General features: G+C 43.5%; 8 protein-coding genes, 6 long non-coding RNA genes, 3 other non-coding genes and 2 pseudogenes across 35 annotated transcripts; 12 read left to right on the forward strand and 7 right to left on the reverse strand.

The window, feature by feature from the left end:
- Positions 1-15017: 15017 nt before the first annotated feature.
- SERTAD4 (SERTA domain containing 4) lies at positions 15018-26035 on the forward strand. 2 transcript variants are annotated; one of them, XM_072948487.1, is made up of 4 exons: positions 15018-15156; positions 20142-20333; positions 21553-21668; positions 23553-26035. In XM_072948487.1, exons 2-4 carry the CDS (start codon positions 20159-20161, stop codon positions 24327-24329), a joined length of 1068 nt encoding a protein of 355 aa, XP_072804588.1. In that variant the 5' UTR covers positions 15018-15156; positions 20142-20158; the 3' UTR covers positions 24330-26035. The 2 variants fall into 2 exon arrangements, with proteins under 2 accessions (XP_072804588.1, XP_015090224.1); XM_015234738.3 differs by lacking the exon at positions 15018-15156 and adding an exon at positions 15539-19671.
- A 12610-nt stretch (positions 26036-38645) lies between these two features.
- Positions 38646-40482, forward strand: LOC140688655 (uncharacterized). Its single transcript, XR_012063366.1, has 4 exons — positions 38646-38749; positions 39388-39429; positions 39735-39800; positions 40440-40482. It is a non-coding gene; the product is annotated as an uncharacterized lncRNA (long non-coding RNA).
- Positions 40483-43684: 3202 nt separating this feature from the next.
- On the forward strand, positions 43685-66984 carry LOC140688608 (uncharacterized). Of its 2 annotated transcripts, none has more exons than XR_012063306.1 (3): positions 43685-43777; positions 52752-52953; positions 66217-66984. It is a non-coding gene; the product is annotated as an uncharacterized lncRNA (long non-coding RNA). The 2 variants fall into 2 exon arrangements; XR_012063307.1 differs by lacking the exon at positions 66217-66984 and adding an exon at positions 53974-55584.
- Positions 66985-92630: 25646 nt separating this feature from the next.
- On the forward strand, positions 92631-370812 carry HHAT (hedgehog acyltransferase). Of its 4 annotated transcripts, none has more exons than XM_072948488.1 (12): positions 92631-93595; positions 107279-107412; positions 121057-121124; positions 143519-143632; positions 157220-157414; positions 159975-160190; positions 167988-168159; positions 207998-208148; positions 246113-246148; positions 300379-300580; positions 323316-323460; positions 370370-370812. In XM_072948488.1, the coding sequence occupies exons 2-12, from the start codon at positions 107322-107324 to the stop codon at positions 370453-370455; spliced, it is 1476 nt and encodes a 491-aa protein (XP_072804589.1). In that variant the 5' UTR covers positions 92631-93595; positions 107279-107321; the 3' UTR covers positions 370456-370812. The 4 variants fall into 4 exon arrangements, with proteins under 4 accessions (XP_072804589.1, XP_006198798.1, XP_072804590.1 ...); XM_006198736.4 differs by having other exon boundaries at positions 92631-93304; XM_072948489.1 differs by lacking the exon at positions 370370-370812 and adding an exon at positions 345469-345824 and having other exon boundaries at positions 92631-93674.
- Positions 130971-131087, reverse strand: LOC116285270 (U5 spliceosomal RNA). Its single transcript, XR_004194938.1, has one exon. It is a non-coding gene; the product is annotated as a U5 spliceosomal RNA (small nuclear RNA).
- TRNAA-UGC (transfer RNA alanine (anticodon UGC)) lies at positions 234815-234887 on the forward strand. Its single transcript has one exon. It is a non-coding gene; the product is annotated as a tRNA-Ala (tRNA).
- Positions 238096-241540, reverse strand: LOC140688729 (uncharacterized). 2 transcript variants are annotated; one of them, XR_012063485.1, is made up of 3 exons: positions 241206-241540; positions 238286-238398; positions 238096-238202 (listed from the first exon to the last, which is right to left on the reverse strand). It is a non-coding gene; the product is annotated as an uncharacterized lncRNA (long non-coding RNA). The 2 variants fall into 2 exon arrangements; XR_012063484.1 differs by having other exon boundaries at positions 238096-238398.
- An 8206-nt stretch (positions 370813-379018) lies between the features above and the next one.
- On the reverse strand, positions 379019-708168 carry KCNH1 (potassium voltage-gated channel subfamily H member 1). Its single transcript, XM_072948224.1, has 13 exons — positions 708080-708168; positions 685051-685174; positions 680989-681095; positions 671639-671767; positions 663403-663521; positions 633988-634380; positions 633642-633742; positions 584762-584918; positions 572955-573384; positions 479798-479997; positions 471244-471496; positions 453229-453425; positions 379019-379864 (listed from the first exon to the last, which is right to left on the reverse strand). Exons 1-13 carry the CDS (start codon positions 708093-708095, stop codon positions 379019-379021), a joined length of 3072 nt encoding a protein of 1023 aa, XP_072804325.1. The 5' UTR covers positions 708096-708168.
- On the forward strand, positions 404950-405713 carry LOC140688609 (uncharacterized). Its single transcript, XR_012063308.1, has 2 exons — positions 404950-405124; positions 405296-405713. It is a non-coding gene; the product is annotated as an uncharacterized lncRNA (long non-coding RNA).
- LOC107033059 (small nuclear ribonucleoprotein G pseudogene) lies at positions 526915-527144 on the forward strand (annotated as a pseudogene).
- TRNAV-AAC (transfer RNA valine (anticodon AAC)) lies at positions 544064-544135 on the reverse strand. Its single transcript has one exon. It is a non-coding gene; the product is annotated as a tRNA-Val (tRNA).
- A 1403-nt stretch (positions 708169-709571) lies between the features above and the next one.
- Positions 709572-727723, forward strand: LOC102538958 (centrosomal protein of 170 kDa protein B-like; annotated as a pseudogene).
- A 35633-nt stretch (positions 727724-763356) lies between these two features.
- Positions 763357-811609, forward strand: RCOR3 (REST corepressor 3). Of its 6 annotated transcripts, none has more exons than XM_072948491.1 (12): positions 763362-763764; positions 764153-764209; positions 771931-772008; positions 774629-774681; positions 776443-776604; positions 778026-778150; positions 778889-778967; positions 787388-787606; positions 792020-792097; positions 799821-799878; positions 808288-808529; positions 808997-811609. In XM_072948491.1, exons 1-12 carry the CDS (start codon positions 763596-763598, stop codon positions 809339-809341), a joined length of 1665 nt encoding a protein of 554 aa, XP_072804592.1. In that variant the 5' UTR covers positions 763362-763595; the 3' UTR covers positions 809342-811609. The 6 variants fall into 6 exon arrangements, with proteins under 6 accessions (XP_072804595.1, XP_072804596.1, XP_072804592.1 ...); XM_072948492.1 differs by having other exon boundaries at positions 763363-763761; XM_072948494.1 differs by lacking the exon at positions 808288-808529 and having other exon boundaries at positions 763357-763764.
- A 6834-nt stretch (positions 811610-818443) lies between these two features.
- TRAF5 (TNF receptor associated factor 5) lies at positions 818444-856027 on the forward strand. Its single transcript, XM_006198740.4, has 11 exons — positions 818444-818551; positions 840989-841207; positions 842143-842200; positions 844102-844203; positions 846519-846683; positions 847315-847392; positions 847741-847815; positions 850301-850393; positions 852576-852716; positions 854103-854271; positions 854923-856027. Exons 2-11 carry the CDS (start codon positions 840990-840992, stop codon positions 855498-855500), a joined length of 1677 nt encoding a protein of 558 aa, XP_006198802.1. The 5' UTR covers positions 818444-818551; position 840989; the 3' UTR covers positions 855501-856027.
- A 5725-nt stretch (positions 856028-861752) lies between these two features.
- Positions 861753-889167, forward strand: LOC107033061 (uncharacterized). Of its 4 annotated transcripts, none has more exons than XR_012063486.1 (10): positions 861753-861905; positions 864839-864920; positions 865046-865192; positions 870214-870281; positions 873428-873527; positions 876862-876936; positions 881090-881508; positions 884889-885028; positions 886984-887647; positions 888937-889167. It is a non-coding gene; the product is annotated as an uncharacterized lncRNA (long non-coding RNA). The 4 variants fall into 4 exon arrangements; XR_012063487.1 differs by lacking the exon at positions 888937-889167 and adding an exon at positions 888015-888029; XR_012063488.1 differs by lacking the exon at positions 888937-889167 and having other exon boundaries at positions 861757-861905; positions 887453-887886.
- A 2646-nt stretch (positions 889168-891813) lies between these two features.
- RD3 (RD3 regulator of GUCY2D) lies at positions 891814-894151 on the reverse strand. The gene is made up of 2 exons (XM_006198876.3): positions 893856-894151; positions 891814-892096 (listed from the first exon to the last, which is right to left on the reverse strand). Exons 1-2 carry the CDS (start codon positions 894149-894151, stop codon positions 891814-891816), a joined length of 579 nt encoding a protein of 192 aa, XP_006198938.3.
- A 72583-nt stretch (positions 894152-966734) lies between these two features.
- SLC30A1 (solute carrier family 30 member 1) lies at positions 966735-974625 on the reverse strand. Its single transcript, XM_006198742.4, has 2 exons — positions 973244-974625; positions 966735-971540 (listed from the first exon to the last, which is right to left on the reverse strand). Exons 1-2 carry the CDS (start codon positions 973854-973856, stop codon positions 970636-970638), a joined length of 1518 nt encoding a protein of 505 aa, XP_006198804.1. The 5' UTR covers positions 973857-974625; the 3' UTR covers positions 966735-970635.
- A 597-nt stretch (positions 974626-975222) lies between these two features.
- LOC140688730 (uncharacterized) lies at positions 975223-1017400 on the forward strand. 5 transcript variants are annotated; one of them, XR_012063492.1, is made up of 6 exons: positions 975223-975504; positions 981989-982209; positions 1005453-1005540; positions 1005974-1006345; positions 1015809-1015917; positions 1016320-1017400. It is a non-coding gene; the product is annotated as an uncharacterized lncRNA (long non-coding RNA). The 5 variants fall into 5 exon arrangements; XR_012063493.1 differs by lacking the exons at positions 975223-975504; positions 981989-982209; positions 1005974-1006345 and adding exons at positions 994398-994473; positions 998045-998168; positions 998297-998453; XR_012063489.1 differs by lacking the exon at positions 1005974-1006345.
- A 27312-nt stretch (positions 1017401-1044712) lies between these two features.
- On the reverse strand, positions 1044713-1055208 carry NEK2 (NIMA related kinase 2). The gene is made up of 8 exons (XM_006198743.4): positions 1054988-1055208; positions 1054002-1054219; positions 1053485-1053725; positions 1051597-1051679; positions 1050721-1050847; positions 1049471-1049690; positions 1047925-1048050; positions 1044713-1045203 (listed from the first exon to the last, which is right to left on the reverse strand). The coding sequence occupies exons 1-8, from the start codon at positions 1055081-1055083 to the stop codon at positions 1044980-1044982; spliced, it is 1335 nt and encodes a 444-aa protein (XP_006198805.1). The 5' UTR covers positions 1055084-1055208; the 3' UTR covers positions 1044713-1044979.
- Between the last annotated feature and the right edge of the window lie 5019 nt (positions 1055209-1060227).

Raw genomic sequence — 1060227 nt, forward strand, 5'->3', positions numbered from 1 at the left:
GGAATATTACATTATTTTAGGTCATTGGTAAGAGTGAGTTGTTTCCCCACATTTCTGGTGGCTGATGAGTATCAGTTTACGATGAATGGACCGAAAGGTCCAAGTGGCTGCCTCCTACAGCTTGTAACCTGCTCCCCTCCATTCATCCCTGCCTAACCCCTTCTCTCTTCCTCTGAAATTTTAGAGAGGTGACAGTAGATAGAAAATGTCTAAAGAGGGAGAATATTGAGAAAGAAATTAATTAGCCAATTTTCTCTTTTATAAATAATGTAGATTGCAAATGTAGATTTACATCCATTAAGGACATAATTTTCTGTTTCCAACTATCTTCCGGGATCTGGGATAGAGTACCCAGTTCCTCCATATCAGGAAGCACGTTACTGTGGAAGCGTAGATTCCTTTTCAGTTTGGCCGTCTCGATTGTGTTTTTTAAAGCTATTAATTTAGTAAATTTCTAATTTGCTGGAAATGTAGATGCTTGAGGTCTTAAAGGTCTATATTCATTTGGGATACCTTGATTCAAATTTTCTGCTCTCCAGTAAGCTTTGCATTTAGAAAAGGTAACATTTCCATCTAGATCAACCCTACAGGCCTAATAAGAGAGTCTTTTTCCTATCCCATATCTCTTAGAGTGAAACTTTAAGAAGTAAAAGAAACTTCTGGTCAAACATGACAGGTTAAGCATATATGTCTACCTCCACTTCTTGCAGAACCCCTCAACATGAAATAAAGAGATTTCCTAAAAGCTTGATCCCAGGGTCTGTCTCCCTGCTTTGGACATATTCTCAGAAGCACAAAGTCCTTAGGCAGTAAGGACACCCTTCTCAAACTGTGTGATGGTCAAAACCAGTATGTTCCAGGGGGTTGCGAAACTGCAGGGTAAGCGTGACTCTTCTTTACAGTAGAGAGTCGAGATCACCCAAGGGTAACTCATGTAACGCTTCCTCGTAGGTGTTAGGAAACATACCTATGTTATGGAGGATGGTGGGACAGTCAAATACTTTGCTAGACAAACCCCCATGAGGTGAGATCATTCTTCACTATCAGAGATACTTCAGAGGATAAAGATGAAGAACTGCTGCTAGAAGTTACTTTAAGGAAGGACAGAGATTTGGATTACGCCAGCTGCTCAGATACATACCTGGTTACACTGTCATCAGAGCTTTGGGGGCGTGTCTCCTCCCAAGAAGCACATGCCCCTGCGCTCTTCCCAAGTATATAACCTTTCAATTCAGCGTGACCGATGTGTATTGAGTGTGTCATGAGTGTGTTATGGGCTGAATTGTGTCCCCTCTCCCCAGCATTCGGTATGTTGAAGTCCTAAGCTCCTGTATCTCAGAATGTGGCCTTATTTGAAAATAAGGTCATTGAAGATATAAATAGTTATGATGAGGTCATTAGAGTGGGCCCTAATCCAACATATCTGGTGTCCTTATTAAAGGGAAATTGGGACATAGACCCGCACACAGGGAGAATGCCTTGTGGAGATGAAAGCAGAGGTCTGGATGATGCTTCTACAAGCCAAGGAATGCCAACTGCCAACCAGCCACCAGAAGCTAAGGGCTTGGTACGGAACAGATTGTCTCTCACAGCCTTCAGAAGGAGCCAACCCTGCTGATGCCTTGATCTAGCCTTCAAGCCTCCAGAACCGTGAGAAAATTAATTTATGTTGCTTAAACCACCCAACTGGTGGCATTTTGTTATGGTAGTGACACAGAGTGTAATATGATTTCTGTATTAAGTGAAGGTCTAATTCCCTGATGATTTGTTCTTGTTGTTGCAAGTTCTTCTAGAGAATCAAAATAGTAATAGTATATCTTCTCAACATAAATGCATCATGGACTGAATTAAATTCCTCTTCAGAGTTACATGTGTATAGTTATGTATGAAAAGTTGGATGGGGGAGATAGCAGAGAAGGAAAATGTAATTACTCATTTCTTTAGACTGAATGAACCCATTTATCATAGGGTGGAAGGGATCAGACTCATTAAGACTTTCCAGTTGCATTCTTTATTTGATTTTCTACCTAATCCAGGTCCTTTCAGTTTACATTTTTAAAGGTGAATGCATATAGTTGTGTATCAACTGCCTACGATCCATGCCCTGCAAGGCAAGAGTAAGCATGCCTTTCCATTTAAAATAGTATCTGATGGCAAAATACTGAAGAGTTTGTCCTAAGACATATGTATCACACAAAAGTTCAAGTGGTTTAGGGATCTGTGAAAACAAGTGGAATTGAAAATATTTGCTTAACACAGAAGAAATTTCTTTTCTTTCTTTTTTGTTTTGTTTTGGGGGGTGGAGGAGATAATTAAGTTTTTATTTATTTTTTTAGTGGAGATGCTGGGGATTGAACCGAGGACCTTGTGCATGCTGGGCAGGCACTCTACCACTAGGCTATACCCTCCCCCTAGAAATTTCTAATCAATGATATGTGTTTTGGTGCGCAGTCAGCCATGGATGTCCTTAGAACACGTGAGCTATCTCAGTGTGCACATTTGGAGTATCTCTAGAATAAAGGCCCGAAAAAATTCTGTTTCTCTTACTATTGAGAACTTCAGTTCTGGCACTTGAATCTGTACCTTCAAAGTAGAGTTGAGAACTGTGATATAGCTATGCTGATAATTCAAGTGAAACACACGTTTTCTGATTATCTGATGTTGCAGGCAAATGTGGGAGCCTATTAGCATGAATTATTATCCAGAGAGTTGATTCCATTTTCCATTTCTCTTTACTTATGTAAGCATGGTCTAAATCACTGGGTGAGAAATATTCCTAACAATGAACCACATTTAAAACCTTGGTAAGAAGGCATTTTTATCTAATGGCCAAACATAACAAATAATAACAGTGATTCCTTACATGTACATTGTTTTGCAATTTACAAGCATCTCCCTATGTGTTACGCAATTTGATCTGCTCAGTTTACCCCCCTTCACCAAGGTGGGTACTGGTCAGAAAAATGAGGAGCCTAGAGGTCAAGGGATTTGATGGAGACTACATAGTTTAGGACTCATAAGTGTGTAGTCCACTACATCAGGTGTCCTTAATCTTTTTTGTGCCATGAGCCTCTTTGGGAATTTGCAGAAGCCTTTGGACCCTTTCTCAGAAAAACGTCTTTAATTGTGTTTTAGAAGCACCGTCTGATTACGAAAGAAACCAACTAGATTAAAATACAATTATCAAAATATTTTAAATGTTTGATATAGTGATACATGTGCTTCTTTATTACTGCATTAAATATCAGGATATAATAGCAACTCTAACAAATACCACAATTTTGAAAATATTGAAATTGAGAGATCTACAACTGTACTGTGATGTGCAAAAATCTGTGATAGCTGTTGGAGACATCATAATTAACTGGTCCTGCTACGTACGAGGCCTTGGGAGTGCCCACTAAATAGTAAGCCAAACAGGATGCGGTTTTAGAGTTCTGCATGGAAATAATTATTTGATCGGTTTCTGGAGTGATTCAAGAACACTTGCTGGGTTCTGAAGAACAAGACAAAGACCCTGGCGTGGCTCAGAGTTGGACCAGGGTGCAGGGTACCATCATTGGAAGGTCTGGAACCTAAGCTGGGATACATGCATCCTAGAGCCAGAAAAGCTCCTAAAGTGTATGTGGCAATGGCATTTATCCATTCAACAAGGATTATCTACTGGGAACCAGGAACTGAGTGGACCCTTCCTCAGTAGCTCCTAGCTCCATCCTATCTTGAGTTATTCAAAAGCCAGTCATAAAAATCCAGAGATCAACAGGAAACATTCACCTTGACTACTGGATTAGGCTTTTAAGGCAGGGACATACATTCTACTTCTAGTCATGCCATTAGTTCTCCCAATAATCTTGGGGAATTCAAAAGTGTGTGCTGTGCGTGTGTGTGTGTGAGATTATTTTTTATAGATTTTATTTTTTAGAACAGTTATAGATTTACCAAAAAAAAATTAGAAGACGGTACAAAGAGTTCCCTATACCCTGCACTTAGTTTCCCCTATTATTAACATCTTACATTAGTGTGGTACATTATTACAACTAATGAACCCATATTGATACATTACAATTAACAAAAGTCCATCATTTAATGAGACTTCCTTAGTTTCCACTTAATGTCCTTTTCTGTTCCAGGATACCACATTATATTTAGTCATCCTGTCTCTTTTAGGACCCTCTATGATAATTTCTCAGACTTTCCTTGTTTTTGATAACCCTGACAGTTTCAAGGAATACTGGTGAGGCATTTTTAGAATGCCCCTCAGTTGGAATTTCTCTGATGTTTTTCTCGTAATTAGACTGAAGTTACGAGTTTTGGGGAGGAAGACCACAGAGTCCTTGCTATCAACACTACATCACTGCTGGTGACCTTGATCTGACAGGTTACATCATGAGTTACTCTTTTTCCCTCGTGACAATTCACTTTTTACATTTCTGTAGTTAATTACTAAAGAAAAAAAATTCCCATATAGCATGTTAATCTAGTCCTTTATAGAAGCATAGATGTAGAGATATGGGGAGATTAGTTAGTTCTGTCTCTGGGCCCAAGCCATCCTGCACAGATGGGTTTCTGGCTGGCCTACTTTTAAAGATAAAAAAGGAAGGGAACTCCACCGGGAAAGAATTCTGAACTCTTGACAGTTGATGTTCTACAGCTCAATCAACAAATGAGTAGAATGTCCTAACCATGTACAAGCTGCTCAGATATGTGTAGAGATCCAGGGCCCTTACAGCATCTTAAATCTTTTCCGGGACCAAGTTAGTGTATATGTAAATAGATATATGAGTGGAGAGATGGCTGACTAAAATACAAGGCAATGCAGCACAGTGGGAGTCGGGACAGAAAAAACTGTGGTGGCTAGGAGCAGTTTTAGACTCATAAAAATCTAAATTTGTTCCAGGTCCACCAGATTGAGACATACAACTTTAGACAAGTCACTTAACATTTCTAAACCTCAGTTTCCCTAACTGTAAGATGGGGATAATCACACCTGCTATTAGAAGTTGTACAAATCAAATAACACGTAGAAAGCCTCTGGCGTGTTGCAGGCCCTCAGTCCACTGAGGCTATTGTCACTCCGCAGGGAGTAAGTGAGCCATTCCACTTCTAAGTCACTTCAAATTAAACGGGATCTTTTGTAGGTGGGTTTTCCTGTACTGAAACCAGGGATGCACGCTGTGTATTCGCCTCAGTTTTCTTCCCACTCCACACGTTCCTCCACTTCTTTCTTTCTCCACCACCCCTCCTTTTTTCCCCCATGTTTCATTACCTCCTTCCTTCCCCTTAGAGTGCAGGAGTCTTCATCTCATTTCCCACTGCCTCACTGCCGTCACACTGGTCTTTCTGAAGCACGAGAGCTTCTTAGTGCCGAGTGAGAACTTCTCCCCCAGGTAGTCAGAGAGAGGCGCGGAGCTGGGGTGGGGGGTGGAAATGTTTCTGTGACTTGGATTCCTGCGTTTGTTTGTTTAGTTTTAAGTGGTTGCTCTGCTGGTCTTATTACAGTAAAGGATAATGATATTTGGGAATAAAAGTCTATGAATAAGTAATGATAATAGAAGTAAGAACCAGAACTGTGGGATATAAAGCGGGTGTTAAAAATAGTCTGTCATTTTCAACTCTGCCTACTAAGCCTTTTCCTAGACTGAAAGACCCAGAGCTTCAGGGAGAGGCGCAGACAGCCTGGGAGCCGGTCCACGACCGAGGGGTGACCGCGCTCCACCGCAAACCAGTTTCTGTGTTGTGGTCAAACTCTCCACCACCACCACGGGGTTTCTCTGATGCAGGCAATGGAACTTTTCTTTTTCAAAGCCAAGGAACCTGAGTAATAAATATAAAATGTATTGATTTAAGAGTGGAAACTACAAAATGAGAACATTTTAGTGTCTGAGAACTTTCCCTTTCTTGAGACACAGTTATTCTTCCGCAGAGCATCCATTGTTGTGCGCACTGCCGGAACAGGAAGGCCACCCAGGGATCCAATTAAAGTGCAGAAATGAGCCAAGCTGAACCATAAGGAAATATGAGGAGAGGAGACTGGGCCCGGGATGAGAATTCAAACCCTAGCAGCTGAGACATCGTGCATTTCATTATCTAGAAGACTGGTCAAACTGGAGTCCTGAAGCTTAGCACAAATGGTTGTCGAATCCTGCTTCTAGTGAACTAAGAGAAAGCAGACAACTGTACAAGAAAGGACTGTGCTCAAAACAGCCGGTCTTCCATCCACAGAGACCAGATCCTCAGACTGCAAGCCAAGACGTTACAACCGATGTGAGCAATTGGTCTGGTGCCGATCGTGGGCTCGGATTTATAGCTTTCATGGCTAAGGTCACAGGCTAAGGCATTCTCCAGATTCTGCTGTTGAGCACAGGCACCACCGCCCCTCCCGCCTCCCCCATCAAACACCAGGAGTCTGTTAGAGCAGAACTGCACAAATGGGAAACACCCATCAAATGCAGCAGGAATATTAACTTCACTAGGAAGCCTTTATATGCCATTACTTTAGAAAGGATTCCTTGTTAGTCCTACCATTAAACAATTAAATTGTCAGAGATGAATTCTGTGCATGTGTGTGCAGAGCGTGCGTGTGTGTGCAGGATGTGTAATTTCCCACTCAGGTGATGTCTGCTGCAGGTCTCTCGCTGTCTCTCTCTGTCTCTCGCTCGCTCTCTCTCCATTTCAATTGTATGCTTTTCCATTTACATTGTTGAAAATAAATACATCTTCCTGGTGGCATAAGCAATTTTGATATGCCTACACATTTTATACCACTCAGAAGCTAAGAATACAAAACGAAATGCTCACAGACGAATTTGTCTCCAGCTATCCCCCGCCAGAACACGATTGATCTAATGCCTACAGATGGGAAGAATGATGACCTCATGCTGTATTTCCCTTACATGTTTATCCTAATTAGAGCTTTATGCCTTCATAATACTGATTTCCTTCTCCTTGTGTCTGTGATAAAATGTTTGACCTGTGAAAACCAACCATGCTTGTGAAAAGCACACATATTGCACGTCAACCCAGTATGGACCAGTTCAGTAAAGAGAGCGCATCCTACTTCAAACGAATTGGGTCATATTTAATAGAAGTAAGCAGGATCACACTTAAATCTGTGTAATTTTTATATCGCTTAAATTTTTACTTCTTCTGATTATATCCTTGACTTTGTCAGCTCCCAAAACTCTTCTTTGAGGCTTGAATCTTTTAAAAACTACAAAAACCAAAAATAGAATATGCACTAAGATGAAAAGACCTCTAGAAGTTACACATACATACGGCAGAGGGCAAACCCAGGGAAATATTGTGGATAGCTAGAGACCCTCCCGCTCCTGAAAGAATCACTTTGGATTAATTCTCTATGAGCCAGTGCAACGATTAGTCACTTAATAAATGCTTCCTGGCAGGATGACATAGTCAATATCATAAATATATCCTGTTTTTCTAATCTTAGGTCTCATAAAATGTTTAGCTTTTCTGTTTTATACCGATATATAGATAAGGCAAATAAGGAAGGAAAGAGATTTTGAAATCAAATTACAAGGGGGGAGGGTATAGCTCAGGGGTAGAGCATGTGCTTGCCTGAGGTACTGGGTTCAACCCCCAGTAGTACCTCCATTAAAATAAATAAATAAATACATACATACATACATACATACATACCTAATTACCCCCCAAAATTAAAAAAAAAATCAAATTACAAGTAGCTACAGTTTCTCGCCAGACTGGAGTCTCATTCCCTTTGGCTTATGTCTTTTTTTAAAAGGATGACAAAATTATGAATTGTGGATCCTACCCTTGTTTATATGGTGAGATTTATATTTAGGCTGAAGATTAGCAGGGGTACACTGTGCTGGCTAGCCCGGCATCCTCCCACACACCCCTGCATAGCCTCTCCCTGGCCCTGCCAAAATCTGGTCTGGATGACACATCGCACCTCTCTGTTCAGTCATTCATACTTCTGAACTAGTGCTCTGGTCCAGGGAGACCTATGTGTTTAGGTTTTTGGTTAAAGCAAAAACTTCCCAAAGGAAGTTAAAGAAAATGGGGGAAATCTCCTAGGAAGAAGAAAAGGAAAATAAAACAGCAAAAGGTGATCTTTCCAGAAATTATCCCATATCATCATTTCTCATGTATTTATTTATTATCTCAGTTCATACTGTAAAAAGTTTAAAGCCACCTAATACATACACACACACACACACACACACTTTGAGCATTTTTTGCTCAAATCATTCTTCCTTCTGACAATAGCATTGCCATCTTTCCAAATAAGAAGATTTAAAGCTTAGAGTCAGCTGTGATCCATCCCATCCCTCACCCCTTGACCACTCTGTGTGAGTTCTTGCCCTTAACCATCATGGAGGGTTCCCCCTCCTCCTCTCTGGTTATCCAGGTCCCACCCAACTTTCCTGCCTCACATATAACCCATCTTCTCCCTGAAGACTTGGGGTGAATGCACTCCTGATTACCACACTCCTGTAGCTAATACAAGATTAACAGCATTAAAAGTATTTCACTAGACATGTTGTAATTGCAAAAAAATTTACCAAATATGTTAGAAGAATATCTCTTTACAAATAATTGGTATGTTTACTGTAAGCCATTCCTACTTATTCACTAATATAGGTGTCCCCAGAGGGTACCCTGAACAAGGGACCATATACGTTGTGTGATTTCCATTCAGAAATAATAATTGTTGACTTGTATTCCATCTAAAATCATGTCATTAATTATTAATTACTTTGATTAAAGTTTTTGTGGTATTTAGTAGACTCCTATTAAAATACAAATATCCCTGAGAGAGATAACACTCTAAGCTCATTATCAGCAATTTACATCTTTTCAGGGATTTTCTCAGGATTCTCTGATGAAATATCAAATCCCTTTCCACCTGTAATGGCACATCAGTGGGTTCAGTCACATGAAGATATAACCACAGGATATAACCACTTCTGAATTGTGATGTCAGGATAGTCAGGAAAGAGTGCCTGCTACCCCAAATCCACCTTTTAAATTTAAAGCCAAAAGGGCCTTAGTACACCAGTAAATACACATACCCCTGAAAGAGATCACACATTAAGCCAAAACATTATTTTCACCTCTGACTAAATGCCTTTATCAGATTCTTGAAAGTGCTACCCATTCTCTTCACTCTTAAATTCTCTGTAATGTCTTCAATTACTTCACTAAGTCCTAAGACTCCAGCCTAAGTAGTTATTGAAATCATCCTAAATGTTTACAATATGTTTTTTTAATTGAAGTACCATCAGTTACAATGTGTCAATTTCTGATGTACAGCACAAGGTCCCAGTCATGCAGACACATACATATATTCGTTTTCATATTCTTTTTCATTAAAGGCTATTACAGGATTACAATATGTTCTTAAATTCTATCCTCAGCTAGACCAGAATAGTCAGATATCTGTCCCTTGGCCGTCTCCATCTGTCCTGTGAACATCTCATACTCAACAGAAGCAAGGCCAACACATTCTATTCCCGTCAAACTTGCCTCTTCTCATTTGTTGTGGCTTCACTTAACCAACCTGGTAACTCAAGTAGAAACCTCAGAGTCATCTTTCACGTTTCCCTTCCCCACAACAATCAATGATTCTGTCCTTAAGATTCCAACACTGTAATACCTTGTATCTGTCTTGCTTCCGTGCAGGAGCCACCACTCTTAACACACCCGCATTTCCCCTCCCCTGGGCTGCTGAAACACGGCTCTGCACTGCCCGTTACTCTTCCTAAAGCTGAACTTTGATCGTGTCACCCTCCAATTCAAATCAGCATTGCTTACTAAATCAAAATCGAACTCATCTTGTTTTTCAGTGTTTATTGTCATATGGCCTCATCTACCTTCTACTTTCACAGGCTTTTTTTACCCCTCTAGTAAAACTGAAATACTCCTCTAAAGATGCCGCTTGCTTTCCAACCTGTGTGCCTCAAATGGTTTCTTCCACTTGAAATACTTTCCTCCATTTTTCATTTCCACCCATTGAGAAACTATCCTTCAAGGTCAACTTCAGATTTTGCTTTCTTAAATAAGCCTTTCTGGCACTCCCCACAACTGGGTGTGATCGATCCTACCACTGAACTCCCATAGCATCTACTGTGCCCTGAATTACTAAATAGTGCCATTATGTCTATGGTTGTCTTATGCCAGTCACTATTTTGACAACTCCATAAGTCTAGGAACAGCATCTTACTCATCTCGACCCACCTGCAGTGGTGCCCAGCTCAGTGATCGTAAATGCACATCATTATTGAAGTGTTTCTGAGCAAGTTTTGAAGGAGGATGAGAAAGACAGTAGGGGAGTTCCTTCTGAAAGGGTGGCTTTGCCAAGAAGTCCTGGAGAGCAACTTTACACCCTTTGTAATCTGAAGACAACAGCTTAAGACAAGCACCTTGGCAATGAATGGAAAGCATCACTGGTGGAAAGGAGGGCTGGCCCAAAGCACCAGCACCCACTTGGATGAAAACATGGTACTGGGGAATCTCAGGCAGGTAGGGCAGCATGAAATGATTTGGACGCTTGGGGATCTTGGGAGTGTTCAGGTCCTGGAATGCTGCAGGGCAGATAAGAGTACTGGGGCAGAGAATTCTAGAACAGATAAATGAGTTGGCGATAAGCAAACTGCCTGTGTCACCATTCTACACAAAGTAGCTCCATTGTAGCCTTGATTGGATTTTGTACCTATGTGAAACTGTCGGTCAATTCCTTGATCAGTCAACACATATTTATTGAGTGCTTTCAGTGTGCCAGGCACTGTACTAGGTCCTGGAGATACAGGGGTGAATAAAAAAGACAGAAATTCCTATTCTCATGGATCTTACTTCTTAGTGAGAAGAAATGTGATAAACAGAATAAATACATTTTAATAAAAATATATTTAAATATAAAATAAAAGTATATTTCATAGAGCTTATTAGAAGGTCATTAATTCTCTGGATAAAAACAAAATAAGATATAGAGATGAAGTGTTAGAATTTTAAGCAGAGTGGCCAGGCTTTGTTAAGAAGGTGATATTTGAGCAAAGACTTGGAAGAGGTGGAGCACTGATCTGTGCATCTATCTGGGGAAAGCACATTCCAGACAGAGGGGAAAGGCAGTGCAAATGTCCTGAGGTGAGCACAGGCCCGACATACTGGGGGAATGGAAAGAATTGGAGGCAAGCACAGGCCTGACACACTGGAGCCAAAGTAGCTGGAAACAGAGTGAGGTCAGAGAAGTAAAGGGTGACTTCCAGCCTGTGTAAGCCACTGTAAGGAACTGGCTTTTATACTGAGTGAAATGGAGAGCCTTAGGAAGAGTCTTAGCAAAAACTGACATCATTGGCTGTTGAGTTGCGATTGAATGTAGAAAAGACAAAAGACTCGAGCAGGGAGACCAGTTAGGAGCTACTGCAGTATCCCAGGCAAGAGTGGCGATGGTGCCTTGGACCAGGGTGGTGGCAGTAGAGATGATGAGAAGTGATCAGAGTCCAGAAAAATGTTAAAAGGTAGAGACTTAAGGATTTGAGGATGTATTAGATATAGGATGTAAAAGAAAAAAAAGTCAAGGATGACTCAAAGCTATAGTGTGATTTATTAACTGGAATAGTGATTATTAAGGGCAGTATAGTTAGGGGAGCAGAGACAATCGGGGGTTCAGTTTGGATCTGTAAATCTTGTGATGTCTATTAAGCATCTAAGTGGAGTCTGGAGATCAAGAGAAAGATCTTGACTGGAGATGTGAATTTTGGAGTCATCAGAATATAGACAGTATCTGAAGTCATGAGACTGAGTGATTTCCACAAGACAGTAGTTAAAAGGAAGAGATAAGGTTCAATGGCTGAACTTGAGGCACTGTAACTTTCAGAGGTCGTAGAGAGTCAGTAAAGGAAACTGAGAAGGAAGAACCAGTAAGGTGGGAGGCAAACCAGGTGTGTGTGTTGTCCTGGAAGCAAGATAAAAGATTTCAAGGAAGTAAGAGTGATCAACTTGGTCAAATACTGCTTACAGGTCAAGAAAGATGAAACCCAAGAAAAGCCCTTTGGAGTTAGCAATGCAAAAGGTCATTGGAGTCATTGACAATAACAGTTTCAATGGAGTGATGGGATAAGAAGGGACTGAGAATGGGAGAAGAGGAATTGGAGAGATTTAATATTAGATATCTCTTTTGTTAAAAAAAAGATTGCTCTTTTAAAAAGTGTCAGTAATTCAAACTTTTTATAACCCAATGGTTATAAAATGGGCACTGTGTCCACAGTAATCTAGACACGTCAGAGTTTTACTTGGGAAATTCCCCTTTCAAATAACAAGTTTTTGTGAAATGGGTTTCAGCAGTTTTAAGTCTGGCACTCTCTTTGTTCACTAAAGAAAAACAATCACTGTCTTCAGTGAATTTGCAGCTCGAGATATTTTAAGTTTTATAATCAAACTTCTGTCTTGGAACTTCACACACACACATACACACATCCAAAAATGATGACATCATACCTCTCAGGTTGAATATTGTGACTCATAAATTATATTCACTCATTCCAAATATTTCATTATTGATTTATAGTTAGTTCTTTTCCTGTGCCATAGCCACCACTTACTCACTTCAAATTTTTAAATGATGTTTCTCATTCCACGGACATTTGACTGCCTTCTCTACTTGTAGGCATTAGTTCATGTTGTCAAGAGTTAGGCACTGAATCTCAGCAAACGTTAAACTCGAGATTAAAAGGAGGGCAGGGAAGGCTTTTGGTAAAACTTGCTAACCTAACATAGCTGAACAGGATAGGGTCAAGTTCATACTCAGAACCACAAGGGTGCTGTGAAGTAGAATGATTTCATACTTGGGTTATGATGTCATTTTGTTGTAGCACTAAAGCCAAGAGTCCTCCCCACCCAAGGGCAATGCCAGTTTCCCAGAAGGCTCATTTCTCAGCACCAAGGCTCCAAAGATGCCAATGCAACCCATGCTGATACTTAGTCTCATGTTATTTCTCAATTTTATGCTTAATTTGCTCCTTTTGGCTTTATGTATTTTGACACAGCCAAGGGTATATGGGGATTTCCCCATAGTCCTTTAAATGCTATAAAACTTTAATATAGGGAGATAAAAACAATAATAAGCCATGCCTCCAAGCCCTCACATTTAGCTCTTTATGTGAGTTAGACACTAACCAGTTTTAGACACTGATTTAGATTTTCAAGTACTTGCACTGCTTTTAAATGCCCTTGTGCCTTTCCTTACCCTTGGCCCCTACCCAAATAAAAACTGTATTCTACCCATAACCTGGCCATGCAGCCCCCACTGATTGCACGAAATGGCATCTTTACAATTCTTAAATTATCATCATAATGGCCTGTATCATGCATGAGCCAATGCAATTTAATCTGGTTCCAAAGAAAGCCAAGATGGATGCCCAATTCCCAGTTTTAGGCATGCAACCCTGAAATGTCTTTTGGAAAAAATGAAATAGTGCTCCTGGAAGTCTGTTGAGTTAGTCTGTTTTCAGCATAATTGCCTCCTCTCAGCTTCCTAATACCCTTAAAACCTCTGAGAGTCTTTAATGTACAAAGTTCAACAAAAATACCTTCAAAGCAGATTAGTTCTAATTATGTTTAATATTTGTTTGCTGCTTTAGTGAATAAACTGCATTTGCTTAAAAAAAAAAAAAAGAAATACACTTAACTGCACGTCAGTCACCCAAATTCTAAACGTACCAATGAAATGGAAAACATTTATTACACAAATTTAATTACAATTCTAAGAAATTAACATGCAAATTAGATAGGGTTCAATTTGCAGATGCTAATCCTCATCCTTGATCTTGTTCCTTCCCTCCTTGATTTTCAGTCTGTGCCTCTTCTTGATTCCTAGGGAGCCAGGCAGCCAGAGGTTTGGTTTTTCACAGTCGGAGGATCACTGTTTTAAAGAAGTGTTATATTTAGCACATCTGGCATAGTAGCAGTAAACAAACATTATAGTCTTTGTAACACTTATGTGCAGGTGCCTTCCCCCCATTTTATTAGGTCTATGCCTTCCAAGCCTCTGCGTTCATTACACCTGAAATGACCCATCTCGACTATGGAGGGGGTCCCTAGACAGAAGTTATGAATTAATGTTTCAAAAAACAAACTCCACTTGAGCCCAATATAGAGGAAAATTACTATTTGCAAAATAATGTGATTCCGGGGCTTAAATTACATTCTCTTGACCAAGGACAGCCTCCTTTATTACTTTTTTATTTCCTGGAGGTTTTCCCTGGAGGCTCCCCACCCAGAAAGAGTTGCCAATTCAAGTTGCAGTCGGACCAAGGTTGCTTTTTTATACGAATACAGCTCCGGAGGGGAACGGGCGGGGGCGGGCGGCGAGGGGAGAATAACTGCTTGGTCCTGCAAAGACATCTGTTTCTCATCTCCGTTTGCTGTGGCAAAGGAGAAGAAAGTCTTTCTGCAAAGGGTGGAAAAGGCACAGATTTTTTTTTTGTTTTTAATCACACGCACATACTACAACAACAACAGAAGTAAACCCAATTTAAAAAAAAAGAGAGAGAGAGAAGGCATCTCAGAAGGCTGCAGAGTGAATACGTTATTCGGCTGAAGCCGAGCCCCCGGGGCTAGGGCGGGAGCCTGGGAGCGCGTGGGGTCTGGGCTGCGGGCTGGAGCTCGGCCCGCGTGTCCCCGGGCACCGGGAGGGGAGGGGAGGAGGGGAGGGCGGGAAGGAGGGAAGGAGGCAGGGGGCGGGCTGGGGTGGGGGTGAGGGGAAGGCGCCCCGTGTGCTGCCTGAGGAGCGGCGGCGGCGGCGGCGGGAGCGGAGGGAGGGAGGGAGAGCGGGCGCGCTTGTCATGTTCCCTCTCTCACCCTGGGGGCATCCTGCAGAACCTCTCCTCGGAAATCCACGGGGAAATGGCAAACAGGATTGACGGGTTTCACACGCTCCTCGCTAGACAGAGCCGCTCATTACCATAACCGTCTGCAGCGACGGCGGCGCAGCGCCCCAGTCGCGGCGGCGGGACCTGCCGGGACCCTCGCCCGCCGCGCACCAGCGGCCACTGCCGACCGGGCCGCCGGGCCGGGACCCGCGCGAGTGTGCACCGGCGGCCGGGCTGGCGCCGAGCCTGGAGGGGCCAGCAGCAGCTCGAGCGCCGCGGCCGCCGCCTCCCGGCTGACCCCGCGGTAAGAGCCGGGTTGGGCGCGGGCGGCGGGGGCGGAGAGGCCGGGCCGAGTGGAGGGCGACGGCCGGTCCCCTCCGGCGTCTGCTGGAGCGGACTGGCTCCCGCGCGCCCCCCGGGCCCCGGGGCGGCGTTGGGGTCACCAGGTGCACGCGTACCGACCGGAGCGGGACCGGGGGCGGCGTGGGGGCCGGGGCTCAGCTGGGCTCGGAGGCGGCGCGGGCTCTTCCTGGGGCGGGCGTGCTCCGCGGAGCCTTTCTCCGGGCGGGAACCGCCACCACTGCCGCCTCTAGGGCTGCTCCGGCTGCCGCCCGCGCGCACCGAGCCGAGTCTAGGGGCGGGTGGTGACCGCAGCTCGGTTGAGACCTCGGGGTCCTCAGTGGCCGCTTATACCCTCATCCTAGAGGACGAGGGTCAGTAGGAGGGATGACCCCAGGTCTGGACGTCGTGGCGCTTGGCAGGTGGGGAGGGAGGGATGGTGGATGTCAGGAGCGCGCGTTTGTCAGAAAAAGGAATAGCTGCAGGAGCTGACACCTTCTGTCCCCCCGCCACCTCCGCCCCCGCACCCTCCTCCCAGCCAGCCGAGCCGCGCTGCGGGCGGCGGCGGCTCCTCTGTCCTCAGCTCACCTCCCCGGCGGGCTCGGCTGCTGCCCGCCTGGTCCACGCCTCCGCCTCTCTCCTCCCTTCCTCCCCTCCCGCCTCCTCGGCCCTAGCAACTTTCCGGAGTGCCCGGCCGGGGCCGCAGAGGCGTGGGGAAAGGCGGCTCCGCGGCCGAGGGGGGCGCGGACAAGGCGGGCGCCTGCGGGAGGCACCGGCCGAGTCCTCATCGCCCGGGTCCAAGGGATGCGCAGGACGCTCCCGCAGCCGCGGGCTCTGAGTGGGTCTGGCTGGCGAGGGAGGGCGGGCCGGGCAGGCATCTGCTGCGGGCTGGAGCGCGGGCCGGGGCCAGCCTCGCCAGAGCCCTGCCAACCGCCGTGAGTCATTTCCTTGGAATCCTACCTTTGGTGTTTATTTCCCTTAGAAGGAAACTTGGTTAAAAAAAAAAAAAGAAAAGAAAGAATAATCATAGCTCTTATTCTTCAGGAGAGGCGCACGGCTCCGGCACCGTGGAAAGACAACTTGCCTTTGTTCCCAGACACTTGGGGTGTTGTTTACTTTATCCTGCGGCTGCGGGCCGGCAGGGCTCTGCCCGTTTCCCCCTAGAGGGACTCAGCACCGACCCCCCGGGGTGGGGTCTGGGTGGGAACCCGGACACGGTGGCTGCTGCCCGCCTGCAAGGGGTCGGTCTCCAAACCTGGGACCCCAGTCTTGGGCCTGGGATGAGGACACCTGGCGCTCGGGCTCGGACGCCCGAACACCTCCCCCACCCCCTCTCCGGTTCAGCATCCGCATTCCCAGCCCCAGTACCCGACCTAAAGCTCTTGGCCTTTTGGAGCTGCAGCCGAGAAACGTATTTCCCAGGGCAGACAGGTGTACTGCAGGGACTGGTAGAAAAGCAGCATCTGTCTATTTAGAAAGGTTGAGGAATTTTATTCCTCCCACCCAGCTGCTTCCACCACCACCATGAGCTGTTGAGACCTTATTAGGGACAGTGTCAGGTCAAGGGCTTGATTCCACCTGGGCAGGACATCCAAGACCAGTAGCATCAAAGGTGTATTGAAAATATCAGCCCTTTACTTCCCTGCTTTTCGGTATTAGAATCAGACCTCTAATTGCTATAATGCTCTTAATAAAATGTTTTCCAATGGTAGATGAGGGGAGGGGTGAGCAGAGAATGACCAGGACCCCCTGTTAGATAAGAAGTACCACTGAATCTGCAGCTACCCTGTTCTGTGTGCCAGCCACTCCTATTAGCATCATAATGGCTCAAAAGGAAAGAAGCAGCCCAAATCATCTAGAAAAACCAAATTGTATAGAAATGCCTAGTGACTCTACTGTGAACATTGGCTGGAAAGGTTGACATTTTAGCCCTTGGCCTCCCAGGAATGGTTGAGGTGTCATCCTACTACATTCCCTTGGCTTACAAAACAGTCCTGCAGGAGCCTGAGGATAAAAGGATAGGGCCTTTTTATTTTTTAGATTTTAAACCCTTGTGTAGACAGAACATACTTTAACACCCTTCTTTTGAATCCACTCACCTCTGACATGAAAAAAAAAATTTGCCATACATATATACCTTTGTGACTCTATCTAGTACTAACAGCACATAAATTTGTGGACTTCAACTTCTGAACTCAGTAGCAGAATTATAATATAAATCTCATCCTACTGAGAAAAAAATGATAGTTTGTATGTGTATGCATAATACAAATAAAGAATCATGTGAAACATTGGTGCTTAGCGCCGCATAGTCAATTCTTCATGAACATTAAACTTCCCTTCTTAATTTGTTAACGTCCCAGTATACGTTCTAAATAGACTAGGAAGACTCAAATTGCAAAATCTCCTCCCCGGTCCCAAATAATCCCAACTCGTTTATATTTTATTCAGACTTACATGAATCACTTGTGGAACTCAGCCTTACAAAACTCAACCTCTCCAGTTTTGGATTTTGTGTGTAAAGGTTCCCAGTTCAAAAAAAGAAAAACTTACTGAAACTACATATCATAAAGGAAAGAAATAGCCAAGATAAAAACTATGATGCCATGCTTCAAGTTCAAATGCATAATAGTAGAATTTCATGTTCCGGAAACAATACTAGCAAATGAAAACACTGAAATCCTTAACAACCCAGAAACTACAACGATACGTCATTAAAATATAAACAAACTCTTAACATAAAACAGTGCAAGGCCCATATAATGTCCTGTTAAATGAAGGTAATTGCTGCTTGGGGCCTGCAAATGCTTCAGTGTCTTAAGGAGTATGGATTTGTCAACCTGCTTTGGTTTATTTGTAATGCAAGTTCCATGTAGGCAAAAAACTTGGATCTTATGCCCAGCATCCAGCACAAAAGGGAGTGTAAATTTCAAGCAAGAAAACGCTGTTGCAGTCAGTAAGACAGGGCTACTGGCTCTGAGAAAAAGAGGGTATCATTCGTACGCTCCAGGCAGTAGCACCTCCTGATAAAGTTGTCTGTTAGAATAGGTTAAGAAATTGGACCATTTCATGAGAGTCTCCCAGTGAATAAATTATCATGAGGTTTGACACCTTGTTCGGATGCTGAGTTGGAGGGGTGAAAGAATGGCTTAGTTTGTGAAATCAGTGTAGTCTAAATTTCTTGATTGATGACCCAAAGAGCAAAGTAAATGGCCTGTTCCACCATTTCTTGTTAGAGAATTAATCGAACCTTTTTTTCTCTTGTAATAAGGTTTTCTAATAAGTCCTTGCTGCTGCCTCTTTGGGGGGCATTTTTTTTGAAAGAAAGGGAGTATGTGGTTTAACAGTCCAAATCAGCTGGGTCCTAATTCCAACCACTGACCTAGACTTGTCCCCTGTCTGTCAGAAGGCCTGGCTCCCTTCTTCAGTGAGGCTGGGACAGAATTTTGGGTCTCGGAGAGAAGCCTGGTTGACGGATGGAGTCATTGCTGCCATGAGCTGCTCTGTTAGCCAGAAGGACGTTGCCACTTAATGAAGCTATTTCCCCTTCCCCTGGTGTCTTTCCTCCTTTTACCCAGAAGTGGACCCTTGTTATAACATGTAGGTGATAACAGTCTCCCACGAGACAATAGTCAATGCACCCTTTCCCCAAAACATTACAAGCTGTATAATTTGGATCAGAAAGCAAGAACTAGACCCTTAGTGTCTGTTTGAAAGACAATCAATCTTCAAGAAAGCAGGCCTGACATCACTCTTTGTGACAGTTCTTGAAACAGCAAAGTGAGACAGCAGAGGTCTGGGTCTCGTAAAAGAACTGGCGGTTAATAAGGCACCAAGGCAGCTTGGCTGTCACCACTGATCTATGGCCCCAGGAGATCTTTTTGCTGTAGACCCTCTTCTTCCTGGCACTCACTCCTGAGCCTACCTTGAGCCCTACTTAGGACCAGGTGAAGACCCTGAGCCCCCACGGAAATGGCCCCCACCACCGGAGGTGTGGAAGAGCCCAGGGTGCATCTCTGAGCAGAAAGGCCCCCAGTCTCCCCGCAGGCTCCAGGAAAGGGCAGGAACTGGACAGAAGGGCCGTGGTGTGTTGCCTCCTGGAAAGTTTCTGCCTTGTGTCTGGGCTTTGCAGTGTACAGTTGTCGGCTGCCTCTGGCCCTGGAGCCCTGGCTCCTGTTTAATATTCTGCCTGCTCCGTGGATGTTGTGCTTGGCTCCTGTGGGACTGCAACTCACGGCTTGAAACTGGAGCCAATTTTCTGTCTTCATCTCTCAGTGTTTTGACTGGAGGCAGATCCAGTTCAGGCCGATCAGGGCTGGTGGAAACAACTACCAAGTGTGTCTCTGTCTGCTCCGCTTTGGGGGAAGAAAGTGGCGGGAGCCCCAGAATGTTGTAGAGGAGCCGGCCCTGCGGAAAGAGAGGAAGAGGGGGCAGCGGGCAGCGGAACAGACTGAACCTGAGAGCATCAGTAGGGATTACGGTGAAGATTTCTGCCTCCCCCATCCTTTTCTTTTGATTGATTAGCGGATTTCATCAAAGGAGACTCTCGGGGGATTGACTAGAAAATTGATTTTGCCTTATTAATAGAAAGGAAGCAGCAAGGGTTTTGGCCTTGCCTCTTAGCGGTACATTTTCTGCGGGGAAGGTCAGAAGGAAAATGTGTTTAGGAGGCAAAGCAGCTGTCTGGAAGAGGGCTGAGGGGAATCTGAGAACAATAAGAAATGGAGTTTTAAAGATCCGCCCATGTTCAGATTGCTGAACACAGAGGCTGAGCTAATAGCAGCAAGAGAGTTGGCTGAGGTTTTCTTTGAAAAAATAATAAAATGTTTCAGGGTGAAGGGGAGGACCGAGAAGTGTAAGTTTCCCAAAGCAAAGCAAGGAAGATGCCAAGGCCATCCCCTGGCTGGCCCTTGATTAGGGCTGTTTTCTTTTTTTTTTTTTTTTTTCCAGATCTGAGGCTGTCAGAGATGACTCTGGTTCTGTCCATGAATAGATTCTGCGAGCCCATTGTCTCGGAAGGAGCTGCAGAAATTGCCGGGTACCAGACACTATGGGAGGCTGACAGCTATGGAGGCCCGAGCCCCCCAGGGCCAGCACAGGCTCCTCTGCAGGGAGACCGGGGAGCTGGTCCCCCACTGCCAGGTACTCCCCTTAACCTTCCCTTGCTGCCCTCTGCGGCCTGACTGGTGGGCAGGGGTGGTGTCTGGGGATGCCTTTCTGAGCTGAGAGAACTCGTGTTCCAGGGACTTCCCAGGCTGCCTGTGCACCTCTCCTAAGAGCCCAACGCTCCAGGGAGAGGACCAGGGGTGATGGTTAATTGCATTCAAACTGGAGTTTCCATGTGCTACTGCTTTAGGTAAAAGTCACACATCTGTATTTTTAAGAGAACCAAACGAGGTTTTGAAACTCTTAAGTCTGGGTTTCAGTTGTCTACACTCTGGAACCGTGTGGTTCTCTCAGAGTAGCCCTGGTGGCCTTGACAATGAAATCTTTATCCCATGGGACATAAAGGAATGTGCACTTTGGGCCCGGCAGCTACGTGAATCTTCTTTTCATTAAACACACAATTGGCTTTGGTATTACAGAAAAAAAAATGTTTTGAGCCCAGAAAATAGAAATATTTTCTTCCTGATTCTTTATTCTTATACTTTAAGGTGAGTTTCTTTGGATTTTTGTGTAGTCCTAGTGACTGGGAAAAAAAAAAAAAAACCTAAAATGTAAAACAAATACTTACTGAAATCTGATTTGCTGAAAAGGATTAAAAGCTTGATCTTTAAAAATTAGACCCTACTTTTACTCATGGCTGGTACATTTTTGAGAGCAGAAAGGACTTTTGCTACTTCAAGTTTTAATTTTCAATTTAAAAATTTTTGAATTTCATATTTTGAAAGAAGGAATATGGTAACTCCAATGTGCAGATAATCATTTGTTTACTCATCTCAAGCCAGTAACATTTAAAAGTTGTTTGGTTATTAGTGCTTACTGTTAAAGATGTATACATTTGAACAGTGGTGTTATATTATCATGGATTTAAACAATTTGAAAAAATATTAATGTTATTCTGTAGTTATTACACTATTCCCCTTTATGAATTTTGCTGTTTGCCTGTGCATAGAATTAAGAGTGTGAATAATCAGCAAATGCTGAAATATGTCATTTTCCTCTGTAATTGTCTAGAAATCTTTGCCTGGCCTGGGTCACAGGGTTCCTTGTGATAGCAACTATTAAGACAAATGTTTAATCATCACATGTACAGACAAATACGTAGCCAAGTTATCTTCTAGAGGGAAAGGAAAGTATTTTGTTTGGAGAACCTCTGGCAAACCGCATGTCATTTGTCATATCTGATTTATTACCACAGGAGCACATTACAGGGGAATTTCAAATCCTATAACAACATCCAAGATCACATACTTTAAGAGGAAGTATGTGGAAGAAGAGGATTTTCACCCACCACTCAGCAGCTGTAGCCATAAAGTATGTTTTTTTAATAGTCATTATTTTTATTAAGAGTTTAAGATACTTAGTAACAGTTCCTTGATCCATTTCCAGAAATTAAATTGTTCCACCCAAGCAATGAAAATGAGCCACTTCTCAGCAGAGCCATATTAATCGTCACTTTTTTGGGTCCTGTGTTATTTTTCACAAGTATTTGAAGACAGAGTCAGCAAGAGCGCCTCTGCCCAGAAATAACAAAATTATATAATCCAAGGAACACGTTTTTACGAATGATTTCATTTTTCCCAAGTTGCATTAAGGGTCACGGTGATGCGTGCTTTCATGTGGTGCGGTAACACACTTGTTCTTTCCTGACCTGCTCCCGGTCCCTGAGCTTGAGCGTCCATGGCCAACGCCACTTCTGTGCATGCCCACGCTGGGTGGTTACCAAGGGCTTTTCCTGACCTCTCAGGGGTAGACTCACCATCCCTTGAATGTGTGCATGAAATAGAAACATGCATTTTATGGTGCATTCATTACATATGTTTAGTTTGTTAAAATATATAATTCATTCCCAAGAAAAAACCAAAGCTACCTTTTTGGCACGTATAAGAAGGAAATAACAGGATCAGGAAAGTGCAGAGAACTGTGAAACTGGCTATCCTAAGCTTTTGAAATACCAGTTCCTTTTCCTTAGGATAACCTTCTTTCAAAAACTATCTGCTAATTTAATCAAGGAGAGGATGACCCAGACCGTAGTTGTTTGAAATGCAGAGGAGAGTTTTAATTTTTTTAATTTGCCTTTCTCTCTGTCTCCTCTTACTCCCTCCCCCCCACCCCCATCCTTTAGATGTTGCTTTGACCCTGCTCATAAAAAGACATCAGCATGCATTGGCAGGTGCTGGGGCTTTTCCCTGTGTGTGTAGCTCCTGCCTTTGGTCAGCTGGGGCTGGTTTAGTTTACAGCTCCTCCGGTTTGGCTTTTTTTTTTTTTTTTTTAATAACCTGGAAGATCTGGCCCCCATGCCCCAAGCATTTTATTTCCTTTTCAGTTTCTGTGCTGTGGTTACAGCAGTTTTCCAAATTGCCGCTTTGGATTTGTACCAGGCATCACACAGTGATGGTAGCACATGGCTCGGGAGCGAGCCCTCTGGTCCCCTCCCTGTGTCTCTTCTCCTGTCCAGCCCCAGAAGAAAGCCTCCTTTGGCCCTTCAACTGACAGATTCTTTTAGGGTTTGAGCCTTGTTAATTATTCGTGTCCCCCAGTCAAGCAAAGATAACTGCAAGAGGGAAACCCAGAGGGACAGGACTGAAAGCTAAATCTCATGCTCCTTGATGGCTAGGCCAGGGTTTGAAGATACTTAATGACCTGCATCTTTTTAAAAACATTGATTGGCATATAACATATGAGTGTATGTGTCTATGAGTGTGTATTTGCATATGCACCCATTCAAGTGTCAAAAGAGTCCAGCTTGACGAATTTCACAAAGTGTGAAATAACCATGTAACTAGCATCCAGATAAAGACACAACATAACCAGCAATCCAGAACCTCTTTTTGTGTCCCCTTTTAGTCACTACCCCTCTGCCTTCCAAAGAACCCACTCTTCCTGACTTCTAACAGCATAGATTAGTTTTGTGTGTTTCCACATCCCCTTCTCTGCGCTGTGAAAAAGGGAACACCCTGACCTGTCCCTGCTGGGGTCTGCATTGTGGCTGGATTCCCAGGTGCTTGACATCAACAGTGAGTCTGCTGGGAAGGAGGGACATTAGCCCCACCAGGGACAGCATCTCTAAATGAACCTGGGGGAAACAAGACCACAACATTCCCAGACCCAGAAACTGCCGAGAGAAAATATGTGCTGTGATGATATTTGAATATAGTCCATTTCCTAAGCTCTCTCTTCCTTTTTTGATTTTTTTAGACCATCTCAATTTTTGAGGAACGAGCCCACATCCTTTATATGTCCTTAGAAAAGCTAAAGTTTATCGATGATCCTGAAGTGTACCTCCGAAGATCTGTCCTTATAAACAATTTGATGAAAAGGATCCATGGAGAAATTATCATGCAGAATAACTGGTGCTTTCCCGCCTGCTCTTTCAATGGCCCCTCGGCCCAGGAGTGGTTCATGGCTCAAGACTGTCCTTACCGAAAACGACCTCGGATGGCCAAAGAGGAGTGTGAAAAGTTTCACGCCTGCTGCTTTTACCAAGAATGTGGTGGTCACTACCTAAATTTACCCCTTTCTGTCAATGCTAATGTCGGAAGTGCCTCCACCACGGCCTCCTCCTCCTCCTCCTCCTCTGCCTCCTCGTCCTCCTCTTCCTCTCCCCCTCTGCCTTTACCGAGTTGTTCCCACCAGGTGGATTTCGATGTAGGGAGTGCACCTATTTACAAGGGTGATGGCCAGATACCTGCCAGTGAAATCTTTGTCACTAATGTCAGGTCACTTGGTGTTCAGGAAAAGGCCAAATTAAATGATGAGAAAGCAAGTAATGACAACAACAGGGATGGTGGCCCCCTACGCCATGAACCTGTGGGAAATGACCTTGATTTTGAGTGCAAAGGCCAATTTTATGATTATTTTGAGACTGAATATAATGAAAAAAACAATGTAAGTGAGTCTTGGAAAAAGTCCTTAAGGAAAAAGGAGCCTTCACCAAGTAACAAACTGTGCTGCAACAAAGGAAGTAAAATATGAGCCATCTTCTCACCGAAACTTTGAAGCATGCACAGCATGATCAATTAGCTCCCATAAATTTTATTTTGAATGGATTTTATAGTTTTGTACAACTGATAAAATTATGCCATGAACATGCCGTGTCGTTTTAATGCCTGGAGAGCAGATTGCATAAAACATCTGTATAGTAGGCATCAGCGAGCTACTTATAAATGTGGTGATGTTACCAAGAAAACAGTTGACTTCATGCTTAAAAGTATATGTTAGTTTTCTTACAGAAAAGATCCGTAGATTAGACTGGGGGCTGATGTGCCCTTGTGATATTTCCACTACCCCCAAGGAGCCTGTCACTAGCGAAGAAACTTCCACATGTTTGCCAATTAATTAGGTAGTTATTTGGTAAGCAAATCAATATAACCAGCAAAGGAGGTCTTGCTTCTTCTATCTGATACAGTATTTTTTTCTGAATAAAAGACTGAAGACAGGGAACTAGATGAAATGGCTTCATGGTGCTGTTAAGTATTTGGATTTATCAGTCATGTGCGACAGATGAAAGTAGGATAGGACGGAATGAAACACACCTATCCAGGGGCAGCGACCAACAATACGAGGGTAATCCCTGCAAGTCCCTGGCTTGCCCGTGATGGGTGATGAGGCTTTTAGAGAGGTATGATACAGGGCGATTTTTGGTGCCTTACTTTATCTTAATTTTTGCCAATGTGAAAATTAAGGATAAATCAGAGTACAGCAGGGATTTAACAAACAGGAAAAAAAAACACATATACACACAGGGTGGACCTTCGAACAATTGCGTTCAACTTTTGATTCGACATCTCTATTCTTCCTTTATTTTTGATGCCCAGTTGCTTTTGGATTTGGCATTTTTGGAAAGGGATGGAGGAAACGATGGAGCTGTTAGAAACCAGCACTAGCTGCTCGAGCTTTTCTGTGGCAACGGTCTGTTGCTGGGGTTTGGGTTTTTTGGGTTTTGGGTTGTTTTGCTTTGTTTTCTTGTCCAATGAAGTTCATGAACCAGTGGCATGCGTTATACTTTAATCTGTTTTGCATTATTCCACTCGTTTAGATTATAAAAGCATGTGGTTTTTTATATATGACTTTTGCTGTTGATTAAGAAGCACAATGTTAATAAATGATGTGGTGATCAATAAGGTTTTATCTTAAAGAATGTAAAGATTTTAGTTGGGGAAAGTTATTTTGGAGAAATGGGACTCGGTCGGCAAAAGCTACTGTGTATTTGGTCAACATTTTTCTCAATCATGTCTTTAATTTGTACATTTGAAAGAGTGTTCAGAGTGCCCCCTCTGACCATCCTTCCTTCCACGCCAACCAGTTCCTCCTGCTAAACTGTATTCCCATTTCCAAGGTTACTCACTGACTCGGGCCTCCTTACACAATTCTTCATGGGAACCAAATGCCAAACTGAGGAAATAAGTAAGTCCTCCCAGTTTCTCCAAGATAAAGCTTTTTTTTATTATTGCTATTAATATTAAATATAGGTCTCATTCATACAGTGTATGAGTAGGATCATCATTTGGACAATGTCCACAAGGACCAATTTTTAAAACATGTTCTTGTGTTATGGCTAAATAGTCTAGTAATGTTTTGTCCTTTATTTTCAATATTTGATAAACATTTGATGTTGAAAACTTAGATGATAGATGCCTGTATATGATTGTGTTGTTGTAATAAAGTGAGGTTTTTCTTGATATATATTTATTAAAATGATGAAAATTCATTGAGATTTCCTATTGTAATGATTATCGGCTATGTTTCTCATTTCCATTGCTCTTTCTCCTTTAAAAAACTCAAAATGTGTAGAAACTGTGGTGGGCTGTGGCTACACAGGAGTTTAAAAAAAATTTTAAGAGAGTACTTTGAGAGGCCCACCTAACAGGTGTTTTAGAATGGTCCTAGTTTGTCAGTTTACATTTCTGTTGATTAAGAGTACAGTGTTAATAAATGATGTGGTTGGTGATTGATAAGGTTTTATCTTAAAGGATCTGAAGATTTTCGTTTTTGTAAAGTTTCTGAGAAAAACAGCGTAACACGAAGCCATAAATACCAAATCCTAGCTGATTCCTTTAATGAGATGTCAAATTATCAAGAAGATGACCCACATGTAAATGGTTAGAGCAGCCAGAGGTTACTGCTAGTAGTGCTCGGTGCAATTCTGTATTATTGTCATTCTTAGAGGCTAATATTTCATTGGATAAAAAGGGAAAGCTAGTAGGAAGCTAATTCATTTGTCAAAGTAGCATTCTTATACTGAGCATAATATATCATGGAGATTTAAATATGAAAGAAAGGACTTGGGCTTTTAAGCCCCCAGCATTACCAGATGATGGTGGACAAAGCTGTGAAGTGACATGGTTTTCCGCAGGGCTCACCTGAGCCGCGGGCTCACACATCTGCTTAGCAGAACCCACTAGCACTTCTTTGCAGGATGAAGGGTGACTTTGAGTCTAGCAGCATTAAAATTTCTAATATTTAGTAATCAAATTTTTTGTTTTTAGGACATTTCCAGCATAGTTAAAGGAATACTTTTTCTTTCATGAAAAAGTAATCCCTAAACACCCATCCAGGTAACAAAAATGTTCCTGTTATTGGTATGATAATGTCAGGGCCTCCTAGGTGCCTACTTTGTGATTTCTACTCAGGAGATATTAAATCAGATTTTCCAGCGTAGTCAAGGCTCCCCTTCATAGTAACTTAAATCTGTTGATTGGGTTCTATAGTTACACCTGCAGAGATGGGAACAGCTAAGACCCTCCCCACTCCACACCACACTGCTGCCTCTCCGCCTGGAAGTGGTGGCTGCACTTTGCTTTAAGGAAAACCTCATATGGCAGAATCCAGCTTTTTAAAAGTTAAATGAGGGGAAATCTTCACTTAGGAAAATGGCCCAGCTCCCCAAGAGTGCCTTTAATTGCCACTCCCCTAGGCATCTAGGTGCCTGTCTTTAGCCCAATTGCCTCTAGTCCTTCCTCTCTAAAAGTGGGCGATTTGTAGAAGATAGCCAGGCAAAGGCGCTTTGAAAGGCCAAAGGAATGTATCATCATCATATACTTCCACTCTTAAAATCCTATTATTCTAAAGTTCACCTTGAAGGGGTCCTGGGGACAGGACTGTAGGGACAGGGACCTGGGAGGAAGGCAGGAAAAACTTAAAACTGGTGGAAGTGACTATATGACAACAATTAGAGGGGGAGGGTGTAGTTCAACTGGTAGAGCACATGCTTAGCATGCATGAGGTCCTGGGTTCAATCCCCGGTACTTCGTCCAAGAATAAACAAACAAACAAACAAACCTAATTACCTCCCCCCACCAAAAACATTAATAAAAATTAAAGAGTTCAAATATTTTTTAAAAAATTAATAATTAGGGTAAAGCATCTTCATCCTGATCTTCAAAGACAATAGAAATTTGGGGCATTACACGTGCTACTTTTTTAAATGCAGAAGCAAGTGAATGAAGGTATTTGCTTTATGAGCTCATAGATAACTCCAGGAAAGCCTGGTTCTCCATCCCTCCAAACATGGACTTGTATTACAGCTTCACTTGAGTCCTTCCTTTCTGTGTATCGAGAGGAGAGCCGAGAACTTGCAGAAGGCACGGGTGTTAAGAGGTGTCAGCCTCACAATGAGTATCAGACAGGGATATGAAGGTTGGTTTGTGATGCAGCTAAGCTTTTATATCCTTCAGACGAATCGTGAGCCAGAAACAATTTTTAAAAATAATTAGTTGTTCAAATCCATTTTTATGACAGTCCCTGAAGTTTGCAGTCATTGCATTTGTAGTGAAATCACATCCCTGCCAGTTTTACTAGGCCTTTTCAAAAACAAGGATTCAGCATGACATTAATAATGATGGTTTAAACTAGATGCAGAACTGTCCCGTGAAGAGAAAAATGAAATCAATATTTAAATACTAAAAGAGACAATGTACGTTTTTCTAGTCATTCATTTTAAGATTGTTGTGTTTTGATTCTGTGATTTAATAAATGCATGAAGGATCTTTTAAGTTAACTACGCGATGCCTCCGTTGCTGCCTTAGAGTTACAGTATAGTGAATAAGCAAGGTATGATTCCCTTACATGGCTCAGACGTCTCCATTTAATGTGATGTAGCTACATGACCTAGGGTGAAACAGTGACTAGTTTGGAGATTGTTTCCAGCCCTGTGTGCATGCCATAGTGTAGCTGGGAGAATTCGCTTTAGGAAAAAGACTTGCAAAGATGTAAGTTATGAACACTTGAATCTCGCATCCTGCCGTAAAGTGCATCAGCAAGTGAGTTTAATAAAACATGCTGTTTAAAATAGTCTGTAATTTCCTGTTTCTGCATTTCCTTTCAGTATCTGTGACAGGCTGAAGAATGATGACTAAACGAAGGGAATTTACACAAGCTAGTCTGGTGGTGTTTGCAAACCATCGCCATGAGCTTCGTCTTCTCTGGTAAACAATTCCCTGGTGGGCTGTCTAAGGCTGATTTTTTTTTTCCCTTGGTGTTGGTCCAATTTGTTAATTTTGAAAGTGCAAACTACTCATTCACAGCCTGGAAACACCTGCTTTTGACCACAGTGAAACTGATGGCATGGATGGAGATGAATTAGTCATTTCTCATGAAATTTCCCTTGTTACTCAACCCCATTTGAGGGAACTGTTCCCTTGATTGAAAATTGTGAAATTTTCTAAAATGCCCTATCTTGGGAGGAGAACACACACAGAAAAGAACTTGCAGAGACAGAAGTTGTGATCTTGCTTCCTGCTGAGATCCCGAGACAGTGGGCAAATGGCAGAACTTTGGGGAGAGGAGGATGACCTTCAGCAGACATTGTCTCCATCCAGGACCTTCCACAGGAGAGGCTGAGTCCAGGCCTTAGTATGTGATCCTCCACTACTCCCTCTGATTGGTCAGCTCACACATGAACCCAACCAGGATACTTCTAGACGTGATGCTTTTCTGCAGATGTCTTCTGAGGGCCTTGCAATGAGCTAAGCTCAGATGTGATGTAACCCTTGTATCCTGGCAGTCAGGGAGTGAACAGATCGCTCAGAAATGCACCTGGCATAGCACTCAGGCATCTATACCATCCTCAAAACTCCCACAAGCCCTGTGTGTGTGATAAGGAAAAGATGGAGCATGACAGGCTGCAAGGCAAGGGATTTCAGCAAAAGATTGGGGAGTTGTTCTCTGATTGAATGGAGAGGAAAAAGTCTGACATCCAGCACTCCACGTTGAATGGGGAGTGCATTCACTTTCTTTAAGGAGAAGTCTAAAGAGTAAAAAGGAAAGCAGGCAGATTTGTTGTTGTTGTTGTTCAAACCTCTTTATGAAGACAGGAAAAACCATTTCAGGGGCTAAAGGATTTCCTTTATGTGTGGTGGTTTTTTTTTTTTTTTTCCAGAAAGAGAGAAATGGCTTATCTGTCCTTTCTGGGAGCTGGGAGGGTTTCTCATTGTTGTTCTCCAACTCCTTAGATGCTGTGCTTTTCAATAAACACACCAAATTGTCTTTGTGACTAGGTATCGGCATTGGCTTATCTCTCCTGTTCAGTTGAGGCGCGGTGGTTGTGGGTTTCTTGTGAGACTGGAATATAGCAGAGGGTTAAGAGTGTTGGATTGGGAGTCAGACTCCCTGAATACAAATTCCAGCTCTGCCACTATGGCTGTGCAACCTTGGCCTTGGCCAGCAAGGCCCTTTACTTCCTAGTGCCTCAGTTTCCTTGTCTGTAAACTGCCATGGGGTGGCATGCTGTACCCACCTTGTGAGGTTGTCAGGATTAAAGACTCTAATATCGAGGAAGTGGCTCGATGTTGCCTGGGTGCACATTATGGGTGTGAAATAACAGTGAGCCTCCAGGACTTCTCCACTAATGTCCCTGGACGCCCTGAAGGCTGGAGCTGATGGTACCAGATCCTCTTTGTGGAAAGTGTTCAGCCTCCTGGGTTCTGTACAGCAAGTTTGAAATTAAATAGGGAGATGGTGTCAAACCTGGGGTCCCAGGACCCTTAGACAGCTATGAACGTAGTCATTGGAGTTCTTGAGATGTTTTTAATATTTCAAAAGCTTATTGGAGATCATAAAGTTTCCTGAAAGCAGTTACCGAGACTAACCCCTGTCAGATTTCTTTACCTTTGGCTGGAATTAAATCAGCTCTGGGTTAACACAGTTAGCTCAAACTGAGATGAAACTCTGACTGGGAAAATGAAGGCATTACCCTTAATAAACACAATTTATTTTGTGGATAGACTCTTTCAGAACATTGGCTAGGTGAAAGGAATAAGAAGTGTCCTTTACAAGTGAAAAGATTAAAAACCTCTGACTAAACTCTGACTCACCCCCGACTCACCCCCAGGATTTGCCAAAGTTCAAGTTTATTCAATGACTGTATTGAATGATTCCCTTAGACCTAGTTTTCACTCAGAAAAAAAAAAAAATTGAGTAAATAAATTCAGACCAAACCATAGTCCTCATGTTCCTATATCTGGTCATTGAGGCCAAAACAAAACTTTCTGTATAATCATAACTTTGAGGACATGGCCTCAAAGTAGTTATAAAATAATTATGATACAGTTTCCACTTACAGGCTCTAAGTTTAAAAAGCAGCTCCGCTAGGAAGTGGTTGTCCTTACTTCAAAATCTTTATTTTTTTATTGCCTTTGAATTCAGAACCCAATAGATGACTTCAAAACAGGATTTCATTTAAAAAATTACATTTCCATCCCTCTCAGTGTTCCAAGGGTATGTTTTCCCATAAGGTGGCATGACGTACAGCTGAAGTGATGCTTGCTTATTGGTAGGACTGAATTGAGAACAGAACTGAACCATATGATTTGAGAAGGAGAAACAGGTGCCAAAAGGCAGTGTTGTGTTGTGATGATTTCACCGACGTCTCTGGGACAGGTTCTTCTCCTACCCAGCCGGGCTCTAGGGTCTCATGGGTGACACCAGTAGCTGCCATTCGAGCCGCCGAGCAGCTGAGAGAGGCACGGGTGCGTGGGAGAGGGCAGGACACCTCAACATGCCCAGGGAGATCCAGACTGGCCGTCTCCAGACTTGGTTCTCCTGGTGTTTGTAAGCTCAGCAGCAGAAGTAGATTTTTTATTTTCCAGTGGGTAGGATTCTAACCAGTAAGGATGATCAATTAGAATTCTTAACCAGTCCAGCCTGAACCTAGCTGGTTTTAGCCAAGATGACTTAATGTACAGGGACATGGGGGATGAGGGTGCATCTCTCTGTCTGGAAACAGTATTGGTCTGGCACCAAAAGGACCCATAAAGAAATGCTGGGGCTGTCTGTCCATCTGGGTGTTGTAATGGATGAATGAGCAAGTACATGCTAGCAAGAACCTTGGGATGGACTTTGCAAGAATTGATTGATTTCCAATTCTTATTATAGAGCAGACAAGGTTTAAGTCCATCATTCTAAAATTTTCTAACTTTTTACTTATTTCCTTACAGTCTGTTGCATTGGTTTCTGATCCAATGACTGCTGTTTCTTAGCCATAAAATGATACCCAAGTTAATGTTGAGAGCACCAGATTAGGAGTTCGGAGACAGGTTCTTGCCAGCTCTACCACTCACTAGCTCTGCCACCCACTAGCTGTCTAACCATCAACAAGCCCTTAACTTCTCAGGGTCTTAATTTCCCATCTGTCAAATGAGGCTGTGCTCATAGAGCCTCTAAGATTGTTCTCCTCTGGTCCCAACATTTGTGATTCAAACAACCAGAACTCTTTCTGAAGATTTTCACTTCAATTTTCTACACACATCAACTCCTTACTTTCCTTCTCCGGGAGGCCTTTAGTTCCCCCACCCAGTGAAACCGAGACACTGCTTCTGCTCGTTTCTTAAAGAACAAATCCCCGAGTTTTCCTGTCCAGATGACTGCTTTCTGCACAGGGCTGCTCACCAACCAATTGCCTGAAATACATTCCTCCAGATAGGCCGCGCTCCCCCGCGGTGTCTCAGCACAGTTACCCACCCCCTCCCCGGAGAGCACCCCCTCCCCTTAGCCCATTAGCTCCACACACTCGGAGCCAGCCAGGCACAGCGCCGCCCCTCCTGACACAAGACTGTCCTCCCCTCCAGGCAACCAGCCTGCCCGCACTGCGCAGGAAGGAGATCCGAGAACCGTCTTCTCCCTCATGTTTATGAGTAATAAAATAGCGGACTTGCCCCCTTCTTTTTATGAAGACAGCCCTTGCAGCTGTGACTGTAACTGTTGTTGGTTTTTGTTTTTGTTTTTTGTTTTTTCATGCAAGCCAAGATTATGGTCCCATAACCCAATTAGTGTCATTTGGTGGTGGTCCAAGTGCTTCCTCTGCACGAGTTTTAATTTGGGGATCCCCGGAGGCTGCACTCCACATCTGTAGCCGGCCTGTTCTTCCTCTCCTTATTTGCTCGAGGTTTATGGGAGGATTAGCTGTGTGGTCTGGGAGGCGGCTGCTTCTCTTTCATCCGCACAGTTCTCGAGCCGCCGAGGAGCCTTTTACTTTTCATCAAGCCCTGGCACCTGGAGGGCGGGCAGCCGGGGCGACTGGAATGAATCAGTGGATGCCCTGCAGGCCCCGAGAGGCGCGGCCCCGCGAGCATGGGGGAGGGGAGGACCGAGGGGGAAGCTGCTTCGTGGGGGGGGGGGGAGGCAGGCTGGGCCACGCTGGGATCCTGGGCACGGGTCGCGGAGCACCCCCCGCCCCGCCCCGCCCCCACTCCCTGGCTGGCGAGGACTGGCGAGGGCTCGGGGCGCTCATTGTGCAGGCAGCTGGCACCAGCTGGGAAGGGGAATTAGCATAACAAAGAGCCGGAGCGAGCGCCGCGCGGCCCGGCGGGGGCTCTGAGGAGCGCCCCGGGCTCGGAGGAGCCGCGCTGTCACCAGCAGCGGCTCGCCCCGGGCCGCCCGGCCGGAGCCCCTCGGAGCTGCTGGGCAGCACCCACCCCACCGCCAGCGTCCCAGCCAGCGCGAGGTCTGCCAGGGTCCGGGCTGCGGGATTCTTCCAGAGAAAATAGTGCGTGTGGGTGTGCGCGTCCGTGACTGCGTGAGTGGGCGCGTGTGTGCGCGCGTGTGTATGGCTGTGTGGGTCCCTCCGAGTGTGCGTGAGCTTGCGCGTGGGCGTGCATGTGCCTGTGTCCGTGGGCACATGAAGAGGCTACTTGCAGACTGGAGGGGACCCAACAGCTCCCTTCGCGCCCTCCCCACCTAGGCCTCTTTGTTTAGTCCTTCCCGGGGGAGGAAAGGAATCACGGGTTCTCAACTCTGGCAGCCCGGCGGAACCCCCTGGGGAGCTTTTACAAAGCACCCAGGCTCCAGCCCCACTCCCCAGAGACAGGCTAGTATGGACCCTGCCGGGGGTCTCCGGCGTGGGTGTCTCCTGATGCGCCGTCGTAGCTTTGGACCCGCCGCAGGGGTGAGAACAGGGGACACGCGAGCGGACCCCGACGCCAGCCAGCGCCCGAAGAGGGAAAGGCTGCCGGGACTTGGGTTTAGGGCCTTACAGCTTTGCCTTCGCCTTCACTGACTGAGGTCAAGTGCACATTCCGGCGACACTAGAGCTTCGGTCTCAAGCTTCCGACTGGGCAACTTCATCTCCGTGTTTGCATATCATCCTTAGAGCCGCCGTGGGAAGAAAGCTGTCGGGAAACTAAGGCTCCGTTAAGTGTCACAAAAGGTCACAAAGCAGTAATTCGACCAACCGAGTTGGAGCTCAGGGCTGTGGGACTCGATGCTCACGTTCTTTCCACTGACATTTAACAAAAACAAATACCGCTTTGTAAGGCGCAGCCAGACCTCGAGCTGACCAGGTACCTGGAAGGACACTGGGGAGGACTTTGGGGAAGAAAGTCAGGGCGCAGCTGGACCCACGGCCCCAGAAGGCAGACACAATCCAGATGACGTCCTTAGAAAATGCCCAGGGCCTCTCCTCCAGCCTCGACTTCTGCGCCACCTTTGACCTGATCGCCCCTCCCCTCCTCTGCCCGGGTCCTGGTCCAGCCCCCTGCAGACTCCGGCTCCCAGCCCCCTCCTTGCAGGAAGGGAAAATGACAGCTCTCGCCGTTAGCAGCCACCCAGGAGCAGTCGGCAGCTGCGCAGCCGGGGGCGGGGTCGGGGCGGGAGGGAGGGAGCTCAGCGGCGGGGGACCTGGGGACCCGGGGACCCGGGGGCCGGGAAGCTACACCTCCGCGCCTCAGGCCCAGCTCCTGGGTCTTGCCGCGCTGCACCGCATCCGCATCTTCCTTGCGGGAGCCTGGCGTCTTTGAGGCTCCTCACGCTTTCGGTGGCAGGCGTCCCTAGCCTCAGCTGCCTGCACAGGCCTCCTGGAGAAGGAGGAAAGAACTAATAAGAGCTGCGGGGCTCTGAAGGTCCCAAGCTTCCCTGTTACCCCGAGGTGTGCGTTTCCACGAGTGCAACATCCATCAGGCGTCTTGGCATCACCAAACTCCAGAGGGGAAGCGGCCTCTCAGGCCACCAGGGCCCATCCACCCTTCTCAGTCTGGAAGACTGAGGCCCAGGGAGATGAAGTGACTCTCCTGGTTGCCCAGCCTTGTTGAGCTGGACCAGTCTGGATAGGCAAACCCAGGTGCTCGCTTACCAGGGCCACAGTCTACAGTAAGAGCCCCAATGCCGGAGAAAGGAGCAGCCCTAGGAATGCAGGCCGCGTCTGGTCTTGGAAGTGCCCTGGAGAGGAACAGGGTTGAAACCCTGGGCCCCCGGCTTGAGTACCACCCCACCTGGGTTCTGGAGTGGGGCAGGTAAACTAGTGGTCCAAAGGGGCTGGTGGTGGCTGCTGTTATTAAGAGTTCAGAATTCTCCTAGGTTCTACCAACTGTGTTCATTCTCAATAAATGGTTTCTTAATAATCATTTTAATTAGCAAAAAAAGGCTGTCTTATTAAAGCTAATTAAAGGCAATTTGGGAACCTTATTTTCATACAATCATAAAATTAGAGAAACAAGAGGCTGGAGAAATGGGGAATGTCTCAGCCTTTCTGCAGAGGGGGCAGGGAGGAGCTGGGAAGGGAGACCCTAGCCCCAGGCCAGGCCTGCAGAACAGGAGTGCCCAGTGGGTGGGCAGGAGTCTCCAGACTTGAGTAGCCTCATACTGTGCTGGGGGACAGCTGCAGGGAGGGGTCCTCTGTCTACATTCTCTGACTGTAGTCTGAGTCACCTGAACGTCTTCCCCCATCCCATAATGGCCAGTTTTCTCCCTCTTTAAATTGAGTCTTTAAATTGAAAATGCACTACTGTTACAGCCCTGGTTTACCCCAGATCTCACTCCTTCTCAAAAACTCCCCATCTGTCCCCAGGCATTCTTTCCCCATCCATTCTGTGACTGATTGTCCAAAATTACCAGGCTAACAGACATTTTTTCACCTCTTAGGCCTTTCGATGCCCTCCAGACGTCAGCCCAGGCTATTTGCCCAACCTCACCCTCTGCTCCCTGCAGGGAAGCTTCTGCTCCAGCCACTTTTGTCCTCTAAGTATCCTTTCCCACTGACCCCCTCCTTCCCATCTCCCAGCCTTCACCCCTGCTTCTCCCTTAGCCTGGAATAACCTTCCCCTGTCCTTGCTTATGCAAAGAGTAACTTCCCCTCAAGGCCAATTCAAGGTCCACATTTTGTAGGAAACCTTCCCAGGCAAAATTATAGGCTGTTCCCTGAATTGTAAAATGTAAAATCTGCTCCCCGCTCCCCCATCTATAATGACTTTTCAACTAGAATATTTTTTTTAAGGAAAGGCATTAAAAAATAGGAATTAACATGGGTTTTAGAATCAGAGACCTTAGCCAAAATCCTGGCTTTACATGACTTTGTGAAGTGGTTTATGGGCACATCCTTGCTATAAATGTCTCATGTCTAGCAAATGACTTCCCTGAACTCTGGTTTCCTCATGAGTAAAATGAGGCTAATGATAATACCTCCATCACTAGGTTATTAGATGTGTAAACAGATGATGGATGTAAGTCATTTTGTACAGTGTAGGCATATAACACTAATAGCTCTGTGATCACCGTCCTTGTTGATGGGGGGCGCAATTCAGGGGGTCTGAGCAAGTACACCAGGGAGAGAGAGCCCACAGTCAGGGATCCCCTGGCAGCCTGAACTTCTGCCAGTCTCATCTTGAGGGGCGTCAGTGCCTCAGTGCCTCCCTTTCATCCCTTCTCTGCAGGGTCCCTTCCAAGCCCTGGGACAAGACTCTTCTCTGGGGTCCACAGGGCAGTGGTTTTCAGTCTCCTTCCTCCTCAGCGCTTCCTGTAAATGGACCCATTCTGGAAAAAAATCTAACAGTTTAAAAGGGCTCTCCAGTGAATCTTACCATAACACCAAGAATTCTTGCCCGTGCTTAAAAACCTGGCCTGGGGTGTGTGTAGATTAGCATAGCAGACCTTGCTCCTCTCCTTATCTGTTGCTTAGACCATGGGACACTAAGTGGCCATGAATCAGCAGGAGCCTCCTCTGCAGTCCACCCCTGAGCATCCTCCAGATGAATTTTAATGAGCGAACAACTGACCGCAGAGAAAGGACAATGAGCAGATGCATGACATACTAGTGTTTAGTTGCCTATCCTCAAAGTAATTGTTTAAGTAGGGGCCTCTGCCTTGATAATAGCTATTATCACAAAGACCTTATGTTTATTAGTGTCTTCTCACCAGAAGGAAAGGCAAACCTGTGGCATTCTGCTTCTGGTACGCAGCACACTTCCACCTACCAGGGGCTGTAATCAAAGCAGAAGTAGCACCCAAATTAGCCAGCGTCCCCTGCATATCAGACACAGTGTATATTTTCTTTATCTCAGCCAAGAAAGGGACTCATTTCTCATCCCTAAGCATCAGTGGCTGTGTTAGCCTCACCACAGCTTCCGACAGGGCTGGGACGACCCTGACATGTATGATTAAAGCTCCACGTTATACAGCAGTGGCTGTGTTTTCAAGGAGATGGAGGAAAACTCACAGGACCCCTGGGGCAGGACACAACACTGCTCCTCAGAAAATTCCCTTTTAAAAAGTTGTCATGAAATCCAATTAACCAGCTGGAAGGCCGGCGTGGGCAGCCCTCCTCGGGGTTAATAAATAATAGAACATGCCCTGCGTTGGAAGGGGTAGCTCTCTTCTCTGAGCTCGGAGGCTGTGACAAGCCCTCCTGGCAGGAAGAAACGTGTCCCATCCCCACGACCGTCTCCTCCCCAGGTCCCTGAAACCTCAGTGGGTCCAGCAGGGATGCTCCCCTAGACAGATGCCCCAGTGTCCCTGGGGTGCCTCTCCCTCCCTTCCACTGCAAGCGAAGTCCATCAACCCAGCCCCGAGAGGGAGGGAATGAGGGGGACCCGCCTTGAGGGACTCCAACATAGGCATGGGCGCCAGTAGCTCTGCTCCTGTTTCCAGGTCTATACCTTTCTCAGATGAGCTTTGCAGAGGCTCCTGACTCCAACTGAACTTCATGGCCAAGGTTGGCCCTTCCGTGATGGTCCTCCCTCTGAAGCTGAATGCTCTGGCTGGGCTCTTTGCTTCATGTTTGCAGGACCAGCACGGTTCAGTAGAAATATAATGTGAACCACATAGGTGATTTTAAATTTTCTAGTCGCCATGTTAAAAAAAAAATCAAAGAAATGAGTGACGTTAATTTTAATAATACAATTTATTTAACCCAATATGTACCAAACATTATCACTTCAACAAATAATCCATGTAAAAATAATGAATGAGATGTGTCATATTCTTTTGTGCTTTGTATTAAGTCTTTGAAATCTGGTGTGTGTTTTACACAACATATACCACTCAGGACAAAACACATTTCAAGGGCTCAGAAGCTACATGTGTCTAGCGGCCACCGTATTGGACAGATCTGGATCCTTTGGCTCAGGCCAGGGCCTGGCTGTAGGTCTAAGCCTGGATCCCATGATCCTTCATACAGGTAGACATGCAGCTCCCACCTGGCTCACAATCACATGTCTTCTCTTCCCTGTGGTCTGGGTACCACCTTCATTCTTCTTAGGGACCCTGAGGCCCTGCCTTCTAGTTCAAGGCCATGGGACCACAGAGAGGCAGTGCCACTGCCAGTGATTGTCCAGTGGAAACTCCCAGGACCAGAGGGTTGGCATCTTGGAGCGGCCTGGCTCTGGTCCAGTCCCTCCTCACACCATCCACACTCCCCAGGAGGGGATGTGTGGGGCCATCCTAGAGTGGGTAGAGCCAGGACTGGGCAGGCAGGTGGTGGGAAGTACCTTGTTAGGAACAGAAAGGTCTTTAATCCTCTGTACTACCAGGCAGGGAGGATATGGGTGGCAAGTAAAGTCTTGTCGGGGAAAATACTGGCAGGAAGGTGAGCCACATGCCCTGGGAACCGCCAACTCCACCACTCCCCTGCTTTGATGTCGTTGGTGCCATGCAGGTCAGGTCAGGCCTGTGACAGACACGGCTCTCCTCAGGTGAGTATAATCAGATGTGTGCATTTATGAGTGTGTCCTAGCCTCTAATTAGGCTGCACGTTCCTGTCTCTGCATCCCCCCAATCTGAGAGTATCCCAGGAGGAATGAGCCCTGGGTTCATATGTTTGGAGCCCCATTTAAACATGAGGTCTGAGAAATAGGAGTGTGATGGAGAGGATCACGGGGCTAGGACAGATGGCACTGTCCTCACCAAGTCCATCCTTCCTCCGGGACTGCTCTCTGCTATCTTGGGGAACAGAAGTGTGTGGGTGACCACATGACTGTCCCCCGGGCAGTATGTTGAGTGGAGGGAGGTGGGGGTTACAAGGAACAGACAGTGTTGATGGAAATGATGTCCACAGGCTTTGACGCTGGAGCACGATGCTGCCTCAGTGAGGCCCCAGGAATGGGGAGAGGGCCACCTGTTGGTAAAGGAGCACTGGTGGGGCTCAGTTCTCCTACCAGGAATTCTGTGAGCTCTGGCTGGATGTCACCACCAGTCCCCAGATGTTAGAAGGAAAAAGTAAGCTGGCTATTTGATCTCGCACATTTATACAATACTTCATGGTTTACAAAACCTTTTCTCCTAACAATCCTATAAGGTTGCCAGGGCTGGTATTATTATCCTTCGTTTACAGATGAGAAAACTGTGGCTCAGTGAAGTGAAAGACTCCTTCAAGGTAAGGAGGCAGACAGGCCTTTCCAGCATAGAGTTCTCCAAAATCATTGCCCACAGAGACCTTAGAGCAGGGTCCTTAAAATCTGGGGGGTTTAGATGGCTTTGGGAGTCTGATTAAAACTTTGAATCCCCTCACTAACTTTAAATGGTCCACAACCCCCTTGAAATTTTACAGAATGTATTATGTGTCCATTTTTAGGGGGTGGGGAGTAGGGACAAGAAGAAAGAGGATCAGATTTTTAACTGAGTCTGTGATGTCTAAAAGGTTGAGAATTAACGAGCTGTTCCAACTCCTTCATTTAACAGATAAGGAAACTGAAGCCCAAAGATGGCCAGTGATTTACCCCAGAATTACTCGGCCTCGGGGCAGAGGTGAGACATCTGAGTCAGGCTACTCTTTTCACTGGTCACCGAACTATTGAAACCTGCAGGTGTCTGAGCCAGGGAGGCCAGAGAGTCCAGGGAGTCCTGGCTTGGGAAACATGATAAAGACAAAGAACAGATATGTCATCCCAGCTCTACCCTTAGCTACTGCACAGCCATGGTCAGGACTCTGGACCTCATTTTTCCTTCCTGGACAGTAGAGAGAAGTATCCCCTGACTCCTTACTTCTGAAGGTCAGTGTGAGGACAGGAGGGCAGGAGAAGTGATGGTGCTCAGAGATGCGAGAGAGTGGAGGGGAGGACAGAGGGAAGCTGGTGGATGTAGACCCAGTGGAGGAGGCCAGGGCTGGGCACTGGAGCGTTGGGGTGGTTTTGTTTTAGAGTCCCACTTAATTCTCTGGGGCTAACTTTCCCCTGGAGTGAGCCCCATCCCTCTCTGTGTGTAGCAAAAATCTCCTCAAACTTTGCCCCTGAATCATCTGAATTATTAGAGTCCTTCTTTGTAAAACAAAACAAAACCAAAATGTGAGAATCTTCTCCATCTGGTTTAAGTATACAGAGATTTGTTAAGGATATTGGGAGGACTGAAAAAAATAGACTTCTGCTGAGTTTCTAGGACAACTCCCAGAGCCACACTGCAGATCTGGCCGCCACAGGAGCTGCTGCCTCCGACCCACACTGTGCCTGCTGCAATCGGGTGCCAGCAAAAAGGATGACCCATTCTACATCCCTGTCCCCAGGTAACTGTGTTCTGAGCCCAAAGTGCATCTAGCTGCTAGAACTTACAGCCTTTCCCTGCTCCCTCACAGCAGGGGAAACTAGAAACCGTGGGCAGCTTCATTCTATTTGACTTTTCTTGGGAAGGTGGGATGTATCCTCTGAAGAACTATTAAAATATTGAGAGGGTATCTAAAAGGTTTGGGCAACCATAAATAACATAGATCTATGATAGTGCCTCTTGGCGTGCTGGGGACATCCTCCCAAGAGGTTTGCTATAAGAACTAAGTTTTTTGAGGTCTCTCATTTTAATTTAAATATTTTTTGATAATATGTATATATATCTCAAACTATCTACCGATATAGACATAGGTGTATACAGCTACACAGCACACACGTTTACTGTTCATAAGTACACACACACACACACACTCCATATACACATGTTCTATTCAGCATAGTAACATAGTTCCCCAAAAATCTTCAAATAGAATTGAGGTGTTGAGGAGGGTATTTGAAGCAAATCCTCCGGTTTCTTAAAACCTCAGCTGCACACACACCTAGGCCCTTCAAGATTTTAGGAAGGGAGGGTATCAGAAGTCCTGGTTTATCTGGAACAGGCCTGGTTTCGCTTGTGGGCCCAGCATAATTATGAATAACATCCCTTTCCCTTTCCAAAGGGTCCCCATGTAGATGACAAATGATATGGTCATCTTATTTGTGGGTGGTGGGGACATCTGACAGTTCTCTGGCCTCCAGAATGTGCTCTAGGATGTCACTGCAGCCTGACCCAGCAATCCCAGTGGCTGGATTTGAATCCCTTGGGGAGAACTTGGCAGTCAGTTGACTTGTCTTTCTTCTCCTTCCTCACCACTCCCGACCAGTCAAACTGAGACCTCTGGGGATGGGGGCTTCTAACTCCTGCTGCCTAAGGTTTAAGAATGTGCAGCTCGCAGACTCACACTGTTGTCCCGTTGCCCTTGCCAAGCCATGGCCATCCAGCTGCTCATAACTGCCCTTCTGTCGGAACCATTTCCAACCCCATCCCACTGTAAATATAACTCCTTTCAAGCGCCTTGTCATGTGAATTTCACGTGAAATTCACTGGAGTCTGTTTTCATGCTGATTTTGTGTGAGTTTCGTATCTGTTTCATTTCCTACAATTTTGCCTCCCCTGTCCGACTGGAGACCTCAGAGTCAGGAGCTGTCTACTGGGAAATCTCCTAATACAGGGATTGGATTTCCTCCATGAAACTGGGGTTCCCTAAGGGCAGCAAACTAGCTCTCCTATCAGGTGGGGGCTCCAAAGACAGGAATCCTGTAATCTGGGAGACAGAGATTTTATCTCCTCCTTGTACTGCCTTTGCCTCCAGCACCGGCACCCGGAGTTAGCTGCCAAAGTTCAAGGGAAGTTATAGACACCAGTCCCCTTGTCCTGACTCCTCACTCCTCACTTGGGCTGGGTGAGGGGTGAGATTTGTCCCTGCTACTCCCCCTCAAAGCAGTTCTGATTTTTCCAGTCTGCCTGGGCCTCCGGGCTGCAGAGCGGACTCCTTGCTTAATGAAGCGCATTCTCCATCTGTGGTCTGGCCCTCCTGGCAGCTCCAGCTGCCTGGGGCCTGGCTCTGGGGAAAGCAGTAAAGAAGTTCCCTCATCCCTGGCCCCCACCCCCCAAGTACACACCAGGGGATCCACTCCCCCATGGCCAGCCCCACCCCACCCATTTTAGGCTAATGAGATCCAGACCCCACACCAGAGCAGTTCTGATGGGCTTGACCTATTTAATTAGAACTTCAGCTTCCAAAAACCGAGGTTCTGCTCCAAGGCTCTGCCTCTGGCCACAGAGACAGACTCAGCCGTCTCCGTCCAGCCAGCTCGGACTTTGGCATTCCTTCTCCTTCCCTGACTCTCCTCTCTCCCTCCCTCCTTCCCTCTCCTCCGTTTTCCAACATCTGTGTCCAGAAAGGAAGAAAAACCCTGTTTGGACTGGCCTCCTTCCATCTGTCATTTTTTTTCCCTTTCAAACGTCTTGTCTAAAGCAGAGTCAGTTACATAAACATTCCACCTCTTTCCATAAATTGGCCGCAGTTTCTGAACAATAGCGTTACTGTGAAGGGGAAGAGGGAGCCCAAGGCCACACCCCGCAAGAGCGGGCCTCCCAGCCAAAGAGAACCAGAGACTTATTCTTTGAAAGAACCAAAGAGGAAATCCAGAATCTTCAGGCGAGACCTTTTCTGTTGTGCTTGGAACTGTTTCTTCGCCAAACCCCCTCTCTCCCTGCCCCTCCCACGGCCACCCTTCCATCTCTTTAGCGTCAGGCTGTTTGAGCTGAAGCCCAATTTCTGTTTTTCCCCTCAACTGCCTGACAGTGTGTCAGTGTGCGTCCCTGTCCCTAGGGCAGAGCGTGTGGATGATGGAGTTGGTGGCAGTGGTAGTGGGGTGGGTGTGTGTGTGTGTGTGTGTGTGTGTGTGTGTCTTCTGGCCTGATTTTTGGAGGCACACCCTGAAGATTTTGTTGCCTTTTTCTTTAAATAGAAACAGCTGGACCTCACTAATTCAGACCAGTTGGAGAAAAGTCCAGAGGGGAAGAAAAAAAAAGTCTGACTTAACAGAATACATTGAAACTTAGGCCTTCTTATTTCTCCCAAGTTCATCGAGTTACTGGAACTAGACTAACCACATGGGCAGATATGATCCTGTTCGGCCTGCTTCAGGTACAGGTGAAGACTTTATTAGCATCATCTTGAATACTTAATTATATGTGAGGGTAAGGCAGGGTGTGAAAGTACATTGTTCCATAGTAGGTCAGATGTCATCTATATTAGTAGCACTTCTCATTGGCTTAGCAGACTGTCTTCTTCCTAGCCATGCTGTATGCTCTTTAAGAACTAGTTCCGTATCTTATCAATTTTTCCATCTAGTGCCTACTGTAACTCCTCCTAGTAAGTGTGCCAAATATGTGTCGAATGGTGGACGGATGGATGGATAGAAGGACAGATTGATAAAACAAATGAGGCAGGAATGGGGGCGTGGAGAAAGAGCCTTGGTAGGGGAGGCTTGAAGGAAACATTTAGTGGCCTCACCTGATGTGTGGGAGGAATAGCGTCACCTGTGTCCGAGCACGAGCATATAAGCGCGAGCACTCCCATCAGCTCCCGCGGCAAGGGGCGGGAGACGGCGAAGGTGGAGGCGGTCGGGGGTTGCGGCTGCAGCGGTGAGGTTTCAAGACTTCGAAACTTCATGTAAGAGGTGAGGCAGGCCAGGATTGAAGGCGCTTGGTGGGAAGGTGTAATCATGCGAATGGCTGTCTGTGAACAGGTCTGGGGCTGGAGGAAGGTGTGGGTATTCGAAGATGGAAAGAGATGAGCCTGTTTTGAGGAAACAAAGTTCAGGGGATGCTGTTTCACTTAAGATGCCTTTGGCTGCAAATAACAGATGGTCTGGTTCAGGTGGCTTTCACCAGGGGGTGATTTTGTCCCCTAGGGGACACCTTGCAATGTTTGGAGACATTTTTGGTTTTCACAACCCGTATGGGGGCGACAGCGCTCCTAGTATCTAGCGCGTAGAGGCCAGGGGTGCTGGTCAATATCCTATCATGCGTCGGACAGCCCCTCACAATGAAGAACTGTGTGGTCTGAAATGTCAGTAGTGATGTTGTTGAGAAACTCTGGCTTAAACCAATAAGAAACCATTTATCATCCCCCATCACAGGCAGTTACGTGGTTGGTTATTTGCAGAGCTGGATTCTCTCTACTGGTAGGATTTTCCTCTGCCATTTATGGGGCCTGTGTTCCCGCAGGGCCTCGAGAGACTGCAGAGGCTCCAAGACTCTCTTCACCCAAGAGCATCCTCCTGCTCCTTTGTAAAGCCCAGCTTCCCTTCCCGTCTCACTCGCCTTGTATCCTGGCCTACTCCTAAATCAGTCCCGGGCAAGGGGATTACCAGGACTGATTTAAACTAATTGGCATTCTCAACCTTCACTCCCACGCTGGTGCTGGGGTCTGAAACCTGAAGGAAATTTATATTTTGTTAGGAAAAAACGTGTCTTCCAGAGAGGATAAAGTGCTGGGGAGTTCCTGACAAAATCTCCCTGGCTTGCTGGGCTCATAAAACTGGGAAATGTTCTCTTGGCTTTCCAAGGCTGGACTTGCTGCTCACTTCTCCACTTTAGATCCTCTGCTCCCTAAGTCATTCATTCCATACGCGCGGATATCACAGAAGGCCTTCTCCCTGCTCTCTGGGTGAAGCAAATGTGACTGCTGCCGGCTGGAGCTTTTACTATTGTAAGGGGGATATTAATCAAGCAATCTCATGGATGATATGCAATTACAGAGATATGCTGTGGTTAAAAGTACCTGGAGCTGTGACATCATATAACAGAAGATCTTACATGGGGGTTGGAGAGTCAGACTGAAGAACGGGTAAAAATTAATTAGGTAAAAGATGGGGAATGGAGGAGAGTTTCCTGGGAGGATGACCACTTGTGTGCATCCCTCTGCTGGGAGGAGCACAGCCCAGTCGAGGAACTGACAAACAGCAATGGAGTGCAGAGCAGAGATCCAGGGGAGAACGGCACAGTTTGTGCCAGAGAGGCTGGGCAAGGGCTAGGTCTCCTACTGCCTTGCAACATATGCTAAGGATTCTAGTCTTGAATGTAAGAGCATGGAAGAGATTCCAGCGCTCTCCGCAGGATCGCTGTGACAGCAGCGTGAAGAACGAATTGGAGAGAATCAAGGAAGGTTTGGGAACTTGGGAAACCGCAGGGGTGGAGGCAGGTGAGAAGTGATGGTGCTTTGAAGCAGGCTGGTAGTGAGGATGAAGAGAGGTAGTTAGATTAGTGAGAGACTTAAGAGACGAACTTGACAGAATTTGTTGCAGATCAAGAAAGGAAAGAAAGGATTATGGATGAGGGCTAAGTTTTTGGACTGTGAAAATGGTAGGAAGGTGGAGCCATTTACAGAGAAAACACTGGAAAAGGAGCAGGCTTGTGGGAAAATTAGAGTTTAGCTTTGGCCATGGTGAGACTCCAGTTCCTTTGAGACCGCCAAGTGGCCATGATGAGTAGACATTTGGAATATGGATCTAGAGATCAAAGGAGAAGACTGAGGTGGAAATATAAATGGAGATATCAGCGTACAGATGGTGTAGTGGTTGTCTATTGCCGAGTAACAAATTACCTCAACGCAGAGAGACTTAGAACAACAACAGTCATTTATTATCTCTTATGGTTTTGGTCTGTTGGGACTTTGGACAGGGTACAGAGGGGATGACTTAACTCCACTCCTACAATGTCTGAGGTCTCAGCTGGAAGACTCAATGGCTGGGAGCTGGAAGTATCTGATGTTGATGTTGGCTGAGACCTTAGCTTAGCTGCTTAGCTGTTGGCTGTAGCACCCACATGTGTCCTCTCCATGTGGCCCAGGCTTCCTCAACAACAGGATGGGTTTGTTCCAAAAATAAAAATCCCAAGAGAGAGCCTGGTGGAAACCGTATCCTTTACATGACCTAACCTCAGAAGTCATACAGTGTCATTTCTGCCATACTTTGTTGGCCAAAGAAGGCGTAAGCTGCCACCCAGATTTTAGGGAAGGGAACTCAGATCCTACTTTTTGGTGGAAAAGTGTCAGTTATATTGTAAGAAGACTATGTGGGATGGGGTAAGTATATAGATGTGACTCTTCTCTGGCAATACAGTCTGTCACAGGTGGTAATTGAAGGTAGTGGATCAGATCTCCCAAGGAAAGAGAATACAGATGAGAAAAGAGCCTAGAATGGAGTCTTGGTGTGGTCCTACACAGCAGGATGAAGGACGTGAGTCTACAAGGGAGACAGAGAAGGAGCAGACAAACAGGTAACAGGAAAACTGGAGGCTGTGGCATCGCAGAAGCCATTGGAAGTCAGTTCACTCATTCATTCATCAAAATTTATCAACCGCCTTCTATACCAGCCTGTTCTAGGTGCTGGGACTATCGCAAAATTCCCCGACTTCCTGATGACTGCATTCCAGGAGAGAAGTAGCCACTAAGTTGAGCACAGGAAAAAAATGTGCCTGAAAGTAGTGATATGAAGGTCAATGGTGACTGTTGTGGAAATGGCTTTATTTAGAGTGATGGGGCAGAAGCCAGATTGGGGTGGGTTGAGGAAGGAATGTAATAAAGGGGTTGGGGAGGTGAAGACAGCTCCGGGTTTCTGGAGGAAGATGGCATACCCAGAACCCCTTCAGCTTCTCTGTAGTATGTCCTCTTGTCAGTCTGGGTGTCTGCGTTGGCTCTTCATGCCCTGGGACTCCGAGTTTGGGAGGGGCTGAGGCCCCATTGTACCTAGAAGGAACCTGGATGAATTTTTCCTGGGCTCCACACAGTGTTGTTGGGGAGGGAACTGAGGGTGTGCTGCCTTCTGCAGCCCCAGCCTCTAAACTTCAACCAGCAGCTCCGTTGTCTCCCTTACTGTCATGGACTCTTCCCCAGATGGCTTTCCGTTACTGCCCAACCCCATCCCGAACCTGCAGCCCAGACTCTAGCCACACTGGTGTCCTCACAGGCTATGCCTGTTCCCACCTCCTAGATGCCTGGACTTCCTTTCTTCCTTCCTTCTCTCTCATTCACCATTTGACGCCCACTTCAAGACTCCTTCTCCATGAAGAAGCACCCACTCCAGCCTCATAGATCCCCTTATCCACTAAAGTCCTGCTCCAAGCTTGGCCTTGCACCTGGGTGGTCGTGACCAGCCCATGACCTATGTGTCCTGTTCAGTCTCTCCATACCACATGCGACCTCCTTGTAGGAGGCTCAGGACTGAGATGTTTCCTATGTCTTCACAGTGACCCTCAGCAGAGCTCAGCACTGAGCTAAGCAAACAGCAGGGGACCAATACTTGTTGGATCCACTGAATAAATCAGTGCAGAGCCTTCCCCTGGCCTCCCACACTTGCCCCAGACTGCGTGTCCTTTGAGCTTGTAGCACTGGCTGGATCCAGGCAAGGGATGGGGATGATTTTTCAAGAATCTGCTTGTGGAACTCCTGGAGAATAAACGGTGCGAGAGACCCTTTCTATACTCAGGGAGCTTCAGTTTGGGGTTGGGGGAGGGAGGATATGGTTCCCCAACCTGAGAAGTGTTCCTGAATCAGGCAGGCAGAATACATGAACTCACAGCAGCAGCTGAGCAAGCCCATTTAGGTAGAGTGAATAAATACAGAATAAAGGACTGACTGAGGCAGGGTGGTCCTCTCTGGTAGTGTTTTTTCCCAAGTGAAGTGTCTTAAATTTGATGTCGGAGAAATACAAAGTATCACTTGTTAGCTGAATCACATTGTGCAAATGGCATAACCTCTCTGAGCCTCAGTTTTCTAATCTTTAAAGTGGGAACAATAATTCCCACCACATGGGATTGTTAGAAAAACTGAATGGGATATGTAGTCAATCCCCATTATTTGCAGGGTTCTGTATTTGCAAATTCACTTACTAAAATTTATTTGTAAGCCTAAAATAAATATTTGCGTTTTCACAATCATTCCTGGACATGCACAAAGGTGCAAAAGTTTGAGTCACCTGATACGCATGATTCCAGCTGAGCTCAAACAAGGCTTGCTCTGCCTTCTTTTTCTGGCTCTCACTGTAAACAGGTGTCTGCTTTGTGGTTCATTTAGTGCCATGTTTTTGGCATTTTTGTGCTTTTTGTTGACAATGTCACTGTTTAAAATGGCCCACAAATGCAGTGCTGAAGCGCTGTCTACTATTCCTAAGCACAAGAAGGCAGTGATGCAACTTATGGAGAAAATACGGGTGTTAGATAAGCTTCACTCAGGCGTGAGTTACAGTTATTGGCTGTGAGTTCAATGTTAATGAATCAAAAATATATATTAAATAAACACATAAAACAAGGTTACGTGTTGATTGGTTGAGGAACATGTTGTAACCAGAGACTCACAGGAACCTAAATCTGTATTTCCCCCAGGAGCAATGGTTCAGTGTTTGCTAATTCACGGTTCACAGCGACTTTACAAATAAAATTACCGTGAATAATGAGAAGGGACGCCGTGGAAGACCTACGCCGTGCCTGGTGTAGACAAGCATCCAGGATGTGTTGACTCCGAACCTCAGTGAGAAGCAGGCAGGAAGCACTCCAGCCTTAGCTACCTTAGCTGTTGATGCTTTGCCAGGAATTTGGTTCCTAAAAGAGTCCAAAAAATTCTTTTTGCATGTCCCCACACCATTCTCTTCTCAGAGCCAGTATTACAACAATGGGGTGTAACCATCCCTGATAGCTCTGCCCGGCTGCTGCACATGATCTTGTTCATACGTTTCTGTCTTATTCCTCTTCTCTCTGTTGGCTGTCTCACATTTCTGTCACCAGAGGAGGAGCCCTAGGCACCGGCTGTCTCCTCACAGCCAGGGAGGGGTCTATGTGTTTTCTGCCCTCCTTCCCTCTCTGGCCCAACTATCTGTTTTTTTGTTTGTTTGTTTGTTTGTTTACTTCCACTTTTGTTTATCCTGGAGGAAGGGAAAAGGAACAAAAGCCTTGTCTCCATTTAGATTCCCCTGCAGGGTGACAGGGAGGATATCTTCAAGCTCCAGCCCCAGGCAGAATGGGTGGAGAGGGCTTGAGGGACCCCCCTGTCCACTAGGTCGCCCCCCTGGGAAGGCCCTCCAGGGTGGGGCCACGCCTGTCCCCTCCCAGCTCGGGGTAGGGTGGTGGGGGGAAGGAGCGAGAGCAAGGGGAAGGGGCGAGAGGTTTTCTCTACACCTGGATCTGATTAGACTCCCATTCCTGAGACTCTGGGCTTGAACACTTTCTCCCCAGGCAGCCAATTGGAGAAAATCCGCAAACCTGTGCTGAGGCCAGGCTTCAGGAGGCGGCCGGGTGAAAGGGGAGGGCTGTGGGTACTTGATCTTTATCAGAGCCCTCTCTGCCTCCCGGCCTCCTGCCAGCTCCTGGCGCCCCCAGCCAGGATCCTCTAGGAATTCAGAGCCCGGGGATTGTATTACCTTCTGAATTCTATTAGCACAGGCTGGGGTGGGGATGGGGGCCAAGGGGGGTAAAGTGGGGGCATCCAGCAGCCTTTGGTGCCAAGTAGGCGCCTTTGGTTACTTGCCTCTGCTTTTCCAGCTTCCACTGCCCCTCTGCCCCCACCTCTCTTGCTCTCTGCAGGGAAGGATGTAGATTGTGTTCATAGAAACTGAAAAAGATAGGGGTTTTCGGTGTTCACAGGGAACAGAAATTAACAATGGTATTAAGAACAGCAAAACTACGTGCCAGGCATTAGTTTAATTGCTTTATATATATTAGCACACTTGATTCTCAGAACATCCCCATTTTACAGGTAAGGAAACAGGCAGAACTCTGACTTTTTGGGATGTCGACACTTCCCCGTTTTTTAATTGAAGTATAGTTGATTTACAGTGTTGTATTAGTTTCTGGTATACATCATAATGATTCAGTTATACACATATATATATATTCCTTTTCATATTCTTTTTCATTATAGGCTATTATAAGCTATTGGATATAGTTCCCTGCACTGTACAGTAGGACCTTGTTGTTTATCTGTTCTTGTACATTGTAGTTTGTATCAGCCAGTCCCAAACTCCTAGTTTATCCTCCTTCCCCCTTTCCCCTTTGGTAACCATAAATGTCTGTGAGTCTTTGTTTTGTAAATAAGTTCATTTGTGTCATTTTTTTTTTTAAGATTCCACATATAAGTGATATCATATTATTATTTATCTTTCTCTGTCTGACTTACTCCACTTAGTGCGATAATCTGTAGGGCCATTCATGTTGCTGCAGATGGCATTATTTCATTCTTTTTTATGTCTGAGTAGAGGCATATGAAAAGATGCTCAATATCACTAATTATCAGAGAAATGCAAAGCAAAACGACAATGAGGTATCACCTCACACCAGTCAGAATGGCCATCATTCAAAAGTCCACAGACGATAAATGCTGGAGAGGGTGTGGAGAAAAGGGAACCCTCCTGCATTGTTGGTGGAAATGTAGTTTGGTGCAGCCACTATGGAAAGCAGTAAGGGGGAAAAAATAAAAAATGCTAAAGATAGACTTACCATATGATCCAGCAATCCCACTCCTGGGCATATATCTGGAGAAAACTCTAATTCGAAAAGATATATTCACCCCAATGTTCATAGCAACACTATTTACAACAGCCAAGAAATGAAAACAACCTAAATGTCCATTGACAGGTGATTGGACACTTTGCCATTTTGAATTGAGGGTATAGCTCAGTGGTAGAGTGAATTCTCAGCATGCACAAGGTCCTGGGTTCATTCCTCAGTACTTCCATTAAAAAAAAACAACAAATACAAATAAACCAAATTACTCCCCACCCCTACAAAAACAACAACAAAACAAAAGGACAAAGCAAATCTTGAACTTGTTGCTGTGATAAGCCGAACTCTGAATGCAAAGTCCATGCCGTCACTCGTCTCTGTAATCCCTGCAACAGGTGCAGTAGCTGTAACACCCCGTAGATTCTCAAAACCAGTTGTGGGAGTTCATGAACAATCATTTCTCCAGTGAAATGGCTTCCTCATAGATAGAAGGGTGAGGCGAGATAAAGCTAAGTTACCTTCCATCTCCATTTTTATCCTTTTTGCTGGTCTCTCTTAATAACAAGAAGGAAGAAAAGGGGAAAGAAAAAATTGAGTCCTTACTACACCGGGTTCTATAACAGAGTTGGTAAACACTTCTGCAAAGAGCCAGAAAATTAATATTTTAGGATTTGAGGTCCACGCAGTCTTTGTCCTCTGTTGTCCCAACTACTCAACTCTACTTTTTTTAAGCATGAAAGCATCCAGAGACAATATGTAAGCCAATGAGCACTTCAATAAAACTTGATTTAACCAAAAAGGAAGAGGGCTGGATTTGGCCCCCCCGGCCAGGTTTCTCTAAAAGAAGTCTGGTGACCCGTTCTGGGGCCCTGCCCTCGGAAAGCTTACACTCTGTTCCAGGCTTCCTCATGGGATGCATTCAGGTGACTGACATATTCCATTTGCTAACATGCAAACTGCATACTTGTGTGCACACACACATACACAATGTTCCCCAGCTTCATGTCCATTGACACAGGCTAAGCTCTCTCTTACACTTTGTTTACATTTCCAGAGGGAAAAACAGTTGACCCTTGAACAACACAGGTTTGAGCTGCCTGAGTCCACTTGTGCACGGATTTTTTTCACTAAATACACATTACAGTACTACATGGCCCACTGCTTGGCTGACTCTGAGGATGCAGAGCTGTGGATATGGAGGGCCGGCTGCAAAGTTACAGGTGGAGTTTTCCACTGCCTGGAGGGTGTTTGCTCCTAACTCCTGCTCAAGGGTCAACTGTAGACTTAAGCTGCCGTTTACTGGGCGTTCGCCATGTGCCAGGCACTCTGCTCAGTGTCTCATATATTATCGCAGTTAATCATCCCAGCAATTCCATCCGTAGGAATTACAGTCCCTTTATTAGTTCGCTAGGGCTACCATTACAAAGTACTGCAGACTGGGTGACTTCAACAATGGAAATTAATTTTTTGTTCTTAGTTCTGAAGGCTAGAAGTCCAAGACCAGGGGATTGACAGGGTTGGTTTCTTCTAAGACCTCTCTCCTGGGCTTGTAGATGGCCACTTTCTCCCTGTGTCTTCCCACGGTTGTCTCTCTGTGTTGTCTCCTCTTCTTAGAAGGACACGATTAGGACCCACCCACATGACCTCATTTTACCTTAATCACCTCTTTAAAGATCCTCTCTCCAAATACCCACATTTTGATGTACTAGGGACTCTGATGTCAGGACTCCAGCACATGAATTCCAGAGGTGGGGGTTACAACTCAGCCCACAATACCCAGATAACAGAGACTCCGAGGCGCCAGGTAATCTGCCCAAGGTCACACAGCAATTTGAATGCCTTACTCCAAAGTCCGTGCTCTTAATCTCCTGAAGGTAGTTTTCTCCTCATGGGAAAATCACAGCGCTTTTGAAAATCAGAGATTATAATTTCAGAGAGCTCTATGACTGAAGGTTTCTCTATGAAGAATCCTTAAAATAATGATGAAACACCAGCCTGGCCCTTTCCAGCATAGAAATAGGATCACTTTCAGAAGAAGGCATTTTTCCTCACCACTGACTCCCCCACCCGTTAGGAGGTGCCCCCTAACCCACTGCATACTACCCCATCCTCCCCCTCTTCCTCTCTCATCCCCTCCTTGTTCTTTCCCCTCCACAGCATCCTTCCAGGAGTACAGATTTCATCCTCTGGACCCGAGGAAAGGCACTAGGTCCCAAGAGAAAAACCCCTGAGACAGATGAGGGCCTTCCCAGGACCACAGCCCCACAGGGACATACCCTGCCCACGAAGCCCAAGAGACCCCAGACCTGTAGGTCTGCAGTGGCCACAGGGCAAATTCAGGGCAGTTGTAGTCACTGAGGTGAGTAAAAAGGGGGTTTTTGGGCTGAACATATTTTGATGTCCAATATGTTTTTCCAGAAGATTCTTTGGAGTTCTCTATGCTCCATTTAATCTTCAGATACCCTGATCCAATTCCCCTCTCCTCAAAAAGTAATATCCTTCCTCCTGCCTTGGTCCTTTTTTTTTCTTCCAAGTCCATGTCGTTTCTTTACCTATGCTGTTTGTATGTACTGATCCCACTGACACTGGTGTCTGTCCTGGTCTCTTCCTTGAAAAGAATCCAGGCTGTCTCTCTCCTGCCAGTCTCCATGTCTGACTCCAGATCCCTTGCATTATGTATTTTGTTTGATTTTTTTCCTTTATTTTTTCAATATTGGTATAATTTATATTCAGTGAAATGTGCAAATCTTAAAAATCAATGTTCTATGAATTTTGGCATATACAGGCATATCTTTTTTCAAGACACAGAACAACTCTTTCACCCTGGGAAGTTCTCTCAGGCCCCTTCCTAGACAATCCCTCTTTTCGCCCCCGCCCCTCATCCCCAGGCAACCACTGCTGATCTCGTTCACTGTTGATTAGTTTTGCCTGTTCTAGAACGTCACATGCAAGAAATGTACGTTGTATATTCATGTTTATCTGGTTTCTCGGGCTCAGCATAATGTTTTGGGAATCTATCCATGTTGCCACCTGTCTCAGCAGTTTATTCCTTTCTATTGCACTGAACGCGTGTATCTCTGTTTTCTTATCTTTTTCACCGATGGACCTTTGTGGTGCTTCCAGGCTGTTAGGAATAAAGCCACTATGAGCACTCTTACACAAGTCTTTTTGTGGACGGAAGCTCTAATTATTCTTTGCTAAATATGAAGGAGTGGGATTGCTGGGTAACAGGGTAGGTGGAATGTTTCACTTTATAAGAAACTGCCAAACTGTTTCCAAAGGGTTTGTGCAATTTTACACTCCCACCAGCAATGGATGAGAGTTCTAGTTGTTTGGTATCCTCATCAGTCCTGGGTTGTTTTTTTCCTCTTTGTTACAGGGTTGTAGGAGTTTAGTTCGGGAGATTGACTTCTGGCGTGACAGAATGGAGAGCTCTGCAGGACCACTCCTCAGGGAAACTGGTAGCAATTATTTAAAAACAACAACATTTAAAGTCTCTGGAAATGAGCATAAAGTCATATAGCAAATAAAGAAATATTTACTGAAGAAAAATCAACAAATTTTTGGTTAGAACAGTGACAGTCTGTGGTATTTGAACTACTACTTTTTTGTAGAAAGTTTCTTTCACAAGTTGATTCTAAAATTCTTACGGATTTGCAAGGGACTCAGAATAACCAAGACCATCTTGAAGACAAAAAGGGAAGAAAGTAGGATTCATATGTCCCAATTTAAAAACTTACTCTAAAGCAACAGTATACAAACATTGTGGTGCTGGCATAGGAAAGACATATAATCACATTTCAAATAGTTAAAATGTGAATACCCACATGCACAAGAATGAAGAAGGATCCTTACCTCATACCACATACAAAAATTAACTCAAAATGGACCAAAGTTCTTTACCTAAGACCTAAAACTATAAAACTCTTTAAAAATAGAAGTCAATATTTATAACCTTGGATTTGGCAAAGGATTCTTAAATATGACACCAAAAGCACCAGAACAAAGAAAAATTAGATAATTTGGACTTCATCAAGATGAAAAACTTGTCTGCTTCAAATGACACCATCAAGAAAGTAAAGGACAATCCACAGAATGGGAAAAAAATATTTGCAAATCATATATCTCAAAAGGAATTATATCCAGACTATATAAAGAATTCTTACCACTAATAATAGTACAACAAGTAACCCAAGTTAAAAATGGGAAAAGGATCTGAATAGACATTTCTCCAAGGAAGATAAACAATTGGTCAATAAGCTCACGGAAAGTTGCTTGTCATCGTTAGTCATTAGGGAAATACAAAATCAAAATCACCCACCAGGATGGCAAGAATCAAAAGGTCATATAATAACAAGGGTTGGTGGAGATGTGGAGAAACTGGAATCCTCATACATTGCTGGTAGGAATGTAAAATGGTGCAACTTTTTGGAAAACAGTCTGACGGTTCCCTGAATGATTAAACATAGAGTTACCATAAATAATCCAGGAATTCCACTCCTAAGTATATATGTCTTTGCAAAAATTTGAAGATGTTTACAGATGTTTACAGCAGCATTATTCATAACACCCAGAAGTTTAAAACAACCCAAAAGTCTATCAACTGACAAATGGAAAAACGAAAAGTGGTATGTCCATACAATGGAATATTATTCAGTCATAAAAATGAATATAGAACTCAAATATGGTGTAACAGGAATAAAACTTGAAAATATACTAAGGGAAAGAAGCCAGGCACAAAAAAATCATATATAATTCCATTCATATGAAATTATCCAGAATAGGGAATCTTGTTTACTTAGGGCTGAGAGACTTGGGAGAATGGGAGGTGATAAACTAAAGAATACAAGTTCCTTTTTGAGGTGATAAAAATGTCATGAGTAGAGCACTCTCTCAATACAATTGGTTTCCCAGCTAATTCTATGTATTTATTTTATGTATTTGAAAACATCATTTGGAGAAGGGGTCCAGAGGCTTCAGTAATCTGTCAAAGTGGTGTACGGTCCCAAAAAAGATAAAAAGTTAAGAACTCAGTGTCTTTTATTTTCTCTCTATCTCCTATTTTCCTATCAGGGCAACTGCAAGACAGAAAAAGCCATCTGAGGCTAGCACTGATCCCTTCTCATAGCATACATATTGTTTAAAAATTAAACATCCCTGTCAGGAGAGAATGGGGAAAAACAAAGGTGCTGACCCCACTCTCACTTTCTAGTGATGAAGGTTTATTTGTATCCCAGTTCCCTCGAGAAAGGGCTTGGGGCAAATAAAAATATTTCAATATATGCAAACCTATGTCTTAGGTATCTAACAGCAGGATGGAGAACACAGGAGCGATCCCCGAGCACTGGCAGAGACCTCGCCCAGCTGTTGAAATCAGCATTCGCATTTGGCTCTGTTCCAAAAAGCTCCTTCCTCACCTTCAGAGCATATCTCAGAATCTAATAATAATCTAAGAGAGTATTTTTGTCAAACTTAAAAGGCTTGGTATGTTCTGCCCTTTTATAATCCTTTCTCAGGAAAGGTTAGCTTCTTAATAATCTCAGTGGTAATAGATGGAATCAGTCAAGAAGAAGAAAGTTTATTTAACAGTCATTTGACTTAATTAGTCTTCAAAATATTTTCCTGGAGAGGACTCGGACAACTCAAGACTTCTTCTGTCAGCAACAATAAGAGAAGCGGCTTTGGTACTTACGTAGTAGTGAGGTCTCTACAGGAAGCTTCCAGCTTCTGACTCCGTGCACAGTTTGGCCTCTTGAATATTAGTCACAAACAATGTGGTACAACTTTGCCAGCTATTTTCAGAAATCATTAGGAATGAAAATTTTACTTAGTTCCCCAAATATGCAGTAGTTTTGTAGCATATTGGTTTGCCTCCAATATCCATTTCCCTTCTTTTTTTTAGTATAGAATCACCAAGATTTAGCTGAGTACATTATTACTCAGCTGAGGACCACGTTTCCAGCCTCTTTTGCAGACCAGTGCGGATGTAAGACAGAGTCTTGGCCAATGAGATGCAAGCAGAAGAGATGCATGCATCTTCTGTATCATTCCTTTAAGGAAGAAGATATGCTCATCATTACCTCTTCTCGCCTTCCTGCTAGCTGGAGGGTAGAAGTTATGGCAGGAGCTGAAGCAGCCATCTTAGACCAGGAGGTAGAGTCACAAGCTGAAGGGATTCCCCAGGCAGACCTTCCTAAACATATAATTCCATATATTCTTCCCCTCCCCCCTGCCGTATCACCATCTCCATAGCAACTCTGGCTAGACCTCATTTGGTCATTGACCAAATCAATCTTATTCCCCATGGACCATTCAGCCAGTGTTCTTGAGTGGGTCGTAGCTTAACAGTCCTGCCATTGATTCACCTGCCCTATGGTGAGGTGGGCCATTCACAGCCTAGCTTGTTCTGGTGCCAGGGGTGGTTCTGGTTAGAACACTGATGGGGGAGTAGAGACAAGCTGAGAAACTTTGGGGTCTCCTCCTGCACTTCTGGTTCTCAAGAAGCTATTCAGCTGTTCTTAGGTTCTGGTGTTGTTTATACACTGCTCTGCCCTAGCTTCTCCTAGCTTCTAACACATGTAGTTCCACGGTGGTTTTAAATGATGCTCTCCCCACGGGCCTCCTTCAAATCCTCCAATTCCTACCCTCAGGCCATCTCCATTTTTATTTAATTATTTTTTCTTTGTCAAGCTTTGTGTTTAATTAGAACCACATTCTAGCAGAGAGCAGCTCACCAAGTCACACCCCCTGAGGGCCCTAGGAGGAAGAACGGGGCCTCTCCGCTCAGCCTGGGGACAGCTGTGTCCATTCCCCACCCTGCACACTGACCAGCTGAAAAACATCCAGTACAGTCACAGAGAAATCAATCCAAAGTAAAAGATGCCTACTCGAAACGGAAAATTCTCCCTAGCTCACCCTTCCTCTTACCGCCCGAAACATCTCTGTTTCTTGCTCCCTACTTTCAGCTTCAGCAAGGACGTTGTGTGCCCTCAAGTCAATAGAGTGTAGTTCCTCCTCCCATCCATTAAAGTGGGGAGTTGTTTGTCGGTGGGGGAGTGTAATGCTCTCCTAGTAAAGATGCCATGGATAGGTCCTTCCTCTTTAAACTACCATCAAGTAAATGCAATATGTTAGCTGTATTATTGTTATTCTGCCAAAATGGGTGAAAGGACTGTGGTGATTACATTTGATTGGCACTCAGTATTTATTCCACCTTCCCAAGCATGACTTCCTGGATTCCAGAGGCTGCTAAACTCAGCTCTGTTTCTCAGACTCCCTTGCAGTTAGGGTTTTGCTCCATGTTTTTCTGCAGCAGCCTTCCAGCGTTCTGTCACCAGTCTTGTAGGTGTCAGGAGGCAGTGGGTATAGTGGTGGTGGTGATGACAGGTTGCTGACCCCTGAATTCCGTGACAGCCATGGCCAGGTGGGTTTTTTAATCCATCAGCTTCAGATTCCCCCATCTAGGTGTCAGCTCCCCTGTTGGGGCAGCTCTGGGGTGCCATTCTGGGTGTCATTCCAGAATGAGGCACAGTCTACAGCCTGCTGATTCAGCCCTTCCAACAATTTTACAGGCACCTAATTCTTGATAGTAAATAGTATTTCTGTTTAACGTAGGTAAATGGTTTCTATTTCCTACAGCTGGACTCTTGAAATACGAAGTTTTGGAAGAAAAGAGCTGAGAACCATGGAAACAAAGTTTTAGTATTTGCCTGTGGAAAGGGGAAGTCATAACACTTTTCTTGCTGAAATGCCCATAAAAAACTAGAAAGGTCTTTCTTTATGCCAGTATTTATTCCAATTTGGAAAGAGGACTTAGATTTAAAGTCTGCCCTAGGAAAGTTTAATTCATTCATTCAACAAACATTTATTTTGTGTCACAGACTATTCCAGGCATTGGGGTCAAATGAAGAAGAAACCATGATCTTTGCCCTCCAAATACTTGGGGCAAACATCCAAAGTATAAATAAATAAATTAAATAAATAAATAAATAAATAAATAAATAAATAAATAAATAAAAAAAACTCGGAAGAAACATTTTAATCAAAGATTGGGATCAGACAAAACTTAAATTGTGATTGATGACAGTTAAAATTAACCAATTCTGTACAGCTGTTCCCCAGAAATCCTTTTTTGGAACTGACAAGAGTTATTAGACAGATATCCTTGCCTCTGTGTTTTATTGAAAAGCTTGCTTCCTGAGCACCTTCTCCAAATGGTTCATATGCTTTAGCAAAGAATTATAATTTGCATTTTTAAAATGTCTGAAAATTTTATCATTCCAGACTAGATCTTAGGTACAACACACACACACTGTAGTTCAGAATGTGATATCAAAGCATCTATCACCAGCCGGGTGCAGAGCATTCTAATTCTGGGAAAAACAGAGCATCCTGAGTGCAGTATTTGTACAACTAACGTTTTAAAGGGACAACAATAAAGGGCCGCTAGCTAAAGCTGCATCTCCGTACCCATTGATAATATCGACTGATTCAACCGACTGCTTATTTTGATATGTACAAAAGCAAACCCTTCATTTTCTTTCCCAAACCTTTCCTTCCTGCAGGGCAGGGACCTTACCTATTTTGTTCAGTGCTGAATCTCTAGCAACTAAAATAGACATAGCTGTGCTCAGTAAATATTTTTTGGATGTTGAATCAATGTTTTAAAGGGATCCTTCTGGCTACTGGGTGAAGAAGGATAGACCATGATGGGCAAGATGGAAAGCAAGGTGGCCATTTAGGGAGCTGCTATGGTAATCCAGGTGGTGGATGATGGTGGCTCGGATTACGTTGTTGATGGAGATGATAATAAGTAGTCTGATTTGGGATCTCTTTAGAATGTAAACCTGTCTGGACTCGCTAATGGACTGGCTGTGGAGTGTGGGAAAAGAAAGGAGTCAAGAATGGCTCTTAAATCCATGGCTGGAGCAATTGGATGAATCATGGGTCCATTTATGGGAACTGCAGGCCCAGGCAGATGTGCACTTGGCCTGTTCAAGGAAGAGCAAGGAGGCCGCACGAGTGAGCTCAGGGAAAGGTGGTGAGCTGAGGTCAGAGAGGTGGCTAAAACAAGAACCAGGGGAGCTTGCAGCCAAGGGGGAGTCTGAGTGTTGTTCTGAAGGATGGGAAAGTCTTAGAGGGTTCTGCACATTGTTGAAACATGATCTGATTTGCATTTTAAAAGGATCACTCAGGATGCAAGTATGGAAAATCGACCATAGAAAATAAGAAACAGAAACAGAGACCAGCTCGAGGGTAGAGCAGCAGACCAGGTGGGAGACCGTGGTGGACAGACCAGATTGTGATGAAAACTTGCTCCTCCTCAAACCCACCAAACTCGCTCCCTCATCCTGGTCCAGCCTCTGCTTTACTCTTTGTCTCACTTTACTCAGGTCTCTGCCCAAATACCACCACCTTGGGGCTCTTCTTTCAGTACCTCTGAAGAGTAACTTATTTAGGTTTTTGGGGGTGGGTAGGTAGGTAATTAGATTTATTTATTTATTTCTAGGGTAGACGCTGGGAATTGAACCTAGGACCTCCTGCATGCTAAGTATGCGCTCTACTACTTGAGCCACACCCTCCCCCCAATACTTTCTTGAATTTGGTGCCAGATGCAGATAACTCTCTTCTCTCTTACTCTCTTCCCTGCTTCATTTTTATTCCCAGTCTGTATCACTCCCTGTTCTATACCTGATTTTCTTGTTTTCATCATCTGTCTTCCCCGCTAGAAGGTAAGTGATCTCCGCAGGGGCAAGGGCTTGGTTTTGCCTCTGGGCTACTTTCTGCAAACAGGTCTCTGTTGAACACAGCAAAGTGCTGGCGTAGGAGCTGGGAAGGTTTTCTTTGTAAGAGAACAGGGTTTCATAGGCAAGTGTGCAGTGTAAACATGATTTAAGGGCAGGGGGAATATTCAGACTACCTTAGGGAACTTTCTGTTTTAAATACCTGTTGACACACAGCCAATTTGTGATGGGAGCACCATTTGGTTGGTACCTAGATGGATGTAAGTGAGCTCTTGCCTCAACGCAGGTTTCAGTGGAAATTTTTGTTTATTTTAAATAACTTTTGACTGATTAACCTTAAAAATAGCACATATTCACACATACGTATTTTTAAACAAATGCATGTGTGGAGTGTAGACATGCTTTTCTATTATTTTTTAATGCAGTCTTTTCATTTCCTTTTTTAATGATCAGCCCCGGCCACATTTTCTACCTACCTTAATGCCTTTAATATAGAGTATATTTTTCCATATTTTCTCTAGGTTCATATATTCTACACAGAATACATACTATACACATAGTGAGGGGAGTGCTGTTCATTGTTTTGCAAATATAGGATCAATCATACACCTTCTAGCCCCACATCTTACTTTTCTCCCTTAATGACGTCTCATACAAATTCCTCTGTGTTATCTGGCATAGCTCTGATTTTTCCTGTCCGTTGGTTACACGCTAGTCCATAGTGTTGATGTACAGTGAGTTATTCAGCTATTCCTTCTTGAAAGGCATTCTCTCTCTGCTTCCTGGCTTTTGCTCCTTTGAACTATGCCACATCACCCATCCTTGAAATGTACAGTTAATTTCAGAGCCAGAGTTGAAGTTACATGTTCTTTCCTTCAGTGCCATGGTTTTACAGTTGAGACAACGAAGATCAGAAAGGTAAAGGAATGTGTCAAGTTCACACAGCTATTTAACTCATATTTGACAAAAATTCATAGAGCCATTATTTCACATAGCCTTCACAAGCAGGGCAAGTATTATCACGTCAACCCTAAAGGTACAGAAATTGAAGCCAAAGAGACAGCTTTGATTTTGTGGCCAGCAAGGGTGAAAGCCAGGGCTCATAGCCAGGACTTTTGACTTCAGACTCCCAGTAGCTTCTTCTCATTGTATCGGTGCCATTAACACAAAATGTCTATAGGGCAGCCTTTGTTCACTTATTCTGGACTTTGTGCACCCTGCGTGCAAAAATGTTTTGCTAAAAGAATGACACCATTCAGATTTGCCCGTAATTCAGGATATACTTTCCTTACCCATCAGGTTGAAATCATGGTTGTGGTTGTTAAAAAAGTCTTTGTAATCAAACAGATTTAATTTCGAGTGCTGGCTCTGCCACTGGCTCTGACTTTCAGGGGATGACTCAGCACCGCTAAAGCTCAGTTTCCTCATCTATAAACCAGAGATACAATTGTTCTGCACCTCTCTTCTCAGACATGGGTAGGATTAGATGACACAAGATGTGTGAGCAGATAGGACAGTGCCTGGCCACGATAAACTCTAGACGAATATTAGCTATTATTTTGGATGGCCCCACCCCAACTGAACTGGTAGATACCTTTCCTTCGTAACTGTTTTCTATCTATAGGAAAAACCTTTCTCATCGCAGACCCAGGGCAGTTAGGATGTCCTTGCTGGCTGCCTTGTTTCTTTGCAGGCAGAAGGTGAGAGAGGCAAATATCAGGAAGAAGTTTTCTCTTTTTGCATTGTACAGTGGCAAAAAATGGAGGGGAATCTGTCCCTTAAAGAGGAAAGTAGGAACATTCTGACCCTCCCGAGTGTGCCTGCCTGTGTGAGACACAGTGAATGCAGACATTTTTCAGCAACAGAGCATAACTGTCAATGGATGTGTTACAGCTATTTTAGTGCCTTCTCCTCTCCAGGAGAAAAGCCATTTTCAAGCCAGTTGCTTGCAATGCATCAAGTGATGAAATACAGATAACAAATTGTGCATTTGTTTGGCTTCATGCTTATTACACCCCCGGTTCTGGAAAGCATTGCACTTAGCCCCTTAATAATCCCTCTCCTGAGATCAATTACTGGAATTTATCTGGTTCCTCGAGCATAAAAGTGTTTTATTGTTTTTACTTTTGCTCCAAGTGAAGTGTGAGGGGGTAGGACAGGTTTACAGGGACTGTCCCAGGCAATAGTGTGAAGCTGGGATGATTGGCCGTGCTTTCCTGTCTACTAAGTCCTCATGAACAGGAAAGCAGGGAACACTTGGAGGCGTGTCCCCTGAGGAGTGACCAGGCCCAGATGTTCCCATCTCTGGTTTTTTGCACATAGGATGGAGGTTTGCAGGTGCCTGGGAAGGTGGGTGCTGCTTGAGAGGGGAGAGGCTGGAAAGCAGGGCTAAGTTACCGTTTCAGACCAAATCATTTTTCCTCTAAAGTTTCGCTGTAATCCAAACCAGTTGAGCATTTGAGAAGAAGTAGGTACCATGAAAAGGGGTAATGGAATTAGCTTTCATGTTTTTCCAGGACTCTAAACCATATTTCCTGTCACAACTGTACATTATTAATACAAGGCATCTGTTAGCACAGAACTGCCCGAAAATGTGCACCAAAACCTTACATCTGGTTTCGATAATTTATTTCTGACATTTGTAGTTGGCGGGATGGGGAGGGAGGGGGAGAAGGAAGGGAAAAAAGAGGGAATTAAACCAAGATGTTGCCTTTAACCCATCAGAAGCTCCTAGTTGGAGCCAAACGCCGGAGTTCTTAACGTGGTTTTTGCATTAGGTAATATAATTATATTAATTTAGCAGCAAATAGCATGACTCCAGGCCTGGTGGGTGTGGGTCCTCGCTGGCTTTTATCCTGCCATCTCTGGCTGCAGCAATTAGCTTCCTCTCGCGAAGGGGATTAGCAGGACCACCCCCCAGCAGCAGGGGTGGGGAATGGGGGAGCTGTCAGGTGTCACTCGTCTTACTCGGGCCCCCTCCCCCGCCCCGCCCCTGCAATTAATTCCCTCTCCTGCTTCGCGCGGAGACAAAGCGGCGGTTCCCGAGGTGTCCGACCTCCCGCCCCGACGGCGGGCCCAGCCCGGGTCCCTCCAGCAGGAATCGCCCCAGGCGCTGGGAGCCCGAGCCGCCGGGTCTGAGACCCGCCCCAGACTTTCCACGATCAGATTTCAGCTCGACTAACGAGGAGAAAAGAAAGAAAGAACGCGCGACTTCCGCGGGCCGGAGCCGCTGGGGCCCTGGGGAAACACGGCCCAGGCGGGAGGCGACGCCGGGAGGCTCCGGGCCCTGCCTGTGTCTGCCCCGGGCCCTGGAGGATGGGTCGGGCACAGGTGTCCGAGTGGGCCGCCCTTGACCGGACTGGGCCGCCAGCTCTCCAACCGTCTCCCCAGAAACGCCCCTGCTTCAGCCGGGGCGTCAGGGTCGCAGATACTGTGTGCGAGGAATGTCCGCTTAAACCCGCGGTTCGCCGTTACCCCGCCGGAACTAGGGGGCAGCGCCAGGTTGTCCTCAATAAAACACTCCCAAAAAGGGGCGTTAGTGGCCTTTGGGACCAAAGTTGGGGCTGTTTTTTTTAAGGCAAGACGCACACCTTTCTAGACTCTTCAGCTTAGACACACAGATTTTCTATTTGTTTAATTATTAGAACCTCAGAGATCATCGAGGCCCACAGCCTTCTCCTTTCCCAGATGAGGAAACTGGAAACCAGAGAGGTTTTGCGTTTTGCTCAAGGTCACACAGGTCAAGTTTGTGGTTGAGATGGGAGAAGAACCAAACCTGTTGAGCACAACTCAGTGCTTTCTGCAGCTATGAAATCAAAAAAAAACAAGCCTAGCTCTGGGGTGAGATGTGGGGGAGACATCCAGGCCTGGCCAGGACAGCCGGGAGTGAGGCTTAGTCCCCGGTTCAGATTTTCCTGGAGCCAGTCCACCGGCGGTCAGGCCACATGTGAGTAATAAAGGATTGAGTGTTGTATATTTTAGACTGGACCCCCTCTTCTTGGCCCCCTTCCCCAGCCTTAACTTCCTTTTGGAGTCCCTACTGACTTCTGGGTGTCCACCATGGGCCCTGTTGGAAGAATTTCAGCTCCATCTCAGAATAAAAGGAATGAAAACTTGGGGAAAGAAGCCAAGGAGGAAAGCCACAAATACGCATCTGGCTGCAGCAGACGGAGCAGCTCCAAGAGTCTGCAGAGATGCACCGTGAAGGCTGTTTGCAGATGTCGAGCTGCCAGAGGCTCGGGTGCCGTCCCAGGTCCCTTCCTGAGAAATGAGAGCAGCCAAGGGAGCAGGCACATCTTCCCTCCCACACTTTTCTTCCTGCCGCCCACCCAAACCCTGCAAATTTCTGCAGAGTGAGGGGAAGAGCGAGAGCCACGCGAGTCAGACCCCCATAGGCTGGAATCCTCACTTCACAGCCCGTTAGCCAGGGTCTTGAGCAAGCGACTTAACCTCTCTGAGCCTCAGTTTCTTTACTGGTTCCATGGGTGACAATAGGACTGTACTCAGGGCCACATGGTGACTTTCATTGGTCCTCAGCAGTTTTGTCTTCGTGGCCATGGGCCCCTTCCTGAAAAAAACCTTTTTTAAAATAAAAGTCTGTTTTATGATTGCATTGGCATAAGGATGAATATACTAATATTATGTATTCAAACCTTTTTCATTGGTAATTTTATTTTTTCTTCTGTGTCTACAAAAAAAAACATTTTTCAGGGCCCCCAAAATGTACTGTGGGCCCTCTGCTTGGAGAATCCTAATGGATCCGTGGCCCCTGTTTGTGCCTCTCAGCTCAGAATCTGCTTTGGGGGTGGCCCAAACTAAAACATACAGCAAGCTTATTATGTTTGAGGAACCCCAGCAAAGAGGCTATTGAGAGGAGAGTGGGATGAGTGAGGGTCAGGGTGGAAGGAGAGAAACAGCGTTCACAAACTCATCACGCACTGCTTCCTCCCATCCAGTCAGTCTCTACCCCATGGGGGTCACGGTGCTAGACTTCCCTGCTTCCTTCATAGGAGGTACGCCCCCCTACACCACCACCCTTTTATTTCCATTCCCTCTGCTCCCGCCCAGGCAAGCAGAGTGAAGCTCACCCACCGCTCGAGGCCCATCTCCTCAGTCCCTTTTCAGGGATGGGCATCTGTTCTTCCCCAACATTGTTCCCTCCTGCCAGAGAAGATCCCAGGCCGTAGGGCTCTCAGCCAGGCTCCCCCATGGCCGGCCTCCTGAGGCCCACATCTGGGATATCTGGCTGTGCCCTCCCCACCACCTTGCCTTCCCAGAACAGCCCCCCGCCTTGGGCACCCTTCAGCTTCCAAGAGCCTCAGAAATAGAGGCTGACTTGAGGAAAAAAAGCGCCACTCTCGCATGACATTAGCTTTTCGCCTGTCTGAAGTCACGAGGCTGGATCCTGCAGTCCCTGGGGGCTCAAAGCTCTTACGATTCTCTTCAAACTACCAGGCAACTGGCAGGGACTGCAAAGCTTATGTTTCTAAAGTGGGAGTGGCTGTTGTTTATCAAAGACTGATGTGTGGGCTCCAGTGGCCCCTCCAGACGGTGGCTGAGGCCTGTCCTGAGCTCTGTGGAAGCAGGAAGTTCCCGGCTGGGCTGGGGCTCCCTGGCTTTGCTGGAGCACTGGCAGGATCTGAGGAAAACATTCCTCACAAATGTCTCCTTAGGAGGCTGCCGGATTCCTTTAACTGCTAATTAGTGAGAAGCTGCTACCGTGAGTGGGGGGGACTGACCTAGGCCTTCCTCCGCCCCCTCCTAGGGGTCAAGGCCCCCGGGGAGGCCAGCAGTGCTTTACTGCGGCCATATTTCCTCCCGACGTCAGCTGTTTCTTCAGGAATCATCTCGCCAGCTTACGCCTTTTTTTTTTTTTCCAGAAACAAGCTTTTCCCTGACAAGTTTGCAGCTCAAAGGGAGCCGGCTCCTCTTAACTGTTGAAATCAGGCGCATCTGGAAGCAGTAAACTTTTCAACAGGCTGAGAGGAAGAAAAGACATATTGTAGGGGATGGAGTCACCTCTGGGACTAATTATTCTTTATATTTCACCCGTCACATTTACAGTCTTCGTCAGAGCAAAGAGACAATAAATGATCTCATTAAAACCCAGAAAGACGCTTCTCCCCATCCCGCAGAACCTCCTCTCAACGCCCTGCTCGCTGATGAGAGGCCGGTGTTGGTGAGGCTGGCGCTGGGGCCCAGGGCCCAGAGGGGTGAGGCTCTGCCACATGTTTTTCCTTGTTTGAATATACTGTCTATTTTTTCCATCATTGGAAAGATCCTCGTGCATCTGACATCAAAGTCTTCTCTGGCCACATTTTCCCCAGGGGCAGGATCTTGTAGGGGAGACTGTAATCAGGAGGCAGTGTTACATTGTGAGGTTTAAAAAAAAACTATCGAAATCAGCTCTTCTCTCTTCCTCCCCTATCAAAACTCATCCGGCTGAAAAGATTCCAGAGAAGACAATCAGGTTCTTCCAGGGCTGGGGTGACCCCCACCGAGCTATCTCTGTGCTATCGGGACCTCAAGGGGTTGTTATCTCCCTTTTCCAACCACATAAATAGCTACCCCAGGTAGGGCCATGGCATCCTACTGTCCTCCCAATCCACACATCCTCATCCTCCACCAGGCACAATGACCTTAGGGCAACTTAGAAGACCCCCTCCCCATACTCCTCCCCGGCCCCACCCCGCAGTCATGGGGGTTGTGCAGAAAAAGAAATTCTGTCTCTACATTCTTGTCAGGTGTTGGCCTGAGGTGGCCCTGTAGGGTGAGAACTCCTTCTGCTAGGGGACTGGTGTTTTCCAGGTCCTTGCTACCTTAAGTGTGATCGGAAGCATTAGCATCACTTGGGAGCCCCTTTAAAAACAGAATCACTTCACCTCTTCCACCCCAACCTCCTAGGTGTTTTAACAAGACCTCCAGGTAATCGGTATGAACGCTAAAGCTTGAGAAGTAATATCCTAGACCAGGTGGTTCTCGGTTTTTTGACTTGGCTCGGGGAATCACCTGGAGGGCTCTTTAAAACCCTGGTTGCAGGACCTTAACCTCAGAGTTTCTGATTCAGGAGGTTGGAGTGGCTGAGAATTTACATTTTGACTACTTCCCAGGTGGTGCAGTTGCTGCTGATTCCCAAGCCTAATGGCACACACTTACGGAATCGTATTTGAAAATACAGATTCCTGGGCTCCACTTGAGGAAATCCAGATTCAGAGTTCTTGAAATCTAATAACAGGGTTGTTCAAACAAAGGACATCTATCTAGCACTATTTACAAAGCACTTTGACAGTCAGTATTCCATTTACTCTTTGGTAGTGAGAAACTTCGTATAAAAGGTGAGGCAGCTCAGGCTTTGAGGGGTTCTGTGATTTACCTAATGTTGCTTAGGCAGTGAGTGAGTAAGCCAGGATTTGAACCCAGAAATTCTGCAGTCACAACCTATGCTTTCCCACCTCATTGCAACCTGCATTACAAAACCATTTGAAAACAATTTTTTTTTTAAATGGAGGTACTGGGAATTGAACCCAGGACCTTGAGCATGCTAAGCATGCGCTCTATCACTGAGCTATACACCACCTCCCAAAAATCATTTTAAAGATGGTCCATTCAATTATTTGGGTCCATTTCAATTATTTTTGTTTCATGATCATACTTGAGTCAACTGTTCATAGGGTTTCCCAGAGGTTTTACGGTTCTCTGGAGCCTGGTTAATGAACAGATAAGACTATTTTGTGCTGAACACCATTCATTTTCATCCTAGTAATATTCTACAATACTTAGAAGCAAGCCAGATAGACTGAGCGTGTCTTCTCTGATCTTGCCTATCCTTTCAGTTTACCTTTATAAACAGGTTAAAAAGAAAAAAACCAAAGTAGTAAAAAGACCCAACCCGTTCTTCAAAGGTCAAAATGATCACATTCTGATTAAGCTGTGTCTAAATCAATGAGTCCACTGTGTATACACCCTCAGTCCCCATCACTGCTGTAATGCCCAGTGAAGCTTTTTCAAAGACAAGGCATTTGCTTGCATTTTAAGTACTAGCTGTTGATGGGGGAACAAAAAAACAAAAAAAACCCCACACAACATTGTACGCCTCAGGCCACATCTATGAAAAAAATCTTTCCCTGAATCTGTCCTCAGATCCTTTTAAAAGTGCAAGTTGAGACGAGGTTTCCAAGCCGGCAGGAACGGGGAACAATGCCCTGTGGCTGTGGGTGTGGGAGTGGGTGCGGCTTGTCATCCGGCAGCTCTTGAACAGGTGTCAAAAAAAGGCCATTTTGAAATAAACGCTCCTGTTGCCTGAAAGAGAGCAGTTTCTGGGTCAGAAATGTCCCAAGTTCTCTTTGAAGGGAAAAGGGGGAGAAAACCAACTTTCGTGCTTCTTCGAGTCTGGAGAGCAGAGCCAGTGTTCTCCCGTTGACTGAGCACTTTCTCCCAGAGGTTGTTTCTGGAAGCACTGAGATCAAATTACTAAGCCATTTTCTGCCTCGCAATTACTTAGCTGGGTTTTTTAACTTGTAAAACTTTCTTCTTTCAAAGTCTAGTACTACAATTATTTTCCTCTTTCCCCCACTCCGACAAGGGTAGGAATCAAGGTGTCATTAGCCATTGCAGAAAGTAAGCCAAGGGTGTCTCTGCGTTAGATCACATGTTGTAACCAGGAAATATTTTTAGAAATTCAAAAAAAAAAATCTCTTGGGCAAATAGTGTCGATCTTGTGCTGTTTGGGGAAAGTGGCTCATCAGAGTAAATGCCTCTTTCTCTGATGCCTTAAGTGTGCTCCCTGCCTCAGATGAGCGGGTTATTAAGGTAATGTTACCCTTTATTGCTGAAAAGCAGTGTAAATAGACACCCAGACTACAGAGATTACCTGCTTTCAAACTGCAGAAATGAGACACTTTCTCTTACAGTTTCCTTTTCCACCAAATAGCATTCCCTGTTTACTTGGAATAGTCACCTTCTTCTTTCATAGACCACACCCATTGGCTCAGACAGAAAAAGCTAGCAAAGTAAGCGTAGCTATTATGTGGGCAAATCTTTGAGTGTCTTCCTCCTCTTGTGTGCTCTGCTGTGTGCTGACTGCCCTCTGTCCAATCAGTCACATGCACCTTTTCTCCTGAGCCCTCCTTGACAAAGGTTGGGGTGGGGTGGGTGGTTCCCAGTCGTAGGACAGAGGATGCCTCTTGACTGATGAGGGAGGCAGTGCATCATCCCAAGAAACTCTGAGTCAGAGAGGAGACACAGCCATCTGTGGTTGGAGAGTTCCTAGTTGATGGAGGAGGCACGGTTCTGACAATGAGGAAACTTACATATATACATCTATACACATACATGCACATACATATATACACACATGCATATATATATACATACGTGCATAAATACATGTGTACAATAAATATATTATTAATGTTTTTTTTCTTAGAATGCATATAGAAAAGTGGCATTGATGAATAACACTAAGAGTTGGAAACAAGGACTTAATTAGTATTAGTTGACCTAAACTCCAGAGTTAGTGCTGCGGGAAGAGGTCTTAAAGGGAGAGAGTGTGGCCTGGGTATAGCCTGAGTGCTTAACATTAGGCTAGGAAGAATGGCAGAAACTCCGCCTGCTCCTTTCCAACAGAGATTCCTTCATAACCAAAGCACAATAGCTTCACCCAGCCCACTGTAACAGGATAAACAAGTTTGATGTAACTTCCAAATCTATTTTCTATTGTAAGTTCCGTTTATTGAATAAAATAGCAATTCAACATGTTTGCAAATCATGGTGCTGTTAGATGCCAGTGCTGGCAGAGATTCATGTGTTTACTGTACGGCTCCCCCAGCTAGGCTCTGCGACTCAGCAGAGCATCATTGTGGAATTCCAAACAGCTGCAAGGAGTGAGTTGAAAGCAATTTTGGCTCATCTTCCAGGGGGCTGTGTGGCATGGTGGAGGCTGATTCCAGACAGCAGAAGATACTCACTTTTAGACTCAGGACTCAGAACAGCTTCTGGATACCTGCTTTTTGGACTGGCAAAAATCAAGAGCGAGGCTGTGACATAGTTTTGCACATTCACATTTAGGATTATTTAATGTGAGCCTGAATTCGTTTCATGTTAGAGAACCCCTTCTTTTCAACATTTTAGGCCTGGTTCCCAGCCTCTGGGAAAATACACAAAAGAAAAGATGTGGTTCACTTAGAGAGGAAAATGGGAACTCCAACACTACCTCCTCAAGCTTCTCCAAAGAATTCAAAATCTTCAGGGGATTTGTTGTTGAGCTCTGCTGAATGCAGAATTCACCTGCATGCGTTCAGCCAGAGAAAAGCTGATCTTGATTTCCTGACAAGAGAACATATTCAGGCTGGACATGCAGAATTTGGTGGTGGCCTACCAGGAAGTACACCTAATTTGTGAATGGTGCTGCCCAAGTTTGGCTACTCTCAGAGCGGGACTTCCGATGGATGGGTATAGCTCAGTGATAGAGCGTGTGCTTACTCGGGGGTTGGGTATCGCTCAATGGTAGAGTGCCTGCTTAGCATGCACAAGGTCCTAGGTTCAATCCCTAGTACCTCCATTAAAAAAAAATTAGGACTTTCTTTCAGCCCAGTGCTGGTGTTTTGCAGTGATTCCCAGCCCCACCCCACAACTGCCTCCCGCCCGTGGAAGCCCAGCCTAGAAGCTGTGTTTTGCTCCCATCAGAACAGGGATGGAAAGACCCTCTACAGCTACCTTTTACCAGTAGCTAGGGCGCTGTGAGCATGGCCTTGAAGCTGGCTGTAAAACAGAAAAAACAGAAGCACAGGAGTAGCCAGGCTGTCTGCTTGGTCCCTACTGCCCTGGTCTTTGGCATCGAGGTAGACCTAGCCTGTGTTCCAGCCGCCACGCTGGTTGCTGCCAGTTCAGTTTCCCAGGACTTGGGCCTCATCCCAGTCTCACGCCTCACATGGAGCTGGCTGGTTTCTGTTAGCGTTTCAGTCTACCCCTAACAGTGAGCATTACTACTGCCAAGAACTCATGAAACTGGATTCCCACTTGGCCCCTTCTGATCAGGCCCCGCTGGATCACCGTGCCTGCTGGAAGCAGACGGTGGCGATGCCACGTCTCTGGGATTGGCTTCCTGCGGCACAGGGAAGGCGGCGTCTGGTCCATATATTCTGATCTGCGTTCCCCTCCGTCTCCCCAGCTTGTGGTACCATGGGCTCTAATCTGGAATCCTGGGTAATACTAACCCGCTTTCAGAATATTTCCCTATAGCTGTAACCTATGTTACACAAAATTAAGAGCTCTTATCCAGTGAGGAGACTTTCAGAGAACTTTCTCTACCTTTCAGTCTTCTAAGGCAAGTTCCCAAGAACATTCTAGAAGATAACATGGGTTTATTTACTCAGAAGTTTAGCTCAAGTCAAAGATGATTTGACAGATTTATGGCAGGGCCTTTGTTACATGTGTGGACCTGAGGATCTGGCTAGCTTTGACCTGCCCTCAAAAGAATGTTCTGCCCTGAAGCAGGGCCATCTGGTCAGACATAGTTACACAAATGGGTAGGTTCTTGCAAATGGTCCATCAACTTACTGGAGAGAAAAATAACCAGCTGAGTCTTTAGTTGGGCCTCAACGTACTGCTATTTTCAAAGCTATTTTCATTGAGACCTTCTGCCCGGAGGAAAACACTTCTTAAATCTGTGTGTTATGAAATGTCAGGCTAGTGACATTCGAAACACTTAACTTTCAGACAGTTTTAAATTTATGAATAGTCTTTTAATCTTTTCAAACTGGCTTTTAAAAATCAATAATAATCTCTGTTAATCAAAATGCATACAGAAACACAATTTATGGGTTGGTCATTATTCTTTTCTGCTATGGAAAATTAGCCAGCAACTGTTCAACAGACCCACACAACCAGCAATAACTTTGAAATATAGTTAATAACAAACGTATTCATGATTTTTCACTATCTTGCTTGTTCCCAATGATAAGAATCAATATAAATGTCTCACATTAAGATTTGTGTCTGTTCATTTCTGGTGTGTGCGAAAGAAATAAAACAGTATTCCCAACAGTTACTATTTTAATTGCTTTGTTCTTTTCAGTGTATTTTAGAAATAAATCACTGACTCTGGTCTCATCCATTAATAAAAAGTTAGTGTGACTTCAGATCCTCTTTTGGCTGGATTGTGTAAACAAATACATGCAGAATCCATTGAAAATCTACTACATACAAGTCACCGAAAGCAGGGCTATTTTTCAAGACCTTTCTATTAAGGTGTGGAGACCTTTTTGTTAATTTATGAAAACTTTCCTACTATAGGGGAAGCAGGTGAAATAGTGACTGTCGGGGTTGAGCTGATGGTGAAAGGCCCAGAACCTGCCTGGAGCTACTCCCCCAATCTCCATGTCTCATGTCTCTCCCAAGGGTCACCTCAGAGCACTAGGCTACTGTCAGGAATGGTCAGAAAGCCACAGCCTCACAGGTAAGGTGTAACTGGTTCTTCTTGGCTACAAACAGGGGCGGGGGTGTCACCCTAACAGTAGTAACCCAAGTTTTACTCACACTTCTTGCCACATGTTCAATGAGGACCTTCTATCTATTTCAACAAAGTCCCACCCAGACCCAACAGAGATGTCTCATGTGTCCTTATGAATGGTGACCATGTTATTACAGTCAAAACAGACTCTTACAGGTGTGTCCCCCTTTTCCCTGGCCCCAGCTCTATCCAATGTCCTCTTTCCACAAAGCCTCTTGAGGGTGACTCCCCACTCCCCCCAGTTTTGGCCACCACAGTCCGGTGCAGCATAGGCAACCAATCCCAAGCTGCCTTTCATTTTCACGCCACCAGTAGTCCCTAAACTTCCTCCTGTCTCTTTCAGCCCCAGATAACAAAACTACAGATGGACAGCTTTTACCCACTCAGTAGTTTAGGTACATTCTCCGACATGTGTGGACCTCAGTTTGGGCTCAAGGTGGAATTCATCAGACTATTTTGCTTCGAGCCAAGTTTGATACCAACTATCCTGCTTTTTTTTTTTTTTTAATTTAATGACACCATTGACTTGTTCAAGCCACGGCTCTGAGCCCAGCCCTGGAGGTGCCATGAGCTCAAACAGAGAGATGTGTTCAGGATATGAGACAGTTTGAACAAACACATCAATCGCTTTGGCCCTTGGCATGAACGTGCTACCCAAAGGGCAGCTACTGTCTTGATTATATTTCCCTGGAAAACTACGAAGAAACACGAACAAACCAACCAACCACAAAAGCTATTTCCTGGCTCTTCCAGCAACTCTGACTAGTTTTGAGTGGTTGTTTTTTCTTAACATCCCTTCCTTTGGGGAACAGATTCAAGTTGTGTGTTTATTTCTGCAACACTAAGAAACACAAAGAGAAAGGATGATCCCATTTCCCATTCCAGAGATTTGCCAACAACCACACGAAAAGGAAAAATAAACTTGAGGGCGCTGCATTATGTAGTAGATTTGCCCTTTAACATTACTTATAATTCCATTTTGATTTTAAATTCACTTGAAGTTATGACCCTCCCCAACCCCCGAAAAAATCACCCTCCCCAAAAAAGACATAAGTGGTCACTATTTACCTACTACTTCTGTTATGTAGAAGTTCCCATTCTCAGGTTTCTCAAAATGGGGCATAAATATATTTTTCTCTGATGTCTACTTGATTCAATTCAAACCTTAGGGATTTTTTTTTTATAACAACTTGTACTCCAACAATGTCATGGTCTCCCTCATGTTTCTGAGAGTAGGCGTGATACAGATCAAACTGAGATACCATCACACACAGCAGGTTCTTAGAGACAGATACCCTGGCCCATAATCAGGCCTTCTTGCCTGGTCTGGCCTAAACCTAAACCTAAACCTGGGCTTCATGCCGCAATACCCAGATACACAGTCTTTTTTCAGTCAGTGCGGGTCTCCTACTTGGTCTCTTGCTCCTGAGGGCTGGAGGCTGGATTGTGTGAGCGGATAAGAAGCAGCAAGGCTGGGCTATCCATACCGCAGGTCTTTGAGCCTTTCCTGTGCCACCCAGTTGCAGGTTCCCGCCTGTTTTTCCTGGTGGGTGGCCCCCGGGATTTCCAGGGGACTGACCGTAGCCCCGGACGGTAACAGAAACCACTTAGCCCACGTTTCCCCAGAAGGAGAAGCTGCCCCCAGTGAGGGTGCGCGGGCCAGTCCCAGAGCTCAGTACCAGCTCTCCTTGGGATGAAAGGATGTTCTAAAGAGAGCAGCAAGACAGCGCTGGAGCTGAAGGCAGCGAGCCCCAGTGGGCTGGAAAATGCGTCTGTTTCCAAGGATGGGAGAGGATTTGGAAGGACTCTGAACGTTCTCTTCGGTTCTGTGGCTTTTGGTTTTAAGTGAACACATCTGCCTTGGGAGCAGACCTCAGAGAGCTGGGGAAGAAATGCCGCTGCTCCTGGTCCCCAGTGAGAAAATCAGGGACAGAATAGGGAGTGACACTGAGCACTTGGCCACACATCTGTCAGTGTCTCTGCGGAGTGTGAGGCTTGACTAGGGCTCCTGCCCGACCGCATCCCTGCCTCCTCAAGCCCTCAGGGTCACCCCCACTGACTGTTGTCTCTCTCTAAGTATTTTCATGCTCATGCTAGACCTGAAACATTTTCTCAAAGGATCAAAGTTCATCCCTTTCTTTATTCTGCTCACCAGACTGGTTAGGCTGTTCTGCTCTTCTTCCAGCCACCTAACTGCCAAGACTAACTTCTCTCCCCAGATTTTTAAAAATTGAAGTATAGTCAGTTTACAATGTTCTGTCAATTTCTGGTGTACAGCGTAACGTTTCAGTTGTATGTATACATACATATATTCGTTTTCATATTCTTTTTCATTATAGGCTATCGCAAGGTACCGAGTATAGTTCCCTGTGCTATATAGTAGAAACTTGTTTATCTATTTTATATCTAGTAGTTAGTATCTGCAAATCTTGAACTCCCAATTTATCCCTTCCCTCCCCTTTCCCTGCTGGTAATCGTAAGTTTGTTTCCTGTAAGACTGACTTTAAAATTTTTGGCCCGTGTGTGGCTCTGTGGATCTGTAGAAAAGTTCTGAGACAACTGCACATCTATCTCTGGTCCATCTTAGTCAGCTCGGGCTGCTCTAACAAAGTACTGCAACAGAGGCTTGTGTCTCACACTTCTGGAGTTAACCTCCAGAAATCAGGGTGCCAGTGTGGTCGGGTTTTTGTGAGGGCTCCTCCTCTGGTGTGCAGATGGCTGCCTTCTTGCTGTGTCCTTGCATGACACAGTGTGCACTCTGGTCTCTTCCTCTCCTTGTAAGGATGCTAATCCAGTCATTGGGGCTCTACCCTCATGACCTCATCTAAACCTAGTTACCTCCCAAAGGCTCCAGTTCCTGGTGCCATCACATTGGGGGCTAGGCGTTCAACACATGAATACAGGGAGCACAAACTTTCAGTCCATAACACTGGTCCATAAGCCAACATCCACCACAGCTGGAGAGGGACATTCAGACAGCATATCACCAGAGAGAATACTATTCTATGAAAAGCCAGTCATGACCACATTTAGTGTCTAGGGTGGGGAAACCTACTGTCTCTTTCCCCATTGGCTCTCCTTTTGGGTCCTATTGGAGACCTTTCCCAGGAAACAAGGACCTTCTTGGTGACTTCTCTGGGCTGGTTTCAGTCAGTGGTTCCTTAGAGCCCAACATTCTCAGATTCTTCCAAGGGCACCATCCTGCAGCAATCTTTCTGCTACCCACAGTGATGGCTTCTCATAACTGTGATGTGTTGTTGTTGTGCTAAAAGAACCCCTTTCCAAGGTGAGGAAGGGAGGGAACGAAGGCAGTGAAGGGAACTGAGAGATGCAGGCGTCCTCGTTGCCTACAGCTGCTGTAACAAATGACCCCAAACTTGATGGCTTAAAACATTAGACGTTTATTCCCTCACAGGTCTGGTGGTCAGAAGTCCAAGGTCAAGGTGTTGGCAGAGTTGGTCCTTTCTGGAAACTGAGGGAAAATCTGCTCATGCCTCTCTTGTAGGCCCGTGGCTGCTGGCCATTCTTGACCTTCCTTGGCTTGCTTATGCACCCAGCCAGTCTCTGCCTCCGTCTTCACAGAACCATCTTCACTGAGTGTCTTCTCTCCTAAAATGACTCGCCATTGGATTCAGGGTGCATCCTAATTAAGGATAGTCTCGTCTCAAGATACTTAATTACATCTGCAAAGACCCTTTTTCCAAATAGGTCACATTCACAGGATCTAGTTGGATGTATCTTTTGGAGAGGTAATTTCACCCATACAGCATGTAAAGGTAAATCAAGTAAATCAAATAGGAAAGGCAGCCGACATCTCTGTAACAACTGCAGAACAGATGACGTAGACTGGAGTTGTGAACTGGGAGGAAGGATACTGGGTGATGGTCTTAGTTCTGTCAATAATAATGATTCTGTGATCCTGGGCAAGATCCTCCCTTTTGTGGGCTCGATTTCTGCATCACTAAAATAAGAAAATGGATTAAATGAGCTCTTCTAGCTCTGCTGTTTATGGTTCCATCTGAACAGTCCTTCCTCTGACTAGCTCTCATATGTGTTCATGTGTGTGCAAGCACACCCCTCCCTACTGCAGATCAAGCCAAACACTTCTCAAACCCAGCCGAGTCTCGAATTTACACTTTCTCATGTGGAGAGTCTGGAATCTCACTTCCATTGTGTCATGTTTGACTTGGCTGGAGGAATAAATTTGGTAGAGCTGAAAAATGCCGCACCTTTATGTCCTGAGTTTTTCCACGATCTTCTTGGTGTCCTGGATTTTGGAACACTTTCTTTCCTCTTTTCCATTTGAGTATTCAGTCTCTGGTCTTTGGCGTGTCCACGTGTCCTTTGTGCCCCAGGAGTGGTCCATGTCTCAGATAGTGTGTCATGGCTCTGGCAGATCACTCAAAATAGAGGGTGGTGGATAGAGAAGAGAGGCTTGGAAATTCCACAGCTTCATTTTTTCATGGAACTCCTGATGGTATAATGACCAAGGACTGGAATTTATATCACAACCCTACTCCAGAAAACATGTGTGCATCTAATGGTGGCAGATTAACTGTGTCTTATTATCCCATAATTCTATATGTGGGGGCTGGAAACGGAAGGGTATAGTCATGGAACATAGAATGAAAGAGCTGGAGAAATTGTACGCAATCATTTCTATATATGAATTTTTCTGAAAATGTAAGTTCCGTGAGAGAACAGAGGTCTTGTAGCCTTGTTCACACCGGTATCCTCAACACCCAGCTCAAGGTGTGGCATGCCGTAGGCACTCCGAATTTCTGATAATGACTGGAAATGAATGTATGAATCAGATTCTTAGAGAAGTGCAGATCTCATGCAGTTTCCTCCTTTCTGGTTCATTTTCATAGGCAAAAAAGGCTAACACTTTCTCTGCTAAATAACTGATGATCTCAAAATGATTCAAGGTATTAAGGGAATTCTGCTCCTTATTAGCTCTTGAGGTCCTTCCATTAATAGATGTTAGGAAAAATAACCCTCTACTTACCTGTTTTATAAATTTAGGTATTTTTTGATGTTGATTTTTCTTAAACGTCTATTTTTGCCACTGGGCACTCCCCTAAAGACACACACATACACACACATGCACGCACGCACACACTCACAGGAATGGCTGGGGAGGATCTGGTCCCTGCCATGAGCTTGTTGCCTGCAGAAACAAACAGGTGGTCTGTGCGGCCACCTAGTGGAGCCGCCTCATCCTTGCAGTTCCTAAGAGCTTCTGAAGGAGCTGAGGAATCCTCCGAAGATTCCCCACTTCCTCCAGACGCCTGAGACCCGCCCTGGGATGTGAGGCTGAGGAGAAAGGAGGTGATCTTGAAGGTGTGCCCGGCTCAGGTCACTGCCCTACTTCCGCAGGGATAGGTGGCCAAAGGCTGCCGCGTGCGAGGCTGGGTGGCCCTGACCCCGCTGCAGGGAGTAACCCCAGGGCCTCCTCCTCAGAGATGCCTTGGAAACGGAGGGTGGAGATGGGGAGAGTGGCGTGGGTGTCCGGGTGAGACAGAAAGTCCTTGTTTCCTGGGAAAGGTCAGGCTTGGAGAGACTTTTTAGCAAAGATCACTCGCCTCGATTTTGAACTCTCATTCGAGTTCTTTTAGAGAATTGTCCCTTGGGACTGAGAAACTGGAATGATTGTGGAGGACCCAGAAAAAGAACAGCCAAGGGCGTGATCAGAAAACAGAGCCTGAAAAATTCAGCAGCCACTGGGAAATGGCGTTTAAGTGAGGAGGAGTTGGGGCCATGGCATCCAATGAGGCTCCTAGCAGGAGACATTCTAGAACCGTCCTAAAGGGTCCTCAACCTACCTTGCGTCCCAGGCCCCAGGGAGGAGGTGGTATTGGAGATGAAAGTACAGGATCAGTGCTGATGAGACACACTCCACAACCAACACCTTCCCCCAATTTCATACACATCCTGCAGGTGCCACAGGCATGGGGCGATTGTGTGACGTCACCTTTCCTTTGCTAATTTTATCAGGTTTTGCCTGAATAAAAATATATCCATTGTGGACCCCAGTGGAAATTACCTCTAGCTCTGGCTCCTACCTTTACCCAGATAGCTCTGTGTAAGCCCTTCTCATGTGCCTGCGAATTCCCCTATAAATCTTAGGTTTCTCCATTTAGGATAAACAGAGCTTGTCCTCAGGCCTGCTAGCCGCACTCCTCCGTGCCCACTCCCCATGCCAGGGTCTCCAAGGGCAGTGTATTCTGACCACCTGTCCTTCTGTTACCAAGCCCAAGCTCGTACTGCTCGCTGAACAACAGGTCAATAAATCGAGAGATGAGTAGTTGGGGCAAGGAATAGTAACTTTATTCAGAAAGCCAGCAGATTGAGAAGATGATGGACTGGTGTCCCAGAGAACTGTCTTGCCTGAGTTAGAATTCAGGCTTCTTTTATACTAAAAGGGGAGGAAGCAAAGTCAAACATTTCCTGGTCCTGGTCAGCTGGGAAGGGATGTGTTAATTTCTTCCTTCTTGCCGTCATTCACAGGTGGGCCTGGTCCGGATGTTTCCTGTGAGCCAAGAAGAGGTAGTTTAGCTTAACACTCACTACCTGGGAAGCAGGGTTCCCAGAGATGGGCCATTATGTTTAAGTTAAGCTGATAGGCAACATCCCTTGACTGATTAACTGGTAGCAAAATCAGCAGAATACAAAGGTTAAAGTAAAAGAAGCAGATCCAATATGGAGTCGGATTTGTTCTTCCCTATTACATTTTCCTCGTTCCCATCTGGTTTCTGTCCTAACCATTCCATGGAAATCCCCCTTTCAAGGACTGCTCATAACCTTCTTGTTGTCAAATCCAAAGGCCTCATTACTAATAACATGTCAGGTTTGATATTTTATGCAGTCACAGCCCCTGGGTGTTCCAGGATATAACTTTATTTTCTTAGGGCTGACCTCAGACCAGCCACCCAACCTCCAATGTCTACTTGGCAGCAGAAAACATAGCCTACCCTAATTCAATATAAACTCAGCCAATTCTGTTTTATCTTATCTATCCATTTACAGGCACTAACTTGCAGGATTATGATTCAAAAATTAGCTTTGTTTTCTGGTACTTTGGGCAGTTCTGTTGTCTACATAATTGTATTATATATCACTTTGTCCTTTATATTATGCTAAGAATAACATAACATAATAAAAGTATGTGTTTTTTTATTGAGGTGTAATTGACACGTAACATTATGTTAGTTTCAGATGTACAACAAAATGATTCAGTATTTGAATATATTGTGAAATGATCACTACAATGAGTCTAGTTAACATCACCATACAATGTTTTTTCTTGTGATGGGAACTTTTAATATTTACTCTCTTAGCAACTTTCAAATATGCAATATAGTATTATTAACTATAATTATCATGCTGTACATTATATCCCCATGACTTACTTATTTTATAACTGGAAGTTTGTACCTTTTGACTCCGTTTACCAAATCTACCCACTCCCTCACCCCTGCACACACCTCTGGCAAGCACAGTGCTATTCTGTGTATCTATGAGCTTGGTTTTTGGCTTTGTTTTGTTTTTTAGATTCCACATATAAGTGAGATCTTACAGTATTTGTCTTTCTCTATCTGACTTATTTAGCGTAATGGCTTCAAGGTCCATCTATGTTGTGGCAAATGGCAAGATTTTATTTTTTGAAATTGGAGTATTGTTGAATTACAATGGTAGTTTCAGGTGTACAACATAGTGATTCAATTCTTTTTATAGATTAGACTCCATTTAAAGTTATTATAAAATATTGGTTATATTCCCTTTGCTGTGCATTGTATCCTTGTATCTTACTTCTTTTATATCTAATTGTTTATACTTCTTAATTCCCTTCCCCTATCTTGCCTCTCCCCCTACTCTCTCCCCACTGGTAACCACTCGTTCATTCTCTATATCTGTGAGTCTGTTTCTGTTTCATTTTATTCATTTATTTGTTTTATTTTTTAGATTCCACATATAAGTGAAAACATACAGTATTTGTCTTTCTCTGTCTGACTTACTTCACTAAGCATAATACCATCCAGGTCCATCCATATGGTTGCAAATGGAAAAATTTCTTTTTTATGGTTGAGTAATATTCCATTATATATATAATTTATATATGTATATGTATATATACATATATAATCACATCTTCTTTATCCAGTCATCTATTGATGGACACTAAGATTGCTTCCATATCTTGGCTATTGTAAATAATGTTGCTATGAACTTTGGGGTGCATCTATCTTTTTGAATTAGTGTTTTTGTTTTCTTCTGATATATATCCAGGAGTGGAATTGCTGGATCATATGGTAGTTCTATTTTTAGTTTTTTGAGGAAATGCAATATTGTTTTCCATAGTGGCTGCACCAATTTACGTTCCCACCAACAGTGTACTAGGATTCCCTTTTCTTCACATCCTCACCAACATTTATTATTTGTTGTTGTGTTTTCGATAATAGCCATTCTGACAAGTGTAAGGTGATATCTCATTGTGGTTTTGATTTGCATTTCCCTGATGATTAGTGATGTTGAGCAACTTTTCATGTGTCTGTTGGCCATCTGTATATCTTCTTCAGAAAAATGTCTATTCAAGTCTTCTGCCCAGTTTGTAATTTGTTTGTTTGATTGATATTGACTTGTATGAGCTCTTTATATATTTTGGATATTAACCTCTTATCAGACATATCATTTGCAAATATCTTCTCTCATTCAATAGGCTGTCTTTTTGTTTTGTTGATGGCTTCCTTACCTGTGCAAAAGCTTTTAAGTTTAATTAAGTCCCCTTTGTTTATTTCTACTTTTGTTTCCCTTGCCTGAGGAGACAGATCCAAGAAAAATATTGCTAAGTCTCATGTCAAGGAGTGTCCTGCCTGTTTTCTTCTAGGAGTTTTATGGTTTCTGTTCTTACAATTAGGTCTGTGATCCATTTTGAGTACATTTTTGTATATGGTGTGAGAAAATGTTCTGATTTCATTCCTTTACATGTAGCTGTCCAGTTTTCCAAGCACCATTTATTGAAGACTGTCTTTTCCCCATTGTATATTTTTGCCTCTTTGTCATAGATTAATTGACCATATGTGCATGGATTTATTTCTGGGCTCTCTATTCTGTTCTTTTGATTTGTGTGTCTGTTTTTGTGCCAGTACCATTTTGTTTTGATTATTGTAGCTTTGTAGTATAGTCTGAAGTCAGGGCGCATGATAACTCAAGCTTTGCTCTTTTTTCTCAAGATTGCTGTGGTTCTTCAGGTGTCTCTTTCTGTTCCAAATAAACTTTAGGATTATTTGTTCTAGTTCTGTGAAAAATATCATGAGTATTTTGATAGAGATTGCATTAAATCTGTAGATTGCTTTGGGTAGTATGGACATTTTAACAATAGTAATTCTTCCAATTCATGAACACAGGATATCTTTCCATTTATTTGTATCCCCTTTAATTTCCTTTATCAATGTCTTAATAGTTTTCAGTGTGTTTTTTCACCTCCTTGGTTAAGCTTATTCACAGGTATTTTATTCTTTTTGATGCAGTTTTAAATGAGATTGTTTTCTTTCTCTCTCTTTCTGATGATTCATTATTAGTGTACAGAAAATCAACAGATTTGTATAATTAATCTTGTGCAAATTTACTGAATTCATTAATTAGTTCTAATAGTTTTTGGTGGAGATTTTAGGGATTTCTATATATAGTATCATGTCATCTGCAAATAGTGATAGTTTTACCTCTTCTCTTCCAATTTGGATGCCTTCTATTTCTTTTTCTTATTGGATTGTTGTGACTAGGCCTTCCAGTACTATGTTAAATAGAAATGGCAAGAGTGGGCATCCTTGTCTTGATCCTGATTTTAGAGGAAAATCTTTCAGTTTTTCACCATTGAGTATGGTATTAGCTGTGGGTTTGTCATAAACGGCCTTTATTGAGATAGGTTCCCTCTTAATCAACTTTGTTGAGAGTTTTTTTTTTTAAATCATGAATGGGTGTTGAATTTTGTCAAGTACTTTTTCTGCATCTCTTGAAATGATTAAATTATTTTTATTCTTCATTTTGATAATGTAGTATATCACACTGATTGATTTGCAGATACTGAACTATTTTTTTGCACCCTGGAATAAATCCACTTGATTATGATTTATGATCATTTTTATATATTGTTGAATTCAGCTTGTTAATATTGTGTTGAGGATTCTTGCATAGATTTCATTCTTTTTCATGGCTTAATCATATACCTATAATCTCTATCTATCTATATCACGTTTTGATCCATTCATCCATTGATAGACACTTAAGTTGTTTCCATATCTTGGCTATTATAAATAATGCTACAATGAACATGGTGGTTCATATATCTTTTTGAGTTAGAATTTTCATTTTCTAAGGATAAATACCTTGATGTAGAATTGCTGGATCATACAGTAGTTCTATTTTTAATTTTTTGAGGTACTTACATACTGCTTTCTAATTCTATTTTAAAACAGGATTAAAACATGGTCTCTTTTGGGTAGCTCTTTAGGAGTTTCTTTCTCTTTATTCTTTCTACTTCTTTCAGTCTTTGCATCTGCAGAGGACATCTGCCTGGGGCGTGGAACTTATGCATACCCTGATTCGGGAAGGAAAGCAATGTCTGGCCCAACATGATGCTCTGTCCACTGATGGAAGCTCTTCCCACATGGCCCTATTGTCCTGAGCCAGCATCAGTTCCTGAAGTCCAAGTTTCCACCATTACCTCCCCTTGTCTATGTAGTCATAGTCTAGACTCCTGTTCCTTCAAGTCTATGTGTCTGGCTCAAGACCTCTTATGCCTCCCTCTCAGTGGCCTCAGAAAGTTTTCCGATCTTTTCCCACCTTGCCAAGGTGCTTAGGGCTCTGGGCAGCCCCTCTAGGCTTGACTTTTGTGTTCTTCCAGCACCATTCTGGGTGCAGCTTTTCTCCCAGGAGCTTTTCTTCCTGGGACATCCTGAGAGAAGAGACACACGCGCCCTCCGCTATGGCATTCTGGTATGTGCAAATTTCACTGACTGTGACTGCAGGAGGAAACACATTTTACGTCGTGACTGAGTACATGCACCATGAAACAATATTTACCATTACTCCTTGCAACGTACTCTGGTATTTTCTGTTCCATTCCATTTCACTTCCTTTAGTGCTAGTTTTAACCCAAAAAATCAATTTTACTATCCAAGAATAGGTCTCAACCCACAGTTTGAAAAACACTGCCCTAATAATGGGTTTCTACTATGCACTTTTCCTGGGATTTCATACTTGGGGTGGGCACTGAGCCCCATACCAAAAATCAGGAAACAGTTCCACATTTGTTTGGTTCTTTCTCAGAATGCACAGCTTTTGGACTAAAAGAAAGTCTTGCCTTTCAAGATGTTGTCTCTACTGTGAGTTTAAAATACATTCATTCAGACATTCAACAGACTTTATTTTCAGCTTTCTCTACTCTCTGACTGAGAACAATGTGCATAGACCATGACATAATGGTAGAGAAAAGAGTAGCAGAAAGAAAAAGGAAATAAAACCTCAGTTAATATTTCCAAGCATTTTATGTTCTATTGCTCATGGTAATAATAATAGCTAATAATGACTGAGTGCATATTATGGGTCGGGCACTGTGCTTAGCATTTCACATTTATCATTTCAGTTAATCCTTACAACATCTCAATGATACAGTACAAACATTATCACCATTTTATAAAAAGGAAATAAAGGCTAACCTAGATTTGACCCTGTCCCTTCCTTCCACATCTAAAGACGATTCTCATGTCTACTTCCTACTTTGTGTTTATTCAACCTCTATAAAATGAGGGATGGGGACTAGGCTATCTCTTCCAGCTCCAAAAGAGCTTAACGCCCTTACAGAAAGCACAGCAGCTTTCTACTGAGTGTGAGAAGTAATGGTCTGTTGTAAGCCTGCAGTTTGACCTGCGCGTGATCCCTCCTGCTGCTCTTAGTCACTTCCCATCCAGGGCTTCCTGCAGTCTCGGACTCAAGGTCATCTACAGTCTTCTCCCACACTCGAAGGGGCTGGGAGTCCTTCCTGGTTCCCTGGTTCTTAGCAACCTGCAGGCCCTCATAGAAAATGACTCTAGCAACTTCTTTCTATCTTTTCTAAAACCCACATCTATAAAAGGGAGAAAGATGCCTGGATAATGCAAACAGAAGATAAATAATCAACTATTGATATTTCCCTTCTAGTTTGGTTAGTTCAGGTATCCAGCAACTATTCACTGACTCTGTACCAGGCCCCGTGCTAGGTACGACTGGAGATCTGGTGGTGAACAAGACAGATCAAACTCTTGCCTTTCGGGAGTTTCATTCTATAGGGGCTGGTTTTGGGGGAGGATAGATGCTGACAGGTTCTTTTCAACCTTCTCCCAAATCATACCTCCCAGTAAGAAATACATCTTCCATAGCGATGAAGTTCATTCATCCTCCTCTTCTCCCTCCAACCCAACAGAATTCAAGGTTTTGTAGAATAATACTTACTCTTAGATATAAAAACACCAAAAACATAAGATTCATACTATCTTCTTAATACTTGAATGCAGCACAGGAAAAATTCCCAAGTAAGCAATGCAAAATCAAAAATTAGGTAAGATTTTATTTCGTGCACTAGGTGCTTATATACTTCTCATTCTAGTCCAGAACGCACAAGGACGATACTTGATGTATCAATGTGTGAGCCTGTTTCTCTCCTTGGTTTTAATCAGTTTTAAAGTTTGAAAATCCTGGTTCAAATAGTAACAGTAATAACAGTGATGCATTCTTTTTACCTGGCAATGGAGATTCCTCTTTAATCTCATCCCCAAATGGTGATGGATTGCGTGTCTTGTGATCATCCTTTTGTGCCAATGAAGAACTAAGCTGTAATAATTCATCTGGGGCACCATGTTTAGGTCCACTGTTGATTCAGAATTTCAAAAATAAAATGGTTTTCTCATCTGAAAGAATTTTCCTAGTATTTATAATTTCTCTTCTGGAAAACAACAACTACATGTTTGAAGCTGAGAAGTGGATTGTAACAATATCCCTAATTTTATCTCAGTGCCTGTCTTTACTAATAGTGTCCTTTTCGACATATTGCAACAATACTGAGAAAAAGTAGGAGCTCGGGGGATTGCTTGTAAGTCTTACTGGCTATAACAAAATGTCGTTTGGAATCCTGGATATGTTTAGCTTGCTGAAATATAATGTTGTTTTCTCCCTACAGTTATAAATTGAAGTTCATTAAAAATATCAATATCATCAGTTGAATATACTAATTTTAAACCCCAAACATCATCTTCAAAAAATGAGAGTGCTTGCCAGATGAGATGGCTTTTCAACTAGAAAAATGCGAGTTTACTCACCACGCTTAATGCTTTGTCTTGGGTTTCCTCAGGACCATCAATAACGTTCATTCAGTATGTGTCAGCATGAGGGTCTGGCTAGCTCCAGTCTGAACAAAAGATGTCAATATTTTGGCTATTCAGTGAGCTCTCTTAAATACCCTTCACCATGTTTTTTTTTTTTAACACTTCCATGAAATACAGCAGAATCATTTCTAGAAATCTCAAGTAGTGTTCCTATTGATGCTAATTTCTAAGCACAAGTGGTATTAGTCGCTTTTAACAATATTGAAATAACTCTGTTAGGTTTTCTAGCTGCATCTGTTGGTTCCATCACTCATACTTCCTTTATTTTTCCAGTTTAATAGATGCTGACCAATGCGGCACTTTTTCCAGTTTTGTAAATATATCTGATCCAGTGTGTATGAGGTTAAACTTAGACACACACACACACACACACACACACACACACACACCCTGCCATCTTGCATAAACTAGCAGAGTTGAGAAACTTACAGCACTTGTACCCTTTTTGGGATGAACCTCAAACTCAAGACTGGATTTTAACCACATGAGGAGCATGGCTGGAAGTTTCTGCAGCAGTGCGGATTCGACTAGAAAAAGTATTATCCCAATTACACGCACACACTGCTGTATGTAAAATAGATAAACAACAAGGACCTACTGTATAGCACAGGGAACTATGTTCAATTTCTTATAATAAGCTATAATGGGAAAGAGTATAAAAATATATGTATATATGTGGGTGTATGTGTATAACTGAATTGCTTTGCTGTACACCTGAAACTAACATTATAAATCAACTACACCTCAACAGAAAAAAAAATGAAAAAAAAAAGAGGGAGAAATAGTAGTATCCCAAAGAGTTGTAAATTTTAGCTTATCAGCTGGTGTAGCATTAAAAATCACATGCATCATTTAGATTCATGTTGGAAGAGTAATTTTTTAACATCTGTATGAGCCATTTTCTCTTTTGCCAAAACATATGCAACTAAATCTCATTAACAGTCTGTAGAACAACTAAGAAACTGTGCCAATAATCCTTTGTCTTTTGTTTGCGTTTAAAAGTGTTTGAGGCTTGTTGACAAGGCCAGTATGCTATGATTCTAAGTGTCCTACTAGTTCTGAAGGTGTCGTTACAAATAATATATTGACGTTTGTCACTTTTTTTTGGTTTTCCTCACTGAAAAAACTATTTTAAATAATCTGCCTCTGTCTCATAAAGTCTTCCGTTCTTTTTTTTTTTTTCTGTTTAGAATGCACCTTAAGTGAAATTGAAGCTTACTATTAGAGCCAGTATTTTTCTCAACATTGTCTATAGTTCTAGATATTTGGAGGTTGCACTGGGGCATTCCTCTAATTTTCTCTCCATCCTTTTATAATGGCAAAGAGAAATCCCTTTAATGGGAGATTCATGCTAATTTAATTTAATGTACATTTGATACAAACCTGAAGCATATCCTATTTGATAATGTCCTTTCAGAAAAATGCATTACAATGAAGTCTACATAACGTTAATGTAAAGTATAGAATCTGGTTATTGTCTTGTCATGATGATCATCATATTCACATCGTATACCCAAAAAATCAAATGAGATGTTTATTAGCAGAAGACAGAATGACGTGTATTAATCAATTGAAATTCATCATAGTCTTCTATTTTCCCTCTGTTCTTAGTTCTCTTCTTCTGCCCATAGCAACTGGATGCAGTATTTCTGACAAGTTCACAATTATTAATAAAAATTAAGTGATATGTTCTCATATTCTCTATTCTATCCTCTTCTTCTCTACTCTATTCTACTGCACTTTGTTAAAAAAGTTAAGTCTGGTTATAAGCCATTAACTTTATTTACCATCTGTGAATGTATTATGTCTTGCAAGTAGCCTGAATAATACCGACATAGATAATAAATGCATTAAAAACAAAAACAAAAACAAGAGATGTTCAGTGGTAGTGCTATAGGAAAATATAAAAGAGAATGACTGGGCAGGAGATAATTTTGCCGGGGTGGTCAGGGAAGTCTTCTTGGAGGAGGTGACATTGAATTGTGCTCTGTATAGTTTAGGCTACTGATATGAATTCATTCTTTAGCATTTATGGGTAATTTGAATTATGTTATTTAAAATATACTTATTATTTGTTAGCTGTTTTGTGTATATTTGATGAATCCCCAGCTAGATTGCAACTTCCTGCAGGACAACGAAGTTTTTTTCACTTAAAAAAGAAATCTTCCCCAGCATTCAATTTGTGCTGTGTGTAAAGTAGATGCGGGACAAATGCTCTGTCAACGGTGATGCTTGCGAATCATCACAAAGCAGGGCCAACATGCTCGAAGATGGGGCAGATGAGAGCCTGTGCCAGGTGGTAAGGGCTGGGAAGGCCCTTGAATTCTTCCAAATAGCTCCTCATTATTGCCTGTGCCTGAAATTTCATAATTAGAAATTCACTCCTTTATCTTTAAGCCTTTATCAATTAAGTCTTAACAACCATTTGTGTTTCTGTTGAATCTGTGTAATTTCTATGAGTCATAGCTGAATTTATAAAGAAGAGTTGGCTTGGTTAATCCCTCCTAAGCACCAGTCCTACAGTCTGAAGAGTGGCTCCCAGGTTCTCAGGGCTGCCTGTCTGGACAGGAGGCCCCGCCAGACTACTAAGGCCCCACTAATTGGGAGGGCCGGAAAGAAAACCTCTCAGTTAGTGGGGCCCAGTGAAGGTGCCTGATTAATGACTTTAGGATTAAAATAATGGTGTAAAGAGTGACTGACCATTAATTACCCACATTTACATGCTAATTTTGATATTTTTGCTTTTAAAGAAACATAGTACTAAGGCACAAATTAGTTTCCTCTTTTAAATCTCAAGTAGCATTAATTTTGGTCCATTTACTCAAGCCTCAGTTGCTTCTCAACTTGAGGGATGATTCTCTCTGGCTTTATTTGAATGGTCAGAACAGAAGCCTCCAAGTCAAGGCAGCTGTGGCAATGTCTGGGCCCTGGACTGGCCGCTTCAGCTCCAAATTAGGGAGTTCCAGAACCCTGACACTTATGCTCTAAGGCAGGCACAGACCTTCGAAGGCTAGATACTTCTGCCTATGTGTAAAGCACTGAAGAGAGGACAGAAACCCTCTCCTCTCTCCTGTCCCCCAAAACTCAGCGTTTCTCCTGCTGTTCAGATGCCGACATTTACTCCAATTATCTTACCTCTTATTTCTAGAAGGAACCTAATCTTCAATCATCTATTACCTTCCACTCTAAAACCTGGCCTTTGAAAGACATCTATGCTTTTCAACAAATGATGTTGGGAAAACTAGATATCCATGTGCAAAAGAATGAATTTGGACCCTTATACCATATACAAAAATTAACTCAAAATGGATGAAACACCTACTCTAAAGGACTGAAAGTACAGAACTATTAGAAGAAAACAGGGTAACATTAAGGGGAAAGCTTCATAACGTTGGATTTGGCAGTGATTTCCTGGATGTGACACCAAAGGTGCTGGCAACAAAGGAAAAAAATAGATAAATTGCACTACATCAAAATTAAAAATTTCTGTGCATCAAAGAACACAACCAACAGAATGAAAGCACTACCCACAGAAGGGGCGAAAATACTTGCAAATCATGTATCTGATAAGGGGTTCGTATCCAGAATATGTCATAACTCCTACAACAAAAACACAACCTGATTAAAAAATGGGCAAATAACTCAACTAGATATTTCTCCAAGGAAGATACTTGTAAATGGTCAAACAAGCACGTGAAAAATGGTCAGCATCACTAATTAGGGAAATACAAATAAAAATCACATGATTTATCACCTAATAGCTATTAGGATGGCTGCTATCAAAAACAACAACAAAAACAAAGCCCTAAATAACAGTATTGGTGAGGATGTGGAGAAACTGGAATCCTTGTGCATGTTGCTGGGAATGTAAAATGGTACAGCGGCTATGGAAAACAATATGGTGTTTCCTCAAAAAATTTAAAAATAGAATTACTATATGATCCAGCAATCCCATTTCTGGGTATATACCCAGAAGAACTGGAAGCAGAGTCTGGAAGAGGTATTTGTGTACCCATGTTAATAGCAGCATTACTTACAACAGCCGAAAGGTAGAAGCAGCCCAAGTGTCCAATGATGGGTGAATGGATAAAAATTGTATTTACATACAATGGAATATTACTCAGCCTTAAAAGGAAGGAAATTCTGACACATGCTACAAGGCTAAGCCTTAAGGGCATTATGCTAAGTTAAATAAGCCACTCACCAAAGAATGATTCTACTTACATGAGTCACCTAGGGCAATCAAATTCATAGAAACAGAAAATAGAATGCTGGTTGCCAGGGACTAGGGTAGTGGGGAGTTATTGTTTAATGCATAGTTTCAGTGTTGCAAGATGGAAAGAGTCTGGAACTGCACAATGATGAGAATATACTTAAACATTACTGAACTGTACACCTAACAATGGTTTTGATGGTAAATGTTATGGTATGTGCTATTCTACTAAAAAATTTTAAAAAAGTCTATACTATTAATCTTGTCCTCTTAAAAAAATTTTTTTTATTGAAGTACAGTCAATTATAATGTGTCAATTTCTGGTGTACAGAACAAGTCATGCATATACATACATATATTCGTTCTCATATTTTTTCATTAAAGAGTATTATAAGATATTGAACATAGTTCCCTGTGCTATACAGAAGAAACTTCTATGTCCCCTTTTAGAATGCAATCTGAAGCGAGAAAAACCTAAGGCTTTGTATAATTTGCTTAATTTAAAAACTATTCAAGTTACTTTACTTAGTATATAGTTATGTGAATGACTAAACTGATAAATTCAACGTAGAACAATTTGCTAAGATAGATGCTAGGTTAACAGATAACATGCAGAGATGGTTAAGGTGTTTATATTTAGGGAAAATGTTTTAAGGAGCTTTTACTATTTAGATAGTTTCAGCATTCAGTAAATGACTGTGCAAAATGAGATTCTAGAGTTTGTAAATCTGACATTATAAAAAAAATTCTTCTGTTTGTTTTTTAGGGGTATCACATTAAGATTTTACTATTAAAAATTAATTTATGCTTAATAAAAATGTAGAAAAATTAAGAATAAAGTTCCACTACCAAATTTAACCGTATTTCCTTTCCAGTTATTTTTCCATGGATAGGTTTTAAAAAAAATTTAGTTCTGATCATATTACATTTGAAATCTAAACATTATTTTAAAAAGTTGTAATATATAATAGAACACAGAGTGTATAAATTTTAGTTTAATTTCCACTTCTTTATTTTTGGAAAATTAGGGAATTTCCAGGATATTCCTACCCTTCCCAGTTATGGTGGATTTTGGTACATTATGGTATATTTTCCTTAATATGGTATAAATTAAAATTGAAATCTTTATAAGGAGCATTTTCTACATTATAGATGATTTCTTTCAGACTTATTCTCATAACCAAAATTCAAATTCAAAAGGTTTAAGCATTAAGGGTTCTCATAATTGTGGGGGTTTGGTACTGCCAAATTGCTTACCTACCTAAAAAGTGTGAGTGCCATCACACAGCACCCTTGCCAGCCTTTAATGCCATTTATTCATTTTTGCCCACTTTATATGTGAAGTTATTTTACTTTACACTTCTTTGAGCTTTTTGCAGTGTATTTGTTTCCTAATTGTATGTCCCAGCTCTTTTTTTAAGTGGGTTGTTTATTTATGTGTTTTGCTCATCTACAATTGGCTTCTAATGTTTTCTTATTAATTGTATTTAATCTATGTATAAGAAATAACTCTTTGTATCCTAGTTCCCAGGCTCGCTTACTTTTAAATTTTGACCGTTTTAATTGATGTTTCTACTTTACCTACGACGAAATCTGCCCTTTTTTCATTTGTGTTTTCCAGTGAAGATGTTGTGTGTGTAGAAAGGGATTAAATGTAAATGACAGTGAACCCACATTATTGTCCAATAGTGTCATTTAGAAATAACATAGGAGCTGTTATCCCATTCGCGTCCCTGAGGCTGACACTACCTGAGTTGAGTCCTTATTCTGTCAGTCCCTCTGCCAAAACCTTTGGGTGAGGGGTGCCAGATCAAATACAGGATGCATGACCAATTAAATTTGAATTTCAAATAAACAACAAATACTTTTTAAAAAAATTCCCAGATACTGCATGGGCCATACTGATACTAATAAAAATGACTTGTTCACCTGAAATTCAGTTTTAATTGGGCAGCCTATATTTTTATTTGCTACACCTGGTACTCCTATTTGGGCTAGTTTATCAACACCTGTTTACTTAACACCATCCTGAACTATGCGGGGTGGGGGTGGTTAGGGATAGTGGGAGCTGAAAGATTAGATAATTTCTGTTTTCAGAGAGTTTGTACTATGGTTTCCCAGAGAACTTTGCAATCAGAAAAAAATAATCTCCTGGACTATTTTAATGACTGCTAGGATAAACTTAGGGCACAGCCTGTGTGTTTTCCTGCAGCCTAACGCAGTTATCCACATTTATTTGGTCATAGAACCACCGGAGACACCTTGCCCCTGCGAGAGTCTGATTCTTTTGGTTTGAAGACGGATCCAGATGCAAGTGGTTTTAACAAGAGCCCAGGTGATTCTCCAGCTCAAATGAGCCCGTGGAATTCTGGCAGGCTTGGCGTTGGAGGCCTCTGTGTAACACTTGGCATTAAGTCACTGACCAAGTTACATCCGTTGAAGCAGCTTCAGATCTTCCACTCTTTGACAACCCGTTCAAAAGCATCGATCATCTTTGTAAGTTGCTTTCCAGTTCATAAACTTCGACCCCTTTGGTCTTCACTTTAATTCTCCAGGAAAGCAGGGAAGTTTATTTCCGCTTTACAAAGGGGATAGGGAGGCTCCCGGGGCTAAGTTCACACCGCCAGCTCCTGAAGCCGCCCGAGCGGCAAAGCCCGCCCTTCCCCCGCCCCCCAAGCTACCTTCTTTCGCCTACAAAACGTACGTGGGGACCACTGAGGTTGGATTTCAGGTGACTTCCGCTCCCAAACCGGCCGGCAGCCCGAGGCCTGCAATTCACAAACGGGTGTTGTCCCCGCGCTGTTGGGCGCAGGCACCGGAGCCCACGGGTGAGCGGGGGCTGGGGCCCCGCGGGCCGGCGCCGGGCACTCCGGGTGCGGAGAGGCGGGCGGCCCTCCCGCCGGCCCCCTCCAGCCGCGCGGCCTGCTCGCCTCCACTCCCGGGGCGCCGCCTGTCCGCGAGCCCGGCGGCCTGGAGCGGCGCGCGCGCGGGCACGGCGGCGGGGGCGTGCTCTGAAGACCCCGCCGGGCTGGTCCTCCAACCGCTGCTCCAGGGGAAGGAGGGCGGCTTCCCGGGGAACCCGGCGCCTCCGCTGCTGCCGCCGCCGCCGGGACTCGGAGGTGCGGAGAGGGTTGTTGGGAACTCGGGGCGTGCGTGAACATCGCCGCCGCCGCCGCTGCCACCCGGGACAGCCCAGAGGTTGGTAGCTTGGTGACCGTCGCGGGTCCTCGGGAAGTTAGGTGTTGACTTTTTGCTTCCGTTTACTCGGTGGAAAAAAAAGAAACGCAAAAGAGTCTTCCTGTTTCCCATCCCAGTTGCCTGCGTGCGCGCCCCAGGGCGGAGCGAGGAAGCGCCCGGCCCCGCGGTGGAGATAGAGGCGGCGGGGCCCAGCGCCCGCGCCCCGGGTCCTGGGCCAAGGCTGGGCTCCCGCCGGCCGGCCGAGTCCACGCCCCCTCCGTCCGCGTCCCCTCTCCCCGGCTTCGTCCCCAGTTTCTGGCCCTGTTGCGGGGAATTGAGGACGCTGGTCGCCTTGGCAGTCTTAGAAGTGCGCGTGCCTGACTGTTGGGGCTCCAGTGACCCCCGCCGTCAGAGACTTATATTGCTTTCTACTCTCCAGACTCAGTTTCCTTTTTTTTTTTCTTCTACATCTAGCCTTTTGGCGGCATCTTTCTATGGATGGGCCCTCCTCCCCGCAATCCCTGCCAGAGTGGGCGGGAGAGGTATCAGGGTGGCACTGGTGTTAAGAAATGTGCTGCTGTATGGTTTTGTGGCTCTTGGATCAGGGCAGCCAGGCTAGCGAGTTGGCATCCTCGGTGCTTTGCATTGTATGGGGATGAGGCTCATTGTTTCTGACCCTTTCTGACTTACATTTCTCATTCACTCATTTGCAAAGCTAGGCGTTTACCAAGTGGTAAGTTCTCTGGGAACGCACGGAGAGGCGAGGGCAGGCTTTCCTGAGGAGGAGGTAGGTGGGTTTTATACTGGTATTTGCAGAATAAATATGATTTTTTTCCCCTTCCATTCTTCATGTTCCATCTTTCCTGTAATTTTTCTCCCCCCCTTAGTGGCGGCACCTGACTGTGATTAAGCATTGGGTAAGAACAGTCAGTTCTGACCTGGAAGATGCACCTCATAGTAATGAGGAGGATGTGCTTGTCAGGTGTTTTAAATCCACTATTTCTGAACCTTACAGTAACAGGGAAGGACAGGTAGTGGAAGCCCTTTTCACAGCTGAGGAAAGAAAGGCTTAAGGAGATGCCAGAGCCACAAAGGAGTAAATGTTGGGGTTGAATCAAAGCTAATGCTTTTTCTGCTGTTTACTTTGCTCCCTCTTTGGGAAGTAGGTTATATAGATTAACTTAGGGTGAAGGCCAAGTCTGTAGAGACAGCAGGCATTTTCATGCGTGGCTAAATGTTGGTGGGAATTCTGTAGGTAAGATTGGAGCTAATCAGGGTGGGCCTTACTCATCTGTGTGGCTCCTGCTTCCAGTGCAGGGCCTGACCAAGGGACATGCTTCTTAATTGTTGCATGGAGTTCCCTGGCTTGAGTAAGATCCCTGATTCCTTGTAAGGGTTCTTTGCCCTTTTTTTTTTTTGTGCCACGGACTTCTTTGGAGTCTGGGGAAGCCAATTTTTAAAAGGTACTTAAAAATGCACAGGGTTACAAATTATATTGAAATAAAGGTATCAAAATAGTGCACCCCCTACAAATTTGTAATAGTACTTTATGTTTCTTTATTAATGCATTAAATTACAAAATTCAGTGCTGTATCAAATAAGTCTCAAATTTCAAAGTAGTGATGCCCATGTAAATGCTATTTTGCAGTATTGACAACAGCTGCACTGTGTTATGAGAGAATCTGTGACTCTGGTTGGTGACAGAGTCACCAGAAATGCTCTAACCAGTATGGTTTGTTGTCCACATTTATAATTAAATGAAATCCCTAATTTCATTTAGAGTTTCATGAAAATAAAGATGTATGAGGAAAAAGTTAAGTTCATGGCCTCTGAATTCTACCTTGTGGGTGAAGGGCGCGGTTTTCTAGGTTACAAATGCTGCTTACTGGTGGTTTTTTCCTTCCAAGTTCTTGCTGGCCATTCTTCAGCATCACTAGTACCTGTTTCTTTCTTTGGTTAGTGTCTACCTTTCCTCAGGTTTACAGTTGTTTCTGGTGGTAAAAGCCGTTGGGAGAGAGTTGCTGGATTGCTTCCATACTGTACTCTACTTGGGCTGCTCCTGTGGGTGATTCTGCTGGAGAATATTCCTATGATAGTGGGTTTGGGTCATATAGTGCATAAGCTTCTTCCCTTCCATCCCCCCCTTTTTTTAAAGTGGAAATGAACATAATGGTATATAGTATTACCAGTGTCAGGGAAGAAAAAGAAGCTATCAGTACATATCCTACAGACATTTTGAAAATCTTAAGATGTAATTATTGGCAATTTTATGATAATACACTAAAAAATTCAGATGAAATGGACAAGTTTTTTGAATAAAATTCCTCATAAAACAAAAGAACTAGAAAATCTGAATAATTCCATGACTGTGAAAGAAATTAAATTTGTAGTTAAAAACCTTTCTGTAGCAAAATTTCCAGGCCAGATGGCTTCACTAGTGCAATATTACAAACATTTAAAAAAATGAAAAGGAGGAACACTCCATGGCTACTTTTATGAGGCCCTCACAACCTTGTAACTATAAGATTATGATAAGGACATCACAAGAAAATACAGGGTAAACTCTCACAGAAAGCTGCAAAAGTCTTAAAATGATGTATTGGTAAATTAACTATATCTATATTATGGGATACTAAACCATGACCAAGTTGAATTTATTTCAGGAATAAAAACTGTCTAATGTTAGAAAATCAATAAATGTAATTTAACCACATACAGAGAATAAAGGAGAAAAATTATTTGATAAAATTCAACACCCATTCATGATAAAAATGCTTTGCAAGCCAAAATATTATTGAAGGAATTTAAAGATTTTAAGTAATGGAGGGTGAGCCATTGCTCCACAGATAAATCTGTAGATTCAGTATAATTGCAATAAAAATCCCAGCAGACTTTTTAAAAAAAAAAAAGTTGATAAGCCAATTTTAAAATTTATTTGAGGGGAAAGAGGAAGGGATAAATTAGGAATTTGGGGTTTGTAGATACAAACTATTGTATATAAGATAGATAAACAACAAGGTCCTACTGTATAGCACAGGGAACTATATTCAATATCTTGTAATAACCTATAATGAAAAATAATATGAAAGAGTATTATAAATGTACAACTGAATCACTATGCTGAATACCAGAAAGTAACACAACATTGTAAATTAACAGTAACAGTAGTTCAATAAAAAATTATTTGAAAATTCTAGACAATCTAAGAGTAAAATTGGACGACTTAAGATACTAGATCAGTGTGTAGTATGTCAGCGTGAGATTGGCAACAGTGGAGGATGGAACTGAGTAGAGAATCCATAAACAGACTCACACCTCTGTGGTCTCTTGATTTATGACAGAAATGACACCTCTGTGCTCTGGAGAAAGGAGAGCTTTTTCAGTAAATGACGCTGGGCCAATTGGATATCCATATGAACAAAATGAAGTTTGATCATCCACCTTACTTCTTATGCAAAAATTAATCAAGATACATCATACGTCTAAATGTAAAATCTGAAACAAGAAAGCTTCTGGAAGAAAGCAAAGTAAAACACCTTTACGACCTAAGTGCAGTCAAAGGTTTATTGAATAGGACACAAAAAGCACTAATTATAAAGGAGAATATTGTTACGAACTTCTCTTCATCTAAAGATTCCATAAAGAGTGAAAAGGCGCGCTACAGATTGGGCGAAGGTATTTGTACTACTTATATCCAGTAAAGGACTCATACTCAGAATGTAGAAACAGCTTTTACAAATCATTAAGAGAACGATAGACAGCCAGTAGAAAAATGGGCAGGTCACTTCACAAAAGAGTGTTCCCAGTTCCCAATAAATGTATGAAAAAGTAGTCAACCTCATTAATAATTAGGGAAATGCAAATTATAACTACAATGGGCTATCGCTCTGTACTCACCAGTGCGCCTAAAAAAACTAGACCAAAACAAAAACTGTTATTACTAAGTACTGGTTAGGGTATGGACAAACTGGGAACTCTCATAAATTGCTTACAGGTGTGAAAATTAGTATAACTGTTCTGGAAATTGTTTTGCAGTCTCATTTACAAAAGCTAGACACACACATCCCCTATGATCCAGCTACTCCATTCATAAACACTAAACAGTAAGGTGTGTATATGTTTGTACCAAAAGACATATAAAAGAATATGCAGTGTTATTCCTAATAACTCCAAGTGGGAAACAGCCTTCGTGTTCATCAGTAGTAAAATGGACAGAGGCACAAATAAATTGTTTACACAGTGGAATGCAATACTCCACAGTAATGGGAATCAATCAATGATGCTTCTCACGCAACAGGGGTGAGCCTCACACACACAAAGCTGAGCAAAAAGAAGGTCGACACAGCGGAGTAAGTGCTATGTGACTCTTTTTTTTTTTTTAAGTTCAAAAATGGGCAAAACTAAACTGGGGTGCTAGAAATTAGGTTAGTGGTCACCTTTAGTGGAGTTATAAGGGAAGGACAGAAGGGGCATTCATTTTTCATCCGAGTAGTAATTCTGGGGTGAGTCTGCTTTTGGAAAACCTCAATTTTTTTTTCTTCATTGAAGCATACTTTAATACGCAGTTTACTTAAAATATTATTTAAAAAATGGATGCATTCAGATGTCCCTGATCTGAGGAGTGTGCGATGTGGCCATGATTCTTGGTGATTGAAAAAAGGCTTAAAATAGGTTGAGAATTTTCAGAGGGAGGAATACACTATCACGTCAGTAGCTGTTTTGAATTAGGGGCTTGTAGATCTGACTTCTTTTTTTGGCCAGTCTTCAACAGCAGAGATGTGGCTTAAGGGCAGTTCATTTGAAAAGACTTGGAGTTACGTTTGATATTAAGATTGATATCAAGTGTGAGTTGGAAGCCAAAAAATGCTCAGTCGAGAACCAAATACAAAATTTTGTTTTCAGATTTAATTTTCTTGCCGTTTAAGTCTTTAAACTTTAATTAGATTGAAATATTCTGAGGTTTTATATAAATCCATTTAGTTAGGTACTTGCCTCCCACTAGGCCATGAGCTAACTGAGGGCAGGAGTGGCATATTAGTTTCCCATTGCTTCTGAAAAAAATTACTGCAAACTTAGTGGCTTAAATGGCACAAATTTATTATCTTACAGTTCTGGAGGTCAGATATCTGAAAGGGACCGGCAGGGCTGCATTCCGTCTGGAGGCTTGGAGTGGCGGGGGCAGGGGCTCTTTTTTTGTTGTTGCTGTTCTCTGCCTCCTGCACTCCTTTGTTCTTGGCCCCTTCCTCCGTCTTCAAAGCATATCACTCTGACCTCTGCTTCCATCATCATACCTCCTCTCTGTCTCTGACCTTCCTTCTTCTCTCTTAGAAAGACCCTTGTGATGACATCAGGTCTGCATGGATAATCAGGGATAATGTCCCCATCTCAAAGATCTTTAACTCAATCACCTCTGCAAAGTTCCTGTGTCATATAAGGTGACTTATTTACATGTTCAAGGATTAGGCCGTGGACGTTTTTTGGGGGAGCCATCTTTGGGGGAATCCTACAGATGGAATCTTCGAAAAAATTTTTTTTGTTATTTTATGGGGGAGGTAATTAAGTTTATTTATTTTTATTTATTTTTTTTGATGGAGGTACTGGGGATTGAACCTAAGACCTTGTACATGCTAAGCAGGCACTCTACCACTGAGCCATAGCCTCCCCCAACAGATGGAGTCTTTGTATTTTGTATTCCCAAATAGCACAGTTCCTGATTCTCAGGAGAAGCTCATTGATTTTTGTTGAATAAAGGAATGAGTAAGATTTCATTATTTGAAATATAGTTTTGGAAGAAGAGAAATGATGGTCTTGCCCTCCTCCTCCTCTGCCACATCTGGAATTCTGGGTTCAGCTCTAGGTACCTATACTGTAAAGAGACAGCTGGCAGAATGGTAAAGGGTTTGGGAACCAAGCCATTGAAGAAGTGATTGAGGTAATCTTGGGGGTTTGTCCTGGAAGAGGGCTTGGGATGGAGCAAGTGGGGTTAATTGTGTTTAAATATTTGAAAGAGTATGACTGGCAGGAATAATGAAGCCTTTCAGTATACTTAATGATAATAGCAGTAATATCAGACACAACAAGAAAAAGCAAGCATTTTAGAGTTTACTATGCCACGATACTCTTTTATCTCTTTGTAAACTCATTTAATCCTCACAGCAACTCCCTGAGGGTTGTCATGATCCCTATTTTATAGATAAAGTGATTGAGGCACAGAGAGGTTATGCACCTTGTCCTAGACCACACAGCTAGAATGTAGCAAAGCTGGGATTCAAACTTTGGCATTCTGACTCCAGAGCCATCCTCTAAACTATCATACTATCCTGCCTCTGTGCTTTTGGTTCCAGCAAGTGCAGTAGGACTAACAGCAGAGTTTTTTTTTTTTTTAAGAAATAGAAGGACAGATTTTGACTTAAAAAAAGATAACAATCAGAGCTTCTTAGAAACAGTTTCCTTGCCTTGCAGTACCATTGGAAATGGCCAGGTAGGTTATTGTAAAAGGAGTTCCCAAACTGGTTGGAGATTAGACCAGATGACAATACTGATTTTGAAATTTTGACTTGGGAATCTAATTCTTTAAAATATATATCTCTCTCAACCTTAGTGACATTTTATGTAATAAACATCTACTGTGAAGTGTAGTTTTTCCACTAACTTTCCAGGTTTTATCAGGAACTCTAACATACTGGCGTGGTAAGTCATGTCCTCGCCCCTTTTTAAGGTGCCATTGTTTCTCTTCCCATAAAGAGATGGAAGCTGTTTTCCCCTCCTTGAATCTGGGCTGGGCCCCTGACCAATAAAGTGTTCTGTGAGTTCTGAAACCTCGTCCTTAAGAGACCTTGTACCTCTTGCCCCTATTCTTTTAAGATCCTGAGGCCACCATGCTATGAAGGGTCCAGCCTACTAGGGGACGAAAGTCCACATGGAGAAGTAAGGCACCAGGCTGATAGCTGGCACCAAATGCCAGACATGTGAGTGAGGTCACGTCCCCTCCAGCTTCCATGAGCCATGCGGTGACTTAGTTATATGAGTGATGCCAGGTGAGATCAGCAGAAGAACTGCCCAGATTGCCATCCCACAGAATCATGAGGAAGAGTAGATCTTTGTTGTTTTAAGTCATCCCATGTGCTGGGATGGCTTATTACACAGTGGTACATAACTGATACATAATATTTTGGTGCATATTTAAAAATAGTGATACGTATTTTAAAATACTCTGTAATTAGACTTTTGCCCAGTCCAGTGGACCTTTCCAATCTAGCTGGTCATTCCAATGCACTGGGAAGCCTTTCTGGGTTTGGAAAGGTGTTTCTCCTTGGTATCACATGGGTGGAAGAATAAGACTCTGTAAGACTCTTAAGCAGGGTTTGGAGAATACTGTACTGTGAGAGGACACGATGAATCTGGACCCAGTTTTCCTGGTGAAAGTCTTGTAATTTCTGCAAAATTGGTTTCTGTTTCAGCAGACTGGACCTGGAAAAGAGCAAAAGCCTCCTAACATTTTTTCCAAATGTGCTAGAATATGGCTCTACTTTGTTTTCTTTTCTTCAAAGCCATTGTCATTGCAGTGGGCACGTGGTCCTTTTACTTTCATTACTTTGGGGTTTCCTAAATTTACAACTATTTCAATTTTACTCAGACCTTATCTTTATAACTTCTGGCTTTCCCCTCTTATATCGAGGTAAACTGGTTTGGTTTGTCTTCTTCAGTAAATCTTTTAAGGAATATACAAGTTAGATGTTTAATGTATACTTTAATTACATCGAATTGATTTCCTTCTTAGGGAATATCTACATTATACATAACTTTAAAAAATTCTTTTTTTTGTGGGAGGGGTAATTAGTTTTGTATTAATTAATTAATTAAATTTAATGGAGGTACTGGGGATTGAATCTAGGATCTCATGCATGCTAAGCATGCGCTCTACCACTGAGCTATACCCTCCCCGCTAAAAAATTCTTTTGCGTGTATATAGCTTGTATATCACACACTTACTAGCTGTGTGATTTTGGGCAGGTTTCTTGATCTTTCTGAGCTTTGGTTGTGTTTTGTGTTCAATGAGGATAACAAATACCAGCCTCAAAAAGTTGTTATGAAGATTAAATGATATAATACTTGTTAAGTGCTTTCTCAGCACCTGTAACTACTGCTTTACTATAGTACAGCTGTGACAAAACTTTGGGGAAGCTCGGTAGAGAAAAATTTCAGTTTAGTTAGTAGGCGGGAGTGATGATGGTGATGGTACTGGAGGATAATTAGCTCAATGCCGAGAGTGCTGTGTTAAAAAGTCCTCTGGTGCATGGGAGTATTTGCTTATAGCCTATTTAGTGCTAAATATCAGCAGTGAGGAGCAGAAAAGAATTTAAAGGGAAAGTGTTGGAATTCATTGTTGTACTCATCAAAGAGGAAGATAAAGTACTTTTGAAAAGATACTGGAAATTGCTGAGAAGAAGCATCTTACAGAAGTTATGTGTACGCACACTTCAGGCTTTGGAATAATGAGCTGTACCCTTCTGCCAAGATTAAGGAACAGGATTGCTGCCTAAAAGAGTGGGAGTTGAGAACTTGTGTTCTGTTTTTTTTTTTTTTTTTTTTTTGCTCCATCACTGGCTTCTCTGGGTCCTTGGGCAGATCGCTTCTTTTCACTGAACAGAATTCAGATTGCTGAAAAAAGAGCTAACAGTTAGCCCTCCTGGTGAGAATGAGAGTGGATGGCATCTTTGAAAGCAGGTGGGGTGTTAAATTACAACGTGACTGCGAATACTCATGCTTCAGTATGGAAAAGTCCCTCTTAGCTGTGGAATTCTTGCCATTTTACAGCTAAGATTTTATTATGTGGGCCTTTTGAGTTCTCTGGTTCCCAGATAAATACTTTTTGGAAACACCCAGCCTCGGGGCTTTTATACCCCAATATGGGAGTAGAGAAACCTTGTTCCTTCAGTTTGACTTCTTTCCCTTGATCTCAGGGAAACTTCTGCCACTAATCTTAAATGCGTTTTCTCTCTGTCTTCACTTGGCACAAATTTCTCATATTTATCAATAATATTTAGCTTTTAGATACTGTGGTCTTAACAGCTTCAGAGTTGCTATTTTATGTTGTTTATTTTCCTCTTTTTCTCCTCCCCGCTCCCCCACCTCCTGGACTAGTTTGGTGCCAGGTACAACTTAATGTTTCCTCATCTCTGTTGCTTGATGCTAACACTTTCTCTCCACTTTCCACTGAGGGTGTGACTCACCGACCTCCCTGCCTCTAGACTCTACCATCGTGTTAAGGGGCTTCTTCCTGAAGCTTCACACAAAAAATTAAATGTACAGGAGATTATCATACTAGGTGAAGTATGTCAGAGAAAGACAAATATCATATGGTATCACTTATATGTGAATTTAAAAAAAGGTACAAATGAACTTATTTACAAAACAGACACAGACTCATAGACATAGAAAACAAACTTAAGGTTACCAAAGGGTAAGGGGGGGAGGGGTAAATGAAGAGTTTGGGATTAACAGATACTACTGTATATAAAACAGATAAACAACAAGGAGCCATTATATAGCACAGGGAACTATATTCGATAGCTTGTAATAACCTATAATGGAAAAGAATCTGAAAAAAACATATATAACTGAATCACTTTGCTGTACACCTGAAACTAACACAACATTTTAAATCAACTATACTTCAGTTCAAAAAAAAAAAAGGATTAAAATGTACGGGCTCACAATCCTGAGGTTTCTTTAGGACATCAAGTCCAAACTTGTCATCATATATGTTTAAGACCCTCTGCCACTTGGCTCCTAAATTATTCACATATTTTCCTCCTTGTGATCCTGACCAATATTCTCACTGAAGTGGAGATGTACTCGGACACATTTTTACCATCGGACATCCCAGCAACCCTCCTTAGTGCCCACATATCAGTAGTGCAACCTCCTTTATGTAGATTGATCAGGTAGACGTCTACTTAAAAACAGGCTGTTACTGTAGATTGGCTGTTTCCTATAGAAATAATGTTATAAATAATATAAACATAGTGTTTAGTGTCTGGGCTGTCTCATGGATGCCCACTTAGCTGATAGGACCGAATTGATGCAGGACTGAACTGATGCATGAAAAACAGAAAAGAGGCATTACTTAAACATTTGAGTAATTGATTTCATCATGGCAACTTGTACTTAAGGAAGAGCATGAGCATGTTTAGGAAATGAGACATTGAAGGGGGAAGGGGTATAGCTCAGTGGTAGAGCTCATGCTTAGCATGCCTGAGGTCCTGGGTTCAATCCCCAGTACTTCCATGAAAAAAAAAAAAAAGATATCGAAACGAGAATCTCTGTGAGTTTTTAGGAACCTTTATGGGTTTGGGCACTTTTAAAAAGCTCTGGTCATATTCCCAAATGCACAGCTTTCTTTGATACCATTGTGTCATTAAATCCTTTCAAAATATCCTACTTGGATTGGCTCTCTGAGTGAACAGCTGAAGTGAACAGGGGGAAAAAACATTAGAGGAATTTTCTTGAGGTAAGTGGACAAGCGTTGACAAGAGAAGTGAAGGAAGGAGGATGTGTGGGTGTCTGCGTGGCGGTGGTGTTTTGAGGTGGCGTTCCTGGAGTCGTGAATAATGAGGTGAGAGAAGTGAGTACTGAAGGTAATTCCTGTGGGGCTAAGAAAAGAGGTGGGAAGGGAGAGACACTGAGCGGAAGGCTCTTTAGCTGGTCCCCAGGGACAGTCTGTTTGCTGTCTGGGGTGGCCGTGGGTTGGGTGTGGGGAGAGGAAGAGGATGAGACATGAGAGCGAGCCCTGGGGATGCTGACCAGCTGATGGGGGCCTAGCAGCAGGTAGGATCCCCCCACCCCCACCCCGAGAAGGTCAGTTACCTGTCACCAGTTTGGGAGGAAGACCAGCGCTCTATCCAGGTAAGCTCCTGATGAATTAAGTTCACTCACTGGTCCTCCTGGACAGATCTTAGCTAATCTTATTGAGTGCTTACTCTATGCCAGGCCCTGGTTAAACATTTTACATTTAATCCATTCAGTAACTCTGTGAGGGTATGTTTGTGGGGAGATTCTGACCCACTCAAGTTCCTCAACCAGTCAGCGTGAGAGCCAGGTCTCCCCCAGGTATGCTTGATGCAGAATTCACCACTGTGCTGTCGGCAGGAGGCTATTTGGACCAATCCCTAGGTTTTATTTATTTTTTTTAAATTGAAGTACAGTTGATTTACAATGTTGTGTTAGTTTCTGGTGTACAGCATAGTGATTCAGTCATATGTGTATATATATACACACATAGTATTTTTCATTATAGGTTATTCCAAGGTATTGAATATAGTTTCCTGTGCTGTACTGTAGGACCTTGTCGTTTATCTATTTTATGTGTAGTAATTTGTATCTAATCCCAAACTCCTAATTTATTCCTCACCCCATCCCCAAATTTTACATCCGAGAACACAGCCCTGCTGCTTCTTTGGTTTTCACTATGTATCTTTGTGTATGCGTCGGCAAAACACATACAGTGTAGCTAAGAGCAGCAGCAGAAAGGGAAATGTTAATAGTACTGAGTTTTCTAGTTTTCTAGTTCCCTGACAGTTAAATCTCTAATGCAGGGGAATTGTCCTAGAAGAATTCATGAAACGCTTTTAAAGAACAGGGATCCTGGAACTTTTTATTTCATTTCCAGGATTATTTATGTTCAAATTCCAGTAGCGTTTGAAGAGGGTTTCAGCTCTTTGCTAATCGCAGAAGTCATCCAATATAGTAATACCAACATCCTTTGAAGGAAGAGACAGTATAAAACCCAGAGGTTGAGACTAAACTTCCCACTAAAGGGAAGATTACCATATTCCTACAGAGTTCCAGAAAGAAATCTTAAGATATTCTGCGAGATGCCAGGCATTTAAAAATAAAGCGTGACTAATAGTGTATGAAGCTAGAAATGGAACCACTGAAAAATAATAGGGGAACCTGAGAAGGCGTTGTTGAAGTACCAGGGCTTAGAGAGCTCATGGCTGAAAGCATGAGTGGCTGCTTTTGGATCTTTTAGGAGATTCGTGGGAGAAACTGAGATCAGACAGCTTTGGTAACTTTTGGGTAACTTCCAGGAGCCACTCTGGTTGGAGGACCTCTGATTTCTGACCTCATATTTTATGAAAGCTAAACTGTATATCCTTTCCTGCTCTGTCTCCCTGTAGCCTGAAGAAAGGGGTTTGTGTGTGGCCGAATGTGAGCCAGGCCCTAAGGACAAGCAGCGCTTAACTGGCCCTGGTGGGGCTGGCTGTGCCAAGGGGCGCGGTGGGTGCCCAGCGGTCCCACGATCTGGATGCGAGCCCTGACCTCCCCATGCTTCACATTCGTCATCTAAAAATGCCTACCTCCCTTGCTTCACCTCCTTGCCCCGGCTGTGGTGAAAATAAAACAAGATCGTGTGTGAATTCTGGTTTTGAGCATCTCTATCACACATTAGAAGTGCTTGCTTGGGGCTTAAATTTTTGCTCTCATTTTGATGTGACATCCATAATGAGACATATTTGAGAGGTTCAAGGAAAGGGCTTACGTTTAGCTAACTCTTTGTTATTTGGGAAACAATCATTTAATTTGTAGAATTCCAGGACTTAACTCTGTTATTTGCTTTGTTACTTACACTATAGACATGGCTTTTATATCAGAGACAGTGAGAGTGGCAGAGGCCTGAACAACCTGGAAATGCATTTCTCTTTCATGTAATAGTCCAGATATAAGTGGTCCAGGGCAGTTTTGTGGGGTGGGTTTGGGTGGCACATGGAGTCAGGGACTGAGGCGCCTCTGTCGTATTTTACTCTGTGGCTGTCACCTCTTGGTCCAAAGCTGGCTGTTCCAACTCCACCTAGCAGGAAGGGATGACCACAACCTCAGAGCCAGGACTGTCTGTTCACATGCCCGCACTTGGAGACACTGTGGCGTTGAGCGCAGCAACCACATGTTCAGATAAAAATTCAGTGGCTGTGACTGCATATTGCGGGGGCAACCAGCAGTGTGTGCCATTGGGGCTATGCTGTTAGCCTCCCTTTAAGAAATGCCCAGAAGATGGAAGACAGACTGGTTTTATTAATACGTTCTTATAAACAACTATGGGATGACATTTGAAGGGGAGAACAAGGATGTTGAGGCTATTGGCTTAGAAGAGATTTGAAGAGGATTTATGCTTTTCTTTTATTCAGGCTTTTGAAGAATAATTTATTATTCATAGAGTGCTTAGTAGTCCCTTCTTGGCTACATTCCATGTCCTGTGCTCAGTGCTGGGGACTCAGAGATCATGGTCCCTGCTCTCTGAAGGTCCACTCCACAGGGGCAAACAGGTGTGCCAGGCAATGAGGACAGAAGTGTCCAGTGCACCTGTGATGGGAGGCAGAGGGAGGGCTGTGGGAGCTCACAGGGAAGGACCTGCCCGCCCTGGGCAGGTAGGGTGTGTGCGGTGCGATGCAATGCAGGTGGGGCGAAGTCACTGGCCAAGAGGTGTGACTAGGAGGAGGTTTACGTCTGTATCACCTTGAACAGTGATGGGTCCCCGGGAGAGCAAGTGAACTGACTGGTGAGGAAATGCTGTTCTCCAGTGTCATGTCCATGGCTTCATGTTTTTATTTCTGTTTCTCTTCTAGAAACTCTCCGCGTGGGCGTTGGGACCCTTTGTCACAGGGAGCAATGCTGCCCCGGTGGGAACTGTTCCTTTACCTGCTAACTTCCCTGGGCTTCCACTTCTATTCTTTCTATGAAGTTTACAAAACCTCCAGAGGTAAGGTCCCAACTTCTGTGAACTTGTATCAAGAAAGAAAAGAGGGAGGGAGTGCTCAGAGGTGGAAGATTCAGGAAGGTGGCCTCATGGGCTTGGGGTGACTTGAGCCCCACTTGACTTCCCCCTTGTTTTGGAGCGTTTGAATCAATGACCTGAGTGGGTGGCATCTTCCCCCCTGATTCTGGATCTTTTAGGCGAGCCTGTGGCTGGTCTTCTGTAATAGGAGGGTTTAATTCAATGGCTGTTGAAGGCCATGGAAGTGATTTGCATTTGTAATTTGCAGTAACCTCTTAAAGTTCTCTCTCGCCTTCACTCCTCTTGAGACATGTGGAGGCAGCCAGAGGCAGCCAGAGGCAGCCATGGCGTGGGAGCCCTCCTTTCCTTTAAGGGCAGCTTGGAACATTGACCTGGTCACTTCTGCTCACACCAGTTGGACAGCACCCAGTTCCATGGCCACAGCTAGGAGGCTGGGAAATATTGTTAGCTTGGTGGCCACGTGCTACATAAAACTTCCCATTACTGGGGAAGAATGGAAGAAAGAATTTCAGAGGGTCCATGAGTGGACTGTTCCATAGTCAGAGACAGTTTCCTAGAGCTGATGGTGAGCCTTGTCTTAAGGAGGAACAGAAGTCAGCCAAGTGGAGGGAGGGGGCAGAGGTGAGTTTGCAGGCAAACGGACAAGTGTGTGCGGTGCCACTGGGGTGTGGGAAAACACGGCATGACCTGGGAACTCCAAAGCACTGGGTAGGACTGGAGTGTAGAGTGTGACGGGAGGGAGAGGGGCAAGAGTCGAGCTTTGCTCAAAGAGCACGGATAGATTGTGAGCAACATTCGTGTGTTATTTTGACTGAGGAGCTTGGACTTAAAGGCAGGGGGGTATGCTGAAGGTCACTGTGGGCACGTAAAACGGCAAAGGTAGGTAGGTTTTGGGAAGCAGCTGACAGTGCTTAGTGTTTGGTGTCTGCCTCCCTAAGGGTCACTGGGATTGCTTTGCTTCCATTCTACCTATGTCCCACTCAACGCTGTGGGCGTGGCTGCAGAGCCTGACCATCTAAAGTAGATGGAGATTGTCTGGTCAAAGCTGTCCAAGGAGCTGAATTCCCCTGCTGGAGCCTCTGAGCTCTCAGGGCCTATGGGCAAGGAGCTCACCTGCTCTGGGTCAGGTACGATGTTAGGTACTTTGTGTACCTTGTCTCACTGTATCTTTAGAACAGCCCCACGAGATGGTGTATTACTTAGAAGACAGGCTTGGCTGCAGCAACACAGCCTCCAGAAGAGCTGTGGTCAGGGCCAGTGTGGTAGTAGACAGCACTGATAACCCTGGCTCCTACCATGCGCCTCTGCCACCCTCGACATGTGGTTCCACCTCATGATGGAACCTCCAGCTCCAGCTGCCGTGCTCACTTTTTCCCCAGCAGGAAGGATGGACGGGGAGGGGAGGACAGGCCCTCTCTCTTTCAGAGCATGACCCTGAAAGTTGCTTATAGCGTGTTCATTCACATACTGTTCTCTAGAACCTAGTCCTGTGGCCGTATCAACTATGAGGGACGCTAGTAAATGTCATCTTTGGTCGGGAAGTCATTTTTCCAGCGAAACTGAAGGGTTCTGTTACAGAGGAAGATAGAAAGAATGGATGTTAGTTTAGTCAGCAGTCTTTTCCATAAATGGGCGCCATAGTTACCCGTTGCTACCTAACAAGCCATCCTGAAGCTTTGTGATTTAAAACAGCCACCACCATTTATTATCATTCACTGTTCTGTGAAGTTTTTTTCCTTTTAAATAGGCTATTTTTTTAGAGCCGTTTTAGGTTCACAGCAAAACTGAGCAGGAAATACAGAGAGCTTCCATATACTTGGTGCCCCCACAGAAGCACAGCCTCCCCGAGTATCAGCATCCGGCACCAGAGTTGTACGTTTGTTACAGCTGAGGAACCAGTATTGATACCTCATTATCGCCCAAAGTCCGTAGTTGGCAGTAGGGTTGGTTCTTGGTGGTGTTCATTCTGGGGGCTTTCAGAAATGTATATGTGTATCCATCATACATGGATAGTATCCTAAGTGTAGTTTCACTGCCCTAAAGATCCTCTGTGCTCTGTCTGTTCATCCCTCCCTCCCCTTTAATCCCTGGCAACCACTTCATCTTTTTACCATCTCCACAGTTCTACCTTTTTCAAAGTGTCACGTGGTTGGAATCATATAGTATGTAGCCTCTTCAGATTGGCTTCTTTCACTTAATAGGCATTTAAGTTTCCTCCATGACTCTTCAGGGCTTGATAGTTTATTTCTTTTTCGTGATAAACAATATTCCATTGTCTGAATGTACCACAGTTTATTCATTCACTTACTTAAAGGCGTCTTGGTTGGCAATTATGAATAAAACTCCTGTAAACATCCATGTGAAGGTTTTCGTATGGACATAAGTTCTCAGCTCCTTTGGGTAAATATCAAGGAGCAGTGACTGGGTTGCATGGTAAAAGTATGTTTATTTTTGTAAGAAACGCCAATTTTCTTCCAAAGTGGCTATATCGTTTTGCATTCCCACCAGCAATGGGTTCCTGTTGCTCCACATTCTTGTAAACATTTAGGGTTGTCAGTGTTTTGGATTTTGGCCATTCCGAGAGGTATCTCGTTATTTAAATTTGCATTCCCCTGATGACGTATGTTGTGGAGAGTATGTTCACACGCTTATCTGCCATCTGTATACTTCTTTGGTGAGCTGTCAGTTCAGGTCTTTTGCTCTGGTTTGTCTTCTCATTCTGTTGACAGTGTTTTTCATGGAGCAGATGTTTTTAATTTTATATGTCCAGCTTATCAATTCTTTCTTTCATGGATTATGCCTTTAGTGTTGTATCTAAAAAGTGATTTCCACATCCAAGGTCATCTCGGTTTTCTCCAGTGTTATCTTCTAGGAGTTTTATAGTTTTGCATTTAGGTCTGTGATACCCATTTGTGAGCCATTTGTTCGGGTGTGGATTCTTTTTTATTTTTTTGTAAGCGGATGTCCATTTGTTCCAGCACCATTTGTTGAAGAGACTGTCTTTACCCCATTGTATTACCTTTGCTCGTTTGTTCAAGATTGGTCGAGTATATTTATGTGGGTCTATTTCTGGGCTGTCTGTTCTGTTGTGTGGATCTCTTTGTTCTTTTACCAATGTCACACTCTCTTGCACACCATAGGTTTATAGCAAGTCTTCAACTTGGATTGGATAGAATCGGTTGTCTGACCTTTTTCTCCTTCAATCTTGTGTTGTCCATTCTGGGTCTTTTGCCTCTTCCTACAGACTTTACAATCAGTTTGTTGAAATCTACAAAATAACTTGCTAGGATTTTGATTTGGGTTGCACTGAACATGTACATTAAGTATGGAAGGACTGATATCTTGACGATATTGAGTCTTCCTACCCATGAGCATGGACTAGATCTCCACTTATTTAGTTCTTCTTTGATTTCTTTCTTCAGAGATTTGTTACTTTCCTCATATATCTAATATATACATATCTTATTAGATTTGTACCTACATATTTCATTTTGGGGGGTGCTATTGTTTTTAACTTCAAATTCTACTTGTTCATTGCTGAGATATAGTAAAGCAATTGGCTTTGTATCCTGCAACCTTGCTGTAATTGCTTATGAGTTCCAGGAGCTTTTTGGTTGATTGTTTTGTTTCTCATGTTATCTGCATACAAAGACAGTTCGATTTCTTCTTTCCCATTCTATACACCTTTTATTTTATTTTCTTGTCTTGTTATATTAGCTAGGATTTCCAGTAGAGTGTCGAAAGGGAGTAGTGAGAGGGAACATCCTTGCCTTTTTCCTGATCTAATTGGGAAAGGCTCTAGTTACTCACCAAGAGAACGAGAAGACAAGTATGTCAGCTGCAGGTTTTTGTAGATGTTCTTTACCCAGTTGAGGAAGTTCTAGTTTGCTGGGAGTTTTAAGTCATAAATGGGTGTTGGATTTTTTTCAAATGCTTTTTGTGTATCTACTGATATGATCATGTGATTTTTCTTTACCCTGTTGATGTGTTGGATTAGACTGATTGGTTTTCATGTTCTGTGAGACTTTGTTTTTAACAAATCTGGATTGGGCTCAGTGGGACAGTTCTGCTTTCTGTGTTGTTAGCTGGGCTGCAGTCATCTGGTGGCACCGCTGGGCTGAAACATCCAAGATGGTGCACTCAGATGATGATCAGCCAAGAGCTCAGCTAGGGGCTGTCAACTGGGATGCCGTGGTTTTCTGTATGTGCCTCTCCACATGGCTTTCGAGAAGGAGTGTTGTATGTGTGCAAAAACATAAACTACAGATCTCTTGAAGCTTAACCTGGGAGATTGTATGGGTCACTTCTGCCTCATTTATTGGTCAAAACAAGTCACAGGGCCAGTCCACATTCAACAGAAGGAAAGACTATGGCTTTTTATGGCTAGAACAGCATACACAGACAGGCAGAGAATGAATTGATGGTGGCCATTTTCGGAGTCTCTACCAACAATGGGTGTTATACGTCTCTACCCAGATGAGGATACTGAAGTTGAAAAATATAGCTTGTCCAAGGCCACACATCTAATACATAATAGAGTGGGTTCGTCCAACTCTAGACCCAATATTTTTGTTCTATTCTGCCACTCGTATTTATTGATAATTTGGTTTCCTAAAGCAGCTTGTTTAAAGGGGAAGCCCTTTTATCTAATCTACTATAAAACTTCAAACCTGAAAATTTTATCCCACTGGAATAGAATTTTTCCTTTCTGTGTGGTGAAAGCTGCTGGATAGAGGTGGGAGGGGGTCCTTCTGTGGAGACTACAAAACTTGTCTCTCCCTCAGTGGATCCAGAGGCTGTCATCCTGTTTGACTTATTACTGACCACGCTGGTCGGTTATTACTCACAAGCCTGGAACTTCTGTCCTTCCTGCTTTTCCTTTTAGCGTCAGTGCCAGAGTGTTTGGCCACTCCCAAGAAAGGTCTTCTTTCTCTAACGCTTTTGCCTGTTCAGCTGGTGGAAGCCAGATCCCCCTTGCCTTGCCAAAGTATGTTCCATGGTGCACAGTTGAGGCTCCTTGGCTCCGTGTCTCACTGTCTATTTCAGGAAAAAGTGCTACTAAACCCACATTATGGAATTAGGTCTACTGGGAACAACTGTCTCTTCTGTGAACTTTTCTGGAGTGTTTGTTTCTGAAGCAAATATAGGGCCTAAAATACCAGAGGCTCAAAACTTATTTGTTAAGTGAAATGCCACCGGTGGGCATTTACATGGCTGCTTTCTATGTGTGTGTGTGTGGGTGGTGCTAGGTAATTAGGTTTATTTATTTATTTATTCTTGAAGGAGGTTCTGGGGATTGAACCCAGGACCTTGTGCATGCTAAGCATGTGCTCTACCACTTGAGCTATGCTCTCCCTCCCCTCAGCAGAGTGATTTTTAACAGCCTTAGTCAAATGGGATCTGGTGGTAAATCCACAGCAAGAACTGAACAGAACACCCCTTCTTCTTCCCAACTCTGCCAAGAGTCTACGTGGAGCATCTCAAGGTCATATAGAAATGCTTGGGGGGAGGGTGGTGGTGGTGATGGTGATCTACGTTTGGTGACCCCTTCCCTGGTATTCTGCAGTACTGTGGCTAATCCAGATCTACAGCATTAAGTTTGTGCCTTATGGTTTAGAAGATGTACAGACACTTTCACGTGTCTCTGATTGCGCTTAACCTGAGGAACGATACAACGTGCCATGCAGTAACCTTGAAAGAATGAATGCTTCTGCCTGAAAGAGGGCCGTGTATTTTTGTCGTTCATATCAGCTTAATGCAATTCTGGGGATGCGGACATTGAATTCTCATCAGTGAAAACCACTGGTGACAGGAGGTCACCTGGAAAAGCTTCTGGAAGGGGAAGTCCTAGACTGATGTTTCAGTTTACCACCTGCTGGTTTATATTCAAATTTTCTATTTCTTCTTATATCTGTTTTGACGTTTTCTAGCTTTCGAGGGCTCTATGCATTTTATGGAGGTTTGCAACTTGTTTAGTATATTGTGGTTCATAATACTCATTAAAAAGTTATTGTTTCTCTAGTTGTCTTTTTGTTCATTGTGTACTTTATTTGCACCTCTCCTTCACTCCCTCCCTCACTTCCTCTCTTAATCTGCTCCTTTCCTCCTGTATTCTTTTCTTTGATCAATTGTGCTACAGATCGAATTAATCTTTTCGGCTTTGGCTTTGTTAGATTTTTCAATTGTTTCTTTTTGTTCTCCAATTCATGGCTTTCCGCCCTTATCTTATTATTCCCTTCCTTATTGTTTCGGTCTACTCTGTTCCTTCTCATTCCAACTTTGGGAGCTGAATGCTGAGCTCATTTATTTTGTGAGGAATCTATTTGTACTGTCGTGTTGTATCTGATTGTTTTTCTCAGATTGAATTTCCAGAAGAGGAATTATAGAGTCAAACCACATGAATGTTTTTAAGGTCCTTGATAGATATACCCAGACCTTGCTCCAAGAAGGCTGTGCCAAGTCACACTTCTTTTGGAGGATGTACATTGTACTGTAGTCTCAGGAAGTTGAGCCTTCATTCTTCAGTCCATCTCCTATGTATTTGGTATATGATATGAAGGGAAGAGTTAAATTTTTTTTCCCGAATAGATAACCAAACACTGTTTAATAAGTTTTTCTTTCCTTATTGCATTATGATGCAATCTTGACCATATGCTAAATTCTCACGTCTCCTCAATATTTATGTACATACACATCCACATCCACACACTGAGGGAGCTGTCTTTTCTGTTTCATTGATTTTGATTTCTCAATCCCTGTATCAGTACTGTGCTGTTTTAATTATTTTTGCTTTTTAAATGTCTTAATATCGTGGAGTAAATTACCACTCCTTGTCTTTATTTTTGTTCTATTCTTAGCTATTCTTACTGCTTTATTCTTCCAGATACGTGTTGGAAATCGGCAAGTTCTGAAAAGCTCCATTAGAGTTTTAATTAAAATTACAGTAAACCTAAAACTTAATTTGTAAATAATTAACACTCTTATAACATTGTATCTTTCTATCCAAGAGTGTGGTATTTTTTTTCTCAAGGCTTCTGTTACTTCCCTTCCTAAAGGTTCATGGTTGTCTTCATAGTAGCCCTGTTAAAATTCCTATTAAGATGATTTCTAAGCCTTTTTTTTTCCGTTTTATAATTGGGATACTTTCCAGGTATATTTCCTATAATTTCTAGCTGATTATTTCTGGTCTATAGTAAAGGTGTTTATTTCGGTTTATATATTTTATGTTGCAACAATTATTGAATTCTCCTAGTGTTCCATTGACTTTTATCGTCTGATTCCCTTTTTGTATTTAGATAATATCATCCACACATAATGATAATAGTTTTGCTTCATCTATTATTACTTAGCCGGGATGTCTAGTAGTTGGAGAAGAATGCTATCCTTACTTTAATTCTAATTTTAATGGAAATTGTTTTTGCCATTAGTGAAAAGCTGAATAAGCTTTGCTTTAAAAAAAAAATCATGTTAAAGGAATACTTTTGGCTCCCTTTTCCTAAAATGTTAAAATCAGAAATACATGTTGAATTTTACCCATTTTTAAAGTACCTATTCAAATGGTTACACGGTTTTCCTTTCTCAACATATTGATACCTTTTAAAGTTATCATTTTCCCAGTAAGGTTTACGTGGATTCCTACAACAAACCTACTGTGACTATGGTATTTTTAAATCCACTGCTTGTTTCCATGTTAAAAAAAAGTGATTATTTCTAAGTGACATTGGTTGGCCTGTAGTTCTATTGTTTCATCCACAGATTTCAACATCAGCATTCTGTTAACTTTGTGAAATTCCTTTCTTTTTCTCCCTTGTATTATGGAACTGTGTGAATGGTATACGAAATGTCAGCATTAAAGTTTGACATCATTGATTTGTAAGTTTAGCCAGTCTCTTTGGATGTAGATTCATTGGAAACTTTTCAGAATATTTCAGGATTATTGATATATTTAGGTTTCCTTCTCAAGTCAGTGTAAGTAATTTACATTTTTCGATCTCACTGAAATTTTCAAATGTATTAATGTCCAGTTATATATCATGTTCTTAAAATGTGTTGAATTCCATGTATGTCTCATTACTCTTCTTAGGAAATTTACCAAAGGTTTTGTCTATTTGGTGGGTTTGTTCTTTTTTTTTGAAGAACAAGCTCTTGGATTTATTTATAAATTCCACCATTTTTCTCTTCTCTGTGCAGATTACTTTCTAATGAGCAGCAACTAGCCTAGATCCCTTTGTCTTTATGGAACCCAGGCTCACCTTTCATGGAGTAGCTATCTTCCTGAAAAGTTGCATGTTAGTAATATTTTTATAAAGGAATGGGGCTTTCCATTGATTTTTTTAATTTCACAGGCATTTTATTTTCATTTCTTTAATCTTCAGTGACCAGTAGTTAATATTTCTCTAAATAAACTCTGTGACACCAGGGAGACCTGACATTTAAGCAAATATGGAGCAAATTATTTGAATTGCTGCCTCCAATTTCTTTGTTGTTGTTTTTAATACAATACATGTTCTTAAAGTGGATGCGGATACAGTTGAACATATTCACCTTTTGCCTTTTGTTTTTTCCTCTCCAGGACTGTTCTTACCACTTTTCACTAATCCCCGCTTATGAGAAAAGGCTGTGGCCGCTCATTTATAGATTCATTCTTTTATGTTGTTCATGCAACATGCTAATCGCTCGTGAGGGATGGGCTTTGTCAGCCTGGGGGTAATTTTTCCCCCTTGCTTTTGTGATGAGAGGAATTTGGTTGCAAGATGGCTGGTAACTTATCTGGGGGGCCCGGTCCAGGGTGAGAAATAAAGGCTGCCGGTCCTATGTTTGAACAGGTGACCTTGCCCTTGGAACCAGGTGAGCTTGCTGCCCGCGGACAGGGCTGCTAGGAACCCATCAGTTAGTACAGCCTTGTGAAAGGACCCACATGTGAAAGAGTAGGAAACAGACCAACAAACTGGCTTCCCTGATGCTGAAACTGCTGATTCATTCTAAGACCTCCTGCAATGTGCTTCTCCCTTACTGCTGTTGTGTGAAACAACCCCAAACATTACACTATGCTCTCCCCTCCCCATGCATTCCTTACTGAGAACAGCTTTAACCCAGAGGCTCTGCTCCAGGAAGGTGGTAACCGGCTGATAATCTCAGAAGAATGGACAGACCCTCCAGAGTTCCTCTGTGAGGCCAGGAGGATCCATCGAGGTTAGGAGCAACGTAGGACGCTGTAGAACACCCTGATTGTTAATCCTCTTTTCTGTTCCATCCAGTTTTTCTATTAAACCTTAAGACCCCAACACCAAGATGGATTCAGAGTCCCTACGACATGAGTCTGCTGTGACTCCCCTTTGCCTGGCAAAGCCATAAAGCTGTTCTTTTCTGATTCTCCCCAAACTCGGCCTCCAACTCTCCACCTGGCTATCGGGGTGCAGAGGCTGGTTTTGCAGCAGCAGACGCCTAGGTCCTGCAAGAGGCGAGGTCTAGACAGCCCGCCTTGCTGGCCAGCATTGACAGTGGGTGTGGTGTTATAGCTGAGGCTTGAGTGTGCTGTTTGGCAGGGCTTCATGTTACATTTGAACCTTGTTTCCCTTGGTACCTTTGGCCAGTGTCATGGGAAACCATTGAGTTGCTGCCTTCCTACTGGGATTCCAAGTCCCCTGGCCCACCCCTTCCTTCCTCTCAGGCTTGCCCTGGGATTTTCTTCTGTGTTGACATTCCTCAAGGGAGAAGAGTGTTGGCTTCCAGAGAGAGTCTGCTTTCTTAATGCCTGGAGTACCCCCGCCCCAGTGACTTGGAAAGGGCCTGGGCCAGAGGGCATCTGAAGGCAGCCGTCAGTGTCAGACTCCATCGCTGCTGCTCCTCGTGCCGCTCACTCCCCCAGCCAGTGCTCCGTGTTGAATCAAACACAAGAACCCTCACAGAATTTATGTGATGGCTTTCTCTTTGGTGGAGAGTTTCCATCTCAGTCTGGGGCTTCTACTTCTTTTGGAAGCCCTACCAGGATTCCCGTGCAAACCCCGTGCCTGGTAGCCTGCCTTGATAGACCCCAGATTCCTAAGGAGTCAGACGAGCAGCTCTCTTAGGGAGATCTGAAGGTCATTTATATCATACATCGCTTTGCATCGTGTTTACGTATGTGATTTGCTTTTGCTTGGGCTATTTCTAAACTTCTTTTCCATTCCCTGGGTGGGAACTGGGAGAGGGGAGAGAAGGAGCCCACACACTTCAAGAACCTCATGGGAAAGTCGGCACCTGATCATCCCTCTTGTATACAGTCATCTACACGTGCATCAGGGAGAGTTGCTTGCTATTAAATTCTCTTATCTTTAGGAGCCCATCTTTTCTGCTTTCTTCCCCTGCTCATTTACTACCAGTCTGCTGTACCCACTGGCTTCCCAGAGAAATGAAGAATCAGTGGGAGCTGATTGGAATTTTTTAGATGCATAGAAGCAGCAGGATAGTTAAGCCACGATTGGGTGTGCTAGTCCCCAGCAATGGCTTGTATCAAACAAGGGTGTGTGTGTGTGTGTGTGTGTGTCCCTCCCCTTCCTGATTATGGCCCTGTAATTACCCTTACCCTACCCCAGAACTGATTTCCCGTCATAATGTTCCGATGGAAGGGGTAGGTTAGTTAGAGGCTTTAAGGAAATGGTTTACCACCGCAGCTCATTGGCGGCGATTAAAATGCAAATCCTCTCACTCAGTAGGTAGAATGGTGCTTTGATGTGTCCTTTTGTTGGGTGGTGGTTGGTGGGGCAGGCGGGGGAGAGGCGTCAGCTGACTTGTAATGAGGGCTCATCAGCAGAAATTGCTTCCTTTCTCTGCTCTCAGGCAGTCTGGGGGAGCGCTGAATTTTGGGAAATGGAACCAGGGCACAGAGAAGAAAGGGCTGGCTCTGCCCACAGCCAGGCCTGTGTGGTGCAGAAAAATTTTTCAGGCAGAGAAACCTTCTCTCTGTTTGTAGTGTCCTCTTGCTTGAGGGTGTGTGTTATGATGAAAACTTGTCCCAAGGGTGAGGATGTGGGGTTCTCACTTAAGAAAGTATAACCAGAGAAGTTCTGAGAATCATCTCTCTTCACAGAGAGATCTGCCGTAGGCTCTCAGCGTCCATTCCCCTGGGTCAGCCAAGTTCTCCAGCAGTGCATTTCAGCTGACTTAAGACAGTCTGAAGACAGTGATTACCAAAGTGTCACGAATGGATTTAAGTTGTCATTTAAATGTATGTCATATAGCATTTGTTTTTGTCAAGTAGTCAAGCAAGGGTGATCAGTAGGACTTCTCCAAAAGGTGAGGGAAAATTTTGGTCTAGAGCAAGACTGTCCATTGCTGTAGCCATATGTGGCTAATGAGCTCTTGAAATGTGGCCACTTCAATGAAATACTACTCAGCCATAAAAAGAATAAAATAATGCCATTTGCAGCAACATGGATGGACCTGGAGATTGTCCTACTAAGTGAAGTAAGCCAGAAAGAGAAAGAAAAGTAACATATGGTATCACTTACATGTGGAATCTAAAGAAATGACACACATGAACTTATTTACAAAACAAACAGACTCATAGACATAGAAAACAAACTTATGATTGGTTACCTGGGGGGAAAGAGGAGGGTGGAGGGATAAATTGGGAGTTTGGGATTGGCAGATACTAATAGATAAACAACAGGGTCCTACTGTATAGCACAGGGAACTGTATTCAATTCCTTGTAATAGCCTATAATGAAAAAGAATATGTATATATATGTTTAACTGAATCATTATGTTATACACTAGAAATTAATACAGCGTTATGAACTGGCTATACTTCAGTTAAAAAGAAAAAGAAACTTGGCCACTTCAGTTCAAGATGTGCTGTAAGGATAATGTGTCCTTGAAATTTTGAAGAATTAGTAAGAAAAAGAAATGTAAAATAACTCATTAATAGTTGTTTAATATTGTTTCCATGTTGAAATAATGTTCGGATATATTGGGATGAACGACACACACCAAAATTAATTTTACCTTAAATTAAAATTTTTTTTAAAGTGTGGCTACTCGGACTTGATAATTATCAACGTGTCTCAGATGGTAGTTCAATTGGGCAGCACCAGGCAGGATTTCATCTTAATTCTCCTTTTTCCCCACTAGAGGGAGCTGTGTCCTAACTTCGGGCTGTCTTCGTGCTTAGGCGGTAAACTTCACTGCTTTGGAATGTGCCCTTTTACAAAAGACGGAAAGAACTCAAGTTTTTGCTTTGTTTCAGTTCTGCATAATTCTAATGTTTCTGGAGCTTGCACTTTGTAGGAAAGTGAAGCCAAAATGGTAGAGGCAAGAAGCAGAGAGATTTTCTACCCTCTTTTTGTTAAGAGTTCAGACAGACCTGTTACTTGGTTGGATTGTAGTAGCTTGCTGTTCGAGGGCTGTTCCCTTGGGACTTGAGTCTGTGTACAGTGCGCGCGCACACACACACACACACAATGTGGCAGGTGTGCACCTGTAGCAGAAGGGACCAGGGCATTCACACACGGCCACAGCACCTCCTGGACCGTATGGAATTCAGTGTAAGTGTGTTCCTGAGTTGTGCCCTGGGCCCCAGGACTCTGTGCCCTTCCCTTTCTTTTTCTCCTGGGGGCAGTGTTGCCTGTGGTTGGAGGCTGTGGCTGCTGTTTGCATCTGGTGTGTGTCAGTCTGCCCCTTGATCCTAGTCTGAATCCAGCATCGTTTCATGATTATGTTTCACTGATGCACTCTCTCCTGGTTTTCCTTTGAGCTTTCTGGGTAGCTCCTTTGTGATCTTCTGTGTTTCTTGTGGATTTGTTGGTCCGATAAGCAATGGATTTTTCTTTTCTTGTCTGTGCCTTTTGGGGTGGTCTCAGCCATTCTGGACTTCATCATTAACCCTTTATTGGGGGCTCTTAAGCCTTTACCTCCAACTTTAGCACTCTTTTGAGCTCTGTCCATGCCCACCCAGCTTCCTGTTAGACCTCACATAGACACTCCAAACTCCTTACTCGCCACAGCGCTCCTTACCTCACCCAGCATGCAGTAAGTCCCAGGAGGGCGAGAGCCATGCCAGCTACTCCGTTCCTAGTATTTCATGTCATGCCTGGTTATTGTTCACCCTTCAGAAGTATTTGCAGTCAAATGCTCTACCATTTAAGAAGTACTTGAATGAAGACTTTTAATATGTTTCTTGTTTTAAACTACTTGTATTGTTTACTTATAAACACACGTATGACCATTATACAGTTCCATACATCATCTTAGTAGCATGTACCATCTCTTGGGGTTATGACCATCATCATTTGGTGGCATGGTTTGTTTAAAAACTTTTTTCACTATCTGTACAAAAGTGGGGCATTTGCCCGATTCCTCCTGTGATTCGTGTGTTGGAAGCTTTCTCTCTTGATCCCTCTCCTTTTGTGACCCTTATTACAGTGTAAAGGGACATTTCCATCAGCCCCACCATGTATTTCCAGGAACTTAGGTCACACAAATCAAAGAATGTGACATGTTTCTATGCATGTAGCTCAGTCCACAAGCGGCTTTCCCAGGACGTATTCCAGCTTCTTTTAGTGTCTTTCCTATCAAACCAACTCAGTTTTATTTAGATTTGTGACTAATGGACACTGTTTTTCTTGTCAGAACATGAAGAGGAACTGGACCAAGAATTTGACCTGGAGACGGACACTTTATTTGGAGGATTAAAGAAGGTACAAAGTGGATAAATGATAAACCTTTTCAGTTTTCAAACCTGGTTTCCATACTTTGCATCATTTTTGTGTTTGGCGTTGACTCAGGCTTAGTATTCAGCAACGGCTGGACATTCAGTACCTTTCTTGTTGTAAAAGCCCGCCGTGTGGAGTAAGGTGTTCCCCCTGTTCTTTCTTGATCTTGTCCTGTGTCCTCTGCAGACACCAGAGGTCTGGATCAGTAACCTTATCAGTTCACACACATTTCCCCTTTGTAAAGTTTTAGAAGCTCCTTCCTGACGTAGCCGTATCTGTTGGAGTCCAGTGTGACTCCGGAACACTCCCTATCCCCACTGCTGGCAACCAGAGGAGCTGCTTCCTTCCCGCCTCGGGTGCGCTGCCATCCACACCCTGCAGAGCAGGAATCTCCTCCATTCGGCTCCCTGAGCCTGGGGTGGCAGCCGGCTGGTCATTTAGGTCATTTACCTTCCATGGCAGCTCCCTGTGCCTGCTTAGATGGCAGGCAGGTGGCCACTGTGGCTCTCCTACACGTGATGGTTAGCACTTGTGTTCTTCAGGGTATGTTGTGCGTAGGTACCAGACCCTCCTCTTCTAGTCTGAGAGATGCTGGACTGCTTTCCTTGTTCCACCAGGACCCCTTGCCCCATGAGGCTGGGATTGCTCTCTTTCAGTTAGCCAGGACCCCATTCCAGCAACTACTTGGATGGCAGGAGGTCTGGCTTCAGTTCAGGATGCAGGGTTCAGGTCAACTCTAGTGATAGGCTGTGTATTCCTTTGTAGGCATTTTGCTATGTTTTAAAAATGATATCAAAACATTGTTTCTTTCTCTCTTGGCTCTCAGTGTGTAGTGTGCCAGATATATTATAAGTTCAATCAGCTTTTGGAGGCTGGCTTGGGACATAAAATAGTGCCTGTACCCCAAGCACTGAACACCCAACCTATAAATGAACTTTGGAAGACAATTCATTTCCAAACTGGGTACTGCCTGTACTGATATGTTCCTACTTTGAGAGCTGCAGATCTTGCTTAGAATTGAAGAAAACTGACTTCACTTTCCATTTTGATTTTCTAGGGTAACATGTCCCTTCTTTCCAGCTCTGACTCAGTACAGAGTCCTTCCCTGTGGGATGCTCTTCTTGGTGGCTCTGCCCATTAGACATTCCCATGAAAAATTGAATGTAAATTGAATTTTCCTTTGTTGCATCTGTTTGTAAATGTTTCTGATTTAAATAAGCCCTTTATAGGATTATTACTAAGACACGTAAGGTGGGTGGTATTGTGGCCACTGCCGCAGTGAGGAAATTTGGGAAGCTTTATGTCACAGTGGAATTTGAGTTGTAACAGGAGATAGCCCTTGGGAGTGTCTGGGATCTGATTTTTAGAAACATAGTGCTGTTTGCTGTCTTACAATGGAAGAAAATGGTGCTTTTTTTTTTTTCTTTTAGAGTCACAGTTCAGGCATTTCAGATAATACTGGATTGTTTGCCAGGGGCAAAAATGAGCAAACTCATTTTAGACTAAGAGACTTTTTGCTAAAGAGAAGCAATTGTGAGGCAGTCTGAGAAGCTGAACGAAGATCAGGCCCCAGCAAGTTTCGGAGCAGGCACAGATTTCACTGTGGAGGGGCAGGCTCAGCCCTGCTGGGTGTTGCTACTTCTAGACAAAGGGGCTTTGTCTTTGCTGACTTCCCAGCTCCCTCCACTCCATCCCGTTCAGCGGTTTGACTCCCTGCCAAGACTCTAGAGTCCTGGGGACATGACCTCTTCTACTCATTCTCCGTGACAACCCCCATCCCCCACCCCCTGTGATGGGTCAGTGGGTGCCAACATTCAGGCCAGCCCTGCCTTCGTGGAAAAGTGCCCAAGGTGCAGATATGTGCCCTTGGAGCTCCGAGGACTTTTTCCAGTCTGAAAAATCTGTCCCTCTGTCCATCAGACCATCCATCCATCCACCTGCTGCTACTGAGCACCCCTTGTCCTCATCTTTCTGCATCTCATTACCTTGCATGGTGTGTGGGTAGTTCGGAGTCCTAGAACGTAGAGGGAAAATGATGAGTCAATACATGAAGGAAATTGATACTGCGTCCTTGGCGAAGATCATAGAACAGCCCCAGGGGCCATACGTAGCCACAGGAGGTTCATTGATGTCTGCTGAAAGTCTTATTTCAGCTAAAATAGAGGCCTGGTAGGTTCTGAGCATTTCCTTTGGAGGTTCTGGGAGGTGACATCAAATGCTTTTCTGATCCAGATTCTAATCAGAAGAAAGCTATTAGGCATGAGGAGAAGTCATGCACTTTAGAAGGAAGCTTTTATATTCTCTGTCCAGTCCACCCTTTAAATGTTGCCAAACCTCAGTACTACTGACATTTCAGACCTGATAATCCTCTGCTGTGGGGGAGCTGTCCTGCTCATCGTAAGGCGCTCAGCTGCATCCCTGGACTCCACCTAGTGGACGCCGGTAGCACCTGCTGCTCCAAGTCGTGATAATCACAAAGGTCTGCAGGCGTTGCCGCACGCCCCCTAGCGGCAAAACCGCCCTTTTTGAGAACAGCCTGCCGTGATATTGAACGGCTTTGTCATGCTGACTTGCCATCTCTGCTTCTTTGCTCCTTCCATTGCGTCTTCCAGACTGTGCCTCACCTCTTCCCTCTCTGGTCCTCACTCACGCTTGCCCCAGTGTCTCCTGTCACGGAAGCGTTGCCTGGACCCCTAAATTGGGCTTAGTGCCCGTAGTTCCTGCCACTTACCTGCCTCTCTTTCTCTTTTTTAAAAAAATCGTGTTTATTTACTTTTTTAATTAAAGGATAGTCAGTTTAGAATGTTGTGTTAGTTTCTGGTGTGCAGCATAGTGATCCCCTTATACATACATGTATGTTCCTTTTCATTATAGGCTATTACAAGGTACTGAATATAGTTCCTGGTGTTAAGCAGTAGGATCTTGTTGAGTCCACATCTTTTTTTTTTCTTTTTGACTTCCTTCCACAGATACAGCTTTTAATGGATGTATTTCTGTGCCCAAGTCCATACCGAGTGCTGGGACACAGTACTGAACCAGACAGACAAGGTTCCTGTCCCAGTGTCTCCTAGTGGGGACAGACCGACAGCAAGTAAAATGAATAAACATAGTGGCCACAGATGGAGCTAAATGACATGAAGGAAATGAACAGGGTGATGTGACAGTAATGCTTTGGATCGTATCTTGTGCCCTATTATGATAAGTATATATGTGCAGTTTTACCTTGTATTATCCATCCTCCAGCAGACTGTGAGTCCCACAAGGGCAGGGCTGGGGTTTGGTCAGTCCTGTGTCTTCAGTGTAGAGTAGGTGATGATTTTATGGAATTTAACTGCAGGAGGGAGTGAATTACATGATGCCAGGTTGCAACACTGGAGTAAAAGGCATCAGTCCTGGCTCCACCTAGACAGATGTGTAGCTGACTGCTCAGTGGGGCCGTGTTTATGGCCAGAGCAGGGAGAGCCCCCATGTGGGCAAAAGCAATCACAGACTGCTAGGGGGAGGGAAGGACGGGGGAGGCTGACCTTCAGCCGAGCTCCACAGAATGGGTAGGGTTTGGCAAGATCATCAGTAGAGGAGATGCTGTTCCAGAGGGGCTCCCTGTCATTGGAAAGGGAGTGGACGTACCAGGGAGATGGGGACTTAGGGGGTAGCTTCACTTAGGACAGCAAAAGGGCCCTGACCACAGCCCTCCAGTTGTTGACAATGGTAGAGTTTGGAGGATTGCAGCCCTAATCAGGAATCCTGCTGGGTCTTGTAATTCCTTTGGTGTAAATCCGCTTGCTTTTGCCAAGACGCCAGATGGGGGGAGCTTGGGTAGGCTCAGCTCTCAAGGACTGCTCAGATTCCATATGCTATGACATTTGCATCCTGTTTTGTGATCTCTGCTCTTTCAGGCTCAGAAGCGCCTCCCTCCTCGGGCTCCAGGGGCCTCCCAGAGCAGTTGTGTGCTGGGAGCCTGTGTGTGGCCAGGGGTGAGTCGACCCCAATGCCTTTCTGGCTCTGGCCATCTGTCCTGGTGTTTGTGGTTCCCCTCTTTCCTCTCTCTCTTTTTTTTTTTTTGGCCAATGTTCTTGCCCATTGTCCCAAGGAGATATAGGAAACTTTCCAGTGGCCACGTTCTTGCTTGATGTTGTAAGCTTGTTCCTAGACAGCAGGATCTGAATCACGTGATTCAGATTCAGATTCAATGACGTGAATGAAGCTCTGTGTTGGGCTGTATTGTCATGAGTTTTTTTCCCTTTTATTTCTGACTCAAGGTAGTTGACATGATGGAAAGGATACAGGTTTGGAGTTAGAGGGACTTGAGTTCAAAATGTGCTTTGTTCCACTTCAGAAAATTACTTACCTCGTTGGAGCTTTAGTTTTAGTTTTTGGAATATGGGAACAGGAAGTCCGAGTGTAGAGAAAGAGATGGATGTAAAACACCCAACATGTACGTGCTCAGTACAGAATGGATCCCCAGTCTATGTAGTTGAGGTCATTATTTTGTCCTTTCAGGGACACTGACATCCTTGGTTTAGAGTTAAGGTTCGTGGACTCCTCGTCTCCGGCAAGGAGATAATGTTCTGCAGAGAAGCATTTAAATCTAGAAGGGGACTGATTGCTGCTGAAAGGAGCTTTCAAAAGCCTAATGTGTTTTGGAGAGTTTTCCGTGTAATCAATTTTTCAGTTCTTTCCTGAGGCCACCTCCTCCTGTGACAGCTGGGAAATGGAGGCCTACCTGTGAATGAGATGTTCTTTCAGAAGTAGAATCAGAGGAGGGGATCTTGATCACTTGTGTCTTTGAACGAGGAGAGAGGAGGTCATTGTCTAAAGTAAAGACACAGCCTTCAGCCCAAGTGTTGCCTATAAAGATACTTCCTTGTAAATTCCTCTGTATTTCGATACTTCAAAAAAAAAAAAAAACCCAGCCAGCTCCTTTTTGAATCATTTACAAATATTCATTGAGTGGCTGCTGAGTGAGAGGCGTCCAGGCAGTGTGCTGGGTGCTGGGAGGCTCTGGCCTGCTGGGCTCATCTCTGTCCTCCGGGGGACCCATTGTGGTGGGAGGGTGGTGATGATGAGACGGTGAGGTCAGTGAGGCAGCCGTCCCTGGGTAACCCAGGCCCACAGGAACGGGAGCCGAGGAACCGGAGAAGGATGGGTGAAGGGAGGAGCATGCTGAGGACTGGATTTGAGAGAGGGGTCGTTCAGCTGGGCCGGGAGGTTGAGGGAGAGGATGGGATGACACAGATAGACAGAGGCTGGACCATGACGGCCACTGGGTGCCATATGTGGGATCTGGACCTTATTCAGAAGGTTCCTGAAGGCACTCAGGCCCTTGCCGTTTCTTCTGAGGACTGTCTCAGGAGCCTTGTGATCTCCCTGCCTTGCCCGCTGCTCCCCGTGCCCCTCACTCAAGATTCGTGCCTCCCTGGAGTCAACATCCTGGAATGTATAGCTCATAATGTTGCTCAGAAGCCATTCGTGGCTCCCATTTCTTACAGTGTCAAGTCCAGACTCCGAGGCTGAAACTCAGCCCCATTTGGCCACTGGCCCTGCCTTGTTTTGGCCGTCTCATCTCCTGGGCCCCCTGTGCTTCTGAGGAACAGGATGGCCTGCCACTCCCTAAGGATGACGAGGCCTCGACGTTTCCCACCCGTGATGCTCACGCAGACTGGGGTGTGCTTCCCTCCTGCTCGAGGACCAGCCCCCGTGGAACCTTCCTGGATGCCCCCCTTTGTTCCTCCCCCTGTTAGCATGGTTAGCATGGATTTCTCCCTCCTGTGAGCTCCATTCCCAGCAGTGTTATCCAGCAGTTCCCTGTTCTAGATGTAAGAGGACCTTTCATCTCTGCTTCCCCCAGCCTGACGCACAGCGGGTATCCAGGAGCAACTGTTGGGTTCAGGTGGACGTGCCTGTCTGGCTGGGGACTCACCGTGAAGGACCGTTGGTCCCTAGGCAATGCTTGCTATGTTGCATGTGTCTAAACTCTGGCAAGTTATGGAAGCTTAGGCCTCCCCTCATTTTCGTTAAGCTGTTGTTTCTCCTTCTCAAAGATGATTCCAGCGATCCTGTCCTATCTGCCTCCCTCCATCTGATGGGAGCAGACTAATAGGCAGTTTGGCTGTGCGTGTGAATTTTCAGCCTGTCCTTATTAACAGCAATTCGGATTTTATGCAGCCTTGTCCCTTCACGGAGGGGCTGCTCCGCAGAGGCAGATTTTGGTGTCCTGTGCCAGCCCCTGCGGGCAGAGGGAGAGCGGGCTGACTAGTGTCCCAATGGTAGGGGCGAGAAACCCACAGAGCAGTGGTGGAAGGAAGGTTCCCGAGCACACATTGGGCTTGATTCCCTCTTGGCAACACGAAGCGCTCCTGCTCTTAACCTGTCAGTACGTTGTCCCTTGTCTAGTCTCATCCCTGCTGGATTTCCTTCCTGATAATGTAGCAGATTTGCAGTGAGGCAGGAAAAAAGCAAGGTGCTAGTGATTTTCTGGGGAGGACAGGCAAGCGAAGCGCTCTGCCATGTGTAAAAATAGGCGCCGCGATGAAATGGATACACATCACGTTTGCTTATTAACTCAGCCACCAAGTCCCTGGCTCTGTTTTACATCTACCAGTTCATGGACGATATTATTTAGTTCATTATAAAGGTCTGTGGGGGTGATAAGGCGAAGTTAGAACCAAGGGTTTGGCCCTGCACAACTGAAAGATCAGATAAGTGTGTGTGTGGAGGGAGAGGAGAGAAATAGAGACTGAGAGAGACAGGCTCCCCGTGAATACTTACTAAAATCTTGAGGTGTTGTTTCTGAATGGGCTTGGCTGCTCACTGCTCACAAGCCAGTAATTCGAGAGGCAAGTATCAGTAGAAAGGAAAGATGCTTTAATCAGAAAAGCTGGCAATCTGGGGAGAAGGTGGACTTGTGTCCCGAGACCAACTGCAAAGGTTCTGCTCGGCCATGATGGATTTTAAAGAGAAAAGGGAGGGAAGAGTCTCAGTGAATCGTCCATCAAGGCAGGAGGCTGGGTTCCGCATCCTTCTCCACTGCGTGAAAACTGGCTGACTCTCTTCAGATGTTATTCTTTTGCCTGCGCGATCTGCCTGCAGGATTGTTGGGGGGCTGTTGAGGGTAGAGAGCTAGTCATTCTTTAACTTCTTTTTTTTTTTTTTTGACACTTTATTGTGGTATGGTTCCTGTACAGTAAACTAGACATATATCAGATGTACACTTTGATAAATTTTGAAACCACCACCACAATCAAGATAGCTAACATTTCCATCATCCCCAAGAGGTGCAATTTTCGAATTCCCAATTTTTCCCTTCCCACCCCCTTTATTCTTTAACTTCTTAATTCTTCATTGTTACTTCTTTTGATCTAGGAAGAGAATCATCAGGTTAGGAAAGGCATGGTGTGCTTTCGGGAGACCACAGGTCAGGAGTTAGGTTAAACTGCCTAGTGACCTCATTCCTGTAATTTAGGCTCTTTTGAGGTTAGAGGGGAACAGAGATGGGCACACCGGAAAGGGGCAAAAGAGCTGCTTTCAGTGGGGATACAGGTTTGGAGTGGTGAGAAATTTCTCAGTCACAAACCAGTCAGTTTACAAGTAATTCTGTGCTTACCGACTGCTTTGTGGCCCAGCCTGCAATGGGTGTTGAGGGCTAAGGGAAGGAGGAAGCATGATTTCTCTGCTCAGGAAGCTACCCCTCCATCTGAGAATGCCAGGCCGATACATGGCTTTGAAAGGGATGATGCTCAAGTTAATTAACTAAGGGCAGCAGCATCAGTCAAGCTGAAGAGTTAGCAGGTGTGCACAGCTGGGGCAGCTGCCCTATTTGTGTGTCCTGCCTGAAAATCGGCCCTGGCATTAGATTTAGCAAAGCATTTCCATTTGTATAATTGTCCCTTGTTGGAGAGTTTCTAACCCTGGAATGGCCAGGCTCCCTGGAGGAAATGGATCTGAGCTGAGCCTTGAACAGAAGGACTGTGTTTTGGACCGACCCAAGTCTGGTCGTTTAACAAAATTTAAATTCTTTGGCTTTCCTCTTGGTAGCTTCTGGTGATCGGAGGTAGGGAAGAGTTAAATGCCTTCCTCTCCCACAACCCCACTGCCAGGTGGTACGTTACAGGGAAACAGTCCAGATCTGAATTCTGCCATGTGTGCAAACTTTTATTAATGGGCGGATACCAGATCTGCCATTGAAGCTGTTCTCTGTCCTTAGATTCTCCAACAAGCACTTGCAGGAGGGATTCGCCGGAGGCTGAGGCACTTCTGCCCTGTGGGCTGGAGCAGACACCCTGCGAGTCTGATGGGGGGACAGAATCTTATGAAGTAAAGGGATGTAGATGCAAAGGAGAACTGGAACAAGAGCTTTTCTCTCTCTGAAGCTCTAGGTGCCTACTCAGGGGATTCTGAAGCCTCATCCTTATGAGGGTCTTAGAGGCTGAGAAAGTTTCTAACCCACCACATGTGTTGAACAGTCTTCATTTATAAATGACTTATTTCTAACATCCTTTGTGCTAATAAACTCTCAGGAGCAGCTTTAGATACCTACACTGACATCTTTTGAATTTTAGCCGTGTCTGGAACTGGATTTCTTTCTTTCTTTTTTAAAATTGAAGTGTAATCAGTTATAATGTGTCAGTTTCTGGTGTACGGCATAATGTCTAGTCATACATATGTATATATATTTTTCATATTCTTTTTCACTAAAGGTTATTACAAGATATTTAATATAGTTCAGTTCAGCAGAACTGGATTTCTGATTGGGAGACCTCAGATGCTAACTCATTCCTGCTGGAATGTGGATTCTGCTTCTGGGCACTTTTATTAAGACCCTCGGGATCGATGAGTTCACACAACATATCCTATGGAAGTGCTCCAATGGACAGGATTCAGACAGTAGAAGGAGCAGAGATGATTTCAGCCTAGAGCAGGTTCAACAGTGGCTTGGAGCTGAAACTTGGGGAGAGATGTGGGGGAGTGGGGAGGAGGGGAAACACTTCCTTGTCTCAGTACATTCCCTAAAAGTGGTGCCTGTCACCCTTCTTTAAAAGGTTATTACCTTTTAAAATCGTGACATGACAGTTGATAAGTCTCTGTTAAAAAGAAATTAGAAGCAGCTGCAGGGTAAGAGTGAGATCATAAGCCCGTGGGAGACAATGTGAAGGGTGGTGTCTTTGTGTGGGAAACTGACTGAAGCCACTTTCTTGATAACAGTAGCTGCTGAAAAGTTCAAGGTGGGTGAGGGTTAGTTATTCCATAATTGTGCTTTTGGGTTTGATGAAGGCAATTCTTTGACTAAATTTAATCACACATGTAGACATTTATTAGACAAGCAGTACAAACCAGTTCATACCAGCCCCTCTCATGGCCCATTGAAGTGCCTGTAGGAGCTGGTACCACTGCTGTGCATGGCAGATACGACATTATGCACAGGGGAATTCTGAGCAATCTGTTTGCATCAGGCAACCAGAAATCCTCTAACCCTGTAGCTGAATACAGGACTAGGTGGGGCCACAGGCCCACCCCCAAGGGTATTTGATTTATATTTCTAGACTCTTGACCCCTCATCATACAGGGTAGGGAAGGGGAATGGCTCTTACCTTGTTTCAGCCAAAATTCCTGATATGGATCATAACAACTAACAGACAAATTAATAGGTTTTACCAGTGGGAACTCATTTAGCTTTATGATTATAGAGCAAATAGAAAACAAACAAAAACTAGCCTACAAGGTTCATATCATGAACCTTATATATACAAGGTAATATGAACAATGAGTTAATAGAAACCACATGAAAACATCATATAGTTAAGAAGTAATGTCTTTTATTAAAACAACAAGACTAGCCCTGCCAAAAGCAAGGCCTCAAAAAATTAGTTAGAGACTCAGAGTTGTTTCTCTCCACGGAAATCTTTAGTAAAAGGCGAAAGATTTATTCGATCTGAAGAGAAACCAGAGCATACCCTAAGCTTCCGAAGCTCACCTCTCCAATAACCACAACTCCTACTTCACTGATGGTGGCTCTTTATCCCCAACAGCTATTTCCTGCCTAAAATTTGTGCAAGGAATTTTGTAAGCACACTTCTTATAGTTAGAAATGTTAATTTTAAAGAAATACTCTTTTAAACTTGAAAGAATGGTACTCCGTGCAAGGAGCTATGGGTATGCAAATGAGAAGTCTGAGTTATCCACTTTGAGATTTCCCCAAATACCTTGGTATTCACAGCGTGCCTCTGGAGCCACCATTAGGGGGCGAAGTGGAGGTCCACATGGCTGGGCTCTAAACCCCATCCTGGTTCAACCACAGAAGCTGCAGTTTTTGTATATTGTATTTTGGGACTTTGAGTAGGGTTCCATTTCTTTCCTTTCTCTAACCACCAACACAGTTCAAATACAAAACCGCAAAGAACTCCCCTGCTGCCTCTTTCTGCTCACACCCATCCTGCTCTCAGGATCCCTAACCCACGGAAGCCACCGTTTCATTTTCCATCTCATGATTTTGTCATTTTGAGAATGTTATAGAAATAGAATCATACAGTATGTTACCTTTTTGAGACCCGACCCCCGCCCGCTGCGTAAAGTCCTTGAGATCCATCCAAGTTGTGTGTTGTCAGTAGCCCATTCCTTTTCTTTGCAGGGTATTGGTTCATGCTATAGATAAACCGCAGTTTGTTTAACCATTTGACATTGAAGCCAAAACCATTTTTGGCTATTATCAATAAATCTGATATGAATACGGGTGTCCAAATTTTTGTGTGAACTTAAGTTTAATTTCTCAGGAATAAATTCCCAGGATTTGGATAGCTGGATTGTATGATAAGTATATGTTTGGTTTTATAAAAAAAAAAAACCGACAAAAAAAAAAAACCCAAAAAACTGTACAAACTGTTTTCCAAAATGGCTGTACCATTTTACAGTCCCGCCAGCAAGGTATGAGATACTCAGTTTCTCTGCACGCTTGCCGGCATCTGGCATTAGTAACATTTTACATGTCAGCTGTCCTGATAGGTGTCTAGTGGCATCTCATCACGGTTTTAATTTGCATTTCCCTAACGGTTAAGAATGTTGAACTTGGTTTCATGTGCTTCTTTGACATCTCTGTATCCTCTTTGGTGAAATTCTGTTTATATCTTTTGCCCATTTTCTACCTGGGTTTTATTTTTTTATTGTTGAGTTCAGAGAGTTTTTTGTATAGTCTAGATACTAGTCCTTTGTCACAGATGGTTTGAGAATATTACGTCTCAGTCAGTAGCTTGACTTTTCATCTTCTTAGTAGGGTCTTTCACAGCGTGCAGTTCATTAATTTTGTTTTCTCGTAAGGACTGTGCTTTTTGGTGTCATATCTGAGTGCTCTTGGTCTAGTTGTGTGGCCCCAAAGACTTTCTGCTGTATTTTTTCCAAAACTGTTGAAGTTTTGCATTTTACAATTACATCGATGATCCCCTTTGAGTTAATTTTTATATTAACTTAGGTAGAGGTTTATTATTGTTTTGCTTATGGGTGGCCAGTAGCTACAGCACCTTTAGTTGAGAAGACTATTCTTCCTCTGTTGAATTGTTTTGCACCTTTGTCATAAATCCGTTGGCCGAACTTGTGTGGCTCTGTTCCTGTTCCACTGAGCTATGTATCTTTCCACTAATACTGCATTTTCTTGACTACTGGTAAGTCTTAAAAAGTCAAGTATTCTAATCTAACGTTCTTTTTTTCAAAACTGTTTTAGCTCACTTAATTCCTTTGCTTTTCCAAATGTTTTCAAATGAACTTTTCTATATCTATGAAACATTCTGCTGAGATTGGGATAGGTTTAGTGTTATATATTTTTCTTCATCACTGCTTTAGGTACCCATTTTTGAGAAATTATATTTTTATTTTAATTCAGTTTTATTTATTTATTTATTTTATTTCTCTCAAGATTTCCTCTTTGATTCAAGTGTTACTTGGAAAAGTGTTTGGAGATTTTTTGTTATCTTTCTGATACTGATTTCTAGTTTGATTCCATTGTTGTCAGAGAATACATTCTGTACAATGAAATTCTTTTAAATTTGTTGGAATTTGTTTTATGGCCCAGGATATAGTCTGTCTAAGTGACTATTCCATGAATACTTGAGAAGTATGTGTATTCTGATGTTGTTGAATGGCATGTTCTGTGAATGTTTAGATCCTGTTGGTTGATTGTGGTAAGTTTTTTTTTTTGTATCCTCAATTATTTTCTGTCTAGTAGTTTTATCAATTGCTGAGAGAGAGGTGTTAAAGTCTCCAACTGTAGTTGTGGATTTGTTTATTTGTACCAGTTCTATCAGTTTTTGCTTTACATATTTTACAGCTGTGTTTGGTGCATACACATTTAGGATTGTTATGTCTTCTTGATGGATTGACCTTTTTATCATTATTAATGATCCTTTTTGATTCTGTTGATTTTCTTTCACAGAAGTCTACTTTATTTGATATTAATATAGCCACTACTACTTTCTTTTTCTTTTTAAACATGAGGTTTTTTGTTTTTATTTTTGTTTTTGCTTCAGGGGGTGGGGAAGTAATGGGGTTAACTTACTTATTTATTTTTGAAGTGGATGTATTTGGGATTGAACCCAGGACTTCCTGAATGTTAAGCATGCACTCTACCGCTGAGCTATACCCTCCCTGCTATTGCTTTCTTTTGATTAATGTTTATAAAGCAAACATTTTCTAGCCTTTTATTTTTGACCTACCTATATTGTTATATTTGAAGTGAATTTCTTGTAGACAGCATAGAGTTGAACTGTTTCTTAAAAATCCATTCTGCCTGTCTCTGCCTGTTAATTGGTATATTTAATTTGATTGGGGTCAGCTTCTCAAATCTATAGGTTTATTCCTTCTGCCGAATTTGGGAAATTTTTAGTTATTATTTCTTTGGATATTTTTTATCCCCATATGTTTCTCCTTTCTTTCTAGGATTCCAGTGACACGAACGTCAGGCCTTTTATAACTGTACTACAAGTCCCTGAGGCTCTGGTTGTGTTTTTCAGCCTAATTTTTTCTTTGTTATTCAGATTGTGTACTTTCCATTGACATATCTTTAAGTTCAGTGATTCTTTCCTGTGTTATCTACCTCTGCTATTAATAATAGCTTATCCAGTGAGTTATTTAATTTTATTTGGTTTACTTTCATTCCTCTAGTCCTGAGGTCCCTAGTCAGTCTGCCTTATTCTTTCCATCTTTCAGAATCTTCTTATGTTTGTTTTATAATCACGTCCGGCGTTTTTAGCAGTCCTTAGTGGGAGGGTTAGGGAGAAATATATTTATTGTATCTTGCCTGAAACTAGAAATCTCTGTGTTGAAGCATTTAAAATAAGTTCAGACATCATAAAGAAAAGAGAAGTCATTTTAATAACAAACAAATAAGTTTCTGCAGAGAGACAGCTGAAGCAATACACCGTGGGGGAATGGTTGGTGGAGATGTGCCTGAAAGATGTGGTAAGCTTTGGATCTTGTTCTTGTTTGTCTCTGTTCCCAGCCATGGAGGCACCTCAGCTATTGTGATGGCTGACCGTTCTATGGGATGCCTTGAAAGGGGAAGGTATAGAAAACCTCACTTCTGTGTGTTTCTCCTTTACTCTCATACTGCTGCTATACTTGTGATACTTCTGACACCAGATGTCCGTGGACTTTCCTTACACCAAGCAACTCTGCAGTACCGACTGGATACCAACAATGTAACTCATCTCTGACACTATCTACCTGGAGACAGCATCAGACCCACCGGTTAAGGGCTTGTCCTACAAGACTGCTCCCCCTACCTCCCTTAAGATGTTAATTGCAAGTCCAGTTTGTTACCTGTGTTTCTGACCGATCAGCTTTAAACTGGAGGTTCCCACCACTCCTTCCTCAGGTTCAATTAATTTGCTAGAACAGCAAATGTGGAAACAGTACGTGGGAAGGGGCATGGGGTTTTATGCTCCTTCCAAGGGTACCACTCTCCCAGCACCTCCACGTGTTCACCAACCTGGAAGCTCTCTGAACCCTGTACTTGTGACCTTTCTGTGGAGGCGTCCTCACAGAGGCAGGATCAGTCATTAACTTCATTTCTAGGCCCTCTCCCTTCTCTGGACAATGGGAAGTGGGGCTAAAAATTCTGAACTTGTAATCCTGGCTTGGCCTTCTGGTGATCTGCCCTCATCCAGGAGCCCACCAGGAGCCACCTCATTAGAACAAAAAACACTGCTATCACCTGGGAAATTCCAAGGGATTTAGGAGCTCTGTGTCAGGAACCAGGGTTAAAGATCAAATATCCAAACAAAAGGTGCTCCTAGTGCTGTTACCACAGGAAATTACAAGGGTTTTAGGAGTTCTGTGCCAGGCACCACGGGCAGTCAACAGTAGATATGTTTTCTATTACTTCACAGAGAGGTCTCTCTTTGAGAGCTTGGACAGCTAGCTAAATGGGCAAAGGGGACAGACTGAAGAGATACACTGGAAAACCCTTCCATATCCTCCGATTGCCCACTTTCCTGGTCTTTCATGGTGGGTAAAATTCAAGGAGAAACATGGTCTGCGGGGTTATGGAGAGCTCCTCTCCTCTCCTCTCCCCCAGCTGGATGTCAAAAATGTCAGTTTTTCCTCTTTCTCTCTTTCATCACTCTTATCTTTCTTAATTGGCCTTCTGCCCTGGGGACCTTCAACATTTTGGTATTCCATCTAGAGTTCCAGTTTACTAGTATTTGCCCACCTCAGAGATGTTATGTGTTAATCAGTTTTCTTGAACGTGTGAAGACTTCCTAAGCAGAAAGCAAATTCTCTGAACATGAGGGCCATTTAAGGGGCCACAGGGACCATTTTTTTCCCCCTCCATGTTACTGTGACTTTGTCTTCTTGGTATTCTGGAGAAGCGACATTAATGAGATGCGTCATCTATTAGCATAGTTTGTAGCTGGGGAATCTCACGAGCTTGTATAATTTGCTGTCTAGCCATCCTGTTCTATTACATTTTTTGGGTCATGATCCTTAACTTATTTATCAGCTTTATTAATTGTTTACAATTCATCTCTGTACATATCTTGTAGAAAATATGGTTAGTGTTTTTCAAGTTTGAGAGGTATGGGGAATATAATATAGTTTTTGTGCCTTTGACTTCATACTAGAATTTAATATTTCTTTTAAAAAATTGATTCTTAATTTGTCAGCTTTAGGACGAAAGGGAGAAATACGGACTAGAGAAAGTAGGGAGACAGAGTCTCTACATGTTTGATCATGTGTGTGCATACGTCTTAAATAATCTGAAGCAACTGCTAGAAAGTAGGTAGGTAGAGGTGTAGCCAGAGGATGTTACTGGGTTTAGGTTGGCATTTAGGTTGAAGAGATTCAGAGAATCCACTCACATCAATTAGGTCCCCGTGATGAATTAAGTCATCTCAAAGATGACTTCTGCAGAACATCATCATCATCTTTTGTGGAACACCTCCGCCCCCATTATACCCTGGACCAATTTGCCAGGCTTACATCCTGATGGCTAGTTAAGAGGCTGGATAGTACATGGTAAACAGTATAGTTCGTGCTGGTCCTTTTGACGGCACCCCCACCCTTGTGAGCATCTTCTTCACCTGGGCTGGATGGTGAAGACATTTGTTACTTACAGGGAAAAAAAAAAGTTTTGTTAGTGAAAACATTTTATCTTTGAAGAAGTGTTGATTGGGGAAAGAGTGTTGTCTCTGGAAATTGTAAGCAGTAAAATAATCTAGTTCAAATTATTTTAGAAACAGTAAAGCATCTGTTGAAAGATAAAACTCTTTCAATAATTGCCAAATGAATCATTAGCCTGAGTTCATTCAGAGAGCAGTACTTTGTGTAGAATTCCTACAGATTAGTCCTTTTTTTCTTTCTCTTTTGGAGATTTATAGGCCATTAAGGTGAGTCTGCTGCCTTCAAACGTACAGGGAAACATTTCTGTGTTCACATGTCTTATAAAGGTTTTCTCTGTTCACAGATAACTTTTGCTCAGTGTCATAGGGAATTAGGTATGATCTCAAAGTCATATGCACATAATGCTGTTGAGGAAAAATACATAGGCAAAAATGTCTGGTTTCTGTTGTATTTCTGTTTTGCAAAATGCTGGATATGAGGGTAGGGAAAACAGTAAACATATTTAGCTCTGCATTGTTTTCTCTGAGAAGAGTTACAGTGAAGAAAAATATAGACTGGTGGGTAAAATAGCTCATTTTCTATTTGGTTTCTAAATACATAAATAGATGCACTTGTGACTGGGAAACACTGCTGTCATTATCTTATTCTAGAACACTCCTTGGACTGACTTACCTGGTGTTTTGTTTTTTTTTCTTTGTTTCATTTTTCTCTGCTAAATAGTCTTAATTCAGAATAATGTTCTTCAAAGTGAATTATTTTCTTAATGCTTCTATTATAAAGCTGGAGCTGGCTGCAGCCAGAAGGAAAATATGTTGATCAAGGTTTCACTGCAGACAACAGAATCCACACCGGCAGTTTAAGCAGAAAGGACTTTACTGCAGGGATTTAAGTAGAGTTCAGAATAGTTGAGTGGGCTGTAGGGACAGGCACTACGTAAGCTTCCAGCAGCAATGCCCAGAGCCACTCACAGAACTGTGGCCACTGCACAGCTCCTGGCTTGAGAACGTAGTACTGGGGTGCGCTAGCAAAAGCCACTTCAACAGGAAGCTGCAGCGCCTCTGGCCCGACTGGATCCTGGAGTCTCTGTCGCGGCTGCTGCAGAAGAACAAAGGCCTCCGCCACCATTCTTCCAGAAGTCTCACGGCCGTTACATCCTTGTGTTCTTTCACCTTCAAAGTCTTCGTGTGTGTATTAGCCCATAAGAAGCTAGGTCGTAAGGAGACATGCTAGCTACAGGGAATTCTGGGAAATGCAGTTTTTTACTTTCCAGCCTTTAACGTAGAGCAAGTCCTGCTGGAAAGGGGTTGGAGGAGCGTTGACGGACAACTGGCAGTGTCAGTCATACAGAGCAGGTATTTTATTTTGAGAAGGTTACCGTGGTCACTTTCTCATAGCATTTTAGATGTTGCATCTTTCCTGAATACAAGCGTTCCCCTTTTGTTAACCATGGATTCAGTCTTTTTCAGTCCAGTTTCTGGAATCTTCTTTCCTTTATTTTCTGACTGGGTTTGGGCGATCTTGGGCAGGTCAGCTCTCTCAGATTTTACCTAGTGGTGAACTTGAGGTAACCGATTGTAACTGCAGGATGGGCTTCTCAGCTTCCCTTGGCGTGTCCTCGCAGGTGCCTTGGGGTTTTACTTGGCATTGGGTGCTTTAATAACATTTCAGTCTAGGGCCCTGGCCTCGTTAGCCATGGGATGGTTATGTTTTTAGCCAATGTTAATTTGACATTGTTTGAGGAATGTAAGAAAAAGCACAAAAGGAGAGTTTTGGCCCTCTGCCTGTGATAACAGTGCAGGACTCTGGCCAAGAGGCCAGGGGTGAGAGTGCTGTGATCTGGTGAGATTTAGGGCTGATGAGAATTCATGGCTAGAATAAGGAAAAATTTACTCAGTTCTGGGTTGGCAATAGAAGGTCTTCATTGACCAGGAGTTTTTTTCTTTTAACTCTCTGTCCTTGAACTACCAGATGATTTTGAAAGAGATTTGAACCTCTTCATATAAGTACATATGTTAAAAAAAGAAGAGGTTATTTGGCAACATTAGGAAATCATTTAAAATTCAAAACATTCAAAAGTAAACATTTAGTACTCCCATGTTCATAACAGCATTATTAACAACAGCCAAGAGGTGGAAGCAACCCAGATGTTCACTGACAGGTGAATGGATAAACACAGTGCGGCTGGTATAGCCATACAATGGTGAAATATTATTCAGCCTTAAAAAGGGAAATTCTGCCACGTGCTACAATATGGATGAACCTTGAGGATGTTCTGCTAAGTGGAACAGGCCAGTCACAAAAGGCAAATGCTGTATGATTCCACTTCTCTGAGGTTCCTAGAGCAGTCACATCCATAGAGACAGAAAGTGGAAAAGTGGTCGTCAGGGCCTGGGGTAAGGGGGGAGTGGAAAGTTACTGTCTAATGGGTAAAGAGTTGCAGTTTTACAAGATGAAAAGAGTTCTGGAGATGTGTGGTGGTGATGGTTGTGTAACAGTGTGAATGTACTTAATGTCACTAAGCTGTACACTTAAAAAGTGGTTAAGATGGTAAATTTTCTGTTATATATATTTTACCACATGAAACACAGACTTTGCAGTCCTCAGGACCTGGGGCTTTAAAATCAGGCTCTGTCATATATTGGCTTTGGGACCTTAGACGTGATATTTAAACTCTAAAAAAGAGTTTTCTTTTTAATATCTTGCTATAGGCAGAATCATACCACATATTAAATCTGTATGCTGTAGTCTGGGAAGAGGGCAGGCTGGATGAATGGGGGAAGTTTCTGGAATAGGCTGACAGGGTGCATGTGGAACCTGGAAGCCTGGCTGGGTCATGTAGGAGTGTGAGCAGGGAATCACCTCTGCTGAATAGTGAGCAGGATGATGGTTGCCCTGTATGTGAATTATCAGGTATGAGCTTTAGTGTGTCCCTGCCTGGGAATGGCGTGGGGGTGGGGTGAACTGTTCGGGAGTCTCTGGGCTTGTGAGCATTCAGCCGTAGGGAAGTGTAACTGGTGATGTAGGTCTCTCTGCTGCTCCAAATGCGGTCCCCAGGCCAGCAGCATCATGCCGCCCGAGAGCTTGTACGAAATACAGAATCCCAGAGCCCACCCCAGACTTCCTGGATCAGAATCTGCGTATTAACAAAACCTACAGGTGATCTGTGTGCAGCTGAAGTTTGAGAAGCACTGATGTTGAAGGTTGGATGTGGATCTTGGAGTTCACTCTCCCCTTTCTCCACGAAAAAGCCTTCCTGGTTCTGTCCGGCTAGAATTTATCCCCAGTTTATATGTGACTCCCTTACAGAACTGAAAAAGAGGTTTCTAACTGAGGACTGTAGGATTGAGAAAGGAAATGGGGGAAAAACAGCATATGAAAAAGTTGTTCTTGACTTGAGACTTTATAGAGTTTACCTTGACGTGAGTGATGGAGTTCAGAGTCTACAACACTTTTGCTTATAGCAGCAGGCAAGTCAGTGTTTTTCTCACCCAAATCATTAACCACTAGTTATTGGCCATCCTGTTCTATTCATTAACTCAGCCTTTCTGTCTGGTTATTTCCTTTAGGTAAATATTTTAAATGGAGAAGAAAGGACATAAGAAAAATGTTTTTATTTCCCTTAAATAGATATTTTCTGAAATAATTAGTGATGAAAGATTCTGTAATTTTGTTGTTGGAATTTGACTAGCAGAGTTTTCAACCATCCTGGGCCTTGGGATGAAAGATAAAAATTTGTTTTGGTTTTTTGTATATTATGTCATTTCTCGCCCCCCCCCAAATTAAACGTGGAAAACTTTTGAAGCATAGGTAAGCCTGAGGTCATGAATTCTACATGAAATTCTGAATGTTCAGAAACGTTACCTATATTTAAAAAGTTAAAATGTTGAGTTTTTTTCTTTGAGGGGGATAAAAAATTCAGTCTTGGTTTTTGGGTCTTTTTACCTGTATCCCTGTTACAAAGTGGCATTTTACTAGTGTAGCCTCATCGCATGACCTTTGAACTTCCTGGCCTTTAACAGTTAATTGGCTCTGCACTAATTTGACATTTTTTAAGATGGGGAAATGAGGGCTGGATCAGAGATGAAGCCAGATTAAAGTGGCATGGCCACGTCCTGGGCCCTGATGTGGTCAGCCTTTAAATGGAAGGAATTGGAGCAGACCCACGATTATCCTGGGAGGAAGGCCCTATGAGCAGGTTGTGTGTTTCAGGATCTTGGATGTGGGGAACACGTGTTGTTTGGGTATGCCCAGTACTGCTGTATTTCTTGATTTGGAAAATAGGAAAACTCTCTTTTTTTAGCAAGAGGCAAAATTTAACACATGATACAACGTTAGCTGGCTAATGAAGGCTGGGAAGCACATGGGACTAGCAGTTAACGGCAAGTAACAATTTTTAGTGAGTACCGTGTGCCAGGTACCGTTTTAAATTTCTGATTTACATAGACTTTCATTTAAACCTCACACATCCCTAGAAGATCAGTACTGTGATCACATGAGTAGGCAGAGCAGAAAGGTGAAGTGTCTCATTCAAGGTCATCGCAGCCAGTAGCCGGGTAGCTCTGTGATCCAAACCCAAGCTGAATCTGCAGCCTTAGCTGCTACATTTGTGACCTCTGCATCCATAGTCTGAGATGAGTCACAATCACTTTAATCTATATTTTACCTTCTGGAAAAAAAGAGTTCTATAGTATGTGTAATGTGTATGAAATTGCCCCCTCAGTCCTCAGGTGCAAGAAAGAGAAAAATCCTCTGAATCCAATTAAATTTGACTCAGAGTTCCACTTGTAGAGACTGTGAGGTGTTCGGTATCAATAGATCAATAGTCAGTGGGGAGTCCTTCCCCATCCACACCATTTGGCTAGAAAATTCTGAGGACCGCACATCCCTCCTCTGTCGCGGTGGTGCTGAGATGCGTGTTGGCCAAGCCTGCATCGCCCGTTTGAGAGTGGCCGGTCACTGTGTTTATCCCCTCCATGCTCAGCTTGGCTGCCCTGATCTTCCTGGGGCTCCTGAGGCCAAGGCTTTTAGGTGTGAGTCCCCAGTGCCCATGTGTGCCATTTTGCCAGAGGCTTCACCTGCCTCTGCTGGGGAGCCACATAGACACAGCGCCTGGGACAGGTACAGACACAGGATGCTGACGGACACAGAGCTTCCTGAAGGGAAGGGAAGGGAAGTGTTGTCTTTCATTCTTCCCTCATAATCTTATAGGAGAAATTAACTAATTTCTCCATCAAATTATCCTCCTGCCTGTAAATGACAGCAAGATTTAACATGACTGACCTTGACCTTACACCATATTATTAGTGTCGAGTTTACGTTTCTCTTGTTGGTCAGGTGTCCAGGTGACCACCCTGAGATAACTGCAGCTGTTACCTGTACTGTCTCTGTGATGCGCAGTGATTGGACTGAATCCTTTAAGTCTCTGTTTTACCGTACTTTTTTTTTTAACATTTTTTATTGATGTATAATCATTTTACAATGTGTCAAATTCCAGTGTAGAGCACAATTTTTCAATTATACATGAACACATATATATATTCATTGTCACATTTTTTTCTCTGTGAGCTACCAGAAGATCTTGTATATATTTCCCTGTGCTATACAGTATAATCTTGTTTATCTATTCTACATTTTTGAAATCCTAGTCTATCTCTTCCCACCCCCTACCACCTTGGCAACCACAAGTTTATATTCTATGTCTATGAGTCTATTTCTGTTTTGTATTTATGCTTTGTTTGTTTGTTTTTTTAAATTCCACATATGAGCAATCTCATATGGTATTTTCCTTTCTCTTTCTGGCTTACTTCACTTAGAATGACATTCTCCAGGAGCATCCATGTTGCTGCAAATGGCGTTATGTTGTTGGTTTTTATGGCTGAGTAGTATTCCATTGTATAAATATTACCACTTCTTTATCCAGTCATCTGTTGATGGAGATTGAGGCTGTTTCCATGTCTTGGCTATTGTAAATAATGCTGCTATGAACATTGGGGTGCACATGTCATCCTGAAGTAGGGTTCCTTCTGGATATAAGCCCAGGAGTAGGATTCCTGGATCATATGGTAAGTCTGTTCCTAGTCTTTTGAGGACTCTCCATACTGTTTTCCACAGTGACTGCACCAAACTGCATTCCCACCAGCAGTGAAGGAGGGTTCCCCTTTCTTCACAGCCTCTCCAGCATTTGTCATTTTTGGATTTTTGAATGATGGCCATTCTAACTGGTGTGAGGTAATACCTCATTGTAGTTTTGATTTGCATCTCTCTGATAATTAGTGATATTGAGCATTTTTTCATGTGTCTATTTATCACTTGTATGCCTTCCTTGGAGAATTGCTTGTTTAGGTCTTCTGCCCATTTTTGGATTGGGTTGTTTATTTTTTTCTTATTGAGTCATATGAGCTGCTTATATATTCTGGAGATCAAGCCTTTGTTGGTTTCATTTGCAAAAATTTTTTCCCATTCCCTAGGTTGTCTTCTGTTTTATCTTATAATGTGGGAATAATAGTTTTGGTTCCACAAAGGGTCCCGGGTTGGGAGCTAGGGGTCCGCTTTCACAAAGGCACTCACTTAGGGCAGTGGCAGTGAGACCACCCACGCCGTGGGGTACAGGTCGGTGGGGGTTATTATGGGGTAAAGGCGAGGAGAGTTGTGTCAATGCCATTTTGTAGAGTTTGGACTCATGTTGGCCTTCTTCTCATAATCGTTTTAGTAACTGGTGTTTTGCCTCAAACACGTACTGAGATCCCTCTGATAAACTGCTGTTTTGGCCTATTTAGGACCCAACCGACTTCGAGTGGAACTTCTGGATGGAATGGGGGAAACAGCGGCTGGCGTGGCTTCTCCTTGGCCACGTGGGTGTGTCTCAAGTGGCCAACCTGCTCAGCAGGAAGGTATGATTATATGTGCTGTTTCCTTTTAAGCCTTTCTCCTTTGCATTTTGGGAAGAAAGAGTCCTGAGCTAGGAAATCAGGAGACATGGATATTAGCCTTGGAAGCCTGGAAAAGATAAGAAAGAATTGTTAATGATCAACAGGATAAAAATAAATTATACCCTAAAAAAATACAAAGATAAAAATTAAAGATACATTGTTAATGATGAAAGAGATGGATTTCATACATGCTTATCCTATGATTGCTTCCTCCAAGTCACCTTTCAAACCAATGGATATGAAGGTTTTAGAGTAGAGCTAACTTCAGATGGTCTTCATTAAGCTCATTCTTCATCAAATGATCTTATACAAACTGCCTGTTGTTGAAAATCTATGTGATTTTACTTACAAGTTCAGAAGAAAGTAAAGTGAATGATTTTATTAAGAAGTGGGGATGATTTTAATGTCAAGTAATTTATGCTACAGCAGCTGTTGCAGGTCTGGATTCTCATAGTGTTTTGCTCTTGCCTTGGCCTGGCTTAGAGAACAAGAGATTCTTCCAAGTGGATGCTTTTTGAAAAGTGCTTTCTCAAGAGGCAGAACTGAGAGGCTCTTTATACTGGAGTTAACAGGGGGCTGGAGATACTGCCAAGAGGACCTTTCCCTGGCACAGGGGCTTTGGCCGATGTCGCCTCATGTATGCTTCTTGCCTCTGTAGTTTCCTAATCTGAAAAAAATGAGTCTGTGCTTGGAAAATCTACCCAGTAAAAACAAAGCACAGCCAAAAACTGACTTGGAAGTCAACTCAGGAGAGACATCTGATTCTTAGAGGTTCACGGAGGTGAAGAAACTGAAGGGACAGAAGAAGTGGGAGCCTCTGGGCTGGAGGGACCAGGGCGTGAGGCTGAGAAAACAGGGTGCCACGTGCTTAGAGATGTGCACCGGACCTGGGCTGTTGTTTAGGTTTTTCCTAAAAATTGGTACCTTCTGGGCTTGCTTCTCATCCTGGAATCTAGGAAATCCCAAGAGCACACTAACTGTTTTAACTATGATGTTGATTACCGTTTTGTCCTCAAGGGGTTTCCATCTTCTTAAGTGGCAAAAACTAAAACCTTAGATTCAGCCAGATCTGAATATATTAAAAAATTCCATGTAACTTCCTTTTTTTCAGTTTCACTGGGATATAATTGATACGTGGCACTGTGTAAGGAAGGTATCCCACATGATGACTTAACTTACATGTATTGTGAAATGATTACCACGGGGAGTTTAGTTAACATCCAGCATCTCAGAGAGAGAGAAGGGAAAAAAAAGGGAAAAGAATTTGTTCTCCTTGTGATGAGAACTTTTAGGATCTACTCTCTTAGCAACTTCCAAGTATACCACACAGCAGTCTTAACTGTAGTCCTCATTTTGTCCATGACATCCCTAGTGCTTATTTCTCGTATAACTGGAAGTTTGTACCTTTTGACTATCTTCATCCAATTTTGTAATGCCTTCTGAGCAAAGCTGATAATAAAAATAATACCTTTTTTTGTATTCCTAAATTAGAAGCGAATAGGTCAACCTCAGCCTTCATTAATAAATTTTTCTTCCAGAGATTTGTTTGGTGTTTCGTTAAGACATCAAAATTTCTAGAAATTTAACATTTTATTTCTAACACACATTTTATTTCTCTGCCCATGGGTAAGTGACTTACTACCACTAGATCTCAGGTTTCCCGCCGGTAAGATCAATAGCTTCATACCTGTGTTTTCTTCCTCTGTGAGGGGAAGATGGACTGTTTTGAGGAGGATCCGTGAAATGCAGCCACTCTCTCTGCTGCTGCTGCTGTGGGGAGGGGCCGGCTGCAGTGCAGTGGAAGAAAGTAGAGGGTGTACTAAGTCCTGGGCGTTCTCACTCATTGGCTTTCTGACCTTAGGAAGGCTTTTCAGCACTGATCTTAATTCATCATTTTCTGTAAAGTAGGGTTGATGAGACAGTGTTAGTCTCCCCCTCCCCTTAAAAAGTGGGCTTCATTTGTTAGAAATTTCATTAAAAAGCAAGGATGAAACATGGAAAAGGTAGAACAAAGAGAAAGCACCGAAGAAATGGAAGAAATAAATGCAAACATACCAGTAATCATCAGTGTGAATGGACTCCGCCCACCTCCCAACCCCAGAAAAGGGTTGTCAGACTGCATAGAAGAAAAACAGAAATAAAGGAAAATGAAGAAAGAAATAAAGCAGGGTCCAGAGGAGTGTTCTTAGCAAGATATACTTAGAACAGAAGGGCACAGAGTTTGAAACGAAAAGATGGAAAAAGGTGTTCCAAGCAAATAGAAGGCTCATCTTTGCCCCATCCACCCGGATACTGGTGTGCTTTCATTAACAGCTGGCAAAGAGCATTGTTAGTGACGAAGAGGGTTCCTGTTTAATGATAAAGAGTTCGTTTCATTAGGGAGATATTATAATTCTAAGTTTCTTTGCTTCAAAATATAGACAGCAAAAGCTGATCAGTACCATAAAAATAAATATTTTTCTATGATTGTAGGGAGAGATTTTAACATAATTTCATCACTAATTGATATATTAGAAAAAATAATAAAATATACAGTTAATAAACTTGATATAAGAAACATGTAAATTATTGCATCTAACAACTGGAGAATTCACATTCTTTTAAAGAACACTTTGAATCTTTATAAAAATTAATGACATACTTGACTATTAGGTAATTTTCAGTGAATTTCAAAGGCTGTGTTTTATGTAGGTTACCTTCTCTGATCCCAGTGTAGTTAAGTTGGAAACCAGTAGCAGCAAGATGACCTGAAAATTCTAATTCATTTAGAAATTAAAAAAGAAAATAAACTTTTAAATAAATAATAGCTCAAAAAAGAGGTCATACTGGACGTTAGGAAATAATTAGAAATGAATGAAAATGTATTACATATCAAAACTCATAGGGTGCTACTTGGATAACTTCAAGTTTATGTAAGTGCATAACTTTATGTGCTCATATTAAAACAGAAGAAAGCTGAAAATTAATGAGCTGAGCACACAATGTAAGATGTTAGGAAAGAAGAGCAGGAAAAAGGAAAAGGAAAGAAATAATAAAAATAAGAGTAGACATTAATGAAATAATCAGTGGCATGATTGGTCAAGGAAAAGAAAAAATGCACAAATAACCAATATTATGTTTGGAAAAGCAGATGAAAAATATATTAAGATATTTTGCACAACTTTATGCCAATAATTTTGAAGACTTTGGCAAAGCCAGACATATTTCTAGAAAATATAACTTAACCAAAACTAACTCATGAAGAAATAGAAAGACTTGCTATTTATAGTACTATAACCATCAAAAGAAGTTAAATCAATGTTTAAAAATCTATTTGTAAAGAACACAGTAGTCTAATACACCACTTCTGCCGGACATCCAAGGCATAAATTATTTAAATCTTTTCCAGTCTTTTTCAGGAAAGGGAAAATGAGGGAACCTTCGTTATATGAAAAAGATAGAATAAAATTGATACCCAAATCAGAGCGTGTGCCCTACCAGATGCTATAACTCATAAAGACATAATAATTAGGACACCAAGGTGGACAAATAGACCAATGCAACAGAGTAGAGTTGAGAAAATACATGTACAGAGACGAAAACTTGATTTATGACAACTGGCACTTCAGATCTGTGTGGAAAAGATAAACTATTCAATAAATAATGCTGACACTGTTTAGTCATGTTAAAAAGAAATGAATTGCTTACTTATCTCATACCATATATAATCATTTTCAAGGTGAATTAAGGACTTAAAATGAAAAACAAAGCATAAAACTTTTAGAAAGCATGATGTAGAGAAGAATACCTATTAATGGTAAAGTAGAGAAAGATTTCTTAAATAACACAGAAAAAGTATAAATTGTAGAGGAAAAAACTGGTAAGTTTACATTAAAACTAAGCACTTATCAATGTATAATAGTGCACCATAATCAATGTCCATCTTTGGATCTATCCAGAGACACAATGAAGAAAGTGAAAAGACAAGTCACTTGGGACGTTATTTGCAACCAGTAGAGGATTAGTATTTGGAATATATGAAGAAATTTTAAAAAGAAAAAACAAACCACCCAGTAGAAAAGGGGCTCAAATGGGAAAAAGGAATTTGCATAAGAGGAAACACAAATGACCGATGAACTTATGGAACCGTGTTCAACTCCATTAGTAGTCAAGCAGATCTATCTTAAAACTACAAGACATCATTTCACACTTTCCAGTTCGGCAAAGACCAAACAAAACTAAAATCTCATGACGATATCAAGTACTGGCCACCTGAACTCATTCAGAGAGGCTGTAAATCTGTATCGGTCCGGCTTCCCTGTAGTGCATTAGCTAGTAAAGTCAAAAAAGTGCGTAGCCCCCAGCCGGCAGTGCTAACTCTGCCGTGTTCCCTGGAGAAGCTCTTCTCTACCAAGGGGACAGACAGGAGCCAGGACATTTGTTGCAGTGACATCTGTAATAACAAAGAGCCAGAAGCAACCCAGATATCCATTGTGGGGGAATGGATGAATGGTAGTGAATTTCTTCCATGGAAAGGAATGAATTATAACTAATTGTCAATGTGGAATGAATTTCTAGATCACGACATTGAGCTAATGAGGCAAGCTGCAGAGGCAGCAGATGTGATCCTGTGTATACAAAGCTGTGCAGACTAAATGATACATTCGTGTGTGATCACAAAGATGAGGTAGACATTAAAATAAATTCAAGATAGTGGTTTACATGTGATTGAGGAGGGAAGCTGATAGAATCATGGGGGAGATATCCAGGGCCCTCTTTTGTTTGTTGGTTTTTGCTTTGACAATTTGTTTACTTATTTTTTAAATTGAGGTATAATTGATATATTTTTAATTGATCTATATCTAACATATGCCCAAGGCTTTTTAAAGTACTGATAACTTTGTCTTTCTGAAGCTGGTGGTGGGTATGCAGGTGTTGTTATTTCATTATTCTTTATACCTTATACACTGTATTTATAAATATTCCTTTCTCTGTGTTTGAGATTTGACACATTTTTAACTGAGCATGTGAAAGAATGGAGTGGAGGGCAGAGGAAAGGAGAGGCGTCCCTGAGCACACTGAGTTTTTCATCTCCTGCCCTCCCCACCACTGCCATGTGGCATCCCGCCCCACGTGGCATCCCGCCTTACATGGCATCACCCCAACGTGGCCCCATCTGATTGGTCTCCTTTGCCTCCCAGTCTAGTTCTTGCTCCCTCTTATTTGCTTCCTATAGATCAGTGTGTCTCTAGCTATTTTTTTATTCATAATTTCTCCCTCAGGAACCTTTTTAGCTATTTTTCCTAAAACTGCCTCATCCTCCCTCTGAAATTTTAATACCACAGATGTACCGTCTGTTTATGCGCTGTACGCGTGCCTGGGCTTTATGCATAGAGCAGGGTGTTCTTGTCTCCCAGAACTGGTTCCGCCCTCCCCTGGAGTAGAGGTAGCCCCTCTGCAGGGAATGCGAGATGTAGATTCACTGTCTCTTCTGGGCTGGATGCTCCTCCCTCTTCCCAGATTTCCTCTGTTTTTTCAGTTCCTGTTTTGCATTTATGCCTAGGTTAGAACATAGATGTGCCTCTGTTTATTTTGCTTGTAACTCTTAAGTTAACTCTTTCTGTCTTAGACAGTTGCATTCAGGGTGGTTAAAAGCTCTTGACTCAGTCCTAGCTGCGTTTCTTTCAAGCTGTGCCATCTTAAGCAAGTTAGTACCTTGAAGCCTGCTCCTCATTGGTGCAGTAGGGAGGCACTGCTTGCTGCCTGGGGTAGTGGTGAGGGTCTGATGTTTTTCAAGGTTATCCTGGCATAAGATGACAGCTGAGTAAGGGGTGTCTGCTGCTGCGGTCTGCTGACGTTTGCTGTGTGCCACCACTGTGGTCCACATGTGCTTCTGGGGGCACTTCCATCTTCGGGGTTCAAGAAAAGAGTGACTGTAGAGGGTGGGAAGGGATAGACTGGGATTTCAAAATTGTAGAACAGATAAACAAGATTATACTGTATAGCACAGGGAAATATACACAAAATGTTATGGTAGCTCACAGAGAAAAAAATGTGAGAATGAGTGTGTATATGTCCATGAATGACTGAAAAATTGTGCTGAACACTGGAATTTGACACAACATTGTAAAATGATTATAAGTCAATAAAAAATGTTAAAAAAAATAAAAAAATTAAAAGAAAAGAGTGACTGTCTGAGATGCTGGAATTCCTGAGGGTGGAGACTGTGTTCAGCTATACCAGCTTCCTCTCATGCACGTCTTTCTCTGACCCCGTTTCAAGATTGTGCTGGGCTGTGGGAGAAAGAAAGGGGTGGTGAGGGTGGAGGGGCACAGCCTCCTTTTCTCTGTGAGCTGAGTGAGAAGTGACAGAGGAAGCCAGATCCTGAGGTCAATCCTGGGCTGATGGTGGTGGGTTGGATGCCTGGGAGGAGTGGGGCACACCTGCCCTGAGGTGTCAGGGGAGGCCCCCCTGGGAGGTGGCTTCTGAGCTGTGGCTTGAAAGGAAGGGGGTCTGCTTATTTCCGCTCCCTGCATCTCATTACCAGGCGTGGGTGGACAGGTGATCTTGTCTTATCTGGAGACCACATCTTACCCAAAGTCAGTAGGAGGTTTTGTTTGCATTTTTCTTGGAACAAGGCAGAGTTTGCACTGTGAGTCATTTGTGTGTGTGTGTCTGTGTGTCTGTCTGTTTCCCATCCCTTTGTAACCACAGGCTTAATCTGTGGGACAGCTGGTGGGCAGGGCTCTGGTTGGGCTGGGGCACAGTGCTTTCTTTGTCTGAGTCTGCCTGGTCCTTATGTAAGTATGAACCACAACTTTGGCCCCATTAGCTCCAAGCTTTCACCACCTGGACTGGGTGTTCCAGATGGCCTCAATATGGGTGGATGTTTTTGGTACTTACTCAGGGTGGAAGATTTGGGCTGCAGTTGTCTTTTGTCTCCCCATTCTCAGGGGCATCATGAACTGTGGACCCTGCTGTGCAGGAACAGACGTTAGCAATGCTTGTGGTTCCAAACCTTAAACCCTGCAGGATGCCTCCCACCTCCAGCTAATACCTAATCCTGTCCCCACCTTTGCTGGCCCCACCTCCTCACAGAGAGAGGCGAAGACACAGGTTACTTTCAAGAGCGTGATTTTTTTCCCTCTTTTTTTTTTTTTTTTTGCCATGACAAGAAATAAAACTTTCCACTGAGCTCTGTGGCCAGGGTTAAATGCCTTTTCTCTGGGCGGGGCTCTCTCTTTGGGTTTTGGCAAGACAGCATGGGGGCGGCACCCTGGGAGGAGAGGCCGAGTAAGGGCGCTGGGCTTCGGCTGTGGGTTTGTTAGGACTGGAGCGCTTGCTGGGTGGGTCAGACAGTGGCCTCCTTTCTTGAACACCCTCATCACCTGAGACATTGTGTTCTCTGCCCTCAGAACTAAAAATACCCCTGTGGGAACTTTTTGAGAAGGCTGGCCACGTCTGGGGGCTGAGGCTGGGCGCTGTCGCTGACCGCAGGGTGCGTTTTCACTGGACCTCTGACTGCCAGCACCCACGTCGTCAGCCCTGGGCCCCGACCGGCTGAGCTCATCGGCCGCAGGGCTGAGAAGTGTGGTCCCTTGGTGCTGGCCGAGATGAGTAATCTAACCCCTGGGAGGCCGTGGTGAGCAGGCGCCCCCTTCCAGCGTGCTGGTGGGAACACGCACCTAATAGGAGCCTCAGGCACTAATGGGTTTCCTGGAACCAGACCCTTCCACCTCCATCAGTGCCTGTCTAAGGAGGGGGGAGATTTGTTGGGTATGGGCCCACTGGCCTTTGCTTTCAGGGAAAGGAGGTGAGAATGCAGTTGTCTGAACTCTGGAATGGTTTTCTTTCTTTCCCTGTTTGTGTGTGGAGAGGTGTCTGTCTATCTATCTATCTATATTTTTTTTTCCAGTAACAGCTGCAGTTGATTATGTGGTTTGTAAGAAATGATGCCACGTGTAAGGATTATTGATTGACTCCTTTTACTTATTTCTTGAGCAATGCCCTGACTGAGTGGTTTCTGGGCAGATGTACAAGTAGAATTCGTGCACAGTGAAGTCTGGTAATGTTGCCAACAGGAGTCGTCACCAAGGCTTTGCACTTTCGTTCCTCCCTCGAGAGGGAAGTGAGTGAGAGAAACCACTCAGGCATGGCTGTTGCCACTCAGTGCCCACGGCACAAACCAGCTAAAGTAGAAGAGAGGTGGAGGTGGCGGGGGAGGGGGCCTTGCCAGCCAGCTCTTCCTGCAGCCGGTGCCCTGGCCCCCTGTGAGGAAGGTTTGAAGCGTATAGATTTGCAAAAGAAAGGAGGACAAGTCTGGTCTTTTCTCAGGGGTGCTGGTTTCCACCCTGGAAATAGTCAGCTCAAATGGCTGGTCTCCTGATGGCTTCACTGAGGTGACAGGAATCAAGTTCTGTCAGAGTCTGCTTTCACAGGGTGGTGCCTGCTCCGTGCTAGCAGTGCACCGTGCGAGACTTCCCCCAACACAAGATTGTAAGAGATGTGAAATAACCCCCTTCTGTCCTTTCTGTGTTGGCCAAGCAGCCTTTGTTAATGAGGGGTTAAGTGGCACAAAGGCAGAGGCTTTGGAAAACAGCAGGTTTTCACCTTAGTGACTAAAAGCCCAACATTTTGGTTTTTTGCTAATTTCTTGTTATTCGTCATAACTGCTAGGTGAAACCTCAGTACCTGGGGAGCCGTATGCACCCGTCCATCCAGCTGCGCATCCATCCCTCACTCATCTATCCGTCCAACTATGCTGACCATTCATTTATCCAGTATTTATGACACACTGGGTGTTAGCTAGGTACCATGCTAGATTCCAGGCTTGCATTTTTGTATTAGGAGCAGGATAGAATATTAGCCTGCTAGGGTTGCCTATCAAAGGGAGTCCATTATGCCCTGTTTTGGGAACTAGTTCAGTGAAAACGCAAGGAGCAGTGGGAGCGGATGGCAGGTTTGCCCACCCAGGTCAGTCTGGCCCAATCCCATCAGCAAGGCCAGAGCATTCAGTCTGGCTTCACCTCAGCTGCTGCGAAAGTAGGGTACGGTTTCTTTCCTAACTATTTGTAAGACTTTGAAAAGGTTCCCCTGCCTTCCTTTTTGTCTCCTATTAGTGACTGAAGAGCCTGGAATAAAGAGAGCTAAGGGGGTCAGGGTGTTTCCGATGGGCTGGCAGCCTGTGATGCAACCAACAAAATTCACTCAGCCCAGCTAGCTGACTGATGCAAGTTGCAGGTGGTTCACACTTTGATAGCCTTTAAAAGAGCATTGTGAATGCAAATCAACGCCACAGCAGGATGTCACTGTACAACTACCAGAATGGTTCAGATGAAAGATAGTAACACCGCCAAATGCTGGTGAGGATGTGGATAAACTGGGTCACTTACGTGCAGCAGGTGGGCATGTAAAATGGCCACTCTAGGAAACAGTTGGGCAGTTTTTAGAGAACTAAACATGCAACTGCCACGCAACCCAGCAAGCTCACTCTTGGGCATTTATCCTAGGGAAATAAAAGCATATTTTTTTGCATAAAAACCTGTACATATACGTTTGTTTTATTTTTAATAGTTTTATTCTTAATAGCCCAAACCTGGAAAACAGCCCAGAAGTCCTTCAGTCGGTGAATGGTTAAACAGACTGTGGTCCAGCCACACCATGGAAACCACACAGCAATAAAAAGGAGCGAGTCTTTGATACCCGCCCCAGTGTGGGTGGATCTCAGGGAATCATGCTGAGTGAGAAAAGCCAGTCCCAAAGGTGACATACTGTGTGATTTTTGAAATGACAAAATTTTAGAAATGGAGAAGATAACTAGTGGATTCCAGGCATTAAGGATGTGGGTTAAAGGGAGTAGGGAAGAGGTGGGTGTGGTTATGAAAGGGCAACACCAGAGAGCCTTGGGGTCACGGAGCTGTTCAGTGTCTTTATTGTGGCGAATACAGAACCCGTATGTGATAAAATTGTATAGAACTAAACACACACACACACACACACACACAGACACACACACACACGAGTACAAGTAAAACTGGGGAAACCTGAAAACGATTGTGGATTGTAGCAACGTCAACATTCTGGCTGTGTTACACTCTGGTTTTGCACAATGTTGTCACAGGGGAAAACGGGGTAAAGTGTCTGTGGTACCTTGCTGTATTATTACTTATAACTGCTGGTGAGTCTACAACTATCTCAATAAAAATCTCAGTTAAAAAGAAGCATCGTATAAAAGTAATACTTGATTAGAATTTGAATCTGAGTTCAAAATGTCACAGCCCAACATTAAATTGAGTGTGTTTTATTTGCACGCTTTATTTGATCAACATGAGTCTTTGTGCCTCATTTCAAGTGAGCAGTAGTTCCTAGTCATAGTCATCATGTGAACCTCTCAACTTACATGAATTGGGCTAAAAGTTTTAGGTAGATTTTTAACTCTTGAGTTTGACCTAGATTGTATGTGTGACCAGAACTGTGTATCTGCCCAGATTGCCCTGAGAACTTGGGAAGAAAATCTTTAAAGCCTTTCTGGTGATGAATCAGAAGTACTGTTTTGGAATAAAACATAACACCTTTTATTTTTTTAAAAACTTATTTATTTTTAATTCTTTTTTTTTTTGGAGATTTATTTTTTTTTATTTTTTTTACATTTTTTTTGATTCATAATCATTTTACAGTGTTGTGTCAAATTCCAGTGTTCAGCACAATTTTTCAGTCATTCATGGACATATACACACTCATTGTCACATTTTTTTCTCTGTGATTTATCATAACATTTTGTGTATATTTCCCTGTGCTATACAGTGTAATCTTGTTTATCTATTCTACAATTTTGAAATCCCAGTCTATCCCTTCCCACCCTCTACCCCCCCCCCCCGGTAACCACAAGTCTGATTCTTATTTTTTATTGAAGTGGAGTCAATTTACAATGTTCGTTTCAGGAACACACTTAATTTTTTACTTTTAAAAAATTAAAAGGTTCTTGGCATATTTGATGTCAGATATTTAAACATTTTCACTTAAGAGACAAAAGCTTGATGCATGAAATACACAAGCGCTTTTGGAGTAGAAATGGGTGGGGCGCAGCTGTCTTTAGGCCTTTGCGTATGAAAATGGTCTTTGAAACATCTGGGAAAAGCCCTCCCCAGAGGCGCAGACCTTCCTGGCACTGCCTGCACTGCCTGGCAACACCATGTTTCCGTTTCTCGCCCTCTGTCCTGCCTTGCAGGTCTAGGTGTGTGAGTGGGAGGCATAGCGGCTGGAGGAGGTGCGCCCTAAGGGCAGCATTGACCGTGGGGACTGTCCTGCTCATGTGCCAGTCAGAGGACGAGGCATGGAAGGCTACATTTGCTGTATCAGGAATTTAGTGGTGTTTTGCGGGGAAGGGATTCCAGTTGCATTCATTTTTATAGTATGAAACTCAGTATTTTAGTGGGGTTCTAATTTATATGAGTTTTCAAATGGGTGGTTCTTTTTGCATTTTTCACATCTTTCCCTTTTCATCACCTGTCCACTGTGAATGCATATAGTGGAGTCGCCTTTGCCCACTGGAGAGAACGAGTGGGTAACATGACCGGTAATAGAAAAGGTGAAGTTAACGTGAGAGCATTTTCTGTGATGTCTTAGCGAGAACGGTGTGGAATGTGGTCTGCCTGTACTCTCTGGCAGGAAGAAGACGGTGTGGGATGAGAATATAGGACAACGCGGTGGGTCCCCAGGGTAGCGTTTGTGAGCACGGGTAAACTCATCAGAGAATCTCTCGAGCAGATGGGCTGTGTACAGCACTGTTAAGTAGTTCCTGAGGGTTCCTCCAGCTTTTCCAAGTTGAAGCGGCTTAAGGCTGTGGTTAAGTTCCAAATGAATCCCAACAAACAGGCTTTTTCCAAATGGATCCAGTAACACTTAATAAAAATGTAGCTGTGTGTATGTGTCTGTGCATAGCCACGCACACATGGAAAAGGATTCCAAGTGGTAAATGCTGTAATTCATGTTGAAAAAGACCCCTACCCCTTTTTTTCATTTGTTAAAACCACTTCTTAAAATAGTCTTTGGCGACATTGTTCCTTATAACTGAACTCTGTCCAGAGGTGAGTGTTTGGGGGAAAGTTTGAAGCAAATTTATGTGGCTGTTTTCTGTGGGCAGTAGGATGGAAAAATAATAAAAATGAACTGCACATTTTCCTGACTTTCTTGGAACTTAAAAGTGGCTGACCTCGTCCCCCATTTAAAATATTCTCTCTTGGGCTGGAGTGTAGATTTGGGAAAGAAATGTACTCAGGCAGTGTTTGGAAGAGTAAGTATCTAAGGATGGGGTGTACACTGTGCAGTCCACACCTGCCTTTCCCTTAAAAAAGACTTTGTGTTTTCACAAGAAGACTGAGTTTCAAGCAAGTCCCCACTTTTCAACCCAGTGTATTCCTGGAAATCCTATTTTAAATGCTCACCAAAAAGACACATCATATTCCCTGGAGAAATAATAACTAGTTCTTGCAGTGTCCTTTCTACATATGCAGACCCTGTTGTAAGCATTTCATATGTGTTAATTTACTTAATCTTCATGATAACCTCTTGAAGTAGATATTGTTATTATCCTAATTTTACATATGAAAAAACTGAGGCACAGAGACATTAAGTAGCTTGCTGAGGGTCACACAGCTAGTTAATGGGGAAACCAGGATTTATTTAGGCAGTTGGACTTCAAAGGTTGAGTAATTAAACTGCTATGATATGTTGTGTCTCAAACAACGTTAAAATATTATTGTGGTTTTTAAGTAAGGATTTACCAGCCAGATATGACCAAGAGTATATCATAAAAGCAAAGACATGTTAATTTATCTATTTAGTTGTTCAATGTCAATAACTAAAACATAAAATGAAAGAGAAAAATATTCTTATTCTAAAATGGGGATAAATGTGTTAATCAGATTGACTATGCAAAGGGTTCTATATCACTGAAAGCAGGTAAGATATGCTTTTTCTGTGACATAAATTTGACTGTGAACAATATGCTAGTAAAATAAAAATCTAATTAGATATTTACTTTTAAATCTCTGGTTTAGATTTTGGAAAGCTCTTTGTGGTTTGCATGGTCCAGTTTTCTCAGTAAGACTCCCGAGAAACGTGCACCAAGATATTCTTTTCTCTCACCATCACTTTTGCAGAATAGTGTGCACAGTGCCTAAGTGTGCCAGGTTGGCAGGTTTTCCAGCTGTCTTCTGGTTTCCATAATGTCTGTTGAAAAGTCAGCTATGTATCTTATTGTCAGGGGATCCACTGGGCTGGGTAGCTTTGGCTGAAGGCAGGAAAGTGTCTCCTTGCTTCTGGGTGGATCTGGTGGAGTTCTGGGGACCTGGCGGGTAGGCAGCTGTCACTCTGGGGTTAATGTGGCAGGTCCCCCTGAATCCTCTTTGTGTTGCACAAATCCCCAGGGTAGTGAAAACCGTTTGGTTAAGGGTCACCAAGCATTATCCTTTTTTATGTAGAACCTTCAGTAGCAATGCCTGTTGGCTCACTCTTCTCTCTCTTCCTCCCTCCTCAACACCATGTCTCTCTCTCTCTCTCTGTCTCCAGCACAGGCCCTGGATCCTCGCAGCCTATGGGATGTGGGCCTGCCAGTGTGTGCTGGGGGCCCAAGGCACCGCCGTGGTCCTTCTCCACACTGCCATCTCCTACTGCGTAGCCCAGTTCCGGTCACCGTTCCTCTCATGGCTCTGTTCCCTCCTCCTGCTCTCTACACTGAGGCTGCAAGATGTGGAGGAAGTTAAGGTAAGAGTCTCTGTTTTACCTCTGGGAAGGAGAAGACTCCTTGGGCGCTGCCCTCATCCAGGTAGATGCCTTTGTTTTCAGACGAGTCAATGGAAGAACTATGGTGGGGCTCCCCCTAGTGGCCGTAGGGAGTTAATGCATGTGAACCCCCGTGTTGCATTCTGCAGTCTTCTCTTTTGTATTTGACTGTGTTTTAGCCCTTGGAGTTTGCCCGGGGCTGACCTTGTACCTTTTCTCCTAGGTTGGGTAGGCATAGGTGGTGCCGGTTGTCACAGGAACAAAGAGGAGAGAAAGCAGTAATCCCCTATGCATTTAACAAAAAACTCACCTGCAGTGTGCTGTATAATATAAAGGGGAATCTAACATTCCTTAATCTCATCAGAAGCCCACGATAGCCCTGAAACACATAAGACAGGTCTTTTCCTTGCACAGAACATCTTGGGAAGCTTTGGATACTCTTTATTTAATCACTGTGGAACTAGAATGTCTGTGGTGTCTTTATTTTTGTTCATTTGTACATTCACTCATTCATTGATTCAAGTGATGGCACTTAGCGTCAGTCGGTGCATCTGGGATTGGCACCGTCATGGCAAAGAACACGACGGCAAAGATGGCTAGTGGTTTTCTAGTCTCTTCTATTCACTGTATCTCCTTTTGAAACTGGAGGCAGTCATTTACTGTCTGAGTCTTAATTTCATCATTTAGCAAATGGAAGTAACAGCTACTCTGCCTTCCTCGTGGAGTTGTTCTGAGGATCTATTGAGACAAAATGGGTTAAGCAGTTTTGTAAACATTGTAGCATTTTAAATATTCGAGTTTTTTTGCTCTTGTTAGGCTGTCTTAATTTTTCTTCCCTCTTGCTGATGGGCTGGGGCTAATACTTCAAGCACACACCTCAAAATCTGGACTTCTGGAGTAGATAGGGAGTAAGGAGCGTAAATAGCTCTCTCCTAACAAAAGGGACTTAATTGCCCAGAGTGATTAAACATGGCAGTCATTTAAATAAGTGTGCTTAAAAATAGATTTGCAATAAAAATAAAAGCACATTCACACCCAACTTTTGGGGGCCCTGGTAAATGTACAGAACTGTCCCCAATTGTAATTATCACTTGCTTGGGGACCACTAGGCATTAGTTGTGGATGTTGGTGGTGAACAAGTATTCCATTTATCATGCAGGCTGATGGTTTGACAGATGTTGCTCAAGTCCCAGGAGCAAATGACTGGAAATTAGTTGCGCTGGGTTTCCTTGCTTTCACATGTGCAGTCTCTTGGTTTTCCTTGGTGGTCACCAAAGTCCTGGGCAGGGAGTAGAAACTCTGCTCTGTGCTGCTTTTTTTTTTTTTTCCTGTGTAAAGCCTTAAAAGATCCTCACGGATCAGTGAACTACCCTTTCCTTTGTCCCAATTCTATTTCTCGTATCTATTTCCATATATTGTTTTTATCATGAAAAAAGCAATACCTATGTCTTATAGAAAATACGGAAAATATAAAGATTATAAAATGAGCCATGATTTTACTCCTCCAGTGTTGTTAGGATTTTACCACATTTGCCTCTAGTCTTTTGTTCCATATGTGGTTTTGTTCAAGCTCGTTATTTCTTATTTCATGCTGTGCTGTAGTTACACTTTCACATACCTGTCTCCTGAGTGAGAATTTAGACACGTTGAGGGCAGGGAACGGTTTCTTTTGACTCTGTGCCACTAAAGTTTATTTGGCAAATAGTCCTCACCTATGTATGGAGCCAAATTAATTACAGAAGAGCAAAAAGGAAAAGTATGTTGAAAGCATAAATCCCCTGTGACATTTACAGACACATCTCATTTTAGGGTGCTTCATGAATACTGCATTTAAAAAGTTTTTTTTTAAACAAATTGAAGGTTTGTGAAAACCCTGTGTTGTCAGATGATCATTCGCATTTTTTTTTAGTAAAATGCTTAAGTATTTTTTTAAATGAAGGTATGTACGTTGTTTTTTAAGACATGATGTTACTGTACACCTACTAGACTCAAGTATAGTGTACATGTAACTTTTTTTTTTAATTGAAGTAGAGTTGATCTACAGATGTGTTAGTTTCTGGTCTACAGCACAGTGATTCAAACCTGCATTTTAAATGCACTAGGAAACCCAAGAAACTTGTGTGATTCACTTTGTCGTGATACTCCCTTTGTTGCGGTGTTCTGGAGCTGAGCCCACGATCTCTCTGAGCTCTTCCTGTGTAAGCCTGTCTTTGTCATCTGAATTGTTGAAGGAGCTGTCAAAGTACCCACTGGATGGAGCTCACCTCCATGCTGTCCACTGGTGCGTCTGACGGATGCACATCCCGGAGAACCTTCACTAAGCGTTGCATCAGGCTTAATGCGAAGCTGATGCTTGATGGCGGAGACGCTCTCCTGCCCACTGCTCATCAGCTGCTTGTTTGGATCAGCTGTGATGTGTACCTGTGGTTCAGTGGCTCTTGACTCCCTGTAGGCGCTGCGCATGGAGGAGATGTCCCTCCCCAGACACTGGATGATGTCCCTCCTTGACACTCAGGGTCGTTCTCTCCTTGTGACTCTGCAGAGAGGGTGGTACCAGACGGAAAACGAGTACTACCTGTTGCAGTTCACGCTGACCGTTCGCTGCCTGTACTACACCAGCTTCAGCCTCGAGTTCTGCTGGCAGCCGCGCCCCGCCGGCCACACCTTCTACTCCTTTCCCTGGATGGTGGCCTATGTCTTCTATTACCCTGTCTTCCACAACGGGCCCGTCCTCAGCTTCCCGGAGTTCATCGGACAGGTAGAGCTTTTTGGGGACTGAATGGGTATTTCTGTAGATGAAATGTCTGCCCTTGCTGTGCTGATCATCTCGAGCCTTTTCATCCAGGGGTGCCCGCACATTTATTAAAGCACACATCCTTGTCATGATTTCTGATGATAAATGAAATCCTCTGGGGAAATGAGCCTTCAAAATGAAAGTCAGTGTGTCTCTTGGGCACGTTGGTGGTAGGAGCCCCTGCCCGGGTTCACAGTGGTCTGTGGCGACCAGGATTGATAGCCAGGACCTGGCGGTGAGCACCCACTGCAGGGCAGTCCCAGACAGGTGTTACCTGGAAGGCAGCTGTTGGTTGGCAAGTAGTAGGTGCCTTCTTACTTTCACAAACTGGTTTTGAAACAGCTCTGCCGTGGCCTGGGGATTGTTCAGGGCGACCTGGATGGCATAACCGAGTGGAGTTGAGGAGGGTTTGAAGGCAAGAGTGTGTTTTCGGGTCTGGGTGCTTGTTTCTGCCCAGGAACTCGCCTGCCATCTTCCGGACAGCAGCCTTGTCTGAAGCTCACGGCCAGCTACCTTCGTCATTCCCACCTCACTTTTCCTCCTGCTTTGGGTTTTTTCCGCCTCATTCCAGAGCTAGCCTCATGGAACATGTGTACTGAGTTGATTCACCTACAGTGTTAGTGATCAGTGACCCCTAAAACAATGTTTTTCAAAGAATACTCCTGCCTGCCCCTGCCCCCCAACAAAAATCCTGATGGAGGTAAGCATAATAACACATATGCACACACAGTGCACACGTGCAAGCACACACATGTACACACAGGTGCACACACTTGGAGGCCTGGACACATCGTTCAAAGAGCAGGGGCAGCAGCCGTGTTCCACATATCCCAAGGGCAGTCTGAAAGGTGGCCCCTGCAGAAACAGGAGAGTTCTTAGAAATCCCTTGTTTTGTCTTAAAGAAGATCACCAGCTACACGTTGTACTCAGAAGTATATTACCGCATTTTAACAATAACTTAATGTTTTTAAGTTGCCAGTTACATCATTTAATTTTTTCCTCTCTGCAGATCTTTAGGTGAAACTGACATTCTGGGCAGAGGGAGGTTTAGCATATGGTTTCTCGTACCTCAGCCTGGGTTCCCTAGGGTCATTCTTTTGCCATGAAGTAATTTAAAATCTGTGTTTGAAAATTATGTTTCAAATTGTATAAAAGACAGAGGTGGTTTATTGATGGCAGCTCAATGTCTAACTCAGTGGTTCTCAAAGTGGGTCCTCGGACCGGGAACGTGAGCATCACCTGGGAACTGGTCAGACATGCAGATCCTCAGGCTTCATCCCAGATCTACTGAATCAGAAACCCGGGGGTGGAGCCCAGCTGGATGCATGTGACAGGGTCGAGGACCACTACCCTAAGTTCCTTAGGAGAGTAGGGGAAGTGCGTGGTGGGAGGGTAGGCCCAGTGCAGGGTGAGTTCAGGTCCTCCAGGTTTTGTCTCTGTTACAGTCTCCTTGCCGTTGTGACTTTTTAGTTCCTTCTAACGTTCTAGCCAATGACGTTTGGACTAAACATCCACACATACACTTCTGCCCTCTCTTGAAGACACAGTGATTTTCAGAGAAGCCCGACCTAACCCATCAGGAGGAAAGACATTATTTTCCTAACTGCCTCTTTCCCAGGAAGGAGCTTAGCCCTATGGGATCTGTGCTTTTTGAGGCAAATCACCATTCTTTGTTGTTCGCATCTCCTCCCTTCTGGTTGTATCCTGTAGGGTCTCGAGGGAGCATGAGAGGCTGGCCACAGGGTCCTGCATCTGTCATTGAGGTGAGCTTTGAGCCGATTGCTCCCCTAAATCCTGAGCCAAAGGCTCTGGTTCTCTTGAGTGTCAGTCTGGGAAAAGGAAGGGGTTTCTCCCTGTAGGGACTCAGATGTGGAGATGCTGGGTTGCAGCTATGTTTTCTTCTCTCTCTCTCCCTCTCTCTTTTTTTAAAACCGCTTTCAAAATGGTAGCAATTGCTGAGTGTAGGGAACTCAAAAAGGCAAATTGAAACCTTTCTTATGGTCTGGGAAGATTCATAGGAAAGTTGATCTAGAAAAGGCAAAATGTTTGATAAGCTACAGGGCAATAAAAATAAGTCAGGTGGTTATCTCTGTAGTTGCTGACGGTGTCTATGGGGCACCCACCCCCAGTCTGACACATGGGTCTCAGAGGGGAGCAGTCAAACTGGGAAGCCAACGTAGTGGTAAGAGGACTCCTTCCGTGAGGCCAGGAAGGGAAAGGCTGGAGGGGGCGGAGGAGCATCAGCTGGTAGGGCTTGTGAGCAAGGTTTGCTCTGAACGAGTGCTTGTGTGAATGAATAAACGTAATATGAAATGGTAACATAGAGATTCATGGCTCTTAGATGCTCTGAGATCAATGCTCTCAAACTGCAGAGAGCAGGACAGTGACTGTGCCACCAGGGGGCAGCAGAGCCTCGTTGTGGAAACCAACCCAGGCTGGCGAACCGTGGTTGAGAAAATGACACTTGGGCACACCCCTGGGAGTATGTTACCTTTCACCCAGTTTTTTTTTTTTCAGTGTGTACCTTTACAGACACAAGATGAGGGACATATAGAAGAGGTGCCTCTGTAATGTATGTCGCATGAGATTTGTATGCATCCAACGTGAGCAGGGAAACATTTGTTATAAGGCCTTAACTCGAAGGCCATCTCTGAGCGGATCTGGTGTTCAGGAATATGGGCCGTGTTTATTTTTCCCCAGGGTCCTGTGGAACTCAGATCCCGAGCCAGGGTGAGGGAGGGGGACAGGGTGAGGGAGGTCTAGGGAAAGGCGGGACATGCTGTTTATTTGCTGAGCTTGGAGCCCGGGGCCACCACCCTGTCTCCTCTGAGCAGGTGGATGTATGCAGTGAGGAGCTAGTGTGGGGAGGCCGTGAGCCGGGGCTGGTGGGACCAGGGGCTCCTCCTTGCTGAGGGCCGTGCTCCAATAGGGCACAAGCCTATTGTTACAGGGTCTGAATCCCTGCTCTGCTGTGGCCTGAGAGCCTTTGGTGAGTTCCTTACCTTATTTGTGACTCAGTTTCCTTATCAGTGAAATAGAAAAAATAATAATCCGTCCCTCACAGGATTGTTGTGAGGATTGAGTGATTTCGCACAGGTAATATGGCTTGACAAATAAATACTCTGAAGTACCAAGGATTACTGTTTTTGTTACTGGTAGCCGAAAGCTGGTGGTGTGTCTGGGGTCAGTTGTTGGAGGAGGTCATTGAAAGGCCTTTTGACCCCTGGTTGACCCACCAGCTGGCCCTGGGGAATTGGAGGCTCCTCACCCCTTCCCTGCCCTTGGAATGTACGCTCTGCTCACCAGTCCCACACTAGGAGCCATTTCAACGATGTAGCCTTGACCTTGGAAGAGTAAGGTGTGGTTGAGACCATCTGGACTGAACCTGTGACTGGATCCAGTTAGGGCCCCAGTATCAATGTGAAGGTTCTGGCGGGCGGGTGTGGAGGCCTTCTTGTCTTGCAGGGCCCAAGACAAGGCTCATGGCTAAGGTCCTTTGCTCATGAAACCGGCCACCACTCAGCCTGGAGTGGCCTGCCTGTTTTTTCTGTCTCCCTTGCTCTCTGTGTACTGGGGCTAGTTTCAGGTATCACCTGGGAAGCTCCCGAGGGTGAAAACCAACAGAAGTTTATGCCAGAACTGAGGCCCTGGGTGTGCAGGCTGGTAGGTGAGGGTGGCAGCAGGGGATTCTGGGGAGCACCCATCCTTGGTCTCAGCCCAGCATGCTGGTTCCGTCTCTTTGGAAGAGAGATACCCACTGGTGCCACAGGACCAGGGGCCGGCCAGCGCCTGAGTGACCAGGGCTGGAGTCCATGTCCCAGACAAATCACTGAGGGTAGGGGTGGGCTCTGGTTCTAGAGAGCACCTGGAATGATACAAATTGTAGTAAGTGGCATTAATCAGGCACTTACCCTGAACCAGGCTTTACACGTTTTAACTTACTTCATCCTCGCAACAACCATAGGAGAGAGACTGTCATCTCTCTCACTTCACAGACACGCAGGCAGAGAGGCTTACGGAGTGCTCACTGGGATGGAAGGAATAAAGACTGGAGCCTTGTCACCAGCTTGGGGAGCTTCACAGGAGTTAGAGAAAAGATGCAGTGTGGCCTGGTGGACATGCAGGTCTGGAGGCTCAAGCTGGCCAGACCGGGTCACAGTCCTGTGGCAACAACTCCTGCTGTAGACACCACTTGCTGTCCCAGCAGAGACCGCTGGGTACCACCGGCCTTGGGCTGGATGCCTGGGGAGGGGCAGTGAGGGTCTGATCAGGGAATGATTGGGAGTAGGAGTGTGGGCCGTGACCACGGAGTGGAGAGACGCTCCCCTGTAACAAAGGAACGAGACTCAGGCTGCAGTGCCCTTGACCCAGTGCAGAGGTGGATGGCTGAACAGCTACCTCCTGGGAAGGCCTTTGCTTGGTGTTCTCCATCGTGTGCATTATTAGTGTGTGAAGGGAAAGAACCTTTCATCTTTGAGAACTGTCATCTTGAATCATTAGAATATCTTTGAAAGACTTCAATATTCCTTTTTATGCAATTTGCATGAAATGAGGTTTTAAAATATAATGTGTTTGAAAATACACTTTGCAGATGAGTTAATTTTTTTTTTTTAAGCAGCATCTTAACTTAAAATTCCCATTGATGGCGGTTTCCCATAGTCTCAAGGTTGGCACTCCCCTAGGTTTGAAATGCCTCAAATGAAATGCCTAAGACGCAGGGATTGCATAATGAGCAGCCCAGCTCGTTAGGTGAGCCGTGTACGGCGTGCCTTTTCCTCCTGCTGGAGTGATAAGACACAAAGGCTGAGTTTTTCAAATAAAAGGGAGTCAACTAGATGGAAGGTATAAATGGACTGTAATAATGACACAATTCTAAAAAAAGATTCATAACCATTTTTTTAAAAGTAAAAGCAAATAGAGTGAAAAATTGGATTGTTTTCTTTTTGCTGTGTTTACTTGTGCAGTTAAGGAATAGATGTTTCTCTTTCTCTGGATGGGGAGGCTCTGGCACTGTAAAGGGAGTGTTGCAGAGAAAAGTCCAGCCCTCTGGTCCAGTGGTGACACATAATGATGCTTTAGTAAACCTGGTCAGGAAGTTTGGCCCTGGGGAGTGTAGGTAACTCATCATTGGGAAGCCAGTCAGCCACAAAATGCCCCTCATAGTTCCCCCCCTTTTTTTTCACTTAGTGGGTTTTAAAAAAATTTTATGTTTTATTGAAGTGTAATTGATTTATAATGTTAGTTTCAGGTGTACGTGCAGCAAAGCAATTCAGTTATATACATACATACATGTATATATTCCACATTGTTCCTTAATTACAGATAGTCGTGTCATTTTAGACTGCATTGTTTGGGGAAAGGAAGGAGGGCCTCTGGACTAACCTTGAAATGTGATTGCCTGGAGCTGGAGGTGATTGGACAGATGTGTTTTCCTGACTGCCTGGCTTGGCTGTTTGTTCTGCTCTCGCAGTGGCTCCCCTTCTGTCTCACTGGGTCTCCGCTCCCTGGGATGGGGCTTCATACTCAGTGATGCTCCAAGGAAGCCTGGTCCTCAGGGGACCTGAGCTTGGGGTTAGGCGTCTGCTCAGGGGCCTGTAGGCCGTGTGCACAATTGCTTCTTTAGAAACTGGAGACAGTTGTGCAGAGGTTGTCTTTTGTCCGTGATACTTCTGAGGTCATGATTACATTCAGCCAGGGAATTTGCTTCCCTCCAAAAGTCTGGCGCCAAGAAAGGCCTGTCCATTGGTCTGGAATGGTTTTAGGTGTCTCTTTGTGTCTTAGCCTTGACAGTTGCCGTGGTGGGACTGTTCTAACCTCCACAGGCTGATGGATACTGTGTTCCTATTTAATTCCTCAGTTGCTGGTGATCATTAGGTCAAAAGGACTTTGCTTTAGAGAGCTGGAATAGGATTGAGAATTAACAAAGGAGAACTCAGAATGTAGCTAAGGAAATTTATGAGTGAGTCAGGAAGGTAAGGAGAAATAAAGGTGGGGCCAGCTCAAAAGAGAGTAAAGATGACTTGTTCATAGAGGATGGTGGGCTTCCCAGGGGAGGTTCTGAAGCTAGGCATTTTTTTAGAAGAAGGGTACAGAAACAGAGGACTTGCTTCACCAGCAGAGAGGACCAAAGTCTTCACAATATTGTAAAGCTACGTTACTTGTTTCCCTGATTGCAGAAAAAAAATCATTGTTAAAAATAACTTAAGACTCTTACCGTCCAAACCTATAATGAAAAAAAATATGAAAAAGAATCTATGTACATATAACTGAATCACTGTGCTGTACACCAGAAACGAACACAACATTGTAAATCAACTAGACTTCAGTGAAAAGAAAAAGAAGAATCTTATCATCTGAAGATGACAATCACCGCTGCCATTTTGGTGTCAGTGTCTCCAGACTTTCATCAGTTACGCACATTTATATCGAAAAAATAGTTTTCATGGATACATAAAATTGAGATGCACTTATGCATTTAACCAAGCCCCCAGCCCCTGCTGTTGGATGTTTGGATTCTTTCCTTTTTCTTCTCAGTTAAATAACATAGACATGCAGAAGGATGGGCAGGTAGGGGTCTCTCACTGAGGATTTAGCCCTCTGCTGGCTTGTCGATGCTCTGCTGTAGACTTTATAGGGTCTCACATAGCACACAGGCGTTAGGTCAGGATTCAGGTGAAACCCACCCTCAGTCTATGCCTGGAAAGGGAAAGGGTCTGCATTGGGTCACGGTCATGTGGCTGTCACTGCACTTCACTTTGAGCTGCCCGCCCCCTGCCCCCCTTCCTGGATAACCTTCCCAGCCAGCACTTGCCCCGTCAAGCCTGCAGACCTGGCTTGGTGAGTCGTTTAAAGCACTTACTTTTGTTTCTTAACAAATATCTTTCTGAAGTGAACTGAAGGAAACTAAAGGGCAAAGGAAATTCCCATTAGTTTGATCAGTTTATGTTAAAAAGAAGTAAAACCGACAGCTTTCCTTGGCATAGCTAACCAAGCAGATGGCCTGAGCGGGAAAGCCATTTATGCAGATGACTGTGCTTCCGCTGCACCTGCCAGAACTTCTTGGTCTGGCTTCTTGCTGTCAGAGGACAATTTGAGAAATCGGTAGAATACATGCTCAAGAATGGAATGAAAATATATTCCTCAGGAGTGGAGATCTCCCGTCACCTTGAAGGGCAGTGCCTGCCACCCCTTCTGGCTGCAAGGGGGACCCACCGTCACCCCTCGTGGCTGCAGGGGGACACACTGTGCCACTTTTACTTAGTGTCTTGAGCCCTGATTGTCAAATGCTGAATCAGGTCCGTGCCCTCTGCCAGCTAAAGTGTGCAGATCCAACTTCATGATTTATGCATTCACCTCTTGCATTTCAAGGCAGCCTTCAGTACAGTAAAACTGTATCAGTGTAAGAGCCAGAAAACTTAGGTGCTCTCTTGCTTTTCCATGTTTGTCGAGGATGCACCAGGGATTGCCTTGCACCCTGGGTTTTTGCAGGGTTGCCATTGGGGTGCAGAGAGCAGAACCCATCTTGGTGCTCAGCACTGGGTTATCTTGTTGCCCCCACCCTATTCTTACTCTGGGACAGAATTTTCTAGCTTGGATGTGACTTTTTTCACCCAAGAACACTGAGTGTTCCTGAGGCAAAAAACCAACCCTCTGTGAGAAGATACGGCAGTGATGAAAGTTTATGAAAATGTTGTCTAGGGGAGTAAGAAAGGTGTTAAAAATGGAGGCACAATCTGATGGTCTCTTTTGTTCCCACTTCAGATGCAGCAGCAAGAGCACGGCTCGCTGAAGGCCAGCTTTTCCATCCTTGTCCTGGGGCTGGGCCGCCTCCTCTTCTGTTGGTGGTTGGCGGAGCTGATGGTTCACCTCATGTACATGCACGCCATCTACAGCAGCACCTCCCTCCTGAGGGCTGTCTCTTGCTGGACCTTAGGTAACTGTGGAAATCACTGGCAGTAGAACAGGCATCAAGAGGTAGCTTCAGAGTGAAGCTGGACTGGGTGCAGACAGGGGTGGAGTTGGCTTGAGCAAACCTTTTTTTTTGTTAACCTTGCTCCTTTTGTGGCCAAGATGACGCACGTGTGAGGTGGCTGACAGGTGAGGGCCAGGCTTTGTGGTCTGGGAACCAAGGATGGTAGCCATCCCTCTTCATAGTGGAATCGTCCTAAGCTTATCTGGGTCTGCATCTTCCTGGCATGGCCAACAGTGCACTTGACAGGAGAAGTCAAGAGATGCTGGGTACACCTAGGAGTTCCTGATCAGAGGTAATACTGTGAGGCTGAGTTCTGCAGGAGTCCTTGTTGTTTTTGTGTACGATATAAAGCAGAGTGTGAGCTTTAGAGTCAGGCAGATAGATTTGAACCTCGGCTCCTCCAGCCGCTAGTGGGCAACCTTTGGCAGCTTGCCACAACTCTGCATCTTCACCTGTCAAATAAGCAGACTCTGCAGAGTTGTTTTGAGGATTAAATGAAACCAGTCAGTTGAAGGGCTTATTTTACTAAGTATTTGATAGATAGAGTTCATGGTGTGTGTTTATGCAGGTCTCTCTATTGGCCTCTTTCTTGTCTACCCATTTCTTTAGATTTGCCAGTAAGTAGGTGGGCTACGAGTCTTACTTCCTCAGCAGGACACAGTCTCCAGTATGGGATTTTCTGAGGAGAAGCCATTGTTCTTCATTTACTTTCTTTCTTTCTTTTTTATTGAAGTATAGTCAGTTTACAATGTTGTGTCAATTTCTGGTGTACAGCGTAATGTTTCAGTCATACATATACATACATATATTCCTTTTCATATTCTTTGTCATTATAAGTTGCTACAAGATACTGAATATAGTTCCCTGTGCTCTACAGTAGAAAATTGTTTATCTATTTTATATGTATTAGTTAGTATCTGCAAATCTTAAACTTCCAGTTTATCCCTTCCCACCCCCTTCCTTCCCTGGTAACCATAAGTTTGTTTTCTATGTCTGTGAGTCTATTTCTGTTTTGTAGATGAGTTTGTAGTGTCCTTTTTAAAAAGTTTTTTTATTTTTTAGATTCTACGTTATGAGTTGTATCATACGGTGTTTTTCTTTCTCTTTCTGGCTTACTTCACTTAGAATGATGATCTCCAGTTCCATCTATATTGTATATAGTGCTGCTATGAACATTTGGGTGCATGTATCTTTTTCAATTGGAGTTCCCTCCAGATATAAGCCCAGGAGTGGGATTGCTGGATCATAGGGTAACTCTTTTTAGTTTTAAAAGGGATCTCCATACTGTTTCCATAATGGCTGCACAAACTGCGTTCCCACCAATAGTGTAGGAGGGTTCCCTTTTCTCCACAGCCTCTCCAGCGTTTATAGTTTGTGGACTTTTTAATGATGACTGTTCTAACTGGTGTGAGGTGATATCTCATTGTAGCTTTGATTTGCATGTCTCTGATAATTAGCAATACTGAGCATTTTTTCACATGCCTATTGGCCATTTATATGTCTTCACTGGAGAATTGCTTGTTTAGGTGAGAAGTCATTGTTCTTTTTACCTCTGGCCAAATAGCAGAGAACATGCCCATTTCTGAATGAAATCTCCTCATTTCCTTGTTTGCTCCCTGTTCAAGAACTCTCGTGGTCACTGAATTCAACCCTGTGGTCTGACCTCCAGCCTGCAGCTCCAATGGGAAATGTGTGATCTTCCGGCCAGATTAAGCTGTTCCCTGCCGAGGGCAAGAGTAATAGCCTGGCTCCTTATCTGTTTGGTGATTTATAGATTAAAAAAATCCTGATTGCCCTTGTTATCACACAGGCTTAATCAGGATGTTTTCAAGGAAGATGCCTTTTAGGATTGGAAAGACGCTGAGCTGTTTTATTTTATTTTATTTATTTATTTTTTTTTTACATTTTTATTGATTCATAATCATTTTACAGTGTTGTGTCAAATTCCAGTGTTCAGTACAATTTTTCAGTCATACATGGACATATACACACTCATTGTCACATTTTTTTCTCTGTGATTTATCATAACATTTTGTGTATATTTCCCTGTGCTATACAGTGTAATCTTGTTTATCTGTTCTACAGTTTTGAAATCCCAGTCTATCCCTTCCCACCCTCTACCCCGCCCCCCACCCCGGTAACCACAAGTCTGTATTCTCTGTCCATGAGTCCATTTCTGTCCTGTATTTATGCTTTGTTTTTGTTTGGACGCTGAGCTGTTTTAATGGTCTCTTCTTCCCAAACAAATCTTTTTTGTAGTTAGGGGTAGCTAATAGTCTAAGTCTTTAATGATTCACTTAGGCAAACAAAATAGGATTAAATGATGGCTTATTCTAAATCGGATCCTAGTCATACTGCATCCAAATTAAGAGATTGTATTGGTTTGGGTGATTTTAACTCCGAAACTGGAAAGCAAAACTCAAAATGGGGCCTAAACAGTAAGGAAAAGCTGTTATCTCAGAGAGCTATGCCTCCTAAGGTCAGCGTTAAGGGTGCTAAATCCAGGGACTCAGAACAGTCACCAGTGGTCCATTTGGGTGCCTGCTACTCAGATTAAGAACTAACCAGCATCCTAGGAGTCCTTTGTTTGCACGCACAATCCCATTACTTTCTTTCACCCCCTCCACAGAGATAACCTGATTTTGGGTTGTATCATTTCCTTTTTATAAAATAGACTTTATTTTTTAGAACAATTTTAGATTATGGCAAAATCAAGAGCAAAGTACAGGGATTTCCCATATATTCACCTGACCCACACCGTGCACAGCCTCCCTCACTATCATCATCTCCACGTAGGTGGCCCATTTGTTACAACTGATGAACCTACATTGACACATCGTTATCTCCCCAAGTCCATCATTTACATTAGAATTTACTTAGTGTTGTATAGTCTGTGGGTTTTGACAGATGTATAATGACACGTATCTGCCACTAAAATAAACAGAGTAGTTTCATAGCCCTAAAAATCCTCTGTGCTCTATTAATCCCTCCGTCCCCTTTCCTCCCTGTGGGCTATTGATCTTTTTACCATCTCCGTGGTTTTAGCTTTTCCAGAATCTTTTATAGTTGGAATCATACAGTATGTAGCTTTTTCAGGTTACCTTTCACTTAGTGATTTGCTTTGAAGGTTCCTCCCTGTCTTTTTTAAAAAAAAATTTGGGGGGGCGGTGGGAGGGGGAGCTAACTAGGTTTATTTGTTTGTTTGTGTATTTAATGGAGGTACTGGGGATCAAACCCAGGACCTTGTGCATGCTAAGCACGCACTCTACCACTGAACTATGCCTTCTCCCTCTCCATGTCTTTTTATGCTTTGATAGCTCATTTGTTTTTACTGCTGAGTAATAGTGCATTGTCTGGATATACCACAGTTTATCTATTTGCCTATTGAAGCACGTATCAGTTGCTCTGAGTTTTGCAGTTATGAATAAATTTGCTACGAACATCCATGTGCGGGTTTTTATGTAGACATAAGTTTTCAACTCCTTTGAATAAATACCAAGGAGTGCAATTGCTTGATTACATGGTAAGGGTATGTTTATTTTTGTAAGAAACTGCCAAACTGGCTTTTCCAAAATGGCTTTTTTTTGGGGTTTTGTTTTCCAAAGCGGTTGTCTATTTTGCATTTTCATTAGCAATGAATGAGTGCCTGTTGCTCCACATACTTGCCAGTATTTGGTGTTGTCAGTGTTTTGGAATTTGACCATTCTGTTAGCTGCGCAGTAGTATCTTGTTGATGTAATTTACAATTCCCCAGGAAATAGGATGTGGAGCATCTTTTCATATGCTTACTTGCTATCTGTATCTTTGATGAGCGGTTTCAGGTCTTTGCCCACTTTTTAATTGGATTGTTCATTTTTTTATTGTTGAGTTTTAATGGTTCTCTGTATATTTGGATAACAGTGCCTTATCAGATGAGTCCTTTGCAAATATTTTCTCCCAGTCTGTGGCTTATCTTCTCATTCTCTTGACAGTTTGTAACAGAGAAGAAATTCTTCATTTGAATGAAGTCCACCTTATCAATTTTTTTTTTCCCAAGGATTGTGCCTTTGGTGTTGCATCTAAAAAGTTGCCACTGCACCCAAGGTCACCTAGGTTTTCTCCTGTGTTATCGTCTAGTTGTGAGTTTTATGTTTAGGTCTGTGATATATTTTGAGTTGATTTTTGTGATGGGTATAAGGTCTGTGGCCATATTCATAGACATGTATTTCTTCCAGCACCGTTTGTTAAAAAGACTATCCTTGCTCCATTATGTTGCCTTTGCTCCTTTGTCAAAGATTGGTTGACTATGTATGTCTGTGGGTCTATTTCTGGGCTCTCTGTTCTGTTCTGTTGATCTTTTTGTTTATTTTTTTCACCAGTATCACACTGTCCTGATTAACGTAGCTTTACAGTAAGTCTTGAAGTCAGATAGTGGCCATCCTCTAACGTTCTTCTTTTCCAATGTTGTGTTGGTTCTTCTGGGACTTTTGCTTTTCCATAGAAACTTTGGAATCAGTTTGTCGATATTCACAAAATAACTTGCTAGGATTTTGATTTGGATTGTATTGAATCTATAGATCAAATATGGAAGAACTGATATTTGATATCTTGAGTCTTTCTATCCATGAGTGTGGGTATTTTTCTATTTATTTAGTTCTTCTTTGGTTTCTTTCATCAGACTTTTATAGTTTTTCTCATGTATAACTTGTACATATTTTGTTATATTTATACCTAAATTTTTTTTTTTTGGTGCTAATGTAAGTGGTATTGTGTTTTTACTTTCAAATTCCACTTATTTATTGCCGGTAAATAGGAAAGCGATTGACTTTAATACATTAGCCTTGTTTTGTGCAGCGTTACTACAATCTCTTATTAGTTCTAGGAGGTTTTTTTTTTGTTTTGTTTTGTTTTTTTTGCTGTTGTTGTTGTTGACTCTGGGATTTTCTACATAACAATCATGTCATCTGCTAACAACAAAAGATGATTTTTTTCTTTCCTAAAGTGTTTTTGTTTTATTTTGTTTCATTTTCTTCTCTTACTGCGTTAGCTAAGACTTCTAGTATGAAAGTGAAAAGGAGTGGTGAGAAGGGACATCCTTGCCTTTTTCCCAGTTCTCACCATTAACGATGATGTTTTTGATTCACCCTGAAAAATATCTGTTTTTCTCACCATTAAGTATGATGTTACCTGTAGGTTTTTGGTAGATGCTTCTTAACTAGTTGAGGAGGTTCCTCTCTCTTCCTAGTTTGCTGAGAGTTTTCATCATGAGTGGGTGTTAGATTTTGTCAAAGACTTCTTTCTTGCATATTGTTGATATTATGCATTCTTTTCCTCTTTAGCTTGTTGATGTGGTAGATTACATGAGTAGATTTTCATATGTTGCACTAACCTTGCATACTTGGATAAAGCTCATTTTTCATGGTGCATAATTGTTTTTATACATTGATGGGTTTGATTTGCCAATATTTGGTGAGGATTTCTGCATCTATGTTTATGAGAGAGTGGTCTGTAGTTTGCTTGTAAGTTTTGTCTGGGTTTGGGGTTAGGGTAATGCTGGCCTCATAGGACGAGTCAGGAGGTATTTCTATTTCTTTCTTTTGGAAAAGATTATGGAGTATTGGTATATTTACTTCCTTAAATGTTTTCTGTTTGGGAAGTTTATTAATTATTGATTCAATTTCTTTAATAGGTATAGGCCTATTCATATTGTCTGTTTCATGTGTGAGCTGACCAATTACATCTTTCAAGGAATCGGTCCATTTCATCTAAGTTATTTAATATGTGAGCATAGAGTTGTCCGTGAGCTCTGCAATGATGTCTCTGCTTTCATTCTGATATTAGTAATATGTGTCTTCTTTCTGTTTTGCTTAATCTGGCTTATTTATTTTACTTATCTTAAAAAAAAACACCCAGCTTTTGGTTTTGCTGATTTTTTTTTGTATTGGTTTCCTATTTTTAATTTTATTGATCTCTGCTCTAATTTTTTTTATTTCTTCTGCTTACTTTGGATTTAATTTGCTCTTCTCTTTCTAATTTCCTAAGGTGGAAGCTTAGATACTTCTTCTTTTCTAACATGTGCACTCAGTGTTATAAATTTCTCTCTAAGCATTGCCTTTGCTGCATCCCATACATTTTAAGAAGTTGTATTTTAATTTTTATTAATACAAAATATGTTTTAATTTTCTTGAGATTTCTTCTTTAAACAATGTGTTATTTAGAAGTATGTTGTTTAAATTCCAAGCATTTTGAGATTTCCTGGCTCTCTATCTATTGTTGATTTCTAATTTAATTCCATTATTGTTTGAGATAGACATTGTATGATTTCTGTTCTCGTAAATTTATTTAGGTATATTTTAATGGCCCAGAATGTGGTCTGTCTTGGTGAGTGTTCCATGTGAGCTTGAGAATATATTCTGGTGTTAGATGGACTAGTCTATAGATGTCAATTATACCAGTTGACTGATGGTGCTGTTGAGTTCAAATATGTCCTTACTGATTTTCTACATGATAGATGTGTCCATTTCTGATAGAGAGATGTTGTTTTGTTTGGGGGAGGTTATTATTTTATTCATAAGTTTATTTTTTTTAATAGAGGTGCTGGGAACTGAACCCAGGGCCTTGTGCATGCTAAATTCATGCTCTACCACTGAGCCATACCCTCCCCGCTGGAGACAGATATTTGATAGCCGTCACAAATAGGTGATAGTTGAGTCCATGGGAGCCAAAGGGGTTTCCTAGAAGAATGTGTAGAGTGAGATTAAAGGAGGGCCAAGTATAGAACTTGAGGAAATGCCAACATTTAAGAAACAGGCAGGAAAGGAAGAGCCAGCAACAAATGAGAAGGAATATTAATAAACGAAGAAGAAAGCAAATGGTTTTATGAAGGTTTCAAAAAGAAAGGAGGGTTCAATTCATCAGAAGTTGGAGAGGCCAAGTACGAAGGGGGTGAAGAGAGTCTGTTTCATTCTGGAAGTCATTCTTGGCTTTGGCCATGGTGGACTTTTTTCCTTGTTGACTCGATCATTTTTAAGGTATAAAGCAGGGCTATAGAATAATCAGAAATGAGGAAATAGAGGCTGTAGCTAATATGCTGCTTTAATTGTGTTAAGTGATAATGCCTGGTGTGTTGTGTCTCCCTGTCAAGGGAGCTCAGATGGCCCTACTGTGCACAGCCCGCTTCTCCCTTCCTTGTGGCAAACCTGCCGTCCCTGTATCTCTCCCCGGGGTTTCCCTTCCTCCAGGCTGCCATGGGATTGGGGTAGAGCCTGATAAACATCCCCTTTCCCTCTGGTGCACAGGATTTCCTCAGCTTTAGGGTTTGGTGGCTTATGCCTCTTGGGATGTTCAGAGAGAGAAAGAAAATAACTATCAGGGAATATAAAGCTTACACAGGCCTTTGGGCCCTGATCTGCAGTTTCTGATTTCCTTCTAAAGGAAATTCATTCTGTCACTTTTATTCTCCTAATGGAAGTGTTCTCTCTTCTTTTGTGATGGCCTTTCTTCCCATCCTAAAGTTGCAGCTGAATGTGAGGCAGCAGCACAGACAGACTAAAAATGCCTCTTTGTCTCATATGCAAGGAGATAGACAACTGGGTTTTCATCTCGAAGAATCTCCAAACTGAGAAATGTTCTACCCTGCCCGGAGATGACTCCTTCTGAGCACTGCTAAGTAGAGTGAAAGCTGCTTTAGAGAAGGAATTACACCACTGCCTTTGGGGTCTGTCTCTCTCAGTGCTCACTAAAGAACAGTGCACTGCAGAGATGCTTAATGAATACACATTCAGGTGGAGAAAGTAAATTTTATAGGAAGTCTGCCTAGTGAATGCATTAGACTGGTGTTAATGCGAGTGACCAGACATCCAAGCCAGTGATCAATCCAAGATTTTGCATAAGGTGCCAAAGGGAAATCATCCAAAAAGTGGTGACTGTAGATTCAGATCAAGTTAGTGGAGTCAAAGGACATGGAGCTCACCTTCCCCTACGAACACATCAAAAAGACATCGCTCACTGAAAGTGAACTGGAGACTGGCAGGAAGACTCTTGTACAGCTAAGGCTGTAAGAAAGATCCACGTGGAATGGAGTAGGAAGGGAAGAGAAGCGATTAGTTTGGGACCTGTGCTCCTGGGAGGGGACTCAGAAGAGGACCAGGATCTCACAGGTAGAAATCCTCCCTGGGGAGTGAGCATTTTGAGCCACATATTGGGCACCCAGCCCTGGGGTCCATCACCAGGAAGATGAGTCTCTTTAGTTGGTTAGAAAACCAGTGGGTCTAAAAGAAGGGCTGTGAGAAACCTCAACTGCACTCATGAAGAGTGCACACACACTTGCTCACCCCGGAGAACAAGGTGGAGAAAACAGATTGAAACTGCATGGTACTTGGCTGGTTTCTTGTGATCAGCCTGACATGCACCCCAGCCTGAGCTGAGCATCTGCTCTGCCCCCACTCACTGCATGCTACAGCTCCACACTAGGGTGAGGGCTACCGTGGCCAAGAGGAGTGCTTAGCTGTGAGGGATGGAGCCAGCATGGACCTAGAACGGCATCTGAATGGGGTGGGGGCAGCTACTGGTGCTTATGGAGGCAGCGCATCAGAAGTCATCTTGGACTTTGCCTGGGGCCAGAGCTGCCACAGCCTGAACCACGTGCCTGCTCCAGCCCCTGCTCCAGCCCCTCTTGCTCCCGCACTGCTCCCTGCTGGGGCAAGGGTTCTGGTGCTGGGAGAGAGGGAAGAGAGTCAGCTCAGACCTGAACCTCAGGACTTTTGCTTCAGCAACTCAGGACCCTCCTCTCCCCTCCCCAGTCAGGTGTTGGCCACTGAGCAGAGAAGCCCTAGCTCACACCTGGCTCCATCCCTATTTGCTCTGTCTCCATCCCCACCTCCTACCAAGGTAATGGCTGCCAGCACACCCTAGGAAAAGATTTGACTTGTGCTCATTTCAGATCCAGCTCTCCCACCAAAGCCACCGGGCACATGCAGACCATATAGGGATGCCCCCACACAGGGACACCCCTTCAAGACTGGAATAGATAACTGTTCCACCTAATTTCATAGAGATAGAGAAAATTAAGTGAAATGAGAAGACGGAAGATTTTGTTTCAATTGAATAAGAGAAAAACCTTGAAAAACAACAAATGGAAATAAATAATTTACCAGATAAAGAGTTCAAAGCATTAATAATAGGAATGCTAACTGATAACTCATTTTCCCTCCTTCATCAGATCCTCATGGAGCCTTAGGTGTGGAAGGAGAGAAAGATGTTAGTTAGCAGGAGTGAGCATACTGGGAAGGTGAGGTCCCTTTTCCTGCGAAGTATTTGTGAACTTCAGGATCCACTCTCTTTGTGTCTGTGCGTACGTGAATGTGTGTATATATGAATATGTATTTATGTGTATGTACGTGTATGTATCCATTGACAATTGAGTGCTACCAGGCATACCTGATTTTATGGCTATGTGGATGAGATAACTCTTGGTGGATAAAGGACAGCTCAGGTAGCATGGTCTTCTGGTATCCTACAGTTTGGCATAGCTCATCTAGTAAATGAGTCGTCAAAGCAGCATGCTCAGCTACGTATATATTGCTTCCAAATTCCAAAGAGGCTCCCCAACAATTGTGTCTCTTTCTTAGGACTCAGTAGCACAAAGTGGATCTACTTGTGCTTTACTTAGATCTTGACCCCACAGAAATTTCTCTCAGGTGACAGCCCTATATTCCCTTTCACTTCTGGTAATGCTTGTATCTTACTAAGACCTGTGGTGCACCTGGCACTTGTAGATTCACAGGGCTTAATATCATGCTTCTATTAAGGTACCAAACCAACTTCCGGTCTTCTGCGAGGGGGTGAGTCAAACTTATTTCCTGCAGATGAATTAGGGACACACAACTGGAGAGGTAATGTTACCCTTGGGGCAACACTGTAGAGGTGTCCTTCTGTCACAACCAAGTTAAAGTATTCTGCTTTTGAGTCTGTTTATTTATTAGGAAAGAAAAAAAATATAGATTAAGAGCTGAGAATCAGATGCCAGGGGCTGTGTGAATTTGCCCCAATATATTACATTTAGAAGAGCATCTGTAATTGGAGTCCCTAACTGTATTCAATATACAGTAATGCATAGTCATTTTCCAAGGTCCATCTATTGTGTATGTGCCAGATTGTCAAGTTAAATGAGGATGTTTTAGAATCATTTTACTTGCATCTTTTGGGTGTTTTGACATTAGTCTTTTATCTCTGTCATTTCACCAGAGACGCCATGTTGCTGTTGGGTTACTGCTTTGATAGGGAGAATATATCTGTATCTTCACTTCCTAATAATAGGCTCTAGTTCACAGATCTGGGACCAAGGGTAGAGATTCTTCCAGTTCCCTTCCTCAAGAACTCAGAAGATAACCACAGATAGATTTGGGGTCCCAGTGGGCCTGCTGTGAAATAAATTGAGGTCCAAAGTCCATTTGCCACTTGTCGCCATTTGCTCCCACTCTGATTCATGGACCGAAATAGCATTTGGGATTCCTATATGTTAGTGTCAGTCTAGAGATGGTGTTCAGTGACCCCTCCCCCAAGATTCTGGGTATTTTCCTCTCTCTGGGAACACAGTTATCCCAGTAAACGATCTGGTCTCTTTAGGGAATGCGAGGAAGGAGATACGAGTCAGATTGTGTTCTTGTGATATTGCTGTAGAATTTTTCCCTCCTAGTAACGTGGCCTCCCCTCTCTTCAGGGGACTCTAGATCTATGAATTGACTCAAGCCTTGGATTATGTTGAAGGGCTATAACTATCATGATGGCTTAGGTCAGGACTCTGTTCACTAAGGCTGATTCTTTCCCGCAGCGATACACATAATAACAACAGTAGAGGTGATAGTAGTAATAATGATAGCTAATGTTTATTGAGCACTTACTCTGTACCAGACATTTCCTTAAGACCTTTGCATATGTGATACATATGTATGATACAACGTATATAATGGTAACATATAAAAAGAGACACAGGAAAGTTTTAGTACGTGGAGAAGTTTGTCCAGGGTAAGTGCTGAGAATCCCAATCTCTTCAAGGCCCAGGGACCTCATGGTCAGTTACTCTTCGCCGAAGGTGCCTGTGGATCCGAGCGCTGTGACTGGCACGCTGACCAGTTGCCTTACTGTTGTAATCACGCCCACTTTGCCTGGGGAGTTAGCTCTGCTAGTAAGTCTTTATTACATAACATTTTCTTTACATTGAAATGTAGAGTCTCATTGTCCCCAAACAGCACCTCCAGCCCCTGGAGAAAGGCCTGGGCCACACATTTCAGAGATGGCTTGTGCTCCCCTCATTAATGTATATCTTCAAGTCTTGCTGAAGGGAGTATCTTCTGGGCTCTCTAGGGGACATAACTGGGGGCTGCTGGGTTAGCAGGTCACATATGATAAGTCTACCCAGACATTCTTATCTCCTGAAATGATTCTATTACTTCCTTTATGGTTTCCTGAAGAATTTCTGGCATCTCAGTCCCATAAGTATGGGCAGTTGTGGTGGCTGGGTTTCTAAACTCTCAATCAGCAGCATTCCCAGCTGCTGCAGCCTGCATGTGGGGTCCTGGATTGCTGGTAAGTGCGCTCATAACGATAATTCCACCCAGTGTTCTCTTCTCCTCCGTTTAAAATCCTCAGAACCCACTTCCACACATGTTGGCCAGATTTTTGTCAATATAAAGTAACAAAATCTTGCAGTTCTTTTGGGGCAAAAGCCTTGTTATAGGCCCCTTGGGGCATGCTGGGGTCCATCTCAACTTGGAAAGAGTGGTAGGCAGAAGGAATGAGGAAAATTGAATTCTCTTGCACAGTATTTCTCTCAAGTGACTTCATTAAAGGAATTTTCAGGCAAAACCGGATCAGCCTTATCTCACAGGGAAAGAGGGGGTGCTTCTGCCAGCGAGAGATGCTCGCTAAGGTTGGGAGTTCAGGATATTCTGAGCAATCTCCACTGTGGTTCTTAGGAATCCCACCCTTTGAAGATCGGTACCTAGCTTTTGCATTAGATACCTTGCAAGGATGAGAATTCAGTTAACATGGTAGTTTGATAAATCTAAGGATCAGAACTTTGAGTTGTTTTTTGGCTTTTTCAGCCCTGTGGCTGCAGGAGATAAGATATTTTTTGTTTTTTTAAAGCAGAGTATTAGAAGGTCCCTGGGTTTCAATCCACTGCTTGAGCTGAGAATTTAGGAACCTGAGCATGTAGTTCTCTGCTTACTCCTGTTAAAGTTCTCCATGGCAGCTGGAAGCAAGCAGCCCACACCGTATTTTGTGGAGTTAAAGGACAGGACACTCTCGTTAGTTGTAGTCTTGGTTCCCCAGGGAGGCTAGTCTGCAGGTGTGTATTAGCGGTTCTCTTGGGATTAACACCCATGGAAGGAGAGGGAAGAAAGCATGATGGGGCAGGAGGAGAACTGAGCTGCACCAGTCTTCAGGAAGCCTCCGTTGATCCTGTGGAGAGTGTATCCTTCAGAGTTGTCCTCAGTGAGGTCTTTCTACCCACATGTCACTTAGTCATTGGAGGTGGGCTGCCTCAGAAAGAGCATGATGTTGGACAAGGCAGCTTTCTTGAGGAGAGGCAGTTCCCAAAGAGGCTGACAGCTGAGAGTTTCACTGATCACACTTCCATTGGCTGGGATAATAAGCCCTTCTTTCCTGGAGGAAGATCTGAGCAGTGTATCGTGGTAAGTAGTGTTCTGTGGAAGTGTCCACCTGGCCACTCAGAGCCCCACCTTTAGTGGCTGCTGCTTGCCAGGTGCCCACACGCAATCATGGTTTGATGAATGGTTTCAACACTGTGCCTGGAGCTTCCAGATTCTCACCGTTTATTGCTAGCTAGATTTTCACTGCCTTAAGCCCCAAAGAACCCAGATAAGTAAATCAAGATTTCCTGGCTTTCCCCAGCGGTGTGATGCCTGTAACTCTAGTGTCAGTTTCTTAATCAGTCAGTTTCATCCTTGGAAGTAGCAAAAACCAACTTTGGATGACTCATGCAGAAAATCACACCCATTAAAAGGAAAATGGGCAGTTCACAGAATCACGGGTAGGGACGCTGGAGAACTGAATTCAGGGCACGTGCAGCAACCCCCAAGTATGCCGCGGAGCTGACTCTGGGAGGACGCCGTTCCCTCAGCACAGCCGCTGCTGGCACCAGTCTCTGTAGCCCACACTGTCCACACCAGTACTGGCCCCTGGGTGCCACCGTGAATGGCACTGCCGCCAGTGTCCCTGTCGGATTGGCAGAGCTTAGGTGAAGTGCAAGGGAGTCTGGGGAAGCAAGTGTCTGGTATCTCCCACTCGTATAGTAGGAGGAGGGCTGTGCAAAGACGCAGAAGATGGGAAGTGCCCTGAACACAGGCAGGTGGGTTAAGTGCTAGGCTGCCAAAAGTAATGATAAATGTTTGTTGTACCACTGAAAACAAATACACTTGACCACTCGCTCCTTACCTAGTCCCCATTCTCTTTTCCCCTCACACAACAGCACTAAGCTCTTGCTCACATTTTCAATCTAGAAGATGATTTTTATACCCCACCCCCACCATACAAATGCATACTTATCCTCCAATCCTTCCCGTATTGTTCCTTTCAATTCTAGTTAGAGCAGTGTGCAGTGGTGTCATTACGGGACGGTCTATGTATTTTTCTTTCGCTGCACAATGTTTTTTGTTTTCCTGGAGTTAACAATTGGTTTGGTTTGTTTACGTTTCTATATAGTCACCATTTATTCCCACAGTTTCCCCCAGCTGTATGCATCTCCTTTGAATGTGTTCACAGAGATTGGGTATCATATCAGTTTTATCTTTAAATCTTTTCTGGAGCCTTCTGTCCTGTCTCCATCTGTGGTTGCTGATCTCCAGGCCTGCTCCTTAACTGTTGTCCAGGGAAATTCCTTTCTCCATTATCCTGCGAATTCCCTTTGCTTCTTTCTTGTCTTGGAGCCTTGTTTCCTGGAATACATGTGTTCCTTGAGTTATTCCACTATTTTGGCAAAGTATATCCTCCAGTAACTGTCTGAGAAAGGATGTATAGGAGGTCAGTTTTTGATGTTCCACATGTCTGAGATATTTTTATTCTGCCCTCTTGGTGTTCTGTAAGGTGGCTAGGTGTAGAATTCAGAGTTGGAAATTGTTTTCCCTCACCTGGTTTTTGAGAACATTGCTCCGTGACCTTCTAGCTTGTGGTGCCGCAGTTGAGTCTGGCATCATTCATTTTCTTGATCTCATGTATGAAATCTGACTTTTGATCCTCCTTTCTGGGAGTTCTGAATGTCTTTTTGTTCAGAATGTTCTCAAATTTTGTAATAATATGTCCTGGTCTGGGATTTTGTTCATCTATTGAACTGGCTACTCAGAGGCCCTTTCAAAAAAGAAGAGTTAATTTTAATTCTGGGTAATATTCTTGAATTATTTTGCTAATGATTTCCTTGCCTCCATATTTTATTATTTTTAGTTTTTAGTTCTCTCTCTCTGATGCCTTTCACTCAGTTGTTGGGCTTCCTGGACAGGGCTTCTAAATTTCTAATACTTGTTCTTTTATTTTTTATCTTTTTGGTTCTTTTTTTGCTCTGTTTTCTGGGCTATCTGTTTTTTCAGCTCTCCTTTAATCTATTTGACATATATAAACATTCAAATTTTGACGAGCTCTTTTTTGTTCTTCGAATGTTGGCCTTTCATAGCCTTTTGTTTTCGTGGATCACAGTATCTTTTCTTATTTCGCTGATGCTGTTCCGTAGGTGGTTGGAGGGGGTGGGGCAGTCCTTCTCTTTGTGTTGCTCCTCTCTCCAGGCTCCAGTTTGCTCCTTTGTTTCATTGGTCTCTGTCTTTCATGTTAATAAATGACTGGTGACCCTTGGCCCTTGATTTTTGAGAGTGAGGCTCTTAAAGGAGGAACAGAGTTTCTTTTTCGCTGACTGTCGTGTCCCCAGTTAGTCTGCACGTGATGGAAGCTTGACTGCAGTAGCACAACCACAGGGGCATGTATGTTTCTCACAGAACAAGAGGTGAAGGAGAGCAGGTCAGTGCTGGTGTAGCTGCTCTAGGAAGTTACCAGTGACCCAGGCTCCTTCCAGCTCTTTGTAGCTTATGGTCTCAAGATGGCTTCACTTAGGCATTAGAGGAAGGAAAAAAGTAGGAAGACAGAAAAGTTAAAGCTGAGTTTCAAATTCATTCTTTACCTTTTATTAGAAAAACAATAGTTTTCCCAGAAGCCCAACGGAGTAGAAAATTGCTTAGTACATTCTTATGGGACAGATACGGGTCGTGGCCACTTCTGGATGCAAAGCATTCTGGGAAGGTGATTTTTTTAAGAGGGCACATTGCTTCTTGAGCAAAGTCAAGATTCTGTTAGGAAGAAAGGCCTAATGGATTTTGGATAGGTGAGCAGCATTGTCTGCCACGCCAAATATCTGCTGAGTGGACAGATGAAGAATGAGACAAATCTACGGGGCAGGGATACACATATGCCAAGAAACTAGCACAGTTAAAAATACACATATAGGTTGGGTTAATTGTGAGCTATCACTGTGAGAAGTTAAGAATTCTGTGTGTTTTTGCAACTGTGCATGTAAGTAAGAGTGGATTCCTTGGGAAAATGCCATAACCGAAGGAAAACAGGGCCAGTTTTATCCCTTAGGTCAGAAATCCCAAACCTTTAGTCAAGTAATCTGGCATTGCTAGGGTACGTAGTTCTGTCCAGTAACTAAAATGAGAGAACTGTTGGGTTTTCTCTGAACTAAGAGCCTGTCTTTATTTATTTATTTTAAACTATTTATTTTTATTAATGGAGGTACTGGGGATTGAGCCCAGGTCCTTGTGCATACTAAACATGCATTCTACTACTGAGCTATTTCTCTCCCTGTTAAAAGCCTGTCTTTATATGACTTTCTCATTCTTATTTTTCCACGTCTTCATTCCCAATTATATGCTTTCTTGCCCATTCTCCACTCCTAGACCTAACTTATCCATGATGTTATGGCCCATTGCTTTCTCATAAATTGGAGGGAGGGTGTGTGTGTGTTTGTACGAATATGTACATATGAACTATTTGAATATCTCATACCTGTATGCTTGTCCCAGTGTATTAATTTTGAGCAGACCTGTGGGAAGCTGAAAACATCTTCTCTATGTCCTGAACATGGTGCCATGTGACTTGGGTGTCTATGCGAGGCTTTCTTTTGGGGACAGGAGAGATGATGGTAAAGTTACTGGTGTTAGGAAAAAATTACCTCTCATTTTCTGAGGCAGTTTTTTTTTTTTTTTTGGTGGCATCCCCCTTTACTTTGGGCTGCACTTTCTTTTAGGTCACAGACTTTTGAGAAAAGGAAACACGAGTGCCTATTGAAAAATGGAGGCCTGATGTTCATTGTCAGGTTTTGACTTGGCAGAGTGTGTGTGTGGGGTCTTATTCTTCTGATAGACACCACCTCAGAATTCGCCTCCAGCAGCAAAGACTTCTGCACACATGTTTGTCAAATGTTGATGCCTCTGAAGCCAGAGCAAGATACAAAGATTAGAGTACCTGGCTTTGCAGAAATGTATTATGCAGCCTGGAGGGTAGGCAGATCAAACCCCTCAGATCAAGAGGTTCTGAGAATAAATCATCTGAGGCCACTGTCACTTCTAGCCCTTGTGGTTATACTGGCCTCTCATTGTCCCATCTCCTGTGGCATCCTCTTCAGATTCTCACTCATTCTCCCTAGCCAAGAGTCATGTGTGGTTAAAGCCTGAACTTGGGCTGATATCCATAAAGGAAAAATGATTAGATAAGATGTGTTAACATTTCTTTCCCACTGCACCATTTGATTTGTGGGAAGTCAGGCCTCACTTCTGGATATGTTTGGATAGTTAGAATTCACTGAGATAATGGATTTGACCTTCAAGAAGCGTGTATGATGAGTTCTTTCCTTCTAGCATTTCTTAGTAGGATCTCAGGCTCACTCAGTGTCATAATGAATAACCTGAAAAAAATCAAGACACAAGATCCTACCATGCTAACAAATCTCTTTCCTTTTCTATAGACCTGTGACCCAGAACGTAAATGCCACCAGCTCCTGTGCTCATTAGCCTTGGTTCTGTCTCCAGCCACGTTAGTGTAAGTTCTGTTGCACAAACGGTGAACGTTGGAGTCTTAGGGGTGGAAGCTAGAGTTCAAGACCTGACGGCACCCATGGATAAAGGTGTCGTTCCAGGGCTGTTTGCCAGGAGTGTGGGTGAGAGAGGTGGGTTGGACTCATAAAGCCAGTCCCAAATTACTCTCAAAGACAGAAAATAGAGACTAGAGGTGGAAAGTCCAGTTAAGACTTGAGGTGGGTAACCGGGGCCATGAGAGCTAGATGGCCATCCTGAATTCCTGGAATGGAAGTCTGTCTGCAGGGGAAGATTAGGCTTTAGAAGCAATACTGACTAAACCAGATGATGAATTTAAAGTGAGGGTTACAAGACAGATTAGAAGTGATCAAACTGGGGCTACAGAGAAATTAGAAACATACAGAATTCCTCAGATTTCTGCCTGTAGGGGATTCAAGGGCTTCCATGGTTGATCAAGGAAAAAGACATGGGCCCGAGGCAGCCGTGGCACACACGAGCTTGATCTGGGCGAAGACAGGTGGTGTGTTCGGGGGAAGTCTGTCCTAGTGTGAGTCCCTCCAGAGGCCCCATGGTGGGGGGTGTCCCCACTCAGAAGGGGAGGAGGGCAGGGGAACTCCCTGGGGAGAGTGGATCAGAGAGGAGGGGAGTCTAAGTGTTACCATTCAACAGCACTGCCGGGAGTCAGTCAGAGAGCTCTGAAGGGCGGCAGTGGCGTGTGGTCCTTATAGCACTGAGGTTTGTCTTATTTATGGCCAGTAATGTTGGACACAGCTTCGTATGGTATGCAGAGCAGACAGGCTCTAAGTGGCAAAAAAAAAAAAATCTGCTTACTTGGGCTGTGTTTAAAATAATTGGATGTGTAACAGTTTGAGTTTGGCACTAGTGGGGTTTTGAACCAGTGGGTCTCAGCCTGATGTGAAGAAATAAACAACCTAGGAGCCAAAACACAGAGGCCAGTTTTGGCTCAGTTATGTAGCACTGCGTCCTCTCAAGGCTGTCCCTGCCCATGCACTGGTCTTCTGGATAGGGCTAGCTTAGGGGACAGAAAGCAGGTCACAACCCACCTTGGGTCAGAGAATTTGGCCAGGAGGTGGCGCCTTGTGGCAAAGACACTGACAGTTAAGGAACCGGACTCTACTCCTTCCCAAATGAACTAGTTGATTCAAACCTTCTCTAGTTAGGTGACCAGGATGTAGATGTAAACAAGGCAAGTCCAGCCTCTGTCCTCACATAATGCATGGTCTAAAGAGCTGTTAAAAAAAAATAAAAGGAAAACAAAAAACAATAACAGTGCAGGGCAGTAGGTCCTGGGATCATGGGAGTCCGAGGAGCTACAGAAGCATAGAGAAATGTGTAGCTCAGTGTGGGGGAGTCTGGAGGGCTTCTCCGAGGGAGTGATATCTAAGAGGGGCCTGAAGGGTGATTAGGAGTTAAACAGGTAATAGGTAGATGAGGGAATGAGGACCAGGGGAAGGATGTTCTAGGCAGAGGGACCAGCACATCTGAAAGTCCAAAGATGAGACATCTAAGGGCATATTTGGGGAAAGGGAAGAAGTTCTGTGTGGTTAGAGGCTTCTTTGTGACACACGTGTTTGTTTTGATGGAAAGCAAGATTGAAGTGAAGGCAGGCAGGCAAGAGGTGATGGAATGTTTCAAGATCTCTGATAATGAACAGAAAAGCAGATCTGGGACATTCATGACGTAGAATTGACTGATGTTACTAAAGGGTTGGCTGTGGGGAGTGAGGGAGAGAGGGTGGAACCAGGGATGAAGGCTGGAATTCTGCCTTGGGCACCTGCTGGGTGAGGTACCATTAGCCTTTTAAAAAAATATATATTTTTTTTATATTTTACTTATTTATTTATTATTATATTATTTAATTATTGTATTCTGGGGGGGGTAATTAGGTTTATGTAGTTTTAGAGGAGGTACTAGGTATTGAACCCAGGATCTCATGCATGCTAAGCATGCACTCTGCCACTTGAGCTATACCCTCCCCCGTCATTAGCCTTTTACTCCACCCTTATTGAGGCTCTCTACCCAGACTTTCTTGCAACTAAACATGTCTTCCCATGTTAGCTTCTCTGGAGCTCCTGCACCGCATGAATGTGTGTGTTGGTTTTGAAAAACTAAAGCCTGAGATTAAACTAACCATTGCCCGTGTCATCTTGAGTGTATAGAGAATTTCTGAAAATTGAATGCAGGACACGTTTTTTTTTGCTCCTTTTGTGGAGACTTCTCTGCATTTGAGGTTGCTGTGAGCTCTCAGCCACTCCAGTACTTCTGAATTCTGACCAATTTGAAGGGGTGACTGGGTACAGATGATTAATCACAAGCGTAGAACAGGTTCCTTTCTGCCTTCTAGCTTCAGACATTCTTATCCTTTGTTCTTGGACTCTGAAAATTTCTGGTCAGTTTCGTACACTTTGTTAGGTGCTCTGAAGGGTTATAAAAAAAGACAACGTCTATCATGCATGAATAGGCATGTTTTGGAAGAGACAAACAGGTGGATATTCTGGTAATACTCCTACTTTCCTGTGATCTTAAGGGTGAAATGTTTTACCTTTTATTACAGGTAACCAGAATGGAGTCAGCTTGGGAAATGGGTTTGTTAAATGCTTTGATTAATATCCATTAGTGATCAGCTGATGTGGATTGTGACCTCCATGTGACTATGTCTCTCTTTCATCATTGTTTGCTTGGCATAGAATAAAAGCTCCGAACATATTTGTCAAAAGGATCCACAAGTGAACAGATGAATTCTTTTGTTGAATCTTCTGTTGTCAGCCATTTGTTTTCTTTGTTTCTTAGTTGCAGTCTTCTTTAAGGCACTAATGTTGCAGTGAAATAATGTATGGTAATGATTCAATGTAGAGTAAGGGATTTTTCTTATTCATATGGGTTTTTTAAAAAGTCTTTTTTAAAGCTTTCTTGGAGGGAGAGGTAATTAGATTTATTTATTTATTTATTATTGTTACTATTATTTAATGGAGATGCTGGGGATTGAACCCAGGACCTCTTGCATGCTAAACACACAATCTACCACTGAGCTATACCCTTCCCCTCATATGGTTTTTGTTGAATACTTACAGAAATTCCTGCGTGTGTGTGTGTGTGTGTGTGTTTCATTGATTACAAAAAATCCTGCCAAACTAAGAGCACCTAATGGGACAAAGTGAATGAATGTACTTAGTTGTAACTAAGGACTGAAGTGTCCTTGAGGCAACCCAAGGGATCCATTGTTGGTGATCTGAAGATGGCGCTGATTTGAGCAGCAGGGTGTGTACAGGTCAAAAAAAGTGTTATATTTTGTTTTGATGTAGAATGTAGAGTGTGTTTTGGGGGAAGCAAACTGAACAGAAAGTATGTTGAGAGACAGAGTGACTGACTGACTTGGTTTGCCAGACACTGTCTTGGGTTTGGCACTGAAAGTCTCATTCTGGGAGACTTAATTGTTCTGGACAAAGTGCAATGTTTTGTTCCCCTGTGTGAGTTGGATAGAGTATCTGGAGGTGGCGCTTTTACATCATCACATAAACTCATGTTTATAAAAGTGGAGGTATGAAGAATGGCTTCCCCAGGAGGCCCGTGGAGGAGGCACCTAAACAGGTTTTGCAGGGTCCAGATTTGTACAGTGCGGGTTACTGTAAAATGGAATAGTTTTGAAAAGATCCCCTGGGCTCTTGTTGAGCGATCTTCTCCCTGTGGTCCTGGGATTTCTCTGGAGGTGAGATATTTGGGAGATTTTGAACTCTGAAATTTTAGAGCCAAATTAGACCTCATTGTCTGTCTAGCATTTATTCTAGGGATCAGGAAAGCACAGAGAGGCTCAGTGGCCTTTCCAGGGTCACTGCTGGTTGGTGGCCAAGCATCGGTGGGAGCCAAGTGTGTCGATTTCCAGGCCCTTGTGCCTTCTGTTGCCTTCACTCCCTCCCGCTGGGCTCTGCTGCATCTCTAGGTGCAGGAGAGATGCCAGTCGGGGATGATGGGGGCTTCCTCCTGTGCAAGGGGTAAGAATGCAAATCATGGCTATCTCTGCCTGTGTGATGCGGATGGACTGTAAGGAATGAGGAATAGGAGGGAGACTGTAGTCACGTTTTGCAAGTGCAGTGTGAATTTTAAAACACAGCGGCTCCTTGTTGAATGGCCTGAGAATCTGAGAGTTGCCAGCATAACCCTGGGGGTGACATAGGAAATCTGATGCCTGCTGTGCCCTGCGCACGCATGCAGGGAGCTCACCAGTGGTTTTCACAGAGCGGCAGGCCCAAAAGTCTTTGCCAAAAGAGACCTTGCTCACTTTTGTGGCTGATCGTTCTCTGTACCCTCCCCATGCCAGATTGTTACCGAAATGAGTTTTTAATAGTCACATGCTCACTGTGAGCATACTAGCGGTGCAGAGAATTACAATAAAACTGCCGAAGTCCCCCCAGCTGCCCCCCACCTTCCCCATTTCCCTTTTGTTTCTTGTCCAGGTGATTTACAAAGATTTGCTCATTGCCCTGTTTTCCTTCCAGCTTAGTTTTTAAGGAATATATTCTGATAATTTCCCTGTGGGAAAAAATATTCTTTTAGATTTTATTCTCTTAGGGTGTGATTTTTTTACTAGTTTTATTGTGTTCCTTCCTACGGCTTTACTGTAATGTAGTTGACTGATTCTCTGTTGTTGATCATTGTTTAAAATTGTGCCCTGTTGTAAATAAAGCTTCAGGGAATGTATTTGCAGAAGCCTTTCTAAGCTCATCCCTACTGGTGTCCTGAGGGTGATTTCCTAGGCTTTAGCTATGATTGCCAAACTGGTCCTTAGAAAGATAGGGCCATTTTTCTTCTCCAGAGTCAGTGTGTCTAAGAATGGGTGTGGAGGGCAGTGATTTTTTTGTGATGAGTTTCTATTTAGAAGGCATATATCCTCCCTACCTTACTCCCTTGCCCACTCCTCCCTCCTCCCCGCACCCCCCCCCCCCCCCGTCCTGACTCTCCATCCCTGCTCCCCTCTTGAAGTGTCTTTGAACAACTCTTGCCTCTAGAACAGTTTCGGGTTTTATCTGTGAGTTCCGGAGAAAGCAGCTGTCACGCTGCCATCTGAGCAGTGAACTGTGGGAAAGCAGGATGGCCTGGGCCTGAGGGAGAGCCGCTGTCAGGGTGGGTGAGGCCAGGAGTCTGACAGTCTCTCCCAGACGACAGCCGGTGCCTCACGGGAGCCTCGCTGGGCTTCCTGGAGTTCAACTTACCTGAAAGTTGAGGTTGTGAAGCCACCGCTTGTAATTATGGGTTTTCATAGATGGGACAGACCTTTCCTCTTCTCACCAACTAAACTGTGCTCTGAGTTTTTCAAATGCCTCTTACCCATTCATGGAAAGCATTGTAAATGCATCAGAGGCTTGAATTGTTGTGCGCTAGTGTTGTGCGCAAGAGGTTCTTGTCTTGTTGCAGAAAGAATTCAGAGACAAGAAGCAGAGGTTAAGAAAGCAAAGCTAGGATTTATTAAGGAAGAGGTGGTATGCTCCCAAAGAAAGAGCAGGCAGACCCAGGTGGGAAACTGCCAGGAGTTTCCTTGGCAAGCTCGCTATGTGGGTGTGAAAACAAATGGGCGGAATATTCATTGGTGGGGAGGGGTTTTGGGTCATCTTTCCTGATCCACCTTCCTAGGTGGGGAGGAGGGGTTTTTGTCCTTACTTAGTCTGGATCGGGAAGTTGGATGAGGTCATCATGAACAAATGTTACATTCGGATGGGGATTTCATTCAGACGGAGGTCATAATGTTCGAAAGGTTACGTTGGGATGGTGGGGATTCCTGTCTTGTCCCACCCTTCTGCCTCCAGGACACTTACCAACCCAGAAGGTATGGTTTTTATCAGTCCAGAGGATCCTGTTTTTCTTGGTCTGTCCAAGGACCCCCATTGTTCACAAGATGGTTTTTCTGCCATTTGCCCATGACCCCTTTTCTCTGCTCATATCTAGCTACCTGCCTGCTCTAACACTAGGAACAGTGAGCTGATTTCGACTTTGGAATTCTGGGGTGTAAACCTGTCCTAGTGTAAACACTGTGACTTCTTTGAAAAGGGGCACATTTCCGTAGAAGTGTGATGACGTTCCATTGTGCTTTGAATACAGTCAGACTGATCCTCCTTAATAAAATGTCATGTGGTTTGGCTCCTACTCAACCTCCACAACTAGTCTCTTCCCATCCTGTTTGCCCTCTGCACCCCACCACCCTGGACTCCTTGTTCTTTTCCAGACATAGCAAGCATGGTCCTGTTGCCAAATTGATCAGGTCCTAGCTGGGCTGAGACCCCCTCCCCTGTCCCGGCCCAGAGGTTCTTTTTCCCATTGGATTCACGCAGCCAGTAATGAAACCGGTGCTGAGATTGGAACAGCACGGGCTTTATTCAATGGCCAAAGAATGGAGAAGCAGGAACCTAGTTTGCAAATCAACTTCTCAACCCAATTTGGGTGGAGACACCAAATGTATATGAGCGTCAAGGTTCAAGGGAGGGAATTGGGAAGAATGGGAGGAATACTGATGACTTATCTGAGAACAGAGGTGTAGTTTGGACCCAGAGCTGATGCAGCTGCCCTTTTTAATCCTTGTGTGGGCTTTTCCGGTTGTTGTCATGGCAGCTGTCAACTGTCATGGAGCTGGTGGGTGTGTCATTTAGCATGCTGATACATTACGATGAACAAATAATGAGCCCGAAGGTCTGCTGGAAGTCCGATCCTCCGCCATCTTGAGTCTAGTTGGTTCTAACCAACTTGTTTTTTGTTTCTTGTTTTTTTCTCTTTATAGCTTCCTTCTGAAACTTAGATAAGAGTAATTGGTTTCTATTTGAGGGACGGGCAGGGGTTTGATTCTGGGACAACAGCCCGGGTAACAGTCCCATCTCAGGGCTGTTTTCTTTGCTGTCCCTTCAGGTTACAGTGCTCTTCCCCTTCATCATTGTATGTCTTCTTTTTGTCATTCCCATCTCAGTTTACACGTCATCTCCTGAGAGACACTCTCCCTCGTGACCCAAACAGACACAGCCAAACAGCATTTTACATCACCCGATTTTTTGTTCTCTGCCCAGGGCTTTCGCCATCTGAATTTTCCCTTGTTTGTCTCTCAGCCACTGAATATATGTTTCATGGAAGCAGAAATCTTATTTAAATTCATCATCTGGTATTCCCAGTGCTTGAACAATAGATAGCTAATAAGTGGCAGTCCATAACTATTTGTTATATAGGAATAGGGTAGTGGATCAGGCCAGTTCCTTTATGTTTATCTTAAGAGTTGGTTGCCTCAGTAGACTTACTTGGGGTCCAAAGATCTGAGTTTTAGTCTTAACCCTACATTCACTAATTCTGTGACCTGGGAAAAGCCATTTATCATTTCTGAGTCTCGGTGTCTTTTTCAATCTGTAAAATAAGAATCATAGTATTTACCCAAAGGACCCCAAAGGGTGCTTGAGAGGAGTAGCTGTGATAATGGATGTAGAGTTTTTTTGTAAACTTCTAATCATTTAGCAATTGGAAATTACCATTACCTGTTTAATGGAAGTCCATGGAACCACCACGATGCCTCCAAAAGCTTGGAAATAGACGGTACAGCCCATTACAGACAGCAGACTATGGAATCAGCATTGGAGCAAAGATGTGGGTCTTGGTCAGCAGTTGACTGATGGAAGCTTCATTGCAGTGTTTATTGTCCTCATGAAAACATTGTGCCAACCGGAAAGGGAGGTGGTTTGGCTGGAACTGGACAGGGAAGTATCCAAAAGGCAAGTCCTGATAACTCCCATTCAAACATTGACCGAGGAGGGGTAGATACCCTGTTTCAGAGATTTGCTTTGTTATGTCCAGTGGCAGAGTTTCCCAGGTGTGGGGCAGGTGCCTCCATCTCTCAGAGCTGGATGCCATGGAAGGCTCATGTTCCCTGGACAGTGCCTTGGCCCTGATTTCTTCCTCTTGGAGTGCATGGTTTGATTTCCTACATGGAGGACCTAGAGAGAGAAATATGAGGCCTGAGGTGATAATTCTCTGTCTAAACCGGTCCATTGGCATTCAGGTATTAGAGATCTGTCTCGAGGAGCTTGGTGGATATGCGTCTGCCCCTAGACATAGCTCTGCCCTGTGCTGGGGGTGCTGACAGATTGGCCTGGGGGAGATCAGCCTGGCTGGGTTGACAGCTGCCTTGTCCAAGGGCTCCCACTTAGCATCACAGCTTTACCTTTGCAGTGTGACCATGGTTTAATTGATGCTCTGTCTAGCTGCAGATTCTTGAATGTGATCATTGATTTTGTGTATGTATGTGTGTGTATGGTTATCAGCATCAGCAGCCCGGGGTGGACATACTAGAAAGGGCCAGGAGGTGGCAGTAAAAGCCAGGTAGTCATTTGAGCAATTCAAATTAGACAGAATTTGATTAGCCTAGTTTCCGCCTCTCCAGGGCAGTTCACACAGCACTGAAGTGGGGGTGGGCTGGTGGTATTGCTGCTTGACCAGAGAGAGGCGGTCTGCCTAAGTGGCCGTTCTCATCCCAGTTTCCACAATGTCCCTGAGTTTTACCATTTTGAGTTCTTTTCATGAAATTCTGTAAAATTTAAAAATTTCTTAATATACTCTAGTTTTCAGATTTTTAAAAAAAGAACATATTTTTACATATAGGCTGTGGATTAGATTTTCACTGGATTTTGGCAGTGAGCCTCTCCCATCCCCTTAATTTCTGGATGATGTGAACTTGACTTCTTGTTCTCTGGACTGAGCAGAGCCCAGCTCCCTTGAGACTTCCAGCTCATGGCTTCCTCTGCCTCTCATCTCTTGCTTTTGTGGAATCTGTTCTGTTTAGGGAACCTGTTGCTGTCCCCACTGTGCTTAGCCCTCATTATGACATGGTACTTGGTTCTTTTTCTTGATTGGTGCGTGCATGCGCGTGCGCGCGCACACACATCCCCCAAACAGAAATTTGCTCCGATAAAGCCTTTGTGTGTGTTAGAGGACTTTAGTAAAGGTTTGGAAGACAGCCACACTAACAACCTAAAATTGACAGTTGGAGCTCCCTGGTTGCTTGGCCATGTCTAGAACTCAGGCTCTGATCTCCAGCCCTGTTGCTCAGTCCTCTGTCCTCCTTTCCCTCTTGGGAACAAAATCATCCCCTGTTTTTTCTAAAATGATTTGCTTTCTAAAATAAAGCATATCATTTCACTCTCTTGCTTGGTTTTTCAGTCTTTTACTATACGGTTGTCCAGGTGACCCTTTCTGATCATGCCTCTTCTGTCCCTGAAGCCACGGCACTACTCCTGCAGATGCTTTTTCCTCCCAGCTCATTGGGCTGTTATGTATCCTCATGCTTTGTGCACATCATAGCCTGAGGTTTTCTTTATCTAACTAACTCCTTCTTCAAAACGGCTCACTTCTGGGCTACTTCCCCCATCCCTCAGATTCAGATGATGTCTCCCTCCACCCTCCATGACTGTGATGAATTACTTTTGATTAGGAGAGAGAAGTTGAGTGTTCTAGTCCGGAATTGTCACCAACTTTGTATCATTGGGAACATTAAGGGAGTTGAGTTTGGCTCAAAGACTGTAGTGTTATTTAAGTACAAACCTCCCTCAGATCTAGTTGTGATCAGTGGAAAAGTGATGGTCGTTTAATTCAAAACAATTCAACAAAGTTTCTTCAAGCCTCCATAAGGAAATCACTATCTGCTCATTCATTCTGCAGACCTTCATTAGGCACATGTTGGATGCCAGATACCATTTGGGGGCCAGCGGTATGGAGATGAAGTGGGGATGTCCAGGGTGATTGCAGCTACAGTTTTGGAATTCAGGAGAAATATCAGTGTGAGTGATGTGCGTTTGGGTTTCGTAGTGGATGGGTGGCCATTAAAAGCTATGGGAGCAGATGATATCAGGTGGGGAAAATGCAATCCCCATGGATCGCTGGGGTGTCGGGCACAGCCTGCTCTTCAGACGTTTCTCTTCCTGTGAAAGGAAAGGTGCTCAGAGTGCAACTTTTGTTTTCTGAAAGATTAAAAGAAATCATTTTGTATCTTTTGTAATTGGCACATTTTAAATCATTTTCACATACCTTAAGGACTGTCACAATAGCAGAGGGAACATATTGTCATGAATCTATAGATTAAATAAATATATAGATAAAAATCTATTAACATAGCCTAGTTATGGGACCTTTTCTTTTTCGTGAAATGCTAGAAGATTTGAGAATTACCTGAGAATTTACCCTTTGAGGGGGCTTTGATAACTGGCAGTGACTCCATAACACTATGGAATAGAATGGTATTAAGTTTTGGTAAAAAATCATTTGTAACATATCTTAAAAATTTATTTTCTTTTGAAATATAGTTGATTTACAATGTGTTAATTTCAGATGTACAGCAAAGTGATTCAGTTATACATGTATATGTACATATATGTATTCTTTTTCAGATTCTTTTTCATTATAGGTTATTACAAGATATTGAATATAGTTCCCTGTGCTATACAGTAGATCCTTGTTGTTTTTCTGTTTTATATGCAATAGTGTGTAAATGTTAATTGCAAACTCCTAATTTATCTATCCCTCCCCCACTTTTCCCTTTGGTAACCGTAAGTTTGTTTTCTGTGTCTGTGAGTCTGTTTCTGTTTTGTAAATAAGTTAATTTGTATCATTTAAAAAAAATTCCACATATAAGTGATGCCATATGACATTTGTCTTTCTCTCTGACTTACTTCACTTAGAATGATGATCTCCAGGTCCATCTATGTTGCTGTAAATGGCATTATTTTATTCTTTTTTATGGGTGAGTGGTATTCCGTCATATAAATATACCACAGCTTCTTTATCCAGCTGATGCATGTTTTTAAACACGGTGACAGGGAGTAGGGTATGGATCTTCTAACTCAGAATTTCTCCAACTGGACTGAACAGAACTTCCCAGGACTTGTTCTGCATTTAGATTTCAGGGCTTTGACCCAAATCTACTGAACTGGAGTCTATCAAGGGGAGGCCTGAGAGTCTCTGTGACTGTTATCCCAGGTGATTCTTAGGACCAAATAAACCTGAGACACACAGTTGTAAGTGATGAAGATGATGGTGGGGCATCTTATACGGAGACCTGCTTCCTCGTAGTCAGCCGGTTCCCAGTGATTCAGGCACTGATGAGCAAGTTCATTATCCTGCCTCCTGGCATTCTCTCCCTCCTTCCTCTCATTGGCCTCTTCAATTTACTCTTTTTGGACTTCCTGTGCTCCCAGGGTGATGAAGAGGTAGAATTTTGCTGGTATAAGTTCCTTTTTCTCACTGTACCCTGCAAATGGATTCAGTTGGTGTGTGAGGAGAAAGTTCCTGGCTAAAAGTTGGGGTTCTGGTTCAGGCTCTTAATTCCTCCCCTTTTAAAACTTCTTATTTTGGAAAATTAAAAGCCAAAACATGTATCTAACGCCTAGTATTCATCAACCAGGTTTACTGATGACCAGTTATCTTTCATCTGTCTTCTCTCCCATACTGCTTTGAAGCAAATCTCAAATGATAACCTCTTAGCCCTGTACGTAAACATTTCGGTAGCATCTCTAAAGGATAACTCTCATTTTCTTGTCTTTCTTTCTTTTTTTAAAAAAAGATTATTTTTTAATAGCCGTTTCAGGTTCACAGCAAAGTTGAGAGGAAGGTACAGAGATTTCCTATATAAGCCCCTGCTCCCCCAGTGCGCCCCACACTGTAAACATCCCCCATCAGAGAGGGTACATTAGTTACAATTGATGAACCTACAGTGAGACATCGTCATCACCCCAGATCCAGAGTTTACAATAGGGTTGGCTCTTGGTGTTGTACATTCTAGGGGTTTGGACAAATGTATGGTGATGCCATGTACCCTCATTTTCTTTTGAACTTCAGAATCTTATAAGAAGACAAAATATGGCAGTCTGGAACTATACCCCAGTTCGAAAGAGCTTAGAATAGAGCTTAGAATTAAGGAGGCAGCAACTATGGCTTTTCTTCAAAAGAGCTCCCCAAGACCCCATTTCTTGAGTTCATTATTGAGTAGTGTTTCACCATGGTAAATCCACAGTAAATCCAGGTATATGAGATTATGGGGAGAGAGCTTTGGTAAAGCATCTGAGAGTGAAGAGGTGGGGTGGTAAAAATGATTGCAAATTAGCTGTTCTTACTTGATAAAGATATAATGAATCTCAGGGGAATGTACAGTAAAGTCTTTTTAGAAATCTTAGCTGTTCACTGACTGGTTGGAGTTTGGAGACCCATCTCCTAAGTGCACATAGTCAGAGGGTTTTACAGCAAAGTGTTTAAGCACCAGCTGTTGTTGAAATAACGTCTGTGCACCTATCTAAATAGTAATGAAATACTAACCAAGTCATCCATTTACTTCTTCTCATTCTATCACATCACAGTGAGGGAGTTGGATAAGCATTTGACATCTGACGTTTGTCTTGAGAACTGGGGACACAAACATGTCAGTGTAAAGAGTCTCTTCTTTTTTCACCCTTGGACACATTAAATATTGCAAGGTTTAAGATACAGCAGAAAGAAATTAATTTTTATAAATTCTCTCCTTGGATTAGAATCCTGAGGTTGTTTAAAATTAATGCAGTGTGAACCCAGAGCTACTCTGGGATTTACTACTGTGGGACTTGACTGTTCAATTACAGATTCTCCGTATGGTGTGAGGATAATTTCATGGTGCTTGCTTGCAGAATGGGAGAGATGCCTGCTTGATGTGGTGTTATAAAGGATAGCAAGTTACCACCACAGTTTTCTTTTAGAAACACTAACTGTTCCTTGCCCTCCCTCCCTATCCCCAGTATCCCTCAGAATACTGTGGTCTCTGTGGATCCCCACCTAACCCAGTTTGTGCCCAGGGTAGCTTAGGGTACAGATAACTTCTTAGACAACCTAAAATAGGCAGATATTTCTTTTAAGCAAGATTGATGTTTGGAAATCTGAATTTGTTGGATACTTTAGGGAGGCAATTATTTGCTTCCTAAAGGGATTTATTTTTGCTCCTTTAGGATTTGCAATAGAAGACTTTAATTAGTAGTTAATATCCAATTCTTGTTGCACATAGATTTTACAGAGCACTTCGACTGGGCAAAGAGCATCACACCGAGGCATCAGGATTCAAACAGTAATCCTCACCTGGTCTCTGTGTGCAAATTTGCTTTTCAGAATTTTCATGTTGCTCATCCCTTTGTAAATCTCCCTCATTTTCCCACATGACTTCATTAAGTCTTGTATAGCTGTGTGTATTGTATTACTTTGCTTCTGCTGTGTGGAATCTTTTTCCTTCACAGTATTTGAATGGGGAAGGGCCTTTGTAGACTTACATAAACTCTTAATGCAGCATATTTATTCTGTTATACTACAATAGCTTTTTGCAAAAGACTTAAAATTCATTTTACCATTAAAAAATTCTTCTGGAACACCATAGTTTAAGATATATTTTGTGATATATTCAATATTTTTATCGGACATTTTATAACTTGGTGTTGTGTGATCTGTTATGGCTTATAGCCTTTTCCCTAAAGATACTAACAATTTATAATTAAGGAGGATTTAATATTCTATCCAGATAGCTTTTTCCCCCCAGCAACATACCTTTTCTTTATGAAGAGAGGCATTTTGGCAATTTAAACTCTTAAAAAGAAGAAAGTTTTTAAAACTAGGTTTTTTAGTAACTAGTGTGTCTAAAGGTTAAACATTTTGGAAGGCAAACTCTCCTTGGAGTTTCTTCTGTAACTACTTATTTTGATGCTAAGAGGATCCGAATTCTCAAATCTGTAAATCTTGAGTTGCTCACCACTGTTCATCACAGTGCACCACCGTTCTTGCGTTATCTTTGCTTACAATGTGTTCCTTGAGGCTTGCTTTCCTGAGCATCTTTAGAGCTTTGTCTCTGCCTGTGCTTTTTTGCTCAGAACACTTCCTTCAGCTCATTTACTGGCTCCCTAGTTGTCCTGTGATCTGGTCTACCTCACATGGACTCCGTTCTAGATCTGCTTTCAGAGTTGTATGTGAATCTAGTAAACAGGGTGACTTTGAGGCAGCAGGCCCTGATTTCAAGTCCCAACTCTGCTGCTTATCAGTGTGTGATCTTAGGCAAGTTTTGTAACCTTTTCGTGCCTAGGTTCCTCCCTGTAAGATGTGGGTGGTAATAATACCTATGCCCACAGAGAGGTGTGTTATGAGAATTAAATATGGTGGTGCATGTGGCTCGGCATATGGAGACAGCAACTGCTTAATCGGTGGTAGCTGCTATTGTTCTGCCGTAGTGTGCTCTCAGAAACTGGTTTGTTGGTGAACTTGCCCTGGCAGTGAGACTGTATTTTACATACATATTTATGCACATACATTTGTGATATCTAAAAAGTCATAAACATATAGTGAACATGTGTTTATCCATCACTTAGTTTAAAAACTGAAATATTACCCACACAGTCAAAGCCCCTGTGGGTACCCCTCTTGATCGCATTTCCTGCCCCCCTCCCAAATGTCAACCCCATCCCAAGTTTGGTGATTTTTGCTCTCATGTGTTTCTTTACATCTTTGCTATGTGTGTGAGTGTTGTTTTGAATGGCTGCTGGTAATTAATGAGGCACCTTGAAGATGAGTTAAAACTTAGAGGAGCCACGTGTGAAGGACACGGTAGGTCCCAGCCTCCCAGTCATAAGGTGAGAAGAAAGGGCTGAGCTCTGATGTTCCCCCCTCAGGAGAGCCCAAGCCTTCGTGCCCTTGTTTGGCTGCTGCCCCTCCTGGAATGGAGACCCACCTGAGGACTGCACCCTGGCCTCTCTATCTTCTCCTGTATGTCATTCAGAAAGAAATTATGTGGCCAGAATTTTTCATCCCCAAGATCACTCTCCAGCAACCTGGGAGTGTTCTTGTTTCATTTATCGTCCACCACCTTGGCTCATCTCCACTTTGGGTATTTGGGCACTTTGATTACTGTTCCTCCAGCCTCTTTGATTCATTGCCTTTTTTTTTTTTCCCTCTTGCTTCCTCCCAGCTCCTTGATGTGGCATTAATTGCAACAGTATTTGCCTTTCTAAGAAGCAGCCTTCTGCTGTTAACTGCTCCTAGGGGAGGAGCAGCCAAGGTCCTGGGACCACCCTCCTTTTTGAGCCCTGGAGGGTCAACCGCTGGCTGTGGGTGGCCTTGTCATCAATGTGTACAACCAGTTGTTAACAGCGTATTATTACTGTAGTGTGAGTAGGGAATCTTTGCTACAAACCTTGCCCAGGTAGGTAAATTACAGGTGTTCACATGAGTTAGAGATTTGGCTCGTGATGGCTTACTGGATGAGTCTGAACTCCATACTGGGTTCTAGCTGGTTTCTCCTTCAGCAGGTCAGTTATCCTGTTGAGCCCAGTAGGTGAGGACACTGGCTTCTACCCAATGGGACTTCTGAATCCAACTTCTAAATCCTTAGGTTTAAGTTTACAAAATTTGCTGTAGTCATTGATTCCCAGAACTCAGTGACCAGAAATAATTGAATTTCCTTTACCTCCTTGGCCTCAGCAGGCTGGGCCGGGCTCCTGATGCCGTTGGCTGCATCTCACACCAGCACGCCTGTTCTTGCCTTCCTGACTTGAGCGCTTGCTCCCCTGGAGCTCCTGGTAGCAGTTCCTCAGTGCTGACCGTCACCTCACACCCTTCCCCCATCAATCACACGTTCTGACTTGGTTTTCTTGGCACCAATGCATGTCTTCCCCTTGACAAAGGACGTTATATAACCACTGCACAGCCAATAACCATCTTTTCTCCAGTGTCTCTGTGGGAACCTGGGAGCATCATGATAACTCTGACTACTGGTGTCGACCTTCTCAGCACGTGAGCTTCCTTTCCTCCCGATACCTGCCGCTGCAGGGGAAAATCTCCGATTCTATTTCCGTTGTGCTTCCTGGTTTCTATTCTTCTTTATACTTATAATACTTACCCAGATCTTGTATATGAAAGGTTCTTTTTTATTATGGTGGTGAGAACACTTAACATGAAATCTGCACTGTTAACAAATCTTTCAGTGTAAAATGCAGTATTGTTAGCTCTAGGCAAGAAACGTTTTTATAAAGAACTTGATGTGAGAAGAAGCTTCTATAACATATCTGGGCTTCTTAAACTGGACAGTCACAGAACAGTTCACAGAGTCTGGGATAGGCTGGATGTAGACAAGATGAAAGTGCCTGGAGTCGTTCGCCTTGGAGCAGAAAACGTCCAGGGGCAAGGTCAGCGCGTGGACTGCGGCAAGAGCCTGGGCAGGCTGGTGATGAGGGTGTGGCAGTGAGTCAGGGCCACCCCTCATCCCCGATATGAGCTCTTCAGCCACTTGTGTGAGGACCAGAGCTGAGAGGAGGGTGAAAGCTAGATGGGAGCCAATCACCAGCTGCTGTCTATCCATTCAAATTATGGTGAGGTAATGTCAGATGCAGAGAGAGCAGCCAGGGCTGGGCGAGTAGGGGTGTCAATGGAGGAAGGGCTAAACCCCCACATCTGGGGCCTTTGCTCAGTCCCCTTCATCCTAGAGCTCTTTGTAAAGTTAATCTCCTGTGTTGAAAGTCTGCTCCGTTTCTAGTTTTTTTTAAATTTATTTTTAAAATCCATCATATTCTATTTTTTAAAATTTTCTAGTTTTTAATTTTATTTTAAAAAAATTTTGGGGGGTAGGTAATTAGGTTTGTTTCTTTGTTTATTTATTTATTTAATGGAGGTGCTAGGGATTGAACCCAGGACCTCATGCATGCTAAGCACGCACCCTGCCACTGAGCTATCCCATCCCCTCTGTTTCTGGTTTTGAGGGAGGGAAAGCCTCATTCTCTTTTGAATAAGTTGAGTTTGAAGCCCTTCCAGTTGGAGATGGGCCACAGGTGGTGGAATTCACCACATACAGGCACTTCAAGGCAGTGGCAAGCATAGGGCTCAGACTTCTCTTTCTCTTCCCTCCGCAGTTTTGTTCCACGCTGGGAATGTGAGGTCCCAGACCCACAGAGAATTCTTTTATCTGGTGTCAGGTCTGAACTTTCAGGAGTGACTTAGTCCTCAGAATAGAGATCTAAGATTATGGACTATTGGTATACTTCCCAGAAAAATCCGTTCGCAAGTGGTTTTTATACTACAAGGTGAATGGTTAATTTAGGTACTTTTCAAGGAAACATTTATTAAGCATTAATTAGAGGCCAGATATTAGGTGTTGGGAATACAAGAGGCATAAGATACAATTCCTAGTCTTGAAAAGCCCGTGGTCTCGCAGGAGAGGAACAGCTGTGCTCTGGTGTGATAACCATGGCACGAACTGTAAAACCAAAGTGTGACGGGAGCAGGGTGGCTGCTGAGCTCACTCCCTCACCTTCTTCAAGGTTTTGCTCAAATGTCCTCTTTTCAATGAGGACCACTCTGGCTCCCCCTTTAAAAATAGCAGCACCTGCCACTTCTGCATTTCTGGGTTCTCTTACCCTGCTCAGTAATTTTTCCTTTTTCCATTGTATTTATCACCCTCTGTCCCAGTTGGTGTTGCTAAATAACAAACCATTGCAAAACTCAGTTGAAAATGATGATTTCCTCTCTCTCATTGTTCCGTTGGTTGACTGGACTTTGTTGGGTAGTTCTTGCTTGGGGTCTGTCCTGTGGTTGTAGCCAGACGTCAGCTGGCGCTGCAGTCATCTGGAGTTTCCACTGGGGAGGACATCCAGGGCGGCTCCTCACCCTGCTGGCAGTTGAGGCTGACTTGGCTGGGAGCTCAGCTGGTGCTTCTTCTTGTGGCCTCTCTACATGGCTCAGGCATCTTGTAGCTTGGCAACCAGTTCCAAGAGTGAGTGCTCCAAGGGGCAGGAAGCAGAAGCTGCCGGCCAGTGACAGGCTATACTTGGAACTGGAACAGCATCACTCCGTCTGTATCTCTTGATCCTAGGATCTGTCCAGATTTACTTCTGATGAGGGAATGGCAAGATTACATTACAGAGGAACATGTGGGATGGAAGATGTCATTACCACCACTCTTGGGGAATACGGTCTGCCATAGTTTGTTGGTATCCATATAGAATTTATTTATCTTTATGTCTGTTTTTGGTTGACTCCTGTTAAGATGTAAGCCCCATGAAGGCAGGAGTTCCACTGATGTGATGCTTGGTCCATAATATGTATACAATAAATAGTTGTAAAGTTTTCTAACAAATGTGTTTAAGCCACTGTGTTCAGATTGTTGCCAGTCCTAGAGGTGTGGGTTTTCATCCCACTCCTGATTTACATTCTTTTCTGTCACTTTGAGCAGAGCATTATAAAGCAAGGATCTTACCTCTTTGTTCAACACTGTATTGCTCAGTATCTGGTAAGTGATTGGGGCTTAACAACTATATATTACATTAATGCAAAATAAGTTATTGATTCTGCTTGAAGCATAGAGAAATTTGGAAGAAGAGACCATATTTGAACTGGGATCTGAGGCATAAATGGGATTTTGCCAGGAGAAGGAGGGATAGGACATAAAGGCAAAAGAAGACAAGTGCCAAAGGGAAAGATAAATGGGACTGTAATGAAACTGACCTGTGAGCTCCCAAAGCCTGGGTCCCCACTTGATCTGACCTCTAGTCTACTTCTCCTAGCACGTAACTGGTGATGCAGCAGTCAGGCCCTGGGACGTGCTTGTTCAATGAATGAACGTGACGTGTGAACTCATGTATGACTTTTTTGGGAGGAAGGGGTTAGGTTAGGTAGAAACCAATCAATAACTCCTGCTATTGAGAGCATCTTTTAAATGTAAACCTGGCAAAAATATTTGGAAATATTAAAAAAATAACTAAATTTTGTATTTTTGAATATAATGAAAATTCAGTTTATGTGTGTCAATAAATTTCAGAGTAGAGTCCCTTGTTTTTCGTTTTGTTTTGTTTTGTTTTTTTGAGTCACTTGTGTTCTTGTGTTGCCTTCTAACATGTCATCAGCCTAGTGAGAGATTGTAGTAAAATCCTGAGGATTAACCCTGAAACCTTAGACCAGATCTTACCAAGGAAAGACTAATCTTTAGGTCAAGGGGAAAGAAGAGTGAGCCATGCAGATATTTCCTAGGGCTGATGAAAACCAACAGCAAGACAGCAGAATTGTTAAACTCATGGGTACAAACACATTGTTTTCTGAAAAATTAAACAGTACAGAAATTACAGTTATAATGCTCAAACAACTAATGTGCATCATTTTTTTTTCTGTAAGCTTGTGAATCAGTTACTAAAAGGTCAAGGAAAAAATGATTTAAAGCCTTTTGTGTCTTAATTCATCAAAAATACTTAATATCAGGTAAAAAGGGCACTTGTTGCATATTGATAAAAATGTATGAGTACTTGTGCTTTCCATCATTTTGGGCTAAAAATCCCCAATTACCTTATCTTCAGTTAGATGTAGCTATAGCGTTCTGATTAAATACCGGTACATAATCAGCCCTTTCCTTAGCCTGGTTCCATGTGAAAGGACTAACAAATGGTGACTCATAAAAGTGTAGATTCAGTTATGGATTTTTAATTCATATGCCTCCTATATGACAACTGTACAAAAATAGTGTCAAATGAAAGGCGGCATTTGGGACAAGAAGCAACCCGTTCTCCCTGATCTTGCATCCTGTTAACAAGGAGAAGTCTCTGACGCTTCACATATAAAAGAGCTCTGGGTGGCGTTAACCATTCATGCACAGTCTTCCTTGGGTCTTTTGATGCCTTTAGTTCTTCAGGCTGATCATTGTCAACTCTGGAAGCTTCATGCCTTTTAATTAGTCATTCTTACTTACGTCCTGCCTTTTTGTAGCTCTGGGATATTTCTGACTAGAGCCTGATGGTTCATTTTGAAATATTTCAGAGCTCCCCTCACTGCCATCTCAGACAGTGGAACTGATTTCTTCACCATTCAGGGTAGTCATGTGCTCCCCAACAAATGCTTTTAGGGTGGTATTGTTGGCACATATATCCCACTTCTTGATGAGTATTTATACACACACATACACATAAACATATTACATACACACACGTACGTATCTGCTTTTTTCTTGTCTCTTATCAGATACATCCAAGAATGCTACAATTTTTTTAATTTTAAATTTATCTTTTTACTTTTTAAAAATTAAAAAAATTTTATTTTTTATTAATATATAGTTGGTTTACAGTGTATTAGTTTCTGGTGTACAGCATAATGATTCAGTTTTATATATATATATATATATATATATATATATATATATATATATATATATACATATACATATTCTTTTTCATTACAATTTACTATAAACCATTGAATATATTTCCCTGTGCTGTACAGTAGGACCTTGTTTACATAGTAGTTTTTAATCTGCCAATCCCAAACTCCCAATTTATTCCTCCTTCCTCTCTTCCCTCCCTGGTAACCATAAGTTTGTTTTCTATGTCTGTGAGTCTCTTCCTGTTTTGTAAATAAGTTCATTTGTGTCTTTTTTTTTTAGATTCCACATATACATGATATTATGATATTTGTCCTTCTCTGACTTACTTCACTTTGTATGATAATCTCTAGGTCCATCCATGTTGCTGCCAATGACATTATTTCATTCCTTTTTTAGGACTGAGTACTATTCCATTGTGTGTGTGTGTGTGTGTGTGTGTGTGTGTGTGTGTGTGTGTGTGTAAGAGATACATACACACACATACGCACCACATCTTCTTTATCCAGTCATCTGTTGATGGACATTTAGGTTGCTTCCATTTCTTGGCTATTGTTAACAGTGCTTCTGTGTACATTGGGGTGCATGTATCTTTTCGAATTAGAGTTTTCTCTGAATATATAGGATTGCTACGATTTTATGTCAGCCCTTCCAGCAGATATGATTGTAGTCTGGTTTCCAAAAGTCTGAAGAAACTGTTTGACTGCTCCTGAATGGGACTGAGACACAGTGACTCTCCTTGTAGGACATGTGGCTTTCCAATTTGAACTGCCATTTGCCTTTCCCCAAATGGTATGTTCAGAAAATGGCTTATGTGATTCTTCCAGCACAGAGTTACTGTTTATAGCCACACACTCCATGGTAATCATGTTCTTTTGAAGATCCTCGTGTAATATCAAGAGGGCCAGGCAGTAAAATCTTCTGCTAGAGCTTCTTTAAGTCTTGCTTATTTCCTTCAGAATATCCCATAGATGACCCGATCAGCTTCGTCAGCCTGCTCTGCATTACTGCCCTGCGTGCTGGGGAAGGTGGGTCTGGAGGGTGGATAGCATGTGGCTACTGGTCATCTTCTCCAGTATTTCCTCATACACTTAACCCTTGACCTTCTCCTGATGGACACTGCTCTGGCGGACTCGCCTCACTGCCTCACTCTGCTGCTGAGACCAGTGCAAATAGGACCAGTAGCTCGCCCAGGTTTGTGGTGCCCTATAGACCTGTGGCTCAGGTCTCCCACCCTCTTCCCAAGGTGAAGAGGTCAAAGCCACCAGCCTGGAAGCCCACAAAGAGGTGTCAATCAGTCAAACATCTTGAGCTCCGTCTGGAGGCATGGGTTGCTCTCAGAGGGGACAGGCAGAGGCCTGAGGGGCCATAGCGTATGTCTTCAGCCTCAGATCTCACCCAGTGTCTGCACCCTGCATTGCGTTTGTTTCAGAAAGACACAATTCTGGCCAAGAAATTACAGGTTCTTGCAGCTTGGAGCCCTTACTTGTGGAAAAAAAAAAGCTTTATTGTGATATAGTTCACATATCATACAAGTCACCCATTTAAAGTGTACGACTCAATGGCTATTAGTTTATCACAGATCTGTGCAGCTATCACCACCACCAATTTTGGAACATTTTTATTACCTCAAAAAAAAAAAAAAACTGCTCTTTCGCTACCACCCCGCATAATCTCATCCCCCGGCCCCTCAGTGCTAAAGAAACAGTGATCAACTTTCTGTCTCCATTTCTCTCTTCCGGACTTTCATATGAATGGAATCATATAATATGTCTTTGGTGGCTCGTTTCACTTCGCATGGTGTTTTCAAGATTCACTCATGTTGCAGCGTGTAGCAGTACTTCATTCCTTTTTCTGGCTGAGTAATATTCTGCTGTATGGCTATGCTGTGTTTTGTTTATTCATTCATCTGTCAGCGGGCATTTGGGTTGTTTTCATCTTTTGGCTGTTGTGAGTAATGCTGCTATGAACATTTGGGTGTAAGTTTCTATGGGGACATCTGTTTTCATTTCTTTTGGGTATACACCAAAGAGTGGAATTGCTGGGTCATGTGATAACTATGTGTTTAATCATCTGAAAAACTGCCAAACTGTTTTCTAAAGTGGCTACTTCATTTTGCATTCCTGCCAGCAGTGTATGACGGTTCCAGTTTCTCTACATATCTGCCACCCTTGTTGATCTGAGTTTTTGCTTCTAGCCATCCTAGTGGGTGTGAACTCATGAGGTTTTGAGAAGATTTGGGAAGGATTTTTCTTTTCTAATAGTTTTTAAAAATTACACACCTATATATATATGTTTTTAAAGTGTGCCCTTTTCTAGTATCTGTAAAATCATGATTGCTAAGAGGTCCTGTTGCCTGTCACAGTAATAAAGGAGATTTCAATATTTGGAAATCCAAAAATCTCACTGCTCAAAACCAACATGGGAGAGTTTTTTAATGTGTGAGTTGAGGGGATGGAGGGGAGGGGTTGGAGAAGTGGGAGCAGGTGGTGTGTGACGTTGCATCTTTCCTGGAAGATTGTTCCACGTCTTGGCGCTGTGTCTAACAGGTCCCTCTGTCTTTCAGGAGGACTGGCGTTGGCCCAGGTGCTCTTCTTCTATGTGAAGTACTTGGTGCTCTTTGGTGTCCCGGCTCTGCTCATGCGCCTGGATGGACTCACGCCGCCGCCCCTCCCTCGCTGTGTGAGCACCATGTTCAGTTTCACAGGGATGTGGAGGTCAGTGGCTTGGTTTATGAAGGCCCTTCAGGGATGTCTAATGGGAGGAGCCTTGGCTTGGCCAACTTCAAAGCACTTGGGCCACCATCCTTTCTCTGCCCCTACTCAAGCCGCATTTGGTACTTTAGGTTTTTTTTCCCCCTCATCTAACAGGATGCCAATCCTTGCTTTCTGAACCTCTCAAAAAATATTCTCAGGCTATGAAGGTATATGAGATAAGAGAGTTTCTCACCATGTCTGTGTACAGATGCACAAAGGGTTATGTCTAAAGTGGTTTCTTACTAACTTAGAACATGCTGTGTGTTGTGATGATTTTATTGCTCTGTTTGTATTGAAAATGACATCTTTACATGTGGGACAGTAGGTTAAAGAAATAAACTTAGGTTAATAGCACGGGCCAGGGCATTTCCTAGCTCTGAGATCTGGGGCAGCTAACTGAATCTAAGCTTCAGTTTTCTTATTTCTTACATGATAATAATAATAATAATTATTATTATCATCATCTGGAAGAGTTGTTTTGGATTAAGCTAACACATACATTTAAAATATCTGGCACATAGTAGGTGTTTATAAATGTTAGCTTTACCCTTATATTATTTCTATACTTGGTACACATGGATAGATACTTTTTCTGATTTTTCTTAGTCTTCTTTTTTTGGCTGATTTAAAAAAAATTGAAGTACAGTCAGTTACAATGTGTCAGTTTCTGATGTGCAGTACAATGTCCCAGTCATGCGTATACATCCATGTATTCATTTTCATATTTTTTTCATTTAAGGTTATTATAAGATACTGAACATAGTTCCCTGTGCTATAGAGAAGAAACTTTTTTAAAATCTATTTTTATATATAGTGGCTAATATTTGTAAATCTCAAACTCCCAGATTTATCCCTTCCCACCCCCTTTCCCTGGTAACCATAAGATTGTTTACTGTGTCTGTGAGTCTGTTTCTGTTTTGTAGATGGGTTCCTATTTTTCTCTTTCTTTTTAAGATTCCACATACGAGTGATATCATACGGTCTTTTTCTTTCCCTTTCTGGCTAATTCTTAGTCTTCTTGATCTTGCCCCATAAATTTATGGTTGGCCTGGAAGTCTTTGTTCCAAAAGATCCTTCAGCCCCCCCCTGCCGTTTGTGATTGTTGTTCTCCAGATAAGGTTGTTTGCCTGCTGTGTTTCTTGTCATTTCCAGTGTGTAACAGGTGATGGGCTGGCTTTGGCAATTGCAAACCTAACGTAGGAACCTCAGGGTGAGGACTGGCACATCTGTGGGAGGCAGTGTCTACTTAAATTGTGCTCCTTGGGAGCCTAGGTTTGCCTCACCCTGGTCCTGGCCCTGCTCAGAAAACTCATTCTGGCTCATCCAGTCTTATGTTTCATCCTTGTAGGCAGAAGAGCCGAGGGGGAGACCTCAGTGAATATTACCATGTCTAAGGTTGCTCTTGGAGTGGATGGCATGCAACTTCCTGGTTTTTCATAGTAATTATGGATGCTGAATTTATCTAAGCCTCTGTGAACACATTTTATTTTGGGTCCAGTTTGCTGCTTGGGATTAGAAATGCCACCTGATTGTTGCAAGGAATGTCACGTAATTGCTTTGATTTGTCCTTAATTGCTTCACTGAATATCATAGGTTGCCCGGTTCTGATGGCGAGGTTAGAAATGGGGCTCTCTCCAGCTCAGGGGCCGGGAAGTGGTTCTTGTTTGAAACGTGAGCCTGGTTGGAAGGCTCTGTTAACTTTTGACCTGCTCATAAAAGTAATTTACTGAATGAATGGGTTGGAACTCAGCGTGGTTTGGGGAACATGTCATGAGTGCCTTGTGGGCACCTTGCACAATTCCTCTGACTCCTTGGGGTGAATTTTGCACTCATGTTTTTCTTGGGAGGCACATTCTTTTAAAGGGCTCCTCCAGTGTTGGTTGGCATAATAAAAAAACCTTGACTCTTGGCAGGCATGCCAGCTCTAGGCTAATTAATTAGATATTTTATTTTTTATCCAAGATCCTTCGTTATATACAAACCACCAAGATGGAGTGAGCCTGTCTGCCGAGAACTTTTGTCATTCTTGTTTGGACCTAGCCTCAAATAGTGTAGCCCCCAGGTTGCTGAAACACTCTCTCCTCCCTCTCAGTTGCTACGGGGGCAGGAAAATGATAATGAAAAGTTACTCTGGCATGCCTCCTCCCAGGGTTGTGTTTCTAAAGGGAGGTACTTACAAGGGCAAGTGATGAAACAGCAAACCTGGTCCTTCCCGGGAGCGTGACCTAGACTGTATCCGGCTTCCTTTAGCTGGCATGAGTGTAGATTTTCCCCTTCACGTTTGTCTGAGTTTCTTGAAGCGTCTTCTGGTTTGCCAGTTATACTTAGAAACACCTGGGCCTTCATTCTCTGCACACAACAGCCATTCCACAGTACATAGCTAAATTGAAGAAAGGAGGTTAACTCTCTTGTGAGCTGTAGTGCACAGTTTAAGGCTCAGAAGAAGTTGTTTTTTAACTGTTAAAAAGGATACAAAGTATAGATTCCCCTTGGCACTATTCATGATGTTCCTCCACCTTTATGAGGAAGTTTACCATGTTCATAGTCAGGATCTGGTCACATAACCCTACAGCGGTCCTGGTCCCCATTCTCTAACTTTTCTCCATAAGAATGCATGTCAAGGGAAAAGAAAACTTAAAATATGTACATCTAACTTTACGTTAATATTTCTGGGCCATCACTGAGACATGGCTGCAGACAGGGGATTGCTCCTGAGTTTTGGTTTGAGAAGAATTGAGTCATGAGCAGATGTGATAGCTGGTGTTGTGAGTCAGTCTGCTGGGCGGGGACAGCCACTCATACGGTGACACAAACAAAGGGCAGGGGGTAGATGGGGAGTGGAGGGAAGAGATTTGAAAACAATCTTCTGGAGATCGCTTAATGGTCACCTAAGCTGTCTAGAAAATCCACACTTAATTAGATTTAGAACTGATGATGAGAGCTGGATTTTAGCCTCCCATTTTAAAGGACCCTTATGTACCTGAACACCGTGCTGACTGATTGCATTGTCTTTCAGTCCACTTAGCAGTAAGCAAAGACTTAAAGCTGGCAGCCTACCGTACCAGAGGAATCTGAGCGCTCCATCACAGAACAGATGAAATCGGCCATCAGCAGAGAGATAATGTTCCCTGACGTGATAGTTCAAATTGATCATGAAAAATTGCTATTCCCCCAGATGGCCCAAACCTGAAAGTTAGGACCTGGCAGGTTTGTTTATTATTATTATTTTTTCCTACTAGCTCTTCTGTTTCATGTAATTCCCGCTCGAATATCTACAGGCAGAACAAAACCCTGAGGAGTTTGTGTATTCCCTCTTGCATGATTTTTCTGTGGCATGAGAAATTGAGAATTTCCTGCTTAATTTTGGGGTTTCATGTTTTAATTTAGGTGTGCTGAGATCTGTAATGAGCATCTTTTGCCGGGAGTCATTAAAGATGACATTGCGTGTCCAAGGCTCCAAATTAGAAATCTGATCATGTTCCTCTGACTTGATTTCTAGCTATGGAAGCAAAGTGTGCAAAGTGATAGAACTTCTCATGGCGGCTGGTGAGTTATGGGTCAGTTTCAATTATCTCAGGAATCTCGCACAGCTTACCCTCTGCATTTCTTGGATTATGATGCTCTCAGGTCTTCGCAGGCAAACTCATGTTTCACTGCTTATCGCAGGGGGATCTGAGTGCCGTTGGTGGCTGCTAGACCTTAATATATGGGGACAGCTTTGGGCTGGAGCTGGGAGGAACCTGAGCCCTCTTTTCCAGTGGGGCCTTGATTGCATGAACTGTTAGGCCCATAGGAGAATTTAGGTCCCTACGTGGAGAGTTGATCCAAGCCTGTGATAGATGCTAAAGACTAGCTGCACAAATTGCTGGCTTTGCATGGATCCTGCCTTTGAGTCATGTTTAACCTCAGGTTGCAGGGCAGGATGGCAGCATGGAGTTTTGAAACATACAGCATGTCTACCAGCATTGCCAGGTGGAAAGCAGGGGAAGTGGGAATGTAAGTGAGAAAAGATGCTTATTAACAGGTGCTATTAATGGGTTCACTTTTTTTTTTTGGAGGCAGCTTAGTAACTAACAATTTGGTATGTACTAGCTGTGTGATTTGGGAAAATAATGAAAATACTCTGGGTCAATCTTTTTGTTTCTAAAATGGAGGTAATAATAACACTTGCCTCATAGTGGTCATGTGAGGGTTGATTGAGCCCAGGGTACAGTCGGTTGGTCCTCAGGAAGTGGTAGCTTCTTACTTTCTTGTACTTGGAAATCTAAGGCAGCCAGAAGTGACAGCGAGATTGGCCGCGTTAGGGAAGCAGCGGGCAGTGATGGCACTGGCTGAGTGGAGGCTCCAGTCCAGCCTTGAGCCTGAGACGTGACAATCCAGAGGGACAGACCGTGGTGGAAAAGTGACAGGCTCCGCCCTCAGGAAGGAGCTGGATCAAGCCACTTTCGCCTCAGTTTCCTCTGTTAAATGAAAGACAAACTCTTGTTGCTAGATAATATCTGTGCTCCCTTCCGGTTCTGTCGTTGCATTAGTCCCAGCAAAAGTTGTCCCGCCTACCCGCGCCTCCTCCACCTGGGTAATTGGGTGCATTATTTAACCTCCTTTTGCCTCCATTCTCTGAGGTATTAAAATAGGGCTAATTAGAGCACCTGCCTCACTGGGAAGATGCTGAGTGGGCTCACGTACTGAAGCAGTGAACACAGAGCAGGCACAGGTAGACACCAAGTATTAGCTGATAATCATAATGACAGATGTGAGAATAAATGTGACACTATTTGTTTTTTAGTTTCCTGGAAAAGACAGGCCTGAGAGGATGGGTGGTGGTGGAGGTGGACGGTGGTAGGGGAGGGTGATAATATGGGCAAGGCATGGATTTCACAGTGGAAGCACGGGGGTCCCTATAATCTCGACCACTGCGACCTCCCTCTCACCCCTGCGAGAGTTCTTTTTGCAAATAGTTCCCAGCGACAGGACACTTGCATCCCCTCCCAGTTTGGGGTACCTCTCTTAGCCCACCCTTCTCCCTTAGGATTCCCATCTCAGCAGGCTCAGCAGACATTTTCCTGCTTCTTATATTTATATTTCAAAATCCCCTTACCGTCTCCTGCAAACATAGACGTCCATAAATCAGAGCAGAAGCAAAGAAGAAGCTGAGGCAAATTTTATGAACCATCATTATGTTTTGCTTCCTGGATTTATTTTTACTTCCAAGACAGTTACTCTGCTCTTCTCTTATTTTCTCCCCACATGGAGGATTCTTTCAGTTCACGTATTAATGAGTGGACCCGCAGACTGAAGGCTTTTAGAGGAAGAGGTGCTCTGATGCAGGTAACACTAGGGCATCTTTCAACGGAGGGCTTCTGTTGGTCACCAGTCACCCGAGCCCAGATACGGAGCCCGACTGCCCGGGTTTGCTTCCTGGCTCCACTAATTACCCAGTCACCCCTCTGTGCCATAGTTTCCTTCCTTGGACAATGGAGACATCGTATATATAAAATAGATAAACAGCAAATTTCTTCTGTATAGCATGGGAGCTATATTCAATATCTTGTAGTAACCTATAATGAAAAAACTGAAAAGGAATGTATGTATGACTGAAACATGCTGTATGCCAGAAATTGACACAACATTGTAAACTAACTATACTTCAATTAAAAAAAAATACTCACCGATTGGAACTAATGCCCTGTTCTTGTCATGGCAACAGCCATGCTCCACAGTAACTGGCTCTTTACTTGCTCACATCCCACCAGCTCTTTGAGGGCGATGATCAGATCTTGTGTCCCCAGCACCCTTTCCAGTGCCCAGCACGTAGTGGGTACTCAGGAAATATGTGCTGAACGGATGAGTGGTCACTCTTTTCTGAAAACTTGATTACTAGGTTGCAAGAGCCAGATTTTCAAGTGTTGTGATCTGGCGGCTGAGCCGTTGCTCTGTGTCACCTGCACTGATACATCCTTGCTGTAAGTGCACGTGCCGTGACCACTGTCAACCCTCCAGCCTCCTTAGCTCCCTGTTTTTCTCATTAAGTATTGGTGCCAAAATCTTGTGTCTGCTCGCAGTTCTCCTGAGAATGAATCTGTCTGGAGAAGAATGAGTTCTGTATGCCTTTCTTCCTTCATTACTATCATTATTTTATCAGACATTGTGCTACATCCTTGATACCGGATGAGGGAGAATGTTGTAAACCTACAGGAGGAAAAGAGATTCCATTCAGATTTTGATGTGAGAGAGGAGTTTGACAGCTGTTTGTCTTTGGGGATAAGATTTTTCTGAGGAAGGGGCTGCCAGAAGATATCCTGATCTCTTATGATGGATGATGAGGAGTAAGGAAGCGGGACACAGAAGGAAGCCCTTTGAAGACACATCCCCAGGGCTAATACTGAGAGCCCTGAACAACACAAGGGTTGGGTCGCTGACCGCCGCTCGCAGTCAAAAGTCTGAAGATAATTTATCATCGGTCCTCTGAATCTGTGTTTCCTCCCTATCTGTGGTTCCACATCCTTGGATTCAATCAACCTTGGACCCATAGTATTTACTGTAGAAAGAAATCTGCATGTAAGTGGACCCACACAGCTCAGATCCACGTTGTTGGAGGGTCAGCTGTCACGGTGGGGATGATAATAGTAGTAGCAGCAGTGGCAGCTGCAGCAGCAAACACGTAATGCTTGTGTCATGCCAGGCACATTTCTATGTGTGTTTACATTTTTATTTCATCCTCGCAGAACCCCTATGATGTAGGTACTGTCACCCCCACTTTACAAATAATGAAACTGTTGAGATCCCGCACTAAATCCTTAACTCACAGGGCTACCAAGTGGTGGAGCTGGGGTTTGCACCCAGGCACGTGGCTCTGGAGTCTGTGCGCGTGATCACTGCCTTTCAGTGTGTCTAGTGGAATCAAATGGAGGTGAATTCCTCCTCCGGGGTACGGAATGTAAGACTTGTGTGACAGCATCTGGAACTTAGGGGTGCCGAGAATGGTGATGGCTTTAAAACTGACTCCCTAGAAAGGGAGGTAGTGTAGGGGGTGATAGGGGAGGGGGCACTTGGGCAGTGGGTTGGCCTCTATGCGCCAAAGGACGAGGAGGCAGAGTGGCCATTTAACCCTGAGTAACTGACTGAGGGAAGGGTACGGGGTCCGTGGGGCTTCTGGTCTTACGTTACCTCCCGTATGTTGCAAGCAGTGATCTAGAAATGGCTGCCTCGATGGAGGTAGGATGGGGTGGGACGGCCCCTGGTGCCCATGTAGAAACTTGACTTTGTTTCTCCTGCCAGTGTCTCCTCCTCCTGTGTCCCCTGGCCCACGACCACCTTGACGGCTGTCCTCTTTCTCCTTCCCTGGTTCTTTATCTTACTTTCACCTAGATCAGGTCTTCTTTGCCAATGAGGACGGAGAATTGCCCCTCATCTACCAATATTTAACCTTCTGGGCCCTCAGCACTTTTCTTTCTTTTTTTTCTTTTCTTTTTTTTTTTTTTTTTTTGCTGAGGGGAGGTAATTAGGTTTGTTTGTTTGTTTATTTATTTATTTTAATGGAGGTACTGGGAATTGAACCCAGGACCTCATGCATGCTAGGCATGCATGCTAACGCTGAACTACATCCTCCCCCCAGCACTTTCTTATTTCTAATTCCCACCCTCCTTTCAGCAAACCAGTGTTGCTTTTTGCCCCACCTCAGTTCTGAGGATGGCATTCAAAGTGCAACCTGCTGTTTCTCTGAAATATTTATCAGTATTTTGATGTATAATTTTTATATTTGTATGCACGCAGGTCTCTTATTCTTTCCCTGTATAGTTTCAGCCTTTGGTGATAACCTGAGGGAGTCCTTTTGAAATTTATTATTGTATAAGGCAAGAATCCTGCACTGGGGGATCCACAAGCTACAGAAACAGTTTTCCTGTAGATTCTCAGAAACCTGCTCTCCATAGTCTGTGCACTGTGTAGCCTGGGACCTGGCACATATTAGGCCCTCAACAAACAGATATTTCCCGAGTGGAAGATGGTCTCCCACGTCCTCCACTCCTGTAAAGAGATAAAAGAGAAACTGGCTGACATGTGAAGTGTGAGTCCAACTTAATTTATTCCCAGTGGCTAACGTGCCGTCCCGACTGCATTGATAAAATGCCATCTGTTTGCATATAATCTGCCGCCTCTGTTGTCCCTGAGGCTCCTTCTGGGCCCCCCTCTGACGGCGTGCGTCCTAGGTGCTGTGTTTCTTTAGAAATGTGAATGTTTCAGCCTTTCCTGTATTGAACAACTTACCATTAGAATCCAAGGGGGAATTTGCGTCTCTTTATTGGGTCTCAGGAAAAAAAGAGAAGGGAGTGAGTAAAGAAAACAGTTCTTTTATTTCTTCTCATTAGAGGCTAAAAACCAACCAACCAGCCACCATCACCGCCACCCCAACCACAGCAACCACAAAAGAGAAAAATGTAAAGGGCCTTTGTTATTTTAGGGACAGGAGACTAGGGAGAGGCTGTTCTCTGTTCCGAAGGAGGTGGGAAGGAGTGAAGCCCTGATCACGGACAATCAGTGGTTTTTGTGCAAAAGGGAACGATAAGGCTAAACTCTGTAGCCTCCTGAAGGAAGAAGGGGGCTGAGTAGGCGTCACCTACAATGTGAAAATTATGCCTCAGATTCTCATCCTTGGACCCTGGGGAGCTTTCCATCTGTTGCTTCTCCTCTCTGTCCTCTCTCGCTGTTTTACATATTATAATCCCCAGCCCTGGCCATGGGGGTCATTTTGGCCTGGATCTGAGAGGCGCAGGACTGTTTTCGTTACTCATCCATTGAGGGCAAGGCAGGCCCTTGCTTCTGTTGCCTCGAGTGGAGATTGCTCCTGGTTTCCCCAGATTGTAGGAAAGCTGGTCTAAACTGTAGTCAGATTCCATGTCACTGCTACTGGTGGACTGAGGAATAGGTCTCAAATGATAGTGGGTAACAGACTCATCTGCAAGCTTGTTAAATGGTAAAATAGGAGCCTGTGTCTCGATTCGGATTGAGTGGTTTGGGATAGTGCCCACTGATCTGAATGTTATCAAGCGGCTTTAAGGTGATTCAGTGTCCACAGACCGTACTTTGAGAAGCATTTGTGATCATCACCCTTGGCCTTAGAAGGAGTCCCCATTCCTACCAAGCCCTTCCTGATCTGGCCCCTCTGCTATCTTGCATTCTCTGTATTTGGAGCACTAGCCATGTGACAGTCTAAAGGGGAAGAGGGACACTGATTTAAAGGCCAGTTACAGGCTGAGGTAGAATTGCTCTGTGACAGATGCCATGAGAGAGGGATCCATGGTGCTGTTGCAGCTGCGCAGAGGGATTTGTTCTAGTCGTAGAAAGTGCCTCTGCTGAGACGTGGATCGACCTGAGGTCTGAAGGTTAAGTAGGAGGGGAAGGAGTCTTCCAGGAGGAGGGAACGGCATGTACAAAGGCTTTGTGATAGGAGAATGTGGCAGTTTTCTGGCCTGAAGAAGACCATTGTGGCTGGGGTGCAGAGAGCGCATGGGTAGGGGTCATTTGAGATGAGGCTGGGCACAGGTGGGGTGTCTGACTAAGGATGACCCTATTAGCCAGGGAGGAGTTTAGGCCCCCTGCAAGGCCTAATATTTTTAGGACTTCAACATTTTCAGCCTGCATAGAGAGGTTTGAGCCTGTAAAGGAGATGAAAAAAGATTGGCTAGAGAAGGCCAACTTCTCTTGGAACATAAAAAAGAAAAACTAGAGAGTGTATTTGGCAAAGAAGAGCAAAGAGAGTATTTCAAGAAAAGAGGAAGGGGTCACCAGAGTCTGATGCTTCTGAGAAGTCAAGGGGTTTGTCAGCTGGAGGTTATTACTAATTTTATCAAGAGAGCTTGCTTCATTCAGTAGAGTAAAGGGGCTGGGTTTGTAGTCTAGTCTAGTCTAGTCAAGGGGCTAGATGGGAGGGGTTTCAGCGGGAGGGGAGGAAACCTTTATCTCCTGACAGTCCCTCCCTCAGTGCGCCGTTCTGGCTCTGTTGGACTATGTGCTGTCCTCCAATGCCGTCAGCCCATTCCATTCCCATTGTCTGTTTATTCCTACTTGTGCATCTTCTGCTCTCAATTCGCCCTGCATCTTTTCTGGGATACCTGTCCTGGCTCTCTAAGGTTGAGTTAGGTGCCCCTTTACGATGCTTCCACGGTGCCCTCTGTACTTTAACTCTTCATCATGCTTACGTGCAAATTGGCATTGTAATCACTGGTCATCTTGCTTGTTTCTTTCCGCTGGACCGTGAGTTCCTTGATGGCAGTGGTCCTCTCATATCATGTGTGCCTTTGGCATTGCCAAGCAGTTAGTAGGCATTTGTGTGGAATGAACAGTAAATGAGTGAGCATATAATTCAGTGATGGCTATAGTGATGTCTATGGTAGGATCATTGTCATATATACCTTTATCACATATAACATACATTGTTATTGGCTATATGGCGATATACCATTGTTATAGCTGGTACCACCCAGTCCTGCTACGTATGCTCTTAGCCATGTGGGATTCTTCTTTGTAGAGGTAAAACACACCATGGTTCCTGTCTTTCCTATGCTACCATTCACTTAACATATACCTATTGAGTACATCCCACGTGCTAAGAACAGAGGGAAATACAGAAGTGTTAGTTTTGTTTGCCCTTAGGGGACATGTGCTTCAATATCAAATACATGGCAGAATATGACAAGGCTTCAGTGACTCATTTAGGCAGTAAGTGTATGCCGAGTTCAGAGGCAGCAGAGACCACTTGCAGCTGGGCTTATCAAGCAAGATGCTCAGAATGAGTTGGCATTGAGAGGAAGGCTCATTTCTTCATTTATCATCATGTCTCCCAGAAACCAGGCTCTGTTAGATTTTGGCTATACAAAAGCATGTGTGAACTCTTGGTTGGATGGGAAAGGAGCAAGAGGACTAAGCCAGTGACCACATCTGCCAGGTACTGGGCAAGTCATTTTCATATACCTTATGTCATGGTGTAGAGTTTATACATCACTCTACTGTACAAAATAAATGTAATTTCTCTGTTTCAAAAGGCTGATCCTAATTAGGACATCTGGGAATGGGGTTGGAAAGGGGCAATTCAATTTTAAGAGCCAATCAATAATCAAAAAAATAATAAAAAAAAATACCTATGTGACAGGTGCTGTTTTAGGCTCTAGATAGAGAATAGTAAGAAAAAGAGCAGAAAAACATCCTGCCCTCATAGAACTTCCATAATAATAAGAGGAAGACAATAAGCAAAATAGGTAAACTATATAGGATGTTAGAAATTCATAACTATTAGAGAAAAAATAAATCAGCTGAAAGGGGACAGGGAGTGGCAGGAGTTGCAGTGTTAATGGGGTGGACAAAGAAGGACTGCTGAGAAGGGGCCATTTGATCAGAGACTTGCGTGAGATGAGGGAGTGGCTGTGTTGGTGGCTGAGGGGAGTGTTTCCAGCAAAAAGTACACCAAGTATGGAAAGTGAACCTGGGTGTTTAAGGAACGGCAGTGCTACCAGAGTGGTGGGGCAGAATGAGCAAGGGGAAGTGTAGTGGCAAATGAGTGTCCAAGAGAACAGGGGACCATTACAAGGCCTTTGGATTTTATTTTTGCTTTATGATTTTTTAAGCTCTGTTATAGAGTGCATACTCATTTGGGACTGTTATACCTTCTTGATGAAGTAACCACTTTATCATTTTATAATGACCCTCTTTGTTGTTGTTTATGTTTCTCATTCTGAGGTTTATTTTGTCTGATGTTAATATAGTGACTCCAACTTTCTTTTGATGTGTTTCCAGGGCATATCGTATTCCATCCTTTTACTTTTTTCCTGTATGTGTTTTTATAATTAAGATAAGTTTTGAATAGATAGCATAGAGCTGAGTTTTACTTTTTTAACCAAAATGACAGTCTCTACCATTGGCCATTTAGACCATTTAGAGTTAACAAAATTATTGGTGTGGTTGCATTTAAAGCTACCATCTTGATAATTGTTTTCTATGTGTCGCATCTGTTACTCTTTTTTTTTAATGCCCTCATATTTATCTAACTGTTTGTCTATCTACCTGTCTATCATGGTAGCGTACACAATTTTACAGAAAATTTACTTTTTTTTTTGAATATGAGAAGCTCACATTTATTGAAGGTTTACTTCATGTCAGTGTATAGAGCTAAGTATTTTACAAAGGTTATATCAATCCCTACAATATCTCTCGTAAGAAAAGTTTATTTCCCTAATGTACAAGTTAGCAATTTGGAGCTTACAAAGGTTATTACCTGAGATCACTCTCCTAATGTGAACTTACATCCAGATCAATTCAGTGGCATCATCTGAGTTTTTATCAGTACTTTCCTTTTCTGTGATATTATAATGCTTTTCAGTTACTGAAGTACATCTATGCCTTTTCCCTTAACTCGATGAGAAATTTTACCATTTTAACCACTTTTAAGTGTACAGTTTGGTGGCATTAAGTCCATTCACCTTATTCCGCGATCATTACCACCATCCATCTCTAGAACTTTTTCATCTTCCCAAACACAAACTTCATACCCACCAAACAGTGGCCCCTCATTCCCTCCTCTCCTAGCTCATTTCTGGTCCTGTTAACTTCTTTGTGTAGGTCCACATATTCCATTTGATATACTCCTTTCTGCCGGAAGACCTTCCCCAGCCTTCTAGTCTGCTGACAGTGAATTATTTAAACTTGTCTTTTTTGTGTGTGAAAATGTTTTTATTTTGCTTTCAATTTTGAAAGTATTTTTTATTGGATATGGGATTTTTTGTTGACAGTTATCTGCAGATTTTTGACTATGTGGAGGGTTGGTGTCCCAACCCCCACGATGTTTAATCATTGACTTTGTATATATGTACGTGTATATAGGTACATGTATGTGTATGTATACACACATATATATAATTGTATACACACATATAGATGTGTGTGTGTGTATGTGTGTGTACAGTTGACCCTTGAACAACATGGGCTTGGATTGTGCGGGTCTGCTTATACAAGGGTGGTTTTCAGTGGTAAATACTGCAGTTCTGCACTATCCATGGTTGGTTGAATCCACGGATATAGAGGGTTGACTGTAAGTTATATGAGGATTTTCAACTGCACAGAGGGTTGGAGGCCCCTAACCCCCACACTGTCCCAGGTCAACTGTATATTTGAGGAGCTTTTTTAATAGGAATTGGCTCATGCGACCGTGGAGGCCAAGAGGTCCTGCTATCTGCTATCTGCAAGCTGGAGACCTAGGGAAGTGGTGGTGTAATTTAGTCTGAGTCCAAAGGCCTGGTGACCAAGGGAGCTGACGGTGTAAGTCCCAGTCCCTGTCCAAAGGCCTGAGAATCCAGGGCTGATGGTGTACGTCCTGGTCTGAGAACCAGGAGGGTCGATGTCTGAGGGCTGGAGAGGATGGGTGTCCCAGCTCCAGCAGAGAGCAGATCCTGCCTTCCTGTTGCGTTCAGGCCCTCCATGGGTTGGGTGATGCCACGCACACTGGTGAGGGTGGATCTTCTTTACTCAGCTTATCTATTCAAGTGCTAATCTCTTCTCAAAACACCCTTATGGACACACCCCAAAATGCTGTTTACCAGCTCTCTGGGCATCCCTGAGCCCAGTCAAGTTGATACATAGAGTGAACCATCACAGCTGGGCGGACGTGGAAAGGATTTGAGCTGAGAAGGGGCATTGCACAGTGTTAGGAGACCAGTCCTTAGGGGTGAGGGCAGGAGCAGTGAGCAGCTAAGAGGGTGTTGTAGTAACTCAGAGCCAGGCCTTGATGCTGTGATGCTCACCACTCAGGAGGGCTTTCCAGCCCCTCCCCTGCCCCTCAACCACTCCTGCGTTACAGACGGGGCACAGCCTCCGGAGGACCTCGGCTGCTTTGCTGCAGCTTCTAAAAGAGCTGGACCGCAGGATCGCGGTACCTGGTACGGGTGCCGGATGAGCGCCAGCTTGAAACTGAACTGATTGAAGCTTTAGTTTCTGTAAAGCAGTTTGGCATTCCACATTGTTAGTCTTGCACATTCAAATTACTTTAAATATCGGGTGCCAAGTATTGGACAGCAAAACACTCCTTGTTTTTCTGAGTAAAAGATACGTATGTATCCTTACTAAGTGTTGACTTTCCTTTTCGCAGCTATAATCACAGCCCTTGAGAACCACATCTCATCTCATTCACCTTGACAGGGCAAGGGAATGTGACCAGATTGCCTGCGTGAAGGTATTTGCATCCAGAGAGTGTGTAGAAATAATTCGTGTCATGTTGCTCCAGCGAATACAGAAAATCCTGGAGGTAATGCATTATTAACTGCACGCATAGCAGGGCTGCCTTGTATACAATTTAAGTGTGAACTCATTAGCATTTCAGGTTGATGCCTCTTTTTAGATTTAATTAGATTTCAGGCCGCAGTCAATTTATTAAATGAATTTCTCACGGCTTAAAAGGTGTAATATGTTCATGGCAGTAGCTTTTCATCACTCTCTTCTCATTTCCTCACATGCTCAAGCAGATCTTGGCTTCCGTCTTGGAGTCAAAGCCAGGCGTTCTTTTCCAAAGATACCGTGTTGTGTTACGTAGCCTCTTCTGTGCTTAGAGACACTGGGGCTATGGGAGGGCTATCTTTTAATCCACATTATCTGACATAAATGCACTTCTTGTAGATTTACCAATTTAACTAATGCACAATAAATTGCACTATTTTCTGTTTTGATGGCCCTTTGTCACTGTGAATCTTTCTATTGTTATTTTGGCCCCAAATCCACAAGACCTTTATTTCTACTGCTATGAGGAGAGCATTGGGACTATTCAAACGATGCAAAATTAAATGTAATGAATCAAACCACATTAGTGTTTCTCAGGATGAGCTGGAAAACTAGACCATAAAATGCAGTAATTTATACTGATGTTCCACATTTGTCTAGAAGAGCATAGTGAATGCTCTTCTGAGCGGCTGGAGGGTCCTAACCCCATCGTTACCATTGCCTTCCTGCATGAACTTGCGTCAGCTGCTGGACCACTGGGCTGTGGGTGGGGCTCCTGATGTCTTATCCCAAGACAGGGAGAGGTCTGCTTGATTTCTGGTGGTTCCTTCCAGCTTTAGGATATGTCTGTGTGTGTGTGTGTGTCAGTGTGTTTGTGAGGCAAGGGGAAGTGGTGTGAAAAATAGATAAGTTTCTGATTGTGTTTAACAACAATGATCTAGATAAATAATGTCGATAATACAAAGTGGGGCACAGGGTATTTCCTGATGTACTTTAGATTTCTAACTGAACTAGGGTCTCAGATTAAAGTCAGCTGTGGCCAGCTCCAAGAAGGAAGTTGCTTGTATGACATGCACTGTCTATCTTCAAGTGTATTGCATTTTGAAAGTTCATTTGGAAAGGAGATTAAAGACACAGCCACCAAAGTAGGATAATGTAAGTATAAATCCGTTTCTGTAAAATGAATCTATTTCTATAGCATAAGGATAAGCCTGTTTTTGCCACAGAGCAAAAGCTGTGTTCGGAATGCTGTGAATTCACAATTCAGGAAAAGAAAAATTAGTTCAGAAGCAAAGCCCAGAGGCAAAATGGGATTGTGGCAGATCGACAGGCTCTTCTCTGAGGAGAGGGCTAATTGTATTTATTTTTGCAAGACTCTGAATGAGCTAGGTTATGTAAGAGGTCTGTGAATTAAAAAAAAGTCTTCTGATTTTCTACCTGTTCATTATTCATATAGGAATGATGACCCCTACTATTATTATTTTTTATTGTATAATTAAAAATTTTTTATTGAAATGTAGTTGATTTACAATGTTAGTTTCAGGTATATAGCAAAGCGATTCAGTTATACATGTACATGCATATATATTTTCTTTGCAGATTCTTTTCCATTACATGTTATTACAAGAAATTGAAGCTAGTTCCCTGTGCTCTACAGTAGGTCCTTGTTGTTTATCTATTTTATATCTAGTAATGTGTGTCTGTTAGGATAAACCTGTTATTAACTCCCTGCCTAATGCCTTCCAGAGGAGAGGGTGGAAAGTGCTGATTGCCGTGGAGTTGTAGTTGTAGAGTTTCTTGTAACCTGAAAGATTTCCACAGCCCTTCTGTCTTTTATGACATTGAAGAGTGTAGTTCTTCTTTGTTTAATGGAACATGCCCCATTTTGAGTTTGTCTGATGTTTCCTCTTGGTCAATTTAGATTGTCCATTCCCAGTGGGAATACTGCATCAGAACTGTTGTGTCTTTTTTGGGGCGTCACCACGTCTGGAGGCATACCATATGCAACAATCTCATTGGCACTGTTAACTTTCATCATCCTGGTAGACTGTCCTGAACACCCTTTAGTAAATAAGGATTTTACTGCTGTGTAGTTACTACTTTTTTTTTTGTCTTGCAATTAATAGGCTTTCTGTGGGATACACTTTAAGACCATACAAATATCCTGTTCTTCTTTGAAATTTCACCCTACATTTAGCATTGTGGATGATCTTTGCCTGAGCTAACCTTTGCCAGGATGATTACAAAATGATGATTTCCCAACTTTGGCACCTACCAGTTGGCACTTGGGGCTCTATTGTAAACAAAAGCCTCTCCCCCATTTGTTTGTCTGTCTCTTTGTTATCTCTATGATTGCATCACTTCCTGGTTTTCAGAGGTTTATAATTTATTACTGGATTCAATGTTCAGTGCTCACATTGTCCCAGTCGTAGCTGGTGGGGGCCCCATCAACCTGACTTGGAGATGCTCAAAGGGTATTTGGGAAGGATACCTCATTTGTACAAACCTGTCCCTGCCAGTCACCATTCTCTCCACCGTGGTCCTAGAAGTGTCTGCCAGTAAGTTCAGGGTCATGCTGATGATGTGCAGAGTATCAATAAGATGAGGTTTCAAGGGTTTCTTTGCTCCTCATTGGACCCAAACTTGAACGTCAGTGTGTAGTCTCTTGTCAGGTGAGTGGGGAAGGAAGGAACAAGGCCAGACCTCCTCCCATGCAAGGAGAGAGCCCAGGACTGAGACGGGAGTGAGAAGGAGGAACACACCCATGTGCTTGACTTCTAACACAGGGACTCCTCCCTCTAGAACAGGTGGCTCAGTCTGAGTTCTGGGATCTGACCACACCGAGGCTGGTCCTCCTCTGTGGGCTCAAGGTCAGGCTCCCTCATCCTTGTCTTCACAGATGCTTGAGAACTGGGCCTATTACATCTTCTTCTTGGGCGCTCCCAGCAGAACTGACGTGTGGACCTCTTCCACCAGCAACTCTTCGTGTCCCAGGGCCACTTGAACCCCGGGATCTCAGACCGCATGCCCTGTGTTTTCTTGTGTTTCCATAGGGCATCTAATCAGCTGTAATATTGGGCCTCAGGTTCCTTTCATGCTAAAAGAGGGAATAGAATTAAGATCTTTAAAATCCTCTTGAGCTTTAAAATTCTCTAGTGCTGAAAATTGAGGTAGGAATTTTATGTGCTTGAATAATATTCTCAACACATTTGTCTTTCACCAACCCTACATATTCTGCTCTTGTGTCAAGCAAAATAGGCATTTTGCATAAGTTAGCTTCTTTAATAATTTCTTACCCTCCAAATGATCCCTAATGATAGAAGTATAATCAGGATGTTAATTAATATATTTGCTAGCTGTAACGTAGAGATGGATAGACACAAAGTATTCTCATAATAAGGGAAAGGAATTTCTGCACGTTTCTGATCTCCTCCTAAGACTACATTAAGTTAACGCTTACCCATAATGAAGCCACTCTAATCAGCTTCTCATTTCTTCTGCACTCATTAAAAAAAATTTTTTTTTAATGGAGATACTGGGGATCAAACCCAGGACCTCGTGCATGCAAACATCTGCTCTACCACTGAGCTGTACCCACCCACCTCTTCTTCACTTATTTTGAAGCATTGTTCTGGAGATGCTGGAAGTTCTGTTCACATTATTAACAATTAGAGCTTTTATCTAGAGACTGGGTGCTCTTCTAGGTACTCTAATTGTCAGCAGCCCCACGTCCTCATCTGCTAGACAGTGGTGGGACTGGCTGAGTGTGTGTACGTTGGAGTGGACTGGCAGGGTTCACACACAGACCTTCTGTGTAGGGGAGGAGCAGTGTTTCCCATGCATCACGTCAGCTTCTGAGGTTGTTAATTACAGAAGATTTGTCCCAGTACTTTTTCTGTAGTTTGTGTGCTTAGAAAGTTAGGGGTTCGAGATTTGTAGATAACTAACTACTGTATATAAAATAGATAAACAAGTTTCTTCTGTATAACACAGGCAACTATATTCAATATCTTGTAACCTATAATGAAAAAAGAATATGAAAATGAATATATGTATATATATGTATGACTTAAACATTGTGCTGTGCACTGGAAACTGACACAACATTGTAAACTGACTACAATTAGGAAAAAAAAAAAAGAAAGTTAGGGGCTTCTGCAAACTCAAGAGTCAAGAGCACCCAGCTCAGGAGTCAGTGTCTAAGATCGAGCCTCTTGGTTCTTTTCTCATTGGCACTGGTGACAGGCAGGCAAGTGTTCCCTCCTCCATGTCATTAAATCCTGCACAGGCTGCTGGCCTAAAGGAAATCTTGATTTGCTGATTATACTGTGGCTTTGAAAGCCTCATCAGCTCTTTTAAGAAAGCAGGGAAAGATCTGCCTCTGAAGAAGGTCAAAAGAAGGGGTGATGAATTCTCTAGTCCCTCTCAACCTAAAGCCGTGTAATCATTTTAAGTTGTTTTTGTTGGTTGGTCTTCATATGTATGATGTAATTTTTCAGGTTTTACTCATAAGAAATCCAGATCTCAGTGCAGGGGGCAGAGGGTGGGAGAAGGCAGAGGAGAATGGGTCTGCCATGCATCAGTGTGGCTGTGGGATAGCTTGAGAGTCAGCGGGATGGTGCAGCAGGCCTGTGGACGGAGGGAGGGACTCAGGACCGAGGATGAGAGCAAAGTGGGTTACAGAACCGTGAGGACGTGGTAACACCCAAGGATGCCTCCAGTTAGTTAAGACTCTAATGAAAGCAACTGAGGGTTTTGTAGCAATGGAGGAGGATAAACATGGCTCCCTGCAGAGCCACACAACACCTGCTTGACTTCCTTCCTCGACTTCAAAGAGAATGATCTTCAGAGTATCCAGCTAAAAGACAAGGATCAAGAGTGTTCTGAAAGGAGGTTCATAGTGGTCACCACAGTGCACTGTCCTCCACATTCGTTCTGACAACCAGGAAGGACGTGTGTGTTTCATTGTGTTGAGACACGAAGGATGAATAGTAAGGTTGGAAAAGAGGTCCAGAGTTGCTGGAGAGCTTGACAGATCAGCACAGTGGTTCCTAATACAGAGGGACACCTGTAAAAGTTAGCTGGCTCTTCCTTTCTTCTGGCCTGCCCCCAAACTTCGGTGTCATACATTCCCTCATCTTCTTCAGGTGTTGACTCAGAGGTCACCCTTAAAATGAGACTCACCCTGACCATCCCCCCCATCTCCCTCCCCCTGCTCTACACTTTCTTCTTGCTCTGGTGCTTACCATCCCTAATACACCCTATGGTCTACTTACCATATTGTAGGTACCAGATTGTAATTGTGTATTGATTATTGTTTCTCTCTCTGTCGGAACAGAAGCTCCACGTGTGTCTGTTTTGTTCACAGATGTATTCCAAGAGCCAAAACAATGCCTGGCTTCTAGTAGGTGTTCAATTATTATTTGCTCAATGAGTGAATGAAATGACTAAGAAACCATTCACAGATAGGAAAGATGCCAAAATAGGGTCCTGGAGGAATCCCATGATCAAGGTTGGTGTAAGAGAAAAAGGACATTTCCATCCTGAAAGGTAGACAACTGAAACTGCTTTCCTGAGTGGTTTCCAAATGTATTCTGTCAACTGAAAAAATAAAGTAATGGGTCTTCCCCAGTGCTTGTTCATTCAAGACTCAATCTCTTTGATTAAAAAGGCATTATTTTGACCTTATTCATTTCTGGTACAACTGAACTTGAAGGCAGTATAAGTTCTTTCTTTCAGATATGACAGTTCTGGGAAATGCTGTCTTACGGTGGGTAATAGTTTTCTGCTGGCCCTGAAGAGCTAAGTGTGGGGAGTGGGGAGCTTAGGCAAGTTGGAGAGAAGGGGGTGGAAAAGCAGAAGAAAGTAGCCCAGGGCCAGGGCTACACTAGGGTTCTTTTTGCTGTTGTTTTTCGGAGGGAGACGTATTTAGGTTTATTTATTATTTATTTTTAAAGGAGGTGCTGGGGATTGAAGCCAGCATGCTAAGCACGTGCTCTACCACTGAGCTGTACCCTCCCTCCTACACTGGGATTCTTTAGGCAGAACGAGTGAGGAGGTTCTCAGAGGCCCTGTCAATTTAACTGCATAATAGCTCTACATAATTAAATACAGAAGTGTTGAGTAAACACTGATTCAAGGCTTCATGAGAGAGAAGCAGGTCTAATTTAAGGATCTTATTTTGTGGTCCCTGACTGGTGTTTGTAATTGTCCCCGTAGCATGATTTTGTTTCTTCTCAGCCTCCCCGGGGTTTTTTGGCTGTTCCTCTTGAGCAGGGTCTCCTTTTGTCATGTCTGTATGCTCCGCAGGAGCGGGTGTTCAGTGCTGTCTTGGTAACTGTCAGCTGCTGTGTGTTAATTTCTTCTTTGGCGCTTGTAAAGCTGAGGCTGCAGGTCAGGCTTCCTACATGCTGACTCATCTGGAGAATCCAGGAAGACCGCACCTCACCATGTTAGTCGGAGCACACACTTCTCAGGTATATGCCTTTAGATCGAGGAGTGCAGGGGAAGGTTCTGGAAGCTTACCCCATGGCACTTCCGGGTATTTGCCCCAGGGTCTAGAGTGCTACTTCTTAGGGAAGGTGGTTATATCACTGACTGTTATTTCAGATCAGCTGAGTGGACTTTCTCTAGGAGGCATGGTCCTCGAACACTTTTCCACGTCCTAACATAGAACCTTTACTAACCACTGAGATACAGAGAAGCAAAGAATCTCATGAGCCCATTTTTAGAAAGAACAGTGACTTGACAAAAATCCACGGTATGTCCGAAACGCACCGTTTTGAGATCTGTTAACCAGTCCTCAGACCCCCAGGTTTGGCATCTGAGCTTGGCTCCCAGATGTGTGATGAAGGCAGCTGGACTCTGGCCTCCTAGGCTGCAAGGCCTTCAAGTGACATTGGGCCTGAATGAACTGATGGACCAAGTAATGTTTTAGAACAAGGGAGACAAAGAGACTCGTTAAATTAGGGGAAAACTGCCTTTTGACATACTCTCTGAGCGTCTCAGAGAAATTGAGCCACCAGCAGGTACTCCGCCCAAAGTAAAGACCACAAATTTAAATGAGTGGAGACGTGTCACTACTGATTTTCTTGAACCGTCTTCACTTGACATTGACATGCCCTTACTTAGACTTGGCTCCCAGGAGAACTCTCTAGAGGCTAGCCCCTCTGGACATGCAAACTGAGGCTCAAATACCAAATCCAAGAACATTCCTGTTTCCCAAGAGGAGGTCCTCTGGCTGAATCAGATGCCTCGGAAGAGTTCCCAGGTTTGACATCCCTGCATGTCCTCAGGCAGAAACCTTTAATGAGATTATTAGTCAAAGCTAATGTTCTCACGAAGGGAATGAAACTGAACCCACTGACCTGGCAGTGGCATTAGACTAAGAATTTAAATTGAGGTCTGTAGCATTGAACTTGGGTGTCATGTCTTAATTTTTGTCAAGTTTAAGCTCAGTTACAGGGAAGATTGTGGAGACTTTCACCTACTAAGAAAAACATTTCACAGTAGAGATTTTTATTTTAGATCTAGAAGAACACTTATAATATGAAATCACAAAACCAGTTTTTTTTTCACATCAGGGATGAAAATAACACATTGCAAGGAGCACCAGGCAAAACCTCAAAGTTTCATAGAGAAAAAGTTGAAACCAGCCAGTGTGTGTTTCAGCTTCTTCATTATGTAACTGCCTCATAGAATGTGCCCCAAGACATCATTTTTTTTTTATGAAGTTGAATAAAGTCCTTGATTGAAAATGGGAAGAAATGCGGAGGGTTAGAGCTCAGTGGTAGAGCTCATGCTTAGCATGCACGAGGTCCTGGGTTCAATCCCCAGTCCCTCCAGAAAGTGGGAAGAGAAGGGAGGGGGTCAGAGATTTCTTCATGTGCTGCTAAATCCACTGTAACCTTATTCTGCGCTGGTGCATCCTGGTTTGGGTCCCTTGTGCCGATCTCAGCAGAACCACCGCCATCTCTCAGAACTGACCTCCCCACCTCCTCCGTTCCTTCACTGCAGCCAGGGTGGTATCTTTGTAGAAGGTGAATCTGTGTCTATTAATTCCTTTGCTTAAAACTGTTTAATGGCTGTTCTTAGGAGAAATTGCAAACTCCTCTGATGTGCCAGCCTGCTCAGAGAGGCAGGATGGAGGTTGTGCTTAAGGTTGTGGGCTACGGAGGCACACCTCCTGGTTTAGGAGTTGCCTCTGCCCCTTCCTGGCTGAGAACCCTTAGGCAAGTCCCTCTCTGGGCTTCTATGGCCTCAACTGTGAAACCGAGATGATAGTAATAATAGAACCCTGACAGGGTTGTTGTGAGGATTAAGTGAGTTCTAGCACATCCTAAACACCCAATAAACATTCACTATTATGATGATTGTTTATATTCTGCTCTCAGTTTGCCTCTGCCCCTCAGTCATTCCAAAATATTTACTTATACCTTCCCCACTTTGATTCACCTATGGGTCATATTTGGTCTCTTATTTCTGTAAGTTGCTTCCTTTGTCTGGAATGTCATCACACACACACACACACAAACACACACACACACACACACACACACACACACACACACACACACACACACACCCTATCTACATCCTCTATACTCACCTGCTACATCTTCTGGCTAAGTCTTCAACCTCCAAAGCTCAGCCCAGGTCAGGGCTCCTTTACTCTGCATCTTCTAGCCTCCCACTGCTCCAGTTCTTCCTTGTACCCTGCCATTCATCACACAGTACAGTAATGGCCTGTTCACTTGTAGCTCTTTGCTCACTGCCCTTACCCTTGTGAAAGAGGGATTACATCGCCATCATTTCTGCATATTCACTATCTACCTACTGTTCACTCATGAATGCTGGATGTGCCCATGGATGGATGGATGGAGGTTACCAAGAGAGTCTGATCTAGTGCCAGGAAACTTCCCAAGGCAGCCCTTTTGGTTAGAGTCAAAACTGCACTAAATCTGCCTGAAGATACAATCACTCCATCAAGTTTTCTAACCCATTACTCATCCACAGTAAACTTAACTGGTTCTCCGTGTCATCCACCCCCTCATCCTGGCTGTTACCCTCTAAGTATGCTTCTCTTGTATCAATCTCTCTTGAAAGTAAGCACTTGAAATTGAGAATGACCCTCTTGGTGTGGTCTAATGAGCACAGAGATACACTATCAGTTCTTTTGTTCTTCTAGTCAAGTGGACAAATGCTAGCCTTTTTTTTTTTTTTTTTTTTGCCTCACAACATTGCTGATTAGTTGAGCTCGCTGTTGACTAACTCCCCCAAATCTTAACATGCTTCTGTGGTACCACCTTGTCTCCATCCTGTACCTGCAGGGCTTTGTGGGCCATAGCAAAGACTTAGGCGGCTCCTTTGAGTGAGATGGGGAGTCATTGTTGGGTTTAAGTAGAGGAGTGATGTATCTTGAATTTTTAAATATCTCTTTGTTCTATTGATAAAGACCTTTAGGAGAGCAAGGGGAGCCCATTAGGAGGCTATTGAGGGAGAGGTGATGAGAAGTCATCAGATTCTGGATATACTTTTGAAAGTAGAGCTAACAGGGTTTGCTGACAGGTTGAATGCGGAGATTAGAGAGTCAAGGATGATGACAAGGATTGTGGCCGTAGCAGCTGGAGCAATGGAGTTGCCATCATTTGAGGAGGAGAGGACTCTGGGAGGAGCAGGTGCAAGGGGAAGATCAAGAGTTTAGTTTTGGATATGCTAAGTTGGAAACCTCCTTTAGACATCTGAGTAGAGTTGTTTAAAAAAAAAAGCAGGGAAATATAGGGTCTGGAGTATAGGAGTATAGGGAAATATATAGGTCTGGGTTGGAAATACCAATTTGGGAGTTTGGGGCGTACAGATAGCATTTAAAATTTAGAGACAGGATGGTGAGACTGCCAAGAGAATGAATATATAGGGAAGAGAAGAGGACCAAGGACCAGTGAGCCCTGGCTCTCTGACCTGAGAGGTTGGAGTCAGCAAAGCCATCTGAAAAGCAGCAACCAGTGAGTCAGGAGGAGAACCAGGAGAGTGTGGTGTCCCAGATGACTAAATGAAAGTTGGGGAGGATATTTATATAACAGAGTACAAACTTAATACAAATACACATCATATATAACATTTAAGATAAATATATAATAAGTACTTAGTGGAAATATGTTTTTAAATAAATACATAATAGATTAGAAAGTGTGTGTAATGGATTATATCTGGGAAAATAGCCAGGAATCAGTAGGGGCTCAGTTCTGCTGTTCTCAGTACTTTGATTTTAGGCAAGTTAAATAGCTTTTGTCCAGCACCTTTTTTTCCCCAGCAACATTTTTAACTCATCTGTAAAGTGGGGATTTTAATCCTGGTCTTACTATCGGAGTTATTGTGAAAAGGAATGGAAATACTAGATATAGATGTGGTTTGTTGGCACGCATGCTCCCTCTCTTGCATCTGTATCTGCATCTATATCCATGTACACACGTATATGCATGTATACTTATATGTGTATGTGTGTATTTATGGGGTTCCAGAGATTGGTATATTGTTAATATCTATTAAATCACAGCTTTTCCGGTAGGTGGCCTGAGATGACCTCTAAAAATGGCTCACTATTTAAACCCCACAAAATTATGCAAATCAAGAGGTTCAAATCTTCGTGTTCACTTTAAGAACATTCGAGAAATTGCCCAGGCTGTTAAGGGTGTGCATATCCAAAAGCCACCAAGTATCTGAAAGATATCACTTTACAGAAGCAATGTGTGCCATTCTTTCATTACAGTGGTGGAGTTGGTAGGTGTGCCCACAAAACAATGTGGCTGGGTGCAGGGTTGATGGCCCAAAAAGAGTGCTGAATTTTACTGCACATGCTCAAAAATGCAGACAGGAATGATGAGCTTAAGGGCTTAGATGTAGATTCTCTGGTAATTAAGCACATCCAGGTAAACAAAGCTCCCAGGATGTGGTGCAGGGTGTACAGAGCTCATGGTCAGATCAACCCTTACATGAGCTCTCCCTGTCACATTGAGATGATCCTTACTGAAAAGGAGCAAGTTGTTCCTAAACCAGAAGAAAAAGATATCCCAGAAGAAAGTGAAGAAATAAAAACTTATGGCCCAGAAATAAATTGAGCAAAAAAAAAATTGCAAATAAAAGTAAAAGCAGAAAAAAAAATCACTCAGGTTACGACCTATTATGGTCGTAATTATTTTAGTAGGTTGCAGACAGCATTTTGAAAAATAAGGAATAGAAAGCATCACTGAATTGCTCAGAGTAAAAGTAAGTCAGATTTCTTGAAACTGATGCCTGTAGTAGTTATCTATTCCTGTATAACAAATTACCCCAAAACTTAGCAGTTTAAAACAACCAACATTTTATTATCTCTCGGGGCCAGCGGCTGCCTTGCTGAACAGTTTGGCTTGGTTTGAAGATGAGCTGTCGTCCTGGGCTGCAGTCATCGGGAGGCTTAACTAAGCTGGAAGGTCCACTTCCAAGCTCGCTCTTGTGCCTACTGGCTGGAGACTCAGTTCCCAGTCCTGTGGGTCTTTCCTTAGGGCTACCCAGGACATCGTAGCTAGCTTCCACCAGAGCGCATGATCTGAGAGCGAGAACAAAAGAGCATCCCCAGGTCAGAAGCCACAGTCTTGTTTACCATCACCTACTCTCATCACATCTGCCATGTTTCTCTTCTGTTCCATTAGTCACACAGACCAGTCCTGGCACAGTGGGGGCTGCACAAGAGTGTGATTGCCAGGTGGCGAGAACCATTGAGGACCATCTTGAAACCTGGCTACCATAGCCTCCCTCCATATTGGTGAATACTGGGTTGAGATACAAAGTACATTTCTTTTTTTTTTTTTAATATTTTTTTATTGAGTTATAGTCATTTTACAATGTTGTTAATTTCCAGTGTAGAGCACAATTTTTCAGTTATACATGAACATACATATATTCATTGTCACATTCTTTTTCGTTGTGAGCTACCACAAGATCTTGTATGTATTTCCCTGTGCTATACGGTCTAACCTTGCTTATCTATTCTACATATGCCTGTCAGTATCTACAAATTTCGAATTCCCAGTCTGTCCCTTCCCATTCCCCTCCCTCTTGGCAACCACAAGTTTGTATTCTATGTCTGTGAGTCTGTTTCTCTTTTGTATTTATGTACTTTTTTTCTTTTTAGATTCCACATGTGAGCGATCTCATAGGGTATTTTTCTTTCTCTTTCTAGCTTACTTCACTTAAAATGACATCAAAATGCTTCTTAATGTGGGTCATGTGAAAAAGGGTTTAAGAAACACTGCTCTGCAGTGGCTAGTACTCTGTGCCATTGGGCGGAGTGGTCCGTTAGCTGGCAGAAGCCCATTTAAGAAGCTCTGCTATTGGGAGGTGGGTATAGCTCAGGGGTAGAGCACATGCTTTGCATGCACGAGACCCTGGGTTCAATCCCCAGTACCTCCATTAAAATAAATAAGTAAATAAATAAACCTAATTACCTCTCCCAAAACAAAAATAAGCAAACAAACAAAAAAAACCCAGAAGCCCTGCAATTGGTGCTCTTTTACACCCATGGTTAATTACCAGTGACTTTCAGACCGTGAATGTGAACACCAGTGATTTTTACAATGAAACAGTACAACTGAAGTCGAGACGGGCTATGCAGGTCTGTTTATCCATAAATAAAATGAGCCTGCACTGTGTCCTTTCATCGCCCCCCTGTCTGACTTCTGCAGTGCTGCATCATTCACCCCTCTGGTCAGCTGCCAGCACATCCGCTGTCGGTGGGCTCTCACTTCAGATCTGTGGCCATATTTTACGCACAACTGTGTGGCTTGTTTCACGTATCTTGTGCAATATACTGTCTGGGTTTGTGAGAGTAATTATACTTTCTGCCTTTTTTTTCCTGCTTGCTTATTGGCCTGTGGGTGTGGGCTGAGTAATGCGCTTGTAAGAAATTTTACCAGTAGATGAAGGGGGTTTACCTTTAGGTAGGCAAAGATGTAAGTTTATAATTGAACTTTCATGTTTTGTGTAGAGGGCCTATTACATACATAACGATGTCCCCTATGTAAAGGGATCTTATAGAATAAATATAGATATGACTTTTAATATACCTTGCTGTGAAAAACAAATCCATTTTAGCTTTTCGGGTGGATTTTTAAAAAATTAGCGTTAAGTGACTGAAAAAGAAGAAATTTTCCTTGAAGCACTAGTAGACTCTAAGCAGGCTAGGAAGTCTCCAGTTAAGGGACCAGTGGAAAACACCAGTAAGTAAAAACATATGGCCACCGGCTTTTCACTTAAAACTGCGGGGAAGCCTCCTGGTTTGCTGTTCACTGTCTGTGCTTCAGAGTGGTCCCACTGCTTGTCAGCCTGCAGCCACAGGTCTTTTCTGACTTGCTGGGATCTTCTTCATCTTCCAGTCACAGAGGAGGGTCAGAGGACTGTTACTCTCAGCAGCCTTCCAGGGACAGGGGTCCTTTAGTTCTCCAAGAAGTACTCCCCCAGCATGCTGGGCTCACTGTCATTTATTATTTGTGTGTCAGTTGCCTCCCTAGTCTGTAAACTCCTGTAAGCAGGGACTGTTCCCAGCACCTGGCAGTCACTGGCCCAGCGTGGGGGCTAGATACATATTTGTTGAAGAGAGGAGGAAATTAGATTCTTTATTTTCTTGAATGTGCTTATGTTCAGAAGATGAAGGTTTGTGCTATAATATACACAAGATGCTACTTTTTCTCAGTGTTTCTATTAAATGTTGTAAATTTTAATTGTCCTTGAAATTTGTGAACTTTAGAATGTTACAGACTATTTATAATATAATTTCTATTTCTTGAAGTAAGTTTTTTCCCCGTTGAAGCCCATCTCATTTTTGCTAACCTCCAGGGGGAGATGGACTTAATTTTCATAACACGGATGTGGCCCCCTGACGGCTTGAGTGAGCAGGTTGAGGACTGCAGAGACGTTTGAAGGTCTCTTGAGATTCAAACCTGTATGTATATTCCTGAAGGCCAGAGTCCTTATAGACCAGGCAGCATCGCTGGTCAGCCATATGAAATGCCTTTCTCTTCGTCCAGAACACACTCTGAACAAAGGACCGCCAGCAGAGTTGCTCCAGGCTTGGCCCACTGACCTGGCTTTGGCATTTTAACTATGAAAAACAAAAGCAAAGGTTTGCGTGATGGTTTATGAAAAGCCACGAGCTTTTTGTGTGTATTAGCTCTCTGCCTTGCTGTCCCTTGATTTTCCCTTTCTGGCTGTACTGTGCTCACCAGCCCCGTGCAGAATGTCCTATCTGGTTCAGGTGAGACGGTCTGTATCACGCTGCTCCCAGCCTCAGACCTGGCACGTGACACAGCCCGGCAGAGTTCCATCCTCACCTGTGCCCCCCGGGTCCCCGCTCCCCTCTCCCTTCACCTGTCTCTGCTGGATTGCAGTGTGGGTTCTTCTCTCATTGACAGATTGTTGCTGTATAACCACTTTTACTTTTTTTTCTTCTGAATTTCAGTGAGGGAGAAATTTGCTAGAAAGTTACAGAAGGAAAAATGATCATATTCATTTTGATTAGCTGGAACCCTCTGGGTGAAAGAGATGCCTCAGGAGAGATTAAGAAATTTTGCTAGAATTAGCATAGGAGAGGGTACAAAGATGTGGGGACCCATTGTTTTAAAACCCTAGAACTCTGCTTATGTCTTAGTAGTGAACAAATACCAATAGGACATTCTTATCAAGGCTCCCATATATAATTAGTATGAAAATAAAACTGAAGAGGGAAAGGAATCTAAAAGAAAACAGAACATAAATACAAAATAAACAGACTCATAGACATAGAATAAAAACTTGTGGTTGCCAAGGGGACAGGGGGGTGGGAAGGGACAGACTGGGATTTCAAAATTTGTAGATACCAACAGGCATATGAAGAATAGATAAAACAAGATTATACTGCATAGCACAGGGAAATATATACAAGATCTTGTGGTAGCTTACAGCGAAAAAAATGTGACAATGAATATATGTATGTTCATGTATGACTGAACTATTACGCTGTACACCAGAAATTGACACATTGTAAAATGACTATAATTCAACAAAAATGTTAAATAAATAAATCAGTTGTATTTATGGAAAAAAGAAACTGGTGAGAATGACACTAATATCAAATTTATTTTAAAAATTGATTATCAAGTATCATTTTTAGATGTAATGACCATTTTTTTGAATTCTAATTATGCTAATGGATCTTTCAGTATAAAAAAATAGACGAACTAGTGCCCCTCACCCCAGTTGGGCACACTTGAGTCTCATTTGTCTTTTCAAACCTGTTGGCCTTAGGTTACTAATGGTGGCAGAACCAAATGTTCCGACTATTCTGAGGGGTGAAACCAGATCATTGAAACGATCATGTGGTGCAGTTTTTCAAGCCATAATGAACAGCTTCATCAAGCACATATCATGAGTAATCACTCACTGTAATGTGGTGCCCACAAGAGACATGCTGTACAGTGGAATGAGATTTTAATCAGATGACTGATTGTAAATATACATGGACTGAGAAAACTTTTTTCAGCTTTTAAGATTGTGTTAACATTTGCTCTGTGTTAAATTCTTGTAACATGGTGGCATTTTGGGGCTAAGTATTGACTTGTTTAATTACCCAGTTCTCAGTCCCAGCCTTTTGAGACCTGACCTACTTTATTGCGGTTCCTGAAGTGCTGAGTATCTTGGGCCCAGTCTACTTTATAAACAGAAGCCAAGGCTCATATCGCTATATAATTTTTCCTGAGGGGGGAATAAAAGGCGAAAGTCAGATGTTCTCATTCTCTGCTTGGAGATAATTCAGTAGTCGGGTTGTCAAAGGCAACCTGGGCAGAAGGATCAGCGAGACCGTATCAGCAGTTCCATCAGAGATATGATTTCTCTCCCTCTATCTTGCTGTATTTGGTTGCCTTCTGGGCATCATCACTGCAAGTGCTGCCTGGAAGAAAGAAGGGTACATCTATCACTATCTCCCATGGCTCTGGGGCCAGTTCCCCTCCCAGTCAGTAACAATTTAGATTCCAACCCAGTGTGCTGTTCTTTGGGGTCCTAGTAAGCTGGCTTCCAGGGAGAAGCCTAAGTCCCATGGAATTGACATGCCGCCTGGCAAGTACTTCCCTCCCCAGGCTGGCCAGCTTCTACCTTTCCTACAAAACCCAGCAAGAGCATCACCTCCTCTGGGAAGCCCTTGCTGCATGCCTCCCCTGCTGTTGTAATGTCAATACTCTTTTCATGAGCTGCTGGACACTGTGTTTGTTTTGGGGGGGTGAGGTTTGGTTTGATTTTTTTTTTTTTACAAGACCCTGTCCATCCCATCAGTAGGTGCTTTAATTTTATTGATGTGAGGGGACCCCTCTTCCATAGTGCCACCTTAGCAATTAATATCCGCTATTACTACATTTCAGGCTCCCAAAGCCAGTGTATTATTCTTAAGAACAACAAAAACAAAAATCTGTCCTAGTCCAGAAATTACAAACACAATTTTCGATAAGCATCTCATTTGACTTATAATATTTGTTACTTAAATTTTTTTATTTTTTAAATTTTTAAATGTTTTTATTGAAGTATAGTCAGTTTACAATGTTGTGTCAATTTCTGGTGTACAGTGTAATAGTTCAGTCATACATATATACACATATATTCATTTTCATGTTACTTTTTCATTATAGATATTGAATATAGTTCCCTATGCTCTACAGTATAAACTTGTTGTTTATCTATTTTATATATAGTCGTTAGTATCTGCAAATCTCGAACTCCCAATTTATCCCTTGTCACCCCTTCCCCCATCCTGATAACCGTAAGTTTCTTTTCTATGCCTGTGAGCCTGTTTCTGTTTTGTAAATAAGTTCATTTGTGTCTTTTTTTTAAGATTCCACACATAAGTGATATCATATGGTATTTTTCTTTCTCTTTCTGGCTGACTTCACTTAGAATGACAATCTCCAGGTCCTTCCATGTTGCTGCAAATGGCATTATTTTAATATATGTTACTTGAATAGCTCTGAGTTTTTAATGAGGAAATCTGAGTTCAAGTTGAAATTGGGTCAGTTATTAACTATGTAACTGCTGGCTAACCATTTAACCTTCATTCATGCATTTATTCATTCATTCACATATTTACTGAGCCTGTGGACCAGGCCCTGTTAGGCACCCTGCGTTGGCTTCTCTAGCTGGCAAATGGCAAAATATACAAGCCCTACTTTCCTTACAGTTTGTTAAGAAATGTTATGACAGTGCTTTGTACATGTAGAGCTCTACAGAGACATTTGTCATTATTTTAATGGAGGAGGGCTTGTGCATCAAGAACAGAACAGAACAAAGAAGCAGAGAATCGCTTCTTTAACAGAATTTGTTGTGGCCACATGAGAAAAGTGTTATGGATATATCCAGGTGTGGCATCTGGGGTGAGTTGGCCTCAGTTTTTTTTTGTTTTTTTTTTTGTCTTCTTGGCTATCTCTATCCTGAAATATAATCCTGAGAACAAGAATCTCATTGCAGCCTGGGTGTCTTTCCTATGCTCCTGGGGGAGGCAGGAGCAGGGACTGATTGTCTCGCTAGAACTGGACACGGTGGGTGAGATGTTAGTCCCCAGAAGGATGTCAGGCCTCCTCTCCAAACAAACAGGTGAGCGGAGAAAAGCAGCGAATGTCTAGCGCATCACTCTTAACCATTTTTCCCTCAACTGATGGCTTTGACTCATACTCTGTTAAAAGTCCTCCCTCTGCTATATCTCCTGGCTTCTGCACTCATCACCTGTCACAGTGGAAACTTTCCCCCTAGATAAACAAAAAACCACCTCATTTGTCTTATCCTGCTGAAGCTGCTACCCTCTCCCCTCCAACTTCAGAATCATATATGTGTATAAACAACACAAAGGAGTTATTTACACCCACTGTCCCTGCTTCCTCTCCATCACATTCACTCTTCACTTGGCTCTGGTCTGGCACCTGGAGTCATACTGGCCTAAGTTCACTTTCACTCTTCCCCTTTACCCCAGCATCACTTTTTATCCTCGACTGTGCATGCTCTGAATCTCAAATCTCTATGCAGGTAAGATTTAGACAGAACCAGGTGTTAGAAAAACATAAGAAAGTGACGGAATGGTATCCTGCAGACTCTGTTTATGTGACTTTTCCAGGTGGAGATAAAGATGGCATGACTTGATGCCAGTTGTTATGTGATGTCATCAGGAAGCCCTTCCAAGTATTGTGTCCTGTACGTTCTCAGAAAATAAAGACTCTGATTGAGACCGACAGGAGGGCAGCATTGTGACATTTTGAATAAAGAACTGGGGTCTAGGGGACCTGGACCATTAGCCTCAGCTCTGCCCCTAGTTGTGCTTCAAACTGTTTCATCTTCCTTAGTATCTATGTCTTTACTCTGTCAAGTGAGTAGGTTACAGCAGGTAAACTTAAAAGTCTCTCCTCCTCTTTGAAATTGATAGGTAGCCCAGTCAGAACTAATCAGGGCTTCTCGAGTCTAGGTATGAACTTTATTCTTGTAGTGATTTGATTTGGTTTTTACCTCCAATCCTCCAAGTCAGTCTTCAGACTTCCAGGTAGGAGTGTGAGCTAGACCTTGGCAGCCCACTCATGGGATGAACAAGTCTGGAGATGAAAAACTGTGAGGGTTGTAAACTGAAGAAGCTGAGGCAAAGACTGAGTGTGAATATGGTACTTCACAGAGACACTGCCCTGCGTGTGTCAGGCTAGGTGGCCATACCACGGTGGTTCTAAAACATACCTCACTGGTTAGGTGGCATTTGTAGCTTCTGGTGCACCGTTCCTTTCTTCTTTAGTCCCTAAGTCCCGAACAGCCAAGATCAACCTGGAAGGAAGGACCAGGACCCTGAAAGGCAGGCAGCCTGGCAGAGCAGAGCAAATCCCGGAACCAGCTATGGGTTCTGGAACGAATTCTGCCACGGACATACTGTGTGCGTGTCAGCCACAGGAGGCCAAAGAGGGATTCAAGGAGGTGCGCTGCCCGACTGGAAGAAGGCGCGAGGAGCCCGCCCACATGGAGCATAACAGCACCTTACTACGTACAAGCGGGTGGCGCGTGCAGGTGTGCGCACTTCTCCTTTTATAATGCCCGGGCATGCGTGTTGTTCATAATGCTGACTCATGCTGTTTGCGCATGCGTTTTGTTCATAATGCTGACGCATGCTACTAGCGCATACGTACATTTACTTCTTACCTCATATACACGCAAGTTATTGTGAACTTTGACCTGGGTCCCCCGGCCTACCCACTTAAGACTGCCAACGGTGGGCCTGACCCCTTCTCTGGCCGAAGCGGATGCTGTGTGCTCCACGAGTAAACCTAAGTGCAGGACCCCTCTGGCAGGTGCTGGGAGCCTAATTGGGATGCACTCTGAAGCTGCAACAGGAACAGCAGTCAGAATCATAATGGATAAACCATCAGGGCTGCCACGGAAGCATTAGCCCAGGCACAGTCTACTAATTTGCTGATTGTTATCAGACCAGAGCTGCTGCCCGGGGAAGTGAGCATTCATACTTAGAGACGCTTCCTGAAAGTGACTGACGCAGGGAGTCGGAAGCCTGAGGCCACGTGGAGCCTTAAGTTCATCCATTCCGGTTTTCTGGCTGACGCTCCAGTCTCCTCTAAACACCCTCTTAACCCATGCTTGAACTCGGGATGGGAAATTCACTGCCTTATTAGGATATTGCAGCTTGTTCAAAAGTTCCTTTTTTTTCTTCAAAGTTCCCCAGGATTTTTTTCTGATTCATTGATTGATTAATGACTTTTTTTTGGAGGGGAGGGAGGTAATAAGAGTTCAAAAGTTCCTTTTTGTATATCAAGCTGTTGCATATCAGTTGATGCTTGGACAACAAAAATGTTCATATCACATACGCACACAGAAGATTTCCTACTTTTAAAATATTTTGTCTTTTATTGAAATGTAGTTGATTTATAGTGTTAGTTTCAGGTGTACAGCAAAGCAATTTAGTTATGCATATATATTTTTTCCAGATTCTTTTCCATTATGTGTTATTACAAGAAATTGAGTATAGTTCCCTGTGCTATACAGTAGGTCCTTGTTGTTTATCTTTTTTATATAAAATAATGTGTAGAAGATTTCCTGTTTTTATCTTCTGGAAGGAAGCAAGAATAGTATGCACAGGACCACTGCTTCTTATGTCTTCTCAGAAGGAAACCTTGGCCTATTGTGAGCTGGTAGCCATGAGAGGTTACTTTCTTCAACGGTGATAAGAATAATTGTGCTGTAGTTTGATAGCTATCTTATTTCAGAAGAGAAGCCCCATTTCTCTTTGTGGGTGTTTATTTAATGTATTTACACATAAGAGTGATATATTAAATAATTACTTTTGAGCATCTTTTGCCTGCAGTCTACTGTGCCGAGTGCCCAGGCAGGCACTCATGACAGCCTGTGATCCACATGTTAATTTACTCAAAAGATAATGATTGAGAATCTGCTTGGTGGCAGGCTCTGGTTTCTTCATTCTTAATCAGCTTACCTGTCACAAGGATCCTTAAGGTCCTCAACTTGTCCCAGCCCCTAATTCCATTCTCAGCCAATCACACAGGCATGAGAAGAAACAGTCTGAAACACAGCATGTTTTCACAATCCTTCACTTCTGTACATTTAGATGCTTCATTTCATAGGAGAACATAGTTACTGGTGAAACTGGACATGCTCTGGTATGTACTGGTGTGTGCCAGTATATCCAAATAAGGTGCGAGTCCCGGGTGGGGGCGGTGGGAGGAGGCTCCCTGCCCCGCCCCACCCAGCCCACTCTCACTCAGCCCCAAGGCTCTTGGTGAGGACCCCACGGAACAAATGCTCTTCCTGCTTTTCTGCCCATTTCTTGAGCTCTGTGCTCGTGCCTCAGATTTTCCATCCGTGCTGACCTTTTCTCCAGTGCTCTGACTCTGCCAGGGCCCTGGATTGAGTGGCCTCTCTTTCTGGGCTGCATTGGAAGACAACTTCTGTCCTTCTTTTAAGGTGGCTTGCTGCTCCCACTGAGTTACTGGGAATGGGGCTCCCATTAAAACAACTCTTAAAAATTGGAGGGAAGGAGGTTACTATTTACTGAGTCCTCATGGTGTATCAAGCGCTGTGCTAAGCCCTGTATCTATATTTTATCACTTAATTCTCACAACCTCTCCATTTTCCCAGCCAGGAGGCTAGAGCCTAGAGGATTCACAGAACTTTCCAGAGCCGGGCTGACTCTAAGACCCGAGGCGGGAAATGTTGCCTGCAGAGCAGGTGTGCTTAAAGGGAGCGCAGCACGTGGGCTCGCCTGGAGCCGGGCAGCCAGGTCGGGAGAAACAGAAATCAGGTGGGGGCGGAAAGGGCTCATTTATTGAAAATCAGCAGCCACTTTCAATGAGTAATAATGAGGGGCGGGGAGAGCCGTGCTTTTAGGGGGAAGAGCAGGTATTTCACAGCTTCAGGGCTCAGTTTGACTCCCAGCTTTGTCCTCTGCTGGTTGTGAGCTCTGTGCCAGTTACTTAGCCTCTGGATAAATAGGGATGCCGACACCTACGGTAACTGCGCGTGTAGGTGAGTACCGAACATAGTAGTTGCCACCTTCTAAATACTCAATAAATAATAATTTCTGTAATTAGGATTTTCATGACTCCTTCGGGGGTGGTGGGGGCTTCTTCCCCTCCCCCACCTCTATACCTAGGGCCTCTGTGGCTCCTTCCACATCCATTCAGCCTCTGATTCCTGCAACAGAGTCTGATGCTTTCTGTAGCTGGTATATAACTGAAAAGACTGAACAGGTTTGGTTGAGTGAAGGAAGCAGAAATCTTTGTTTTACTTCATGCATACTTCTGCCTCCCATACTGCAGTTCTGGCAGACTTACAATTGCTATCTGTTGTTTGAAGATTTACTTTTGTGGCCGAGCAATGTACCCTTGGTTTTGGTTGACAGGAGGGATCATTTCTGTTTTTTTTTTTTTTTGATCTATGTTAAATACGATAGCAATTGACCTCATCTGGATCCATGTAAAACCGGCTGAAACAAATTAGCTATCCCTGCAAGTGTATCTCCTCCAGAGCTCTGTTCAGAAGGCTTAGGAGTAAATGGAATTTATGTATCCTGAATTTGATTTTCCCTGAATTTTATCATTATTTCAAGTAAGTGATACAGTAGATGAGGTCCCTCATATTTTGGCTCCGTGTCTCTATTCTCACCTACCCCGTGTCTGTAATCTGTAAACAGATGCCTGAGTACGTAAAAGAATCTTGTCATTTAAAGGTACGCCACAAGGAATCCTTGAAATGTCAGTAATCACCTGCTGTATGTCGGGGTGTGGGTGGTGAGGTGCTGGATGTCCTGAGATGTTCCAGAGACAGGTGGTAGGGTGGACCTGAAAGCTAGGGACAGTCAGGGCCTGGGCAGTCAAACCCCACTCGGGTGCATTTCTGTGTGCATTGCTCACTGCCTGTAGCGCAGGATGAATCCAGGCTTTCTCTGGGCAGATAGCTGGCTGGGATACCAGGTACGTAACCACCGCCATCGGGGTGTTAGCAGTGGCGATTATACCTGGTGGGCAGCAGCATGATGCCTCAGGCCTCTCACAGCTAGACCCAAAGGTGGGAGATGGACACGGGCTGAGTGGTTGGAGGTTTAGGGGGAACGAGCTTGCTCATTAGGGAAACCAGGGCAGTGCCATTCCTATGGACTAAGCCAGTCTGGTGGCGTTGGGAGAGGTGTGCCTGAAAGGGTCCACCGCTGCCCAGGGCTTATTGGATGCCTGGTGTGAGGCCCAGGCACCATGACAGGCTCACCAGTGAGCACACGGAACGGCTTTCTCCCTTCCGTGCTAGAGCCGTCTCAGATGGGGCGGGTGGTTCTCTCCGCGGGAAAGCTCAGGGCTGTGTCCTGGAGGAGAGGGAGGAACAGAACTGACCCTTCCCCACCCCTGTTCTTCCCTTTGGCCAGTGTGATTTTGTGTTTTTAAAACATATTTCAGGGGGTAGGATGTAGCTCAAGTGGTATATGCTTAGCATACACAAGGTCCTGGGTTCAATCCCCAGTTACTTCCTTAAAAATATATACATAAATCTAATTACCTCCCACCCCCCCACCCCCGCCAAATGTTTCACTTAGTGGGGAGGGTGTAGTTCAGTGGTAGAGTGTGTACTTAGCAAGCACAGGGGCCTGGGTTCAGTCTCTAGTACCTGCATTAAAGAGTAAAAAAAACCTAATGATCTCTCCCCAAAGGAAAACCATATTTCATTTATTTTTGAGTAAATGAACATTTACTCAAATGCATGTTATAAAAAGACTCCTCTTTTTGGAAAAATGGTGAAATTCACTCTTGTGGCCTCTATTTCTAGAGAGAGAGAGAGACATGTGTACTATCAGAGAGCAGTAGTTCTGCATCGGAATCACCTGGCGGGCGTGTTAAATTAATTGCTGGGCCTCATCCCCAGATTTTCTGAGTTTGCATGTCTGCGGTGGAGCCTGAGAATTTGCATTTCCAGCAAGTTCCCGGGTAACGCTGCTGTGGCATACTTTGAGAACCACTGGTCATGGAGTAATCCGTGTATCCACCATGCTCTGAATATAAATTGTCGATTTTTTTTGTCAAGTCCACCACTGCTGTAAATGTCTTCCTTTGATAACGCCTGTCTTTGTCTCCCTTAAACAGGTATTTTGACGTTGGCCTGCATGACTTCTTAATCAGGTAAGCCAACAACTTTTCTTTGAACTATCATTGAATAGCAGGTCTATTACGGAACACTGAGATGAAAATAAAATCCTTGTTTAAGTATCTTGATAAATAATGGCAATTGTAAACAACTTGTCAAGAAAACACGACCAGCACTGTTTTTTGTGCCTCCCAGAGTTGCACATGTGTATCCTTTTAAACAATCAAGGGAATTTATGTTTAAGGGGATTTATATCTGAAACGATAGCTGTCCAACGATTGGGAAAGGCAAATAGAAAAGCAGAGTGCCAGCTTGCATTCCTACATTAAACAACTCTCTGAACCAATTTTCTCTCCATTGAATTTAAGCTTTTTAAACTAAACTGGTTGTTTAATAGTCATTGAAGATATAACTTTGTTCCTAATTGAAAGAGATTACAGATGGCAGTTTATATCCTAGTATATTGGTGATTTTTTACCAGAGTTGGCTTATGGGGCATATTAATTCCAAATAGCTATTAAATCAAACACAGTTTAAGTGGAAATATACCAGAATATTAACAGTGTTGGTAAGAATATGCATGATGTTTTTCCTGCTATAAACTTTGCTGAATTTTCTAGATTTTTTTATTATACTGAACGTGTATTTATTATTCTAATTATGGTGGAAAATGGTCATTAAAAATAACCATCAGAAATATGTGTGGGAAGCAATAATGGTTGCTGAAGGATTGTGAGCTAAAGATTATAAGGAAACCAGAAGTCATGCAGAGTGATTTGATTTCTGCAAATACATGGCTCTAAATGGTAGGTAATTCTAGGAGTCTGCTAATCAGCAATGCTTTAAATCACATGTGATTTCTGGGCAGCTGTTACGGTGGTTCAATTCTCCACGATGCGTGACCATCTCCTCGTGGGTAAGATGCTCTCTGAGGGGAAATGTACGTCACTGGCTTCCCCTTGGTCCTAAACCAGCAGCATTTCCTCTATGCCAGATTGCATATGGCAGTGTTCCAAGAAGGGCCATCCATACCTTGTCCTCTCTCTAAGTCTCCGTCCAAGGCTGTGCATTGAAATCTGCTTGTCTCCCCCAGACCCAGGGAATATGGATTATCCTGGCTTTCTCCAGGATATCACACACAGATGGTGGTATGTAAACTGCTACCCTTAACACATCAAGTGGTAAATGTATTTTAGCAGGAGGGATAAAGGGCCAGTGGTCATGGGAAGGGCAGGCATGAGAATTCTGTATCTAAACCGATCTGGGCAGACTTCACGAAGTAGTTTGGATTTTTTGAGGTAGTGTCTTTGGTTCTTGGTATCACTCCCATGCTGCTGTTCACAGAATTTCTGTGGTGGATGCAAGTTTGTACTTATTTTCTCTAGTAACTTTGCTGAGGGCAGGGAACATGTCTTAATCATCTTTCCATAATTAAATTATATATAATTAACCTTCAACAAACATTTGTGTAGGAGTGACTGGATGAGGAAATGAGGCAGGAAAGACAAGGAGTTACAATTAAGAAGGTGCTTTTCCTTTTTTCAACAAATAATCGTTAAGCCTACCACGTCCCCCTTGCTTGGGCATGTCTGGGAATACCACCATGAGAAAAAGAGACATTGGATTTAAAGCTTTTCCTGAGCTTATCACTTGCCAGCCTTGTCCTTTGAGCAACGGGAAGTAAGGAGGAGGGGAGGGCTGCCTCTGGGACCCCTCCTCCCTGTCCTTCTCCTGGACTCTGTGTCTTCCATAGGCAGAGGGAGGGGTTAAATGTCTCTCATGTAACTGGTGTTGGGATCCTCTGGCCCTGGTAGGGGGCCCTTTTGGGTGAGTACTAGTAAGGTGATCTAACTAGGCATCTCAATCAGTCGTTCTGTGAACCAAGCAGACCTGGGGCTTCTTCTGCCCTGCCGGCTTCCTGTAGTTTTCCTTTCCTTTGCTCTGGGAGGGGCAGAGCAAATCAGCACGCCCACTGCTTATCCACTTGGGGAATGAGAGTTCAGTCTCCTCTTCTTGCAGACATGTCCGGTCTCTGTGATGACATCTCTTCATCCCCTGTCCCCCATCCCACCCACTGCCCTCCAAAGACATGACAGCACTCTTCACTAAGCCAAGAATGTAAGGACCCAAGTCTCCTCCTCTGCCCCCTTCCCAGCTTGTGTATAGGGTGGGGTGTGGCATGGGGTGGAGGAGGTGGCTAGTGGGGGCAGTCAGTTCTCCATCTCTTAGTCATCCGAGGACGGGGTGGGGATATCACCCCTTTTTTGCAGCTCTCTTTAGAAAATGGATCTTTCCTGCTCCTGGTCTGGGAGGTCACACCTGGTGGGGACTGAGCACTGTTTATCACTGGGCACGTTAGTGAGAACTGTTTTTTTCTGCACTTGGACCTGGAAGTTGGGTTGAAGATGGTGTGGGTATGATGAAAGTGGAGGTGAGGGAATGGCAGCCAACAACTTTTTTAAGAAGGTAAGCTGTGAAGGGGAGGTAAGAAAGACTGGGCAGCTGGTGGACGGGTGTTTTGAGTGGGGATTTTTTTTTCTTTTTAATTGGAAGAACTCTTGTATTTAGCCAACAGAAATTCTTAAGTGCCCTTTAGACTTAGAGTAAGTGGTTTCATTTGGGTGGAAAGAAGCAGCGCATGCAGGGGAATGAGGAGACAAAGGCAATGACTTAGTGACCCCAAAGGGCAGTGGTATTTTCCTAGAAGTGTGTCACTGGAGAGAACCTTAGAGGGTTGGAAGAAGGAGGGGGTTGTGTTTGAGGAATCCTTCTCACTCTGTGATGGCCAAGAGAAGAAAATATATTTCCCTTGGTAAAAGAGGAGATGTTGGAGAAATTGGCATAGATTTTTAAATTATTTTTTTATTGAAGTATAATCAGTTTACAATGTGTCAATTTCTGGTGTACAGCACAGTGTTTCAGTCATACATATACATACATGTATTTCTTCTCGTATTCTTTTCCATTAAAGGTTACTGCAAAATACTGAATACAGTTGCCTGTGCTATACACAAGAAACTTGTTTACATTATATACAGTAGTTAGTATCTATAAATCTCGAACTCCCAATTTATCCTTTCCCACCCTCTTCCCTCCACCCCCCCCAGTAAAAAACCATAAGTTTGTTTTCTATGTCTGTGAGTCTGTTTCTGTTTTGTAAATACGTTCAGTTTTGTCATTTTTTTAAGATTCCACGTGTAAGTGATATCATATGGTATTTTTCTCTTTCTGGCTTACTTCACTTAGAATGATGATCTTCGGGTCTATCCATGTTGTTACAAATGGCTTTATTTTATTATTTTTATGGCTGAGTAGTATTCCATTGTATAAATATACCACAGCTTCTTTATCCAGTCATCTGTCGATGGACAAATATTTAGGTTGTTTCCATGTCTTGGCTGTTGTAAATAGTGCTGCTATGAACATTCGGGTGCATGCATCTTTTTGAATTAGAGTCCCCTCTGGATATATGCCCAGGAGTGGGTTTGTTGGATCATATGGTGAGTCTGGCATAGATTTTTTTCCCCTAATTAACTGCATGTATTGGCTCCAGCAGACTCTTAACATATACTCTGGGTTGTTGGGCTATATTGAATGCTTAGCATTTGGCATGAAAGAAACAGCAGCGTGCCTGAAATTAATCAGCTGCATCTTTTATGCTGATGGAAGTAATGTCAGCTTCTCTGGAATGGCATAAATTTCCACAAAGCCAAGAGCCCTATCTGTGATCTTAGCCCAGGCAACTGCGTGGAGGGACATGTTTCCTTTTAAGTTGTAGGAGGGTCTCGCTGGGCTGTGCGGCAGGAAGGAGCTGTCACATTTAATGAAGTGTGAGCATTTTCGGTATTGGCGTTTTATGATGACTGTGGGAAAATTCAGTGAGCTCAATCCTTCCGCATCTTATACAAACCAAAGGGAAGACTTTCAGAAACCAGTAATCACAACGCACTTCAGCATAGCCTCGGCAGAAGAGTATTGGCTAGAGTTCTTAATGTGATGCTACAAAGGAGAAAGGAAAAAAGGGATCAGTCTACGAAAAAAGATTACAAGAGAAAACAGCTCTTTCATTTTAGATAATAGGGTGGCTTCTTTAAATTTAGCTTTGATAAGTTTTGGCAAGAAGTGATTAGTGATATTTCATTTGATTCTTGCTGATTGAAGCATTTTTCATTTTGCCTGGAGTTGTAGCCAGCCCCACCCCTTTGATGAAAGGTATAATTGCTTTGTATCTGCCCACCTGCCCACTTCTAAGTCCCTCGGGTTGGGCAATCACTGTATGCAAGACAGGATGCCATCATGACTTTCAAAAGAAAACCTGGAGACGTCCTCTTCCGTGTTGTCTGAAGCGTGAAATTTGTCAGTTTTCCTTTTATGATTGCTCTTACGCTTATGCTTGTGAAAAAAAATTCACCTGTGTTTTCTTATTTTCTATAATTTATTTTCTATAATTTCTTATTTATATTTAGTTATCCATTTCAAATACCTATTTCAAATAAGAATCTAACTTTTAAAAAACAGCAGAATAAATTTTCTTTACTATCACTTTCCCTTTTTATTCTAAAGTTCATATATGAGTGCATCGGAGCCACCACTTTTGTCTTGAGGAGAGTGTTTTGATACCCTGTCCCGACTAGCAGAAATGCGAAGTGGAAGGATCATGCCATGGATACTGCTGAGGCAAATAGAAAAAGACAGTGAGCCTCGGGCATGGCCCTAAAGCTATTTGAGAAGATCTCTGGAGTTAATATCCTTTACATCAGCAAACAGATCCTGCTTAGGGAATGGCATTTCTATACAGTGCAGATGCAATCCTATACCAACACCAATGTTTGTATGAAACAGCATGTGCCCTTTTGAAGAATGATTTTGTTCTGGTGAAAGAGAGGGTAGAATGGGACAGCTGCTCATTTCTCATAGTGTCTTTTTTAAAAAAAATACTTTTTTATTGATGTATAGTCAGTTTACAATGTTCTGTCAATTTCTGGTGTACAGCATCACATTTCTGTCATACATATACATACGTGTATTCCTTTTCATATTCTTTTGCATCATAGGTTACTACAAGATACCTGCTGTGTCGCACAGGAAACTGTATTCATTATCTCGTGTCTTTTGTTGTTCTGAAGGTTGACTTGGTTGGTTTGGAGAGTCTTTGAATTGTCGCAGGGCAGCAAACTTCAGTGATGTGTGAATCCAGGGTTTGCTGAATTCTGAAATGAGCAGAACTGTTTTGAAATGGCTTTCCCTCTGGGCTAAAAAACATTTGACTTTGGAGCTTCATGAATCACAGGGTAGTTCTTAACCTCCTCTGAGTCCCACAGAGTCCACCACCACGTTCGCTATAGTTAGTGATAGCATTCACAGCGTCTTCCTTTGGAGAATTTTAGGATGGAAGGGGATTATGCCCCACGTAGTTCTCAGAAGATGTCTCAGATCCACTCTTCCATCTTGCTGCTTTTGCGGAAAAACTGCAGAATCACTCATCTTCATGGCTGCGCTGTTACGGAGTTTATTAGAAAATCCAGATTAAAAAAGAATAAAAACGAAGAGATTTCTTCACGCTCCGAGAGTTGAAATGCATAATTCCTTTCCCACCACGTATAGAGGATCTATCAATACAGATGTTCCGCTGAATGAATGTATCCTTTAAAAACATTGCAGAGCCGCTGGTGAAATAATTGAGAGAATTTGCAGTGTAGGGACATAATGTACAGAGCTCTGAGTCAGGGTTGCTGCTGAGTGGGACTGGTGGTAAGATCCATGGTCTAAACCAGTGCAGGTGGGCTGTTTCCTCCACAGGACATTTAAGTTGTGCTGGTGCCTTTTAAAAAATTCTCTTCCTCATGCCTGGGGACTGTTTTGGTTTGTGGCACTCTGCACCAGGTAGAAGCCGGAAACTTGCTTCCCTTCCTTGCAGCGAGGGTCTCAGGTTCCTCCTTCTGTCTGTTTCGATTCCAATGAGAATGGCCTGTGGAGGGAGGGGGCTGTGGAGCCAGGCAGCAGTGGCCTCCGGCTTTGAGGGGAAGATGTCTTGGGGGAGCCCCTGCCCCAGCTCTGGTGATGGGAGCCGTTTCCCTGAGCCTGGGGGCAGGCACAGCCGGTCCCCGGCAGAGCGGTGCTCGTTTAATTTGTCAACAGTTCCTGACTGCAGAGCCTCCACACCTGGCTTTGAGACCCTCTCTCAGAGATCGTACAAGCTGCTGACTCTTCTTTAATCAGTTCCTTTCCTATTAAAACTAACCAGTGAGTTCTGTTATTTGCAGCTATGGCATCGTATGCGGTTGCTTCCCCAGTGCTGTTTGGGGTGACTCGCTCAGCAGGGGGAGTGCATGGTCTTCCCTGGGCTTTGCCCACGAGCTGCGTCGATTCCACACACCAGAATTAAACAAAACTGCAGCTATTTTTGCATCAGGAACAGAAGCAGCCTGTGAAAGAGGAAGGGCGTTGGATCCGGCACAGAAGGCCATGGCTCTCGTCTGCCTTACTGCTCTCGTGCTGTAATGATTTTGTGCAAGTCACTTCTCCCATTTGGGCCTTGGTTTTCTTATTTGTCAAACGAGAGAATTATACTCGATAAACTCTAAGGTCCTTCCCAATCTCAGCAGCCTCTGATGAGCCACTTTGGTGTTTTTATTATTTGAGAGTGACTTCTGTTGTCCAGATCTGCGCTCTCCGATACAGGAGCTACTAGCCACATGTGGCTATTTATTTAAATTGATTAAAATCCAACAAAATGACGAATTCAGTTCCTTAGTTGTACTAGCCACATTTTAAGTGCTCACTGGCCACATGTAGCTATTGGCTGTCATACCGGACAATGAACATTTCCATCACTGAACATTGTCTCGGCTAACACTGGTCTAGATGATAATGCCACTTGCCTACTTCCTTCAGAGAGATGCTGGGTGCTCTATTTTATTTCTGCCTGTGTACTTGAAAGATCACTATCCGTCATATTAGCCCTTCAGCTGGCCCCAGTGGAGCTCCTTATCTACTCTTCCCCCTCCCAACACCTGCTTTGTCCCAGCGCTGCTCTCCCCCCCATCTTAGAGAGTGATACTCCACCCACATTAACCAAGGTGGAAACCAGGGATTGGTCTGGAAATGACCTTCTTCATCTCCCCCCACAACCCCCATTTTGGTCCCTGAAATTCTGTCATTTCCTCCTGTTAAATATTAACTGAACATACCCTGTTTTCCTCCTTCCTATTGTGCCCACCATCATGAGTCCCCACCCTGCTGTCTTCCACTTCCCTTTTATCGTGAACCTCACCTTAACTTTCTTCCTCATTCCAGTCTGTCCCCTCAATCCACCCCCAGGGATATTGAATCAAAACACAGTTTTCAGACAAACCAACAAAAGGCAGTTTTAATTTGCCTCTCTCCTCCTTCCACAGCCATATATTCAACTACCTTTTCCAGACTTAACCCTCAGCCCGTGAGCGATTGTAGTAAGCTTTTTTTCATTCCCCAAACAAGACTGGATCATTCATTTTCTTTATTCTTTGTGTATGTGCTTGCTTCCCTCTTCCCATATAGGCCTTCTCAAAAGCCGGTTCAGAGGCCACCTCCTTTGTAAAGCCCTTGCTGACTCCCCTGCAAGACTTAGGTGCCCGCTTCCCGCTGTGGGGCGCTCTGCCGTCTCACCGGTCATGGTCAGTGGCCTGGGGCTCAGGCTTTTGTGTCTGGCTGCCTGGGTTTGGATGCTGCTTGCATCACTGTTGACTCCTTGACCAACCTGACAGCTGTGTGCTTGGCTTTCCTCATCTGTCACAGGAGTATTAGTAATAATACTTTCTATGTGGGCCTTTTTTTTTTTTTGAGGATTACATGATACACTATATTTAAAGTGCTTAAAATAGCACTCAGCATGGAGTAAGCACTTCATAATTGTTCATTGTTGTTGTCGTCAACATTATACTCTCTGTTGCTGCCTTGTTTATCTGGATGTTAGCAGAATGAATGGTAAACACCGATTTTTTTTTAAAAAAGGAGATACCTGGGATTCTGCTTTGATGAGTTGTATATAAGCTCCTTGAGGGCCAGAACCTTGAGCTTGCTTTCTCCTATATTTTCCTTTGATCACCTGGTAATGGATGGTATGTCCACAGGATGGGCATGAAAAGGTGGAGCTGACTGTAGCCCCTGCCAAGTGCCAAGCCAGCTCTGGCCCTTACTAGCTATGTGACTTGACTAGCGGGTTTTTTCATATCACTGCTGCAGTTTCCCCATTTGTGAAATGCTGCTTTTAGGAGCAAGGTCAGGCCCTGCGAAAGTCTGAGTTAAACCAAGCAAGTAAATACCACGTGGGTAAGATCAGTCATTCTCAGTGCAGGAATCCCCTCGTTTATCCATCAGATCTTTTTAGTATCTGCTCTGAGCTAGAAAGCCTGCCCAGTCCTTGGAACACGGTAATAAGCAAAAAGAGATGCAGTTCCCACTCTCCCAGAGCTTTGAATTTGGGAGCAGAGAGCTGTTTGTGGAAGATCATACACGTATCTAGACAAGTATAGCAGCCAGGAAGGAGCCGCATAGGGTCCTTCCAGTGTGTGTCACAGGGCACTTGACCCAGGAGTGGAGCAAGAGCTGCCCTGGTGGGCGGGCCGGCGGGTAGGCTCCCCAGGAGGCAGTGCCAAGGCAGAGGGTGTAGGGAAAAGCATCTTCAAAGAGCAGGGCGTACTCCCAGGAGGGAGAACACACAGGAGGTCCTTGTGGTTCGAGCCCAGAGCAGGGGTTGGGGTGTTGTGGGGAGGGGGTAGGGAGGCTGGAAGGTGGTCCAGACCATACAAGGTCTTAAGTGCTGTTTTAAAGATCAAAGTCTGGCTTAGATTCTAAGCAGTCACTTGGAAATAGGTGACTAAAGAGTTTGCTGGGAAACTGTAGCTGTATCTAGAAATTACTTATACATATGTGTCCTATTGTGTCTGAAGTCCTCACTTGGACAATGGAATTGATACATTGAAGGGGAAAATCTTTCAATAGAAAATGCATAATGTAGCCTATTAATTCACATACTAGAGTGGGAGGAGGGGCGGTTGTGAAGATTATTATCACTAATATGTCAACAATAATAATACCAACATTTAAAACGATGAGCACTTTTGGATTAATTAGAGAAGATTCATTTGCCTCCAGATGGCTTTTCCCTGAATAAGAAAAATGTGTGAGACCATCAGTGAGCTGGGAGCTGGGCATCATACCCTGCAGTCTGTAGGAATAAGGAGTTGCTGATGTACCAGGGAGTAAGTATGATGCTGTTAAGTCAGTGTTGTGGTTTTCTTCTCCATCATTTGTTTTGGAGGATTGTGAAAATTCTGGTGTCCTCATGTGAATATGTTGCTCCTTGGAACATCACCTGTTACTAAGTGCAGCCTTGGTACCTTGGGGGTGGTCCCAAAAGTTACTTGATGTATAAGATGAAGTTCTGTTGCCGTGAGGATGATACTAAGCTGGTGTGCACCAGACAACACTGAAACAAGCACGCTGTCAGAATGGGGTTGCCTTGCTGTGGGGGAGGAGCTTGGTAGGGCACCAGCCTTGTACCAGGAGAGCAGTCTTTGCCAAGAATTGTGTAAAATTTGCTTCCTGAGTATAGTGGATATTTACTCCATACTCTAGCTATTCAGTACGTTTTGAACATCCTTCTGGCTTTGGGACATTTCTGGCCTTACGAACGCTACCTCCTCAAAGTACAAGTCAAAAAGTCACTTGCTGGGTCCCTCTGGTGGCTAGTGCCAGAATATATCCCGGGTTCTGCCATTCAGAGGCGTCAGAGAGGTAACTTGGATTCAGAAGGGAGTCAGGAGAGGCATCTGACAGAAGTGTTTCTGGGTGGGGTGTGGATTATGGCATCTGCAGTAGGGTCTGCCAGAGCAGTCCACTGGGCTAATCATCCCCCAGCCTGACTCACTGGTCCACCCAGAGACTCTGTGACCCAGTGCCCTGTAAGAAATTTCTCTTCTTTTTTTAGTTTTATTTGTTATTGAAGTGGAGTTGATTTACAATGTTAGTTTCAGGTATATGGCAAAGTGATTCAGTTATATATATACATACATATATATGTTTTCTTTTCAGATTCTTTTCTATTATGTTACTGCAAGAAATTGAATATATTTCCCTGTGCTCAACAGTAGGTCCTTGTTTATCTGTTTCACATGTAGTAGTGTGTATCTGTTAATCCCAGACTCCTAAGTTATCCTTCCCCTGCCCTTTCCTCTTTGGTAACCATAGTTTGTTTCTATGTCAGTGATTCTGTTTTTGGTTTGTAAATAGAATTTGTATCATTTTTTAGATTCCACATGTAAGTGATATTATATATTTGTCTTTCTCTGTCTGACTTACTTCACTTAATATGATAATCTCTAGGTCCATCCATGTTGCTGCAAATGGCATTATTTCATTCTTTTCTATGACTGAGTAATATTCCATGATATATAGACACCACATCTTCTTTATCTATTCATTCGTCAAAGGAAAGAAATTTCTCTTCTGCTTAACTTAGGAGTGGATTCTGCTGTCTACAACTAAGAACTCTGAATGGTGTATCAGACTATATAAATAAGCATGACCAAGGTAGTGACTAGCTCTGTTCTCACTGCAGCTCCAGGCTGATGGGAACCACGAGAATCCTGAGGTAATTGGGTCAACTTTTAGCCTTTCAGTTGTGCTGCCAATTCAGGGTGTTTCTGCTGTAATGCATGATGTACAAACTTGAAAACCCTTAGGTTATCTAAAATTGCACACACAGAAATAACATATGTATGGAAAAACAGAGGTGGATAGATCACCCCAAATCTATTCAGTTCCATCCGGAACACTGAGAAAAACAATAATGATCCTAATAAGGATATCAGCTCAACCGGAATGTCACACTGAATTCCTAGGAAATAAATATTCTAGTAAGTATCAGCCTTTGCTTTGAAAGGTGATGGTACCTTGCTGGAAGGGGCTCTCAGGAGGGGTCGAGGCTGCTGAGTGCCGGAGACAAGGGTGGAGGGAGGTGGGGGAAAGTACTTGCAGACTTTACACATATTTGAGTGATGACTGAGATGGAGGGTTCTGGATGCTCCTTTTGTGTTGTTTTTTTGCGCTGGACTTTTGAGAGCTGTGTACTGCGCGCTTCTGTGGCAGAGCGTGGGGCTCAGCTAGGCCAAAAGGAAAAAGGGGCCGGATGAACGGGGACCTGGGACAGTGATGCAGTCAGCTCTGTTCGCCAGCTTTGGGTTCAGATGCTTTTACTAGGGGCTACGTAGTCACATGCTAAGAAGAAATATGTATAAACTGACACAACTGATGTTTGGCACGGACATTGTTCTCCTGTTTACCAATTGCATGTGCACTGTGGTATTTAAAAAAAGATGTGTTAGAGTAGACTAGTGCACATCTGAAAGTGTTCTGTAAACCTGCAAGGGTGGAGAGCCCTTGGCCTGTGATAAAGGATCCCCAGTGTTACTCAAGAGGAGGAACCCCGGGAGAGGAGCGGACTGCCTTATTGCCGAAGGGGAGAGATGCGGACTAGACGGCATTTAGAAGCCCAGGCCGTGGAGTGGATCATCTGGGTTTGAATCCCTTCTCTACCACGTGCCAGGTCAGAGCCCTGGTTTTATCATTCGTAAAATGGGGATAATAAAGATACTGCCTTAAGTTTGCTAATGCATGTAAAGTACTCGGGGCAGGGTCCTAAATGGTGGCCGTTGCTGTTGACCTCACATCCATCTGTCTGCAGCACGATCTGCTTCAAGGGTCAGGAGAGAAAACACACATGAAGTACTTCTCACAGGATCTAACACGTAATAGGCATTCAGTGCCCATTTGTTGAATATGATTCCAGCGAGAAATACTCACTTAGACTGCACCCAACACTGTTTCCTTTCCTCCTACTGAGCCAGTGCGGAAGCTGCTTATTGGCAAGGATGGAGCGATCTTTCTGGAGAGGACAGTTTCAGGAGCACAGTCTGGACTGGCAGGCTGTGAAGCCCTGGTGCTCTGGAGTAACATGAAATCCAAAGGGAAGGGCAGACCTTCAAAACAGCCTGAGTAGACCCAGCAATTCGCCTCCAGCCTGGTTTCAGTTGTGACCAGGCCATTTAAATTAAAAACACTGTAGACGCTGGGAGCCCACAGCATCTGTTTCTAATTGAAAGGTTATTTGCAGACAATATGTTTTTCATAGAGTGACATTTATATGTGTTGATTAATACGGGTCTGTAACAGTAAAATCCATTTTGGAAATGGAAAGAGATAATTATTGTTGAACCTTTTAATCATTTTTAAGCAGAATAATGAACTGGAAAGCATTTAGCTGAGGAAGTGCATCTGATTACACTAGCAAATTATTCCTTTGGGATGAGATGTAAATGTGTAGTGTCTCCTTCTGCTCTGCCAGGACAGGGATGGGGGAGAGGTTCCTCGTTTTACCTCTGGGTTCTGTGACATGTTTCATTCATATCTGACGCTTCAGGCCCATGATTCTAGTCCTGGCTTTTCCATTCATTTCATGGCCTTGGGAAAGTCACTATACGTTTCTCGGCATCCGTTACTCATCTGTAAAACCCCTGATGATTTCAAAGGTCTCTTCCAGCTCCGACTTGATGTCATTGTAGGATTCTGTGACTCGGTGAAAATGGGCAGACTCCTTTAAGCACTTGAGCCCTCCAGGAACTCTGGTCTTCTTGAGACCCCAGACTGGAGTTGAAGATACTCGATTTTCAGTTTCATTCAGCACCACGCACGGAGCCCCTGCTGTATGCAGAATACACTGAGGCCGATGAGGGGACAGGAGAGTAGGCAACTGCTTACATTTTCTGTCGTCTAGTTGGAGATGGAAGGCAGACATTTGTGACATGATCAGAAAGATTAAGCCAGTTAGAAATGCCAGAAGTCAGGCTTTCTCTAATTGTGGATTAGAGTTGAAGGAAGAGAGCCCTAGGCGGGAGTCTGGGGAATGGGACAATTTCCTAAGGACAGTATTTATAACTGAAGAATGGGACTTGGTTTTGTACTTTCTTTGCTGAGCCAAATCTAGTCTATTTTTCTTTCTATCCTTTTTATTGTTTATTTAATATAGTTGGGTGGGTCTTCCTTCCTTCCTCTCTTTTTATTGAGTGTTTGAAAAACTCATGGCATCTAGTATAGCCCTTTAATGTACGTGTCTTGACTAGTGGACCCCCACCTCCACCCCTACCCTTACATTTTGGCCCCACCGTTGTTCAGTGGCACCTGAACTTGAGCACAGCCTGGAGTGGTGGTTGGATGAAATGGAGGTACATGGCACAGAGGGTCCGGATGCTCTCATGGTGGCTTGGCTGTCTCAGCAGTACAGGTGCTGGCAGCTGCTTCAGAAGATACAGAAGCACCTCTGGTATCCGTCAGCTCCAGGGAAGTGAGTGGTTGGAACAACTGCATCCCTGGGGGCTGCCCTTTGGCTTATGTCTGGAGGTATCTTTGCGATAGTTAAATATGTTTGTGATCACATCTGAGAGTGATGGACAACCTAAAGCTTTCACCTGCTAAGAGCTTCCCTGTCCTGCTTCTGATGCATCTTGCTGAGGCAAGTGCGTGAGCAGCAGCTCTCCTAACTGCGTATGCATAGTGGACCCACAAGAATGTTTTCGAGCCCAAAGAAACCCAGCTATGACATCATGGCTTTAAATCGGGGATTTTTAAATGGGTTTTGTAGTCCTGCCAGTGAAACTCCTGGATAAAATGAGGTTTAGGGATTTTCTGTGATTTTAATATCCCTGACTTTCTCTACTTAAAAAAATTAAGTTTGATAATTTGGTTTTACTAAATTTTGTTCAATTTCTGAGAAATCAACCCTGACTTTAAGAGCGAAAAGTGGCCTGGTTTCAATGAGTCTGAGTTGGCACCTGGCAGCTCGGCACGGTGTCACAATGAAGACGTGCCGCCGGGCCCTAACTTCCCTGTGGGAGGCGGGTTTGGGGGAGAGGCTGGGAGAGAAGGGAGATGGGAAAACTGTTGCTGCCTGTCCACCCCATAGAGCCAGTGGGGACTTGGGACTGTCAGGCTGTGATAGAAAGTGGAGGAGCGTCTTTCCTCACCTGCTGGCTGCCCCGTGCTGGCCTAAATACGCCTTTACCTGCTTTGAATACTCTCCTGGGTGCTTCTCTTGGTCCTGCTGAGCACACATGGAGGCATCCGACTCCTTCCTGGCCCTGATGGCCCACGTAGAGCCTGGTGAATGTTCTTTTTAAACTCTGTGCTGTGTCACTGCACGGGTGCCCTGGAGGATTCGTACACTCCCATCTTCACTTGGTTACCTGAGGACATGGGGTGCTGACTATTCACACCATGTGGGGTAGAGATATGTACATCTTTTTCATAGGGCTTTGTTGTAGTTCACTAATTTTTTTTGTTTCATTGTATGCTCTTTTTTACAAAAACAATCTCCCACCCCACGCCACCCCGCCAGTCTACTTCCTGTGCATACAAGCAATAACAGAACTCCTAGAGAAAGCGCAGATGTACGGGGTCTGGGTTTGCTGACCACATCCGTGCTAAGATGCAGAACTGTACCTCCTATGTCTGACTTCGTGGCTATCCACAGGGTTTCTCTAGGTTGGGGTCGTCCCTCTTTGCTTTCTGTGGACGTACTACCAGTAGGATGCGCTGTTGGAAGTCACTTTAGTAGAGGGTTGGCTTTGCATCCAAGTTTCCATAACTGGTCATCCTGACCAGCGTCCTGCATTTTGTAGGATTGCCCAGCCCTGTTGGGATGCCAGCGAGTGGTAGAACCAATGGAGAGACGGCATCCTAGCCCTGAAGAGGGCACAGAGCTCTGGGTCACAGGACTTGGTCTCAGACGTCAGCACCTCTACTACATGGCCATGTGGACGTGCTGTGTCAGTCTCTGTTCCTCATCTGCCAAGGGAAGACAGTGCCTAAATCACAGGGTTCTGTGAGGATTGGGTTAGATGATCTGTGCAGAAGATCTAAGTACCATTGTACGGAATGGGAAGGCTAGCTACCAGCCTGTTGTTCTAACTCATTCTCTTGTAATTCTGTGGGAGCAGGAGACGGGGTGACATGGCCATCCCTTCTGGCTGTTTTCTGTGATGGAAAAAAATGTGCCCTGTTTTCAAGGATGTAAAGAGAAACGTAATAGTTACATAAAATAATCTATCTTTTGTAGTTGATGATCCTCTAGACATTGACTGGACTCCCAGTGGACTGAGAGTCATAGGAGAGAGGAGGCCAGTCAGCTCAGTGTACAGACCACTCTGTCCGCACGGCAGATGTCAGACGTGCACTGGCCTTTTATAACACAAGAGGGACGCTCTTGCTGGTGTGTGTGTGTGTGTGTGTGTGTGTGTATCTTCTTATGCTGCATCTGCATGGGAAATACAGCAAGGGTTTCACTGAAAAAAAATTTTTTTTAGAGTGGAAGAGAATCCCTGTGTATAGCATACCCCTGGGTGTATGTCCAAGAGCCAAAAAACAGACAAAATAAACAGTGTTCCAGACCAAACCAAAATAACAACAGAAAACATGTGTATGTGCTCAGAGCATCATAACCAATAGCAAGACCCCCCATTGGTTCTGAGTTACAGAGCCTGGAAGGGCATCTCGGGGGAGGGGATCTCAAGGGTAATTCCAACAATTACTCAGCCAGCAGCAGCTCCCTAACTCAGAGCCCCTCCAGAGGGGCTCGGAGCACATGCATGTCAGGTCCAGCATTGCCTGGCCTTGACCATCAGAGTGCTGGTGAGTTAGTGGCCTGGCTGTCTTAAAGTGGCAGATTTTTTTTTTAATGTTCCCTTTTTTTTTGATTGGAGGAAATACTTTGATAGCTTTAGTAAAGTAATCACTGAAGCCACTGCTATGAGATATATAAATAACTATCTGAATGCTCTGAGGCATTTGTATAAATTTAGCTCCTTCCAGCACATCCCCCACTCATCCAATCCAAGTCTCTCGACTTCCGTTGTTCCTGGGTGGTTCACAGCTGCTGCTAGTAGTTTGAGGATGAGTTTCAGAGCATCTTTCTGGTGCTCTTTCAACACCGTTTGTCTGATCAGACAGAATGTGTCCGGAACCCAGCCATCTGCTCTTTCCGTGTGTGGCCACCTCAGTCATGATGGGTTCAGCACCACGTTACGGCTTGGGGACAGAGGGCTGTTTGGCGTCTCCCCGCCAGTCTCTGTGTAGCTCTCTTGCCCTGCATCATCTGGTGGGAAAACTGAAAAGGGCAAACGCTGTCCTTTCCCATTTGCAGGGGAGAAGGATTTGTGTATCTTCATCCACAGGAAGGTAATGTAACTGTGACATTCATATAACAAATGTGGTGCTAATACAGGTGATGAGGCAGTAATGGAGGCATCCGTCACATAGTTCGCCGGGGGCTACTGTCTGAGCTGGACCCTCCCTATAAAGCAGGATTTTTCAACCTTGGTACTACTGACATTTTGGATCATGTCTTTGTCATGAAAGGATGCCCTGTCTGCTGTATATGTTCAGGAACTTCTCTGGCTCCGTTCACTAAATGCCAGCAGCAGCCTCGGTTGTGACAACCAAAAATGTCTCCAGACAGAGCGGTCTATCCCAGGCAGTGGGGTGGGGAGAGGAGAGTTGCTCTTGATTGAGAAAATTCTATAAATAAAATCCCATGTCTGGTTTTGAACTATACCTAAAAGGGGATGTAGAAAAGATGGGTACAGGGCTTCATGTTTAAAATAACATCTGCCTGCGGCCACTGATGTAGCCTCACCCCTTTGCCCACAGTCATGTCTAGAAAACACTGGAAAAGATGAAAATGAACTCTGGGGAGTTGGGCTAGGATTCGGCTTGTCAGAATCAATGAGAAATTTCTGTTAATGTGGCACGCACAGAACTGGTTTGGAAAAGGAACTCGGTGGCCGGTGCATACTGTGCTTTGCAGCCCCCTCACCCCTCTCCTGGTGTCTGTCCCCCCTGTTTGGAAACACATGGTCTGTCCCCACCAGAAAAGTGACCTGCCCTCCCCCAGTACATAGCTGTTGTGTTTTGTCCTAGTACGACTGTTGTATTCCTCTTCCCTTCATAAGCACCTCTTCCTGCATCAGTGTGGAGGCTCCAGGGGCCATAAACTAAATAGGCAGGAAGTAGGGGACGTGGGGTTGGACTGTTGCTGGTACGTCTCTGCACACCGTTCTCTGAAAGTGGAGACAGAAGGGGCCCTGCCAGTGCCATCAGAAGTTGTAATTGAAAAAATTAAAAAAAAATTGGAATTGGACTGGGTGCTGGCACCTCGTTTTGTTCTTCATGGGCATTGTCTGAGAAGGCACTTGGACTGTTGCTTAAGAAGGCAGAGAACAAAGTGCAGAGCAACAGATTTTTCCCTTTACTTTTTTTCAATTGAACAATTTTGAGAAACTGTAGTTATTTGATGTCCTCCTTCATTATTAATTTTTTAAATTTTGGTTTTCTTTATTGGAGTATAATTGATTTACAATGTTGTGTGAGTTTCTGGTGTCCAGCATGGTGATTCAGTTATACATGAATGCTTTTCATACTCTTTTTTGTTATAGGCTATTACAAGATACTGGATGTTGTTCCCTGTGCTACACAATAGGACCTTGTTGTTTATTTTACATCATTATCAATTTTTTTAAACATTTTTTATTGATTTATAATCATTTTACAATGTTGTGTCAAATTCCAGTGTAGAGCACAACTTTTCAGTTATACATGAACATATATATATATTCATTGTCACATTTTTTTCTCTGTGAGCTACCATAAGGTCTTGTGTATATTTCCCTGTGCTATACAGTATAATCTTGTTTTATCTGTTCTACAATTTTGAAATCCCATTTATCCCTTCCCACTCTCCGCCCCCTTGGCAACCACAAGTTTGTATTCTATGTCTATGAGTCTTTTTCTGTTTTGTATTTATGCTTTGTTTGTTTGTTTTTGTTTTTGTTTTGTTTTTAGATTCCACATATGAGTGATCTCATATGGTATTTTTCTTTCTCTTTCTGGCTTACTTCACTTAGAATGACTTTCTCCAGGGACATCCATGGTGCTGCAAATGGCGTTATGTTGTCAGTTTTTATGGCTGAGTAGTATTCCATTGTATAAATATACCACATCTTCTTTATCCAGTCATCTGTTGATGGATATTTAGGCTGTTTACATGTCTTGGCTGTTGTAAATAGTGCTGCTATGAATATTGGGGTGCAGGTGTCATCCTGAAGTAGGGTTCCTTCTGGATATAAGCCCAGGAGCGGGATTCCTGGGTCATATGGTAAGTCTATTCCTAGTCTTATGAGGAATCTCCACACTGTTTTCCATAGTGGCTGCACCAAACTGCATTCCCACTAGCAGCGTAGGAGGGTTCCCCTTTCTTCACGGCCTCTCCAGCATTTGTCATTTGTGGATTTTTGAATGATGGCCATCCTAACTGGTGTGAGGTGATACCTCATTGTTGTTTTGATTTGCATTTCTCTGATAATTACTGATACTGAGCATTTTTTCATGTACCTATTGATCATTTGTATGTCTTCCTTGGGGAATTGCTTGTTTAGGTCTTTTGCCCATTTTTGGATTGGGTTGCTTGTTTTTTCTTATTAAGTCATGTGAGCTGCTTATATATTCTGGAGATGAAGCATTTGTCGGTTTCATTTGCAAAAAATTTTCCCATTCCATAGGTTGTCTTTTTGTTTTACTTATGGTTTCCTTTGCTGTGCAGAAGCTTGTAAGTTTCATTAGGTCCCATTTGTTTATTCTTGCTTTTATTTCTATTGCTTGGGTAGACTGTTCTAGGAGAATATTTCTGAGATGTATGTCATATAATGTTTTGCCTATATTTTCTTTTAGGAGGTTTATTGTATCTTGTCTTATGTTTAAGTCTTTGATCCATTTTGAGTTGATTTTTGTGTATGGTGTAAGGGAGTGTTCTAGCTTCATTGCTTTACATGCTGCTGTCCAGTTTTCCCAACACCATTTGCTGAAGAGACTGTCTTTATTCCATTGTATATTCTTGCCTCCTTTGTCGAAGGTTAGTTGACCAAAAGTTTGTGGGTTCATTTCTGGGCTCTCTATTCTGTTCCATTGGTCTATATGTCTGTTTTTGTACCAATACCATGCTGTCTTGATGACTGTAGCTCTATAGTATTGTCTGAAGTCTGGGAGAGTTATTCCTCTGGCCTCTTTCTTTCTCTTCAGTAATGCTTTGGGAGTTCTAGGTCTTTGATGGTTCCATATAAATTTTATTATGATTTGTTCTAGTTCTGTGAAATATGTTCTGGGTAATTTGATAGGTATTGCATTAAATCTGTAGATTGCCTTGGAAGTGTGACCATTTTAACAATATTGATTCTTTCAATTCAAGAGCATGGGATATCTTTCCATTTTTGAAAGTCTTCTTTAATTTTCCTCATCAATAATTTATAGTTTTCTGTGTGTAATTCTTTCACCTCCTTGGTTAGATTTATTTCTAGGTATTTTATTACTATGGGTGCTATTTTAAAGGGGATTGTTTCTTTACTTTCTTTTTCTATTGATTCATCGTTAGTGTAAAGAAATGCAACTGATTTTTGAACATTAATCTTGTAACCTGCTACCTTGCTGAATTCTTCGATCAGCTCTAGTAGTTTTTGTGTGGACCTTTTAGGGTTTTCTATGTATAGTAACATGTCATCGGCATATAGTGACACTTTTACCTCTTCTTTTCCAATTTGGATCCCTTTTATTTCTCTCTCTTGCCTGATTGCTGTGGCTAGGACTTCCAAGACTATGTTGAATAGGAGTGGTGATAGTGGGTATTATCAATTTTTATAAAAAGTAATTTACTGGATCTTTTTTGAATAATTGCTGTAAAACCTTTTAGTGATTTTCTTTTCTTCATAATTAGAAATAATGTTAGAATATCTTTTATATTACATGGCATTTTTACTTTCAGCAACTGTATATATTTTGTATTCTTTGCTTTTCTCCGTATAGACTTTAATCAGAATGGATTCATTGCATGCTGTAATCTGCTATTATAGGACCTCATGAAAACGTGTAATTTCTGTCTCCGAAGCATGATGCTAAATGTGATAGATGATAAAGTAAAAGGCAGTATAATTTTTGTTGATAGATGTCAAGTTGTTGTTAGATGCCAAATCTGAATACATTTTACTTCATCTAGGGATTTGTACGTAGAAAAAAAAATGTAGCCACTGAGAAACAATTGCATTATAAAATAAAGGGTATATCCCCCGTGTCAGAAGAAGAGCAGACCTATACGGTGATTTATTCTAAGAAACAGGAGAAATGTTTTAAAAATTCTTGACTCAGTATGAAATAAGAAGATGTGGCATATGGGAAATGGGAGTGGTGAGATCATAGGATAGGAAGGGAAGAAAATGGAGTTAAGTGAAATAAGAAAGAGTTACAGGAAAAGTAAGGATGTAATCACATAACTGAAATTCCCTTGGAGAATGTAGAGATCAGAACTGACACTTTAGAATATTAATGAATATGTGGAAGGCAGTCTTGAGATGTGCTTCCACATTGTAGAAAAAATAAAGAGATGGATATGAAGGAGAGAAAATGACAACCATGAAGAATAAACAAAGAATTATTGAGATTCCTGAAGGTGAAATCAGCACAATCAGAAAAGAAGTAAGTTTTTTTTTTTTAAAAGATAACTTTTTTCGGCTTAAAAGGACTAACCATATCACAGACAAAATACACAGGAAGGGAGCCATATGGAGGCACAGTCTGCTGCAATTTAAAAATTTCTGAACCAGGGAAGAAACTGCATACGGATCCAGGCAGAAAGCAGGGTTGGTTAGAAGGAGTGAAAAGATGTGAGACGTCTGCTTGGTGGCGCTTCTTGCCAGACACAGTGAAATGATATAAATGAGTCTTGAGAGGAAAAGATGGTAACACGAGAGCTTCATTTCCGGTGAAATTGTCTTAACTTGTGAAGTCAGCAGACGGACTGCTCTGAAAATGCTTTGGGGCGTCTGCTGTGGTCAAGAATCATCTTCCACTGTAAGGATGTGGGTGGGCACTGGAGCCGTGTGCCTTATCATCCCCAGCTCACCTGACTGGACCAGGAGTGGGCATCTCTTAGAAGTAACCTGTGAGTTAAGAGCTGGCCAGTGGAGATGAGCTGAGCCAATTAGATTCTTCCTGAAGGATTTCGGAGCTGAAAAAAGGTTGTGGTTGGGATTGAAGCCTGGAGCTGGAAGGTCACAGGGCTGAGAGTATTGTTAACACATGGCAAACCAGACAGTGTGCAGACTCACCTTCTGGGAGAAGCAGAAGCTATGAAGAGGCAGAGAAGCTGTTGGGAGAGAGAAAGGAGGAGAGAGCAGGGTCAGGGGGAAGCAGAGAAGCCATGAGAGGAGACAGAGTTGCCGCCTCTTTCGTGCTTTGAGTTTTGTCCTGTGTCCTTACAATAAATCTTGGACGTGAGCAAGTATCTGTTCTTCCAGTCAAGAAAAGTTCTCACTACAGGGGCATTTTCAGGCAATCAAGGATGTATGAAGTACATCACCTTGCAACCTTGAACTGAAAAAAACTGCTTGAAATAGAATCAAAATTATAAATCAAATAATAAAGAAGTATGAAAGGATTGGATTATTCTGTGGGTCCCTCATTAGGCTTAATACTCAATTTATCACCAAAGCCTTGGGGAGACTCATCACGCAGCAAACTACCTGATGCCCCAGCCCCTCGTGACGTGAGCATTTGCACTTCTCTTCTCAGTGGCTCCAGGATGAAACTTTAAAGAACGTCGTTAGGGATCATTATTCCTAATTCAAGCAATAATCCTGTGATCTGACATAAAGGATGTTCCAGAAAGCCTCTCTCCTAGGTAGCATTTATCATCAGGCTTATAGTTATATTTAAATGCAATTATAACAGTGTAGCAAACAGCTACAATGTTGCTCGAAAGAAAATTGGGGAAAAAATACCAAAATATTGATGTGATTTTCTTTGATGGTGGGACAAAAGGTGATTTTTCTTCTCTGTCTTCCTCTTTCTCTGTCTCTCACACACACACACAGACATACACACAGTATGTGTGTGTGTGTTTGATTCAGTGAATAAGTATTGCTTTTTTTAATTGAAATATAGCTGATTTACAATATTGTGTTAGTTTCTGGTCCCTGACACAGAGTGTGGCCCGCGTCTTACCAGAGTGTGGTATGACTGAGCGCTGTCCGCAGTGATAACGCAAAGTGATAGGGAAATACAGAAAGGGGGCATCAACCCAGCCTGGGGAAGCCAGGGAGCGTTTCAGAGATCGTGACACAGGGGCTGGACATGGAGGTTTGCGTGTGATTTTGCCAAGCGTGGTGGACCGGGGAAGAGGGCATTGTTGGGGAGGAAGCTGTGGGAACAATACGTGTGTGTTGAGAGAGGACGAGGTCCGGTGCGGCTGGAGCAGAGGTATCAGGTCCCTCTGGGGGACGGTGGGGAGAGCGGAGCCCTGAGGGACAGGCCAGGAGCTGGGGGCTTAATCCTCCCCAGGCAATGAGGATGCATGGCTTTAAACATAGGATAAACAGGGTCAGATTTGTGTTTTTATTTTTATTCTCCTTGTCTTATATGGTTATGTGTTAAAATGGTCCATTTTCCCCCATTTTTTAAATTGAAATATAGTTGATTTACAGTGCTGTGTTAGTTTCAGGTACAGCAAAGTGATTCAGTTATATATACATATATATACTCTTTTTCAGGTTATTTTCCATTATAGGTTATTATAAGATATTGAATATAGTTCCCTGTGCTATACAGTAGGTCCTTATTGTTTATTTTATATATGGTAGTGTGTATCTGTTAATCCCAAACTCCTAATTTATCCCTCCCCACTAATCCCTTTCCGCTTTAGTAACCATAGTTTATTTTCTATGTCTGTGAGTCTTAAAAAAAATGATGCAATTGAACTAATTTATAAACCAGAAATAGACTCACAGATCTGTGTTTTTAAAACGGTAACCCAGTATCAGTATGGAGAGTGTGTGGCAGCTGGCAGTGGCCAGGATGGAGGCGTAGAGACAGGTGAGGGCGATGCTGCAGTGATCTGGTCAATGAGAAGGGCTGGGGCTTCACCAGGGCAGTGGCCGTGGGGAGGACGGGATGATTTGAGAGACATCACGAAAGTGGAAGAAACAGGACTTGACAGTGAATGAGTCTTGATGGGTAAGAATGAGGGGAGAGCGGAGTCAAGAAAGGCTTGCTGACTTTAGTTAGAGCGAAGTGGTAGGTAACAGTGCTGTGAACCGAGGTAGTCAGGCTTCTCTGGACCCTTTGCAGAGGGGGCTTTAGTGATCTGCCGATAGCAGGGTGGGTTGAAATGCAATGCAGAGAATTAAGTTCAATAGATTGTAAGAAAAAAACTTGTTATTTAAGTATGGGGGGAGGGTACAGCTCAAGTGGCAGAGCACAGGCCTAGCATGCATGAGGCCCTGGGTTCAACCCCCAGTACCTCCTCTAAAAATAAATAAACAGATAAGCCTAATTACCACCCCCCCCCCAAAGAAAGAAAAATCTCGAGGTTAGCCTGAGCTGAAATTTCAACTGGTTCTCTATGAAAAAGTCAACTACCCGACTCATTGTTAGTGTTGACAGCAGGGGCGGGTGTGATCCCATTGAGGAACCAGATCCCGGCCCCTAAGCAGCCCTCCTGCCAGCTGTGCTGGGGCCAGGCCGGTTTTATCCACTCATTAAGGCAGGTCCAGAAGGGCCTCTGTCTGGCAGTACCCCAATAACCTAGTTACCATTTCCATTTTCTGAACGTATCAAACACCCACTGTGTACACAACAGTGAGTTGGGAGTGAGTTGTAAACATCTTGTTTCTTCTAAAGCCTCTGGTAACCCAGACTCCCGAGTTTCCCCCCAGATCGCTTTGTTTTGTGAATCTGACCAAGTGCCCCAGTGACTCCAGAACCTCCCTCTGCCTGTGCTGAACCGGGGCTGTTTGAGCAGGTGTCACACCACGCAGGTGCTGGCTCCCGGGTGTGTGTCAAGGGCGCCTCAGATGGCCTTTGAAGTGCCGATGGCTTTAAAAGTCACAATATGAAGCCAGTCACTAAAGGGGGTGTCTACATGGAGCAGAGTCCAGGAAGGTTTGGGGGAGACTCCAGTGAGACAGCTGCGTTTGCTCTCTCGTTTCATGTCCTGCTTACTCACTGTCACCAGAAGTGACAGGCCCTCAGCAGGAATTGCTACTGTCTTATTTGAACATTTCCATCTGCTCAAGGCTCGCTCATGGAACTCAGGGAAAGCCCCCACAGACACCCCGGAGAGGGGCCTGACCAGCTACCAAGGCCAAGTGAGCCGTGTGACCTCAGGCCTGATCGTGGCTTGTGTTGGTGTCCTAGAGTGGGTGCTGTGGCAGATGGGAGGGGGGGCCCAGGGCTTCTGGGGGTTCTGTTGAAGGTGATGTGATACAGGGGTTAACAGACAGTGGCTGCTGTGAAAGGCTGAATCCCCAGAGCCTACAACAAGGCCTAGAAAATAGAAAACCTTTAATAATTATTTGTAAATTAAATGCATGAATGAATGAATGAACAAACGAACAAACAAATGGATGAATCGGGGTTTAAGCTAAGGACCCAGAGTAGGAAGCAGGGGACTTGGTGGAACCAGGGAGGCAGGTGGGTAGAGAAGTCTGGGGACAGGGTACTCATGCCCTACCCAGGGCTCGGGTTCTTCTTGGTGCCCTCGGGAGCCGGCGACGGACTGCTCTAGACCCCACTCACCAATAGGAAGGTCTTCTGTCCTGCACCACCAGCCTCCCACTGGGCAGGGCTTCCCGGGTGGTCGACAGCAATGCCGTGCAGGGGTTAAGAACACAGACTCTGGAGCCCAGCTCCCAGGTTTTGGTCATGGCTCTGCCACTTACTGCCCCGGGGCAAGTTGTCGAATGCCTCAGTTTGCTCATCTGTGAAATAGGGATAACCACAGTACCTACCTCACGGAGTCGTTTTGAGGATCAGATGGCGGCATGATGCAGTTCAGGTGCTCAGTTCAGTACTGTTTTTGTTGTCACTGTTATCTTCATCATTGGACATAAGTGGAGGAGGAAGGATCAGATGTCACCTCTGCTTCACCCTAGGCTTAGGTTCTGAGAATGAAGGGTCCGTGTTGAGCCACAGGTAGTGAGGCATTTCAGTGATGTATTTGCTGTTTTTATATGGAGGATGGACTGGCAGAGTGTGGTCTTGGGAGGGGTTTGTATTCAGAGTCCCTAGTCCCCTAGGACGTCCATGGTGAGCTGGCTCCTGAACTTGTGAAACTGTGAGGAGGGCAAGATCTCACAGGTCTAGTCAGTTCTCTGTGGCCATTTCACGGGAAGCCGTCCATCGCTGTCCATCGCCCCGAGGGGAACCTAAGACCTACACCTTAGGTTCTCTGTTCACTTGGGGGCAGTTGTAGGCAAGTTAGGCTTCACTTTTCCTCTCTTTAAAGTAAGCAGCGTCCTATATGCCTGGTAGCCCTGTGGCATAAAAAATGAAGCATAAAAAAATGAAGTAGAGATTGGTTTGAGAAGATGAAGATATCTGTAAATGCAACACATTATTATTATTAAATTGGATCCCACCACTCGCATTCTGCCTTTTGAAATAGCATAATGAGTCATCATCTGTCCTGGGACACATGTGCCAAAGGCTCATGAGGGCCAATGATGAGGAAGTTTATCGTCAGTGCCCACCCGCCATCTGCTGCCCTTCCCCTGCGCCCACCATGCTCATTCCTAGCGGCTGGCCTTTGTGCTGGTTCCTGAAGCATGTATCTGTCCTACCTCCCATTATCTCCGTGTGACTCTCCCTTCAACCCCAGCTTAGGTCTCATACTCTTCTCCAAAGCTGTTTGACCCTTCCAGCCATGAGGCGATCTCTCATTTCTGAAATTGACCAATCAACCTTGACTTAGGCTTCAGCCTTGCGTTTCTAACTACCTAGTAGGCAACTTGAGTTCGTTAGGGTTAACGTGTCCATTGGGGGGGTACTCTGGAAGAAAGAGATCCATCTGTACAGCAGAAAAAGCGCTTTCATTCTTGAGATTGGAATCTGCCTTTTACAGTCTGTGTGTCGCTGGGTGAGTGATTCAGCTCTCTGAACCTCAGTTTTCTTGACTGTGAAATGGTAATATGAACATCGACTTCAAGCTTAAATGATAGCTCTGAGCACATGGTAGGCATTCAGTAACTGCTGCTTCAGTGCCCTCCTCCCCTGCAGGGAAAGGCTTGGGGGTAGGGGAGGAGAGGTGAAAAAGAGATAGGTTTAACTCCACCGAAACCCAGCATTTACTCCTCATTGGTTTCTCCCACCTTCAGAAGTGATGATTTCTTACCAGGGACGAGGACGTCTTCTGAAGACCAACGCAGCTCTGATGCACTTGGGAGGAGGTGTCCAGAATCTTGACAGTAGCCCGGGTTTGGGTTTCAGGAGTTATGTCCTGACTCTTCTCAGAAGTCTTGGGTTCCTTGTGTGACATGATGCACATGCCAGTGAACAAATGTAAGTGCCTGCAGGGATCCTTAAGGCTGCCCCACCCCGGCGCCCTGCAGAAGTGCCCGCAGTGAAACGGGGGCCAGAACCCTTCCCCCATCCCACTCCACCAGCCGCTGGAAGGAGGGCACCCAGCCCTCACCTGTCCCCATTCTGACAGTTCTGCACCATTTTAGAGACCACTCAGATTCAGTAATTATTCTGAACATTCTAACCCGGCTAGAACATTGGTAGTTTGTTTTTTTAAATTGTGTATTTCTGAGTAATCCCCGAGGAGAGGCAGCTGGGCTGTCGGCTCCCAAGACCAGCCACCAGTGACTTGAACATGATTAATGCTTTTCCCCTTCATTATTCAAGATAAAACTTTATCATTGCAAGGAACTACTTCATCAAAATGCCAGGAATCCTCTCGGTTATAAGAAATTTATTGGAACAATTCTTTTTTAATCTCAAGTCATAAAACCATTTGAAACTTTAAATGTCATAGCCACGTTAATGAACAATTTATGGAGGGGAAAACAAATTGGTTTATCAGCTCCCAGGCTGCTTTGGTAACCAAGGTGCTTTGGAGAAGCTTTTAGCCTTTGTAAATAGACACACAAGCCTTGCAGGAAGACTGAGCTCCCAGCAGTTTGTAGTGTTGAAGTTTTGGGAAGGGAACCTAATTTTTAAATTCACTCTCAAGGCCATTTCAGTTATGCCTGAGCTGTGTGCAGAGCGGCTCAACCAGACTCTGATAGGGAAACAGGCCATCCTTACTGACAGTCAGTGACAGCGTGATGAGGTGAGTTTCCTTTCTTCCTGCTTCATAATCCACGACCAGTTAAAAAAATAACAAGTTTGCAGTCGCATGGTTCCGGCAGCATTATCGATTGCCTTGAGAGCTGCTTTCTCCCCACTTGTGTTCCCGAGGACAGCGCTCACATTTTGTTTCCCTGGAGAAGCAGAGTTGTGAAGGATGGTGATGGTGTTAGAACAGGACTCGGGTGGCAGGAACAAAGTTTTGAGAGAAGTCCTCAGGGCGTTGAAATTTTCCATATCGATGCTTCCAAACCACTCATAACGTTCAAAGTGCTTTGGGAGAGAGCTAGCATCTCTGACAAATAGTTAGTGCTTCACTTGCTTGAAATGTAAGTCCTTCAAGGCATCAGATTTGTGTCCCTTGGAGATGACTTTTCCCAAAACCTCGGCCCTGTAGCCGGCTGAGACAGAGGTCATCTGGGAAGCAGACTGAGGTGGAGATTTGAGGACAGACTCTTTGCTGGGAGGTGCTCTTGGGACAAACACCTTTGAGGGGTTGAGGGAAGCAGGACTGAGCAAATGGGGGATTAAACTACTGTCATTTGCAAAGAGGCTTCCCTTAGTGGGCCCCATGGATGGCTCTGGAGCTGGGGGCCTTCACAGTGGAGCCAAGGAGGCTGGACCTTTATTACCTTCTCCCCTTCCTCTTGACCGGTTATTGGATGCAGCAGCCTCCAGGGAGCAGCTGGGGCCTTGGGTGAGGCAGCTCTCTCTGAGGGCAGTCCCTGGAGAGGGACTCAGCTACCTGCTGCCAACCAGGAAAGCAAGTGGATGTGGTGGTCATGTACTGTCGCCCTCAGCATTCCTTTGAGAAGCCTTCCTCGGCTTTCTCTCCTCCAGGGTAATTCTTGCCCTCCTCTTGTGCTTGTCTGTCCCCCTCCTGCTTCCCTTCCGTTCCTCTCCCCCTTCCTCCCCCTCCCCTTTCTCTCCTCTCTTTCTCGCTCCTCCCTCCCCTTGCCCCCTCCCCAGTTCTGTTGGAAGATGAGTTCCCTGAGGGCAGGAGCGGGTCTCCTGCATCTCTCCCACCATCATTTACTGCGGTACCTGGGCTCGGTCTGCACGGCTTGTGTCAGGGACTAAATGCAGTTCCTCTCTCGTTCCAGCACCTGTAAACCGTCTTTGCTCGCTCGTTCTACAGCATCTTCCTGTTGCCACGCAGACTGAGGGGCTGGAGAGGGGAGAGGAAGATAGGTTTCCAGAGGCAGCTGTGGAGGTCTCTGGCCCCCAGGGGCTCCAGGGCTGCCCAGAAGGAGGGGCCTGCGGCTGGCTCCTGGGCCCACAGCCAAGTCCTGTGACTTTTCAGAGCGTGGCAGCCCCTGCTGCCTCTTCTCTGCTCTCAGCTGGGGCCCCTCTCTGTGCTCTGCCTTCAGAGGCTTCCCTTTCCTCAGGAACCTTCCAGGCAGAGGGGAGGGACATTATTTCTTCTGTTGAGGCAGTTCCAGGATCTCAGAGAAGACAGACACACACCCACGAAGGCAGAAGAGAGCAACTTTAGAAGCAAGAGCCTTGCAAGACAGTGAGGCCCCACCCCAACCGCACCTTGGAGTCGCAGCTCGCTTTCCTATGGGGTTTCGCAGTCTCCTCTGGGTTCCATCCCTACGCCTGCTGAATGCTCACAGAGCATCCTCAGTGCTCCTTTCCGCGGCCAGAGCTCAGCATCCCGGGTGCAGGGCTGGCTCAGTCCCCCGAGGTTGTGAGCTTCCCAAATGACCTCTCTGTGGGCCTCGGTTCCTTCCCCTGCAAACCAGGCTGGGCTCAGAGCTGTCAGGTCCCCCCTCTGCCGCCTTCTCTCGCTTCCTCCCTCTCTCCCGCTGGTTCCCCTGGGGCCCCGGCTTCTCCCAGAGCTGGTGCTTATCCGCCTCCTTACTCTCAGTACCCCCAACTCCTGTCTGGGGTGGACGTGTTTTTAGAAATGGCCCTGAAACTTTTCTCCCCTGGATAAAATGTTCGTTGCTGAGATCTGTATTTTTTTTGAAAATTTCAAGAGGTCCAGGCTCCATCTGTGTTGTCCTATGTATAGGCACGCGGTGCCTTGCAGGGAGTGAGGGAGCTAAACCGAGGGCTGACGGGGTTTATGAACAGCGTGTGCGGAGGGGCGGGGAGGCGGGCAGTGAGTGCCTGTGATTTTTGTAGCAGGCATTTTCAGAGAATGTAATAGTAATAGTAGTAGTAACACATAGGTTAATCATTTTAGGATGAGGATACCCGTGGTTATAATTGTGTAATTTAGACTTTTGTTTACTGCTGTATCCTCAGTACCTTCTAGAGTGTCTGTGATAATATAGAGGTTCAAAAATACTGTTGAATGAATGAATTACTTCCAGGAAGACCATAGCTCTCTACTCTGATTCTGCTAAGGGCATAGCCTCAGGTTACTGTTTTGTCGTCCTGGCTTGGAAGACCAGCTTTGGTTACCTATTGTGCTTGGGTGATGCTCTGAGGGCCAGGGGAGTGGTTTCACTGATCAGTGAGGTCTTGGTCAGAAGTGAGTGTAGGCTTTCGGCCTTGAAGGTTGAGATGTGGGTTTGAGGACAAAGGCACTATTCTCTACCCAGAAACCAGGCCTCCCTCCCTGTGGGTGAGTCGTGGGTCTGTGTGTGGGAGTCTGTGGAGGTGCCGTCAGCGTGTGTGTCAGGGCACTGCTGGTGTGTGTGGGGGAGATGCTGGGGAGGAAGGGGGTAGGTTTCAGCTTAAGCCTGTAAAGGTGCTGTGGTCCTTTAAGTGGGAAGATGCCATCCCTACACCACGGCCAGCAGCGTGGGTTTTCCTGGATTTCCCGTCTTTGTGGATGGACTTTGTCGGAGCCGTCCCGTCTTCCTCAAGGCGTCCCGGGTGATCCGTGGAGATCTGAGCTAAGGCTGGGTGACTGTTGGAACGTGATGCCAGGAGGTATTTTTTGTTTTACCCTGGGAAGCTGGCGAAGACCCAAAGCTGGGACAAGGGGCAGTCAGCCCCACACCTGAAGTTCAGAGAGCGCTGCCAGGGCTTGGTGGAAGTCCCGAGTCAGAGGGGGCTGCCCCCTGCCACCACCTACCTGCCAATATTAAGGGGCTGGAAGAGAGGAGGGAGTGGAGAGGTGTTTATAAATAAGGGCTCTTGCTTCCTCCATCCCCCACCCCTGGGGAGGGGAAGGAGTAGTTCTGCTCTCTGAACCTGCGAGAGGAAGACCCCAAGAAAATGACTTCTAAAGTTTGGGGGTGCCCCAAACTCTTCTTCAGTTCAATCGGGACTGGTGATTCCCTCACCTCTGGAAGTTGTCAAGCCACCAGGTTTGCAAAAATCCCAAAGCTGCCGTGGTTTGGAGTCAGGATCAGGAGAGAAATGGAGGGTCTGAAAAGGGGGTGCCATCAGGCAGTCTGTGTCCTGGCCATCTCGCAAGTCTGGAGTGCCTGAGGTTCATGTCTGTTGAGTGGGCTCCTTGGAAGGTGGCTGGGCTTCGCCATCTTGCTGGCATGTTCTCTCTTGTCAGGAAGGCTGCCCACCAGATGAGGCATCCCAGAAGCAAGAGGATGGGGTTGGGCCTCCTCTGAGAGAGACCAGAGGGTGGATGGGAGGTCTTTGGTGAACTTGGGGTGGAGCTCTCACAGCCAGACATTGGAGGAGGGGGTGTGGGTCCCTCCAAGGAACCAGTAAAAACCACAACAGACTGGCATTCAGGTACGTTGCCACAGTGGAAAACTAAGTAAGCACCAGCCAGCTTGAAGAAGCAGGGACGGCCCGCAGAGAGAGCACCGCCTCTTTGCCATGAGCACTCCCCTGAGAAGAGCTCCCTCCTGTTCCTCCCATGCCCCTACCCTGACACCAGGGGTGCAGCACATACTGGAGGAGGAGAAATGTATGCCTACAGAACCCACTGCCCCTTCCCTCCTGCCTTTCTGGGGGTACCCAGGAAAAAGATTAGCTTTCATCCATGTGTGAGGCTGGAGTTGTGGGACACGTGGCCTGAGAAGTCCTGGAATTGGGCTGAGATCCTGTTCTGGGAAGGACACTGGTTCGTGGGCATTCACAGGAGGGTAGGGACGACATCGAGTAGCTGGGGCTGTTAGGGAAATGTCAGAAGAGACCATCCCTAAATCACTGTCAGAAGCAGCTCTCTGGTTTTGTGTTTTCCGGGGAGGGTCTGTGCTGTTTCAAGCCAGCCAGTCTTTAACGTTCCATCCCTAACAACCACAAGGTAACAGGATTCACCCGACGTGGTCAAACACGTCGGTTGAAACCTTGAGGTAGGCTACCCAGCAAACCAAGTGAACTCATGGCCCGAGCCCTATCTGTGGTTGACAGACCCTCAGGGACGGAAATGGTGCCTGAAGCCTGGCGGTACTGTCCATGCTGGTGGCCTCATTAGTATGCGCGTGTGTGGACTCCAATCAGATAAGGGCCGGGAAGGGTCATTAAACCCCACAAGGAAGAGTGGGCCAGCTGAGCCTGATTAGTATTGATTGGACTTTCTTCCCACCAATGAATCTGCTTATTAATGTCGATGTTTGGAGTCCCTGTTGTCATAAGGGTGGCCATTTTTGTTCTTTTCTCTTTCACTCTCTCACCTGATTTTTTTGTTGTTGTTGTTGCGATGACTGTTAATTTGAAAATGCATTTTGTGAAGAAGCGGCTCTGTAGTCTGTGGAGGGTTTGGTTCACTCTGCTCTCTTGCTGCTCTCCCTCCTCCCCCACCCATGTCTGTTCTCAGCTAGTCCCTGACCCTCAGGAGGGGTGGGGGGGTGAGGTGGGGGGCAGAGGCTGCAGGTCTCAGTCCCACTGCCTCATGTCACCTAGCCTTCGGAGAGAGTTTCCTCTGAAGCGGCATCTATCCCCTGGTTTTCTTAAAACAAAGAAGCAAAAGAACCCAAAACCTTCTTTAACTTGACTCTGTCCTTGCTAAAATGGCTATTCTATTAGGGCGGTGCTGTGTCCCTTTTGCTTGTCACTGCATGGTCTGGTCACGGTCAGCAGTCAGCCCCAGACATTGCTCAGGGTGTGAATACATAGAAAAGCCTGCACACCCATCCGTATGGCGCTTCTCACTGCTGCTCACTGGGGCGCCGGGGGCTGCCTCCATGCTGTCTTGCCAAACACATAGTGCTGCCTTCCTGTCATCATCTTCCTACCCTCCCCGCCACCCCTGAACATCCTTTCCTTCCACTGATGCACACATGGACCCTCCAGCAGGTCTAGAAGCTGTCCGGCACCTCTGCTTTCATGCCACGTTTGGTTGATTGCAGTTTGGCAGGTGTTGTTGATAAGCTGTTTTGAGTTGGAGACTGGTACTGTTGAGACCAAGACCATGGACTTTAACTTCAAATGATTTTGAATAACAATTTTTTGACCACAGATTTTACCCCTAACCTGGCCACTCACTCACAAATGGGTATAGTTTGTTCTGAGAGGGTAAGTTTATGAGACTCATTAAAATTCGTAATACCACTGGATAAACAGCTCAAAGCCCATGACCCCCTGAGGACCAGATGGGCATTTCATCCTTTTACATGAAGGAGGGTGCAGCATTGTGGCTGGAGGGACTCAAGTCCGTGTGAGGCTTCCTACAGGCTATGCTGGTTGTCACCCACAGTCAGTCTTACCCCCCTGGAGAAGGTCTAGTGGGACCACAACCTCATGGGTGAGAAAAGGACCTCAGGAAGATAGACTACGTTTGTGGGACCAACTTTGAGTATACGGTTCATTTAAGGAGTGAAATGTGTTTTATTATTAACTGACACTTCACAAATTGCTAGATAAATAATATGGAAGGGAAGGTCTTTATTATGCATCAGGCACTGATTTATTACAATCAATACCCACCCCCACCAATGTCAGTGTTTCCTTGGATGACAGGTGAATCCTGGATAAGCCAACCTCCCCTCCCTACCTTTCCAACTCCACTATCCCTGGTTCAAACTGTTGGAAAGTTAAAATCTTCCCAGTGTTAAGATCGTAACCCAAGTCACATCTCTGAATAAATGTGTCCTGCCTGGGTAGTAGGTAAAGTAGGTAACCCAGGGCCAGTTATTGGCTGACTGCTGTCAGGCAAGAAGTGGGCAAGGTGCTGGCTGATTATCCAGGTGAACAGGAGAATGTAGGCAGAGCAGGCTGGATGACACTATGAGTGTTCAGACGCATGTCCCAGAGGGCCAGACGAGCAGTCTTCCTCCTTGGCCTTCAGCTGTGTCTTGGGCAAGTGACTACACTTTACATGGACCTGAATCCCTAAGGATCTTTTATCAGCTTGGGCGATGACAGTGGTTGATTCCACTTTGTATCTGGGGGTAATACCGTGTTGCAAGTGGCAGAGGCTTTCTTCTTACTCAGGGTTGAATATCCTACAGCACCTAGCATTGGGCCTTCTACTGGAAAGTATCCAAAAAATGGTGGTTGGATGGGAGCTAAATAAACATGAAATGTGCTTCACAAAGCACAAATCTTAGGTGGTCCTTAATATTACAGAAGGGATCAGGGTAGCAGAAGCTTTAGATGAAGACTGGCGACTTTGTTTTATGGAGCGCCGCAGCTGACGTCTCCTACCTGGCTAATCCTGTGTTTCTTTCTCCTGTTACTTTTCTTGGAGACAAAGAATACATTTGTCCCAAAGGTCAAAGTTCAGACACTTGCCATCTGCCAAGACTTGCCTTTGGGTCCTATATACCTGATTTTGTTGGCTTGAGTGGTTTGTAGTGTTTAGTGATTCTAGTGGGAGAATTGCTCAGGTGAAGGGATAGGGAAGGAAAAAAAAAGCTTTCCAGCATTAGGAAATGGATTCGGTAACTTTTTTTTTTCCCCTTGATTCTTTCGGGTCAGTTTTATGGTATTCCTGACTGAAGGGGCTTAAAGTTTTGGCAAAGTGATGAAAGAAAATACTTTCCTTTCTGCATGGATGCACAATCTCTGCTCTTTCTTCATAGCTCCAGAACAGCTCTTGAAGGAAGAAGTTCTCAGGGCCAGGCATCCATAGGTTGGGGTCAGATGGTTGGTATGTGGTTTGATGGGGAGCATCCTCGGGAAAGGTGCACAAAGAAGTTGAAACAGGCTAATTCCTGTCTTGGCATCAGATTAGTTACAAGGATGAAGAGTATATAAGATACTTCCTTGTCTGGAAGAGGTGAGGGAACTTTCTGTTTGTTTCATAATGGTGTCAAGTAGTAGCTCATGGAATTGGATAACATCTAAGTTGGTGAAATCCTCTTCAGCCAGTTCATGTGATAGGAGTTTGCTGAGCATTTGCGGTGTGTACTTGACACGCTAATAGATGTCACAGGGGATAAAGACTTGCAGGCCCAAGAAGTTTACCTCCGTAGTTCAGGACATGGATTAACGTGGGGGAAAGAGCAGTGAATGACGCGGTGTCATCTCTAGTAAGATTCTAAATTGTGTTGTCAGACTCTAGCCCCTTATCTTGCTCTATTTTTTCACAGAAAGTACTGTTAATCAATTACTGTTAGTAAAAGTATAACCAAAATTACTATGAATCAAAGTGTGTCACCTATTCATTTGTTTACTTGTTTAAGTCTTCTCTACTAGAATCCTTTATGAGAGCAGGGACTTTGTCTCTTCTGTTCACAATTTTAAATAAACAATTTAATCTGTCTGCCTGGCCTATATTGGGCTCTCTGTAAGTATGTGTTGAATCAGTGGAGTAGATTCTAAATACTAGAGGAGAGGTTTGTCAGAAAAGGTTAATGTGAAGCAGGGTTTCATAATAGGTCTAACTTTTAGTTCCATTCAGCGTCTATTATTCAGCACCTGTAATGCATAGATTTTAGCTCACTTTGCAGAGTTACGCTGATGCTTTAAGTAGTGGAGCTGGGATTTGGACCCAGGCCTGTCTGGCTCCTAAATCCACATCTTTGCTCTACACGATGCTGCCATCTGCAAAAATGGCCAGATCTGCCCACCGAGGGTCTGGGGGCCGCAGGTCAGAGACAGAGCTCCAGGTCTGGTCTGCCTGTGCTGGGCCAGGGTTTAAGTTGGCTGTGATGCTCTGCTGGCAGCTCTGCTGTGACTTACATCAATGTTGTCTAGTCACTGTGCTACCCAGGAAGATGAAGGTATTTTTTTTATGATACCCAGTTTCTCTCTGGCATCTTTCTAAAGACCAGGCACTGCCCCCACCCCTTCAAATTGGTATTCAGTTGTTGAAGATTAAATTTAGTTTGTGTTTACTCTCTTTTAGAATTGTGAACAGAGAAAGTAAAATAACAGGATGAGAGTGTACCTGACTTCCTCAGAGTCAAGCTTTTTGATGAGTTTTTAAAATGGAAACGCATCTCTCTTGCCTCTCTCGTACTTGGTTGGTTTTTCCCCAAATTGGATTATTCTGAGACGTGTTTGTGGTGCAGAGCGCTTAACTACAGGCTAGAAGGAGCCAGTGGGAAGAGGACAGCAGTGACGTCATCAGACCGCATGAGCAGAGGACAGCATGATGGGTCCACTTTTTCTGTCTTCTTTTTGACTTTGAATGCTTTTCAGATTAAGCAATGCCAAACCCTGAGCTCCACTGACCGTGGAGGCAGAGGAAGCTGTTTTAGTCCATGTGGGCTCCTGCAACAGAGTATCGTAGACTGGGTGGATTGTAAGTGACAGAAACTTATTTTTCACAGTTCTGGAGGCTGGAAATCCAGCATGGTCAGGTTCTGGTGAGGGATCTTCCAGCTGCAGATGGTTGGCTTTTCATTGTGTCCTCACATGGTGGGAGGGGTCAGAGAGCTCTCTGCATTTCCTTTTAAGAGGGCACTAATCCCATGCACAAGGGCTCCACCCTCATGGCCTAATTACCCCACTTCCTAATATCATCCCGCTGGGGTTAGGAGCCAACATATGACTTTGGAAAAGAGACAAATCAGTCCATTGCAGAAGTTAATGATTCCTGAAGTCCTGGCTCTCTAGAAGGTACTTTGATGTATCTTTTCTTAAAGAAAGAACTGAGAGATATGGTGACAGTGGCCATCCCCTTTCCGGGTTTAAATACAGACTCCTTTGCCATATCCAGTCCCTAGCTGAGGTTTGGGGTGAGCCCTGTAGGAGCAGGTAATTTTTTCCTGGTTTATGCTCTTGATTTTTGTTACGGCCTCCAGGTGATCACGGGCTGCTTTTTGGGCAGAGAGAAGCGCTATTGGTTTAATCATAAAGAATTTATAGGATTGAGGGGAGGACATAGCTCAGTGGTAAAGTGTGTGCTTAGCATGCATGAGGTCCTGGGTTCAGTCCCCACTACCTCCATTAAAAATAATAAATAAATAAAATAAAATAAAAAATAAAACTTTCCCCAACTCACCCCCCAATATCTTTAAACAATTTATAGGATTGAAAGACTAAGAACTCTTAAGAATAAATCTGTATTTTTAAACTATGAGCAAGGCACTTAACCATTCTTTACCTCACTTTGCATAAATTTTGGATAAATAAATATAAATGAGTTTAAATGAAGAGTTGACACTAAGAGTTGGCATAGTATGATGACAGGATGCCAGTTTTGGACAGGGATCCGAGTCCAAGTCTAAACTCACGGAATAGTTTTTCTCACCTAGAAAAGGGAGAGTTTTTAACTCACCTCATTTGTTTAAGTGTGGCAAATGCCCAGCCAAGCGGCTGACCCATAGAAGGTACTGGATGAAGGTTAATTCTATTCCTCTTTCAGAACTATTCACACTGCCTTACCCTGCTATCTTTCTCAACGTTGGTTTTGTCTTTCTCCCAGATTATAAATTCTGTGGAGGTGAGGATTGTGTCCCTAGCATTTTTGTATTCCTCATTGTGCCCAGCACAATGCCTGAAACTGAAAAGCCATTTAGTAACTCCTTAATGTGGGTTCACTTGGAGATGACGAAACAGGAACTTAGCTGGTGCCATGAAGTTCTCATGGAGACATCATTGAAGTGTGTGTGTCCCCAGCACTCAGCCCGGTGCCTGGTTCATAGGGGGAGCCCAGAGTAGGTACTGAATGAATGAATGACTATGACAGAGGTTAAGGGAATGTGACGTAAACGTCGTCATATTATGTCCACCGCTACAGAGCACTGGCATTGCAAGGACTAATGAAGCCTTAAGTACAGGATTATAATTCCCCAAATATCATGCAGTAAGCCAGTTTAATTTAAGGTAGCTATTGAACACGTAGGAAATTGGGAATTTACTGCTATTTCTAGAACACCCTTTAGTATAAAATATATTAGTCATACAAGTCATATAAACACTAATTAGAGTGGGCACTTGGGAAAATACATTTTTCTAATCTGAATTGTTGACATTTGGGACTCCCACTTATCCAATTTATTAAGGGACGTAACACTCATCAAGAAAACAGCGCTTTGTAGAAGTTCTTTTTAATCCCATCACCGAGGGTGAAGAGGTGGGGGCGGATGAGGAATTCTGAAGTTACTACTGATGTGAGCAGAGTCACGCTTTGAAGAGAGGGGCCGGTTCCCAGGCTTTCTCTCCACTTGACTTCTTCTCGGGTGTGTTTCCCTTGTCACAGTTGACATCTGACATCTATTGGGTACTTGCTGTATGCCTGGCACTGTTCTAAGCTCTTCAGTGTCCCAGTTAATCTTTATGACTTCTCTGTGAGGTGGGTTTTATTACCTCCACTCTACCAGTCAGAACCCTGAGGCGCAGAGCCTGACAACTGGTAAGTGAAGGTGGGATTAGAACCCAGCGGAGGAATTATGCTCTCAGGCACCGTACTTTAAGCCTTTCCTTGTTTGGATGGCCCTGGGTCAGGTGAAATCTGCCTGTGGCAGGCCCCTAGAGGGAGTAAGGAAGTGTACTGGGCATTTGGGGATGCAGAATCAAGGAACAGACTAAGTCTCAACCCTTTGACAGTAAAGAAGATGAAGCCACTGAAGACTTGTATAGTTTTACAAATCGAATAGCAAAAATGATTGTGTTGGAGGTCAGGGGTGGTCATTTGGGTGTGGCAGTTGAGTGATGTTAATCTGGGAAGGAGTTGGGAGGTGAAGTTGGGGTGGGTGGGGGAGTGGAAGGCAGTTGATGAGGTGGGTGGGAAGAAACCTGGTGGGGAGGGTTTTTCAACTCTGCAGAGAGAGCTTCTTCAGGGTCACCTCCCAAGGGTACCTGTGCACAGTGATTCCGGGAGGCTGAGGGCCCAAGGGGGCAGGTGGGAGCTTCTGGCCCACTCAGTAGTGCTTTTCAGCTACAACATGCAGATCCAGTTCTCAGCAAAGGTGTGAAGGAGAGGGTTTGGTTTTGGTGCTTCCCTTTCATTTTTACTTCAATCCTTCCTTTCCTTGCCCGCAGATCAGTCTTCACCTGTGCCAAGTCATTTCCCCAGCATACCCCTCATCAGAGCTCTCCTTCCCCTTCCTCTTGCCTTCCAACGAGTGTAGCAGATATTCCTTGAACACCTTCTGTAGATCGGCACTTCTGTTTGCCTGTTCTGTGTGTGGCTGACTAGCTTGCTAATGGGATAGATGAACCCACGCTCCAGTGACAGCTTTGTCAATGTGCCAGTGCCATCCCCCAACGTGAGCACATAGAGGTCCAGGGAGGGAGCCCTGAGAAGTTGCTGAGATTTTTAGTAAGTAAGCAGAGTATGAGAAGCCTGTCATGGAGCCTGAGGAATGATGGCTCTGGAGGTAAAAGGGAAACAAAGAGGGTGGTTTTACTGGAGCCAAGGGAGGAAAGAGTGTGAATAAGGAAGGTGGAGAGACAGAAGGATGCTCATGATAGGCTAGGTGAACAGAGCAGTTTCCTAAAGTGGTACATATGTGTATTTATAGAAAGATGTCAGGGAGGACATGCACGAAAAGGTTACTGGTGGTTTTCTCTGGATTTTTTATGTAACGAAGTTTTCTATAATGAGGGTAAATAGTGGTATAATGGTAAAACATAGAGCAGAAATCACCAAAAGAGGAAAATGGAAAGAATTGGCAATGCCAAATGTAAAAGACAAGATAAGTAAGGGAAAGATGTAAATGTGTCCATTGGCTTTGGAGGCCATTAATGACCTTGAGAAAAGTTGTTCAGATGGGATGGGGAGGAACAGAAGTCAGATTGCAGCAGGTTAAGGAGTGATTGGGAGGGGAAGACTTAGAGACCGGATGGAGACTGCTCTTTAAAGGATTGGGAAATACTTGAATGTGAAGATAAGTAGCTGGGATTAAGCTGAAGAGGTAGAAGTTGTGGGGTAAAAAGAGAGGTGTTTATAAACTAGAGAGGACTGGAATATGCCTTTGTGCTCAGGAGAGAACCAGTTCAGTTAAGCTGGATAAGGACACGGGGTGAGAGGGAGGTCATTGATGGAGCAGAGTCCCTCAAGAGGCAGAAGTGGGTAGAGCCAGAGAGCAGAGTTAGCCTTAGTCATGGAAAGGACGTCTCTTCCACTTTGGAAACATAAATGAATGAGTAGATAGGAGCCCACAGAGGTAAAAGTCTATGTGGTTAGGAGAGAAGGTGAGGGCACTGTGATAAGATAGTCCTGACTTTCTCAGAAACATGGTAGGTGCAAACTTTGCTATGAGATAAGACTGCCTTGGAATAATTGTTACAGGAGGCTTCATCATTATAATGGGTTGGATGTAAACTCTGTGAGGTCCATCTTCCGTGGTATATTCCTGAATGTCTCCACTGCTAAGCATAGTACCTGGCACATAGGAGATACTTAGAAAATATTTGTTGATGATATGAATATATGGTTATCAAGAGGAGGTGATATTCCTAGTCTGTTTGTCACTATTTATGGCATTCCATAAACGTGTAGTCTACTTGGGGTATCACCATCCCAGAGAAACACAGATAAATGAGGAAATATTGAGGAAAAGGGAACTGTAATAGGAGATGTGGAACCAGGTGTGAAAGAATGGATGAAGAAACTAAGGAATGTTGCATCCAAAGCCAAGCCTTTGGAGAGAGATGAGAATCTTCATCGATTGTTTGACAGGCTGCTAGTGAAGATGTGGTACCCTGGTTCCGTGTTGCTTCAGGGAGGAGAACCAGGATCAACAGTGAAAATTACACAGAAGCACATTCTCTCCAATATAAATTGTCTTAAAAAGGTAGAGAAGATTGTTTCAAAAAGCCGAGAATCCTTGGTCACTGAGAGTGTTGAGATGGAGGCTGGATGATTTCCGGTCGTGCATGTTGTACTAGGGATCGGGATACAAGGTGCCTCTCAGCTCCCTCCCGTCTCTGCAGTCCTTTGTCCAACCATAGGAGATTGTTCTTGACCTCTAGACTTTGAGGTATTATAATAAGTTGCTACCAGATTTATTTGAGTGGAAATGCATTGGAATTTTTGTCATCTCATAGTGACTTGGACACTCTGTTATTTAGAACTGTCTTGCCTTGCTGCTACAAAGATAATTTAGGTTCACAAAAATGATTCTGAGCTACTAAAAATGCTAAAGTACCACCTAAATCAAATGAAATACCGTATAAAGCACTGAACATGATGATCAGCACTTACTAGGGACTCAATAGATAGTTTTAAAAGCCAAGAAATATGAGATTATTTAAATATTAACTGTCTTTTTACTGTTAAGCATATAGGTTATTTATACATGCTTATATGACTGATATCCGTAATTATCCTGGGAAACCACTCGGCCTGGTGAAAAGAGCATGCACTTTGGAAGCAGACCCAAATCTCCTTCCCTGCTCCACCATCAGCTGGGTTGCTTTTTCTCCTTTTAGATCAGGTTGAAGAGAACAGGCTTCCCTGTGCTGCTCACCGGTTGGTCCGGGTCCTGCTCTCCGGTGCAGCATAGAACAAGCCTGCCAGCTCTTTGTTGGGGGATGTAAATAACCTCTCTGAGCTTTATTTCTCTCATCTGTAGATGGGGGCGGGGGCATGGATTCCCAGGGTAGTTTGGACATTGAATAACACCTATAACATGTTTAGCACAGTGCCTGGCTTCCAGCGAGCAGTGTTTTCTCTCTCTTCCTTATTAAGAAAAATATTTAATTCAGTGGAAATTCCTTCCTTGATTACTATAGATAATAATAATAATCCTAATATATTATTATCCATATATTATTAGTATAATAATCATTTTTTGCATTAAATTTCAGCTCTTTCCATCCTTTTTGCCTTATTTGATCATCATATTTGATCCTATGAGATGAGCTGGATGCGGATTATAAATGTATCTCCTAGATGGACACTCTGTGTTCCTGCCTGGGTCACAGTGGTTCAGGGTTGTGGAGGTGGAGACAGAGCCTGGCATGTACCCCGGGTGCATGGATGTCCAACTCTACATCTAGACTGTCCACCCTCGGCAGCAGGACAATTCTATTCATGTTTTTATTTTCTCAGTGTCTGTCGCAGTGCTTACACCATCGTAGGAACTCAGCATATTTTTTTAGACACATTCCTTTCAGAAACAGATACACACATGCATGATTTGGGAGCAGAGAGTCATGTGGTTTGATTCTTGTGGGCAGACACTATACAGCTAAGTGATGTCAGGTTGTACAGGTGCAGCTCCGAGTCATTGTTAGAGATCCGTGTGCTTTGTTTCTGGGAACCTGGTATCCTTAAAGGGTGGCAGTTCCTTTGCAGAGTCCGTGCTCTGCTCAAAGTGTGATGCCTTGAGATGTCTTATTCCCCAGGGGACTCTGGACTAGGGTCCTCCAAAGAGCTGTGCAGCCCTGCGGGGCTCAGCAGAGACCCTGATGTGAGCTCCCTTCCAGAGTGGTGCTGGGCATGTGACCAGGGGCTCCCTGAGAGGGCGGGAGGGGCAGGGGAGAACCTGCAGATTCCGCAGCTGTGTAGTACGCTCCAGCCCAGAAATCTTTGTTCTTCTTGACCCTGCTTGAGGGGGAGCCTGGGGAGTAAAACCCCATTCCTGTGGTTTACGTCTTCCTCCAGCCCTTGGGGAGTGTCCGTTTGCCAACGTGGATTACCATGTTAATAACCAGTTCCACGGCTGAACTCTTTGGATTTCTTAGGATTTTATTGCACGAGAAGTGGCATTTTTAATCTCCTGAAGATTCTGCCTTCTGTGACACACGTTGAATGTCATCCTCAGACTGTCTCTGTAAAATGCCAGCTCTTAAAATATTAATCTCTAAATGTGCACTCGAGGGTTCATTCCATTACCGTGGCATCTTTCGAATAAGCAGCGTCTTCCGGGCGGCTCTGACTGCTTTAAAGGGAAAATGCTTACCGGGGCATTGTTTCCCGGGCACGGGATGCTGCTCTTGCTTTGTTTCTGTAAATGTTGCAGTGGCATGGTTTTGTTGGACGCTGCTGCAGATTTATTGTAATTCATGTCCCAACCCAGTGTGATCAGTTTTCCCTTCCATGCCCAGCCTTAAAAGGTATCATGTCTGGTAGGGACTGTGGCTCATAATGATGATAAATGAGAGGCAGCTGAAACAGTTCTGTCAAAGCTGATTTGTCAGAGTGCTGATTTCAGTCTGGAGAGGGAGCAGCCTCCTTGTTACCACCAGCAACCATCTCTCTTTGATGATTGTTTTGAAAATCACTTCGGTGCCTGAGACCTTTATTTTTCTTCCTCCTGAAAACAGTCTTAAATGGCAGTGTTTCAAAGGTGCTTGTGTGATACCTATTTTCTCCCATATTCCTCCCTTTCTAGATATTGCATCCCGTCTGTGGCCACCTCAGCTGAACACTTTTGTTACCAGTGGCTGTTGCTCTTTAAGAAAGTCCAGAATACCTATGTCTGAATTGACAAAGCAGATAAATCGAGGGAGGAGGGTGGAAATTTGCTATTAGGAGAGGATTTGTCACCTTGAATCCAGATTCATGGCAGGCTTCCTTCAGATAACCCTCCCCTTGGACATTTTACGTTAATTCATAAGTGAGCTTCGTGGCAGCAGAAGCGGGGGAAGTGGAACTCAGGAGCATGAGCTGCCGTTGTAGGAACTCCTTGCCCTGAAGATCCGTTAGAGAAGACAGATCTTTCTGTTTTAGCTGAGACTAGTAGCAAAACAGCACACCGATGTGATCGATCTTGACTCTTCAAGAACATTCACACTGGGGAGGGGAAGGGGTATAGCTCAGTGGTAGAGCGCATGCTTAGCATGCACAAGGTCTTGGGTTCAATCCCTGGCACCTCCATTAAGAAGAAAAAATATGTATATTTTAAAAAGGAACATTCATGCTTATGTCCCAAATGTTCTAAACTATGTAGACATCACCCCCTAGTTGTCTCGTAGCCTTTAAACTTTTACTGGTTGTAAACCAAGTCCTGGAAAAGAGACCATCACTGAAATCTGTGACCCTGGCTTACCCATCCACCTTGCAGTGTGTCTAAGACACTGTGTGTGTGTGTGTGTTCATTCGTTCATATCCAGCAATGATCCTGGCTCCTCACTACTTCTCCTGTGGCCAAAATATACAATGGACTTGTAAGTGACATTCATGGCAGAGGAAGAGATTTTGTCAGAAAAGTGAAGCCAGGAGATCTAGCCGAGGGTCAAAGCCACATTCCCCTTGGCCTGATGAACACCCTCCACTCACGCAAATCTAATACTGAGGGTCACATTCGTGGTTTTACTTGAGGCTTTTAAAGTTAACATCACAAATTTTAGGTAATCCCACTCCTGGGCATATATCCAGAAGGAACTGTACTTCAAAAAGACACCTGCACCCCAATGTTCATAGCAGCAGTATTTACAATAGCCAAGACATGGAAACAGCCTAAATCTCCATCAACAGATGATTGGATAAAGAAGATGTGGTATATTTATTACAATGGAATACTATTCAGCCATAAAAATGACAACATAACGCCATTTGCAGCAACATGGATGTTCCTGGAGAATATCATTCTAAGTGAAGTAAGCCAGAAACAGAAAGAAAAATATCATAAAAAGATCACTCATATGTGGAATCTAAAAAACAAAAACAAAATGTAAATAAAAACATCACAAATCTTAAACCTCCCAATTTGGGTGCTTTAATTTTAAAAACATTTAGCACTGTAGTTCAGCTTTTTGGTTAAGTCTCCCTTTTCTTTTTTTATTCTAATCTATTTATTTTTATTTTTTAAAATTTTTTATTGAGTTATAGTCATTTTACAATGTTGTGTCAAATTCCAGTGTAGAGCACAATTTTTCAGTTATATGTGAACATACATATATTCATTGTCACATTTTTTTCACTGTGAGCTACCACAAGATCTTGTATGTGTTTCCCTGTGCTGTACAGTATAATCTTGTTTATCTGTTCTGCATATGCCTGTCAGTATCTACAAATTTTGAAATTCCAGTCTGTCCCTTCTCACCCCTCTGCCTCCTTGGCAACCACAGGTTTGTATTCTATGTCTGTGAGTCTGTTTCTGTTTTGTATTTATGTTTTTTTTTTTTTTTAGATTCCACATAAGAGTGATCTCACATGGTATTTTTCTTTCTATTTCTGGCTTAAATCTCCCATTTCTTTTGGATCATTCTGGCAGCTTCCTGAGGAAGTTGGAGTTGGTACGTGTACCCACCTGTCGGTCCCTGACAGCTGTCTCCTTGCTTTGGGGCACTCCTGTTGGCATCTGTGATTTAGTCTGACTTTGTAAATATTACCCTCCAAACCCTACAACACTTCAGAGAAGAATGTGGCGGCGGCAGATGTGAACAATGGCATTTATTCACGAGGCCACACTTTCTGGCTGGAAAATCATCTTTTGTTTACAGAGAGTGACAGTCACAGAAAAGAGGATGGGAGTGAGTGAATGAGGCAGAGAAATGAGGAGGATGAGGAAAAGAATGGGAAAAGACAGCAATCCATCAGCGTTTATTAAACATCCCTGATCTCAGAGTATAACTTGTACTCTGGGGGAAATAAAAAGAGAAATGTTACAGTTCTCTCACCTGTGTCTTGACTGTGAGGTGGGGCTAGGCCTACGTACCCTCAGGCGTGAGGAGGTACTTAGAATTGCTAGTGATAAGCACATCGACAAAGCTGAGACTGGGCACGTGAATTCTGCAGAGATGAGAAATCAGTGGGCCACCAGCCTTCAGTGGGATCAGCGGGGGAAATGTTCCTTGAACCCATTTTGAAAGATGGAACCCATTTTGAAAGATGGAAAGGTAGAAAGGACATCCCGGGGTCCTGCATGACTGGGGGATGGGCTGGCGTGATCGTAAGGCACAGACTCATGCAAGAAATGAAGTTCGTTTGTTGGAGTGGAGAATCTGTTTTGGAGATTCATTAGATGGAGTTGGTGGCATAGGAGAGAGCCAGTTGGATGATGACTTTAAAAAAAGCCAGGCTGTTTTTTCTTTTTTTTAAATTGAAGTACTGTCAGTTATAATGTGTCAATTTCTGGTGTACAGCACAGTGTCCCAGTCATGCATGTACATACATATATTCGTTTTCATATTCTTTTTCATTAGAGGTTATTACAAGATATTGAATATAGCTCCCTGTGCTATACAGAAGAAAAATTTTTAAAATCTGTTTTTATATATAGTGGCTAACATTTGCAGGTCTCAAACTCCCAAATTTTCCCTTCCCACCCTCTTTCCCCTGGTAACCATAAGATTGTTTACTATGTCTGTTTCTGTTATGTAGGTGAGTTCATTAGTGTTTTAATTTAGGACATAATGCAACAAAAATCCACCGCAGGCAGGACCCCTGAGGGTGAGGACTACCATTGTCAGACTGGATGATTCCTGAGGATAAAGAATTTGCCTCTCCTTTTCCTCAGCTGTTTGTTTTTGGTTTTGCCTGAATGACCAACCTACTGGGCTTTATGACATGAAGTACTGTATCACATGGGAGTGTAGAGCAGACACCCGTTAGGGCCCTGGCCTGCCTCTGGGGGGCCCCGTCTCACAGGGCTGTCTCCAGGTCCTCACGCCACAAGCCCCTGCGGAGGGTGAGATGCTTCGGCTTTCAGGCAGGTGTGTCCTTATTGCACGTGTCTTCAGAGCACATTCTTCTAGAGACCCCGAAGGCGTTGTACCAGCATGGTCATTTTGGAGTTGTACACGTTCATTTTACAGTGAACATTTCCTAAGAGCCATGATAAATGAGTGAGAAGATTAGGACCAGCAGGGGTGGCGCTGAATACGATGCGGGTGAGAGGCAGAGATCGGAGGGAGCATACAGGAGAAACTGTACAATTGCTTGTAAGAGGTGGTGTGTGCCCAGGACGGTGGTGATTTTGACCCTGAGTTTAGGTGCTGCTGCTGAAGCAGAGGTTAGGAAGTGTGTTAGAAGCAGGGAAGGATGGGAATCTCTCCCCTCAACCCTCTCCCTCTGATTGTAAGGCAGAATCACACTAACCTACATCCTACGAACAGCTGGGTTTGCCCCCTTTTTTGTCTGGCTTTTTATACCCTCCCCCTTTTGGTCTGGCCTAGGGCAGCTTATAGATGCTTTCAGCATGCTCTTGGGAGGAAGGTGGGAAGGCAGGCAGGCAGCCAGGAAATCTTGGTGGTTATTAAACCGAGGCTTTGAGGACCTTTTTATTAGCGCTGAGGTGCAGCTCCACAGCGCTAAGGAGTCGTCTTCCGCTCTGTCTCCTCTGCTCAAATCTCCAAAGAATCTGTTTTATATGGTGTTTATTTATAACCCAGAGTAGATGTGGGCCCGAGAACCCTGGGGATTGCGGAAGCTTCAGTGTGCTGCCGAGCAGAAGAGGGTTAGCAGCCCTGGGGAGAGAGATAGCACGTGCCTCTCTCTCTGCTCACCCTACCCCCTGCCTTCCCGTCCCTCATGCGTGACCGGAAGCTCGGTCTGAGGTATAGCATCTTACAGAGTGGTTTGCTTTTTCAGTCTCTGTGAAGAGTGTAAGACTGCAAAGACTCCTGCATCACCAAAGCCTTCTAGAACGTTCTAGAACATGATTGGGCTGCTTTACATGCATTAAATGAGTAAACCCATATAAGCACTTTCTGGCCCTGCCCACCCAGCAGTCCCCCATTATAAGGAAAGGACTTCAGTGACTCCTGTACTATGTAGATAAGAGGGGACCTGAGTGGAAGGGCTACGGCGGTTTGAAGGTAAAATGTGGATAATGGGTCAAGTTGTGGTAGAGGCTGCCTTGCCCTGAGCCACCCGCATAGCCCCTTCAGACCCCTCAATAGCTGGTGTCGGGTGTTTGGAGTTCAGCTGGCTGCCATCTGGGTCAAGCTTAATCAACAGGTCCACGTGGGTGTTGAATCCACAGCTTTGAAGTGGAGTGGAATGAGCCACCCCAGAGGATGCCACTGTGGCACGTGGATTACTTTGCACTGAAGACGGTCAAGATCTAGCAGACAAAACTTTCTCCTCTAACTTAACCATCTGAAAGAATTTAGACTGGGGGTCTGTGCAGGAAAAGGAACTAGTACCAGAGAGAATTTATTTATCTGAAGAGCTATCTGCACGGCAGGGCAGAATTCTAATAGCCAGACATCTGCTCTTATCATCCTGTGAAATCCCCTCCTGCACTTTAAAGCCCCAGGCCCCATCCCGTTCCTTACCTCGGGAGTGCATATAGGCCTCAGTTGCCCTTGAGTCTTGCTGTCTTTGTAGACTCCTGTATGTATATAATTAAATTTGCTTTTCTCCTATTAATCTGCCTGGTCATTTTTTATTGTTAGACCATCTAAAGAACGTAGAAGAAAACATTTTTCCTCCCTTATAGCTTCAACCCCTTAGCCCTTAGCGCTACGAGACCTGATTCTGATGGCGGCATATTGAAGGCTAACGGTTTTAAGTGAAGAACATCCCTGAACAAGCAGGCTGGAAGTCTTGGCATCTTCAAATGCTTCTAAGAGATATAGGGATGCTGATTATGATGATAATGACACTTGTTTTTTTTCCCTCCCTGAATGCCAGCATGCTGCTGCTGGCCCTTTGTTAGTAAGTATGCATCCTTCCGTTTAGATGGGGTGTTAAAATCTCCAGATTCCTTACACATGTACTGTATCATCTGATTTTTACTACAACTTATACCCAAAGAAGGTTTTAGCCCTCCTGGTATATGCTCAGTGTATGTACCTAAGCTGAGCAGGCTTAATTGACAGGGTCAAAGTTACAGAGGTTGGTAAGTGGCCACGCAGGACCAAGGCCATGTCTCGGGCTCCCAAGTGCTGCCCTCCTTGTCCCACGCTCTGCTGCTGTTGGTACTTAGGCATGTTCTAGTGGTGAGAAGAGCTGGGCAGAGCCATTCATGATCTTTCAGCCTCTTCTGTAGTGAAGAAGGTAGAGCTTTGGGGGAGTCAGAGTTTGGGTTTTGGTCTGGGAAGGCAGAGTTGAATCTTTCTCTAGAATGGAAGTTATAGGCTTGGGTTCGTCAGCACAGTACTTCAATCCATTGAGCTACTACTGGCTTTGTTGAATGAAAGGATTAATTTTTTAAAAAATTGTTGGCATCTAATTACATGAGCCTAGAAGTTTAAATGTTGGCTAAAATAGCTAGAGTTTAATATCTATTTTGTGAATTCCACAATGTTCTGTTGCCCAATAGGACATAGCACTTTTAATAGATCATCTTGCAGAATTGTATGTTAAACTTACAGCCAACAGCTCTCAGTAAAGGAACTGAGAATTAGCCCAGCTCAAATATGCCCTCGGCTTTTGTTACTGGAAAATAGGTTCTTGTCTCGCTCAGGAAAGAATTCAAGAGTGAACCACAGTAAAGAGAAAATGAGTTCATTTAGAGAGATCAACGTTCCATAGACAGAATGCCATCTCAGAAGGGAGCGCGGCCCGAGGTGTGGGGGTGGTTAGTTTTTATGGGCTGGGTAATATCATATGCTAACAGGTGGGAGGAATATTCCAACTGTTTGGGGAAGGGACAGGGATTTCCAGGAATTGGTCTCCCACTCACTTTTTTACCTTTTGTGGTCGGCCTGAGAACTGTTGTGGTGCCTGGGAGTGTGTCATTTAGCATGCTAATATATTACAGTGGGCCTCTCATGGGGCTCAAGGTGTACTGAAGGGTGAATCTTCTGCCATTTTGGGCTTATTTGGTTCTAACCAGTTTAGACATAAACTATCCTCAATGGCTATGTCATTCTATTAATGGTTGTGCCCTGCCCCCTTCTCTCCTGTCTCACTTGGAAAGTGAACTTCGCCTAGCCTGCAGTTGCCCATTAACCAACTGCTGGTTTTTACTTATTAAAATTCCATTATGGTCTGTACTTGGCAGAAAGATATTAAAAGTAAATTTTATTTTCTTTGTGCATCTTCCTTTGAAAACTTTTACTAAGTAGTTATATAGCTTCCTTTATGAGAAATAAACACCAGGCCTTTGTCCATTGGCTAGAGGATAAGGATTTGACTGGTGGGTTATCACTGGGCTGTAAGAAAGAAAACTAAAATATGGGCAAAGGCCAAAACCAGAGCCAGGGTTGGGTTATAGGAGTCACTGCCCATGAGAGCTGGGTTTAGGAGAACATGGCCACCTCTGTAAAATCCTCTAAGCAGGAACTCATCTCAGAGCCCAGGTGAAGGAAAGGTGAGGAGGTCACCTTACCACTGATGAAATGCAGCCAGAAGTCTTGCCCTTTCCAGCTACTGAAAGCTCTAGTCTTTAAAAGGCTGGTACTTATCATTTTTGAAATCTCTTGAGGTTGAGACAGATCTAGAGCTTTGGAGCTACATGCTTTTGACTTGAAAAGGGGAAGGAGAATGACAGAATATGGAGAGACTTCAGGGCGCTCTGGTATCTGTATTCTTTGGGAAATAGGTGTCTTCTGAAGTCTCTCCGAATAACGGTGGCAGGTCCTTATAATCCTTCCTTGGTTCCTAGTTGCTCATAACGGGTCTGTGACAGTGGCAACAAATTTAAAAGCTATTGGAGACTATGAGACGTAAATGAAAATTATGTTAGGGATATAAATACTGTTGACTAGTAACTGTGTAATAACGTGTGTGCGCATGTGCACACACATACATACACACAGATGTATCACATATCTAGAACTGCCTGAAAGAATTTTTACAATTTAGTTGAAATGACATTCATAATGGAAAAGACATCTTTTGATGAATAACTGTTCAGTTCAGTGATACAAACAGTAAGTTCTCCGGGTTAACTAGAGAGTGGGAATGTTTAAGAGGCTTCCTGGAGGAGGTGGGAAATCCACTGGATTTTATTGACTGGATAGGAGTTGGGAAATCAGAGAGGATGGAGGATGTGGAAATGGGATGGCCAAAGGTATGAAAGTGTCAAAGCCCCATTTATTCAGGATTTCAGGATTTTTCAAGAGGACTAGTGGGAAATGGGGTAGAAAGATAAGGCAGAGCTGGAATAGGATGTCAGCCACTGCCTGCCCCGTCCCTGCCAAGCAATAGGTACTTTAAGACTGGGAACCTGCAAGCGTACCTCGACTCGATCCACAGGACAGCAAAAACTGATTCAGTATCTCAGGCACTTCATCCTCTTACCTCATTGAGGTCTGGGATGAGTTCATGATAAAGGGTTTGAAAATAACGTGGCAAGCCAGGAAGGTATTGGGTAGGTCCCGGAAAAAAAGAGCATTGTGATTAAAAGAGTAATGTCTTTACCACGTGGGTTCTCACCACTTCTGTCCCAACTGTCGGACACATTCTTGAGTGATTTTTTCATAGTGGGTTTGAGGGAAACAGATATTTTCTTCAGCAACAGTCCGCAACCGTAAGCCTCTTAGGCCCAACTTCTTACGCAGTCAGACATCTGCAGGACCTGCCTGGACAAGACAGCAGGTCTCATCTCTGCTCATGGGACAGAAGGAAGCTCTTTAGTCTGTTTAAAAATTGAACTTACAACTCTGGCCTTTTGGCACAGAGCGCTTTGGCCCAAACTCCTTTGTAAATAATGAACATCTTTCCCCCTAGCTAGAGTCCTTTCCTACAGAGGATAATCCTTCAGTTAATGAAATACTGCTGGATGTTTCTGTGGAGACTGTTTTGAAGATTTAGTTAAATAAGAGGAACATATCACCAAGTAGTGCTCCCATTACAGGAAATGGCTTAATAGAACACAGGCCTGGGGGTTCTCAAACCAGAACATTCTAGATTTGGATTTCACCTGTCCTGTGTAAAATAGGCCTGCTCATTATTTCTTTGCAAAGCTGTCTTAAAGGTTAGAAACAGTGTGCATATAGCACCTGGCACTCGGATATTCAGCAGAGGGTAGATGTTGTCAGAAACAGCTACCTTTTATATAGGTTCCTTCTCCCGAGCTGGAGGTTTGCTATGTTGCATTGATTCTGTGAGACGGTTTTAAATTAGGAAGGTGGCTCAGATGGATGGTAACTACCTCAAGCAACATTCTCTGCAAGCAGTGTCCACACGAAGCCAGCCTGGCCGGGGCAGGCTTCCTGCAGACTCAAGCTCACACCGTCACCAACAGGAAGAAATCTTCTTATTTTTGCTTTCCTGAGAAGGTGGTGCTGACTGCTTCCTTCCACTGGGAAATCAACCTCTCTGAGCAGCGATCTCAGGAAGCGGGGTCATAGTACTGCTTTTCTAAGAGAGAGACACATTTCTGTTTTTATTAATCACTGAATTGACACATGACTGGGAGAATTTGTAAAAGAGAAAATGTTGACTCTCCTTCTTTCTGTACCCACTGCCTTCTAGAAATTAAGAGCCATGAAGGGATTTTTGTTTGCCAGTCTGGAGACCATACCTTCTTCTGGTTTGAAACAAGCAGCTCATGTCCTTGAAGACCTGCCATAGATGAGTTTCTGGAATAAAAGGAATTCTCAGATTTCTGTTGGCCGTCATTTTTGAAGGCAAAGCAACAAAACCGTAATGCCAAGAGATGCCTAAAATAGCCATGAATGTAATTACGGGGCTAGATGCTTCCTCATCACCAGCTTGAAAACATGTTCTTTTTGGAGATGAATCCAGTATGAAGGACCATTGATGTGGACAGTGAGAGTTTTTTATTCCATTACTGGGTTTTCTGACATACATGGTGCAGCTCACTTTAACACAGTGAACAACAATAAAAAAAAATCTCAACACGAAACACACTTCTGTTGAATGAGAAGAGTATTAGGATTGGAATTCACTTGTTTTATAAAATGATTGTCTGCAGTTTCTGTAAACAGTAGTCGTTTCTTATTCTCTTGAAAATGGTTTGACCACCTTTTCTTTTTTCATATGCGATCTTGTTACACACAAAACTGACTGTACAAACTGAAGTACATGGAGCCTCATGGAGCGCCGTGATGGGGCAGCGATGACTCGGTGCAAGTAGGAGGCTGCAGAGAATTGTCCAGTTTTTGCCTCTGCTGAGTGTTCTACACCAATAACCAAGCAGCCTCCAGGGGGCAGCAGAACGCCAAGTAAAACCCCTGCGCTGGGGCAGTCAGGCTTTTCTGCCTCATTGCCCAGCCCTCACCCCAGTGCCTGTAAAAGTCATCCTCGAGGCCTTGCCAAGGTGGGGACCTTTGCTGTTAAGTCTCCCACCCCGCACCCGTCTCCACTCACCCCTTAAACCCTCCTGATTTACTTTGTACTATGTCATGTAGCTTAATGATAGGACTTGTTTGCTACTGTTTCACAACCAGCTATACCTGTCCTCTGTGTTTCTCGTAACGCCAGGAGTGTCGTGGAGGCCTAAATAAATGCTCGCCAGCAGATGGAGGATCCCTTAATCTGCACTGAGTGCTTGATACATAGTTCCTCACTTGAATGTCAAGATGGTCTTGGTTTTTTATCTTTTTTGCACATGAGAAAGTATTTCCCTTGCATTATTTGTTTCCGAAATGCCTACATTCTCGCCTGTCCTCTGATCTGTTTCAGTGTGGGGTGGAAGGTAGGAGGGCATTCAAAATAAACCCAGAGGTGTGATGGAAAACGTTCACTTTGATGTCAGGGTTGCAGGTTGGCATCTAGGCTCTTCCCCTTCCCAGCTGTGTGCCTTCGTCTAGTCCACTTCTCAGCCTCTGTTTTCTCACCCAGAAAGGGGGGCTCTCCAAGCCAATCATATAATTTACAGTCTAAACTGGAGCACATCTGAGAGTAAAGGAGGGCATTTAAAAATACTCACAGCCGCACAATCTTTAGAAATATTTATTGACTGAGTGCTTTTTATTTTTTCGAGTTTTTGGCTTTCCTATAAAATTGTTCTGTTCAAAAATCATTTGCAAAATAACATTTCCTATAAAATAAAAAAATAAAATGTATAAACAGGACAACTTGTCGATGGGGTGGCATGCTAGAACGGCAGGTGTAAACCGTGTGTTGTTTCAAAGAGTCCAGCCAAGTAATACGTGTAAAGCTTCTAGTACTGTGCCTGGGACACACTGTGGATTCAGGAAATGATGATTTCCTTTTGTTTCCTGGGAGAAAGTTGGACAGAGAATCCCTGACTAGCAATAGACAGAGGTGTGTGGGCTTTTTCTACTCCGCCATCTTCCGGAAGTCTCGTGTGTGGGCTTTTTTAAGCACGTAGATGTGAGTTTTGTCCAACCTCCAGCAGGAAAGTACTGAATAACGTGGTTCTGCCTTTATGGAGTCAGGCAGCTGTCTCAGCAGAAGAGAACATACCTAAGGGATGGCAGTACCTTCCGGGTGACAGCTTGGCTGCCCTGTGAGCACACAGCTCTTCTCTTCACTTGCAAATTCACTACTGCTTCTGGGCAACTTGCCTGGAAAGCTGGAGAAACTGGCCCTGGCACCCGCCTTCTGCCCCCAGCTCTTGCCATTTAGAGGCCTGAATTCAGCAATTGTGTTAAAATACTGGGTTGACCGTAAACTTAATAGTTTGAATTGTAAAATACATACCTGCCTTAAAGATGGCTGTCCCCATGTAACCGGAAGCCTGATTGCCATTCTGTGATTGGGCGTCCAGGGTTGGGCACATCCATTTTAGAAACTTTGAACTCATGACTCCTCACCCTGCCTCTAATAAGTGCTGTTTTGCTCTAGGAATGAGAGCTCTTAAGCCTGTGTGTTCACTTAACCGAAAGCCTCTCAGAGCTGAGGCTTATGGATTTGCCAATTCCTTGGGTGATGGAGGATTCAGGGGGAGCTCTGTGGCCTCCTGGAAGTAGGGAAGGGTCTGCACACGGTGAATAGCAATGAGTGACGGGAGAATCAAGTCCCGGAGCAGGTGGCACTGCAGGGCTGGCCATCTGCATGGCTCCTAACAGCCTTTTCTTTCTCTAGGTATGTGTACATTCCCATGGGCGGGTCCCAGCACGGTCTGCTGGGGACACTGTTTTCCACCGCAATGACATTTGCGTTTGTGAGTTTCTGGCACGGTGGGAATGACTACCTCTGGTGCTGGGCAGCCCTCAACTGGCTGGGAGTCACCGTGGAGAATGGAGTCCAGAGGCTCGTGCAGACGCCGCGCATCCAGGACAGCTTGGTGAGCAGGGCCCTTGCTCGGGTGGTCAGGGACAGCCCAGCTCAGTGGGCTGAGTTTGGGAAGGAAGGCCGTCACCAGATTGTCCCCATCACAGGCTGTTCCTGCTAGATTGACTCAAAGCCCATGTGCCCAGAGGTAGGGCAGCTAAAAAGGAGGCTTCTGTAGCCACTTAAAAAAAAAAAGTTTTAACTATAAAAGTAATACATATTTATTATATAAGAATTAGAAAATTCAGACTAGAGTAAAAGAAAAAAGTCTCCTCCAGAGAAACCATTGTTTATACCCATTCTTCTAAATGTTTTACACACACACACACACACACACACACACACACACACACAAACGTACATATAACATTTAAGACAGATATTCTTATAATAGAGACACTGTTGTATCAGGACCACCTTTCAATGTCACCAAATCCATTTCTAACAACCCCTTTTAATGGCTACATAGAATTCCATTCTGTGGATATGCCGTGATTTACTTAGTCTCCTATTCTGAACAATCATATCATTACAGTTTTTTTCAGTTATGAATTTCGTTGGGATGAATATCATAGCCAGGGTGAATCCTTGTATGCAAAATGACTAAGTTAAAGGTTTTTCCTCACTTTTAAGGTTTGCCATGCATACTGCTTAACTCTTTCTTAACTGCCCTGTAGACAAATATGCCAAGTTATGTGCCGATCAACAGTGCATGAGAATACCCTTGTCGATACTGAGTGGTGCTGGTATTTTTAATCTTTGCTATTTTGATAGGTCCTGTTGTAGTGTAAAAGTCAGCGAAGGGTTTAAGACATTCCAGCTCTATAGGAGAATGATTTGGAAAATTAAGCACATATTTTTAGGGATTTTAAACTATGAGCAGATGTTTTCTTGTGTAAATGTGGCATATGATATATTAGAATCTTTAGAAAATCATCAGTTCTGAATATGCAGCAATATTCTGACAACTCTGAAAAAAGTACCTAAAGAGAAATAGGCTGGCCTCGGTGTTCATGACAGGCAATAAAACACAAGAAATTTTCTGGGGAATGATTAATGTGGGTAAATTCCCCCAGTATATTCAGCTAAAGCAAATATAATTTGAAAAAGCCAACATCACCAAAATAGAATACATTTGAGTGTTTTTTTCTATAAAGACAGCCATAGTACAAGTGGACAGTTATTTCAATAAAAACTGATATAAAGCCCAAAGCAGAAATAACACTCCTGAAGGAATTAAAATATGTTCATGTATGTTTAAGATAAATATTTTATTCAGTACTCCTACCCAGCAATCAGCAGGCGAGAAATGTCAGTGAATTCTAGTAGAAGGTGGAATTTTAGTGAAAGTCATGGTTGTAACATAGAGGAAAAAAAAACCATGAAAGGTGGTATAAAGGTTACCCACTTCACCCTCAAATCTGAGTAGTCTTGCCCCACATCAGAAACCCAGGCATCACCTACAAAAGCCAGAGGACTCTTTTCAGCCCAGGCTGAAGCCCTGTAACACATTTCTGTGTTCTGTCATGAAGGGTCTAACATGAACCTTGAATTTTATCATAACAGAGCTCTGTAGACTTTGAGCCATGGCTTACATCACTAGGAAATCTAAAGAATCTAAAACATTCAAGGAGCAACCCAAACCGTGCGAAGTAGGCAATGGCTTATTAATTTTGATTAAAAATGAGGGAAGACAGTGAGAAGACATGCTCCCGGATGAAGCCCTTGAGTGTCTGCCGTGCCCCATCACAGGATCCTCACGTGCTCACCTCATTTGAGCTTCCATCCACAATTCAAGCACCTAGATGTACAGGAATTTTTGAACATGCATTTTTTTTTCTTTTTGGCAAGATAGATGTCTTGTTAATTGCATACACAGTGTTTACATATTTATTGCGCAAGAACATATTCCATAAAACCTATTTTTATCACCCGTCTTTTATCCTGACAGCCTGGTGATTGGTTATGGTTGTGGAGACCAGGGGCTTCTTGAGTATAAGGTCACGACCCCGTTACTGTTTATTTCCCTGGTGGTTAGCTGAGTCTCTGAGTTAGCCTCAGGAAGTCAATGCACAAGTACTGCTTCCCCACTGGCTTGGTTCTTGAGTTCTTCCTCCACTGGTCCAACTAAGGACTCTTCCTCCCTTACTGTTTCTTAGTTCAGCATGGACTTTGTTTTCCTTCAGAAAAACGTGGCTAACATTCCAAAGGTACACAGCCTTCTGAATAAACTATTTTCCCACGTGGGTTACCTCTTTCCTTCTCTTTTCGTGAATCCATTTCCCATTTTTTAAATTGAGATATAGTTGATGTGCAATATTGTATAAGTCTCAGCTGTACACATTCACAGATTTTAAAGGTTATACTCTTATACCATCTATAGTTATTATGAACTATTGACTATAAATTTACCATTCGTTTCATCAAAATCCAAATAAAGACTTAATGCCTCTTTGGCACTTAATTTCATCTGATTTTAGTCTCCCCAGTTAATCTGATAGTAATTTTTTAATGTGAGTTCACTCCCTGTGCCCCTTATGTACTCTCCCCATGGCATTCAGCCTTTATCAGCCTTCATCTGTTTTTTTTCTTATGATAGATTTTTATGATGGAAAGATACCTGATAGCAAGGATAATCATTCCTTCTTTTCTCATCATCTTTTTTTGTATATATATATATTTTTAATTGAAGTATAGTCAATTTACAATGTTGTGTCAATTTCTGGTGTGCCACACACTGCTTCAGTCATACATGGAAATACATATGTTCATTTTCATATTCTTTTTCACCATAAGTTACTACAAGATTATTGAATATAGTTCCCTGTGCTATACAGCATGAACTTGTTGTTTATCTATTCTGTATAGATCAGTTAGTATCTGCAAATCTCTTAACTCTCAGTTTATCCCCTCCCACCTTCCTCCCCTTTGGTAACCACAAGTTTGTTATCTGTATGAGAGTCTATTTCTGTTTTGCAAATAAGTTTGTTTCTCTCTTTTTTAAGATTCCACATATAAGTGATATCATTCTCGCATCTTCTTTACCTTCAACCTCAAAGCTTTGCCTGGGCCGCAAACCACAGTAGGATTCTGTTTCTTGAAATTGATAGAATGGCCATTGAACACTCACTGAAAGACTAGGCAGAACTGCATGTTGTATATAGGAAGCCCTCTGATGTTCTAGGCGGGGCTGTCCGATCAGACTTCCTGCAGTAATGGAAATGTCCATTGTGTTGTCCACTACAAGTAGTCACTGGCCACACTGAGCACTTGAAATGTGGCTAGCATCAAGGAACAACTAATTTTAAAATTTATTTAACTTTAGTTTGAATCTAAGTAGTCCCCATGTGTCTAGTGGCATACAGTTCTAGAATGTACCCCTTTTCTAGAAAAAAATTAGAAGAAAATAGAGTGACTCTGCTGTAATTTAGAGTGATTTTCATTAGTGATGTGGTACCTCCTATATCCAACTGGCTACTGAACCTCTCCACTTGAATATCTCACAGATAGCTCAGACTGAACATGTTTACACATCCACTGAACTCATGGACTCCCATCCCCCAATAATTCCAACTAGCTCCTTTCCCTTGAGCATTTTCTGTTTCTGCAAAAGGCACCATCATCTGTCTAAGTCCCCAGTATCACTCAAGGCCAAAACCATCAAGTTACCCTTTGTGCCTCCCTCTCACCCAGTTCTGCTTGTACGTACTGTACATTGTACCGCCCAGGTGGATCTTAATTTTTTTAAAAAATTATTTCCATGTCCACTGACTCATCCTAATCCTCTGTTCTCATTTCTTGCCCGGTCTACCAAATAGCTTTGAACTGGTCTCCCTGCTTCCACTTTTGCCTTCTTCAACTCATTGTCCTCATAGTACTGAGTGATGCTTCTCAGTAAAAACCTAGCCATGTTGTTGTCATCCATCACTTTCTTAGGACTCAGTCCACAATATTTAAGATGACCTATGAGACCTTGGCGGGTCTTGCTCTTGCTCCCTCTCTCCCTCCTCTCTGCCTCTCTCCCTGCTCTTCCTTCTGTTCATTTACATCCCTGGCCCCTCCAGCCCCAGCTCCCCTGTGCAGGCTCTTCCATCTCTAGGATGCACCTTCTCCTTTCCCTCCTATTCCATCCTTCAGATTTCAGCTTGAATGAAAGCCTGCTTGGGCACCCTTCACTGATCCGCCTAAGTCAATCAGTTCCGATTAATCATTCATTTTGGGCACCTTGTAGGTGGTCTCTTCTGCTGTACTTATGACAGTTGCCATGAAATCTTTTTATACAATGACTTGTTTAATCCTTATCTCCTCACTGAGCTATAAGCCTCGTGAGGTCAGAGATCTGTATCCTTGGCACATAGCACGATGCCTGGCACAGAGTAAGCATGCAGTAGATACTTGTTGAATGAATGAATGAATGAGTGATATCTATTGAGGGGAGTATAAGGAAATAAGCTTATGCAGCAGCATGAAGAAGATAGATTGAATACTGGAAGAACTTAATAAGGCTGAGGCTTGTTGAACATTATACAGGGCGGTTATTTTATTTTATTTATTTAGTTTTTTAATTGAAGTGTAGCCAACTTGCAGTACTGTGTTAATTGCTGGTGTATAGCATAGTAATTCAGTTATACATGTGTGTATATATATATAATATGAATATCCTTTTTTATATTCCTTTTCATTATAGGCTATTACAAGGTATTGTATATAGTTCCCTGTGCTGTACAGTAGGACCTTGTTGTTTATCTGTTTTATATATAGTCATGTGTACCTGCAAATCCTGAACTCCCAATTTATTCCTATAGCAGGGTGGATACTAGTTGGTCTAGTGGTGGCAAAATGCTATTAATGCTCAGTGCGTGAAATGTGTATATAAGAAAGAAAGGAGTGGGGAGGAATTAGCCTTCCTGCTACCCTGCTGCTTTATGAGAAAGGGGATTATTGGCTGTGACTCACTGAGGCCCAGAGCTGTAGGAAGCTGACAAAAGGCATTTTCACAAAGCACCAAGCAGGGTAGACAAAGAGGAGCCTCTGCTGAAGCAACATGCTTTTTCTCTGTACAAGTACTCTCCCGGGGAGCTAGAATTTGTGTTTGGCATGGAAATCTTTTAATAAGTGGAGACATTTTGAAGCATCAGTAGAGAGACACTCCTCCTTGCCAGTTCTCGGTTTGATCTCTGCTTTGAAGGAAGACACCTTCGGGCTGCTTGTTAGTTATTCCTGCACAAAGAGGAATCTGTATCTTAAGCTGCTCACCCACCCCACCCCTGATTTCCACGTCTTTGAATAATTTAAATGTGTCCTCCTCCCCCAGCCCTTGTCCCTTCTTCTTTGCCCCAAGGGTGAAGAGCTCAGCTGATTTATGTCCTTTCTGAAGTAGTAAGATTTCTCTACATAGACTTAATTGGGAAAACATGAAAATCACCGAAGGCCAGTCTAATGGTTCTCGGGCGGATCTGATGCTCTGGTGTGTCAGAAAGAACCCAGAGTGGCTCTGTGGTGCTGCCCATCCAGTTCATCAGCTATATTGATCGGTTTGATTTGGGAGCTGTAGATACAGAAATCCCATGAGTTTGAGAGATCAGTCAACTTGAAAGGGTAACTGTAAAATTATCAACATGATCCACCCAATGGTTACCTAGTTCTGTGGAATCGTAACTCACCAATTGGCAAGATGTACATGTCTGTTGGCCTGATGAGAAAACGTTTTCACTGGAGGTCCGTGATCACAGCCCCAACACACTCATGGAAGGAATAGAAAGCAAACTGGCCTGAGAAGAGTTGTCCTTTTGGACAGTGGCTCGTGATTGTCTATTCTTTCCACCACTTGGATTCATTTCAGCAAATAGCAACCAAGTGTTTACTGTAAATAATCCCTTTTCTTCAGATCGGAACCCTTCCTAAACTGAGCCCATGTAGGCAGAGTAAACTTGGTCCTTCATTTCTGAGTTTGCTCATCTAGAAAAAAAAAATTTCAGCGTCCTCTGTGGGAGACATTGCAGTGCACTGGAGAACTCTGAGTGAAAAACATGGTCCCTTGCTCCCAATTCCTTTTTCTGCGTCCTCCTTCAGTGCTTCAATGCAATACAGTGAACTAGTCTATCCGTGTATAATAGAAGATTCTATTATTAGTCAGTTTCCTCCATAAATAAGGTATCTTGCCTGGCCTCCTATCAGGATGCTCATCTTTGCAGTGGTTGCTTTGGATTAAAGAGGCAATAAAACCATGGAATGAGAGCTTTTCTCTATGAGGAGCTAAGTGATTTTTATTAAAAAAAATGGACTTGTCTTCAGAAACATCATAAAAATACCAATTGGCCTAGTCTTCCCAGGCGTTGCTCAGAAAAAAGGGCCAGGCTAGAGACAGGAGTTGGGGGCATGAAGATGATATTTTGGAGCCATATAAATGTTTGAGACTTTCTAAAGAGAGAGAGAGAGAGAGAGGGCAGAAAGAGAAGGAAAGGCAGCTGACTGCCCAGGAATGAACCTGCAGACACCAAGATTGAGAAGTTAGATGGGGAAGGAGGGGCCAAGAAGTGGGAGGACAATCTAGAGGGTGATTTCACAGAAACCAAGAGAAAGAGGGTGTTTCATGGAGGGAGTGGTGATTGCTGTCGATGCTCTTAGGGGGCCAAGTAAGGTGAGGTTGAAGGATGGTTCTGTCTCCATGTCAGAGTGCTCACAGTGGGAGAAAGGAGCTCTGAGTTACCATCCCTGTCTCCAGGAGTGTGTGATTTGGTTGGAGAGGCAAGATGTGTGCCAGCCAGTTGAGGACCAGTGTAAGGCATGATGTGCAGGGAGACCAGGATGTGTCCGAGAGGCAGCTGATTGCATGAGAGGTGGTGGTCAGTGCGAGCTAAGCTTTTAGGAATGATTTATTTAAGAACTGGCACTTGAGTAGGACTCTGCAGAATTAAAAGGGGGATTTGGATAGATCTGAGAGAGTAGACAGGCTCGAGGCTAGGTGACCAGCACACACACAGCCTGAAGTCAGGAGTGGGCATGGCATGTTCAGGTGAGGAGGCGGACTTGACAGTCAAGGGGCCATCACTGGGAAGAATGGAGGAAGGAGAGGTTGGAGAGGCCAAACGTTCCCCTACATAAAGAGATTTGAATGCCGGGCTTAGAAATAGAGACATGTAAGCCACTTAACCAAATGGGAGAGTGTTAAATTAACATATTAATCCCACACATCAAATTAGCCTGTTATGCCAGCTTTGTAGCCCTCACCAGGGCCTCTCAGTCTGGGAAAAGCAATGCCCATAGTTACGAACAGTGTGTTCCTTGGTGGATGGCAACCTGTTGGCGCCCCCTCCGTTGTCTCCCGCTCCGAGGCATCATTAACGGTGCAGGAAACACTGGGCAATTCACTGGTTATACATTTTCTTCTCTGTGGGAATCTGAACCCGTGCCTTAACCCCCCTTGCTCTGAGAGGTAGACTTCTGCAAATAATTCTACCTTTTTAGTTCAAATATGTTCAGAATGGCAAAAACATTTTCAAAGCTTCTTTTTAACTTTCCATTACTGAGTCTGCTCTCTGACAGAGAGAAGGCTTTGAAATAGAGTCAATTTTCAGTTAATCAGACCCCTGGGTCTGGCCAGCTCTGGGCTTCTGCTGCCTTTCCAGTCCCCCTCAGTTTCGGCTTGAGCGAGGCAGAGGTGCTCTCTCATCATCACTGTTGCCACGGCACCCTTGTCTGCTCTGCTGTCTCAAGTGCACAGCACGAACCCTCTCGCGGGGAGCTGTAACCTTGGGAAGGAGTACTGAGCCAGAGAGGAGATCAGGGCTTGAATGTGAATGGTTGAAATGGGCTTTTCCAGGTGACCTGTGGGGTTGGATTCTTTACCTGGGAGACCCTGACTTCTGCTTCTCTGGCACAGAGAAGTGGTGGTTACTCTAATCACAGTCTAGCGCCCAGCAGTTCTCTATAGATGAACTTAGGGTGAAGCAGAATCTTATGTACATGCTGAAGCTTTGGATGTGTGTTTCCAAATCTAGGTCTCTTTTCCTCCCAGAAAAATCCAAATTACCCACTGGAGGTAGTGGAGCCGAGAGTTTTCCTATTATCTATGGAAGGGTCAAATCACCCCTTCTTCCCAATATAATTTGCACATACTTAGTGCAGTGTATTTTTACAACATGTGTTTGTTTGCAATGTGTATTTATCACATATAACTTGTATTGTGTGTGTATGCTGTGACTGTGTAGCATGTATATGTAGTGCATTTATATACATGTGTATGCATGTGTGTGTGTGTGTGTATTCATTTTTCACAGCTCTGGGAAGTCAGAAATGTGCAGGACCTCTAAAACATCTCACATTCCTCCCAAGGCCTAGAAATAAATGCTGCTTAAAAAAGCATATTGAGCAGCTGCTGGCCTTGTTTGAGATGAGCTGGGTTGGAATCAAAGTACTTGTGTTTACCAGCGTGTATTGAAACATACAATTGAAGGTGGTTGGTTCTTGCTTTTTCCTCTGGTGTCAACCCTGTAATCCACCCAGTAGGCCAGAGTAGGTGTTGGATTGGCCACTGTGTATCCCCTGAAGGGTGACAGGACAGAGTATGATATAAAAGGTGCAGGACATCTGTCACGCCAGCTATGCAGCCATTGAAAGTGATGCTTTCGATATAATTTCACTGTGAGGAAAGATGCAAATGAAGAATAAAGAATGACAAGTATAATGCATTTTTCTTTAAAAAATACACAGAAAGAGGGGAGAGTATAGCTCGAAGTGGTAGAGTGCATGCTTAGCATGTAGGAGGTCCTGGGTTCAATCCCCAGTACCTCCTCTAAAAAAAATTAAATAAATAAATAAACCTAATTACTTCCCTCCCCCTACCAAAAAAAAAATGCAAGAAGAGCGTATGGAAGGTTATATACTGAAATGTTAAAATGTTTCTGTGACTTCACACAACCTGTCTGTGGAATAACTTCTGAAAAATGGATCCAAGAGAAGTGGAAATATTCACAAAAGCATTTTTTTTTACCACATTATCTCATGTGATTTTAATAGTAGCTTGGTAGGTGGTTATCATGACACCCGCTTTATAATGGGAGAAACTCAAACCCAGAAAGTTTAAGAAAATATATGTTCATGGTTCAAAAGTCAGATGCTACTCCAAGATTTTACCTAGATACATAAACGGAAGCACAGCCTCCATCCCTCCTGCTCCGATGTTCTTATCCCGATCAGCAGCAACTTTCAATTCTTAGTTGTTTCTGTCTTTCTAAAGTATATACTATTATTTCTTCATTTATGAATTCTAAATGTGAGCTGCTTTCTACATGAGGTTTTAGCATCTTAGACCTACCCCTCACTTCTCCTCCTAATGTAATGATACCTCTATTTTTTGTTAAATCAGAACTCAGTGTTTACGTTATTGTCGCAGTGTTAAGTGTGGTTCCCTGCCAAACCAGTTAAGGTATTATAATTGCATTTCCTTTCTTAGTCAGCTGTTTCCCCCACTCAGATAAAAAATTGCCTTGCTTTTTTTGTTTGATTAATAGTTTACTATCACCACTCTTTTTCCAACACCCCTGCCCCCGTAAAATTGGAAAATCAGTCAGAGTAGTATTTTATTTTCCACGTGGTCAGATGTATCTGGTAATCTGTCAGCTCTCTTCTTTACCTGGAGAATCGCTCTTGAAGTCCTTGCATCCTCCCTTCCATCTGGATCATTTCTCTTCAGATCTGCTGTAGGCCTGTTGTCCTGATACATCCCCTCTCCTCTCTCTTATGCTGAATCCCTGTGTCTTGAACCCTAGATCTCCTTGTTTTTTCTCCTTCCCTTGATATGCTGGAGCACATCCTTTAGAGCTTCCTTAGAAAAGGACCATGGGTATTACATTGTTTTGAGACCTAGTAGTTCCAAAATACTATCTTTATTCTACCCTCACATTTCATTGATTATCTGAGCATTGAATGTTAGATTGAAAAGTAATCTCTCCCCCAAATTTTAAAGATGTTATTTGTCTTCTAGTTTTTAGCTTTACTGTTGAGAAATGCCATTTATTTCTTGATTCTTTGTAATCTGTTGAACTTAATGCTGATATTGTTGGTATTCTGAAATGTCAGTGTACCTGTTGTCCCTGAGTTTAGAATCTCCCTGATGCCATTTATTCATGAAAAAAAAAACCATCATGGGAGTGGAGAAAGGGATCTTTATGTTCATGGTCTATACAGTTATTACCTGGGGTTTTAACCAGTCTCTTTGCTTTTTTTCCTTGTGGTTTACCATTTCCATCTGTATATGTGGTGTCTCTAACGCCTGGACCTTCTGGGGATCTGGTGCATGAATGACTTTATTTTTGGCATCTTAATTCGGGTATCTCAGCTCTACCGATTCCTCCATCTGCTTTCTGTCTTAGAAAAATGCTTTGACTTTACTCCCTTGCTATCCACTTCTCTTTCACTCGCTTTGACTTTACTCCCTTGCTATCCACTTCTCTTTCACTCCTTGTCTGTGGATTTATACGTTTCCAAATGTTTACTTTTCATTTTAATGGGGTTTGTGAAGGGAGCAGCAATGTCTCATCTACTATGTTTAACTGGATGTCACTAGCAGAGTTTTCTGTGCTATCATGTGGTGAGTCATTTCAGAATGCTTTACCTATTTGTCCGTTTGAGATTTTTAAATATCAAGTTCACTTTAAAAGCAGGCCCTGCCCTAGGCTGTTGCCTTGTGTTGGAACAGGATATAGCTGAGGCCATAGCTGTCACGTCTGGGGCTTATTTAATAGTCCCAAGGGACCTCAGTGCTGCCTGGAGGGGGGCCCCCAGTACCGTGAGTAAACATGACTTGGGTGATGGTCATCTGGATTCCATCATCCCACCTCTGTGCCTTGACTCTTTAGACTCAGGGGAGGTGGCCAGGGTCTAAGGTCATTCAGTGGAAAGATTCCTAGATTTCCTTTTTAAAATTCTTTTTAATTTAGAAAGCCAGTCATGATCATATGATCTTGGGGGGAAAAATACAGATAGGGCTGAAGTCCCCTAAGATACCATCACCCCAAGCAGACACACCCTGTCCGCTTTCCTCCCATGAAAGGTGGCCATTGCCACCATCTTGCTGTGCAGCGTGCCATACCTTTCCTACTTCGTGTGTGTGTGATTTAGAAACATATAAATATTCTACAATTTCCACTTTTTTCCTCCTCATGGTATGTTTTGAAGATTCTATATGGCTGTTATGCAGGTCTGCATAATTGGACAAAATATGAATATATCATAATTTATTTAGCCATTATTCTGTTGTTGAAAATTTGGGTTCCTCTGATTTGTTGCTTTTGCAAACGCAGCGGCAGTGACAATGCCTGTTTGTGCCTGCTTGTACACGTATGTGTTTCTTTAGGGCAGACACCAAGAATAGAATGGAGCAGGAGTTGGCAAACTGCGTTTTATTGTCTGATTGTGCTGACTGAGTCCTTTGGTGCAGTTTTGAGTGATAGAGAAAAAAATATTTTTTTCTTGAAGCTGGTAGGAATATTCTCTTTGGGTTTTTGACGTATCTTCTTCATCAACTCAAAGAAGCTTCCTTTATTGGTATCTATTGAATGATCATATGATTATTCTCCTTTAATGATTTAATCTCACAAGTTACATGGATTTCTAGTGTTTTTAGTGTTAAACCATCCTTCCATTCCGGGGATAAATCTTACTCGACTGAGAGCATTCTTTCCATTACTCCTGTGTTTGATTTGCAGCTGTTTAATTTAGATTTTTTTAAGGCAATATGTAGAACAAAAATTGGCTTCTGGTTTCCTTTTCTTGCTCTGACTTTTTAGGACTTTGGTATTAGAGTTATGCTGGTATCATCAAATGAGTGAAAGCTTCCCCTGGTTTTGTTACTCGCTGAATCAGTTCCTGTGAGACAGGAATTATCTGTTCCTTGACTATTTGGTAGAACTTGCTCATTAAGAACATCTGGGAAGTTTTTCTTTGAGCATAGAGCTTTGACTGCTATTTCAGTTCTGTGATTATGCCTTTTTCAGGCTTCCTCCTCTTTCTATGAGAACTTTAGGTAATGTATATTTTCTAGATAATTTATCTTTTTAAATCTAGTTTTCCCAATATATTGCTATATAATCAATCTCCAAAGATTCTAAAATCTCCTGTACATTATTTCCTCTTGTCTGTCGCATTTCTTAATTGATCATACCTGCCGAAGTTTATCCATTTTTATTGTTCCTGCAGTTAAAACTTTTAGTTTAAATGAATGAAATTTAAAATAACCTAATGCTGTGTTAATTTTTGCTAATTACTTTTGTTACTGTTTTCTTATTTTATTGCATTGTTGGTGAGCATAGCCTTTGTGGTAAATTTTTAGAATGTATTTATATTCCTTCCCTGGCTTAGTGTATGTTCCATTTGATTACGGCCAACGTATATATGAAAATTGCACATATTTTCTGTTTGGCATATCTGTCTGTTGAACAAGACCAAATAATTCTTTCATTGTGATAAAACATAGTAACAGAAAATTTACCAGTTTCACCATTTTTAGGTGTAAAATTCAGAGGCATTAAATACATTCACATTGTCGTACAGCCATCAATCTCTAGAATGTTTGTATCATCCCAAATTGAAACTTTATACCTATTAAGCAATAACTAATAATCATCTCTTCCCCTAATCCCTGGCAACCACTATTTTACCTTCTTTTTCTATGAGTTTGACTCTTCCAGGTACCACATATAAGTGGAATCATGCCGTATTTGTATTTTTGTGTCTGACTTACAACAGCATAGTGTCTTCATGATTCATCCGTGTTATAGCATCTGTCAGAATTTCCTTCCTTTTTAAGGCTGAGTAATATTCTACATATAGACCACAATTTGTTTATACATTTATCCATCGAGGGGCATTTCAGTGGTTTCTATCTTTTGTTTATTGTGAATCATGCTGCTATGGACATTGGTTTACAAATATCTGTTCTGTCCCTGTTTTCATTTACTTTGAACATATACCTAGAAGTGGATTGCTAGATCATATGATAATTTAAAAAATATTTTTTAAGGAGCTGCCATACTGTTTACCACAACGGCTACACCTTTGTGCTTTCTCACTAGCAATGCCTAAGTGTTCAGTTTCTCCATATCCTTGTCAACACTTACTTAATTTTTTTATTTTAGCCATCTTAGTAGGTGTGAAGGTGTGGTTCTTGTGACTCATTGTGGTTGTGATTTGCATTTCCTTAATGAATAGTGATACTGAGCATCTTTTCATGTGCTTGCTGCCCATTGGTATATATCCTTTGGATAAATATCTATTCAAGTCCTTTGCCCATTTTTGAATTGGTTTTTGTTGTTGTTGAGTTATAGGAGTTCCTTATATATTGTGGATATTAATCCCTTATTGATATGTGATTGTAAATATTTTTTATTTACACCTCATTCTGTGGGTTGCCTTTTCACTCTGTTGATTGTGTCCTTTGAGGCACAAAAGTTTTTAATTTTGGTGAAGTGCAGTTGACCTATTTTTACTTTCATTGCCTGTGCTTTTGGTGCCTATCCAGGAGGACTGATAGAACAAGTTGCTTTCTCCTGCTGCCCTTAAGAGTCTCTCCTTTAATTTTTCACAGTGTATTTATAATGTGTCTTTGTGTGGGTCTCTTTAGATTTATCTTGTTTGGGACTGTCTGCACTGTCTAGATCTACATGTCTGTTTCTTTTCCCAGGTTGGGGAAGTTTTTAGCCATTATTTCTTTGCATCAGCGCTCTTTACCTTTCTCTCTTTTCCTGCTGGGGCCCCATGATACATATATTGGTCTGCTTGATGGTGTCTGTAAGTCCCTTAAGCTACCTTCACTCATTTTTATTCTTTTTTTTTCCCCCTCCTCTGACTGGATGAATTCCACTGTCCTGTCTTTGAGTTAGCTGATCTTTTCTCCCACTTGATCTGGTCTGTTGTTGAAATGTTGAATCCCTCCATTGAATTTTTTAGTTCAGTTTTTCTTCAGCTCTGTGATTTGTTTGACCCTTTAAAAATATTTTTTAATCTCTTTGTTGAAGTTCTTACTTTGTTCATCCATCGCCCTCCCAACCTTGGCAAGCGTCTCTATGGGCATCATGTTGAACCCTCTGCCAGGTACATCACTCATTTCATTAAGATCTGTTTCTGGAGGTTTTTCTCGTTCTTTTGTTTGGAATATATTCCTCTGTTTCTTCATTTTCCTTAATTCTCTGTGTTGGTTTCTGTGCATGAGACAAGACTGTCTCTTCCAGTCCTGACAGTGTGGTTTTGTGTAGAAGATGAACCTCATCAGTCAGCCTGACCTGACCTCCTACTTGTCTCTCGAAACTTTGTGACTGTCCAAGCCAACTTCTTCATTCTCAATGGCTCCCAGTATTTGAGGGTGTGCCAAGACCTATCAGTGTTTAATAGGGTAGGACTGCAGACAGCACCTTGATGCAGGCTGATTAGAATCGGACCCTCAGGCAGCAGCTGGGATAGTGTGCAGCTAAGCTCCTTCCAGGGAGAAACTGGAAAATAGATGCTTTTGCCCATTCTCTCTGTGCTGGACCTCACTGTATGGACAGGGATGTGCTCCTATGCCCATTAAGGATTGCTTCTTTGTTTTCTGTAGTCCTGTGACTAGTCCTGTGGGACTCATGATTTGAAGCCCCATTAGTTATCAGAGCCAGGCCATTCAGAGACTATCCCTCAGCCACAAAAGCTGAAATGCAGGTGTGTATACAAACTTCCTCCAGAAAGATACTAATGACTTGGAGTGGACTGGAAAGAAGAGGTGTGGGAAACATCCACCAGCTTCGCTGGTGTTCTGGGAGGATCAGAGCCGGCCACTAGATGCATACTAAGTTGGAAGCCTGACCTTCAGGCTGCAGTTTTACAATTATGTTAATAGACTTCTTTCAGGCAAAAGCTGGAGGTAGGCAATTTTCCTGCTTTCTCTGCCCTGAGCCCTTGTGGAGACAGCTGTGGCCAGAGCTCAGGTGCCAGTTAGGAACTGCTTCTTTGTTTGCTTTAGTCTTGTGGGTCTTATGGAAGCAAGTACCACTATTTTTCAGAACTAAGTGTTTGCGGTGGAGGGTGGGGGCTGTCTACCCTGCAGTGGGAGTCTTGAAAATTGGAATTTTCGATATTGAGTTTACACCCTTTGATCCTCAGAAAGAAGCTGGGAGTTGGGGATTCCTTCTTCCTGGTGTGGCGCTTATGCTGGGGTGGGATTTATGGTGTGTTTCTCAGCCTTGCCTACTCGTTTTTATGTAGCTCTTTTCTCAGCCAGTCACTCAGCCGGTTTCTGGATTTCCTTCACAGGGAATTGCTCCTTGTGTTGCTATACATTCAGTACCTGCATAGGAGGAGAGGAGTTCACCTCTTATGTCACCATCTTGATTGATTTTCCTCTTCTTTTCCAAGATTGTTTTGGCCATTCAGGGGTTCCTTGAGATACCATATTAACTTTAGGATGAATTTTTTTATCTTTGCAAAAAAACATCTTTGGGATTTTGATAGGGATTTCATTGACTCTATAGATAGCTTTGGGTGGTAATGTCATCTTAGCAATATTAAGTATTCCAGTCCATGAATATGGATGTCATATCTACAGCGTTTTGTAGTTTTCAGTGTACAAGTATTTTGCTTCCTTTGTTAAGTTTATTCCTAAGTATTTTATTCTTTTTGATAACGATTGTTAATGGAATTGTTAATTCCCTTTCGTATTATTCACTGTTAACGCACAGAAACGCGACTGATTTTTGCATGTTAATTCAGCACAGTTGCAGTATATAAAATTAGTTGTAACTTTTTTGTAGAATCTTCAGTGCTTTCTACATACGAGATCATGTCATTTGTGAACAGAGATAATTTTTCATCCTTTTCAGTTTGGATGCTAGGCCTGTTAATTTTCATTCAGCAATTTTGTATTCTTACTTATGGTCTGTCAGATGTCATTTTCTAAGGAGATTTACTAAACCTCCTACTGTAATTGTGAATTCCAGTTACTTTTTAAAATCCCAGTGTCATTCTGAGTCATGTTATTCTTGAAAATACTGAACTCCTGAAATTGACACTTGGTGATTATCTATTGACTATTGCTAAAAGAACACATGCATGAAATATTTGTTGAAAAAAACGCTTCTTGGAAACTCTACTTGTATCTGACATTGAAGAGACAAATTTCTTGAAGATTCCAGTCTCAAGGAGCGGGCACTCACTGTTACACAGGCATAAAGTTGTATACTGTTGCAGGGAGTATGGGGATGTTGAGTTAGGTAAAACTGTGTGCATCCCTGCTCTGTACCTACAGTGTATATGACCCAGGCCAGTTACTTAATGTCTGCTCTTCCACTTCTTCCTTTGTAAAATGGGAATAATTTACAGTATAGGTACAGTTCCTCACGTAGTGAATTTTTTTACATTAAAAATGGTAGTTATTTAAGATATATAGATTGATGCTATCTGTCTCATAGATCATAGAAACAGAAAATAGGTGACCATGTCTGCCAGGTGTAGGGTGGCCTACATTTTTGAAGTACCATCTGTGAGCGAGGTACATGGGGAGCCTGCGCCTGCTCTGGGCAGCATAGTTCAAAGATGGAAAGCCAGAACAGGGGCCCCATTTGGGCTGGTCCAAAGCCGTTGCTCTCCTGAGCTGACACTGAACTGAAAGCTTGAAGAAAGAATAAGGAGGGCACATTCTAAGCAGAGAAAACAGCTTGTACAAAGGCACAGAGATGTAAAAGTGCGTCCTGTGTTAGGAGAGTAGTGAACAGAGCTGTGTCATTGATAAAGAGTGGTACTGTTACCGAGTCCAAACTCGTTCTGCTTGCTGCACGACAGGCCATTAAATCGGGAGACGAGAGGATGGCAGGCTAATGTCTTGGAGAACCATCCTACTCCAGTCAGAATATAGGCTCTTTTTATACAAAAAACAGGGGAGGGGGGTGTGGTTGGCTGTTGCAAACTTCTTGCTGAAGAAATTCTTTCTTCTTGTAGCCGTCCATGTGGACCAGGTCATGGTGTCCCTGTAAACCTCCAAAAACAAAGGTTATTCTCAACTTTGCAACTTGCCATCTCTATGTAAGTGCAGAATAGCTAACATCCTTAAAGATCAGAGCCCGGAGAATAGGCTCTCCTGTATATTTGAGGCTGAAGGCAATGTTGTTTTACAAAAGGTGCAGAGCCAACAAGACTAAGCCTAGAAAACAGGGCACAGTGGTCAAAATTAAAGGAACAGATCCAATATGGAGTCAGATTTGTTCTCCTCTATTACAGTAGGAGTTAAAGCTGAAAAACTGAAATAGGCTCTGATTGCAGAATGCCTTCCCAGTTTAGATTTTAGTCTGTAATCAATCATGCTTTGCATGATGGAGGGACATAATCAGTGTGCTTGATGAACTCAAAGGAGAGAGGCCAGAGTACAGCATGTCAGTTAAGAGGCTTCTGGAAAATCTAGAGCAGAGATGTGCAGCCTGGAGGTGGGTCCATGGTAGTGGAACAGTGAGAACATGGGGTGAGACAGTTGCGTCGGTCATTCTGGAACTTTTAGCTGGACCCCAGGCACTTAAAATAATGGCGTAAGTATTCTGATTATACCAAGAGCCAGTTGTTTGCTTGGTTACTTGCAAGTCCTCTGGAGTTCTTTACTATGCTGCATGGATTTGGATGCTAAGTTATGGCCTATGATGTTTTTAAACTAAGCTGGACACCTGAACAGTGGAGCAGGTAACTGTTCCGTTTAAGCAAGACCAGCTTTGCCTTCATCACTATGGGTATCTGATTCTCTCTCAGGAGAATGCATTGCTTCGATCCCAGTAGCAACGACTGGAAAAATTTAACTTCATTGACCAAGATACTTTTTGAAGCTCCATACACATACAAGAAGGAAAAGAGTGTTGCTTTCTCGAGTGCCTGCGTGTATTTATTTGGCTTGGATATAGGATGGGGATGGAAGAGTGAGGAAGTCAGGAGAGTCCCTAACTTATTTAGGACAGAGGGACAGATGTGAGATGTTTATCAAGCGCAACCAGAGTCTGCTGGGCCTTTGGGTGATACAGATTGAGGAATAGGCCGCCCCATCCTTCTGGCACTGACCATGCTGGTAGGAACAGGGGAGAGAGAGGGTAACTGGTAAAACACGGACTCCTAAATGCAAATGATCCAAGTGCCTTGAGGAGGGAAGCAAGGGGAGCAGTGTCCTGGCAGGTTGGCGCAGGGATGGGACAGGGGCCGTGGAATGACCTTGGAGTTTGGGTCCTTCTGATCCTGAGTTTCACTCTGACCACCCTTCTCCGTCACAGGAGCTGTAACTGATTCTCTTGTTGTCTTTGGTCTTGTCTTTCTGGCCTGTGGGGTGTGCACCCCTCGTTTGCTGTCCCTGGTCTGCCCGAGTCTCCCCATTAGTATTTCCTTCTTCGTCCTCTCTTACCCTCTGGTTAGCATTTTTATTAGAAAATGAAACACTTCAGTGATTATACGGAAAAACTGTGTCCAGCTGCTCAAACCTACCCAGTTTCTTTTTTTAGCTTCTCCCCTACTTAAAAATAAACAGCATCAGGTCCCACTTGCCAAGCCTTTGTCACCATCTCCAGCAGCCATTCCTCCGGCCCATCTGTTCCCCCAGATGCTCCGCCCGTCTCCTCCTCCTGTCTCGGCCCCATGTGCCGTCCCTCTGGACGAGTATGAGGCCCACGGAGCACAGCAGCCTGCTGCCCCACTGCACCATCTGCCTCTGCCCCCACGGACATTCTGAGCATCCCTTCTGACCCAGATTCCAAGGGCCACACCCCCCTCCCAGGCCCCAGCTTGTGTGCCCAGCCGGTCCTTTGATTTCCAGGGACAGGATGTGGATGGGGAAAGATAGAGGCGTCGCCATGGAGATGTGAATAAACACACAGGCAGACACCTGGCAGCAGGAACTGCAGCCTTTTGATGGAAGTTTAGTTCAGCTGACTTTGTTTACGTGCCTTACCTTTGGAGGCAGTGCCTTAGAGGAAAGTTTAGAGCCGCCGCTAAACTGTCGTTGTAACATTTCCGCCAGCCAGCTCTCGCTTCTTCCGTCAGAGACACAGAGGAATTAGAGGTTGGCCGGGCCTGCCCTTCTGGGTGTTCTGAGGGGCCTGAAGTGTGGGCTGTATTGACGTGAACATGAAGGGAGTCTGCCCCAACCTGTCACAGAAGTCAGAGTCTGTGCGGGAGAACTGGTCACCCAGTAGGGGCCAAAGGGATACCTTCTAAGCCTCTCTACCCCCCCCCCATTCTTCCTCTCTCCTCCGGGTTTCAGGCCGTAGGGGTGCGGAGGTTGGAACTGATGGTACGTATTACCTAAACATGGCTGGCGGCACAGGAGGCTCGTCCTCATTCAAATTTGATGCCAGATGGCGGCAGGGGAGAATGTGAGAGGGGTCTGGCACTGGGGTGCTGTAAGGGAGCCCTTTCCCTACCCTGGGATGCATTTTTCTGGGCCCCAGGGGTAAGGGAGCACATTTTTGGCATTGCTCCTAATGAGAGAGGAAGGGAGGTTCTGTGCCCCTTAGGCTGAGAGAGGTTAGCTCTGCAGTGAATGCAGAAAACATTTCTCCCTTTCTCAAGAGGGCGTTATTGACATTCAGGGCAGGACAGTTGTGTCTCACACATTGCAGTGTGTTTCTAATCATTGGCCCCTGCCCATCAAATGCCACAGTTCCCTCTTGGCAATTATGTTGTCTCTGGGACAACCAAAAATGTCCAGCAAATTCCCAAACCTCCCCTGGGGGACAGTGCCACTCCCAGGTTTTTGCTGCCAGAATATTGGATTGCCACAGACTCGTCTGTCCTCTGGGAAGAGAGCATGACCAGACCAGAGCTCTCTTCTATCCTGGTACATTCACGTTAGTGGAAGTGAGCATCTTTGCCTTATCTGATCATGTTGGCCATTCTTATTTTCATACCTGATAATTCTTTCCCCCCCCTGCTTAGTTTATAATTCCTCAACCCAAATTTTCTTACCAAGAGGGTTTTCAAGCACCTAAGTCAAGAGGACAGGTGACTGAGACGTGAGACTTGACCCTACACATGGGCCACCTGGATCCCCGACGTGAAGGCCTGTGGGAGGAATGCCAGTGATTGCAACAGGGCTTCAGAGGAGACAGTGCAGGAGAAACATAGGGTTTAAAGTGGGGACTTTGGCACTGTGGTCCTAGGGACTGTGAAAGTTGTATTTATTGATGGAGCTGCCTGGGCCAAGGGTATGTACCCTTCCAGCCTTGCCCATATGGCCTTTTCCCTCCTGGGAACCCTGAGTATGGTACTTACCTCTATAACTTCTGTAAGCCAATGACTCAGGCGAGATGGTTCCCAAGATAGAAGGAAATCCCTGACCTTGAATCTGCCATCTTCTGCAGTGTGTCCAGGGACTCTGAAGAGGAAAGACGAGTTGTAGCCAAGACTTACAGCCCCTTTGCTGTTAATTATTACCCTCCTGTGGACTCTCCAGACAGGTCCTCTTTTTCCTTCCTCCTGAGCTGTCATTCTGCCCTCCTACTGATTCACAGTGAAGAGATGCAATGCTCTGTCAAGTTTGCTGCTTGTTGGCAAGGCGAATTTTGTCAGTTCAGAGGGTGGGTCTATTAGGTTTTTGGATTTTCTTTATCATCTATTTTGTCTTCCACCCACTCGCCCTGGGGGATAATCCAGAACTGCCTATGAGCGTCTTGATTTCTCATTGATTCCAACAGTCTGCGGCTTTAAACTTCTTGCTTATTTTTTAAAAAATAAATTAACTATTTCTAAAGATCGAATTGTAGTCAGTCATTTCAGGTTTTAGACGTCTTCCCTCCTGTCTCTGAGATCGGAGGCTCTTTCGTAATTACTATTATTTTGACTTTTTCCCCCTAAGCAGAAATAGGAATTTATTGAATCACGTAGTTGGGAAAGATACTGGGTTAACCAGAGAATCAGAGGAAGAGCCGTAGGAACCAGGGCCTCGGTGCTAGAAGGCAGATCCCCGTGCCTCCAGCACTCACTCTCCCCTGCACCTCCTCCCTTGCTCTGCCCTTGCCCCCCAGCTCTGCCTCCCACCGGAGCCTGACCCTCGGCCCTGTTCCAGGTAACCCAGCACCACAGCCCTGCTTAGCAGCCCAATGCAAGGAGTGTTTTCCTTTCTCATTATCTGTTGATTATTTAATCATTGTAAACATTTCCCATAAAAGGAGAACCACTTAGAGCTTTGACCAAGCAATGTGTGCTTTTTGTAATTGACATTAAAAAGGGAGAGATCCGTGGGGCCTTTGAATTCCCCTAAGAAGATACAAGGTTGGGGAGAAGTGGTGGGGTTAGAACCGGAGTGGCGGAATGTCTGACTCCTCAGGCCCCTTAGAAATCAAATGTATTGTCTCCTGTCCCTGGAGAGAATTTTTTGGGCACATTTATACCAATTAGAACATTTCGTATTTTCTTGATTTATTATTCTGGGTCCCACCGTCCCTTCCCTGCTTCCTCTCACCCCCACCTTTTCAGTCACTGCTAAAGCCATGCTCCAAAGTGATGCTGGAGGAGAGAGCCTTGGATGGGAAGTTCTATGGTAGCAGGTATATCTGAGCATAGAGAACACACCTGGGACTGGCAGGCGAGAAGAGGAGAGGGGATCAGGAAATCACTTCTCTGGACTTTCAGAGGACACTGACCAAGGTGTACAGAGTAGCCACAGATGATCCACAGTGGGGTCGCCAGAAATGAGTACATCTCCTGCTGGATACTCACCCTCTAGCTTAGTCCTTTTTAGCCCATTACGAATTTGGGTAACTCAGAATTCTATCTGTAACTGGAGCACAGCTGAAATCAAGATGCAGGTGACCCTGGAAACACGGAGGTTTCAGGAAGATAATCAGGAAGGATCTCTAGACCCTCAGCTCCCTCTCTCTTCTGTGTCTCTGGATTTGGCTGAGGTGTTTGTCAGAAACCCTGGGCCCCTGTGTCTGGCTCACATTCTGAATATGCAGTCCCCAAGGACAATCCCTGTGCCTGTGCTTCTGGAACTCACTCCAGGCCCAGCTCTGTGATCTCACTCGGCAGGGTAGCAGAATGATCAATGGTGAGAAATAAGGGCTCGATTTCCTTTGCGAAATCCCAGAGAAAATATTAAAAGGGCGGGAAGAAGTGTAATGAAAACCTGGGATGCATGAGCAGAATTTTTTGTCATCACTGCTGGAAAACATCCCTCCTGTTCCCGGTATTTCAGGTGCTGTGATGAGCCACCACTCTCTGATGCTGTCAGTGGGGCAGGTACCCTGAGCTCTCATTCCAGGAGTGGAGTCGGCTTGTCTGGATTCTCCTGCACTCTTTTAATGGGATTGCTCCTGACACTGGGTCAGATTTATGCGATGGCTTCCCACGGTCGAGCTCACTGGCCCAGAACATCGCCCCGATCTTGACCTCATTACATGGAGCTGTGTTTGTCATCATGCAGAGCAGTTTCAACAGTTCTTGTACCTGTAGATTTATGAGCGGAAAGTGTGCGGAGACATTTCAGCTAAATCCTCACTAGGTTCAGGGCTTGTGTTGCACTCGTCAGAGGGGAAGCCCATTTTGGCAGTCGAAGTAACACGTTGGGAGTGTATCACTTCTTTCCTTAGAACAGAAGGAGCATCTTGCAGGAATAGAAGTTCTGAGAGCTGTTTAAATAGCAGCTGACCTCAGGCTCCGGGGGGAGGCATCCTGAGCTGGCAACAGAGACAGGCTGTGTGACGTCTCCGCCCTCTCTTTTCCACCCGTGTGATGAGGTTCCTCCTTGCCTTTTCCCACAGGCCCAGCTCCTCTCCCCGCCAGCTCGCCGCCGATTCCATGCTGCCCTGGCGTCTTGTTCCACCTCCATGCTGATCCTGTCCAACCTGGTATTTCTTGGGGGCAACCATGTTGGGAAAATCTACTGGACTAGGATCTTCATCCAAGGTAAGTTGCTGTCTTCAGCCAGTTTCTTGTTTTCCACATAACGCAGTTGGTGCCACGTATGGGACTGGGGGAGGCATTCATTACTCTGTGCATGGTGTGTGACCTATAAAAGTACCAGCCAGGAACCAGTTCCTGTGTTTAGCTGTGGCTTTAAGTGTTCCTTATTTGATGTATCTTTTACCTACCATATGTGACACCGAACACAAGGTGCACTATTGCAAACCTCCCAGATTCTACCGCTCCCTTCTACTAAGTTACCGCTCCAATTTTTTTATTTTTCCTAATCTTCCCTACTGTCTGTAGATGAGGCTTCATTACACTGCAGTGTCTAATCTTGTGCCCTTTGTGACTCTGAAAGTCCTACCAGGAGAATGTCCTGGGAGCCCCGCTGTGCCCTCCTGCTGCTGTGGGCACAGCGCCTGGTTTGCCACACCTCTTTGTTGTGGATTTTTCTGTCTGAACAGTTTTGCTAGCACTGGCAGCCAACCTGATGTTTAACGTACATATGTTTAATGTCGCGTATGTCTCCATCTCCATAGCAGAGTCATGCCTGCGGCAGGTAAAATGCTAGTTGGTGGGAATTATTGTGAAAACCTTGCATTATTAATTGATCATCACTTATTTATGGCCAATACTTCCTTTGGGCTGGAACTCAGAGTTACATCTCATCCTTTAAATTCAACATCTTGTAACCTATAATGAAAAAAATTTATGAAAATGAATATATGTATGTATATGCATGACTGGGGCATTATGCTGTACCCCAGAAATTGACACATTGTAACTGACTATACTTTAATTAAAAAAAAAAAGTCTTGGGAGGATGGGAACTACTCACAGGACACATTACTCAGCCAATTCACTGTGTGCTCACAGCCAAGGTCCCCTGTTCTGTTGCCCTGGCCAGTGATGCGGTTTTGTGCTTTTTGGTTTGGGAAGTTTGACCACCTGGTGACGACATGACTTGGTGTGGTTGGGCTATTGTCTCCACATCTGGGTCCCCGACCAGCCAGCGATGCTTTTGCTGCTGTTCTTTTTACACCAGAAATAACCTCAACACAGCTGCATGATCCCAGGGGGCCAGGTCACTAATCTAAACTGTGGCAGGCTTGAGTGAGCCAGGCTCAAAGGGACCATGAGACAGCCCTGTTCTGCTTTCTGCTCGTCACTCCACTACCCCTTTGATCTTGCTCTCTGAGAAATGTTTTAGCTGATGATTCCTGAAAAGACCTGGTACTTTTTAAGTGGAAGCTGTCCTTTAATAAAGATGGATGGTAGTGGGGTGCAGAGGAGTTAGAGATAAAAAACCCCTCCTTGAGGTGAGCGACAGCATTATGTACTTTTCTTGCCGCCTCCCACGGTGCCTTGCATAGCGCAGAGAACACGGTGACTCAGGAAAATGCTGACTAGGGGTTTGGCTGGTCACCTGAGCAAGGAGGCTCTAATCTTGGCTTCAGCAAATAAACATACAAGGCGTTTGCTGCTTGCAAGGCACTGAGCACAAGAATGGAAGCAGAAGCAGACACAAATGTGGGCACCAAACATGCAAACAGAAAGCGGTCAATAATTTCAGATAAGTTCTATGCCAAGTGCATGAGGAATTGCTTGAGGTCAGAGGATGGAGGGCTGACCTTCCCGTGGAAGCTGGACTTCACAGAGGAGGTGACGTTTGAATTGGAGTTCTGAGCAATAGGTAGGAACTTGCCAGGTAAAGGAGGCTGGTGTATGGGCATAATGAACACTAGCTGCTATGTCAGGTGATCCCCAGCTCTCAGTAAGTTTTCCCCGTAGAAGTTTATTCCTCTCACATTTCAGTGAGGGTCCAGTGGCTTTTTCTAAGCAGTGACTCCAGGACCTAGAATGTTTCTGTTTTGAGCCTTCACTGTCTTGTCCTGGCCTTAAGGAGAAGAGATTAAGAGGGGAGGCACACCAGGTACTAAATACCCCCACCAGAAGCGACACTTGGCATCCCATTGGCCAGAACTAGTCATGAGATCACCCCAAGTGCAGTGCAGGGAAACGTGGGGAAGTGCCCAGGTATATGGTGCAGCAGAAGAGGGCGTGTGAGGCAGCCAGCTGGAGGTGCCCGAGAGGCAGGTAAAGATGTGAGTCAGTATGGTTACCAAAGAGGAAAGGGCCGGGGGAGGGATAAATTAGGAGTTTGGGATGAAGAGATACACACTATTACATATAAAATAGATAAACAACAAGGACCTACTGTACAGTACAGAGACCTGTACTCAATATCTTACAATAACCTATAATGGAAAAGAATCAGATTATATATATATATATATAATTAACAATTAATAATATATGGCCTTATTAATTCTCAGGGATTCTTTTCCCAGCATCACTGATATCTCTAGAGGTCATGAGTAGCCTGGAGGGTTTGCCTTCAGGTCGGTATCTCCCTGTCTCCAGTTCACTGAATTTAGACATGTGTATATACCTGGGTCACTTTGCTGTACACTTGAAACTAACACAATGTTGTAAACCAGCTATACTTCAATACAAATGTGAGTTGGTGGTGGGAAGGAGGGGGGCACTAAATGATGGTAATGTGGTCGACATAGCATGAAGGTGGTGGGTGAGGCCATGGGAGTGAAGGCAGTTAGCCCAGAAGCATGCACAGGGTGAGAAGGGAACAGGGTGGGAGGTGGAACTAGGGATGCAGGCATTTAAAGGGCCAGAGAAAAGGCAGCAGCTATAAGATGTTCTTTCTGCTTCTCAAAGGCCTCAGATGAAGATCAAAGCAGGATTTGTCTTGCACGCTGTGGAGCTAATAACGTCAGGCACACAGGGGAGGGGGAGTAAGCATGGGGGCTCTGAAAAGTCTGGTCCGTTTCTGCCATGTGGGTCCTACTATGGTCTACGATTGGACACAGACTGTGTCCTGCCTGGAACCAGGTGCTGGAGTCCCGGGGGAGTGATTGAATGTGGAGGGCTCTGGAATTGGTCTCCCTGGGTTCTGAGGCCAGGGAAGCTCAGCTTAGAGGGCATTTTCTATGTCAGAGATTCTTCACATCAGCCTGGTCCCATCTCAGCTGGTCTGTCTCATGGATCCCCCGAGTCAGGGAAGGTCTCCTGAGGTTTTGGCAGTCACCCTGTTTGTTCCCTGCTGTGGGTGTTTTGTCCGAGTGATTGAATTTAGAAATCTCTTGGAGGAAAGTGAACCAGGTGGTGCCAAATCCCCCCTCCTTGAGAACTCTGGGTTCCTTTTCATAACTAATTTGATTGACCTGATAAAAGATCAGTATGAATATTCATGTTTTGGTACAAAAACGTATTAATGAGTTTATAGGATGCTTCCTCATACTCTGCTGGGGAGTGTGTTATATTAGCTTTCCAAAATTTGAAAAAAAAAATCTGAATTCTGCAACTTCTCTGGCCCCAAAAGTTTCAGATATGGGATTGCTGAGCTATGCCTCGGGCTGCTGATGGGTGAGCCAGGACTTCGACATCCTGGTCGTCTGTGGCCTCCTCCTTTCACCACGTGATCAGGACCTGTTGTTCCAAGACCCATTGCTATACACAGAGGAAAATGCGACGGAGTGAGGGAGGAGGCCTGTCTGTAGAGGATGAAGAGCATTTAAGCTCAGTCTCTAAATTTCCAGGTTTAATGGGAAGGTAACTCTTCCCTGGGGGTAATGACTTTTGTCCGCCTGTGCCATGATGGGCTGGGACAGCAGCCGGTGGCACCATATCCTTTGAACAGATCTCACTTCAGTGAGTCCTGAAAGAGCAAGGTGGGGGCAGACAGGTGTCTGGAGGACAGGGATTATGGGGGAGATTACAGATGCTCCACAGTGAATGAGATGTGGAGAAACACATCTTAAAAGACAGCCTTATTAATTCTCAGGGGGCCTTTTCCCAGCATCACTGGTATCTCTAGAGGTCATGATTAGTCTGGAGGATTTGCATTCAGGTCAGTATCTCCCTGTCTCCAGTTCACTGAATTTAGGCATGGCTTTGTTTCCTTTAAGCTGCAAAGCTTGTTTTAGTAGCTTGTGTAAAAACCTCTATCCTGGTCTCTACAGGGTTGGTGATCTGAGGCTGTAAAACCAGTCCCTTCCCCTTCTGCTCTGCACATTGCCCTGATGTCCAGAAAAATTCATAATGCCATTTAAGGGATGGAAATGCTGCCTGACCCTTTAGGGCTCCAGTACATGTCACACACAAACCATCTTTATCAAATGTTATGTCTGCCGCAGAGGTTTTAGAAGTAATGTTCAGTTAATTCAGTGGAGAATAAAGAATCTATTTTTTATTTTGCCTTCAAAAAAGTCCCCCAATTTTTACTATTGAAGTTTGCTTCAAGTGGCTTGAGGAATGTGAATGTTTGAGCCTGTGTAATTATATATTTAAAGGAACTTACTTGGGTCTAGGGATCTGAGAAGGCTGTGGCTGGGGATTTGGTCCCCATGCCCGCTCTAGGAAGGACCCTACTGTGTCATGCTTGGGAGAGGCAAACGCAGGTTGCTTCTTATATAACTCAGTGCTCTGAAAAGCATCTGTGGAAAGAAGCTGTCTCATGTCTGCCTTGAATCCTTGACATTGACACGTAAGTTAATTTCTGTAACAAGCAGTTAATGACTGCTCTGTAACTCAGAAATATCAATGCGTTATAACTCCAGATCTGCGAGGCAATACACCAGCTGTGTCTTAAGCATCCTTGCAGTCTGTAGTCCTGAGACAGTGGGGAGAAAGGGCAGTCAGTGTGGATGAATATGCATTGGGAATCTATCTGGCCTGGGGGATGCTGAGAGCTGTATAGTGTTGTATGGGAGCAGGTAGTGTTCCTTCTGAAAAATCCATCTATTTCTGTTAACAGAAAGCATGGACTTCATTTAAAAAAAAAAAAAGAGAGGGCATGGGACCTAATCATTTCCCAAGTAGTGGAGCCCTGGATCTTGCATTTAGGGTTTTGCAGTGATTGGAGCTTTGTAGAGACGTGGCGTCCATTGACCAGACTCCTGCCTGACTTCTCTCTCTCTCTCTCTCTCTCTGTCTCTTTCTCTGTCTCTCTCTCTCACATACACACACACATTTTTCCTCCTTCTTATTGCCTGATCTAGGTTGGCAAACTCCATCTCAACACTTAGCTCCTGAGTGGCCCTCTGCCAAGGCGAGGAGAATTTGGTTTTTCCCCTCCAGATTTTAATGAGAGGACCTAGTAATTTTCTTACGCGGGTCAGAACCTTAACACTCCTCATCTTTGCCTGCTGCTTTCAGCCGAGAAAGAAGAAGGCATATTTCCTCCCTGATTACTAGCTTGTCTAGGCAGTTTATCCATCTCCTGACTCAAATGGCTCCAGACAGGCATTTTATTTAAAGCTGAAGTGTATGGGGTATGGCACTGGAAATTCTGGAAGGCTGAGGTTAAATAGAAACACGTTCTCCTCACATCTTGTTAAAGTCTTAGGACCAAAATTTCATATTTGATGCGGGAAGACAGAGGGCAGATGTTAGTGACTCAGGGGCCTTTTCTATGATGACTCTGTTTACCATCTTCGCTAGCCCTTACCTTGAAATGGAGTTTTCATTGCTCTGATTGATCCTGCTTCTGCCCCACGGGATGTCCGCTCTGCAAGTTCTAGAAGACTGTGAGGAGCAAGAGTGTCCCACCCATTGCACTGGTGCAGAAGACCGCCCGTGGGTACAGGTTAGGTGATTGATCCATAGTTGCACATTGGTCCGTTTCTGGCCATTCTTGGAAACTGAATTTCACGACTTTCAGATGCCTTGGTTTCATCTTTACTCTATGCCACGTGGTCACCCAGGTGCCCTGGGCGTCAGTTGTCCTAAGAGTATTTCAGCCCAAGTCACTAGGGACAGGGCGGGAGAAATAGTGAGTGGGAATTCTTATCCAGCAGGGCACCTGGGGTTGTGTTAAAGCTGAGAGAATTTCTAAAATATCTAGAAAGGAATTTGAATCATTGTGCCTTTAAATCCTACTTTCTGTGAGGTTATATGAAACTTTTGCCTGTTAACTAGGAGTTTTTGTGAGTTCATTTGAAAAGAGTTTTATGGAATCTGGGAACATTTTAAAGTGTCTTTAAATAGAATATTAAGCAAAGACTAGTATAGCTGAGACATAGTTCATCGACTAAAAATAATTTAGGTTTTTACTAATTCAAAGTCTCTCCCTCTCATTGGCACCCAGTCATATATATACAGTGTGATATTCAAAAGCATTCTACAATCAAATCATTATGTTGTACACGTTAAACAAATACAATATTACATGTCAATTATATCTCAATAAAACTAGGGAAAAAGCAATCATGAATAATTTAAATAAGTTCCTATCCCCTAACTATACCGGATATGTATTTGGCATATACAATGATGTCTATAGTAGGATTCCAAAGGTCCAAACCAGGAAATCCCTTGGAATTGCAGTGCATGTGTGGTTCTGGAATGAACACATGTCCTGGAATTCGTATCATTAATTCATTTGCAGTTATTACTGTACTACCAGTGGGTGCAGACATAACACAGCGCCAGCCCTGCCTGTGCGTGCCTCTGAGTGTTAAAGGGGAGCTCTCTGGAATCCGTGATGGTTACCACATGTGCTAGAGACCCTTTTCACCAGACTGTCTCCTCAAGTCACTACTGAGCATTTTTTAAAGTGTTATAAAATTAAGAATATTTAATTTGGAATTCAGTAACACTTTTGTCACAAAGGGCAAATCTTGCAAGAGTCATCAGTATCAGGTGTCAGCTTTGGGAGCAGACCTTTTGTGCCACAGAACCGGTCATTGAGTTTGTTTCCGTTAACTAGTGCGCTGAGCACTGAGCGCTTGCTAGATGTTGCCACGAGTCTTCGCTTACCATGTCTGCTGTAACAAATTACTGTGAACTTGATGGCTTAAAAGAGCACACTTTTATCTCTTAACTGTTCTGGAGACTGAAGTCTGAAATCAGTCTGGTTGGGCTGAAGTCAAGGTGTTGGCAAGACTGATTTTTTTCTGGAAGTTTGGGGGGAAGGGGTATTTGTTTCCTTGCCTTTTCCAGCTTCCCGAGGCCGGCTACATCCCTCATGGCTTACCTTCTTCCCCTTCAAAGCCAGCAGCGTAGCATCTTCAAATCTCTTTCTGTCTGTCCTTTGTCTCTGTTCCTGTCATCACATTGCCTGCTGTTTGACCCCCACCACCACCATGTCCCTCCTATAAGAACTTGTGTGATCGTTGAACTCACCTGGATAATCTCCCCATCTCAAAATCCTTACCTTGATCACACCTACAGAGTCCCTTTTGCCAGCTAAGCTAACCTGCATGAGTTCTAGGGATTAGGACGTGGTCAGCTTTGGAGGAGCCATCATGTCGTCTTCGGGTAACAACTGTTACGTAGAACATCCCATCTGTGGCACCACTGCAATCACTTCTTTCTCAAGAGATTTGATTATAAAACAGCAATTTGGATATGCCACTGGTCTTACTAAAATAAGAATCTGCCTGTAAAAAGAAATGACGCTTGAATTTTGCAGAAGTACACATGTGAGAGTTGTTGTGTTGAGGGTGTTTAGAGAGTAGGGTAGGGAAAGCTGCAGTTTTGCTTGTTCAGCATTTGTTCCCCATTCTTTGGCCCAAACCTCTCTCACGCCGCTGTCAGTCTGTGTCATTCCAGTGGGGCACACTCCTCATCTAAGATCTAGGGGTTAACATGCGACTGGGACTGGCTGCGCCAATATGGTCTGTCTCCCAGTGTGGTCCAGTTCCAGAGTTTTTGTTGGAACTTTCAGGAAGGAGAAGCTCTCTTTTATTATTGGGGCAGAGGTGTCAGAATTTTGGGCTGGAGCTGCTGGCAGCCCCATTGGTGTCCCCGGTGGAGAGCCAAGTAGGGAGGGTTGCCCACTCTGAGGAAAGCAGAATTGCACACTGGAAACTGTAGTTTTGAAGATAATGTTTTGAGACAACCCACTGCAACATACTCTTAAGTGTCTAGAACCAAGAGTTCTTGAAGCCAACATGTATGTGTGCTTTTCAATTGCAGAAACTTTTTCCCCACTCCTTTCATGTTGGTAGACAATTTTCCAGGGCTCTCATGTGTTTCTGCATATCTTTTGAGCAGATACACTGACTGCTTTTGTTCCAGGCTGTCTTTCTGAGAATATTTGTATAGCAGGCATCTTTGGGAGGTGGACATAGTGTCTTCCTCCAAAGTATAGGGTATTTGATGACTGTCCAGTATAATAAAGATAATCTCTCTTTCTAGAGTGAAGGTCAGGCAGTCTTACTGCCCATTTAAAGATATTTAGATGATTATGTCTTAGGTTTCTCTCCTATGACATAACCCGTTGCATGTGCTGGCATCACCTGGCCTTGTCTGCATTGCATCGTGGGGTCTGGGGCTCAGGGAAATGGCACAAATGCTCTGGCTACTTTTATTGCTACGAGTAATGAAGTCCTTTGTCTCTGACCTGAGAGTCTCGTGTCTTCTGCCAGCATCCGTGAAACTGTGACAGGCTAATTTGTTGTTTGGAAGTAGAGTCAAATCTCAGATCTTTCACTTACTAATAGTCCAGTTTGGCTAGGTTTCTGTAACTTGTAGCCAAAAGCATCCTGACTACTATAGATTAATGAGATAATGTAGGTGGAATCTACCACTATTGTAGGTTCTTAAGGAAAGGATATTTGGGGAGATTCTTCTATACTGAATCTTTTTTTTTTATATATAACTTTTTTTTGGCTTATCTGTATCCTAATAAATAAATTTGAGAAATTATATACCCTGTTATGTTTTTTAAAGTAGGCATCTAACTTCTATTGTAAATTTTAATAATTATAAAAGATCTGATTTTTGCCATATTATAAATATTGACATTTAAAAGTAAGACTGACGCCTTTAAATGCTATAAATTATAAATAACATGGTAATTTGATATCCATCATCATCCTTTTAAAAATATAAATCAGCAAGATCTTTCATAGTAATATTTCCCTGATTTTACATTTCTGCTTCATTTCTCCCACAGAATTTTGTCTTGCCTATAAGTCATTTCCTGTATCAGCTATCATACTTCTCTATGGCATTAGGGTTTTTTTGTTCATTTTTCTATTACTGTACGACTAGAAGTGTGAACATTTTTCTCCTGGGTTGAGCTATCATTATAGTTACTAAGTACACAACTCAACTCAAAAATGATCCTGTTCGATAAATAATTATTAAACATAGAAAGTGAAATTTCTCCTGAAATGGATGGAATAGGAATTTATGGTTATTTGATTATAAGAATTATCTAATTGCTCTTTTATTTTGTTCCCCTGTTGTAAAGCTTTTTATTGAAATACAGTATAGCCTATAAAAGTGTATGCATCATGAGAATTTTCTCTAAGCAAACAGACATGTATAACCAGCATCTAAAATCTCCTTATGACCACTACCAGTTACTACCTGCCCTTAAGAGTAATTTCTAGTCTGACATCTAAATGCATGCCTTTCTGTGGGGAGCTTGTGTACACACACACACACACACACACACACACACACACACTATGTGATTCCCTATCTCTCTCTCTCTCTCTCTCTATATATATATATATATATTTATATATATTTATATATGTATATCTATATTTGCATCTAGCTTCTTTTGCTCAATATCACATTGAGAGATTCATCCATATTTTTCAGGTTGTTTATAGATTTTTCCTGCTTATTACTATAAAGTATTTCGTTGTGTGAACATGCCACAGTTTATCTATCCATTCTACTGTTGTTGAACGTAATAGCTGTGAGCTCCTATGCGCTGTCATATACGTGATCCGTGGTGAAGCTGTGTATGCATTTTGTTGGGTTTATACCTGGGAAGGGATTTCTGTGTCACTAGGTGTGCATATATTCAGCTTTTGTAGACACTGTCAAGCAGTTTCTCAAAGTGTACTGATTCCTTTCAGCGTTTTACATTCTGTAGCAATATCCTGAGGTAAGAAGGATGGGGGAAAGGCTTACTTTTTTTTTTTTTTTTTTTTGGTAAAGTGAGATAAAGCATATTTTATGAGAGGAGAAGGGAAAAGGAGAAACTTAGCCTTAGAATAATTTTTAGGATCTGGAAATCAATTCTTCTAAAGTTTTCTATGTTGTTTATACTTTGGAGGGTCCTGCTCTACCCCCAGTGGTATGCATGACCCAGTACGAAGACTACTGCTCTTTAGGGGAGAGAAGGTCACTCTGTCCTTGGAGTCCCACTTCCTTATCTTTGTTCTAGCCCGAAGGAAAAGAAGTGTTAATTTGGACTGGACATTGGTTGAGGTTAGCATGTATCAGTTAGCCACTGCTACGTAACAAAACTACCCCACAACTTAATGGCTTAAAAGAACAAGCATTTATATAACTCACAGGGCTCTGTGTCAACAGAGGTCTGGCTGATCTAGGATGGCCGCATGCACTTATCTACGGGTCAACTGTGGTTGGGTTGGATTTGCTGATCTTAGCTGGGCTCTGGCATTTCTGGGGCCTCGGCTGGGATAAATTGGCTAAGTCATGTCCGCTCCCTGTTGATTTCAGCAGACTCGTCCAGGCTTGTTCACATGGCAGTCGTAGTGGTTCAAGAGAGAGAGGGCAGAAAGTATGCGAGGCTTTCAGGCTTTGGCTCAGAACTGGCACATTATCAGCCTTACTGCATCCTTTTGGCCACAGCATGTCACAGAGTGAGCCCAGATTCAAAGGGAGGGAAAGCAGACCCATCTCCTGATAGGAAGAGTTTCAGAGCCTGTATTGCAAAGGGTGTGGATACAGTGGGAGCAAAGGAGTGTGACTTTTTTTTTTTGCAGTCTACCTCAGCTACTTCTTCAGAGGGGACAGAGGAGCTAAGAGAAGAGCATGGCCGTTTAGACAGTGCCATGAATCTGGTCCAAATTTGCCGTCTTCCCCCCTTGATCTCTTCTGTTCTCATGGCCATCCCTCCCTCTTCTCCCTGCAGAGGCTTCTCTGCCTCCTGTGTTGTCACTCATGCCCTTTGGTGGTTTGGGTTGGGGAAGGCCAGCAGGCCTGGGGGTTAGGGCCTACGCCAGCTGTGAAATAATCACAGGCACTTGTGTATGTGTCTGTCTGTGTGTGTGAGAGAGAGAGAGAGAATGTTAAAATCTGGGGCATTGGGACACTCAGACTGTCTAACTTAAAGGAGCATCCTGTGGTCCAACCTGGCCACTTGGCGTCTGCAGAGGGTGTGGGGCCAGAGCCCCAGCTACTAACCAAGTAGCCTTTCCTTTCCTTTGCACGGATCCCGGGGCAACCCAGTGTTCAGATTTTCCTAAATTCTCTAAATATAATTTAATGCCACTTAGTAGCATCCGTTGTTACTATTTTCACTCTACTGTTGAAGTCATTTCCGTTCACTTGTTCAGTTGATCTTCTCAACAGCCCCGCATGAGATAGTCCGGGCGGACGGCACCACAGTATTACTGATAATGCTCAGGGTCACAGAGGTGAGGAAACTTGGTCGTGGTTACAGAGGCAGGAAGCAGAGGAGCCAGGTGAGGTACAAGCCTTTGACTCCAAAGCTCGCATCTTTACACGATACTACTCAGGTCTCTCTGCTCTGTGAGGCCTAAACCATGACCCGCAACCACAGTTTTCACCACAGAACATTCCTGTGTGTCATCGTTATAGACAAGGTCCGGAGTGCCTGGTTTGCTGTTTTAGTTCTGGTAGTTCTCAGTAGGTGACTGCGGGAAGATGACAGAGATCAGGCCTCCAGTTTCTGGGGCTGACGGGCCAGGCCGTGGCCATTAGCTGGTCTGCACCTCTGAACTGTAGTAGCCCCCTGTATCTTTGGTTTCACTTTCCTCAGTTTCAGTTACCTGCAGTCAACTGCAGTCTGAAGATATTAAATGGAAAATTCCAGAAATGAACAATTCTTAAGTTTTAAATTGTGCACCATTTTGAGTAGCGTAATGAAATCTCACGCCATCCTCACACATCCCGCCCAGGATGTGACTCTTCCCTGTGTCCAGCGTATGCCGGCCATTTACTCATTCAGTAGCCTTCTCGATTATCAGATCCAGTGTCGTGATATCACACTGCTTTGTGTTCAGGTTACCCTTAGTGTACTTAAGACTGGCCCCAAAGCACAAGAGTAGTGGCGCTGGCAATTTAGATGATGTGCCAAAGAGAAGCCTTAAAGTGCCTCCTTTAAGTGAAAAGGTGAAAGTTCTTAAGAGGGAAAGAAAAAAAATTGTATGCTGAGGTGCTAAGATCTACAGTAGGACGAGTCTTTGACACTTGGAATTATGAAGGAGGAAAAGAGAGATCCATCCTGGTTTCACTGTTGCTCCTCAGACTGCAAAAGTTATGGCCACAGTGCATTATAGGTGCTTAGTTAAGATGGAAAAAGCATGAAAGTTGTTCAGTAAGATATTTTGAGAGAGAGAGAACACACTCATGTAACTGTTATTAGAGTATATTGTTATAATTGTTCTAATGTTATTACTAGTTATTGTTAAGAATCTCTTACTGTGCCTACTTTGTCAATTAAACTTTATCATAAGTATGTATGTGAGGGAAAAAGCAGTGTGTATAGGACTGGGTACCATCCACAGTTTGAAGCACCCGCTGGGGTCTTGGGGATAAGGAGGGGCTACTGCAGTTTTACCCTGAGCCTGCTCAGTTGGTGAAGGGCTCTTGGTCATCTGACAAACCAGCCCTCGGGGTGTTGGTTTTTGCCTCTTTTGGGCAGACTCAGGCATTGTACTGGCTTGCTCACAAGCTCTGTTTCTAATATAATCACCCTTACTCAGACCAAGACAGCAGTGGAGGAAGGTGGTTTTGTTTGGGCATGCTGTCTTGCTGTCTGAATTACCAAAGACAGGAAGTGGTCTCAGGAATGGCTCTAGTAAGAGCTGAAGGCCCATGATCACAATATATCACATGGCAAGAAATGCAGCAGAAGGCAGCAGTGCGGGCTGGTTGTGGTGCAGATCAGAAAGTGGAACCCGGGGGAACTTTCCCTTGCCTCAGGAATTCTGCTGGGCACCGCCGTCACCTTTCTGGAGTGTAATTAGGCAGTCAAGTATTTTAGCGAATATTCAATAAATGAGAGTGAAAAGGATGGAGAAAAACTTCTCCATGTCTTGAAATAAAGATAGAAAAAAAAGACTCCTGTTTTGGGAGCACCTGTTTGGCTCCATACAGGACTGTTGAGGGGGCTGGAGCTTCATGGCACAGGCCTTTGAACCTTGTTGGGACCACTTTTCTCGGCACTGACCCTGTGATTGATTCTTCCAGCCTGCCAGCTGCCACCTGGTCTCGCTCCCTGCTGCTGTGGAGTCTTCTTGGCAAAGGGAACCTACTGAGAGAGGAAAGCGTGGCAAAGGAGGGGCTATGGACTAAATCGTGCCTCCAAAAAGATATGTGGAAGTCCTAACCCCAGTGTCTCAAAATGTAACCCTATTTGGAAATAGGGCCTTTACAGGGGGACTCAAGTTAAAATGAGACCATCAGGGTCGGCCCTAATGCATATGAGTGGTGTCCCTATTGGAAGGGGAAATTCGGATGCAGAGACAAACATGCACAGAGGGAGGATGATGTGATGTCACAGGGAAAAGATGACCATGTGAAGACAGAGATTGGAGTCGCGGTGACCCATGCCGTGGAAGGCCTGGGACCACCCGAAGCTGCAAGAGGCAAGGGAGGGCCTTCTCCTAGACTAGGCTTCAGGGGGACCACGGCGCTGCCGACACCTTGACTTCAGACTTCTAGCCTCCAGGGCTATGAGACGACCCATTTCTGTTGTTTTAAGTCATTCCGTTTGGGGCACTTTGTTTCGGGAGCCCCAGGAATCTCGTCCAGGTTGTACGGTGTAGGAAGTGGGGGGAACGGGTGGGATGAGATGTGGAGACGGGCTGGCGGTGACTCCTTTGCCACTCTGAGGAACACCCCTCAGAGCACGCCTCTAGAGCTAGAAGGTCAGAGATCTCCTCTTTAAAGTGTTGAGGTCTGTACCTTAGTTGGATTTTGCTCACGGCATGGGCCTGTGGACAGGCACCCCAAAGGTCTGAGATGAGGGTGGGAACAGTCGCGTGCCACCCACGGCAAGAGAAGGTGAGAAGCAAGGGAAGCTGCCCTTCCAGGTCCTGCCTGTCTTTCCTGGGCGATCCATGTTAGGTTGAAGAGTGGTGCTGGTTGGTGAAGATGGGCGAGCATAGCAGGGACCCCCCAGGCACCATCCAGGGACGCACACATCAGCTGTTTTGGAAACAAGGGAAACTTGTCACTACCACCTTCCTTAATATTCGTCTCCTCCTTGTGTGTCCTTCTCTGACCCTTGACATCGTTTATATAGGAAGCAGCAGATAGGAGTAGCTGATCTGGAAGTATTTGACACCTCACATCAGGCCGGCAGATCAAGGCTTCCAGGGAGGGCAGGCAGGGCTGATGCTCCACTCGGGAGTCGCTCAGCATCCGGACCGGCCGAGGCCCAGAGCCTTTGTGCCCTGGTGCCAGCTGAGCAGCATGCCCACAGTGCCTCTCTGCTCCACTCTGTTCTCCTCCGGGCATTGTCACGCTCCAGCTGCTGCCAGCTCTTCCCCAGGGAAGGAGGCAGCTGCTAATTTTAGCCCTATTTAGGTCTCTAGGCAGCACATCTCAGGCGTTTTCTTTCTTTTTCTGGTGGCATTTTCATGTGACCTTGGAAGAAAAAGCTGAGAAGATTCACCTGCTATCAGTAAAATAAAAGAGGAAATCGAGTATTTTGTTTTAAAAGGTGATTGCATTCCTTTACTGTGAGAAGACTTCCAAGGGCCAGGGGTACGTGCCAACGGGAGTTATCTATAACCTTAGGCTTTTAGGAAGAGAAGAAAACAGGTAACTGAGAGTTAAGCCAGGGGATAGATACAAGACTCTGCCCAGAGAGCATTAGGAAGATTTCTGTGGCCTGCTCGGAGGAGGCCAAGCCACCCAGTTTATGACATAGAAACATGGGATTTGCTTGATAAACCTGATTTCCCTTTTCCCAATTGTTTGGTTACACGGTGAGTGAATGGGACCACTGTCATTTGTCTTGGTTCCAAATTGAGCCTCCTGTGTGAGAAGGTCTTTGGGCACTTTTGTTGTAATGTACAAGAGGGGACCATTTGCATTCTGAGAGCTGTCAATCACAGGAGATCTAAAAGATGTCAGGCAACATCATGAGTGCTGTTATATGCTGACTTTGAAATGACAACTGATGGTCACACAGACCTGTCCTGGGAGCCATGCCTTTTCTTGGCAAGTCATTGTTTTTCACAAAGCCAGAAGAAACCAGGTAACTTTTAATATAGTAAAATTGTTCCTGGTCCTGTTTTAACATTCTGTTGTGTCCACAGTTACCTATCACTTACTTTTATCAGTTTTGAAGCTTGCCTCTTGATTAATTTCTCACTTCATGGCTGCCCCAACAAGATTGCTGGAAGGTTGGGTCATACCTTTTTCATTGCTGTAAAAACCTGCTACCACTAGTGAGGATTTTACCAAAAGAAGCAAAAGTACACAGTTGGAAAATGAGAAATATTGGAAACATCTCAGCCTATTTGATTCAGGAAAAAGGCACTGTGGTCAGATGAGTCTGGATGAAGCTGAGATCTTTTCTACAGAGAAAATTGCTTTAAGGAGAGGGCCTCTGTTCCTGCCAGTCAGGTGCTTGGGATAAAGTGTACTGGGTGCTTGGGATAAAGTGATAATCAAGCGTGGGAAAGTGTGCCACAATGCTTTGAGACATAGTGCTTTGGGGACAAAAAGGTGAATGGTGAGCTTTATCTTCTGGGTGAGAAATTCGTCACGGAGGCGGTGACATCAGAAGTAGGCTTAAAGGATGAGTAAGTGTCAGACTTCGGGGAGGGGCACAGCTTGCACAAAAGCATGGAGGCAGAAAATTGTACATTCAGGAAACTGCCGTCATTTCAGGATCATAGCAGGAGAGGATGCGAGGTATGGTGTCAGTGAATAGACTGGTTACGCCAGAGGACACCAAAAAGGTAACTTGAAGACAAGACAATGAAGGCCATGTGTGCTGTGCAACGGAGCATGGGCTTCACCCTTAATGGACTAGGGTGGGGGTGGGTCACAAAAGGACTTTTGCAAGAGAGTGGCACAATTCTCATTTTTGAAAGATCCATGTGGATGTAATGTAGGGGCTGACTTGACGGAGACCAGTACCAGGAGCAGGAAGGCTATGTGAGGAATGACAAGGGCTGCTGGGTGTCAAAGAACCAGAAAGATGGAAGAGGGGATCTTCAGATCTAAGAACCTTCAGATCTAAGAACCTTCAGATCTAAGCTATGATAACAAACAAGTAAAAAATGGAAAATAAGTGTTGGAAAGGATGTAGAGAAATTTGAACCCACATATACTGCCTGTGGGAGTGTAAAGAAGAAAACAGATACTTTGGAATGATAGTCTGGCAGTTCTTCAAAAAGTTTATAAACATAGAGTTACCATATGACTCAGCAATTCCACTGCTAGGTATATATCTGCACAACAACTTTGTACACGAATGTTCATAGCAATATTCGTAACAGCCAAAAGGTGGAAATAGCCCATGTGTCCATCAGTTGATGAATAGATAAATAAGATGTCGTTTATCCATTCAATGGAATATTATTCATCAATAGAAAGGAAGGAAATACTGATACATCCTGCAACAGTGATAAATCTTGAAAAGTTTATTGTAAGTGAAAGAAGCCAGTCACTAAGGACCATATATCGTATGATTCAATTTATATGAAATGTCCTGAATAAGTAAAACTATGGAGACAAAAAGCATACAGTGATTGCCTAGGGGTAGGAGGGACGTGGTTTGGAGGGTGATGGCTAATGAACTTGGGGTTCCTTTTCTGGAGTGATAAAATGTTCTATAATTGATTTTGGTGGAGGGTGCACAACTCTGAGTATATGAAAAGCCATTGAATTAATACACTTCATGTGAGTTAATTGTATGGTGTTTAATTATATCTCAATAAACCTGTTAGAAATTATTTTAGGGACAAAAGATAATTGGCCTGACATGATTCTCCTGTGTCTTCTTCCATTCATCCATTTGTCTATCCGTCCACCCATCCATCCATAATCTATCCATCTACCCTTTATCAGTCCATGCATTTATCCATTTACCTTGTCTTCCATCCTCTTATCCCATCCTATCTCATTTTTTCCTTTCTCACTCACTTTGTAAATCCAAGAAAGACCATTTATTGGTCATCTGCTAAAATCCAGGAACCTAGAATTATAGTCCCTGACTTTCATCATGTTATTTTGGCATTTCTGGTGTCCTTATGCAACTGCCTGGCATAAGGTGACTTTTCCAAGCTCTCCAGAGGAAATGCTCTCTCTCAATCCATCTGGTAAACAGATGGATGCATAGAAGTGGGGAGAGTGGGGAGTCTGATGCACAGCCAGGGGCATACTGAAATGGCAGGAACACCTGGGTCACATCCCACCTCTGATGAGTCCCCAGAATGGCGCGTAGGAAATTTTCTGGGTTTGTTTATTTGCTGTGACAACTCAGTGTTAAATATGTGTGACAAATTTCTCCTGCCTCCTGTCTGTGGCTCAGTGCAGGTTGGATGCCTGGTTGCTGCATTTCTCATTATTAACACAATGTGGAGTGATTTCAAGGTTGACCTGGTCTCACACAGCTTTCTTAATGAGATTGCTCCATTTTGTGTCATCGTTAATCAGTATGATGTCAGCGGTTCTCTTGCCCAACCTCCAAGACAGTTGTTTCATAACTTTATTGCCCATCAGATCCACCTGACAAGGTTATTTCAAATGCAGGATCCTGAGATTCTCTGAGATACCCTGATTTAGCAGGTCAGGGGTAGCACCCCAAATCTGTATTTTGATGAGCACTCCTGGTGATTCTGATTGAAATGCTTCTTGCGTCGCCTTTGAGATACTCGGCCGTAATTTGGCCTGTTAATGCCAGCATCGGCTAACAGTACGGGAAACGTCTAGCTGCCCTCCTAGTGCCCTTCTAGCGTCCATCTTTTCCAGCCTGGAAGAATTGCTCCATGGCTAAGAAGGAGTAACTATTATTCTATGTGGGAACCTCTCCCACTGAGTTTAGTGGGTAGAATTTATAACGAGCTTTGAGATTCTGGCAGGAGACAAGAAGCCAACAGCTCTAGGCAACTTTCATGCATCCAGTGATGTGAATAATCCAAACTAGCTTATCCAAATAATCAGCATCTGGGTTTAGAGGCATAATATTAGGTATTAGATTTTTGTGCTCTCTTCAGTTTGCTTGATTTGGTTGGAAAGCCTGCTCAACATTTAGGAGACAGGATGCAGGGGCCTTAGGAAGAGAACTAACTGGGCCGGGGGTGTGGAATGGGGACAGTGTTAGCTGTAGTGAAAACTCTCCTCTGAGCACAGATCACTGAGCACTGACTCCAGCATGGTGGGCAGGAAGCTTTACAGCACCTCTGCATGTGCACATACCTCAGAAGGCTGCGTGGACACTCGTCTCCCTGATGAAGACATAAATCCACCAGAGCACCAAACCCTCACCACCATCACCGTCAAAATGCCTTTGTGGAACCCCTAGTTACACACGGGGCTGTATAAATAAAATTAGGCTAATGCCAGCCATCCTTGTTATTTCGGATTTTGATGTCCACGACGTGGTGGATGTACACCAACAAAGAAAGAGGAGGCTGAAACTAAATTTCAGTTAAACGTGAGAAAGGAAACACTGCGTTAACATCTTATGCATGTATATATGCATGTGTATATCTCTTTATTCTTTGCAAGCACTTTGATTTGCATTACAGTCCTATAATACAGATTGAACAGAATTATTATATTCTTAGTGGGTGAGGAAATTAGAACTTAGGTTAAATGACTTGCCAAACCCATTTAGCCACAAAATGGCAGAGTTGAGACGCGAGCCCGTGTCGTCCAGTTCCTTCTTCAACACTATTTTCTCTGCATCACACTCACTGCTAAGAAAACGCTGGGGTTTCTTCTAAGTATCTGTCTGGAATTGATAATTTAGAAATCCTGCTTTGTTACTCATTAGGGCATGAATGAGGAAGTACTGAACACTGCATGAAAAGAGGGGTGTTGATGTCTGTGATATGAGGATCAGTGATGAGTGTCCATGTTTTGCAAGAAACTGAATGTCCATACAGTGGGGCCGGAAAATCTCAGTGCTTATCCTAAAAAAGCCCAGGAAGTCTTCCTAAAAGAGGTGGAATTTTTTTTCAATTTTAAAAGTTTTTTTGAACTTTTATTTAAAAATGTAACATACATACATTAAAGTGCACAAATCTTAAGTGTACGGTGTGAATTTTCATAAACTGAACATAACTCATTTAACCAGGACCTAGCACCCTGAAAGTTTCTCCTTGTGAGCCCTTCTAGTCACAACCTGCTCTAGGGTGAACAGCATTCTGATATCTAATGTCGCAGATTAGTTTTGCCTGTGTTTAAACATTTTGTAAACAGAATAATAAGGCACTGTCAGTTCTGCTCTAATGCTTGTTTTGAAATGCAGATTTCCACCGTGATTGATACATTAGGGAACAATTTGAGCATAATGCAGTTTAGTATTTGCTTATAGGCAATTTTGTCCTCAAGAAACTAGGTGAATGCAGAAAACTCTACCCAGCTGAACTGAGCCCAGCAGGAATACCCAACACACACACACACGGACACGCACACCTCAAAGGTCTACCAGCCAGCTCAGTTCAGCTAGCATGTTATGGGCCACACGCAGCCATGTCTAGCGTTACCACAATCCATCCAATTTCAGACAACCCTCCCTCCATCTCTTCATAATAACTCGCAGGTTGCAACCCTCCTGACACCACTTCCACAAGTAAACTTCAAATCTTTGTAAACCTGCATTTATTTTAGTATCTAATTCATTTCTTAATCATTTTACCTGTGTAAAACCATGCTACCACTTTGATTAGATTGCTGTCTTTTTTTCTTTCATGTGTTACTGGCAAAGTTTTGAGTATTACACCCTTAACTCTTTTTTTTTCCTTAAGCCCTAGGGTTTTAATTGCATGAGTTTGCATAGTGTGGTAATTTTTAGAAACACATACATCACATTCTAGTAGATCTGATGGTATTTCCTTTTGGTGTCTTGCTTCTTCCAATGCTGTTTGAGAGATTCATCAATATCATTATGTTAGCAGTAGTTTTTTTCACTTTTGTTGATAGTGTTTTGTTGTATGAATATACCACAACTCATGTATCTATTCACTGTTGATGACTTTTTACATTGTTTATAGATGGAGGCTATTACAGATAGCACTCTTCTGAAAAATCTTGTACTGCACATATGTACATATTTCTATTAGGTACAACCTTAGGAGTGGAATTGCTGGGTCTTAGGATATGTGTATGATCAGTTTCAGTAGAAGTCACCAGTTTTCTAATGTTGCACCAATTTATTCCCTACCTAGTGTGCATGAGCATTCCAGTGGCTCTGTCTCCTCTCCAAAACTTGGAATTGTCCATCTTAATTTTAGCCTTTGTGTGTGTATGTATGGTATTTCATCATGATTTTAACTTGTATTTCCCTAATAACTGAAGTTTACATATCTTTGCATATGGACTACTTGTATATTCTCTTTTGTGAAATGCTCTTAGAAGTCTTTCGGCCATTTTTAAAAAATTGAGTCAATTACCCTTTTCTTTCCTTGGTTTATAAGCATTCTTTATACATTCCAGGTAAGAGTCTTTTGTTGGTTTTATATATTGTGGATATGTTGTCCCCCTTTACGGCTTTCATATTTTACTCTTTTAATGATGTTTTCTGATAAACAGAAGTTTTTAATTTTCAGTAAGTCCTGCTTATCAATCATCTTCTTCATTGTTAATGGTTTCTGTGTCCTCATTAAGAGATGTTTATTTAGCCCAAGGTTATGAAGATGTCACTCTGTATTGTCTTCTAGAAATTTTACTTTCCCTGTTTAGATCTACAGTCCATTTAGAATTAGCTTTTATGTATTATATAGGATAAGGATCAAGATTTGTTTTTCCTGTGTGAATATCTAATTGACCCAGCAACGCTGATTGAAAACACCATCATTTTCCCTCCAATGTGCAGTGCGATCTTTGTCATGAATCAGACGTCCAGTGGTTTATTTGTCTCTTGGGCCAACATTGTCATGTCTTAATTAGTGAAGTTTGGTAACTCTTGTTGCTGGTAATGTAATTTTAGTTGTCAGTAGCAGGAGACAGAGGCTGTGTTAAGTTTCTGTGGTCATTGCAGAACCTGAACTCTCTATTTACTTTTAAACATGATTGATTTTTGCTGCAAAGAGACTTTCAAGCAGCTGCTCTTTGAGGCTCATTTGTGAGAATAAGAGGACTATCCGTATGATGGTACTAAATCAGAAAAAATTACCCACACACTCCCTGGCCTGAGCCTCTTGCACTGGCAGAATAAGTTCATTTTTTTCCAATTTCTAAAGGAGCAAATGGATGCTCCTGCCACTGCATCTCCTATTCTAATTCTTTTAGGCCTAATCAGCGGGCTGTGAACACATCCCCGAGCCCCAGGATTAAAAGTCAAGACAAAAGCCCACAAGACAAGGCGTTGAATCCTATTTTTTGCTTTTATGAAAATACTAGTGTCTCTGAAAAGTAGAAATGTGTTTCTTTTGAAAATATTTTTTATTACAGTGAGGAAGAATTGAAAGTTACCAAGAAAAATGACCTGTAATCCCATAGCCCAGAAATAATCATTGTTAACATTTTGTCTTTGCTTACAGACCTTGCAGAAATACGTCTTTTATCTTCTGCTTGGCAATTTGTTATATTAACAAGAGAATATAAAAACTATTATAAGCCAGAATTCTAGACATTTTATATAGAACATCTTGTTTACACTTAAAATAATTTTGAGAATTAAAGGGTAATTGGCAATAGATAAAGGTCTGCGGTTGAGTCTTCATTCTGAACCAAAAAACTTAAGCTCTTCCAATTTTGAAAAAAATTACACACTCAAATCTTCAAAGAAGAAAAAAAAATGAAAGCAATGGGTAATTTTTTTTTTCTATGCTATCTTAGGTCCCTAGAGCTGGTGTCACAGAGTACCACAAGCAGGGTGGCTTGAACAACAGAACGTATCCTCTCACAGTTCTGGAGGTCGGAAGTCTGAAATCAAGGCGTCAGTGGGGCCACGCTCCTCTGAGACCCTGGGGAGAAGCCTTCCTTGTCTCTCTGAGCTTCTGGTGGTGGCCAGCAGTCCTTGGTGTACCCTGGCCTGAAGCTGCAGCCCAGTAACCTCTGCCTCTGTCATCACGTGGCTTGCTCCCCGACTGTCTGTCCCTGTGTCTCTCCTGCTTTTTATGAGGACATCAGTCATATTGGATTTCGGACCCACTCCAACTGACTGTGACCTCATCTTAGCTTGACTGCATCTGCAAAGACTGACTTTCCAAATAAGGCCACGTTCTGAGGTAGTGGGGGATTAAGACTTAAGCTTGTCTTTTGAGGGGACACAGTTTAACCTTTAAAACCATTTCTTGTCCTTACCTACCACACTGGGTAAGGTGGACTTTAAGCATATCTTTTGAGTGGGGGACACAATTCAGCCTGTAATGCCAAGTCCTTACCCACTGCACTGAGAAAGTTGTCCTTTAACTAGTCGGGACACCTACCTGCCACTGTGACCAGCAGAGATGCTTCAGATAGACATGGTCTGTGGCACATTTGGGGAGAGTCACCCTCTGCAGCGCCCTGACCACCACCTTCCCAGCTACTCCCACCACCACCAGCCTTATAACCCCTTCCACCCTCCTTTTCTCACTCCTTATCCCAATATCACTAGTAAGTAGTTTCAGGAATCTTAGGAGAGGGTATAGCTCAGTGGTAGACTGTGTGGCTTAGCATGCATAAGATCCTGGGTTCAATCCCCAGTACCTCCATTAAAATAAACAAACAAACAAACCTAATTACACTCTTCACCCCCTAGCCCTGCAAAGAGTAGAGATAAAACTGTATGAAGGAAGCAAAAATTTTTTTCCCTTCAATTTCCAGATTGAGGTTCAGAAACAATTACTGAGCATCACTTATATGCAGGCACTGGGCCAGTTTCCTTTGATATGTGTGACATCAGTTATTTTAAGTGATACAACTTTTACTGATGAGAGATTTTTAAGTAGATTGAATCAAGCAGTAGATAAATTTCAGAGTAGGGTTTTAAATTCCTCAATGACAGCTCAAAAGTAGGAAGATTATAATAAATACTCTGCCTCTCTTTTCTTCTTTTTTCTTTAAATTGAAGTATAGTTGACTCACATTATTATATTGTTTTTAGGCATATATACAACATAGTGATTTGATGTCTTTATAGATTATGCAGCATACAAAATTGTTATATTATTGACTATATTCTCTGTGTTATACATTATATCCCTGTGACTTTTTTTTAAATTGAAGTTTAGTCAGTTACAATGTTTCAATTTCTGGCATACAGCACAATGTCCCAGTCATGCACATACATACATGTATTTGTTTTCATACTCTTTTTCACTAAAGATTGTTACAAGATATTGAATATAGTTCCCTGTGCTATACAGAAGGAATTTTTTTTTAAATCTGTTTTTATATATAGTGGCTAACATTTGTAAGTCTCAAACTCCCAAATTTATCCCTTCCCACCCCCTTTTTCCCGGTAACCATAAGATTGTTTCCACATATTAGTGATATCATATGGTATTTTTCTTTCTCTTTCTGACTTACTTCACTTAGAATGACGATCTGTAGGTCCATCCATGTTGCTGCAAGTGGCATTATTTTATTTTTTATGGCTGAGTAGTATTCCATTGTATAAATATACCACAACTTCTTTATCTAGTCATCTGTTGATGGACATCTAGGTTGTTTCCATGTCTTGGCTATTGTATATAGTGCTGCTGTGAACCTTGGGGTGTGTGTATCTTTTCGAATTGGAGTTCCCTCCAGATATATGCCCAGGAGTGGGATTGCTGGATCATATGGTAAGTCTATTTTTAGTTTTTTGAGGAATCTCCTACTGTTTTCCATAATGGTTTCACCAAACTACATTCCCACCAACTGTGCAGGCAGGCTCTTTTTTCTCCATACCTTCTCCAGCATTTATCGTTTGTGGACTTTTGAATGATGGCCGTTCTGACTGGTGTGAGGTGATACCTCATTGTAGTTTTGATTTGCATTTCTCTGATAGTTAGTGATATTGAACATTTTTTTTTTCATGTTCCTATTGGCCGTTTGTATGTCTTCATTGGAGAATTGCTTGTTTAGGTCGTCTGCTCACTTTTGGGTGTTTGTTTTTGTTAAGTTGTGTGAGCTGTTTATATATTCTGGAAATTAAACCTTTTATCAGTCACATTACTTGCAAATATTTTCTCCCATTCCATAGGTTGTAGTTTTATTTTACTTATAGTTTCCTTTGCTATGCAAAAGCTTATAAATTTAATTAGGTCCCATTTGTTTATTTTTGCTTTTATTTCTATTACCTGGGTAGACTGCCCTAGGAGAACATTGTTAAGATTTATGTCAGACTGTTTGCCTATCTTTTCTTCTAGGAGGTTTGTCATGTCTTGTCTTACGTTTAAGTCTTTAAGCCATTTTGAGTTTATTTTTGTGTATGATGTGTGGAAGTGTTCTAACTTCATTGGTTTAAATGCTGTTGCCTGTGACTTTTTTTTTTTATTGAGGTATGGTTGATGTATAATATCATGTAAGTTACAGGTGTACAATATAGTGGTTCACAATTTTAAAAAGTTACATATTTATAGTTTTTATAACTGTATAAGAGAAAACTATAGTTATTATAAATTATTGGCTATATCCTCCATGTTGTATAATATATCCTTGTAGCTTATTTTATACATAATAGGCTGGCTCCTTTTTTAATGTTTGACTGCTGATGGCATTCAGGCCCCACACTCCTTCATCCCCTTGGGTCTCATCTCTGGTCAAGCCAACAAGAAAATGGACTCTCTCCTTCCCTGGGTGAGAGTGGCAAGTTCGAACCATGCAAACCCAGCTACTGCTCACCCTGGGTCTGCCTCCAACCCCCACCCCAAAAACCAAAGCCATCTGCCCCTCCTTTTGGCCAAGCCAGTTCAGAATGGCTTGAGTGCCAGCTCTCCCCGGAAGTCTTCATTATGTGAGTAATAAAACTTTTTATCCCCTCTTGGTGCATGTGTGGCATCAACCATCTGAACCACTGCTGCAGGGTTGGTGGGCAGTCTGCAGGGCAAATGAAGATAAAAACATTCAAGCAAACTGAGCGCTGCTCTGCTGATCCTCAGAGGACTGCAGTGAGCATAGTCAGTGCATGTTTGGCTGAGGAGACTTGAAGCCATGCATTTATTATGCAGGCCCTTCCTCCCCGGACCGTGTACTTGGTGGGGCTGGTGGTGGGGAAATGGTTCCCCCCATCTTGGCAGTGTGTGTTTTTTTCTGCTGTCATTGCACTGCTCTGTGTTCATTACTCCTTGGTAGAGATCTTCAGTCTTACCCTCAATATCCAGTTTGTTTATCCAGTGCTATTTACTTATTCTCCCAAGACCCTAAGTCCGTACACACTTAGTGTTAAAACGCCACAGACTAATTGATTATGCACACCACCGTATGCATTCGCCAGCAGGTTTTTTTTTCCTCCAAGTGCGGATTTATTCTATAGAGAAATTAATGGCTGTACGAATTGCATGTGTGTTAATACAAAATGCAGGATTAATTGTCAGATTTCACGGAGGTCTGAAGGTGCATTATGCAAAATGCAAAAACTGGTTGTATTACAGACATTTGAATTAACATGCCTGCATGCAGAAATGCTCAGGGAATTTGTGGTTCAGTTAAAGAGACACCAGAATTGAGCCTTGTTAAAACAGACCATTCCCAGCATAGTGATTCTATAATTTATTCAGACTCAGACATCTACCACCGTGGAATTTTGTGTTAAATAACCCAATTGGGGAATATAAAAAGAGCTTGCAGTAATTTAAGTCCTTGGAATAAGCCCAACTGTATAATCTTGGCCTTAGCCATTTAAATACTTGAGGAGGGTAGAAGGGAGATTTTGCATATATTTGGCTATATGTTCAACTCTAGTATGTAGTACATGGGGATTATCCTCAGACACATGTCTGTCTTCAGTGGTGTTTAGAATCCCACTCGGGGTGTCCTCTGACCACCAGCATACACAGGGGTCCCCTTTCCCCATGTCTAAGTGGGCTTGGGAATATAGACTCATTTCCAGGAGTCTAAGCATGGCATAATTGCAAAGGAATTCACAAAACAAGCCATGGATTCACACTGGCTCCCAAAGAGTACCCTAGGTAGTCCTGAGTGGGTCAGATGCAGCCAGCAGTGCTGGCCGCACTGAGTACAGCGATGATGGGTAGTGCTGGAGGCAAACTCACCGTGGCCATGCTAGACCTTTGTGTACAAATATGACCTTCAGAGACTGGGATGCAGGTAGTGCATTTGTTTTCCAGTTATGAGGATGGGCCTCTTGATGCCATCCACACAGCCCATGTGTCTGAAAGGTGGCTGCCTCAGGTTCCTTGTCTCTGACAGTGGCCACATGGGGGTCAGAGTCACAGATGACCTTGACCTGTCATATGTGCTGTCAACCTGCTTGTCTGGCTTATGGGAAATGGAAAAGCAGAATGTTGGAATATTGGGCATAGGGATCCAAGTTGGTGTTACAGAAATCATGCTGTTGACACCCAGCAGTGCTAAAAAGGTGGTAGGTTTAAATAGCAGCAATGTGTTTGGGGTTTCAAACAACAAAATAGCAAAATATGCAGGCAGAGTACATTCAGGGTTTGTGCCTTCAATCCCTCTACAAGTCAGAAACGTACTTGTTCTATGGCATTGTTTAGACATAAGGAAACCCTTTTGGACTTAGGGTTGTGAGATGTCTGAGTACACTCTTGGCAGACTTTTGCTCTCTTCAGGCATCCTACTGAATGAATGGAGAATCAGGTGGATCACTTCTTATACATTTTGTGAATAGGGATTTGATTCTGGTTTTAAAGAAGACAAGAGGTTCAGAGAAGTTACCATATGTAGCAAACATGTGGTGGAACTCAGAACTCCTGAGCCCAAGGGCAGGGCTCTTTTCTGGGGCTGAGAGTTCTGGCTCCTGAAATTGGCAGATAATATTATTCCTTTCTGCTTTGTGCTTCCTCATCCAAGAGAGAGTTCAGAGGTAGAGAGGATTTTTTTTAATTTATTTTTAAAGATTCCATAAAAGAGTTGGACTACAGGTGCCTTCTTGGGCTTAACAAAGGAGAGAGCATAGTCTGATTATTTTTTCTTTTTATTCAAAGGGCAAATATAATACAAAGGCCTTTTATTCACAGCTTTGAAATTTAGCCAACTATAAATATATTTAAGGGGATTCAGCTACAACTCAGACTTGTTAGAATGTTTACAAGCTCTTGAACAAAAGGTATTTTTTTTTAATTGGAGTATAGTTGATTTACAAACATTGTGTTAGTTTCAGTTGTACAACAAAGTGATTCATTTATATATATATATATTTTTTTTTTAATTATTTTCCATTATAGGCTATTATAAGATATTGAATATAGTTCCATGTGTAAATCCTTGTTGCTTATCTATTTTATGTGTAGTAGTTTGTATCTGTTAATCCCATACTCCTAATTTATCCCTGCCTCCCATCACTTTCCCCTTTGGTAACCATAAGTTTGTTTTCTATGTCTGTGAGTCTATTTCTGTTTTGTATATAGATTCATTTGTATTATTTTTATTATTTTTTAGATTCCACGTATAAATGATATATTTACCTTTGTCTGACTTACTTCACTTAGTATGATAATCTCTAGGTCTAACCGTGTTGCTGCAAATGGCAATATTTCATTCTTTGTTTTATAGATGAGTAACATTCCACTGTATCCGTAAATATACCACATCTTCTTAAACCAATTGTCAGTTGATGGGCACTTGTGTTGTTTCCATGTCTTGGCCATTGTAAATAGTGCTGCTGTGAACATTGGGGTGCATGTATTTTTTTGAATTAGAATTTTCATCTTTTCCAGATATATGGCCAGGAGTGGGAATTCTGGATCATATGGTAGCTCTATTTTTCATTTTTTAAGGAATCACTATGTTGTTTTCCATAGTGGCTGCACTAATTTACATTCCTACCAACAGCATAGGAGGATACCCTTTTCTCCACACTCTCTCCAGCATTTATTATTTATAGACTTTTTGATAGTAGGCATTCTGACCGGTATGAGGTGATATCTCATTATGGTTTTCATTTGCATTTCTCTAATAATTAGTGATGTTGAGCATATTTTCATGTGCCTGCTGGCCATCTGGATGTCTTTTTTGGAGAGATGTCTATTTAGGCCTTCTGCTCATTTTTTGGTTGGGTTGATTGTTTTTTTTTTTGATATTGAGTTGTATGAGCTGTTTGTGTATTTTGGAAATTAACTCCTTGTCGGTTACATCATTTACAAATATTTTCTCCCAGTTCCTACGTTGTCTTTTCATTTTGTTGATGGTTTCCTTTGCTGTGCAAGAGCTTTTAAGTTTGATTAGGTCCCATGTGTTTGTTTTTGCTTTTGTTTCTGGACAAAAGGCACTTTTGATCTCTTTCTAGATCAGCTGGATATTCCTGTAAAGCTTCTAATTTAAACAAGATAAGCCATTGAACCTCTCACTCCTTATAAGTGGAGAAGGTAGGGAATGAGCCGGAGATATGTGAGCACTGGGCAAGCCTACTTATTATTATTAACTTATTTGCTTCACGGCACACTCCTTCTCTAGTTTGTCCAGGGGGACCAAATATAGTTTCTTTAACTTATTCTCATAAATTCAGAAAGAGAAAGAAGATAATTACTATATGAATTTTTTACTAATTAAATGTTATGTTGGGAAGCCTTGGATAACTGTGTCCTGAGAGCTATACAATTTTATCTCTGGGGAGAGAGAGGAACCAGCTCACAATGGAGCCTGGAATAATTAAAAGGAAAAATAAATCATGATTCTGGCTACGGGAGAAAGAGCACTGTGATGAGAACCCCTCCAGCTGATCCTCTGTAAAGGGTGAATGAAACCCCAGAGTCCTGGGTCCCTCCTTTGTGCATGGCAGTCTCCTCCATTCAACTCTCCAGACTCCACATGATTATCGCCTCTCCTTCCCTAAGCCTTGCGCTACCACTGAGGACACTCATCAGGCTCTGGGCTAAAATTGGGAGTTAAGTGACACACAAGGTCAAGGTCTACAGGAAAACAGAGATCATGCTAGGTATTTCAAACAGAGGGATTTAATAGAGGGAATTACACAAATATTAGAAGATTGAAAGAGCAGAAGGGGACACTGAAGTAACCCAGATACTAGCACCTGTAAGAAGCAGTTACCAGGTCTGGGGCTGGGGAAATACAAAGGAAGAGGTGGCATCACTAGAATCTGGGAGCTCAGAGAAGAGGCCCCTGTTAGCTGGTGCTCAGATCTCTGAGGGGTGCCCTCTGGCTTATGCTTGAATCTCAGACCAGGGGGTGCTCTGTGGCTGGTTCTTAGATCTGCAGGGAGGCAGGTGCTGCCGAGGTTGAAAAGTGTTAGTAGAAGCTGGAATTTGGAACCATTGCTGCCTTCTTGTGCTGGAGAGATACTGACAAGAACTGGAAGCAGGAAGGAGCCTGTTCTTCCCCTCCTTCTCCTCCTCCCCCATTCCAGTAAGAATTGCTCAGAATTGAGGAAGGAAAGAAGCTTAGTGATCAGCCCTGGATCATTCTGAGAGGAGCATAGGAAACTCGGGCTTCACAGTAATAAAGCAGGCATCTGGACTTGCCTCTGGTGGCCTCTTGGCTAGGGTTTGGTTGGGAAACTGAGAAGGGGCTAATAGAGCAGGAGATGGGATGCTCACAAGCAGCCCAGAGCCCTGGCCCAAGGCCTGTTGCATGGTGTGGCTGAGGCTAATTAGCATAATCCTTGCTTCCATCCATCGTGATTGGTTCAGAGCTGAAGGAAGACCTAATTGTCAAGGATGGGGGTGGGATTAGTAACTGAAATAAATGCTATCTAGATACACATCAGTCATCCAGCTACACCTGGGAGATTTGCATGAGAGAAAGCTTAGGGAGTAAAGCCTTGTCTGCCCCACAATTCAGTATTAAGTGGGCAGTGGACAGGATGGATAGAAGGAAAAGGGGAGGGGAGGGAGATGAATGAAAGGAAGGGAGCAGAGAGAGGGAAGGAAGGAAGAAAAGGAGGGAGGGAGGGCAGGCAGGCAGGCAGGCAAATCAAATCTTGCCCAGCTCTCTGGCTGCAGGGCCAAACAGAGTGAGAACGCAAGTGTGCAGCCTTTCCTGCCTGGCTCACTGAGAACTCCTGCAGAGATTACAACGCCAGTAGTAAGGAAGTTTGTCTTGATTTCTTCACTTAATAAAGATTCAGAAACTGTGGAACACCCAGCTGCCACAGGGGGCGGAACCCAGTGCCTGCTGTGTTCTTGGGATGTGGATCCCAGCATGGGGACCTCTGGGGTGCTCATGGTGACTGCTCCCGACCCAGCACCTTGTCCCCAGACCTGTCCCTGCCTGTGGCCGGCTCCCCACTGACTCAGCACCCTTGGCCCATGTTAAATATATATGTGTGTGTACATATGTGTATATGTGTGTGTATGGATATATATATGTATTTATGCATCTGTGTGCATAGAATATCTCTGGGAATATAAACAAGGAACTGAAAACAGATGCTTGTGTGAACTGGACATGGGGGTCAGGAGATGGAGATTTACTTTTCCGTGCTTACTCTTTGGTACATTTGAATTTTACATTGTGCATTACCTGGTCAAGATACAAACAGCTTAAAATCGGGGGCGGGGGTGTTGAACAATCCATCCTAAGTCTTGTTGGAGGGCACATGAGTCTCACTGGAGGGCAGGCCTTCTTCCCCTGAGGGAGGGTTTGTCCAGAGGATGGAGGTTACTGGAACGTATGCACTTACAAGGGTGGAATAGCTGGCCGTAACCGGCCCCCCGGCTCATGCACTGGTGTGATGGTCGAGTCAGGCCCCGTCTGCTCCTGCGTCCTCCCCGGCCAGGCTCCCGGTGCCCTGGGTCCTCCTTCTCTGGAATGAGCTCTTGGAGCCCCGGGGCTCATTCTTCCTCTACCATTTTACCCAGTCCTTGAAATTATGTGTAGTGCACAGCAAAAGCTCTTTGCACATCAGGAAACACCCTGAGATCGTGACTTTTTATGTGTAATTCCTGTATCGGTAACTGCACGTCAGCCTTCTCATCTCTCCGGTATCCCCAGCACTTATCCCAGTGCCCTGTGTGTGGTCGGAAGTCAGTAAGTGTTGAATGATGGGTCGCAAGGACAATTAATTTGTCTTCAGATCAGATCTTTCCCAGCCCTTACAGCAAGAATGGCGCCAAATCTTCCCAAACAGAGCACATGGCAGCCTCCCTCAGAGAGGGCGGTGGAGCCTCTGCAGTGAAAGGGGCCAGCAGCCTAGGGGTGTCACTGGGATTGGGAGGGGGGACCGCCACAATTCCTTCTTCCGCCATCACTTCAGGCTCCATTGCTGGAACACAAGTTAGGAAGAACTGGATAGACTGACTGGTCGGATGCAGGGGAAGTCCAGATCCACGCTGTAGAGCTGATTCTCGTAGACACTGCCCTGTCACTTGAGAAGAACCCGAGAAAGCAGTCCGAGGGCTGGTTCCACACTGGGTTGACCCACACTGAGGGAGCATCTGGGAACTCTACAAGGAGTCCTGAGTGTAATAGTGCGCTCTGAGCTCACAGACAACCACGCCATGAGCTGCAGCAGCTGAGATCCCTTTCCTGGAGGCCACCAGTTAATCCCATGTAGAGACTACCAGGAAGAGAGTAAATGGTGGGAGGAGTTTCCCTGAAGGACCCCAGCCTCCCGCCACTGCTGCTGAGCAGGAAGCCCAGAGGAGGCAGGGAAGGGTGCTAGTCTGGTCGCCACAGCTAATGTCAGTTAGTTCCTAACATCCCTGAGAGGTTCAGGCTGCCTTTGACTTGCTCTTCAACAGCGCCCTGTTCTGTCTTCTCTGCCCCGTAGAAAACTGGTTCAAGGTGTTTGATTCTGAGCAGATTGGCAGGTGAGGAAGTGAGCTCCCTGTGAGATTGCTGAATGTTTGCTCCTTGCAAAGGCTTGCACGGGGTCAGGACATCCAGGCTGCCCAAGTGAGCGGTGTTGCCAGAAGGGACCCTTGGCAGCAGGCGCCAAATCCCAGCCTGGGCGCAGAGCATCTGGCAGTACTGCCTGTTGTCCTGGGCGGACCCACCCTCAGGGCCATTGGCCAGAATCAGTAGCCTGAGGGGAACACAGTGTTCCTTCAGAAACGGGACCTTCACAAAAATGTCTTTCTCCATAACCTGAGTCCAAAAAAGTGTCTGAGTCACTTTATATGTCAGGTAAATACTTTCATAAGCACCTCACTAAAAAATCTGCCGTATTTTGTGACATTTCCACAGTTTGCTGGAACACTGCCTTCTGTCCCCAGTCCAGACGAGATGCCCCCCTCTTCCCTGCTTCTAGCCATCGTGGTCTTTGAGCCTAACATCTGTCTTTGTACCTTTCCTGGGCAGGGGGCGGAGAAGATGATTTGAGGACTTGAATTTTACGGGACTGTAATCTCGAAGAGCTGGAAGGGGCCTTGCAGGGGTCCCACCGCCCCTCAGAGGCAGCCATCCTCAATGGGAATGCTGACAGGGATGGGAATCCAGGTGCCCCTTCCTGGGGAGTCTGTGTATTTACAGGATCCTTTTGGTAGTTGTGCAAAAATCTGCCTCTAACTTCCATCTCTTGGCCCCAGTTCTGTCTCCTGGCGTGATGGAGAATAAGTCTAATTAATTCTCTTTCCACGTGGCCTCATGGCTTTTTTCCAGGCTAAACGTTGACTTATCAGCATGCCCACCCTGAGAAGCCCTTCTCGACCCTCGTCAAAGTGGCTTCTGTGTGACAATGTCTCTTGTAAAACATGGTGCCTGGAATTGGTCAGCCTTGCCCACGTCCACACTCATCTATGTGTGCTTTCTCTTCCTCTCAGGCTAAATGCACATTCCCCTCACTAGCCCCTGCTTGCCATGTGGCCTGAGGATGACAGCAGCAGTAACCATGGCTACTGAACACATCCAGGTGACTGTGCTTACCCCGTGCTCCCACGTGGCCTGAAACCTTAGCTCCCTCAGAGGAAGAGCAGGTGTGGTGCAGGGCTGCTCTGAGCCCCTGCTCACCCTCAGCAGAGCCCTGGGCCTCCAGGGTGTGTGGGTTTGATGGGAGAGCCCTATGGGGTCTTCTGTGTTTCTTTTCCCTCCCCAGAACAGTGACCCAAGAGCCCTTGCCCCATCCCACGGAAGTGCTGATGCTGCTTTAGCAGGGAAGGGCCCCAGGCTCCCTGGCACTGCAGTTGGCCACTCCCTGTGCTGCCTTCGCCTGGTGCCCAGGGCCACCTAGGTGTCCTGTGCTACTGTGGTTTGAATAGGCTGCTTCCCCCTTCAAGCCTGAGCCCATGCCAGTGATGGAGGGCTCCAGCTGCCGGAGCGCTCCTCTGTCTCCAGAGTGTGCTCCATGTGCCCGGCTTCCTCTCTGGGGTGCACCTATGTCTTCTCACCCCTCTTCCAAAGGGTAGTCTGTTCTATGTTTGTGGGTAGTTATTCTTTCTTCTCCAGAGTCTCTGCCCTTCCGGATAAACGTTGCCAAGTATGTCAGCCACTCCTCCCGAGACGGGGTTCCCTGACCTCCGCCATCCCATATTTGCGTAGTTGGATTAGAAAACAAAACAAAATCCATTAAGCTCAGCCGTTTTTATCATAGTGAAATGACGCTGATAGAGTCAGCCCACCATCCCAGCTGACCCAGATGTTTAAGAACCTCGCCTCTGTCGTCTTTGTTTTCCCCAAGCCTTCCGTTATCTGTGTGTTTGGTTGTGGACTTGGAACCGAATCTCAACATGAGAGAGAGTCGGGGGGCCCCAAGCGTGCTCTTGGCCTTCCGGGACACCTTCCCACAGGCCTCTCGATGAAGGCTCGGACTGCTCGAGTGACACATATCAAGGCTACCTGTCTAAATGCTGGGCACCTAGTAGGTGCTTCATTAATGCCCAGGCGGGTGAGTGGTTGTCAGGGCTGTGTGACAGGGAGCCTGCCCCGCACCGCTCCCATCCTTTGTTTGCGGGAAGCAGTTTCCGCATTAAAAACACAGATTAAGAAAGAGAAACAGCTGGGAAGCGTGTTCCAGCTGCACAGTCTCTGGCCCCAGTGGCTGGGTTTGGGCTGTGGCACCAACTGCAGGGACAGTTTTCTGGGAGGCAGGCCCCCCTCATCCCTACCCATTTGTATTTCTCAGCACCGCCTTCTACTCACGCTGTCAGGGTAAGAAGTGGCTCCGGCTTGTTCTCCCCGCTCCCTCAATTTCACATGAAGTGACTGCTTCATGGAGCGTGTGCTTCAGTAAGCGCCTGCAGGCAGGGCTTGTGCTGCGAGGTGGGGAATGGTGACAAATACAGCACAGGTGGGCTTCATCAGGATGCGAAATTGACTGTGAACAACGTGCTTTATTAGAGACTGCTGTCGGTGCCAGCTGCAGTGTGCACACAGTGCCCAGCAAATGACTCTTGCTCGGGATGGCAGGAAGCCCCCTGAGGGCGGGCAGAGCCACCTCGTCCTCTGTGTCTCTGCTGGATGCCCTGCGGAGGCTCAGCCCATGGCTGGAGCCAAATAAGTACGGCTCTTGACAATTTTAATAAAGGACCATCCGGGCACTGGGAACAGATCCTCAGTGGCCCTCGTCTAAATCAGGCAGTTGCCATAACTCAGAGTATAAACATGTTCATCTGGGCTTTCTTGTCCCCCATTACAAAGACGGAAAAAATGAGGACCCTGGAGATGAGGTGACTGGGTGACTTAGTGACTGATGATGCCTGAAAATACGACGTGCTGCTTCCCCCTTCCTGTTTCCTTAGCGCCGTAGGTAGAGGGATGAAAGGAGATTTGGAGGCAGAGGATTTAAAAGAAAGGCGCCTGGCTAGGAGGCAGGACCCTGGTGTGAGGCCATCTCCCACATGCCCCCAGGCCAGATGCTGCTTCTGGAGCTTGGGTGGCCAAGTGCACTTGGAGCCACACAGCCCTGAGTTCCAAGTGTGGCCTGATGACCAGCTAGCTGTCAGGCCTGGAGAGAGTTGCTCTAACTTCTTTGAGCCTTAGTTTCCTTTTCCACATAGTAGGGCTAATAATACCTCTCTGATGAGGTGGTTGGGAGGATGTGGGGTGCATGCAGCAAAGTGCCTGGTGGCCTGTAATGCTCAGCACTTATCCGTTGTCCCCTCTGCTCCGAGAGAGTCCAGTCAGTGTATGAACAACTGGCAGCAGGAAGCTCTTCCCTCAGCTTCCTACAGAGTCCCCCAGATCAGTGGTCCCAAAGTCCCCAAAAGGATGCTCTTGGACCAGCAGCATCCACATCCCTGGCGATCGCGTTAGAAATGCGAATCTTTTTTTTTTAACATTTTTTATTGATTTATAATCATTTTACAATGTTGTGTCAAATTCCAGTGTAGAGCACAATTTTTCAGTTATACATGAACATATATATATATTCATTGTCACATTTTTTTCTCTGTGAGCTACCATAAGATCTTGTATTATATTTCCCTGTGCTATACAGTATAATCTTGTTTATCTATTCTACAGTTTTGAAGTCCCAAGTCTATCCCTTCCCACCCCCTGTACCCTTGGCAACCACAAGTTTGTATTCTATGTCTATGAGTCTGTTTCTGTTTTGTATTTATGCTTTTTTTTTTGATTCCACATATGAGTGATCTCATATGGTATTTTTCTTTCTCTTTCTGGCTTACTTCACTTAGAATGACATTCTCTAGGAGCATCCATGTTGCTGCAAATGGCGTTATGTTGTCGGTTTTTATGGCTGAGTAGTATTCCATTGTATAAATATACCATATCTTCTTTATCCAGTCATCTGTTGATGGACATTTAGGCTGTTTCCATGTCTTGGCTATTGTAAATAGTGCTGCTATGAGCATTGGGGTGCAGGTGTCATCCTGAAGTAGGGTTCCTTCTAGATATATGCCCAGGAGCAGGATTCCTGGGTCATATGGTAAGTCTGTTCCTAGTCTTTTGAGGAATCTCCATCCTGTTTTCCACAGTGACTGCACCAAACTGCATTCCCACCAGCAGTGTAGGAGGGTTTCCTTTTGTCCACAGCCTCTCCAGCATTTGTCATTTGTGGATTTTTGAATGATGGTCATTCCGACTGGTATGAGGTGATACCTCATTGTAGTTTTGATTTGCAAGAAATGCAAATCTTAAGCCCACCCGGACCTCCTGCATCAGAGGCTCTGCGGGATTTTTTTTTTTTTTGAAAAAAACTGAGGCCTCAAAACCTGGGTTTGAGGCCCGGGATTATAAACTGTATGAAGGTAAGCAATTGTTATTTTAACCCTAAAGTTGCAAAAATCTGTTCTTGAGACATTCTGTCTGTATTCCCATGGGTTTGAACATCGACACAGCAGTTTACAGGCTTCGAAGCCTGGACAGCTTTGCTCTTACTGTGTATCCTTTGATAAGATAGCTCTTGGATGGGAAAAGGCTCCTGCCCTATAGCTTTATTAAGATTAAAGCTCTAAGTTTAGTTCTGAAGGCAGGTCTGCAGGCTCAGGACCATTTGATGAATGGCTCCACCATACCGCCAGGCTGGGGCTACGAGGGAACATAGACTTAAATAATGCTACCAAGCCACCTTCTCACTCCCCCCATCAGATCTGAGGATTGCTAAAGTTCTGTCAGGAGAGGGCTATTTTAACGGAGGCAGCAGTGCATGCAGTCATTCTGAATAATTAATGAAATGACAGTAGTGGAGCTGGTGGAGTGGTGCAGAGCGCTCCAGGGCCGGGGAGTCGTGCTTCTCAGATCCTGAGCCAACGCCCTAGGGCTGGAGCCTGATGCACGAGCTGGCTCTCTAAGGGAAAAAACACTCCACCTCCACTGGCCTCCGAGTAGAAAATGCCACCAAAGCAATATATACATAGGATGTGGGGCTGGTATTCAAAATATCTAACAAATGGGAAGCCGTGGGCGCAGACTAGTCAGTTCAGAGAGATGGTGGCTGAGTGCCACAACAGTCTGTGTCACCCCTTTCTATGTTGTGTCAGAGAACAGGTCTGGAGGGGAGGCTGGGACCGTGGCTTTTACTAATTAGTAGGGTAACATATTAGTCTGTTAATATAAGGTATAGTCTCTGTGATGTGCCAGCTGATGTCAGCTCTGCAGGTGCTGTCTGAGGCAGTGCTCTGGGTCAGTGAGAGGGAATATATTCTTTGGCCCCCCAAATCCATGTCACCATGTCCTCTGACTCTCTCTTCTTCAGCACTCCTAGATGTTCTTCATTCCGTTTCCCCATTGGATGTCCTCCATGCCTGCCCACTCACAAAAGCTCTCTGTGGAGGTTTGAAATTCATCAGTCTCACATTGGTCTTCACCAGAATGGTGATCTGGGCTGTTTTATATATGTGTATGTATATATATATGTCTATATATATATATATATAGAGAGAGAGAGAGAGAGAGAGAGAGACATGCATCTGCATCCCCAGGGATATGGATGGATATGTTGGTGGCACTTAACGATCGTGATACATCCTTTACATTTGCAGACTAGGCTCCAGCCAAGGCGAGTTTATCTGGGGAGGTGAGACTTGCTTCCTTTGTAGCCAGATGGCTCTTGGGATGGGAATCTCCTCTTATCCCTTCTTAGAGTGGCTGTGAGTCGCTGGGTGACATGGCTGCTTCATGGGACCAGAAAGTGAGGGTCCATCTGTCCAGCTGTAGGGACCTAGGAGCCAAGCTGAGAGAGTCACGGTGTTCTTCAACCCTCAGGAAAACGGTGACCCAGCAAGGTGACGACTGAGCAGTGAATGAGCAGGAGGCACAGCAAGCAACAGGGTGTCAGAGCCTCTGGCTGGAAAACTTGCCTGGGTGGATGGAGGGAGGAAGCCAGGGCATTGTTAGTGGTAGATAAACAATAGATGATTGTAGATAAAACTGAAGAGCAGGCGGAAGTCCTTCAGACTGTTCTCCGAGTAGGATTCAACCTGACACCGTGAGCTTGGGATGTGGACTCTGGGCCCATTTGAGGCAGAACAGCTTCAAGCAAGAATATCGGTACAGGTTAGCAATTTCTGCCTCAGAGTGCTGTGAGGATTCACTAGGATTGTGTGTTCTCTGTAAACTGTATAACAGATTGCATATTCTTCATAAACTACTCGCCTGTGAACAGACGACGGTGCTGGGTGACTGGAAGGAAGGGTAAGAATAAGAAGAGGGCTTCACTGCACAGTTTGTTCATAGGCTGATCACCAGCCATTTTCTTCTAAAAAATGGTTACCAGTGGGATGTGGGCTTTGAAAAAGCCCGTGTAGAACCAGGATGGCAGTCGCAGGCTCAGCAGTGTCACCCAGCCTGACGGCAGGGCGGGCCTTTGATGGGGTAACTGATAGCTCATGCACGAGTCAGCCGCTCAGTTAACTCTGCTCCCATTAGGAAGGATTGATCTCTTCCCCGGATAGGGTTTTGTGCTGATTCGGCTGCTGAACGTGTCTGCATGGTTAAGAGCATTCCTCTGGTCGCTGTCCTCCTCAGAGGCCCCAGTGGGAGAAAGCAGGGTCAGGAGCCCAGTGCTCTGCCCCACACATGGCAAGTCCTCCTGTCCCGAGGAAGATGAGGGACGGAAGACCTGCCATCATACGAAAAATGAGTTGGACCTTCCTGCTTCCTTTGTTTGAATACTTTGGGGCATATATAGCCAAGGACAGTGCGGTGGAGTGCTGCACCTCTGTGCTTTGCTAATGTTCCGGTATTACCTTAAAATATTTTTTATGACAACTTTGAGAAAAAAGTTATGCACAGAAAATATATCCATTTAATGCATTTTCCAGTTGTATATACCCTGAAATGCATTCCTGTAATCAAGATGCAAAACATTTCCATCAACCCCAAAGATTCCTAGTGCCTCTTTGTAATCTTATTTCTCCCTCTGCTCCAGCCCCAGGCAACCACTGACCTGCTTTTTGTTACCATAAATCAGTCTGCAGTTTATATAAATGGAATAACACTCCATGTATGAGTTTGTTGATGGCTTCTTTCACTCAGCATGATTTTTTATTGTGGTAAATTATATATGACATAGACTTTACCATCTTAACCATTTTAAATGTACAGTTCCGTGGTGCTAAGTACATTCACATCACTGGGCAACCACCACCACCATCCATGTCCAGAACTTTTTTCACCTTGCAAAACTGAAACTCTGTACCCATATAAGAATGCTAACTCTGCACTCCTCCCAGCCCCTGGCAACCACCACTCTCCTGTGTGTCTCTGAAGCTGACTACTCTAGGTTCCTTATGTAAGTGGAAATCATACAGTATTTGCCCTTTGGTGACTGGCTCATCTTATTTAGCATAATATCTTCAAGGTTCATCATATAGCATTTGTCAGAATTTCCTTTTTAAGGCTGATGAGTGCATTTTATGTAAATACCACACTTTGTGTGTCCATTCATTTCTCAGTGGACACCTGAGTTGCTTCTACCTTTTGGCTGTTGTCAGTAGTGCTGCTGTGAACATGGGTGTACAAATCTCTCTTCTGATTCTTGCTTTTAATTCTCTGGGCTATACGTGTGATAATTTTGTTTGATTTTTTTGAGGAACCTCCATAGAATTTTCCACAGTGGTTGCATCACTTTACATGTTATTTTTTTTTAAGTGTTAGTATTATTTTACTGTCTTTTTTTGTGTGCAGTTTTTTTCTTATTGAATAGTCAGTTTACAGTGTTTCATCAGTTACTGGGGTAGGGGGAAGGAGATGGGAAGGGATAAATTGGGAGTTTGAGATTTGCAGATACTAACTGCTATGTATAACATAGAGAAACAACAAGTTTCTACTGTATAGCACAGGGAACTGTATGCAGGATCTTGTAGTAACCTGTAATGAAAAAGAATCTGAAAAGGAATATATGTATGTATGTATATGGATGACTGAAACATTATGCTGTACAATGTTGCTTTTCTCTTAATGTATATATATATTTATTGAAGTATAGACAAGTTACAGTGTTGTATCAGTTTCTGGTGGACAGCATAATGCTTCAGTCATACATAAATATACATATATTCATTTTCATATTTTTCACCATAAGTGCTGCCTTGCCAAATTCTTGTATCAGCTCTAGTAGTTTTTGTGTGGAGCCTTTAGGGTTTTCTATATATAGTATCATGTCATCTGCATGTAATGGCAATTTTACCGTTTTTCTTCCAATTTGGATCCCTTTTATTTCTTTGTCTTGTTTAATTGCTATGGCTAGGACTTCCAATACGGTATTGAATAGAAGTGGGTAAGAGTGGGCATCCTTGCCCTTGTTCCAGATTTTAGCAGGAAGGCTTTCAACTTTGCACCATGGAGCATTATGCTGGCTGCAGGTTTGTCATAAATAACTTTTATTATGTTGAGATATGTTCCCTCTATACCCACTTGGGTTAGAGTTTCTATCATAAATGGGTGTTGAATTTTATCAAATGCTTTTTCTGCATCCATGGAGGTGATCATGTGATTTTTGTTCTTTCTCTCATTCATGTGGTATATCACGTTGATTGATTTCTGTTTGTTGAACCATCCTTGTGACCCTGGGATGAATCTGACTTGATTGTGGTGTATGATCTTTTTTATGTGCTGTTGGATTCTGTTTGCTAATATTTTGTTGAGGATTTTTGCGTCTATATTCATCAGTGAAATTAGCCTGTAATTTTCTTTTTTGGTGGTGTCTTTGTCTGGTTTTGGTATCAGGGTGATGGTGGCTTCATAGAATGAGTTTGGGAGTGTTTCCTCCTCTTCAATCTTTTGGAAGATTTTGAGAAGGACTGGTATGAGCTCTTCTTAGTATGTTTGATAGAATTCCCCAGTGAAGCCATCTGGTCCTGGACTTCTGTTTGCAGGGAAGTTTTTTTATTGCTGCTTCTATTTCACTTCCAGTGATCGGTCTGTTAAAGTGATCTATTTTTTCTTGATTCAGTTTTGGTGGACTGTATGTTTCTAGAAACTTGTCCATTTATTCTAAGTTGTCTAGAAACTGTTTTGGTAGTGATGTGAGCAAAAAGCTGACTGAAGTGGACTGAGAAGTGAGTGGAGGAAGCAAGAAGGGACTACTTGTACTAACTCCCTCCATGATGAAGATGTCAAAGAGGTAACCAGTAACACTATGGAATCAAGGGAGTTTTCTTGGTTTGATTTTCAGAAGATGATAAACTTGACTAAGTTTATCCTTTCCATAAATTTATCCAAATGAGAAGTAGTGATATACAGAAAAGAAGGAAGAGGATTTAATAAACTACCTATACTGATCTATTGTTATTATTGGACAGTTGTTTTTTTTCAAATCAGTTAAGAAAGGTGAAGAAATATACATTTATACTCTATTTTATAATCACATAATTACCTTCACCTGTGCACTGAGGTTTTTTTTCACATGGGTTGCAGTTACCACCTGAGGTCACTTGCTTCCAGCCTAAGAACTGCCTTCAGAATTTTTTATAAGGGATGTCTGCTAGCAGTGTATTCTCTCAGTTTTCTTTATATGGAAATGTCTTTATTTTGTCTTTACTTTTTGAATGATAGCTTTGATGGATTTAGGATTCTTAGTTGACAGTTGTTTTCTCTGAACACTTTAATATGTTTTTCAACTGCTTTCTAGACTGTTTGGTGTTTGAGAAGTCAGTTGAAATTAAATACCTTAAACCTTATTAAAAGACTCCGTACATATTCTCATGTTAATTTTAAAATTGATGCTGAAAATACAAAATGCTGTTTTTCTTTTTAAATTTTATACAGACTGGAAGGCAGGATATATAATGAGCCAAAGAGTATTAATTATTTAAAAACTATTTACTAAAACTTCTCCCACCAGTCAGAAGATACAAATCCCTCTTTCTCTACGCTTCACAAGTCATGATTTTTCTTGAGAAACAAAACATCTTCATAAAACAATAAAAAAATTTTGTATGAAATTGCTGAAGACAGTTTGGTAATATGGACCTGTGGATTTAGGAGTGTCAGTTATCTACTGTGGTCTTGAAGGGCTGTTTTATTTTTGTTTGTTTTTATTTAAAGTGGGAGCACTCCTGTGTAGACTGCGTGCGTCTAATATTTTGCTGCGAGGGCTGTTCTCAGTATGGACGGCTGCCACGTCCGTCTTGTGTGTGTGTTGGCTGTCATCCCTTGGATTAGCGGTGTGATTGGTGCTGTGGTGATCGGAGCCTGTCTTGATTCTTGGTGAGCGGGGCCTCCTTTTTCGTTCTGCGGTTGTCACAGCCTTGACAGGGGCTGGGTCTGCTCCCCTGTTGCTGGAAGAGAGGCTTCTAGACCCGTTTCTGAGCTGTGGTGTGATAGGCAGGGTTGGAGCACTTCAGCTGAGAAGAGTCACTGAGTATACTTCTGTAGATGTCCCCTGGGGCGTGCCCTCTGTGGTGTTGTTGGTCACTTGTTATGCGGGCTTACAAAGTACTCTTTGTTGACGCTGCCTTTGTCCCTGCCTTAGCTGCAGGAATGTCAGGCATCCACTCTGGTGTCCCCCAGGTTCTGCTACTTTCTCCTCAAGCCTCAGAAGCTCCGCTTCTGTCCCTGCTGACCTTCTGGCTGGCGGGGGATGTCCCAGCGTAAGGGTGTCTTTTTGCCGCTCCCTCCCAATGGGACTGGTCACTCATTAATTTTCTGTTTTCCTTTTACCGAATTTTGTGAGACTCCTGTATTTTGAAGCGAGAGACACTCTGCCAGAGTTCAGTAGGTGTTCTGTGCGATTCAGTGGGTTTGTACATGTAATTCTTGGTGTGTTTGTGGGAGAGGTGAGCTGTGAGTCTCTCTATGCTGCCACCTTGGTGCCTCCCCTCTACAGCGTTACTTTTTAAACGAAGTTTTTCATTAGACCTGCTTCTTGTTCTGATTATCCCTTCACTTTCCAGAAAGCCAATTTGACATATCCTTTGACTTCTCATGGCCCTGCCTGCTAATGGTCTCTTCCTTCAGTATCCTGAGCCTCTGCCTTTCCAGTCCTTTCATATTAGTGTAATTGCTCAGAGAGTTGCTCAGCCATAATAACCTCAAGTAAAATTACATGGCTCACTATTTGCTATAGCCAGTGCCCTCTGTGTCCTACGTGCTTCTCATTAGCTCTAGTTATTATACAACTCACCAATATCCTGTTAACAATATCATGATACAACCACCCACAGTATATTAACGCCATCTATTATGTACCTACAGTGGTCCTCCTAACTGAATCCATTTTGCTATACATCCTACTTATATGCATTTAGCTCTGTCTGTCAGATAATCTGTCCTATTAATGATGTCCCCTGATCTTTTGCAACTGTTGTCTGACTCACTAGCATCCTCTTCATAATATCGTCGATGCTGCTTAGCTGTCATCCGTTAAAACTGTTCACCTGTTTGCATCTTGTTAGGTCCAGGTTTCAAAAGCCTACCACCAGGAGGATACATACATCATTGACTTTGGAGACCTAACTATGGATGTGCAGAGTGTGCAGGGGGCTTCAGCCTAAAGTACCCTCTTAAGAAAGATCTTTTCCTTTGACCAATACAACACAGCCCACCAGGCTTTATGAGCCACATTAATGGAGTGTGTGTGCGTGCGTGTGCACAGGTGTGTGTGTATGCATGCATGGGGTTGAGGATGTGGGGAAATGGGAGTTTACTGGACACTTAGGACTGGAAAGCTTGGTGAGAAGGGACAGCATGGAAGGAGAAGACTTCATGGGGAAAGGCCAGGGGGAGAGAGGACCGCAGGATGAGGTCAGTGCTCATTTGGCAGGACAGAACCCTTTTGACACCATCTTTTTTGTTAATGGCTGACCAGTCTGGATGACTGTGCATCACAGCAACCGTTGAAATGTTGCCAGAATGACAGACCATCCCAATTTCTTTTCAATTTTATAATCCTGTGCTTAACTGAGCCCTGATGGAGAGGGTGCACTGCCCCAAGCATCCCCTCACACTGGGGCCACGTCAGCACTTGGAGCTGCCACAGTTGAAGACCTTGTATCTACAGGCAACCACAGAGGAAGATGTCCAGGGCAGGGCCAGGCACCCAGCAAGTGCTCACAGTTGAAGGCAGTGGAAGGGTGACTTGTGGCATCTGTCTTTTCCTTGTCATCATATATCTTACTCTTGAGGTCAGGAAAGAAGGGGTCCTTAGCAGCCACTTGAGGTTGCCATCTGTAGAAACAGCTTGTGTGTTAAAAAGACCAATGAGCTATGTGTGCATGAGAGAATTCTCAGGTAATCCTTTGCATTGAACACTTCTTAAAAGCGCCACAAAATCTGTGATCTTAATTTTTTTTTCACATGCTTTTGTTTATTTTTGATCTTCCATTGTGTATATGGAGAAACTGAGGCCCTCCTAGGGTCTCCTAGAAGAGCCAGGATCACTGCTGTCTAGGTGCCTCCCTGCATGGCATGCAGCCAGGCAGGGACAATTGCCAGGACCCAGCTGTGGTCCAGGCTGAACATGTACGTGCCTCCCTCTGGGCAGCGTTGGGGTTGCTGGTCCTTGCAGTTCTGCGTGCTGGGCAGAAGCCTTCACAGGGCTGTCCCACCCACAGGGTCAAGCCCGGCTCTGTGACGCCCCAGGCCCGGATTTCTGTAAATGAAACACCCCCATTTTCCCACCCCCGCAGCCAGTCTGTGTTTACCAAACATCTGCTAATGCCTCACCCTCAACACAGCTGACATCTGGGTCTGCTTCCTGTACCTAAAACCCCGTCCTCTCTTGCTGCTCCCTGAGCTGACCAAGGAACAGGTGTTGACAGGTCCCCTGGCATCTAGGTCTGAGCCACAGAGATGAGGGTCTCTAGGCAGGATGGGTCCATCTTGAAGCTTGAAAAAGTACCCGGCTGTACTGGGCTGAATAGTGCCCCTCCCCAATTCATGTGTACCTGGAACTTCAGAACTGACTTGGTTTGGAAATAGGGTTTTTGCAGGTGGAATTAGTTAAGGAACTTGAGAAAAAGTTCTTCTGGCCTCCAAAATGTGAGAGAATACATTTCTGTTCTTTGAAGCCACTAAGTCTGTGGTAATTTGCTCCAGCAGCCATAGGAAGCTCCTGTGCTGGCTGCCTGGCAGGTGGGAGGTGGGGCTGCAGGGTCCTCTGCTCCCCTCACTTCTCTTGCCTTCAGGGCCTGGAACAGTTCTGCGCCAAGCCAGTCCAAGGAGCAAGTTGAAAACAAGAGTTAAGAGGAAGACCAGGGCTTGCTTTCCCCGTTGTCACTCTCATGTTGGTGCAGAGAGACTTCTGTACCCTCTTCACACCATCACTACCGCTTTTGTTTAGTGCCCCACCACAGGCCAGGCACCGTGCAGGTTGTTACATCGTTTCACACAATCCGTATGTCTTAGCTTGGGCCACCGTAACAAAATACCACAGACATTTCTCTCTCACAGTTCTGGAGGCTGGGAATTGTAAGATCAAAGTTCCAGCGGATTTTGTTCCTGGTGAGGATCCTTTTCCTGACTCACAGATGGCAGCCTTCTCACTGTGTCCTCATAGAGCAGACAGAGAGAGAGGAAGATAGCTGCCTGGTGTCTCTGCTTGTAAGGGCACTAATCCCATCCTGAGAGCCCCACCCTCATGACCTCATCTCAGCCTGTTTACCTTCCAAAGGCCCCAGCTCCAAGTACCATCACACTGCAGGTTAGGGCTTCAACGTATGAATGGAGGAGTGGGTACCCAGTTCAGTCCATGGCACCTTATAAGGACACTGTTAAATAAGTTGCTCTGTCCCTCCTGTTTTACATTTGAGATTCATTATGTTGCTCAAGGTCACACAGCTGGCAAATGGCAGAGCCAGGATTTGAACCTGTGTCTAACTCCATTTCAAGGACTGCATACTTAACCACTATGCTATTATGCTGATCGAACCCAAGTCATAATAATAATGGCAGCTTATGGTCGACATAGAAAAGAGCCTGCTAGAGTTATGCCAACCCACAGTGGCTCCCAACTGCCTCCTCCCTACTTCTGTCCCTACCCTGCCCGCCCCTCCCTGTGCAGGAGTCACATCACATGATCCCTGTTTCTTGGATGACCTGTGATGTTCACATGTCAGGTGGTCTCTCTGGTAGCTTGTCCCTGTCCCTTTCCATGTGGCAAGGGACACCCCACACAGCCCAGTCTAAGTGTGCTCTGTACACATCATTACCGAGCACATGTTACATGGCTCGTAAATCCCACAGGAGTGTTTGTCTTTTCCAAGCTGGTGTTGGGAGCACCTTTGACACAGGACTAAGCCTTTCTTTTTTGGCATCTGGTACCTTCCACAGCACCTCTGGGTCTCCAGGCCCCTAGTAAGCATTTGAATAAGTGAAACACATAGAAAGCAGAAAGGGTTGTTAATTTTTTAAAAAAGAAGAAAGAAAAGAACATCAGATATTCTAAGACAAGTGCTTGTTGAAGGCACCACTAAAAGCCTTGACTTTCGAATGCAAATGTTTAATTTAGGCTCGTTCTTCTGCGTGCTTACAGATGGCACTTAATTCGAAACAACGGTCCGTGTGTATTTTGAGATTTACGGTGGGTCTCGTGCACTTTTTGTCTTTTTGATGATTAACTGCTTTAGTTTCTAAATATGTGTTCTTTGAAAGCTTGTCCTATTTCTAAACATAATTTGCATGTGCGATAGTGCACCCCTCGATTTTATGCTGACCCCAGTGGGGACGTAGGGGTCAACTTGCTGGCCTTCCAGTTAGAGCAGACTTTCTAGGAGGCATGTGTCTTAATGCATTAACCAAGGCCCATGCTGTTTCTGCAAAGTTTGCACTCGTGGGCGGTCCTGCCCCATGCATTTCTAACTGCTCTTCCATCTCTGACCTCCCCCTGCAGGTTGGCCGTGGGTGACCCTCTCTGTCCTGGGATTCCTGTACTGCTACTCCCACGTGGGCATTGCCTGGGCCCAGACATACTCATAAACTAATGCCGCCGGCCCCAGGCCGGCCCCTGTTGCTGGCTTCCAGGGCAGATGGTGCTTCACTCTGACCTCGCACACCAAGGTAACCTCCAGGGGACCAGTGCTTGATCTGCTCATCTTTTCTTGAAGTCACCTCTTTCCAAGACTGGATGCTTGAGCTCACGTAACTTTGGGAACTTAGAGATTGTCTTCCCCAGCTCCATCATTTTCTTGTTGAGGAAGCTGGGGTCCAGAGCTGTAAAGTGTCTTGCTTAGCTACACTTGGTGACACTGTGATCCAGGACCCAGTTCCAAGGGGCCCGTCTTTGTCCTTTACCAAGAATTAAATGGAAGACATTTCTTGACTGAGGCAGAGAAATCCTGATTAGTGATGGACTTGTCCTCCACTGGGCAGTATTTCTGAAACACGTTGGTGGTGTTGAAGTGACCCCGCCCCCCGTTCTCCCCGGTCCTGCAGTCACGTCTCTAGAACCAGCACTGGGGTTTAGCCTCACACTTTAGCTCCTCAGCAGGTATGTAACAGAGCCACAGCTGTGTGTCTAATTCCCCGGGCAGAGAGGACAGTACGTGTTCTGTGGCATCGCAAGGAGTCCGTACCCAAGGAGAGCTGTTCTTTGAGCTTCACCAGGGTGATCTACACTTGGCTGCTTGCTTCCTAGATTTTCAGAGAAATATAAACATGGCAGTTCCCTACTTGACAGCTAATTGTTCAAGATATTTAAAAAAAAAAAAGCAGAATTAAAAAAAAACCCAGGGAATAAGGTATCCATAGACAGGCGCTATCAGGCAAGTCACAGAGGGTAAGGATGGCTTCCTGTGGCCTCTCCGTGCTTTACACACGTCCCAACAGCCGTCTTCCCACCGACTGGCTTATACTCAGTGGTTTATGTTTTGTTGTGTTTTGTTTCAAATACAGTGGAGCCTTTTCCATCACAAAGATAACCCACATTTTTGTAGAATTGCTTTGAATATTTTAAGGCAAATGTTTACAATCTAAACACACTGACATAATTCTGAATTATTCACTGGAAAGATGCCGGCAGGCCACTAATGCCTCAAGTGGTAGATAATTCAGAATACTTCTATTTGGTTTTGGCTTTTTTGTTTGTTTGCTTTGAAGGGGCAGGGGATAAGTGAAGCAGCTTTAAAATTTGAATCCATAGTGTACCCGATTATGGGAGAACCGGAACATCTCAGGCCCAGGAATTAATTGTCACTGAGGGGAAGGTGCACTTGGACCTGCTCTGTGCCCCACTGTCTCACATTGCTCATTTGGTGTTGTCCTTGTGTCCTGGCTGTGGTTATTAGCTCAGTGAGGTCTAAACTCCTAGAGTGCAGGACCATTTTGCTGGTGTCCTTTCTTCCTAGCCACTCTGCTTGGAAGAAGTGGGGAGGGGACCAGAGGTGGATGACAAGGAGTGGGCACACACCATGTTAGCTGCAGAAGACAGAGGCTGGAGGGAGACAGGCAGGACCAGGGCAGCAGGCTTAGTAAAGGAGAAAGAGACACAGTCTGGTGAATCCAAGGTACAAGGAGGCAATAAGGTTGAGTTAGTGAGCAGGCAAATGAATACAGTACAACTTCATGGGCTTTTAACACTAATTCAAGATCTGTAGTCAGCCAGAGGGCATTTGGTTGAAGTTGACCTGCAAGGGAAGAGCTTGCTAAGGAAAAAAGGTAGTATGAAGATGATTGTAGGGATGTGTCCAATATATGTGCATATAGATATATAAAATGCAAAATACTTTCAACTCTTCAGACACCATTTATATAAAAACAAATAGGCTCATTCACTCATTAAACTGTACTGGAAGAGTCAGTGAATATACTTGAAAGCAATAATCCTGAATTTCTTTTAAGCTATTATATGATTAAGAGTGGTTCTTAGGAATTACTAAATGATTACTGTGTTTAGCTGTATGTATACTGAAGCCTGATTAACCAACAGGTGGATTACCCAGAACCACTGTTCTCTTAACTTGAACCTCTTGCTGTCCTCCAGCTGTAACGTGGAAATGATAGTATGTCTCTTTTCATGCCTGTGACCTCAGCTCTTGGAGTTGCTTGAAGTGAAAGACCCTTGAGGTGTCTGGGCAGACAGAGCAGTTCCAGCTGAGGAACATCTGACGTGTCACTTTCCATAGTTAGCAGCCCTGACCACAGGGCTGGGGAACAATTAGACAGATCCTAAGGTTGCTTCTAGCCCCAGGATCTTCTGACTCCCACCTGGCTCTGTGGGCACCTCGGACAGCTCCAAGCGAGATCGCCATGCTGATCCCCAAGGAGGCACATAAAACATCTGAAGGACAGACAGATGCTGGTCATTTTGACTAATTCTTGGAACCATGCAAGAAGACTGAGAGGTATTTCATTATTTCTTCAGATCAATTTGTTCGAAGTGACAGCAGAAAGCCTTTTGTTCTATCAGACTGCAGACCTAGGAAGAAAATATATCAATCATATAATAATTGTATAATGATCTATATATTGGGAGAATAGTAATTTAGTGGCAGTGGTTTTCTCCTTAGAGAAATTGAGGCTGCTCATTGCTTATTTAAAATAATAATCATTGACTTTAAGAAATTAACTGTACTATAATGAGTTTCTTCTCTATCAAATGTATTCCTACAATAGGGCCAACTCATGAGAAACCAGATTATCTTGACAGCACTGGCCTTTCTCAGTGCATGTTGCGATGGCTCTGTGAGGCCTTTCTTCAGGGAAACTGTTATTATACAACAAACCAACAAAATCCCTCTTTTTTATGGTTGAAACCCATTTGGCACCCAAAATGTAATATCTGTTCCTTGGCTCTGTATCACTGGTCCTTTTGACTAATTATAAAAATCATATTCACAAAGAAAGATTTTTTTTCACTGTTGAGGATATCTAAAGAATGCAATATTTGGTGCTTAGGTGAGACTTTTTAAAATGAACATCAATCATTTAGAATTTTTAAAAATGACCCTTAAATTAGTTTTATTATGCTTTTCTGCACTGTAAATAATAGTGTATGAGAAAGTGATTAAAAGTACTGGATTTATATTGCGGCCATGTGAAATCAAGGAGGGGCCTGAATAAGGCTTGCAAATCACAGATTCCTCATCCCTGAATTACGTTCTGCTGTCTATAAAAAGAATGCCATTTTTGAAATGTCCATTGGTATTAAATAAGAACTATTGGTGGTATCATGGAGAATCTTGCCATGAGCAGGAAGCAATGCCCATTAGACCACAGCAGACTCTGAAACAGTGCTGGTGGATAGGACTAGTTTAGGGGCAAGCGGTCCTCCACCTTAATAGCTTCTGAGACCATCAATGAATTAAAGCACAGATCAGCACTCCTATTGTTACCACTGAGTCATTCTGAAAAGATTCAGTTAAATTTTTGTAGTATATTTTAAAGGCAGAAAAGCATTAATACACAAATTTCAATCCAAATTGTTCAAGGTTAAAAAGCTCAGCCCTAGGTGGGAGGTCACCTTCAGTTATGTGTTAAATCAAAATGCTGTACCACAATTTTCCAGTGATGCCAGGGTTTGAAGGCATCTCTGTACGTTTGTGTAGCAGATAACTATTTCAAGATCATACGGCAGGGCATCTTCACCCCCATTCTCTCACTGTGCAGTACTTTGACACACAATCTTGGTGTCTCTAGAATTTTAAGTTCTCAAAGACCCCACAATTACAGGTGCTGTCCAAATTAGAGCTCCCCAGGCTCCTGACAAGGAGAAAGTACCACCTACCTGGTTCTGTCATCTCAGGTCAGACCACCCAGTTCAATGCCTTGAACTTACATAAGGAAAGGCAACAGCACTCATGTATAAAATAGTTTATTACCATAATAAATAAACTTTTTTTTATTTTACAAATGTCATTTGTGCTTGTTTAAAAATGTTGAGAAGGGGGTAACAATGGAGGGCCCCATGTTTCTCTTAACATTCCCCAAGCTGCAGTCATACCGTGGAGTCCTGGCAGCATCCTCAGCTGACCACAAAAACAGTGTCAGCTCATTTGCACTTCTGTTGATGCATGCTCATTTGGACAAGGTGACAGATGCAAAGGAAGAAGAAAAACCCAATGAAGGATTTGTCCGGACGCAACGGGAAGAGTGTTAATATCAGGAGGGCCAAATGACGAACTGCTCGTGAGTAGAAGTGTCCTTGCGGTGGCGGAGAAATGTCAGGTCTGGGCAGTCTCCATCGGATGCACGAATACCGCGTCTGAATAGTAAGAGAATACATTCATGGGGGGCGGGGGGGGTTACATCTTTCTTAACATAAAAGCAGTTCGTATCCTGATACAAGATCTGTGAGCTTCTCATTGAACAACTAACCGATCTGTTGGCTGACTCAGAAGTCACAGATAAAGAGGCAATGGCTCTAGGGAAACTTTGAGGGCGGGCGGGTGGGCGGGGGGCACCTCCCAGGTCCGGCACCTGTCGGGTATTCAAGTCCAGTTCTAGAGGTTCCAGAGGGAGTCTGATATGCTCACATGAGAGTGAAGTTTCATTCGAAACTCATTTAAGCCGGAGACAAATTCACATTGATTCTTTTGAACCATAGGTGGCGGCAATTAAAACGTCTCAACATGAACACACTGGGTGAGAAAACGGTGCTTTCTCTGATGGCTGCAGTTGGTGCCCAGAGGACAGTGAAATCTCCGGTTGGAGGGCACAAGAGCTGGTGAAGGTAGTTTTTACTGAAGCGAGCAAGAAGGCAGTGCAATGATGGAGAGACAGAAGAGAGGCCATCCGGGCGCCGGAGTGTTCCCTCTGTGGGCCTCCTCTTTAAGCAACATTATGTAAGGAGGGAGGTGAGGGGAAAGAGTGTTGGCAGCTCCATCCCAGTTGGAGTTCCATTCAAGGGTCTTAAGGCTAAACATCTTTATTGCAAAAAAAACACTGTACAAATCTATTCATCAAATGCACAAATGCACATGGACTTGTATCACCACCAGGAGGGTACATGTGTCATAGGGTGGTCCGAGCAGCAAGGGGAGAGGAGGCTCTTCCTCCTCCACCTACCTGGCTTTCATTTTACTCCCCACACAGGCTTGGACAGTTGCAGAGCTGGTTTTGTACTTTCCACCTAAGGATTCGGGAGAAGGTGATTGCTGGATAGGGCGGTGTGATGGAATGTGTTTTTATTCTGAGCTGTGCTAACTCCACTTCTGAAAGAGGATTCCAGCAGACAGCACAGAGGATGCTCTAGAAGGTGGAAGGTAAAACAAGCCCGGGAATTAAATGACAAGAGATGGGAACAGCTTTGAAATGCTCGTTGTATGTAGCATCAGAGTTTTTGAAAAGCCCTGGGTTGCCTACTGCTAAGCTACAAACTCTTTGCACAGATTTCATCTGACGTCTAGAATATAAAGAATGGCCTTAGAGGGAGAATCAAGCCAGAGAGCGGGAGTGTGAGGGAAGGGGATGGATGAAGGTGGAGATATCAGAATTGTGCATGAGACCAGGGCTCCTCAACTAGACGGCTGCCTCGCTGTCCTTCCTCCAGGAATCTCGTCATACCTGGTGGAGGAGCTCTCCACCAAGAACCAGTGCACTGTCTTGTTGACCGTCTTATTTCATAGGCTCAAGCCCCGCTCCCACGCTGCCAACAGCAGGGGGAGGGCATGTTCAGCAAACAACCAAGTGGTAGGGGCAGGACCTCCTGCTCCCAACAGCTGTCAGGAGACTCTGGGAAATGGAGCCTCCCTATGCATAACGTGCAAAGTAAGGAGTTTATGGAAGAGATCAAGTACCCAGCAATGACTGGGCAATGGTCCCCCTTCCCTCAAAAAGGAAAAATAGCTCAGGTAAACCTAAATCTCATAGCAAAACTTTTTCTAAAGTCTAAGTCTAAAGGTTGGGTCCAATACGCAAATGCTTTTGGTTCCCCTGATCTCTCTTCAGCCACCAGGTAACTGTATAGGGGAAGGCTGAGTCAGTGGTATCTGAAGCTCGTGGTCCTTGCTTGGGAGGCCAGCGCAGCATCTGGGCAAGGGTAGGTAGGTAGGTAGCACAAAGCAGCCCGTGGCCAAGTGCATGTCATAAAAATGCAAGGGAAGAAGGTTTGGCTCATTAAAAAATGTTTTTTCTTTCCCCAGAGAAAAACCATTATAGCAAAAATTCCCCAAATCCTTGACTGGAGAAGAATAAAAGCACAGACAGCCACCCCGGTGGTGCTCCCACCGTCACCCCCAGGAGGGTGTGCTGCAGGCCCTGGGACCCCGAGAGGAGTCGATCAGGCTGCTCGTCACTAGCCCAGTTTGACTTCGAGGAGTCGATCCAGCAATACATTCACGAAGCGTGATTTTTTCCCCTCTAAACAGGTCTGGACTTCAAGGCCTCACACATCAGCATCTTTGCCCCTCAGCCTGACAGCCCTGTACTCCCCAGGCAGAGCTGGAGGGCAGGGCCTGCAGGGAGCTGCACAGGAGCCTGCCATCGAGTCCCGGAGAGCGGGGCAGCCGGATGCGGGAGGTATCAGGGCCCTCGCCCCACCTTAAAGCGGTGAGTTCTCAACTTTGGAAGCAGGCTGACGAGCAAGTTTAAGGAACGGCACACTAGAACAAACTAGAACGTTTCAGGGCCAGCTGGCAGATGGGATTCCAGCTATTTTACAGCCTCAGCCCCAAGGACTGGTTGGCAGCTTGTCAAGTGAAAGAGGCTGAAAGCCCCCTCGCTTAGCCAGAGTCATAAACGGTCAGGGCTCGGCCTTGGGAAATGTCACTTCCTCCTCTTTGCAGGCTGCCATCTAGGGCTGAGACCTTACTGGGCCCAATAAGGTCTCAGCCTCGGGAAGCCAGGGGCCACCCCATAAGCCTCCTGGGAGGAGCTGCAAAAGTGTGCGGGGCCTCTGGGAAAGAATCCTGCTCCCCAGGGCTGCCTGTGCCAACCCTGGGGACAGCCCCTCTCTGCACAGACAACTGAGGTCCAAGTCCCGGGTCATGCCATGGCCACTGAGTGGGACCGAAGGGGTGCTGGGGCTTTCAGAAACACTAGCTAGCTTTGGTAGGGCAGGTCCTGACCTGTCAGGCTCCCTTCCGTCCTGAGGATGGGATGACCGTGGTGCAACACGTGCAGAAGGTCAGTGCCCTGGATAGTTCCATGCTGGCACTAACGGTCCAGATCACTTGCATGCCTAACTTCACTCTTTTGAAGCTGAATTTAGAGTCCTGACTCCTCTCTGCACTTTCCCTGGGAGAGACCTCTTCTCTTGCCTTTCTCAGATGCCACTGAAAGGAGCCCAAGGATTACCTGACCCCAGGTGAAGGCGAGGCAGTGGAGGGTCCCGAGCATTTCGGCATAGGGACTTGGATGACCCGTAGGTGGCTCCATGATCGTCATTCTGAGCTCAGACCTTCCCTGTGGACCACAGCTCCATGGCCACCTCTCTCCATCACTTTACAGAGGCAGCCTGGAAACCCTTCCTGAAGTAAGTTCAGTCGTGGCCCTGCAGTCTTCGGTTTCTCTTGAAGTCTTGACTTTAGTATGAGATAAAGAGACTAGCTTTAAAATAAGGCCAAGCATGGCTCCCGAGTGTCCTATGTGAACCCATGCAGTGGACAAAATACAAACTTCTGTAGGGCAATCCCAGTGAGAATCATGATACAAACAGTGCTTACTACAATCATTTTTCTGAGGTTACGTGTGTGTCTGCTTTGCTAATAAAGCAAATCTGGGCTCATCACCCTTCCTGCCGATGCTCCATACCCTGAGGAATGCCACAGGAACACTTGGGAAGAGGTTGAGACGGAAAGAAGCAAAGGAGCCTGTGTGGTGAGGCTCGTGGCGTCAGGCCAGAGATTCACCTGGGGCCTCGGGGGCCCTCCCCTGCGGCTCTCCCATAGGAGTGGGCTGCAGACCACAGCCCAGAGAATCTCTGGGTCCCCACGGCCCCTCTCCAGCTCTTACACTCGGCTCATCTCTTTTGGGAAAGGGGACCTGAAGATTCCCGGCTCTGGCTCTAAGTGCCTAGAGGAGGCACCACAAGCACTTCAGCTGGTTCTCGGCCTGAACCATTAGAGACAGAGTCCCCTTGTCCCGAGCTTGTTACAAATACTGTAGGCAAATATCCGGTGACGTCCAAGGACAGGGAATGCTGCGCACTCCCTGTGCCCACCGCAGTCTTTGGGGGTCTTGGCGGAGGAGCCCAGCCTGGTACAGACACGAGGGGTTCTCGGGGCTCTCCCACCACTCCCCAAGGGGCTGCTGCTCTTTTCTGGTAGTTTCTATCTTTTACAAATATCATGGCAGTAAAAAATTAAAAATGAAGGAAAATACCCTTTAGATGGCATGCCCCCTCTTCCAAAAGTGTGCAGAGACAGTTCAGATGCAGCTGCCATCTTGCGGGGTGGCACACACTCCTCTTTCCGGATCTTTCCCTAGAGAGAGAGGAGCGAGCGGGCTTCAGCGACGGGTCCCCCTGGGCTTTTCTGTCGGGAAGAGCCTACTTGCAAAGTTGTTGGTCATGTAGCTGTGTGTGGTGGGGGCGGTGTCCAGGGCAGGATGGTAGGTTTTCTCCTCTTTTTTACTTTTTTTTTTTTTCCCTCCCCCAGCAGACCTCTCAGCTGGCTCCAAAAATGTCTCTCTCTGATTCTGGGGACTGAGGCCTGGAGATTTCAAACAGCTCCTGAGGAGACTGGGAGGCTCGGCGGGAAGTTAGTATCCTGAGTATCTCGGAGAGCTGTTTCTCAATGTTCGTCATTTTGCTGTTCAGGGCCTTGATGTCCTCCTTGAGCTCGTGCTTCACCTCCAGGACAGTGGCCTGCAGCGTCTGCTCGGGGATGGGGTAGAAGGAATGCTTGACCTCCGCCAAGATGGGGCTGCGGTCCTGGGGGCTGCGGGCCTCGCCCGCGTTGTCCAGACGCAGGTCGCTCTTGGTGATGCCGCTGTCACACGAGTCTGTCTTCTTGAGCGTGGCCTCGCCGGCCGCCTTCGTCCTCTCGGGGAGCGTCTCCATGGACTCGGCCTTGGACACCTTGCTCCAGTCCTCCGCCTTCCCACAGGCGTCCTTGAAGCGGGCCCAGCCCTTGCGCTTGGCGCAGTCGCCCCCGCCGGCCTTGGGGCCCTCGGCCTCGGGCGCCTGCAGCCGGGCCTGGTCCAGCCCCGCGGAGGCGGCGGCCGCCGGGAAGGCCACGGGCGTGGCGGGGCTCTCGCGGACGGTGACGACGCTGGCCTTCACCAGGCCGTGGTTGCTGTGCTCGGTGAGGATGCTGCCCTTCTCCACATCCAGGTCGTCCGGGTCCCGGCCTCCCCTCTCCGCGGCCAGCCTGGCCTCCTTCTGCTGTCGGAACCTCTGGAAAAGCCGCCGGACGGGGTGGTCGGGCGGCAAGATCAGGGGGGCCTCGTTCTTCCGTTTCATGCGCTCTTCCTCCTCCCGTTTCACGTCGCTGATCTTCCGGAACACGATCTGGAGGGAGACAGAATGACATGCCCTATTAACTCGGTGGTGGCTCTGAGCACAGCCTAAGCCACATATTACAGGCTACCCCGAGGAAAGCCTGCCCCAAGGACTTGCCACAGGACCCCCAGGTTTTGGGGAGGCACACGTGGTGTCATGCCAGGAGCCTGGGCTTTGGGGTCAGACAGAATGAAGTCCCAGCTCTGCCACTTAGCCGTGTGACCTCAACAGGTATCTTAACTTCTAAAAGGGGGGAAAATCCTACCTTTCTGACCTGTAAAGCCAACAGATGATGACTTACGTGCAAGCACTAGCCCGCTGTGAGTGCTTAAAATGAATCCTGTGCCCCCACCATTTCAAAACCTGTGCTTTTTTTTTTTCTTGTGTTTTTGTTTTTTACCTCTAGGTACAGATGGTCTGTAAGTCACTCTACTGCCTCGAGGAAGCCCCCACTGTCCCTCCACCTGACCCAGAGCTCTCTGATGCCACCAGTCAGATACGATCGAAAAGATGATCATTTTATACAAAGTGCCAATAAATACAGAGGAATCCAACAAACACTGAATTGCTTGACACCAGGACTCAGTCAGCACACCGTTGGCAGACTGGAGGCTCACACCTGTCACTTGACTTCATCAAAGCTCCTGGCACTGGACGACTTGACACTAACAGGTGGGTGGGAGGGACCACCTGGTTAAATCCTCAAGCCACATGCGTGGCTTTCTGACCTCCACAGGCAGCATTTCTCCATGCCCAGCTATGGTTTTTATAACCTTGCCTCTCCTGGTCCCCTTCAGCCATACCCTGTGTGCTCCTATAGATACAAGCCACGGGACTCAGGAGAATCTCGTCCACTCTGAAGAGGAACCCAACTAAAAGCATCACAAGGATGGAGGGACGATAAGTAGAAGGATCAGGACCCTTTTTGCCTGTTCCCCCAGTACCCTGAGTTGGTAGCCTTACCCTTTCGTTCTGGGAGTGGCCCCTCATCTCCACCAGGCATCCCAGTCCTCCTCACACCAAGGCGAAGCTCAAACAGCACCTCCTCCCAAAGCCTTCCCTGATTTCACTCCCATCTCCCAATCCTAACAGCCTTTGCTGTGCTCATACCACTCTTCCGCCCTAATGACTGTCTTGTGTCCATCTGTAGTTTGATGTGTGCTATTTCATGCGGTCCTTGCGGCAACTCCGGCAGGTGGGTACAGTCATTATCCTTAGTTTTCAAATGAAGAAACCAAGCTTAGAAAGGGTAGGTGGCCACCTGAGAGCACTCACTGGGGAGCTAAGACCCAGCCCTCTGGGTCCCCGTCCATGTCCATGTTCTAAGCCATTCTGCTAGGGGAAATGCCCTGGTTTTAGGGGAGAGGATGATCTTCTCTTGTATCTGTCGATAACCTCTAACCCTGCCCCACCACCCCTCCTCCACTAGTTTCTCTGACTCCCTGTCCATAACCAGCTTCTCTAAAGAATTCAGGAACAGAACCATGAAGTAGAGAGATCTGGCCAAGGGTGGGAGAGAGGCCCAGAAGTTGAGGCGTTCAGAGCATTTAAGGACAGAAGGGCTTACTAGGTACATTATAGGTACATTAGGACCTATTCAGTGTGGTCCTGTAATTCAGCAGCATGGAGGCATGACAGCATGAGATCCAGGCTTTGAGACACATGAGCCCAGTGTTTTGGTTATTGGAAAAAATCTTGCCTCCCTGGAGAGTGGTGAGGTCACCAGTTATCCTCAGGGCACAGCACGGGGTAGGAAGAGTAGGAACACAGAGGTCCTAGTGGATTCATCCACAAAGAATCTAGAGGCTAGAGGTTCTCTGCTGTCAGGTGGCCTGGTCCAGTGGCACTCAAAGTGCAGCCCCCAGGCTGGCCTTCCCACCACCGTGCAACATCTGCACTTGCTCCTGGCATTAATCAAGAATGAGCTTGCCAGTCCCCATAGTGACATCCCATGAGGACTGGCATCATCTTGCAAGGGCCCCCACGGAGAGTGGGCAGATCAGCAAGGTCTTCTTTTGACAGAGTAGCCTGGGCCTAAAAGACTCCTACAGAGGCACCTGTTCCTTTGTCTTAAGGAGGATTCAAACCCCAGAGAAATGAGGAGCCTGCCTTCTCAGTGCCACCAAGTGCAGAAGATACATCTTTTGTTTGCTGCTCAGGGAAGAGATGGCACTGTTGTGTGGGAGTCACTGACCTCTGGCATTTCACTAGGGCCAGATTTGTCACTCTCTTCCTTCTGCTCCCTCAGTGTGGTGGATTGCATTACAGACACCAAGAGACATGTCCACCTGCACTTTAAAATGTGACAGTATTTGGAATAAAGGTTTTTGCAGATGTAATAAGGTCAAGACCTTGAGATGAGATTGTACTGCATCAGAGTCGACCCTAAATCCACAAATGAGCGTCCTTATAAGAGACAGAAAAGAGAAGACACAAAACCCAGAGCAAAGGGTCATGTGAAGATGAAGGTAGACATTGGAATTATGCAGCTACAGGCCAAGAAATGCCAAGGACTGCCGACAGCAACCAGAAACAAGGAGAGTCATGGAATGAATCTTTCTCTGAGCCTCCAGAAGGAGCTGATCCTACAGACACCTTGGTTTCAGACTTCTGTCCTCCACAACTGAGAGAGAGTACACTTCTGTTGTTGTAAGGCACCCAGTTTACCATCATGTGGAATGGCAGCCTGGGGAGAGCAGGACTTGGTTTCCTTTACTGCTTCTCTCCCATCCCCTGAGCGTAGTAGCCTCCCCTTTACTCTCCGTCCTCCATGAGGTCTGCCTGCTTCAGTGCTCAGCTCACCTTCGTGCAGCTAAGAGCCAGCAGAGGAGCTGATAAGACCAGTACAAATGCCCACCCTGCTGTGACCCTGAGGAACTGTCTTGATCTGTCTAAGCCTCAGCGCCTTATCTACAAAAATTCCCCCTTCCAGCCTAGCTGCGGCGATGCAACGCAATGACATTCGTGAGCTACCTCTCCCTCCCGTCACATTCACAAAGCAATGCCGCTCTCTTCTCCAGCCCCAGCTTGCAACCTATCTTCCCACACAGAGCACGGCTATACTGATGTCTCACAGACCCCTCAGCCTGCACCCTCCCAGCCAGAAGTTTCTCTTCATACACTTCTTTCCCCAGTGTGAGCCAAGTCACCAGTCAGGCAGGAAGAAATGGCACAAAATGTGGAGCTGGGGACACCCATCTCCATCAGAGATGCTCCAGGGCTGAGACAAGTAGACCAGTGTTCAGCCTCTGACACCCCCTCAACACCACTTCCCTCCTGTCTAGGGAAGCTCTAATCATCACATTTGAAATCAAGTTAACACTGTACTGTCTCATTATTCCATAGGAGAAAGTGGAATATGCACAGAACTAGAATAAGTAGTGCTAAAATTTATATGACTGAGAATTGCCAAAGCAAGCCTGAGGAAAAAGAACAAAGCTGAAGGCTTCCAGACTTCAGACAATACTACAAAGCACGGTAATCAAAACAGCATGGTATTGGCACAAAAACAGACGTATTGATCAAAGAAACAGAATAGAGAGCCCAGAAATAAACCCACACACCTATGGTCAATTAATCTTCGACAAAGGAGGCAAGAATATACAATGGAGAAAAAAGCAGTCTCTTCAGCAAGTGGTGCTGGGAAAGCTGGACAGCCGCATGTAAATCAGTGAAATTAGAACATTCTCTTATACCACATACAAAAATAGACTCAAAATGCTTTAAAGACTTCACCATAAAATATCTAGAAGAGAACATAGGCTAAATGTTTTCTGACATAAATCCTACCAATAAAATCTCCCAAGGCAAAAGAAATAAAAGCAAAAAATACCAAGTGAGACCTAATCAAACTTAAAAGCTTTTGCACAAGCAAAGGAAACCATCAATAAAAAGAAAAGAAAACCAATGGGCTGGGAGAATATTTGCAAACAGTGTGACCGACATGGGACTTGATAACCAAAATATACAAACAGCTCATACAATATCAAACAACTGAATCAAAAAATGGGTAGAAGACCTAAATTGGTATTCTCCAAAGACGACAGACACACAGATGGCGAACAGGCACACGGAAAGGTGTTCAGCATCAATAATTATTAGAGAAATGCAAATCAAAACCACAATGAGCTTTCACCTCACACTGGTCAGAATGGCTAGCATCAAAAAGTCTACAAATAATAAACGCTGAAGAGCGTGGGGAAAAAGGGAACTCTCCTACATTGTTGGGAGAATGTAAGCTGGTGCAGCGTCTATAGAAAACAGTATGGAGGCTCCTCAAAAAATTAATTAAAGCAGCTAGGAACCCACTCCCGGGTATATGTGTAGAAGAGACGAAAACTAATTCAAAAAGATACACGCACCCCAGTGTTCGTAGCAGCACTATTTACAATAGCCAAGATGTGGAAACAACCTAAGTGCCCATCAATAGATGATTGGTTTAAGAAGCTGTGTGTATATGTATATATACATATACACACACAATAGACTCCGCCATAAAGAATGAAATATTCCCATTTGCAGCAATATGGATGGACTGGAGATTACCATACTAAGTGAAGTAAGTCAGTCAGAGAAAGACAAATATATATCACTTATATGTGAAATCTAAAAAAAACTACATATGAATCTATATACAAAACAGAAACAGACTCAGGGACATAAAAAACAAACTGATGGTTACCAAAGGGGAAAGGAAGGCGGGGGAGGGATAAATTGGAGTATGGGATTAACAGATATACATATATAAAATGGATAAACAATAAGGATCCACTGCATAGCATAGGGGAGTATATTCAGTACCTTGTAATAACCTACAATGGAAAATAATCTGAAAAATATATATGTATAACAATCACGTTGCTGTATACCTATTGTGAAACACAATGTTGCAAATCAACTATATTTTAATTTTTTAAACAGTGGAAGATGACCTTTGACTTGCAGAAATCAAACCCACCAAGTACTTCTCAGACTGAGTGTTCAGCTCACTCCGCTCTAACCCTTAAACTCTTGCACAATCCTGCTCACATGGCTCTGGAAAGTTCAGACCACGTTTTTCTGCACCCTAGGCATAGATTTCTGAACACTCCTTTTGCCTTCCAGCCTGAGACAGAGGGAAATGGAAGATAGAGGAGAGGGTCTGTCCTGGATACAGCACCAAGGGGAGCCCAGGAGGGGAGGGAGAGCTTGGCGGGCCCTGAAGGTTGACATTTCACCCCCACCACCTTACAGCTGAGTCACTCTCCAGTGCTGCTCCTCCCTTCCTCAGCTCGGGCTTCCAAACAGGTAGTGGCTAATACCAACCAAGCACTCAGTGAAGGACCAGCTACTGGGCCAAGCACTTGGACAGATCCGTAACTCACTCCTCACAGCCGCCCCGTGAGGCGGACCAGGCAGTATTCGCCCAGGCCCGTCTGCACCTACTGTGCTGCGGGCTACCTCTGCAGTTTGTGCTCCTCACACCAAGACAGTAATTAAGGACAGAGTCATCCGTCCCCAACCTCTTCTGGTTGGATGCCTTCTCCCTCTCTTTTTACACTTAAAGTATAATCAGCTACAATGTGTCAGTTTCTGGTGTACAGGATAATGTTTCAGTCATAAATACATATACATATATTCCTTTTCATTATAGGTTACTACAAGATATTGAATATAGTTCCCTGTGCTATACAGAAGGAATTTGGGTTTTTTAAAACTATTTTAAACTAATAGTTAATATTTGCAAATCTCAAACTCCCAATTTATCCCTTCCCACCTCCTTGCCCCCTGGTAACAGAAAGATTGTTTACTATGTCTGTGAGTCTGTTTCTGTTTCATAGGGGAGTTCATTAGTGTCTTTTTTTTTCTTTTTTTAAATTCCACTTGTGAGTGATATCATATGGTATTTTTCTTTCTCTTTCTGGCTGGCTTCACTTAAAATGACAATCTCCAGGTCCACTATATTGCTGCAAATGGCATTATTTTATTCTTCTTTATGGCTTCTCCTAATTCTTTTCCAGATTAAAGAATCTGATACAAAGCACATATTTGCATAGGTGTAACTCCACTCTTACAAATAGTTGCTTTCTACCAAAACAGGCAAACAACAGAATTCTGACAACTTGTATGTTACTGAAGAGTGGACTCTGACATCACTGTCATTGTCCTTTGTGGTCTGTGCCACCCTGTGGCATGTGATGGGGCTGCTGGGACACTCATTATTTCAGCCAGCAGCTCATACCAGCCCACACACAAAGCACTAGAGCAAATAATTTGATTCAAGCAATTGTCTAGTTTTGAAACATGATGGTTCTAACAATCTCACTGTTTGGATTATTCTAGGATTTTACTCTCCCAATAAATCATGTTCTGTTGTACTGTTAAAATTCCCATTTTTCATACTAGAATGCTGACTCTCAGAGCCATCAAATACGTGAGCCCAAATCAGGTGCCTTCCCACTGCTTCATCAGCGCGCAGTCGCTCAGCTGCCAAGGTAACTTGCTGGTTCTGCACTCCTTGAGAAAGGATCCACCACCGTCCCACTCACATCTGAACTAAACACTCTTCAGAAGTGGTCTATACAGTGAAGTCTCCTGCACCCAGGACGGGGCTGACGTGAGAGGTGGTCCGGGAGAACCACAGAGTAAGGACCAGTTCCCTCCCTGAACCCTCTCATGAGCTCAGCAGAGCAAGCCCCGAGTGAAGTGAGTGGGCTCATCTGGAGAGCTAGCCCGGCTTGTCCCTGTCGCTGCGGGGGTGTTTCAGTAATGGGGACAGGGTGGGGAGGAACTGGGAGCCCGGCTGGGAGGAACCCTGCTTCCCCCACCGGGCAGTGGAGAATCAGGAGTGCCTGGGTGGGTGTGGGGAGGAGGAGGACTGGTCCTAAGGGCTCCTCAGAGGTGAGGGACTCTTACTGGTAAGTGAGAGTTACTGGCTCCCTGAGCCTTTTCTTTCGAGGCTTTAGTCCCCTTCCCTGTGGAATACGGGGGGCATGTGTGAGAAGGGTGCACAAGAGGAGGCCGCTTCCATTTTCACACTTCCATCCTCTGCCTGTGCTGTGCTGCTTTACAGAGGGTCCCTGACCTAGTAAGCTACAAATGCCTTCCTGGGCCAGGACGGAGGTCTCCCTGTCCCTGCTAAAGGGTGGCCACCATACCCCAGCTCCAGAGTCAAGCCTGGCTCCATACTGACCACTGAGAGTCAGGGCTGCCTGCAGGAGGGGTGCACAGGAGGGACCTGGGCCATGTAGCAAGGTGTGGCCAGGAGGAGGGGAGAGGCTGACACCCAGGTCAAGCATCCTTCTCTGCAAACACCACCAGAAGTAGAGAAGGCCAGAGCTTAAGTCTGCCTTCTGTTTTCGCATAGCATGCTCTTCCAGCTTGGTACCTAGGGCCAGCCAACCATGTTTGAGTCATACCCTAGCCACAACCAACCAGCTGAGACGAGCCAATTACCTTTCCTCACTTGCAAGCTGAAGACCCCAATGCTTGCTTTGGCTCTCAGGCAGTGCCAGGGCCAGGGATACCGCTGTCCACATGAGCTACATCCCAAGCTACACTGCAGTTACTCCCCTGTAACCTCCCAGCAGGGGCGGCATCACGGAGTTTTGTCCCAGGGGCTGGAAGAACCTTTATTTACACAAAGCGCAAAGGGCAGCAAGGTCTAAGGAATGACGTGGTGGGTTGTGGGGGAGATTGGGCAGCTGGAGGGAGGGAGGCCAGGTAGAAAGCTGTGCCTCTAGTTAATAACAGATATGGAGGGAATGACCCAGGGAAGCAGAGGAGAGGACAGATGAAATGCAACATAGCCTGCTTCTTGACACACGCCAGGTTAAGGTATAAGAGAAATGGACTTGATCTGAAAACTCTGAACCTCAACATGTGGCCTCACCTGCACCAGGTTCCTGATGGGCATGTACAGCACTGTGGGCATCTCAGGGAAACACACGCTGCCGATTTCTCTGTGGCTTCCCACCCTAGGAAGCTGGATGGACCCATCTGTAAGCCATGAGGCTACCCTTAGCCCTGCCGGAGGCAGTTTAGTAGCCTGCCTGTCCATGCCTCCACTCCCAGAGGCCCCCATTCCGGTCCCCCTGGCCTTCAGTGGCCCCATTCTCAGAAGTAGATTTCATTAGAGTAGAAGAAATCTCTGGGAGACCAATTCTAAATGGCACCTCTTAGAGATTGGACAGTTTTTAACCGTTTCCCACTTCTCATCAAAAGCTCAATCCTGAAGCTCTTGGCCCCAACTGTGAAACTCAGGGCTCCTTCACGTTGGCAGTGCATTGTGGGAGGAAGCCTAGAGTCACGCTCCTCCCCTCTCGTAGCAGTGGTTATCAACTGGGAAGAGGGACAGAATCATCTGAGGATCTTTTAAAAAATACATGTCTATGAGAAATGGATGAATTCTTAGTAACATGTAATCTTCCAAGACTGAATCATGACAAAATATAATCTTAATAGACTGATTATTAGTAAGGAGACAGAATCAGTAATCAAAAAACTCCCAACAAACCAGGACCAGATGGCTTCACAGGTGAATTCTACAAATGTTCAAAGAAGATTAGATACTTATCTCTCTCAAACTTTTCTGAAGTTTTACTAGGTTAGCACTACACTGGTATCAAAACCAGAGAAGGACACCACACAAAAGGAAAATCACAGGTCAGTATCCCTAATGAACATAGATGCAACAATCCTCAATAAAATATTAGCAAACTGAATTCAACAATACATTAAAAGGATCATACACCATGGTCAAGTGGATTTATACCAGGGATGCAAGGATGGCTCCACATCCACAAGTCAATCAGTGTGACACACCACATTAACAGAATGAAGAATTAAAAAATCATACGATTGTCTCAACAGATGCAGAAAAGGCACTTGGAAAACTTCAATATCCATTTATGATAAAACAAAGTAGTTATATATGGAATGTACCTCAACATAATAAAGGCCATATATGACAAGCCCAGAGCCAACAGCATACTCAAAAATTAAAAGCTAGAAGTTTTTCCTTTAAGATCAGAAAGAAGATAAGGATGCCCAATTTTGCCGTTGTATTGAAAGTCCTAGCCAGAGCAGTTAGGCAGTAAAAAGAAATAAAAGGCATACAAATTGGAAAAGAAGAGGTAAAACTGTCACTATTTGTGGATAACATGGTTTTAAATATAGAAAACCCTGAAGACTCCACCAAAGAACTGGTAGAACTGATAAATGAATTCAGTAAAGTAGCAGGGTACAAAATCAACATATAAAAATCTGTTGCATTTTTATACACTAACAGTGAACTATCACAAAGAGAAATTAAGAAAACAATCTCATTTACAATTGCAAAAAAAGAATAAAACACCTTAATATATTAATAAATAATAAAAAATTAATAAATAATAAAATAACCATTAAGTTGAAAGACCTATACACTGAAGACTAAGATACTGATAAAAGAAATTTAAAAAGATACAAAGAAATAGGAAGACATATCATGCCCATGAATTGGAAGAATATTGTAAAAATGCCCATAATATTACTCAAAAGAAGCTACAGAATCAGTGCAATCCCTATCAAAATTCCAATGGCATTTTTTCCACAAATAGAACAAAAAATCCTAAAAATTAATGTGAACTTCCAGATTTCAAACTATGTTACAAAGCTACAGTAATCAAAGTAGTATGATATTAGCATAAAAAAGAGACACATAGATCAATGGAGCAGGATAGAGAGCCCAGAAAAAAACCCGCACATATATGGCTAACTGATGACAAAAGAGGCAAGAATGTACAATGGGGAAAGGACAGCCTCTTCAATAAGTTGTGTTGAAAAAGCTGGACAGCCACATGGAAAAGAATGAAACTGGACCAGTATCTCGCACCATACACAAAAATTAACTCAAAGATTTGAATGTAGGACCAGAAACCATAAAACTCCTAGAAGAAAACATAGGTGGTAAGTTCCTTGACATCACACTCGCTGATACTTTTTTGGATCTGACTCCAAGGTCAATGGCCACAAAAGCAAAAATAAACAAATGGGACTTCATCAAACTCAAAGGCTTCTGCACAGCAAAGGAAACAGTCAACAAAATAAAAAAGCAACCTACTGAATGGAAGAAGGTATTTGCAAATCATATATCCAATAAGAGATTAATATCCAAAATATGTAAAGAACTCATGCAGCTCAATAACAATAAAACATACAACCCAATTAAAAAATAAGCAGAGGACATGAATAGATATTTTTCCAAAGGAGACATACAGATGGCCAACAGGTACATGAAAAGATACTCAACATCACTAATCATCAGAGAAATGCCAATCAGAACCACAATGAGATGTCACCTCACACCTGTCGGAATGGCTATTATCAAAAGGTCAGGAAATAATAACCGTTAGGCAGGATATGGAGAAAAGCAGACTCTTGTCCTCTGTTGGTGGGAATGTAAATTGATTGAATGTAAATGTAATCTGGAAGAGTACATGGAGGTTCCTCAAAAAAATTAAAAATATTAACTACCATATGATCTAGCAATTCCACTTCTGGGTATTTAAAGAAAATGAAAATACAAATTTGAAAAACTACACACTCCAGTGTTCACAGCAGCATTATTTACAATATGGAAGCAGCCTAAGTGTCCATTGATGGATGAATGGATAAAGAAGATGTGGGAGATGATATGCGCGCACGCGCGCGCGCGCACACACACACACACACACACACACGAATACCATCCAGCCATAAAATAAAATCTTGCCATTTTTGACAACATGGATAGAACTTTCTGACAACATGGAGGAACTTGCTGAGTGAAATAAATCAGACAGAGGAAAAATACTGTATGACTCAACTTACATGTGGAATCTAAAATCTAAAATGAATCTAAAATCTAAAATGAATTGAAAAATGAAAACAACTGAACAAACAACAGAGAACAAACTGGTAGTTAACAAGGGGAAAGTATCCAGGGGTGGGTGAAATAGGTGAAGGAGATCAAGAGGTGCAAATTTTTAGTTATAAAATAAATCAGTCATGGAAATAGAATGCACAGCATGGTGACTTTGGTCAGTAATATTGTGCTGCAAATTTGAAAGTTGCTCTCATAACACACCAAAAAAAATACCGTAACTATGTATGGTGACATATGGTAACCAGACTTACTTTGGTGATAATTTCACAGTGTATACAAATATTAAATCATTATGTTGTACAGATTAAACTAATGGAATGTTGTATGTTAATTACGCTTCAATGAAAAAAAGAGGACAGTACTGCTCAATGAGATTTACACAGTCAGTGCAATCTCTATCAAAATCCCAGTGGCATTTTTATACAAAATAATACATTTTAAAATTCATATGTATTCTCAAGGGATTCTAACTAGCCAAAACTATCTTGAGAAAAGAGAACAAAGTTAGAGGTCTCATACTTCCTGATATAAAATTTGACAACAGTGCTACAGCAATCAAAACAGTGTGGTACTGGCAGAAGGAGAGACAGAAAGAACGACGCACAGAAAAGAGAATCCAGAAGTAAACCCCCACCTACGAAGTTAATTATTTTGACACAGATTCCAAGGAAGGACAGTCTTTTCGTCAAGTGATACTGGGAGAACCAGACAGCCGTATGCAAAAGAATGAAGTTGGACCCTTTCTTTACTTTGCGTACAAAAATTAACTCGCCAGGGGATCAGAGATCTAAATTTAAGAGGCAAAACTATAAAATTATTTCAACTTTATGTTAGAAGGAAACATAGTTAGAAGGAAAAACTGTTCGTAATATTGATTTGGCCATGACTTCTTAGGTACGAAACTGAAAGCATACGGAGTAGCAGAAAAAGGTAAATTAGGCTTTATCAAAATTATATACTTTTTGTGCATCAAAGGATACAATCAAGAGAGTGAAAATACAGCCCACAAAGTGGGGGAAAAATATTCACAAGCCACATATCTGAGAAGGATTTAATGTCTAGAACATATAAAGAACTCCTACTACTCAACCACAAAATACAAGCCACCCAATTCAAAAGAGGGCAAAATGACTTAATGCTTCTCAAAGAAACAAAAGGAAACATACAAATGGCCAAGAAGCACATGAAAAGATAACCAGCCACACATGCCATGGGGAATGCAAATCAAAACCATCATGAGATACTACTTTACACCCTTTAGGATGGTTATTAATTAAGAAAATAAAAAAATAACTAGTTTTGGCAAGGCTGTGGATAAATTCAAACTCTCGTACATTGCTGATGGCAATGTAAAATGCTTCAGCCTTTATGGAAAACTGTTCCACAGTTCCTCAAAAAGCTCACCGAGAACTACCATGTAACCCAGCAATTCCACTCCTAGATACATACCCAGAGGGACTGAAAGCAGGTACTTGAACAGATACTTGTACACCAGTTTTCAAATGCAGTATTATCCACTGTAGCCAGAAAGTGGGAACAACCCAAATGTCAATCAACAATGAATAAACAAAATGTAGTATATACATACAGTGGAATATTATTCAATCATCAAAAGGAATGAAGTTCTGACTCCTAAAACACAGCTGAACTGTGAAGACATCATGCTAAGTGAAATAAGCCAGACACAAAAAGACAGATACTGTATGATTCCACTTAAGTGAAATACCTAGCATATGTAAATTTATAGAGACAAGTAGATTAGAGGCTACCAGGGCTGTGGGGTGTGGGGAATGGGAGTTACTGCTTAATGGTTACTGTTTCTGTTCATAATAATGAAAAAATTTTGGAAATGGATAATGGTGATGGTTGCCAGTCTTGTACATGTAATAAATGGCACTGAATTATACCCTTAAAAAAAGGAAAGAAAAAGGGTCTGTGCACCCTACCTCCTACCCTGAACTCCACCTCTATTTGAGAACCGGTGCCCTAGCCTAGAAATAAAGACACACACTGGGAAATAGAACAAGACTGCCATGTAGGTGTACATTTCACACCCTTGTTTAGAGGTTATGCACATGTACACACAACACACACACACACGCTCAGGAGACCAGATGCCCCTGCTCAGGGCCTATGGACCAGCTACACACAATAGCCCCGCACCCTCAATGGCCACACCAGCCCTCTCCTTCTGTGTTTCCCTCCTGGGTACCAGGCATCACTGTCCCCACTTCCCAGTCCCGAGTGGCATCCTGGGCAGAGGCCTGAGATGCTGGATCTGATGACAAAGGTAGCTCTGCCTGGGTGATTCATGTCTGTACTGTCCGAGCCCTCTGCCTGCAGGGCGTGTGCAGGTGGGGAGCAGAGCCACACCCTGTCCCCCAGGTGGGGGGAACTCTCAGACAGGGGTCTGCAGCTGTAGGCACCCTGGGATTCTAGGGATGGAATGAGGCCTGGGTCACAGAACCCATTCCTCTGATACCAGACAGGCCCCAGGGACTCATCCCTGAGCTGAGCAGCCCCACCCCACGCCCAATCAGGAGAGCAGCCTGGGGCTATCCGTGCTCAGTGCTTCCTTTCTTAGATCCCTCTTGAATTCCTCACCCTGGTTTTAAACCTCATGTTCTGTCTTACGGAGAGATGACATCTTCCCAAATCCTCATTACAGAAGGGAACAGCTCTGATCGGCCATTCAGAAGTCTTCATGCAGCGCCCACTGAATACAAGATGTGTGAGATGAGCGGTCCACATTTAATGAAAGTAAAAGAGCCGATGGTCCAACGGCTCTCCTGGCCTGGGCGGATCTGAAGCAGCCGCATTTTACAGAAGGGCCCATGGAGAATGAGAAAGAGTGTGCGGAGGCCTGGGCTTCTCCCTGGCATCTTGGAGGTGGTTTAGACCCTGTGTGCCACCACTCGGAGCAGCCCAACCTTGTTAGGATGCTAACACTTTTTACAGGTCGACACTGCTCTTCACTTGGGTTCTTGGTAAGGTCTTATCTGTCCCCTGAAGCCTGGACCTCCTCTGACCTCCCATAGCACCTAACACGTTTCCATTGTGTTCAGCACTTGCCTTCTGTACCCGAGATGATCAGTGCATTTACCTGTCTGTATGTGTGCTTTGATTATGTCCTCATCCCATTGTCGCCACTCCCCCAGTTATAGTACAAGCACTCTTGCCGGGACAAACTGTTTTGTTCACTGTTGCGGCTCCAAGGCTAGAACAATGCCTGGCACACAGTAGGCATTCAATGACTACCTGGTAACTGACTTGGGCAAATTACTGAACAACTCTGGTCTTCAGATTTGTCTTTATAACTTGGGAATAACTCTTTACTATGATCTCTGTGCTAACACCAGGAGGATGAAATGAGACAGTGCGCCCCAGTGTGTGTGTATCACTTATTTACTTACTGCCCCATCAGCACCAAATCCACCCTCCATACTCTGCTTGGGGATGCTGGCCTTCAGAGCCGGCTAACCGTGTTTCCCAGACTCCGGGGCCGGCTGGTTTCCGGTTAGGTGCTGCCAGTGGCAGGCCCTGGCAGGAGGGAAAGGCAGGAGGAGGAGAGAAGAGGCTTCCTCCTTGTTTTCAGCTCCTATACGTATGGCTGCAGTGGCAGTGGCCAGCTCCAGCCCTGCTCTCTAGCCGCGTCCTCTCTAGCGTTGGTGCGCTCCCTCTGAGGCCTCGCAGCAGCCCAGCTGTGCACACTGCAGTCAGAGTCCAGCTCCCTGACTCCTCACCCACTGAACACCCCCAAGTCAAGCTCTACCCCCAAAGCGCTGGGGACAAGCCCGGGGTGTCTCCTTCTCAGACGTCAGCACCCTTCCTTGGGGAGGTCTGAACACTAGCAGCACCCCTTCCAGAAGCTGGGGCCCCTCCTCTGACCTCCTGGGATTTGATAATGCCACTTTTTTCTGCCCCCATCCCTGGGAGAGGGAGGTGCTTCTTGCAGTTATTAATCTCTGGGCATCCTCAACATTTCCTTTTTGCTCTTTTCAGCCTTCCAACATCAACCTTCTGATTTAAATCCCCTCTTTAAAAATTAGTGTAGTTTTGAATATATGTATGTATATGCATGACTGGGACACTGTGCTGTACACCAGAAATCGACACATTATAATCGACTGTACTTCAATAAAAAAAAGAATTTAAAAAATTAGTGTAGTTTCAAAAATATGGAGAATGAGAAAGTCTTATACCCACCTAACTATATGCTGCTTTCAAGAGATACATTTAAATATATGTCACATAAAAAGGGATGGAAAGAGATTTACTGGGGAAGCAATAAAGAAAGCCGGTGTGACAATACTAATATCGGACAAAAGATGTTAAAGCAAATAGTATGATTAAGGTAAATTCTGTATCCTCAGCAAAGAAAGAAAAAGACAAATGTTGGTCTAGTTTCTATTTCAGTTTTCCTGACTGCACCATCACTGATGGGAGGAGCCTTGAGGGGAGGACACTGCAGGAGAAACCCAGCCACACATAAGAGAGAGGGGAACTTGAACCCCCACCTGGCGACCCACAGCCCCTGTTTTATTCATCACAGGCTGCCAACGGGGGCTGGGGCAGGGGCCCTCGCTAATGTCACCTTTGCTGGTGTCATTAGCACCTTAGTTTCTCTCTCTGGAGCCTATGAGGGCTACAGTCAAGGGCTTGACTTTCTCATGGTTCTCTTGGCTCCAAGGACTGAGGGTCCCATTCCTCCCTCCTCTCTGCTCAGTCTAATTCCCATCACTCAGAAGCTCTGTGGTTCCTAAAGCTTCCAGAGAATGGTGTGCACGGAGGCCTGTGCAGCGAAGGCGGAGGTGGATTTTCACCCAAGTCTGTCTTTGAACTACTCCGTCTTTGGAGGAATCATCCCCCAGCTAGCTGTGACTTCAGGTGAAACGGTGTAATTCACAGACATTTACTGAGCCAGTCCCAGTGCTAAGCATTTACCTGCCTGATCTTAACTCTCAACCACAGGCCCATGATGTGAGGACTATTTTCACCCCTCTTGCAAAGGGGAGGGGTTCAGGCTCAGAGAGGGTAAGTCCTCTACTGACGGTTTACTCAGTTTAACTGTGGAATCTGACCAGAGCCCAAGTGGGCTGATAGCTAAGCCTCTCATTTGACCTGGAATCCTTGCAGATTCCAGAATGAAGTGGCCTTGGGAGCAGGGCAGGGAGAGGTTCATGCTTCTCTGCTCCAGAAGATGTGCTGGGAAGGTCTCCAAGGATCTGGAGAGAGCCGAGGACCTGGGGGTTAGTAGGACTTTCCTGGTAGACTGAGCACAGGAACGTGGCAGGATACCTGCTTGCACTGGGCTTTGAGCGTGTCCTGGGCTAAGCACTGCACATCCCTGAGGATTAATGAGATCATGATAAAGCATGACCAGTGTCAATTACCCAGACCCAGTGCTGCCTCCTGCGCTGGGACCAGGCTCCAGGCCTGGGGGCTGAGAAGTCACTTCAGCCCTCAGGAGTGTTCATCTGCCTCTCCTGCAGCCCTGAAAGCCCCTTTTGCCAAATGTAGACATAGGCTATGTTTATTTCAATCCCAGATGACTCCTTACTTCTAGGAAGCAAATGCAATAATTTGTCTCCCAAACTGCACATTCACACAAAATTACAGACTGTACGCTGGTACTGCAACCACTCACCGCCACAGAGGGAGGCAGTGTGCCCTCCCTCTAGTCCACGCATCTGTGCTGAGATCAGGGACCAGCTCCTCGCTCAAGGGGCCCAGCCATCCCATCTGCCAAAGGCCATCTTTCCTAAGAACCTTCATCTTTCTCCCATCAGCCACACCCCCGCACCAAGCAAGCCTGTTCCCGGTAGAGTAATGCACATCAATGCATCTGGGAAAGTGACGTTTTAATTTTCAGGAAGCAGCTAATGCAAAATTAGGGGGCTTGTGGTGCATATCAAGTGACTACTGCATCACTTCTACCGCCTTGCCTCTGTATTTCTATCACACGATATCATTATAAGCACATGGTGCCTGGAGAGACGGTTCAGATTGTGTTTCTCTCCTTCTTTTGATATCCAGATGCTAGAAGTTGGTCCTGAATCCAACACAGCATAGAAAGGCTGCTTTGTTGGGTTGCAGAATCCAGCCTTCACTGAGAACAACTTTTGGCATTTGTGCTGACCCAGAAGCCGAACATCTGGACAATTTGTTGTTCCCATCCCATACCTATATCAACCCACAGACTTGAAGCAGGGATGTGGGCCGTATTCTCAGCTTTCTTGGGGGAGAGGGGGCAGGGGGAGCGTAAGTGCTACAAACTGGCCCCACTGGTCTGTTCTAACCACCGAAGGCTGGTGCCTCACACAGCTTAGACTGGGAAATCCCCCATGAACAAGAAAGGAACCACCGGGTCCAGAGGATGCCTGTTCCTGCTCCAGCGGAACTGGGCATCCGAGAGGGACAGAGGCCCTGAGAGAGGGATAGACAGAACAGAACATGAGAGAGAGAGAAAGTAGGAGAGAAAGAGAAGCCTTTGCAGAAGAGCCTCACAGGGAGGGTAAAATAAGGACCAGCATGAGAAATGGTAGAGAAGAGAGGGCCCAGAGACATCAAAATGGCAGAGAAATGAGCCTTCACGTACCCAAACCATGGAAGGGAAGAAGCGGGGGCTGCACCCCCAGAGGGGGCCCAGCATCTGACGCTGGCAGAGGTCACCAGCGCATCAGGCACTGTTCTAGCACTTTGTGTACATTATTTCAATGAATCTGAACAGTCCTTTGAGGGTAGTGCTATTGTCATCCCATTACACAGATGAGAAAGTTGAGGCTGAGAGTGCCTACCTACTTTGTAGAATTATTATAAGGAAGAAGTATTCAATGTGTTAGCACAGTGCCTAACACACATACAGTACACACCTAATATTACCTATTGATATTGACATATGTTGATCATGTCATTACGTTTTTCTTCACTGATGCCCCTACAAAAGACAAGATTAAATGCTGCCTTCCTAACTCTCCCATGAGAGCTCTCAGGACAGAGACCATGTCTCATATTTCTGTGTCCCTCTCAGTTCCAGGCATAGTGCAGGGCACAGCATCTGATTTTGATACATAACCGTCCATTCTTAGGCTAAACCTGTCATCTTGAGCTTGTGCTCTTAGTTTCTCATTTTGCTGGGAAATGGCCCAGCCGTAAAGCAGGAGGGCATAGACCAGCAGCTAAGACGAACCACAGGAACTCAGAAGCCTGGCAGGGGGGTCGTGTTCAGAGACGGTGCTCCAGGGCTGACATGCATGAGGCTCGCCACTCGGATTTGCCAGGACCACCAATCAATGACGCCCAGCTGTCAGCTTCAGGATGCAACGCCCAGGCAGCGAGGAAGAGGTGCCCTGGGCCATGGCAGACACCACAATGCAATCTCCCTGGGTCAAGGGTGAGGGAAGCTTCTGGTGCCACCTGAGAACATGCCTCAATGGCCGGAGCCCTCCCTGTCCCCTTGCTGGGAAGTCTAAGGGAAGGGAGGGGTGAAGAGCAGCACAATCGGAGGATTCTTGACTTCCTGGCCATTTCAATGTTTAGATTATCACCCTCATTTCTAATAACAATCTCTAAGCCTCAAAGATTAGAGACCTCAGACCCCGACACAGCCTTTCCGCCAGACTCACTCCCATTTCTCCTCTTTTGTTTCCTGGTAGCCAGGGTTCCTCCAATAACAAAGGCAGAGGAGCTCGGAGAGCGATGCTAGAATCAGAGGGACCTCAGGAGGTCACTTGGTCCAGTCCTCCGTCTTCAGGCCAGTGACCTTCTAAACCATTCAATGCAGGCGGCCGCCACACCTGGTATTATTAACAATAGGACAACTGACATTTGTTCCCTGTTAATGGCTGACAGAAAGCTGGCACACACAGTGTCTCCTTGGGGATCACACTGGCCCTGAGGCGTATGTGGGGCAAGTATTCTTGCTTCATACAGATGAGGACACAGCCTGGGAGAGGCAAGGTCCTTGGCTCTCCCAACCCTAAATGCTACTCTCGTTCTTAAAGGGCCATAGAGTCAATTCTATATTTCACCATCCAGTGGTCAATTTCATATACACACACAGTTTTGTCTGCTTTTATTTAAATCCAATTCCACTTGCTCATTCCTTCATAGACACGGAGAGCAACTCATCAGGGTCCTTTCTTCCTACATACGTGATGCAAAGTCAAGAACAGCAAATGATTCATTCAGAAGCCTTCTCCTTGCCAGGCTGTGAACTCAAGCCCCCTTTCCCTCCCCAACAGCAGAGATCTTCAGGGTTGCAAGCAGACCTGGGAGGGGCTTGTCTAGGTTTTTCCAGATGGGAGTGAGGAGAGGGGGAAAGTGGGGAGGCAGACCATCACCTGCTCTGGAGATGAGAATTTATCTCATCTGCACTGAGAATTTCGGAGAAAGCCACAGACTTCATCATCCCTCCCCACAGCCTCACTGCCAGTCCAGGGTGGAGGGAAACACAGAGGGAGCCTGCTGAGAAGTACCTGAAATAGGCAAGACCTGCCAGCATCTCGGGGAAAGGAATTGTCAGCTCAGGCCCTTGGTGGAAAAACCTTTCTTCAGATATGAACTCTCCAGCAGCTGGCAGACTCCCCGTCCACTTCGCTCCAGCACCTGAGGAGTTGACAAAGCTGGCAGAGAAGAATTACAGGCCTCTTAAATCTCTCTTCTCTGGGGGTTTAACCTTCACCTCAATAAATGCACAAAGGTCTCAGACCAGAAAGAGAAAACGAACTTCCTGGGGTGCGTGACTTGGGGCTAACCAGGCAGCATCCATCAGAACGACAGTGACAGGGTCTTGGGGCTGGCGTTTGGGAGCTGGAAAGCCGTGTTCTAGCCCCACTTCAGTCAGGGGTGTTCCTGGGGGACCCTACCCCAGACACAGAGCCCACCTGGGTGAAATTTTTATAACTTCCTCCCTCCAAAAAAAAAAAAGGCTAAAACCACCTGATTTGATTGCTCTGAAGACAGACTAGGAAAGTGATCAGAAGACAGATCTCAGGACTCTCGACTCAGGTCTTGTCGCCTCTCCTCTCCTCAGTCGTCCTTCCCCGGGGGATCCCCTTGCCCTGCGGTTCTGAGCCAGGGTCCTTTTCTCTGCCCATACTTACCCTCTTATGATCAGCCATCCCTCCTTACATCCTCTGTCCCAGGTTACACTGCATCTCTCCCCCTATGTCCAGGCCTCCTAATTCCAATTCCAGCCTATTTCTACATCATGCCACCCCGTGACAATGCCCCCCGACACACACATAATAATCATAATCAGTAGCTGCATGACTGAATGCTTACTGAGAGCCCGGTGATATGCCATCTACTCTTTGCATATTGTATTCTATTTAAACCCTAAGGTAGGTACCATCACTAGCCTCACTTTACAGATGGAGAAACTGAGACTTGGAGAGGTTCAGTGGTATAACTGACATTCAAATCCGGAGAACTGGGCTCCAGATCTTGTCCTTTTGCCAATTAATCCTACTCCTTACTTCACTATTTTCATTCATCCTGAAATCTCCCCTCTTCCATGAAGCTTTCTGTAGAAACAGGAGGAGGGGAAGCCCCATCTAGACTCACCTCTGCTGCCATCAGTTTCACAAAATTCAGACACTGGCATTCACAGCCAGGACTGTGGCAGGTGGGCAACATTCCCTGGAGGGTATGATGTCGCCTTCCTTACCCACAGTCATTGATGTGCTCCAGAGATGCAGACAACCTTTAGTATCTGCCCGAGCAAACTGGAGTGTGGAAAGTAACATCTACCACCAAATAAGCAAAATATTTGAAAGTCAAATAAAAATGACTTTTGCTTTAGCCATTACTTGGGATTATGTGAGCCCTGGCTGGTGACTCAGAACGTGGGTGGTGGATGCCCAGTGATCTCATTAGAACCACAGTCAGGGCCAGAAAGGACCTCACATATCACTTTGTTCAACCTCTCTGTGTCACAGGTGAGGAAACTGAAGCCCAGAGAGGGGTAGGGGTGTCCTCCAGGGCCCACAGCCAGGAAATGGTAGTCTGAACTGGGAACCAGCAGCTCTCCTAAGTCTCAGACCGCCCCTCTTATCAAGTAGGTGGAAGGCAGTAAGAGCGCTTACGAGCAGTGCATACTAAGCACAGGGGCTAATTCTCACCACACCACCCAGGCAGATGCTATTATTCTCATTTCACAGATGAGAAGACTGAGGCTCAAGGACACGTCAGTGCTGATGGAAGAGCTTGAGCATGGGGCGGGGGAGGTCCCTGATGGGCTAACCCTCTCTTATGTCCCATCTGACCAACAGTACTGAACCCAAGTTATGTCAGGACCACACCGAAGGTTGGATGTGAGGCAGAAAGCATAGTCCCTCCTCTCTGGGAATTCAAGGTCCTGGAGAAGAGCAGGTGTTGGTGGAGGAGGGAGGGAACATATGCAGGGACAGGTAGTACAAGAGGGCGCCGAGGTCCGCTGTCCAGATACACTGTTGCTGGACCAATACCCCAGGGGAGTCTGGTAGGCATGGACAAGGGCAGTCAAGCCCAGGAGGGGCGGGAGGGGGAGCAGGTAATCAGCTGCCAAGCAGGGCTCCCAGCCCCCTACTCTGATGTGTCTGTCCCCAGGCTCCCAGGACTGAGACGCGTAAGGTCTTAGCCTCCGCCAGGCACATGGAGAGTCCGCCCATAACGAGGTGGCAGGCACTCACCCTGACTGGACCCAGACTCTGCTCCCCGAGAGAGCTATTTACATCAAGAACTGTTCAAGGACAGGGACAGCACAAGCAATTACTGGCAGTAAAACCCAAGCCCAGCTCTGCTCCACCCCCCACGCTGTGTTTCATACGGTCCGTGAAGTGGCTGCCCGATCCGAGTTCTTGGCAGACCTTAGGTGTGAGTGATCAGCCAGGAAGCCGCCAGCCACACAGGGGGAGATTGAGCGCCTGTCTTCCCCATGATGCTGGGTTAATGCCCAGGGCCTGGGCGGACTGTGGCTCCAGGTGTGGCTGGTCTGCAGAAGCATTTTCTAAAAAGCCTCTCCGTGCAAAAAAAAAAAAAAATGAAAACTCCTACAGCCTGGTCATTCTTTCCCCTTTGTAGCCTATGAAAGGGCAATCAATGCATCTGGTCCTGGGGACAGAATAAATACGAGGGGCCTTCCCGATGCTCCCTCGAAATGTCAGATGAATCTATTCAAGCAGACACCATTTTCACAGAACTGCCAAGGAGGCCTTCTTTTTGGCCCCACTCCGAAGGATGCTCAGGCTGTGGTCCAGGCGTGTGATTCAGGTACATGATGAGACTGGACACAATGCAAACAAGGCCACAGTAGCATGTAGCACAGACATGTAAACACAGCACAATGCACGGGGCAGCATCATGTGTGTATGTGAAGCCCTTAGTCTCCAGGCAAAGGACTCCAATGCCGTGTGCCCACCATCCGCCCCACTCCAGAGCTGTTCATGCTGCCTTCCGACTGGGTTGCTCTCCCCTTCCCCGACGCCCATTTCCACTGGTTCAAATCCTACCCCCGCAGCAAAGGCCTGAGGAAGGCCACTTCTTCCAGGAAGCCTTCCTTGAGCCTCCCTGCCAGAGGTGCTCAACTCTTCCCTGAACATAGCTTCATCTCCAGTCTGCTCTAATTAGAAACAACACTTTCTACCCTGAATTAGCCTTTTGTGTAAATATTTGAGTTCCCCCACTAATCATCAGTCCCTCAGGGCAGGGCTCCTGGCTGATTCACCTCAGCATCCCCCACCGGGCCAAGCACAGTGCCCGGCACAGAGCAGGAGCTCAGGAGCTGCCTCTTCAATGGGCGAGCACCCCTTGCTTGCACAAACACACATGAAGTGCACGTGAGGGTGGCAGGAGGCTTTTTCGGTGACCCTCACCTATTACATGCCTTTTCCTGTTCACGCTGGTAGAAGAATTTTGTCTTTGTTTTGTTTTGTTTTCCAATGAATCATTGGATTTCATTTCAAATTTGTGCCAAGAGTGGTAGCTGGCACAAAAAGAAAGATCCAGGAGTCAAGTAGATGCTCCCTACTCAAGACTTGAAAAGTCCACCATCTGCTTGCTTGAAGAACTAAAAGGTCCCCTGTGGTTCTCTGGGGAAAGAGCCAGGCTTCTTGAGAAGAGGGTTGGGTGGGAAAAGGCCAGGGGAATTGGGGGCTGAGAGAACGAACTCTCCAACTGGTGGAGCTCTCCTGAGGCAGGCTCCGTGCGATCCCAGTGATGGGGAGAGAGGCAGGAAGGTGTTGGACCCCCTGTGTGCTCCAGAGAGTTGGACACTAGGACCCTGAAGCCAGTGGGAGCTGCAGAGCTCTGTCCTGCCTGCAGGGAGGCCGCAGCACCCAGAGCACACATCACACTTGAGGATCTCAGAGGTTTCCTCCACTCACGGACACTGTCACCATCTAGGACTTCTGAGCCTCTAAAGCAGAACATATCCTTTCTCTGCTTGGATGTTTCATGTAACAGTAAACATTGCTAGATCTTCCATTTACACAGTTACAGTTCATTAACAGCTGTCATATTTATAGTCTCCACGAACTGACCCTTTAAACTTGCTGATCTTACTTGGAATCTACTGAGTTCCTTTACTCTGGCAGGGCTTCTGGAATTCAAGGGGAAGGATGACTCCACTCATTCTCACGTGCACTCACCCATTCAGGCACAAGCACGGAGGCTGTAGGCTGAAACAAGGAGTGATTTGAACAGGATCAGGTTAATTTCAAAGAAGGTTTGCTGCAAGGCTAGAACATTTGGTCTTGTGGCAGTGTTCAGATTCCCAGTTCCACAGTGAAGAGTCTCTCTTTGGTTACATTAACAGTCTGCAAACTCCTCCCATGAAGGGAGAACGAGTCTTGTTTCCCTGGGAGGCAGGACAAGGGTAAGGGAGGTATCTGTGTTTGGGGCCCAAGATCAAGGGTTGGAGCACTGCCTGGGAGGGGTACCAAGGGTACCCTGGTACTAGTCTTTCTTTTACACATGGAGGGGACAGGTATAAATAAATGATGAGATCCTATAGATAACACTAACTACCCCACTTTTTAAGTCCTAGCAAGTCAAGGTTGTGGATTCAAGTTCTAGGTTCTCATTTGAGTCAAATCTCCCAAGCCCCATCTCACTCTGTGGCCGTGACCCTACACAGCCACGTCATAAATGCATGGGCAGTTGGATAAAAGAGTGGGAGATTATGGGTTGCTGTCCCCAGAAATTCATCTGTTGAAATCCTAACCCCTAGAACCTCCGAATGTGGCCTTATTTGGAAATAGGGTCAGTGCAGAGGTGACTAGTTAAGATGAGGTCATAGAGTGGGCCTCTAGTCCAATAGGATAGGTGTCTTTATGGAAGGGAAGGTTTGGACACAGAGACAGACACGCTCACAGCACACAGGGAGACCGTCTCGTGAAGATGAAGGCAGAGATCGGGGTGATGCAGCAGAAGCCAAGGTCCACCGAGGAGTCCACAAACCGCCAGAAGCCAGGGGAGAGGCCTGGAGCAGACTCTCCCTGACAGCGCTCAGAAGGCACCAACCATGCAGGCGCCTTAGTCTTGGACTTCAAGCCTCCCCACCTGGGAGACAATAAACAACGGCTGTTTTAGCCACCCTGTCCACGGTACTTTGTTACGGCAGCTTTTGCAAATTAACACAGAGTCTTAAGACAGACCACTTGTGCTGATGGTGGCGCCATGAAGCTAAGGTAACTAAGGGTCAGACCCACAGTCCTATTAGTTTAAAATATAGAGATAGAGATATGTACATTCAGGAAATTAGAGATGGGTGTATAGATAGATGGATGGGTGGATGGGTGGATGGGTGGGTGGATGGGTGGATGGGTGGGTGGGTGGACAGATGATTGCTTGATAGAGAAATAGATATATAGATAGACAGACAGACAGATGGATCCAACCACTGTGCAGGCGCTGTGTCTGTGCCTCTGCCCAGTAGCTCTCCCACATGGAGCTGGAGAGAGACTGCCTGTCTGAGTGTCTGGGCCTTGGGGAAGCATCACACAAGGAGACAATGAGCTCTATGCTGCACAGTCACTATGTCAACCAGCCCTCCTGAATACCCTGTGGTATAGCTGTTTTTATCCCCATTTTACAGAATAGGAAGATGAAGCCCAGAGAGGTTAGGCCTTCGGCTTAACACCACAGGGCGAGTAAGTGGCTGGGCTGGGATTCATACTCAGGACCACCTGGCCTCAAACACAGGTTCTTTCCTGAAGGGTTTGCTCCTAATGCCTGTGGCACTTGTGCTTCTGTCTTAAGTTCACTAAAGGGTCTGAGAACTGCATTTCCACATGAACAGGAATCTGGGAGTCTTGGAATTCTAGCCCATGAGTGCCAGCCCAGTGCCATGGCCTTGGGGAAGAAGTGGCTCCTTCTGCCTGGCTCCCCCCGCGCTGGTTCAGGTAGCTCTTGTGCATCCTTCTCGCCCTGGCCCTCGGCCAGACAGGCGCTATTATGCTGGCAATATTCCTTTACTTAGGTCTGCCCCTGTGCTTGCCAATGTATTTCATTCACCTTTAAAAACTTTTTTCAACTTGGTTCAAAAACCAATAGATTCATAGGTGCTTTTTTAGGTGCAGAAAACACAGCAAGATAAAGGATAACATTCGCAAGAAAGTGAGGATAGAAGGAAAACAAAGGCAGCCAAAGAGATCTAGCCAACAGCTGACCACAAGGTTCTAACAGATGCCACCCACCTAGTTCTGAGTCTCCTGAGCCAAAGCAAAGATGGCAACATGACCAGACACAAGACGGGAAGTGCCCAGGCCTTAACGCACAAAGGGATCATTAAGGTCCCAAATCACGCTTTCAGCACTGAAGACGCAGTTCTGTTCTGGCTTTGGGGAATACAGTCCATTCTCTCCTTTCTCCATAAATATTAAATGAGCATCTCCTAATTGCCAGGCTTGGAGGATCAGGGGGTAAAATACATATCAAGATGTGATCCCTTCTCCAGATCTCCTTAAAGAATTAAATTTGCTTGCCCAATCATCCTTGTCTTTGGGTGGTGAGTTTTTTGCCCAGGATTGTGGGGATTAGGGAAGTGGTTGTGGAGAATAGAACTTCTGTTTTAGCTTTTCTCTTTTCTCAGCCTGCAATGCCTGGCCTTTCATTCTCTGCCCAGAGAACTTCTTTTTAATAGTTCAGCTCAAATGCCACCTCCTCCAGGAAGCCTTCCTATATATTTCCAGGCTAAATTAATTATTCCCACAGCTCATGACAATTGCTTCAATTTAGCACTTACTCATTTTTCCTTTGGTCATAGATTTTTCCGCCTCCTTCTCTGGTCTGTCTTATTCCTGTTTGCATTTTCAGGACACAGCCCAGGGCCAGGCTCATAAGCAGTGATCAATATCCACTTGCCTGCATTGCATTAAAGATAATTTATTTCCATGACATGGGAAGTTCAGAGGTCAAACACACAGAAGTTAACTTCGTTCAGGACCAAGGTGGCTCAGAGTGGAACTACCAGGAATTCAGCACCAACAAAGCAGGCCTGAGTTCTGGGAGCCTCGGTGACTTAGAAGGGCTCACCCATCCTCCAGCCACTCAGAGGGGTGACTTCTCATGACTGTGCTAAACAAAAGGGTGTGGATATTGATAATTTTCTCCAATCTACAGACCAATATGCTGCCTGCACTGCTCCTGCTGTGAGAAGTGAAGAGGCTTTGTCTTGTGTTGGGTGCAGTCTGAAGGCATGGAGGTCACGGAAGGAGCTCTGGGCTGTGGAACTGCACGTGGACTGTGATACAGGGTCTGTGTGATGGCTGACAGCTGTGTGTTCCTAGGGCACATCACTTAACCTCTCTGAACCTCAGTTTCTACATCGGCTCATAAGAAGAGTAAAATATACCTTGTGGAATTTTACAACATAAATGTCATCAAGTAGTTGGAAGGGTTTTAAATGAAACCTGGTTTGGGATAGAAAGGAAGAAAATATTTAATGATCCCTTTTTTTTTGCCTTTACCTAGGATTGGGGGCCCCTGCTTACTCACCACATGACTTAAGGCAAACTGCTCGACCCAAACTTCATCAGCAAAACGGGCTGTTGAGGACCAAATGATATGATACATGCAATGAGCTCACTGTATCCACCCAGGGGTCAGAGTTACATGTTTATTACAGGGGTCAACATACATACACAGTGTAATTCATGAACTAAGGTCTTCATTCATCCATTCACTCACTTATTCATGCAAATATTGTGGCTCCAGTGTGTTAGGCATTGTGCTGTGTGCTGGAGACACAAAGAGGATCAGGATACCATCCCTGACCTCAAAGTGGGGCACGATCTGTACCCTTTTTGTGTTTATCTTTTGTGCATTTCAGCCCCTCTCGATGCCCTTTGTCTCTACAGGGAACAACCCAGAAGTAAGAAACGAGCTTGGGTACTTCATTTAGGTTGTGCCTGTGTGGGGCTGATATATGACTCCACATGCCCCTGGCAGGGCGCTATGAGGAGGCCCCTGGGATGTCCTGGGGCGCACGTCTCCTCAGAGGGCTGCTTCCCCAGGGGGCGCTCCATGGCGATGTCTGACCAGCAGACTCTCCATCCATCGGAGGCCTGTGCTGGTCCTGGAGGGAGGTCACGGAGCAGCCAGCCCTCAGAGCAGGAAGGCTTCAGATCAAGTCCATGAGAAAGACCTGCCTTCAAGGGCAAGCCCAGCAGCAGCAAAGACTGGTAATGACTCAGGGAAGCTTCTGGAGTAGAAATCCCCAGCTCTTAGGGGCAAGGACAGGCCTCCTCCCACTCTGACAGGCTTGGGACCTTTTCTGGAAGACCCACTGTGCTGCCTGCACCAGCTGACTCATGCCTGGGCGGGCTCTGAGTACACCTGTGGCCACTCCCTGCCCAAGGACCAGGAGGGATGAGGAGCCCAATCCTCTTTTGCTGAGCCTGACTGTCAACAAGCAGATTTACACAACATACAATATAAATCTTAATGGGATTAGTTTGGCCTGGTTCAACTCTGCATCACTAATCTCTTATAACAACCTCCCCAGGATTTTGCACTGTAATCACTAGGGCATAATTTTTCTATCAAGAGCTAATTGTTATTATAGACGATCATGAGTCACTGTGATTTCTCAGGGTTGAGAAAGAGGGGCTCAAGATGCTAACCCCATGTCAGCAACAATAATCATAAAAAAACAGCCCATGTGTGAGCCTCTGTGGGGCCTGGGGAGATACACTCCCTGAGGTATGCAGCCAAAGAGCGCAGCTTTTGGAGGGGGCCTGGGATGGGACGAGTCCTCAGCGGGGCCTTTCTAGCCTCAGCACAGGCTTTGAGGCCAGGGCTGCAAGACAGCGCTTCGGACGCAACTGTAGAAGATGCTCCGGGAGCCCTGCTCTCAGGGCTCCGAAGGGAAGCAGGTCCCGGGACAATGGAATAATCCCTCAGAGTAGTCTATGCATCTCATTGCCTGGTTTCTAAGCACCCTCACCCCTGCTCAAAGATGTTCCATTTACAGTGCTCAGGTGGGCCTTGCTTTAAGAAAGTATGTGACATGATATCACTTACATGTGGAATCTTAAAAAAAAAAAGACAAACAAACTTATTTACAAAATAGAAACAGACTCAGAAAACAGTGGGAGAAGGGAGTGGGAAGGGATAAATTAGGAGTTCAAGATTTGCAGATACTAACTAATAAATATAAAGTAGATAAACAAGTTTACACTGTATAGCTCAGGGAACCATATTCAATATCTTGTAGTAACTTATGGTGAAAAGGAATATGAAGATGAATATATGTATGTTCCTATATGACTGAAGTACTGTGCTGTACACCAGAAATTGACACATTGTAAACTGACTCTACTTCAATAAAAATATATTTAAAAAAAAAAGAAAGTATGTGACACAAAAAATCCAGACTTTTCTGAAAACTCTCAACACCTGCATGCTATTATTGAAGGATTTACCTGCAGAATGACTTACTGCAGGGTTCTTCAAACAGTGGGGTCTCCCTTCCAGGCATTTAGAAAGAAATTTGTTTTAGGATTCTAATTTGCATGGAACTTTACCTTCCCCAACAAGTCTACGACATTCACTGAGGTCTCCTTTGCTCATCTTTGGGTGTTCAGGTGCCCCACTGGCACAGCGACCCAGTCTCTTGGTTTCATGTCCTGCCTCTCCCACCAGGCTCCCTGAGGACCCCTGTTCTCTCCATTCCTGCATCAGGGCTCTGGAAAGGGTAGGTGCTGGGCACACGGTTGATCAACTTAGAGCAACAAAAGGGATGTGTCTACATCTTCTGTTTGAGTTATGCCTTCTATTTGACCACACACTGATTCATTTCTAAATTGCTTTACAAGTGGCTCTTCTTTGCCTCTCAGGGAGCCTCCGGGATTAGGTGAGACCTAGTCCTCATCTGCCCAACTTTAATTCAACAAGCATCTCCCCAAAGGATTTTGAAGGGCCAGGCCCTCAGCTAGGTGAGAAAGGGAAGATTCAATTGCAGATGCGGGGACTGACTGTATTGACTGGTGGTCACTCCCAGAGCTGGGACACATCAGGGCCATGTTGGGATTCATCCGTCAAGCCCGATGGATCAGGCTATGAATGCACTTTAGTTCCCAGACTGCACCTGAGCAGGCCCCTACTGCTCACTGCTCCCTACCCTCAGGGATTCAGCTTTTGACCAGTGAGGCAGGTCCAGCACTGGGGCTGAGGCTGACTACTCTCTCCTTCCCTCCCTGAGCAGACCCTCTGCCTATAAGGAGGCCCAGCCCCCAGTTCATAGATCCAAAGGGCTGGGGAACCCTCTTCCCTTCTGGAACTGGAGAACCCTGTTGCTGGGGTGGTGAAGTAACATTTTGAAATATGCATTTCCAGTTCCGCCTTGACAATGCCCCATGCTGGAGGCCAGGCCCTCAGGAAGTGGACTGACATCTCCCTCAGAAGACTCGGGAACAGCACAGTGACTCCCCCGAGCAGCGATCTCCAACAGAAATTTAACACAAGCCACAAATGTAAGTCACATGTGTGAATTTTCTAGAGCTACATTAAAAAAAGTAAGAAGACACAGATAAAATGAACTGCATATATATATATTATAAACACACAAAATATATAGAAATGGGAAGACAGAGGTACAAACTACTGGGTACAAGATAGGCTCAAGGAAGTACTGTACAGCACAGAGAATACAGCCAATATTTTATAATATCTGTAAATGGAAAGCAGCCTTTAAGAACTGTATAAAAATAAAACATTTTTAAAAAAGAATAAAGGAAAATAAAAACAATGGAAACTCAAAAGATCATCTTAATATGGTATTTAACCCTACATGAACAAAATAGGATCTCAACATGTAATCAACATAAAAAACTATTAATGAGATGTTATTTTATAGTAACATAAATATTCATATAAATATATGCATATAATTTATTTTATAAAAATATATTTTAATTTATGTATATATTTTTCATATTAAGTCATCAAGCTCCATTGTATTTTTCACACTTACAGCACATCTCAGTCCTCACTATCTGCATTTCAAGGGCTCAAGAGGAGCACATGGCTAGTGTCCAATGTGGGATCCCAGAGCCAATGAAGTGTGAAGAGGGAGTGAAGAGGGAGCCAGTCCTAAGGAGGCCTGAGGTCAGGAATAGAAGGAACTCAGAAGGGACCAACACCTTGGACATTCCAATGGAAACAGAATTATTTTCAGGGTTTTCAATGTGGTAAATGGTGATTCCCAGGATGAGCTGTCAGCCAAGACCCACCAAATAAATACCTGTGCCCCATGTAATTTTGCCCACAACTGCATTGTCCAATATGATAGCCATAATGACTCTTTAAATTTAAATTAATTTATATAAAATTAAGAAATCACTAGCTCAGTTACATTAGCCACATTTCAGATGCTCAACAGTCACCTCTGGCCGGGAGCTAGGTGCATGGAGCAGTGCAAATATACTTCCATCATCCCAGAGAGCTCTATTGGGCAATGCTGGCCAGAATTTGGAACAATCCCTGAGAAGTGTGGTGAGTGGCCCCAAATTTCCTAAGATGAAGGTTCTACCACTAACAGTTATGGGGGCTGGAAAGAAACCTACATTGATTTATAGAAAAGATGAAGTCATTTTTCTTGCATAACTGAATTATTTTAACTTTCCACAGACTTTCTTTTAAACTCCTGGAGCATGTTGCTTCATTTATAAATTCAGGAAGCAATCTATAACACCTCACAAGATAATACGAGGATCAAATGGGACAAAGAAAGTTAACTCCTCAACCCACAGCCTGGCACATCGGGCTCCCTTTCCTCCCTCTCCCAGGGCCGTGTGTTTAACCAAATAGAATTTCATGAAGGCTGACCCTGCACTGGCTTGTCTATGTGCCTGAAACCCCTATCTTGCGGGCATGATATCAAAGTGAGAATCACCACCTGCAATTAAAGTAAACAGTAAAGGAGGCGGGTGTCACTCAAGGTCAGGTTAGCTGGGGGACAGTCTGGGGAATAACGTGGAACAATCTGTGCTAAAGACAAAGGGTAAAACCATAAGGGATAGAATTGTAATTATATCTAAATGGGTTAAACTTGAACCTGCTTGCTCAAAAGAAGAGGGAACAACACAGATCTATTGTTTTTCTCACAAACTCTGGCCAAAAATAGCATGTGTAATAAATCACGTAGTGGCAGCGCCATACTGTTTGATTCATTTCTTGGCTGAATCCCTGCCTAGAGGGACCCTGGCTGGGGAAAAGGTGGCAGATCTCTCTCCCGACCAGGGAGAGGAGCGATTATAGCTGCTGAGATGTTCTCCCTGCTCCTCACTGTTGTCCAGAAAGTCGGGCCTCCTTGGGAGAACAGGGTCAACAGCGACTGTCCTAACATGAGGATCAGCTCTGACACAGGTGTCGCCTTGCTTTTCTGCTGCTCCATTCTTTTCTTGTAACCCTCTCACTCCTCTCAGAGCTTCAGAGCTAGGAGGACCCTAAGGGACCCAAGTTCAGCCTCCCCCTTTATATAGCTAGGACTCAGCAACCCACAGAGCAGGAGGGAAGTGCCTGCCACGCACAGGAGCCCTGAGCTCGGGTGGGGAACCCAGGCCAGGCCTCCTGCCTCAGCTCAGAGCTCTCTCCATGGGATCCCATGGCTTCTTCACCTAACACGGCATTCGCACACACAATACGTACTTGATGCTCTGGCTGACTAAAAGCACCTAAATTGAACCTGCATGACCCAGGTCCCGCTGCCCTGGCTCTTAGCCAACCCCAGGGACTGAACATCAGAGTGGTTTTTAATTCTAACAAAAATTCTTAAAGGCAAGAGCCTGGGCTCACCAAGGCTGCCGCCAGCTGTGTAAGCACTTGGTGGCTTGGGTTAATAAAATGTTTAGATCTTATAAAATGTCTTTTCTCTTGAGGTATTTTCTGTTGTCTTTAGAATAATGAGATCCCTGACATGACTCCGAGACTTAACGAAAGACTGCATAAATGTGGATGGCTGGAATAAAATTTAGACTCCCTCCATGAATGCACATAATGCCCCCAGGCAACAATGCAGAGGAGTCTGTCTCAGCACCTCCCTGCTCTTTAAGACATGTCAGAAGCTGCAGAAAGAAGCCTGCAGAAGCCAATTGCCACGTCTGAGCTGTCCTTTTCCCTGTGGCCCCAGGAGGGACCACAAACCTGGCCCAGCTTTTTGTCCTTATGTTTCTAAACTGACTCATAATCTGCTGAAGACTGCCTCTCCCCCATTTACCCTCCCCCTTCCCTCTATACCCATCACCCCATGACCAAGCGCTAAGCAAGTACCAATGGGTTCCAGCCCCAGACTCTAAGGAGGCCAATGCCCTGAGCTGGAGTCTCTCAAGAGACATGAGCTTTACAAAGACATAAAAATGGAAAATTTGCTCTAAGGCCAAGAGATTGCACTTTAAACCCAAGTAAGTCTGCACCCCCAACCTCCACCCCCCAGCACACTTCCTATGTGAATAAGGATAAAGATCTAGGCTGTGCTGCTTCTCGGGACTGGAGTGAAGCGCAATGGTGAGGATGGAAAGACACTTGCAAAGGACAAAGCTCTACGGATAGAAGGGACTACTGATTCATCCCTCAAAGGGTTCCTGGGCTCCAAGGGCTGTTTCAGCTTTAGTGTTTGTTGTTATGTGTGCTTATACATAGTCACCATATTCGTATTTTACTCTCCCATTTTGCAAGGCGGGGACCACCTCCCCCCATTATTCTGGCCATCAAAGATAGACTGCAGCTGTCTTGTCAACTGCTATATCCTTAGGGCTGAGAGCAATGCCTGGCATTTAGCAGGCGGCCACTTAATAGCCAGGGAATGAAAGAAAGCCAGAGCTCCTTGAGAAGGAATGAGTTTTCTCGTGCCCAAGGGAGCGGGTAGCAGAGGACTGCCTGGTGGTGTTGATACCGCGGATGGATTCTGCACTCCACTACCCCTGCCTCTATGTGCCGCTGCCCTGTGTTCATCACCTTTACTCCTTGGAATTATAATAGATAACTGACGTGTCTGTCTCGTCTCTTGGCCACTTGAGTTCCTTGGGGTCTAATTCATCTTCCATTCCTTGGTTTGGCACAGTGTATGGACTCAATAAAAGTTGATGAAATGTATGATTGTCCTTCTCTACGAATCTCTGAAATACCCTAGAATTGGGTCCAGGAAAATATAGTAATCTAAAGCCCAATGGATGGAAGAAGAGATTCAGTTTACATGAATGAACAGAGGACAGCTTCCCGAGATTGTACTATTTGTTTTAACCCCATATGTGTAGGGGAACCAAGGCATTCCTGGAAAAATCCCGCACCAGCCTTGCTGGGGTTAATGTGCCTCTCTTTTCCTGACAGGTCTCCAAGGAGATAACTGATCCTGATAAAATCAACACTGATTTATGGAAATGCAAACAGATTTCTGAAGGGCACTCAACTAACTGTAAGGGTAAAATTAATCAGTAAAGATGTTTGACCAAAGTACTTAAATAAGCAGGGCAGATCAGACAGAAAACAGACAGGAAACCCATCTGGCCCCACCCACACTGGGTGTTTCTGAAAATTTCTCAAATCCCTTTCTTTCCTGGGAAAAAAAGACACCTTATATTTTTAAACTTAAAAATTTAAATTGGAGTAAAATCATCCTTTAGTTAGGAAAATGTTCTTTTGTTACAAGGGTCATGGGGGACATGGTCAGAGATGGTGGTCAATGCTGAGCATCTCTGCCCTGGGAGTGACTGTGGCCCCCGGGCAGAGGAGCCCTGCTTTGTGTGTCTAGTCACTCCTTGGAAGTGGAGGAGAGGAAGGGAGGAAGGGCCCACCCTGCCCCTCAGGAAGCTCTTTCCAGAGAAACACTGAGAAAAAACTCTTTCCTAGCGCACCCTTCCTTTAAAGCTAATTAGTAACTTGGTGACCTCACCCAAACAGTGAAGGGCCTTCTGATGAGAGTCTGGGGACCATCAGCCAGGGCACCGAGCCACAGAGACCAATAAAAGCCAGGTGTTTTTGCTCCCATGGCTCTTCTGGCTTCAGGTCCTGATTTCTTGAAGATTAAAAAGAAAAAACAAACAAGGAATCAATAAGTCTAGAACAAAGAAGACAAACAAGTTAACCACCGGAGTGGAAAAGCCCAGCCCTCAGGAGGTTATTAACACGGGGCACTTGTGAGTCACAGCACAGCTGGCTGGGCAGCACCGGACGTCCTCATGTGGAAAGAAGGCCCGTGACCTGTCCCGACAGTGAACTAAGCACTTCTCGTCACCCACCAGGCACAGACTTCACTAAGTCATCCCCGGCCTCTCGCGTGGTCCCCACCATGGCTGGGAAAGAGTGTGCCTGGGTGGTTCACATGAGAGACTCAAGGTCACCACAAGGTCCCCGGGGCCACCCGTGATCGCATCTTCAGCAATGTGATCACAGCTGTCAGCAGCCATCACTCACAGATCAGACCTTATCCCATTTCATCCTAGCAGTTCTGTGAGGTTCATAATATAATCCCCAGTTTACAGGCAAGAAAAAATAAGATCCGGAGAGGCTGGGCAACTGTCCCAAGGTGATTCTTTTCACACAGTAGTTTTCAACCACGGCTGCCCCTTGGAACCCCAAATCGCAGTGCCCAGGCTGCACAGTCAGCCAATTAAATCCGAATCTCTGGGGGAGACTATTTATAAAGCTCTCTGGATGATTCCAATGTGCAGCCAAGGCTGAATAACCACTGATCTAGTAAATAGTAGCATTAGGGTCTGAATCTGATTTCAGGCCTCTGCTCAGTTTTTTTGGCAATACTGCTAATCATAAAGGAACAAACCAGAAATTAGAAAAAAAAATCCATCGAATAGCTTTCCTACACGTACTGGGAGACCTGGAATTCAGAAAAAGGACATAAGGTTTACTTTCCTTATAAATAGGATTTAAAAAAAACAACAGTCTGAGGGCTAAGAGTCTTTCCCATACAGCAGAGTGCACGGGCTTTGTGAATAGGATTTTTAGACATTCAGAATATTTTTATTTTACACTCCAGCTCCAGCCATGTACTTCTGGGAAGGCTGAGCTGGAGTTTGACTTCCAGGCCTCATGCTACCTTCTGGGGCCCCCAGCAAGTGTGTGGACTCACCAAGGGCGCCCATGGCCAACGTCACACTCATATCTCATCTGTTCAGACAGATGGGTCCTGCCTGCCAATTCCAATGAATGCTTCAGTTAATAGTTTTCATTTTCTAGGGCAAAATCATCAGGATTTAAGCATCCTCTGCTGACTCCCATGGGGAAGAGAAGATCCTATCCTCCCTGACTTTTCCTGTCATAAGGAAATGATGGAAAATAATTTTCCATATTAAAATGTCTGCTTTTTTTGAGGATGAGAGACACCGTGGCCACTTTAGCTGAGACAGCTAGTTTGGGCTGTACAGCAAAGGCTTGGATAATCAGAGCCTTCAGCCTGTCCCTGCCATCCAATTCACCCTTTCCTCCAGGCAGATTATAGCTTATAACTGCCTTAAGACCTCCCTGACTAACAGTCTAGCTCATGAAACTCCCACTGCCCACAGCCAATAGCTGCACAACACAGATCTGTCTCAGCGTCTGGATTACTTATGAAAGTATTTTTGACCCCTTCAGTGTGACGTACTACACCACATCTTACGGGGGATTCTAGGGCTCTCATTCAGCTTTTATACGTTTATCCAAGAGACATTTACTGAGCATCCTTCCTATGCCAGACACGACCCAAGGTACTGGGTAGAAAACACCAAGTAAGGTCCAGCCTCTGACCTGAGCAAGTGTCCAGTCTGCTGGGGAAGCTTGATGCATCAAAGGCACAGAGAACCCAGTGTGGTAGCTAACTAATGGACCTGCCCATGGATCACTTAATTCAGCCTGGGAGAGGGTGGTGGAGGGAGACAGGGAAGGCTTCCTGAACAAAAGGAAATCCAAATAGAGGAAATCTGCACAGAGGCATCGAGGACGACCAGGAGCTGAATGACTGACTCGATGCAGAAGCTCACTTTTGCAGGGCAGCCAAGACTGCATTTGCCTGATTCAAATGTTTTAAGTTGCCCTGAAGGCTCTTAACGGCTATCCATCCCCTTTCCCTTTCCAGTCCCCTGTGCTGGGCCTTACATCACTACTCATTGTTCCCCAACCAGGCCATGCACGCCCACATATTTTGGTTCTTGCTGAGCCTGCATTCTTCATCAGGAATGCTGCTTATCACCCCTCTCAGTCCCCTGAGCTCCTATGAACCCTTCAAGATCCAGTACAAATGTCACCCTCCCTGGGAAGATTCCCCTACCTCTGAGCAATCACAGCACTTGTGACGTGACATTACAGTTCTCTGTTTGCTTCTCTAGGCCATATGCTTCTAGAGCCCCAGAACTGCCTCTTAACCATTCTCATATGCCTGACGTATGGTAGACGGGAGACACATCATGCACCTTCTTTTTGACAACGGAATGAAGAAACAAAGCAATACATCAAAAATTCACACAAACTAAAGCAATTCAAATGCACAAGGCAGAGTCTCCCTAGTGCAGGCTACAAATAGGGGTAAACAAACAGGAGAATCCTGGTGTCAGCTCCTGACAACAGCACTACCTTCTAAAAGGAAGGCTCATTTGGTGATTTGCACATGCACTATTACATCATAAGTGAGCCAAAAAGAATGGGGAGACTTGGAAGCAAGTTGCTTATTCATGAATCCAACTACAAGTTAACAGTTCAAGAAAGGCCCCTCTCAGATGCCTGTAATAATTCATGCAGAAGACGGAGGGAACCCTGCCAGTTTGGCATCTGGATCTTCAAGTGTCAGGGGGCTCAGGCAGGCCAGCTCAACTCCTTAGATCCAGTGCTGACAGGGCAAGGTCAGGTTTGAGTCTTCTTGAGCCACTTTGTAGCACAATGAGGCATACTTCTCTGTGGCCGGAGCCTGTACGCCCTTATCCAAGCCAGTCGCTCCAGCATTTATCTCATTTACCTCATTTGGAGGACAGCACCTTCAGATGCAGGATGAGGTGATTAAGGAGATGGATGTGACAAAAATTTCTCTTGCTCATGCACTGCAGTGAAACTTCAAACAAAGTGAGCCAAACACAGTCATAAACATGCCTCATGGTTTGGGACCATGGACAGCGCCTGGGAGAGAGGGCCAGGCTTCTCTCTACTCGTTCAAAACAAAATTACCGTTACCAAACAGGAGAGGTGGGGGAGGGATAAATTAGGAGTTTGGGATTAACAGGTACACACTACTATATATAAAATACACAAAGGCCTACTGTACAGCACAGGGAACTATAATCAGTATCTTGTAATAAGATACAATGGAAAAGAATCTGAAGAATATATATACATACACACATACACACACACACACACATATATACAAACACATATATACATACACTTGAATTACTTTGCTGTATACCTGAAACATTACAAATCAACTATACTTCAATTAAAAAAATGTAGGTTCCAACACAGAAGCCCCTACCTGACTGTTGGTGGAGAGGGATGGATATAGAAAGCCTTCCCATGTTTTTCACCATAAATACAGTGAGAAACTAGAATGAGCTCAGGGGGTCTGAGGTCATGCCTTTGTCACTACACTCAGTCTGGCCCAGCCACTACTAGGTCTGTGTTATAGGGGCAACAATTGTTAATGTTGATGAATTATTATTTATGAATTGATGCTGTGTGGGCTTAGGAAGAGCACAAAGTCTTTTCATGCTCTATTGTGGGTTCCTTGTACTGCAGAAGAAACTATTCTGGCCACCAGAACAGAGAGAGATGTGTATTTCAAAGAGAGGGAAAGAAGTACATATTTCAATACTGAAGCCCTATTTTTGATCGGCAAAACCAAGGTAGATTCCCACAAGGTCTCCTTCATGTTAAGTATGTGACAGTTCCAACATGCACACAGAGGCTTCCCTTACTCAAGAAGCCCACAGGACACAGGAGCAAAGCCTCTGGTTAATTTTTCATTGTCCAGGAGGAAATGGTACAAGGGGTGTGTACCACTATATGCAGAGGAGCAACTGACATATTGATAATCTTTAAAAAAATGTGTCTAGATGTTCTGCCATCAGATACACAAGAAATTATTCTGACTTCAAACAAAACAAGCTCCTTTCAATCAAGGCATGAGAGACTCTGGTTCTTTGGAAGTGATGTGGCGAGCCTTCTCTGGAGTCTAGCTTCTGCCGACGTGCAAGAGTCAGGTGCATTTTCATCCTCCTTCCAATATTCAAAATAGTCCCAAAGACTGTCATGGGTTAGGAAGCAGCAAAACATTTAAAAACAAACCCTTCTGAATCCTATCTCCTGTCTCTAAAGATTTGTACTGCTAAACTCACAGGGCTTTTGATGACCCCCCAAACAAGAGATTGATCTGAATCACAAGGCAAAGTGAAGCAACTCTGGATGGACCTCTAAAGGATGACAAATGAGACCTGGAGGTTCTAAACTCGTGTTCTCTATGGTCAGAGACCACTTGCATCAGCATCACCTTCTTGGGGAACACCCAATATCTACTGAATCTTAATCTCTGGGGGTTGGCACCAGAGCCCACATTTTAAAATAAGACATTCAACCAAAGTTGGCAGACAACTTCTCTAAACCATAATGAACTTAGGCCTAGGGGTCTGAAGACTCTTGGCACCTGTGTCTTAGTTCTGATGAGCTCTGTGTTTCTAGACAGAATTTGTACCCTCTTTATTGATAATCTCATAGCATGTGTCCATGTGAAAGAGGCTGTGTCTGTCCTTTCCAGTGTCTGGCACGTAATGAATTCTTAACAAATGGTGGAATTGGTGAATAGACTATAAGGAGAGGTCACACAGAAGGACAGGTGATTGGAACAAATGAAATAGTGAATGATGGAAGCTACTGGAGAAACACTAGGTTTCAATACAGCAATTACCAAACATGAACTTGGAGTGAATTTTTTGCCTTGATGACATGGAAATCATAAATAAATTTCTCTCTGGTCACTCCATGTCATGTACTTGAAACAGAGAAAGAAACAGTGTGCACCACGGGTTGGAAGTATGTGCGCAGGCATGTGCCACGTGCATGTGCATACATACATATGTACATACGCGCACACACACACATATACACACACACAGATCTAGCTACCATATTCAATATTAACCAGCTCAGCAGGAAGAGCCAGCTTCAAATGTATTTACAATAGAAAGACTCAGCCTTGGATAGACAGCCCCTTAGGTAGAAAGTGAAGCCCTGTATCTTGATGGCTTTGCCACAGAACCTGGGGGGCATAAACAGAGCCAGCAGATGTCTTGCTGGAAACCTGCTAGGCTGGGCTGCTGCTCCTCTCCAGTCCCTAGCCATCTGCATCCTAATCTGCCCAAGGGCCTGCACTGAGCATTTTCTTGTTCCAGGCACTGCCTAGAGCAGTTCAGATGTGGTCCCTGACCCCTGGAGACTCACAAGCCAAAGCAAATACTGTCAGCTAAGAACACAAAGGCTACCAAATTAAAAAGAGAGCTTAAAGTAGAATGTAATATGGCTGAGGCTCGGTTATAGAGAGGCTGTGAAGCTAGGCTTCAATCTGGGCAAAAAAGCGTTAAGAGAAGTAATCTGTTCCGTTTAATCCAGTCTGTATTTTTAAATTCCTCAGCATGCAGGTAGAGAGGGGAATGACATTTACAGCATGAGGTACATTTTTAAATCAAGAAATCAAATCAATCACAGTAAGCTGCTTTTTCTTTAGGTTTCCTTTCATTTTGTAGTTCCTTATTCCTCTGCTGCTGGCCTGAACTTTGGCTAAGAGAGGATCAAGAAATTTGTCATACTAAGCGAAGTAAGTCAGAAAGAGGAAAAAATATGATATTATATATGGAATCCTAAAAAAAAACACAAATGAACTTATTTATAAAACAGAAACAGACTCACAGACATAGAAAACAAACATGGTTGCTGGGGAAGGGTAGGGGTAGGGAGGGACAAATTGGGAGTTCGGGATTTGTGGATTCTAACTACTATACATGAAACAGATAAACTGCAAGGTCCTAATGTACAGCACAGGAAACTATATTCAATACCTTGTAATAGGCTACAACGAAAAAGAATATGAAAAGGAACATATATATGTATACGTATAATTGAATCACTTTGCTATACACCTGAAACTAACACAACATTGTAAACTGACTATACTTCAATTGTTAAAAAAAAAAAAAAAGAGTATCAAGAAAAAATTCACCTGTCTTTCCTCAACATTTCAAAATCAAAGGAAAACTTCAGGTAGAAATAGTCCAAATCTAGGATTTAATACTTTGGGTAATTGTGTCACCCTGACACACGGCAAGGGATGTTCAAACACACTGAACATTGCCCTGTGGCCCTCCCAGCTTGAGAGCTATAATTCCCCACTTCTCTCCACTCAAGAAAGCACAATGAAAGTGAGTGAAAATGCCATTATGATAGGGACAATCTTGAATGCAGTATAATGTTTCTTAAGTAAATCACCTGAAAACATTTGTAGTTGATTGTCATTAGTAATAAGTTACTCACAAAACATCTCATAACTTACTGGGGAAAAAGAAATCAATCTATCTTACTCAGTAGTAGATGGAGTACTTACTTTCTTTTGAGTGTGGAACAAAATGAAAATTCCTAGCAAATGATAAGGCCCTCCCCCCACCCATGAAGATGGTGACTCCTTTCAAAAACATGTTATCAGTCCTCTACAAACAGCTCTCAAAGTTTGCAGATGCAGAGGTAAGTCAACACCAGAGCTAGGTAATGCTGTAGCTTTGCCATATCCCCTTGCTTGAGATTTACTGCAGCTAAAGAATATCCATTGTCTTTTTGCCCCACTCTCTTTTATGGATATAAACCACCCAAGCCTGGTGAGGTCAGTGAAGGAATGGAGACAGGAGTCCCTCAGCGTCCAGCTAGTTCCTCCCTGTTCACTCCTGCAGGCAGCTCTCAGCAAAGACAAATGTATTCCTCTAAAATAAGGGCCAGTTGTCCTGTTTTCCAGAGCAATTGTGATGTGGGGCTAAGATTAACATAGTTACATCTGCAAAGTGCTAAGGACAGTAACTGGCCCACAGTAAGTGCTGTATAAATGTTATTAAGATGATGACAACATCTCAGAGTTACAGCTGAGAATCATCACTGCCTAAGGCTAGACAGGAAAACTAGACTCAATGTCCAAATTCCTTTCTTTCTAAAAGGCAGGTGGTACCAGTTCCCAAAGGGACAAGGTCAGGGCTAAACCCCTGGGTGTCAAAGCATGGCTCATCTAACTCAGAAAGAGCTCTTAATAGGAAAATGGAAAAAAGGAGTGAAATGGCCTAAGCTATTCACCAGGTGACCTTGGGTACCATAGTGGCTTCTTCGCAAGGCACCCCTTTAAGGGCAGCAAATGGCTTTGAGCTGAGAAGCAGTTGAGCGATAACCTTGTCTCATTCCCTACCTCTGACCCCCTTCAATTTTGAGGGTAGCCAGTAATCAGTAATAAAACTTGCCAATTTCCCATGCGTTTCTTTCTTTCTTTTTTTTAAAGAAAATAAAGTGAGAAGAAAAAAAAGAAAGAAAGAAAATAAAGTGAGGATTTATTAAGGGATAGACAGTACACTCTCAAGGGGAGAGCCAGCAGGCTCGGGGAGCAGCTGCACTGTTTCTCTAGCCAGTTGGTTACACAGCCCCACGGTTTTCTAATTTGTCCCTGCACATTTCTTCTGGTGTCTTATGACTTTGGAGGAGAGTCAGGGGTGGGTGGGGGTGGGATGACCTTCTGAGAGGGTAGGAAGTCCCATGTAGCATCAAGCAAAAGTGAATTCAAACAGTCTAGACTTCTGACCTGCCTTCAAGGGCTGCCTGGCCCTGCAGATACCTCTTACCCAGGAAAGCCTAGCAAGCTCTCGTGTTTTAGCTTCAACCTTTTCCAATGACACTTAAACCAATTTGGAATACTTGAGTTGCCTACTCATGCCCAATGGTAATCAAACCAAGTGGCTTTTCTATTTTCAACTGTAATCTGCAATCTACTCAATGACCATTATAACCTTCTCCTCTGGACACCATACAGGCAGGCACCTGTATTTATCTTACTTGTCCTGTATTTTTAACTCACCTCTTCCTTATGAACGAGGAGGATTCTGATGTTTACAAGAAAGCTGAATCTATGACACAGAAGGGGCCAACTGATTAGAGAAAAGGGAGAGAAAATTTGAGAGTTGTCTCTGCCCTGTTATTTTACCATGTTTTCTCTCTCCAGCCAGACTGCACGCTATTTAAGAGCAGAAATGCTGAAATATTTCTAGCTCCTCCAGCACTTTCTTTAGCTTCCTATGCAATGTTATTTGTAGTCACAGTAATAAAGGGTATACACCTCTTTGCATTTTATAAAATGCTCTTACACTTGGAGTAAAAATCTTCTCTGTCACTTATCCTAGAGACATTGAGACTTTCTATGTCAATACTATCCAAAGCAGTCTACTGGTGACTGACTACGTTATCACACTACCAGGTCAGAGAGGCGGAGGCAGGATCTGGACCCAGGTGGTGTGGCTTCAGAGCCTGCACACTTAACCAGCACTGCACAGTTCCTCACAATGGTGGGCCCACTTCTCTTTTCACTCTATCACAAGACCTTCTCTCTCCACAGATGATTTATTTACAGAGCCTTTAAAAAGTGAGTTTATTTATAGAGCCTTAAAAAAGTGAGTTTAGGCATGTTACAGGAAGGCGAGGAACTCAAGATCTTATTTCCAGTTACTGAGGGAAATTTTATCAAAGAGGTGGGATTTCAAGAAGTGCCACCAGACCTTTGAAAAACAATGAGTGATCTTGTAATAACTTTTAATGAAAAAAAATATGAAAACAAATATATGTATGTATATGCATGACTGGGATATTGCACTGCACACCAGAAATTGACATATTGTAATTGACTGCACTTCAATTAAAAAAAAAAGAGAAATGAGTCATGTAAATTCAGATTAAATTACCTCTTTCAAAACATATACGTGGCTGTTCAAATACACAGCCATTTTAGGGAGGCTCTGATGGAGCTCTCAGGTGAAAATACAGAGCTCTAGGAACATTTCTTAAACCCACAAATCATTACCTGAGCAAACACTGAGCAAGTGAGAGAACCAATATAAGAAAAGTCGGCCCTGCTGGATTCTTGCTCTGGGTTCAGCAGGTGTTTCACGCCGAGGAGGCGAGATCATGTATCTTATCTCAACCACTTCTGATTTTCTGTGCAGCGCTGACTTGCGTCAGGTTGGAGCAAATGAAGCAAATGAGTGCTTTCCTGTAGCCTGAGGCCCCGGGTGGCAAAGAGGCATCTCAGAAGTCACTTAGGAGCTCATCAGATCAGAGGGAGCTCAGGCAGCTGTGGCCAGATGCCGCCAGCATCAGACACAGCCCTGAGAGGGGCCAGCCAGCTGAGGATAATTTCCCCTCCAGGAACTGCCTTCCAAGCCCCACTCCTAACAGGCAGAACCAGGTAACCCTGTTACCTGGTGTGTCCTCTGGGACGCACAACCAGCTCAGGTCTCAACTCAGTAGCTTCACATTCAGAGATCAAGTGGCCCATAGAGAGACCATGAATACAGCAGAAGCACCCAGGGAGACAGCGGGTCATACAAGAAAGGGGCACCTTTTGTGCACAAGCTCTGGAGCTCCTCTCTACCACTGGAGCCTACACTGACCTCTGCCCTTACAGGTCTCCTGCAGCAGAGCATCCTTGTTTTGTTCTGTGCCGTAAGCTCGGCCAAATCATCTATTTGTGGGTTCATGGCTCAAGGGCAGAGTTCTTCACTCTCTCTGCCTTCTAGGACAGAACCTCCTTCAGTCTTCAGCACACAGATGCCCCCAGCAGGTTCTGGATGAGGTGATGGGTTATTCAGAGCCTGGGATGCAGCAGCTCTCTGAGTGGAACCTTTCAGAAGCCCAGGGCCCCTCATTCTGTCAGCATTGAAAGGACAAGCTCCTTTCTACTTGCCTTTGGTGACAGAAGAACCAGGAGATCAAATTATTAATTAAATGACACAAGCTTAAGTGGAAAAGTATCATTTGACAGGGCCAAAGTTTTTCTTTCTTTCTTGCCTTAAGTTTTTGAGAGAATGTACTTCTCTCCCTTCTCAGAAAGCTGTGGAAGTTGGGTAAAGATTTTCTGGGTAGAACTCGAGGCAAATGAGCTTAAGTTTGGAAAATGTTCTGACTTGAGGAAGACGCAGCAAAACTCATAGGAATTTGGGTAAGGGTTGGCGTTTACTTGAAGGTTAATCCAGACTATGACAGCACAGTGCTCGTCTGCTTATGTGCAGATAAGAAGGGAATCTGAGAGCCCCCAAGTGGCCCCCTTCACCCTCAGTGACTTTCCATAGCAGCCAGTCACAAAGCCTAAAATTACACTATTAACAATTCATTGATAAGGTTCTGCATTAATACCCATGTTTTCATTTGAGCAAATTCAAGATATCGTTACAGTCAGTAAAATGGCATTGTCCCCAGGGATGGGTGAGCCACACCAGCAGTGGGCAGGTACCAGGGCCCTCCTGGAATTTTAAACTTTGTTGCCTAAGAGGAAGACCTCATACGACTCACAGTCGGGGGAGGTGACACAGATGCTTCTGAAGAGAGCAGATTTGGGCAGGGCTGTGAAGGGAGAGCCTGGGGTGGGGGATACAAATTCATTACAAGGTGCACTAAAAAGGGGGAGGAGAGGGCAGGAGAACAAGTCTTAGCTGCTTCATCGTTCTGACCTGTGCAGGGTCTGGCCATAAATACTTTTACCTTTTATTTCCAACAGGTTAGTGCCTGGAGCACCTTCAACTAATCATTCTATTTCTCCCATTTCAGAAGTCACACTCAGCTCCTTAGAGTAGATAAATTGGTCCTGGCCCAGGTGGCTCTGTCCATGGTACTACAAGGCAAGGTTCTGAAATCTTGCAACAAGAAATCATAGACTTAAAAAAAAAAAACCTTCAAATTTACATGTCTGTCATTATTTTTGGAAGGGGGAGGTAATTAGGTTTATTTATTTATTTGTTTTTTAAGGGAGGTACTGGGGATTGAACCCAGGACCTCTACATGTCTGTCATTACTTATCCTGCATTCAGTTCCAAAGGATAATGAACATAATACAAAGCTGATGAACTGGGGGAGTCGTGGCAACTGTCCCACTCCTCAGCCATCCCAACTACTCTCAGGCAGCCCTTGTCTACAGAGACCTGCCTAGAAGTTGTTTCTTATCTGGAGGTCAGAACAATGGTTTATTGAGCTTCTTAAACCTTACCACCAAAATGTCTCAGAGGGGGCAGGGGACAAGTGGCAGGAGGGAAAATAGAGACCCAGCTCAAGGCCAATCAAAAGTACATTTCTTTCTTTTATCTTACATTTATCTTACAGTTTAAGTTTGCATTCTACTCCACAGAGCATCTGCTTTTATTCTTACATAATTCTCCCCCCACCCTCCACCACATGGTTCCTGGGTGCAATGGATGCTCCAGGAGGCAGCTTTTTGGAGCAGAGGCAGAGACCTCCCGAGGTGGCTCAGCCTTCTCTTTTGCCATCTGAGCCACATGTGGGCAGATGCCAAGCCCTGTGGCAGCAGGACAACAGGCCCTGACTCTCACTGCTCATGGGGCCTCTTGGGACCCAGAGAGTGTGCCCATTTAAACACAAAGCCTTAGTAGTACCTACCCTATAAGGATGTTTGAAGAGTTAAAGGAAATAATAAATATAAAATGCTCCATGCCACGTGCTCAAGAAATAATAGCTATTAATGTTTCTCCTCCTCCTTTCTAGTTAAAAAAAGAAAAGATCCTATCCTTCCCCTATTTACAGCCCTTTGGAGGCCCCTCAGGCTATGAGGCCCTCCACAATGGGCCACCACGAAACTCTCTAGCCTCATTTTCTGCTCTTTTCCCCTGGTCACTCATGCTGGGACTCCACCATTTAGTCTGGGATGATGTAGTCCCCACATTTCCATGCTCTTTCACAGCTCGGGGTCTCCCTGGAATGCCTACCACACAGCCTCTCATTCCACCTGTGAACCCCCCTCACCTGATGGCACCCAGAGGAGGCAGCATCCTGTCTGTGAGGCTTCTCCTGCCTCCATGGACCTAGTGTGTGCCACGAGGCAGCACCAATCACACACTATTTCCATTATTTATTATTTATCCAGCTCATCTTTCAGATGTCCCTCTTGTTGGGAAGTGAGACTTCATTTCTGTATGTCTTGTCCATACATAGAAGACACTCAACAAATGTTTAATGAGTAAGTGTGTGTACGTGAGCATGTGGGTGAGAGTATGAATAATTCTGGGGCAGGGGGAATTATGGGTGCCATGAAAGATGGAGGATAAACTTGCCCAGAACTAGAGCCTGTAAAAAAGGACTGTCATGCCCCAGAGGGTAGGAATCCCACCTACAAAAGTCCTCTGGTTACTCAACCCAGTGCTGCATGACAAGAGGGCTGCCAGAAAGGTTTCTATATCTCAACTGCAGTGGGTACAGGGTTTTTACTTGCCTGAGTCTAGTTATACCATCCTCTCCCCACCAGCTGGGTACACTGGTCCAGGATACACACACACACACACACGCTTTCTGCCAGTTTAGTTTTGCCAAAACTGTTTCTTTACTCCATCATGAGTGTTTTGTTCAAAACTTTGTATTTTTTTCACTATCTTATCCATTTTGCTTTCTGCAGGCTGCATTTTAACTTATGGTCTTTTTGCATTATTTTATCTTTTTTTTCTAACCTTTAAATTAAAAAAATTTAGATTCTCCTGGGGAAGGGGAGCAGTAAGACTGTTTAGGACCAGGACAAAGAGGTTCCATATAGTCTGTGCCTTTGGGAATTCCCAGATTAATGGTAAATACAGGAAATAAACCCTGAAAAAGCAGACATATCAATTCTTAAAAGGCACACAAAGTTGGGCCCCAATAATCTCAGCACCTCAACACCCAGGTTAAGGGGGATGGGTGAAGGAAGGAGTTAGACAGGCCAGGGAGAGTCAGGGGAGTAGCTTCTCAAGGGGTCATGACTACCTCTCAGATTGTCTAGGCTGCAATTCTCAAAATACCTGCACCTCTTTCCTGGGTCTTCCATGCAGCATGGATAATCACTAGGCATGATTACAAGCCTGGGCTGCTTGCTCACCCAAGAGCCTTCACCAGCCTCCCTCATCCCCTCCCTTAGCAACGTCACCATTTATGCCAAATGACATAACTCAGCTCTTCCTAAAGAATGCGGCAGCCACTTGCAATGTAAGGTCAAAGCAAAGAAAGACATCCCGGGAGCGGACAAAGCCCAGAGGTGATCAAATCATTTATTTTCAGTCTCTCCATGACCTACTACCTGGGTTTCCACCAGAGAATTTCCAGTGGGAGGGAGGGAAGAGAGGAAGGGTCATTCCTGGGCAGCCACAGCAACAAGAATCTGTGCTCAAGATGCTGGTGAGAAGTGGTCTCAGCTAAGTGCTTCAGTCCCAGAGAAAGCAGTGATGAGGGGAGACCTCCAAAGGGAACTGACTGAGGGAAAGGAAGACAGTCATATAGTGCATAATAAGAAAGTGGGCTTTTGTATGCTTGATGATATTTTTACTGTTTTTCTTCAAGAACAAAAGATTATATGCTTGTCTGCTATTTTACCTGTTGGCATTTAGAGTTAATGGACGTTATTCCTTCGTTCAAGTAATATTAGGTCAGTTAACATTTATACTCCTTTACTCAGGGTCCAGACCTCTGACCTTTTCCTTTTTGTATAGGTATTTACTCTCCAAGTCATCTCATACTCATATCTCACCCACTCTTGTGGCTTTAAATTAGCTAGCTAGCTAGCTTGCTCGCTTGCTCACTCTCAAATTTATATGGCTTCCAGAATTTCCCATTGATCTGATTTTGAATTCCTGATTCCCACCTGCTGCCCACCCCCATCCCTCAAACTTGATCCTCTAAAAGTCTTTGTCAACTTAGAAAAAAAACTCCATCCTTCCATTTAATCAGCCAAAGGCCTTGCAACTGTCCTCCACTCTTTCTCATACTCCCACAGGAAATTCTGATGTAGCATCCACCACGTTCCCCCACATCTCCACTGCTACCATCCTGGGCCAAGTTGCCATTATTTCTTATCTGGATTATTACAGTGTTTTCCTAACTGATCTCCCTGCTTCCACTCTTCCCACGTGTTCTACTCTGTTCTCAAGACAGCTACCAGGCTGATGTTTTCAAAATCTAAGTCAGAGCATGTGACTCTCCTGCTCAAAATCCTCCAACAGTTCCATTTGCTGTAGAGTAAGAGTCAATATCCACATACTGTCCTACAGGGATGAGTCTCCCACCTGCACTTCTCTGACTTCATCTCCACTCTCTTCACTCATTCCACCCCAACCATACTGGCCTCTTTGCTTTCTCTTGGACACCTCAGGGCCTCTGCACTTGCTGTTTCTTCTCTGTGAACCCTCTTCCCCAGATTTCTACATAGCCTGCTTCCTCATATAATTTGAGTCTTTCCTATGTTTCCTAATCTGTGTGAAGACTTCTTGGACCACCCCACAGTGAGGGGTCCACAAAGGCACAGGCTGATATATCTGTTGTATATCAGAGATATACACACATCAGAGATACTCACTACACAGTTTAACAACAATGTGAAAATCCAGCTAAAGTTGGACATATGACTCAATCTAGGACAAATGGGCTTTCTCTCTTGGATCTGTGAATCCTAAGGGATGGGAAGAGGGAAAAGTTGGAGTGTATCCATCCCAGCAGTGGTGCCCAGACAGTCTTGTGCCTGGACACTTGGCCTTAGCCTGGATCCTATCTTTTCTCAGCCTGATTTTTCATCTATACCTTCAATACTGTGAGCTACTCTATATCCTCACAATAAGTTCTTTCTTTTCTCAAATTAGTCAGTGTCATTTTCCATTGAATGAAAGTTCACAACTCTAATTGATGGGCCATCTCATTTCCCAATTCTTGTCCTCCCCTGTTCTCAGTTCCCCAGACCCTCAGCAAAAGTGTAACATGCTCCATGAGAGTTCGAGTCAGACTAGTTTAGTTGTCTTGCTATTGACATGCTAAGAACTCCCCTCACTCTACAATGCTATTACCCACTATGAATAATACTGACAGGCTCCCATATTTGTTTATAGCTCTAAAATATAGGTTAACTCCTCATTTTACTGAAAAGGGAATGGAAGCCTAAGAAGTCAAAGTGGCAGACTGCAAGAAAAGAGTTCAGAATTTAGTGCTTCACTGCCAAAGAAAGAACACAGAATTCAGAGGGACAGCAGCCAACTGTGTGTTCAAAAATACTCATTCTCTGAACTGGCAAGGTCTGGAACAGTAGGGTCAGTCATCTCCCTGCATAGTGTCTAGGACTGAACCCTTCCCTCTGAGTTACAGCTGCTGAAATAAGACAGCCTCCCAAGCCACAGCTGGGGGCCCCCACCAGACTGCATGGTTTGCCTTCTTGCCTTTGCAAGGCCACGTCTGGCCATGGAAAATCCTCAGAGATGATGCCCACCTGGCAGGACCCAAGCCATCATGAGCCTTGCCTATTGGGCTGATCCTACACTATTTCTTGGACATCACCAGGCTTGTTTTCACTGAAAGGAGAGCAGCAGGGGTTAGGGAGAAAGAAACGCTGATAAAAGATCCTTAATCTGGCATGGGTGCCTACTGACAGCATTTCTCAACTCTAACTAAAAATGCTTGTAGTGTTGTTTGAAAATTGGCCAAAGGGCTTTAGCCAAAATGAATTTTTTGGTCTAAGATATATCTGGAAGTTCAGAGGTCACCTTAACGGAATGACAAACAGTTGCTCAGCACCCTGGACAGTGTCCTCCATGAGTCCAAAGAGGATAGTCCCCTGAGTGTCCCGTGAAACGGGCTCCAGGACACCAGGTCCTACCCTCTGCAGGCAGAAGAGCCCAGCCATTCCATCTTAGTGCCTGTCTTCACATTCACCCCAGGATACCAGGGGGAAAAACAAACATTTGAACAGAAACAACAAACAAAAAATCTGCAGCAACTCTGTAGGGTAAGTATCAGGGTACCGGAGGGATAAGAGCTAAATAAAGATAGTAAAGGTTTCTGGGGAAAGTGAGACCTATCAGGGCTTTGAAGGAAGGGAGGGACTTGATGTGACAGAGAGAAGGGCACACAAGGCAGGAGGGCACAGACAGATAAAGACGAACAAGACAATCAAGTCTGACACACTTACTTCCGTCAATACGTTGGAAGTATTCCCACCACACCAGGAAATACCATCTCTGAGAAGGCTCCACCCCGTCTCCAAATCATATTCAAATATACTCCTCAACTAGAGTCTGAAAATCAACTCTCTGATAAAGCTCTTTTCATTCCCTCCTATCTTTTTCTAAAAATGGACTTTTACCTTCTAACAATGGTGACTATATTTAGACCTGATGAAATGTTAGCCACGCTTTGAGACTTCCCACGTTCAGTGCTGCTGCTCCTCTCCTGATTACCCAGGTCTATTGTTTCTGGGTGCATTTTTTCTTCCTTTATTCCTAGATCCTCAGTCCTACACTCTGCCAGAAGATGTTCTCTTCTGGAAAGCGTGCAGAATTTTACGTACCGGCTGCCACTGCCTTCTTTTCTTTGCCCTTTGTTATTTTCCTGTTGGGATTTAATTAGGTGAATTGGAAACGGTCATCTCCTTGGGCCACCTGCCTTCTCTTTTGCCTTCTCCCTTGCCTTCTCCCTACTTTGAGAAGTCTCTGATTAAATTTTATGATTAAAAAGTATTTTTCTTACTTCCCAGCCCATAATCTGAAAAATTCCACTTCACAGAAGAGGATTCTTCTGTACTTTACACACCAATTGTATCTATATTATGAGGCAACTGAATACAACTGAAATAAAAAATCAGAATTTTGAACACTTAATAGAAAGTATTTTTCTTTATCAAAGAGCCTTTTGAGAAACCAGACTCGGGCTAATGAGAGCCCAAACACACTCAGCATGTTTCCTTCATATGGTAATGACAGGGAGTGAGGAGGAAGGGAAGGAGGGATAAACAGCATTTCTGCAACAAAGGACAAGACAGCTCCGGAGGTTAAGATATGAGAAACCTTGTTTTGAAACCAAAATTGAAGCTGTCTTGAAACTAAAATTAAAGCAATGCCTTCAGTCATTCCTAATCAGAGTGATCAAGGTGTCTGCTTTCTCCCCATAAAATCAAATCTCTAAAGAGACTAAATAATAACTTCCACCTGAGGGGACACATGCTTATTTAGATTGGCACCCTGCAGGCTTTATTCACCTGTCGCCGGGGGGCCCTTCAAATGGCCGGGGTATGTGTTTCTGAGTGTGAGAAGGCGGGCTTTCTGAATCACATCACCGCACGACCCACGATAATGAAGACGTACAAAATAATACAATCTTGCCAAACTTGCTCTCCTTTTGGCCTTCTGTGAACATAGAGCTTACCAGCAATGGGATGAATGAATTCCTCTTACTAAACCAAAACACGCTGGCGTGAACGAAAATTACTGCAAGCCGTGCTGTGGCCATCAAATCATCAGCTGCTACCACCAGCCCCGACAGTGAGTGGGGGGACTCAGGATGCACACAAGCAGGCAGCCCAGCCTCTGCAGCCACCCCTAAGGGTGGACCCTGAGGGATGTGAAAGAACAAGATACTGGCCCTAGACAGCCAGGCTTGTCAAAGGAATGATTTCAGTGAGCCCAGACTTTTGCTTCTTCCCATACACAGAGAAGTGCTAAATTCTTTAACTCGAGATGTCTGGTTTTCTTTAATTGACAGTAGTCTTTTGATGTTCCGACTACCTGGTCTTTGTTGTAAAACCCCTATATACCCTGGCTCCTCCCCTACTTCTCTGGAGCAGCCCCTAAAAGGGATCTGAGAGGCTATCATCCCAGGCTCGAGGGGTTCGAGTCCTCAGAAATGTCCATTGAATAAAACATTAACTCTCAGCTTCAAGGTTGTGCATTTTATTTCAGTAGACACTGGTCAGTATGACATGCTCCACATAAATGGTGCAAGAAAATCCCAGAAGGCGAGAGGAGTGCAGAGGGACCAGGCCAAACAGATTCCTCCTTAGTGGTCCTGCCCCCCAGTCCTTCTGCTTGTACATACAGGTGAGGGAGGCCGAAGGAGGAAGGAGGAAGGATGGGGAAAGCACACAGCTGTAAAAGATGGGACCAGGCAGAAGTGAAGACTCAGGTCATCTTCCTTCCTGGGGCTTCGGACCCTGGGCCCCGAAACTAAGCTGCACCCATGTGATTGTTCTACCCAAGTCCCGCTGCCAGGAAGCAGGCACGAAGAGGGTGGAGGCACAGGTGCTGAATGGAAAGTGCTCACACACAGAGAGCCCCACGCCACACAGCGTGCATCCCAAACTGGGTGCACAGCCCTTGTTCTGTGCGCCAGGGACCAGCCTTAGGTAGCAAGTGGAAAAAGTCAACACCCCACCATCCCGAAAGGACAGCCTGGGGCACTTGAAGACCCATGCAGTGACGGTCTGCATTCGGGAGTGCTCTGAAGAACTACATAAAAAAACAAAAACAAAAGAACAAATTGTTGGGGGTGGGCAAACAAGCACAGCTAGATTAAATGGAGTAGAGAGGCTTCCCGGCAGGCAAGATTTTGCTTAATTAGCCTGAAGTAAATTGATTAGAGACGATGCTCTCATAACTGGAAGGCAGACAAGTGGTGAACTGCCAGGGCTGAGTCAGGAGGTCACCTGCTGAAGCCGAGGGCAGGAGGGGATGGCTCTGCACGAGCGAATGCAGGCCTTCTCAGAAGCACCCGTTACGCGGCGGAAGCCGAGCAAACAAAAACAAGGAGGAAGAGGACAATGGAGCAAACCCAGTCACTGTGAATTCTGAAGGAATTATCTATTTCTGAGAATTTAGCTGGAACAAATCTCATTTTATTTCTGAGAATCTGGCTGGAGTAAATCGTAGCAAAAGGGGACCACTGGTTCCAGGTAACCTTTGGGCAAAGAGCACTGTCATAAAAAAAATCGCCTTCATTCAACCTGAAGTCCTGTTGCACTAGTACCCACAGCTTTCATCTCTAAGCCCCTGAGCGAACCATCTGGGGCCCCGCAGATGAGAAGCAGGATTCCTGATGGGAGAGTTCCATTCCCTCCGTTTCCTGTGGGCTTGAGGAGGCAACACCCAGAGCCCTGCATCACTTGTGGTTTTTCCTAGCTCCGTGCTGGGCCCACAGCAGCGCTTGTGGGATGGGACTGAGTTAGAGGGAGAGCAATGTGGTTCAGGTCTTAATCTGCTGCCTTGGGCACTTTCCCAGTAAAGGACAGTAAATAAAGATCTTCACTAAGTCCCTAATGCCCCACTCTCCCAGCTCTCATCTCTGGATGGGGTCACAGAGAAGCTGTCTGGGGTAATCATACCTGGGAGCAGGTTTAATGAGCTCTGGGAGCCTAATGCCGAGCGAGAGGAGGAATGATGTAGCTGAGAGATTCAAGTTATGGAAACAGATCGATGAGGCTCAGTTTGTGGCGCGCGCGCGCGCGCGCGCGTGTGTGTGTGTGTGTGAAAGAGACTGTGTTTTCAGAGGTGGAAAATACTACAAAAATACTTCAAAGCATTGTCAGTGGCATTATTTATAGGTCTAGAAAATGTACTGCAGCGGGAAGGAAACAGAGATTAAAGCACTGAGAAGAAATTAAGAGTCAAGGAGGGGAGCCACTTGTAAACGTCTCACGTGATGAAGAGCCTACTGCACAGAAGATCTGGGAGAAGGCGAACTTCCGGCCAAAGAAGGGGCACAGGGCGTAAAGAGATGAGAGCCTGGGGTTGGGGACCTGCCGTTTCCTGCAGGTGGCAGGGAAGGCACTGTGTGATTGGGTTCCCTCCAGTGGTTGAGAGGCTGTTAATTAGGCAATGAAAGTCAATCAGAGCGCCGTGGGAGTGGCTCCAGGCTGAGATGGCAGGAGCAGGCAAGATCTGCGTTCCCAGGAGGGCCAGGCTGTCTCATGGAAAGCCTTTGGGGTCAGGTCTTTAGACAGCTCTTCCACTGGGGCAGAAAGAAATGCTCCCAGTCACTGTCTCTACTTGGGGGGTCCTGGGGCAGAAAGACTGGGACTGTCTCCTGGCCTGAGTAGGCCTGGCAGCCTGGGGGTGCTAGTTACGACAGAGCAGTGGAACCGAGGAACCTCCAAGGGCCCCCAGGAAAGCAGGCTGATGGCGTGGGAGTGAGGAATCTGGCAGTCCAGCCCAAGCACCTGTTTTCAGGCGTGAGGACAGAACTGGGGCTAATAGAGCCTTGGACCTGCCCATTAAGAGGGATCACTATGCTTAAATAATTGAGGTCGGCTGGTGACCAACTCAAACCTCAAAAGGGCAGAATCAGCCTCAGACTTGGAAGTGACCCTACTCACTCACCCTCCCACCCAAAGCTTGAGTGTCTGCTCTGTGCCAGGGCTGGGAGCAGAGCTGTCCCACGACGACCCTGGGATCTCACTCTGCATTGTCTGGGCAGTAAGCCAGCTGGGACTGAGCGCTTCCCCTGCTCCCTGTGGGTGGGACTGCACCCCAAGCTCTGCTTTCCAGGGGCTGGGGGCCTCCACTCTGTTGGGGTGGTGGGGTTGACAGCTTTTCCTGGGCCCTAGGGGTCTCCAGGTGCCAGACAACTGGCTTTTCCAGACTCCACCTGTCATCTAATGGCTCCCCAGATCCAGCCTGCCTGTGCCAAGGCCCTTCTAGGTCCCTTCACTACCAGCTTGCTCTCTCACTTACTGTATAAGACGGAAGATGGGAAGAACGCGAAGGGACAGGGTCCCTCCACTGGAAGGATGCTTTTGCCCATGTAAGGCTGTTCCTCCGCCCATGTGTGTGACACCGTAGAATTTGTCCCAAACCCTAATGCAATGGTTCTCAACATTTAGGAGGCATTAGAATCACTGCAGAGATTGACAAAATACAAGATCCTGGGTCTAGCTCCAGGGATTCTAAGTCAATAGATCTAGGGTGGGGCCAAGAATTAGCCTTTCTGACCAGGGACCACTCCTTGGGAACCACTGCCTAGTGCCTGAGAGGTAAAGATCAGAGAGACCCACCCGCAGCACTCAGGTACCATTCATTGCTGGGGGTGCAGCAGGGACAAAACAGCTCTGAGAAGCAAATATCAAACAAAGATTGTATATTTAAAATTACAAATTGTTTAAGGCTACAAACGGCAAAAACAGTGCTCTGAATAAAAACCGATGGGAGAACTTGCATTGAGAGCATGAGGGTCAGGGCATGTCTGGGAGGAAATGCTTTATGGGCGTGCCGCATCCCTTCAATTTTGGGGGGGACAGCCCGGATTTAAATATTTTTCTCCATTTGTTAAATATGAAAATTCTGGCATTTTTGTATATCCAAAATTCTATTTCTAGATGCCCATTTGCTCCTGAAAGTAGTTGAAAAGACCATAGTTGAGAAACTATCTATCCTGGATAGATGGGATAATGCAAGGCAAGGCAGAACTCATGCCAGGGCGTGCCGTGGCTCTGCTCCAGGGCAGAGCTGGTTTCAGGGGCCCACCACTGCCAGGGCATGAAGGCTGGGTCCCAGGGCGATGCATCATGTGTAAGACACAGGAAGCCAACAGGACGCAACACACTGTGCTCCCGAGTACAGGTGGATTCTGTGTGGATGGGGGAGGGGGGAGGGTACTTGGGTTCTCTTATCCTGTGATCTCTACTCCTTCATGCCCAACCTTGACCATTAAAAACAAAACAAAACAAACACCTCACACTCAGTGTGCCTCACTGACAGCCACTTTTAAAAGATCAGCAGGAGAAAGAAATCCTCGGTTCACGGAGCACTTATTAAGCAACTACTATATATAGAAGTAGGCATATAATCCCCCAAATGTAATCCCTGCCCTGAAATCCTCAGATTTGTTTTAGAGACAGCACAGTGCCTAGTACAGGGCCGCCCATTAGGGAGAGACTCATTACTGAGGAACGGTAATAAAATGAACCAAGCTGGAGATCATCACACTAAGTGAAGTAAGCCAGAAAGGGAAAGAAAGACACCTTATGACATCACTCATATGAGGAATCTTAAAAAACGACACAAATGAACTTACTTACAGAACAGAAACAGACTCACAGACAGAAAACCAACTTACGGCTACCAGGGGGAAAGGGAGCAATAAAGGGACATACTAGGAGTTTAAAATTTGCAGATACTAACTACTATATATAAAACAGACAAACAAGGTCCTGCTGTACAGCACAGGGAATTATGTTCAATATTTCATAATAGCCTATAATGAAAAAGAATATGGAAAGGAATATATACATATAAATGAATCACTACGCTGTACACCAGAAAGTAACACACTGTAAATCAATTATACGTCAATAAAAAAAATTTTTAAAAACCTGAATCTATGATTGGATTTTTTAAAAGTATCCAGTACCCAGTTAAAAAAAGGAAAAAAAAAGAACAAAGATAAAATGTTATGGTACTTACAAATTCCATAATCATAATTCTATCAAAACATATTTCCCCCGGGGGGGGGGACTCCTGAGGCCAAGATCAGCAAGCCCAAGGCCTTCCGGGGCAGATCCAAGCCCTTGTACCAAAGACCCTCCTGATACACCTGGTATTCTGAGGCACTTTATGGGGACCTGTCCCCCATCCCTGGCTGGGCTTCCACATGGAGCTTGTCACCCCAAGGCCTCCCCACACTAAAGCCCTCCACAGCTTTCTGTAAAGCCTCAGGACCGAAGCCCTGGCCCTGTTCTATCTGCTGGCACTGCCCCTGGCTTCAGCCTCCCGGCGTTTCCCCTTCACAGCCTCTGCTCAGCCTGTGCTTGCTCTGTTTGGCCTCCTCGCTCTGCCCCAGACTGAATTCTCCCTCTGGTTCTACTGCTTTCAGCCGTCAGGTCTTGCCTGGCCCTGGAGCCTCAGCCCTTGACACCCTCCAGTCTCCCGTCCCACTCAAATGCCACCAGGGTTCCCGCCAGGTTCACTCAGCCCCTCGAGAAGAACCCAAATAGGACAGGCCTCCAGCTCAGCTGGCTGAGCGGGACAGTTGCCCACAGCAACCTCAGAGCACAGGCAGGTGCACCGCCTGCCCACAGAGAGGCAGACGGGATGCAGGGCACCAGGAGCATTTTCAGGTGGGCTTTTAAGTAAGCAGGGATAATAATGGATGGGCAGATTTTTACTAGGGGAGAAGGTACCTGGCATGCGGAAACCCCGACAGCAGAGAAAAGACAGCATGGGCGGTACTGAGAGCAACCTCACAAAGTTATGGCAAGGATCAAATGAGATAAAATACGTGAAAGTAAAGTGGGGCGCAGATGTCACAAGTGCGTGTGCACGCACACACAGACGTGCACTCTTGATAGAGTTCGAAGCAGCAGGTCACCCCATCCATCGCTTCAACAGACTCAGCCCCAGGGAAGACATCCCAGGGCAGCAGCAAGCAGCTTCCGAAGGGCTCGTCTGGGCACAGAGGGAAAACCAGACACAGCTCTGGGTCTGGTGGAAACTGAGCCAGGAATGAGGCTCGGGAATTTAACCTCTCCTCCAAAATCTTCAGTTTTGCAAGCCAAGTCATGGGAAAGGCATCATGGTCTTCTAATTGTACTGAAAAATCTCTTAAGCTGTAGGTGGTGCCTTTTTTATCCTATTCACAGCCAGGCCAGGATGGGATTATGTGGAATCAAAGGATAAAGATGGGAATTATAAGTCAAGTAGGGACAGGTGGTAGGGGATGTGCCAAGACTTCAGAGACCTCCTCCCAGCATTGCCTGGCTTAGGACATTTGTATCTGTGCTTTCCAGAGCAGTCAGGGTGGGCAGATACCCTTAGCATCCAAATTTGGTAAGATTGGTAAAAATATTAAAGTTTACCTAACTTTCTCATTTTATAATTAGTGAAACTGAGGTTAAAGACTTGCCATAATGATAAACTTGGGGCAGAGCACAAGTCCTGACAACTAGTCCAGGACACCAGGTACCCTCCCCAAGAGGTCGTGCTCCATGCAGTCACTAGGCGCCCCCAGAGGAAGAATGAGGGAGGCAGTGAGAGCTGGCAGGAAAGCGTTTCCTGGGCAGAGTTTTATGGAGGCGGCATCTTTGTGGTGGCTCTAGAGGGGGGAGGGTTCTGTCTGGGATCCAGTCCTCCTGGGCCCTCTTTGGTGTGATAAAGGCAGGGAACTGGGAGGAGGAAGGAGAAGGGGAAGGTTGCCTGGGAAGGTCAGCTACACGGATCAGGTTAGGGTTTGGGCTGAGGTGGAGCAGAAGAGAGCCGGTGAGGAGGCTGTTGATCTTCTGGCAAATTCAGAAGTCACACTGATGAGATGCATTTGGGGGAAGCCTTGGGAGGGCTGTGCAGGGCCAGGGCCGGGGCCAGACACCCACCTGCAGGTGAGGAAAGCCGTTTCAGTGCCCACATGACAAATGACTAGAGAAAGATGGAGGCTGATAACCAATTCAATTCAAAGAGACGTTCAGCAACAGTCAGGAAGGATGAGTGTGGAGCAGGGCGACCAGTCGGCTGGGGACTGAGGAGTTTCTCAAGATGTGGAGTTTTCAGTGCTGAAACCAGAATTGTCCCAGGCAAATTGAGATAGTTTGTCCCCCTGGGGGAGGGGCCTGGCCTGGCCTGAGGGTGCCCGTTGGAGACAGGTCAAAGAGAAGGCTGGCTAGGAACATGGGGCAAGCGTTAAACTTGAACCACAAAGGGTGCGTGGTAATTTAGTTGTGATTCTAGTTGCTTAAATTATTGTCTACTAAGCGCCAAGCACTGGATGAAGGAATGCAAGGAATAAAAATAGAAGGCCCCAAATCCAGAGGAAAAAATTGTGCTTAATCATACATGAAACCAAGAGTGACATCTCCCCCAAAGGACAAACAAAACAGGGTAAAAAGACAAATTAGAGAAGAGACAGGTCCTAGCTGGATGCAGACTGAGGGAGGAAATAGGAAGAATGTGAGCTGGGTTTTGAAAGCTGGTTAGGGTTTTGCAGGGAGGAGGTGAGGTAGGACGGGGGACATCCCAAGGTGGAAGAAGCAGGTTCTGTGACCGTCGTGCGGTGCGGCGGGGCGTCAGACCACAGCATGGAGACTGAATCTGCGTGGCAGCCGGAGCACAAGTCCACATGAGACCCTGGGTCTGGACTTTACCCCAAGGAACCATCAAAGGGTTTAGAACAAGAAAATGACAGAGATCAGAGCTAGACAATCAGCAATGGACTGTTCTGCGCCATCTGCAGGGAACAGGAGTCCATACCCTCTTGGGTGTTACGTACCCCGTCTCACAACCTTTACCAGCAGGCAGGTCTCTCTGATGTCTAACATCGAGCTCTTCTCTGCGATCGCGATGCTATCTGTGCTTTGTAACTCTCTCTGTCAAACAGAGTTCCACGGGGTTCAAAGCAGATATTACTCAAGAGGAAGCAAAGGAAAATGACATTTTACTCTGAGACTCAAAGGATTAACCAAATACTTGGACTTCATTCCAAAAAACATCCAGGGGAAGAAACACCACTTACAGAAGAATATTCTTTAGAAGAAAAACAATTCCTGTGCTAGAAAGGTACTCAAGGGGAAGCTGGGAGAGGAGGAAAGGGGAGCAGAGGAAGGGGAAGGGTTAGAGAAGGAAGGACGAGGAGACAAAAGCGTAGGAAGAGGAAGAAGAAAGGGAAGAGGAGAAAGAGGAAAGGGAGGTGTCCTGAGTTAAACTGCACCCCGCCAGATACATCCAAGTCCTTGATCCCAGCACCTGGGAATATGATCTTATTTGGAAATAGTGTCTTGGTAGATGTAATCAATCTCAGGATCTCCAGATGTGATCATCCTGGATTTCAGGTGGGCCCTGAATCCAATGACTGGTGTCTTTATAAGAAAAAGGAGAGGGAGCTTTGACATCCAGAGGCAAGGGACAAAGGCCATGTGCATTCAGAGGCAGAGATGGAAGTTAAGCTCCCACAAGCCAAGGAACGCCAGGGGCCACCACAAGCTGGAAGAGGGCAGGACGGATTCTCCCCCGGAGCCTTCAGAGGGAGTGTGGCCCTGCCGACTTGATTTTGGACCTCTGGGCTCCAGAAGTGTGAGAGAATACGTTTCTATTGTTTTAAGCCACCCGGTGTGCAACAGCCTGTTCCAGCAGCCACCACAGGAAACACACACACCTAGAGATGCCCCGTGTGAGGTGGTAGGGAGACACCAGGGTACCATCCTCAAGAAGCTTCTGGTCTGATGGTTTTCCTTCCCCCTAGGAAGCTCCAACTGATGAGGGAAACCTGACACTGCTGGGCCATACAGCACGTGTGTGAAGAATAGAAAAGACATGCAAGTAAAGTGGAAACTGAGTTGGAGTCCAGATGCCACTGATAGCCCAAGACAGCCGGAGGCCAAGCTCCATGAGGGCGGAAGGCAGCATGTTCCCAGGACATCTGTTCTCTGGCTCAGGCCAGGGCCTCGGATGCAGGCTTCCCACTGTTTCAATGGAGGAGCGTCTTTTGCCTCCTGAACCAAAGCCTCAAGATCATAAATACCCCACAGTAAAGCCACAGGGGGGTTGCAGGCATGAATTATTTGTAAATGCTATGAAGGGCCCTGCACCCAGAGCACATTCCATACATGATTCCTCTTCTCCCCAGGCCCTCCCCAACCCCTGTTCTCAGCCCATTTTTTTTAGGGGGGAAGTTATTAGATTTATTTATTTTTAACGGAGGTACTGGGGATTGAACCCAGGACCCTGTGCATGCTAAGTAAAAGCTCTGCCACTGAGCTGTACCCTCCCCCTTCTCAGCCCATTGTAATTATGCAGGATTTGGGGCTCAAGCCAAGTGGCCCCAAATGGGAACATTTACCCTCCACAAACTGTACACATGGACAAATATCAACTGACTACCATGTGGCACATGACAGGGTTTTGGGGCTTACAGATGTCAAGCTAATCTTTACCTCTGAGGCAAAGGAAGAAAAAAAGACTTCCCTCAGCCAGCAAAGCAGACCCCACAACACCAGCTGGTGGAGGAACAAGATGCTTGGGGTGACTGGATGCAGGGAATGGCTGGCGGATTATCCTCTTCTCTCTGGCTGCCTCCTTCAGGACGAGTTATTGACAGGAAGAAGTGTGTGCATGCATGCACACACATGAATACACACACACACACACACACACACACGGCAGCCGCAACACCGCTGGCAGACAGACCAGTCCATGGGGAAGCCTGCAAACCCCCAGCCGTGGCTGTGAGAAGGGCATGTGTGCACACGTGCAAACGGTGCCCAGCTCTGCAGGAGACAGTAGCCAAAGCACACGCAGGGACAAAGGGGCAGCTGCTTAGGCTCTGGCCCCCTGTGTGGCCCCTGAGCACACGGAGCCATCACCAGCAGCAGCAGAGGGGGGAGGAGGAAGTACAGAGCACACGGCACAGGGCGCAGCTGTGAGTTGGGGCTGGTGGACATGGACGGGCTCCTGGGAGTGACTGATTACAGATTCCAAGGAGCTTTGTCACTGGGACCACAGATAATTAGGAGCTGCCTCCAGCATCAGTCAACAAGCCTTGAGCTAAAAGCAACCCTGTTCAGGTTCTAACCTGAGGGAAACGTCAGGATGGACTTAGGAGGCGTTTAAACACAAAGCCCAGGCTGGAAACCTGGGCAGCTTCCCAGTCCCCTCAGCACGCAGCACAACAGTGAAACAAAGCCACTCTGCTGCTGGATCCATCTGGCCGTGAGGCAGAAGGACGGGGAAGACTGAATTTGGCATGCTAGCTCTGCCCTGGGTTTTTCTTCCAGCCCAGCGCACAGTTTGGGGTTAGCAAAGGCATCTGCCTCCCTGTGCGAGGGTTCAGCTGTGCAGAGCAGGGACCAGGTTCCTCTCTTCAGTAAATAGTATTTGCAAAATCTGCTCATCCTCCTGAAATGCTCCAGATACAGGTTTATTTCTCAGTCTCCTTTCTTTGGCTTAGCCCAAGTCTTTCCCTTGACCCTCACCATCCTAGGGCCAAAGAAAAGATTCCACTCCAAGCAAATTTTCTGAGTCCTCCCCCGGAGCCAAGTGAAAACCGAATAGACAAGATGTCAGAGAAAACGGCACCTTCACACCACCTGAGACTTAATCATTTTATCATCTTTTTTCATGAAATCAAATTAAATCACATTTCTGTGGCAAGATTTCTCCAAGAGCCTAAGAGCAGGACTTTAGGGAAGGAAAGGTGTCCAGTTTACTGTGCGGTCTGCTGCTAGTGACGGAGCCCTCGGTAGTGTACTTTGTCAGGATTCAGCATTTTAAAAATTGAGATATAACTGACACGTACTACTCTACTACTTTTGAGTGGACAGCATAATGATTCAGTATTTGTACATACTGTGAAATGATCACCACTTAAGTCCAGTTAATATCGGTCACCCAGGATTGTTAGTATTTATGCCATTTCCTAACTCTCTCTGCAGGTGTTCTCCTCTTTTTCCATGTCATCCTCCCCACTCCCCGTCATCTGCCATAGGATTTGTCCCAGGCCCAGGGAAGCCCCTCTCCCTGCTTCAGGCCCTGGGACCAGCTTCACTTCTCTGTTCATCCAGCTGGTTTCAGACATCCAACGTGGCTACGGTGCACTACCAAACATCACCAACAGGAGGCGCCAAATGTACGACGTACTCCAGCCTGAGGAGCGCAGGATTTTCAGTGTGATAATACACACAAGCGTCCTTTTAAAAATTCATACTCTGTGAACCAGAAGCTGTTTTCATGTCTGGTGTAAGCATTTGCGAGGAGTGTGCTGGGAAATACAGGAGAACCCAGGAGCCGTCTGCAAACAGATCTCGGAGGACAAAGGCACCACCCTCGGCATGCTGCCCACATCAAGGGGCTTTCTGAAAAATAAATCTATCATGGAAAATACGCGGCTCTTGCTACTATAGGCAGGTCCAGGGAGAGTTAGGTGGACGTAAAATCCTAGAAAGTAAGAGGTGTGAGGACCTCCTGGGTCCCTCCAACGTTGCCAAGTACAGAAGAGACAGCAAGCTCGCTCTGGCCCCGAGGGCATCACATCCTGGTCCAGGCTGAGCCAGTTCTCCTTGCAGCCTCTACACACCTCCAGAAAAGGCGACTCCTGAAGCCTCCCTAGCCTCTAAGTCTGGAATAAATTCCCTTTCCAAGTCTTCAGGCGACCTCCTTTCAGGTAAACCTAGGTGGGTAAGGAGCAAGAAAAAAACTGGGAGGGTGAGGAGAGTGACTAGTGGTTCCTGCAGTAGGCCTTCTCTTCTCAGATTCTTATCAATGCGTGACGCAGATTCCCTGTTTTCCCATCAACCACGCAAAGACACCTTCCTGATTAAGCACCAGCCATTTAACTGGCCATCTCTGTGCCCTGTCCACCACGACGCAGAGGGGTACGAGTGCCCTCCACAGGGAGTACAGCTGCCTTCCACGAGACACAGGGGTGCCCACAAAGGACTGGGTTTCTCTCCCAGCCAGGTACCTTCCCTGCCCACCTCCATCAAGAAATATACACATGTACAGTGGAATCACTATGCTATACTCAACTATAAATCAACTATACTCCAATTAAAAAAAGAAAAGTAACTGGCAGGAGGATCAGCCCTATGTAAGCTTATGATCTAGGCAGGGAAAAAAAAAGCCATCAGCCATCCAGTCCTGCGGGGCCTCCACGAGGCCCAGATGCCCTGAGGTGACAGCTCTCTAATGAAATGACACAGGAGACCCGGAGGGTGTGCCGCTGTTTCCAAAGCCATCATGTGGCTGATAGGCTCCTCCAGGGAACTGAGGGTGCAGGAGCTGGGGCTGCTATCCCTGGATCTGGGACGTGAGGTCCATGTTTGGGTTTGGGGGGAGCACAAAAGCAAGAATGTGGTCTTGGCAACTGCCAGACTTGGGCTCCAATTCTAGCTCCAATTAGCTTATTGGATCTGGGACAAATTATGTAACCTAACTGGGCCTCAGTTTACTCAGCACATGAGAGAATAATGCATGCAAAGGCTTTGGCATGTACTTGGCTGGAAGACATTCAATAAATGGAGAGTGATTATTATCACTATTGTATGCTGGCATCAGTGGTACCTACAGAGGTTGAGAGACCTCTATATCTAGGACCTGGGGAAGAAAAAAGGGGAAAGGTGTAGGGTATAGGGGCAAAGCTTCAGAGGGAGAAAGAAGGAATGGTGTCTCCACAGATATTACCTTCCAGTCAAGGCTTCAAAAATCTTTAGCAGTAACAAGAGAAAGGCACACGCTCAGTGAGGTGGTGGACTTACATGTTCATTGGTTGGTTGGCTGGTCCATTTGTTCATTTACTCATTCATTCATTCACTTATTCATTCGTTTACTCATTCATTCATTCAATTATTGAATGCTTATTTTGTACCAAGCTCTATGAAAATTGATCAGGACAGAGCTGAGTTAGGCAGACAAAGCTCAGCCCTTAAGGAGCTTCTACTTAGCAATAAGACACACAGTTGAGAGTTAACTGGAAACATAATTGGAAGTATAGTGAGGTGACCAGTGCGTATTGAATCACCTACACCTGAGAGACTGAAGAGCCGCTATACGGAGTCAGGGCCCCATTGTGGATTCGCTCTAGAAGATTAAGTTCACTAAGGGCAGAACAAGACCATTAAGTGACACCAGGAACAAGTAAATGACAAACAACAAAGTTTGCAGTGAGAAGCACCAAAACTGGGTGGCCCCATGACACACATTATACTAGAAAACCATCTGCATGAACATCTGGGCTGGGACAGACTATGCATGTGAGCTCCTGATGTAGGCATTCCACGTTCCCCTGGAGGGACTGAATTAACATTTGCCTCCATTAATCTAACGTCTCAGAAGGGAAGTTACCTGATAACAGGCAGCCTAGGTTCAAATCCTGATGCTCCACTTACTAAAAGCTAGGGGCTAGGACAAAAACCGCCATGACTCACTGGCAAAATTTGTAAGGACATGCTCATAGCCTAAGAGTAAAGTTTTAAGAGTAGGAGGAGCATTTCAATGGGAACAAGGAAGCACAGACACATGGCAGGTGAGGTAGGGACATGAAATTGGACACAGCCAATTAAATAACCATAGAGTGACTTGCAAGGAGGGGCTCTGAGGCTAGGGAGAAAGCATGTCTCAGCAGCCTTCTGTTAACACAGGTGCTGCCAAGTGCTCTATGGTAACACAAGGCTGGCTGTTCACTAGAAAATGAGTGGGCCCCTGGGGGGAGGTGAGGGGGAGCTGAGGATGTTCAGCAGGCAGGGAGATTCTGCTAGCAATCTTGGTTTGGGATTTTACTGAGGACTCAGTGATGAGACTCCCTCTGCTGAGTCTCCTTGGTATCTCAATGTTTCACAGACAAGACCTGTCCATTCTGCAGGTCACTGACCATCTGAGCCAGAAGAGAGATTAAAGATCATCCAGTCCCATGGAAGCAACCTAAATATCCATCAACAGATGACTGGATAAAGAAGTTGTGGTATATTTATATAATGGAATACTACTCAGCCATAAAAAAGAATAAAATAATGCCATTGGATATTGTCATACTAAGTGAAATAAGCCAGAATGAGAAAGAAAAATACCACATGATATGTATGTGGAATCTAAAAAAAAAGACATGAATTTATTTACAAAACAGAAACAGACTCACAGACATAAGAGAACAAACTTGTGGTTACCAGGGGGCAAAGGGAACTTTGAAATTCGCAGAAATTAACTACTATATATAAAATAGATGAACATGGTCCTACAGAATAGCATGGGGAACTATATTCAATAACTTGTAGTAATCTATAATGAAAAAAATATGAAAAGGAATATATGTATACGTATGACTGAAACATTATGCTGTACACCAGAAATTGACACAACCTCATAAACCGACTACATTTCAATAAAAAAAAGATCATGCAGTCCCTATTTCCTAAAAATGTTCTGCAAAACACCAGCTCTGACAGATACATTATCTATTATCTATTAAAGTAGATAATAGATACTCATTGGCATAATTTGAAAAAGTGTTCAGGGCCAAATAAAAGTGAGAGATGCTGGACTCAACACCTGAGACATCAGGAAGCCAACCTGCTCAGCTGGGGACTGAGCCTGAGTCTGGGACTCATCAGCCCCTGACTATTTACCAGTCAACCACAACACTTCTAAGAAAAGATTAGGAAAGTACATTACTGTCCAAAGGACTGTATTGGCCTCACACTCCTCTGAAGTAGGCCAGAGCCTTTCCAACTTGAGGTAAACACATGGTGTGACCGGACAACAAGGTTGATAAGGGTTAAGGTAAATTACAACTCCCCCCACCCAACCTCTTTCAGCTTGGGCTCTTCCATTCCCTCCATCCTTCTGTCCCAGAGGAAATCAGATCCATGAGGAGTCCAGCAGCACCATTCCTGACCAAACCTCACTGATAAATCACTGGTTCTCTGGTACTTGAGAGGTCTAGGCACAGATCTTGGAATCATCTGTCTGGGAAACTTCTAGGGGTTAAAAAATTCAGCCCTGACTCCCCTTTTAAAACTTTGAGCACCTGAGGGGTTCTCTGCATTTTCAGAATAGCTCAACTCAGCAGTAAGAATAATGATAAGAACACATACACTAAGAACTTGCTGCCTCAAAGTACCCTTCTAAGGTACTACTACTGCTCCTGTATTATCAATGAATGAATTAGGGCCCAGAGAGGTTGGGTAACTGGCCCAAGATCACTAAGGAGAGCCAGGGTTGGAACCCAAGGACCCTTGACGTGAGTCTACATTTTTAACCACCACAACCTACTGCCTCTATATGATCGTTCTGTGAGCCAAAGGATTACAGCCCCTGCTCTCCTTCTTTGCTCTGCCCCCTCCATTCCTACAGATAATGGAAGGGAACTGTCTCGACTGTGCACCTGCTACACGTAAGGCACTGCGCCTGGCACTCGAGCATCCTTCCCACAGCATAGCCTTTGTAGTATGAATCCACAGAAGAGGAATAGTTGTACTTGTTCAAACTCCCCTCTAGCCACATCCACCTCCCCAGGTAACAAGTGGCTGAGGTCTAGCTTTACAGCCCACACTTACTGCAGCTCGTCACTGCTTCCTTGGAAACGGCCAGATATTGCCTGACCACCTGCAGTTTAAGCTCATTTATACATAACAAAGCATGAAGCACTTTCATCATCTCCCACCCACAGGATCACGTGGGGTTCTGCTATGTTTTGGGGGGTACTAGGGAGGATCCTTGAAAATTCATGGAAGTCCACACAGGTCCCTAACATCACTCCTGATCCTCTTGAAGAAAAAAAAAAAAGGACTTGGCTTTGATTTATATTCTGTTGTCCTGAAAGAATTATGGTCTTATCACTCACAGCATCTGGCCCCTTCCCCACCCCTAATTCCAACACCCTGATTTTAAACTTATCTTTATAGTTTGACAGTCTAATAGATGATTTTAATTCCACCGAAGCCCTCACTGTGGAGGAATGACAAGGAAAATATGGGCTATGTAGAGATCGTTTTAAAAACTCAGTGATTCAGTGAGGGAGGGGATGCATTTCTAAACACCCAGCTTTGCTGTCTTCCCATCTTACCAACCCTCCACAAGAATTTGTTCAGGGAGAAAACTTAAAGGCTTCCCAATGCCACTTATAAGCAGAGCTCTCTCCAAGCCCCCAGGGCTTTGATCTCTTCTCCAGAATAAAATGCCCTTTGGTGAAAGTGGGCCGGAAATGTACGTGTAGTATTCAAGACAGTTCACTATGGCAACCTTAGTTTTAGAAAACAGGCTTCAGGAGGCTCCTGCTTTGAAACCACCAGTAACTACAGTCCCAGCTCCCTCCCAGACTCACTGGGTTGGGACCTTACTGAGCTAAGAAAAATCCATCCTGGAACAAATTACTATATGCAAACACGATGCAAAACATACTCCAAAACACAACAATATTGTCTTTAGAAATAAAGCCTCACACACACAGAATGAGAACCACGCTGCTAATTACCTACATGCCAATTATCCCATGTACTGACTGCTGTTAATTACCTAATTGCTTGTCTGCGGTACATCATTTAATTGCAAGCATTTCCTCTACTGTCCTAACGGTGAGTCGGAGGACTGATCGCCAAGCCAGCATCCAGCAAGTAAGACCTCACCTCTGGCTGTAAGGAGACTAGAGCCCAAGTGAAACACTGATTCAAGAAAGGGTCTGGTTATCAATGGAGGGGAGCAAAGCATGAACTCAGAACCTCTTAGATTGAAGGTGGAAGGAGAGGACAGGTGGTGGGGAAAAGAAGAGAACAAATATTTAGTGAGTGGTTCCCACAGGCACTATGTCATTTTTTTTTAACATATGTGATCTTCTCAAGAAACTTAGTTAGGAGGGACTTTAATTAGACCCTTTTCACAGATGAGGAAACTGAGGCTTAGAATAGTTCAGTACTTTACACAAGGGCAGAAAGCCACACCAGGGTTCAAATCCAGGTCCTTAACTCCAAAGCGGGTACTCTTCTTAACAGCACTAACATCATGGCCAGGCTGACCTGCTGCCCCTGGCACGCCTCCCCAGCATACCCAGCAACGGTGCAGCTGTCACTCAGAAGGGAAAACACTTCTCAAAGTGTTTGGGACAGGACTGTGATGTACTGTACAGTTTTCTGAGTGTTCTGCAGGAGACCAGAGGCTGTTGGAGATTTTTGGAGACAATCTATGCCACCCCTGTGGCATCAGGGAGAAAGCAGAAGCCAAAGAATACCATTATGGGGAAAAGCTGAGAACCATACTTAAAGGAGACCCACCAAAGGGTGCCGTGCTGCTTACTAGGGTCAGGGACACATGCGGCATTAGGAATCTACCAGTTATTAGCTGGGTGACCTTGGAAAAGTGATTCTCTTTTCCATGGGGAAGTTTATGCCCTTGAGAAATGGAGTTGATCCTATAATGTCATGAGGCTGTTCTGAGGATTTAATAAGCTGACATAAAACACACGCTGACACTGACGTATCTGGAGTTCATAATAATATTACTATTCACTGTGTGCAAAGCTCTGATTGCCTATAGGAAAATTTCCAGAGAATCTGGCACCCTAAAAAGCCGAGGGTCTGGGATGAAGAAGGTGCCCCTTCATCTTCTTTTCATGGACAACTACACGCCATCTCCCCCAGAAGAAAGAAGGAGGCTGAACTTTCCTCTTGGCAAAATACTCACGCCCTGGTGACTAAGATGTCAGACCAACCTAATTTTCCCCTCTAAGAATGGAACTGGCCAAAAAAATGAGTGAGTACTGGCCTCTCCATGGACAGGAGCTAAACGGACAGTGAGGTCAGAGCAGTTGGCCCCTCCTTTGCTGCAGAGAACCCTGGGGTAACACCCCCCAACAGAGCATCCTGCAGGGCGAGTATCCTGTATTTGCAAAGGCAGAGGCACAAGAGAAGAAAGAATAGGGTGTCAAGCGGACAAAACAAAATAATAATACGATTTAATACCCTGTGTGTAGGAGTTTTGCAAGTTTCATCTTATTTAATGCTCACAATTATCCTACAAGGTGGACCATTTTCCACATCCCCATTTTCTGCATGAGAAAGCACTGAGAGCTTGCAGAAGCACCAAGTGACAGAGCAGGATGCAGACTGAGGGCTCGTCTGCCTCAGAGCCCGCAGGCAAGGAAAACCAAAGGTCCAAGTACTGGATTGACCTTCAGGTTCCACCTCCTTCATCCTTGCCCTTGACCTCAGGTGTCATTGGAGGAAACAGAGGAAGGTAACAGATCCTTCCTGAGTTGGGTCCCAGGAGCAGTCCTGGGGGCTGGACGGTGCTCATATGCATGGGTTTAGGGATAATGGGGTGAAGCTTGGAGTACAGAGGCCAGGGTCAGTCGTGAAGCTGTGAGAAGCAGGAAGAGGTTGGTCAGTGAGTTGTTTCTGGCTCCAATTCTTTCTTTATCAATCCAACTCTATGACCTCTCTATAACATGTCACATTTATGAAATGAGGGTGGTGGGGAAATGGAAGAGAGACTGGATGGTCATTGGGGCCCCTTCCAGCGCAGAATCCTTGCTGTGCACTGGAGGAGAGCTCCAAGACCAAACAACTCCCCAAACAGATGTCAAAGGCACTGTGTTCTCAGGAATCTTTACAAATAACGTGCTCGATTCTGCCAAGATAGAAACAGCCACAAGAATACACTTCACTTTGCCAGAAAAAAATAGCTACAAGAATGATTCATGCATGTAATGTTCTCATCTTCTATGCCCTGTGTGACGAGGAATTAATTCTCAGAAGGACACAATGAGAGACGACAATGAACATCCCAAAATGACAAGCCTCTTTTTTTTTTTCCAAGAAAAAGAATGGCTATCTCTTCATATAAAGGATCTCACTAAAATTCTCTTGGATCCATGCCAGACTCACAGCATTTGAGACTGGAAAGACATATGAAGGTCAACTGATTTGACTCTCCACTGGTGTCGAAGTCCCCTCCACAATGTCTCTGCAGGCTTTCCGGGGGGAACGCCTAAGTGTCTTCAGCGCAAGAAACCAGATGCCACTCAGAGCTGCCTACTGCATTCACTGGGCAGCGCTGATCTTTTCCAAGGTCTTTCTTACACTTTGGTTCTTCCTCTGCACCTTTGGCCACACAGACCATGCCTAATGCTCCTTCACAACAGCCCTTCAAATATGTGGCCCCTGAGGCTTCTCTTCTGCAGAGCTGTCAATCATTCTGCACTCAGAAAAGCAATCTGACCGCTGGCCCGCTGTTGTTCTTGTTTTTTTAAGACAGGTTTACTCGACCCCCAGTTATTCCAAGATGATCACTCCACCAAATAACCCAAACTGCACTTTTTTTCAACCTACATGATTGGCAACACTGAAAGCTGACTGTAATCAACATGCTTTGATGAAAAGGAATAAGTCAAAAAATAGACTTTGAGAGAATCCACTTGGCTAAAAGCATCACCAGCAGGCATTCCATGTTCCCAGATAAACCAGGAAGAACTGCGAATGTGTTTCTCCCCCACAGCACCTTCCCCACTGGCATTTAAATGGCCAGCTTTCAAATGACAGAACCATACAAGTCATCCAGCCACAACCTCCCATTTTAGGATGTGGAAACCGAGGCACAGAGATCCCATCTCTCGCTCCCTGCCATCGCCAGATGTTTTTAATTCCCTGTACTGCATTAGGCATGGGGGACACCAGGGCACCAAGCCCTTGCCTTCCCGGGTCTCTGAGCAGGGACTCACATGGCCAGAAAATTCAAGGAACTTTAAACAGGCAGAAGCCTACTGCTGGGATAACCCGATGACAGGCGTTCGGAACTTTGTACAAAAAACTTGGAAGGCAAGAGGCTGTTTTGTTTCTCTGTGCCTTTACCTAAACTGCCCGTCCAACTGGAACACCTGCTCTGTCTCTTTGCTTGGCAAACTCACCCTTGAAGACTCAGCTCAGGTATCACCCCCTCAACATCTTCTCCCTGGCCCCCCTCTAGCCGCCTCCTCCTTCATGATCCCCGTGCCATCTTGTACAAATCACACTCATTGCACTTAGCACCACGCGCTGCACTTACTCTTCCCTGGCGGGTCTTCCTTCTCAGCCTTTAGGTTCCTGGAGTTGGGGAACTGAGAGCTATGCGGTTTTAAATGCCTAGTCTAGTTCCGCTGGCATGGACTGGGTCTGAGGAGCGACCGAATAAACATTTCAGCAGAGTCTTAAGGGTTAACGGGAACCCTTCACACCCAGAAGGAGAGAGAGGAACCCCAGGCTGAGAAAGCCCACGCAGAGGCACAGCTCCGGAAGGGTGGGGGCCGTCTTCATGATGGGTCAGGGTGGCAGAGCAGGGCGTGGGAAGAGCGGCTGGCGTTGGGGTGCAGGGGTTACGCTCGGGCTGCAGATGTGAAAAACCACATAAGCCAACCCGCAGTGTGTAGACACTGCTCTGCAGTTCGGGTGGCAGCACAAAGTCCTCACAGAGGGGAGCGACACGGTCCAATTTGGTTTTAAGGCCACGCACATGGCCAAAGTGGGAAGCGCTGCGCTGAGGAGCGACAGAAGACGGGAGGGTACGTTTGCAGACGACAGCTTGGTCCAGACACGGGCAGGCTTGGGATCAGGGGCGTGTGGTCCCAGAGCTCAGGGAGAGCCCTGAGTGGGGAAGCAAAGTGCGGACTCAGGTTTGAGAGCTCAGGTGGAACCAATAGGATCTGATGGGTAAACTGAGGCATGGGAGACGGGGAAGAAGTATCAGTGATGATGGCAGGGTGGAACCCCGGGGCTATACTGACAATGTTAACAGAGACAGGGACCATGAGAAAAGGAACATTTTTGGGGAGGGGTGAGAGCATGAGGCCATTTCTAGAAAGATTCCTATGACAGCTCCCTGGATGGTTTCTATAGGTCAAGAGCCACCTCCTTAACTAGAGGAGATAAATGAAATGCAAGAAAGCCGGTCATGAAAACCTGGAGTACAAGACACATATTTCATTCCTCCCAGAGACAGATGGAGCAATTCTGATGAAGGTAAAAGAAACAAGTTCAGATGAGAAATCTTCTGGTTCTTAAAAACTACTACTCATTTCTCAGCCAGTTAAATTGGCAGTTGTATACAAAAGATTCTCTAGGCAATCGGATTCCATATCTTTCTTATTTTCTGGACCCCACTGAATCCTTTTCATACCTTTAAAAAAAATTAATACCAGCTGGCTAACAGCCTCACACCATTTAGTGGGTCCTAGTTGCCAGGGAGAATTCAGTTTCCATCAACTAAGTCTTCCTATTCAGCCATTTTGCTGACTAACAACCTCATTTTTAACTCACCTGTTCAAAATACTAGACAGTCTAGATTTTACTGGAGAAAAGCCCACAGACACACTCGTGAACAAATCCCTTCTGCACCAGAATCAATCCACCTTTTCATCTAGCAACACCCCCTCTCCCGTCTTACAGCAAAAGCTCTGAAGGGCAGGCAATGAACAGAACCTCTACAGAACCAACTGCTCCACTTAAATCAACAGCGAAAGGATTTTCCCTGCCCACATGTTTATCCTAAGTGCACAGACACTGCTCTGGGTAGAAGGCAAAAGGAAGCCGCTAGCTTACCCTCTTCCTCAAGTTGTAGGTGAGAATGAGGTTCCGGGAGAAGGAATGGGAGAAGGCAGTGTAGAATTCCAGCACTTTCTGCAGGGCGTCCCGTTTGATCACATGCAGGTCGCAGTAGGTCAAGGCCCGCACGTTGGCACAGGACTGGGCAAGGGTGGCTTCCTTCCAGAACACGTCTCCAAACACGTCTCCTTTCCCTGAGGAGGGAAAGTGGTGATGAGTCAGGTGCCAGCCAGGAAGGACCTGGCCACTACCGTCTACCAGAATGCTGCCCATTTGGCAGGCTACGGCTTGGGCTCAGAAAAGGCAAATGTGATTTTAATTTGCACCTTAACGACATGCAATTTAAGAAACTTTAAGTAGGGGGAGGGTATAGCTCAGTGGTAGAGGCGTGCTTAGCGTGCATGAGGTCCTGGGTTCAATACTCAGTACCCTCATTAAAGTACATAAATAAATAAATAAAAACCTAATCACCTACCTGCCCCCACCACCAAAAAAAAAAAAACCCACAAAAAACAAAAAACAAAAGTAAAGTTAAAAAAAGAAATTTTAAAAGACCATATGACACACGTCAAAGTATAACCAATGACTCTGGGATCATTCGTGTTACCTCCTGAACCTCCTCTCCAAAAGGGGGACCCTGTGTTATTCTTTGTCACCCCCAGTTTTCCAAAACACCAGCTATAACCTGTAACTGTACTGTTTACTTGATTTTTGTCTGTCTCCCAACATGAGAGTCCCCACGTCTCAACCCTCCACTAACACAGTGTCTGGCACATAGTAGGAGTTTTCACAATATTTTCAGGCAAAGGAGAAGTGACGGAGGAAGGCAGGCTGTGGATCTGCATTAGTGTGGCTGAGAGGTGAGCCTGAGGCTGCTACGGGGAGCTGTGGGCTCTTCATCGGGAGCTGAAGAACTGAAGGTGTGTCCCCTGTTTAGAATGAGCTCCATGGAAGTTCATCCTCGCCACTCTTTGTCCACTGCCCTGAGGTTTGTCTGCGGTGCCTCATTCCTCAGCCTCTCTCCCATACCCCCTTCCATGCCCACCGCCTTGCCAAATGCCCTCCTGGTGGTATAAAAACACAAGCCCAATGTAAATGGCATCTCAGGGTCCTCTATGCAGCATTCCACGAGACTATATTTAACAAGTCAATAGAGCACTAATCCCACGTCGCTATATTCTGGGTCAAATTTCTATCAATCTCCTCTAAATATCTGCTTTTCACGCCTAGGATATTCTTCCTACCCTTTCCAGAGACAAATATTTTAACATACATCTAATGCAAAGCTTAATTCATTCCTGGCACAGCCTCTGGTTATAAACAGCTTGAAATGCTGTTTATCTCACCTCTAAATTTTCAGTCCAGATAAACACACATTTGAATCCCCAAGGAGCCAGAGAGGAGTATTTGGGTGGAAGGAAACAACGCTACAAGGGTGAAAAATCAAGCTGACAATCCTCAAGAGAGCCGTCAGCCTGTGCACCCAGCTCAGCCACACGCCACAGCCAGGACCCAGGTACCCGTGACGCCGTGTGACTGACAGGGCAGCTGTTTTCCTAACACAGGCTAAGGAGGCAATTAGACTTTTAAGCACCTGGACAGGACTTGACCTTTTCTCAAACACCAAAAAGTGTCCTCTCTAAATATATATGGTGCTCCACGGTACAGCCTTCTCTAAGCATCTCCATGACATAAACTGAAAAGCAAGTGTGTTGGACACGTTATTTCACAGTTCCCTACGTGTTTGTGAAATAAGGTGCAGTGCGAATTTATGAAGATGGTTTACTGACTCAATATGAGTAGGCAACATGCTTGGGGTAGCTTTTAGGTAAATATGCCTTTAAAAATGTTAGTTAAATTCCCTTGCCAGATGTTTTTCAAAATCTGTAATAGAAGCAGGCTAACTTCGGGCAGGGCCCAGGAGATGGGAACGTTTCTCTCTATGGGATACCACCTGGCTCCCATGGAGACAGGCTCATTCAGTGTGTGCTCCAGAGCATGGAGTCCTCACCAGTTCGTTCCAGCATCCTATAATCTCTCTACACTGTACTGCACTGCCTCTCACACCTCTCATATTTATGTGATCTGATTCTCCTGGAGGACACTCTTCTTCTGACATGGAGTATGGTACACAGTCAAAAAGTGGACCCTATCCATACACTGCAACTTACATCAAGAGGCAAAGCCGAATTCCCCTTCCTTGAATCTGAACTTACTTTGGTCCCCTTGCCTTCACCAATAGAATGTGGCAGAAGTGACGGGCTTGAATTTCCAGACAAGGTCCTAAGAAGCCTGGCAGCTTCCGTCTGGGTCTCTTGGAGCACTTACTCTGAGGATGCTCCCTCTTGGAACCCAGCCACCACGTTCTGAAAAGACCACACAAGAGGTCGCATGTAAGTGCCCCGGGGGACAGCCCACCTGACTTCTCAGCTGCCAGGCAGCCTCTGCCAGTCGTGTAAGCAAGCCGTCTTGGTCACTCAGCCCGGCTGAGCCTTCAGATGACTGCAGCCCCAGCCCACGCTGGCCTGCAACCACATGTGGGAAGTTCAGGGGAGAACCAACCAGCTGAGCCAAACAATCCACAAAATGATGAGAAAGAACACATTTCTCAAGCCACTACATTTAGGAGTGTTTGGTTAAGCAGAAGTAGATAACAGAATACAGAGAATCATGAAATGCTGAGCTGAGAAACCCACGAGAAATTACTTAACACTTTACCTAATATTCCAGCTGAATGTCACAAATCATGGCAGCTCTGAACTGGCACTTCAGTTCCTTTTACAAGTTCCCCAGTCTCCTATTGGAATGAAACGTGGTACAGCTAAGCCAGAACTATTGAGAGCAGACCACTGGTAATCTTGTCTGATTCTTACTAAGATGGCTTCATTTAAACAAAACCCAATACATGAACGTTGTATTTCTCAAATGAACTGCGAGTAGTCTTTCTAATTATGAAAGAATCTATAAAGTAAAAGAATAGCTCCTCGTGTGTATTTTATGTATGAGTTTATCTGTAAAAATTCGGTTTATAAATAACTCTTCAGGGGCATACCTATTTCATACAACAAAGGGCAACCATATTCTGGTTGAAATCTACCAGGAAATAAATCAGTGCATCCTCAGAAATGACAGATACCCACTGTGAGAAGTTTTCCAATCAGAGGTTTTGACAGAAACAATAAATGGAGACAGGTTCCTACTACAAAAAGTATTTCACGGTAAGATAATCATGATTAATCTGTAGGGTCTAGGAAGCCTCAGTGTTGTCATAACTTGGATCTGATTTTTCAACCCAAACTGAAAATCACACAATCTTTCTTCCTGTCAAGGCAACATTTTTGCTATAAATGATGTTTAGTGAGATTTAAGAATCTGATGTCAGAGGACCTGTCAGATTCAAAACAAACCCAAGAGTACTCGGGCAAACGAGAAATGTATTTATGACGCACCTAACTTGGGAAAACCGTCAAGGACGCAGAGCATTTGGCAGGAGGCTTGTAAGTTACACACATTGCTGGAATAATGACTCTCCAGGTCAGGGTTACGAATCAGAGGCCAGGACAAGCCCTGCACCCACATTCATTTCTTGCTCCCTAGTCTGAAATGACTGTTCACTGGAGAACAAAAGGTACCCCAATGCACTCAGCCATCAAGCTTCTTGAGGCAATTAACTTATTGATTTATTTATTACACTGAGGCGCTGGGGGCAGAATGCTCAAACCTAACATTCTAAGTTTCTAAAATACATTCTAAGTGGATGTTCTGAGTTGGGGGAAAAGAAAAAGGAAAAAAGGGGGAGGGGAGCAAAAGCAAGGCAGTCTGATTAAAACTCCAAGCAAACATCCTTGTGATAATTAATCATCCTCCTCCTCCCACCCCAACTATATGCCGCTGTCTTTACTGCACCTCCACTTTCGCAGTAGACAGAACTAACCCTCAGGGTACAACCACGGGGCTGAAGGACATTCACGAAACAGAGGTGGAAGTTGGGACACAGCGTTAAGGTGGCCCAGGGAGAAGGAAGAAACTTCCGCACAGGACGAAACCAAGACCCTGCAGACAAGTTGGTGTAGCGAGGGCAGAGGCTGGAACAGACACTCGAGGCGGCTGAAGCAGGGAGGAGGATGAGGGCGAGGAGGGTTAAGAGGGTGATGAAGGACAAGTCAAGAGGTGCTGGGACTGGGAACCCTGACAAGATCCACAGCCTAACCGAATGCTCGAGTGCCAGGGAGCAATCTAGCTCTGAAACAGACAACTGCGTGTGGAACACTCCAGAAAAAGTCCTGTTTATTCAAAGAGAGGCTCTGACTGAGCTTGGGGGTCCAGAGCAAAAATGAAATTTCCAGCTATTTCTCTCCGCCATTCCCTATGGTGTCATCTTACAAGGACCACTCATGGTGGTATCCCGGACTAAGCAAAACATAATCTTGCAGTTAAAGTCATCACATGCTGCTAAAATCCTCAGCCATGTCTAGGCCCACCCCAATCAGAAGCCATTCACTCGTTCAGTCATTCATGCAACTCTTGGTAGGCACTGCTCTGGGGCTGAGGTGGAGCAGGGGGATAAAGCGCAAACTAGAGACTCGGGATTATAATGTGTCAGGGGCTGTGACGGGGGGAGTGCAGGAGGGGTACCTAGCTCAAGCTCAGGCTTTCAGAAGGTGTGGGGTCTGAGCTGAGATCTAAAGGTTGAGTCCCAGAGAACCAGCATAAAGATGTAACAGACATGATTCCAAGGGGCGGGAATTGCATGTGCCAAGGCTCTGGGGCACAGAATACAGCTCTTTAGCGGGAATGAAAGCCATTCAGAAGCCTCTGGGTTACCCTGTGTTTGGGATTATCTGCTCCTTCACTTGCCTATAGAGATGAGTGTGTGGACAGTATGCTTTGCAGTCCTTCAAGGGAAAGTGCCTCGTCTCCTCATTCAGCCACAAACTCACCTAAGACCTGGGTTCACTACACTGTTGGGGACTCCATCCAGGGTGCAGAAACTGGTGCCAGAAACCCAGGATTTGATGAGGGCCAGACCCCTCAGCCCACCTGAGTGACTTAATTCCTCCTCTCTGGGGCATCAGGAAGTCTCTTGCCCTCAAGCCATTTCAGGACTAGAGAGGACTTGTCATTCAGTGCACAGGATGGTGAGAGGTGACAGAGACTCTGGCGTAATCTAGTGAGGCCCTGGGGGAGCGCCGTCCTCTCTCTTGGCCTTTGGGATAAGTCTGCTTATGGGACACAGGAAAGGAGCTGGATTAATCTCTCCAGGCAAGCCCTGAGCCAACTGCGCACACCCACTGAGCTGGCTAGTGCAGAAGGGCCGTGGTGGGATGAGGAGAAGGACATGATGGTTCTCAGACCTCCTAGATTCACAATACACGCTGGGCATGTGAAATTCAGGTCCTCAGCATCCTGTCTGAGACACAAAGAGAATTTGCCCAAATCCCTGCCCCTGGCACTCCCCCCAGCACATTTAAGTACTCTATCAGCCACTCTCAGCACAGGCTTCAAGGTCAGACAAGCTGGCTTCAAGCTCAGGTGCACCCTGCTGGGGGCTTGAGCGGGCCCTGGCCGGCCTCTCCTCCGCTCTCTCTGCCTCCAGTCATGTTGGGGTTCTTAGACGCGCTCCAAGGCCAGCTCCCCTTTCATCTCAGGGCCTTCCCAGCCCTGCCTCGGACACTCCAGCCTGCTCCTTGGTCTTGGTAACTCCTGTCACACATCCAAACCTTCTCCCTGACCCCTTGGCGAGAGCAGCCCCCCACTGTGTGTGCCCTCGGCACTCTGGAAACACTCCTCATTTGCGTCATTGCTGCACACAGCAGGTGCTCAATGGTTGTTGGATGTGTAAATAAACCAAGGGCACTGGGCATCTTACTAAACCTCTCCCGGTGCCAAGTTACTCGGCTGGAAAACGTGGGTAATAATGCCCACTCCGTAGGGCTGTTGTACAGTTCACAGGAAATAACATGACCAAAGCACCTAGCACTGTGCTTGGCATCCAGTAGGTGCTCAATAAATAGTAGCCACAATGAAAGAAGAAATCCCTGTGATGGCCTTGTGAAGCCCACTCCACAGGGGTCATCAGCCCCATTTTAAAGAGAGAGTGACAGTGAAAGAGAATGTGACAATGAATGTACATTCATGTATAACTGAAAACTTGTGCTCTACACTGGGATTTGACACAACATCGTAAAATGACTATAACTCAATAAAAAAGATGTTAAAAAAATTAATAAATAGAGAGAGAGAGTGAGCTCCAGAGCGGTTCAAAACATGGCCCATGGCCGCCTGGGTTTCCCCACACCACCGTGTGGCCTCCACCCTGGGAGAGGCTCCACGCTGCCCACTTTGGGCTGTCCTCTGCGTCCCCTCCCTCTAACAGCTTCCTCTTCAAGGGTCAACATTTAGGGAGCTCAATCTTGGGCAGGCATCATGCTCGGTGATGGGAAAAGGGTAAATCTGGACAGCTTTGAACTTCAGGAACCATGGCCTTGGGATCCACATGTTCCCCAGAACTGGTTCTCTCCTCTTGGGGAAATAGAATCCATGACCTCTAGCTGGGTGCAAAGATGACCAGAATAAAGACTTCACCACGGTGAAGTGTGGCCACTTGTCCGAGCTCTGGTTAAGGGGAGGGGTGCAGAGAAATGTCTGTCACCTCTCAGGTCATGCTCCACCCTTCCTCTCTCCCCCAACCCCCCTGGCTGGAACAAGACGTGAGCTCTCTTAGACCATGAGGCCAAGGTGACAACCCAGTTAGGATGAAGCAACAGGCTAGAAGGAAGCTGAATGCCTAATGCCATGAAGTTGCCACCCCAGCCGTCTTAGACCTGGACAGCTAGCTACAATGAGACAAAAACAAGTTTCTGTTTTGTCTAAGCCTCTATTATTTTGGGTTTTTGTTGGAGAGGCTGAACCTGTATCCTAGCCAATCCAGAGTCCACAGTCCAGTGGGGCAGCACAGTGTGTTGGGCTATATGGGGGAGGAATAGACACACCTGCTCCAGGAAAACACCTGGTTTCCATGTGTGAAGGACTGGGTAGTACGTAACATGATGATGGAGGTTCCGGCAGCATATTCAGAGCAAAAGCTCCAGTGACGTGAGCTTAACAACTTGGTGGTACCCACCTGCCTTCCAGATCAGCCCTGACTGCAGAGCAGAGGGCCAGGATCTGCTGAGGAGTCACGATGCATCAGGCCAAGTGCCAGCCAGCGATGCGCTTCAGGCACCTGCTATGTACTTCACTGCGAAAGTGCTAAAGCCCAGCTTTCAAACTTATCTTGGAACGCTCAACTCTCCCCCATGCATCAGTGGCTCTTTCCCTTGCATCGTCTGAGCCCACGGCAGGGGAGACTGGCAAGCAGAGTCCTGACACCTTGTAAATTTTGCCTCATCTTCTCTGTAGTGAAGCCACAAAGCTCCTTTTGTTCTTACTGAAAAGAAAAAATGCTGCTGGCAGTCTGGGACTTCTGCTTCACCTGCTGCAGCTTAGAGACGTGAGGATGTACATCAAAGACAGACAGACAGACAGAGTGGAAATCTCATCAACTTGCCTTCCCTTGCCTTCTCTTCCTAGGAGAAAGATCGACTCCTAGGAATAAAGCTTTAGCTTTAAGTGCCAGGTCGTATCGGGTTGTGTTGTGGTGTCAAAAGCTGAGCCAACATGTTTTATTGGATTTCTTTTGCCAACAAAGAAAGTGGGGACTGGAGATGCTCAGGAGCTGTGGCTCCAGGGACAGGAGCACAGCTCACCCCATTTCTCAGAGGGGTGTCTCCTTCTAGAAAAGTTTGGTCTCATGTTAGGTTTTGCAGGAAAGCTCAGAGTTGTTCAAGAACCATTTGTTTTCTTTTCAAGTTGGTACCAAGGAGAGCAATTGCTCTGCTCATCTGCAAACCATCTCTGTGTGAGGGACGGGACACTGATGTGGGTCGAATCCGGTCAATGAAACTCACACAAGAACCTGTAACGCCATACGTCAGGTCCGATGTGAACTGCCTCTCACGCTCCCAGGCAGCTATTAGATCCAGAGGTGGGGTTACACTTCACTTCTGCCCACATTTCAATCCAGTTCAGCAATTCGGCCCAACCTATTACAGATCAGGCAGTGATGCAATGATTAAGGGAGATCTAACAAGAGGTTTGACAACATCGCTACATACAAGGGCCTTACACTGTAAGATGTGTAACAATGAAGTTAAAACAAACAAAAATGTAATCCAAGGTATGTAGGAGGCTGACCTAGACAGGACTATGGAGATTACATAGAGGAAAAGGGAATGGAGCTGGCATTTTACAGTGAGGCAAGAGAATTTAGACATAGGAAAGAGCTGGACAATCCTTCCAAACAGCAAGGGGGAAAGCTGGATGGCTGGGAATGAAGAGAGCTGGTTTGGAATATGTTCTCCAAAGCCCCCACCACTGCTGCACCTGGTGAAATTCAATACATCATGGTAGTCTCAGCTCAGATGTCACCTCTGTCAGGAAGCCTTTTTTGATTTCTCCTGGCTGGATTAGATGCCTGTCTTACGATACGTCTTGGCACTACATTATATAAGTGGAACTGCATCTTCACTTGTCTGTCCCCCTGGTGAGACAGGTAGCTCTAGGCCAGGTGTGTTTATTGGGTTTACTGTTGTATCTCCAGTTCCCAGCACTATACCTGGCATGTTCATGGAATGTACAAATCAAGGCACTAACGAAAAGATGGGTCTGAGTGGAACAACATAAGATGGGCCAGGATTTGAAAGACTTAGAATGCCTTAGGATGGATGACTCTGAGGACAGGACTGGTTCCCGGTCTGAGGGCAAGAAGCTGAGCATCCTCAGGAAGCCACATTGCCAGCCTGTCTCCAGAAGGAATTTACTGACCTGCTTAGAAACATTCCCGTAATTCACTCTGATCCAGCCTCAGGCTAAGCTGAAAATTTATGGATGAATTTAAAAAGAAAAATAAAGATGATGGATGTTAGAAATTACTCTATGATACAAATGTTCTCCTTAAAATTAAACCTGAAATTAAAATTTAACCAGAATATAGGCCACCAGCCTTCCTTGTGGAGACTATACCAAGCATGAGCAAGCAATGCTGGCCCTGCTGTCTGAATGGGGGCCCACACATAAGTGGTCACATTAAAGCAATGGCTTGGAAACATCGTGACAATTCTTCTGTTCTTCACAACGGCAATGAGATAAAATTAAATTAGCCGAATATCTCTCCACTAAGTAAACAGATCACACATCTTCCACTGAAAGCGGGTGATAATTTTCTAAGATTGCTACAGATAAGAATGAAAAATTGACTTGATTTTCTCCCTTCTTTTGTTTATAAAAGAATGTATGTACATTATCAAAAATAAGTGAAAGATATTGGAAAACAGAAAAATACCAGCTCTTAAAACCACTACCCAGAAAACTTCAGTTAACATTTTGTTACATTCTTCATCTTTCTTCCACCCATACACGCATTTGTATGTAGTTGAGGTTACTGCTTATATAGTTATATATTCTGCTTTTTTCCCCACTTAACATTATATTTGAAACATTTTGCCTGCCAATAAAACTTCACATAGCATCATCATAACAACTGCCTTGACGTGCCATAATTTTTGATTTAACCAGTCCCCTCTGTCTGGGCTCTCAAGCTATGAGAATTTCCTTTAGAAAGCTCTGTCAACTCCCCTAACTCCCTGTGTCTTCAGGAACTGCAAATCAACTTTTTTAAAACTGGTCAAGCAAAAAGAGAACTAGGAAAGAAAACCTAGTCCATACCCTTACTCTCTATCAGGTGATGCACATATTACCTAAAATAAATGCTTTTGCATTTCTGAAGCTCTAGATGATTCATACTATGGCTCCTCACTAGGATTGTGGATTTAATACCATCGCTTCAGTTGATGGAACAGCTATATGAATATTAATGCTGGACTGGAGTGTTTAGAGAGACACTTAAACGTAGATTTCTCCCCTTGTGCTGAGCATGAGTAAGTGACATTATCATCTGGTGCGTGGCAGTAATGTTCACGCAGCAACTTCAGCAAGTCCCTGGGGCAACGAGGAGCAAAGCATCACAGGAAGTGGGGCCGCCCCCCTCACCCCCCATCATAATCCTGGGAAACATCTCTGTCAAGGATTTAGCTTCTCCATCTCTAACATTATGAAGATTTACACAAAGCTGCTGCATTGCTAAAGAAGCCCTTCTCTTTCCATTGTTTAACCACCCTTCTTATCAACAACAGTTTGAAGGAGGGGTTCGGGAGTGCCCACTGAAATAAACGGCATTTTTGATTGGATCAGGAAGTAACAAAAGAAATGCTGTCCAGACTTCTTTTTGAAAAATAAAATGTTATTCTTTCAAACTGTATCCTAATAATCAGAAAGATATGTGAAACTTGGAATGAGGCTGACTTTCTCAAGATTTACTTTAAAATGAAACAAACAAAAAAAATCCTGATTTTGAAAGTAGCATAGTGTTCTTTTCAAGAAGACTTGAAAGACAGATGAATATAAAAAAAGAAAATGAAAATCTCCTGGGGTCTCAAAAACCAAAGTTATCGAATATAACATGGTGTGGTGAAGATGTGGGCTTTTATCTACGAATGTTTCTCCCCGCATGGTTGAGATCATATTGCATTAAAACATTGTAATTTACTTACTTTACTTATCACAAGAGTTTCTAATATCATTTAAAATTCCTTGTGAGCATTCTGAATGACTACACTCTCATTTCTTTTAAAACGCTCTGAAATACTCGGTCATTTAGAAAGACATTCCTGTGTTCTCTTTGCACCTGTCACTCCCTACCTCCCCTACTTTTGATTCCTTCCCCTGAATCCTAAATCTCTGTCTTGAGCACTGACTTTTCCCCCAGTTCCAGACCCGCCTTTCTGAGTAGCTGTTGAGCACTCCCCTAGGAAGCCCCACTGGCCCTTAAATGCAACAAGCCAAAACCAAGTTCATCCCCTTTCTGTCTCACTGTCTCTTCCTCCTGACTTAGCTTTCTTCTGTCGCTGATGCCTCCATCTCCCCACCCACCTGGATGTCAGAATCACCTCTCTTATCTATTATCCACATCCTATTATTGACAGCCTTTCAGACTCTTCTCCCAGAATGTCTCAGCCACCTGCCCCATCCATGCCAGATTCAGCAAATAAAAACAAAGGACACCCAGTTAAATCTGAATTTCAGATAAATGGGTACATCTTCGTATATATATGCTCCATTCAATATTTTGGAAATACTTAAGCTAAAAATTATTCTTTGTTTATATGAAATTCAAATTTAAATGGACGTCCCGTGTTTTATTTATTTCTCCCTACGTCTGTCCTGATTTATTCTGCCCACACCTTAACACCTCTTATCTCTACTATAAGCCGTTGTCTCCTAATGTCTTCCCTGTCTCTATGTCAAATTCATTAATTTTTGCAAATCACATCTCTAACAGTGTCACACTTTGCTCACCACTTTGGTGGTTGTCCACCGCCTAGTTCCTTGTGCTGACATTTAGAAATGTCAACAGACCAGCCCTGACCTGCCTCTCCAGCCCAGGTCCACTGCTGCCCCTCAGGGCTCTCAGCTCCAGTACCAGTGCAGCTCCATGGTTACGCAACAGCCCCCATACTTGCCGTCTGAAACACCCTACCTCATATGGCTAAATCCTAACTCCATCTTCAAGGAACCACCATCCTGGGCTGGACCTTATCTCCTTGTATGTAGATGACTAATAAATTTATCCTACCATTTTAGCAGGTCAGAAACAGTGGAAGACTGGCAATTTCAGGTGGTTTAGGATAACGTAATAAAAGGCCCCCTTCCTCATGCTTTGCTGCCTTGCTATCCCCCATGTTTATTACCTTACCCCATTCCACACAAAAGAACATCAAGTAGTGACTGCCTAAAGCAATGGTTCTCAAAGTACAGTCCTTTAACCACATGCAATGGAATCACCCCACAGAAGGGAGGGCATGTTAACAGCGCAGATGCCAAGACTCCATCCTAGAGCCACAGAATCAGAATCTGTAGGGGCGGACCTGGGAACCTGCATTGTGAACTGGCTTTCCAACCGAGTCACTGAAGGATAGTTGATTTACAAAGTTGTGTTAATTTCTTACGCTCACTGACATTGAGAACCACTGGCCCACATGGAAAGCCGTCTCAGTCCACTCTACTGACACTGGACCTTGAACGTGCCACGTGTATGCCTACCTCTAACGACTCTAGAGGCTCACAATGGTCCTTCTAAGCCCAGCTCAACTTCCACCTCCTCCATGAACATTTCCCTGTTTACCCTAGGACATCTACAGAAAGAGGTACCTATGTACTTATTGTCACTAATCATGCATTTGTCTCCCCAAATGGGGTAGAACATTCATCTAAGATAAGGATTTTCTCGACACTCCACCCAATCCCAAACAGACTAAAACCAAGTCATGTTGTGATAATTGCTAAAGAAATAGATGCTACATTAATGACTAACCAAGGTCAATGGACCCAAAGAAGCTATCTGAGTAAAGATGACAGTGCCTTCCAATTTAGGAACTAAGAGAAGTGAGTGTTCTATTAAAGAAAGAGAGAAAGGAAAGAAGGAAGGAAAAGAAAGAAAAAAAGAAAGAAAGAAAGAAAGAAAGAAAGAAAGAAAGAAAGAAAGAAAGAAAGAAAGAAAGAAAGAAAGAAAGAAAGAAAGAGAGAAAGAGAGAAAGAGAAAGGAGGAGAGGAAGGAAGGAAGAAAGAAAGAGAGAAAGAGAAAGGAGGAGAGGGAGGAAGGAAGGAAGGAAGGAAGGAAGGAAGGAAGGAAGGAAAGAAAGAAAGAAAGAAAGAAAGAAAGAAAGAAAGAAAGAAAGAAAGAAAGAAAAGAAAGAAAGAATTTCATTTATGAACAAGCATTTACAGCTTCACATGTACATTTAAGGACAATGTACATGTAAATTCTAGTTCAATAATGACAGACCTGCAAGTAGAAAGTTAACTCAGACTATCTGTGCTGCATGGGTCAGGGCCTGTCCATCAACCTTCCCCTTGGCCAGACTCTGGCCCATCCACAAGTTGAGAAGCGTTTCCTCTAGTCAAGAGCCATGGCTAGATGTGTTCCAAAAAGACATGGCAAACTCAGCAAAATGAACCTATCATCTTCCTCCCCTCTCCCTCTCCTCCCCTCCTCCCACCTCCTCCCACCTCCTCCAACTCTAATGCCGTTCCGGTTGCTGCTGGAAACCATTCCCTCTCCTCACCTCCCAGGTCCTGGAGGTTCCCCCATCCTGGTATCTCTGGCTCTTCCTCCCCATCTTCCTTCCACCACCTTACTCAGGCCCTTGTGATTCCTCACCTGAGCCTCCATGCCTCTGTATCTGCGGAGCCCAAATCTTCATGTCACCCCCGTGTTTAAAACGTCTCTGGGCCCCTCATCCCCCCAAGACAGAGTCCAGACCCTTATTCTGCACCAGGGAGCCCTTCAGAGCCTAGTCTCTGCCTGCCCCTCAATTCAATTCAATTCAGTGCGATTCATTTCAGCAAACAGCCCTGCTGCCTTCCATGTGCGGGGCCATGCCAGAGACGTGAAACCAAAGGATCTCAGCTCACAAAGCCAGGTGAGTAAATGTGCAACTGATGTAGTGTGACGGACTTAGCAGAACCACAGGCCTTGGAGGCCTAACCAGTTAGTGGTAACTCCTCCAGGGAGTTAGTGCAGAACCAGGGCTATGGTTAACTCTCCAGGTCTGGGTCCAGGGTTCTTTCTACTACTCAGCATAGCCTGGCAACAGAGGCTTCTGCTTTGCCCAATACAATGAAACAGAATAAAACATGAAGAAAAGACACAAGGTAGTCATTGATTAAAATATAAATTAAGTATTAAAAAGCAAAGCCCACAGAAGTTACTACAGGGACACGAAGTCAAAGTGAAACAAGAGCATTTAAATAGTGCACTTACAAGATGGAAGCACAGAGAGATGGATTATGCTTAAGCTCAGCCCTGACGAAAGTTCATCACTCACTGATGTTGGTCAAGCAGCACAGAACTGAGATAACAACCTGCTCGCAGGTGCCCGGAGGACCACTTGGGCAGGGGCAAAATGGGTACCTGTGCCTGTTTATTCTGAAATCTATGAGAAATTAGAATAAAATTACTTTAAAAAATCTAGTGAATAAAACACACAGGCTAAAGGACTGAATTTATTTCAAAGAGTCAAGAAACTAAATTTAAGAAGCCATGAAGTGATTTCTAAGAAAATTCCAAGAGGAGATTGGGAGAGTGTCATCTCAAAAATCAGAGACCATCAGAGGGAAAGGAGATCACAAGAGATTATCGAGTACATTATCCTCCGGGGACAGCATGGCTTTCAATCTGAGAGAGATGATGTCTACATTTGCGCGACCATGTCTTTAAACTGCAGGCTGAGAGCAGGTCAAGAAAGCAATTTAAAGTGGGTCATGACAATTAACTTCTTTTTAACTGAAAGAGAATAGAATTTAGCAGAAAACATGAGGTTGCATTTCATGTAGCAAGAGTAAGTTCTGAGTTTTCTGTAAAACTATGTGCACAAACATGTGTTCAGCAGTTCACAATATAACACATATTGAGTTGCAGTCAAGAAAGTTTGAAAACCACTCTTCTAGAAAACTTATATTAGAGAGGGTTTTATTTCTAACACATAGTAAACACACTCAGTTATGAGTACTGACCCTCTGCCTCATTCTTGGAGTTGGTGCTAAAATAAACAGAGAATGATGGTGAAATATTAGAATTGGAAGGAGGAAACAAATTTGCAGAATGTAAATGAGTGAACGGGTAACAAGAGGCTAGAGATCAAAGGAACAAGATGTATGGGCTCTGGGCGTTTCCAAAAGCCTCCTGCTTCATGATGACTAAGGACCCCCTGGCTGGTCTCCTCGGAACACTAGGTATATAGTAGTTGCTCAATAGTTACTTGTCCAATCACTTTCTCCTGGAAGCACCTGTATTCTTTCTAAGGTAACAGTTATCAAGCAGTGTGACTTTGCCTTTTTAATGTCAGTCTCCTCCACTTGCAGAAGCTCCTTGAAGGCTGGGCTAATGTTTGGCCCACTGCTGCATCTTCACCTGTATGACAGTGCCTCAGTAAATTTTGGTTGGACTGAACTGAAAGGCATCAAAGGGCAATGAAGATCTAGCTCTAATATCTATTTGATACTTGAACCCCATTCACAAGGACAAACTGATTTCAGTTTATGGAGCAAAGGATATTCTCATTTAAAACTCTCTCTACGCCTCTCATCCCCACAAGATGAAGTCCAGACCCTTGTTCTGGATCATGAGGCTCTTCCCAGCCCAGTCTATGCCTGCCATTCAATTTAGTTCAGTTCAGTTCAGTTCAATTCAATTCAACTCAGCAAACAGCCCCTGAGAAAAATAATAATAACAACAAAACTCTGAACTTTGCTCCAGGAAGCAAATAGCTTGGACTCTCTTATGCCTCTTGGCCCAGAGATCAGGTTCACTCAACGAACTTGTCCTATTCCAGGACAAGAGCCTCCTGAAATGTCAGAGGTTCTCTAGGACATCAAGCCTGGACCTACTTTTTGGAACCAGTTTGGCTCCTGGAGACACACACTTTTTCTAGTCTGGACAGCCTGAGGGCAACCACCACTTTGCAGGTGAAGCTGCTGGGCTGCTCAGCGGCCCCACCTGTGTTGCTAATAGGAGCCGGCAGGATGCCCCGGAGGGCCCGAGGCACAGGGCTGGATTGGGAGAAGCAGTCAGCTGACGCTCTGGGAATCAATAGTGAACCAAGCCTTAGTTGCTTCCCCACAAGAAGCCGAGGCTGGAGGGAAAAGAGACAGATCTGGGAAGTAATCATTTGCCTTCCCCACCCTCTGCAGCTCTTCCTACCTCCACGCCTAGGTGTCCAAACCCAACCCCCAGTAGTGCAGCTGTTTAGAGGGGGTCGAGAGGGAAGCCCTGAGCATGGGTGTGTAAGGAGGGTGGGCTGGTCCGAGGCTCTAGGCTTTGGAAAGGCAGACGGGGAGCTATCAGCGAGGGGAATGGATGAAAGATGCCCTACACCAGAAGTCAACTCAAATTCAAAGGGGAACCCACTAATCTCCTTCTCAGCCAGACAAATGCCCAGATAGCTGTTACCAAAGGGAAGTCCTCTGTCAGGGACACGGATTAGCACTGAAGGTAGAGATAAATGTCCTTTCCCTGCAGTGATACTATAGCACCGGCTTCACCCTTCACGCGAGCTGCTCCTTATACACGGCCGAATCTCACGTCTCTGTGGATGAGGAAGGCAACAACAGAATAACCCTGTCCGCAGAGTTCAGTGGATGCTAGGAATCCGAAACTTACTTCACCAGTTTCAGGTTCCACCCCCCACTGAATCTCTATCCCAGTCTCCCTCCTACCATCTGCCAGCCCACGCTGAGGAATATACATCATCCTTGGGTTAACCTGAGTAGCATATAATCAAGAGGAGAAGTTGGCTTAGGGCCGGAGGAGAGAAAAGGGTTGCAGATCATATACTCCCAAGTTAAGCAGAAACAAAGTTTAGGCTTTTTTTTTTTTGGACACTATTTATACTTATCTCAATACTTAGTTTGAATCCCAATCCTAACTTCAGTCTAACAATCTCTCCCTGCCTCAGTTTCCTAAGAAAACACATGCAAAAGATTAAAATATATACATATGCCCACAATGTCTAGCAGTGTCTGGCAACTGAACGCACCAGCAAACTACATCAGTCCTCACTGGGACTGCAGTACTGCAAAATGGATCAGAGCAGAGGGACTCCAGGATCCTGGTTCCACGGACCTCACTGGCTTTGAGGCCTTGGAAAGGTCCCTACCTCTCTGGGCTTTCATTGTCTCCTCTACAAAATGGGAATAATAAAACCACTTCATAGGGTTACTGTAAAGATGAACTGAGAACCTGTATGTAAAACGCCCGGTGCAGGCATGATCATAAATGATGGGCATTGTCACATTGGCTTCTCCAGCAGAGGTAAACATGCACCCCATAAAGAGCTGTTCTCAGGTGATCACATGACTCTGTCAAAGGCCACTGATGCTTGAACATCAAATTCCATCACGTTCCAGCATGTTCCCCTATGCCCCTGCTCCTCCTGCCATATTCCCTGTTCCAGTGTATGGCCCACTGGCTTCCCAAGTTTCCAGCTGAGAGATCTTGCATCCCTCCTTGACTTCCCTCTCCCCTCACAGCAAATCCATCATCAGGTTCTGTTCATTTTACTTCTTGACTATGTCAACTCCATTTGCTTCTCTCTGTCTGCTTGCTGCAAATATGAGTTCAGGGCACCACCAACTTACCCCTAGATAACATGTCTCCAGCCTTATCTCCCTGCCCCTGCCCCCCACCTTCAATCCACTCCCCAAGCTGCGCCTACAGTCATCTTTCTAAAGTGCAAATCTGACCGTGCCTCTCCTGTGGTTTAAACCCTCATGGGCGCCTCAAAATAAAACCCAAGCCCCTAAACGTGGCTGCCAGAGCCTGCCATAATCTGTCCAGTGCTCAGCCCGCATCCTGGCCTCATCCCTCACCATGTGCCTCCTTGTTCTATGTGTTTTAGCCACACCAAGAACTTACAGGAGTACAGCCAAATCACGCTCTCTCTCTGCAGTGATTTCACACACGCCTTCCCCTCTGCTGAGAATACTCCTTTGTCCCTTCTCTTCACCATGCTCACTCACGCTATATTTTTAGATTTTAACTTAAGTGTCATTTCTTCCAGGAAGCCTTCCCCAGGACTTGAATACTGGCTTCAGTGCCCCTTCCACTGTGGAGAAATGTCTGTTTAATTGTTCACCTCCCCCAAAAGGGCCTCTTGAGCACAAAACCCATTTTGTTCTTGAAACGCCCCACGTGCTTCAAACAGTGCCTGGCACAAAACAGACGCTCAGATGTTCGCTGGACAGATGTATGGGTGCGAACCGTTGGGCTCTTCCAGCTGGAGCCATTTCCAGTCGAAGGCAGTAGTTAAGCCAACCCCAGGCACCGGAAGGTTTCCACGCAGCGAAGACAACACCTACCTAGAATGGCCACCACCTCGTCATCCTGGATCACCTCCAGGGAGCCGGAGACCACAAAGCAGAGGCTGTCGACGCTCTCCCCTGCGTGGTAGATGAGGTCCCCTGGGGCGCAGTGCACCGTCTGGAACTCCATGGCCAGGGCCCGCAGGCAGCCGTCGCTGGCCAGCCGGAAGGCCGGGTGCTCCTTGAAGACCTTGCGGTTCAGGTGCACGCAGATGTCAGCTCTCATGTCCTTGGGGCAGATCTGCAGGACCTGACAGAGCATGGGAAGAAAAGGGTCAGGGTCCTCGCTGTGGCCTCCAGCTCGCTGCTCCCTCAGCTTCCCACGGGCAGCAGCAACACCCACTAGGCTAGACTCACTCTTCAAGGCACTAGTGGCCAAGACAGCCACACTCCCTGTCCTCGTGGCGCCTACCTTCTCAAAGGAGAGACAGGCAGGGGCCCCCCAAGTCTATGCTAAATGCTCGGGACGGGGGCTGGGAATACATGGGACGCTTTAAATAGGAGATCTGGGAAGGCCTCTCTGAGGAGGTGACAATTAAGCTGACATCTGCCTCATGTGTCAGAGGGAGGCATGTGAAAGGACATTCCAGGAGAAGAGCCGAGGCTGCGACGGGACCTGAGAAATAGCCAGTGCGAACGAGGGGAAGGCGGGCGCAGGCGGCGAGGTTTCGGGAGAACGCCAAGCCTGAGCACATGGAGAGGCTTCTACATTATGAGAAGACCTTGATTTTGATTCTGAGTGTGATGGGAACACATTGGAGGACTTTAAGCAAGGGGGTGACAGGAGATCCTCCATGTTTTAAGAGGATCCTTGCAGCTACAGAGGGAGTTAGGGGGCCCTGACTGCAGGTTGGCAGCACTGGAGCCAAGGAGTCGAGCTGGGTCACTCCTGCCGGCATCAAGGTGAGCGGTGAGGGGACTTGGACCAGGATGCTGGCAGTGAGAAGTGAACAAATTGTGAATATATTCTGAAGATGGAGCTGATACGGTCTGCTGATGGACTGAAGGTGGGTGTGATTTGAAGAGCAACATTAAGTACTACTTGCTGAGTTCTTACTATGTGCCAGACGTTGCTAAGACTTTGGAGTCATCCATTCATTTCATATTTAGCTATTGCGACATAAAATTCACACTGTGTGACATGACAAGAAAAACTGAAACATAAAAAATAAAAAATTCTTCGCTGCCCTTTGACCTCCTCTCTCCCCACTGTGCACTGTGTATCTGCGTTCTGCACCGACCAGACCTCCCCCATCGGCAGGAACACTTGCTCAGCCATCAAGAGCAGCATTCTCCCAGCATCAACAAGACAGCTCCTTAAAAGATAACATTCCTTCTTGATCTGGAAAGGGGTCACATGCCCCACCAGCATGACACTTAGATCTGGATTACATAAACTGCCAGCAATACATCATTGGAGGCATAGCCCTCTGCCTCAAAAAACATATATAACTGTGCCTTAACTTCTAACAGGCAGAAGAGTTCTCAAAACTTCTGAGATGCTCTTCCTGGATTATAAATCCTCAAATTTGGCTCGAATAAAATTCTCCATTTCTTCCTTAGATCGACTGATTAAGTTTTTGTCAACACTATTGAACACCTTATAGTAGGGCGGGAATCATTCCAGGCCGTGAGGATGCAGCAGTGAAAAAAATAGACAAAAACCCCTGCCCTTGTGTGACTTACTATCTAGGGGGTGGAGACAAATGAAAACCAAAATAAGTAAAATTTAGCGGTAAGTGTTAAGGACAGTAAAGAAGGAAAGGAGAAGGGAAGTCAGGAGGGTAGTGATTTTACATTTTCAAGTGTTACCTGCCTCAGCTAAAGGAATCCTCACACAAACCCATGATAGAAGTGCTCTCATGGTACCATTTTACAGATGAGGAAACTGAGACACAGGGAAGATCAATAATTTGCCCGCAGTTGCACAGCCAGGAAACGGCAGAGCTGGGCTCTCCAACTGGGTAGTCTGACTCCACAGCCTCGTTTAGACACAACCTGCCTCCTATGTTATACAGCTGGGCTCAGAACAAACAGCTGGTAATTTGACTCTCAGCATGTAGAAACTCAAGGCGAAATGGGAAATGTATGAGGCCATGCAGGTCTTATCTTCCAAAGAAATAAAAATTTCTCAGCCTTTTCTAGGGAGAGAGATATTTCTCTGAACTAAATCTTTGCAAGAAACCATCCATGGCCCCATACATAGCAAGCACAAGGTAACACAACAGGACACCTTCAAGGGGGCTAGTAATCCTTTCCCCCGTTGTAGACTGTGAACAAAGCTGGGGACACAGTAAAGACATTGCCTTGGGGTGCTGGTTACTCCCCACCCCTGCTTCTCTGCCTCAGTGCAGGCTATTTGCCTCTGGATCCTGTGCTCATCTCTGAATCCAGAAGTCCCTCAGCCTCCTTCAATACCCAGCTTAAATCTTGCCTTGCCCAGGGCAGCTCTGCTCCTATCCCACCTCTCTGCATGCTCTGCTCTGCATGGAGCCTGGCAGCAGAAAGAGGAAGTCACAGAGTTGAAATCCCAATTCCTTCCTCTCCAAGTGACAGCTGCTCTACACCTCAGTTTCTCCTGTAAAATGCACGCTGCTAACATCTGTTTATGAGCCTTAAATGAAATTACATCTATCAGTTTACATCCTTGGGACCACGCCTGGCCCCAGGAAGGGACTCAGTAAACGCAGGTCCCTCCCTCTGTACGCCTCTGCATCCTGGCTCTGGGGCTGCAGGATGCCAAGGGCATGAACGTGTTCCCTGGAGCACAGGAAAGCTCAGAGTGCCAATGCTTGGGCAGCGCGCTCACTAAGTACTTCCCTCCTTAAGGCTCTTTCTGAAAACAAGACTCCTGGAGAAATGCAGATTTAATCTGAATGCTCTCCTCTCCAAGCAGAACACCAGGAAGTGGGGAACACGTGCTTGTCATGTCAAAGCTGTGCCTAGTGGTTTGAAACCAAGAGTTGTTCTCCAGGTGAGTTCACCTTTAAATAGTTGGTTTCCCTCAAGCTGGGCTTTGCTGGCAGAGGCTGCTGGTGAGAGGCCTTGGCGTGGAGACAGTGTTTTATTCATAGGCACTGTTCCCAGAGCCACTGGAAAGCACATGTGAGGAGGAGACAGGACCCAGAGTGGAGAAATTAACAGACTCTCATGGCCATCAGCATCTCCATCATTATTCTGTTGGGCCCACACTGAGCGGGGTGGGGGGCTCCTGAACTCATCTCTCCCACAGCCTTCCCTTCTGCATGGTTTGAGGAGGGACCATCCTTGCTGGTCTCTGAGGCCTCGAAGGCCCCACGGAGACATCACCAAGGAGGCTCATGGAGCCTCCCAGGGTGGCATTGGTGGTGTCCCGATGGTTGAGAGAACAGGCTTTAGGGTCAGAGATCTGGATTCAATTTCTGGCTTCAACATGTACTAGTTGTACATGAAGCTCTACGTAGCATCTTTCCCCAAGTCTTCATTTTCTAACTCGAGTACAGAATTCTTCGAAGGATTCCGTGAGCTCCTGCGTGAAAGTCCAGGTCTGATGCCCAGCACATGAAAGTGCTCAGTGCACGTGAGCCCTCGTTTCTGACGTTGCATCACAGCAGAGCAGCAGGTCAGCCTGAGGGAGGTTTGAAGTCCAGAAAATCAGGGCTGAAAGGGCCTTAGAGGTCAGCCTTAGTCCTCAAAGTCACCTAGTTTCCATGTACTACAGACAATGAAACTGAGGCTCAGAGAAGCCAATGGTGAGCTCACGGGCATCAGTGAATCACTAGTAACACTGTAGCTGCCCAGTGCTACCTCCCCTCTACCTCACACACGCACCCCAGGCTCCCCTGGTCCCCGCTGACCGTTCTGTCCTGGGTGGGGAGGGACATGGGACCCTGGGACTGGCTCTCTCCCCAGCAGCCTGACAAGGAAACCCCAAGGAGGAGTGGCCACCCCCGGCCAGGCTGGGCTCTGTAGTGAGTTGCCACATATTCTCTCTTCCATCTGGATCAGAGCCTGGGATAAATGCCAAAGCCCTCTCACACGTGAGGCAGCAGGGAGAGGAAAGGAGGACCAGTGCTGACATGGGCGCTGTCTCCCTTGGGCAGCTGCCCAGCCCAGCCCTGCAGTGAGGGTGGGGAAGGGCTTCCTTCCTGACAACCGGATTTACAAAGGCATCCTGACTCCTGGAAAAAGGGGCCCCAGGGCTGAGAGATCAAAGTTCCTTTCTGCTCCGTCAGCTGCCAGGCACCCACAGAACCTACAGGGGCCTTGGTGAGAGAGCAGAGCAGAAACAACAGGCGCCTTGGTTGGCAAAGCCTGGGATTAAGCCCCACCCAACCAACACCCTGCCCGTCTGAGAAACGAGGGCGACTCCATCTGGACTCTCCCTTCTTCCCTCCAGTACATGTTTTATCTTTTTTAAATTTAAAAAAATTTTATTTTTAAATAGCTTTATGTTTTATTTATTATTGCATTATTTAATTATTTTATTTTGGTGGGGGGAGGTAACTAGATTTATTTATTCTTAGAGGAGGTACTGGGGACTGAACCCAGGACCTCGTGCATGCTAAGCAAGCACTCTACCACTTGAACTATACCCTCCCCCCAGCAGTACATGTTTTAAACTAAAAAAAAAAAAGTAGTAGGAGGAGCACAAGATTTGAAGTCAGACAAAACTGGATTCAGGACCTACTGTGTAGCACCAGGGAATGGTATTCAATTCCTTGTAATAAGCTCTAATGGAAAAGAATCTGAAAATATATGCATGTATACATGTATGTACATGTATAACTGAATCACTTTCCTGTACACCTGAAACTAACACCGTAAGTCAACTACACTTCAATAAAAAGTAAAATTGAAAAAAAACTGGGTCAAATCCTAGCTTTGCCATTCTTAACTCTGTGATCAAGGGCAATAAATAAAATTAATTGAGCTGCTGTGTCCTTATCCCTTCAGTAGAAATAGGAGCAGATCCCTCCTAGGGTTGTTGTGAAGCCTAAGTGAGGCATGGACGCAGGGCCGGGCATGTGCTGAAGTGCAGTAAATATCTGCTCTTAACGCACCTTCAAGACATGGTAGCTGATGCTATGGTGTCATTACGTTATTGCTGTGATCGTGGCAGATACTCAACAAAATCAAAGTATCGTTCATTTTAAGTTGGGATCATTTAAAGTTAGTGAAATTTTCCCACTTACTATGTTAACTGACTCTTCTCATGGAGAAGGATCAGGAGCATGGAGAGCTGAGCCCAAAGCCAGGTGAATTTCACTTTGAAGGTGCATAAGGTATTTTTCAATAGCGATATGGTTCTGTTCCCCTTATTCTAACAATGAAAGAAACTGGTATCCCCTAAGTCCTTATGGAATGGTGATTAAAGGGGGAAGTGCTGTTTAAAAGGATGTAAAAGGACTCTAGAAGCAGAGAAAAACTAACCTAACATGTTTGCTTGTAGAATATATTACAAAGATTAATTCACCAATGATTAACAGAAAACCCACTCTATCTTTTCTCTGCTCTTTCCAGTACCATCGAATTTTCCTCCTTTTATTGAAATGCATCCAGAATAATGCAAGTCTTGGAGAATGACAGGGATTTATTGCCATTTCCCTTTTACAGGTGGGAAAACTTATGCCTAGAGAAGAGCCTAAGGGATGCTCTGGTCAAGTCAGATGCTCACTAAGGCACAGCCCTTGATGGGTGTCTCCCAGGTTGTCTAACAAATAGGACACTTGTTAAAAATGCAGATTTCCAATCCTTACCCCACTCTATTTCTCCCCAAAAAGTTCTGATTCCAAAAATCTGAAATGGTAGCTGGAAATCTGTTGAGTTTTTTTTCCCATTTAAGTATAGTTGATTTACAATATTGTGTTAAATTTAGGTGTACAGCTTCAGATTTTTTTCCATTATAGGTTATTATAAGATACTGGATATAGCTCCCTGTGCTGTACAGTAAATCCCTGTTGTTTCATCTATTTTATATACAATGGTGTGTATCTGTTAATCCCATTTTCCTAATATATCTCTCTCCCTCCCTTTCCCCTTTGGTAACTGTAAGTTTGTTTTCCATGTCTGTGAGTCCATTTCTGTTTTGTAAATAAATTGACTGGTATAATTTTTTTTGATTCCACATACAAGTGTTATAATATTTGTCTTTGTCTGACTTACTTCACTTAGTGTGATAACCTGTAGGTCCATGCATGTTGCTGCAGATAGCAACATTTCATCCTTTTTTATGGCTGAGTAATATTCCATTGTGTATGTGTGTGTGTGTGTGTGTGTGTGTGAGTGTGTTTGCACATCTTCTTTACCCAGTCATCTGTCAATGGACATTTAGGTTGCTTGCATGTCTTGGCTACTGTAAATAGTGCTGAAATGAACATTGGGTGCATGTATCTTTTTGAACTGGAGTTTTCTCCAGATATATGCCAGGAGTGGGAATGCTGGAGCGTATGTAACTTTATTCTTAGTTTTTTAAGGGACCTCCATACTCTCCTTCATAGTGGCTGCACCAATTTACATTCCTACCAATAGTGTAGGAGGTTTCCTTTTTCTCCCCACACTCTCCAGCACTTATTATTTGTAGACTTTTTGATGATGGCCATTCTGACTGGTGTGACTTGCTACCTCACTGTAATTTTAATTTGCATTCCTCTAATACTTAGTGATATTGAACATCTTTTCATGTGCCTGTTGGCTATCTGTGTGTCTTCATTGGCGAAATGTCTATTTAAGTCTTCTGCCCATGTTTTGATTGTTTTTTTTTAATATTAAGTTGTACGAATTGTCTGTGTATTTTGAAAATTAAAACTTCATTGGTCACATCGTTTTCAAGTATTTTCTCCCATTCTGTAGGTTGTCTTTTCATTTTGTTTATGGTTTCCTTTGCTGTGCAAAAGCTTCTACATTTGAGGAAAAGACTTACCATATGACCCAGGAATCCTGCTTCTGGGCATATATCCAGAAGGAACCCTACTTCAAAAAGACACCTGCTCCCCAATGTTCATAGCAGCAGTATTTACAATAGCCAAGACATGGAAACAGTCTAAATGTCCATCGACAGATGACTGGATAAAGAAGATATGGTATATTTATACAATGGAATACTACTCAGCCATAAAAACCAACAACATAACACCATTTGCAGCAACATGGATGCTCCTGGAGAATGTCATTCTAAGTGAAGTAAGCCAGAAAGAGAAAGAAAAATACCATATGAGATCACTCATATGTGGAATCAAAAAAAAAAGCATAAATACAAAACAGAAACAGACTCATAGACATAGAATACAAACTTGTGGTTGCCAAGAGTACGGGGGGTGGGAAGGGATAGACTTGGGACTTCAAAATTGTAGAATAGATAAACAAGATTATACTGTATAGCACAGGGAAATATAATACAAGATCTTATGGTAGCTCACAGAGAAAAAAATGTGACAATGAATATATATATGTTCATGTATAACTGAAAAACTGTGCTCTACACTGGAATTTGACACAACATTGTAAAATGACTATAACTCAATAAAAAATGTTAAAAAAAAAAGCTTCTACATTTGATTAGGACCAATTTGTTTAGTTTTGCTTTCATTTCTTTTGCCTTGGGAGACTGTTACAAGAAAATATTGCTATGATTTATGTCAGAGAATGTGTTGCCTATATCCTCTTCCAGGAGTTTTATGGTGTCATGTCTTATATTTAAGTCTTTAAGCCATTTTAAGTTTAGTCTTGTGTATAGTGTGAGGGAGTATTCTAACTTCATTGGTTTACATGCGGCTGTCCAGCCTTCCCAACACCACTTGCTGAAGAGACTGTCTGTTCTCCATTTATATTCCTGCCTCCTTTGTCAAAGTTTAATTGACTGTAGGTGTATGGGTTTATTTCTGGACTCTCTATTCTGTTCCATTGATGTATATGTCCGTTTTTGGGCCAATACCACACTATTTTCATTACTATAGTTTTGAGTATTGTCTTAAGTCTGGGAGCATTATGCTGGGAATGTGTTTTTAATGACCACATCATGGGACTCTTACCAGGGCCAAGACTACAGTAAGGCAATGACTTTGGACACAAAATTTAAGGGATGTTAAAAACTCAGCAATCAAGATCAAAATATTGCACAATTTAATGCAATATTTTGAAAAATCAAAATTCATGCAAAAAATCTATGATGAACAAAATATCAAAAGTTTGACTATGGAGAGGACCAGCAACTGGTCTGGAGCCTGAGGTGAAAGAAGAATCAGGAACAATGACCACCTCACCCTGGGTGGCCCTGATTCTTATCACACCAGCTTGGGAAATTCTGCCCTGGGCAATTAGACTTCTAGTCTCTGTTCTCCAGGAGACACATCCTGCCTTTCCAATCTCTTAAATAATGGCTCTTAATTGCAGGTCCTTGAGAAACGCTGATCTGGAAGCAGTCAAAACCTCTGGAGGCAGGGCCTGGGAATCCAAAACTACACCCAGGTGAACTCTGATGCACAGCCAGGTGTGAGATGCACCCGAGGTGAGCCTCAGGTCTCCCTGGGAAAGCCGAGAGACAGTGGTTTACCTGAGCTCATCGCCTCCTTACCTTCTCTGTGTCGATGCCTCTGGACATGGACCAGGTGGACACGATGTAATCCATGACTCGCTCGCTCAATCCCTTGGGCACCTGGTAGAGCTTCAGGAAGTCCCGAACGCTGTTGAGCATCTCATGGTACCTGTTGGTGTTGGCGTACATCTGTTGGAAAATGGTCGTCACATTCCCGAAGATGGTGGCATAGAGAAGTGCTAGAGGCAGGAGGGGAGGAAAAACACATGAGTGGTCCCTGAGCCAGGGCCCGAGAACGCCCAGCTTGCCCAGAGCCGGCCAATGGCCAGCGCTGCTGGTCCCAGGGCAGACAGTCCTCACTTTCTCAGGAGAACCTCACCCCAGGAGCCTCTGGGAGTGGACCCAAAGAAAGAGTCTCCAAATACCAGGCCACTAGGAAAAACCCGTGGGAGGCAGGGCTAGGGTAGAGGGAGCTGGCAATATTGGGGCCAAAATGAGGAGACAGACAGTACTGGGGATGGGTACAGGACAATCAGACTGCTTCACTGAATACTTCTTGTCACTAGAAGTGTGACCCATGACTAAAGCCACCAGTCAAATGTGTTCCTATGTGCTCTGTATCAGCCCAAATCTGACCCTATCAGCAAGTGATCTTCTTAAAGCCCTGCTCTGTGCCAAGCACTACACTACCCGCAGGGGACAGAATGGTAAATGAGACGCTCGGTCCTGGTTCTCATACAGCCAACAACATAGTGAAAGGACGGATCTTAAAAACGTGATCTCAGATAAATAACAGCAAGTCTGCCGAGAGCACTGAAGGTTGTTTGTTTTATCTTTGCTCTGCACTTATTGTTAAGGTGCATGTTAACACAATAACCCACTTCACTGTGATGTGGCTCCTGGGGAAAAAAGCATGGCTTTGATATGAGGAAGATAAAATCAGGTCTCCTCTGAGATATAACAGGCACTACCATGAGCTGCTACTACTCCGTTACATTAGTGTTGTGAAGGAGGACCATCACATCATCACAAAACCCCACATTCTACATGTAACTCCCATTTGCCCCTGAATGCTAAGCTCAACGGCTACCTCTTCCAGGAAGCCTCCCCGGTACTCCTCCCCTCCATCTGTCCCCGGGAGGGTGTCCATGACTCCCCAGGCATACAGATCTTCCTCAAGAAGAGTGACATCCCAAAGAGACAGGAAGAGGGCAGGGCACAGCCATTCAAGAAATGCTACAGCAATTAACATCAAAATGGTGAAAGATTCAATCCCCAGTAGACCTTGAGGCTCAAGATGGTGGGAGATTTGACTTCTAGCAGATCTTGAGCCTCATTATACTCTCCCTGTAATATATTAACATGGTGAATAATATGTCCACAGGCACCATGGCAGTCCCAAGGCCAACCACAAAAGGTCAAAGAGTGGGAAATGGCCATCTTCTTGGGAATTCCAGCCCCTTTCCCAGGCTAGTTAGACTGGTCCTTACACTTATTAGCAGATGAAGCCACCAAGCCCATAAAAACTGGCAACACGGTGCCTCAGCTGCCTCTCTCTCTCTCCATTCTAAGACGGCCCACGCTCAGTCTATGGAGTGTGTACTTACTTTTAATCTGAGCACCCAACCCCCACCTCGTGGCCTTTCTCTTGTCTTTCAATGTATCTCTCTAAATAAATCTACCTTTACTCAACTGTGGCTCACTCTTGAATTCTTTCCTGTGCGAAGCCAAGAACCCACACTTGGTGGGGCATGTCCCAGGGGCTCAGCCGAAGCCTGGGGCATGGCCCTCCTCATGTCCCGTATCCGTTTTTCCTGCATCACCGTTAAGCCCATCCTAAGGTGGAACTATCATAAGTCAAAAATGCATTTAATACACCTAACCCACCAAGCATCACAGCTTAGCCTAGCTACCTTAAATGCGCTCAGAATACTTACATTAGCCCACAGTTGGGCAAAGTCATGTAATACAAAGCCTATTTTATAATAAAGTGTTGAGTATCCTACCTAACTTATTGAATACCGGACTAAAAGTGAAAAAGAGAATGGCTGTTTACTCTAGCGATCGTGCGGCTGACTAGGATCTGAGGCTCACCTCTGCTGCCCAGCACCATGAGAGAGTATCACACTGCATATTAATCACCCAGGAAAAGATCAAAATCCAAAACTCGAAGTACAGTTTCTGCCGAAGGCATATCGTTTTTCCACCACTGTAAAGTTGAAAAATCCTAAGTCAGGGACTATCTGTATTTCCGTAGAGCTCATGTTTTTTTGCAACCATTTTGCAGTCTGAAGCTTTCTTCTTTGCCTGGACTCTTACAGGGTGTGCTTAAAGACTGGACTTGGCTCTTCCTCGCCACTGTAACCCTGGGAGCTAACGATTTACCAGTACCCAAAAGATACTTGTAGTATTAGTGAATTTCACACATTTCTGCTATGGCCCATTTAAAAAATGCATCATTATCAATATACAATAAACTGTACCTGTTAAAGCATACAACTTGTTAAGTTTTGACATATGTATAGGTCAATTACCACAAGTTAGTAAGCATATCCATCACCCCTAAAAGTTTTGTCATATGCCTTTATAATCCCTACCTCCCTATCCTTCCATCCCCAAGCAACTGCTATTCTCTGTCTCCATAGATTAGCATGCATTTTCAAAAATCTTACATAGATGGAATCAGAGTATATACCTTTTAAAATATCTTTTTAAAGATAAAATCCATACACCATAAAAGGCATCCATTTAAAGTGTACAATTTAATAACTTTCAGCACACTTACAGAGTTGTGCAACCATTATTAGCACAATCTAAGTTTAGAATATTTCCATGCCCCAAAAAGAAACTATGTACTCACTATCAGTCATGCCCATAATCCCCTAGGCAACTGCCAATCTACTTTCTGTCCCTATCGATTTGCCTATTCCGGACAACCAATTTTACATAAATTAAACAACATGATATGTGGCCTTCAGTGGCGAGCCTCCTTCATTTAGCATAAGGTTTTCAAGGTTCATCCATGTTGTAGCATGTATCGGTACTCCATTCGGCTTTACTGTTGACTAATATCCCATTGTATGGATAGTCCGTATTTCACTCCTCCATTCATCAGTTCATGGGCATTTGAGTCACTCTGATGAATATTGCTGCTATGAACATTCGTGTGCAAGTATTTGTACGGACATGTTTTCAGTTCTCTTGGAGTGAAATTACTGTATCATATGGTAACTATGGTCAACATTTTGAAGAACTGCCAAACTCTTTTCCAAAGTAGCTGCACCATTTTACATTCCCACCAGTGGTGAATGAGGGTTCCAAATGTCTCCACATCCTATCAACACTCGCTATTACCTGTCTTCTTGATTATCACCATCCTAGTAAGTGAGAACTGCTATCTTACGTAGCTTTGATTTGCGTTTCTCACGTGACTGATGATGTTGAACATCTTTTCACGTGCTTGATGACCATCTGCATACCTTCTTTGGAGAAATTTCCACTCAAATCCTTTGCCCATTTTTCAATTGGGTCTGTCTTTTTATTATTGAGTTACAAGAGTGCTTTATATATTTTGGGTATGAATCCTTTATCAGATATATGATTTGCAATGACTTTCTCACATCTTGTGGGTTATTTTTTCACTTCCTTCTAAAAAAATTTCTTAATGTTGAACTATAGTTGAATTACAATGTTATGTTAATTTCTGGTGTACAGCATACTGATTCAGTTATACATATATATATATTCTTTTTCATTACAGGTTATTACAAGCTATTGAATATAGTTCTCTGTGCTATACACACTTTCTTTATGGTACGGTTTGCATTACAGTTTTTAGTTTTGATGTAGTCTAATTATTTCTATTTTTCTTTTGTTTCCTTTTTTGACTGGCTTATTTCATTCCATGTAATTATTTTGCGATTCATCCATATTGTTACATGTATAATAGTTTGTTATTTTAAGAAAAAGTTTTATTTTATAATACTTATAAATTCACAGAAAGCTGTAAAGATAATGCACAGAGATTCCATGTGTGTACCCTTCACCCAGATTCCTGACTGGTTACATCTTATATAAATGAAACACAGTATCAACACCAGAAGATTTACATTGCTATAAAGTGTATGTATAATTCTGCATAACACATTTTATCCCATGTGTAGATTCATGTACTGAGTATCACATTCAAAACACAGAACTGTTCCATCACCACAGTGATCTCCCTTATGCTACACTTTTACACTCACACTCCCTCCAGCAACCACTAATCTCTTCTCCTTTTTTTATAATGATGTCATTTCAAGAACATTATATAAATAGGATCATATAGCATATGATCTTTGGAGACTGGCTTTTCCCACTTAGCAAAATGCCCTTGAGATCCATCCACAGTGTCGTGTGTATCAACAGTTCACTCCTTTACATTGATGAATATAACCCATTGTCTGGATATACCCCAGTCATTCCTTCCCAATAATCTTACTCAGGTTTAGCTGACAGACTAAGAGAGGGAGAAGATAAGAAAGGAACAGATCCAGGGGAAAGGGAAAGAAATCTTAGGTTAAATCTGTCCAGCAGCACTGGACACGGCTGCCTGAAAAACTGAAGGTACTGGATGAGAATTGTAAATCAGGATGGAAAAGAGGGCTGCTAGCTCTGGAAAGGTACCAGGAGTGGTGCCAATCTGAACAAAAGGAGCCAGATGAAAAGCAGAAGTCATCAAGCCTGAATAACGCAGACACCCTATCTCACACAGGACGGGGTCGAAGCCCCTCCTCCTCCAGCCCAGTAACGCCACCGAATGTGTTCAGGACCAGCCTCCAGGGCCTGGGAAACTGCCTTGCTCTCAGTGAGTCTGACCCTCATCCAACAAGCCTGCATGGCAGTCCTGCTTCAGCTGTGTTTTCTGGTCCACAGTGAGCCAGAGGTCCTGCATGAAGAGCAGAGGTGCCTTCCTCAGTATGGCTGCCAAAGATTAATCTAATCTTGAGCTTAAAAAATAGTTACAACAAATCAATACAGTAAGAATAGCTCTCTTGTCCGTGATCTGAGAGCCTGGCACAGATCTGAGACACTGGTGTGCTGGTCAGTTAAGGTGGTGATGCCACATCCATCAACAGCCCAGGGCTGCTCCCACCCCAGAGCAGGGCTGCTCTGCTCCTAAGGCATTCTAGAAGGTCAAGGGCCCACAGGAGGGCCTCATTCAATTATTACTACAATTATGAAGTATTATGATTGTTAAAATGCATAATTCTTTCAATGTCCCTTCTCTAATTTTATGTGAAGTAGGGTTATATGTTTTTCATGTATATTTTTATTGATATCTACATATGAGACATTATGGCCTTAAATACTCAAAATCTAACTAGGAGGGAAGATATAAAGTCCAGCTACCACTTGAACAGATATTCGGGTGAGATGCGGGGTGGGAGAGAGGGAGGTTGTAGCTACACTGTCTTGACTGAACCCACAGTGCAAGGATGCCCTGGACGGCTCTCAGTGTGGACTTGCTGGGTCCTTGCAAACGGGGAAGGACTAAGAAGGCCTTCCCCATCCCCAAGCAAAATGCTGATTTGGATTAAGAGGAGTTTTCCTTCTTCATTTGAGGAGTTGAGTACTGTATCATACCAAGAGCTCTGGGGCCCTCCCAGAAAAAAATAAGATAGTACTAATCTGGCCCTTAATTAGAAATTACTGTCTGGAATTTAGGGGGAAGGGTGGCAAAAGTCTTTGTTTCTCTTCAGAAAATTCAGTGTTTCTTTGTGTATACACTATACACACACATAGTTTAAAGAATAAAATGGCCAAGAAAATTATTAAAATCCTTAGACCCCTAGGCCTTCTTCCTTTTCACCCAATTTCCTGTTCTGCAATTGGCTGACTGCACTGCTGTCAATCTCCATGTGTGAGTGTGATGTTCAAATCACTATGTCCTGATACCTCAGTTTCGGGCATTATCCATGGATCTCTGAGATTTTAGCATCCTCCCACTCCCCCATCCTTTACTCCCAATCTCACACTCACAAAACTCCATGCCTTTTCCCACTGCCCCATCTTCCCCATATATTTGTGTCATCACTTTGGTTAGATAAGTCTCTGTTTATATTATTACAACTAGATGAATGCTATTCACAGCTAAGTCATGTAGTATATTGTGATTACTCTTCCTTTTCTGCAATGTTTCCTCATAATAGACTTGGTCTTTTCACTTGCTTAGTTTACTTATCATTAATTTGACTCCAAACTCTCCCACAAATTAGCCTCTTCTTAATATATTAAAACACATTAGTCTATCCATCTCATTTCCATAAAGAAGTCCTTCCTGGAGGCTCCTGAACTGTTCCATTGCCAGCTCTGTGAATGTCTCTGCCCCAGCCTCCTGAGAAGTCATGCCACTTATTTGGGTTAGATCCCCTGATTCCTGCACCCCATGTCTTCTGCTGTCTTGGTTTGCTCCTTTTTGCTGGTAGAAGACATCTTCTAGCAGCTTTCTCAACCTTTGAGACCTAACAAGTTCACGCTTATACTCAGTTAATAGCTTGCCTGGGTGCAGAATTCTGGATTAGAAATCATTTCTCTCAGAATTTTGGAAGCATTTCTCCATTGTCCTGCTGTTGAGAAGTCAAAAGCATTCAGATCCTTCATTCTTCATATTGAACCCGACTTTTTTCTCCTAGAAACTCCTTTATAACAATGTTCTGAGAACTCAAAAGGATGTATCTTTTGCTGTGGTTCCGTTTTCATCCATTGTGCTAGGCTTTCAATAAGCGCTTTCAACCCAAGAATTTATGTCCTTCGTTTCAAGAAAATTTTCTTGGGTAATTTCTTGTTCTCTTCTTCCATTCTTTCTTTTTTAAAACTTACCTCCAGCAGATCAAAGTGACAAGAAAAAGAGAAGAGAGGAGAGGGGATGACAAGGGTTGTCAGTGGTCACGAGATGGAGTGAGAGAAGGATACAAACTAACAAGGACAATTTTTATTTCTCGTCAATTTTCTTTCATCACTTGGAATGAAATTCTTCACAGTGTCTCAAAAGGCAAGGGAGAAGGGAAATTGACAGACTGTTCTGTTCTGTGGATCCAAGACAGAAGGAAGCCCTAGTCAGAAGCAGCCCACTAAGGGCAATGGAAAAGGGAAGCAGGCAGTGCAACCCCCAGGATACTTGGTGGGACAGAAAGGAGATGTTTGAGGAGTGAGTCTGGAACTAAGAAGTGTATTGAGCAAGCCACAGGTCCTAAGGTCCTAAGCCCCTGGCTATTCTCTGCTATGTTTAACAGGCTCTCTAGCTCCCCATTCTCCTGAGCACCCTGGTCTTGAGAGCCATCAGTCACACTCCTCTCTGCTCTCCCATCTCTGTGTCTTTGGGACATCTACTCCAGGCACACCTAATCTGCCTGCTACCAAAGGGAAGTGAAGAAGGGAAGAATCCTCTTTTGTTAGAAGGCATCTCTGGCATGCCGAGCTGTTAGACTGTCACCAGCACATTTTTAATAATCGGTGGTTAAACAGACTTGTGGGCATCTCTAGGAAGTTGGTCATTATTCTGTTGGGAAATGTACCCCAACTTCTAATAAACAAACTTGCAGAGCACAACTGACCCCTAAACTTAAGAAGAAAAATAAGTTGTCACTTCTGCTGGTGTATCAAAGCTTAGAAATAAAGAAAGAATTAGCATGAATCCTTTCCATTTTTATAATTAAAAAGTCATTGCCCTCTATTGGTAGTTTATAGGTCTACCCAAACTGACTTTGTTCTATGCAGAATTCTGGATGATATATTAAAATAGAATTTTAAAAAGACTCTACCCTCAAAACTATGTTTGTTTCTGTACTCTTAATTTCCAGCAAAAGATCATTAGGGCTTTTAAAATAGTTTTTGAGCCTTACTTCCAGTTTCTGATCCAGTAGGTCTTGGGAGGGCCCAAGAGAATTTTCATTTCTAACAAGTTCCCAGGGGATACTGCTACTGCTGGGAACTTTGAGAAGCATTTTCTCAAATGTAATTATTATAATTCATGTTTTATCTTACAATATGTCGTGAAATTCTATGGACATAAACATTGGTTTTAGATTTCATCTTCAGTTGGCTGGCTGGATTATTCACTAATTTCTGTATTTTTTTTTTTAAGAGGAGGGATAGATCAAAAGGAAAGAGTTGCTTATCTATAAAAACCCCATTTCCTGAATATAAACTATAACATTTTCTCTCCCTCTTTCCTCTCCCCCGTCTTTAATCTACACCCCCAGCTACCCTGCACCCCTACATTTCATAAATACCAACAGGAAAAATTGAGGACGTAGAAGTCCTTTCCAATCCCTGCTTTTACAGCAGATCGTGCCTGAAATTCAGTATCCATTAAGATTACGCGTTACCACTGCTTATTTTAACGAGATTTGATTTCTTCTTTTTTTTGGAAGGTAAAAAGAGAAACTCTTATATGAATTTCCCTTAAAACAAAATCACCAGTCTAATGATCCTTACTGCCCATTAGCCAGCCATCTGATGAGGATGAACTGCTCCTTAAGTCAGGTAGCTGTGCGGGTAGGTTTAGGGGGAAGGTTATTAGCACACGTGACACTGGCATTGGGACCTCAAAGCAGCCCAGAGACACTCTCACTTCCAAGGCATTAATGAGATACAGCAAGTAGAGTCTAAAAAGGCAGAGAAGGAGCTCAGAAGTTGAATCCTCTGCTTTTTATGTTAAGCGCAGCCCCAGCAAATTCTGATACGTGAACCCAGTGACTTGCACACTCACATTATCCAATAAGGAAAAAAAGAAGCCGTCTTCAGAGTTATACCCTCCTGGGTTCAGATCCCAGCTCAGCCACTTAGAGCTGTGTAGCTGGAGGCAAATTACTTCTTTCCCCCCATTTCTGTCAGTCTGACAAAAGGAAAAAAGCCCACTCACCTCCCGGGGTTGTTAGGGGAACAAGATACTGTGTGGAAGTGCCTGGAGTGTGGAGCTGAAACACAGGGTCTCCCTCAATGCACCTCTGCTTCCAGTTCATTGTCTTGTGGCCAGCTGTCAAGAACACACATCCCAGAGAGCTGCATTTCAACAACCTAGAACACTAGCCTGAATAGGGGCTCTTGTCTTTCAACTGCATCGTTACAGAAAAATATTGGAGTCCAAAAGTGAGATGTCTGAAACCAACTTATCATGTACAGAGGCCTTCAAAGGAATCTCTAACATCCATAAATGCCAAGAACTTTGACAGATCAGCTGAAACGGTGACTATGTAGTGATTCGGAATGAAGCTGTTCGTGGATCAGGAGGAACTGAAGGGTAAGGGTAAGATGGGGAAGAGAGAGTGGAGGGCATAAGGCAGGGAACTACATCTAGTCCTTATTGCAAGTCACCGGCCCACATGACTGCAGCACAAATTTTGTTAATACAGTATTTTTGGTCTTTGCTGCTGTAATTGCTTTTGCTTATTCTAATGTGATCATGATGGAGTGGGTGTGAGGCTGTTTCTATTGGCATGGTAACAGGCAAGTAGCTTTTAAAATCTCATTTCCTGTGACTTGAAATCCATAGCTGTTTATCTCCGCACCTGGGAAGAAATGGGCAGTGACAACGGAAGAAAAAGAAGTAACTGCTCATTGATGTGCTACCGGAACAAGTTCGCACAAGAGAATGCAGAAAGTCTGTGCTTCGGAGACAAAAAGCCACAATCTGGAATCCTGGTTCCACTCCCAACCTCACGACGATTGTTCAGCCTCTAAATGTCATCGTATATAATGGAGTTAATAGCTACCTTTTAGTTGATTTTCTAATAAGAGGTATAATGTATATAAAATCCTTATCACAGTATCTGGTATGTAATAAGTGCTCAATAAATACTAATGAGAATTAATTGCAGGATGGTTAAGAACCATTTCTAGGTTATCCTTTCCTGGAAACATTCTCTCACTAACTTAATCATCAGATGTTTTAATTCAACAAACATTAACTCAATACTCAGGTGAGTCATGTATTGTGCTGAGAGGCAATACAGTATAGTGAAAAGAGCTTGGGCTCTGAAGACAAGGAACCCTGGGTTTGAATTAGTGGCAGGGCCAATAACTCAAATCTAAGAGCCTCAGTTTTCTCACTTATGAAAGAGAGGGTAATCTCCACCTCTCAGGGTTTCAAGTCAATGAATTAACATGACGAATGCCACAATCCTGGCATGGGATAGAATCTTAGTTTTCTTGCTTGAACCACCCAGTATTAACATGCCCCCATCAATCACCCCTGGACTCTAGTCCCTTCAGCCCTTGGCTTTGAAAGGGTGCCTCCTCCTGTAATATACAGTCCTGTGCTTTTCCTTAAACAGAAGACTTTCTGGAATGCAGGAATCATGGTGGTGTCATTTCAGGGACATCTTCCTTTGCATTAAGTAGGTGCTCAGTAAATCCACTTGACTAACAATTGAAGAGACTGTTCCAAAGAGCTGAGTTTGCCCAGGTTCAATTCTACTAAGCGAGGGTTCCTGATTCAAATCCTATGTGGGTGGGCTTTTCCCACACACCATCACCAATTCTCCGACACCACACTAATGTCCTAAAAATCAGCTCAATTCTGATAGCACTGATTCCAACAAGCTGAGGGCTCAGTCCCACAGACTGCCCTCCCCTCCGGATGCCAACTGCAAGTCTAGGTGGTCACTTGCGCTCCTGACTGTGTGGCTGTAAATCAGAGGTCACCACAACCCCTTCTTCAGGTGTGATTAACTTACTAGAGTGGCTCAGAGAACTCAGGAAACCCATTTACTCACTGGATTACTGGTTTATTACAAAGGATATTAAGGGATAGGAATCCACAACCAGATGAGGAGATACACTGGGTGAGGCTCCAAACAAAGAAGCTTCTGTCCTTATGGAGTGTGGGGTCTAGCATGACGGCACATGGAAATGTTCTGGTTCGCCAACCGGAAAGCTCTCCAAACCCATCCTTCTGGGTCTTCATGGAGGCTGCATTACATAGATGTGATAGATCAAGTCAGTGGCCACCGGTGGCTGAACTCAATCTCTCGTCTCTCTCCCCTCCCAGGAGGTCAGGGCTGGGACGAAAATTTCCGATCTTCTAATCACATAGTTGGCTTCACTGGCAACCAGCCCCCATCCTTTGGTGGATCTGCAAGTCACTTCACTGACATAACGAGAGACCATTATTGCTTTCATTGCATGAAGTTCCAAGGATTTTTGAGCTCTGTGCCAGAAATATGGGTGAAGACTAAATATATATTTCTTACTATTAATCATACTATCACAGGAGAGCCTCTCCATGTTTGGTCTTGGGCATTTGGCAGAAAGGCAAATGTTCAGCCCACCCCAGACCTACTGGATCAGAATCTCAGGGAGTGAGGCCCAGGAATTCGTATTTTTTCAAGCTCTTCAGGTGATTTTGAGGCATCTTGACATTTGAGAAGTACTGCTTTACATCACACTCATCCTCAGTGTTTCCCTAATAAGTTCTGAGTATAATACTCTACCCCAAGGGAGAAGGATGTTCACAGGGAAAAAGAAAAGACACTGGGCCATACTGAGGAAGCACAAAGGGGTTACAAAGGCAGCTAACCTTACTCCACCAGACAGAACAACGGGCATAAACCCAGGAGAGAATGAAAGAGCGATCCCACAGGTCTGTAATGCTGGAATGTGTGGGACACTGATGGAAAAGGTTACCCTCAGCTCTGAATTTCCTGCCAGCACTATGTCCTCACTCCTCCTCAAGTTGGACAGCTATTGCCCTGGGCACAGAAAGTGCCCCCCAAGTCAGAGAATATAAACCACTCTTACATTCCCTATTTTATAACAAGAGAAGCCTGCAAAGTTTCATTTAATATCTTGCTAAAAATAGCACAAATTCCTATACCACGCTGAAAGTCTGCCATGTTGGTGACTGTCACTTAACAAGCAAAATTCTTACAGGGGGGACAGAAGGTTATTTTCAGCTATTTCTCATCTGTCGAATAAAACAACAGCTCCCACTCCACGGTAACCCATTAACCATGCAGCCTGTGCCTCCTCACTTCAACCCATGTTTTAATAGCACCACACAGATAAAGGCACAGCAATTTCCACAGGCAATTACTTCTGCAAATGAATCAAGAAGGTCAGACGCAGGTTGGAAAGGTCTCTAACGTGCTGCTTTTACTTATTTTGTGCCTGCTGAGTCCTTGATTGCAAAGAGACGACCACTTAGTTACAGCCACACCTGGTCAAAGGAAGACGGGCTTGCAGGTTTGCAAACCCAGGTCTTGCTCTACTTCATAATAAGCGTCCTAAGTTTATATTTTTCCAGTATGAGTCATTGAAGAGAATCTAATTCAGAAAGCCATCTAAAATAACACGTACTTTTTAAAGCCATTTAAACAAGCGTGTTAACCTTAACTGGGCTCATTTTCCAATGGTAGTACGTCTACTCCTAAAGTTATAACCTCACATGAAGCTCAAACTTAATTTTTTCTTTTTTACATCTCAAAATGGAAAAATAAAACTTTTCAGAAGGCACTACTATCACCACGGTAAACTAAATTGGACCAGCACAATGATCGCAGACAGTGCCTTTTAAAGAAATACCTCCTCTAATCGTAATAATAGAAACTAAAATCACTTGACAACTCTGATCTCAGCGCCTCCAGCATCTGTTGATTTTCCGCACTGAGCAGCCATCAGTCTCTTAGTTTTTCAAAAGCACAATTGGAGGTATTTAGTTGCTAAGTGACACTGCAGGTCAGAGTGCCTCTCTTCACATTCCCTCCAAAGTATGAATTACCCAGAATGACAGCTCCCTCAGCTTTCTACCTCACGATGCCAAGAAGCAGAGCGTTGTAAACCATCATACTGGACAGAGCCAGCCTCCTCTCACGAGTCAGTGGTCCTCATCCTGACTCTGCCATCTAAGAGCTGTAAGGCAAGTGACTCCAACCCTTTGGGCACAGGAGGCCCAAATATTTGTTTGATGAATGGATAAATGAATAGCAATAATAATGACAGCTGGTGCTTATTTAGTATTTATGATGTAAGAGCTACTGTTGTAATCACTTTGCATAATACATGATCTATCTTAATAGATACTATTATTATCTTCATTTTACTGATAAAGAATCTCAGTCAACAAAGTTTGACTTGCCCAAAGTCGCGCAGCTGCTAAGTGGCAGATGGAGGATTCATACCCTGGTAGGCTGGCTCGGGAACTGACTCCACCACTGTACCAGACGCCTCTCTAAACACATGTCTGCTGGGTGCCAGCTACTGTTCGAATGCTTCATATATACTGACTATTTAAATATTGTAACAGCCCTATGGGCTACGGACTATGAAATAGGGACTAGATTTATTTGCATATAGGCACTGAGAGGTTAAGTAACTCGGTCAAGGTCACACAGCCAGCAAGTACGAAACTGGATTCAAACCCAGGCAGTGCGAATACAAAGTCCATGCCCTGAAACTTTATACCAGAGTTTTTCAGCCTCAGCATCATTGATACGTTGGGCTAGCTAATTCTTTGCTGTGGGAAGCTGTCTTACTTGTTATAGAATGTTTAGCAGAATCTCTAGCCTCTACCTGCTGGTGCCAGTAGCACCTCCCAGTTGTGGCAATGAAAAAATGTTTCCAGACATCGCCACATGTCCCTTGGCAGACAAATTCACCCCTTGTTGAGAACCACTGCTCTACACTCTGCTGCCTTTCCTTAAATAAATCTGCCAAATGAGGGAGTTGGAGAAGAAACAGGACTGCATGGGACCCAAAGTCCTTCTGATCTGCAAAAAATGACTATGTTTTATGAATTATGAATATGGAATTAGAAAGAAACACTGAAGTGGGTGATGATACACGAGGCCTATTCCTGATGATAAAAATTTGGCCTTTCTCATCTTCTTAGAGACATAAAGACAATTTCCGGTCTAACGGTGATGTCTATAATTGCTTTTGAGGACTTCTTATGAGCCCAGATATTTGTCTTCCACGCAGATTTTGCTCAGGTAGGAAAGAATTCTCTTGCCATTACCCACACCTTGAGTCTCTGCTGCTTTCCTCCCACTAAGTCTGCCACATCACAGCAGTCAGAGCTTTGGAGTCACAAAATGGAAGGGTTCAATACCAGCTCTGCTACTTCCTTGCTGTGTGACTCTGGGCAAAGTACTTCATCTCTCTGAGCTCCACTTTCCCCATCCATAAAAAGGGGATAATACCATTTGCCTTACAGTAGAATCTTGGTGAGGATTAAATGTGATGACATGCGTGACGTGCTGCATGCAGTACATGCTGAATACATGTCAGTTATTGCTATGTTATTATCATTCAAGATCCAACTTGAAACATAACTCCTCCAGAAGCCTCCTGGAGCCAACACACCTGACTCCCCCTCTCTGCTCCCCAGTACCACTCATATGTGAAACTGACAACTCTCAGATGGGCCCTGCTCACCTAGGACCACTATCACCATGATTCTCAACCAGGGGCAATGAAAAATGTCTCCAGACATCGCCATAATAGCATCACCAAAAAAGCTTTTAAAAAGTACAGTTTCCTAGGTTCAGTTATACTCAGGGGTGATGTGGGGTGAGGAGACGGTGAGTAAGTAGATCTTTTTAAACTTCTCGTGATTCTTCTAAGCACCATTATCTCATCCCCATCTGGAAACCTCTAAATTCATCTGTGAGTAACCACTAGATGTCTTGTCTTGAAAAAGTCTGATTATGTTCAACTATTTTTAAAATGTTTAAGCAAAAGAGTGTGATGTCTTTATGAAATGGATTATAAAACAACAGGCTTTAGCCAAGAAATACTTAGTGCTAACTGGGGACTCAAGATCAAAAAAATACAAGAGAAGGAGTAGTTAATTGAAGAAATTAGTAACGAAGTTGATAAATGAACTTTTTCCCAGTCGAGAAGAAAATAACTCTAGGCTGGATTTAGATTTTACAGAGACTAAGAAAATATCGCAGACTCTCTCTTTTTTTTCCTCTTTTCTCACTTGAAAGAGGAAAATTTAAGAAATAACGTGTAGAGAAGAAGGTACCCTTAAGCCTTGAAATTAGCAAGGCCATTAAGTTTCATGAACAGAGATGGTTAAAGGAGATTCCCCAAGGGTCGGGCGGAGCTAACGGAGACCTCACCAGGGCCTGGAACAGCCAAGCTTTGGGTGTCTACCGTGACACTCTGGACAGGCCAGAGGCCCTGGCTTCCTGCCCTGACTCACTGGGGCTGCAAGACAGCCAAGGTTACCCTGAAGGTAGAGAGAAAACTTACAGTGGTGGACAGGTTGAGGTTAGGGAGGGAAAAAAAACAACATTCAATTTGTATTTAGCTTATTTAATAACATATTACATACCTTGATAAACTTGTCCCAAAAATAGCAATCAGAAGTGACTGGATTCTACTGCTTTGTTGATCGTGTTGTTGTTAATAGCAAAGGCCTGAATGGTGAATTCCTCTGGATTTCTGACTGAGTTTCACCACAGTAAGACCACGGAACAGTTGACTTGGCGGAAGCTATCAGAGACTGTGAGAATAGTGCTTCCAGGAACATAGTCAGCCTTGGGATAAGCAGAAGAAAGAACCCCCAGAGAATTCTGCTGGAGGGTCAGGGCCAAGGTTAGAAGGAAGCACTTGAGAAGGTGTTCCAGACAAGAGAAACAATGTCTGCAGAGGTGCTGAAGGTGGGGACAGGGCAACGTGGGCTCGAGGACAGACGAGGTTCTGTAGCTACAACTTAAGTACATGGAAACCGAGCCTGCATCCAACTGCTCCACTTGGGAACTGCACAAAGACAGACCTCCTGCCTGAGAAGATGCCAGCCCTCCATCCTGAATTATTCTGATAAATGAGAGACCAGGGATAAACGGAAAATTCCAGGCAAAGAAAATAGTGTGGCCAAGGTGGGAAGGTTGAGAGAACAAATCTTGACTGAAGAACTGTCAGCCTCAGTCTCTCAGCACAGCCAATCATTGGCCAGTCAGCCAAAGAGCACGGGTTGAATGCCTGACTGCCTTACCCAGTGACTCTCCTTTGACTTTTCTGATCAGTCCTATCATGGAGGCTAAACCTTTTGGTCTCATTTCTGCAGACTCCTTTTCTCACCCTTCTCAATTCCGTTACCTGAAATCTCTACTTCTGTTCTGTCTCTGGTGTCCACTTCCTCCATTCCGTCCTGCTGCTACTTCTGATGTCCAGAACCTCTCCTTCTCAAAGGTCCACATTCCAATTGCTTCACAAGCCCTCTTCCTTTCTCCAGTCCCTCCCAAACCACCTCAAGTCCTGCCTCTACACTGCAGGAGCCAAGTTTCCAAAACATTCTTTTGGTCACATCAACCCCCAGCTCCAAACTTCAGGTGTTTCCCCACTGGACCCAGCATCCAGCCCATCCTCCTAAGCATGGTGCCCAAGCCTGTGGTCCACCCTGCCTTTGCACACCTGTCTTCCTCCATTCACTTGCACACAGCTGTGCTTCAGGCAACCGTGAGTCCTCCCTCTTCCTTGTGTGCACCCTGCACTGAGGATTAGCTCCACAGACCTACATCTTGCACAGTCACATGGCTTCTGCCCCTAGAAGGTCCCACACTTGGTTAAATGCTCTGCTGTCGCTGACTTGAAATTCTTAGTGATTAGTGAGTAAGGAGCCTAGCATTTTTCACTTTGCACCGGGCCGCATGAATGATGCTATGGATGCTGCCTGCTTTACAGCCTATCTTTACTCACATTGTTCTCCCCATAGGAAGACCTTTATGTGCCCTTTCCCACCCGCTAGAACCTGACCCCGCTTTCAAGGCCGAGCTCCGATGCCATCACGTCTTAGCCAGCATGAAACCGGCTCTCCTCCAGGCTGCCAAAGCACTTTGCTTTTACTTCTGTTTTAGCACTTGTCATGCATGTAGTTGTTTGCAAACGTGCCTCATCCTCCCTACCAGACGGACAGGCAAGCTTCTTGAAGGTGGGGTGGAAGGCATATCCTGTTACCTCTGTTGCTTCTCAGTACCTGGCACAGAGTAAACTCGCAATACATTATTGATAAACTGACTGTCACTCTCCGTAATAACCCAGTGATTTCTTGGCCACCGCTGCCTCTTCTCTCCGTGGGCTGCTCCCAGCCCAGCTGAGTTCTGCTGACTGTGCCCATGGCAACGTTTGGCCATCTCAGAAACTATGATAAGGTTAAGAATGAGTGCCAGGCAGCCAATTACTTGGGGAGAGTGAAGTGATTTTGTAACTAGGAACACCCATAAAGATCTGTTTGAAAAGCAGGAAAAAAAAAATCAACCCAAATTTGCAAGTTAACAGACCAGCAAAATTTTCCACAGAAGAGAACTGATTCCCAGTTGTATTTAAAATTGCTCCTAAAGTAAGTGGGGCACTGGGCTGCCCAGAGGCTTCCTGGGGCTGAAGACACCCACCCACCCACACGTGGGTGGGACTCTGAAGTTTTCTTCTGAAGACAGTGCTGCATCATGAGAGCACTGACAGGCACTTAGTGGAAATACGTTTTAAAGGTACTACTTTTTCATTCTCCCAAGTCACTAATCTCACAGAAAATAATTAACCCAGGAAAGCTATATTCAAAAAGAGAAAAAAATCTGCATGTGCCAATGTATTTACAGGCATGTTATTCATAAACTTGAACTGCTACAAACTATGATATGATTATGGGAGAAAGATTTAGGTAAACTGCATCAATATATTGTTATACTGTGTAGCCAAGAAATGAACAAACGCCATGCCTGTGTAGAAACATGAGTATGTTTTATAATGAAAAGTGAATAAAGCCAAAAATAAAATTATAACTGATGAGGTTATAGTATATATTCAAACTATATTTATGAGATTAGAAATGGGCAAAGAATAGGAAGAAATGAAAATGGGTTTTGCTGAAGTGATAGCTTCTGAATTTAAGTTTTCTTTTACACTGTTTTAAAGTACATTCAATAATATTTACTTTTAACTCAACGAGTTTCCCAGATTGCACCTTAAAGATTCAAAAACATGTGTTAAATGCCCCTAGCCCTGGAAACATGTAAAAATCTATTTATAGACATAATATAGTAACAAACATCTTTACATAAATAAAACGTGATTTATTCTTAAGAAAAAAAAGGGAAAGTCAAAACTACATGCACTTTCTCTGAATTACAGCACATCTCAATCCAGTCATGTCTTTTTCTGGCTTAAAACTCTCTCAATACTCTCCTCACTGGAGAACAGAGTCCTAACACCTTAGTGAAAAAACAGCCAACATACTGAGAGCTTTCTTTGTGCCAAATACCACGTAAGTCTTTTACAGAGATTATTTCATTAAATCCTCAGACTTAGACAAATAGGTGCTGTGATTGCCCCTATTTGAAATATTTGAAAATTGAGATACAGAGAAGTTAAGTAATTTGCCCCAAATCACACAGGAACCAAGTGGTAGAACAAGATCTGAACCCGGCAGTCTGAGGCCTGAGCAGTTCATCGCTGCCTGGGCCCTGGTCCACCCAGCCAGCCTCCTCTCTCCCACCTGCCCTCTGTCTCCAGCCCCGCACCGGCGCCCGTGTGCGCCTGCACAGCAGTCTAAACGTGCCCGTTCTCTCCCGGGCTCCTGAGCCCTGTTTCCAGCATGTTCGTCATTCTGGCGAATGTGACCGCCTTCCAAAGAGTTTCAAATTTGGGCCTGAGGCTTCCTTTCCACTCTTAAAAGATGGTGGACAACAAAGAGCTTTTGTTGATGTGGATTACATCTACCACTATTCACCATCCTAGAAATTAAAAATATTTACTCATCCATTTAAAAAATAATCAACTTGTTATATGTTAACATAGATAATGTACTTTATGAAAATATCAATACTACCCAAAAGGTAAAAAAAAGTTAGTAAGAAGAGTGTTATTGCTTTACATTTTTCCAAATCTTTTTACTGTCTGGCTTCAGAGATGACAGCTAGGTTGGTTTGTATACCTGGTTCTGCACGCAGTCTGAAGTGGTATGTTATTTAGAAGTATATAAAGAAAATCCAGTTTCACACAGATATGCAGTTGGAAAAGGGAGGACTTTTCAGGTAACTGAGGACATTCTGCTTCTTTTTTTTAAATGGAAGTGCTGGGGATTGAACCCAGGACCTCGTGCAAGCTAAGCATGTGCTCTACCACTGAGCGTTACCCCCCACCCATGAAGACATTCTTTGATATTATCTAAAATCCAGTAAGTTGTAGCTTCTTACACTTTAATATGGAATCTGAAACCACATCAATGAAATTTTCCTACTCTGTTACATTAATCAGCTGGTCTTCCTCACACTTTAAATGTATCTTTTAACTCAGGCGTGATTTTGTAACATCATGCATTGGTCATTTGGAAAACATGGGTTATAAAGCTCTTCTAAAAATCACATTTCTTTGTGCCAGACTGACACATTTCATTAAAAAGTATCTAAAATATCGTATTTGCTAATTGCATCAGTCTTTGGAAACTGTCAAATTCATGGTGGCAGATACCAGCTTTTCATAATTCTAATTTCTGCTTGAAAGCTTTAATTTTATAATTGGCAACAAATACTGTCAGTTGTTTTCCTTGAAATGACTGGTTCACCTCACTGATTTTCAAGAAAATGTCCGCCAAAGACCCAAGTCTGAATAACCGTCGTTTGTCAGTGTTCTCTCAAGTAAAAACAGCACTGAGGGCAGCAGCTAGGAATCTGACTGCACCAAATCTTTTCCTTGAAACCACCACAGTATTTCAGTATGCAGAAGTGCTTTCTGTATAGCTCTGATTCTGTTACAACAGGATATTAAAATATGTACTCAAGGGTCGAAATTTAATAAATTTAATCATTTTTTATTTCATCCTAGGCATTCTCAAGTGAAATCAATTTTTTTCTTTTTTTTAATGAGTGCATGGCAATGAAGATTATGATGACTACAAATACAGTTTGGAAATGCTTCTATTCATGCTAAGGTACCAGCTGTTTCACATATCATTGCTGTTGTACTGTTAATGCACACATCAACACACTCAGATAAAAATGTCTTCGTATTATGATGTAAATAGTTTGACCTCACAAACTCCCTGAAAAGGTCCTGTGGATCCCCATAGACACAAAGATCACCCTTTGAGAACTATTGCCCTGCACACCTTTTTAGAACCAACATAAAATTACTTCTCTGAGATATTTTACCACCTCTCCCTCTTCTGTGCCACCACTGTAATTTGCATAAACTTTCGGCACAGAACTTATATTACATATAGTTAGTTAGATCATCTTTCTCTCCTACAACTGTCAGTTCCTTTAGGGAAGAAACCATGTCTTATTTATCTTTGAATACTCAGCTCTTAACAGTACCAGGCACATAGAAGGTGCTTGATAAATTCATTGAATGAATGAATGAATGACCTGTATGGTAGACTGTATTTTCCCAAGATGGTTACAACAATATGCCCCATCACATACACTCTTCTATAATCTTGCCATATATCCATCAATAGGTCCGTTCCCTTCTAACCTGGGAGGTCTTCGTGACTGCAAAAACCTATAGAGCATGGGAGAAGAGATGCTGCGGGACTTCTGAGGCTAAGTCTTAAAAGCACCATGCATTTCTACCTTGATCTCTTGGGACACTCACATTTGGAACCCAGTCATCCTACTGTGAGCAAGTTCAAGCAGCCTGTGCAGAGGCCTACATGGAAAGGAATCTGAGTCCCTGGCTCACAGCCCCAGCTAAGTTCCTAGCCTGCATCCAAGCACCAATTTTCTGCTCATGTGAGTGAGCCATCTTGAAAGAGGATCACCCAGTCCCCAGTTGAGCCGAGCCTACTGACAACCTATGAAGCAGAAATGAGACACCTTGATGAACCACTGCCCAGCTGCAGATTGATGAGCTAAATAAAAAAGTGTTATTGTTTTAAATCACTAAGCTTTGAGTAATCTGTTATGCAGTGACAGATAATCAATATTCCTTATATGTGCCAGGTCATAGAAGACAGAAGCTGTAATTCACTTACTCCAGTTTTCCCTACTACATCATTCACAGGGCCTTACAAATCATAGGTGCTCAAAATGTATTTATTGACCTGAAGCCAGCACTTTTTTTTTTGATGCCACATATCTAGTTAAACATAATCAGTATAATCATGGATCTTACCCGTGGAATGGGGGAAATATTTCATTCCTCCAGGACAGAATTGGATACTGCCACACTCCTTAGGAGATGACATGAAATGTAAAACACAAGCCATAAAACCCTGGTCTCCCTATTTTTTTCCATGAATTAGGCTACAGGGGGATTTTAAACAGCAATTACTAGAGAAATGTCTTCCCTCCCCATCTCCTCACCAACTCAGGTGAGAAATGCCAGATAGTCAACCAGGAAGTCAGATGAGAAAGGCCACAGAAGACAAGGTAGATAGAGAATGTGTTGTTGGCAAAGATGTTTCAACTAATGATACCTTCAAAACTTTTTGGGGCAGCAATTTACTTAAAAAATGCTCAAACAAAAAACACCTCAAAACCAAAAGAATTTGGGGGGAAAAAGTATTGCATTAGAAAGCCACAGAAACAAATATGTTCAATATTTTACATATTAACACTTTGTGAGCATCTATTAAAATAGTACTTTGGGTTGCTAAGACAAAAAAAATCTATGCAACTGGTGAGACATTAGTGAAAATCTGAAACAGAGGTGTTTGTTTGGAAACACTGGGTGAATCTGGTAGCTCCACTACCACTTCCAAAGGACACCACAGATTAACATATCAGACTAAAGATAAGGAAGACCAGCTCATAGACCAAATAAAGCAAGCAAAGCATTTTTCATTGCAATTTGACAAATGCACTGATACTGCTGGTTTGGCCCTCTTTCAGTACATACATGATTTGAACATGATGGTGATATGAAGGAAGTATCCTGCTTTTATTTTTTTTTCATGCTCATTGCCAAAAGACACAAGTAGCTTTCAAATATATCAAGCTAAAAAGAATTACACTGTCAACGGATGTGGTTTGGAGTTCAAGATTTGTGTACAAAGCATGTTCTGATAGCACAGCTGCAATGATAGGAAAACATTCTGGAGCGATTACCCAGATTAATAAACTTATACCAGAATGTAAATTAATGCACTGCTGCCTTTGCTGGGAAAGCTTTGCTTCAAGAAGAAGTCAGCTAAACTAAACATTGCACTTAGTGACGTAGTAAAAATTGTGAATTACGGAAAGGTAAATGAGTTAAATTCATGATGACTCTGAAAGAATAACTGAGAAGGAAGCTAATCATAAACAACAGAATTGCATGTTGATGTTCGATGGTTATCAAGAGGAAAAGCTCTGTCAAGAATGTCGGTGGTATGGGATAAACTCTTAATGTTTTACAAGATAAGAAGTCAGCTTGGTCCCAACTTCATGAAGATATGAAACTGGAGCTGGACGTTTATTTGTCTACCCTTGCTATTTTAATGATCTTAATAATTGCATGGAAGGGAGGAACACATTTTCTTCAACAGTAGATAAGACTGAAGACCAAAACCAAAAGCTGGAGCATAAAAGAACAGTTTCCATGTTTACAGCACATTCCAGAATTTAACAATTATCAGTGAAAGAGGTGATAATACTGATATAGCACATCTGCCAAAAGGTATCATCAAGTATTTTCTGAATTTGATAGAATATTTTGAATCTGTTTTTCCTAGATTTAGGCATGAAAAAGTCTATCAATTCATTTTTTATCAAAAGAGAATTTAGATTTAACTAATATTTTTCAACTGGCTACTGATGAAGAACTGAAGGTGAATTTTGAAAACTCAGCACCACTTGCTTCATTTAGATAAAAACTGAAATTGAATAAAATAAATAATAAAATAAAATAAAGGAGTCAATTCTCCAAGAAGTCATAACAGTTCTTACTGTGTGTGCACCTAATAACAGAGTGTCAAACTACAAGAGGCAAGAGCTGAGAGAGCTTCAAGGAGTAACAGGCGAATCCACTATCACAACTGGTAACATTAACACCGGTCTATCAGAAATGGACAGATCCAGCAAGGAGGAAATCAGCAAGGACCTAGGTGAACTCAGCACCACCATCAATCACCCAGATATAATGGACATCTGCAGACTACTTCATCCAACAACAGCACAACACACATTCATCTCAAGCTCACATGGGACATTCACCAAGACAGACCAAATTCTCAGCCATGAAACACACTTTAACAAATTTAAAGGAATAAAAACCATACAGTGTCTGCTCTCAGACCACAATGGAATTACACCAGAAATCAATACAAGAAAGACAAACTGGAAAAATCCTAGAAAGAACAATCTAACCATCAACCACCTTCTTTTACTCAGCATGCCTTTGTTGAGCGCCAGCTACACGGCAGGTCCCCAAGGGTGAGAATCATGGCTGTGTCCTTAGTGCACTCATTCCTGGACTCTGTGATCTCCGTCAGTCCTTATGCAGCAAATAAGTAAGGTTTCAGCAGAAGAGTAAAACTTGCCCAGAATTCACAATCTACTGACGAGGGGTGGGCAAGGGATGACCAGAGACCCTGACAATGACAGCATATTCCACACGTGCTCTGCGATCCAGACGTTACTATGGGAACACTGAGGAGGGGTTCCTCATCAGTGCCTGAGTTGTCGCATTTGTTGTAGTACGTTACATCCTTTGTCTGTTTCTTCTTGTGTTATATCGTGAGTTCCTGTGTCTATGTTATCTTTCACACAGTGCAGTGCATACAAGTGGGAGCTTAATAAAGGATTCTTGATGAAGTAATGATATCTACCATCGCTGAGTTCCTCCCATCTTTGCATTTCCTCAATTAACCTACAATAGCCTATGAGGCAGATGTTATTTTATAGACAACAGAAGCACAAATGGGCTATGTCCAGAATAACCAGCTAAGGTGATGACTAAAGGGACTGGTTTGTGAGCCCAGATCCACCTGACCCCAAAGATGTGCTCTTAGCCACCACTGCGTTCTGGATCTGCCCTTTGTGGTGTGCATGTAAGAAGATGCTTTAATACATCCTATTCCCCAGTTCCTCTCCGGGAAAACAGCTCTAATTCATCCCTGCCTATTTCCCTGGGATGAGGGCAGTTGTGATGTCCAAATGTCAACTGTGATGTACAAATACAAGATACTAAAATAATTACTTGTTTACTGTATTACAAATGCTCCTTTAGCTTAGAAATTGTCTAATTCATCTTTGGCCTTCCCAATTTTCTACCTAGATCCCTGAGATATAGTAGTACCTGTTAATGTTTGTCACATGATAAAATTACGAGTTAAGGAGAGAATATATATTCATGAAGGGTTTGCCAGTTGTTAGTTTTCAAAGGTTAGAATTGTATTTATGAATCTGAAAAAAGTGAATTTACATTCCGTCCTGATTTGAGAAACTGGCTTTTTGATGGTGAATGTGTTTCCACCAGACTGCGAGGCAGGCCCGGGGCAGACTTGGTTCTGTGCCGGGCCAGCTTGGTCAGGAGGGCTAGTTCTTTGCCTCACTGGGCTCTGCACACAAAGGCACATTCTGCAAAGCTGTTTCTTCGTGCATCGTCAGTTAGAAATGAAACCCTCAGAAGTATCAGTCATTGTAGTTGGTATGGATTCAGAGTGACTGCAGGCTTGCTTTTGCAGAGAATCTCATGGTGAGAAGAAAAAGACTTCTTAGATATTCTCAACTGCAATCCTGAAAGCTGAACTGGAGGTTGTCAGCTTTCTTCTTTTGATGCCTGTGTTCTTTTTAGAAAGAAGGAAAAGAAAAATAAACTTCGAGCTCTCCTTCCCGTGAGGGGTAAGATGCCGTGCCCCCTACATTGTTTGACCTTTTCAGTCGACTCTTTTATAGTCGGTTTTGTTGTCTAAGACGAGCTGGGCTGGTATGAGGCTCTGTCTTTATTATTTTCACTTTATTCTTTGTGGGCAGCATTACTAACTCCATAGGGAACTGCGCTGTAAAGTCATGGGTGTACAGACAGGAGCGGACCAGGAGAATGGGTGCAAATGGCGCCCCATAAACTCCTTGTTGCAAGTAGGAAACAGTTCTGAGCACACCTTCTGACGATGGGTCTGGAGAGTCTCCACAAATAAGAAATAAAAATAGTAGCATATGCCCTCTTAGTTTTCTAGGTGAGTGCTTCTTAAGCTATCTCTGGTAAAGAACTGGTTTTTAATTTTTTAAACTATTCAATCTATCTCACATTAATACTTTTGTCAAATGTAATGTTAAATTTAGAAAAATTACATTTTATAACAATGAATAAAATACAAGCCACAATTTTTAAATTAGATTCAATAGACATATATATATATATCAGTAAATGTATTCAGAGCAAACACAGAGAAAAAGGAAGAATTACAGACATTGTGTACACTTTTTATTTGGCATGTACACACAGGTGATTAATGTAGAAAATTCCTACGACCCTTGTACTTTGTCATTTCACAATCATAATTCAACAGTTACAAGTGAAATAGCAATTCTTCACATTAAACGTCTAGATGCACGCTCTGAATGAACGCCACGCACACAGGAGCTTGCTTCTTGTTTGCTCATTGATCTGATCTAGGTGGGACTGACAACAATGCTATTCTCAGGGGACAGATGATGGAGCCAGGACTGAGTCCATCCAGGACACAAGCAGGCAGTCAACAAAAGGGTGTTGAATTAAAGCAGGTTGCTGGTGACTGGACAGCCCTTTCTGAACTGTGGTTCTGGGAACGCCTCATCCGTGTCAATGATCCCCAGGGCTCTGCTCCCAGGTAGGGTCCACATCTTCAGGACAGCAGCAGCTCATCCGCTGAGCTATCCTCAGCTAAACCCCACTGTTCAAGAGCAGACGCTTTCAGAAATGATTTGCAATGTCTTTTGAGTAACAGGGAATCATCATTACTGAAGAGTGGAATAAAACTGCTCCCAGGATGAAGGAACAGAACATTCTCCTATGGGGTCAGGAGGTGGGAAAAGAAGGCCATCATGGAAGTGTGCATAGCTTATGTAACTAGTATTTCATGAAGGGCACTCAAGGTCATTTCAGATCTGGCCCTGGGTCTCCCCTTCGGGCAGTGGGACTGAAGCACGGCTCTCTGGGTGGGCTCATTCAGCAAGAACCCTAGCCTAGGGAGGCCTCTCTTCTCTGATTTTGACAATTCAGCTCTGGCCCCAAACTGCAGTTCCCACTCAGCAAAACAAAAACCCTACAGTTAACGAGACCCACAGTCCTCAGAAGGCGTTGAATGAGTATCTTTGCTACCCAATCATGCCCTTAAGTTTCACTGACATGTACTGTACTTTCCCTGAAGTGAGTTCTGGTTGGAACAATCTCTCTTTTCTAAAAGTGCTATTTCAGTGCCTTTTACAGGTTGGTACCCTGTGTGGCTGTCCAGCTGGCTGCTGTCTCATGTGGCCATTAGTGTTACCCCCTTAAATTCTATTCTCAATAGAGCAGCCAGACTGGCTTCTTAAAATCTAAGTCAGATTTTACAGCTCTTCATTTTACTCAGAATGAAAGCAAAGCCCTTAGGATGACCTTCTGTCTGTCCCCTCCCATCTCCCCAAAGTCAGTCTTCCACCCTGGCATCCTTACTATTTCCTGGAGACACTCCCCTGCCTCGTGGTCTTTGCACTGGCTGTTGCCTGCACAGGATTTCTTTACCAAAATAACTGTATTGTTAACTCGGTGTCCTTTTTAAGTCTTTGCTCAATGGTGCTTTTTCAAAAAGGCTTCTCGATGAGGTTGTAACATTACAACCCTCCCTTTGGTACTTCCAGTTTCCTTTACCAAACTCTGTGATCCAGTCCCCAACCCCTGACACAGCACTTACTGCCTTCTGACACACACATAAAATTATTCAGTTTATCAAACACTCGTATGGCCCTTTTAAGGGTCCAAGAATTGTTCTAAGCAATTTAGAAATAACTAATTTAATACTTTGATTGTACGTATTGATTATTTTCTGGCATATCTGTTCCATCAGGGCAGGAATTTTTAAATAATAATAATAATGTAATTTTATTGTTGTTGTTGTTGTTGTTATTATTATTATTATTTATTATTATTACTACTACTACTACTGTATTTCTGGTGCTAAGAACAGTGCCCAGCACATCATGGGTGCGCAATGAACATTTGTTAATAAATGAATGATTCTCCCACTCATTCTCTTCACAGAACCATCTTTGAGTTTCCTTTGAATATCTCAAGCTCTGGTGAATTGGCATGAGTCACCCCCCCCCGTTCCCTGGAATTCTTTCCCCCCTCATCCATGCCACAAACTGCTGCTCATCCTTTAATTTCATATAAGCATCACTGCCCATGAAAACTTTGTCTTGTCTGTGTCCGACATGGTCAGGAGCTCCTTTCTCAGTGTAGCCAGATCAAACCAAGGGTGCCTTCCCAAAGAAACCTACTTTTGGCAAACAAATCATCTGTGTTGGCCTGGAGGAGACATGTTCTCAGAGGGTCAGAGCACAGAATACCTAAATTTCAAGCACAGGGTGGGTTGGAAAACATCAATGATCAAACATTTGCCTAGAGTATTTTGTATCCCCATCCACTGGATAGGAGTAAACCAGATTCTGTGTTGAATAGGAGAGGTGAGAAGAGGAAGAAGAGAGACTGGCTGTTTATACCGTCCACCATCCAAAGGATCAAATTAAGACACTGAAATGTAAACAACTAAGGTTAAAAAAAAAAGTAGACAATGACTTCCCACAGAGAGTCTGGAAAATGGCAAGGTCAATCCAGGATAGCCAAGGTATTCAGACCACAATCCACCTCCAGTGGCCCTGTAGAACTGAAAGTCTTTTTCTCTCTCCACTTCTTAGAGACACGACCCGAATGTATTTAATGAGTGTCATTTTCTTCCTCTGGTGCTCTCAGGCGGTTTGAGAGTGTCGTTTCAGAACTCTAAAAGACCAATAAAACTGCCCAGGCTTGACCAGAATTGAGATTCTTATGCAAGGCCACACCATCAAGCTTCAATTAAGGAATATGCTCAGGTAACCAGCCCTGGTTTCAGATTTCCAGAAATCATTCTCTGAGTACTCAGGCCCAGTCTCTTCAAAAAGTACTAAAGAGCTTTATAAATACCTACTAATTATGTCCCTCAATCCTCTGTAAATTCAACCAAGTATTTGAGAAAGCATGACTTTGCCATAAAGACACCCTGCAAACACAGATTTCTCCAAACACAGGCCAACTATTTGCTTTTTGGCTTATCCAAGGAAAAACTGTTGCCAACTGTTCATTGATATTTTATTCTGAAGTCTAAGTGTCTGACTATATAGGATGTTGGATAACTCAAGCCTACATAGGGTTAGAAAACAAGGTCTTCCCATCACCCATCATCCACCAAGATTTATATTCAGAAAATATATCCCCATGTTCAGATTTCCAGAAACAAATTTTTTCTAGGCATAATTTCATTGAAAGATTTTCATGAGCTTTGTAAATTACCAACCTCCCAAGGAGGGGTCAAATCAGATTAAGACCCAACCAGGGGAGAGAGCTGAGTTTGATCTCAGCCAAGCCACTATCACAAATAATGGGGGAAGCTGCAGAGAGGTCTGAAGAGACACCTGAGTGGGCTGGCTGGGCTGTGGCTCAGGGCCTGACAAGGTCAAGCAGACAAAGTTGGACAGCTGGGACGCTGCGGGAGTTATCTGTTCATACTTCCTCTCCAGCATCCTTAACAAGGGTCACCAAGAGGCAATATTCCCCCTCTCAGAGAGCTTCCTACTCTGCTTCTTCTGTTACTCAAGTACGTGTCAGTGAAACTTAATCACAGACATATCTGGTTGGGTAACAAAGATATCCACTGAAGGCCTTCTGAGGACCGTGGGTCTCGTTAGCCGTAGGCTTTCTGTTTTGCTGAGTGGGAGCTGCGGTTTGGGGCCAGAACTGAATTGTCAAAACCAGAGAAGAGGCCTCCTCAGACTAGGGTTCTTACTGGGAAACACTAAGAGAGGGCTATTTTCAGGAATTTGGGTAAATACACTTACTTGCGAAGACCTTTTTCCAATAATTACCCTTAACAGAGCTGAGAATTACTGAATACATGGTGTTTATAAATCAGATTTCCTAAGTGGGGCACAACATCAGCATTACTTTATTGGGCAGAAAGAATTCATTTCATAGCCACCTAACATGGGCGACAGACAGACCCTCATCCCAACCCTTGGTGCGCTTCTGTACATGCGCAGTAGAGTCTTCCAAAAAACAGAAGGGGAGGACTGGACCAAGACAGAAGAAAGGACTGAGCTGATCATCCTCAACCAAGCGCCTAAAAACTCACACCCATAGAATGCCTTTTGTTTCTTTTAATAAGTAATCCTTTACCACACTTCATGTACGCAAATCCTTTCTCTGTATGCTCAAGAAAAATAAATGACTACATTTTCACACGTAGGCACAGACAAGCTGAGGTTTCTTTGATCTCTCGAAGCCTCTTATTAATCCTGAAAAATCTTTAGGCACAGAGTTCAGCCTCTTATTCCGTAAGGCCAAGTATTAATTTTAATACATTTGGTAAAAGTACGAAGGCCATTAAATATACTCATGTGTCACAGCTCCATGAAGTATAACTACATTTTAACAAGAACAATAAACTGCATGAATTCAAGGGGAATGTCACCTTCTTAACATTTATCCTTTCAAGGAAATCTTTTATCTAAATGATGATTATCTCTGACTTAAGGTCTTGGTAGGCACCTACTGCTAGGTGCAAGAATGTCTTCCAGTCAGTCCAGGGTATATAAGAACCTGAGAGGAAGGCAGAAGAGAAGCCAAATCTCCCTCTTGTTGGAAGACACTAGGGTCCCAAAGTGGTGGAACATTTTAGCCTGCAAAAACAAAACCACTGAGTGCCTATGAAAAGCTACATGCAATAACAGTTTGAAACTTAAGAGAAACTGGATCAACATGAACAGTTAAAGGGAAACTGTGGATGGTCTTAATTAGTGCTTTTCACAATCCCTTTATTTAGAGGTGGGGAGGGGTGAAGAAGAAGACAATTGGACAAGGCTTCAGGCCCCCCAAATTGGCTCTGGCTTCCGCAAGAACAGCTCTTTGTAAAATTTTGATTTCTAGGTCCAAAGTCCATGGAAACTTTTGTGTTTAATAAGATAAAGAAATTTTGCAAGCTTCTTAGCTAAGTGGTCATCCCCCACACAACTCACAGGGAGCAGAGCAGGATGTCACAGGGTAGAGGGCAGGTTCGTACTCGGGGACGCAGGTAATAGAACCAGCAGATGCCAGTCCCATCTTTAATTATTTGTGTTGATGTCCAATTTGTTTCTAAGAGATGGCACAGAAGTTGTGTGATATTACTGAGAGTAAATATTAAGCCTGCCAGGAAATTTCCTTAAGTCTCAGAAGAATGCTGATGCACTTTGGCTGAGTCCAAGTAAAGCCAGATGCAAATCTCATCTGTCAACATCGTTCAATTTACTGTAGAGCAAAAGGGTTCTCCTCCCTCATTCTTCCTTTCCAACAGCTCCTTTAGTCCTTCTCAAAAAGGACCCTCGACTACAGCTATGCTAAACTGATCCCTACCCAACTGGCAAAATGTGTACCAGGCACATTACTTTTACCATGAGAATAAGATTAAAAAGATATACTGGCTGCCCTTGAGGAGCTGAGGTGTAATAGGAGAGACAGGTACATGAATTGCAGTGCAGAAAGACAAAGAAAGGGATGAAGGTTCAGTGGCTGAATAGACAGCCAGGCAGACACCCTGGCGGCTGAAGGCAACAAATGAATCAATTAAGTGTATCCTGGAGAGGCAGAAAAAGCTAGACTTGCTGCCTCTGCCTTAGGTCAGAACCCTCATCTTTTCTTATCTATACAATTCTAATAGCCTCTTAAATGGGTCTTCCTTCCTCTAAGCTTACTTCATCTATTTTATCCCATTCTTTACAGCACCTGCTTAAAATTCTTCAGTGACATCCAGCCAACTGCAGAAGCCAACACTGCTTATAATGACTTAACAGTGTTCTTCATGATCAAAATCCTGCCCATCTCTCTGGCTTCTTTTCCTCTAAACTCAAGGTCACGTAAGAGTTCTTGGTGGTTCCCAAAGGCTCTGTGCTGTCAAATATATCTGAGCCTTAGCAAAAAGTGTTACTTCCGTCCAGAACATCTTCCTTGTCTATCTGGCTAACTCCCATTTGTTCCTGGAGACTCAGTTCCCTTACAAAACTTTTCTGGGCTGTCCCTAGACTGGGTTAGTGTTCCCAAAACACCATGCATTTAGCTCTATTTAAGCCTTGTTCACACTGCTTGCATTTGTCACTGTGTTTTATCTGTAAAACTCCCCAAACTCAGACTGTGAATTTCTTAAGGGCAAAATGTTCATTATCTTTGTACCATCAAAGGTTATGCAGCACCTGGTCCATCATAGCAACTCAATGATACTGACATTGAGACTCATGACATAGAAGGGAAATCCAGTAAAAGGAAAAGGAAAAGGAAAAATGTTAAAACTTTATCTGTCACTTCTAGTTGGGATGCCAGAATCAAGTTACCTAATTGCTCTGAAACTTAAAATTTGCACTTGACACTGATGATTTAAAGGGCACACAAGGTTGTGGGAAGCACAAAAACCTTGGAATCAGCCATACCTTGAGTTGAATCCTTTGCCTTAGCCTTACTAGTTATGTGATCTGGGGAAAATCAGTTAGCCCCTTGATGCCTCAGTTTCCACATCTGAAAATGGGGATGATAACAACTGATACATATACTGAGAGGATTAAATGAGCCTGGAAAGCACTTCGAAGTGTGTATCACATAGTCAGCGACTGATAAACACCAGATACTGTTATTTGCTGTTAGTACTTTGTGAGAATGCTCTGTAAAGAGCTAAACCAACGCATACTATCTTAAAAGTAAAATTACATTTTCATGAAGTCCTTCCAAGTTTACAGTAAGAAAAGTCCCCAGAGGGCTATGAGACAGCACAGCTTTATATCAAATTTGACTCCAGTTTTAAAGTGATCTTCTACTCAGTTTCATTTGGAAATAGTCTGTGTATCTTTTAAAACTCAGAAAATAGACTTTAAAGAAAAAAAATCTGTATTTATAGCAGAAGGAATTGACTTAGCACGCAGGTTTAGCTCTATCTTCTCTGGAACAAATGAAGACTCTCTTGACTGTCTGTCGAAAGGGGGATCTATCTGGAATAAGGGAATGACCCAAGAACCCATAAGCAAGCTAACTGGGGCAGGGAGAGCAGAGAGGGGAGAGAGAGTGTGTGTGTGTGTGTGCGGGTGCACTGATGTTTTCTTAGAAGATTCTCCAGGAATACTTAATCATGTATTTACTTTTCTCAGTCTGTGACAACATGGATCATAGAATAGATGTCTCTCATCCACAGCATTAACTGAATTACGGCACTTTTGTTTCAGTAAAGGCAACATACACACCTTACCCATAATGGCTCTGGAGTTGTTTTGCTTCCAGAAAAGCAGCCTAAATCTGAAAAAACATAGCAGCCATTCTCCTGAGTGTTTCCAGTCTTTGAGAGGGTTAAACAAAGGGCCAGGGGAAAAAAAATACACCATGAGAAAGAAGAAATATGAAGAAGAAAATAAGGGAAAAACACAAACCCATGAATACCAAAATTGATTTAGGCAGCTCCTCAGGGTTACTGCACACAGGCTGGGGGCAAGGCGGGGGGGACACTGGGTGTGATGAAATGATGAGATGGAAATGATAACATCACACCACGTGGGCCCGGGGTGAGATATTTGGAAGCACTTGCTTCTAGCATTTTGCAAACTGGAGTTGCAAAAGCAAGTCTGGAGTCTTTTCTAGCAACACTGAGGAAAGCTGAAGTCTGTTTTCAAGGGATGGTCCAAAGGCAGAGGGATGGTCTGAGTCAGTATTCAAAAATTTCTATGTGGATATCATTTCAAACACAAAAGACCCCTCAGGTCTTCTAACAGCTGCCTCCCTGCTACTGTTTAAGGAACACAATTCAAACAAGTCACAAGCTCACCCAAACCAACAGAAGGAATAATGTCATGGTTTATGCCACTGTAAGCGCACTTCCAGTGAAGCCAGACTTGAGGTTTGGAATCTTATGTTGGCCTGTTACCTTTCTCCCCATAAATGGACACCAGGCCAGCTGCCCTGCAACGTGGGCCAGTAAACAGAAAGGTGACCAAGTGAAATACAACATTAACATCTGCAAAAATCTGTCCCCGCTAGTTAAAAAAGGACTCAAAGCCTGAGTCCCTGTAATGGTCAGTCTTTAATGGGATCGCATGGCGGGGCTCTTGCCTGTTTAATACTATTTAAGAATTCAAGAGATTCATTAGCTATGCTTCATGCTCCTTCCAGCTACTCCCATCTTAGTTAGTTAAACATATTTATATCTGTCCTCTTCTAAAAGGAGGCCATAATGGTTCAGCATCGTTAATACTGTAAGAGACCAGCCTGCAAGGCCCACTGTAATGCGCAGTGGACTAGAACCTCTTGGCTAGTTCCCTCTAAACCCTCAGGAATCCTCTGCATTGTAAGGGGAGCCATCAGGGAATGGGAAATTTACTTTACTCCCCACACAGGAAAGATGAATTTTATTTATTTTTTTATTTTAAAATAAATTTCTCCTTTTTGGGGGGGGGAATAATTAGGTTTATTTATTTTTATTTATTTTTTTAATGGAGGTACTAGGGACTGAACCCAGGACCTTGTGCGTGCTAGGCACACACTCTGCCACTGAGCTATATCCTCCCTCTAAAAATGAATTTTAGAATATGAGTCAGGCTGGGAAAAATAATAATTGTGAGATGGTGACTTTTACTCCCCTATAAAGCGGGATTAAATGCAGACGCTCTTACGACCACTTAAGAAATTCACACATTTCTCTTCACCACCCACTTGACAACTTAACCAACCTTCTTGGACATGAGGAAAAGGTACTAGGGCCATTCAGGTCCAGATTCTTGAATCTTTGTTGGAATAATAACTGTCAATATATTATACCCTCAAGGCTTCCACAATCTCTTGCCTTATTTTAACACAGGAGAAACTGTCCACTAATAGGCTTTTTCCCCTGTATATATTATGAGGTGCTCTTTTTTTCTTAAGACCCAGTGACTCTAGAAGTGACCCTAGTGAACTGTAAGTACTGCTGGGATATGAGCACAAGCTTTGGGGTGGAGGGGGCAGGAGGTGCAAGGACAGGGACTTGGTATCCTCAGATCCCCATGCATACTCTGGTGGGGACTAAGAAAGATATGTGGTTACTATACACAAAAATAAACAAGGACCTACTGTATAGCACAGGGAACTATATTCAATTTCCTGTAATAACATAATGGAAAAGAATCTGAAAAGAAAAAAAATACGTATGTATATGTATAACCGAATTAATTTGCTGTATATCTGAAACTAACACTATAAATCAACTACACTTTAAGAAAAAAAATTTTAATTAAAAAAATAGATATGCGGAATGACAGGGTGTGAGAGAATCCTGAACACTTCTGAAAAACAGGTTTTAAATTGGATACAACGTGAACTTCTTTAACAAACCCCTCCAAAGAAATACCCCCATTGAGTGCCCTAGCTCTACTTACTGAAGGCTGGCTGTGGACACTGACCCAAAATGCACCTACCCAGTAAATCTAACATATGTGCAATCTGGCTTTATACCCACCAGCCCTGGATTTCCCATTTGCTCTGTTACCTAAAAATAGCATGAGAGCCCAAGAGTACACTTTTTCTTCCCTTCCATGACCAGGGAAGCTCATTTACAGATCACACAATGTCTTAATTATCTTGATAAGCCATTAAATTATTCTTTGGAAATAATAATACTCTACAGCACTCCACCTTAATAAAACCCCAAATATAAAAAGTGTTGTCTGAAAAAATCGAACTCTTCATTTAGACGTATGAAGTTTTTTTCTAGGTTGGCAGATGAACAAGGAACAGATGGTGAGGGATTGAGCTAACGAATGGACCTGACACACACATACACAAAAATCTATTCTATACCAGCCAAAGGTACAATGCCTTTAATGAGGTGATGCTCCTGGAATGACGGGGAATTCAAATTCAACAAATATATACTGAGTGGCTCCTAGGTGCCAGGCACAGGGCTAGCTCCTTTCATCATGGTATTTATTGTCATAACCACCCTTGTGCGGTGTCACTGTTTTCAGATTTCAGGTGACAAAAGAGCTGGAGTTTAAGTAAGACAGCCTGAAAAACCCCTCAGTGCTGATGAGGTTGACAACCCTGATAGATTCCAAGAACTCTAAGAAGCTGCTGTTTCCCAGCTGGGGATGGGTGACCCACCACCCACATTCCCTCATTTATCACATCTAGTAACAAGCCAGGATGCCAGAGTTAAGAAGAAAGTAGCTTCTCCTCAAAAACGCCATAAGCGAAACAAATAAGGAATATGGCTACAAAATATTCAGAATCATCCAACAATGATCCATCACCAGACCTGCAGAAGGTAGGGGGAGCTCTCTTAGAAGAAAGCGAGAAAAAGTGGTGATATTAACAGTGCATCAACTGTGTGGTGCATACATAGCGCGGCTTCCTCTCAGGTTGGTTAATGTGCTTTCAAGAAACAGAGGAGTGGCACTCCTAGACCACTGGACAATTCTGATGGACCATTAATGGTGTTAACAGTGCTCAGTGTTCCACGATGGTGAGTAACCACCTTCAGGAAATGGACCCCCTGCAGCATCCCGTTGTATAATTTATTAGGAAACCAACCACCGAAATGCTTACCTCTTTAGAAGGTGGAAGGACCAGTTGACCACCTGAAAAACATTTACGCCCTCCCCCATTCTTGCTGAACACTGATCTTTCCACGTTGTAACTTTACTCTGGTTTCTTGTTATCAGCAGGTCTTCAGGTTGGAATTCTTGTCTCTGCAATAACATCCCCCAGCACCTAACATAGTGGGGATGAACTGCACTTAAGTGGACATTATTTGGCCCCTTATGTATTCTTATGCCTTGGCCCACACCAAGGTAGGCCTGGGGAGGCCAAGGCTAATTAAAAATAACCAAACGGCAGACAGTATTTACCAGAGAGTCACAGGACCACATTCATTGAATTCATGTTTGTGTCTGAAAGAGCACTCCGTTAATGTTCACATTTACTGTCAGGGATGAAAGGCCACTACTCACTATCTATAATCACATTTTGTTCTAGGAGTACATTTACCACAGTGCATCCCATCTCATCCGCTTTTAAAGGAGGTGGATACTAAGGAGGCAGCTTGCCTCCCATCTCTGCCTCACACACAGCCCTGTTTGAGAAACAGTCAGCTGCCTTGTCCAGGTGAAGAGCAATTGACCCTGAGTAGGTAAGAACTAATAAGGATTCGGTAGATCAATATGGCTTACCATCAGTATATCATCTAGAAAATTGTTTTCCCAACTGGTGATGATTTAATGATGAGACCACAAAGAAGGACTTCTGCTAAACCCATTTTCATCAGTCCCCTTCAGCACTATCTGATGCCTTTAGGGATTTCCGGCAAGCCAAGATGCAATTTCCTTTCTGCTTCAGCGAGCTTTTGCTCAAAACAACCAGCTGGGGCAAGGGAAAAAAACTTTGGTGATCATATAAGATAATGCATGTGAAAGTTCCTAACACAGTGCCTGGCATAAAATTTGGCATTGAAATATAAGTTTCCCCCTTTCTCCAATCTCTCACCTTACATGTAGATTATTGTTTTATTTATTTTGCTAATGCAGTAAAATGGATGGTAATGAGCAGACTTCCAGAGCATTTGTGTGGGCTAGCTAAGGTAGACATTTGTTTTACATGAAGAACAAGTTTAGAAGCCACTAGTCACCATCATGGATTTTTTTCCAAACTCTGTCCCTACCTATTTGATTCAATTTAACAAACATTTGTAAGCACTTAGATATCCTAAGTCAGACCTGGGCTGGGGAGTATAAGGATGAACAAGCAGGGACCCTGTCCCATGTGCTCACAAAACCACAGGCAAGCAGCTTCCAGATGCACATTTGGAGAGATGTAGGGAAGAAAAATGACTGAATGCCTACTCTCCAGGACAAGAGTTTAATTCATATAATCAAAGCATAATGAGACCAATGGTAGCATGCAAATATTGCCAATTAACCCACAAATGCCCAACTTTCCCACAAATTTAAAAATTACAGCTTTTCCACTATGGAAGGAAGCAAAGGCAGTGTCAACAAGAAAGGCAAGTTCTTTCCTTATTTTTGGAGGGGGTCAAAAGTCATCCCTGCTCCTTGAAATACGTCTATGAGATAGGTACTAGGTTTTAAAGCTAGGTCAGAAAAAATCTCATCATTTACGTACAGAGTAACACCCAATTCGAAAGTTAAAATGGCCTGTAGTTCAACGTCATGGCTAGAGAGCAAATGCAAGCAACAGTGAGGGAGCACAATAAATGCCTCCATTGATCAGGGTTAAGATATTCTCACTGCAAATCATAATCACTAGTTAGAAGGAAAGTTTCATTACAATTGTTAGTGCCTATCATGAAATTACAATACACCTAAATTTAAATTTTATCTTCTAACATCTCCCACAGGGGCCAAAATTAAGTCAAGTTCATGCAATAGTTCTTTTAACACATGAACCTATCCGTCGTTTAGAAACGTTTTGCCATCCTGCTGGTGATCAAGATGACCAGGAACAAACCATTCCATTAATATTCACATTTACCAATGTTAGAGTGTAGAGTGTAGCCAGTCCCCAAGCTCTAAGGGTACAGGTCAGGGATGAGGAGTTTAAGACCGAATGATAGGCTGGGCTAGATGCTGGAAGGCAACTGTCCTTGAAGATGAACAGTGGGTAAAATCACTGGGTAATCTCAACCCGAAGGGCATTCAAGGTTGACAATGTCCACCAATGTGGCTAAGAATTATTGAGTCAGGAATACCACAGAATTACAGGTTCATGGAAGGCAGAGGCCACATCTCATGAATCTTAATACTTTCTAATCAGGCTTAGCAAGGTACTTTATAGATAGCAGACATTCAATAAATGTTTGTTGAATTACATTACTCAATAGCAGATTTCTCCTGCCAATCATTTTACACCTAGAAGATGATCTGACATAAAGAATTGGAGGCATAAATGATACAAATCTTCCAAGGTTTGTGTCACTGGGTCACATGGTCATATATCTGCTTTCGCCTGATCTTTGTCTTAATAAATTCAATTCAATGCAGTAAGTATTTGATTTGAGTTCTGACAAGATTCAACAGTCCATACTAACCACCCACCAGTACAAGAGTGAGCGATCATTAGTGCCAAGAGTGATCTCCAATATCCCAATGTATTAGTCAGCTCGGGCTGCCAAAACAAACACCAAAGACTGGGTGGTAGAACAGAACAGAACAGAAATTTATTTTATTATAGTTCTGGAGGTTGGAAAGCCCAAAATCAAGGTCCAGCACAGTTTCTGGTGAGAGCTCTCTTTCTGGTTCACATGGCCTTTCTTCAGCACATGTATGTAGAGAAAGAATGATCTCTTGTCCTCTTTTTATAAAACCACCAATTCTATCAGATTAGGACCCCATCTTTACGACCTCTTATAACTCTAAGTACCCCCTAAGAGTGTTGTCTATAAATACAGTCACACTGGGGAATAAGGTTTCAGCATATGAGTTTTGGGAGCACATAATTCAGCCTGTAACATTCCACCACTAGCCCTGCAAAATTTATCTTCTTGCATCAAAATACATCAATTCCATTCCTATGGCCCTGAACATCTTAACTCACTCCAGCCATCAACTCTAAAGTTTAAAGTCCAAAGTCTTATCAAAATACTATCTAAATCAGATATGAGTGGGACTTGAGATACAATTCATCCCGAGAAAAATTTCTCTTCAGCTCTGAACCTGTGAAACCAGATAAGCTATGTGCTTCCCAAACACAATGGTGGGACAGGCATAGGACAGACATTCCCATTCCCAAAGGGAGAAATCAGAAAAAAGAGGGGTGGTGGGTCCCAATCAAGTCCAAAACCTAGTAAAGCAAATTCCACTAGCCCAAAAGTAATTCTCTTTGGTTAAATGCTGTGCCCTCTAGGCAGCCCCAGCTCAGGATGGGAGTCCTACCCCTGAGGATCTGCTAAGCCAGGTCCTGCCCCCAAGTTTCTGGGAGGCCCTGCACCCATGGGTTTTGCAGGACAGACCCACCCACAAAGCTTTAGGCAGAGGACATCTGACCTGGTCAAACTGAGGTGGTGGCCCTGGTGACCTCTGAATTGCCTTTAGGGTCATTTTTCTTCTTGAAGAACAGCACACATTTGTAGCCAAATAACTATCATTCTGTCTTCAAATCCAAGAAGTACAACAGCCTTCCTTCATTTTGCCCATTATCTGTTCCCTTTGGTTCAAGCTGCTGGTGTTTCTGCTCATACAATCCCCAAAACTCTGAGTGAGTGACAGTCCAGCCCTATTTTTGATGTTCACTTCAAATTCTTTCTCATTTTTTGCAATATGGATAGGCTGAGAATTTTCTAAATCTTCAGGATATAGTTCCTTTACTCTTAATTCCTTCTTCAATTCATCTCTCTCCTTTCTTTTAACTATAAGCAGTCAAGAGGAACAAAACACTTCTTCAACGCTTTGCTTAGAAATCTTCTCGGCTAAATATCCAGTTTTGTTGTTTCCAATTTCTATCTTCCACAAAACTCTAGAACACAGTTCAGTTAAGTTTTTGCCACTTGATGACAAGGAATTCCTTTCCTCCAGTTTCCAATAGCATGTTGCTCATTTCTGTCTGACACCTCACCAGAACTGCCCTTAATACCCGTATTTCTAGCATGCACCTCAAAACTCTTCCAGCCTCTACCCATTACCCAGTTCCAAAGCTACTTCCACATTTTTAAACACCTGTTAGAGCAGCACCCCATTTCTCAGTACCAAAATCTGTACTGGTCAGGGTTCTCAAAAGAAATAAAGCCAATAAGATAGATAGATAGAAAGAGATTTATTATAAGGGGTTGGCTCACACAATTATTGAGTCTAAGAAGTCCCAAGATCTGCAATCAGCAAGCTGGAGACCCAGAGAGCCAACGTGTAGTTCCAGTCCAGGTCTGCGGGCCTGAGAACCAGGAGAGCTGTTGGTGTCAGGTCCAATCCAAAAGCTGGCGCAATCAAGACTCAAGAAGAGCTGTCTTTTCAGTTCTGGTCCAAAGTCAGGAAAAGACTGCCAATGTCTCAGCTCATGCAGTCAAGCTGAGAGGAATTCCTTCTTATTCAGGGGAAGGTCAACCTTTTTGGTCTGTTCAGGCTTTCAACTGATTGGAGAGGGCCACCCACGCTGGAGAAAGTCATCTGCTTTACTCAGTCTACTGATTCAAAGGTTACTTTTATCCAAAAACACCCTCAAAGGCAACCCAGAACAACGTTTGACCAAATATCTGGGTGCCCAGTGGCCCGGGCAAGTTAATGCATAAAATTCAGCTATCATATCTATTTCCAGGAATTTCCTTATAAAACTGACATTCTCGGCCATCTATAATAAGCCCCATAGTTAGTTATTTTTTCAGTGATGGAACTCAATTTCACTGAGCAGTCAGGACCTTCTCTTCCTCACCTTGTGGATAACAACATACATCTGAGAGATGGATGGCCAGAGTACAGTCTGTAGCCATGCGGTACTTTTCTCTATGAAAAGTTAACTAGGTCCTTATGAGGCCCAAGCATGAAATTTTGGCTTTATAATAGTATACTGAATTCTTACTAACTGGGCCCCCTAGTCAATATTTTTTCTACTTTATGATTCTTCTCAGATAAAATAGTGATTCCTTAATTGCATGTCAGAGTGCCTTGCTAGGTGTTATGGAGGGTACAAAGATAAATAGTTAAGAGTTTCAAGCCTTAAAGAACTTAGAGTTTAGCAGGAGAAAGAAATGCTCACAAGTAATTACAATTCAAGGCAGAGGGAAGTAACTCTGAGAGGAAAAAAAAATGTTTAAGTAGCATGTTGAAAGGCAATGCAAGATTACTTCCAGATTGGAGGATGCCAACTGCTTCTTTAAAGATATGGGCATTGGAGCCTGGTCTTATACATATACAAACATGTGTGTCTGTGTGTTATGCGTGCATATTAAAATACACATACACTTGTACAGAATCCTATTAACATTCTACTACATGAATCCAATCAGATAGAATTTAAAATAATAGGGTATACACCAAAAGCTACACATCTCCACTGAGATGAAGAATTTCTATGAGAACACATTCTAATCATTATTACCTTCCTAGAGGATTTGAACTAGACCAGAGTTTGTCAAACCATGGTTTTAAGCATGATCAAGCAGTATTTTAGATAGTAGTTCAATATGTCAAACAAATAAAGAATAGTGGCTTAGATGGGAACTGAAGGGAGCCCCATCTGCCCTGAGCTTTCTTTCCGCTTCCCAAAGACCCCTGGGCTCTACAGAGCCCAGGGTGGAAACCCCTCGAGATGATCACCAAGTCTCTTCCTGTGTCACTGTCTATGATTCAAGTCTAAGTCTCCACGGAATGCTGCAGAGTCTAGAAGGAACAGCATGTTGTATGAGACTGAGAATCATCCATGGGAGTATTCCTTGTACTGGGGGAGGAAGCTGAACCATGTGAGAAGGAGGAAAGCAGATCATTTGTTCAAGGCCCAGAAAGAAAGGCTTTTGGAAAAGGAAGAAGAGAAGAAGTCAAGGAAGACATCAGCAGCAAGGGAGGAAAGAAAGTCATGTGTTTTTATCTAAGAGCATTTGGATCATGATTGAATGCAGAATCCAGAGATTAACTGCTGAATTGAAAGTGGGCTCCACAAGACTGAAGAAAAGGAACAAAACTGGAGGAATAACCCTCCCAGACTTCAGACAATACTAGAGAGCTACAGTAATCAAAACAGCATGGTACTGGCAAGAAAATAGACATATGGATCAATGGAATAGAACAGAGAGCCCATAAATAAGTCCACAGACTTATAGTCAATTAATCTTCAACAAAGGAGGCAAGAATATAAAATAGAGAAAAGGCAGTCTCTTTAGCAAGTGGTGTTGGGAGAACTGACAGCTGCATGTAAGTCAATGAAGTTAGAACACTCCCTCACTCCATACACAAAAATAAACTCAAAACAGCTTAAAGTCTTAAATATAAGACAAGACATGATGAACTTCCTAGAAGAGAACATAGGCAAAACACTCTCTGATATAAGTCTTAGCAATGTTCTCCTAGGGCAGTCTACCGAGGCAAGAGAACTAAGAGCAAAAATAGACAAATGGAATCTAATTAAACTTACAAGCTTTTACATAGCAAAGAAAACTATAAGCTATTTTGCAGCCTATGGAATGGGAGAAAATATTTGCAAATGATGCAACTGACAAGGGCTTAATTTCCAGAATATATAAATAGTTCATACAACTTAATAACAAAAAAATAAACAACCCAATCCAAAAATGGGCAGAAGACCTAAACAAGCAATTCTCCAATGAAGACATACAAATGGCCAACAGGAACATGAAAAAAAATGCTCAATATTGCTAATTATCAGAGAAATGCAAATCAAAACTACAATGAGGTATCACCTCATGCCAATCGAATGGCCATCATTCAAAAGTCCACAAATGATAAATGCTGGAGAGGGTGTGGAGAAAAGGGAACCCTCCTACACTGCTGGTGGAAATGTAGTTTGGTGCAGCCATTATGGAAAACAGTACAGAGATTCCTCAAAAAACTAAAAACAGACTTACCATATGATCCAGCAATCCCACTCCTGGGCATATATCCAGAGGTAATTCTAATTGGAAAAGATATATGCACTCCAATGTGCACAGCAGCACTATTTACAATAGCCACTACATGGAAACAACCTAAATGTTCATCAACAGATGACTAGATAAAGAAGCTGTTGTATATTTATACAATGGAGTACTACTCAGCCACAAAAAGGATAAAATAATGTCATTTGTAGCAACATGAATGAACCTGGAGAATGTTAGTCTAAGTGAAGTAAGCCAGAAAGAGAAATAAAAATACCATATGATATCACTTATACGTTGAATGTAAAAAAAAGTAAGAAGAAGGCACTAATGAACTCATCTACAAAACAGAAACAGACAGACATAGTAAACAAACCTATGGCTACTGGGTGAAAGAGGGTGAGAAGGGATAAATTGGGAGTTGGAGATTTGCAAATATTAACTATATATATAAAATAAACAACAAGTTTATACTTGTATAGTACAAGGAACAATATTCAATATCTCGTAGGAACCTACAGTGAAAAATATGAAACCGAATATATGTATGTATATGTATGACTGAAACATTATGCTGTCCACCAGAAATTAACCCTCTGTAAACTGACTATATTTCAATAAAAAAAAAAGAAAGAAAGAACGAAAAGGAAGGGAAAAAAAAGAAACGCGCTCTAAATACAGGCAGGCACATCACCCAAAGGCAGCTCTGCTAGCTGGGCCTAGGCAAAGCAGGGATTTCTGAGGGGCTTCAGGACACTAGCTCAGGTCCGATGCGGCAGCGCCAACAGCAAGCCAAGAGGCAGAACAACGCCGCTCTAATATCAGTGATTTGCAGTGAGTCAAAACCACAATAGCAGCTTCTCATGGGAAGAAAGGGAAAATGGGCATTGCTTGTCAGCGTCCAGGAGCAGAGCGAAAGCCCACTTTCTAGAGCCTATTCCAGCTCTTTAGAGCCTACTGGCCTCCAACAGCCATGTTCAGAGTCTCTCCTTTCATGCACAAAGAGGTCATTTCAAATCCAGGAAGTGAGAGACAGCTTTCTGCCTTCTAATGCCTACCAAATTGACCTTCTTGCTCACCTACAGGGCTGTTTAAAATCAGTCTTCCTGAAAGGGAACCCTCCTCCTACACTGTTGGTAGGAACGCAAACTGGTGCAGCCACTATGGAGAACAGTATGGAAGTTACTTTAAAAACTAAAAATAGAGCTACCATATGATCCAGCAATCCCACTCCTGGCCACATATCCAAAGAAAACTCTAATTTGAAAAGATACCTGCACTTCCAACATTCATAGCAGCACTATTAACAATAGCCAAGACATGGAAGCAACCTAAGTGTCCACTGACAGATGAACGATTAAAGAAGATCTGGTGTGTATACACACACACACATATACAACACAGTGGAATATTATTCAGCCATAAAGAGAAATGAAATAATCCCATTTGCAGCAATATGGATGGACCTAGAAATTATCATACCAAGTGACATCAGACAGAGAAAGACAAATATCATATGCTATCACTTATGTGCAGAATCAAAAAATAATACAAAGAATTTATTTACAAAACAGAAACAGACTCACAGACACAGAAAACAAAGTTATGGTTACCAAAGAGGAAAGTGGGGTAGGGATAAACTAGGGATTTGGGATTAGCATATATATATATATATATATATATATATATATATATAAAATAGATAAAAAACAAGAACCTACTGTATAGCACAGGGAACTATACTCAATATTGTATAATAACCTATAATGGAAAAGAATCTGAAAAAGAATACACACACACACACACACACACACACATACATACTGGGTCACTTTGCTGTATGCCTGAAATACTATAAATCAACTATACTTCAATTTAAAAAAAGAAAAATAAAAGCAGTCTTCCAGGCCCACATAGCCCCATAAGACAAAGCCATGTGCTGCCTGCTCTGGGACACAGAGAAAGGTGTCAGCCCAGCCCTCTCTCTGGTCATGGTGCTGCCGGCCTGTGGACATCTGTGACTCTTGAGCCCCAGGAGCTCCCAGTTAACAGAGGACATGCTGTCTTTTCCTTTACAGTGTTCTCAGTCTGGTGTGACCAGGTACCTCATTTGGTACTTTCTCTAATCCTGACCTAAGCCATAACTCTAACAGCAAAAAAAAATCTGTCAGCCCATCAGTGAGGTAAGAAAGCTGTGTTCTCTAAATAGAAGTCACCAGAACTGGAAAGTGAAGTGAGCACTGCATTTGAGAGTCAGGAACGAGATTAGCATCCTAGCTCCTGCCATTCACCAGGTGGGTGACTTGGAGCAGTCACATCACCCTTCAGTGGCCTCAACTGGGATTACAATACCCACCCCCAAATCAATAAAGATTTATTGAGTGCCTGCCTCCTATGTGTCAGGAATCATGCTAAAGGCTAAGGATGCTCTGGTGAACAAATCAGACTTGGCCTTTGTCCCCACACAGCTTAAAGACTAGCAAGGGAGAAAGAAACTAAATCAGTAAAAAACAAATGTATAATTATAAATTTGATGTGTTCAGAAGGATAAAAAACAGTGTGTTAGAAAGAAAGCAAGACGGGGTAGAGGGTGGACTCTCCTCCACCTAGGAAGTAATAGAAAGCATCTCTGAGGGGAGGGATGAGGAAAAGCCGCTAAGACGACAGTGGAGAAGGGGATTCCAGGCCAAAGGAGCATCACTGGCAAAGGCTCAGAGGGAAGGAAGGGCTTGGCACATTTAAGAACTCAAAAAGGCTCAGGTGTGTGGAGCTGGGAGCTTGGGGAATAAGGAGACTATGAGACAGAAGGCTGGGGAGCTGGCTGGCTGAGTGAGGTAACTCCTTGAAGACCCAGTGCTGTGCTGAGCACAGAGTAGGCCCTCAGTTAATACGAGTTCCACATAAATGCTTTGTCTGGCTGATAGAGTACATTTTAATTTATAATCTAATTGATTTCTAAGAACCCTTCTAGTTAAATGATTCTGGTCCTCAATTTACTGAGAAAAAAAATCTAAGAGTCCCTTGTCCTTTATAAACCACAAATTACAAATACAAAAAAAATAAAGAAAGAAAAGAAAGAAAACAAAAAGCTAACAGAACCCTTGTGGAAAGGGAACTCCACCCTTAGAGCCACTATTCCATCCACCCAGAGTAAGCATGCACTATTTAAATGCTCTTTGGGCAAACATGCCTGGTCCAAGGGAGGCAACAAACGCTTCTACATCTCCCAGCATCCTGCAAGGTTAACAGCATTTCCCAGGTCCCTTTCTTTCATGAAGAAACATTAACCTCACACATCAAGAAAAAATGGTGAAAATTCTTAGGTATCCCATTAAGAAGACTCAGTCAAAAGCAAGTTAGATCATTCTAGGCACAACAGCATTCATTTATGCTCAAAAGAATAAAGCTTCACAACCACTTCTTATCTGAGTGATGTGTCCTCTTTGGGGAACCATGTCTTCTTTCTCTAGTTGTAACACGTCCATCATTCAGTGGCTCCACTGGTGGTTATCAACCATGAATGCAGAGCCACTGAAAACGCAGGATTAAAAACCAATAAAACATTCATTTTGCCAGGGAAACGTCTGTCAGCTGTGATAGAGCAAGGGATTCGGAGTGAGACACAGCGAGATCCAACCTGCAGCTCTGCCACTGACTGACCACATGAACTTCTGTTCCCTTCTGAGTCTCGGTTTCCTTTTCTGGCACACAGAGATAACACCTAGCTGGCAGGGCCTCTGTGGCTTTAAAAAAAGATCGTGTCTAAAAGGCCCTAGCCCTGTGTATGGAGCATAACAGGCACAAAACAACAAAAGGCCAGGTTTGGAAGGAGGCACACATTTGGGACATAGCAAAGCCCTTCCCAGCAGGACTGCTCCCTAGAGGCCTGGCCACCAACACAGGTGACAAGTAGGAAGGATGAGAGCTCACCATGAGAGACCAAGCCCGCAGAGCTCACCAGTGTCAGGAATTTTCCACCAGACCTCAAATCTCCCGGGGACTCTGTCCTACGGGACAACAGGGGGACCAAGGGCTCCTGGGTGGGCAAGGGCACCAGGGAACCCCCCAGAGCCCAGACTCAGCCTCACTGAGAACCAGAGAAGCATTTACCTTTAAGAGCTTATAAAGCTATAACTGTCCCTAGCCCCATGTCAGAGAGACACAATTTTGGGGAGATTCTCAGGTTTTGCTACCACCCTGGCTCACATCTCTTTTGCCAGATGAATCCACTGTTTGTTATTCCTGTCTTTCTGACCAATACCCCGTCTAAATTCTGCTGACAGACCCAAATCATCCTGGTTAAAGTCAGTCCAATTCTCTTTTGCCTCTTGTGAATCCTTCATCTAGCATTTCCATTCTTCCTCCTGGTGATGGATGAGTCTGAGTCCATATCATTTTAATATCCCTAACACTAAAGGGGTTGATCTAGTTAAAAAATGAGTCCACAACTTGCTGAGCAGCCATCATGAGCAAAGCTCACCCTCTCGAGTTGAAGATATTTATGGACAAGAAGTTATCACTGAAATTAAATGGAAGCAAATATGTCCAAGGAATATTGCAGGAATTTGATCCTTTCCTGAATCTTGTGATAGATGGGTGTGTGGAGACGGCAGCTGGTGGGCAACAGAACAACACTGGAATGTGGTAACACAAGGAAATGGTAACATCATGTTAGAAGCCTTGGATCGAGTATGAACAATGGCTGTGTTCACCAGAGAGATCAGCTGCTTCCACATGTCCCCTCCCCACATTTTACGACAATAAAAACTGGGTCATGTACATTTTCTTATTGAACTTTTTGTTAAATAAACTTCTGTAATAGTCAAAAAAAAAAGAGACCAGAAGTCTTATTTAGTGGTCTAATGTGTTTTATATTCTTGGTAAAATAACCAAGGGTGAAAAATCACATTATTCCAGAAAAAGAATATGAAAAGGTACATGTATGATTGAAACATTGTGCTGTGCACTAGAAACTGACACAACATTGTAAACTGACTATACTTCAATTTTAAAAAATCACGTTATTCCAGAAATGTGCGACTTATTTATATGATTCTATGTAATATAGGAAAAATTTAGCAAACGATCAATAACTGGAAGAAAGGAGCAATTACATTTGGAATTCACATTAACTTGAAATCTACAAACCTGATTCTATATAATAAAACAATTGACTCTCCTCCCAATCTCCATTTATTATCAAGTCATAGTGAGAGAATTTTTACTTCATTTCACAGAATAACAAAAATAGGAGGAGCTGCCCCTCAACTTACAAATGAGGGAATCAAGGCTCAGCTAATTCATCTAGTCCAAGAGGAGAGGGAAATGATCATGGCTGGATTTCAGTCTGGTCAAGAACAATGAAAAGGAAATGGGGCTGGACCATCCACAACCATTGCAGAATGAGAAGGACGATGGCAGAGCTTACATCTGGGAGGCCTGGAGACCAGACTGGCAACTGGTGGCTGAACACCAGTCATAACCAGAGACAACTGAGTGTATCACTGACCTGGCGCCAGTCCATCACAGTCCAAGTTGTACCTCCTACCAGCCTGTACATATATGGGTAGAGGGAACTGAGCAATTATCCTTAGCCCTGGCTTTAGCATTATGACAAACTCAAGGAGGGGAAGTGCTAACTCAAAGAACAGACTCTTAGCTAATGCTAAAAATGCCTTGGAATCACCCCTAGCCTACCTTTGCAGTTTCTCTTGAAAAGGCTGCCCTCCTTATTCATTTTGACCTGACCCGAGGTTCCAACTACTAGGTATAAAATAAATAAGATACGAGGATGTAATGTACAGAACAGAGAATATAACCAATATGATAATAACTCTGAATGACATATAATCTATAAAAATATTGGATCACTATGTTGTACACCTGAAACTAACAAAACATTGTAAATCAACTGTACTTCAATTTTTTAAAAAGGAATAAATGAAGGTCTGAGGCCTTCCCAGCACTCCACAAATCACACCATGAGAATGGATGCCTACTTTATTTATGCATGAGGCCAGACCTTTGGATGAAACCAACATGTACCACCCAGAGATCCGAGCCTAGATCAAGAAGGTTTGCTGGGATATTTTCAATAGTTAAGAGACAGGGCTAGTGAGCGTTCCTTCATGCTTTACCTAAACATCCATCCATGAGCATTCACTTATGTGATAGGTATACTGTGCTAGGTGTTTGGCATACAAATAGGAATAAGACCTAGTCCCTCCTCTTGTGGGAAGGGCGACATTAAAGAAGCACTGAGGGAACAGAGAGGAGAGGTCATTATCCTAGCTTGGGGAGGCCTCAGCTCACTGCCGACTGGCTGAACCTCTAAAACATATAACCCGACAGGAGTGTCTCCTTCCTCTACTCAGATTCCCTGGAGCCAATGGGGGCTGTCTGGCAAGAAAACAAAATGCTAATGGAAGGTGGGAGAAGGGACTTTCAGGGTATGCGTGTTGAGTTAGGCTGTGATGACCTAGGTTGGAAGGTTCACAAAGGAAGCAGCCAGCAATACCAATTTCCCATGAAAGTAAGGGATGGCCAAGAGAACTTCTTTGAATCCATGGAGAGCTTCCAGGAAAGGAAATTCTAATTTCAGATCTGCCAAGGGGCAGAGAGGCCTGATCTGAGTTACCTGGTGAGCCTATCAGTGCATCCCCTGAGCTATGCTCTCTACCCAGCAGGGTCCCGGGCACATGCTCTACCACTGCAGAGCTATATGTGCCAGGTCTGGACCAAGTATTTTCATATGACAGCTCATTAATTTATCCTCACAATAATACTACAAGGTAGTTTATCATTATTCCATTTTGTATCTGAAATGGAGCTCAAAGAGTTTAGATAACTTGCCCACAGTCATGCAGTTTTTAAGCACAGAAACAGTATCAAATCCAGATCTAAATCTGTTAACAACTCACTCAGACTCAGAATTGATCATCTTTCCAGAACATTATGTGGCATACAAAATGATCTTCAGTTCTAGGGTAGCAGGAACAAGGTTTTAGAGAAAAAGGCAGCCTTTTATTCAACAGAAATTGTTCATTTGATGCCTCAATGTTCACAGTGTACACACAAGGACACAGCTAAGCCTTGCAACTCATAAATGCTGTTTCTCTTGCTAATGAATGCATTTTGTGAAATAAAGAAAGGCTTTGCAAAGCAGTCCCATGCCATCCAGATGGGATGGAAGCAACATGTGGGGGCTACCCTGCTGGTCCCTCCCTGGCTCTCTCTGCCCTCGTCACGTTTCTCAGAGTGGGAAGAAGGACACAGCTAAGAATCTCTGTTTCTCAAAGTGGAACAAGGCGCCTCTCTTATTTCCCTCAACCCCTTTAGATACTTTTTATTTTGAAATTTAGTGTGTGGGGCAAAGCACAATCAAGTAAGAGGAGGGAAGGAAGGCCCATTTTGATCTTTACTGTTACTCTCCCTCTCAGGAAGCTGACAGATGCTAAATATGAATCAAGTAAGTATTTTAAAGCCCATATTTCATTTTTTAAAATGCATATATACCAATAAAATTCAATGGGGAAAGAAGAGCCTTTTTTCAACAAATGGTGCTGGGACCACTGGATAGTCACATAGAAAAGAATGAAGCTGGACCCTTTCCTCATACCATAATCAAAAATTACTCAAATGGATCACAGACCTAACAATAAGAGTGAAAATTAAACTCTTAGAAAAAAATATCAGTGTATATCTTCATGACCTTGGGTTAGGCAAAGACTTCTTAACTATGACACCTAGTGTATAAGTAAAAAAAAAACTAGATTATATGAAAACTAAAACTTTTGTGCTGCAAAAAATGCCATCAAGCAAGTGAAAACACAACCCACAGAATGGAAGAAAATATCTGTGAATCACATATCTGATAAGGGATTTATATTAATAATATATAAAGAACTCTTACAACTCAATAATAAAAAATGACAACTTAGTTACAAAACAGGCAAAGGAACTGAGTAGACATTTCTCCCAAAAAAGATAAGCCAGTGATCAATAAACACATGAAGAGCTGTTCAACATCATTAATCATCAGGGAAATGCAAATCAAAACCACAATGAGATACCACTTTACACCACTGGAATGGTGATAATCAAAAGGCAAGTGCTGGTGATGTGGAGACAGTGTAAATTGCTGGAAGGAATGCAAAATGGTGCAAGTGGGAAACAGTGTGGTAGGTTCTCAAACTGTTAACCACAGAGTTATCCTATGACCCATCAATTCCACTCCTAGGTTTATACCTCAAAGAACTGGAAACATATGTCTACTCAAAAACTTGTCCATGAGTGTTCATAGCAGCATGATTCATAATATCCAGATAAAATGTAAACTGCTTGTATGTCCATCAACTGATGAAAGGATAAATAAGATGTGGTATATCCGTACAATGGAATATTAGTCAGCAATAAAAAGAAATGAAGTACAGATACATGCTACAACATGGATGAACTTTGAAAACAGTATTCTAAGTGAAATAAACCAGTCAGAAAGCTATATTTTGTATGGCTTAATTCATATAAAATGTCCAGAATAGGCAGAGGAAAAGGGGGAGAGGGAGGGAGAGAGAGAGAAAGAGGGGAAGTGGGTTAGTAGTAGCCCTATTAATCTAATTAGGGCTAAAAGATGTGGGATGAAATAGGAAGTGACTGCAAATGGGTATAGGATTTCTTTTTGGGGTTATGAAGATGTTCTAAAATTAATAATAGTGGTGGTTTCACAACTCAGTGAACAGTCTAAATACCATTTAATTGTATGCTTTAAATGTGGGAACTGTATGGTGAGTTTTATTTCAATAAAGCATATATACATATGTGTGTATATTACACATATGTATACTTGTATAAACATTTCATATAAAATCTGGACACTATCAAGAATGGAATGAAGCACCTACAGGCGCTCTGCTTCAGCCTGCCGTACGGTTTGTGTGCCAGAGGTAGACTGAAAAGCAACTAAATCCTGATTTAAAAAAAAACACTTTATTGGGGTATCATTTACATGTGACAAAATGTTCCCATTTGAAGTTTAGGGTTTGATGAGTTTTGACAAATGAAACCACCAGCACAATCAAGATGGAGAACATTTTTATCTCCAAAAGTTCCCTTGTGCATCTTTATCTATGCCCCGGTGCCCAGCCCCTGGCAACTACTGATCTGCTTTAGGTCATTGTAAGATAGTTTTGTCTTTTCTATAATTTTATATAAACTAAATTACACAGTGTGCACTACTTTGGCTTTTAAACAAACACAACCTAATATATTTCATATTTAGCCCTGTTGCCATGTGTACCTCCAGTTTATTGCTTTTTTATTGTTGATAGTATTACCCCATATGAATATATTACTATTTCTTTATCCATTCATCTGCTTATGAACATTTGATATTTTCCTGATTTGGGTTATTGTGAACTTTAATGTACAAGTTTCTGTGTGAACATCTGTTTTCAATGCTCTTTGGTAAATGCATAGACGTGGAAACACTGAGTATTATGGTAAGTGTATGCTTAACTTAATAAAAAAACTGTCAAACTGATTCCCAAAATGTTCTAGCCACAGATTAGGATAATGTGGCTGATAAAGGATTTGCATCCAGGATATATAAAGAACTCATACAACTCAGTAATAAAAAGTCAGTTCAATTTTTTAAATAGGCAAAAGATTTGGACAGACATTTCACAAGAGATCCATCAATGGCCAAAAAAAGCACATGAAAAGATGCTCAATTTACTTAGTCATCAAGGGAATGTAATTTAAAATCACAATGAGATACCCACTAGGATGGCTAAAATCAAAGACTTCAACCCTCACACATTGCTGGTAGGTGTGCAAAATGGCATGAACATTTTGGGAATCACTGGTCTTATTCCTTCATTCTCCTGAGCAGTATTATTATCCGCACCTCTACAATGGCCTTATGATGGGGTAATGAAGTTGTCTACTCCTTCTCTTTGGACTTGACCATGTGACTTTATTTGAAAAGTAATATACTAAAACATTTACCATGAACAAAGGCTTGAAATGTGCTTGCATAGCTGGGATTTCCCTTTTGCACCCCTGTCTTTTGCCATGAAAGGAACATGCCACTGGTTCAAAGGCATGCAAAGAAAAGGGAAGACAAAAATAATATATGAAATGATTAAGGAGAAATCCCTCCAGATACAGCAGATGGTATATAATCATAAAGAGATTTGTGATCATGAAAGATTAAAATCAGAGAATTTTAAAAATTCAAATAGACCAACAACCACAAAAAACACTGAGGTAGTAGTAAAAAGTTTAGATAAAATAGTAGTAAATATCATTCAGATAAGCAGAATTGATAGCTTCTGATTCATTTTTTTTTAAAGCTTCCAGGTGATTCTCATGTGCAGCCAGGTGTAAGAGTCACTCCTCTAAATCACTTGCAATGGTTTTACTCCCCTGGATGGGGGGTGGGCTAGGCTTCAGCATGTAATATGATTCTAGCCAATGAGGCACAAAAGAAAGTCTGCTGAGGGTGGAGGTGGACGCTCTGGGGGAAAATTTCTTCTCTTTTAAAAGGTGTCAAAGGAAAAAAAGTTGTCTTCTATTTCCGCTGGGCACTGTAGTACCTCGCATGTGAACCCTGGAATTTTGGCAGAGGGTGATGCCAATGTGGAAGATAACAAAGCAGAAAGATGGAAGGAACCTGATACTGCCAATGAGCCATGGAATTAAACAGTGTTGCAGAAGCTCTATGATGTTAGGGCATCTTATAACGTGAAATGATAAACTTTCCCAGTGTTTAACCCAATTGGAGTTAGAAATTTTTACTTATAGCTGGAAGCGTCCTAACTGATGACCAAATAGGATTTATCACAGAAATGTAAGAACTCGTCAATATTAGATAACCTAGCAAACACACCACACTTCCATCTATATGTACTCCAGAAAAACTCTCCCAAAGATCCTATGGAAACACAAACAAGGATATTCACCACAGCACTGCTTGTGGTATCAAACCATGGGAGGTAACCTAAGTCCATCACTCGGGGACTAGATAAGTAAAATGCAATTTTGTGTAGCACCGCATCTCTGCAGAATTACATCAGAAGCAATAGATTTCTATCACATTACTAAAATTTTTTAATTAATTAAAAAAATTTCCATATATTTATATATAGCAGCAAAGATATACTGCCAAAGACCACAGTGTTGAATAAAACAAAAAGAAAACATGACATTTATAGCACAATACCTTTCACGTAAATTAAACAGATAAACACACCCCAACATACACACAATCCCTGCTATGTGCTTCTCAAGGACACACATATCTAGATACACACGTAGAAGGTAAAATGGGGGTTAAAGGGGAAAAATAACAATAATCAAAAGAGGACCTTGACGTATCAAGGCTGCGAGTACTCCATACTCTGGGAGTTTGAGTAACTCAACTCTCTCTACCTGAGATAAGGAGAAAGAGAGAAGGAGGAGAGGGAGGAAGAAGGGAGTGAATGAAGGAAGGAAGCGGAACAAACACCTGTCAATGTAATTCATCACATTAATAGACTGAAATATATATTCTTCTCAAGAGATACAGAATCAGCATTCAATAAAACTTACCACGAATTACTCTTAAGAAGCCAAGATGAGAAAAGCACTGCTTTAACCTATAAAGGGCATCTATCCAAAACCTAGAGTCAACATTATTCTCAACAGTAAAACCTAAAAAGCTTTATCTTTAAAATCAGGAACAAAGGAATAAAATATGACTACTACCATTGAACAGTATACTGAATGTCCTAAAAATTCAGTAAGAACACAGAGCAATAATGATTAGAAAATAAGAGTTAAAACTGTATGTGTAGATTATATATACATATATATCTACAGAGAAAGTCCAGGAAAATCATCAGAAGATGCTAGAACTAATAGAAGGGTTCAGGAAGGTTGCTGGATATAAAACCTATATGCAAAAATAAATAACATTATTTCGAGAAGCAATATCAATTAGAAAATTTAATAAGTTAAAAAAAAGAGACATTCACACTACAAATAAACAGTATAAAACATCTAGGAATAAATCTCATAAAAATGGGGAGAACATTTATGGGAAAAATTACCAAATCTGTATCACAAGAAATTTGCTTAAATTCTTGAATAAATGGGGAAATAAAACATTATGATAAGACTCAAATTATTAAAACATTAAGCAAACTCCCACGAGTTTTTAGGACAGTTTAACTGATTTTAAAATTTCAATGTAAGAAAAACAGTAGCTGAATAATGAAGATAACTTTTTAAGAAATGTTTTAAGAACAGCAAAGAAAACTGAACTGCTGTTTAAAACATACTGAACATCTACATGAAACATGTTTATGCACTGACAGACACACAGATTGGTAGATCGAAGAACCCTGGAAACAACTGTTTGGAATCTCAAATATAACAAGTACAAAACTGAACTCCTCATCTATCCTTCCCTCCCTGCTATCCTAAACCTATTCTTGCCTAAAATGGGTTTCCCCCAATTCCCTAAGATTCAATTCCTCACTCCGCCGCAGATGGGGATGGACCATCTATTCCATCCCCTAACATTGTACTGGGATAGCCAGGGGTAACGGGGCCCATGGGGAAAACTGACATCTCCTCAGTGCTCTTCTCCCCACAACCAAAGAGGTTCCCTTAGGCTCCCCCATCTCTGTGGGCCCTTTGATTTTACGGGCTTCTCTGGAGAGGCATGAAAGGCAGCAGCACTTAACGTCCACAAACAAAAGAAGGAAATCAGTGCAATTTCAAGGAGCATCAAGGCAACCCGGAGCACAAAGTCCCCAGCTCCATGCGAAGGACATCTAGCTTTCTCTTGAAACCCTTCAGTGCCCTTACTGTAACTTAGCATCATTACACCCCTCTAAGTGCCTGGCCAAATGCAGGCACAATTTGCTGTGCCTCCAGAGGGTCACAGTAAAAATCAACTCAAAATGGATTAAGTGCACCAGCTCGTCCTCTCCATCCCTCCTTCCCCAGCACTTAACCCCGAGCTCTCAGCCTGAGTTAAAGTTGCCAAATCACTGGGGGATTCCTCTTTCCTGAGGGAAATTCTAAGTCAATTTAGGATGCACCTTCCCCCCTGAACTTCAGGGTAAAAATGGCTAGCACCACTAAGCTTGATTTCCGCAACTTGCGAGTCAAGATGAACGACCTGCAGGACGTGCTACTTGCTATTAGAGGCAGAAAGGTGCTTTCTTAAAGTTTAGTTATGTCATCCCTAATTAGAGGTGTAATTGATCTACTCATTTGCATGAGAAGAAGAGAGAAGGGGGCATGGGAAGGGGCATGAGGGAGGGCAGGAGCTGGGGCTGCAGAATCAGAAGCAGGACACTGAGTGCAGCCTTGCAGAGAGTCTCATCAGTACATAAATCAACCACGAAAGCAGCTCCGCGGCCCAGCTCCATGGGGGCATGAAGGAGCTGCAGTGGCCATCAAAGTCTTCAGCTAAGCAGGACACCAGATGCCCCATTTCCCACACCTGCATCAAGACCCACCAGCTTCACTGGCAACAGCACTGACAATGAGGGGACCTCATCACCACCCAAGAGTTCCTCCCCCCATCTATGCCCATTTTCTCACTGCATCATTCCACACACATTATTTATTTCTTCTGCAAATAACTGCACAACTTCAAGGTGCTTATTGCTATATTACCTTCTAAGGAACATATACAAGATGTTTAGAGCCTGTGTACCCACCGGAAACCCACCAATGGGAATAGTTACTACTTATGTATTTATGTATTTGTTTATTTCCATTGAAGTACAGTTCATTTACAGGACTTGTTAGTTCCAGGTACACAACAGAGTGATTCAATTTTTTTTTTTATAGATTACACTCCATTTAAAGTCATTACAAAGAGTGGCCATATTTCTCTATGCTTCAATATATCCTTGTTGCTTACCTATTTTATACATAGTAGTTTGTATCTCTTAATCCCATACCCCTATCTTGCCCCTACCTTCTCTCATTGGTAACCACTAGTTTGTTCTCTTTATCTGTGAGTCTGTTTCTGGTTTGTTATATATACATTCATTTATTTTATTTTTTAGATTCCACATATGAATGATAATATACAGTAGCTGTCTTTCTCTGACTTATTTCACTTAGCATAATTCTCTACAGGTTCAAACATGTTGTTGCAAATGGTGACATTTCATTCTTTTTTGTGGCTGAGTAATATTTCATTGTATGGATACACACACACACAACATATCTTCTATATCCATCTCGGTGTGGATCCTTCTTACAGCCTTGGTTGTACAAAAATGTACAGAAGTGTTAAGTGGAAAAGTTCCAGTCCCCATTAATTTTTCAGTGAGAATTATTCCACATGTAGATGCATTTTTGATGTGTTCACGGGAGGAGGTAAGTTCTTTGTCCTTCTACTCTGCCATCTTGATCTTCCTCTCGTTACTACTTATTTAATTTTCTTTCACTACCAGATGGCAGGGACCTTGTCTGTCTTGCTCATCACTGAATTCCCAGTAAAGAGACTGCCTGGGACACAGGTGGTAATGAATGAATGAACAATCCCTTTCCTCTTGTTATTGACAATATAAACCAAACATACAAATACATGAAAATTAATAAAATGCATAAATAATGAAGTCACTTCATTCTGTTCCTGAATTATAATCTGGTACATAAATTTAATACTGTATTCAGTTACTTATATATGTTGGCATCTTTGGACTTTATGTAATCTCCAGCTAAAAGAACTCCTTCAGACACCGTTAAGAAGCAGTGCCCAAAAGAGGTGGTTTTCCTGGCTATATTTAGTCATTGGCACACATATCAAGCAATTAAGCAATATTCTTACAAAATAGCGATTGGGCAAAGTCCATCTCCATGTGAATATGAGAGAAAGAAGTTAAATTCCTATTGAAGAAGAAGAAGTCCTCAGGAGAGGTTCAGGGAAAGCTAGCTCTGGAAGGAATCATCTGACCCTACCCCCTTATGAACACACCTGACCTCGTTCCCCAGATGGCAAGATCAAAAATTGCTCCCAAGAATCTTGAGTGCTGAGACCTGGATTTGCAGAGACCAGAACAGGCTCACATGGCAAACCCATTGGCTGCCCCGTTACTCAAAAGCATGAAAAATTCAGGGTTAGAAGAGGAACTTGCTGACTCCTTTGTTAAGAGTCAGAGAAGCTTTTGGTGTACTTGTGAGCAGCCCAAGACGGAAGAAAACACAAACAGAAAGAGGGTGAGGAGTAGGAGGGGAAATCATTCCCATTTCAGGCTGAATGTGCTTGCAGGAAGATTGCTGAGGTGTTTCTCTTCGTTTGGAAAAAAGAAATCGATGCTTGTATCTAAACTCCATCCTAATTAGGAGACACATCAGGCAGAACCTCTAAAGATTTCAGCCCTGAAAAGAAAAAGCATCACCACATTATCACTCTGCAAAATGGAGTCATTAATACCCAGTAAAACACAGAAACTGTGAAAAAGACTGCGAGGCAGGCAGCCACCAGTATTTAGCGGGAATGAGTAACAAGCTCCAGGAGCGGTGATGGGGGTTAAACGAGTAAATCCTGCCCTAAAAAATAAAGTCACCTCATTTTCTTTCTAAATTACAAATCCAGTAGACCAGAAACAAGCACCAGGTATGAAGGTGGGGGGAGGGGCATTTAGAGAAACTTTCAGTAAGAGTCTAGGTCTTTGCAGAGAAATGAATGTAAATGAATTCAGTCACAGGTGGTAAGCTGGGAGGTGCCACAGAGCAGTGCATTTGTGCTAATGAACACAAAGGATGTCATCAGGGATTTGCTTCCGACAGAGGAAAGCTCTTCTTTTGGCCGACATGTGGGAGGCCAGCCTAGTCAGCCTGAATCCTGCATGTTGGTGCTCGATCACCAGAAAGACCAGATCAGATCCAGGGATCAAGGAGTTTCCGTCCAAACCTACTCTAGGCACAAGAACAACACAAAGCACACGTTCTAGCAGCTGTAGGCCTTCCTCGTGGATGAGGCACAAGGTGTCCTGTGATGAATGACACTGGGATTCTAGAATCCAAAGCTAGGACTGAGTCCTGAGCCCATACTTACTAGCTATGCAACCTTGAGCAAGCTGCTTAATCTCTCTTCATTCCAGCCAGCCTGTCTTCAAGTGCACATTAATTATACCGCCTACTTCCCAGTGTGTTGAGAGTATTAAAAAAGGCCAGGAGAAGAGCTTTGTAATGTATTAAGCAAGAGCAACACAAATTCATATTCTGTCTCGGCCAGCCCAGTTTCATCAATTCCAAGCAAGTTTAGCAGAAGTTGGGCTATTCAGGAAAAGGAAACAGAACTTAGTTCAGAGCCTAAAATGAACGAGATTGAAGAGAAATGTATGGCACTGATGAATGACTGGTGGACAAGGTTCATCTAAGGATTAAATAGAGATGGTTAAACCAAAGGCCTGAGTTGGATCTGGTCTGATGCAAACCTCTTCATCCCAGCACATCTCTGGACAATGATCCAACAGCTCTTTAGTTCTGCAGCCACTAACAACCCTAAGTCGTGCCCTTGGATGGCTACATCAGATCTCGGGACAGTTATGGACAGAAAAATAAAACAGGGAGCAGCAAAGAGGACAGAGAAATTGTTGTGCCCACAGGCACATGCATGCATAGAGCCAGGGCTATTACTCTTAGAATAGGACAGAGTCTTCAACAAGTCTCACTCCAACACCAGGCAAGGACCGTGCCTGGCCATCAAGCTTCAACAGCATCAAGTCCAACAATACGGTATTTACAGCAAAGGCAGACTCTTTCTCAAAAGCTACTTGACAGGACTCCTCTTCCCCAGAGGAACAATTAGTGTCTGCAGAGCATCTGGGGGTTCACAAAGTACTCCCGCACCTATCACTGTACGAGTCTCAGGAGGCCCAAGGTAGGTAGACGAGTTCTTCCCAGCTCTATCATATAGATGAAGAATCTAAAATTCAGGGAGATTTAAGTATCTTTGCCTGAGGGCTCATAACCTCAGGAGCCTTGGAAGTGGGTCCTCAAATCCAGGCCAGAAAGACCCTGGACTGTTCTCTCTTCAACCTCATGGTCACTCCCCCTGCTGGTGGGAGAAAGCAGCAGCAGCAGCCAGGAAAGCTGCCCGCCACCCTCCATCCCTGCCCTCACTCCTCAGGCCTGGCCTGGAGCCAGGCTTGCCTCAGGGAGGCAGTCATTCCAGACCAACCTGCTGGGGAAGAGCTGCAGATGTCTGTTCACAAACTGCCCTGCTCCCTTCCAGGCGTTCATGCCAGTTTGTATCACAACTCCTGAGCTGAGGCTTAACGGTATTTTCAGATGAATGTCTTTCATCCCATCTGGAGGAGACCCCAGGCAGAGGGGAAGAAGTCGGTCCCTGGCCTAGTGCCAGTGAGCCTCACTCCTCCAGGACCAGATCAGGACACAAGTTCACCTCCTCAGTCCCAGGCAATTACTGAAACCTCTGAAGGGCAATATCTCAGTTTAACTAAGTATCTGAAGCCAACACCATTTTCTATTTGCCTTTGGGAGACACTACTGAGCACAGACCAAGACTGAAGTCAAGAACATACTCTCATCGTAAGCCCCTGCCCTCTACCCCCAGTCACACTTGTCATTCCCTGATGCCTGGGACTCAACTGCAAACCAGGCTCACTGCTTTTGCAAATGCAGTGCCCTCTGCCAGGCACACTTCCTGCCTGAGGAGATGCCTATTTTTGGTGTTCTTCATCCCTTAATGTAGACCCATATTTCTAACCAGTACCATTTTCATTTTTGTCTGAAAGACTTCTATTCATATTTTTTACAGTGCTGGTAAACTGGTAGTAATTTTTTTCAGATTGTGTATGTCTTAAATGTCTTCATTTCATATTTATTTTTGAAAGACATTTTTGCTGGATATAGAACTCTAGGTTGGTAGGACTTGCTTCCTTCCTCCCTCCCGCCCTTTCACTACTTTAAAGATGATGCTCCACTATCTTCTATTTGCATCTTTTCCAGTGAGAAATCTGTTGTCTTTGTTTCGTGGTATGCAACATGTTTTTCTCTCTGGTTGCTCTTAAGATTTTCCTTTTATCACTGATTTTGAGCAATTTGATTATTCTGTGCCTTGGTGTAGGTTGTTTTCCTCCACATTTCTTGTACAGGGAGTTTCCTGGCTTCTTGGCTCTGTGAATTCATAGTTTTCATCTGAAGTTTGGAAATTTTTCAGCCATTATTTCTTCAAATACTGCTTCTGTCCCCTCCTCTGTTTCAAGGACTCCAGTTATGTGTACATTAGCCCCCTGAAGTCGTGCCATAGCTCACGGATGCTCTGCTCACTTTTTAAAGTTCTGAGTTTCACTTTGGATACTTTCATTGCCATGCCTTAAAGTTCATCAATCTTCTCTTCTGCAGCGTCTAGCATCTTCTTCTGCCATTAATCCTATCCAGTGCATTTTTTTTAACCTCAGACATTGTATTTCTCAACTAGAAGCTTGATATGGATCAAAAACAAAAAAACAAAACAAAACAAAAAAACAAAAAACCCTTCCAAGTCTCTAACTTTTGTAACTTACAGACTATAGTTAGAATAACTAATGTAATGTCTTTGTCTACCAATTCTAACATCTGTATCAGTTCTGGGTCAGTTTCGATTAATTGATTTTTTGCCTCATGATGCATTGTATCTTCTTCCTTCTTTGTGTAACTGGTAGTTTTATATTGAATGTCAGAGTTCTGTGAAGTTGAGGTTTGGGGGCACTGGATATTTCTGTATTCCTATACATATTCTTGAGATTTGTTCTGAGACACAAATTAGTTACATAGAAATAGTTTGATCCTTACAAGTCCTGCTTTTGAGATGCGCTAGGTTGGACCAGAGCAGTGTTTAGTCTAAAGCTAATTACTCCCCACTACTGAGGAAAGACCCCCCTGAGAATTCAACCCAATGCCTAGGAATTCAGTCTTGCTGGTGGGAATAGTCCCTGTTCTCAGCCCGTGTGAGCTCCAAGCACTATCTTCTTTGTCCTTTCGGGTAGTCCTTTCCCTAGTCTTGAGTAGTTTCATCATTCTCATCCACTAATGAATGGCCTACTGAAGACTCATGGGAGGCACTTTGCGCATCTCCAGAGTTCTCTCTCTGTGCAGCCCTCTCCTGTTTGATACTCTGTTCTTGGCCTGCCCCAGACTCTCAGCTCACCTCCTCAGGCTCTGCCTCTACCTGAGCTTCCCCTTCCTGCTGCCACAGCCTGGAAATTCTCCCAAGGCAGTAAGCTGGGAGAACCACAGGGTTAACCACATTTATTTCCTGTCCAGGATCCTCTCAAGGATCACTGGCCTTCATTGCTTGATGTCTAGTATCTTGCAAAGTACTGTTTCTTACGGTTTTTTGTTTTGTTTTGTTTTTTCGCTTTATTTTGTTTCCAGGAAAGAGGGTAGATCCAGCCTTGTTACTCAATCTTGGCCCAATCAACCACACCGTATTTTTGTTTGTTTGCTTTACTGAAGTCAAGTCAGTTTACAGTGTTGTGTCAACTTCTGGTGTACAGCATAAAGTTTCAGTCATACACATACATACCTATATTCATTTTCATGTTCTTTTTCATTATAGGTTACTACAAGATATTGAATATAGCTCCTTGTGCTAGACAGTAGAAACTTGTTGTTTATCTATTTCATATCTAGTAGTGAGTATCTGTAACACTGGGTTTATCTATCATCCCTCTGGAGTCTGAGCTCCTTCATGATAAGGTCTGTGCTTTATTCATCCTCATATCTTCACACATGCCTGGCACAGTAACTGGTAAAGGTTAGTTCAGTGTCATAGATGTATGCTGCCTGCTGTCACTGCTTCAACCACAACAAGGAGTGGCAGGGTGATCCACAGGACACTTACAGCATCTCAGGGTTGAAACGGACTACACAGGACCTCTGTGTTACCTCTTTATGAAACATGAAGTCCTCTAATAATACATCCCTAACAAGGCATTAGAAGCTGATACTGTGTTTAGGTGGGGAAGGAAGAAGATGAGAGATGAGGGACCATATCTCAGCTGCATGCAGGAAGCAGTAGAAGGCCTTTCAAGCTCATAATTATCTCACCACACACCCACTACCAACAGAAGTCTGGAGTCAAAGACATCAGGACCACCAAACATAGGAAAGGAAAAAAAGTTGAGAGTAGAAGACAGGGTAGTAATGGTATCAGAGAAGAGAAACAGCCCAAATCAAAGAAACAGGCTCTTTAGAGGAGGCTGCTGAAAGGGGAGAAGGGCAGGGGCTCCTTATTTCCTGGTTCATATTCCTCCTTGGTTCTCATGTTGTTCTAACTTAGCAGTACCATCTCTTGCCCTTCATTTTCCCAACAGAGCCAAATCACATGCAGGCTTAGGCACACACACACACACACACACCCCCCAAACCACATCGTGCAGCTGAGATTAACATAGATCACCAGACAGGCAATCCTACTGTAGTACTGCAGACAGCCAGCAGAGATCCTGGGTGACGCAGGATGTCAACAGCTGGTACTGGTACTGCTTATCACGAGCAGCGTGTGTGAGAAGAAACTTAATGTGAGCATTTATACCAAGAATCTCAGTGAATCCTCCCCATTCCTGGACCTTAGTTCAGATAGGACTGTGCTCCCTCATTTTACATACAGAAATTAAAGTCCAAAATGATTAAATGACAAAGTCTAGAACTAGTTTCCCCAGTCCTGAATTCTAAGATCTTGGCCTCAACTACTCCAGGTAACTGACGGAGTTGATGTCATCAATGTATGAGATCTTTTTAAAATGTTACCAAACAAACCGCTGCCACCAAAAACGGAAGCCTTTAAAAGACAAACAAAACCAGAAGCCCTAGAGCAAGCCTAACCAGTAACCAGGCTGCAGGCAGCTGCCTTCAAAGCCCTGAGCTACGACAGACGTGAGCTCACAGCCTGCCCCCTCAAAAAGACTGAAGGTTTTTTCTCCTTTCATTTTTCTGTCTCCACTTTAGACAGACTGGCTGAGAAGCAGAATTTGGCCAGTGAACAGATAGAATAAGAAAGAATAGGGTCCTGGACCCCAGAACCTCAGTTAAATCTCTGAGGAACTGAGTTTATCTGACCTATCAATCAAGGATCTATGGCTAAAATTGAATGCCTTTTCCAGAAAGCTTCGTTGAACCTGCCTAGCAACCTGCTAGGGAAACATTCTGGGTTCCTGTGTCCAGCATCCCAGGGTCAAGTCCAGCTTTCTCTAGGAGAATTCATGCTGATACACAAAGAAAGAAGATAAGAAGGAAGAATGGCAGGGGATGATTAAGCAGCGAAGTAGGGAGGAGGGAAGAACAGGAACAGAAGACGAAAAGAAGGAAAAAGAAAAAGGAAGAAGCCAGGCTTTGCTTTCCTATTCCTATCACTCCATGGAGGGGTTGTGGATAACAGCACAGTAATAAAATCCCATCTTCTCCTGGGTTCTTCCATCAAACAAACAGGAGTAGCATAGGATCCCCCTGAGAGCATGTCCCTGAAGCATTTCCTTTTTAAAAAAAAAGTAAGTTTAATTAGGTCCCATTCGTTTCTTTATTTGATTCTGGTTTTTTTTGGTGGGGTGCTGGGGTGGGGAAATAATCAGGTTTATTTAGTTAGTTAGTTTTAATGAAGGTACTGGGGATTGAAACCAGGACCTTGTGCATGTTAAGCACGAGCTCTACCACTGAGCCATACCCTCCCCTGAAGCATTTCTAAACAAGCATTTTTGGTTTTGGCGAGCAAACCCTTGCCCATAACCAGTCCACATCTTTCAATGCAATGGTCTTCTTCAGGAAGAACCTTCCATGGCCCTGGGGTTTGTACTATCACCATCGGATCGAAATGAGCTCTGGCTGAGCCAGAACCACAGGGACTAACACCCAGATGACTCAAAGGCAACTTGACCACAGTGATGGAGAGGACAGAGGGGGTTGGTGTCCAAGCCAGCAAAGGGCCATTATGAGCAAAATGCCAACCAAGTTGTGCTTCCTTCAGTAGAAAAGAGAAGTGGAAATCCTCTACTCTGGGAAGAGGAGATGAAGCTACACGAACTGAACACGAAATTGGGCAGGAAAGAAGATCATGGAATGTCTGGCTAAAAATCTTTTAAACCCAAGATAAATAATTACCCATTCTGGCCGAGCTGCTAATATCACATCAGGAGGCAAGAGCTTAGAAGGGATCCACTTTAGGGACTATCTCCATCTCACTCTGTGGTACCCTGCATGGGTGGCCAAGGAGATCACTGTTCTCTCCCAGACATGTGATGATGACACCCCAGTCCCCTATCTGGGGCTCCTGCAGGCTCCGGTGGAGTGGGAAGTCAAACAAGAGCCCTGCCATGATTTTCTGAGACAAGATTGTTTACTGAGATATCTGGACTCTGCATTGCTTTTGCTATGGTTCCTCTTCCTTGCTTCAAGGAGGTGCAGGCCCTGCGTGCACACCTGCCTTTGCAGGTATGTGGGGGGAGGGGGCAGTGTACTCAGAAGTGCAAAAAGCAAAACCTGCCTTCAAACACCTCTTCCTGGGCTTTTGCTTCTGCCATCCTGAGGACTTTTAGGAGGTCATGTTACAGAAGCCAAGAGTGAACAGCAAAGAAAGCCAAGGCAGCAAGACCAGAAGGGGACACAAGTTTGCAGGCCCTAAGAAGAAAGGGTTTCTTCACAGGGCTGGGGCCATGGGGAGGCCGGTGGGAGTGGCTGCACAGTGACTGGACAGGCCTGCCTTTCAGATGCCTCTTCCAGTGACATGTGGCTTAGTCTAATGCCTTTCTAAATAACTCTAAGCCCCTACATTCTTTTTTTTTTTCTCTCTGTGAATTTCATTATTTTGAAAAATACTCAAAACGTGTCCACTATTGGCAAAGGCTTGGAAATCTCCTTTGTTAACCAGATGTGTTTGTAGCAGCCGTCTCTTGTCCATAGATCTCACCCACCTGCTGACTGTCACTTGTTGCTAACACCACTTTCTCAGTACGACAATATTTCCTTGTACAAATGCAATGTGTCACCCACTAAACTGTTCATCTGGCAAGGGCAGAAAATGCACCCTCTACTTCTTTTACATATTGTAATAAATATTCATAAACCTCAGCCCCATGGACGGTACAGGAACATTAAGAGGCACGGTTCTGTCTCCTGTGTCTTACCATCTTGAGAAACTTGTTAAGAAACACAGCCTGCAGGTGATTGGTAGATGCTGATAGTATTGACTTGAGGCACCACAGGGGTTTGGAGGAAGGGGATCTGGTGATGCTCAGGGAGTCAGCTGGCAGAACGCAGTGGGTATGGTACCCACTGTAAGCCAGGCACTGTGCCAGGTGTGTGGTGTTGATCTCACTTAGAACTACAAGATCCGAGGAGAGCCCTGGCAAGCCCCTTAAATAGGTGAGGCATTTTCCATACCTCATGGAAAATAAACCTAGAATGTGTAGCCAGGTCTGGATGACTCCAGAATTCATGTTCTTTCTCCTATACCCTGTGGTCATAACCAGGAGAGACTCCTGGAGCTGACACTCAGGAGGTGGTGATTAGAGCCTGGACTTGGGTGCAGACATAAAGACAAGGGTGCCAGAAAACTCTTCAGAGAGCTTGCTACATGACCGGATGCCAGAGGAGGAGAAAGACTGACTTGAAGAGGTTCAGGCTTTGAGTTTCATGCAGCGCCTTCCATGGCTTAGCTCACAATGGTTTTCAATCAGCCTCATCGATTTCCTCGCTCAGATTAGCCCCAAATATCTGACTAGGATCCTAATTTTGAGAACCCAGTACCTAGAAGAGCAATTCTTAAAATGTGACCAGGAACCCCTGAGAGTCCCTGAGACCCTTTCATAGGGTCCTTAGGTTCAAAATTATTTTCAGAGTAATACTAAGACATGACTTTCCTTTTCCACCCTCGCTCTCTCACAAGGGTACAGTGGGTGGAGTTTCCCGAGGCTGCATGCTGTGCGACAGAGCACTGGACTGAACGCAGAGGCAGAGCGCAGATCCAGCTGTCATCTGTTAAGGCAAGATTAGCGAGATTGGCAAAGAAGTAAAACAATGCTGCTCTTGACACTACATATCTTCATTTTGGAAAATACAGCTACAGGCAACACTCAGAGGGTTTGCTATTCTTATTTTTAAATGAATTTTAAAAAATATTTTTAATTTCTCAGTTTTAATTTCTAAAACAATAAGTATTAATAGCTATAACACATACAAACAAAAGCTCTTTGGGGTTCGGGACAATTTTCAAGATTATACAGGATTCTTGAGACCACAAAGTTTGAGAACCACTGATCTAAAAGAAGAGTGGTAAAGATAAACTCAAAATGTATTTCTGTTTACCACCCACTGGTGGACCAGGCATTGTACTAGGATGTTTATAGTTGTAACCTCCTTTGATCTTTGCAACAACACTTTAAGGTAGGAAACTTGTCCCCATTTTGCAGGTGAGGAAAACAAGACACAGAGAGGTTAAGCAGCTTGCCCCAGGTCACACAGGTATTAGGTGAGCAGTACAGGATTCAAGCCCACATCTGTCAAATGCTAAGGCCCAGGCTGTTAACCACTATCATATTCTTAAAAAAAAAATCAATACTGCAAAGGCATACATGTTAAAAATGGATTTTTTAAAATAAAACCAAGCCCATCATGGTAGAAGCAGAGAAGCCCCCCCACAGGAAGGAGGAAACTTTGGGATAAAGGCGTAGGAAATGAATGTATATATTTTTTAACCTTTAACCCTAAACACCTTTTTCTTAACCTTTAACCCTAAACACCTGTTTCCTGCCAGGCACTGTCCTGTGCCCCAAGAATTCAGCAATAAGCTAGACAGATTATTTTTTCCCCTCTCCTTTAAGGCGCTTACAGAGGAGAGGACAGACCTTTAACGGATAATTACACAAATATAAAGCAGTTCAAAAATACAGTGATGTCTGAATGGGAATTGAACTTGCTTGGAAAAGCCCCCATCAGTGTCCCAACAGAGCTGAGACGACAAGCACACATCTGGCATAAGTCACATCTCTGCTCCAGTCAGATCCTAGCTGGATGTCATGTCAAAGTTCCTTAGATTCTTCCTTCATCTTCCAGCCACAGACATCCCTGGACGATGGACTCTAGATAAGCCAAGATGACTGTTTCACTTGAAAGGACAATTATGTTTTGTGAGGCCTGGTGGGCTGGGGAAGGCTGTGGGAGGTGTGAAGCGCTTGAGTATGTTTGGTCTGTGTCGAGAATTTCTGCAACAAGACTCTGGGTGGAAGCAGAAATAATAACTAGGCGGGTGGGTGGTACTGAGGGGGGTGGATGCACTTGGTGTGCAAACACTGGGCCAAGATCACAGGGGAGCAGGGAGAGGCTGAGAATGGCTCACACAAACTGCCTCTCCACGGAGCTAAGAGAAGGGCCGTGGTCACCGTCACAGACCTTAATTAAAGGAACAACAGAGCTCCCTCACTGATGGGCATTTTTTTTTTCTTTTTAACCACAGATGGTCCTTTGTTCTCCATTATTCCCATCCTCCTCCTCTACCTAGTTGGCGAGAAAGAGGCCAGCCTCAGGACTGTATAGTCATACGCAGCTCATACTACCTGCATCCAAATAGAACACACACACCCCTCCACGGCCTTCAGGAGGGCAGCTGCGTGTAACAGCACGCACGCTATTAAAATCCTGATCGAACTGCGGAGACAAATGCCGGCGGCTCCCAGATTTGTATCTCTGGGCCAAACCTCTCTCCTTAGCCCCCCGCCCCTTACGTCAGCTCTCGACTTAGACCTCGTGGTTAGCTCAGACTCAATGTATCTGAACCCAAACTCTAGATCTACCCCTCAACAACACTCCCACCACCCCCTTCCACACCTGGTCCACCTCCATCAACCCAGCCACCCGCTGGCCCCAACCCCCTAACCCTCCCACAGCCAATCCATCTCCTACTCCTATTGGCTGCACCTCTGAAGTCCATCCAGGATCCTCCCACCCCTCTCCACCTCCACAGCCATCATCAGAGCCCGCCTCAGCTCTCGCCTGGACAACCACCCTCCCCTCCTTACAGGGCTCCACACCCAGTCCACCTGCAGCCCCTAGTTCATCCTCCACATGGCAGAGAGGAGGTGGGTCAGATGACCAGGTGTAGGATGGCTGGAAGAGGGAAAAGCAAGAAGCAGGGGGATCAAATGGGGAGGCTCTTGTGGAGGAAGCGTGATGGGGCCAGGAGTGGGGTGGGTAATGAAAACCAATGGAGTAGGCAGACCCTGAATTCTTGTGGAGGTGACCCTCTAGGCTCTCCAGGGAGCAGGTGACACAGAAAGAGAGGGGAAAGGCCAGGGGCTGAGGTTGGGGCTTGGTAGCTGCAAGTATGGTAGTGGTTTTAAGAGAGGTAAGAAAGCCAGGAGGGAGAGTGGCTTTAGAGGTTCGTGTCCCCCTGCTGACCCTGCGATGGTGGAGAACAGTCTCTCACAGCACCTGCCGCCCCATGTATGTGCTTTGTGTGAAGGGATAACAGCCACGTGCGGCCAGGACCACATCTCCTGTGACGTGGAATCCCTGACCTCTGAATGCCACTGCTTATTTTCAAAATTAGAAAATAGAAAGAGGCCTTTCCCTGCCTCTTCTACACAGCTTCATACATCGGATCATTCTGCCCAGGTCCCCTGGCCCCACTTGTCCTACAAACTGGCAACCCTTGGGTGTGAGCTACCCATATTTTCCAGTTATTTTGTTTGAATATGTCTGCTAAGTGCAGAGCTGACTGGCGCTCTCTGGAGCTGCTCTAAAGTTCATAAAAACCCACACTCCTGGGCTCTCTGTGTGCCTGGAGCCGACTGGCACCTTAATGCCCACTCCCCTCGGCAAGGACCCTTCACATACCTGCACTTCTGCAAAATAAAACCATCTTCCCTTCATGTGTGTTCACCCTAACAAAACTAACCACCCCGGGAAGTAGCCCGGCGCACAGCAGCCTACATCCTGCCCACATCGCTCATAAATCCCACTACTCACAGTAGCCCTGACAAGTCTTAGCTCACTGACAACCAGTCAGGTACCTGTGCACAACTCGATCACGCAGCCCCCTACTCCTTGCGTTCACAGCCCCTTCCCACCTAATAAAAGACCTCACACGCTCACCCTCAGTGCTCACACAGGCACCTCTCACCTGTGTGGCCCGCTGTTGCTATAGCAGCGAATCTATTAAACTTTCCACTAAGCCCACTCAGTAAGGTCTTCCCTAGCAGGCAGAAGCCCTGACACTTCCCTTCTGGATGCTTACGGTCCGTGGTACATCTCTGTGGGCCAGATGGACACAGAAGTGCCCATGCCCATATCTAAATTATACAGAGCCTTCTTCAACACCCGCATCAAATGCTGCAGGGTGCACGACTCACTTCCTGCTTCCCCGGTAATGAGAATGCCAAACCTCTGAGGAGCTCTGTACCATTAACACGGTGTCCTCACAGACCAACTCTCATAATCACAGAAGGCATTTCTTCCTGAAAGTCATTTCTCATTTCTAAACACTTGTAGTCCTTTCTCTAGAAAACTTTTTGCAGCATTTACCATGCCCACTTGGATTGAGAGTTATATGTTGAACCCACAGGTTATCAGCATCTTGCCTGCAGCCTCTGAGAGGGATTCCTCGCCAGGATCCACCCCGTCCCTCACCCCACAGCCTGGCCCAACCCCCCACGCACAGGTGGTCCACAAAGGAATGAGGAAAGCACCATTCACACAGACAGCTCTCCCTGTGGATTTTACAACCTGAGTCATGTTCAGAAGCTTGGAAACAATGCCACCAGATAAACACACAGTGATACTATGATGCAAAATAAGCCTAGTAAAGAGGAGCACATCACAGGGCAGTTACTCCAGGTCCCTGGGCCGCCCGTTATCATGCCCATGGGGTGGGTGCAGAGAGGAGGCGGCAGAGTCCTCCAGGGCCAGGGTCCCCTCCTTCCACCCCAGTCCACGGAGAGAAGGGCACTAATCTGACTTCCAATGCATTGGGATGGAACCAACTCCAAGACAAACATCAATAAGGACCTGCAAAGAAGAGACATGGAGGAAGGCAGAGAGCAGACTGTTTGAGGCAGTCTGAGGGCCAAAGAGCTCCAGTGGGCCTTCGGGAGATGCTGCTGCCCGCATCTGGGAGTTCACCCCTCTGCTCTGGCCAGGCTGCTGCAGCCGGGCCTCAGCCAAAGCCAGAGAACTCGATTTAACCGGTCCTTCCCTCTGGATTCCTGGGCCTCAAAGGGCTACAAAGTCCTGTCACTGCAGCTGCTGAGATTAGCAGGAGCAGGATGTGAATGAAGAATGTTGCCTGCCATCCCAGTGAACAAGGAGGTTACAGCCATCAGGCCACGACAGCCACCCCGCTGAAGGTGCACCCCACGGGGACTCAGGAGGGGAAAGCACAGGACACTGGCCCTAGAAGCTAAGGTGCACGTCAAAGGAATGACTCCAATGAGCCCGGACTCCCGGGTCTTCCCACACCTAGAACAGCGCTAAGTTCCTTAACCTGAGATGTCTGGTTTTCTTTAATTAACAGTCATGCTTTGATACTCTTACTACCTAGAGGTTGCAAAAACTTCTATACATCCTGGCTCCTCCCTTACCTCTTCGGAGCAGTCCCTCAGAGCTGTCCTGAAAGGCTGGCTCCCAGGCTTGAAGTTCTTGGAAAGCCTGCCTCATAAAACATAATTCTCACCTTTTAGGTTGTGATTTTTTTTTTTTAAGTAGACAAGGTCGACACACAGATCCCCCACCATCATCCCCGTCTCCTCACACTAGAAGAGATAATCCCCTTAAAGTGGATCTAGCCCTCTCTCTGCCTGGCGACTTCAGGGCTGGAGTGGGACAGGGTGGCGGGGCACACGAGGAGTTTCCGCAAGAATGCGGCCCCTGTGCTCCTCTCCACATCCGCAGCAGCAGCCCCTGTGTCCAATGATAAGGAGCCCAGGAAGGAGTGAAGGAGAAATAACACAATGGCCGTGCTCAGGCCGACTAACCCTTGGCCTTATACTTACTGTTTGCTTTCAGAGAGGTCAGCAAACCTGACCGGACGCTGCTCCCAGCCCAGACCCACGGTCAGAGTCCGAGCTGCTGGCTTCCCTGTTTGCTTTAGCTTACCCTGGTAACTGAAATTTACAACCATGTTTGGATTTTGAGTCATTCCCCCAGGAAGGGAGTCACAAGACGATAGACAACCTCAGGAGAATGACCAGACCCTCCAAAGTTCCTCCTGATGCCTGATGAGTCTGATCAGATACAGAAGGTCATGGGCTGTTAACCCTCCAGACCACCGGACAGCCCCATGACACCAGACGAACACGCCAAGATTTCAGAGGAAGCTTTACCAGAGACTTTTGTTAATAAGTATCCCCTTTTACACCCCAATTTATTCACTATATAATCACTAAGCCCTAACCCTAAGACAGGCTCACAGCTTTGAAGGCATTAGGCTGTTGTCTGGCCCCTTTGCCTGGCAAAGCAACAAAGCTGCCTCTTCTCTTCTAAGTTCCAAGACCTTGGCTCTGAGTTATCCGGCTCCTCAGGGATGGGGCCAATCTTTCGGGAACAGGAGGGGTCCTCTCCCCGAGGCGGTTTCTCCCACGACTAACCAAGGGTCGGGCCTGCCCGCAGACAGGCTGCTTTCAGAGGCAGGGATCTGGACTCTTCTAGGAGAGGCCCCCAGGGGAGAGGCTTTGATCCCTGCAGCGTCTTTCAGTTCACAGCCAGCTGCCCCGGCACCACATTCAGCTTTGAGCAAAGCTTGGGGCCCAAAACCTAGCAGGGGGGAGTGAACCCTTCCTTCACAACTCAGTGAAGCTGCCGGGAAACACTTCTGCAGCTGAGGAAATGGTCCGGCCTTATTTACAAAGAGGAGAATGAAAGACAGCAGAGAAAGACAGGCAAAAGGCCAGAAGGAAGGAATTCAACGCTTGGGGACAGGAGCAGGTTATGAGGGTGGTCATTTCCACAGACAGGAGTGGGGAGGAGGACGGGGGGTGAGGTGGGTGAGGAAGATAAGTGGGGGTTAGATCAGTGGGCCTGCAGCCTAGCAGCAAAGTCCTAGGGCCCCAAATAAGAAAAACAAAGGATTAAAAAAAAAAAAAGGGTAGTGATTTCAGCAGTACAAACATCTAGGCACTTAGACCTCCCAAACTCAGGCATTTGAAGGACAGAAGGGAGCCTTCCCTCTTCCGAATACCACCACCTCTCAGCCAGCACTGAGGGCTGGCCTTCCTAAGGGTGCTGGGCACCGTCCAAGGAATACACATGGGTGGCCCAGCGGGGCAGGGAGCCCTGGAGAAACCATGATGAACAGACCCTGAGGAAACATCAACCATGAGCACATGAGGCACTACAGAAAACAGTATGGAGATTCCTTAAAGAACTAAAACTAGAGTTACCGTATGATCCAGCAATCCCACTCCTGGGCTTATGTCTGGAGAAGACTCTAATTGAAAAGATACATGCACCCCAATGTTTATAGCAGCACTATTTACAAAAGCCAAGATATGGAAGCAATCTAAATGTCCATCAACGATGAATGTATAAAGAAAATGTGTATATACACAATGGAATACTACTTAGCCATAAAAAAGAAGGAAATAATGCCATATGCAGCAACATGGATGGATCTGGAGATTATCATACTAAGTGAAGTAAGTCAGAAAGAGAAAAAAAAAACACCGTTTGATGTCACTTAAATGCGGAATCTAAAACATGACATAAATGAACTTATTTACAAAACAGAAAGACTGACATAGAAGACAAACTTATAGTCACCAAAGGGGAAACAGGTTAGGGGAGGGCTACATTAGGAGTTTAGGATCAGTAGATACAAACTACTATAAAGAAAACAGATAAACAACAAGATCCTACTGTATAGCACAGGGAACTATTCTCAATATCCTGTAATAAGCCATAATGGAAAAGAATATGAAAAAGAATATGAGGGAGGGTATAGCACAAGCCCTAGAGTGCGTGCTTAGCATGCATGAAGTCCAGGTTCAATCCCCAGTACCTCCTCTAAAAAATAAAAATAAAAAAATAAACCTAATTACCTTCCCCCCTACAAAAAAAAAAAGAGATGAAAAAGAACATGTATACTTGTATAACTGAATCACTGTGCTGTATACCAGAAAAAACACAATATTATAAATCAACTATACTTCAATTTAAAAAAAATTAACCAAGAGTACACGAACCAGTGAGGGGAGAGTGGAGGGCAGAGAGGGCCAGCACCCCACCCACATGCCCTACCCCAGGAGTGGACAAGATCGACATGCGGTGCTGGGCTGGGGAGTGAGACTTGGAATCTGATCAACTGTTCCTTTGGTAAAATAATCCCATAAAGACAGAGCGTTTTTTCAGTTTTGCCCCAGAGGAGTTTAAGCAGAGGATACTGCAGGAAAAAGCAAATGAAAATGCTGCTGTGCTGTTGACCACTGTGTCTCTCCACCCTGGTAACCCCCAGGCCCTGGCACACAGTGGTGTGGGTGGGGATGGGTGGGAGGCCGAGAGGGAAGACTTGGCTTCGGGAGCCGCGCTCAACCATCATTGCTGGGCCAGCCAGCTGCTCGCCATTGTCGCTGCCCAGCCGCCCACAGACCCTCCATATGGCTGGAAGTGGTGCTTTTGGGCATTGTTATAATCTCGCATCTACCTGCCTGGTTGGGAGGGAAGCCCAGGGAAAGAAGCAGTGCAGTGGCACACTCTGTCCCCAGCCCCAGGCAGGGACATTGCCAAGAGCTGTCCAGCTACTTTCTTAATATTTTTGGAAATCCTCCATCTCTCTCCATCCTCACTGCCACAGCCTTAGCTCAAAGAGTCAACATTTCTCCACTAAAATAATACAGAGACATCTTACTGTTTCTGCCTTTGGTCTTGTTCCCCTCCAATTCATTCTCCCACGTTAAAAGTCCCTGCTGAGAATTTGTGGATAGCTCCTCCTGCCCTCAGCCCAAAGTGCAAGCTCTTTAGCACTTACGGCTATTTAAAATTAACCCCTACTTTCCGCTGGAGCCTTGATGCTTGCTAGTTGCTCTCTTCCCCCCTCCATTTCAGCTGGGTGAATTCATTTCATTCTCTTCAAATGCACCCTCTTCTTTGGACTGCCTCCACGCCCTCCCATCTCTCTCTCTCTCTCTTTTTTTTTTTTCCAGCTGACTAAATCTCATCAGCCTTCAGGTTACAGTAAACATCCATTGTTCCTTGACCCCTAAGACTGGTATAAGTAATCTCTTACCTATGTCCTCCCTTAGAACTCCGTATTTAAGTACAATCATAGGACTTCTCACCTGCACTGAAATTGTCTGTGTACTTGTCTGTCCCCGTTTACTGTCACCTCCTTGCAACTGTACGTATTGTTTTATTTATTCTCAGCTTCTAGCTGCTCAATCTTTTGACTGAACAATCAAATGAATAAAATATTCTCATCAATCACAGGCAGTACATCGGCAGTCTCTCTGAGAGGATCGGGAAGGGCTGATGGCACCGTGGGACAATGTCAAGCCTTTGGAAGCACAATTAGGCAAAAGGATTTGTCTCTACTTGAATAGCTCAGCAACATCCCCACCACCAACTCCAAGCATGGATGGGAGACACAGCATATATTTCATTACATCAGCAAATAGGAAAATGTGTCATTGATATGTAAGCTGAGTGCAAAGAAAGGTCTATTTGATACCTGGAAACACGTCTGATGCACCTTGCATACAGTAGGCATTCAATACCAGTTTAGAAAAAATGGAATGCCGTAGTCAAGAGATTAAGCCCCTATCTACCTCCTGCTTAGAATAACACACACAAGTCAACCCTTGAGGTTTTCCCCACTAAAGTCCTTTCTGGAAAGTTCTGGACCAAATTTACAGAGTCCATCTCAAATTTACCCAAATGTCTGTCTTTCTCAGGAAGGGAGAGATGGAGGTTACTTTTCCTGTCTCTAGGTGGTGGATCACAGAGGCACAAAAAAGCAGAACTGCTCCCTAGGGGTAAGACATGGAAGGGGGTCCACCGCAAACACCTGTCTCTCCTCGTCTCCACCCCTAAGAGGGAGGCAGCAGGGCCAAGGACCCAGCCTCTGGCGACAGTGAGCTGCAGTCGGCATGGAAAGGCCAATGGCACTTCAGCTGTTCTCTTGTTCTGGGAACCCTTTATGCACCTGAAAATGTGCACCTCTAAGCCCACCTCATGGCCTCTGAGGAACTGTGGAATGCTAGCAGCAGAGGCAAAGCAATGCCAAGCACTTTTCTCACTAGTATGCATAATTAAGGTCATTAAGTTATGAGCGTGAGAACGTTCGACTGGAGGTTATTAAAATCATGAGATAAATGCTTTGCAAGAAGCCTGATTAAAGGGGGAAAGCAGCAGCCGAGTAAGCCCTGCAGCGCGGTGACCTCACAGCAGCCTCCACGCAGCACAGGAGAGCATCCTTCTTAGGCTCTCTCTCTGCTGGTCCCACGAGCATCTTGCCAGGCCTCTCCTCTCCCCATTCTCACCACTCAGGGCCTCCATCTCTAGTGGACTCACAGCTGGGGAGGGAGGGAGGGTTGACCAACGGTGGAAGATATGGAGAAATTCTCTTTGGGGCACTGTCATTTAATTTATCCCAAAGGCCAATGGTATGAATAAGTGACTAATGCCTCCATTTCATCACAGGAGAAGGCCAGCTTCTCACACTTCATGGGCTGCTGTACCCTTTATGCAAGAGGGCCTTGGGTCAGATAACTTTTTGCTCACTAGGCAACACCCACATCTCTGCCTGGGGTGGGAACAGGAAGGAGGAAGGAGTGATGCATAGCCTCAGCCCTTACTATTTTTTTCTTTTTTATGATTTTTTTAATTGTATGTATATGAGATGATGGATGCTAAACTTACTGTGATAATCATTTCACTATATATGTAATTCAAACCATTAGGCTGCACATTTTAAACTTATTCAGGGATGTATGTCAACTATATCTCAATAAAAATGGAAAATAATAAATAAAATTAAAATATTTTCTGGATTATGTTAGAGATAAAAATATTAATCTGTGAACAAAGATTTTGTTATTTCCAAAACAATCCAATCCAAAAATGGGCAGAAGACCTAAACAAGCAATTCTCCAATGAAGACATACAAATCACCAATAGACACATGGAAAAAATGCTCAATATCGTTAATTATCAGGGAAATGCAAATCGAAACTACAATCAGATATCACCTCACACCAGTAAGAATGGCCATCATTCAAAAGTCCACAAATGCCTACACTGTTGGTGGGAATGTAGTTTAGTGCAGCCATTATGGAAAACAGTATGGAAATTCCTCAAAAGATTAAAAACAGACTTACTATATGATCCAGCAATCCCACTCCTGGGCATCTATCTAGAGGGAAATTTAATTTGAAAAGATTCATGCACCCCAGTGTTCACAGCAGCACTATTGACAACAGTCGAGACATGGAAACAACCTAAATGTCCATTAACAGATGACTGGATAAAGAAGTTGTGGTATCTATACAATGGAATATTATTCAGCCATAAAAAAGAATAAAATAATGCCATTTGCAGCAACATGGATGGACCTGGAGATCGTCATACTAAGTGAAGTAAGCCAGATGAGAAAGAAAAATACCATACATATGGTATCACTTATATGTGGAATCTTAAAAAAAAGACAAATGAACTTATTCATAGAAATAACAGAGTCACAGACATAGAAAACAAACTTATGGTTACCAGGAGGGGAAGGGGTGTTGGAGGGATATATATTGGGAGTTTAGAATTTACAGATACTATTATATATAAAGCAGATAAACAACAAGTTCATACTGTATAGCACAAGGAACTGTATTCAATATCTTATAGTAACCTACAGTGAAAAAGAATATAAAAAGGAATATATGTATGTATATGTCTGACTGAAACATTATGCTGTACACCAGAAATTGACACAACATAGTCAACTGATTATAGTTCAACAAAAATATTAAATAGCACTAACCAGGTGCCAAGCACTGAAAAAAAAAAAAAGAACCTAGCCCATAGTTATTGCTCAACAAAGCTTAGCTCGTAATAGCATCATCAGTGTCATTATTCTGGCTGATTCAAACATAAAAAACCAGGACATCCTGGTACTGCTGAGCTTCCAGACACAGAGCCCCAGGGGCCTGTGGTCAATTCTCCTCCCTTAGGTTTACCATGGTGCAAACGGCCAGCATAGACACCTTCCCAAAGCAAAGCACTGGTTCTCCTCTACGGTCAGATATTCTGCCCAGCGGACTGAGACTATTGCTAATAAACTGTTCACATTGAGAGTTTCGAGCAAGAGAGCTGTGTGAGTCTCAAGCCTGTCATCTCAGTGAAGAAAGAGCAAGGTGGCCCTGCCCAGTCTCTCCGTGTTCTCAGTGGGCTTCCCCCAAGGGGCAGCTGTGGGGTGCCGAGGGGACGCCTCTGATGACTTGGATGTAAGCTCTGGTTCTTCCACTCAGTCATTGTGTCATGTCAGGAAAGTCGGTCAGCCACTCTGAGCCTTTCTCAACCGTGCTACTATGAAGGTTAAGTGGCATAATGCGTACAATACCCTCTGCTACAAAGCATTAGAGCGATGTGGGGAATGACAATATTTCATTGTCCCTGAATCAGACCCACAAACTCCAGCACAAGTACTCATTTCCCTCAAGTCAGGCCTCACCCGTACACTCATGCTCTCCCAACCTGCCTCTCTCTCTCAGCTGGTTTCAGGGTCTCAGGGGAGCTGCTGGCTGAAGGGGCAGTGATGCACAGTCAGGTCTGAACTCCTGGAGATACAAGCCCCGGGTGCTATTTTCAACAGGGCTGGTTGTGGAAAGGTCAGCACATGACCTCATGCGAGTGCTCTCCCAGCCCCAAGCCTCGTGCTCAGCCTCTAAGCCTGGGGATTAGAAACAGCCGAGTCTCCAGGGCCACGCTGACTGTAAGGAGCAGGTCTGTGATTCAATACTGAGCGAGCAGCTGCATTTGGGGTTGCCAGAGCATCGTGGCAGCCATGCTCCTAGGGAACCAGAGACAAGATGCTGCAGGTTCAGATATCCCTGCTCAACACCACGTGCCCCATCCCAGACTCCACTGGACAGCAGTGTTGACTGTCTTTCCACCCAATGACCGTCTCAGCTGCAGCCTTCAGCATACCCCAGAAAAATGAAGATATTTTCATAACCACTTCCTATGTCTCCTCTTATTCATGGGAATAAGAGACATGCAATGGGTGCGATTCACAAGTCAGTGTTTCCAAGTACCCTATCCATAATAAAGCTGTGAATTTATGAGCAATGTGTCTTGCTGTTAATTCAACGTTTTCATCACGTTTGCTCTGGTTCTCTCATGGATAGATTTAGGAAGCTCCCTGCAAGGTTCTGAAGTAGTGGGAGGAGGGAGTGATTCCAGAGCATGTACTGCTATTACATGATGTAACGTGAAGGAATGATCAAGTGGGTCAGAACATCCTCAAATTGATGACATATTGATCAAATTCATGAATGACTTGACCCAAAGGAGGCAATAACTGTAATAACCATAATCTAGATTAAAGATCACCATCCTTAAATATGGCAAAAGCAACAAAAGGAAAAAAATCAGAAAAACTGGATTTCATCAAAATTAAAAACTTTGTGCAAAGGACACTATCAATAAAGTGCAAAGGCAATCCACAGAATGGAAGGAAATATTTGCAAATCATGTAGATGACAGTCAAATAATCAAAAATAAATCTAAAACTGTAACTTGGTCAGAGCTGTATCCAAGCATGCCGGGGCATAAAGGCCGGAATTCATTTACTGCAAGGCTGCAAGGGCCACTCAGAGGAGAGTGGTACAGGGAACTAATAATGGTGCTTCCCAGGGTTAAGAACTCCAAGTAGCCAGGGAACAGTGGCCCTCCTTAAGTGTCAAAAAGTTGTACCCCAGGAGGGAAGGGCCCGCCTGCTGGTAGTCATGGAGTTGGATCCAAAAAACCAATTGCAAAAGCAAAGAATGGTAGAAATGTGGTTTCTCCAAATGTAGATGCTTGCCAAGCATAAGCGATGTCTAGGAACTTTGGGTAGGGTGAGATTGTGTGAGAAAACAGGAAAGGGAACTCAAAAGAATCCAAGTCAGGGTTTAAGGAAAGAAACTGGAATTAAAAAAAAATTTTTTAAAGCAAGTCAAATGAAAGTGTTCTATTTACTGGCCAACTTGATGTGATCCTGTTCTGTCCTGTTGCCAGAGTTTAGCACAGGTGGGAGGGGGGGCATTTTGCTCACACTGGAGCAAAGTACAAGAGCTTCTAAATGTCACTGTGGGAAACATGGAAAAAGGAACATCGGCGCTTTGGAAGAGAAAAAGATCCACAGCTCAGGAGGGTGGCGGTCACAACTGGGGAGCCACGTGGTTAAGTGACAGGAAGGTGGAACCAGGGAAGGACAATGGATACTGCCGGGTGGAAGCAGAGGGCATCTATAGTCACTCCTGAGTGAACATGAGACATCATTAATGCCTCTTAAACCAAAAGCCAGGCTCCAACGATCTTGCTGGAAAGGGATAGAGAAAGGAATCGTCATTTTGTTCCTACTTCTGTGACTCTGTCTCATGACTGTATCCCCATATTGGTGCAGCCAAGGACAATGGGGAGACACATTTGGATAAATGTCAAATCATGGACTTGGATCTAAGAAGCCACCTGGAAAAGCAGGAGATGGTAGAAACCCAGTTCAGAGTTGAACCTATGGAATAACTTAGGACTTCTAGCTGGGTGCCAGTGAATTTTAATTGACAGTATGATGTAACAGTCAAAAAACACAAATTTGAATTAAGAGCAGACTAGAGAGATGTGTAGATGTGGTGAGGAGTGATGGAAAGTGCTTAAATCTTGGAGGATTGGGGTCTGGGGAGACGTACATCCTTTTCACCCTCTGCCACTAGCAAGTTGAACCACCTCCTCTCTCCGGGCCTCACCTTTTCATGGACACGATGATGCTGTTAGGACAGATAGTCTCTTAAGACCCCTTCTAGTTCTGATGCTCTTTCAATCGATAAATGTGGTTTCAAAATGAGGAAGGCAATGGTCCTGCTCAGTTCCGCTCTCATCAAACCTCAGGCAGACGACGGAGCTTAGTTCTGGGCCCCTCATAAGAGAGGCACAAAAAAGGGGAGACCATCATTACCTAGAAGGAGAAAGTTCTGAGAACCACATAGGAGTTGGTTTTTTCCATCTTGAAGAGATGAAGCCTCAAGGCAGACAGAATAGTTCTCAAATATTTAAAGCATTGTTGTGTAAGAGAGAAACTAGATTTCTCCCACAAAGTCCCCAGAGTGAAGAGCCAGGAACATGAGGCAGAGTCCACAGGGAGGGAATTCTAGTTTTCTGTAAGAGGGCAATTCTCACCCTTGAGCTTACTTGGAAGTGGACTAGCCCCACCCTGGAGGCAAACTTCAGGCAAGAGATTCAAGGATCTACCCAGTAGGTGACCTCGATGACAATTTAGGTCCTTCTCAATCCCCAAATTCTGTAGGTACCGAGATAATTGGAGATCTGGTCAATTATCATAGAACACGAACGGCTGATTATCCACACATCTTCATTTCCAAGTGGTTCACACACACAGTAGGGGGTTAATAAATTTGGGTGGAAGGGGGAGACAGAGAGAGCCAACGATCTAAAGCCTTCATCACACATTCCACCGTGTGCTCAGAAAGATCGGTGCTCAGAAACTCGCCTCCTGTCTACTCCTTCAGGTGCTGGATTCCAGCCAAGGCCTCCAGTGCAGCCGGTGAGCGTAGCTCAGTATAATTAAACACCTGAGTTTCCCTGGAGGGATGTAATCAAAATGACAACCCAGGGAGAACCTGTGGCTTCTGCCTCTTCCCCTGCCTTCCTGTTTGCTTCCTGGCAAGGCTGGGGCTGACGGGTAGTACCGTGGCCAGAGAGTCCCCCTGGCTTTGTGCTGTCCCCGCAGAGCTGCAGTAAGTCCGCTGTTTTCTGTGAAGCTGTGCACCGGTGCCTTGCTTTGTAGGCATCCTTTACTGTTTACTGTTGTTTTTCCAATGCATGCGTTCTGCTTCCCTCATACCTAACCCAGGGAGCTCTAGGAAGGGGGCCTGGCCCTCAGTGCTGCCAGCTATGGTCAGAGGAGGGACCCCTTCCCTGCTCTAGCTTCAACACCCCTGTTCCCGCCCAGCCCAGCCCCTCTTCCCCACCCCAGGAGGAAGAGAGGCTTTCCCTAAGCAGGGCGGGCCCTACAAGCAGGGAGCCCGCAGCTCTGCAGAACCCACTGGGATTTTTTCTCAGCCTCCTGCTCTTTCATTTTGTTCTTCCTACCAAGACCTCTCTCTCTGCCAAGCTTTCTTGCAGTGACAGTGGGGTTTTATCAACATGTAGCTATGATTCGGAGCCAGACCTCTGGCTGATGAGAGCTAAAATGATTCTCACTCACACAGGCACAGAGGACCACAATGGGGAAAAGTGAAAATGGAAGCATTTTTCAAGTCTGCAAAGTCACTATCAGGTGAGGATGCACGGAGTTGGCCCCGACAGCTCCTCATTCGGCAGCATCCTCACCAGATTTTTGTCTTGATGTTCAGTTTCACAAACAAACCCTTATCGAGCTCTTCTGCAGGCAAAGCACTGTGCTGCCCCTGTTCCATTAGCGCCTTAGCACACACCACCTCCTCCTCTAAACCCCCCTCCCCCGACAATGCCCACCGAGGTCCCTCGCTGAACTGCTGGGCAAACGTGCAGACCAAGGGCGCTGGGAGAGGGGCCTAATCATCAACTCACCCACCATCTGTGACTCCACGCTGGGCACCAGACAGAAATAAACATACTGAAACGGAAGATCTTTACATTCATTTGCGGCATTGAATTTGCATCATCCCCATTTACCAATGAAGAAACAGGCTCAGGAATTAAGTAGCTTGTTCACTGGACTATTAAGTAGTGGAGCCAGGATTTGTACCCACGCTTCTCTCTCTTGGTCCCACGGATTCCCTCTGTTATAATGATTTTAAAATCATGTTTCTGACCTAATGACATTTGCATGTGTGGCCTGACTAGTTTTGATGGCAGTGAAGAGAGCTTTCAGAAACCACCTTCATTACCGAGTCAGTCCCTTCTCTAGGAGCATCAATTCAAAAGGAGGCCATCCAGAAGAAGGGGGAAGCCTTTGATGGAAACGAGCCGACCAATTGTGTGGCTGTGGCCTCTTTAGTCTAACAAACTGAGTCATATAATCCAGAAATCACTAGCAGTATCTTTCAAGCAAAAAAAAAAAAAAAAAAAAAGTCTGCATCCCAGGGATTTTTTCTAAATGACAGACTAAAGGATTGAGACCGGTTCCAAAAACTCGGCAGACAAGCCTTACTGCAACTTGCTGCAGTCCCGGTCCCCTGGCAGGTGATGGACTGTCGGAGGGGATCCCCCAGCACTGGCCTACTGCAGGAAGGCGTCTGAGATGCTGGTAAGCCAGGAGGCACAGAGCGGGCACTCAGCCCTCTGAGATCAGCACATCCGTCCATCCACCCACCCATCCGTCTTGCTCCCTTCCTTTCTGCTGTCCCATTTGGCAGGAAGGGGTGGTGCTGCTTTCCCTGGAGCCTCTGCTCCAGGGCCACCCCCATGGGGTGGCAGTGCAGACTGGTGGACAGACAACGGTTGAGGTTGGAGATCGGGGTTTGAATTCTGACTCCACCCGTAAGATAAGGTTGACCCAGGAGAAAGGAATTGAACTCTCTGAGCTTCGGTTTCCTCACCTGTAATACTGGGATAAAAACACCTGTGACACAGCAGTGTTAGAGTTAATGAAGAATGTGTATCAGGCGCCCTACACGCAGCATATGCCCACTAGCTTATCATTATTAGTACTGTTCGTGCTTCTCCATCTGTATGTCACACAAGTCCTACCCATTACCCACTGGCCAAGTAAAATCTCTTTAATATGTCGGGCTGCACCCCACAGGCCTCCAAGGCCTTTACTTGCCCAGCTTCAAGACCAAAGAAAGAGCCCAGTCAGCGACAGACACACATCACTGGTTTCATGGCTAGAGGGATCTTACATGCCTGAAGCAAGGTCTTGGAGCGACACCTCATTGCTTGCGGTGAACTGGACAGACAGGAGGACTTGGAGGCAGTCTTAGCTCCCGGGGAGAGGGGAGTGTACCAGTCATAGGGGGAACTGACATCTGGTTGGCTCATCAGTTACCCGGAAACCAGCCAAGGGGCATGCCCCTCTCTGCCCCTCTGATAAGTAAACATGGTGGCTAAAGTTAGACCAATCACTACCTGGGGCCTGGGACAAGCATGTAGGAAGGTCAGTCAGGGGAGCAGGGTGTAGGTGAGGCAGGAGCTGGTGGAGCAGGGGATGGACAGAGAGAAGAGAACAGCCACCTGACAAATGTCACTCTCACCTGCACTTTACAGAAATGATCACAGTCTTCCCAGGAGTCTGAAAGCACCTGCTACCTATTCCATGAACATCCCCAGCTTTCCAGCTTCACATGGTTTCTCCTGTTTGCACTTGTATTTCCCAAACCAGATTGTAAGCAAATTGAGGAAGGGATGATGTCTTATTTTCTCCTCCCTTCCTGCATTTATTTAATATTTACTGAGCCCACCGTGGAGCAGCTAATGGCTCAGTCCCTGACCTAAGGCTCAGTCCCTGACTTGAAGTCCAACTGGGGAGGTATACTTGGCCCAGAGCTCTTCCCAAATAAATAGGGTATGCACTCCCTGACCTCCTCCTTGACCCCTACCTGGATGAGGGGTTCCTGTACCTGTTCCCATAACAACCTGCCCTTTCCTTGGTAGAGACTCATCGCCTTCACAGCCATTTCTTATTGACTCATCTGGCTCCCCGAGCAGACCTTCAGCAATGTGTGGGCAGAGCTACGCCTCTCTCATTCAATGCTCCATCCTCAGTACTCACAAGGCCTGGCACATGGCAGACACAACAAATGTTTGTTAAATAAAGAAAGAGGTACTCGGATAAACCTGATGGATTGAGGCTTCGGGGAACTGGCAGGTAAATCAAACGTTTGTCTTCTCAGGGCCCATACTTACTGATGTATTTTTTTAGAAAACATTTCCCTGATGGGCTTTCCTCCTCTCTCTTTTCCTCCTCTCAGTTTTAAAGGAGGAAAGGAACATTATTTTCTCCTCTGTGTGATTTCTCTCTGGCTGGCTGTCGTTGTCAGCCCAGCAGTGGAGAGCCACAATAAAGGCTTGATAAAAAGCAGCTGAGGAGGTGGGAAACTGGATTAATCAAGTTCCTTTGCTGAAAACAGAATCGAGGTAAACCACTCTTCAGCCACCTTCACAAGCTCTGAGGACGTCCCACAAGGGGACCAGCTGCTACAGTCTGCTGGCGTAACCTGTGATCCGTGGCTACCAGGACCAGCTGCTCCCATGGTGATCTGGAAATGTGGGCAAAGCACTGAGCTGGGAGTGGTGACAGGGGCTTGAGTCCAGCTTTGCTTCCAACTAGCTGTGTGACCTTTGGCAAGTGACTCCACAATTTCCTTATCCCCCAAAATGGAGAGAATGCTACCTGTGCCGCGGAGTATTGAGAGTTTCAGAGGAGATGATAGATATGGAAACAAAATAGAAATAAGACTTGATGACTGCAACACCGCCACATGATGGCTCCCACTTGGATGGAAATTACGTTTTTAAAGAGAAAGAAAAGAATTTTACCAATGACATGGGTATCTACAAGGTCAGAGACAATATCGCTCATCCAGGTGGCTTCCCACTGGCAGAGCTTCCCTAACACCTAAGACTCTTGCTGTAACTCTTCTGCCTGGTGCAGTAATCCAGCCACGTACAAGGATCATGTCTTCCCACAACACACATCATCAGATATTTTATCACCATCATTATCATTTAGAACAATAGGCAAGGCTTCCAGGGGAAGCAACTTCTACATCCGTCTTTTCTCCTCCAACTTTTCCCTGCTCCCCAACACCACACACACTGAAGAGAACACCCCACACAAACACACCCCAAATAATCAGCAAGAGAAGCAACAAAACAGAGTGAAACTTTGATGTCAGAGTGAAACTTCAAAGCCCAGCTCAGTCACCTCTTAAACTGTGACCGCAGATAATTTAGTTTGTTTTTATAAACTTCATTTTTCTCTTATCTGCAAGGCATGAATAACAAAGCCTATCTATTGGGTTGTTGAGTAAAGAGAAGCTCCCAGTGTGACATTGGCACGTCGTGGTGCTCTGTGTCTGAGTGTTTCTAGTCCCTTCTCCTCCAGGGAGAGCACTCTCACTCCACGGGGTATCATTTCCCACCCAAGGAAGATCCTGCCAGTCAGGCTGGGATAGTGATGCCTCCTGACCACACAAATGACTTTCTCCTCCTTTAAGAGCTTCCTCTAACTTGCTCTGCAGTCAGGCCAAGTTTTGTTTTTTTTTTTTTAAAGAAGCTTTGTATCTAGGGAACCTTGCATCCAGATACATACTTTATGGGCTGTACATTAAACACTGCAATTCACCTGATATTTTATGCAAGTTCAAATTTGAGTAAAGTGGAGCACACCCAAAGGACTAACCAAAGATTGAGAAGCATCATCGTTTGATGAGCTCTAGAAATGAGCTGCAAGAAAGGGAAGAGAGAGCCAGGGAATGAACTACCATGGTTTGAACACCCCAGGTGTGAAGCACTGAGCTTGGTACACTGCATCATTTTATTTTTTCCAACCTCAAAATGTGATCAAGGAGGGCCTGATATCTCCAAGGTCAAAGGAACTTGACCAAAGGAGGAAACTTCCAAGGTCAAAGTATCAATCAAGAGTTGAGTTCTAAAGAACTGGCTGGCTCTAAAGCCTGCAGTCTTTCCCACATTCCAAAAGCACGTACCCAGGTACAAGGGGGACACACAGGTCCTGCTCTCTGGAAGGCTAGACTCTCACTGGAGCTAGACAAAACACATTTAAGGCAAGAAGATAACTATGAAGTTATAAGAATGGTTACAGAGCAGTGTAATTCTAAGTGCAAGTAAGGAAACCCAAAACACAAAACCCAGGGTCCATCAACCTTATCAGTATGAAGACAGTGAAAGGTTGAGAAGCAGGAGGGAGGAATCAGAGATAGTCTCCTGGATGAGAGGAGGCAGGGATGCAGAAGACATAAAGTAGCCTGAGGCTGTGTTACAGATGGGGATATCTACCTGAAATGCACAGTGGCAGACAGAACTTAAAAAAAGCAGGTTCTAGAGAAAAATAAGCCAATTTTCTAACTACAAAAAAAAATACTAAGAATAAATGAGAAATGAATAGTTATTTCTGCCATAGCATTCTGGACACTGCCCCATTTCCCAAAAAAACATAAACCAAAAATGAAATGAAACATCATTCCCACACTCCTGAGAAGGGAGCAGCAATGATTATTTTCTTTTTCCTAAGAACTGGAAGGAAAAAAATCAACAGGGAAGAGCAAGAAACCACCGCTGTTATTAATACCACCACAACCCCAATACCTGAATGTAAGATTGTCAAAGAGCTATCACACATCATTATCTCATTTAGTTCTCACTTCAACTAAGTGAGACTGTCAGGTATCAGGAGAGCTTCTCGCCCCTAGTCCACAGAAATTAAAGGATATAACCTAAGGCACAAAGCAGATCTAGGACTCGAACCAAAATATTTTAACCAGCAATTCAAGGATGATGCTCCAACAGGGTCTGCCTGTCATGTTTCCTGGTATCAATCGAGGGGGGATGAGAAGGAGGAAAGCTGGGGCAGACACAGCTGCTCATCCCTCACTAACTGTTCAGCTTGTCTATATTACTGTATTTCCACCTGTATACACAACCACCCAGAGTAAGACTACATTTCCCAGCCTCCTTTGCAGCTAGACTTGTGGCCAGGTTACCAAGTCCCCAGCCAATGTGTTATGAACAAAGGCAGTACACACGACTTCTGGCCCTCTTCTCAACAGGAAAGAGTTCAGCCAGCCTTCTCCTTCCCATTTTCTAGAAAAAGAACATATGGCTAAAGCTGGAACAGCCATATGGGATCCCAATGTGGAAGTCATGTATTTAAGCCAGTAGAGAAACATGGTTTCTGATGACTACAGAGCAGCCAGCCCAGCGCTAAGCTTTTAGGAACCATATGCCCTGTTGAGGCTACTGTTACTGAGTCTCTGTCCAGCAACGGGGCCTGTATTCTAATAAAGCAGCTTTGTCAATAGCACTGAAGACCGCTTCCCAAACTCCAGAGCCTTCCCAGTTGTTCAGATTCAACCACAAACATTTATTAAGAGCCTGCTGTGGGTTTGAAGTCTCCTAAAAGAATTTTACAGCCTCCAAGGAGATGTGTGCCCAGTCAGTTTTGAAAAACCAGTCTACTAGCACAGAATGCAGAAGGGAATATGCAGGAAAGGTGAATGAAAAGAAATAGGAACATTGAAATAAAATCATGAAGGAGCCAGAGAAAAGTCCATGTTTGCTTGCAGATAACAAGCTAAGCTGGAAGGGGGCCACAAAGCACACTGCACGGGTGAGGTGGCACGGTCAAACGTGCAGGGTACAGGTTACGAGTGACCCGTCCCCCCAGGAAAGAACGTGGTATAAGGAATCCCTAGGGTTGAGCCCAGTGACTCGCTTGGAGCTCCCAGCCCCCACCCCGGGGGGAGGTGCACCGAAGCATTGATCAGGATGAGATCCGGCCCAGCCAGAGAACTGGAAGGAGGGGCTGCTGTGGATTAAATAGATGCTCACAACGGTCCTGGCCTTCTGGTTTTAAGCAGCTGAGGTGGAGGAGGATGAGGTAAAAAAGACATGAATTCAAAGAGACAGGTGTTGTGAAAGGCTGAAGTAGAAAACCCAATGTTCAGCTTGGGGTGTAGAGAGTCTGGAGGAGGATGACAAAGTCTAGACCCCCTGCCATTATCGAGAGAAAGTGAATGTGGCTTAATTGTAATGACAGGAGGACAGCAATGACATTATGAGGAGAGAATCAGAAAAGCGCAAAGCCCATATTAAGAAAATGGAAACTGTCGCTTTACCATTCAATTCTCCCTGGAGACTCCCCAAGACAGGGTCATGTCCCTAATCTGAGACAGAGACCCCCCCACCAGGTAAAGGGACTCTCTCCCCACTTCCAGCAACACTTTCCCCCGTGGGGTCCCTCGGAGGTCCGGGCAAGGCTCAGCCCCCAGTGAAGGCTCCACCTCCAGGCCTCAGTCACTAGCTGGTGGGCGACAGGGCCTGTCCCCGTCCTACCCCTAGGCCCCACCACCAGCAGACCTCTGACTACCTGAGAACGTGGCCCCCAGCGATAGTCTCTGAATCCTCAGAGGTCTCTGGAGGAAGGCGCTCTGTATGCACCTGTTGAACGCAGACATACTCTCCCAGGTGTCACACTGAGGGCCAGAGTGGCCCTGGGCTTCTCTCAGCATCACCACCACACAGGAGAACCAGACGGACAGAAGAGGGAGCCGACCCTGCAGGAGACCACCAAAGACCACCCAAGGAGGGCGGGGGATCAGGGCAGGACTCACTTGCCCCTGGCCTGAGTCAAGACCCCAGAACAGAAGCCAGACATAAAACCAAGCAGTTAGAGACACCGAAGATCCCCTACGTCCACAACTAATCACAAATGCTCATTTCAGCCAGCAGTCTTCACCTCTTCTTGTTTCAGTTTTTTTCATCAGAACTGAGAAAGGTAGTTTTGAGATTTGCAGACACCAATATATACAAAATAGATAAATAATAAGTTCATACTGTATAGCACAGGGAATTATATTCAATATCTTGTAGTAACTTACTGTGAAAAAGAATATGAAAATGAACGTATGTATGTTCATGTAGGACTGAAGCAGTGTGCTGTACACCAGAAATTGACACATTGTAAACTGTACTTCAATAAAAAAGTGTGTATATACATACATATATATATATATATATATATACACACACACACACAAAGAACAGACAAAGGCGGGCAAACTTGAAAATACTTAGTTTTCCTGCTTCCTGGCATTCTCTAGGGAATTAGCCAAGTTATAATAAGATATTCAGTGACCAAGAATAGAGAGGAGAAGCAACAGAAGGCTTCTGGATAATCAATATTATGGTGAAAACACTGCAACAGAATAGCCAAGAAATACTTTTACCAATATATGTAAAATCCAATGCAAAGAGGGATTAAAGAAAAAAAAAACCACACTGTAAACAGTACTTCAAAGCCCGCTGGCTTTGTGACTTCTGCACTCCTTGAGGAACGCTGGCCTGACGGCGGGGGTGCCCGGGGAGGAAGGGGCATTGACCCCTTGGCATAAACTCAGGCTGTGGTCAAAGCTCCCTGTCACCAGAGATCCCAATTCTAGGGTCATCCAATCCCGTGAGCCATGTAGTCAGGGCGTCAAGCACGCACACGGGCACACACAGGCAAAGCAAGGTAAGAGAGAACCCCGTAAATCTAACAAGACATCAGCAGCTGTCCTGAACAAAGGTTGTTCGGAACGTGAGTTTACAAGGATAATTACCACCGCATTACACGGTGCAACAACTTGGCTGTTAGCACAGGAAGCTGTCAGACGTGTCACATAGAAGGGGGAACAGCTGTAACTGTAAGTGACAGGTTGCCAAAAAAAAAAAAAAATGGTTGGTTTCCGAAGCACCTGGTCCCTTGAGTCTGTACCATAAACTTGTTCTTAAATTAAAACAACAACAACAGGCGAGCATACAAAAACTTTCCACTGCAGAAATTGCCAGCTTGTTAAAGTTTGTGGAAAGAATTTTCCAAGTGTGAGTGTATCAGTGAGGAGAGGCTGATGGAATCCGTGATCTCAGGTGAAGCCACTGCAGGTGGGTACCGTGGGGAGAGCCGGGCATTTAATTTCAGAGTCCTGGACACGAATCCTATCCCTCCTTCTTACCAGCCCTGCATTCTCGGGAAAGGACTTAACGTCTCTGAATTTCCATTTCCCTGTAAGATGGAGATAATAACCCCTAAGGCACAGAGCTGTTGCAGATAGTAGAAACTGTGCACTGTGCGCAGAGCTCTTAGCACAGCCCTTGGCAAATAACAAGTGTTCAGAAAACTGTTCAGCAGACTTGCCGACCAAAGCATCATAGCTGGCTGCATAACGCAGGGTGATCACCTCGGTATTATACTATTTAAAAGAGAAATGGAAACATCACAAAGCTTTGGAAAGGTGGGGAAAGAAAAGAGGTGATAATTGTTTGGGTTTTCCTTGGAGACTATACCTGGGAAATTCTGCTCTCTGTAGAGAATGGTTTAAAAAAAAAACAAACTTGCTTATACTTATACGCCACCAGGGCTGTTTTCTTTTTTCTTTTCTTCCAGATAAAAAGTTGCAAGGAAGTCTCATACTCAAAAGCCTTCAGGGAGCTCATGAAATGGAGCCCATTTGCTAACTGACCACTCTTGGCAAATTTTCTGTAATGCATATAATGGGATATTTTGATTGACAGAGTGTCTCATTTCCCTCTAAGAGACAGAAATCGTGCCCTGAGTATGGGGCATCTGGTTGTTTACTGGTGCCCCAGGGCTCTGAAAATGCCATGAGCACTGCCTAGAAAACTGCAGATGTTAAGGCTGAAATCGTTCTAGAAGAGCAAAGGTCTTAAATCCTGTTACATGACATGAGAAAGCACCTCAAGTTCTAATTAAGCTAAAGCAATTAACCACCCACAGATACTTAATTCTGCTTCCCAGGGTCAGGCAATCATCTCTATTAAAACTCATTTTAAAGAAAGGAGCAGACCCAAAAGCTCCACCACACACACTTTCCACAAATCAATTACGCCTTAGACACATTCAGTAAACACTCAGAGGCAAGCTTTTACGAAAATACTGCATCAGACACAATCAGGTGGTTGCCGAAAAAGGAGGAGGCAAGCAGCGAACAGGAAAATCGGTGGTGACAAAACCCACTTGCAGAGGAGGACGCCGGATCCTGGACAGATGGGACAAAGCAAGACAAACTGAAGCCTCAGTTTCCCTGGTCTCAGAATCCCCTCGCTGGTGTAACAATCAATGTGTCAACTCCACCCTGAAGGAGCACGTCAAGCCGAACTGCTTCTGCCCGCTGGGAGCAGAGCCCAGCTTCACCGCGTGTGCCCAGACTACTGTCCAGGCCGATGCTTCAACAGGACTGTCCTCTCCCATGTCACAGTGTGTCATTAAGGCACCAACAGGGTGCATTTGGCAGGTTCTCGATGAGTCCAGTCCATTCAAGCTCATGTGCTTCCCCGAGCCCAGTGAGGCCTAGTCCTCCCTAGGGCTCCCTTTAGTGAAGGGAGTTCATTGTTGTTCCCAGACCTGGCAACAGCAACAGCTACACAATAATCAGTGCTAAGTGCTTGAAATTTAAGTAGGCATCCCTGTGCCCTCAGGCAATGGGCTCCAAGGATCCCCCACAGATACCAAGGTCCACAGTGCTTAAGTCCTTTATATAAATTGGCAAAGCATTTGCATATAACCTACAGCACATCCTCCAATACAGTTAAGTGATCTTTAGATTACTTATAATACCTAATACAATGTAAGTAGTATGTAAATAGTTGTAAATACTATGTAAATACTATAAATAGTAGCTGGCATGCAGCAAATGCAAATTTTTGGAACTTTCTGGAATTTTTTTAAAAAATATTTTCAATCCATGGTTGGCTGAATCCAAAAATATAGAATTCATGAATACAGAGGGCCAACTGTACCTTCCTCAAAAACTAGGGTTGTCTCTGTTTTTCAGTCAAGTTAATCCAAAACCCCATTACTTCTCAACTGAACAAGAGCCCTTTTTTTTTAACCTGTGGGTTTTCTGGGGTGGAGGGGGGACTTGAAAAACCTCTCAGTCACCAAGCAGACATCAGAAATGTTGATCTAGGTCAGGACTGCCCAAAAGTAAGAAGATTTAAAATCTTCCTGGGAACCACATTAAAAAAGCAAAAGGAAACATAACAGTTGTAATAGAATATTTTACTTAACCCACAATATCAAAAATATTACTATTTCTAAACATAATCAATATAAAAGATTATTCATGAGATATTTCAGACTTTGTTTTCATGCATTCTTTTTCTGGTACCATATTGGACTGTGCAGGTCTAGAGCTATGTCTAAACTGACACAAAGGCTTCCACGATTCACTCTTCAGTGAGCAAGCAGTTTACCAAGTTGTATGTATAGCATCACCTCCTCTTAACTTCATAAAAATCTGTATCTATATATTCAGATATGGAAAGAAAACAATCTGTAAGGGAAACACCAAAAAGCAATAGTAGTTATCTCCCTAAGAAGTGGAATTACAGTTGGTCTTCATTTTCTACTTTGTGCTCTTTTGTATTTTCTAAATTTCTCTGCAGTAAATATGTACCACTTCAATTACCAGGAAAACTATGAAACTAGTCTTTTAAAAAAAATCTCTCCCTTGTTTTAAGCTATAACACACCTGATCCTGCCTGCACTGTAGTCATTGCCCTATTTCCAGCTAATAGAAAGGATGGACAAACATGATGCCGCCTGCCCCTTACCCCAGCCCCAGCCCGCGTCATACTTACAGCCAATCATCATGATGGCCACGGCAAAGATCTTCTCGATGTCCGTGGATGGAGCGATGTTCCCAAAGCCCACGCTGGTGAGGCTGGTCATGGTGAAATACAACGAGGAGATGTAGACGGAATTCTTGCTGGGACCACCTTCCCACTTCCCTGAGCCGGACCCATTAAACTGGTAAGGGGTGCCAATGTCCATCGCCAGCTGGTAGAGCCAGCTGTTGTTGCGGATGGTCTTGGTGTCCTCATCAAAGATCTCATAGTCCCCGATGCTGTACCAAATGCAGGCCATCCAGTGAGCAGCCAGCCCGAACACACACACCAGCAGGACCAGCACGGCAGCTCCGTATTCGATGTAGTGGTCCAGCTTCCGGGCCACCCGCCCCAGACGGAGCAGCCGGACAACTTTCAGAGAGCTGAACAGACTGCTGATGCCCTGGGAGAAGAGGAGCTCAGGGTCAGGGCCAAGAACCGAAGATACTGATGACGCCTTCCCTCCACCCACCCTGGCTGCCTCCTTCGGCACCATGTATTCCACGAGATGCAATATTATGCAACTCTTTAAAATTTGTTTCAAAATAAGTCATGATATAGAGAAATGCTCATATATATTTGTATCCTTATGCACAACATAATTAGAATTTTATTCCAAGGTGTATGGAAGGGAGATTTTCATTGGCTTTTTCCTACTACCTTTAAAAAGCAAGTAAGACAGACAAAATTTGAATTCTAATTGTATTGCATATAAGCATACAAGTATATATGAGCATTTTTCCATATCACTACTCATTTTAAGACAATATTAACAGTTGTGTAATATTTCATATTAAGTAATATGAAATATCTTAAGAGTTGCACATTTATTTCATATTGCATATTTCATTCTTATTATACTGTGCATAAACATACAAATATTTCTGTGTTGAAAAAGGGTCAGGAAACACACATGGAAAGGCATGTAAAACATGAACAGTGATCATTGCTCCATTGCCAAGTTATGGAATTGCAGGCAATTTTTTGTTATATTTGTATATAGTCTTGTTACACTTACATAGATTTACTTAATTTCTATAATTAAAGTTGTTACCTTTATAATTAGAAAAAACAGGTTTAAAAAAGTTTTTTTAAGCTAAAAATAGATTAAAGAAATAGATGAGGAAAATAAAGAACTGAGATTCTGTTTTCTCAGGAAAGTTACCAATGTTTGGAAGGCTACATCACTTCTGTCAGGCCAGGGATTGTACAATCAGACACCATGTGCTTAATCACAATCAGTCAAGGAATCTCAGAGCTAGAAGCTCTGGTTTTACCTGGTCAAGCCTCCTCTCTGCCTGTCCTACCAGGCCAGGTCCAAATAGTAGTTCTCTAGGGAGCAACACTGTAGGAGGGGCAGGGAGGCCAGTCTAGACATCTGGAAAATGGGGTCTGACACTCAGGTAAGCCACTAACTAGCTATGTGAATTTGGCCAATTCAGTTATTCTCAGTTTCCTTGCCCAGACAATGCGGGAGGTGGACTGGAGGATCTCCACGTCTTCTCCAACACTAATGCCCTCTGAAACGCAGTGCAGAAGCTGTACCATTCAAGACCTCAAACCTCCTGTTTCAAAGTGACTTCAGGTGTAAGGAAAGGAGCTTTCCATTAACTTTTCCTCCTTCCATTTAAAAGCAAATCAACAGGAAAATACAGAGACATTTCTTTGAATCAAGACTTCTCTCGGTGTCCCTTTCATAGCAAAAATCCAACAGCAGGATGATGCCCTTCACCAGGCAGAATGAACGGCTTCTCACTTAATTCTAAACACTGGTCTCTTTCCAGGTCACCACTATGCTCTCTTGTCCCCAGTACACTTAATGTCAGCCCCCAAGGGTCCATTATGTCACAGACAGAAGGCAAACGTGCAAATGCTTTCTGATGAGTCTGTGTCAGACTCGCCAAGGCTGCTTCCCCGTCCTGGGCGCACAGCTAACCACACACCCCAGCCTCTCTCCATCTGGGTGGGTCTCTGGACCTAGTTCTGGCCAATGGAATGTGAGCTGAAATGAGTGTCACTTCCAAGCCGAGGTAGTTAAAAGTAAATGTGCTTTTGTCCAACTATTGAAGGTGGAAGATGTACAGCACGGAAGGGGCCTGGGTCCCTGAAAAGTTACACAGTATTCCTTCCCCTCCTCCGAAATCAGCTTCAACCCTACTGTGATGTCAATGAAGACAGAAATCTCTGAAATAAGCCACTGACATTTTGGGGGATATTTGTGACAATAGCTATCATTAGCCTTCCATGACAAATGAACACACAAACCATATAAAACATGTCAATAAAATATGAGCCTTGTCAATAAATTATTTCATTAAGGTTAGGGTGAAGGAAGTGGGATTTGTTGCCTGTTTAAAAAAAAAACAAGTGACAGTTTTGTAGCCATAAACCTTACAACAGAAATAATCATTTCTGGCCCAGCATACACCAGCAAACAGATAATAATGGATTTTTCTAGGCCAGAGGACATCTCCAGGGTCAGTTCATCCAAACTGTTGACTCTGCCAAAGGTTACCTTTGGCATGTCCAGTATTCATGCCCTGGGTCCCTGCTTCCCTCCATGTGCTTTTCTTAAAAATCTGTCATGAGAAAAGGCTGAACAAAATGTCCCACGTTAAGAGGCAAAAGACTGAAGGGGGTAAATGGATATCCTCTCTCCGTAGGGCATTCGCATCTTAACTGAGGGAAACCGGCTTCTAGTAGTGGAATTAAAAGCACTCACAGCCTGGATGAAGGAGCTATCTTGGGAGGCAAAGGAGCCTTCCTGATGACTCAGAAATCAAACACATGTAAGCAGCCACCCACTCTCCACCTCTTCCTAAGGAGGTTCCTGAAATCGTCCTTCAAAGCATTTCTACTCTGAAGAAGAACTTGTTACCCAGGGCAAAACTGCCTTGTCATTCTTCCTCACCTGAATTCAACTCAAAGCAACATTTACGGAGACCTTACTATGTACTCCTGGGGCTGATGCCACAGGGAAGTGATTAAAATGGTGCCGTCTTTGTCTTCTTGCTCACTGTTGTATCTTCGGTGCCTGGCACATGGAAAATACTTGAGAGAAAGGAGGAAGAAAAAGCAGAGTAGCCAGTGAAAGAGGCAAGATGTGATGAGTGAAAAGACACTTCCACCTAATGTGACAGAACTTGACAGCTGAGAGGGAGCACAGGAGTCATCCAGTCCAGCTTCTCTGAGCCCAGCAATGTCTCTAGAGCTCCCTTAAGGAATGGTCATTCGGCCTCTGCTTGAACTCTCCCCTTAACCTACCTCTTGAAGATCACCATTCACAGAGATGAACGACTGGGCTCCCATCACCTTTCTTATCTCCCTTGTGCTCCACCTCCCTTCATCCCCTGGGCTCCATCTGCACTTCATCCCTCCTCCCTTCTCCATCCCTTCTCAGTGGCCACCACAACACATGGGACCAGTACCCGAAGGCCATGCCCTCCTCTAGCCACACACACCAGACAACTCAAGCATCCCACATAGTGGGCACACACCTACATCTCTGCGCCACAGTCCAGAATGCCCAGCTTCCCCATTTGTGCCTGCCGGTACCCCAGTTATCTTCAGGCCTGCCTATGCCTCCACCTTATAGCCTTCCGCAACTGCCCTGTTGTCACAACCAGCCACTCAACCCTCCGTGTGTCCACGGTATTCTGTTTGATTTGCATGAAAGTTTCCTGTAGCTAGTTCCCCAGCTACACCAGGAACTACATCTTCCTGAAGACAGAAGCCATTTGCCATTCATTTTAGAAGCCTCTTTTATTGGGTTGAATAACCTCCCCCACCAACTTTGTGTCTTTCTCAGAACCTCAGAATGTAACCTTATGTAGAAACAGGGCCATCACAGGTATAGCTAGTTGAGGGGAGGAAATACTGGGATATGGTGGGCCTTTAATCCAACATGACTGGTGTCCTTATAAGAAGAGAAGAGACAGTGACAGAGACACACGTGTGACTACCAATGCAAAGACTGGACTGACATGCATTAAGGCCAAGGATTACCACCAACAGCAGAAGCTAAGAGAAAGGCATGGAACAGATTCTCTTTTAGAGCCTGCAAAGAGAGCGTGGCCCTGCTGACACCTTGATTTTAGATTTCTAGCCTCCAGAACTGTGAGGGAATAAAGTTTCTGTTGTATTAAGCCACCCAGTGTGTGGTAATTTGTCACGGCAGCCCTAGGTAACTCATATAGCTATATAAGGTTTAAAGCCAGCACCTTCAACCTCACGTGACTCACCATTACTCTTCTCCTTCATCCTCCTCCAGCTAAAGGTCTCCTTCACATGCTTCCTCTGAATCCTCAGGAACCTATCCTCATGCAGAGAGAAATTCCCAGCCTCAGCTTCTTCATGGATTGTTCCCATCACCCTCTTGTTTTAGTTGAAACCAGCTCTCCCTGAGCACTCTGTTTTTCCCCATGCCCCGACATCCTGGACTTAGCAGTAGGGAGTTTTCAATCTCCACATTTTCATCTTCCAAACAAGAGTTATTTGACACTCAAAAGAAAAAAAATAAATTCCCCATGGATTCAGGCCATCCAGCAGTACCACCTCCTCATTACTGTCATCTGATTATTGATGGTCAACATCTATTGAATGCTTAGAAATATGCCAGAACTTGGGCTTAATTTTTCATGGATCATCCCATTTATCAACTGCTTGGTCCCTCCCTTTCATCCCTTAAATCTTTGCACCTGGCTTTCCAGCCCACCTCCTGCTATCAGAATGGGAAATTTTAATGTTCATGAGGGAAAACCATTCAACACTCCAGCCTCTCCATTCCCAGTGGCCTTTGCCTTCTGCCCACAACCTGGGCCTGGTCATTACTGAGAGCTGCTCCATCTCTAACTTTTACATACCAGCCTTCGACACGATGATCACACACTTCCACTCCTCCCACCCTCTCCTTTACCCCAAACTGCTCTTGGGCTTCTCTTTGATCTCCTTACCCTCATCTTTTTTTTCCCCCAACCATCAATTCTCTCCAGATTTCACTTCCTTTCCCATTATACTAGACCCTGTTACGTCACTTCCAGTACCCTTTCCCCACCACCTGAACAATCTCTCTCCTTGCCCTGCTGTTCATACTTGACCTGCCAAACCCAGCACTGCACGGACCCAACAGCAGAGACTGTGCTCATTTCCATTCTCAGCTGGTCCCCTAGATGCTTCTCACCCATCCTTTTCCTCTTCCTTGAAGCACTTTCTTTTCCCTTCCCATTGACAGCTACACCGAATCTTCACCACTCTTTTCAGATCTCACCCGACCTGCGCCCTTATTATTTTCAGCCAACATCATCTCTCCACTCAGAGAAACAAAAGGCCATTAGCATCAACTCTCATTTACACGCCACCTCCACAAACACAAGCATATGCACCGGCAACATCCCAAATCCATCTCTCCATCCACTCAGGAACATCATTCCATCAACTATCCACCCTTCTCTCTATCCCCTCCCTTTGTCTTCAGCTCTCCCTTTCACAGACTTATTTCTCTTAGATTATCATCATACTACTATTTCAAGTCCAATGCCCCTCTCCAGATATATTAACTCTCCTTCTCTTCCCGAAACAATCAATACACAACAGCTCAGCGTCCTCATTCCCCATTCATTCCTTAACCCACTGTACTCAAACGTCCATTCCCACCACTTCCCAGAATCTACTGCCTCAAAAGTCACTACCTTCTAGTTGTCATATCATCAGTTTGACACTTGTAATGGGCATGTGACATTCTTCATGGCCATATAGTGTCTACACTGTCTCCCTGTGTTTAGGGAATCACCACCTTACAAAGTAGAGCTTGTCTTCCACCCACAAGCTGAAGACACCATGAATCTTCCTTCTGCAGCCTCCCTGGTAGCTAATGTCCAAGCACATGACCTAGAATCTGCCCATTGGAGACACCCACCCCCATCACAGAATGGTCCCTAAGGAAGGAACTATGCAGAGCCCCTTTTACAAGAGCCTGGCAGCATCACCCAGCTCCCAGAGGCAGCAGGAGCAGTTCAGAAAGTGAAACCCGGGGTCCGTGGATGGTGGTATCAGCACTGCATGTTGTGAGTCCCCGTCCAGTAGTAACAGCAGTGGTATGTTCACTGGACCAGTTCTGCCATATTATTTTTGGGCATTGTTCCCAGCAGCATAGCCTCCCAATGTTTTCCCAGTCTCTCCAAAAATTCTGTGAGTACCTAATATATTAATAACCTTTTAATAAACTTTTTCCTCCTTACATTAGCCAGACTTGAACCCTGACCACTGTCACAATGTGGACTAGACTCTCCTCCCTTGGTCCCCACAACAACTAATTATTCCCCAAGGTGTTGTTCTTGGCCTTTTTTTTTCCTCAATATATCCTTTTTCCTGAGCAGCTGCATCCACTAATATGGCTTTCACCACCATCTATATACTAATCATCTGCAAGTCAACTTTTCCAAACCAGACATTTCTTCTGACCTTAAGACCCCCATGGGCATGTCACTGGGATATCCCATGGGTTCCTCAGTGTGACATGTCTAACCCTCAGCCCATCTCCTATTCTCCAACCTGGAGACTGTGCCCTAGCTATGCAGTCTCCCAAGTGAAAACCTAGGTGTCACCATCTTAGTTGGCCATGTAAGCTTTTCTTAACTGAATGTTCTTTGCAGAAGGGTGCTGTTAAGGCCTATCAGTATCCCAACAATTTTGCTGCCATTTGGATAAAAATAGGAAACATGCATATTTTCTTGTCTATGCATATCTGGATGTACACGTAAGATACTGGAAACACTGACTGTCCCAGGGAGTGAGACTCTTCTCTGTCATATACATACCTTTTTGAATGTTACACCATTTGAATTTTTATTTATCCAAAATTTTAAAAAATTAAATTATAAAATAATTAAATGTAAGTTTTAAAATATGATCCAATCCCACTTAGAACCATTCAATGGCTTCCACTGACTTCTGAATAAAATTCCATTAGTTTAGTTTAAAAAGGCCTTTGTCTCCCGTAGCTCCATCACTCACTGCTTTCCTTCAGGGCATCCTCTGCTTTAATGATACCAAATTACTTGTGGTTCCACCATCACACTATGCCCTCATGCCTTCACATATGCTGTTCCTTCTGCCTCAAGCACTATTCCCCTAGTTTGACAATTAGGAAAACCCTCCCCCATCCTTAAAGACACTTCTCATCACCCAGTGGCAGGATGAGTCACATATTTGTTACTAAAATCGTGACTGCATCAAGTATAACAACAGTTTACTTTTTAAAATAAGTATTAGAGTGAATTCAAACTTACTCTCATTTGAAATCCAATTTGCTTTCTTGACCTAGAGAGAAAGGAGGAGGGATACGACAGGACCCTAGAAACTGTGGCTCAGATGTCATACACAGGGGACACAATCCACCACGTGTCTGTGATGGTTCATTTTATGTGTCAACTTGACTGGACACAGGGTGCTCAGATATCTGGTTAAACATTATTCTGAGCGTGTGTCTGAGAGCGTTTCTGGAGTGAGATTAACATCTGAATCAATAGATTACCACAGATCACCCTCCTTAGTGTGGGTGGGCCTCATCCAATTGACTGGAGGCCTGAACTGACCAAAAAGTGGGATAAGGGAGAATGCACGCTCAGTTTTCAATCTGGGACATCGGTCTTCTGTGCTCAGACTAGAACTTAACCACCACCTCTCCTGGGTCATCCAGACGGTGGATTATGGGGCTTCTCAACCTACATAATCACCATAATCCAATAATCCTACTGATTATAGATAGATATATTTATATACATATATACATATATTTATTTATGTTTGTAATATATATAAATCCTGGTTCTGTTTTTCTGTAAGACCCTCACTAATATAGGGTCTTAATGGCAGAAAGATTGAGAACTGCTAGTTTAAGACATTACACAGAGTCATCTCTCTGTGATGCCTCCCCTGATGCCCACAGGCAGAGTTCAACATGCCATCCACTAGGGCCCACAACTGGTCCTTGATTCATTCTTCCCACAAATACTTATGAGGCAAACCTGGTTTCAAGCACTGGTAATACACCCGTGGTGAACTAGACCAATACCCTCACCCTTTTGGAACTGTCATTCAATTGTGAAAGACAGACAATAAGCTAAATAAGTAAGAAAAATAAATGGTATGTTCTATGACAAGAAGCTGGAAAATTAAGCAGGAACTGAAAATAAGGAGTGTCAGAAAGAGGAGGTGACAGTCAGTGTTTAGTAGGGTTGGGAAGGAAAACTTCATCAAGATCTTGGCATTTCGGGAAAAGCCAGTGGAAATGAGAATGTGAGCCACCAGAGCAGCTGAGGGAAGCATGTGCTCCAGACAGAGGGGTCAGCAAGTGCAAATGTCCTGAGGTAGGACGATCATATGGCCCTTATATTAGGCTGGCAGGCCCTTGAGGTCAGGAATCACACCTTCCATGAGAGCAATAATTATTTTAACTGAATAGAAATAACAATTTATTGAGTACTTATTGGGTGCCAGACACAGTAAGGACTTGACAAGCATTACCTCACTTAATCTTCACAGTCTTGTGAGGTCAGTATATTACAGCCATGGAGAAGTTGTGACAGTGCTGTATCTAGTGGTCTGTTATAAGGATTTACTATTTTATTAACAGAGCTTGGCTTGTTTGCTGTCTTTAAAACGGAGATGACTTCAAGAATAACTGTTCCATGATGATCCCACCACTCTGAGAACTGCAGACCCATTACAACTCTACAATGGAATAAATTGGCTTACCAGATCTTATTGGAAGTTACTCACTGAAATGTGAAAACAACTTGCTTCCCTCTCGTGGTCTCAGTATTTTATCTTAGTCTCATTTAATTCGATTCAGCGGTCATTTCCTGAAAACTTAGTACCAAAAGACATAGCCAAGAGCTACCAGTGATACAAAACTAAGGGAGATGCAATCCTCTGCCCTCATATTACCCACGGTCAGGCCACAGAGAAAACACAGCCTGCAAATGATTGCGACGCAGCAGCAAACACAAGTTAGCTGCCACTATTAAGGCTGAGATCTGCAAATATTAGCTACTCTATATAAAATAAATACACAACAAGTTTCTTCTGTATAGCACAGGGAACTATATTCAATCTTATAGCAACTTACAATGAAAAAAGAATATAAAAATGAATATTATGTATGTATATGTATGACTGAAACATTACCCTGTACACCAGAAATTGACACATTGTAAACTGACTATACAGCAATTTAAATAAAAAAAAAGTTGACCGAGCACAAGTCTTACGGCTATGCATAAAGGGAGTTTTTTTCTAGCTTATTTAACAGGTCCGTTGACCACATTCAGGGAAAGGATGCAGTTACCAAGAGTAGAGGAGCTTTTAATCAGAAAAATGGGACAGCTTGCAACCTTCCATTTGTTTAAACCAATAATATATCCAAAAGGCACACCTGCAGTCTCCTTAGAAAACACTGAAAGAAGTTAAGGAATTTTGCTTAAAACCATCCACTTTCTTTTAGTTTACAGTTCAAACCATAAAATAAACTGTGTATTTGGCTGTGCTGTTATACCATCAGGCTCTCTTTCCTTCTAGATGTGCTGAAAACGGAAATCTTTACCACTGGTCAAATAAAACCCAAAGGGTACAGAATGGAGAATCCGGTTTTATCAAGTTATGTCTCTGTCTTTCTCAGAATACTAATCTCAGCTTTTCTTCCTCCAGGGAAGTGAAATGAATCCAAGTAGCCTAGACTGGACTTCCTCCACCACCGAAGGAAACAATCCAACCACACTGTGCCTGCAGCTCTGACACTGATGTGGAATTAGCCATGCCCTGGATCTGCGTGAGGCTGAATTATCCAAGAATTTAAGTAAAATCAAAGGGCGCAGGTGAAAATCCCAGAAACTACAAGGAGGGTCCTACTCGTAGAAGTTTTCAGCACTGGGGCCTGAACCAGTCATTGGGCCACTCAGCACCGCCCGGCCATAGCTCTTGATGTGAAACAGCACTGACATTATGAAAGCATCACCTCAGCTAGCAATGTGGGAGGACTCGGTGGGGCCGCCCGATCACATGCGACAACACTAATGAAGAGGACAGGTGCAGAGCATCCACTAGACAGTCTATTCTTATTTACTTATTTATTTATAAAGGTACTGGAGATTGAACCCAGGACCTTGTGCATGCTAAGCATGCGCTCTACCACTGAGCTACACCCACCCTGATCCCCCCAAGCAGTCTAATTTGGCTTCAAAGACACCCCCTCCGCCCTAAACATGATCCACTTCAGTCTTGTCCTCACTCAAAACCAAGCTTCAAGCAAGACAGTGGACGCCCCCAGAAGCTATCAAGTAGCCCCCAAATGTGTGGCCTCCTGACAAGCACTAGGAATGTGGGGTATGGCCTCGAGGCCTCCACCAGGGTGGAGGGAGGGAAGAGTCATGCAGCTGGTTTGGATGTGTGGAAGGTTCCCCAGATTTGGGGAACCTGACCTAGCAAATTGCAGACCAGTAGGCCAGACACTTGGGCTGTTATCAGCGAGAACTGGGACAGGTGTGAAGTATCACCATCACTCAGGAACTAGCTCACCTGCGACGGGCAAGCAAAAGCCTGGGGGGACGGGGGCAGAGCAGCTTCAGGACAAGAGCTGCTCAAGCTGCTGGGCAGACTTCTGAGGGACCACAAGGGAACTCAGAGCAGAGTTGCTGGAGCAGGCTATGGGGGTGGGCTCAGCCCCAGGCCCCTTCTCAGTGTGACTAACCCCCGGGGCACTGGGAAAGGGACAGGGAGAGACAGAAGATGCTCAGCGTGGCCACAGCCTCAGGGATTCCTTGGTTTAAAGTAATAAGAACTCCCTCCCAGCTAGAAGGAGGGTCGGTGCTTCGCCTTTAGTATTGTTCATGGTTTTAACTCTGTTCCATCTTCACAAGTAGACTGAACGCCCTCGAGGGCTACTGCTCCTTGCAGCCTTGGCAGTGAATGGTGATAGGACCACACTAATCATTCTAGACTTTTGCACTCCCTGGAGCAACTGACATACACAGAGCCTCACCCAACTACCATCTGGCCCTCTGGGGATAAGTCTCTGCAGGGATATTCTAAGGAAAAATTATGGCTCCTTTAAGAGGCTTCTGGTAAATAGAGTTCTAAACTCTCTGGATGCAGGCAGAAGTAAGGATAATCATCATTCGGTATGGTTAAAATAATCAGTAACTACAACTTTTTGGAATAGGAGAGCCACCAAGAAAATAAACTGTCTTCTCATCAGGATGAAAAAGGCCACCATGAGGAGTCCCAGGCACAAGCAGAGCCCCACGCGGGGCTCGGGCTCGGGGCCAGGCCCTGCCTCTGGCGCTTTCTAGCTCTGTAACCCTAGTAGGTTCCGCAACCTTTCTGAGCCTCATTTACTTCACCTGTAAAGTGAGGGAACTGCATTTGCACAGCGTTAACACTCCCGAAAGTATCGGTTATTGTTACTCTAAAGGTGGTCACCTTGTTTACCCTCAGCTGGAAAAATTCAGCCAAAAAAGAGTCACAACGGGGAGAAACTATTTGCCCTCAGCGAAAAGGATTTCGAGAAAGGATCTGAAGCGCCGGAAAGAAGTCCTCTCTAGGTGAGGATTAATAAAGAAAAAAACAACGCCCCCCACCTCTGACATGTTGCAAACAAGCAGCCAAGGGCATTCAACCAGCAGGGCTGTGCAAGCTGAAGGAACGCAGGGAGGGAGCCTGGCCTTGTGCTGCTGGACACTCCGAGCCCCAGGGGGAAGTGACGGGGAGCTGAAAGCCAGTCTCACCTGACGTTGGCCTGCACTTTGCAGGCCTGCAAGCCTTGTAAACACCAGCGTGGAGACCGAAGAAAGAGCCGGAGACAGTGACACGAGACGCCAACGGTTTGTTGGATGTGGGGGGAGGATCTTACACGACGGAAGCAAAGAGTCCCGGAGCGACACGCTACCCCCGACAGCAGACAGCAGGCAGGCCACGGCGGCGCGCGTGGACGACCATTTATAGGGGGAAGTGACGTCAGGTTGGCGCATGAGTTACCAAGGAAACGAGCAGCTGGGGCAAGTCCCGAACAGCCCCTCCGGTGTCACAAGGGCAGGTGCTTCCTCTTAATTAACTAGCAGGTGGAGCTCTTCTGGCCTAAGGGTTAGAACAATCACTAGCTGGGGCGGGGGCAAGCACGTCTCCGTGAGCACGGTGCAGACGAAGGGACGGGCTGAGGGGGACGCACAAAGGGCAAGAGAACCGCCATCTTGAGTGGCCTGACCTCATGCCTGATAAGGATACAAAAGGCCAAGGGAAACTAATAGAATATGCTTTATACCTAGGTATTTGTATTTCTAAACTCGCTTTACGAGATCCAGCCCTTCTTAGCAATGATTAGAAATTATTAAAATAACAAACGTGCCACTTGGAAGTTTCTTTTGATGGAAAAGTGGTACACAGATCCTGGCCCGTCAACCCCATTGCTAAATAATACAAATAATAACCACAATAATTTACTAGGCACTTGCAGTACGCCAAGCAGCCCTAACGCTTAGTCGTACATGCATTAACTCACTCAATTTTTATAATCATCCTATAGCACACTTCTCCCCATTTTATACAAATACACGAATTTTTTAATGAATTAACTGATGGACAAGCAGCCATGAGGGATGATGAGTTCTGTGTTTTGACTGTTGTGTGTTGATTGTTGAGAGTTGACTACAATCAGCTTTTCAAAAATAAGCAATAAAATCAAACTGTTCTGTGGCTGTTCCAAAGACACAAACCAGGCTGCTGGTTACCTCCATTCACTCAGGAAGTGCCCCCCCCCCACAAAGCCAGCCTGGCTACAGCAGAAGAGACTGATGGTTGCCACTTTCTCTTCAAGCAGCGAGTCAGCTGTGTGTACATACAGCAAGTAGCAGAATGAAAAAGTAAAAAAAAAAGAAAGCACAAAAAAGCAGTGGTAGAATAAAACGATGATGCTCCTTCCATCGCTTAAAGACGAAAGCCATGAGAAAGCTTAGATTTAAACTGTGCTGGATTTGCACAGACTGAGGACTCTGGGCTCTTAAAAGGTGACCTGCAGATAAGCAGGATGGCATCCCAGAACCAGCCGGGGCAGTGTCTCATGTATGTTCCTTGGGATTTGGTTCCCCACACACACCCGGCCCAGTGACAGCTAAGTGCTGTTAATTATTCAAATCACTTCACCAAGACCACCGATGCCCCAAGAGGGGAAGATACCCAAAAGCCAGTGGCCAAGCTGGGGCCACTCTGCAGGTCTCCCAACTCTCACCTGATTCACAGAGCTATACTGAGGCCACAGCCAGATAATTCAGAAGGACATCTTTTGGAAAGTTAAAATCAAAAGCTCTACACGTGAGTGCTGGTGGCCCTGGTGGTATTATTTAGAAATGATTTTTAAAGTCATGATGCATTTATGGATGGTAATTTAAGTCCCTTCCTGGTGATACTAGGACACAGTCCCACATTTACACAGAACACAGCTCTCTGCTGCAAACGCCCTCCAGGCAAGCGATCAGAGCCCCAGCTCTCCAGCTTGGAAAGCAGATGGCCGAAGGAAGCTGCCAAAGGCTCGCTCCACTCAGTGGCCCAGATCTGAATGGAGGACCCAGGGCATAAGCCTCAGCTCAGGAGTCCTGGGATCACAGAACTCTGGATCTGGAGGGGACCCCAGGGACCACACTCATCAGCTTACAGATAAGAAAACAAAGGTGCAAGGAGAGCTCACTGTACCCATGAAACAAGGATTCTACATTCTCTGCTCCCCTGCCCCGAGTCACCTCAAATTTACCTCTGTCTCTCTGTAACATACCGCTTCCCCTTCCATGTTTCATTTTTCTCCAGAGCATTTATAGTAAATCCTCCTTATCAGCAGGGATACAACTCCAAGACCCTAAGTGAATGCCTGAAACTGCAGACAGTACCAAACCCTATCCAGCTGACCCTTGAAAAACACAGGGGTTAGGGGCATCAACCTCCTGAGCAGTCAAAAATCTCCACAGATGGCCTTCCATATCCATGGTTTCACACTGGCAGATTTAACCAACTGGGGATTGGGTAATACTGTAGTATTTGTTTTTTAAAATCCTCATATAGTGGACCCGCACAGTTCAAATCAAGGATCAACTGTATCAACTCCATATACTATATTTTTTCTGACACATACATACCTATGATAAAGTTTAATTTATAAATTAGGCACAGTAAGAAAATATCCAAATTGCCAACATCACCACTTTCGCACATTGGGGTCATCATTAAGTTAAAAAAAGGGTTACCTGAACACAAGCACTGGGATACTATGATGCTATGAGAGTCAGTCTGATAACTGAGATGGCTCCTGAGTGAGTAATGGGCGGGGTGCTCTGGACAAAGGGATGACTCATGCCCCAGGTAGGATGGAGTGGGATGGCGTGAGATTTCATCACACCACTCAGAACAGTGCACAGTTTAGAACTTAGAAAGAATTGTTTATTTCTGGAGTTTTCCATTTAATATTTTTGGACCACAGTTGACTGAGGGTACCTGCAACCACAGAAAACAAAACCACAGACGGGGGGAGGGTGGGCACTACTGTATAGGCTTTGAATTTAACATACTAGAGACTTTATGCTTGTTTGTTGACTGTCCCACACAGTAGGAGGTAAACACGCTGAGAGGCACTGATGTATCCTCAGCACCTAGAACGTTGCAGCAGGCTCTCAATAATGATGAGATAAATGAATGAATGAATCTATTGCATCCACCCAGCACTTAACAGCTTACAAAGCTTTTGCACAAATATTATCCCTTGATTTTCATACAAAAATCGACCATGTCCCAGAGGAGTAGTACCATGAAGGTCAGACTTTCTATCTTCCCCGGGTGCAGGAGCAGGTCCCGGTGGCCTGAGGCAGGACTTGTATTTTCCTGGGAGAATTAGGGGGAAACCGGGCCAGACAGCAGCCCCAGGAAACCCATCTGTCCTGGACACCCAGAAGCAGACCAGCCTGCCTGAGGGAGGCAAGATGCCCTGCCCTACCCTGGTGAAAGGTCAGAGGCAAAACCATGTTTCAGCATCATAAATCCTTTCCCATTTGCTTCACTCAGGGCCAAGACCAGAGCACTGGTTGGTGGGGTGGACAATCTCTGAGACATTCCTGGGTTTAGAAACTCTTGTATTACTCATCCAGCCTGAGATGCAGGATATCCTGCACTGCCTTCTCTGGGGCATCAGCTTCAGCCCAAAGGACAGATCTCACAATAAACAAGGGGCATCATGTCCCCACATTTGTGTTTTATTCTCCACCTAGACTACTCTCCCCCACCTGTCCAAAATTTCCACCCATTTGCAATAAAATCCAGCTCCAGCAACACCTCCTCTATGAGCCTAATCTGAATCTACCCCTTCCCCTGCCCCCCTGCCCCCCTCTGTAATTAATCTCTTCTCATTCAATTCCGGCAGCATTTGGTACCATTATCATTACATTCCTCATGTCCTACCTTTTACCAAGGTTTTTATTGTCTATTTTGATCTCCAATTACATATATAAACCTTTTCTTAGCAACAAAACATGTTTCTTTCACCGAGATATGTCCCTGAGGCATCCAGCAGTCCCAGTACATAGCGGGCACACAGTAATTGATTTCTGAATAAACGAACAAATGATCAGCTGCTGGGAGAAACAAGATGAGTTATGGCTAAAACCCTACCCTCACCCTCAGGTCTGGATTCAGATAACAGCCATTCATCCATCCAGAGCTCTCTGGCTGAATCTGACCCACCCATTTCTACCATCTTACACTATTTTTATCAAATTACCCTCCTGCACAAAAAGTCGTTTGTTGGTTTTTGTAAACTGATTGCCTCTTTGAGAATGAACTGCCCTCAAATTATATCAAGAGCCTTCAAAAGTTGTTATCCTCTGTCTGAATAATCTCTTTACTGGACATTAATAGATGGGCAAAAATCTCTAAGACAAAAAACAGCCACTCCAGAACCCTGGATGTTATCTTTGGTTTGGTTCCTCCTTCTCTCTCATTCCCCACACACAGGCAGTCACGGATTTCTATTTTTTTGCTTCTCCACCTGTTTCTGGAACCAGCCCAACTTTCTCCGTCGTCACTGACACGGTCGTCTCTCACCAGAATTGCTGCCCCAGCTGCCCTAACTGCACCCCTGCCTCCAAGCTCACCCTGATCGAATTCATTCTCCAAGCTGCAACTCCATTACTCTCTCTGAAAGGCAATTCTGATCACACCCCTCTCCTGCTCAGGCTCTTCAACACCCTCATGATGTACAGTCTGTACCCATCCCTGGGGCACACAAGGCCCTGGGGATCCGGCCCCTACCTCCTCCTCCTGCCTTCCCTCTCCCTGCCTCCTCACACCTAGACTCCAGCCACACTGAACGACCCAACTTCCCCAGACGTGCCAGGGCTGTCTTCCTGCCTACCCTCCACTTAGACTGTCCCCCTGCCTGGATCCTCCCACTGTCCTCCTCTTCTCCCTCTACACCCGGCCAGCTCCCTACTTATCCTGCATTTTCAGACTCTTCCCTGAGCTCGCAGCCAAGGTGGCCTGATGCCAAGCATCCAGCTGGCATCCCTGTGTATGGCACCCCCATGTGATATCACAGCCTGCTTACCTGTCCCCTCCCCATCCCATACACGACTTAGCTTCTTGACGGCAGGGACCAAGTCCCCAGCACCTACCTGGCCCCGTGCCTGGTGCTAACAGAAACCCCATATGTAACTACAAAATAATCTTGGAAATCAGATCAGCCTCTGAGGAGGCAGCTTCTGAACAAGGGTGAGAACACCAACAGCTCAGTCCCTACCCCTATTCATACCACTGGTATGCTGGAAAGCAAATTTAAAACAAATCTAAATTCTTCCCCTTAAAATAAAAGACAAGTCATACACATGATGTTCACTGAGACACTACTGAGAAAAGGGAAGAACTGGGGACAACCTACATATCTAACAAGAAAAGAATAAAAATACTTACCTTAACTTGGGGACAATTATATAATTTTCAGTAGACAGTATTGTGAAGTAAAATGAATAGGGCATCTGGGGTCGGAGGTCCTGGCTTTACTCGCTTGCTATGTGTGTGACCTTGAGCACATCACTGCATTACTAAGCCTCCCTCTTATCACATGGGTTGTTGTGATAATAAAATAAAAAAATGGGCACAAGGCATTTTCATGTTTTTAAAGCACTACACCAATACAAGCTCATTCCAATTATAATTATGAGGACTAGTACAGACTAATGCTTATGGCCCCAAATGGGAGAAAAACTGTATATAAATATGTGTACAACCACGTAAATGATGTGTACACTTAGATAAAGATGGGAAGGAAATTAAGCAGAAATTAAAAAGTATTAAAAGGGGGCAGGGGTCAGCAAACACTTTCTGTAAAGGGCCACAGAGTAAATATTTCAGGTTCTGGAAGCCATAAGGCCCATCACAACTACTCAGCTCTGTCTGTGGCAGCCCAAAGCAGCCACAGACAGTACATTAATGAATGAGCATGACTATGTTTCAATAAAACTTTATTTATGGGTACCAAAATTTGAATTTCATGTCATTTTCCCAGGTCACAAAACACCATTCTTCTCTTTTGACTTTCTTCAACCATTTAAAAATGTAAAAACCATTCTTAGCTCATGGGCAATACGAAAACAGGTGGTGGGCAGGATTTGGCCAAATGGTCACAGTTTGCTGACCCCTGGGTTAGGATGATAACACAGTGAACTTTTTTCTTTTAATGGAATTTTCTTTCATGTTGTTACATGAGTTTTATAGTTAAAGGGAAAAAAAAGAAGATATCATGAATTCCCTGGGGTCTGCCAGAGCCATTCAAAGTCTGACCCAGCTCAGATTCAAACATGAGTCAGCTAAACCTCACTTCCTCTGTGAACTCATGCCCCACGACAAGCCCCAGAAGTCTAGCCTCATCTCTCCTTGGAGGCCCTAGTACATGACCTGCTGACTCCTCAGCTCTGGTATTTCAAGCTCTCTTCCAAGGTCTTAACCCAAATCTGATGCATTTCTTCAAGACCAAACTCCAGACTCACCTTCACCAAGGAGTCTTTCCTGGGTGACCACAGTCCAAGAAGATCACTCTTTTTTTCTTTATTAGGTAATCTGACTATAGATTTTTTTAGACTGTTCCCAATTGTTATATCCTGATGTGTGCTCTCTCCCAAATAAGACAGCAAAATCAAGGGCAGGACCCATGTCTTCTGTTACGTTTCCACCTCCCACAGCGCCTCCTAGAGGGCTGTACATACAATATGACTTCACAAATGCTAGTTGACTGTAAGTGGTGAGAAGCCAGTCAATGAATGGCATGCACCAGCAGATGGTCCAGGTTTCTGCTGCTGATTTTAGTAACGATATGATTAGCACTCTCTGCAGATCTCTCACAATGAGCCATATCTCCTATTATAATTGTTCATCTGGTCATTATTTTGGCACATTCCAAGCTGCTGCAAAAGTAATTATGTTCTATGCATGGAGCCACTCACCTCAATTATAGGCCTCAGCAACATTATGAGATAACATTCTATAAAGATGCTATGAATCAGTCGGCTGGGTATAAGGAGGCTTTTTAAAAGAAAAGAATGGTGAACCAACCATGTGAAGCCTGTTTAATCAAACACAGTATTCTTCTGAAATCAGAAGTCAGTAAGAAAAAGATTATCAAGCCACACAGACACAGAAGAACAAGAATGAAAACAGATGTGATGAAATAAAATTCATATTTTAAGGCAAGACAAGAAAAATTTAAACATAAAAGCTTTCTCTGCCCATTCGGGCCCGTCCCTCCCCTCCAGTGTGCACTGTGCATCTGCTTTATGCCTTAACCAGACTCCCCAACAGCAGACACACCTGTTCAACCACAAAGATCAATTTTTTTTCCTCTGGAATCACCTACGTAACACTTTAGAAGATAACAGTCCTTTCTTAATCCTGCAAGGGGTCATGATGATCTACCACTTGCCTTGTATGTGGGTGTAGACATCTTTGGTGAACTTCATTTATAATGTCAGTATATCACTTCCCTTAAAGACAGCGACTGATACAGAACAGGCTGGGTCAGACAACCTGGGGAGATACTGGGCTGCACCTGATGAATGTTCTTAGCCTAAATACTTGCTTATGACCTTCTTAATGCTGCTAGCTATATTACTTGTATTCTGTCTATTTTACAAGATTATTGTCTCTTGCATTATCAGCTGTGTGACTGAGCCTCCAATAAAAATAATGATGCCTAGGTGACCTGAAAAGATCAACCAAATACATAATTCCATAAGATCAATGATTGTAATGGTGTAACTGTAGATATGGGAAGAAGCCACTGGAGGGAACCATTCCCTGGACCATAACAGACTAGTAAGACAGGTGGCCCAGAGACTTTTGGCTACTGTTAACAAGGCCTAACCCAGGAATAGCACATTGAGTGACCCGTCAGCGAAATCCTCGCCTGACCTAGGAATGAGCATTCCTAGCACCGCGGGACAAAACGGTCATGAAATGCCTTCCAAACCATGGTTGAATTTTGACCACGAGGGGGCCCTGCCAACTAAAAACTGGTACCTGTCATCTGCCTCCTGCAAGGATGAAGTCGTGAGTCACTGCAGTCGCTGACCTTCAACACGCCCCGAAAGGAGTCTGGAGTGGAGATCGGGAATGAGGCACTCAAGATCAGAGAAAAGCTGGCAGAACAGGCCTTCGTTAGGTATTTCCAGGAGAAAATTTTATGAACCCAGTTTCTCACATACTTAGAAAAGCACTAAAACAATTAACCAAGAAGTCTCTTCCTCACTAATAGCAGTAACCTTCTACCAAGATGTGTGCTTGATGGCACATACCCCTTGTCAAAGCCACATATATCCTGGCCTCCCCCATTACCTCTTCGTGACAGTCCTCAGGGCTCTCTTGGAGATTCTCTTCAAGGTTAAAATCCTCAGGTGGCCTCAAATAAAATTTTTTACTTCTTTCTTAGATTGACAATTAATTTTTCCCTCGACAGATGTATAAGCAAGAGGTGACTTTCTTCCTCTTGTGTATGTACTCCTGGCTCCAGGTACCAGAATCCTTTGTTGTTCTCCCTCTAGAGCGCCACCTACTGCTCAGCACGGGGAGGGCCAGTGGGAAGCTGACAGCTACTATCTCTCATGTCTCAGGAACTGAGATGTCTCAGGGGCAGGTCCTAAACAAGTACCCAGAATGCAACCAGCTCCTTGTTCTAGCTGCTGCATACTGAGACTAATAACTAGAGTGCCAAATACTGTGCTCAGTGCTTGCATACATCATCTCATTTTATTTTCATAGTACCTCCATGACATTGGCACATTTATCCTCATTTCAACAAAGATGTACGAACAGCTGACAAACATGGGTTTGAGAGATCTACTCATTGAGTGGCCGCAACATGCCAGGCACGGTGCAAGGCCCCGGGGACTCAATGTTAAGCAAATCAGACAAGCTCTAACTTCTAGTGGGAGAGACCAAAAATAAGCAAATTTTTTAAAAAATAGGTTAACAAAATAATATCTAAATGTGTAAAGTGCTATAAAGGACAGAACGTGGTTACATGGGTAAAGGACTATTTTTAATGAAAAGGGAAGGGGAGTTTCCCCAGACAGCCTCAGCCTAAACACAAAGTGAGAATCCCTGCAGACTCAAACAGCACACTCAGGAGGGTGGGGAATGAGGCTGCTCTGTCCTCAGGACTAGTACAGAAACCCCACGAGGGGCAAGACCCCTGTACGTGTATGCAACATGAAAAGGGGGAGAAACAGAGGTTTGCGTATGTCCAGGAAAACTGGGAAAACATTCAGAGGAAAATACAGAGAGAGTTTGTAAAGCACAGGATCCAGTGGAAAAAGTGAAATAGAGACATTAATGTTAATGCACGTCAAAGAGAATGTCCTTGATGCTTTAAGAGCATTTGAACCTGCCTTACATGTAATTCATGTACCAAGGCAGGGCTGCTGTGTGATGCTACTGAGTGACATCTGCTTGTCACTTGTTGGTTTAAGCGGCCTGGCAGAAGCCGTTTCTACTGGTCACAGTTCTAGGGGTTAATGGGGTAAGTTTTCCTCAGGCACAGAAGTGGGATAAACAGGTTTTCTATTGGTAATGGGATAAAGTCCAGCTTTTTTTCTGTAATGGTGTAATTTTATTAAAATATCAAAGCATTTTTGTAACTATCAACTAGTTATTGTATATAAAAAGAGACAGGATGTTCAGGGAAAGGGCCAAAGCAACATAGCTACCCCAGTACAAGCAGAATACCCCCCAATTGAACTCAGGGCCCCTCCCCTGCATCCTTTTAAATGAAATCAGCTCTATGCTATGCAGTGCTGCCTTGGTCCCCCTTCCCTCTCCCCCAGCACCCACTCCCAGGGCCGTATCTGAGGCTGTTTCACTTCACAGGGTTGCACTCATTCTAACATCTCAAACACTGCCTTACCTCTGGCCACAAACCCCTTCCAGCTGCTTCACACTTTTATGCCTACTTCACTTGTCCTTAAACACATCAAATATACCCTACCTCTTTCTTTTCACCCTGGTCCATAACACTCTGATGACGTAACTTCATTCCCCACTTAGCCTTGACCTCATTGAGCCATCAGTCCATCCAACAGATACTTATGGAGTCCTGACTATGTACAAGTGTGACCTGGGCATGGCATATAGGGGACGTTAACACTGGCCACTTCTTTATGGAGATTACAGCTTTTGGGAGGAGACAGACAAACTAATAAGACTCAAAGTACAGGGAGGGGATGAGAACACATACACGTCTGTGCTAGAACAGAGAGTAAAGTTTAGCATCCCCATTGCCCTCAAACAATCATCTTAAATATCTAGCCCTTTGTCTTGGTACTCCATGCCCCTCAAAGTCCACAACCTTGGATATCTGGGGTCAGTCCAAAAATTCACTCTTAGGGAAAAAATCACACAAACATGCCAATTCTTCTTACCGCAAACTTACGGTTTCTAATCTCAGTCTAGCCTGTAGCTAAGACTGCCAGGTACTGCTGTTCAGGTTGTATACTTTGCAACCCTCCAGGGTACCATTCACATAGACTATCATGAGTATACTGGAGCGTCTAGACTTGTACTATATGTAAGCCAGACAAGTATATGCAATAGCCCTAACATGCAATAATTTTATGTGTGTCGTTTGTTTTTGATTTGTTGGTTGGTTAATTCCTTCACTAACACGCTATTATAACTGTACTAAACTTCCATACCCAATTTCAAAAGTAAACTCAGCTCTTATTTGACCCAGATAACCAAAATTATCAAATACCATCTCCCTCAAATTCCATCTCCTACATCTATAATTATATCTATACCTGGAGCCACCTTTGCCTCTTTCTCAGAGGCTTAGAGAAAGTCTTTCCCTCCCTCCAGGCACAGACTAGTTTCTGGAAATAGAAGTTCTTACTCCAGGTGTTCACTTTCTCACCACTCAAGCTGCATCTCAGGTAAGCGGGCATCCATCTTCAGGACCCGACCTGGACTCACCATATGACTCCTACCAGATCTACTGATAGCTTTTTAGTCCTGTGTATCTGATCTCCCTGCATTATGTACTATTGTCGATAGTCATGTCTTTCTTAAAATTCCTCCCTCCCTGGCTTCTATAATGACTCTCTCTTGGTTTTCTCCCACTTTTCTGGAAATCTCTTGCCTCCAGCCCTTCCTCTCCATCACCGCAGCCCTCATCTTCTCTCACTCGGGTTTCTCCTACAGCACTTCAGCTGGTTCCCCAGCTCAGGTGTAACCCCCTTCAATCTAGCCTCCACAAGGAGAAAGTCAGAATTCTTTCTAAAGTTCAAATCTAATCCCATCTTTTCCATGCATGAAATTCTTCAGTGGTGTCCTAGTGTCTACAAATAAAGTTCGAGTCCCTCATTTTAGTATCCAAGGCCCTCTCTAACCTGGAACCTGTCAACCTGCAACATCTTCTCTCTTCCTACTGACCTCTTCTGCTCCCAGCGCCACATACCCTGGACTACTTGCAGTTTTCCTTATGGGCTACGCTTTCCCTTGCCTTTAGAACTTAACATAAAAGGCTTTCCCTGCCAGGAGGGTTCTTCACCACCAGCAGCATTTTGTTAAATTTATTATTTAATTTTTACATATATATAAAATAATTTTTAAAATACACGTGTTACATAAAAACAACAAACCACCCAATCTAAGAACCAGAACATAAACAATCCCATTGCATCTACCTATGTGCCCCTTCTCAACTTTCCCCGGAAGAAACTACTATGATAACTATAGATTATTTATTCTCTTGCTTTTCACACAAAAATTTACTGAGGCATAATGAATTTTTGCATGTCCATCAAACCATCACCACAATCAGGATAATGAACATATTCGTCACCCCAAAAGTTTATTTTTATAATCTCCCATCCCACAGCCTGCACTCCCTACCTCTTCCCCCAGGCAACCACTGATCTGCTTTTTCCCAATATACATTGGTTCACATTTTCTAGAATTTATATAAAAATGGAATCATGCAATATATACTCTGGCTTCTTTCACTCAGCAAAATATTTTGAAATTTAACTCTGTTGTTGCATACATCAATAGTTCATTTCTTATCACTTTGCTGTATACCTAAAACTAATACTGTAAATCAAATACACTTCAATATAAAATAAAATAATTCATTTTTTTCTGTTGCTAAGTGGTATTCTATTACATGAATGTACCACAATTTGCTTATGCATTATCTATTGATGGACTTCTTTAGATGGTCCAATTAAATAAAGCTACCAAAAAGATTTGTGTACAAATCTTTATATGATCATATGCTGTCTTTTCTACTTGGTAAATGAAAGATAAACAGCTGAGTCATATAATAGATATACTATTTAACTTTTTAAGAAACTTCCAAACTGTCTTCCAAAATGATTGGTCTACTTTACATTCCTACCATCAGTGTATGAGAGTTCCAGGTCCTCCACAACCTCATCACCACTTGGTATGATCAGTCTTTAATTTTTGTCATCTATAGGTATGTCGTGATACCTCATTAGAGTTTTAGTTTCAAATCCTGATAATTAATGATGTTGCTCATCTTTTCAAATGTTAATTTTTCATCTTTATAGCTGCTTTGATCAAGTGTATGTTAAAAGCCTTTGCCCATATTTATTGAGTGTTTGTCTTATTATTGCTAAGTTTTAAGAGTTCTTTCTATATTTTGGTATGAATCCTTTATTTGGTATGTGACTCGCAAATATTTTTTCCCAGTATGTGGCTTATCTATTCATTCTCTTAACAGAAACTTTCAAAAAGCAGTTCTTTTCAGGCGCTCTTCTCCTCTCTCTATGTTATTATGGATTGTTTCTACTGGAATATCCTTAAGATTACGAATCTTTTCTCATCTACTATTAAGTCCATCCAACATATTTTTCACTTCAGATGTAGTAGTTTTCATCTCTAGAAGTTTGATGCACGTCTTTTTATATCTTTCATGACTCCACTTAACATGCTCAGTCTTTTGTTTCTTGAACATATGAAATAATTATAATAATTGCTTTAGTGCCTTGTCGGCTAATTTTATCATCTGTGTCATTTCTGGGTAGGTTTTGATTAACTGAATTTTCTCTTCATTGTACGTCATATTTTCCTATCTTTGCATGACTGGTAATTCTTAATTTGATGCCAGACATTGTGAATTTACCTCATTGGATGCTGGATATTTTGTGTTCCTATAAATATTACTGAGCTTTGTTCTATGACACCATTAAGTTACTTGGATGTACTTTGATCTCTTCAGGTCTCTTTTAAGATTTATGAGGCATGACCAGAGCAACGTTTGTGCTAGGGCTAATATTCTCTCTCTTTCTTCCTATTCTCTCTCTCTCATTCTCTCTCTCTACTTTTAGCAAGTACAGGGATTCCTAAATAATTTGTTACTTAGCTTTGCTTATTCTTGAGCTTTATAATCATAATAGGTAGACTTTATGCATTCTGAGTTTTAATTTTATTTTAGTAAACATTATATTTTTAACATTCAGCCATGTTACTGCAGATAAATGAAATTCATTCATTATTACCACTGAATAACATTCCATTTGGGTGAATATTCCACAGTATATTTATTTACTCTCCCACTGATGGAGATTTCGGCTGTTTTCAGGTTTTTACTGTTAGAAACAATGCTGCTAAGAACATTCTTGAACATGTCCCTTGATGCACCTCTGCATGGGATTCCAGAGGCTCTAGGATCCTAGTAATATTATTGCTGAATTTTATCCTGTCCCATCACGTTCCTGCCACTTGATATTGTAAAACATCTTAAATTTTATGAGATATCAAGTATGTAAGAATATCTCATCACAGTTTTATCTCTATTTCTCTTGTTATATATGAGATAAAGCATCATTTCCTATATTGTTGATCATTTGTCTTTTCTGTGTAATACCTGTTCATGTGTTTTGTCTATTAATTTACTGAGTATTGTAACTTTTTCTTATTGCTTTGTTGCATCTTTTAAAAATATATATTCTAGGTACTTATACTTTAAGATTATAAGTTTTGCATAGATCTTCTCTCAACGGGTAATTTGTTTTTTCATTTTCCTCATGCTATCTTTCCTGAATAGAAATTCTTAATTTTAATGTAGTCAAACACATCAAACATTTATGGTTGTCTTTTTATGAAACTTTTGTGGTTAACTTTTTTTTAAAGAAATTCTTTGCTCTCCAAAGGGCATAGAGGTTTTTCTATACTTTCTTCTAAAAGTTATAAAGTTTTGCCTTTTACATTTTTTTCTTGCAGTACAGTCAATTACAATGTGTTGATTTCTGGTGTACAGCACAACGTCCCAATCATGCATATACACACATATATTCATTTTCGTATTTTTTTCATTAAAGGTTATTACAAGATATTGAACATAGTTCCCTGTGCTATACAGAAGAAACCTTAAAATCCATTTTTATATATAGTGGCTAACATTTGTAAATCTCAAACTCCCAAATTTATCCTTTCCCACCCCCTTTCCCCGGTAACCATAAGATTGTTTACTAAGTTTCCGAATCTGTTCCTATTTTGTAGATAAGTTCATTTGTGTCCTCTTTTTTCTTTCTTTTTTTTTTTTTGATTCCACATATGAGTGATATCATATGGTATTTTTCTTTCTCTTTCTGGCTTACTTCACTTAGAATGATGATCTCCAGGTCCATCCATATTGCTGCAAATGGCATTATTTTATTCTTTTTATGGCTGAGCAGTATTCCATTGTATACATATATACCACAACTTCTTTATTCAATCATTTGTCGATGGCCATTTAGGTTACTTCCATGTCTTGGCTGTTGTAAATAGTGCTGCTATGAACATTGGGGTGCATGTATCTTTTTGAATTAGGGCTCCCTCCAGATATATACCCAGAAGTGGGATTGCTGGATCATATGGTAAGTCTATTTTTAGTTTTTTGAGGAATCTCCATACTGTTTTCCATAATGGCTGCACCAAACTACATTCCCACTAGCAATGTAAAAGGGTTCCCTTTTCTGTCTTTTACATTTAAGTCAACAATTTATCCAGTGTTTATTTTTATGTGTGGTATAAGGAAAAGAACTAAAATCATTTTGCCCAAACAAATAATCAAATGTCTAAGAGCTACTTACTTCCCCAGTGACTTGTCATGCCACCTTTGTCCTTTATCAGATTTCCACATGTGCGGGCCTGTTTCTAAGTTTCATCAGCCAATTTGTCTATCTTGCATTGATATGACACTGTCCTAATTATTATGTTGTTATAAGAAAGTCTGGATATATGCTAGAGAATATTCCCCCCACTTAATTTTTCTACTTTTGCTTCTCTCCAACCCTTATACTATTTCTTCTTTTTCTCTTACTGTATTGGTAAGGACGTCCACTCCAATGATGATTTGAAGCTGTGATGGTGAGCATCATTATCGTGATTTTAAAGAAAATGCTTCATAAATGCCCCCATTAGAATGACGATTTCAGAAGTTTTAAGTACAAACTATCTACCAGATTAAAGAATGTTCTCTTTTATTTCTAATATGCTAAGAGTTTTGACCATGAATGGGTGTTGATTTTTAACAAACTGCCTTTTCTGCACCTTTAAGATAACTGGTTTGGTTGTCTCCACTTATTTGTTAATGCAATGAATTCATTACCAGTAATGAAATTGAATCTATAATTTTAAAAACTCCCCATAAACAAAAGTCCAGGGCTAGATGGCTCTACAGGTGAAATCTACATGTAAAATAATCAAATCAGAACAGTTTCTCACACCATATACAAAAATAAACTCAAAATGGATTAAAGACCCAAATGTAACACCAGAAACCTTAAAACTCCTAGAAGAAAACACAGGCAGAACGCTGTTTGACATAAATCTCTGCAACATTTTTTTGGATCAGTCTCCTAAGGCAAAGGAAATGAAAGCAAAAATAAACAAATGAGACCTAACTAAACCAAAGAGCTTTTTGTACAGCAAAGGAAACCACTGACAAAACAAAAAGCCTACTGAATGGCAGAAAAATATTCGCAAATGATATGACCAGTAAGGGGTTAATATCCAAAAATACATAAACAGTTCATACAACTCAGTATCAAAAAACCAAACAACCCAATTAAAAGATGGGCAGAAGACCTAAAGAAGACATTCAGAGGGTCAATGGGCACATGAAAAGATATCATCTCTAGTCATCAAAAAAATGCAAATCAAAGCCACAATGAGACAGTACATCTTGTCAAAATGGCTATCATCAAAAAGACCACAAATAACAAACATCAGAGAGGATGTGGAGAAAAGAGAACCCTTGTACACAGTTGATGGGAATGCAGATTAGTGCAGCCACTAGGGAAAACAGTATGGAGGCTCCTCAAAAAACTAAACCTAGAGCTACCTCAGAAAACTAAAAATGATCTAGCAATTCCACTCCTAGGTATATATCCAATGAAAATAAAAACACTAATTTAAAAAGATACATGTATCTCAATGTTCATAGCAACGTTATTTACAATAGCCAAAATATGGAAGTAACCTAAGTCTCCATCAACAGATGAGTATATAAAGATGATATATAGAGAGTGGAATATTACTCGGCCATGAAAAAGAATGAAATGTTGCCATTTGCAACAACATGAATGGATCTGAGGGTATTATGCTTAGTGAAATAAGTCATACAAAGAAAGACAACTACTCTACATCATCACTTATACGTGGAATCTAAAAATTAAAATAAATGAACTAGTGATTACCAGTGGGGAGAGGGAAAGAGAAGGGGAATGATGTGGAAGATGTGGGCAGTGGATTTAGAGGTACAAACTATTACATATAAAAGAAATAAGTTTCAAGGATATACTGTACAGAACAGAAGATATAGCCAATATTTTATAACTTTGAATGGAGAATAATCTATAAACATTTTAAATCACTATGTTGTACACCTGAAACTAATATAATACTGTAAATAAACTATATCTCAATTTTAAAAATCTTAGTAAAAACTGATCCTTAAATGTGAAATAAACTTTTAACAAATGTTATACACTGAGAGAAATGGTGGGTTTAGTATCCACCAAATCCATTACTGGGCTTTAACAAATAGATGTGATGAGAAAGATGTGATAGTTCAACTTCAGGGTCCAGGGTAGGTACAGACAAGACCCACTGGTCCTTAAAAATCCACTGAGGGGCAAATGCTAGTGACCTTATGTAGTTTGTCTAAATTTTACTGGCTCATGCTCCCTATCCAACTATAAAGCATTTTTTTCTATTATTTTTCCCAAAACACAACCCACCAAGTTCTAATGACAATATTATACATTTGAATAGTGCTTGATGGATTACAAAGCATTTTTATATACAGCATCTCTTAATACTAGCAAAGAGCTCATGAGGTATGTATTATCAGCTAGAAGACTGTCTCCCATTTTGTGCCTCAGACTTGCAGACCAGACTGTTTCCTTATAGCCTTTGTCAATTTAGACCCCAATTCCATCCTCCTCCAGCTTTGCAATTTCAGACTAAGGAGTTTTAATCTTTTTGTCGGTCCTCATTTGGAAAACTCTCCGTCTCTGTAATGATTTTCAGTTGCCCCAAAGTTATTCTTTAAAGGGCTTATTTATACACTGGGAGAAGAGAAAAGACAAAACCCTGCTTTTAACAAAGAAGCTGTCAAAATTGGCAAGCTAGTTTGTTTTCTGATGAAGACAGTCATTGTAAGAGGCAGGAAAATGAGAAATTGATTTTCAAAATTCTTTTCCTCACTGCAGTAGAAAATTATTATTAGGGTAACAATCATTTCAGTTACAAAACACAATGAAATTGTGTTTGCTTCATCGGGAAAGGTCTCTATCTGCTGGGCAAGTGTGCATTAAAGTCAGAGGCTGAAGCACATTCACAGCAGTAATAAATCTAGGTGGGTTCTTCAAGCAACAATACATTTCAGCCTACAATCTTAAGCCTACAATCTTCTAGGGCAAATGCTTTCCACAGTCTTACTACTGACTTGAGTTTTGTCTCATTTCTCTGCTTCTACTCACTGCCAAATGTCTCAAAACAAATTGCCTGCCTCCCATCTACTTAGTTCTCTACCCTTTGACATCCGATATCTATCATCGACTTCATCTTCTCCCTTACGTGTCACAATGATGCCTGATCATCAACTCTGATGACTTCCCCATTTCCTAGCACCCACATGCATATGGTTCCCATATCTATTCTTTCTATTCAACTTCTCTCTAAACGTCTATATACTAATTCATTCTGACCTTTGGATATATCAACCAGAAATCACAGCAGCTCTTCAAATTCAATGTATCCAAAGGGAAATAATATTAATTGAATTCATTTATTTCAGGTCCATGCTCAGTACCGTAACATAAAATAGGATCACTTTCTTCACCTTTGTTTTGTTTTTTTAAACATTTTTTATGGAGTTATAGTCATTTTACAATGCTGTGTTAATTTCCAGTGTAGAGCACAATTTTTCAGTTATACATGAATGTACATATATTCATTGTCACATTTTTTCACCGTGAGCTACCACAAGATCTTGTATATATTTCCCTGTGCTATACAGTATAATCTTATTTATCTATTCTGCATATGCCTGTCAGTATCTACAAATTTTGAACTCCCAGTCTATCTCTTCCCACTCCCCTCTCCCTTGGCAACCACAAGTTTGTATTCTATGTCTATGAGTCTGTTTCTGTTTTGTATTTATGTTCTTTTTTTTAGATTCCACATATGAGTGATCTCATATGGTATTTTTCTTTCTCTTTCTGGCTTACTTCACTTAGAATGACATTCTCCAGTAACATCCATGTTGCTGCAAATGGCGTTATGTTGTCATTTTTATGGTTGAATAGTATTCCATTGTATAAATATACCACTTCTTCTTTATCCAGTCATCTGTCAATGGACATTTAGGCTGTTTCCATGTCTTGGCTATTGTAAATAGTGCTACTATGAACATTGGGATGCAGGTGTCATTCTGAAATAGGGTTCCTTCTGGATATACACCCAGGAGCAGGATTCCTGGGTCATATGGTAAGTCTATTCCTAGTCTTATGAGGAATCTCTATACTGTTTTCCACAGTGGCTGCACCAAACTTCATTCCCACCAGCAGTGTAGGAGGGTTCCCTTTTGTCCACAGCCTCTCCAGCATTTGTCATTTGTGGACTTTTGAATGATGGCCATTCTGACTGGTGTGAGGTGATACCTCATTGTAGTTTTGATTTGCATTTCTCTGATAATTAGTGATACAGAGCATTTTTTCATGTGCCTATTGATCATTTGTATTACTTCCTTGGAGAATTGCTTGTTTAGGTCTTCTGCCCATTTTTGGATTGGGCTGTTTGTTTTTTTCTTATTAAGTCGTATGAGCTGCTTATATATTCTGGAGATCAAGCCTTTGTCGGTTTCATCATTTGCCAAAATTTTCTCCCATTCCGTAGGTTGTCTTTTTGTTTTACTTATGGTTTCCTTTGCTGTGAAGAAGCTTATAAGTTTCATTAGGTCCCATTTGTTTATTCTTGCTTTTATTTCTATTGACTGGGTAGACTGCCCTAGGAGAACATTTTTGAGATGTATGTCATATAATGTTTTGCCTATATTTTCTTCTAGGAGGTTTATTGTATCTTGTCTTATGTTTAAGTCTTTGATCTATTTTGAGTTTATTTTTGTGTATGGTGTAAGGGAGTGTTCTAGCTTCACTGATTTACATGCTGCTGTCCAGTTTTCCCAACACCATTTGCTGAAGAGACTGTGTTTATTCCATTGTATATTCTTGCCTCCTTTGTCAACGATTAGTTGACCAAAAGTTTGTGGGTTCATTTCTGGGCTCTCTGTTCTGTTCCATTGGTCCATATGTCTATTTTTGTACCAATACCATGCTGTTTTGATTACTGTAGCTCTATAACATTGTCTGAAGTCTGGGAGAGTTATTCCTCCAGCCTCTTTCTTTCTCTTCAGTAATGTTTTGGCAGTTCTAGGTCTTTTGTGGTTCCATATAAATTTTATTATGATATGTTCTAATTCTGTGAAATATGCCTTTGGCCCCAAGACCTATTCTCTTTGTATCTGTACTCCTTTTCTATTCATGGAATCACCATCTTCTGAGACAGATAGAAATTCACTCTCAACAGGGACTCTCTTTCAACCCCATATCCTAATCAACCACAAATCATGTCAACTGAACCTATAAAACAAAACTCCTATCCATCCAGCCATTCATCCCTTCTTTAGTATTTACATTTAAATGCCTCCAATACCATTGGTCATTGTCTTTTCCTTATAGTGCCATATTTGTTTTACTTTGACAATTTCATAGCAAGAGGATGGAATTTTTTTAAAGGTAAAAAAAAATTCAGCTATACAGTTAACATCCCCTTCCAGTATACATTTATAGCAAACATTTAATTTTAAAGCTTGTTTTGATTATAGGAATACCTTTCATAAAAAAAAGTGAAAACAGGTATACATGTGTATATGTGGGACTGGGACATTGTGTTGTACATCAGACATGGACACACTGTAACTGACTGCACTTCAATTAATTAATTAATTAAATTTTAAAAATTACCATTTGTATTTATCCATGTCAGTCTTTGTAGTCTTTTTCAATTGAAAACATCATATTTTACCCAAATGATGTATTAAACATGTCAGTGTCAATGTTTAGAGATAATGTTGCAAGGAATATTTCACACACATGGGACTTTTTCCCTTCCTTTGAATTATTTCCAATGAATATTTTTAAGAGTAAATTCAGTCTGAATGTTTACATTAATATATTAATATATTTTCCCTAGCCATCTATTAGTACATTACTTTCCCAAAGGTTCATAACCATTTTCAAAGTATGAGTTTGAAAATTAGTTTCACTACAACCTCCCAAGAATTGAGCACTACTTGGGATTAAGTGCACAGTTCAATGATGACTAGTAGGTACACAAGGTTGTGCAACCATCACCACAATTCAGCTTTAATGTATTTCTAGTCGCCTCCAAAACCTTGTTCACTCACCAGCTGAACATCTAACTTGTTTCTAGGCTTTCAGTTATTATTATAATCAAGACATGCCTAGAGACAAACGAAAACAAAAACACAATGATCCAAAGCTCATGGGATGCAGCAAAAGAAGTTCTAAGAGGAAAGTTTATAGCAATACAAGCTTACCTCAAGAAACAAGAAAAACTCAAATAAATACCCTAACCTTACACCTAAAGCAATTAGAGAAAGAAGAACAAATAAAACTCAAAGTTAGTAGAAGGAAAGAAATCATAAAGATCAGAGCACCAACAAATGAAATAGAGATGAAATAAAGAACAGCAGAAAAGATCAATAAAACTGAAAGCTGGTTCTTTGAAAAGATAAAAAAAATTCATAAACCTTTAGCCAGACTATTGAGAAAAAAAGAGAGGGGGCACAAATCAATAAAATTAGAAAATAAAAAAAAGAGAAGTTACAACTGACACCACAGAAATACAAATGATTGTAAGAGACTACTACAAGCAACTATATGCCAATACAATGGACAACTTAGGATAAATGGACAAAATCTCAGAAAGGTACAATTTCCCACGACTGAGCCAGGGAGAAACAGAAAATATGAACAAATCAATTACCTGTACTGAAATTGAATCACTAATTCAAAATCTCCTAACTAACACAAATCCAGGACAAGATGGCTTCACAGGTGAATTCTACACCAAACATCTAGGTAAGAGTTAATACCTGTCCTTCTGAAACTATTGCAAAAACAGCAGAAGAAGGAACACTTCTGAAATCATTCTGTAAGGCCACCATCACCCTGATATCAAAACCAAAGTTTTCACCAAAAAAGAAAATTGCAGGCCAATCTCACTAATGAACATAGACACAACAATCCTCAAAAAGATACTAGCAAAATGACTCCAACAATACATTAAAAGGATCATAATACCGCCCTGATCAAGTGAGATTTATTCCAGGGATGTAAGGATTTTTCAGTATCTGCAAATCAATCAGTGTGATACAGCACACTAACAAAATGAAGAATAAAGACCATAGGACCATCTCAATAGATGCAGAAAAAGCTTTTGATAAAATTCAACATCCATTTATGATAAAAAAAAAAACTCTCCAGAAAGTGAACAGAGAGAACACACTTCAACATAATAAAGACTATATTATGACAAACCCACAGCTAACATCACACTCAACAGGGAAAAGCTAAAAGAATTTCCTGTAAAATCAGGAACAAGACAAGGAGGCCTACTCTCACCACTTTTATTCAACATAGTTTTGGAAGTCCAAGCCACAGCAATCACAGAAGGAAAGGAAATAAAAAGAATCCAAATTGGAAAAGAAGAAGTAAAACTGTCACTGTTTACAGATGACATGAAACTACACAGAGAAAATCCTAAAGACACAACAAGAAAATTAACAGAGTTCATTAATGAATTCAGTAAAGTTGCAAGATACAAAATTAATACACAGAAGTCTGTTGCATTGTTATACACTAATAATGAAATATCAGAAAGAGAAATTAAGGAAACAATGCCATTCACCATCACATCAGAAAGAATAAAATACCTAGGAATAAACCTTCCTAAGGAGGCAAAAGACCTGTACTCTGAAAACTATAAGACATTGATGAAAGAAATTAAAGATGACTCAAACAGATGAAAGATGTAACATGTTCTTGGATTGGAAGAATCAATATTGTTAAAATAACCATACTACTCAAGGCAATATACAGATTCAAAGCAATTTCTATCAAATCACCCAAGATATTTTTCACAGAACTGTAACAAAAAATGTTTTAAGTTTATATGGAAACACAAAAGACCTTGAACAGCCAAAAGAATCTTGAGAAAGAAGACTTGAGCTGGAGGAATCATGCTCCCTGTCTCCAAACTATACTACAAAGCTACAGTAGTTAAAGCAGCATGGTACCAACAAAAAAGAAACATAGATCAATGGAACAGGATAGAAAGTCCAGAAACAAACCAATGCACTTATGGTCAATTAATCTGTGACAAAGGAGACAAGAATATACAATAGAGAAAAGACAGTTTCCAGACAGCTCATACAGCTTAATATCAAGAAACAAGCAACCCAATCAAAAAATGGGCAGAAGACCTAAACAGACATTTCTCCAAAGAAGACATACAGATCGCCAACAAGATGCTCAATATCACTAATTATTAGAGAAATGCAAAACAAAATTACAATGAGTTATCACCTCACACCAGTCAGAATGCCCATCATTAAAAAAATCTACAAATAATAAATGCTGGAGAGGGTGTGGAGAAAAAGGAACCCTCCTACACTGTTAGTGGGAATGTAAATTGGTGCAGCCACTATGGAGGAAAGTATGGAGGTTCTTTAAAAAATTAAAAATAGACTTACCATATGATCCAGCAATCCCACTCCTGAGCATGTATCTGAAGAAAATTATAATTCAAAAAGACACATGCACCCCAATGTTCACAGCAGCACTATTTAAATGGCCAAGACATGAAAACAACCTAAATGTCGATTGATAGATGAATGGATAGAGAAGATGTGGTATGCATACATACAATGGAATACTACTCAGCCATGAAAGAGGATGAAATAAAGCCATTTGTAGTAACACAGATGGACCTAGAGATTATCATAATGGAAAAAATGGGGTGGGGTCTGTAGGTCAGAGAGAATCACCTTCTATACTGGGGGCTCCCAATGATCTTCACTGATCACAGGGCTTGCTGCTTCAAGTAATCTTCCCATAATTAACTGACCCTAATACTGAATTTACAGGCAGCACGTTGTTGACAGCTCAAAGTCTCTACCCTCCAATGTGCTACCAGGGAGCAATCACCCTAGGTGGTGGCTGGGGTAAATGTCTTGCAAACTAAGAAACTGTGACATTACAAATGCACACTGATGAAAGATGACATAGAAGTGGCATGTGCAAACAAACAGATGTGTCAGCAGGAAGCCCAGAGAAAAGAATAACGTGCAGTTTTCTGATACAATCTTGGCTGAAAGAGATTCTGTCTGTTGCAGTTGAATTATCTGGTCATGGAAAAGGTAGAAGCAGTAACAGGCAGAGGGAGTCCATCTGGTTCTCTACTCTCACCCTAGGCTCTCCATAGGGAGATGGCACCGGGTATATACTGAGAAGCAACAACATAAGAAGCTATGAGAACAGGCATCACAACGTATTAGGCAATGTGTATGTGCGCATATACACAGACACGTATATAAGCATGTTTATGTACACGGACATGTATGACGAGGCAGATACTGCTGACTACATTTTACACATAAAGAGGAGGCTTAGTTATGGAAGTTACTCTGGCCCCTTAGTTCCAGGGCCTAGGCATTTCCACTATGACAATTTTGTGAATCTTCATTAAGTATCTGGAAACTGGGGAGAAGGATTCATTGACATCCCATAGTTGGAAGTGTTGTATCCTTCTGTCTAAATAATCCTTTGGTTTTCTGGAACAAATCCTTCTCATGAATGGGAAACATGCTACAGTCACTCAGATAAGGCCACTCAAGATTTTTCCCATTCCAGGCAGATGGTGTTTATGGCATATTTAGGCCAGATGGAAACAGACAGGGAGTCTAACGCATGTCTCACTGTACACATTGACCATGTTAGACTGATATGCCAGAGAACTGATAACCAAAAAGAAAGCTGGGCATTAGAGATACGATCGCTGCAGGAACTACATCTAGTCCAAGGGACTCCTCAGTCTATGAATGAATCACAGAAGAAACAAACAAACAAAAATGAATCATTCCTTATCACACCACAGCCATACAAAGAAAACCACCAGCATGACAAGAGAAAAGCCAGTGTTTGGCTTTCTTAACGCCTGAGTCAGAGTGACTGTGCAGCTGTCCCAAAGTGAATTGGGTCATTAATACAGGGGAAACTTTTTCAACATAAAAAATTCCTCCGTTGGCTAGCTATAAATACTATCTCAATTAGGAGCGACATGTTCTTAAACAAGGTTCTCTTTCTCTATAAATATGTTCAAATTGCCCAAAGTCCATCTGTACTGTCAAAGTGAAGCAGAAATGGGGCCAGTACTTCAGAGACTCAGGCAAAACTTCCTGGGAAACTTCTTGAGACTTTTTCCCCCCATACCAGAACCCTTTCCTTTGTCCCGCTTTGTTCTAGAAGTACAGACTGATGGGGACAGAGCAAGGAGCTAACATTTTCAAGGTGTGATGGGGAGCGAGGGGGAGAGGGAATCCATATGTGTGGACATGTGCAGGTGTGAACATGTGTATATAAGGCTGTAGTGTGTGGATAAGTGTGTAGGTTGGGGAGGAGATGGAGTCTAAATAAAGATCCTATCAATCACAAGGAAAAGCTCAGGAACCAATTAAAGGAAAGGACTCGAAAATGGCCCCAGATGTCAAGAAATCTGATCCTTATTCCCACCAGCAATAAGACTTTGCACAAGTCAATTGCTCCTGACCTCCACTTTCCTCTTTCATAAAATTTTCAACATCCACACAGGGATGTTAAAAATAAAATTAAGTAACAGATAGGGAAAGGATGTGAAAACTAATAAAGGCTTTATTATTGCAAGATAGGCTGAGAACTGTTTAAAAATTCAGATGAACCTAAAATAAACTAAGCACAGTAACATAAGCCAGCGCCACAGCAGTAAGTCATCACCTGAGAAATCCTCCCCCTGATGGCGGGATAAATATTTAGAAGTAACATATTTGAAAGTGCTACCCCAAGACATAATAAATGATCATAATGATTAATTTTGGGAACAAGAACTTGGAATTGGATTCTGTGAGAACAGAAGACCCATAAGAACTTTATACAAATAACTCTGTTTAATATATGGGGCTCAGCAGGGAGGCAGTGCCCATGTTCTAGCAGAGTGAAAACAAAACAACAACAAAAAAATCAGATTCTTACTCTAGGAGAGAAACAAAATAAAATAGAAGCTATGCTTTATGTTGTGCTGCCTGCTTGAGGTTAGACTGGACAACAGTCAATAAAGCAAGTAAATTTTGTTCACCCAGCGGCAGTGCTCTCCAGCCAGCGGGGTGTGTGTCTATCACGTGAGCCTTGGAGACCGACATGCTTAGCAGGATGAACATAAAAGATGGTCAATGTATCTCCTTAGGTTTTAGCTGCAACCTGGGGAGATGTGGAATAAATACAGCAAGGTGTCCAACAGGAAATGAAAACTAGGTAGCTCTGTTTCTTTCTCCTTGTTCTTTTTTTTTTCTCTCTTCTTTGTTTTTACAAGAATGGAGCTGCTGTCATGCCTTTTAGATGGCTTTTCTAGTAATGAATTGGGCCAAACAGTGGCACTTTCACATTCTCTGTACATGCTCCTGGGATCATGGGCCAGCCCACCAGTGATAAAAAGAAAACACAGTAGGGCCAAGCTTTACGTGTTCTCATCGCATCCTCCCCACACGATGGCTGCGCTCTTAAGTTCAGGATTCTTACAGACGTTAACTTGTACTGTGGGTGAAATCTCTGACAAACATCCAATGTGTTTATGAAGCAAGAACAAAGGTAAAAGATACCAAAAACTAATTTTGTGAACAGAAACAGGTATCAAAACAGGTCTGTGAATTTTCCTGTTATAGCCATGAGCTGAGATTTGCCCCTCAGCTGCCATATATACAAACAAACCTAATATTAGCATCTATCCATTTAGATACTTAAATATTAGGCGGTCTCTGACGTCTATGTAGCCAGCCACAACAGTGCTGTCTTCAAGGGCTCATCCTCCAAAATATTGAGTAAACAGAGCCTTATACCTTCTATGCCCCAGTGCCTCTTAAAATTGGGCTATTAACAAAGGTTTGCTTTGATATTAAGGAACAAAAATGGAAACAAGCTGCAAAGTAATTGTGACCCAGAGTTTCTCACACGCCGCACTTCAGGAGACTGAAACAAAGTTCCCAAACACTGTGAAAACTAGCAGGCTACTAGGATAATCCATAGATGTCAGATACCTGTGCCTGGACAACACTCCAAGCTACCTGAAAAATCTTCAGTAATTACCTGTTTTCCACTCACGTTCTGCTGTTTGGCTTTTACAAGGGGCACTTGGTAACTCGCCCGATTTATTTTTAAAGCTTCTAAGTGCTTTCTCTTTCCCAGTCCCGACTACTTCTGTGTCACTGCAGAAAAGCTGCCGTGTTAGGAACACATGGCCCTGCTCTGTCTATCCAGCTGCCTAGGAAAAGACTCAGCTCATCTATATTTAATGTGTCTTTCCTGCTGATCCTTTCAGGGTGCAAATGTCCCCCACCACATCTAATAAGCATGATGGATTATATTCAATTTAGCTAATACCAAACTATAACCCATCACAGCAGCATCCTTAAATCAGGCTGGAGTTACAGCCCTGTCAAAGCACCCTTAATAAACACCCTGTATCTGGAGATTTACACAGCAAGTATGGGTGAATTCAATCGTAAATATGGGAAGAGGGTATAATGAGTAAGCTGCCAATACGAGGAGCTTTGAGTCCTAACTATTAAGGAAGGGAGGACGGTGGATCCTTGTCACAGATGAAGAAGGATGAACATTGCCACATTCCAGAGGGGCCAGCTGGCCATTTACTCATGTCATGCTAAGTGTTACACTAGGGAAACCTGGCAGCCAGCAGGGTCCTCACAGGTCAAGAAAAGACTCACAATAATGTGGACAAGATACTGTTTTACCATCCCAAGTGTGACCTTGGGCAAAGTCCCCTCTCTGGATGTTAGGTACCCCATTAAGAAGGAGGGGTGGCAGCAGAGTTTGGTGGAAAGAACATGGACTCAGTAATCAGACAAATGTGGTTTCCAACCCTGGCTTCACCCCTAGGGGGTCTATGAGAGAGTCAGTTACTTAACCTTCTAAGCCTTGGTTTCCTCATCAGCAAAAAAATAAGGACCACCTTGCACAACTGGGAGGATTCATTCAGATGTTTATGGACCACTGGCACGCTGCCCAACACATATTAGGAACTCAGTAAGTGATAACTGTTTTGGTTCCAAGATCAATATTCCATCCATTTTGATCATGAGACTCAAAAATGAGATTTCATAGGGGAAAAAAGCTACGGTAAAAAACTTAAAGTGCTAAAGCATTAGAATATGTAGTTAGAACTCCACAATAACCCAGACAACCAATATTTGGTTATACCAAAACGGATTACGGGAAAACAGGCAAGATAAGTATGTGGGAGGCTCCCCAAAGGCCCTTACCTTGGCCCCTGCTGGACAAGATGATATAAAATCAATTCCCATTGCTGGACTTAAAGTCTAGAAGGAATATTGTGGGTACCACCATCAAAAGGGTACCCTGAATTCAGAGCCCTCCACGGTCTAGCCCAACCCCCATCCTCAAGCCTCAGCTCCCACTTCCTTCCTTACACACTATCCCCCCACCCTCTCCAGGGCAGCTCCCATGCAGCTCCCATGCAGCTCCCACACCCAACTGTTCATGCTCCGGGCCGTGGTTATACCATTTGCTCAGCCTTGAGGGTCTCTCTTCACTCCTGCCTCCTGATGCTACTTTTCCCTTGGTTAAAACTTCCTCATCATCGGCATTCTAAACATCTCCCTATGTTTTCCGTATTTGAAGCTCCACTTGGTAAACCTTGACTCAAAGGAAGTCAATTGTCAAAATTAGCTAAATCATATCAATAGATTATCAGAGGCAGGCTAAGCCCCACTCAGATGTGTTGTGATATTAAAGTCTTCAGTGGATTGTTGGCATCATAATTCAAAATCAGCACAGCCGTGGCAGTGGAGTAAGTCTGCTCGGTTACGGGGTCATCTGTCCAAACAGGACTTCTCCCTCAAGGCAGAGCCATCTGCCAGACTCGCCATAAAATTCTCCAGCTGCCATTCTGGTCTGGGCAAAATCTCTCCTGCAACTGGGGCCTCTCGCTTTTAGCCAAGGTGCCGTGAGGGGCTGAGTGTGAGTGATCCTCAGGTGGTTCCAGTCTACAACCTCAGGCATAAACGTGAGCTTCCCACCAGCAGTACCCTCCAAGGCCAAGCATCTTGCTGGGGCTAGTCATCACTCTTTTAGATCATTTCCAAGGCCAATGACGACAACAAAAATCGTAGCAACAGCACTAGTTACCAAGTGCCAACGATGCGCCAGGCACTGCACTCGTCTCCACATGTTATCCCATTTAATTTCAACAGCTGCAAGATAGACACCACCCTCACTTAAGGTAAGAAAACCCAGGTTCAGAGAGGGTACCTATCATGCCCAAGGTCACACAGCTAGTAAAAGACAGACTCAAGCAAGCAGTTGGTTCGTTCCTGATGAAGGGTGCTGCTGTTTGACCGAATGACCATTCTCTTTGCTCATCTCTGGCTACCCCTTTCTTGTAGACCTGGCTCGAAACCCTCAGCCTAAAGAAATTATATTTTTTTCTAAAATGCCCAAAGCCCTAAACACAGAGCTCTATTTCTGGTGCTGTTCAATCGATACTCAGTGAATAAATAGCAGTGAGGTAGTATGTTTCTGTCATACCTTTTCCCCGAAGAGCAGAAAATGCATTCATATTTACTATCTCATCTGTTCTAGTGGTTGCTTTAAAAAAATACTTTTATTGGATTGAGACATAAATAAGGGGTTCTATAAAATATCTGAAATAACATCTTTTACAAGGTCCCATTCTTTCCTCTAAGTGTTACCATGCTGTTTGTTGCTTTTTCTCTTCAAATAGAATCTTTTTATCTTTTTACATCCATTTCAAAGAAATCTGGTTACATCAAAACGCAACTAAAAAAGGAATTCTCTGCTATTGCTCAGCACTCTTTATTTTCTATTTCTTTCTTTATGCTTCCCTGTAATGAGGTGTCATCTCTCTTTCCTATATGGCCCCAAATAGTCCAGCAATCTGTAAGTCTACACTCACTATTTGTGCTACTTTCATGGGTCCATCTTTGGACCACTGGGACCATCTCTGGCACCAGCATCCATGTCTCTGAGGCAGCCCACACTTTCAAAAGCCCCAGGCAAGGCCCTTGTCCCACATGGCCGGGGTCTGAGGGTGGAGCACACACTCTTCTGTCCTGTTCGCCAAAGTTTATGAGATCAGGCCTCCACCACTACCCTCACAATTATAATGACTGAAAATTCATGCACTATTTTGATTTATGTTACTTTGCTTAATACGAAAACATACAATAAGTAACAAGCAGCAAAAAAAAAAAAAAAAAAAGTTCAAGAATTTTGAGGAGCCTAGTGGGAGAGATGGTTTTTTAAGGGACTTTTCTTGACCATCACAGATCACTCTACTAGGGGGTTTCTCATTCAACCTAAAAGGAGTGCTTTTCACATCCTCTAATTTCCAGTATGTATACAGTGATACTCACATAGTCGGTTAATAAGCACTGAGTATTATCTCTGCCTTCAGAAACTTCCACATATTAAGAAGGTAACAACACGCGCACGTGCGTACGCACACACACACACACACACAGATACTATTGTTTCTTAAAGGAACGTTTACTCTTTCGTTCTTACAAAAGCCTCTGCTATCTGATAGTCAATGATTACTAGTCTCCTAACCAGCACCCTGAGATACACCTCAGCTAATCCCCAAACCTCATGTTTTATCTACAGAGCTTTCCTGTGCTTAAAGGAATATGTTTGACACTAATTCCCCAGGAAGTCTTAATTCTCATAACCCTTTAGTGGAGTTTCCACATTCTATGGACTCCCTTTTCTATAAATTGCGGCTATGGCATGCTATTGTTGGTATGGATAATCCAACAGAAGTCACCACTGTCTAAGCCAACTGGGGTCCCCAGTCTGCAGTGAAGTCAAAGTTAAACAACTCATCATCCAAACAGTTGATGATTCTGGAATCTCCACTGAGAAGATCCGATTTGTTCTGTCACTTATTAGTTATATGCATTCCAGCAATGGCACCAACCTCTTTGTGTCTTGGATTCCTCAATAGTCAGATGTAATACATACAAAAATGTATTTATAAAGGTTTTGTGAGATTCAAAGAAAAGATATCAAAATAAACAACACAACATTATAGAAATACGAAGTAATTATATTAGTATCAGGAAAGAAAGTCTTCTGAAGTATTATGGGGAAAAGTCTCTTCTAAACTTTAAAAGGCAATAAAAGAATTAAAAGCGAATTTTAATTAACTGACAACACTGCCAACATTCTCCTGTTACCATATGATATCCATCCATGAACAGCTGCTATCAATCACATTCAAATGATGATACCACCAACTGTCCAGCATTTTAGTTAAAATAAAAACACACTTTCTGCAGACTCTTTTTTCCTTACTATCCTGAATTGTGTGATCTTAATTCACTCTTTCATTGTCTTGCTTATTCTGCCAATATCTGGGTGCCTGTTATGTGCCAGAAACTATGCCAAGTGCCACAAACTGCAGAGGAACAAGACACAGTCCCTTTTCTCCAGTCAAATTAACCATGTAAGAAAATGACACGACTGTAACATAAAGATATTTAGGTTTGTGTGTGAATAAAATATTGTAAGAATGCAGAAAAGGAAGGAACACGTCAACCTGGAAGAGGCTTCATGGAGAAGATGCCGTCTCTGCAGGATCTTAAAGAATGGGCTCTTTTCCAAGCTTTTGCTAAGGAAAAGCACAAGGTTCGACAATAACAGAAGAAACGCATAGCGGGAAGTCAAGAGATCTGACTGGCACAGACACATAATCCAAGCCACTTAGAAACAATGATGCAGGCCTGGGAATAGTCTAAACACTTAATTTTTTTTCTTTCTTTTTTTTTTACAATCAAAGCCCTGCACAATCTGGCTTCTGCCTAACCTTTCAACAGTATACTCTAGTAGATGTATAGCCTACTGGCTGAAAGTGTATTCTAGACCCAAACAAGCCTTTATTCAAGTCCCGCTCTAAGATTACTTGATTACCTTGGGCAAACGACTTGAGCCTCTCTTTCCTCCTATGTAAGACGGGATGCTGAGATGCCAAATTCGTAAGATTCTTGGGAGGAGTTCAAGACCTAAGGTGTGTCACTTATTAAACATTTCTTAAGTTACATTACTTAATACACTACTTAATTAGTTCTCAAAAGATGTTTGTTATTGTAGCCAAGACAGTAAATTATCTATCCAATTCCCATTTCCCCTTTCTTCTACTACGGACTCTCTATTTGGGGCAGGGGTGGGGGATGGCACAGTGTACCAAGCTAAAAACGATACTGCCCTCATTCCCTTACAGAGAGGGGGTAACAATAGGATACAATTCTGACCAAGGAGATATAAGCAGGAATCATTGGATAGACTTCCAAAAAACTCTTTTAAAAGGGGAACAGGTTCAGACAGTACATGCTGTTTTGTCTTTTGCCATTATTCCTTTTTCCTACTCGGAGCATGATCTTGATGGCTAGAGCTGGAGTGGCCATCCTGTGGCCACATGGGAAGAACAAGAGAATCACAGAAATCTCAGTCCAGACAAACTTACGTCACTGAATCAAAACTGGCAATTGGCTATCAATAGATTTGTAATGGTGGGAGAGACAGATAAGCCACTGTTGTTTGGGTTTTCTGTTACTCATAGCCCAATTAAAAATGTACAGAAAAAACACCTTCCAAGAATAATAAACTGAACTTAGTTCTATGAGGACTGAGACACATTTCTTGAACTTACAATATACACAATTACCTAAACAGGTCCGAAATGCCCTACCTAAACCCCTTATGCCCAGATGGGCTTCAGAATCCAGACAGGTAATAGAGTCCATATACCATATATGACCAGATACCCCTGATTAGAGCTAGAGAGCACCCTATCCTCAAGTACATTAATATTTCTGTAGAGGAATGTCTGAATGTTTAGACTAAATTGGACACATGAAGCCCATAAGTACTACACATCCATTCAGGTCAGCTTTCTCCAAGTACATTCAGGTCAGTGGAGATGCTGCAAAGAAATAGGTTATGAAAACTCAACTTTCACAGCTTTTTTGGATTTTAGACTTGTGGATAATGCACTATGGATCTGTAGTCCAAGACAGAATTTAGCTATAATCCAAGTCTAATAATACTCTATGAGGGTTGAATAGTGTCAGTTTGAGCTGTTATAACAAAGCACCATAGACTGGGTGGCTTATCAACCACAGAAATTTAGTTCCCACACTTTGGGAGGCTGGAAGTCCAAAACTGGGCTGCCAGCATGGTGGAGTTGTAGTGAGGACCCCCTTCCAGGTTGCAGACAACTGATTTCTCATTGCATCCTCACGTGGTAGAAAGAGAACTAGTTAGCTCTCTGGAGTCTCTTCTTATAAGGGTACCAGTTCCATTCGTGAGGACAGACTTTTTTTCTTTTTTAATCAGCTTGAATGCATCAGTAAGCTAGCAAAGCACTGAAGAATTACGAAAGTAAATCCCGAAGATGATGGAAACCCAAAGAGTAAGTCCAACATTTGAAACAGCCTTCCCCTAGAGTACTTGCCAACTCTATAGAGCCAGCTAAGAGGCTGAAGATCTAAGCATTGTTTTTGACAGCCTCCTGGATTTAAGAGAACAAAAGGAACAGTCTGGAGGCTACCAAAGAAAGGGGCCCAGGTAATCCTGCTTTTGGCTGGAAACACAATGGCTATTCTTCAGAGCAAAGTAAACCAGAAAAAGTTTTGAAATGCGGCTTCAAATGGCCTCAATCCTTGGGTTTATATTCAGCTGAGCCTGGATGCTTGTGCTCTTACAGTTACCTGTAAGAAGCAAATTTTAATATTCTCTGGAGGAAAACAACACCATCCTAAGACCCACAATATTTTACAATTTTTCACATAGAATGTCCACTACACAATCAAAAATAACCAGGCACAAGAGGATATGAAACAATATGTAAGAAAATGAAGAGAAACGACAGAATAACAACTAGACTAGACCCACAGAGACTCCAGATTGTGAAGCTACTGAATAAACATTAAAATAATTCTCCTTAATGTATTTGACAAGATAAAAGGCAAGATCAAGAATTTCAACAGAAGACTGGAAACTACAAAACAAGGTTATGGCAATTCTAACACTAAAAAACACAATAAGCAAAACTAAGGATGCAATAGATTTTAAGACTAGTTAGGCAGAGCTAAAGAGTATATTAGGAAACTGGGAGATGAATCAGAAAAGAAAAATATGACAAAAATTTAGAAAATACAAAAGCAACTGGAAGAGGCAGGATTCAGTGAGAAGGGTTAACATATGTGTCCTGGGAATTCCAGAGCGGAGGAAAGAGAAAATAGAAATAAAATTATAAAAAGGTCGTGGCTGCAAATTCCCTAAAATTGATCCCCTCAAAACCCCCTCAGTCCATAACAGGGGTTAGCCAGGTTTGGTCAGCTGCCTATTTTGATACAGCCTGTGAGTTAAGGATGGTTTTTACATTTTTAAAGGGTCATAAAAGAAGAGACAGAGAAGAGATCATATGCAGTCAACACAGTCTAAAATTTGCACTTGCTCCTTTATGGAAAATATTTGTGACATCTGAGTCACAGATTCAAGAATCCCTATGAACCCCATACACTCCTCTAAATCCACTCTCATGCTCAGTATCCCACGTTGTCATGAGAAAAACCAATAGAGATTAGAGGGAGAAGAAAGGAAAGTGAGATTATTTATTTTCCCAGCTAACTTCCAGGTCACCATATAGGCTGCCTGCATCTCTTGACCAAAAGTGCCAGTTCCTGTAAAGCAGCTTTCTCCATACTGTCTCTCTGATTCCAGCTTTTAGTAAAAGCTCCTCTTACTCCTTCATGCAATAATCCTAATTCTGATCTTAATTCAGCTTCCTGCTATTACTAGCCCCAGGTCTGCATGATCCCCTGCTGTTTTGCTATATATTGCCCAAAGCCTTTATCAATCACTCTTTCATTAATGATCTCTTACCCACAAGGTCCCTGACAGATGGTGGCCATACCTAGGTGTACTGTAACAAAACTGCTAGAAGAAGGAGGAGGAGAAGGGGGTGGAGAGAAGAAAAGGGAAAAGGAGAGGGAGAAAAAAAGAAGGATAAGAAAGGAAAAAAAGAAAACAAAAAGAAAATATCTTAAAAGCAATCACATAAAAAAAGAATTCCTACAATGAAACAACAGTTAGCCCAAGAGCTGAATTCACAAAAAATAATAGAAGTCAGATAATTATGGGAAAATATATCCAAATAACCAAAAGAAAGTAATTTCTAATCTAGAATTCAATATCCAGTGCGAACATCTTTCAAGAATTAAAGCAACATAAAGACATTCTCAAACAAGCAAAACTCAAAAATTCATCACCCACAGACTAAATTAAATACTAAAAGGTGTTCTCCAGCTAGAAGGAAAAATTTACCAGATGGAAGTTAGGGATGGTAGAAGGGCTAAGGAACAATGAAAGGGATAACAGATACACATGAGTATTGGTTGCATAAAACAACAATGAAAATACCATATATTTACCCTTGACAATAACAGCTCATAAGTGAAGATGGTAAAATTATTAAAGTGTTTTAAAATCCTTGCAACATCTAGGAAGAGGCATAAGTATTAATTTATAATAATTGGAAAAATCATGTTGTATTTTTCAGGATACCCATTAAAGGAATAGTGAAAGAAAATAAAAGGTAAATATAGGGTTGGAATAACCCAAAAGAAGTAATAAATGAGATAAAAAAACAAAAACAAAAACAAAAACAACAAGTAGGACAAAAAAGAGCGAAATAACAATATATAAACCAAAATATCACATTAATGAAAGGCAGTTAATTCAATCCTTCAATGCAAATGTGTCAGACTGGATTAAAAATAGGCCTTTAAGAAGAGCTATATCCAAAATATAAAAATATAGCAGTATTTATGTTAAAGGATAGAAAAATATACCATGTAAATGCTAAAAACAAACAAAAACTGGTATAGTTTTATAAATATTGCACAAAATAGACTTCAAAGGAAAATTACTAATAGACATACACATTTCATAATACTAAAAGGCATTAATCACCAGAAAGATATAAAAATTCCAAAATTCTAGAACAAAAGTTGTTTCTTCGAAAACACTTAATAATAAAGTTAATAACCCCTGGCAATGCTGACTAGGAAGAAAGAGAGAGAGCAAGAAAATGAAAATGAGAGAATATAACCAATATTAAAAATCAAGAATGAAAAAGAGACAGCACTATATATCCTACAGACATTAAAAAATAAAAGGATATTATTTACGGACAACTGCACACTAATAACTTTGCAAATTTAAACTCATTTTTTTTTATTTCTAGAAAAATATAGTTTATAAAACTAACTCCAGAAGTAATAGATAATTTTAAGAAGTCTTTGATTATTAAAGCCATTAAATTCATAATTATAAACCTCCTCAGAAAAAGAAAATTCCAGGGCCAGATTGCCCCATTGGTAAATTGTACCACATATTTCAGGAACAATAAAACCAATGTTAAAACTATTTTGAGTACTTTCCTACATATGTTGTACCATACAATAAAAAAAAAAGAACAGGAAAAGAATAATCAAGAGTATGATACAGATTTATTTACAAAGATATTCTCTGTGGCATTGTTTGTTATCATTTTTAGAAATTTTTAAAAGGGGGGGTTAGCTAGATGTCACACACTAAGTAAATTATGATATGTCTATATAATAGACTATCATTTAATCATTTAAATTCTGTTATAAAAGAATATTTACTGTCATAGAAAGATAACTCTTGTTTAGACAATTCAGTGGGTTAAAACTCACTATATACAGTATAATTCCATTTTAATAAAACATATGTAAACATATATATGCATATATTCTAAGGGGGAAGAAAAGACTTGAAACAATAGATGTCAAAATGTTAACAATGAGATAAAATTATTGGTAATCTTTATTTCTTCATCTATATTTTCCAAATTGTTATAGGTAACATGTAAGAATTGAAATAAAAAATTTTTTCTAAAAATTGCCCTGAAATTCTCAAATTTAGCTATTAGTCTGGCTTCCCTTGATAGCACATCACTGAAACAGAATATTTCTCCTCTGAAGCCTGAAGCATTCTTTGTTATAAGCTAACATATGTGGACTCCATAGTTAAACATTGAAAGATAACAGAGGAAGAAATCATAAGATATCTGCACAGCTCCGCCACAGACCACCAATGTCTTTCAGCAGATCATTCCTCCTTTGCAACAACTTCATCTTCCACTGGCTCCTCTAACTTGCAGTGTTCTCATTCTCTTACCTCTCTGAATACTTTCCTCTGCCTGTATTTAGATATATGAGGATGAAGAAAAACTAGTAAAGAAAATCTGTTTTTCATAAAAGGAATCAAAAGCCACCTCACACTCATAAGGATGTCTACTCACATCCGTTACGATGGCTATATATAGAAAATGACAAGTGCTGGTGAGGATGTGAAGAAATTGGAACCCTTATGTATTAATGGTGGGAATGTAAAATGGTGCAGCCACCGTGGAAAACAGTATAGTGGTTCCTCAAAAAATTAAACATATCATATGATCCAGCAATTCCACTTCTGGGTATATAGCAAAAGAACTGAAAGCAGGGAATTAAATAGGTATGTGTACACCCATGTTCACAACAGCATTATTAACAACATCCAAAAAGTGAAAGCAACCCAAGTTCTACTGATGGATGAATATATTAAAATGTGGTATATCTATACAATGGAATATTATTCAGCCAAAAAAAGAAATGCTGACATATGCTACAGTGTGAATGAACCTTGAAGACATTATGCAAAGTGAAAAAAGTCAGTCACAAGCAGATAACTACTGTATAATTCCAATAATGTGGCACCTACAGTAGTCAAACTCACAGAGACAGAAAGAAAATGGTGGTTTCCAGAGGCTATGGTGCAGAGGGAATGGAGAGTCATTGTTTAATAGGTATAGAATTTCACTTTTGCAAGGTGCAAACAGTTTGTGGCTGAACAGTAGTGATGGTACCACAGCAATGTAAACACAGAACTGCCAACTTAAAAATGGTTAAGATGGCGAATTTTACGTAATGTGTATTTTACCACAATTAATTTTTTAAATTCTAACATTCATTTTGGTCCTGGTTGCACAACTCCATGCATATAGTAAAATCCACTGAATTATACATTTTAAATAGGTGGCTTGTATGGTGTGTGAATTATATCTCAATTAACCTGTTACAAAATGAAAAAGGGAATCAAATGGACATTCTAGAATTGAAAACGCTCCTTGAAATTAAGAACTATTTGGATGGGTTTAACAGCAGACTGGTCACAGCAGAAGATAGAATTGGTGAATTAGAAAATATGTCAACAAAAACTAGCCTGAACCATAGATAGGAAAAAAGAATGAAGAACAGAACATTACAGACATGCGGAATAGTCAAATCATCTAACATTCGTAAAACTGGAGTCCTAGAAGCAAAGAAGAGAGAGAATGGAGCAGAAGTGCTATAGAAAAATATAACAGTTAAAGTTTCTCCAAAAATTATCAAAGCCATCAATCCACAAATTCACGAAGCTCAGCAAATATGAAGCAAGATTAAAAAAAAAAAACACCCTACCTAGAAACTTTTAATAAATGTTGAAAACAAACAAAAAAATAAATAAATAGAAAAATTTAAAAGAAGCCTCAGGGGGAAAACATCACATTCAGGAGAACAATGAAATAGCATCTGGATTCTCATCAAAAGCAGTAACAAATTTGAACTGCTAAAAGTTAAAAAGAAAAAGTAAATCTGTAATTCTATGCACAGGGGAAATAACGCAAAATAAAGACATTTCAATCAAATGATTAAAAAGTTCATCACCAAAGAACAACACTACGGAAAAAGACTAAAGGAGATCTTTAGGCTGAAAGAAAAATGATCCCAGAAGGAAATGAGAATAAAGGGAAGAGTGAAAAATACATAAATCAAAAGATATTGGCCATTTAATGCAATAATGATAACAAAGGCCTGTAGGTTTATAATAAAAATAACACGAAGTGCAAGAAAGGGGATGAGTAGAATTAAACTGTTGTACGGATCTTACGTTATTTGAAAAGTGGTAAAAGCACTCATTTAAATAGCTTTTAATATGTGGAGAATGCAGTTGTGAACTCTACAATAAGCACTAAAAGAATACAAAAAGAGACAAATAGAAAGCTAATCGGAAATCAAATGAATAATAAATACTTGGTTAATCCAAAGAAGGTGGCAAAGGAAGATGCAAGGAAACTACAAACAGGTAAGAGAGACAGAAAACAAATAGAAAGATGGTAGACTATAACACAATGATAGCAATTATGATAAAAATAAGTGGACGAATATTCCAACTATAAGGCAAATACTGATGAACCAGGTTTTCAAAAACTGAAAAGACCCAGTCACTTGGTTTTTATTTACAAGAAATATCCTTTAAAAATAAGGACACAGGATAGTTTAAAAAAAGTGATGGAAAAAGACATGCCATGAAAATACTGTCTAAAAGAAAGTTGGATGTCTACATTAATATCAGACAAATTAAATATAAATGCAACAAAAATTATCAAATAAAAACAAGGATATGTCATAATAACAAAAGGACCCATTCAGAGGAAGACACAGCAATCCTACATGTGTACACATCTAGCAACATAGCTCCAAAATATATGAAGCAAAAATTAACAGAACTAAGAGGAGAAGTAAACAATTCCAGAATCACAGCTGAAGATTTCACATACCTCTCACCTCTCAGTAACTGACAGAAAAAGCAGACCAAAAAAAAAAAAGTCTTAATATACAGATGCTTAAGCTATTCATCTACTTGATCTAATTAGCATATAGAAAATACAACACCAACAACTGCAAAATACACGTTTTTTGCAAATTCACACAAAATATTTACAAAAATAGACCAGATACTGAGCCAGAAAGCAAGTCTTAACAAAATTCAAAGGATTAAAATCATATAGTATATTTTGTTATTACCGAGGAATTAATCTAGAAATCAAAAATAAAATGATAACTAGAAACTTACCAAATGTTTAGAAATTAGGCAACACATTTTTAAATAGAAGAGATCACAGTGGAAATAAGAAAGTATTTTGAACTGAAATAATGGGATGATGACATACTAAAATTTCTGGGATTTTTTAAAAGGCTTTAGAGGATAAACTAGCTTTAAATTCATATATTAAATCTTTGCTTGAATGATCAAAGATTTCATCCCAATAAGCTAGGATAAAAATTTCTAGTAGACTAAATCCTCCCCAAAGAACTGTACAGGAAAGGAAATAATACAAATAAGAGCAAAAATCAGTGAAACAGAAAACAGACAATTAACAAAGTCAAAAGTTAGTCCTTTAAAAGATTAATAAAATTGACAAAACCCTACCACACTGATCATAATGAGCAGAGAGAAGACTCAAATGACCAATGAAGAATAAAATCAGTGTATATTCATTAAGTATTTTAAAAATAATAATTGTGTATTATGTGTAACTTTTTGCTAACAAATTTGGCACACTAGATGAAATGGAAATCTTCAACAATATAAAACAAGAAAAAAAAGAGCATTTGAATAGTCATATATCTGATAAAGAAACTGAAATAATAATTTAAAATCTTTCCACAAAGAAAATTTCAGAGCCAGAAAGCTTCATTGATGAATTACTTAAGTAATAAATAATACTAATGTTACAGAAATTCTTTCAGAGACTAGTGGAAAAGAGTACACTCTCCTACATATCCCTGCCAAGGACATCACAAGGAAAACAGTGAAAGGCCAATATCTTCCATGAACAAAGATGCAAAATTCCTAAACAAAATATTAGAAAATCATACGTATATTCAAAAAGGACAATACATCATGACCAAGTAGGATTTATTCCAGGAATGCAAAGTTAATTCAACATGCAAAAGTCAATCAATATAATTCGCCACATTCACAGAAGTAAGAAGAAAAAAATACTATTTCAATACATGCAGAAAAGGTATTTGGTAAAATTTAAAACCTGTTAATGATAAAAATTCTCATAAAACTAGGAATATTAGAGGCCTTTCTTAATCTAATAAGGAGTGTTTCCAAAGTAAAAACAATTAAAGTCAACAAAATACTTAACAGTGAAATACTGAATATATTCCCCTGAGGTTAATAATGACAAGAATGTCTACTGTCTCCACTTCCATTTGACGTTACATTGGAGATCCTAGCCAGCACTAATTCAAGAAAAAGAAATAACAGATATAGATTTGAGAAAGAAAATAAATAAAATACTTTTAATTCACAAAAATATGATTATATATGTAAAATCCAAAAGAACCTACAAAATATTCCAGTTAATAAGCAAATTCAGCAACTTCGCTGCAAAGTTAGGAAACAATTTTAACATGTTTTGCCAAAGCAAGCACAAAAGTCAATAAATAGTTTATATTAACAATAAACAATTTAAGAGTAAAAAAATTTTAAATCCCACTGACAAAGCACCAAAAAAAAAATCAGCTGTAAGATCTTGACACTGAGAACTACAAAATAAGAAATTAAAGAAGACCTAAAATATGATATGGCTGTTCAATGGTCATGAACTGGAAAACTCAATATTACAAGTTTCATTCTCTCCAAATTGGTTTTTAGATTCAATATAATCCTGATCAAAATCCCTACAGATTTTTTTTTTTTTGGAGGGAAGGTGTTTGGGTGGAAATTGACTCTAAAATTTAAATGTATGTGCAAGGACCTAGAACAGGCGTGGCAGTCTGGAAGAAAAAGGACAAAGGCGGTAACTGATTTTAATGTTTACAGTTATGCTATGCCAATTAACACAGTGTAGTATTGACATAAGAATAAACAAATAAAGCAGCGGAACATAATAGAATCCAAAAATAAACCTGAGCATGCACAGTCACTTGATTTGTGACCAAGGCTCAGTGCAGTGGTGGAGGTGACAGCCTGACTGACGCAGGTTCAATGAAATAAGAGGAGGGAAAATGGAGACACATGTCATTTCCCTCCCATTCTCACCACTGCTGTCTGGGTGCACTTGCAAAAATCAAAGTAAGATCATGTCACGCACCTAATGAAAACTCTTGATGGCTTCTTTTTGCCCACATGACAAAATGTGAACTCCTTGGCAAGACCCTGGTACTCTATATCCCTGGATCTTGCCTCTCTCTCTCACCACTCCTCCTTCTCCTGATGCTGACTCTGCTTTAGACATAAGGAATGCCTTGCTAGTCCCCCAGAGCACACTGCTCTGCATATCATCTCTTCACTTACAAGACTGCCCTCCTTACTCCTCACCAGACTAACCCCAGTCACCTCCTCCAGGAAGCCCTCCTAGATTCTCTCACTAGTTAGTAAGCCAGAACACCCTGAGCTGACCCCCTGGAACAGCACCTCTCACATTCTGTGCCAGTGTCAATCACCTGTGGCCCCCACTAGACTGGGAGCAGACTGAATAGCTGTATTCCCATCCCCTACCACCTAAGTTGGTAAGCATTCTTTAAAGAAGAACACTGTAAACAGGACACCAAAATATACTGATGGAGAACTAAAATAAAAGTAGAACTTGGATTGGCCAAAAAGGAGCCGGGAGGAAACGGACAGTGTGAGAGCAGAGGGCAATCAGGCACATGAGCTGAAACTGTTTTGCTCCAAAGCGTAATGCTCTTGCATTACCGCCGAGCATCAGGAAGCCTTTACATTTTTTTTAAAACTCTGGAATCACAGTTTCACAGTAAATCACTGCTGCCTGGAAGCCACCCAGAATCAACTTCCTCTTGTTAAAAATGCTCCCCCAAGCCACTCCCTTGATCCCACACCCCCCCCAACAAGAACGATCATGAGTCAGGTGTCAGTGTAGGGTACAGCACCTGTAGCCCGGTCTTCTATTTGCAGCCCGGTCTTCTATTTGAAGCCCCTCCTTGAACAAGAGGCCCGTCACTTCCACAATCCTTCACACACTGTGAGCTCAAATCAGGAAGAAGGCTGACTTTTTTTTTTTTTTAATTAAAATAAGAGGGAACGTTCTATGATGGATTCTTCTCACAATCTGGGGACAGCGGCAAAACTGATACTAGCACTGAAATCAGACCTCAGCCAGTGGCCACTGCTGGGAAGTCCCGATTACCAGAAGAGAAACACACCCATCAGCAGCAGTTCCTGCTGCTAACAAGACACTTAGATGGTGACTGCCAGGTGTCTGCTTTTGTCCTCTTTTTACCAAAACAACTGAATGGTAGAAATACTCAGCATAAACATAAGAAATAGCAATGCCAAGGAAAAGAGCATGAAATGTGAGGATACTACAATACAATCTCACCTTTCTGTCTGCTGTATTAGACATAATAACTTGAATTAAATATTTTTCGGTTTTTATCAAGGAGATACCCCAGGCTGCTAAGAAGGGCTGGTCTGCATGCCAGTGTCTCAGCTCCGCCCCACTCTCCATGTCCAAGGGACCCGCAGGAGGAGGAACCCCCAGGAGAAGGCTTGCTGATCAGGCTTAAATAACCAATGCTATTCCACTCCTATTCAGTGATTTTTTAAATTGCTATTATGGAATAGATAAACAAATTATGGTATATCCATACAATGGAATATTATTCAGAAATAAAAAGAAAGAAGCTTTCAGATATACCTGGAGGAAACAAACTTCCAAGTAAAAGAAGCCAATCTGAAAAGGCTACATACTATGTGATTCCAACATTATGACATTCTGGAAAAGGCAAAATTATGGAGATAGTAAAAAGATCCGTAGATGCCAAGAGTTAGAGGGGAGAGATGGATGAACAGGCAGAGCACAGAGGATGTTTAGAGCAGGGAGACTACCCTGTGTGACATACAGTGTCAATACCCATTTGTCAAAACCCACAGAATGTATAATGCACAGGGTGAACCCTAATGGAAACTTTGGGCTTTAAGTGGTAATAATGTATCGGTGTTGGTGTAGTAAGTGTACTGCCCTAATGCAAGATGTCAATAAGAGGGAAACTGGGTGGTGAAAGGAGGGTCTGTATTTCTGCTCTATTCTAGAATCCTAAAACTGCTCTGAAAAAAAAGTGTCTAGTAATAAAAAAAAATGCCACGAGAAGCCACGGGGACTGCCTGTATCACTGGACGTCTAGGAAAGAAAAGCCCTGGTCATCTCATGCCTTCTAGCTGACAGCTTCCTACCATCATTCAGCTGGGCAGCAGAGTCATCTGTTTGAAAACTGAAATGGTGTCCATCCACCTAAATAGAAACCACAGTGAGGACTGACAACTACAAATCAACAGGATGAATGAGGAACGTACATGAGTCCAATTTGCTTTCAGCACCAGTGATGAGGAAATCATGGAAGAGCTGGGAATAGTGAACCCAGAAGAACCCAGAAGGGTGACTATCTGCCCAGGAGAGAGAAGCAGGGTGGACAACCAGCCCCTGGAGTCACTTCCGACCCCGTGCTCCCTGCCTAGCCCTACACACACGCAGCAGCAACCTCAGCTTAGGGTCAGCCAGGCTGACCACCCAAACTTTCTCACCCCTCAGCTGTGTGAGAGGGGTCAGAAGAGGCCAGGGAGGGAATGATTCAGAGAGGGGGACCCGAGGAATGAAATGCACGGCGTGGTTCATTCCATCTCCAGATCTGTGATAAGGGAGCATGATCTGCAGGGAGAAGCACAGATCCAGAGGTCAGGAGACCAGAGTCCAGTTTCCTTCCCTGGACAACCTGGCCCTTTTCCCTCATCTGCAAAGCAGGGATAATACTTGCCCCAGAGCCACAGATGGTTAGAGCTGGGATGAACCCAACTTATGGGTAAGGTAAGCAAAGTCCAGGGAGATGAAATGACTTCCCTAAATTTGCACAGCTGGGGGGCAATCACACCTAGCTGACAAACCACCTTCCTCCCTGCTCAGTACAGTTTCTTCACCGCCACAAAGCTAGAATAAAGATAATCTATGCAACAAGGAATATGGTCAATCATATGTAATAGTGTTGTATGCAGACAAATGGTTACTAGACTTGGTGTGGTGAACGTTTCCACAAATTACTATGGAATACACCTGAAACTAACATAACATTGTACATCATCTGTATTTCAATAATGCGAAAGATAATCTGTGCAAAAGTATTTTGGAAAGTTAGAAGCACTAGATAAAGGAAAGCTGTCGGTGCTCTCTCTCTCCAACAGCACACCTCGGTCCTGTTCTGCGCTGGGTGATCATCTCCTTGGCAAGTGTCAGCTGTGACCGGCACTAGTCAGTGGTGCTGCTGTCTGAGGCTACAGAACCAAGGACAGAAGGATGCTCTTGGCCCCAGGCCGCAGGGCACCAGAATTGTCACCCTGGAGATGGCAAGATTGGCTCCATCCTCCCCTTTGCACTTTCACACTCCACTGGCCATCAGCAATAAGGGTTCCTAAGAGAGGGAATATGTTTTGTGAATAATAACTCCATCTTTAATCCATGAAGCACACCAGGCCAATAATCCACAAAGTGCTTGAAAGAGATCCCGCTGGCTTTGCTTCGGCAGACGCATGCCAAGCTCCGTTCGCTCCATTTCCAGCCCTTTTGTCCTCTTACCAGTTTAACTAATGTGCAAACATATTCCCAAACAGCCTACAAAACAGATGATTACCAACAGGGTGAAGAATGACGCAAATGTAGGCCATCTACATAAGTGAAACAAGTTGAGCCAAAAGGGGTCATCTGTGCGGCTTAATTCACAGACCCAGGCTACATCCACGGGACTGAATTCACAATTGCTGGCTTTCGCAATTTAACCTAGCTCTTTCTTGACCCAAGCCTTGGGAGGGTCTGATCCTCTCACTTCAAGAGCTCCCACACCAAAACCCACGTCCACACCCCAACCCCACACACACACATGGCCAAGCCACCATGGCTCACTCTCCACCTAGTTGGTGGTCTCCCCTGTGGCACAATTCCATTGGTGTAATCAGGAGGACACCAGAGAGAGGTCGGTTCCTTGTATTTTTTATGAGAAGTAAGTCAATAATTTCCTATTTCTCCCCACACTCTCAGAGAAAGGGCCAAGGGCAGAGGGAGCCGCAACCTTAGAGCATGGGTAAGAAGACAGTGCATGGCGACGGTGAACCTGCTGAGCTGTTAATCAGAGTTCTCCTCCCGAGGGGATTTTCACAGCCTAATCCAGGTTCAACAGATGGGGTGCCCTTCACGGCCCCCCAACCTCCTCTCAGCCCTACCAGCCCTTCACGCCCACTGACTGAATGGTGCCTTTTAACAAAAAGGCCTGTGCCTGGAAAACTGTGCTGGATCTGTCCCCTGGCCAGCACCTTAAACCTCCTATCTCATCACCACCTCAGATGCCTGGGGGAAAATGCAGCCGCCCACCTCCCCGTAGCCAGTGCCCAACCTCCCTACCACAACCACCAAGCCAACGGGTGAGCCACGCACGGGAGCTTCTTGGTCAGTTTCGACTCAGTTTGAATCAGTGTATCCTTCAGTGTTTCGTCCCTATTTTATCAAATCTGTCACTATTCAGAATAGAGAAGAGTCAGAAGGGGACAGAATATTACTGGGACTGCATGATTTGTTGTGCCCTCTTGAGTGAGTCATATTCCCCCCGGGTCTGTTTCCCTATTTGTGAGTTAAGAGGGTTGAACCTCCACAGGGCTACTGGGCTCTGACCTCCAAGAGGTCTACTTATCATAGCCTGCTAACTGCTCCCAACCCACCCCACCTTCCACCCCCTCCCATCACAGGGAGGAGGTTAGTCCATTTTTATAGTCAGTCTGGAGGTGAGACTAACACAAAAGAGATTTTTAGAACTCCCAGATTTTGCAGCTGGCCAGAAACTCAAAATCCACTGCCCAAATGCCATGCCTTCAGACAGGTAAGGTACTGTCACCCCCAGGATGTAGACAGGAAGACTGTGATCCAGAAGGGCTAAATGATGTGCACAGGGTTCTCAGCCAGCCTAATGGGTGAGACCAAGAGGACCAGCAGCCAACTCTTCAGTCTCCTCATGTTGCTCTCCCCCAACTCCACTATCAAGGTTAGAGAATGGCATTCTTTCAGGTGTGAGCCAAAGCTTTAAAAGGAGTTACTAAGCATAAAATCAAGTCTTTACACAAATAAACTTATTTACAAAACAGAAACAGACTCACAGACATACAAAACAAATTTATCATTACCAAGGGGGGAGGGGCTGGGAAGGGGTAAATTGGGAGCTCGAGATTTGCAGATATTATATAAATATTAAACATAGCACAGGGAACTATATTTAATATTTTAGAGTAACTCATAATGAAAAAGAATATGAAAAGGAATATATGCATGTATATATATGACTGAAACATTATGCTGTACACCAGAATTTGACACAATGTTGTAAACTGACTATACTTCAATAAAAAATAAAATAAAATAAAATCAAGTCTTTACAGAAGCAAATTGTAGGTATAACCCCTTGATATTCATATCATTATTTAGGATCAAGGCATGGTAGTGAGAGCTTTGATGCTAAACCCTTTGCCAACTAGAAAGCTACAGAGGAATTATGAATTTCCTAACTACAGTCTATTTCATGACTCTGGAAATCAGAAATCAGGGGTGCTCACAATTAACGGCAAAGGAGTTCCAACCCAGCATACACAGTGCCCGGGAAGAAGCTCTCTGCTCTGCTAACCTCCAAGGTGATCTTGACACATTTACATCTGTGTTTACAGCTCTGCCAATATTAATAAGAAACTGTGGAAGCCAAAGAACTGTTCTATTTATTTGCAAACTTTCAAGGCCATTGCTATAAGTAGCAAATGGTTTATTTTAAAAAACTCAACCAGTTTTTTTAAAGTTAAATTTAATTTCCCATATGTGTTTAAGAAGCTCTTTTAGGTTGAAACAAATCAGTTGAGTTATCTAAGCCAAAATGATCATATTTTCCTAACTAACATAAAGTTTTCTAGAAATGTGCTCACAGAGAAAAATATTCCTAACATGTACTAAAACTCACATTTAAGAATCTCAATATTTCACTTCAGGGATGATTTTGTTCTCTTAAATGATCAGTCTCGACTCATTTAATCCCCCTACAAAATCCACACAAGCCATGCAGAGAATTATTCCTTGGGATTTTAAAGTACATTTAAAAAAAAAAAAACACACCACACAGATCAAAGCAGGGGTTGTTCTGAGTCTAGAGCATCTGAAAATCAGCTCCTCTCTACTGGAAAGCAAAGTAGTAGGCAGCTGGATGCTCTCAGAGGAAGGGGCTGAAGTCCTCCCCCACTGCTGGTACTGATCTGAAGACAGAGAGGCATCGTTACGCCACCAGCAAGACATCAATTCTTGTATCCTACAGGTCTTGTGTCTTGGCAAGGAGCTGGCTGTTCCTACCAACGATCTCAAGGCTGAGTCTCACTAGCTCCCTTTAGTCCCAAGAGTGTATCCTGCCCCAACTCAGCCTCCCAGTGGCTTCCTGGAGGACCCACTCAGTTAGCAGCCCAGCCAGACTGAGACCTCTGGGACCCTCCATAATAGAAGACAATGAGGGCCACCACTATCCGAGGCTGAAGACTTACCAGATGAACTGCCTTATCTTAATTCAACTAACGTGTCAACTAGAAGAACAATTCCCATAGAACACTTAAACTAGATAAGAACCTGACATTTCCCTTCGCAATGATGTGACATTCTTGGTTTTTCAAAGGAGGAAATCACTTTAACCAGCCCAGTGGCCCCCTTCCTGCTGTGACGTGTCCCAGGCACCCAATCACTGACTGTTTAAGCAAGTCCTGATTCCAGCACATTTACAGAGCATTTATCTTCTTTCAGTTCCTCCCTCGGCCTGTAGGACTAACAATCCAGAATCAGTATAATCCAGTAACAGCACTACTCCCTGTAGCCACAAGAGCCAGAATGAACCACAGCCTGACTATCTCAGCAAATGTAGGCCAGGGAGAACAGGGACAAGCGAATGTCACCAGTCACCTCCAAAACTCACGTTAGCAAAGAAATAACTCATTCTTCCCCAACCATTTACCACGGGCGGGGCAGGGAAGGCAAGCAAACTTGGAGCGAAATAGCATCCCTGTTGCCAGAAGTTAATTAGCTTTGAAAGAGCCAGAGTTCAGCAGCAGGTGATAGAAAAGTCCCCATAATTAGAATAACCAACAGGTAGGCATTCAGCAATTGCATACAAGTGAAAGATTCACCAATGCAGTAACAACGCATGCCTGCTTCTGCAGCCCCACCACCCGAGCCAGTGGCTTGCACTCCAAAGGAGGGAAGCCTTTGGTCTCCTCCACATTCATCCACTGCCATGCAGGATGCCCCCGAAACTACAAAGGACAAGAACAGCAGGCGAGGGTATCGAGCAAGCATCATGCTCCCTCAGTTCCGGACATCAGTCATGCTAGTTCCCATCCATTTAATTACTCTTCTGCTGACCACCCACAGTTAAGTTAAAGACATGACAACAAGGTCTGAGATTTGAGGGATGTACCTGACTCTCTCTCCCCTCCAGGGGTGGTGGAATCTGATCAGCAAAACCAATCTTCCCTGGATCACCCATAAAGGCACTAACCTCATCCACGTTCTCAAAAGCGTTGATGACATCATATGGCAAACAGGACAGAAGGTCAATCACAAACCACGTCTTCAGGTAGTTCATGCGGATGAGTTTGGGGTCAGAAATCACCTCCCCAGCTGGTCCAACAAAGGTGGTATGAAAATTCAGCACAATGTCCACCAAAAAGATGACGTCCACGATGCTATCCACAACCAGCCAGGCCACGTTGTTCTGTCTGGTCTTAAAGGAGACATTGTAAGGGACCAAGATGGCTGTGTAGAAGGTTAAGATCAAGATAATCCAATCCCACGTGGTCTTAAAAACACAGTAATGTAAGATGATGTGAGGGGGAGTCTTTGGTGCCTCTTGCTTGTATTGGGGAAGGATGTCTGAGCCCAGCTGCAGAACCTGTACAGAAAAACATGGCCAAGAGAGAACTAAGTTAGGGTTTCATTGTAAGCGTCTAACCAGTCAGCATCTGTCACTGATAAACACTCATGACACTTCGGACGGATCCAGGTGCAAGAACAGGTACCAGAGGAGTACGGGAGAAAGGAAGTGAACACTGTAACACAAACAGTCGGAATGAAACAATAACAAACCATTATTTGGCTTACTGTGAGCCAATCACTGTATTAAGTACTTCACCTACATGTCTTATCTCACTTAATTCTAAATACAAGCTTGTTTTATTAGCCAATTATTATTCTGTGTGACAAGTGAGAAACTGAGGTGCAAGAGAATTAAGTAACTTTACTCAACAAATACTGATTGCTCTGTGCCAGGAATTGTTCTAGACATGGGGTGTACAGCAATGAAGGAAACAGCATGATCCCTGCCCTGGTGGAGCTCAGTCCAGCAGACAAATCAAGATAATTTCAAAGCGTAAGAAGAGCTAAATAAGAGGCTGGGATGGGGCACAAGGGGATTTGATAGAATATGACTTGAGGAGAAGGGGAAGGAGAGCGTTTGAACTACAGCCTGGATGAAAACAAGACACCAGCCATTCAAACTTTGCAGGAAAAAGTTATCCAAGTTAGAGGGGATAACTGGTATAATGACGCCAGGGTGGGATAACTTTGATATTTTCAGGAAAAGAAAAAAGTCTGGTATGACTAAAGCACACTAAATGAAGGGGGAAGGCATGCGGGATGAACTCAGGGGGGAACCACACAGACCCTAGTGGGCCATAGGGAGGTGTGTTTTTTTATTCTCAGTATGTCTGAGTATAGGGTTTTAAGTAAGAGAATAATAATTTGATGCATGCTTTTAAAAGATCACCATGCCTGCTGTGTAGATAATGAATTGAGGCAAAGGATGAGAAGGAAGAACAGAATCAGGGAACTTATTACAAAAGCATGGGGAAAAGTTGGGGTGATGGAGAAAAGTAGTCCGATTCTGGATATATTTTTCAAGTAAAACCAACTAGACTTGCTAATGACTAGAAAACGAAGAAAAGGGAGCACTGAAAGGTACTCCTCACTTAATTCCCACAGCCCAGCATGGTCCAGAATAGGCACTACAGGACAGTTTTTAAGTGAATGACTAAACTTCAAAGTCATACAGCTAGCACAAGATGGAACCAGGATTCCAAACTAGGTCTAGTTGGATTGAAAACACATGCTGTTTCACATCAAGGTTATGTTTCCCTAAATAACAGGCTTCTAAGCAAGCAGACTTAGCAAACAATGAAGTACAGAGAAGCTTGGTTCCAAGAAAGTATCATGGATGGTTTTCACCTTCAACGTTATATGGAAAACAAACATCAGAAGACACTAAAAGGTGGAAACAGGAAAGAAAACTGGCTAGGAATACTACAGTTCCCTGCAGTGAGTTCTCTGGGTTTTCTTTTTGCCTCATATATTCCTAGTCTTGGAACTGAAGAAGTCAGCAACCTGGAAACGCCAGTGGGTGCAGACAAAAAGAGTTCCAACAAAAGCCCACTCTCAAAGACTGGGAAGGGGGCAACCTCAAAAGACAGAACATTTTAGATAATAACCACTCTATTGGCTAACCGCTACAGAAAAGGCTGTGGCCCCAGTCCCATCCAGGTCAGCAAAGGCTACTAGGAAGCCAGGACTTCCCCCTTCTCAAGACTGTAATGAAGCACCCAGCCCCAGCCTCCTGCCTACAGGACTATTACCAGAGAAGGCCCAGTAGGAAGCCTGGACTTCCTTTCCCCTCCACGAGGCAGAAATGAGGCCCCCACCCCCACAATGCAGAGAGGTATCAATGTAAGCTTTGTGCGGAGCCGTAACTCCCACTCTTACCCATCACTATCAAGTGTCAATGGAGGCTGAGTTGGAAACCTGAACTGCTGTCCCAACCTGGAAGAAACGAGGGGATGTCTACCCTTCCTCTGCCATATTTGTGTCAAAAGTGGCCACCTAAAACAAAATGTTTAAATTTAAAGACCCAGCGTCTCATAGCATAACAACAGAATAATATCCAAATGCCCATTTAAACAACAAAAAAATCACTCATTATATCAAGAACCAGGAAAGCATCAAACTGATTGAAAAACATAAAATCAGTTGATGCCAACAATCAGGATGACAGAGATGTGAGAAATATCTGACAAAGGGTTTAAAATAGCCATCATAAAAACGCTTGAATGAGCAATTACAGACACACTTGAAACAAAAAAATAGAAAGTCTCAAATAGCAAAGAAATAGAAAACAAATAGCAAAGAAATAGAAGGTCTCAGCACAGAAAGAGAAGATCTAAAGATCAACTATCGAAAACTTTAGAACCAAAAATATAATAACTGATTTTAAAAATTCAGTAGATAGGTTCAGCAGAAGGGAGGAGACAGAGGAAAGAATCAGTGAACTTAAAGACAAAACAATAGGAATTACCCAACCTAAACAACAGACAGAAAGACACACTACCTAATGGTGAAAGGGTCAGTTCACCACAAAAACATCCTAACGTGTATGCACCAAACAAAAGAGCTCCAAATATATGTGAAGCCAAAACTTACTGAAAGATGAAATAGACAAATCCATATTCCTCTCTCAACCTCTGACAGAACAACAATACAGAAAATAAGCAAGGATATAGAAGAACTCAGTGACAACATAAACCAGCAGGACTTCGTCAATATTTATAACGCACTCCACCCAGCAAGAGCAGAGTGCACATTCTTTTCAAGTGCACGTGGGACCCTACCTAGGATAGACCATGTACAAGCCCATAAAACAAATTTTGACAAGTTTAACAGAATTTAAATCACACAGGTGTGTTCTCTGACTACAGTGAAATCAAACTAGAAATCAATAACAGAAAGATAACAGGAAAATATTCAAATACTTGGAAATGAAATACCCAAACACTTGAAAACAACACACTTCTAAATAATCCATGAGCCAAAGAAGAAGTCTCAAGGGAAATTTAAACATACACTGAACTCAATGAAAATCAAAATACAACATATCAAAATGCCGCTAAAGCAGTACTGAAAGGGAAATTTACAGCACGAGATGTTTGCGTAAGAAAAAAGACAAAAGTCTCAAACAATAATGTGCAATCTCATCTCAAGGACCTAAAAAAGAACAAAATAAAAGTAAATTAGCAAGCAGAAGGAAGGAAATAAAGCTAAGAACAGACATCAGTGAAATTGAAAATAGGAAAATGGTAGAGAAAACCAGTGATCTTTGAAAAATCAATAAAATTGAAAACCTATAGCAAGACTGAAAAAGAAAAAAAAAGTAGAAAAGCCACAGATTACCAGAAGAATCAGGAATGAAATAAGAGATATAACAATAAACCATGTAGATACCAAAAAGGTAACAGGAATGCTACAAACAACTCTGCATATATAAATTTGCCTACTTAGATGAAATGGTCCTCGAAAAACACAAACTACCACAATTCACAGCCCTATAAACAATAAGAAAATTGAATTCATAATTTTAAAACCCCCAAAAGAGAAATCTCCAGGCCCAGGTGGTTTAATGGATAATGGTACCAAAATTTAACAAAGAATTAACAACAATTCTATGCAGTCTCTTCCAGAAAATAAAAGCAGAGGGAATATTTCTCAATTCATTTTGTGAAGCTAGTATTACCTTGATTCCAAAACCAGTCAAAGACAGCATACACACACACACACACACACACACACACACACACAAGACAATTACAAACCAATATCTTTTATAAATATAGATGCAAAAAATCCTTAACAAATAGTAGCAGATGGATTTCACCAATAGATAAAGAAATGACCAAGTGGGGTATATTCCAAGGGTGGAAAGTAATTCAGTATTCAAAAATGAATCAATGTAATTCACCATAGTAACAGGCTAAAGAAGAAAAATCACATGATCTTATCAACTGATACAGAAAAAAAAATCTGACAAAATTCAACATCTATTCAAGATAAAAACTCAGAAAAAAAAGAGTAGAGAGGAACTTCAACTTGATAAAAAGCATATATTAAAAAAAACTACAGCTGACATACTTGGAGAAAGACTGAAGGCTTTCCTTTCAAGATCAAGAAGAAGGCAACATACCAGCTTTCACTACTCTTATTCAGTAAAGCTCTGCCATTGCAATAAGGCAAAAAAAAAAAAAAAAGGAGGTGGGGAAGAAAGAAAAGGAGGACAATAAAAGGCATCCAGATTAGAAAGGAAGAAATAAAAATATCCCTATTTGAAAATGACATAATGGTGTACATCAAATATTCCATATAAACTCCTAGAACTAACAAATGAGTTCTGCAAGGTCACATGATACAAGATAAACCAACAAAAATCACTGTATTTCCATATACTAGAAATGAACACCAAAATTACATAATACCATTTATAATCACTCAAAAACTACTTAGGTATAGGTATAGTAAAACATGCACAGAACTTATATGCTAAAAATTTAAAAAGTGCTGATAAAGGAAATCAAAGAAGATATAAATAAATGGAAACATGCACTGTTGGTAAATTAGAAGACTCAACACACTAAAGATTTCCATTCTCTCCAAACTGATATACAAGTTTACCAGAATTCCTATCAGAATGCCAGCAAGAGTTTTTGTAGATATATACAAGATTATTCTAAAATTTATATGGAAAGGCAAAGGAATAGGCAGAGCTAAAATAATTCTGAATAAGAATAAAGCGGGAGGCATCAGTCTAGCCAATTTCAAGACCTGATATATAGCACAGTAATTAAGACTGTATGATACTGATAGAAAAACAGACTTATAGATTAATGGAACAGAATAGAGAACCCAGAAATAGACCCACACAAATGCCAAACTGATTTTTGACAGTGGCACAAAAAGCAATTCAGTGGAGGAAAGACAGCCTTTTCAACAAATGCTGCTGGAGCAAAAAACATTCATAGGTTTAAAAAAAAAAAAAGAACCAAAAAGAACCTCAATAGAACTCTTACATCTTACACAAAAATTGGATTGCAGGCTTAAATGTAAAACATAGAAGTTTTAGGGAAAAAAACATAGATGAATAACTTTGGAACCTAGGTCTAGGCAAAGTATTCTTAGACTAAACCCCAAGCACAATCCATAAAGGAAAAAACTGATAAACTGGACATCATCAAAATTTAAAACTTTTGTTTCACAAAAGACTCTAGAAGGATGAAAAGCCAAGCTATGATTTGGAGAAAATGTTTACAAACCACATATCCAACAAATAAATAGGATCTAGAATACATACTTTATAATGTATAATCTCAAAGCTTAACAAAAAAATAAACAATCCAATCAGAAAATGAGGAAAAGTTATGAACGGACATTTCAGCCAAGAAGGTATACAGATGGCAAATAAGCACATGAAAAGATGTTTGACATCATTAGCTATCAGGAAAATGCAAATTAAAACTATAATGAGATAACACTATGTACCTATCAAAATAGCCAACATAAAAAACAGTGACAACATCAAATGCTGGTGAGAATGCAGATAAACCAGATTTCTCATATACTGCTAATGGAAATGTAAAATGGTACAGCCACTCCAGAAAAGAGTTTGGCAATTTATTAAACAACTAAATATGCAACAACAATTACACTTCTGGGCATTTATCCCAGAAAAATGAAAACTCATGTTCATGCAAAAACCAGTACATGAATGCTCAGAGCAAGTGTATCTGTAATATCAAAAATTAGGATTGACCCGGATGTCCTTCAACAGATGAATGGTAAGTAAACTGTGGTACATCCAAACCAGAGAAAACTACTCAGCCATGAAAACATACCAACTACTGATACAACCAACAACCTGGGTGAATCTCCAGAGGTTTATAAAGCCAGTCCCCAAAGACAACACACTGTATGATTCCATTTATATAACATCCTTGAAATGACAAAATTATAGGAATAGAGAAAAGATCAGAGTTTGCCAGGGCTTAAGGAGGGGATAAGGGTAGGAAGGCTATAAAAAGGCAACAAGAGGTGTTCTCCTGGTGAGGGAAATGTTCTGTATCTTGACTGCACCAATGTCAGTACCTTGGCTGTGATATTGTGTTGTAGTTTTGCAGGAAGTTACCATCAGGGGAAACTAAGTAAAAAGCACATGGGATCTCTTTGTATTCGTTCTTAAAACCGCATGTGAATCTACAATTATCTCAAAACAAGTTTAATTTTAAAAAATGAACTGAACACAGATGAATTACAAGCATTATATTTAAGGAAGGAGTCCTGGGCACTGAGCTAAGGGAAGGGCAGGGGAAAGGGAGGTCTGAGCTATTTTGTAACTCATCGTATGTTTACAAAATATAGTCTGGGCGATAAAACTATTCAGCAAGAATTCAAAAGAATCCACAAGTAAGCGGTCACCGGCTGATGGCACACCAAAGTCACCTGGAGCTCAATGGAGGAAATGCCCTTTCAGAGAAAAATGACTGTTCCTGTGACAGTTTACTATAATCCACAGTTATTTACAAGTGAATTTCCCATTCTGATGCTTTCCAGGACACTGTCAGGCCCTGTGTTACCGAGGCCTGAGTCAACAATGTCTCCATCCCTCCCAGCAGTGCCAGGTTGACCACAGACACTCCCTCTGCTGCTGTTCCAACAACATGTGTCTGAAGGGTATGGACAGAGGTGCGAGGCTAGACTCAGAGGGTTGTTGGGACTTGTGTTCAGTTTCCTCTTCCCATCTCTGGGATGCAGCCTCCCACACTGAAATCATGGGGTTTCTGCATTCTGCAAGTAGACTTGGAAGCCAGGACATTTGATCAGGAGAACTGTGACACATTCTTTTTCCAAATCTTTACGTTAAAAGGCCATGAATTATTCCCCTAAGGCCAAGCACTGAGAGTCTGACGTGAGATCTTATGTATTTCACTCTGGTATCAACTCTTTAGCAATTATATGGAAAACAGAAGTAAGAGGACAATTCCAAGGAATGAGTGTTTCATTACAGAAAATCAGTATTTTTAAGAAAACTTCCCAGATCAAGAGAGTATTTTGCACCCAGTTAAGTATAGTCTTTAAGTCTTAAGTATTTACACTTAAGTATAGTGTAGTCAACCAAGAGTCTTTTTAGAGTGCAATGACAAATGACTAATTATTCATGTTTATCAGAACAATTCCCATGAGACTGTTCCACCTTCCTCAGAAGTGCGTACAGCCATGGATTCAGACCAGAATAGCAGGTTCAAGCCTGGTTCTGATGAGCCCCACGACTGCCACCATCAGGAGAAAAAGCATTCTCAGGGTCATTCAGAATATTCCCAACTGGAAAGGGGCTAGTGTCCTCCAAAGGGAGAAGCCTCTGGGTACAGGGTTAAAAGAGATGGGAAACCGACCTTGCGTCCAGCCGTAACAAGTGTGCTCAGCATCAGATGCTCGGTGATGCTTCTGAATTTGCAGGGAAACAGCTTCACCAGAAGTGGAGACAGGAGAATGACCCAGTGTAGTGGTCCTGATGAGCACTGCACAGTCAGTCCTCTCCCTCACCTCTTTTCTATGGTCACCAGCATGAGTATGTGCTTCTAGTTTCTTCTGTTTGATAAGGCTTGTACAATGGAAGCTTCCAAAGGCAGAGAGCTCACAGCCTTCCAGAATGCAATGTGTCTGTCCTGCATGCCCAACCAGACAGGAGACCCCAAACGCAGATACCTCTTCTCCCAGTGTAGAGTTGTTAGTTCACACTTTCTCCATCCCTCTGCCTACAACATCCAGGCTCTGCCCACAGGAAGGGCTCACTACAGGCTATTATTTTTTTAAAACATTTTTTATTAAGTTATAGTCATTTTATAATGTTGTGTCAATTTCCAGTGTAGAGCACAATTTTTCAGTTATACATGAACATACATATATTCATTGTCACATTTTTTTTTGCCGTGAGCTACCACAAACTACAGGCTATTATTGATGGAGTCAAAGAAGGCTCAATGGGAAGGCTGATTCTGGAAGGAAAACAGATGAGGGCTTTCCCCTCAATGAAGAACAGGGAAATCAGACTGACGTACCACGTTTCTCTAGCACTTTCACTGCCGAAGTCCTCTACGGTACTTTTGAATCCTTAGATTCACCCCAGGAGGGTGTTCTACAGATGGAAAAATGTAGGTTCAGAGAGGCTAAGTGACTCACCCTGAGTCATACCCGGGGTGAGTAAGCAGAGAGCTTGGAGTCTAAGCCAGGCTGCCAGCTCCAAGCCTCTGAGCCTTCTCACTAATCTACTTGTACAGCCTGAAGTGCCTTCCACAGAACACTGACACACGTCATCCCATCTCACGCAACCTCGTGAGATGGGAAGGCTGGTATTTTTCTTAATTTACAGACTGGGAAAATGAACCCAGAAAGTAAATGATTTGTTCACAGTCATACAGCTGATGATAAAACAGGACCATAAGCGCAAGTCCAGTTTCCTAATTCAATTCAATCCTTGTCTTCTGTTGTACCTGATTATTCATAAACTACTATTTCTCCATAAGACTTCTAAACATGTCACCTGTCGTCTTATGAAACCAGCTTCCAGTTGAAGGCACCATCTCCCATTGTGGGTCTTTTCAAGGACTTCCCAATTAAAGTCCTGAACCACCCACACTGGCCAGAGTCTGTCTCCCTGAAGAGTAACTACCCCACTCCCCAAGTCATACCTCACTAGATGAAGAAAGAAGCAGGACCAAATTGCACTTATCCTGAAACCCTTCTGTGTCAAGCGAATGTCACGACGCACAGTGATTTTTGCTGAAATGGATCAGAGATACTTCACTTTAAGCTCTTAAGTGCATCTCTGCTACACCTCGTTCTTAGCTTACGTTTTTATCTAAAAAATCACTGAAAAAAAAAATAGAGCCAGTCTTCCAATAGTCATGTATCTACCAATCAGCCTTCACCCTTCATCCACCTACCTCCTTCCGGTTTCAACAGAGAAAGGGCCTTCTTCCTATGAAAGGCCAATTCCTCTCATGTTTTCTGAACTTCATCCTGATGCCCCTCCTCAAGGGCCTTACACCCCCATGATTCCCACTCTTTTATTTCCATCAGCCTCTCCTTGGACACAGTATCATTCCATCAGCATCTTTAGACATCAGTCAACTCCACTTTCTTGCTCAGTTCCTTTTGCTGTTGCTCTTTATAGCCAGGCTTTTTGAAAGAGTAATCTAAACACAACATCTCCATTTTCTCCCCTCTAACCACCTTCAACACACCCCAATCTAACTACTGCCTGCACTCTCTAATCAGATTATCTATTTTCAAGGTCACCAACAATCTCAACATTGCTAAATACAATGGACGCTTCCATCCTGATCTAACTCATGCTCTCAGGAGCTGTTTACAGATGTTCACATTTCTTCCTTCCTGAAGCACTCTCCTTGCTTGGCTTTCTTAATGCCGCTGTCCTGCTATGGTACTACAAGGTGTCTAGCCGAGATCTCCCTTCAAGACAATCTCCAGAACTAACCCATCAGGGAGTTCTGTTGGTTCTATCACCAAACACATAAATCCATTCCCCATTCTCCAACTTCTACGACCCTCTCCAATGCACCACCCCCTTTCACTGCACCTGGCAGTAGCTTCCCAACCTCTCCCCGTTTCCATTCTGACCCTCCTCAAATTCATACACCATACAGCAACTCAGATTGCATTACATCACTCCCCTGATCAAAATCAACTCGTTACACTGAACTTCAAAGAAGATCAATATTCTTGCTGTAAACTACAAGCTTCTGGCTACCTTTCCAACCCTACCTAAGCCCTTCATCGCCATTCCAACCACGTCATCCCACTGCTTTCTGAAAAAATACCGAAGCTCTTTTCTCACCTTGGGGCAGCTCAAAAGGTTCCTCCTCTACACTCCACACGGGTGGGCTCTTCTCAACCACTGGGTCTTGGTATCAGCCTCATCTCCACATAGAGGCCATCCCTGATCACCTTCTGAAATAGACTCTCTACCACCTCCTTCCTCTATTACTTCCTGTCATATTACAAGGTTTGTTCCTCTCACAGCTCTCATCAGGAATTGCAATAAAACATGTATCTATTGATTTATTTGTTCACAGATGTCTCTCCCACTAGACTGTAGGCTCCATGAGGTCGAAGTGTTTGTCTGTCTTCTCACCATCAGATACTCTGCCCTTAGCACAGTGCCTGCTACAGAGTGAATGCTTAATAAAACCACCTGAAGAAATGAATGACTGACTGAACAAATACAGCCAAATAAGAGCTGAGAAAAGAAGACTCCAATCAAAGTAGAAGTCTTGACAAAACTGTAGTATCAAGAATGTTCCGCAAACACAATAATAACCATGATATGGACAAAAGAGAATATGTTATACCTTAGGGCCATATTCCAATCATGTGTACTGTCATGAAGAAATAAAAATAAAAACCAGAGTCCACATATACCATTTAATATCACGAAAGTTTCCAGCAGGTGCCCTTCTCCCAGAGTATTATGGCATCAGCTATCATTTACTAAGTGCTTAAGGTACGCCCTACCCTGAGCTAGAAAGTCCTGCACTCAATGCTCACAACTATGAGGTACATATTATTATCATCTCTATTTTACAATAAAGACATTGAAGCTTGGGGAAGTAAAGTAACTTGTCCAAGGCCACAGACGTTTTAAGCAGTGCAGCTGGTGTTGAAAATCTTGTCCAGTTTAACTCCAAGGTCCATGTATTTAACCACTATGCTGCCATGCCAAGTTCCTGACTGAGCACTTTATGCAAAAAATACAATTTAATCCTTACAATAACCATATGAGGTAGATACTGGTCTCTATTTTATAGGTAAGAAAAATTATTCCAGAGAGGCTAAATTGCCCAAAACCACAAAGTGAACTAAGTAGTGAAGCTGAGATTCAAACACAAATCTGATCTGAAAGCCCATAGCCATTAACCAATGGAAATAAAATGCAAATCACAGATGTGGGTCTCATAAGTACGTAAAAAAAATTTAATAACCACATTAAAAAAGTGAAACACGGGGGCAGAGTATAGCTCAAGTGGTAGAGTGCACAAGGTCCTGGGTTCAATCCCCAGTACCTCCTCAAAAAATAGATAATAAGTAAACCAAAATAAAATTAAAAAAAAAGAAAACCGATCAAATTAAGTTTAATATTTCAACCCAATAATTTAATTCAATATATTGGAAGTATTATCACTTCAACATGCAAACAATATAGAAAATTATTGAGATATTCTACATTGCTTTTATTACAGATATGATTTAAATCCAGTAAGTACAGTGTAACTTACTACACCTCTCAATTCAGATGAACCCCATTCCAGTTGTTCCATAGCCACATAAGGTAACCAAAACGGACAGCACAAATCTAAACCATGAATGCACCTTAGGAATGCCCTGAACCAATTTAAATGTAGGCATTGCTCTCAAAAGTAGATTCAGGGATGCAAGGGTTTTTCAGTATCCACAAATCAATCAATATGATACACCACATTAACAAATTGAAGAATAAAAACCGTAAGATCATCTTAATAGATGCAGAAAAAGCTTTTGATAAAATTCAACATCTATTTGTGATTAAAAAAAAAACAAAACTCTCCAGAAAGTGGGCATAGAGGGAACGTATTTCGACATAACAAAGGCCATATATGACAAACCCATAGCTAACATTATACTTAATGGTGAAAAGCTGAAAGTATTTCCTCTAAGATCAGGAAAAAGACAAGGATGACCACTCTTACCAATTTTATTCAACACAGTTTTAGAAGTCCTAGATACAGCAATCAGAGAAGAAAAAGAAATAAAAAGGAATCCAAATTGGAAAAGAAGAAGTAAAATTGTCACTGTTTGCAGGTGACATGATACTATACATAGAAAATCCTAAAGAGGCTACTAGAGCTCATCAATGAATTCAGTAAAGTTGCAGGATACAAAATTAATGTGCAGAAATCAGTTGCATTTCCTTACACTAACAAGAAAATAACAGAAAAAGAAATTAAGGAAACAATCCCATTGACCATTGCATCAAAAAGAGTAAAATACCTAGGAATAAACCTACCTCAGGAGGCAAAGGACCTGTACTCCAAAAACTATAAGACATTGATGAAAGAAATTGAAGATGACACAAATAGATGGAAAGATACACCATGTTCGTGGATTGGATGAATCAATAGCATTCAAATGGCCATATTACCCCCGGAAATGTACAGATTCAATGCAATCGCTATCAAATTACTAATGATGTTTTTCATAGAACTGGAACAAAAAACGTTATAATTTGTATGGAAACACAAAAGACCCCAAACAGCTAAAATAATCTTGAGAAAGAAGAATTGAGCTGGGGGAATCATCTTCCCTGATTTCAGACTATATTATAAAGCTACAGTGATCAAAACAGTAAGGTACTGGCACAAAAACAGACACATAGATTAACGGAACAGGATAGAAAGTCCAGAAATAACTCCACACACTTATGGTCAAGGAGGCAAGAATATACAATGGAAAAAAGACAGTCTCTTCAATAAGTGGTGCTGTGAAAACCGGACAGCTACATGTAAAAAAATGAAATTAGAACATTCTCTAACACTATACACAAAAATCAACTCAAAATGGATTAAAGACCTAAATGTAAGACCAAACACTATAAAACTCCTAGAGGAAAACATAGGCAGAATACTCTTTGACATAAATCACAGCAATATTTTTTTGAACCATCTCCTACGATAATGGAAATAAAAGCAAAAATAAACAAATGGGACCCAATTAAACTTAAAAGCTTTTGCACAGCTAAGGCAACCATAAACAAAATGAAAAGACAACCTACAGAATGAAGGAAAATATTTGCAAATGATGGGACTGACAAGGGACTAATTTCCAAAATATACAAACAGCTCATACAGCTTAATATAAAGAAAACAAGCAACCCAATCAAAAAATGGGCAGAAGATCTAGACATTTCCCCAAAGAAGACATCCAGATGGCCAACAGGCACATGAAAGGATGCTTGACATCGCTAATTATTAGAGAAATACAAATCAAAATTACAATGGGGTATCACCTCACACCAGTCAAAATGGTCATCATTAAAAAATCTACAAATAATAAATGCTGGAGAGGGTGTGGAGAAAAAGGAACCCTATTATACTGTTGGTGGAAATGTAAATTGGTGGAGCCACTATGGAGGACAGTATGGTGGTTCCTTAACAAACTAAAAATAGAGTTACTATATGATCCAGCAATCCAATTCCTGGGCATATATCCAGAGAAAACTATAACTCAAAAAGACACATGCATCCCATTGTTCACAGTAGCACTATTTACAACAGCCAAGACATGGAAGCAACCTAAATGTCCATTGACAGATGAATGGATAAAGAAGATGTGGTATATATACACAATGGAATACTACTCGGCCATTAAAAATAATGAAATAATGCTATTTGCAACAACATGGATGGACCTGGAGATCGTCGTTCTAAATGAAGTAATCTGGAAAGAGAAAGAAAAATAGCATATGATATCACTTATATGTGGAATCTAAAAAAGAGACACAAATGAACTTACACAAAACAGAAACAGATTCACAGACATAAACAAACTTACGGTCACCAGGGAGTAAAGGGGGTAGAAAGAGATAAATTGGGAGTTTGAGATTTGCAGATACTAACTACTATATAAAAAATAGATAAACAACAGGTTTATACTGTATAGCATAGGGATCTATATTCAGAATCTTATAGTAACCTACAGTGAAAAGAATATGAAAATAAATATATGTATGTTCATGTATGACTGAAACATTATGCTGTACACCAGAAACTGACACAGCATTGTAAACCAACTATACTTCAATTTTTAAAAAAGTAGATTTGGAAAGGATAAACTATCCACACACCAGCCAACCAAAAAAGCAGATTAAAAAACATGAATCACAAACATATGTGTACATGTAACTGTGTGCAAGGTGGGGAGAAGGGAGGACATGTCAGAAAACAAAGAGATGGCTGGGGAAACCATTAGAGATGGGGGTGGCAAACACAGTAAGTCAATCAGGACACAGCTCTTGCAGGCTGAACCTGGCAGAGCCTCAGCCTGGAATCCCTAGTCTTGACTTCATAGCTGATCCACCTTAAGCAAGGCAAGGCCTCCATGCCTTCGTTTCCTCACCTGAAAAATGAAGCTAATACCATTCATACCAGACAGAGACAGTGACTATAGATATATATGCATATGTAAATATATGTATATGCATAAGAATAAATCTATAAATTCTTCTTGTAAACAGTTAAGCAGTATTCAAATACTAGTATTTTTGAGTTTTTCCCTTTATTATTTAATAAATTCTTTATATATACATTTATTCTTTTTCAGATTCTTTTCCATTATAGGTTATTACAAGATATTGACTATAGTTCCCTGTGCTATAGAGTTGATCCTTGTTATTTACCTATTTTATATATAATATTTTATATCTGCTAATCCCAAACTCCTAATTTATCCCTTCTCCTCCCTTTCCCCTTTTGTAACCAAAGTTTGTTTTCTTTGTCTGTGAGTCTCTTTCTGGTTTGTAAATAAGTTCATTTATATCATTTTTCTTAGATTCCATATATAAATGATATCATATATTTGTCTTTGTCTGACTTACTTCACTTAATATGCTAATCTCTAGGTCCATCCATGTTGCTACAAATGACATTTGTAAATTTTTCATTATTTGATTCTTTTTATGACTGAGTAATATTCCATTGCATATATATACCACAACTTCTTTTTTTTAAATTTTTTTAAACATTTTTTATTGAGTTACAGTTATTTCAGAACGTTATGTCAAATTCCATAGATAAACAAGATTATACTGTATACCACAACTTCTTTATCCATTTAATATTGATGTGAGGTGACTATGACAATCTCCCTTAAAGGACGGGCCACAGACAGACAGAACTCAGGCAGGGCGTTTCCAGCAGGCAGTGCATACAAGCTGGGATGTATAAGGAGGTGGTGGAAGAGCCCAGTGTGGGAGGAGCTGGTGTGGCTGAGGTGCAGGGGCTTTTTGCTTTTTGTGGTGGTGGTTAATTTCATATTCGGGATTGGGGGAGATATCTATGGAGGGCAATATTGAGAAATGAAGCTAAATATAAGGCAGGGGAGGGCCAGCCTCAGATGTGCCCTTTATGCAAAGGTAAGAATTTGAAGTAAAGGAGGTACATAATCAGATTGCTCTGTGTGAGGGTAACCGGGCAGCAGTGTTGAAGAAGGACCAAAAGAGGCAAGCCTGGAAGTGCAGGGAGACCTGTGACACAGTGCTGCAGAAGGCCAGGAAAGAGAGGATGTGGGCTTGAACTGGCAGCAGCATTGGAAGAGGTTGCGCTCAAACTCTAAGGTCTCCCTGGGAGCCTGAAGACCTAGCCAATCCCCCACAGCCAGGAGGTCCCCCAACAGGAGTCAGAGAAGCCAGCCACCTCAAGACCACAGTTTCATGGGGAGTATCAGCCGTCATCTCCCCGGCTGATGGCAGAAGAAGAAACCAGAGCCAAACACAGAGAACTTCCTCTTTCAAGGGTGGTCCCGGGGTACTCACCACTTTGCCCACCAAACAGGTTTCATTCATCACTGAAGGCCACAGAGGGAGCACCTCCCACAGACACCACCATGACCCTCATCTACCACAACTGCCTCAAACACCCTCCCTCTGGGAGTAAAGAGAAGCCTCACTCCAGGCACAACAGGTACAACCCCTCCTTTGGCGCCGGCACGCACGTCTCTCTCCAACTTCCTCAAGCACAGCTCCAAGAGGAGGCCTCTCCCCCATTTAGAAACAGCATGGGTTTTTATGACCACAGAGTGAGGACAGACTCTGTTCCCACCAGAAAAAGCATATTCAAATAAAAAGGGAGAGCTGGATGTTAACGAGGCTGTGAATGAAGCTCTAGCCACAAAATAAAGCCTGATTTGGGGCTTCAGACATCTGAACTAAACAAGTGCCTAATTCCCGTCATAAACACCCTTCTCCATAAACCAGGCAGGCTCTATTTTTAGAACTTTTTCCATGATGCACTTGTTCTTTAATGGAAGCGATAAAGGCAGTGAGAAGCAATTAAAAATATTAACTCATATACTTGAAGTCACAGCAGAGTACCAGCCCACAGGACACCTTCACAAATAGAAGCCCACATTGGAAAGCAATTGGGCAACAGTCTTGTTTTCCTCCCCTTTTGCCAAGAAGTACTTCAGTCACGTTCCCTTCGCTTCTTGTTTTCAAAACTTCAGCTACATTTTTAAAACTCAAGCATGGAGACTTCATTATGAGACTGAGTCATGGAAACGCTGCCATCATTATCAAATCAGCTCCAAACAGTTGTCCGTTATCCATGATTGTGGCAGACAATTTTCACAAGGGGAGGAGGGGGTTAAATGCGAAAGGGAATCAGTATTTCCTGAGGACCTACTGAGTGTCAGGCACTGAACTAGGTGCCTGCTGCCTTCTTCCTTCATGCACTTAAGGAGCATTTATCCATCACTTACTATGTGCTGGTATCGTGTCCAGTGGTAGAATAAACAAGAGACGCACTGCGCCTGCCTTCATGGACCTTTCCGCTATTGAAGGAGGCAAACGTTAAACAACAGTGTCCCCAGGGGCACGGGTTCTCAGAGAGGAAACCGCATATGGCAAGGAGGGACTCTGAAAGGGAGGATTTCCTGGCCTGAGGCAGGGTGGGGGCAGTTGGGCAGGCCTCACAGGGGAGATCTGCTGTCTACACTGGAACTTGGAGGATGGATGGGGATCAGCCCAGCCAAGAGACACGGCAAGATCCTGCAAGCAGAGGAAAGGCATTTCCAAGGCCCAGGGAAAAGAGAGAGTCTGACAGGTGTGAGTGCCACCTGGATGACACTGAGGGTGAGCGGAAAGCCACCCAGTGAGGAGGGAGGGGTGAGTGAGGTCTGATAAGCCACGATGTCCATTTTAAATTTATCCAAAGAAAGAAGACAACGTTAAAGGAATTTTAAGCAGGGAGTAACAAGATCAGATGTACCTTTTAAAGCATGGCAAGTCCTCACAGCCGTCTTTCCGGACAGGTAGGATCTTCACTTCATGAGGATAAGGGAAGATGAGTGAGGCTAAGTAACTTTTGTAAAGCCACACAACTGGAATGTAGTGGAGTTTTGGACAGGACTCGGGTCAGTATGACTCCAAATCTCCTCTTTCTACTACATCATCCTGTTGCAAGGCTGGGGTGGGGGAGCCTTCAGAAAATCCTTAAACCTCATTTCAGCTATTCATTTACAACTTTTTTTTAACCAAAATCAAGTGTAGAATTGATCCCTGGCATCAATGAATATTTGAGTTTTCCCGTCTGCCTTGAAGAAACAAAATGGCCCTCCTAGGGAAAAAAACAAAGAACCGCCCCCTACAAGACTCCAGCCCTCAGACAAGAGTGCGCCGACCAGAAGGAACCCCATGGTCCTGAGTGCACATGGAGTGACCAGGCAAGGCTGGCCTCCAGGGCTGGGCAGCAGTGAGGAGGCCATTAGTCCAGCCACACGTCAAAGCTCACCTTCAGTGTGCCATCAAGTGGTCATCCAAGCCACCTTCGCGAATGATCAACTTACTACTCTGGCACAGCCTACTCCATACTGAGATAGTTCTGAGTATTTAGAAGACTCTTCTGAGAGGCAAAAGGAGCTCCAAACCCAGGCACTTGTAGCAGAAGTGCCTGTTACCCAAGTTACTTTCCTGTGCAAAGCAAGTGAACACTATGTGGGTGGTGGGGCACCCCTGGAGTGTTGCCACTTCTCCCTGGGTCTGGAGAGTCAAATGAAGTCAACACCTAAAAAGTAAAAAAAGCAAGCAAGCAAGCAAGCAAGAGAAAGAAAGAAAGAAAGAAAGAAAGAAAGAAAGAAAGAAAGAAAGAAAGAAAGAAAGAAAGAAAGAAAAGAAAAGAAAAGAAAAGAAAAGAAAAGAAAAAGTGGAGCAGGAAATCTCAAGTTCAAGGCATACAGAGCCTGTTTCTAGGAAGAAAGATAACATCTTTGTTCCTGTACCTCCTGGCAGCCTCTACCAGTGATCCTGGCTTGAGGGTTCAAAAACCTAGGGACTCTAACACAGGTTCAGCCTGGATGTACCCACCTTCTGCTCTCCCTCAGCAGAGGACAGACACCTGCTCATCACCTGCAAATGTGGAGAGCAAGCCTGGCTGTGCGTGTGCTCAGTAAGTAAGCTTCAGGTCTCTGCATCTTGGTCCAGCTGCCTGCGGAGGTGGGTGGGGCGGGACCACCTGGTGCTCCTCGTGCATGTCCTACTGACAGGTAGCACTTTCATACAAGTAAGGAAGCCAGTCACTGTATTAACCAGACCAAATCCTTACGCAGTTCATAAAAAAGATGCTCTTCCTTTAAAAATTAATTGAAATGTTAAAACTTAGGATGGAGTAAAACGATTAATCGCAATTAATACTCGTAATGATGAGAGAAGAAAGAAATTGGCAGAGGAAATGCGTACAGCCTTGTTGTGTGCACTTTGGCAATTTCTCCCCAGTTTGAAATGTCTGTACCTTCTGTCTCCTTAATTCCACTTCTAGTAATCTATCCTGTTTACTAGCGCAAGTATTTAGGGAGCTAACAATCAACAGATGACTAAGTAAATATGGTAAACCATCCATGTATACCAAACACTGAGATATTGTCTAAAAACTAAAACAAACATTTAAAAAGAAATATTAAAGTTCAAAATCTCAGGTATCAGAAACAGAACAGGAACCCAAAACCAAACCAGCCAGTAGGAGCTGAAACCAAACAGCTCAGGAGTTTTTCAGAAGCAGCGATTATCAGAACCGGGTGCGTACTGTGGGGGACAGGAGGGGAACCCACATGGTCTTGCTGGGGTGACAAACAGCTGCCCTGACAGAGAGACAGGGAACAGGAAACCTCTACCCCTCTCAGAGACATAAAAAATAAACCGGCCATCTGTCTGGACTTTTCAGTAGAAAAAGAATTATCTGTAAGAGATCAAAACCGCACATATGTACCATATGTAAGTGTGGAGCCAGAACTCACACTGTTCACATGGTTGGGAGCCCCAGGGCCAAAATATTTACAGGAAAGTTGGTCTTAACCAGGTAAAAGTTGATGGAATATGGCACAGGCAAACTCAACCACCACATCCAGATGCCTCATCAGCTGGGGACCCAATGGACTCCCACTAAAATCCTCAGATTGGAGATACGCTCACTACAAGAGGAAATTAAACACCGAGAGAGAGGATTTAAAGTAAGCTGACACTTCTAAACTATAGGAAAAAAAGGGAGAAATGTTAACAGAACTCAGTTAGAAAATGGGCAAGAGACATGAACTGGCATTTCACCAGTTGGAAATACGGTTGGAAAACAAACTCATGAAAAGATGTTCAACATCTTTGTCCATTACTAAAATGCAAAGTAAGATCACGATGCACTTACAACTCAATATCAAAAAACCAACAATCCAATCAAAAATGGGCAGAAGATCTAGACATTTCTTCAAAAAAGACATACAGATGGTCAACAGGCACATGAAAAAATGTTCAATATTGCTAATTATCAGAGAAATGCAAATCAAACCTACAATGAGGTATAACCTTACACCAGTCAAAATGGCAATCATTCAAAAGTCCACAAATGATAAATGCTGGAGAGGGTGTGGAGAAAAGGGAACCCTCCTACACTGTTGGTGGGAATATAAATTAGTGCAGCCACTATGGAGAACAGTATCGAAGTTCCATACAAAACTAAAAATAGCGTTACCATATGATCCAGCAATCCCACTCCTGGGCGTATATCGAGAGAAATCTATAACTCAAAAAGATCCATGCATCCCAATGTTCACAGCAGCACTATTTACAATAGCCAAGGCATGGAAGCAACTTAATTGTCCATTGACAGATGACTGGATACATATACACACGATGGACTACTACTCAGCCATAAAAAAGAGTGAAATAATGCCAGTTGCAACAACATGGATGGACCTAGAGATTATCATACTAAGTGAAGTAAGTCAGATAGAGAAAGATAAATACCATATAATATCACTTATATGTGGAATCTAAAAAAATGACATAAATGAACTTACTTACAAAACAGAAATAGACTCACAGTCAGAGAAAACAAATTTATGATTACCAAAAGGGAATTGGAGGGGAGGGATAAATTAGGAGCTTGGGATTAACAGATACACACTTACATGTACATACAAACACACACTTGTGTGCACAAATGAGTGCATGTAAAGCCCGGTGAAATCTGAATACGATTTTTAGTTTAATGAACAATACTCTGCACTTGTTGATTTCCTGATCTGCTGTTATACTGTAGTTATATAAGATGTTACCACTGAGGGAAGCCGAGTGAAGAATACAGAACACCTGCTGTACTAGTTTTGCAACTTTCTGTGAGTCTATATTTTCAAAATGAAAAGTTCTAAAAAATCAATGTTGAGTGTAAAACGTAATTTGTAAAATATCACAATATGATATATTGTGCAGATATATTTTTTAAAACCACACATAACGATATCTTTTCATGGATAAGCATATAGGTAACAAAAATATCAAAATATCATTAGCATGTGACAATGAGTGTGTATATGTCCATGAATGACTGAAAAATTGTGCTGAACACTGGAATTTGACACAACATTGTAAAATGATTATAAATCAATAAAAAATGTTAAAAAAAATATCATTAGCAAGGAGACACACAAATTTAGGGTAGTGATTACCTCTGGGAACAAGTTCTAAGAGGACCTCAGCTTTACCTGCAATATTTTAATTTTTTAAAAAGGGGTTTGAAGTGAGAAATTGTCAGCATGTACTACATAAACAGTATAGATAAATGAATGCTTGTTAAATTACTCTCTACTACTCTGAATGTTTTAAACATTTCTAAGTTAAAAGCAAAAATACACATACAAGAAGGTTCACTGAACCATTATCTGTAATAACTAAAGATTGGTAACAATCTAAATATGTATATATAGGGGAATAGCTGAGTAGGTATGAATATAGTCATGCAATAAATGCAAATCAACAATTAAATAGAATGAAGGGGAAATGTACTTTTAAGAAAATACCACAAATACATTAGTAAGTGGGGGAAAAAAGCAAATTGGAAAATAATATACATAGTACCACATTTTCATTAAAAAAATCAATATAAATACACAGAAACGCTTGTAATAAAACACATACATTGTTTAAAAATGGTTACTTTCAAGAAACAGTGAACACTTTACTTTTTATCTTATATATGTCTATGTTTTAAAATCCATTAAAGAAACTGTTTTGTTTCTGAAATTTGAGAACTTTTTCTTTTTGAGCTATGACTGACATATACCATTCCTCTAGTTTCAGGTGCACAACATAATGATTCATTATTTGTATAACTGCAAAATGATCACCACAATAAGTCTGCTTAGTTAAGATTCATCACCACATGCAGTTACAAATTTTTTTTCTTGTAATGAGAACTTTTAACTACTCTCTTAGCAACTTTTAAATATACAACACAGTATTATTAACTATGGGCACCATGCTTTACAACAGCAGAACTTATGTATAAGTGTTAGTTTGTACCTTTGCCCCCTTCAGCAATTTCACTTACCCCACCCCCTACCTCTGGTAACCACCAGTCTGTCTTCTGTTATCTATGAGATCAGGGCCTTGTTTTGTTTTGTTTTAGATTCCACATAAAAATGAGATCATACAGTAACTGTCTTTCTCTGTCTGACATATTTCATTTAGCATAATGCTCTTGCAGTCCATCCATGTTACTGCAAATGGCAAGGTTTCCTTCTCTTGAGAAAAATTTTAAAAGCAGTATAAAGAACCAAAAATCAAAATTTAATATCAAACTAACATTGTTGAGCATTTACTATATACCAAAGTGCTCCCATTGAAAACCTCCTTTACTCTTCACAAATCTGTGAGTACACACTATTCTCATTTGAACTCATTCCTCCATTTGAAAAGAAGAAAGAGGAAGAAATGGAGGCTCTTAGAGGTGAAACAACTTGCCCAAAATCACACAGTAAATCATCAGTGGGTTGTAGCCTTTAATGCTGTTTCAGTCCACTTCTCCTGTCACCCATGAAAAACAGAGCACATGAGGCACTTACCTGATCCCCTTGCAGTGAGATGGTGAGTTATCACGAGCTGTGAGCTGGGTACCACTCACTCCCCGTGACATGGCTGAATGGGTGTGCCTGTTCCCCAGGCATCCCAACTGCATATCTCAATTTTATCTTCCCCTGAGTCCCTCATAGAGAACAGTGAGAAATGTGAGGGGAAAAGATGGTTGCCCCTCCACGGATTCCCCTGGTCGTCCCATGAAGAGAAAAGCCAGCAGCAAAGAGAGGTCCCAGCCAGATCAAAGCCCAGCACAGTCACTCCTACATGAAAACCACAGAGTGAATCCTGCTGAGCGGGAGCAATGCTCTCTCATACACCGACCGTGCCTTTCCTTCCCATAAAGGCAGGAAGGGTTAGAGTGGCAAGGTAGTGGTGGACTTAGATCCTGCTTCGAGAAAGGATTCTCTGCCCAGTTGTGGGGTGTGCAGTTAGCTGACAGCCTCCTGTTAGCTTCCTAAGGGACAGAAACTGGAGATTCCTAGGGAGGTACCCACCAGTGACTGATCAGAAAGGGGCTTGGGGGCCCAGCCCTGTCTACCCTGTGTGGGGCTCCTCTAGGTGGCTCTCTATAGGGTTGCAGAGCCTCTACCCGATCCGCTCTGTGTCTGATGCCCCCCACCTGCCCAGTGCTGCTTCCTCCTCCTTTTCTTTCACAGCTGTTACTCAACACCTGCATCCCAGAGAACTCAACCTGTGACAAAGGTCCTCCAGCCTGATCTATGTACTGACATAAGATACTTTTAAGATCTGAAAATAACTGGCCCTCCAAAAGAACAGGTACTCACACTAGACTGAGGAAAGAGGACTAAAGTGCTGAAGAGCCACATGAGGTGGGCTTGGTCTCCTACCCTGAGAAATATGCCACTCCAGGCTGTTCTACCCATCTTGTCTGGTCTAAATGGGGCGGGAGGGTGGGGACTGAGAAGCTCTTGTGTAATTCACAGCCCAGAGGCACAGGTCTCACTAAAATACTGAGACGAAATCATGGGATTACAGAATGATTCCTCTCCCCAGACACCTTACACCACACTAAGGGCCTTTTTCTGGAGTTCCTTTTATATAGTGTATCATGTCCAGCTTTCAACAAAAAGCTGCAAGGCATGCTAAAAGGCAAAAAACAATGTTTGAAGAAACAGAACAAGCATCAGAACCAGACCTAGACATGGCAGAGATACCAAATTACCAGACGGGGAATTTTAAACAACTACAGTTAATACCGCTAAGGGCTCTCATGGATAAAATGGATAGCGTGCAAGAACAGGTGGATAATGGAAGCAGAGAGATGGAAATTCTAAGAAGGAACCAAAAAGAAAAGCCAGAGATCAAAAGCACTATAGCAGAAACAAACACAGGAAGCCTTTGATGGGCTCCTTAGTGGAAAGGACACAGCAGAGGAAAGAATTTCCAAGCTTGAGGATATGTCATTAGAAATATCCAAAACTGAAAAGCAAAGAGAAAAAAGGACCAAAAACAAAACAACAACAAAAAGAACAGAATGTCCAAGGACCGCAGGACAACTCGAGAAGGTGTAACATACGTGGAATGGGAACACCAGAAGAAGAAGGAAACAGAAGAAATATTTGAAGCGGTAATGATTGGTAATTTCTCCGAATTCATGTCAGACAGCAAACCACAGATACAGAAGGCTCAGAGAACACCAAGTAGGATAAGTGAAAGGGAAAAAGCAACACCACCACCACTTAGGCATAGCCTATTCAAACTGCAGAAAAATCAAAGAAAAAGTCCTGAGAGAAGCTTGGAGTGGGGGCGGCTAACCTAACAGAAGCAAAGATAAGTCTGGGAGTTCGAAATTTGTAGATACTGACAGGCATATGCAGAATAGATAAACAAGATTATACTGCATAGCACAGGGAAATATATACAAGATCTTGTGTAGCTCACAGTGAAAAAGAATGCGACAATGAATATATGTATGTTCATGTATAACTGAAAAATTGTGCTCTACGCTGGAAATCGACACAACATTGTAAACTGACTATAACTCAGTAAAAATAATGTTTAAAAAAAAGATAAGAATTATAACCTGATTCTCCCCAGAAACCACACAAGCAGAGAGAGCAGAGTGAAAAATTTAAAGTGCTGAGAAAACAAACACCAACATGGAATTCTGCACCCTGCAAAATTATATTTCAAAGTGGAAGAAAATAAAGACTTTCTCACATAAAAATTGAGGGAATTTGTTGCCAGCAGACATGCCTTCTTCAGAGAGGAGGAATATGATATAGGTCAGAAACTTGGACCCACTTAATGAAAAGAGGAGAAGGAATAAGTGAAGGTAAAATAAAAACTCTTATTTTTCTTATTCCTAATTGGTCTAACATGTAACAGTTTGTTCAAAACAACAACAACAATGTATTTAACTATGTACACATATACATGCCTATGTATGTTTATGAGTAAGTGAAATAAATAACAGCAATGATACCAGAGACAAGACAGAGGACTGAGGAGCAGTTTATTACAAGGTACTTGCACTGCCCACGAAGCAGTACAGTATTACGTCGGCCCTCCAAATCCATGGGCTTTGCCTCTGTGGATTCAAAAAACTGCAGATCAAAATATTCAGGAGAAAAAAATTCTCAAAGTGCCAAAATGAGTTTGCTGCAAAGGAAACCATTTACATAGCATTTACATGATGTTTACAACTATTTACATAGCATTTACATTGTACTAGGTATTATAAGTAATCTAGAGATGATTTATAGTATAGGAGAGAATGTGCCTAGGTTAAATGCAAACACCATGCTTTTTTAATAAAAGATGAACATCCATAAATTTCAGTATCTGTGGGGGTCCTGGAAAAAATCCTCCATGGGTACCGAGGGACGACTGTATTTGGAAGCGGACTTGGATTACTTGTAGATGTATATTGCAAACTCTAGAGCTACCACTAAAATAAAAGTAAAAAGGAAGTTTAATTGATATGCTAAGGAAGGAGAAAAAAACAGAATCATATAAAGTGCCCAGTTATAACTACAAAAGGGAGAAAAAGAGTGGAAGACAAAATAGGAACACAGAACAAGGGCAACAAATAAAACCCAGCAATAAATACGGTAGATATTAATCCAACTGTACCAATAATCACTTTAAATGCCATGGTCTAAATAGGCCAGTTAAGACAGCAATTGTCGAAGTGGATCAAGAAACAAGACCGAATTATATGTTGTCGACAAGAAACCCACTTTAAATATAAAGACACATATAGATCAAAATAAAGGGATGTAGAAAGATTTACCATACTAACACTAATCGAAAGAAAGTAGGATTTGCTATATCCACTCCTAGCAGATCAGATTTCAGAGCAAGAAAAGTTATCAGGGATAAAGAATGGCACTACATAATGATAATGGGGTCAATGTTTCAAGAAGACATAACAATCCTTAATATGTATGCACCAAACAACAGAGCATCAAAATATGTGAGGCAAAAACTGATAGAACTGCAAGGAGAAATAGATGAATCCACTATTGTAACTGGAGACTTCAGCACACCTCTATCAGAAATGGACAGATCCAGCAGGTAGAAAACAGTAAGGACTGGGGTAAACTCAACAACACCAACGAAAATGGATATAATGGACAACTATAGACTACTTCATGCAGCAACAGCAGAAAATGCATTCTTCTCAAGCTCATGTGCAACATTTACCAAGACAGATCACACTCCGGGCCATAAAACACATCTTAACAAATTTAAAAGAATAGAAGTCATATAATGTCTGCTCTCAGATCACAATGGAATTAAACCAGAAATCAGCAACAGAAAGATAGTTGTAAAATATCCAAATACTTGGAGATTAAATGACACACTTCTAAATAGCATATGGGATCAAAGAAGAAGACTCAAAAGAAATTTCTGAATATTTCGAACAAAATAAAAACGAAAACACAACCTATCACAATTTGTGGGATGCAGTGAAAGCAGTGCTTAAAGGGAGATCTATAGGATTGAATGCATAAATTAGTAAAGAAGAAAGATCAAAAATCAATAAACTAAGCTTCTACCTTAGGAAGCTAGAAAAAGAAGAGTAAATTCAATCCAAACTAAACAGAAGAGAAAAATAAAAATTAGAGCAGAAATCAATAAACTGAAAACAGGAAACCATTAGAGAAAACCCACAAAACCAGAAGTTGGTTCCCTGAAATGATCAATTAAAATCCATAAGCCTCTAGCCAGACTAATTAAAATTTACTAGCCCCTGGGAGGGGACCCAGATGTTTGCCTCGTATCGATAATCAATGAGCAACTACTCATGCCAGACAGGTAGACAAAAACATTAACATCATTTCCTTTCTTTCATCCATTTGATCAATTTTTTTAAAAAACCACTTACTACTGATGAGTATCTACTATGTGCCGGACACCATTTTAAATATTTGGGATATATCAGTGAACAACAAACATAACATATAAGTAAATTGTATGGTGCATTAGAAGGTGTTCAGTGGAGAATAACGGAGAGCAGGTTAAGGAGAGGATTAAGAGTTATGAGTATTTCTTACTTTGTTATGAATGTTTGTGTGTGTTATACATTTACTATATACACGGTATATATATATATATATATATATATATATGTATATATATATATATATATATATATATATATATATATAGCACATACTTTTATTTTCTTCCCTCTCTTACCCCCTTATCATCTAACATAAGATGTACTGAGAAGAGTTAAGTTTATATCACAGTAAGTTACAGAGTATCAAGGAAAAGAGCAAACACCACCCAAGGACTTTGTATCCTCTTCTGGGGAGAGGGGTGGCACATTTTGGTTATATGTAGGATAACTGGCTTGTGTTAGGAGGAAGTATGACTTTGTTGTTGTCTTTATTTGGAGATTTAAGTATGGTTTGAGGAAATGTATATGGATGCCAAGTTGACAAGGGATAAACCATGATGGTTAGTTTCATGTGTCAACTTGGCTAGGCCATGGTACCCAGTTATTCAATCAAACACTGATCTTCATGTTCCTGTGAAAGTATTTTGTAGATGTGATTAACAGCTACCATAAGCTGACTTTCAAGAAAGGAGGTTATACTCTATAATCTGAGTGGTCCTCATCTAATCAGCTGAAAGGCCTTAAGAGCAGAACTGAGGTTCCCCTGAAGAAGAAGAAATTCCATCTGTGCACTTCAGTATCAGCTCCTCCCAAGAGTTCCTAGGGAGCTGCTCTACCTATTCTGGACTTGCCCAGCCAGCCCCCAACAATCACATAAGCCGATTCCCTGCAATAAATCTCTTAATCTACAAATATCCGACTGGTTCTATTTCTCTGGTAAAACCCTGACTGATACAAGTAACCACATAGAGGAAATGACATTTGAGCGAAGACTTGCAGTTGGAGGAGGAGTTGCCACATAGACATCTGTGAGAAGTGCAAGCCTGGTGTGTAGGAGGAACAGCAAGGAGTGGCTGGATAAGAGTGAGCAAAGTGGAGAGCAGTAGGAAGGGAGGTAACTTCATGAACCAAAAGAAGTAGCAGGGACAGGGAAAGTGCACACTGGGAGCTGAAAGATCTCCTTTATTATTCTTTCTAATCATAGGATGAGCCCACATCATGACAAAAACAATGCTGCCCATCATCCCAGTGTCTCTCCTTCTCTAACATGACCCAAATGAATGCTCCCAGTCCCACTGCTGGCAGAGGCTTTTGGCTGCTACAAGGAAATCTGCAGTCAACTCATTTGACATTGGGAGCACATATGCAGAGCTTCCACTGTGAGCTACACCAAGCAGGGAGTTCTTCTCTTATGGGTATGGGAGCCAGGAGGCAGGTCAGAAAGCTACCTGTCATCTGAACATGGATCAAGAATTGACTGGCCACCACTAGGCAGAGAGACACAGCTAACATTGTCATCTTGGAATAAGATGGAAGTTTGCTGAATAGAAGATGCAATGCTCTTAATTGGTCCTACCCTGGTCTAGTTGAAAAAATTAAGACCAGCCACTATTATCTCCAAAGGGAGATAATAATCACTTAGATGTAGAACCACCACAGATGAATAATAGTAATTTGGGTGCAGTAAGCTTGGTCAAACACCTTGTCCAGATCTCCCAGCCTCTCACCTGTCCCAGCAAAGGGGAGAATATCACTGCTACGAGTTTTCCCTACGATAAAAGTTATTGTAACAACAAGAATTTAAGTATATTTATTAACCTTGAAAGATGTTCATAATTATATAAAATAAAGAAAAGGCAATAAACCACCTTAAATGTACACATTGATTCTTAGATACATCTCAATTTCATGAACATGTGAAAAAATGTATTTCTTAGGCATTAGGAAACAGAATATCTCTTACATACAAAGAAAAGTTCAGGTGTATCTATGAACCACTATGCTGTACACCAGAAACTAACACAACACTGTAAACCAACTATACTTGATTAAAAAAAAGAGTTAGGGAAGGCACACAAAAATTATACCAATGCTATCTGGTTCGTGGGATTCCAGGTGATTTTTATTTTCTTCTTTTTGTTTCCTGTGTCTTCTTGTCCTATAATAGTATGTATTGCTCAAATAACAAACATTGTTTATGGTTTATAAGTAAAATCACCTTCACGTATGTAACTCCCTCCCTACTCCTTCAAAATGTCAACAGACACCTGAAATCTCAACCAATTTGGAATAGAGCTGTTTGTAGTCCCTTTTACATATGGGGCAGTACAAAGCTGGCAGGGGCTAGGTCACTTACCCGAAGTCCCACATCATGGTGGGAAGCCCAGCCAGGACAAGAATCTGGGATCCTGAAGGTCCCCTCCAAGCCAGCACACCTGCTTTGTGCCATGTTCTCAGCCCACGGACCTCAAGGAAGTGAGGTTTAAGTTGAGCTACACCCTCGTCCTTACCTCGGCCAGGCGGGAGTGCTTGTGGACATTCTCGCCTTTTTGTACGCTGGGAGCCAGCTGCTGCAGGACGCCCCTGCTGCTTGTCAGTGCTCTGGTCAGCCGAGCAAACTTCCCCCAGCCTGGAGTATGTAGAAGACAGAAGAGACAGGTTCAGCCAGGTCCTGAAGGCTCATGGACATTCACATCACAAGCTACCCTATCAGAAGCAGACCCCCTCCCCCTACATTATCCTCCTGTGCATCCATGAGTCACTCAGCATCTTTGCAATCAAGACTCGCTGCTCAAAAGAGCAACAAGACACGCTCAAATCTGTGCGGCCATGTACTTTTCTCTCGCACTTTCACTTTATGCTAATCATACCTTTGGGAAGTAGGCAAGGAAGGTTTTAGCACTGCTTTACAAATAGGGAAACTGAGGCACAGAGGTGCATAGACAGCTAGTGAGTCTAGAACCCAGCCTGCCAGATAATACCAGGCAATCAAGATGTCTCTCTGACTCTGTGGCTCAGGCAGTTCTCAAACCACACATCGTCTGATCTAGGAGAGACCAAGCTGGTTCTGGGTTTTAAATGACTAGATAAGCTAGTCAAATGGCCATTCCAGGCATTCTCCAAAGCTGACGAATAAGAAATGAATTTAATCCCTGAGTAGGTGGGGGAAAAATACTGGCAGATTTTAGTCTGCTCTGGGATGGGGGAAGCACGGTTGGTGGCAGGTAGGCTCCCTGAAAACAAGAAACTCAAGAAGCCTAGTACTGAACTAACAAATCTGGATACAAGTCCCCTCTCTGCCTCCAGTGTGCTTGTGATCACCAACAAGTTGTTTACATTGTCTGGCCTCATTGATCTCATCTGTAAAGTGGAAATTAAAATGCCTAAATGCTGGGTGCCTTTTCCCAGTAAAACAAAGTGGCAAAGTTGAATGGGCTCTGAGTAGTGAGCTAAAGCCAAAGCTGTCTTGAGGCCTCCTTGGCCCTCTGGACTAGTTCCTCCAGGGAAAGTAAAACACTGGTCTTTTTCTAACCTAGCCCACTCTATACCACAAAATCTATGATGTAAGAGTGATCTTTACTGAGAATTTAAAATGTAGGAGTGATCTTTTAAAGATCTTCAAAGACTATTGTCTATTCAAATATCCAATAACCTATCTGCATCAAGGTTACGTGACCATGGCAACTGTCTCCCGAGACCCCTGAAAGTCAGCAGGGATGCTCCAAGCCGAGTTTGGGGTTGAGAGTTTCCAAAGACCTGGATGTGGGGTGGACAGCAAAAAACCAGAGCATGCAACCATTTTTACATGATAGCTCAAAGCAGGACTAAGCAATTTTATTTTTTTCCTTTTGAGTTTAGAAGTATTCAGCTGCCTTGCAATAGAAATCTCATTTACCAAATTTTCCCCGGGAGCACCTTTTCGAGACAGACCAAGAATCCGAAGGACAATGGAGTCAAGCAGAAGACTGGCCCGTTTTTTTTTTTTTTCTCCTTTTTGCACAACCTTTAAGAATCATGATCTGTATAAATTTTGGTCAACATAGCAAGAAGAGTAAATCAGTTCTTTTTTATCTCATCCCAGAACTTATGGGCTTTAATAAAAGATAGTAGCTTTCCCACCCATCGTGATGCGACTAAGCAGAGAAATGGGGCCTGCGGGAGTCAGCTTGAAAAGAGGCACACAGTGGTCAGGCTGCTGGGGGTCTCACTGATGTTAACAGGAGGGGACAGTGCAGACTCTCCAGGGGTCTTTGACATCTTTTCCAAATGGGCCATTTATGAAAGTGCTCACTGGAATGCTTGTGTGAACTGTGGACTAGAATTTTTTGAAGTCTCTTTCATAGTCAGGCTCAAAACAAAGCTGGAATTGAATTCTGTAAAGTTTTCCAAGAGAAGCAGAAAGTACATTTTCAAATGGAGAGAACACACACAAACATCAGCAAGGGCTCTGCACCCCACATCCCATTCTATTCACCCACCACCATCACCACCACCACCACGACCTATACTCTGGGACCTATAAAGGGAACAGGCAGACAACTCTGACTCTGCCTGGCAGGGCCCAAGGCCCTGGTCAATCAGATAACATAGCACTGAAGGGAAAAAAAAGAAAAGAAAAGATCCCTGGACCTCAGGGCATTTCCCCATGCTCAGGCTAGCCCCTTGCTCTAGCCCTGATTCTGCTTCCAAGGATGTAGCTCTTAAAGAAGCTGGTTCCCAGCTGGCTGAGTGAAGGGCACAGGAAGGTGAGTTAGATGGGGAGACAGAGAGGCAGTGTGACATCCTCCATCACATCCCTACCAGGATGGGCAGGCTCTGCGTAATTTGCAGGAATGAAGTAAGTTCTCTCCCAAGTTTCACCCTCACATTGTCCTTTCTGGACTATAGACACTTTATCATCAGAATCATGCTGAGCCAGATAAAAGAACTTCATTCATTCATATATTAATTCTATAAACATAACTACTGTATACCAGGCACAGTGCTAAGTACTGGGGCTACTAAGATGAATAAGACACAGACTCCAGCCTTAAAGATCATGCCCTCTAGTAGGGAAGACTGACAAATAAATAAAAAGCCATGATACAGTAAGTTAAATTCTATAACAGAGAATGCATACAGAATGCTGTGGCCAATACTGTCCAGGGAAGGCATATCTAATCCAGGCTGGGCAGTCAGGGAAGGCTTCCCAGAGGAGGTGACACTAGAGCAAACTTCTTAAAAATGAGCAGACATTAGCTGAACTCAGAAAGGAAAAGACAGACATTCCATGCCAAAGGAACAGCACTTACAAAGCCAGAAAATCATAGAATAGGGTAATATGTCAGTGAAGAGTAAGATGTTCTAAATGGCCAGATGAATGAGGTATGGCCTGTACAGGGGAGGATGCAGACAGTAGCCTGAAGTGATGCTAAGGAGGTCGTCAAGAGCCAGATCAAGAAGAACTTAGGTGGTAAGAACCTAGACAGCAAGTTAAGAAATTTGAACTTCAACCTGAAACCTGGAAGGAATCCAATGAAGGAATTTAAATATGGTTGGGGCATTTTAGGACAGAACGGCAGTGTGGATAGCAGACGAAAAAAGGTGGTGGTTGGGGCAGGGGTGTGGGGGGTAGTTGGTTAACAGAAGGCCAGTCAGAATCCCAGGCAAGACACCATGAGCGCCTGGACCAGTGCTGTGGCCGGAGCCAGGCAGCAAAGGGAGACCTGAGAACAGTTGCAGAGGTAGAATCAATGGCTGCAGAGGGGAAGAAGAGGCAATGGAGGTGGCCTCTGGGTCCCCGGTTTGGGTGGCTGGGGTGACAGCCATGCAGTGAGATTAAGAACATAGGAAGAGAAGCAAATGGGTTTGGTGGAAGGTAGACCAACAATGCCTCTTATAGCAGAGCCATCAGGAGACACCTTCCTGGGAAAAGTGAATTTCCTATTGTCCAAAGGGTCCACTGGGAGAGAATAACCCAATGAGACTCCAGCCCAAGATGATCTTGCTTAGAGGAAGCCACAGGGTCATTTTCCACAAGGAAAATAAGGCAGCCGATACACCCTCTGCCCTCAAGGAAGCCTTTCCCTGATACCGCCTTACCCCCAGCAGAACCGCCCGCTCCCTCCTGGGCTCCCGCACTGGCCTTAGGAAGACCTTCTCCCAGACCAGTAATTAGGCTTTACTGTTCTTATTTGCGCCCCGTCTGCCCATCCCCCAAGCAGACTGTAACACGCAGAGTCCCTATCTTAGACATTTCCTTAAGGTCAGCGTCTAACATAGGGCCACACACCCCAAAGACACCCAGTAGGTGTGTACGCTGAATAAATGTGGACAAAAAGCAAAATGTTTTTTCTTTGTCCTACTTCTGTCTAGGTTTCCAGTAGACATAAAGTCCCAAGGGACAAGTAGCCCATTTTACAAGCTGTTAAGTTTTCAGAGGTATTTCTGCACCCATGTTCCCAATTATATCCCGTTTGGGAGTTCAACAGTAAACTGACTCCAATGAAGAAACTCCTCACTCAGGGTTCCCCCAGCTGCATCATAAATGCCACCAAGCAGAGGCAGGGCTATGGGTGCCGGGGAAGCATCACATGATCAGGAGGGTGAGCAGGAGGCAAAGAGGAAGCATGAAAGTAAAAGATGGACAGAAGGAGGGGAACACGGTTTGCAATCTAAAAAACAGCTAAAAACTATTTCCTGGGTCCTTTCTCCATTCCCCGTAAGGACAACTTCCTCCCCTTCCTTGAGCCCACACTGGCTACTGCTTTCAACTGGGTGAGCCCCCCAACTAGGCTGCTTTAGCCCACACGTCCCTGGATCCTCCCCCGGCCAGAAGAGATGGTTCTGGGATGACTTGGAATCCCAGCTTCTCCCAGGGTAAGTCCATTCCAATACTGGAAAAGACAGACCTACAGGCCCCTCCCTGGGAAACCGTGCTAAGTCCCTTGGAATAGAAGTTTCAGAGGACTCCTTAAAGCACCTCAACCCTGGCCAGGAGACCAGGAGGCCAGGCTTGTCCTAATCTGTGTCACAGATTAGAGTCACAGATTCTCTTAGAGGAGCTGGTACCACAACCCAACCTCCGACAGAGGCCGGTGGTCACAGGGAACCAGGTCACTGTGGACTCTGCCTGGGCGTCCTCAAGTCTTCTTCCCCAGATCTTTTTCTTATCAACATATAAGAAACCAAAAATCTAGGATGGCTCCTTCAAGCAGCAGTCACTAGACCATCACCTTTTGGTCATCCTAAGGGCAGAGAGATAAAATGTCACTATTGGAGGAGAAGAGGGGGGCTGTGGCTTGTATCTGTCACTCTTTCTTCCCCAAGAGCACCTCATTGGGATCCCACATGGAGACACATGGAGAAGGGCTGGCAGTTACAGCAGCTTGCCAGCCTCCAGCCCTGAATATTCTAAATCTTAGGCTTTAAAAAAATCTCCTCTGGAGTTTTCCATTCTGTTTGTTGTCTGCTCTTAGCTCAGTCTGAAGTCTGAATTTAGAACTAAATATATGGATCTTTGAAAATGAATTTGCTCCTTTACTGTGATGTTATTTGGTGAGGTAAAAGAGAAAACAAGAGAGGTGACTCATCCTTTGGTGAACGATGTGAAGAGAAAACACCGAGCCTTGCACTCTAATTCTTCTCTACCCACTTGCTCAAGGCTCCTGGCATAGAAGGGCAGATGGGACAGGAAAAAACACCCTGCAGCCTACTCTCAATTATCCACAAGAACGGAAAAGCAAGAGATAAGGAACAAATGAAACCCCCGGAGCATCAGAGTCTCATTTCAACCAAGAATTCCCACCTACTCTCTCATTCAGCCTTTCAGCACTCGCAGGTGTGCACACACAGACAGACAGACACACAGACACACACACAGACACACAGACACACACACACACTCACACACACACCCCAGAGCTGTTACCAAACAGCAAACCTAGCTCGACCTCACCCCCTGCTCCATGCCATCTGTGGGCACTTCTTATCAAAGAGCCAGGGGAGTAGTCAAAAGATGAACAGGAAAGAGGAGATGAGGAAATCAGGGGTCTGGATAACTCATAAAAAGTTCGTGAGAACTAATACGCTCGATGAGAGAGGGACTCAGGGAGCAACCCCGGGGCCCATCACGTGTGCTTGGAGCTCTGGGGAGTTACTTTTGCCAGATGCTGAAATAGTCTATTGCCAAGGATCCTGTGTGTTCCCCACTTTGTGGGTCATTTGTGGGAAAACGTTAGGCACCAACCGGCTTCTTGAATCACTGTTAGGATGCACTCACCCTACTCCCAAGCCCCAAAGTTAGGCACCACATGATCAGAGAAAACAAAGTTATTTTCAGGGACAATCTGAGCACAACAGACTTTAAAAGGACTAATCTAATGGTGGGAAACATCTCATAATGCTACGTCCAAGAACAATTACCTGGGAATTTTCTGGGAGTTTCTGGGGTTACCCACCCTTCCCTTCTATCTCAAAAGTGAATTCTATAGAAGCCTGACCCAGCAAGACTCTTAAGATTCTTCCTGCTAACTGAGGTGCTGAGCTGAAAGCCTGGCTGGGTCTGTGGGACTCTCACAACGTCAGCACACTCCTGAGAACAAATGGCAAGTCAGGGGAATAATCCAGCCACATGACAACGTATTTTCCAACCAGACTGGTCCCTGTTAACCAGAACTGCATTTTATAGACTTACAAGTAAGAAGGCCTGGAGAATTATCTTGCTCTTCCATCGTAAACAGACTAATATACAGTTTGACCTTGTTCTAAGCAGACCACCCCATCAAAGTGGGTCAGGGGCACAGTGACATGACAAGTGGGAGGGCCTAAACATACCTGCCATAGCACTTGAAATGGAGAGGCTTATAAAGTCATGTCTTGGAGGAGACATTAAGCATGATCCACTAGGAGCACTTCTATATTGAGAGTTAAAGTGTGTGTGTGTTTTAAATTTTTAGAAATCAAGACACATTACTCTTATTTATTTCACTGACAAAGGGAATTAATATTCCCTTGGCTACCTTGGCTAACAGGGAATAGGGGTGTGTGTGTGTGTGTGTGTGTGTGTGTGTGTGTGTGCACCAAAACTCCTATCCACAAGGGAAATGCACCAGTGAAGTAGGATAAATGAAGTGGAGCATTTTATTCCTGGAACACAGACCTGAGTGAGTGCCACTGCATCACTCTGATCTATGTCTTCTTTCAGGTTTCATGAGCATCACATGCAGACACCCAACTGGCATGTGAGAAGCATTCTCCGTTAAATCTGACCTTCCTAGGGAACAACCCTTTCATGTCACCTAAAATTGTTCTGGGGTGATGATAAGAAAATATTCTGACTCAACCAGATCACATTTTTCAGAGAAAACTTACAAAAATAACTGTCAAAATATCAGATTGCCTTCAAAGTACTATTTAGGAGTTTACTCAGTTAAAAAAATCAAACTGCCTTCCTAGATGGGAGCAAGATGACACTTAATCATGAGTGAGTCTATCGCCATGTAATAGCTACTGCACTGAGAAATCTTCAAGTCAGAAACTAGAAATCAGGGAGTCACAGATCTGCAGGAGAAAAGGAGCCTGCAGGAGGCAGAGACTAGCAGAGAGATTTGTTTACATCTGCTGTAGTCTTGAAACCAAAAGGCAGACTACGTTTGATTTATTGAGCTATAGACAGTTAAAAAAATAGGATGCACTGGTATACACAGCCTTGTGCTCTGAACTCTATAAACATGAGCGGCCAAATGTGGTAGGATTTCAAATACCCTCAGAGGACACAGCCCCTGAGGGAGCATCCACATAATGCTTTTTATTTCCCCCATCTCACCATTTAGGAATCACAATTCTGTCACATCAAGGATAACATGCCCCAGTTTGACTCTCCCCTGACCTCCACTCTTATCTCTCTGCTGCATCTCAGGAAACAGCAAGGAGCAGGGTTCTCTGGGTAGAGCTGGAAACCCAGCCGCAGAGCCAGGAAACACTGCAACACGAAGGAGCTCCCAGCCTCTTGGTTATCTTGCAGGGGATGGAAAAAAGTGCTGTGACACCTCCTAATCCCACACCTCTGGGAATAACATTTTTTGTACCTCCTGATGAGCTGTACCTCTTCAGGAGTATAGTTGTTCTAGAAATCCTGAACCATCTCCTTTCCCAGGTCCCTGGCGTTATTCAATTACATGCATGTAACATGCCTGAGGGGAGTGCTAAAATCTGTGGTCCCACAGCTGACTAAATGACCCCTACAGGGATGTTACTGAAGACTCTGGCCTCACTAATACCATGCTGCAAATGAATGAACTAGCCATAGACTTAGCCACAGAGGTAGAGATGTATTAACATCTACTTTAACGCTCTAAAAATGCTAGAACTCAGTCAAATCTAACATAGTTGATATATAAATAAGATGAATGTGACCATGAACTGCTTGATTTGGGTGACTGACATCTGACATGTGAAAACATGCAAAGATTCTGGTGATACCAGAAGTGCCCAATTATCTTCTTCTGTCTACTTGGAAAGGCTTAATCACAAAGGTATGAAATGGACTCAAATGCCTCCCTATCCAAAGCTTTTTTTCTCCCCTCCTCTTCCCTCAGTACACTGCAGAACGATACAATGCTTTACCCAACACGAATTAAAGTTTAACTCTCGATCCTTGTGGAACGATTCCCTTGGCAACCTCAAATTCTCTGTAACAGGAGTCACACTGTAGGCAAAAAAAAAAAAAAAGGCATAAATGTATTTGTACGAATCAGAATTACAAACCTTTACATGAGTCATCCTCAATCGGCTGTTTGAAAGCTGTTATGTCACTAAAAGTGCAAAGAAATAAAACCACTTTGTCCTGTTCATTTCGAATTGGAGCAATTTTCACAAAGAACCACACAGGTGTCCCTGAAAGAAACAGTAAAAGGTTGGTCACTCATTTGCATTCTCATCTGAGGGGCTATGGAAGCAAAGACTTGGGCATGAATAGGTACAAATATTCATTCATTTTTTAAATGGTTTCATTCCTTCAGGTGCTGGGGTATTATACCATTAATTTCTCGTCTTGCTGGAATAAAAACTTTCATAGTAACTACTCTGTGGGGGGTTTCTTATGTTCAAATAATTTTGTAAGTGCAGATTTCCTAACCCTTGTAAAACATTTAGAAAATGGGTTGAAAATCCCTCCTGATCTTACAGAAGTAACAAAGGTACAGAGACCTAAAGACTTACCTTATACCATGGAGCGAACAAGCACAGAGGAGGGGCTGGATTGGGCACTGCTAGCCATGGCCAGCAGACTGTGAGACTCCAGCGTGCGTTGCTAAAGGGCCCCAGTATCAAAATCCATTTTGGGAATCCATCAGTTTGGCTCAAATGCTTCATCGACCATGGGCTAGAAACTATGTTTTTAAATCTCTCTCCCTAAAATAAAATTCCCAGAGGCCCAATACAATGGCAAATGACAACACCAAAAGGAAGGAAAAGGATCACCACAATGATTCTCCCAAAAATGGAGGTTCCCAGGTGGGTTTGGGCTGTGATCACTTAGTTCTTGAGCGAGCTCAATGACTGTGTTTCAACTCACAATCCTTGTTCCCCGGAAACTGATTCCGAGAGAAGGTAAAGTGACATGGATTCCATGTCTATGGAGTATGTATCTTTCCAAATAAATCTACCTTTGCTCAACTATGGTTCGCTCTTGAATTCTTTGCTATGCAAAGCCAAGGACTCTCACTTGGCAGGGCGTGCCCAGGGACTCGACTGAGGCCTGGGACACCGACATCCTCTCACACCCTTCATTCTTCCTATATCACTAGGATTGACTTTTAGAAACTCACCTGTCCACAGCTACAAATACATTCCCTGGATCAGCTTTACTAGTCATAAAGGTGATACCTTAACCTCCATTTGCCTGATCCCTGTATCTCTCTCTGATTGCTTCTGATCACTAGCAGGGAAAGAAAGTGCTATGCACTGGCCCCCTCAAACCTTAACAGTTGAGGACTGTTTCTTTAAATAGATCATAATGCACTCCAAGGGCAGGAGACCTGATGTACTTCCTCTGGTCCTGCATCCCAATTCCAATGGCATCCAATGCAGTGTTACACATAGGGCCACATGAGGCCATTACACTGCTCAACCCCAGAAGGTGCCAGCCTGCAGCTGTGAAACTCAGCAAGCTCTGGGGACGCTTGCTGAGCCTCAAAGAAATAAATCCCACTTCTAGTGTCTTCATAGTTACTCAGAACTGCCTCTCTCCCAAATTATCACTAACCAAAAAATCTAGGAAAGCAAGAAGGATGGGCTTAAATTTTCATCTCTGAAATTCTTCCAAAGAGAATATGTGTCACTCCTAGGCGACAAAGACCAGTCATTTCAACCTTTCACTTCTTAAGAGCAAAGCATTTTTAACCAATAAAACATTATCCAAAGTCTCTATATATGAAATATTTCCTTCAAGCAAATATGAACCATTCAGAGACTGGAGCCCCACCCACCTAGCTTCCCCTAAATCTCTCTGGATGCATCCAAGGATGTTCACAAACCCTTTGGCTCCATTCAGATGAAGACTGCCCAGAGACAGAGGCCTGGGCAGCTGGCCTCCAGGGATCTCCCCGAGGGGCCAGATTCTGCAGGATCCGCAGGATCCATTTCACCAAGATACGAGGGAGACGATTGCACAAATATTCATACACACACACACACACACACACACACAATCAGGAAGAGGTTAAAATTCTGCCTCCTCACCCAACTAGCTATAGTGGAAAAACAAAGAAAAGCAAGTATTTAATGTCCTATTTCTGCGAAAACAACAAAGGGTCAATGATAAATTTTCGATTAAAGGAAGATCAACACACAATCCAAGAGAAACATATCTTACTGATGGCAAAGGCTGCAGATCTTTCCTGGCTGAAGATGCCCAGTGGAAGGGCACTTCCAGGTCAGGCTACTCCTCCTGGTCACTCTAGGGTGCTCATGTTGCAGCAAAAGGGGGCACAAGATGATGGCCATGTCCAAGGTCTCCGGTGAGTCCCTGGAACACATCCCATCAAGTGAGGGTCTTTGATTTCAAGCAGGAAAGAATTCAAGAGCTGTCTCCAAAGGCTACAAGGCATGGGAGGTTGTTAGTGTTTATGGGCTGGGTAACTTCATATGCTAGTAAGTGGGAGGATTATTCCAACTACTTTGGGGAGGGGGTGGGGATTCCCAGGAACTGGGCCTCTGCCCAGTTTGTGGCCTTTTATGGCCAGTCTTGGACCTGTCATGGCACCTGCCCGAGTGCCTTTTAGCATGCTAGTATATTACAATCAGTATATAATGAAGCTCAAGTTCTAGTGGGAGTTGAATCTTCTGCCATCTTGGGCCTAGTTGGGTTTTAACCAGTTTATGTCTTATCCTCAACGACTGTGTCATTCTTTTAATGGTTATGCCCTGTCCTCTTCCCTCCTGTCTCAATCATCCCTTACGTAGCTCCCTTGGGTTATGCAGTAATGAACCTGATAAGCTAACCTGGCTGTACGTTTTCTCAGCCACAACAGTCAGACAACAAAATAGCAAGGCTCTGGCGTATGAGAGAATTGGGGCCTCCATCAGACTTCCTCCTACCCTGGACATCCTCCCAGGTGCTCTCTGTAGCCAGGCAGCCAGGCATCCAGACCACATTCAACAGCAACAGAATCCACCAAGCCACTGGCTCTTGGGAAGGGCTGCATGTGCTGGGCCATTCGGATGGGTCCAGAAACTAGACTAGAGAATGGCAGTCTGCCCTAGGAAACAGACCAACAGGTTGAGGTGAAATTCATTGAGACAAACGACAAGTGCAGAGAGGATGAGAGCGCATCAGGGGGCAGTAGTGGCCACTGGCCGTTTAGGACATCTGATTTGGAATCCCAAGCCCTGGGTTTGAACTAGATCTCTTCATTTACTGTGCACTTTGTCACTTTACCTTCTCTCGGAATCAGTCTCCTTCCTTGCAAAATAGGGACAATAGACCTGCTTTAGATTAAGTAGAAACATCTGATACATCAGTATTTAAAACTATTAATTTCCCCCCTTCCTTTCTTTTAGATTTCTCACCTGTACAGTTGAAAAGTTCCATCTCACCTCACAGGGGTGTTTGGATGACTTTAAAAGAGAAAGTATTTTAGTGTTACAGAAACTCCAAAACTGCCTCCACTTGCTCATAAGGAAAAGGGCCAGTCTCAGCCCAACAAGGGAAAAGCTAGAAAAATCAATACTTAAGCCTCAGTGTAATTAAAATTTGAAGAGAGAAAAACAAAACCTAAATAAACAGAGTTACATTATTTGTAGATGGGAAGATTCAATTTGGTAAGATGCCAAACCTCCCCATTTAATATATAAATTCAGTGTGATTTCAATCAGGATCTCAATTGTTCTTGGTTTTTTTTTTTTCCTGTTTGTTTTTCTCAGAGCTTGATGGATTGAAATTCAATTCAAGTAGAAAAATAAAGGTAGAAGAAGCCAAGAAATTTTTGAAAAGAAAACTAAGGACAGGGACTACCTACGACAGTAATTAAGAGTCACTGGCACTAAAACAAGTAACAATGAAAACAATAATATTACTTTATTGAGTGTTTACAGTGGGGCCAAATCCTGACACAGCACGATTTGTTTTTGACAACAACTCTGTGAGGTGGAATGCGACTATGGCATGATCCCCATTTTAAATCTGGGAAACCCAAGTGGGAAAGCATTTTAACCAAACTTACATAACTAATAAGTTATAAATGGATTCCTGGAGAAAAAAAGAAAAGAATGTGTGAGAATTTAGCTTATTAAAAAAAAAGCATTTCAAATTAGAAGTGAAGAACTGGATGATTATAAAGAGAGTTATCAAAGTACCAGAAGGAAAAGTAGAAGAATATTTTTATTATTTAGGCAAGAAGAGCTTCCTAAGCATTACGTAAAGCTCAGAACCAGAAAGGAAAGGACCGACAAGCCTTTTTTTTTTTTTACTTCTATAGGGTATTTTAAAAGTCTTTAATTAAAAAGAAAACATTTAAATAATTAAAATAATTTTCAATATGTGTAGGATATTGGATCCTATTTAAGATCAACATCCCTTACATATAAAGCAGCTTCTAGCACTGAATGAGTAAAAGACAATCTGTTGGGGAAAGAGGTGCAACATGATTGTTTTCCTATTAGATTTGCTTCCACAACTAGACTGCCATCTCCTCCAAGGCAGAGTCAGTGTCTTATATCTGGATCTCTTTGGCTCAAACCCACAGGCCTGCAGTAGGTAATCAATAAGGGCTTGGCTGGCAGCTTCTCCTTGCTCTAAGCTGCCTTTCCCTGGGCCTCTGCTGCTGAATGATCAACAGTTCCCAAACCAGGGCCACCAGCCACACCATGAGTTGTGGGGTCAGTCACACGCTGAGGAAGTTATCCAGAGGGCAGACTGCTTTCACTCAGGGCTGAGACTTCTTGACTTTCTTGTTTGAAAAATGGAAAAACTAATCGACCAGCACCAGAGTGACCACCTAAATGTTTGCTGAATGAGTTCACTAATGATGACTGTCACTGATGTAAGAAAATTACCTCCCATTCTAAGAACGAGTTAAGTAGCAATACAAAATGTATAGTAACCCCAAATACCTTGGTTTATTAGTCAGACTGGCCAATAAATAGAAAGAAGTCTTTCAAATAATCCAGTCTCCAAGCTAGGTAACAGTACCCCACACACTCTTTCCAAAACACACCATGAAGCCTCCTGCTAAGTCCTCTCAACTCCGCAAAAGGTAAAATAGACATTAATGCTTATCAATAGCAGATCTTTTTTATAAAATTGTCCCTGCAAATACTAAAGAATGGGGGGCGGCGTAAGAATCAAAAAATTTATTAAGTGTTTATAAGGGGGGAGGGTAGAGCTGAGGGGTAGAGCACATGCTTAGCATGCACGAGGGTCCTTGGTTCAATCCCCAGTACCTCCATTAAAACAAATAAATAAACCTAGTTACCTCCCCACCCAAAGAAAGAGCTTATTTAAAAAATCAATAAGAAAATCACAAGAGGTAAATAGAACATATGGGCAAAGCATCAGAACAATTAACATAAAAAGGTCATTTTAAATGGATAGTAAATAGGAAAAAATACTTCAGTCTCACTAGCATTAAAAATACTCACTAAACTAAAAAAAAAAAATACTTGTAAGCAATCTGATAACTTAAAAGTAATACCATTCAATGCCGGAACAGGACAATGAGTCAGACACTCATAACCGGCAAGTGAACTTGGAAATGGGTTCAGTTCTGGAACACTATTTGGCAAAATGTCTCAGGAGCCTTGGTTCACATTCTTTGATACAGTAATTCTCAACTTCTAGGAAACATTTCAGAATGTCAAGAAATATCTTTGCCACATTGTGTTTAACCAAGAAAATTTAGAGCCTCATTAATACCCAAGAACAAAGGAAGTGTTAATAAAATTCTTTCTCAATTATATTTATGGGGAATTTTAATGATAAGGATATTTTATGATAAAAGATTACATAAGTGTATGGCTTCAAATTGCATACATGTCAAAGTCTCAATTATGTAACATGTACAAGACCAAACACCAAAAAGTTAATAGTATAGTAGCATTTCTCCTAGTCTTTGAGACTTCAGGTAATTGTTTTTCCTCTTTAAGCCTTCCTGTGTGTTCTCCATAGTAAAAATGTATCAATTTAAAAACAGGAGTAAAAATAACCATTCTTTTAAGATGATGACATTTCACATTTAAAATCTCAAAGGGGTAACTCTTCCCCCATGGGACCCTACACTGCTTTAAAATGCTGAAAGTTTCAACCTGTTGAACTACGAATTGTGAAAGTAGAAGCAAACTCTGTCTCCTCCTTCCTCTCCTCCCACCCATCCATCTCTGTTCAGTCTGCAGCTCCCCGGCCATGGGGCCATCGCTGGTCAGTTCAGCCCACAGATCTCACTCCTCGGCTCAAGAGTCCTCACTCTGAATCACATACAATTCTGTCACTTAAAAATGATTTAAAATTTCTAGGGGAGGAGGGTATAGCTCAGTGGTAGAGTGAATGCCTAGCATGCATGAGGTCCTGGGTTCAATCCCCAGTACTGCTATTAAAAAGTAAGTGAATAAATAAACTTAATTATCCCCCCAAATAAATAAATAATAAAGTTTCTAAATTCCTCAGGAGAGGGTAGGATCTGGAGGAGTTGGGGGCCGTAGTCAGGTTCCCAGGAAGAAACCAACACTATCTGTGTCAATTTCTGCTTCATGTTTTATGTACAGGCTTAACCTGGTATGAAACCCTCCTGGCCCACTGGACATCTCTGTGTAAATTAGAGAAGTTCCTCCCTGAGCACTGATGCAGTTCTAGGCCAGGGTGTGCCAAGGACTCAGCAAGCAAACTGGTTTCCAGTTGTCCCCAGTGCAGGGCACGGCCTGCACCCCTATATGTGGTGGGCCTGTCTTACGCCCCTGGAAAGAATGGGGCAAGCACTGGAAACCAGGTTCTGGCTCTGCATGACCTCGGGTAAGCGATTCACCTTCGTAAGTAATGGGGATGAGTAACTTCAGCCATGAAGAATTAGAGAACCAACATTCTAAAACAGAGTGGAGTCATAAATTCCACAGAGTTTATTTTCTAATATCAAAGGGTAAGGTAAAACTGGTTAGGCCCGCAATTACTCTTTTTTTTTCCCCGAAGCATCAATTTACTTGATAATAAGTCAATTTAAATATTACTTTTCAATTGCTTTTGTACTAAAATGAACGTGCGATATTACGAATTTGACCACGGTATTCACCTAGATATTCAAAATAAGTTATGAGGCATCTAACTTCTTACAAACCCCCAAACTCTGGGGGTACTGGGGTGGGAGTAGTTTTCTGTAGGGTAAAGATGTTTCCTTTAGGAGAGTTCCAGAAGCTCTTCACCTGTCAGTTGACCTATTGTCTGTTCATGTTTATCTGAGGTTTCTCAGACCCCATCCAGGGGCTGGGCTATTGGGATGACTGGAGGAGAGGGTCTAGGGAGGAGGGGGTGGGGAGAAGAATGAGCAGGAACACAAGGGACTGCAACCCAGCAGGTGCCAGGAGGCAGGCAGCTGGAGTTATGGAAGGTTCTTGAGCTCAGCACTTTGCTGAAATGACAAGCGTGAGAGCTTGATTACAGCGGGTGTAGAAACAGCTGAGGGGGCTCTGGCCTTGAGGCAATTGGGTGGGACTCTGAGGCGCACTCCGGCCACTGTGTGACCCAGGAGAATACGGGCAAGAAGGGGCTGGACAAGAGAGCTGGTCCGCACAGCTGGAAGTACAATTACCCTTGGGAACACCTTAACATCACCCATGAAGCAGAGTCCCGGGTCCAGGGTGACATGCTGTCCGGAGGCTGGCACGTGCCTCTCTCAGTGAGCCCACCACAACCTCCAGGGAGGGAAGAGATTCAGTAAAAACACCAGTTGAACTAACTGGCTTACATGCATGGGCCACGTCCACCTGAAGTACAGAACCTGAAACACCAGAATCACCTTCAGTGCGATGAGGTGCTCGCAACCCGAGGCCTTCAGCCCCGGAGGCAACTGAGGGGACAGCAGCTTCTCTGCTCCGTCCCAGGCTCACTCTGGGGGACAAGCTCCCTGAAGAGAACAGCTTGTGGAATCACCAGCTCAGATTAAATTACGTCTCCCTCTCTCCCTTTTGTGCCAAACACGTAGAGTTGAATTGGGACAAATTAAAGGCACAGTCTGATGAAGCTTGAACACTCTGAAGCAAAATACAAAGGCAAGGCATTACTTTTGCCATACACCTTCCCAACGAGTACTCTGCCTCGTGGGGAAATCCACACTGTTCGGGACACAAAGCTGCTGGAGGGGGCGGGGGGTGGTGGCCCTGGTGCAGAGCACCTCCCCCGTGAGAAGGCCCTGCTGGCCTGCTCCTGGGAAGAGCTGGTGTTGAGTTGTGTTCCCCGCAGAGGAAGGGCTGGCACAGAGCCAGTCACGGTCTTTCACCTCATCCCTGTCAGGCCTATTTGGCAAAATGTCTTGAGGGTAGGGGGTGGGGTAGGAACCACACCTCCTGGTTGAGGGAGTGGAACGAACAGAGAAGGGCAGCAACTCCAGCATGAAAGCTCCAGAGCCAGCCCCCTGGGTTGTTGATGCCCAAAGCTCATCTCTCAGATCACCACCTGCACTGGCCCCCAAGCAAAGTGCCCGCTCCAACACTGCAGACTGAAAAAAGGTCCCAGCTCCTTCCAGGTAAAAGCAACACACGTCCTTTGCTTTCCAGAGCAAGACATTTCATTCTGAACATGGCCAACACAAATACCTGCCCTCATGTGACACCTGGGCCACTCTGGAAGTGCTCTAGTGAACCACTGACCTACCTAGTTCAATCTTACACATTATGACAGGATTCTTTACAAACCAAGCAGTGTTTTTAAAAGCAGAAACCAAGCCCTCTTCCACACCTCTGCAGCCCGGCTACGGCCGTCTTTCCATATGGCCCACTTTCCACACTTCTAATATAACTAACCTACATTCAACAGGAAACCTCTAAGAGAAAGGCAGGTTTTACTGTGTACGGCTATTGATCTAGATTCTCCATTTAATATACTTTGTGGAAGTGATTGTAGACAAAACAAATACAAATTAACACTATGCAGTGACTATGAATACTGTCTCTGACAGAAAACTAGAGTCACCATGAAACACAATTTTGTTTGAAAACTCTTAACTGGGCATCCACTGCACAGGTGTCACCTGCCACACGAGGTGCTGCAGGGAGACAGATACAAAGGTGAACTGGACAGAGATTCTGCCCCACCTCTTCCCTGCCCCCAAGAAGGCTTAAAGTCTACAAGTGCCTTAAACCAGCAACTCACCATAAGTAAACCAATAGGAAAAACACTAACTCCTGCAGAAAAAAAGAGATCAAGAAGTCTTAATTGGTTAGAGACAAGTACAAACGCTCAAGTGCGGAACAGTAACTCACAATGCACACCATTCATCCCAATACGTGCTGTAGCTTCATGGAACAGCATTTAGCCAATTGGAGAAAAGAAGATCCAAGACAGCAATGAAGAAAGAGGAGGTATTCCAGTCTTTCAAGCACATAAAGATAGGGTTCAGAATGGTCTGAATACTCACTGTTCTTCTTGTACATCAAGATTTCAAAGGAATTCATCTCATAGTTCTCAAATGTCTGCCGCACCTTTTCAATGGTGTCTTTATCAGTCAGCTCCCCATACATAAAACTGCAAATCAACCAAAGAGTCCAAGTTAGATTAACAAGTATTATCTATTCTACAAGCATATGTTAAATACCTGTTCTATACCCAGCACTGTGCTACGCCCTGTGGAACACACACACACACACACACACACATAAACACAATGAAAATTGTTGTTCAATCAAAAAAGCTTTACTGATCCAATTGTGATCAAGATCCCATCACTGTCCCCACCTAAAACTAACGATCTAATGAGGGACACACGTTAGGAAACAGTAGATCAGAAAACAGTAGATTAAAGAACAGAAGGATCAACACATAAGGAATTACAACACACAGAACGGGCACAGAGCACTGCCTGCGTGGTCGGAGAAAGCTTCCCAGAGGCAAGGACGAATAAGATCTAAAGAGCAGGTAAAGATTAGTTGAGAAAAGGAGGGAAATGAACATTTCAGGTAAAGAAGAGCATGTGCAAAGGCACAGAAGTGAGAGTGAGGTTAATTCTGGAACCTGAATGTGGTTCAGCTCAGTATGCCTAGAATATAGACAATGAGGGGAATTCTGCAACAGATAATATAGAGAGGTAAGCCGAGTCCAGATCATGGAGGGGACCACAGCATTCTAAGCCAGGTAAAGTAATTTAAACTCTATCCCGAAAGCGATGGGGGGAGGGGTGCTGGAGGGTTTTAGACAAAAGAGTTACACGATCAGTTTTGCATTTTAGAAACATAACTCTGGGAGACTTTCTGAGAAAGATGGCAGAATAAATTTGGACCATAGGTTTTTTTCTTCTTCTAATTCCCAACAAAATTAACAGAAGAATAGGCAAAATCACAAAAATTCAGCAACCAAACAAGGGATGCAATTTGATGCTCTAAACATCAAGACATAGCTGAGGAAAGAGAGAGAAGATTCAGCAAACAGAAGATTGAGCCCCTGTCTGTGCAGCTCTTTTTCCTCCTCCACTACAAAAAAGAAAAGAAAAAAAAAAAGCACTCAGTCGAAAAAATCAAGATGATAAAATTCTATAAATTCTTTCTAATTCATCTCCATACTGCTCACATTTGGAGAAAAGTCATCAGGGTAAATAACCAGCATGAAAAAAAAATCAGAGAAAATCTCTGGAGAGTAGAAGCTCCTCCCTACTGATACTGGTTCTCAGCAGAGGCAGAAAAACTGCTGGGACCATTCGTTTTCTTGGGCCCCACACTGAGTATGGTCTGAAGACCAAGGTTTGTGCCTCTAGGAATGGCTACACCCCCAACAACTAGGTAGAGTGAATCACGGCACAGGCCACTAACAACATGCGAGAGGAGAGAATGTGGCTGGAAAAGCCAGTCCTCTGACAAAGGCTGCCCATGGACCCCGGGAGCACGTCAGCTGCCCACCCCAGGCCTTTAGGTGACAATAACAGGGAAGGACAGCCACGCTCAGCCCTCAAGGATAAGGTAACGTAGAAGCAGCCACATGAGTTCTCAAACAATGCACAACTCATCTTCTAAAACGGTGCATACGGAATGCAACTGGACTTTTGTTTGATGACTTGAATTACAGAATCATAGAATTTCAGAGCTCACAAGAACCTCAGAAGTTATCAAGGACAATTCCTAAACCACCAAGTCAAGTGCCACGCTTAGCGTGATACTAGAACAGGCACGGGCTTACTGCGAGCCTCCAATTTCCAGCACCCTTTGAGAAATGTGTCCTAGCTGTTTGACTTGATGAATTCCATGTCACTTCTGTTACTATGTCCCTTCCCAGACCACGGAGAGATGTCATTATCTGTGATTCCCCGTGTGCCCTGTGTGTGCTCTGCTTTGGGGCTGGGCTCTTCATCTGTAAACAGAGAAAACAGATAACCAAGCTTGTTGAATCGCCTTTGAAAAGGATAGATCAGGACTAACTCCGCCATGCCTGAGAACAAGAGGAATGCTTCAAGGGGATTAAACTTTTAAGCTCCGCCACCATTTCACTTAGCCAGTTGCTCAAAGGCCTTTTTCCGCTTCCTCCCACTTTCCCTTTCTGAGTGGATTTGCTAGATAAGTGACCCCCATTTAAGTGCTGATGGTAGACATGCCACCAATTTCCTTCACAAGGTAAAACCAATCCTTGCAAAATGGAGTCTTCAAATAAATGATGGGCTATAAACACGCCCAGCTTTCCTTACTCTCAGGTCCTTTTTCAAGCTGTAGTTCAGTGGTAGGTGTAAGTTTCCTTTGCCTGGACATTAGATTTCAGATGCCTGCAATGCAAGAAATAAGCCAGAGAGACTCCTGAGCTATTAGGGATGTAACTGGCACAGAGGGATGTTGCCTTTATTTCTAGACAAGAGACACCTTCAGGGAATTCAATAAGTTTCTAAGAGTTGTGTGCAAAAGGAAGAGGTGGCTAAGTTAGATACTTCTCTCATGTGATTTTCTCAAAGTGTCTGATTATAGCCAATAAGAAGCAAGAAAGAGAAGGAAAGGCTGCCTAAGTCATGCTAAAAAGTGAAACTCACTCTCCCAATTTGTTCTGATGGCATGTGTGTACCTTTAGATGGAGACGCAGACACAGATATAGACACAGATATTTAAGAAGATAACAGAACACCAAGACTATAAGAGAATTCTATTGTGTTACTTAAAAGTCATAATTTCTCAATCTTTGAGGGGAAAGGGGAATCTTGAATTTTCCTTTTCCCAGCCCCCAAAACTTAAAATTTAAGAAAATGATATTTTCCAAACATTTAATACTTTTCACCAAACAAGTTGCTTGGCTGATTTAATACCATAAAAAGGCAACTTCTGAGAACCAAAGACTATGCCTGGGTCAGGTGGGCTTTTCCACTCTTTGAACATGAGTTCACTTTTGGATCTAGGATGTTTAGGAAAGGGATTCCACTTCATGCCAACATCACTGAAGACACAAGACTCTGAGGAAGGTGAGGAGTGAGAGGAACCAAAGGCTGTGGAGCCCAGACCTCACTGGGGCAGCACAGGGCCCAGGCCACAGGCTCAGCTCAATACCCTGAAGATGATCTAAAAGAGCTTTCCCAGTGCCATGGCCCAAGGGTGCTGCTTGGTGAGTAACGCCACCAGACACACAAGCCACGCAGGACCCTTTGCCTCTGTCTTGAGTCAGCAATCAGAGAGAGATGTGACAGCAACAAGGCAGCAAAATATGGTTCTCTTTTCTTTTTCTGAGAAAAAGCCCTATGAACAAGACCCTTGTCTCCAACATAGCAGTTAGCCTTCTAAAAAGGTCATACATTTTTTTAAAAAAATTAATTGAATCACCTAAAAATTGTAATTCATTTTCACTTAATTTTATTTAATCTTCTAACTTTCACATAATTTCCATCTAAAACCTTAAAAACTCTTTTTTAATTCTTATCTTTTTATTGAAGCAGAGTCATTTGCAATGTTAGTTTCAGGTGTACAACAAAGCGATTCAGTTATACATATACATACATACTATGTATTTTCTGTTTCTTTTCCATTATGCTCATTACAAGAAACTGAATATAGCTCCCTGTGTTATATAGTAGGTCCTTGTTATCTGTTTTATATATAGTAGTGTGTATCTATTAATCCCAAACTCTTAATCTATCCCTTCCCCCTCCCCCTTTCTCCCCTGGTAACCACAATTTGTTTTCTATGTCTGTGAGCCTATTTCTTTTCTTTTCTTTTTTTTTTTTCACTTAGTCTATTTCTGTAAAACCTCATAAACTTTTGATTTCACATTTTATTGATAAAATGACTTTCCTGAGTTTTCCCCATCATCTGACTGACTGCTAGTTCAACAGTTGCAGGGATCATGTTTTAGGCCTTCTTTGGTTTTCCCAGTAGAGTGTGTCCACTAGAGGTGATATTGCAATAAATATTCCTTCCTGAACACTGTGTGAGAGAAAGGAAATTTCCAAGCTGAGTAAGTCATTTTTTTTTCCAAAAAGATACCACGAAAGATGGTACGACAAAACAACCCCAAACATAAATACCTGCAGGTACTGCTTTTTTGCATCACTTCCGCCCTGTGATAGCCAGACAGCTTGCAAAATCCATCATTGCTGTACACGATAGGCCAGTCCACTATCTGGGCATTCCCCAACACAAAATTAGTATCTGTTAAAAAAAAAAAGAAGAAGAAGAAAAAGAAGAAGAAGAAAAGGGCACATGAGGCAAGACATTAGGTGAGATTCAATGAGGACATAAATAATAACCCACCCAGGTATTTTTGCTTCCCTCCAAAATAGTCTCTTGAACAGAAAAATGGCCCTGTGAAGAATACAGAAGAATAGAGCTTAAAGTTGAATATTTGGAATGCCAGTGCTAAGGTTACTGTACTCTGAGAGGAAGTTAGCAAAGGAAGCATGCTTAACCAATCAACCAATGTTTTCTGCAGAAACTCAGTGATTTCCATAAGACATAGTCAAGTCATCTCAGGAAAGTATGCTGGCAATGTGGAGCAAGAAGGAACCCAAAAGTAATTTCTTCTGGGTCCCATCTGGCATCTTAGCCTTGTCAGCCTGTTGGGCAGAAGCTACAAATGGGCCTTGTTCAGCCTGATTAGTGTTTGCCGATCCCAGGAGGAGAAGGCTTTCTCAAAGAGGCAGAGGAAGGGGAACAAGAGGCTGCCTCCTGGATCACACGCATCGGAGAGAGCCTTCCTCTCAGTAAGGAGGTGACCAGACCCTCCTAATACTCGAGCTCTGTAGAACCTGATCAAGATGCTCATAATGTGGAGGGGAGAGTATAGTTCAGCAGTAAAGTGTGTGCTTAGCATGCGTGAGGTCCTGGGTTCAATCCCCAGGACCTCCATTAGAATAAATAAATAAACCTAATTACCTCCCCAAGCCAAAAAAAAAAAAAAACACACAAAAAAAAGATGTTTGCAATGCCAAAAACCTTCGTACTGATTTTGAAATTATGGAGCCACAGAAGGCACATTTCGGAGCTCTTTCACAGAGCACCAGCCCACGTTCACTTGTGATGTGGGGATTAAGTAAGCCAGATACGTCTGGCTGTTTAGCGTGTTCTCACCACTTCCCACAGTTTTAAAGATCAAAAGTCGTCAGTACTCTCTGTGCTCAGGAAATCAACTATCCCTCTTTTCTTTTCAAGAACTTAAGTTAAGCAAGATAACACCCAGAACTTGAATATAATCATAATTTTGGCTTGGCTCTCTCTTCTCTACAGAATAATCACCACTTCCCTACCCCCACCCCCCAGAAAGGAAAGAAAGGACATACACACACCCTTCTTTTGTTATTAACTGGAGGGGGTTTTGTTTATATATGTATGCTATGTAGAGTGAAATAATGGTGACATGTAATGCCCTCATTTAATTGAAAGGTTAATTTTGTTCTAATACAGCATTTACACTTTATTCACAATATGGTCAAACCATCCTTTCCTATCTATGTGGGAAGGAATAGAGGAAGGAGGAACAGCTAAATACAGTAATCCCTTCTTGAGAATGCTTTGATAAATTGAAAAGGCACAGAAAAACATCAGCTTCATGAAGTGAATCTGTAAACCTGCTAATCTTATTAATATGCCTTTAATAAAAATCTCCAACCAGTCCTTCCCTCCGTCTCTCCCATACACACATAAGTACTCCAAGTTCTCACTAAGTACCATGCACAATGCAAAATGGGACATTCAGCTTGATAAGATATGGTCCACGCCCTCCGGGAACTTACCAGGGCAAACAGGCACATGTACGACTAACTAAAGAAACACAGAAGAAAATGATTAACTCCGTTTGAGAGAGGTAAAGGACTGTGTCTCCGAGGGCCACATTTGAACTTGCTCTAGTCTGGAATGATGAGTAAAATTCGTTTAAACATTTTGAATGCCTAAGATATAACTATCACAGATGATATGAAAACAATTGATATAGAAATAAAAATATGATGCTTGCCTTTGGTGAACTCAAAAGGCTGTGGAGGGAAGGGAACATTCCAGGCAGAGGATGGAGTGTGAGCAAAGGTCTAGCAGCGTGGGACACAGAGCAGACAGATGCAGACAGACAGGGCAGCCAGGAACATGGACAGGAGATGAGCCTGGAGACCAGACTGGGAAGGGTCCAAGGAGATTTGACTTTATTCTGGAGACAGGATAACCCTTCATGTTGGTCTCCTCTCTCTGAAAAAAACTCACACTTCTTGAACTGAGCACCTAAGCCTTAAAAGAAAACAAAACTCACTGAATTACCCCTGAGTGTATATGAAGTCTAGTCAGTTTAACTAAGCTCTCTTGTTGATGCTTGAAACTGTAATTAATTTCCTTCAAAAGATCTAGAATAGGAGGGGGAAACTGAGTGAATGTTTTCATAGCTAATGCCCCACTAAGACTATGTGATAAGAGATAAGAATATGGATTATGGTTTGACTCCGTGTGTTTATATTTCTTCCCTATCCCAGGCCCAACTGAAATAAAATCAACAAATTAAAAAGGTAAAAATCCATACACCTACATACACAAAATAAGAGTGAAAATGAGAGAATAAATGACCAGAGAATAGATAACTTTAAAAAAAAAACCCTAATTATTATCCTTAGAAAGATTCGAGAGATAATACACCCATAAAACAAAAACAAGATTCTGGGTGGGGGTGGGGAAGACACATAGGGAAAAAATAAACAAAATGAGTTCCTGTAAATTAAAAATGAGTAACAATTAAAAATCCAACATAAATGTTAGAAAACAAAATAAAGTCTCACAGAGTATAGTATAGAAAAAGGAAGAGATTAGAAACAGAAGGAAAAAATTAGACACAGTAGATCAGTCAAGAAGAACAGCACATAACCTAATAAGAACAGCAGAAAGACATATGTGGAATCTAAAAAAAAAAAGGGAAAAAAAGGAACTATGAATTCATCTACAAAACAGAAATACAGACTTGCAGACATAGTAAACAATCTTATGGTTACCGGGAAAAGAGGGTGGAGAAGGGATAAATTTGGGAGTTTGAGATTTGCAAATGTTAGCCACCATATATGAAAATAGATTTTTTTTAAAAGTTTCTTCTGTATAGCACAGGGAACTATATTCAATATCTTATAATAACCTTTAATGAAAAAGAATATGAAAATGAACATATGTATATATATGCATGACTGGGACATTGTGCTGCACACCAGAAATTGACACATTGTAACTGACTGTACTTCAAAAAAAAAAAGAACAGCAGAAAAAACAATAGAAGAAAACAACATTTAAAAAAATATTATACAATAAAATATGAGGACAGAATAACAATATTTTCAGATATGCAAAGATCAGGGAAATTTATTTCCCATATATTCTTTCTGTTCAAGTTACTTGGGGATGTGTATCAACAAAAAGAGGGAGTAAAGCAAGAAAGAAGCAATGTAGGAACTAGAAAAAATGTGGATCCAAATACATAAAGCAGGGAAGGAAGCTAATAGAAAACATTCAATATGGAATGGTTCAGAGAACAAAAGTTCCAGAAGAGTTATCTAGAGATAAAGGAGGTCAGGATCTGATGACATTCTTGATAATTTGGAACAACAGAAAAAGTCAATAAAGGTATATAATTTGGGGGGCAGGAAAGGAAATTAAGAAACATCAAAGAAAACAAAAGTTGTGCAAGACAGGGAACCAAATCATTCTACATCACATCGTGTTCTTAATGCAAACACCTTTTTAAATTCCAATTCTTAAAACCAACATGTAGTCAAACCATGGACTATCTAACTATAAGCATCTGAATATAACCTCATCAACTCCAACACTAAAAATACAAATGATAAACTTAGATAGAGAAGAGAGAACAATCATGAGATGGTGCCTAGAGCTGATACAATAAAAAAAGGAAAGGTATAAATAGTTCACTTACAGCTACAAAGAAAACCATTAACAGAGTGATAGAATTATATTAGGAGGAGGGGTAGGAAGTAGATAAAGGGAGCTTAAAACTCAACTAAATTAACAGAAGTCAACAGATAATATCTAAAATGGATACATCTAGAAATAGCCATACTGCATGTTACTTAGAAACATGGCAGAAACCATATGACGAAATAGCTAAAATTGGAACATGTGGCCTCTGGTGAGCACGTGAAAGGCAAGGCATAGGATGGTTGTTTTTCCTCATAAGTTCTCCAGTTTGCTATTTTTAACCAAGAATATGTACTACTTTGATAAAAATAAGTATACTCTTAATTTTTAATGAATTTAATCAGAAAAGATTAATTTATTGATTAAATTTTTCAGTTAGTAAAAAAAATGAGAACAGGGTTTATTTCAAGCTCCAAATATCACTGCAATTTCTCATAGAAGTATTCTGGCCATCCTTTAAAGGTAATCACTGCTCCTCCAGCTTTCCCACTGTCCCTGGGGTGCATATTACAGCCTTATCTAGGAAAAACCAAGTCCACTTAGCATCTTCTTTGACTTTAGAAAGGAAACAAAAAACAGGAAGTGCAGTAGAAATAGAATCATCAGCCTATTGATCATCCACTTACAGGATCTCGCATCATAGAATTTAAAATTCCAAGAGTTTCCTCTCACTGCTAACTTAAGCAAGAAATTATAGCTTCCAGAGAGCAAGATTCCTTTGCCACTATGCAGCAGGAAGGCTAAGAATTCCCTGTCTATCCAAGGACTTGGAGTGAATGAAGGAAAGAATTCTAGCTCCAGTCACAAAGCCATGTGCTTCCAATACAGGAGAACATTTAGAAATTCTTCCCCCTTCCCCGCCCCATCCCCAGCACACACATGTGTACTCTGCTGCAGTTGGCTGGAAAAGATTCTCTTCACTTTAGAAGATACAAATAAGTGATCTGCAAATTACCTTCCAGAACACCATCTCTGGACTTAAAAAACTGGGGGCTACCCATACAAATACCATAACATCACATATCATCAAGAACTAACTGATTCTACATAAGCGATGTTCCAGGTATTAGTGAGAATGGGCACCATTTACTGATACTTCCTCTGTGCCAGGCTCTGCACTAAGAACTTGATCATATACCAAAGTGGGTTTTTTTTTAATAAAAAAAAAAACCTTTACAACAATCTGTGAGGACATATTACTTTGCCGAATGAAGTGTCAGGGATTTTTATCATTTTACCCATGAAAGAACTAACTCTCTAAGGATACAGTCGGTTATAGGCAGGGTAGATTTGAACCTGGTCTAGCTGACTTTGAAATCCATGCTTTTAATCACTAAATTACATAGTCTCTTATTCCATTAAATATTGAAATCAGGCCATTTCTATGAAAGTCTTTGTTACACATTAGATTTATGGGCTTTCCTATAAAAATACTAAGTATAATGAGATCTTTAATTGATGAGGTAACATTACCATTACTGCCATCATATATTATGATTCTTCCTTGTGATACACAATGATGCGTGCCTTCAGGAAATACTGACGTGGGTAGAACTAATTGTTCCTCCTCAAACTGCTTGGGTTCTCCTGTCTGTCTTTTCAATGTTTTGCCATTTCCCTCACTTGCAGACTATCACCTCTTACTTTGTAAAACTTAGTGTGCTGACCTACTTCTGTAACAGTCTTCCTTTCACATAATGATGGAAGAGGAGGAGAAGAGGGGAGACTTTGTGCCCGGACCCCCACTTGAGACTCAGGGGTGGGAGAGAAGGGCCACACAGTGCCTCAAAGGTGCTGGTCTTGCCCTCAGTCCTGAGCCTCCCTCAGCCCCTATGGGGTCTGGAAAGGACCCAGAAGGTCCCAACTACCCCGCTGCTGCTGAAGTTGCTTAAGCTGACAGTTATTACAGTGGAATGAGACAACCCTATAGACAAAGGCCGGAGCCTAAGGACAACCTGGGAGTTCAGGAAAATATCAGAGCTAAGCCACAGGGTCAGTGAGAGCCTAGATGAGATCAAGGTACACACACACACACACACACACACACACACACACACACACACACACACACACACACAGAGTATATGCCAGGTTGGGGCAGAGCACCAAGTTCTGTTCAATCCAAAGAATGGAACATTCAGTTCCACCAACTGCAGACTTGAGCCCCATAGACCAGCTGGTCACCCAGTGACCAGAAGACCAGGGCCACTGCCAGGGATCCAAAGAAATGGAGCAGGAAAACAGGCCTTGCATCTGGGGATCTAAGGCCCCCATGGTGATGCAAGGGCTTGCCTCCACCCCACACACCATTTGGAGAGAAGCAATGGGATGGGCAGAATTGGAATCTGAACACAAAAGAGACGGAGCTACCCAAAAAGACTACTGAAAATGGAAAAGCCTGAGATACTAACTGGGAAGTTCAGAGTCTCCCCTCACTAATTCCCCCTTCCCGTTCAGTGGCGTTGGAGCTTGGGAGACAGATAAGATGTTAGATAAAATAAAGAAGTGACCAAGGTGGGTCTGAATCAATTTGCCACCATGTTCTCCAGAAAGTACATCTGCCATAAGGATAGACGGTCTCAGAAAGTGGGAATCTCCTGAAACAAGTGCCTAAGTTCTGGTGCAGGAACTCCACGGCAACAACTTTGTTTAGCCAAGGCTTCTTAATTCCTCCCGGTGGCTGGCTGTAACCTCGCTGGTTAAGAATGCCAAATGAATGGACTCCAGCAAAGTGACACAGACCTTCCAGCCAAATGAAGGGATGTGCATTCCATATCCAACCATAAACAACTCTGGGCTTATTTACTATTTTCCAAAATCAATAAATGAAAATTTACTTTGAAGCCAAGCAAAACTTAATTGGGAAAGTAACCCACTGCATAGACTACATATGTGTGTGTACACACACACACACACACATACATATATACATACATAGATTACATATTTATATATATAAAATCTCTAAGACTGCATCAGAATTTGTCAGATCTGGATCTAGAGATTTGGAGATTTTAGAAACGTTAGGCTGTCTGACACGCTTCATCCGTGAGGAGCGCATCACCACCACCAAGACCACATGTATTAATAGGCACTAGATCATTAGCCCATGAGGTGGGCAGGCACTAGTATTAGCCCATTTTTACAGACATTGTAAGAGGGCTCAGCAAATCAGAGGAACTCTTTCCTAAGTCACGCATCTAGGAGAGCTGGTACTGTCTGACATCTAACGTATTAGTCAGGGCTATCCAGAGAAACAGAACCAGAGCAGAACAGAACCGAACCTGCCTCTGTCCCAGTGTGGTGGGAAAAGAGAGGGCTTGAGCTGCTTGTCTCCTTAGGACACTCAGAACCCATTTGTTACAGGGCCTGCCAGCCCTCTGCTCCATCAGATCCTGCTTCTCGGCCTCGGAGTGGGTCAGTGACTCACGGCCTAGAAGCCAGAACCTAGGCTTCAGGAGGGAGACAGATGGCCCTGCCACGTTCTCCAATCTAGCTTAACAGGAAAAAGAGCCGATTCTGTATTTGACCCTCATCTCGTTCCTTCAGCCAGTCTCCAACTGAGTAAAAACCTGGGGGACGGAGGGTAAAATGGGCTCTGACTCGTTAACAAGAATCAAATCTCTGATATCCCAAAGTGTCTCGAGAGGTCATCTGCTTTCCTGCCTCCTGGCGCCACCCAAGCACATTGGTGCGAGTCTTTACAAGCTACCTACAAAGGAAGAGACAATGCGGTCCCTTTCAGAGCACACTGGTGCTGCAAGTCCTTTTTACACTCTCTCCTCTTTTTTTTTTTTTTTTTATTGAAGTATAGTCAGTTTACAACGTTGTGTTGATTTCTGGTGTGTAGCATGTATTTCTGGTGTGTAGCATACATATATTCCTTTTCCTATTCTTTTTCATTATAGGCTATTACAAGATATTGTATACAGTTCTCTGTGCTGTACAGAGGAACCCTGTTGTTGATCGGCTTAAAAAATGTTTTTTAGAGAGACCAGCCCCTTATATGTCTCAGGCCCTCGACTCCATGGTAGCTGGTACAGTCAAAGCATCACTGTGAACAGGTGCGATCATACCGGTAGCCCCCAATAAACCGTGCCTCCTTGCATTCTTGCTGTTTTTGTTTTGTCCTCTCCCCTTTAATCTAGGTGGGGCTGTGATATGCTCCAATCAACAGACTGCAGTAGAATGGATGTCATTCCAATCCCAGGCCTAAACACTGAGGTCCGGCAGCATCTGCATTCTTGGGAGCCATGAGCTGCCATGTGAGAAGTCCTGTACTACTGGAGAGGCCATGAGGGGACTACAAGCAGAGGCCACCCGGTGAGAAAGAGGCCCTAAGATTACATGGAGAAACACCTAGCAACCCAGTCAACAATGACAACCAATGGAAGAACGAGGGGTAAGAGCCACCTTATTAATCCACCCTTCCCCAGCAACCCCTGGGTTCCCAGAGCACCATCAGAAAGAGCAACAGTGGGAACAACACCAAGCTGGGTTCAAGGGGCAGTGCTGTCCCTGATGAGCTGTGTGGATAAGTCACTCCTGCTGCGTGGGTCTCAATGGCGGCAAACTAGAAGATCCCCCTGCTTCTGGCACTGACAAAATCTGACTCTCTAAGTAACTGGATTCAAAACAAAGAGCAAGCCGGATGACAGCTCTGCAGCCTACAAGCCTCACACCCACGTGGAGTGATCAACCAGTAGAAATGGCGCTTCTCCGAATGCTGGACTCTGCAGAGCCCGGGTCACTTTAAAAATAGCAGAAACCCCTTCTAAACTCGACTAAGTGGGAAGTGATGCTCACATTTCAGGTGAACCATGTTGTACAGGCTTTTGCTCAGTGGAATTGTTTGGACTTGAAGACATGATGTGATGTGCAGTATTAATGAAAAAGTACACTGTATTGTTAAGGGATTCCACAGTAGCAATAAATCACAGTGGTGTGTCCATTCATGAGTATAGGAAATGCCTAAATGTATCTGGAATAAAATCCAGGTAAGACATATGCTCTTGACATATACATATGTATCGTGTGTGTGTGTGTGTGTGTGTGTATGTGTGTGTTTGTACATATGTAGCTTTTTCAGGTAGAATGTGTAACTTCCAACCAGCTAGTGGGCCATTCTAAAGCACCAAGCCTGCCTCCAAATTCATATTTTATGAACTGATCAAGTCCCTTCCACATTATTCAGTAAAATGTGTAGGTTCAACCTGGCTGCCCTTGCTGTGATTTATTCATTGGCTCTCATCTGAAAGTTCCCGGTATCTCTAGGTCTTTGATGCAAATTAGCCAAATTCCACAGCCTCCCTCCTATGCCTTTTTACCCCCTGAGGGTCTTTAGCTGTAGGAGCGCATGCAATTAAATGCAAGGCTTCCTCAATTCAACCTTCCTCGGCCCACACACAGTTTTCCTCCAGTGGGTAGAATAAAACAAACATTCTCTAAAAATTTGAAAGGCTCCCCTCCCCTCATCATATAAAGTTTCTTCAGCTCATGGGATACAAGGCAAACTACTACAGGAGTAAGACGTGTCAAAATCATCCCACACCTACCGTTTGCCCATAAAGCATAACACAGAGATATTCTAAAAGGAAATTATTAGAAAATTGCTTTTCATCCTAATTACCACAAATAACAAAGGAGAAACTAACTAAAGCAATGACTTAGAAAAGTGACTCAGTTTGGGCAATTACACAGATAAAAGCTACATTCAGCAGGCCGTTCACACAAATTCACTGTTCCCTGCCAACACTGATTACTTTGAGGGCTACAGTAAATATTTCACAGTATGCTTCTAATAACTCGGGAAATTTTTTTCTTAGAAGAGAACGTGTCTTCATGACACTTTCAACGTTACAGATTTATTAAGGATATCAGCGCTCTTACAAAAAGCGGGTTTGAGTCAAAATACATTTTCCTTTCTTTTAGAATAGACAACTGATTGAGATGAACGTTGAGACAAGAGGTATGTATATCAGCACTAGACAAAGACCAGGAAACAGTTTTATTTGCCTGAACCTAAATAAAATACATTCCAGAAGTTAATTTTTATAAAAATAAAAAACACTTAACCAAATGTAAGACTCTTAGGATACTGGCCAATTGTTAGTTCCTTTCCCATCGCTATCCAATAAATCAATTTTTTAAAAATATTCCACCCAGCAACACACGTTTCCTTTCCCTTCCTCACGTTCTCCAAGCACTTTACACCATCTGGCATGTTATGCAGCTACTCGTTTGCTATTATCTGCCTCCCCACTAGAATGCAGACTTTATGAGGGCAAGAGCCTTTTTTTTTCCTTTCACCACTGAATCTCCAACATCTAGAACAGTGCCTTACACACAGGAAGTAGTACTTAATGAGTGTTTGTTGAATGAATGAATGAATGAGTGAATGAATGCACTTAGACCAGTACCTGGTATAACTGATGTTACCCGTTGTCATCATCATCACCATCTTTATAATTATCTCACATGAATTATAACCTCCCCTGGATTGTTTCTGAAATATTAGCAGCCAAAAATAATTCTTAATTAGAAATGACAACTGATTTTTATGTTCCCTGCGGGCCCTAGTTATGCTTTATCTACAGCTTCTAGAGGCAACTAGATTTTTATATGGATTTTGCCACTTGTATTTTATGGTATGTTAACAATGTTTGTAATACAGTTAAGTCTTGGCTTAAGCAAGACTGTGAAGCAGATTAAGTTTGGGATACTTCATCTCTTCTTTCTGTACTTTTCTCTCTTTTCTGAGCTTTCTGTCACTTAAACTCATTTCTCCCATCGGGGAAAAAAGTTGCCTTATAAACAAATTCAGAGTTAGCTGTTAGTGATTTAAAGTATTATCTCTCTCAGGACGTTTGAATTTTAAGATAGGACACTAGGGATAGAGAATAGCTTAACCTGATGCTTTGAATCCCTAATGCTGGAAGCTGAGTCGGGGAGGCAGGCAGGGAAGTCTTTCCATTGCACCCGAAGTGACATTATTGGGGAGACTGTGGCCCAAGACAGTTAATGGCTTGGATCACCTCCCCCTTCACTTATAGGCTCACTCCTGAACAACGGAAGTATCAGAGGGCAGAGGACAGAGGACAATAATGCGCCCCAGTAAAACCAAAGTGCTTTCCAAATAATGCTTTCCTTCTTTCATGTAAAACTGGGGCAGCAAAAAGAGTATGGGACCGGGAGTCAGAAGTCCTGGCTCTGCATCTAATTAAGAAACATTAATATTTCACTGCAAAGGGCCTCAGTCACGCATGCATGGGATGTGAATGCTAAACAAATGAATAAATAAATAAGTCTTAAAAACAAAAAAGACAGATTGAGATTTGGTGATACATGGAAGAACGGAGGATGGGATGAGAAACGAGACGCTAAGTCAGTATGACATACCTACATAAAACACCTAAAATCTTACTATCAGCAAAAGTCATTTTGTGGCTCTGTTACAGGTTCTCAACAATAAAATCCCATGAAAATGACTCTTCTCGATTGTCAAGGGCCCAATCTTTGCGCAATGCAAACTGAACTCCCAAGAGATTCAAAAGTTATTTGCTTTGCCTCTGATTTTAATATCCTACGTAAATACATTTTGATGAAGTCAGTAAATTACAATGGGGAGAGAGATTTCAATTTCAAAGGCAAACTCCAACACTTCATTGACTGGGTAGTTACTCCTAAACATGGTTCCAAAAGCCTGACCTCCATGTTCATTCAGCATCAAATTAAAGGATTTTAAAACAATAAAAACAGATGGACCTATTTCATAAGTAGGATGGAAGAGAATGAAAATACACATGAAATTGTGTTAGAAATATAGACTTTTCCTTACTCAATGATATTTTACTTAATAAATAAGAAGTCAATGATATACTGAATCACTGCTAAGAAACATCTGTTTGTGTGATCAATCACTAAAAAGTGGTGCAATACATTAACCAGGTGTTTTACTCTCATTTTTATAGTCAAAAGAATTTCTTGATGCACATATGCACATATTACAGGCACTTTCAACTAAAGTGCCTTAGACCATCTTAGACCATCATTGAATAAAGTAAAAATTTCATTTCCAGAACTAAAAAAAAATATGATGGCTCAAAATTAGATAAAAATACTGAATGGTATGAGGAAAAGGTTTTTTTAGTTTTACATTTGCCTCCTGTGTTATTTTAACACTTTCTTAATAAAGGGCTCAGCGAGGATAGGGTATAGCATTGGGGCGGATGGAAGGAATCTCAGAGTAGCTTAGTTTAATACAACAAATATTTGAACATCTACATTGTCCCAGGCATGGTGGGAGTGCAGGGGCCACATCCGCCCATTGGAAAGCTCTGCCCAACTTCCCTGCCTCGCTTTAACTGCACAACACATAACTCCACATCCCACTCCCCCATCCAGGCCCCAGACACAGCCGACTAGACCAGGAGTGAACAAGTAGCCAAACAACCCGCAGTCAAGGCTGCGCCAATTAGATTCTCTCTCCAGAACAAAAACTAAACACTGAAGCTGAGAGGGTCGCAGAGCTGACCTCGTGCATGCGCACACTGGTGAGTAGGTGGCGTAAGGCCATCGAGGGAGAGAAATGGGAACCTCAGACAGAGGAGCAGCAACTGAAGCACGTGAGGGGAGAACTGGACAGACAGACGGACAGGGGTAGAGATGGACAGATGGAGGCTGCGACTACAAAGACCGACAGTAACAGGGACAGATGGAGAGAGGTGACAGACAGATAGCAATGAAGACAGATGGCACACAGCAACGCAGACGGACAACAGAGACAGTCAGTGACAGGAAGCAATGCACAGAAAGACACAGAGACAGGGAGAGGAAAGAGAGGGATGGGGTGGAGGGGCATGGAGCTTGGGGGGAGGGGCTGGGGACCAAAAGAGAGTGCTAGGTCATGAGCCAGAGCAGAAGGGTGGACACCCCAGAGCAAGAGATCTAAAGCAAGACCTAGAGAGCAAGTGAGAAGAGAGCTCAAGACCACTGGAGACCGTCCAGGGGAGACTGAGACCCAGAGCCAGGGGGCGATACCAAGAGAGAAGCAAGCCAGAAAACTCCTAGAGCAGGCACTACTAGAGACAAGCGAGAGGAAGGGATTGGGAAGCTGGGGGAGTGACAAATTCCTGTATCAAGATCCACGAAACAGAGGCCACCACAGTGGCCGGGTCCACATCACGGATCTAAACCTAAGTCAGCCTGCACTTACGGGACACGGCTCACTGTCAAGGAGACCTAACACCAGTGGTCACGATCCTGCAACTCACCCTTAGCTGGCTCACCTGACCCTAGAAAACAGGACCTGCTGACCTTAGAAGGAAATCCCCGACCTTCTAGCCAATCATGTCCTGTGTCTGAGTTGCCTCTTCTAAGGCTCCACAAAACTCGCTCGGGAAGAGTGTTCCACGGCCCAGGAGGCCTCACAACCCCCTAATCCATGGATTGTTTTCCCTTAAATAAAGGCCAGCAGATTCTTTACCAAACCGCTTTAGTTTTGTCGTTTGACAAGGATAATAGAGAAAAGTGGCACACCGAATGAAGCCGGGCAGGAGCACAACCCCTGGATGTTCCAGCAGGCGGCGAAAGTATCAAGGGGAATTTTATCTGATAGAAGGAGAATGACTAGAATTTAGGGCCTCCTCTGACTTTAGAAACTATCAGTTATCATTTCAAAATGGCAGACGGAGCACACGCATTTACTTCCTCGTCCTTGAACGGGTGGCTGAAACATTCAAAGGAATATCCCCACAACAACACAGCAAAGGGTTGCCAGCTGGCATGAGCTCAGTTTCTGGAAGATGAATAGTAGATGGAGGATGATATGGGGCAAGGAAAGCCATGATTTAAAAATTCCAGAGGGATCTGGACAAGGAGGGGGCTCTGGAGAGAGACACAGGACACTGAAATGCTAGCTACTACCTGAGGCAGGAATGGGATTTGAGCAAAAACGGGGAAACCAATTGAAAGTCTATAGAGAAAAAGTCCACTCACCTCCGACACACACCCTCCTCCATGCATACACCGTGGTATCCACACATTTACCTCTGAAGTAAAGAAGCATGTGGGGCTGGCTCAGGAGCAATGGTCCTCGAACTGCAACATCCATCAGAATTGCCTGGAGGGCTTGGTAAAATGCAGATAACTGGGCCCCATCCCCAGAGTTTCTGATTCACTAGATATAAGCTGGGGCTCAAGAATTTGCATTCCTAACAAGTTCCTATAGATTCTACCACTAAGAAATAACTGAAGGCAATTTACTTAATCTGCTTTTCAAACCTCAGTCTCTGCAATTGTAAAATGGGAATCATGAGGGTGCCCACAGAACAGAGTCATGGTGAGAGGAGATGAAGTGGCACACGGAAACCTCTGGCACACTGCCAGGCACACGTGCAAAAGGCTATTTAATTTGCACAAGGTCGTGGTTATAACCAATAATTACAACCGATGCTTATAACTAGTTGCTGGCTTCTAATATTTCTTGAATTCTGAGATGATGAAAGTGAAAAAAGATGGAAAAAGAACATGAAAATAGCTCATCAAGCCTGTAGGTAACCACCTTGATGAGTTGAAAAGCAAAGACAGGTGTATGCTGCCGGCACCAGGTAGAACACAAGTGCTTTTCTGTATAGTGAGAGGCGCACCTGGAGGTGCACCCCCTCACCAGGTTCACACCCATGACAGATACTGGTCTGGACAACAGATTGAGAAAGTACTTCATCCAGAGAATGAGTAACTTGTTCCATGGTCAGAGTCCTGGCAGGACAATAATGACACACTTAAATAGGTAATTGGAAAAGTACTTAATAAAAGAGCAATTTATAAAAGCATGGGTGAGGTACAGGCAGTAGTATGCTGGTAACCTGACTCTCTGGGGGAGAAAAAGCCCTGACTTACACCATTTGCCAATTTCTGAGGTGTAAATACTCCCACATTGCAGAGTTTGAGCTACCAAGGTGAAGTCACTGAGCCAGGAGTAGGGAAAAGATGGGCACAACCAGATCTGAAGAGGTAGTACCAGCCAGCTGCAGCCTGCCCCGCACACCACGGAGGAGAGCTTCAGGGATAGGGCAGCACCCCCAGGGTTAGTAACTGTTGAAAATTTTGAGGTTCACCCAGACTCAAAGAGAGCATGATGTAACTTTAAATCAAGGTAAAACAGCTAGGCTACAATGATGACCTTGTCAGGAAGAAACTAGGAGAATAAATACTGCAACTGCCCCCTCCTTGTTCCCCATCTCACGGTGGTATGAAGCCAGCCAGGAGACAGGAAGCAAAGGAACCTACTGACATAAGCCACGTGGGTCAGCCTCCTGTGATGCTCAAAGAAATAAGAATGGCTCGAGGGAGGCGCACTGAAGATATGCAGTACACCAACCCTGGTAGAGGCTCAAAGCACAGCCTTAACGATTACAGCACAGATCTCTCATCAATTCAATACCAATAATGCTGTGAGGAAACAAAAGTAAAGAAAAGTAAAACTTAAAAACCCATGTGGATGAAATATAGTCTTATCAATCAACTCCATTTTCTTGGCCATGGTGGTAAAGCTCTAGTCTAAAATATGCTTTCCACAGACTCAGAGACATAGAAAACAAACTTTATGGTCACCAGGGGGAAAGAGGGTGGGAAGGGATAAAGCTGGTGTTTGAGATTTGCAGATACTAACTACTATATATAAAACAGATAAACAACAAGTTTCTTCTGCACAGCAGAGGGAACTATATTAATTGTAGTAACCTATAATGGAAAAGAATATGAAAACGAATATATATATGTATATGTATGAGTAAAACATTATGCTGTATACCAGAAATTGACACAACGTTGTACACTGACTATACTTCAAAATAAAATAAAATAAAATATGCTTTCCAAATTCACATTTTTAAAATTGAAGTACAGTCAGTTACAATATGTCAATTTCTGGTGTACAGCACAAGGTCCTAGTCATGCAGACACATACATATATTCGTTTTCATATTCTTTTTCATTATAGGTCACTACAAGAAATTGAATATAGTTCCTCGTGCTACATAGAAGAAATTTGGGTTTTTTTCAAAATTTATTCTTAATAGAATCATAAGTTAAGCAGGAGATAAACAGCAGTAAAATTAGCCAAAATAGTATCATCTTGTAAATGTGGGCCAGTGCTGTGAGAATCCCGGTGGAGGGCGCCTACACCATCGCTTTAAGGGGAAAAGGCAGTAATGAGAGGCCACCTCTTCTTTATAGAAGCACCTGATGTCATTGCAGAACCTTTCAAAAGCTATGAGAAATGAGAGTTTAGAGGCACTCTCGGTTAATAATTACATTAATAATGACAGGATTGACTCATTTAATTTCAGAATATCAGTTGTATGCCACACAGGACTAATCAAAAGAGTTGTCATTTTAATTTACATAATGAACAATCTTAGGATGAGTAAGCAAACTGATTCTGATTATTGACGTGACTCTATAATACCCAGTCAGAAGAGCGTTAAGTCGTATTGTCGTCAACGGCCAGGCTTGACTCTTAGAGCGGAGACCGTGAGAACTGAGAGAGATGCTGCAGCTGGCCAGCCTGCCTTCTGTTCAGCAAGACGGCGCCTACTTAGAGAACAACCAGAGCATCAAATTCCAGCATCTAAGACAGGATGGAAACTCATGACAATGGGTGAGCAACCTGAGACAAAATGCCAAGGAAGACAGAGAAGTGGGACACCCCAGAGGAATGAGATGTTGTTAAGAAAACTCCCACCCCAGCAAAACAAAGCTTCATACATCCTGCAATCTTCTTTAAATGGATGCAAGGGATCTGGTCATCCAACATCCAGTCTCACAAAAAAAAGAAAGAAAAGAAAAGAAAAGAAAAGAAAAGAAAAGAAAAGAAAAGAAAAGAAAAGAAAAGAAAAGAAAGAGAGAAAGAGAGAAAGAGAGAAAGAGAGAAAGAAAGAAAGAAAGAAAGAAAGAAAGAAAGAAAGAAAGAAAGAAAGAAAGAAAGAAAGAAAGGAAGGAAGGAAGGAAGGAAGGAAGGAAGAAAGGAAGAAAGGAAGAAAGGAAGAAAGGAAGAAAGGAAGAAAGGAAGAAAGGAAGAAAGGAAGAAAGGAAGAAAGAAAGAAAGAAAGAAAGAAAGAGCTATAAAATCTAAGAATAATTTGGGGTGAGATGTTTATAACGGAAAAAATGTGTAGTAAGTACTGAGCCGGCATAACATCTCTTAAATCTTTGGAGAGGTTTACAGTGAAGGTTGGTCTTCATCCCGGATTCCTCAGGGAGCCCCAACATCACAGATATTTCACTCATTTGGGGAGTCCCAGTCTCTAACACAGCATGTGGCACATGGGAGGTCCGCCATCTTTATGAAGCCAAACCATAATCTAGTCTTGGCTTCTCGTTTTAATTTGTCTTTGATTTTTGATTCTTCCATGAAATCTGTGCCTTTCCTTCAGTCATCCTGTTTTATTTCTTTCTCTAAAATAAACATATCATTCACTTCCTTTCTCACTTCCAGCTCTGAAGCTCTAATTTCTACATAATCTCTGGCCTCAGAGTTTCTCAGTTTAAGAAAATGTCTCCTAAAAACACACACACACATACACACACACACACACACACACCCTCGCATGTGTCCTCTGCACACACTTCTAACTGTGCGAGTCTTTCACGTCTTTTACCATTGTGTGAGGGAGTTCACACTGTGAGAACGTTTAAACACACAGTGAAGCCTCCCAAAGGACCAGGGCAAGTTTTATATTCACTTCATTTTGATCATGTGCTCAGTGCTAACATAACCCCGCATGACCCTGTTTTATTGGCTCCTAGGTTGTTTGGACAATGTCATTACTAAAAGAGGAAATTGCAAGTGCTGGCAAGGAGGTGGGGGATGAAAACTCTCACACACTGCTGGTGGGAGTGTAAACTGATACTAACCCTTTGGAAAACTGGCAGCATCGACCACAGTGAAGCACAGCATCCTAGGAATACACCCCACACAGGCCCACCTGACCCAGAAGACACGTGCAAGGGTGGGTGTGGCAGCATTCACAGCAAAAGAATGGAAACAACTCACACGTTGTTGGAGGAGGTCAACGAGAGAACACGACCACCAGTTGACCCTCGAGCAAGACCAAGGCAATGAGAGGCCTCTCACTCGGTCCCTTGACCTCAAAATATACATTCTGCCCACCATTCCCACTGTAGGAGCCTTTCCAAGGAAAGAGCTGAGTGGTGTTGAGACCATCTAGACTGAACATGTGACTGAACCCAGTTAAGGCCTCTATTTACACTTTAAGATTTGGCAGGTGGAGGCAGAGACCTCCTCATCTCACAGCCGCCCAAGACCAGCCTTCTAAGTAAGGTCCCTTGTTTATTAAACCTGCCACCTACCAATCTGAAGTGGCCTGCCTCTTTCTTCTGTCTCCCCTTACCCTCCCTGGAAGGGGACCAGTTTGCAAACCAACACACGTCCATCAAGAGCAGAATGGGTAAACACAGCGCTCGGTATGGTCATACCATAAAGCATTTTACAGCCGGCAAATGAGCACATGCAACAACAACAGGGATGCAGCTCCAACTGATAAAGGATCCATGCTGTACGGCCCCACGTCTATATAACCCAAAGGCAGACCAAAAAAGTAGTGTTCAGAAATGCAAAACAAAGTGGGAAAATTATGGGGAAAATCATGAGGCAATTATGATCACCATAAACTCAGGTCATGTCTCCCTTTGGAGAGCAAGGGAGTTGGGGACAGGAAGGGCCCCAGGGGTTCTGGAGAGCCAGCAAGGTCTCACTTGGGGGGTGACAGCACAGTATTTACTTTATACAAATGTGTTAAGCTGCAGAGAATCACTTTATGTGCTTTTTTATTGTGGTGTTAAACAATAAAAAGGTCTTAAAAAAAACACTAGGGAGAAGAATAAAGACAAGATAACTGTTCTTAAACTACCAAAACATGGTTTTCAGGTGTAAAATGAAATAGGCTAGGTCAGTTTTGCTCCACATGGCAGACTTGGAATGAGTGCTATCAGTGAGAGAGCAGATTTTTTTTTAAACGTTTTTTTATTGAGTTATAGTCATTTTACAATGCTGTGTCAAATTCCAGTGTAGAGCACAATTTTTCAGTTATACATGAACATACATATATTCATTGTCACATTCTTTTTCACTGTGAGCTACCATAAGATCTTGTATCTATTTCCCTGTGCTATACAGTATATTCTTGTTTATCTTTTCTGCATATGCCTGTCAGTATCTACAAATTTTGAAGTCCCAGTATATCCCTTCCCACCCCCTCCCCCTTGGCAACCACAAGTTTGTATTCTATGTCTATGAGTCTGTTTCTCTTTTGTATTTATGTTCTTTTTTTTTTTTTTTTTTAGATTCCACATATGAGCGATCTCATATGGTATTTTTCTTTCTCTTTCTGGCTTACTTCACTTAGAATGACATTCTCCAGGGACATCCATGTTGCTGCAAATGGCGTTATGTTGTCATTTTTATGGCTGAATAGTACTCCATTATATAAATATATCACATTTTTATCTAGTCATCTGTTGATGGACATTTAGGCTGTTTCCATGTCTTGGCTATTGTAAATAGTGCTGCTATGAACACTGGGGTGCAGGTGTCATTTTGAAGTACGGTTCATTCTGGATATATGCCCAGGAGCAGGATTCCTGGAACATATGGTAAGTCTATTCCTAGTCTTTTGAGGAATCTCCATACTGTTTTCCACAGTGGCTGCACCAAACTGCATTCCCACCAGGAGTGTACGAGGGTTCTGAGAGGGCAGATTTTGGTGAGACCAGATTAGGACAACAGCAAGAAAGGAGGAGAAGGGGAAGGCAGGGAAGGGAAGAAACCAGTTCATAGTTGCTTAAAACAGAACATTCTTATAAGAAAGTGAGTGTCCCATCACTGAAGCTACTCAAACAGGGGCTGGATCACCACTGGGGGGTGTTGTGGAAGGGATTCAAACACTGGAAAAAGAATTATAAAGCACATCACTTCAGACCTAAGATTCTATGATTCTATTTCTCTTTCTCACCAGTTATAAGTGTGGCCACGTAGAGAGAGAGAGAGAGAAAAAAAAAAGGTCCAAATATCCTGAAAGTATAAAGCAGATATTCACTTTAGAAAAAGGCTTCTTTGAACTTATTTACAAAACAGAAACAGACTCACAGACATAGACAATAAACTTATGGTTACAAGGGGGGATTAAAAAACAAAAAACAAAAACAAGGGGGAAGGGGAGGGATAAATTAGGAGCTTGGGATGAGCAGATACACACTATATATAAAATAGATAAACAACAAGGTTCTACTGTACAGCACAGGGAACTATATTCAATAGCTTGTAATAACCTATAATGAAAAGGAATATGAAATAGAAAATATACATGTGAAACTGAATCACTATGCTGTACACCAGAAACTAGCACAGCATTGTAAACCAACTATACTTCAATTTTAAAAAGAAAAGAAAAAGGCTTCTTTGAAAAAAATAATGAAAGTATACCATAAATATTAGTTTACAAGCCATTCACTATCTGACCAAAACTAAAGAGAAAGCAAAGGATGGAGGAGGTTCAAGGTGATGCTGGAGAAACCATTGCCAAATGAAGCCCAGTCATAAATGGAGAGCTGGTGTTGGAAAGAATGAAGCCAAAGATTCAATTTGCCACGGTGTTCCTCAAATGCATCTATTCTTTTATGGTAGATTATTAAAATTACATGGATTTCATAAAAATCATGGAGTTTGGAAACCTTGTGGCCTTTTTTAAATCACAAGGTTTCATCCCCTCCATTCTCCAGCTATTATCAGTCAATAGATTAAATGTGGGACTCTTTTAGAGAGACAGCTGAGCCTGGGTTGAAGTTACCTTAGCACACATACTACAAGGAGAAAAAAAAAAAGCTCTGTTGAATTGGTAATATTCCAGATTTTCACCCACTCCCCTTTCAGAACAATGGATTTTAACCAGTTTTCTGTTGTATAAATATTCCCGTGGCTCAGCACCCCTATAAGGAAACACAACATACCCACAGCTCTCATCCTGTTTGCTAACTACTTATACCAACAACCTGAACCAACTTAACGCTATACAAAAACACAGCTGATTTAGCAATCTGTAAATTATACATGTACATAAATCTGTACCAAAATGTGTTGCGTTTCACTTCTGCTAACATGCATGGGTTCTTAACTGGCACCTATAATTGCTTGACATAGGTTTCCGAACACTAAAACATATGTTCTGCCTAGAATGGGACCATTTAGGGTAATATTTTTGTAGTTTCCTGGCATTAAGGTCTGCCAGCCTTCCTAAGACAGATCTATTTGCTTCAGCAAGCATTCTGACAGTGAGTGCCTACAGATTTAAGCAACCATCAAAAAATATTCTGGAACAACACTTTCCAATATAAAGAGAATATAAAGAGAAACAGGCTGGCCATAAAGTCAATAGAAGGATCGGAAATGATCATAAACAAAATCAAACCAAATCTGGGATGCTAATTATTCCCACTGACCACTTACATCTATGCAACAAAAATACATAAAACAGATAAGTATCAAATCTTGCCTTCAAGTGGTATTCGGAATGTATTAAAGTTAAACTAGATTTTAGTCCCATCAAGATCAGCAAACTGAAAACAAATTTTCTTAGTACAATGTCAGGTCTAGATAAGAGTTGCAGCAAAGAAATGCTGTGGAATAGGGGCAAGATCCTTAGACAGAGATTCACTGGAATGTAACTCACTAGGGGTAAAGAGGATCTGTTTCCCACTGTACCCCAGTGCCCAATCAATACTCTCAGTAAGTTTCTGTTGAGTGAACAAACCAGTAACCACTGCTGACTAGTCCCTGAGCTGCCTCTAACTGCCTCTTTCTAACTCTGCCTCTTACGAACTAACTGTAGGTAAATTACTTCATCTGTGGAGTCTTAGATCCTGAAACTGAAATGGAGACATGGCACCTCCTTTGCTGGCTTACGAGGATCAAAGGTGATAGTCTATGGAAAGGGAATTCATACTTTACAACTGGCACGCGGATGTTAAGGGTCTGTTATCTGGCCTGTGCCTTCAGCTAAACCACTGACAAAGGTGAAAACACTGCCCCTCCTTGAAACAGAATCAGCTTCTCCTTTGCCCTATTATTCTGTTTGGATGTGGTAGGATGGCTGTTGGCCAAAATGGATGCTGTTCATGTTGTTATAACATTTTATTTACTCTCCACTGGGAAAAGGTGTTCCTCTAGAGGAAATAATGGTAATGTAGGAGTGTCACTGCATGGCGTACCGTAAGGAACATGACACTGGGGTCAAGGGGCTTAGGGTCCCTTCAGCTCTGCCCTTAAACATTTGAGAAAATGCACTTGCTTCCATGCCATCATTTTTACAGTGATGGGGAAGGAGAGGAAGACAATGTAGCATCTAAGGTCTGTCTCATCCTACAGTTCTGTATCCCAGACACCTGATAATCAAATGCCCCAAAAACAAAGCCAGTTCCACTGCCCATTAGCATATAATGAGAGAAGTTTTTTTTAAGGATGATGAAAACAGTTCCACAGGCTAAGTCATCATGGCTGGAGAAACAATGATCCTACAAGAAGGATGAACGATCCCCTCTAAAGAATTCCTGCCTTACACCCTGTCTGCCTGTTACTTTCAATAAGTCACTTAATATTCCCAGGACTCAGTTTTAGGATCTGTAAGAGAGGAACAATGATACTGCATAAGACCACTGGGAAAAAATGCCTAATAAAGTGATCCAAACGTATTGCTATTTTAAGGTAAAATGCTACTTAAATACTTTAATGCTCCCCTCTGAAAAAGGGCTGGTGGATTTTAAGAGACAATCAATATTTTTAAATAGGCTTTTTCCATCACAGTGAAACAACATAATGCTTGTAGGTATTGTGATATTTTCCAAGAGTCCAAATTGTTGTTTCTATTTGTGTTCAGGAAATATGATAAAAGGGGTCACTAAAAACTTAAATCCCACGTTTCAAGATCAGAATCTTTCCTTCTGATATAATAGATCATTTTAAACATTCATCCAACTCTCCTCTCCAGATGTGTTGGTTTTATTGTTGTTGTTTGGTTGGTTGGTTAACTGAAGAAATGGTGCTGAAATTAAAGCACCAGTGCTAAAAAAACGTTGTCAGTTACTTACTCAACCGACACTCCATGGATGCTTATAGAGGGAAAGTGGCTCTAAGATTAACTAAACTAGAAGGTATTCTGCCTCCTCAGCTCCAGGATTTTTTGTAATTGTGTCAGCTCCAGAATTTCTGATTTTTATGACTTCATGGTGGTATTAACTCCAGGATTCTTAAGTTCCTCCGAGAAGCCCAAGGAACCTTGTGATCATTGCATTTGATTCCCCTTCTGCTCTCTCCCACTCAAAGACTAACAAGATATACGTAAGATACAGTTTCCCCTCTAACTTGAAGGACACTGCCTCTTCACCAAAAAATTGAATTGTCATTGATATTTATAAGGAAGTTGATGTCACTTAAAAATAGGGTCCCCAAATAGCAAGACTGTCTCCAGAAACCCCCCACCAGATGCCAATAACAATACCAATCACAACAGATCAACTCTTAGTGATTTTACTTAGAAATCCATGAACACCTCCAGCTTTTTTATGGCAGAAATGTTCGTTGTGACTGTTCACTATAATAATTATCACCCCCTTGCCTCCCCAGATAATGGCTGTGACCTTAATCTAAAAGCCAGCTTAGTTTGAGTGGGGAAGACCTTGAAAGGAAAGGTGACTGACCAGAAATTCTTCAAGGGGTACATGATAAATGATCATTTCTAAAAGGTACTTGAATGATAAATGATTTGCTATCCTAGTTGATAAGTATTTTACTGTAAGATAAACTTAAGTCACTTCTAATTAAAGAGTATTTCCTAGTAGCATAAGTCATTTTCAAGCCGTTCCCTTGAATCCTAACTAAATCCGAACAGAAGCCGGTAGTTTTAACACAAGCTCCTTAAGACTCTGTAACGATATTTACACATTTTAAAAACCCATTTCCTGAGCTAGCTCTTCACCTCCTCCTAATAGAATGTCGTCTGCTTCGGGAAGGAGAGGGGTCCAGAAGCCTGGAAAGAGCATCTCGAGGCTTTCCCTCTTTCATTCTAGCCGTTTGATGAACGGGTGTACACTGCATCTTCTAACCACGGGTCTCCTATTTGCTCTGAAAGCGCTTTAGCGGGGAAGCTCTGCTGTGGGTACTACAGGCGTTTGAAATGTTTCCAATTCCATCTCTGCTCCTAGGACTCTCGCCTGCCATCACTTCATGCCATCTTAGTGCCACTGGGAAAGAGAGGAGCTGGGAGCACTAGTTTATTGAGTAACGGACAGACTTACAGGTTTGGTGAGTTTGGCAACGTATAGGTGAGTGAGAGTTACAGGCATAAAACACTGCTGTGGTTTGGAAGAGAGGAACGGAGACAGGTTTATACATGTGATCACTTGGCCAGCTCTGCACCTGTGCCCCTCCACTTTCCACCTGAGTCCAGGAAACTCTGCCCCTCCTGAGCCTTAACCTCGAAGGGGGTGGGTGGGTGAGGAGGTGGAAATTGAGCAGCCTGGGGCACGTCCCTGGGTGCCCACATCCCTAGACTGGACTTTTCAGCTGCCGCCGGGGTGGAAGATGGAAGCAGCCGTATCCTTCCATCCCCCGGGGACCGGATCTCAGAGTTGCCGGTCTCTACTGGGGCTCTCTATGGGGAGAGGCGGCACCGTGCGGAGCGGCCGGAGAGCCTCCGCGGAGGGATGGGCAGTACCGAGGGGGAACGCGCTGCCGTTCCTGCTGCGTCCAGCTTCCCATCACTTTTCCCAGTACTTTGCTCATCGGCTGTCACACTCTCTGGAGATGAGACCGAGTAGGCGCGAGAAAGGCCCCAAAAGCATCCCCAGGAGAGCGCTTCTCTTGGGATGGGGACCCATCAGACCCCGCCCCGCCCTGCCCACCTTTCCCAGCCTCCGGGAGGCAGCCCCGGGCGCCCGCGCCGCGGCTCCCAGCAGAGCTCGGGGGTTCTGCTGCATCTGCTGGCGCCGAGCGGCGGGAGCCGTCTGCAATAAAGGCACGGATAAAAAGCCGGAGCAGCAAACACCCGAATGCACCTCTTACCATTGGACCGCCGGACAATATTCTCCAGAAACGTGTTTTGGGGGGCCACCAGTCCCTTCCTGCCCCCGGCCATGGTCATCCTCCCGGCAGCTCTGGGTCTGGGGGCGTCCCGGCGCGGCTTCTCACGGCAGCAGGAAGCTGGGCGCGGGGCCCGCGTGGGATCCCGGCTCGAAGCGCCCCATGCACCCCACGGGGACCCGGGCGGGCAGGGGCGGCAGCTCCCTCCGGCTGCCACCCTCGCGCCCTCTTCGCGCCTCCCTCCCTGCGGCCCGCCTCGCAGTGCACTCGCGCGGGGCTCGCCTCGCCGCAGCCGCCTCCGGGTGGGCGGAGGGAGCCGCCGCGTTTGGGCCCGCGGCGCCCCCTACCGGGCGCGTCCCCCCTCGCCGCCCTGCGGGAGACCGAGTTGGGCGCTCTCGCAGCGGTGGGGAAACCGAGGGCGGCGGTGGGTCAAGGCTGGATGGGCAGTGCCACCTTCTGGGCATAGCCGGGAAATGCGCCTTGGGCTGTGAGGAGAAGGGGTATGAGCTGCCGTCTTGCTGGGTTCCCTCCCAACAAGGTCCCATGGAGTCCTGGGGGAGCACGATGCGCTGCCTCTCCTGCTTTGCTCCTGGTTTCAGACCAGAGCCCTTGGGAACCTCTGAAGCTCTTGGAATACCTTCCTGCTGGCCGCTAGGATTTCTTAGCCTCCTTTGTGGAAGTTGCCCCACCTGGATTCTTCTGAAGCCAGTGTTTGGCCATTAACTAATGAAATATTGTAAGAGGTCAGACTTGCAGAGTGACTGACTGGTGGAGCTCCAGGAGAGCTGTCCTGGGTAGTTTTTAAAGATGACCAAAGGCGAAAATACAGACTCCAGACGTTTGAAAAATTTGCTGACTGATCTCATTTCCACTTTTATGTGGCGAATGTTTTACCAGAAAGACCAAGAAAATACATGTATCTACACATAAAGGGTTGGGGTTTGGGGGGGTTGTTTTTCGTGGGTTTTTGTTTTTTTGTTTGTTTTTTTTTTGTTTTTTTTTTTTGCTGAAGCACAACCTGTTATCAGTGTATAAGGTTAGGAAACAGGAACAAACTGACAAATCTAAACGCTAGGGGCTTGTCTCTGAGGACAAATGCTTGGGGTATTGGGGTGGAGTACGCAGCTTTCCTGGACTTTTAACATTAATTAAAAACCTTGGCTTGATGGACAGGCCACACTGCACTGTATGACAGGCGGGTCTTCACACCTGCCTCCTGAGATAAGGGGAATCACATCCACCATGGTTTCTGGGTAGGAGCTCAGCCAACTCTTCTTTGTTCACCTAATTTAGGAGATTTCTACCCGTATATACGCTTTAACTGTCTTTTTACTAGGTATCCCCAGAGGGTGTGACCAGAGACTTAAAGGAATGTCCCATAAAAGGAATGAGTTGATTTCTAGTTAGTTCCAGGCTGGGTCAACCAACAGTCTACCCAAGAATGTAAGAGTTAAAAAAAACTGTGCAACCTCAGTTGTCCAGGTTAACCATCCTGTGATGCATCCTAATGTATTACAAATACCCTGTGTGTTTATTAACCTCCAAAACAGAGGGACAAATTCTTGCCCAGCAATCTCTCAGAGTTGCTGTGAGGATCAAACGTAATTATGTAGGGGACAGCACTCTAAATGAAAAGTGCTGTACCAAGGTCAGACGTCATCATTAGAGTGACTAAAAAAATTGAGCTGTCCCAGACATCTCCCTTTGTCTCCTCTTGTGTAGACACAAAGTAAACAGATGGCAGCTGTTAGCCAAGCTAGGGAAGGCTTGCATGGGCTTTGAAATCCAAGTGATGATACACTAACATTCGACCCATCACATCAGTCACCCAACTCAGAGCTGTGATTTCTTAAACCCTAGCTCCGTCTAGTGGTTCTTTGTTCTATTACAAATGAGATAACACGGTGTTGAAGACAGCTTTGAAATTTATTGATGCTGAGCTGGTTCGGTGGCATCTACCCACTTTATTTGAATAAATTCATTTGAATAAGGCTCTTAAGGTTATGTTATCTACTGCACAAATCTCCCAAGGGGAGATTTTTTTCTTGACAATATTAAAAACCCATCAAGCAACCTCATAATCCTGTTTGTGAAAGAAAGATAAAGAAGCAGGGTTGGGGGGGAATCTGTCAGAGAGAGTTAATAAAATTTCTCAGATTTTAATGAGCTCTCATGTTCCGGGGCTCGGATAAAAAGGAAACAGGTGATATTCATTTGAGGTGTGAGATGTTAAAGCCTTGGTAGGCTACCTGATAAGAAAAAGGAACAAGGAGATATCTTCTATTTTCATTTTAAATGTACTGCTACAGTGGTTCTCAGCAGCACCGTGTGTGTGTGTGTGTGTCAGCACCGTTTTGAATGCTGTAATTTTTAGTGGCACACTTGAAGAGATTAAAAGGCCTAAAACAACACTTTAAAAGTCTGTAGTCTTTTAACCACCATCACTGCTTTAGTGTGACAGTATCTCACAGCATCTACAAAAGCTGTTCCCCTCCTCCCTTGGGCGACCCTCAACACCGTGGGAATAAAGTCGTGTTCTGTCCACATTCTCTTTGATATTCACAGGCCTGGGATGCGCGTGTTTAGTGAACACATCATCTTCATTGAGGCTGGTTTGACAGTTGTATACTATGCTTCATTATCCCTTACTTCCCACCTTCTGTTCCCTATGCTGTATTCTGTTCCAGGAACTGCTCAGTTTGAAGTTGTCTGAGATCTAGCACTATAATGTAGGAATTGCAGCTTGAGCAAACTTTAATCTTACAAATTTGTCAAAATTGGTAACACATTTGTAAAGGATTCACAATACATTACTGTGCCTTAGTAAAGAGCTGCTGTATTTTCACATAGCAGGCAAAGCCATTTTTCATTCAAAGGGACAACTTTATTTTATTTATTTATTTTTTTGGTGGGAAGGGGTCATTAGATTTGTTTGTTTGTTTATTAAATTTTTAATGGAGGGACTGGGGATTGAACCCAGGACCTCGTACATGCTAAGCATGCATGCTAAGCACGTGCTCTACCACTGAGCCCCACCCCTCCCCCAACAAAGGAACAGCTTTAAATAACTGTGACCAGAATTCCAATTAAACTGCCTCTGTCCCTCCCTACAGAAAGTGGGAGACATCTGGCTAGAACTTCTACCGAGAACAATAGAGTCTGAAACAAAAACTTCTAAAATTTTACTCCAACGTGTCTAGCCAGTGTCTCTGGTCCTCCTCTCCTATTCAGTATTGTGGTTCTCTCTCGATTCTCACACATGGTTATGTCTGTATCCTACAGTAGATGGCAAGCTCCCTGAACCACAGGTGAACTTTACCAACCTCTGTTCTCATAAATATAATTAAGCCATGATATAATTAGTGAGTTCACTAAAGGGATTGATAGTGATGGAGGCACAATGCTATAGAGAGAGAGCATGGAGATAAACAGAGGTCTACAGACTGGCTGGGAGGAATCCAGGAGAGGACAGAAAGATCTCGATGCCCAACCAAAACATCAATGAAATGAAGAGGAAGACAATGCCACAAACCAGAGGGGGCAAATGGCACCATGCAAAGACAGGGATTACACTTTTTCCTTTCATTAAGACCATGAGATATAGATGACAGATTTCAGCAAGCCAAGAACCCCTCAGACGTAGGAGAGTTGCCTCTGAGTCCCAGAAGTCCTGGCAGCCAGAACGGGCAAGCAGGGATGCTTCCTCATTAGCAAACAGCTCACATCTTTTGGAGAAACTGAACTTGGAAGTGACTTCACCTACATGGCCACCGTAAGTGAAATACCTAAAAGAGGGGGAATATGCAGCCTGGGGAATGTCAGCTTCTGTAACCCAACGACTGACATTGTTTATCTTATGTAATTTCTGTTAACAAAATATATTTTCTAATAGATGTACCAGAAGAGTGTTGGGCAGGCCATATCCATTGGAAAGATCTGTTCTGTGTTATACATATCTACCCACCAAGTGCTGGGAAAAAGAAGAGACTCTGCCTCAGTAAGAATCATTATCGATGGGTGGGTAGAGCTCAGTGGTAGAGCGCATGCCTAGCATGCACAAGGTCCTGGGTTCAATCCCCAGTACCTCCTTCAGAAAAATGAATATAAATAAACCTAATTACCTCCCCGCGCCACACCCCCCCAAAAAAGAATCATAGTCCATGAATCTAACTGCCTGGAGGGGAAAGATGCACTGATTCGGGTGTTACACTCAACTGTGGCTAACCTAATAGGCATTTTTAAATGTTTGTAGAACTGAGTTATATCCTTCTAAATGCCCAAAGCTATTTTCCTTCTTTCTCATTTCCTCTTACCAAAAGAGAACAGGATCTTTCGCCACATCCCTCTCATGGAAAATAATGCAAAGCCATTTACAGCAGTCTCATTTTATTATAACAAATATTTGCTTCGAGTCTAGCATACACCAGACACTGGAATAGGTTCTAAGGATGAAAAGATGGTTATGATTGGCACCTGCCCTCAAAAAAGCTCAGTAAACACTTAGTGCGGGCTTAGCTTCTTAACGATTTCTCTCCTTTCAGCTACTTTCCTCTCTCAATTGTGTCCTCCAAGCCGTGCTGTCTTTGTCAGTAAGCGCCATTTCACCTTGATCTCTTCACTGAGACTTGGCTTGCCCCTAACGTCTTGGAGTCCCGCAGGTCCCACTCCTTTGGAAGATAGTCACCTGCCGTGGCCCACGTACCTAGAAGCCAGAGACTGAGGTGAGAGTTCACCCCGTTCCTCACTGCCGTATCCAAACTACTCTTCTACATTCATGTAAAATTTCTCGTTTGAGGTTCATGACCAATAAAAAAAAATTCTATTCCTCTTCACTTCATAAAAGGGATTTAAGGAAAATTGCATTCAGTTTTGAAAAGGTTGAGAGGCCTGAGGGATATTGCAGAGAAATATCGAGGAGGCAGCTGCATGCACAGGTGCAGAGCCCGAGAGAAACATCTGGGTGGAGCCAGAGATCGGAAATCATCAGCTTACAGCCTTCCAAAGAGAGTGAGAAGCAGCGGTTTGGAAGAGGGGAGAACTGACAGAAGCAGTTTCACAGAAGCCCAGAGGGAGAGGGTCATTAAATGGGAGGAGTAAAGAACACCATTGTGTGCTTTGTGCTATAAAAGCTGGAAAATGTCCCCTGATCGAATAATTAGTTGGTCAGTTGAGGCCTTAATAGACACATTTTCAGGAGAATAGTGAGGACAATGACACACTACTATGGGTTTAGAGAGTAAGTAGAAATTTGCAATCCAGATAGTGGGCTGAGCTACAGAGTAGTAAGTATTGCCTCTCTACCCCAAACATACAGAAATACCGATGATGTTGGTGCTAAGCTTATCTTTAATGTATTACCAAGAACAAAAGCAAAAGGGGGAAATTTCAGAGGTCAAAATAGGAAGGAATCCATAGCAGTCAGTGGGAGTGCAGGGGAACCACCAAAGAAAGGCATCTTAGGGCCTGCAGTTTTAGTATTTGTGTGATGATAGAAACTGAAGACACGTACCCCGTTCATGGTAGGGAAACTAGAGCTGAATCCCTGATGGACCCAGGAACCTGGAAAAACTTACCAGCCCTGGCTCTCAGCTTGTCCAGAATCCGGGTGGAAACAGTTAACCCTCAGAAATCAGAATCCCTAGACCAAGTCCTCCACGTATAGGATAGAATTCTCCCAACCACCCTCACAGTGTGGGAATCTTGTGCCAAGAAATGTACACAGCAATGTCACATAGAAAACAGTAAGAAACGACCCCTACAGGAAAACCCTACACCAACCAGTACACCCTAAGGTCCAACTGATAAAAATCACCCCCAAAGTAAGAATACAGACATAATAACAAATTATACCAAAAATAATTCAACACCACAAATGAGGCCAAGTAAGAAATTGGAGAAAATGACAACAATGTATACTGGAGCAACTTGAAAGAGACTTTAAGATACGTGTTTTAAATAGTCAGAGAATAAGAAAGAAATGTAATCCTTGAGGTGAAAACAAGACATTACGATCTGAAAAAAAAAAGCAGATTTTGAAAAAATTATATAAATTCGTTAACATTCATGAAAATAAAAAAATCTCCTGGGTATTTAAACTGTAGTTTAGACCCAATTAACTGGAAAGGAAATTACACAGAACATAACCTAGAGAAATAAATAGATGGAAAAGGTAAATGATAAGTGGACGGAATGAAAGGCTTCAACATCTGTCTAAAAAGAATCCCCTAAGGAATAAAAACATAGGATGGGGAAGAAGCAATAGTCAAAGGGATAATGAGAATGAATTTTCCAGAATTAAAGAAATCAAATACCTTACAATTAAAGAAATTCTCAAACTGAAAAGGCAGGATAAATGAAAACAAACAAATCTAAAACTTAAGACATCTTGCAGTGAAACTCCAGCATAAAAGAAAAAGAGAAAATCTTAAAAGCTACCATATGGGAAAACAGATTAGCTACAAAGATGTGAAAATGATACAAACATGAGAAGTCTCAACATAACAAGAGTCAAAAAACAATGGAATTTGCAATGAATTCCCTAATATATGCAACACAGTGGCTGGAACTTAAAAGACTGACAGCATACCATGTCGACAAGGATGTGGAGCCATCAGAACTCCCAAAATTGCTGTAAGAACGTAAAATGATTAAAAACCACTTTGGAAAATAGGCTGGCAGTTTCTCATAAAACTCTACGTTAAACCACTCCACAACCCTGAAATTCCACAAATCTTAAAAAAAAAAAAAAAAGGACACTATGAACTCATCTACAAAACAGAAACAGACTCGCAGTCATAGTAAACAATCTTACGGTTACCAGGGAAAGGGGGTGGGGAAGGGATAAATATGGGAATCTGAGATTTACAAATGTTAGCCATTACATGTAAAAATAGATTTTTAAAAAAGTTTCTTCTGTATAGCACAGGGAACTATGTTCAACGTCTTGTAATAACCTTTAATAAAAAATATGAAAATGAATATATGTATGTATATGCATGACTGGGACATCGTGCTGCACACCAGAAATTGACACATTGTAATTGACTGTACTTCAATAAAAAAACAAAAAAGCAAAACAAAACAAAAAACCCATACTCCAGGGCAGGGGATTACTCATGGGCATGAATACCAGGAGGCAGGAATCATTGGGAACCTTCTTAGAGGCTGCTAACCACATCTGCTTTTCACTCTAAACTTCTCTTTGATAGAACAATAATTTGATTATTCAACCATGGTCCACCACAAACATTCTTCTAAATCTTTAGGACAGTCAGGTCGCTGAACTTCCTATTAATTAACACCACCACCATGCCTTTACTTCCACGTTATTCAGCTTAGGTTACACAATCCATCATTTTAGTAACTCATCTTTCTCTTAAACTCCCTGGCCTCTCTCTTTTCACAACCTAACCCTGGATGAACACATTATCTGTTCCGTCGGTGCCTGTCACCAGGCAGCTGGAGCAAGTTGTAAAATAGGCCAGATTGGCATTACTTTCTATAACTCAGCAATCACCTCTCCACCAGAGCCTTCAACACTGCAGGCAGTCTTGCTATACTGCTTCAGTCAGCTTGCTTTTCACTCTTCACCATTTAAAAGCTTCTTCCTTCAACCAACACACCCTCCTTCTGCCCACTTCAATGTTGTTCTCCACTTCCCAAAAGATGAAAGTCATGATGGGAATTCCCTGGGTTTTAACCACAAAGACCTGTCTACGATTGCTCCTCGTCTCTCATCTTTCCCACCTTTTGAAATAGTAGTGTGTTTTGAATCGCATCCCCTGACACCTTCCAGAAGCTTACCGTTGATGATAGCTTTTCTTTTTTATATCTTCAACATCTCCTCTCTGCTGAGTCCTTCACATTAGAATTAAAAAAGAACATCTGAGCTCCTACTCCCACTCTGACTGTCAGCTGCCGTCCCATACAACTCTTCTTCACTGCTGATTTTTGAAGAATTGCCTGAACTCACAATTTCCATTTCCTCCTATTCTTTTCTCATTCCAATTCATCTCCTTCCCCTCCCATAACTCTACTGAAATGATTCTTACTAAGGTCACCAGTGATGTCCATGTCACTAAAGCCAAGGAACAATTCTCAGTCTTCACAGCCCTGAACCTCTTGGTGCATCTGAAATATACTTTTTTTAAATTGAAGTATAGTCGATTTACAATGTTGTGTTAATTTCTGATGCACAGCATAGTGATTCATTTAAATACATATATATATGTATATGTGTATGTATATATAGATATTCTTTTTTTTTTCATTATAGGCCATTACAAGGTATTGAAAATAGTTTCCTGTGATACACAGTAGGACCTTGTTTTAAAACACACTTTTCCCTTGGCTTCTGCCATATAACTGGTTTTCCTCCTCTGTGTCTCTGTAGTGGCATTATTTATATTTATGGCTTCTTGGCATCTTTCAAACACGTTCTATATTGTGTTCATTTCCTTCATTATGAGTTCCAACTCCCAACGCAAAGACCAGGGCCTGCCTTGCCAGCCTCTCCTGCAACTAAGTGTGAACATGTAATATAAGTCCCACTACTTTCTGCATTCACATGAGACATGGAATTAAAGAAAATGACAGGAAAGCAAGTCAAACTCATTTTGTTTGCATAGGTTGTTGTGAGGATTGAATTTGGTAATATACATAGAGCAATTAGAACAGTGCCTGGCACAGTGCAAACACTCTGTGTTAGCTATTATTATTCTTAAGGGAACAGTGGTAGCTTCTGTTAGTCTTTTGGAGTACAGTAATCATTCTTAGTTATCCTAGGAAAAAAAACCAGAGTTATAGCTCATTACCCTATTGTGTGGCATTTTAAATAACCCCCCCCCCGAAATGTTTGAGTCCTAATATCAACCTGTATCAGCCAAAGATCTTCATCAAATACAAGACACACAAAGCAATCTGAGGATCTGCTCTGTGGCTACACTGCTGGTGAAGATCACGATAGATCAACAAAGAAACAGATCAAGATATCTGGCATGATCCATGGGAATAGATTCCAGGTGATTTCAGCAGTGGTATCAAATGCTAAATCAGTATTTCTGGTTATGGCCGGCTGCAGAAAAACATGGCCAATCTTCACACATGGAATTTATTCCCTCAGGAATTAAAAAAAGAGGAAAGAGGCTGGGGAAGGATACTTTGGACTATAAGGGCAGAAGTTAACTCAACTACCCAGAACTACTCCCTCATCTCCCCATAAACCTACCCAAGATTTGGCATTAGCCATGACTGTAAATTGTGTGAAACAAGGAGAGTCTTTTTTTTTTTAATTGAAGTATAGTCAGTTTACAATGTTGTGTTAATTTCCTGTATACGGCATAGTGATTCAGTTACATATATGTATATTATATATATATACATTCCTTTTTATATTCTTTTTCATTACAGGCTATTACAAGGTGTTGAATCCTTTTTTAATGGATTACTACTCTGCAAGGCTAAATAACTGAGTAATATAGTGTGATTTTATATAATCTGCAATCTATAAAATGGACATATGTCTTACCTGCTTCTCTTGGTTGTGATGAGGATTAACTCAATGAATAAATGTCAAGCACTGAGAGTAATGTATGAACAATGAGAACTGCTGTTCACTTGTTTGTTGATTTGTCTTTGGTCATACACTCCATGCCCTGCCATTCCCTTTCACTTTTCTAAACATTGTTTATGCAACTAAACTGCCTGCAATTCAGAGGCAGATAGAAGGGACACTGTATGAGAAGAGAAAGAATGAAAAACATGAATTCTAGGAGTTTATCTTGAAGCTAAAGTCTCCCCCTCCCAGCATCCTTTCGGAAGTCGTAGCAGAGGTCCCCTGGGTGAAGCAGTGGGCAGAAGACTTGAGGGTGTCTGTTGATGACAACATGCTTAAGACAAGAGCTACACTCCCTGGCTTTCCACCCACCCCAGTGTCTGCCTCAGGCATTACCCTCCTCCTCTTCCCCAGGCCAGGCAGCCTCGATACCCCCAGCCTTGCGAGCAGCAGTTTTTATAGCCCAAACCACACAAATGATCATCCAGCTGCTCCCAGAGCATCCCGGAGAGCAGCATAAGATCGTCCTCTCTGCGCCTAATGTAGGGCATGTCTCAGGACTCAAAATCCCTCTGATCAGGGACTTCTGTTTGTGCTTTTAAGTCACTGGGGAATCATTGTGGACCTCTTTAGATAGCTTTGGTCTGTTTACATAATATACGTTCTTGTTATCACAGGATTTCTCTCTCACCAGCATGGGGTCTACTCTACCTCTGCTCTTCAAATGCCACTTTGTTTACTCACTGAAGCTGTACTTTTCTGAAAATACTGTCTCCACATTAACAGGCCCCCTCTGTGGCCACCTAGTAAGTCAGTAAATTACCTTTTGGTAAGAACTACATACAATGAATTATCAGGAGCTGTAATTCAATTTACCTCTATAAAGTACTTTGACTATTAAAACACAGTCCTACAAGTACTATTATAAATTGCTCCAATAAGGAAGACAGTGAAGAGGAACATAAAGAAACCAGAGCATCTATGGCTCTCCATATAGTTCATATTTAGAAGGACATAAATACAGAAATGACAAAAGATGAATGCCAGAGAGTTTTAACAACCTGTGAGCCAAATGCCAGAGACTGATTCCTTTGATAGTCTAAGAATTGTGAAAATGCTGTAGACAACCAAAATCTCATTCTTAGAGCAAGTAAATGAATACATAAGGCAGAGGATCACCATTTGGAGAATATGCATGCCTGTAAAAGTAACAAATGACAGAGAAAATGGGATTCCTTGAGGTCCTTTTAGCTGTCACTTTCTTTGCTAAAGAGAACAATATTTAAACTGTACTCAGCTTTCCAAAGTCATAAAGAAGAACTGAAGTCTAAGAGATGGAAAAAATATATTTAAAAATGTTTAGCTGGTTAAAGTTAGTTGAAGTCTCCAAGCCCAGCTGAATGAAACATTAGAGGCACCAGAAGCCTAAGCACAATAAAATATTTTTCTGATTTTGTTCAGAAGGAGAAAGAAATGAATTATTCTGAAAACCACTGGTTAGCTTGATAGTGATTCTGAACAAACTACTGATAGGTTATTATAGAGATGGGTTGGGTGTATCTAGAAAGAAAATCATTAACCCCTGGGAACCAGCATGGGTAAATCAAATGGGGAAAAGAGGAGCGGAAGATGGCAGAAAGCAAGAAGGAGAACATAAAGAAAAATTGTGAAAGCCTCAGAAATGGATCGAAAAGACTGCTGGATGTCTTCAATGAAAACCAGGCAGTGTCTAGCACATCCTCCCAAGGTGTCAGCTTAATGGATTCTCTGTGCTTTTCATGATCTTTGAGGTATTTACAACTCTGTAGTTTGTAGATAACTTATAGCAGTCCAAATGATTCTTGTCCAGAGATGTACAAAAGAATTTTTTTCTGATGGAATATTTTCTCTTCCCCTAATGAATGTGGAATAAGCCAGTTTGGCATTTTTGGAAAAAAACTGATTTAAATATTCCTGATGGCCTATGTATGTTTCCACTCTTTGGATTCTCCTTTGAACCAGTTGCAGCATCTTACTAGCTTCCTCACTGACTGAGTTAAATAAAATCTTTGATGTGTTTTTATTTTATATTTGTACAAGAGGCACGATTTTCTCTTTAAAAAAATATACATACCTTTTCATGGGAGGATGGAAGGGGCTTTCAGATGAAGTAGTGACATGTCTTTAAACTATGGAAATGAGGAAGAATGTGGTGTGTTGTGCTGATAGCAGAAAAGGCACATGGAGTATTGGAGAGATGAGACTGGAAGGGTAAACAAAATTAGGTCAAAGGTCTTTGTGATGTAATGGAAGTAAAAAACATATCATCTTAACAGTTGACACCAGAATTCCTCTTAGGGAGGTTACTAAAAATTTGTGAGCCAATACTTGGACTGCTGCTTGGTGGTAGACCACAAGGCCATGGATGTCCACAGGGACCAAGATGAACATTTTAGGAGGTGGCTAGACTTATCTTCCTAAAGCAAAGAAAGAAATATGTTTCAGCTCCTGAGAATGAAGGGTAAGAGAGGAAACAAGAACTTGATGAAGGAGGGAGGGTATAGCTCAGTGGTAGAGTGCATGCCTAGCATGCACAAGGTCTTGGGTTCAATCTCCAGTACCTCCATTAATAAATACATTTTAAAAAACCTAATTACCCCCCCAAAATAAAAATTTTAAATGTGAAATTATTATTAAAAAAAAAAGAATATGATGTACAGTTGGAGACTATGTAGGGAGAAGGGCCAGTAAAAATTCTTGGTGTTCAAGTAACTAAAGGGCATTTCAAAAAAAGAGGATGTCTAATGTTCAACTTGAAGTCATTTGAATTAATGCAATGTGAACTTTTCCAAAATTAGCTTTATGTCAGCTAATTTTATGGCCAAATTCTGTAGGATTTCTTAAGTGTTTGTAGAACTTAAAAAGCAGCAGAATTACATAACTGCAGAGACACTACCTACTAAAACCCAAATCCAGAAGTAGGAGTATTCATGCAAAAGATAAACAGACACAAAAATCTTGAAGAGGAACTTGGATTTCCTGGGGTTTGAGGTGACATTATTTAGGTATCAATGGGTAATAGATCTATAGCTGGTATGTGAGTTACATAAACCAAGAATAAAAAGTTTCTACTTGATCTTAGAGATGACAGAGAGCCACTGAGGTTGCCGGCATGTCAAGAGAGGTATGCCTAGAGGTTAGGAAATGACATGAAAATAGGCAATCAAGCATTCAATGGGGGTTGGGAAGGCAACAGGAAAAGAGTTGCAAATTACTGAGCATCTTAGTGTGTGAATGGGGAAAATTATTTTACATGTGGAAGTTAAAATCATAAAGCCCAGGACAGAGAGCAATGCTGTGACTGACAAAGTAATGAAGAGAAGGTAAGACTGCTGTTCAAATCACCAATTCATTGTTTCATACTTCTAGTTTCTAATAGAGACGGAAAGTCTAAAATTAGCTTTTCATGTATTGCTAGCATTTAAGAAATCATATTAGCCTTAGTGCAAAAGAAAATGGGAAATGATGTGTGAATTGTTCCCCAGGAAATACCGACATTTTCCAGAAATGGTTTATGGAAGGACCATCTTTCTTATCAACCACATTTTTTTGAGGATCAACTTACACTAAGACACTCTGACAGATCCAGTTGATTTAGAGCTAGCTTAGTACTGAAGAGAAAAGGAGAAAAAATAATCTCAGCATGGTGGTTGAAAATACAAGCTTCAGGGTCAAACAGAACCAAGTTGAGATCCAACTCTACATCTTACTGGTTCTGTGATCTTGAGCAAGATACATAAACTCTCTGCGCCTCTTTTTCACCTATAAATAAGAATTAATGGTAACTTTCTTAAGAGTATAAAGGTTAAACAACAACAATAATAATAGCTAAGCACTTTATATTTGCAACATTGTATAAAGCACTTTTTGATCCCTATAAAACTCTATGAGGCAGGCATTATTATTATCCCATTTTACAGATGAGATCATGCATGTAAAGTACTTACACAATGACTGGCACGGGGGCATGATAAACGTTAGCTATCATTATTTTCATGTTACTACAGATGAGCTTGATGTCAAAGTGCACAACTTGGATAGTCACAGCCAGAGGTCACTTCATGACCTTTTCTATGTTGGAAAAGTGCATAGCAATGATCTATCACCCTTGAACACTCTACTTAGTGGTCTAGTAGGGCAGAGATTTCCTCAACCTTTCCTACAATAACTCCACTGTATATCTATTTAGTCTGCAGTAAGGAGCTGCTGGAAATACAGCATTGCCATTGCTGTATCAAGCAATGGCAATGATCAAAGCATGTTCAAGGAAACTCGATCTAGCAAAGACATATAGAATGAGTAAGAATCAGGAGTGGAGAGGCAGCACAACCAGCTAGGAAACTCTAACATTACTGTAGACAAAAGATACGACAGTGAAATAGGATTAAGAGTCCCGTGAGAGATTATAGACATTACACTGTATACAAGGGAGAAGGTCTGTAGTTTTCCTGTAATATGTTTTTCTGACCTGGTATCAGAATAATGCTAGCTTCATAAAATGAGTTGGGAAATCCCTCCTCTGCAATTTTCTGGAAAAGCTCATGTAGAATTGGTATCAATTCTTCCTATTTCATCTATTTCATCTGTTTTACTCATACATATGTTGTAAGCCCCACAACACATTCTCATTATTTTTGTCTGAAGAGTCAACTATCTTTTAAGATAAAGAAATAACTTACTGGATAAAGAAGATGTGGTATATTTATACAATGGAATACTACTCAGCCATAAAAACCGACAACATAACGCTATTTGCAGCAACATGGATGCTCCTGGAGAATGTCATCCTAAGTGAAATAAGCCAGAAAGAGAAAGAAAAATACCATATGAGATCGCTCATATGTGGAATCTAAAACAAACAAACAAACAAAGAATCAAACAAACAAAGCATAAATACAAAACAGAAACAGACTCATAGATATAGAATACAAACTTGTGGTTGCCAAGGGGGCAGAGGGTGGGAAGGGATAGACAGGATTTCAAAATTGTAGAATAGATAAACAAGATTATACTGTATAGCACAGGGAAATAAACACAAAATCTTATGGTAGCTCACAGAGAAAAAAATGTGACAATGAATATATATATTTTCATGTATAACTGAAAAATTGTGCTGAACACTGGAATTTGACACAACATTGTAAAATGATTATAAATCAATAAAAAATGTTAAAAAAACAAAAACAAAAACAAAAAAAAGAAAGAATTTTGGTGGAATATTTGTCATTCTGCCCCCAAGAGGTTAAAGGTTATTTGAAATCCAGAATTCACATTAGACTGTGAAGTTAAGCTACTGATACGCTCTTTGAAGAAAGGAGGTTAATATACCAGAAAGGATACCTTTCAAATTCAAAGTCAACCATAGGGCCATGAACCTATGATGACTGTGATGATAAAACAGATGAAATTCACTGCAGTCTAGTTCAAGTAGTAAACCTGACTATACAGAGCTGGGAGGTAGATATTACAGGAAAAGTGCCCAATGTCAGAATGAGCCAAGAAGATCCCAAGACACATTATGTAATAAAGGAGGGGGACTCTCAGCAAAGCAAGTGTACTACTTCTCATCCATACTGCAAGGAAGACCAGGAACTGAAGTGCTCTCACAACACTGAATGCTAAACGTCTCCTTGAGGGTGAGGTGTCCAGCTTTGAGTTCTGTAGCTCTGTCCACTTGTTTGTTCAGCAGATACTGAGCATCTCAGTGTGCAGTGCCCCATACTAAGGTGAGGGATAACGAGTTAAAAGATGCTCAACGGCTCTTCGGCAGAAACAGGAGCAAGCCAAAAAAAAAAAAAAAGAATAAAGACAAGAAAAGAAAAGAAAAGAAAAAACAACTAGGTGGTGAGTTTGAGCAGAGTTCCATGGAGTAACAAGGGTTGGAAGATAGTACAGAAGCAATAATACAAGTAGCTATATTCAGTGTACACTTACACGCCAAGCACTGTTCTAAACCTTTTAGGTGCATCAATTCATTAAATCTTTACGACAACCTGAGAAGTAGGTACAATTATTATTCACATTTTATAGAGGAGGAAACAGAGGTTCAGAGGGTTTATGTTATGTGCCCAAGGTCACAGTAAATTTCCCACCACAAGTTCAGGTTGCTTCCAGAAAAAATATGAATCATATCCAAGAGACTAATAAAGATAATAAAGATGATGATGATGATGATAAGAATAAATACTAAACATTTATTCAGTAATCACTATATGCTAAGCATTTGTTTTGTTTTATTTGTATTAACATATTCAAATGCTCCCAACAACGTTCTTTTCTTAAAAGTAGACCTCTGAGCAGCGCCGTCAAGCGACTCTCAGAGAAGCAGTGTTGCCCACCGGGCCCGACCGACATGGGCCGCGGAGAGCGGCAAGGCACCTGGCCTTGCATTGCGGCTATGGTTCCCGGGGGCTCCAGCCTCACTCACCCGCCCGGCGCAGACACGATCCCCCCACGGCCACTGGGGCAGGGTGGCCAGGGCTTCGCCGCAGACCCACGGCCCCACCACCATCCCCTGCTGCTGCCCGGGAAGAACAGCACCGCGGCTCAGTGTCCAGAAGGTGCAGCAAGCACCGACCCCCTCCAACAGCCTGTCCACCCCACAGCCCACGCTGGCCTCCCGGCAGATACGGGCCCAACTGGGAGATGCCTCGGACACAGAGGCTGTGGAGTGGGGTCCCCCGGCCAACCCTGAGCCATTGGGGCGACCAGCTGTCTCACCTGGACATTCTGGCTATGTCCTGGAAAAAGGCCAGCTCTTTCACGGGCTCCAGCGACTTACAGGCCACCCCCGCCCAAGCTGACTTCTCGGCCGCAGGGTCAAGTTTTACTGCGCCCGCTGCAAGCCCACCGTGGCCGAGGCTCGGGCCACTGCCAGGAAGGCCACCGACACTGCCGCCGTCCCCTGCCAGCCCTTTAGAAGGGTGCGCCCGGGCAGCGACCGCTACTCCTCACCCAGAACCGATTCACTCACCTGAGACACGAGTCGCCGGCAGCAGGATTCAGACTGCACGTCCACTTCCGAGGAGGAGTGCGGCTCCCACCACGGCTCCCCCAGACACACACGCTCCCAAGCCTCAACAGCCGCTCAGACCCCAGAGCTGGTGGCTCTGGCCGGGCCCACCCCGGACCCCTGGTCTCCGGGACACAGACGACGAGGAAGAGCCTGACCCCTATGTTTTCGTCGCCAGACAACCGACCTTGCTGAGATCGCCAGGCTGAGCCAGACACTGGTGAAGGACGTGGCCATCCTGGCCCGGGACATCCACGACATGGCTGGAGACTGTGACTCGCTGGGCTCCTCAGGGCCTGCCCGCAGCCCTTCTCTGAGCGATGGGCCCAGCACCCCTGCCTCCACCATCTCCGCCGGCGAGGAACTGGTGCAGCACACCCCCGAGGCCAGCCTCAACTTCCAGAAGGTGCCACCAGGCTCCCTGAGCTCTCCGGACCTGGACCAGAACACGAACGACTGCTGTGAGGATCCCTGGCCAACAGGACGCCGCCTCGGAACCGTGAGAAGGTGACTGGATAACCCGATGATGAATCCCGTGTCCCAGCCGTCCGACCCACGTCATCCGCGAGAACACCGAGCACCTCGCCCAGTAGATCCTCTTTCAGAACTCGGGGCGTGTGTGGGAGGACCTGGAAGCCAGGATCAATGCCAAGAACGAGGTGCCCATCCTGAAGACGTCCAACAAAGAAATCAGCTCCATCTTCAAAGAACTCAGGCAAGTGCAGAAGCAGCTGGAAGTGCACTGGGCGGGAGGCCCCTGGGTGGGCGAAGGAAGCCGGACTGACCCTCCCCCTCCCCGAGTCATCAACGCCATCTTGGAACCCAGTGGGAACGTGGGTTGGACCTGCAAACAGGGGCCCTGCGGGCACAGCCCAGCTCGAGAAGGGCCGACAAGCCGCCCAGAGCCAGTCCTCACCCGCCTCTGCCCTGCTTCAAAGGAGCTTCCCGCAGCAGCAAGCAAACTGCGGGTCGCCCCGCCTCCCAGACCCCACCCTCCTCCCCGACTTCCTCCGCGCAGCAGAGGTTCCTGATCTAGGGGGCGGGGGATAGGGCGGCCTCCCTGTGCCTGGGTCCCGTGCCTCCCGCCCACACTGTCCACTGCTGCTTTTCCCTCCTGGCGGCAAACAGTTCACCACAAAGACCCCTACCCATGCCATAACCCCAGGGGTTCCAGGCCCCCTCCTTAGATCCCAGCCAGCGCCCCAGCCATGTTATCTAGCTCGCACCCTGCTTCTGCTGTGGCCGATGCCAAGGGCCAGCATCGCCGGCGTGAACCCTGCCCCCTCTCCATCGCTGTCATTTTTGTCTTTAGCTTTCAAGTAAAGAGTGGTTTGTGCCATCGCAGCAGCCTCCCCAGCCCCAAAAGGCCCAGCCCTGCCTCGTGGGCTGAGGGACACGTGCTTATTGGCCTGTCCATTTGTGCTGGCCGGGACCAAGCGGAGGGAAAGGGGCTGGGCAGTGGGGTCATTAGGGGGCGCAGAGCTGGGAGCCCCTGGACTTAGGAGGGCAGAGCGCAGGCTGGTCGCGGGGCTGGCGGCTCCCAGCCGCCTTAGCCAGTGACCTGGGAGACATTTGGGGCAGGAACCGCCCCGCTTCGAGCCGTTGGTGCCAACACAACTGCCAAACTCGCTGAGCACGTGGCCGGGAGGCCGCGCACACAGGCCATGCACACGCACACGCGAAGCACACGCCATGCTCACGCCCAGGTTCGGCTCCACACGCAGGCACGTCCAGTGCCGGATTCGCAGCCTCTGCACCTGGCTCCCAGGGAGTTCTTAGCAGGTGGAGGTGAGCGACGGGCCAAAGTGGCTAGGAACCGGGCTTCCAGAAGCTCCTGGACAACAGCCCTCCCGCCCCTCGCCTCCCCCAGTTCTTTGGATGCTGTGGACATTAGTTGGGTTCTCACAGATCCCTGTACTCCTGGTCCCGTGGACGGGCGAGGGACAGGCCCCCAGGAACAGTAATTTTCTCAAGATTCGTTCAACTGAGAAAATACCGGGCGAGCAGAATGCACCCCCTACCCACCCCGGAGATGTTTCTGGAGCCTCTAAGCCAAAGACCCCATTGGCTGCGGAGCGGGGCGAGGCTGCCCCGCCTCCACTGTCCTGGTGTATAGGGTGACTCAGCCTGGTGTGTGCGTTTAAGTATCCATTGCTGAGAGGTGGGGAGGAGGGGTCGCCGAGGCTGGACCCAAGACCGCGGTGGGTGATGCGTGTGTCCGTGTTCACATGTAGCTGAAGCGGTGTTGAGTGCAGGGGTCCTGTGCCCCACTCCATGTTTACTTGTGTGAGTGGCATTGGGGTCTCCGCCTGGCCCCACCTGGGAGCTTGCAGTGTCCACACAGAGGAGTTGCTGGTTCTGGAGCCCACCCCATGCCTGGAACAGCTACCCACAGCCTGTCCCCTGGAAACAAGCAGTGGCCATCCATCCACCTCCATCCACACCCCACAGTGATCATTGTACCACTTTTTTATTCACCAATTCATATTCCCTCCCTCCCAGCCTTCCCCTTAGGATCGGTAATGTATTTGTCTGGCTTCTCAGAGGCACCTTTGCGTTTGTCCTGAGGTGGTCTTGTGGTCTTTCAGAAAATGGTTATTTTATGATTTGTCATGGAATTTGTTTTAATAAATCATTATATCATGTGGCAACATCAAAAAAATTAAGTAGACATTCTTTTTTAATTAATAGACATTCTTTTTTAGAGCAGTTTGAGGTTCACAGAAAAATTGTAGGTCAAGTGCAGAAAGTTCCCTCACGCCCTCCTTTCCCTCCTCCCCCTTCCCACCACCATACTCAGTTTTCTCTATTATTAACATCTTGCTTTAGTGTAGTACTTTTATTATAACGATGAGCCAATATTGATACATTATTATTAACTAAATCCCATACTTTGCATTAGGGTTGACTCTTTGTGTTGTACATTCTGTGGGTTTGAACAAATGAATAATGACATGTATCCACCATTTCAGGATCATACAGAAGAGTTTCACTTCCCTGAAAATTCCACTGTGCTCTGCCTATTCATCCTGCTCTTCCTAGCCCTGATCCCCTGGCAACTACCACAATTCCTACTCTCTTCATAGTTTGCTTTTTTTAGAATGTCGTATGATTGAAATCATACAATGTGTAGACGTTTAATGGCTGCTTCTTTCACTCAGCAGTATGAATTTGTTTCCTCCATGTTTTTTCATGACTTGATAGCTCATTTTTTTATACTGCTGAATAATATTCCATTGTATGGATGTGCCAGTCTGTTTATCCATTTACTTATTGAAGGACATCTTGTTTGCTTCCAAGTTTTCTCAATTATGCATAAAGCTGCTATAAACATTTGTGGGAAAGTTTTTGTGTAGGTAGAAGTTTTCGACTGATTTGAGTAAATGCAGAGAGTATGGTGGCTAGACCAGATGGTAAGAGTATGTAGCTTTGTAAGAAGCTTCCAAACTGTCTTCCAAAGTGGCTGTACCAATTTGCATTTCCCCGAATGAGAGTTCCTGTTGCTCCGCAACCTCCCCAGCATTTAGTGTTGTCAGTGTTCTAGACTTTGGCCATTCTAATAGATGTGTAGTGGTATCTCATTGTTTTGATTCACCATTCCTTAGCGACGTATGTTCTTGAGCATCTTATTATGTACTTATTTGGCGTCTGCACAGATATTTTGCTAATTTATTAACTGGATTAAAAGCCCCATTTTTATGTAGGGAAGTAAGGCACAGAGAGGTTCAACAAATTGCCCAAGGTCACACAGCTAGGGTTGAGCCCAGGCAGGCTGGCTCAAAGCCCACAGTCCTAACCACTTGTCTGTAAATCCTTTAGGATCCATGCCTTAGAGCTAAAAAATCCGGACTCAATGCTGACTATGCAATTTACATGGTGTCCAACCTTGGGTATGTTATTTAATCTCGCCAAGCTTCAATTTCTTCTTATGTAATATAAGGATAACAGATCTCAGTGTTGTCATGAGGATTAAATGAGACAAAGTAGAAAAAGGTGCTTAACTTGTTCTCCGAACATAGCAGCTGCCAATAAATGGTAGCTATTATTATTTCAATACCACAGGCCTGTAGTAGCCATAAGAATTAGCACCTGCCTTGAAACTAAAATAGATCAGTCTGGGGTTTTAAATTCTATAGAAACTCAGACATTTCTTAGTGAGGTTTTCATAATCAGTTGTCTGCTGACACCTTAACTCCTTATATCTAGTGCACATGAATGAATAAAGGGGATTAGTGTGCTTAAAAGAAGGATAGAATTTTACTGTATTCAGTTTCCTTTTCCTGTTCATCTTACCCTCCTGCTGTCCCTGCAAAAAAGAAAAAGTCACAGTTGTATTATCCTTGCAGCTAATGAAGCATGCTGAAACCAGATGTGCCCTGCTTGAAACTGGGATGCTGGTGGAGAAGAAAAACATCCAAGCAACGGCACCTGATGTGTGTGAGTCACTCTCAGAAGATGCCTGGCTCCTTAGAAACTGCAGGAGTCCTGGGTTGCGAGAGGCCTTGAGACCTTCATCTTCAGAGGGTGATTCCCAAACCTGGGTGATCCCCAGTATCTCCTAAGGAGCTTTTAAAAATAACAGATTCCTCAATGCTTGGTTTAGACTTAACTGATTCAGAAGCTCCTGGGGGTTGCTGAGGAGAGAATAGGATTCTGATATGAATACCTTTAGAAGCTCTGAGAGGCTCTAATGATCAGGGAGCTGCTGACCTAATGTCTTTCCCATCTGATGTTTGGATCCTCTTGTGTCTGTGTTGGGGGCAGGGGTGGAGAAGAAAGCAGACGAGTGCTATGGGAAAATAGAGCATTGTAGGATGTCAGTGCCTTTGTCAGTAAAAGTAGATGCAAACTGAATGAGCAGTTACTGAAATTGTTTTCTAATGAAAGTGATCAAAAACAAACACTATCTGTTCAAAGTGGGAAAAAAATACTAAAAAAGGAATCTGATACTCAACTAATTTGGACAATTTCTTTCTCACAGGAGTTAACAAAGTCAAATAATTTACCTAAATAGTTGGGATCAAAATCTAAGTGCTTTCCTTTAGGTTTTCAAGTTTCCAAAACTCAAATAAGTTAATGAGAAAATTGCATTTGGTAAGACAATAAATTACTTATGCTTGGGAAAAATCAAATTTCATAGACTCAAACTGTTATTAAACTCTGCAAAGTACTTTGCTTTTGATTTTTTTAAATTTTATCTTTTGATTTTCATTTACTCATTCAACAAACTTTTTTGAGTACTAATACTATGGTATGCCACTGATTTAAATGTCATTAATATGAAGATGAGATTCCCATATAAGCATAGGTGCAAGGGTTGGGGAGCAGCTGTAAGGTAGAGAAAAGAAACTAACATTTTAATGAGCATTTAGTGTCAGTATCACTTACATACAGTATTCTATTTAATATTCACAATCCTATGACATAATTTGATCACTCGGACAGAAACTAATGCATCTCCTAAACCTATGTTAAACAGCCCGAGAACTGGACATACCTTCCTGTCCCCGTGTTAGCCAGTACTGAGAAGCAAAAATGACCCAACTACTTGCTCCAGGAAAATAAGACTATGAACCAATTAAATGGGTTAATTCTAAGATTAACAACACACTTGTCCCACTGAACCCACCAATTCAAAGCTATTATGTCATAACTTCTGCTCAATCTCAACCACTTCTCCTTAAAAATTATCCAGCCTCGCCCTTATCCCTATAAATATCCTCCCTTGACCTCTCGCTTCGGAGATATTCCTAAGTCTTTGTCAAGGTGATGTTCACCCACAGTAAATCCAATACACGTAGATATGTTTGATCGATAGTTGGGTTTTTTTTTCTAGTGGTCTTTTGGGGAGTCAGCAGTCAATATCACTGTTTTTTGATGAAGACTTTTGCCTAAACTCATGCAGCTGTTATGAACTACTCTCTTGAAGAGCCAGGTGGTAAACACAGCTGTGACTGACTGAAGTTCCTATTCCATCCACGGGTGTATACATTTAGGCATAAGTGCTAGATGAGCTAAAGGACACAGATTTTTTTCTGTATCTTCTCAGATGTTTACAAGCAAGCAACTTTAAAAGAGAAGGCAGCATTAAAAATGGCAATCCATAAATGCGAGGGAAATTCAAGTCCTTAAATCAAGTCAAAATGTATTTACTGCCATCTGTGCTTCCCAGTGACAGAGAAATAAATGCATAAATAAGTGGCTCACAGACCATAAAAGAATGCCTAAATGAGTCCCATAAACAGATGCAAACACACAAGAACTGAAATCTAAGTATTGATTGATAATAATAATTAATGCTCAGAATTTTGCACATGATCCTAAGAAAATTACACAAGCCATCCTCTGTCAGTGTTCCACCTGCTCATAATCCTATACTTTTATGGACTAAATCTTTGAATGGTTATTGGAAATGTAAAACATCAAATAAAAATGCAAAAGTATTTAAGTTTCAATTGCATTGACGATACTGTGTTGACTTCAGAATGGAACAAGGTGAACAGGCAAGCTTTGTGGAACACGGAGGAGGTGGAGTTTGGTCAGGAGCCCCAGACAATTTGATTAGTTCAAGAAGGAGGTAAGGAAGAGGCCAACATCCTAAAGGCAGAGTCAAATGGAGGAAAACAGTGAATCATTTGCCAGAAAATATAAGGATATGTCCTAGATACGCTGGCCAAGGGCACCCTTCTGAGCCAGTGGGGATCTAGGATCAGGGTGAAAAGCTGGGGTCAGGCCATGTTGGGTCCTGACACCCTGCCATTAAGGTGGGGCCAGAGGGACAGAGGCTGGGGGCTGGTATAAGCAATTTCCACAGCAGGCAGTTTCTCTTGACTCCTGGTTAGGGAGATGCACCAGGGAGTCACTGTTATTAATATTGAAGAATGCAAATTGTACTGCTGGTGAGTGAGTTCCTAATAACAGTAACAACAATAGGTAATACTTTTATGTAGCACTTGTTTTTACCAGGCAGTGTCCTGAGCATTGTATGTGTACTAACTCATTTAAGGTTCGTTCTGTGAGTACCTATGAGGTAGGCACCATTATTATCCTTATTTTACATATGAGGAAATTGAGGCATAGAGAGATTGAGTGGCTTGTCCAGATCTTACAGCTAGTCAATGGCAGAGCCAGGTTGAATCAATCAGTTGGTCAATGGATTAACAATGCAGCTGTTACTGAGTCTAAGCTCATACTGCTCACCACACGACAGTCCAGTAAATTGAGAGACGAGTTGTTGGGGCAAGGAATAGTGACTTTATTTGGAAAGCCAGCAGACCGAGAAGATGATGGATGAGTGTACAGAGTCAGGATCACACTTCACACATTTTATATCTAGACCCACATATATATTTCAATTTAAGAGTAATGTGAATCATTTAATATTACAACATGTTTCCCAGATGCCACATTCAATTGTTGTGACCAAGAAAATGGATGCTACACAGTACTGGGATATGACAATCCATTATACAAAAGTGTATTGTATTCATATTATCTGAGAGTTAATTTGGTGGGGTTTTTTTTCTCTCACCTAGAAACTTTTACTGCTCGAATCCTTCCCTCAGAAATAATGTCTGATTCTGATATTGGCAGTGGCACAACCTATCACCTCCACTGCACTCAGGCATGGTCACCTTTTATTTTGAGGACAGTGAGCAAGTTAGTCTTGAGCAGGGCTGTTTAGGATTAGAGGCCACGCTGTGCTACAGCTGAGGCCAAATCCCAAGTGACTATTGCCCATGGGTTACTTAATGCACTTATATTTTTGTGTGTATGGTGAATGGAGCCCTCTGAGACAAAGGGTCCAAGGCAAAGTCCCCTGTGCTGGAGTCTAAGGACAGTAATGCTATGCTGCCTACAGTGCATTAATTGCTGTGTAAAATAAAAGATGAAATTACAAGACGTGGCATGTTTCTTCATGAGAGTTTGACATCTTACTGTGGGAGGGAGGAGTACTTGGATCCATAAGGGAACAAACTTAATAAGACAGAAGTTGCCCAAATGTCCAGAAAGATGAAGCACTTTGTACTTATACACCTGCAGTATCCCCATGATGAGTGCCAGGCTCCAAGGGCAGGGGCTGTCTCACTAGTCACGGAGCCTTGTGGAGCACCTGGTACAAAATCAATGCACAGTAAATGTTGAGGATGAAAGAAAGGTGCATTCGCCCCTTAAATAATGAGCTCAAGTTTCTGATGCCTTAGAAATAAGTCCTCCTTGAAAGTCTAATTTGAAAAACATATATGCACCCCATTGCTCATAGCAGCACTATTTATAATAGCCACGATGTGGAAGCAATGTAAGTGTCCACTGACAGATGACTGGATAAAGAGAATGTGAGCTAGGTATACATATATATTATATATAATGCATTATGTATACATATATACATGCATTATGTATACATAATGCATTATATATAATATATATGTATATAATAGAATACTATTCAACTGTAAAAAAGAGTGAAATAATGTCATCTGCAACAACATGGATGGACCTGGAGATTATACTAAGTGAAGTAAGTCAGACAGAGAAAGACAAATAACATATAATATCACTTATATGTGGAGTCTTAAAAATGGCACAAATGAACTTATTTATAGAATAGACTCACAGCCATAGAAAACAAGCTTGTGGTACCCAGGGGTGGGAAAGGGCAGAGGAGGGATAAATTAGGAATCTGGGATTTGCAGATACTAGCTATTACATATAAAACAGAAAAACAGCAAAGTCTTGTTTAGCACAGAGAACTATGTTCAATATCTTGCAATAACCTATAATGATAAAGAATATGAAAAATCATATATATATATATCTGAATCAACATGCTGTACACCAGAAACTAACACAACAGTATAAATCAACTATATTTCAATTAAAAAGAAATAAAAATTAAAAATAAGTCCTCACCCCAGTTTCTCCTCCACTTCTTTCTCTTTCTCCCATCTGCCCTCTTAATTGTTCTTGTCCCCAAAAAGGCATACTCTTAGAAGTTAACCTTATCTGCTCTCTTAGGTTCAAGACTCCAATGCATACTTGATATTTTTCTCTCCCATTTGATACTCTTTTCATTAATGTTTATGGTGAGAGTGTTGTATATACTTGTATACATATTTAACTATTTAACTGATATTAGGGAATTTTTTCCTATGCGTATTGTGTGATTTCTTTTCATGATTTCATTTCTGTTCATGAAGTTTTGTTTTCTTTAAAAAAATTTTTTTTTATTGAGTTATAGTCGTTTTACAATGTTGTATCAAATTCCAGTGTAGAGGATGAAGTTTCTGACAAGGAAGTGAGTCATAGAAATCTTTAACTTTGTTAAAGATGTTTTTATAAGAAAGTAACATTCTTGAGGTAACTTTGTAGATCCATTAAAGTGTTAATCATGCCCTGCAAGGAAGAGAAAAGAAATAGCTACTGTGAAATGAAACCAAATTGTTCATCTGTTTTGGAACAGAGAGCTTCATATGCAGAAACACTCATGGGCATGCTCTAATTCACTCTCTTAAATGCCTGGTTTAATCCCTAGTACCTCCTCTAAAAATAAATAAACCTAATTATCTCCCTACACCAAAAAAAAAAAAAAGAATCTGAGAATAAATCTGCCCATATCCCTAGATGACCACTAACTTATGAGTGCATGAGAGATACCAGTGGGGTGATAACTATTTTAGCCCAGTCTAGTTAACTGCCTGTTAAAATAAAGAAACCAATTTTGGAAGAATGTAAGTGTATCTGGTGTTGCTACAATGTAGTACCTAGAATATTCAGTTTTCAACCAAAAATTACTAGCCATACAGAGAAACAGGAAAGAATGACTCACTCAGGAGAAAAGGAAGCAATAGGCAGTGATTCCAAGTGGGCCCAGATATTATATATAGAAGTCAAAGCTATCAAAGCAAGTATTATTTAAGAAATTTAAAAAGTATGTTCAAAGTAGGGGAGGCTATAGCTCAGTGGCAGAGTTCATGCTTAACATGCATGAGGTCCTGGGTTCAATGCCCGGAACCTCCATTAAAATAAATAAACTGAATTACCTCCCTCCCAACAAAAAACAAAAAACAAAAATAAATAAATAAATAGAGAAAGCTAAATAGCATTGATTTAAAATTTTTTTTATTATGTTCAAAGAATTAAAGAAAAATGTGTTCTCCATGTGTGAACAGATAGAGAATCTCAACACACATGTGGAAAAGAATTTTTCCAAAAAACAAATAGAAATAAAGAGTGCAAAGTAGAATGATAGAAATGGAAAGTTCACTAGGTGGACTCAACGTCACATTTGAGATGGCAGACGATTCAGTGAACTGTAAAGAGAGCAAAAGAAATTATCCAGTATGAAGAAAACAGAGAAAAAGGATTGAACCATTTCAAAATCCTATGGGACAATATAATTGAAGTCCCAGAATAAGAGAAGAGACAGGGACAGAATACAAAAAATATTGGATGAATCACAGCTGAAAATTTCCCAAATTTGGTGGAAAATAGTAACTTGCAGATCTACTAAGCTCAACAAATCCAAGTAGTTTAAATACAATGAAGACCACGGCTAGTTAGCATATTAGAGTCAAACTGCTAAAAATCAAAAAGAAAGAAAAATTAAAAAAACATAAAGCATATGTCTGGTTTTCTTATTGTAGGTGGGTGAGGGAATCCAAGACTCCGGTAATGGTTGGAAATAGAAGTCCTATACATTTGTCTTAAATCTGGTTCTCACAAGACCAGCTGATTAATTTGTACCCATTCTACCTTTATTTCTGTTCTGGCTACATGTCCTGTCATTTACTTTTAGAATTGCCCTGTACATCCCATGACTACTATTCCCTTGAAGCTATCTGGATCAGTCAGCTCATGCTGTTATAACAAAATGCCATAGACTGGATAGCCTGAACAACAGACGTTTATTTCTCACAGTTCTGGAAGCTGGAGGTGCTGGCACATTCAGTTTCCAGTGAGGGCCCTCTTCCTGCTTGTAGGTGGCTGATCTTCTTGACTGGAAAGAAAAAGAACTAAAATATCTCTTCGTCTTCTTATAAAGATAGTAACCCCACCATGCAGACCCCTCTCTCCTGATCTCATCTAAACCTAATGAGCTCTCAAAGACTCCCACCTCCAAATACCATCACATTAGGTATTTCGGACGGACATACAGTTAGTCCCTAACACTATCGTTATTCCTTTTAAAACAGTGAAAACAATCTGAATTGCTCTACTATTATTGCTGGAGTTGTGGTCAAGTCCTCAGCATTTAAAAAATAAACTCCTTGGACTCCCCTTAAGGCAAAATAAACTTTGTTTTGTGTTTGAGAAACAAGATGCATTGGAGGACTTGAATTTAGGAAGAATGATGTGAGGAATGCTACCGTCTAACTCAATTATCAAACATTCCAAAATAATTCTTTTGCTGAATCCTTTCCTTCTGTTATCTCTTTCTGAGTCACTGTCTTGGAAACTGGAATAAGAATATGGCTTAACATATTGTTAAAATAATCACCTAAAGCATTCTGCTTGCTCCCTCTCACTCCATTTCAAACCATCTGATGACAGGCTGTATTAACATCTTTTTAACTCATAAGCATCATTGGCATGGCACCTCCCAACCTGCTCTTCCCTTATCAGAAAAAAACCTCTTCTCTCAGTGAGACCAAATATAGTACAAAAATATTTCTTTAACTGGAGTCATTCTTTTATTCCTAAGAGTGTTTTAATTGTGGGAGCCTAGCCTGATACTGAAACAAAACTGAAACAATTAAAATCAGAAAACAAACTGCACGCATTTACAGAATTTGAGTACTGCATTTAACTGCACTTCAAATAAATGTAAAGGATTTTAAAAGCACTTTACCAGTTCAAATTGGAAGTGAGTGTGCAGCTGTTTCTATAAACCTACTGAGTAAATCTGGGCCACAAAACAACCTAAAGAGAGGTGGTGTTCATATGGTTGACTTTCTGCCCCTTGAGAAGGCAAGACAGTGCTTTTACCTGGAGTATTTTATGGAATATCTCTTGGAGAACTAGAAGTTTTGTCTTGTTTTTGTTCTTTAAAGACATCACCACCTTTAATGCAGTGGTGAAAGGCATGCTATGAGGGAAGGAAAATGGATGGAAAAATTGAGGGAGAGAAAGGGCCACGCTGGAACCTCTTGGGTCTAGCCACAGGACAGTGGCATTCCCCCAGACCAAGTCAGCACATTTCAATAGAACCAGACTCTAGTCTGAGTTTGGTGGCTTGTGTTTTCATTTGTAATTCTGATCACATTTCTATTTGTTCTGCACTTTCTTCTTGGCATTCTCAGTTATTGACACACGGACAAATTGGTCAAATTTGTGGCTAAAAATTGGGATGCCTTGTACCTGACAGGACTTTGTGTTTATCTTTTATAGCCTGGAGTATAAGATTCCATCCAAAATTGAGCAAGTGAGGTGTTTGAGATGCAATGGGTAGAGGTGGAATTTTCCAGCCCTTGAGAAGGGCAAGAGGACAAGAAATATGTATTCTTGTACTTTTGGTTTAGGTTTACTTTTCTCAGCACATTTTACCCATGTGAAATACGAGAGGAAAATTACTTTACCTTGGATCACTGTAAATTTCAAATTCCTTTGACTGTAACACAGAGAAATTTTGAAAACTGGTCCAGATTGTTAAGTGTCTGTAGTTTGATTTTACTTCTCCATGTTGCGACAAACTTGACAAGCTTGTCTGAGGGCACGTATCCATGGTTTCCCTCCACTTTCTCGTGGAGTTCCCTTCCTGCATGTCCAAACATTCTCAACCTTTTCCATCTTCCTAACGCCCCCAATTCTGGGCAGTAGGTCCTCCCCTGTTTTTCTCATCTATGTTGCAGAGGGGATACAAGAAAAATTCTACAAAACTAGCTCTATCCGAGGGATTCCAATTGTGAGTTATCATAAAAATTATCTGGGAGCTTGGTGAAAATGCTGATTTCTAAACCCCACATCACAGACTTGAGTTAGTAATAAAGCTTTGAAGTGTAAATAATTTGAAAAGCTTCCTGAGTGATTAGAGGTTAGTTAGGTTCTGGGGATCCACTGCAAAGATGGTGCTGAGCAGGGTGAGGTTATGCATGCTAAGAGAGTCAGAACGGGAAAAGGAGACCTGCTAGTACCTTCAAGAATGCAGAGGTCCCATTTATGGGCCGATAAAATGCCTTCCTCTTCAGCTGGGTGTAAGAATACCCAGATAGGGAAAGAAAAATACCATATGGTATCACTCATATGTGGAATGTAAAAAAGAAAAGAAAAGGAAGAAAAGAGAGGACACTAATGAACTCATCTCCAAAACAGAAACAGACTCACAGACATAGTAAACAATTTTATGGTTATTGGGGGTAAAAGGAGTGGGAAGGGATAAATTTGGGAGTCTGAGATTTCCAAAGGTTAACCACTATATATAAAAATAGATAAAAAAAAACAAATTTCTTCTGTATAGCACAGGAAATTATATTCAATATCTTGTAATAACCTTTAATGAAAAAGAATATGAAAACAAATATATGTATATATCTGTATGCATGACTGGGATATTGTGCTGTGTATCACAAACTGACACATTGTAACTGACTATACTTCAATTAAAAAAAGAGAGAGAGAGAAAGAAAACAAAGAATAGCCACTACTGAAAATGTCCACAGAGGAGGGTATCTCCAGAGGAAAGCCAGATTTTAGTTAAGGCAAGACTTGGAGATTAAGTTCCCAGTCACAGCTTGAGAAAATGGTAGTTTGTTCAATTTTATGAACTAGGAGTTCCTAAAGATGCAGTGAAATGATTTGGGGAGAGGAAGGAGGCTATGTTTAAGACTGCGTCAAAGACAGTAAAGTTAGACATTGATTAATGAAAACAGGGATGAGCGGCAGGATGAATTTATACCTGACAGCTTCTTTGAGGGTGATAGGCATGTGGTTTACCTGGCTTGGGGGTGGCATCTCCTGGCATCGCCTAGAACTCTGGGCTTTGGGCACCCCTCACGCAGCTTGAACTCCCATCACTGCCAGCAGCAGCTCCCGCACCCATTTACCTGGTTTCTGTTCACCCCAATGATCAGTCTCTGCTCTTCAGAAAAAGATATTTTGGACATATAACCTATAGGTTTGTATTTTAGATTGCTTATCTCTAAAAGTTAATCATGCATTCCTCATGGTGCTTAAAATGTCCGTGTAAAAAGAATCTCTGCAGGTTCAGGATAATTGGCAAAGAAGTCACTGAAGGTGGCAGACTATAAATAACTTGGATTTTGATGTGATAGAGGTCCTTTGCAGAACTTCCTTTGTAAATTTATTCTATCTATAAAGGAAAATTCTATTTTCAATGCAAAAATAGAATTATTTTCTAGGTTCAAACACCATCTCTCTGATGCCCCCTACTGTGGTATCCTGTTAACCACAGAAATATATCAAAACTTGGAAGTAATCAGCAAAGCTTTATGTTTCTGGAAGAACATTTTTCAAAAACTGGCTCATTTTTCAAAACAAAACAAAACAAACAAAAGTTTTACTTAACTCTCTGGGCTATAAAATGTTTCTATAAAAAACCCTGCAAAAGAGTTTTAATCAAAAGTCAGAAGCTTGTTAAACCTTTTTTCCTTAAGTCTTAGCATACAGTGCATTCAAATGTGGAAGAGCAGGCAACAGATGAAGCTTTGTTCTTGAACAACTCCTTGGATGCCTGCAGATTTGATACTTAAAATTATCTTAATTTTCAAGGTTGGGAAGACTTTTCTTCTTGTTTCAAAGCCCTTCAATAACACCCTCTTACCAACACTTCTTGAGATAATGATGACAAATGCAACAGAAACCAAGAAAGGGGGGATAATTGGTATTTCAAAAGCAATTTCTCCTTTTAAATTTCTAAATTCTAAATTTTTAATGAAGTATTATTTTAAGACAAGTTACCAGGGCCTTAAAATACTGATACTGGCTGAAAAAGTTACTCTTGCCCCCAAATTGGGAAAACTTCAGAAAATTCTTTTCTGACCTCATGTAAAATGTATTATTATTTTATATGTCCAAAATCTACCAAATGAATTTACTTATATAACGGTGACTATAGGAATGTGCTGTACTTCAGGGGAGACTGTTTTTGTTTGTTTGTTTGTTTGTTTTTGCAAATGTGGCGTATGGCCCAATGTCTGATGTCACAGAATATCAAGAAATTGTTTTCAATAATTACAATCTTATGGCTTGCAACATTCCCTCAGCAGTTTTGTCTAGCTCCTTGTAAAAAAATTAAAATTTATTGTGGCTAAGAGCTTATGAATCACTAAATCCAGGGATCACTTCCCTGTGCTCATCTCGTTTAACCGCCCAGCAGCATTTGATGCAGTCGCTCTCCCAGCCTCTTCTCTCTTTGTTTCCAGGACAGGACATTTCCTGGTTTTCCTCCTACCTCTCAGTTTCCTTGGCTGGCTCCTCCTCTTTTCTTCAAGCTCTTAATTGCATGGGGCCCCAGGGATCAGTTTCTGGTCCTCTTCTCCATCACGTTCACTCCTTTGATGATTTCGTCCAATTTCATGGCTTTAAATGTCATGACTCCCAGACAAGGTCAGCTCCATGGGCATGCAAAATGTGCCCCTCTCAGAATGACCCTGCACTCAGTTAAAGCTCTGTTGTCAGGTCTTGAAAATTCTTATTAATTGTTTTAACAAGGGGCTCTCTCGTTCATTTTGCATTGGGCCCTGCAAATTACACGTGTAGCCTTCTCTCAAACTTATATATCCAGAGTGGCCAGTCTCTCCAGACCTGTACAGCTAACTGCCTACTCTGCATCTCAACTCGAATATCTACCAGGTAAATCAAACTCAGTCAGACCAAAACTCAGCTCTTGAATTTTCTTCCCCAAACCTGCTCCCCCTCCAGCCTCCCTTGTCTCAGTTGATGATATCTTCATAAATTCATTCACACTCAGATAAACACTTTGGAATTATTTTTGATCCTGTTGCCTCTGTCATGTCCCACAACCAACCTGTCAGCCCATCATTTGGCTCTTCAAGACATGTCTTCAGCATCAACTGTTTCTCACCACCTCCTCTGCTGCCACCCTGGTCTGAGCTGCCATCACTGCGTGGGCCTCCTATGGTCCTTTGTGCCTGTTATCCTTGCTCCTTACAGGCTGTTCTCAACATAGAAGCCACTGCAACTCCTTTAAAACCTAAGCCCTAACATGTCACTCCTCTGATCAAAACTGCCCAGTGCTTCCCCATTCCATTCAGAGTGAAAAAGACAAAATCCTTATCAAAAAACACCCCCCAGCATTTCTCCAGGATCTTGTTCCACTGCCTCCACCACCCCTCCCCACCCTGTTCTGTGACCTCCTCTCCTGCTGTCTTCCTCTCACTCTCCACTCTAGCCCTCCTGGCTCCTTTGCTTCCCCTGGAAAACGTCAGGCTTGTGAACATCTTGGGGCCTTTGCACAAGCTGTTTCCTCTGCCGGGAATGCTCTTCCCCTGATAGCTTCATGGCTAACTCCTTCAGATCTTCTCAAATTCAACAAATCCCCTAGACTCACATGAACATCCTATTTAAAATTGCAAACTACCCACTTCTAGAACTCTCAATGCCCCTTATCATGTTCTACCTTAAAATGTTTTTTCTACAGCTTATATCACCTAATATAACACTATATATTACACAATATTGCATACTACAACATGTATACAAACACATATAATACATATAATATGTATACACTTTATATAGTGTTTTATATACACACATTTTAAAATTCCTTTATTGTTCATTGTCTCCCCTTTCTAAAATGTAAGCTCCACAAGAACAGGGATATTTACTAAGAATAGTACCTGGGACATAGTAAGCATTCACTAAGTATTTGCTATTAAACGAACAATGTATAGTACAATCCATATTGTTATGGAATAACTTTAAGCAAAGGGTTTAATCAACATGTATTTGAGTTGTTCATTTATATAGACCACAAGTGATCAGCTCAAACTCCTTCCCCAATAGTTAACATGATGCAAAAATAAAAACTTTCCTTCAACTGTTCTTTATTCACTTATCATTCACATAAATGCTGTTCCCCTCAACTGTTCATTATTCAGATAAGTGGTATTATTCTCGAAGATGGTGCAGTGAGAGTGAGTGGATCAAGAATAAATCGTTAATGGGGGGTGCTTCAAGACTGGATGCTATGTTGATGCTGATTTAGTAGCGTCTGCTATAGAAAAGGAATTTTGAAGTAACTAACAAAGTATAACAAAACCTCTTTAAGTTCCAGTTACAAATAAACTACTTGGAAGTCTGTAGATAGTGGTTTCTGAGCACTGGAAGTAACTTCTGCAGGTGAGCAGTAAGGCAGCACATGAAGGAAATGAAGCCTTTCTTAAACTTAAAACTTGCCCTATTTTTCTTGGTGGTGAGAGGGAAGGGCTCAATAGTTTCTGTTATTTAAAATAATTTTGAAGCTGACTTTGCCTGGGCTTTAAAGAAAAGCTAAAAAGAAAGGTTGCATGATGAAGCCTAATGCTACACTAAGGAAAATGCAAATAAGCAAACAATAGTCTAGCTCTCAAACAACCCTGTTAGCTCAGGACGCCCGAGGCAGGCCTGGGAAGCGTGTCTGGCCTGGTGTGATCCAATCTAAGGCATCAGCTTAGGGCTACATATCTGCCTGCAATTTAATGGGGTCTCAAAAAACAGTAGCAAGAGTTCATATCATTGGAAATGAAAACTTACTGTGACAGGTTAACAGATTTAGGATTATTTCCTCGGGGGAAGAGTAGAAGAGGACATTTCCTGTCTTTAACTCTTGGAAAGATTCTTTTTGTGTAATAATTTACACGTTGCTTCCATATACATTATCTTCTTTTGATCATGACTAAGCTGTTCACCAAACAGGTTAGATAACAAGAAAAAAAATCAAAAAAGTTTTTTTCCATTTTAAATCAGATTTAAACACACTTCTGTTCAATGATTTTTCTAAGTAGGGATTTTGACTTTATTAAATTTCAAAATTATTATTCTGGCATAAGGACGATGACTTTTTATCACATAGCACAGATGGCTTTCCAGTTTAGGTATGGTTGAAGTTAAATGAAAATGAGGCAGAGCTGGCTGACTGGCTGTCCCTTCATGAAGCCGTCTGTCCCCAGGAATGTCCACAACTTGATTTCGTTGTAATACCAGAGTTGGTGCAGTTTTCAGCTCTTTCCTCATACTAAACAGACACCCAGCAAGCCTGAAAGGAACATTTCCCCTGTGGTAATTAAGAAAACTAGTTGCTGTTTTATAAATATTCAAGGACTTTGTGACACAACGGAGGGAGACAGATAAATACATAATTTCAGTGAAATACTGTGATTATTATCACCGGGTCTGCACAATATACTCATGGGAGTAAATCCATAGTTGCCTTGGGGTGGGATCAGAGCTGATCTTAGGAGAGAACTTCATCTTAAAAAAATCATTGCAATACCAGAGGACATGAATAATGCCAGAATTGGGATAGTTGATTCAAATAATAACTAAAGTATTACTTTTTCTTTTTTTACTGTTTTCTTACTATTTTCATACAACTAAAAATGTAAGACTAGGTATTTAATGCATTTTAACTTTTATAGTTTTACATTAAGTAAAATGAAAAATTGTAAAAATCTAAACATTAAACATAAACTGTTAGTCTAATATCAGTTGTTGGCAGATAAAATGAATAAAGTCTTAGAAACAAACTAGTATAAACACCACATGAAACAACAAAATGCAATTAATCATGAAAAATGAAAGATGAAATATGATATAATTTTTTAAAAAAATAAGATGTTTCTTTTTTTTAGATTCCACATGTAAGTGACATATGACATTTGTCTTTCTTTGACTTACTTCAGTTAATCTAATAATCTCTAGGTCCATCCATGTTGCTGCAAATGGCATTATTTCATTCTTTTTTATGATTGAGTAGTATTCCATTGTGTGTGTGTGCGCACGCGTGCGCGTGTGTATACATATATACACACACACACCACATCTTTATCCATTCATCTCTCAATGGACGTTTAGGTTGTTGATACAAATTTTAGTTTTGTATAGACTCACTGACATAGAAAACGAACTGTGGTTACCAGAGGGGAAAGGGGAGGGGGAGGGATAGATTAGGAGTTTGGGATTAACAGATACACACTACTATATATAAAATAGATTAACAACAAGGACCTACTTTATAGCACAGGGAACTATATTCAATTTCTTGAAATGAGCCATAATGGAAAAGAAACTAAAAATATACATATGTATATGTGTATGTATATGCATCAATTTGCTATACACCTGAAACTAACATTGTAAATCAACTACATGCCAATAAAAAATAAGAATAAAAAAATAAAAATAAGATGTTTAAGTGTGGAAAATTGTCTTTTATTAGATAGTGAACTTATTTTTGTGCACATTTTTTTCAGCTACTGAGAAAGCTCTAATTCTGTGACAGTTGGAAGAGGACGTTGTGGTTATTAACTAACTCCAGATATTTTCTTTTTAGTCCATTTTCAAATGACCTCAGTCTCTCTCTCTCTCTTTCTTGCTGACTTTGAGAACATATTTCTAATAACTATTTTTTCCATGAGTTGTAGTCTTTTTATTGATAGCAAGCAGTTGTTCCAATTCTTTCAAAAGAAATATTATAGTTCTCCTTTGACTTCTGTAGTTTTATGATGGATTCCATGCAGAGTTTCTTGCATTAGTTTCAATAGTGTCATTTTTGTGTTCTGTTTGCTCAGAAGTGCCTGGAACTCAAAGTATTATTCTAACAACAGAAGCTTTTTTTTCAATTGCTACTAATTCTTCCTCTTAAGAATTGCGGGGACAGAGTAGAATTTTATCTAACGATGTAAAACAGTTTGACTACAAATTGTAATGCAGTATAATATGTAAATAATTCAAATTTCAGACGTTTTTAGCATAATGGTTTTATTCCAACAAAAATTATTGGTCTTCTGGTACCTTAAAACGTAGTATATAAAACAGTAGAATTTTTTAAAAAACCGATACTGCATTTATTAGCCTAAAAGTGAAATGTAATCCACATAATACAAGGCAGACGTGCAGTTCAGTCCTGGCATTAAAAGAATCACAAATCCAGAAACCGGAAGTAATTAAAATAAAAATTCAAATCTTTATTATACCCTCTGAAGAAAATTCCCAAGGAGAAATACTTGCCTAAAATTTTATCAAAATCCCCTTTCTTTATCCTAATTGCCTGGAATACATCTGGAAGCTACTCAAAAGTCTTTCTTCTTTGTTCATGACCAAAGTTCCTAGAACTTTCATTTGAACCTGTAGAGGGTGAATTCTTGTCTTTGTAGTAACCTTCACCTTCCAGAATTACCATTTGTTCTTTTGCTTGTAACCCTCTCCTCTTTCCCATGAAGGTCCCCTGAGTCCTCAGGGTAAAGATGGAATGGGAGGTAAGGGGCTTGAGGTCAGCCCTATATTTCTCCAAGGAGTATGACTACATTGAGAAGGAGGAAGATAGAACAGTTGCCCAAGGAGGATATAATATTGAGGGAGGGAATATTTTTTGCATTGTTTTTGAATATAAGAAACATTAAGATGCTTTTAGGACATGGAGAAGGGGTCAAATGGAAAGGGAAACATTAAAAATACAGAAAAGATGGAAGAGAATAACGGAGAGATTATGATGCCAGGGCTTTGCACATGCTGTTCCTCTCTTGCCCGAGACTCCCTTCCACTTACTCCATTGGGCTATCTACTGCTTATTCTTCAGGATTCAATTCAGAAATCAGGTCTTACAGAAAGCATTACAGGACCTTCCTCCATGTTTCCATAGCTACCAAAGCTCATCCTCATTTGGTCTTCTCCCCTATATTTAACGGCCTTGTGGACTCCCTTCACTAAAGGGGATCAGGTCTAGTTGATCCTTGTAACCCCAACCTCAGGCAGAGGACATGGTACACACAGTAGTAGGTTCTCAATTAACATTTGCTGAAAAATTGAATAAATGCTTTAAAGAGAGGGAGAGGTGGTTACACAACCATATAAATAGGATGGAGTCTTCTTCTTGAAGGAAAATACATAAAACCATCATTTTAGTGGTCTCTGCTTAACTAAGATAGGAACACTTACAGCTCCTTTATCATACCTAGAGACCCAAAGAGAAAGCATAGAAGACACTAAATACTCTAGAATTCAAAGTGACTAATTGACTCCAGGGAAGGTGATTTGTGGAAGGCAGCCCACTTCAGATTCCATGTAGCCCATCTCAAATCCCAAATACACCCCTCTTCTTTGTGGCTGTAGGTTTGCTGTCCCAGAGAATTAATGTTTGTTTTTGGCAATGTATTATGTAATATAACACTTATTATCTCACAGTTCACATGGGTGAGGAGTCAGAGAATGGCTTAGCTGGGGCCTGTGGGTCAGGGACTCGCACAAGACTGCCGTCAGGGTATTGGTGGAAGCTTGGTAATTGCAAGGATGAGCTGGGGAAGAATGTGCTTCCAATCTCACTCATGTGGTTGTTGGCAGAATTTAGTTTCTCACGGGCTATTTGACTGAAGATCTCAGTTCTTCGCTGACTGTTGGCCATTGGCTTCCCTCTGTTCCTTATCATGTGGGCTTCTCCATAGGGTGCCTCACAACATGGTGGCTAGCTTCATCAGAGTGACAAGTGAGAAGAGCCAGAAAGTGTGACGCAGATGAGAGTCAGTCTTTCATAACCTAATCTCAATAGTGACATTTGCTGTATTCTATTTGTCAGAATCAAGTCACTGGGTCCCACTCCCACTCAAGGGGAGGGGATTTTACATGGGAGTGAATGTCAGGAGCACAGATCACCAGGAGCCGTTCTACAAGCTGCCTATGCAATGGTGCTTTCGTGCTCATCAGGTCGAGAAGTAGAGCAATAGCCGTGCAATTTACACTGATAGGTATATCAAAGGGAGGGCCCAACTCAGAAGTCCTACACTTACCTTGGATCCACTATGTGAGCAGGTGTGTCAAATCTCCCCACTGCTACACAGAAAAAAAAAATCTGTGGGACTTGGCATCTCTGACCAGCCTCTAAAACCACAGGGCAGCACTTCAGATTGAATGATACAAATTTACAGAATTGTATTAATGAAGCAAGAAGGATGAATCTAGGGAGTCACAACCTTCCTTGGTTTACCAAAAGGTTGGCAAGACTTTCACAGAGAAGAATTAAAGAAAGAGGCTGAAAGGAAGAAAGGTACTATGTTAGCCTAGTTTCTTAGAAAGCAGAGCCTGAAACAAAGGCTTAAGTATACATTCTTTATTGAGGAATGTGAACCAGGGAGCAGGAACAAGGAAGAGGGTGAGAAGCAGGGAACATGGAAGACGGATGCAAAGATGCATCATCAAGTTGGCCACCACGGGGGGTGACTGACTGTGGGATCCAGGGAGACTGCCAAGGAGTCCCCTGAAATGCAGCTCAGGACAGTCAGTTAGGGACAAAAGGGGGGTAATATTCATCAGTCAAATCCCATCCCCCATTGCTCAAAGGTTCTGGGCTGCATAAGCATGAGAACCACATTAGGTTTCCACAGTGTCCTTCGCCATGGAGTCAACAGACAAACCCCAGACGGAGAGTGAGGGCAAGGTCCACGGCCTGACGTGAGGTACTGCCAGGGGCAACCAGAGGAAGATGAGAGTGTGCAGAGTGCTGGTTGCCACAGCAGTAGTTGGGATAAAAGAAATGTGAGCCCAAGACACTGGGAAGTGGCTCACAAAACGGGGTCTGTCTGACACAAGAACAAATGTGACAGCTGGAGAGCCAGCGGAGGGACTGGAGGTGACTCATGGGATACCCTTTTTGAAGAACCCAAGTTATTTCAGCAACTTAGTTGGGGCTTCAAAAAGCAGACATGGAGACAAGGACCTGGGTGCAGAAAACTTACTTGTGAGGTGATCTTATGAAGCACAGGTGAAGAAATGGGAAGGGTGAGACAGGGAAGGGAGAAAAGCCAGTAAGCGTGCTTTGTTGAGCGGGTTAACAAGTAGATGGGGAGTGTGTGGGTTTCCAGTGTTAACGAGCAGGCACCTAGGGCTCAATCTCACTGAAGATCCTCTGAGAAACCATGTGGAACACACCTAAGCGTTGTCCCATGGAGGGTGAGGAGGCTGGGGAATGAATTCACCCACTCCATCCCAGACTGGTTGGAAACTGCCCCCATAGGTGTGACCCCCCGTTTCCCACACTTGTGTGTGCCCCTGCCTGTTGAACAAGCTTCCACTGGGCTGAAGAAAGCTTCAGACAAAGAGAAGAAACATGGAGGCCGGAGATGAGAAACTCTCAGTGTGTGGAAACCGTCTTTGTGCGGAACGCAGGAGAGCTGGGGGCTAGGAGGCAGGATAGTATTTGCTACAGGCAGTTTTCCTATGGATTCAGGCAGAAGCTCATTCAGTGTAGAGTTTTAGACTTTTTTCCTCTCCCACGTTGTAATTCCACTTTTAAAATTAACCCAATCCATTAGTAAAAAGATTCACATATCTTCAGTCCAGCTGTGATCTTGGATAAACTGAAGTGGCAGTCTACACCAGTCCCTCTTCCTTGAAGAACACCATGTCCTGGATTTTCTCTCAGTGACCAGCAATGCAAAGAGTGGTGATACACAGCTGACCAGGGGAAAGTGTAGGAACCTACAAGAGATACTGAGTGGGCAGCTTAAGGGAAATGTGAGACTGAACCTTCCTCATGACTCCTACATGGACCTCTGCAAAAGAAGGGGAGGTGGAGGCTTGAGTCACAATTTGGTGGCAGAGTGTTTGATGGCTTGTGGTGGGAGGTAGGGGTTGAGGTCAGAAGAAAGATGATCTATGAAGAATAAATAGAAGCTAGTCATAGGGTTGGAGAAATGAAAATGACGGAGAAAATCTGAAACAGCCTTATTGAGAATGAGAAAGTGAGCTGACTTAAAAAAAAAAAAACAGTAGGATTGTTGGGAGGTACAGAGGATCACATTGAAGCTGGTGCCACTCAATCACTAGGGTGACAGTTTGCCCAGGGGCATGATTCTCCTGAGCTGGGCTCAGACCCAGGTACAGATTCATAAGAGTGGGTGTCGCCTTGGTGGGTTCTTTCCTAACGGTTACGTCACTTGTTATAATCTGCACAACTGGTTATAGATTTTTTTTTTGTCTATTTCTCCACCTGTAAAATGGAGAAGCAAAGGGGCATGTGACTACACAAAGAGACCTTCTAACCTCTGACATTCCAGGATTACGTTTTTGGTAAGTCTCTTTCTTTTATAATATAAGATTATGAATTTAAGGTCATGGACTATGCATTATTCATCTTTGTGTTCCAAATATCTCAAAGTTATGTTGGATAAGTGTAGAATAATGATTGAATGAATTTTAAAGCCTTTGGATTCATTGAACATAGTTTATGACTTATTTGCTCCTTCAAACTCAGAAATTGTAAAAAAGTAGAAAAAAATTTAAGAACCAGGAAAGCCATTTCTGGTTTATGAATAAATAGGAAGAAAAATATGAAGACTGAAAACATAGCAATTTAAGACCTTAAAACAAAGCTTTCAATTTATAAGAAAACTAGTAAAAATTTAAAACATTTGATTGGTAAAAACAACTGTATGTATATTTATATTTTATTCCATTCCACACAAATTGGAAATAGCTTTATGTGTGTTTGTAGCAAAAAAATACAATTACATAAGATTCTTATTTAAAATAGTATTATTTACAGTGAGGTATTAAACTCCAAAGGGTATTCAGTGGTGGGCTGGGAGTTCACAAAACTGTAAAGTAAATATGCTGTATCTTCCAGAAACAAGAGTGTTAACAATAATTTTTCCTGGAAGAGGCTAGGGAAGGAGCAACTTGAGAGGCAGATGAGGATGATTACTGTTCTCCTAAGAAAACATTGCATAAAGGGCTGTGATGGTTAATTTTAGGTGTCAACTTGACTGGTCCACAGGGTGCCCAGATATTTGGTCAAAAGTTATTTTGGGTGTTTCTGTGAAGGTATTTCTGGATAAGATTAACATTTAAAATCCTTAGACTATATTCAATATCTTGTAGTAACCTATAATGAAAAAGAATATGAAAAGGAATATATATGTGTGTATGTATGACTGAAACATTATGCTGTACATCAGAACTTGACACAACATTGTAAACTGACTATACTTCAATTAAAAAAAAAATCCTTAGACTGAGTGAAGCAGATTGCTCTCTCCAATGTGGGTGGGTCTCATCCAGTCAGTTGAAGACTTGAATAGAAAAAAAAAGGCTGATCCTCTCCCAAGTAAGAGAGAACTCCTCCTGCCTGATGGCCTTTGAACTGGAACATTGGCATTTTTCATGCCATCAGATTTGAATGGAATCATTGGCTCTTCAGACTAGAACTACACCATCAACTCTCCTGGGTCTCCAGCTTGACAACAAAGCCAAGAACATTCATACTTGACCTGTTGAATTAGAAATGATACCCTTCCCAATGTCTTCACAAGTATTTGCTAACTTTGGTAAACAAAATAATAATCACTCCATTTCCTAATTGGCCTTCAAATTGAAACTGACATAACATAAAAATAAATTGTAGAATCCAGGTGGTGGATAAATTAATTCTCCCTGTATAATTCTTTTTACTTTTCTGCATGTTTGATAATTTTCATAACAAAAATATTGAGGAAAAGAAATTTATTTAAAATGCATAGGTTGTGAGAAGAAAATTTATGTTAAATGGGAAGATGTTTATAAAATAAATAAAGTGGAACAATCTTACTAGGATTTTAAATAGAGTTTAATTCAAATCCCCTCAATTCCAAAATGTCAGTAACAAGATGCCAACTCAGCAGATGACCTTGACCCTTACTTCCCAGAGAAGAATGATACCTTTAGGAATGAAATACCCCAAAAGTCCAACACCCTTTCCTACAAATTTACTTGCAAGTATCCCCTTTTTCATTTTCTCCAGTCTCAGAGGATGAGTTGTACTGCCTCTTGGTCAAGACCAACCCAGCCACCTTGTCTAAAGGCTTGCTCCATCAGTTAATCCCTCTCTGCTCTTGTTCCTTCAGTCCCTTTTTCATTATTGGTTTCTTCCCCTACAAAATTTAGGAAGTGCTTAAGAATTTACTTCTCCAAAACATCCCTTCTTTGTCTCAGATACACAAGATAACTATTTTATGGGGGATCCTGTTTAGAAGATTCTGGGCCTTCCTTGGGTAATACTGGTCTGTGAACTGTTTGTTACTGATCAGAGATTGAGATAAAGAACTTTCATCCAAGTGTAGAGCAACTACATCAATAAGCACAAAGTTTCATTCAGCAGGCTTTTCTTTTTTAAGACTTTCTCAATGAATCAGAACCATGGGAACTATGGGAACCGTGGTTACTGTCGGCTAATGAACAGTTTGCGGACTGGCACCAGTCTGTGGACTAGCTTGTTTGTGGACTACACATCGAGTAATACCGACTGGAGTGACACCGTTGCAGTTCTCTCTGTGTCCCCACACTAACACCTCACCCCAGTCAGGGAGGCTGAAAAACTGTCAGAATTACCTCAGTCTGGTGTTCAGATTAAGCTTCTAAGACACAGCTCACGTATGTTTGAATCAGAATCTATTTAGAGCACTGCAGATCTTGACCCAAATTACTTGGTAAGAATTGTTTTGTGGAATTTTTGATTAATTTTTATTTACATATTTTTGACAGATTATTATTCAAAAATATTCATCCCCCGTACCTTTTCTGTCCTTAATTTAGGGCTTGTCATTGACATGCTTTATTTAGCCAATGTGATGTTAGATGTGACATGATCAAAAGTCTGAAGAGGCAGAGCCACCCAAGCTAACCACCCCCGCCAGGATCAGTGTATATCAGCTAACTACCCACCAACCTGCAGACATATAAGCAAGCCTTGCCAAGATCAGCCACAATACCCAGTTGAGTCCAGCATAGATCAGCTGACCCTAACCAAAACACAACAACTGAGTGAAAGAAAAGCTTACTGTTATATGCCCCTAAGATGTTCTGGTTGTTTTATTATGCAGAAATAACTGACTGATACACATTTATATATATCTGTACTGGGTTGACAATATAATGTGTATTGCAGTGGGCTACAAAAGGTTTGAAAGCCACTGGTCTAGAAAAGCACCATGTTTCTGCTTCATTCCTTTTTATTTAATGTGCTTAAATGAAGTTCCTGTCTGAGAGTAGCTGCTTGTGGTAATAGAGAATGAAGGTAAACAGAGAAAACAAAGCCGAGGGCTGAGATGCGTGTGTGTGTGTGTGTGTGCATGTATGAGATAGAGAGAGACAGAGACAGAGACAGAGACAGAGACAGAGACAGAGAGACTGACTTAATAGCAACAAGCCCTTATTTTATATCCTGAGGTCCCTAAAATTGGCTTGTTTCCTGTGGCTTTTTCTTTGATTCTTTGAGCTCTCCCTATGTCTTCCAATAAATCCCCTACTTTTCTTAAGCTACTTCAGGATAGGTTTTTGTCACTTGCAACTTAAGGGGCAAGTTCTTACTGATATAATAGTGTTTATAAATAGCATTAAGCCCTGGTTTTCACACTGGCATATATTCATTATGTTTCTAATCCATCTCTTTGCAGTATTCCTAACTTAAATCATAAACAAAATTAAATATTGAAGACAAAAGTTGGAATTTTCCTCCACTACTTAATTCAACCTAAAATTCTTTCCTAAACCACCCATTACTGTTATACCTCAATCTATAAAATGTTGGATGCTTCACAAAGGCTTCAAGTATAATTAGAAAGCTTTAGTTTCAAAACGCAATTCATGGCTCAAAAGTAATGAGAAGTAATAATTAATAACTGTCTAATAATAATTCCCATTATTATAAACTTCATCCTTACCCCAGTACTTCAGTACTCCATCTAAAAGTGATGTTTATTGGATGAGGTTACAGTAGTAAGAGCTGTGGGGCGAGTCACCCCCAGTAAGGGCTGAGGGACATGGAGGAGGTAAAGGCCTTCTGAAGTACAACAAAAACACCCCTAGCATTTGTGTCTGTCACAACCAGTGAGTGTTAAAGAAACAGCAGTAACGACAGATGGAGGTTACCACCTTAAGAACAGTAAAGTAAGAAGACAATCTGCCTTCCTTCTTCTCCCTCCCTGGACCCACATCAAAGTGCTGGCGGATAAGAGTGGGGAGGGTCCCATACCCACTGCAAACACCGAGAGCCACACATTTGGTCTACGCCGAACAGAATTGCATTATTCTGATAACGGAAATGGAATTAGCTCAAAATGTAACTAAGATACCCTGTAACCAGAGGGAAAAGGGACTAAACATAGCACAGTTGATAACAGCTACTTGTTAAAATCCCACTTATATTCAAAGTAAAATTCTTTATTATAAATATTCTAGGAATATTTCTATCTAAATAAAGGACCATTCTATAGATTCAGGGTGCCATCTCATTAGTCAACTCTAGAGAAACTCTTTGATTTTATTTTGAATCTCTATATTTAATAATAATAATTAACATCTGAATATTTACTATGTGTTAGTGACTGTGTTTTTGTCAATGTGTAAGTGCCAAATTGATAGATTCTCCACATTATATTTAAGTTGCTATCTCCAATCTCCAAGAATATATTTTAGGAGCCACTAATCTCATGATCAGCATGTTTCTGAAACATTTTCAAGTTACTTTCTAAAATTATTTCCACAAATCAATTTAATGTTTGTCTGTATCCTTTTCAGAGGTTGACACTTCTAATCTTATCCCCAGATCTTCAAATTACCTAATAATGTGGGTCCTAGAGTTTCCCATAGACTGATGTTAATGAACATGTTCTTTTAAACACCTTTTTGAATTAGGAAAAATGATTTGTGAATTCTCTTCTATAATTTGTGAAACAGGGAAAGAAGTGCATGAGTTAATAAAGGATACTCTGTATCGGGGCAGTTAAAATGTAAACTTTAAACTTTCCACTGTCTAGTCTTTTTCTTTCTTTTTCTTTGTTTAAAATTTAGCCAAATAAATCATTACAAAATCATAGTTGTATGATTTAGGAGTTTAGCAAGACTTTAAATCACCTGCCTACTTTAAAAAGACTGGATATACATTCAAATATACTTCTCCCAGACAGATAAACATCCATATTATTTTTAAAGACAGGGAGATTTCATAGTCTCTTTTCATAAACAATCCCAGAATTAAAAAAAAATTCTTCTAGAAAATGTTCTTTACTTCTAACTGCAGAATTCATTCATTAAACAAACATCTATGCACAGGTATCATACCCAATGCTGAGGATATAAACTGACACTCTTCCTGCCCTTAAAGAGAAATTTCATTTATCACAGGTGCAAATTCCACAGCCAAGTCATATAATTATGTTGAGTAAAAAAATTAGAATTCAGAAAGTTCTTGAAAGGTTCAGACAAGCTATAATAAGCCAGGTGAATCTTAAGTGGCAATATGTTTATACTCATTTACTGAGAGGGGCAGGCGGGAAAGGAAAATAAAAAACCTCCTGGAGTCTAAGTGAGGAGACCAGGCTAAATAATAACAAACACAAAAACTGGGAGAATGCGATTGGTTCCAGACTTAGTAACCACGTGTAGTTGTTGCTGGGAAAGCTAACTTTAGGATGGATTAATAAAAATATGGTGCAAAGAAAAGGGGTCAAAATATTTCCAATTGATTCTGCACCAATTAGATCTTGAGAGTTGGGAGCAGTGTCTTATTTTAAGTACAAACTAGAGCATATTAATAAGACAATCAAAAAGGATAAGGATCTAAAAATAATTATCACTGAAGACTTGTCAAAGAGAATGATGATGTCTATCCTGAAAAAGAAGCTGAAGTGGGACATGATTGCTGTTTTCTAACAGTTAAAGAACCAGTGTGCCAGAGCTTGCTAGCTGCCTTTCAGTACTCATTTCCTCCTTCATCCTTAGCTACAGAGCCCTGATTTTTAGCAGAGTACTTTGACACTTCCCAGCGTCCTTTGAGGTTAGTGGGCCATGTGACTAAGTTCTGAACATTAATATATCGGCATAAACGGTATGCAGTACTTCCAGAAAATCTCCTTAAAGAGAAGGTGTGTGCCCTTCTGCCTTTCTTCCTCTATGAGGAGTGTGATCGTGATGATTGGCATTCCAGTAACCATTTTGGATCACAAGGGCAAAAGTGACAGTGGAGGGGTAGGACAGGAGCCTGGGTCGTTGACACCTTCATGGCCGTTGTTGTTTCAGACCAGAACTGCCTACTTCTGAGTATCTTTTACATGAAAAGAAATAAATTTTTCCCACGTGATAAAACTGTAGAAATAATTATACATACACGTAAACACATACACATGGACACAAGTAAAAGTGGGATAATTTGAACAAGATCAGTGGGTTGTCAGTGTCATTACCCTGACTGTGACACTGTACTATCATTTGGCAAGAGTTACTGTTGGGAAACACTGGATGAAGGGTACAAGAGATCTCTTTCTACTATATTTAACAACTACATGTGAATCTGCAATTATCTCAATAAAATTTTATTAAAATAAAAGAAAAAAGAAATAAATTTTTATTTTAAGACACTATTATTTGGAGTTTCTCTCATATGTAGTTGAACTTTGAGTACCAAGAAATATATTTAGTTTTTCTAAGACTTAGACATCTCAAAAAAATGAAATGATTTACTTTGTGATGCAGTTATCTGTCTCTTTATCTGTTTAAATGGAGGTTTTAAGACTAGCTTTAGAAATGGTAAATATTCCAGGGGTGAAGAAAAAGTGGGTTACTCTAAAGTTCCTTTCAGCTTAAGATTATATGATTCCCCTCACCTCCCATTTGGGGACCAGTGGCTCTAAAAAACAAAACAAAACAAAAACAAAGAAATCACAGCTCCTTCTCCCTGTTGTAAATATGTTTGAAATGTCCCCACCAGACTTGGCCCAACATGGGCGGCTCAACAGTGGGCAGTCTTCTGGCCATGCTGCCCGACTCTGTCTCGGAATTAAACTGATTCAAAGGCAAGCACTTTTAAAGTAAAAATAAAGGAGAACCACAGAGCAAATCAATAAACTTGTAAGCAAAACTAGTGTCATAAAGACAATCATTATAAGCCTGGGTCTGAATAAAACAGGACCTCTACAGAGACCCTTCCTGTGTACCTACTGCAGTGGATGAATCAAGGTGTAGTCCACTATCATTACCCTGCTTAAATATTTTTTTTTGTAAAATGAGGATTAACACCCCTATTCTCTTTCCATCTTTCCTCTTGCATTCTACTTCCCAACTTCTATTAACTGTAACTGTACTTTTACATTATCTTAATATTTTTAAACCATAATTACCTGTGTTTTATCTGTTCAGTGATTCTTTAAACATTTATCTCCTCAAAAAAGTAATATGTACACATGGCAAAAGAGTCCAACACAAGAAATAAAGCCCTCCTTCCAACCCAGAGTCTGACACCCCATCCTCCAAGGTAAACAGGTTTTATGTATCCTGAGAAACATGCTGAGCATGGATAGGCAGCTGTATGTGCGTGCGTGCATGCGTGCGTGCGTATAAAGTACATATGTATAAAGGAGATATACATACTGCTATGGTCTGAATGTTTGTGCCCCCTGCCCCAAATTCATGTCAAAATCCTAACTCCCAAAGGTGATGATGGTATTAGTAGATTATGTATACAGATAAAAGACCTAGATAACCTTATTCTCTCTTTTTCTTAGCATAAAGTTGCAGCTGAAAATATCCATCTGATAATAGCGGGGGAAGTAACAGCATTTGGTGCTTCAACCTGTGAAATATTACATATATATATATATACACTCTTGCCTAGAACTCTATAGTTACTTTGCTTTAAGACACTAAGTGTTGTCTCTTTATTCCTTTTCTAATCCGTATGAAAAGTTTTCTAGAGTAGGTTCATGTGAGTTGTTCCCATTTCCTTAAAGGACTCACCTCTCAAGCACTGCAGCTTGACTCATCATCCCAATAAAACTGCTCTTACCAAGATCATTCACAACGTCTTACCTGCCGAAGCCTTATCTTACTTGCTGAAGCTGCCCTGGTGACTCTGTTTCTCTTTGGATATCTTTTTTTTTTTTTTTTGTATCAGTAAGTTACACTGTCCTAGCTCTCTTCTTACTGCTCTATTTGTTCTCAGTCTCTGTTATGGATTTCTTTCCCTTTTTGTGGCCTTTCATTGTGGGTGTCCCTCTGCTTTTCATTCTCAGCTCCTTATTCTACTCATTTTACACGTTCTACCTCAAATTCCTCTGCTCTCTCCAGTCCTGACCTTAATTATATATCCAACCGCATGTTGGATATCTCCTGAGGACTCAATATATCTGGAAATGAATTTATTCTCTTTTTCTCTCAAGTCTTCAGCATTCACCACCACAGTAATTGACATAATCATCCATCCAGACACCCAGACCAAAATCTTGGCATCAGCTTAGACTCCTCTCTTCCCTTTTCCTTTTCATATTCAATCAATCCCCGAAATTTGCTAATTTTACCTACTAAATATTTATGTCTGTCCCCACTTCTATTCTTGCTTCCACTGCCATAATTTAAGCCTCATCAATTCTTGACTGCAACAGCTTCCTCATTGATTTCTTTGCCAAATTCAATTTCCATCTAAATATCAATTGAACCAAAATCAGTCTTGCTTAGAACCCTCTGATTCTTTTCATTTATCTATAGACTAAATTGCTTAACCCTTTGAGATTAAAGGGCTTTACGTGATTCAGACCTTGCCTAACTCTCTAGCCTCATTCTGAGTTCACTTCAGATTTCAGGAACACAAACTTCCTTGCAGTTGCCTGACATAACATGATAATTCAAGATTCTTTGCATTTTCCATACTATGTTCTGTACCCGGAACACTCAGTATTTTCATTTATAACTCATGCTTTTAATGTCTTATTAATGAAATATTTGACTACTGAAATTTATAAAGAACCTATGGTATTTTCTAGAAGTAGTAATGTTTCATCTTTTACATTAGGTCCACAATCTATTTACAACTTACCATTTTTTTATGAATAGGCATCAAGGTTTTCCACATGGATATTCAATTGACCCAGCACCATTTACTGGAATATCTTTTTTTTCCCCTCCACATCACTACACTGTCACTTTTGCAATAAATAAAATGTTCACATAATCATCTGTTTGAGAATCCTATTAAGTTCCATTGGTCTACTTTCTAACATCTGGTATCATAAATCCTCCAACTTTATTCTTCGATGTTCTTGATCTTTCGAATTTCCATATAAATTTTAGAACCATCTTGTCAATTTACACACACACATACAAAATCTGCTGGGATTCTAACAGGGATTAGACTAAATCTACAGATCACTTGGGGAGAACTGACATTTTTACAATATTAACTCTTCTGATCCATGAGCATAGTATATCTGTCCAGTTACTTGGGTCTACCCTAATTTCTCTCAATAATATAATTTTCAATACAGAGTTCTCACACATCTTTCATTAAGATTTAATCCTAGGTGCAATGGGCTGGATAGTGCCCCAAAGACTTTAGGTCCTAACTCCCAGAACCTATAAAATATTTCCTTATTTGGAAAAACCTTTGCAGATGTGATTAAGGATCCTGAGACAAGGAGATAATCGTGGGCTATCCAGGTGGTCCCTAAATGCCAGAACAGTGTCTGCATAGAGCAAGAGGAAAATCCAAGACATAGACAGAGAAGAAAACAATGTGAAGAGGGAAGCAGAGGTTGAAGGCATTATGGCCCAGCAGACACCAGAAACTGGAAAGACAGGGAACAGACTCTCCCCAAAGCCTTTGGAGGGATTATGGCCCTGCTGACATCTTGATTTCAGACTTTTGGTCTCCAAAACTGTGAGAGAATAAATTTGTTTTAAGCTACTGAGTTTGTGGTAATTTGTTACAGCTGCCATGAGAAATGAATACACTAGGTATTTAATATTTTTGGTGCACTTGTATATATCACTTAAAAAAATTCATTTTCTAATTGGTGCTGGTTTATAAAATATAATTGACCTACTAACTGTATCTAGTGACTTGCTAAATTCATGATTAATATTATTTATAAATTATTATTTTATATATAGACTATCTCTCTTTCTGCAAATAATAGATTTACATACTTCTTTCTCAACCTTGTACATTTTTTCCCTTGCCTTTTTACAGTCCCTGGGATGTCCAGTAAAAGGGTGAAGTATATCTTCTTATACCTTTTAATTTTGGACCTCTGAAAATGTACTGTCTGTTCCAAATTAAAAATACAATAAAAATAGTATTTAGAAGTTTTAATATAGTAAAAAAGCAGCCAAACAAAATAACCAACATCCTTCTACTTAAGAAATCCAAAGGCCTTTCCTTAAACACCTCTCATGACTCTGCATCATTGGACATTGTTTATTAACCCTCTCCTAAAGTTTTTTCTTCCTTTTCCAGTTTCTTCTTTTCTTCCTGTAACCCCTTACAGATATTCCCAAAGTGTTCTCCTTGGCCTTTTCCTATACTGCCCTTGTTACTTGTTGGAATACCATTTTAAGGCCTATTATTATTTTTCAGAACCCTTTTCTTCAAGGGCAAAACAGACGTTTGCTTTCCTTTCTTTTTTAAAATGCCATATCCCAACACCCTTTCTTCTTCTGAGTGGAATGCAGTCTCCCCTGCCCTGCCTTCTTTGCTGTACTCAAGAAAAGTATGGAAACTTCTCGTTTTAAGGGTTGTACTAGTAAACAGAAGTAAGTTACAGAAGTCCCTAAATCTTCACAATGTTTTGGTTCTTGATCTACATGCAGAAATTCCTTTCTGTAGAAAAGTGGCTGGAAGGTATTGTAAAGTTGGTGCGTTAGAAAGCTGGCTGGCCAAGTGGCCTCAGAATGACACTTACCTTTGTGAATTTACTCAGTTCAGGGTCCGGCCTTTACCTTACAGGACCACACATGCTGAATCATGATCACTAGAACTTGTATATAAAATCCAAAATACTGATGTATTAATTCACAATGAAAAATGTCAACCATCAAGAGAAATGGCTATTCATTTCATTTGGCCAAATGTTCTCTCCTTGTATAAAATTATATGGCAATTAAAGTAATACTCAGAGCTGTATTTAAGAAAAGGATCAGAATAAAAGGTTTAGCTGTATGATTCCAATATTTAATTGAATCATACCAGGCTTTGATAGACGAAACTACTCCAATACCAGCACCAGAGAGGTTTTATACCCGCTCAGGATACCTTTCCCTTTACACTGGGATCCTGCCAAATATTTACTCCCCAGGCTCTTCTTGGCTCAATTCCTGCTTCAGACATTCCTGCTATAGGTATGTTATTTCTTTCAGTAAAGGCTTCTTCTGGCCAGAGAAGCTTATTTCTGGTTTGATTCATTCTGCATTGACCTACAATAGAATTCTTCCAGGACAATCTTTGAAGTGGTTGAAGAATACCTTACTGTGGACCCCTAATACCGCTCTGCGTACGTCTGCATACTAGATGTTCACGAGAAGTCCTCACTTCTTACTGGTGAGCAAAATCAAAAAACAAAACCCCGAGGAAAATCAAAAGTAGCCCCCAATGCCAGGCAGCTTGGCACAGAGCAGACGTCTTCAAATCTGGTGAACGAAATATGCAGTTCCAATTCCTTCTGCCTATTGCAATTCAGAAAAACATTACAGAGCACATCTCCTGCCAGGCTGGAAACCCCGCCAGACTGCAGCTCTGGCCTCACCTCTAGTTGGGGGTCTCCGCCCTCTCTGGAGCTCTGCTCCAAGCCTTGACTACAGGTAGGCGCGGACTGAGAAAGCGCCAATTTGGCGAGGACCCCGTCCTAAATTTACTTCACCACTGACAGCACCCACTCCCCTAACGAATGAAATAGCAAAGACGAAAATAGGGAAGAAAAGGAAAGAAAAGAAAACAAAAGAAAAGAAAAAGGTGAGAAAAGGGAAAGGGGGGGAAGGTTTAAAAAAAAAAAAAGACAACCCAAAACACCTTTTAGCAAAATACAGCTGCGTGCTCAGCACTAGAAAGTCATCTCGGCACCCTCAGCCTCTCTAGGGAATCAGGCCCCAGTTCTGAAATCAGAAACCAAAACTGCAGCGTCCAGATGACTAGCACAGTGCCTACTTCTCTGGCCCGCGGGGCCTAGCAGCCCTGTGTCTCTGCCCGACTCCACGGCGGGCAAGCGTGCGGCCCCAGCCGGACGCTGGCGGAGAAGCCCCGAAAGCGAGCTGCCGGCCTGCCGAAGCCAGCCGAAGAGGACCGCGCTCCCGCCGAGACCCGCCCGGCCTCCCGGCCGCGCAACCGCCTCAGAGAGAGGGGGGCAGCTCCAGGGGCTCCAGCGCCTCGGGTCGCGCCATGCCTTTCTCAGGCCGGCCGCGTTCCTTCCGCCCTGAGAGGGCAAAGAGTCCCGCTCCCTCGCGGGCGCCTCCGCCCGCGCTCAGGAGCGCCCCCTAGGAAGGAAGCCCGAGAGACGGCCGCGCCTCTGCGGCGATTTTATGAGCGCTGGGCTGGGGTTGCCCGGTCCGTCGGCAAGCGGGGCTTCCCCGCCCCTCCCCCTCTTCCCCGGCGCCCCCCTGCCCTCCCCCGCCGGCGGCCGGAACCTCCCTGCGGGGCGGAGTGATACCGGCGGCGGCGTAGAGCGCGGCGCGGCCAAGAGGGGCGCCGGGGGCTGCGCGGGGCGGGCGGCCGGCGGAGGAGGAGGAGGGGAGAGAGGCGGGGCCGGGGCGGGTTGTTGTGAGGCGACTGCGCTACTGCCGGACCGGGGCGGTTATGGCGGCTCCATATTAACGCCCTCCTCCTCCTCCTCCTCCGCCGCCGCCGCCACCGCCGTCTCCTACTCCTCCTCCTTTCCCTCCCGCCCTCACTCGTAAGCCATCTCCCCCTTCACCCTGACGCCTGCCTCTCCCCTCACCTTTCCCCCTCCCCTCTTCTACCATGCCCGGCATGATGGAGAAAGGGCCCGAGTTACTGGGGAAGAACCGATCGGCCAGCGGCAGCGCCAAGAGCCCGGCGGGCGGCGGTGGCAGCGGCGCCTCGTCCACCAACGGTGGGCTACACTTCTCGGAGCCCGAGAGCGGCTGCAGCAGCGACGACGAGCACGGTGGTAGCCTCGAACTCCTCCCCGCCAGCCCGCCTGCCCCCCTCCCTCTTCCCCTCCCCCAGCCCCCTCCCCTCGCCGTGCTCCCGCCCTCCCTCCCCTCGGAGCCCGGGCGCTGCGGTAGCTCGAACTCCCGGTGCAGTGCAGCAGCACCCCCCGCGACCCCCGTCCCTCCGCCCTCGACCAATCCTCCGCCCTCGCCCCCCCCGCTCCCCACCCCCATCGCTGCCATCTCCCGGAGTGCCCGGAGTTAATATCTTCCCATCCACCCGCCGCTTCTTTCCTCCCTCCAGCAAATTTTATATTTTATTAAGTGTCTCTTCCTTTTTCTTTTTCTTCTTTCTTTTCTTTTTCTTTTCCCCCCTCTTTTTTCTTTTTTGGCATTGCTTTGCAGATGTTGGGATGAGAGTCGGAGCTGAATACCAAGCTCGGATCCCTGAATTTGATCCAGGTAGATCTGTTTGCTTAAGCAAAATCCTGTCTCCCCTTTCCTGGGATTGTTAATTTAGGGTGGAAAGGGTAGAGGGCGGGCGGGCGGGGTTGGGGTCCGGGTGTGCGGTTGGGAGGAGATGCGGGGCTGGGATGGGCAGGCATCTCTGGCGGGGAGGCTGTCACGCTTGGCAGGGCTGTGACACAGGGCGTGTGGGCAGATGTGTGCATTGCAAGGTTAACATGGTTCCTTCGGAGGCCACTTGCCCGCTGGTGGCATCACCTTTCTGCCCCTTGAGCTCGGGCTAAACAGAAGAAGATGGCCCTCGGGGGATTCGGGGGTCGGAGGCCAGGGGTGGAGCGGCTGCGGGGCCGAGAGCTGGAGGAGAGGGTGTGCGGGCTGTATGTGGAAGAACCATGCAAATGTCAATTGCCACACCACCGGCGCCCGGGAGCGGAGGGCCGCGCTCCGCAAGGGCGGCGGATCCCCGGGCTGCTATCACCGGCCGAAGCCGAAGGCGAGCCCTGCCCGACCCGCGCGCACACGGGATTTTCTTCTTTCTTTCTTTTTGGCTAGGTGGTGTAGCTTTGGTCGCGACAGCTTTGCGGAGTGTAGGAGCCGCGGAGCGAAAGGGATTGGGGGAAGGGGGTGGGGAGAAGCCAGAGGCACACCTCGCTCCAGAGCCAGCCCTGGGAAGTCAGACCACAGGACAGTGACTGCAGCTGCCAAGGAGACATTTTCTCCCCGAGCAGCCAGGTTCCAGCGTCCTCTGCCAACCCAGCTTGCGGGCTCCCTGTCTACTTTTCTCCAAACAGGCTCCCTGGTGGTCACGGGATTTCAGCCTGGACGGGGATTGGGCGAGAGTTCCGCATATGGAGGCACCCTTGTTGGAGCCTCTCCGAGTGGAGCGTGTTTCCGTCTCCCCACCCCACCCCAGACCCTCTTCGGTTCACGCTTTGGGCAGACTTTGAAGGGGCTTTTCCCCCACACCTCTTTCTTGCACTTGGTCAGTTTTTTGCCCATTGCCCGCTCATAATAATGTGTCTGTGTCGGACTGTTGAATTATGTAAAGATATTAATAAGGCTTACTTGTATTTTGGGGGAGGAAATAGCAAGTTTATTTGATTATAGAGTATCAGTGGGTATTTTCATTCCTCCCTTGCCCATTACTGCAATGCAAAATGATATTTACCAACCATTAAAAGATTTCTAGGGTTTAGGCAGCTTCTCTTGCCTCAAGGGAGAGGGTGAAATAATGAGTATTAAAAGGATTGTCAGTGCAGGCCATTTTGCAGGAGGTGAAAACGATGATACAAGAGTACTCACTAGATCTGAGTTGCCTTCTAAATTGCATAGCTGTAAATACATTTTATTCAAAAGCTATCTGTGTACTGAAGGGCTTCAAATAATTTTAAATGTTGCAAAACTAGTTTTCTGTATTAATGTAGCTAGTAGGTGAATGGCATTTTCACATTACTGTACCGCCTCAGGTTTTACCTTGACATTTGGAAAGAACTTGCTTTGGCTTAGACTGAATTAATCTCTCAGCTGTTATTTTTGTGCCTTGAGCAAGTCAACTGAGGCCCTTCCCGAGCCTCAGTTTCCCTAGCTGTAAAATGAAAATAAAACTACTTCGTGCCATTCTTGCCAAGACTGTATGAATTGGGCAAATAAATAGCAGTTACTCAGTGAAGATTAAATTTCATAGTTGTAAAGAGCGATTCTGCATACGTTTATACCTTTCTGACTTGGGGCTTTCATTGGTATACTCCTTTTTCAGAAATCAGTACACTTATTTCCAAATTAGAACTCAGTAGCATAATAAACATACTTATCTTTTTGCCCCATTAGGTAGCTTTATATTTCATAGACAACTATACACAAGTTGATTAGGGCTCTTGTGTTTAAGAGCCAGACTTCATCATGCTGCAACAAATTTATGCATGCTATGACCTGATCACTTTAGCAGTTTTTGGAGCAAATTTCAAACAAATACTAGAACAAATTTCAAAGTTTGAAAAATGATTCATTGAAAGTGCAAAATACTTTTTAGGTGGTTTCACATGGCTACTATTTGGATTATCGAATTTACTTGATCATCATATTTTGCATATTTTCCCTAAGTAGAATATTTGAGGGAAAAAAATCACTGAAATATTAGTTATATTTCTTATTTATTTACTCAGACTATACTTGATGCTTTTTATTAGAATAAGGACAAATGTCATATTCATTAAATTCATCTATAAGCATACTTAAGAGATAATTGCAGGTTTGGTTTCAGACCACTGCAATAAAGCAGATACCACAATAGAGCAAGTTACATGAGTTTTTTTTTTCCCCAGTTTGTATAAAAGCATTCAATAGGATGAGGTCTAAAGAAACAAAGTAAATACCTTAATTAAAAAAATACTTTATTGTTAAAAAATGCTAACAATCATTTGGCCCTCCAGAGAGTTGTAGTCTTTTTGCAACAGTAACATTCAAGATCACTGATCACAGATCACTGTAACAATATAATAATGAGAAAGTTTGTAATATTGGGAGACTGAACCAAAATGTGACACACACACGAAATGACCAAGTGCTATTGGAAAAATGGTGCTGATAGACTTTATCAACACAGGCTTGCCACAAACCTTCAGTTTGTAAAAAAACACAGTATCTGTGAAGCACAATAAGATGAAGTATGCCTGTATTCATTTTCTCAGTGTGCAGAATATTGAACCCAAAGACACAACTAAAACCAGTTACCATTTAAACTTAGGTGGGCTTTTCCATAGCTGTTACAGGCAAATTTTGTCAAGCAAATGTAGAGTATTAATTATTAGACACTTTTTACTGGGAAATTTTGACCCTCTATGCCATTCAACATAGTACCACTGCTCTATATTGTCCTAAGTGTGGTGCTGTTGTGTGAAGTTTTTACTCCACATCAGTTCTGTATCATTGGGTGAGAACTTAAACATATTTCTTTGGAACAGATGAAAAAGGAAAAGATGTTAATTATTAATGGTAGAAATTGAGAAATGGTCAGCTCCTCTACTTTTCTCTTTTTCGTACTATTATCTTTAGTCTCATAAACCACTCTGTCTGTTCACCCACAGCCATCCAAGTCATTTGGAAGAAAAATTCTTTAGGTGTCAAGATTATTATCAGAATGTAAGAAAATTGAAAGAGGATTTTTTTGTGGAGATTTTTATTGCAGGAGATAATAGTGATGATACTAGAAATTAAGCACAGAAATAATGAATTATTAAAATGAGTATGTTAGAAAATATGAAAAGAATTGAGATTTAAATTGGAATTACTAAAGTTAGGCAATTAGGAACAGTTTGTGTTAATTAACAGACCATTGCTAGGAATCCATTCATTAAATTTCACTAAGTGGATTTCTGATTATTTTTCAGGTGCCTCTTTTTCTTTTGATTCTTTGCTAGGCCTTCTCAACTTTCATTTAATGCATACTGACTATGCTTACATCATGAGGAGCAGTTCTCAGTGGTGATTAAGAGTCTTACTTCTTATCATATGCCTTTTAGCTAATACAGCAGCGTGACCTTGGATGTACTGGATAACTGGTGTATCCAGGCCTTAGTTTCCTCGTTTGTAGAAGGGAAATACTATTAACCATACCACAAGATTAAGTGAAAACTAATGTGTACAGAGCAGTTGTCTTCAAAATATTTTGCTTGCATATTTGTAAAAGAATTTTGAAAAAACAAATTCTCATATATTTTTTTAAGTTGACATCTACTATTTGTCACTGAGTTTGTTAGTTGAAAAATGTAATCTCTGGTGTATTGAAAATATTAACACTTTGAAATAAAGTTGTTATGTCTTTATTTTTAATACATCCAATTAAATATAAATACTGTGGTAATGTGATAGCATCCATTTTATAAAATATATGAACAGGCTCCTAACATTGTTCCTGTTTTTGAAATCATTTCCATGCATTTTCCCCACAGAATTTTATACTACATTTTTGTGCTTGAAAATGCTGTATTGATCACCTATCCAGATTCTCTACCACTATAGTATGTATTCTTGTGAACATAAGGTTCTAAGTGTTAAATCTCTTCTGGCTTGAGTTATTAGAATTAATGCATCATTGATTAAAATTGTAATAGTCACAGTGCCTTGAGTGGGGGGGAGAGCTTTGCTGATACCTGTTTTTGGCACCATAGAGATTTAAAATGTTAGGCAATGTACTCTTGTAAATTTTGGGATGGGTGAGGTATCTGCCCTTTTTTTAAGTGAGGGAAGGGCATTTGTGAAGGTCAGAAGTAGAATAAGCATGTAGCTTAGACTGCAGGTGAGTTCTCAGGCAGATTGTGTTGGAAAGAAAACCTAAGGAAGTTGAAGTCTGAAGATTGATTCCCATTAAACTTACTCATGCACATGTACTCCTTGGAAAGCCTTTATCTCAGTTTGAAATTGATGAATTAAGTATGTAATTCAGAGCCTACTTTATTATAGATAGTAGAATTAAGAAAGTATATTTGGAGTATCTTACTATTCTCAATATTTAAGTTCTTTATATAGAATATTTGTTCCATGATTTCCATCAAAATTCTTTTTTAAATGTCTTAAAGGAAATCTTAAATAGAATATTAATATTTTTGTACTTCCTTTGAAATTTGCTATTGGTATAGAAATACTAATCAAAATTATACTTTGATTTTCTTGTGTTGGTTTTCCCAACAGTTGGTCTCATAAATGTACTTTACTAACTACAGTTAAGGAGATCTAAAACATTTCAGAAGCATTAAACTTCTAAGTGTTTCATTTAGTACTTTAACAAACTGTTCAATAACTTATTTTCATAACTCATGCTACTATAGTCTTTGAAAATTGTGGTAGCTTGCCATCTAGCTTTTGGTTTGCTAGTTTGTTTTTTAATCCATTCAGAAGATAGGCTACTTCTAAGGCCTTGGTTATTTTGTTGCTTTGTCAGGTATTTGATTCTCAGTATTATTTCTGAATATCAGACAGTTTTGAGGCATAATTTTAAGTATTGTTACAGATAAAAGCAAAATAAATATTGTGTTTATGTCCTTTAAATATTTTGGTTTATTTCAACTTTTATAATGGAAAGGGTGAAGCTTTACTGAGTGCAAATCGTCCTGAGGGGTAAATTGTTTATAATAATGCAAGTTACTTTTTCCTGTTCTTTTGTAGGAGAGGAATCAGATCTGAGTTGTCAGTAAAACAAAAAGGTCATTTGAACTATTCAGACTGGTTTTCAAGGGGTTGGTAAAAGAGGTTATCAGCTGTTTGATTTTGAGCCTATGAGATTTTATTCATTTATGTTTTATTTGATTGATGAGGTGAGAAGCAGCTATTTCAGTGTAGAGAAAAAAGGAAATTTAAGAGAGAACTGTCTTCAGTAAGCATATGATAGTAATATTAAGTCTTATATAATGCTTACCATATGCTAAGTGCTTTACGTATATTAATTCACTTAGTTTTTGAACAACTCTGTGAAGTAGGTGCTCTCATTATCTCTATTTTTAAATGAGTTAAACTGAGGCATAGACAGATTAAGTTTGCCCAAGGTGACAAAGCTAGTAAGTGGCAGAACTGGGATTCAGACCTGGAGTCTGGCTCTCTAATGGGTGCACTCTTAATGATTATATAAAATATCTCTCATTTCCTGTGAACATGACTTACTTCTTGGGCCTAGTTGGACACACATATAGTTGAAAATAATGGAGTCCACTTCAAGAGTTGGGGAAAGAACATTGTGAAATGCCTAATTATGCATTCTCTGCTACCAGACACAATTATTCTACACACACACATGCACACCCCCACCACACACACTCAAAGCCATATTAGAAGGACTGTTAGTTCCCACAGTTTGGATGCCACTTTCTGTCAGAAGATTGGGCCCTTAATTACACTGCTAAGAATTTTGAGGGAAACGTAACTTATTCTTCATGGGGAAGAATACAGAAAAATAGACCTTTAATGAAAATATTTTAATTCATACTTTCTGTAATACAAGAATCAGATGCAAGGAAATATGTTTAAATATTAAGCATGATGTGCTATTATGACTTGAGACTTAATGGAAACCTTTCTTTATTGCATTTCATGTCCTATTAAGTAGTATTTAAATTATCTTATTGTCACAGTCCATTGTGGAAAAGAATTAGTCCCATGTTAAAGGACTGAAGTTTAGGATACTCACCAGAAATAGCAATAGATTTTATTGATTAAATAAAGGCTTCTGACCAGCGTAGAGAGGGTGTCTGTTTTATTTCCACTGAGTGGTTTAGCTTTTTGCTTTTGTGGTTAAAAATTAAATATATATCTTAATCCTGAAGTTTTTAAAGACAGCTTGAAATTTATTTTCATTGAATGTAAATTTTAGATAACGTACTCCTAACTTGCATTTATTAAATTCTCAGCTCCTATCTTCATCCTCTTATTTACGATATTTATGACACAATGCGATAAATTTTGGTTTTAGGTTTATTTTGTAATTACGCTTTTTCTAATACTTTCATAATATTTTTTCAGTTTTTTTCCATCCCTACCTAATGTTTCTTTATAGTAAAACATACGTAATGTAACAATTTTAGCCTCATATCTTACTAACAATATATTATTCTCTTAGCTAAAATTTGTTGTTTGAGTATGTAATAGTGATATGTGATGATTCTTCAAAAATAAAAACTGCTGAATGATACTGAATTATTGCTTGATAGATAACATCTCCAGAGTGAGAGTAGTAGTTTCTTTTACCCTTGGAAATGAATGTTCTTTATTCTGAATATCTTATAACTTTGTAAGTAATTAGTTTAACCTTAGAATTTTATTGATGTTTTCTGTGAATAATTTTGGAATTCCATCCATTAATTGGTGGTGGCCATCAACAGCTCATAGTTTTAATTAACTTGAATGCACCTAGGAACTAGGAAGAAGCCAGAAAAAGACCACCAAGTAATTAAAAGACAGAACACACTGGCATGTGCTCGGCCCTGGGATAGCTGTGTCAGGCCTTTCACTCTGTCTGTTCTTAATTTATATGCAGTTTCAAGAGAGCTTGATTTTTTTCTGACTTTTTAGATTATAACAGATTAGAAATAAATCAGAAGCAGCAATAGTATGCTTCTAGATTAGAGATAGACTCTCAGATTACATCAAGAAGAAATAGCATTATTAACTTTTACATTTTTGACTTTGTTTTCCTCTTACGCAGTACAGACTTTTATAAATATAAGATGGAATAAATGAAATTAAAAAGAAATAGTTGGCTGACTCCTAGAAGGAATAAGATTAAATAAAAACCATAAAAAGCAGATGCAAGTATTTAAAAATTATAGTAATCTTGGCCCATGTAGATATGGGGCAAAACAGAATTTACTCACCATCTGAGATATTCACTCTAGTTTTAAACTCAGAGTTTTTCAAGACTCTTAAGTAATGTATAAAGGGTTAAATTAGATATATTACCTGTCAAGAAGTAGGGATATAAAATATGCTTAATGAAGACTTTCTTTTTAATTTAAAGAGGGTAAGCTTCAGTGTTTGTGAAATTTCCTTCCTTTCTGTAAATGGTATATTTACTATATTTAATGTAAATCTATTTTCCTTCTCTTTGTTGTCCTGTACTTTCTTTGTCCTTTTGCAGGTACTGTACTAAAGTAGAAATAAAGCTTACTTTGTTTATACTTATTTTGAATGTAACTAAAATTTATCATATTCAAAATAATTAATTTTTTCCCCAGGTGCTACGAAATACACAGATAAAGACAATGGAGGAATGCTTGTATGGTCTCCATATCACAGTATCCCAGATGCCAAATGTAAGTTTTCTGAAATGGAATGTTTATGTCAATAGCAATCTCTCAACCAATTCAAAATGCAACTTTTATTTGTTTTTGGGTCTCTTAGATTCTTATAAGAAATCAGTTTGTCTTTGTTTTGTTTTGTTTTCTGATGGAGCTTGTTATGTTAGAATGTTTTTCCTTTTGAAAGATAGTGGGTTGATCATTCCAATTTGTGTCAGGCCCAGGAAGACTGAAAAAACCTAGGATCTGATGGCATTGCTGCTTAAATCCTCAAGCAGGGGAGGGAGTTACTATGTAGACATCTGCACAGGCTTTTCCTCAGTATATGAAGCTGTAAAGAAATGCCTTCAAACTTCCAAGAGCACACTATCATTACCATTTTAAAGAGGAAAGGGGAAAGAACTGACTTCAGCAGCCATCAATCAGGTCATCTTTGTGCTCTCCATTTCTGGACGGAGACCTTCTGGATCATTGACCATGCACTTCTTGAATCATGGTGTGGCTTTAGACTTCAATGTGATGTAGCGGACCTGATCCTTTGCGGCACATCAGATATAGGAAACGTGCAGGTAACAAAACTAAGATCCCCACCCCTCCATTCAGTTATCATTTAATTTATTTAAAACAAACAAACAAAAACCACTCAATAGCTATTCTAGCTGCTGTAAAGTAAACTTGTCTTTTTAAAATATTTGCTAAGTCTTAAAGATGTCCCATGATGGTTTATTTAGTTCCGTGAAAATTAATGGTGTCCTATATATCATGTGCACTGTAAGTCTAGTCTTACTTATTGATGCAGTAAGATAACTAAAAACTGGAAACTGAGTATTATTCTGCATACTTGATAATTCTTCCTATTTAAGAGCTTTAGAATATCAGCAGAAGGTCTAGCTGGTAAACTAGGAATTATATGCCTTTGAGGTATTCTTAACAGAAAACACAAAATTGTACATTTTGTGTGCTGAGAAACCTGAATGAGACTATCAGGTTTTTTGGTTCAGTCTCATTACAGGCAGAGGTTTTCATTCACAAACTGAACATCAGTATATCATTAACTTTTTCTGTTTTAGCACTGTTTTTATACAATGGTGTATTTCTTAGCAGAGTGGAACAAAACTTAAAAAGCCAGTATGTCCAAGTAGTGGTGTGTCCATTTGGACTATTTAACTGAAAGTCTAGGGCAGTGGTTTTCAGCCCTGACTGTGCTTTGGAAACACTTGGGGGAGCTTTTAAAAAACGCTATTGATGTCTGGTTTTTACCTCAAACCAATTAAATCAGAATCTTCAAGGGTGGAGCCAGGACTTACTTTTTAAAGCTCGCCTACTAATTCTAATGCATAGCCAAAGTTGAGAACCGCTGGTTAATTGGTATTGTTTAGTCTTCTATTTATAGGACTGTAAGGCATTTTTGTTAATCAGCATGTATTTAGATGTGTCTTTCAAGAACTGTGGATTCTAAGCAAAATATAATATTTGGATTTTCTTCATCAAAAGCTTATAGTCTTAGGGAGATATAATAACGTCAATAAAAGTTAGTTGCTATTCTAACAGCATTGTTACTATAATAGCTTACTGATATGTTAAACTATGCTGTACTGACCATTAATAATAGTAAGCTCTTATAAAGTACTTAAAATATACCAGGTGCTGTTTCAAGCACTTTACCTATATTAGCTCACTTACTCCTAAGAGGAAGGTACTATTTTTATCACCATTTAGGGTAAGAAAAGTAAAGTACAAAAAAGTCAAGTTAATTGCCTAGAGTCCAAAAACAGGTGACAAGGCTGAGAACCAAGTCCAGGTAGACTAGCTGTTCTAGGATCAGAATTCTCAACCACTGCTTCTCAAAAGTGTGCATACAGAATTCATATATATATATATATGTATTATATAGGATCAAAAAGGACTCCACATAAAACTGAGTCCTGCTGAATGTGAAATGGCAGACTTCTTGGCAATGAGGCTATGAAATAGCCAGTATATATGTATCATCACTGAAGCTGTGCTTATCTGAATGATTCTATTGGCTTGATTCCAGTAATTGTGGATGAATGAAAATGAAATATTCAGACACCTTTTATATAGCTAGTAGGAGGAGCTGAAGAAAATTTTAGGGGTACTGAAGGATATTTAAATTGTTATTATGTATAGCTGGCAAAACTACATAAACCATCCTTTTCATAGTAATCAGAAATGGGAAGGTAACAGCTTTGGAAAAACTAAACATGAGATGGGGTCTTAAATAGCTAAGTCTCTTCAAGTAAAGACGGCAACAGAAAAATCAAGAGATTATCTAATATTTTACACTGTGATTAGGCTCTTTTAGCTACCCACAGATTAGTCTTTTTTTGTAGACAAAAATAATTATAGTAATGTCACTGAATTTAATAAGTATATGCTGTATGGTTATAGAGAGAAATCATACTAAGTAAAATTTTAAACCCAAGTGAGCTTCTGATCCTATTCAGAGAAGTGAAAGTCTTTTTTATAACATTTCATGGAAAATGACTTTGGTATTTTTTTACCCCCAGAGTATAATTTTTTTTTTAAATTTTGCTTTGTTAAAAAAAAAAAGTACAACTGGGAAAATGAAGTAAATGAGAATAATTAATTTTATAACATTGTTTCATTACAGTGGATGAATATATTGCAATTGCAAAGGAAAAACATGGCTACAATGTGGAACAGGTATGTAGAAAAGCATTTTAATATTAAGGTTTGCTTCAGTATTTATCAAATCCAAAGAACATCTCATGATAGATTCTGTCCTAAGAAAGTGCATAAGTTCAACCAACTTTATAGATACCCCAAAAGTTCTAGCAAAGTCTGACCTTTCAACATTAAGGATTTCGCTTTTATAAACATTATTTATCTTATGGGCTTGAACATTTATCTCTCAATACCTCTGTTTCTTACCTATTTTTAGTTCTTAAAGTACCTGAAAGCCTTCAGGATTACTCTAGCAAATGCTTACCAAAAAGGGAAAAATTTTTTTTTAATCTAAAAGACCTAAGAATTAAACTTTTTATTTAAAGAAGTATTTAAGATTTAAAATTTTGAAGGATAATTCACAAAGGGCTTTTTTTAAAAAAAAAATTAGATAACTTGATTTTATTTATTTAGTTAAAAAAAATTTTTTTTTAATGGTGGTGCAAGGTTTTGAACCCAGGACCTTGTGCATGCTAAGCATGTGCTCTACCACTGAGATACACCCAACTCCCCTATTAGATAACTTTAAAAGGAGATATATATGGCCTGTTGTTCATTATCCCTAGTAATAAGGGAATGGAGAACATGGAAAAATGAAAATGAAATAGAGATTCTTAAATTTCATTTCAACTAAGCATAAGATCAACCTTTATCATCATTAACAGTAAAATAAGTGAATTTTCTGTAACTGGGATTATTAAGAGCTAACTTTAGTTAATAACATGGTTAAATAATAGAATATCATTTCTATGAAATTGAGATGTTTAAGTGTTTTGGTGTTTATCTAAATGTTTTGAGATGTTTATCTAAACTTTTGTGTGGATTTTGAAGACTTTGATTATGTATTTGTTTTTAAGCGTTGACTTTCTTTTTAATATTTTTTGAGAAGGTTGATTCTTTAAAATGTGACTGTACATATGTTCATTTTCATGTTCATCTTAAAGAAGTATTACCAAAGTACAGATATTAAAACTCACTATTTAAAAAGTTGCTATTATCTCTTCTTAAAAAGTAAATCTTTATCCCCTAAATGATACTCAGTACTTTATAATAAAGGCCTACCACTTACAACAGAAAGGAAAGTTGTTGAATTGTTAGAAATGATCCATTTCAGGCTTTCCTGTAATTTAGTAATCAAGTCATTAATATCCCTCGTAGTAATTATTTGTGTGCATTATAATAATAAGGAAGAATAAAAACTGTGTGTGGTAAAGTATTGTTAAAGTTGCCTTTGAGGTACTCGTACTCTTTGGAGGTGTTTAGCCCATGATAGACTTCTAATAGATTAAAACATAAATATTTCTCTTCTGAGTCTTAACTGGGCACTCTTAGTTTTATGTTATAATTGATGATTTCATTCAAGTATTGACTTACAGGTTATTTTTCCTTTTAGCGTATCTTTTCTCTACATATTGACAAATGAATAAATGTGAATGAAAATCTTGATATGAGCCAACAAACCTGCTTTAGTAATTATAGTCACTCTCTTCAGCTCACTTTTTCCTAGATTCTACAGCAAATTTGGTATGTAAGAACATTTACTGTTCTGAGGCCCTGATTTAAAAGAAATAAATAAATGAGGTCTCCTACTTGGGCACCCCTAATTAAAAGCCCCAAACTGTGAGTGAATCTTCAGTTGAAGTCATAGGCTTAACATTTAACCTAATTTGTGTTTAACTCTCTTAAGTGTGATGGAACATGAGTCCATTAAAACCAAAAGGGAATGATTTCTCTTCAAAGGCACTTGGCATGTTGTTCTGGCATAAACATAACATTGAGAAGTCCCTTGCTGATCTCCCTAATTTCACTCCCTTTCCGGATGAGTGGACAGTGGAAGATAAAGTCCTATTTGAACAAGCCTTTAGTTTTCACGGGAAGAGCTTTCACAGGATTCAGCAAATGGTATGGTAATTTTGCCCTTACTGTGATTCATGCCTGAATGATACCTTATTCTATTGTTAAACAGTTCCTACTTATTAAATACAAAAAAGTTTTCCAATCTAATTTTAATTTTTAAAAATATTTTGAAATAGGTATATTTGCATACAGTCTTATTTTCGGCAATTACCCTAATGCATGACAGTTATGTGTCATTGCAATGTATTGTCTTTTAGATTTAAATACATGTGTAATAGAGTTATTAAATATGTCATTTCAGGATTAAAATCACAATTTCAATTTTATTTTTAAATGTTTCATTTTTTTAACATTAGGATTTTATTTTCTAATATATATTCCTTGGGATATGAAAGCCAATTTTTTGAAATTCTTTATTATTTTAACATTGTTCAGGTGCTGTTGCTTTTAAAAAAAAATTGCTCTTTATTTCTAGTTCTTAGATTTCTAGTATGTGTCAAAATAATATAAATCTGAGAAGTCGCTGCTTTAAACTCTTTTAACCTGAATGGTTGAAAATTAGATAATGTTTGCAAATATATCTAAGTGTCTTCCAAATCAAAGAGAGCACTTTGAATTGGGAACGTATGTCCTTGTTTGCCGGTATGACAAAGCAGTGCATGATCATTAGTCATTTTAATACCCAAGACTTTATTTGGTAGCTAAAGTCTGTTTGCATCATTTATGATTTTAAAACCTGGATTTAAGACAAAATGATTTAAAAAATCTATTGTTAAGAATTGAATAGCTTTTCTTTAAAACATTGTGCTAAGCAACAGAAACCAAACATAAAAGGCCACATATTGTATGATTCCATTTATATGAAATGTCCAGAATAGGCAAATCCATAGAGACAGAAAGTAGATTAGTAGTTACCAGGGACTGGGTTAAGGGAAGAATAGGGGATGACTGTTAATGGGTATAAGGTTTCTTTTTGACGTTATGAAAATGTCAAATTAAATAGTGATGGTTGCACAACTTAGTGCATATACTAAAAACCACAAAATTGTACACTTTAAACTGGTGAATTTTACGGTATGTGAATTTAAATCAATTTTAAAAGTCCAGTTTACAAAGGGGAAAAAAGAAGAATTAACTCTTTAAGGAAGAGAAATGTGGAATATAAACATTGATTGTGCTGGGGACTTGGGGGCCATTCTTACCATATGAGTTTGTGACATCCTTCTCTCCTTTTCCCTGCTCAGAATAGAGATATTTATTCAGAAATGTCAGTGACTCAGGTGTGGGGGCGGGGTGCTATGACTTAGCTGCACTTTTTAGCTCTATAATTCATATATGTACCTGGGAAAATATTTTTTGTCTATACCTTTGTTTGCTAAGTATCAAAGAATAATATCAGAAATATTACTCATTCTGTTAACCAGAGTTTATGAAAACTTGCTTATATTAACATGATTTTTTTTAAGCTTCCAGATAAGACAATTGCTAGCCTTGTAAAATATTACTATTCTTGGAAAAAAACTCGGTCTAGGACAAGCTTGATGGATCGCCAGGCTCGTAAACTAGCCAATAGACATAATCAGGGTGACAGGTAGGTTGGATGCCTTTATATAGTTACAGGCATGCTGTATAGTATTGCTTACATTTCTCAAGGCAGAACAGTTATCACAACACATTGTAAATACTTCTTATCCTCATATTCATGTTTCTGCTCTGACAAGAACTGAGTGATCAGAAATCTAAATAATAAGAACTCTCTTAACTCTTTAACTGTTAATCATAGCCAGTAAAGCTTGCAACTGAGTTACATTTGAGTTGTGTTTAATCACAGATGCTTTCTTTTCATATTGATATATTCAATATATATATTTAGAATATATTAAGAAATATATTCTCTGGAAGATGGTCTTTTCACAGTTACCTGAATAACTGAAGTCCACATTATTATAGCTGTATCTTTCTAGTAGCATAAGATCATTTTGCTTTCTGGTTGTTGTCTGTCTTTATCTTCCAACTGGAGAAATGAAATAATAAGTATTATATCAAATTTATGTGTTCTCTTTCCCAAATAATATTTCTTTCTAAATATATTTCCTATTGGGTCTCTATTTTTTTAGCTAGAAATTTTTGCTAAAATGATTCTGTATGCCTAAAAAGATAAATGTTTGTAAATACTGTAGAAACCTGAATTATAAAAATTTATCTTCCCAAGGACAACTCTTTGGGAATATTTAGTAAAATTATTAGCAAGATATATTAAGTTTGATAAGAGCACTGGAATAGAATAAAAATAAGTGAATTAAATTTAATAATCTTTGTTTCTTTTCAGTGATGATGATGTGGAAGAAACACACCCAATGGATGGAAATGATAGTGATTATGATCCCAAAAAAGAAGCCAAGAAAGAGGTAATGATGATCATTAGAGTGCTTACAATTGTTCTACAAATCCACTCCAAAAAAATGAATAGTACTTTGTATTAAGGAAAAACATTTTTATATAATGGGTTAGTAGGTAGTAAATTTCAATGTTAATTGGAGGTTTTGAAAAAGCAGTAACATCGAGAATCCAGTTAGCAAGTGATTTAAGCAATTTTGGGATTATCTCATCCACTCAGAAGTATAAAAGTCCTGCCATGATTCCTATTCTTTAATCCACAGAAAAGAAGTAAAACCACCTTCAGATGATACAATATTAGGTGTAAAATTTTGGGGGGGAAGGTTTAGTTTATTCCGTGTTATATAGCAAATTAAAAATTAGTAGCAGGTATACTAAGAACAGTGAAAACTGAAAGCTGCCTCCAAGGAAGACATGGAAGAATTCCCAACTAGAAAAGCACTTGTATTCTCAGTATGGTGATAGTAATGACTTAAAATTATTAAAAAGAAAAAATATAAATGAATATACATTTATTATTTATTAAGGCAAGGAACTACATAATTGTAAAAAATAGACCAAAGTTGATGGATAAAGGCTTGTGATGTATAGGCAGGTGTGGAATAGTAAAAATAATATTGAAATTAGAGGTAGAATGTGACTTTATCCAATTTAATGACTCCCATTCCTCCTCTTAAGGAACTTAATGCTTTGGCCCCTACTGGCCCTTGTTGTCTTTCATCAATGAAATTTTTAAAATCCTACTTTTACCTCAACTTGATATTTTTCTGATTTTCTTACTACTGCTAAACATTCTCAGATTCCTTAATTCCTTTATTTTTTTTCCCAAGTCTCATTGTTTTCCTGAACCATAGACCCAGTGATCAATTACTTAAGTTGCTCTCTTCCTAGTATTTTTACCTCCCTGTTTCTCTTACCCTCTGGTATACCTCCCTTAAACCTACAAAACCACAGTGCTGGATCAGTTGCTATTCTTGTTCTAATGTAGCAGGAGAAAATTGCACAATCATGTATATTGTTGCTACTTAACAAAAAATAGTTTCCAATCTCAGTTTTTAACCTGTAATTTTTAGTTTTTCCATTGGTAAAATTAAAATAATAGGACTGTTCTGACAAAGAGGTAATATGTATAAAAGCACTTACTACAGTATCCACTACATAATAAATCTTGAATAAAAGTTATTATGTAAACAACTTTTTGAACATTTATTCCTTTCTACACATTGCCTTCACCTCTCTGCTCTCCTAAAAAAGTTAGCAGATTACTTCACGGAGGAAATATCAAGTAGGAGCTCCCTTAAATTCCAGCCTTTCCCCTGACCTCTGTGCTGCAATACCCTTTTTATCTGAGCATATTTACACTTAGAACAGTATATTAAAATTACTGTATTTTTGCCCACTAAGCTGTGAACTCTTTGAAGTCAGGGACTCAGTAACACTGTAACATCTAGTATCCCCTCGCCCTTTACACAGAACTCATTGTTTGCTTCTTTGCTTGGAAACTTGATAGAAACAAACTTTGAAAATGTCACAAGTCCGGTAATGTGAAATTACTGAAGGAACAGCCTGTGCCTGAATGCCTGTTTGTCACAGTCAGGAAAGGTTCCCCTGTTCTATATACCTTCACTGCTTGTTTGATCCCACCTATCCCTTCATATTGCCTCTAGGACCTTTTCCATCTGTTATCCCTTCTGTTTGTCATACTTTCAGCCTTTTCATTCAGTCCAGAAATATGCTCCAGTCTTTCGTTTAAAAGCATGACTGTCTCTCAACCAGTCTGGAAAGAATTATCTTCCTTAGCACTGCTTCATTCTTGAGTTTGCTTCACCCAGACTTCTGTCCCTTTACTTGACTGAACTGCTGACAGAGATCAGCAGTGACCTCCTGACTGCCACGTCCAGTGATTGGTTATTCATGGTTCTCTACTTGTGCTTTTCTATATTATTTCAAGTTGTTGACCCCTCCCTTCTTCTGGAAACCTCCTTTTGACTTTTGTAACACCATTCTCTGATTTCTGTCTACCTTTTTAACTATTGTGTCTCAATTTTAGTGACTTCTTTTTCTCTTTCTCAGTTACTCTTCATTTTGTCATTACTGTTTTTAATTCTCTCTCAAATAACTGTAAATTTTGTTCTTTTCCCTTTGTTCTTCTATGTGACCATTTTATTTTTAGGTTTTCATCTCTTCTTTGAATTACTGAAATGTTCTGTCTTAACTTATCTTAATTTACCTTATCTCCATGCCTCCAGACAACACACTTTCCAGTCCATTCTTTACCCTGCTGCCAAAGCAGTCTTTTTGAAACCATAAATTTGGTTTGGAACCCTTGCTTGCAACCCTTCCATGGCTTTGTCCATAGGATAAAATATGATCCCTCTAATTAGGCATTCTGCATCCTACCCAACTTATTTCAGATTGCTAATAGGATTTCAGGTGTTTTAGTTCCTCAGCTTTTGTCCTACTTTGGTCTGTTTTTTCTAGAATTCCCTTCCCAAATCTGCCTGGCAAATTCCTCATAACTCTGCAAGATATAGCTTGTCTCTGAACTCTCCGTATCTTATCTTAAATTGACCACGTCCTTATTTTTCTTTGAATCTATTGCAGTACTCTTTGAGCTGAGTGGTACTTGTTTCTATCTGGTTTCCCCTCACCTGCCTGCCTATCCCTGGGTGGTAAGCTCTCAACGAGCAAGAATTGTGTCTTACCTAAAGGGCCTGGTACATAGTAGATATTGTCAGATTTATTATAGCAAATACGAACACACATTATAAACTTTTAATTACTATGCAAATACAAGAGATTAATGATTTGGGTTTAGTTATCTAGAAAATGTATGTATACAGGATACTGTTTTGTCCAATTATGCAAGATGATACGTCTGTTCTTCCGCAAATGATAGGGACACCAGTCAGGGAATGATGCTCTATTATTGCCTTTAACACAGATCTTTATATCTGCTTATGCATGTTGTTGACACATTATGTGGAAAGTTTTTTTTTAACTTTAAAAAATGATGAACTATACATAGTATAGACTATGTTCAGTTTAAAGAATAATAATAAGACGGACAATAGTGTTTCCATAACTGAGCTTAGAAAACATAAGTCCTGTGTGTGTTTTCTTTATTGTACCCCCCACTTCTGGCCAGTGGGAACCTCTATCCTGAAAAAGGAACTCTATCCTGAAATCTGTCAGTTATTCACTCCCTTTTTTAATAGTTTTATCACGAAGTTATATATCTGTGAGAAGCTCACATTTAGTTTTGTCCATTTCAAACTTTATTTAAGAGGAATCATACTGTATGTATTTTCCAGCTACCTGCATTTTTCGTTGTTGTTGTCCAACATGTTTTTGCAGTTCATTTCATTACTATGTTACGGTGTTCCACTGTATACGCCACAAGATATCCATTCTCTAATCAGTGGACATCATTTCTAGTTTTTATTATTATGAACAATACTGATAAGAACGTATCCTGATACATACATAAGGGTTTCTTTGGGACAGTGATTCTCAGCTAGGTTTAGTATTACATTTACAAATTATGGAGGTGTTTTTTTTTGTTGTTACTATGGCTCTCCAACCATAGTGGGAAAGGAATTTCAGCTCTCCTAAAATGCATGACACAGGTTGTTCCATCAGAATGCCAGCAGTGACTTAGTGAGGATTGTTTGGAGTGGAGTTACTGTATTTTAGGGTTATAGCCATGTTTAACTTTCCTAGGTGATGGCAAAGCATTTTCTACATTTGATGTACTTCCATTGGGCCATGAGAGTACTTATTATCCACTTCCTTGCCAATACTTTATGAGATCAGACTTTTAAAATGTTAGAGGAGAGTAGGGTAAAGCTCAATGGTTGAGTGAATGCTTAGCATGCATGAGGTCCTGGGTTCAATCCCCAGTACCTCCATTAAAAAAAGAAAGAAAGAAAAAAGATGCTAGAAATCTGATAATATGAAATGGTATCTCATTGTGTTCCCAGTTCATTCATAGATTACTAATGAGGCTGATTATTTTTCCATCTGTTTATTGTTTGTTATAGTGTCTTTTTTTTTAATGCTTGCTTGTGTGGGTTTTTTCTTTTTTAGCTACTTTTCTATTGGTTTGTTTTTGTCTTCCTAAAGACAATATATAAAAATTTTTTTCTTACTGAATTCTTTATATGTTCTTGATACTAATTCTTTGGTTAAATGTGTTGTAGAGATCTTTTAGAAGTTCCTGGTTTATGTTCTTTGCTCTCTTTACATGCTTTTGATGAAATAGATATTCATAGATAAGCATGTATTCAAATTTCAATATTCTTTTATATTTTCTTCTTTAAGCTTTAAAGATTTGCTTTTCACACTTAAGTCCTTGATCCGGGTTTTCTTCATGTTGTTAGATAGAGACCCATTTTTATTTGTTTGTTTTCTAATATGGAAATGAGTTCATGTCTTTCAACTGGTCTGCCAGGTCAGCTTTACCATGTATGAAATTTCTATATATACATGGCTCTCTAGTTGGCTCCTGTAGTCAAACATCCCTTGTCAGTCCCACAATGTCTTAATTACTACAACTTTATAATAAGTCTTGATAGTTGCTAGGATAAGTCCCATTACTTGGTAGTGCTACTTAAGGAATAAGCCCTTGGCTATCCTTGGACCTTTGCTCTTCAAACTTCAGATTCCTGGGAAAGCCCTACTGGATGTTCCATTGAACCTACATAAAAACTGGAGAGAAATGAAATCTTTGTTTAATTTGTTGTGGATTGATTTGCATTTCCTATATAGAGATTTATCTGGAAATAATAGCAATCCTTATAATGCCTTTTATTTCTTCCCTTACTGAACTGGTTAGAGTCACCAGTATAATGTTGAAGGGAAGTTGTGATAGCAAAATATTTTTATCTTATTTCTGATTTTAGAGAGAATGATTTTTATGTTTCAACATCAAGTAGGATGTTATTGAAGGTTTTTGACTTGGTCACATGACTGGTAGTTGATAAGTCACATCTACTGCATTCTTTCTGTTTGTTATACGTTAGTTACTAAAGTTGGTCCAGAATCAAGGAGAACAGGATTGAGAGCCCCAATTCTCAATGACTGGAGTGTTCCAGAATTTGATGACATGTTTTAAACCCTCCAAGTCTAGAATGTTGAATTTTTTTACATGTGTGTTTGAGAGTAATACATACTCTAATTATTGGTTACGGGTTTTTTATGTGTCTTAATTGAAGCTTGTCAGTTCTGTGTTTGAAATCAGTATTCTGTTACTGCTTGCCTGCTTGCTAGGGTGGTTTTTGTTGGTTTTTATGTGCTTATCTGATGGCTTATTGAGAAGTGATACTTTTTATATTTTGAAGCTATTGTTATCAGGTGCATGGAAGTCTGGAATTTTTTTATCTTGTTGAATTAAACCTTTTATCAATATGTAGTGACCCTTTCATCCTTGTAATGTCTTCTGCTTTAAAGATTATCTAGTCAGACGATGTAACTCTACCATCTTTCTTTGTTACATGTTTGCTTGGTATATCTTTATTATTTACTTTCAACATTTCTGTGTCCTCACATTTTAAGTATGTGTCTTATAGGAGCATATAGGTAGGATTTTATCTAGAGAATTTAGCCACTTTATATTGATCATGATCATTGATATTTGTATTTTTATTCTTTCTTATTTCTACCTTCTATTCAACTTGCTTTTTCTAGTTTCCTTTCCCTCCTTTATAGCCTTCTTTTGGGATTAAGAATCCATCTCGTGTTTTTTTTTTTTTTTTTAACTCTCTGTTAGTTTAAAATGTTTCTGTATTTCTCTTCTTGTTGTGTACTCTGGAAATTTTATTCTGCATATTTAACTTAAAGTCTAATATTGGTGTTTTTAATGAGTTTCTGTCTAATATAAAGCCTTTAGAATGCTTTCACTTCAACCACTCTCCTGATTTATATGCTATTTTTGTCTAACTTTATTTTGTTTTTTTTAATACCTCAAATTAAACATATAGTCAGTGTTAATTTAGATTTACTCACATGCTTAAAATTTATTTTGCTCACCATTCTTTCTTGAATCTTAGAATCTTCTTTGAAAATAAGTTTCCTTTTTTCTGAAGTGTTATCTTTTACAAGTTAATTGAGTGAGAGTCTGTTGGTTTTAAACACTTTGGAATGTGCAAAATGTCGGTGTCTTCCTTGCTCTTGAAACCTTAGTTTTTCTGGTGTTAGATTCCTAGGTTGATAGATATTATTTGAAGATATTCTGCTGCTTCTGATTTCTGTCATTGTTTTAGAGAGGTCTGCTCTCAGGCTAATTATTATTCCTTAGGAGGTAGTTTAGCTTTTCTCTTAGTCTGCTTTTTTGATCTCTTCTTTGTTTTTAGTGTTCTGTAGTTTCATTTTGATGTATCTGAGTATGGATTTCTTTTTTTAAACTTGGTTTGGACTCATTTGTACTTTCTGAATCCTGTCTTATATTGTGTAAAATTCTTGTTTGTTGCCTCTTTGAGTATAGCTTCTCCCTTGTTCTCTCTATTCTTTTGGGAATTCTTTTAGAAATATAATGGACTTTCACGTGTGTTAACCACTTATATTTTCCATCTTTTTGTCTTTCTATATTTCTATACTGCATTGTGGGCATTTTTCTCATATGTACATTTAAAGTCACTAGTTTTCTTTTGCATTCTGTCTGATCTGCTGAGTAACCCATCCACTGAGTTTCTAATCTTATTTATAATATATATATTTTTATTTCTAGATGTTCTATTTGGTTCTTTTGCATATCTGCTTGGTCAGGTTTGATGGACTCTTATTCCTTATAAGAATATCCCATATTTTCTATTCTGCATTTTATTTCTTTACACATATAACACATTTTTATATTCTCTTTTATCTAGTAATTCTAATATCTGCAGTCTTTGCAAATATAATTCTGTTATTTGCTTTCTGCTTAGCAGTTTGTGGTTGTGAGCTCATTTTCCTTGGAACATATTTGTGGAAAATTTTTGAGACCTGGATTTAAAGTGCATTCTTCTAGAAACAGTTTGTATTTACTTCTGCTAAGTGTCTGAAGACCTTACCAGCTTAAGGCACTTTAAAATATAAATTTTTGATTTTGGGTTTTTTGGGCCAGACAGTTCATATAAATTTAGTACCAAAACCTGCTTGAGTATAGGCCTGTGGTTAGGGATTCTCAGGGGAGAGTTTTTTTGGTTTCTTTCCTTTCCATTCAGCCAAAGGTGAAGTAGGCATGACTTTCTTTAATCATCCTCTCCCTTTACAGGGCAGGGACATTTTTTTCTACTTCGCACGATGGAGTTCCCTTCCAGAGTTCTGGCTTTAGCTCCTGTGCCCTGCACCTGTTGTCCACTGAAGCCTAGGTCTGAGGCAAATGTCAGCTGCTGCGAACTTGCTTATCCCTCTGGATTCCTGCTTTCTCATCATTTCTGGTCTCTGAGGAATTCCTCGCTTCTTTGCCAGTTCAGAAATGAATTTTTAAAGATTTTTTAAAAAATACTTGATCCAGCAATTTTAGGAGTACTATACTGGGAAGGGTTTTCCCTGAACATTGTATCTGCCATGTGTTGCTTTGAGTTGAGTTTTAAGCATCAAAATGGATTACACTTCAGTATACAATTATTTTATGACTTGTACTTAGAATTCCTTTTTGAAAGAACTGGATGATTAAGTCTGTTCAGTCAAATAGCCTTCAGCCTAATGGACACAGTTTCTAATGAATTCCTGTCTCAAAAGTACAGAATAACATTGCATTCTTATATTACACTTTAAGAATATTACAAGTAATAATGAAATCCTACTTAAGAGTTCATGGTCATCATTATTAGAACTTTTCTAACCTCTTCCAAAACACAATTGAAATTTTATTTTATTACACAGATAAATAGACTTGGAGTTTAGACGTGTTGTTAGGATTAAAATAATTCTGTGCTCTTTTTAGTTTTTAGAGACATAGCTCTCTTTCAACAACTCTAAAGTGAGAATGAAATGCTATTTTTTTTTAACCACTTGTCTGATCTGCCACTTGTCATGATTCCTAATTTGCCCCTTTTTTTTGCTTTTTTGCTCTTTAAAAACTTTACACTAAATAAATTATAGCACTACCCCCCCTTAATTGCTGAGAAGAAAATATATCCCATCTTGAAATCTTGAAGCAAACAGAAATAGTTTAGAGTCCACCTTATTTTTTCATTTGTTCATAGTCCTCTGGGCGTGGAAACCAAATGTTTTATTGAGTGGATTAATCAAAGATACTTTATGTTGTATGCTTATTTCCCCCTAATTGATGAGTTGTTGTGTGTGTGTTTGGACTTGTATGTAATATAACTGTTTAGAAGTATTTTATAGGTGTACTTAGTGTAACAGATACTTCTACTAGTAATCGACTGTTTTCAGTTTGTACATGTGTAAACCAAGTGACCTGTTATTCTCTTTACTCTCTCAGGGTAATACTGACCAACCTGTCCAAACTAGCAAGATTGGACTTGGAAGGAGAGAATATCAGAGTTTACAACACCGCCATCATTCTCAGCGGTCTAAGTGCCGTCCACCTAAGGGCATGTATTTAACCCAGGAAGATGTGGTAGCTGTTTCCTGTAGTCCCAATGCAGCCAACACCATCCTGAGGCAACTGGACATGGAGTTGATTTCTTTAAAACGTCAGGTATTTTATAAAAATTGTATTTTTAATGATTCTGCCCATTTTGCTTACCTGCTTTTACCTTCATAAGCTCAAATTTTTTTTTTGCAGATTTTCTCAGCCACCCATTTACATAAGCTTTGTTTTTTTGTTTACCTTGTTTCTAAATTATAAGATACCTCTGTCTGTTCTCTGTCTATTCTGTCTGTTCTAGATTTGAATCCCAGCATTGCTACCTGTTAGTTCTGTGATCTTGGGAAATAATAGACTCTCTAAGCTTCAATTTTTTATCTATAAAATTGAAGATAACAATCACACTTCTCTTGTAGGTTGTTGGGAATGATTTGAGACGATACATGTAGGTTGTTCAGCAGTGCTTGGCACATTCTGAATGTGCAGTGAATAATGGCTGCCCTCTTCATCATCCTCATTAACGCCAGTAGCAGGAGCAGCAATACTGTAAAAGTATCGTTACCATAGTCAGGTAGTGATTAAGAGTTAGGATCTAGAGTCAGCGAACCTAAGTTCTAACCTGAGCAACACCGTCTACTTCCTGTGTAACCATAGGGGAGCTGTTTAACTTCTCTTAGCTTCAGTTTCCTCATCTTGAAATGAGGTTAATAATACCATGGTTGGGAGGAATTAAACAAGATAATATATGGTAAGTGCTTAAAACAGTGCCTAGCACATAATATGTATTCAGTTAACGGTTATTAGGTCTCTGGCCTTTCTCAGTCTTCTTTTCCTTTTGTTTCTTGTTAATTTGTTTCTGTTGTTGTTTTAGGTACTAAGTGTGTACCTTCTTGGTCTGTATTAACCATCCTCACACTATTAGCCAGTGACTCGTGAGTCTGCCTCTTAAGCTGTGGCTTTTCTCTCAGGCTCTTTGGCTACATTTCCAGCTACCTGCTAGACATCACACCTAAGCCCCAAAAGATTTTTTATTCTGTTCCCTGTCTGTTGAAACATCAGAATTATCTTTGACTCACCTTTTGCCTTTATCACTCCCCCAACATGCACAAACCCAAATGGTAAATTATGTGAGTTTTAGCTCTGAAGTTTTCTTTTAATCAGTCCCCTTATTTTTAATCTCATCCCTACTACCCTTGTTCAGGCCCTTACACCTCGTATCTAACAGTAACTGTCTTATTGATTCTCCTTGCTGTCTACCTCTCTTCAGCTCCAGGTTACACATTGTTGTCAGCGTTATCCTTTTTAAATACGAGTATAATCAAGATCACTCATCTTAAAGCTCTTCATTAATTTCTGCTTGCCTTTAGCAGGTTACAGCAGAGGTAGACAGGAATTTATAAGGTCATGTTAAGAAATTTAAAATTCATCATGAGTTAGGAAGCCAATGAAGGATTTAAAAGACGTGTAACATGGTCATATTTTTATTTTCCAGCTGTATCTTTCTGTATTTTTTTAGTAGTTGTTGTAGGGGTTACATTATGCATCCTTAGCTTACAATATCATCCTTGCTTAGCTATTACATTAGCTATTACAGTATGCATTCTTAGAGTTAATATTACTCCACTTCACGTGTAATACAAGAACCTTGCAGCAGTATAGTGCAGGACCAAGATAGTTTTTCTCTATTCCAGACATCCAAACATTCAGACTTCTTTATCCATTAACCCTGGTTACTCACCCAAACTGCTTTTATATTTCTCTTTTCTTCTCCAGCAAACTCCCTGAATAAATATCTACTGCATTAGCTTCCTCTGCTTTCTGACCTTCACTTCCTCTCAGAGGCTTCCCATTCTGGTTTCTGTCCCACATCCCATCCCAGTTTTGCGACTGAAAAGGCTACCTTAAGATTGTTTGTGAACAAAATGCCAGGTCTAATGCCCTCTTTTTGGTTCTTACTTCTTTTGACAACCACTTCATCCTTCTTGAAATTCCTTTCTTTTGATTTTTATGACCCTGGACTCTCAAGTGCATATAATATGTATTTGATTGAATGTTTTGCCTTTAGTCGAACCATAAATGTGTGCAAGACTTCCATCTTCCAACCCACAGCGCTACTTCTTCTTAGAGAACTTCTAAAATGCTTTGCCTATAGTATTTTAAATGCTCAGAATGTTTTAAATAATGAAGGAATAAAACATACTCAGTCACCTGTAATCATACTTTATCCTAAACACTACTACTTCACTTAATAGACTTTTTAAATTTATTTTTATAAAGGAACTTTTTTAAAGCTTTAAGTTCCTTTCTTGGATATTTATTTGGTGTGTAACAGAAAAGACTTGCACTCTTGGATTTACAAATTCTACCAGTTTCATATCCCAGACACATCTCGTAAACAGTGTCCAGACTGAATTCTTCCATGCCCACCTAGTTATCTGTTCCTATTTTTGCATTCTCTGTCTGGGTGAATAGCAACCACATACACTCAATTACTCGAGCCAGTGACTATAGAGTTATCTTTGATTCCTCCTTCTCTCTGATTCTCTGCAATCAGTTGTTTACAAAGACATCTTAATTTTGTTTCCAAGTTACTCCTTTAACCCATCTCTGTACACCACCACCACCACCCCTTCCTGCCTATGGTTTAAATCAAAGTCCTCAACATTTCTCACTTGGATCATTAAATTAACTTCTATCCTCTTCTCCCTATTCTGTTCTCCAGATTACTACCGGAATTATCTTTATAAAATGCAGATGTGGTTATGTTGCTCCCTTGCTTAAAAATCCTTTAGGTTTCCTTCAGTCTTCAAGCAAAATTCAGATCCTTTGGTCTGGTCCCAGCCTACCTGCTTGCCCACGCTTAGGGCTTTCTGTTCTTCCTAAATGCTATTCTCCCTGGAAGGCGTTTCCTCCCCCACAATCTTGTCTACCTGCTTGATTGTTATTAATCCTTTAAAACTCGATTTAAGTGTCATCGCCTTTGGAAAACTTTCCCTAATCTTCTGCACTGCCCACACCTGCCAACACCTATACAGACACACTCTCTTCTTTCTCTCTCCAAGACTAGGTTAGGTGTTTTAGCATTTGGCATATTTTTATACTTTTTTTTATCTCCCCACGAATCTATGAAATCCTTTAAAACTGTGGCTTTACATTTTATATCTGTATATCAACCTAACATGGCTGATCAACTAACTACATTTGAACCAACCTAGATTTATACTGTGTTTTTCAGATGTCAGGTAAAAAAAAAGAGGAATTGCAGATCCCTTTGTAAATATTTGATTGTCCATATTGGAAAAAAAAAACAGAAAAAGTAAACACATGAACAAATAAAAAATCCTAGCTCTTAATATGCCATTAACAGTAACAGAGATGAACAGTATTGCTAGTGGAAGAGTAGTTTAAAACTCGCATGGTTCAAATTCAGGTCCTACCTCCTGTTTCCATAGCCTTGGGAGTTTCTTCTCTGTGCCTTCCCTTTCTCATCTATAAAGTGGTTATAATAGAAATAGTTCTGCTATAACGCTTGTTTTGAAAAGATGAATTTGTTCCAGCACTGTTGATATACTAGGGAACAACTTGAGCATGAGGTGAATTTTACATTTGCTCACATGTAATTTTTGTTAGTGGTAAACTGCACCTAGCTAACTGAGTACATACCCACACACTTCAGGTGTATACCAGCTACCTCAGTTTTCGGTGTATAGTGTGCCATCCACATCCACATCTGGTGTGAAAACTTTTCACATGACTTCAAATAACGCTTCTTCTACCACTTCCCAATAACTCACAAGCTGCAGCTATTCTGACACCCACTTACATAAGCAACCTTCCAAGGTAAAGTACCATCTTTGTTGTAGCGTTTGTGAATTTCTTTACCATTTAGAATGTGTAAAAACTGTGCTGTCATTTTTATTAGGTTTCTTTCTTGGCTTTCATGTCATTGATGAAGTTTTTGGGTGTTGTGTCCCAAGTTCCTTTTTCCTTATAAGCACTGTGGTTTTTATTGTGCAATTTTGCATCATACAGTGGCTTGGAAATGCATAAACTGGGTTATAGCAGAACTGATTGTTCTTGCTTCACAGAGTACTTCAGAGAATTAAGTGATTTATTACATATGAAGCACCAACAATGATGCTAAATACAATAAACACCTAATAAATATTCACTCATTATTAGTCTTACTGGAATAAATGTTATTCGATCAAAGCATTTGGTAATGAGAAATATTGGTGGAATTTAATTCCCACATATACCACTAGTTTTTGATTATAAGAGACATTGTTACAGATATTCAAATACATGATTTATGAACTGTGTCAATTAGTCTGTTAGATATATATATAGTTGATGTGTGTGTATTTGAGTGAGTGGTATATCACACCCTAAGTGTGATAAGCGTTCTATCCTCCTGAACTAAAGTTTAACAAAGTTTTGGTATGTATCCTTGTAATTGATTGAGTACTCAAAAATCCACCTAAGTACAAGATCTAATTCATATTTTGGGTTATTTTGTTGAAGGTTCAGAATGCTAAGCAAGTAAACAGTGCACTTAAACAGAAAATGGAAGGTGGAATTGAAGAATTCAAACCTCCTGAGGTATGTTATTGAAGAATATATATGACTAAGAATGGTAAAACCTTCTTTGAGTTATTCAGTATTCAACTACTATTTTGGTTATGTGTATTGTTAATAATACTCTGAAGGTTTCATAATGTGGATAATTTATTATGTCTCTATTTTGTCATTTAGATAGTCTTTTGAGACTTGTCTAGTGATTTAAGTTAAATCATTTCTTTCCTGCCCTTAGCACTTCATATCAAAGTGATTAGGGAAAATAGCTATACTGGTAGGCCCAGCGCATGTGAAACTAGAAGGCTACTGATGAATAGTCCAGTACATGTTTGGGTCTGTAGCAATGTTTGTTCAAAGCCCTTTCTACTGTGTAAATTGGTAACACAGGAAGAAAAAGATCACAAGAAAAAGAGCTCATTTTAACAGGTTTAACAAAATTTAATTTTGGATATTTGTCTTTTGGCTCAGGTTTCCAACTAGAATTTTAGAATGTGGACCTACATTCTTGTACTCATGTTCCAGAAAATATGAAATCCTAAAACAAGATATAGATTGACCACTTTCTCAAGTCTTACTTGTACTTCAGCTAAAACTTGATATGTTTTTGATATTTGTGATTAAGGTAGTACTTAAATGCTTATAAAATCCAATCAAATCTTTTTACAGAAGTTTCTATTATAAAATCTTTTCTCTTTTCCCTCTCTCTCTTTTTTAAGATTTCTGTCTTATGCTTCATATCCTGAACTTGCCTTGCTATGTATGTAATAAGCAAAGAATCCTACTTGGTCTTAATGGGATGTTTTCCCCCCAAATCATAGGTTGACTGAAATATATACAAATGAAATATGTATGAGGGGCTGGGGGAAGACAGAAGAGTAGTGCTTCAGAGCTAATGCACCATGTGCCACCTTACTCATTAGAATCTTTCAGAAAGGAAAAATCATTATGAAACAAGTTGTTTTTGTTTGTTTGTTTTGAATAATCTCTTTCAAGAAGGTTAGGTAATGGAAAAGAATGGAATATACATAGACTATTATCTCATTCCAAACCTACCAGTATTCTATTCACAAACATTCTGGTGACATTTAAGTAAAGACAACGTAATACAAAGAATACTACTTTATTTTGTTATTTATTGCAACCAAAATTATTTTAAATTTTGCATTGAAATTAATGTAATAATTATTAAAATGTATAAAAGCAAAAAACATAACTATAATTTCATAATTTACAAATTAAATAAAAAATACAGCAACATTGAAAACATTATGGGGGTATCTCGAAGAATTTTTATGCCAGTCAGTTTGAAAATTTAAGCAAAACTTAGCAATTCCTAGGAAAATATATCTTACCAAAATTGTCTTAAAAAGAGAGAAAACTGAATGATTTATAACCATTAAGTAAATGGAGGAACAATTAATATTTTTCTCATAAGAAAACAGACTGAGACAACTTTACAGAAAAAGTCTACCAAATTTTCAAGGAAATGAGATTCTCCTCTCAAATATTCCAGAAAATTGCAGAATAGTCTCACTTATTAACATTATGTAAATAAGGTGTGAAAGTGCAGTAGCAGCATTGTAACTCTCCTGTTTGCTGCCTTGTTTGATGCTCACATAAATGCAGGGAAGTAGATGAAGGAAATACTGTGATTTTACATGAGGAACCTGGGCCTCAGAGTTTAACTGACTTGATCAAGATCACATCTAGTAAACAGTGAAACTCTGGCTATATTTCAGATTCTTAGAGTACATGTGAAGTCCTAGATTAATATCATGCTGCCTTTTACTTTTGTAAGTTTTCATATAATAGTAAAAGTATATATTAGATTCCCACATTTAAATGCACTTCTTGGGTTAGAAATTATCAAACATTTATTACATCTCTCTGTTTATAATAAAAATAATGATCAAAATGAAACAACCAAAATCTTAACACTCTACCATTCATACATTGAGGTTTGTATATTTGAGGTTGATTTATTGAACTCGCCTAACTTGGAAAATGTATATGTTTTATTATCTAGAAAATGCCCAGAATATATTTATATTTATCATATTATTCCTATTGCTTTGCACTGGAGAGCAAAGTACTAGATTAATAGTCAAAGTAAAGACCTTGAAAAATCATGTACTCTGTCCCCTTACCTTTAGGTTCACTAGTAACTAACCTAAAAAATTTCTCCCTAATACCTAGTAAAGAATTTCATTAACCCTTTAAACAATAGACAACTAAATGATGTAACTCAACTGGAAGTAAACAGTTACTGAGATGTTCTACTTATTCATTTGGTTGTATTTGTTATTTTCATTTAGGGGAAAAATTGATGAAAAAAGTCCATTCACTTTTCTAAGTAGTTATTTATCACTTATTTCATGTGAGGCACTGTGTTGGGCACTGTGGTGGGAGAGGGTGAAGAGGGGACACATAAAAATGAGGAAGGGTAGATTTTTACATCTGCTTTTTAAAAGAACTTATAGTCTAGATGTTATAAGACAAACTAATTAGTTATGTGATTGATTTATAAGTAAAGAGCTTAGGAAAACAAGTGGTTATTATTCATTCCAACCAGGATAATCAGAAAAGACTTCTGGAGGGGGAAGTTTCAGGTGAAGTTTGAAGGATGAGTAGGATTTTTACACATACAAAAAGGGCAGGTAGAAGGAACAATGTGAACAGTGGTTTTGTGTCGAGTGATACATTCAAAATATAAATCCAGTGGGGAAAAATAAAAGCACTGGATATTCCCTGAGCACTTTTTATGTGCTCATTGTTGTGCTAATTACTATTGAGAATTCAGTGGACGTATAAAACGATATTTTCTCAAGAAGCATAGTATCTACTTGGGAAGGCAAACGTGGTTGCAGAGGATGAACGAACAGGGTGTATGAGAGAGATGTCAATAAGTCTGAGTTTAACAGGTACTTCTTTGTGATAGAGATCAGTGGGCAAGGCCATTGTGAAAGCAAAATTTCTTTGTGAAAGCCAAGAAGAGAAGTTTGCCTTTAAAATGAAGTGAAAAAACCCTTTAGCTTCTTTAATATAAGAGGGATATAATGACAAATTTTAATTTTAGGAAACTTATCCTGGCAATGTTATACAAGATAAATTAGAAACTTAATAGCTGCTAAAATATCAAGCGTGTGAGTGATAAGTAAATGGGAAAGGGGTATTGGGTAGTGTCAGGTATTAGTCATAGGAATGCATAGCAAGTGATAAATCTAGAGTACACTGCAAAGTAGAGATTAATGTTATCTCCTTGAAAGTATGTGAGAGTGTTGTAGTGGTGTGTGTTTGTTTTTGCTTTGATTTGTTTTGGGTGGAGGTAGTTAGGGGGCAAGGAGATTAATGAATCCAGGAAGGAGGAAACTGCAAAAGGAGTGCTCTCTAAACCTGGAAATTTCCCTATAAGTGGATGTTTTCATGCATAGGTGTGTGGCATCCTTTTATTAAGGATGCTGGATGGAATTTTCAACATTGGAAGGAAGTTTGAACTTGGTAACCTTTTCTAACTCTTCCAAGTCAGAGATAGTATGAATCTACTACTGACAAAAATGGGAAAGATGTGAAGACAAGTTAATTTAGCAGGGAAAGGATGTAGTAAAGATGTTGAATTCACTAAGGATGTCATAGATTGTTCTTGAAGGCTCTTTGGGCTTTTTACATTATTATTACTATTCTGTATGATTTTATATTAATATTTTATTATTTTAAAAACAACAGTATTTCAGACTGGGGTTTGCTGCAAAAGAGTGTTCTCAGTGGTACCTCATAGCAAACCATAACTACCACACAGTTTTAGATTTCTAGATACATTCTAGTTGTACTTTGCTTAAGTGAAATGAATCTCTACCGAAGTTTCTTGGGTTTACAAGAGAATATAAAAATCAGTTACTTTAAGGAATCCTATGTATTTTAAAAATGTTAATCCTGTTTCTCCTTCAATCATCCCTCTCTTCCACTGTTTCCATTTTGTCACACATAGACTGTTTAATTCCGTTCAGTTTCAACTCCCCCTCTGCATTTTTTCACTGAAGCTTCTTAAAGGTTAACAACATTGGTGCTAACGACCAAATTCCACAGCTCTAACTCATTCCCCTTGCCCTTTTCTGAGCCCTTCACGTAGATGATGACTTCTTTCTTCCTTTAACTTTTGAGAGGTTATGCTCTCTTTTATAACTATAATTTTCCCTTCTCAGCTGTAATTTTTCCTTCTATACATAGTAAAGGTATTCTCCAAGTTTCACCCTCAAAATTCATTTCTCTCTTTCCTCTTTGGAAATACACAATCTCGTCACTTCACTATATTAAAGTCACATCATATGAACATTTGAATGACATACATTCAACCATAGCTATTCAGCCAGATGAAAAAAGAGAGACTATGTTTAGTAATAGCAAGTGCAGTAGTGCTGGCAGTTCTGCCGGAATTCCAGTTACCCTGTGTGTGCCCAGAGTGAGCAGTTAGGAGCTGGGAGCTGTGAGTCCACCATTCCTTTAGTCAGTGTTCTCATCCACATGCCTCCTGAGCATTTCCTTTAACTGAACGAGGTTCTAATACTTAAGTAACTATTTACACTTTTCATTCAGTACTATCCTAGATTCGAGCCAAAGGCTCCATCTGGGATTTAACTGAGAAACTAGTGTCCCATTCCAGTGTTGGAGGAGAAACTGGCTATGTGGACTTCGAGAGACTATGCCCATCTCCATGGCTACCTTTGTAAGAAAATTCCAAGAGTAGTTTTGAAAGGAAAACAAACAAACAAAAATTCATAGCCTAGTTTTAGAACCTTGTATCTGAATAAGGTGACTTCATTATTTTCCCTGGAAAATAAACATTTTCCAGACACTTAAAAATATATATATTTGAATAGAGGAATCTATTTTAGCCTCCTGCCTAATAGCTCATTTTCAGTGTATCCCAAGTTAAATTCATCATGTTAGCCTTGCCTTCCCACATCTCCCAAATCAGCATTTCTTAACTTCAGTTGTAAGCGTCACCCTTCTCTCACCTTTCTAGGCTTAAAGTCTTACTCTGCTGGTAATCCTACTCTTCTCCCCACAGTCTCTCCCCTCAAAAAATTGCTTATTAAACTAGTGTGAACTCATCAACCTTGATACTTACTGCCCTTCCCAAAGCAGTCCTTAGTGTATGTTGGTTTAGTTAAACATCACCAACCTTCCAGGCTTATTTGTCACTTCTTCCTGACACACATCTTGTTGTTCCCTATACATGGTATGCCTTCTCATTTTTGCCTTTCAGAAACTTCTCCAGTTCTTAAGCCCATCTCAAACTCCAGCCCCTGCAACTTTCCTTTTTCCCCATTCCAATCATTGTGACTTTTCCCTCTCATCTTTGAATCCCTAGTATACTCTGTAATTTTAATTTTAATACTAGTTATTTGTGCTCACCCATCTCCTGATTTACTTGTAAGCTGGAAATAAGTCTTCATAGTGCTTGTTATTTCTCTTTCACCTTTTGTTCCCTTTTCACGAATGATACCCTTTTGTCCAGTTTTTGCCCTTGAGGTTTAACAAATATTAGTTGATCAACATTAATTTGTTTGCTCAGACACTGTGCCAAATTTTTTACATGTATTCTAAAAATATATCCTTACATATATTTTACATTTATCCTAACTTTAATCTCTAGGACAGCTTGCACTGTAGTACTGTAAGAGATCCTCAGTATCCAGATGTTCATTAATCTAAGGGATACACGGAGAAGCAAAAGTTGCCAAACAAGAAGACATTCACTAATGAATTGAGCACCTATAAAATTAGGCTGTAATCACCAATGCTCCCTGATTAACCCTAGCCGTTATCTTTCCCATCCATCACAGCAACATCCTTCCCTGTTACTCTCAGTACAAATACAGCACAAACCCAAATGAAATTATAAGCCTTGCAAAAGATGTGAAACTTAGTGAAACTGTGAAAGTACAAGAGAATGGCTTTAATTGCTTGCAGAATTGTCGACAGTTGGGTAACTAGCACAACTAACAAAGAAAAAAGGATGATGACTCAGACAAGCACTTCAGAAAAGAATGAATTAAGTAACAAAGAGGGGTCCTTGAGAAAACTGTTGAAGGCTTCAAAACAAAAATGACCTATTCTATGCCCATGATGTAAATTACAAAGCTAGAGAATGTTACACCATTGTATGGTATGCCAAAAAATAAAACTAAAACCTATAAGTGAAATCAATAACCATTGTTAATGAACTAATAATTTGTAGTTTCATATTTCAGATTCAGTTACAATCAATCTTTTATTTTTTAACCATTTACTCTGAAATATTTGGACCTGTTTTAAATAGGTTCCAGTACCAGTTATCCTTGGGTACCAAGGATGACTTCTGTCTATCTTTCACAGCCAGGGTAGCATCAGATTGTCTGGGTATTAACTCAAATATTAGCTCCTACTCCATTCTTTTGACTCCTCTTTTAGGGAACATATGTTTAAAGTTTCTAGTTTTTCCTCTGCCATTTCCTTTTTCTTTTTACTTCTTCAGCCTTAGTTCACCCTTATTACTGCTTCTGTGTGTGCTGTCCCCCCTCTTTCTCTTCACCTGTTTACTGTTACTCCTTTGCGTCATTGCCAGTATCCTGACCTTGAGGCTAATCAGTGTGCCTGGCCGGCCTTGCAGTCCCTTCACAATCCCTTCATAATCTGGAATTCAGTGCTTTCTGTTTTAGGTTTTTACCCCCTTTACTCTTGGTCTGTCTTTATTTTTTCCTTTCTTCTCTAACAGGTTTTTTTTTTAATTTTGAATTTTTGTATCATTCTTTCTTCCAAGTGCTTACTATACCTCTTCGCTCATGGTGAGACAGTTGGTGTTACCCAGAACCTCTGTGTACTGTGGAAGCTCTTATTGCTAGGACTACAAATGAGATAAAACCTAAACACCCCTTCTGAAAGGAACCCTTCCTGTTCTGCCCGGCATGTGCATGCATCACATTGGCCACTTTGCTGGGCAGTTTCTGCTGCAGCCCTCTATGCGCTGGTATGCTTGTATCTGTCCCTCCGTCTACTGCCAGAGATCCTTGATTAGTAAGCGGGGGGTGGGGGTCCACGAATGAAATTTGGTTAGGTGTTAAATATTGTACTACTGCCATAGTAAAAATCGTTTGAGATTTAGAAATTTTTTAAACAAAATTATTGGGAGGAATATGGGAGGCCTTGGAGGAAAAAATTATTCTTATAGTGGGTCACTTTCTGCTCCAGAAATTTAAAGAAATATTTTAGAATGTATCCCTCATCTACAGTTTTATGTTAATTTATACACATTATTTTTGATGGGATGAGGATGGGTTTAGTCTAATATGAAGAGAAAATATGAAGAGAAGACATTTTAGAGAGAGCCACAGATCTTCTCTAAAGAAAATAAGGTCTCTTAAATTTTTAAAACTAGGCTAAAATTAACACCTACAATGTATAATAGGAACATTGTAGTTGGAAAATGGATGACTAATAGATTTTCTCAGCTTTAATATCTTTGACTAGAGTGTAAGTGTGAATGTTGTTCATTCTCCCAAATTGGTACATTTCCCTTTCATTATCTTTTTGTGTTGGTAAAAGTTAACTCAGAATGTATTTTTTAAATTCTTATAAAAATGAAATCTTCATAAATCAGAGTTTTAGTGATCTCATGTCTGTGATTTGGTGAAAAGTTTAAAAAAATAAGCACTTTGGAAAAATGTCTGTCTTCATATCCTCATTAGGAAACTTCTCTTTAATTTTGTAGTCAAATCAGAAAATTAATGCCCGTTGGACCACAGAGGAGCAGCTTCTAGCAGTGCAAGGTATATTAAAGATAAGCAGTTATTGTTGTTAATAATTATTTAACTTGTCATGAAAGGTGACTACCATAGTTCTTCCCTTCCTGTAGAAACGATCGAGAAAGGGGTCTTGTGTTCACCACAAAGTCCTGGTGACCAGGAATTCTGTTTTGTACTTGTGGATGTGCCATACTGAGCCTATGTGCATTCTGGGTCCTGAACAGCACATAACACTTTCTCAGCACTAAATAAATGATGATGACAAGCTTGAACAGGTCATATGATCTCTCGCTGCTTTTGCTTCAGTGTTCTTGCAATTGGGTTCATTCTTACTGTATCAGGCAGTAACTCATCGTTAAAAGCAAAAACTATTACGTGTTTCTGGTTTCTCTGATTACTCTGTATACTTTTTAATAAATGTCAGATACTGAAATTACTAATGATATATTGTAACTTTCAGTGTACCATAACTTAAGAGATATGCCACTGAATGCTTTGAAACCTGACTTTAAATATCTATATATATATTTAAACAAAAGAGACATAAGAGATACATCAAGTGTTCATATATATGTGTATATGTATGTATATATATGTAGTATTTTAAATGCACTATTTATAAGAATACTTTGAGTTGTATGGCAGAACACTTTGTAATATGAATACGCATGGGCAAATTGAAAGCATAATAAACCTGGATATTTTCATGTTTGAATTACTTAAAGAAGGGCACATTGTATATTTTAATTCAGTGCTGTAGATTTTCTTTTCCTTTCAAGATAAACTATCTGCAGGACTGATTCTGTAATTTAAATTTGGTCTATAATTTGTTTCTTCCTGGCTGAGCCCTGTGTTGAGTACTAATAGCTTTTTTCATCTGGATTAAGTACTGTAAGAGAGGTGGGCCCCAGTGAAATATAAGTATACCTTTGAAAATATTTCCAAGTATTCAAACATAGAGAACATATTTAACTCAAAAATGCTGTGCAAGTATCATTCGGATGTGAGAATAATGTAGTTAAAGATTGATTAATATAAGACTCTGCAGTTTGACTTAGAGTAAGAATTACCCACCCAGTGTGATTTGAAAATGTCACAGGAGAGTGCCAACAGGATAATGTCGACCTTCCCTTTGGCCTTTACAGCACAGCACAGTCATTTCATAAATAGAAATGCTTGATCCTATGGAGGCAGGGTGTCAGTGTGCATAAGGCACATCTATAATTGTAGAACTAAGTTTCTGAATGAATCAGGATGAAGTTTAATCAGTTTATAATGTTCAATAATTGTTTTCAAATTAGAAGCTGACCCTTTAAATTTTTGATGACAAAATTAGTATTCTCATTGGCTGTTTCATATTCGTTTAGAACTGTGACTTAAGCTCTAACGTGGTTATTTGAGTGGGCATTGCTTTGGCGATGTAATGCTGGTTTCCCTCCATTGCAGTAGCCTATAGAATTTAACCCTGTTTTCCAGTATTCTGTTGCTTAAAGGTTAGTGTACTAATCCTGTAGTATAGTGTAAGAAATTATGCCGGTGAAAGGATTTTCTGAGGAGAATCACCTAGGAAATCTGGGTTAATCTTTCTCTATGTGTACAGCACTCAGGATTTGATATTGTTCTGCAGGACTGCTTTAAGTGGTAGGATCCACTTAAGTAGTAGACTCCTATGGCTGGGTTGGATATTATGAAAAGCTTCATTCAAGGGAAGGACATTGGCAATAGTACATGTAGAACTGAGCTATATTTGTGGCCATTATCTCTGCTTATAAATATTGTAGGAATGGAGTAATGGAAATAATCAAACATTTCCTCTCCTCTGAGGGACATTCTCTATTATATTTTTATGCACATTTGAAAAGTAATCCTTAAATAAATTACACTAATGCAGCAGTTTGTATGGAAATGTTCATGTTCTTAGGATTTTGAAAGCACTCTCTTAATATGTTAAAGTCTTTGTTTTTATTTATGTATTTTAACTCTGTGTGTGGAATTTTTATTTTCACTTTGAGTTTTTAGGGGTTTTTGTTTTTGTTTTTTGATTTTTCTTTTTGTTTTTGTTACATAGAATAAAACAATATAAAGCTGTTTGTGTCCAAAATAGTTATTTTTAGGGAGAAGTGCCAATTTTGCCCTGTATGCCCACATATTTATATAATGCTCAGAAGTGTGTCTTATAAACAGTGTAATCATAGCAATGTCACCTGTACCTGAGTCCCATTGTGGTTAAGGTACATAATTGCAGCTTTTATTTTAACATGTATAATTTGCTATCCAGAAGTACTTATCGTAGCAGGCTATTGTTTTTGGGTTTTTTTTTTGTTTGTTTTTCCTTCTTTTTAATCCTTATCATTAGCCTTTATGTAATATTATTCTTAAAGCCACTTCAGTTTTAATCACTTATGTTTTGATATTAACATGTTTTAATTTATGTAGTATTTTATATTCAAGATATTTTACATATATATTCTGAATTGATATTCATTTGTTACATGTTTTATCTTGCTCATAGTTGATTATTACTGTGACCTAGAGAGAGAAATACTGACTCTGGTGTCACTGGTGAGATTTATAACTCTGCTTTTAAATAAATGTTATTTCCCACTTTACTTCGCATCTACTCATATTATTGTTAACTAAGTACTAACCATTTAAAGAGTAGATATTTAAATAAACAAATAAATTTTATTTTAACAACAAATATTTAAGTAAATAAATAAGCTATTTTCCCTTCCTTCTTCCTTATTTGGAAGGGGGTAAAATCATACTCAGACCAGATATGAATGTCTGCTTATACTTGTATAATCTATCACTTTATTATGTTAATTTAATTCTAGCTATGTCATAACTTCAGGAACATTCTTTAAGAGTCCCCAAGTGGGATATTGTAAATGCTTTTAATTTAATCCTCTTAAAATACTTGTCAAGAAAGATATTTCTACAATTTCTGTAATCTGTTCCAGCTTTGAGTATCTAAATTTTCTATTATAACAAGTTAACAGTAAGACCAATTATAGTCTGTTTATAGCTTGTGTCATATATATATAAATATTTTTCCTAATCTGTGGTGTTTAGAAATTATCCTAAAATCAATCTTGATAGTCATATGATAAATGTTCCTTATTAAGCAAGAATTAAGAAAAGAATTAGATTCCAGGAGTATTTTTTTCCATGTAAAATGGAGCAATTACTAGCTGTTTTCAAGAAAATAACAATACGTTTAAATGATAGTGCAAAACATCCACTCTTTAAAGTATATAGGCACAGAAGGTGGGGGGATACAATATTTGATTTTTTAAGTCTCCTCCTAAATGTATTCATTTCATAGTCATGTGGTTAAAAAAAAACCCAGTATGCTCCCCAACTAAAATATTGTGCTATATTAGGATAAACAACAACAAAAGAATTTTTCTATTTTATCAAGATGTCAACTTTAAATTTTACTTTTTTTTTCATATTGCCTGCCTTCTCATATAAAACAGGAAATGGCAGAACTATGTTCAAGTCAGTTATGCTTACAGTTAAATGTTACCTTCTCTCCCTGTAGTTTATACATTCACTCCTTTTTAGGAGAAATGAAGTTGCAAGTCTAGAAATTGTCTTCTTTCTAATTTTACCTCCTATTTTTAAAAAAGCTAGAATGTTCCCTAAAGTAGGTGGGGAAAGGAGATTTGGCAGTTGATTTAAGATATAAGGATTGTAATCCAGTACATGATCAAAAGGAAGTTGGAGATAGATTCATACTTCCCATCTAAAAGGCATCTTTTTGCATTAGAGAGTTTCTTCAGTTATAGCAGGTAGCCTAAGAATGGAGGCCGAAAAGTATAAATGTCAGCCCTCTGGTAAACTTGCTTCAAATTATTAATGATTCAAAATTTACAACGTTTCTGGGATGAAATTTAACTTGCAGCAAGGAAAATGGGAAGATTCAGAACAGAAAATTTAGGCATTGGAAAGGAAATACATGATTTTGACTTTAGCCCTTGCTCAGATGCGCCACCGTCCCACTGCTGTTGATATCTTTATTACCTTCTTTAATACGGATTCTTGAAGAGATTTACAGGAGGTAGAAATTCATGTTTCTAAATGATTTGAGTTTAAAATCAATCTCTTATTGATAGGAAAAGGCCATATCACTGGGAGTTTCTAGATGTCACTATGTTCTTATTTCAAAAATAGATTTTTCAAAAATTAACATTTCCCAATTATACTAAGTTCATGCTCACTTTAAGACATTTTGCTATAAGAAGCAGGAAAAAAAAATCCCCCAGATTTTCATTACATAGACCTACAAGTAGCCTTGCTACTATAATATTTGGCGCTTTTTTTTTTGTAGTCCAAAGTCAGATTTTAAAAATAACTTTTTAAATGTACCAAAAACAGATTTATAATATCCCTTCTATCTAAGGAAGAAAGAGTCTAAATTCCTTGTCCAGGGTTGGGAAACACCAATTTACAAATTCTCCTGAAGTTACTGTCTTACTAGCCAAAACTCTAAAAATACGAATTTTTTTTTTGGTTGGGTAATATAGAATAGTGATTGGAAAATGTGGACTTTCATAAAATGTAATGATAACATACTATCCTAGTAAATTATATTTATATGTTAATTCTTAAACAAAACTTTAAAAGTACATATTTATAAAGATTACATATTTATAAAGATTATAAGGCATCATCTGCCAGTGTAGAAGCCACGTTGTTTCATTGTAACTTTCAGATGAAATCTAGAAAATTGAAAACAATGTTTTCCTCTCCTTGGGAAATACTTAATTTCCCTCTTCCAGGGTTCTCTGAAGTTTGTTTTGTTTTTTTTTAACCCCCCACTGAAAACTGACCTCTTGCCATAAAGATCAGAAGTTTAATTTAAAACTAATGGTTCAAGTGGACCCAAACCTTTTACATTTTCAGAGAGAGAGAGATTTAATCATTGTATTTGACTCCCTTGCTGAGAAGTCATTCAGATGACCTTGGGCCTTTTTTTTTTTTGAGAGAGAGAGTTAAAAAGTGTTCTGTATTTCTTTGTTATTTAATAATGAGATAGAGTGATTAGATGGTTTTGACCTGTTTACTTTTTGATTCCTTTAGTGAAATGTCACTTAATCAAAAGTCATAGAGATAGTACTCCCCATGAGTTACTAATTAGGAATTGTTGTGATATTGTGTCACGGTATTACTTTATTGATTCAGCCTGTGATACGGGATATGATTCAGAACACAAAATTTTATTTATTGAAGAAATCCATGAGAAGTTGATCCATCATTTAAAATACAAATTTGGGTTTTCAAGGTCATTAATACTAGCATTCCCATTTTATGTGTTTCTTATTTTTATCAAGGCAGACATCTTTTAAAGCAGAGCAAAATTCTCATACCTACAGTATTTAATGATGAAAATGAAGAAGGAAAAATTTCAGATTTTGTAGTAAGAACTTCCTAAGTCATCCTAGCACCAATTCTTGTAGATATGAGGGACCTTGTTTTTAATAAACTGTGAAAAAAGAATGGACCGCCCCTCTCCTAGATACAAGTTGTAACTAAATTAGCTCTGATATCATAGGTTGTTAGTTTAGTTGCTCAGCACTGCTACCCTGCTGTGTTCTCCAGACGCCTAGCTGGGGATTCTTTTGAAGGAGTCAGTCCTGTTAAGTCTTCAGTTACAGCCATAGTACAGAGCTTCAGAATTCCACCTTCTAGCCAAAATATCCTGTTGACCGAAGTCATGGGAGTGTAAAAGTGATAAAGAAGTCAGCCACGTGTGACTCTTGTAGCCTTGGGAAGAAACGCAGAATGAAGCCCTGTAGTAAAGAAAAAGCTATTGTATTTCCTGAGCACTTTCTGTGCATTCAGCATTGTGGTAATGCTGATGGTAGTTTGTGTTCCATGGGATCGTACTTTCCAATCTTCTTCACATCGTGGCACACAGAGAATATTATGGGATTTGTCATAACACACTGAGGCAGATCTATAACGCTGCTGTTTGTCCAGGGGAGACTGCCAAGGAGCTCTAGCTAGCTAGCCCATACCCAGCCCAGCCATCCTGCAAGGTTAAGGGCAATAACATTTGGGCCCACTTATTCTCAGGATGTGACTGAGATCCTTAGCCAGACTACAGAGGTCTGCAGTGTGATCTGAGCCTTTAGATTTTGCAGAGTGGTTGATACAAGACCGGGTTACTCAAGTTAATAACAAACTTACCTAGTGACCTGAAGAAAACCCTTGACATCCAAAGTATCTGGGTAAACTAAAGTTCCTATAGGAAGTAGTTTTGGTTTGGGGGCATGTAATTCTGAAAATGCAACAATATTAATGACAAGCAAGAGAAAATAAAGTGAGAGACCACAAAAAAAAAAAGTCAGACGAAGAGGGGACAGTAATGGAGTCAGACGTGGGGACAACTTATTGGTAGGTTTTGGAATATATTTTGCTAAACAAATAGGTGTTTGGAGGATTGTAATATCATCAGACTTGGAATCAGAGTTACTCTAATGTGACTTCTTGCTAAGAATATAGAAGATCTAATTCTAGATTTATTTAAGGTTTTCATGTCTAAACTCGTGTATTCAGTAGGTTTGGTTATTTCTAGAATGTAAATTAAATATCCCTTATGAAAGTTATTCTGTGATTTCTAATTAGTATTTGTTTTTCAGTGCAGTCATCACAAGTTGAGTTGCCATTTTCCAAAGTATAAGTAGCAGAGAAGTACTTGAGTATATAGCAGTTATTCTTCATATGAAATGACCTTGGGTTTGTACAGCCAGATAAACCCTCGGTGGAACCTAGTCACCATTAAAATTTAGACTCAGTTATGAAATTCAAACTGGAAATCAGCTCATGTATTTAAGAGAATATAAATTCATTTATGTTGCCAAAATGTTGGACACAATGCTTAAGTCGCATTATTACTTTTGTTGTCCTGCGTGTTTTCCCCTTTGAGAACAGCAGATGAACATAGTTTACAAACCCAAAACACTGTATTAACAGTGGGATATGGTTATAGCTTAATAATGTCAGGCCTCCTACCCAGAATGCATTAAGATAAAAGAATTCTCCGTAGAGTCAAGCCTAGCAAGTTGAATGTAGCATGAGATACTTATTCCCAAGTTTCTAATATAAAATAAACACAGAATTTAAAAACAAGAGTTATGTTGTATCATGCTGGTGCTTTTATGTAATAAGTATACCATCCAAATAGGTATCAGTAAGAGTATGTCTAGCATTTCTGCTGAGGTACTAATATCCTTATATTATTCTTTCATCTGTAATTGTATACATGTTAAGTTTATTTAAATCCCCATATTTCTGGCTGCTCAGGTTAAACTATGGACTTCAATATAAACATCAGTATTTTTTTTCTCCTTTCTCATCTCTAATTAGTAAGTTACTATTTTTCTGGTATTTTAAAAAACAGTTATCAAATTGTAAAAATCAAAATTTTGACAGCTTTTATATTTTGAGCTAAGTGCATCTCTTTCTAGAATGAGTCATTGAACTTCTTTTAGAATTCCCTTAAGAACAAATTATTATCCATCTGATTATATAAAGTCATTTAAAATTCTGTAGCATAATTGACGATCTCAAGTTTGTAAATCAAATATTATCCTTCATTCTAATAAAAGTTCCATAATGAAAAGTTAGATTTTTAAATAACTGAAAGTACAATCCTTCTTAAATTTAAGGTAGTGATGATCAGCATGAGTGTCTATAAATCGTCACTACTATCACCTAAGTCTTCACGCTGCAGAGCATAGCTGGGAATCCTTCATAAATACACTGTTTAGGACTGTTAGATAAGTTAAAATCCAACAGACTGAAAAATAGCTCCCCTTTTTTTGTCCATTAGGTTGTGATGATTCTCCTGCTTTTTGTATTTAAATTCTTAGCTCATTTCTGTTCATTGGTACCTGGTGAGATAGGCAAGTAATTATGTTGAAGTTGGTGTTAAGACCAAAATTACAATGCTTTTCTTAATGGGGGAACCCTGAGACTACCTGCTCAGTCCATTGAGGGGATAAAAGAGATGGTTCATTCCCATCCAGCTTTGTTTACAAACGGTGTTGCTCAAATTTAGGTGACTGGCTACTAGGGAAATAAATGAATGTGGAATTGAGGATGGAACAAAGAATTCAATGCTTTACAATAAATGGACTGTATTTGAGAGTTCAAGAAAGGATTGGAGAAAATAACTGAGTATGTAAACAATGGTAAGTTTCTGATTGTTCAGTTGAAGGCAAGTAGCTGGCTCGATGACATGATAATTGATAGTTTTCATCTGTGACCCTGATATCTTAGCCTCTATCTCAGAACTGAGAAATGAGCAGAGTTTATCAGAAAGGATTTTCATTGCTGGTATCTTTGTGTGTGCATGATGTATAGTACACACAGCTCTCCTTATTGATCCTTCACAGGTGTATTATTTACTTTGCCTTCCAGGTGTCCGCAAATATGGTAAAGATTTTCAAGCTATTGCAGATGTAATTGGCAACAAGACTGTTGGCCAAGTGAAGAACTTCTTTGTAAACTACAGGCGTCGGTTTAACTTAGAGGAGGTATTGCAGGAATGGGAAGCAGAACAAGGAACCCAGGCTTCTAATGGTGATGCTTCTGCTTTAGGGGAGGAGACAAAAAGTGCTTCTAATGTGCCATCAGGGAAGAGCACTGATGAAGAAGAGGAGGTGTGTTTGTGTATGGAATTTGAGCTAATATGAGTTGAGGAATCACTATTTTGTGTGGTGGTCTGTAAGGTTAATTGTCAGAGGACTGGCTAAATGAGCATGAAAGGTTGACAATACACTTACTCAGAGGTGCATCTCTCGTGACTCCTAAGTCATAATGACATGCTGAGTTCTGATCCTAGAAGAATGGAGAGTGTATTGTTCTTTCATAGTCTTTTTTTTTTTCCAGTGTTAAGCTGTTTACTAATAAAGATGCCTGTTTGGTAGCTTCGTTGCTTTTTCAGTTTTTGGGTTTTTGTTTTGTTTTGTTTAAAATAAAAGAAGCTTGTGCTTCCAAAAAACACTGGTGTTATGTTTTTGTTTTGTTTTGATTTGTTTTGTTTTTCCTGTGACAGCCCAAACTATATTGTATTAAATTCGTTAGGAACTATCATCTCATACATGTATTTTTGTTTCTTCACCTCTAGGCACAGACCCCACAGGCTCCTCGGACTCTGGGTCCATCACCTCCTGCCCCATCATCCACTCCAACACCAACAGCCCCCATTGCCACTCTGAACCAGCCTCCACCACTTCTTCGTCCAACACTGCCTGCTGCCCCTGCTCTTCACCGGCAGCCTCCTCCACTCCAGCAGCAGGCTCGGTTTATCCAGCCCCGGCCAACTTTAAATCAGCCTCCACCACCTCTCATTCGCCCTGCTAATTCTATGCCGCCCCGTCTAAACCCGAGACCAGTGTTGTCCACGGTTGGTGGTCAACAGCCACCATCACTTATCGGAATTCAGACAGATTCACAGTCCTCACTGCACTAAAATTAAATTGGACAGAGCTGCAGTAACTTTTCACCCCATCATTATACCAGTGCTCATCTGACTGATGCAAAAAAGGAAAGAATCATCCTTCCTAGATACTGAGGCTACGACCTAGTTTTGTGGCAGTGGGCTAGCATAAGTGGGTGGATGAGAAATTTTTTAGTTCGTGCAACTGAAATGAAATACAACAGAAAGCCTACAGTTAGCCTCCTTTCTTGAGTATACATTCAGCGACATGATCTCATTAAAGAAAAAAAAGATTAAGTATTCTATATATCAAGGTTTTTTGGTTTTGTTTTTACTGTATTTATTTTATTGAGAATCTTTATATTCCTGCCTCTTCATAGTCAAGGCTCTTAGTACAGGAATATTGACTTAGGAATTGTGAAAACTCCTTAAGTTTCCTAAGTTAAGGATGTTTGACTTTTTCTCTTTTTTCTTTAATTTAATTTTAACAACATTTTCCTATGTTAGGAGTGCAAGAATAAATAGCCTGCATTTCAGATTTTGACATATGTTCATTTAATACATATTTAAGAAATTATAGCTATATATCCCTTTTTCAAAAAATCTTGCTTTTTTTTCTAAAGGAATTTAAATATATTCCTTTAAAAGAAAGCAGTTTAATCAATTGCAAAGCAATTATATGAAACCATAAAGAATGTACTGAACCGATTAATCCTTTAACATACAGTTTAGGGTCCTAGTGCAAGTCCTTGCTTAAAGGTCATTGACCCGCCATCTGTCAGTGATAAGAGGATCAGAATAAGAATTTTAGCTACAGATGAGGACTTAATTTGTTAAAGTACAATGTCTTTAAGTTCCTTAAAAATGAAGTTAATTTTGATTTTTTTTTAAATGTTTCTAAATGCTATCTGCTTTTAACTAGTAGTTGCCTACATTTGGGGACTTTAGAAGAGAATTATATTTTGTCAGTTATGTGGAAATAGTGGTTATGGAAGCATTTATTTACGATACCCTTTTTATGTTTAGATTCTGGACTTAAAATTGCCCTCATACTTATTAATATGGTCTGCATTTAATATAAAAGATGTTTTCTTGGTAAATCTCTATTGTACTATTTGAGTACATTTGTGTATTCCTTGCAGCCGACCTGTACTTGTGGGTTTGGTTTAGGGTTAAATCATCAACATTACTTCATAAAATAAATTTAAGAATTTGTTGTGTGTTATCTAAAGATGTATCAGTATATTGTCACAATTGTGCTGTTAACTTAAAATGCTGAGACCCCTTTTTATAAAGAAACAAACAAACAGAAAAACTAAAGACTTCTTAACGCAACACATAATCATTAAGCACCTACAAAGAATATTTTACAAGTGATAGTATTTCAACAATGTATTAGTAATATTTTTGATACAGTTATTTCATATTGGAATCATGACCTGTGCAAAGGGACAGATAGATCACTTAGATTACTATACTAGTGGAACTTAAGCTAAATGTTTGCACATTCACATTCTCCTCACATTTAAGACTGTTTCATGAAATAGTCAGCATCTAAGGTCCTGATTTCTATTCTGAGATGTCATATATTTCCCAAATATTGGAAAAATAGTCCCTACCTTTTGCTGTAAAAGCATTAAAGAGCTGCAAACAAATCCACTGATTAGTTGTAATTTTGACGTTTAGACCACTTATTTCCATAAGGACCTTAAGTTCTGGTGTAATCTAAACCTTTTTCCAGGGTGTGTTCTTTCTTTCTCGTTGGATCATCTTATGATTTAAAATTCGAAATACTCAAGAATTTATACTTACTTTTATTTTAAAAGCCACAGGGGACAGTTATATATCTTAAAGGAAAATATCTAAAGCATTTTTTAAAGTATTCAGATTGTCTTGCATATGTGCATACTAGACAGCTTTTATTGTCTTGTCTCTTGTCAGTAGACCTTCAGTATACAGTATGTGGGACACGTCAGTCAAGTTGGTCAGTGCCAGCCTCTGTCCAGCTGTTAAGTATATTGTGATTCATTTGAAATCTGTTCTATCCCAACCATGGGCAAAGGTGCTGTATCTGAGGGATGTGCTGTAATTTGATTTACATACACTAGAGCACACAGTAGGAAAAAATCTTAGCTCCATTAGTAATATGACCCATGTATATAGTGAGATGTCTTTTATCGTGTGCTTTGCATATTTTGTAAATACTTTGCACGTCATCATTTTCTTTTTTGTTTAAGCAGTGTTTGGCCTGGAAGAGTGATATGCTTGCTGCTTAATCAAAGGATTAAAGAGTTAAAGATGTCTATGTCTTCTATCTTTATATAATTTCATGCTGTATGAAGAATTTAGGACCTCTTCACTGTGAAAATTTAAATACTGATTTTTATAAAAAAAAAAAAAGCAAAACCTAGAAATCTTTTAAGGACCATTTCATTAATCTCAAGGTTATCATTTTTTAAATCTACACCCAAGTATTTTTTTCACTACATAACTAAAAATAAATTATGCTCTTGATACATCTGGTAATATTAATGAAAAAAATATTTTTCTATATGATTTAATTCCAGTGTAATATGGATGGAGGTAAAAGGTAGGTTATGATCAAAACGTTTTCTTCATAATCTTATAATTAAGTGAGTAAAATATTTGTAAAATAAAGATGAAAGAATGTCAAATTCTGTCTTAATATAGGCCTACATTCTTTTTAGGAATAGATACAGAAAACAAGCAAAAAAACCTGACAGTCATGATTTTCAAATATATTAAGAATGTTGCAAGTACTTTGGTTAAAATGCCAAGTTTAGTTTTTAAATAAGTTGTATTCTGTTTATTCCTGCTATCAAGAGAATATTATCCACGAATATTAATAACTGCTAATTACTTAACCCTAGGATGCCAGGGTCTCCTCAAAAAGAGTAATCTGACCTAGAACTCAAAGCAGATCTCTCTCTCTTTGTGCTTTCCCAATGTAAATGATGGGTGCATTCTGATTATAGGAGACATAAGAAAATGTTTATTCTTTTTTTAACTTGGAGATTGACTATAGATACATCATTCATGAGATTACAGAGTAAGTGAATACAGAAAGAATCCAAGAATCAAGTTTGAGAAACCATGTGATAATATAAGATGTCTACAAGAAAGTACCTCATTTTCTGATACATTTGAGAGAATCCATAAACCGCTTTCTCCTAGGTAAAAAAATAGGTCACATATAATTCCTCCAAACTTAAAGTCTGTATTAACTGCCTTAGGAAGCAATGTTCTTCAGCAATGAATTTTACTGACAGTGGAGTCTGGGAGTAAAACATGAAGAGGAAGCTCCTAGATGTGTGACTGTTTTCTAAAAGGCCACGTGGCCTTATCTTCCCCGTTTCTGCTCTCGGAAGAATACTTGCAAGGGAGAAACAATGAAGACCAGAAATTAGTATTGGATTGAGATGTTTGCAAATCGTCATTACCAGATTTAACGATTGATAAGGGAATGAATCTTTGCAATGTGGTAACTTAAACTTTAGAATCCTGAAGCTGGAATTTGAGTGAGCCGAGTCTCTAAGGAAAACATGCTGGGAAAGTGAAGTGGAGCAAAAAGGTTAATCTTCCAGAATGTTTTATATAATGCTTTTTTTTTATTTTAAGGAAGCTTCAATTTTTATTCTATTTGATATCTCTTACTTAAACATGGCAGGTACAGTTAGTGATCGCTAAGGAGATCCTGAATAAATAGCACAACAGGTTTCTCGAAGTATCTTTTTAGCTCCCTGCCCAGAGCAGCTTTCATAACTGGCAAGATTTGGCTTCAAAAGGCCTTTATTCCCAAGACCATTTTTGTTCACATGCTGTGCCCTTGCCGAAAGAGAATTTGAAAACAACTGGAATCGTGGAGGGGCCTGTCACTTGACTGATATACAAGAGTCTCCCTCTGCTGTGATAACTCTTCAGCTCCACTGAACAAATTACTTCACTTCTCTGTGCCTCTGTTTACTTTTCTTCCCTCCCTGAATCTTAGTGAAATGACAAGAAATACAAAAACAAAAATCACGCTTAGCAGTGCTGGAAAGCCAGGGAAATTGCCACCAGCAGAGACAGGTGAATGACAAAAACCTCACAGAATTAAAGAACCTCCCCACTCCACAAAGGCAAAAGAGCAGGAAAACACTGACATTCTCAAGATGATCCCATAGTAACCTCAAATTCAAGGCAGAGATGTGGAGCAGCCACCAAGAGTTCCTGCTTCCTGGTTGTCACGCCCTTGTGTGTGGCTGGACTTAGTGACTTGCTTCTGACCAACAGAATACAGCAGAGGTGATGGAATATCACTTTTGTGGTTAGGCTAAAAGATCGTGACTTCTGTCTTGTTAGACTTCTTGGCTTACATGCTTTAATGAAACAAGCTGCCATGTTTGCTTGGCAAGCATTTGAGGCAAGCCCCCTGCCAACAACCAGCAAAAAATCAGGCCCTCAGAATAACAATCTGCCAGGAACTGAATCCTGCCAACAACTATGTATGTTTGGAAGTGGATCCTTTCCCAGTTGGACCTTCAGATGACTAGAGCTCAGCCAACACCTTGACTGCAGCCTGTGAGAGGCCCTGAAGCAGAGAATTCGGCTAAGCTATGCCCAGATTTCTTAACACCACAGAAGCTGTGAGTTAACAAGTGTTGTTTTGAGCTGCTAAGTTTTGGGGTAATTTGTTATGTGGCAATAGAAACTAATACAATGGATTAAATATATGCCATTTTAACAGTTAAAAGAAAGCTGGAGTGACTATATTAATGTCAGACAAAGGTTTCAAAGCAAGTAATTTTATTCCTGGGTCTGCCTAAAGAGAAAGAAAATGTTTGTCCACACAAAAACTTGTATTCAAATATTCATAGCAGCATTATTTATAATGGCTCACAGTTAGAAATAATCCAAATATCTACCAGCTGGTGAATGGATAAACAAAATGTAGTGTATTTATACAAGGGCACCCAATGCAGCAGTTAAAAGGAAGAAGAACTACTAGTATATGCAGCAAAATGGATAAGCCTCCAAAACATGATGCCAGTTGACACAAAGTGCCACATACTAATTTATATAAGTTTTCCAGAAAGTGGAAAACTATAGAAACAGGAAGCAGATCTGCTCTGGCCTGAGTCCAGGGCTGAGGTGGGGATTGATGGCAAAGTACACAAGGGGTGATGGATTTGTTCTCAAATTTCATTATGGTTATGGTTGCATAACTGTCTACACTTACTAAAATTAATTGATTAGGTGCATGGTATTGAAAGTTTAACAGCAAAACTGTTTTAAAAAGGGAAAAGTATGAAACAAAAATTATGTGTAGTGGGTGTGGCAGCCCCAGATGGTGTTCCGTAACGAGAGGCCCTCATTGTGTCCACAGAAGATCGCTTGGAATTTCTCAGAACAGAGGGACAAGGTCATGGAATACTGAGGCATGGCTGAAGTCAAAAACATTTGAACTCTGTCAGATTTTCCCAGGATAACCCCTTCCTGAGACTATGTCTTTCCTTCTTCACCCTTCTGTCCTGTTTTCTGTGAAACAGAGGATGTGGTTACAAGAGCAGTGTTTAAAATCACTTCATATAGAGTAGGCACCAAAAAGAAGGAATACAGGGAAAAAAGAACCCACAACGGTCTTCCTTGTTATTGACTTATTACAATAAGTCCAACAAAACCAAATTGTGCCAATCAAACCTCTGATTTTTCTTTACATTTCCTCAGGCTAAATAATAACCTTCAAATTTATAGTTTGATGTCTTACAGTGACTGTTGCAGAATTAATATGTTAAAATGTCTTTCCAAGCACTGATGGGAATCACATGTGTGAATCTTACGAAATGAACTGTCAAAATGGACTGAATCCACATTTAGCCAAGCATACAATGAAGACAGCAGGCCTAATTTTAAAATGTTAAAAATCTCATTTCTTCCATAAAAAGGTTGACTATCAGAATATCAAACCAAGAACAGAGAATGGGTTGGGTGATTGTGTGTATTGAGTGGGGGAGCCCCTGGAACAAATACAGAATATATGATCACAGGGACAGAATAAGTCTGTTTTTTTTTCAAATTGGCCCTGAACCTAGACGTAGCAGGTGAGAATAAGGTGAAGCCAGTAGAACAAAAGAAACATGGGTCTTTCTTGAACTACTAAGCTAAAAGTGCAGCTGCTGGATCCATGTACTTAAGAGATGCGTGTTCATGCCAAAACGTGCACACAAATGTGTATAGCAGCTTTATTTATAATTGCCAAAACCTGGAAGCAACCAAGATGTCTGTCAGTAAGTGAATGAATAAACTGTGGTACATGTACATTTTTTAAAAAATTACATCTATCTTGGGGGAAGTCCCTGTCCCCTCCAGCACTCCCCGCCTCTTTTCCTGTGGTGGTCAGCACAGTTGCAGGCAGAGCTGGGTAAAGTTTATTTGATGAAAACAAAGGGACCACACATCACTGGATCAAGAAATTAAATACACAAAACTCACAGACATTCATTCACTTATTGTCTCAGTGCAAGACCCACTTAGTGGGCAAGCGAGAATTCTATGTGTTCAGGACCCTAAGGTTCTGCTCTTTGCCTGGGAGTGGTTTGCTGCTTTATCACACTTTCCATGTGTGGTTTCATTACGGGCAAAGACTTTCCACTGTAACTTGCATTTGAAGTTAGAGATGCACTCTAAGACCCAAGGAGAGGATTATTCCTCTTCATCTGATCTCACTGATCTCTCGGTGATAGAAGATATGACCTTTTACCTTGCTGTAGCTAACCCATGATACTGATCAGTATTTTCACAAAAGGGCAGCCTGAGGAAGAGAATGCATCCATCTACTATTCCAGTAGGTGGCGCCCTCCACACTCCATCAGCACCATCATTCCATTGACAGCCAGGGCTGCCATTTCTTACCTAGCCAATTAAACAGCTTTTATCATTATCAATTTATCCAGCAAATTAAACAGCTGAAAGCCATATCTGAAGTCTGGGGGTAATCTCAGGGTATTTACAAGAAACATATTAAAAGTGTAGCTCTTCTGTGCAAAAATTTAGTGTATTGTCCAATCCTGCCCTTATTTCTTTTAGATGAATTTAGCTTGAAGACTGGGTTCTGTTTATAACATTGCAAATATTTTGAGAACACTAAAACTGCTAAAAATTTATCTCTGTCTCAAAGTTGTTTTGTTTGAATTCACACAAACCATTTTTTTTTTTTGAGGGTCAAGGTGGTGTAGTGGCTAAGAACACAAGAACCAGATTACTTAGGTTCAAATCCCACCTCTCCCATACTATGAATTTTGCAATTTGGGGCGAATTGTTCAAGACATGAGTTTTCCCAGCTATAAAATAGGGCTGGTGATTAAATAGAGTAAATATGGATGAAGCATTGAGCACAGTACTGGTGTATAATAAAACTTAATGTTAGTTACCATCTGAAAGTATTTAGTGTTTGTTTTATATGTACATTTATGTCTTGTTTTTCCCATTCATCTTCAAGGTCCTTGAGGAAAGGGATAGTGCCTCCTCCATCAGACTGGACTGGGTCCTAGGGTTTGTTTTCTCTGTTCTCCCAGACACCCTGCCCAGGAGTCTGTGACCAACAAGAGGAACTGGGAACATGTCCTTGAGTTCCGACTAACACCCATCTAAAATTCCTCTACCTTCCTGCTTAGACTTCTAACCTTGGAGTTATGCAACCCCCACTTCCCATACTAAAAGATTCACTACCTATCCCAGCATCTGGTTCCATCATATTTAAAGCTTGGATATCATTCTTAAGACAAATTGGCTGTTTCATTCAGTTGATGGGGAAGAGGGGTGGAGAGAGGCAACTGAATTATAGTCAATGACAGTACCAGGGTCCCGAGCACACCTGTATATATGCACACTAGACATTTGTGTTTCTCACCAGTGAAAGGAGATATACCTTTACAAAACGTACTGATTTGTAGCATGCTGGGCAGGTAGCGGGTAGGGGTGGATAATGAGAGGAAGTGAGCGTAGGTAACCATAAGAGAAGGTGCCCATAGGCCCAGACTCCCCAAGGAGTGGTTACTCTGGCTCACCAGCCAAAAGATTTGAATCTGGATTTCTGGTTCTTATTGAAAAATAAGAGATCAATTTGACAAAACATTGTAAAATGATTATAAATCAATAAAAAATGTTAAAAAAAAAAGAAAAATAAGAGATCAGACAAGGACAGGCTGGCACGGAGCCTGGCTGAGCCTCTAGACCCCACACGTGGTCTTTAGTGTACCAGTGTCCCTTCACTTCCCTGTGACTACAACCTTCACCTCCCTCCTGTATGTTTCCTGCCTGGCTCATATGCACACCTGAATTGTGCTTTATTCTGCGAAGGAGCTAGAATTGGAATTCTGGTCCATTTCATTCTCAGCTCCATGATCTTTATGCTCCACCAATCTTCACAGAAGAGATGTATGTAGAATACAAATATCAATCAGAGCATATACTCATGGAGAGAAGTAGTGCAAGAAAGAGCCCTACATGGGAGTTGGGAGATCTGGACTCAAGATGTAGCTACATCACTTCCTGAGTGTCTCACTTTGGGCATGTCCATTCATGTCACTTCTCTGGACCTCAGATTGCTCATCTGCTAAATGGGAATGCCCAGGCCTACTTCACAAGGTTTTGAAGATGTTAAGAGATGCTTGGGGAGAAGTTGGTACAATGGCCCGCCCTACAACTCCAAGGGATTCCTAGGCCAGCTGCAAGGAGGAGGGCCGGCAAATTTGTACTGCTGTGAAGGAAGGTCTGGGTGGACAGATTTGAGCCAGACCTCAGACTTTGGCTGCTGGATCAAAATACGAAAGGACTGGCTGAAATTGGTTATGCCTGATTGAAGGGTAAGATGTGTACAGTTCAAAACGCACTTGAGGGAAATCAGAGATGATTTTTATTTGTAGGTACACATGATTCTAGTGAAGGTAGGTTAGGTTTCTGACTGGCCGGGTAACAGTCTCTCAGCCTCCTGCCCAGCACCTTCTGGTGCGTCCGCCCTTCCCGCCGGCCGGAGCCCCTCACCGTGACCGCTCCCCTGGCCCCGCCTTAAGCCCCGCCCTCCCGGGCCCCACGCCCGCAGCCCTCCCTCGGAGGGCGGCGCTCCGCGCTCGGGGCTCGGGGGTTGACAGCCGAGCCCCTGCCTCGCCGCCCGCCGCCCATTCGCCGGAGGAGCCGCGCGCCCGCTGACCGGCGCCAGCCCGTCACCCGCGCACCGAGCCACACGTGAGTCCCGGCCGATCGTCGCCTGGGGCGGCCGCGCCGCGGGGATTGAGCCCCACGCTGTAGGGCTGGAGTGAGGGGACCGAGGAGCGCTTTTCGGTTCGTCTCGTTGACTGTGAAATCGAAAGCGCCGCGGCGATAGAAGCCCCGCAGCCGCTGCCTCACGCCCCGGGCCGGGTTGCGGGGACCCGGGCCTGGCCTCCAGTCCCCGTCGCACGGGCGAGTCCTCGACGGGCGCGGATGCTGGACGCGAGACGGTGGCCAGGCGGGCAGGAGCGGTGGGGCCTGGACTCAGGGTCGGGGATGCCTGAGGGGCAGGTGTCCCCTGATGTGGACGAGTGGGTGCGGTGGCGGGGGTGGCGAGGCAGCTGGGTTCCAGGGCTGCGAGCAGGTTTTCTTAGCAGAGGAGGGGTGTGGCGAGTGTGCGGACTGGGGTCACGAGCTGGGGAGCGGCTCCAGGGCGCGGCTGTGGACTGCAAGGGCCAGGTTCAGGTTGGGGTGGGCAAATGGGGGAGGACTTTGAGGCGTGCCCTGCAAACCCTTGGCTCCCCGCACTGCAAACCCCTGGCTCCCGCTGCATACCCTTCGGCAACCCCTCCCTCCACTTTTGCAGGACTTTCCAACCAGAGCACTCCGGAATGAAACTTTAATATTGGAATGAATGAAAACCTCCAGGAACTGTTCGATTTCGCGCGCTCATTTAGAAGTACCACCCCTCCCCCCACACACACCCCGAGGGGAGCTCAAAGGGGTCTTGGAGGAAACCAAGACTCACAGAGGTTGAAATGAGTTGCCCAGGGACAACCAGAGAATTGGTGGAATATGCGTTCTGCACACCACATTGCCTCCCCCTTGTTACTGCTCGGCAGGGTGTTGGCAGTTCTGAGAATATTCAGTGAATCCTGGGGCCATACTCTTGTTAGTAACCCCACTGGGCGTCTCCTCCGACTTTCTCGGCTGGTTCTGCCCCCTCCTGCAGAGTTTCCATATTTGGCTATTTCAGATTTACTTTCATCAGAACTCAGCTCGCTGTGGCACGCAGGGTTGCTACGGGCTAGCGATGAAGCGGGTGAAGTGCAGTGTGGCTCCCGGCCCAGGCTGCTCCCTGTGCACCCCACACTCCACAGCCCTGGGCTCTGACCCGTGTCTTATGAAGAACAAGCCTCTAGTAACCGATTGAATTCAGTAAATATTTATTGGGCAGAGACACTGGATGAGGACTGGAGTAAGGCCAGTAGAATATGTTCCTTGTTTCAGAGATATTTGCATTTTAAAAGGGCACTGGAAGACATAAAATGTAAAGAAATTGGTTGACTTGCTTCTGGGAATAGAACAGTTCTGGGTGTGTGTGAGATAATTTTAGGCAGAAAAGGCTGGATTAGGATCTTTCAAATCCAGAGTGCAGCTGCCTGCTCTGCCTTACACCCAGACAGCTGAAGACAGGGGTGTTAACACAATTGATGGATTGGATGAAAACCTTATCAACTGCTCACTCCCACCTCCAACTCTACTCTCATTTGAATGAGAGAGGCAGAAATTGCTGTAGGAAAGACAGGTGTGAGATGGAAGCAGAAAATGGTTTTTTTTGTTGTTGTTTTTGTTATTGTTTTGAACTCAGTGAGATGGGTGGCTCTCAGATACTGGAATCTCCCTCCCTGGGTCATGGACAGAGGTAGGAGAAAGTCTCCTGTCTGAGTCAGCCTATGAAAAGTCCTGCCAGAGGGGAGGCATTGGAGGTGATGACTTTCTCAGGTCTTCTGGGCCAAGGTCTGTGGCAGGAGGTGGGGTAGGATAGACCGTGTTTCCACCTGTCAGCAAGCATCACCTGAGTTCCCACTGGCCATGGGTGGCAGGGTGGTGGAAAGAATATGGAAAGGTGATGGGTGGTCACCCACTGGAAGTACTAACTGTAGCGACTGGGATTTTTCAGTGGAGATTGTGCAAAGTGAGGGAGCTGGATGCCTCTGAGTCAGTCCCACTAGGCTCTCCATGGGAAAGGCTTGTCCGCGTTTAGACAAACAGATCTTCTGCGATTATCTCAGCTTTCCTGGAGAGGGCCCCAAAGAAAAAATAATAATGCCTTGTTTTTAAAGCTCTTTCCTTTTCAAAGCATTTTCTCATCACTCTTGTCATTTTGTTCTCACTTTGTGCCCCGTGATACCCTTGTGAGTCAGGCCAAAGGAGGATTATTCGTCACATCTCCCAGATGGTGAGGATGAAGCCCTGAGCATGACACAACCCTTCAGCCTCCACTGCTGGGCCGGGCCTGGGTCTCCAAGGTCTCTGGCCCCTCTGCTTCAGGCCCCTCACCCTGGTTCCTCAGAGAGCTAAATCCGCCCACCTCCTCAATCTGAGGGGTTGTCAAGGGGACGAAGACTAGTGATGCCCATATGGTCCGTTCCCAGCAACGTGGAGCAAGTTCTCCTGGAGACTGTGTCCTGGCTGCTGCATGAACAGACACCCAGTCTGAATTTTACCCAGCTGGGCAGACCCAGGGCAAGACTTGTGTCTGTTCTTGTTTGTGTCCTAGAATCTGGCACATGTAGACCTAAACAAATGTTTGCATTGAATTCATTTGAGCCCTGTCTCCCTTGGGCTCTGAGCAGCCAGGGACTGATGGCTGGGGATCAAGTACTGGGTGGGGCTCTGGAGAGAGAGCTTGAGCTGCCAGCAGACTTGCTTATACCCCCGGAGTCAGAATAGCATCGTCCAGTTTGCAAATCGCCCAGCTCATCTGATTAACTTCTCACTGCCTTCCTGAGAGCAGGGGGGGTGGAGGTGGGGGAAGGTGGGTGCTGTTACTTCCATTTTATCTGGTTGCAGTCTGGGCCTCAGAAGTGACTTGACGGACTTCACAGCACATAGGGACTGGCCAGGACCCCAGTCCAAGTCTTCTGATTCCAATCCATGTGCTCCTTTCATAGTATTCTGGCTAGAGGAAGCCAGGATTCAGGGCTTGAGGGGGAGGGAACCAGAAAAGCATTCATCAAAGTCTGCCTGACACCTCTGTCACCAAAGGGGGGTCTTTAATAAGAGCTGGTAGCCCAGGGGGAAGGCACGCAGTGGCAGACCCAGTCTCTGAACAACTCTTCCTGTCCAGGTGGCCGCTTTTTCTGAGGTTCCTCTGGGGCAGGAGTTGTCACCCTAGCAGAGTGTAGTGGGTAGGTCTCTGTGTGTGTGTGTTGGGGTCAAAGGGGTCACAAGCTGCAGGGCAGAAGCTGTCACCAGGGCTGCTGAGGCCAGGATCAGGCCCCAGTGAGTTTGTTGCTTTGCCCAGAGCGAAGTTTTATTTGGAGAGTCAGACAGAGGTGTTCCCTAGAGGCCCCCGGCAAGCCTTGTGCGGAAGTGAGCTGGAGGGCCAGGGAGAAAATAAAAGCGAAAATACTCACCTCACAGAAAAATTCAAAGTCCATTTGCAGTGACCGTGATGAGCACATTCTGAGGCAGGTGATGATGCAGGCTTAGACCGCGCTGCAGCGGGAGCAATGCGCATCCAAGTGTCTGTGCACGTTATGTGGCCCCAGTGTTAACGGAGGAGCCCAGTGAGTGCCCCTGGGGGAGGGGGTGTTTGCGGGATGCATTTCACTTCCAGCAGATGTACCCGCCATCAGCCTCCCTCCTCACCAATTCGGAGCATCCCTGGAATTTCCCCTACAGATTTTTTTCTCTCAAGGAAAAAGTGCTCTCCTGACCTACGGGAGGGCACCTTCTCCACCTACACACCCACACTGGCCTCTTGCCTCTCCCTGTCACTGCCAGCTTCTGGCTTTCCCTTGCACTTGGCGCTGTCTTCCTCAGTCAGCGCAGTGCACCTGCTCTGCGGCTCAGATAGCCCTTTGCAGGCCTCCAGGGCCTGGTAATCCTCAGTCGCCAGCCGCTCTGCAGCTGTTGCCCGTCTCCCTGGAGGGTGCCACACTGTCCCCACTGACATTCCCTTCCTTAACCTCAAGCTTCTCGTCCTCCTCCTGCCCTGCAAGTGCCAGAGTGGGGCCGAGGCAGTGTCTTTAGGCTGGCTTGCTGTTCCCTGCACTCCTCTCCCTGGAGCTGCCCTGTGCACCCAAGGTTACCCAATGCTCTTAAAGAAAGGCCAGTCAAGTCTCCATCTCTCACCCAGCTCTCTTCTTGGCCAGTTTGATTTGTGATACACAAGATCTTCACTGTGATGTTTCAGGAACCCCTTAGACACTCATCCCAAGCAGCCTCTCCCTCCACATTGTCCCTGACCCTTGTGGAGATCACTGCTGTCCCTCAGTCACCTCTGTTCTGACTCCCCAGCCAGTCCTGACCTACTGTCTATTCTCAGGGCAGCCGCATGAGTTCCTGTCTGCTGGACCTGTTTCCTGTACTGCCTGAACTGTCCACGCACTCGCTTTCCTGCCCTTCTGTTTTCTTTTCCACATTGTTGCAGAGGGGCCTCCTTAATGCACGGTCTAATCAAGACCTCCTCCTTCCACTAACGGCATAGTGGAAGCAGTGTGGACTTCAGAATCTGGCAGATTGTGTTCAAATCTGGGTTTATGACTTGCTGGCTGTTGTTGTATGATTTGGGCAAGTTGCCCATCTTCCTTGAGCTTCTGTATTCCCACCGGTAAACAGAGATAGTAATGTCACCCCCTTGGGGTTGCTGGAAGGATTAAATGAGCAGTGTATACACAGAGCCTAGTGTCTGGCAGGTGTTCAATAAAGCTGGTTTTCTTCTTCCATGTTTGACAGCATAGGGAGTTGTGGGGTCTCTGGGGAGGTAGAAAATGTGTGTCTAGCCTAAAGGCATTCGAATTTAAGTAAAAAACAGACAAGCACAAAGAACTGCCACATAGCAGGGTGGACCATCATTTAAACAAGTCTATTGCTGCCGCTTTGCAATCTCTAGACCAGGCTGACCTCAGGGGCAGGGTTGGTGAACTGGGATGGGGCGTGGCACAGTGCAGATATGCTGGGCCCGGCTCTCTGCAGGCAGAGGACAGGGAGGGGGGCTGGCAGCATCGGATAAAGGAGGCCCAGCCCCAGAGGGAGGATTTCAGGGGCAGGTTTCCAGTCTTTTAGAAGGATTTGTGGGCAGAGCAGTGCAGCCTTGGAGGAATAATAGTGCTGGGCAGGGAGGCAGGTGAGGGACCCAGCAGGGGAGGGGAATACAGGCATTGGCTTGGTTACCAGGAGCAGAGTGGTTACTTCAGTGGGGACCAACTATGAAGTCAGCAGAATGAGGAATGACTCGAAACAGCCAGGCTGTGTCCTGAGCCTCTGTTAAAGGGATCCTTGATGCTGGAGGATGGAGGCAGGTAGATGAGGTTAAGCTGAGCATGTCCTGAAAGTCCCTCTTCTGCCTTCAGGACGTTGGGACTCTGAGGAAGAGGCTGGGCAGAGATCTCTGATACAACCTAGGAAAACCACGCTTCCCTGGGTTAAAGGCAAAATAATGTAATATAAAGTGAAGGCTTCAGTGCTGAGGAGATGCAGAATTAAAAAAGTGATTAAGCAGCTGGGACGGACTATTCCAGGAAGTCCTCGTAAAAAGTGAGGAAAGGCAGACCGGAGGGAAGGAATGTTGGACCATAGGCAAAGGCATTTCTAAGGGATAAAGGAAGGAATGAAAGGAAGTTCCTCTTACTGAATGGGAAGTAGATTATTCTAGCGCAGATTGATGTGGAGGTGGTTTTTATTAAAAAAAAAAAACACCTAATAATTTGGGATATTGTTTCAGCTTCTCAACAGCACTCCCACAGACCTACCTCAAAAAGTTCGGTGTCATGAATTTATTTTGGATGGCCAGACGCTAAGTTCCTTCAATCCTTCCGTGATACTAACAACTCTGTACATATGACTTTAGTGGTTCCCGGCCACTGGGTCTTTCTAGCAAGTGTGACTTCTCCAGCCCCCACCTCTTCCTCCTCACAAGTGTAATGCTGTGTTTTCTCAGTGCCAGCTCTGTTTAGGCCATGTCAAACACCTGACTTATCTATTCCTAATTTTCTTCACATCTTTTCTTGTGCCTAAGATGCCTCTTGTTTTAATCTACTAATCCATGCCCCTCTCACTCTTTTCAAAGAAAACTCAAAATCCATTTCTTGTCGGGAAGGCTGGTCCCTACAGGCGTGCTCAGGTTCAGTGACCTGCTAGGAGAACTCATAGAATTCAGCATGCAGTCAATACAGCTAAGATTTATCACAGTGAACGGATGCAAAGCAAACTCAGCAAAGGGAAAAGGCAAAGTGGGACAAAGTCCAGAGGAGACCGGGCACAAGCTTCCAGTGGTCCTCCCCTCTGCTAAGGTGCTCTGTCTCCAGAGCTCCCTGTCAGTGAAGGGCCACTTTTTATCTTGCTGTCGTCACCAGACAACTGGTGTCATTCCTGGCAACACCTTCTCTCCTCCCCTACAACCAACCCCCGATTCCAGCCACCATCCCCTCTCCCCTGGGCCTCTGCAACAGTCTCCTGTAACGGGTCTTCCCTTCTGTAGCTGCTCCTCCCTCATCTGCCCTCCTTTAACTGATTCACCTCATCTCTGCTCCTATGACTGGTCCTCCCTCACCCTCTCACTCCAGCAAAGCATCCTCCACACAGCAGCCTGACTGGCCTTTGAAAAAGCCATAGTGTTATCACTTACACAGTCTTTCCACAGCCTCCCATTACTCTCACAATTCCAAACCCATAAACACTACCATGGGCCTGCAATCTTCTCCAGGTTATCTCCCTCCACCCTTCATTCTGCAGCCTCTCTGGGTTTTTGTTTTTGGGTTTTTTTTTTTTTTTTGCCATTCCTCATATGAATGGAGGAAACTTCCTTCCTTCTAGCCTTCGCCCAAAGGCTGGTCTCCCTTTGCTCTCCGATTGTCAAAGTTGGCTTTGAAACGCTAGGTCGGCAGTAACACAGGTGTGTCCAGACACAGTGGAGAGAGACACTGGAGAGCTGTTAGTTCGTATGTGATCTTTGATGTCAGGACAGTGTGGTTTGAGGAAAGCTAAAGGGACAGGGTGTTTTAAAGTGTGTGTTTGGGATAGGGGTAGGATTTGGGGGTCCCTAATGTCAGATGTTGCTGTGAAGCCAGGTAAGATGAAGACTGGAAATTGACCATTGGCTTGGGTGACCCAGAATTCCCCGGGCCCTGGGTGAGAGCAGTTTGGGTGGCTTGGTGGGGGTGTGAGCCAGGCCAGAGGGGGCTGAGGGTTGGATTGAAGAGAGGCCAGTGGAGACAGTCAGTCCACTCTGTGAGAGTGAGGGTGGGCGCAGAAGTTTAGCTGAGAGAGGAGGGACGGCTTGCATCTCAGAGAAATACAACAGTGAAAATTGTTTGGGCTGCTTTCATCTGGGAGAGACTTGTGATTGCGTGAGTGCGGATGGAAGGAGCCTGCTGAGAGGGAGAGACCCCCCAGGAGGTGGGAGTCCAGGGCAGGTGGGCGAGCCTGGCCTGGTTCAGAGGCCATCTCTGCCGTGCCTTGGGGGGAGAGGGCAGAGCAGGGCCCAGACAGGACGCCGTGCAGTCTTGGTGGCAGGAAGTGGAGGTAGCCCTGGTCTGAACACTTCCGTTTTGATCTGTGCGGTAGGAAGTGAAGTTTCCTAGGGAACCTGGGGGCATGGTCAAGGTTTGTGGAGGAGAGAAAGGTTTGAAACAGACACGAAAACAAGAGTGAATTGAAAGGGAAGCCTGGCCCAGAACTCCAGTGCCCGTTCGCGTGACCAATTCTCCGGAAAGGGACTCTGGCAAGTGTGATTTTATGTCTCTGGTACCTCCTGAGGCACCTCAACCAGGGGCCCACACCTGTTGATTGAATTGAATCGTTGGCCCGTCTACCTTTAAAAATCCTTCTCAGCATTTTCTCTCCTTGCCAGGTGCCTGGCTGCCCATTCAGGGGCTGGACACCTCACTCAGGGGCCCATCCATGTCGGGAGGATAAGGAGCACTGTTCAGTCTCCACCCTTCCAGCCCCGTATGGCTGGGCCCTCCCCCTCCTTACACGAACTATCCCCCACCCCCGCCTCCCGCCCCAAGTCAGCCAGTGTTAGCCAGCTGTGCCTTCTCTAGCTGGGACGGGCAGAATTTCCAGACTCAGAATTGGTGGAGATGAAGTGTCAGGCACTGGGAAGCACTCTCAGGGGGAGAGGGGCTGTCCTGCTTTCTGCAGAAACCACAAGGCTGCTGTTCAGTCTTTCCGTCTGTTTAGTGAGTGCCTCTCCCATGCCCGGTTCCAAGTGTCTCAGTATTGGTAGCTCAGTAAACCAAAGAAGCACTCCTGCCCTCTTGTATTCTGGCAGGGAGACAGACAGTAAAGAAGTGAGCATAGACCGTCCCATGTGATAATCAGTGCTCTGGAGAAAAATGCAGCGGGCGATGGGGTCGCCAGGGATGTCGTGATTCCACGTGGGTCAGCGGAGGCCTCACCTGTGAGGTAACATTTGAGCACATTCCTGGGTGAGGAACCAGCTTCAGGAGTCAGGGGGAGAGCATTCCAGGCAGGGGGCCAGCAAGCAGAAGGCTCTTCTACCCGTCAAGGAAAAGCAAGGCTGGTGTGGCTGGAGTGTGTGAACAGGAGGACAGCACTGGGGAGTGGGGTCAGAGAATGGAGGCCGGGTCACAGGACTCTGAGGACACTGGCTTTTACCCTGAGTGAGGTGGGGTCATTGGGACAGAGGAGTGACATATCTGACTTCTGTTTTTAAAAGGCTCAGTCTGACTGCTAGGTTGTGAACAGACTGTAAAAGGTCAGAGCAGAGGGGGAGACCCACTCGGAGACAAGGGCTGCAACCACTGGGGAGATGGTGGTGGCTTAGACTGGGGTAGTTATGCTGAAAGTATGACAAGTAGTTAGATATGTTTGGAGGAAGAGCCAATAGGATTTGGTGTTGTGAGATAGAGAGTAAGAGGAGTCAAGGATGAGTTTTTGGTTCAAGGAACAGGATGTTTCTGGCAGGGAGACAGATGATTGGTGGCACCGTTTTATTAAGGTAGTGGAAGGCAGTAGGAGGAGCAGGTTGGACGGGGCTGGATGTGTTATGTTTGAGATGCTTAGTGAACAAACACGGTGCTATGGACTAGGCAGTCAGGATGACTCCCATTCAGGGTGGAGGTCCAGGCTGCAGATTGACACCGGGACATTGTCAGCCTTAGATGGCATCTAAGGCAGGAGCCAAGATGGGCTCACCAAGAGCACCAGTGTAGGCAGAAGAGGGAAGGGATCCAGCACCAGCCTGGATGCCTGAGGGGTGGGGAGTGAGGAGGGGCCAGGGAGGAGAAGGGGACCCGGAAGCTGGCATGGTGGTCCAGCTCGGCACATCTCACACTGTGACAGTCTGTACAGTTGAGCCTGGGAACTTGTTAAAAAAGCAGACTTCTAACTACTACTGAGAGATTCTGATTCTGAAATATATTAATTAGGGTACCCTAAACTATTGTAACAGCTAGGCTCCCAAAACAGGTCTGCTTCTCTGGGGTAAGTTGTCCAAGCCAGCATTTTCATCATGCTCCAGGGCACATTCTTAGCAGAGCATCCAGGGACTCAACCCCTGGGGAAACTGTCACCGTGCTTTGTGCCCGGGCATACTCCCCAGCAGAAACAGGAACTTGAGGTCCTGTCCCACTGTACCCTCTCCTACAACAGAATGCGGTTCAGAACCTCTGCATGCAGCAAGCACTGAATAAATGCTGGCCAGGAGTGAAGAATGGACCAGCATGGATATTAAGTGCTTATTTTTGTGCCAGACACTGTGTGCTAGTAATTTATGTGGCTCATCATGTTTACTCTTAACTCTGAGCTTCAGAGACAGATGCTATAATCATTGTCCCATTGTCTAGATGAGGAAAAGGTGACACAGGGAAGTGAATGGCAGAAGAGACTGAGCCCCAGTGGCCTGGTTCCAGAGCTGATCTCTAACCATTGGACTGTACTGCCCCTCATCAAGACCTTTTTTTCCAGCCAAGACACAGAGCCAAGGGCACTGGATTTGGAGCCAGAAAGCCTAGATTCAAATTCCTGCCCCAACGTGTGTTAGCTGTGTCATTTGGGGCCTAGGGACTTGACACCGTGGGGCCTCACGTACTTCATTGGAAATATGACCATGATAGTCCCGTGGGGTTAATGTGAGGCCTGAGTGTGATGTTACATGTGAAAGTACAAGTTGCAAATTTCTAGTATACGGAAGGAAGGTATGATTATCAACTTGAAAAAATCAGACTGTGGAACCCCTAAGGGTACCCAGAAGAGCTGCCTGAGGGATGTGGATTGTAGGAAACCCAACAGGCCTTGCTTAACCAGAATGGTTTCTTTATACAGTCATTTATTTGCTGATGTTTCTTCATGAGATTTGGTTTACTAAGATTCACTGTGTTTAAAAAACTGGGACACATTTGGCTGGCTGATCCCTTAAGTCCTTGCACAGCTGACTGGCTCAGTTGTTGGGGGAAAGCCATGCAGATTCTGTCTTCTTCCTTTGGGTCCCCCTCCCGGGCTCCCCACCCGCCTGCCCTCCCCTGTCATCCTCATCAGGCACATAGGACCCAACAGCCCGGTGTCAAGCGTTGAATTGAGGGACTACAAGGCTACAGCGTTCTGGGAGCTGGACTCTAGCCCATGTGTGGGCTGGGGGTCTGCGGCGGGTCGGGGGGTGCCTGGGAAGCTTCTCCCCCGAGGGCTGGGATCGGAGGGCTGCCTTTGGTCACACCTGCTTCCTCCCCTGGCCTCAGCCCGAGCTGGCCTCACCACTGGCCAGGAGGGGATTGCCTATCTGCCTCTCTCGGGACGTCGACTCATGCCCCAGCCACAGACTCTCCCAGCTTGGGGGGCGGTTGGCAGTTGACAGTACGTCACACATCTGTGGGCAGCTTTGGAGATGGGAACCTAACCCAGCGGCAGCTGTGCGTGAACTTTGTGGGCAGATGAGGCACAGCCAGAATGATGTTGGCCTTTGGGAGCTAGAAGTCATCAAAAGGTCAAGCCACAGTTTCTGGCTCCTCCTTGGCACGTCTGTTCTGTAGCCTGTCTAGGGCAGACTCCACTCTCTCCCCTTTCCTTGGAGCACCCTTAGGCCATGGAGGGTGGGGCTGAGCCCCAGTCCTCACTTAAACATGCTTCTAAGTTCCAAGCTAGATCTGAACTGTGGTCCGCTGGCTGTTGCTTGAGAGCATGCTGAAGTCTCCATCACTTTCTGAGAGCCTGTGCTCTGTCTGCCTGTCTATGGAGAAAAAGGATGGTCAGGAAGGGGGAAGAGGGAGAGACTGAATCTGAGATGGTAGCCCCGTGATAGGATGAAGTGGGGATCCCCGCCCACACTCGGAAATACAGTCTGGCTAGGGGTGAAGGAGACTTTCACAGGAGGAGAGGTGGGAATTTTGGCAAGAATCAAGGGTAGAGGGCTGACCCAGCTTCAGGGGCCCCTGCCAGGAGCCTCCTAGAGGTGTGGTTAGGGGTTACAGGAGAACCAAAAAGTACAGTGTCCCTGGGGCCGAGGGATCTTGGAGTTTCCAAAAGGAAGTGTCAAATGCCACATAAAGTGCAAGGGAGAAGTGATTTAGGAGAGAGTAATTATATGATTATAGCTTAGATCATCACACGAATAGAATATGCTTTTCCAAACTATGTAGGGGCTCACTTCACACCCCAACAGTCAGATGATTTGGGCCCCCAGCTTGTTCAAGGGCAGAGTGCAGATGGACTCGAGGGAGGAGGGAAGGCTGCAGCGAGCTGCCAGTGGGATCTGATGAGGGACCCAGGTCTGAAGGCCCTGCTCTGGAGCCAGGAGTGGAAGTCGAGGGAGGGGAGAGAGAGGCTGGTGTTGCTGGGCTGAGGTTGGGGACTGCAGGGTGGGTGATGGCGTGGGAAGGGGTGGGGTAGAGGTGTGAGGAGTCCAGACCCACCGCACTGCATTTCTGTTTCCCCATCAGTGTCTGCGTGGAGCAACTTCTCAGCAAAGGAATGATTTACAAAAGTGACAGACTGACTGACAGAATGTCTTGTGGGAGATTGTCCAATGTAACCATGAATTCAAAATAATACATTGGGTGAAATGGGAAGGAAAATGTGTTTGGAGAATAAAATAGAGAAATGAGAAAAACAGCAACAGAAAGGTAGCTCAGGGTAGAGAAAGAGCAGTTAGCTCAGTTAAGGGCCCCAGGAGAGGGGGCGCAGTGCCTTGTGTAGGGGAGGGGAGGTATCTGGAAAACCATGGAAATAGATACAGTTTGGTGCGTGCACCGGGAGGAAAGACAGCAATGTGCTGTGCCTGCCTGCACCGTTATTAAGACCTTAGTAGGAGTAGTGTCTGTAGGGGAGGGGACCGTGGGAGGCATGGGGGGCAGGTGGTGGGGCTCACAGGACTCAACTCTGTCTTCAGACCGACTACTCATCACTTTCACTTCTGGGCCTGGGCAAGGGCACGGGGGTAGGAATACGAGGTTATAGGAAAAGTGAAGTCCATGCCCAGCGAACAAGTGAGTGAGGAAACATATGGAAGCGTGAAAAGAACATAGGAGGGAACTGGGAGAATTTGGACCAGTCTCAGGGGCCGAGGTAGCTGCCTTCTCACTTGAAGGGCTGTCTTTGGAAAAGGGAACAGGCCTTCTCCCTGTGGTCCCACTCCTGACCTCCCTCCCTTGGACCTCACTTTTCTCATCTCGGTGAACAGCACCACCTCTTCCCCGGTGTCGGGCCCCAAATCCTGGAGTCAGCCTCAATTCCTTCCTGCTGTCAAGGCTCATATTTAGTCACCAAGTCCTCTTAATCCTATTGTGAAAATATATCCTAAATCGCCTCCGTCTGCTCCATTTCCTTACCCCACCACCACCATAGGCCAGGCCGGCACCGTCTCTCCCCAGCTGTTGCAGCATCTCCACCTGGACGTGCATCAGCCTCTTCGCCGCTCCCCCCGCTGCCCCCAGGCCCCACAGTCCACTCTGCACTCAGCATCCGGGGTGGGCTTTAGATGCCAAGGTAGACACTGCCCTTGGCTCCTTAAAACACTCATGCTGCTTCCCATTGTTCTGCTCTTAGAATAAACCCTAACTCCTCCCTGGGGGCCCCCAGGCCTGTGTGATCTGGCTTCTGCCCCACCTCCTTCTGCTCTTCCTTTTGTCCCCGACACTTGGACAGCACTGGCCTCCTTTCTGTTCCTCAGACATGGCAAGTCCTTTCCCAGAACTGACCACTGCCCATGCTGTCCCTCCTGCTGGGATGTCCTTCCTGCCATTCCCCGCACTTGCTCCTTCTCATCCTCCAGAAAGCTGCCCAAGGCCTGCCTCCTCCATGAGGCCTTCCAGGCTACAGTGGCTGCCTTGGTTTCTTGGGCTCAACATCCTCCTTATTTTCTTCAAAGAGCTGATCGCAATCTGTAATTACCCCCTTTGTTACTCCCTTGTCTCCTCCATTAGGTTGTAAGCCCCACATGAGCAGGCTTGGACCATCTCTGTTTGGTGCCTCTCTGGCCCCAGAGCCAGATACAGTGCCTGGCATGTTAGGCAACAGTTTATTTTCAGAGTGGAGGGGCTCTGGGGCAAATGTTTAATAATAATAATGATAATGATAATAATAATAATAATAATAATAACCACCACCACCACCACCACCACCCTGGTACCTACACTGTGTATCACCATTATAAGTGCTTCAGGCTTGTGGGGGAGGGGCCAGCACACTTTTCCTGTAAAGAACCAGATAATGAATAGTTTGGGCATTGTGGACCATGTTGTCTGTGGCACAACCGTTCAGCTGCCCTGACAGTGCAGAACTGACCACAGATGATATATAAATGAGTGGGCGTGGCTGGTTCTGATAAAATTAAAATTTTCTCAAGTGTCGGGCCTGTGGACCCCCAGGATAGAACCGTGATCTGAGTCCAGGCAGGTCCACCCAACGTCCACAGAGGTAGCGGCTTCTTGGCTGACCTTGGTGACTCGGGGAGGAACTCCAGCTCTTCCTTATCCCCCGAGGGCCTCCACTGCTTCCTGGCCGTAGGACCTCGCCAAGATGCCTCATTTGAAAAACAGGGGCACTAATAATAATGTGTACCTCATAGCGTTGCATGTAAGTTAGCTGGCTCTGAGCCTGGCCTCAGCAAGTGTAATCCCGACCCGTGTCCAGTTCCATTCACATCTTTTCATATCATCCCCTTGCCCTCTGTCTGCCTCGTCCAGATTTTCCTCAGTTGTCTTCGTGGCCTTCCTTCCAACAGCCCTTCTCCACTGAGGCCTCGCATTCATCCTCAGTTTCCCCTCTTACGAACTAAACATTGATGGAGCCCTCCGTGCTGGGCCCGGGGTTGGCTGCAGGGGGTGCTGGAGGCTAATGGGGACAGCCCTCCCTCGAGCAGCTCGAGGAGCCCGCCCCGGACAGCAGTGGGGCTTGCGAGGGAGTTGGAGCTGAAGCGGAGAGGACTGGCGTCAGAGCTTCTCGCAGAGGAAGCTCTTGCGTGGGAAGTTCAGCAGCCGTTGTTTTTTCCCTCTTGCTCTAAGTTCGGAGAGTAGATCTCAAAGGTCTCCTGTGGCATCACCTGGAGCTGGGTGGGCTCTGGATGGTTCTGAGCAGGAGAGAGAGTTCCCTTCAAGGCTTCCCTGCGTGAGACTGACTTTAAGGCAGGAGCTGCCACAGCCCACGCGGCGGATGGGTGCCCTCAGCCCCCAACCCGCCTCCTCTCCACCCGCAGTGCTTTGTTGCACTCCCAGAAAATGAGGAACTGCAGGTTTCCTGACAACTTGGAGAGAAACCACACTTCTCTTCAAAGGAATTAAAAACATGCCCCCATCATCCTTCATCCCGTGTCCCAGAAGATCTTCTTTTGTGAAAGTACAAGGAAAAAAACAGACATCCTCCTTCTGCCTCTGCAGCACCAAAGCCAGTCATCCCACGGATGGGACGTGCTGTCACACGTCATCTGGCTGTTCTGGGGTCACATGGTCCCCACGAGGCCTCTCCGTCATGTTAGGCCTGACGGAAAATGGCCTCGTTATGCCTGCGTTTCTCCGAGGCCTTTCCTCTTTGTCTAACCTGTGTGGTTAAAGGGTAATGAAAATAAAACCAGTCTGTCCTGGAGGTCATGCCGTGGTTCTGTTATTGTGTGAGGCTGTGGGAACAGCGGGGAGGAAGAGAAGATCATGAGTCGGAGCTGAGCCCTAGCCCTTGTCTCGAGGGTCGGCGCCTTCAGAGGAAGGAGCTTTCTGAGCCGTCCCACTGCTCACCGCGCCATGCGGGGATGGACTAGACAGAGGGCCTTTCTCCTTCTTCCTCTTCTGCTGCCGCCGCCTCCTCCTCCTCTTCTTCTTCTTTTCCTTCTTCTGTTTTATTTTTAATTTTCCTGGTAGTAACTATTCTTTGTGGAAAAGCAGCATCTCAGAATTCAAGGGCCAGATGTGACTCTGAGAAAGGGAACCGCCTTCCTTCAGGAGGTGAGCATCTGGCTGTCCGGGCCAGGGCCATTCTCTTCTGGAACACTGCCCAAGGCACAGATTCCAGCATCTTCCTGAGTCCCTGCCTCTTGAGAGTTCACATTTTAATTTTTCCTCATCACTAACCACCATCTCCCCACCTTTAACTTAAGCCTGGGACCTGTCCCTGGGTCTTGGGTGGGTTTGGGGAGTAATGTATTTGCACCTGGCCTCTGTGGCTGAAAGTGAGCCTCGGGGAGTTGACTCCTTAAGCTCCTGGCAAGGCCTGAACAGAGCTGAGAAACGGGGGCAGCTCACCTTTCAGCAGCCCGTCCTATGACTGGGAGCTTCCTGGGCTGGTGTGGTGTTGCCTGTCGGGTTTCCATGGCTCAAGGACCTCCCTGGGGGACCTGACCAGCCTTTGTGTCCCCACCTTCTCACCTGGGCTCTGTAAGTTTCACCATGAGAGAAAGCACTCTCTCGACTCTCAGTCCCCTCCCTTACACAGAGCCTTGGGAAGGGCCACAGGCCTCAGTCTCCGCCCCACCCCTCCCTGCAGGCACGCATGCGTTTAACAGCAGCCCCTGGACCCTAAGAATTGCTCTTACCCAGCCGTTAGCAGGAGGGCTCTCAGACCTAGTAGGGGGTGGAGGGTCACACAGGCTGAATGGGGGTTCCTTGGGGGAAGCAGCACAGATTAAATCCCAGATAGGAAGGAGCAACACGGGGCTGAGCTGTGGCAGCGGGTGTGTGTGGGAAGGCCCAGACGGCCGACTTCAGTACTAGCTTCAAGGAGCTCACCCACTGCTGTCTCTCTGGGATGTCTTCTCTCTCCAGATCTTATGTTCCTGATGTAAGTCTAAACCTAGTATGTCAAGTGCTGTCACTAAGATGACAACCAAATTACTTGCAAAGTGTAAAAAAAAAAATTAGGCAGTTTTATAACCATTATTGATACCACAAAAGAAATGTGGCCATTGCTCGGAATCATATAATTTATTCCGGAAGAGATGTTAGATGTCAGCTGGTCTACTCACCCCCATTCCCCTAAGACTGTCCCTAAGGCCCCCAGCTTGGCTATGTCTCCTCCCCGCATCCTTTGCTCTCCTTGCTTCTCTCCTTCATCCTCTTCCACTGGTGCCATCATTACTCAGTCTTCCAGACTGGAGCCTGGGAGTCAGCCTCCACTGTTGTCTCAGCCCTTCCATGGAACCCATTTCTAAATCTATGCATTTTCTCTCAGACATGCCTCACAAGCATGGCTTCTCTGTGCCGCCACCTTAGATCAACTGCCATCACCCTCCTTTGGTCTTTTGTAATAGCCTCTTCCCCTCAGCTCCCCGCATGGGCCTGTCCTCTCTGTCCGTCATCCCTAAAAAGATCAAAACTGGGCTTCCTGACGATGCCTGACACTCAGGGCTCTTCGCGATGAGCTCCCCGACCCCCTGCACGTATCTCACAGAGACCTGTTTAGCTGATCCCAGTAGGGAGTTGAGTTACACAGGAATCAGCTACATAGTTGATGGCAAAACTGGGAAGCCAAACCCGAGACTCAGAGTGAGGCAACTCCAAGATCACTCGTAGCAGGAAGCTACCCGCCCCCTCTAGAGCTGAAGGGACGAAGAGAGGAGATGGTGTTTCAGAGCGGGGGAGCTGGGGGCCTGCCTGGTGGGAACTAGTCCAGAGAGAGAGGGGCCCCTGGTGGTGATGAAAGCCGTGGAGGAGCCAGGCACTGTTGAGATAATGCCCACCACCGAGGGGTGAGGGAGGAAGGGTCCACTTCTCCCCTCCTCCCACCCTGCAGTCTCCTGCCGGTGTCTCTCTCTCTGGCTGAGCCAAACCAGAAGCTGGGGAACCCTGGAAACAGAGTTTCAGGGGGAGGTCCCCCCTCATCCCACCTCATGACCCAGACCAGGGCAGAGGCAGAGAGGGAGTGGAATCTGAGAGCAAACAGGCGGATGACTGGCCTGTTCCCCTAATTCCACTTAAGCTACAGTTAATCACTAACTGTTCCAGAACTTTATGATACCTTCTGGGAAACTGTTTTATCACCTTCATCTAGAAAACACTTCCTCCTTCACGATCAGCAGAGATGTTTTCTTCTCTGTGGAATCAGCACAGACACCTCCGAAAGTGTAAGTTCCCCCTCCTCTGGGCTCCAGCAATTTGTTTAAATCTCTCCTCGTGGTACTTGCCACCAGGGTATTGTGGTGTATCCTCCCCCTGTCTGATTTCCTCTGCTCCACTTGGAGTCCCGCAAGGGCAAATGTGTTGTCACAGGTCTCTGCATCCTTTTGACCCAACCCAGGACTTGTCCATGCTGAGTCTGTGCAGGGATGAGCAGACTAGGAGCTGTGGGGGCGTCTTCCCACGGTGTCACACCTGGTGAGTGGCAGACCAGAGGTGGAGCCCAGGTCTCTGGCCCCGTGCCCATTTCACTCTGAGATTTGATCTGTGATCACCGGTAGCTACCAAGAATCAGAGCTTGAAAACCTTGGAGACTGGTCCTGGGCTTAGGTCTTATGTTGTAGAACACAATAAAAGCATTCCTGAGTTTTCCAAGCCTTTATTAATCTAAACAAGATGTTGAGGGTCTGTGGAAATAGTGTGGACAGACCAGAACCTTCCTTTTTTGTTAAACCTGAGACTGAATTCTGCTAGATATGTGTCCTTTTTATTGTAACTAAAAGCCAAACTCATGCTGCTTCAGAATGTTAGATTCTTTATTCTATGTTCCCCCAAAATGAATCAGAAGAAATACTGTAAGTAAAGAAGAAAGTGGGGCTGGGTTGAGGGCCGACATCTACCAGATATTAAAGCACATGACAAAGCTGCTCAGAGAAAGAAAGGAAGGAAGGGAGGGAGGGATGAAGAGAGGGGGGAAGAAAGGAAATAATTTAAATCGTGACTTCACAGCTTTTCTTTGGAATTTCTAGAAAATTCTTGAGGAAAAATGCATCAATTTATGAGGCTTAAAAGTGGCATTTTTAGGAAAGAAACTCAATGAGAGTTCTTAGGGAGCAGATGGGATATGATTTTCTGTTGTGTTTTTTGGTTTGAGTTAATAATTCTTCAGTGGGAGGACCATTGTAATTCCACCAACGGCAGGAGTAAGGTACTATTTAATGCAGTAAGGAGAGATACAAGCTCTGATGGTAATTTTGATGATTTTTTTTCTTATTTATAAGAACTGAAAGCTTTCGTTGTTCCTGTTACATAAGCTATTATTCCCAGAGGGGAAAGATTTTAATATAATGGAGCTGTTACTCATTTCCACTAAATAAGTGCCTGGGAATGACAGAGTACCAGCTGGAAATGTTGAATTACTTAGAGAAATGTATTTGTTAGACAAAGAAACATTCACTCTTGTAGTTCTATTATTAAGACTCTCTAATGTCAGTGAAGACTATGCATTGATTCCATTTTCAGAGCTGAGTTACAGGCCTAAAGCAGCTTCAGAGGAAGGGGGCAGACCTTGCCCTGGGAGACCTCTCTGCTTGGTTTCTGTAGAACACCGCCCTGAAACATCTCAAGTCAGTATTGTATAGCAGAATATAAGTGCTTTTTTTTAACGTCTAATGAGATAAGACCTTGATTACGTAAAAACAAATATTTGACAAGACCAGAGATTGAAGAATGAACGAGGGTGGTGGATGACTTCAGCATGCTGACTAGGGCCAGGCAAGACACAGTGGTAAGGAGAGTGTGGACGGGGCGTCCAGTCCTCTGCTGGCTGTGCAGCAAGGGTAGGGAGGGTCTCTGTGAAGGTCACACACGTGCTGGGTCCTGCTGGCACAAAGGCTGACAAGACGTAGGCCCACCTGGTGGCCTGATGGAGCAGCGATTCCCCAAGAGACTCGCTCCAAACCGGGACACAGGATTCCTACAGCCAATGGGCTTCTACGTCGTTCAGGGATGTTCAGGCACAGAATCGGCAAATTTTGCAAACTGGAGCTTTTCCCCAAGGAGAGCATAATTGTTAAACACTTACCACCACACCACTGCCTGGGGCTCTCTGAGACCCTTTCAGGGGATCTGCCTGGGCAAATCTATCTTCATAATAATACTAAGATACCATTTTCCATTTTTACTCTCCTTTCATGAGTGCACTGTGATGTTTTCCAGAAGCTGTGTGACATGTGATACTGCAACAGACTGAATGCAGGAGTAGGTAGGAGAATCCAGCTAACTTCTCTTAAGCCCAGAGATGTGCAAAAATGTTAAAAAAAAAAAAAAGCACCTTTCTCACTGATTTTTTTCTTTTGGAAAATGATTATTTTTTATAAAAATATAACATATAGTTGGCTCATTATTATCTTAAAGTGAACTAATAAATGTTTTAAAATTCCTCAATTTTCATCTCAAATATGATAAACATTAATAAATATAACCCACATAAACAAAACTCTTTGGGTTCCTCAGGTTTTTTTGAATATGTTATTTTTAGAAGTAGTTTTCAGTTCACAGCAAAATTGAGCAGAAGGCAGAGAAAGATGGACAGACACAGATGAGTGCATTAAATCCCTGTGTTGGGAAAGAAGATAGAATGTAATGGAGGGGACCCGAACTGAGTTTTGGGCATCCTGCCGCCTTGCTCTGGGTGTTAAACATGCTGCTGCTTCAGGGTACATCCCTGAGTGTCCAAATTTAGATGCTATGAGGCACAGACATGAGCCTGGTCTCGTGAAAGAACCCTGTAGTGGCAAAGGACATGAACTGTCCACCTCCCTTGGGCCAAGGAAACACAGGGCAGATTAGGGCAATTTGGAATTGGTTCTCGCACTTCTCTGAGAGAGAGGCGAGTCTTGGTTATTAGGTTGTGTGTGTAAATCAAGTGCTGTGACCCTTTATCTTCATAATTAAGACTTATGTTGAGGGGAGAGTATAGCTTGGTGACAGAGTGCATGCTTAGCATGCATGAGGTCCTAGGTTCAATCCCTAGTACCTTCAGGAAAAAACAATAAATAAAATTTTTAAAAACAAAAAAACTTTGTTGAATCCCAAGAGTAAACCATATTTAAGGGGGAACAAGCACATCTTGTGCTGCTCACCCACCACCCTTGAAGTTCTGCAGGAAACACATGCAAGAGAGGAAAAGGTGGGGCTTTTGTCTCAACCCCCAGGATAAAGAAAAAAAAAATTCGCTGGTCTACTGGGCCCCTCCAGAGAGAAAGCATTATTTGTTGAAAGAAGCCGGTTGCTTTCTCTGCTCCATTCAGCCAGGCCACACCCCTGACTCAGACCACACGGGCAGTAAGAGAGGCCAGCAGCTGACCTGGGCAGAGCTGAGAGTTGAATGTGGCCGCCCATCTTTCACCTACATGGTCAAGCCACGCAGCTGCCCCAGGCCCAGTTGACCCAGTCAGCAGCAGGAGACTCATGAGGGATCTCAAAAACAAGCCAAAGCAAGCAAGTCTGTAGGCCACGCCTTCCTGTACCACAGACACGTGGAAGGATGTCACCCCCATGGACCACCCCGATGGCCTCTCATCCTTTGGCCATTTGCCAGACATTGGAAGCACCACTCCTGGCCCTGAGCCAGAAGCAGCAGCATGCCTGCAGGGGAGGCAGGGCTGTTGTTAATCTGGGGACCTACTGGTGGGGATCCTGGGCGTCCTTAAAGGTCCAGATGTCAAGTGTGTGTGCTGTTTGATAGAGAAAAGGTCTAGAGTTTTCATCAAATTTTCAAAGACGGGGAAGTCCTCGCTCAAAGAAGGTTAAGAATCACTGTCTTAGAGGCCAGCACTACTTATAGCTGCTCTGTTGAGGGTTTTGAAAAAAGTCCATTTAGTAACATTAATTCAAGAAAAAGCTGAGTTGTTCTCCATACTGGCTTAATGCTGAGGGCTGGAAACGCAACAGTGAGCATGACCCGATGCTATCTGTGTGTCACTGAGGAGCCTAGATATAAATAAAATAATCACAAATGTGTGTCCTATCTCAAATCAAGTATTGCTATGAAGGAAAGGAACCTGGTTCTATGACAGATATAGCAGTGGATGAACAGTTTTTTGTTTTTGTATATTTATTTTTAAACAGGTAATATATTTACATTCAAAAAATTCAAAAGCATTATGTAGTCAAAAATCCACCCCCATGCCTACCTTTATCCCACAGCCACTCCCTGCAAGCCATGAGTGTTTTACAGACTGATAGATAGATCTCCTGCTGTTAGACCAGGGGTAGAAGAGAAAATTTACCTGAAAATATGAAGCTTGAAATGAAACTTGAAGCATGAATGTGAGTTAACTAAATGAAGAGGACTGGAAACAAAGAGGGGAGGCACAGAGGCAACAGTTTGTGCAAAGACCCTGTGGTAGGAAACAGCGTGATGTATTAGAAGAACTAAAAGAAAGCCTGTGTAACTGGAGTGCAGAGGGCAAGGGGAGGGGTGGTACAGGGTGCTGCTGGGTGGGGAGGGCGAGGATGCCTCCCTGCAGCCTGCTTAGCACTATGGACTTTTCCCTAAGAGCCCTGGGAAGCCACTGAATGATGAGGGGAGATGACCTTCCATCATACTTGTATTTTGAACATTTCACCCTGGCTATAGTATGGAGAACGGACTGGAAGGGAAAGCAGTTAATGGGCTTTTATTTAGCTCAGGTGAGATATGGTGTGGCTTGGTGACAGTGATGTAGCTGTTTATTTTGTGAGAAGTGTATTGGTGTGCAAGGTTCTTGCTCCCCAAAAATGTTAACAAAACATTTGTTTTGATTCTCTCCACTGAGTGGGATAAAAATCCCCAGCAAGTGTTTACTCAGAATGTAGTTAACACCTGGTTATATTTTGTCCAAGCATGTGGCCACACTGACAGGATAATTTAGCATCCTATAAGAGGTTAATTGATGAAGGGCTGAGGTCTCATAGAACCTTGCTTGAAGTCACTGGTTCAGCCCCACCCCATCCGAGCACCCCAAAGACACCTCTCCTCTGCAGCAGCCCTCCAGTGGCAGGAGGGTGTTATTGTTACAGGGTCATAACAGAATGACCACGTGGGTGACGTTCACTAATTAGGAAACAGATAATTAAAACACCTTATGGGTGTAGTGGTTTCGGTGTCCGTACACCTAAATTTCCTTCTCTTCTGATCCCCCAGAATGGCTTATTCAGAGGAGCAAGGAGGCGTCCCCTGTGGTTTCATCCGCCAGAACTCCGGCAACTCCATTTCCTTGGACTTTGAGCCTGACACGGAGTACCAGTTCGTGGAGCAATTAGAAGAGCGCTACAAATGCGCCTTCTGCCGCTCGGTGCTGCACAACCCCCACCAGACGGGCTGTGGGCATCGCTTCTGTCAGCACTGCATCCTGTCCCTGAGGTGAGTGGGCAGGACGGCTGCTCCACTGCAGCCGTGGTGTCGGGAATCATCGCTGTGGTTGGCCACAGAACCATGAATGTGAGGAGGGGCTCTCCCAGGGCTCTTCCCTGGGAGCCTGAGGAGTGATCTTCATCTTTTCCGCTCTCTCAGTGATAGTCACCTTTTCTTAAAACTCAGCCCACATCTGTTTGAACCCAGGTGCATGGTCTGTGCGGGGAAGGGAGGACCTGCATCTTAGGGAGGATCTTTGCTGTAGGCACCTTGACTTTTCCTTGCCTTAAGGCGGAGATGCTGTCGCATCCAGAAGGCTCCTTGCTGCCGTGGATGCTGTCTGCTCCTGGGCAGCTGTAAACCTGGGTCATGCCATTTTGTGGGTGGAGACCAGGAGAGACGTGGAAGCAGGCTTCGGGGGCTTATCCAGGGGCACTAGGGAAGTTGTACTCCACCAATCTTGGAAAGGGAGTTATTACAGCACGTTATCATTCATTCCTGGGTTCTTCATTGAGCACCTGTGTTCCAGGCACCTTGCTAAACTAAGCTCTGATGTACGGAGGTGAAGAGCTAGAGGTCCGATGTGAAACAGGACCGTCCAGAATCTTCCGTTCTTGTGAAGGGGACAGGTTGTGGTACAGTGTGATAAGTGTAGGACTGCCCTGGGAGCGTTGGCAGAGGACGTTTGACTCTATCTAGGGGACTCGCTCTTCGACTTGCATCTTGGAGGATGGAAGGGAGTTTCTCAGGTGGACGGGGGAGGTGCTGAAATTGGGGTGCTGAAGGCCCTTCTGGAAGGAGGGAACAGCATGAGCAAAGACAGAGCCTGGCCTGCTCAGGGGGAACTTCAAGAGGTCAAGCGTGGCTGAAGTGCTGGGGCTGCTCTCGGATGGGCTGTTGAGGTCAACCTTTAATTCTGGCTTCATTTTTATTTTTCTTTCCAGAGAATTAAACGCAGTCCCACTCTGCCCTGTAGATAAGGAGGTTATTAGACCTCAGGAGGTAAGACAATCACTGCTTTGGTTTAGCAGCTCTCTGGGTGATGGAGTGGCCAGTGTCCTGGGTTGAACTGGACAGAGAGGTTGGAGCAGGAGAGCAGGAGGGGGACCGTCCTCAGAGTCCGTGTTTCTTCTCCCAGTTCCTCATTACCTTCTTCTATACTAACTCGTTACAATGAGTTGCTTGCAGAAATGAAACATCCCATGTCCTGGAATTCACTTTCCCATCTGTTTAATCTCAGAATCTTTCTTTTATTATTATTATGTCTAACAGTAGCTTTATTGAGATCTAATGCACATGCCATAAAATTTGCCTTTAAAGTGTACAAGTCTTTTGGGTATGTGCCTAGGAGTGGAATTACTGGGTCACGTGGTAACTCCATGTTTAACATTCTAAGGAATGTTTTCCAAAGCAGCTGCACCATTTTACATTCCTACCAGCAAGGTATGAGAGTTCTAATTTCTCCAGATCCTTGCCAAAATTTGATGTTGTCCATCTTTTTGATTATAGCCTTTTTAGGAGGTATGAAAAGGTATCTCACGGTTTTGATTTGCATTTCTCTGATGATTAGTGACGTTAGGATTTTTCCATGTCCTTGGCCATTTGTCTATCTTTTTTTGTAGAAATTCCTATTCAAAACCTTTGCCCATTGTTTTAAGTGGATGATTTATCTTTTATTGTTGAGTTCTAGGAGTTCTTCATATATTTTGGATGTGTCTCTTAACAGATGTATGATTTGCAAACATTTTTCTCCCATTCCGTGGTTGTCTTTTCCCTTCCTTGATAGTGTCCTTTGAAGCACAGATTTTTCATTTTTAGGAAGTCTTACTTACCTTTTGTTCATTTGTTTTGATCACCTGTTCTTTTAGTGTTGAATTTAAGAAACCATTACCTGACCCATGGTTGTGAAGATTCTCTCCCTTAAAACTTCCTTTTAATCTCAGTTTTCTTCCTTCAAAATTTTGTTACAGGACGTTCAAGCATCACCTCCTCCAGGAAGTTCCCTGAGTGCCTAGTCTGATGTCCATGCTCCCTTTCTATGCTCTTATGAGACATTTTTCAAATTCCTAGCAGAGGACAGTGCTGTCCTTGTGTCTGCCTCACCCGCCAGGCCAGGGGTGGGCACTTTAAAAACATGGGATTTGTTGGGACACATCCAGCCCACCACTTGTCTTTGTATGGCCAGTGAGCTAAGCATGGTTTTTATATTATTAAATCATTGAAAACAATCAAAAGAAGGGTACATAGGAACCCTGTACTACCTTCGCAACTTCTTGTGAGTCTTTATTTCAAAATAAAAATTTGTTTTATAAATCAAAAGAAGAATAATGTTTGGGACATGTGAGAATTATATGAAATTCACATTTCAGTGTCCATGAATAACGTTGTATTTAAGTATTGTGTATGGCAGATTTGAATAGTTGTAACAGAGAACTATGTGGCTGCAACGTGGCTGGCAAAGCTGAAAATATTTACTGTCTGACCCTTTATAGAGAAAGTTTGCCAACCCCTGGCTTGTGCTTAAATACAAGGCAGCATGGCTTCGGTGACACTACCTGATGACTAATACATTTACCCTGGGACAGGAAGCTGAAAGCATCACCCTCAGCCACAGCCCCACCTCCTGACCTTTGCACATGTGGGGTCAAGTTCATGAGATTCTTCTAGCTTCAGCCTCCTACACTAGGCATTCAATTACCTGGCTTGTATGTTTGGTGGCCTGTCAGATGTAGCTGAGCCAGCCTTTTCCTTTATGGTGGTGTAGCTGATATTTATTTCCATTCCAACCACTGACTGGAAGTTTCCATCTGACTTCTGAAATGTACTTGAAGATCAATTTAATAATAGCTTCATTCACTTTGCTCTAAAGCTTTGAAGTAAGACCTATTATGTTTATCTTTTAGGTGTTTAAAGACAATTGCTGCAAAAGGGAAGTCCTCAATTTATATGTATTTTGCAAAAATGCTCCTGGATGTAATGCCAAGATTATTCTGGGACGATACCAGGTTGGTATTACCCATGAACAATATTTGCCTTTGCCATTTTTCCACTGCATGTGTTGAACACCCTTTACGTGACAGTTACGGGGCTAAGCATGGTAAGGGGATGTCATTGGGTTACCCTCAGAGAATTCCTGTCTAGCAATACAGTTGGCTACAGTGCGGCCCACCAAGGGCTAAGGTGTGAGTCAAGAGGTGCATTCTGTGTGGGGCACACGCAGGACACGCCGTGTGTGCTAGACCTTAAATTGTGGGTTAGGGATCATTGATCCATAAGAGGAGATGTGGGACATGCTGGGCAAAAGGAACAGTCAAGCAAGGTCATGTCATTTTTTGGAAAACTGTGAAGGATCTGGGGTCCCTAGGGTGGGAGCCAGGGCATGACTGCAGAATGACACGATCGTAAGGGTCCCGGCCCCGAAGCATTTGCAGGTGTTGGGTGAGTGTTTCCCAGCCGCTGTGGGCTTCTTAGAGGCCGTGATCTAAGGCGGGTAGCAAGCACTGGTACGAGATGCAAACAAACGAGGTGAAAAGGAGGTGGAAGGGAGTCGAGTTCCTTTCAGATGAAACTGCCCTACCTTGTTACTGTGAAGCAGGGAGTGTGGCTCTTCCGTAGCAGGCCCCTGTCAGTTTCGATCATACTACGAATGAACATGAGGCCGGCATCTCTAGCTTCCAGGGAACTGCGTGGAGGCTGTGCAATTTCCCCCTCCCACCCACACATTTTGGAATGTATTTCAGGTGATTCAGCCTTTTCCCCATCCTGCCTCCAACCCCCCAGGCACCAAGCTCATAAATGTTCGTGAATGATTTCTTTGGAAGTTCATGGAACATTTTTGTGATTTCCTAAGACAGTCCCTCCCCACTTGTTCTGATAGTCAGGTCCTAGAGCAGGGCCTCTTCACCTGCTTTGTTGTCACCGAGCCCGAAAAGGAAATGAGGCTCAAATGGATCATGGACCAGCTTTAGTGACCAGATCATCAGCTTCTACAGAACAGTGGCTGGTTTCTTCTCTTCACCCGTTTCTTTCGTATTTTCATTCCCTGTTCTCTGCCACTTTGCGTGGTAAGGCGAGAGATCTCAGAGGTAGCAGAGTCTTAATGAATGCTGACAGTTTTGGTGAGAGCTGAGGGGTAGCATCCATGAATTTTGGAGAAGATGTAGATTTCAGTTGTCACTATGTGTCTCTTATTACTAGACGCCAAGGAGAATAGCTGTAAGTATTTACCTCCTATGGGAAAACTGTGCTGTTTTTTTTCCCTTCAGAGAAGGGAGTCAGCAAACTTTTTCTGCCAGGAGCCAGATAGTAAATATTTGCGGCTTCGCTGGCCCTCCCACGTCTGTTGCAGCTGCTCAGCTCTGCCATTTCAGGGGAAAAGTGGCCGAAAGCAGCTGTAGCTAGTATGTGAACAAATAGAAATAGCCGAGCTCTTCTCAATAAATCTTTACTCACAGAAGCAAGTATCAGGCCAGATTCGGCCCAAGGGCGGAAGCTTGCCAACCTCATTTTAAAGGATCTTGCAGAAGGACGTGCTCAGTAGGATTTTGATGACTTGTCAGCATCACAGTAACCCGCAGCGTTATCCAAAGATTTTGTTAAGACATGCCTGCTTTTTAAAAATCTGTAACATGAAGAACACTGGACTGAACACTGTGCTTGTCATCATTCTCTGATATTCTAGTTAAGAATATTTCCCGACTTTACAAGGCTGACCATCCCCCACTGCTCCTGGGCCTGTGGTCCTGTGTTCCTCCACCTCCTTTTCTGCTTCGGAACAGCTTCCTCTCCTTCCCTTTTCTTCCTTTGGTCCTTCCCCTTCCTTGACTGACTCAGGATGTGGCTGGCTCTTCTTGCTCTCTGTTCCAGGCTTTTACCACCTGCTGTGCAGTCCTTGCTGCTGGGGGTGGGGATGGAGGGTGCCCAAAAGAAATATAGAAATGTCGTTGAAGAACTGGTAAATTAATACGCAAGCCCAAGGGAGATATTCAAGGACTAGCCTGAGGATACAGGCAGGTTATTCGAGCATCTAAGATAAACTCGGCATTCCTCCTTCCTCACCCGTCTTCCCCTATCCTCCAAACAAGGCTGGCTTTCATAGCCTCAGCTTGGTTTGGGCAGCCCTCTCTGTGCCTTGTCCTCAGCAGAAGCAGGGGGGCAGCCCTGGGGACCCCACAGGCAGAGGATGTCTGCCCAGCCCTTGCAGTCCTCCCTCCTGCTGCCCCAAGTGTCCCCCCTCCCTCACTAGGCCTTGCAGCCGGCTGCCCCATCCCCCACTGCCCTGACTGATGGGTCCCCACCGGCCTGTTGTGATCTGTTCCAGGACCACCTTCAGCAGTGCTTATTTCAAGCTGTGCAGTGTTCTAATGAGAACTGTCGGGAGCCAGTCCTTCGCAAAGATCTGAAAGAGCATTTGAGCGCATACTGCCCGTTTCGAGAGGAAAAATGCCTTTATTGCAAAAAGGACGTGGTAGTCATCAATCTGAAGGTAAAAGAAAAGAAGAAAAAAATCCAAAACTCCTCTTGATGGGACTAAATTCTGCCTGCGTGGCCACAGTGAATCAGATGGGATGCCAGAAGCACTTTTCTGGATTTATTCTTGTACAGAAATAGACCTAAAGAATAACTTTATCTGAGGGTTCTGTAAAAGGCTAAATACCTTCTTGCTGGTAGGACTCTATTCATTTATCATTAGCAAAAATATTGTTTTTGCTAAATGTGAGTGTGCCCACAGTGATACTAGGGGGGTGACCAACGCTGTCTGTCCTCAGGATGCTGTGACCTAATTGGAGAGGAAGGATGCAGACAGAAGAAGAGGGCGTGGGGTACCTTTCACATGCGTCAAAGGAGCCATGCCAGGAACTCCCACAGTCTATCCCGTCAGTCCCGCGCCCTCTGACCTTCTTTGAAACAATAGGAACGTAGAATTGAACTGAATTGATTTACACCAAGAAAGCAGCCATCCAGAATCCTTTTTGGAATTAGGCCATACCTTCCTGTAGAGGGTAAACCACATAGCACAGATCCCCAAAGCGACACATGTGTGCACACTCCACGGCCATAGAGGGAACCTTTGGAAGCGAGATTGACTTTGTCTCAGCCCACTCTCTCTGTTCCAGAATCATGAGGAAAACTTGTGTCCCAAGTACCCGGTCTCTTGTCCCAACAAGTGTTTGCAGATTATTCCGAGAACTGAGGTAACTCTAAATAATTCTCTCAGTAGATTGTATGTAAGATAACGTTTTAGTAATCATCGTAGTGTGTGTTTGATAAAATCCCAAAGGCAGGGGCCCAAGGCTTAAATGATCCTCTTGATAACCATGTTTCTGTTTTCCCTTCCCCTTCCCCTGAGAATTCTGTTTTCACCTTAGCCCTCCCTCCCCTCAGCCTCAGTGTGGCTTTTTGCCTTCTGTTTCCTCCCTTCTCCCCAAGTGTCCCCCCTCCCTCACTAGGCCTTGCAGCCGGCTGCCCTGCTTGCTGCAGTGACACCACGTAGCAGCAGAGCCGGTGGTGAATCTCTATAGCAGAGGCTGTCCATTTCGCAGGTGGATGAACACCTTGCTGTGTGTCCTGAAGCTGATCAAGACTGTCCTTTTAAGCACTATGGCTGCTCTGTTAAGGTATGGACTAACTGTGTCTGTCTACACTCAACTGTATCATTTGTTTGTCGAGTTTATTTTACTCTGATTCCATTCGTGGTGCAGAAGGACATTTGCTTCTGAGAAACTTCAAGATCAGCATTGAATTAGTCAGGGTTCTCCAGAGAAACAGAACAAATAATCTATAAATACGCATACACACACACATCTATTTATACACATATCTAGATAGATATGTGTCCAGTTACCTCAACCAACAGATGAAGTAACTATGCTCAAAGAAATTGTGATATGTTTGTAACTTGTAAGTGGAAGAATTTAATCTTAGATAGATAGATAGATAGATAGTTAATTTATAATACCTAATACCAACTTTTTTGAGGTTTGGCTATGTCTATGATAATAAAACATGACCCCGCACTTTGACCTTGTAATTCTACTGCTAGGAATTTATTTCACAGATATCCTTTCATAAGTGTGTGGTGATTACACACATATACAAGCACACGTGCACACAAAAATATTTACAGTAGTCCCATCTTGTCCATGGGGGTTACATTTGAAGACCCCCCCCGTGGATGCCTGAAACCCTGGCTGGTACCACACTCTATATACTATGTTTTTTTCTATTCATACATACTTATGAGAAAGTTCAGTTTACAAATTAGGCACAGTAAGAGAGCATCTGACTTGCCAGCATCATTTAGGGCCATTATTGAATAAAATAAGGGTTGCTTGAACACAAGCACTGAAATACCACAACAGTTTATCTGGTCACGTAGACGGCTAAGTGACTACTGGGTGGGGACAGTCTATGGCCTGGATACCTAGACAACGGGATGACATCTGAGAAAGTGTGGGTGCCAGGGCCCTGAGGGAGTGGGGGAGGTCACTGGACCACAGGACAGAGCAGGACAGGGCAGGACGGCAGGACGGACGTTCATCACAGTATTCAGAATGGATTTGGGACTTATGAAATTGTTCATTTCTGAAATTTTCTATTTAATATTTTCAGACTATGATTGACCACAGGTAACTGAAACCACAGAAAGTGAAACTGTGGATAAGTGGGGACTACTGTATATAGCAAACAAAAAACAAAAACCACAAAAAAATGAAAAACAACCCAAGTCCATCACTAAAGTACTGAGTATATAATTATGTGTTCATATTTTGGAATACTATGCACCTGATAAAAATAATGAGGTGTATATATTTTTAAAATTAAATACAGTGTGATCTCACTATGTTAAAAATGTATATATATCTTCACTGACTCTGGTGAGTGAGACTAGGGAATTGGGTGTGGGAATGGAGAGAAGGGAGCTTTTTTTACTTTTCATTTTATATCATTTTGTATTGTTTGACCTAAGAATGTATTTCTCTTATTTTAAAAAACTCTTTGAAAAAAGGTGTATTGTAAGAAACCTTTTAAAAATGTCAGTGAAGAGTCCATAAATTTGTCATATATCAAACCACTGATTGTCTTGGCTACAAAAAGGATAGGGTTTCCCTTTTTCATGCATGAAATTCAGAATTGCTTTCCAGCTTGGAAAGGAATCTTCTCGACAAGTAGGCCCAGACTCCCAGTTGGGTTGTATTCTAGGACTTACCTTAGGACCAGAGCTAGGGATGGCTGGGGGCGTTGTTCTCTGGAAGAGGGGCCAACACTAAACTGAAGGGCTACTGATGATAAATGTTTGCTTGGAGTCTGTGGACCACCCATAACGTTGCTTGGGCTAGTGATATACGCAGTCTGTAATGAAATATTTTAATGATCAGGGAAGAAATAATTTCTTCTTGCAAACATATAATCTGATTTTGTGGGTAACAAATTGGCATGGACTGAAATTACAATTAGGTTGCATACCGTCTGCCCCTGATAGCAGGACAGTGATTAAAGGCAGTAGAGGAGTGGGCTTCATAGGAGAGAGAACTAACAGATGCTTAAAACTGACCTGGACTCCAGTCAGACTGGGATTTCAAAATGTAGAATAGATAAACAAGATTATACTGTATAGCACAAGGAAATATATACAAGATCTTATGGTAGCTCACAGAGAAAAAAATGTGACAATAAATATATATATGTTCATGTATAACTGAAAAATTGTGCTCTACACTGGAATTTGACACAACATTGTGAAATGATTATAACTCAATAAAAAATGTAGAAAAAAAACTGACCTGGAGATAACTCACCAAGGAGATGGGTTTTATATGGGAATCATTGAGAAATGATAATAACTACCCTTAACCCACAGTCATATGCTCCCGGGGCAAGGAAGGAGATCAGCGCTGAGAATTTCGATAGTGGCCTGACTCTGTCAGTGTCTCAGGGGTACTGTAGAATCCTAGAGCTGGGAAAGGGACACAGGAGGGTCATTCTCCCTGCAACCCATCTTGAGACAAGTAAGCAAAGTTCTGCTTTAGCAGAATATCCCAGCCCCCTCCCCATTTTTAGAGCCTTTCAACAACCTGACTTATTTTTCTCTTTGTATTAAAGGATAAACGGGGGAACCTGCAGGAGCATGAACAGTCAGCCTTACGGGACCACATGCTTCTGGTTTTAGAAAAGAACTTCCAATTAGAAGAACAGGTAAATATTCCAGGGCCCAAGTATAAAGAGCGGCAACAGAATTGCTGGGATTTGTCCTTGTTGGTATTTTTACATTCTCCTCTGCTTCAGTATGTCAACTAGAGGAAGATGTTTTTCTACCAGTGGCCAGACTCATAGGATTATAGAGCATTAGAACTGGAAAGTGCCTTTGAGATCTTTGGGTCCTATCAGCTCAACCAACAGATGAAGTAACTAAGCTCAAAGAAATTGTGATATGTTTATAACTTGTAAGTGGCAGAATTTAATCTCAAACCCATGTCCCCTGATTCTCAGTCCAGTGCTCCCCGTGATATATCAGCCAGCCTCTCTGCAGCCTATCCACACACCTTTTGGTTATTACCTGGCACCTAATAGGTACCGAGTAGGTGTTTGGCATTTTTCAATGAAATCAGTAATTATCATGAAACAACATTTGACTCTGTGCTAGCTACTATGAGTTTTATATATTTCGTAATAAGTCTTAACTTGTTCACTTTGTAACCTAATAAATACATACATACATTAATTATTTTACTGAATTGTGATGATCAAGTGAAATTATGTGTGCAAATGCCAGCCGTAGTCCCTGGAGTATTCATAGTGGACCTCAATAAATACTGATTCTATTGAGTAATTATTCTAAAAGTTCATTATTTTGTTAGGACATGTCAGAGGATCAGACTTTTCAAGCCCACATCTGCAGAGAGGAAGCTGAATTTTACTACTGCAGATTATTTTATGGTGTCTGATTTCATATTAAAGTAGGTATGTGAGTTCCAGGGACAGATCGTGGAGAAAATTTGAAAGACTGATTCAATTGTAACTGGTAGAAGGCATGCTGCCAAGAAACCACTTTCATATTCTTTCTGCAACATTTGCTTCATTCATTCATCCACTGATTCAACAATACCATCCATATGTCAGGTTCAAGGCTACTTGCAAGGGATACTGAGTGGAGGAAGACAGCATCTCCCCTTGAAGAGCTCACAAAATGTAAACAGATAAGATGCTGTGAGTCATGGACACGTGAGGAGGGTGCCCTGTGTCGAAGTACAGAGGCCTTAGCAGTTTGCTCTGTGGGAGTTGGGGAAGGCTTTTTAAGATAGCACATCTGAGCTGCATCTCGAAGGAAGAGAAGGATTCTCAGTGAAAATGTGGAAACAGGACATTGCAGAAGTGGAAAGTTTGTGCCAAGGCAGAGAGGCATGAGAGAAGTTTAAGGAACTGGGGTTTGGGGGCTGAGAGACACCGAGTGTGAGACAGGGAAGTGGAGACTGGTATGTTTGGTCCAGACCTGCAGGGGCCTTCCACATAAGCAAAGGAGTTTCAAATACTCTACATTCAGTGATTTTTTTGTGTGATTTATTCATATTCTGCCCTATTTCAGAAAGAATTTAAGGGCCAAAGTTTGAACTAGTATTTACCAGTAATAAGGGGCTGATAGAGGCCAGTTAATTGTTTGGCTTTAAAAATAAGACAGCTGGTGGTAGTATGGAAGATGGATAGAGGGAGAGGCAAGAACAAGGACAGAGGGACCAGGCAGAAAGATGCTGCAATAAACTAGACAGGGTAGCAGAAGAGCCTGGAAATTGATGAGGGAGGGCTCAGGAGCCGGAATGCCTGAGTTCGAGACCTGGCTCCACACATGTGAGTTTGGAGAAGCTACTTACCCTCTCTCTTCCATATTTTCCTTATTCATAAAATGGAGTTTTAGTAAGGGTCAAATTATATACATAGGCTCTTAGCACAGTGCCTGGCACATAATGAGCAGTTCAGTATCGGGGTGGAAGCAAGATACTGGGTGTGGTGATGGTGAAGGTGAGTACCACAAAGTACCGACTGACATACCACATGAGATGTTGTTTAATAGGTGCAAACTGAATGAAAGAAGAGAACTAGTTCAGTAAATTTAGTCAAGTGATGCCACTATCATTAGATGAACTTTTAAAGTGGGTCACATATAGAAAAGGCTGATGAGAACTCTGTGGATTTTTTTGAAGCACCTGCAAACATTTTCTTAGGATTATATAGTAACCTACATGTAAGTATTTTCTGTAAATGTATGTGTATATTTTTCATAGAAATAATTTTTTTACTTGCAATATTTTCCTAGAATTATATTTAAATTATTTTAACTTGTATGCATGCCTTTAAATGACCTCATTCATATTCCTGTTATTAGATTTCTGACTTATATAAGAGCCTAGAACAAAAAGAAAGTAAAATCCAGCAGCTAGCAGGAACTGTAAAGAAATTCGAAAAGGAATTCAAGCAGTTTGCACAGTTGTTTGGCAAAAATGGAAGCTTCCTCTCAAATACCCAGGTGAGAGCTGGCCTTTCTAGTCAGAGCCAAGATTTAGCCTTCAACTGGCCGTGAGGGGTTTTCTTTTGACTTTTGCAATGGAAATAATTTCAAACATGCAAGAATAAGATGGTGCAAAGGACACCTGTATATTCGCCAGCCGGATTTGCCCACTGTCAGTATTTTGTCCTATTTGCTCCATTCATCCCCCTCCTCCTCCTTGTTCTTATTCCTCTGCCTTCTCTGTCCCTGTTCGTCTCTCCCTCCCTCTCTCCCTCTCTGTGTGGGTGTTCTTTCTGAACCCTTTGAGAATAAGCTGCCTATATTATGGCCCTTTCCCCCTAAATACTTCAGTGTGTATTTCCTAAGAATAAAGATCTTCTTTCACAGAACCCCAGTACACTTAGCAAATCAGTACGTGAAACAGTACAATACTTTTATATCATTTATGGTGATTAGGATTTTAATTAATGTTGGGCCAATATTAGTCACTTGAATTCAAATTCACTGAGAGCATCTGTCGTTCTGCATTTTGTAGTCAACAAAGTGAAACTGTTCATTCCCTTGGGAAGACAATGCTTTAAACATCACTAAAATATAGCAAAAATTACTTTGTAAATCATGAATGTTAAATAACCATAAACAAATTTCCTAATGAATAACGTCTTCATAGTGATTAAAAAATGTATAGTGAAAAGATTTCAAGATGTAGCATGGGCAAGATTTTTGAAATCTGGATTATTCCATAAAATGTAGGCCATATATTCACACATTGCCAGCATCCTGTGTTTGTATGTATGTGTGTGTGTGTGTGTGTGTGTGTAAAACCATCATGTTATATCTCAATTCTGACCTTTTTTCTAACACAAAAACCAGTCAAGAGTGAAGGCACTGAGGGAAAGGGTGGAGGAGAAAACAGCTGTAGTTTTATTTAATCCCTTCCACGTAAAGAGAGCAACCAAATGTGCAGGCCTTACCTCAGGGCACTTCTGTACCACCTGGAGAGCTCAGGCCAGAACAGAGCATTCCCTGCCTTCCAGAAGAGCAGGAGTGGATTGGAAGAGTATCATCGAAGAAGAAAAGGAAGTAGTAAGAGGAAAGACAAGGAGAGGACAGAAATATAAAGACAGGTTGGAGAACCAAGCAGGGAGAAACTGGGGGAGGAGTAAAAGTCAGATGAAGAGCAGTTCAAAGAAACAGGAGCTGAGATACGGCAGAGGAGGAGGAAGGCATTAAGTGATTCATCTCTCTGAAATCCTCTCTGCATTTTCTCTTCTGGACTGTGCCTTTTTCATTTCATTCATTGATTAATTAAAGGTGAAATGTTTGAGCTGAAAAATGTAATCTCAACGACTTACTAAGATATTAACTCAAGTTTGTTTGACTTGATCCATCTTGTCCTAAAAGGTTCTTGCCAGTCACATTGACAAGTCGGCTTGGCTAGAAGTTCAGGTGCGTCAATTATTGCAAATGGCTAACCAGCAACAAAGTAAATTTGATCTGAGGCCTTTGGTGGAAGCGATTGATACAATGAAGCAGAAAATCACCCTGCTGGAAACCAATGATCAGAGATTACGTATGTATAATGTTTTCTACTTCTCTTTTGGTGATTCATTACTTCTGCATGTGTTCATGAAACAAGCAAACACCTGGTCGATGGAGAGTCACAGCTGTCCAGGATCAACAACGGCTGAATCTGGTATTTGTGAAACAGAACAGCATGGGATTCTGGCCACCCAGGCAAAAATGACAAAGGGCCATGAGCGGGAGCCGGAACAGGCAATGGATGGAAATGGGCCAGGAAATTCCAAGAACAGGGAGTGATGGTTTTTAAGGAGTAGACAATAGTGAGAAGGCTAGGGGAAAGATGTGGTGGGAACATTGTTTTAATTATAGAAGAATAGAGAAGGGTTTGGCTGTTTAAAAGCATTCCAGTTAAAGAGCGGTGGGGCTCATCATGCAAACACCTGCTGGCTGAATGCTGAGTGTGCCTTCTGGAGACTCTGGAGAGCTTTTGTTCAAGAGGCTGCACTTGGTACCACCCTTGCCACGGCACAAGATTCACCGAGTTGGTATTATTAACATGAATGGTCCATTGGTGAACACTGAATTCAGTTCATCTTCAGAATGTCAGAATTTTATTGGTTCTATTCAGATAACAAAATTCCACTTTGGGTAAATTCTAAAGACAACTTTAAGGCCTTTAGAACCTTGTTTTTCTTTGCAGTTGTTTTGGAAGGAGAGACTAACAAGCACGACGCCCACATTAATATCCATAAAGCACAGCTGAGTAAAAACGAAGAGCGATTTAAACTGCTAGAAAGTGCCTGCTATAATGGAAAGCTCATCTGGAAGGTGACAGACTACAAGCTGAAGAAGAGGGAGGCGCTCGACGGACACACGGTATCCATCTTCAGCCAGCCCTTCTACACCAGCCGCTGTGGCTACCGGCTCTGTGCTAGAGCATACCTGAATGGGGACGGGTCCGGGAAGGGGACGCATCTGTCGCTGTACTTTGTGGTGATGCGGGGCGAGTTTGACTCACTGTTGCAGTGGCCATTCAGGCAGAGGGTGACCCTGATGCTTTTGGACCAGAGTGGCAAAAAGAACCACATTGTGGAGACCTTCAAAGCTGACCCCAATAGCAGCAGCTTTAAAAGACCCGACGGAGAGATGAACATTGCTTCTGGCTGTCCCCGCTTCGTGGCTCATTCCACTTTGGAGAATGCCAAGAACACCTACATTAAAGATGACACCCTGTTCTTGAAAGTGGCTGTGGATTTAACTGACCTGGAGGACCTCTAGTCACTCCTGGGGTGATAAAAAGACTTCCTGGATCCAGAAGCTTTGGTTAATGTAGTGACTGAATCTAGACTCAGTACACACTTGTGTTTGGCTTTTTGCCCTTAATGGTTGAAGTCAGTTTAAGATTTCTCAAGTGCTGTCTTCTTTTTACATTTCACTCTGTCTCAGTTTGAAACTTACAACACTTAGAATATCTCCTCGTTATTTATATTTTTTTGTATCACTTGAAAGATGTTAACTTTCTTGAATGTAAGGTCTGGGGCATATCTCTTTTACTGGTGCTTAGCATGGGGTCTCAGTGTAGGCCCTCTATAATATTAAGAGTTATTGAGGACACAGAGGTAGAATTTCCAATTGAAATGGTTTGGCATTTTATTGTTTATGCCTGCTAATTCTAGACCTGACCTTAAGCTTGCAAAAACCATCTTTTAGGGTAGGCTGTTCCAGTTAGTTGGTAGTGTACTTCAAATGATGGGCTGTGTACTTCAAAGGTCAATATGCCCAGTCTGGACCAGACTTTTTCTGGTTAAATACTGTATTTGTGGAAATTACTATACCTCTAATATTTTCATGAAATTTACCAGTAGTCAGCAAGTCAACAAATTTGCAAGGCTGCATAGGAACTGGTGAATAGAGTAAGCATTTTCATTCCCCTGCTGAAGTAAAGCAGAAAGTACTGCTATATATGTATATCTATATAGTGCATTATATATACATACTGCATTTTATATATATATGTACTGCAGTGTATGTATGTATGTATGTGTGTGTGTATATATATATATATATATATGAGAGAGAAGGAGCCATTCAGCTAAAGTTCAGATTTTATTAGGTTCAACCATGCAAAAAAAAATTGTTTTCAAACAAAATATTAGCAGTTTCATAAGATTCAACTTAATAAATAATATATGTACATGTATACAAATAGTTTAAAAGTATTGTGGTAATAATAAATTAATGTGAGGATGGGCAGAATTAGTATGTGATGGAAAAAATATATCATAAATGGATAAGAAGAATCTAAGACCTGGGGAGAATGCTCTTACAATTTCCTATGGGTGTTAGGAGTACTCCCATCCAAAACTGATGGCTAAAAACAGTATTTCCTGGTTTTGGGGGGGAGAAATCTTGAATTCATAAACTGGTATGAAAACAGGCACTTATATAAACTTGTGACATTTCTTGTTGAAGTCCTGAGTACTTTGTGAAGAGCAGAAAGGATCATGTTCTTCTGCACTTACCTGTATGGGTCTGAGAGGGTAAATACAAGCTGAGACTAGCCCTTCTGACTCTTGATAAGCCTTCTGACTTAACGAGAAACCACCCAGTCTTCCCGAGCCCTAACTCGTTATGGCACTGAGCCCCCACTCCCCCCACGTGGCTGGTTCCCTTGAGCGTGTAAGGACGAGTGCTGTGGGCTGAGGGCCACTTCGTGCCGTTCACTCAAGTGATGACCACGCACCTTACAACTCATGACCAGTTAACCAAGGAGAAGCAGCATGATTTATACCTGTGGCTTCTGGAATAATTGGAACTTTAAAAATCTCTTGTATGAAATTCAAGATGCTAAGGACTCATACTGCAGAAATCACCCCAAAGGGTTAAATTCAAAGAACTAAGTTCCCAGTAGAAATATGCTAAAGACGTACACTGGGTGAACTCTGGCACAGCTGACGGTCAGCACCTCCCCGCAGACAAACTCAGGAAGCTCAGACCACACAGCCGGACGCAGGTGGTTCTGTGTGTGCTTGTTTTCAGCGTCTCTAATCAAGCCCCAGTCATCCTTGTGCTCCTAAGCAATGGGAGATCACACGTTGTAACCAGTTTTAAGTCGTTGATGAGAAAAACATTTTTAAGGTGAATTTATCAAAATATGAGATTTGTGTTTTAACCAACTTTTCTACATAAAAAGTTTAAGTCAAGGCATGGTTTGTGACTTTAGGGTCTCTTCATCACTGAAACAGTGATCAAGGAACGAGGTATTCTCAAATAAAAAGCACCTCTTTCTCATAAAATAAGAGTTGTGATTTTTGTTTTAAGGAAGTGGATACATGTAAACTATCTTTCCTCTTATTATCTGAACAGTTATTTTTATTCTGTATCAGTAAGATTTCAATTTTTATTTCCATTTTGGTCTGATTTCAGTTCCTGATAAAAAGAAAACAATACACTAGACATAAAAGGGGAGTTAACAATCTTGAGAAAGGTCTGTGCAGGATTGAAATATGGTGGTGAGGTGGGGTACATATTAATGCACACAACATCTGAATTCTGACCCCTGCTCTCCAAATTTCAGATTTTCAGAGAAACAAGGAATAGTCACAAGGTGAATTCCCACTGCCAGTCCTAAATGCACACAAATGGGACAGAGAGCCACGAACCCTCTGTGCGGTCCCTTGGACAATCAGTCCACACTGTGGCTACCTCTCTTCTCTTGAGAGTGGCTGCAGACATGAGTCTCAATCTTACACAAGAATTCTGGGCTGGAGATGAAGTTTTGATGGATGCACAGGAGGGGATCCAGGTGGTGAAATCCCCTGGGAACACATTTTAGTGGAGGAAGAAGAGGAGACTGCAAAGCATTTGGAAGAGGTCAGAGGTAAGAGAAGTACCAAGGGAGGTGGGAAGAGAACAGAATGTTAGCAGGGCCAAAAGCCCCTTTCTCAGCCAGGGCAGATTGTGGCGTTTATAACTAAACAGGACTGAATCAAGCTGAGACCTGAAAGACGAGTGAACTGTGGGACGAGCAGGTGGGATGAGAATTCCCGGCAGAGGGCACTGAGGAATAAAAAAGTTGGTTTAAGGAACTGAGAAGATTGCAGTGTAGTGGGAGTCCAATAGAAGAGGGGAGAGTGCCACTTGCTGAGGTTATAAAAGGAGGCAGGGTCCAGAATCTAGTGCTGAGATTAGAGCAAGGGGTTTGTGGTTTATGTAATGTGAAATGAAAGTTGACCTGATTTTGGCAAGGGAATGCATGATCTGATTAATGTGTTCTAAAGAAAACTGCTTTGTGTAGAGCACTGATAAGAAGCGGACAAGAGAGGACATGGGAAGAGTATTAAGGTTACATCACACTGCAGTTGTGTTTACATGTCTGTGCCCTTACTAGATCATAAGCTCCTTGAAGCCAAGAACTATGTCTAATTCGAGTGCACAGAAGGTGCTCATTGTATTGAACTGAACTGTATATAAACACTTATGCATTGAATCTTTGTAACAAATCTGCTAGGCAGGTATTATTATTATGCCTATTTCATAGATGAAAAAAAAACTGGTGATTAGAGATCTTTGTGCTATGGGCTAGGCACTGTCGTAAGGATTTTGCACACTAAATATACATTAACACACTAATCTTCACAGCAATCTTATGGGGCATATGCTATTTTATCTATTTTTATAGACGAGATTAAACAACATGCTGTTAAAAAACAAGTGGGTCAATGATGAAATCAAAGTTGAAATTAAAAAATACCTTGAGATAAATGAAAATGAAAATACAACTACACAAAACTTATGGGACGCAGCAAAGGCAGTGCAAGAGGGAAGTTTATAGCGATACAGGCCTTCCTCAAAAAAGAACAATCTCAAATAAACAATCTAACCCACCAGCTAAAAGAATAGAAAAAGAAGAGCCAAAAAACCCAAAAGTCAGCAGAAGGAAGGAAATAAAGATTAGGGAGGAAATAAATAAAATATTGATTAAAAAAATAGAAAAAATCAAACCAAAAGCTGGCTTTTTGAAAGAGTAAATAAAATCAACAAACCTCTGGCCAAACTCACAAAGAAGAAAAAAGAGAGAGCAAAAATAAGCAAAATAAGAAAGGAAAATGGAAAAATTACAACAAATAACATAGAAATACAGAATATCATATGAGAATATTACGAAAAACTATATGGAACCAAAATGGATAACCTAGAGGAGATGGACAAGTTTCTGGAAACATACAGTTCACCAAGACTGAACCAAGAAGAAACTGACCACTTGAACAAACCAATCACTAGAAATGATATTGAATTAGCAATGAAAAACCTCCCTACAAATAAAAGTCCAGGACTGGATGGCTTCACCAGTCTACCAAACATACAAAGAAGAACTCATACCAGTCCTTCTCAAACTCTTCCAGGAGATTGAAAAGGAGGGAATACTCCCAAACTCATTCTGTGAAGCCACCATCACCCTGGTATCAAAACCAGGCAAAGACACCATCAAAAAAGAGAATTACTGACCAATATCACTGGTGAACATAGATGCAAAAATCCTTACCAAAATATTAGCAAATAGAATCCAACAGCACATAAAAAAGATTATACATCATGACTAAGTGGGGTTCATCCCAGGGACATAAGGGTGGTTCAACATATGCAAATCAATCAATGTAATTCATCACATTAACAAGAGAAAGGGCAAAAACTACATGATCATCTCAATAGATGCAGAGAAAGCATCTGATAAAATTCAACACCCATTTATGATAAAAACGCTCACCAAAGTGGGTATAGAGGGAACATACCTCAACATAATAAAAGCTATTATATATGACAAACCTACAGCCAGCATAGTATTCAATGGTGAAAAACTCAAAAGCTTCCCACTAAAATCTGGGACAAGACAAGGCTGCCCACTCTCACCACTCCTATTCAACATAGTTTAGGAAGTCCTAGCCACAGCAATCAAGCAACAGAGAGAAATAAAAGGGACCCAAATTGGAAAAGAAGAGATAAAAGTATCACTGTATGCAGATGACATGATACTATATATATTTTTACAGGGGAGGCAACAGGCACAGAGAGGTTATGTAATAAGCACTAGGCTACACAGCTAATATATGTGGTAAAGCCAGGATCTGAATCCAGGCAGTCTGGCTTTGGATATGTAGGACTGCCTCATATGTTCTATAAACATATAAACTTAAATGAATTAAAATATAGAGCAACCACTAGAATAAAGATTGAATGTATAACTTCCAAACCACTAAAGAAAAACCTGGAAAAAGAAACTATATTCAACCAAAGTTAGGAAAGAGAAGAAAACAACAGGAAGCATGATACATAGGAAAAACAAGTTAGAATTAGACCCAGACACATAAATAAGGGTGAGTTAAATTTTACTATTAAAACAGGAAATATCTCAAATGTGGGGAGCACATGTATATGCTTTTAAAACAAACATCTAAAACAAGAGCTAATAACTCCTTTATTAGATATATATTCAGAGATACCCTTGCAAAAGTGTATCAGGAGACACACACAAGAGTTTACTGCCAGCATTGTTTATTTTTGTTTTGTTTTAGGGGAGGTAATTAGGTTTGCTTATTTGTTTGTTTATGGGGGGTATTTCAGTTTAGTTATTTTTTTAAGAGGTACGAGGATTGAACCCAGGACTTCGTGCATGCTAAGCATGCACTCTACCACTGAGGTACACCCTCCCCTCCAGCATTGTTTGTAATAACAAGAAACTGGGGTGGGGAGACCTAAACAAGGGATGGCATAGATGGGGAGTAATAGAAACTGTCACATTGCTGGTGGAAAGGTAAATTGGTAAAGAGCCTTTAATTAAAAAAAAAAGAATAGGTATTTACCACAAACCTTCAGAAAACATCATGAAGGAAACGTTAAGATGTAATACAAATAATTTCTAGAGAGACTTAAGTACCCTCGAGGCTAATATGAAGCGTTGTACTGGATTCTTGGAAAAAGCCAAAATTGTTGTTTACAGATGAACAGTTTTCTACAGAATTAAAGAGAATTATTAAGAATACAAAGGTTTAGCGAAGTGATCATATAGATCAATATACCAAAACCCAAATTATCCTAGGGTACAGTAATATTCCATTAGAAGGAGCAAACTAAGAAAACAGCAAAACCGCTAGGAAAAAACCTAAAAAGAAATGTGCAAGACACCAAGAAAATTACAAGACCTCACCTGACTAACAAGGCAAGACCTGAATACAAGGGGAAATAACAACATGCTTAATAGGAAGTCTCCATATTGTACTGGTATCAAATCTGGGCAAATTAATGTATAAAAACAAATGCCGGGAAAACGTTGCCATTTGGCGACAACCTGTCACAGAATCTGGACCTGGTTTGACGTTCTTCACGTGTGTGGGAACGCGCTGCGAAAAGTCAAACCACGAACGGAGAGGCACCTCCCGCGCCGAATCCCCCGCGGAAGGCCGCGCAGCCGGAAGCTCAACGCCGGCCCCGCCCACCTCTGTGTCGTGGGCGGGGCGTTTCCGGCCGCTGACGCGTGCGCGCGCCGACGTCCCAGCAGACCCCACTCTGCGCAGAACGGCGCGGCCGGGCGCCAGGCTTCGCGGCGTCAGCCGCACTGGTTCCTCAGCACCTTAGGGCTGGGGCTGCCGAGCCCGCCCCAAAAGGTCGTTTCCCCTGCGGTTTCCAGTAAGTGACGATCCCATTCGGAGCTGCGGCTAGAAAGAGGCCGCGCTGGCATTCTCTTCCCCCGTCTCCCAAACCCCCTTGTAAGCACTTCACTGTCCCCGGGTCACTCCTGGACTATCCGCCACCACTCTCCAAACGGGCCCTCCCAGCTCTCAAGGTTTCCCCAGAAGATGTGTCCTTTTCCTCGAGTGCTTCGTTCATCTTAAACGGTCCCCACCCTCTTTATACTCTGGAGGCTGTGTCCTTGGTCTGACACTTCACTGCTCTTCCCAGTCCGGCCATTGTGTCGGGCACCGCAGTCACACCGTGGCAATGCTCCCACCACTTCTTCCCCCACCTGCCTTCGGGATTATACCCATTCTTTCTGCTTCAGAATCTTACCCCTTGTAACGAAGGTCGACCGAGGACCAGCCCTCTCAGCGCAGCGCCCTTCCTCCTTTCTATCCTCCCCAGGTTAATTGTTAATCGCAACAATTAACGAAAGAATGCCTTAAGAGTAAGACTGACCTCAGTGTTTTACAGCATTCCTTTATTTATTCATCGCGGCAATCATTAAGTAGATACAGATGAGAAAACTGAGGCCCAGCAAAGTTAATTTGCTCGAGGTTACCTGGTTTGCATCTGATGGAGTTGAAATTTGAATCCGTTGTGTAGCTCACTCCAAAGCTGGTGCAATCACCTCTTCCGGTTTTCCAAATCCTGGGCATCACCCTTTTAGTTGCTTCTCCTGAAGAATTTTGTCCTGAAGGTCCTTGTTTACAGAAATTTGATCTCTAAAGAATTTTTACAGAACTCCTCTCGCTCAGACCCTTGAGTGTGCCATTTTATCGGGTATCTAAGCTCTGAGCTTGCTAATATTTTACATCCCCAAAATGTGCGTGTGCCTCCTTAAAAATGTATTCTTAACCCAGTGTGTACTCATTAATTGGCCCTCTTCCCCTTCTTCACTATGACCGTTATTATCGCTCTTCTCAGCAAACATTTGAGCAGTAGTTTATGTAAGACAATAAAGATAATTCCTGACCTCAAGAAGAAATATGACATTTGTTCACAAGAAGACCAAGAAAATAGATAAACACCAATTCACTCACACAGAAAACAAACTCTACAGGAGTAACTTTGGACAACAGACTTAGGTGCTAGACTTGTTTCCTCACCTGTAAAATGTTAAGGTTTGACGAGATCGTTCAGGTTTTGTGAATCTAAATTCAGAGAAAGGATTGCTCACTGCACTGAGGTGGAAACTGTTGGAAAGGGTATATAGTGTGTTCTGAATACATTATAGAGGGTAGGGATTAGGTTGAAGGCTTCTTTTAGCACTTTGAACATCTGATAATGGCTGCAGACCTTGCTCTGGAAATAAAATTCACATTCATACATCACTTTATACTCAGTTTTTAGGAGATTCATGGCCCACTCCTCCCTCCAAAGCCTACACGTTAAAAACCCCTGATTTAGAGAGAGGAAATGAACTGCAATTCAAAAGGCAAGACTAAGCCAGATGTGGAGGGCCTTTATCTTACAGCACTGTGGAACCACTGGAGGTTTAAGAAGATAAGTCTGGCAGCAGTTTGGAGGATGAGAGTGGGAAAGGCAGTGAGACTTGTTAGATGGCAAGTGAAATAATTTAGGCAGTTCAGGAAATATTAAACGGCTGTACAAAGCAGTAATGGAAATGAGGGGAAATTCCAAGAAATATTGCAAGGACAAATCATGAGGACTTGGTATCTGACTGGATATGGAATTGGATAAAGACAGGAAAGAGTCAATGATAACAAGGTTTGAAGTCTGAGTAGATATGTTCTTTCTCTACTTTGTCTTCAGATTTTTCTTATACTAGGTCATTCCTATAATATACATGCTCCAAGAGAAGCTATCACTACTGATGATGGACACCAAAAAGTGTAATAAGGGAGTCTACAAACAACTCTATACTCATAAATTCAACAACTGAGAGAAATGGACCACTATCAAAACTACCATAACTCATTCAAGAAAAAATAGGCTGAATAGTTTTATAACTATTAAAGAAATTGAATTTGTATTTAAAAATCTAAAAAAGAAAAAAAGGGAAGGAAAAAACCCCTCCAGGTCCATATAGTTTCACTGGTGAGTTTTATCAAACATTTAAGGACCAAATTTCCTCTCTTCCATTTTCTCTTCTTTCTGAAATTCTTATTGTTTATATATTAGGCCTCTTGGATTTTTGTGTGTGTGTGTGTGATTCTTTTTCCTTATTTTTCTAAACTGACTATCTTTTATGTCCTCTTTTAAGCTTTTTATTTCTGAATAATATTTTTTACTTAAAAGCATATTCTTATTTTCTGAGAGTGTTTATTTCTCAGCATCTTGTTTTTGTTTGATGGGTGCAGTATCTTCTAAACCTCTCTGAAGGAACAGATCCTAATTTTTAAAGTTATCTTTTGTTTCATTTTGGTTGTTTCTCTGCTTATCTTAGATTTTATTATGCTCTAGATTTTCTTCAAATAATCTGGTGCTCTTTGGTTGTCTATTCACATCGAAGAATGAGGGAATATGAAGGGTAACAAAACTTTTTATACATGAATGAAGATTGTTAACTTCAGGCTTTTTTACTTTTAAGACTCTGCCACTTACTCTTACTCTTTGTAAGACTTTTAGAGTATAAAGCAAAAGTCAACCAAAACAGGGTGCTTATTTTGATCAAATGTGTATGAGATTTTTACCGAAGTTGTGGAAATACATATTTGATTTCTGTTGTGATGACAGGTACTCAAATTAGGTGTATTAAAGATTACCATTTAATAAAAATATAAAACCATTGTGTGAATAACTGACACCATATTCTCTTTCCATTCAGAATATAAAACATAGTTTCTATTTCCTTTGTCCCCAAAAAACATCATTTTGCTTTTTAAATTCTCTAATAATTTGTCAACATTTTGGTTTTACAGACATGGCAAGCAGGTTTTATAAACATGGATAAGAAGTCCACACACACAAGTTCTGGAGATGCCAGGACTGGCAGAAAAAGAGGTAGGAATGTTACCTGCTTTAAGACCTTTTGAGTAATTTCAAGTACATTTTGTAAATTATTTTGTTTCTCACTCATGTGTTGGTACTTGAGAGAATAATTGTGTTACATTTTATATCAATTCAAGGTAAACACAAACAGAAGAAAAAAGGAAAGCAAAACCCCAAACACCACCAATCCCGACATAGATCATCAGCATCTCATTCTTCAGATGACCGTGTGTTTCCTTTTTCTCTATCATCTTCAGGAAGCCAGACGGATTCAAGTCTCGAAGGTATGTTTATCATTTATAACCTAGATAATTTAGAAAAAATTCATTAAAACACTTTTATAAATTCTGTTTATTTAACAATATCCATTGAGAACACCTACTATATGCCAGGCATGTGGTAAACATGGCATGGTCCCTTCGGCCAAGACACTTTTAGGACATAAGGCAATAATGACAGATAAGTAGTCCATTACAGTGCAGGTGAGTTCTGTGGCGTGGTATGCACATGTTAAGAAGACAAGAAAAGGCTCTGGAGAGGAAATGATATTTAAGTTGAAAATTGGAAGATCAGTAGGCATTTTCTAGACAAAGTCAGGAAAGTAGAATTCAGGAAGATTTATTACAAGCTAAAGGAATTGCATGTGCTAACCATTGTAGACATTGGGTTTCTGATTCTTTCTCAAGTAATATGCTTACATATCTATTTCTTGATTTATCAGAGGACTAATCAAGTTATTGGTTATAAGCAAAGAAAACTGATTCTGGCTGACTTAAATGGAAAAGGAATTTATTAAAAGGAGACTGAGTAACTCACAGAATTGCCAAGAAGCCTAGAGAACTAATCTCTGAATGTGGATAGGAACAAAGTAAAACCTGGCAGCTAGAAGCATAGGCAAAGTCATAGATAAGGGCGCACTGCCACCACTGCCACTCCTGAACTGGATGCCTCAACTGGCATTGCTCTGGTCACTAAATGTACCCACTGCAGAATGGATTCTTCACTGTCTCTGTTTCTTTGTGTCACTAGGTCTCAGGCAGTACTGACTGAGCCTACCTAGATCACCTGTCCATGTCGTAGCTAGATAGGAAACTGGGAAAGCAAGCATTGGCCTTTTCAGCATTGATGGCAGGAGGCACGTAGAGGAATATTCATCAAACATATGAAGGAGAATCAGATAATGAGCAATCAAAATATAGCAAATGTTCTCCACATTCAACTCTAGACAATGTCTATACTACCTCATAAATTACTCCTTTGTCTCAGCTACCTTTATCTTCTCAGTGTTTGTTCGTTATAGTTTTTCTGTTAGTTAATTTGGTATCAGTAAATGTTATACCTGTAGTTCTGCTTTTTATTTCATCAACTTTGGTCCATTGTTTTATTCTTTTTTAAATAGGTACCCTCACCGTTTCCTCCATCCTTTCTCCCCATTGTCTTTTTTTTTTTTATCATTTTCAGTAGTTAACATTTATAGTCCGATCTACAATCAGAACTAACTGTTTCATTTTTTAGGTCCATAGATTCACTTTAAAGATTCAAAGCCAATTATCAGCATTTACATTATTATTATCATCTAAATATTATTATTGCAGTGCCAAGTCATGTGCTAGGATTACATTTCCCTTTCATGATCTAATGTCATGATTACTGGAACTCCTAAACGAGAATGTTTCTAGAATGTTTCTAGTCACATCATCAAGTACATTTATATTCCATCAGTTGCTTGAAACCATGCCATGTCTTAGTACTGTTTCATATTTGAACTATGACTTTTTATGTAGTTTTTATTTTTCTTAGACTTTCTTGTTCTACCATTTTCTTTATTATTGACAGAAAGATAATGTAAGTTCACCGTAATAAAAAGATTTTTTATCCTTTCAATCATGCTGCTCCATCGAGTTTGTATCTTTTCCCTGGAGATGCTCTTGCCTGCCTGTTATAAATTGGACCACTTTGTAATCCCAAGGCCTGAGAGATAGCTGTCAACCTAGGATTTCCTTTCACTGGTCTACTGGGTTGGGTTCATTGTTTACTAGATCCATGTCTTCCTCTCTCTTGGCTTTCTGCCTTAACTGTTAGTGTACATTGACAAATAACTTTTCCAGAATTTATGTTAAATAACTTTGCCAGAATTTGTGTCTGGAAGGAACTTATTTCTGAGTCTCTGCATACTCAAAATATCATTATTCTGCCCTCACACTGTTTTCAAAACGATTTCCCCTAATTCTGGGGTTTCCAGAAGCGGTAACTTCATTCTCTTTCAGCAGTATGTTTTGATACCAATCTTTAAATAACCTTTAAAGAAGCTTTTCATCTTCATTTTTCAGTTTTAGGCTCTATGGAAGAGAAGAATTTAGCCGCTTTTTTTCATCTGGCCCCCCACATTCACTTCCTCGCATCCTTTTAAATAGGATTTCATTATGATAACTTTGATAATTTCACTATTCAATAATATCATTAGTATGACTTTGTAGTACTCTTCACAACTGAACCATATAATGGTTTCCTTTGTAGCACAACTTTTTGTTTTCTCTTCACTCAATAATTATCTTTCAGAAATTTTATTTCATGTTCTGTGTTTTTGACGTATAATGGTAGTCTAAAATACCTTTTTAAATGTTCAAACATATCAGATGCTCTGTTAATTTTATTTTGGGAATTCTTTCCTGGATCCTTTTAACATGCTCCACCTGGAACTGCTGGCCTGTAGGTGAGTTAAGCAGCTGTGATATTAAAATTTTCTTTCATCTTCATTCTGGGATTTCTTGTACCTCTCTCTTCAATTTGATCCATTTTCTGGATTCTGTGGTTTTCTCTTCCTTTGTTTTCTCCTTTATTTTATTGGAGCACCTCTCCTAGTAACTTCTAGGAAAAAGATGGGCATTTAGTTCTTATTGTGTTTGTACTTTTGGGTTTGTGCTAGTAAATAAATTTCCTTTATTGATTTCTGCTTCCCGTGAGATGACTAGTTAGCAGCAAACCAGTGATTCCACCATAAATAATTAGAAACCTGCAGAAAATTATGTTTGAAGGAATGGAGAGCTGCTAAGGCAATAAAAACTGAAGGGATTAAGATTCTGGAGAGGAAAGAACTAAGGAGAGGTGAAGTGATACAAAGATTAGAATTTGAGACTCACCAGGGGTTGGAGAATAAAACAGTCCCTCTGTTGAAAACCCAGAAAGGCAGGGATCATCAGAGGTAAATTGAGCCTTACCAAGACTGTAGTATCATCTCAGCAGAACCTCTGATTGGTTTAGATGATTATCCATCATTCTATTTGCCTATTTAGAAGAAGGGTGAATCATCCTGGGAGAAAGAGAACACTATCTAGAGCCTCTATAATTTTGTAATAAAAGTACCTTTCAGTAAAAAATGACTAGATATTCTGAGATGATTTAAGAATCAGATTAGGCCTACAGGTAGTTCAGATATTTGAGTTAACTGACAATGAATTTTATGTAATTATGATTTGTATGTTCAAGAAAGCAGAGATTTGTAAACTATAATAATAATCAAATGGAAATTTTGGAATAACAATTTATCTAAAATTGAATTATCTAAATTATCTATGCATTATCTAAAATTAACAATTTAGATATGCTAGCAGATTGAACACAACAAAAGACAGAATTAGCAAACTGGAAATCAAGTCAAGAGAAAAAAGAATGAAAGATACAGAAGAGAGCATTAGAAACATGTAAGACACTTCACTGTAGACTTGGAATTTAAGAAAGAGAGAAGACTGAGGAAGAATAAATATTTGAAGAGAATAATGGCCAAATATTTTCCAGAACAGATGAAAGACATTAACCATACAGGAAACTTTGAAACCCCCAAGCTGGAGATAAAAAAAAAAAAATTACATGGAGAACTTTCACTTCAGCCAAGAATATGGTTGTTTAGTACAACATAGAGTGTTTAATATGGTAGCAGGTTAATGGTCTCCTTTCTCATTTTCTCATTAAAATAATTCACTTTTTTTATTTCCCAGTGAAGCATTTAATAGTTGCATTCATGTAGTTCTTGCTAATAAGCGTAATACATTATTTTAGTAATACATTGCTTTCTAGATTAAGCAGAAATTGATTATAGTGGACTCACAGGACTATTTTTCTCCAGATGGGCTCCTAAGTAGCAGATATTTATAATATTGGGATAGAATTAAAATTAAGTAATTCATTTTATCTGTTATTTCTATCTTGCAAGACTTTTCCAACCAGCATAATAAAGTTAATTAAAATATCAGTCGAGTTTGGATCAAGATGGCAGAGTAAGAGAACTGGAACTCACCTCCCCCCAAGGAATACATGAAAAATACATCTAAATGTGAAACAATTCTCACTGGAAACTGGCAAAAGAACTCCTTTTCAACCAAGGCTGTATTAAAGATATACATAGAATTGGATAGGAAGTGAAACAATGTGATCAGATTGGGACCTGTGCCCCGGAAAGGGATTCAAAGGAAAAGGAAGTTTACACAGGTGGACACCTGCCCTAGGGAGTGAGTAGTTCAAGCCACAGATTTGACACCCAATCCTGGGGTCCTGTGTCAGAGAGACAAGCCCCCTTGGCTTGTTGAAGGACTTCCGGGACTAACAGAAGGGCAGTGGGAAGCGGGAACTCTGCTTATGAGGAGCATGCATATGATGGCTTGGCCTTGAGGTAGGGTGTGGAGAGGTCTGCTCTAGAGGCTGCCAGGTTTCCTGCAACCACTTCACCACATGCCTCAGCCCGAGCCAAGCAAACACTCCAGCCCCATGTCACAGTGCAGCACTGGGTCTGGGGCAGCCATAACCAGGGAAAAGACCATGGGCCACAGAGGTGACCCAGTCCCAGGGCAGAGCCTAGGTGGGACAGCAGTAACTCCAGTAACACCTCAGAAGCAGCCCAGATCTCTGACAGGAGCCACTCTACCAGAGACCACCCCCGCTACACACTGAGAATCCTCGTGGGCCCACAGCAGAGTAGGGGCAGTGGAGGCTGGGGGCAGTCATTGGCTCTGAGGGACAAAGGGGACTTGTACCCAAGGCTGTGTCTTAGCAGAGTCACGGGTGCCTGTCTTTGGCCAACATGAACCAGGAGCCTGCATAGATCCCACTTGCTTCAGAACTACCGCACTCTGGGGCAACGGTCCTGCTGCAAGGAGAGGGGAGTCACTGCCCCCAGCCTCCACTGCCCCTCAGTCAACTATACCTCAATCCAAAGATCAAGCTTAACTATTCTACTTTCTCAAATTTTTAATCAGTAAAAGTGACTTTTAATGATAGATCTAAAACTTCCAATTCTTTAAAAAACTTTTAGGTGCTACCAAGGGAAAAATTAAGAGAAAGAGAAGGGAGAAGAGGAGTAGGTGGAGGAAAGAAAGAAAGGTAGGTAATTGTGAATAATTTAATGTAAGTATAAAAATTGGCTCTTAGAGGATTTTTCACTTTCTTCCTAATTAAGGAAAACAAAATCTACAGAGAACTTTGGAGCTGTAAGAGAAGGAGTGCTTAACGTGGTTGTTAACATGGAGCAAACCTAGTAGTGTCCTTTTCCTTCTTTTCAAATACTGTAGTCACCCCTTATCCACAGTTTCACTTTCTGAGGTTTAAGTTACCTGCAGTACACCATGGTCCAAAAACATTCAGTGGAAAATTCCAGAGATAAGTAACACCTAAGTTTTAAATTGTGCGTCCATTCTGAGTAGTGTAATGAAATCTCATGCCATCCCGCTCTGCCCAACCCTGGACATGAATTATCTCTCTGTCCAGCGTATCCACACTGTGTATGCTACCCACCCATTAGTCACTTAGTACCATCACAGTTATCAGATCCCCTAGTGTCACATTATTGAAGTGCTTGTGTTCAAGTAACCTTGTGTTACTTAATGGCCCCAAAGCACAAGGGTAGTGATGCTGGCAATTCAAATATTCTCTTACTGTGCCTGATTGATAAATTAAACTTTATCATAAGTGTGTATGTATAGGAAAAGACACAGTATATATAGAGTCTGGGTACTATCCCCAGATTCAGGCATCCACTCGAGGTCTGTGAACTCTCTCATTCGGATAAGGGGGGATTCTATACTTAGAAAACTACACAGATAGGTAAAACCTTATATTTGCAATTCTTTTGATTCTTTTTATTTTTGATGTTAACATAGTTATAAAAATAGCATATATGCTTTGAAAAAAATGCAAATAGTAGAGAGAGAAATAAAAGGTGAATGGCCGCGCTCTTTTTTCCATTTTCCTGGGATTATCCTTCTTAAACATTTGTTATATATCCTTAAGTTCTTAATCTATACACATGGAAATAAATGAAATCAATATGTATATATGAATGTATGTAGTCATATATTACAAAAAGAGGTTGCCAACTCACTTCTTTAAAATTAATTTATTTCATATAATAGTTTATACATACAAAAGAGTATTTGTAATATATATAAAAGATGTATAGTAATAAAATTACTCTATGAACCTATTATTTAACTTAAGAACTAGAACATTACCAATATTATATCTACTTGTATTATTCTTCCTTCTTTTATGTACCTGCCTCCCATCAGAAGTAATACTATCCCAAATTTTGTCACCTTTTCCCATACATTTTGATAGTACTTTTATTACAAATGTATTTATCTTTAAACATTATTAAATGTATTTTGCTTAGTTTTGAGCTTTATAAAGATAGTATCAAATGTAGTTTTCTATGTCTTGCTTTTTTCACAAAGTACTTTCTATGATTTATCTTTTCATATAGTTGTAGTTCATTAATTTCCACTGCTGTATAATATTCCATTGTTTGAATAAAGCACAATTTATTTATCCATTGTCCTGTGGATGGACATTTAGAATGTTTCCAATTTTTTTCTCTATTACAAACAATACTACTATGAATATGTTCTATGTTTCTCCTGGTGCTCATATGTAAATTTCTCTAGATTAAGTATCTAAGAATGAAATTGCTATATTGTAAAGTATGCACAATGTGGTACCCACAGTGTGATATATGTTAAACACGCTATGTGTTCAAACTGCTAAGATTTTAGGGTTGTTTGTTACTATACTCTAATACAACTTATCCTTTCTAACACAATTTGGTTGTTCAAATCATTTATAGTCCTACTGATATTTTATCTTGTTTTTCTATCAATTACAAAAGTTGTTTTAAAATCTGTCATTATGATTGTGGATTTGCCTATCTCTTATACTTATTTCCAAAGTTTGTTTCTTACATTTTGAAGCTGTGTTGTTCGGTATACTTAAATTTTGAATCATCAACTCTTTTGGTGAATTATGCTTTGTATTATCATGGACTTACTTTCTTATACCTAGTAATATTTATTACCTTAAAGTCAATTTTATCTGATACTAATATAGGTATATCAGCTCTGGGGGGCACCCAGGGTTAATGTTTGTTTAGTATATCATTTTCCATTCTTTTATTTTCAACTTTTCAGTATTTTTAGTTTGAGATGTCTCTTGTAAATAGCATATATTTGGGTTTTATTTTCTTATCTAGTCTGACAGTCTTCAATTTTTAAAAATCTGAACATTAAGAATTAATGTATTTACTGATATATTTCTTTTACACCTACCATTATACTATATGTGATTTCTGTTTCTCCCACTTAATCTGTATTTCTTTTTTTTCTTTTTTGCCTTATTTTTAATATATTCTCCATTTTATTTTTCCTTTAATTTGGGTTTATTTTAATATTGATTATCGTATAAATGATAACATACATTCTTGATTGATCAAAGACTCATACTAGTTAGCACCTTTACCTTCCACTTAGATAAGAAAAGGAACTTAGAACACTTTGACTCATTTGCCCTCCTCCTGACTTTTACACCATTGTGTCATGTATTTTAATTATATATCACTTAAAGTCTACAAAATATTATCCCCCAGACCAGAAGCTAATTCATTATTGTAAATATTTTAATTTTAAAAAATGAGAGAAATGAAATGAACTTTCAAATCAAGAAATTAGAAAAATAACAACTAAAATACAACTGAAATGAATGTAGGAGAAAGGAAATAGAAAGGTAAAAACTTTAGTGACTTTAAGAAACAGGAAAAATAGACTGTAGCTTAATCCAAGAGTTGGATATTTGAAAAATCTCAATAAACTGGTCAAACCTTAACAAACCTGCTTAAAAAAAAAAAAGAAGGGAAATACAAACAAAAGTAAAAAGGAGATGGGTATATCAACAGATACATGGCTCTAAACATTTAAAGAGAGTATGAACAGCTAAGGTATGAGTATGAATCTGTCCGCAACACAGTTATACAAGAACTGTAACGATTTTCCCACAATTCTTCTCATTTTCTTTATGAAGCCCTAGCTTATTGAAGAGGATAGAAGCCTGATCTCAGCCAGTTTGGAGTTTCTTCCTTTGAGTCTAATTTCAGGGATGGGAGCAGGTAGAGGGGTGAGGAAGTGGGAGGTGGTCTTTGTGTTTCCAAAGCATGGGTGAGGGGATGATGCTCAGCTAGTCCTCAATGTTATCTATTCACACAGGTATCTTCTGAGATGTCCATCATTCTGTCTGGTCCTCAGTCACTGATCCACACCATTTGCCACTGAGATGTCCTTATTCCTGTCTGCCTAGTCCTTTCAGGTATGGTGATGCTCTCCCTGTTACTTCCACGTTATCTGTAGGGGCATGGCCATAATTCTGCTCCTCATTGCCATGCAGGGGCACTAAATGCAAAGCTATTTAAAGCCTGGTCAGCGTAATCTCCCCTCCCAGTCATTTCTTCCCTGATATGTTACTATTCCAGGGCTCAGAGTACAGTTTCTCTTTCCCCCAACCTTTGAGTACTCACATTTATGTGGATTTTTATCCTTCCCTGGTGCTCTGTGAATCAGGGTACAGGGCCTATCTCTGGGGATTTATCAATGTCTATACTCTTATTGCTTCCCCACTATATCCTCCTCCTCTTTAGTCTGGGGAAATTTCTTTCTAGTCTTGTTGCAGCTCAGGATAGGATTCCAGGGATGTGAGATTGAGTCCAGTTCTTTCCAGTTATATTTCTCTCAAATATTTTACCTATATATGGAACCTTGTCTATGTCCCCAATGGCCTACATTTTAAGAAATCAAGTTCAGAAAGACTTCTTTTTTTTCTGTTTGCTACCCTGGTTTATCCCTTCCTTAAAACAATGAGCTCACAACTGCCTACCTGCTTAGAAGGGAGTATGGGAAGAGGGGTAAGGAAAAGATGAACTAATAGGAGAAAAAAAGTTAATATTGCAAAAATATCCTGTCACATAAAAACTTGAGATGACAAATTTGTGAATAATATTTCCTAATATTTATCAAAACTACATACCATTGCTTTAAGAACTTCACATATACCAAGTAATTATACAACAGTAATTAAATAGGTACCATTTAGGTGTAGATAAGGAAACTGAGGTACAGAGAATAAATCAAGTAATTTAGCCAAGTTTTGTTCAGTAGTGTCAGAGCTTGTATTCAAACCCAAGAAGTCTGGCTCTGTAGTCCACCTTCTTAACAACTATGTCATTGGCTCTCAAATGACTCCCCAAGGAACATTTGAAATGCATAGGGGTTGTGGATCTCGTTTTTATAAAGATTGCAAAAGTTACTGGCAGTTAGTGAATAAAGACCCAAAATGTTAATGTCCTGTAGTGTGAGGGATGGTCATGAACAATAAAAAATTGACCCATCCAAAATGTAAATAGAACTCCTATTAAGAAACACTACACTGTACTGTACTACTTCTAAATTGCCAAGATTGACTCAAAAAGTTAAAAAAAAAACCAACTTAGACTACTCTTCATGAAAGAAATTATAAATGTTATAAACAATTGATAGGTACATTTTCTATTTAGTTTTTATTAAGATTTTCAGGGAATAGGCAAGTTTCGTAATATGTGTAATAATCTCTTGTAGAATATTAAAAGATATGGAATGCCTCTTAATTGACTTTGTGAAGCTTGTAAAACACGAATTAGATTTTTAGAAATATTACTGTAGATAAAGGGAGACATTTCATTATGGTAAAGGGGTCAGTGTATTAGGATGATACTACAATTATAAATGTATTCACACTGTAGTGAGTTGAATAGTATCCTCTTCAAATTTCAGGTCCACCCAGAACCTCAGAATGTGACCTGTCTTGCAGATGTAGTTAGTTAAGATCATACTGGAATGGGGAGGGACCTAAATCCAATGACTGGTGGTATTATAAGACTAGGAGAGGGCACACAGAAATGAACAGGGAAGAAGAGCATGTGACCACCAACGCAGTGATTGGAGTTATGCTGTGCCACAAGCCAAGGAACACATCAGAATGTAATCTAATGTATTACATGGTAATTATAGTTGATGATGCTATATTCTATAACTGAAGTTTACTAAGAGGGTAGAATTTAAATGTTCTCACAAAAACGGGATAAATATGAGAGGTGATGCATGTATGGGAGTTAATTCGATGGTGAGAATCTTTTCACAGTGTGTACATTTATCAAATCATGTTATATACTTTAAATATTTTACAACTTTGTCAATTACACTTATGCAACGCTGAAAAAATGCACATCTAATACACGGCAAATGCACAGATCAATGAACAGCAAAGGAAAGAGAAAATACATACAGATTCGATTTGTGAAAAATGAGTCACCTCAAACCATCAGGGAAAAGTTGGCTTATTTAAGAACTAGTGTTGATACAACTAGCTAGCTGGAAAAAAAAAATTAAAACTTGATCCCATACTTCAACCTGAGATTAGCCTAATAAAAAATTACTCATCCCTCCAGGTGGATCAAAGGTTTAAGTGCAAAGAAACGAAGCCATGAAAGAATTGTAAGAAACCATTGGGAGATGTAAAAAATTTTAATCATAAATGAAGGGGAAGGCCTTTCTACATATGTCACAAAATGCAAAAGCCATGAAATAGAGATTGATGAATTATATCAAATACTTACGTAGCTTAAGCCCAATGACCTAGCAGTTCCACTCCCAGATATGTTCTCTGAGGAATCTCATGCACTTTCACTCCAGTATACCAATACAAGAATGTTCATGGCAGTGTTGGTCATAATAGTCAAAAAACAGAAAGAACCCAAATATTGATCAATCAACAACAGAATAGATAAATAAATTATAGTATAGGTGCATAGTAAATAACCTAACCTTGCCCACCCTTGCCCTTGACTTCTGGGAGGCAATCTCTAAGCTCTCAGAATGCCGTGTCTAATACCATCTGTTTGCTTGGGGGCCTTGGATCATGTGATTTAGAGTAAGTCCGCCCACACCAGATGGTCTAATAATGTGATTTAATGTGATGGCTTTGGGTCACTCAGTTTGCAGCTGAACTTCCAGAAGGGCTAGAGATTGATATCAGCCATGTGGGTAGTCAATCCTGCCCATGTGACAGACCCCTAATAAGAGCTCTAGACACCAAGGCTAGTGAACTTTCCTAGTTGGCATACTCTATGCACATTGTCAGACATCATTGCTAGGAACCCCCAAATTTGCAATCGATGTCAGAAGTGAGAATGGTCTTGGGGACCCTGGAATATCCTCACAACGGAGTACATTGAAGTCATAAAAATATTAAGGAATCCTTTGCTTACTGATTAGGAATGGCCTTCAAGTAATATACACACAGAATGATGTGTAAAATATATTACTATTTATAGAAATAGTGATGGTGGAAGGAAGAACATATATACTTGTTAGCCTGTGAATGCATTCAAATATTTTTGGAAAGTAACACGAGAAATGTGTAAGATTTGTTGTTGCCCCTGGGGAAAATGAGGTGGCTAGTTGACAGGAGTGGAAAAGAGACTGTTTAACCTTTAAAATTTTGAATCATGTGAATATAATCACTACTCAAAAATAAATTTAAATAAAGTCTATGCATCTCTTTCATTGAAGCAGTCATTAATATGTTTTAGTTTTTTGTTGTTTTGTTTTAGAACAAAAGAAGAAATATCAAGAAAAAAAGAGAAGGAGAAAAGGAGGAAACAACCACATGCCATCACCTTTCCAAGGTACTGTGTACTTCATGTTTAAGGAGTTTATTTTATGGTACTTTTAGTAGCAGATTTGCATTTTAACTGGTTTGTCAGGATCACAGTCACAGTGTCCAACATGTTAAGGAAACAAATTGTGTGTATAATTTTGCCTATTGGTTATGTAACGATGTAAATATACTTTAAAATTTAGATTTAGATTGTCATCTCTTAAATATCTCTATCAGATTACTGGAGCTGACCCACATACTTTAACATTAAAAATTGCCAATTGAATTCTTTTTACCTTTATACTCTAAGAAAGATGAAACTCAGTAAACAGTTGCCCACTTTCAAATTTTATTTTTTAAAATATATATTAACATAGTTTCATATAATGTTATTAGAGTCACTTTGTATAATTAAAATACAGAATTGCAAATCCTAAGAAAAAGAATCTGTTGAAAATAAAAGATGTCCTGTGACTCTCAAAATAAATATCAAAATGACAAAGCTGAGTTTTCATCTTGTCTTCTATCTTTGTATGGAATAGTTAGGGCATTATCTGCTCTTCCAAATCGGGGCCTTAAAAATACATTTAGAAATTATTTTAACTTGCTAAACATGATGTCCAAATTTAAATAGTTCATATCTGTGTTTGTGCTTACATTTCTTTTTATATTTGTCCATACTTTTCTATTGGTTTCAAGAAGGCAGACTCTTAGAGAAGAAATACTGCCATAAGGGTACAAATTCTTTGGGTACCCAGAGCAATGGTTACTCTGTTTCAGATTAGTAGACTGTGCAGGCCTCCCTAAAGGAGATGATGGTATTTGAGTGGAACCTAGAGGGATGAGTAATTTTTTATTAGGCAGAAAAAGAGGACAAAGAGTATCTCAGGCTGAGGGAAAAGCATTAACAAGGGCATGTAGAAACACAAGTTCACTTTATGTAAGGATATTTGAAAGGATAGTTGAAATTGGAGCATAAGACAAGAAATGGCATATAGTAAGAAATTAGTCCAGAGAAGTACTTTGGGGCTAGTTTGGATTATATTCTGTAGGCAACAGGAACATTTAAGCATCTTATGACAGAGGAATGATATTCTCTTTGTTCTAGGAAGATATATCAATATTGGAAAGATTGGGAAGGAGGAAACCTATAGGAAGCTGTTGCAGCCTAGTCAGGAGGAGAAACATTAACATAGCCGATTATAGATCAGGCTAAAGACATTGATTATGGGGCTGAAAAGGAGAGAACAGATAGAATAGATATTGGAAAGGCAGAGTCTGCATGACCTAGTAGCTGGATATGGAAAGTCCAGAAGGTATAGTTTGGTAGAAATGCATTGTTTCCGTGGGAGAAATCATTGTAAAGAAGCATTCCAAATGGTTGTTAATACACAAAGTCCTCTAATTTAAACAGTATACATGTTAGATATTAAAAGTTTTATAAGGTATATGATTCCTTTAAAATAAGTTTAATTAAGATTGGTAGATTTCAGGCAGACTTGGCATGATACAAATTTTCATATTCAGTGAAGAACTCTGCTACATCATGGGCTGATGTGATTAGTTCTTTGTATGCCACATAATCAGCTAGTTAAATTGTAGAAGGGGAAGAATCTGGCTAATACATACTTATACCTTATCAAGTTACAAAATTAAAGTTTGACAGATAAAGGGTTTAAATATATAGGGTCTATTTCCTAGGAAAAGGGAATAGGTTGTTTCTGATAGTATTTATAAAGTTAAATATCAAAATAAATATTGCATATAAAAAGGCATTTTAATAGTTCTATGCACCGTAAAACATTTCATTTTTGTTTTACGTACACTTCAAGTGAAAAGTTCTAAAGAATTATTATATTGTAAACACATTTATTTTGTAGTAAATTAAAGGTAAATGGAGTCATTTTTTCTGAAAAATTTTCTCAGAGGCCACAATGCAATGTCGAATGTGAGCATTCTGTCACAAATTTTTCACTGAGATGGGGCACTCCATTATATAACTGACAGGTTGAAATTTGCTACCCAGTTGACCAATTACAAGGATTTGGATAATTACAAATGACTTTCCTTCCTTTAAAATCTCCAGCACATAACAATCTGTTTCATGTGTGAATTAATGGATGTCATCTCAAAAAATAAAAAATAAAGTCTAACATCTCAGCGTTTAACATTGATAAAATGCAAGCCTGCCTCTCCTCCAGTCTTCCTCATCTCAGTAAATTTACAACCTAAGCATGATCTGGAGTTGTTCTTTTTTTTTTTTCTTTTTGAGTTCATTCTTGATTCTTCTTTCTCTCTCCCCTCTCCTCTACCACTACCGCCACGTAACACATTCAGTTAGTGACCATTGCTACAGGTTTTTGCTCTTTTGAAAGACCTTCCGTCCTTCTTAGCCTAAAGACTGAAAAGTGAATTTTCAAATCCCAAGCCTCCCTTGCAGCTAAGAATTGCCATTTGGCACAATTTTGGCCAGTGAAATGAAGGCCAAAATGTCTAGAATTCTTATAATGTTAAAAGTGCAATTCCCAGAAAATCTATTGGGGGCATATGCCAAAGTTCTGTTTACTCACTAATGAGGGTACCCGCAGGATGACAAAGTTAGTTCAAAAGATAATATTAAAACCTTTTATTCTTTTCACTGTGAGTGGAGGTGAGTAGAAGAAAGGAATGCTGAGATAAGATTGCTAAATTAGATATAAAATTGGTCAAAATTCTACAGATCAGTAAAACCATGGCTATACCATGGTTTAAGGTTATTCTTTCTACTGGACAGAAAAGAAAATCATCACACTTCATTCATGTTAAGTTAGCTTCTAGCTGTGTAGAGTTATGTGTTATGTAGATGTGTGAGCACTAATCCAAGGTAAATACTGCGTCAAATTTACGCTTCCTGAAGCATTAGATGACTGCTACGCAGCCTTCTTAAACAGTGCTCTAGTGTGACATTAAAATGTCGTACAGTCATCACTTTATAACTTTATTTCCAAGTTTTGAGTGTTCTCCTTAATAATTAGTGAATACTCATAGCTGAAGCTTCTGCCTGTCCCCAGCTTTAGTGTGGGTAGCCTATAGGGCAGGGCTCTTCCCCTTTCCCCATTGCACTGGACCGGGCTCATAGGGTACAAAGGCAAAGCATCCTCTCACCCTTTGCCCACTGAGGATGGAGGTCTGGCAATCCAGACAGCAGAGTTAACAGGAAGACGGCATCAGAGGCTACTGGGTAATGATAGCTGTGCTGAAGCATAAACATGCCTGTGTGCTAAAGCCACACTGTAATATTTTATTGGTTCCTGAGGGGAAAAAAAAGAAGTGTAATACAGTAAAAGTAAATAAAACTAAAATTCTAAAAAAGAGTAAAAAAGATAAAGATACAATAGGAATGATCATTTAATATGTCCAAAGTATTGTATTCCATTATAAACTATTGTACCTCACTAAAACATGTGGTCAACTGTGCAAAGATGATTCCGTCAATTATATCTCAATAAAATTTTTTAAAAATTTAAAAATAGACAATATATGGCTAAATAAAATAATTTAAAAATATATAACTCTAAAATCTCGCCTGGTAGTTGGCACTCGATTTGATTTTTGTGGAATTAGGAACTCACTAGTAAGCTTACCTTTGATAAAATGTATGCAAAACTGATATTAAGCACTTGATTGATTTGAAATAATTTAAGGTTGGAAGTTGTTGAACATTCTAACGTTTAAAATAAGTATCTGAAATTTGCAAACCCAAGAGATTTCTATCAATTATTTCCATTGCCATTCATTTCTACTCATTCTTTATAAATCCGAATTTGTGTTTTTTTTTTAAACCCATACAGTAACCTAACTCCTTTATTTGAAATTTAAATCTTCATAGTTGTACTTTATTTTTCTCCCTTTTTTCAGGCCACAGAAAATGGAATTCCTAAAATAAAACCACTGTATATAAAACATTTATTTAATCTGATGATAAAATTTGATGATTAATAGTATTAAAATTTTAAATTTAACTTGTGAGTTTGCAGTAAAGGTCCAGTGTTAATTTAACTTACTTTTCAAGGATTAATGTGCTCTCATCTTAACACAATGATGTCCATAGCTTCTGTTTTCTACTCTAAGTATCAAGAAGAGTATAAGGATATATAATATTGCAAATAACAAATTTATTTAATTTTAATTTTTGTCTGCAGAGGGGCTGAAACCAGGTTGAACTTTTTGATTTCCAAAACTCAGCCTTTCGGTGTAAGGTGGCCAAATGAGGATGCCAAGCCCCAGCACCATGAAACCTACAGAAACATCAAAGAGCTCGGAGAATGGGATGTCTTTCCACCATGTTTGGACTCCTGGAACCAATCTTCACATCCTCTGCACCCACACAATAAAGAGTTGGGAAATCACATTTTGCTTATGAAGGTCCACATCCAACACTTGAGAGCCTGAAGCACAAGTCATTTGTGGCAATTTTAGGATGTTTATCCTGTACTCACATATTTGGTAGGGAGGGTGGAGACTGAGTCTGCCCTCTTGAGTATTATGCCTAATAATTGCATCTAAAAGACCTATACCAACGTCCTGCATAAAGCAGAAGACTTAGAGATGGCATGAAAAGGTAAAGTCTTATCCATGCACTTCTTGTTTGGTTATCGGTTTTCATCATCTCAGTATTTGTTCTGGAACATGTGTAATGTTCTTTTACTCTTGGTACTCCAGGTACACTGGTTATAAGTTTCCAACCAAAAGCTTTCATCTCTAAAGATGATCACATTATTTGATAAAATAAGGAAGGAGAAAGCAGGTCCCCAGGTCAGCGTTCTGGGTTGCCTAGTAGGGTTTTACACGTCACTGGGCTTTTCACTCCTTTGGGTTTATAGGTGATTGTGTGTCCAGTCTAACCGTGTTCTTTATAGTTGCCTTTAAAAGAAGCTCCTGTTAGAAGTGGATGAGGGAAGAGAAGGCCAGGTTTATTTTTTAAAACGGAAGTTAAGGTACTATTATGTTGTTATTTAGGCAAAACACCTTAAAAATAATCCTGAATACCATTCTGTGCTGAAGGTAGAGTTTACGACGTCATTCCATTACGGTAATGTAGTGTTGTGTTGTTAACGAGTGCAGTTTCAGTGCTGTTAACTCAGAGCAGTTGTAATAGGATTGCACTTAAATTAAGCATCTTTATCTTTGATTACAGAGAGATTTAACATGTGACTATCCGTCACTCCCCCCCCCCCCGTACTGTCTTCGGCTCCTAGTATTTGTATATCAAGAAAGTTATTTTCTTGTATTTGAAATGGTGACATTTCTGAAATGCACCAGCAGAGGACATAGGTTTTGGGGTCTTTTTTCTTTCACTTTTGATTTACTGAAGGCATTTTAGTTTACAAATGGACTATTTTCTTTTTTCTAAGAAAACTAATATTCATAATTATGGGGTAACCACAGTCTCCTCAAAAGGGCAAAAAAATGTAGACATTAGACATTACAGTTACTTCAAAACTCTTTTTTAACTAGTAGATTGATAAAAGTAGTGAACATGCCGTTTGGAGGAGAGAACAACAGAAGTGTGTGGGCAGATGGAGGTCTGAAGTGGGGCATCACTCTCTGCCTGCAAACCTGGGTTTACCCATATGAACAGTGCTTATAAAGGGTCAAACCATTTTTAAAAACCTAACTTTTGAGAACTGTCATACTCTCTAGGATAAAGGTTAAATTTACTGAAAGAATCATATAAAACATTTCAGAGAAGATGTAGTTTTAATGGAATGAATTTGAGAAGAGAGTTAAAGTTACACTCTAGTAGAAAAACTATGGACTGCAATCAGGAGACCTGAGTCCTCAGGCTGATTTGTCCCCACCAAGCTGTTTTCCTCTGTTTTCCTCATCGGCAGAGGCTGATGGAAGCTTCGGGGCTGGGGGAGAGTCCCTGGCACTGTGCTTACTTGGTCTTATGCTTCTGTAACAGGAAGCTGCAGGGCTAGAGGTCTCACTACAGCAAGATAACTGTGTCCGAGGTGCCTGGCACTGGAAGTTCAGTGAGTGTTAGAGGAGAAACGGGTTTGAAATGTATGGAGCTGGAGAGTAGTCTGTGGAAAATGTCAAATAATCAGATACATAAAATTGTTAGCAGAAGATTTCATTTTCATCAATATCTATCAAAAGTAATATTCTCTCCACAAACTTAATACACTTCATAATGCAGCATAGACAAGGACAAATGAACCATGCTTGCTTGTTCGTGGGAATCATACTAAATGGGATTTGTCAGAATCCCTTTTTATGTAGGACACAGACTTCCAGCAGCTACTGGAGCCAGTGTACCTGTGTGTGAAGACACATTTGTCTATTTGGCATCCTGTCATTTTAAAAAACAAATTTTGATCAACCATGACAGAGGAAGGACTGAATTATCTTTCAGTTCTCTATGTACAAAAAAAGTTGTCACAAAATCATCACACTATGACGTGACAATCAAAGAAATTACAGCCCAACCCCCCCAAGGAGGGCCAGGTTGCTTGGGGCTGGGGAGGACCCTGCTTACCCGTGGGGCCCCCGCAGCCAGCTGGAGGGTCTCTCTAGCTGAGCCTCCCATGACCGCCGGGGGGCCTTCAGGGAGCCTTCTGCAGAAAGAGCTTGGTTGTCAGGACTGGCTGACAGCACCTCCATCTTCCCACTCACCTTTGCCAGCCTCTTCATGGTCATGACACAAATCACAAGAAGGAAAGGGTCAGTAGTGCCCTTCCCCAGCCGGCCATTCCCATCTACTGGGTTCCAACTCTGTCTCTGTCTGTCTTTCTGTCTCTCTCTGTCTCTGTCTCTCCCTCTCTCTCTCTCTCATTCTCTCTCACTCACATACAGCCTCATAAATAGTTTTGACAACAGACACCAGATAATTGTCATCCTACACAATTGTATACTTTCAGGTTTATAAGAAACAGCTTTAATTCCATTATACTCTATCTTTCCAGTTGCTACAAAATGGTATTTGCTGCACTTTTTACAAGATACATCTGATCTCATCTCCAGGCATCTCCTGATGCTGCTAAGCAAAGATGATAAACATCTACCTCATAAGCAACCTTGCAACCATCTGTCTCTAACATAGGATAACATAAGGTCATGGTAATAACTCCAGTGTGCACCCATCTCCTACTGAGATGAAATCATTCAGACATGTAGTAGATTCAGATGGATTCAGACAACATCTGAATTTCTTGAGTTCCCCAGAAAGAGTAACATAAAACAGGTTCTTAGCCTTGGTTGCACGATGAAATCACCTGGGAAGCTGTAGAAAAGCTGATGCCTGGGTCCCATCCCAAGTTTCTGATTTACTTTGTCTGGAGTGCAGCTGGGTGCCAGAATGTTTAAAAGCCTCCCCGATGATCTAATGTGCAGCCAAGCTTGAGAACCACAGACCTAAAAGATTAGAAATATTGGGCTCAAGAACTATGATTAAAGAGCCGGGTCTGGCTATTCCAAGGAAGGAAGGTGATGACTGCTCTCTGGTGAGCTCCAGCGACATTCTGGCATCTGTGTTAATGGCGGGGAAGACTGTCAGGAACAACTGTCAGATCTTAAATTGGAAAGTTCCTTTATAGTTTGCAAAGCATTTGACCTTATTTTAACCTCTCTGCAATCCTGGGAGGTAGGCAAGGTTATCATGCTTAGATGAGAAACAGGAGCCTCAGAGAGCTGAGTGATTTGTGAAGATATAAATGGGAGAATCATTTTGGGAGAACCATTACCCAGAATTTCTGGCAGCCCAAAAGTGCAAACAATTTTATCTGCACTGTTAAATTCCTTCCCCCTCTCCTCCCCAAGGCAGAGCAAAATATGTTCATGGGTAAAAGATAGGAAACCTTTTAAGAGAAGATGGAGCGACAGAGAGAAACACCAACCAAAATAAAAAGTTCCTCAGAAAGCAGATAATAGGGAGCTGTCTTCATACTAGGGGCAAAGAGCAGCGGTTATGGCTTTATTGTTTTCCTGTTTATATAGGGAAGAAGACTGATATGGCAACAGAGGTTTAGATAATCAAAGGAACCTTCTAGCTTCCTTATCCATGAGACCTTCAGCTGGAGTCTTATATGTGGCCCAGAAGGAGGGAGTCACTGAATTACCTCGATATGGGACTGAAGGTAATATTAAGTTCTTTGAAAGAACAAAGATGATATTACAATAGTCAGTATCAGGGAAAGGCATTTTAATATTAAGTTCTTCAAATTTTCAAAGAATCAATCTTCCAGAGCTTTGAGATTTTAGGTTGCTCTCAGTCAGAGCTAGAGTAAATTTTGGAAGCTGACTGTTTTGTGGGGCCACCTTTTATGTGTTTTCCCATCCACCTTCTTTTAGCAACGACATCCCCCCTCTTAACTTCATGTAGCCTGCAATCTGTGCCCCAGGGCCCCAGGTGAGCTCATGATCTGCCCGAGGGCGGCGTGCAGCCCAAGCAGGTGCTATCGCCATGTGTGCTGGTTACAGATCAGTAACCCTAGCACTTGCAGTGATAACCCCCAAATCTCAGAGGTTTAACAAATTGACGTGTATTTGTAATTCACCGAAGTCCATGTGGTCATTCAGGGACCCGGGCTCCTTTTTATCTTGTGGCTCTACTCTCTATGGGGCCTCAGAGTCCTCTCTCATCAGTCTGTAGGTGGAAAAAGAGGATAGAGAATCACTTTGGGGACGTTTTTATGGACCAAACTGGAAGTGGAGTCTTCCACATCTGCTCACATTTCGTTGGCGAAACTCACTTGTGCACATGGCCCCTCCTGAGGCAGGGGGAGCTGGAATCTCATCTCATTGCAATCCCAGGAGAAGGAAGAAGCAGGCTTGGTGCCCAGCTGGCCAGGCGCTGCCACAAGGTCTTTCTCCAAGATTGGTGTATGGAGGGTGGGGTGCTAAACTGGGGTGATGTCAGCCTGGAGCACTAGTGGCCATCTTTCCTGGCTGCAAAGAGGGAGGGTGAGCCCACTAGAGGAAAAGTAAACCAGAGGGAGGCAGAGCCAGCGGATGGAGAGAGAGGGAGGGGAGGAGGGGGCAGGAGAGGGGAGGACAGGACAGGGGAGGGGAGGCCAGGGGAGGGGAGAGAGCACGTTTCACTGGATGAGCTCCCTTGGTCACTAACCACCCTGGACTCCTCAGTTATGGATGCCATCGGGACCAGCTACATAATTTGCAGCTACATCAGTACAAAATTAACTTTGGAGCCTGTTGTTAAAAAATTATGAACTTCAAGGGAGGAGGGTATAGCTCAGTGGTAGAGTGTGTGCTTAGTATGCATGAGATCCTGGGTTTAATCCCCAGTACCTCTGTTAAAATAAAACAAATAGATAAATAAAGTAAACCTAATTACCCTCTGCCCCCCAAAAAACCAACCAAACAAAAATTTTTTAAAAATTAAGAATTTCAGGACAGCAAAGCATTCAACCAAATAAGAGGCCTCTCTGGGTGCTAGGCAGGTCACACACCCATGAAGCTGGCCCTGGGGTTACAGATGCCCTTCGGTGCTTCTGCCGGTTTGATCTGGATTTCTCTTCCCAGCAGCTAAAACTCTGGTTTAATACTATAGCATTGCCCTAGACTCTGTCCCAAGAGGTTGTAAAGTCTCCAGTTTGGCAAAGAATAATAAATCTGTAGTGTGTTCATGAGTCCTAGCATGAAGCTCTGTATACAGTGGATGTCACTAAGTGCTGATTGTCAGTTTTACCTGGAGGCAGTCAGAAGGCAGGGCCAGGCCGAGTGCTAGGAGTTTCTTTGGGTTCTAGGATTCTACCTCTCAAGGCCCACATTGAGGAAGGCAGGACACTGGCAAACAAAGAATTACAGTTGTCCCAAGTATCCCCAGGGGGGTGGTTCCCCAGGGATACCAAAATCTGTGGATGCTCAAGTCCCTTATACAAAATGGCATAATAGTACTTGCATGCAACCTACACACACTTTAAATCATCTCTAGATTACTTAAAATACCTAATACAATGTAAGTGCCATGTAAGTAGTTGTACACACAATGTAAATGCTATGTAAGTAGTTGCCAGTGTGTCGAAAATTCAGGTTTTACTTTTTGGAACTGTCTGGAATTTTTTCCCCCTAGATGCAGGGTTGGTTGAATCTGCAGATGTGAAACCCATGGATCCAGAGGGCCGTCTCTATAGCATTCTGAATTAATTTCAAGACCACACACACCTGGATCATTTTGACCCAAAGTGCCCTTGAGAAATCCCACCTCCTCCAGGAAGCCTTCCAGAGTAATTCAGAGAAGAACCAAAAGCCCAGTTTTGTCTTATCTGCCTGGAACACTTAACAGGATCCCATGCCCCTGCCCCATCTCCTTTATGGTTACTGCACATGAGGCACTCAGTAAATATTTGATTAATAAATGAATGAATTCTTAAGAATTGTATTGACCACTTGCAATGTGCCTAGCATATCTTGGGAGATACAAACTCAAATCAGACATGGATCCTGGCCTCGGAGAACTTACAATCTAATGAAAGATACAGATACATCATAAATGCCTTGATGTTCACGCATAGCTTCACTTGCCCCCTGTCCTGCATAAGATCCAAGATGGGATCCAAATGCACCCATCCATCAGGCACATTTGTGAAGTACCTACTCTGCACCCAGAAGGCGGAGACCCAGAGATGAAAGACCTGGTCCAACACTTAAGGATTTCACAAACTACAGGAGGCAGTGGACTGGCAGGAAGAGGGAAGGAGTAAACTGAAAACCACATGCATTTCCAGCACCGTGTGGTAAGTAAAGTGATGAGGGCTTTTCAGGCTGTTCCAAGAGCACCTAGGATCGATCTGTGTCTCTGAGAAGCAGTGCTGCATAAGGAAGGAACCGTGGCTCTGTTTCAGGCAGGCCACGTGCTTGTAACCTGAGACAAAACATAGCGCACCCCACCTCAGGGTCACAATCAAATAAGATACTGTGGATAAACTGTAAAGGACCATTTAAATGTTAATAAAGGAATGTTCTTGATGACAAAGCCACTTCTGTCCATAGCAATATTGTTGGCCTGGCTCATTTGGATAAAAGCTCTATTTTTTTCCCGTCCCTGAAGCTGCACTTCAGAGCAGCTTCTTTGCCTACTGGCTTGATTGCTTTTCTCCTTAGGAGACGCTAACCTCACTCCGCTCTGTCCCGTGTTCTGGAGCCTGGACATTTCATGAGAGCCTAGCAGAAGCCCACAGCCCCAAGTAGGGGCCAGAAGTAGTTCTAAAACTGTTAGCCTCAGGACATGGCTACACGGAGAGGAATGGCTTGTTCCTGGAGTGGAATTCTCCCCGCACCAAATTCCAGCTGGGAGGAGAGATTGGGCTGGAGAACTTCCAAGTTAGACTGCAGGGCTTTGGGAATGTCGCATTTGCTCCAGCAAAGGAATCGTAACTGGAATGAAATACAATCAAATTTGCTAGAAAACACTCCACCCTCTGTTAGCTTGTGAATGCCTTTCTCTGTAACACAGAAACTCTCGGACATTTTTAGAAACTTTAAAAAATCATTTTGCTATTTTTGCCTTTATGATAAAATCATGATTGCTAGTCAAGTGTTTTTATTTTTATATTAGCATCTTACTAAATATAATGATGCTAATTTAATACACTATGTAATAATACTCATAAAGAAACATGTCAATTTCCATATTTAACAGACAATGCAAAATGTTAAACTGATTTAAAATAACTGTCTAAAAATGATTTGTCGATGAATAAATTTTCAAATAACATACTTTGTTTTGCTGGGGAGCCACATGAATGTAAAGACAGACTGAAATTCCACTGTGTTGAAAAATGGCATCAAAAATAGACATAAACTTTTTTCATTACCTAATGTTAGAATTCTTGAGAGTTCCCTTGAGTTATTTTGATAAATGTTAGTGTTTTGCTTCTAAATGGCAAGAAAAGAAGAGAAGATGTTAGGTTGCTGTTTGCATGCAAGTCTCAAAAAATAAAATACATAGATGTGGAGAGTATTTTCACTAAATGGAAAGTCAAATTAGATATACTGTCACTATTGATTGACATTACTTTTTCAGGCTATTGGAGAATCTTGGTTGCCATGGAAGAATTATAATCAAATGAAAATAACAAGGATCTGAGTAAAGAGCATCCTTAAGCTAGTTTGCAGAATTGTTATAATTTATGTGCAGTCATTAACTTACTGTATACTGACACTAATGTTTCACAGGCGCTCTCTTTTTCACCAACACTTTATTGTGGACTTAAGTAAACACTATATGACCAAGAATAAAGCAAATTACAACTTTCTTGTCAATGTGTCGGGCTTGATTAGATCCTCATTCAAAGGAATAACCTGCAAAGATCATTTGTTGGGAATAGTTAGGGGAAATTGAATATAGATTGGGTATTAGATGATATTAAGGAATTAATTATTAATTTTGTTGGGAGTGATAGTATTGTATTGTAGGAATACACAGGAAATTTTTCTTATTCCTTTGCAGTGCATACTGAAGTATTCAGGGGTATAATGTAATGATGTCTAGGATTTATTTTTAAATACCAAAAAATAGAAAAGTAAATATGGAAAAATGTTAATAACTATTAAACCTTGATGATGGGCATATTGGAGGGGGCGGGGTCCTTACACTTTTTCCTCTACTTTTCTGTGTGGCTGAAAATGTTCATAAGGCTTAACAAGTGAAAGAATAAACCACAAAGCAAAATAACGTAATCACAGAGTGGTCCAGAACCCACTGGCGCCCTCTAGTGGTCAGTGGTGTTGAGCTGCATGAGAAACTCAAACTGCCAGGAGCCTCCATCACACTCGCAAGGAGGCTCTCAAACCGTTTTATTCTTTCATTTGTTGTTACTGGGTTTTTAAAACTCAAGATTGAGACAGACCTCATTACTCCGGGTTTGAGTGCCACCAGCTGGGATTCCCTGCAGTGGGACAACGGGTGTCTGAAGTTGATGGCTTCTGTCTGTCTTGACTGAGGTGGGCAAGAAAGGCTTTCGTGGGAGGGCAGTGACTGCAACTTAAAAGAACACAACGAAAGCTCAAGTCTTCCTTTTCTTTGGGAAGAACAGGTACATGCAGGGTGGTGGAAAAGAGGAAACAGGGTCGATGTTTTCTTAACTGGTCTCCTCTGAAGTCCCCTCGGAGTTGACCTTGATACTTCATTCCCTGGGGAAAACATGACCCACATCCAGGGCATCACAAAGCCCACACTGCCCGTGGCTAGTAAGCCTTTTCTAGCTCTCCCAACACTTTTGCTCCCCAAACTGAGCTGTCTGCTTACCAAAGGTCACTTCTGTTCCTGCTAAACCCTGTGTGTACCAGTTGTTCTTATTGTTATGCTAAAAGTACACACAAGCTAATAAAACTTAAGTGCAGGACTCCCATCAGACAACCCACACGTGTCACAAAAGAAGTGAACACAGCTTGGATCTACATTAAAAGTTCGGCAATTGGATGAACTTTTTTATGTGTTAAAATATGTAAGATATTTAATGTGTATATTTTTATTTAAGTGAGTCTCAACTGTCACTGATTATGTTAATGAGCTGATCAACTCTTTCATCTTGATACCATTAGATGGAGGTTTTCCACTATCCTTTGATTCTCTGTCCAGATTTGAGTGAAAATATCCAAAACCAGATCATTATAAATTTTTTCCCCACTCAGCTTGGTCAAGGAATATATAGATACCCCCACATTGACTTATCTGCTCTTGGCATTTTATTTAGACTAATAATAAGACCCACTTGCATTTTCTGACCATGCACTGACAGTTGAGGGCAGACACTTTCCCCACCCATTCCCCCACACCCAGCTTCAGCTCAGTCAGGGTGTGTGAGGAGGCTGCCTGATATCTTCCAGATTTGCTATTGTTGATCCACGCACTGGATAATCCACATGCCCATCATCAAGATCTAACCGTGTTAGAAATGGAAGGACAGAGAAGTCTGTAGGGTGACATTGCACTCAGGAGCCTCGAGGTCAGTTAGAGGCTTGGGCATCATTTTCTCTGAAGAAAATCAAAGAGCAGGCACAACCAGATAGAGAAGGACCCTGGAATCAGAGAGCTGGCTCTCCAGAGCAGCGAGTCAGAAGGCCTTGAAGCTTAGCCTCTGGAAGGAGCTGCTGGGGGCTGGCCACTTCCCACATGATGACTGTGGGATGGGGGAATGGCGACCTACCTCAGACCCCCACCCTGGTGCCAAGGTAAAGAGATGCATCAGACCACAGGCAGGCAGAGACCAGCCCTTGGACCTGTCCCATCATAGCCCAGGACTCAAGGACTCAGGGGCAGAGACTTATGTGTGTGGGACAATCTCACCACCCATGGGGATCTTGCTACAGTTAATGGTGGCAGAAGCCTGGACCTCTTGGAGCCTCAGTCCTCTCATTCACTACTTGGAGGAGAGTAGACCTGGGTCCCTTACAGCTCTGCCCATCCCCGAGGCTGTGACCCACCTGCAGGGGTGAGACTGACCAGTCACCAGCAGAGAATGGACACCATCTGACAGGTGCCTCATCATTGCCCAGGGAGAGGGGATGAATGGGACATCTCTAAGGTGAGGTGAGAACTTATGACTTGGCAAAAAGCAGGGCAACTCTTCCTATTCCAGACAGAAGCAGAAGATAGCGAGGGCGTGGTGGTCTTCCAAGACCCTGAATCTCCCTGAGGCAGGGAATGGGCTGCTCCAGCCGACTTGTGCAGGGGAGTGAAGGGGCCCTTGCTGCAGCTCCAAGCCCTGACTAGGCCTTGTGGCCAACTGGAGAGGGCAGTGAAGGGTGGCTCCATCTAATAGGAGTGTCTTGGGATGGGGTGGTTTCTTTGGCCCCTGCGTCAGGGGCAGGGCGGCTGGGGAAGTTCCAGGGCCCAGGACGGTCCCGAGCTATCACGCCCTCCCACAGGTGGCTCCGCTCCTGGGCAGGTGAGGGCGGGTCAGTACTCTTTCTGCGCCCGGAACTCGGGCAGGCTCCAGGTCCGGGACGGCGGAGGCGCGTCCCGCTCCACGTCCTCCGAGATGGTGCGGATGTCGCTGGCGAAGGGGGCGATGCGCGCGCGGGTCTTGAAGGTGGCGCGGGGCCGCAGGTTCCACTGCCTAGTCAGCTTTTGCGCCTCCTCCTCCTGCTGCATCCTCTCCAAGACCTCCTGCAGCACCGAGCGGAAGAGTCCGGACACCTCCTGCACCTCGGGCTCGTGCTCCGCTATCAGCTGCCTGAACCTGGGTGCAGAGATGGGAGAGGTGAGAGGGCGCGGTGGGGCGGGTCACCCGGGCGCGGCGCTTGGCCAGTGTCTAACCCCAGGCGCGTCTCCGTGCACCTCCGTGGGCAATTCCCTCCCCCCACCCCACTGCTTCCCCACTTCTTTTGAAGTGAATCAGGAACCACCCACCCACCTACTTAGTGCCCCAGCCCATCCTGAGTTCAAATTCCAGCTCTGCCACCTCTTGCCTTCATGTGACTCAGCTTCCTCGTCTGTAAACTGGGGTCATAGTTATTCTTTTGTAAGATTTAATGTGCTGATGTATGTAAAGATGCTGGCACTTCCCTCAGGTCATCAATGCAGTAGTAGTAAGGGAAGACCATCGCTCTCAGGGACTTTTCTGGCTAACCCTCTCCCACCCTTCTGCCGTCCCTGGCTAGTGTGATCTCTCTGAAATATGTATCTGCTTCTGTCACTGTCCCACGCTATTCCTTCCGTAGCTCCCCGCCACCTGCTGGGTGAGAGTGAGCTGTCTGGCCATGCGCACCAGGCTCCCTGCTAATCCGCCACAGTCTGCAAGGCAGCCAGGAAGAATCACGTGGTACCCCACTGCCTCAGGTTCTCCTGGATCCCTGCCCAAGCTGTTTCCTCTGCCTAACAGGTCTCTGGCTTAGAGCTCAAGAATGAACAATAGCTAGCAAGTCCATTTAGTACCTGGTTTCCTCTACCATATTGAGAGTAAGGACTTCTCCAACTTCTCAGCAATGAGATAGGAAATGTGATGGGACAGTCCCCAGAGTGTCCCCAGCAGCCCTCCCCCCATTTATGAGTTTTGGTTTGCCAGCTTAGATTCTTTTATCAGCACCGCCCATAGCCCATGACTCATGACTCACCCCCAGCCCTGTCCCCAGGGTGCTTCTGGAACTAGGTACATTTGAGGGGTTTCCATGGTGCAGAATAAGAAAAATGGGGGAGGGTAAGATTCTCAGCCTAGAGGAATAAGTGTGAGGGGGTGGTGATAAGACCACAGAACCCAAAGGAGTATGAACAGGACTGAAGAAGAAGTTTTTAAGCAGAATTTCAAAGAGAAAGCTGTCTCATAGATGCATCTATTGGCTAAAGAGATGGGTAAGGGAAGCTTTGGGGAGACTAAGGGGGATTTAAGATGTTTTATTGTGGAATTTTATTCCTTTACTAGGGTTCAAGAAATGCAGGTAAAAAACTTGAATTAGTTTTGACATTACTCTTGGCTGTTGGACTCTGCTTCCTTAACCCTGAACCCAACGAAGACTGGACCATGTGGCTCACAGCTTTATTAAAGTTATATTGAAGTTCAGGAACAGGTCTGTATTCAAGTTATAAACGTCCGATGCCCCAGGGCTCTGATTCCTTTGAGAATGCGTGCACACAAACACACACACACACACACCCCTTAGATAAACTAGTGTGAAATAGAGTAACTGCGAAACCAATTTTGGAGAGATTATGTGGGAAAACCTCTCTTAGAAGGTAATATGGAAGATGAACTAATGATGGAGAGGAAGCAGTCAGGATGCTAACAGTCCAGGCAGGGAGGATAGAAAGCTCAAAGGCCTGGGGTTCTTTCCTATCAAAACCCACGTGCCTCCACCCCCTTTTGAGCCCCTAGCCCTGGCCTGGCATGCCAGGGCCTCTTTCAGACCCAGCTTCCTGTCCTGGTAGCTCAGGCCCTTGCCGCTGTGGTCACCCGCCCTAGAGTCTGAAGTCCAACCGTTGGTCCCTGTCATTGCCGGGGTTACCTGAGGATGGCAGGCCCGCAGTAGGATGGGTGGATCTTGGCACAGACATCCTCCAGTTGCATTCTCTCCCCGGGGCTGAGGTCGTAGGTGGGCCGGGGCGCGCTGGCCAGCCAGCTGTAGTCCACGCCGGTGCAGATCTTCCTGACCGCGTTGCTGCGCTCCCACTGCTGCCGCTCAGCCTCTCGCATCTGCCCTGCCAGCTCCACCATGAGCGTCTCCAGCACCATCTCCGCTGGACTCCGCGACGACAGCCGTGGTGGGGCCTCGTTCCACCGGAGCCACGGGATGAGGGACATGACACCACCAGGCCCTGCCGAGACAGGGCAGGAATGCATCTTCCTTGGGCTCCTCTGTCAGTTAGGGTGGGGAAAACAAGCGGGAGGGAAGAGAGCTGGGATCGGAGTGAAAAGAACTGCTTCCGACCCTCACAGCTGGGTGACCTCCAGTAAGTCGCTTAACCTCTCTGAGCAATCATTTCTAATTCTGTAAGACAAGGTAGAGCTGTTGCAAGAAGCTGTCGTGAATAAACTTGGGAAGCTCCAAGCACTCACATAAAAGTAAGATAATCTCTCATGGTTCTAACAATCCCTAAGACATCCAGATGACTGAGCCCTGAGGAACTGCCCCCTGAATTCTTGCTAACTCCAAACCAAATGGAGTTAAAAACAAGACAAGTCCCAAATGGAGTCACTTATGCTAAGACCCATGTCGCCAAACCAAGTAAACTTAATTACAGCTTTGCCTCTTCCAGAAATGGAATCTTAAACCAGTCAGTCAGGAATTGCCTGATCAGCACTAGTTAGGTTATATGCCAGACAGACCCCTGCCGTCCCCTAAAGGAAGGTAACTTTGCAATAACTAACCCACCTTTTTGCCTAGTATAACTTCTTTGTTCCTGCTCCCTTATGGCTATAAAAGTCCTTTATTTTGTACAGCTCTTTGGAGCTCTTTGTTATTTGCTCAATTTGATGCTACCCAGTTGGAATAGGTTTTTCTCAAATAAACTCTTAAAAAATGTAATATGCCTCAGTTTAACCTTTACTAATACTGAGGGTCTGAACACAATCTCACCCCTATGATTTAAGGGGACACACACAGAGGGGTGCGATGCTCTTGAATGAGCTCTTAATATATCCTGCCAGATACACCTCTGAGCACCCTCCATGGAACTACCGCACTCCCAGAAACTGGTTAGCATCTGTGCCAACCCATCTGCGGCTTTAACTCCTCTGACCTCTCCTTCCAGTGGAAATACCGTCTCCCTGGTTTCCATTAGATCTCACTCCTTGGTGTACCTCCCAGCTTGGTCTACCTCCTGGAAACTCCCTCTCAGAACTCTTGGGGGTGCCCTTCCCCTGGCCTTCCTTGAGTTGTGGCTCTTCCCTGGCACTCTGCCAGAGGCTGTCTCCTCATTTTAATGTCCCTCATCCTTTCACATGCTTCCAGTTACTCCCTGAATATTGATAGTTCCCAAACTGAAATCTATAACCCAACTGTCCCCCAAGCTCCAGGTCAGGGTCTCCAGGTGCCTCCTGGATACCTGCTTTGTAGGTTCCACTTGTATCTTCAACCCAAGATCCCCATCCTCCTCCCCTTTGGCTGCTGCTTCCCCCTGGTCTCCAGCTTGGTAGGGGCATAGCTTGGTTACTCCCGCTGATGAACCATCGGGTCTTGTCCCTTCGCCTCATCGGTCAAATCCTGTATCCAGTTCCTGTGGATTCTCCCAAATCTGTGCACTCTTTCTCCCTCCATTAGTTCAAGTCTTGACCATCTTCCAGCTACATTATATCTGCTGCCTCCTACCTGGAAACCCAGGGCTAGTCCTCCCGATCCAATCTCCACGCTATTTTCTTTTTATTGTGGTAAAACAAACAAACATAATATGTACCATCAGAAGCATTTTTAAGTTTAAAGTAGTGTTAACTATATGCCTGCTGTTGTGAAACAGAACTCTAGAACTTTTTCCTCTTGCAAAACTGAAAACCTCTACCCATTAAACAGCAATTTCCGCTCTATTTTCTGAAGTGTGATCTCTCTAAATCATAACACTGACCATGTCACTATTTCATTTTCATTAGATTCCATAACACAATGCATGGGGTCTGTGAAGAGTAAAAAGGACTCTTTGTCCCCTACTCCACCAAAAAGTGTCATTGGCTTCAAAACAGAAAGAGATACCTGCAAAACTGAAATTAAGAAATTAATAATAGTTTCAAATCAGAGTTAGAAAACTCCCTTCAACTTTTTTCCTGAAAAAATAATTGTAACGTGGATTTATCTGCTGATGTTTGATGTGATGTGGAGTGAGGCTGTGAATAGTAAAAGGGCCTAAGGCCTGTGAAGATCTTCAAATCATCCTATATTTAAGACCTGGGGTGCTTAAAGGCTTTCAGTGTTTCCTGATTATCCTCAAGATTAGACCGGGGCCCCTTAAGTGGCTTCTAGGCCCTTTGTCATGTGGATCCTGTTTCTGACCAGCTTCATCTCACACCAAACTTCCCCTTTCCCCAATCCTCCCCAGACATCCTCCCCCACCCCCACACTCCATTCCCCTAAAACACCCTGCTCTCTCTTGCTTCCAAGCCTGGGCACATTCCTAGAATACTTTCAATTCCTCAATTCCTGGATAAATCCTTCCTTAGCTCTTAGCTCGTACTCTGCTCCCTTTAGGAGACTTCTCGAGCCTCCCTGAGCTCACGCCATCCCCACAGAGTCACAGAGAACCGAGATTTCCTGTGTGCCCATCTCCTTCTCCAGATGGAGCGAGGACCCAGGTCTTGGGCGTCACGCTACCCAGGCCCCCGCGCCCTTAGCTACAGCAAGTGCTCAGTGAATGAATATCCGTGAATAGATGGGGTGATGCCTCTATTTTCTGCCTTGTTTGCATGAGTCCCAGAGCAGTGGATGGAGCTGACCCGGGGTGCGTTAGGCCTTGTCTCCCCACCCCCGCCCACTCTGCGCGCGCGCTGGCGGCTGTGCAGCTGGGCTTCACACCTACTCCAAAGGGGCTCACCCGGCCTAAGGTCCGTCTTGATGGATTCGCCTTTGGGTCGGGCACTGCCCTCCTTAAGGGCATTTTTCCCTTCTTTCCTTCTTAGTCTGGATTGCATTTAAGCTGAAAGAGGCCATAGAGGGTCCTCCTGTGGCTGGAAATACAGCAGAAAGGGGAGGTGGGAGGCCTGAGGACACGGTTTGTCTCCAGGATGAACTGGCCCCCTAACATCCACGCAAAGGCCACTCCCGGCCTGGAGGGGGCACCAGGCTCGAGCCACAGGCCCACACCTCACATCTGAAGGGGCTGCAGACAGAGGCTCACGTACCATAGGTTTAAATATTTGTAAGTGACAAATTAAGCTAGCAAACTATTAAATAAAATATGTTCTGCTTCCTTCTTTGTCAAATATACCTTCATCACAACTTGGAGGGTCCGAGTCAAACAGAATTCTTGGACTCCACAGAGTTCTTGGCTGGGATGTGGAGGCGTGGGTTGAGCCAGCTTCTGGCCCTCAGCCTGTCCCCTCTACTCACACCAGTGGGGCCTGGCAGACATGTCTAGGACCCACTCACACCCTCACCAACAGCTCCTCATTCCTCCTTTAGGCCTAGGCTGGCTCACACTGTGATTTCATCCACCCTTGGGGGACCGGGCCCATGGCAGTGGGCCGGTGGCTGTCCAGGCAAGGATCTCAGCACCTGAGGTCTGACCTGGAGGGAAATGACCTCAGGGTGGGCATGTCTCTGGAACCCCCCAGACTCCTCATCCCAGGTAGGGGAAGCCTCCTTCTCGGGTGGAAGGCCTTGCTCCTGACCCCAGCCTCCCGCTGGAGACAGGCACTAAGCGCATGTGGATGGCAGCTCTCAGCGGTGATCCCACTTGAGTCCTGGCCCTGAGCTTCTCTGGCCCAGGGGCAGACTCTCAGCGGGGCGGAGGGTGTTCTGCATTTTCTCCTCGCTGCAGCCCCTGCTTCCCAGCCGGGCTCGCTTGAGGCTTTGACAGAGACAAGGTTTCTGCTGGGGCTATTTCTGTCTCTGGTGCCAGCTGTTCTCCCCGAGGCCCTTCAGTAGGTCTGATTAAGTTCTTAAAGGCAAAAGAGGGAGGGAGAGAGGGAGGAGAGATGGAGGGAGGGGGAGAAGGAGGGAGGGGGAGATGGAGGGAGGGTTGGAGGGAGGGAGCGGAGAGGCAGAGAGGTAGGCAGCCCAGACAGATGCCAGAGGTGGTTGGCTTGTCCCAGGGCCTCCCCAGGACCTGAGTGAGACCCCCGTTGAGTCTGTGTTGTGACCTAGTGTCTAGGAAACCTCATGATGGCTGGGTGTGGTCTGATAAAGACACCCGGAAAGGTCATCAGAACAGCAAGGGTGATCTTCACTGGGTGCTTTGCACCGTAGGCTTCTGCCCCTCCCTTGCGCTGGATTCACCCCTGTGGGAGAGCCAGGTTCTGTATTGTAAGCTGAGGCCCCTCACTCTTGCCTACTGCCTGGCCCTGGTGACTCCAGAACCTCCCCAGGAGGAATGCCTGCTTCTCATTCAGTCAATGGCCTGTCTAGTCTGCCTCCAATTCATGAACATCAATTGAATCCTTGTTTGAAAAAAAAAAGACATTTGGGGAAATTGGAATGTGAGCTGAAAGTTAGGGGAGGAGTGTTGATTTTCCCAGGTGTAGAAATTATGTTATGGTTACAGGGTAATCTCGACAAACAGCCCAATCTTGGGAGGCGATGCTGATGTGTCACGATGCCTGTGATGTCGTACAGTCAAGTCATTCAGAAAATGTTGCATGTATATATGCACACACACGTACAGATGGGGCAGAAATGGCAAAACAGCAACAATCTTTGTGTGCAGGGGGGAATTTATGGCTGTTTATTGCACTTTTCTTCCAATTTTATTACCTGTCTGAGCAATTCATAATTTATAAGTTGTGGGAGAGTGGTAGACCACATGCTTAGCATGCATGAGATCCTGGGTTCAATCCCCAGCAGCTCCTCTAAAATTAAATAAGCCTAATTACCTCCCCACTGCCAAAACAAAATAATTAAATAATACAAAGATACAAAAATAAAATAAAATGTTAAAAAAAAAAGAGTTGGGAAAAATCTAGCTTAAAACTCACTTTTTGCAGGAAGCCTTCTCAATTCATTCTATCTGGTGGGTTCAACTGGCCCCTCAGCACCTCTGCCCACGTGTACCCGTGGGTGGTGCTGTGGCCTTTCTCCACTGAGCAGGGCACGTGTGCTGGGCGGGTCTGGGGTCTGGAGGCTGAAGCCCAGGCCTGGGCTCTGAACCACCCATGACTCAGCAACAGGTGGGCGTGTGTGCAGTGTACCTCTCACTGCGCAGGTCTGGGGCTCCCTCAAAGAGCATGCATTTGAGACAGGGAGGGAAAGAGTAGACGGGCAATTGCAGTCCTGCAGCGGAGCCGTCCCACTGCCTGGGAGGGCGCTGCCATCCAGGCCAGGAAAGGGCAGCCACTCTGCCCTTGGTTCCCTGCCATCTCAGACGAGGCAGGCCGGGGTTGGGGGACAGCGAAGCTTTAACAGAAAAAACCGGAGTTCAACTCCTATGCCCTTCCCCTCCCCGCCCTGTGCTTCCTGTCCAAGTCACCTTCAAGGCTCCAAGCCTCAGTTTCCCCATCTATAAGATGGGGTAATAAAGAACCTACTTCAAGTTACTGTGAACATCAAATCAGATAAGATCCGTATAAGTGCTTTATAAACTAACAAGAAGCCGGTTTGTCCAGGTCTGTGACTGTCTGTCTCTCAGCGCAGGGATTCTTAGCCTGGTGCCCGTAGAGAAAATTCAGAGGTTTCCAAACTCAGATAGAAAAAATAAATCTTTATTTCCACTACCTTGAACCGAAATATAGTATTTCTGTCAGTTGTGAGTGCAGACCTCTGGGCACCTGTGACCAGCTCCTGCAGGGGTCATGGATGCTTTCTTAACGCTTTAATGTTGTTATTCTTGAAATATTGTTTATGCTCATCCCTACTACAACATGGCATTCATTAGCTCTACCACTAGATTTTATTTTTTATTGTTATTATTATCCACATGTAATGTGGATACAGAGGCACCTGTATCACTGACCTTGAATTTTTAAAAATATCTCCATCGCTGCATTTCAGTACAGTGGTTTCTTTTGTAATTGCATGAACTTAATTGTACGCATTTAGAAATAGATTGCTGAGATGGAGTCCACAGGCTTCACACTCTTCCAAAGAGGTCTATGGCTCAAGAAATCAAGGCCCCCTTGGCTTGGCGCAAGCTGGACCTGACCCCAGCCCTGTTCCTGGCCTGGCCGGGCCCTGGTGCTGGCAAAGCTGGTGGAGGGAAACCTCAGGGGTGGAGCTTCGGGACCCCAGCGACCGGCAGGAAAGCCCTCGCATGGTCTAGGTGTCACTCACCCAGTGGATTTTCTTTCATTCTCTGTTCTTTCTTTCCCCTCCATTACCCCTTCCACCCCCGCACGCTCTGAGCTTTCTCTTCAGCTTATTTTTGAACATCCCTGGGGATAATGCCTTTTCTGTGGCTCCCTGAGTGACACTGTCACCAGCTGTGGCTCGTTAGATATGCTAAAAAACCAGCCCCATCCCTCAAGGGCAGGAGGAGTATGGTTCCAGGCGGTTAGCGGTGGAGGGGACCAGGGGTGGGGGTGCCTTCGGAGTAGGTACAAGGTTCTGACCCGCTTGCTGGAGGCGTGAAAGGTTCATCTGCCTCTGGTGGGTACCAAGGCCACCAGCCTCCCGCCATCCAGGGAAAAGCAGTGTAGTCCCTGCAGGGAAGCTGTTTTCTCCATACAGAGGAGCCCCACCCAGGCTCCACGTCTGAAGCTGAGCTCTAATGGCCGAGCTGGCATCTGCAGGCCAGGGCAGGGCTGCCCTGCACGGCTCCCGGTGCCCACCAGCACGGAGCCGAGCCGCACCTCCCCTGGGCAGCCCCCCAGTGCGGGTGACTGCAGAAGCCGGACCCTCAGCCTGGGCAGAGGCCTCCCAGCAGGTGCAGAGAGCCGGCGCTCCCCCTGCTGACTGACCCTCCTCCCGGCCCTGTTTCTGCCCAGACCAACTTCCTAGATTACAAACTGACGTTCATTCCCTCTGGCATCGTAGAAAAATAACCTGTAATCCACCAAGCCAGGCGTGACTCGGCCTGACGGGGTGCTGGTGGGGCAGCTACAGTCTCTGGGGGAGACGACTCTTACCTGGCTGGCTGAGGGCAGAGTCTGCGGAGGTGGAAGGTCCGGGGGGGTCCTGCTTTCTGCTTCTCAGTCTGGGAGAAGAGAGTGTCTGGATCGTTTCAGGGAAATGTAGAAAGTTCGGCGGGCACAGGAGAGCGGGGCAGAGGGAAGACTACATCTAACCGTCTCCGGACTCCTCTCCTGCTGCTGGCTGCTGCCTCATGCTTTTTCCTCTCTTTCCATTTCCCAGAAGTTGTTCTGAGAGAAAACAACGTTGACCAGAGGAGCGATCCAGCCAGGGCTGGTGTTTGTGGAGTGTGTGTGTGTGTGTGTGTGTGTGTGTGCGCGTGCGCACGTGCGCATGTGTGTGTCCCGAGAGGCTAGAACCTCAGCTCCCCTAACGAACCCCGAGGGGCGGGCCAGCTCCTGATTTGCAGTTGCCCTGGAGACCCACCTAAGCCTCTTTCACCTGAGCTGTATTATCTGAAGGGGGAGCCTGCCTGACCTGACAGTCACCTGAGGAGACCCAGGGGGTGAGATGGCGAGTGTGTCCAGATGGCGTTCTCTGCCCCTTCCTCCCAGAGCTGGGCTCGGGGTGGTGCAAACTGGGGGAGCCAGACATGCTCACCGCACCCCCCCCACCCCACCGCAGAGCCCTAGGCGGACTTGCTGGAAGCAGAAGTTTCCAGCTACTTGGTGGATGGTTCTTGGCGAGAGCCGACTCTTTCTGCCCACTCCTTCCACCAGGAGAGGGGTGATTCTGGGCGCCGAAGGCTGGGGCCTGAAAAGATACATCTTCACCTTGAATCACCACATCCTCCCCTGCCCTCCTCTGCTAATCAACATTCTCTCTTTTTCTCAAGTGCAGGAAATTCTGACATTCTGGAGGAGGGGTGAGGCTGAGGAAAGAGAGGAGGGAAGATGGATCGTGATGATTGATTTTGAGGCATGTGAGGTGATGTGCGGGGCTGGCAGGAGCCTCCTGTTGCTGTTCTCCCAAATCCCACACTCACGTCCGGGCCTCCTACGTGTCCCTGTGCCCTGGACGCTGTCACTTGCAGACCATTCCAGCTACGGGCCCTGTGTGGGCTGGGCTGCACCTAAGAGACACTCAGCAGCACTGAAACGGATGCGTGCTGCCCTGTGGGGGGCATCAGGGTGCGCCAACAGGCACTAAGCTCTGTTTTAATAGATCCCAGGTGATGCTGTACAGGTACCAGGTGATAAAGTGACGTCTGGATATGTCTAGTCTTGACTGTATTGAAAAGAAAGCAGAAAGCATATCCAAGAAGAAATTAAACCATGCCTGATGAACTGACTTGCGTTGCTCACCCGCCTGCCTCCAAGTTTTGATTTTGTCCCTGGTGACAGGCCACTTTGTGCTTGCTCCGTGGCTGGTTCTCTTAAGCATGCCTGCCTTCCCTCCTTAGCAGCTTCTCAAGCAGGGGTCTTGAGTCATGAGCTGGGTCATACCCCTCTCTTGACCAGTTCACAGCCCAATAGTCCCAAAGATTGGTGAGGTCACTTGGGGTTGGGAAACTTCCACATTTTGAGGAGTGAAGTTGATCTTCTCCAACCCATCGTTCCCAGGAGGCCTCCACTCCAGGACCAGTTAAGGCCAGAGAAACCTGGGGCTGGTCACCAGGAGCCCCCACCTCTGAGCATCCCACCGCCATCCTGACATTTTCCCAAGGGCAGACATGCCGAGGCATTTCCACGCTGGGGGGAAGGGAGCAGGGGGATGAGAAAGCTCTGCTGTCCCTTTGGGAAAGCTGCTAGAGTGATGGGGAGAAGAGGCCCGTGACCAAATCACACATTCGCTCACGCACCACGTGTCTCGAGCACCATTCTGTGCAGGCATGATGCTATTATCTGGCTGAGGATGCATGATTGAGTTCCCCTCCCCTCTCCATGCTCCCCAGCCAAGCCCCCACAAGGCTGGGTCAGGTCAGTAGAAGAGGAAAGTCTTGCAGGAGATGGGGGGAGCAGGGACAGTATTAGGGTTCAGAGCTAAAGACATTTATCTTCCTGCTGAACAATCTTGGGTCCAATATAGATCATTCTATTTAAATGAAAAAATTCATCCCATGGATTATTCTTAAAACTTCACCCTCAAACACACACAATTAATTAATGTAAATGAGATTAGGCTGCTTCTGAGCCATCAAAAGGAAGATTCTATGGCTGCCATGTGCTGAGGACTCCTGACCTGTGACTCTGGGGAACACGCACACAGATGACCACATTCTTAGCATCCTCCCCTTGACACAGCCATCTCCTTCCCTGCACTATCCAGTGAAGCCCATGACTGTTGATTGGGGGAGGGGATCATACCCTCTTCCTCCCTCCCCTGCCCGCTGCCTTGACACCATAAAGCACAGAGGGCTTGGTGTTTGCGTTGCCTGCTGATTTATTTTTCTCTATTAGCCTGTGGAGGCTTTGTGATCATCCACGCTGCGTGTGAACTGGTACTGGGGAGAGAAGGTGGTGGTGGGTTTTCTTCTCTGACTGGGCATCAATGGAAGTTGCTGAAGGGTAGTTAAATATTCAGCAACCATTCAAACAGAGAAACAGCAGCGGGGCCCGTGATGTTGCCTCACAGATGGCGTGTGATTAATAAATAGGAGATGTGGAATTACCAAGCCATTGGGTGCAGGGCTGGATTAAACTCCATAAGGAGATTGGAGGGGAGCTCTGACACCAGATGTCAGGCTGTGCATGGGGGGTGCTCCTCCAGCTCCCTTCCCTCTGGCATCCTTCCAGGCTGCGGGAACCAGACCAAACCACTCCTAACCAGGCAGTCATGCACTGGGTTTCCCTGCAGGTTTGTGTAGCCTGACTGAGATTGAATGAAACTGACAGGACAGTCATGGGTACAGACGGGACTTGCAGTGACCCACGCCTCTTCTCTCCAGGAGCCTTCTTTCCACTCCTGTGGCCACATTTCCTTCTCCAGCCAGAAGAAGCATTGTACCTGACTACAGGAAGATGAGAACCTCACCTCCTCCCAGCTGGTTTGCTGAAGACCCTGCTCCCTCTCTCCTTCTTTCCCCTCTTCACTTAGCTTCATTCTGTTTTTTAAAATATAGATAAATAGGTAGGTAGATAGATGATAGATATAGAAGATAGATAGACAAACAGACAGACAGATAAAATTAAAGGAGAGAGACACAATGCATTCCTCATTCATTTCATTCACTGAGTGTTTATGACCATCTAATCTATGCTAGATTTCCTTTATGCCCCATTTCCGTAGAATTTTCTTACCACTGACTTCTTTTAGGTTCTGCCCCATGGTTTGATTACTCTGAGGGCCTGGGCAAAACTGGCCAGCTGTCCACCAAAGATTCGTGCCTCTCTTCCAGAGCATAGATGTGTTTGGGGGAAGCGGCAACCCAAGCAGGGACGTCATCACCCGGCTCCCTCACGTCCAGATAGGGCCCTGGGATGATGGAATGGGGTTGGGGGTGGTGCAATTCTTCACCTTCTCTCTTTCTCCCACTTGCTGATGGTCAGCAAGGACTCTGGAATGGTGGAGCCACAACTCTGAAGGGGCCTAGGTCCCTACATTACTGTGTGACAGGCCACCCATATGTCACCCACGTTGAACTCTAATCTGAGCAAGAAACATATTAAGTCGGACCGCTGAGATTCGAGGTTTCTGTTACAGCAATTAGCACTCTTCTAATGAGTGCAAAGCCCTGTGAGACAGGATGGGTGTGGACCTTTTCTGCCTCTCCTTGGTTCCTGGACATGGGAGATCTTCCTGTCATGTCCCCTGCCCGTTTGTCCATCTCCATTCCAAAGAAATCACCACTCTACCCCATCTGGTCTCACGCCTTTGTGCATGAGGCTCACCCTGCCCTGTGCCCTCCACCCAGGGGAGTCTCAGGTATCCCTCAGAGTTAATGCCAATGGTAAAACCTCAGCAAACTTTCTGTCTTCCCAGCTGGTCCCTCCTCTCCACTCTCTGAAGCTTCACTCTACCTTCTGTATACAGAGTCGATCCTCATTTCTTATGGTTTCCATATTTGCAAAGTTGTCTACTCATTAAAATGTATTTATAATCCCCAAATCAGTACCCGCGGCACCTTTGCAGTCACTCTGGACACGCACAGAGCATGGAAAAACTTAGGACCCCCAGCCCAGGTGAAACGAGGCAGTACTCTGCCTTCCTGTCTCAGACTGCAAACGAGTGTGCTCCTCCTGGCCTATTTAGTGTCACACTTTTTACCCTTCGTGCTTTTTGCTGGTGACTTCACTGTGGAAAATGGCCCCCAAGCACAGTGCTAAAGCGCTGTCTACTGTTCAAAGCACAAGAAGGCTGTGATGTGCCTCCCGGAGCAAACATGTGGGTTAGATGAACTCCACGCAGGCGTGAGCCGCAGTGCTGTTGGCTGTGAGCTCAGTGTGAATGAATCAACAATACCTATACGTAAGGTGTCTTCGAACAGAAGCACACATTAAACAAGGTTGTGTATTGACTGGCTGACAAAAACGTCACGACCAGAGGCTTGCAGGAACCTAACTGTGTATTTCCCCGAAGACTGGTGGTTCAGTGTTGGTAGCAACCTTTCCCCCCTAATTTTTAACAGATTTACTTGAGGGGTAGTTTTCAAACAAACGAACGAAAAAAATATAAACTTGTGGTTGTCAGTTGCTGAACAGTGTCTAGAAGTTGTGGGGAAAGGCACTAGAAAGTAAAATACAAGAAAGGGTAGGAACTTCCCACTTGGCTTAGAGCCAGGGCTCATTCAACATGAATCTCTTCACCATCCTGTCTAGTTAAAGTAAACGGGGGGGTTGGAGGGTTCAGAATAACTCACACGAGGTCCTGGGTTCCATCCCCAGCACTGCTACTTAAAAATTAATAAGGAAACCTAATTACCTCCCACCCACCCTGCAAAAATAGAAAAAAATAAAACCGAAGTAAATTGAGGTATAATTTGCAACCAGAGGCTACAGCATGATGCTGAAGCCCAGAGAAGGCCTGTTCCTAGTATCTGTGCTGCCTCACTGTTCTAGATGAAGCTGATTTAAAGTGCTGACACTTCATAAACCTCCTGGGACCAAACCCAAGATGTAACAACAGTGAGGTCTGTTTTGATGGTTAGGGGATCCAGAGGATTTTGGCAGCGACTTTTAGAACATGACTACAGCAAACAAAGCCTCTGCTGAGCTTCCTGCCATTGCCTGAGCCTCCCTGCAGAATAAGGGCTCCCGAGGGCTAGGAGCGCAAGCCCCAGCACGCGGGAAAGGGAAACGCATTTAGAGAAGGTGATGGCTGGAGCACACTGAGCCTGCTGCCGGCACTCAGCAAATCTGTGGGCCTGTCCCCACCCTCCTGAACCGGCAGGAGCCCGAGAGATGAGCTGTCACCAGCTCAAGGACCCACGGACCACAGACTAAGCCAGACAGGAGTAGACACGGAGGCACTGAGATCACCCACTGGTGAGAGTGCGCACAGGCCAGCAGAAGTGGGGGGTAGGGGAGGCATTGGATGGTGGTCCAGGGGCCTGGACACTCTACAGGGCAGAGTTCTGGTCGAGGTCCAGGTGGTAAGAAAGCAGGGGAGCCCGTTCCACTCAACCTAGAAGTGCTCCTGGGAGCAAGTCAATGGGAAGAGGGAACCTGAGAAGGAAAAGAGATTGTATCAGTGAGAGACGTGGGAGCAGGTGTGATTTACCGGATGGATCTGAATGTGGCACGTGGACCTTAACAGATGCTGAAATCGGTTCCCAGAGAAGAATGCCAGTGAGTCCACAGCAACGGTAGCAGCTCGGTAGTTAGTCTGTACCTGGCTCCTGGGAGACAGCTTGGACGGGGCGTGAAGAGTGAGGGAGAGGCTGGAACTGTTCAGGGATTCTGACTTGCTGGTGGAGAGACACGACATCCAGGGGGAGGAGTAAACTGGAGGGGAAGCCGGGCTCAGCGTGGGCTGTGTGGAGGTGGAGGTGTCCTTGTGACTCCTAGGACGACAGGCCCAGGGGTCAGCCCCACACACGGAAAGGTGGGTTTGGCTAAAGACAAAGATCTAGGGATCACTGGGGTCGAGATGACGTTCAACCTTGGACATACAAGGGTGAACTCAGATCACACAGGATGGGAAGAGAAGAGAGACCAGGATCAACCCATGGGGCCAGTGGAGGAGCAAGCTGGCCGAGAAAGGGTGAGGGGGCCTCATGCCCCATTTCCGCCAAAGTCAGACAGAGGAGCAAAGGGGAACTAAGGAAGCATCTTTCAGTGCTGTGTCTCCTTAGCGTTCTGACGTGATCCCGGGGCCCTGGCAACAGTCTCGACTGCATTAAACAGACAGCACGTGAGCATTTAGAAAAGGAAGTGCGGATCAAGTGGAGTGAGCAGATCCACTGACAGCAGGTCAGGGGAAGCATCCGGGGAGACGGAGGGAGGTCGGGGAACAGTGGTTCCTCTGCTGTCCCCATCACATCCCCACAGCCCTCGTCTGCTCTGAAGGCAGCTCTGAGAGCCAGTTCTGTTTGTCCTTTAATTGACAATGTCCCAGCGCTGACTTACTGCCCCCACCGAGGCCCAGGAAGCACACTGAGCCCACTTGTCCCCAAGCAAGAGGCAGTTAGTATCACTGGGGAAATCTTCACACAGTGGGGGATGGGAGCCTGCAGATAAAAGCTCCAGACTGCACCCCGTTAGGTGGATGGTCTTGGGAAGGTACCTGATCACAATTCCCAGGGGGCTCCGGGACCGAACCCTGTTGCCCTCAGCAGTGGCCTTGATAACATACCCTTAGGCTGGTTTGTCCTCCTTCCTGTCTCACTCTCCTTGTGCCCTCACTCCTGCTTCCTCAATCACCTCCCAAGTCCTCATCCCAGGCTCTGCTTCTGGGAAAACCAGAGAGTAAGAGCCAAGAATACAGGGGTGGTCTGTGATGGTAAATGCCACCAAGGTTTCATTGTTCTACTTGTACAGCAATGCCCAGGAAGAACCACTAGTAACAGGGAGGTGGCACAGGTCCCTGGGTCACACTGCCGGTGGAGCATGGGGCTGGGACCAGTACCCCCTGGGGCTGCCATCCCAGCAGACAGTCTGTTCCTGCTCTGTGCAACCTTTAACACAGGGCTCAGTGCCTCCCTCAGCCTCCAGGCAGAAGCATTGCCCGAACCAGGGTTTACTGCAGATTTTATAGATAGAATGAATGAGGGCGCTCTGCCCTGCAAACTCTGTAAGTTTCCTTTGGACAGTGAATCTGCTCAGCCCCTCTCTCCAGCTACCACCAGGTCCCCCCTTTCTGCTGGGTCCTGTCTCCCACTCCAGGACACTCCTCCTCCACACAGCTGGGCTCCCTCGTTCAGCAGCCACTCCCTGAGGGCTGGGCTCATACACTGAGTGATGCTGGGAGGTGAGCCCAGTGTGAGGCCAGTGTGCCCTTGTCCTCCTGGGGTTCTCATATCAGTAATGTGTTTCCTCCCACGGCAGCTTTTTATGGAGTAGATGAACCAAGGACAAAAGGACAGCTGGTCTACTAATCCTCCCCACCCATCAGAATGGCTGCCTTGAAGGGTGGGAACAATTCTTTCTGGAAGTCTTCCCCCAGGGTGTTCTCCCATAGGCTCATAAATGGTTAGAATTCCCTCTAGGAACTCCAAGTACTCGGCTTTTCCTTCACCACATCCACCCCTCCCTGCATATTCCCGGTCTACATCTATTTCCTTAATGAAGGATTACCATGCACGGGCTTTGTGCCAGCCCCAGGGCGTGGAGCCAAGGGTGGAGGTGCAGGAGGCAGGCTCACCTGCGCCTCAGAGGCTCCTGGCCAGGGGAGGGGAACCGGCTGTGTGCTGCAGGGCTGGGGATGCTGCAGAGGTCCAGAGATGTCCCCACCTGCCCCGAGAGTAGCCCCTGGCCTTCGGGTTCCCTTCTCTCCCCCACCGTCCACACCTCTCTCCTGTCCCTGGGCTGCTCAGCTGAGAATCCCAGAGCAGGAGGGGCTTGGCTGCCCTTTACTCCTGCATTTGCTGAGATAATGAGTTCAGAAAGGGCAAGCAACTGTCTGATACAGCACAGCAAGTGAGTAACAAAGGTCAGGGCGGTCACGTAAGCTCTTTCCTTCCAAATCACCACCCTGCCCGCTGATGCCTTTGGTGCATCCACAAATCAGACAGCAGCCCCTTGGCAAATACGCCCTAAGCCTCAGCCACAGACACTGAACAGCTTGTCATTTTCTATGTGCAATGAATGTATTTACCTGAAGGGGGTGAGGAGGTGGTGTGTGTGTGTGTGTGTGGGTGTGTGTGTGTCTGTTGAGTGGAGTTTCATGTTACTTATTTTCTGGAATCCTGGAAGACTGTTTGGAAAAGGAGGTATTTCAGCCATCTTCCAATGGACAGATGGACTTGTTGGGCTGATGGAGGAGGAACCCCAGAGACAGGAGGGATGGGATTGGACCTGAAATCTGGGGCTGATGGAGGAGTCAGGATTTGTGGAATCACTGAGAGCTGAGGCAGGCTCTTGTCCTATGTCAGTCCCTGTGCTGGCTGCTGGAAGTTTCCAGAAGGCAGCAGCAGGCTCTCCAGGATTTCTTAACAGTGCCCTGGGTTCTTTTCCCGGAAGATGGACAAAAGGCACTATAACCACCTGCTGCCAAAAACCAATCAGGGAAGAAGAAAGGCCAGCGCCGTTGGACCAACCACGAAGAAGCATAGCAGGCTGAGACCCAGCAACGGGACACCAGCACGCTCCTCGCAGGGGCAGGAGGCCCCTTCCCTTCTGGGTGGAAGCGAAGTGCCTTGTGGAAGCTGCCAGATGCCTAGAATCTCCAGAAAGGAAGAGGAGAGGAAACTGGAAACAGAAATGGAAAACTTTAGATTCAGAAACTGGCTCCGACACCTACTAGAAGCAATCTAGCTGTCCAACAATGGAGCAGGAAGCACATACAGATTCTGGTACCGCAGTATCCCAGACTTTATCCAGCCGTAAGACAAGAATTCTGACAAAACTGGCTTCTAAGTTCCCACCTGGTGAGAAACAGCAGAACCCACCTTGGTGGACACCCACCTGGGTGGCAGTGGAATTCCCTTATCTGTCTGGGTGAAGACTATGACTGTACCTGTGTTGGGATTCTTTTAAAAATGTTCCCATTGCAGTCCCATTGCCTTTTGGAAACTGGAGTATAATATAAAAAAGGACTCTGGAAAGAAAAGAGAAGTTGATCCATTGATTTCTTAGCCGGCATCTCCGCTGCTTCCACTGAGTTCACTGACATCCCTGAAGCTCAGAGAGAATGGTAGGGCTTCTTCTGAGACTGCACATTTCTTCAAAGGATGGGGGAATTCAGACTCCCTGCGGATCTAGGTTTTCTTAGCAGGCTAAAAAAAGCTATACGCAGAACAGTTAAATCCGGAAGAACAAAAGCCTCTCCTTGGAGCTAAGGAGGCATCTCTCAGGGAACGGGCAACTGTGAGCTATTTGGTCTACACTGTACTGGGTGAAAACAGGTTGTACCAGACCGTGAGTAGAGAACTTGACCAGTCCGTTTTATGACCTCACCAAAGAAGGACTAAACATGGAAATCCAACCTCATCATTCATTGGTAGAGTCATTATGCCCACGAGGGAAAATAAGTCGCAATCATCTTGTATTTGCCTGGCATGTGGCAATTTACAAAAAGCTTTCATGTCCTCTGTCTCATTTTATTAACAAACATCGATCCTCCCTCACCAGAGCCCAGTGAGGAGGGCTGGTAGAGTGCGTGTGCTGGGGTTATGCAGAACTCTCAGGGCTTCCCCTCTGAGTTCAGGAAATCTCAGCCACCATTTGCTCTCTGGTGTCTGGGGTGAGTCACCCAGAACCTTTCTTATCCTCAGGGGAGCTCAGCACACAGGCAGACGGCCTTACGGGTGACAAGTGGGGACTCTTTAAAGACTCTTCTCTCTAGTTTCAAATCTAGGCTGAGCACTTGTTTGCTGTGTGACCCTACCTTTATGTCCCAACTTCTCTGAGCCCCAGCTATAATTTGGAGCTAGTCATACCTTCCCGGTAGAGGTGCTGTGAACATTAAAGGAGATGTGTCTGTAACGCGTCTTGCCCAGGACCCTGCTCAGAACAGCCCCTCAACAAACAGCAGCTGGTCCCAGATCTGGGCAGCCCAGAGTCAGTTTCTCTGTGTCAGCGCACTAGCACATTTAGGGGTAGAGTCCTCAGCCCCAGTCTCTTTAACTCTAATAAAAGACACCCCAACAGTGCCGACCTTAGTCCTGGGGGTGGGCAGCAAGAAGGCAAACTGGCTCCCTCATTCCTATCCCCCTCCCCGGCTGGAACCCTCAGGACAACGAGGCGCCACTGGAGAGGACCCAGACCTGTCCTGAGGGACAGCTTCTGGCTGTGGAGAGGGGCTCAGCCAGGGTCCCATCCTGTCCTGCCAGAAATCATCACCACCCACCAAACTCCCCGGCCAAGCTCTGAGGTCCTGGACAGTGTATCTGGAGAGAAGCTTTGTTCCCTGGCTGCTTTCAGGGGCTGACCTATGGGCTCTGTGAGACTCAGGGTGGGGAAGCTCGGACTTACCCTCATGGTCCTCCCTGAATATTGAGGTGACCATCACTCTGGCCTTTGTGCAAACCCACGTGTGACAGGCTGAGGCTGGAAACCACATCTTGGATGCCTGTGGGCACACTCCCTTCCCCTTGTTCCCCCAACCCCACCTTCCTATAGCTAATGCTTCACACAGCGGGGTACTTGCCTGGCTCCTGGAGGTGTCTGAGTTTATAATTCCTGCACAGAGAGCCAGGGCCGGCCGCTGACACAGGTGCTCAGTTTCTCTAATGCAATGACAGGAGGGAGGGGCTGGCCCTTTTTGAGACCCTGACACCACCTAGCACTCCGCAAGACCACCGACATTCCTGCCCATCTCACTCCCACTGTGGCCCCCTGATGGTGTTCTTGGTCTCCCCATTTTGCCAATGAGAAAACTGAGGCTCAGGGAGTAATTGTTGAGTCTCAGAGCTGAAATTGGCAAAAACCTTAATGGCCAAGCCCTTTGTATTACTCCAGGGCCCGAGCTCTCACCTGTGGTGCTGTTGACAGCTGCACTGAATCAGGGGCCCCCTTGCGCTGATGGAACAGGGAAGGAGCCTGGTTCTTACAGAGCCTGGATCTGTGGCCAGGGCCTCATTCCCATGGCTTTGAGAAATGGAGCCAACTATAGGCATGCTCCCTCCACCCACATGCACCCTGACCCAGAGCCCTGCTGTTCACAGAACTGCCCAGCAAGCTGCCCCAAGGCACCCTAGTGGTGCCTCATCTCCTGCCTCTATCTATACCTCTTGCCCAGTCCTCACTCACTGGGGCAAAGCCAGCCACCGGCAGCTGCCTTGACTGAGGGACGGGAGTGGAGCAGAATCAATTGTGGTGCTCAGAATTCTCTGTTGGCCCCTGAGACTCCTACCTGTTTACTCCCAAGTCGGGTGCCACACCTGAGAGGCTGCTCCGAAAACTCAGCTGTGTTCCTCCTGCCAGCCTCTATCCCCAGGGCCACCTGAGCTGGCAAACATGGCAACAAAGCCACCTGCCCTCATTACTAGGTGTCATCTTGCACTCAGACTTCTCTCCCTCACAGCCAGATGGGCACTGAGACATTCAGGCTGGGACTCCAGTCGGAAGACAGGGTGATTCCACTCATCCTGTACAGAGCCACCTTTTCCCCGGGGGTTCACTGAGGCCTCACTGCACAAATGTGCTAGCATGCCTTCCTCCACATTGGGGTCCTGAAATTTGGTGATATCAAATGATCCTTCCAGAAACTGCCTTGTGCATAGTAGCACTACAATACATTGGTTAATGAAATTCTATATATACGTATATATTTTTACTTGCATGCAATACAAGATCAAATTAAATTTTAAAAAATAGATGCTAAGGTCCAAACTATAGTCTTGAAATCCCATTTATCCCTGAAACTAATGAGGGTTTCTTGGAGAGCAGGCTGATTCCAGGTCCAGGCAGGATATGTGTAAGCTGAAGCTCGAACTTCTTATAGTGCATAGCAAGGAACCATCAAAGACACCTAGGATCTCAGATTGGGTGATAATGTCGAATCAATGCTGGTTTGACAAAGGACCCAGCCACACTGGGGAGGTGCACATAGCAAAAACCTGACTGTTGGCCTTTGAAATCCAGGTCTGCCTCTTCCTAGCTGTGTGACCTTGGACAAATAACTTAACCTCTCTGAACTTTCATTTCTTCATCTGTACGACATGATCATAATAAAAATGATGTACCTTGTAAGTTACTATGAGAATTAAAGGAGATTAGCACAAAGGGCCTGGTGTAGAACAAACACTCAATAAACAAGAGCTTTTCCAACCTCAAGCCAACAGCTTACCAACCTTTAACAAGAAATGACACATTCTTACCCTGCTGGCTAACCTCTTCTTTTTATCTTTTGTTTTATTTTCACCCTACTTTTATTTATTTATTTATTATTATTATTTTTTTAATTGAAGTACATTCAATGACAATGTATCAATTTCTGGTGCACAGCCCAATGTCCCAGTTTTGCATATACATACATATATTTGTTTTCATATTTTTTCCATTACAGATTATTACAAGATATTGAGCATAGTTCCCTCTACTATACAGAAGAAACTTCTCTTAAAATCTATTTTTATATATAGTGGCTAACATTTGTAAATATCAAAGTCCCAAATTTATCCCCTCCCACCCCCCTTCCCCGGTAACCATAGACTGTTTACTAAGTCTGAGAGTCTGTTTCTGTTTTGTAGGTTTTCACCTTACTTTTATTTCCTCTTTATCCTTCTGTTCTGACTCATCTAATTTAAAATATTTTAATTGTGGTTTAGAATATAGAAGATAAGGACATAAAGCCGAACTATACTATTTAACAAATAATTAACAACTTCTTATCATTTTTTTATGTTCAGCTTTACCTGGAGGGATGCCCTTTTTCATTCCTGATACTGGCTGTCAGCTTGATATTGGACCTTTTTTTCTTGATCGATATCAACAGAGGTTTGTCATTTTTAACGGTCTTTTCAAGGACCAGTTTCTAGATTTGTTTATCCTCTCATATATATTTTTTCCCTACATCCTTTTTAATCAAGGCATAATTTACACATAATAAAGTGCACAGATCTTAAGTGCATAGTTCTCTGAGTTTTAATAATTATATATATATAATCTATAATCAATATCTGAGTCAATATATAGAAACATTTATCACCCCGGAAAGTTCCCTCTTGCCGCTTCCAGTTAATCCCCCACTGCCCCAGAGGCACTAAGTGTTTTGATTTCTGTCACCATAGATGAGTTTTGCCTGTTCTAGAAATTCATATGAATGAAATCATAATGTATGCTCTCTTTTGCATATGGTTTCTTTTGCTCAATATTTTCAAAAATATTTTCAAATTTAAAGAAAAGCTGCAAGAATTGTAAAAAAACTCCATAGCCTTCCTTCTCACCTGAATTCCCCAAATGCTAATATATCATTTGCACACTCCTTCAATCATTCTAGTTTTATATATATTCCATTATCATTGGTCTTTTTCCTGTATCATTTGAGAACAACCTGCTGACAAAAATGCCCCCATTACTCTTTAGTACTCCAGTGCATACATCCCCCCAAACAAGGGCCCTCGCCTCCAGGCTCCAGCTGTGAACACCAGAAGGTGAGGACAAGGGGGTCCACCTGGAGTCTGTCTGCCACACCAACCAGAGCTTGGAGTTCATGAGCAAGTATAATTTCCCCTCTGCCCATACTTTATTATTAGTATTATTTGGGATTTATTTTCTGTTGGAGATGGACCTCTTTCCCCTGTGTATACACTCATAATTATTGACAATAGTCAGTGAGGTGTCCTGCTCTTCTCTGGCCAAGGCTGTCCAGAAAACACAGCTGGGCGATTGAACATACCCTCTCTAGGGACTTTGAATCTGGACGGAGAGATGCAAAGGACAGAATACTGCATCGTCGGTACAAGGGTGAGCACACTAATTTTCCCTCTTTGGAGGGAGTCAGAGCATGTCAGTAACTCACACACTTCTATAGGAGGTTGCAAGGAAAGGCACAGAGGGCTCTCTAGGCGAACAGAGGCTTCAGGTCAGAGTTGAATTACTACTAAAGAAAGAATCCAAATGGGGAGAAGTGGGTGGCGGGAAGGGAAGAGCAGCAAGACCTCAGAGGCAGCAGAGCCTGCAGGAGGACCTATATCAGCAGTTCGCAAACTTGAGCATGCATCAGAATCCCCCAGAGGGCTTGTTAAGAACACAGATTATTGGGCGCTCCCCCAGAGTTTCTGATTTTGTCAACGGGATTGGGAGTTGGTCCAGCTCAGTGCCCTCTAATTGTGAGCAGCAGCGCCATCTTGTGGTGAGGAGAGGGAACGGGAACGAACCCTGCCGTTCCCTGAGAACCTCAGCCCCGGCAGTGCCCATGGGTCCAGGATGATGGGGCCAGGGCAGCACCGCCAGATAGAATCTAATAAGCCCAGTCCTTGCCCTGTGAAGTGTACAGGCGCCTTGATGCCTCATTTGACTCTAGATTCAGGGAAACCTAATCTTGTTCCTGGAACGTCCAGCTTCATTTCAGAATACTTCCATCCTCATTTGTGTGAATAAGTTCCTTCCCGGCCTATCCACCGTAAAAATCCAAGGCCTGTGAACCAATGCCTGGAAGTCTCAGACACAGACCGGATGGCTCCCGAATCGGGAGACTAATTTCCTGAACGGAATGCCTCACTGTGCAATTGCTTTCAGCCCCAAGAAGCATTTTATGACATGAGCTATTATCCCTGGTAGCTTGACATCAATCCTTGGCAGGATTTTCTGATGGGTTAAGGTTGCAGTAATGATTTGTGAGCTGGTGGAGAAGGGTGCCTGTAGGCCTGAGTAGTGCCAACCCATATTTCCTCTCCTCGGGTCGTTGGTAACTTGGTAGATTGGGGTGTAAGAATTTCCGGAGGTGGGCAGCTGTCTGGGGGCAGAGCAACGCTTGGGCTTGTGTCTGGAAGAGCTGGGTTTGATTCCAAGCTCTGCCTGGGAGCTGTGAGTCCCAGCGCACCTCAGCTCGGCATTCTGAGTTTGTTCATCCGGAAAATGGGGAGGATGAAATCAGTCACTTATGCAAAAGTGCCCTGTGGTGTCTGGCACAGGGAGACGGCACCGGGTGGACTCTTGGTAAGAGGCCAGTATGTGGTGCCCGGAGGCAGGGGTGGGAGGGCGCCCAGGATGGAGGCTGTGTGAGTCGAAGGAGAGGAAAGAAGTGAATGCGTCCTGGGCAGAAGGAGCAGCGGGATGCACCTCCGAGTTCCCTCCCCATCCTAGTCCTGTGGAACTTTCGCTTTCTGCTGGAGGAGAAATTAATAATTAAACACCAAGTTAACAGGATGCCTGGGCGTGGAAGCAGTGGGGTGCTGCCCCAGTCTGGGTGACCCCGAGGGGAGAGGGGAGCAGGCTGCCCTCTGCAGCTCCCCACGGTGCCAGCCGGCTGGGTGCTGGGTGCTGAGTTGCTGTGGCCTTGGCCAGCTCCCCCCAGCCTGACCTCACCCAGCTCAGGCCACCAGCATCCATTGCACCTCTCACCCCCTACCTGCTTCCCCCATGCGTGCGGCTCCTCGGCACCCTGAGTGCAGGGCGCTGGGTGGTGTGAGGTGTGAGAGTGAGTGAGGAAGGAGGTGGTGCCTTCCCCCAAACCATAATCCTCCCCGCTGAGAAGACTAGGCCACCTCAGCCTCATCCCCCAACACTGCACCCCCTGCCCCGGACTCGCCCAGTTTCAGAAAGTGAGGTTATTCCTGGAGCCGAGGTCAAAATGTGGGGAAGGTCGGCCTCTTGCCTAGTCCTGTCCAGTAGAACTTTCTGCAATGATAGAAATGTGCCGTATTTGCCAGCACCAGCACAGCAGCTACAGAGAACTTCAGATGCTTCAATCACACAACTGAGGAATTTTTAATTTCACTTCATTTTTATGAACTTAAATTTAAATAGCCACATGTGGCTTGTAGCTCTAGGCATGCCCCATCATTTCTCCCCATCAGCCCTACCCCCCACAATTGTTCTAGAAAAGATCAGATAAATGACATGAGAATAAGAAGCATGTAACTAACATAACATAAAATGTAGTTACCCTTCCATCCCGGGAGTCAGGGGCTCACACCAAAGCATGGGTAGTAGGGTTTGGAGGGGCAGAAGGCTCTTCCAGCACCTCCAGGCTATCTTCGGTGAAGGCCACTGCAGAGGTTAAAGACTTCTTGGGTGCCAGGAGAGCTCCCCCCAATTCTGCCCATAAGACCACCAGTGGAGAGGCTCCAGAATTCCAGTGTCTCCCACCTCCAAATCCCAGGAAATTCTTTCTCTAATTCCCCACAGTCAAGAGGTTGAAGAGGTCACTTAACATTTAATCTGGCACCTACCTGCCAATAGGTCCATGACCGGCCAGGTTTCACTTTAACTGCAGTGGGGGCTCTCATGTGTCTACACCCGGCAGGCTGACCGCCGGCGGCGCTGGCCTGCAGTCAGCGGAGTGGGGTGAAATGGGAGGGCAGCGGCAGAACGCTGTGGTCCCGGGGATGAGGCCATAACAGCAACCAGAGATGGCAGCCCGGAGCCCGGGGTGCAGATCTGCCACATGAGCCCCGTGCCTTCCCCTAGTCTGACCCTCTGAGCCCCGGGGAGTAGCTGAGAGGGTGCAGATGGGGGAAAGGGACAGGCAGTGGGCATTAGTGAGGAACTGGGGTCATGGGTGCCAGGGGACCAGGGTTCTGACCCTCGCTGGTTACTGCAAAGCTATGTGATGGCACATAATCTCTGTGTCTCAGTTTTCCCAGCTGTAAATGCCACTAATACTAGCTGTCCGGGCTGCCTCTAGGGGTTACTGTAGGGTTCATATCAGGTAACAGATGTCATTCATTGATCTGTTCACCCATTAAGCGTTTATGGAGAACTTGCCTGGAAAATGACACTGTCTTTTCAGTGGCGGCAGAAAGTTCAAGCGTTCCTGCCCGTGGCAGGACCCAGCACAGGCTCCGCACCAGCCTGCCTTAAACTGTGTGATGAGGACTACGTAGCGCCTAGGAGGAGGATCAGATCTGGAGGGAGCAGGGGAGCGTGTCTGCATGGGCGGAGGAGGGGAGATGGGGAGGAGGCTGGCTCACCCACACAGCCTCTTCAGGCCTGGGGAGCTCCTCAGGGGGAGGTGGAGCTGCTGGCTGGGACAGCCTGCCCGGTTTCTCCTGGCGGGTCCTGGGGGATTGTCAAGCTCGGTGTGCCTGAGAGCCCACACCTGTCTGAGAGCACTGTCTTCTCCGGGCCTGCCTCCATCTCCTCTCACTGCCTCACCCCCGGCCTCCATTACTTTCTCTCTTGCCTGCCTCCTCCCTCACCCTGCCTCAGCAAGGAGGGTTTGGGAGTGGAGAAGCCTGAGGAAAATTGGCCTAAGAGGCCCAGCGGGAAACCGCCTTCCAACCTTCCTCCTCATTTCCAGTCCAGGTTTCCTGGGGCCTGTCCTTCTGACAGAGAGTCCACCTGGAGAGCCTGAACCAGCCTTACCTGATGGTGCCTTCCAGGCAGATGAGGGGCTGAGCCATGGTGAGAGGCCGGAGTCATTCCAGCAGGGGCAGGCACTGGGCCAGGGCCCCTCGGAGCAGTGGGGAGTGGACCAGGTGAGGCGGTCAAAATGAACAGAGACCAGAGAGGCAGAGGTAACGGAGCCGTCAGGGGAAGCCAGCTGGTGGGGGCCAGGCTAATCTCCAGTCCTAGGTGGTTAGCAGGCCTTCCTCTAACAGAGGCTGACACATCAGCCTGATGCCCCAAAGCACAGACTCAACCTCATCCTGTTACCTTCCTCCCATCAGGCTGAGAACCTCCCAAACACACATTTCCTCTTCATCTGACACCCTCAACCTGCCACACAAGAAGTGTATCCCTTAGAGTTTAATGGGCGCTCACTGAGCACCTGCTGGCCCATGGGCCAGGCCTGCTGGGAGGGGAGCAGGGCGCCAGGTGCTCCCGGTATCCTAGGTGGCTCAGTCTGGGCCCCAGTCGGACCAGTTATCAAGCTTATCCTCCTGGGCATGCAGTGTTGGGAGAAGCTCACAGGCAACTTTCCACGTAGCTCATCCAGTGTCAGTGTCTGCCTCCTCCTCACCTTCTGGGCCATGCGTGGACCCAGAATCCCCCTCTCTGGATGTCTGGATGAGCCCGTCGGCATAGACGGAAGTCAATGGAGGTTCCGCAGCTGATGTGGGACCCAGCAACGTGCTGGGACCCAGCAATGTTCCGCAGCTGATGTGCTGCCTGATTTGCCACTTCCCCTCCTTCCCCAGATAGTTCCAGCCAGAGGTCATCCAGTCAGCTTTAGGAGTGGAGTGCCTACTGTGTGCAGAGTCTGGTGCTCAGTGTGTGGGGGTCCTCTCTGGTGTTGCCTGCCCATCATCCCTTCCCCCTTATTCTGGTAGAAGCATTCCAACCCAGGACCACCCACTTGTAGTCTGTAAGATTCCTTCCCATAGGTTCCATCACAGGAAGCGAGCTCGTGGCCCAGGCCTGGTCAGTAAGAGATTTCACCGCACCCTCTTGGCCACAGCCATCAGCGCAGGGATCGGCATCAAGACTTTGGCTAGAACCGGTGGCGGGGAGACACGCCCTGCATATGAACCTGGGACTGGGTGGGCAACTTGCCACCACGGGAGGAGGGCCAAGGCAAGGAGCGGAGCAGGACCACTTCCTGGGGACATCCCTTGAGGTCCTAGAGCGACCATGCCTGGAGCTGTCAAGAATCTCCGTTCCCTTTTCGGCCGAAGTTAATTTGAGCTGGATTTGCTGTCCCTTGGAACTGTGAGAGTGCTGGCTGGATCGGGGAGAGGAGGGTGCAGGGAGAAGTAAAGAGAGGAAGTGAAGTGGTTTTTACATCCAGAAAGGTCCCAAGCTGAGAGGAACTATGGTTTCCTTTCTGGGGGTGTCTGAACACATGATCTTTCATTTTTTTAAACCTGTGTGTTTCTCTGTGTGTGTGTATGTGAAATAGACATTCAGAAAAGTTCTTACACTTTCTCTACTGAGTAATACATGTTCATAATGAAAAAATTTACCAAAAAAGAATAAAAAGTTGCATACCACTGTTATTCTTTTTCAATGTATTTAAAAATGACAGTGAGGGGGAGGGTATAGCTCAGTGGTAGAGCACATGCTTAGCTTACACAAAGTCCTGTGTTCAATCCCCAGTAAACAAACAAACAAAAATAAAAGACAAACAAATAAAATAAACAAAAACAAGTTAAAAAATTAAAATGACGGTAGGGTCACACTGTACATAACACTTTAGTCTGTTTTTCTCCTCACTTACCAGAACGTGGTGGTCTTCTTTAGGGACACATAAAGGAAACCACGAGGAGGTAAGTTTCATGGCACAACTGAATTCACGTGCATCTCACCACCTTGCCTCCCATCTTGTTGCTGGAAGAGGCACAGGCGGCCATTTGTGGACAAAAAGTGGGGTTCTTCTCCAGCGTGTTGCCTTCAGAGGAGGTCTAAACAACAGAGCATTCATTAATTCACTCATTCAACAAGCAGATATTTCAGTGCCTGCCATGTACCAGCCTCTGTGCTGTGTGTTCTGGGTATGATGAACTAAACCAGACATGATCACTCCTCTCGTGGAGCTTATAGGATGGGGAGGAGAAGTCACTCATCAAGTGCTCACCAAACAAATGTAAAACATGGGCTGTAACAGGTGCTCTGCTTGCATAACTGTAATGTAGGAGGATTTGACCCCCTCAGGAAGGCTTTCCTGAGGAAGCAGGGTTTGGGCTGGAATTGAAGGGATGAAAGTTGTGAACCAGATCAAGGAGAGTGGTGAGCATTTCATGCAGAGGAACAGCACAGGAAGGGTGCCGTAGCTGGAGTGAGCGTGGTGAGTATGTGTGACGGTCAGCATGGCTGGGAGGGAGGGACAATGTGTCATATGACATGAGACCAGGTAACAGAGAGGAGTAGGAGCCAGATGATGTGGGACCGTGGAAATCACATTAATAAGTTTTGTCTTTATCCTAAGAACCAAGGGAAGCCACCGAAGTTTCCCTGAGCAGGTGTGTGTGTGATGTGATTGGAACTGTGGTCTGTAAATGTCACGTGACTGTATTGTGAGCAATGGATTGGGCAGGTCCAAAATGGGCTCAGGTGTAGCAGGTAGACGGCTTGTGTAGTAGCTGAGAAGGGAAAGGTCAGCATGCCTTGCGCCAGGGTAATGATACAGGAAGTAGAGGAAAGAGGGGTGACCTGAGAGGTATTTCGGAGATGAAATCAACAGAACTTGGTAACCGTTTGCATATGGCGGGTGTGAGAGAGACGGTGTATGGGTGTCAAGAGAGATTCCTGGGTTTCTCCCCGGCTTGCTGGTGCTCAGCTGGGCAGGTGCAGCAACCAGTCACGGAACCAGGAAACGCTGTAAGAGAACCAGCTGGGGAGAAGATTAAGTGTTCAGTCTTAGACATGGTGAGCTGTAGGAACCTTTGAGGCATCCCTAAAGAGGTGTCAAGTAGGCAGTTAGATGTCTCTGTCAGGAGCCTGGAGATAATATGTGTGAGTTATTTGAAAATTGCATGTACTGACCTGTGAACCAACCAACTGGGGTGGGTTCTGATCCCAGCTCACTGTGCTGGGATCATAGACCAAATCACTGACCCTCTGGGACCCAGTGTTCTCAAGTGTTCAGGGAGGATGGACCAAAAACTCTGTCCACCTCTAATATTCTCTGAATCTGTGAGCATATGAGGATGAAGCATTGCTCCAATATCTCAAAATTCCCACCACCAAATTCAGTGAAAGAAGCCTCCCAGTTTGGGGAGTGTTCCTGGCTCCATTAGACTGGCCATAGGGATGCTCTTGCTTTGACTCTAGCTGCCGCTTCCCTGGTCAGATCGTAGACCACCCTGAGCACCCCAGATCCCTATTCTTGGGTGGGAAGCCCAGGTGCCCCCATCCTTGTTTGAAAAGAAGCAGGAACAAGATGAGCTACCTTGAGACATGGTGAGGCAGAGCCTCTGAAGAAGGTCAAGGTCAAAGACGTGAACTGCGGAACAAGGATGCTTCTTGCCACAGACCCTTCAGGGCACTGTCCCCAAGATTTTCTTCTCCTTTCTTGCCCCCAGCCTGCTCTCCCCTGAACTTTCTTCTCTCTGTACTCTTCCCAAAAATGTGTTGCCGGGTCTCCATGCTGTGTTTGCTTATTTCACAAACAATCCAGTTCCTAATGATGTCCCAGGGCCTACTGACCTTGTTTGGAGAGGGTAGCCCATGGAACAGTGCCTTCTTGGAGCTCTTTGACACCCAGCTCCCTCTTCTGGGTCCTGGCCAAGGGCTAAGAACCATTCAGGGCTCATTATTAATGGCTGTTATGTGCTTAGACACTGGAGAGAGAAAATTAACAAAATCCAATCCTGGTCCTAGAGAAATCTTCCTTCCAGTGGTTTTGAAGTGGGATCTGGACTATTTGCCCCTAAATTCATCCCCAGCCTCTTCACCATATCAAAGTTTCTTTTCCGCTCACTCACTTAGCTTTTGAGTTTGCCCTCCCAAAATCATTGATCCAGTGGTTATTATTTATGAAGGCTTATTACACACCAGACTTGGTGTCAAGCTCTTCACATCCTTTATCACATTTAATTTTCAAAACAACCTGCAAAGTAAGTTCAGTGTCTCCTGTTTTTCTCTTAATGGCCTGAAAAAGAGGAAGTCGCTTGCCTGAGTTCAAACAACTGGGGTTCAAACCCAGGTGTGGTCTAACTTGAGTGTGCCCAGCTCTCACTACTCTGCTACCTTTGTTAGGATGGCTGAGTGTTTCCCACCTAAAAACGTGGTGTTGGCCACAAGGTGCCAATCTAATTAGAACAGAGGCTCCAGGAGTGTTGGAACCTTGTCTAATTCAGCCCTCATCCCTAAGCACCCAGAACAGCATCAAATATTTGTTGAATCAATTTGAAACCCCCTCTGCTCCTCACCCACTATCACCAGATACAGCTTTGACAAGTGTAAGTTCACACAGTGTAAGTACATTAATAGCAGAATGAGAGTGAATTTCGTTCATAGCAGCACTATTTACAGTAGCCAAGACATGGAAGCAGCCTAAATGTCCATCCACAGATGATTGGATAAAGATGGGGTATATGTATACAATGGAAAGTTAGCCATAAAAAAAGAATGAAATATTGCCATTTGCAGCAATATGGATGGACCTAGAGATTATCATACTAAGTGAAGTAAGCCAGAAAGAGAAAGACAAATACCATATGATATCACTTATATGTGGAGTCTAAAAAAAAAAAAGACACAAATGAACTTATTTACAAAACAGAAATAGACTCACAGACATAGAAAACAAACTTATGATTACCGGTGGGAGAGGGAGAGGAATAAATTAGGAGTTTGGGATTCATAGGTGCTAACTATGAATAATATAATAATATAAAATAATAATATAAAATTGATAAACAACAAGGTCCTACTATACAGCACAGGGAATTATACTCAATATCTTGCATAGACTATAATGAAAAAGAATATGAAAAGCATTGTTTGTATGTATAACTAAATCACTGTGCTGTACACCAGAAACTAACACAATGTTGTAAATGTGACTATACTTCGGTTAAAATAAATAAATACATAAACAAACAAACAAATAAATAGAGTTAATCTCTAGGTGGGGGGCTTGGGTACCCTGCGGGTTAAAGGCCCAAGGCAGTGGTTTATTAAGCCGTTAATAAATGGATGGGTACTTGCATTTCTCAGGTAGGTTTGAATTTCTTCCTTTTAAATCAAGGAGCCGAGCTCTGTGCCAACACTTGCATTTGCCAGTGACCTTTAGTAAAGGCAAAAGGGTTTTTTAGCAAACAATGAAGCAACACTTTTGAGAAGAAAAGAGTAAACTGAAGCAAAGTTCATTACTTTCTAAATTTGCTTTTCTGTTGAGAACTTTGGGTGTCGGCACGACTGTGTTCAAAGGCTCCCAGCCTGTCAGGTCCAAGCCCCACCCCCCCTTCACACACAGACCAGCCGCAGCCCTGTCTCTGCTCTGACCCCACAGTGACCTCCACAGTGACCAGGTCAGACTTTCTCTCACCTCCGGGTCTTCGTCCTTGCTCTTCTCTCGGCTTGAATCTCCTTTCCCTTCCTCCTTGCCTGGTTAAATTTGACTCATCATCCAGATTCTAGAAAGTCTTCCTGAGTGCCCCACCACACCCTGACCCCTGCCTTCCTGCACACACCGAATGGGGTCGGTGCTTCTCTCTGTGTTCCCCATGACACCAGAAACGTAACACAGCAGTATTTTCTTGTCTTTACCCCACCTTGCACCTACCTAGACCCCACATCTGTCCTAGTCTCCCAGCGACAAGCGCAAAGCCTGACCCATGGGAAGTATTAGGAAATGGCATGGTGGTCAATGGGTTAACCACCTTACCAGTAGTGGTAGAACCACTGATTGAGTACCTACTATGTGCCAGCCTCTGATGCGGATCATTCCTAAGCCTGACGACAACCTTGCAGAGTAGTTTTGATCCCTGCTACTTTAAGGAGGAGGAAGCCAGAGCACAGAGAAGTTCAGTAGCTTGTCAAAGGACACATATTTAGACAAAGGCAGAGTCTGGATGTGGGTTCAGGACTTCAGGACTATCTCCCTTTCCTGCTAGCTCAAGTTGCCTCAAGTCACCCAAATCCTTGTCCTTTCCAAATTTCAAACTGTAACTCAAAACATAATTTGCATGTCAGCTGTGTGCCCTAAGTTCCTTGACCCCACTTGGTCTCAGGTGACAAAAGCCAAGTGTTAGATGGGGGCAGCGGGTGGGTCACGTGAACTCCAAGGTGCACTACGGCATAGAGGTGGCAGAATTGTACAAATCAGGAGAAGATGGAGCTTCACCAAAAGGCAAACCACCCTGGAGCACCAATCTAGCTAGTGTCCGCCGCTGCTCCCTGATCTGTGGGCGAGCCCAGGGCCTGGTGAGCGTGCACAGATCCCAGATGCACCTCCAGCTCCCGAGAGTGTGCACACCATCTGTGAATGCTCCCGGCTGCGGGGACAAAGAGCTCTGGGGTCTGCCAGGCCTGAGGGTGTTGGTTTTCTGGCTCTGGGCACTGCCTCCTGCTTCCTCCTGGCCGGCCTCTCCTATGGAGAGATGAACTCCAGCCTTTCCTGAGGAGATGAATCAACATCCCATCACGGGAGGCTCTTACGAGGCTCGGCCAGGCCATTCAAGCTCTCCGGACCCTGTGGAGGCCTCACCCGTGTGCCAAGCGTTCCCCAGCCCAACACGCTCCTTCTTGCCCCGCTCCAGCTGCCCCGCTGCCCCATCTGATTTTTGGGTGGCGTTTGCAGGAGCATACACCTGGTGCAGGTTCAGAGTGAGCCTGGCAGCAGCAGCAACAAATGGGGCCAGGGTGTCAGTGGGTCAGAGCCCTGGAAAGGCTCACAGGACTATGGGGTCATCAGTATAGGTTCATGATTTTTAAAAAGAAATCATATAGATGGCAAGAAAGTGGGCAGAGAAACTGAAAGACAGAAACAATAAGTACAAAGAGGTGGGCTCTCCACAGGCTGGGGAGGGGGTAATGAATTCTCGCTAGGTTACCCCAGTCCTGCCCAAGGGCACCCTTGACCAGCCAGAAGCCAGCTGTGGTTCAGGCACCCCAGGGCCACTCAGGACCCCTATTCTTGTTTGATCAGGAGCCCAGCAGCCACTGTGAATACACTGGAGGGATATGGCCAGTCCCAGATGGCCCCCTCCCGCCCCCAGGTGAACACAGAGGTGGGCTTGGCTGAAGCCAGGCAAAGATGGGGGGAGGTGGGGCGGGATAGTGCAGGGCCTGGGAAAAGAAAGGCGTTTGATGTCAAAGCCTTCTTTGCAGCAGGAAACAAAACTTCACAGGGATTCAGGGGGAGGCACCTCATCTGGCTTCCTTCCTTCCGGGCCCTGATCTAGAAAAGAGCCTGGAGCCAGAAAGCTCCTCATCCCCACACACCCTCCCCTCCCTCTGGCTTCCCTCCCATGGGGCCCATCCTCTGCTCAGACTCAGGGCACTGGTCCCCACTCCTGGGCACTGGAGCGCAGCCCCTTCTCCCCTACCAGGGCTTAGGGCCCCAGCACCTTAGAGAAGGAGGGAGGGGAGAGTGGGGCTTCAGGGAATCTCCCTGGGCTGTGCTCTAGACAGTCCATGAAAAGCATGCAAATGCGGTGCAAAAATAGGATGCAAATCAGCACCTCTTCCACCAGTGCATCCTCTCTGCCCCTCCCCGCATGGGTCCCACCATCCTTTAGGCCCTGGAGGGGGAGACTTTCTTATACTCTCCACCTAACAGCATCAGGAACTTTATTCTGCCTTCCCTTCCTCCTCTTAACCCCAATCCTTCCTCATCGTCACCCCACCCCACCCACTGACTGACCTTTGGAGTTTGCCGCCTTGGCTGCAGCACCTTCAGAAGGGGCCTCTTTGCGGGTTCAGACCCTAAAACAGTGATGGGGCTGAGCAGGAGAGGAGGAGGCTCCCCTGGGAACCCATTCCTAGCTTTGGGCCCCTCAGCACTTTGCCCGGAAGTCCAAAGACTCCAGACAGGGCATGGCAAGGCTGTGCCTTCACCTGGCCAGACCCCTGTGGTTGTGTTACTGCTAACATTGCTGTTTTGTCCTTCGGAAGGCGCTGCTGAACCCCAGGGAGCGGGACGCGTGATAAAGGAGCAGAGGGGGTTTGACTATGGACAAAGTACACATATATCAAAACATAGCATTGTGGACCGTAAAGAGGGATGATTTTTAGTTGTTGAAAAAGAAGGAGGAGGAGAAGGGTGGCTATCATCCCTGAACTGAGATAACTGGCCCCGTTTAGTACTTAGCATCTGCAGAGTTAAATGTGAGACCATTGCCTTGAGTTACCTGGAGTAGTTTCTTACACGTGGGTTCTTCTTTTTTTGCAGGGTAGGGGTAGTAATTAGGCTTGTTCATCTATTTATTGGGTTCCTTTGGTGAGTCACCTTGGGCCCTGCGCCCATCCAGTCTCCCTTAGAGGAATGGAAACGGAGCTCTGTGCCCTGTCCTCAAAGTGCCGGGCTGGGTGCCTCTGCCCCCATTCTTGGTCCCTGACTGACCCCAGCAGGGCAAGCTTAGCCTGGCCCTGCCTCCTCCCCGGCCCCCGGCCCCTGCCCCCAACTGGAAGGAAGGCCCTCACACCCACTGCCTTTCCAAGCTTGGCCCCGACTCAAACTGGGCTGGCAACAGAAGCCCAGGGGCCCATTAGCCTGTCTCGGCCCAGGACAGGAAATGCTTCAGCTAGTTTCAAAGGTTCTGTAGCCAAGGGAAGGAAGCCACTCCGGGTGGGTTCCCAGGGCAAGCCAAGGTCCTTCCAGAGGATGGAATAAATGAGAATGTCAGGCCTGGAGCCTTGAGAAGAGGGTCCTAGACCCTGTCCAGGCTGGACTACAGCGAGTCCAGAGGGAGCGTGAGGAGGACTCAGATCTGTCCCTCAGCCCAGCACTCATGAGCAGTTGAACTCATGGCTCCCTCGTGAATCACATCTCTGTGGCCTGGCTTCCAGGGGTGGGAGACCAGTAGCTGTAAGAGACCCCAGCTCGGGATACCATTCCTGTGACGCCAAGTAGAATTCTACCCCCAAACACCCAGGGGTGAAATTCTCTCTTCCTTTCCAAGCTCTTATTTATTTATTTATTTATTTATTTACATTGAGGTATTGTTGACTTACAACATTGTATTAATTGCAGGCGCACAACATAGTGATTCAATATTTTTATAGATTATACTCCATTTAAAGTTATTATAAAATATTGACTAGACCCCCTGTGCTGTACTGTATATCCTTGTAGCTTATTTATTTTTTTACACAGTACTTTGTACCTCTTAACCACCTACCCCTATCCTCCCTTCCCTCTTCCCCTCTCCCCGCTGGTCACCACTAGTTTGTTTTCTATATCTGTGAATCTGTTTCTATTCTGTTATATTCATTCACTTGTTTTATTTTTAAGATTCCACATCTGAGTGATGACATATAATATTTGCCTTTCTCTGTCTGACTTATTTCACTAAGTATAATACCCTCCACGTCCATCCACGTTGTTGCAAATGGCAGCATTTCGTTCTTTTTTATGGCTGAGTAGTGTTCCATTGCATAGCTGTACACCACATTTTCTTTATCCAGTCATCTGTTGATGGACACTTAGGTTGCTTCTGTATCTTTATTGTAAATACTGCTGCTATGAACATTGGGGTGCACGTATCTTTTCAAATTAGTGTTTTCATTTTTTGCAGGTATATACCTAGGAGTGGAATTGCTGTATCGTATGGTAATTCTAGTTTAAATTTTTGGAGGAACCTCCATACTCTTTTCCACAGTAGCTGCACCAGTTTACATTCCTACCAATGGTGTATGAGGGTTCTCTTTTGTCCACATCCTAGCCAGAACTTGTTATTTGTGGTCTTTTTGATGATAGCTTTTCTGACAGGTGTGAGGTGATACCTCACTGTGGTTTTGATTTACATTTCTCTGATGATTAGTGATGCTGGGCATCTTTTCATGTGTCAAAGACCTTTAGAACAGGGATCCTGCAGCTTACCTTGGTACCCACCCTTCAGTTATGTCTCACTATAGTGCTTTCAGCTGCAGCCTAAGTCCCTTTTTCCTATTTGTTCTCAAGAAAGAGAATACGGAGTCTGAAAGGAATCTTGCTAAAATCAGGCAAATGATCTCCCCACCCTAAATTGACCACCTCCTGGGTCAACCCACACAGGGCACTCCAGAGAAATCTGCCTGCCTGCACCTGACTTCTCCCTTCTGGAGCATAAGCCACATGTGAGCACCCACTCTGAGCTTTGCTAGTGTCATTAAATGACTTGCCTGTTAATCAGCAGAACATCCCTGGGAGGTGTGTGCTCTCTAACCAGCCATATTTTACAGATGAGCACACTAAGGCCTGGAAAGCACCAGTATCTTGTCTGAGGCTTCGCTGTTAGTCAAGGACAGAGCCAGGGCTGGAATTCGGGTTTGACTGACTCCTTAGCGACCACTTTGGGCTCCTTTTTACTTATTCTCCCCAAGTGCTCCTAGATCACAATGACAGAGGTGAGCCCACTGAGTAAGAACTTACACTAACCATTCCTTTTTTTGATTGTAGACACATTATAGGCACCATCACAATATCACATCACACTGGTGGCAATAGTAGGGCAAGTGTCCCTGGAAGACACCTCTTAGAGTTAATTGAGACAAGCCCCTCTTCCATTCAGCCCCCTCCATCATCTTTCTCTGTTTGGTTACTGCTTCCTCTCCCAGGAGTTTAGGGTTTTTAGTTCTTCAGCCTCTTCAATGGGGGCATCAGACATGGAAATCTTACCTACCTTTCCTCTCTCCCTGGGACCAGAGTGCTTGACCCATCTCCTTGAAGCAGCTATTAATTCTGATAGAAGGGAAGAAGTAGGGAGCTGAGACAATTGGGAAAGAGGGAACAAGACATATTCTACTGTGGTAGGTGAGTTTCCAGCCAAAGATCCATTCCAGAATAAATAGCACCACCCGCCTTTTATTTGTGGGCAGATTGAAGGTGTCATCCTGACACCAGCTCAACCCGCTAGGGCATTAGGAGCAGCTCTCAGAGCACCTGGACTGTCCAGGGACCAACCCCACAGACCCCTACCCAGGTCACTGACCACCCCCAGCCTCCCACCCCCAGGCCTCCTGGCTCCATGAGAAATCCTTTTTTTTTCTTAACATTTTTTATTGATTTATGATCATTTTACAATGTTGTGTCAAATTCCAGTGTTCAGCACAATTTTTCAGTCATACATGGACATATACACACTCATTGTCACATTTTTTTCTCTGTGAGCTACCATAACATTTTGTGTATATTTCCCTGTCCATGAGGAATCCTTGATCCCTAAGTCTCGTGAGAGATTCATCAAGACATGAAGATGTTGGCTCCAATACCCGGTATTTCCAGTCCTGTCTTGTGCAAAATGGCAAGGAAAGTTGAAGAGGAATAAGGCATCACATTCCTGACCTTAAAAACTATCCTATCTCTTGGGAGAGGGTATGGCTCACTGGTAGAGTGAGCACGCTCATGCTTAGTGTGCACAAGGTCCTGGGTTCAATCCCCAGTGCCTCCTCTAAAAATAAATAAATAAACCTAATTACCTCCCTCACCAAAAAAAAGAGGGTAGGGTGTAGCTCAAGTGGTAGAGCTCATGCTTAGCATGCACGAGGTCCTGGGTTCAATCCTCAGTACCTCCTCTAAAAATAAATAAACCTAGTTACCATCTCCCTAAAAAACAAACAAACAAACAAAAAAACAGAAACTTCTCCTATACTGCTGATGGAAGTATAAATTGGTCCAACCTGGAAAATTTTTTTAAAGAAATCTACATAAGCCTATTTTAGCAAGGTTATTTCTTTTATGTAATCAATAGAAACTGGCACTTAAAGAAAGCAAATTTAAAAAAAAACAGCAAAAAAAAGAGAGAGAAATTAGTGTTTCTGTTTACCAAAAGACACATACATGAATGTTCATTGCAATTTTATTCATAATAGATCCAAACTGGAAGTAACCCAAATGCCCATCAGTAGGAGAATGGATGAATGAATTGAATAGATTCTATACAGCAGTGAAAAGGAGCAAACTGCTACCTACAGCAACAAGCATGAACCTCAGAAGCCAGACATAAAAGTGTGCTTACGATATGATTCCATTTCTATGAAGGTCAAGAACAGGCAAACTAAATATAGCAGTAACCTCTGCCTAGGGGAAGAGTATATTCTGGTAGAGTGTATGAGAAAGCTTCTGGGGTCCTGGAAGTGCTCTCCATGTTGATCTGGGTTGGGGTTTCCCAAGTATATACATATATCACCTGTGTAAAAATCATTCTGGCTGGACACTAGAGATCCATAAAATTTGTTCTGTAAGTTATATCTATCCATCTGCCTACCACCCCCCCAAAAAGAAGGCAACAAAAATATTAGATGATTTTGTTTTGATTTAGTTTGTTTGTTTGTTTCTGTTTAATTTCACTGCTGGGAAAAATTAGCTGACTGGTTCAAGTCTAACCTCAGTCCATTTTATTATTGATAACCACTATTTCATCATTTATGGTCCAGACAGAGAATAACTGTTCCCCAATGTCTTGGGCAAGTCAGAAGCTGGCTTCCTGTGAGTGTGGGTGTATCTGTTATATTATGTTCAGTTAGACAGTGAACTGCCAGGGGGCAGAGATAGTATGTGTGAAATTCCCCTTGACACTGTGCCACCCACAGAGAGATTTATTTCAACAAATTTCATGATGTGCCTACTATGCACTATTCTGGGAACTGAGGATATGGCAATAAAACAGACAAAAATCCCAGTTCTACTGATGTCAATCAAGGCTTGTGGACAGTGGTTACAAGTGGCGGGAAGCAGAGGAGGGCAGTGACCTTGGGCAGCCCTCACATCGTCCCGTGCTTTGCCTTTTCCAATAAAGTACCCCGAACTGCTCTTCTGTGGGCTGGAAAGGTGGGTGGGATGTGCACCAAGGGATTTTTTTTTGACCACAGTTGTTACCAATCAATGTTTGCAAATGGCTAGAGGCAGTTTCAGCTGGGATGTAAAGTGGATCATCTCCCCAGAACAGGCAGGGACAGTCCCTACCGTGTCAGGTCATTAGGGAGGCAAGTGTGACAGAAGGTTGATGAGCTGCAGGGCGGACACATTTTGTTTGATTCCTGGTCCTGTCGCCTCTTCTGCGTGTCACTGTGTGCAGGTCACGTAATCTTCTGAGCCTCCTTTTTCTCATCGGTAAAATGGGATGGTCATACCTACCTCAGAGGGCTATTTGAATGGATTAAACGAGATAGATCAGTGCTTGCTTGGTGCACAATCGTTGTGAAATAAATAGTAGCTATTCAAATTACAGTTGACCCTTGAACAACATGGTTTGAACTGCTCAGATCCACTTATAGGCAGGTTTTCAGTAAACACCATAGTAAACACAGTCCACGGTGGGTTGCGTCTGTGGATTCAGGGCTAGGGGGTAGCAGCTGTAAAGTTACACTCAGCTTCGTTCCACTGCGTGGAGGGTCAGCGCCCCTTCCTCCCACATTAAGGGTCAACTGGAGTCGGAAAGACAGAAGGTACATACGCAGATGGGGTCTTTCACTCCATCTCTCGCTCTGACCTAAAGGGCGTTTGTTCCACTTCCTCAGCCTTGCACCCAGGAATTCAAACTCCTACACCCTCTGCCAAATCAGACGCTTCTCATCTTCAAAACCCGAGACACACCTTCAGCAAGCTTTCCAAACTGACTTGCCCCTCCACGGCAAATATCACCACTTCAGATCTCCGGTCTGCCTCCAGTGCAATGCTACCCTCCTGGCTGAACTCCCATTGTTTTCCCATCAGACAAAGAGAAGCTTGTGGGCAGGGGCTGTGTCTCCTTATCAGATTAGAATGCAGACACCAGCCACTTTGGAGTCCTCCTGGTAATGATCTTCAGAAGCCACACTCCTTTCCACCTCAAGGTCTTAGTTTGTGCCACTCCCTGGCCCTGGAATGCTTGTCACTCAGCCCCCTACTCCCAGCACGCTGCCAGAGAAACTCTTAGATACCCTTCAGGACTGGGCTTAAACACCACTGCCTCCGGGGAGCCTTGCTTGACTCCAGACTAAAATTCCTTATTTGGCCCCCTCATGGCATCCAGTTATTCTCCTTCAGAGCACTGACAGCTAAAAATAATTAAATACCAGCAAGGCTTCTTGAATGTTTGTCCCCCATCAAACTGAAACTTCAGTGAGGGCAGAAATGTTGCCTTCCCTGGTCTGTTCTCAGCACTGAGCTCAGCGCTTGCTGCCACAGGCAAGGAACACCTGTTGAATGAATGAATGAGTGAGTGAGTGAGTGATAAGAGTCTCTCCCCACCACTCCCAGGTCCTGGCATGAATCTGTCCACGGAACATCCTCAGGGGCCAAGGGGAAGGACAGACTTACAGACCTTCGGCTTTCATCTGAGGTCTATTTCTTCCTGGGAACGTGTTGCCTTTTCTTGGTTGAGTCTTGGGTCTCCAAGCTTTCTGTTCATTGCAAACCCCGCTCCCCATCTCCCAAAGGAACACATTCCTCAGTCAGAGGGGAAAAAAACACTCCAAAGGGCTTCCCTCACCGGGAAGGGCTGGGCAGCGGCTGGTACCACAGCAGCAACCACAGGCTAAATATACCCTGCTTTGCATCCTGTTTGCTTTGAAGCACACCTGGCAGACACGCATCACAGGCTGGGAATCGCGCCTCACCCGCTCACCCACTCTAGCCCCAAGAAGCAGCCCACAGGCCTCCATTGAAAGCCTGCTGGATCCTCGGAACTACCCCTCCCCCACCCTATGCTTGCATCTTCCTTTGCCCAGTTCTAAGAAGTAAGGGTCCCACCAAAGCCTCAGGCATCAGCAGGAACCCATGGGGCGATACAGTGTGGTCCCCACCTCAGAGGACTGGGGCCAGGGAAGTGCTGACTCAGGAGGGTCTGGTTCCTGTCTGCTCCTCCAGCTGCAACAAACCACTGCACTTCTCTGAGACTGTTCCCTCGCTGGTAAATGCGGGCGATGGAGTGATCATACCTGGGCTTCCCACCTCCCAGGGTGGTTGTACAAGCCAGCGTGGGCCGTGGAGAGGAGACCCTGCAGGGGGCCGGCCACCATCCAGGGCACTGAGGACATAATGATGAAGGAGGCGGGTCCCTGCCCTCAGAGACATCAAGTCAGCAGCAAACCAGCAGAGACACACTCAGAGCGTGACGGGGGAGTAGGAGGGGTGCCACCAACGGGGCGTGGTGCACAAGAGAGGAGCAGATCCTAGCGTCATGGACACCTGCGGAGTTGGTAAGATTGTCACCTGGGAACTCAGGCCAACCAGATCGCAAGTCTTGCCCACAAGCTGTGTGACCTTGGGCAAGTTACTTCCCCTGTCTGCTCCTGTTCTGTGCCTCACAGAGGTGTGGTAAGAATGAGGATGGAAATGAACATGTGTAAAGTGCTTTGATCAGTTCTGGGGCAAAGGAGGTGCTAATTAAATAAGTCTTAGTCATTACTATGGTTATCATGATTGATTCATTCAACAAAGATGCCCAAGGCTCTGTTTTAGGCACACGGACCTGTCGGTAAACAAAACACTGGAAAAACCTGCTCTCGTGCAGCTTACATTCTGGAAGGAGAGTGGGATAACAGACCAAAGAAGGGCACTATTCAATACATTTGATGATGAGAGAGATTTGGGGGGAAAAGGCAGCAGAAAAGGGGGATAAAGAGCCTCTAGGCGTCGGAGAGGGTTTCCATGTTGAGTGCAGTAGTCAGGGCAGGTCCATGGGGAAGGAGGGGAGAGGGGTCCAGCCAGAGTGGCAGCAATGCCTTCCACGTCCCTGTGAATACATCTTTAGCTGCAAGCAGGTTTGGGGAGGATTATATCAGATAACACATGGCAGGCAAATACTAGGCACAGAATACAAGGTATGTCCTCCCCTCCCCCTTCTAGCCCATGGGGCTCTCCCATCATTAGAGGATTTGGGATCGAAGCCTAGATCCAATTTGCTAGAGCGGAGCACAGTTCCTTCCCCAAACCCTTCTATGCCTCTGCCAGGCCCTCGCCAGCGGCCTGGGCTGGGACCTGGGACGTCTGCTGAGTGTCCTTTGGAAGACCCAGGAGCCTGGACCTGGAGGCTGAAGGGTGAGTGCCGGCCCAGTCACCTTCTAGCTGTGGGATCGCAGCCAGGGACAATCATAACAGCTGTCACTTGTGCCAGTCACGTTATCATTTCATCCCTCCAGCAGCCCTGGGAGGCAGATGAGGAACCCCAGAGAGGTCCTCACAGCTGGAAGGTGGGGAAGCTGGGGTCTGAGTCTCGCCCATGGGACTCCAATGCCCCACCTGTCAGTAGGGTTTCTGGGAAAAAAAAAAACAACAACAAAAACAGGACGTTAAGTTAAATGTGAATTTCAGATAAACAAGAAATCATTTTGTAGCATGCCTGTCCCAAATATTGCATGGGACATATTTATAGTAAAAAATTATTCATTCATGTGAAATTCAAGTTTATCTGGATGTCCTGTACTTTATCTGGTAGCCCTAGCTCTCACCCACTTTACCACGCATCTCCCAGCATCGGAGGTCACTGTCTCCCAGGGATGTTGGAGAAACCAGAGGTAGAGGCACTGAGGAGGCCAAGGGTGGTCCCTTACGCCCCTTGCTTGAGGTGAGCCCTCACTTGAAGGTGGGTGGGCGCTCACCCCATCCTGCCAGTAAATAGGCAAGGGGCCCCTGCTCTAGCTCCTGAGCTTTAGGGGACCCAGATCTGACCCTCTTTTGGCCAGAGGAGTCCAAAGGGTCAGGTTGTGCCCACCCCGAGCCTGTGTCCCCCGCCCCCCGCCTCCCCCCACCACACCTAGTATTGCATCCTGGAAGTCCCTGTCCAATGAGCCTGCTCACAGGGCTGTGGGGGGCCCTACCTGGGCCCCCTGAGGGCCGACCCTGTGGCTGGTGGGGACACTCCTGGCTAGCGCTGCCCAACAGAATACAGGACACCCAGTTATATTTGAATTTCAGATACACAAGGAATAATTTTTTGGTGTAAGTATGTCTCAAATATTGCAACTTTTCCCTGGGCCCAAGGAGTGGTCAGTGGCTGCTGTTTGGTGGGGTGCAGACGTGCAGGAAGAGGGGGTCCACTGATGGTACTGGTAGTAGCCACTTGACATACAGGATGGAGACAGGAGTGGGAAGAGAAGGGGGGTGGGCTGCTGTCTGGGGACACATTTGTTCTGTACTGAACTTCGTAAAAGCCAGCCTGGGCCACTCATCTTGTCCTTCCCTGCTTATCCCTCGGTTGCCAGCCCTGTGCCTGCAGAACGGACTGAGGGAGGGGGCTGGCTGGCTCCTCCTTCCTCCACAGGGGACTTCCAGTGGCCCAACTTTGTACACCAGCCCCACAGCCCCTCCCTCCCAATCCCAACACCACCCCCAGGACTCTGTCCACCTCCATCTCTGCGGCCTCCCCCGCCCTCCCAAGGTTTGCTTCCCCCAGGAGGGCCCTGAGGGCACCAGCCCCAGAGATGGGCTAACAGCTGCTCTGGTTTAGACCAGTCTGATCCAGCCAACCCCAAGCGGGGAAGGTCGGAGACTGGCCAGCAGGAAGGGCAACCGGATAGGAGGTGGGAGTGAGGGTTGCTGGGAGCTGGGATACCCTCCTTGACCCATTCTAGAACGCTGTGGAAATATCGTACTCTCTTCTGGAAGAGCTTCTTACCAGGATTGAGACAAACAGTGAGGACAATGAATCCCCACCCGTGGCCCCAGGCTGCGTGAGGGGCCCTTCTGTGGGTGCCTCCCTCACCCCATCCATCCATCCCTCAACCCCAGCACTGAGTTCGTAGGTGCAAAGTGCTTAGAACAGCGCCCTGGACGTGGAGCCTTCAGTCTGCTGGCCCTTCATGTCATCATCATCATTACTGACAAATGGCACCCAGTGCCCTGTTTCTATGCTCATCTCGCCCGTGGAACGCTGAGTTCCTAAGACCTGTGTTTAGTTCATTTCAGAGGTCCCAGTGCCTGCCTGGCAAGAACAATTATGTGTTCAGTAAATGTCAGTCTAATGAAAACATCTCTGTTTCTATTTTATGTACCAGAATTTCCCCCGGTCCTCTCCGTGCTACGGGTGCAGGTGGATCACAACAAAGTCACTGACTTGTATTTCCGTTGTGCCCCCTTTCACAAGGCCTCAAACCCCGGCCAACTCTCATCACCCCCGCATCCCTGCCCACATCCCAGATGCCTCTACCAGGGTTTCTGCCTCCCCAGTGTTTGGAGCTTGGGTGTCAGTGGCTCTGGACAGTGAGGGTGGACACGTCTTCTCCTGGGAAAAGCCAGTCTGTAGGAGTGGCCTTCCTGTTTCATTTAGAGTCCGCTTCCTAGGGCTCAGGCAGCATCGGGCAGGGCTGTCCCCTCCTGTGATGGACTGTGGGTACCTTCTCCTCTCTAATGCTGGGGACTTGGTTCCTGCCTCCTTGTTGGGGTAAATCCTCTCCAACATGGTTCCAGGGACTTGGAGCAAAACTTCTATAGGTCACCCATCAGCCAGACACCTCTAGATCCTGCTGTAGGTCCCCTGCGTGAGTCTGACTCATGACCCTTATGCCCCTTGCTTGAGGTGAGCTCTGACTTGACTCTGATGAGTCATATGCACACACACCCTCACACAAGACCACACACACACACATTCACACACACTCACACCCTTACCCCTCCTGATACCCTCTACTGTCCGCAGCTCACAGACAAGCTACAGTGCGACCCACCCACAAGGCACATTCTGTAGTAAAAGCTGTTCGCTGCTTGGGAGCCCCAGTCAGTGGGTGGCCTTGAAGTTTTAAAAATCTCTTATTTTCGCCTGTTTCAAAATCAGTCCTGTCCCTCTACGTCCCCTTCTCCCATACCCCTGAGGTCCCTCTGCTCCTGCTCTTGGCCCAGAATTTCTGCTTGTTGCACCCCATCAACACCCCAAAGACCCAGAACCAGGGAGGACCAACCCCACCCGCAGGGGAGGCTGAGGGGGACAGGAAGTCTCGGCGTGTGCCCTGGCCACCTCTGGACCAGTAACAGCATCAGAAGGACATGTGCTCAGAAGCAGGGGCTGAGGGCCACCTTGCTCCGGGCATCTGGGCGCATCTTCGGGGCCCGCCCTGTGCGAGCCTCCTCTGGCCTGCCTGTTGGGCCATAGTGTTTTCTCTGTCCCTGGCTCAGCCGGGGCACTGCTGCGGGCCCCACACTCTGCCTCCCTCTTTGTCTCTTTCTCAGCCACCCTCCTTCTTCTCATCTCTGCCCAGGTCCCCTCTGCAGGTCCAGCTTTGCTCTCCCTGCCCCAGTCCCACGCCTCACTGCACCTGCTCCTTCCTGTTTCTTCCTCTCCATCCTACTGCTCTGTTGGAGTCACATGCTTCCTTGCTGTCCTCTCCTGGCCTGGCAGCTGGTGGCCCCCTCCTTGTCCCCTGAAGAGTAGACTCTAAGGAGTCCCCTTCTTAGAGAGCCACCTTCAGGCCTAGGGCACAGGAGGGGCAGGTGAGGGAGGGGTGGAGAGCAGAACTAGCTCCTTATCTGAGCCTGAGGGAGGCCAGAGCTGGGAAGGAGCAGGAAGGGTTCCAAGGCCAGAGAAGGGGATGAAGAAAGTGCCACCTGGGTCTGTGCCTGGAGGAGGTCTCTGCAGGGAGCCCCTGGCCTTCCCATGCCCGGGATCTGCAGCCAATCAGCAGGCTGGGGCCTCTCAGGCACCTGGACTCAGGACTTCTAACCAGGGTTTGAAAGGCTAACCAGTCAATCACAAGACAGAGAGATGGAGGCTGCTCTGGGGAAGATACAGGGTGGAGCGGGGCCCAGGGCTGGGCACTAACTCAGGCTTTGCTGGTCTGGTTCTTGGTTCCCAGAATACGGTCACCGTGTAATCTGACCCCACTCTGCCTTCCTTGCCGACCTCTTGCCTACTGTTCCTGTGCCCCCAACACACATACTGATACACACCACCCTAGTCAAGCAGGTCCCATCAATGTCCCCGGCCCGTGCACCTTTGTGAAATCCTTCTCTTCGCATGAATGTCCTGTTCCTTCTGCCCACCCAGATCTCCACATCCTTGCGGACCCCACCTGGGGCCCCACCCTCTGGGAAGGCCCTGACCATGGGACGCCCTCCCTGGTCCCCTAGCCCCCCAGTTCCAGCCTGTGCCCGCAGGCACTGATGGCTGCCCGTTATTCCACATGCGTCCTCTCCAATTGCTGCAGACCCTGCCCAACCACAAGGTGTACATTAGATATTGTTTTCCAGAGACATAAATGAGCACCATCGTCATGGTTATTATGATTTTATTTAGATTATCATTGTCATTTGTATGAATTCTCCCACAGAAAGAAACTCCTGTTTGGTAAGATCTTTTAACCTGTCTGTGCATCCGGTACGTTATTTCATAGAGACTTCATCGCACCGCTGCGGAGCGGACATTGTGACTCCTATTTTCCAGGGGAAGAGGATGGCAGCTCAGGGCAGAGCAAAAGCAGCAAGATCAGCTTCAGCCCCGCTTACTACAGTTGGTCCCTCCCTCCTCCTTGAAGCTCTGTCTTCACGTGGCTTCAAGGACACCAGACTTCCCAGGTTCCCGCCAACCTTCCTGTTGCTCCTTCTCTTCTCTTCTCCCGGCTTCTCCACACCGGAGTCCCTGAGGCCCAGCCCTTGTCCTTGTGTCTGTCTGCACTCTCTCTCCTCAGGATCTCATGCAAGCTCATGGCTTTAAACCACAAGGGACAACACTCCAACTTACATTTGCAGTCCTGACTCCTATGCCTGAGTGCCTGCCTGCCTGCCTTGTATGGTGGGAGCGACGGGCATCCCTAATGCAGCGGCTCCAGGACTGAGCTCCTGACATTTCCCGCCCGCGGCAAAGTGGCTCGGCTGATGCAAGCTCCATCCGTTGCTCAGGTAAATGCCATGAGGTCTTCTCTGCCTCCTCTTTTCCTCTCACTCCCCAAATCCAATCCGCTGGGAGATTCTATTGGCTCCTCCCTCAGCTGTGTTAAGAATCCAACCTCTTTTCCACCTGCACTGCTTCTGCCCAGCCCCAAGGCCCCCTCGTTTCTCGCCTGCGCATCCCACCAGGCTCTAGCTGGTCTCCATTTCCACCTTCTTCCTGCCCAGCAGTGGGATGGTCCTTTACACAGCAGCAGGACGGGAGAAGTCACATCATGTCACTTCTCCACTCGGAAATGGCCTCCATCCTCCGGCCCTGGCTCCCCCTTCCCCCTCCTCGTCTCTTTCTACACTCCCCATTGCCCCCTTCACTCCAGCTCCTGCTCTCCTGCCATTGCTCAAAGACACAAGCCCGTGCCATCCTGCCATTCCCTCTGCCCAGCCGCTCTTCCCCTGAACTGTGTGGTAACCATCACTGCCCTGAGGCCTGTTAGGATTGCAGCCCGACCACCACAGCCCCGCGGCCCCAGCCACACACACACTCCTAGTTCCCCTTTTCCTGCTGCACTTTGCCTTATTGCACAGCCTTTCTGACCTGATTTACTTGTTTCTTACGGTTATTACGTAGTCTCCTCAGCGCCAACCAGAAGCACTCTGAGGGCCGGGGTCTCTGTCTTTTCAGTTTTCCTCCGTATCCCAAACAACTCTGATGGTCCCCAGGATACAGAAGGTGCTCAATAAAAATGGGATGACGGCAGGGACAGACCTCTCCTGTCTCTGCTCTCACTCCTCTGAGTACTGGAGCTTTATGAGGGAAGCTGGCCAGGTGGACATGCTGTATTTTCTTAGCTCGGTGACTGAGGAACAAGGAAGAGAAGGCCTTAGAAAGCCAGGAAGCTGCCGGGGCAAGTTTGGCTGGTCCAGCTGAAAACAACAACTGCTCAGGTTGGGCTGAGCTCTGATGGGCCCAGCTGTGACCTCTGCCTACGGCCCCTCCCACACCGCCCTCCTGCCCCGAGTGCAGAGAGCCCAGAGGAGCTTGTCACCCCACCTGTGCACGTCACCGAGCCTGCCGTGTGCCCCACCTACCACCCCGACCTGCTTCCTTGCATTCACTCCTCACAGCTTCTCCAAACACCTCCCTGCCAGGGGAGGCTGCCTCCCAAGTGCCACTCACGTGCCGATCAAAGCCTGCCTCTGGTCTGGACGCCCTCAGCGTCCAGCACCGGTGCAGGCAGGTACATACTGCCCCACCCCTGCAACACGGACCCCCCCGCCCCCCACCCAGAGTGTTCGATGCCGCAGGAACTGCTATGGAGACAAACTGATTCCATTCAAATCCTAGCTTTCAGAGAGTGGACACATCTACTAAGCTCCTGAAACCTTAATTTCCTCATCTGTGGGGAGGGAATTGCTGTGCCTTTTAGGGTTGTTGGAAAGGTTAAGAGAGATTATGTTTGCAGAGAATCCAGGGCTGCACCCGGTACCCAGTGGGTGCTACATGCCGGCTACTACTCTCATGAACACTGCTTCTTCGGTGTCCTGTGCCAAGCCCTGCTACAGGCGCAGGTGGCCGTCGGGCCCCATGGAGGGGAAAATGTCCCTTCTAAGGGACAGCATCAAGATGAAGGTCTGCAGCCCAGAGCTGCTGCTGGAATTCTGCCTTGGATGACAAGCAGACCGTAGACACGCTGCGTGACCTGGGAGGGGTGGGGAGGGACCCCCACCAGGGAAACTGTCCTAGCTTCTTGCTGTCTGAGAAGTGCGTGCTGTTTACCAGGGAGCAGTATCAACTGGGGGTCGAAAAAGATTTGAGGCTAATCTGCAAAACCGAAGGGAAGTGAAAGGGTGGAGGGGTCAGGCAGCTCTGGTTCAAACCTCAGTTCCACAGGAAAAAAGACTGGAAGGATACATGCTTCTCCGAAAAGGGCTCGCTTTCTCTCCCCAGACATTTTATCAACATACTGTCGGCAATGGCGTCACCATAGGCTGTCACCACTGCGTCCCCAGCAAACCTGACATCAGGGGGCAGTGCAGGTGGATGGCTGGTCGCTGGTGAGCTGCCGTTTATCGAGGCCAAGGCCGTAGTCTCTGGAGATGCCTTTGTGCTGCGTCTCTGCTTACTGGCACCGCTCTCCACCCTTCTGTTACGCCATAAAACTTCCCACTTCCCAGCCAGCTGAGCTAGGTCGGCTCTGCCTGAGGTCAACACTCCCAGATGTCTTTAAAGCAAAAAAACAAAAAGCAAAACACACAACCCCCCCCCCCCCAAAACAGAGAGCAGCCTTTGCTGCTATAAACCTCCAGGTGAAGTTAGGGAGGCCAAGCCGCCCTTCCCCACCCCTGCCTGCCTGGCTTCCAGAGCTCTGCTCCACACTCTCTACATTGCCAGGATCTGCATATAAATCACATATATAAATATTCAGTTTGGCCTGAAATAGACTAGAATCATGAAGCTTGTAATGTCTCCCCAGGATTACCCAAATCCCTTAATCCCCTTCTTTCCTGTAATATCATATAAGGGAACTGATTACGACAAATGCATTTTTAAATTGTATGTTTTCAAAAACATGGCTCTAGAGTATGTCAAGGAACATCTTCTGTACCAAAGCATCAACTGCAGTCACATTTTTGCACCAAATTGTGTGTGTGTGTGTCTGTTTTAATCCCAGCTGCCTCACTGACCTTGGGACCTAGCACGGGTGCATGGCCATAAGCCTGACCCCTAAGTGCCATTTGACATTCCTTCAGCAAGAATCCACTAAACCCCTTCCATGGCAGGCACTTCTCCAGTGGGTGCAGCAAACAACACACATGAGACTGAACGCACTGTGTGGGAGGACCAGGCAACCCATTACGCACCTTGGATCACTGTAAGCAGGGAGGAGAAAGATACAGCCAAGCAGGGCGTGGCGACCTGCTGTCTGAGCTGCTGTGTGGGTTACACTGAATGCCAGTCCTGCCGTGGGAGTCTAGTGTCCTCACCTTGTCCCATCAACCCCTGCAGTGCCCTCACCAGAGGTGGGAATGCCCCACCCACACTGTGATGTGTATTTTTCCTTTTTCTCTTTATCAGCAGCAATCAGGATAGAAACGGCAGTAGGCAAGGGGGTGGGCGTGGGGCAGGACTTGGGGGAGACTTTTCTATTTCTTCTGAAATTATTTATTGAACCTACTGTGTGCCAGGCAGTAGGCCTGAATAGCCTTTCAAAAATGGGAATGTTTTACATAAACAGCCTTAGTTCTGGACCCTCTTGACAAATTGGAAGCTCCGGCAGTACTGGGCTTGGCTTTCCTCAGGACGACAATCAGCCAGTGCCAGGAGACGGCTGCTTGCTTCCGAGAGCGTGAGCATCCTCTGGTTCACGAGTCCTCATTGTCTCTGACTCCTGGCCAGCTTCCCTCCCCTGGTCTGGCAATAGCAGTTGCTGATTTGGGTTTGCCAGCCCTGACTCAAACTCTCACCATAATAAGTACATACAAACTAAGATAAGACTCTAAAAGAACGAAACAAAGGCCATGCTTCTGGCATTCTGCCCACGGAGAAGTGGAGTTTCTGTCCCTCCCTTGAATCTGAGTGGCTTGTGCCTGCTTCAGCCAACAGAGTCTAGTAGAAGTACCAACATGTGATGCCAGAGACCAGAACACAAAGCATAGGACACAAAACGTCTGCTTTGTTCAGCAGACCTTCACTTCTGGAGACCTGAGCTACCAAGTAAGAAGTCCAATTGCCCTGGCACCACCAAGCTGTAAGGAAGCCATGTGTTGGCACTCTAGTCGACAGTCCCAGCTGAGCCCAGCCTTTGAGCCAACCCAGGCCAGGCACCAAACATGTGTGTTAAGATGTCTCCAGATGACTCCAGTCTTCAGTCACGCAAGTCACCCATACCTGTTTAAGTCGCCCAGACTGAGGCCCTCAACATGTGGACCAGAGACAAGTCATCCCCACTGTACCCTGTTCAAATTCCCGACCATACTGAAATGTTTGTTGTTTATACCACATTTGGGGGTAATTTGCTATGCAGCAATAGATAACTAGAACAATATCCCTTAAGAAGTATCAATTGAGCTCAGAGCTTAAGGACAGCTGGGTAAAGAGTGGGGAATTGGGGCAGAGCATTTCAAACAGCAGGGATAGTGGGTACAGAAGACCTCTGGTGGGAAGCATCTGGGACATTAAAAAACAACAGAGAAAGAAAGCAACCAGAAACCCCTCCAGGTGTGTCAAGCACAGAGGTATTCAATACAGGGAATTAAATGGTTAAAAAAAAAAACTGGAAGGGCTGAAAAAATAAATCAGAGAAGCTGCCACTTGAATTCAAATTTGGTGCCAGCTTTCAGAGTCAGGAAGTTGCAAGAAACACAGGGAACTTCCCACAGTGATCTCTCTCTATTAGGAAGGCAGGTGATTGACAAAAAGTTCCCAAAGGCCTCTGTAGATCTTCTGTCTGCAAACACAAAGCTCATGTATTTGTCCATCATTGCCCTGCTAGAGAAACAATAATATTATTTCTGTGACTCTTCTACTTCCAAGTCCATCATAAGTGCCTCTTGTTTGTGGAAACTAACACAGACACTTTCTGGTAGGGGACTCTGGGAAATGTAGTTCCTAGGCTTCTAGCCCCTGCAGTACTGCGGAGAGCACAGAGGGGACGGGGACTGATGTCATAGGCAATCTGGCACACCTGGCCTCTCCATTCCTTGACATCCTTACTTCTAGTGATCTTGTCCTCTACCTTACTTCAGCTGCTCACTCCATGGTGACGAGCATAATAACTCTTTAATCTTAATTTCGTGCTTCTTATCTTCATCTTCCCAGTTCACTCCTGTGGTACCTGAACTCCAATAACTCTTTATTCTCCTGAAACTTACCCACTTTTCCCTTTCCTTTCATCTCCCCATTGCCCTTCTTACTCAGTTTAGGTGATCTAGTCAACCATTATAGTCACTCATTTGCATGCATCCTCAACTCCCTTGCCCCTCTCTTCCTTCACTGCAGTCTCCTGGAAAAGCACCAGCTTTGGTTAACTCTAGCTCTCTACCTATTTAACACCTGTACTGCAACAGCCAGTCATGTCTAGAAAACATCAACTGTGCTAATGGACCTTACTTTAAATTCATGACCAACTGAGGTCAAGTGGACTTGTAGTGTTCCCCAGCAATCCCACCTCATTTTCCGTATCCCTTCACTCTCCCACTCTCCAAGAGGACTATTTCACATGTTCCACTCTCTTCCCAAACCCTCCTTCTCCATCGTCAACTCTCAGCTGCTGCCTTTACTTCCCATTTTACTGAGAAAATACAAGCAATCATAAGAAAGCTTCCATATGCATTATATCTACCAGCTGAAGTCTGGACCCACATATTACGCTTTTTCTCCGGTTACTATGAATGAACTGTTTATGCTTCAATTTCTGCTTAGAAACTAGAGCCCATCCTCTCTTGTTTATCCAAGCACTTACTCCAACAGTTTCTCTCTCCTTCATCATCAAATTTTCGCCCTCTGTCAGATCACTCCCATTAGCCTATGAATATATCACTTTTTCTCCTATTTTTCAAACTAGCTCTCTCCTAATCCCACATCCTTTTCAAAAGTCACCTGTGCTCACTGCCTTTAATTCCTAACCTCCATTCTCCCTTGACCCCACTTCCATCAGTTTTTTCCCCCCACTTCTCTGCAAAACACACCTCAAGGTGACGAATCACTTGCCAAATGGTGAATTCTCAGTCCCCATCTCACGTGGCCCCTCAGGACTTTTTAACCCCTTTGATCACTCATTCCTTGAAACACTTTTCTTCCCAGGCACCCCAGACACAGACCTCTCCTGGCTTTCCTTCACTGGCTGCTCCTTCTCTGTGTCCTTTGCTGGCTCTTTTCCATCTTCTGACCCCAAAATACAAAAGTGCCCCAGGGCCCTGACCTTGGACTTCTCTATCTCCTCAAAAGCCCATTGAGACTGGTGGTCATGAATCTAAATAAGGCCAATTCTCAACCAGGCTCAGGGCTTTAAAGACCTCCTAGAGCTGCTGACTCCTAAATTTGTACTTCCAGCCAGATCACTCCCCAGAATTCCAGACTCAAACCTTCACATACCTATTTGACACCTTCTCTGGAATGTTAAATAGTTATATCAAATTTAACATGTCCAACACCAAATTCCAGATCTGGCCCCCAAAACCTCCTTCTCCTGTAGTCTTCCCATCTCTCTAAGTGACCAAGCCATCCTTCCAGTTGTTTGCACCAAAAGCTTGGAGTCAACTCCGACCCCTCAGTTTACCTCATACCGATGACATCCAACCTGTCAGGCAATCCTGACAGCTCTGCAGTGTGTCTGGGCTCTGGCCACCACTCACCACCCCCAGGACTAGGACTGTGTCCCAGCCTCCATCATGCCTCTCCTGGATCATTACAAGAGTGTCCTAACTGATCTCCCTGACACTGCCTCCACCATCCTTCATTCTAACCTCAGTAAAGCTGTCAGAGAATTCACTTAAAATCTAAGTCAGATCACATCACTACTCAGCTCAAAATCCTCCATCTCACTCAGAATAAAAGCCAAAGTGCAAATGCCCTGGTACCTCTTTGGTCCCATCTTCTACCCTCAACTCTGTTTCGACCACACTGGCCTCCTTGTTGTCCTTGAGCATGGAAAGTATGTGTCCGCCACGGGACCTTTGCACTTGCTGGTCTCCCTTCCTGTCATGCCATATGTCTGACTTGCTCTTTGTCTTCTTTTAGATCTTTGCCCAAACAGTGTGTTACCAGAGAGGCTTTCCCTAATCATCCTTAGAAAATAGGACCCTCTTCTCCCCTCCCTGTTTTGTTTTTCACCTTAACACTTACTGCCAGCTGACTTGCTATAAATTTTACCTGTCTCCGCCTACTAGAATGTCAATACCATGAGGGCAGGAACTTCATTTATTTCAGAGTCTCCTCCATGCCGAGAGGAATGCCTAACACGGGGTAGGTATCCAATACTATTTGTTGCGTTAATTTAATGACTAGGTGTGGAGGTCACAGGTGCTGGACGAGACTAGGAGGTGGGCAGGAGCCAGATCAGCAGGCTGGCAGATCTTGCTAAAGATCTGGAGGAGGGTGCGCACGATCATGATGGTGTTCAGAAGAGCTCCCCTGGGCTCCAGGAGGGAGAACAGCTCTTCTAGAAAGGCGATCCTTGTCTTTGTGGGGTGGAGGGTGGGGAGGTATGAGGATTAGCTTTCTGGAAAGGCCTTTTCTACTCGGAGGAGCAGGGGGCTCTGGGACTCGAGAGGTCTCTGCCTTTTGACAAGACTCAACACCACACAGGGCTGTAATTATGGGTAATCAGCCCAGTGCTTCTGAGTCAGCAGCTCAATTAAGCCCTTTACAGAGACAGGCTGTGGCCCCGCCTCCTCCCGGCAAACCTCCCGCGCCGGGAGCCTGCCCCGCCCTGCTGGGGCCTCACCGCTGCAGAGCATCGGGACCTGCCCGCGCCGGCGCGCTCCCACCCCGCTTGTCACCCAGCCTCACCCCTCTGCCCCCTTGCACTCCTCACCCTGAAGAGATTTCAGTGGAGATCAAGTCCAAGGGGCGAGAGGCCAGCTGAGCTTCTCAGTCCCCGAGACCGGAGGCGTGGAGCCCCTCGGCACAAGGAAGGCATCCGGCTGAGCAGTGAGCAGGCGCTGCCCGCGGACCCTCTCAGGATGAGCCCCCGGCAGCCATGCTGCTCAGCCCCCCGGCTGCCCCCAGTTAAAAGCTCCCTCTTAACAACACTCCAACTATCCAAACAACTAGACTATTTATTCAGCGTCTCTTTGGACTACTGGGCTCCTCAAACTAAATTTGCCTCCTGCACATTCCTTGAGGGTTTTAATAACCTACCAGCAAGAACAGAAAGTCCATTTCTCCTAAACTAAGTCAAGCCAAGGTGGAAACACCTTTCAAGGACCCCTCCCTTCCCAACTCAGCTGGACTTTCATTGCAGAGGGAAGCAAAATTAATTTTGACTTTGCTGCCAAGATGCACCTAATTATTTAGCTTTGCCAAGGAAGAGGGGAGGGAAATCACAGTTAGCGAGGCAGAATGTTCCATCTCCAGGCGGCACTCAGGAGTCCAGGATTCTTTTTGCCTTCTCACATGCTGGGTTGCAGGATTCTTGCCAGCTGCTGACCTCCCAGGCCCTGCTCTCGTGACCTTGCCAGGCACACCCTCCCTCATGGGGCTGCAGGGCCTTGTGAAGAGTGCCAGGCCCAGCCAGGGGCAGCCAGGTTTGCTCTGCCACCAACCACGGGTTACAGGCCAGTCCCGTCAGGTATCCTACAAGTGCAGGGCTCCTGGCAACAGAGATCAGACAGCAGGGAGCTCCCGGAAAGACCACAGGCCAGACAAGAGAGCTAGCAATTCAGACGGAGAGCAGCCCCTCTCTGACTCTTCCACTTCCCAGCTCACCACTCATGTCCTTCCACCATTTCCACTTTCTCTGGACCTGAGAGAAGTTGATTCACTGGGTGATAGATTCACCGGCGGCGAGAAATATTTCTGCCCATTCTGGAAGAAGGGAGGAAGAGGAAAATGGGACAGAAGGAAACTAACATTTGAGGGCCTTCTGTCCATTTTCATCTGTGAACCTGGTCTTTTGAAAAATACCTCGGTATCTGAGCTTGGAACAACAGGAGTTGGGTTCGAATCCCAGTTTGCCTTGTGTTACCTGTGTAGCTTCGGGCAAGCTACTCAGCTCTCCCAAGCCGCTGCAGCTGCACCTGTCAAGTAGGGAGAGTGGTACCTCCCTTCAAGGATGTTTGCAAAGACTAAATAAGATGTTAAGGGGAAATAAAAGGACCTAGAATTCCTTGTCCAGCCAAACTAGACTCTCTCTGAAATAAGGACAAAAAAGGAAAAACAAAATCCACAAGGAATAAGTGAACTTCAAGAAGTAATAAACTGAAATACATGCGTATATGTCAGTGTGTGTACCTACACAAAAGCGTCTGTGTCTATGTATGTATGTTTATCTGTTTGTACACATATTTTATGTGTTGTATCTAGATTTAGGTGTATACAAATGTGTACTGTAAAAACGAACAAGCAAAAACAAAAATTCCTAGAACTAGACCCTTGATACGTTTGGTAACTACTCTTTGAATATCAACACAGATGACATGGAAAGAGAGCCATTTTTAAGTCTTTTTTTTTTTTAATTTTCTTTTGATGGGGGAGGTTATTAGGTTTATTTATTTATTTTTAGAAGAGATACTGGGGATTGAACCCAGGACCTCATGCATGCAAAACATGGGCTCTACCACTTGAGCTACACCCTCCCCCTGGAAGATTTAAAATGATTAAACTTGGCTCAATTTCCCCTGAGGCCACCTTCTCGCTGTGTCCTCCCATGGCCTGTTCTCTGTGAAAACACATCCCTAATGTCTCTTTCTCTTCTCATAAGGACATCAGTCACACTGTATTAGGGCCTCACTCTATCAGCCTCATTTTAACTTAATCACCTCTTTGAAGGCCCTATCGGCAAATATGGTTACATTCTGCAGTACTGGGGGCTTGGATTTCAACATATAAATTTGGGGGGTGGGGGAGCAGGAGAAACGCAGTTCAGCCCATAACATCATTCAGTGAGGAGCCTGCAGTCTTTTCAACAAATAGCTCTGGGAAAACTGGATATCCATGTGCAAAAGAATAAAATTAGACCCTTACCTTACACCTTATGCAAAAATTGACTCAGAGTGGATCAAAGACTTAAATGAAAGACCTAAAACTAGCTTAGAAGAAAACGTAAGGGGAAAGCTTCATGACACTAGATTTGCAGTGATTTCTTGAATCTAACACAAAAAGCACAGGCAACAAAGGAACAAATAAATAACTTGGACTTTGTTGAAATGAAAAACATTTGTGCCTCAAAGGACACTACCTAGAGGGTGAAATGACAGCTCACAAAATGGGAGAAAATCATATTTCTGATAAGGATTAATGTTCAAAATATATAAAGAACTCCTAAAGTTCAGCAGCAACAACAACAACAAAAAACAAGTAAACCACATAAAAAATGGACATAGGACTTCAATCGACATTTCTCAAAAAATGATATACCAGTGGCTGACAAGCACATGCAAAGATATTCAACATCACCAGTAACTAAGGAAGTGCAAATTAAAACCAAATGAGATATTGCTTCACACCCACTAGGACAGCTGTTATCATAACAGTGGAAAATAAAAAATGTTGGGGAGGATGTGGAGAAATTGGAACCTGGTACCTTGCTGGTGAGAATGTAAAATGGTGCATCCACTGTGAGGAACAGTATGGTGGTTTCTCAGAAAATTAAATATAGAATTACCGTATGATCTAGCAATTCCATTTCTAGGCATATACGCCCTGAAAGTGAGGACTCAGATACTTGCAATCAACGTTCATAGCAGCATTATTCACAACCACCAAAAGGTGCAAACAACCTAATTGTTCATCAACAGATGAACAGATAAACAAAATGTTATATAACATGCAGTGGAATATTATTCAGCCTTAAAAATAATAAAATTCTGATACATGCTACAACGTGGATGAATCCTGAAAACATTATGCTAAGTGAAATAAGCCAGACACAAAAGGACAAATTTACATGAGTCCACATATGCAGGGTACATAGAATGGCAAAAATATAGAAACAGAAAATATAACAGAGGTTACCAAGGTTCAAAGAGGGTTCTAGGTAAAGATCTATTTAGTAGGTACAGAGTTTCTGTTTGGAGTGATGAAAAAGTTCTGGAAAAAGATAGTGGTGATGGTTGCACAACAGTGTGAATGTACTTAATACCACTGAATGGTATGCTTACAATGGTTAAAATGGTAAATTTTATCTTATGTATGCTTTATCACAATAAGGAAATACACTGTACAAAAATGTCTGCATGGATGGATGTGCAGTGAAATGAGAGAGGAGAAAAGAAAAGTTATGCCAAGTTTCTTATCTTGTTCAAGGAATTAATAGAGATGAGATTGAACTCTAGACACTGTTAATAGGCCCAAGAATCTATGTTAAGGTGGGGAGGGTATAGCTCAGTGGTAGAGCGCTTGCTTAGCATGCATGGGGTCCTGGGTTCAATCCCCTGTACCTCCATTAAACAAAAATAAATAAATAAATAAAATTTATTTTTATTTATTTTTAAAAAAGAATATGTATTAAATATCTTAAAGCGTTGAAATACCTACAAGAATATAAGTAGAATACAAAACCTAATCAGGAAAGGAAGTAAAGTGGAACAAAAAGCAGAAAGTAAAAACAAAAGCGAAACTATAAAGTATGGGAATATAAAACACACAGAAAATGACATAACCAAGTATGAAATAAATCAGTATTCTCAATCAGTATGAATAGGTTAAATTTGCCCATTAAAAAACTGAATCTATGACTGGATTTTTAAAAAATATCCAGCCATAGGCTGTGAACAAGATATATATACATATATATTTTAATGACATAGAAAAATGGAAAATAAAGAAATGAGAAGAAGATATATCATGTAACTATAAAGAAAATGAAAGTAAGTGTAACAATACAAATGTCAGACTCACAGAATTCAAAGTGAAAGCCATTAAAAGTAATAAAAAGAAATATTCTATAATGATTGAAGGAGCAATCTCTCTAGAAGATATAATAGTGATGAATACTGGTGTGCATAAAACACAGCATTAAAATATGTAAAGTAAAATCCAATAGACTCACAAGTAGATATTGACAAATATATAATTATAATGAGAGAGTTTCACACATTTCTCTCATAAAATGACTAATCAAGCAGTCAAAAAATAATTACAGATATAGAAGTTTTAATAACACAAATTAAAAAATAATAATAATAATAAAAAAGAATGAAATGGCCTTTTAAAAAACCCACAAATTTGCTCCCAACAAACAAACAGAATACACACTGAACTTGCACAAAATTGATCATGAATTGACCACAAAAGAAATTTATGCAAATTCCAAAATGTTGACTTCACTCAGCCCCGTTCACTAACCATAATACAATAAAATTAGAAACCTTACAGTAAATAAAAGCTCCCCAAAGTTCCACATACCTTTGGATTAAATAGGAAGTCTAAAAAGTGATGGTACATTGTTTGGAAATGATCCAGAATGAGCGTAGCTCACATCAAGATCTGTAGAAATTCAGCCACAGCAGTAGTCTGAAGAACATTTACAATCTTAAATATACTTTAAGTAATTGTACAGCTCAAAAACAAATGAGTTAAACTTTTAGCAAAAGAAGCTAGTAAAAGAGAAACAAAGTAAAACCAACTGAAATAAAATGAAGAAATAAATAAAAATTAAAATAAAAATTAATGATTTAAAACCAAATTTCTTTCTGTTTCTAAAGCTAAATGATGGTTCTTTGCAAAGTCTAATGTAATGGATAACTCTTTGGCAAATATAACGAAAGAAAGAAAGAAAAGGTAAAGTAAACATTATGAAAAATAAAAGGGATACAACTGTAGATACAAAGTATATTTTAATCAGTATAACAAGCTCTGTTAGATCTTCAAGAAATGAATAGTTCCTAGCTCATATAACCTCTTTGACGGCATGGAAAAATGGTGAAAAGCTGTTCAATTCACTTTAAGAGTTTGGCATAACTTTGATTCTTAAACCAAATCAGGATATACAAGAAAAGAAACCAATATAACATGAGATGTATGCAAAAATCTTAGAGAAAAATCGGGGAAATCAAACAGCATGGTGATAAAACATCAAGTGAGGACTGAACTGAGAATTAAAAAATCGTTCAACATAGAAAGTCTACTAGTGTAATTTACTATGATAATAAAATTAAAGGAGAAAAATCAGATTATCATTATCACTTCAATAGATAATAAATAATAGCCTTTGATAAATTCAAAATCCATCTATGATTTTTAATAAACTCTCAGACAGGCAATGAAGGCCAACTTAATCAACTTGTTAAAGCCATATCTATCAAATGTGGTATATCTTTTTAAAGTATTAAAGCATTTCCTTTAAAGTCAGTGAGGACTCTATTCTTCAACATTTTATAGGAGGCCCTGGTCAATGCAAAAAATATACAAAATGTGTAAATGTTGGGAAAGAAAGAAAAAGATGACATTATTAACAGATGATATAATGGTTTGTCTAGAAAATTCAAGAAAATTAATTGACAGATTATTAGAACTAATTAGAGAATTTAGCAAGATGGCCAAATACAAAATCAAGAGATAAATAAAACAGATCAAAGAAACAGAAGCTTTCATACACTTACCCCATTTTTAAAACATGCCATAGATAACCTTGCCAAAACATTTGAACCTGAATCTAGTAAAGACTTTAACTCTAATTACATTTGGGAAATACTGGGGACATTAAAAGACATAGCATGGAGGCAGATATATCTTGAATGTGGGAAACTCTTCAGGACAAATGACTAGTTTTTCATGAAATTAATGATGTGAAAAATTGAAGGGAAGATGATAGTTACATGTCATTATACATCTGGCCAAACTCATAGACTATACAACACCAAGAGTGAACCCTAATGTCAACTGTGTATGTTGGGTGATTATGACCTGTTCATGTCAATTCACCATTTGTGACAAATGTACCACTCTGGTGGGAGATGTCGATAACTGGGGAGGCTGCGCACACAGCAGGTTAGATGGGAAATCTCTGTACCTTCCTCTGAATTTTGCTGTGACCTAAAGCTTCTCTAAAAAAAATTGTCTTTAAAAAAGACTTAAGACTTCAAAAACAGAACAAATATACAAACAAACAAACAAAAAACCTAGCAATCTATGTTGTGACATGAATAAATCCAAAATGTAGAAGCCAAGAATATCACTAATAAAATATTGTCTCTTTACCATTCATAAAAAATTTTTAAATGGTCGGGAGTGGGGTGGGTGGGGAAGAACTGCTATAGATTAGAAGAAATCAAGAAACATAGCCATCAACTTGTTTAGATCCCAACTCAAACAAACATGAAAATATATCTTTAAACAATCAAGAAAAATTCAGCCTGAACTGAGTACTAACTGATATTGACAAATTTTTGCTAATTTTGTCAGGTACAATTATTACATGCTGTGTTTTTTTTTTTAAAGCCTTATCAGTTAGAAATAAATATTGAAATACTTACAGGTAAATGTAATAATATATTTGTGTGTTGCTTTAAAATACTGGAGCCAAAAATTAAAAAATGTATTTCTTCAAGCAAAAAAAAAAAAAAAGCAAACACAAAAAGAAATATAAACTACACTTTTTCTTTTTAATTTGGAGGAATGAAACCATTCCCCCAAAATAAAAATATTTATTACCATGGGGCTTAGAGTATCTACTGAAATTTGATTCAAAATCTTCTATTTATATTTATAGCAGACTGTAAATAGAAAATTAATTCATTCACATCAAAAATATGTTTTGTGTATAAAAAGATACCTTAAACAAAGTTTAAAAATAGACAATAGCCTAGGAGAAATAAATAATTAAAATCAGGAATATTTTTAAAACTTTCATAAATTAGTGTAAAAGAAATAACCAGTCCAAGTGAGAAAGCGATGGAAAGAATCTGAATAAGAAATTCACCAAAGAGGAAATATTAGTGGCCAATAAAGACAGGAAAAGACACTCTACTGATATTCAGATATACACAAGGCAAAATTGAAGTACCACAAACTTTTGACAAAAAATCTTAATTTAATAAGATTAAGAGCTTTTTAATAACATGCACTATTGGTGGGAATATCAGTTGACGTTCTGAAGGGCAATTGGTGTACCTATTAAATTTAAATTGCATATACCCCATGGCATGTCTTAAAATCAACTTTCTAAAAAGGCAGATCCACATGCATGAGGAAACATGGTTAAAGATATTCATTGCAACATTGTCTCCAAGAGTGAAAAACTGGTCCACCCCAAATATCCATCAGTAGGAGCCTGACCAAATAAATTCATCACTAGGGAACAGTACACATCAGTTATAAATGAAAAGATACATCTCTACAGACTACATATTGTTGAGCTGTAAAATGTTGCAAAAGGATTCAGTTGGGTTGCAAAAAGTTGCAAAAGGATTCAGTTGGGAAACATCCTCCACAGAAAACAGCCCTGCATAAATTAATATAGGTATTAATTATATATAAGTAATAGATACACATATGCATATAATATATAGCTTGAATACCTATACCATGGGAATGGCAATTAGATTAAAGGACAAAACCACATGATAATAACAATAGAATAAAAAACCTTTGATAAATTCAAAATCCATTATCTTTTTTAAATTCCTAGAAAGCAGAGGGAAATTTCCTTGAGCCTTATTAGTATTATATTAAGGAGAAGGCATCTGGGAATAAACTGTATAATTAAAAATTAGTTTAATTTTTTAAACCCTAGAATTAAGTAGATTGCTTTGGCCACACTGACCAGAGAAGAGTTAGGACACAGGCGAAGGCAGCTGGAGTGTGGATTCTTCATCTCTGCAGGCCTTCAATTGCTTGTGATTAGTATTAACTCCGTGATCTCCTTTGCTCCCTGTGGGTTTTCCCCTAGAAAAGTTTAATCTTAGGCCAATGACCATCACTATGAAGCCCACATACATGGGGAAAGTAAAATTCTAATGAAAAGCCTTTGAATCTATGAATACATGGATATATCTTAAAACACATGCCATGTAGATTTTCTTGAAATAGTGATCTCTCTTGCCACATTCAAAATGGATTTCCATGTACCAGAATCCATCTGTAAATGATGAGCCTAAGAATGGCACATGGAGAACACCACATTCCAAGGTCAAATGGGAGACACCCAGCTGTCTATATAAGGAAAGGGCAGGTAAGCAGAAGATCACTGAATGTAGCGAGCTTTTCTGATTTGGCTCTGCCCCCACTCGAGGCCTAGTTCCTCCAATGCACGTTTGTTTTGCTTATGGAGATCATGGTGCTCATTTTCAGTTGCGATTCTGGACACGTGACCACAGTTTAACTGATCGTTGAATAAGGATTAAGAATTGGATAGGGTCTGGGGTGGTTGTTCTGCTGGTATGAGAGTGTGCAAGAGTGTAGAAACAATCATAATGACTATTTATGGAGCTAGCACTGTGCTGGGCTTACTCCCTATTCACCGCACTTGAACTCAGTCTCCTAAGACGTAAGTCCTCGTGTCCTCATCTTGCGGGTTAATAACTCGCTCAAGGTTACATAACTCGTAAATGCCAGACTTTGCACTTTAACCAATTCTCCAGTTCCAAAGTCCATATTCTCACCTACTGCGTTCAGCAAGCTTTTTTTTTTTTTCTTTTTTTTCCGGGGAGGCAAAATCAAGCTGGAAGTAAAGCATTTGCTTGAAGCTCCAGGAGTCCAGGCAGCAAGATGATAACAAGGTCAGTCTCAGAGAAATGGTCCTTCCTTCACTCTACAGAGGATTCATGATACCTGGGAGGCCTTGGGGCTGGAGCCTGTCATCCACCGGGTTGACTTCCATGCAGAGAACCTTGCTGAGTCACCAAGGCAGTCACTGCTGTTACACAACGAATCAGAATGCCATGAAGCCAGCCCTGCTGCTCAGGGTTGCTTCAACCCCAGGCTTTAGTGACCCAGTAGACGGCTGGTGGCTGATTAAAGGGAAGTACAAACATTACACAAACCTTCTTTGGGGAATAAAGCTGATTCCCAGTCTGATCAAAAGATAAAGAGTTTGTTTGCTGGAGAACAGATTTTTTCCCCTGTGGCATCCATTTCTGTCCTCCACTTGCTGGCCAGCTCCCACCTCAGGGCTCCCACCCTGCTGTTTCCTCTGCCAGGAAGGCTCATCTCCCGGAAAACTGAAGGGCTGTCTTAGCTCCCTACTCAAATATCTCTTTTTCATTCATTCAAGCCTTCCTGGCCTTTTCATATCTAAAATAATCAAGAACAATCCTCCTCTCCAACACACAAATAGATCCAGACTCACTTTGCCCTCTTCTTTGTTTTATGCTTTTCTTTACGTGTGTGCGCATGAAATACTGAGCCCTGATTGAGAAGATGTCCCCACAATGTCCCTGTACTTCCTCTCCACCCAAGCCCTCAGCAGAGTTGCTCCTGACCACTAACAAAGAGTAGGGGCAGCCACAAACCGAGGGACGGCCCACCCCTCCGCCCTCCCCGACCTGGTGACTTGCCATAGTCTTTCACATTCAAGTATAATCTCATCACCACCACCACCACCACCCCTACCCACAATGCCCACCCCACCAGGAGCTTACTTAGCACCAGGTCCTGGTACTTGGTCACTTTCGCATAGAGTAAGTGATATATGAAGAAATAATGTTTTTTAAAAATTTTTATTGAAGTTTATTTTTTAATTAATTTTTATGAGGGGAGGCAATTAGGTTGAATTGCTTATTTATCTTTAACGGAGGTACTGAGGATTGAACCCAGGACCTCATGCTTGCTAAGCATGCACTCTACCACTGAGTTAGACCCTCCCCTCAAAATTTTTACTTTAGATCAACATATCGGTAAAATCGTTCTATAAACTCCTTTTAAATGTTATCCCACAATTCAACCAGATGCTGTTTAACAAGTGATGTAAGTTGTTACCAGACTTTATTTATTTAAGCAAGAAAAAAATATATTTGTTGGCACATATATTTACATATACACATATATTGTTGTGGAAAAATGTGTTACAGCTCGGTGTTACAGCTCAGTTGTGACGGCAACCTGGATCCGGGCAAGAGACCAAGCAGCACTCAGAGAGTTGGAGAACTCAGGTTTACTACCGCTGCAGGCCCAGAAAAGTTAACGCTCCAAGCTGTGGACCTTGTCTGTAGGTCTACACAGTACTTTTATAGGCTGCCAGTTTTACACTTTGCAACATCATATGCAAATAGAGTATAACAGAAGTTGACCAACCAGGAACAAGTTTTGTAGAAATAAGCCAATCAGGAGTGAAGGAAATAACCAATCAGAAGTGAGCTCAGGGAACCAATAGAATTTTAGGTGTAAGTTAGCCATTTCAGAGGCAAAAAGTGAGTAGAGCCTCTAGGCCAGGAAATCAAAAGGTGCTGGCAGGAGAGTAGTGGCCCTGCCTGGGGGTCCTGCTGGTCTTTTTATGGGGCTTCCCGCCTCAGTATAATTTTAAAATATAAGTTGATATATTACCATGTGTTCCAGCATTAAAAAGATAGACAAAAAGTGCTTTCAAGACCTAACTTATACACTTAGTAAAATTAGCTGGGTTTTTTTTTTTTTTTGAATGCATACAAAATGCTAGTGTTTTGCTTTAAGTGATGAGGTAAGAGGGAAGGTTTCAGGTTGCTCTTTGCAAGCCCTTCTCCACAAATCCCACACTGTGGGCAAGAGCAGTCTTGATTTCCAATAAATGAAAAACCACATGGGATGAATTCAGCACCATCTTTTCTCTTTTGCTCATTGGATTTTGGAGGAGTGTAGACATCTTAATGTCCTATGAAATAGTAGTTATCAAATGAATGTGACAGCAATCAGGGGAAGCAGATATTGAAGCAAATCTGCAGAACCATATTTTTTGGCTGCTCGTTAATGTATATTTCAAATAGATGCTTCGTCTGTGACTTGTGTCTAAGTTATAATTAAAAGAGGGAAAATGCAGTTGAAAACCCTAAGGCGGCCAAAGTCCCCCCAGCAGCTAGTGGTGCTCAATAAAAATGTCTGAGCTGCTGACTCAGGAGTCTGCTTACCAGACCTTCCCGGGCATGCTTACCACCAGCGCACTCAGAGGTTCTCCAACAGTTCAGTTGAAAAAAAAAATTAAAAAGGTGAAAATTGTTATTATCCATTGATTTAAAAGCAGGAGGAGGAAGGCAGGAGGGAAGAGGAAGGGGAAGGAGGATGGAGGGGGAGGAGAAGAAGGAGATGAAAAAGAAAAGAAGAGGAAGAAGGGAACTGGCTGTCTTCGCCTCCTTTGGCTCTTCCTCTCTGGACCTGCAGGTGGTGGGCCAGGCCTGCTGGGTCAGCGCAGTGAAAAGCACCTCCAGGACTCTTCCCACTCTGCCATACCGCCGCCCCTTAAAAAGACTTCCCATAAAATCTGTAAATCTCGGTTAGAAGTTTCTCAGAGATACCAGGTCCAAACTCTGCTCTTAGCAGAAATCACCCCCAGGCTCCCCAGGGACAAGTGAGCAGGCAGCACACAACCAAACACCCCCACTGGTGGAAACTCCTCCCGCCCATTCCTCCACAGCCTACACGAGTTGGTGGGATTGTCTCCCGTGTTTTGAGCCTCAACCGTTTTTCCTCCTCGCCAAGCTCTCCTCCATAGTAGTCACAGAATAGATCACTGGGTAAACATCTGTTTGTCCTCAAGCTTACTTCTCTATCCTGCCGGCAGTGCTTGTTACAGAGGTTACTGGAAGGAAAAAAAAAAAAAAACTAATGATTTTGAAAAAGAGGGAAAAGAGACTGGTATAAGCCCAAGGGTCAAGAATGGGAATAATCAAGGTCTTAAAGGGCACAAATTGGGTTAGGAAGAGAGAGAAAGACAAAAGAGAAAGAAAAGAGAAGGAACAAAGAAAAAGAAGGAAAGAAGGGGGAAAGTAAGAAGGGAATAAAATACAAACTGGCTAATATTTATTAAGAACTCAATGAAAAGCAGGCACTGATCAAAATGTTTTACTTATGCTGATTTAGTCAATCTATAACAACCCTATTCAAGAAACACTACTATTATCTTCATTTTTCAAATGAGCAGACTAAGGTAGTTTCCTTGCCCAACATCACATAGTCAGTGAGTCTGGGATCTGAAGCCTGGCAGTCTGACTCCAGAGCTAACTACTCTGCATAGTGCTGAATTTGAGGAGCTTCCATAGATCAGACACTGAGGTAGACACTCTGTGGAGTTGATGTTGGAGTTCAGAACACAGACCCTGCTTAGACAGAGTTGGGTTCAGTCCTGGTTCCCCTTATTTACTAGATTTATGGAAGTCACTCAGTTCTCTTACCTTCATCTGTGGATTGAAGATAATAATAGCATTTAGCTCATAGAATGATTGTAAGGATTACATTGGCTGAAACATTTAGCACAGTGCCAGGACACAGAATGTGGTGGATACATTTTAGTTTTTGTCTCGCATGATTCTCACAATACTCTTATAAAGGATGCGTTATCCCATCTCACAGACCTGAAAACTGAGACTCCAAGAGGTATCCAATCAGCCAATGTCATGTGCTGAGGGTAGAGGTGAGAAATAACAGGATAGAGAGAAAAGAGAGAGGAGGCAGGAGGAAGGAGGAGAGGAGGTGGGAGCAGGCTCTAAGTTGGACAAGTAGAGAAACATAAGGAGAAGAAAATGACACCTGCTATGGTGAGTGCCTTTCTAAAGGCACCTCAGGTGGCCTCGGGGCTTTTCAAGATGATGTCTCTAATCCATACAAGGCTGATTCACTCATCATGAGCTCTCTTTTTGTCCAGATTGGGTCTCATTGTAACACATGAGGAAGTCTGGGCTCCCATCAAATCCCTTAAGAAATTATTGATCCCTTAAGCTTGATATCTCCACATGAAAACCTCAGACCACACACAGAGTTAAAGAACTTATTCATTGTATTTCATATGTTCAACCTTAGCACCTCCTTCCTACCATAAAACCACAGATCAATGTTTCATTAAATTACTTATCCAAAGTAAATTATTACCTAAGCATGAAACAAAAGTTATACCATCATTTATAACATTTAGCCCTTTTCTGATAAAATTTTATTTGCAAGTTAGTCTGTAATTCAACTTCATAAGAGCAAAAGCTTGATAATCATAAATATAGAAATTTGTTGTATCAATTATATTTATGCACGAATATATGTGTATTAGTTTCTTATTGCTGCTATAATAGATTACCACAAACTTAGAAGCTTAAGACAAGTGTACTTTACAGTCCTGGAGATCATAGGTCCAAAATGGATCTTATGGAATTAATACAGGCATCAATAGAGCCGTGTTCCTTTTTGAGGCTCTAGGGCGGAATCTGTTTGCCTCTTCCAGCTACTAGAGGCTGCTCGCATTCCTTGGATAATGGCGTCTTTCTCCATCTTCCAAGCCAGCAGTGTAGCATCTTCTAATCTTTTTCTCTAATCACAACCCCTAATTTTGTCATCTAGATCTCTGTCATCACATTTTTTCTTTGACTCTGACCCTCCTGACTCTTCCTATAAAGACTTGTGATTATATTGGGTCCACCTAGATTATCCAAGATAATGGGTTAACTCATCTCAAGATCTTAATGTAGTTATACTTGCAAAGTCCCTTGATGTGTAAGGTAACATACTCATAGGTTCTGGGGATTAGGAACGTGAACAACTTTAGGAGGCACCATAATATGCTATCTAATTTTTTTAGCTCATTGACTTTCACTAATGTGTAAAAGCCCAAGACCCAACAGCTTTATCAATAAATACTGTCTCATCACCATCACTGTCCAGAGGAATCTAAACCTTGACACAAGGGCTTAGGGCAGTCATCATTGATAGCCATTCTTGTTCCAAGTTATAAAAACTCCTGATAAACTGTCACTACTTGCAGATGACATGGTGCTCTATATAGAGAACCTTAAAGTCTCCACCCAAAAACCATTAGAACTAATAAACGAATTCATCAGGGTTGCAGGACACAAGATTAACATAGAGAAATCTGTTGCATTTCTATATACTAATAATGAAATATCAGGGGAAAAAAGTTTTAAAAAATCCCCTTTAAAATTGCATCAAAAAATACCTAGGAATAAACTTAACCAAGGATGTAAAAGATCTATACTTTGAAAACTTATAAAACATTGATGAAGGAAATTGAAGGTGATTCATGCTCTTGGATTGGAAGAATTGATATTAAAATGGTCATACTACCCAAAGAAATCTATAGATTTAATGCAATCTCTACCCAGGACATTTTTCACAGAACTAGAGCAAATAATCCTAAAATGTATATGGAACCACAAAACAACCCGAATTGCCAAAGCAATCCTGAGAAAATAGAACAAAGCTGAAGGTAGCACCCTCCCAGACTTCAGACTATACCACAAGGCTACAATAATCAAAATTGGCACAAAGCATGACACATAGATCAATGGAACAGAATAGAGAGCCCAGAAATAAACCCATGCACCTACAGTCAATTAATCTATGACAAACGAGGCAAGAATATACAATGAAGAAAAGACAGTCTCTTCAACAAGTGGTGCTGGGAAAACTGGACAGCCACAGGTTAAACAATGAAATTAGAACATTCCCTCACACCATATCAAAAAATAAACTCAAATTTATTTAAAGATAAATGGAATACCAGAAACTATAAAACTCCTAGAAAAGAACATAGGTGAAATACTCTTTGACATAAATCATAGCAATATTTTCTTGGACCAATCTCCTAAGGCAAAAGAAATAAAAGCAAAAATAAACAAATGGGATCTAATTAAACTTAAAAGATTTTGCACAGCAAAGGAAGCCATCAACAAAATGAAAAGACATCCTATGAAATGGGAGAAAATATTTGCAAATGATACAACTGATAAGGGGTTAATATCCAAAATATACAAACAGCTTATACATCTCAATATCAAAAAAAGAAAAGAACAATCCAATCAAAAAATGGCAAAAGACTTTTGAATAGACATTTGTCAAAAAAAGACATACAGATGGCTAACAGGAGAATGAAAATATGCTCCATGTTGCTAATTATTAGAGAAATGTACATTAAAACCATAACGAGGTATTCCCTCACACATGTCAGAATGACCATCATCAAAAAGTCTACGAATAACAAATGTTGGAGAGGGTGTGGAGAAAGGGGAACCCCCATACACTGTTGGTAGAAAAGTAAATTGGTGCAGTCACTATGGAAAACAGTATGGATGTCCCTTAAAAAACTAAAAGTAGAACTACCATATGATCCAGCAATTCCACTCCTGGGTATATATTCAGAAAAAAAATAAAAACACTAATTTGAAAAGATACATGCACCCCAAATGTTCATAGAAGCACTATTTACATTAGTCAAGACATGGAAGCAACACAAGTGCCCATCAACAGATGATCAGAGTAATAAGATGTGGTATGTATATATACAGTGGAATAAGACTCGGCCATAAAAATAATGAAATTCTGCCATCTACAACAATGAAGATGGACCTAGGGAGTATTACGCTTAGTGAAATAAGTCAGAAAAAGACAAATTACTGTATGATAGCACTTATATGTGGAATCTAAAAATAATACAAATGAATGTATATACAAAATGGAAACAGACTCACAGATTTGCGGTTACCAAAGGGAAGATGGAAGAGGGAGGGACAAATTAGGGGTATGGGATTAACAAACTACTATACACAAAATAGATAGGCAACAATGATATACTATATAGCACAGGGAATTATACGCATTATCTTGTAATAACCTAAAATGGAATATAATCTGCAAATATACTGAATCACTATGTTGTACACCTCACGCTAACACAATATTGTAAATCTATACTTCCAAAAAAATCCTGATAAATTTTGTCTAATATTGTTCTTGACATTTTCACTATTAGAAAAATTAGGGTCAATCCTTTAAAATTTCTATTTGAATATTCAGATCTGTGCTTTAATAAAGGGCACAAGTTTTGAACTCCTTTTACATTGCCAGAGACCCATTTTCACTTTCTACTTCTAAAGAGATAACCAAGGGTTTCTATGACCAGTTCAGCTGGCTGCACCTGCATTGCTTTCTTGAGCGGAACAACCTTCTTAACCTATCAGAGGAACCTGTTTACGTGGTCCTGTCAATGGTTATAAGCCTCAGAAATCAGATCTTCAGACTTTCTATTTGACTCTGCAGGGATAGAAGCATGGTTCCTGGACTTCAGGATGAAACTGAAGTTCAAACAAAACACAAAGGATCTGTGTTACCAGTCTGTGTAAAAGGAGGAGACTAGATGTAGCATTTGGATCATGTGGGAGAGACAGGAGTCCTGTCCACTGGGTTAGTCTTTCAAGTTTGCCTAGGGCCATACTGCCTCCCCAGGAGACTTTCAGGACAGTTGGGGTATCTTGATGATGGGCCAGGGGAAGGGGAGGAGCTACAGGCACTTGAGTGGATGGAGGCCAGGGTTGCTAAATTCAATGCGTGGTACATCTCTGTACTATGACAAACTGTCTCACCCAAATGCTAACAGCACCCCTTTTGAAAAGCAAATGGTCCTTTCTCTGTCTCTTCACCCACATTTAGTTCAATCACCTCTGCTCTCCAGTTCCCTTAAGACCCACTGTTTTCAGCATAAAAGGATATGTCAGCCACAGGTTTCTACCCTCCAAGAGAAGCTGTTAATATCGCCAACAATATATATGGTAGCTTAGCTTACTGGTTTGTAATAATTGGCACTGTCTGCAAGGCTGGATTAAAACCAAGAGAGACCCTGAATTCTAAAAAATATTGCTATTCCTGTCCCTCATGTAATTTTAAATAAAAATGACACAACCGTAAGTTTAACTTAGGTGAGAAAGTTCTAAATTTTCATTTGGTGGCTACTCTGATTTTTTTTTAGTAAATATCAAATACCTTAAAATTTATTCTCCTCATTCCTTTTGCCTCTCTATTACTGCTCATTGGATGAAAATTTAAAGGAACTCTTCATTTTAAATTTACTTATGAAACCGGTGTTTGACATTTCAAAGGGATGGAAAAGCAAGCTACTTGCTGCATCCTAGATCTCCTGCTGGACTCCAGTCCTGGCTCTGTCGCTTACTAGCTAGGTGACTTTGAGCTTAATATCAGTTTGTAAGAAGGGAATAATGGAATGTGGCTAATGGTTTGTAAAGATTAAGTGAAAACTTATGTGGCCGGTATGTAAAAAGTGCTCAGTGTATTTTAGCTATTAATAGTGTTACCACTATACCTTCTTCCTCTCCTGTCATCCTCAATAGTCATTCAAACACCTTTGAATGCCTACAGAGTGCTAGCCCCTGTGCTGGATCCTGAGGAAATTAAAAAGATAGATGACAACCTTGACCTCACAGAGTTCATAATCTAAAAGAGAAATAAGTCTGTAAATAAGCAAATGTGACAAACTGTCATACGTTACTTGATTTAAAAGAAAAAAAGGCTACATGGGCGATAAGGGAGGGGGCAAAAATGATGGCCAATTCTGAAGGCTCAGAAATGGCTATGAAACTTCTTTAAAAACAATATTGTCACTTTCTTATTTTCATCTAATTGAAAAGCAATAGCTCTCATCCAGATGTGCAGTGCATGGTACACAAAACAAGGTTTTAGGAGATGTTGGCAGTACTCTGGAAAGACCATATTGCCTAAGAATTCTTTTCTGAACCAAGATCCATCAAGTTAAGAAAACAAGTTGGCCAACAGCAGTGGTAAGACACCACTGATTGTATCTATGCATTCTGATTTCAGAAATGTTTAAGTATGAAAAAATAATGTGGAATCAGTTGAAGTGTAGTTCAGGAGTCCCCCCTTATCCATGGAGGATGCATTCCAGGACCTCCAGTGGATGCCTGAAATCACAGGTAGTACTGAACCCTATGCATATATATTATGGTTTTTCCTACACACCTGCATATGTGCCTATGATAAAGTTTAATTTATCAATTAGGCACAGCAAGAAATTAACAATAATAAAGTAGAACAATTATTATATACTATAATAAAAAGTTATGTGACTGTGGTGTCTCTCCCTTTCTCAAAATCTTACTGTACAAATTTAATGCCTTTTCCATCTTAACTAAGCACTTACCATGCTCTGTGGCTGTAACTTTTGCAGCTTGAGGTGGAACAGCAAAACTGGCACTAATTTCTTTTTCTTTCTTCACAGTTTCAGATAGGTACGTTCTTACTGTAGATCTTAGCAATCTCAGTATATGATTTTTTTTTTCTTTCCTCATTAGGAGCTTTCACCTTTTCACTTAAAGGAAGCGCTTTACAGTTTCTGCCTCCGGATTGCCAGCACCACTACTCTTGTTCTTCGGGGCCATTATTAAATAAAATAAAGGTTAATTGTATACAAGCCCTGTGGTAGCTTGACAGTTCATCTGACAGATCTGATGAGATGACTACTAAGTGACTCATGGTTGGGATCCACTGGACAAAGAGATGATTCTCTTCCTTGGGCAGGATGGAGCAGGATGGTAAGAGATTTCACCACGCTACTAAGAATGGCGGCAAGGCAGTGATTTAAAACTTATAAATTGTTCACTTCTGAACTTTCCCATTTAATATTTTTGGACCACGTTGGCTTCAAGTAACTGAAACCACAGAAAGCGAAATCAAGGATAAGGAGGGACTACTATGCTGTCTGTTTAGATGGGCATGTGTATTTGGGAACTAGTTAAGGCTCTTAGCATTGAATACCTAGTAAACCTATTTGTCTTCCAGTCTGTCTACTTCCCATTACACATCTATCCTGTAAAGTACCTTTTCCACTTTCTCATTTAACCACTCAAAAATTGAATGTTTCCTCCATTCCTATAAAACCAACTCAAATCAGTTGACGTGGCACTTTTAACCTCCTCTTTCACAATTTCCTTCTACCTCTCGACCCTCCATCCTATACTCTTCCACACTGCCTTGCCTCTCAAGCCCTACCCCTCCTTTCAGTTTTAACCTACACAATATCCTTTCCAAAGATTTTATCCCTTCTTCGGAATGGCTACTGTATTTACCAATTCTGTTACTTATCTACTGCCTTTTAACTGTCAATTGATTTGTCAACTTTTTTACCTCCCAACCAGAAGTACAAGTTCTTTAAAGAAATTGTATCAGAGACAACACTTATCTCAGTCCTGAACTCAAATAACCAAACTCATCACTAATGTCCTCTTGGGTTAATAATTCCAGATGATTACATAATTGTAAAATTTTAATAATCCTTGTTAGTAACTACGCTTACAAATTTAAAAAACAGCAAGTACCAAAAGCAGCAGGTTAACCTATAATGACATAATTCGTAAGTTTAATGCTTATAACACAAAAACTTCACATGAACTGAGCATGTTAGTGAGTTTTTGCAGTGTTACCCTTTCAATTTCTATTGTCAATTTTTGCCCACATTTTTTTTCTTCTACATCACAGTCCTGTAACCCGGTCATCCCACACACTAGCAACACTTACGTTAAGCTGCAGTTTCCCTTCCAATGACTAAGTCCAACTCTCTTCTGTGTAACCCAGCATAGCACAGGGGGGGAGGCCACACGCACAAAACAATGAAGTAGATATTAAAATTAGTTTATTTTTCTACTTAACTTTTAATAAATGAGAAGAAACACAGTAGTCTGTCTCATAAAGAACATTTATAATACATAACAATCCATAAAGCCTCATGGTGAGGTAGGAACAGCTTTGGAAAACAACGCACAGTCATAAAACATACAAAAAGTTAGGTAAAATGTTGCAGCACTAAAGACATTTTATCTGCATCTGCATTTCATGAGATGATAATTGCATTTAACTGTGCCACATCTGGCCCGAAGGACACACTATGGCAGACACAAAACACAGCATGGGAGTTTCATAAACAATCACAGGATACACTGATACACTTCATTGTGCTGTTTCAAGGCAGAACCATAACATGGCAATTTGTGTCTTTTTATATATATAACCACATATTAATTGTATGTTACATTCCCTTCAGCATCTTTTTACCAAAGACACTGGGCAATAAAATTTTTGGTTTAAAGGTTTAAATTGAATTACATACAAAAGGCTCTTGTGCCAGTGAAAATGACTGCTAGATATTCCAGAGCTTGTTAATGAAACTAAACAGCGTTGCCACATAACATCGGTAGAGCTACATCAAAATAGTTCTATTATAATCCCCATTTCAGATGGTCAAACACTGTATGACAGTTTCAGTTTAAAAAACAACAAATCCTCCACCTTTCCAAGAGTTTTAACACTGTTTTACGACTTCACTGAAACTCTACTAAAATAAATATTTCTATATGGTAGGATTATTCTCTGTATTTGTGTGTGAACATCTTAAGACAGCAGGTAAATGACATTTTATCATTCAAATGATATCTGCTTATAAACAGTAAAAATCTTCAACTCAATGTTAGCCTACTAAATACTTCACATTAGGTTCCATAGGCCTTTTCCCTCAAAACGTCCAAAGGTTCAAAATTAACTGAAGATGTTAACAAGATACAAACATATTAACATAGTCTTTTACCTGTTGTGATTTTCCAAGGTGCTTTTGATGGAAATCTGTCCCATTCAAATTACATACCTTAGTTATTCATATTGTTTTCTAAAATGTTAAAATACATACAGCAAAGTTTTTTACTTTTTTTTTTTAGGTTCTCGTCCATACTTTTACAGTGCAGATGCCCTTCAAAAAAAAAGAAACTCATTTAACTATCATATAAACTAAAAGGTGACAATGGAGAATTAAATCTCTCTCATCACTAAGGCGGCATTTGGCTTGGAAAAATGTCTGGGTTGGTTTTAATTCAGGCACACGCAGCACCTCCTTCTAACTAAATTGAGACAAAAGACAAGTTTCTAAACACATACTCTAAATACACTGATCTTGCTCAAATATAAAAGAGCCAGCAGGAGAGATGCACCTCCTAAAACTGATGCAGTGTTATAAAACAGCATTTAAATATTGGGTTTAAGTCTCCTAATAATTCATGGCATTTCCCTCATTTTCTTTCAGGAAGGAATAAGCAATTTTGGAAAAGACACTTAAATCCCACAATATTTAAATATAAAAGCATTTTTAAAAAGATAATGCTAATATAGCTAAAAATGGGTTAGAAAGTGCATTGTAAAGAAATAAATAATTCTCTACTAAAACTCAAAAGGTGAGTCAGTGCCCACTGATTTTGCTATTATGGCAAAAGTCCTTTGAATAAAAGAGAATTCTATGGTACCACTTTGTTACATACAAACTACTTAAAATTATGAAAAGTGAAATAACTGAAATCTAAAGGCTGTTACTTTCAAAGCACTTTTGAAAAAAAAATTAGCCCTTGTCTCATGCTTGTACACTGAAAAAATACTCATTCAGTTGATTTTAATGTGTTAGACAATCTTTAAGACCCAATAGAGCGTTGTAAAGAAAATCTCATTGAATGTAATATATTTTACCAGTTATCCTTTTGTATCATTACTGAAATGTTTCTATAATGTAAACTGTTTTGAGATCTTCAAAAAATGGTTTTGTAAAGTGTTCAATCAGGAATGTACATGATACAGTAAAATCTGAAGCTTTCTTTTTGTTCATCCGTATAATGAGATGCCTCAATTTCATGTTTTAAAAAAAAGTTTGCAAAATTCAAAGGAACTACCAGTTTAGGAATTGAATCACACAATATCAGATAAGAGTATTAAATGATCAAGATGTATTGCAAATTGGCAGGTTATGGTTTTGGCCCATTGTTGTAAATGTGAACTTACAAACTATATTCCTAAAATTACCTCATTCTCATTGGAAAAATCGAGTGTTCTTAAATAGGCCCATTGCCAGCAATAGGCTTATACTAGAAAAAAAACACACCATCTACCACAAAAGAGCATCCCTTTAAAAAGTTAACTGTCAAATGCCAACATTTTCATCTTAAGACCCATTAAACAATGAATTATCTCAAATCCTAAAAGGTAGCCATCCCAAAAGTAGTCAGCTATAAAAGTTACTAAAGTAGTCAGGATACCTTGTTTCTAGAAAAATAGAGCTATACATGATAACTGATATTAATATTCATCCTTTTGAGGACAAAAATCTAGTTTCTTCACAAAGCATAACCCCTCTCTATCAAGAAAAATATAACTTAAATACCCTTAAATAATATTTGTGTATGGATTTGAAATCCATAGCGACAATGAAATAGTCAAGAATAATTTTCTGTGTAGATACTGTGGCATCTTGCAAGATAAGCCACCATGAAAAGATCTGAGCAACGTCAAGGCAATCTTAATGATCAATTTTGCCTCAACTAATTTCTCTTTTTGAGACTTTAATATCTAAAATGCATTAACCTTCAGATTTCTTTTTTTCTCCCAAGTCAGTGGCTCTTGGCAAAGCACAGGCATTGCTGGTTGGGCTCAAAAAGCTCCATTTGAATTCATTCACGATTGGTCACTGTGAAATGACTTCAACTCTGAAGTTACTTTTAAAACCCACAATTTAAAAGATTACGTTAATAAGTTTTCATTTCACATGTAATTACTAGATTAAATGTAATGTCCTTAAAAATATTTACTGCATATATTTTGTGAGTCAACTTTCAGCTCAATGTTTCTAATGCCAATCTATCAAAGAAAGTAATGCTGGTGAACATGTCCATATTTTAGATTAGTTTTGTTAAAAATAAAAAGTTAAAATTCTCAGAATAATTTAGAAATGTAGTCTGAATATTAACTTACAAGAATCTAAATATTTAATTTGGTAAACTTTCTTCCCTGCTCTTACTCCTCATATGCCCTATTATGTGTACACTACAGTTCACTTTGTTAATTATCTCACTGTTTATAAGAATAATACTCAGCAATATAGGATACAGAATAGTAACTAATCTTCAGTATTATAAACACCCTATGTGAAGGAAACAAGGGAACTTTTCCTAATACTATCCATGAGTCACTCTTAAAAAATGCTGCCATTATGCTATGTAATGATCTCAAAGGGCAAGTAAATATTACATAAAACGTCAAAGGAAACCAACCTGTTGATGACTTTAAAGTTCTAGCAATTACAATTCTAATAAACAAAATATAACACTGGGGGGAAAAGAAAAGCAGAGAAATTCCAGTAACAATTTTAATTTATTTATCCCCCTAATTAATTTTTTACCATGGAAAATCTGGAAATCAAATGTCATTATGTTATATAAGGTTTATACTTACTTGAAACAAAAATGTAACATAGTGTTAAAACTGGCTTTCCAAAACTGTTACAGCATAGCTGTACTCTGCACTAATAATCACAAAGTTGTAATATAGAACTCTGTTAAGCAGTCCCATTATGTTCTTACAAAAATAGAATTAAACTGTGTGACCAGACAAAGACTTCAATTACACTACTTGGCAAACATAGAAATTCAATGGAGTCTTTTTCCTCTTGCAGTTTAAAGCAAAAGTCAAATATCACATCTTTTTCAAGACTCACAAAGATGATTCAGGTTGTTTGTTTGGCATTTTTTTAATCTCTATCACAACAGCAGGGATGTTTTCAACTTTAGTCCTCCTGGGTTTCTTCTCTAGATTGTCACTAAGTTCTAAACAAGAAATGCTAACTGTTGGGGCCTTTTCTGCATCCTTTCCAGATTGGGCTTGTGGCCGTGTCCCACAACATTGCTTCAAAGCACACTGAGTTCTGCAGGCAAGTTCACAAGGGACTACACTTGATTTAGAGCCTACACTAGCAAATTCAGGCTGAATGGTAGTAGCGTGAATTCCGTGATTATGGAAAACGTCTTTAATGATCTTAGCCACCTGCATGTATGATGCCGGGTCTTCACATTTTATGTGAGCAGTGGCAATGATTCTGCTTCCAGCAAGCTGCCAAACATGTAATTCATGAACTTCCTCAACTCCTTCAACATCTCGAAGTTCTTTTATCAAATTTTTGATATCAATTTGTTTAGGAACAGTTTGGAGAAGAATAAGAGCAGACTCCTTAAGCAACGGGTAAGTTGTGTAAAGAAGTATACAAACCATTACAATACAAAGAGTTGGATCTAAATATAGCACCCAGCAGGGACCAGCCTCAGAAACTGCTGCCTGAGTACTATTAATTAATTCTACAAATGCTTTGCAGGGGTCAGGGATACATGGATTCACACACATATTCCCTTCACTACAAACTTTCCAAGAAAAGTAAAAGACTAAAGCATTTACTACTACAATCACTGAACCCAAAGCATCTCCAAAGACATGCAGAAAAACTCCACGCATGTTAAGCTGTCCAGCCTTATCATCATCATCTTCCAATTCCACCTGGTCAGGTTCTCTGATAAGATTCCCATTCACTTGTACTTCCATTGGATCATTTCTGGACTTTTCTGGATCTACAAAGAAATAAAAATTCTTATCAAACACATTTAAGGTGTTTATATAACATTCTTGTCTAATTCCATTTAGGTGATAGAGGTGAAAATTCTTCATAAACAACAGAAAAATGTGCTCAGAGCAATTCAATATAAATTGATGTACTGGGAACAAGCCAAGCCAGGACATAATGGCCAGGACTAAATTAAGTCATTAAGATGATATTGCTTCCCCATACTCCTAACCACCCTCCTACCTTCCCATCTCCAAAAAAAAGTTCATCTTTTCTGTCAGAGGTGGGGGTCTTGTGAACATTCTGCTATACTTTTTGGCATATACCAAAACCAAAACAAAACAAAACAAAACAACTGAATGCTATTACCTCAAATTAAATGCAACTATGGATAAATCTAATACAAATGGCTGATTTGACACACAGCTCTCGTGGCTTTTTGTCATTAACCCCTTAATTAAAAGTTAAGGTTAACTTTTAAACTTTTGTCATTTATGTAAAGGATAGTCTCTTGGTGGAAGGGGTTTAGAAACTGACAAACAAACAATATAAACCTATCAATAATTACAGAGACTTCAGGAAAAGCTGGGACTAAATGATCACTATCCACCCTATTAGCTCCTAAACCAAATGTACTGATCTTTTAAAGGAATTATACACACGAGAGCAGCTTAATTTTGGGATAACACCTTGCAGAGTGGGAGTGAGAGGAAATTCAATTGTTTACTAAACCTTTCAAACGTACAACCTGAATTCATTAACATGGTATCCTGCATCTTGAAAAAAGGGTAATTGTGTAGTATCATACAACTAGGTACATCAATATAAATGGTAAAAACTGGTAGGAAATACACCAATCTGTTAACATCACTGAGCCTGGGCAGTAGGGTACTAGGTTGATTCCTTTTTCCGGCTCCTTTTCTTCAACATTCATTCCCCAACTTTCCTTCAAGAGCACTTAATGTTTAGATGAAAACTATCCACTGAAAACATAAGATGAATAAAATACCATCACTTTTTACTTACAAAAAATACTAAGTGAAATGTTAAACATGCCCGGACACGTTAAGCCTAAAATTTTCAGGATTAGGTTTAGATTTCAGAAAATTAACTGAAACATACACTGGTGTTCATCATAGGACACCTTTACCCAGGATTTTGAGCTGAGGAAAGTCGATCACTACAAAGCTCTGGTTACAATATTAAGAAACTTGTTTAAAGGGCATAAGAACTACTTGGGCAGAGCAAGGTTCCAAACAGCCAACAACTAAGGACCAGTGGGGGATGCTCTCCGTTTCTCAACAGGGCCAAGAAATTCAATTAGGAAGCATTTTTGACTGTGCTAACGCCAAAATCAGACAGTCTCTTTAAAAGATAGCCTGTAAAGACAGCCAAGTGCGGCTGTGGACTGCAGAGGGCTGCCGGTCACCTCCTGACCTCTTTTGCCCGCTCTCACCATCACAGTGCCCATCTACACCTCCAGACGCGCTCCCCGGCTCCTGACTCCGGGCTGAAAGGGGGGCCTACTTCTACGTCCTCCAGGCGGGTGCGGGTGCGGGTGCGGGTGCGGGACCGGGAAGGAGCAGCCAGGAGGCCGCACAGCGCGGCCGCTCGGGCACCAGGGGGCGTGCGGGCCACCCCTCCCGGGGCCATCCAAGGGTCTGGGCTCCCCAACGCCAACCACTTGTGGCGGCGACTTTCTCTCCTCACCTGTCTGGTCCAATTTCAGCCCGTTGGAGTTGCTGGTATTGGACACCAGGATGTTAGTCTCCTCCTGGTCGGGACCCTGCTCACCTGGGGGCATGCTGTCGCTACCCCCGGTGCGGCTGCTCTTGCCGCGGCCCCCCTTGGGGAGGCCATGGCTGTGCCCCCCGTGCGAGTGGCCGTGACCAGAGTCGTTGCCGAAGCCGCTGTGATGGTGGAAGAGGCACAGCCCCAGCACGTTGACCACCAACCCCGCCACGCCGACCCCGAGGACCACCAGCGGCTGCTGCATCTCGTGTGGCTCAATGAAGCGCTCGATGGCCTCCAGGAGGATGGCGAAGCAGAGGCCGGTCAGGAAGATGGCGTTCACCAGAGCCCCCATCACTTCGGCCCGGATCCAGCCGAACGTGTTCTTCTGGGTGGCGTGGGTCCGCCGGGCGAAGCGCTCGGCCACCAGCGCCACCACCAGCGCCAGCACGTCCGACAGCATGTGGAAGGAGTCGGAGAGCATCGCCAGCGACGAGGTCACCCGGCTCACCACCACCTCCAGGACCATGAACATGAAGGTCAGTGCCAGCATGCAGAGCAGCCGGCCACGGTTCCGACCCCAGCACCCCATGGCTGCGGTTTAGAGGGCCGCCGAGCGCGGCCCGGACACTCGTGAGGCTGAAGCGGCGGCGCCGAGGGCCGGTGACCCGGCGACGGAGGAGGGAGGGCGGCGCGGGGCTCTCACCGCCCGAGCCCAGCCGCTTGGGAGCCTGCTGTTGGGCCTCTGCGGCCGGACGGGGGCGAGCCCCGGGTCGAGCCGCCGAGCCCCCGCGCCTGCGGGCGTCCCCGGAGGGCAGGCGGCGCGCAGCTCCTCAGGCGTCCCTCCTCGGAGCCGGCGCGGAGGCCCGGCTCAGCCCCAGCAGCCCCCACACCCACAGCGGGGAGGCGGCGGCGGCGGCAGCGGCGGGGAGCTGAGGCTCCCGGAGCCCGCGGTAGAAGAGCCGGAGCAGGAGCGGGCGGCGGCGGGGGCGGGCGACGAGCAGCTCCGCGCTGCGAAGGCTCCAAGCATCTGCAAGGTCTCCACGCAGGTCTTCCTCTCGCTGGTCTCCCTCCGCTGTGGCGCGGGCCGAGGAGCCGATGCCTGAAGAGCTAAAGAGGCGGCGGGCGCGGCAGCTGCACTCGGCCCGGTGTCGGGCGCCTTCTTCGCCCCCCCGCTTTTGCAGACGGTTTACAAAAAAACTTTGCTTTGCACTCGGAACCCCCGTTTTCACACGGACCCGAGCGTGACAAGGCCTCGCCGCCCGGCCCACCAGGCCCGGCACGCTTCTCCATTGGCCAGGACCCCCTCACGACAGCAGCCTCGCACCGCCCATCCGCCCTCGCTATTGGATGGAGGCTCAGCGGGGCGGGAGGGGGCGGTGTCTCGGCTCCAACAGATGGGGGCGGGGCCTTTTCCTTCAGGAGCCGGGCGTGGGCTGGGGGCCGCGGCCGGGTGCAGCGACGGGCGTCGTGGGGGAGGGAAGGGGGCGCGGGCCGCGTGCAGCAGGAGGGGGAGGGGCAGGGCGGGGCAGGCGGGGTGCCCCCGGCGTGGCGGGGCTTTTGCCCCGGTGCTGCGGGTCCTCTCAGCCGCCGGCACACCTGCGGGGGCCGGGCAGCAACAGACTTTGATCCTCCGAGCCGGGTCCACGTGGGGCGGGCCGCGCGGCGGCTGTGTGACAGTCGGCAGCCTGGGAAGGGCCGGGAGAGGGAGCCCCTGTGTTGCGGGGGCCCTCGGGTGCGCCCTCCTGTCACAAGAACTGAGGTTAGGCCGACAGACTAATAAACAAGTGCAGCACGTAACTTGTGCCTCTGCTCAACACCAAGCTGAGGAGTTAGTCCAGGGCGGTCCTGCGAGGGAATGAACGGAATCTTTGTAAATGTTTCAAAAAAGCAAATCACCCCTATAACCACCATCCTCAGGAAACCCTGTGTGAAGTCAGGTATCTGTCACTGATTATCTAAGGACCATTTAGTGTACAGACTTAAAGCAGGAGAAACCTGGGTTCTGGTCGTGGCTTTGGGTAGGTCAACTAATTTCTCCAGACCTGTTTTCTTCATATATGAAGCAAAAGATTGGACAAGGGAAACTCAGGAGTCCTCCTGACTCTAAAATTCTAAGGCTGTATGATTTAACAAACATTTTATTTATAGACTACAAACTGCGGAACCCTGTGTTGGTTGCCATGGGGAAGGAGAGGGGCAGTAAGAATACAGAAGAATGAGCTTCTGTCCAGGTGGAGGTAAAACATAAACATAAAAAATTTAAATTATGATGAAATAGTCCTAATAAATTGTGGCGACACTAGTTTAGATTGGATACATATGTGCTGTGCTCTGAGGGGGGTTTAGCTGATTTGAAAGTGAAGGCTTCCTGCTTCATAAGCGGAGGGGTGGCTGGAGTCTGAGTGGCCTGAACTGGACTTGCAAAGGTCTGGCCACAGCCCCTGAAGGCCCTCCAAGTGCTCTGGGTTGCTGCAAGACAAAGGCAGTGCCACCCAGTGCCTTAGGGTCTGTGTGTAAGACTTGTTTGGGGCCGTTTTTTGCATTAAAAAATAATTTTTTTAATTCTACAAAATTTTTTTCACTTGCGTATGATGTGTATCTCATCTTCCCACCCAGACTCAGGAACCAAATCCTCATCTATTTCTGTTCTGCTGGAATAGAGAAGAATAGAGGAAAATTTCTGAGACATTATAAAGGAAGAATTGATAGGATTTGATGATGAATTTGGTATTGAGAGAGTGAAAGCTGATGAGGAAAATTTAACAAACATTGTTTTTAACCTGACAAGGAAAATATTGCTTTAAACAGGTGATGAAGTTGGGAAGGTGGGGCAAGGAGCTGATTTTAAGGGTAAAATGCTGAGCCTGTTTTTAACATGCTGAATTTGAAGTCTGGATGGTGGCAGTGCTAAGGAGTGGGAAGGTGGGATTGGGGACGTACATAATTTCTCCTTTGGTATAGGCAGTTGATGTTTGTGCTGTCAAGTATGTAAACATAGCTTCAAACCTCCTTCTAAACAGACCCTCCTATAGAGAAATTAGGGAGCCACTTATGGGTCAAGATATCCTATGGAAATGACCAGGAGGCAGTTGGAAGACCATTTTGCCTCCTGTTGGGAGCTGCTGTGTCCCTTTATTTAAAAAATAGATTCCTCCAAGTGGGAGAATTTAATGCCCAAAGAGGAATCAGTAAGGGGATATAAAAGGCAAGGATGCTCAGCAAACAGGGTAGCAACCCCTTCAATAACTAAGCAGGCTGAATTGGGAGATGTTGAGACCCATATGAAAACAGGCTCTGAGGTTCAGTTCAACTCAGTAGTCACTTATGAAACTCTACTTTGTGCAGGCATTTTTTTTCCTCCTGTAAGCCACTTCCCAAACAATGTGTGTTATACTCTCATAACCTAGAAGGAGGCAAGGTGTCAGAGGTACATTTTTCCAGGTTAGAAAAAGTTATAATCATGCACTCCAGAAAGAGTAATATCCTTTACATGACAGCAAACCATTTCAGTCAAATAAAGTTTTCTTCCCCCTAGCATGGTATAGTCAAAATACTTTGGCATCTTGACTCAAATCTGTCCTTTTTCAGCTGGTTGTCCTAGGATAATGTTAACAGAGCCAGAAGTAGGTTAAAGTGAAGGGAAACCATACCATTATTCACCAGCACCCCTGGAAGTTGTGGCCCCAGGTTGAGTAAGATGGCTTGGCTTTTTCTTCTTAATTCTTGAGAGCTCTCCTGATAATTTGCCTAGCATCCAAACTGACTAAACGCAGCATACTTTAAAGATGAGAGAATAATTCTCCTTTTGGAAAGAGACTGCCAATTTGAGTGAAAGCCAAATGTTCAACACAAACTTTGCAATTTCAAAGTCCTCTAAGATCTCTCCCTGCTCTGTCAATGACAAGCCCCCCCCCCAACCTGGAGCTTCCTAGTTCAAGGAGCTAGTGAGAACATTATCAATCCAAAGTGTAGGTTTTAAAGGATTCTTGTTAAAAAAAAAATCAGAAAAACTGCCAAACACAGACATCCCTCTGAATTTTGGTTATCAAAAATCATGAGTGTATGACTCTGTACTATGGACTGACAAAAAAAGAAAACCATGTGAAATACCAGATTATATTTGACTTTGGTTGGTGGGGAAATCAGATCCGTTTGTTTGTCTAGTTTTGGAATGTTCTTGAGTAATTATTACAAATATAAACTAAAATGTCCAGCGACAACTTGAGGGCCATGGCTTGAATTTTCAGCTGCTCCCTGGGGGAACAGGCAGTAGAGAAAAGAATAAACAAGTAACAATGCAGTAATAAAGCCCTGAAACATCACAAAAGGGTTCAGAGGTGTAAGGGAAACCATATGAAAGAAAGGGTCAGAGCAGGAAACCCTCCTTGGACGCAAAGGGGAAACAGGAACAGTGTAGGGAGTAGAACATACAGTAAGAGGCCCCGGGACAACTGCTGAGCTTTTTCTGGTGGTTAGTTAAGCTAAAGAAAGAATGGCAGGTGAGAGTGACTAGCAAGGGAAAACTCAATTTTCTTAGAGACTGAAAACTGGATCTAAGATCTCTTAAATCTAGAAATGAAGGCCCTGACACCTATACAGGAAGGCTCATTAAAAGCATTTGTGAATTTCTTGGGTGCAGTGTTACATAATACCAGAAACTGTGGAAGGTGCAGTTTGTCGGTTTTAAGGTCTAGGCTGACTGCCCCTTCTTCCTTTAGCCCTTCTACTCTAGGGGCTGGAGATTGTAATTAAAGTACAAAGTACGGAAGGTTTTGGTTTTTTTTAATTAATTTAAAAGCATGTTTCTATGATTCTTTTCATTATTTGTCTATAAAGATGTTGCTGAACAGTAGAGTATTTTGAATGTACTCCATACCTGGTAAGTTTTAGAAAGTGCAAGGGAACTGGTCCTTAGAAATTACTGACTTTGTACAAGTTATTAAAACTCTCTAGGCCTCACTTCCACATCTTTTTAGGGAAGAGACAGCCTCTTAACTGGAGTCAAGATGTGAATAAAGGAGATGATATCGCCTGTTCCATACGCTTGGGGTGGGGGCCTTTATAAAGGCTACCTGTACTTGGAGTCACCATCAATCCAGAGCTGAATTTTGAACTTGCAGATTCAGAAACCACATTTTTATCATTTTACCTGGGAGGAACTGATTTGCATGGACTCAAAGTGAACTAATTTGCTGGCCAGACTCCCCAGTTTGTTCACTTTCTCTGTCTGGAGGGGAGAGCTGACTGCACAAAGCCTGCCTCCCTCTTGTGGGCGGGGCCTCTCGGAAGCAAGGCTACATGGGGAGAACTAGACCAGAGGAATTGGATCTTTCTTGGAAGGGGGTATTTCCACTCTCTCTCCTGGGCTATGAGTCTCCTGCCTGTCTCTGCACACACACTCGGCCCCTCTGTCCCTGGGTTACACTCATTTTGCTGCCAGAGTGATCTTTTCAAAACCCAGATCTGATCATTGCAAAATACACATCCTCTTCCTCGTCTTCCTCCTCCCCCTCCACCACCACCACCATCACAGCTCTGGCTTCCCAGTGCTCTGAAGAGATGAGCCAAACTCCAGTTGCCAAGGCTGGGCATGATCTGGCCCTGGCTGCCCTCCCCAGCCTCATTCCATCACTCCACCTAACAGGACTGGCCATTCCGACTGTCTCTCCACTTGCTCTTTCCCACCGAAAGACCTGTGTGCACATTGTTCCCTCTGCTTAGGACACTCTTCCCTCGTCTCTTCCCCATCTTAGTTCTTTTATTTTTTTTTTTAAATGGGGAAACTTAAGATTGAACCCAGGACCTTGTGCATGCTAAGCATGCACCTCTACCACTGAGCTATACTCACCCCACTCCACCCCCTCAGTTCTTGCTCATCCTTCAGCTTAAGGGCCACTTCCTTAGGGAAATCTTCTCTAACCTCTCTGGCCAGGCCAAATTGCTCTAGTACAAGTTTTCTTGGCTCCTCACCCTTATCTTTTGTGCACAGAGAATGATGTAATTTACATTTATCCACTTGAGTATTTGATTAGGTCGTAAGGTCCATGTGGACAAGGGCTGTGTGTGCTTTTGTTCACCATTATATCGCCGGCCAGCCTGCCTCGGTAAATGTTTGTTGAGTGAATGAGTGCATGTTGGTAAATTACCTTTTTCAGTTTGTGCATTCCTTCGACAAATCCTTATTGAACATCCTTGGTTCCCTGTCTACACTGGAACGTGAGAATCAGAGGACCATTTCCTTCTAGACAGTGTAGAAAACACTGTAACACATTCTTATTAATTAGCTCATCTTTTTCTTCACTTCGAGCAGGCTACCACCCTTTACTGTGATATTATCTCACATAAGTTGCAATTAATTGAATGAAACTAGGACCCACCCTTGAAATCTGCCACAGTAACATTTTAGGTTCCCATACAGTTTCCAAAGCACTTCCACATCCCTTATTTAAGGTACTTGATGATCCTACAAAGTTTGCAGGGCAGATTCTACAGATATGGATGGAGACTCTAAGAAATGAAGAATTTCTCAAGGTCCCACTGCTTGTGAGGCCCTAATCACACTAACAATGTGTTTGCTTTTAACTTCATACCCAAATTTGGGAGGAACAAACTCAGTTTGAGGCTCAAGACCTCACATGCACTAACTACTACAAATTCTATAGTTCAGGAGAGTTCTAAAGGTCTCTGGTTCTATGATTTTCTTATTAATTTGTAATTACTATAAGGACTAAGGGGAAGTGGCCTACTTGTGAGTGACACCTCTTTAACAGGTCACTCTGAAATCTGATTCTCTAGTGGTGTGTTCCAAAATTGGGTCCTGTTCACACATAACTCTGTGAAGTGAATTACTAATTGTTTTGCCTACTGCTTTTATCCACTTTTTACTTTCAATTCTTTAACAGCTGGGATGCCTTCCAAAGGACTAACGTTAGTGAAAATACTGACCCCCTCACCTGGGGCGACGTATTAAAATGCAGGTGCTGATGCAGCAAGGTTGGCAGTGCAGCCCAAGATTCTGCATTTCCAATAAACTCCTAGTGGATGCCAGTGTCTGTGGTTCCCAGATCGCACTCTGAGGACCAAGATATTAGAAGTTTTTTATTTTTAACCCTGGAAGGAAGCTATCACATGCAGTTAAGATATTCCCATCCAAAACAAAAGTTTCCTCAAATGTAAAAATGTTTTAACTTTACTTTTATTTTATATTTATCTGTTGTATATGAATTTTACTTTGTAATGAATGCTGTCACTTCTATATTAAAATGTTTAAATAAAATCAAATGTCTTCTCCTTGCAGGAAAGCACTCCTTAAAATGAGTCAAACTCCAGATGTGAATACGCATTTCAGTTTCTCCCTTCACTGTGTCAGAAAAAAAAAATTATTACTTGACAGCTTTTGGAAACATTTTTTCTTATTCTGACTAGCATTAACGGCTCCTGAAGTCTGAATAATAGGTTGGGCTGAGGACTCAATAGGACAAGGGTCTCTTGCACTTAAATCTTTCATTATCCAACAGGAAAAGCCCATCCCATCAGATGTTACTGATCAAATCCTCATAAAGACTAAAAATGAATAAGGCATATTTAATATTTAGGCTGCACCATGAGCCACGAGAGTCACCACAATGAGTAGGTGGGAAGTGAGACTAGAGACACTTCGCTCTGTCTGCTGATCCTAGAAGAGACCAAAGATCAAGCTTCATGGTAGCTGCTCTATAGACCATTCCCATGAGTCCTTGTTATTGACTTTATTTATGCTTTGCATTGGCTTCAAAGCTTATTCCATCATAAGGTCAGAGTTGACCATCTCTTAACCTCAAGAGAGACACCTTTCAGTCCCCAAAGCACCATTGTCTTCAAAGTGACCACCATCAAAACTATGGGATTGCTTTTCTAGGCGCTGCTCAGGTGCCTTCAAATTTGAGAGCAATCCTTTAATGGAAAAACCAGGATCTAATAAATTGGGGCAAATGGAGATTGTTTTATCTCTCAATTGCCTCCTGGTGTGGATCCTAGGAAGATGGAAGAGCTAAGTTTAATGGAAAAGACAGTCTGGCAGGTTGGGATGAAAAGAAGGATGAGCTATTAAGTACTCCACTCTGTTTCTGTGGCCAGACCTCCAGTCTAGGACTACACATCTCTCAGAGTAATTATGTGAGCACTTCTAATAGGTCTCCCATTCCCACACTCCTCCAGTCTATTTAATGCAGTGCTTTCTGATCAATATTCCCATATAGCCCATATATCATTGCTCACATGATGCTTTTGCTCAAAACCCTCAGTGGCTGCCCATTATACACAGAATAAGGCAGAGCATTTTATCTAGGTATTTAAGACATCCTGCCTGAGACCTTAACTTGTCTATCCAAACTTATCTCTCACTCCTCTTCAACACAAGCCTGTCACTGGAGCCAAATTATCCTAAGTAATGATTCCAAGTTACCTAATGGCCCTGTGCCTCCCTTTCCTTGATGCAGATCCAAATAATGACTTAACGCATCGGTTTGTTGTGAATTAGATGAATTAATACATATCGGATGCTTAGGACCATGCCTGGCACATGGAAAGGGCCTGTAAAGGGTTGAATGGTGACCTCCCAAAAGATACACCCATGTCCTAATTACTGGAAACTGTGAATGTTACCTTATTTGGGAAAAGGGTCCTTTGCCGATATAATTAAGGATCTTAAAATGAAAAGACCATCCTGGATTATCCACCTAGGCCCTGAATCCAAAGACAGGTGTACTGGTCAGAGATACACAAGGCAGACTAAACAGACAGAAGAGAAGACCATGTGAAGATGGGGACAGAGATGGCCAAGGAATGGTAGCAGCTACCAGAAGCTGGAAGAGGCAAAGAAAGGAATCTTCCCGAGAGATCTGGAGACAACACAGCCCAGCCAACATCTTGATTTCAGATTCCTGCCTCCAGACTACGAGAGAGTAAGTTTCTGTTGTTTTAAACCATTACATCTGTGGCTATGTGTGTGGCAGCCACAGGAAGCTAACACAGGGCCCGGGACATTTTAGCTGTTATCATCATTAATTCATCCCCCAATGTGACTTTTCCTCTCAGCATCATTTTTTATCCAACTGTTCTCTTGAAGTGTCTAGCACAGTATCTTGCAATTAGAAAATGGAATAAATATTTATTGAAAGAAAGAAAAAGGGGCAGGAAAGGAAGAGAGGGAGGGAGTGAGAAAGGAGGGAAAGAAGGAAGGAGGGAAAGAGGGGAGGAAAGAAGGAAGGAAGGGAAGGAGGGAGGGAGGGAGGAAGGCTTACTCCTACCACTTACTTGGTGCTCTGCACCCACAATAGCTTTCCTGTCTTTTTCCATAAACTCTAGCAGAGTGACAAGAACACTCAGTTGGTACTTTTCATCTGCTTCCCTGTGATGTACCTTTGTATGTCTTTGTATGTCTCTCTCCTCAGAGCTACTTGAGGACAAGGATCATTTCTTTTATCTTTCTGTACCCTCAAAGCCTGGTCCATAGTAAGTAACTCAAGTCTGTGGCATTAATAATAATCCCATTGTCAAACTTTGTCCACTAATTCATTCTAGAGTTTCCCTAAGCCCTAGCACGTATTGTGTTCTTGTCAATGCTAGCAGTTTGCTCCTTGTGTCCACTGCCTTTCCCAATGGACACAAAACCTTCTAGTCCCAATATATTTCCAGGAGCAGCCAAAGGAAGATGAGCTTAAAACAGGCTAATTCTTTAGCTGGGGAGGCTCGTGTTGAAATAAGTGAAATAAGAAATAAGTGAAAAAAAATTTCAAGCCCATGCCTGAAAATCTTTTCCTTACACCTGCAGAGATATTGGTTTTCCTGGTGTTTCTCACAGTGGAATTAGTCCATTATCTGTTCACTTGCGAGTCTGCTTTCTGTGTGACCCTCATAACTCCTTGTATTGGTTGGTGAACCCCTGAACCACAGGGAGCCAGCTCAGCCTTAACCTCCTCTCATCTGATAACAATCATTTTCATGGCTCAATGCAGGTCATTCCTTTTTTTCTCCCCCTTCTGCATAGTTGGAGAACTCAGAGATTGACCACCACTTGCTAATGTGATATCAGATTGACTGAAAAAAATAGGCCCCCTTATTTGGACATATTTTCAAACTTAGAAAAAGTTTCAAGGACCCCCATATACCCTGTGCCTAGATTCCTGTGTTGTTAACACTTTACCCCATTGGCTTTAGCATTTGCACTCTCTCTGTTTTTCTCTCTCTTTTGAATCATACGAGGGTAAGTTCCACACATCAGGAATCTTCACCACTAACTCCTATTCCTAAAAATAAGAATATTCTTAACATAACCGCAACACATTTTTACGAACCTTATAAATTTACACTGTCCACATTCCAGTTTTGTCAGTTGATCTAATAATGTCTTTTGCAGCATTGTCCACACTACCCCCTCCCATATGGCATCAAGTCTAGGGTCAAACCTGCATGCAGTTGTCTTGTCCCTTAAGTATCCTTTAATCTGGAACATTTCCACAGCCTTATCTTTATCTTTTGTGATGTTGAGTTTTTTAAAAAATACACTTCCTCTCACCTTTAAAAAGAAAATAGAACATTCCCATATTATCTGTCAGGTGATTTTGTTTAAGCATTCTTGGCTGAAATATTGCAAAATTAATATTTTGTCCTTCTAAGTTTATCATAGCTAGAGGCACACAATGTCTATCTGCCCCTTATTGGTAATGTAAATTTTTCTTACCTATCAAGGTGTTGCTCAGTTTCTCCACTGTATAATTATTTTTTTTCTCCTTTGAACTAATAAGCAGTCTCTGGAGAGATACTTTAAAACTATGCAGATATCTTGTTCATTAATACCCACCCTCTGTAGATTTAGCATCCATTGATGGTTCCTGCCTGATCCTGTCTTTACCCTGACGATTACCAAGTGATTTTCCAGCTCCATCAGTCCTCCTGTTTACCAGTCAACCCTCAATATTCTTTTTTTTTTTGAAATTGAAGTATAGTCAGTTACAATGTGTCAATTTCTGGTGTACAGCACAATGTCCCAGTCATGCACATACATACATATATTCATTTCATAAAATTTTGGGTTTGGGGGGTTTTTTTGGTGGGGGAGGTAATTAGGTTTTTTTTTTTAATGGAAATACTGTGGATTGAACTCAGGACCTCATGCATGCTAAGCACATGCTCTACCACTGAGCTATACCCTCCCCAACCCTCAGTATCCTATTTATGTATGTATATATGGATGGATGGATGGAAATATCTAGCTATAGTCAGTAAAGGCACTCATGCATCCTACTTTTTCGTGATTTATAATTCATCACTATACTTAATTTTGGTGCTGAATTTGTCCCAAATTTAGCCAATGGGACCCCTTTCCAACTGGCTCTTGTGTCAGATAGCTATGTAATGAAGATTTCTGGTTTTTGATTGAAAGGTAAAATATAAGATTTTAATACTTATTCTATGCACCCTAGCATAATAGGAGAGCTTATATTAGTGGTTAAGGGTTTAGAATTGAAATAGATCCTGGGTCGAGTCTGGCTTTCCAGTTTATTGGCAATGTCTCTTTGGTAGATTATTTCCTCTCTCTGTACCTCAGTTTCCTCTTGATAGTGTGATATATTGGAACCTACCTCACAGGGCTGCTGAGAGAATTAAGTGAGATAATGTGTGTAGACTGCTAAGTGGAGGAAGTGACACATAAGTACTGGACACGTGTGGGCTATTCTTTTATTTCCCTGGTTGACAGCTTGTGCTTGGTCTGGGTTGTCTCAGTTGCTCCTGCTGCAACCTACTGCTAGCAGCCACCATCCAAAGGTCACCCCAGTGCATAGCTATCTGCCCTATTACAGTACATTTCAATTAACTGAATTGTTGAATGTGGTGGGTCCCCAGGGATCCAGAGATCATCTGGCCCCACCTTCCTTTTGTTGAAGATGATGACACCTGACACCCTGAGCGGTTAGATGGCTCTCTCCAGGTCACCAGGGAAGAGTGGAAGAGCTAGGAGTGGCGTCCAGTCTTCAACTACACTCTCTGTATGCCATGTCCTATCTCTGCCACGATCAAGGGCAACATTCGTTTGGTTTCTTTTCCCAGTCAAGGGGTATTATTCAAAGCATCAGTGGGAAGGTATCTCATTTTCTGTATGACTCATCCTTGTTCCAAGATTAACATGCTCCACTTTCATTCCTTGCCTCCCACTCAGTTTCACATCTAGCCGGAGCCCTGAGAATCTCTGTGCCCTGTCTGCCCCGCAGCCCACCCTGTTCTCTCCCCTCCTCAGCTGCGCTGTTACCTCCTAGCCCAGACTGTCCCACCATCCTCAGATTCCACAGGCCATTTTTGTTCGATTCTAGTTTAAGAAAGGCATGTCTTCCCAAAATACCACTCTGAGCTATGTTGAAAATAGAATAAAGAAATATACTTCAGTTGCAGCAGATGTACAGAGACAAGTGTTTGTCCATATGTTTCCGACATTCCATTAAGGTCCAAGCATTATAGCAAAAAGCCTGTATTTCTAGACATATACATTTTATTTCAACCTCCTCTGGCAAGAAAAAAATTAAGGATTCTTCTGATGTGCTGGGATGTTGTTGAACAAAAGAGAACTGGGAATAAATGTGCCATTGGCTGAGGCTTGCGGGATCTTTTTTTTGTGCCAAGATTTTAGATTTTGGGCTGTTTTTTGAAACATGCTCTGACCTGTATAACTTGATCCTGCTTACATCAAAATGCTAGTAAAATACTGAAATATTTACAGATGGAATGATATGACATCTGGGATTTGCTTCAGAATAATCCAGGATGTGGGGGAAAGTGGGTTGGGGCAGAGATGAAGCAAGATTGGCCATGAAATGATAAGTGATGAGTCCATGGGGCTTCTGCATCTTTATATATGGTTGAAATGATCTCTAATTAAAAGTGTTTAACAGAAACAGACTCATAGACATAGAATACAAACCTGTGGTTGCCAGAGGGGAGCAGGGTGGGAAGGGACAGACTGGGAGTTCGAAATTTGTAGATACTGACAGGAATATATAGAATAGATAAACAAGATTATACTGTATAGCATAGGGAAATATATACAAGATCTTGTGGTAGCTCACAGTGAAAAAAAGAATGTGACAATAAATATATGTATGTTCATGTATAACTGAAAAGTGCTCTACACTGGAATTTGACACAACATTGTAAACTGACTATAACTGAATAAAATTAAAAAATTTTAAAAAGTGTTTAAAATGCTAGTTTAAATTTTCGTAATTTGCTTTCTACTGCCCCCTGACCCCGGTTTATTTCTATTTGTTTATTTTTGGGCTCTGCTTCTGCCAAATCTGCCTTTTCTTGAAAGCCATCTCAGGCTGTGCACCCTTTAATAAAAGCTTCCTGACTACTTTAATCCATAGGGACACTAACACCACTGAGCATCTAAATACGTACATCCTTACATTATTGTGAGTTAATCTTATAGTCCCATAGCTTGGACACTTGTTAAGGGCAGAGACCAAACCTTACACTCTGGGGTGAAGCCCACACTGTGTGGCTTAAAGCTGGCCTGCATCAGTGCTTCCGAACTAATGGACATGCTTGTTGGTAGATTGGGAGAGACCGGTGAAAAAGTGTTCTGAAAGTGTCGATGTAAAGAACAGGCTGTAGATTTGTCATATTTTTTTCTTTAAAGCTCGTCTACATAGAGTTTGAAAGATCTCATTTTACCGTTAGAGAGAACTGGCTTAAGGGAAATTCTCATCATTGGAGCATTTCATGTTAGGCAGTGATTCAAGAGTGATTGATACAAATGCTAGTGAATAGTTTACCCCCAAAGGAGACTTAACAAAGTAAAATCCTATGCATGGGAATAATCTTAGAACTCTGCATCTCCCCCGCTGCACAGTCTAATGGGAGGAGGCAGTTTTTAGTTTTCAACATGTTGCCTGGGTAGCCATCTAAGAACCATCTCATTTTAGGCTTGTCCCTGCTGGTTTAATGCAGGATGAAAGCTGAATTCAAAGGGAATCTCACTGAGCTGCAGTTTGCTGATCAGTTTCCACACACACACACACACACACACACACTGATCTTTCGAAATGCTTAGAACTGGTGCTTTTCAGACCAGAGGAAGAGCCTTTGCAAAGTTGGAAAGAGTCCAAGCAAAGCTTCTCTATCTTTCTTCTCCCACTGGAGAGCACGGGGAAATCATTCCTGTGGTGAGACCTTCTCCCATCGAAGTCCTCCCAGGAAGGAGACTCCACGGCCTCCCTCTGGATCAGATTTTACCTCGGTGATAGCCCTCAGAATGAGAAAAGTCCCTTTCATCAGCCTAACCTGAGAGCCTCCGCCCTGCAGGTTCCGAGGCTATGGGTGCTGTTGCTCACTAGCTTCAACATTTGTGTTCCCTTGATTCATCTCTCAGCCTTCTCTTCTCCAGGGAAAGTCATCCTCAAAGAGGGTGGATCAGGGAAGTGCAGTTGTCTGGCATTCAGGCAAAGCAGATAAGAGCCAAAAATACAGAACAGTCTGCTTTTCCTGCTGAAGTTCCTCACAGAGCCTCTCTGAGTGGGTCTTTCAAGATTCTCCTGGAGCCGACCCTTCAATAGAACAAAAGTGAAGCCTCACAATAGAAGAAACCTGTTCTCTCCAGGAAACACTGGCTGGAAAGGTAGAAAGAGTTACAGCAAGAGAGTGTTTGGTTAGACTTGAGGACGAACTGTAGGGAAGTACAAACTTGAACCAAGAGGTTGAAAGCATGATGAAGCCTTTGCCCCTAGACAATCATTAGTCTTGGACAGTTTCATTCATCACCTGAGTGACAAAGCAAGTGAGCCAAATGACCTCTTGAAATCCCTTCCAGCTAGAGTGTCCTTTGATTCTAGAAACCCGGCAAGTTTCCCTTCTGCTCTGATTGTACTCTGAACTCTGTGTGAGGGAACTTGGCTGGGCTTTAATCACTCAGGCTCTAGATCTCCTTGACTGTAAACCACTGGTTATAATGAGTGGCAAGTCCAATTGGCCAGGAAGCTGTATGAGTCATGGTTGCCAGATTTCTGCTAAATAAGGTGACACTTTTGAGATGATCTGTAATGGTATGTGACTGAGGTCCTGCAGGTAGGCTTCGCGGAGAGCGGGTGGATAGAAGTTTTTCCAGGGTATCCAAAGGATGTTTTCCTCCAGGAGTAATGCATTTTGGTGCACTTTTAGGTCTGCGGTAAATAGAGAGCTTTATTTTTCCAAAAGGGAGTTCTGAGGAGTTTGCATTGCTTTCCCTCCATACCCTGAAATGCCTTCTAACTACATTTAACATGTTAACCAGAAGCACAATGCTGAGTATGTACTGTCTCTCAACAAACACTCATTTCTTGACTGATGCTGGAGTGGGTGGGGTGTCTCCTGCGTTCAGTGAAAATGCCCACCTTCAGACTCAGTGGCTTCGGGAGAACAGCTAGGGAAGGAGAGCAGCAGATAGGCCCCTCAGGGAAGCAGTAGCACCGATGGCGGCTTCTTCTTCCACAAAGGCTTTGGGCCAACCATGGCTTTGAGAGCTAGGTTTTATAAATGAGCAGCCACAACCACAAACCACAGGGCATTCAGTGTGTGCACAGCAACAGGAGGAGACATGCGTCACACACGTCCCTATCTTGTCTACCACAGTGGGATACAAAGGGCGAGTGGACTTATCTTTGAAAATGGAGGACAGATTTGTCCGGCAGCTTTTACCCAAATGGCAGCTTTGTCTGAAATCACCGAGCTGCACTCCCAGGCACAGACTGGAGCCACACTCCACTCTTCAAGGTGGGCTCTGGGGTAAGGGGGGACAACTAGGTAGTTTGGGTAAGAACCCCTGTTTTTTTGCACTTCTATTTTTATAGTAGAAAGAACACTGGATCAGAGTCAGGAAGCCAGGATGCTATGCCTGGCTCTTTAACAAATAGTCCTTCTATTGACTGAATAACACAGGGAATTATATTCAATTTCCTGAAGATGAGCTGTAATGGAAGAAAATCTGAAAAAAAAATATGTATGTGTATAACTGAATCGCTTTGCTGTACACCTGAAACTAACATTGTAAATCGACTACACTTCAATTTAAAAAAGAATTTTAAAAGAAATAGCCCTTGCCACCTTTGACAAATTGCTTTCTCTCTCCAGGTCTTAGGTCCTCATTTGCTAATTCAGAGATTTATCAGTGTTATTCAGATGCTGGGGCCCCACCCAGACTTCCAGAATCGGTCTCCAGAGGTGGAGACTGGACAAGTGAAGTTTGCAAAAGCACCCCAGGAGATTCTGATAAGTACACCAGAAAAAAAAAACAAAAAACAAAAAACAAACCCACTGGGTTAAAACTGATTCTCCAGGATTGAGAGGAAAGATGAGTTGGTCAATAGCTCCACAATGTCGACAGTGTATCACTTAGGCCAACTTAGGGTCCTCCATCTCCAGGTGTGCTTAGGGGCCCACGGCCTGTTTGTGGGGTTTCTCCAGTAGTGTTTGGGATTGGTTCTGAAAGTTTATACTGTATAATGAAAAAGCCAGTGTGCTCGAGTCTTGAATACATTAAAAAATAATTAAGATAATTCTATAATTACCAGACGTGACCTCACAGGTCAACCTTATCCTAATGGAATCTGCTGAGGACGCTTCCTCTCCCCTCCTAGAGGTGGGAGCTACAGTTCTCCTGCATCTGAGAGAGCCATCTGGCTGAGCGGGATGTGTTGAGAAGGGTTATACTCATAACAGCTCTTTTCTGATCTGAGCACTTTCCTTCAAAGGCTGTATTCAGGTCTGTGTTTTCAGAATGATGGGGAGATTCAGGTAGCACTTGGCCGGGGAGCCCAGGAAGGCTCAGGCCCTGTCCTCTGGCAGCAGCCCCTCTCCATGAGGTCCTTGAGGGTAACCCCTGCCCAGAGAACAATGGATGACAGCAAAGATGGTGACTCCAAGACACGAGCCCTGGACCCCCATAGTGGAGCCTGTGGTTACACTGGATGGAACTCATGCAGAACCTCTTCAACTTAGGCATGAGGCAGGGTTTTTTGTTTTCTGTGTGGTTTTTTTTGTTTTCGTTTTTTTGCTTTATCCTTTTTAGTAAGTCCACCCCAAGTCCAGATCTCACCATGTCCAGAGGGGAGGAAAGTCCAGGCAACAAGCAGAGAGCACAAGAAGCAGGACTGCCCGGCACGAGGGCAGCTCTGTGCACTGCTGGGCGCAGAGCTGGTCCCGGCTGCCCAGCCCAGGCCTCCCAGGTAGGGGCAGCTGTAGCGTTTTGCACTTGACCGACAAACGGAAGAGTCTAAAGAAAGAATGCCAGAGAGAGCCAAAGGGAAGGCAGACACTATTTTCCCATTAGAAGAGGGAATCCAAAGAGAGGAAAAATGATGGCCCATCTTCTGCTTAGAGGCAGCTGGGGAGGCTCCTGGGCAGACTCTGGCACCCCAAGGACCTCTCACTGGGGGTGTGTGCCCACCAACTGCACCCCTCTCATTAGGAGCAGAGACCGTCTTTCTTCCCTGCATTCCTAGGGTTAGCAGAGGTGCTGGCATACGGTGAGTCCCAGGTGCTTGTTATGGACTGAATGTCTGTGTCCCCCCAAAATTTGTATGTTGTAGCTCTAGCCCTCAATGTGGTGGTGTTTAGAGATGGAGCCTTCGGGAGGTCACTCAGGTTAATGAGTCATGAGGGTGAGGCTTTTATGATTGGATTATTGCCCTTATAAGAAGAGACACCAGAGAGGTTGCTCTGTGCCTCAGCCTGCACAGAGAAGAGACCATGTGAGCACATAGCGAGAGGGTGGCCACCTTTAAGTCAAGAGAGGAGGCCTCAGAATGAAACCTCCCTTGCCAGCAGTTTGATCTTGGACTTCCAGCCCCGAGACTTGTTTGAAATAAATTTCTGTTTAAACCGTTCAGCCTGTGGTATTTTTGTTATGGCAGCCTGAGCTAAGGAAAGGGCTCAATATATTGTAATTGAACAAATGAAAGACTGACCAAATGAATAAGATTTTGCTTCCCATAGAGGTGTAGTTGGGTGGGTATAATACCATATCCTCTGAGTTGCAAAGGATGCCAAGGATTAAGGAAAAAGGGAGAATGTATTGGTTTATGTAACTGAAAAGTCGAGGAATTAATCTTTGGGTGTAGCTGGATTGAAAGTCACCAACAGTGCCTTCAGGAATGTTTCTTTCTCCACCTCTCTGCTCTGCTTTGTTCTGTGTTGACTTCATCCTCATCCGCATTTCTCCAAGCTTATCTGTGACCAGTTTAGCAATCCCAGTTGAAAGTGAGCTCCCAAGTGTGGCTGTGAAAATCCTGTGCTTGACTCTCCCAGGACTGACTCAGGGCAAGTGCCCCTCCTAAATACCCTCACGGTGTGGCCGGTTATGTGCTTCTCCACAGGGACAGCCCCACAGGAACCTCATGGCTTCAGGAGAAGGAAGGAGGGTTCTCCAAAGGTAAACCAGGCCCCTTACCTGAGGGAGACTAGATTCTCTGCTCAGGCAAAACAAATGCAGAAACAGCAGGTGTCCAACACGGGTAGTTTGAGGCTTTCATGGATTAATATGAACAGCAAAGCCATAAATTAAGAGTTTGTTTATATATTGCTTAAGGTTAATTTTGAGGTTATTTTGCTTTAATTGAAATCATTGGAAATGTGAAAGTGAAAATATGCTTGAATTTCATACTAAAGTCTTATCCAACAATATCCTTTTAAAAATAACTTGATTTTTTTCTGGTTATGTAAGTAATACACATTAAAAAGATTTTCCAGAAAATACAGCAAAGTACAAGGAAGAAAATAACCATCCCTTATAATCCTAAAAAATACAAACTACTAAAATTTTTTCTGTAACTTTCCAGACGGTTTTAAATTTTGTATGTGTTAGGTACTGTGCAGTCTATTTTACTGAATGTATTTTAAGAGATGTATTTAAATGTTGAACACTGTTTCGTGTTTATAAATATCTACATCATTGTTTCTAACAACCACACAGCATGATATTTAACCAATTGATGGACATTAAGATTGTTTCCATAGATTTTTTAAAAAGTTTCTTTTGTATAGTACAGGGAACTATGCTCAATATCTTGTAGTAACCTTTAATAGAAAGAAATATGAAAACAAATACATGTATGCATATGCAAGACTGGGACATTGTGCTGTACATCAGAAATCGATATATTTTAATTAACTGTACTTCAATAAAAAAAAAAGATTGTTTCCAATTTTTTCACTATTATAAACAATTCTTCCATGGGCAGACTTGACCATATAGCTTTACACACTTGTGAGATTATTTCTCTGTGATAAATTCTAGAAGTGGACTTGCTGTGACAAAAGGTACAGGTAGTTTTAATTGTAGTGGATATCAAAATTGGCTGTTTATACCTTTTGCTCAGTTATCTATTTTCTTGTTGATTTATGTAAGTTCTTTACATATTAAGGATATTATCTTAGATTGAGTTCTCCAGAAATAGAGTCTGAGACGGACTCCCATGCAGTTTATTGGGGAGTGTCCTTGGGGTCAAGCCCTACGGGGGAGTGAAAGAAGCAGGATTAGGCAGGTGACCTCACTCAGCTGACCCCATGGGGTGCTCTGGACCTGGGGCGGCCCTTAACAGTTCCACTTTGAGGCACGAGAGCCAGGCCTTTATACTCCTTTACTGACCAGCCATTGGATGAGAGCTGCCCCAGGGAGGGAGATGACTATGCAGAGTGGCTCTCTTCAGCTGAGGACAATTGTAAAAGGGGAGCTCAGCTCTGACTTTTAGGCACCAACACCCTCAACAACTGGGGAGACCCCAGAACTGAAGGTGGGGATATGGGCGGCACACCTCAGCCTCCGCAACAGCTATCTTTGACTGTCACGGATTTTTTTCCCACTTTGTCTATTGACTTATTGACTAATTAATAGTTGTTGTTTATTTTACTGAGTTTTTTAAATGTTTTATATAGTCAATCAGTTTTGGTTTTTAATTTATGGTTTCTAACTAATATCATCCTTACAAAGTCCTTCACCACTCCAAGATTAATTTTTTAAAAAATCTATTTTCCTCTACTATTCTCATTTAACTCTTTAATCCTTCTAGAATTTATTTTGAATTAAGGGATGAAGTAGGTATATTTTGTAATGATAAGGACGAGTTCTCCCTACACCATTTATTAAATAATGCATCTTTTCTGCACGGATTTAAAATGCCATTGTTACCAAAGCTAATTAACTATATTTCATTCCATTTCTAGCCCTCTATGATGTTCATACTTGCACTAGTATAACGTTGGTTTATTTTAATTTTTAGTTGACATGTCGTAGAATTCACTCTTCAGAGTGTACTGTTCTGAGTTTTGCCAAACGCACAGAGTTGTGTAATCACCACAATCAAAATAGAGGAAGTTTCCATCATTCCCCCAGATTCCCTCATGCTGCCCTTTTGCAGTCAAATCTGGCCTCTCCTTTAACCACTGGCAATTGCTGATATGTTTCCTGTCCCCGTTGTTTTGCCTTTTCCAGAATGGTATCTAAATGGAATCATACAGCGTGTAACCTTCTGAGTCTGGCTTCTTTCACTCAGCATAACATCCTTAAGATCCCCCCATGTGGTCGCATGGATCACTAGTTCCTTCCGTTTTATTGCTAAGTTGTAGTCCACGGTATGAATGTACCACAGACTGTTTATTCATTCCCCGTTTGTGGGACATGTGAGATGTTTCCAGCTTCTGGTGATGATGAATAAAGGTGCTATAAATGTTCAGTTTTTGTGTGAACATAGGTTTTCATTTCATCTGAGTAAATACCCAGGAGTGGGATTTCTGGGTCATACTTTTAATTACCACATACATATCTGAAGGTGTATTCATGTAGGAAAAGGAAAGTGACTCCCTCGTTACCTTATTACTCTTCTTAGCTTTCTCCGTCTCTTCTTCCTCATTCTCCTTTTTATGCCATTAGGATATTGACTAGAGTTGCATTAAACTTGTTGATTGACTTGTGTAGAAAGCCAAGTCATGATATTTTAAGTCATGATACCTCTTACCAAGGCAGCAGTTTCCTAAAACTAAACCATGAGTAGCCGAACTATCTGATTGACGATTTGTGACTTTGCAAATTATTCCACTGTTACAGACATGAGCAAGTACCTTCAGCCTTAATGTGTATACCACCAAGTCGTTTCTTTTGTATGCAAGACATCAAGACCCAGATGGGCTAAATTCCTCTGAATTGGGTGAGCAACCCTGCATGAAACCAGTGGGCAGAAGACCCTGAAATCAGACCACCACAAAAGCATAGGTGATCCTCAGAACCATTGTTCTCAAGGGTAATCCATCCTCTTTAGAGTCTCCTCATTCTGACACATAGTTCAACATAAATCAGGGGGAAAAATGTATCCCAATAGGATGCTGGAATTTCCAGGTGGAAAGAGTCCTGGAGAACTTCCCAGGTTCCTTGCTTGGAGACAAGATTCATTTGAACCATGAGGAACATACACTCTCCAACTTCCTTCAATAGTTACTTCCAATAGGTATGAATCCTCACCACCTGTGTTTAAACCAAAACTCATGTTTTAAACACAGTTCCTACTAGCCTTTCCTTGAAAAGCCACTTACAAACTCTTGCAAAACTAGAACTACTTGTTCAAAGCCAGCCCTGAGCGTGGGGCTTTCATCAGGGTAGGCGATTCTAATTATGTTGTTTATCCACTTAAGCACACTGAGTCTCAGCCACCTCAGGGACTTCCTTTTAATTTGTTTGTCTCTTTTTGTTAATTGGATAAGTTAAGTGAAATGAGGTGTCTCATACAGAAGTGCCTACAAAGAGGGAGTCACTGCAAATGCACCAATGTGGGATTCTCTGGGATTTGCCAAGAGGAAAGGGATGCAGAGAAGACTCTGCACTTTCCATCTGCTCTCTTACACTGGCAAAAGCTCAGCTGCTACTTTCTGTCAGGAAAGATTCCATTTCTTTTAAGGGCTCACAAGGTGCTCTGGCTTTCTAGCTTTTTAATCCATCCCATGGTTTTCAACCTGCAGTAGTGATCAATCTACAGCATGGTTTTCAAGCAGGACAATTATTCAGTCATCTGTGCTTTCATTCAACCCTTGAGTTCAAATGAGCACCTGTATTGGGTCAGAAATAAGACAGTCCTTGGAGGGAGGGTATAGCTCAGTGGTAGAGTGCATGCTTAGCATACACAAGGTCCTGGGTTCAATCCCCACTACCTCCATTAAAAATAAATAAATAAATAAATAAACTTAATTTCCCCCTTCAGTTAAAAAAAAAAACCAAAAGGGGGTGGGGAGAAAAGACAGTCGTTGACAGTCAGTTTATTTCTGATTGGTTAGAAACTAATGGAGCTTAAGAATGAAGCCAGGGATGGAGCCAGGTTTTGTGGGGATTACAGCTAACACAGTTTGGAGGGGTCCTCTTTAAGAAAAAGAACACAGAATTACAAACACAAAATTAGTCATATGGCCTTACAAGGAGCCATATAAGTGAGGGACCCTGGAGATAGCTCATGAATTTCACAGACAATCCCCTTCTGAGCCAGGCACGCTTAGGTTTAAATCCCAGCTATGTGATCTTGGCCAAGTAACCGAACTGCTCTCTGCCTGTATCCTCATCTGCAAAATGAGAAAAATGATGAGACGATAAAATACACTTCCTAGTGGTGTAGGGAGGGCTCCAAAGATGGGGATGAGAAGTGTTTAGCCCAGGGTCTGACCCATGATAAGTGTCTAATCAACGTTAGGAGTGCCATTATCAATATGAGCTTTCACCCAGTAGGATTTCATACCCACAAAATGTAGCTTCCTGAACTGAATTTAGGAAAGAGAGAAAGAATGAAGTCCATGTGCACACACTCTTGCTGATCCAGCCTGTACGTGGTACATACATGGCATGACTATGGTGCTAAGCCCCACGAGCTACAACCACACCACATGCAGTGGACCGCACACGTTCCTGCCTCTGCCATTTCTTTGCCCCGAGAGATGATTCATTCTGAGATCATAAAGCATTTATCTTCAAAAGCAGTGCATTAACAGCCAATTGTGCAATGAAACCAGACCTGTCTAGTTTTGCTTTCCTTTGGTATAATATGTTCACTCAGCATATGTGAGAAGGATAAATACCAACAAGTCTCTCTTTTTATTATTTCAATGTGCAAGGAGAGGATGGGTGATAATAAAAGAAGAAAGGCCATTTGGAAATGATTAAATCACATCCTTTGTGTTTGCACAGCACATTCCTCTGATTTTGATGCCATGATGTCCCTATAGAGTAGGTGACTGTATGCTTCCTTATTTCCAATTTACAGATTTTTAACTTGGCGTTATAACCACATTTTCCATTTTTTGTTTTTTGGTCTTTTTTCCTTTTCAAGGCCAAAAACTACCCCTCTCACACCCACCCCCCACCTCGCACACAAAAAGACTTAAATATTCTCTATCTCATAGCCCGGCGTGGACATCAGCCCTTAGAGTCAGCTTCTCACCTGTGTCTCCCTCTGAGAGAAGAGATCAGAGCAATAGGAAAATAAATTGATAGACGAGTTATCAGAGAAGACCGCTGCTGCTTCCTCCTTTTGACATTTTCTTTTTGAACTCTTAGTGGATATTGAAGCCTGCAATGTCTGAAAGTCTCATAAACAAAATACAATTATGCTTCAGTTAACTGGGATCAGTGGGAGCTCTAAAGGGTGGCTGGGAGGAGGCGATGATTTAATTAGCCCATAATTTCTGATAGCCACCTCTAACCATGCCAAATCATCATACAATCTGAGCAGAAACAGCGTGCTTGTTGTGTGAACACAATTTAAGACAAATTTCCAGCCTCCCTTCCAACAGATTTCTGGCCCATAAGCCTCTCTTGTGTAGAAACTCTGACTAGCAAAGCAGACTAGAATGTTCTAGGTAATCAAAGTTAATAGAATTATCTAATGGTTAACCAGAAAAACTTATTTGTTTCCATCTTTGTAGTAGGAACCCATTCTTATGATATATTCATTTAGTTCTTGCCTTAGTAGATAGAATGGCCCCAACATACACTTTCATGAAACAGCCCAAAGGCTGATACAAAGAAGGTATTCAATAAATGTTTGATAATATAATTAATAAGGCAGGAAGTGGAACAAAGACAGTGTTTAACTAGTTCACCAATATCTAAGCTTTCAAAGCATTGCTTATTATTTAGGTTCATTTAAAGTCATCAATCGTTTGGAGAGATACCGTTTTGTAGAAATATTTGCATTCAAGTAACCTCCAAAGATGTTTCAGGTGCTTAAAAAGGACAACAGATGTGAGTTAGAAAAAGTGGGTGAACTATCTAGTTCATCCATTTATCAAATATTCCTTGAGCATCTGCTGTGGGCCAACCTCTGAGGGTTTACTGGTGAGCAGAACAGACATGGCCCCTGCCCCGCAGAGCTACAGATGAACATAATATAAACATAATTAAAGCTTGCAATTAGGTTCTAGTAGGGATACAAGTGGGGTGAAGGGGGATGATAATTAGTTTAGGAGGACTGGAAATTTCTCTTTAAGGAATGACATTTAAGCAAGACGATATATGAACAGGAATTAGGCAACAAATATCATGGAAACTCTTCCCCATGGAGGGATCAGCCTCTGCGGAGACCATGAGGGAGAAAGAAATTTAGTCCATCCTGGGAATTTTCCAAAGCACAGAGAGCAAGAGCTAGGTAAGGCAGGGCCAGCTCATGCAGGCCTTGTGAGCCACCTGGGGGTGGGCTGTTCATTGCCTCTGATGCTTCTAATCCCTCTCTTCCTCCCCAGCAGGACCCTGAGAATGTTCCATTGAGCTTCAGGTGGAGCTGCCACTCTCTTCACTGCCAGGATCTTCAGGGGATGCTGATCCCACCCCCAGTTTAAGGAGTGACTCCTGATTGGTTTAAGCTAATCAGTATGTGGCATTTCTCTGGTCTTATTGGGCTAGGATTGTGCACGTGATCTAAAGTAGCCCAGACTGCAGAGAGAAGCTTAGATTCTGTGGCTGGGAAAACCTTCACCATCTCTCTTCTACCTTTCCAGTCACTCAGCCAAAGGAGAAGTCCACCCCTACTTAGATGAATCCAGTGCCCAGTGCAGCAGAGCAAAGAAGTGAGCAGAATATGGGTTCTAAGTAACATTACTGAGTTACTGAATCAACCAACTCCAAATCCTTGCCTGAAGTCACCCATATTTCCTTGTGGGTTAAGATCCTTGAATTTACCAATTCTTTCATTTTTTGCCAAACTCCACAACTTTTCTGTACTTGAGGATCTTCTATTATTTTGTGAAACTCTTCTAATGTATCTCATACCTTGTCTACAATCTAGCTGGTTTAACAGCACTTAATTGAGAATGATTTTAAGGTCAATTTGACATGTGTTTTGTCAAGATGTTCTTATTTTTCAAAGTTGTATTGGCTATTCTTAAACTTTTAATTAAAATACAATTTTGAATCAGAGAGTAAATTTCCATCAAAAAAAAAATCCTTGAATTTACTTCTCCCTTGTATTCTTTGGACACTTTCATGCTAGCTCCCCCCACTCTCTGGTAAATCCTTCTATCTCTCTGCTGGGTCCTCTTAAACCTTTCAATCTCTAAATGTAGTTGTTCTGCAAGGTTCTTCTGAATGTCTCTCCACACTTTCTCTCTGGGCGATCTCACCCACTCCAGTGACTTCCTTCTTAAGGCTCTGCTCACCAAGTGTTGGCATTTCCTTATGACATTTTCTCCACGTGATGGTCCAGCTTGGATGATTCAGTAAACTTACTGGTAATGCAGATAAGTTCCAAATTGACGTAGTTTCTCTTTAGAATCAGCAGCTACTCCTGATTTCCTGACTTCAGAAATAGTTGCTTAAAATGTACATGAAGAAGCCAGAGGGTGTCTCGCAGAACTCAAGAACAGGAAGTACCGACAGAAAGTTGACAGCCTTCAGGGATCCAGGCAGCAGCTCCCAGGCTCACTCTCAAAAGCCACATCTGCGTCTGCTACATTCTCTCCCATATTGCAGGCTGGCTTCCTGTCTTCCTCGGTCCACGGGGAAGAACAAAGCCAGTAGCAGGTCACACGCTTGCCAATCCCACCTTCAACCTCCCAGGGAGAGACAGACGTCACTTTCTAAGTTCCAGTGCCAAGCTGGGGAAGAGTTCTGTAGACCCATCTCAGGTCAGGTGTCCCTAGACAGGGACTGTGTATTAGCGCAGTGGTCTCTGCAGCAACCACAGAGGGATGGAGGGGAGTGGGCGGTTCCCGGAAGGAGACAAGAGTCCATTCCTAGGAACAGGGGGAGTGCGAGGCTGCCAAAATAATGGGGCTGCAGGACAAGGACCCTTCCCTGCGAGTGAGGGGACAGCTCTCAGAGAAGGGGTTGAGGCCGTGTGGCAGATACGCCACAGTTTCAATCAGGTCAGAGAACTCAGGGTCATTTTTGACTCTTTCCTTTGCCACCTGCCATCCACTCCCCTAATGTCTAATGAGATATGCAGTCTTATTACTTCTTCTTTCAAAATACCTCCTAGTTGCCCCCTCTCTTTCCTCTTTGACTCTAATTTCCTTGTTTCAGTCCTTATTGCCTAACCTCCTGTGCTCTCTAATAACCCCACTGGTTTGCCAGACTTTCCTCTCCTCCTAACCATTTTATGGTCAGACTAATCTTCCAAAAGTACCACCAGGAAGAGGTTACGTCTCAGCGCTGAAAAACTCCAGTGTCACCCGGCTGCCTATGAAGTCTAAACCCTTTGGCTGGCTAGTCCAGACTGTTCCCAGCTGTAACCAGCATCACTATCGCCTTCTCTTGCACCTGATCACCAAGGTCTTTTCATGGAGTGTCCCAGCCATCTGCCTCCAGTGAGATTTCACCTATCCCCAGCCTCAGGAGTGGGGCTCGAATGGCTTAAGCCCACCAGTGATGCTCCATCACCCTGGTCCTAGTGACTGGTTCAGGAAAAGCTGTGGAGGTAGGGCAACACCACCCAGCACATTTTCCAGGCCAGTGTCATTGGCTCAGGGCAGGGTCTATGAGCCCAGATGACCCAATAGAGTGAACCATGGAACTTCTGGTTAGGCTGAGGCACAGAGGCCCCTTTTTTTCCTCTCGGACATGAATAGAGAAGCTAATGTATTTCCAGGGGCTGCCAGCAGCCATCTTCATTCTTAAGAATAGCTGAAAGCAGGGCAATTTGCCTAAAAATAATTTCCCGAAAGCCAATTAGCTGAAAGCCAATTTCCAAATCAAATTAAAAATACATGCATCATCATTGACTGTTTTAAAAAAGAATACTCCTTAAATTAATGTTTTTGGCAAATTGGTCGTTTGGCAGGTTGACTTAGAGCCAGGCCAGTGGGCTGAGGCTAACGCCTCCTTCAGAAGGAGAGTGGAAAGGCACAGATGTGAGGTCATGGCTGTGACCTTTGAACTCTGGCCTGGGCCTGGCCTGAAGCCTGCCACACGTGCTGACTTTTCCCAAACATGAGCCGGTTCCCGTTAGAGTTTAACCCAGTTTGGTCGGGTTTTTTGAAAAGCGTCCTGTTACAACAATGTATCTTTCTGAATATTTCCAAATTCTGATCTATGACCCTGCTGGATCCTTGGCTCCAACCAAACCAGTCTACTCATGTTTCCCCAGATACTCCCACGCTTTTCCATCGCCACGATTGTCCTCTTAATACTCCTCCCTCCACGCCCTCAGCCTGTTCCACGTCCTCCTGGCCTTCCAGACAGGAGCCTCAGTCCTCTCCTCAGGCTGCTACAGACCTCCACACTCCACACTCTCCAGCTTTCTTGGGCCCAACAAACAAAGACTCACTGAAGTTCCTTCAGAAAGAACTGAGGCAGCTCCCAGTCACCCCTTCCCATCTCTCCTCAAGAGCCTTCCTGGCTGCCTTCCCACGCCGTGTGTCTGCTCTGTGTGTCTGCTCTGCTCCATCTCTTAGTCACAGCTGCTGTTCCCTTGTAATGTCCAGGCACATATACCCCCACCTCCTGCCCTGCTTCTACCTCAGATGTCCTTTCTGCTTCTGCTCCCTCATCTTCTGTCTTATTTTCTCCATGGGTCCAATCCAGACTTCCTAGAAAAAATCCGATTGGAATAACTAATATTTTTACACCAGATCACACCGGATCTCTGGCTAGCCTGTGGCTGGCCAGAGATCCAGTCAAGCATTCCCCCCTGGTCCAAACACCTGTGGACAGGCGATAGGTTGTGTAGTCCCCATTGTGCTGTCCCTTCCGTAGGGCTGAGGGAGGGAAGGCCTGGCAACCTTCAAGTGGACTGTGGACACAGCAGGACCAGCCTGGCCCCTCGGATGCTGGACTGCCCGTTTGACAATGGGTCACACACACATTTCATGTGCTGCTATATTGTGTTATTTAAAGTATTTGTTTATTATATTATCTAAATTTGCATATTTTTACTGACGTATATTCAGTTTACAACATGGTGTTAATTTCTGGTGTATAGCACGGTGATTCAGTTATACATATGTATATACATATTCCTTTTCATGTTCTTTTTCATTATAGGCTATTACAAGGTGTTAAATACAGTTCCCTGTGTTGTACAATAGGACTTTGTTGTTTATTTTATATATAGTAGTTAGTTCCTGCAAATCCTGAACTCTCAATTTATCTCTCCCCACCCTCTTTGCCCTCTGGTAACCGTAAGTTTGTTTTTTATGTCTGTGAATCTTTTTCTGTTTTGTAAGGAAGTTCACATGTGTCTTTTTTTTTTTTTTTTTTTTTTAGATTCCACATATAAGCGTTCTTATATGGTATTTGACTTTCTCTTTCTGGCTTACTTCACTTAGCCTGACAATCTCCAGGCCCATCCATTTGTGCAAATGGCATTATTTTATTATTTTTATGGCTGAGTAGTATTCCATTGTGGGGTGTGTGTGTGTGTGTGTGTGTGTGTGTATCTCTCATAACTTCTTTGTTTCTTATCCCTTCAACTAGATTATAAACATCCTTAATAATAGAGATGATTGACCTAAAAGTCTGTAATAAATTGATGACAATAAGTAATAGTTACTGAGTATCTAGCATGTACCAAGTTCAGCTGTAACTGCTTTATTAAAGAAAAAAAAAGCCCTCAATCTAAGCCTCAGTCATCATCCCCACTTTACAGATGAGGAAGCTGAGGCCACATCACACAACCAGTCAAAGGGTTCTGATTTGAACCCAGCCAGTTTGATTTCAGAATCTGCACACTTAGCCCATGGGTCTTCCTTCAGCCAATGTTCGCTACATGTTTATTGTAACCACAGAAATTGTGCCGAAAAGGAAAAATACCCTCTCTCTGTGTGCTGGGTTATTTCTCACTGGCCTATTTGTTCCAGGAAGACTTATTTTTTGGCCAAAAACCTCTCTTTCACAGTCAGCAAACTAATGCCAGAGAAATATCAACAGAGCAAAAGATAATCCATTTTCAAACCAAAATCTCCCTCTTGGCTTGAAGCGAGTTCATCAGCCAGATGCCCCTCCCTTCCCCCATGTTTTCCTGGCACTGCTTTACTGAAATCTGGATCTAGGGGCCACGTGCAAGGTGGCTTCTGCGGGCATAAGCAATTGTTAGACGTGGGGGCTGAAGCACCAGCCAGGAAATCATTTCAGCTGCTTACATCTTCCCTTCATGCCAAGTTCACGGTGCAGAGGAAGGATGTCTTAGCCTGGAATACTCTTGAACAGTGGAATTGTCCTGGAGTTGGGAGCTGGGCTATTCCCACCCCAGCAGTTAATCTGTGGACCCCTAGCATTCCCAGGTCCCCAGTGACACAACCCTGCAGAGGTGACTGTGCCTCCCTGCCTCTTCCCCAACTCTCTGCCAGGGCCAGGGAAGCACAGGCTGTCTAAGGGCCACATGAACACTCCCAAGCACCTCCTGAGGCAGGAAGGGGCAAGTGTCTCCACTTTAAAGATGGAGAAGTGAAGGCAGAAGACTTATCTGGGGCCATGCAAGTCTTACTGGTTGTTGGGAGCCAAGGCAGCTCTCCCTTTCTCTGCCAAGGTCTCTTGCAGCTCTAAGGCTCCCCTCCCACTACCTGTCTTCCCACCACCCCCATCCCATAGACCAGGCTTTCTGTTTATTACCCAGTTCCCCTTCCCATCACTTTCATGCCTCCACAGAGTCTCCCTGTCCCCGGGAGCCTTCTGAATCCTGGCTTGAGCAAAGAGGTGCTGGAGACAGAGGGAAGAGCCATGGGTCAGAGAGGGGTGGAAGGGGAAGCAGAGGTTCAGCGAACAGTGGCTGATGGTGGAAGGCAGGCCTCAGGCCCAGAGAAGCCACACACCGGACTATTTTCCAGTGCAGCAATGCACCTGCCAGCGAGGTGGGCTGGGAGGGGTCACAGGGAAGGCTTTCTCATGGAAAGGAATGGGGAGGACTTCCAAAAGTGAGCCAGAGAGCGAGAGACAGAGAGAGAGAACCCTCAACCTCCTGCCTTTGTCCCTCCCTTAGTCCACCAGTCCGTCTACTGACCCATTTAACTGTACCTCTCTCTTCTCTCAAATAGAGACACATTTTCTGAATGGGCACATAACATTAGGAAGGTCGGGTCTGGAACAGTCCTTAGAACCCATCTGATCCACTGTGGATTTTTTACAGTTGAAGAAACTGAGGCCCAGAGAGGGGTGATGTCTTGACCAAGGTCACGCAGCTAATGAGCAGTCTGGCTAAGCCAAGAAGACAGCACTTTGTCCTCTACAGGGCTGCACTCAGCCACTCATACAAGACCCCTGCGGAGAACATGCAGGCCACATCCCCAGTAAGATGTCCAGGATGCTGGACCTCTTCCTAGCTCCTCGGGCCTGCCCGGGGGCCTCCGTTTGTCCTGTCACAGGCTTCATTCCACCCAGTTACCTCCGTCCCTGCAGTGGATGATGCTTCCTAAGCAGGCTGTTCCGTGTGGGGCTGTGGTTGGGGAGGCAGCAGCTGGCACCCGGCCCCACGCCACTCACAGTCCTGGTGATGTCTGGGCTCTGCAGCCTGTTTGCCCAGCAGGGTTCCAATTGTGCCCTGGAGTGGGCAGGCGCCCAGGGCCCACGCAGCTTGCTCCAGGCAGCCCAACCGCACTGGCAGGCACTGCCGCTCTCTGTGCTCCAGGCTTTCTGCCCCACCTTGGACTTCGGGACATTTCCGAGGGTTTATTCTGTATCTTCCTGCTCCCCCGCTACCACCCTCCATGCAGTGGCTGTGAGGGGACCTAGTGGAGTCCTCTGCCAACACGAGAGAAAGATTGCCCCCACCCCCACCCCATCATTCTCTGATCAAAGTTAACAGGCCACCACTCTGAAATCCCACCAAATCTGGATGTGATAGAATGGAAGCTCCAGAGCCTCTGGGCACGACCTGGTGCCCAGAACTGTTACTTCTCATCCAGAGAAGAGTGCTGGGATTCAGGGGATGGAGCGAGAAAGAGGGGAAGGGCATCAGGGCTTGCCTTCAAACCATCTTAGAAATAGTCAGGATGAGTGTCCCAGGAAAAGGCTATTAATAGGCCTCCTTCCACATGCTCAGCTTTCCGGGGCTGGAGCTATGTGAGAATGAGTCAGCAGACAGAAAGGCCAATGATGAACTTGGAGAAGCAGAACCACGTCTCCAGCAGGGGAAGTGGAGGCTGTGAGAGTGCGCTTCTCACCAACCTCTGGCCTCATTCCGCCCCACCTTCCTTTACGAACGTGGTCTGTTCAACTAGTGCGTTACAGGTGTTGTCGGCTCCAATTCTGAAACCAGTCCCTGCGGCATGGAGGGCTGCTTGAGCAGTGGTAATGCCCCTCTGCGTACCTGTCGTCTACCTGCTGGCTGACCCCGCCACAAGCTCCCACTGTAGATTAGATACCCGCGCTGGAACCCCAGGCCCTGTGACAGACATCATCCTATCCTCATGATCATCCCATGGGCCAGGATATTGATAGCTCGCTTTCCCGGATGGAGAATCAAAGCTAAGAGAGATCAAGTTGTTTGCCCAAGAAGCCGCAACCAACATCACTTATCCAGTATCTAACATATGCCAGGGGTCTGTGTACAGTTTTTAAAGATAGGTAAAGGTCCTTACTCTACAGATGGGGAAACAAGGCTCAGAGGGATGGAGGCTGTCTTTACTCCACTTTAATTTTTTCATAGCCCTTTTCTGTAACTCACATTATGTTATGTATTAACCTGCTTATTTGTATATTTTCCGTCTCCTCTCTCCCCCATAGGAATGTAAGTTCCACAAGAACAAGGACTCTGTCTCTTGTCCGCTGCTGTTCCCCCAAGGATAGAACACATAAGAAGCCCTCAGTAAAGGTATGTTGAGTGAATAAATGAACGAGTGAATGTAAGTTGAGGGGTCCTTTAACCGCAGAGCCTCTGTGACAGTTCCCCTGGGGAGTGTGTGTCAGAGTGCCCTGAACCTGACCTCCCCTCTCTTCAGCATCAGCCAGATGGAGAGTTTCCTCAGGCTCTGCTCTTTGGGGTAAGAGACAGAGGGCTAGTGCTTGTGAAGAGCCCCACTGAGACTTATTAAGCCCTGAACAGAGGATGAAAGGACAGTTCCACCCCATCTAAGGGAATCCCCATTCTTGAGTGTTGCCCCACTGGAGTGCGGCAATGTCTGAAGCCAGTTATGGAGAGCAGGGAAAGTTTCTGGAAAGCTCCTACCCCAGACGATTATGGGCCATCCAGCTACCCTTCCCCACCCTAACCCCCACCAAATCCTGTTTTGTCCATCAATTCCCAGAGCCACAGCCAACGGCACGTACACAGGGGGCACGTGTTGTCTCTGTTCCCAAGCCTCATGGATAACAAGATACTTGGCAGCCTCAGATGAAAGGGGGCTCTCCTTGCAAAGGCCCAGGTTGCACAATCCCACAGAGCTCCCTGGAGTGGGAAGCCAGTCCCTCTGAACTCCTGATTACCACTGCGGAGATTAAAGGCTTCCTGTCAGAGAGAGCAGTCCCCTTGAGCCAAACAGCACTGAAGGCTGGCCGGCGGCCGTCTTGGGCCGTCTTGTCAGGACCACTCTTGGCAGCCAGGGCTGGAGTGACTGGTTCCCTCACCGGCCAACCTGCCTGAGGCAAAGTCACGGCGCCCAGCCCAAAATCGTCCCTTGGTGAGTGTGGAGCTGCAGCCGGGTCGCTTTGGCAAGAGCAACCACTTTGGCAAGAGCAGCCGCCTTGGAGTCTCCAGTGGGACAAGACCGAAGGTCCTGACTTGCTCACGTTCCCCAAGGCCCCTGAGAACTTCTCATGTGTGTTAGAGAGGGGATGAGGGCATGCTGGGGAAACCAGCTGGGAGGGCTGTGAGGACTGGGGTAGGTCACTGCCCCCTGAGTGTGCTACGTCTACCCACCAGGCCAGACCTGGTCTCCTGGCCTAGTGCCCCATGCTGGCTGAAGATCAAAAGCACCTGGCGCTCTTGGTAAGAAAGCAGGCCTCAGGCTCCATCCTGTGAGTGCTGGCTCAGTGCAGATGAGGTGGGGCCTAGAAATCTGGGTTTTTACGAAATCCACAGACAATTCTGATCCGGCCTGCTCTGCGTGCCCTTCAATGGGGGCAGTGGAAAGGGTCCTTGGGGAGGAGCCGGAAAACTGGACTCTGGCCTCAGCTCTGTCGGGTGACTTTGGGGAAGCAATTTCTCTTCTCTGGGCCTCAGTTTTCTTGTCAGTAACACACACAGCTTGGACAATTAATTTGTTCCCATCCTCAGAGTTTGGCTCAAGGGGCCGTGTAGCTGGTCACTTCTCCAACCCCAAATCCTGGGGTGCTTTCAGAATGCAGTCCCAGTCCCAAAGAATGCCGTTAGCTGGGAGGAGGATCACTCAGGAGGCTCTGATAATACCAGTGACACCTGGCATCTTTTACTCTGAGCGAGGCTCTGAGCTAAGCACTTTATCTGTGTCATCTCATTTGGTCTTTATGACAACCCTCCAAGGCAGCCCTGACCCCTAGAACTTTTGGCAATGATGGAAATACTCTATGTCTTCGCCATCTGACACAGTGCCTACTCTCTATGTGTGGCTATTGAACATCTGAAATGTGGCTAGTGGAACTGAGAATGTGAATTTTCCTCATTTTAATTTTATTTCATTTTAATAAATTTAAATAGCTGCTCCTGGTGAGGCCACCATATTGGCCAGCACAACTCCAAGGTATAGATCCGTATTATTCTGATTTTAGGGATGAAAGAACAGGATTAGAGAGAGTAGGTGACTGAGTGGTAGAGCTAGGATTCAAATCCAGACCTGATGGATTTAGATCTGATGGCTGTGTTTTAATTGCTGTAGTATTTGCCAGAATGAGTCCCACCAAGTCAGGAGGGCAGGACTCCAGTCCCAGCCTTGCCTCTGAGAAGCTGGCTGAGTACCTTGAGTGGTCTCCAGGGTCCCTCCAGCTCTGACATCCCAGGCCTACGTGTTTGGTGAGGCCATGGAGAGAATATGGGGAATATTCTGCTATCTAGAACCTCCCAGACACAGAGGCATCAGTGACTACCCACCCAGGCCTCTCCTGCCACAGTTCTCACAAGCCAATGGTCCTCTCCATGACCCAACTGTGAGATTCTTCTGAAGATGGACTACTCCTCACAGCATTTCTATGATATAAGCAGTATTATACCCATTTTACAGATAAAGAAACTGAGGTTCAGGGGGATAAAGTAATTTGTCCAAGATTTCATAGCATGGTGAGTGGTAAAGCCAGGAATTGAACTCATATTTGTGTGACACCAGAGGCTGAGCTGTTAATTTCTGCTACATGTGGTCAATGGGGTCAAACAGAGGGCACAGGGACCCATTTAGCTGAAAGTCTGTTTCAGTACCAAGGCACACACACTCCCAGAAGAATCCTTCTACTCTGCCTGAATCCAGCAGGGATTCCATTTTCCTGCCCGGGATCCAGCCCTTGGGTCCACTGAGGCTCAAAACCTTCCTGGACCATGTTGGCCCATAGACAATCTAGTGTGTGGGAGCCTCTGGCTGGAATATAAAGAGGAAGAAGAAGGACAGTGGTCCAGGGCTCTGTGGGCCAACCCTCCTCAACCCCTCTGGAAGCCCAAACATACCTTACATGGGGCCAACAGAAGCCGAAGCCCCCATGACTAAGGCAGTGGGCTTGATTCCCAAGGGGGCCTCAAAGTGCCTACCAAGCTCCTTACAAAGGCTTAAAGGCCCTGTCCAGAACCCTCATGGTGGATGGGAACATCTTCATCCACAGAGGCAGGAATTGCCCCTGGGGCTGGCTCCGTGGAATCCCCCAGAGTCCCACGTGCAGTGACCACAGGCTGTGCTGCATGCACCTGGAGGAATATGCACACTTATGGGGCGGAGTTGAGGTGGGAAGACAAAGGCTGGGAGCTGTAGGTCCTTTTAACCAGAAAAGATTCTCTCTCTAGGGAAGTGGGAGAGTGCTCCAGAAGCCCAATGCTGGACCTACTGGAAACATGACCTCTCCATCCCGCCAACCATCCATCACCACTACAGGAGGGCACAGTGATCCACTCAAGAGGTCCCTTGTGGGGACTGCAGGGCCCACTGGGCTGTGGAGCCTCCTGAGATACTCTCACCCACCACCTGTGTGCTGTACACACAGGCTCACACCCTCGTTCACACAGTCATGCACACACATCACACACACTGACACACATGCTCACACACACTAACACGTGTGCACTCACTCCAGACTGAGCACACGGGTGATGTCTAGGGCAGAGGTAGGACGTTGGCCCTAGTTGTTTCCAAGTGTGTGGAGGAAGTAGGCTCTGCCCCCTCCTGCCCTTGGAGACAGTTGGAGCCAAGGGGAGGCAGAGAACTATCGACGAGGGCTTCCCCACACGGGGCAGGGAGCTATTGTGTTGGGGAAAAATGTGTCACAGCTCGGTGTTACCGCTCAGTTGTGACAGCAACCTGGATCCAAGCGAGAGACCAAGCAGCACTCGTAGAGTTGGATAACTCAGGTTTACTACCCCACCTGGCTCAGAGGAGTTAACACTTCAAGCTCTGGACCCCGTGTGTAGGTTTACACAGGCCTTTTATAGGCTGCCACTTTTATATTTTGCAACATCATTTGCAAATAAAGTATAACAGAAGTTGGCCAACCAGGAACAAGCTTTGTAGAAATAGACCAAACAGGAGTGAACTCCATGCAAATGAAGTACTATAAATAGACCAATCAGAAGTTAGGGAAGTGGGCCATTCAGAAGTGAGAGTAATAACCAATCAGGAGTGAAGGAAATAACCAATCAGGAGTGAGCTCAGGGAACCAATAGAGTTCTAGGTGTAAGTTAGCCGCTTTAGAGGCAAAGAGTGAGAGAGAGACTCTGGGCCAGGGAACCAGACGGTGCTGAGAGAAGAGCGGCGGCTGTACCCGGGGGTCCTGCCGGTCTTTTTATGGGGCTTCCCGCCTCAACTGGCCTTGGCAGGCCAGCCTGGCCACCACCAGAAAGTTCTCTGGAGCTGCCCTTTCTTCCCCTTGGCGTCCTCTGCTGCTCCCTGGGGCTCAAGTGGCGGGGAACATCACTGGGGAGCAATATCTCCATGTCTCCACTGTGGTCAGTTGCTGCCCATGCCCCCTAACCATGAACCAGGTGGAACTTTCCAGCCTGATCAGGCAGAGACCCAGATCTTCCCGGTGTTTTGCAAAGAGACCCCTCCAAGCTTTCCAACCAGCCCCAGGAAACCTACCCACCCACCGTTCTGGGGCCTCCCAAGAGTTTCCCAAAAATGGCTATGTAACTTTTGTTACCACTCGGCTTCCGGGTCCTGGCCTCCACCCACAGGCTCCTACGTAGGCCACTCATCCAGCCCAGGACCAGGCCTTCCTCATGGCACACCCACGGCTCAGGCTACAGTGCACAGGCCCAGCAGCCTTGGCCTTAACAAATAAGAATCCCTGTATCCGAAATGGTCCTTGGATGCCCACAGGGCCGGAGTCCCAGCCTTGGACTCCCTCACAACTGGGCCTGCACATTCTTCCGTCCTCCTATTGTTCCTACCCGCCTGTGTTCTTGCCAAGAACTGCCCTGGGGAGTTGGGAGGGGAGGCTTCTGCTCAGCAGGCTCACTTGGCCCTCAGATTCCACCCTCCACACCCAGCCCCCACTGCGGTCCGCAATTTCCCCAGGCCTTCCGTGGATCCTGGACGAAGAAGGTCCCTCTCCTGGATTCCTGGCCTGAGCTCCCAGCCTGCACCCTGAACACCTCATAGAACTCGGAGTCCACAGCTCCAGGCCAAGCCCACCGCACAGGAGCATGGATGAGAGAACATGTGTCAGAGCAAGGGCATCCCCACTCCCTGGGAAAGAGGGAAGACCTGGTGCTCTGACGGGGGAGGGCAGATGAGTTGCTTCTGACCAGGGAAGCCAGGAAAATGGGAATTCCAGTGTCACTCATCATTGGCCAGTGACTTCACAGCTCAGTTTGGCTCTGTGACCATACCTGGCAGAACGTCCCGAGGAAGCCTGGGCCTCCGCCTCTACATGCTACAGCCCCAGCATCGGAACAGGTATTCCAGAGCCCGACCTGGGCCCTTCTGTTAACACGTGTTTTTCTACTTTAACCCTAACACTTACTAGCAGCATCTCCGAGCACCCTAGAGCTTCCCCCTCCCTGCCTCGGCTGGCCCTCTGTTAATGAGATGCTGCATTTATCAGTCTCTCTTTGATCCCGATTTTAACTGGTCCAGCCCTCCCCAGCCAGATGCCTGGAGGAGTCAGCCCCTCCCCCGGGTGGGGGCTGCTAGGAAGTTGGGAGCTGCAGAGATTTGGTCTCTTGGCTTGTCCTGGGTCTCAAACTCTCATGGGGATTCCATGACACTTGGGGAGTTGGCACTGTGTCCCGTCAGGCTAAAGAGTCCCCACCAAGCCAGGCATTGCTGCTCATTCATTCACTCATTCATTCAGCTGGTAGGTATCTTCCTACGTAAGGAAGCAGCAGCCTGGCATGGAGGCCAGCTGGGTAGCAGAGAGTCAACTCAGTGGAAGCGCAGTGTTGGGGCAGGCAAGGAAAGTGGGATCAGGCCTCCAACTCCCGGAAAAATGTCAAATGCTTTAGTCTCCTGGGCTGTAAACTCCTCAAACCTGTAAGGAGGGCACCACATATTTTTCTTAAGTTTCTGGAGTCCAGCACTAAGTCTAACACATAAGTTTCTCCATGGCTGAATGAAGGAAGGCATGCGTGAAGAAATGACTTGAGGTTCTGGATCTGTGGCCCTTTGTCTCTGCAAGGAGACCTCCAACTCTGGGGGAGCAGGAAGAGGAAGGGAGGCGGCAGAGGGCACCTGGTCAGTTTATTCCTGCCCCTCCCTCCCCTTTTTAATGACTATTATTCTAGACCTGCGGGCTTTCAGGCTTTATGAGGCAGGCGGTTGGATGCTGAGACACTGCAGGTGAAGGTGACAGTTGTAGCCACTCGAGAGAGAAGAGGCAAAGGTGGCCTTGGTGTTTGTTTAGAAGGTGAGTGACGGGTGTGTAGGTATGGCAGTGGGCTTGGGGTTACTCCAATGCCCATGCCTCTGCAAAGCCTTCCAGAGGAAGGCCATTTGTTTCTGGTCTCTCCCATCCTTCCAGAAGCACCGTGTGTGCATATATCTGTGTGTGTGTGAATATATCAGTAACCAAGGGCTTCCTTGGGATAAATACAGACAGCGTGAGTCCCTGCTCACAGTCTAGTGGGGCTGGCAGATAAGAAACCAAAATGGAAATACAGTGTGGATTTTACAAAGCACAGGGTGGGCCAGTGCTTAGTGATCTCATCTATCATGCTGGAGTCTGTTGTGAAATGGAGAGCCCCATGAGGACGGGGACTTGTCGTCATCACATCCCCAGCCCCAGGCACAGTGCCCACAAGAGACCCAGAGGAGGGGCTCAGGGAGTGCAGCTGCGACAAATAAATGCTGAATATGAGCTGACTTCAAGGAATGGAAAAACCAGGAATGTGGACAAATCAAGATAAGAAACTAGAATCACTGGCCCCCAAGGAAATGGAGCAGATTCAAGGGAATTCTAAGATAATTCTAATTTGGAACTTCAGTGGGATCCAAGAAGATGGGGATTGCATAAACCCAAACCTGTTTGATGTGGAAAAGGAAGGTTCTTGGAAATGAAAACTACGATGGATAAAATAAAATACTGAATATAAGGCCTAAAAGAAAAAGTTGAAGTAATTTTTCAGAATATAAGCCCAAAAGAATTAGAGATAGAGAATGCATCTAAGAAGCTCAATGTCCAAGAGAGAGCATAAAGGGGGAGAAATTATCAAGTAAATAAGAAAGTTTCCCAAATCTGAAAAAAGATTCAAACTTTCCAGTTTGAGAGGGCCCACCAAGTACCAAACAGGATGAATGAGTGGGAAGAAGAACCCACATCAGTAGATGCATCTTCGTGGAATTACCTGGGACCTTCGTATGCAAGGATATATGATATTTTGACCACAGACCTTCAGCATCTCCCACCTGCAATATTTCTAATGGTGAGCAGGGCCTTGAGCTGTTCCAGCCCAGTCTACCTGGAAGAGCAGAGGAAGGCTTGTGTAGACATTATCCTTCCCCGGTCCTGCTTATTGTAAGGGCAATAAAAACAAATGGGTTCCAGCTTTGTTCATTCCCCCTGCAACTGTTCCCCCGCCACCATCCAAGCTAAGTAACTTTATTTGTTCAAAAGCATGGACTCTGGAGACATCCTTTCTGGGTTTGAATCCCATCTTTGCCTTTTACTAGCTTGGGCAAGTTACTTACTTTCTCTGTGCCTCAGTTTTCTCATCTATAAAATGGGAGTGAAAATAGAACCTCGCTCAGAGGACTGGGAGGGTTCAATTATTAATATGTGTAAAGTAGGTATAACAGCACCCGTTCTGAGAACAAACACTGGATGAGTGCTACCTGCTATTATTTTTTAAAGACATAAAGGTAACCAAGAGAGGGATTGCAGTGTCGTCAAAATAACCAAGTGGGGCTGGGTGTGGCAGGGAGTGGAAGGTGCTAGAGATGAGCTAGGTTCTTGGTCTTTCCAGCCAGGGCATTCGGTGGACACTGCAGATGGTAGACCAATACATGCCAGGTTAGGCGCATCACCTACAGCTGTGCAGGGACCAGCAGCAGAACTGAAACCAGAAATTGTGGCACGTGGTCCCTTCTGGGGGTAGAATTGAAGGTGATGAGGAGGTTTCTCACTTAAGGTCCTCTGTGCTGTTTAATTTTCCCCATCCATACATATTATCCATCCTCTTTTTTAAAAAGTGCATAGTCTTCATTTTAAACAAATTGCTGGGACCAGTGGTATGCGGGAGCCAACTGTGTGTATCTGTTGGCCAGGGTGAAAGTATTTACATCATGGGAATCAATCCAGAGCCTTGTACTCAAAGAGCTGGTTTATCAGCACACCGATAGATAAGCCCATTATCCCTGCGGTAACTTTTAACTCTTTTGATACCTCCTGCTTCAAACTCCAAAGGTCAGAAGCACAATGGGCCCCTGTCATGGTCAGTGTCCATCCTGAGACTTCAGCAGAAGTAAAACGTCACTCCCTGCTCTTCAGGGTGTTTCCGGTCTGCCCGAACCCCTGAGGACCCGGGCCTTGTAGTCCAGCCAAGGTGTCATCCTAAGTGACAGCCCCCTCCTGACACGGTAACAAAGATGTGAACACTGGGTGCCAGTTATTCATTATCCTGAGCACATGCATTACATATTTTACACGTGGAACATACGTGTGCAGGCGCAGTGAGCCCTACCCCTAGGCACAAGCCCCTTAGGGCTGCCTCCCGCCTCATCAGTAGAGCAAAAGCCCTAGAAACTTGGCAGCAGCTGGAAAGTGTAAGTCCTTTTGGAATAGTGGTTCTCAGACTTGAGGGAGCATCAGAATCACTTGGAGGACTTGTTACGCACAGGTAGCTTGTTACACACCCGGAGTTTCTGACACAGTGGAAGCCTTGGATGGGGCCAGAAAATGTGCGTTTCTAACAAGCTCCCAGGTGCCGGGATGCTGATGCTGCTGTCTGGGGACCACAGTTTAAGAACAACTGCTCTAGAGATTCCAAACCAGACAGCGGTTCTCCAGGCAGGAAAGAGCAAGAGGGAAGGTTTACATCATCACCCTTGAGATAATTTACTTAATTAAAGTCTCCTGGCTCAATTACTGCCCTTAACCAGTAAACGGGTTGGCTCAGACCAATTCCTCGGTGTGGATGCAAACACACTTGTGGAAAGGCACACACATTTGCATTTACTCACGGGCAATCCTAGACCTCAGGGCACAGACCATCCCTCCAGGTCTTTAGGGTTGTGATGACGTTTGGGAGGTCTGTAGTCTTGAAACGCCAACTTCAGACCTGGCTCTGCCACTTGCCAGCTGTCAGTCCCTGGGCATAGTAGCCACTCTCTCTGGGCTGTCATTTCTTCAACTGCCAACTGGGGCCAATAGTAGCGTCAATCTCATGGGATTGTTGGATTTTTATGCATCATGTACTCAGTGGCCCAGTGCATGAAAAGTGCTCAGACACAGTCCATGCCTGACACTTGGAGGCCATTTTTAGACTTGACAGAAATAATGGTCCTGGGGTTACCGATCTGTGTTTCTAACTAAACGCTTGTGTTGAGGTGGTTTGGGGTTGGGGAGCAGGGGGTATTTGTTGGATGCACTCTGTGTCCCGCATCAAACTAGCATGTGGGACAGTCACCCTCCTCCTATACCTTCTAACAGTCTTTCCTGCCAGGGCTTTTCATCCGGCACACGGAATGAATGACATAGAGAACTCTGAGAACTCAGTTGTTCCAGCTCCACGCTGGAAATGCAGAAGGAGTTAAGTATTCCAGGGGAGGCCTCTGGCTCAGAATTTTCCTTTCCCTGAAATAGCTATTAAAAAAAAAAAGATAGGAGAAATTCTGTTTGTATATGTGTTTATATATACATTTTTTTTTACTGTCTACTGTTACTCAGTCCATATACTGTCAAAAGAGGTTTTAGAAATGTACATTGTAAATTCCACATGGCAAGGGCTATGTCTGTTCCATGTGCCACTACATCCCTGGTGCTAAGCGCAGTGCCTGGCGCAGGACTGGTGTTCAGTAAAATGTATGCTGAAAAGTTTGACTGAATACAGACCCAAGGGAAGGGGCTGGATGCAGAAGCTTGGGAAAGGAAAAAAGAAATTTGACGCTGGGTTTCTCCAGGTGATGACGAGGTGGTCCTGGAAGAAAGAGCTGGTGTAGCAGCTAAGAATGACAGCCCAAGCGTTGGCACTTGCTGGCAGTGGTCTGTGCTCCTGAGCTAAGTCAGGATCTGTGAATAAAATCAATCATGTCTGCTGATGTCTCGAGAACTGCGGTTCCCCACCAGCCTGATCATCACTCCTGCCTCCCACTCCTGCCCCTTCTGTCTTTGCTCCTGCTGGTTCCTGAACTAGGGTTGCCATACTTAGCAAATCAAAATTCAGGATGGCCAATTAAATTTACATTTCAGATAAATAACAAGCACTGTTTTAGTAAAAGCACGTCTCTCAAGCAATAGTTGGGACATGCACGAAAAAAACGTTTAATGAAGTTTCAGTGTCACTGAATGTTCTGCATTTTTTCTGGCAACCCTGCCTAGGCTCGGAGTGCCCTCTTGAGCTTGTCCACTTGAGAAACATCGCATCTTTCGAGGCCCAGTCCAGATGCCACTTCTCAGAAGCTTTCTCAGATGCTCCACTCCACTCCAGGTAGACTTCATTGTTCTAGCCCTGTGGTCCCCTCTCACACCTGACTGTCAAGTGCAGATTGGCCGTTCCCCTTCCTCTGCCCCCTGCATTCCCTGCTGGTGGGCAAACCTGTCATTTAACACTCCTGGCCCTGGGGCGGGGTAGGGCTGGCAGGCCAGAACAGAGAAGGATGAGTGTTGAGAACAGAGACGAGAAAATTCAGAAACACAGAAGAGGGGGAGAGGAGAATCAGTCTCTGTAGACACGTGATGCCTCTGACTGGCTACCACATTAGACTTTGTTTCCTTACTGATTCTCTGTAGATTCTCTGAAGATGGTTTACTCAAAACCAACACCACTGTCTTTCCTAGTAACTCAGGGCATCATTCAAGGGTCTCTCTCTCGGTGTTCTCTTCCCTACAGATGATCTAAATCCCCTGCGTGGTTTGACTGATTGGGCACATGCAGTGGGAGCAGAAAGGAAGCCAAGGACATAGATTGCAAATGAGTTTGTCACAAGAGCATTTGGACCACTGGAGCACCTGAAAGGTGGGGCACAGGCCGACCCTGGCTTCATACCTGAGTCTCCGCGGGAGTCACGCGGCTCTCTGGCTCCCTGTGGCTGTCTTTCTCAGCAGGCTCACAGGCCTTCCCTGGGCTGTGGAGGCTCCTAGGATGCGTTCCTACAGAGAGACAGAGCTGCAGGGGCCCTTCCCACCCTGCCTTTCTCATGAGTCATCACCTCCAGAAGGAGAAGAAGGCAACTGGTATCTCTACTGCAGGGCCTCTGGGTGGGGAGGCTACTATCTTATCTCAGCAGCCCTGGTGCTGCTCACTGCATTTACAACAAACAGATGGCCAGGAGGCCAGCTGGTAACCAGACCACCTTCCTGCCCCACTGGACCACTCCTGGAAGAACCTGTGGCCAGACTTCCCAGCCAGGGCAAGCCATAGGGTCCCTCAGTGCCTGGCAACCTCCTGAGACCCTGCTGAAGACTGTGGTACCAGAGGGAGTCTCCAGAAGGTGGGCCCAATCAGAGAACCAACTGCTGGGCCCCCTGCACGTCCAGGCCCCTGTATCTCCCCAACTCTCGGCAGCACTGACTCCGGTCCTGCGGCTGCTGCGTAGACCACCCCCACCCCCCACCCCCGCCCCAGGTTGAGGATCTGGAGATCAGCCCTTCCAGACCAGTGATCTCAGCTCCGGGGGCTCCACTCACTGGAGGTTGCCGTGTTTGGACTCAGTGGAGGCTGCAGCTAAAAGCAGGGCCTTCCAGAGGCAGTGGGGAGTGGGGAGGGAGACAAAATGAATGAGCTCACTGGCCGGGAGGCAGAGAAGTCCCATAAATGCCTGTGGGGGCGGGGCACGGCCCCCCTGGGCTGGAGGGCGGTGAGGTGGGATGACACCAGGATGTAATTACTGTCTGATTTCCCCAGCAGCGCAAGGGTGCGAGCCTTTGCTTTGGAAGCTGCTTTAATTATATCTCGAATGGAATAATAAGAATGATAATAATTCCTTTCTACATGTTGCCACTAGAGCAGGGCAGTTGAAAGGGTAGGAAGAGAGAAACCAGCACCCTTTCTTCCAGCCCAGCCTGTCACGCTCCCAGAGAGTCATTCCCCGACCGATCAGGCCCAGGTGTTTCCATCCTGCATCCTTTGCTCTGTCAGAGGAGACTTCGGCGGGAAGAGAGGATTTACCTAATTGTGGGCCTTCAATACTACGGCCCACGCACTCACTGGCGGGATCCAGAGAGTAGAAGGCTGGGCTCCCTGGCCCCATCAGTAAACGGGGCTGCAAGTCTTAAGCCCTCCACGCCCTTTCCTGGTCTCCTTTGGAATCTCAGGGCCGGCTGAGCTGGTGGCTACTGTTTGTGGCTCCGAATTGGAGGAGAGGTGATTATTGCATGGGAGCCTGGAAACCCCAGCTTCCCCCATGACAGCCTCGTCCCCCACCTCCCCCCTGACAGTTAGTAGCTGCCTAGAAGGGGAGCAGAGGAGGCTAGGGAGAGAAGGACGGTCAGACCCTCGTCCTGATGTGTTAGTGATCATCCTTGCTCCTGGGCTGGGAGAGGGAGGCAGCAGTGGAGTCCAGACCTTGGTGCCATTCCTGAGATCAGGTAATTCACACTCCTAAATTGGACAATAGCGTTAAATCTTTGATGTTTGGCCCATCTCCCAGAGCTAAGGCTCTGGGAAACTGAAACATCACCCCTGGAGAAGGGACAGGATGGATTAACAGGAGAGAGGTGTTGCCTGAGCCTCAGGTCTTGGGACGATAACCACAATAAGGCCCCAATATTGCAAGCACAAAACCTCTGCCCGGTACCGAGCCCTTCCTGACGTGATCTCATTCATCTTTACAACAACCCATAATGTGAGTACTAATATTAGACCCACTTTAACAATGAAGACAGTGAGGCTTAGGGAGCTAAATAACTGGCGCAGAGTCCTACAGCCGGCAGTGACTCAGAGCTGACCAGCTTCAAGTCCGCCCTGGCGTGTCTGCACGCGTCCCCTTCTGAGGAAGGTAGCCTCAACCAAGGTCCTCTGTGCTTCCAGACCCTCTGTAGTTCCTGGACCCTCAAGGGTGCAGGTTCATTCTCAAAGCACTGGGATGACTGCCCCTGGGCTAGGGGGAGAGGGGAGGGACACCCCCCCGCCAGAAGTAGAATCTGATACTCCTTCTGCGCCATATGACTCTGGGAAACTACCTGAACCTCTGAGCCTCGGTTTCTTCCGTTGTCAAACTGGCATGAGGGTATACTTACCTTAGAGATGCAGCTGAGAATCCGGGAGCTTCTGTGTCTAATGCAGCAAACTGGTCCAGGCTTTCAAAAATTTTACTCTTCAGCAAGGCTCCCTACCGCTCAGCCTCAATGTCCCCATTTGAAAATAAGAGATTTCCAACCCTCTTCATGGCTTCTCCCTCTTCAGGCTCATCCCTGACCCCATCCTGCCTCCAGGCTTGGGAGATGGGGAAGACAGCTGAGGGAAGAACACTGAGGTTCCCTTGCCACGTTCATGGGTAATTTTTGACCTTGGTCTGGAGAGGCAAGCCCACCAGGGACAGTGGGACTGGTGGCCAGAGGAAGACGAACAATAGTTTACAGCTGTGTTTTATGGGAGGAAGCAGCATTGCCCAGTCCTTGGAGATGGTCCAGTGACCTAATAGCTGGGGAATGGACCCTAGGAACATTTTTGGCTTCAGGGGGAAAGCATTATGGGAGGTTTCTGTGAGGACCTACCGCAGAAGCATGCCTCTGAGGCCACGCCCTCTCCCACTCTCGCAGACTCCACACATATCCCCGCCTTCCATCCACCACTGCCAGGACATGCATCTGACCCCAGATACTTGTGAGAGGTGGATGTGGGAAAGTTATTAAGGACAGCACCTCTGCCACCCCAGCCAGCCCTGGGGCCATGGAGCCAAAGGTTGGAGGAGCTGCTTCGGGGATTAAAGGGGCCATAGCCCCCCCTCCCCCCAACCTCCCCCTCCTCCCCACATCCCTACCCCCGTCCCGCCCCTGGTTGCTGGTCAGTAGACAGTAAAGCAGGCTGCCTACCAACGTCTTCCTGTTCCTCCTGTGGAATTCCCCTCAGCAAAGGCCCAGATGCCCCCCTGCGCCTCTGTCTCAGGGTCCATGGGGGCCACAACCCTGCATGGGAGGCAGCTAGCCAAGAGGAGGACCTGGAAGCCCTCGGAAGGGGATGAACAGGTAGGGCGTGAGCTCAGCAGGCTAGCACAGAACGAGGCTGGGGGATGCTCGCCTTACTCAGGGTTCCCAGGGCTCAACACCCACACATTGGCATGGGATACGGCCCGATACCAGCCAGAGAGGGAGCGAGTATGGCAGCCTTCCAGGATGCCCATCCCAGGGAGGTGAGGCTCACCCTCCTCTTCGCTGGGGCACCAGGAGGTATAAGCAAGCAGAGATCTCAGCATGGGATGGGAAGGGTTGGGAGGGGACCATCCCACCTGCTGCCACCCCTCATGGAGGGCTCTGTCCTGGGTGCTCAGAGGGAGCCAAGACCAGCAAATAGAGCTTTAGGAATTCTGTAATTCCAAAGCATCACAGGAATGGCAGGAAAGAAGTGAGTGGAGCTTAATGGATCAGCTTCTGGTCTCATCCACCCTTCACAAGCCTGCCTAGATCAGTCATCAAGCTTCAAAAAAACCTCGTCAGTTCAAGAAGAATGTACCACCCTCATCCCCACCCCCACCTCAGCCCTGCTGTTAACTCCAAAGCCTCTGCGGTGTAACACAAAGGCCCTGACCTTGGCGTCCAAGGACCCGAGTGTGAATCAATGACTTAATGACACACTTGCTGTGTATCCTTGGGAAAGTTACCTAACCTTTCTGGGCCTTAGTTGCCTCAGCTCTAAAATGAGAACAATAGCTACCACACAGGGTTGTTAAAGAAATGAAAAAAAAATTTCCCGTAAGTGTCTAAACACACAGGAAACATGTTTATTCCCTACTTCCTCCAGCAATTCTGACAGTAGATGCAACTATATGATTTGCACCCATATACATTTTCCTTCATTATGTTATCAGGTGAGCTCCTAGCACCTTAAGACCTGTTTGGAGCAACATGCGGGGCTGACCAGCCACCCAACCCCCACTCCACCTCTGCTGCGGCCAGAACTCAGGTTATCACCTGGCCTTGTGAAACAGTAGGGAGCGAAAGAGCCTCATCAACACACTCACCCACCGTGAACTTGGCAGAGCCTCCACCCACTAGTCAAGGAGTCAGTACCCCGACGTGGGTGGGAGGGCAATGGGGTGGGGTGGGGACTGGGAAGAGAGAGGAGAGCCTTGAATTCCTGCTTGTCTTCCTCATCAGCAGCCTTTGACTTGGGTTGTTCCCTCCCTCCTCCCAGAAGGACTTTCCTTCTTTGGTGTCCTTGGTCTCCTGGGGCTGCTCCCACCTCACAGAAGGCCCCTGCTCATTTTCCTTGGCTGGTTCCTCCTCATCTTGCCAATTTCTGGCTGTTGGGCCCCAGACTCACTCCTTAGTGCCATCACTCGGTGTCAGAACTTTAACCACCATCTCTACGCTGATGACCTCAGAGTCTCCATCCCAGTCTCTCCCTGAACTCCTCACTGGCTCGACATCACCAGCTGGACATCCAACAGGCATCTCACACTGACGTGTCCAAGGATGTGGAGAAATCAGAACCCTCATCCCCGGCTGGTGGGAATGTAAAACCATTCCTTAAACTGTCAAACATAGAGTTACCATATGACCTAGGAATTCAACTCCTAGGTACATATGCAAGAAATGAAAACAGATGTCCACACAAAAACGTGCACCTGAAGGTTTAGCCAAAAATACAGTGTCAAAGTTCATGAATTATTCACTTTTTAAAATCAGTTCATGTAAAAATCAAAGTGATGCATCAGACAGCAGCACTTTTCTTGTTTTCAGATACTTGTGAGAGACACAGGCTCTTTTCTTGCCATTGGGCTGGGAATTGCTCAAGGTCATGGATTTGCTTTCTGGGGAGAGAGGTGAGACACACTGATCAAAATAGCGAAGAAGGTGGGAAGGCAAGTGGAATGAGAGGCAGAGAGAAAGGACTCATGACTTTGTTCTAAATTTTGCTTCTCTCTGGATGTACCTTGCCTCCATCATTCGATCAGAATTCACTCTAGGAGAAAGACTGTGAGCCTTGAGGGAAGGCAGTACGCTTCTCCCATCAGGCTGGAGGCGTCTCTGGAGTAAAAACCCATGTCCCTGCATCATGCTGGGAGTTTGCTGAGGGCAGAACTAACAGCCTTCTCCCTCACTCTTCACGGCCACACCCTCTGCCCTCCTCAGCTTTCCCTCCCAGGGCTGCCAGCAGCGTAGCCACCTAGTCCAGGGGTTATGGACAGACAGACAGAAGAGCGAGCTAATGGCCATAAGAAGGTGCTGCCAGTTGGAGTCTTGTGCCAACATAGGTATTGGGAGCCAAGGTAGTCCTGGGCCACACCCCGTGTGGTGGGGATTGTGGGTTTTGCCATGCCAAGCTCAGTCTTCTGTGGTTTTCCCCAAGAAACCACCGGTTGTGTTACTGGCCTAAGATTTTCCCCTTCTGCTACAGAATGTTGGGTCAGAGGGTGTTCGCTGCAACCTCACTATCCCAAATTCTCCACCCCCGCCCCCAAACAGGCAGAACCACACGTCCTGGTTCCTGAGGAAAACAGTGAGGGGTGGCCGCCGTCACGTGGCCGGGATCCCAGGAGCAGGCCCGCCTTTGCAGCCAGACGAGCAGGAAGATCCCTGCTGGAGGCTTACTCAGCCCCAATAGCTCATCTCTCCCCATAGGGGAAAGGGGCCAAGGCCGCAGGCCTGCGCCCGGTTGGCTGGAGAACGCTCAGGGCTGGCAGCAAGCCTGTTAAGTTCTGGCCGCTCCCCTCCCCTCCATCTCAGGACGTTTCCAGGGGAAATTGAATGTAGGGGATGGGCTCCCGAGACTGAGTCCCCAGTACACAATAATGGCTTCCTTTCCCCACGCCATTTTGGAGTTCGGGTCCCAGCTTTGCCACTTCCCATGTGTGACCTCGTGGAGGCCAACCTGGCTTTGTGGTCATCTGTGAATTGAGGCTGACAGTGTCTCCTTGTGAGGATTAACTGAGATGAGGCCTATAAAGCCGCTCTACTGATGCAGGACCTCCAGTAAGTTGTAAGATGTTGTTACTGCTATCCGCTCCCGCTGTGCTTCTGGAAGCTTCTGGTGAGCTGGCCACCAGACAAGTGTATGGGAGCTGTGCAAACACTGGGTATGTTTGAAGCCTAGTAAGGGGAGAAGAATGAGGCCCCCAGTCTCACCCTCCCCAAAGCGGGAGAGAGAGCTGTCAGCTGTGAGAGCCATGCAACCCTCCCCATGGGCAGCACCCTATTCATTGCATCTATTCAGGTGAGGAGGAGAGTTGGCCTGTATCTGCCCTGAATCTTCCCGAGAGAGACCCCCACGAGAGCCCCCCACCTCTCATGGGGCCCAGGAGATGCCAGCTTTCTTAAGCACCCGCCTTCCTGCCTTGGAAAGATGAAGAGTTGGGTCTGCTTTTTTTTTTTTTCAAGGCAATCAAGGATCTGAAATGACACGTTTTATTTGATAGGGTGACAGGCTGTAGCTCAGTGGTTCAGAACAATGCTGCGCAATGGAACTTTCTGTGATGAAAGTGGCCCACACGTGTGCTGCCCAACACGGTAACCGCTGTTCACATGTGGTTATGGGGCAGTTGAGATGTGGGTAGTGAGCGCGAGGAGCTGAATCTTTAATGTATCTAATTGTAATTCATTTCAGTGTGAGCAGCCACGTGCAGCCTGTGGCCACAGTTGGAGAGCACAGGGGCAGAGTGTGGACTCAGAGCCGAGCGAGTCTGTGGCGGGCTGGGCGCGATGTTTACCTTTCTTTAAAAAAAAAAAAATTTTTTTTAGTTGAGTTACAGTCAGTTTACAATGTTATGTTGCTTTCCAGTGTAGAGTTTTTTAACAAAGTTAAACAATGTTTTTTAACAAAGTTTTATAACAATTTTTCAGTTATACATGAACGTACATATATTCATTGTCATACTCTTTTTCACTGTGAGCTACCACAAGATCTTGTGTATATTTCCCTGTGCTATACAGTATAATCTTGTTTATCTGTTCTACATATACCTGTCAGTATCAACAAATTTCAAAATCCCAGTCTGTCTGTTTCCACCCCCCTCCCCTCTGGCAACCACAAGTTTGTATTTTATGTCTATGAGTCTGTTTCTGTTTTGTATTTATGTTCTTTTTTTTTTTTTTTTTTAGATTCCACATATAAGCAATCTCATATGGCATTTTTCTTTCTCTTTCTGGCTTACTTCACTTAGAATAACATTCTCCAGGGACATCCATGGTGCTGCAAATGGCGTTATGTTGTCGGTTTTTATGGCTGAATAGTATGTTTACCTTTCTTGAGCTTCTTTTCTCGCTTCTGTGTAATGGAGATTGAAATGGCACCTGGCTCATAGGATTGATTTAAGGATTAAATAAGTAAATGAATCTAAGGCACTTACTACAGTAAGAATTCAATGAAGACCAGCTCTTACCATTACTTTTGACAATTTCTAAGCTTCTAAGCTTAGAAGGCTCTAAGGGGCCTTAGTCATTCAGTCACCAAACAGCTGAGTATTTATGATGTATCAGGAATGAGTCTAGGCACTCAGAATGCAAAAATGAATCTTTAAGATCCTACCCTTTCCAGGAATCTCTGTCTGAATGAAGGAAATTGAGGAAATCAAGGACCACAGTGCAGTAATGGGAGTAACTCTGGTGTAGGAGCCCCCAGGAGACCTGAAAAATAGTCTAAGGTAAGAGAAGGAGGTCAGAGAAGGCTTCCTGGCGGAAGCAATGTTAATTTTTCTATATTTACTGGCTCAACTTGACCTTATGGCTCCAAAACCCACCACTTGACCTTGTTTCTCTAACTTTTTTATTAGTTTCCTTTGCTGCTGTAATAAATTACCATGGTTAGTGGCTTAAAACAATACATTATTAATAATCAGCTCTGGAGATCAGAAGTCTGAAATGGCTTTCACTGAGCTAGAATCAAGGTGTTGGTCAGCAAGGTGACATTCCTTCTGGAAGCTGTAAGAGATAATCTGTTTCCTTGTCTATTCTAGTTTCTAGAGGCCACTTTCACTCACTTGTGGTCACTTGTGTTCTCTTCCTCCATCTTCAGTCGTAGCATCTTCAGATATCTTCTTTCTCTCCTTCCCTCCCTCCCTCTCTCTCTCCTTCTCTCTTTCCTGCTTCTCTCCTATAAGCACCTTTGTGATTACTTTAAGACCACTCAGATAATCCAAAATAATCTCCCCATCTCAAGAACCTCAATTTAATCCTCCTTGCAAAATCTTTTCTGCCATGTAAGTAACATATTCCCAGGTTCTAGAGATTAGGATGTAGACTTCTTTTTTGTTAGTTAGTCTTTCTTAACAGCTTGAGTGATATATAATTCATATACCATACACTTCACCCATTTAAAGTGCACAATTCAGTGGTTTTTAGTTTATTCACAGATATGTGCAATCATCATCACAGTCAATTTTAGAACATTTCATCATCTCAAGAAAAAACCCTATACCCTTTAGCTCTTACCCACCTACCCTCCTCTACCCCTACCTCCATCCCTATGCAACCACCAATCTACTTTTGGTCTCTATCGATTCCCCTATTCCAGACTTTCATATGGATGGACTCATACAATATATGGTCTTTACTGTCTTTTACTTAGCATATTGGTTTCAAGGTTCTCCATGTTGTAGCGCATGTCAGTACTTCATTCCTTTTTATGGCCAAATAATACTCCACTCTATGGATATACCACATTTTGTGTATCCATTCATCAGTAGATGGGCATTTGGGTTATTTTCATCTTTTGGCTATTATAAATAATGCTACTATAGACACTTGCGTACAAGTTTCTGTGTGGACATCTGTTTCCATTTCTAATGGATACACACCTAGGAGTGAAACTGCTGGGTGGGACGTGAACATGTTAGGGGAGGGTGCATTGGTCTATCTACCATAATGTTATTTCAAAGTCTTGAAAGAATCTGATAACTGAGGCCAGCCCATGAATTCATTCACTTGGGTCAGGACCACAGCTACTGCTGCGTGGGGAGGCAAATCCATAGGCGTACACAGGGCAGCAGGTGGGATGGAGCAGTGCTGACAACAGTGAGAGCAGAGATCAGTCATTGTGAGTTTGCACACACCTCCCCTCTAAAGTGCTCACCAGACATCCAGTGGCACTTCATTTTCCCCTGGAGTCTCTACAATGAATCCTTTCTACAAACCTCTCTGCCTAGTAGCAACAGGTCTCTGTAGGTTCCTGTTCCCTATATAAGATACTAATACTACCCACCTCACAGGGTGGCTTTCAGGATTTGGTGAAGATTCAGTGAAAAAAATTCATATGAACATGGTGAAGACAGAGTAGGTGCTCAGTAAATACAGATCAATCTAAATCTGCTACATTTTTTCTAGCTATTTTAGAAATGAAGGTAGCATTCAAGCTGGATCCAAACATGGGGAGTCACTAAGACTTCTGGCAGTGCCAGGCTCAGCAGAAGTGGATGCTGGAGGTGGTGAGGCTTATCAGCAGATGGCAGGAGCTGCTTAGGGGAGGGTCCTGGAGGGGACAGTGGTGGGAGGAGAGGCCAGCAGCGACTGTGCAGATAAGACTTGTTGGGGACACAGATGAGGCATCCCTGGCACTTTCAGGGATAATCATGGGACCTTTATAGACAGCCAGGGGTCCAACCAGGCAGGGAGCAGGATGCAGAGTGATAGGAGTTACAGTTATAGTACTCTGTAACCCGTGAGCTCTTCTGCACCCTGTCACTCAGATTTTCCACCAAAGAGAACAGAGAGCCTGATAGGCTGCCTCTTGGAGACATGTGACATCTTCTTGCCTGGACAAGGCTCAGGGATCACTGCATAGACATTGCCTTTCGTTCCTGCTCCCTCTGGACAGCTTACAACCAGAGTCTCTCTCTGGAAGCCACTTTAAGTTAAGGGCTTAAAATCAAGACAGTTCATATTTTTTTGCAAGGAGAACAAAGATTGGGTCAAATTGGCCAGCCTGGTCAAGTCACAGGGTAGGGGGACTCAGCAGAGGCCAGAAAGGAGAACTATCTGGGCACAGGCTGCTAAACAGCCCTTATGACAGGTCAGGCCACCTAAGGGGAAGGGCGCCTTGGACTGGAAGGGAGATGAACTCCCAGGTCAGGAGGGTGGGGGCTGAGACTAGATGTGGGAGGGGCCCTGAGGAGGAGACAGTGCAAGCTGGGAGGTACAGTACAGAGAGCACAGGAAGTGAGGCGGGGCTGGGAGAGCATTCACTGCCATCATCATTCATTCATTCACTGTTTAACAAACACATACTTAGTGCTGGCTGGGTGGCGGGCCATCTGGTGGGCTCTGGACACCAAGGCAATGGGGGAGGCATACGTGCTCTTAGAGTCAAGGCTCCGTAAGTCCATGGGAGCCCCTGGAAGGTGGACAGCTTGTTCTCTGACTCCCTTTCTCCACTGACACATGGTCTTTCCTCCAGGGGAGTCTTCAGTCTTTGGGTCCAATAAATGGAGAACTATCTCACCGAAAAAGTCTCATGGCCCCAACCTATTTGGTGCCGATGTTTATTCCTATGGGCAGTTCCAAAGACAGGGCAAGAATGAGGAAGATGGACACAGGGCTGTGGCCCATGAGCCGACACGTGTCCCAGAAACCACTTGTCTCTACTCATGAGCATCTGCTCTCCTCCAGGATGCCCCTCCACTACCTCCCACCCCTGCCAAAATGCCCGGGATCATAGACTGGCCAGCAGAGGGAGGGAGCCCTCAGAGACCTAGCAACATGGCAGGAGAAGGGGTTCTGGGTTTGGAGACAAAGCAGCATGAAATAGATAGGGTGAGCTCCAGAGACCAAGACAAGCCCCTCGGTTCAAATCTGGACTCTGCGGCTCACAAGCTATGACACTGGGGTTGCAAACCCTCTGAGCCTCCTCCATTCCTTCGCCTCTCGGATGAGGCCAGTATCCCCCAGGGTAGTTGTAGGAGCTTAAGTTGGACAGTACATGTGAATGTGACCAGCCCAGTGTCAGGACCCACCTGTTCAGGAGGGGACTCTAGGGCAGGGAGCCTGTCTCCTCCCTGGGAGACATGTGATCAGCCGCTGCCGCAGGCCATCTGGTGGCTGGGTGTCCACGCTGTAGTTAAAGGGCAGGCCTGGCTGTGTGTAGGAGGGATCAGCGCCCCACCTCAGGCTGCTGAACTTCGCACGGAAGATGGGTCCACGTGCTTCCCCCAGAGCCTTGAATCCGTACAGCGCTTCTCAGGTTCACCACCCACCCTGTGGGATGGATAGAAAAGATATTATGAAACCCACTTTAAAGATGAGGAAACAGAGGCCTGGAGAAGTTAAATTTTCCCAGGATCACTCAGCTGGGAAACACCCCTGGGCGGCCAGTGAGTTCAGGACATTTCCCACTAAATGATACCACTGGTCAGAGGGAAACTTCAAGCTCCAACCCTCCAACTTCTTCCATAGCCAAGACAGATGGGAACATGTGAGAACCCTGAGCATGCTTATAATTTGGTTCCCTTCCTCTAAATATTTTCACAGCTTTTATTCAGACAACATATAAGAAAACCCAATATTTTCTTTTCATGAAAGTCTTTCTTTATAGGTCAAAATAAGGGAATTATGACATACACTGGATATAACCAAACATTTTAACCTAATCAAATCTGTCCTGTCACTTTTTCCATCACTCACAGCATTAGTCACATACCCATCAGGAGAGAAGTAACTAGCATAGACAAAGGGACAAAATCTTCAAAACGTACTTTAAATTTTTTTTCCCAGCATTCATGTCAACAAAACATTTCCCATTTTTCTGTGGTTCTGTTCGGGTTTTTTTGTTGTTGTTTTCTTCTGTAGTTGTGAAACTAGGCAATGTCTTGAGAGATGCATCAGTTAGGCGGCTTAGAGCTATAAGAAACCTAAAACTCAATTCACCCATGAAGAAATTCGTTGATTCACAGATCTGTTAATCCAGAGATAGGGCAGCCCTCAGGACTAGCTGGGTCCAGTAGCTCAGCCCAAGCCCAGCAATTCCTTTAGCTGTGTTTTCCTCCAAGCCTTGGCTTCATGAACAAGCTGGCTCATCTCCTAGGAGCAAAAATGGCTACAGTGAATGACCAAAAGGTGGAAACGACTCAAGTGTCCATTCACAGATGAATGGATAAGCAGATACGGTCTATACTACCGTATTATTCACCTTATGAAAGAAGGAATTTCTCACACGTGCAGTAACAGGGATGAAACTTGAAGACACGCTGAGTGAAACAAGCCAGTCACAAAAGACAAACACTGCATCATTCACTTATGTTAGGTGCCAGAGTAGCCAAATTCATAGACAGAAAGTCGAATGATGGCTGCCAGGGGCTAAAGAGAGGGGGGCATTGGGGATTTACTGTTCAGTGGGTACAGAATTTCAGTTTGGGGAGATGAAATAAAGTTCTGGAGATGGGTACTGGTGGTATTCACACAACAATGTGAATGTACTTAATGGCCCTGAGCTGTACAGTTAAAATGACAAAACTGTGTTGTATATATTTTACCACAATTTTTTTTTAAAAAATGGCTACAGTGGCCTCAGGATTTATACCACTTTGAAGAGAAGGGCTCTCTTTTAAGGGAAAGGATGCTTCTTTTCCAGATGCCACTAATAAATCAGCCCTCTCATTAGAGTCACATTCTCTCTTTCCTAAATCATCCCTGTGGCCACAAAGAATGCTCTGCATGGATTGGCTTAAATATAGGTCGCTGACCCAATCACTGTGAAGAAGGGTTCGGAATTATCCTTAGACTAGTCAGGCCAGCCTCCAAGGTAGAGGTGGAGTCAACTTATCCTGGACCTTATTGGGGAGGGGTTGTGGGGGAGGGAGGGGAAAGTGGGGGAGGGTGGGGGAGGAAATAGTGAGAAGAAGGGGAAGGAAGAATAGAGGCCGGTTGGGTGTGGTCACCCTCCAAGATCCTTTGCCCTTCTTCCTGGACACAGAACTAGACTACATTTCCTAGCCTCCTTTGCTGTTATGTGTGGCCAGAGGACTAAGTACCGGCCAGTGGAATGTGAGTAGCAGGCCTAGTTTTGCCTCCAGGTCTGAGCCTTAAGGCATTGGGCCTGCCTCCTCCATGCTCTTTTTACTTTACTCCACACCTTCAACCATGCAGAGGAGGACATGGCCTCTAAGGAGGCAGAGCAAGTCAATGGAAGCCTAAAAACTGCCCCCAAAACTAGGATCATTTGTTACACTTCGCCATTGTTACACGCAAACAAAAGAAACTTCTGCTATCTTTAAACTGAGGCAGGGGCCCACAGCCTATTTTTATAAATAAAGTTTTATTGGAACACATCCATGCTCATTCATGTACGTATTATCCCACGGCTGTCTTCACGCTCCAGTAGCAGAGCGGAGAAGTCGCAACAGAGACTGTATCACCTGCAGCACCTAAAATATTTACTCTCTGGTCCTTTACAGAAAGTTTGCTGACCCCTGCCCTACCTCATTATTGGATATCTTTGTTACAGCAGTCTAGTCTGCCCGTAGCTAATGTAGTGCCCAACCAACACGGCTCACTCCAGAAGATACATTCAAGTATTTTAAATTCAGATGGTGAATCACTTATACCCAGGAAACAGCACCTGCTGTATGGTACCACTCACATCAGGTGACTTTCAGTTTCAGGGCTGGTGATGCAGCAGTGTTGCACAAGGCAGCCTGTGGGGAAATTTTCAACAGGGATCAGTAGACTGGGGAAAAAATATATGTATTTTATTCCTACTCAGTGGCTTGTTTTCTTTGGCAAAAGCTGGGTCAACTTTCATGTCTCAGTTCTGAGCAGAGACAGAAACCGGCCCCACACTTAGTGATGATGCTCAGCACCCCAGGAAGGAGCCCGTTCAGCCCACCTGTTAATACATCTGTGGACGTTGTTTTGGGAGCTTCTCTCAGGTTGGTTTCTGCCTGCCCCACCCCTGGCTCTGGCTGACTAGGGCCCCAGAGTCTGCTGGTCCTTGGGGTTCTCATGAGACGGGGTACTTATGAGACAGGGCTCTTTATATTCTCCTTTGGAGACAATTCTAATGCTTCAGTAGATGTGAGACCTGTGAGTCCTTGAGTCATCTCTGAAGATATGAAGAGTTGGGGTTGACTTAGGCTCAAAGGTGAGGGAGGGAAATTCCTTAGGCCAACTTTAGCCCACAACTCAAGGCTGGAGCTCAAGCACTGGGGCGTCTGATGTGTGGATTTGAATCTCAGCCTCACTGTTGGCTAACTATGTGATCTTGGATAAGTTTCTTAATTTTTGTGTGCTTCCTGGTGGGTTGACAACCACAGTACCTCTCTCACGGGGCTGTCCTGAACTTGACCTGAGATCTTGCTCAACACGTGTTACCGCTTGGCTCCAGAGTCTTAGACTCCTGATCAGGACGAGCTTTAAAGGCTAGATAAAATAATTTGGACATGCAAGTGCCAGGAGGACTTTGTGAGAAGCGAGCTTGCCAGGAGATAATGCCCAGGGTTTCTGACTGTATCAGAATTCTCGGTCTTTCCCCAAGGCTGGGCTCCGGCAGAGTGGGGCCGGGGGAAGAGCAGGAAGGGAGGGAGAGGGCTGCCGGTAGCTTCTTTCCACTAAAAGTAACTGGTCAGAGAATGGAAGTTCACCAAGACCCAAAAAAGTCATCTCTGGACCTGACCTGACCTGCACCTGAACCTTGAACTCTTGAAATGGTTTTCCCTCCTAACCAAGATCAATACTCTTGCCCGACGAAGCTCTTGGAAAATGTTCGTTCGAGGTCACTAAGAAGGACCTGGCCAAACCTTCCTTGTCTTTGAGACCCGGGCTCCTCGTCACCTCCCCAGGGAGGCCTGGGCCCAGGGAGCCCCCGAGCCAGCCCACACGGCACCTTGCTCACTCCCTTCATAGACTCCTCACATCTTTTTTTTGCAATTTGTTCAACAAATATTTATTGAGTGCCTGCCACCTCGCAGTTCTTTGTTTATTGTCTGTCTTCCCACTGGACTCCCTGAGTGAGGGCAAGGTCTGGCCACCACTGCCTGGTCCTCAAACCGCCTGAACAATAGTCATGAATATTCATGAGCACGGTTCAGTGAATGGCTAAGGCCCCCAAAGCTTTGCGACTCTTAAGTATAATCGCAGCTAATGTCAATTCAGTGTTGTCGGGTGTTCCAGGAATGATGTAAGTGCTGTGTATTTATTCAGCGATTCTGTGAAACAGATTCCCATCCCACTCCGACAGACAGACAGGGAACCGGAGCTCCCTCTCTGGCCCCACCTGACCTCCCGCAGCTCGCGGGGGAGATCTTGTAGTTCAGCCTCCGTTCACCTCCCGCCACGCGGCTAAGCAGCTCTGCACTCCCTGTGCTGACTGCTGCTCGCTGGCTGGAGGCTTAGACATGATTTCAGAGCTTTGATCTGGCTTAGAAAACAAATACAGCAGACTGCGGTCTTCTATGTTTTCAAGGTGTGGTTGTAAGTGTGGGGGTCCTGGGCCAGCCCCCACCTCCAGAGTCAAGTAGGGTCTCAGAGTTGTCCACAGTAACATAACAGACTGTGAAGGCAGAGCAACCCGGGAGGCATTCCTGCCTTTTGAAGACCAGATACTTGGAGTCAGTCTTCATGGGGAGGCTGTGTGGCTTGGTGACGGGATCCCTGAAGTGTCCCTCAGATGAAAACCTCCCTGCTTTGTGGCCCTGCAGGTTGGGCCTGTGGAGCTTCATTCGCCCCCCTTACTGATGCAGCAGAGATGAACTCAAGCCTCCAAACATCCACAGTATTTGCAGGGCCCACTGCCTCAGTGTCGGCCGCCTGCTGCCCCTCCCGGAAGCCCAGGTCTGTGAACCAGCCCCTGGAGGGCACTCTGCTGTGACTGTCTGGGAAAAGGAATCTAAACTCTGAAACTGAACTCCATTTGCTACAAGTCACAGGTTAGCCTTGGCCCCGGGGAAGGGAGTGGCAGGATGGACTAGAAAGTCACAGAGATGCAAACAGTGTGCCCCCCCAAGGAAGGGAGAGCCCTCCTTCTGCCTTCGGCCACCTCTGGTGACAGGAGGAGACCAGGGGAAGGAAAAGACCCTGCAGGGATGGAGAGGGGGAGCACAGGGAAGCCCAGAGGTAGGGTTGGGCCTGGGGTTTAATAAACTCAACTCCACCTGGGTTCCAATTACCTTCTCAGAGGGAGTCGGGGACCACCCACCAGGGCAGGGGGTGGGGGGTGGAGTATGAGATCTCAGTTCGTTTCTAGAACCTTTGTAACATCATGCTTGCTGTGTTGACGATCTGCTTGCCTGATTTCCCAGAGGAAAGCCAGTCCAAGGAAAGAGGTAGGAAAGAGGGAGGTTGGCATTCCACTCCCCAGACAGGGGAGAGACAGCTTTCCAGAGAGAGACAGAGAGAGAGAGAGGATATTCAGCAGGGTCCCTGGGACTTGATCAAGGAAGGAAGGCAGGAGTCACCAGGGGAGCCTGTATGCCTGGGAAGGGCCTGTAGTGGCAGGTCCATGGGCAGGGCTGGGGCCAGAGGGGTAGGTTCCATAGTGAGAGAGCTGAGGACAGTGGAAACAGCCTGGCTCGGAAATCTTCATCTGCATGTGACTCCATGTCCCTCCAGCTAATGATTGACTAGCTGTGTGGCCTTCTACCACCTCCACTGAGCATGTCAGAGCCTCAGTTTCCCCATCTGCAAACTGAAGATAATTCCATTGTTGATGAGAAACATGAGCTACTAAATGCTATAGCTGCTACCGAGTCTGATCCACCCCTTACTACCCCTACCCTCCCACCTCCCAGCCCCTCGACTCCCACCCTCACTGGAAGGCTGTCTTTACTCTCACACCGCAGGCCCCTCATAAACCAAGCTAAGGCTAAGGCTGCAGCCGCAGTCAGAGCAGCGCTGCACTTGTGGGAATTTCACTGCCCTCTATGTCCCTGCATCTGTCAGCCTGCTCTCCTTGGTATGAGCCGATGTCATTGGACTCTGAAGCCCAGAAAGCATGGCTTACACCAAGGCTTGGCACCTGGGTGTCTGCTCCCCAGTGCCCTCAGGCAGCCTGAGATGCAGGTTGTCCTGGTGAGATGCTCCCACGGTCATTGCCCCAGGCCTTGGCAGGGTGTGTGCAGGTGACATGAGCCCAGCTTCCCTCCTGCACAGAACTTGCCAGCCTCACAGCACTCATGCCAGCTCAACTTGCCCTCCCTCACCCACTCCAGGTAGGTTCCACCGTGACTGGCTGTGTTCTGACTCTGTGCCTCATCCTGCTGGAAGGGACAGCTGGGGTTGGGGGGAGCAGGAGGGGCTGGGGAAGGAGCTGCCCCGACAGGCCGATGTATTGGGAGCCCTTGGTCTCTTCCGGGCTCTCACTGCCCCAGGCCTGGCAACCAGCCCCAAGCTGGCATCCCGCCAGCATCCTATGTCTCCTTTGCATATCACTGTTTGTTTTGGAGGTTTCTGGGAAGCGAGTCTCCACCTGAGGAAAATCTTTGACTCTGAGGACTTGTGACCTCAGAGACTTTGAACTCTTGAGGGAGCCCAGCATACCGTAAGCCACTCAGGCAGGCCCGGGGGTGGGGACAGGCCCGTGACCTGGCAGGAGGCTCCTTGCACACTCCTCCAAAGCAGCCCATGGACAGAAGCTGAGGTCTCCCAAGACAGAGCTCACTGACTGGACCTGCCCAAAGCAGCACCATTCGGGGACCAGTGCTGTGTGGTCTCTTGCTCCATCTGAAAAGAGGAAAGTATAAGCATTTTGTATTCTTCCCATAATTCCTTTGGATTTGTTTTACTATAAAGAGGAAGATTATTCAAGTAAATTGAGGCCATGTTCCTGTAACGACCTATTAGCAGAAACCCTCAGACTTACCCCAGTTTAAGATGCAAGGATGGAGAAATATCTTTCATAAAATTTCTGCTCAATAAGTAACTTTCAAAAGCACAAATTATATGGCAATGCCCAATTTTTTTTTAAATTGTAAAATAGATGTTAGAAACCCCTGTTAAATTTGGTAGCATCATAAAAGAAGCAGATTTAATATAGTGAATTTTCAAAGAATAAAGGGAAAAAAACTCAAGTTATTCCCATCCCAGAGACCATAGTTTTGGTGTCTGCTTCAGTGTGTTCAGGCTGGTGTACTATATATACTGCTCTGGGTCATGGCTAGCGTTCTAACCTAAGCATTTCCCCAAACCAATCAATTAATATTCACTAAGATCATTTTAAAATTTTGAGTGGCTGCATAGCAGTCCATCGTATGGTTGAACAAGTTTTTTTTTAACCATTCCCTTTTGACATTTAGGTTGTTCCTACTTTTTGCTCTTATACAAAATGTTTAATAACCATCTTCACATACGGATCTGGGAACATACTTCAGGAAACCCTCCTAGCCGTGGAAGTGCTGAGTCACAGGGTAAGACCCGGCTAAGGCTCCTGGTACATCCAGCCGTTGTCTCTTCCTTTGCTTCTATGAAAACCATTCCCGCTCTGAGACCAGGGAAACTGAGCTAGCAATTTAGCTTTATTTCCCCATATTATTTGAATGTCACTTACTAAACAATGAATCTTTCCCCCACTGATTTGAACATTACACTCATCGTGTACTGCCAATTTTCTCTAATACACAGGGTCTGTTCCTGGGCCTTCTCTTCTTTTCCATTGAGCTGCCTGTCCTTCTTCCGTTCCTCTCTGTTTGTCTTTGAAGCTCTCGAATGTATTTTACTATCCGGGAGTACAGATCCACACTGCTCTTTTCTTCCCAGAAATTTCATGACTCCATTTATACATTAATTTTTCCAGTTGGATTATTCCATGTAAATTCATTGCTTTAGATTTGAAAACAAACAAACCAAAGACCTTAGATATTTTTATTAGAATTCTGTAAAACTTATAAATTTGGGCAAATGGCCTTTTACAGTATTCGGAGTTCTCAGTGTGGTGTGTTTTATCATTTAGTTAACGTCAGTCAGTGCACTTTGGCAGATTTTGTATTACAAGCGTCATGCATTTCCTGTAAGCTTCACTCCTTGATGTTGCGATTGTTAATGGGACCTTTGGCATCACAGGCCTTCCGGCCTGGTGGTTGCTGCCTGAACAGTTTCAGATTCAAGGGCAGCTAAACACCTGAGGGCAGCAAAGTCCCCGCCCTGGCCCAACTCCTGGCCATGACTACGCCCAGCAAACCCCAGAACCCAACAGGATGAGGCTTCATCAGGTGGATGCAGCTGCAGGCGAGGGTACAGAGGGGTGTTGGCTGCTTATATTAAAGTCGTGGTTCTTGGAGGGAGGGTATAGTTCAGGCACAGAGTGAGTGCCTAGCATGCATAAAGTCCTGGGTTCAATCCCCAGTACCTCCAGTAAAATAAAAAACCTAATTACTTCCCCCCAAAATAAATAAATAAAGTCATGTTTCTTATTGTTGGAGGTCAGAGAGTGTCTGGTGAAGACTATGAACTTTATCTCAGAAAGATGCTTCAAATGCTGCCAGCGCTTCCAGAGGTTTCATGGAAAACCCCCAAACACATCCGAGGACCTTAATTAACATCTTGCGTTAAAAGGTTGGTCCAGCTATGAACTCCTCCAGGGGTGGGTGGTGCCGAGGACAGAAGTGCTTGAACCTGTGTGACCGTGAGTGAGTCACTTCTCTGAGTCTTTATTTTCTCCTGGAGAATAATGATCTGCTCAGTCCAGTAATAGCAGTATTTAGGAATCCACTGAACTTGTGTTTGTAAAAGTGCTTGGAAAATTGCAGCTAAGAAAGACAAAGGTCAGAGACAATCAATGCCAGGAAAGGGGGAAAGATGAGGCCCAGCTCTGACGTGCAGCCAAGGCGTCTGAGTTTCTTAGAGAGCGTTATCAGCTCCCGTGCCACTACTGCCCCCTGGGAACTTGGCCTTTGCTCCCAGGAATGGCTGATGAAGGCCATCACAGCCCTCCACTTCCGAGGTTATGAGACTTATTACCCTGAGCCAGCTGAAACCACAATTAAGTAGCTGGATGTTGGAAAAAAGTGTTGGGGCTCATGGTTCACAGATAGCAATTCCTGGGTTGTTATAAAAATTAATAATTAATCCTTTCCTGCCTGCTGGAGGCGAGCAGCCTTTGAGAAGCCTTGCACAGAGTGACTGGAAGCAGGACCGGCCATCGGGTACCTGGTGAGTCCTGGCCCTGCGTGCCCGAAGGTCAGCCCTCCTCTCTGACTCACCTCGGGGGGCCCCACTGTAAAATAAGGGGCTACACTCCATGACAGTGAATCTGAAGCTGAAAAATTTTGCAAAATATAATAATAAACCCAGGTGCCTCATGAGAGACTTTGAAGGCCTTCCACGTTGTCTTCTTGCTCCCAGCAGCTGATGCTACCTGACCTTGTGGCCCAGCTTGAACTTCAGGCTCTAGACATATCAGCCTGTGTGTGTGTGTGTGTGTTGTGGGGGAGGGGGGGATGGGGGAGGAGGGCAAAGAGCACGTCTCTGGAAACCTCTCTCTAAATATAAATGGCGGCTCCCTTCTCCCCAGGATGAATCTGAATGGAGGAGGGGAGATGCCCCAAGAGTCCCCACATCCACAGCCCCAGACTCTCCAGGGCAGAAGGCAGAGGGCAGGCCAGCAAGGGGACTCCAGGGAGTATTTTGAACACCCTCCTCTCAAAACTGCCTCCCTGTAAGGGCTCCCATTTGGAGCGCAGGAGGGAAGCGCTGTCCTGCTCTCGGCCTCTCCTTGGAGAGTGAACCATAGGAGGCCTAGAATGGCTCTCTGAGCTTCCAGTTCCTGGCTCGGGGGCTGGCATACAACAGGAGCTTAATAAAGGACTCAGAGACAAATAAATGAGGCCTTCTTCTGTGCTCTGCTTAAACCTTATATCCTTCCTCTGCTGCCTCTCTGCCAGTTCGGGTGTCTCCTCTCCTGATTCCTGCTCAAAGTGCACATCCCAGGGTACCCCCAACTGAATGGTCACCTTCCCCAAGTCATGGCCCCAGCCCTTTGTCCCTGTGTCTCTGCTGGTCCCTTGAAGAAGCTGCCTCTGTGTGTGCTCTCTACCACGGCAGCAACGACTCTGTTGATCGGCATTACAGATTGTCTTTGTTATGCCCGCTTAAAAAAAAAGTATACACTTGGCCCAGATGAGCAAAGTTGTGGCTTCTCATTCCCATAATGAATCTAATATAGATTGTCACAGCCTCCACCTGGTAGGGGAGTGAGAGAAACACTCACTAAGCTAATGAATTGACTTTAATTGACTGGTTAGGGGTAAAATATTCAGCGAATTCAAAGTTCAACCCTAATGAGCCATTTCACCCCTCCCAGTGCCCTTGGTAAAGTGGCACCAGGATTAGTAGCTCAGGGTGGTGGTGGTGACGGCTCCCCAGCTGGCCCCTGCATGGCATGGCTCTCTGCTCTGGGTGACTGTCTGGTCCGTGAGCTGGGCTGGCCTAGTCTGTCCCTGCCGTCCCAGGGACATCTGCTGGCAAGTGTAACACCTGGCCTGTTCTCTTGGCATAGAGAGGCTGCTGGCCCACCCGCTCTTGTCTCAAAAGTTCTGCTGACCCTAGAAGCATGGAAGCCTTGAGCAGCCCTATGGCCCCAGCCAGATTCTTACTGGAAATCTGCCACGGGGACAGGCAGAAGCCAGGTCTCTTCCAGTCCCTTCTACATCGCGTGGTGCCCAGGGCTTTGGGAGCATCAGACCGGGCACCCTCTCACCCCCATGCTGCTGCGGTCCCCAGCACAAGGCCTCCCCTATTCCCCAACTCCTCCCACTACCAGAGTTCGAAATGGGGATCCAGGCTGAAAAAGCCTTGGCTTTTGCCTTTCCCTCCATCTACCCAGATTCCCTCCTTGCTCAGGACTTCCTCCTGGATTAGGAAGGCCAGCAAGTGAGTGTGACCACTCAGTCCCTGATCCTCGGCCCACATTCTTCCCACAGCTCCCTGGCCAGGCGGGGAGAGTTCTTCTTGCTTCACTTTTCCCCCTGCTAGCCCTCACACCCTTGCTGCCAGCGTGGTCCATGGACAAGCAGCATCAGTTAGCACCTTGTTAGAAATGCAGGTTCTCAGGCCCCACCCTGGACCTACTGAACTGGCCTTTGCATTTTCACAAGCTGCCCAGGTGACTCGTTAGCACAAGACAGTCTGGGGAGCAGAGCTGCTCACATCATGTCCTGGGTGCTTCCTGTCTCGACGGATGTCAGACTCAATAATCTGGTCCTCCAGGCCTAATTCTTGATATGTGAATAGGAACTCAGCAAGTTTAGGAAATCCTTTCCCAGTTCCCTGATGCTTGACTCAAAGATCTTGGAAGTCACAAGCTGGATAGAGATTTTTTTCTTTCTCTCCATGTTCTTACTGTGACTCATCTTCCCCAAGACATACTTCTTGAAAACAGGGGCAGGGAAAGAGGCAAAGCTACAGGACTACGGGAGAGAAAAGCACACGAACATATTTCAAAAACTGCTCTCCTAGTTATGGTAGCTTTTGCCGACTCGAGCTTGGGTGATGCCAACAGCCTATGTAGTGGGTAGAGAGAGAAAGAGCCCTGGGCTTCGATGTCACACGTCCTGCACAGGTGTCATCTAGGACGGTGCCCCTTCGACCACACAGCATCCTCTTCACAAGGATGCAAAGCGGGAACTCCAGAGGGCTCCACGTTTCCTGAGCAAATGGACTGTCTTTATTTTATAGGCTGATAGGAAAAACTTTTCCCCTACTTGAGCTTTGGCTGCTAGAAAGCTTAAAGCCAAATATCTGGCTGAACAATTTAAGTGTATGATTATGTCCAATACTGGCTCCACTTGCTCCTTACTTTTAATTTGTGCATTTTATTAAAATCCATGTTTTCTTATAAGCTACTTTAAAACCTTCCCTGAAGCCAGGTGGAATAAATTCATAGGCAGGTACAGTTCTAGGTCCCTGAATACAGTTTGTCCCACTTCATCTTTTGTCCAGATGAGGAAACTGAAGCTCAGAGAGGTTAAACAAACAAGCCAAAGGCAGGGTGGCTGCTGAGTGTCTGAGTGAGGGTCTCAGCTCCCTGTGTTCAGAGTTGGCCCCCAGTAGGAAGTACTTGGTCGTGGTCCTCTTGGCAGGTCGGCTAACATTGTGCTGAGAGGGAGCAGAGGGGAGATTCACATCAGATTTCTTCGGAGCTCTGGGACTCTCTGCCAAGCATCATGGGGATATGCTCAGCATGCTCCGGGGCAGCCAGCCCTGGCTGGGAGGCTCTTTATGCTGTATCTACTACTTCCCCAGTTAACTGAGCACGATGGTTCTTGAGGGCTGTTTGGGCCAGTGATACTGTAATTGGAGCAGGAGAACTGCTTTGTCGGGGTGAGTGTTTCAAAGGTGTGTTCCTGCCCCAAACACAGCACCCTGGGTTTGTGAGACGCGGCTCTCTATTCCCAGATGCTGGGTACTGCAGCTAAGCTCTTCTCCTCAACAATTCAAGGCAAGCCTGCCTTCCTAGAATGAATTTGGGATAAATGCAGAAGATGACAAAGCAGCTATTTAGAAAAGAACGAAGAGAATTTATACGCACTAAGAGGAAAGGATTATTGTTAATTGAAAAAAGCAAACTAAAGAGCAGTACATGTATTAAGATCCTATTTGTGGGTTTTAAATACACATACTCAGATCCATATATGCAGACACACGCACGCCACAGACCCCCATACACAGAAACACCTCATCCTGACGCCCTCTCTCACAGTAGGGGGTCTGGAAGGAAACACCAAACACCAAACACCAAATTGTTAACGCTGCTTCTGAAAAAAGAGACAGAAACCGGGGACATGGATGAGGGAAATTTTAATTTTTCTACTGTATTTATTTCTATATTGTTAGAACTTGTTACATTGATGTTATCACTATCATATAAGGACTTTTTTTCTTTTTTATTGAAGTATAGTCAGTTACAATGTGTCAATTTCTGGTGCACAGCATAGTGTTTCAGTGGAACACGTACATACATATATTCATTTTCATATTCTTTTTCATTAAAGAATTAAAACAAGATATTGAATATATTTCCCTGTGCTATACAGAAGAAAAGTTTTTTTAATCTATTTTTATATATAGTGGTTAACATTTGCTCATCATTTAAGGACTTTAAAACAATGTAATAAATAAAATCAGCCACTGTGAACATTTCCCATGAAGGTGTGACTAAGAATGCAGAACACCCGGTGGCATCAAGAAAGCCAGCGTGCTGTCTCAGAGAAAGTCAGAGCAGGTGCGAGAGGGGGATTTGCTTCCTGGCTGGCTGGTCACAGGGCATCCAGTAATGGGCAGCCTTAAATGTCGAGGATTTCAGTAGCTCCAGCAGAGCTGTGGACCTCAGGGCTCTTGCTGTCCTTGCTGCGTCAGACACGGAGGGGAGGAGCCATGTGGAGGTGAGCAAGGGTGCCCCTGCCGGCCTCTCTGAGTATGGTGTTGCTCCCAGACTTTCAGATGTGGGAGGTTCCTAGGCAGCTGACCTCTGCTCTTCCAGTGTGGGGTGAGCTGGGGTTACAGGTAAGGCGGGCGCTCCCACACCCATGGGTTCTGTCAGCTTTCATCCTCCTCCTCTGGGCAAAATTCGTGCATCCAATATGGACTCCGATTTTCCCAGCCACCACATCCAGCGAACAATAATCCTCTCTTGTTGGAACATATACATTTTCTCCATTCTTTTCTAAACAGATGCCTTGCATCATCTTTGGTTTCATCCTCAGTTCATTCTGGAAGGGCAGCCTTACCTGGAGCCTCTGAGGGAACTAGCTCGCCCAGAGGAATGGGCTTTATCCTGGAAGAAGGGTCACCTGGAAACATAAACTATCTCAGGGGAGCCCAGGCCTGAGTGAGGTGGTCCTGGAGAAGATGCCGAGGAAAGAGGGGCAGGAATGGGGTGCTACTGGGGTCACTTGAGAACCACCTCTCAGGTATCTCCCTCAACACTAACCTATCTCTCCCTGTACACCGGTCTGGAAGCCACTGGACCCTAACCAGGCCAGCTCTGCGTCCACCCTTCCTTCATCATTCAGATGTCTTGGGTAAGGCCATGGCTTATCCCCCTTAACCCATCATTAGGGGAAACCAGGTGATTTGGGAACAATGCTAACGTTTTGCTGTCTTGTGAAGGCAGGCAGTAGAGGGTGATAATCAAGAGCTTTGGAGTCAAAAACATCAGTTCAGAAATCAGCTGTGCCTCTTCCCAGCTGTGGTCTCTAAGCCTCAGTTTCCCCCTGTCAAATGTGATACTAACGATGTCTGCTTCCCAGGAGGTGTTGTAGGACTGAATGAAATAATGGGAACAGGGCATTTAACCAGGGCCAGCACGTCGTCTCTCAGAAACAACCATTGCCCTGGCTGTATCGAAAGGGTGGACTTTCTGGCCTAACAGACCCCTGGCGCCACCTTGTGGTGCTGTCTCTCAGCACAGCTGGTTAATCTTTCTCAAAATCTAGCGTCCCTTTTTCAAACGCCAGCGAGCAGGTGGTGCTTGGTCAAACTCATTATTGTTTAGACACGTAGATCCTGTAATGCTGAGTATGGCGTTGGTGTCTAGCAGAGCACCTTAGAAAGAGCTTAGAAAGAGATTCTGGAGAAGCATCATCTGGGAGGACGCTCCCCTCTCCCTCCATCATCCCCTTCTTAGACCAGTTACTACCATCACGCCCAATACCCGCGATGTTCCCAGCTCTAGAGATGAAGATGCATAAGCAAATAAAAACATCGCTCCTCAGTTTCTGAGCCTCTGCCGCCTTTCAAGTCCCGCCCTGTCACATCTCCCAGGCCTGTTCAACTTCCCCCTCCCCTACTGGTATGTTCTTCCCCCAGCCCACACCCCACTCAAGCCTCCCCTTTCCTTTTCCCCTCCACACCCACCTCAACCTTAACCTCCTGTCAGCCTCCCCTTCATGTAGCACTAATGACCACCTCCTCTAAAATTGTGCCCCCCAGTCCTTCCGCCCCTTTCCTGTTTCACCCTGCAGCACTAACCCACCCCAGGTGCCGCTCATTTGTTTACTGTCTTGCCCTATTTGAATGGCACCTACCTGCAGGCAGAGATTTCAATGTTTCTATACTGCCTGTATCTTCAACACCTGAGACAGTGCTCCACTGTAGTAGGTGCTCAATGATTGTTTGTTGATTGACTAAAGGAAGGAATGAAAACAAAGATGGATTCTGAGGGAGGGGGAAACTAGAGAAGCTCTCTCCGCATGCCGCAGAATTAAAAATGGAAAGGAAACTTATTTCCTTATGAAAGGAGGTTCCTAAAGAAAGGGCTGGTTTCATGAGTGTGCAACCAGTGAAGTCACACAGGCCCTCATGTAGGAGGTCCTGGCATTCAGAAGGGCTGGCACTTAGGGTTAAATGCTCTGTGCTCGCAGTCTTGAAATTCTTAATAATTGTTGTTGAATTTGTGTTTTATAAGTCAAGTCTGATGGGACAGTGGCACTTGTGTGGGGCTAGAGCCTCAGCTCAAGCATGGTCCCATCTCCTGCAGCCAGTTCTCCCACCTCTGGTGCACCAGACCCTGTCCAGCCTCCCCTGCCTGCCTGCCCCCAGTGGCCATCGCCACATTCTGCTTCCAGAAGGGACCTGGGCCTGGGAAAGGAAGGCTCAGGGTTGGGTGCTGGTCCCCAGAAATCTCAGGACAGGGGATGGTAGCAGCTGCCTTTCCCCACTCCTGAGCCTGGCAGCCCCATAAATGGCTGGTGGGCAGCCAGCTGGAGACCTGACTGAAGTACAAAGAAAGTCCCAGCTTGGAGAAGTAAGATGCTTGGGGGTGACCTACATGCCATGGTTGGGGCTGTGAGCTCAACTTCTCCAACCTGGCAGTGTGCAGAGCAAGCACCAGAGTCACGGGTCCCACTGCCTGTCACAGGCACGTGTCTCTTCTGGCCAGCCTGAAGCAACCTCCCGGATGAGTCACAAAATATTATATAATTTCAGCGAGTCTACAAATGAGCTAACTGTGCTATTTGCATTTAAAACCAGCATTGCACGATATCAAAGACCAATAGTAAAATTCATGCTCATAATTTGAAATTTCAATTTTTCTTTACTTATAAAATTAAATAGCAAATAACACAATAAGCAGAGAGACCTTGGAAGAAATGACAAGACTTTCTCTATACCTTTAATGGTATTTGTTTCCTGCTTTTTGAACAAGGAGCCCCACATTTTTTATTTTGCATGGGGCCTTGAAAATTATATACAATATTTACATCAAAATGGTCCTGTTAGGATTAATCTGTGGGCATAACATAAGGCATGGGAATCGGTTACTGACTATTTCAATAATATCATGTCTTTGATGGAACTACATTATTAACTGTGTATTAAACCTGTAAATAAAATAGCTAATAAAGGAGCTATTCCTTCTCATTTATTATAACCCTTCATAACTTGGTCTTATTTCATTAAGCTAAAAGGATTAGCATTGCCAGGAAAACATCACATGAAAAATGTGTTGGGCACAGCAAGGACTGCTAATTCATATTTAAAAAGTCAGACATATTTAAAAAATCCATCAAAACCAAAGTAAGTTTTCAAGCCTTGGGTATGTTCAACAAGTGTTAGCTTAGATCAGGTCTCTCAAAAGTAGCGCCTAACACTTGGTTGTGGGGGGCGCTGTCCTGGGCACAGACGCAAGAAACACCCTTCCTCCAGTCATGACAATTAAAACTGTCTTCAGACATTGCAAATATCCCCTGGGTGGCAAAAGCGCCCCCAGTAAGAACCACTGGCCTGGGTGGACAAATGAGATGGGAAGTAATGTGCCCTTACAGCTCTCGGGAGCATCAGACCCCGTTCTCTCCCCTCAGTGCCTCTGAATCATAAACACAGATTCCCTCCAATGAAGAGATCAACAAATGCAAAGGACAGAAATATAGGAAAACTAAAGATTCTTTTATTTAGTGAGAAAGGGGTGGGTAAAAGACAGACAGCTCATATACGGTTAAATAGAATAGAAAGGGGAAAAAATACAGACGTCACAGTGATGAATTTTCACAAAAGGTGACAGATTTACACTACAGAGCAAGGGGATATTTATAAGCTAGATGTCAAGGTATTCATGACCAATTTGTATCCAATTAGGTCTTCTCTAAGCTCAAGAACATTTAAAACCTCAGACTTTAATCTAGACACGACAGTTACAAGCACACCACTCAGTCTTAAACTTCCCAGTAAGTGCTGCTCCTGGGTAAATATTTTCTCCTCGTATGATCCCCCCCCCCACCATTTAGAATATAACAGTTCGTGTTCCAGTAGTAACCACACACAGGATCAAAAGCCCAACTGGCCGAGCAAGTGTCATTCTTTCAATAAAATGTTCTTTAAAAATGAAAGGCGTAGACATTTTGTACAGTTGTTGCTGAAGAACAGCAAGAGTAAGACCCAAGCATCTCGCGTACTACAGGCGAAGGCACGGCGCACGGAACTGCGTCTGTGGCCGCAGCAGCTGGGCGCGGCTCTCCGGAGGGCTGCGTCCCGCGGCCAGGCTAGCGCATGCCCAGGATCTGTCTGCTTTTCAGCTGGTAATTCTTTTCAATGTCGGACAGGGCTTGAGCACGAAGCTGAGCGGCATGCAGCCTTTTTTTCAGGTCTTTGCACTTGGACTTGGAAGTGAGCTGACTCTCAGAATTCTCACTCATGACGTTCTCTTTACTCTCCCCACTGAAATGAACTTTCTTCTTCATTATTGAAGATGGAAGATCAAAAAGTTCTTGAGAAAGAAAGAAGAAAAAGGGTTTTGAGTTACAAGAAGAGGAGTTCAGTTCCTCCTTACTTACCAAACTTATGAAAATATTTACTGTCAGTTTCACATTTGAAATCTGGGCACCTGTCTCATTCTCTCTGGGACAGAGATGTGTTAAACAAAATTCAACTGAGTAAAAGTTAAAGATCTTACTGGCTTTATTCAGCAATTCATGAATCAGGCAGCTTCCCATCCAGCAGAGAGAAAGGAGCTTTCATAGGCAGAAGGGGGTGGGATGAGAAAGTTACACTAGCAAAGAGCAGACTGGTTGTGGCAAGGTCACATTAATTTAGGGGAAAGCAGGGGTCTATCAGGCAGATGACCCCTCTGGTGCTGACCAGGTAATTCCATATTGACTGGTTTAAGATTCCACTCCTGGGAGAGGCTGAAACTGTAAGTAAGTTAGGTATTAAGTCTTGGTTTGGTGACAAGTGGCTCCATTTTGGACCTGTTGTCTCTTTTATAACAGGTTAGGGACATGAGGTTGGTAGAAATCAATCAGTGTTTTAACTCATAGCCAAAAATCAAGGAACGTATGTTTTATTCTCTTAACAATCAACTCTCCTCTGAAGGGTAAATGCACTAAGGATGACAGGCCACAATCTAGAACTCCTGGGAATCAATGTTATTTATCTCTATTCCTGAAAACAAGTGCCGTTCTACCCAGAACACGACTCCAGAACAGTATGGAAGCAGCTCTTTCTCACAGACAGCACCTACAGTTTTAGAGGAATATTCAAGGACACTTACTTCAGAGCAGCTTAACTGACCAGAAACTTGTTTCAAAAGGAACCTAAGCAAATTCAGCAGGGTAAAAGTAAATCAAGTTAACAATGAGTGAAAAATGTGAATTGTGCTTTTAACGTGAAGAAAAAATTTTCCTTCAAGTGGCTACACTTCTAGCTACTGACAGAACTGTTTGGGGGTTGGGGACTTGCAGGTCTGAATCCCAGAACCTTTCTGCTTCTCCTTTGTGTTCATGGAAAGGAAACTGGTTCAAAGACTTACTGAGCTCATTGTATGGTCCATTGTGGACCAAACAAAGGCCCCACTGTGGTAGGAGGAGATAGACCATAAACAAATAAACAGTACATATGGGGAGTATTTGAGGCTGGTATGTGCTGTGGGAGGAAGTAACACTGAGAAAGGGAGACAGAGGTGCTGGGGGTGTTTGCAGTGATAAAGCCTCATAGCAAGGTGCCTTCTGAGCAGAGACCTGATGAGAACGAGGACGTAAGAAGCCACGGGACTGTCCAGAGAATGTTCCAGGCCAAGGAAATGGAAAGGCCCCGAGGAAGGAGCAGGCTGCACAGAGAAGCACTGGCTCCTGACTGTCTCGACTTCCTGTTTCGCACAAGGTTTCCCTGCAGAGCATTTTAGGAGACTGCTTTTGGGCCTTAACTCCATTGTTTCAAATAGATCCACCTTCGTTACCACAAACACCTACACATTTGTAAACGTAAATCTTACTAATAAGAGAGTTTTATAAGAAGGAAGAGTGTTTAGAAAAAGAATTAGTATTCCATCAAGTAGAAGAAAAGTCACTAAATAGACCGAGGAGAGCTTTAGAAAAGATGCTGTTCCTCCCTGGGACGATCTCCATCTATGTTATTTCCCTCATTTCTGAGGATGGGGAGAGGATGGTTCCAACTGTCCTGAGGTCACAAGGGCACCCCCTCCCCACTGCTCTGATGGCTATCTTAGGGCTCTGACAAGCTCAGTACTTTCTTTAAATATCTCCTGCCCACAATGGACACTCTATTCCTACAGCTCATTTTAATTATGTGCCATGATTTGCATACAGGTAGATTCTTCAAAAAAGTGAAACACATCATCCTTCTCTAGCTCTTTTCACCCTTTGCTCAAAGACTCTCCCGGCAAGATGTAAATAAACTCTTTAACTGAAGAGCCGTCCCCAACAGGGCCTTCGCTAATTCTCAGCAATGGGTTTGATGCATGAAACTCGCCCAGATAAAAATACCACTTCACTCTATCATGGTGATCGTGATCTAAGTCTAGTTCATCTTTATGGATGGCAGTGTGGAATCAAAGAAAAGCTGAAATATTATAAAAATACTGAAATGGTAGACAGCAATATTGAGAAAAAAGGTATTTACTTCCATCACTGAGAGCAGAGTGTATGTAGATATTAAACAATCACATTTTTTTAAACAATCACATTTTGACATATACCTATTTCAATTTGAATAGCAAAGATCCAAAAGTGATGGCCTATCCCACAGTTGGTTCATCATACCTTCTATAAAGGATGTGGAAGTGTTATTTGGTCATGTGGCAACAGTAAAATGCTAGGATTTTCACTTGAAAATGGAGAGGAATGTAAAGTTTTGATAATATACCCAGAGAAAAATCTGAAATGCACAGCATTTTGTGAAAAATGACCTAATTTTTAAAAATAGAGAATACTGAACATGTAGCTTGATAAAGTAAATAAAACCAAAGATGAATTTATCCTGACTTGTTGCCTCAGGTCTCCAAACCCAGTAAGTCAGTTATTGCTAGAACAGAATTCTTACCTCCATTGCAACACATATATTCAACAAACTCCATCTTAAAATTCGAGACTCTGTAAATTGAAAGGGCTATCAAAGTCACCCTGGGGGCAACACTAGTGCCCACATCCTCATTTGTGGCACGAGCTTCTGCTCACTGAGCTGGTTCTCATACCTGGGCTCCCCGCCAGAGACAGGAACTTCTGGTCCCTCAGCAGGCTGTAGTTCTTCAACAGACTTTCTGCTCTGGCCAGTTTGTTCTCTGCCAGTCTCTCACGAACGCAAAGCTCACGTTCCTTTTCTTTAAAGAGGGAACGGAACAAGAAAGTAAGAAATTAACAGGTGGCTCTGGGTATAAAACAATTCACATCTGATCATCGCATCACTTTGCCTCATCACTAGGCTAGCATGTCCGACTGCCGACGAGTCCTGTTCTGTGAAGGGTAATGACTGTTCCCGTTTCACAGCGCAGTGTTTTAGCAATTGTACATTGTCTCAGGTTTTCTCCCGAGGACTGGTTTAAGCACAAGTACAAAGTCAGCTTCAAGCTCTGGTCATGTGGGAGTAACTCATGGGGGAAAACAAAGAGGTACTGCCATCCCTGCTCTCCACTGAAAAGGGGCAACAGTTCATTTTCTGGGTGTTTCCCGGCCGCACAGTACAAACCCTCTTCCTTCTGTGTCAATGACAGCACCCAAATAGAAGGGGGAAAACCACAGCTCAGTTAGGTGGTACTTCCTTAGAATAGTAACAAAAGCTATCATTTATTCAAGGCCCAGCATTCAGAGAGTTCAGATTTCAGCTGCCATATGAAATTACAAAACATCAGGGAAAGTTTTAATAAAAAGGTTTTGGTTGTTTGGGTTTTTTGTTTGTTTGTTTTTAGACTTCTTTTGACAGAAGAGACAAAAAGAAGAGTTTCAGGTAAGCACAGGCTGTGCCTCCTACAGAGAGTGCCTCTCATGGGGGCAGACAGTTACCACCAGGAAGTAAAACGCTGGTGAACGCACCTGGACGCTGTACAAGGACATTTAGATAGGAGAACATTTATGCAGTCTGCACTGGGCATCAAGGTGCAGAAGTGAACAGGTGAGACGCTGGGGCAGAAGGGGACAGTCACGGCCCACCTCTCTTCCCTCCACAGCCTCACCGCTCGGCTGCCCTGCAGAATTCTAAACCCTGGGTAGCAACTCGCACTTAAGTGGAGGAGACAGACTTCCAACATCAAATCAGCAGCCAATCCAACAATACCCATTGGAGTATTTAAGTATCTTGTACCCACATTCTCCGCTGAGTTGCCTGAACACATCTAGCCTCACATACGGTAGGGATTTTGTCCCAGACTGTGGTGGAGCAGCCCTATCAGAAGGGAGAAGTGATGGTTTTTATTCTGGAAGGCTGCAAACTCTCAGGCATTCCTTTACAAGGCGAGAACCTCAGGGCATGTATATTAAAGAAGATGAAGAAAAGAGTAAGTGCAGGAGAGGAAGGGTGACCATGCTGGGCTGTCAGAGTCGGTGCCCAGCAACGTAAGGGCGGCGACTGATCTCAAAATGGCCCAACACGAAGGGGCCGACAAGCTTGATTTACGTGTTTTGGTATCGCAAGTATTTATAAAAGTGTTCTAACAGAACACACACGTAAGATCCTCTGTTCAGACAGATCTTCCCAGACGTCAGAGCAAGCTTCCCGGAGCTCTCCGCGCCCCCACGCAGACTCACGCTCCAGCCTCTCCTCCCTCGCTCGGAGGGCTCGCTCCCGCTCCTGCAACTGCACCTCCTTCAGTCTCAGCTCACTCAGCGCAGGGCTGGGCTCCTGCTGCTTTTCTGGTTCTCCTACTCGTCGCCCTCTTCTCTCAGGATTTCTTCTCTGCTCTTCCACAACCAAGTCCGCTATCAAAGGACTCTCGAGAATTTCTTCAACAGAAGGTCGGTGGTAATCCTGGGGGAAGAAACACTCAGTGTTACAGGCAGAGCTCATCATGGAACACTCATCCAGAAGAGCAGTTACGTTTAAAACGGCATCTATTTCCAAGGAAAAGAAAGACTCCTTTAGGGATGGGTCTTTTTAGTTGCAGAGCATTATAGTTCAACACCTGTACACACTGCAGAGTGACCACCACCACAAGTCCAGTTACCACCCATCACCACACAACTCATCCCCTTCACCCAGCCTCCCCCCAAAATACATGGGTCTTTAACACCCAAAAAATAAGTTCACTGGTGGCTTTTACTCATGAGGTTCTGGGTCCACAAAGTAAAGCAGATTTTAACTTATCTTTGTTCCCCTTTCAACCCAAGAAGGCTCAGTCCCTGTGCTGTGTTTGGCAGCCATCCGTATGGTCTGGTCTGCTTCAGGGCAAGTACTGCCCTCGCATCTCTAAACTGCATTAAGCAGGAGACTCTCGCCGACCTTCAACCCTCTTACTTCACCCGCTTCCTTCTCTTTGAACTCCCACAGCACTGAACACTACTCTTATGTCAGCCTAATCCCTAGGACATCTCCTGCCCCTTCTCATGGCCAGATTCCTTCCACAAAATCTCTTTGAGTTATTTCCCCTCTATTCCTTTTAGCCCCCCCTCCGCCCACCATCTCCATCTCTAATGGTCTCTAATCTCTCAACTGAAGCTAGAATCAGAGTAATATGGTCTTATTATTTCTGGCCCCTTCCTGTAGCACCTGCCACTTTGAGGTAGGCAAGGACAAGAGAAACTGAGGATTTAGATCCTTTCTGCAGTCTTTCCTTGCTACCAACCATCTGTCAGCCTGGCAGAGTGGGAGAAGACATAAAGAAAGCGCAGAAGGTAGGCCAGCAATGTGCCAAGTATACATGTTCTCACTTGTTAACAGAGCAGATTTAGCTAAGGAAATACAGCTAATGTTTCTTCAGGCTCATTGCTCTATGAGAGCTTATACTGCAAAATTTAACTGAGAGATAGAAACATACGATATATAATCTTATAAACTTTACCTTTAAATTTAACATCCTGGTAATAAGGTCGTTTAATTCATCAGAGTAACGATATGGAATTCGTCTGAATTTGCCTTCTCTGATCTTCCCAGCTAGTTCTTTTTGGTTGAAAGCTGTAAATGGGGGCCTGGGGGAAAAGTTTTTTTTTAATGTAAAAATGAAAACACACAATAGGAACTAAATTAAAAGCAGAATTTAAGATCCAGTTCGTATCTGTTTCTACTTCTGGGATCTTCTTCTATAGCTAAGTTTTCCAACCTTGGCACAACTGACATTGGGAGTCATGTAATCCTTTCTTATGGGGGCTGTACTGTGCATCGTTAGTATGTTCTGCAGCATCGCTAGATGCAATCAGCCAGATGCCAGTAGCCATCCCTAGTTGTGACAACTAAACTGTCTACAGACATTGTCAAATGACCCATGGGAGGGAGGCAAAATTGGGGGGCAAAAGTCCCCTTCCCTGGTTAAGAACCACTGTTCTACAGAATAGTTTAGAAGGGAAAAAAAAAAAGAGAGAGAGAGAAAGAATTAGAACTCTTTCCTGTCCAAATTCCCAGACTTCTTCTCTAGATCTTTATTTCATTTCTTCCATAGGCCTGACCCATGCGCTCTCCCCTCGAGCTAAGCATCAGGCTAAGAGGGAAGTACTTACCCAGGCTGGAAGCTTGAACAAGTTAAGGTCCAGCCTCAGGGGTTATACTATTCATTAATTTGTAAATAATTTTTTAACCTGTCCATCTATCTTAATTTTAATCCAAAGTATGATTCTTTCGGACTTGAATGTATATGGACACTCAAAAAGCTGAATCCGGTGAAAGGTGACAAATCTCTTTAAGCATAAACCTCAGACTAAAAATCTGTCTTCATCGTACTTACATTAATGCACACAATTCATACAGCAAACAACCCAGTGACCAGATGTCCGATTTCTCATTGTAAGACATGCGATTCATTTGTTCCTTATTAAGGGGAAAGAAAGGTAAGAAAGTAGGAGTTAAAAGTTTATTTTGTTTTAAAACTTAAAAACATTTTATGTTTTATATTTGTAACAAAAACTTCAAATACAAAAGGCTGATTCTACTTACGTCAGATCTTTTATCACAACAAAAGATAGTACTTTATGCTTTATCTTCAAATTTATAATGGAAAAAAGGCAATGACCTCATCCTAACATACTTTGTCACATATAATCCATTCACTTATTTTTCATTCAAGCCTGTCTTGTTTTACTATAGGTAAGGCATCGGCAATTCAAAGGTGAACATGAGAGACCTCTACCCTCTAACCTCAAGGAATTCATAATCTAGAAACTCCATTTAAAAGAATGAGAGAAAATTCTAGAATAACATCCAGTCCACATTTAATTGGATATAGACATAAATGGCTAATTGAGTCATTTACATATTTTCCCTTAGTCCACTGTATGTACCACAGCAGTTACTAATACTCTCATTTCACAGATTAACTCTTTGCCTTCCCCCAACTCTTACAGTAACAACAGTTCCCGGTAGCTCTTATTCTCAACAAAGGGCACAGAGGCAAGTACTGTACCAAAACCTTCAAGTGGATTCCTAGTGTTTTAAAGTCTAACAGGTGAGTCTGGTCCACATCCTGACAATCAATGCCTTAGGGAAGGCTGAACTGATCTAATTACAAGGACAGAAGGGAAAAGGAACAAAAGAATTGCGCAGGTTTCAAATTTTCCAAGAATCACCTCTGGATAATCTTCCTTTATGTCAAAGGCTTTTTATTTTGGAATCTGATCCCGTGAGAAAATGACCGTTCTGGCCATGTCTAATCTAAGCCAGAAACAAAATCATTAATTTACTAAGTTTTATACTGTATTCAAGTTAGTTAACATGACCAAAAAAGATTTAGAAAATCCTGGAAATGTCTGTGAACTGCTAAAAAAAAATAAATTTCTCTCCATCCTTATCTGCTCATATTTCATATACAACATTTATTTCTTCGAGCTTTCCAAAAGCCACTCGAAAGTCATAAACTGTTCATACCCTTTGACTCAGCAATTTCATTTTGGGAGCTGTACACCAAGGAAGTGACCAAAAAGGAAGAAAGAATAATTCCTACAAAGATATGCATAGCAGCTCTCAGAATGGTGAGACATTTTGGAAACAAAATATCCAGCAATAGAGGAAATGGTAAGTGGGTGGACTCTGCAGCTCCACTGTAGGAAAAGGCAATAAAAAAGAACAAGCACACAAAGTTAACACTGCAAAAACACGTTCTCTGAAGTGAGGGAGCCTCCTGAGCCCTGAATCTCCAAGCACAAGAATTATCTAGAGTCTGTTAAAATACAGAGTCCAAAATAAAAAGTGGTGGGGAATAAACAAACAAACAAAAATTGACTGCAAGGACCTGTCCAGGGATCCAAATTCATTGGATTTGGGGTCCAGGACTCTGCATTTTAAACAATCGCTCCAGATGAGGCCCAGCTGGTGTCCAGGACCTATGGCCCTTTGGGAAATGCTGCTCTTGAGGGCAGAGGCAAAAGCTATTTCATCTTTGTAATCCCAGAGTCTAGCACTTGGTAGTCACTCAGTGAAAGCCTGACTTGTATTGCTGATAGAGGAATTTAATAGTCTGGTGGTCCATTCACAAAAATATAAATTTAAAACAAAACAGTATTGTTAATACTTGGCTATTGGATATTACTAAACAAACAAACAAAAAAAGTTCAATTCTCTCACAGCTGAATACTCAGCATTAAGATGTTTTAAAAGTATCTAAATTCTGAAATACTTACAGGAGACATGTAATAAGGTGTGCCAACAAATGTTTTTGCAAAACTTGTATCGTGGTTTAATATTCTAGCTAGCCCAAAGTCTCCAAGCTTGACATTTTGCTTGCCATCCAGGAAAACATTGGCTGGTTTCAGATCCCGATGCAGCACAGTATGACCACCATCGCTTCGTCTGTGACATTCCTTTAGGGCCAGAGTCAACTGGGTCATCACTCGAAGAACAAACTCTTCATCTAAGTACTGTCTGAAATCAAAGCAGTTTCACAGTATGTAATTTCTGAATAAAACCATTACAGAGATGAGATGATGAGAGTCACCTAATTTTCAAAGTGTACACATAGGGAAATAAATTATTTTCATACAAAATACAGGTGCTGATTTACCAGGGATTTTCTAAATTACTGCAGACCCACTAAACAAACAAAAGAACACTCTTCCACATCACTGAGTACTTTGTCCCTGATCCTAAACAGGATGCTTAACAGAAACAAAACTAGGCCCATTTAAAAGATTCATTTACCTTTCCTTGGTTCCCTTTGAAATTACACTAGCCAGGTCCCCCCCTTCGCAATATTCCATTACAATGTACAGTGTTGTGTTGGTCCGGTCAATAATTCTATCATAGTATCGGACGATGTTTGGATGCTTCAGCTCACGGAGCAAATTCACTTCAGAAACAAGCATTTGTTTCTCAGCTTCTGTCATGGAGCCATAGTCAAGTTCTTTCCAAACTAATATCTGAAATAAGAATTTCCAAGGTGTAAATGAACTCGTACTCAAAAACAAACGCATTTTAAAAAAATTACTTTTCTAGTAAATAGATCAGTCATTATCACCTAATTTAGTTCAATGAACTTAAGGATCCCTGAGTTTATTTCCATAATCTTCCCCTAATTTTTAAGCGGTAAATGATGCAAAAGAAGGGGATGAGGTATCAGGCCTCCCCCAACCCCCAACCCCCAACCCTCAGGTGCTTAGTGGAAGGCTGAGGTAAGGTACTTTGGTCAAAGCTGGAGCAGAGGTAGTCAAAGTTCCTGACCATTCCTACCAGTTGAGCTATTCCAGGGTGACAGATCTTAGTAGAGATCCCTCTACCAGAGCCAGTTTCCTCTCCACCGTTTCTTTCTGTGTAAGGTCTACCTACACACAGTGGTAAATATGAATCCAACAATCTGAATAATCCGTATTATAATGGTTCTGACTGCAAGACAGAAAAGCTCCAGGTTCTGATGCTCCTTCCCCTTTCTCTTCTCTGAGAGGTCTATTAATTTAACTTAAGAATTAAGGACAGATTCACAAAAAATTTTTTTAAAGGACGCAATCTCTCATTCCTTGAGCGACCCAAAACAGACACAGACCTGGGGGAGATGGCTGACTCTTCTGGGCACCCTGCCTTCGAGACCCACAATCCCAGGCCCCTCGCTTCCCTTCGGCGGCAGAGGGCGCTCCCGCCACGGCTGGCGAAACCGCGGCAGGGGCGGAGACTGGGACCGGGCCCGCGCTCACCTTGCCGTCGCTCTTCCTCCGGATCTTCTGGCAGCGGCCGTAGGAGCCGGTGCCAATGGTGTACAGCACCTCGTAGTCCTCCGCCCGAGTCGGCATGGCCGGGCCGCGCAGGCCTCCTGCAGGTCGCACCGCCGCCGCGCAGCTGCAGCCACGGTCTTGGAGACCTCCAACCACAACGCCCGGCCACCCAGGACTTCAGCCCCGTTTAACCGTCGCGGGCGCCGGGCTCTCACTCTATTGGCCCGCAGTAAGGCCGCTTCGCCTCCCTGATTGGCTACAAAGCACAACACTACACCCTGGGCATCTTGGGAAAAGTGTGTCGCTAGGCAACCGCGTCGGCGTTCGTGTCTGCGTCAGCTTCCGACCTCAAGGGAGAAAGGGGCGGGACTAAACCCACAGGGAGGGCGGGGGATGGAAAGTGGCGGCGGTGGTTGCTCTCCGCGACCCTGTCCCTCTGGCTGAGGTCACCAAGGTAACTGAAGTCCAGAGACCTCTCCTCAGACTTTTTTTACATACTGCCTCAACCAACTGCCTTCTGACCTTTGCACTCTGACCTCACACTACACACTCTGCACCCGCCCTCGTCTTTCAGGTTCCCGTACCCTGAGCCTGGGCGGGGTCACCCTGAAGACTGAGTGAAAGCTGAGTACTGAGATGAAAAGAATGCTCCCTCGCTGAAGGATGCGCAAATGTGTGCTGATTGTCTTGTAGGACTGTGCTAAGCACTTTACATTTATTGTCTCGTCGATAAAGCAGGAATTAGTGTTATTTCCCATGAAGAAACGGAAGCACAGAAAGATTCTATTATTTGCTTTAGGTGCAACAGCCAGGAAGAGAGGAATCAGTGCAAAAACATTGGATATTCATAGTAATGGTTTAGAGTTGGCACATGTCTTTAGGGGGTTGTCGTCACAGAAGGACTATATTTTTGAACACCAAAGTATAAAAGGCCTATTTAACATGCAGAGGATGTGTACAAAACCTCAAGGTGGAATTTAGCAGTCTGTGATGTTCTGAAATCTCTGATGTTTTGAAATACCCAGGAAAATATGGTGACTCTAAGGCAGAGATGGTCAGATTTACCTTTAAGACTTCTACAAAAAAATTTTTTTATTAGAAAAGACTGCCAAATAGGTTATCTCGGGTGCCAAACCCATAATTAATTGACAATACTTCATTGAATGCAACCTTATCTGGACACCACAGAAACCAGCATTTTCAGCTCACCCAGCCAGATGGAACAGTCTCGTTTTTACCTGGGAGAGGGGACCTGGAGACCTCTATCCAGGGGTGGATGGAGGAATTTGTACATTACCAGAAGGCTAATAATTTGGCAATACATAAATAGGTCAATTTTCTTTAAATATGTTCAGCGTGGGATTGAAAGGAACTTGATTTTCTATTAATAAGAATTACAAACCTCTTTATGTTCAAAATACAGAACTTTTTACATGCACCGAATACAATGTAATTGGAATTGCCGGCCAGGAGATTTTTAAAGTAACATTCAAGGACATTGTCTTACCTCAAGGGAATGGAACCAGTTTAGGTTTCAAAAGTTATATAAGGAGTCACAAGTGGCTGGGTTAATTAGCTTTATATTTTTTAATTTTAGTATCTCTTAAAGATTGACATCATAGAGCTCTTTTGCTGGCCTGCCTCAAATCCAGTCCTGTACATTCTCTCTGGCCAGTCTTATGCTCTTAGGTTTTGCTCAAATTCCCCAAACCCAGCACACTCTCTCAGCTCCCTCCTGGCACCAGCTTGGCACCTGTTATCCCATTTGTCTAGAAAACTGTCCACCCCACTCCCTTATTTACTCCCCTACCCTTGATCAGGTCTGTCTAGAAGACACAGCTTGTCTTTTAAGATTTAATGCCAACTTTCTCTCCTATACTCTGGGAAGCCTTTAATTCCTCCATCTACAGTGTTCATAGACCATTTTGTATATAAATCAACCCTTATTCTTCATCATTATTTGTTTTCATGGGTCTCACGGTAGCTCAATTCCAAGCTCTTTGTAGCCAGCGTAAGTCCTGTAATAAAAGAAACACGCAATAAATCTTTGTTAAATGAAAATGAGAAAGCAGCTTATTTATAATTAAATGAGAATTTGGATGATTCCTCAAGTACTCATGTTTCAGTAGCCTATGGCAGAGACTAAATGGTGGGGAAAAGAACCATCCCAAGAGTGTGGAGAGTGGCTCCCAGGCACATATGTTCATTCAACAAATATTTATTGAGAACTTTTTAATGGGCCAGATATAATGATAGGCATTAATAGGCTGGATGTTCATTTTAAAAAGAAGCAAAGATGATAAAGTGTGACATAGCTAGCGCATTACCACCCTAGTAACTGTCCAGTTTGCCCCTATCATTGGGTGGGGGTGGGAGGCAGGATAGCCTAGCAGTGATCACTAGACATGGTGGCTGGTGGCTGAAGAGCATGTGGATGTCAATCAGGAACACTTTAGAGGAAACACCCCTTCCCTCTCCTTCCTTCATATTCCACCCGTTCTTTAAGGCTCATCTCAAGCCCAGTTCCTTCCCTGAAAATTACCTTTGCTGCCTTCAACCCAGGGTGATCTCGTAAAAGAGCCATTAGCTGTTTTCTTGATTCATTTAAAATGGGCCCTGGGGAATGCACATATAATAATACCAGTCTGTATTACTAGCTTCTCATGTATAACTGCCTTATCTGACCTACTAAATTAAAACCTCATCCTTCAACAACTGTAAATTGAGGCCCTGCCAGGTGCTGAAAATACCCCAGTGAGTAGGACTGACGTGCACTGGAGGTGGAGGAGGTAGTTGCCCACGGGGAAATTCACCCATTACAGATTGTGGGAAGAACTAAGCAAACAGCTGAGAAGGAAACAGAGAAGATTACACTGAAAGAGAGAACTAAGAGATGACCACAAGGGTGGGGTGGAGGCTTGTATAACGAGACTCCCATGCCCAGGGTCTAATTCACTGTCTTCACAATTTTCTTGCTAAATATTCTCACTGTTGTCCGTTTGCATTTAAATGTGGTAAAATCTCAAATAAATAGATTATTTGCACTATGTCTATGTTCCCTTCTCACAGCACTCTACAGGTGTTCCCAGAAACACCAACTCATTTTTCAGAGAAGCTCCTTGGAAGATTAATGGGCACCTCCAACTTACCATGTCCAAAATCAAGCTCCTGGGCTTCACCCCACATTTGTTCTACTCACTGTTCTCTTCTTCTTAAGTGATTAATGCATGTGATTTTGTTGTGTTTGTTCACTGCAGTATCTCCAGCATCTAAAACATGCCTGGAACATAGTAGGTACTCAGTTTGCATTTGTACATTGAAAGAACGTACTAGCAAAAACAAGCCATTATATATACTCCATTGCCCTTAGCTTCCCTATTTATGTTACATTAAAGACCCACTAGAGGGCTGTAAATCACCACATAATAAAGGAGGAGCCAGTACATCTGCACAGCCTACCCTCAAATCTTATCACTCTGAAATTTGCATAGATGTTTTGTATCTTATCTCCAAGATTACTTGGAGCAATTTGAAATTAGGGATTATGGATATTCTTTAAAGTGCTTACTAAAGATTTCTAGAAATCCCTCCCCCCAAATGAGAGAGAGACTGTTTAGATCAGAAGCTAAATAATGTCAAAGAAAGGCACACGACATGGTACGTGCTCAATAAATAACCATGTTCTAAAAGAAAGAATGAAGTGTTACGGAGACTGACCCTAATAGCGACCCATCACTTAATATAAACAGAAGGACAAGATGCAAACTAAGAGACAGCTTCGGATTTAATGGCAGGCAGCTGATGGGAGAATATAATGAAAAGAAATTTAATTTTGAAACCATATTGTGGTTAGTTATGAGCTCCATCAGATTTTAAAGAAGGCTAGTGTCATACTTGCATCCAAGGGTACAAGTTAGGGGAAGGCTGACTTCTGTTCAATACTAGGATAAACTTTCAGACAGAGAGAGCCATTAACAAATGTTACATGTTTTTCTAAGATATTTGTAAATTGAGGATTTGTATTATCAAATCTCTAAGAATATTGATAATATAAATCCGTTAAGAAGAACATTAAAGCAAATCTCAGTTTGGGCTTCAGGAACATTTAGAGAACACTCCTACTTTCCCCTTCGGGGGGCAGCACAGTGAAACTGTAGGAGCAGCGGGCATGAGGTCCAGGAACTTAGGTTTGTGCAGTTGTGTTTTGTGACCTAGGGAGTCCACTTCACCTCTCTGCGTCCTGTAAAGTGAGGGTATTGAATTAGATAACCTTTACTGACCCTTCCAGCTTCACATGTTGTGATTCTCTCTCCTGAAACCTCACCAGAACTGCTGTCAGAGCCAGAACACTGGTCTGCTTAGCCTTTGGTTTGACCTCAGGTGACAGTTTTTATTAAGTCGCTACATCTGCGTTAGCTTTCTCAACATCCCTTCTCTTCATTCTTGACTTTTATCAGCAACATTTATTGAGTGACAGGCGCTGGAGATAAATAAAAAGATCCGTCCTTGACCTCAAAGAAGTCCCCCCAGAAAGGTGAGACAGGTGTAAATCAGCCATCCATCCCTCTTCAGTGTGATAATCTCTCTGATTATGTCAAGGGAACTCAGAGGGAGGAGCCAGGCTCTGATAGGGCTGGCAGGGGGCGTGGGTCAGGGCAAATGTTCCTGGATGGGGTGACCTTGAGCTACAGCTAAAGGATGAATTAGAATGAGGAGAGCGGGAACTGTGGGTAAAAGCACAGAGGCATGCAGGGGCCTGCAGGTTCATGGACCAAAGGGTTCATGTGGTTACCTTGTGAGATAGGTGGTCAGACAAGGGAGCAAGATGACCCAGGAGCTGAGGCAATCCTCCAAAGGTGCTGGAGTCCCAGTGGAAGCTTTGAGCAGACCAACTTTACCAGATAGTGCTCTAGAAATATCACTCTGGCAACAAGGTAGAGAATGACTGTGGGGGGACAGGAATATGGCGTGGGAGGCTATGGTAGCAACCTGGCGGGAAACGACACTGGCTGAATGAAGGCAATGGCCACAGGAATGAGGCACAGGGAGGGAGTCCAGAATTGTTTGGGAGGTAGCTTAGATGAGATGTGGTAACCATGCACACAGGGGAAGCAGGGAGGACAACTGGTTTGAGTGACCAGATGGATGGTGGTGTCCCTCACTGCAGGAGGAGATGCCGGAGGAGGAGCAGGTTTGGGTGGGGGCACTGAGAACATGCTGAG

This window comes from Vicugna pacos, chromosome 23 (genome assembly GCF_048564905.1).
Source record: "Vicugna pacos chromosome 23, VicPac4, whole genome shotgun sequence".
In the NCBI taxonomy this organism is placed as follows: domain Eukaryota; kingdom Metazoa; phylum Chordata; class Mammalia; order Artiodactyla; family Camelidae; genus Vicugna; species Vicugna pacos.

What these genes read in the sequence shown, in the direction of transcription:
- SERTAD4 (XM_072948487.1), top strand. Translation starts at nt 20,159, where the DNA reads ATGACTCTGGTTCTGTCCATGAATAGATTCTGCGAGCCCATTGTCTCG. An exon ending in AGCTGGTCCCCCACTGCCAG is followed by an intron (nt 20,334 to 21,552) that starts GTACTCCCCTTA and finishes TTATTACCACAG; the next exon opens with GAGCACATTACAGGGGAATT. An exon ending in TCAGCAGCTGTAGCCATAAA is followed by an intron (nt 21,669 to 23,552) that starts GTATGTTTTTTT and finishes TGATTTTTTTAG; the next exon opens with ACCATCTCAATTTTTGAGGA.
- HHAT (XM_072948488.1), top strand. Translation starts at nt 107,322, where the DNA reads ATGCTGCCCCGGTGGGAACTGTTCCTTTACCTGCTAACTTCCCTGGGC. An exon ending in AAGATGTGGAGGAAGTTAAG is followed by an intron (nt 157,415 to 159,974) that starts GTAAGAGTCTCT and finishes GTGACTCTGCAG; the next exon opens with AGAGGGTGGTACCAGACGGA. An exon ending in TCCCGGAGTTCATCGGACAG is followed by an intron (nt 160,191 to 167,987) that starts GTAGAGCTTTTT and finishes TTCCCACTTCAG; the next exon opens with ATGCAGCAGCAAGAGCACGG.
- KCNH1 (XM_072948224.1), bottom strand. An exon ending in CTTTTGAGAACGTGGATGAG is followed by an intron (nt 633,743 to 633,987) that starts GTTAGTGCCTTT and finishes TGTCCTTTGTAG; the next exon opens with TTTCGGGGGCATCCTGCATG. An exon ending in GGCCATCATGATGATTGGCT is followed by an intron (nt 479,998 to 572,954) that starts GTAAGTATGACG and finishes TCCTGCCTCTAG; the next exon opens with CACTTCTCTATGCCACCATC.
- RCOR3 (XM_072948491.1), top strand. Translation starts at nt 763,596, where the DNA reads ATGCCCGGCATGATGGAGAAAGGGCCCGAGTTACTGGGGAAGAACCGA. An exon ending in CAGCGACGACGAGCACGGTG is followed by an intron (nt 763,765 to 764,152) that starts GTAGCCTCGAAC and finishes ATTGCTTTGCAG; the next exon opens with ATGTTGGGATGAGAGTCGGA. An exon ending in CAGTATCCCAGATGCCAAAT is followed by an intron (nt 772,009 to 774,628) that starts GTAAGTTTTCTG and finishes GTTTCATTACAG; the next exon opens with TGGATGAATATATTGCAATT.
- TRAF5 (XM_006198740.4), top strand. Translation starts at nt 840,990, where the DNA reads ATGGCTTATTCAGAGGAGCAAGGAGGCGTCCCCTGTGGTTTCATCCGC. An exon ending in CACTGCATCCTGTCCCTGAG is followed by an intron (nt 841,208 to 842,142) that starts GTGAGTGGGCAG and finishes TTTTCTTTCCAG; the next exon opens with AGAATTAAACGCAGTCCCAC. An exon ending in TGGTAGTCATCAATCTGAAG is followed by an intron (nt 846,684 to 847,314) that starts GTAAAAGAAAAG and finishes TCTCTGTTCCAG; the next exon opens with AATCATGAGGAAAACTTGTG.
- RD3 (XM_006198876.3), bottom strand. Translation starts at nt 894,151, where the DNA reads ATGTCCCTCATCCCGTGGCTCCGGTGGAACGAGGCCCCACCACGGCTG. An exon ending in TGCGGGCCTGCCATCCTCAG is followed by an intron (nt 892,097 to 893,855) that starts GTAACCCCGGCA and finishes CTCTGCACCCAG; the next exon opens with GTTCAGGCAGCTGATAGCGG.
- SLC30A1 (XM_006198742.4), bottom strand. Translation starts at nt 973,856, where the DNA reads ATGGGGTGCTGGGGTCGGAACCGTGGCCGGCTGCTCTGCATGCTGGCA. An exon ending in GCTGAAATTGGACCAGACAG is followed by an intron (nt 971,541 to 973,243) that starts GTGAGGAGAGAA and finishes ATTTCTTTGTAG; the next exon opens with ATCCAGAAAAGTCCAGAAAT.
- NEK2 (XM_006198743.4), bottom strand. Translation starts at nt 1,055,083, where the DNA reads ATGCCGACTCGGGCGGAGGACTACGAGGTGCTGTACACCATTGGCACC. An exon ending in GGAGGAAGAGCGACGGCAAG is followed by an intron (nt 1,054,220 to 1,054,987) that starts GTGAGCGCGGGC and finishes TTCTTATTTCAG; the next exon opens with ATATTAGTTTGGAAAGAACT. An exon ending in CACCTTATTACATGTCTCCT is followed by an intron (nt 1,051,680 to 1,053,484) that starts GTAAGTATTTCA and finishes CCCCTTAATAAG; the next exon opens with GAACAAATGAATCGCATGTC.